Source organism: Bacillus rossius (genome assembly GCF_032445375.1).
Source record: "Bacillus rossius redtenbacheri isolate Brsri chromosome 9 unlocalized genomic scaffold, Brsri_v3 Brsri_v3_scf9_1, whole genome shotgun sequence".
NCBI lineage: Eukaryota > Metazoa > Arthropoda > Insecta > Phasmatodea > Bacillidae > Bacillus > Bacillus rossius.
In genome coordinates, this window is record NW_026962012.1 from 2,862,997 (window position 1) to 3,849,891 (window position 986,895).

At 38.9% G+C, this 986,895-nt stretch overlaps 12 protein-coding genes and 1 long non-coding RNA gene across 35 annotated transcripts; 4 read left to right on the forward strand and 9 right to left on the reverse strand.

Annotated features, from left to right (window-relative positions):
• Positions 1 to 7,829: 7,829 nt before the first annotated feature.
• On the forward strand, positions 7,830 to 47,995 carry LOC134542742 (AN1-type zinc finger protein 4-like). 2 transcript variants are annotated; one of them, XM_063387241.1, is made up of 6 exons: positions 7,837 to 7,909; positions 8,673 to 8,747; positions 10,553 to 10,754; positions 14,056 to 14,205; positions 43,581 to 43,701; positions 46,469 to 47,995. In XM_063387241.1, the coding sequence occupies exons 2-6, from the start codon at positions 8,714 to 8,716 to the stop codon at positions 47,804 to 47,806; spliced, it is 1,845 nt and encodes a 614-aa protein (XP_063243311.1). In that variant the 5' UTR covers positions 7,837 to 7,909; positions 8,673 to 8,713; the 3' UTR covers positions 47,807 to 47,995. The 2 variants fall into 2 exon arrangements, with proteins under 2 accessions (XP_063243310.1, XP_063243311.1); XM_063387240.1 differs by having other exon boundaries at positions 7,830 to 8,747.
• Positions 47,996 to 87,451: 39,456 nt separating this feature from the next.
• Positions 87,452 to 198,368, reverse strand: LOC134542688 (uncharacterized). Of its 2 annotated transcripts, none has more exons than XM_063387149.1 (6): positions 198,231 to 198,368; positions 120,439 to 120,625; positions 115,130 to 115,306; positions 113,461 to 113,585; positions 112,918 to 113,053; positions 87,452 to 91,209 (listed from the first exon to the last, which is right to left on the reverse strand). In XM_063387149.1, exons 2-6 carry the CDS (start codon positions 120,617 to 120,619, stop codon positions 90,392 to 90,394), a joined length of 1,437 nt encoding a protein of 478 aa, XP_063243219.1. In that variant the 5' UTR covers positions 120,620 to 120,625; positions 198,231 to 198,368; the 3' UTR covers positions 87,452 to 90,391. The 2 variants fall into 2 exon arrangements, with proteins under 2 accessions (XP_063243219.1, XP_063243218.1); XM_063387148.1 differs by lacking the exon at positions 198,231 to 198,368 and adding an exon at positions 122,139 to 122,195.
• Positions 128,348 to 129,805, reverse strand: LOC134542700 (uncharacterized). Its single transcript, XM_063387167.1, has one exon. The coding sequence runs from the start codon at positions 129,803 to 129,805 to the stop codon at positions 128,348 to 128,350; it is 1,458 nt and encodes a 485-aa protein (XP_063243237.1).
• Positions 198,369 to 241,350: 42,982 nt separating the features above from the next.
• On the reverse strand, positions 241,351 to 423,576 carry LOC134542724 (centrosomal protein of 162 kDa). 2 transcript variants are annotated; one of them, XM_063387199.1, is made up of 17 exons: positions 423,267 to 423,576; positions 419,872 to 420,114; positions 416,743 to 416,836; positions 413,431 to 413,574; positions 410,892 to 411,056; positions 408,407 to 409,219; positions 406,655 to 406,767; positions 401,337 to 401,504; positions 295,881 to 296,063; positions 294,294 to 294,520; positions 288,850 to 289,036; positions 286,082 to 286,297; positions 282,143 to 282,380; positions 279,502 to 279,674; positions 273,809 to 273,909; positions 269,259 to 269,373; positions 241,351 to 243,988 (listed from the first exon to the last, which is right to left on the reverse strand). In XM_063387199.1, the coding sequence occupies exons 1-17, from the start codon at positions 423,306 to 423,308 to the stop codon at positions 243,719 to 243,721; spliced, it is 3,492 nt and encodes a 1,163-aa protein (XP_063243269.1). In that variant the 5' UTR covers positions 423,309 to 423,576; the 3' UTR covers positions 241,351 to 243,718. The 2 variants fall into 2 exon arrangements, with proteins under 2 accessions (XP_063243269.1, XP_063243268.1); XM_063387198.1 differs by having other exon boundaries at positions 273,809 to 273,966.
• Positions 297,402 to 322,833, reverse strand: LOC134542556 (carboxypeptidase B-like). The gene is made up of 6 exons (XM_063386918.1): positions 322,226 to 322,833; positions 314,573 to 314,776; positions 308,423 to 308,611; positions 302,429 to 302,793; positions 299,190 to 299,370; positions 297,402 to 297,898 (listed from the first exon to the last, which is right to left on the reverse strand). Exons 1-6 carry the CDS (start codon positions 322,398 to 322,400, stop codon positions 297,723 to 297,725), a joined length of 1,290 nt encoding a protein of 429 aa, XP_063242988.1. The 5' UTR covers positions 322,401 to 322,833; the 3' UTR covers positions 297,402 to 297,722.
• On the forward strand, positions 385,741 to 394,705 carry LOC134542725 (carboxypeptidase B-like). The gene is made up of 5 exons (XM_063387200.1): positions 385,741 to 386,090; positions 388,965 to 389,067; positions 390,426 to 390,575; positions 391,562 to 392,134; positions 393,869 to 394,705. The coding sequence occupies exons 1-5, from the start codon at positions 385,770 to 385,772 to the stop codon at positions 394,045 to 394,047; spliced, it is 1,326 nt and encodes a 441-aa protein (XP_063243270.1). The 5' UTR covers positions 385,741 to 385,769; the 3' UTR covers positions 394,048 to 394,705.
• On the forward strand, positions 423,541 to 661,683 carry LOC134542726 (NAD kinase-like). Of its 16 annotated transcripts, none has more exons than XM_063387201.1 (11): positions 423,652 to 423,871; positions 433,183 to 433,315; positions 501,277 to 501,321; positions 596,594 to 596,677; positions 629,464 to 629,593; positions 631,213 to 631,407; positions 644,044 to 644,146; positions 646,400 to 646,597; positions 651,474 to 651,631; positions 653,694 to 653,776; positions 660,431 to 661,683. In XM_063387201.1, the coding sequence occupies exons 2-11, from the start codon at positions 433,194 to 433,196 to the stop codon at positions 660,633 to 660,635; spliced, it is 1,323 nt and encodes a 440-aa protein (XP_063243271.1). In that variant the 5' UTR covers positions 423,652 to 423,871; positions 433,183 to 433,193; the 3' UTR covers positions 660,636 to 661,683. The 16 variants fall into 16 exon arrangements, with proteins under 16 accessions (XP_063243276.1, XP_063243275.1, XP_063243271.1 ...); XM_063387202.1 differs by lacking the exon at positions 653,694 to 653,776 and adding an exon at positions 654,101 to 654,183; XM_063387206.1 differs by lacking the exon at positions 501,277 to 501,321 and having other exon boundaries at positions 423,541 to 423,871.
• Positions 614,486 to 621,679, reverse strand: LOC134542594 (uncharacterized). 3 transcript variants are annotated; one of them, XM_063386972.1, is made up of 5 exons: positions 620,893 to 621,677; positions 620,224 to 620,366; positions 618,461 to 618,859; positions 618,255 to 618,385; positions 614,486 to 615,493 (listed from the first exon to the last, which is right to left on the reverse strand). In XM_063386972.1, exons 1-5 carry the CDS (start codon positions 621,114 to 621,116, stop codon positions 615,380 to 615,382), a joined length of 1,011 nt encoding a protein of 336 aa, XP_063243042.1. In that variant the 5' UTR covers positions 621,117 to 621,677; the 3' UTR covers positions 614,486 to 615,379. The 3 variants fall into 3 exon arrangements, with proteins under 3 accessions (XP_063243042.1, XP_063243043.1, XP_063243041.1); XM_063386973.1 differs by having other exon boundaries at positions 618,255 to 618,526; positions 618,650 to 618,859; positions 620,893 to 621,675; XM_063386971.1 differs by having other exon boundaries at positions 618,255 to 618,859; positions 620,893 to 621,679.
• A 1,855-nt stretch (positions 661,684 to 663,538) lies between the features above and the next one.
• Positions 663,539 to 768,853, reverse strand: LOC134542728 (EF-hand domain-containing protein D2 homolog). Its single transcript, XM_063387219.1, has 4 exons — positions 768,577 to 768,853; positions 674,651 to 674,798; positions 671,934 to 672,068; positions 663,539 to 667,341 (listed from the first exon to the last, which is right to left on the reverse strand). Exons 1-4 carry the CDS (start codon positions 768,750 to 768,752, stop codon positions 667,192 to 667,194), a joined length of 609 nt encoding a protein of 202 aa, XP_063243289.1. The 5' UTR covers positions 768,753 to 768,853; the 3' UTR covers positions 663,539 to 667,191.
• Positions 711,419 to 716,139, reverse strand: LOC134542622 (uncharacterized). The gene is made up of 3 exons (XR_010076829.1): positions 715,132 to 716,139; positions 714,921 to 715,012; positions 711,419 to 713,768 (listed from the first exon to the last, which is right to left on the reverse strand). It is a non-coding gene; the product is annotated as an uncharacterized LOC134542622 (long non-coding RNA).
• A 21,568-nt stretch (positions 768,854 to 790,421) lies between the features above and the next one.
• LOC134542729 (eukaryotic translation initiation factor 5A) lies at positions 790,422 to 838,668 on the reverse strand. 3 transcript variants are annotated; one of them, XM_063387221.1, is made up of 5 exons: positions 838,566 to 838,668; positions 814,380 to 814,516; positions 812,554 to 812,721; positions 798,330 to 798,464; positions 790,422 to 798,042 (listed from the first exon to the last, which is right to left on the reverse strand). In XM_063387221.1, the coding sequence occupies exons 2-5, from the start codon at positions 814,485 to 814,487 to the stop codon at positions 797,971 to 797,973; spliced, it is 483 nt and encodes a 160-aa protein (XP_063243291.1). In that variant the 5' UTR covers positions 814,488 to 814,516; positions 838,566 to 838,668; the 3' UTR covers positions 790,422 to 797,970. The 3 variants fall into 3 exon arrangements, with proteins under 3 accessions (XP_063243291.1, XP_063243292.1, XP_063243293.1); XM_063387222.1 differs by having other exon boundaries at positions 838,450 to 838,585; XM_063387223.1 differs by having other exon boundaries at positions 838,262 to 838,569.
• Positions 838,669 to 867,983: 29,315 nt separating this feature from the next.
• LOC134542701 (uncharacterized) lies at positions 867,984 to 871,498 on the reverse strand. Its single transcript, XM_063387168.1, has 2 exons — positions 871,259 to 871,498; positions 867,984 to 868,508 (listed from the first exon to the last, which is right to left on the reverse strand). Exons 1-2 carry the CDS (start codon positions 871,496 to 871,498, stop codon positions 867,984 to 867,986), a joined length of 765 nt encoding a protein of 254 aa, XP_063243238.1.
• A 97,036-nt stretch (positions 871,499 to 968,534) lies between these two features.
• Positions 968,535 to 981,770, forward strand: LOC134542611 (tRNA dimethylallyltransferase-like). Its single transcript, XM_063386993.1, has 6 exons — positions 968,535 to 968,749; positions 971,708 to 972,120; positions 974,613 to 974,751; positions 976,226 to 976,394; positions 977,945 to 978,153; positions 980,698 to 981,770. The coding sequence occupies exons 1-6, from the start codon at positions 968,633 to 968,635 to the stop codon at positions 980,929 to 980,931; spliced, it is 1,281 nt and encodes a 426-aa protein (XP_063243063.1). The 5' UTR covers positions 968,535 to 968,632; the 3' UTR covers positions 980,932 to 981,770.
• Positions 981,771 to 986,895: the final 5,125 nt, after the last annotated feature.

The window sequence follows — 986,895 nt, forward strand, 5'->3', positions numbered from 1 at the left end:
GCCCTGGTATACACCACGGCGAGCCACTCCTACATCGCCACACACCTGGTACCTGAGATGGAGCTGGAGTCGGGGGAGGAGGACGTCCTTCTGGCCACTCGTGGGACTCTCGCACTCACGTCTGGGCGCGCCCAGGTAACAATCACCATAAGAGATATGATCAGTCAGACCACCACCCTGGTGCTGCGGGAGTTGAGGGACTACCTGATCCTGGGACTCCCGTGGCTCGCCCAGGAGGACGCGTCCATCGATGTCATAGACGGTAAGGTGCATGTAGGACGTGTGAGTCGCAGATCGATGTACAGCATCGGCGGGGAAAGGCCACTCGTGACCACACCAGCCATCACTGCAGGGGAATTACTCAATGAGGTCCCTGCAGAACACGTATACAGGTTCAATGAGGTTCTGGCACAACATCCACAGGTGTTCGTGGCTGCGGAAATGTTACGTCGCACCACGGTGACACAACACACGATTCCTACTCGCTCTCATGAACATAAGTTTGTAAAACCTTTTAGTTTCGGACCCCAAGAACGTGAGGCCATCCAGGTCCAAATTTCAGAAATGTTACGTGACGGGGTGATTGTGCCGAGCGAGTCGCCCTACAACTGCCTAGTGGTGATGGCGAAAAAGAAAGACAGTTCGCTCAGGTTTTGTGTCAACTTCAAACCCATCAACTCCGTCACCATTCCAGCACCACCATCTCTCATTAATATTACGGATGCTCTGGCAGGACTAGGGGACACCCGCATCTTCACATCCCTAGATCTTAAATCGGGGTATTGGCAGGTTCCAGTATGCCCTGAGGACAGACACAAGACCGCATTCACAGCACCTGATGGCCGTGGGTTTCAGTTCTGTGACATGCCGTTCGGGCTGATGGACGCCCCGGCGACCTTCCAGACCATGATGGTCCGCGTCCTGGATGGGTTCGTGGGCAAGTTTGCAGCGGCCTACCTGGACGATGTGATCGTCTGGTCGCGGACATGGGAGGAGCATGCGCAACACCTTGCCATGGTTCTCGAGCGGCTGGCCAGACACAGCCTGACCTGCGCGCCCCACAAATTTCAAGTCGGGGCGACGGAGCTGGAATACCTGGGCCACATTGTAAGCGCGGATGGATGTCGACCCCTGCCAGCGCAACTTGATCTGATAAAATGTAAGACCGCACCGCGTATCCGCAAACAATTACAGCAGCTCATAGGCCTACTCAATTGGCTGAGGGGCTTCATCCCCGACTTCGCCACAGTCACGGCACCAATGACAGCCTTCTCTCCCCCAAAACTAGGTTCAAATGGACAGATGAAGTGGACCGCGCGCTGGCTGACATAAAGCGCTTGTTCCGGGAGTGCCACATGCTCGCCCGCCACCGCCCCGAGGAGCATGTGTTCTTGCAGACTGACGCCAGTCAGGAGGGGATGGGGGTGGTGTAGTACCAAGTAGGTCCATAGGGGGAACGGTGCATAGTGGAATACGCGAGCGCCAAGTTCAGCCCAGTAACGTGCCGCTATCATGTCAATGAACAGGAGTGCCTCGCGGTCGTGTGGGCGGTAGGGTGCTACAGACACCACCTGGAGGGCAGGCCCTTTACCCTCTGTACCGATAGTCAGTGTCTCAAGTGGCTCGACTCGGTACAGGGCCGCAAGTCGAAATTCACGCGGTGGGCCCTGACACTCCAAAGCTTCGACTTCCACGTCGAGCACGTGCCAGGGCGCGAGAACCAACTGGCTGACGAACTATCACGACACCCGACCCTAACATCGAGTACCACAACGAGGGCAGCTGGGAGGAACTGATACTGCCAGTGGGACACACTGCGTACACTCCGAGGACAGGCGAATCCGCGGTTCTATACGCAACTGTTTCCAACGCGAGTCCAGACACGTCTCTCCCCGACACGCTCAGGGACATGCATCGTGTTGTGCTGGGGGCGCAACAAGACGACGAGTCGGTGAGGGGGTGGGTGGCCAGATGGGGGGAACAGGTGCAGCCGTACCACAGATGTGTTGACGGGGAGCTGCAGACACGGGTACCGAGGAACATGGAAACCTGGAGGACGTACGTACCCGCATCTGTTCGTTCAGCTGTCCTGAGCTTTTACCACGACCACGACCTGGCCAGCCACCCGGGCGCAGAGTAGACTAAAGGGGCGCTGCGTCTGAAATTCCATTGGCCCGGCGTTGCCAGGGACGTCTGCGACTACGTGCGGAGGTGCCAGCTGTGTCAGCAGCGCAAGTCGTGGCGGGCCGACGGAGTAGAGTAACAGCAGACCCGCAGACCAAGCGAACATTTTTACGCACTAGCCTTAGACATTATGGGGCCGTACCCCCGCACGTCACGCGGGAAAAGGTTTTTAGTCATCATAACCAACCTTTTTACCCGCTGGGTCGAAGCTTTCCCAGTATCCAATGTCAGGTCAGGCAATATATTGTCCCTACTAGAAACTGAGGTCTACCCACGATTCGGCTTCCCGAAGATACTGCTAACAGACAATGGATGCCAGTTCACCGGGGAGCGCTGGCGGGCCGGATGCTGCCGGTGGGGAATTTCCCATCACACCACACCCACATACCATCCCCGGGCGAATCCCACGGAACAGAGGAATTAGGAGATAAAGGTTCAGCTCCACCTCTGTCTCGGGGAGGACCATTCAAAGTGGGACATACACCTGCCCAAATTATTGTACTGTCTGCGCCGACGCACTAATGTAGTCACGGGTCACTCTCCGGCTGAACTGCTCCTGGGACAGAACCTGGCCCTCCCTGGGGAATGTCGGGTAGCCGCGGCGGCTACCAAGGACCTATGGGTGGAGGAAATCGCAGCCATGAGGGAGCAGGCACGTGCTCAACAAGAACAAATCCTGGCTCAAAAAACACCACAGTCTACCCGTCCTCCGGTACAGCTTGAACCCGGCCAGTGGGTGTATGTGCGGCAGCACCACTTATCTTCAGGAAAACATAACTTCTGCGCGGGGCTGGCCCCCAAGTGGTCTGAACCACGCCAAATTCTTTGGCGAACTAGTCCATCCACGTACATCGTTCTCACCTCCAGCGGGCGGCCGGCTAAGGTACACCGAGACGACCTGCGCCTCGCAGTCAATGACCTGACCCCAACAGGGGCGGGACCCCCGGGTGATAGGCCACCAGGCACGCCTCCGAGCCCGACTCCGAGCACGCCCGAACCGGACGTGGCTGGCCCGCACGGACACCACGATGGCCATGCAGCTGCCCCATCACCTACACAAATGTCAGATACTGTTTGTTCCGTACCAGGGACTCCATCCTAGTCCACAAATATCATGGACTCCCCAGTTCCCGACTGCCTCTCACCCAACATCCTTTCTCTTGCAGCGGACACTAGCTTGCCGATGACCAACCTAGCACCGACTTCTCTGGCTGAAGAGGAGACGGTTCACCTTGTCTGGCAGCCGGACGATGGGGACTCGAACAGTGTAGCGGACGATATCGATGAGCCCATGTGGCTGCTGGATGTTAGCTTGAACAAGTCCACTTTCACCATGTCCGTTGAGGAGCCTATGACAGAGGGGGAGGGGGAAGCAGCGCAGAGGCGGTATTCGCAGAGGCGGCGGCGGCTGATGACCCGCAAGTGCTGCTCGCAGCAACAGCCAGAAGCTGACGGCTCGACAGGCCCTGGGGATAGGCGTGTGGCTGATAACACCGGGGACAGTGGTGAGGGGATGAACCAAGCCATTATAGATACCAATGCTAGTGGTAACACCATCCCTTCCAGGTGGACACAGCGCCCTCTGGTCCATCTGCAGGATTACATCACCGGAAACATACATAATCAGGGGAATGCGAGCGTCCAAGGGGTGACCAGTGCACACCAGGGAGGGCGACATGAGCAGGCAGCGCCAATCCTGAATCTTGTTAGAGTATCATTCCACAGGTACCAACACATTTAAGAGACTACTTTCTGGGTCAGATCACGACAGCGGAGTCCCGATGGATGACGGGGCTGTCTTCAACTCCAGCGAGGGATGACCCACACTCATTTTTCGATCCACTAATAGGCTCGCAGTCGAGTACAAATAAAATTCCTCAAAACTCACTATCTGCACCCTCCAGATGGCCCATGACAGAACCACCATTAATACAATTATAAAAACATTCACTAGGTATGCCACGCCCAAGGGCCCCAACTCGCTCTAACTCCCTTAGTGCGACGACTCAGTGCACCACTTCCATGCGTGTGAAGAGTAGTGTTGTTGAGCACAACGGACTCGTTGGAGGGGGGAATTTTACGCCAACTGCCGGTGCTCCCTCTGGTTCGCACAGGCCGTTATGTCACAACAACACTTACTCTTAAGTGCATCGAACATGCCCGAGCGTGATGTCCGCCGAGTGTGTTAAACCGAACGAACCGACGAACACAAAGGCGACGACAGTGCCCGGCCGGGTGTGGCAATGCGCCAAATTAAATATGTAATTATTCTGTTAAAACAAAAACAACCAAATTAATAACAATTAAAAGAGAATTAATTCAAGGTAAATTATGTCCAATTGTTCAATAATCATATATTGTGAAATTGTCATTTAAGTCTAAAACTGGTCGGAGCTGTTTTCCCACGCTTCACGTGTCTCGGCGCGAGGTCGCAGGGCAGTCTCGCGCCAGTTGCCGTCGGGAGCTCGCAGGGGTCGGTCGCTCCACGCACGCAGAGTCTTCAGATTTTGCGCACGTCCAAGTCTCAGCAATAGTGTAAGTTCTTCAAATCCTTTTACCAGCTCTGCACCGACCCCACCAAGTCGCACGTCTTTTCGTGCGACTCGTTATCTAATCATTTTATCCCAACAGCGAGTTTTGCATTTAATACGTAATTTTCATGTCCAGAGTTTAAGGACAGCGTAAATGAGTTACACAGTTTTCCGGCTTCGAAGCCAAGTAATCGTTATCGTCGAAGGCTCCTAGTTAGCTACATGTGTCGAATTCTTACTCGTTAATTTATGTATATCTAATTGTCATCTTACTTAAATGTGTAACTTCCAACATGTAATCAAACCACGTCATAACTGTTTATTAAGTGACTGTAACTTGTATGTTTTTATCTAACCGGGTCTATGTACTTTTCGGGACTTTAATGTTTTGCAAATGGTTAGATTGCAAATAACTTTAGAACATTCATTTGTGTGTGCCGTTTTACATAATAACGCCTATCTCTGCATAAGCTGTTGCAGCATAGCAACTCCGCGACTATCCGCCGCATCTCTCACGTCGATAACGACCACAGCATAAGTTCGCATATACTGTTTTGCCATCTATCCTGGTCGCGCGCATCGTCTACGCACAGAGACTCGGTGCCGCGATGGTCAGACAACAGACGCGGCCAGTACTTGTACCTGTATGTGTAACGGTTCTTAATAAAGTGCAGTGTCGTGACAATCAGTTTACCATTTATTTATAAGGCGTCCTGGGTGCCCTGAACAGCCCGGGTAGATTTCGATTTCGAACGGCGATGCGCTCCTGCCTGCAGCCACGAGGCCGAACCCCCTTTCTTGCCCCTGAGATCACTTTCATATTAATAAGTACTTAAAAAACTTAGACAGGCAGCTGGAGTGGCGTCAAACTAAAAACTAAATGTATTTGGAAGGTGTCCGGTTTAAGTAGGAGACTAAGTGCATCTCAGGCCGAAGCCTATACACTTGAACATTATGTCCGCATTGGGTCTGGAGAGCGCTGTTTTTTTCTTGGGTGCCAGGGTTGCCAGCCAGCCTTTACTAAATAATTAGGGGAATATATTTGTGTACGCATGTAAACTAATTTATATAAATTAAAATTAAAATTAACAATTCAAAACTGTTATTATTTGGTTACATTAATAAATCGCGAGCCAAGGGTTATTTAAAATGTTTTTTCTGTGTTCGTACGTCGGGCTACACTCAGAAGTGGATAGAGCTTCAAGTTGACTGAAGTCGGTTAGAGAAATTATCCATTCCTTCATCGCGGTGAAATATTGATTTTTTTTCCTAGCCTAAATTATTCTAAGAGTGTAAGGGGAGGGTCCAGGTTAGGAGAGGACCTAATTGTTTCTCAGGCCGAAGTCTATACACTCTACCATGCGGGTTTTAAACCAAGCAGACAAGGGCGTGTGCATCATGTGCTAATTGGGGTTTACTGGCCAGCCATGGCAGTGATTGGCGCCATGGCTGCCGCCCCATTGAACGTCTAGCTTAAAAGCTAACTAATGTGACCCAGGTAAAACCTGCATAGACACAGGGAAAACCCTGGGCCGGGTCATGCGGGGATCAAATAACATGCACTAGCAAGCAGGTAATTACTGGACAAGACAAAAGAGGGTCCAGGTAAGAAGAGTTGGGCAGAGCTTAAAAATAAACCATGCAGGGGTTGGGTGCTTGGGCCTTGCGGCCCGCATTTAAATATTGGGCACTTATTAGCCAGGGGCGCATGCGCACCCAGGGGTGGGCGACTTCACTCGTCAGCTCAGCCCAGCTGCCCAGGCAGCCACAGCAGTAAAGAAAGATGGCCGAGAGCACAAGTGCTCGTCGGTGGGCAGACGAGCCAGTAAACCGGCTCGAACTGCGGGCGCACGGGGTGCCAGGCAGTCTGGCATTGCACCATCTTCATCTTCCTTCTTCAAGTCGACAGCAGTGTACCTTTCAAGCCAGGGTGGGGGAGGGAACCAACCTCGCTGCCCAAAATCCCCGAGACGGTTGAAGGTCGCGCCGCTCGGGGCTACTACTGCCACACCAACAGTAGCCCCAGCTGAAGGTTCCTAAAGTCTTCCTTCGGAGTTCCGATGTGTTTTAGTTCCGTTGCGCGCTCAGCATTCCGCAGCTTCTCAAGTTCCAGCCCACAGTTCGTCTACACTTCGCATCCAGGGCACATCGAGCTCCTCTGCTGTGCCTTCACCGACGGAACTGCTTCCTGCCACGCGCCGAGCAGCATCTAGGCTACCTTTCACCCCGATAGCCGTAATAACGACTCCACCAAGCTGGCCAGTGGTCCGCGGACTGTTATTGGTTATTCACAGCCACTCCAGCGAGATTGCAACTCTCGTGCTGGGATCCTGTATCCACCACCCGCGGGACGCGGTCGGTAGCAGATGGCGCTGCTAGGCCGCCCCCAGGCCAGCCTTCGGTTACCCAATAGGTCACAGGGAACTACCAGCCAACAGCCCTCGAGAGAGATGCATACGCCCCGAGAGACGACCGCCGACCTGAAATATTGTTGCGAAACCATTTATGATGCCAAATGGTTGCGGACGGTGCAGAAAACATGGGCCCCGATTCCTTGAGCGGGCTCGTGGTGGCATGCGACTCAGGTTAAACGCTGCCACGCTGCAGATATAAACGGGTCGCGGTTGTAGGGACCCGCCTGCACCTGACACCTCCCCCCCCTCCACACCTTCCCACAACACATTGTACTTATAGGCATCTAGTAAGGGAGTATTTGGGCAGAGGGCAATACAATGGGGTTTGAGCTAATTGTTGTACACCGCACTATGGGCCATATTTGCCTGAAAATTGTGTTCTTTCAAGTATGTATTATTATTTTAATCACTTGTGTACATCAGTATTGCAAAAAAAAGTGTTGTATTAGTATTGTTTTATCTGTGTAGGTATAGTAGGTATATATTTTTGAAGGGAAAATTTTTTAAGCACAATGAGAGTAATATTTCAATTATAATAGCAAAGCCAAACTTTAATTCAAAGTTTCCGTAAAACATTATTTTGAAGGGTTTCTGTCACCAAAGAGATTTAAAGAGAGCACTTATTACGAGTTGAGTTATGAATTGCCAAAGAAGTGTCGCTTTTATCCATGCTCCATGATTTTATCACGTCCACTGAGTTAACACACTTTTTTTTTTTTTTAAGTTGTGACTCTAAATGATCGGTTGTCTAAATACGTGGTCATAATTTTTATCAATCGGGTAAGCCTGTTTGATATAATTTATGAATTAAGTCAGCATGAAATACTCTATCAAAGGCTTTTTCTTTGTCCAAAATCGCTGCGATTATAGCTATTCCTAGTAAACGCAGTTATTAATTGTTCTGCCATACGGATCAACTGATGCGTTGAGTTTCGCAAGATTATTTTTTTTTTTTACCACGAAGTTGACCGTGCAAGGGAAGAACTTCGGTTATGTTCGGGATTTGATCGCAATGTAGAATCCCTTTGTTTTGAAGAGTCCATTAGAAATATTTTGTAGGGTAGAGTGGCAACACTTTGTATTGATAAATGAGATTTGACAGCTGACAAATTACTTTTTTTTTTTGACGTTACAATGCAGGTGTTGTGTTGAGTTATATAGATTTTGAAGTTTAGTGTCTGGCGTAGAACAAATGAAAATTTCAAAAGCTTTGTAACAACCGTGCGCACTTAACCTAGTGGAACTGAACTCAGTAACGTAATTAAATGTTTATTTACTTATAAAATACTTTTTTTGTCTTTTTAATGAAGTCGTCATCCGGATTAGGTTACGCGCTAGAATTCAGGCGTAATAATAATCATCATTTATTCCATGAGACGTGTCTGAAATTCAAAATTTTAGTGATCTAGCGCGTGCAGTTGTTGCCAGTGGGGCAAGTTAATGTGCAGTGTTATTTTATGTATGATGTCGGAACATGATTACCAATCATTTCAGTCTTCATTTCAAGGCGGAACGATTGATTTATTTATTGAAACACTCACAGGGACCACATTCGAAGTGACCGTGTCACCTTTTGACACTATAATGTCCATCAAGTTAAAAATCCAGAGGGTTGAAGGTAAGTACGCTGACTCATTTCAAAGTTTGTATATGCATAATTATTACTTTTTACTTGTTGCTTATACAGCCTATGTATGTAACTATGGTTTTGCGTTGTCATTATTTTAAACTGTGACTGATGGTTGCAACCATTGGCGAATATCTGTGGATTTACAAAAAAATAAATAAAGGGGGGGGGGGGGGGGGAGGGTTATGTTCATCATTCATGTTTCACAGTTACAATTTTTCAAACGCAAGTGACTTTCTTCTCCCCTTCCGCTCTCAGTGAGGAGCTTTACATTCCCGGTGGTGGGGGGTGGGTTGGAACTGGCTGGGTTCCCTGGTATTTATGCCCATGGTTGCAGCATGCTAACCTAAACAGTTTTTTAAATCGAGATTTTGGTACCTACTAGAAGAACTGATAGGACATAAAAAGGCTTAAATTCAGCAGCTGCACTGCAGCTGTCTCTCTTATTCCCACAAACTCATTATAGACTGGGCTTTGAATTCAGGAGCCATGTGGTACAGTGAACCTTATATCTAGCCAACATATGGGACTGCACCTATTCAAAATTAAGTAATCAGTTGGCAAAAAAAGTGAGCAAAAATTTTTATAACCATACACACTAGTAGTCTAAACAATGTTAACTTACTCTTTAAGATTATTTTATTTTGCTATTTAATTTTATAAAAAACTAGTTAAAATATTAGAAACATACCAAGGAAACAATAACAATCAAAAAATATTCATAACAGTACTGATAACATTTTCATCATTAGTTTTAACATCCTTACCATCTGTAAATTTTTAGGACGGTTTACAGTACAAGTTCCATTTGATCCTGTGTCCTACCAAACTGGTTTGGAATTTAAAAAAGTTTTAAGTAAATTAAAAACCAGCTTATAATTAAAATGTTTACCTTTAGTTACTCACTAGTTTAGTTTTAATTATAAGTCCATACTTGAGCCATGCTCCAAAAAACAAAATACATTTGCAATTATTTTTTCTTCTTCTAATATATGATTCTTTTTACAAGCAGGAGGGCCATCGTCATAAGGGGGGGGGGGGGGGGGGCAAAAACCCCAGGACCCAAGCACTAAGGGGGCCCAGCTGAATTTCGAAATATTTGTTATGCTTGTGTTTACCCTTATAGTATGGCAAAATTGCATGCTCCTATATACATTGATCCTATGGTAGACCTACATGTTTTATTGCTTTAATTTAGTATGTCAAAAACTTCTGATATAGCAAAAATTATGATTGTAAATTTCATACAAAAGAAAATATTTCTACCCTGACCTGTCATAATATGTTTGCATTGTTATATTTAAGTTTTTGTTATACAACTATACTCTTTAGACATACTCAACTAAAAACTACAATCGTGTACCACAGGACCAATATATACAGGATCATGCCATCAGGATCACGGGATAAACTTGGTCACGTGATATGAAATAATTACTAGACAAAAATTACAACTCTATTGCTGTAAAAAAATTCATTGGAATCCTTACATGTTAGGCAATATTTCCAGATCACATTTACAGTTCTGGCCATGGTAATTTTTAGTCTTTAGTTGTTTTTTTTTTTTTTTTTTTTGTGGTGGTTTGAAAAATTATATATTTAGTAAATGGTAGGGAGATGTACAAACATTTTGGCCCCTCGGCACTTAGTTTCTCTAGATGGCCCTGGATGTTAGTAGTATATTCTTACACATTCTTTGAGAATCATGTACGCATGAATGAGTGAAATAATGAAACAGGAAGGGCAGTTCTGCGGAGCGACATGTGACAGCCGTGCTCCTGCCGCCGTGGTGGCAGGTATCCCCGTGTCGCAGCAGCACCTGCTGTTCGGCATGCGGGAGCTGGACGACCGGGCCTGTCTGGTGGACTGCGCCATCCACCACGGGGCCACGCTCAAGCTGGTGCTGTCCGTCCGCGGCGGGCCGGTGGGCACGCGGCGGCCGCCCTCCCTCGACGACCTGGCCTGGCGCGAGCTGCAGGACCTCGTCGAGAACAGCCGGTGAGAGTCTCTCTATCTTCTCTTCTTCTCTTCTCTTCTTCCCTTCTCTTCTTCCCTTCTCTTCTTCCCTTCTCTTCTTCCATTCTCTTCTTCCCTTCTCTTCTTCCCTTCTCTTCTTCTCTTCTCTTCTTCTCTCTTCTTCTCTTCTTCTCATCTCTTCTTCTATTCTCTTCTTCTATTCTCTTCTTCTCTCTTCTTCTCTCTTCTTCTCTTCTCATCTCTTCTTCTCTTCTCTTCTTCTCTTCTCTTCTCTCTTCTCTCCTCTCTTCTCTTCTCTCCTCATCGAGAACAGCCGGTGAGAGTCTCTCTCTCTCTGTCTCTCTCTCTGGTTCTCTTTCTCTCTCTCTCTCTCTCTCTCTCTCGCACACGCGCACACACACACATTGATGTGGGACTACGAGCGTCGCCTGAAAGGTTCCCCACCTCAACGTGAAGATGGCAGCGCTCGTCAACAAAATTCAGGGAATTTGTTTGCGGATGCTTTGGAATATACTCCGAATTTTCAGCCATTTTGGACGCACAATTTTTTTTTTTAACAATTGTTTGCGTGAGTCTCTGCGAAACAGTTGTTTATGAAGGTGATGGCCTCCTCATTGGATAAAAATCTCTGTCGTCCGAGCACAACTTTTAACCTAGGTGACAAAAAAAAAGTCATTTGAGTCTACATCTGGTGAGTAAGGAGAGTTCAAATAGTATATTTTTGCCATGGTAACTGCTGAGGTGTGAGAAGGTGTGTGTGTCTTGGTGAAACAAAAAAAAATTCTGCTAATATAGCCTTTGTCTGCAATTTCTGCCTTCATATTGTCAAGCATGGGTGTCGCAAGGATATATTTTTTGGGGGGGACTTCAATTCATTTAGTGTTGAGGAATATCCATCCCCTGGAAAAAAGCAGGGGGTCCGGGGTCCTCCCCCGGGAAAATTTGGGGTTTGAAGGTGCAAAAAGGTGGTTTTTAGGCATTTTTCTTTCCAAAATATTCTAATTATATTGGTTTGCAATATATAATTTATTTTTTATAAAAAATATTTTCAGAGAACAAATTTGTAAAAACACAGTTAACATATCTGTATTCGGTATCAGACCTGATTTTGATTTTACACAAAGATCAAATTAAAAAGTGCTCACATTACCACGATTGGACTAAATTCACCATGCGCAACATATGGGTTATATCACAGAAATCATATTTTTAATATAAATACGAAACTAAATATATTATTGGAGGGGATGAAATTGAAGACTTTTATTATTGGGGGGGACGTGTCCCCCCCCCCCCCCCCCCCCCCTTCCCCTGGTTGCGACGCCCATGTTGTCAATTAATGATACATTGTATGCTCCTGTCATGTTTTTCTTGTGTCAAGATAATCAATTAAGACAACTTCATGACTATCCTAGAAAACTGTCATCACTTTCCCAGCCAAAGGATGTCTTTGCCTTTTTTAGAGTTTACATATTTGTTTTCGCATTTGGTGGTGTCGCAAACGTTTATCACCCAAGCTATTACAGCCATGTTTAAATCCACGTGCCCAAAATATCACTGTGGTAAATGATGGTGCAGAGTCCCAGTACACAGCGTCCAATTCATATTTGATTTGCGTAGGTGTATTGCCTTTCAAAAAAACAAATATTTAATGACAACTATGTACTTAATTTTCCATTTTCACAAAAACATGCACATCATTTTACGCAAATGATTGTTAAAAAAACAAATGCATGTCTAAATGGCTGAAATTTCAGAGATTACATTCCAAAGAATGATGCAACCTGTGCCCAAAAGAAACCAAGTGCCAGAGTAAAAAACAAGAAAGAAAATTAACTAAATAATTCCACCTTATGATGTTATTTAAAAAACAAAAACAAAAAAACATTGTAATTTGAGTTAAGTTGTGTCAATTTGCAGATAATTTAAAGGCTTTAGTTACACTTTTGGGCTAAATGGTGCATTAAATTCCATTTAGGTGATATAAATATTTATATCATGCTAAGAAGTGTTTGTAACACAGTTTACTGAATAATAAATTTAAAAAAAATTCTATGAATTTAATATCTAGAACCATATATATACATATATAGCATACTTGAAACACCAAAGCTTTATTCTCTTGCAACCATTATTCTATTTGTTTATTTCCCCCAAGATCACTTAATTGCATAAAATTGAAATGTTTCTTCTTGTGACATGTATTGCATCCCACATTTTATTTGACGTAGTTAACCATCACATTTTGTAAGCGCACACAAATGATATATAGGACCATGTTATGCAACAAGGAACCTACCTTCAGAAACTGAAAGCTGACACAAATGTGGTTTTGTAAATCCTTATAGTAAAAATTTTATGAAACCTTCACAGAAAATTATTCTGTTTTCAATCAGTGGGAGATTAAGTAATAGGTGATTCTTTGTAACATAAATATTGACTATCTTGGGGTTTCCTCCATGATACCTACCACTTTTGCTACTAAACTTAGCAACCAAAAGATATCTTTCTCAGCAAACAATAAACATGCAAGTAATTGCTAACCAGCTACACTCACTACACACACAGAGTAGCAGTTTCAGAAAATAGATGGAAAATATTACTTTATTAAATTCTGTGGTTATTGTATCATTGTAGTTTAGTATAACATGACTTTTACAATATCTTTGTGCAAACTTGTTTATATAAAACAATCTAATGTATGCAACTAAACAGTAGTGATGGGTCTAATAAAATTTTTCTCTAATTCAAATTTCGAAATTATTTGTATAAGAGAAGCCTCAAATTTGTATCTGTATCTGAACAGTCAGGGAATAAAATAAAATATGAGTAAAAACACATTTAAGTTTTGAAAAAACAAAACCATTATATAATGGTTTTGAATAAAAAAAATATATAATTTAATTTCATGTTTTTTTTTGTGTCAAAAACGTCCACTGAAGTTTTAAACAAATGTTCCTAGAGTATTGCAGCTGGTGGCAATAGCTTCAGTAGACAGGGGATATATAGTTTGAATTTATAATTTTTTTTTTCTCAGTTATTTCTCTTAAAATTATTTTTCCTCGAATATCAAATGTTGTGAATACTAAAGATTTGATTGGCCCATCACTACTCACAGGTTCTGTGAGGGGGTGGGTGGTGGGATATTCCCCCCTCCATCCCATCAAATTATAAAAGATCTTTAAAAATCTATCATTCTCACCAACGAAGGGAAAGAGTTTGAGAGCAGACAGCAGGCACACTGTGCTCCTGCCCCTACTGAAGAGCTGTGTCAGCTGGCCTCACGAGTGAGTGCGTGTGTGTGGGGGGGCGTGCTCGCCAGAGGGGAGACGGGGGAGCCGCTGCCCGCCGGCTGCCACGTCACCATCCTGGTGTTCCGCGAGGGCGACCAGGTGAACCTGTTCCGGGTGGTGGAGAACGAGGACGGGACGTACTCCCCGCTGTCGGAGTCCGGGAGCGGCACCACCATCAGGTGCGTCACCCGCCTCACGGCCGCTGTCGTGCCTCTGTGGGACCGGGGTTGGAACATCGCAGTACTTCCCCAGACCACCAACAATACAGTCTTTAGAATTTTTCACACCTAAAAATGTACGTGAAAACCCCCTTTAGCCTCAGAAAATACACTTTAAAGGAGAAGCCATGAATCAAAACTAGTATAGACAAGTGCAATGGCTCTTAAATAAGTAAATAAATAGATAAATTTTCAGTAAATCTGGAGCAGTTTGTAAATTGCGCATTAACACCTGGGGAGCACTGCTCGCAGTTTGGCGTCCCTGCCGGTGGCCACCTTATCACTTCAGCAGTGAGGATGTCCAGTAGATGCAGTGGTCGGGTCACTCCTCCCACGGTAGTGGTCTGAGTTTGATTCCAGGCAGGGTCGAACCCGGATTTTTGGCAAGTGGAAAACAATGTTGAACGTGGCCGTGAGTCTGGGTACTTCCATTTCCCCCACCCATTCGTTCCTTCAATGCTTCATTCTCGTATCAGTCCTCGTCGCTAATGATCTCAATATCGAATTAAGTTTGTTCGTTCATTCATCCTTAGAATTCCAATCTGTGACCGTGGCTCTTTACTGGCAAAAAAGCTTCAGTACCGCTTAAGGTAGATTTTTTTGTGTTTACTGTCCCACAGTGAGTACAAGTGACAATAAAACTAAGTCTAAATCACTTGTTTTAGTGGTTTTTATCAGTAATGTATTATACTTTTACATACATTCGGGATGTGGAGAACAGGTATAAATATATCTTCAAGCAGCTGCAGTACATTCATGCTTATCACCATTGGGGAAAAAAAGGCCAGTAGACCAGTATTAAAATAAGATGCTCACACTTTGGTACGCATACAGTTTTGTTAGCAGCATGTCCAGAAAAGTAGTTCCTTGACTTAACACTTCATAATAGGTTTTTTTTTTAAATTTTTGTCTGTAAAAAAAATTATTTTTGTGTGTTGATTTAAATAATTATTTGGTGTGAGAGCAAATTGTTATATTTTCAATAATGTAACAATGTAATTTTGCTTGTGGCAAGCCTATGAATTACTGGGCTCGTGAAAATTTAATTTAGGCCTTTGACAGAAGAGTACTGAAAATATATTGTAGCAGGCTTTCGAAAATGTTCATTTAAGCATCAACTACCTATAACTGTGTGCTGGTCTTGGGTTGTAGCGTTATCAGTATCGCAAAAATCTCTACTTTTGTTCCTGGTTTATGTAAGAAATGCTGGAAATGAAAGTCAAAATTAAATGTACATTTTACATTAATAATCATTCAAGTGCTACATAAAGTTTTTTGGATAATATGTTAGAAATTCTAGTTAGAAATCAACTTCATTATTCTCTAAGAATAAGAATTGAAACACCCAAACATTTAAATATAAATTCCAAGTTTTAAATTTTACTATAGAATATTGAATAGACAACATATTGTTTCCAATTACAAAAGAAATGTGTTTAAAATAAATCAAATAACTTACATGTCATGAATTTATACATTATGTTCAGAAATTATCTGAGCTGATTTTGTAAGCAGGAAAACTTCTCAACTAAATCAATTAAAAAATTTATATTCATCGCAGTGTAAGTTTAACTTGAGCCAGCTTAACTAACACTTACTTTATTTTGGGTAAAAAATAGGAAGCTCTTACGGACGACACTGGTAGGTAGCCTCTACGCGCTAGGCAGTGGACATGCGTGCATCTACCAATCGTCTTTTTGTCATGATGCAAATTCTATATGAGTACTATGCAAGACGTTGTGTCATCTAATTATGTCATTGAAAACTATGTAACAAAGTTCATTGTACATGCCTTGGGTTGTTTCATAGATACCTCTTTAGTGTGAAGGTTTTAAGGGTACTTCTGTGTGTATGTTAAAGTGCTTTAAATAAATTTGTGCCAAGTGCCTTATTGTCTTGAAAGCATGTGTTGTCTCTAGATTTTTTTTTGTTGGTAAAATGATGGGGAATATTTTGAGAAATTTTCTGTAAAAATTCTATAAAATTTTCTGTCAAAGACCTACAGCATCAGGTTTAAGCGAATTTCCTTAGTAATTATTAAAAGTCTTTTTTGCTCCCGCATCAGATGCTATTGGTAGAGGCAAGATTATATGATGAATATTGATTAGGGATGGGTTGAGTACACATTTTTATCGATTCCGATACCAGTACCGATTCCTAAATTTCGATTCTCGATTCCGAGTCATTCCAGTTTTCGATTCCTGGTAATTCTGGTCACATAATTAAAACTACTTAAGAATTGAATGCATTACATAATGATAATAACATGTATAAAGGATAATTATAAACTTAGGATGAAATGTTGAGGGTTGTTTTTTTTTTTTTTTTAATTACCAGTGAAGAAGCATCTTCACATAAAGTTTGTTTGTTAGTAAGTACTAGGCTGTGCACAAAGAAGTTCAACATTTAGACAGGGTTATTTAACAGGCGATAACGCTGATAACATAACATCTTTGTTCAAAATGGGTTCAAAGGTAGCACTATTTTTTTCTGTGGTACCTTTTGACTTAGTTGGTGACAGTGCTGTAAACAAAAGTTTGTTTTTCTTCAAAGACTTATTTTTTCTGGTAGTAATGTGTGCCGGGATTTCAAATGCTTCATTAAATTGGTTGTAGATTTATAAGTACCGCTCCGTGAAATTTGCGCACTACCATGATTACAAATTGCATATTTGTCATTTTCACTATTGATGCGAAAATGTTCCCAAACTTTAGACATGTTGTTACAATATCAGACCATTCGCATTGTAATTTGAAACGACAGTCGGCGAACATTTTTTTACTAACAAACTAGCAAAACACTTGAAAATAGTTTTAGCAAAACAATATTTGTGCCAAATAAATAGCATAAATGCGAAACAATTCACAGTAACCTCAATAGCACGACTAGCCAGGTTACTGTGAATTGTTTTGCATTTATGCTATTTATTTGGCACAAATATTGTTTTGCTAAAACTATTTTCAAGTGTTTTTCTAGTAATTATTACAGTTTTCCTTTGCAAGAAATAAACACGAGCCTCTGTTGGCGGTATGGCCAGAGAATTCTCTATTATCGATTGTTGCTTTCATTATACAATTTGTCCCGTACGCAACAAATCGATACGTTTCGACTTGACTTTATATTTTATGGCCACCAGAGATTTTGTGGAGGCCATCATCCTTGAATGGCTCACAACTAAAATGGTGACGACACGTGATGTGATCTCGTTTCATAACCGTCACTTTCTTCACAAAAAGCAATGGACTTTTCTTAACTGCAAATAAAATTAATAACCCTTTTTACAATTTATTTACGTCTAATACATGAGTGAGGAATAATGTTCTTCGATCGTGGAGTTTTAATTAAAGGTTAAACATGCCCGGTAACATTGTTTTTATTTATTTTTATTCGTATAAAATTAATATTTAATAATAATGAGCATTATTAGGAATTTTATGCGCATACGGCAGGCAAGATATATTAAAATAAGTAAGTAAAGTTGAGACGAAAATATATTACTACTGTATTTTCTTAACTTCACCGATTCCTAACCGTCCTTGACTCAGGTGAAGTTAGATTCGAATCTCAGATTCGTTTTCCAGCGCGTACCATAATTATAGTACAGCACGATAAAACCGAACGAAAATGATCCACGGCTTCAGTGCAAGAAGGACATAAAGAAATTATATGGTAAATGTGCATTTAACAAGAAAAATTATTTATAAACATCTGTTTCTGCCTCTTTTACAGCCCCCCGAACTTGGCACTTTTAAACACCCATAGGTCAAAATCGCCAAGTTTAAGGTGATTTAAAATGAAAACCGAATTTTCTACCTAAATACCAATAACACCACCCTAAACTACGCTACTCTGGGTACAACACAGTATACCAGATTCAGATTCATATCTGTTTCTGCCTCTTTTACAGCCCCCCGAACTTGGCAAATTTAAACACCCATAGGTCAAAATCGCCCAGTTTAAGGTGATTTAAAATAAAAACCGAATTTTCTACCTTATCACGAATAACACGACCTTGAACTATGCTACTCTGGGTACATCACAGTATACCAGATTCAGATTCATATCTGTTTCTGCCTCTTTTACAGCCCTCCGAACTTGGCACATTTAAACACCAATTGGTCAAAATCGCCAAGTTTAAGGCTATTTAAAATGAAAACCGAATTTTCTACCTTATCACGAATAACACCACCTTAAACAACGCTACTCTGGGTACAACTAAGTATACCAGATTCAGATTCATATCTGTTTCTGCCTCTTTTACAGCCCTCCGAACTTGGCACATTTAAACACCCATTGGTCAAAATCGCCAAGTTTAAGGTGATTTAAAATGAAAACCGAATTTTCTACCTTATCACGAATAACACCACCATAAACTACGCTACTCTGGGTAGAACTCAGTATACCATATTCAGAGTCATATCTGTTTCTGCCTCTTTTACAGCCCTCCGAACTTGGCAAATTTAAACACCATATATGTCAATATCGCCAAGTTTAAAGTGATTTAAAATGAAAATCGAATTTTCTACCTAAATACCAATAACACCACCCTAAACTACGCTACTCTGGGTACAACACAGTATACCAGATTCAGATTCATATCTGTTTCTGCCTCTTTTACAGCCCCCCGAACTTGGCAAATTTAAACACCCATAGGTCAAAATCGCCCAGTTTAAGGTGATTTAAAATAAAAACCGAATTTTCTACCTTATCACGAATAACACGACCTTAAACTATGCTACTCTGGGTACATCACAGTATACCAGATTCAGATTCATATCTGTTTCTGCCTCTTTTACAGCCCTCCGAACTTGGCACATTTAAACACCAATTGGTCAAAATTGCCATGTTTAAGGTGATTTAAAATGAAAACCGAATTTTCTACCTATATACCTATAACACCACCTTAAACTACGCTACTCTGGGTACAACACAGTATACCAGATTCAGATTCATATCTGTTTCTGCCTCTTTTACAGCCCTCCGAACTTGGCACATTCAAACACCAATTGGTCAAAATCGCCAAGTTTAAGGTGATTTAAAATGAAAACCGAATTTTCTACCTAAATACCAATAACACCACCTTAATCTACGCTACTCTGGGTACAACACAGTATACCAGATTCAGATTCATATCTGTTTCTGCCTCTTTTACAGCCCCCCGAACTTGTCACTTTTAAACACCCATAGGTAAAAATCGCCAGGTTTAAGGTGATTTAAAATGAAAAACGAATTTTCTACCTTATCACGAATAACACCACCTTAAACAACGCTACTCTGGGTACAACTAAGTATACCAGATTCAGATTCATATCTGTTTGTGACTCTTTTACAGCCCCCCGAACTTGGCACTTTTAAACACCTATAGGTAAAAATCGCCAGGTTTAAGGTGATTTAAAATGAAAAACGAATTTTCTACCTTATCACGAATAACACCACCTTAAACTACGCTACTCTGGGTACAACTAAGTATACCAGATTCAGATTCATATCTGTTTCTGCCTCTTTTACAGCCCCCCGAACTTGGCACTTTTAAACACCCATAGGTAAAAATCGCCATGTTTAAGGTGATTTAAAATGAAACCGAATTTTCTACCTTATCACGAATAACACCACCTTAAACTACGCTGCTCTGGGTACAAGACAGTATATCAGATTCAGATTCATATCTGTTTCTGGCTCTTTTACAGCCCTCCGAACTTGGCAAATTTAAACACCCATAGGTCAAAATCGCCAAGTTTAAGGTGATTTAAAATGAAAACCGAATTTTCTACCTAAATACCAATAACACCACCCTAAACTACGCTACTCTGGGTACAACACAGTATACCAGATTCAGATTCATATCTGTTTCTGCCTCTTTTACAGCCCTCCGAACTTGGCACATTGAAACACCAATTGGTCAAAATCGCCATGTTTAAGGTGATTTAAAATGAAACCGAATTTTCTACCTTATCACGAATAACACCACCTTAAACTACGCTGCTCTGGGTACAAGACAGTATATCAGATTCAGATTCATATCTGTTTCTGGCTCTTTTACAGCCCTCTGAACTTGGCACATTCAAACACCAATTGGTCAAAATCGCCAAGTTTAAGGTGATTTAAAATGAAAACCGAATTTTCTACCTAAATACCAATAACACCACCCTAAACTACGCTTCTCTGGGTACAAGACATTATATCAGATTCAGATTCATATCTGTTTCTGGCTCTTTTACAGCCCTCCGAACTTGGCAAATTTAAACACCCATAGGTCAAAATCGCCAAGTTTAAGGTGATTTAAAATGAATACCGAATTCTCTACCTAAATACCAATAACACCACCTTAATCTACGCTACTCTGGGTACAACACAGTATACCAGATTCAGATTCATATCTGTTTCTGCCTCTTTTACAGCCCTCCGAACTTGGCACATTCAAACACCAATTGGTCAAAATCGCCAAGTTTAAGGTGATTTAAAATGAAAACCGAATTTTCTACCTAAATACCAATAACACCGCCTTAAACTGCGCTACTCTGGGTACAACACAGTATACCAGATTCAGATTCATATCTGTTTCTGCCTCTTTTACAGCCCTCCGAACTTGGCACATTCAAACACCAATTGGTCAAAATCGCCAAGTTTAAGGTGATTTAAAATGAAAACCGAATTTTCTACCTAAATACCAATAACACCGCCTTAAACTGCGCTACTCTGGGTACAACACAGTATACCAGATTCAGATTCATATCTGTTTCTGCCTCTTTTACAGCTTTCCGAACTTGGCACATTCAAACACCAATTGGTCAAAATCGCCAAGTTTAAGGTGATTTAAAATGAAAACCGAATTTTCTACCTAAATACCAATAACACCGCCTTAAACTGCGCTACTCTGGGTACAACACAGTATACCAGATTCAGATTCATATCTGTTTCTGCCTCTTTTACAGCCCTCCGAACTTGGCACATTTAAACACCAATTGGTCAAAATCGCCAAGTTTAAGGTGATTTAAAATGAAAACCGAATTTTCTACCTTATCACGAATAACACCACCATAAACTACGCTACTCTGGGTACAACTCAGTATACCATATTCAGAGTCATATCTGTTTCTGCCTCTTTTACAGCCCTCCGAACTTGGCAAATTTAAACACCATATATGTCAATATCGCCAAGTTTAAAGTGATTTAAAATGAAAATCGAATTTTCTACCTAAATACCAATAACACCACCCTAAACTACGCTACTCTGGGTACAACACAGTATACCAGATTCAGATTCATATCTGTTTCTGCCTCTTTTACAGCCCCCCGAACTTGGCAAATTTAAACACCCATAGGTCAAAATCGCCCAGTTTAAGGTGATTTAAAATAAAAACCGAATTTTCTACCTTATCACGAATAACACGACCTTAAACTATGCTACTCTGGGTACATCACAGTATACCAGATTCAGATTCATATCTGTTTCTGCCTCTTTTACAGCCCTCCGAACTTGGCACATTTAAACACCAATTGGTCAAAATTGCCATGTTTAAGGTGATTTAAAATGAAAACCGAATTTTCTACCTATATACCTATAACACCACCTTAAACTACGCTACTCTGGGTACAACACAGTATACCAGATTCAGATTCATATCTGTTTCTGCCTCTTTTACAGCCCTCCGAACTTGGCACATTCAAACACCAATTGGTCAAAATCGCCAAGTTTAAGGTGATTTAAAATGAAAACCGAATTTTCTACCTAAATACCAATAACACCACCTTAATCTACGCTACTCTGGGTACAACACAGTATACCAGATTCAGATTCATATCTGTTTCTGCCTCTTTTACAGCCCCCCGAACTTGTCACTTTTAAACACCCATAGGTAAAAATCGCCAGGTTTAAGGTGATTTAAAATGAAAAACGAATTTTCTACCTTATCACGAATAACACCACCTTAAACAACGCTACTCTGGGTACAACTAAGTATACCAGATTCAGATTCATATCTGTTTGTGACTCTTTTACAGCCCCCCGAACTTGGCACTTTTAAACACCTATAGGTAAAAATCGCCAGGTTTAAGGTGATTTAAAATGAAAAACGAATTTTCTACCTTATCACGAATAACACCACCTTAAACTACGCTACTCTGGGTACAACTAAGTATACCAGATTCAGATTCATATCTGTTTCTGCCTCTTTTACAGCCCCCCGAACTTGGCACTTTTAAACACCCATAGGTAAAAATCGCCATGTTTAAGGTGATTTAAAATGAAACCGAATTTTCTACCTTATCACGAATAACACCACCTTAAACTACGCTGCTCTGGGTACAAGACAGTATATCAGATTCAGATTCATATCTGTTTCTGGCTCTTTTACAGCCCTCCGAACTTGGCAAATTTAAACACCCATAGGTCAAAATCGCCAAGTTTAAGGTGATTTAAAATGAAAACCGAATTTTCTACCTAAATACCAATAACACCACCCTAAACTACGCTACTCTGGGTACAACACAGTATACCAGATTCAGATTCATATCTGTTTCTGCCTCTTTTACAGCCCTCCGAACTTGGCACATTGAAACACCAATTGGTCAAAATCGCCATGTTTAAGGTGATTTAAAATGAAACCGAATTTTCTACCTTATCACGAATAACACCACCTTAAACTACGCTGCTCTGGGTACAAGACAGTATATCAGATTCAGATTCATATCTGTTTCTGGCTCTTTTACAGCCCTCTGAACTTGGCACATTCAAACACCAATTGGTCAAAATCGCCAAGTTTAAGGTGATTTAAAATGAAAACCGAATTTTCTACCTAAATACCAATAACACCACCCTAAACTACGCTTCTCTGGGTACAAGACATTATATCAGATTCAGATTCATATCTGTTTCTGGCTCTTTTACAGCCCTCCGAACTTGGCAAATTTAAACACCCATAGGTCAAAATCGCCAAGTTTAAGGTGATTTAAAATGAATACCGAATTCTCTACCTAAATACCAATAACACCACCTTAATCTACGCTACTCTGGGTACAACACAGTATACCAGATTCAGATTCATATCTGTTTCTGCCTCTTTTACAGCCCTCCGAACTTGGCACATTCAAACACCAATTGGTCAAAATCGCCAAGTTTAAGGTGATTTAAAATGAAAACCGAATTTTCTACCTAAATACCAATAACACCGCCTTAAACTGCGCTACTCTGGGTACAACACAGTATACCAGATTCAGATTCATATCTGTTTCTGCCTCTTTTACAGCCCTCCGAACTTGGCACATTCAAACACCAATTGGTCAAAATCGCCAAGTTTAAGGTGATTTAAAATGAAAACCGAATTTTCTACCTAAATACCAATAACACCGCCTTAAACTGCGCTACTCTGGGTACAACACAGTATACCAGATTCAGATTCATATCTGTTTCTGCCTCTTTTACAGCTTTCCGAACTTGGCACATTCAAACACCAATTGGTCAAAATCGCCAAGTTTAAGGTGATTTAAAATGAAAACCGAATTTTCTACCTAAATACCAATAACACCGCCTTAAACTGCGCTACTCTGGGTACAACACAGTATACCAGATTCAGATTCATATCTGTTTCTGCCTCTTTTACAGCCCTCCGAACTTGGCACATTTAAACACCAATTGGTCAAAATCGCCAAGTTTAAGGTGATTTAAAATGAAAACCGAATTTTCTACCTTATCACGAATAACACCACCATAAACTACGCTACTCTGGGTACAACTCAGTATACCATATTCAGATTCATATCTGTTTCTGCCTCTTTTACAGCCCTCCGAACTTGGCACATTTAAACACCCATAGGTCAATATCGCCAAGTTCTAGGCGATTTCAAATGAAAACCGAATTTTCTACCTTAACACCAATAACACCACCTTAAACTACGCTACTCTAGGTACAACTCAGTATACCAGATTCAGATTCATATCTGTTTCTGCCACTTTTACAGCCCTCCGAACTTGGCTTATTTAATCAATCATAGGTCAAAATCGCCAAGTTTAAGGTGATTTAAAATGAAAATCGAATTTTCTACCTTATCACGAATAACACCACCTTAAACTACGCTACTCTGGGTACAACTAAATACAAGATTCAGATTCATATCTGTTTCCGCCTCTTTTACAGCCCTCCGAATCTTTAATTAATTTCTTATTCATCACTTAAACAAATTTCATTTTAAAATTAATAAAGTTATTACCATTACAATATTTAAATTTAAGTACCGAAAACTGCTAAAATAGCACTATTTTACACCTTAAAATCCAAATTTTCCCGGGGGTGGACCCCCGGACCTCCCGCTTTACTACAGGGGGGTTGGGGGGCGGCATGCTTCTTAACCCCCCCCCCCCCCCCCCCCCCACCATACACAAATCCTGGCTACGCCACTGGTGCCATGGGGCCCTTGCTGTTTATAATGAAAGATGTCTGGGAAAGCATGATGAGTAGATTAAGATTGTTCGTAGGTGACTGTGATATACAACACCTTGGGAGGAGTGGTACATCTATAAGATGAAATTAGAGTGTTGGTCAAGGAATAATGAAATGGGGATAAATGTAAACAAAAATAGTTGGTTAGATTCACAAGAAATAGAAACATAGACAAGCAAGTATATTACTGGAATATTTTGCAGGAGATTCTGTAAGCAAAAGATGTGTTCAAGTATCTGGGATTAACACTACAGAGATACCTAGGCTGGAAAAAAAAAAGCGGACGGTGAAGAAGGGAGTAGGGGTCTGGGGTTAACTGCTATGACACTAAAGGAGAGAAATAAAAGTCAATGAAAAGGCATCTTCCATGCTGGTGATAACCAGATATGGAATATGCCACAGGAATTTGGGACCCGTACCTAGCGATGGACATTTAAGAGTTATAAAGGTACAATGTAATGTAGTGAGATAAGTGACAAATATCGGAGGAGAAACAATGACGGAAGAAGGAAGATGCATAGACCATCAGTGATGATGATGATGGAGCTTGTGTGGGAAACACTATTAAGGGAGGAGAAAGAAAGAATGGTGAAATAAGGTAATTAAAGGGAGGGGATTTTGGAAAGCTGAGAGATAGGTAAAGGGCAGAGGGATCACATGTGGAAGATCCACATGTTAGAATGCAATGGATTAGACAAAATCATATTACTGCATACAAATATGAAATTTGGTAGTTAAAGGGCCATTAAATATTCTTAGAATATTTTTTGGAGGATAGTCATTACTTGTTATATTGTATGATATTCTTAATACACGTACAAAGTTTGTTTACTACTGCAAATGAACATAACATGTTGACACTTAAACATCTAGCAAGGAAGCTAAATGTAATATTGAATATAATTACTTATCACTGGTAACAAGCATAAACAAATTAGCATTAAATAACACAATATGTGAATATTGCAAGAACAGCACGCATCACAATGTTTACCAACACCATTTTAGATTTTAAAATACACATTTCAGCTAATTTACGATTAAATAACTCACAACATAACAAAGATTAAATATATTACTAGCGGAAACACGTGATACATTTAACCTGTACATAAATTACATCAGTCTATGTGAATAGGAAAATTTAAGAAAGTGCCATTTAGACACGTGAATAATTTGAATTCCCGCGGAAATATGGTCTAGCATGTACATCAGACGCGATTGACCAATAACAGTAAAATAGCGGGATGAGATGACCTGGTATCTAATGACCTTGGTTGTGATCCATTCACTGATGATGGCCTCCTCAAAACATCTGGTGGCCATAAAACATAAAAGTCAAGTCGAAACGTATCGATTCGTTGCGTACGGGACAAATTGTATAATGAAAGCAACAATCGATTTTACAGAATTCTCTGGCCATACCACCAACAGAGGCTCGTGTTTATTACTTGCAAAGGTAAACAGTAATTCACCGTCGTGCTATTGAGGTTACTATGAATTGTTTCACTTATTTATTTTATTTATTTGGCACAAATATTGTTTTGCTTTGCTAGTTTGTTAGTAAAACGAATGTTCGCCGACTGTCGTTTCAAATTACGTGGCGAATGGTCAGATATTGTATCAACATGTCTAAAGTTTGGGAACATTTTCGCATCAATAGTGAAAACATCAAATATGCAATTTGTAATATTTGTAGTGTACAAATTTTAGGGGGCGGTACTTCTAAATCTACAACTAATTTAATGAAGCATTTGAAATCCCGGCACACATTACTAACAATAAAACACTGCACTGTCACCAACCAAGTCAAAAGGTACCATAAAAATAAGTAGTGCTACCTTTGAACCCATTTTGTACAAAAATGTTGAGTTATCTGCATTATGGCCTGTCAAAGAACCCTGTCTAAATATTGTACCTTTTTCTGCACAGCCCAGTACTAGAAGACAAAAACATGTGACCTGCCAACCAACAATGGCACATTTCTTGTCATTTCTTTTTTTTTTCCACTTTTGATTATTCCTCTGGTGCATGCTATACAACATGAGTTACAAAAACCTGCACCACAAGGATCTGGTCTACAAGGCCTAAAAAATGATCTTCTGGCTTCACTGGCGTTTCATAACCACAACTGTATAATAAACTTCTTCGTAGTGTAGCATACAGGTTTAGTTACTCTGTTTAGACTTGCAGTGAAGTATTAACGTCAGCCGGGGCTTCGCACCACGAGCCTGATCATCCTCCGTTCCCTTTCCCACCACCTTTCCTACCCGGCATTTGTGTTGACGTCGTCCGACCGAAGGCCACCCTAAAGCCCGACCTGCAACCGCCAGTATTCAACCCCGCTAACGGAACGCGCCCCTAGTCATGGCCCACCCTAGTCAGGCGAGCCACCAGCAACCAAGGTAGAACCCGGCCCACCCCCCCCCCCCCCCCCAAATAAACAGACTGTCGTTACAACCAACCATGTTATAAAAACAAACACAGATTATTAAGCAGTATTACGTATTAAATTAAAGTTGGTTAACGAAAGTGCGATGTAGGAGTGCCCGGGCACTCACGTGTGTAGTACGTCGATACGTGTGTGAGTGTTCCCCTGGCGGCCTTCTGCATGAATTAATCAATGAAACCTTATGACATAATTATTCACCCACGTGTTACGTTATTACCCCCACCAGAACAATCCGGCAAGAGACGAACAGTCCCTGGTGTGACGTAAAATTTAAATGAAATAATTCCTAAACATAATAACTTCAATTTGTAGAAGGTTCGAATGATCTTGATTCAGCTTTAATAATTAATGTAAGAATTTAACGTCCTTAAATTCTCTTAGTTAACATGCCACAGTGGAAACTAACGTAATGAGGTCAACCCTGGCGCGAAGGTCACCGAGACTCGGCCGGGCGCCATGACATGACGCCAGTACAGCGCGACTCGTGGACCGGGGCGGACGCACGTCCCACGGAGAGACATCATTCTTTGTCCACACCGAGTTCACTTCTGGTAAATATAGTCACTTCTTAAAATCTCTTCTACTAACCTCTCCGTGCGTACCCGGTCCAATTTTCGGTCCAGGACCTAATCCGGCCGCATAAATTTAAAAAACCCCTTGTACCACACTTGGTCCGCGGGGCAGGTTCAGTATCCGGCACTGGCCGTCTCCCGAGGAACAGAACTTTAGTTAAAATCAGTCGCTCCGGCACTGACACCACCTGCAAGGGAACTTTGAACGAATTTAGCTGCGGTCCGCGCTCCACTAACGTGGACACGAGCACCACCTTGATACGTAGACTTACGGGATTGGCCGCCTCCAATTACCCTCACCCCTCGTATAAGTATCCAGGCTCAGAAACGCCTAGTGCCACGCTAATACGTAACATTCGTAAACTTGTGCAACGCATCTCCACGTAACATTCATAAACTTGTGCAACGCACCTCCACGTAACATTCATAAACCTGTGTAACGCACCCTCGTGTAACATTCCTTTTGTAAACTTGTGCCACGTTTTATTAAGTAACTTTCAGACTCATTTTTGTGTAATTGTGTAGTTTTGTATCTTGTGACGTCACCTGTTGTACGACGTGGCGTGTAACCAACGGCGTTACACCCGAACCACAGTCGCCTGAATAAATGACGCACGTCATTTATTGCCTCATTTCAGCGTATGATTACTTAACCCTACGATTCCCAACCACCGCCGAGTAGGGAATTCCTTAAACCCACGCAACATCGCCGACGGTCCTAGTGGGCCACGCAGGGCAATCGACCCCACGACCCACCTACCGGTTAGACACCGAGCTAGCCTGGCACCCATCCGGACATATTACATTCACAGCAGCCACTCCCGCTAGGAACCGCACCGGGACTCGAGCCCGAGACCCCGGACGACGGCATTTGGCGCCCGCTGCATAGGGCGAAGATAAAAAAATCAAGATTTTCTCCACACAAAATTACAAGAACTCTCACGTAAACATGAAAAATTTGAGCCATTATTAAGTCATAATTTTTTTTTCCGGCCATGCCAAGCACAGCACGGACACGGGACGGCCATTTTGCACAGGCAATAGTAATTAGGGTCAGACAGGCTGGCGCGATGAAGCAAGCGGACAAAGGGGCTTAAACCCTTCCCCCCCCCCCCCCCCCCCCGCTCATCACTCCAGCACCAGCCGCGACGCAGAAGCCTACGTCACAGCCCGAAACCCCCTCCACAGCGGCCATCATCGGCCTCCGCTTTGTGCGAGTGTCCGGGCGCCCTCGCCCGTTGCCTCGCACGCTCATCCGTACCCCCTCCCCAACGCGGACAGTTTTCGACCTCCGCTATGTGCGGCTGTCCGGCCGCTCTCGGCCGTCGCTGCGCACAACGATCTGCGCATCATCTCCGCCGCGGCCATTCTCGGCCTCCGTTTTGTGCGGCTGTCCGGGCACCTGCCCAGCCGGTGAGCGCGGCCTCGCGCGCAGACCTGCCCCGCGCACACACAGCCACGAGCGAGAAGCACAGACCAACACCGCTAAACACGCACCATAACTGGAGCAACATGCAAACCCGGAACTCCAACGTTGTGTGCGCCCAGTGCTTATTGCCTAGGGGAACGGATCTACTGACGGGGTCGAGAACATGGTACATGACCTGTCAATGCACCCCCCACAGTAACGACCCACACGACCACTCATGGGTACAGCCGTGGGACGGACAGTTCCCGCCGAAGAACCACGCACAACCCGTAAAGACGGAAACAGAAACTAACACCACCGTGGTGAGCACTCGCCCGACCACCTGCGCGACGTGCACACACGCCACACAGGGGGAACGCCATGCGCAACAGCCAACACCACTCGCCGACCCAAACCTCGTTACGTACAACCGCCCCTAGGTTACCAGGGCAAGTTCACACTACCCGAATTCGGTGGCCTCACACATGAGGACCCACGAAGTTACGTAGAAAACTGTGAAGTGTGATTGACCCGGGCATGTATACCCGTAGACGAGTGGTCGGGACAGGCCAGCGGACAGCTGCGAGGCACAGCACACGAATGGTGGGACATATGGGGACGGTTCGGCATGCCGTGGACAGAGTTCGCCGGTGCACTAACCCGCTGCTTCGACACTGAACAGGCATTGGTCGACTGCACCTCACTGGCACAAGGACTGCCCATTACCACCTCCTCGCGCGAGTTAACCGCCGGGAATTGCCAGCCCAGGGGCGGAACATTAGAACCACCGCCCCCGGTTACCACGGGAGGGGAAAGACCCCCCCAACTGTACCAGCTGACCCGCCCACGGGACAGCCTTCTGCGCATCCCCGTGGAGGTCGACGGGCGAGCCGCGGTTGCTCTAGTCGAATAAGTCTGTCACGACAAGCAGGAAGCGTTTCCCGCGGGGCGTGCGGGGATAGGGGCCCATCACGTTCAGCGCAATGGTCTGGAAGGCGGTGGTGGGCTCCCTAGGCCGTTGTTGCTCCTCCCCGTCCCGTCGACGTGCCTTCCGTCTCTGACAGACCTCACACTCGCGTACGTATTCACGGACGTCGTGGGTCAGGCCTGGCCAGTGGTAGTGTCGGCCCACTTCGCGGCGGGTCTGGTCCGTCCCGGGGTGCCCGGCGAGGTCGTGGTCGTGATAGAATCGTAACGTGGCCTCTCGGGCCTCTGTGGGGACGTATGCCCACCAGTCGATGTGGTTGCCGGGGGTCCGTGTCATTACTACGCCGTCCTGTACGCGCCAGGTACCGTGTTCGGCCGCGGGGATCTGTCGATGCCGGCGGTCGGCGTCGGGTGACGTCTCTTGGGCCTGGCATACACGTCGATAACAAGTCGGCAGCGGTGTTGGGCGGTCCCTCCTCGTCATTGGCTTCGGCCGTGAGGCGACTACACGTCATGTCGCCGTGTTCGAGTGGATTCGGCGTGACTGGTGGTAACATGGCGTCCCAGTCGTCGTCGTCCCGCAGTTCGGTGTTCTGGTCGGGTTCTCGTGATAACAGGTCGGGCAGCTGATTTTCGGTGCCGGGGACATGCTCTACCTCAAAATCAAATTATTGGAGAAACAAGGCCCACCGAATCAGCTTGCCCTTCCTGCCCTGCATCGTGTGCAGCCACGTCAGGCATCGGTTATCTGTCCTAAGTGTGAAATTCTTTCCCTCGAGGTGTGGCCGGTACTTTTTCATTGCCCAGATTACGGCTAGGCACTCCTTCTCGTTACTGTGATATCGGCGCTCCGCCGAGCCGAGCTTTGCGCTAGCGTAGTCTGTGACCTCACGCTCGCCGTCTGGGCCTACGTGGTATAGTACCGCGCCCACTCCGAGGGTACTTGCGTCCGTCTGTAGGTAGAGGCGACGTTCTGGGTTTACCCGCGTGAGCATGTGACACTGTGTGAAGGCGAGTTTAACCTCTTCGAATGCGTGCTGGGAGAGGTCGTTCCATCTGTACTGTGACTGGGGTGACAGGAGGTCCGTCAGGGGGGCTATTGTCCTCGAGAAGTTAGGGACGTAGCACCGGAGCCAGTTGATCAGGCCGATGAAGCGTTGTAGCTGTTTCCGCGTTCGTGGTACCTCGGCTTCGGCGATCTTCGTGAGGTGGCCCGCTTGCGGCCGGTTACCGGCGGCGCTCACGACATGCCCCAGGAACTCGACCTCCTGTGTCCCGATGTGGCACTTGTGGTGCGCGACGGTCAAGTGGTGGGTAGCGAGGCGTTCTAGGACTAATGTAAGGTGCCTGATGTGTTCCTCCCAGGTCTCCGAGAATACGATTATGTCATCGAGGTAAGCCAGTGCGAAGCGATCGACATAGCCCTCTAGTACGCGCGTCATCCCCTGGAACGTCGCCGGGGCGCACTTCAGTCCGAATGGCATCGCTTGAAATTGGAATTTGCGGCCGTCGGGGATTGTGAACGCGGTCTTCTCGCGGTCCTCGGTCCGTATGGGAACCTGCCAGTACCCTGATTTAAGATCGAGGGTACTGAACACCGTGGCTCGTCCTAGGATTGCTACCGCGTTCTCTACGCTGATCTGGGGTGGCGGGGCGCTAACCGTGATTGTGTTCAGTGGTCGGAAACCCACGCAGAACCGCAGTAACCCGTCCTTCTACGGCGCGAGTACAATGCAGGCGTTGTAGCGGCTATTCGACGGTTCAATAACACCATCCCGGAGCATCTCCGCGACCTGTTCCCTGATGGCGCGTTGCTCCCGGAAACTGTATCCTCTGGGGGGCTCGTACACCGGTTTGTTGTGGTGGTCGGTATGTGGTGCTCAGTGACAGTAGTTTGTCTGAGTGGGTCAGACACCGTGAATATTTCCTGTCGCTCTGCTAGTTCCCGGTCTACGGCGGCACGTTACTCGGGTGGGATGTCGTGACGTATCTGGTGGAGTGTTATGACTTCATTAGCCCTTGAGGGTAGTGACCCGACGGCATAGACTACCAGCCTCTCTTGTGTGCCGATGTGTACCCGAGTGGCCTTGGTCTCGATTACGGCATCCTGCTCCGCTAGCCAGGGCTGCCCCAGGACTATCTCCTCGCGGAGGTTCTTGACTACGAGGGCGGTCACGGTGGTGATATAGCCCCTTATGCTAACCTGTAGTGTTGCTCACCCTACGGTTAGGCCTGGCCGGGTGTTTGTGGCTAGTTGTAATTCCGTCTGTTGCAGTTGAAGTTTCCCGGGCGGTACCAGGTGGGAGGCTACGAATACGTGACTCGCCCCCGTGTCGACTAGAGCAGCCGCGGCTCGCCTGTCGACCTCCACGGGGATGTGCAGAAGGCTGTCCCGCGGGCAGGTCAGCTGGTACAGTTGGGGGGGTCTTTCCCCTCCCGTGGTAACCGGGGGCGGTGGTTCTAATGTTCCGCCCCTGGGCTGGCAATTCCCGGCGGTTTACTCGCGCGAGGAGGTGGTAATGCGCAGTCCTTGTGCCAGTAGCGTGTACCATCTGGGCAACCTCGCTGGCACAGCGGTAGCCCCGGGACGTCCTGTGATGCCGACCTGGTGGGTGCGGTGTTGGTTTGGGGTGCGTTCTCGATAGCTCGTCGTCGGGTCGGTGGCTGGGTGTCAGCTCCTCCCTGTTGTAATGTCTGACTGAGGTGTCCCCGACTCGTGCCCGGTGTGCCCCGTTGCCAGAGGTCGTGCAGGTTCTGCTCGATGGCCGCTGCCTGTTGCACGTATTCCTCTACCGACTCTGGGCGACAACAACGCATGAATGACTGGAGGCCGGTGTGGAGTAACGCCGTAACGGTGGGTAGCGCTGTCGTGGGTCGAGCGTGCGGGTTGACGCGCGCGAAGACATAGTTTTCGTGCTACGAATTGTTCGGCCATTTCGCAGTCTTTCTGTCGCTCGCCATAGAACTGTGAGGTGCAGTCGACCAATGCCTGTTCAGTGTCGAAGCGGCAGGTTAGTGCACCGGCGAACTCTGTCCACGGCATGCCGAACCGTCCCCATATGTCCCACCATTCGTGTTCGTGTGCTGTGCCTCGCAGCTGTCCGCTGGCCTGTCCCGACCACTCGTCTACGGGTATACATGCCCGGGTCAATCACACTTCACAGTTTTCTACAAAACTTCGTGGGTCCTCATGTGTGAGGCCACCGAATTCGGGTAGTGTGAACTTGCCCTGGTAACCTAGGGGCGGTTGTACGTAACGAGGTTTGGGTAGGCAAGTGGTGTTGGCTGTTGCGCATGGCGTTCCCCCTGTGTGGCGTGTGTGCACGTCGCGCAGGTGGTCGGGCGAGTGCTCACCACGGTGGTGTTAGTTTCTGTTTCCGTCTTTACGGGTTGTGCGTGGTTCTTCGGCGGGAACTGTCCGTCCCACGGCTGTACCCATGAGTGGTCGTGTGGGTCGTTACTGTGGGGGGTGCATTGACAGGTCATGTACCATGTTCTCGACCCCGTCAGTAGATCCGTTCCCCTAGGCAATAAGCACTGGGCGCACACAACGTTGGAGTTCCGGGTTTGCATGTTGCTCCAGTTATGGTGCGTGTTTAGCGGTGTTGGTCTGTGCTTCTCGCTCGTGGCTGTGTGTGCGCGGGGCAGGTCTGCGCGCGAGGCCACGCTCGCCGGCTGGGCAGGTGCCCGGACAGCCGCACAAAACGGAGGCCGAGAATGGCCGCGGCGGAGATGATGCGCAGATCGTTGTGCGCAGCGACGGCCGAGAGCGGCCGGACAGCCGCACAAAGCGGAGGTCGAAAACTGTCGTCATTGGGGAGGGGGTACGGATGAGCGTGCGAGGCAACGGGCGAGGGCGCCCGGACACTCGCACAAAGCGGAGGCCGATGATGGCCGCTGTGGAGGGGGTTTCGGGCTGTGACGTAGGCTTCTACGTCGTGGCTGGTGCTGGAGTGATGAGCGGGGGGGGGGGGGGGGGGGAAGGGTTTAAGCCCCTTTGTCCGCTTGCTTCATCGCGCCAGCCTGTCTGACCCTAATTACTATTGCCTGTGCAAAATGGCCGTCCCGTGTCCGTGCTGTGCTTGGCATGGCCGGAAAAAAAAATTATGACTTAATAATGGCTCAAATTTTTCATGTTTTCGTGAGAGTTCTTGTAATTTTGTGTGGAGAAAATCTTGATTTTTTTATCTTCGCCCTATGCAGCGGGCGCCAAATGCCGTCGTCCGGGGTCTCGGGCTCGAGTCCCGGTGCGGTTCCTAGCGGGAGTGGCTGCTGTGAATGTAATATGTCCGGATGGGTGCCAGGCTAGCTCGGTGTCTAACCGGTAGGTGGGTCGTGGGGTCGATTGCCCTGCGTGGCCCACTAGGACCGTCGGCGATGTTGCGTGGGTTTAAGGAATTCCCTACTCGGCGGTGGTTGGGAATCGTAGGGTTAAGTAATCATACGCTGAAATGAGGCAATAAATGACATGCGTAATTTATTCAGGCGACTGTGGTTCGGGTGTAACGCCGTTGGTTACACGCCACGTCGTACAACAGGTGACGTCACAAGATACAAAACTACACAATTACACAAAAATGAGTCTGAAAGTTACTTAATAAAACGTGGCACAAGTTTACAAAAGGAATGTTACACGAGGGTGCGTTACACAGGTTTATGAATGTTATGTGGAGGTGCGTTGCACAAGTTTATGAATGTTACGTGGAGATGCGTTGCACAAGTTTACGAATGTTACGTATTAGCGTGGCACTAGGCGTTTCTGAGCCTGGATACTTATACGAGGGGTGAGGGTGATTGGAGGCGGCCAATCCCGTAAGTCTACGTATCAAGGCGGTGCTCGTGTCCACGTTAGTGGAGCGCGGACCGCAGCTAAATTCGTTCAAAGTTCCCTTGCAGGTGGTGTCAGTGCCGGAGCGACTGATTTTAACTAAAGTTCTGTTCCTCGGGAGACGGCCAGTGTCGGATACTGAACCTGCCCCGCGGACCAAGTGTGGTACAAGGGGGTTTTTCAATTTATGCGGCGGGATTAGGTCCTGGACCGAAAATTGGACCGGGTACGCACGGAGAGGTTAGTAGAAGAGATTTTAAGAAGTGACTATATTTACCAGAAGTGAACTCGGTGTGGACAAAGAATGATGTCTCTCCGTGGGACGTGCGTCCGCCCCGGTCCACGAGTCGCGCTGTACTGGCGTCATGTCATGGCGCCCGGCCGAGTCTCGGTGGCCTTCGCGCCAGGGTTGACCTCATTACGTTAGTTTCCACTGTGGCATGTTAACTAAGAGAATTTAACGACGTTAAATTCTTACATTAATTATTAAAGCTGAATCAAGATCATTCGACCGTTCTGACGTTAATACTTCACTGCAAGTCTAAACAGAGTAACTAAACCTGTATGCTACACTACGAAGAAGTTTATTATACAGTTGTGGTTATGAAACGCCAGTGAAGCCAGAGGATCATTTTTTAGGCCTTGTAGACCAGATCCTTGTGGTGCAGGTTTTTGTAACTCATGTTGTATAACATGCACCAGAGGAATAATCAAAAGTGGAAAAAAAAAAGAAATGACAAGAAATGTGCCATTGTTGGTTGGCAGGTCACATGTTTTTGTCTTCTAGTACTGGGCTGTGCAGAAAAAGGTACAATATTTAGACAGGGTTCTTTGACAGGCCATAATGCAGATAACTCAACATTTTTGTACAAAATGGGTTCAAAGGTAGCACTACTTATTTTTATGGTACCTTTTGACTTGGTTGGTGACATTGCAGTGTTTTATTGTTAGTAATGTGTGCCGGGATTTCAAATGCTTCATTAAATTAGTTGTAGATTTAGATGTACCGCCCCCTAAAATTTGTACACTACAAATATTACAAATTGCATATTTGATGTTTTCACTATTGATGCGAAAATGTTCCCAAACTTTAGACATGTTGATACAATATCTGACCATTCGCCACGTAATTTGAAACGACAGTCGGCGAACATTCGTTTTACTAACAAACTAGCAAAGCAAAACAATATTTGTGCCAAATAAATAAAATAAATAAGTGAAACAATTCATAGTAACCTCAATAGCACGACGGTGAATTACTGTTTACCTTTGCAAGTAATAAACACGAGCCTCTGTTGGTGGTATGGCCAGAGAATTCTGTAAAATCGATTGTTGCTTTCATTATACAATTTGTCCCGTACGCAACGAATCGATACGTTTCGACTTGACTTTTATGTTTTATGGCCACCAGATGTTTTGAGGAGGCCATCATCAGTGAATGGATCACAACCAAGGTCATTAGATACCAGGTCATCTCATCCCGCTATTTTACTGTTATTGGTCAATCGCGTCTGATGTACATGCTAGACCATATTTCCGCGGGAATTCAAATTATTCACGTGTCTAAATGGCACTTTCTTAAATTTTCCTATTCACATAGACTGATGTAATTTATGTACAGGTTAAATGTATCACGTGTTTCCGCTAGTAATATATTTAATCTTTGTTATGTTGTGAGTTATTTAATCGTAAATTAGCTGAAATGTGTATTTTAAAATCTAAAATGGTGTTGGTAAACATTGTGATGCGTGCTGTTCTTGCAATATTCACATATTGTGTTATTTAATGCTAATTTGTTTATGCTTGTTACCAGTGATAAGTAATTATATTCAATATTACATTTAGCTTCCTTGCTAGATGTTTAAGTGTCAACATGTTATGTTCATTTGCAGTAGTAAACAAACTTTGTACGTGTATTAAGAATATCATACAATATAACAAGTAATGACTATCCTCCAAAAAATATTCTAAGAATATTTAATGGCCCTTTAACTACCAAATTTCATATTTGTATGCAGTAATATGATTTTGTCTAATCCATTGCATTCTAACATGTGGATCTTCCACATGTGATCCCTCTGCCCTTTACCTATCTCTCAGCTTTCCAAAATCCCCTCCCTTTAATTACCTTATTTCACCATTCTTTCTTTCTCCTCCCTTAATAGTGTTTCCCACACAAGCTCCATCATCATCATCACTGATGGTCTATGCATCTTCCTTCTTCCGTCATTGTTTCTCCTCCGATATTTGTCACTTATCTCACTACATTACATTGTACCTTTATAACTCTTAAATGTCCATCGCTAGGTACGGGTCCCAAATTCCTGTGGCATATTCCATATCTGGTTATCACCAGCATGGAAGATGCCTTTTCATTGACTTTTATTTCTCTCCTTTAGTGTCATAGCAGTTAACCCCAGACCCCTACTCCCTTCTTCACCGTCCGCTTTTTTTTTTCCAGTCTAGGTATCTCTGTAGTGTTAATCCCAGATACTTGAACACATCTTTTGCTTACAGAATCTCCTGCAAAATATTCCAGTAATATACTTGCTTGTCTATGTTTCTATTTCTTGTGAATCTAACCAACTATTTTTGTTTACATTTATCCCCATTTCATTATTCCTTGACCAACACTCTAATTTCATCTTATAGATGTACCACTCCTCCCAAGGTGTTGTATATCACAGTCACCTACGAACAATCTTAATCTACTCATCATGCTTTCCCAGACATCTTTCATTATAAACAGCAAGGGCCCCATGGCACCAGTGGCGTAGCCAGGATTTGTGTATGGAGAGGGGGGGGGGGGGTTAAGAAGCATGCCGCCCCCCAACCCCCCTGTAGTAAAGCGGGAGGTCCGGGGGTCCACCCCCGGGAAAATTTGGATTTTAAGGTGTAAAATAGTGCTATTTTAGCAGTTTTCGGTACTTAAATTTAAATATTGTAATGGTAATAATTTTATTAATTTTAAAATGAAATTTGTTTAAGTGATGAATAAGAAATTAATTAAAGATTCGGAGGGCTGTAAAAGAGGCGGAAACAGATATGAATCTGAATCTTGTATTTAGTTGTACCCAGAGTAGCGTAGTTTAAGGTGGTGTTATTCGTGATAAGGTAGAAAATTCGATTTTCATTTTAAATCACCTTAAACTTGGCGATTTTGACCTATGATTGATTAAATAAGCCAAGTTCGGAGGGCTGTAAAAGTGGCAGAAACAGATATGAATCTGAATCTGGTATACTGCGTTGTACCCAGAGTAGCGTAGTTTAAGGTGGTGTTATTCGTGATAAGGTAGAAAATTCGGTTTTCATTTTAAATCACCTTAAACGTGGCGATTTTTACCTATGGGTGTTTAAATGTGCCAAGTTCGGAGGGCTGTAAAAGAGGCAGAAACAGATATGAATCTGAATCTGGTATACTGCGTTGTACCCAGAGTAGCGTAGTTTAAGGTGGTGTTATTGGTATATAGGTAGAAAATTCGGTTTTCATTTTAAATCACCTTAAACATGGCGATTTTGACCAATTAGTGTTTCAATGTGCCAAGTTCGGAGGGCTGTAAAAGAGGCAGAAACAGATATGAATCTGAATCTGGTATACTGAGTTGTACCTAGAGTAGCGTAGTTTAAGGTTGTGTTATTGGTAATTAGGTAGAAAATTCGGTTTTCATTTGAAATCGCCTAGAACTTGGCGATATTGACCTATGGGTGTTTAAATGTGCCAAGTTCGGAGGGCTGTGAAAGAAGCAGAAACAGATATGATTCTGAATCTGGTAAACTGAGTGGTACCCAGAGTAGCGTTGTTTAAGGCGGTGTTATTGGTATTTAGGTAGAAAATTCGGTTTTCATTTTAAATCACCTTAAACTTGGCGATTTTGACCAATTGGTGTTTAAATGTGCCAAGTTCGGAGGGCTGTAAAATAGGCAGAAACAGATATGAATCTGAATCTGGTATACTGAGTTGTACCCAGAGTAGCGTAGTTAAAGGCGGTGTTGTTGGTATTTAGGTAGAAAATTCGGTTTTCATTTTAAATCACCTTAAACTTGGCGATTTTGACCAATTGGTGTTTAAATGTGCCAAGTTCGGAGGGCTGTCAAATAGGCAGAAACAGATATGAATCTGAATCTTGTATACTGTGTTGTACCCAGAGTAGCGTAGTTTAAGGTGGTGTTATTGGTATATAGGTAGAAAATTCGGTTTTCATTTTAAATCACCTTAAACATGGCGATTTTGACCAATTAGTGTTTCAATGTGCCAAGTTCGGAGGGCTGTAAAAGAGGCAGAAACAGATATGAATCTGAATCTGGTATACTCAGTTGTACCCAGAGTAGCGTAGTTTAAGGTGATATTATTGGTATATAGGTAGAAAATTCGGTTTCATTTTAAATCACCTTAAACATGGCGATTTTGACCAATTGGTGTTTAAATGTGCCAAGTTCGGAGGGCTGTAAAAGTAGCAGAAACAGATATGAATCTGAATCTGGTATATTGTGATGTACCCAGAGTAACGTAGTTTAGGGTGGTGTTATTCGTGATAAGGTAGAAAATTCGGTTTTCATTTTAAATCACCTTAAACTTGGCGATTTTGACCAATTGGTGTTTAAATGTGCCAAGTTCGGAGGGCTGTAAAAGAGGCAGGAACAGATATGAATCTGAATCTGGTATACTGTGTTTTACCCAGAGTAGCGTAGTTTAAGGTGGTGTTATTGGTATATAGGTAGAAAATTCGGTTTTCATTTTAAATCACCTTAAACATGGCGATTTTGACCAATTAGTGTTTCAATGTGCCAAGTTCGGAGGGCTGTAAAAGAGGCAGAAACAGATATGAATCTGAATCTGGTATACTGAGTTGTACCTAGAGTAGCGTAGTTTAAGGTTGTGTTATTGGTAATTAGGTAGAAAATTCGGTTTTCATTTGAAATCGCCTAGAACTTGGCGATATTGACCTATGGGTGTTTAAATGTGCCAAGTTCGGAGGGCTGTGAAAGAAGCAGAAACAGATATGATTCTGAATCTGGTATACTGAGTGGTACCCAGAGTAGCGTTGTTTAAGGCGGTGTTATTGGTATTTAGGTAGAAAATTCGGTTTTCATTTTAAATCACCTTAAACTTGGCGATTTTGACCAATTGGTGTTTAAATGTGCCAAGTTCGGAGGGCTGTAAAATAGGCAGAAACAGATATGAATCTGAATCTGGTATACTGAGTTGTACCCAGAGTAGCGTAGTTAAAGGCGGTGTTGTTGGTATTTAGGTAGAAAATTCGGTTTTCATTTTAAATCACCTTAAACTTGGCGATTTTGACCAATTGGTGTTTAAATGTGCCAAGTTCGGAGGGCTGTAAAATAGGCAGAAACAGATATGAATCTGAATCTTGTATAGTGTGTTGTACCCAGAGTAGCGTAGTTTAAGGTGGTGTTATTGGTATATAGGTAGAAAATTCGGTTTTCATTTTAAATCACCTTAAACTTGGCGATTTTGACCAATTGGTGTTTAAATGTGCCAAGTTCGGAGGGCTGTAAAAGAGGCAGGAACAGATATGAATCTGAATCTGGTATACTGTGTTGTACCCAGAGTAGCGTAGTTTAAGGTGGTGTTATTGGTATTTAGGTAGAAAATTCGGTTTTCATTTTAAATCACCTTAAACTTGGCGATTTTGACCAATTTGTGTTTAAATGTGCCAAGTTCGGAGGGCTGTAAAAGAGGCAGAAACAGATATGGATATGAATCTGAATCTGGTATACTGTGTTGTACCCAGAGTATCAAAGTTTAATGTTGTGTTATTCGTGATAAGGTAGAAAATTCGGTTTTCATTTTAAATCACCTTAAACTTGGCGATTTTGACCAATTGGTGTTTAAATGTGCCAAGTTCGGAGGGCTGTAAAAGAGGCAGAAACAGATATGAATCTGAATCTGGTATACTGTGTTGTACCCAGAGTAGCGTAGTTTAAGGTGGTGTTATTGGTATATAGGTAGAAAATTTGGTTTTCATTTTAAATCACCTTAAACATGGCGATTTTGACCAATTGGTGTTTAAATGTGCCAAGTTCGGAGGGCTGTAAAAGAGGCAGAAACAGATATGAATCTGAATCTGGTATACTCAGTTGTACCTAGAGTAGCGTAGTTTAAGGTTGTGTTATTGGTAATTAGGTAGAAAATTCGGTTTTCATTTGAAATCGCCTAGAACTTGGCGATATTGACCTATGGGTGTTTAAATGTGCCAAGTTCGGAGGGCTGTGAAAGAAGCAGAAACAGATATGATTCTGAATCTGGTATACTGAGTGGTACCCAGAGTAGCGTTGTTTAAGGCGGTGTTATTGGTATTTAGGTAGAAAATTCGGTTTTCATTTTAAATCACCTTAAACTTGGCGATTTTGACCAATTGGTGTTTAAATGTGCCAAGTTCGGAGGGCTGTAAAATAGGCAGAAACAGATATGAATCTGAATCTGGTATACTGAGTTGTACCCAGAGTAGCGTAGTTAAAGGCGGTGTTGTTGGTATTTAGGTAGAAAATTCGGTTTTCATTTTAAATCACCTTAAACTTGGCGATTTTGACCAATTGGTGTTTAAATGTGCCAAGTTCGGAGGGCTGTAAAATAGGCAGAAACAGATATGAATCTGAATCTTGTATACTGTGTTGTACCCAGAGTAGCGTAGTTTAAGGTGGTGTTATTGGTATATAGGTAGAAAATTCGGTTTTCATTTTAAATCACCTTAAACTTGGCGATTTTGACCAATTGGTGTTTAAATGTGCCAAGTTCGGAGGGCTGTAAAAGAGGCAGGAACAGATATGAATCTGAATCTGGTATACTGTGTTGTACCCAGAGTAGCGTAGTTTAAGGTGGTGTTATTGGTATTTAGGTAGAAAATTCGGTTTTCATTTTAAATCACCTTAAACTTGGCGATTTTGACCAATTTGTGTTTAAATGTGCCAAGTTCGGAGGGCTGTAAAAGAGGCAGAAACAGATATGGATATGAATCTGAATCTGGTATACTGTGTTGTACCCAGAGTATCAAAGTTTAATGTTGTGTTATTCGTGATAAGGTAGAAAATTCGGTTTTCATTTTAAATCACCTTAAACTTGGCGATTTTGACCAATTGGTGTTTAAATGTGCCAAGTTCGGAGGGCTGTAAAAGAGGCAGAAACAGATATGAATCTGAATCTGGTATACTGTGTTGTACCCAGAGTAGCGTAGTTTAAGGTGGTGTTATTGGTATATAGGTAGAAAATTTGGTTTTCATTTTAAATCACCTTAAACATGGCGATTTTGACCAATTGGTGTTTAAATGTGCCAAGTTCGGAGGGCTGTAAAAGAGGCAGAAACAGATATGAATCTGAATCTGGTATACTCAGTTGTACCCAGAGTAGCGTAGTTTAAGGTGGTGTTATTCGTGATAAGGTAGAAAATTCGTTTTTCATTTTAAATCACCTTTAACCTGGCGATTTTTACCTATGGGTGTTTAAAAGTGCCAAGTTCGGGGGGCTGTAAAAGAGGCAGAAACAGATATGAATCTGAATCTGGTATACTTAGTTGTACCCAGAGTAGCGTAGTTTAAGGTGGTGTTATTCGTGATAAGGTAGAAAATTCGTTTTTCATTTTAAATCACCTTAAACCTGGCGATTTTTACCTATGGGTGTTTAAAAGTGCCAAGTTCGGGGGGCTGTAAAAGAGGCAGAAACAGATATGAATCTGAATCTGGTATACTTAGTTGTACCCAGAGTAGCGTAGTTTAAGGTGGTGTTATTCGTGATAAGGTAGAAAATTCGTTTTTCATTTTAAATCACCTTAAACCTGGCGATTTTTACCTATGGGTGTTTAAAAGTGCCAAGTTCGGGGGGCTGTAAAAGAGGCAGAAACAGATGTTTATAAATATTTTTTCTTGTTAAGTGCACATTTACCATATAATTTCTTTATGTCTTTCTTGCCCTGAAGCCGTGGATCATTTTCATTCGGTTTTATCGTGTTGTACTATAATTATGGTACGCGCTGGAAAACGAATCTGAGATTCGAATCTCACTTCACCTGAGTCCTACCTTGCCCTTTTTTAGTACCCGATACTGAGTACCCAAATTTTTAAATAATCGGTGGTATCGAGGAATCGGAGAATCGAATCGACCCATCCCTAATATTGATGAAACCAAAATAGCAGCAAAATTGATGTCAATGCACCGCCAAACACCGAAATGGAAGTCAATACACACAAAACACCGAAATGCAAATTTTACCTAAATTACCTCATTTTGTCTGTTAAAATATAGAATTAATTTCATGAATCTTTGTTTTTGGGATTTATTAAAAATCTTAAAAAATTTTACCAAGTAAAAAAATCTAGTTCTTATGTATTGTTTGTTTAAAGTAAATTTAAAGCAGTTTATAGCTGATACCTAAATACATAGCGTAAGGCTTACAGACAAACATGTGATTTTGGATATTTAACACTGCATTTTTTTAAATTCATTTTAAGTATTGAAATAATAAGACGGTGACAAAAAAGTAAAAACTAAATTTGAAAATTTTTTGAACTTTCTCGTGAACTAAGAAACATTACAAAAGAGTGCTTGATATATACTTACTATTACATATGTTTAGTTTTTAATGATGCTAAACACTAAATCCACTATTTTAAATGACAAAATTTTGGCATTTTTATAACACCATAAAATCTTGGCTCTAGCTAGTGGAGTCAATTGTGCTGAAATGTGCTGTTTCTTCAGGAACTTGTTTGCGGAGGAAGATTCTGAAGAAGTGGACCAGAGGCTCCATGAGAACTCCGTCACCATGGCGAAAATGAAGGATCTCAAGTCAAGGCTGGAAACCATGTCCTTGCACAGAAAGGTAGGTACCTCCGTCTGGTTTTCTATGAGGGCATGACCATGAAGAATGTGAGGCATCATGCACGTTCAGAGAACTGAATTTTTTTATCGTTATTTTTAGTAATCACCATTTACACAGAAGACCTTATAATTATAAAGGTTATTTTCAGCTGTTGTAAGATGACGAATTGGCAAGCCATCACACTTAATTTGATGCATGTTGAAGAGATATGTTCAAATTTTGTTGATTGCGATTCTCGATTTCCATGCATTCATTTATAAATCCATATTTGTACCAGTTATATTTTAAGTGAGATTTGGGATTAAATGGCACTTTTATTTTGGGAACAGTTGATATGTTATAATTTGGTCTTGAAACAGGATAACCTTCTGCAGAAATATTGTATGATTGTTTTTTTTTTTATTTTTCCAAGTAGAAAGGAAAGTCAATAATAATGAAATATTTGTACTTTTAACAATAAATTATCATTTAAAATTTATCTATAAAAAATTGTTTAAATTACTTACTGAAATTTATACTCAAAATAAAATTAGTTATATTTCTGGCATATTCTTTACCTATGACCAGGTCACACAAACAAAGAAATCTTCCTATACTAAATTTTTAAGTTAAAAAGTTTGAGAAGGTAAATAACAATACCTATGTTAGGGGTAGCAACATACAAATTAAAAAGTCTCAAGGATGAAATTTGTATGGGACAATCATTCTAACTAAAAGGGTTGATGACAATGACAACTTGTAATGGTGTAAAAATGGAATTGAGTATGTAGTTGTGAATTGGTAGTACCCTGAGAACATCCACGTATTATTGATAATGTCACATGTTTCACCAAGATCAATCATCCTTGTTCAAACCCATCGAGGTACAGACACAGATTTTCAATGCTGGGTGCTAAATCTCATTGCAATGTACTTGAAGACCCTCACTTTTTTTTGTATCTAACAACATAAGTACGTTATATTCAACTGTTGCTAAATGTAAAACCTCTTGTAAGGATCTGAAAATAAATACTTTTATGTGAGGTACTTTATTATGAGGTTCTACTAAAATTTCACAGGTGGCAGAAGTTCCTGAAGAAGAAACTAGGAGACAAAATGATGTGGGTAACTGGCCCACTACACATGCATCTATGTGCTCATCAAAATTTATCTCATAAAATATATCTCATAAGGGTTACATGGTTGCAAAGCTACGTGCAAAACCTAACAGACTGCCACATATAATTTCAATAGTGGGACGGCTTTTATTACTGCTTTGATAGATTTTGGCTTTGTCTTATTTTCCTGTTTGGCTACCATGTGCCTGGATAGTCCATGGGGTCCATTTTAAAATGTTGTTTCTCAAGTTAGTACGTCAGACCAAGTAGTTTGTCACTCCAGGAATTTGCTCCAGTGATAACAGCGTTCGTACCTGGTTTCTAGCTAGTCTAGTTCATTCTGTTGTGCAAACAAATATCAAGTCTATGTGTGTTTTTAACACTTTCCTGGGAATTTTTCTTTACGAAGAGCACCATCAGCAGGGCAGTCGAGAGAGTGCATGGTCCCGGAAGCAAATAATTTTTTCGGGGCCCCTCCCTATAGTTAATGTAAACTTTTGTCCATTTTTTAAATGTTTGAGTGGCCATAATGGTACGGTGATCTGCATGGATCACATAACTAGTAATGTTTTAGATTTAATAAAAAAAAATCTTTTATACATAAAGTCATTGCAGGTATGCACTGTTTGTTGTGGAATAAATTCAAGCATGCAATGCAATTTTGCATATATTTTTTCTCGTGACAAACAGTGTAAAACTTCAATGGGGTATGGTCCAAAAATTGTGTTGAATCAAATTTCCCCATTGCATGCATCATTTAAAGATTGTAGTAAGGTTTTCAATGAATTCTGTTATAATAGACATGTAATTTTGGTCCTACTATCAGGGTTAAACGTACACATTAAAAAAATCTTGAAACTAGGTTGCTCGGTCCCCAGAGATTTTGCCCATCCCTCCACGTGTTCATCCCACTCCTGACCATCAGGTCAACTTAAATGGGCCAGCAACCACTTCTTAGATCTGGATTATGATGTGTTACAAGTCTGTGAAGTTTCCAAGGAAGATGGTCAAGAATACATCAGTTCCTGGATTCAGTATTCAGTTTCCTCCCATTTGATTTGATGTTGGACAATTTCCTGAATATTCGGCAGGACCCCGATATGGCAGATTAAATGACCATGTATCCAAGTAACTTAAGAAGCTTGTAGGTAGTCTGTTAATACTGTGGTAGTCTTGGAACTGTACTTGACTCAGGTAGCTAGGCTGTTAGAAGTTGTGGTACTTTCTACCTGAACCATCAGCTTAGGGAAGGGGCTACCTCGCCACTCAAGAAGGTCACACCACAGAGAGGACCACTGCGATGTAATTGCAAGACGCCCTACCTCTCAGCAAGGTGATTCAGGTTCAGTTCCCAGCACTTAGTGAAGAGTGTAGCGTACGTTGGGATATTCCTTTTTGCTTCACCATTTCATGACTGTTGTAAGTGGTCCAATGTTTATGTTTTGTAGCTGTTGGGTATGATTATTGTGACGCAGTGGAGAGTTAAAATGTTGCTGTAAATGCATTCCCTCACACCCACATACTCTAGTTTAGTATTGATTTTGTTCTGTTAACACATTAATTTCACAAAAGGTAAATTTAAAACAATTTCAGTGTTAATTTTATTTTTTTTTGGCAAAGTTTACTATGTTGAGATTTTTATTGGCACTGATGTGATATTTGTTTTGCAGCCTAGAAGATCAGCTCCACGTATTGTGTCAGCCAAACGCACTCAGCACAATCAAACTGTAACTCCTCGTCTGACACAGTCCCCCCACAAGCCTGACGCAAGGAACGAGCCAAGGCTGCGTGCCCATAAAAACCACCTCTCTCTCCCTCCGATCGGGAGCAACTTGAGTCAGCAGCCATCGTACCTGGAGACTAGCTCCCTGTTGAGTGTGCAGAACTCGCGACGAAGCAGTGACAATAGCAGTGCATCATCCACTTCTCTTCGGTCAGACGGTACCTGCCCCGACATGCCGTTGTCGCTGTGCTGTGGGCCGGGCACGATGGACTCCACCCTCCCGTCACTGGTGTCCACGCCCCAGCGCCTGGGCGGCAGGCGAGGGAACGGTAACGTGACGAGCCTCAGAGTGTTGCCTCAGCGGAGGAGTAGCATCGACTTTGAGTGCAGCAGAAAAGTTCCTATGGGCGACACCACCAAAAATGCATGCAGGACTGGTGATGCAGCACTTAGCGAAGGCTCCAGCATAAATATTTTGTCTTCGTCGGACATCGCCATCCTAGAAGAAGATGGTGACGGTAGTCTCAGGAAAGGCTTCCCAGCATCCCACAGCCCGATAAGCATGACTTCCAGCGATGAGGCGACCGTCGCCATCTCCCAGTATCCTCAGGAGCGCGTCTCGACGGCCGCGGTGAAAAACAGTCCGAGTAGATACCGCTTATCCCACGTCATCCTCGACGAAGACGATAGGCCGAAAACATCGCCCGAAGACTTGAGCCACCGTCAGAAGACGGCCCAGGAACTGTGCAACATCCTGAGCGAGTCGAAATGGCACAAGCGCAATCCACGGAGAAGAGACAGGAACACGAGTAGCATACCACAGCTTGACGTGTTGGGAAACCTGCAACGACAGAAACCTGCAAATAGTAGGCTCGAGCCGAGCAACAAGTGCACCGCTTCGAGCCTGGCCGCTCTCGGCCACCTGTCGCTGGGGAAGGCGACGGCGTCCTCCCCGAAGTACGGGCGCAGGAGCGTGCAGAAGCCAGCACTCACGCCAGCTGGCTCTGTGGGCGCGGAGGGCAGCTCGGCACCGTGCTGGCAGCAAGGAGTGGAGGTGCGCAGGCGTGCCGCGCCTCCCGGGAAGCACCTGCGGCCTCGGTGCGCCGAGTGCCGCAAACGCCTCAACATCACCAACGTGTACTCGTGTCGATGCGAGAAGCTCTTCTGCTCCACTCACCGCTACTCCGAGCTGCACGGCTGCACCTTCGACTACAAGAGTGAAGGGCGGCGGCTGCTGGAGCAGGCCAACCCGCTGGTCGCCGCCCCGAAGCTACCGAAGATATAGCTGCCCTTCGTTGCAATTGCATGCGCTCCAAATTTCTGTGCACTTGTCAATTTACCTGTAGCTAACATTTTTATTTTATATGCATTTGTTTGTTCTTTAACTAATGTGTTTACAGTATCCCTATACCACCTGTATTTTAGTATTTGTTATTAGAATTAAACCCAGGTTTTACTATTCCCAAAAAAAAAAGTTACGTGTCAAGTTTTTTTTCTCTGAGTATTTTAGTTAGTTTACTAAATGACAAAATGAAGAAACATTTTAATGGTACATTCCAAATTTATATTCTGTATGCATTGTACTGTTTTGTCCAAACTATTTTTCTGAAACCACTAAATACTGCAGAAAATAATACATAGAAATTTGTACCCTGCAAATTTTTTTTTATGTTAGCAATGTTTACCAATCTGATCTCTTTTTCAGATAACTGCAAAATATTTTGGTAGCGGTTATGTACCAACTAGTTATATCTGATATTTTTAACGTATTGGTTACAATGTCTTGTGGAAATTGTAAAGAATAATTGTTTGTTCCCAGAAAGAAATGGTTGGTCTTAGTTGGCAGTAAGATCAAATCTTTTTGCAAACAGTAGTACTTATTATTACTACAATTTGGAAATTCATTATTTATAAATTATATCTACATTGATAAATACCAAATTTAATTTGCAATTTATTTCAGTCCCTTATTTTTCTGTGCTGCTTATATAGGTACTGTATCTGATTTTTACTAACATTAATGAAATGTGTATTAATTTGAAGCACAAAGAAATATGTATAGTATTTGCCTGATCACAGCTAATATATTGTTTAAAAGTTTAATAAAAAAAATTTTTTTCCAGGCTAACAGAATTAATTACATAGTGTTGATAGAAATAACAGTGTATTTAATCAATACTGCAATGTAATACATGTTTGTTGAAACGTGTTTGAAATTTTGATGATAATTGTGATTGTAATAATCTGTTTGCAAATAAACAGATTAGACAGAAAATAGTTAGGTTGGACAGGAAAAACACTGAAAACTCAGGTAAATTGAGTAAAGTAAGAGTGTGAAAACCTGATCAGATCAAAACTGGAAACTGAATATTTTAGGAATCACCCTCAAACTAATGTGTAGCTATTTGAAATGCCAGTTATTCCCGTTGGCAGTTTCATAACTAAAAATAGTTATGGAAAAAATTGTTGATATCTTGGTGACCATTATTACTATTACTGTAACCATTTCTCAAACCTAGTGTATGGTATGTCTGACCATATTGAATTGGGTCAAATTTCCAGATGCCAACAAAAATCCAAGATGGCCATTTTTTCATTGGTGAACACTAGTGTTTGGAGGGGGGGAAATATATATATTTATTCAGAAAGTGACTTTAATGTTCCTATGACTCCACGATACGTTTCAGAGTAGCGGAGAATAATTTTTGGTGACTTGATACACTTACTAAAAATTAAGTTGGTATCTGATTGAAGTGAATTTAAGTATTAAAAAAAAAATAGTTTTGAGCGAATTTCCTATTTTACCTAAAATATTTTTCCATGTTATTTAAGGTTTAAATTTTATGCTTAAAACTCCAATTTTCTGGTGGTGTGTATTTCAATGTGAATAATTTTTCTTAGTACAGTACACTCCCTATTTAACGCGGTTGTCGGGGGACATAACTTTTACCTGCGTTGTTGCATAACCGCGATGTTTCGATGTGACCAAGGTCAAAAGGCATAAAACACCGCCTGTGTTCTAATAGGTCGGCAAGTACGCACAGTATAGACGGCCCGCCGTTGTGCGGACTTTGCATCCGCAGTTTTCACTAAACGCGGGTGAAAAAATAAAAATAATAAATTTTAAAGATAAATATTAAATGTTGAATTGTTTTTATTTTTCCGTGTGCCGCGCACAGTTTGTCGCACGGCCTACGAGCGCGCCAAACGCCGCCAAACACACGTGCGGCACACAAGCTGCTGCCAGTCTCGTGGTGTCAGCCACAGTATCTGCTTCGTCAGTGTCCGTAACAAGTAAGTGCAGTGTGTGCGGTTACACACGATTCTGTGGTCGAAGTCTTCTAAAAAGAAAGGCCGTAGTGATACTTCAAACCGAATATGAATCGCAAAGTACCGAGTTTGATTGACAAAATAAAAATTCTATATTTACTTACAGATAGCTTGTCTTTTGCAGAAGTAGGCCGCAGATACAGGAAAAAAACGATTCTAGCATTAGTACAATAAAAAATAAAGAATCGTCTATCGTGTCAAGTGGTTAAACTTTATTATCCATGCTTACAGTAAATTATAAATGGTCACGTGTGGGAAACAAAAATTGCGCCAATTTAATTTTAGCGCAATCAGTGACGCCGTATTAAAAACCGTGTTAAACTATGTCTTTACTTATTTCACCAAACGCTGTGTCGAGTTGCTGAGTGTGTGTGGCTCGGATCGGCAAGTGTTATATTCCCCAGCCTCTGGTTAAAGGTCGGGAGACCGTTACACATAAACATTTCCGGGACTTGTTTACTACCTCACGGCAAAAGTGGTACAGTGTGGTTCACGTAAGTATTGGACCACTGGGAATTCCTGGGCAAAGATTAAAAATACGCTAGCTGATTTACTTTACTATTTAATGTTAAAACATTATACCAAAGTAAAAAGATGAACGTGTATAATACAATGAATTACCCAATAATATTACGTCTGTAGGTTTTAGTTGTAACAAAACATTTATATACAGATGTCCAGTAAAGTACCAATTAAGATTCTGGAGTGGAATTTTAAACACCGGACTACCTGATTTTGCCTTGTACGCAGGAACGCTGCTCAGTCAAGTGACTCATGCTCTGCCTGTGTGCTGCGTGAACACATTCCCTCCCCCACTCCCCCTAATGAATTACCCAATAATATTACGTCTGTAGGTTTAAGTTGTAACAAAACATTTATATACAGATGTCCAGTAAAGTACCAATTAAGATTCTGGAGTGGAATTTTAAACACCGGACTACCTGATTTTGCCTTGTACGCAGGAACGCTGCTCAGTCAAGTGACTCATGCTCTGCCTGTGTGCTGCGTGAACACATTCCCTCCCCCACTCCCCCTAGTCAAGTTTCTGCCCGCTCTAATCTCTACCTCTCTCCATATTCTCGGCTCGCCTCTCCCTACCAAGCGCTTGCCGACAACCAAGCCTATCCAACATCAATCCCCAGCCGAGTCACGCTGGATAATGTCGCTGGACGGTGGGCTTTATCAGGTCCCCGTTCCGATGCTTCATTTGTGAGATAAAGCGACGTTCAGAACTAGTGTTTCAGAAAATATCACTGGGCTGGATTGGACCATAATTTGAAAACCCTACAAGATAGAGGAATAATGTACGGAGATATCTTGTTTAGAATTTCACTGCGGACATTTTCTACGCCTAGGCTTTTTTCTGCCCGATGCTTAGTTTGTTAGTTACAACGCAAAATTATCCTAATCTGCTGTCAACCATTTATTCCATTATTATTCATTTCTGACTGGGGGACATGGTTTGACCCGCGATATACCCGATTCCGCGATCAATCGAGGCGCGATATACCGGGAGTTTACTGTACTACTGTACTTTATGACTGCATAGTTGTATTTTCCTGCATGGTTCCTTGGCAAGTATTTTTATTAGTAATGCTTCCTAGTTTCTACATTTCAAGGAATTAGAAACAGAAGTAACTGATGTTGAAGTGGACACCTAGTTGCTGCAATACGGCTTTTTTATGCATGCCATAGTTGATTAATGCTCGTAAGACATATTATGTGTATTTTTTTAAAATATTTTAATGGAATGTAACGTAAGTCATGCGAACATATTCTTTATCACCGAATTTTACTGCCATTTTCAAGATATAGGTAATATAATTATTTGCTATAAACTAAAAAAAAAGGTTAATTTGAATCTTAATTTTTTTTTTCTTTATTCATTTCTTTTCGTGTTATAGCATGGTTGATATATATATATATATATATATATATATATATATATATATATATATATATATGTCATGTAGTTGAAGCATTTTTTGTTGTTACATAATACATATACATATAGTATACAGCCACCTTGTTTAAGAGCTGCTGAACTATCATGTAGTCGTCTTTCCTTTCTTGGCCTTGTTTCAGCAATAATTTTGTAGTACAGTAGGTATTGCATTTGGCTAGAAATTGAACATTACAGAAATGTTATTGTTCGTGATCAATTTATTTTTGTACACCTTTTGAGGTATTGCACTGGAAATAATACCACATGCACAAATTCCTTGTTACTTGGAACTTGATTATTTGTTTTCTCCTTCCAAATGAGATATGGTGCCTGTATTCTATTTAGAAAAATTATGTGCACAGTGCTCAATATCTAGAAGTATTTTTGAGTGGCTTCTTCTTTGTTGCTTCTGAATATGGTTGGAGGTAAGACAATATTTGAACACCGTGAACTTATTTTGCATTCTGTAGGTAAGATAAATATGTACGTAGTGGTCAACCTGTGATAACATTTTAATCAATGAATACTGACAAATCCGTGGATGAGATTTAGAATGTTAACATTCACAAAACATGTAAACATTTTTGTGCATATACGCATGCCCTCTTACCAAGTATTGAGCTTCCTAGTGTGTGTTTAGCTGTTGATATGTGTTGCACGACAGCTTTGTTAAACCTTTTTCCTAAGTTGTGTCTGTATGTAACTAAATGTTGTGTGAATCGCTGATTCAGTAATATTTACAAAACCTTTTTTTTTTTAATGTGTTTGAGCATCGTTTTCTAAGGTGCTGATTTTGTTATGGCTTTGGTGTGTGACACAATTAAGGGCACTAATGTTTTCAAATATTGTGTTTGATGTTTTTGTTGTGCTTTTAACTTCCCTTGTTGGGAGCAATTCTGTGATTATATTGAGGAAATGCCTGTATGACAGTGTATGATGTATCATCAGCAAACATAATATCAAATTATTCCTCCATGTTTGTTTATGGACTTAACTAAAATCAATTACAACTACTGTATTAAGGTGTAGATTGTGAAATTGTGAGCAGATAAGAATTCATGATTGCTTGGAACTCCTTCGTTCATAGTCATTGGAAGAAATTTAATTGTTTTTGGTAGCAAGTTATTCTCAGCTGCGTATTTTTGGCTTCTCAGTGTACTTAACATTGAAAAAGGCTGACTGTGTGCAAAGTCTGCATCTAGGTGGTGTACTACAAAAGAAACTTTTACCTACCTGGATCTTTAGTTTTGCATACCTTCAGTTTGCACCAAAAATAAATCTAATAATGTGGCTTCAATGTAAAATTGAAATGCATTTAATTATGTTATGGATTAATATGCATTCTGGTTAGCAGAGCGGTTTTGATTGGAGGAAGCATTCCAGATGTACATCATTTCAGAGCTTACGTTGTGTTTTCTAGAAAAAAAAATTACAGGATTTGACGAAAGCTTGGACAAAATAGTTGGGAGGGCACCTCTGATTACTTTTTGAATGGCCTGTGAGGATTGAGAGCTAGGCATCTGAGGATGACATGTGTCTAGAACTACTCTTGCTGTGCACGCATGTGACATTCAGGGGAGTTGGCTGTTCTGGAGCAATTTAGGTGCTGCCTTGTGGTCAAGTGGCCAATTCTGGAACTGACAGCAAAGGTTGTCGCTGTTCTCGGAATTTCCTTGTAGAATTTGGAAAAAAAAAAAAAATTTAGTTCTCCTGTTGGTCTTGAAACCCAGAGGTATTTTGCACAAAAAATAAAATTTTTAGGGTTCTACAGGTCATAAAAGTCTTTAAAGTTAGGAAACTGAAGGAAAGTCATGAAAAAGTCTCAAAATAAACAGCAATGGTTCTGAAAGTCTTGAAACTTTAATTTCCAGCAGCATTTTGTTGACTTGCATTTCATTTCTTGACCCCTCACTTCAATTTATAGTCTCACATTAAATACAAATAGTTGGTGACTGTCTACATAAATTATGTAAAGTACCTCTGAAAAGGTTTAAGCTTTCTAACTTGAAAGTGGTACTTTGTGCGAATTATAGAAACTTTTGCTATTTTCTCATGCTAAAAACACCCTCTCATTTAAAAAAACATGTGTGTGTGTGGAGTCCACATGAACATAAGTTAAACTTCTTGCTTATTAGTTATGGAGATAAATTATTAGTATTTTTTAATTGAACAAGATATAATAATTAAGAATAGTAAGAATGTGGGTAAGATCCCAAATGAAAAAATGCCTTTTTTCTTGCTGTATACTCTCACATCCTTTAACTGGCACTTTTTAGTGCCTCTTTTGGCTTTTCATACCTACGTTGCCTTTTATAATACTGCTTATCTATTTCTGCCTTTTTATTATTTTTAGGCATGAGGTTAAATCACGATCTCCGGATACGACTGCTAGCGCATGCGTTGGAGTGGCATCACCGCTGACACACTTTCCTACTATACCGGTTCCCCCACCATGTACCTAACTGTTCCCCTCATGCAATCAGAATTTCTGTAATGTTAAAAAATTGTAGCCCCCCCTCAGCAAAAAAGCGTCACTTCAAAAAATTGTAATAAACAGGGTGTCTACTGACCCTGGAAAACCTGGAAAACCTGGAAATATCAGGGAATTTTGTAATCAGGGAATAATCAGGGAAAAATCAGGGAATTTTTTAAAAAATCAGGGAATTTTTGTTTGGTAGGTTGTAGTTGGCATAACGTTTTTTGTTTATTGATCAGCTTGCATTGACGTGGCATCATGTGAATCCCCTCCCATTTTTATTTTTGAATGGCAAATAACGAACAGTTTCCATGTCAAAATTCTTTTATTTACCATCGGATTCGGAAGTGGCATCAAATCACGTGATACAAACTGGTTCAAGATGGTCTGTTATCCTGCTGACATGACGTGCTGCAGCATGTGCTTCCCACGTTCATATTATACCGATAGGTGCATTTAATTTTAAGAATTTATGGATGCCCTCGACGTAAACTGGACATTTTTGTTAGCGTTGAAAATACATATCACAGACACTTTTGGTGAAGATTCAACATCGTTGCTAGAAATTGGTAGCTGTGGGCTTCATACGGTCCATGGTGCTTTCAAAACTGGAATTTCTGTTACACAATGGGACGTTTTTAGTTTTTTGAGGCACAGTTACTATTTGTTTAAGCACATATCTGCAAGGAGGGCAGATTACATTAGAATAACTGGATCAGAGCTTTTTCCCAAGAAATTTTGTGCAATCAGATGGAATACTGCAGTTACTAAGCGTGCCATGAAAACGTTACCCCACCTAAAGAAATTTGTTAGTGAAGTTTCTATTTCATCTCTCTCTTTCAGTGTAGTGAAATGTGCTCTTGAAGATAATCTTCTAAAAGTAAAATTGACATTCTTCCATTTTTTGGCATGAGAGCTGGAATTGTTTCTCACAATGTTCCAAAGTGAAGCACCCGTGGCACCTTTTCTCTATGATTCACTGGTTTTATTAGCTTTGGCAGGAAAATTTTGAAACCAGAAGTACTGAAGAGCTTTAGGGAGAAACGCAATGTATCTCGATTGGATGTAGATAACCAGGAAAATCTATTGACTGCAAACAATATGAAGTTGGGTTATGCAGTACGCCATGCCATCAAGAAAGAGAAAGTACCAGAAAAGTCTGTCCTGTTACAGAAAAATGATAGGACTTGTCTAAAGGTTATGGTAAAAAAACTTCAAGACAAAAGTCCCCTGAAGTACAATCTTACCAAGGGAATTTCCTGCTTATGTCCGTCTGTGGCTTTAAATTCGGGTGTGAGGAAACAGCGTGTGAAGTACAGTTTAGAATGTTGTCTTCAAAACAGGTGGCTATGAGGACAAGAAGCTGATAACATTGAGTGATCATATCAGTTGGTATGTTCCTTGCAAGATTCTGCAGCACTGTTCTCGTCTTTTTCTCGAGAAGACGGGCGCCTTGATCACTTGTGGATGCTCATTCTTAAGGCATATACAGTAGCTTCCAAAACAGGCCTTCTAAAGTTTGTGAGGATGGTGTTTGTACTTTCCCATGGAAATGCATCATTGGAAAGATGATTTTCAGTGAATTCTAATCAGCTGACTGAAAACTTGCAGGAAGAAATACTGATCGCACAAAGACAGATGTATGACTTTGTTCAACATTCTGGAGGTGTAGAGCAGTATGTAAGAAATGCTAGTTGTAGGCGTAAGGAAGCCCTGCAAACAAAACAAAAAGAAAAGGAAGCTACAGACAAGAAGAAGGCAGAAAAAAGAAGAGTTGAAGAGGAGATCAAGGCATTGCAGTTGAAGAAGGCTCGAATGTTGGATTTGGCTCGTTCTGAAGTAAGTGCAATAGACGCAAAAGTTGAGTCACTGCGAAATTGATGGGAGCTTCCTTTTACTAATTTTTTTTTTTGCAAAAGGAAGTGTGTGAAATATTTGTAGCAGCATGTTTTATTTGCCATCAGTTGAGTCACTTTGGCCACGTTTGGAAGAAGGTAATTTTTTTACTAATTTAAGTAAGTTGAAATACTTTGAAACCCGTCAATGTAATATTATGCAATTTTTTTCAGTTTCTTGGAATGTCGTAATTGTGTTAAAGAAAACCTGGAAAAATTCAGTTTTATACCTGGAAAACCTGGAAAAATCAGGGAATTTAATTTACTAGATCTGGTAGACACCCTGAATAAATTTTTTATTTAAAGGCCCTTAAAAATTCATGTAATTAGTTCACCAGGTTATTGTAGGCACCCTACTTTTATATCAAATAATACTATTTAACAAGAAACTGCCAATATCAGCAGTTTTAAAATTCTGTACACATATGTTAGGTATCTGTGTATCAAGGAATTTTTGCAGAAAGTATTAAGCCAGTATGTGCAATAATAATCTTTAAAAAAATCAGATCAAAAAATAAAATATTTGAGAAAAGTTTGCATGTAAATATGTAAATACTGGATGAATAAATTATGGATGCACAAATTATAGGCATCACAATGGAGATACTGATGAACACAGAAGGCTTTTCATTAAAACTTCTCTGTTTTAATCATCGTGTGTACATCTGTTTCCAAAACATTGATTCTAATTTGGTCACGGAACATACAAAATGGTTTCCGTGCAAAAATTCTATTTAATCGAAGAACTGGAAGTTTTCGCTTCATAAAGATTACTGTAGTGAAAGCAATTTGTAGTCAAGCTAATTGTATCGCGAGTACTCATTGATTCACAAAATAAACAATAACTAAAAAATCTTCATTGTTTGTCTATTAGCCGAGTAACCCCTTCTCCCCCCCCCCCCCCCCTCTTTTTAACCAATTTTCAAGGTGGGAAAAGATAGAACTAGGAGTAAGGAGCTGTAGTTAGAGAAAGTTCTTGTAACTAATCCTTGCAAAAAAAAAAGTTATGTTCATTTTGTTACGGTTTAGCAGCATGGTACCCTATCTCCCCCTGAAAGGTTGAATTCCAAAACTTATTTGAGCTGTAGCAGAACTGTTGGGCAAAATCTTTTATAAGTTCGTAAATTGAGCCTTTTGGCTGTAATATGGCTGCATCACAATGTGAATGTTTTGTTTTCACATCAAACTTTTTTTCCATCACACACAAGTAGTTTTGTTTTTTTTGCCAAGGTTCTTGCTTTGAGCTGCAGCAGCAAACTTAGCTTGGAGAAATTCCTCCACAAATTTAAAGTAGCAGTGCCTACGTGTACGTCATGCCAGACAGTTTTGTTAGTGACCAATGAACATTTTATGGAACACTTCAATGAACTGCTCACATTGCAACCCTCTCATTGCTCAGGTATTCTTTCCGATTGGTGTGTGTGTGTGGGGTTAGAAAATGGGGGAGGGAGGGAATAAAATTTCAAATGCCAAAAGTTACTTGGTGTGTTTGTTTTTACCACATCAAAAGTGAAGAGTTGACTTGGTGAAAACCAACAAGCCAACAAACTTCAATGACTACGAAAGCCTGCAATCCGTAGAAAATCCCAAAATTATATTTTGATTCATTTGAAGTATGCAGTTGCAACCAACGCTTTTGTCTTCCTTGCACATACGTTCTGCTGAAGAATGTACTTTCGAAGGATTTTTTTTCTATTACAAGCATATTTTATTTTATACCTTTAGCTTAGAGTACACTTGCATGTTTAATTTTTTTAACACCTAACTTTTAATTCCAAGGATATTGTCAGTATTCAGAGACCATGCCAAAGATAGTCCTCAACCAAACTAGCTGTAAAGACAATTGTATAATTTTTGCCTTGCATTTTAATAGACAGGCTAGTTTAACATCAGTAATTATGTGTCTAATCTTAGCTAGTTGATATTTTAAGCATTTACAAATTGTGCCTATTGCTGGTTGTGTGATTTATTATCACTTGATACTTTTTGTATTGCAGCTGTAGATGATTAATAGTAAATTTCTCTAGTTTTATTGTAGAAATTGTCTTGGTAGTTGTTTGACTGTTGTGTTTAGTTGCATTAGGAAAATGTTAATGCAGCTAAAATCAACTTACCCAAGTGATCTTTTCTGTATAGTCTACAGCTGTAATGTTTACATACATAGCAAATATATTTGTGTTGCCTAACTCATCACAGTATTTTATGATAGTTCAACTTGTGATTTGAATGTGATAAATATTAAATATGAATTCTTTAAGTGTACCCATGAACTATCTCATTCATAACCAATTTTGTACCACTTTCCTATTCCTAAATCTATTAGTTACCATTAAAAAAATTATTTGCTTAACATATCCAGGTGGATAGTTCTGATTTTATACTGCCACAAATTTTTGTAAGAAGTATCGTACTTTCTTGCTTGTAAAGTAAGATGGTGTGTGAGTTGTCAACTTGCCAAAAATAAAAATCTTAAATATACACTTCACCTCATTAAAATGTGATTCAAACTGAACTTTGTTAATGTTAATAATTGTGAGAAAACTGCTTTTCTTTAAATATTGTGAAATAAAATCAAACACAAAACATTAGTATTTATTATACAAATGTGTTTATGCATATATATTTAAGTATATGCATGTATAATTCAGTTCATAAAAACCAAAAAATAATTGTTCCATATCAGTTATCACTACAGAATATCTGCAGAATTACAGAAGTGTTATATGTGACCAGTGTGTGGGTATATGATATATATTTATATAACATATATTTTTTTATATTACATGTATATTTCTAAAATTAACCTTTGAAAAAAAAAAGCAAACACAAAAAACACCAATATTTTTTATAATTTTACAAAGTGTCAACAAAACAGGAAATTGTCAGGGAATTGTTTTTTCTGGATTCAGGGATTTTAATCTAGCCTCATAAAAGTCTGGGAAAATCTAGACACCTACCTAATAATTATTTTAACTAAAATGTAAAATTGCTGCTTGCTTGCGCATCAGTATTTTCTGTTGCTTTTCTCGGACGTTCAACAAATTTAGGGCGCGGTTACACGGGAGTCTGAACTACTTCAGGTGAACATGTTCAGCTGTTGAGTGCGGTTACACACAGTCTGAACATGTTTCGTTCGAGGCCATTTCCCATTTAACTTAAACAGGTTGGCAAAGTAGTTCAGATCGACATATCTTCTACATTAGCCTCTGATTGGCTGTTTAGAATATAAACAGTCCTTTGCAGAAATTCAAGATGGAAAGTGTTCCTGGCACAAGTTCGAGTAATATTTTACCAAATGCAATAAAAAAAATCAACAGGTAATTATATATATATATATATATATATATATATATATATAAATTGATCCTGACCTTAATTTTCTTAACACTGAGATAGGTACTCTCGCTCAAAAAATAATAAAAAATAAGTTTATAAAATTTTACTGTGCACGTTGTATGAATTCCCGATTTGTAAAAAAATATTGAGCAATATAAAAACACATTCCATTTCTGCTGATAACACTTTATAAACAAATGAGAAAATCCCGCGTTTTCTGGATACAAAATAGAGACGATCAACAACACATTCATTCGTTGACAGTAGACAATCGGTTTGAGAGCTAAACACACTTTTCAGCAACTACCGTGTAACCATACACTTTCGTGTTTGTAAACGTGTTTACTTAAACATGTTCACCTGAAGTAGTTCAGGGTCCCGTGTAACCGCGCCCTTTGTTGCATAGTACCATACTTTTGGACAGGGTGTGCTATTGATTGTTTCTTTTGTTCTGATTTTGTTTTGTTCTGTGCCAGAGGCAGTTTCTTGTTATTACTGTTCTGTGGTAATGGATGCCGGCCGTATTTTGCTGTGTGTGTGTGTGTGTGTGTGTGTGTGTGTTACCCGTGTTTGATCCATGTGTTATTAATTTAAATTATATTGAACTAGCTAATAACCCGCGGCTTCGCTTGCGCATTTTCTGAGTATTGCTGAAATCTTTCCATGGAAAAAAGTTCCAAATATTTTTACGAAATAAATAGACACAATACATTTTTAGGTACAGAAATTATTTTTACAATCCTTACTATTTAAGAATGAAATTTTTTCAATAAGTTAGGTGAAAATTTGTTTTTAAATTTTAGTACAGATTATTTATATGATGTTAAAAAATTATTGTTAGAGTTTTCGAAGATATTTTACCTTTACGAAATCACACTTCTCTCCGTTAATTTGATGTAGACAATTAAAAATATTTATTAAACTCACAAGTTTATGCCATTGTTTACACTGACACTTTTTATTTATAAAGGTTAGAGCTATTCTTAAAATAATTTAACAATTTCACTTTATTACAAATACCTTCCAATATTTAAGGAAATTTGATACAATCACATCTTTATTTGTAATGTAAAGTACAGATCTCAAATTTCTTATCAAACATATTAGTAGATTCTTAGTTTGCTTAGTATCACTATAACAAAATCTCCTAATTTCTTACCCCTCGGCTATTTGCCAATACGGACAACAATATTAAAATTTAGACTTAAGTAAATATGACAATTTTGGCTACTCAGAGAGAACCAAAACTAATCCTTTTTCTCTTATTTTAACCAAACATATGATTTCCAAAATAAATATAATAAACTGATATTTATTTTTTTGGTGTATAACGGTTGGCAGCAAGGGCGGACTAGGTGGTGTGACGGGCCAAGATGGTGGTTTTTGTGATGTGTTGACGAGTGTGTATTTTCCTTTGGGAATAGTAATAAAGACCCTAACAATTGGCGACGAGGATGGGATCGGCGATGTGCGGTAATTTATGGGAGTGCATTACAACAACAGTGGGGTGTATTGTGAGTAAGGCGGGCCACATTTTGTTCACTTTCACGTACCGCACATGAAAATGTAAACATGGGGTTGCTGGGACATATTGGGGAATATAATGCGCAGACAGAGGACTTTGATTCGTACGTGGAAAGGCTAAAACAGTTTTTTGTAGTGAATGAAATCAAAGAAGATGCCAAGGTGCCACTATTTATTACCCTTATGGGGGCCAAAACGTACGCTACCCTCAAAAGCATACTGATACCAGACAATCCTACATCAAAGAAATTTGAAGAATTGTTGGAGGTGCTTTCTACACATTTTTCGCCTGCCAAGAACATCATAGTCGAAAGGTTCAGATTTCATAAATGTGATCAGCAAAGCAATGTATCGGTATCTGAATACATAATAGAACTAAAAAACCTGGCAAAATCATGTAACTTTGGTAAATTTCTACAAGAAGCATTACGGGATCGTTTGGTATGTGGCTTGCGGTCCGAAATCATACAACGTAGTCTGATCTGTGAACCTAACCTAGACTTTGACAAGGCTTGCCTTATCGCCAGCAGCATGGAACAGGCCGCACAGCAGACTAAGTTGTTCCAGCCAACATTGCCAACTTCGCCAATGGACGTAACAGAAACTGTCAACAAAGTAACAGATCAGCAACAAGGTACAGTCCAGGAAACATACTCGCGAGGCGGGCAGCAGAGAAATAATGACTACAAGTCCACATACAGGTCTACATCCAAACACCCTAGTGGAGCAGCGGCAAGCGGAGCAGCATCATCTTGCTTCCGATGTGGACGGAGGCATGCTCATGAGACATGTCCAGCAAGGCAGTGGACCTGTTACTCGTGTGGGAAGAAAGGTCACGCAGCTCGAGTATGTCGCTCTCGTATGGTGAAAGAACTGGGGGCAGAGTCTAGTGACGAGCTTCTGGAACTTAATGCATTCCATCTTAATCAAGTTAACTCTTCCGTGAACACAACAGTATATATCAATAGTGTAAATAAACCCTTGACTGCAGTGGTTTCCGTAGAAGGTCAAAGGATAAAAATGGAGATAGATAGTGGAGCTTGTGTATCTGTCATACCAGTTTCTGCTTAAAAGGACCATTTTCCACGGGTAGTACTTAAACATTGTGCCTTAGAATTAAAGTCGGTCACTGGTAACCATGTCAAAGTGTTGGGGCAAATCAGTGTAAATGAAAGAGGGCAGTCTGGGAGAGAGCACCAACTGCCCCTCGTGGTAATAGGAGGGAGAGCAAACATGTTGCCTCTGTTGGGAAGAGAATGGCTTGATGCTATTCTACCTGATTGGAGAAATAACTTGGAGGCAGTAAGTAACGTAGGTAAATTGATTGGTTGTGGTATAGTGAGTGGGCTAGTCCCATTGTGGTGGTACCAAAAAAACAGGGGGGTGTAAGAGTATGTGTAGATTTTAAGGTGGCCTTAAACAAAGTCCTAAATGTTAATTGTTACCCGCTACCAAAATTGGAAGATATTTTTGCTGGGTTAACAGGGGGTAAGATTTTCACTGTATTAGATTTGAGCAACGCGTATCAGCAGTTAGAAGTGGGGGAGGAATCTAGGCCTTACCTCACAATGAATACTCACCTAGGCTTGTTTCAGTGGACAAGTTTACCCTATGGCGTAGCTAGTGCTCCAGCCATATTTCAGTCCGTTATGGATAGAGTGCTGCAAGGATTACCGGGGGTGGTATGTTACATAGATGATGTTTTGATTGTGGGAACATCAATAGATGATTGCAAGCAAAAATGTATTTGCTGTACTAGAGCGGTTAAATGATCATTATATTAGAGTTAACCTGTCGAAATGCCGCTTCTATGGTGAGTCAGTAGAATATTTAGGGCATAAGATAGATGAGTATGGAGTTCATCCTACCGATGAAAAGACTGAAGCCATTACACAAGCAGCCAGACCTTTAAATGTAACACAGTTAAAATCCTTTCTGGGTCTGCTGCAGTTCTACCATAAGTTTTTACCTATGCTGTCCAGTAAGATGAAACCCCTGTATGACTTGACTAAATGTGGCAGCAAGTGGATTTGGAATGCAGAGTGCCAAACAGCCTTTGAGGCAGCGAAGCAAATGTTAACATCCAATCAGGTATTAACGCACTTTAACCCAACAGCTCAAATTGTGGTGGCATGTGATGCATCCCCATATGGAGTTGGTGCTGTGTTAAGCCATAGGATAGAGGGGAATGACAAACCTGTGCTTTTTGCATTGAGCACACTTTCAAAGGCAGAGCAAAACTATTCACAAATCGACAGGGAAGCGTTAGCCATAATGTTTGCGGTAAAACGTTTCCACAAGTACATTTATGGTCATCAGTTTGTACTGGTGACAGATCATCAACCTTTAAAGAGACTGTTGGGCCATGATCAGGCTATTCCTACCTTAGCACATGCACGGCTTCAGAGATGGGCAGTTATCTTAGCAGCTTATAATTATAAACTTGAGTACAGACAAGGATCATTAATGGCTAATGCAGACGCCTTATCTAGGTTGCCCCTGCCGGGGAGCATAGATAACGGCATTTTTGCTTTCACAAACATTCCTGATTTACCCCTCAATACAGATGATGTTTGTGAAGCTCAACGTCAGGATGTAGGAGTAGCAAAGGTAATAGAACTCACAAAACATGGATGGACAGATAGGTTATCAGATCCAAACTTGAAGCCATTCTTCATGAGGAGGCATGAACTGTCGTTACAACAAGGATGCCTTATGTGGGAAAATAGAATAATTATACCAAAACAGCTACAAGAGAAAGTCATTGAAATGCTACATGATCAACATCCAGGAATTGTGAGAATGAAACTGTTAGCACATGGTATGGTTTGGTGGCCTGGTGTTGACCAGGACATTCAAAATAGAGTGCAGACTTGTGAAGCCTGCCAATGTACACAGAATATGCGCAAGGAGATTCCAACAATGACCTGGCCTCAAACTTATTCAGTATGGGAGCGAATTCATTTGGATTTCTTGGACCAAGGAGGAGAAAAAATACTCATTCTATGTGATCACTTTTCTAAGTGGGTGAGTGCCTGGGTCATGAGTACTACATCAGCGGGGAAGGTCATTGAAAGGTTACGTTCATGTTTTGCCATTTTTGGAATTCCAGGTGCTATTGTCTCTGACAATGGGCCTCCCTTTAACTCTGAAGACTTCATATATTTTTGTAAAGGAAATGGCATACAGGTGTTGAAAAGCCCACCGTATCATCCCAAATCGAATGGACTAGCAGAACGGGGGGTTCAAACATTAAAACAGGCATTGAAGAAACAGGTCATTGATGGTGCCGTCGTCCGGGGTCTCGGGCTCGAGTCCCGGTGCGGTTCCTAGCGGGAGTGGCTGTTGCAAATGTAATGAGTCCGGGTGGGCGCCAGACTAGCTCTGGTGCTAGTCGGTAGTTGGGTCGTGGGGTCGATTGCCCTGCGTGGCCCACTAGGACCGTCGGCGGTGTTGCGTGGGTTTGAGGAGTTCCCTACTCGGCGGTGGTTGGGAATAGCAGGTTTAAAGAAGCGTACGCTGAAGTGAGGTAATAAATGACGTGCGTCATTTATTCAGTCGACAGTGGCTCTGGTGTAACGTTGTTGGTTACACGCCACGTCGTACAATAGGTGACGTTACAAGATACAAATTACACAATTACACGCAACTAAGTCTGAGAGTTTCTGAATTAGCGTCGCACAAGTTTACAAAAGAAATGTTACACGAGGTTGCGTTGCACAAGTTTACAAAAGAAAATGTTACACGAGGGTGCGTTGCACAAGGTTGCAAAGAAATGTTACAAAGTCACTAATTATTCCGTATTATCGTGTCCCTAGGCGTTTCTGAGCCTGGCTGCTCAACGAGGGGTGAGGGTGATTGGAGGCGGCCAATCCCGTAAATCTGCGTATTGAGGCGGTGCTTGCGTCCACGGCAGTGGAGCGCGGACCGCAGCTAAATTCGCTCAAGAGTTCCCTTACGGGGAGTGTCAGCGCCGGAGCGACTGAGATTAACAAAAGTTCTGTCCTCGGGAGTCGGCCCGTACCGGATAATGCACCTACCCCGCGGACCAAGTGTGGTGCAGGGGGGGGGGGGGGTGATATTTATGCGGCCGGATTAGGTCCTGGACCGAAAAGCTGGACCGGGTACACACGGAGAGATTATTAAAAGGGTTTGAAGACTGACTATAGTTACCAGAAGTGAACTCGGTGTGGACAAAGGATGATGTCTCTCCGTGGGACGTGCGTCCGCCCCGGTCCACCAGTCGCGTTGAACTGGCGTCATGTCATGGCGTCCGGCCGAGGCTCGGTGGCCCTCGCGCCAGGGTTGACCTCATTACGTTAATTTCTGATCTGATAAGTTAATAAGAGAATTTAATGATGTTAAATTCTTATATTAATTATAAAGGCTGAATTAAGGTCATTTGTCCCTTCTATGAATTGAAAGTTATTATATTTAAGAATTATTATGTTTGAATGTTTTACGTCACACCAGCGACTGTTCGTCTCTTGTCAGATTGCTCTGGTGGGGTTAATGACGCAACACAAGGTTTGAATAATTATGTCATAAGGTCTGATTGATTGATTCAGGCAGAAGGCCGCCAGGGGAACACTCACACGCGTATTGCTGTAGTTACACACGAGAGTGCCCGGGCACTCCTACGTCGCACTTCCGTCAACCGACTTTAAATTACTACGTAATATAGTTTAATAATTAGTGTTTGTTTTTATAACGTGGTTGATTGAAGTGACGGTCTGTTTATTTGGGGGAGGCCGGGTTCTACCTTAGTTGTTGGTGGCTCGCCTGACTCGGGTGGGCCATGGCTAGGGGCGCGTTCCGTTAGCGGGGGTGAATACTGGCGGTTGCAGGTCGGGCTTTAGGGTGGCCTTCGGTCGGACGACGTCAAAGGAACACTCAAAAATAAGCATGTAAACATCCACCATAGGTTAGAAGAGTTCTTGTTTGTTTACCGAAATACTCCTTGTACAGTAACGGGACAGACCCCGGCAGAAGTGATCTTTAAAACAAAACCCAGAACCAAGCTGAGCATGTTAAAACCTGATAAAAATAAAACCAAAAAGTGTGAACGAAGGCAACCAATAAGGGATGGTGTTCCTTTTTATGAAGTAGGGGAAAAGGTCCTGGTGAAAACAATAGGAGATAAAGTATGGAAATGGGTTCCAAGTAGAATTGTAAAAGTCTTAAGTTCATTGACATATTTGGTGTTATGGGGAAGTAACCAAAGAAATAGGATAGTGCATGTGGATCAAATCCGGAAATCACAGTTACCAGATTGTAGACATCCAGTAGTGTCAAACAATGTGGTTAGTGACACACTGGCATGGGGGCCTAAGTTAGGAAACTGGGCAACATCAAAGCGTGGTAGTGGGGAAGGAATTGATGACGAAGTGAGGGGGAGGGATGCCACAAAGGTGGTGCCTAAGGAAGGAATACCGAAAGAGCTGTCTTCCTCAGGACTACATAGAGAAGATAGCCATAGTCCACCCTTCAAAGGCTTTGTATCCCCCACTTCAGTGCAAGGGGAAAGCAGACCTAGACCAGACAGACGGTCAACACGATTAGTGAAACCTCCAGTAAGGTTAGATTTGTAACATTATTTGTGATTGTTGAGAAATGCAACTTGTCATGTAATATGTATTTTTAGTAGGGTAATATACAACTGTACTATGTATTTTGGAGATCATTTGATCTCAAGCTCATAAGGAAGGATGGGATTGTGGTGTATAACGGTTGGCAGCAAGGGCGGACTAGAAAGGTGGTATGACAGGCCAAGATGGTGGTTTTTGTGATGTGTTGACGAGTGTGTATTTTCCTTTGGGAATAGTAATAAAGAACCTAACAATTTTGAGTTAGAATTATTCTTACCAACACCATAACCTTTATTTCAATATTTTTAGAATAATAACTACCCTGTTACAAATAAAAATATGGTATTTCTGAGAATATTGAATAAGAGAAGGTAGCTTAATGTACATTTATTTATCATTTCCTATATCATAAATTATTTTTTATTTCATAGATAGGTAATATTTTTAATGTTAAAGAAATATTTAACAATATTTCACATTTTAAAAAGTATACCTAGGTTAATACATTTATGTATACAATATTTTTTGTTTTGCCATCTTTAGTTAAAATGTAAAGATTTTGTGGACTGGATACTCGTGAGCACGCTACATACAGTTGTCCATGGGAAAAACAGGGTTTTTCTAAATTTACACCTGCTACTTTCAGTGTTTGACCCTGCGCTTTGTTTATAGTCATGGCAAAAGCTGTTTTCAGAGGGAACTGCACTCTTTTAAAGTTGAAAGGTAAATTGGTTGGAATTATAGGAATACGGGGAATCAAAACATTTTCTCCTTTTGCGATTCCAGACATAATTATTGTCTTTACAATATTCCGTCCCAGATGTGTAATCTGTAACCGTGTGCCATTACATAATCTGGGTGCATCGAGATTACGCATCAACAGGACTGGAACACCAACTTTTAGCTTGAGCCTATGAGAGGGCTCTCCCGACAACTCTAAAGAGTTGAGGAACTCTACAGGATACGACACGTGACCTGCTCGGTGTCCATGACATTGTCTACCGAGAGATACTCCACAAAGTCACCTTCTACGTGGGACATAATTTTTTCATTGATCTGCCCGACAATTTCATTTGTTGGTGCTAAAATTGCCCTCTCACACAGCCATTCTCTATTCCCCATATTTGTTTGTATATCGGGGTACACTTTATTTTGTAGATCATCTGCGTTTTGTACAATGTTGCAGAATTCGTGGTTTAATCTTATCATTCTGTCATTATCTCTTGCCAAATGATCTTCGCCAATTTTTAGTAGAGCTGCCGCATACTGCCCCATTTGTTTATCATTATGCAGTTGTACTCGCATATTTACAGTTAGACAATTTTTTTTTACATTTACCCATATTGTAGACGCCTTGAGGCATGCATTTATTTCATCTGCCGGTGTGCCCCTAGTTATCACCGGCAGAGTCTGTCTAAAATCGCCAGCTAAAAGTACCACCATCCCTCCCATTATAGTTTGGTTGCTCTTGATGTCTTTCATAGTCCGATTTAGGGCTTCGATTGCTCTTTTGTGTGACATCGTACATTCATCCCAAACCAACAGCTTACCTACATTGTTGTAACATTCGTCCCCGCTCGCTGTTTTTACTAATGTTACAAACTGGCATTTCCTCATGAGCCAAGTTTAATGGTAGTTTTAGGACCGAATGTGCCGTTCGGCCACCATTCAGCAGCGTGGCGGCTATTCCAGAGGAGGCTACTGCAACAGCAACTCCTCTATCTTTCCGGATTTGAGCTAAAAGCAGATTTAAAAGAAATGTTTTACCAGTGCCTCCCGGGGCATCTAAAAAGAACAAACCACCTTCACCGGTTTCCATTTTTTGCACGACATTATCAAAAATCAATCTTCGTTCCGAGTTCAAACGTGGGACGGACTCTTCTATTTGCTGTTGTAAAAATGCGGTACATATCGTAATTAAATTCTCGTATTAAATCACTACTAACATCACCGGTTCTACATGGTCTACTCATCCCAAAGTCAGATAAATATTTTCCATTAATAGTCATCACTTGGTCTTCAATCTTAGTTAGTGCCTCGTCGTAAATAAAATTATTGTATGTTACATCTGGATTACTTTGTAGTAATCTATGTAATATATCGTCTGCCATGTCATTTTTATAATTTTCCCACAGTTTTTGAGGATTTGAAAGTCCACATGTTGCTATTAATATAGCAAAAAGGTTTCTCATCTCGACTGCTGATCTACATTGAGCAGCCTCTTCCAGTGTTAGATCCCAATGATTGTCGTTTTCTAAAAACCCTCTTGCCTCGCAAGTTTCTCTGTATGTTGAAAATACTTGATTATTGTGTTTTTTGAGATCTTTGAAAGAAGTTGGCCCTCGCACATGGTGTAGAAGTATTCTCAAACAAAAACATTCCATATTACTAACATGGACCGTGTAAACTCTACCTAAAGTATCTCCAGATTTAACACCAGGCCAATTATGAACAGGAATTCCTTGAACTCTGCGTTTCCATTCTCTTCTGGTGGCATTCCAGGTATAATATCTCGGTACATCAACATATAGAAGAGTTTTTGCAAAATCATCTTTTGAGCAAAGTTCAAAAAAAGCGGATAGTGTTGTTTTTGGCGGAGTGGATACTCGCTCGTGGAAGTTATTTTCAGTGAAATAGACCCGTTCACCATTCTCTAAGTGCACACTGAGATGAGTAACAGCGGGATGCCTTTCGTGTAATGGAAATCCTAACAGCCGCCACACGGCTTCATTGCTGCTGACATAACGACCAGACTGATATGTAGGTATTTACTTCATCTACGGGATTTGCTAGTTCTTTGTTTCTGAAATTGAAAATTGCTTGGTCACTACCTTTGTTAATATATTTACATATATATTTTATTGCACGTACTGAACTGCAAGCCTCCACATTGATGTGGGCATTAAACATTTTGCATAAAATCGGTGAATAGGGGACCACCCAACTATTATCAACAGTAAGATGACTGCCATTTTGGAGTTTCACAGATGCCATTCGACCTCCGTCTGCTGGCGCTCTTCTACGATACAGCGAGTATCCATTTTCATTGTGGAGAGTCTCTTTATTTAGCTTACGTGGGAATTTTTTAGTACATTTCCTATCTTTCATGCAAGGGCTTTGAGGATTTTCAAGCCCGCATGGACCATGAATCATATTTTTAACAATAATATCATGGAGTGTCTTGTCACTGTTGCTATCCGGGATTTCAGCGCTGATTATGTTATCTAATTGGTCGGGTTTCAACTTGTCTTTTAACCACAATAAAATATGCACATGTGGTAATCCACGCTTCTGCCATTCGATGGTGTACATAAAGCACAAAACCTCTCCAAATATTTTGCCTTTGTTAGTAACATTCACAAGTGTTTTAACTTTTAATCTAAAAACTCTTGCCACTATATCATGCCTATCAATCACCCTTTGTCCTGGCATCAATTCAACAACTATTTCAGACCAGGTTGGGTTACATGTGAATGTAACAAATAAATCAGGGCGACCATATGTACGCACATAAGCAAATGCGTCCTGGGTATACTCGTGTAAGTATCGAGGGCTGTTCACAAAAGATGACGATAAGATGACCATTTTACCTAAATCGTTAGCGTTTACATTTGCATCATTTGCAACGGCATCCTGGAGGTGAATATAATTTTCAGCCCTCAGCTTACTTTGGTTTAACGATATAAATCGCAGACGCTCACTCTCAACTTTAACATACATGTCGACATAAAATTGGTTGGCCAACTGTCTACAACGTGATAGTAAATTAAAATCATCTTCACATATTATTAAGTGATAAGCATAAAAATCCAAACAGGTTACTTTTTTGTTAGGCAACAGAAGACCTGTCACAGGGTTGATTTGCGGTATATGGAAATTATACCCTTCCTGCCCCTTACTGAAGATTAGTGGATATTGAAGTGCGTCATAAAATTTATGTGTGTCGGGGACACTGGTCAATATGTCGTCATGAGTTTGCAGAACAATATCACGGGACGCGAACTGTTCGCCTGTTACTATAGCTGCGACTTCATTTATCAGTGGTGCGTTAAATCGTCTCTCATGTTCCCCACTTGGTATGCGGTCTGGATGCATGACTAATTTATAATCTTCTTGCGGCATTCTCTCTAAAGCAGTTTTGAAAGTGTTGATAAGACAATTATGTTCGTGCAACATTCTTTGTATTTTTATCACAGTATCTCTTTCCACTCCTTCAATAATTTGACACCTGCGATTCGCTTCATTATTTTCATCTGCCATGAAATAAATCTGTAAGAACTTATGTTGTTCATTATCTGAAGGAAGTAAAGAGCCAATTCTGTGGTAAATTTGTCCTTGAATTGTGAAAGTAGGAGAAAACCCAGGCATTGCAATTTCCTTATCGACACCAAATGAAGTCATCTGTAAGCATGAATTGTATTTTCTTATTTTATTTAAAAACCGTCGTGATTCATTGGCTTCGTACAGAAGTAGTGTTTTCAGAGGTTCCTCTGGCACATCTAGCGTTGGAAGTTTAACTTTTCCACCTGAACAACACATATCGGCAGTTTCCTCTTTCCATTTTATTGCATCGCAATATCTACACTTTTTATTCATTCTCTCCAGAAGCAGCAATGGATGATTAACATAATCAATTAATGGGTCATAATGAAAAGTAGCATTATTAAATGCCCCCCATGTGTTACTTGTAAATGTTCGTCTTCTTTCAGTCTGTCGTTCAGCAACCAAATCTCGACGTCTCTGAGACTCTTCCAAAGTTTCCGCGGCTAAAAGAGATGCGTGGCGCTCAGCATCTAAAATCAGCCGAGCTCGAGTCTACTCTTCAGTCTCAGCAGCCCTAAGAGATGTGTGACGCTCAGCATCTAAAATCAGCCGATCTCGAGTCTGCTCTTCGGTCTCGACAGCCCTAAGAGATTTGTGACGCTCAGCATCTAAAATCAGCCGAGCTCGAGTCTACTCTTCGGTCTCAGCAGCCCTAAGAGATGTGTGACGCTCAGCATCTAAAATCAGCCGATCTCGAGTCTGCTCTTCGGTCTCGACAGCCCTAAGAGATTTGTGACGCTCAGCATCTAAAATCAGCCGAGCTCGAGTCTACTCTTCGGTCTCAGCAGCCCTAAGAGATTTGTGACGCTCAGCATCTAAAATCAGCCGAGCTCGAGTCTACTCTTCGGTCTCAGCAGCCCTAAGAGATGTGTGACGCTCAGCATCTAAAATCAGCCGATCTCGAGTCTGCTCTTCGGTCTCGACAGCCCTAAGAGATTTATGACGCTCAGCATCTAAAATCAGTCGAGCTCGAGTCTACTCTTCGGTCTCGACAGCCCTAAGAGATTTGTGACGCTCAGCATCTAAAATCAGTCGAGCTCGAGTCTGCTCTTCGGTCTCGACAGCCCTAAGAGATTTGTGACGCTCAGCATCTAAAATCAGTCGAGCTCGAGTCTACTCTTCGGTCTCGACAGCCCTAAGAGATTTGTGACGCTCAGCATCTAAAATCAGTCGAGCTCGAGTCTGCTCTTCGGTCTCAGCAGCCCTAAGAGATGTGTGACGCTCAGCATCTAAAATCAGCCGATCTCGAGTCTGCTCTTCGGTCTCGACAGCCCTAAGAGATTTGTGACGCTCAGCATCTAAAAGCAGCCGATCTCGAGTCTGCTCTTCGGTCTCGACAGCCCTAAGAGATTTGTGACGCTCAAAATCTAAAATCAGTCGAGCTCGAGTCTGCTCTTCGGTCTCGACAGCCCTAAGAGATTTGTGACGCTCAGCATCTAAAATCAGTCGAGCTCGAGTCTACTCTTCAGTCTCGACAGCCCTAAGAGATTTGTGACGCTCAGCATCTAAAATCAGTCGAGCTCGAGTCTGCTCTTCGGTCTCGACAGCCCTAAGAGATTTGTGACGCTCAGCATCTAAAATCAGTCGAGCTCGAGTCTGCTCTTCGGTCTCGACAGCCCTAAGAGATTTGTGACGCTCAGCATCTAAAATCAGTCGAGCTCGAGTCTGCTCTTCGGTCTCGACAGCCCTAAGAGATTTGTGACGCTCAGCATCTAAAATCAGTCGAGCTCGAGTCTGCTCTTCGGTCTCGGCAGCCCTAAGAGATGTGTGACGCTCAGCATCTAAAATCAGTCGAGCTCGAGTCTGCTCTTCGGTCTCGACAGCCCTAAGAGATTTGTGACGCTCAGCATCTAAAATCAGTCGAGCTCGAGTCTGCTCTTCGGTCTCGACAGCCCTAAGAGATTTGTGACGCTCAGCATCTAAAATCAGTCGAGCTCGAGTCTGCTCTTCGGTCTCGACAGCCCTAAGAGATTTGTGACGCTCAGCATCTAAAATCAGTCGAGCTCGAGTCTGCTCTTCGGTCTCGACAGCCCTAAGAGATTTGTGACGCTCAGCATCTAAAATCAGTCGAGCTCGAGTCTGCTCTTCGGTCTCGACAGCCCTAAGAGATTTGTGACGCTCAGCATCTAAAATCAGTCGAGCTCGAGTCTGCTCTTCGGTCTCGACAGCCCTAAGAGATTTGTGACGCTCAGCATCTAAAATCAGTCGAGCTCGAGTCTGCTCTTCGGTCTCGACAGCCCTAAGAGATTTGTGACGCTCAGCATCTAAAATCAGTCGAGCTCGAGTCTGCTCTTCGGTCTCGACAGCCCTAAGAGATTTGTGACGCTCAGCATCTAAAATCAGTCGAGCTCGAGTCTGCTCTTCGGTCTCGACAGCCCTAAGAGATTTGTGACGCTCAGCATCTAAAATCAGTCGAGCTCGAGTCTGCTCTTCGGTCTCGGCAGCCCTAAGAGATTTGTGACGCTCAGCATCTAAAATCAGTCGAGCTCGAGTCTCCTCTTCGGTCTCGACAGCCCTAAGAGATTTGTGACGCTCAGCATCTAAAATCAGTCGAGCTCGAGTCTGCTCTTCGGTCTCGACAGCCCTAAGAGATTTGTGACGCTCAGCATCTAAAATCAGTCGAGCTCGAGTCTGCTCTTCGGTCTCGACAGCCCTAAGAGATTTGTGACGCTCAGCATTTAAATCAGTCGAGCTCGAGTCTGCTCTTCGGTCTCGGCAGCCCTAAGAGATTTGTGACGCTCAGCATCTAAAATCAGTCGAGCTCGAGTCTGCTCTTCGGTCTCGACAGCCCTAAGAGATTTGTGACGCTCAGCATCTAAAATCAGTCGAGCTCGAGTCTGCTCTTCGGTCTCGACAGCCCTAAGAGATTTGTGACGCTCAGCATCTAAAATCAGTCGAGCTCGAGTCTGCTCTTCGGTCTCGGCAGCCCTAAGAGATTTGTGACGCTCAGCATCTAAAATCAGTCGAGCTCGAGTCTGCTCTTCGGTCTCGACAGCCCTAAGAGATTTGTGACGCTCAGCATCTAAAATCAGTCGAGCTCGAGTCTGCTCTTCGGTCTCGACAGCCCTAAGAGATTTGTGACGCTCAGCATCTAAAATCAGTCGAGCTCGAGTCTGCTCTTCGGTCTCGACAGCCCTAAGAGATCTGTGACGCTCAGCATCTAAAATCAGTCGAGCTCGAGTCTGCTCTTTTGTCTCGGCAGCCCTAAGAGATGTGTGACGCTCAGCATCTAAAATCAGTCGAGCTCGAATCTGCTCTTCGGTCTCAGCAGCCCTAAGAGATGTGTGACGCTCAGCATCTAAAATCAGTCGATCTCGAATCTGCTCTTCGGTCTCGACAGCCCTAAGAGATGTGTGACGCTCAGCATCTAAAATCAGCCGATCTCGAGTCTGCTCTTCGGTCTCGACAGCCCTAAGAGATTTGTGACGCTCAGCATCTAAAATCAGCCGATCTCGAGTCTGCTCTTCGGTCTCGACAGCCCTAAGAGATTTGTGACGCTCAGCATCTAAAATCAGTCGAGCTCGAGTCTACTCTTCGGTCTCGACAGCCCTAAGAGATTTGTGACGCTCAGCATCTAAAATCAGTCGAGCTCGAGTCTGCTCTTCGGTCTCAACAGCCCTAAGAGATTTGTGACGCTCAGCATCTAAAATCAGTCGAGCTCGAGTCTGCTCTTCGGTCTCGACAGCCCTAAGAGATTTGTGACGCTCAGCATCTAAAATCAGTCGAGCTCGAGTCTGCTCTTCGGTCTCGACAGCCCTAAGAGATTTGTGACGCTCAGCATCTAAAATCAGTCGAGCTCGAGTCTGCTCTTCGGTCTCGGCAGCCCTAAGAGATTTGTGACGCTCAGCATCTAAAATCAGTCGAGCTCGAGTCTGCTCTTCGGTCTCGACAGCCCTAAGAGATTTGTGACGCTCAGCATCTAAAATCAGTCGAGCTCGAGTCTGCTCTTCGGTCTCGACAGCCCTAAGAGATTTGTGACGCTCAGCATCTAAAATCAGTCGAGCTCGAGTCTGCTCTTCGGTCTCGGCAGCCCTAAGAGATGTGTGACGCTCAGCATCTAAAATCAGTCGAGCTCGAGTCTGCTCTTCGGTCTCGACAGCCCTAAGAGATTTGTGACGCTCAGCATCTAAAATCAGTCGAGCTCGAGTCTGCTCTTCGGTCTCGACAGCCCTAAGAGATTTGTGACGCTCAGCATCTAAAATCAGTCGAGATCGAGTCTGCTCTTCGGTCTCGACAGCCCTAAGAGATTTGTGACGCTCAGCATCTAAAATCAGTCGAGCTCGAGTCTGCTCTTCGGTCTCGACAGCCCTAAGAGATTTGTGACGCTCAGCATCTAAAATCAGTCGAGCTCGAGTCTGCTCTTCGGTCTCGACAGCCCTAAGAGATTTGTGACGCTCAGCATCTAAAATCAGTCGAGCTCGAGTCTGATCTTCGGTCTCGACAGCCCTAAGAGATTTGTGACGCTCAGCATCTAAAATCAGTCGAGCTCGAGTCTGCTCTTCAGTCTCGGCAGCCCTAAGAGATTTTTGACGCTCAGCATCTAAAATCAGTCGAGCTCGAGTCTGCTCTTCGGTCTCGACAGCCCTAAGAGATTTGTGACGCTCAGCATCTAAAATCAGTCGAGCTCGAGTCTGCTCTTCGGTCTCGACAGCCCTAAGAGATTTGTGACGCTCAGCATCTAAAATCAGTCGAGCTCGAGTCTGCTCTTCGGTCTCGACAGCCCTAAGAGATTTGTGACGTTCAGCATCTAAAATCAGTCGAGCTCGAGTCTGCTCTTCAGTCTCGGCAGCCCTAAGAGATTTGTGACGCTCAGCATCTAAAATCAGTCGAGCTCGAGTCTGCTCTTCGGTCTCGACAGCCCTAAGAGATTTGTGACGCTCAGCATCTAAAATCAGTCGAGCTCGAGTCTGCTCTTCGGTCTCGACAGCCCTAAGAGATTTGTGACGCTCAGCATCTAAAATCAGTCGAGCTCGAGTCTGCTCTTCAGTCTCGGCAGCCCTAAGAGATTTGTGACGCTCAGCATCTAAAATCAGTCGAGCTCGAGTCTGCTCTTCGGTCTCGACAGCCCTAAGAGATGTGTGACGCTCAGCATCTAAAATCAGTCGAGCTCGAGTCTGCTCTTCGGTCTCGACAGCCCTAAGAGATTTGTGACGCTCAGCATCTAAAATCAGTCGAGCTCGAGTCTGCTCTTCGGTCTCGACAGCCCTAAGAGATTTGTGACGCTCAGCATCTAAAATCAGTCGAGCTCGAGTCTGCTCTTCGGTCTCGACAGCCCTAAGAGATGTGTGACGCTCAGCATCTAAAATCAGTCGAGCTCGAGTCTGCTCTTCGGTCTCGACAGCCCTAAGAGATTTGTGACGCTCAGCATCTAAATTCAGTCGAGCTCGAGTCTGCTCTTCGGTCTCGGCAGCCCTAAGAGATGTATGACGCTCAGCATCTAAAATCAGCCGATCTCGAGTCTGCTCTTCGGTCTCAGCAGCCCTAAGAGATGTGTGACGCTCAGCATCTAAAATCAGTCGAGCTCGAGTCTGCTCTTCGGTCTCAGCAGCCCTAAGAGATGTGTGACGCTCAGCATCTAAAATCAGCCGATCTCGAGTCTGCTCTTCGGTCTCGACAGCCCTAAGAGATTTGTGACGCTCAGCATCTAAAATCAGTCGAGCTCGAGTCTACTCTTCGGTCTCAGCAGCCCTAAGAGATGTGTGACGCTCAGCATCTAAAATCAGTCGAGCTCGAGTCTGCTCTTCGGTCTCGACAGCCCTAAGAGATGTGTGACGCTCAGCATCTAAAATCAGCCGAGCTCGAGTCTACTCTTCGGTCTCAGCAGCCCTAAGAGATGTGTGACGCTCAGCATCTAAAATCAGCCGATCTCGAGTCTGCTCTTCGGTCTCGACAGCCCTAAGAGATTTGTGACGCTCAGCATCTAAAATCAGCCGATCTCGAGTCTGCTCTTCGGTCTCGGCAGCCCTAAGAGATTTGTGACGCTCAGCATCTAAAATCAGTCGAGCTCGAGTCTGCTCTTCGGTCTCGGCAGCCCTAAGAGATTTGTGACGCTCAGCATCTAAAATCAGTCGAGCTCGAGTCTGCTCTTCGGTCTCGGCAGCCCTAAGAGATTTGTGACGCTCAGCATCTAAAATCAGTCGAGCTCGAGTCTGCTCTTCGGTCTCGGCAGCCCTAAGAGATTTGTGACGCTCAGCATCTAAAATCAGTCGAGCTCGAGTCTCCTCTTCAGTCTCGGCAGCCCTAAGAGATTTGTGACGCTCAGCATCTAAAATCAGTCGAGCTCGAGTCTGCTCTTCGGTCTCGACAGCCCTAAGAGATTTGTGACGCTCAGCATCTAAAATCAGTCGAGCTCGAGTCTGCTCTTCGGTCTCGGCAGTCCTAAGAGATTTGTGACGCTCAGCATCTAAAATCAGTCGAGCTCGAGTCTGCTCTTCAGTCTCGGCAGCCCTAAGAGATTTGTGACGCTCAGCATCTAAAATCAGTCGAGCTCGAGTCTGCTCTTCGGTCTCGGCAGCCCTAAGAGATTTGTGACGCTCAGCATCTAAAATCAGTCGAGCTCGAGTCTGCTCTTCGGTCTCGACAGCCCTAAGAGATTTGTGACGCTCAGCATCTAAAATCAGTCGAGCTCGAGTCTGCTCTTCGTTCTCGGCAGCCCTAAGAGATTTGTGACGCTCAGCATCTAAAATCAGTCGAGCTCGAGTCTGCTCTTCGGTCTCGGCAGCCCTAAGAGATTTGTGACGCTCAGCATCTAAAATCAGTCGAGCTCGAGTCTGCTCTTCGGTCTCGGCAGCCCTAAGAGATTTGTGACGCTCAGCATCTAAAATCAGTCGAGCTCGAGTCTGCTCTTCGGTCTCGACAGCCCTAAGAGATTTGTGACGCTCAGCATCTAAAATCAGTCGAGCTCGAGTCTGCTCTTCAGTCTCGGCAGCCCTAAGAGATTTGTGACGCTGAGCATCTAAAATCAGTCGAGCTCGAGTCTGCTCTTCGGTCTCGGCAGCCCTAAGAGATTTGTGACGCTCAGCATCTAAAATCAGTCGAGCTCGAGTCTGCTCTTCGGTCTCGACAGCCCTAAGAGATTTGTGTCGCTCAGCATCTAAAATCAGTCGAGCTCGAGTCTGCTCTTCAGTCTCGGCAGCCCTAAGAGATTTGTGACGCTGAGCATCTAAAATCAGTCGAGCTCGAGTCTGCTCTTCGGTCTCGGCAGCCCTAAGAGATTTGTGACGCTCAGCATCTAAAATCAGTCGAGCTCGAGTCTGCTCTTCGGTCTCGACAGCCCTAAGAGATTTGTGACGCTCAGCATCTAAAATCAGTCGAGCTCGAGTCTGCTCTTCGGTCTCGGCAGCCCTAAGAGATTTGTGACGCTCAGCATCTAAAATCAGTCGAGCTCGAGTCTGCTCTTCGGTCTCGACAGCCCTAAGAGATTTGTGACGCTCAGCATCTAAAATCAGTCGAGCTCGAGTCTGCTCTTCGGTCTCGACAGCCCTAAGAGATCTGTGACGCTCAGCATCTAAAATCAGTCGAGCTCGAGTCTGCTCTTCGGTCTCGGCAGCCCTAAGAGATGTATGACGCTCAGCATCTAAAATCAGCCGATCTCGAGTCTGCTCTTCGGTCTCAGCAGCCCTAAGAGATGTGTGACGCTCAGCATCTAAAATCAGTCGAGCTCGAGTCTGCTCTTCGGTCTCAGCAGCCCTAAGAGATGTGTGACGCTCAGCATCTAAAATCAGCCGATCTCGAGTCTGCTCTTCGGTCTCGACAGCCCTAAGAGATTTGTGACGCTCAGCATCTAAAATCAGCCGATCTCGAGTCTGCTCTTCGGTCTCGACAGCCCTAAGAGATTTGTGACGCTCAGCATCTAAAATCAGTCGAGCTCGAGTCTGCTCTTCGGTCTCGACAGCCCTAAGAGATTTGTGACGCTCAGCATCTAAAATCAGTCGAGCTCGAGTCTACTCTTCGGTCTCGACAGCCCTAAGAGATTTGTGACGCTCAGCATCTAAAATCAGTCGAGCTCGAGTCTGCTCTTCGGTCTCAACAGCCCTAAGAGATTTGTGACGCTCAGCATCTAAAATCAGTCGAGCTCGAGTCTGCTCTTCGGTCTCGACAGCCCTAAGAGATTTGTGACGCTCAGCATCTAAAATCAGTCGAGCTCGAGTCTGCTCTTCGGTCTCGACAGCCCTAAGAGATTTGTGACGCTCAGCATCTAAAATCAGTCGAGCTCGAGTCTGCTCTTCGGTCTCGGCAGCCCTAAGAGATGTGTGACGCTCAGCATCTAAAATCAGTCGAGCTCGAGTCTGCTCTTCGGTCTCGACAGCCCTAAGAGATTTGTGACGCTCAGCATCTAAAATCAGTCGAGCTCGAGTCTGCTCTTCGGTCTCGACAGCCCTAAGAGATTTGTGACGCTCAGCATCTAAAATCAGTCGAGCTCGAGTCTGCTCTTCGGTCTCGGCAGCCCTAAGAGATGTGTGACGCTCAGCATCTAAAATCAGTCGAGCTCGAGTCTGCTCTTCGGTCTCGACAGCCCTAAGAGATTTGTGACGCTCAGCATCTAAAATCAGTCGAGCTCGAGTCTGCTCTTCGGTCTCGACAGCCCTAAGAGATTTGTGACGCTCAGCATCTAAAATCAGTCGAGCTCGAGTCTGCTCTTCGGTCTCGACAGCCCTAAGAGATTTGTGACGCTCAGCATCTAAAATCAGTCGAGCTCGAGTCTGCTCTTCGGTCTCGACAGCCCTAAGAGATTTGTGACGCTCAGCATCTAAAATCAGTCGAGCTCGAGTCTGCTCTTCGGTCTCGACAGCCCTAAGAGATTTGTGACGCTCAGCATCTAAAATCAGTCGAGCTCGAGTCTGCTCTTCGGTCTCGACAGCCCTAAGAGATTTGTGACGCTCAGCATCTAAAATCAGTCGAGCTCGAGTCTGCTCTTCAGTCTCGGCAGCCCTAAGAGATTTGTGACGCTCAGCATCTAAAATCAGTCGAGCTCGAGTCTGCTCTTCGGTCTCGACAGCCCTAAGAGATTTGTGACGCTCAGCATCTAAAATCAGTCGAGCTCGAGTCTGCTCTTCGGTCTCGACAGCCCTAAGAGATTTGTGACGCTCAGCATCTAAAATCAGTCGAGCTCGAGTCTGCTCTTCGGTCTCGACAGCCCTAAGAGATTTGTGACGCTCAGCATCTAAAATCAGTCGAGCTCGAGTCTGCTCTTCAGTCTCGGCAGCCCTAAGAGATTTGTGACGCTCAGCATCTAAAATCAGTCGAGCTCGAGTCTGCTCTTCGGTCTCGACAGCCCTAAGAGATTTGTGACGCTCAGCATCTAAAATCAGTCGAGCTCGAGTCTGCTCTTCGGTCTCGACAGCCCTAAGAGATTTGTGACGCTCAGCATCTAAAATCAGTCAAGCTCGAGTCTGCTCTTCAGTCTCGGCAGCCCTAAGAGATTTGTGACGCTCAGCATCTAAAATCAGTCGAGCTCGAGTCTGCTCTTCGGTCTCGACAGCCCTAAGATATGTGTGACGCTCAGCATCTAAAATCAGTCGAGCTCGAGTCTGCTCTTCGGTCTCGACAGCCCTAAGAGATTTGTGACGCTCAGCATCTAAAATCAGTCGAGCTCGAGTCTGCTCTTCGGTCTCGACAGCCCTAAGAGATTTGTGACGCTCAGCATCTAAAATCAGTCGAGCTCGAGTCTGCTCTTCGGTCTCGACAGCCCTAAGAGATGTGTGACGCTCAGCATCTAAAATCAGTCGAGCTCGATTCTGCTCTTCGGTCTCGACAGCCCTAAGAGATTTGTGACGCTCAGCATCTAAAATCAGTCGAGCTCGAGTCTGCTCTTCGGTCTCGGCAGCCCTAAGAGATGTATGACGCTCAGCATCTAAAATCAGCCGATCTCGAGTCTGCTCTTCGGTCTCAGCAGCCCTAAGAGATGTGTGACGCTCAGCATCTAAAATCAGTCGAGCTCGAGTCTGCTCTTCGGTCTCAGCAGCCCTAAGAGATGTGTGACGCTCAGCATCTAAAATCAGCCGATCTCGAGTCTGCTCTTCGGTCTCGACAGCCCTAAGAGATTTGTGACGCTCAGCATCTAAAATCAGTCGAGCTCGAGTCTACTCTTCGGTCTCAGCAGCCCTAAGAGATGTGTGACGCTCAGCATCTAAAATCAGTCGAGCTCGAGTCTGCTCTTCGGTCTCGACAGCCCTAAGAGATTTGTGACGCTCAGCATCTAAAATCAGCCGAGCTCGAGTCTACTCTTCGGTCTCAGCAGCCCTAAGAGATGTGTGACGCTCAGCATCTAAAATCAGCCGATCTCGAGTCTGCTCTTCGGTCTCGACAGCCCTAAGAGATTTGTGACGCTCAGCATCTAAAATCAGTCGAGCTCGAGTCTGCTCTTCGGTCTCGGCAGCCCTAAGAGATTTGTGACGCTCAGCATCTAAAATCAGTCGAGCTCGAGTCTGCTCTTCGGTCTCGGCAGCCCTAAGAGATTTGTGACGCTCAGCATCTAAAATCAGTCGAGCTCGAGTCTGCTCTTCGGTCTCGGCAGCCCTAAGAGATTTGTGACGCTCAGCATCTGAAATCAGTAGAGCTCGAGTCTCCTCTTCAGTCTCGGCAGCCCTAAGAGATTTGTGACGCTCAGCATCTAAAATCAGTCGAGCTCGAGTCTGCTCTTCGGTCTCGACAGCCCTAAGAGATTTGTGACGCTCAGCATCTAAAATCAGTCGAGCTCGAGTCTGCTCTTCGGTCTCGGCAGCCCTAAGAGATTTGTGACGCTCAGCATCTAAAATCAGTCGAGCTCGAGTCTGCTCTTCAGTCTCGGCAGCCCTAAGAGATTTGTGACGCTCAGCATCTAAAATCAGTCGAGCTCGAGTCTGCTCTTCGGTCTCGGCAGCCCTAAGAGATTTGTGACGCTCAGCATCTAAAATCAGTCGAGCTCGAGTCTGCTCTTCGGTCTCGACAGCCCTAAGAGATTTGTGACGCTCAGCATCTAAAATCAGTCGAGCTCGAGTCTGCTCTTCGTTCTCGGCAGCCCTAAGAGATTTGTGACGCTCAGCATCTAAAATCAGTCGAGCTCGAGTCTGCTCTTCGGTCTCGGCAGCCCTAAGAGATTTGTGACGCTCAGCATCTAAAATCAGTCGAGCTCGAGTCTGCTCTTCGGTCTCGGCAGCCCTAAGAGATTTGTGACGCTCAGCATCTAAAATCAGTCGAGCTCGAGTCTGCTCTTCGGTCTCGACAGCCCTAAGAGATTTGTGACGCTCAGCATCTAAAATCAGTCGAGCTCGAGTCTGCTCTTCGGTCTCGACAGCCCTAAGAGATTTGTGACGCTCAGTATCTAAAATCAGTCGAGCTCGAGTCTGCTCTTCGGTCTCGGCAGCCCTAAGAGATTTGTGACGCTCAGCATCTAAAATCAGTCGAGCTCGAGTCTGCTCTTCAGTCTCGACAGCCCTAAGAGATTTGTGACGCTCAGCATCTAAAATCAGTCGAGCTCGAGTCTGCTCTTCGGTCTCGACAGCCCTAAGAGATTTGTGACGCTCAGCATCTAAAATCAGTCGAGCTCGAGTCTGCTCTTCGGTCTCGACAGCCCTAAGAGATTTGTGACGCTCAGCATCTAAAATCAGTCGAGCTCGAGTCTGCTCTTCAGTCTCGACAGCCCTAAGAGATTTGTGACGCTCAGCATCTAAAATCAGTCGAGCTCGAGTCTGCTCTTCGGTCTCGACAGCCCTAAGAGATTTGTGACGCTCAGCATCTAAAATCAGTCGAGCTCGAGTCTGCTCTTCGGTCTCGACAGCCCTAAGAGATTTGTGACGCTCAGCATCTAAAATCAGCCGAGCTCGAGTCTGCTCTTCGGTCTCGACAGCCCTAAGAGATTTGTGACGCTCAGCATCTAAAATCAGTCGAGCTCGAGTCTGCTCTTCGGTCTCGGCAGCCCTAAGAGATTTGTGACGCTCAGCATCTAAAATCAGTCGAGCTCGAGTCTGCTCTTCAGTCTCGACAGCCCTAAGAGATTTGTGACGCTCAGCATCTAAAATCAGTCGAGCTCGAGTCTGCTCTTCGGTCTCGGCAGCCCTAAGAGATTTGTGACGCTCAGCATCTAAAATCAGTCGAGCTCGAGTCTGCTCTTCGGTCTCGACAGCCCTAAGAGATTTGTGACGCTCAGCATCTAAAATCAGTCGAGCTCGAGTCTGCTCTTCGGTCTCGGCAGCCCTAAGAGTCACTTGACGCTCAGCTGCTAAATTCAAACGGGCATGAGACTGATCAGATTCTTGTGTTCTAGCAACTTTTGCGGCTCGAGCTCTGCCAGAGCTACGGCCTAGATCAGATTTACGCTTGCGAGGCATCTGAAACAATTATAAATAAAAGTGCCTCACACTGATACAAACAAAATTGTTATTACTATATAAAATTATATTTGAGAGAACTAAAAACACGCGTTAATTTTTGTACTATAAATTTTATAATTTAAGTTATTTGTTCAACATTGACAGAACAAACTACAACTCTGTATAATGTATTTTTTAAGAAGTAAAAAATATGAATCAAGTAATAAACAGAACAATGAATTAAATGAAAAAAGCGTAAGGTGCTCCCTTCTTGCTTTTCATAATGACAGTCCCAACAAATAGACATTAGTGAATGTCCTAAGGAATAGACATTAGTGACTCCGTCCTAACGAATAGACTTGAGTGAAAGAAAATTTAAGACAGCTGATATCAAGCACCCTATGCTTTATTTAATTAAAATAAACAGTTTTGTTTATTATTTGATTCTCTTTTTTTACTTTCTAAAAAAATTGCATTATACAGAGTTGTAGTTTATTCTGTCACTGTTAAACAAATTACTTAAAATTTAAAGTTTCTTTCCCCGTTTTAGTACAACAATTAAAGCGTATTTTTAGTTTTTCAAAATATAATTTTACTTTTTACATTTTAATTAATATTGACCTAATTTTTTTTTATTATTTCCTTCTAATTTTCGCATTTTTGGGGCTTAAACCCTGAGGAGAACGGACGGTGGAGGTTGAGGACCTCGACTGGCTCGGGACACTCCATCTCGAAAGAGAACAGATATTCGAAATTTCCGAAATTTTCGAAATTTTGGGGCTTTGTCCCTAGAGGAGGAGGTATGTTAAGGACCCTGAATGGCTCGGAAACATTCAAAATGTAAAGAGAATAGATTTTTGAAATTTTTGAAGCTTCGAAATTTTGGGGCTTTGACTCCTTGTGGGGGGACGTTAGTTTGAGGACCCCGAATGGCTAGGAAACACTCCAAATCGAAAAAAAGTATATATTTGAAAAAAATTGACATTTTTCGAAATTTTGGGTTTTTGCATTTTCCTCCCCCCCTCCCCCCTTTCCCACATTTTTGTGGAGACGTCTTTGGGTAAATTTTCCACCATGCCCCAGACACTTTAGTTCATAATGACTTAATTTTATAACAATTTCCTCCAATTTTTCGAAATTTTGGGGCTTTCACTTTTGAGGAAGGGGGTGGTTCAGGACCTCGAATGGTTCGGAACACTCCGACTCGAAAGAATAAATAATTGAAATTCCTGAAATTTTCGCATTTTGGGGCTTTGCCCCAGAGGGGGAGGGGTGATTTTGAGGACCCTGAATGGCTGGGAAACACTAAAAATCGAAATAAAATGATTTTTTAATTTCTCTAAATTTTGGGGCTTTGACCCCTGAGGGGAGGGGGGTGATGTCAAGGACCCCGAATGGCTCGGAAACACTCCAAATAGTAAAAAAGTATACTTAAATTTAAGAAATTTTTGAAAAATTTTGAAATTTTGGGGTTTTGCATTCCCCCCCCCCCCCTCTCCCACAAAATTTGATAGGGAAGTCTACTTTGGGTAAAAGTTCCACCATGCCCCGGACACTTTAGTGCGTAATTACTTAATTTTAATACAATTTCCTCCAATTTTTCACAATTTTGGGGCTTTCACTTTTGTGAAAAAAGAGGGGGGGGGGGGGGGGGTTGGTGGTTCAGGACCTCCAATGTGTCGAAACACTCCATCTCGAAAGAATATATATTTGAAATTCCTGAAATTTTCGAAATTTTGGGGCTCTATTACCCCCCCCCCCCCTTCTCCTACAAAATTTGATAGGAAAGTCGACTTTGGGTAAAAGTTCCACCATGCCCCGGACACTTTAGTCGTAATGACTTAATTTTAATACAATTTCCTCCAATTTTTCGAAATTTTGAGGCTTTCAATTTTGAGGACTGTCAGTAGTTACGTCACTATGTTCAGATGCACTGTCATCACTGTCATTACACACATCTATACTAATATTATAAAGCCGAAGAGTTTGTTTGTTTGTTTGAACGCACTAATCTCAGGAACCACTGGTCCGATTTGAAAAATTCTTTCAGTGTTGGATAGTACATTTATTGAGGAAGGCTATAGGCTATATTATATTATCAATAACATTAGGGATCCTTTCTAAAAGTCCAATTTAGAATCAAATGCGTTGGAGGGGGTTAGATGCAACATGCAGTACACGTACGAAGTGTGTGTTGACAATTCCGCAGGCGCTAGAAGTTTATTTCCTATTGCCTATTAACATTGTTGCCACGCACTAGATGCCTTATCATTCTTAATTTTCTCATACAAGTAAACACCCGTGTGATAACAACGAAGCAATCAGTACCCTCGAGTTCAATTAGTATTTAAATACTTTTTATCACTTTAAATCGCAAACCTAAACTATTGTTTTTTTTCCTCTCTCTATGTTTATTTTTTTATTGCCCTTTTTTTCAAGTATATATATTTTACAGACTTTAAACTTCACAGTAATGTTCCTTATGTTATGCAGGATGACATTTTCCGAAAATTAGATCCCATGGGTGGTTAAAACCAGGCAACATTGGGTACTTTGTCTGCATGAGAACAGGATTTTGCATTGTTCATGCCTTCTGCGTCTCTATGGCAACGGGCATCGCGCGGCAGTGGCGTACCCACAAGGAGGGGCATGTATAATGAGCGGCGCAAGAGTGATCTACCTGTAGACTGCCGTAGCGAAGTACGGGTACATCAGTTGTACCTTGCGTGCACGAGTCGGGAAACCATCGGTGCTATTCATTTTCTCTACGGTACATTATACAGCATTGTAATAAATTTTCCCTGAATTTTTTTTATTTACCATTACTGTAAATGGGAGATGTGGCTTAATTTTTTTCCATTAGTACAGCCGTGCGAAGCCGGGTCGGGCAGCTAGTTTATTATAAAACCTTCCAATACATCCTCCATGATCCAGTCCTTTTTCCAATACTCGTCCTCTTTACCGACGTGTTGACAGTAACTTCCCAGTCGGTGCTTGTGATGGAATCTAAGGCCCTGGTGGTTTGCGACTGGAACACTTGCAACGAAAGTTCACCAGAAGTATTGTTCTCACGAATTAAACGCTTCATTTTGGCCCACGCGAGCTCAATAGCATTTAATTCACAATTATAGGGAGGCAGACGAATTACACGATGACCATGTAGCTCAGCTAACATGTCTACTCTGAAACGTTTTTCTCTCTGTCGATATTTGTCAACAGGTTTGGTAAGTGTTGTTTTCCGCATTTTATTGTCACATTCTATACCTTTGCTCTGCAACAAAGCTATCATTGCACATTTACTGTTGTACTTGGATGGCGGTTTGTCTTCCTGCTTGCAATGGTATGGAGCATTATCCATAACCAAGACTGAAGCAGGTGGCAAATTTGGAATCACTTTTTGCGTAATCCATTTTTCAAAGTTTCCAGAGTTCATCTGGCCGTGGTAGTCTCCTGTTGTTGTGCCTGCTTATAAACAAGACAGGCTCCGGGAAGGAAGCCCTGCCTAGAACCAACGCTTACAACTATCAGTCTGTGCGCTGCATTTCCTGTTGCCATTACACCAACGTCACCTTTCTTTTGCCAACATTTCTGAAAGGTTAAATTAGTGTCAACCCAGGATTCATCCTTGTAAAATATCTTCTTCCCAGCCTCCCTGCACTTCATCTGAGTCGGGTACCGTGATCGCCAAGCAACAACTTCAGATCTTTCGAGAAGCATTCGCTTATTTTGGCTTCTTCTCCACACAAAACCCATTTCTTTGAGTATTTTACGCAGCGATGTCTTTCCGTCCGATTTTTTCTTTCAAAACTGGCAGTAGTTTTCTTGTTGTGGGAACCACTTTTTTTACTGCATAAAATTCGTGGATAGTGTCTCTGATCACTCTTCTATCAAAGTCATCAACTGACAACAAACGTTTCCCAGTTTTTTTAGCCTGAAATGAATAATTAAACATGAGAGGCCGTTTCATGGTCAAATAAAGGAGTGTTATATATGTAAATATAAACATAAATTGTAAATAAATAATATATTAACTTAATATATATCATAAAATCATATATAATATATATAATGTATTTGTATGTATAATGTATGTAATGTAATATAATATAATCCAAATTAATGTGTAGCAATATCAGCTACACTTGTAGCTAACAAATATTCTAACAAGCGGTGCAGAAAGTCTGGAAAATTGCCAAATGCAAAACAAACAAACCGCGGGTGAAATTACGGGGAATGCGTTAAAAACTTATAATTTAAGTATTATTATTTAAAGTTATAATTACCTTTTTTTTTCCTTGTGTTTTTTTTTATTTGGCGTCTCTCTGTTGTGTTTTCGGATGAGCGAAACTGATCTTTGGCTTATACCTGTGTATCGCGCAGCTCTTTCGGTTACTTTTGCAAGAGGTACTAGCAGACATTTGGTGGCAGCTTCATCACAACACTGGATTACACTACTTATAATTCCCCTCTCCCCACTATGTATTACTTTATTGTATCTTGAATGTCCTTCGTCGGGCTCCATTGTTCACTTCAGACTGAGAGCGTGGCGCCTGATGTTTTTGCTATGAACCGCATAGCGGCTGATGTGCGAGCGCAGCTGCTTTCCCTCACATTTACTCTTCCCCGCTTCCCCACAAAACGACGCGCCAAGACGTCGCGGCCCTACAGTATGCATGCTTGTTCCAAAGAAAAATTAAGGTATGCTGAAATTGCTGTGAAAGACTTGGTGAAAAAAAAGCAAACTTGGAAGATGCTGCAAAGGAAGCAAAGTCGTTTAGAAGCTGAAATAAACATACTGAGGAATCAGTAATTTTTCTGTGTATGGCTGTGTTATTTCAGTGTGGTCATATGTTTATGTGTGGATTAGTACAGATGTTGGGATTACATTTAAGTTAGTATTGTTTGTCTATATGCATAATATTTTATTGCTTGAAATGTTTAAACTTATTGTGAAAGTTAAAACATTATTTTGTATTGCATGGTAAGTACACTATTGTTTACTTTGCCTTTAATTCAGGTTTTTCATTTTTTGCAAACATGTTACAATTCACCGAAAGTACTGTTCAGTTAAAAATATAATTTTTTTTGTTTCCGTATTGGTACTATTATGCAATCACACACACAACCACACACTCCTCCCACACCAAAACTAGGGAAACAAAATTTAAAAGATCATTTTCCAATTTACAATAAAGGTCAGGGAGAATCACAAATTTTGGTCTTGAAAACAGGGACATGTCAGGGAATTTTGTAGAGCTGGTTTTGTTGACACCCTGTATTAGCATAAAAAAATAGGTTGTTGCTTTTTCAGATCATTCTAATAAAAGCTCCTCTTTGTCCAACCCTCTTTCTGCCATGTTTTAGAGTGGATGGCAATTAAAAATCTGTATTTTAAGCAGGCTATAGCTTAAAGAATTCTGTTAAGCTACAAAAAGTAAGATACCGTGCTGGGAATAACATCATGATGAACATTACTTGTGTTCCTACGTTAAAACCTTGTGAACCCATTTTCACGTGTAACTGTGGTTTTATTGTAAGTCATAGGCGTAACAGGGCGTCGATTCGGAAGAGAATTGCTCGGAATGAGAGGTGTTAGCGATGATAACTCACCTGCATATAACCTCCGACAGGGTTGAAAACCAACATCGTTCGGCAGGGACCAAAAGTCCCGACAAACTGACCTCTTCAGTTGTGATAAAACAGCTCCACCAGAACTCTCTGCTGCATGCCATGGGATAAAAGTGAATTTTTTGGATGGTTACTCTAAGTAGCGAGAGGATTTCATGTCAAAAACACTATGGGACAGTTGATTCTGGAACTGTGATCATCCAGACTTTGGGTGTTTCTGTGAAAAGGTAAAGGGCCTAAGGGAGACAGTGCAGGATGTACGATGGTGGGATATATGGGTTCAAATACCTGGCAGCAAATGAGAGGGCTCATGGTCGAGATATCACTAGTTTCTACAGTGTCACTGTCGGTGGTGGTTTTCTTCTGTTCTGTGATTTGCAGCTGATGTTCCACATAGTGGATGTACCAGGGGCATACTCTAGCACTGGCCGGGTGGTGCCCCAGACAGTTGAGGAACACTTGTAGGGTTGGGGCTCCAGCTTCTTCTTGCGGTCGTCCGAGTCACTCTTGGTTGCCACAGTCCTCCACATGAAGGAAGGCAGGAACTGCACCTGAGCTCTCCGTTCCCAACGACAAGGTACGCTGCACTGCACAGTCAATCATGAGCGGGTAATTTGCCACCTCATGAGCCAACTTGCCATCACAATAAGGGAAGAATTAGCTGACCGTGGTTTCCATTCTCATGTGACAACATGAGAGCCTCACTTAAGGCCTCCTTGGAGGCCGAAGGTATGCCATTGATGACTTTTATTTCTGCTGCAAGGAAGGTGTGGCAAGGTATACCTCATGACCAGAAGTACTAGTGAAAGTTAGTTTACTTCTCTGCTTCTTTTGGTAATATTTTGTTGCAGTTTTTCCTTGACTTAAGGGCAATAAAGCTTAAATTGCCCAACTTTTACGGCCCTGACTTTTTACCCTTCTCTGTCAACACACTGAGAAACACTTGAGCAAATAGTGAAATCATGTATTTAAATTTAACTAATTCTAAAATGTGACACCAGATTTTACATTTATTCCCAAGGACTGCACATCAGCAATAAATATATACAAATGTGTGTTTCAGAATGATTAATGATTTTGTTAATGAATGCCTCAACTAACATGTTAAGATTAGTTCTGCCAAACAAAACTTTGAAGAATAAAATTACTAACATTTATTACACAAGTTACATTCTTCATTTAAATAAGTACATACATCATAGAAGTGTCATGGATGGTTTTGTAATGAAACTAAGAGAAACAAACTCTCATTTAACCATATATGAAATTCACAGAAAAATATTTAACATTCCTCCACTTGGTAATGTGGCTTAACACTAAAAACGTACATATCCAAATTGTATAAATATTCTACAAAATATATATTTGTTACTATGTATAATCCATTAAAGAGGTTTGGACGTATTGTTTTAAAACTGCATTAGCACTAATTATAAAATAAAATGTTTCAACAGATCTAAAACTTTAAAATTAAATAGCAAAGCAATAGTATCCAATGCATCTCTCAAGGTTGTGACCGTGCACGAACATGTCTCTCACGAGCATACTTCTTCAAAGAGGCTCTCAAACATCTTCACCAGATTCTCAATGCCCTCGAGGTAGTTTGAATCCACCTCGTCCGCAGTCGTGGGAAAGGCGTGGGCAAAATCGATCATCCGCACCGTCACCCACGCCTCGTCTCCGCCCGGTCGCCGCCCGCCCATCAGGTCGTCCAGCTCGAAGCGGTAGTTCTCCTTCATGGAGCGCAGGTCGCGGTCGTAGTTGTTGACGAGCGAGTGCGTGCGGCACGCGGCCTCGAAGTCCGCGTGCCAGCTGCCGGAGCTGAGCTGGCGCTCCAGCCCGGGGGCGGGCGACGCCGGCTGGGAGAGCCAGCTCAGCTGACGCTCCAGCTTGTGGGCCGACGCCGGCCGGGACAGCCGGCTGCCGCTTGCAGGGCGCTCCAGCGTGGGGGTGGTCGGGCGGGACAGCGACCCGGACGACGCGGACGAAGCGAAGCTCAAGGAGCGCAAGAGCCCGTTCTTCGCCGGGCGGTCCGACTCGAGGGGCGGCACGGGCGTGGTCGGGGAGCTGTAGGCGGAGAGCTTGCCGCTGTAAGCCCCCGCCCCGAGGTTCAGCTTGAGGGAGTGTGCGCGGCCGAGGCTAGGGCTCATGGGCCGGTCCGGCGTGCCGCGGTCCTTGCGCAGCGCCTGTCTCAGCCGGCGGGCATCGTACGCGAGCAGAAGCGAGCTGGAGTAGATGCGGTACTTGTGCTGGGTGCGGCACCAGCGAAGCACGTTCCACAGCTTGGCCAGGAACTGAAGGACGAGCAGCCTGCTCAGGCCCCCGCAGTCCGCGTTCAGGAACAGCTTCAGAGCTGGAGATAAAAACAACACACTGCACACTTTCTGTTTTAACTAGCAATACTTTTTTTTGACACTTCACCTAATAAACTAAAATGCCATGTCTAGTTTGGGAAAGCATCAGCGGCACGTTTGGATGGGTGGTACTGTGTGAGAGGCATACAGACCCGGCTAACAGCTCTCGCTTAGTACATGACATCGCCCGTGTGATGTATTAGGCTCCATTCCTCCAACTCACATTGCCACAAAGTCTCGGCCCCGTCTCAGCATCAGACATCCACAGGAATTTAACACACGGGCTCTTAAGACATACCACGCCTCCGTACATGCAATCTCACATGGATTTTTTAACACCTCTTTATTGCCGACATTATTTTTCTACAAACACACTCTTAAATATATATATACACACACACACACACACACACCTACACACACACACACACACACCATAATTGAAAAAGCTCTACGTCACTGAATCAGCTTATGTGACCGGACAGTCTGGTTGCTCCAGTGAGCCTAACTGGAGTAGGCACATAGGATAAAAGAAAAGATTTGGGAATCAAGTTATTTTCAGCACTATGTGGTCGGTGATAAAACCAAGTTGAAGTCCCAAGTGAGCTGGGCGCATCCTACTGGGGAGATGCACACGAGTCAGCGTCACTGTGCCACACACTAACCGTTCAGCTCATTTATCTCTTGTGCTGGTGTATTTCAGACCAAATCACTTAAAAAAAAAAAAAAAAAAAAAAAAAAAAGCACACACACATAAATTACACAGGGACTGCCACTACTTAGCCTAAAATCGTTCAGCCTAATACCCTCTCTGAAACACTATTCAGCCTAAAGTCACACAGCCTAAAGTCATTAAGCCTAAAATCACTCAGCCTAAAGTCATTCAGCCTAAAGTCATTCAGCCTAAAATCATTCAGCCTAAAGTCGCACAGCCTAAAATCGTTCAGCCTAAAGTCACTTAGCCTAAAATCATTCAGCATAAAGTCGCTCAGCCTAAAGTCACTCAGCCTAAAGTCGTTCAGCCTAAAGTCACTCAGCCTAAAGTCACTCAGCCTAACGTCGTTCAGCCTAAAGTTGTTCAGCCTAAAATGTTTAAGTCTTATGTTTTAAGTATCTGACTGCTGTAAAACCGTTATTTTTTATTACAATCGCTCAGTGATTGTAGTGCTATCTAGGAAGCAGTGTTGGAACTATTCTCGAAACCTAACTCTCGAGATGCAAAGCAAAATGTCTGACATCTGGTAAGGGATTGAGGAACCCACAGAATGATGATAAGCAGCATGTGCTCATATGTTTGCATGCATGAAATAGGATTAAATTCGAGCTGAAGAAATAATGACAGGAGACACTTCAGAATAATATACCATATATAAAAATCACTAAACATTTGTATTTAGCAGCTATATTTTCTTAAACCTAAAATAATAACGTTGGAAGCAGTCAATATCGAACTGTGAACACAAACTTTGCACAATTTATTTGTGAAATTTTTCCACGTTTTTACACACATAATAATATAGGGGTGACTCAATAAAAGAACGTGTAAATATTAAATTTTATTATAAAGGAATTATAAACATAATCGTAACACACTAACAAATATTCAAGTTTATCACAAATTCGGTAACAAAGTAAAGAGCATGACAGCGTATATACTGTACGAAAACTTTGGTACGTGGACAAGTTTTTATGGTATTGGCCATAGTTCTATTTTAGTACGACTGTACACTAAATTTTTAAAACAATATTATTTGCCGTACTGTTATCTTTTAGGCATTACTATTATACTTATCGTAGCCTACATATAAAAATTCCGACATGATAGCAAGTGAGTACCTTGGGCGACAGACTGTGTTCCTTTTTAATATGGCAAACGATGGACCGCATAGAAGTGAAATTTCTTTGTTTTTCTTCTCTTAACAGAATCTCTTAATGAAGAACATCAAAAATGAACAGTAGAACAAAGAATGTGTTGCCTGCAAATGTATTTAATATAAACTTCTTATTGTAAGCACTGATTAATCGCTTACATATCACAAATCTGTTTCTCAGTTTTTCGAGTAAGTTTTCATTTGTATAATTGCGGATTTTTTGACACTTTATATGGGGGTTTTTAATGTAAAAATATGTTGTATTTATATCGCTATTAATAGCATTACCTAAACGAAACCATGACTTAGATCGTACGCTCTGAAATATTTATTTTTATGAACGTAATGCAACATGTAAAATTTTCAAATTTCTCGATTTTCATTATTATCCTATCTACGTAATTTTTTTTATGTTAAATATTTTTTACTACGACACAACTATGTTAACATTTTGATAAAAAGTTGTCTTGATATCATCCACATGTATATTACCTCTATGCTTTGTGTACCATACTTAAATTTTGTTATGGCACCAATTACGCCAGTTATAGAGCTGTGAAGTCCGAGATTAGTATTTCGAATGATTTGCAACTTCCCGAATCCCTGCCATTAATAATGTATGATGGATACTTGTTATTTCCTATTTGTGATGACATGTGTATGTGACGCTATTAGTTTTTCGGCATTTTTGAAACATTAACAGCGTTAGGTACCTGCCATCTTCGGAAAATTCCGCTGGGGCATGTTGGCAATGTCAAGGGTGCGATGAGATCTACAACTTATTTCGCGACCTACCATGTTGCCATGCTTAAAGCCAGTAAAAGTCGGGAATAACGTCTGGGTCCCCGGCCATTCCTCCCTTTGACAGCTAGTCAATACAGCAGAAATTCTACATAACAGCTTGGCCGGGGGAATTCCTAGTAAACCTTTAGTTTTTTTTTTTTAAAGCCCAAGGCAAATTATGTGACTATTTAAATTTTTATTCTGCGTGTATATATAATGATACTGTCTAGGAACTGGATAAATTACCACATCACTTTGCATATAAATACGAAGTAAATAAAAAGATGGCCTTGAAATACATCACGAGAGAAAAAAAATTGTTATTCAGAAGGTATCAATTTAAAAAAGTGAGTAATTGTTGCTAAGATACAGGATACGATTGAATTCGTGGTAACTCTTTTGTCGTTCATGTAACTTATTGTCCACGTGTTTTGTAGCAAACAGCAAAATAAATCAATATATTAAACGAAATCAATAAATATTGTTTTACTCATTAGAACATGGTTTGTGTGCAATTATATTATTGTAACTGTTATGTTTATCTATGCTCCCATTATTACTATCATAGTGAATATAAAACGATTTTTTGACAGAATTCTGTTGAACTGCAAATTAAGTCAAGAGTTATGGCAATTTTTTTAAGCTTTTTGAAGTATAGAATATCGTTTCATTTGTACAGTACAAGCATAGATTTGTGACATCGTTATTGCTTGTCAAACCAAGTTAACACACTATAAATTTTCTGCTCCTACAAAACTGTATGATCATTTATAATTCTGATGGCAAGTGCCATGCCATCGTGTTCATAAAAGCACGGTAGGTGGTGGCTTCATGTGTATACTGTTGGCAGTATTTATGTAAAAATAGAAGATACCGTTATTGATAGTTGAAAGCAAATGCAATGTGCCAACATTTAATGTATAATTGCTTATTAAAAGAAACATAAATTTTAAAAATTATAATAAAAATTTAAGATGTTGTTAAAGTCGCGCCGTCGAAATGATACAGACGTTGGTAAAATCACACAAATATAAAACCGAAAACCGTTTCACTAACAGGTCAAGAATGTACTACTAAACATTATTTATGGAGAAAACGAAGTGGTAGGGGATTAACATAAGTATTTTCTTACTGTTTTGAAAGCAACCGGCTAGAATTATTTAGCATATTCGAGACCTTCAGGCGCACAAACGCTATACATCCGTACTGAGTGCCTCGCACGTCTACGCGCAGGCCACTGACAATGAGTGTAGTATTTTTTTACGTTTACAGCATATCTTAGTACGCATTTGTCTGTAAATGATTAATTTTATTTATGTATATATATAATTTCTACAAGATTAATATATATTACAGCCTATATAATTCTACAAGATTTCGGAAACGTAAAAGTATGGGATGGAGTACAGTTGTTTGATGTTTATAACAGCTAAGCAAAGCAAAATCAAGACTATTTTAGTGTAGTATTCGTTGATCATTGATATATAGAAAACGTTAATGTAAGGCAGTCAACAACAAAACGTGCCAGAAGATGAGCGCAGTATCCTGTAACCAACCGCGGCCTCTCGTCACATAGGCTACTGTAAATAAATTGTTACGTTGATGTATTACGTTTCTTCGTTTTCTGCAGGTTATCTACCACGCTAGGCCGGTGCCTGACTCGCATACCTCTGGGTTGCTATCAAGGGTAGCATGCACGGCCAGTATTAGCTATTTACATAGTAGAGCTAACATTCTTCCAGCTACGTTGAACCGAAATTTGTTAACTAACAACAAACCAAATAAATTACTGAATATGGCAGGGCTGCATAGTATGAGAAATCACGTGGTTAACATGTTAACAATTTTTTTTTTCACAAAAAGCTGCAGCTGTAAGAACGAAAAGACTGGGGGTTATACATGTAAAAAAAAATCTGCGTTTTCTAAATGTGATAATATGAAAAGTGCATACAAATATAACATTGCTTGGTAGTACGATAAACAATATTATATTAATGACTATATAACAACTTGATAATGACCGGATATTTTGTCAATTATTTAGTGAGCAAGCAAATTGCATATATTAGGGCGTGTGTCAGGTCGTGTCTCAATTGGTTTAGAGTGCTCTGTCGTGCTCAGGTTTCTACGACATTTATTCATCGTACAGAGCATTCTGGCCATCTCGATAATGCGCTGAGAGAGTGCGAAAGAGCGAGAGTACCAGAGAAAGCGATGCTATATACTTGCTGCACTCTCTCGTACTCTCTGCCATCCGCTATATTGTTTATATTTGTAGAACGTGGTTATTGCAAACGGTGGATATGTTAAAAATGGTGCTGAGACATCACAATATTTCAATGCAACAAAGCATTGCAGTTGTAATTTATTTTAATTTGTGCATACATTTTTTGCGCGTATCATGTGTTTTAAATACATACTAACATTGCTTAGATATCGCATTGTCCCAATTCAGAATGCGAGAGCACGAAATAAGGAAATATCACTCTTGCCATCAAATAATGCGAAATGATGCCAGGGGATGGATAGAAAGAAGTCAAGGCTAATCTTGGCTTCGCTCTCTGAGGAATGTTAACAAAGGAAGGGGAAGAAAGGTTAACGCTTGCCATAGCTGTGGATTTTCCGAGAAACGATAGGGTGGCGGGAGGAAGCAATTTTGTTTACCTGATTCAAGGAAGAACTGCAATGTCCGATTGCAACGCATTTCAATAACCGGGATTCGCGCCTAGGACAGTTAGGGCGGAATTCATAGTGAACTGCGTTGTTTTCATTTCACAGTACAATAAATAAGTATTACTTATTCGAATGCTTTAAAGTTATACTTCATGAAGTAATACTTGTTGAAGTACAACTTATTGTGATTTCATAGTCACTATAAGACATAAGTACTTATTTCTCAAGTATTCATAAACAAATAAGCAATACTTACTGTATAAACCGTTCTTCGTCAAGTTTGTTTATTATGCATATGTTGTTAAATGCATAAGCCGATTGTAATTGTTCAGTTATTATTTCTGTAGACATAGCCCATTTTTAAATTTCAGATTTCACATTTTTAGAACAGTTTGTTCATGAAAACTTAATTAAAAAGATAACTTTGCAGCTAGTTTGTAATCAGAACATCACCCTACATAACCTTTTTCATGTCTGCTTTGCGATGGATGTTGGCAAGTGCAACGATTTTGAACGACTTGTGGAGCACAAAATCTCCATTATTTGAACCAAAGCTGTGGAGTATTGAACGCTCCAGAATGCCGGAAAGCACGCAAAACCTACAAAAACATTTAAAAAAATTAATAAAAACTTATAATAGTTAAATTTTTAATTTGAAATGAAAATATATTTTAAAACAATATGTGAATATTAAAACACCGAAAAAGCTTGTTTCTATCATTTAAATTACAAAAGTATGGACAATTCACGACGCGAACAAAATGCATTAATTTTTTCGAAAACGGTGGCGTGTACGGCAAAAATGCTGTACGATTTTTTGTGTATTTCAGAATTAAGTTAATGACCACATCGCAACCATCGCTGAACAAATGACGATATAGGCCTGTGACTTCCCAATTGAACGCTTCTAAATATGAATGTACTAGTCTACAAAAATAATAATTCAAACACGGTGTGTGTTTTAAATGATGATAGTTTCAATGTGTATCTGACCGGCGTATGTAATGATAACTTGGCATCAGCCGAGTGAAAGTTTAAAGTAATTTAAATAAAGTAAGGGTTTGTTTTTTTACTATGTCCATGTATGAAATAATCACATGACAGAAATAAGTAACTATAGTGTCACAACATTTGGGAATTTCTGGTGATATGAGTAGTATTTGGTTGAAATCATCTAAAAAAGCCTAGATTTATTGGCATTTTTAGTGTACGCTGATTTCCGATTTCATCTAATTATATCAACCACTTGGAAAGGTAATATTAATGGGCTGCTTTTCAGATCCAGACGAACAATATGTTATGTGAAATCACTTGAAATCAATATTCATTCGACAATCTTATTTTGTGGTTATTGTTTCCTTTAATTAAATATATATACAAATATATAGTCTATATATATCGATCTATGCATTTGCTATACTGCTGAGGTATTAAAACAGAAACAAATACACTCAAACGGACAAGAATATTCGGAAAATGTAATTATTTGTATGTTTTTCTTTATTTGTTGAAATAATTTGTAAGTAATTCATACAATATATATCGCAATACAAACTATAAGTATGTTCTGCTCAATACGATCAAAATCCCTTCCTTACTATATTCTAGAGTATAAGAAGTAGTATATTCGGCGAGCTAAACAAATTAACAAATTACTATAGGTCATACACTTTATTTGATATAATTTATTATTGGTTTACTTTTATATTTAAAAAAGAGCACTTTTTGCATACTTCATACGATACCAGACAAGCCATCACATTATCCGGGCTTCCTAGGTACAGAGCTACGCACTGTGTTCGCAAATATAGTGAGAATATCTCAAGTTTAAATAGCTGACCGCGGTAACCAGGATATCTGGGACAAGCTTTCAGCCAACGCACAGGCCACCCGCCTTAATACAGTTCACCTGATTACGACTGCTAGCCATTACGTCAGGCGTCGCAGCCAGTCAATGCGGATGTGTTTTCACTGGCCGTCTCCAGCAACACTCACATTAGAGCATTTTTACCAGCGAGATTGAGAAATATGTAATGTTGTGTGGTGCTTGTTCGTGTCAGGGGGGAAATATGATATTGGCGAGGACGTCATCTGCATCCGCATCTACTCGCATACATCTGCCATATAGTGACGAGTAAATGAGTCAACTGCACGGACTCAGCGGATACTTTTCCGAATGGTTAGTTGTCAGGATTATTAAGGGTGTTAGGCCCAAATTCATTTATATCATATTATTTTGTCTTTATATTGGCCTCATACGTACAAGTTTCTCTGCAAAACCGATTTTCACTATAACTTATAGTTTTCTCATAACAGGCACTCAAAGTTGAAATATATGACATTTCTTGTAGGTATTATTTCAGTAGCCGATCGATGTAATTTAGTCATTTTTGGTAGTTTACAAGTTCATTATGCATACTATTGAGAGATATATTTTAAAATTTTTAAAAATAATAAATTATTCGTGTGCTTGAGCCAGAATATGAGCAATTTTCACTTTTTTCTGGAACCACAAAAATTTGTATAAAACATATAATAATACAATATTACAAAATACCTATCTGAATATACATTCATCTAAAATAAAATATGTGACTCTTACTGTATCAAAATCGTAAGCTCCAACGGAAGTAATGTATCCCCTAAAATTCCAAATATATCAAATGCAACCCGCCACTCTAGTGGTGCCGTGTTGTCTCACTCATCTGAAAATTTCAGGTAGGAAGACGACAGTATAAGTTCTTTGGAGGGGGGGGGGGGGGGGAAATTAGCAGGTGATTTGGACCGGAAAGGATAAGGCATTTAGGAACACATTAGTGACACTGGAATTTCCCCAGCCTGTTTCATGCTACAGATAGGCAATAGCTCGTGTACCACTAGTTTTGAGAAGGGGTGCGGGAAACTTAAATATGATTAACTGTAGGGAAGGGAGAGACCAGCAAAGGAAAAACGATGCTGAAGCTGATGTTATATCCGTTTGAGTGGCCTAGCATCCACAGTACTGGATGTAAACAAAACTTTCTTAATGGTAATGGGACCAGATATTTGTTGCATTTGGTTTTTGTACGCCATATTTAGTTGGAAGAAACAAGGTTAAGTTACTTTTTAATGTTTCGCTGAAATCATAATATTCCTAGGGAAACGTGCACAATGTTTCGCTTTGTATACCAATCGCATGACAAGTTGTTATTGATGCACATTGTGCATTAATGTCTACCGAAATTGCATATTATTATTTCTATCTCGTCTGTCAACTATAGAAAATGTAAGCTATCAACTACCTGACTAATGAACCTCAATATGGAAATATGAGTTAAATACAGTTTTCTTAAACCTACTCAATTAAACATTGTGTTTGATTTTTTTTTTTTTTTTTTCACGTTTTCATTTATATATTTTATTATAGATGGATGGAAAAAGTAGGGCTACTGAAAGCAAGGGCAACATGAATTTAAAATTACTAAACGTCCACTAGACCTATATACTGTTCACTTTAAAGGCAGCCGCCGCCTGGCTGGGGCTCCGAGGCTCGCAATAGATGGGGCGATAAGGTTGATCCGGCTATGAGTACCGCGTGCACTAGCACTTTTGAGTGTTATCAATGCTCCCAACTGGCGTGTATGCGGAATGACTGACACATTTTGTAATGGGACATTCAGTCGTTAACGTAAAATGTTATTGGTGAAAAATTTGTAGCAAAATTTAACGCATACTTCAATCTAAGTTTTGCTTGTGCCCGGTTGGTATTTATGAAATATACTTCAGTGTGAAGAAGCCCTGTTTGACTATGTTGCAGCGCTCCAAAATTATATTTCTATCATGCGTGTCGTCTTCAAAGTTACATTCTGCCCTCGTCTTGAGTGCGTTTTCTTTTTGTAGGTAAACAAAATGTAGGCACGTGAAATAGTTCTGTCGAACAAAACGTGTTTTCAATTACGTTGCAATGAGTATTTGTCTTCATGCCAAGCGGCTCCATTAAAAACAAATTATTATTATTATCGTGGAAAACAAACTTGCATACAGACAATTGTTGTTTGTAACTGCCGAAGAGAAACTTTGAACAAACAATTATGTCAGTGTGCTTATACGTAGCTCTCGTTTTGAGAAAATAGCTCAAAGAAAATACTAGGTAATCACCACACAATTGACTATCCTAATATATAGTATTACAATACAATTTTTTTGTCTCCTGAGCCGATAGAAACCAATTATATGTTTGTATAGGGCAAGGTATTTCCCAGGAATATTTAAGGGCTAATCCAAGGGAAATTGTGAATTACATTTTAATATGGGGCTTCACGAAATATATTGTAATCATGTCTACAATAGCCATTATGTTATAAATGTTTCGGTAAAATTACGTTTACAACTTTACTGTTCATGAAACTTTACAAGCTGAATGTGATGACCCTACAAATGTAACCTTCGAGTCGAATCTGGGGGAAAATGCTGGATGGAATATGACAATGCGACTTTTCGCGAAATGTATCGTCATAAGGCCTAATTAGATATTACATTGTAAGTTTTCTCGTTGCGTTCATATCTGCGTAGCTAATCAAACTTTATAAATTAAAATTAATTTTCTAGTAATAAAATCGTTTCTTGTAAACTTTAATGCTGTTCGGCACTTCAAACATTATAACATTAACAGCCATTGAAGTAATGAACGGTAGCTGTAAAATGTAATTTATAATACTTTGACTTTATAGTTGTTAATAATTCACGTCTGCTGTGTGCACACTGTTGTACGAAATGCATTGATTGACAGCCAGTATTGAGGCTCATAACCTTTCTTTCTGTGATTATAATTTTTTCCTTGTTATTTGCGGGGGGAAGGTAAGAGACAGATGCTACTACGATCTTAGAAATATAAAACATAATATTCACAAAACCATCTTCCTTAACTGTGGTCAATTCGTAATATAAGCAAAGTGGAGATGTTTATGCGTTACCCAAAACAGCAAATACCCACGATATTTTTGAGTAATTTTACGTATAGCCTTCTTCTAATAAGTTATCATACAACAAAAATTTTTTTGCGATAAAGGTAAATGACAAAAGTCTACGAAAACGTCTTTCAACGAAGCACAGTACTATTTTACCATAGCAACTGCATAGGAACGAGTTGTTTAGCTCCGAAATTGCTGTGCATTGGAATACCTCGTGCAGACGACTTCAGTAGCGTATGGTTCGCTTTACCTGTACGACGATGTCACTGATCCCTAGTCTCTGAAAATAGGAAGCGAAAGCTGCGAATTGAACTTACTTTTGTATTATACACTTGCTCTCCTTCATATGCATTTATATTATTTTGTCTAAATGGCTAGACCATCTATTATACAATTGAAACTGCATATACTTGAAACAAATGTCTACTATTATGGTGCAAATGAGACGTAGATAATTTAAAAATCCGTTAGGAGAGAAAAAACATAAAATAGAACCCGAAAGTTTTTTTTCACTAAACTGTCTCACAGTAAAAATGTCTGTAAATATCCACTGAGAAAAATAGTCACTGAGATATCAACAAAACTGTTCTGTAATCCGTTTAAATGGTACCTGCAACAAGACTTTAGTAATATTAACAGATTGTTTCCTACTTCATTACAATAACTATCGTTTGAGTAACAATCCAAATCTTGTAACGCGTTTTCTCTTGGAGGAACTATATTCTCTGTAGACAGAACAGACAGTTTTGTTGTTACAAATGTATAAATGATTAAAAATACTGTCTCGAAGTATTGTAAAAATTACTAAACATGTTACTGCTGAGCCAACAAACTGTTTCGCAAGCAGCACCAATCACTTTCCGTTACAGTTACAATAACTTGGTTCTAGAAACTATCTGATTTTGTTAAAAGTTTGTAAACTAGCTGGGTAACCTTAACAGTACTATATCGTACCCGCAACAAGCTTGCTTCGGTTTAAAATACTATCCTACTTGTTGTGACTACCATCTGATTCTGTTAAAAGTTTACAATCAAACTGGGTAACCTTAACAGTACTATATAATGCCCGCAACACGTTTGCTTCATTTTAAAATACTCTCCTACTTGTTGTGCCTACCATCTGATTCTGTTAAGTTTGCAAACGAACTTGGTAACTTTAACAATGCTATACTATGCCCGCAACATATTTGCCTCTATTTGAATTACTTTTCTATTTGTTGTGCTTACCATTTGTTTCTGTTTCAAACTTTCAAAGCAGTGCCAATATTCGAACCTCCGGTCCTGAAATTAATATGCAGGCATGCTAACAGTGAACAATAATTTAAAAAAAAAGTTTGCGATTAGTTTATAGATGTAGTTGTGGGCATTCCCATTTTGTACATAGCTTTGTAGTTAAAATAAATATAATCTTACTTTGCATTCATACATAGCATCGTAATAGTATTTTGTGAGTGGTGATAGTAGTGTCAGTGTGGTCAGACCACTTGACACCCACAAAGGCGATTCACGTTCGATCTCCGGTGGAGTCAGCCCCCGATTTTTCGCAAGTGGGAACCGTGGTGGACGTTGCCGTTGGCGGGCTAGTTTTCTAGAGAATCTTCTGTTTCCGTCAACTCTCCGCTGTACGGCCTAATTTAATATCATCCTTCAAGGCACGTAGTTGCGTCCGGGCTCCCAGACAGAAATCTGCATTCGGTGTACAATACCTGCCCTCGGGTACCCTCCCCATTTCATACATGTTTGGTAGTATCATGTGAGATGATAGAACTTTGTAATATGCACGTACACTAAATTTAAATTAAAGCAACCTTGAACAAGTTCAATGAACAATATTCACACGAGTGTGCTGGCCACGTAACTCAAGTTCAAGTTCAACATGAACCTGATTTAGGCCTGCAGCTGTGTAATCGGTTAAAATGATTTTACTACATTGGAGAGCTAATGAAAAAATTAGGCAGGGTAAGTAAATATATATTCATGAGTACACACAAACAAAATTGGACCACTTATAACTTGATGCGTAGCATGTGGGCCATCACCAATGCAGCAGCTCACAGCCACAGCAATCTGAGTTCTACCAATGGGTCATAAATGAAATTTCTAGTGTTATATTTTCGAAAGTCGGCCAAAGCTAAAAAGCTAGCAGAGCCATTATTTATCATAGCCAGAAGCTACCCAGCATTGCCAGCAGTAAACGTGCAAACGGACAACTGTAGTTTGCTGCATGGGAACTTAGATAAACTCGGTTCCTATTTTAGAATACTACCTGCGCATGCACGTCCACTCACGGCTTTGCTGGCGTTAAATATTCGTAGCAATTTGTAATAATGTTTTGCCTTGGAATAATATATTAAAATTTGATTTTAAATGCCCCACGTTTAATCGGTGCGAACTTCAGACCGTAGATTAAAATAACTAGTAATTTCACTTCCTAATACGTTGAATTTCGAAAAAAAAACTCATAAAACTAACTGATCTTATGACATTATTTGGAGTGACCAATTTAAGTTTAAATCACGTATCGATAACGCATCAAAAATATTGAACCAGTTATTGAAAACATATTTCATCCAACTCCCATACCTTTGGAGATGGAATTTCTTATTTTTGCGTGAACAGCTTCTTCATAACTGATTAGTACTCTACTTAATGTGCAAACGCTATAGTTTCATAAACCAACACTTAAAAAAAGATTTATATGTTCATCATCTTTGCCATAATATGTTAATTTTCCGGGGGAAAACATGTCAGTTTGGAAATCTTGATTTGATACAATCTTATTCGACTATCTCTGTATGTACCACAAATGGCATATAATCATGCACTTCAAGTGCTATATGTAGTGTTAAAACTTATGCTACTCAATTAAATTATTGTGAAAGAATCAATTCACAGAAGTTGTTTATTTATCCGGTTTAGTAATATTGATATTTGTCTAGTTAAAATTATCTGTTTAAGATTTTGTTTATTTACTTATAGCCTAATTACCCACTGACCAATATTAACATATTTTTGTTTGTTTATTTTAAGAATTATTAATTGATTTATTTCTTTACAATAACGCTATTTATTTCATTTAATATTTTATTTGTTTTTCTCTATGCTAGAACATTCTCATATTACTATGCCAGTTGAATTATTACTGCTTTGTGAAATATTTCCTTACTGAGTGTCACCTATATTTTTATATCTTTGGTGCACAGTTTAAATGAGATTTTGGCTTTGTTAGCAAAAATTCCGTGCTGCTGATTCGAACCTTGTCCGATGAAGACGTGACTGAGGCGTAGTCATGTCTCAATTCATCCTAATTAATAGTTTAGAAACTTAGGGCCGTAATTATAAACTTCATTCGAATGACAACCAAACCAACCGCCCTCCAGCGCAATCGATGGTTTCGTAGATTATAGTCCTCTTCCGGAGGTCGGTTGACCGCCGGCGAACAACCGACCTCCACTCCAGGGTGGATGAGGTCTGGCGTTCTGCCAGCGGTCCTCCAGCGGACATCCGACATCTCTATTTGTGAAAATGGCAACATATCTGATGAGGTTAGGTGGCATATGCAAAATGTTTTCAGTAGGGATGGGTTGAGTACACATTTTTATCGATTCCGATACCAGTACCGATTCCTAAATTTCGATTCTCGATTCCGAGTCATTCCAGTTTTCGATTCCTGGTAATTCTGGTCACATAATTAAAACTACTTAAGAATTGAATGCATTACATAATGATAATAACATGTATAAAGGATAATTATAAACTTAGGATGAAATGTTGAGGGTTGTTTTTTTTTTTTTTTAATTACCAGTGAAGAAGCATCTTCACATAAAGTTTGTTTGTTAGTAAGTACTAGGCTGTGCACAAAGAAGTTCAACATTTAGACAGGGTTATTTAACAGGCGATAACGCTGATAACATAACATCTTTGTTCAAAATGGGTTCAAAGGTAGCACTATTTTTTTCTGTGGTACCTTTTGACTTAGTTGGTGACAGTGCTGTAAACAAAAGTTTGTTTTTCTTCAAAGACTTATTTTTTCTGGTAGTAATGTGTGCCGGGATTTCAAATGCTTCATTAAATTGGTTGTAGATTTATAAGTACCGCTCCGTGAAATTTGCGCACTACCATGATTACAAATTGCATATTTGTCATTTTCACTATTGATGCGAAAATGTTCCCAAACTTTAGACATGTTGATACAATATCAGACCATTCGCATTGTAATTTGAAACGACAGTCGGCGAACATTTTTTTACTAACAAACTAGCAAAACACTTGAAAATAGTTTTAGCAAAACAATATTTGTGCCAAATAAATAGCATAAATGCGAAACAATTCACAGTAACCTCAATAGCACGACGGTGAATTACGCCGTAATTCACCGTTGTGCTATTGAGGTTACTGTGAATCGTTTCGTATTTATGCTATTTATTTGGCACAAATATTGTTTTGCTAAAACTATTTTCAAGTGTTTTTCTAGTAATTATTACGGTTTTCCTTTGCAAGAAATAAACACGAGCCTCTGTTGGCGGTATGGCCAGAGAATTCTTTATTATCGATTGTTGCTTTCATTATACAATTTGTCCCGTACGCAACGAATCGATACGTTTCGACTTGACTTTATATTTTATGGCCACCAGAGATTTTGTGGAGGCCATCATCCTTGAATGGCTCACAACTAGAGGTGTAAAAGTAACGAAAAAATGTGTACCCGTATGTATTCGTTATTATAAAAATTAGTACTCGTTACTTTCGTATCGTTACTCGTTACTTCTGATACCGCATGACATGGCACATGCTATGTAACAGCATCGAATCGAGTCGTATTTCGTACGCGTACAGTATGACGTCACGTAAATAAAAATAAATCGAATATAAACAATCAAAAATATCTGATAATTAACAGCTATTGTTAACCAAGAAACAATTAACTCTCATTAGAGCGGCTTTATTATAATATATCTTTTAAGATAAGAACATAAAACGTGAAAATACGCGATTATAAAAAACAAAAACATACATATTTATAATTTGTAAAAAAATACTTTCTTACGTTGTTTCTGTTCGAATCTAAAACTTTGTCTACACACACAATACCTTTAATAAACAGTAAAAAACTTGGACGACGAATTTCCAAATTATACTTTTATTAATAAACAAACATAGTTCTTTGTAACGAATACGCGCGCGCATGCGTGAAACATACGAAAGATGCGAGTAACGAAATGCATTCGTGTGTAACGTTTCGTTACTCGTTACTAGATGCCGCACCCGTTACTCAGTAACGAATACATACGGTTTGCTACAGCTCTACTCACAACTAAAATGGTGACGACACGTGATGTGATCTCGTTTCATAACCGTCACTTTCTTCACAAAAAGCAATGGACTTTTCTTAACTGCAAATAAAATTAATAACCCTTTTTACAATTTATTTATGTCTAATACATGAGTGAGGAATAATGTTCTTCGATCGTGGAGTTTTAATTAAAGGTTAAACATGCCCGGTAACATTGTTTTTATTTATTTTTATTCGTATAAAATTAATATTTAATAATAATGAGCATTATTAGGAATTTTATGCGCATACGGCAGGTAAGATATATTAAAATAAGTAAGTAAAGTTCAGACGAAAATATATTACTACTGTATTTTCTTAACTTCACCGATTCCTAACCTACCTTGCCCTTTTTTAGTACCCGATACTGAGTACCCAAATTTTTTAATAATCGGTGGTATCGAGGAATCGGAGAATCGAATCGACCCATCCCTAGTTTTCAGCTTATACAAACAAATCGAGTAAACGGAATAATTGCTGGTACGAAAAAGATACTTTTGGGACATGGCAGACCCGTTTGATTACTGCTACGTGATAAATTTAAATAGTCGTACAGTTTGTAAATATGTGTGTATCGGTATTTGTAAACAAAACCTAACATCAGAGTGCAATCTTTTAAAGAAGATGTTAATCCTACTTTCACAAAACCATATAACATGGTGTGATAATACTAAGTATCACAGAACACTGAAACTTTAGTTTAAATTGTTTATTTATATTTTTCAGTGTTTGTTTACTTCAATTCACGTAATTTTATTTATGTCAAATTTATATGTCTTTCAATTGTAATAATCTCTAGAGTTTATTTTGTTTATTGCTCAGAGCAGTAGCAATGTCTCTATGTTTTGACAAAATTTTCTAATGTTTGAAAAAGATATGTGATTAAGAGAAGGTGATTGGTCTATGGATCGGCGGACCTTTAAAATGGAAAATTTAGGCATTGTTGGAATTTTGACGATATAATTTTGGAGAGAATAATGAAGAGGAAGGTTTTGTGTGCCATTTTTGTGGCTGGTGTGTGTGGCCGCGTCGGGCATTTCCGACGCGGAATTCAGCTATATTTTCAGCAGATATTTCACTGAATAAGTGAGCTGTTGCGCCCCTGAGCCGGGGCGAATGTTACGGTAATATTTAATTACCGGGGCTACCTTTATCTATGGAAATATAAGGTACGAAAGTTTAATGTATTTAGGCCTGAAGTTTTGTGTTCCACGAACCCCTTATATTAACTGTTTCGGCCTAGTAACTGATTGTTCCTGTTAATGCCTCTGGTTTTCGTCATGGCACAACATAATTATCTTAACTTTCAGCCAGTAGTCTCGACTTAAAGATTCTTGTGTGATCCGAGGGAACTGAGTTAGTTGATTTTTAATTCACTTTAAGTATTATTATTTAGCATAAATGAACTTTTGCTTTCGGTTGTGCCCAACATAACTATGTAGATAACTTATATTTTATTTTATTTTATATGAGTTATGTGTAAGCAACCTTGTTTCCCAGTGTTAATCACCTTATGTGTGTCAAACTAAGCTTTAATGTTATTGTGTTTACACTTATTCATAATTTTAATAAATAAAAGTGATAATTTTCAGTTGTATTAATATTTGAAATGGGTAACTTTGGGCATAAGCCGCATTTGAAAAACCACTTATAGCAGTGGAAATATTTATGAGTAATATAGTAATATTAAAGTGTGGCGCCCGTATAAAAATAATAATAATAGTTGTCCTATTACCTATAGCAACTACAATTCATTCATGAAATAATAGTAATTATATACAGACTAGTCATAGAAGTTATACATATATGATAGGTATAACACATGATCAGATGATTTAATTACAGAGTACAATTATAGAGTGGCTAACCCAACTTGGAGACAGTCAAACTGCGATTAATATAATTGTGGTAACGAGCAAGTAATTGTACAATGGATGTGATGTTTTCTTGGTGGTGTTTTGCAAATCAGTAGTGTTTGCAAAACTCGAATACAACAACCATGTGATTAAATAAATGACTAATTTAATAACCATCATTTTCCAAATGCCACTTTCGCTCAGTAGGACAAAACAAAAATGGTACAAGAAGAATTATTAGGAAAGGTTAATGAATCACACTTTATTGGGAGGACCCAATCCTCTCCTAAACCATCCTACCCCGTTACTGTAACTAGGTTATTATGTACACTACCTACTGACATTATTGCTTAGTTTTGGTGCTACAGATGATAGAAAGCACGTTTTTTTGTTTTAATTTTAGGTCTACTGTGCAAGATTTCCAACATGCAACCATAAGTTGAACTACAATTCTTTATGGAGTAGTTGACCTAAGTTGTGTAGTTGTCTGTGCTAATGGCACGTTCAGAGTTAACAGAGCTTTGTACTGTGAGTGGCCTATGGATCATATTTTCTGATACACTCTGAACTGACATTGCCACTATGCTTGGTTTTTGCTGGAAAAAAAAACGCAGGGTAGTAGTTTTTTGATTTTCCCTCCCCATCTTAAAGATCAGAAAATCAATTTTGTTTTAGAACAGGTAAAGATACAACTGCTGTTAGATCTCTAGTCAACATGGTTTTAAATTCATTTAACACTAACAACTTTATCCAAGCAAATATGCGTGAGTTGAGTAAGTCATTTGACTGTGTACCATAATATTTTATTATCCAAACTACAATTTTATTGAATATGTGTTGTTGAATTAAATTTTTTTAGGACATATATAATAGGACGAAAGCAATTTGTAGAAATATGACAAATCCTAATGCACCCTAACCTTTTTACATGTTTAAATTTCTTAATTCAAATTGCCTCAAGTTTCTTGTATTCCGTCACGTCGCGCTTATCTATATTCAAGTAAATAGCATTATTTCTTCAAAATGACAGTATGTTTAACACATACTCTAGTATTTACATTTTATAACCTTAAAACTATTTTCCGACTTTCGAGCCACCTAGCTCACAGTCAAAAACAATAACAAGCTAAATGCAAATGATTTTCGAAGGCGTTTTCCAAAATATCGAAAAAGTGTGGTTCGGAAGTATTTCAAACACAAAAATCACAGCAACGTTGCCACATTTCAAGGTGAAGAGCCATCCAACTCTCACTCTTCGGGCGGTCAAATGGCAGATGTTTATAACTAGGAAAGGGTGGATTGCCGCCGGTAAGCCGCTGGGTGGGTGACAGCCGGCGGCTTGCCGGCAGTCATTCGAATGTCGTTTATAAATTCGGCCCTTAATCTTCTATTATCAGCATAGTTTTGGCAGTAAACAAGTTTTCTACAGTTTGAGGTAAAAATACAGTGTTAATTGGTTTAAAATTCAGTTTTAAATAGTTTCTTTAGTGCACGATGTCAAGCGTCACCACAAGAGAAGCCTACGAGGGAATCATGGAAAATTCGTTTAGTAAAATTGTCGACCCATACTTTTCGGAAGTGTATTTTGTACTAAAATATGTGAGTTTAATTCACGTCATCGCTCAAACGTTACTGGTATTCTTGAATTCGTGCTTGACGTATAATAGAATATATCTTAAAATGTACTAGCCCAGAGGTCCCGAGAAATGAATTTCAGTTGATCTATTTACTGATTTACCCAGGGAATAATTCAAGTACTATTCACAAAAGTAAAAGACCCAGTGAAGAATTTATTGTAAAGCTCTACAAAGCTATGCAATTTTAATGGTAATTGTGTCTGTTATATGTGTGGTTTATGATAGCCAATGTTCATTCCTTGGACGTAAAGTCTTTCATTATTTTATTTTCACATTATGTGATATGGTGACAAGAACATTGTTATTGAATTTTTTGCCACAAGATTTATTAAATTTATTATTAAATGTGTCTAGTTGCTAATTATTTCGTATTGCAGTGATTATTGTACCGTCTTAAGTTGTATTCTTAGGCTGACGCTCAGTGACGTGTACTCAAAAAATCTCACAGATAACAAATTTTCTGACATTGTTGAACTTGAACTGCAAAAAACCATGCAAAATGCACACACTTCACAATTATTCAAAAGAATTTAATATTATTGTAATATGACACACATATCGCGTCGCAAGAAAGTTACATCTTCCTACAATATACCAATGCGAACCCTAAAACTTATTAGTGCAATTCTTCAAGAAAAATTGTTGTTAAACATGTCATAGAATAATTACAAAACTTTGAATTATAGGTACACATACAAAACATATTAACAAAGAAAAGGACGCCAGTGTCAAATGGTAGCGTGGTGGATATAACGTCCACAATTTATTCTAAATGTGTCTGTTAACACAATTTCAAGCCGTTCAGTATGGTTTTAATTTTTTGGCACAAAATAGCACTGAGTCTACAAATAACTGACCTGCCAAAATGTTTTTTTTATTTATTAAAAATAGGTTATAGATTATTTTTGTAATTAATGCACACATTCATTTAGAATCGACCTCTACCAATTAAGTGAAATGTTTTGTATATTATTATTACATTTTCATAACGCTATGGCAATTCTCAACGTATTACTACTATTATTCTTTTTAGTATTTGCAACATATTTGTTGTGTTCGCCTTGCCAATTCATTATACATTTAAGTTTAATTTCTGTGGCTTTAGCTGTTATTGCCGCTGAATGAAAAGGTCGAAAATGTAGTGCTCATGGCACCATCTTCAGGTGAAATCTGACACTACCGTCCTCTACGATATATCGTATCAGTGCTGCCACCTAGGAATAAAATATGTTACTACATGAGATGCGAAGCGCACAAAACTTAAACTTTTATGCCATTGCGTATCAGAACCGTCACTCAGCCTAAATTTATTCAGCCTAAAATCGTTCAGCCTAAAAATACAACCGCTCACATACATTAACAGCCAAGATCAGAATTTCGTTCTGCCTAAAGTCATTCAGCATAAAGTCGCTCAGCCTAAAGTCACTCAGCCTAAAGTCGTACAGCCTAAAGTCATTCAGCCTAAAATAACTCAGCCTACAGTCACACAGCCTAAAATCGTTCAGCCTAAAGTCACTCAGCCTAAAGTCGTACAGCCTAAAGTCATTCAGCCTAAAATACATCCAGCCTAAAGTAACATAGCCTATAGTCACTCAGCCTACAGTCACTCAGCCTAAAATACATCCAGCCTAATTTTAGGCTGAAAAATTTTAGGCTCTGTGACGTGTACTCTTACACAGTATGTAATCCATACATAACAAACACAGTGAAAGTCTTAATTTCAGCACGATCAGGACCACGACCTTACCGGACTATTGAACATTAATAAAGTTTTAAAAGGAATACCAAAGAAAAATTAATATACCATACAAAAGTATTTAAAACAAGGGTATTAATTAGTATTCACACATTTCAAAACTATGAATATTTACTTTCACAAACTGCCATTCAAAAGTCACAACCTACTCAACTTTCGCCAACCTATAAGCTTTATCCACTTCATTCAAGCTTTGGGTCTACTGCTACCACTTATTTTCTGGCATGTTTGTGTGTTTAATTATAAAACACTTATTTTATTCAAAAGGCAAATCGCATTGAAAATAAAAAAAGAAAGGCAAAAATAACACAACTACTCACTGCATAAGCTTCTCTCCCCAAAGATGAATTTTAATTTACAGATATACTATCATTTATTTGAAATCCTTGGGGCCAGTAGTTGTATAAATTTTAAAATATTTGTGGTTCCATAGTTTAGGCTGTGAGCAGAAATTTTATGTAGGATGGTATTTCAGAATTTATAAACACTAATATTATAAAGAGAGAAAAAAGAAATGCAGGAATGAAAACATGTTGTTACTGAACATGATTTTTGGATCTTAATCCAGTATTTCTGTAATCATCACTGTCACCATACTGCACGATATTGGTTAAATAAATATGCATTTGAAGGTCAAATATGAAAAAAAAAAATTGTTGTAATTTACATTAATTTAGATATCAGTTTTTTAAAGGGTTGGAAAGAAAACCTGCCACATTAAAAATCTAAATTTAATCGTGTGAAAGTGGGTACCACAGATAGTTTCACAATTAAAGACATTGAAGGAGAACTAAATACATACAGGAGTTTAAACATGATGTTAAAACACTGAAGTGACCAATTAGCATACCTTCTTTCACAGTGTCCTTGTCTAGCTTCTTCCCGTAGTCCTTGCCCAGTCGCAGGACTTTCCCTGTCGTCGTTCGGTACACTTGGAAGCCTGGTATGCAGAACGCAAAATGCTTCCTGCATTCTACGTACTTCGCCTGGAAGAGTAAACATTTCATGATAACATGTAATTCCAAGTGTTTATCCTCTCCAACACATGAAAACAGTTTGCATTTAACTTAAATGACTTCAGAAACACATTAATTAATTAATTTTCTTTTGCTTTGTATAGTTAACAATTAGTTATTCTATAATTTTATATAAATACAGTAGAGTCTAGATTAACCGAGTTAATGTGAACCTCAGCAACCTATGATAAGCAAAATCTCATACAACGTGGATAGAATAAAAAAAAATATCTCTGTTTTCAGTTGGCCCAGTGGTATCATTTTTCAAAGAGATTTATTTTTCATGATTGGCATACTTAAAAAAATAAGTACAACATTCTAAAGAAATACTAAATGTGTCGCAGAGGAGTGTAGAGTGAAAGTACAAAAGGACATACCCTCTCATTTTCAATCTTCTCCATGGACGCCTCAGGGTCCCAGGTTTGGCGACCAATCTTTATGTCCATGATGCACGGCTCCACAAACCCACTTGTCACGTCTTCCAGCATGAGGCATTTCATACCTGCAACAACACGTTTTGTGTCATTCATTTTTCTTCTGCGGATTCCACATGGAGTCAAGGCTCCAGGATATAGAACATGTCAAGTCCTACAATGAAAAATAAATTTAGAAGGAAAAAAACATTTGTACTGTACCTCCTTAAAATAATATATATAGTAAATGTCTAGATAAATTAATGTGCAATCCATACATAATAATGGTAAAATTAAGGAAAGGTAACAGTTTTCGTAAAGCAAACTTTAGCAGGTTATATAACATCATATGTAACAGTTTCTATAAAATATCAGGTCAACTAAACAACAGTTCTATTTCTCTATTTTCTAAAAAATTTAAAGAACTCCTTTAGAGTAGGAAGGAAGTTCTGTAAGAATTTGTTTTACTGTTTTATTTAATACTGGCAAAATGTTTGTGTTTGTTATTTTCTGGGATACAAGTTGTAAAGATTTATGCCCACATAATTTAGACTACGTATCTAAGATAAATAACATACAGATACCCTTTATTTCTAAATTATAACTTTTTGAAGTGAAACTTCTTTGCTGAGGGGGCTAAAATTTTTTAGCATTACGAAAATTCCAAATGCATGAGGTGTGTGGTGTGGGAAATGGTAGAGGACACGGCAGGGGAGAGGTGGAAATGACGCAGCATACTTTCACAACTGCATACTTGCACAACAGCATAATTTATCGCTCATATACTTTCATTTTTTTTATCTGCGACCTCAGCCAAAGATAGTTATGTTTCCTATACCTGATAACAAAATAAGCAAGAAGTTTCACTTTTGTTGTGTGCGGACTCCACACAATTTTTTTTTATTTAATGTGCTGCTAACCTAACTGGCTAGATATCAAATGTAAACACTTTTTTTCATTCCCAGTTTTGTTGGCAGAGATTTTTCCCCAAGATTTAATTTCAAAGCCTTCATGGACTGTGAATAAGTACATATGTGGCACCTCATTACAAAGTATTTAATGTGATAGATTTTTTATTTAAATAATAAATATTTAAATCCTTATCGGATGTTCTTTAAATGATTCATGCAACTGGAAGTTTGATTTAATACAATTTTTTTGGACAGTTTTGCAAGGTTGGTCATGGAAAAAATTATAGGATGGTTTAAATTTATCAAAATTTCAGTATAAAGTACTACATTGCTAAGGCCATGTCTTCATGCCAATTTGGTTATAAACTTTTTATTATATTATTTTATTTTAATTTATCACATTAGGAATTTTACATTTTGTGTTCCGTTTCATACTTTGTCACTTGATATTTAGTATGTGTTATGTGTGAGCTGTAAAATATTGCGTACACAATATAATTAATTCTTGCATAACATTTTACAACAATTAGTCATGTCTAATGGGAAACATTTGGAACGAAACATAAACTTCAAGACGGCTATTTAAAGGAACAGTACTTGAACCAAAGTAATGTCACAATAATGGAATCGCCAACATAGAAGAGAGAACAAGTCTTAAGCCCAAACTGTAGGTTTCTTTTTCAGGTACCTGTCAACAATTTTTTTTGCAGCACTGCCCCCACCTTTGTCGTTGATGTTGACGGTGGTGGAGCCCAGGTACCGCGGCGTGAACTTCCTCAGCTCCGCGCAGACTGGGTCGTCCGAGCCCTGCAGTTCCTCGTAGAACCTGATCTCGCGCTCCCCGTGGTCCGGCTTCTGGATCGGCTTGAGGACGTAGCCGTCGCTGTGCTTCAGCAGGCCTGCGCGGGAGGACAGTCCCCGTCACCCACCCAGCGGGGAACACCGTGGACCAGGGCCCATTGGACTCGCATCACAGAGGACCTGCATTCAAGCCCACAGCCTGGCCAACCTAGTTTTGGTGTTCTGTGATTCTCTTCAATCACTCCAGCAGGCAAATGATAAAATGGTTCCTTCTCAAGTTTCCTTGAACTGTGTTCCTTCTCAGGTTTCCTTGAATATCTTCTTCAATGTATCTGTTCACTTTCACTATACTGATATTGTGGCATTCATATTTAAGTCAAAACATTCACACTCTTTTCTTGTTTCTTTTTTTTTAATTCATATAAATATTCAATTTATTACAACTACTTAGAAGTTGTTGGCACCCATAAATTAACATTAAATGATTCTTTCTTTTGATTTTATTTTATAAATTCATTAGAATGGGTCTAAGTATATTCAAGTAATTTGAAGTCAAACCACTTTTGAGTAATCGATAAATGTTTTGACGGAAGTAACCCGTTTAACAATCACTGAAAAATTGGTCTCTGTCGAAAATTTACTTCACCTAACACCATCGTTATCAACAAGTCAATGAATGTAACTAGCCTTTTAAAAGAGAGGGCCAATTACAAAAAAAAAAAAAAAAACTGGTCAATGTTATGTCTCATAGGGTCTTTTAAGCCTCCAACCTCCTTGGTCTTTGTTCTCATATTTGACACCATTTTGATTTGTGATAGAACATAAGTATATGCAACTCTTAATAGTAAAATTGCAGGTCTCATTTACAGAAATGTAGAAACATCGCTTAAAAATCAAAAATTTTCAAATACATCTCATCTTGCTTGACTTCAATTTGCTTAGCAGTCGAGTAGTAGTTTCCCTGCTGACGTGGCGGGCACAAAAATGGCCCCCGTGCCGCAGGTTGGCCACCTACACTTGCAGTACAGTGGCAGTGACATACAGAGCCATTGAGAAAAACCAAGGGCCTAAGGGCAAATATTTTTGTCAGGCCCTCTCCATAATTTTTTAATGTACAACTTTTCAGACCAAGCAACTAAAAAAAAAATCTTAAGAATGTTAAATTTAATGTGGCCATAACTGTAAACATGATCTGTGCAAATCACATTACATGTAAGGAATTCTATTAACAATAGACTTGCAATTTTCGTACTATCATGGCAAACCAAAGCATTTAAAAAAAAAATCTTGAAACTCAACAGCCCCCCCCCCCCCTCCCCACACAAACCAAACTTGGTGCCATGGCCCCGGGTATTTTACTCCTGCCCCTTCCCTGTCAACTGCCTGGTGATGTAGTGCAGTGACTGCCAACTTCATTCTTTCCGAGGGCCAGATATCATTTCTGAAAACAATCCAAGGGCAAAGCTACACAAATTAATATTATATTTTTTACAATTTTTTTTATCTCAATTTCCATACAGTAACCAAGAAATACAATGTGTGGTATGTGATGAAGAAATGAATAATAAGTCTTTAATATAAGTATTTACTATGGTTGCGCAATATTCAAGGAAAACGATTCTAAAGAAATAAAGTAAATCAAAAAATTCAACACTAATAAACTCTGAAGAGTAAGTACTAGGCCAGTTTTTGTCTTCATACCTGTCCTGATAGGCTGCTACCATTCCCCCTGATATTGTACTTTTAATATGTAAATGTAAAAATAAAATTACAATATGTATTGATTCTGTAAACTTAATTTGTGAAACAACCATTTACATTAAAGGTAGAACAACACCATAGTTAATATTTTTCATTTATTGTATATTACTTTATTTTTGACCCTTGACGCCTAGATTCGGATTCGAGGGGTATAGTCGAAGTACTCTCTGGGATTCGAATTCAAGATTAGGATTTGATAAAATCAGGATCCAACCCATCACTAGTATTTGAAGAAAAATAAAAACGTTTTTTAGTATCATTATGTGAACATTGTGGTTTCTGGACACTTTCTGCTGACAAGTTATCCTACATACATGCAAAGAAAGATGGCTAACATGCAACAGTAAACCTAATAACATAGAATTTCTTGTTTGAAAATTCTTTAGGTTGGTCGTGGGAAACGCCACGAGCCTGATTATGTCCACAGCATGTCATTGACCATCACCGATGTTGATTATTGAGAAATGACTATCCTCTGCACATCTTTCCATATTTCCCTTACAATTTTAAAACAAAACTGTCAAAATTGGCCGAAGTGAATCACACACGCATGCCTTTATTTACAAATGGTACTGAACTTAAACAGATTTTTGTTGAGATTTTATCATTTAAAACTTTGATTTTATGAAGTTAATATTATAATGCACAGAGTCATGAAATATCAAGCACTGCATTGAAACGCAAACATGAAACGTGCAACGAGAAATTTCATAACCAACCTCAATAATATTTCACCCACCTACGCCCACTACCACCAGTTTTTGACAGAACGTAGTTCAATATTGAGACGGCTAGTTTTTTACTGTGCAGCTAGCACGCGTGGTCCATTTTATCATTAGTTCATGAAGAATACTACCATACTAACGCCCTGGAGAACAACAGTCGTTTAAAATTAGAAGTTCATGTAAGAACTGGCACAAACCAGGCAAGCATATTTCACACTCTACAAGGCTTGTAGAGGGTGAGACACAAGCATATGCACCACTTGAGGGATCAGCTTCCTTCCCATCTGCAAGCACTCATACATTTTCACAGACAAGAAGAGAGTGTAACTGTTGCTATGGGATTGATCAGCAGTCAGTAAGAGTCTGTGAGTATTTGAAAAGTATATTTGTAAATAACTTGATATTTGATTCAACATTTAAAATCAAATACGTAAATTTTTCCATTATTCGTTACCAACAGACCTACCAAGTGGAACTCATTCAATCGAAAAATTTAAATAAAAAGTGTGTAACATGTACATGATTCCAAGTTGCCAAGAAGTGTTGGTTTGTAAATTATTTAAACCTTAACTTGACTAGTGGTGTATCCCCACTCTTTTTTTTTCCTGCATCTGGTTAGTGTGTGTATGTCACGGACATTGCCATTTGTGTGATGTTTATCATGTGTAGCAAAAGACAATCAGTACTTATTGACTAACGCATTATTATCTAAACTGCATATACCCAACAAAGGTTATGAGCCCAGGTATGTCAATCAGTGTGGATTAACGAGTTCGGTTGACGTGGGAGTGTGGATATTATTGACATTTCACATTGTGGTGTCATGGGACCCGAACAGTCTGTCATTCGTGGATAAACTGAAAGGTTGTGAAAACTACGCAACTTGGAAATTTCATATGAAAGCTTTGTTAAGCTTAGAAGACAGACCAGTGGGATGTCGTCCAAGAAACATCAAAGTAGATAAAGCGAAAGAGAAAGATTGCAAGGCAATTAGCCAAGATTTCATTACTGGTAGAGAAGGATTTAATCCACCACACTGAAAAATGTGAACCATCAAAGCAAGCATGTGACAAGATCCAAACACTATTTGAAGATTCTGGCCTCTGGTACCTACTTTCAAACAATTTAAGGGAAAGTGTTAGTTTGTAAATTGTCTAAACCTTAACTTGACTAATGATGTATCCCCACTCTTTTTTCTTTTCTGTATCCTGTTAGTGTGTGTATGTCGTGACGATTACCATTTGTGTGATGTTTATCATGTGTAGTAAAAGATCAATGCATTATTATCTAAACTGCATATACCCAACAGGATGGTTTATTGAAAATTTTGGATTTGTTTTGTGCACGATTTATAATTATAACAATAAAATGTGATCATGATTAAAAATTACTAAAAATAATCTTATTTTTATGTATAAAATCATTTATATCAACAAACCTATTTTCAAACTTAAAATTTAAATGGCTTAAGAAAATGCATTTGCAAGGTTTTGGTTCAATATTGTATGTCTTTTTATGTAATTATTTTCATTAATTTTTCTTAGAAATGTGAAAACTGTTTGATATTCATGAATAAATTTATATTTGATTTGAATTAAGAAAAAAAAAAACAGTATTGGCAAAAGCCTAGCAGTCAGTTACTGCCATGAGCCAAGTAAAATACACCCAATTGAAAACTGTTGATGTCATTTCAGAAGAGGAGAATTTTTAGCATCAACCTGTGTTTTATTCATTTTAAAAATGGTGAAAAAAATTAAATACTAAATCTATGCCAGAATTGCTGGTTATTCAGCAAGAAAAAATATTTTTTTATCCTAACCTAACTAAAAACTAAGGGTATTCATAGGAGGGGCCTGGGTTAGGGAGTGACCTATATGCATCTCAGGCCAAAGCCTGTACGCCTAGTCATGCTGGGATTCATTTATAGCTAAGCTATCAGAGACAAAAAACTCAACCATCCTAATTGCCTTGAATATTTACTTGAAAATATATTTACTACAGACTGTTAAAAAAATCAAGGTCTGGCAAATACATTCATATCCAGATGAGAGGCATTTTATCAGGTGATTTCACGTTTCTTTCTTATCCAGCCCAACATTAATGGACGCCAAAATTCACATGGCAAAGTGTTAACCTTTAAAGCACACACAACCATACGCACAACCACTCTAGTTTGCAAACACGGTCGCTGCTACTCTATTAGCATGTACAGACAATTTACGTGAGCGACATTGCACGGACGGGAAAAATTTCTCTTTCTCTAGACCCAAAATTATTGCATTATTATGATGTAGGTAAAAAAATTAGTAAAAAATCTGTAATACATTTTTGTGCCTCATAATTAAAAATTTATTTTATAAACGCTTCAACAAAATGTGTTTTGTCATAATATTTATCAGTCTTACAAGCATTCTGTGTTAACTATTTGAGGTAATGCGAGTAATATAAATACAAATATACTGGTCCGTCTGTAAAATCTGTTTACTAATTTTGATTATAAATTCAAACAAATGAGTGTACACATATTCTGGTTTTTACCCTGTGCCCCAATAAGCACTATTATCTATTGCTACACTTTTCGTGTCATTTCATCCAGATGCTGTTCCTCGCAATGAACACATAACAGCTGTCTGCAACTACTTATGTATGAGATGCTTTCTTAATCAGCATTCTTCAGCAAAATGCCAACAACCAGAAATCCAAGCCTGATTCACAATCTAGTGCAGCACATCGCTCGACCGTACCTACGTCAGAGTTGGGGGCCCCGAAGGAGTGGCCGGCCACCTGGTTGTCGAGGGGGGCGAGGTCGGGGGGCAGCGACACGCCCACCGGGCTGTCCGGCCGGAACACCTTCGACTTGATGCCGTTCATCTTCAGGAACTTCTCGCTGGCTTTCTTCCTCACGAACACAGGACTGCCGTTCATCGTGACCTACGGGCAGAGGACGACGTCAGCCTGCCAGCCTCGCAGCGCCCCTGATCGAGTCCCGAGAAGTGGCACAGGCAGATCCTGGGAGGGAGGACTTGTGGCCAGTCCCCTCCCACTGGAAGTTTTCATATACCAGTTATTTATGTTTTTATTAGTTACCTTTGTTGGATTTTATATTTTTTAGTTAGTAAAGTATTTAACCAGAATCACACACACATTAATTAACATGGGTAACATATATGTATGTTAAACATAGGCTATAAAAGCCATACATACAAGCCAAATTAATAAATAAATTCTTGCCCCTCCCTCCACCACCCCTTACAAAACGGCAAGATCATCCCTCTGCCTTCCGGCAAATCCATCAAGATACAAGTCCAATGGCTATTTGACCGTAGTAGGCAGGGGCGGCTCCAGGAATAGGCAGAACCAGACAACAGCTCAGGGCCCCAGACCATCCTTTTTTTACATATACAACTGTAATATCGGAATACAAGATAAATGAGCAAAATTATCATTCAGATTTACGTTCCAGGTTAAATTAGAATTGCTGTTTTGAGGGGTTATTTTACAAATTTTCTGGAGGAGGGTCTCTGAACCTATCTTTTCTGTGGGAGAACACTCACTTCCCCCCCCCCCCCCCCCCCCCCCCCAGACAGACCAGTAAAACCCTTCTCCAAAATATGGCCCCACAAAAAATAAATGGCAAAGTCTAGAACCACCATTGACAGTAGGCCTAATGGTCAGTTAGTTTATGAGCACAATCAAAAACATTTAACACACAGCAGTGAATGAAGGAATGACTGAAAGAATTACGGATATACCTCTTGTAAACACCGAGGTCATCACAGATGGAGGTGTTTAACAATGTGGCGATGTAGTGACGAAATTCAATGGTGAGGGAAACAGGATTTACCAAGTGTAGTTTTACAGCTAGGCAAAATCTTAGTGGTTTAGTTGTAGTTTCTAAAGTTTAAATCAAAACCCTTGCTGTTCGCTCTTGAGTCACAAGATTCAAGCATTTATTTGAGGAGAGAAGGCAGATTTCCAATGTGCAGAATATAAGCAATTTTTAAAAGTATATACCTTCCCATTTCATTAAGTGTTGAGTATGCATCATGACAAATTTTAAGTAATTTATTGATAAGTTTTATAACAATTAGTGTGAATATTCACTTTGTGTCTGACAAAATTTCTCTTCTATTTTACAAAACCCAAAACGTTTCAACCCACGAATATTTCAACTACCTAACACGAAACCGCACTATAACATACAGTAATCAGTAGAATATAATAGTACCTATAGTACTGTAAAGAGTGGCTCTAAATATATTCCACCTGTTCATAAACTTCAGCTTGTCTAATAAAAATATGACACCAGCCGAAGAATAATCTAATTTGATACAACGAAAAACCACAATTAAATTATTTTCTTTTAAAAGATTCATTATGTGGCAAAATAAGAGCTATAAAATACTTCATATATGCGAAACGTCGAAATAATTGTTGTGAGTACCGTATTCCGTCGATGCCGTCCACATTGTTTATGTTTCTACACAATCAAGGTAGGCAACTTTCCATATAAAAAATTTACACAGTAAAAAAAATTTGAGTGAAGTAAATGTGAATAAATATAAATAAAAAAGTACTGGTGGACTAATGCAAAGCTTCAACAATTAAAAAAAAAAAATGTGAGCGAGTCTTTCAGTGCCTTTTCTTCAGTGATGTGTAAACATATAACCTTGGAAACTAGCAAATTCATGTGTTCTCATTTGGTAAATACACTTATAATACGAAACTCGAGCCTCAGACACGACGTTTAACGTAAAATTATTTAAAATAAGGCCGAGCATGATAAATTTACGCAAAGTGTGTTTTCAACTACAGTACATTTATGGACGTGAATCACACGTAGTTTCCGCACCCGCCGCTAAAATTCGCTGCCGGAGCAGCTACAGCTACGTCAACTTTCGAATCATTCGATTTGCAGGGCGAAAATTTCTACTGTATAATGAAAGCGAAAAAGACTTGAAAAAAATACTAAACCCCGGCTTCATTCCCGATTTTCGACAAAGAATGTTATTCAAATAGGTACTGCCCATTTGTTAAAATTCACTAAACAGTTAGTACTATAATGTTTCCCTTTGTATTTGGGTATTTTTGCCATCTACTACCTATAGATGGCAGTATCGTGTTTGTTACTAATTTCCGTTCCTTGACTTCCGTTGCATTCACGAAATTGCTCCCTCCAAATGCCATATATCGAGAGCTAAGATTAAGATGTTACACATCAAAAATTATGCAAGTTAAGTTTTTTTTCAACAGGAAAAAGGGGGAGGGGGGGTGGTCGTCCGGCCCTTACTCTGGTAAATAAACTTAATCCCACTAGGAACATTAATCAAAGAATCAAAATTTGTCCTCCTCGCTTTCCCCCCCCCCCCCCAACCATAATCCTTTTTTTTTTTTTCCAAACCCACACACACCAGTGAATCAAAATAATTGGCATGTCCCGGAGTTATACAAATGTTACATATTCAAACATTTTGGACATTACTTTTTTAAAAATAAAGATTGAAAGGCTGTGTTATCTTGAAATATCTCGTACAAAAAAAAAGTGTATACTTAGGTACATAAATAGAAGTTATACTTATATGGCATTACTAAAATATTAACCGGAAACATTTTTAAACACATTAGATATTATAATACTCTGTTTATTTATTTTTGCTTTAACGACTGAAATAGTCTCTATAAACTTCCTAGCAGTAAACATTTCATCACAAAATAATGTTATAATTCATGGCGTCAAATATATTTAGGCTAACAATTTGTTGGTCTCTACAGCATGATGAATGCTGCTCTATCTCTACGTTTCAATGTCAACTAGGGTTTTCAAAATTGTAATACCACGATTCTAACGTATTTTTTTTAAAGTTGTTAAGTTGTCATTTATTTATGTGACTATAAATTATAACAAAGTATTAAATGATAATGGTACTATTATAAAGTTTTATTTTTAATACCTATGTGCGGCGTAAATTCTGCGATGTTTTCGAAAGCAACATATACGAATGGATAATGCGGGTCCGCCATCTTTTCGAGATTTCTGAAACTCCCACCGATGGCAGCACCGTTATTACATATTTCCGTTACAATTGACTTCGGTTTCATTATTCATTCACGAAATTTCTCTTAAAAAAATGCCGTATACCGAGAGCCATAGGCGTACCCAGGGGGGGGGGGGGGGTTGGGGGTTGGGGGTTGAACCCCCCCCCCCCCCCCCCCCCCCCCCCCCCCGAAAAGTCTTGGCGACCATTCCCGTCTCAACTGCAACTCTGGAGAGGACATTTTCTTGCTTAAGAAGATTAAAATCCTATCTGCGGAACACCATATCTCAGGACAGACTGAATGGATTGGCCTTACTGAATGTCCACTACAACATCCACATCGACCCGGAGAATGTGGTTACGGAATTTGCAAAAAAAAAAAAAAAAAAAAAAAAAATTAATAATAATAATAATAATAATAATAATAATAATAATAGAAGAATTCTTCTGTAAAACGTTTGGAGGCTTAAAAAAGTTTATTATAAACAATTATTTTTTGGTGTTTATGGAGTTTTTCTTAAAAAAACAGAAGCCCCCTTCCCCAACCCCCCCCCCCCCCTCCCGCCCGAGAAATATCTGGAAGAACCCCCCCCCCCCGAAAAAAAATCCTGGGTACGCCTATGCCGAGAGCAAAGATATTACACATAAGAAAGTGCTGAAGAAAATAACCAATTATACGACAGGTAATAATATCAGGTTATAATAAGGGTAAGTTAAGATGATCAAATGATATAAGTTGCATTGTTTCATAAAGCCATTGATGATATAATGCAAACTCAGCGCAGTTATAAACCTATTCACTTGAATTATTATAGATGAAAAATTCCATTGAAAAAATAAAGAAAATGTCAGAAACGAAAATTATATAATAATCGGAAACCAAATGAATAAATATAGAGGTACCTAAAGCACGGCTTCGCAGTTGCGAATTTTTGTAGCTATTCTCTCTCATGTCTAGAAACACGTTCGACCATGGACCCTATTCTTGACGCTGTCGGAATAATTCCTCTAGAGGAAATGACTTCAACCCGAAAGAAAATTGCTAAACTAAAGTCTATTCTTGAACACTCGCTCGCAGAATTAGGTATCGGAATGACGTCACAAAGTATCGGAATTTTTTTCTACTTACTTTGCTGGTGAAATAGCCATTCCTCTAAATATCTGAGCGATTATTGTTCTTCGGAACTTAAATTTGTTGAAAATGGATGCTCGATTGTGTTTCTGAAATACTTTACAATCGTGTGGATGGTTGGTTAAGTTATGTTAGCTACATTTAATGTATTGTAAACAGTGTGGACGGTTGGTTGGGTTAGGTCAGCGACATAACTTAAGCCGGAATTAGAATAGTTCATCGCCTACGTCCGTTATCCGTCCATCATCTTCCGTCAATCACATGACCTGCAGCTAATCATACGGCCCGAAAAATTCCATCCATTCATCCATCAAAAGTTTGGCAATTTTATACTTTTGACGGACGGAAGAAAAATCATAACCTCCAATGTCTTAAGTGTCCAATCTTATTACATTAGATGTTTTTGAAGTTTGTTCAATTATTAAGATGCTTACATAATCATTTTAAAATAATCTTTGGACAAATTTTAAAGGTTGTGTTTTCGAAGAAAAATTCGTCCGATTCACAGAATTGTGTGGTTAATTATGCACGGTAACTCTGAAAATGTTGAAATAAATTCCACAGTGAAAAGAAAAAAAATTATATTAATAGGTTATAAGTGCGTAGCTTACATGATTGTCAAACTAATATAATTATAGAAGATAATTTTCTCCAAAATTGAAGGTTTCTCCACAGTAGGGCAGCGTGGATGACGGATGAACGGAGCGTTGTAAATAGCGCGGCGGCTGACTGGCGGACGCGACGTGCTGTTGTAATTTCGGCTTTATTCACCTCCTTACATTACGTAATGTGTATTCGGATACAAATATGCAATATGATAATGTATGTAAGCCTACCGCCGAGTCGTAGGTTTAATTTGTTTGAAATTTAAAGAAATCGCGAAGTGAAAATAAAAGGAGGGGGGGGGGCGGCGTTATTTATAAAAGCTTATGTGGAATATTAGAATATTAGCAAATTGCTACATTTAAAAATAGAACCACAAGTGTCATTCCAACATATAAAATTCGGGTGTTCGTGAGAAATTGCTTGAAAATGAACTAAAATTTAAATATAAACGAAAGTGAGAAATAGCTTGAAAAAGAACTACAATATAAACGAAAGTGAATTAAATTTTTAAAATATTCTTTACTGTCTCCTACTTAAAAGTTATAAATGAAAAATGCGGAGATTTTCGCTGTGCTGAATTTTGACACGTCTTTGTAAATTGAGTTTTGTGATTATGCAAAGAAATATTGCATCGTTTCGTAAAGCCCAATTCGTTTTTCACACTAAATTTTGAGAAAATGCGACAAGGTTTTATTCAATTAGAACTAGTGGTAGGCTTATATAAGCTATGCTTATTTATCTATACTAATAATAATACTGTACATTGAATAAAATTAATATATTGGAAATGGCTATTTACTTTATTTTCAACTCAAAATTTATCGTTTTTAAAAAATGTCATCTGTTTGTGCTCAGAGTGCACATCCCCGCGGGAGCTGTCTGTCTTCTGTTCTTTCAGCCTGTGGAGCAGGCATCCCGCGATACTCGCGTGTTCGCGAGGAAGCCTAAAGACCAGGCCACCTGCGAGGCGGCATACGAGGGGAAATAATAAAAGCAAAAAAAAGTTGCTGCCAATAGTATCCGGTTATGACATCATCCCGGAAGCCGGCCTGGACTCGCTCGGCAGAGTGTCGTCGGGCGCTCGAAGAAGCGCTGTCGCCGAGGGCAGCCGCCCTGAAGAAGAACGCCGTCGCTACGCCACCCGAAGCACCGACTAGTCACAATAACGCCACGCTGCCCGATCACCGATACAAGTAGAAGTATGGTATGTAAATGAGAGATTAAGTCTAGCGGGGAAAGTAAAATTAGCGCAATTTTTTCAGCCACCAGAACCATTTCGCTCGATGGTACTGCCACCAGAGCCATTTCGCTCGTTGCTTCCACCACCAGAGCCATTTCGCTCGTTGGTCCCGCCACCAGAGCCATTTCGCTCATTGGTCCCGCCAGCAGAGCCATTGCGCTCGATAGTACTGCCATCAGAGCCATTTCGCTCGATTGTACTGCCATCAGAGCCATTTCGATCGATGGTACTGACACCAGAGTCATTTCGCTCGTTGTTTCCGCCACCAGAGCCTATTCGCTCGTTGGTCGATCGATGGTACTGCCACCAGAGCCATTGAGCTCGATGGTCCCGCCATCAGAGCCATTTCGCTCGATTGTACTGCCATCAGAGCCATTTAGATCGATGGTACTGACACCAGAGTCATATCGCTCGTTGTTTCCGCCACCAGAGCCTATTCGCTCGTTGGTCGATCGATAGTACCGCCACCAGAGCCATTTCGCTCGATGGTACTGCCACCAGAGCCATTGCGCTCGATGGTCCCGCCATCAGAGCCATTTTGCTCGTTGGTCCCGCCACCAGAGCCATTGCGCTCGATGGTCCCGCCACCAGAGCCATTTCGCTCGTTGGTCCCGCCACCAGAGCCATTGCGCTCGATGGTACTGCCATCAGAGCCATTTCGCTCGATTGTACTGCCATCAGAGCCATTTCGATCGATGGTACTGACACCAGAGTCATTTCGCTCGTTGTTTCCGCCACCAGAACCTATTCGCTCGTTGGTCGATCGATAGAACCCCCACCAGAGCCATTGCACTCGATGGTACTGCCACCAGAGCCATTTCGCTCGATGGTACTGCCACCAGAGCCATTTCGCTCGATGGTACTGCCACCAGAGCCATTTCGCTCGATGGTACTGCCACCAGAGCCATTTTGCTCGTTGTTTCCGCCACCAGAGCCATTTCGCTCGATGGTACTGCCACCAGAGCCATTGCACTCGATGGTACTGCCACCAGAGCCATTTTGCTCGTTGTTTCCGCCACCAGAGCCATTTCGCTCGATGGTACTGCCACCAGAGCCATTGCACTCGATGGTACTGCCACCAGAGCCATTTCGCTCGATGGTACTGCCACCAGAGCCATTTTGCTCGTTGTTTCCGCCACCAGAGCCATTTCGCTCGATGGTACTGCCACCAGAGCCATTGCACTCGATGGTACTGCCACCAGAGCCATTTTGCTCGTTGTTTCCGCCACCAGAGCCATTTCGCTCGTTGGTCCCGCCACCAGAGCCATTGTACTCGATGGTACTGCCACCAGAGCCATTTCGCTCGTTGTTTCCGCCACCAGAGCCATTTCGCTCGTTGGTCCCGCCACCAGAGCCATTTTGCTCGTTGTTTCCACTACCAGAGCCATTTCGCTCGTTGGTCCCGCCACTAGAGCCATTTCGCTCGTTGTTTCCGCCACCAAAGCCATTTCGCTCGTTGGTCCCGCCACCAGAGCCATTTTGCTCGTTGTTTACACTACCGGAGCCATTTCGCTTGTTGGTCACGCCACCAGAGCCATTTCGCTCGTTGGTCCCGCCACCAGAGCCATTGCACTCGATGTTTCCGCCACCAGAGCCATTTCGCTAGTTGGTCCCGCCACCATAGCCATTTTGCTCTTTGTTTACACTTCCAGAGCCATTTCGCTCGTTGGTCCCGCCACCAGAGCCATTTTGCTCGTTGTTTCCGCCACCAGAGCCATTGCACTCGATGGTACTGCCACCAGAGCCATTTCGCTCGTTGTTTGCGCCACCAGAGCCATTTCGCTCGTTGTTTCCGCCACCAGAGCCATTGCACTCGATGGTACTGCCACCAGAGCCATTTCGCTCGTTGTTTCCGCCACCAGAGCCATTGCACTCGATGGTACTGCCACCAGAGCCATTTCGCTCGTTGTTTCCGCCACCAGAGCCATTGCACTCGATGGTACTGCCACCAGAGCCATTTCGCTCGTTGTTTCCGCCACCAGAGCCATTGCACTCGATGGTACTGCCACCAGAGCAATTTCGCTCGTTGTTTCCGCCACCAGAGCCATTTCGCTCGTTGGTCTCGCCACCAGAGCCATTTCGCTCGTTGTTTCCGCCACCAGAGCCATTGCACTCGATGGTACTGCCACCAGAGCCATTTTGCTCGTTGTTTCCGCCACCAGAGCCATTTCGCTCGTTGGTCCCGCCACCAGAGCCATTGTACTCGATGGTACTGCCACCAGAGCCATTTCGCTCGTTGTTTCCGCCACCAGAGCCATTGCACTCGATGGTACTGCCACCAGAGCCATTTCGCTCGTTGTTTCCGCCACCAGAGCCATTGCACTCGATGGTACTGCCACCAGAGCCATTTCGCTCGTTGTTTCCGCCACCAGAGCCATTGCACTCGATGGTACTGCCACCAGAGCCATTTCGCTCGTTTTTTCCGCCACCAGAGCCATTGCACTCGATGGTACTGCCACCAGAGCCATTTCGCTCGTTGTTTCCGCCACCAGAGCCATTGCACTCGATGGTACTGCCACCAGAGCAATTTCGCTCGTTGTTTCCGCCACCAGAGCCATTTCGCTCGTTGGTCTCGCCACCAGAGCCATTTTGCTCGTTGTTTCCACTACCAGAGCCATTTCGCTCGTTGTTTCCACTACCAGAGCCATTTCGCTCGTTGGTCGTGCCACCAGAGCCATTTCGCTCGTTGTTTCCGCCACCAGAGCCATTGCACTCGATGGTACTGCCACCAGAGCCATTTCGCTCGTTGTTTCCGCCACCAGAGCCATTGCACTCGATGGTACTGCCACCAGAGCCATTTCGCTCGTTGTTTCCGCCACCAGAGCCATTGCACTCGATGGTACTGCCACCAGAGCCATTTCGCTCGTTGTTTCCGCCACCAGAGCCATTGCACTCGATGGTACTGCCACCAGAGTCATTTCGCTCGATAGTACCGCCACCAGAGCCATTTCGCTCGATGGTACTGCCACCAGCGCCATTTCGCTCGTTGGTCCGGCCACCAGAGCCATTGCACTCGATGGTACTGCCACCAGAGTCATTTCGCTCGATAGTACCGCCACCAGAGCCATTTCGCTCGATGGTACTGCCACCAGCGCCATTTCGCTCGTTGGTCCCGCCACCAGAGTCGTTGCACTTCATGGTACTGTCACCAGAGCCATTTCGCTAATGGGTTTCTTAAACAGTATCAGATTCCACGCATTCCACAAATATCAAGCCATTGCGTCTTTGTAATGGCACCCGGCTTGCAACGAAGAACCTGATGAACCAGGTCACCGAAGCAACAATTCTTAAATAACAGTACAAATTAGAAGACGTTTTGGTACCACGAATGTCAATGTTTCCGACCGACATGCCGTTATACTTTAAACGCTTGCAGTTTCCGGTGCGGCTTGCATTCGCAATGACCACACACAAATTAAAAGGGTAGTTATTGTATGTTTGCGGCGATAGCCTTGAAATCCATGCATGCATTGTATGTTGCCTGTTCCCAGGTCGGAAAACCATCAGCTTTGTTTGTTTACGCGCCAGACAACAAAACAAATGTGTATCGTAAATCACTTCAATTAAAGAAATGATGTCACACACAGCACATCATCAAATCAAAGCATTTCCTTGTTTTTGTTTGCTTCAAATTCTTATTTCAATTGTGACTCACATTTTAAAACAAAACTGCATGTTTCCAAGACTATCACATTCCAGGCACATCACACATTTCCAGCATTTCAGCGGTGTACTGCCGATTGAATTCATCTCGCATGTAAAATTTACAAATTGGCAAACTTCTGAATTTATTCCTCAAACTATATACCCATGGCCACAATCGTTAATAAATACAACGATTACTCAGAAATACGCCTGTTATATTTTTTTTAACTTTATTTAACCATTTGCAACATCTTTTTACAAATTAAAAAAATTATCTCAAACAAATTTATTGAAATTTGGACAGGACAACGTCTGTAATGTCAGCTAGTTTAAAATAAAAATCATTTGTTTCAAAAATCTTTAAATAATGAATTTCTAATAGATGAAATTATTTAATTGTGTATGCATAGTTAAATTGTTACTGTAAGCGATGGTATAATCTTAATTAAAATGAAATAGGTACGTGTTTCTTAATTTTTTTAATTGGCTACCTCATCAAATGGAAAGGAGGTATGTGAGATTTCATCACGGTAAAATATATCCTCAAACACACAAAAACATGTAAATTATAAAAAAAGGTACTTAAACTATATTAAACATTTTAAAAAGGCTTACGCCTAATCACTTTATAAAATATAATTATTTAACAGTTTTGTTGTGAACTAAATATTTAATATATCTGGCAATTTATTGTATTTTTTTCTTTCGAAAAAATTATTTGGAATTGCATACATTTTTTAAAAAAATGGATCAATATAAGCAATACCCTGAAATTGCGTGACAATGCCGCGGGTTATTAGCTAGGTCATAATAAAGTAGACCAATTTCGGGAATGAAATGCATTTCCCTATCCCAAAAACCTGTCGTACATTTGTGGATGATATCCTTGAAAACAACACAAACCAATTATAACCTAAACCATTATAATTTTAAAAATAAACACTGTGGTAGAAAAGGAAAGTTACTGAAAGATTTTTTTGGATAAATTATAGATATAGATTGTTTCCCAGAAGCAGTTACTCTACAGAATTATCAATTTTTTTCCCCGCAATATTTTATACAAACTTAATCATAAATGTTATCGTTTTGCATCGACTTTTATTGATCATAAAAATCAATGTTCACATTCATAAATAGTTTTTTGAACCAACAAACACTGCACAATATTTATTTCCACCTCTAGTACACAAAAACGTGATACAGTTTAAGCTAATTAGGCAGAAACTATAATAATTATAAAAAAGTTTATTTTAAGTGATAAATGTGTTTTAAATACATGAAATGAAGTTGACATTTGCATTGCAGATGCTGTGGGTAAAGTATTGCGGCATAGGTTATTAGCATGGAGTCTAGGGCAGCAGTTTTGTTGGAAGCTTTAAGCGGTAACCTTCCACTGTGGCATACGGGCTGGGCTTTAACACACAAAACTTCCACATCTACCAACAAGAGATTAAATATGAAGAGAGAAGGATAAAACACACACACACTTCCGTGGTAAATGCTTTTATTTTTTTTTATCTTGATTTAAACCGTTTCTAGGCCATAACAATTTTCTATTGTTAGGTTTCAAAATTTGGGTTCTTTACAAAAAAAAAAGGAATGCCTGAAGTGAATAAGTGACTCACTGCTACAAGTACAATCAGTTTCCCACTTGAAGTCGGTTTTTGTATTGAATTTATTTTTGGGAGCTATTAAACTGTAATAAAACTGCTAGTAGATAAAATAATTATTGCGTAAACACTTTTTAAACCAATATGGCATCTTTCAGTATCTATGTATCTCTATCCCTCAAGGGCCCCACCTATCTGGGCACACGCGGTACGCAGAGCTTCAGAAGAAAACACGCTGTTTGAAACCTGCTCAAGCTATCCGAGGGGCGTCTGTTTACGGAAATCATTTAAGAGCACACTGTGGGCAGATAGCCCAGGAAAAGAAGGTTTTATGTCGGGAAAAATTAGAGACAAGCTGATATTTTCGCAAATGTTAGGACCTAACTAGAGGTATATTTTCTCAAAAGTCCCCACCCCTCCCCTCTGTGCTTCCCCCCCCCTACACACCCTTAAACATCCGATTTGCAAGCATTTGGATTACCCTTCATATCTCCGTTGTTATTTATCGCAGTCAAATTTTCTATATAGGTATCGTTTTATTCCTTATATTATTATCTACAATAAAGTTATATATAGTTTTGTTCTAAGATTAGCAGTTAACTAGATATTAGCTGAGGAATGTCAATTTTTACAATTTTATGTTAAGTTTGTTAAGAATATTTAAGTTTAAAATTTTAATTTGGGACAATTTCACGAAACACTTAAGATAAAAAGTGTAGAATGATTCTTTAGCTTTCCAACGGTATTATTTTTTCAAATTTTGGATGACGATAACATGTGTATAACACTAGATTATGCGAGGAAGGCGCTGCATTTTGTTCTACCCTTAGTGCGTGCTGTAGTGGGTGGCCTCAGGAGGCTTAACAGGCTTACTATCAAGAGCGAGGGAGCTGGCATGTTGAGTCATAGAAATGTCCCTAACCACCCCCGACCATAAATTTCTTAATACATGTTTACTGCCTTGAGTAGCCCGTCTTCCAGAGACTAGTTCTTGGAGTGGTTTTGAAGTGTGCGGTAACGTTCTAGCGTGTATGAGCGTGATTTTCTAAAACTTCCGCTTACTCTACGTCACATAATAACGTGAAGTACTAGAAAGTACGGAGTTAATTTTTGACAACTGAAGAAATTTTGCAACAGCTTCTCGCAAATCTAAGAAGGTAAGAATGTTTTCAATAAAAAAAGCTAAGTATTATTGTAATAATAAAAAACCACTTCTTCCCGTGGGCTGTTGCTATTCAGTGGTTATAGTGCTGTTCTCCTACCAAGACGATTTGGGTTTGGTTCCCGGATAGGACCACTCCCCTTTTTTTTTTTTTTTTTTCATTTGTACCACTGCAGGGTCGACTGTCGATTTTTCCCCCCCTTCTTCGGAGCCTTGAGCTATCCCCCACCCTAGCACTCCGGCCCTGCTTCATTCGCATATTAGCATCGATTGTAGATGCTTCACGTCTTAAGATCCACCAGGACATCTTATAAAATATTTTTACACAGAAGACTATATGTCGGCTTTATTGCAGTTTTCTTACTTTTTAAATTTGTATCACGTAAATGTGATTTCTATTGCAACACAAATATCAAACACCGTTAGGCCTATTTATGTGTGTGTCAATACACTGTTTTTTAAGTTCACGAAATTAATAGATCATATAACTTAAATATTTTTACATATTTGTGTCAGATTTGTAGTAAAATCTTTTTAAAAATGTAATTATAAACTGATTCAATTCAACATCGTGACTATTTATCGTAATGTTTTTATGGTTCTTCATAATACCAAACTTACATTTTAAGTAAATAAGTATATTATTAAAATGCGCATTTGTCAGTCTATGGTAACTTTTTACTATTCGACAAATGCAAATCAACAACTTTCTAAGTGATGAGTAATTACGTCTTCGTATGTTTCAGGTTTGAATCTACCTACCATGTTATAACAAGAATTAATACTAACCAAAATTGAAATGGAACATTTAAGTTTACTGTGTATTCTATGCGGTAAAGATACGGAAGGAGATACTGTTGTTGTTACGAAAGGGTTGAAGACAATAAGAGAAGCAAGCATTCTACGAAAGGATGGGCTCCACAAGAATTTGAAAGGAAAATCAAGTGTTCGAGTACACAAATCGTGTAGGCAAAACTATACGAGACCATTACGTATTAAAGCTGCAACTATATCATCCCTAAGTCCTGCTGTATGTATTCCTTCAACATTATCGCCTGTTTTGCGAAGTGTAGGAAATAATTTTGACTACAAAAAAGATTGCATTTTTTGTGGGGAACAGGCAATTTTCGATTCTAAGATTGCTTTGTATCGTAGGAAAAAAGTTCGTATGGTAGCAACATTAGAAATTAAAGATAGTTTGTTGCAGAGATGTGAATATCGGAGCGATGAATGGGGAGATCAAGTGAAAGCACGCATTTTAAATGTAAGTGACCTTGGAGCCCCAGAAGCACGATACCATAAAAACTGTCATGACACTTTTTCAAAGACAAACTCAAGTGAAGGATTTGTAGGCAGACCGATGACGGATAAAGAATTTTTTTTAATGTTGTGCAGTTACATTGAACAAAGCGATGATTGCCAATATTCAATTCAAGAGTTGCAAGATATAATGGCATGCATTTCAGGAAAAAAAAAAGATACATATTCTGACAAACAACTGAGTATATCTTCTTCTAGAACACTTTAAAGAACGCATTATGGTATCTAATGTTTCAGGAAGAAAAAACATTGTGTGTTTGTCTGGTACTGTCCATAAAATTATTGAGACCTGGTACAAAGAAAGAGATAGGAAACTAGAAACGGAAAAACTTAGGATTGTACTGGCTGCAGCTGACAACATTAAAGAAGATATTCAAAAGAAGGCATATGATCATGAAACATATCCAGGTACCAATGACATTACATGTGGAGGAGAACATTTAATACCAAATACATTAGCAGCTTTCACACAAAGAGTTACGAAAAAGAAAAACTATTCAGAGTTTGAAATGGTAGACAGAAAATCTGTAGTCATAAACCATGCTATTTTATCAGCTGTAAGACCCAGATCATTTTTGTTACCACTTCACATTGGTTTAGCTCTGACACTACATCGTTTATATGGATCTAAGCATCTTATCAACATGCTATATTCTATGGGTATTTGTGCATCCTATTACGAAGCTTCCGTGTACATTAATGCTCTCATAAATTCAGGATCACTACATTTCAATGAAGATGCTTTCATACAGCATGATTTTGATAATGCTGATGTCAATGTTCGAACACTGGATGGCGTGAACACGTTTCATGCAATGGGCAGGGTCCAAACTATTACCCCAGATTCTAGTGTTGAAACTCAAGTAAAGGTTGCAAGGAAATCTTCTGGAACATTTAATCCAGAATGCATTAGGATACGATCTTACCCAAAGAAAAAAGCCCACAACGGACTTAGTAGCATTACTGTGAAAGAATACAACGAATTAAAAGCTGAGCTGAAAAATTCAGACTTCACAGTAGCAACCATGTTTCCTCTAAACTCTATTTGGCTTTCTGGAATGAATGTCCAACCAGGATGGAATGGTTTCATGAACCTCATTATCAGCAGAAGGGGAAAATGTGACTCAACATATGTCATGGCTCTTCCATTTATTAATTTAGATAAGTGTGTAAGAGAATCTGGAGGCGAGAGAAACGTACTTAAGCCAATTACCACATCTAAGCCTTTTGCACCAAACAATCTGTTTCACATAGTGTCATGTTCATGTAAATCTGCATGTGGGAACTATTGTGGATGTCGAAAGACAGGTTTACATTGCTCAGCTATGTGTGAACACTGCAATGGTCTTTCATGTAACAATGCAACAGCCATAGATGAAGATGAAGATGCGATTGATGATGTATATTTACGTATGTAGGCGTTGAGTCGAAAACGTTATGAATAGATCTGTTTGTAAAATACACTGAAGTACTTTTGCTGTAAGTAGAAATTGTCTATGCAAATTAAATAGCATGATGTGTAAATAATAGCAAAGTTTGTAAATGAAAAATGCACATAAAGAAGTGAATAATTCTGTAAATGTCCCAACAGCTTGAAGTGGGAGGGAGGGTGGGTGGGTGGTCCGTGATGCTGTGGATGATACTGATTGCTCTTTATCACATACTGTGAATAAGTAGTCATGTATTTTAGTTCACAGCTGCCGGTTGTTGCCAGTCCGGGACACGGCGGGTCCATAGGTGGTGGATAATTGAACGATCCTATGTGGGTTAGGGTTGAAGCCCCCCCGAACCAAAACTGGCAAAAATAATAAAAAAAATTAAAACAACTTTGTTTCTGTATTCTGAACTAAAATTGGATATATAGTTTATTTAGAATAATTAGGAATAATTACAAGTAACATTTAAGGCCAGCGGAGCGAGCTTGAATAGGGAGCGGCAGATTGCTTAAGTCCGGGTTGCGAGAGGTGAGTTCTTGGTTTACTTACGGCCCTCTACTTCATGTTATCGTCATCCAAAATATGAAAAAATAATACCGTTGGAAAGCTAAAGAATCATTCTACACTTTTTAGCTTAAGTGTTTCGTGAAATTGTCCCAAATTAAAATTTTAAACTTAAATATTCATAACTTAACATAAAATTGTAAAAATTGACATTCCTCAGCTAATATCTAGTTAACTGATAATATTAGAACAAAACTATATATAACTTTATTGTAGATAATAATATAAGGAATAAAACGATACCTATATAGAAAATTTGACTGCGATAAATAACGGAGATATGAAGGGTAATCCAAATGCTTGCAAATCGGATGTTTAAGGGTGTGTGGGGGGAAGCACAGAGGGGAGGGGTGGGGACTTTTGGGAAAATACGCCTCTTTTTGGGTCTTAACACCTGCCAAAAGTTCAGCTTGTCTCTAATTTTTTCCGACATTTCCTGGGTTAAGATGAGTAGTTCTGTTTCCGTATTTCGTTTCTAAGCTGTACTTTTAAAAGAGTGAAAATTGCTGAAACGCGTGTTTTCAGAATATTTTTTAGGCACAGGTTCTTAAAAAGCACTCAAAGGACTTGCAGCACACCTTAATCTTCACTTGTTCGGCATAAAATATTAAGGTAATGGCTTGGATCACACTGTTGTCCCGTGCACGACGAGAAGACCGCGCGTCAGTCCACAGTCTAGACACCGCGCTAGAAGCACCAGCGAGCGTCGCTGTTATCGTCCCGCCTCACTGACACCAATTCACCTCTAAGGGCGATATTCCAAGATATCCTTGTTGGGATAAAACTGTAACATAACTAGCAGACCGTATTCTAGAACGTGTCCAAACCCAATAAACCCTGTTAGGTAACGAAAAAGATACCATTTTAAAAAACTGTGCCCTGCACGAGGCTAGAAACTGATTTCAATGCATTCTAGCAGACGTTTGGCAACCATCGATATACACTTGCTACACGATTGCTAAGCGAATTAAACGGTGTAATTTTAATTTTCTCAAGTACTTTTAAAGTTGGTTTTATTTGTTTTTATGGCCACTGAAGTGAACAATATGTATTCCATAATAGTTTTGCTACCATAAAGTTTCATTTAGCGCACCAACACACTTGGTACGTCCCCCGATGATCACAAAAGTGACTATGTACGAGTTAATGCCAGACGCGGGTCCACCATCTGGACGAAATCAACGAGAGAAAAAAAGAGAAATCTGCGCATGCGCGGAATTCGAGCAACAGAACGACAACGGGTAGGACATTAAAATTCGTTCCCTAAAAAATAAGGGAATGGCCGTGTCCTATCGTGCACTAGGAATATGGTTAGGGTACAGGTGTAGCATATTCAACTTATTTTTTGTTTCTTGGAATATAGGCCTAGGTGGACATGGCCCCCACAAGGGCGGAGCTGGGTGGACCCCTGGGTCCAAGCCCGGGTCTGCAGGGGGCCCGGGCACAGCCATACGCATTTTTTTTTTTTTTTTTAATTTTGAAGACAAACTTCTTTGCTGAGGCGGCTACGATTTATGAGCGTTAAGATAATTCCGATCTCACGAGGGGAACAGTTGGGTACGTGGTGAGGGAACCGGTAGAGCAGGAGAGTGCGTCAGCGGCGACGCTACTCCACCGCATGCTCCCTGTGGTCATTGTTAAGTAAAATAATTTTATAAATAAAGTTTAGCTTCAACTATATAAATAGTTACCATAATACCTGTATTTTAAGGTTAGATTACATTCTAAAAAGAGTATGGACAAGAAATAACCACGCAGTTATAATGTAGCACGCGACTGTAAATCAGGGAGCCCGTGTCTGATCCTGGATCCAGGGCCCGTAATGGAATGTGGGGGCCATGAAGGTGGGTCCATTAACATGTCAGCGTGATTACTCGGAGCGAGTTTGGTGGGAACGAGTGCGCAGTAAACCCAGCCCAGTTGTAACAACCCTCCTGCTCAGACAGAGAAGCCTAAGATGTCCATCAAGCTATGTCCCTGCCCGAACACGCCCGAATATTCATCTTCGGCCAACCTCGGGATTTGTTTTATTTTTGCGCAGGAAAAATGAATTCAAATATTAAAAGTGGTCGGTTAGGTTAGCTACATTAAAACACTTTAAAACACTATGGACGGTTAGTTAGGTTAGTATAGCTCAGGGGCGTAGCCAGGGGGGGGGGTTAGGGGTTCAACCCCCCCCCCCTAGCACCAAATCTTTAATTAATTTCTTATTCAGCACTCAAACAAATTTCATATTAAAATTAATACCATTTTTACCATAACAATATTTAAATTTAAGTACCGAAAACTGCTAAAATAGCACTATTTTACACCTGAAAATCAACATTTTCCCGGGGGAGGACCCCCGGACCCCCCGCTTTAATACGGGGGGGGGGGGGGAGCCATGCTTCTTAACACCCCCATACACAAATCCTGGCTACGCCACTGGTATAGCTACATTAAAATAAACAGAGAAATATAAATATATATAAATAAACCCGAGGTTGGCCGAAGGTGAATATTCGGGCGTGTTCGGGCAGGAACAGAACTCTAAAGCTGGAATCACAATGCCACGATGGCCCCGACACGACAGGCCCGACAAGTTCAATAGCCAATGAAATACAAGCTCACCGTGACGTCAGCCCGACAAAATACGTACCCCGACGGCCCGCAAGGAATAGATTCTATTTCTAATTTTGTCGTGTCGGGCTCCCGACGGAAAAGAAAACGGCAACGGAAAGGAAACAGCCCAGAACTAAATTTCAAAAATATTTACCTACTTGGTAAATCTTTTTGCTGAAAAGTGAAATTTCGTTTTACGTGTGGTTGAATTGAAAAATTTGTAGCTTGCCTTAGTCTGCTTGTATAAACATAAACAGATATCATCGTGTTTATGGTTAAAGACGTTATTTTAGAATCGTGAAGATTGGATTTAAGAATGGACGAGTTCAGCGAAGAACTTCTAATTAGTAAAGTCCAAGCTCATGCTATTTAGTATGATATTGGTCTGAAGGACTACAGAAACCAGCCAAAAATAAAAAACAGGGGCTGAGATAGCAAATAGTTTTTCGGGAGAGGAAGTTGATGGTAAGTTAAATAAATAAATAAAAGAGCCTACTTTGTTTTTAGCGCATTCTATAATGCATTTTAATTGAAGTATTTAGCTTGGCACTATTTGCCGAAGGCCAAATTGAAAATCGTCGGGTTATTTTTGTCGTGGTATTGTGACCCTACGCTTTTAAATCTGTCGTGCTGAGATGCTGCACGACAGTTTGTCGGGCCTGTCGTGTCGGACCCGTCGGGGCATTGTGATTCCAGCATTAGGCTTCCCCCTCAGACACGTCGCGGCAGCTTGCGACACGCCCGGGCGGCGGCGTGACGCAGCGGGCAGCATCAGGCGACGTGACGACACACGTCCCACTGGGACGTCGCACATCCCGGCCGGGGGCGAAGAGCGGAACCGCGCACAGCGCCGTGCTGCGCCGCGCGAGTGAACTACAGCCAGCTGCATCTCCGGCGTGTGTCCGGCCACACCGAGCCGTGTCAGCTACGTTTCATACGTCGGGGCGATACTGGTGACGTCACCGTGTCTCCGGTTCTCCGCTATTTTTTCTCTCTTCTAAACATCGCTCAATTCGCGCAAGCGAAACTAATTAAAAAAAAAAAAAAAGTGTGTCACAGAACGACAGTACTTCTGATTTTTATACATTTTTGTTTCTCTCAGTATTGTGCTGCAAATAAGTCGTGTCAACTGAAAAGTTCATTGAAGTAGTAAGACGTTAAATATCCGTGTTTACGGAACTAAACGATTAAAGAATCTTATAGAAGACAGTATATGAGGTTCAATGCTCGAGATCGGATTTCAAATTGAGTTGCATTTATTCTGAAATACATATTTTTTTTTTTATATTTACAAACTAACTTTATTTTTTTACGTTCACATACTGCGAGAGCCAGCAGAATATCATAATCCTAGGAATCATCAGGAGGCTTCAGAATGTGTGTAATGTGCAATAGACGTATCCTCAGCCGCAAATCTCGCTACATCCAGTTTATCGGTGTCGGCATACAAGTGTAAGATGAACAAACATGGCATCGAACAACAATGCACTTACACCACTCACTTCCTGATAGTTACAATTTATTTCGTAAAACTCTGATGATGTCATCAAATCAACCTACCCTAATGCCTATAAGACAAAAAAAAATTAGTTGTCTGTAAAGTCGGTTTACGGACGATAGTTTAACGTGACGTCATAACAAAACATTAATGAAATGATTGCATACTTCTATGAATAAAATTGATTAATTTTTATTGAATTATCACTATTTTGTATGGATACAAAGAAGGAGTGAAATGAAATCTACAATTTAATTGATAAATTTACTTTTATTTGCACTCATTAATTCAAATATGTTTATTACTTTAACGAACAGATTATTTTAACTATAACTTTTATACATGTTTGCTATTTAACTTCTTCCAATCTGTGTTATTCTGTTAAGGATAGGACTATGATAGGAAAAGTAGGAAACGAATGGGAGTGTTTCCAAAGTTTAATGTGCCTCGAAAAAGTCAAATCGATGGTTGTTCCAATCGAGTGGAAGAGAGATAGATGCGGCGCAAGCGTACAATTAGCGCAACGGGACACAGCGTAACGGGACAACGTGCATAACGGGACAATATACGTAACGGGACACTTTTACGTGAGTGCAGCCGGGTTCATTGATTTATAGACGTCACGTCAAAAAGAAATACGAAGACAGAACCACTCATCCGCCCTCATCAGATATCTTGAGCGGTTTTTAAATCTCGTGGTTTGTTCTAAACACTGTATGTGTGTATGTGTGTATGTGTGTATGCGGGGCTCTTACAAAAGATAGCCACCTGGTCAGTGACACGAGTGTAGGGGGAGGGGGCGCTAAGGACGACACTTGCTCACTCATCACACGCCACTTCGCCTCTACGTGCCACTCATCGGACTGGCGCGTCGTGCAGTCTTCGCGTCGGAAAAGCACCTCTATGGGACTTCATGGGACACGTAACCACGGGAATACAGAATGGATGTGAGAGAATGACATAATATGCATTTTAGTTATATATTGTTTTTTTCTATTTAAAACCATTTTTAATGTGTTTTGTTAGTATTTAATGTTAATTTAATATTTTGAATTTGAAACAATATTTAATATGTTTAAGGTCAGTATTTCGTTATATTTTAATTTTTTTTTCGTATTTAATACATTATTTTTAAATGGTTTATGTTAGTACTTAACTCGAGTATTAGATTGGTATATGATTCATCAATAACTGCTGGAATTGGTAATACCTTAGTTTTTGATTTTAGGTTTGATTCCTAGATATAACTTATTTTAAATTGTTCATGGTTCATGGTTCAAAGAGAAGGCGTACACGCCTTCACTGCGCCAAACAAAAATCGAATAAATATATAAATAAAGCGGTTACCCTATAATTTTATGGTGGAATATATTAAAGGCGAAAGCTCACTGTACATCCCTATACCACTTAAAACTCTGTGTGTTGAATTTTCATACATAAAAAAATTGGTTGTCTGTAAAGTCGGTTTACGGACGATAGTTCAACGTGACGTCATAACAAAACATTGATGAAATGATTGCATACTTTATGAATAAAATTGAATCATTTTTATTTTAATAATAAAAGAATAAATACTTGAAATTATACTAGTAATCAGATTTTTAAAATGCAAGAATAATTAACCTTTATTGCCGAAATTGTTGTTGTAATAAGCAATGAAAACCACATTAACTTTTCACTTCACTTTATAAACAGTCGAGTGGAAGAGAGATAAATGCGGCGAAAGCGTACAATGATCGTAACGGGACACAGTGTAACGGAACAATGTGCGTAACGGGACACAGCGTAACGGAACAATGTTCGTAACGGGACACTTTTTCGTGCGTGCAGTCGGCGTTCATCGATTTATTAGACGTTGTCACGTCAAAAAGTCCGAGAAAACATCCATTTAGCATTTTTCCACTGTCCTAAGTACACGTTATGGAAGAAACCATAGAACGATACTTGTATAGACAAAAGCAATGGCTGTGCAGTTGCGGATATTGGTTCACGTGACCTATGAGGTCAGGTGCTGATGGCATAGTCGCGCTGAGCGGAGCCGGCGAACTTGACCTCCGAGGTCAGGTGCTGATGGCATAGTCGCGCTGAGCGGAGCCGGCGAACTTGACCTCCGAGGTCAGGTGCTGATGGCATAGTCGCGCTGAGCGGAGCCGGCGAACTTGACCTCCGAGGTCAGGTGCTGATGGCATAGTCGCGCTGAGCGGAGCCGGCGAACTTGACCTCCGAGGTCAGGTGCTGATGGCATAGTCGCGCTGAGCGGAGCCGGCGAACTTGACCTCCGAGGTCAGGTGCTGATGGCATAGTCGCGCTGAGCGGAGCCGGCGAACTTGACCTCCGAGGTCAGGTGCTGATGGCATAGTCGCGCTGAGCGGAGCCGGCGAACTTGACCTCCGAGGTCAGGTGCTGATGGCATAGTCGCGCTGAGCGGAGCCGGCGAACTTGACCTCCGAGGTCAGGTGCTGATGGCATAGTCGCGCTGAGCGGAGCCGGCGAACTTGACCTCCGAGGTCAGGCAGGTCCACAGCGCCGTCATGAACCATGTGTGCGCGACGAGTACCAACCGACTGTAACATCGCTTGAAGATAATTATTTACAAACGAACTTCATAGATTCGTTCCTGGGCACCATTTTGTTTTTTGTATTTGTTGAGGTTTTTCCCCCGTTGATTTGCTTAGAAACGTAAACGTAAAAGAAGGGAAAAAAAAATCCGTTTCCAAAGATGAAAATAGAAATTATAAGCGTACCTACGCTTGAAATAAACAGTTTTGTCCCAAATATATATCAAACACTTAGTTAAGTTTAAAAAGAGTATCTAAATATGATTCAAAGACATTTCATCTCAGTTAATATATAACAACTCACAAAGCCAAGTTAACTTCTGTATAGCAATCCACAGTTATGTATACCACGATTTATGTATCACCATGTGAACTTCCTTACAGCTGGTAAGGTAAGCCAAGGCGATGAGTAATATGTAATAATAATAAATGTATATATTTACTCTTTGTTAACACTTTGATTATACTTCACTAAATTAAACAGTAAATATTAGCGCTCACAAAAGCAAGCTTGTGTGTGAGTGCATTCTAGTCAATTTAATCTAAGTGAGGTATTTCGAATAATGAAAACAAAATAACACTCGACAAATAAATAATATATAACTTAAGAAATCTTACATCAGTTTTATAAAGTTTACATTTAAAAAGAGAAATTAATTTAAATACAAGATAAAATACATTGTTTCAGTTATATTTATATATATATATAAATGTTAAAATACTTAAACTTAAAGAAAAAAGTAAAAGTGCATAAGTTATAACAATATATATTTAAGAAATCTCTTTAACAGTTAAATTATCCAAAGATTGACATATATTTTTAATTGAAATTTTTTTGTGTTTAATTTTTCAAGAAGAATAACTACAATTTTTGAAAGCAAAAATTCTGAAGATTCCTGTGAAATTGTTTTATGAAATACATAACAGGTAAATTAAAAATTCTGTCTATGCTGTGTAGGATAATTATGAGCAACATAATTTAACTGATATTGCCTTCGATACATACTCGCTTTTGCAGATATAATATTCAATATATTTTAATATCAAATACTTTCTCTAATTTAAAAAAATTTCCTTGGATGCGTACGTCATCAGAGAATAACAAAAAGTGTAACGTTTGGAGGGCAACGAAAAGTGCAACGATCAGGAGTGGGGCCCTCAATGGCGCACGGGGCAACTGAGGAAGGAATAAAATATGGCTATTAGCAAGGAACTATCTAACTGCCGAGGATGTCCGGGTCAGTATTCGAACACGAGTCCTCTGGGACGAGAGTCCGATGTCTACCATCTCGCCAGGTCGCTATGTACTTAAGGGCGCTGGAAGGCTATTGCAGTCGCCCGAATTCCGCTAGGTAGCAGAGGCTGCTCTATCCGCGGTGGCGGCTGGAAGCGCGCCTTATCTCAGTTACAATCTGCGGTTGCCCTCTCTCTCGCACCCGGGCCGTGCCGAGCCGCGCTGGGCGACAGGCAGGGATCAGCTTACCAGCGTTGTCAACTCCACGGGCTAGCCTCGGGTGACATCACACCCGAGAGCTGTTATCAGCGAGTCCTGTCCTTGAAGGAGCACATGGCTCTTGCCGATGAGTACTCGGCTTTCTGAAGCGAGTGGTTGCCACCGTATCTTAGCATATGACCTACCCGAGTTAAAAATCGACAAATTTGTTTGATAAAATATTCTATAATGTACATTCCTAAACTTATATACGTGCATATAACTGATAATGTATTTTGTGTTCCGTTGTTTTGTATACATTAGCTATATGTGAAATTGGAAATCTAGAAACTACAACGCCGAGAATTACGATTTATGTAATTATTATCTTTTAAATAAACACATATACAAACATAGCGCGTAATAAAAATTATATTCTAAAGGAATGGTGTCGCTTTCGTATCACTAATGAGCCATGGGTCGTGGGTTCTATCTCAACCCTTTTTGTCTTAGTTTTTCAAAACTGAGTTCTTACCACAGTGATTGCATGTGTAATTTTTACAAATTATTACATCGTTTGTTATAAGATGTTACTAAATTATTGATGTTTTACTACACATAAACAAGTTATTTAAAAGGAAATCAAAAAACGTGATTTTCAAGTTATATCTCAAACAGTTCTATTTAAAATTCTAAGTGATCTAAACTTCATACGTAACAGTTTTCTTAGTACATAATAAATGGCGCATGGCTTGAGCGTTGAATCTTGATAACTTAAGCAAGAAATGCGTACTCATTTTTAATTATAATACAGCACTAGCATTAAAACTCTCTGTAGACGGGAACACACAGTTTAAAGTTTTAAAAACCGACAAAAAATAGGAATATACTTTATTTCAAACCAAAAACTTTCATCAAAAAATATTCTGCTCACTAACAACTTGTTTGGGATCCCAGTTTTTCTGTGTTTTTTTTTTAATGAAGACTTTTTTAGTGATTAACTACCTACCATGTTTATTGCCCTACAAAGCTTTGTAGTTGTATTACAGATACATATTGTTTCGATATCGCCAAACATATCTAAATGCAAACTTTATTTATTTATAGTAGACCATAATTTATATTCTTTTATATACATACATTAATTACCATTTTGGGATTGTGTCATTATTGAGTATTACAGTCTATGGAAGTCTCCAAATAGCGTTTTATATATTTTTATATACTGTATACATATTTACGTATAAAAAAGTTACGGCGCGATATTTAGCGAGATGCTTTTGTTCAGGAATCACTAATATTATTTTAAGTAAAAATTTATAACTGGCAATCACCAACAGCGAGGCTCTTCCTCAATTAAATATTAATGTAACAAGAAATTTGTAAAACTGTTTGTCCACTGCCTCACAGAAAGCAACTGGAGGGAATTATTTTTATTTAAATATTAAATTCAAACAGCTAATATACTAACACGCACAACGTGATTGACCAAACATGGTCAATTGTTTGATTTATTTTTTGCCAAACTTATTGTACAAAAGCAAACAGGCAATGTAATAAGATGTAATAAATATATCATTAATTAACTATTCAGCCAAATACTATTAGAATATTTTTACTGTAATTTTTGTTTTGATACTATAAACATATTTACAACACAAAACGTAGAAACACCTTAACAGTCATCTGAAATTAAATTTAAACACAAGTTCTATTGTCTACTAACAAAACACCAAATTACAAAAACGTTAACCCACAGAACGAATCGGCGGATGATAAGTTAATTTAATACAATGTACACACAACTCTGAAGTTAATATTCAATCGGGGGGCACGGCAGTGCCCCCGCCAAGTCGAGCGCGAAGCAAACACTGACGTACCATCCTTTACTGGAACCATTTCGCCGCATTTTCAGGCCCCTATTTGAGAACCTCTGGATAAGACCAGAACGCAGAAATTTTCGTCATCCAGTAAGCTATAAGATCACATACTTAAAATTAAAAATTTCAAGTCTGTTGGTCATTTAGTTCCGAAGTTAAGCGAAAGCAAAGTTTCGCATTTATGACACTCATTCACTCACTCACTCATGATCATTAGAATAGAACTAGTACTTCCCATAAATTCAGAGAGCTGAAATTTGGTACAGAGTTAGGGTTTAATGGCCACATAAAGGGAAAACTATAAAAACTAGGATAATCGAAGATCAGGAGTACCTGGTGACCCTTATTTGAAAACACAAGAGCCCAACCAAACTATTAAAGATCGACATACCGCCTTTACAAAAAATATTCAACTTTGTTTGCCTCTTCTTTTGAAGTCAAAAATCGAAGATCTGAAGTATCTGATTAAGAACCCTCAGCTTGTCTCTGTATTAGAGATATGGTAATGCCCCCTTCTACTACTGGTACATAAAAAAATCGACAGTCATTGCAAAAATCCAGCGTAGTGGAACACATCTTCTAATTTAAACTAGCCTATTGCTTACCACTGCTGGGTGAATGCCTCCCCTTCTGCTTTTAATACGCATATAAATAAAATTAAAGGAAAACTCTGGATAAGACTAGACTGGCTTTTATACTTATACTTACAAGTTTACAAGAATAAATAGTCGAACGATTAACTTTATTCTACTCGAACATTACACAAATTAAATAAACAAATTACACTAAAATATTAAATAATTTCGCTCAAAATTTGGTCAAAAATATAAGTCATTGGACTAAGAGTGGCGGTGATACCCGCACACGTCGCTAGATGGCGCTGACTGTATTTTAAAACGCGCTTACGTATGTTTTTCCGATAACCTTATATTGCGAAGTAGCAACCGGCCGCGTTACAGTCGTTTACGACATTCTTTTACTGTGCTTGAAAACGTTTGCTAGGGTTTAGGAGGGATTATTTGCATTTCGTTGATTTCGCTTATTATTTCGTGAGGTTTGCTAAGGTTAATTAGCAGGTTGTTATTATAACAATTCGAAGATTTGAATAGGTTAGGAAATTTATGATTAGTGACGGATTACTGATTATTACTTAAATATTATATTTAAAAGTACTTTTAATTGAATACTTTATTTAATTGTTAGTTATTTAGTACTCTTAGTTTTCTAGGTTTAATTTACAGTTAGGCAGTACAGACTTCGAATCGCGTTCGTGTTTATAAGTAAGTACTTTTCTAGTAGGTATTCTAGGTTTAGTTTATTTAGGTAGATATTACTTTGTTTCGTTTAAAAATATCAATATAGCTGTATTTCAGTACTAGGTAGGTAATACCTTTGGTACAAAGTTCATTGATAATTAATTATATTGATACTTGTCTAATAATTAAGAGTTAACGTTTTGTTTATAGTTTGTATATATTGAGTAGGCTGAGTATAATATTATCTATGAGTTTTTTTATTAAGACAAAAGAAGTCTTAAAGATATAGGTTATTATTGTTTTAGTCTGAATATTATCGGTATTTATGATTTGTTGTCCATTAACTAAAGGTCGTTGAGTTTATTTGTGTTTGATTTCGCAAGATAATATCGTAAACAATGTCGATAATATTAGAAGACGACGATGAACTTAGTGGCTACCAAGTAGTTGGTATTCCCAAAGACGGGTCTTGTCTCTTCCATTCAATATATTTCTTGGTGTCAAATAAGAAAATCTAATAAAATAAATCAATATACCCACGTTTCTACAAAAAGAAGTGAAATCCCACCAAAAACATTCTGTAAAAAAATTAGCCAAGTCTAGATGGAGCTGCTCGTTTATCTCTAAAAAGTAATGAAATCTAGACAAAGTCGTGCCAAGTCTAAGGTTCCTTACTGCGATTTCTTTATTATTATAGTTAATGTTGTGTGACTTGGCCGTTGAACATTCTTTATACGTTAGTGGGTACAAGTCAATTGTGTTTACACGTAATGTTATATATGTTTGTTAAGCTAGATAATAGCTAGAGACCCGTGAATTTCGCGGATTCATTTCGTGTTATGCTAAAATTCAAATAATTATACCTTAATGCTGCTTCTGTCATTGGTTCTCTGTTAAACTGGAGGACTGAGGGCCAATTAGAGACCCTCACTCATAGAAATGTCGAATCACAGGCCACCCAGTCGAGACGACTCACAAGTCAACAGCCAATGAACAGTTGGCATTTGCCCGAGTGTGTAGAGGATATTAAAGTCTATCCTGGAGGTCAATGAATCCGCGAAATTCACGGGTATAATAATAGCCCATACTGGTATAGGGAATTGGACGCTAGTGCATCATTTTAGGCTGTTGTTGATTGTGCAACACATGCATTCAGCATTGACAATGCTGACTTCTGCTCTCTTATTTTTGGAGCGTCAAATCGACCACCGATCTAACATAAAATAGACGTACAGACGGACTTCTATCAATGATTAGAAGTCCGTCTGTACTGGAAATAATTTTTTATACTGTTTGTTTCAGGCTCGCATACACATAAGTATTATTGAAATACGCAGCTTTATCAAGCCAACAATTGACTGGTTATTGAATCAACGTTTTCCAAGTGGCAATTTTCCATCGTCAATGGGTAGCGGTTCTGGCGACAGATTGGTGCAATTGTGTCATGGAGCACCTGGTTTTGTATCCTTGTGTACCCTTCAACGGCCAAGTCACACAACATTAACTATAATAATAAAGAAATCGCAGTAAGGAACCTTAGACTTGGCACGACTTTGTCTAGATTTCATTACTTTTTAGAGATAAACAAGCAGCTCCATCGAGACTTGGCTAACTTTTTTACAGAATGTTTTTGGTGGGATACAATTTACATAAAACAACCCGAATATCAAATCAAATAATTAGAAGGGAAAATGTTTACAAAGAAGTGACTATTCAAGGTATCAGAATTAATCCCGGTAACATTTATATACATTTTATAATGCTACTTAAAAAAACCAATAATAACAAAAACATATTAACTCACAAAAAAATGGCAAATGCCTAACAGAGAAAACAAATTCCGATAGTAAAAATACTTTTAAAATATTATCACGTTATTTAGCATTTGCAATGTATAGGTATAGTGATTATTTGAGCTTCATGGTAATTTTTGATGACATACATATCTTGTATTGCCTACCAATAAAACTTGTTATTGCAAAAAACATGACAACATACAGAATAACATGGCAGATGCTTAGAAAAACATTTCACTACACTATTCACAAAATCATTGTAATCATTTGTTTGGCCTAAATATATCAATTATATCATATCCGAAATATCTATTACATACTCAAGCAATTACATACTCAATTAACTGTCAGAATATTATTTTTGATAAGGATTATTTCACAGCTTTGAAAAGTGGTAAAATTAATTCCCTTCAAATATGCAGTCAGTCAGCAAAATTTTACTGTTATTGAAACCTTTCAACCAGTAGGTTTCATATTAATCTGCAGAATTACACCAATATGGAAGCTATAACTAAATTTAGATATGAATGTTTCGTTAGAAATAATATGGCAATTTCCCCGACAAACATAGACTATATTATTTAAATGGATACAATCGTTACTGCGTTACTGCGTTACTGCGTTACTGCGTGCGTGTGTATGTCACTGAACTCCTCCTAGACGGCTGGACCTATTTTGATGAAATTTTGTGTGTGAGTTCACGGGGATTCGAGGATGGTTTAGATTCACAATTGGATATTTTATCTAGATTCTGAGTTAAGAAAAACTAAAAAAAAAAAAAACACGCTTTAAAAGCAAAAATTGCAACGCATTATTAGAAGCCATTAAGTTTTGCTATTGTAAGGAACTAAGTAGAGTAAGAAAAAAATAAAGATCCTGACAGTTTATAGCGTCGCCATATTTGTTTCAATTTTCAATACCCTTTTTGTATATTACAATTTAAATTGCAGAAAAAAAATCATGTTTCATAGCCACACAAATAGTGAGGATGGTTTAGATTCACAATTGGATATTTTATCTCGATTCTGAGTTAATAAAAACTAAAAAAACACGTTTTAAAAGCAAAAATTGCAACGCATTATTAGAAGCCATTAAGTTTTGCTATTGTAAGGAACTAAGTAGAGAGTAAGAAAAAAATAAAGATCCTGACAGTTTATAGTGTCGCCATATTTGTTTCAATTTTCAATACCCTTTTTGCATATTACAATTTAAATTGCAGAAAAAAATCATGTTTCATAGCCACACAAATAGTGAGTGTGTGTCATTTCTCTATGTCCACGAGGTCTCGCCGCGTCAATTTTCTCCTTGGAGCGAACCCGTCCGCTTAATTAAATAAACAGCTTTTATCGTTGAATGATTTCATGATTTATTTAATGAAAATATGCTCTCATAAAAAAATTAGTTAGATAGACATTCAATAGGTCTCTCTCTCTCTCTCTCTCTCTCTCTCTGAAATGTATGTAGCTTGCTCGCGGGTCAGTAATGCAGACAATCTTTACATTCTAGCTCGAGACGGAAAAAACAGTAAATGTGGTTTACAAAGACATTTTATGAAGTGTCTTCCCGTCATTACATTTGAAAGTAGAAACATATTTACTCAAAATTTAGGTAGTAACATATTTTTATTGCAAAGACTGAAATAGAGGTGAGAAAAATTATCATTTGTGAACATAAGAAAACCACTACAACTGTATCAACTGTTATGTTATAATGTTTAAATTTCTAAATGGTGCAAGATAATACAAAATTCCATGCGGAAAAAGTCGTGGGCAACAGATACGTATAGTTATAGGTGTGGGGCTATGCATGCTGATTTCTTATATACTGCATGGATGCGAACATGTAAGAATAATCTATCTATCTTACTATAATCAAACAGTACTTTTTCTGTCTGTCTGTACGCGATTTTGATGAAATTTTGTGTGTGAGTTCACAGGGATTCGAGGATGGTTTAGATTCACAATTGGATATTTTATCTCGATTCTGAGTTAAGAAAAACTAAAAATACACGCTTTAAAAGCAAAAAAAAAACTAAGCATTGTTGATAATTAGCCTCCATGGCAACGGGCTTTTGCATTGTTGTTGCCTTCTGCGTAACCATGGGAAAGGTTTTTGGTAACGGCAGTGGCGTGCCCAAGAGGAGGGGTATGTATAATGAGAAGATACAAAATGTCCAGCGTAGAAATACTTACCGCCATATCCATATCTCACAAAAAGTACATTTAGGCAGGACAATGTCTGTCGGGTTCGCTAGAAAGATATATAGAGAGATAGAGATATAAATAGAAAGATAGAGAGAGTTATAGAGATATACATAGAGAGATAGAGAATTAGAGAGATAAAGAGAGATGCTTAGTATATGTTTAAAAAATTACAAAAAAAAAATTGATTGAGGCATTGCAACGCATGCCGGGCATTATCTAGTATATATATATATATATATATATATATATATATATATATATGTGTGTGTGTGTGTGTTTGTGTGTGTGTATTTCTTGCTGCCACAATTTTTTATAATACACATACATAAAACAAAACAAAACGCATCAATATTTTTATCTTACATTAAACAATGGATGGCTGGCACCTAAAATAAACTTGTGTTCTCAACAGTTATACAAAATTAAAAACGAGTGTGAAATATACACACATACATATATGATAACTTAAGACATAAGAGAGAAGATTATTTAAATAAAAATATGAATATACGTTTTTAAAACGGACTAAAAAGTATAAAATAATTTATCCAAGTCTCATACAGATTTATAACCCCATACAGATTCCTAACTCCACATATATTGTCCTGTAATATTGTGATTATGAAATTTTAAAATCTATGAAAATACTTGTAAGTCATGCCTGTCCACATAAAAATGAAAACAAATTACATTAATTTAATAAGTTAAAACAACTAAACACGTACTTCTAATGTAAAACTGCTTCTGGGCACATGAATAAACCTAGTCATTTTTAATATGATCTACTACCATGGGCCGTTAGCGAGGGGCAGGAATTGTCCCACCCCCCTCCCTAATATTTTAAAAATTGTTCCCCCGGACCCTCCTGTGCGCAGTATTCCATATTCTCCCACTCCCCAGATTAGGTTGGCCCCCCTAATTAATTTTTCCTAACGACGCTGGTGCCCACTACTATGGAGGCACAGTTTGTTATGGTCTATAGCATAGGCGGATTTATGGGGTGTACCCTAGAAGGGTAAAATATTCACTGGATAATACGACTTATGCAGTAATACACAGGTATTATACTAGATACAGACTACCCGTGCACCCCCCCCCCCGGCCCCCCAAAGGTCATTCCGATGAGCCCCCCCCCCCCCCAAAAAAAAAAAAAAGAAGGAATTCTTGGATCCGCCCCTGGTCTATAGTAAGGAACTATCCCGGCGTTTGCCTGGAGTTATTTCAGAAAATATTGTGGAATGGGCCTTAAAAGAAACACCGTAGCACCATGTGCCTAGTAAAAGGCAATAGGATTTACACATCAAGGTAGTCTAATTGATTTCAAACTTCAACAGTGTGGACAAAATGGAAATTAGTGCTATGTAATTATTACATTAAGTCATATGGTTTTTATTAAGTACATTCAAATTATCACACTATCCAGGAGCGAATATTAAAAGGGGGGGGGGGGGGGGGGCAAAATATTTGACTAGAGTAAGTTTGCATTGAAAGTCAATAGGTAAGAAAACTATGCTTATCCTAATTCCGTAATCATTACAATTTCCTTATATTGCTGTCAGTAATAAAATATAGCAGTTACAACCAACTCTATTTTAAATTAAGCATATCTTTTTTTTTAAATTCAACCTAAGATAAAATTTAAAGAAAGTAACTGACCAACCATTTTACATTATTTTGTGTAATCACTTACCGCTCATCTGCACATTCTTGGTACATTTCACATTCACCGGAATTAGATGCTGTAGAAACAGTTAATTGCACGAATTCGGAAGTAGATGCGGTAGGTGCGCACAATTTTGAATCGGAACCTTCACATTGTTGTGAAATATATATATTTTTTTAATTTTCGGTCTGCGTGAAATTTCTTTTTAATCCTCGCTTTCTTGTTGTTTTTTTGTTTTCTTATAAGGCCACAAATTTTTGTGGGGCCATTTGGAAACAAAATAAATTAAAATCTACTCAAACGCGGAAAAAAACCACTAGTTTGTGTTGCACACTGAGCGATGCAAGCCGCACGAGTGGAGCTACGGGCTGAGCTCGTATACCTGCTGCCTGCTGGCAGCGCGGCAACAGCGCGCGCCACGAGACCAGGCCGTGCCGAGCTGCGCTGGCTCCAGACGCGATAACACCAGACACCGCGGCGCCTCCAGTGCTGCGGGCTGCATCCGATATATTCTCAGAATGCCAGGCGCAAAAAATACATGCACTGCTTGCATCTTACAAATATGCTGCAATTTTATTACAATCCAGCATTGTGAAACATGATTAATAAAATAAAATCCAAACGCATTTCGTGCATGTTCTCATTTTCTTATAAGTATTACCATGACGTTTATATAGTCTAATGAAAAATGACTTAATTACATGCCTGCACACTTTTTTCGTAACAATTTATGAGCAATTTCATTTAATCCCTTCAATAGATTACTTAACATACTTCAGTTATACCAAATTTCATTGACATATCTTATCCCGTTTTAAAGATTTGTATAATGCAAAATTGAAAAAAACCAAACTTTGATAGGGATTTATTTAAAAACTATTTGCCTAAATAATATCAAATTTGCTACAATCGATGCTCTTCGCAGGATGAATAAATGTTACAAAGAAAAACAGAAAAATTATTTTGCGAGCAGCCCCCTTAACAGGAAAGAAGCAAGCACCGATTTACAAACGGGCTAACCTAGAATTTGTTTAGAGGGACAGTTTTCTAGGGACGGGAGAGTTTGAGGTGCAAATAAGAGGACAAAAAAAGTTAAGTAAGTTTTTTTTCTAACAAACGGCAATGATTTGATTTTAAAAAAATAACATGTCATGGGGAAACGTTAGTTTAAACGTTTAAACTACTGCAGTGCGTTTTAAAATATTATGCCTTAGACCCAATACTTTATAAATAGATTTAAAACTCGTATAAAAATATACAGTATAATCTTTTTCACGATAGTCATAACAGCCGTATAAAACTGCCACAACCATTTATTAAAATTTAAATAACAAAACAGACAAACAGCTTGTCTTTTAAAAATCTTAGTTGTTTAATGCGCTGTTTTAAAAATGATGATCAAATAAGCTTGAATTTGTAAAATGTTATGATGTCTGAGGGGAACTGAAAAATGGAGGAGGGCGGCTAAAGATAATCTGCCAGAGCGCTAGCTGCTTGAATCAAATGATATGTGCGTAAGGTGAGTTTCTTTGAACCATCAAGAACCTTGCAACAGTAACCAATAAAGCACACAACAATGTCTCAACTTACACACAGTCCAGCTTAACTCGTGCACAGTACCGCCCTGTATTACGTTTTGGCTCGAATAAATCTAAAAATGTCGTTTTCCAAACTTGTAAGCTTGGCCTAATTCAATTCATGTTCAACGTTGATCATGTACAGAGTTCCTCAATAAAACACGAAAACGTTTTGAATGCAGAAAGTTTGAATTTTGGCTGAAGTAGAATATTATTCAAATTATTCAAAATTCGTTTGGTGAATCCAAAAGTTACCTAAGTCATGGAAAGATTTCCGAAGTTTATAGTTCCTGTAGTAAAACTCAGTGATTTAAATTACATGTGAATAAGCATGTTTGTATTGATATATTATTTTAAGTTTGGTTGAAAGTTTCTGAAAGTTTAGTTCGAAAAACCATTTGGCGAGACCGCGAAATCTCAATACGTCAGTGTGACGTCACTATAGTAATGTGTTTGTAACACTGTCACGTCCACGGATTGCTGTCTAATGTATACTGGGTGTAATATTCTTGTCGCGGAAAAAACTACGAACCTAGTCAGAGCTAATCCAAAGTACGACTGTATACATTGTATACACGGTATATTTCATGCCTACGGACACTTGCAAATACTTCCGCGCTGGATCACATGATGCCTTTAAGTGTTCGAAAAGTTGACAAAGCTGTATATAATCACTTGTGAACTTTTGTATTTTCGTACAGGTACTTGAACTTTGTCTATTTTGCTCGCTTTCTCTTTTGACTAATGGTTTTCCTGTTCGCACAAGGATTTCACTGTCAGACAGATGAAGGATGGAATTTGCGATAACACGTTGTGTTGCCGAGATAAGATAATATTTTAATTAATTTACTTCGAGCATTTCTGAATCCATTACATCTCAAGTAGTTTGCACTTCAAAAATTTAAGGCTTTTGTTTTCCGATTGTCATTTATTAGCAGGTATCAGTGTCAGTTCAAGCCAAAAGGTAAATAGATGAAAAAAAAAACGCTTCGATATAGAAAAATAAAATAAACTACAAAATTTAATTTCTAAATATGTTTTTTTTTAAATATAAATTCCGTTTAGTTTATAGTTGGGTTAGTCTGTTTGACATCTGCTGATCAAGGCTTGTTCCCTGTGGGTTTATGTTCTCATTTTTATTTATTTTATCTTTATGAATTTTTCTCATGACAAACAGTAAAAACCTGTAATGGCATATGTCCAAGAAATTGTATCAAAGCGATTTTTTTAAGTTATACTTCTTTAGGCGCGTTATGAAAAAATGATGAGTGAAATTTTAAGATGCGCGCGAATCACTGTAACACAAAATTAACAGGTTGAAGCTGCCCGAAAAACCGCTCATTAAGTCTCAAAAAAAAAAGCTACCAACAAAATAGAAATAGAACCTCTATTAGTTGCACATGCTAGCACGCTCGTCGCCTCTGATCATTGTTTTCATATTTATAATATTTATCCACATGTTTCTAGTTTCTACATTCACAACACGTGTTTTAGTTTCATACAAGTGCGAATTATATATATGCTAATAAATGATATTCAGTAGTAATTTAAATTGAATATTTTGATTAATATTATTTACTATTCGTAAATATTAGTAAAAAAAATTGTTCTTATATACTTCAAGTGCTCCAATATAATATTGAGGCTAACTATCCGTATGTATTATTTATTGATATTAATCTATTATTATTTAATACAATTAATTCTAAATATTATTAAATTATTAATGTTGAATATTTATAATTGGTTATTTAATGTTTACAAAATAAAAATATAAATCTAATAAAACATTTAATAAAAAATTTGCGATAAAAATTAAAATCGAACATCAAATTAAAATATTAATTATTAATATTTATTATTAAATTGAATAAATAATAAATATTTATAAAAATAAATAAACAAATTTAATGAAAACTTTTTGATTAAATTAAAAATGAATATTAAATTAATAAAATAATAAATATTTAAAAAATGAATAAACTTAAATTAAATTTTTGAATTTATTATTAAATTTATTTATTTTCTTTTTAAATATTAAATAATCAATAATAAATATTTAAAATTAAAATCTTATAATATTTAGTACAAATTATGTCATAAATATTTATACTCTAAATTTTATTTATTTAAATTTCAAATTTAAACTAAATTTATTGACTGTGTTGACTCATTTCCAGCCCTTTTATTATTTTATTGTAATTAATTATTTGCATGCAATTAAAAACTATTTTTAATGATGCCAAAGAAGTATAACTTCTCACGCGCGTACATAAGTACACGCACCCATTTTTTTATTAATATCTTCATTTTGTTTCTACTGAGACAGAATTGAGATAAGTGCAATGATATAAGCTGATGAGTGTTTCCAGAACAATATAAATAAAACGTGCCTTTCAATTGCAGTTTTAAGACAATCGTCAATTTGTTCCCCCTTTCCCCGCACCCGCCACTCGAAGAGCGAGTGAGACTCGTTTAACTCGTTCTCAACAGGATTGTCGCGACGTTATATGTCTACCCTTGAACACGTGTTCTCTGTGTTTTATTTTTTAAATATCATTTACATATTTTTAATGTTATGTTAAAATGCCAACAATATTAACGCTCTGTCTCATTCTCATAAGCCATGTTGATTTTTTTTTCGTCAAAACTTTTATTTAAGGGCTATTTCTACACTTTTAACTCGATGACTCCCTTGCTTTTTTTTCTGCCACGAAAGTTTTCAACAGATATTCAATTAGTGTAATATCATGGATGAATAAAATAGCGCAAGTGATGAAAATTAAGGCCTGTCTAGAACAGTCCGAACCTGTGGATGGTCCGTGTCCTTATCCTAATGTGTATGACGTCACATTGTCGCACGGAAAACTGCCCTCTTCTTGTTCCTACCACATCGTCCATTATTTTCTATTTACCGTTTTGAAACGGGAACCGGCAACTGCAACTACCACGAGTGTTCTTCTCCTAAGCAACTAAAATACAGACTGGGACATACAAAAAGTTCAAGTTGAACAATGTATTTGGACCAGGGATATAACATCACCCATGACGTCAGAGGGTCACGTGGACCAATCAGCGATCAGTGTCCGTCGGAAACCATTAAGGGGCCCGCCTCGTCAGGGGTGTATGTGTGTTAGTGAGGCGGGATGATAAGCGCGACGTTCGCTGGTGCTTCCAGCGCGGTATAGCCTCTAAGCGCATGTCTCTGAACTGGCGCGCAGTCTTCTCGTCGTCACAGGATAACTGTGGAATTTGAGCGGTGACCTTAACATTATATGGCGGAGAAATGAAGATAAAGGTGTTATGCAAGCCCCTTAAGTGCTTTCAAGAATCTGTACTGATTGTTTTATGCCTAAAAATTACTCTGAAAACACGCGTTTTAGGCATTTTAACGCTTCTAAAAATACAGTTTAAGCACTTAATCCGAAATTAAAAGTACTTTTCGGTCCTCGGCGAACTCTTAAATGCTATTCGTAAATAGGCCCCACTCGGATATCTTGAGTAGTTTTGAAATCGCGTTGTTTTTCCTGAAGCTCTGCACACCGTATGTGTGCCCAGGTAGGCGGGCCTATAAGAAGGCATAACGCGACCTTTTACACCCACTAAATTACACTTGATGAATATCTGTTGAAAATATTGGTGATAGAACAACCAATGCAAGCAGGTATTTTTAAATTTTTTATAAATAACCCTTAAATAACATTACAAAAAAAATGAAACGTAATCTAAATGGCGTGCGGGACAAGAGTCATTAACTCAACTAATAACGCGGGCATAACAACACACACACACGTTATGTATATGAGATGTATGGTCAGTTATGGTTTATTAATAATATATACACTAAAGTTAAGGTTAAATATAAACAAAATCATAAGTTCACGTGTGCCATCCAGTAGAGTTAAATAATTAGAACAACACTGAAGTGGAAAAGCTTGAGCCAGCGGAGTTCAAAACATGTTTGAGGTTATGTATTCAAACTTTAATTTACGGTCTAAATTGAAGTCACATTTGGTTGGAAACTTGGTTGAGGAATAGTTACTAGAGACGCAAGTGACAGCGCGAGAGGCGCACTCCATCAACACGGCAGAACGGTATCCCCGCGGCGATCACCGCGTCGAGATAAGGAAGACGGATGGGGAGATAATTGCAGGAGGGAAGCGAGACAGCTACCGGCCATCTGCTCAGCACGGGGATTGTGCGGCTGAGGAGCCGGGTATCCCGTCGAGCTCCGCCGACAAACACACGGACGCGAACTGAAACCACGCACCTGGGGGATTGTTCAGACGGCGTGCCAGTGACGCAGTTCAAGTCACTAAACGTTACCTCGCCACTCAAGTCACGCCCGGGACGTCGTGGAAACAGTGCTTCGCCACGTCCGATGATGGTCGACAAATACGAATTAGAAATCTCCGTCGTTAAACGGTCACTTCCGTTAAGTCTAATGTTATTGGGCGTCTAATCAACATGGCGCAGACCATGAGATGGACAGAACAAAGCTTCACCCGGTTGCCATACAACCAAGCAGTCATGGCCACTCCCTGACCGAAAAAAACAGTTACTACTCTTCCAATTCATGTATTTTTTTTATTATCAATTTTCCACTGCTGCAAAATGTAAAAAAATACTTTTTTTAAACATTGGTATGAAAACTTAAGTTAAAGCGACGATTAACGTAGTTAGCAACTAGCTAAAGGTCTCTCTGTGTAGGCTTCACCCGCCATCTTGGGTGATTCCTTTCCATGCCAGTTTTTTCTTCTTTTTTTTATACACTATACGAGGTGGCTCGTGACGAAGAAGAAAACGCACTGACGTTATTTGGAGTAAAAAGTGTTTTATCGCTTTTTTTTTTGGTGGGGAGGGGGAGAAATCTTAATTCGTATGGAGTAACAGGATGCGCAAAAACGCACCAATGTGAAGAGCGCGCGTCCGCAGCGTTGACCAGCGCCGGCGGTATAGTCGTCACAAGAGCACTCGCGCGCAGTTCACATGCGCGCGGAGCAACGCATTGCCGCCGCAGGAAGCGTTGTTTGAACATCTGCCGGTAGAGGGCCGGTAACCAATCAAAATATATTATTGTTATTATGTTCATATATTCATTTACTTAATGAATACATCCTAAAATTTTTGGAATGACTACCTATATCCTAAAATTTTCGTAATTTGTTCCACTTCGTCACTCACGAACCACCTTGCATAAGCTGGACGTGCTGTGTCCTGTAAATGTTGCCGGCAGCGTGCTACATGCAATCTGCTAATTGTGAAAGTCAGGAAAATATTCCTAGTTTGGATTTTTTTTTCTTAGTAAATGCGTCGTGTTCGCTCACCAGAAGTTCTTGCAAAAGAATTGATGATTCCATAGAAATTTTAAACCGACAAAAAAAACCTAAGCTTCGACCTAGCGAGGGAATCCTAAGCTTCAAGGCTCGTTCTCATGAGCCGAGATAATAATTTAATTTTATTGTCTTCTATTAAATATATATCACGATAGCTCTGAAGCAGTTAATGGTGGGTCACGAATACTCTCAATAAATACTTCATAAAAGTTATTTTCGAGCAGTAAATTTCACGTAGTGATCATAATTATGAACACATTTTAGCGCTACATTTGTGAAGCAACACAAAAATGCAATAGAGCATCGTGATGAATTACAAAAAATATTATAATAGTAAATTATTATAATAGTAATAACAAGAAAAATACTTCACCAATAGGGATGTAACTAAACTCGTTTCCACTCATCTTGCCCCGGGTCAAACCCCACACCCTTTTTTCCCACACCAACCAATCAAAATATTTCCCGACAATATCGCCACCACAAATTAATTCCACTACATACTATTCCAAAAATATTCGTGATTTAACTTGGATGGTAAATAATTAGATTTATTTGCCGTCAAATAATTTTTAATACATCGCAAGTTGGATGATACGCGAAAAATGCCTTAATTTGTTTTTTTATATATATTTTACGATACAGATGTATGTATATTTCAATACAAATAAAATTCAGTTCATCTACCCTCCAACATTTTTATTGCGTTCTAAAACTACGATATTCAAGTACATATCTATGGTAAAATTTACCCTGCCAGTTTAACGCACCCCCCCCCCCCCCCTGGGGCACAAGTCCCGCCTGCCCCCCCCCCCCCCGGTCACGCCGTGTGACATCGTGCCTTGACATCGTGCCTTGACATCAGCGATGTCGTCCTGTCCGCGGCCTCGCGCGCTGGCAGCCTGCCGACCGCCGCGCGAGCCGCAGAGGACGCTGACGGCCTCGCGACCAGACACACTACAGCTGCTGCTACTACTACTACTACTACTATACTACTACTGTCCACACACACACTCCGCTCTCGTCCTCCTCGCCAATGTCGCACTTTCACTCGACTCGCCTGTCGGAACTTACACGAAAGCCGGCGTCGCCGCTTTTATACCCTTGGCAGTCTTTCTGGAACCGACCCGACGCTCGAAGCATCAAGAATAACGGCGCTTATTCACGCCACTCCAAGCGGGATTCCCAGGCCACAACGCCGTGGTAGGGGCACGCGGGAGCAGGGGGAAGGTGGTGGAGGGGACTGGCCCTCTATGATGCTCGAAGGTATGCGCGTGTGACGTCAGTGGCCGTGCGGGGCCGCCAGGCAGCTCAGGTAACTGGCGCGTGTCGCAGCCTCGTCTCCCGCGTCCGTAACACTATTTGAGATGGAACACTGAGCGTGTGGATAGCGTTTAAATCGATCAAAGTTCTACAACCACCGGAAAAAACACTGGCGTACAAAGATTTCATACACATAATTGTGGGCAACAACCTTATTCCCCATACATTTATGTGACCTGCTGTTACCCTGAATTATTTCGATGAAATAATTTTATGACAGTGCCACGTCTTGCAGTGGTTGTAGAACTTTGTATAATTATACAATAAACTAATGGCTCGGCTCCAACTTCAAAAGGCATATCCCAGACTTGGAAAGTAGGTACTTTAGACTATAAGTCATATCCATGTTTCCAACTTATTTTTTTCGTGATGAACTTCGGTCGAATTTAGACAACAAAGTTTTGAGTGATAAATTTCCATAAAAATTAATTTGTGCAGAATCTCAAAAATGTCTTAAATAAAGCTACACTATAAAAAATTATCATGTGGAAAGCTCCAACTTTTGACCAAGTTAATTTTACTTTTGAAATAATAATGAACCATCAAAGTGCTGGGCAGAAAACATTTACACGATTTTTGTGTATTTCCGGCCTTAAAAACAATTGGAATTTTAAATAAGATGAATAATCATTGCAGGATAAAAATTAATGTTCTGTGATCTTTAAAAGGAGTACGCGCATTGTTCGCTTAATCGAGTGAAAATAATTTACAGGCGAGATTCTTACAAACATTTTGTAACCATCATCAACTCTAAGCCACCACGCATGCTTCGGTCTCTCAAAGCCCTAGTTGGTTCAGTCATTTTAATTGTTATTAACATGAATATAGTTTTTTTTTCCTGAAAATTTATTCCAATAGCTGTCTTTGTATTTGATGTTGGGTCGCAAAATGGCGTACCAGATATTTATTAAACGTTTATTTCGAACTGTAAAAGGTTGCGCAAGTGATCATAATTATTAATATTAGCGTGAATTTTTTTAATAGTAATATTTGGTAAATGTAGAAAAAAATTAGAGACGAGACGTAAAATGCGAGTGAGGTATCTTGAATTTCCAGGGAAACCCCCCAATCAGCGGCAATGACGAGAAACAGAACTAAACACACGGCGTGGGAGACCGGGCCTTAATGGCCGTGGCACGCGGCGAGGTCGTGCTGGGGAGTCCTTGTAAATACCAGATAACCAGCGAGCGGCCTTGGGGGCGCGCCTGCTCTGTGCGAAGCGATTTATGGCCTCGCTGACTCGGTCGCGCGGGCTGGACGCATGTCCTGCTACAGGCCATCATTTCATATTTACGTTCCACGCGGTTAAACTTGCCGACTTTTTGAAGTGAAACTTCTAATGCGACTTCCAAAAAGGTTGCGTTAAACGTTTAACGCTCCTGGAGAGGGGGAATAGAAAGAGACAGAGCGAGAGTAAATGCGTGTTTCATAGAGACATAAATAGTGAGTGTGTGTCATTTCTTTATGTCCACGAAGTCTCGCCGCGTCAATTTTCTCCTTGGGGCGAACCCGTCCGCTTAATTAAATAAACAGCTTTTATCGTTGAATGATTTCATGATTTACTTTTGAATGGCTGAACTTTCACAAAATTAAAAGAGAGGAAAAAAAACTAAATGGTGGAATGTTCTAGAATTCAAAATTGTTGACATCACCCTCATAGTCAAATATGGCAGAAATTTCTATAAATTCAAGATGGCAGAATCAAAGTTGGCTGATCAAAGATGGCCGCCGGGGTCAAAGTCATAGGTCAAGTTCATCAAAGATGGCCGCCGTGACGTCATAACGCGTGGCCTTTTTTGTGTGGCGGAACTTCAACAAAATGATATATATATATATATATATATATATATATATATATATATATATATATATATATATATATATAGTGCATAATTTTTGCATAATTAGCAAGCAAAGTTGCATTTTTAACAATTTGTGGTGTGATAACGAAAATGAAATGGAATATAAAACTGAACTTTTTTAGTTTTAAAGTCAATTTAACTGGATGCTTATGTGATATGGTCTAATTTCTTTCAGAAAAAAAATTAATTTTTACGTGGTCTTTTAAAATCATGAGAATTTTTAGGGTTTTAAAAGGCTAAATAAGATTAATTAATTAATTCTGAAAAATTAAAACCATACCACGCAATAGCCACCAGCATTGCTTTTAAACCCAAACATTTTCAGTTTTTTATTCAATTTAGTTATCATTATCCATACTTCACAAAAATGTGAAAAATTCAACAGCTAATCATGAGAAAAGTATGCTATATAGGGGAGGACGGGGCAAGTTGGCGATGTTAAGAGTTCGCCATTTTCTATCATTTTAATTTTGAAAATACCATTTCCTTCTTTCCAGACATGATTAGAATAGTCTTTCGTGGTGCTGTAACTACATGGAAAAATCTATATTTCTTTATTATCTCAAAAATTGTGCCCTTTTAAAAATATAATGCAAATGTGCCATCTTGCCCCATTACCGGGGCAATATGACTTTGACTACGGGGTAAGATGACATTTTTGACACAAGTTTAAACATATTTATTCTTAAAATGCAAACTACTGTAAACTAACTAATTTAACATTGTTACATGCTTTTTTACATATATGGCATGTTATTAAAGGCTTGGTTTATTGAAAACTACAATTAATAGTTAACTTACATAACTAATTCAGAGTTGGTGTTTTTATAAACAATAATCGCACACAAATTTTCCTCCTTCAAAGTTCGAGCAGTCCTCGTGCCACCATGTGTGGCATTTGCAACACTTGATTCAGTCTTCTGATGGAGGATTGACATAAATCTCATCACACACTGGACACTGCACTTCGGATATTTGAGCTGAAGTCATGCCTGTCGAAAGTTGGAGCTTCTTGGATTTTTCTCGAGAATATAATCAGTTTCTTAGTAACAGTTCCTTTTTTGGCATCTCGAGACTCTTGTCTTTGTTGCTTCAAACATTCTTATTCTATCCTCTGAGATTTTCTCTGAACCAGCATCGCTTTCATGGGTGAGCTTGTGATGACACTTGCACATTGCTTATGACTTATCCTTTTTCTCACATAGGTATGGTCTTTCTTTAGGCAATGGTTTGAAATCATAAACACTTAGGCACAGTTTTGGCTCAACAGGAGTAGCATTTCTTATAGGCCCTATCTTAATGAGAGTAGCATTTCTTGAAGTCCTGGCTCAATGGGAGTAGAATTTCTTGAAGGTCCTGGCTCAACAGGAGTAGCATTTCTTGAAGATCCTGGCTCACCGGGGGTAGCATTTCTTGAAGGTCTTGGCTCAATGGGAGTAGCATTTTTTGAAGATCCTATCTCAACATGTGTAGAATATCCTGAAGGTCATATCCTGAAGGTCCTGGCTCAATCGGAGAAAGATTTCTTGAAGATCCAGGCTCAATGGAAATGTCATTTCTTGAAGGTCCTGGCTCAATGGGAGTAGCATTTCTTAATGGTCCTGGCTCAATGGAAGTAGCATTTCTTGAAGGTCCTGGTTCTTCAGTTTTCTCTGCCTGATGTTCATTAACTGCTTTTTCCATAGCAAGATCATGATCGGTGGGGTTCGCTGCAGCTAAATCATGCTCAGCAAACACAAGGGGATCATAAGGCTCGATTCCACATTCTCGGAACCCATTGACTGCATTACCGACTCTAGCTGCTTTTAAATAAGCAGTGCTCAGCAGCTCACCAATTTTTTTGTCAGTCATGGCTTGCCCTGGATTAGTGACCATAAAGTTGTCGCAAGCTTGACCGTAATAGGTTTTTGATAGCCCAAAAAAGGAAACATCCAGCGGTTGAAGACGATGGGTAGTGTGGGATGGAAATCCGACCATAACGATATGATTTTCCCGGAAAAAGTTTTTAGCCTACAGTGTTACGTGTGTTTTATGGTTGTCAACAAGCAACAGGACATGAAATTCACTGGTTGGATTCACATGTAGTTTGAAATGTTTCAAAAACAACACAAATATTTCTCCATTGCTCCAACCATTATCACTGCAATGCCCAACGGTTCCCGGAGGGGCTCTTTCCACAAGTTCAGGTCGCATCCGTTTTCTTGCGAAAACCAAGAAAGGGGGCAGGTAATATCCGCAAGCATTAATGCAACAAATAATAGTAACATTTCTTCCTCTCTCTGCCGAAACGATCTTGGAAACTCTCTTACTTCCTGTGGGTGAAATAACCTTTGGTAGCCTATTAGGTACAGTGGAAAGTGCAGATTCATCTGCATTGTAAATGGCAGAAGCTGGAAATCTATGTTTTTCCCGCACTTCTTTCAAAATTAAGAAAAACTTGTCAACATTTGGCTTGTTAAAGCCCATTTCTCTGGCAATTGATGTTGCCTCTAGTCTCCGAAAACTGAACTTACATTTTTTCATAAAACTAGCCAACAAATCCTCACCTGCCATCCTTGTCTCCACATTGAACGGATGCGAAATTCCACTATATTCTGCAAAGTCAAACACAAGTCTTCTACATTGCTGCTTTGTCATCCCAAAAAACATGTTATCCATTGCTGTCAAGTAGTTCCTTGAATCTTCTAGCTGCTCTTCAGTGAAAACTTCTCGAAATCTTCCACCATGAATAGGCATTTCCTAGAAAAAAATACAATTAGGTAGGCTAAATACTTTTTACTTAGAATTTTTGTTTAATGAAAGCCTGTAGGGCATGAACAATTAAGACACAAATACATGCATTCACAGACACACCAACGCACACACAGATATGTTTTAAATAAAAATAACCCAATTCTTACATCATCGTTTTTCTTCAAACGGCGACGCTGTGTTGCTTCAGGAATGTGATAATCATTTGCTGCACACAAGCAACTCATTATTCCCTCTTTAACATCTAACAAAGCCGCAGCCATATTATTTTTGTCCCATTCTTTTCTAGAGGACTTTTTTTTACAATGTCTCACCATATCTGAAACATAATTTTCCAGAAATTATAAAAATATTGCAGAAGGCAGATTATAATATTTATCATTAAAAAAAATAAAATATTTAATGTTGAGCCCTGAATTTTTTAGATTATAAAGCTCAGAAAATCAAACAATAGTTATAAAAGAGTTGCATGTGAAAACCAAAAAAATAAACTGTAAAAAGCACTTGGGGCAAGATGAGTCGTCATCTTGCCCCAGTCAACTTGCCCCGATCAGCAATGTTATTAGTATTGTATTTTTTCGCTAGGAAAAAAAATAAAAGATTAACAATATATAGTGGTTAAGAAAAGTATATTGTCTAAGGTAATAATGTGTGGCATTGAATAACCAAATATCTTACCTGTTTGTCCATGATATATTACTTCGAAGTTCTTGAAAATTACAATACGTCAGACCAAATGTACGAACATCATCTAACAAACAACTAAATGGTGACAGCGGCTTCACTGTGTGATTCTTTAGTGTCCACCAGTGTGGAGCGCTAGTAGTGTCTGTTAGGTGGTGCTATCTAGTAACATGACGTGGAACTAAAGGTGGGTCTACACTATATAACAAAAACATGTTTTATTTGTAACATGTTATACAACAAGTTACACAACTTGTTTCATAACATATTACATAACAAGTTAAATAATAAGTTATATAACAAGTAATACAACTTGTTTCATAACATGTTACATGTTTTTAAATATGTATACCAGTGTGGACAAACGGCCAACAATAACAACAATGGCATCATGTGAAGCACTGATTGCAGCAGCTGCTTGTGTGATTTTGGCTAAACATCGAAATAAGAAACGGAATTTCTTGGTGCAACCATCATTACAAGCTAGGAATCGATATAGTGGTACTAACCTGCTAGCAGATCTTAAAAGGGATGATGCAGATTGGAGAGGGGGAATTCGATGTGATGGTAGTTTCAAAAATTTCGCAAGTTTGACCAGTGCAGATTTTGAATACCTCATCAACCAAATTGGTCATACAATAGGAAGGAAAGACACATCATTTCGGGATGCAATACCTGTAAGAGAGAGACTAGCAGTAACATTAAGGTTTTTAGCAAGTGGAGATTCTTATACGAGTTTAAGTTATTTAAGAGACGTCAACATTCTGGTATTAGAAGAAAACTGGTGTGTAAAATGACTTAAATGATTTTAAATATTCCGGGGTTTTTGTTCTGAAAAGTTCGTAAGTTAGGCCTATATGAGATTCCTTAAGATACGACCGACCTGTAATAATAGTTCAGGGTAATAGAACTATCTAGTACGGTTTCTGACTTCTTAATACTGGAACTCAACATCGAATGATCTGCATCTTCATCCTGGGAACACCAGCGCAGTAGTTCCGCGACTTCGTCCTGGGAACGCCTCTCGGTGGTTCTGGATGGACTCGAACTGATGATTATTCCGTAGATTTTCTATACGTCGTGCTTCTAAGATGGTTCGAATATTAATTCCCGTTTTCTTTTCTCCGTCAAAATTCCAAGCAAAACTTTTATTTGCGAGAAATAGTTTTTGTTCGACTGTCTTCGTCCAATACCAGAGTGTTTTACAAAATTTAGTTATATAATATTACGCATGAAACTTGAAAATACATATCTTATTGGCTTAACAAAATATCTAATTACGTGAGCAAAGAAGTTTAATACTAAAAGATATACCTGCAAAATTATTAACTTATGGTTCATAGAGAAAGAAAGACACGTACACTGAGGTGACAATATAAAATATAACACATTAATTTTTTTCCTCCATCTTGTTCTATAAAGTTTCCAAGTTAAACCTTTATAATTGCGCGCACAATAAATATGGTTGCCTTGTTCAAATGAGACTCGTAAGTAGCCAGAGGCGATGTTTTTAAACATGTATACCAGTGTGGACACACGGCCAACATGTTATACAACAAGTTATTTAACTTCCTTTGATCTTTACCGACACTGCATGGGAAACATATAACTTGTTTTATAACACTTATTTTGTTATAAAACATGGTGTTATATAACATTTTTCTTCATATTTTCATAACAAGTTATATAACTTTGTTGTATAACTTGTAATATAATTTTCATTCTTTTCATTTTGTAACATGTTGTATAACTTTGTAATATAACATTTTATAACTTGTTATGTTATACAGTGTAGACCCACCTTAAGTCATTCGTCATCTTGCCCCGCTCGTCAACTTGCCCCGTCCTCCCCTACGTGTGTATATATATATATATATATATATATATATATATATATTAAGTTTGTTGAATTTCCGCTACACAAAATGGCTACAAGTTTAATTGTGTTAAACCTAAAAATTAAAACTAATTACCTGAAACGGGACACACGCCTTAACTGCGAGTGGGCGCTAAGGGCGAGTTTGGCTCACTCATGACACTCCTCTTCGCCTCTACACGCTACAATACAATACTGAAAATAAAATTAACTAATAGTTTATTGGAGTAGGCATGAATATTCTTACCTTTTGTTAATCAGTACACTCTTGTTTATACATATTCGTGGGCAGTGTGTTTTTAAATGTATTTTTGGACATACGCATTTGCTGGTTTTCCTGTATATCACAGAGAAATCTCAATAACGGAAAAACAAAAGACGAGTCCGTACGCAAACACGCACAAAAAACAAGCCAAGATCAGCCTTATGTCGAAAGTCAAATACAAAGACTACACATTGCCTGATGACGGGAGCAGATCTTAGTTCTTGACACGTAGCAACTGTTTTCTTAGGAAACCTACTGTGTTCATCTGTGTTGTAGTCGTTGTGGTGTCTACATCTGTTTAGTTACATCGCCGATTACGCAGGTTTGATGCTGTGTTTTCCGAGGTCGGTTTTTGACTGTTTACTGTTCTTGCTGCAGCTGTCATGTTGTTGTCAGTCCAGTGTGTTTGTATTTGCTGTGATGTTTTTTCTGACTTATTCCTTCCACATATTTCCCTGTGCGGTCTATGTATTCAACTTTTGAAATCGGCTGATTTTGGCTCGTTTTTTCTGTGTTTTCGTGTTCATCTTTTTTGCCCAATACTGAGGTTTCTCTATTAGGTACAGTATTAACAGCAATGGCGTACATTTAAAAAAAATTAAATTAATCCTTCCCAATGCAAGAAGAATTCAAAGTACAAAATTTTCAAGTTTATATTTCCGACCCATATATATCATATATACATTAAATATTACTAACTTCTAGGACTCAACTCAGTGGGAAAGTTTAAAAGCTACTCGCCTACCCATGAATTGCGAACAAACTCGCTCAATGTAATCACGTCGACTCCGTTTATACGCAGCTCGCTTTGCTCCAGCGAAGAAAAAAGTAGAAGACTGGTCTACTTTTCTCGCTGTACTCGCTTACTATTGTTTTCATTATTGACGTGACAACGTCTAATAAATCGATGAACGCCGGCTGCACGCAAGAAAAAGGATGACTCGTCCCGTTACGCACTTTGTCCCGTTACGCTCATTGTACGCTTGCGCCGCATCTATCTCTCTTCCACTCGATTGGAACAACCATCGATTTGACTTTTTCGAGGCACATTAAACTTGAAACACTCCCATTCGTTTCCTACTTTTCCTATCATCGTCCTATCCTTAACAGAATAGCACAGATTGGAAGAAGTTAAATAGCAAACATGTATAAAAGTTATAGTTAAAATAATCTCTTCGTTAAAGTAATAAACATATTTAAATTAATGAGTGCAAATAAAAAAAATTTATCAATTAAATTGTATATTTCATTTCACTCCTTTGTATACATACAAAATAGTGATAATTCAATAAAAATGATTCAATTTTATTCATAAAAGTATGCAATCATTTCATCAATGTTTTGTTATGACGTTGTCACGTTAAATATTGTCCGTAAACCGACTTTACAGACAACCAATTTTTTTTATTGATATTTTAAGTCTCGACAACCATTTGTTTCATTTAACTCTAATCAGCAACAAATAAAACCGGTATAAATCGTGAAAACTTCTCGTAAGCAGAAAACTAGTTTTGATGGTCCTGTGCGTAATGGACACTCACAGAGGAAGTGGAAACAAGATCACGAGTGTTTTCAACGGACTTCTATACGCTTACAGTTCCTCTATAACTATTATCATTGTAGTAGCAATTGGAGAAGTGTATTTCAGTATTTAAGCCCTAGTTACTATGTAATAGCCTTAAGGAAAAAAAAGCTTCAACGATTATAAAAACTAAACAAAAAATACAAAAACAAAATACAAAAATAATGAATTTAGTTTATATTATAGTTTATTTTATAGCTATTTATTATATAGTTTATTAGATTATTGTTTAGTTTATATTAGAAGTGTATTACGTCTATTTTCGAACAATGTGCGTCCACACATCGGCTATGCGTAACATCTTAGCTCTCGGTATACGGCATTTGGTGGGAGTAGTTTCGTGAATGCGACGGAAGTTAGGGAACGGAACTGTAAAACAGGAAGTAAGGAGAAGCGCGGGCTATTCAATTTTAATTTGAGAAATCAATTTTACTATCATGTCAAACCGAATTATAGTTCGGTTTAAAAGAAGAGGCAGAAAAATTCTCAGTTTTTCTCTTAAACAAACACTTTTAGAATATATGAACACTTAAAGGTATTGTTGGTGTTTGGGATATGTTCCGAGTTATACTAGGTACAGTAACAGTGTAATATCAACACCATGGTTATATACAGAACAAGCTTAAAACCCACGGCTTCTATCGCGCAACTTCAAAGTAGTGCTAAAATCTTATCATTGAAAGAAAAGTATGTGATTAATTCAAAACATTTTTACTAAACTAATAGAGACAGTAAATTTGCAAGGTGCATTAAAGATTTATTTCATAACAAAACAGTTTAAGAATTATATTTATTAAAGTGGATATGCGTAGGTATTTTCTTAATTTTTTGTATAGATATAGTATCTGATTTTAAAACTTCTGTTTTAGAGTGTTCTAGTATATATTATACCTTGATGAAATTACACTTACCTCCTTTTCATTTCATGAGGATGACAATTAAAAAAAAAAGTTAAACACGCGCCTATTTAATTTTAACTACGTTTATGTTATCGTTTACAATAACACTTTCCATTTACTATGGTTAAAGTCATAAGCGTGCGCAGGACTTCAGTAGTGGTGGTGCCAGATTACACAACAGCCCTATCATTCAGGGACACCCAGCCTAAAGCGGGGTGGGGGGGGGGGTCCTCCCCCGGAAAAATTTGGATTTGAAAGCGCAAAATGGTGCTATTTAAGGTGTTTCCGAACAAAAACATTAAATACACAGATGTAAAAATTTTAAAATTTTTTATGAGACATTATGGCTTTGAACGTTATAATCGCCAGGAAAACTACTAAAATATTTACAGTTTTAAGCTTTGTTAAGCCATAAAGTAAATTGCACAAATTGTTTGCACGGAATTCATGCTGGTGGCTTTGAAAAACCGTACTTACATGTTTTCTGAAGACGCCAAATAAATGCTAGAAAAAACATTCTCAAATGTTAAGTTTTAAATCAACAAATCAAGGGAGTTTTTGTAACATACCTCAAATATGTAAAATATGTAAAATAATAAAAATACACAAATAAGAGTGGGCAAAAGTTTTAACTTTTGGAATACAACAAAAATGTTTTGTCGGCGACTGCATATAAGTCATCGAGTAAGCCTATCCTTTTATCTAACTAAACTCTCTCTCTTTTTTTAAATAAACCCTGGCGGACGGCGGCTATTATTCCGTGCGCCTGCCGAGTAGAGTGAACAGTGAACACCGAGCGCGCATTCTATGTAATTCGAGGAGAACTATGAGAAGTATTTACATTTCAGAAGTTTCCTAGCCGCGGCCCGCGTGTACAACACAAGTAATTGCACCTGGCTTGTTTCCGTGTGTATAGTTGGTTCGATTGATAATTGATATACTGATAGTGTTATGAGCACATATCTGTAACTCGACACGATTGGAAAACATATATTTTTTGGAAATAATGCGGTTTTTTGTAAGTATGTATTATTTCTGCTTGTAAAAAACAAAATAACGTTAACCCTAATGGTGGTGCCAAGGCACCTGTGGCACCTACTGTGCGCACGCCTATGGTTAAAGTAATGCTTAGAATAATAAAATAATTTTACCACATTACAAATTCCATCCATTATTCAATGATATTTCATAAAACACATATTTGAAATAAATAGTATAGATATCAAATTTATTATTTAACGTATTAGTTGCTTCTTAGTTTGTTTAGTATTACTTAAATAAAACCCCAAAATTTTTTCTCCCTCACCTGTTTTCTCACACGTATGCCCATGTAAACACTCAGAACTAAATATGGCAATATCCGCCAACCAAACTCATTCTGTTATTTTTATTTTTACCGCAAATGTTAATTCCAAAATAATTAATATATACTTATATTTTTTTATTTTTTATTTATCTTGTCAATACTGATTTAGTGTATTTCATAACATTTTTTTTTCTAAATAATATTCAACCCTGTTACAACTTGGAGATATTTCGGGGAACGTTGACTGAGAGAAGGTAGCTGAAAGTATGTTTATTTATCATCTCTAATATCTTCAATAAGTTTTATTTGATCAGAAGATACTTTTAATGTTAAAATCATATTTACAATATTTAACCTTTTAAAAAGTATAACTTTAGCAACTTGTAAAAAAGAGTTGGCAGATTTCGTAGGTTTATAAACCATACCTTATTACTTACATTCTGCTTGATTAGATTCAGAGATACGAAATTTATAATAAAAAAAATTGACCACCTTTTCACCCGTTTGGCGGTCGCATATACAAAAATGGTAAAGTACTATGCGTAATTAATTATTTACGTTATTTATGATAAGATCGGGGGGCACGGCAGTGCCCCCGCCAAGTCGAGCGCGAAGCAAACACTGCCGTACCATCCTTTACTGGAACCATTTCGCCGCATTTTCAGGCTCCTATTTGAGAACCTCTGGATAAAACCAAAACTCATAAATTTTCGTCATCCAGTAAGCTATAAAATCACATACTTAAAATTAAAAATTTCAAGTCTGTAGGTCATTTAGTTCCGAAGTTAAGCGAAAGCAAAGTTTCGCATTTATGACACTCACTCACTCACGATCACCAGAATAGAACTAGTACTTCCCATAAACTCAGAGAGCTGAAATTTGGTACAGAGTTAGGGTTTAATGGCCAGATAAAGGGAAAACTATAAAAACTAGGATAATCGAAGATATGGAGTACCTGGTGACCCTTATTTGAAAACACAAGAGCCCAACCAAACTATTAAAGATCGACATACCGCCTTTACAAAAAATATTCAACTTTGTTTGCCTCTTCATTTGAAGTCAAAAATCGAAGGTCTGAAGTATCTGATGAAGAACCCTCAGCTTGCCTCAGCTGTATTAGAGATATGGTAATGCCCCCTTCTACTATTGGTACATAAAAAAAATCGACTGTCATTGCAAAAATCCAGCGTAGTGGGACATATCTTCTAATTTAATCTAGCCTATTGCTTCCCACTGCTGGGCGAATGCCTCCCCTTCTGCTTTTAATACGCATATAAATAAAATTAAAGGAAAACTCTGGATAAGACTAGACTGGCTTTTATACTTATACTTACAAGTTTACAAGAAGAAATAGTCGAACGACTAACTTTATTCTACTCGAACATTACACAAATTAAATAAACAAATTACACTAAATTATTAAATAATTTCGCTCAAAATTTGGTCAAAATATAAGTCATTGGACTAAGAGTGGCGGTGATACCCGCACACGTCGCTAGATGGTGCTGACTGTATTTTAAAACGCGCTTACGTTTGTTTTTCCGATAACCTTATATTGCGAAGTGGCAACCGGCCGCGTTACAGTCGTTTACATTCTTCTACTGCGCTTGAAAACGTGTGCTAGGGATTAGGAGGGATTATTTGCATTTAGTTGATTTCGCTTATTATTTCGTGAGGTTAAGGCGTAAATACCGCGCCGATCTTTCAGAAATTAAACCGTCTAAACCGTCTAAAAGAATAAATAATGAACGCGAATGGGCAATACGAAAAACTGTTGCTACTGTACAAGGATCAGAACCGGAAAAAAAGAAAATAATGATTTGTAATAATAAAAAAAATTCTCTTAAAAAGAAAAAAATGTTTCAAATAAGAAAATCTAATAAAATAAATCAATTGCTCACGTTTCTACAAAAAGAAGTGAAATCCCACCAAAAACATTCTGTAAAAAAATTAGCCAAGTCTCGATGGAGCTGCTTTTTTATCTCTAAAAAGTAATGAAATCTAGACAAAGTCGTGCCAAGTCTAAGGTTCCTTACTGCGATTTCTTTATTATTATAGTTATTGTTGTGTGACTTGGCCGTTGAAGGGTACACAAGGGTACAAAACCAGGTGCTCAATGACACAATTGCACCAATCTGTCGCCAGAACCGCTACCCATTGACGATGGAAAATTGCCACTTGGAAAACGTTGATTAAATAACCAGTCAATTGTAGGCTTGATAAAGCTGCGTATTTCAATAATACTTATGTGTAGGCGAGCCTGAAACAAACAAAATAAAAAATTATTTCCAGTACAGACGGACTTCTAATCATTGATATAAGTCCGTCTGTACGTCTATTTTATGTTAGATCTATGGTCGATTTGACGCTCCAAAAAGAAGAGAGCAGAAGTCAGCATTTTCAATGCTGAATGCATGCGTTGCACAATCAACAACAGCCTAAAATGATACACTAGCGTCCAATTACCAATACCAGTATGGGCTATTATCTCGCTTAACAAACAGATATAACATTACGTGTAAACAAAATTGACTTGTACCCACTAACGTATAAAGAATGTTCAACGGCCAAGTCACACAACATTAACTATAATAATAAAAAAATCTCAGTAAGGAACCTTAAACTTGGCACGACTTTGTCTAGATTTCATTACTTTTTAGAGATAAACAAGCAGCTCCATCGAGACTTGGCTAATTTTTTTACAGAATGTTTTTGGTGGGTTATGATATACAGCTTTGTTTGCTACGGAGATCTGAATTTTTTTTACGATAAAACAAAACTTATCCCCTTTTCACACACTTAAAAGACAAAATCCGTAAAATTTAAAAAAATACAGTTTTTAACTCTATATGCTTAAAATTAATTCTTAATTTCTAACAGATAAAGTATAATTGTAAATATGCATTTTATTTTCATTAAACTAAACTTAACCTCTTTACCGCCATTAGGGGCGAATCTTGTAAATAAGTTAAATAATAATTTAATAGTTTATTACTTTTCCCATTAATTTACGTCTTACTTAATTAGTTTCGGAAATACGATTTTTTTTAAAATAAACAAAGACTCACCCCGTATTACCCCCATAAAAAGTATAATTTTAATAATAAGCACGTAAAACCTAACTCTAGACGCAAGTTTTTTTTAGTTTCTAACTTTTTATTCTAATTGCATTTTACGTGTTAAGTTTTTTGTTTTAAAAACACACCTACCCCTTTCACCATTATTCGGGTTTGAATTTCACAAAAAGTTAAAATTATGGTTGGTAGTTTTTTTATGTTTATTATTGGTACCAAAACAATTTATTATGCTTAATTTTATTAGGAGATATAATTATTAATTTTTAAAACATACGTATGCCTTTTCCACCTCGTAGGTTTTGAATTTTACAAAATATAGAAATTGTGGTTGTTTGTATTCTTTTGTTTATTATCGGTACCCAATATCATTTATTACGCCTTATTAAATTCAGAGATAAAATTATTCATTTTAAAAACATATTTACACCTTTTTCACCCCTTAGGGATTAATGTTTGCAAATTTTGGTTATATGTTTTGTATGTTTATTATTGGTAACAAATATTTTTTCCTTATCTTGATTAATTTCAGATGTATAGTTAATTATCTAAAAACCATATTTACCCCTTTTCAACCTCCTATGGGCGGATTTTCTGTAATTATATACAGCCTAGTTTTTAAGTCAGCCGAAGACCATTCTAATAAAATAAAGTTCACAAAAATCCGTCAAGTATTTTTAGATTGATGCTCAAAAACAGACAGACAAACAGACAAACAGACAAAACTTATCTACTATATTTTTTAGTTATAAATAATGTAAATAGCCATTTTAAATAGTTTTTAATCATGTCATCCAATGTACAGACTTTTTGTCTCAAACAGTTTTACTGTTAGTATAGACTATGTGTGACAGTATATATATTTATCAACTTCAGGATTTAATACACATTATAAGAAAGACCATTTATAGCATGTGCCAAAATAAAGAGAACGACTTCACACGTCTGGCCGTTTGTGAACAATCATCATTCAATGTATTCTGAAGACAAGGGTGGAAAAACCTTTTCACGTCCCCTTTTGAAATGTTATGTTTAAAATTTATGTTCATGTATGGAAAGTCGGTCTTGCAAAAAAATGAAATTGTGACTCTTGCAATGATTCCGCAGTCATTATAATATTGCCTATCGCCTGTTTTAATTATTTTAACGTCGTTTTTATTGTTATTGTAATCAAGGTAGAAATCATTCGTCGCCGTCGACAGCGCTTCTACACTTCAATCAAGAACGATCCATTAAATTCGCATTCGCGTAGCCTCGAACCGCATCGGGTCAAATGATACTTTTTTATTCGCGGTGGAGCGTATTTCCAAACCCGAAAGGCTCGTAGTTTACGACGCGTGTTGTTGGAGCGTTTCGTAAAAGCATTGTGTGGTACGGGTACTTAACATTCACAGCACTGCTATCTGACATGCGCACATCACGCATGCATGCATGCATGCGTCACTCGCTCCAAGGTCACCGTCCTCAGTTTCACTTGCTGGCTGCTATCGTGTGGACATGCATTTACAAGTGCCACTCTTAGGTTCTCCAATAGCAATTAAATTGCAGAGGTAGTGAAGTACTACTGGATCCATCGCACACATGACAAACACAACTCGACGGAGTAGTGTAAGCTAGCGACACAATAATTATACTCGCGGTGCCCGTCTACAAACATTTGTGGAACTATTCAATGGGAACCTTTGCCTCCATTGCTCACACCCTGCTGACTTAATGAGGTAGTATCCTAAATTATGTTTCTATAAATGCTTTTTCTTCTTCTTCACGATATAAAATAAATTTATAATATAACTATGATCAATTAATAAAAAATTGTTTTGTCACCTTAATAAGTTTTTGTTTGACGGTTTTCAAAAACTTAAAAAGGCCAATTTAATGCAGTACTTCTGTTCGAAAAGAAATCATAAATCAAAAGGGAAAAAAAAGGTAGAGGCAATGAGCCACAAATAACTAAATAAAATAACAAACAATTCCTACGTGACGAATCCGTCAGATAAAATTTTGGTATCGACATGGACAACAGGAAAAGTAATGCCATAATGCTGCGCTGCCAAATGTATCCTCATTAACTCCAAAGACCAGAGATTTCGATAAGAAAAGTCCGAAAAATTCTTTTCTAGTGATAACAGAATCTTTAGTTGAAGTCGGTAATCCTAGTCTCCGGAAGTCGGAGAGCAAACATCATTTACCAGGAAATTTTTTACTAATTTCATTTAATCTGACCTTAACGTCTAATCAACACCAAGGTCAATTAGAGACTGACGGAAACCACTGAAGTGCGTACCCAACTAATTTGGACATTTCTGCGTTCTTACTAAATTTTAGCTTCCAAAGCGTTAAGACACCCGCCTGGCCAGGGGTGTATTTGCTATAGCGAGACGTGATGATAAGAACGACGCTCGCGGGTGTTACTAGCGCGGTATCGCCTCTAAGCGCAGTCTTTATCGTCATGCATAGCGTAAATATGAAATTTGAGTGGTAACCGTAACATTAAACGGCGGAGAAAAGTAAATAAAGGTGTAATGCAAGCCCCTTAGTGCTTTCAAGAAAATGTACCGGATGTTTTATGCCTAAAAATTAATCTGAAAACACGCGTTTTAGCCATTTGTAAAATTTTACTTGTTAGTTACACACTTGTACTTTTGTGAAATGAGCCCCTGGCAAAGGAATCTGCTATGGCCAACGGGAATGTACTACCCCGGATACAGTGACAGAAGACAGTGAAAGGGTTAATATTCATAAAAGAAAACCATTTTAGTTTTCAAATGTCATGATCAATTGTCATTAGAGGGGTCTGTGAATTTCGTTGACATTCAATCAACAATTGTCATAAAATTCGGGGTTTCGTATAGATACGGCTTGAATTTCAATGTAAAATACTGTTTACAATGACAGGCCTTCAGGGCACTACGTGGGGGGGGGGGGGGGGGGGGGGGGGGAATCAGGATCGTCAGAAAAGAAGGGACGTAGCCAGTATTTTTTGAAGGAAGGGGTCTAGTAAAATAATTATTTTTTATGAGTAATTTTTCTTTATAGTTTAATTTTAAAATAAAATGGCACACTGAATTCTCGGTCAACCGTAGACTTTTAGAATGCCAACGTATTTACACACAGAAATTTAAGTAATGATTTAGCTTAAGAAAAGGAAACTTAAAAAAATATAATTAGTTTGAAAGAGATGCTTACAGTAACACGTGTGCAAACCGACAACACATATACTACTTGGAAACACAATTACTGCAGCTCCTGTTTACGAGGCATTATGGTAGCCCACTAAGGATTACAATAATCCATATGAAATAATCTCTCTGTAATATTATGTAGCTAAGTTGCGGTAATTTTCTTATTCTTTCTTCGCATGTGTTTTAGTTCTTGTTAAGTTCAGGAACGGAAGTGCCCGGATCCAATAACCTCCCACCCCCCTTTCCGTCACTGGTAACGGTACTCAAAAACACTGTTTAAAACCCAGGTTTATTGCCCTCTCCACTTTCTAAATGAGTTTACTAAAGATTTATTAATTTTTCATAATCATAAATAATACTTTGTTTGGTTTTGTATCGTGAGGAAAATAAAAGCTTCCTTTTTTTTTTTTTGTCTTTTGAGGAGTATTCGTGCATTAGCAGCATTTTTTATGAACAAAGTTTACATTTATGTAACATTTTTAACCATTTGTAATGATTTGTTCACTTTATTATGAAAAAAAAGTAGTTTGAAGATTTTTCTTAATTTTTTCCTTACTCTTAAGTTTTATGTGGTTCCACATTTCTCTTCTGAATTTTTTGCTACGGATTTTTTTGTGGTATGAAAGCAGGTTGATGCCATAATTTTGCCCGTCACGTAAGAATTGGAGAGAGACAGGGGTTGATTGAGAATCGTGGTTCGTGACTTGTTGCCATGCATGTATTGGCTGATTTTTTAATATATAATTTTGTGATTAGTTGAAAATTACTTCACATGAGCGTCCTTGCTCCTTTAGGAAGAAGGCGGACAGGTCGGCCGTCAGTCGTTGAGTGGGCTTGAGGTCAAAAGGTCGCGGTTGGGCAACGGCCCGAAATGTAAAGGTCAAAACAGAGTTGAGAGGAAATTTTAAAGAATTTAATAACTTGGTTTTGTCGGACTGTTTTGTAGTAGTAGTTGGACTGGAACTTGGTTTTGTGGTGATTTTGTGTAGAAGCTGAGTGCTGTGTTGTAGTACGAAGATGGCGGCCATAGCGAGTTGTAGAGTTACGTGAAGTATTAATAAAAAACGGTACAAATAATGTGTGTCTGAGAGATTATTTTCAACACGAATCATTTAGAGCCACGGCAGTATGAAATTCGAACAGTATTTACGAATACAAAAAATTCTTCCAAATGTTTGATGTAAAAGCATTCAAGACCAATTTTGAGCTAGCCGGAGGTATGGAATGTAAGAACACGTTCCCCCCATACGCAGTCTCATACGTCTGTCAACCCGTCAATCACATCACGTGACATGCAGCTATTAGAAAAAAAAATTCCATCTATCCGTCAAAACTTTGCCAAGCTTTAACTTTCGACGGACGGATGAAATTATAACCTCAAAAATGTCTGAAAGGCATTGTCTTTATTTTAAAAGTTTTTTTTATAGTTTGTTCGTGAACACGTTTTAAGTTTGATATTTGAAATAAAAAAATTGTTTGACACACAAAAGTAATTAACAATGTACAGAAACTCGAAAATATATACAAATAAATATTTTAGAGTTTGTTTAATCATTCATAAGTTCTTAGCGTACATGATCGTCAAACTGATAAACTTTTACAAGATAACTTCTCTCAAATGTTTAAGCCTTAATAGTTAGTTGGCAGCAACAAACTACAAAAATATTTTAACGGACGTGTGGAGTGTTGTGAATCACTCGGCTTGTTGACGGACGGATGACGGACAGATGACGGACGCGACGGATCATTTAAGTCCAACTATACATGCGTCATCGATAACCCTCAGATGTTAAGCAGAATTCACAAACTACGCGAAAGAAACGCCAAATGTTGAATAGCTATGTTTAAAAACATCCGTTTGTAAATCCCGCAAGAAGCAAAAACGCAATTAATACTATTTCCGCTTGCGTTTCCACCTTCCTCATTTGTTCTGAAGTATTCAGAACTTTTATAAGATGCAGACGTTATATGTTTAGAATATAATGACTTTCTTTTACAACACATCTCACGTTTTAACTTTTTTTTTAAAAGTAGACACAGTCAAAGTAAATAAAATTTTCAAAACAAATTTTTAGAATTTTACGCGTTTTATTTTAATAATAATCATCAATTATCAAAATAACCCAAAAAACTAAATGTTTTCCTACAATTTTACATTTTTTTCCGGTTGAATAAGTCTAGCGACTTACATGATTTTTATAAACGACTATTTTTATGCAGTGAACTTACTTAACAGTTGGTAAGGTAAGTTAAAGCAATGACGTCATCCCAGCGCAATGAAAAACCAAAACAAAAAATAAGCGAATAAAGTAGTGCGTCAGGCAACTATAAGACTCTTGCAAGTTTTTGTCGTCATGTTTGTTACAATTGTGAAACTCCGGCGTGAATCTTCTTTGCAATTCTTTATTACATATATAACATTATTTGCAGAAAAAAAAAACAGATGGCAGCAGCGCTCGCTGGCATGTTTGTATTATCGCGCGCGCACACTGGCGCACGCTCTCGCACTGTCGCACTCTCTCTCATACTTGCTCTCATTTTTATACCTCCAAATATGAAGTTTCACACTTCTAACGCGCTTTTGTTACGTTGGTTGTGTTCAGCATCCTTGCGCTCTTGTTTCTTGTGAAATACACAAACTCGTCTTAGTGCGTGGAGGCATGGATGAAGGGGAGAGCTGGCGACCGGCGGGGAATGTCCACACACGTCTTAACACCGCGTCTCGCCTCAGGGCGTGGTTGCGTTACGAGCGAGTGGGAAATTTGCTAGCTAGATATGTTTTTTTCTTCTCTGCTTCCCTTCTCCTAACAGACCGTGCCAACAGGTGGAGAGAGGACTCCCCCCCCCCCCTCCTCGTAAGTAACCGTGTTGGGGCACCCCCCCCCCCCCCTCTATCGTTCCCACTTTTATTAACAGACTTCATACTAAAATATATCAATGAAGCGACACTTCAAAAAATAAACCAAGGACACTTCCCTTCCAAGACTTACAAGAAATAAAACAGAAGCGAAGAAAGAATAAGACAATTACTGCAAGCTTAGCTACATAATGTTACGGAGAGATTTTATAATACTAGCTGCCCGACCCGGCTTCGCACGGCTATACTAATGGAAAAAAATTAAGCCACATCTCCCATTTACAGTAATGGTAAATAAAAAAAATTCAGTGAAAATTTTATGTACCGGAGAGAAAATGAATAGCACCGATGGTTTCCCGACTCGTGCGCGCAACGTACAACTGATGTACCCGTACTTCGCTACGGCAGTCTACAGGCAGATCACTCTTGCGCCGCTCATTATACAAGCCCCTCCTTGTGGGTACGCCACTGCCTCGCGATGCCCGTTGCCATGGAGACGCAGAAGGCATGAACAATGCAAAATCCTGTTCTCATGCAGACAAAGTACCCACTGTTGCCTGGTTTTAACCACCCATGGGATCTAATTTTCGGAAAATGTCATCCTGCGTAACATAAGGAACATTACTGTTAAGTTTCAAGTCTGTAAAATATATATACTTGAAAAAAAAGGGCAATAAAAAACAAATTAAACACAGAGAGAGGAAAAAAAACAATAGTTTAGGTTTGCGATTTAAAGTGATAAAAAGTATTTAAATACTAATTGAACTCTTATGAGGGTACTGATTGCTTCGTTGTTAATATCACACGGGTGTTTTTTACTTGTATGGGAAAATTAAGAATGATAAGGCATCTAGTGCGTGGCAACAATGTTAATTGGCAATAGGTAGGGACCGGAAAAATTCGCGGGTTCAATGACCTCCAGGATGAACTCCATAGTTCTTCGTACATTCGGTCAAATGCCACCCACTCATTGGCTGCTGTCTTCCGAGACGTCCCAACGTAGCAGTCTGTGATTCGATAAAGCTTCGGTTGGGTGTTTCTCATTGGCCCAGAATCATCCAGGTGAGTTGTGAGCCAATAACAGAGGCAGCACTGAGGTATGACTATTTGTATTTTAGACTATCGCGAAATGAATTCGCGAATTTTTCCGGTCTCTAGCAATAGGAAATAAACTTCTAGCGCCAGCGGCATTGTCAACACACACTTCGTACGTGTACTGCATGTTGTATCTAACCCCCTCCAACGCATTTGATTCTAAATTGGACTTTTAGTAAGGATCCCTAATGTTAATGATAATATTATATAGCCTATAGCCTTCCTCGATAAATGTACTATCCAACACTGAAAGAATTTTTCAAATCGGACCAGTGGTTCCTGAGATAAGCGCGTTCAAAGAAATAAACAAACAAACTCTTCAGCTTTATAATATTAAGTATAGATGGGCTACTATATTGCCTCGTAAACAGGAGCAGCATTAATATTGTGTTTCCCAAGTAGTCTATTAATGTCGGTTTGCACACGTGTTATCGTAAACATCTGTTTCAAACTACATTGGCATGTGTTTCATGAATGTAAATTAGTTTTAACGAAGTTAAAAAATTAATTAATAAATATGCATTTGAAAATTTAAATAAACACCAAAATATAATTTTAAGTTTTCTTTTCTTAAGCTAAATCGTTACTTAAATTTCTGTGTGTAAATACTTTTCTCAGTGATCGCACGGAGAAAGGAAGATACATGCGACTGACGTCACAGGTTATTGTTGCGAGTCCAAGTAGAGAACCCTCAATGTTCTACTATTATTCATGTTATAAAGTATTTATACATCTTATCAGCGCGGCAAAGCATAAATAAAATATTCCGATTCTTATTACGTCGTTCCAGCATGTTATTGATAAAGGCTACAGCATGTAATAACCAGCAGGAAGTAACAATTTCACGCGGGTGACTGTACATGATGGAATATTTACGCAAGACCACGAATTTTGGCTTTAAATAAGCATCAAAAGTTAAATCAAGTTGTTTGCAGAGCAAAAAAAAAATTAAAAATTAAATAAATTTGTGCGGTAAATATTTTAAGAATCCAAGATGGCGGGAAATGATGTATGATCCTCCTAGGGTCGCAGAAGCCGTCGCGCCGTCATAGTTTCCCGCGGCGATGCTAAAATAGGGATTCTGAAAGTTTTTAAAATTTAATAGCAATTTAAAGGCTATATTAACGCATTTCTGATGCAAGTCAACAGACGTTGAACTAACAATTAGCACTAATATATATATATATACTAGCTGCAGTACCCGGCTTTGCCCGGGCTGAACACCGGGTGATATATTGTCCGCGAGTTGCAGCAAAATGGATAGCGATATGTCCAGTGTGGTGGACATTAAGAAATGACACAATTACTGTTTGTGTATCTGTGACATGGTTTTCTGTTTACCCATGGCGATCGGTTGAAAGGTTTAGAAGTTGATGCGCTACAGCGCCATCTAGCGGCGAGTTACAAAAAATGGTTAGTATAAAAATCTTCTCCATGATAAAAACACTTCGATGTGCCAACTTTCATGGCGATCGGTCAAACGGTGTAAGAGTTTATCGACGTCATACATGCCAACATCCAATTATATATATTCTTATATTTCGAAATTTTGGGGCTTTCACTTTTGCGGAAAGTGGATGTTCAGGACCTCGAATGGTTTGGAACACTCCATCTCGAAAGAATAGATATTTGAAATTCCTGAAATTGCCGAAATTTTGGGGCTTTGTTCCCAGAGGGGGGCGGGGGGTTCGATGACCCTGAATGGCTCGAAAACACTTAAAATCGAAAGAGATAGATTTTTCAAATTTTTTAAACTTTCGAAATTTTGGGGCTTTAACCACCTGGGGGGAAGGGGGGGGGGTGATGTTGAGGACCCCGAATGGCTCGGAAACACTCCAAATCGAAAGAGATATAAATATATAAGAATGTAGGCATTTACTGTACTCCTATCTACCATAATAACAATATTGACAAATAGAAAGCTTATTACCTACCTATGAATAATTATCTAAATAAATTAATAAATAACTGTATGTTTAATAATTTACGTACATACATAATATTAAACTTCAAACTATACACACACAAAAAAACAACTAAGGATGTTTGTGAAACTATTTTTTATTTGTCATAATGTTTAAAACATTTGTAGGATTTGTTTATATATGTAAAACTGTGGTGGCAATATTCCGCTTATCCAAAGGAGTATAGAAATTAATAGAGATATCACTCCCTGTACACACTACAAAACTTTGAATTAAGTAAAAAAAAAAAAAAAAAAAAAAAAAACATAGTGCAAAATTAAACAAAAAGTATAAATAACAACTAATATGACAAAAAAATTTACACAACTGGAATGACAATGTTAACATCCGCCTGAAATTTAATAGAAGTAGATAGGTAAGAATATATATAAGAAATTAAATTAAATTAAAACATACATAAATAAAATTATCTCACACTCAACCAAACATAATGTTTAGTATGAAATAAAGGAAGATGGCAATTACACGTAACTATTCTAATTAATAAAAAAAATCAACTTTCCTGAAATTTATACAACTGGAATGACAATATTAACATCCGCCTGAAATTTAATAGAAGTAGGTAGGTAAGAATATATATAAGAAATTAAATGAAATTAAAACATACATAAATAAAATTATCTCACACTCAACCAATCATAATGTTTAATATGAAATAAAGGAAGATGGCAATTACACGTAACTATTCTAATTAATAAAAAAAATCAACTTTCCTGAAAAAGTAAAATTCAAATTTTTCAACAATATATTACATAATTGATAAATATTTCTGGTCTTCGGTCTCAGCAGCCTCTTGACGCTCAGCAGATAAATTATAAACACTAAACCAAACTCCTTGCAAATAAGTAGGTACTGTAAAAAAAAATAACAATATTGACAAATAGAATGAATAAATTTCGAAGAAATTTATAAGTTTAAGAATTTATGTACCTACATAATATTAAACTTGAAACTATCCACACAATAAAAACCTAAGAATGTTAGTGAAACTAATATATTTTATTTGTCATAATACCTAAAATACGTATGTTTCCAAAATGAAACAAAGTATAAATAATGACCAATTTGTCAAAAAAAAATTGTACAACTCGAATGACATTGAAAACATAAACGTGAAATTTAAAAGAATTATGAGTGCCCTAGGTAGGGAGAAAAAATATATATAGAAGAAATTAAATTTAAAAAAAAAATGGGTGCGTGTACTTAGGTACGCGCATGAGAATTTATACTTCTTTGGCATCATTAAAAAATACTTTTTAATTGAATGCAAAAATATTGCGTGGAGTCCCTCCGCGTGGAAGTAGTGAAACTTCGTAATGTGGAAATGAAAATAGGAATGGGTAGAAATTGATTTTTAGTGAAATCATATTGTATCAAATCAAACTAAAAAAATAAAGGAAATTAATTTGTAACGATTCATAGATTGATCTTCAGAGAGAGCGAGACACCTATTGAATGTCTATAAAACTAACTTTTTTATGAGAGCAGATTTTCATGAAATAAATCATGAAATCATTCAACGATAAAAGCTGTTTATTTAATAAAGCGGACGGGTTCGCCCCAAGGAGAAAATTGAAGCGGCGAGACCTCGTGGACATAGAGAAATGACACACACTCACTATTTATGTGTCTATGAAACATTATTTTCTACTATTTAAATTGTAATATATAAAAACGGTATTGAAAATTGAAACAAATATGGCGACACTACAAACTGTCAAGATCTTTATTTTTTTCTTACTCTCTACTTAGTTCCTTACAATAGCAAAACGATACGTAATGGCTTGAAAGCTATTGCTCGGCAGACATAGAGGAATGACACTAACAGTTTGTATATCTATGACACACATTACATAAAATTAAGATATATTTTTTTAACCCGTTTAAAATTTATTTTTTTAGACAAACGATAGCCTATGTCCATCCCCAGGATATAATCTATCTCCTTGCCAAATTTCATTACGATCCGATCAGCTGTTCAGTCGGGAAAAGGTAACAAACAGACAGACAGACAGACAGACAGAGTTACTTTCGCATTTATAATATTAGTAAGGATATATATATATATATATATATATATATATTTCATACAAAAAAGAATTGACAAACTTAAAAGGTCATGTGCGGTATGGTGCAGATTATTTTGTGCTATGAAGTGAAAGGTTTTTTAAAGTGAAACTTTATTACAGCCGGTTCAGTAAGTCCAGGCGATGGATGACTCATCCGAGCGTAAAAAAACGAATAGTGAAACGTTCGGGAGTGGTCTGTTAGTTGTTGGAAAGAGGGAGGGTGGAGGTGGGAGAGGGAGAGAAAGGGCGATAGGAAATAAGTAGGGAGAGAGAGGGAGAGAGAGGGAGAGAGAGGGAGAGAGAGGGAGAGAGATAGAGTGAGATAAAGGATGAGAGGAAAAGTGAGAGAGAGTGAAGACGGTGAGAGAGAGAGAGAGTGAGAGAGTGAGTGAGAGAGTGAGTGAGAGAGTGAGTGAGAGAGAGAGAGTGAGAGAGAGTGAGAGAGATAGTGAGAGAGAGTGAGAGAGAGTGAGAGAGAGTGAGAGAGTGAGAGTGTGAGAGTGAGAGTGAGAGAGAGGGAGAGAGAGGGAGAGTGTGTTTCAGAGTGAGAGGGAGAGAGAGGGTGAGATAGGGAGAGAGAGGGTGGGAGGAAGAGGGTGGGAGGAAGAGGGGGGAGAGGGATAGACAGGGAGAGAGACAGAGACAGAGACAGAAAGAGGGAGAGAGAGATAGAGGGAGAGAGAGAGATAGAGGGAGAGAGAGAGATAGAGAGGGAGAGAGACAGAGACTGTGAGGGAGTGAGTGGGAGTGGGATTGGGAGAGGGAGAGGGAGAGGGAGAGAAAGAGATAGACAACTTTTAAGACTCTTTGCAGGTTTTTCGTTGCCATTGTTTGTTACACACTTTGTTTGGTTATACCTCTCAAGTGGATTATTAAGGTGTGAAGTTTCACTTCTAACGCACGTGGTGTCTACGCACCTATTTTAAAAGTTGATCTAAATTTCTTTAGGCGTTGATGGTGAATTTAGTATGCAACTAAATGCGCGTGCATCTATGCAACGGAAATGTAACAATCTGAAGTCCAATGCAAATGTGCTTTTCTGCTGTACCCACGAGCCGATGTCAAGTTGGCTGGCCCGTGTGTGGCAGTATACATTCTATACAGACACGTAGGCAGCATATCATTTGGGGGGTAGGGTAGGGTAGAACCACTTTGCCCGCTGTTTGTTTTAAATTATATCCATCATTTGTTGGTGGGAATGATAGGTTTTTTTAAGAATGTGGGGAGAGGGGCATGATATCCCCCCCTCAATCACTCCCCCGCGTATGCTCCTGCCCGTATATATTCGCTTTCGTGATTATCGGCGAACGCACTAAGCGTATTGGTGTGCCAAATGAAACTAGACAAGAGAAACTATCCTCGAAAAAAAAAAAATTCTGTTAGAGCAAGCATGGTGTCAAAGGTATGTAAAGATATGTTTGTTCTTTTTAACCTTAGCTGCGCTATCTTACATGTATTCGTCAATCTGACGGTTGCAGTCCAAAATTTACATGTTTGTGTATGATATTAGTTTCAAAAAAATTTAAGTGCAGTAAAAACAAAACGAAAGTGTAAATTCTAGTGCATGTACCAAGTACACAAAATTTCATTATTGGTTCTAGTAGATAATTTGGTGGAAGAAGGGAGGGGGGGTGGGTGGGGAGGTCATCCAAAGGGTATCTGCTGATGGACGTGACTAAAGCAGGTTCGGGGCCTCTTGCGTGTCTAACGGCCAAGGCCACCAGCAACTAGGTGACGCATTGCGAATGTGAGCAGTGCCAACTCCTGGAACCAGTTTCACCAACTCACGCAACAGAAGCATGTCGGGGACATCAAGGATGTAGCCTTGGCGAATCTTCTCGCAGGTAAGGCAAGGTCGTCGGATAAAGCTACGCACTGAGGCCGGTTCCATCTGGTCCCAAACACTCGCTGCAAGCACCAACTATTTTACCAAATCACAAGGTTAACACTTGCTTGCCCAGGTGGGGCCCTTTTATTGAATATTAAATGAAAATCAGAGTAAATAACCTAAATGCTCAAAAATTTGGAAGATGGCAAAACATTAACAGGATAAAACAAATAAATATGATTAAATTTATTCAAGTGTGAATATCAAACAAATAGAGGGAAAAAACGAACTTTCCGTAAACAATTCAAAAATACTCAATGCGATCTCATCACTTTTTTCTATGTACAGTGAAGTTATATATATTTTGTTTTTAATCACACGAAATTATCTCAAAAACATTCTAAACTATTAAATATATATCTCTCAAGTTACTTCATAACAAATGATTTTGAGCGATAAGTTCTTAAATCTATGGAAAAAAAAAAACACAAGACACAATTACAAATAATTTAAAGACTTTGGAGAGTTAAGTTACTTTTACTACTCAAACAAATATGCCCACCAAGAAAAACCGCACAGAAGGTGCAGAAAGTGCAAACAAGTGCTGAGTATAATGAGCACCCAAAAAAAAAAAAAAACAACTAACATTTACTATTCTTTACCAAGGGAAACGTTGTCAGAAAACATTAGTGACATTTACAAGTAACCTTGTACAACAGCAAACATATCAAACTTAAAAAATTACTGGCCATTAAAGAAAATAACGAACACAAAAATTATACTTAGCACTCCAATAACCTCCATACTATTATGCCCCCGCTCTCCATCCTATTGTCTCTCAAACTCTTTAGATGAAAATGAAAGTCTGGGATGGTTACAGAAATTTCTAGAAGGTTCTTCACTGTAGTTCAAACAATCTATACATAGGCGAGTCTTACGGCTGTATTCTTCTTCTTCTGGCTAAGATCTCGGGTGGTGCCCCTGAGTTTGAAATTGTTTTGGAAAGAACCCTCAAGATTTTGCTTTAAGGGTACTGTCTTAAACAGCACACAGCAGTAGCCTATATGAGACTTATGATGTCACATGATGATGATTCCAGATTGTAAACAGGTAAGGTTATGATTCTTTCGTGTCCTTAAATGTTTTTAATGTATAAAATTAACACGAAACGTCTCGTGACCAATACACACGGTCACATCATCATGAAACGTTCGTTCTCTCATTTTCTAACGTTAACAATTACAAAAATACAGTGGTCTGAATATGTGGTTTTATACTTTTTGATTCCAGATAACAGGTACACACAAGACACAATCCCTTACTTTCACATTCAATTTTTAATATCTGGATAAACGAGCTTCGCTCGGAAGTCGTAAGTTAGTATGTGCATACAAATATGTATGATTTTTTTTATTTCATGTAACTAAGAATGAATCCATTGTGCAAACACTAAATAATGAACTATTGCAAACCTTACATGCATAACATAAATAATGTTGGTAAAATTAAGAGGGTTGTTTATTCTCTCATTAATAGTGACATCAGAATATACACAGTATATACAGTTGGCTGTGCTGTGGTCGTTCGAATTTCCCTTCAAAATTCACACTCTGATGAACTGCATATTTATTTTACGGCAAACTTGACCATCAAGCTATAACTATAAATGCAATAGTTAACTGTCGTTCTGTTATAGTATACGTTGAATGCTAGAGCAAGAGATGCATTAAAGTATCTCATTCTTTTTGTAAAATTATTCTGATTAACTAAGACGATATAAAAAGAGACGCACTGATTCATTTGAAAATCAAGGTGGTTCGTCCATGCAAACAGCAATCACTTACATAATTGTTATTTTTGAGACGATAACTTTCCTTTGGGAAATGCAAAGCATCACTGTAGCTACACAAAACATAACAGTCCAAAATGTTGGTATGACACTTCTACACTTACTGTTTATGTGCTCGTTAAACATTAAGATCAGTAGGATATTTCTGAGCCAATAATTTCAAAGTTTTTTTGAACACATCTCATTTTAGCGACATGTGTAGGGCGAGTCGATGACTGTGTTTCTTGATTAGAAACATTATGTCTTAAGTCAGTTGTGTATTGTCATTGTCAGAAGAATAAATCAGAAACATTGCTTTCATCTCTTCTTGACTGCACGAAGTTTGAAAGTTAAAATTATTTTGTCTTCATGGACGTCTTGTAGGCATATTGATAAGCACGCTTTGTTTAAACATAAGTACACACTTTGTTAATTACTACCTGTTATAAATCTGGTTCGGAAATAATTGCCCAATTAATAAAATACGGTTTTATTAATTACCAATATCTACACTATAAATTCAATCAAGACCACTCTCAGTACAAGCCCTGTCCGTAAAGGCAGTCTCACGCCGATCAGCCACACACTAGCCTGCACAGTGGCTCACTCTGCCAGTCTCTGCTGTCTCACCGCAGGCCTCGAGGACTGCCTCGCCACTCACCCGCGCCGCGCCGCAGCACCGTCCCTGACTGTCGCTACTGTCGCTACTGTCGCTACTGTCGCTACTGTCGCTACTGGCCGAAGAGGCCCTCGAGACACTCTCGCGGGTCGCCCTCGCTGGTGTCGCTACCAGACCGAGACTGTTCCTCGGCGGCCAGGCCTCCAGCCGCTGACAGTCGCTCCGATGTCTCCGCACCAGGAACTCGCAGGAGTCACTCCCCGATAGTTCCACTCCCATCTACACCCCGCTGAGGTCAGGCGTGGAAGCATCCAGAGGCCGCGCTTCACGTCACAGGCCTTGTCCATGCCCCGAGGCGACGACCCAAGAATTCTCCAGACGTCTCGGCGCCGGCCGAACCCGCGCTCCATTGACTGTTAGTTGCTGGCTGGTGCGGGGAAGGAGGGGGTAGGACTTGATTGACAGGCCGCTAATGGCCAGGTGACACACACACACCTCTCACAGTCACTATCTTTATGTCTGACCTTCCATTTCTCTTTGGAGTAATTTTTGTTTCCATGACGGTCTCTAATATATACACATCTCTTACGATTTTCTTTTACCCGCATGTTTACGTTTTTTTTTTTTAAATTAAAATATACCAGATTTTTTTTTCCATGCAGATAATCTGGACAACACAACACAACGACGACAGCACAGACGAACACAGTAGACATCCTACGACATAACAGCTTCGACATTCGACATTCGGGGAACTGACTGCTCCTGTCATCAAGAACAGACAGACTGAACAGTTTGGTTCACAATGTCCCAACAGTCGCCTCGGCACTACGGGCGGCTCCAGGAAGATTTTTTTTTTTCGGGAGGGGCTACTGTAAAAAATAAGGATGAAGTTGCACATCATAACACTAAATAATCCACAGATTGGCCTTTATTTTTCGCCTCCAAGTGCGGCTATTCTGTAAATTTAAACGTTATCGTTAGATCCGTTTTTGAGAATGCCAATACATACGATGATTGCTCGTTTACTAGTATACGATATAAAGACTGAGTCAGAATTCTAGCGATGAACTTCCGCTACAGGGTTCATCGCCTTACAGTAAGTTGAAAAACGATGGTCTAATGTGCTTCCCAATGCAAGGGTACGCCTTGGCGCTGAACTCATTTATTACAAACACCAATGAGCGTCTGGAAAATGTTTAATTGAACGATGTTCTACAACCACCGTTAAAACTTTCATTACGTTAAATGGTTTCAATGAAATATAACTAGAAGTAACAAGTCACAGAAAATAAAGTTGTTCCCCCAATTATTATTTTACGTATCAACAAGTTTAACTGTAGTTCTAGAACCTTTTACAATTAAACATTATGCAGAAGCCGAGTACATGTTTTCAATTTTATTTTATTTTTCGTGATGAAAGTGAAGCAGAAGTTTGTCAGACGAATTCCAACTCAACCTGTACACTGTCAAAAGATTTTAGCTGTGATAGCCTAACTTCTGTGCCACGTTTTTAAATATGCTTTATTTGAAAGCGTATATACCAAACCAACCCAAGAAGCATTTAAAAGTTGGTCAGCAGAAAGAATAGTTGTCACATGAGATTAATAAGAGGCAAATCAAGGCCAAGACCATCCTCAAGCGATTTTTATGTAGGTTATGTACGGAATATTAATTGGTATAGTACTATTGGATAGAACTACTTGTCTAACTTATGGAGCTATGGACCATACGTGACATGCTAATGTCAACTGTACAGTGGTGGATACAGAAATGTATTTCGAGAGGGGATTAAAATAAATTTATTTATTTATTTATTCATGTACTCCGTTTAGTCCCAAATTAGGGACATAGAGCAAGTTAAATACAATTTAATACAATAGAAGTTATATATAAATCAACAATACAAATCATACAATCATATTATAGTTGGCTAAAATAATAAAAATTGACGGTATATAAACCTATATCAGTTATAAAATAAATAAATAATAAAAATACACACACACAGTAGGGCTATGATACAATCAACACCAAGCTATAATCATGCAGAAATCAGAATTAAATTTATACATACTAATATTGGTGATCCAAATATTCAATAATAGTATAAAAGGTATGTATATGGAGAAATGGAGAAATGAAAGAGTTCTTGTATTCCAAAAAAAAAAAATTACGTCAACAAAGGGTTTGTACAGTTACATTATCGTTCCCAACATGACATCACTGTTTTGTGGTTTGTGATTCCAGGTGTTGTAACAGCTACTTTGCATCGCCCTAAATAAAATAATGCCTTCACCGAGATCTCGCGTATTTTTTCCTTAACTTAAGGGGGCCATCACAGGCCATTAGCAGCACTGTCCCCCATCGCCACAATTAGCGTCCGCTCCGCCACTGACTGCTACTGTTCGGCACTGGAAATACATATATTTGCGCCAATTATGGTATGGAATCTGTTACTCGCTCTTGTGGACACATTCGTGGCAAGCTGATGGCCCATTTATGGTATGCCGAGCATTACTCACTGTTGGGTCCAATTATATAAGCGACAAATGCATGCGTCATTCAAGCCACACGAGGCGTGCCAAAGTTTTAGCCAAGTTTCTCAAAGAACGGCTAAATGACAGATAAAAAAATACTAATATTGTAATGGATATTATTATAAACTAAGTATACTTTTGTTTCCTAAGCACCTCTGATTTTAATGCTTAAATTGATTATATTAATGCAAAAAGTTGCGAACAGGAAAAATAATTAAATCACATTACTATTACTAACACGATGCAACTCACAGCATACTCATACATGTATGTCTGCATGGAGCTGAAGACTCGGATGAGAATCAGATTTGACAGTCAAGAAGAGAGTTTTAGAAGAGCTGGAAAAACATCTGTCTCGTACTAGACAGACATCATCGAAGCGAATTCAACTTGCCAGATGTAAGCCAACAGTTGGCTGACAGGTGGGTCATGCAGATGTCCATTTGTTGGCAGATGGGCGTCACAGCTCTTAGGGCACTGGCAGCACTTTCATAGCAAATGAGCACCTTGGCATCAACACCACAATAGTTTACTCTCGTATGGCAGCCATAAACAGGCCTGCGCCAGCAGGTTTATTACGAACACTCGCTAAGACTTGCTGTATTCACCGAAACACGTGCTGCATTCTATGGTTACGAATCAACATGCGGTGGTGTTTCGTTATATTCCGTTGGGGCTTATGAACTACGGAATAAATCAATGACTTCATAGGATAAGCAACCATGAAGAGTTAATGTGAATGTTGAATAAACCATTTCATCCGTAAAACAAGGCTGTTTCATTTACTGTTTGTATATCTATGAATTATGATATTCTGTTCACCAATGGCGATCGGACGAACGGTTTAGGCTGCAGCGCCATCTAGTGGCGAGTTACAAAATAATGGATAACATGAAAACCTATTTTATGAAGAAAAGAAAAATCCTTTGATGTGCGAACTTTCATGGCTATCGGTCACACGGCATCGGAGTTTATCAATCTCATACATACCAAAATCCATTTTTAATATACACATGTATATGTAAATTCTGCCAGTGTTATGATCTGGAAGCATTTTTTTTAAACAAATAATATTTCTTAACATTTAAATGCAATCTCACTAGTTGCCATTTGTTACGTTTCCGTGCCTTGTGGCAGCAGCAGGCGCGATAGTGAAATGTTACATGAGATCTGTATCCGTTTACGTGATCCGTCTGTTACCGTGCCATTGTTGAACGGACCTGAACTTCTGCTCCTGGACACACTTGTCTCGCTAAATGAGAAGTTTTTTATTTGACGGACATAACCTTATAAAAGGCTTGGGTTTGTGATACAACCTAGTTTTTATAATCTTCTTTCTGTGCCACCTAGTTGTTGATTATCAGTTTCATAACTCGCTTCACTTTTACTGAAAATTTCTACGTTTGTTAGTGATTTACGTCGCACAGTTATGCACAGTCCGGGGTGTGTCAGTGAGACGGGATGATAAGTGCGAAGCTCGCTGGTGCTTTCACCGCGGTATCGCCTCTAAGCGCAAGGCTGTAGACTGGCACGCAGTCTTCAACTATGGTATCTGAGCGGAAACCATAACATTATATGGCGGATAAATGTATACGTCCTTGCTCTAATGCCTCTTCGACTGGGGTGAGGGATACTGGCACTATCATTTTATAGCGTAATAATAAAGATAAAAGAATACTGTATTTCCCTAAACCGTAAAATACTCTCTCTGAAAGTTTCATGTTTAAGAACCATTGTTAAATCATCTATTTCAGCAGTTTTAACAAAAACACATTAAAACAAAATAATATACTTATAAAATGCATTCTTAAATATGCAATTTCAGAAGAAAAAATTTACATGATTTTATTATTATGTTTTTACTTCTTGAAATTTTTTACAAGCATTCTCTAAGATGGCATTGTGAATTCAATAAGTTTACCAATAGCGTACAGTTTTAACAAGTGGTTATGTTAGGTTGAATATTTAAAAAAAAACTATTATATTGTGAGATTTGTCAGTTAGGTTGGGTTAGTTACATTAAAAATACTTTATAATAGTGTGGAAGGTTTGTTAGGTTAACGATTTTTATAAACATTAAAAAAAAGGTGGACGGTTTATTAGGTTACCTAAATTAAAATACTGTAAAATCATTTGAAAATTGGCTAGAAATTACCTATGGTGCCAAGATCACTTTTCGCCGACGAATGGGTGCCAAACTCGCTAAGTATAATTATAGTCCAAACGAGTGAGTTTTACTCGTCCTGAGTAATCAAAGGTCGCTAGGCTAGTGACGTCACAACTACTCGCGCGCGAAATATCTCTCTGGTGAGTAACAGGTAAGAAGCCTACTCTGTTTCCGAATTCCTGCTTAAAAGACCGTTTAGCCTAAATGATTCTTGCGGGATGTCGGCCATTTTTGTTGACCTCCCGAACAGTTGCTAGGATCCCGAATCAGCCTTGCGTGAAAGGAAGAGTGACTGACTCACGTCCTTGCACGCATCCTTGTGGTCTTGAGAGGTTCATGGCGCCATCTTTTATTAGAAATGTAACCACAGTCTGTTGGTGAGCCAGCCAATTACTGTCCCCCCCACCCCTTTTTATGTTTATCTATTACTGTCAAATAATTAAATTGAAGGTGTAAGAATTAGAAATTGCCTGGAAATTGTCAAAATATTGCGAACACAAAAACAAATGTATGCCGGACAAAAAAAGTTGTGTAATCGTCGAAAGAATTCCGATATTACGGCTAGTTTCTCACTGGATGCAGCCTTGAAATTAAAGGATCCTTTGGCTAAGGCCCTTACCTACCCGAGCACATTCGGTGTGCAGAGATTTAGGAAAAACACACGCGATTCGAAAACTGCTCAAGATATCAGGGTTGTGTCTGTTTACGAAAAGCATTTAAGAATAAGCTGAGGGCGGATGAGTAGTTGTTTCCGGATTTCATTTTAAGCTGTTGTTTTGAGAAGAGTGGAAATGATTAAAACGCGTTTTCTCAGAATAATGTTTAGGCAACACGCACTCATGGGACTTGACATCACACCTTTATCTTAATTTATTCGCTACACAATGTCTGGTCACCACTCAAGTATCATAGTTGCTCTATGCACGACGAGAAGAATGCGCGCCAGTTCACAGGTTTGCGCTTAGAAGCGACACCGGACTAGTAATGCCATTAAAGTCGTACTTATAACTCCGCCTTACACCCATGAATGATGGGCGGGGCCCTTAATGTAGCCGCCTGGCTATGTTACCAAACGACTTACAGAGTTACAGGAGGCAAAGTGCCATTTACAAACTGTTCAACATATCTTGAAAGTGCCTGATTATAATTGCATATAAGTGCCGTTGCACTTATCTATAAAATTTTAATCGTATGGTTTCGTCTTTAATGTGTATTTTTTTGGGCAGAGAAAAAGGCTAAACGTCTTTAAATTTCTTTTTTTTTTTAGGTGTAAAAAATTCTAAAGACAGTATTGCAATTGGCACAAAAAGACGCGAAGGAAACTGTTATCTTTAATATTCCAGCATAACGTGATGGCGTCACAGCTTGAAGACCCACAGAGATGCGTTACCGAGAGGATTGCACGCCAGTTAGCTGCCTGGCGCGTAGAGGCGTGGAGAAGTGTGAATGGCGAGCTAGTTTCAATCCAATGCCTCTGCTCGTTTCTACCTCATGCGCCCAAGTCACAGAGCGCCATGCTCGCTATGTTTGCGATGTTCGCGTCGCCAACTGCATCTCTACAATGCTTTACAATATAGCATCAAGAGCTAAAACTGAACGTAACTTATCCACCCATGAACAATGTTGGGCTATAAAAGTTACAAGTGCAACTGTTTATACTTCGAGCAAAATAAATTTGCACCAAATATAGAGGTACTTTAAACAGTCATGTCGATGGAAAAGTTCACTGAAGAATCACGAAAATATCCATGTTCATGTAATAAATCGGTGGAAGAATATAAAAGGCACGATATGCAGGACAACGACTGGGATTTGATTTCAAGGGGATGCCACCAAACTGAGATGCAGATATTCTGAAATAATCCATAAATTTGCCTTCGTCCTCACACGCAACTGCTTCATCAAATGATTAAATTATTCAAATTCTTTTCTTTTTTAAATTAACTTTATGAACCCATTTCTTTTTACGTTTACATTCTGCAAGAGCCAGGATAAAATCATAATCGTCGGAATCACTCGAATCCCGTGGCACGCGTCTCTCCAACATCGCGGACTAGACTTATCTGTCTGGCCACCTGGCGCAGCGAACATAGCCTAGTATTCCGTGTGGTCTCGCCTTTAAGGCTGCACTGGTTAATGGACAAATTCGATAACACCTTTAACTTATTACGCAACGCTGACAACAATACTCACCGAGGGACGATTGTCACTTGTACGCACACACACGCTAACCAACCGCGCGACGAGATTGGGAAACACCGACTGAAGCTCCGTGATGTTCGCTGACAGAACGTGCGTGACCTTGACGGCAGCTGCGCGCGCATCTTTCTGCCACTTCCCCCCCTCCCCTTTCCCAAACTCCTCTTCCCCTACCGCGACCAAACAAGTTTCCCTCTCTGTGATTTATACCGCTCTCTCTCTCGCTCTGTCTCTCCGTCCCGTGACGGCTTGTTTATCCTGGGAAATGACGCGCGTCGCACCTGGAATGGATGACGTGGCAACTACAGCTCACAACCATGAACCAATATTACCCTCATTCAACGATAGCACTGCAGGCTGTGGGGCACCGACACACACACCGTGCGCACAGCTCCAGAAGAAACCACGCGATACGAAAACTGCTCAAGATAATCCGAGTGGTGTATGTTTACGAAAAAATAAAAATAAAAATTCAAGAATACGTTGAGGGCGGACGGGTAGTTCTGTTTCCGTATTTTATTTTTAAACTGCATTTTCAGAAGAGTGAAAATGGGTAACACAAGTGTTTTCAGAATAACATTTAAGCATAAAACGCCTGGTACAAATTCTTGAGAGCACTCAAGGGACTCGCGCTACACTTTTATATTCATTTATCCGTCAAATAATGTTATGGTTACCGCTTCCTCATAGTTGCTCAATGTACGACTAGTAGACTGTGCGCCAGTTCAGAGCCTAGCGCTTTGAGGCGATATCGCGCTAGAAGCACCAGCGATCGTCGGAATTTATCACACCTTTCTACCTCGATGGAGTATGAGATGTTTACATATAGTCATTGAGCATTGTTTCCCGAGGCAAAGTTAATAAAGGGAAAGTACCAGTGATACAATTTAATCAGTATAAACATGTCGTTTGATAATTTCCATAATGCCGTACACAGTTTTCGCGTGTGGCTATGGCAATATCATCCAATGTACCACTATTGCATTATAATGAAACTGCCTTATCTGCGTCGCCGTCCAGACAAATTTTAAATTTCGATACCTTGTTAAAAAAATCTATTTTAGAGATCTAAAATAAATGTTCTAACACACATTTTTAAATTTGGCTATAAGAAAAAAAAAGGGGGGGGGGGGGTTAGTCCGATTTTGAAGGTTTTGTTTTTGGGCTCTGGGCCACGCTGCGTTATCGTGTTTTAATATTAGGAATTGTAGTTAAAGCCATAAGTATTGCTTTTGGTACTTCAGTTTGAGTATGTATAGCTTTGTTAATTTCATGTTTCAAGATGAAATATGCCGTAGAAAGTCGTCAGTAGTAATGGAAGGCGTTCTACAAGGTCATATGCTTTCATCAGAGGAAACTAAATATACTATTTGACTACAGTCAATGTGTGATGTATGAAATAAAAGAAGGAAATTTAATCACTTGTCACTGAATGAAAATTCTCCAAAAACCATTCTATTAGACCTCGCTAAACGACGTTAATTCAGAAACATGGAATTCTTAACAGCACTTGAGCTGCAAAGAGTATTACTAGAAACACTGAGTATGTGTGTTGGTTCATTCAAACCAGAAGATATAAAGCACCATACAAATAAAAAAAACTGCTGCTGAAGCCTAACATAAATCAATTTCAACCCTATATGGTAACCTGTAGCAAATTGGAAATCCGCATCAGTAGAGGGTCTCGTGTTCATGAACATAACAAAGGACGTGTTCAGCAAGTACATCACATCGGATATTAGACAAATCAATCATTAACAAATTTAAATGAAGCCTTCAAATCATAAATTTCTTGATGGATCAGTCTGTCTCTGCACACGTAAAAAAAGAACCAACTAAAACTATGGTTCATCACAGTAGTATATAATAGTTACTCCGAAAACAGGCTTCAGGCTGTGGAGCCGAGAGCCGAGCCGCATCTCTGACGTCACGTCCATCTCTGACGTCACGGCGACCATCTTGGACGAGCGTAACGGGACACAGCGTAACGGGACACAAAGTAACGGGACATAACGTAACAGAACAAGTAGATCACGGCGGCCATCTTGGATCCGCCATTTTGGATGACGTCATTGTGTTCTCGAACATTCCGGCGATGTGTTTTCCGCCATATTGGATGATGACGTCACCGTTGCAGTTTCCGTTACGGCCGCCATCTTTAAAATCTTTATTTATTATCCGATTTTAATGAAATTTTTTTAAAAAATTATAAAAAAATTAAATAATAAAATTTGAATGAAAAATAATTTTAAAAAAAACATTTACGACACGGAGCTTGGAGTCCTCGATTGAACCCGACGAGTGCAAAAAAAATTAAAAATGACGGCCGATCCTTCCCTCACAGTGGACGCAGGCAGACTGACCCCCACCACTTTTTGCCATTCATATATATCGTCACCTAGTATGACGTCATGTCTGCCATCATGTCTTTGTTTGCTGGAAGTCATCATCATCATTGTATCGTCGGCGAGAGTGCGCTGACGCCATGTTAGTTTAATTCTTATCCGCTAGAGTGCAGTAATCATTTATTACTGTGACACCCGCCATCTTGTCATTTGGCCGCCATCTTGAAAGTCCGTAATTATTTAGCTAGAAATTCGGGAAAAGTTCCAAAATTCATTAAATAAATTGGCAATAAATATACTGATAGATTCGATCCGCTCCTGTCCTCGGTTCGATAGCCGATCGATGCAATAATGTTTAATTTTATGTAAAAAATAATAAATTCATCAAACCATGTTCAACATTCTTAAAGAGACTTTAAAACCTCTACTACCATCATCCTATCAGACATCAAGACCACCATATTGGAAATGCGTAATTTTAATGCTAGAGATTCGGGAAAAAGCTCGAAATTCATTAAATAAATTTGTAATCTATATACTGATTGATTAGATCGACTTAGGTCCTTGGTTCGATCCCTGGCCGATACAAAACAACTTTAATATTTTAAGAAAGTACCACTAAAGTGACAGGTCTGAGATAATAAAAACACCGCAAGTTCTTTTTTAAAAAAATTTTTTATTACATACATACTACACTACTACAAGTACAAAAAAAATACACAGTCAAAGTACTAAAGTTTTGTGGATTCCTCGATTTCCGCATCAGCCACCCACGAATTAAAGCGAGGTGGAAAGCCCCACCACTTGACGTAGGACACTCCATTTCTTCGTTTTATAATCTTCTCCACCAAGTACGTATCGGGATACAACGCAGGCTGAATCTCTTCGGCATAGAAGCCGCCATGGATAGGTTTGTGGTCCAAATCTTCGAGGTAGTAGGTCCTAGGCTCTGATTCACGAACATGTGTCACACGGAAAAGTTCAGGACTCCAGTTCGCAGTGAAACCTTTCTCGAAGATACCTTTCTGCTTGGAGATTCGCACAATGTCACCGACTTTAGCTTTATGCTTTCGTGGATCTTTCTTCTTCGTGTTGGAAAACACTGCTTGAAGCAGGCGATTGTCCGTTACGTCCTTTGGCTTCATTTTCGTGGTAGAATGCACCGTGGAATTATACTCGCTTATTAGTTTCGGCAAGATGTCAAGCCACTAGTAATTTCCGTTAGCCGTGAACTGCTGCCACATCTTGGAACGCAAAGTTCTGTTAAACCTTTCGGGTACACATCGTTTGCCCTACAGGCGTTTGCCCTAAACGTAGGGCAAATGCCTGTAGGGCAAACGACTTTAGGGCAAATGCCGTTTACTGCAAACGACTGTAGGGCAAACGCCGGCAAGCACTTATGTTTTGGATTAACGAAACCACACCAACTTTTAGGGCAGACGCCTGTAGGGCAGACGCCTGTAGGGCAAACGACTGTCGAAAAACTTATTTTAGGGCAAACGCCTTTAGGGCAAATGCCGGAGCTTGGTCCGAATGGGATTATCAAACATTTTGTGTAAACGCCTTTAGGGCAAATGCCTGTAGGGCAAACGCCTGTAGGGCAAATGCCTTTAGGGCAAACGCCTGTAGGGCAAATGACTTTAGGGTAAACGAAGCTTAGGTTATTTTGGGTAATGTAGGTTTTTTCAATTATGTATCATTCAAACAGTGTTCTCGTAGTTTATATTTCCTCCGCAGGTGGCAGTACCTAAATAAATGTTTTCCCTCTAAATGCAAAGTTTACAAAACCGTCGCTAGATGGCACTTATGTAAGCCTATATCGAGATTTGGTGGGAATTCATGTGGTATTAACTTCCTAGATTCACCAACAGATGGTTCCCTGCACTAAGTTCAATGTTATCGAATATTTTTTCTGTAAAATATTTCGGAACATTAGATGATGTAAGGTCTTCGACCAAAAAAAGAAATCGTATAATAAAAAAAACAGTATTTGCGATTTAACAAAAATATCGCTGGAAAAAGGTTCAATTTTTTTTCCGGGGCTTTGCTTATTTCAATTTCAGCTGCCAGACGCGCATTACGCTATGATTACTTAAAATATTACGATCATATAGGTAAATAATGCGAATGCTAGCTGTTAAACATTATCTTAATTAGCATAATAGTACTAATGCGATTAAACTCCTACATATTGTTCATACTATTTTATTCTGGAATGTATACACAACATACACCTGAAGTACACAATGAAGAAGTATTCTAGTTCGTTTTGTTCTGGGTTTTCCATAATTTGCATTTAGTTTGTAATGTTTGTGTTAGATCATTTTGACGTTCAGTTATAAGAGTTGGCCGATAATAGTAATTGGTTGGCATGATTCTTAAAATAGGCTATATCCGTAATATAATATATATTTAAATACATTCATAATATTTCCCATATTTACATAGTGGATTCCACTTATATTCCCAAAATAAAATAATGAAGATACGTAATGGTATTTCTCAATAATAATAATAATGTGACTTTAGCCCACCGCACACAGAACGACTTTCCTTGCGGGATTGTATGCATATTTGTTTGTTCCACAATATTCCTTCCTGCTTCCAAACTGACTTGCAGTGACGCGATGTAATGTTCACACTTACTTAATAGTTCATTTTCAGGAAGATCACACCCTTGTACAATAGTAACTTGCCCTGATGAGGATCCATAGTCAACATTTGGTTTAGTCGATTGGAGATCACGCCGTTTTAGTTTCAACCGACTATCTCCTTGGTAAGCCAGTTTACGCCGAGTTGTGCCGTGTCGAATCTTTTTACGAATGACTTTCTTGTGTATTGAACCAGGGCTCCTACCTGACATTTTTTTGAAAGGACTCTTCTCCCAAGCTAAACTATTCTTGAATCTTGTCCTGCCATGTAACATTTACGCTGAAAAGAGCCTCGCTGTGTCTGTGTGTAGGTAATTTATTATTTTGCGTCCATTAAATTTGGCAACGAGGCTCGTATAGAATTCTGCCGAATTACTGGTTTTGTTTTCTTTGAGATATCTGTCACAAAAAATGTCTTATTAAAAAATTAAAAACCTTTCGTATGAACAAGATTGTTTTAGATATGAAGCGTCTGTGTGCATTATAGTGTCAAATCATATATCCCATAATTATAAATGAAAAATCCCCGATGGCAGCCAGTCGGAAATGTAGATTTCGCCGTGCGGCCTACCAATATAAAAAAAACTTTCTGAAAAATTCCAGAAGTTTCAATAACTATGTAAAATCTTATGAATATTTCTAGAATATCCAATGTAACAATAAATTGCAAATTAATTTATGGCTCAACAATATGTATGGGATATAAATCCAATCCAACAATACATTAGACATTCATATTTACCTCAATTAGAAATTCTGAAATTCAGAGGACCTAGATAGGAGAAAATATCGTGAAATTTTCTGTAAGTCGCTCTGCGAAATCTACCTAAAAACGATCTCAGGAGAAAAAAAATTATAGTCACGTACAAACTTAATTTGTGGAGATGAACTGCGCGTGCACAACTAATACTATTTTTGATACATCATTGTTATGCTAACAGTTTTTGTTATGGTTTGCTGTCCTGTAAGCCCGCCCCGCACGACGTCAAATTTCTGCTTTATATTCTATTATACCCATGGGTATAAAAGTGGGTATATAAATTTCATTAGCAGAAGTGAAGAAATAATTAATTACTCCATACACACAATACCCAGAGTTCTAACAGAGAAAACAGCCAACATATTTGCCGACCAAGGCAAGAAAGTCGGGTTGGATAAACCTATTGCGTACATTTAACCAAATAATGAATATATATATATATATATATATATATATATATATATCGTGCCCACTGTTAAAGTCGTAAGACTGTTTGTGGGCATGTGACAAATATATAATTAACTAAATATAATTGCAACGGTTTATTTTGAAAATTATGTAATTCGGTGAATTATTTTTTTAAATATTATTTTCTAATCTTCACTTGCAAAAAATATAGAGAAGTTGATTCAGTGTTTAAAAACAAGATCGAAGCAATTTTGAAACTAAATTGTTTTGAAAATATATTAACTAAAATTGCACTATTTTTGCTGATGCATTAGCATCTGAAACAGAGTTATATTTAATGATCTTTCTTTGTGTATTATACTTTTACGTAATTCATTATTGTACATTCCACGACATATCAAAATCGTTCCTAGTTTACACTCATACCTATGACATTCATTCAAATATTGTGGCAATATGGATGATATGATTAAATACATTTTGAAATGTTTTACATTTCATTGGCTGTCACACATAAAATCAGTCTTTTATTACTCTTCTCTTGTTCCCATAAAACTTATTAGGGGTTAAGCTATAGATGGTCTGGGCGAATTAGCAAAATATGCACACTCTCGATGGAAGTATTTTCACCGCACTCTACAAACATATTAATAAAACGACAGATTCATTTGGGCACATGTTATATAAAAATTGAAAATAGGCATGAAGGTCTCGGAGGCTATTATAACAGTAACTTTTAAACACTGAAAATGTTTTTATAAATGTATATGTATAATCTTCTGCCTTAAATTATTTTAGGGTCATCGTTTTTAGGACGACTTTAAGTGAAAATTCCAGCAGGCAAGGATAATAAAATTTTGTAAGCTCCTTTTGTTAACGCTTGTTTTTATATATAGCAGTAATATTAAATTAAGTTAATTCGTTCGTTAGTTAACCCCCCGCCCCCCACCTTGGAAAATATTACATCATCAACCTCTTTGTTAAAAATGATTTAAAAAATACAATCCAGTCACTGAGATTCATCTGTTGTAAGGTTCAATTACCAGCTGCATTCTTAGACTTCAACGTTGGGAAAGCAAACCGTATGTGCTGCCATCTAATTTGTGAATTTTGTACTTTGTACTCATTTGGAGAATGGTTCCAACATTTGTCAACAGGGGCGACACACGTAAGGACATCTATCTTCGAAAAGGTTCGTAGGGCAAACGCCTGTAGGGCAAACGACTTTAGGGCAAATGCCTTTAGGGCAAACGACTGTAGGGCAAACGCCGGCAAGCATTCATTTTCGGATTATTGAAAATTCGCAAACTTTTAGGGCAAACGCCTGTAGGGCAAACGCCTGTAGGGCAAATAACTGTCGAAAAACTTCTTTTAGGGCAAACGCCTTTAGGGCAAATGCCGGAGCTTGGTCCGAATGTGATTATCAAACATTTTGTGCAAACGCCTTTAGGGCAAACGCCTTTAGGGCAAACGCCTGTAGGGCAAACGCCTGTAGGGCAAACGACTTTAGGACATACGCCTTTAGGGCAAACGCTTTTAGGGCAAACGCCTGTTTGGAATGAGGAATGCGAGAATATGCTTCGAAAATGCGTTTAGGGCAAACGCCTGTAGGGCAAACGACGCACTCCCAACCTTTCGACAACGGAGGCTTTGACATTACTAAATGTAGAGTAGTGTTTGATGCCATACTTCTTCATCAAAGCCTTGAAGGTCGCATTGTAGAATTCTTTCCCGAGGTCCGTTTGCAGGTGCGACGGTACACGTCCATCACGCAAAATATTGTTCATGGCCTTGGCTACTTCAGTTGCAGTCTTTGATTTGACAGGTCTAGCCCAAGCGAACTTGCTATAAACATCGATGACTGTCAACATGTACTTGAAACCTTTATTCAATCGGGAATATGGTATCATCTCAACAAGGTCCGCCTGGAATAAATCATCAATTCCACGAACTACGACTTTATGACGAAGGTATTTTCGTCTAGCAGGAGCATGAAGTTCGCGAGCGATTCCGGTTCGACTCATTGTATGTAGCCGGCTTCCCTCAGTTCTTCAAGTATGGAGACTATTTCGTTGATGTGCGAATAGTTTCCTACACTAAGCGAAGAATGTAGAATTCTAAGGCGATCAACTAATTCATTGGGGTCGTCCCAATATACATAGTCAAATGTCTGACCACTTTCTAGCTTTTTTAAACATTCGCCATGTATTGTTAGTTCACTGAAGAGATTAGCGAGAATGTCGATTTTTTCATGATTTACGTCTTTATATACACCACTATCTGGATCGTTATCGCGAAAATGTGCATTGGTTAGCTCTAGCAGTTTTTTGTACTCTTGTAAGTCTTTGTGAGAATATCCTTTAGGCTCCCTGCGAAACAGCAATTCGTACAGACCCGGAGTCCCGCGCGTTTTGAACTCTGCTACGCGCACGATATTTCCTGGTAGAAAGTCTATTTCTTTAGCACCGAGGAACCATTTATTATGTTTTCTGTACACTCCGTAGGTCGTGTCATTATTCCGGCTCGTAAACGATATCAGGTATGGTCGGACCATTGCATTAACTTGATGTCCCTTTTTCGGTATTTTCTTCTTATGCATGGACTCTGTACTTGTTAAGTCCTCTTCTTCTCGATCTGGTTCATACTTTCTCTTCTTTACAGTTGGCATTTCATCTTCAACTTCTGTCTTCACAATGATGGCTGGTTCTTCCTTGTTTTTAAGTTCGTCGAGGCGACTAGTGATTGGTTTAAATATCTCCTCATTTTCCATCTCACGTGCAAGTCTGGTTCGTCTAGCAAGTAAATATTTTTCACGAACAGACCGTATAGTTCGATGAAGGTCACTGGCCAGGTCCGACATTGTACTGGCTGAAAACTTATTGCAAGACCTCCTTATATACTTTTTTATTCGTTCGCAGAAACTTCTTTCTTGTGTTTGGCTAAATCTGAATTTGTTGACAAGTGAGATAGTGATGCTTTCAGACTACTTTGAAAAGTTCTCAAATCGTCACGTCTTTGTGCATTCGATGCTTCGATCATGTCGCGAATGCGAGAATCCGAGGCTTCCACACGCTGGTCGATGGCAACGAGATACTCTAGTAATTCCTTTTTCACACTGTCTACTTTTTGAGCCAGTAGCGAAATGTATTTGCGGATATAGTCGTCATGAGACTTGAGAGCTGTACGTAAGTCTCGACTGCTATGACCGAATTTCGAAATGCTATGACTCATGTTTGGCGATAAAATGATCGAAACCTCGTATGTACCTGCCCTTATATAGAGGCCAGTCCTTTACGATGACTAGAAATCCGTGTTCTTCTTTCCAGCACAAGGAGCACATGTCTTTGAATTCCTGGAATGTCATGTCGGTGTTTACGTGATCGTCATAAGCGTGGCGTAAATTAAGTTCGTCCATGCGAAACAAAACTATGACATTCGCGTTATCTCGTAGGAGATGTTTTGGAATACGACCGTACGTATGACACAGGTAAACGCAGTCTACCTTGGCGTGTCTGCCCATGGAAAAGTACTCTTGTATTATGCCTTGTTTCTCGCACATTACATCGTCGAAAACAAACACGGAATTAGGCTTTGCTTCGTCGGTAGACACCACATCGGTATTATCGCTAAACGGAAAATACTCCAGACCATCCACCGAGCGTAGAACCGTAGCTAGGCGCTGGTACTTTGGCTGTTGCAACGACTTCAAATATAGGTACACGTTCTCGAACCGAAGACCGTTTGGCTCCTCCAGTAAACTCAGTAGAACGCACGTTTTGCCGCAGTTCGACGGACCCGCCATTATGCATCGTACGGTAGACGGTAATAATATACCATGTCGTGATTCACGCGCGCTAAATACATCGTCTTGCGTAATGCGCACGGGCAAACACACGTCTTGCTTGACGACCTGCATTGTACTGAAGTAATTGTATAAAATCAAACACATTTATACTTTCTGGTCAGTTGTGCGTAATGACTCGAAGAGGTAAGAACAAAAAACACATCGGCGCGGGACTCGTGAACTCGCTGATAAACAACCTACCATTCGAGCTACACATTCCCGGCTACAGATTCTGCGGCCCCGGCACTAAACTAGCGAAAAGGTTAGCTCGCGGTGACGTGGGCATAAACTCTCTGGACGAAAAGTGCAAGCAGCACGATATTGCATATTCATTAAGCAAGGATCTGGAATCTAGACACAGAGCAGATCAGATATTGGCACAGGAAGCCGAAGATATAAGTAAATCGTCGAACGCGGGACTAGGAGAAAAAATCGCAGCGTGGAGCGTATCTAAAATCATGAAGGCAAATACGAAATTAGGACTGGGTGCTCGTCGAGCCAGCTCCATCAAGTCAAAAACTAACTCACGCAAGACCAAACGCAAGACTGGTGCAGGCGTGCAAAAAGCCAAGCAAAAATTACAGACTCTCGACAAGAAGATTATAGGAGGATTTCTTCCTTTGCTTTTGCCTGCATTGGGTGTTCTCGGCGGCCTCATCGGTGCAACGAGCGGTATAGTGCGGGCAGTCAACACTTCGAAGAATGAGCGCAAGCAGTTAAAAGAAGCACAGTGACACAATGCCAGCATGGAAGCCATTGCCATCGGTAAAAAAAAAACGGCGCAGGACTCTACTTGCAACCTCACAAATCAGGTCGAGGCATGAGAAAGAAACGAATGAAAAAACCCTAAGTTCTTTGCCGAAACGTCCGCTCACCAACGTAGATTTGATCAGGTACGCTCGAAAACTGAAAATACCAAATTTCCGCGGCGTGTTTATGCGAGACACTTTGCCCAGCAAGCCAAAAACGCACGAACGTGCGATCATTAATTTAGACACGTCGGCGGGTCGAGGCATGCACTGGGTGGCCTATGTAAAGTCTGGAAAAATGGCCGAGTACTACGATAGTTTTGGAAATTTACGGCCTCCTCCAGAACTGCGACAGTACCTGGGCCGGTCCACTATGTTGTTTTACAATTACGAAACGGAACAGAGGCCTAATCAAACAAACTGCGGACACTTGTGTCTTCGCTTTTTAACAAACAAAAATTAGCTGACAAATAAAAATTGCTACTTAAAGGTTGTGCAGTGATGATAATTTATTAGTCATGTCGATAACACTTACCTTGACAGGTCACGCATCTGAGCTGCAGGCGGTTCATTTCCCTCCTCTGGATTTAGACGGAGAATGGTGTATCGGACTCGTAGATTTTCAAACGTATAATGCCATACCTAATATCGACGAGGAAAACTGCAAGATCTGCTTCCTGAAAAGCGATGGGACCGCTCATGAAATACAGTTACCTGTTGGCTCTTACGAAATTGACGACATTGCAAATTACATCAGGGATATGTTACCACAGGATGTAGAATTTCAACTGCGTGGAAATCCAAACACTCAAAAAAGCATTCTAACCTGCAGTGAAAATGTCGACTTTACGAAACCCGGGACCATAGGTACGATGCTCGGATTCGAATCAAAGGTGTATGATACAGGAAGAACGTACGAATCTACGCGCGCAGTAAACATTTTGCCTGTGAATGTCATAAGAATAAACTGTAATTTGGCAAGTGGAACGTATCTCAACGGAAGACTAAGCAACATGCTGCACGAGTTTTCGCCGATGGTCCCGCCAGGATATAAACTGGTAGAAATACCGCAAAGTATCATTTACGTTCCAGTCGTCGTCAAGTGCGCACACGAAGTCGTCGTCAGAATCGTTGACCAGCGAGGACGATTGGTGAATTTTCAAGACGAAGAAATTACACTACGTCTGCACTTGAAGCGATGGGCATAAAGTTCGTACACCGAACAGTTATAAAAGAAATCGTATTGGCGTTAATAAGAACAGTTCTCTACCAGACATCGGTGCATTAACACCTGACAACATAAAGTATCTTCTTAGTATTGGACAAGTGCCGAATAAATATGGAAGACGAAATCCTCAACGTGAAAGATCCGGTCATTTTTGATGACAGCATTACGAAAATGGAATTGCACGAGTACCAGCCTTTCCTGCTCGGACTGTACGCACTACCATCGGAAGTACGCATTGCTGTACAGCACCAAGATATTTGTACTTTACCTTCGCAGTCATTTCTACGTATAAGAGGCACGCTGACAAAAGCGGATGGTACGCATCCGACAACGACATCAATATCCTGCAATGGTATTCTTCACCTAATCGAGCGCATTACTTATGTACTCAATGGTGTCGAGGTAGACCAGACGAGAGATGTAGGCATAACATCTGCTATGAAAAATTACCTTTCGCTCACGCCAAATGAACTGTCTGCTGCAAAGATGGCCGGTTGGGCTCTCGAGGATGAATATAATCTTCCGGTTTATGCCGAAGGAAAGTTCGAAGTTTGTGTTCCTCTGTCCATGCTTCTTGGATTCGCTGAGGACTACAAGCATATAATCATTAATTCGAAACAAGAGCTCGTACTGCTTCTAGCCAACACGCACATTACTGCAATTGTCGCCGCTGCAGAAAACCCTCAAGATGTCTCGCTAACACTACAGTCTATCGAGTGGATGCTGTCCCACATCCAAGTGAGCACCGTTGAACGAGTCAAGATGTTGAAGAACATAGAAAATGGCAAGAACTTCGATGTGCCATTCCGATCCTGGAGCCTGGAAACTTATCCTGGCTTGCCTCATAGTCAGCGTATTAATTGGATAGTAAAGTCCAGCTTCGCTACAGAAAAACCAAGATACATCATCGTCGGTCTTCAGACCGGAAGACAGCTCAATGCAGGAGTGAGTCGCTCCGTATTCGATAACTGTCAAATACGCAATGTAAAAATATTTTTAAACAGCGAAAGTTATCCGTACGTTGACATGAACATGGACTTTGAAAGTGGAAGATTTCTTCTCGCATATCAAATGTCAAGTTTCAGCAAGCTTACTACGGGCGGATACAGTCACCGATACTGAGTCCCGACAGTTTCGAGAACAAGGCTCCGTTAATGGTGTTTGACGTTTCCAAACAGGATAATCGAATAAATTCAAACATCATCGACTGTAGGATCGAGATAACGACTAGCGGAAATATTCCGCCAAACACCTATGCTTTTTGTCTGATACTTCACGATCGGCTTGCATCGTACAATTGTCGAGACAAACTTGTGAAAATTCTGACATAAATACCGTTTCGTTTTCGATAATAATTTAGTTACGACCGAGCATTGCTAGCGACAAGATGTACTGCAACCTGCAAGGTTTCCAGAGTCAAAATGGATTCGTGCTCAAGGAAATTAGCGTCACCTCCGGAGACAAGACTCGAACACGCACTTTCAGACCTCCGTATCCGTGGAAACTACTAGACGAAAAAAGTAAACGGTCGAATGAATGGCTATGTAAATATTATCACGGACTAGAGTGGGACGAAGGAAAAATTCCGTACCACCAAGTGAAAAACACTATTGAAGATTTACTAGTTCAATACGAAATAATCTACGTTGCCGGACCTGAACAGAAGAAATGGCTGAGCAAGTTGTGTGATGCGTCAGTTGTAATTGTAGACTTACAGACCGACTACGGCTGTCCTTCCCTGCGCAAGCTTAGTGCAATATACGATGTGCAGTCACGTGACAAGTTTGAACGTGTCTGTGCCTGTACAAACTCGCAGTTAATGCAGAAATGGCACGCACAGTGTTAGTAGGAGCCTGCATATATATACAAATGACGTACCTACGTACGTGCCTTCAGTTGTCGTTCGACCTACAAGAAGATGTTTACGTTTCATCCTGCTAACGTGTACGTGAGCGCAAGACCTAGCTTCAGCAGTGTCGAGTATAGCTACTGGGATTCCGGGTATCTACGTACATATACAGAAACCTGTGATGGAGGCGCTCAGCATTGGCGGTTTGCACACTTTCCTGTGTCCTACGAACCGACTCAGCAGCTGGTAGATTGTTGCGAATCTGGAAACTGTGCCGTCTATCTCATGAGACCACACACAATCCTTCCTGCTAGCATCGCTGAGGTAGTCGCCTCGTCTGCATGTGCAACACCAAACATGGACGTGTTGCAACCTGTTGCGACCTGTGATGCTTCTACGCAGACGTCCGATCGGTGTGCGTCTCGTCGTCGCAGTTCAGGCAGTGAATCTGTCCCAACTAGCACTAGACGTGGTCACAGACGTCATCGACCATGTCTTGTCGGAGTTGTCAACGTCGCAGAAGATGACCAGTTTGAAACCTGTGTTCCTGATCCTGTGGCCTGCGAACCTGTTGGAACCGGAGTCGATGTTACAGTGCGTGCGGCATTAAAGACTTTGCTTGTGAAAATGCTTGTTTCCTTAACCTAATATGTATTTGTGTACTTTTTATAAATAAATGTGTAAAACTTTAACTCGTGTGTTTTTTTATTTCTACAATTTTTTTAGATGCCTAATAAAAAAAATAATTTTAAATACAGACAGTATTTTGACTCATGTAGTATACCAGTAGACCACGGGTATATAAGCGAGGTTCAGACGACTGGACCCACAGTTCACCTCTGACCACGGTGCAGTACGGACGTGCTCTCTCCAGTAAGTTTCGTGAGGTTTAGTTATGTCGACCGGAATAGATTGTTTACCGTCAGCAGCGGGGACCTCGATGGCAGCAGCGATGATGGAGTCGGAGATCCCGATACCGACTGCAGAGGAGACAACGATACGTGCTGTTCCATCATCAGCTGAAGTTTCACCATCTGCATTCCAGACTTCAATTAATGAAGAGCGTACAGCGCATCAATGCAAATATTGTGGCGCATCTTTTACAAAACCTACAAATGCGCGCAGACATGAAAGAAGCAGTTGTCCGAATAATTTACTGACACGAATACAATTTCAGTGCAATAAGTGCGGTAAACTAATTTCACGTCTGGACAGCTTACATCACCATTATAAAAATTGCTCCGAGAAAGTTAAGTGAGAGTATAATGAACATGGTTATTGTTTTGACTCATGTGTTGTACCAGCTGATGAGACTATATAAGTGAGACCCCACGTGATATGAACTTCAGTCTGTCTCTGGCTGCGGTGATGAACGGCTCGGATAGTTAGACGTGTATAACATTATAGACCAGTATCTAGCTATTCTTTAGAACTCGATGGCATCATTACCAGTATCAACACCAACCTGGATCGAAGGTCTACCATCATCAGTGCAGAGCACGATGACAACGGTGTCTACAGCTACACCTGCTCTCTCAGCACAGCAGGAGATTTCGATGCGTGCCTCATCTTCTGCAGAGCAGACCTCAACGGCTTCAGAAGTTAACATGTCAGCAGTGTTACAATGGTTGTCAACAGTTCCAGTGTCATTGATGAAGGAGGGAGCATCCAGCGGTGTTCCATCACCCGAGTGCACGTACTGTGAGAAGATCAAAAACTTGAAATTACGGGATTATGTAATACACAATTGTAGTAATAACTCTGAACGCATTAAATATCAGTGAAACAGATGTTTAAGCAAATTTGTACAATATGGAAGATTAAAACGGCACCTCAGGAATTGTGATAGACTTGCTGTACATTCATCGGAATCAAGCTGTATATTTTGTAACAAAACATTGGCAAATATTCAAAGTGCACAACGACACGAAATATATCACTGTCCTTTTAATGAAGTCGATAATTCGTCTTTGTGTGAAAATTGTGGTGTACCAATATGTCGACCAGATAAACTGAATAGACATTTACGAACATGTAAAAGACTTACTTCGTCCATTTAGAAGACTGTTTGAATCGAGGAATCCACAAAACTTTAGTACTTTGACTGTGTATTTTTTTGTACTTGTAGTAGTGTAGTATGTATGTAATAAAAAATTTTTTTAAAAAAGAACTTGCGGTGTTTTTATTATCTCAGACCTGTCACTTTAGTGGTACTTTCTTAAAATATTAAAGTTGTTTTGTATCGGCCAGGGATCGAACCAAGGACCTAAGTCGATCTAATCAATCAGTATATAGATTACAAATTTATTTAATGAATTTCGAGCTTTTTCCCGAATCTCTAGCATTAAAATTACGCATTTCCAATATGGTGGTCTTGATGTCTGATAGGATGATGGTAGTAGAGGTTTTAAAGTCTCTTTAAAAATGTTGAACATGGTTTGTTGAAATTATTATTTTTTACATAAAATTAAACATTATTGCATCGATCGGCTATCGAACCGAGGACAGGAGCGGATCGAATCTATCAGTATATTTATTGCCAATTTATTTAATGAATTTTGGAACTTTTCCCGAATTTCTAGCTAAATAATTACGGACTTTCAAGATGGCGGCCAAATGACAAGATGGCGGGTGTCACAGTAATAAATGATTACTGCACTCTAGCGGATAAGAATTAAACTAACATGGCGTCAGCGCACTCTCGCTGACGATACAATGATGATGAAGACTTCCAGCAAACAAAGACATGATGGCAGACATGACGTCATACTAGGTGACGATATATATGAATGGCAAAAAGTGGTGGGGGTCAGTCTGCCTGCGTCCACTGTGAGGGAAGGATCGGCCGTCATTTTTAATTTTTTTTGCACTCGTCGGGTTCGAACCGAGGACTCCGAACTCCGTGACGAAAATGTTTTTTTTTTTTATTATTTTTCATTCAAATTTTATTATTTAATTATTTTATAATTTTTTAAAAAAATTTCATTAAAATCGGATAATAAATAAAGATTTTAAAGATGGCGGCCGTAACGGAAACTGCAACGGTGACGTCATCATCCAATATGGCGGAAAACACATCGCCGGAATGTTCGAGAACACAATGACGTCATCCAAAATGGCGGATCCAAGATGGCCGCCGTGATCTACTTGTCCTGTTACGTTATGTCCCGTTACATTGTGTCCCGTTACGTTGTGTCCCGTTACGCTGTGTCCCGTTGTGCTCGTCCAAGATGGTCGCCGTGACGTCAGAGATGGACGTGACGTCAGAGATGCGGCTCGGCTCTCGGCTCCACAGCCTGAAGCCTGTTTTCGGAGGAACTATTATATACTACTCATCACCAATAGCTAGGGACATGCAAATTTCGCATTTACGATAAAACGAATTTTTACGCGAAATTTGTAAGTTTAACACGAATAACCTCACGTTTACATAATTTCTGATACCGCGAATTTTTTGTGCGAAATACGTCTGTTTACCACGAATAACCACACTTTCACGCCGTTTGGTAACTTAAAAAAAAGTAAATAAACAGCCGTTGTCACCACTGATAATACCATCAACGTAAAGACTACACTTGCCAATGTTTACGTTTTATTATTTATTTGATACGACGCGTTCTTGGCGAACTGCACTCGTGCACTAATACGCTCACGTTCTCTCGAAGGCACGTTTACAGAGTCAAAGAGTAATAATGTACGGCCATTTTGTTGGATATTTTGTGCATTACAGCGCTTGTGTCGCGAAGCAAATTATAAATTACGCTCAACTGTTCATCTTGCATCTACTATGGACTATGCAAACTGTTACTGTAAACAGACTTAACAATTACGTTTTATTTTTAAGAATGATAATTTTCGTTTAGAAATGTTGTATACAGTGCAACTATTTTATAAAAACTGTAGTTTGTGATAGAAAACGTCTTCATATTTCTCAGCAGAAGTTCGAAAGTGTAAAATATGCCGAAACCTCAAGCAATCACCAAACTTCGTGAGCACGAATTTCGTGATCGTGGGTTATATGCGAGGGTAAATATGTAGTTGGGCGATATGTGTTAAAAAAACTTTTTTTAAATCCGAAAATACTTTAATAACGAGGCTAGAAGGCTGGAGATACCCAAATGCTAATATTTTGCATGGCGAGCTTACCAAGATGCAATGCAACTTTGAAAACATGAAGCAGTGCATTTTTTTTGACAAAACAAAACCAGTTTTGGACCACATGAACACCACGAAAGCAGCTGCTGTGAAAATAAGTGTAGTGCAAGTGTCTACAAAATCTCTGGTGAAGCTTACCAGCTTGATGGCTACAGATCCAAGCAGACTTGACTTTGAAAACCCTTAACTGCCTTTGATCCAAAAAAATATTTTGATGACAGACATGATCCCTATTTTGCTTGCTAAGTTGTGTAACGTTTCTACTCTGAAAGAAATGGACCGCCAGGAGCTGATCACCGGTTTTGGAGAGTTTAAACAGATAGTTGAGAAACAAATGAAGGAAAGTAGTGTGGATGTAGTGAAGGCACTTCAAGTTGTAAAACTTTCACAACCTGAATTTTCTGACAGGTGCCTGGAAGCAGTGTGGATGTTGTGTGCAAACGTTGATCCGGAACGCTTCTTGTTACAATACAATAATGTTCTCACTGACAAGAGAACTAATTTAAATAAGAAAATTTAGCTACAATGGCTATTATTTCATTTGAAAGTTAAACGTTGTGTCAAAGTACTTTGCTTCTGAAATTATTGGGTTGACTTAATTTAGAATCTGAGTTCTTAAACTTGTGTCTTTTTAACCTATATTTGTATAATTTTAATTTATAATGTTTCAACTGATGGTGCAATTATATTACAATGTTCTCTTCATATTTCTTACACTTAAAATCGCAAAAATTTAAAAAAAAATAAACCCGCTTTTAGGTAAAAATAACACCGATTTTAAGGGAAAATAACACCACTTTTCATCACAAAATAAACACACCTTTTGCATGTCTCTAGGGCAATAGCATATAAAAGTGAAAAGTTCTGGATTTGTTAGAGAGTTTTTTTGCAGGTCGTTCACTTTACGCACGACTTCTGATTGTCACACTATCGCAACGAGAAAAACAGAGTGGGCACTAATCATCTGTACACTTTAAAAAAATTATAAAATCTAAACAGTGTGGCCGATTTACCCGAATCTTCTTTCAGCCAATAGAGAATACCTGCAAGTTTTTTTTATATTTTTTTCGGATTAATTCGTTACAGGTTGTCTCCGCTATAAGCAGCTAGTTCTTACAGAGGCGTCTACCACCATGGCCCCTACAAGGGTGCGGTTGAATGGACCCCTGGGTCCAGGGCCCGGGATTGGAGGGGCCCCGGGCAGTTATGTTTTTTTTTAATGTTTAACTATTAAACTTCTAAACAAACTAGAAAAAACATAGTAAACATTTTTTTATTCAATGAAATTATATAAGATTCTACACCTCAGCTAATTATATGTTAAAATTTAAAATATATATTATTTATTAATCATAAACCTTTAATAAAATTGGTGCTGGTAGTTATTGTAATTGCTCAGTAAGTCTTTTGTAGCCAGTGTCAATGATTTACATAGATCCTAATTTTATTTTTCTGTGACTATTTTCATTGTTATCTCGGTGTGTCAAATAAGTATACTTTCTTGCTGTGGTTATTTTATAGTAAAATAATTTTATAAATAAAGCTTAGTTTGGACTTATAAAATAGTAACCATAATTAAACCCTGTATTTTCAGGTTGAATAACATTCTGAAAAGAGTGTAGGTAAGAAATAAGCATGCAATTATAATGAAGCACGTGACTGAAAATTTGGGGGGAGGCGGGGGGCGACGAAAATGTGGGGGGCATGCTTACCACACATCAGAAGAGTTGGCGTGTGCTTCAGTTAGCGAAAAAAAATGTTGTGCAAAGTGAATTTCGCACACATGAGTAGGTAAATATAGTTCATCCTGGGGCACCGGTGGGTGGTGGGGGATTCGGGGATTCGAGGCGGCCATCTTGGATTACGCCACTTCTGGCGGCCATATTGGATTTGACCTTGACCTTTGACCCCTACGGCCATTTTGTTTTTATTAGCCATTTTCTTTTCTAGATCATTCCGCCATTTTGAGTTTCGTCCGCCATCATGAAAATCTTTATTTAGTATTCGATTTTAATGAAATTTTTTTTTAAATTATATACAAAATTAAATTATCAAAAATTTAAAATAAAATTTAAAAATATATTATTTCATAAAATTTTAGTTAAAAAAACCTGTGCATCGAGTACCCCACTCCTCTACAATATGAATACACCATCTAGCCCCCACTCCTCTGTTACAATGACATCGTCATCGAACACCCCACTCATACCTGTTACAATTTTTCATTACACTGCATTCTTTAAAATAAAATTATTATCAAAATTAAATTATATACCATCGTTGTCTGCTGGAGGCAACCATCTTATTTAGTAGAAACCGCCATCTTGATTTCATCTGATGGATGTCGTCATCGGGTGTAGGTTTCTAAAGTATGTTAGTGTATGTAAGGTCGAGTTTCAATTCTCTACCAGCATTATTATGACCCTTATAGACAAAAATCCACAAAATCCACAGTAATTTTGCTGTTGTATCCACCATTTTTTCTTAAAGTCTTATCATTTATAGGTTTTAACTAATATATATGTTATCAATACTATCGTTGTGGATGCGATAGTTAAAGTAATGATGATTTAAAAACTTTTATCATTCCATCTTAGCGGGGCCAGAAATATTTCAGAGTCCTAACTCACAAGTAATATTCTCTTCTCATGTTTGCGTACACATGTTTAAAAGCTGCATGGAAGCAGATATTTTTAATGTCTGCATATAATTACATTTCTAAACAAGTTCATGTTTACGTACTCGTGTTTTAAAGCTGCATGGAAGCAAATATTTTTAATGCCTGCGTGTAATTACATTTTACCATTCTCTAAGACATTTATAAGTATTAGTACCTTGGATGATATAGGTGTTATGTTAAAATAATAAACAATTTGACGGAAGCACATTCATAGAAAAGGACGCACAATCGGAAGCACATTCATAGAAAAGGACGCACTATCGGAAGCACAATCAAAAAACAGGAAGCACATTTGGAAGCACAATCAACAATAAAGGAAGCACATTTGGAAGCACAATCAACAAAAAGGAAGCACAATCGAACATTTTACGTTTCAACTTAATGTCTGATCACTATAGTGTATATGATGCACTTACAACACTCACCTAAGCCATTACCTACTGCCACTACGAGTTGCACTTCATATCAAATGAAAATAGTATTTTTTTAAGTCGTGGCAAGAAGTCGAAGTAAATAAAATATCAAAAAAAAATATTTAACACTATTTAATAAAAAAAACACACAATCCTTCGCACCATCTTATCCCCCTTGTTAACAGAATAGGTACCGTTCAGAAGGCGTTACCGACCCTCTTCACAACACCCCGCTCTGCAGTACTTTCCATACTAGCATCAAATACTTTGCCCACACAACTATACAAGCACCACACAGCTCCAAAGTCGATAATTGAGGAATAAGCGCCTAATATTCCCCCACCACAGCGGCAATATCCTCCACAGTCAGAGTGGAGGTGTTCACAGGTACATCTGCGATGTCTTCCCTGGACTCTTCGTCTTCATCCATCGCAAGAGCTTCTTCCCGTCCGCTAGCCTCCTGACAGCACGCATAGAACTCCTCCTCAACAATTTTCTCATCGCTGGCAAGACAAATCTTACTAGCTCTGTTGATAACTACGAATGATGCATCCTAAGGGTGCAATTGTTCAAATGTCCCCACCCCTCCCATTCTATTGCAGTCCTGTTCGTGCATGCCAAGCACACACTTCACTGACGCACGGCCTTTGATGTCAGCAGACCTACCCCTCCCCCTCACCCTGAACCATCCACGCCCCAAATAGCTGCGTCATTTAGACCTGTCGCCACATGTCCCCAGCCTCCTAATACCATTTTAAGCTCCTTCGACGAACATCCCAACCTCTGGTAACTAGTGAAAATTTTCAAACAGTACATAAATTAATACATTTTTTATTTATTTTAGACTTGCGTTTATTAATATAAAAATTTATAACATTTCAAAACATTAAAATTTATATGACATCAGTGGAGTTTATTCAACTTATTTTCACATTTATCGAATCCTAGCCACTTCACAAACAAGGGATCATCTTCCTAACACATCAGTTTTCTACTTAATAATCGCTTGGGTACTTGGTAGGCTGAATTTCTTCCCCATAGAATCCGCCACGTATCACCGAACCTCGTAAATATTCCAAGTAGTAACATCTCGGATGGTAATTACGTATTTTAACAACACGGGATATTTATATCGACCATTTATAAATACACACAAAATATTCAATTTTGGCTCTAAGTTTTATTACGCCTAGTTTATTTGCATCAAAATAACCATTTTACCAGAGTGAGTTAACTTTTACATTAACAGACACCATGACAGTTATTCTGTATTTGCTGTAACATATAAATAAACATATAACTCTCTCTTGCTGCGAACTCCCTTCACATAGCATTCTTTAGAGCAGGAATAAATCACTCATCCACCCATCCTTTTATCTCTGTGAGCATAGTTTAATTATTTATTCCGAACAAGGCTAGAAGACTTCTTGGCTACAAAGCTACAAGCTACAAGGTTCCAATCGGTTACGAGTCTATAATACTACCAGGCTACAAGACCACAAAAACACATAGAAAAAAAATCTTGGTATAAAAATACAAACTCAGCAAATATAAAGCCAACTGTAGAGCAGAAATATCCCTGAAATATGTATTTTATGCTTACTACAAGACCAAGTGGTTTTTGTACCATTACATATTCAACCCGGGCTACATACTTGTCAACAAACATTCAATGAAACGGGCACACATTTGGATAAAACATTCAAATCAGTAGGATACGGTAGGATACATTAGCTAAAATACTAAAGGAAATGCTAGGATCCAGCTCAAGTAGGCTACAATGCCTCCAACCACATTTGGCTCCAAATGATTTTAGTTACAATGTAGCATGTACCCGCCACAATTGACGGAAAGACGTTATTATGACTGTTCATTTTGTTAGTCATTTATTACGAATTTTACATCTTTAAGTTAGAAGTTGTTCTACGAGAACCCAACCTTAGCTATAAATTATATTACAATAAATAAAACAAACTTTTTTATCCAAAGTATAATTTTGTTTTTCACTTTTATACACATGCAGACAAAACAAGTTATTATTGTATGTAGCATGCATTTCTTATTTCACGAAGTATAGACCATATTTGTTTGGTATTGGGTAAATTTTCTTCATTTTTGCGAGGCAAGTAGAAGTCTTAACCTATCTACCAATATGTTAGAATATTTCCATGTGGTGTAATAAATCTCTTCAGCTTCTAACATCTTACATAAATTTTCATTACTAATACTTTTAAGATCTCAACGCTTTATCGCAGTATTCGATCTTGTGAGCTTCAAGTTGTTAATCATAGACTTAGTTCTTGTAAGCTTCAGGTGTATCATCGAAGTCTTCGACATTTTCAGCTTTAGGCTGTTCTAAAGTGCTCTCAATTTCATGGAGGCGACTAGAACTTGGTGTAAAAAATTTTTACTCCCCCATGAAAATGCTACTTTCTTCGTTAACTTTTTTTTTCCAAATAATTAACATTCTTCTCATTTCTCGTCATCATTATAGTCATCTAATAATTTGCTACCATTTCACTTCCTTGTGTTTATAGACACACCATTCTTAACATTAACCAGCCTTGTTTTACAGATAGAGGGCTTTGCCCGACCTCAAGGGGGAAGAGAATCATCTTACAAACGAGTGTTTCTCGGCTGTACTTAACCTATTTAACGAATGAGTAATGGATATTTTTATTCAAGTGCCACCTGATTAAAATGCGGAAATTTCTTATTTGGTATCAGGAAATCAAAATACAAACGGATATCTCTCAGTATATTCCAAGACCAATACAAAAAATAAAACTCAATAAAGGATATATGACTCAAGAAGAACTGGAAGAACATTACATTAAATTAATATATTAACTCAGAATCATTCCTCTATAAGAATACAAATGTTTATTACTAATGTGAACACACATTTAAAACACTAATACTCATATTTAAAACACAATTCATCAGATTTCAAACACAAATCAGCATATTTCAAAACAATAATCTACACAATTCACAAAAACCATATATTTCAAGACCAAGAACATAAGTTTGAAGTGATGTTCCTTTCTCTTCTAGAGCGACACGTGATGTTACAATAATCTGGTTTTCGTCGATGCTATAGATGTTAATGCAGGCACGAGGATTCTGTTTCTCGAACAGAGGTATCTGGCGAAGTGGATTGGGAAACTCGTTGATAGTGAAGTTGAACCTTCCCTCCAAGTCATTGTAGCACTGATTAACATGCTCAGGTGCTCACCCGCATCTAACTTGACCAGAATTGCACACTTAAAACGTATGTGCTTATCTAAGTATTTACAGATTGACCACCACATATTTTTCTTTGATGCAGGTAGGTATTTCGATGTAGGAGCTAGCCTGAAGTGGATCAAGCTTGTTAATGTGTAGTTGTAGTCGCATAAAACCAGACAAAGACCATCCGCACCCCTTTCATAATTAGTATTCTTCCTCTTTACATATCTTAAAGATATGTATTCAGTAATGACATCCTCCACTTCACGAACTGCAAAGAGTGGAACATTCGTGGTTTTGAAGGCCCTCTTGTCTTCACACGTACCCATTGGCTTTTCACAATTGCACTCAAGCACGATGTAATACTTGAGTGGACCATCCTCTTCAATTTCCTCTACGAGTTGGCTTATTAGTTTAACCTTGATAGAGTCCAAGTATGTACATGTGTCCTTGTCAGAACTGTTATTGTTTTTCTACCGCACATGTCTTCAAGTTACCCCAGATTCCCACTTCTGCAATGAAGAGGTCGTGGATGTTGGCCAAAACCCGCCTCTGTCACCAGCTATGTTCGGCTGATGCTTGGCTTAGGTATGACTACAGGCTTAAGCGCGGCCATTCTCTGCTTCTTAGTTGATAGTGGATCAGGACCCTTGCACACTTTGGTATGTGCTTTCAACTTACCAGCCCTGGCGAACACTTTAGCATAGTTCCCACACGAATACATTTTATGGCTAGGGTTGAGACCGCAAGCCGTCTTCTCATGATGTGTGACATGGCTAGAGTTTTCGAAGGTTTTGAAGCAGAAGCTACACCACAAGGAGCATCTATCCTTACGGCTACACCAGGTGACTGAAGTCGTGAGGGCAGCACCAGTACATGTTGTAAGATATTACCGCAATTTATCACTGCGAGAAACCATCTTTCCACACAGATGACACTGCTTGAGGTCATGCTGCAGGTTGTCAGCACACTAACGTTCATAACTGTAGCAGTTATTAGCTGCAGTATAGGTAGCAGGGAAGAAACGCCATTTCTGCATGGTTGATGTCATCACAACAATCGGTAGTCTGTGCTCAATGCACAGAACACGCGAAGGAAGCCCGATGTACAGAGAACTATAACAGAAGTCTTAAGAAAACAATGTAGCTAGCCATTACATGAAAATGTTTGCATACTTAATTTAAAACCTACAAACTACAGCTTCAACAAACCAATCCTTAAGTTAGCACTACCTTGCCCGAAAATAATCTATAAAATCACTAAAATTTTAAAGTACTGTAACTGACAAGTAACACAGAAGTAGTCAAAAGTCCTGGTAACTGGTAATTACAAATTACAAATTTTTAAGTACAGAGAAGCATTTAGCTGAAAAATATTCAAAGTCCACACAACCCCCTCTCCATACAAATGTTTAAGTACAGAGAAGCATTAAGCTGAAAAGATTCAAAGCCCTACATAGTTACATTTTCACACAAAATACTAAGTACACAAGCATTTAGCTCAAAAATATTCAAAGGCCACACAATCCCCTCTCCACACAAATGTTTAAGTACAGAGAAGCATTAAACTGAAAAATATTCAAAAGCCCGCACAGCTACATTTTCACACAAAAGTTTAAGTACACAGAAGAAGCTAGCAGAAAAAAATTTTCAAAGTTCTGATAGCTAAAAAAATTATTTAAAAGATCATATAGATAGCTATCTACAAAGGAAAAAAAATAAATACACAGCCTCAAATCCACTCATTTACACGAAATCCAAAAATTTAACCCACAAACTACAACTAATCATACTACCCCTCAATATAACAAAGAAGCCCCTTGCTTGAAACCAACCAAACCTAAAAATTGTTACAATTTTAGCACAAAACATAGCTCATGTGCAGGTTTTCATAGCAACTCCTGAGTTTCGGTAGGTCTGTGATGTGTGAAGGGGTATGGGGTAAAAACATGTAGCAACCATGCAACAAGTATGATGAAACCTCTATAGCTTGGACCAAGTACAATCACTATTGGCTTTGCTAATTAGAGATGGGGTCGCGAGGTACTTTCACAATCATGACTCATCTCTCAATAATGTCTGAGAGCCTGAGCTATCCACAACAGTCTCAAGCAATTCACGGCAACGTGGACCCAAGAGTCCCTCAGCACACAAATATTATCTACACACACAGTTAAACTTCTACATGGCAATACTTGACATGGTAAATGTTATAGTTATGAAAAGAAATAGTTAGAAAAATTGAAATCTAATACTTTTTGGGATTCAGTACATACACATACATGTGTGAAACTAAGCATGGTACTTGAGCGAAAACATTAGTTGCTCACGAAACATTTTGTGTAAATAACTTCATACCTACAAACCCACATTAAATCCATAATTCATAGTGATAAATTAACAAACCAACCCACAACACCATCAACTTAATCCGCACATTAGCATACTGCAGCTACCCGCACCACCCTTTGAATTCAATCTAACATAAAAATCACTCAAATACCACCAATGTAAAAATTACAATTTGAAAAATTATGCATGAGTTCAAGTATGGAGGTGATGTCATCCATATCAGTATAGGCTCCTACACAAAAAGAAACAATTAAATGTATCACTCTGGCCACCAAATCATTTAGACCATTCCAAGACACATATAATATCTCTTATGCTGTCATTTTTCTGAAAATCATGAGATTCTTTGTTTTTAACACCAGCTAAATAGTCATTATCCTCATCTTCTCAGATATCATTGACACAGCCATCATAATGATCAACATACTCGTCCAGATTACTGTCATATTTCGTAATCTTAGGCATCGAAGCTTCTTCTTTGTCTTGAAGTATCCTTTATAAGTGTTCATCCATTCTCAAAGTTCGGAGGCTCTGGAGAAATGGGCTGAAACATATTCTCACTTTTTACAATAATGATACTTCCACCGTCTTCGGTCTTCCTTAAACATTCAACAGCCTTAACTTCAAGTTCTTTGCCGAGATCAGAAGAGCTACGAACAATCATCCCAAGGAATAACATTCATCAGTGAGCATAACTTTACAAGTCTTGCAATGTCTTTTTAAGCTCTCTCTTAGAGCAAAATACCTGTCACACCGATCAAAACTTAACATTTTATATACCTATAGTTGGTTTTTGACATGATCATTCTTACTCAAAGTAAAACCCCTGTCACAATAACTACACCAGTGACCTTTTCATGAGGTTAATAGCACCGATCCAGAATCCATATTAGTTTCTACGACAAATGGCAGAAGCAACCTGAAAGTTCAAATGCAAATAGTAAACTTAAATAGAACATTAAAATAAACTATCAGCGAGAGTTAATTCCGAATTTTTAATAATACATGGTTAAGTAGTTCCGCTTCTCACCAACATATTTTGCAACATGCTGATTTAAAGTACTTAATTATTTATTTCTAATGAAGTAAACCTTATACAAAGTACATAATATTAGTTAAGCAAATATAAATGTTACCCACATATGACTACAAATGTATTCAATTCGGCAGCAAATGTAACCAATTTTCTCCATCTGTCTACAAATGTAACCCTGTAGCCTATGTATTCCGATCTTCAACCCACTTCGTTTCAGAGTATGATGGGTGTATTCATACTGTTTATAAAGCTATGTTATTATGTAGCATGCAGGATGTATACTTGGTGTTCGCAAGAGAAGTAAGGATTCGATAGGTCTCAAGGGAAAGAAAATCAAATTTGTGTTGTCCTCGTAACAAGCTACCATTTCTTATAAGTAACAAAATAGTGAATTTTAATCAAGTGTTATCGTTATTATCATTTGTTCAAAATAACCGAAATTGTCAGCACATAACCAGTCACATGTAGAAATAATTTGAATATGGTGGATTATTACCCCAGAATTCACTGAAAAATGCTATGTGAGAATCAATTGTATTTCTAAATAAGGTCACATTCGCCAGTTCTAAGAGTGAACATTATGAAGGATGTATACTTGGCGTTCGCAAGAGAAGTAAGGATTCGATAGGTCTCAAGAGAAAATCATCGAATTCTTGTCAGGTCAAAAAGCAGAAGCACACGAAAAAAATATATTCTAACACGGTAAAGTTGAAGCAAACGTTGAAATCCATCAAAATTTCACGTGAAAAAATAGGTCTCCAGAGCCTCCGAACTTTGAGAATGGATGAACACTTATAAAGGATGCTTCAAGACAAAGAAGAAGCTTCGATGCCTAAGATTACGAAATATGACAGTAATCTGGACGAGTATGTTGATCATTATGATGGCTGTGTCAATGATATCTGAGAAGATGAGGATAATGACTATTTAGCTGGTGTTAAAAACAAAGAATCTCATGATTTTCAGAAAAATGACAGCATAAGAGATATTATATGTGTCTTGGAATGGTCTAAATGATTTGGTGGCCAGAGTGATACATTTAATTGTTTCTTTTTGTGTAGGAGCCTATACTGATATGGATGACATCACCTACATACTTGAACTCATGCATAATTATTCGAATTGTAATTTTTACATTGGTGGTATTTGAGTGATTTTTATGTTAGATTGAATTCAAAGGGTGGTGCGGGTAGCTGCAGTATGCTAATGTGCGGATTAATTTGATGGTGTTGTGGGTTGGTTTGTTAATTTATCACTATGAATTATGGATTTAATGTGGGTTTGTAGGTATGAAGTTATTTACACAAGATGTCTCGTGAGCAACTAATGTTTTCGCTCAAGTCTCATTCTTAGTTTCACACATGTATGTGTATGTTCTGAATCCAAAAAGTATTAGTTTTCAATTTTTCTAACTATTTCTTTTCATAACTATAACATTTACCATGTCAAGTATTGCCATGTAGAAGTTTAACTGTGTGTGTAGATAATGTCTGTGTGCTGAGGGACTCTTGGGTCCACGTTGCCGTGAATTGCTTGAGACTGTTGTGGATAGTTCAAGCTCTCAGACATTATTGAGAGATGAATCATGATTGTGAAAGTACCTCGCGACCCCATCTCTAATTAGCAAAGCCAATAGTGATTGTACTTGGTCCAAGCTATAGAGGTTTCATCATACTTGTTGCATGGTTGCTACATGTTTTTACCCCATACCCCTTCACACATCACAGACCTACCGAAACTCAGGAGTTGCTATGAAAACCTGCACATGAGCTATGTTTTGTGCTAAAATTGTAACAATTTTTAGGTTTGGCTGGTTTCAACCCTACCAAAAATTTACACCAGAAACCAGTAAAATACAACAGGAATTTCAGTGTATCCTGTTGTATGACAGATATTTCAGTGTATTTTATTGGATCCTGTTGGGTTTTGTTGTAAACACACTGACTTCATTGGGTTTCAGTGTATTTTGTTGGGGAAAATTTACACACACAAAAAAATACATCATTGTATTCTAGTGGGTTCTGTTGTCAAAGCCCACTGAAATAATTGGTTTTTTATTGGATTCTGTTGTGAAAGATATTGAAACAGAAAGAGTTGGGTTTTGTTGTTTTCTGTTGTAAAGCAGTCTGTTGGATTCTATTGTATTTTAGTGTTTATTATTGTATTCTGTTGGGTTTTGTTGTTTTCTTTTGCAAAGAGTTCTGTTGGTTTCTGTTGTATTCTGTTCGGTTTTGTATTTTCTGTTGAAAATGGTTATGTTGGTTTCTTTTGAATACCAGTGTTTATAATTGTATTCTGTTAGGTTTTGTTGTTTTCTGTTGCAAAGAGTTATATTGTATCCTAGTGTTTTTCATTGTATTCTGTTGTTTTCTGTAGCAAAGAGTTATGTTGGATTCTGTTGTATTTTAGTGTTTCACATTGGATTATGTTGTTTTCTGTTGCAAAGAGTTATGTTTGATTCTGGTCTATTTGAGTGTTTCTCCTTGTATTCTGTTGGGTTCTGTTGTATTCTCGTGCAAGAATTTATGTTGGTTTCTGTTGTATTCTAGTGTTTTTCATTGTATTCTTTTGTTTTCTGTTGCAAAGAGTTCTGTTGGTTTATGTTGTATTCCAGTGTTGTTCATTGTATTCTGTTGGGTTTTGTTGTTTTCTGTTGCGAAGAGTTCTGTTGTATTCTAGTGTTTTTCATTGCATTATGTTGGGTTTTGTTGGTTTTTTTGTTTTTCTTGCTGTTCTTTAGTGATTTTTGTATAATTGTTTTTTTTTCCCCCTTGTACATAACCTGTTTCATGGCGGATGCCTTCGGGGGTAATGCCGATCACAGTGATCACATTTCCCACCACTGATCGGCATTACCCACATAATTTTTGGCATTTAAGAAAAACGTTTCTGTTTATCGTTTACATATTTAATTTACCGAGTTTGATTAGTGTAAAATCACCATTGGATAATAACATTTCTCTAAATACATTTTTCATTAACTATTTAACACATTTTTATGGCTCACTCTCTTTATACAGGCTGGGACACACTGCAAGGTTACGAATGTGACATTTGTTTGCTACGAAAGTGAATGAAGAAATTGGCAAGAATTATGATTTATTTAAATATATATTTAGGGGTTATAGATGAGATTTATTAAACATTAAGGCTTGCGTCAAGGATTGACGCTTGGGCTTGGATGCACAGTAGGGAATAATGTAAATTTTTGTTTGTTGTTATTTATGTTACATTGCTTTAATATATCCAAATAAAAAATATGCTTTGTTGTTTTACTTGATGCAACGTAAATAATAACAAAAAAATATGTGAGTCCCTACTGTGTACTTAAGCCCAAGCGCTAATCCTTGCAGGGATTTTTTTAGCAGTATGGAGGCGCGAATTGCCAATGTGTTACGTCCGATAGCACGTAATGTGACGTATAAAAGAAATTATAATCTATATTCAGGTTACGGGGGATCAAAATGTACAGGGCCAAGTGATAATCTTGGATACGTGATAAAGAACTTTTACCTATTGATATTATATTAGTATTAATGTACGGGATACATGGTGATGGTGATTAGACATTACATATGTGCTTCAAAATTATCAGCAAAACAACAGAATACAATGAAAAACACTGGAATACAACAGAAACCAACAGAACTTTTTCGAACAGAAAACAACAATACCCAACAGAATACAATGAAAAACACTGGAATACAACAGAAACCAACAAAACCCAACAGAATACAATTAAAAACACTAGAATATAACAGAAACCAACAGAATTCTTTGCAACAGAAAACAACAATACCCAACAGAATACAATGAAAAACACTGGAATACAACAGAAATCAACAGAACTATTTGCCACAGAAAACAAAAAAACCCAACAGATTACAATGAAAAACAATGGAATACAACCTAAATCAACAGAACTCTTTGCAACAGAAAACAACAAGCCCCAATATAATACAGTGAATAACACTGGAATACAACAGAAACCAACAGAACACTCTGCAACATAAAACAACAAAAACCCAACATAATACAATGAACAACACTGGAATACAACAGAAACCAACAGAACTCTTTGCAACAGAAAACAAAAAAACCCAACAGAATACAATGAAAAACACTGGAATACAATAGAAACCAACAGAACTCTTTGCAACAGATTGACGTTGTACCTCCTCTTTATTTAAACAAAAACCCGGGTAACAGTCCTGTCCGCGGCACAATTTTCCGGCCATGGCCATTGTAGTGCCACCACTCGTCACCAGATGGCTGTTGTAAAATATGAACAGACAATGTATTATAGTTATGTTAAGACATGTTATGATTGTAAATATTTATGAAGATTATTAAGTGTGTAGTGTAAGTATGTTTCGTAGCCTTGTAAATAATATTGTAAATGCAAAACATCCAAAGGGATAGCAATATGTAAAGTTGTAACATGAACGATTGTAGAAGGGAAATGTTTATATCATGCGGGCTAAACAAGCCGAGACAGCTCTCTCTTTGCAACATTTAACATTAAAACCCAACAGCATACAATGAAAAGCACTGGAATGCCATAGAAACCAACAAAACCTAACAGAATACAATGAAAAACACTAGAACATCACAGAAACCAACAGAATTTTTTGCGATAGAAAACAACAAAACCAACAGAATACAATGAATAACACTGGAATACAACAGAAACCATCAGAACTCTTTGCAACAGAAAACAACACAACCCAACAGAATACAATGAAAAACACTGAAATACAACCAAAACCAACATAACTCTTTGCAACATAAAACAACAAAACCCAACAGAATACTTTGAATAACACTGAAATGTAACAGAAACCAACAAGACCCAACATAATACAATAAAACCCACAGAAAACAACAGAATCCATTAGAATGTTTTGCAACAAAAACCAATAGAAACCACTGAAATACACTAAGATTTACAACAGAAACCAACAGAAAGCGGCCAATTCCCGCATTAAATACAACAGAAAATCCTGTTGTATCCTATTGTATTTCAGTTGGTTTCTGTTGTAAAGTTCTGTTGTATTTTCTGTTGTTTTCTGTTGTAAATTTTTGGTAGGGAAGCAAGGGGCTTCTTTGTTATACTGAGGGGTATAAGATTAGTTGTAGTTTGTGGGTTAAATTTTTGGATTTCGTGTAAATGAGTGGATTTGAGGCTGTGTATTCTTTTTTTTTTCCTTTGTAGATAGCTATCTATATGATCTTTTGAATAATTATGTTAGCTATCAGAACTGTGAACATTTTTTTCTGCTAGCTTCTTCTGTGTACTTAAACTTTTGTGTGAAAATGTAGCTGTGCGGGCTTTTGAATATTTTTCAGTTTAATGCTTCTCTGTACTTAAACATTTGTGTGGAGAGGGGATTGTGTGGCCTTTGAATATTTTTGAGCTAAATGCTTGTGTACTTAATATTTTGTGTGAAAATGTAACTATGTAGGGCTTTGAATATTTTCAGCTTAATGCTTCTCTGTACTTTAACATTTGTATGGAGAGGGGGTTGTGTGGACTTTGAATATTTTTCAGCTAAATGCTTCTCTGTACTTAAAAATTTGTAAAAGTTACCAGTTACCAGGACTTTTGACTACTTCTGTGTAACTTGTCAATTACAGTACTTTAAAATTTTAGTGATTTTATAGATTATTTTCGGGCAAGGTAGTGCTAACTTAAGGATTGGTTTGTTGAAGCTGTAGTTTGTAGGTTTTAAGTTATGTATGCAAACATTTTCATGTAATGGCTAGCTACATTGTTTTCTTAAGACTTCTGTTATAGTTCTCCGTACATCGGGCTTCCTTCGCGTGTTCTGTGCATTGAGCACAGACTACCGATTGTTGTGATGACATCAACCATGCAGAAATGGTGTTTCTGCCCTGCTACCTATACTGCAGCTAATAACTGCTACCGTTATGAACGTTAGTGTGCTGACAACCTGCAGCATGACCTCAAGCAGTGTCATCTGTGTGGAAAGATGGTTTCTCGCAGTGATAAATTGCGGTAATATCTTACAACATGTACTGGTGCTGCCCTCACGACTTCAGTCACCTGGTGTAGCCGTAAGGATAGATGCTCCTTGTGGTGTAGCTTCTGCTTCAAAACCTTCGAAAACTCTAGCCATGTCACACATCATGAGAAGACGGCTTGCGGTCTCAACCCTAGCCATAAAATGTATTCGTGTGGGAACTATGCTAAAGTGTTCGCCAGGGCTAGTAAGTTGAAAGCACATACCAAAGTGTGCAAGGGTCCTGATCCACTATCAACTAAAAAGCAGAGAATGGCCGCGCTTAAGCCTGTAGTCATACCTAAGCCAAGCATCAGCCGAACATTGCTGGTGACAGAGGCGGGTTTTGGCCAACATCCACGACCTCATCATTGCAGAAGTGGGAATCTGGGGTAACTTGAAGACATGTGCGGTAGAAAAACAATAACAGTTCTGACAAGGACACATGTACATACTTGGACTCTATCAAGGTTAAACTAATAAGCCAACTCGTAGAGGAAATTGAAGAGGATGGTCCACTCAAGTATTACATCGTGCTTGAGTGCAATTGTGAAAAGCCAATGGGTACGTGTGAAGACAAGAGGGCCTTCAAAACCACGAATGTTCCACTCTTTGCAGTTCGTGAAGTGGAGGATGTCATTACTGAATACATATCTTTAAGATATGTAAAGAGGAAGAATACTAATTATGAAAGGGGTGCGGATGGTCTTTGTCTGGTTTTAAGCAACTACAACTACACATTAATAAGCTTTATCCACTTCGAGCTAGCTTCTACATCGAAATACCTACCTGCATCAAAGAAAAATATGTGGTGGTCAATCTGTAAATACTTAGATGAGCACATACGTTTTAAGTGTGCAATTCTGGTCAAGTTAGATGCGGGTGAGCACCTGAGCATGTTAATCAGTGCTACAATGACTTGGAGGGAAGGTTCAACTTCACTATCAACGAGTTTCCCAATCCACTTCGCCAGATACCTCTGTTCGAGAAACAGAATCCTCGTGCCTGCATTAACATCTATAGCATCGACGAAAACCAGATTATTGTAACATCACGTGTCGCTCTAGAAGAGAAAGGAACAACACTTCAAAAATATGTTCTTGGTCTTGAAATATATGGTTTTTGTGAATTGTGTAGATTATTGTTTTGAAATATGCTGATTTGTGTTTGAAATCTGATGAATTGTGTTTTAAATATGAGTATTAGTGTTTTAAATGTGTGTTCATATCAGGGGGGTAGGAATCGGGGGTGACAGGGGGGACGGGTACTCCTGAACTTTTTGGGTGGAGGGGACTGTCCCCCCCAACTTTCTAGACAGTGATATTTTTATTTTATAATATTATTCTGCCCAACTTTATTTGTAATTTCTTCACTCTCAAATTTTATCTTAAGGAAACAATAATAATTTTTACATCGATGTATCCAATGGTCAGATACAAAAACTGCTTAAAAAGCGCTATTTTGCACTTTTAAAATTAAAATTTTCCGGCGGAGGACCCCCGGACCTCCCGTCTTAGTACGAGGGGAATGGGTTTACATGACATCAAAATCATTATTATTTCCCCCCCCCCCCCACCGCAAATTTATGAACACAGCTATGCCAATGGTTCACATAAGTAATAAACATTTGTATTCTTATAGAGGAATGATTCTGAGTTAATATATTAATTTAATGTAATGTGCTTCCAGTTCTTCTTGAGTCATATATCCTTTATTGAGTTTTATTTTTTGTATTGGTCTTGGAATATACTGAGAGATATCCGTTTGTATTTTGAATTCCTGACACCAAATAAGAAATTTCTGCATTTTAATCAGGTGGCACTTGAATAAAAATATCCATTACTCATTTGTTAAATAGGTTAAGTACAGCCGAGAAACACTCGTTTGTAAGATGATTCTCTTCCCCCTTGAGGTCTGGCAAAGACCTCTATCTGTAAAACAAGGCTGGTTAATGTTAAGAATGGTGTGTCTATAAACACAAGGAAGTGAAATGGTAGCAAAATATTAGATGACTATAATGATGACGAGAAATGAGAAGAATGTTAATTATTTGGAAAAAAAAGTTAACGAAGAAAGTAGCATTTTCATGGGGGAGTAAAAATTTTTTACACCAAGTTCTAGTCGCCTCCATGAAATTGAGAGCACTTTAGAACAGCCTAAAGCTGAAAATGTCGAAGACTTCGATGATACACCTGAAGCTTACAAGAACTAAGTCTATGATTAACAACTTGAAGCTCACAAGATCGAATACTGCGATAAAGCGTTGAGATCTTAAAAGTATTAGTAATGAAAATTTATGTGAGATGTTAGAAGCTGAAGAGATTTATTACACCACATGGAAATATTCTAACATATTGGTAGATAGGTTAAGACTACTACTTGCCTCGCAAAAATGAAGAAAATTTACCCAATACCAAACAAATATGGTCTATACTTCGTGAAATAAGAAATGCATGCTACATACAATAATAACTTGTTTTGTCTGCATGTGTATAAAAGTGAAAAACAAAATTATACTTTGGATAAAAAAGTTTGTTTTATTTATTGTAATATAATTTATAGCTAAGGTTGGGTTCTCGTAGAACAACTTCTAACTTAAAGATGTAAAATTCGTAATAAATGACTAACAAAATGAACAGTCATAATAACGTCTTTCCGTCAATTGTGGCGGGTACATGCTACATTGTAACTAAAATCATTTGGAGCCAAATGTGGTTGGAGGCATTGTAGCCGGCTTGAGCTGGATCCTAGAATTTCCTTTAGTATTTTAGCTAATGTATCCTACCGTATCCTACTGATTTGAATGTTTTATCCAAATGTGTGCCCGTTTCATTGAATGTTTGTTGACAAGTATGTAGCCCGGGTTGAATATGTAATGGTACAAAAACCACTTGGTCTTGTAGTAAGCATAAAATACATATTTCAAGGATATTTCTGCTCTACAGTTGGCTTTATATTTGCTGAGTTTGTATTTTTATACCAAGATTTTTTTTCTATGTGTTTTTGTGGTCTTGTAGCCTGGTAGTATTATAGACTCGTAACCGATTGGAACCTTGTAGCTTGTAGCTTTGTAGCCAAGAAGTCTTCTAGCCTTGTTCGGAATAAATAATTAAACTATGCTCACAGAGATAAAAGGATGGGTGGATGAGTGATTTATTCCTGCTCTAAAGAAAGCCACGTGAAGGGAGTTCGCAGCAAGAGAGAGTTATATGTTGATTTATATGTTACAGCAAATACAGAAAAACTGTCATGGTGTCTGTTAATGTAAAAGATATCTCACTCTTGTAAATTTTTTATTTTGATGCAAATAAACTAGGCGTAATAAAACTTAGAGCCAAAATTGAATATTTTGTGTGTATTTATAAATGGTCGATATAAATATCCCGTGTTGTTAAAATACGTAATTACCATCCGAGATGTTACTACTTGGAAGATTTACGAGGTTCGGCGATACGTGGCGGATTCTATGGGGAAGATATTCAGCCTACCAAGTACCCAAGCGATTATTAAGTAGAAAAATTGATGTATTAGGAAGATGATCCCTTGTTTGTGAAGTGGCTAGGATTCGATAAATGTGAAAATAAGTTGAATAAACTCCACTGATGTCATATAAATTTTAATGTTTTGAAATGTTGTAAATTTTTATATTAATAAATGCAAGTCTAAAATAAATAAAAAATGTATTAATTTATGTACTGTTTGAAAATTTTCACTAGTTACCAGAGGTTGGGATGTTCGTCGAAGGAGCTTAAAATGGTATTAGGAGGCTGGGGACATGTGGCGACAGGTCTAAATGACGCAGCTATTTGGGGCGTGGATGGTTCAGGATGAGGGGGAGGGGTAGGTCTGCTGACATCAAAGGCCGTGCGTCAGTGAAGTGTGTGCTTGGCATGCACGAACAGGACTGCAATAGAATGGGTAGAGGGGTGGGGACAGTTGAACAATTGCACCCTTAGGATGCATCATTCGTAGTTATCAACAGAGCTAGTAAGATTTGTCTTGCCAGCGATGAGAAAATTGTTGAGGAGGAGTTCTATGCGTGCTGTCAGGAGGCTAGCGGACGGGAAGAAGCTCTTGCGATGGATGAAGACGAAGAGTCCAGGGAAGACATCGCAGATGTACCTGTGAACACCTCCACTCTGACTGTGGAGGATATTGCCGCTGTGGTGGGGGAATATTAGGCGCTTATTCCTCAATTATCGACTTTGGAGCTGTGTGGTGCTTGTATAGTTGTGTGGGCAAAGTATTTGATGCTAGTATGGAAAGTACTGCAGAGCGGGGTGTTGTGAAGAGGGTCGGTAACGCCTTCTGAACGGTACCTATTCTGTTAACAAGGGGGATAAGATGGTGCGAAGGATTGTGTGTTTTTTTTATTAAATAGTGTTAAATATTTTTTTGATATTTTATTTACTTCGACTTCTTGCCACGACTTAAAAAAATACTATTTTCATTTGATATGAAGTGCAACGCGTAGTGGCAGTAGGTAATGGCTTAGGTGAGTGTTGTAAGTGCATCATATACACTATAGTGATCAGACATTAAGTTGAAACGTAAAATGTTCGATTGTGCTTCCTTTTTGTTGATTGTGCTTCCAAATGTGCTTCCTGTTTGTTGATTGTGCTTCCGATAGTGCGTCCTTTTCTATGAATGTGCTTCCGATTGTGCGTCCTTTTCTATGAATGTGCTTCCGTCAAATTGTTTATTATTTTAACATAACACCTATATCATCCAAGGTACTAATACTTATAAATGACTTAGAGAATGGTAAAATGTAATTACACGCAGGCATTAAAAATATCTGCTTCCATGCAGCTTTAAAACACGAGTACGCAAACATGAACTTGTTTAGAAATGTAATTATATGCAGACATTAAAAATATCTGCTTCCATGCAGCTTTTAAACATGTGTACGCAAACATGAGAAGAGAATATTACTTGTGATTTAGGACTCTGAAATATTTCTGGCCCTGCTAAGATGGATTGATAAAAGTTTTTAAATCATCATTACTTTAACTATCGCATCCACAACGATAGTATTGATAACATATATATTAGTTAAAACCTATAAATGATAAGACTTTAAGAAAAAATGGTGGTTACAACAGCAAAATTACTATGGATTTTGTGGATTTTTGTCTATAAGGGTCATAATAATGCTGGTAGAGAATTGAAACTCGACCTTACATACACTAACATACTTTAGAAACCTACACCCGATGACGACATCCATCAGATGAAATCAAGATGGCGGTTTCTACTAAATAAGATGGCTGCCTCCAGCAGACAACGATGGTATGTAATTTTTATTTTGATAATAAATTTATTTTAAAGAATGCAGTGTAAGGAAAATTGTAACTGGTATGAGTGGGGTGTGCGATGACGATGTCATTGTAACAGAGGAGTGGGGGCTAGATGGTGTATTCATAATGTAGAGGAGTGGGGTACTCGATGCACAGGTTTTTTTAACTAAAATTTTATGAAATAATATATTTTTAAATTTTATTTTAATATTTTGATAATTTAATTTTTTATATAATTTTAAATTTTTTTTCATTAAAATCGAATAATAAATAAAGATTTTCAAGATGGCGAACGAAACTCTAAATGGCGGAATGATCTAGAAAACAAAATGGCCGCAGGGGTCAATGGTCAAGGTCAAATCCAAGATGGCCACAGGAAGTGATGTAATCCAAGATGGCTGCCGGAATTGGCGTAATCCAAGATGGCCGCCTCGAATCCCCCACCACACACCGGTGCCCCAGGATGAACTATATTTACCTACTCTCATGTTAACGTGAAACTGCCAAGCTGATTATCTATTTATGCCTGATATAAGACGTTTGAAGAGAAAGGGTTCATTTACAAAGGGTAGACGTGGTCGGCCCTGTGTGTCCTAGGGGCAGGGCCGCAACTAGAGTCTCTGGCACCCGGGGCATGAATGGATTCATGCGCCCCCCCCCCCCTCTTTTTTTTTGCATATACCACACCAATAAAGTGTGGGGTCCGGGGGCCCACCCACGGAAAAAATGGTGCTATTTAAACATTTTCCATACCTACATGTAACAGTTTCTGTGCTACTGTAACTTCCATGCATGAGCCCACTATGTCCATAAAGTAGTCCGTATAATCACTAGACTTGTTCAATAAATATGTTAAGACGTTATATTGTAAATCAGATTAGACATTCCTGGCATGCAAGTTAAAAAACGTTTTACCAGTTACCAGTTGTAGTAGGAATTACAATGCAAGCGATTTCGGCGCCCCCACAGCTTTGCGCCCGGGGCGTATGCCCCGCTTGCTCCCCACTAGTTGCGGCCCTGCCTAGGGGGATGTGGACCGCGTTAGAGCATCAAGTATACGTCTCCCACGGAAATCAACTGGCAAGCAAGTCGTGAACTGCAGATGCCCCAAACAAAGGTATCGAAAATCTTGCGCCAAAAGTTTGCACATGAAACCGCACAGACTCCAATTAGTCCATACGCTCAAGTTATTACGGTGCACGTTACGCATTCTGCTCCGAGGTGCTAACGAGGATCGACAGCGACAACAACCTACCCATGAGGTTAATTTTCAGTGATGAGGCCACATTCCACACGAATGGCAAAGTGAATGGGCACAATGTGCGTTTTTGGGAACGGAAAATCCTCACATCACCATCGAGCAAGAGAGAGATTTCCCGAAAGTGAAATCGTTTTGTGCCATGTGTAGGGAAAAAAATTACAGGCTCTTCTTTTTCATCGAATAAACTGTCACAGGTCAGCCATACCTTGACATGCTTATCCTTTTGGCTTCTGCCTCAGTTGTTGTGTACTAGGGTGCGCTAGTATCGCCTGCGAAGGACTCTACCGTTGCGTCGTCAGTCGCCATATTTTTTTCGGTACTGTCTACCACTACAGTAAAAATTAGCTTTATGTTAGACCTTACGAAAAATCATTAAAATACTTGAATAATGTTGACGATTCCATATAAGTATGCGCAATCGAAGCCACGGCTCGCAAACTTCCAGCACGGAGCAGCGCCTTCGACCGCTCAGCTAACGAATCAACCTTGGAAACGAGTGTTTCACATGTGAATATTTTTATCAATATTTTTTTTTACTTACCTAACTCTTCCATCACAACATGAGAAGCCCCTATATTGGATATACTTAATGAGTCAATTATGTTGTGGATTATGCACTGGCCTACATTGGCATCTCATTCGCAGCTCTGTAAGGAACACCGCAAACAGCTAAGAGCTGGCCGAAGCTGCCACGCGCACAACTCCAACTCGCCCGGACTTGCTCCAACCAGCGCGCTCAGCCTCCGGACATCCGCGCGTCAGATCTCAGTCTGATGGTGGACGTCATCGTAGTAACTACTTCCTGCATCGCTGCGATCGTCTACTAGGAGTTACTACCTACCACACACAGGTAAGTGCTATTTGGTTATTAGCGTTTTATTACCTCGTAATGCAAATTTAGTTTCTCTCCTTTATTAGAGACGTCGCGGATGAATACACAAAGCCTTGAAAATATTAAATCGTATAAGTACGACCGCAAGTAGACTAATCGTTTGGTCTGCGTCCAGTTACGAAAGAGAACAGACAGCTTGCTGAAGACCTGTGTTAGCGGTTTCGTGTGTCTGCATTTACTTACAGGCAATTGTGTTGCGTAACATTTAGTTCCTGTAGCTTCTTTTGCCTTAGTTGAGCCAGCCGAGTTTTCTAAAACTATCCTCCGTGCAGTGAGAGGAAAATAAAGAAGTCCAGATGCAGGCTGGGGTCAAGGCATGAGCTACCTGGGCCAGGTAGGAGTGGCATGTCGCGCCGACGACACACGTTGGTGATGTAGACAAGATGTCAGCTTGTGTCTTCACATAAGGGCACGTCGACTACGTCCTTGGGGACCTTGCAATTTATACAATACAATTGCCAAGCAAAAGCAATTCGTAATTAATTAATTATTAATATTAAAAATCTCTCCACTCGCCATCTTTGTTTCTTTTTTTCTGCTGCAATCAGGCGCCTTTATCTTCTGCTGTATTACTCGCATTTGTTTTGGCCGTTAGATGCAGTAACCAACTTATCATAAGAGAGATTTAATGTGTGTTATCTGTTTATGTGTTGTTTAGTTTGTTGTCAGCTGTCGAAAAGGTTACATGTGTTTCGGTACCATCGGCGATTTGTTATTTTTATTTATTTGTTTAAGGAAATCGATCAGATAATTTGAATTAAATGTTGTTATAAGTATTGAGTTCGGTGGAGCAATGTTTTTATAAATGTTGGACGTTGTTTTTGCAACAGGAAAACTCAGCTCCAGAAGAGGGTTCAAGTCCGAGAAGCAAATCTAGGTCTCGCGCCAGCAAGTGCGACTACCTGCAGAATGCCAGCGTGCGGCGGGAAGTCGCCAACCAGGAGTCAGGCCTCTGACTCGGTATAAACAAATCAAACACACACCCTCCCCCTTGCCAAAAAAAAATTAAGAGACAATATCTGGAATCCCCACGAGATTAACGTAATCACCAAACGCACTAGCGATTCGAAATTAATGTAATTGATTAACTTAGCTTCAAAAAAGGGCATCTGCTCAGAAACTCAAAAACAGAGCTTCGCAGCTCACCATTAACAATTGCTTCACAAATACTTGTAACGACAGAATTAGTATAGGTTAAAAACTGGGAGGTTATGTGCACCTTTTCGTTCCCCGGGACTCCCTTCGGGGCCTCGGGGTTCGATGCCAAGATTAAGTATTCGGCCCTTGGGTCCACATTGACGACGATGATAACCCTGCAAGACGGTCAGAAATGATTGCCTGGGGTTGCGTCTTTACGCAATAACTCTGAGCCTATTGCCTGTTGGTTTGTAACTGAGAGTTCTGTAGTAAATTGGTTTCTTTTTAAATTAACGGTATCCGTATATATTTTTTAAATTCAATGCTTCGTTGACTGATAATATTGCTATTGCTGACAATAAATGCTGATTACTTAAGTTTCCTTTTAATTGGGTGTTCTTCCTGTATGAGTGGTGGAGCATTGTCCCAGAGTATTCTATGGCTATTGTCCCAGGCATGTTCAGCAAGTCTGGATTTTTGATTTTCACCCTTCTTTGTGTTATTTTTTTGCTCCTTATATGCATGTTGAAAGGGCCTATTTTGTTACTACTTAGCACAAAAAAAATTTTAAAAAAATTATCAAATTAATTTTTAATCTAATATATAAAAATGAGTGTTAGTGTGTTTGTCTTCTATACTCTCACACATCGTTCATCTGATTAGTTGAAACTTTGCACACTTTACCTTCAAAACAAGGGGAAGGTCACTATCTAGGTGAGATTTCGATTAAATAAAACCTTAACACAGTTGTTAAAAACCAGCAGCACAAAATTCAGCAGCACAAAATTTAATTCATCAAGTTTACAGTACAACTGCTCAACAACAAAAGAGTAAACAAAATATTTTTTTAACATTTACAACAATATTTACAAATAGAAGAGAAAATATAATTGCTTGTTCATAAAGTGAAAAAAATCATTAACATAATTAAATATTAATAAACTTTCTCACAGTTATATCTGCAAAAGTACCTCAACACCAAAGTCTTTGAAATTAACAAATTGCAATGGATGAGCATTGTTTAACAGCTTTATGTATTTACAAACATTACAAATTATTTGTGACAAACAGTAGGTACTTCAGATAAATTGTATTATAATATGATCTAAACAAACTTTTTTCTCTATAACTATTACCTAATAAAAAATTATGCTTAAAGAAAATCAGGTACATATCAAAAATTACACTGTGTAAACACAATGGTTGATGGATAGTACAATATGTTGTTCAAAAATTACCCTGCATTAACACAATGGTTGATGGGTAGTATAATATGCTGTTTCTATAATTATAAATAGTAACCTAAATATTTAAAAAATTTTACCAGTCCTTTTTACAACAAAAGTTTTGAGATATTACCGTACTTAATATTGCTTAACATCTGATTCTGCTGGAATTAAAAAATGCAGCAAATTTTTGGTAAGTTTTTATTTTGTTAAAATATTTTTAGCACCTATTACTGTGGTAAATATGATCTCCACTTTTTTGCTCCCCTAAACATACAAAATAGACACAGATTTATTAGTATGACCAAATTAAAAGCAAAAGGAATATGCTACTGTTGTGTAAGTAGGGTTGTACCGATCTGAATGTCAATTCATTCAAATCTACCAATATAGCTGGACTGGAGAATAAAGGCTCCAATAACCTAATAATTATGTGGAAGTTCAATAATATTAAATCATCTAGATTTTGGGATTATAATGTCAGTTAAAGCCATTCAACACTTTCATTTGGTGGTAATAATGGTACTGCTTAAAGTACTCAAATAAGAATGTTCTTCAAATGTATTTTTTTAATCCTTAATTCTTGATACTTTTGTTTAAAAAAACATTTCTTTTTCCAGGTTATCTGTCACTTTACTTGCTTTGGTTCAGACAATTGGTAGCATTCAATGAAAATGAGAGATTAGACACTAGGTAGTTTGATTCAGTAATGGGTTGTTTCGATACAAGTACACCCCTAAGAAAAAATAATAATGGTCCTGGTATTCTCCATTATCATCACAGAGGGGAGGTTTTTAATACGGGTTTCACCTAACATAAATGTAAAAATCTTGGGTTCATAAGCAGGGATTCGCAGATGTCATCGAACATGCATCCGAACGTGCTTCTGTATATCGCAAAAGCAGTTACCGCACACAATGCCGTATCACGATCATGTGTACTGGACACAAAAACACCTTACGTACGCTCAGTTGTGTATCTCGTGCATTCCACGTAACAAGGATCCAGTGTATTTCCTTATGCCCGGCAACAGCTGTACCGATAAACAGACGCATTTAAAGATGTAAAAATTTTTTTTATGAGTATTTTAGATAGACCCTGTGGTCTGAGGGCCGTATTCCAAGACACAAAAATAAGGGTTTAGGTGTTGAATATGCGATACCTGTACCCTAGCCATATTCCAAGTGCACGATAGGACACGGCCAGTACCTTATTTTTAGGGCACTGATTTTTGGTGTCCTATCTGTTGCCGTTTCGTTGCCAAAATCACGCGCATGCGCAGAGCTCACTTTTTCGTTGATTTCTTCCAGATGGCTGATTCGCATCTGGCGCATTAACTCATATTATATAGTCATTTTAATTATAATCGGGGGATGTATAATGTGTTTTAGTGTGTCAAATAAAACTTTATAATAGCAAAAACTATTCTGAAATATATTTGATTACTTTAATGGTCATAAAAACAAATAATCAACAACTTTAAAATTACCTAGTGTGTCAAATAAAACTTTATAATAGCAAAAACTATTCTGGAATATATTTGAATAGTTTAATGGTCATAAAAACAAATAATCAACAACTTTAAAATTACCTGAGAACATTAAAATTACGCCAATTAATTCGCACGATAGTGCTGCTATCTGTAGGATTTTGGCGTAGCAAATCCATTGATGGTTGCCAAACATCCGCTAGAATGCATTGAAATCAGTTTCTAGCCTCGTACAGGGCACAGTTTATTAAAACAGTTGCTTTTTCGTTTCCTAACAGGAATTGGATTGGGACGCGTTCTGGAATACAGTCTGCGAGATAGGTTACAGTTGTATCCCAACAAGGTAGTGCTTATTCGCTACCTTACCTGAATGTTTTGGAATACCGCCCTGAGAGTCGGATAGCTACCCGGCTCAGTACCGCGAGGGAGATGACACCCACCAGCCGGCTCACCCTCAGTCCCCGCGGGCGTGGTGCAGCCCCTGCAGGGCCTCCAGGATGCGGTCCATCTCGGCCTGGTACAGGCACAGCTGGCGGTTCTTGTCGAGCAGGCGCTGGCGCAGGCCGGCCGCGTCGTCGCCGCCCGTCCCGCGGCGGGGCTGGCGCTGCTCCGCGCTGCGCCGGAGCAGGTCGCGCACCACGGCCTGCAGGCGCTCCTCGCGCAGCTCGTGGCGCGCCTCCAGCTCCAGGATCCTCTCCTGGAGGGCCTCGTAGCGCTCGTCCTCCTGCCGCCACCACATACCGCAGACACACTGTTTCGTATTCAAACTGTTACCAGATAACATGAAAGTCAAAAACGATAGCCGGACATCCGATGACGCCGGTACCAGATGAACCACTGAGTCTTTCCTGGTGGCCACCAGGATCGCTTGAATTAATGGCAGCAAAATGGCGCCATATTTGAATTTTGAAGCGTCCAACACTTTGATTAGTTAACATAAATCTAGGGTAAGCACTATTTACAAATCCAACATACTGCCCACCAAAATGCATATTTTAAACATTTATTGGGCGGGCAACGGGCACAGCTTCACCACAGGCCGCAGAAAGGTGCCTTGTTGGGTCTTTACCTCAGCCACTCTCACTACACCATCTGAGCCAGGAAAAGTCTTCACAATACGGCCTAACTTCCAGCATAGTGGTGGTAGATTCGGATCTTTGATGAGAACCAAGGTGCCAACACTGAGGATGTCTTGGTCGGTTAGGCTCTTGGGTCGATGCTGCAGCTGTTGTAGATAATCCTGGTGCCAGCGCTTCCAGAATGACTGATGCGCCTGCTGGATGAGTTGCCATCGAGACAAACGATTTAGCTTGAGGTGGGACAAATCTGGTTCGGGCACTAATGCAGGAGGCCCCAAGACTAGAAAATGACTGGGTGTCAGAGCAGCCATGTCGTTTGGATTATTTGAGAGAGCACACAGAGGCCGTCAGTTGAGAATGGCCTCCACTTGTGTCATAAGAGTGTATAATTCCTCATAAGTGAGTACCTGAGCACCTACACTCTTTATGAGGAGAGACTTCACAGACTTTACACCTGCCTCCCACAGGCCTCCGAAATGTGGTGCTGATGGGGGATTGAAATGCCAGGTAACTTGGTGTTCAACCAGCGACTGAGCAAAGGAGTCATGTGTATCCTTGCTTGACATGAAGGCTCTTAGTCCAGTCAACAAGCGACTGGCACCGACAAAGTTAGTCCCGCAATCGCTGTGAATCCCCCCGACGAGACAAGAAACGGCGAAAGGCAGCTATGAAAGCATCTGTCGTCAGATCAGAGGCCAGCTCCAAGTGGATTGCCTTGGTGGCAAAGCATACAAACAGGCACAAGTAGGCATCCTGGATGCGGGCCTTCCGCAGTCGGGACATGGAGATTTTAAAGGGTCCAGCATAGTCGACTCCTATCTTGAGAAATGGCTTGGCTTGTGTGACACGATCGACTGGAAGATTACCCATGGGTGGGTTTCGAGGCACAGGGCGAACTCGAAAGCATAAAGTACACTTCTTCAGCCGTTGACGAATGAGGCCCCGAGCACTTACAATCCAGAAGTCACATTGCACAGCAGACTGTAGTATGGTGGGACCACAGTGCATCAGATGGATGTGAAGGTGGTCAATTACAAGGTCTGTCAATCTGTGGTGTTTGGGCAGTAGAATTGGATGTCGTTGGTTGTAAGCCAAGTCTGATAGTTCCAAACGTCCGCCCACCCTGAGGATGCCAGCAGGATCCAAGAAGGGAGACAGCTTGAAGAGTGGACCCCGATATGGTTGGTTAGCTTGCAGAGCTTTGATATCAGATGCGAATGCTGAAGCCTGGGCTAAACGAACCCATACCATCATGGCATCTTTAAGCTCATTAGCATCTGGTGGACTACGGGGGGGAAGTTTCTTGAAGCGCAAACGTTGCACAAAGCGGAGACAATAGGCAGTAATGCGTTTGACCTTGCTTAAAGATGAGAAAATTCCAGCAGCATAGTGTCTGCCAGAGGGTTGACACTATGCAAGGTAAAGATCCGTTGTTCCATCACTGTTTCGTCCATACTGTCCATCAAGCCGGTGAGTTGTGGCCATTCCTCTGGTGGCTTATACAGCCATGATGGACCGGTCCACCACAGCGAGTGGTCAGCTATCTAACTTGGAAACAAGCCCCTAGAGGCACAATCAGCCAGGTTGCTGTCTCACAACACATGATTCCAGTGCTTTGCTGGGACAAGGTCATGGATTTGGCCGACACGATTTGCAACAAAAGTTTTCCATTTATGGGGTGATCCACGGATCCAGTGGAGGACAACTGTAGAGTCTGTCCAGGCAAATACTTGGTATAGGTTCACATAAGGTCCATAATTTTGCAAGATTCTATGCATTGTGCGAGCAAGCAGCAAAGCCCCACAGAGTTCCAGGCGAGGCAATGACACTATTTTAATTGGGGCTACCTTTGATCTTCCAACCAGAAGGTATACAGATACTGAGCCATCAGGTGAAGTGGCTCTGAGATAAACAACTGCCGCATACCTTGCTCCGAACTATCAGAGAATCCATGGATCTCTAGTAAGAGTTCTCTTTGGGTAACTGGGACAAATCTTGAAATGGTGATGCTAGCCAGAATAGGAAGCTCTCGCTGGAACCGCTGCCACGTTGCAAGGATGTCGGCAGGAGGAGGGTCATCCCAATCTATGCATCGAATCCACAAGTGCTGAATGAGGCATTTTGCAAGCAGGACCACAGGTGACAGCCAACCTAGAGGGTCAAATATTCGCGCCAAGTCGGACAGTATGCTCCGCTTCGTAGCTGTCGAGGAAGTAGGTTGAACATTGTAAGCAAATGCATCCACTTCAGATTGCCACTGCAGACCCAATATTTTGACGGTGGGAAGTCCACAAGTGTTGTCCAAGGGGAGAGCCTTGCTGCCCTGCACCAAGTCTTCGGAAAGCCAAGAGAGCAGAGATAAATCATTACTGGCAAATTTTCGCAACTGAAAACCACCAGCCTTGAGGAGGTCAATTAACTCTCTTTGCAATGAGATAGCCTCACGTGCATTGGGTGCTCCAGTTACAACATCAACATACGTGTCTTTTAGGAGGACTGATGATGCCCGAGGAAATCTATCTTTCTCATCTGCAGCCAGTTGATGGAGTGTGCGGATAGCAAGGTAGGGTGCAAATGACACGCCATAGGTCACAGTGTTGAGCCTGTACTCACAAACTGGATCATCATCAGATGGTCGCCACAGAATTCGTTGACAGTCACGGAATTCCTCTTGAACTAGAATCTGACGGTACATCTGTCGTATGTCAGCAGTAAATGCAACTGCATGATCTCAAAATGAGAGAAGAACGTCAGCTATGTCTCTCTGCAGTTTGGGTCCCGTAAGTAATTGATCATTCAGAGAAGTTCCTTTGCTGTCCTTGGCCGATGCATCAAAGACCACACGTAACTTTGTTGTACTACTGTCTGGTTTCAAAACTCCGTGATGAGGAATATAAAACGACGGTGTAGTCAACTGGGGTTCTTGAACCATTGACATATGACCCTGGTCAACGTAATATGACATAAATTCTACATAGGATGCTTTAAAATGAGGGTTTTTGTTCACCTTGCATTCAAGGTAGTGAAAACGCTTGAGTGCTTGAACACGTGATTCCAAAAAATGAGGTGAAGGCTCTTTGAAAGGTAAGGCCACACTATATCTACCATTCTCATCTCTTCTGTAAGTCTCGAGAAAGATCTGTTCACATCGAATGTCCTCAGAGGAAGGCTTTGGGGGTATAATAACCTCTTACACCTCCCAAAACTGCCGAACTGTGTCGTAAAGTGTTGGTTTAATAGAATGAAGTGATACACAACTGAGCGATACTGCAGATGTGGGTACTCTCCCCATCACTACCCATCCAAATACAGTGTCAATCGCTACAGGGACCTGGGTACTGAGACTTAGTGTGCGCCCGCTCAGCACATAGGGAAACAGATCTGCCCCAATTAGCACGTCAATAGGCCCAGGCTGTGCATAGTGAGGGTCAGCTAGTTGCAAATGTGAAAAATGATGCCATGAATGAGGGTTCAGTTGTGTTGTAGGCAGTGAGCCGGTGATCTTAGGTAAAATGAAGGCAGTGAGTGACAATCGCGGACCCTCCTGACCAACTGGTTTCACTAAACAGTCAATTACTCCCCTAGTGACATGCACTGGTACCTGGGAAACACCGTAGACTGGCAGAGCTGCCTTTCGACGTATTAAGCCTAGCCTCTTCACACAACCTTCTGTCATGAAGCTGGATTGGCTGGCAGAGTCCAAGAGTGCTCGAACTGTGTGAGTCCTGCCAGAGCTGACTGGAATTTCTATGAGTGCAGTGGACAGCAAAATCGTAGATGGACTATCTTGATTACGCAGTTCAGATGCAGCCAAATATTGTCCAGGAGATGAAGCACACAACACATTCACACCATCATGGTCTGGTGACTGTGGTCGCATGTCACTAAAATGAAGTAGTGTGTGATGTCGAGAGTCACAAGACCGACAATGAGAAGACGAAAGGCATGCGCTTGCATGATGAGAGGTTCGCAAGCAGTTCAAACAGAGGTTTCCTGACCTCACCATCTGATACCTTTCCTTTGGGGATGACTCTAGGAACTTGGGGCACTGGTGGATTTCGTGAGGTCCACTGCATATGACACACTTAACTGACTTGGAAACAGTGTTTCCTGCGAATGACTGATGGTGCACATATCTAGAAGCTGGCTTAGAATAAATACACGACTTGCTCTTAAAGGTTTTCCCAGACATCACTAGCTGTGACTCAGCTGCACGGCGGTAACCCTCTAAAAATAACAAAAACTCGGTAAGCTTGGGAAACTCTGCTCCCTTGTCATTAATAAACAGCTCCCACTGGTTATGCGAAACCTTATCCAGCTTAGCTTCAATGATATGCAGCAACAGCGGGTCCCATTTTTCAACATTGACATCCAGCACTCGCAATGCTGCAATGTGCTCTGCCAGAAGAGACATCATCTTATTCACTGATGCTGGGGCCTCTAATGACACAGATGGTATTTGCATAATTGCTTCAATGTGCAATGAAACAATCAAGCGCTTGTTACTTTACCTCTTAGACAGTAGTTCCCAAGCAATACTATAGTTCGAATCAGTCAAGGGTAATGCCTGAATTACTGCCAATGCGTCACCAGACAAAGATGACTTTAGGTAAGATAGTCTCTCTACATTAGTGAGACTTCGGTTGTCTACAACCAGAGCCTCAAACAGATTTGAGAAGCTGAGCCATTCTGTTGGATTACCCTGAAAGTGGGGTAAATCAATAGCTGGCAGACGGGGTGACGACCCAGCTGCACATTGATTACGCGTTTCTTTGTTCCGGTTCTTAGAATCCTGCACTAATGTGTCCCAGATTGCATTAACTTCATAATAAAGGTCGTCGAAGTGATTTAGCCTACTTGTAGGCCTTGTGTCATCAAAATCAACTTGCTCCTTGCATGCCAATTCATAAGCCAAATGGTCATCTTCAAACCCATTACGAAGCTGAGATAAGTCCCGACAGGTTGCAAAGAATAATGACTGCTTGGAAGTGTCTGTAGTAACCCTTTTGGCCAGATCCGCGGCACGCTGTAATCGGTTTTTGTCACGCTCCAGGCGTCGCTCCAGAGCTGAAACACTGTCAGTCATGGTTGTGTTTATTCTACTGAAGTACACTCAGTCAAAAATGGGAGCACGAAATATAAAAGTTAAATGTAATCGATTTTTTTCAGCTAAAAATCGAATTGGAACCGAGTGGCGTTTATAAAATCGATTTTCAACTAAAATCGATTCTAAACCGAGTGGTGTCTAAATAATCGATTTTCCATGTTCTGTGAATCGATTTTGTATCGATATGTGTAGTAATGCCGAACAAAGACTTGGCAAAACCTATGTTAACAGTCTACTTAATAATTCAAAGTCATATTTCACCGCCAGTCTTAGAAAACACGCAATCTTATAGCAGACCGGTCATTATCATTATCTGGTTACCTTGGAAAGATGATAAAAAATAATAGAGCGGCACGACAAAAAGGGCTTCGTCAGCACCAGCGTGATAAGGCAGTTCTTATCTTCCCTTATGCACTCAGTTCTTCCCTTACGCACTCAGTTGTTATCTTCTCTTCCACAGGAAGCTTATAGCCCATTAAGATGATAACACGTTTACGTTTTTATGGCGGCGCAACAACGGACAAAGGAGACTCGGTACAACGAACGACGCAAACAAACACTCCGAATCTCTCCACATAACTAGAACTGAGCCCAATAGCTCAGTTATCGCGGTTAGCGGATTGATCCGGCCCGGAGGACCAAATGATTCGTATTGAAACTGTTACCAGATAACATGAAAGTCAAAAATGATAGCCGGACTTCCGATGACGCCGGTACCAGATGAACCACTGAGTCTTTCCTGGTGGCCACCAGGATCGCTTAAGTTAATGGCAGAAAAATGGCGCCATATTTGAATTTTGAAGCATCCAACACTTGGATTAGTAAACATAAATCTAGGGTAAGCACTATTTACAAATCCAATACACACCGTCGCACATTTCATACTAAAATCAAGTTTCAAAAGTAGGGGGGGGGGGGGGGGGGGCGGTTTTTATTAGAAATTTTTTTTTTCTTTGCGAGGCAAAAATATTCATAAAAACAAAACCCATTCATGGCAAGTGCATTTATTAAAAAATGTAGAGTATACAAAACAGTGGCGGATCCAGAGGTCCACCTCGGAGGGGGCACTATAGGATTTCAGAATAGCCAGAGAAAAAAATTCCAACAACCAGAGTAGTATAGGATAGCCGGTCCTGAAACTGGGTTCTGGGTGTGGATCGGTCATCTTGTATTGTGACGTCACGGCGGCAATCTTGAATGTGTGTGACCTTTGACCTTGACCTTGAAATTTTACCCTCAAAAATTGCCAAACGTTGCCAAAATTGGACAAAATTGCCCAAAATTCCTCAAATATCGCCCAAATTTCAATTTCTGTGGGAAAAAATTCCGCCAAAAAATGTCAAAAAATTTCACAATTCAAAAATTTCTCTTTTCGAGGGAAAAATTCCTGTTTCAAGGAAAAATTTCCCGTTTTTAGTCCATAAAAATACCAGAGGCTAGAAATGTCCATATATAGGCTTAAGCATCCATGTCTACAGCCTCCGATAAGCCTCTGACGTCATCATGGATAATGTCGTCACCGTTGCAATTTCCATTACGGCCGCCATCTTTAAAATCTTTATTTATTATCCAATTTTAATGAAAAAAATTTAAAATTTATAAAAAAACTAATTAATAAAATTTTTGATATAAATATTAAAAGAAATTACTTTATGACACGGAGCTCGGAGTCCTCGGTTCGAACCCGACGAAAGCAAAAAAATAAAAATGGCGACCGATCCTTGCCCTGTGGTGGGTGCAGGCAGACTGGCCCCCACCACTTTGTTAATAGCATATATATCACCAGTGAGCATGACATCATCTTGTCTTCGTTGCTGGAAGCCATCATCATGTATCGTCGGCTACAGTGCGCTGACACCATGTTAGTTTAATTCTTATCCGCCAGAGTGCAGTAATCATAACTGTGACACCCGCCAACTTGTCATTTGGACGCCATCTTGAAAATCCGTAATTTTAATGCTAGAGATGCGGGAAAAAGTTCAAAATTCATTAAATAAATTTGCAAACAATATACTGATTAATTAGGTAGACTAAGGTCCTTGGCACGATCCTGGACGAAGCTAAAAGAAATTTAATTTAAAAACCAGAAAAGTGTAAGGTTCGAGAAATAAAACACCATAAGTTCTTTTACAAACATAATATTTATTACACAATTTCTATCCTACTACAGGATCACTTGCGAAAGCCAGCAATCTTATAATCATTTAGTTCCTCATCGGTGTGAAATGACTTATTCTTAGCTCCAATCGGTTTATACTAGGCAGAGACCAACCAGAACATTTACTGACATAGTCCTCCTCTTCTTGACAGAGTTTCTGGACACCGTGTTTAACAGTTTGCTTCACATCGTTTAAACTGTAAATTACTGCAGCCGATGTCTTGAATGCACACTTCTTCACTTTATCATCGAACGGATACGGCTTTCCATATATACAGTCCAACCACAAGTTATATTTTAATGGACCGTTTGTTGCTACGTCATCAGTAAGCTGGTTGATTATGTCCTGTCTGATATCATCAAGAAAAGTACAAATATCCTTCGACTCACCTAACGTATTTAAATAATAGTAGTCTTTCAACGTTCCACGAAATGCAGACAGCGCCAAGTAGAAGCCATTATCGTTTACTTGTAATGCACCGAACACAGTCTTAGGTTTATTTTCATGTTCAGACGTCATAACAATCGGTTGCTGCACATCTGTTTTTTTGCTTGTACGCTCACGAGTCACCAATCTAAACCGAGGAGTCGAACTTTCTACAGGTAGTTCAACAGAAGGCGCACGGACTTCACCTTTACAGTTTTTCGCATGTCGACGCAAATTATCAATTCGAGTAAACCATTTATGACACTCGTCACAGCGAAACTTCATGCGAGAAGGATTCTTCGTACATCTACTCCTCTCATGTCTCTGTACATCATGTGCAAATGCATAAGGACATATCGCAGTAGCCACAAGGATGCCTAGTTGAAGACAAACCCGAACCAGATGTCGTTGTAACTGTAGGTGTACCACTCCCAAGCATACTCTTATGCACATAAATGCATCGTTGTATAGAAACCTTTACTTTCTGCCGCACTGCAGGACCTTTGCAGGTCTCCGAGTGATGCTTCAAATTAGCATTTCCTGTAAATTGCTTGCGACACTTAATACAACCAAACATTTTACGATAAAGGTTCTTAGCACATTCCCTCTTCTCGTGTCGACGAGCATCGCTGATGTTTGAGAAAATCTTGTCACAGTAACGACATCGATGTTCGTTAGTTGTTGACGATTCACCATCCATTGAAGTCACCATCGAGGGCGAAACAGCGTTCGTCGAGGTTTCATGTACAGCCAGCACTACCGGCATTAAAGTCTCTTCTGATGGTAGTATCACGTCTGTTGAAATCTCCTCCAATGTTTACGTCGTCGTCGTTGCCAACGGGATCTGATCCTTCTCCGTCGTAGCTGTCGTCAAGGTTCCCGTAGTCGATGGTACAACATCCATCGAGTTCGCAAGAACAGGTAATTACGCGACTTATGCACCAGAAGAAACAAACTAGGTTATCCATACACCGTCGACGACAGTAACAAACAAAGCGACCTTCTGTCTAGGACTCGCTTATATACATGCACCGGATGGAGTAATACGCTAGTCAATTCAAGAACAATTTACTATAATACTAGAGTCAAAACAACATAAAAAATAGAAGCACCATCAACAAAAAGGAAGCACATTCTGGAAGCAGAACAAAAAGCAGCACATTTGGAAGCACTGTCAACAAAAAGGAAGCACATTTTGGAAGCACCGTCAACAAAAAGGAAGCACATTTTGGAAGCACCGTCAACAAAAAGGAAGCACCGTCAACGAAAAGGAAGCACATTTTGGAAGCACCGACAACGAAAAGGAAGCACATTTGGAAGCACCGTCAACGAAAATATGACACCCTCAACGAAAAGGCAGCACCATTGTCATTGGCTCCAATATTAATTGGCTCCAATATTCATTGACCCCAATATTCAGTGACCCCAATATTCATTGGCTCCAATTGCTCCAAATGCGCCCATAGCTACAATTCGTGCCATCAGATCCAAAGCTCCAACAGCTCCAACACGCTATGTACGCGCAATACATGCAAATTACGCGCAATAAATGTAATGATTACACAGTACACGCAGGAAACGAAATTAAGAAATAGTACACACAGGAAACGGAACGTACACACTGGAAACGGAACGTACACACAGGAAACGGAACGTACACACAGGAAACGGAACGTACACACAGTAAACGGAACGAACGCATAATGTTCTCGCAATTGACACACAGTGCACGCAAAGTACACGCAATGTACGCAAAGTACACGCAATGAAGAAATAGTACACACAGGAACGGAACGTACACACAGGAAACGGAACGTACACACAGGAAACGGAACGAACCCGTAATGTTCTCGCAATTGACGCACAGTGCACGCAATGTACGCAAAGTACACGCAATGTATGCAATGTACGCGCAGGACAAGCATTTAATGAGAACGAAGCACGTTTGGACGGAAAGTCTATAAAACGAAAGCTCATTTAACGAAAAGGAGGCACATTCTCTCTCGTTCATTCAACTCGGTAGGATGCAATTGTCAATGATAAGGTAAGATATAATGTCTCCAACAGTCTATGAGTCCAACAGTTTTTATTTCCATTAGTCATTGGCTACAATAGTCATTGACTCCAACAGTCTTTTGGCTTCAAAAGTCATTGGCTCCAACAACCATTGGCTCCAACGGTCTTTTGCTTCATAGCTCCAATGATATTTGGCTAGAATGCTGCGAGTCTAAGAGACTATGAGGCTACAATTCTACGAGTCTACAAGACTCCTACAACTGCCTACGAGTCTACGAAGCTCCAACTACTCCAGCAGTTTTATGTTATAAGATTACAAGACTACTTGTTTACGTAGCTACAAGTCGACGTGGATACTTGGCTACGTAGCTACAAGTATACGAGGCTCCAAGACATATTGACTACGAAGCTTCTAGAACATAAGTTTACGAGACTGCGAGGATACAGGACTATAAGTCTACATGGCTTCAATTGCGACATCTGTTATCGGCTGAATTTTCTCTTTGGCTCCAACTGCTACTGCAGCATTATGTTATAATATAATAAGGCTACTAGGTTACGAAGCTACACATCTACATGTCACCAAATGTCGCATCTGTCTTCGACGGCATTTTCTCTTTTGCTCCAACTGCTCCAACAGCATTATGTTATAAGATTTCATGGCTGCTTTGTTACGTAGCTACAAGTCTGCGAGGTTCCATTGCATCATGTCTACGAAGCTTCCAGGACACGAGGCTACATGGCTACGAGACTACATGACTCTAACTGATTACAATAGCACCATTCAGTGGCGAGGGTTAATTTATCTCATGCAAAAAATAACCTGTTTAAATAGTCTCAATTATTGTCAACAGATGACACCACATGTTGCTTACAGGCACATATTATTTAGTTATTTTATGTGGGATGCGGGATGCTCACTAACGATCGCAAAATAAGGAGGGCTTCGCTAGACACCAAGGAGAAGGAAGTTCATCCTTCCAGTTAGTGTTTCACAGATTTCTCAGAGCGTATTATTATTTGACTGAGTAGTGGTTGTTTATTTTTTTAATTCAACCTAATAAAAAATATACAAGTGTTGACTAAGTAGCAGAAATTCACTAATTAAATGTAACATTGAATAAAATAACATGACTCATTAAGTAAAAAATCCTTCATGTAGAGATCAATTGCTTATCTGTAATCAGGAGCACACGGAGAAAACCACCATAAAATTGTCAAGAATAATCAGGAGCACACGGAGAAAACCACCATAATATTGTCAAGAATAATCAGGAGCACACGGTGAAAACCACCATAATATTGACAAGAATAATCGGAAGCACACGGAGAAAACCGCCACAAGTTTTCTTTGATATCATAAAATTACAGGAAAAAATTAATAAAAAATAAAAAAATCACAAAAAATTCAAAAACTGATTCTGCTAGCTTGTGAACTTCTCATTGTTGAGCAAAGATAAAGTTCTAGTCCAACCCAGAATCAGTTTTTGAATTTTTTCTGATTTTTTATTTTAAATTTTTTATTAATATTTTCCTGTAATTTTATGATATCAAAGAAAACTTGTGGCGGTTTTCTCCGTGTGCTTCCGATTATTCTTGTCAATATTATGGTGGTTTTCTCCGTGTGCTCCTGATTATTCTTGACCATATTATGGTGGTTTTCTCCGTGTGCTCCTGATTATTCTTGACAATATTATGGTGGATTTCTCCGTGTGCTCCAGATTAATCTTGTCAATATTTTGATGGTTTTCTCCGTGTGCTCCTGATTACAGATGAGCAATTGATCTCTACATGAAGGAATTTTTACTTAATGAGTCATGTTATTTTATTTAATGTTACATTTAATTAGTGAATTTCTGCTACTTAGTCAACACTTGTAATATTTTTATTAGGTTGAAATAAAAAATAAACAACCACTACTCAGTCAAATAATAATAAGCTCTAAGAAATCTGTGAAACACTAACTGGAAGGATGAACTTCCTTCTCCTTGGTGTCTAGCGAAGCCCTCCTTCTTTTGCGATCGTTAGTGAGCATCCCACATCACACATAAAATAACTAAATAATATGTGCCTGTAAGCAACATGTGGTGTCATCTGTTGACAATAATTGAGACTATTTAAACAGGTTATTTTTTGCATGAGATAAATTAACCCTCACCACTGAATGGTGCTATTGTAATCAGTTAGAGTCATGTAGTCTCGTAGCCATGTAGCCTCGTGTCCTGGAAGCTTAGTAGACATGATGCAATGGAACCTCGCAGACTTGTAGCTACGTAACAAATTAGCCATGAAATCTTATAACATAATGCTGTTGGAGCAGTTGGAGCAAAAGAGAAAATGCCGTCGAAGACAGATGCGACATTTGGAGACTTGTAGATGTGTAGCTTCGTAACCAAGTAGCATTGTTATATTATAACATAATGCTGCAGTAGCAGTTGGAGCCAAAGAGAAAATTCAGCCGATAACAGATGTCGCAATTGAAGCCATGTAGACTTGTAGCTTCGTAGTCAAGTACTCGTGTAGAATTGTAGTCCTGTATCCTCGCAGTCTCGTAAACTTATGTTCTAGAAGCTTCGTAGTCAATATGTCTTGGAGCCTCGTATACTTGTAGCTACGTAGCCAAGTATCCACGTGACCTGTAGCTACGTAAACAAGTAGTCTTGTAATCTTATAACATAAAACTGCTGGAGTAGTTGGAGCTTCGTAGACTCGTAGGCAGTTGTAGGAGTCTTGTAGACTCGTAGAATTGTAGCCTCATAGTCTCTTAGACTCGCAGCATTCTAGCCAAATATCATTGGAGCAGATGAAGCAAAAGACCGTTGGAGCCAATGGTGTTGGAGCCAATGGTTGTTGGAGCCAATGACTTTTGGAGCCAAAAGACTGTTGGATTCAATGACTATTGTAGCCAATGATTAATGGAAATAAAAACTGTTGGACTCATAGACTGTTGGAGACAATATATCTTATCTTATCATTGACGATCGCATCCTACCGAGTTGAATGAACGAGAGAGAATGTGCCTCCTTTTAGTTAAATGAGCTTTCGGTTTATAGAATTTCCGTCCAAACGTGCTTCGTTCTCATTAAATGCTTGTCCTGCGCGTACATTGCATACATTGCGTGTACTTTGCGTACATTGCGTGCACTGTGCGTCAATTGCGAGAACATTACGGGTTCGTTCCGTTTCCTATGTGTACTGTGTGTACGTTCCGTTTCCTGTGTGTACTATTTCTTCATTGCGTGTACTTTGCGTACATTGCGTGTACTTTGCGTGCACTGTGCGTCAATTGCGAGAACATTTTGCGTTCGTTCCGTTTCCTGTGTGTACTGTGTGTATGTTCCGTTTCCTGTGTGTACTATTTCTTCATTTCGTTTCCTGCGTGTACTGTGTAATCATTACATTTATTGCGCGTAAATTGCATGTATTGCGCGTACATTGCGTGTTGGAGCTGTTGGAGCTTTGGATCTGATGGCGCGAATTGTAGCTATGGGCGCATTTGGAGCAATTGGAGCCAATGAATATTGGGGTCAATGAATATTGGAGTCAATGAATATTGGAGCCAATTAATATTGGAGCCAATGACAATGGTGCTGCCTTTTCGTTGAGGGTGTCATATTTTCGTTGACGGTGCTTCCAAATGTGCTTCCTTTTCGTTGTCGGTGCTTCCAAAATGTGCTTCCTTTTCGTTGACGGTGCTTCCTTTTTGTTGACGGTGCTTCCAAAATGTGCTTCCTTTTCGTTGACGGTGCTTCCAGAATGTGCTTCCTTTTTGTTGATGGTGCTTCTATTTTTAATGTTGTTTTGACTCTAGTATTATAGTAAATTGTTCTTGAATTGACTAGCGTATTGTTCCATCCGGTGCATGTATATAAGCGAGTCCTAGACAGAAGGTCGCTGAGTTTGTTACTGTCGTCGACGGTGTACGGATCACCTAGTTTGTTTCTTCTGGTGCATAAGTCGCGTAATTACCTGTTCTTGCGAACTCGATGGTAATCTTTACCGACTTTAACGTCGAACTCGATGGATGTTGTACCATCGACTACGGGAACCTTGACGACAGCTACGACGGAGAAGGATCAGATCCCGTTGGCAACGACGACGACGTAAACATTGGAGGAGATTTCAACAGACGTGATACTACCATCAGAAGAGACTTTAATGCCGGTAGTGCTGGCTGTACATGAAACCTCGACGAACGCTGTTTCGCCCTCGATGGTGACTTCAATGGATGGTGAATCGTCAACAACTAACGAACATCGATGTCGTTACTGTGACAAGATTTTCTCAAACATCAGCGATGCTCGTCGACACGAGAAGAGGGAATGTGCTAAGAACCTTTATCGTAAAATGTTTGGTTGTATTAAGTGTCGCAAGCAATTTACAGGAAATGCTAATTTGAAGCATCACTCGGAGACCTGCAAAGGTCCTGCAGTGCGGCAGAAAGTAAAGGTTTCTATACAACGATGCATTTATGTGCATAAGAGTATGCTTGGGAGTGGTACACCTACAGTTACAACGACATCTGGTTCGGGTTTGTCTTCAACTAAGCATCCTTGTGGCTACTGTGATATGTCCTTTGCATTTGCACATGATGTACGGAGACATGAAAAGAGTAGATGTACGAAGAATCCTTCTCGCATGAAGTTTCGCTGTGATGAGTGTCATAAATGGTTTACTCGAATGGATAATTTGTGTCGACATGCGAAAAACTGTAAAGGTGAAGTCCGTGCGCCTTCTGTTGAACTACCTGTAGAAAGTTCGACTCCTCGGTTCAGATTGGTGACTCGTGAGCGTACAAGCAAAAAAAAACAGATGTGCAGCAACCGATTGTTATGACGTCTGAACATGAAAATAAACCTAAGACTGTGTTCGGTGCATTACAAGTAAACGATAATGGCTTCTACTTGTCGCAGTCTGCATTACGTGGAACGTTCTAACGATGTGAAGCAAACTGTTAAACACGGTGTCCAGAAACTCTGTCAAGAAGAGGAGGACTATGTCAGTAAATGTTCTGGTTGGTCTCTGCCTAGTATAAACCGATTGGAGCTAAGAATAAGTCATTTCACACCGATGAGGAACTAAATGATTATAAGATTGCTGGCTTTCGCAAGTGATCCTGTAGTAGGATAGAAATTGTGTAATAAATATTATGTTTGTAAAAGAACTTATGGTGTTTTATTTCTCGAACCTTACACTTTTCTGGTTTTTAAATTAAATTTCTTTTAGCTTCGTGCAGGATCGTGCCAAGGACCTTAGTCTACCTAATTAATCAGTATATTGTTTGCAAATTTATTTAATGAATTTTGAACTTTTTCCCGCATCTCTAGCATTAAAATTACGGATTTTCAAGATGGCGTCCAAATGACAAGTTGGCGGGTGTCACAGTTATGATTACTGCACTCTGGCGGATAAGAATTAAACTAACATGGTGTCAGCGCACTGTAGCCGACGATACATGATGATGGCTTCCAGCAACGAAGACAAGATGATGTCATGCTCACTGGTGATATATATGCTATTAACAAAGTGGTGGGGGCCAGTCTGCCTGCACCCACCACAGGGCAAGGATCGGTCGCCATTTTAATTTTTTTGCTTTCGTCGGGTTCGAACCGAGGACTCCGAGCTCCGTGTCATAAAAGTAATTTCTTTTAATATTTATATCAAAAATTTTATTAATTGTTTTTTTTATAAATTTTAAAAATTTTTCATTAAAATTGGATAATAAATAAAGATTTTAAAGATGGTGGCCGTAACGGAAATTGCAACGGTGACGACATTATCCATGATGACGTCAGAGGCTTATCAGAGGCTGTAGACATGGATGCTTAAGCCTATATATGGACATTTCTAGCCTCTGGTATTTTTATGGACTAAAAAAGGGAAATTTTTCCTTGAAACAGGAATTTTTCCCTCGAAAAGAGAAATTTTTGAATTGTGAAATTTTTTGAGATTTTTTGGCAGAATTTTTTCCCACAGAAATTGAAATTTGGGCGATATTTGAGGAATTTTGGGCAATTTTGTCCAATTTTGGCAACGTTTGGCAATTTTTGAGGGTAAAATTTCAAGGTCAAGGGTCACACACATCCAAGATGGCCGCCGTGGCGTCACAATTCAAGATGACCGACGTGACGTCACAATCCACGCAATCCACACCCAGAACCTTGTTTCAGGACCGGCTATCCTATACTACTAACCAGATTTTATGATTCTACAAGAAATTCATTATTTATATTAAAATATTTTATTGGTTTCAGAATCAATCATTTTTGTCGGCAATATTGATGTAGCAGACAACTGGTTTTTCGGGGGGATGGGGGCCACTTGCCGCTGGTGCCCACCCCCCCCCCCTCCTCTTGGATCCGCTACTGATACAAAAGTACGCCAAACCAATTAAATTTAATAAGTCATGCAACAAATACCTTTCTTCAACTTTAAATAGAAAAAACCCGAACGCGAACTTGAAATAATGCATAACTATCGTCGTCGTACATACTCACCACGAAAGAGTGTGGGCCATCGAATGTAGTTAACTCGGCACTCGACAGAGCGCGTGCGTTGCATGCAATCGGCGAGATATCAATATCGAATTTCGACTACGTGCGCGCGCTCTATACAGGAAGCAACATAACCAAATGTGAATGATGCCAACTAGCACTGGCTAAATTTTTATAAGCGGTACACCGGGGCGACGCAGACAAACAGATAAAGGTTATAACGTTTAAAAACGTATTTAAAAGAATTTTACACATAAGACAACTTATTTCCGTTAATTAAATAAGTAAGTGGTAATTTCAGAATGAATATTAGATTTATACTTTAAAATACATTGTTTTATACGGGAAAAATACCTAGGGTGGACCGGGGGAAATCGGGTCACGGGGTAAACCGGGTCATCGTAACAAGATCTGCTATCTTGCGGCGAAAGAATGAACTGGAGTCTACGGAACCTACCGAAGAGTGCTGCTATCTGTCTATACAACCGTCCACTACAAGGCGAACATCGTCTGTGACAACATTCTGGTAGTCTGTGCGACATGAACCGAACCTGTGCAGTCCTGAAGTGGAAAATTCTTAACAATGTAAGTTTTATTTTGTGTTACGTAAGCCTTTACGTTCGCATTTCGAAAAAGTATTGTAGTTTAAGTAATGGAGCACGAAAATATGTACCAAATTAACATTCTTCTGCATTACTGAAGCTCTACATGTTTGACAGCATTTATAATATATTTATTTTCTTAAAAGTGCGAAATGGGGTAATTCGGGTCGCTGCCGTTGGGGTAAAACGAGTCACTGCATACAGTGGGGAAATCGGGTCGCTTCATATTTGTTCTATATTGTGAAGCACGTTATTCTTCTTTCTCAGTTTTTAAGTTAAGATCTAATTTAAATAAGTGTAAAAATGAATTTAAGGCACATGACTTCAACTTAAGTTAAAATTTGTAAGTACTTATAATAATATTGAAGTTTAGGACATGTTAAAATAATGAAAATATTATCCATGTAAATATAGAATAACGAGTTCGAAATGAAGCAGAGAGTTTGACAGCATATATATTGTCGTTTATTTTATTGACGAAATGATTTTTAATGAGGAATATGTAAACACGCTAAATTAATAAATAATGAAAAACGTTACACATTTTGTAATGCCAAGCCAGGTATTTGAAACCAAGTCATCTACACTCCTGTAGTTTTGAGTCAGGTTATCTTCTAAGTTTAATAATATTTTAGGTCAAGATAAATGTTGTGCGATGTTGAATTTTTTAAGTTTGATAGTCTGAGTTTAGTTTATGTGCATGGTTAATGCAAAACTTGAATTTTGTCCACCAAGATTTTGCAGAATCTAAAAAAAAATTAACATTTAAATTAAAAACAGCTCTGTAGTTTGGGACTGGAAAAAGTGAACAGGCTTATTATTTAGTTTATTCCGCATATAAGTTGTATCAAATTAAAAATATAAACACCCTTTTCATTTAAATAGAATTCCATTTGTTATCATATAGTTGGCATAACTTATGTCAAGGACAATAAATACTAGGGTTGAAAAGCAGCATAACTGCATCCTCTTTAACATATAATTTAGACGAAAACTACTGTGTTAAAAAACAAATGCATTTATGCTGCCTGGGTTATCTGTTATAGACGCCGAGGAACTACATCCGAAAAACTACTCATGGTTCCTGGTCAATCTCTGTGATGGATGAAGCTGCTAGAGCAGTAAAAGATGGCGAGTATTCTGTTAGGAAAGCAGCTAATGTGTTTGGCGTGCCTTTTTCTTCTCTGCAAAGAAGAACATCTGCTCCAGAGAACTCGCCAGTGTCTGCAGTCGGTCGTAAATCGGTGCTACCACCTGATGTTGAGAAAGCACTAGCAGTGAGGCTTATATACTTATCTACTAGAGGTTTTGGCTTAACTCCGAGCAGTATATGCAAATATGCCTTCAAGTATGCCACAATGCATGGAATACAGCACAGCTTCAACACTGAAAAGAACATTGCTGGGGAAGACTGGTTTCATGGATTTATGAAGCGACATCCAGAGCTTTCAATTAGAAAAGCTGAAGGTCTGTCTCGTGCCAGAATAAATGGAATGCAGCGTGAGACAGTAAATCAATTTTATGATGAATTGAAGCGGCTGACAGTGGAGTGCAATCTTCAAGGCATGCCGGAAAGCATTTACAACCAAGATGAAACAGGACTGCCAATGAACAATAAACCTCCTAATGTGGTAGCTCTGAAAGGTTCACGTGATGTTGTTTCAATGACAAATGTGGAACGTGGAGAAAATGTCACAGTGATTGCATGTGTTTCAGGTACTGGTACATACATACCACCCTTTGTCATATTTAAAGGAAAGAGGATGAAGAATGAATATTGTGACAACATGCCAGTTGGAACAGAAGTGTGCATGACCGAATCGGGATGGGTAAATGAGGAGGCCTTTAGCAAGTGGCTGGAGCAATTTAACAAACACAGAACACCAGGAAAAGTAATATTGATTCTTGATGGACATGCATCCCACACTTCACTTTCAACAGTTGATTTGTGCGAAAAGTTTAACATTGAAGTTTTGCTACTACCCCCACATACAACACATGCACTTCAGCCCCTTGATGTATGTGTTTTCAAGCCACTAAAGACTTACTACCACCAGCAAGCAACGTCGTGGCAACACAGCAATCCGAACAGACCAATTACAAAGTTAAGTTTTGGAGGAATTTTCAAAAATGCTTGGAACTTGGCTGCAACAGTTGGGAATGGGGTGAAGGGGTTTGAAGCAACTGGTATTTACCCTCTCAATACCACTGCTATTTCAAGCCACAAATTTGTGTCAGAAATAGTGTTTTCTCCTGAGTCGTTGGAACAGAGCTGTGTTTCGATCTCTGATATGCCTACCACATCTTCTTCCCCGTCGATCCAGCAGATTGAATCTACGGACATCAGAAAAGAACATAACCTTTTCACTGCCAAAGGTGTAAGTGGAAGGAACACCACAGAAGAAGTGAGAGGTCTGTTACCAACACCGGAAAAATTAACACCAAAGAGAATAGGTAAACGAAAACCTGTTGCTTCTCTAAGGCTACTGTCAAAAGAGAATCGCACATTGTTGGAATCCAGGAAATTGAAAAGCAAGAAGCAGGTGTTAAGTTCAAAGCACAGCAAAATTGAACCTCTGAAGACAAAGAAGCGAATAAAAGCTAAAAACACATCCGAGTTGGAAATTTTGGAAGAAGGCCAGGATGATGAGGAAGATGTTCTCTGCAACATGTGCAAAATTGCATACTAAGACATCAGAAGCTGCACTGCTGGAGACTGGATTCAGTTCCAGTCTTGCAAAATGTGGTACCATGAGCGCTGTGTCAATGCTTTTCAGTGTAAACAGTTTGTATGCGGAATGTGTCTGTCAAAACAGTAAAGAAAATCTGTTGACCCGATTTGCCCCACTTGTGATCCGATTTACCCCACTTCTGTCCAAATCGGGTCAAAACATTTCATTTTCCTTTTATCAAGTTTAATGTCAATTCATAAGGAAGATTGGTTAATGTTTGTATGTAAATATGTACATAAATGTATGACTGATATTACTGTATATTATTTTATGGTAAATTAATATTGGTTTTATACATATTCAGGAATTTCAAAAAATTGACCCGATTTCCCCAGTCTACCCTACACAAAGCACTCGGAATCTAACAGCGAGACCAAAAACAGCATGCAACGTTTACACGAGAGGTTTTTTTTATCCAAATTTTTACGCCCTAAAATATCTGTGCGAAATTATGTGCATGCAACGATTATGCAATAAAACAGGTACTCACTCAAACATTTCACGTTTTTAACAGATTCATTTTATGGATCAATATTTTTTATAGCAACTGGATTCCTTGGTATTCATGTCATTATAGGAAAAACTTTTTTTATTTGTATGTTTAATAAAACAAAAAAATCTACACTTTTCCAAAAATCATCCTGTAAGATCTGAAGCAGCAGCTCCGACAATTTTCACTTTTACACTACATTCATTCTGGATCATATTTGTGATTTTCTGAGTTCTTTTGAAGGTTTATGAATAAAATAATAGAAAGTCTGAAGCATAAATTAGACTGGGCTCAAAATTAAGTGATTGATATTGAAATTAACAATTTAATAAAAAAATAGACAAGAAAATTGATTCTTAACAAAAACCTTAAAAAACCCCTGCTGATGCAATGAATTGGAACTCACAGATAGATAGTAACACCAGGATCATTAAGTCTTTATTTAGTTGTAATATCTTAACATTTATGCAGTGAAGATTGTGTGAGTGTATTCCAATATATTTATTTCCATAGAGCATTAAAATGCAGAGTTATAACAATACTGTTTTTCTCTCTTTCTCTACCTCCATGCTAACAAATCCAAAATGTTATAAAAGAGCTAATGATGGATGAACAGATTTTCATCAAACATAGCTAAGAACCATGCAAATTAAACCAGCCTGTCCAAGGTTGCGGAAAGGACCATCCTACAGCGCCTCCTCCTCGTCATTTCGACCCACAATCTCCTCCCCTCTCATCAGTTCGGCTCCAGGCCACAACACTCAACCTCCCACGCCATCGCCCGGGTGGAGCTGCTGGTGGTTGGTGCAGGGCGTCTCCCGGTGGCAACACACGGGCATGGTACTCCTAGATCTCGCCCGAGCCTTCGACTCCGTCCCTCACGCTCAACTTCTCCACCGCCTCTCTGCCACGGCGATCCCCCCGCACCTTATCCGCCTTCTCTGCTCCTTCCTGGAGGATCGCTCCTTCCAGGTGAGGGTAGAGAACATCCTCTCAGACTCCCGATCCATCCAGGCTGGCATCCCTCAGGTTGCCATCCTGAGTCCCATCCACTTCACCCTACACATCTCCGACCTCACTCCCCCTCCCGGCACCTACCTCGTTCAGTACGCTGACAACACCTGCCTCATCCCCTCCTCCGTCTCCGAGGGGCTGCTCAGGGATCGCCTCAGCCGAGGACTTACCTCCCTGAACACCCAATTCCTAGCGAACGGCATCGGACTGAACCACACAAAAACACAAGCTATCCTCTTCTCCCGTTATCACCCACGCAAGGACCACCCCCCCCCCCAGAATCAACCAACACACCATCCCTTGGTCGCCCACAATTAGATACCTGGGAGTCACATTGGACGCATCCTTCACCTTCCTACCACACCTCGACAACATCCGCACCAAAGCCAGGGCAGTCATGGGACAGCTCGCCCCAGTACTCCGGCCTACCTCTAGCACTTCCCTCCAAAACAGAATCACCGTCTACCGCACCCACGTCATTTCACACCTCACGTACGCCTGCCCCAACTGGACTCACTCATCCCTCTTCAACCTCCGACCCATCACCAGAACATATTTCCCCGGCACCAGACTCATCCTGGGACTTCCCCGCTCCACCTCACGACAACAACTCCTGCAGCAGACCGGACTTCCCCACATCCATGAAATCATCACCAAGTCAACCAAGAAATTCCTTAAGAAATGTACATACAGCCTCAACCCCCTCATCAGACTCAATGCCGATCCCCCCCCTGACTCACCACACCCCAGAAGACCCCTCTTCACGACCGACCACCTCGAAGCGAAGGACTCTGAAGAGGAAGAAGACGACATCCCAATGGGCGGGGCCGGCGGCTAACCCAGGGGACCAGCACATCTACAAGAAGGCGCTGCGGGACAAATGATTCACGGTACTCCAGCATCTCTGTCATGACCACCCCACCGTTTCATCATGCCAAAACAGTCTGTTCAGGTCAGACCCGAGCCAAACAGGCCTGACCACACCACCACATCATCATTAACTTCACCAACCGATGTACAGAAACAATTCCCCGCTCACCAATCATCAGCCTCCAAGGACTCTATTGTTGGGAGGGGCCCAGTGCCATGTTAATGTATCATAATGTAAATATCTTTTTCTTTTTTTCTTGTATCAAATTTTACTCTTCATGTAAAATATTTGTATACTCTTTTTAAAATAGACATTTTTTGGCGGGGAGGACCCCCTGGGGGTGGGGGGGGGGGGTCCCCCAATAAAAAAAATGGAAAGAAAAAAAAACCTTAAAATTGGTCTATATGTTTGGGAGTTACGATGCCACAGACAAAGGCTTCAAACTTATAACAGCCCTCTTTTTTGCATCGGGGGTTAAAAACATAAACAAGTGCAAAGTAGTTAAATATTTGATGCATCAGCAGTAAATTGTAACGGGCAGATTGTTGACGGAAAAGCAGTCACCTGATCTCAACAACCAATCACATCACAGTACAAAAACAATATAGAATACAAATTTCCCAACGCTCACAATGAGGCCTTTCCTGCCAAAAAATAAAAAAATAAAAATCACAAAGACTTTTCTGATTGGATGATGTTACAACATGATGATTTTACTGTCTTCCAAGGGAGTGAAACACTGTAGATTTTCCCATCACAAGAAATACACACAGAAACTGCCAGAAGGTGTCGGTACTGAAAAAAAGTCATAAAAAAAATTGATGTGCCAAGTCAGGCAACTGTCTCTCGTCCTTCCTTTTACCAATACAATACACAATGTTTTAGAACCACAACTATAGCTTCCAAAAAAATCCAAACATAAAATATAGCCTAGGTATAAAAACGATACTGACAGTAAATAAAATACTGACCATTTACACAAATAATAAAAACCAGTAAAAACATAGAAGGTTTTTTGAATTAAATAAATAAATATAAAAATTTCTTACAAGAATACATATTAAGAATGATAAAATACAAGTATGAAAAACTAGGTCACTATGATCTTGGACCATACAATCAGCTGAAATACTGTCCCCCTGGACAATATAATGGCATAAAAATACTTTGCAAAGTTGGGGAGGGCAGGGGGTCTGCAATGCTACAAGTTTCGGGTAAAATTATATTCAGAGTCGTATTATTTTTGGGGAAATACTGTAGTTTGCTACAAAAAGCTTAAACATTGAGGATGGATTGCAATAAAGTACAACCTAGTACTGAGGCACTAAAAGTAGCAGATGCAAAAGGGGGGAAATAGGGATGATCTATCCTCCCTGAAGTTATGGAAAAAAAAAGCAGGAAAAAAAAAGTAAGGCCTCGGTGAAGGCAGTATGTTATTTTGGGTGATGCAAGGTGAGCCATTACAACACCTGGAATCACAAACCACAAAGGCAGTGATGTATGTTGAGAATAATGACGTAATTGTCCAAACCCCTTGTTGTAGGCATAAGTCTTTTGAATAAAATAATAATTTTTTTTTATCTTCCGAAATAAATTCTTGTATCCACCACTGGGCTCTTAACATTCTAGACTCTAAACTCAAGTTACTTGTTACAACTAATGATCTTTTTTGAAAGTGCACTGAGTATCCACCGCAAGGAATACATTCACAAACTTCAACTGGCATAAGTGTCCAAGAATTAAAGCACTGTTGGTACATTTGAGCGCAGCTGTTAAGCCAGTCATATATGATACCACAAAACCACCTCTCTCGCTACATTAATCAATAAGTCTATCTAACGTGTCTCCTCTTCCTTCCCTTAAAAACGAACCTTTGGTTGGTATAACTGACATTCAAAACTACATTAAGCCACATTGTAAGCAGTGGCAATGTCACACTGATGCTACACATTGGTAAACATGTAATAGGACATATTAAATCAGCAACAGAAAAAAATGTGCCAAGGAAAACATGGTGATAATAAGATAGTATCATTCAGCCCAAACATTCAAGCAAAATATTAACGTTTGACTTACCTTTCAAGTAAGTAATTTATACAAGATCTATAGAAGAGAGACACATTTTAAACATGTGTTTTTGACTCACATTTGCACAATAGACTCATATGAGACTGTCCAAATACTCAAATAACCTGACAGCTTATCTGCCCATGCCCACAACTGCACACAATTTACCCAAAAAATACTATTAATTGCACCAAACCAAGTTGGAAGCCAATTACGACTTAGCAGTTACGTGTTGTGATATCTTATTTAAAGCAATTTATTAGATTGATGACAACAGAAAGGATTCAATTTTTGTTGTATGCACGTAATAAAATATATGTACCTCTGTTATTTATGTTTCTAAAAACTACACAATCTGGGTTTTGCACTATACATGATCACAGTGGGTTTGGAGCCTGTGCGAAACAGCAAAGTTCTTATTAATATACATATTTGGGAAGGATTAATAATTGCAAACAGAAGCAGGGCTTTCTCACAGATTCATTTAGTTGTGGACCAATTGGAGGGAAATATTTTTAGCAGTAATTGTAGAGTTTACGAGTTTTTCACAACAAATTCAAGAAATATTCCAAAACTTTTGTTCCCTGAATCTGCTAAAGTTTCTTGATAATCCCACAAAAGAAAGTTTTTTAAATTTAATTTTTTTTTTGAGTGTGAGCAGAGCGAGTGGGGAGGGAATAGCTGGCTAACTGCAGCATCTAATTCTTTATTAACTACCTATATTACGATTAGGTAACCACACAAACACAGCAGGTAGGTGGGTGTGTATTCAAATACAAGTGCTTTCGCGAGATGACAAACCAAAAGCAGCAAAAAACATAATGAACATTTTCAAAATTTTATTTCAATTTTTTTTTTTTTGGAAGAGTCCCTGAACTTCAAAATACACCTTAATCACAGTGCAAACAGAACTGGAAGAAGAGCGCGAGCGACTCACGGGCATGTGCGACCTCCTGAGGGCCGCCAGCTTCCTGGTCAGCTCCGTGGTGCTCTTCTCGAGGTGGTCACGCTCGATCCGCAGCACGGCCGCCTCCTCCCGGCACTCGTCCAGCCTGCCGACACCCACACCGACCCTCGTCAGCCTCCCAGAGCACCCTGGCACGTCGAGGAGGTGACTCATCAGGGCATAAGGAAACTTGCAACTAGGCTAGTTCCTAAGAGACTGAAGGACTATAATATAGGTGATAAAAACTTGTTTGACATTATAAAAGAGTGTTTTCAGAAATTTTGCGAGAGGCTTTGGATTTTTTAAAATAAAAATAGAGCATGACTTGGATAAGCCACCCCAAAAGCGAACAGCCATCTGGAAAATATGGAACCGCCCATTCATAGCAATGAGCATGGAAATACACCTGGAAAATTACAATTAAAATATTTCAAGCGCTGCGAATACTGTTTTTTTCATTTGAATTCTGAATCAAATATCACAATATATCAAATATTTTAATCACATTTTAATACACAGAAAAACTTATTTTTCACACTTCCAAAAAAAATATTGATCCAAAATATACAGTCGAATAAAAAAGAAGAAGAATATACATTGAACCATAATAAACAGGTGTAAAATGAAGAGAAATAAAAAAAAATCCCCTTCCAATGCATTTTCTTAAACCAGTAATATATTAAACTTTAAAATTTGTTTTGTTGATCTAATTGCTTATAAACATAAAATGGATTATTATTAATACTCTAAATAAAAATACATTGATTGTTTTTAAAATATAAAATCAATGTATGAATAATTTTGCAGAAAACAATTCAAAATGTATCAGTAAATCAGCTTAGCCTCATACATGTTATATTTATTTCTATAATTTTTTTTGTGAATGAGTCTCACGTGGTGTACGACTATCTATTGGTGAAAATTATTTAAAACAATAATCAATTTGAAATGTCAAATTGAATATCAAATCATTCATAAATATTGAATACGAAATTATTCATGAATACTGAATACTTTTCGAGTATTCGCACAGCTCAGAAGTGGAGCACTCAAGGGCATTGTAGGAGGGGGAAGGAGGAGGAATAAGAGTAAAGAGTCAGAAACTGCAAGATTCCTTGCAGGGTCTTCATCGACATGTCTATTACAATATTGTGAACCTCCAGTGAAAACGTCCGAAGTGCACTTTTATCGTTAATGCTTAGTTTTATCATTTCTGTGGGTTATTGAAGTGTGAAGTTTCACTTATAATGTGTGTGGCAGCCACTCACCCACTAATGAAATTTATTTTCGGAAAGATTACAGATTTACATTCAAACGACCTACAATAGAGACCTTCGATGCAAATTAATGTAATAAAGGTAATGATGTTGCATTAAAGAGATGGGACCTAAGTGGGATCCAACACACTTGGGTATCAAATTGGTGCTCACACATTCAAGTCAAACACAGGGTTGGGACTGCAACCATGACCTTGCAACTTTTGCAATCTCTGCCACCGAGGAGCTCTTGAAAAATAATGTTGAATGTGTGGCTAAAAGCATGCATATATATAATATTTATATATATAATTACATATATTTAATTATACCTATATAAAATGCTCTAGAACTGACTTTTAATAATACTCAAAAATGATGTAATCACTACCATAAACTTACTTGTCTAGGTTCTCAGACTATGTGACAATTTTTGTCTGACCTGCTTTAACATGGTTACACGCCGTTCAGTGCCTGTGCTTTTTCTGGGAACCAAAAGAGATCGTACATGACCACTGATAATACCATTTTATTCAAAGTTTCAAATTTGTTGTGTTAAATTTCCTTCCTGGATCAAGGACTGGATGTTGTCCCTTCCATGCTTCAGATGGCAACAAAGAGCCACCGCAGTTTCTCGCCACAGTCACCCCATGGTTATCTACCTGTGGTGATGTCTGGGATACAATCCAGCATGTGGGCTGATCAACCCATTATCATCATCACTAATAATGATACAGTGTTACAAAAAAATAAAAGCAAATATTTATGATTTAAACTATGTATAGCAGAGCTGTACATATCTAGAAGAAAAGTGTAAAATAATCTTTGATTGCTGGTATCAAGATATCAGCCTACTACCACATAATTTTTTTTTTTTATGAAAATCATTACCCTTAAAACATACACATGATTTATGATAAAGAATGTGATCATACAACATGTGTCATACATATATGTTAAGTCTAACCAAATTAAAAATTTGTCAAACACAAAGAAAATGTGTCCTAATCATGTTTAATCGTACACATTTATGAAATATCATGGCAGGTAAAGAAATATTATATGGTGCATTAGGATTTTTCATTAAAGTCCACATAAATGATGCACTAAAGCAGAACATTTAAAGTACATACTGTGTCAATACGCAACAGAGAAGTACAAAAATATGCATACAACACTACTGCACAACAGTAATTGCATCCAAATAAAAAGAACATGCTCTAAGTATAACATGGTAAATGATAATCTCTTCTTAATTTTTGCATTCAAAATAAAAATCTATACACTTTACACATTCAACATTACTGACCAATTAAAAAAATATGTACAGAAATGCTACAAAAACAGGGTTCCATTAAGCACAACATTAGCCAAATAAAAACTATAGCAGCCACCATCATAAACTTTTTTAATGGAAATGGCTTCAATTTTACAATAATGGGGTCGTAGTTTTCTAGTCGCGAATGTAGAAGGGCTCAAAATAAGGTAGGATGCGATCAGGTGAAAGAGAAAGAAATAGCTCAAAGTAAGGAGACTTTAAAAGAGAGTAGAAAAGGATGTGGTTTTCAAATAAAACTTAAAATTTGCTAATGAAGAATGTGATGCAACAGGTGCAAAAGAGGTGGTTAAGATTTACGTATACCCAAATCGAAAAGAGGTGCAGAAGATAGCTATGGAAGAACGAGTGACAAAAGAAAATAGAAGACTCCCTGGTGAAAAAATACAACAAAAAACACTGTCCAAAAGAAGACCAAGTTAGTTGCAAAGTGGTCCAGAATAAAGTTGGAATGCAGAACAAAAAACATACGAGAAGAAAAAGAGTCACGAATTAAGAACAAAATGTGATTAGACAAAGATTTCATTCTGCATTCCAATGTTGGTCACAATTTAGTTTAAAAGAGTCAACTGTGCGCACAATCGTACGAAATAAGGACCCTATCAAACTTACATAAGTCTGATGCTGTTGGTTGTACTAGCGGGAATATATTTGACATTAGATACCGTAACAGAAATGAACAGATGATTCACATGGAAAAGGATGTTAAATGACATGGTGCAATGAAAAAAAATCACAGGCCTAACAAGAGTGATGTGCACCAAGCGGTGATACACAAATAACACTTTAATTTTTGAAAAAATAAAATGTAAATATCCGGATAGTAATATCGGTTTCACTGCCAGTAAAGGATGGTTTGGAAATTTTGTGGAAAGGTACGCGACATGAGTTGAAGGTCACGCCCGGCGGGCATGTCACCTACCGACTGACAATAACTATCTCCCGTTACGCCGTGTCATATTTGTCATACAAAGTATTTGACGGTAGGCTTATAAAGATAAATATGTAGTGTGACATATTTATCGTTGAGTGTTATAATACGCATTTATGTTAGGTAAAGAATATTTCCTTACACATTTTGGAACACACTAAGTAAATTAGCCTTGCTATTAATGGTGATCAATGCTTCAGAATACACGAGTTTGGATAACACAAACATTTTTAGGAACGTATTAGTCATGCTAAGTGAGAGATTGGTGTATTTAGAAAGAGAAAAAGGTAAACTAAGCTCAGGGGCTTATGGAGACTGATAACCTCCACGATCGTACTGGCATCAAAAAGCACTTATAAATTGGGTCATCACTATGTAGGGATTTAACCACCAATCCTTGCCACATGAATGCCACACCTCAGAAATCACCGCCTCAAACAACAAATGTAGATAAAGGAAGGAGATGCAAGTCCCTCCCACCACGATAACTAGGATCAAAGAAAACAAGGAAAACATATTTAGCGGGTTTCCTTGGAGTATTCCCGTCCCAGGCCACGTGCATTGCAGGGTCCGTCTAGTCAGGGGTTTATTGATAGTGAGGCAGGATGATAAGTGTAACGTTCGCTGGTTTTCCTAGCACGGAATCGCTTATAAGTGCACGGCTCTGAACGGGCATAGGGCAACTATGAGAAATGAGAGTAAACCATAACATTATATGGTGGAGAAATGAAGATAAAGACGTAATGCCACCTGAAAACATGAGTTTTAGACATTTTCACTCTTTTAAAAATTCAGTTTGAAAACAGAATACGGAAACCGAACTACTCATCTGCCCTCAGCACATTCTTAAATGATTTTGGTGAACAGACCCCCACGTGGATATATTAAGCAGTTTCCAAACTGTGGTGTTATTTCCTGAAGCTCTGTACACGTATGTGTGCCCAGGTAGGCGAGGTCTTTAAGTTGTGGTGGAACCTACAACTAAACACGAGGTAAACTTGTGTATGAGTGGACGTACTGCTTCAACTGCTCCCTCAACTGGCTAATGACTAGTTTCTGCGTGCACAGCTGGCTCTGCAGCTCAGCAACCCTTGGCCCGAGATCCCGCTCAGGCTCAGCCTGCCGAGAGAGCAGCCGCTGCATTTCCACCTCGTGCTGCTCTTGCAACAAATTTAGCTGCAACAGAACAGCGCAAACGAACACACGGCTGGAGCATGCGCGAAGTAATTGATTTTCCTCAGCAAACATAACAATAGAAAAAAGGTGAGTGGGAGGGAAATGTAAGGGTGGAAAGATAACATTTCCCATGCTTGTAAAATAATGCATGCAATTCAAGCTTGGTTTTTGAAACCTCAGAATGTGCAATGCAGATGTAGTTTTCTCATACACATTGTGACTTACGTAGACACATGAAGTTGCTACATTTAAAGTCTTAAGAAAACTATTATAAGTATAATAATTATTATTATTAAAGTAAGCTCTGCAAAACAAAGTGGCTTTCTGGATTTCATTTCTATTTTATTTCACTTATGGTTTATCAGAAGAAAGTTTAATACATTTATATCTTATATAATAAAATAAATACTAGAGTCAATTAATCTTCCTGATACCTGATATTCAAATATTGAAACTCAATCGCAATTGATGATTTTTTTTTGTATTTTTGGCCATTTGCATATTATGCAATTGAAGAAATAATGCAACAGATATAGAATTGATTTTTTTTGGGGGATTTCAGTAATTACATCAGTAAGAATACATCTGATTATTCAAGCTTTTGAGTTTTCACTATGGGTTCATAGGGAATAGCCATTCATTACAGACAAAAACACTAACATAAAACAAAATGACCACGTTGTGATTAATATTTTACCCCTAATCTTTGGTCAAGACAAACACATTTCATCTTGGTTTGAGCAAAATAAACATGAGTACTGACCACCCATGTTGTTTTTCTCCTGTAAAGACCTAATTTAATATCTTAAGTTATACATTGCCATGTTTCAGTTGCATGGCAAATATGGTTGCCACCCTACCAAAAATTTACAACAGAAACCAATAAAATACAACAGGAATTTCAGTGTATCCTGTTGTATGACAGATGAGATTTCAGTGTATTTTATTGGATCCTGTTGGGTTTTGTTGTAAACACACTGACTTCATTGGGTTTCAGTGTATTTTGTTGGGGAAAATTTACACACACACAAAAATACATCATTGTATTCTAGTGGGTTCTGTTGTCAAAGCCCACTGAATTCAATGGTTTTTATTGGATTCTGTTGTGAAAGATATTGGAACAGAAAGTGTTGGGTTTTGTTGTTTTCTGTTGTAAAGCAGTCTGTTAGATTCTATTGTATTTTAGTGTTTATTATTGTATTCTGTTGGGTTTTGTTGTTTTCTTTTGCAAACAGTTATGTTGGTTTCTGTTGTATTCCAGTGTTTTTCATTGTATTCTGTTCGGTTTTGTTGTTTTCTGTTGCAAACAGTTATGTTGGTTTCTTTTGAATACCAGTGTTTATCATTGTATTCTGTTGGGTTTTGTTGTTTTCTGTTGCAAAGAGTTCTATTGTATCCTAGTGTTTTTCATTGTATTCTGTTGTTTTCTGTAGCAAAGAGTTCTGTTGGATTCTGTTGTATTTTAGTGTTTCTCATTGGATTATGTTGTTTTCTGTTGCAAAGAGTTCTGTTTGATTCTGGTCTATTTGAGTGTTTCTCCTTGTATTCTGTTGGGTTCTGTTGTATTCTGGTGCAAGAATTTATGTTGGTTTCTGTTGTATTCTAGTGTTTTTCAATGTATTCTTTTGTTTTCTGTTGCAAAGAGTTTTGTTGGAGTCTGTTGTTTTCTAGTGTTTCTCATTGTAATCTGTTGGGTTTTGTTGTTTTCTGTTGCAAAGAGTTCTGTTGGTTTCTGTTGTATTCCAGTGTTGTTCATTGTATTCTGTTGGGTTTTGTTGTTTTCTGTTGCGAAGAGTTCTCTTGTATTCTAGTGTTTTTCATTGCATTCTGTTGGTTTTTTTTTTGTTTTTCTTGCTGTTCTTTAGTGATTTTTGTATGTTTTTTTTTTTTTTTTTTTTTTTTCCCTTGTACATAACCTATTTCATGGCGGATGCCTTCGGGGGAAATGCCGATTACAGTGATCACATTTCCCACCACTGATCGGCATTACCCACATAATTTTTGGCATTTAAGAAAAACGTCTGTTTATCGTTTACATATTTTATTTACCGAGTTTGATTAGTGTAAAATTACCATTGGATAATAACATTTCTCTAAATACATTTTTCATTAACTATTTAACACATTTTTATGGCTCACTCTCTTTGTACAGGCTGGGACACACTGCAAGGTTACGAATGTGACATTTGTTTGCTACGAAAGTGAATGAAGAAATTGAAAAAATAATAATTTCTTTTAATATATATTTAGGGGTTATAGATAAGATTTATTAAACATTAAGGCTTGCGTAAGGATTACGCTTTGGCTTGGATGCACAGTATATAATGTAGGTTTTTGTTTGTTGTTATTTATGTTACATTGCTTTAATATATCCAAATAAAAAATATGCTTTGTTGTTTTACTTGATACAACGTAAATAATAACAAAAAAAAATACGTGAGTCCCTACTGTGTACCCAAGCCCAAGCGTTAAGCCTTGCAGGAATTTTTTTTAGCAGTATGGAGGCGCGAATTGCCAACGTGTTATGTCCGATAGCACGTAATGTGACGTATAAAAGAAATTATAATCTTTATTCAGGTTATGGGGGAACAAAATGTAGTACAGGGCCAAGTGATAATCTTGGATACGCGATACATAACTTTTACCTATTGATATTATATCAGTATTAATGTACGGGATACATGGTGATGGTAATTAGACTTTACATATGTGCTTCAAAATTATCAGCAAAACAACAGAATACAATGAAAAACACTGGAATACAACAGAAACCAACAAAACTTTTTGCAACAGAAAACAACAAAACCCAACAGAATACAATGAAAAACACCGGAATGCAATAGAAACCAACAGAACTCTTTGTAACAGAAAAAAACAATACCCAACAGAATACAATGGAAAACACTGGAATACAACAGAATACAACAAAAACCAACAAAACCCAACAGAATACAATGAAAAACACTAGAATATAACAGAAACCAACATAACTTTTTGCAACAGAAAACAACAAAACCCAACAGAATACAATGAAAAACACTGGAATACAACAGAAACCAACACAACTCTTTGTAACAGAAAACAACAATACCCAACATAATACAATGAAAAACACTGGAATACAACAGAAACCAACAAAACCCAACAGAATACAATGAAAAACACTAGAATATAACAGAAACCAACATAACTTTTTGCAACAGAAAACAACAAAACCCAACAGAATACAATGAACAACACTGGAATACAACAGAAACCAACAGAACTCTTTGCAACAGAAAACAAAAAAACCCAACAGAATACAATGAAAAACACTGGAATACAATAGAAACCAACAGAACTCTTGCAACAGATTGACGTTGTACCTCCTCTTTATTTAAACAAAAACCCGGGTCACAGTCCTGTCCGCGGCACAATTTTCCGGCCATGGCCATTGTAGTGCCACCACTCGTCACCAGATGGCTGTTGTAAAATATGAACAGACAATGTATTATAGTTATGTTAAGACATGTTATGATTGTAAATATTTATGAAGATTATTAAGTGTGTAGTGTAAGTATGTTTCGTTGCCTTGTAAATAATATTGTAAATGCAAAACATCCAAAGGGATAGCAATATGTAAAGTTGTAACATGAACGATTGTAGAAGGAAAAAGTATATATCATGCGGGCTAAACAAGCCTAGACAGCTCTCTCTTTGCAACATGAAACCAAAAAACCCAACAGAATACAATGAAATACACAGGTATGCCATAGAAACCAACAGAACTCTTTGAAACAGTAAACAATGAAAAACACTGGAATATAACCGAAACCAACAGAATTCTTTGCAATAGAAAACAACAAAAACCAACAGAATACATTGAATAACACTGGAATACAACAGAAACCATCAGAACTCTTTGTAACAAAAAACAACACAACCCAACAGAATACAATGAAAAACACTGGAATACAACAGAAATCAACAGAACTTTTTTCAACAGAAAACAACAATACCCAACAGAATACAATGAATAACACTGAAATGCAACAGAAACCGACAGAACTCTTTGCAACAGAAAACAACAAGACCCAACATAATACAATGAAACCCACAGAAAACAACAGAATCCATTAGAATGTTTTGCAACAAAAAACAATAGAAACCACTGAAATACACTAAGATTTACAACAGAAACCAACAGAAAGCGGCCAATTCCCGCATAAAATACAACAGAAAATCCTGTTGTATCCTATTGTATTTCAGTTGGTTTCTGTTGTAAAGTTCTGTTGTATTTTCTGTTGTAAATTTTTGGTAGGGCACTGATTAAAGTACGATCGAGATGGTGAGATAGTTGAAGTTAAATTGTTTAGAAAACATTGTTTCACTACACACGACTTAATTTAACAGGGTGTATGACACAGAAAGAGATAGTCAATTTTAAACTATACACATGATAGTAATTTTAACATTTTAAAATTTAATAATGCTTAAATGCTGAAAACTCAAAAAGTTTGGGTTAGCTATGTTCGAAGATATTAGATAACCATTACATATTTAATAGTTGGAAACAGTATATAGCGCTCAAAAATATTCCAATTTGAACTCTTAGCTAGAAGCTAAACAGTTTACTCTATTATCTACCACCTAATATATATATATATATATATATATATATATATATATATATATATATATATATATATATACATACATATATATATATATATATATATATAAATATAAATATATATGCATGCATGTATGTGTGTGTGTGTATATGTATGTGTGTGTGTGTGTGTTTTTTTTACAGAAAGAAAAATTTTATTTCATGATTCAGATTCAAGACTTAAATTTAGGTATTCATACTGCTAGTTGGATTAAGAGAAAAAAAGTTATCTAACAAATTCTATAACATTTGCTGCAGCACACATGCACAAAAATAAATGTACAGCATGCACGCCTTGACCATGCTTAAGACACAACAGGCACAACGGTACACTCTGCAGTACAGCACACACTGTTAAACCGGCACCATTAAGCAGCTCACGTTCAAATTTTTTCTTATGTATTCCAGCTGCTGATCTTGGCAGCCAGGTTACATTACAGAACTGCTTGCATGTTTAATTCATGAAGAAATTATTGTGTCTGTTAGTTTTCACTTCAGTGCAGTGTTTTCTGTTTTCTACCATGTTAAATTTCTCATTTCACTGGTACATTTTCGGGATTTTTTTAAAGAAGATAAATGCTTATCTGTATTTTTTCTTTCCTTAAATCAGCTTAATTAAAACTTTTTTAAAAATATAATTGTACTGTATATTTTTTCTTGTGTATTCCCATTAAAACTACGTTCGATAATCTGGTAAAATCGCTAATTCGACATGGCAGTGATCACAATCGTGCCTTTCACTGTATCACATCTACTAAGTGTGCTGAAAGTTAGTGTCTGCTATTCTGCATAGAAAACTTTTGTTAACAATGCAAGCTCAGACACTTGTCAGCTGCATGCTGGGACCCCGAGAAGTATCCGTCGGGACGGCAAGGCGGGCTCACGTCTCGTATCCTCTTCATCTTCAGCTGTCGATACTCCTCCTCCAACTTCTCTAGGTCTCTCCGCAGGGAGCTGTTCTGCTGCTCCAGCGTCGTGACCGCCTCCTCGCTGGCTCGCACGCCCTCTGGGTTGGACGACGGGCGGTGGCCGGCATCGTCCGAGGCTTTCCTCGCCCCTTCGCACGCAATACCATCGCATGGCAACCTTACACCGTTTCACTAGAGCTGCATCTGAACGTCAGCTAAAAGGTCAAGTAGGTTCGTGCAAGGAGCAGTAATTTCAAGTATCAAAACATATTAGTCATATTCTATTTACTAATTTCCAATACTTTAAATTGGACTTGAATGAGACCATGGATAAAAAAGAATTGAGACGGTATGGCCATTTCCTGAGAAAGAGAAAATAAAGACTTTCTAGGAAAATCATCGAGTTGAAGTCCACAGGAAGGAGGTGGTAAGAGTAGATAGTTAAAGGAGAGTAGGAGAGAGGATAAGAATGGAACAGAGTGAAGGAGGAGGAATGGTGGAGTGACAGAAGAAGATAAAGGCATTTTACTTTCCTGACCTGGTCGTAGGCTGGAAGCAGTTGATGATGACGTTCACTTTAAAATTACAAATATTTGTTTGTATTCAAAGTGTAGTGAAGCCATTTCATATCACTTTGTGTAGTGAATAAAACTGAAATTTGGATTCATTGTTCTACAATATTTCAATATTATACAACTGTGAACATTTCTATTTCAATATTACATTAACGGGCCTAATATAACTACTCAGAGTTTATTTCAACAAGGGCACAGTGAATAGCAGCGGAAATTTTTTGATAATTTCTAAACAAAGCAAGCAAACACAAAGCTGATTGCAACCACTGCAAAATAAAATCCCTTAAAATATGAAATCATTTTCCTTTTATAGGTGTGCTAAATAATCCAAACCATTAATGTGAAATATTATCAATAAGTAAAATATGACTTAAAAGTTTATAACTATCAAAAGAAAAGTTGAAAAATAAATTTCCTCTCTCTTATTATTAAAATTTGATATTCATATTAGAGAATATTTTGATATTTGTATTCAAAAATTGCACAGGCTTAATGCAAAGGCATGCAATTAGAACCACATTCCAGTTTACTAGAAAAACATAATGCAGCACACAGAAATCATACTAATATATATTAAGGCTCAACTGTACCTGCTCTGTTGATTTATTTGTTTTTCGTACCAATTTCCACTGCTTTGAAGTTACATTAAAAATAATTGTTGTATGCATTACCCAACTGTGCAAACCCATAAAATAAACTTCTACAGAATTACCACAATGAAATTAGTCAGGCAAAAAATTTCTATCACAAATATTTGCCACTGAATTTTAACAAATAGCAAATAACATGTAAAATATCTGTGACAACAAAATTTGCTACACAATAAAACATGGTCATATGATGGAAATTCGATAGAAATAGTCCTGGATAAGTAGTAATGGCATGAAAATGCAATAAACAATAAAATAACACAAAATAGCAAGTGGAACAAAGCCTTGATAGCGCATACGGACATAAAACTATTATTTATGAAGATAAAAGGTATATCTCATAAAGATTTTCTGCATGTCTAAACCAATAAACTTACTTTATGTTCTCAGAGGAAATAAAAATATCCGCAGACTGTAAAATTGATTAAATAGTATTCTAAAAGTAATCAAGTAATAGGGATAGGGATATATAAAATTGTGCAATGTGTTGTTTGTGAAAATGCACATATAATTTTCAAGATTACATATCAAAATATTGATACAAATAGTTAGCAATGTAACATTACAAAGTGTTAAGGAACAGATGACTGTGACGAATACGCACAATCTCTATTATGCATCCCCTCATCTCGATCAGGTAAACTACATACTTCAAGCAGTAAGTACAAGGGTTCTGCGAGTACTCAAAATTGTCAAACTCAATACGAATAATCAGAAATCCGATTCTACGTTCTAAATTGAATAGTTTATTAAATTATTTGTTAAATGAAGGATACAGCAAGTAGGACACATTCAACAAAATATTAAATGAAAAGAGTGTAACATTTATGAAGCCAAAGAGTTATTTAGAAATTTCTGCAACATAGTATGTGTATGCTTTTTATATTCGACATCTAATCTTTTAAAGTGATTTTATATTTCTCTCTTCTTTCTTTTTGGTGTATTTTGTATCAATTTTACTTAGACTCCTAATAAATGTGACAAACACAGTTTCACTGTATAGTTAAATGTGATTTACATATTTAAACCCTAGTTATTTATGAGTTTTCTTTGTTAACGGCAACCAGGTAAATTGTATTTTAGTTCAGCAATATTATAAACACAATTTTTTTGCTAATTTCATCATTTTTTAATATAATTTTGTGTCATGTTGGTTATGTCATAAATGTATACAGCAAGTAACCTGCTACTATAGCACATTGTGTTAGATCAGTTGTGACATTTAATTTATTCACCATTGAAAATATGACAATTACTTCTTTTACGGATCATTACAAAGGGTGTCCGTGTTTTGTGGTGTTGTAGTCCATGGTTGCTGATGTCTGGTGAACGATCTGACACTTGATTTGGAATCCCGTAGGAACGCCACCGAGGAGTGAGCGTGGCACGCACCTCGGCGCGCGGCTCCCAGCTCGCGCCCCAGGCGCTGCACGTCGCGCTCGCGCGCATGCAGCTCGCCGCGCAGGCCGCGGATGGTGGCCACCCGGTGCGAGTCCTCACGCACGGCGAGGGCGCTGGCCGGAGGGGGCGGAGGCTGTCGGTGGCGCTGCCTGGCCGCCGCCTGGCTCGCCTCGTGCTTCGCCGTGCCCAGCTCCAGCTCCAGCGCCGCCACCTGCTGCTCGTACCGCACCTGCCACCCACCACCACCAACCCAGGGAAATTTCCCTCACCATTCCATGACAAACTTTTAAAAAACAATGTACCTATTTTGCAATTTTCTGAAACAAATAAAGACAATCCAGCCTCCACCATCCCTGTAGCTTTAATAGTTCAAACAGAACCATTCATTGCACGAACCATTTTACAGTGTGCATGACTGTAAAACCTTTTTGTTACGACCACCTCTCTATTACAACCCGATTTTGAGGAACCGTGAAAAAATTGCCGAAAATCCGAAGAAAATCGGACAGAAAAAAAGTTTCTTGTGGTGAGTAGCGTGTTACTGCGTTTCTCTTGCCGAGTGCCGACTTGTTTTAACTGCCGCAGCGATGTTTATTTTGACAGCTCAAGCAATTATCTTATAGAAAAAGGTCGCTTCACCCAGCATAAAAAAAACAAGCTACGCCACTTATTCCCCACGCAGGAAACACACTGGCTGCCGTCTGTCTCCCCCGCATTTATCTTTCTTCTAACATTCCACGTCTCACCTCTCGCGCGAGCAATAACGAAGCGACCACGCATTGGGCCGTTTTATGATTTGTTTGGTGACAGCAGCTTGATTTTATTCGGTATATTCCTTTCCATTCCGTTTATACGACCGATTTTTGAGGAACCGTGAAACATTTGAGCAGAGAAAGTCGAGAATTCGAGTAAAATCGGCTGAAAAACAAGTCTGTTACACTTTGTTGGGCGCTGTGTGTTCCATTTATCTTGGCGAGCACTGTACTGTAAGCAGGCAGGCATACAAAAGACGGCTAAAAATAGATACCACCCCTCTAGACTGTCCACGCTAGCCAATACCGCTAAACTGCGCGCATCACCTGATAGCATCTGCGCGCGCGTCTATTGCCGTCCCTGTCCCGTGCCTAAGTATTAGGTGCTTCAAGTGTGCGTGAGAGATAAGATAAAGAAGGTGAAGAGAGAGCGAGCCCTGCAGCAAGCGGAAGTAGTGAAGGTCGACATTTACCGTCACTCTCTCACTAGCTAACGATGCTGCTGGTCACCAGCCCCCCACCACCCTTTACTCACACTCTCTTTCTTTCTCTCTCTCACACACACGCGCACACACACGCGCTTACCCTACTTCTCGCATTCCTGCACGTCAGCCGACGGACCAGAGCGATAAGCGCCGCCAGACCACCCATTGTCACGGGACGCAACCTTTCAAACGCCACACTAATACAGCCCGCAAGAGACATAATAAACCTTTTAAAAAGTTATCATTTCAACACTAAATCGTCTGCTTTTTCTATACAAAGATGGCGAAAATGGACACGCTGCACAATATTGCTTTCTAGGGTATCGTTTTTTTCGGGAGACATCGTGCTATTTAAATACTGTAATATGAATTTAAAAAGTTGTCATTTTTACACCATAGACTATTTGAATATGAAATCTATACGAACAAAGGCGATTTTTTATGTATTTGAGGGGGGGGGGGGGGGGGGGGGGGGGGGGGGGAAGGGTTGAGGGTAAAAATTGGCACGAATTCTCTATTGCAACCATTCCGTTTATAAGTCCGTTTTTCCGGAAACCGTGAGCAGTCGCATCAGCGGGATTCTACTATATATTTAAGTTTGAAAGCTTGTAAATTCCTTGCAGAGATGACTGAACTCGAACTTGGTGTGAAAAGTGACATATTTTGACCCCTCCCTCACCGCTTTAATACACCATTCATAATAGCCCAATTTTACGGGAGAAGGGAGGGTGAAATGAGCATTTTCTCACTGAAGGTTTTTCAAAGGAAGCGAAGTTGGGGTGTTATAAGGGAGGACACTAGATGGTTTGTGTGTCTGGGAGGGATGAGCTAGCCTTGAAGAATGTGAAACGAGGGGAGGGAGGTGTGAGCTTATGCGTCATGAAGCCGCTGCCGCCAGCCAGCCAAGCGAGCTTCGTGTGCGCCCACTCGCGTTGCAGAACCTACAGCTGCCATATTTTTAAAGGAAATGTCCCATTATTTTTTTGTTATTCTTACATGAACATTATTGTAAGTGTTAAAGCCGACACAAAAATACGCTGTGTGTTAAAATTAACAGATTTTAATGATCTTTCATTTAGTTCTTTTTTCTTTTTCTTTTTGATTTTCAAATTTTGGTTAAAAACTCCAATTTTTTGACGGTTCCCGAAAATGTATTCGTAAAATCACTGCTTCGTTACATCCGGGGTTCGTGACATCGGTGTTCTAGTGTATTTAACTATGGCAAGCAGAAAACGTACATGTAAACTAATCAGTAAAAATAAACTGTCTATTGACATATTTTCTTTAGAGGTGGCCTGTAGGGCGACGGACTTGTCATGAAGGTTGAAGTGGGTTTAAGGCAAAGCTGTCTAGCATTGTGAGTGACAGCATCCTGCCATTGCTGGTTTCTTAGTGAGTAGCGGTTTGGGAAAGGAGGGGGGGGGGGGGGGTGGGGGGGGGGGGTTGAAATGAACTGAAAATTTCGGAAAACATCTATTACGACCCCCCCCCCCCCCCCCCCCCCCTCTATTACGACCCTATTCCTGGGAACCGTGAGGGGTCGTTTCAGAGAGGTTTGACTGTATGCTCTAAAACACCATCTGGAAAAAAAAATGTGTTCAAAGTCTGGGTAATGGCATACAGTAGCATGGCATTTCCCCCTCAAATAACTATCGCTGAGGAATTTACATAACTTATCAAGGTTTTAAAGTAAATTCCCTGGCCAAATTAAACTTCTTCGACTTCCCTGACCTTCCAGAATGTCTTAGTTGAAGTATATTTTACTAACAAGGCTACTTATAGTACTGTTATGTTTCGTTCACTCATACATACATTCATAAAAAAAGTCATTTGTCGTCAAAATTTTTGTGTTCTGGCATACAGAAACGGAAGTGAAGTTCTACCCTTACAGCCTTACTTTACAGCCAATTTCAGCACAAATGTTTACATTTGGCAACAGTGCACTACTGGTTCTCAACTTTTAAGCGTGCTCTGTATCTGTAAGTCATCATGACAGACCCGGGACTTAAGTGGGTTCAATTGGTAGGCTAAGCTTGTTAATGATGTATTTGATACAGCCTTGGTAAGATGCTGTCCTAGGAACACACCTGTTTAGTCTTGGGAGCGTTGAACATATTAGAATGTTCAAATGTTACTGGTTAGTCGAAAAACTACATCCTGATAATTACACTGCATTTCAGCTAATAATTAGCTAAATTAATCAGAAAATTATCTGTGTGTGTATTATTGTTCAACATTTACAAGACACAGGTACTGTTCATTCATCAGAAAACTAAAGAAAAATTAATGAATATCATTAGATATTAGTAACATATTTATCTGTAAGTCCAACAGTACAACTTATAAATAATTTTTTGACCTACACAAAAGAAGAACAAAACTGATTAGAGAGCTTATACTTTCCAATGCTACTGGTTCCTTCATAAAATAATTCTTATTCATCTCGGATAAATTCGTGAAACTTTATCTGGGAGTAAACAAAACATTCTCAAAACACTTGGGAATTTTTAAAAACCAAAGCATTCTAGTTGACATCGACCAGGGGCTACGATGTGATCCAGCGCTTCTGTCGCTCCTCCCCCTCCTACGTGCTATAGTGTCCCGGGTGCAGAGAGCTGAACGTGCCAACATTGGCATCGGAACAGCCCTGGCCGTACGCCGCCGGCGGGAGAAGGAGGGGGGGGGGGGCCCACCTTCATGGCGTGGAACTGCTCCTGTATCTGCTGGAAGGTGCCCGATGCCTCGCTGCCCTTCCTCTCCAGCTCCAGCTCCAGCTGCTGGACTCGGTTCTCCAGGTACTTGACGCGCGGGGAGTTGTCGGGCACGTCCGTCTCGCTGTTGGCGGCCATGATCAACGCCGAGATCGAGTTGGGGTGCTTCCGCTTCAGGATGCGCTCCATCTCCCTCACCTGCCGGCACGGCGAACCACCTTTCACGCTCCGCTCTGACGAGGGCTTGCTGAAGTTTACGACCAAGTGCGGCAAGTGGAAAACTATCTTCACTGACACCTAAGCTTCTGCGAACCTTGTTTTTTTTAAATACTGAATCAATTAGCAAATATTTTTTTCCAATAACATTCAAACATACAGTGAAACTAAGTTGTTCACACTACACAGAAGTTCAAGAAAAAGTACTGGGTGGGTGGGTGGTAACACCACTTTTCCCGCTGTTTGTTTTAAAATTATTTTCTTTTGTTGGTGGGAATGAGTTGTTTTTCTTCTTTTTTTTTTAGGATTTTGAAGGGGAGAGAATATATCCCTCTGATCTCCCTACTCCTTGCATATGATCATGTTGCAAAATAAAGTAAAATAAAAATGCATGTACGGTAAAACCTCATAAATAAAATCTTTGATAATACAAAACTCTCAATACAAATTGTTTTCACAGTCCCTAGAAATTACAAAATGCTATAAAATTTGTTTAATACAAAAGTATGGTTAATACAAATTGCCTAGAATAACATCAACAAAAAAAAAATTGAATATTTGACTAAAATATTACTAATCCGTAGCTTTAGTTCACCCTAGATTGGGAAAAAAAGCTTATAAATTTTGTTCTTCCAAAATTATGGTAGTATGTATTTTTGTAGATAATTTCTAGACCTTTGCTGTCTAAATGCCTTAAGATTTTCTGAGAAAACTGTTCAAAATTATGTTTGAGCCACATTAAAATCTAGGCATATATAATGAAAATTTTAGGTTCCCATCTTAAATATATTTCAAGAAATTAATGCAGCTCCATAGGACTTAATCCCCAAGAGCTTAATAGTTTTAACAAAATAACTTTTTAAATGGAAATTTATGAATCTTCAAAAGTGAAAAAAATGTTGAACAATTATTCCAGATCAAGGAAAAACATCTGCAACAAATCATTTTTGAGATGTTTAACTATAAAAATTTTTTAAAAATGTTATTTATTTCCTGGGAACTGTTTTGATGTAGGTATTCCAAATTGTCACACACAAAAAAAAAATTAACCTATAGGTGTATTCTATTAGAATTTTTTCTCATAATAAATCTCTGTTTTTGGATACCACTGAATAAATCTCAAGACAAAAACTCTTCTTGTTTAAGATATGTGTGTATATAGTATATACATACATACATACACACACAGCCACCACCAGTTACATGAAAGCCAGCTGGGTCCAACAGACAGGGACAACTATGACTCCCCAGGGGCAGCATGCACAACTTGCACAAGGCACCCGTATTACACTCCAAGGCAGGGCCTCCCCTTAAGGAACCACTTTGGGGACAGAGAAATGGCTATATCCTTCTTGGTCACGGAGGACCTCCATTAAGACCTGATACTGGGGCAAGATTGGCTCATACAACAGCAGGCCAAATTGGACTTTGAAGCTCAGAGGATATGCTTTGGATGAGCTCCCCGCCAAACTCTCTATTGGGTCACCCGGCTGAAATTCCACCACCGGCACTGTTCCTGGAGGATCTACAACAAGGATTCCCCGAGCCCCTTAAACAATGACTGTTGGACACGCTCCAACCTTCCCAACGGCAGAGTCTCTCTTCCCTTATCCCCCCCCCCCCCCCCACCACACTTCTCTCCTCCAATGACCCTCACATCTGGTCCCATTCTTCATTGAGATACCTCCCCTTCCTGACACCGCCCACCAGACCCCTGGCAGCTGACGATGGACCGCAGGACCCACGGCAGAGGCCCATCTCGGCCAGGCTCGCAGCCTGTCTGCAAGAGCTCTTCGGCAGCGACGCCTAAAAAGTGTCAACCTCAGGGATTTTTACCCCCACTTAAACCTCTCCATTACCCCTGGCAGACACCAGAGACGAGTCAACACTACTCACTTAAAGTCTAGCATATATTTTAGCAATAATAAAAAATAGTAAAAAATAAAATAATTCTGTCATCAATTAACAGTGTGGTATGTTATGGGCGACAATCTTAAAGAGTTTTTCATCCATTTAGTTACTTCATTTTGATACGTGTTATATCACATACCACTGCATGCTTGTAGTTTTAAAACTGTGTTGTCTCTGCAGTCATATATGGTGGGTGAAAACTTTAGAAAAAAAAATAAAAACCCTCTGTGGCAGGCTTGTGTTATCTGTTCACATGCGATGCAGGGGGCTAGATAGTAAAAAAGTGGTGAAATTTGTTGAAAGAAAAAAAAAAGCAGAATAAAAACCAGCAGTCGAAAGTGGTACAAATTGAAAAAAAAAAAAAAAAACTGGCATTGAAAATCATTACTCTTGATACAGTCAACATTCACAGTACCTCGAGAATCAAAGAATCAAGGAATCGACTTTGACACCTCTAGCTTGAACCTAACCGGATGAAACATACCTACATGTGCATTGGAATTCATCCTGTTGAATTTCCATAGCACGGTGCATTCTGTTGCAAACTGAAACTTCCAAAACACGTCCATCGTTGAAACACACCGGCAATCAGATGGGAGATGGATGAACGGGCGAGGCCTCACCTGCCTGGTGAGGTCGAGGATCTTCCTCTTGTCCTCCTCGGACTGGGCGAGGCGCGCCTTGAGCTCGGCGCGGTCCGTGGCCAGCACGGACTGCAGCTGGGACACCCGGGTCTCCAGGGCCTCCGCCCCCAGGGCGCGCTCCGCAGCCGCGGCCGTCAGCTCGTCCCTACGGGCCTCCAGGCAGCCCCTGCCGGCACCACATCACGCGAAAGTATTTTCACTATCGTCAAGGGTTTTCAAAACTTTTTCTAAATGTAAAAGTAATCTTTCGGCTGTGTGGTTCACGACAACTTGTAAATTCACTTCGGCACAGGTTTCAGTTATGTTGGAAGATTCATCGGAAGTATAACAATGTTTTTTATATTGCTGAAAAACTGAGTAGCAGGGAAGATTTCCTGTTGTTTGTCTGATTCTGTCATATTGCGTCCTTGACAAATCAGCACCTACAAACATTGCTAGTGCTTCCTCCGGACAAACTTGCTTGGCATGTGCCTTGTCACGCTCAATTGAATTCCTGTACTCCTTAGCACGAACCTTACTTTCTGAAATCTCTTTCAGTATATTTGACGCACATCTATTTCCTTGGGCTCTCAATTCCATTTCAGCTGCATAGATAATTTTTTCAGGGCTATCAGACAAACGTATAGGCCTACCCTCAGTCTTGCGCCTTTTGCTTCACTCACTAATGTCTTGAAAGGATTTTGTTGGTCTACAACCTCACAATTTATAAAATGTTAATATATTTATATCATACTAGCAGTGGCGGATCCAAGGGAGGGCACCAGGGGCAAGTGCCCCCCCCCTCCCCTCTAAAAACCAGTAGTCTGCTACATTAATATTGCCGACAAAAATGATTGTTTCTGAAACCAATAAAATATTTTAATATAATTAATGAATTTCTTGTGGAATCACACAATCTGGTGGTTGGATGTTATGTGTAGTGTGAGTAGATTAAATACAAATTTAGTATTTTTAAGATGATTTTTTATCTGGCTACTCTGAAATAATCCTAGAGTGCCCCCCTCCGAGGTGAAACTCTGGATCCGCCACTGCATACTAGCAATGAGCTCAATGGGAACGTATTTCTACCTCATTTTTGATGAAATATACCAGAAACGCTGATACAACCGACTTTCTACATATGAAACGGGAGCCTAGCACAGATTTCCGTATTTCTAACTTCAAAAATTAAAAACTTCCATACAAAATTGATCCTCTATCTAACCCCCTTGAGGGATGAATTTTCAAAAAATCCTTTCTCAGTGCTCAACCTACGTATATACAAGGAAGCCCTATGCAAAATTTCATGCTTCTAGACCCAACGGTTTAAGCTGTGCGTAGTCCGACAGTCAGTCAGTGTTAGCATTTTATTAAGTATATATAATACTATTTTGATGAACAAAGTTTAATTTCCAACTCTCCGTTATAAAGCATTTAATGAAATATTTCAGTGATGTAAAACAATTAATAAATATTGATTTCGGCAAAGTGGACGCCTTGCTGTTACCAAGGGGAAGAGAAGGTTAGCAGAGGGCCGTGATAGGTCAATAGAAGGGAAGAGGGGGTGAGCCTTCAGACACTGTTGTGCAAGTCCATTAGGGAACCGCAACGACAGGTACGGCCGTGATCTCGTAATTATTTCATTAAATATGCTATTGACACTTGCTTGTTTGTCGGTCAAGATCTTCCCGATCTGTTATTAGGAATTACATATTATTTTGCATCTGCAAGCTTCGCCCGACACCCACATCAAGGTGACGAACAAAACAGTAATCTAGTAGCAATGGCGATCCAATTGAATTGATAAGAAACTTCTTCAAATAAACTTCATAATAAGTAAAATGTTGTAACTTGAGATTAGCAAAAATGATCCAAGTGCACAAATACTGGAACACAAATATTGTAATTAAAACTTTTTAACTTGTTTTAGTATAGTTAGTACAGTGCACTAAATTACTGTTAATTTTACCATTTTTGGGAAATATGGCGATTATACAGATTTTATGATGAAAGGGTTTACGAATAATCTGTTGTATCAGTTGTATCTGGCACTTGAATCACTATTGCTAATCACCATAAAATTATAACTGGCTAATTTGAGGTTTTTAAAAAAGTCAAAAGTCCTTCCCTAAAGTCAAAAAGTCCTTCCCTAAAGCAAAGGGCTTAAGTTGGCGTACCTGACTGGGCTGTCAACACCTCCAGGTGTACATGTATACAAACCTCTCCAATTTTTTAAAGGTGACTAATCACGAATACCATTCAAAAGTCAGTACTCTTGCGTATACATTTTGTTTTCAACAAATAGTTTTTGGACAGTGAAAACAGCTAAAACAGGTGTTTTCACTGACATTTTAGGTAAGAAATATGTGGTACACAATAATGCAAGTCCAGTGACAGGTCTTTAATCTGGCGAGTTCAGGACAACGGCCCTGTCGATAGCTATTTCGGATTATCAAATGTCAATACAGTAATAACAGGAATACAAAAAAATTAAATAATATGCAGTATAATGATATTAAAACCCAGTTGTTGTCATAAACTGCTCTACAGAATGAATCTTACTGTTTAAAAAAGACTGATATCACATTGAGTTTGTGATTCACATCTATTCTTAAAAAAATAATTGGTTGCGTGGAGTCCCCACACGACAGAAGTGAAACTTCTTATTTATTAGGTATAGATAGAGAAGATTATTAGTGTATTTTTATTGAAAAAGAGATAATAATTAAGAATAGTAAAGATGCAGGTATGATCTCAAATTAAAAAAATGCCCTTTTCGACATCCTATACACTCTCATCTGTTCTCTGGCACTTTTTGGCGCTTCTTTTGGCGGTTTATTCCCATGTTGCCTTTGATAATACCTTTATCTGCTTCTGCCTCTTATATTTTTAGGCATGATGTTAAATCACAATCTCCAGCTGAATAAAATAAAAGACAAAAAACACTAATCGAAAATAAATTACACTATAAAGTCTATCTCACCAGTCTATAAGTCCTTCATAAGGTTCACATACCAAAAATAAATTACACTTATAAAGCTAACCTATTACGTCTATATAGCTTTTTTTTTTACATTTTTAATCAAACAATTCACATAAAAATTGTGGTACTTATAAAGTTTATTGTACAAATCAATAACTATTTTCCACATGAATAAATAAATAAATTGTAGATACTTTAAATAAAATAAAATAAATATAGTAGCGTCAATCATCGGCCATTACGAAAACTGATGAGTACACAAAAACAAGCAGCATTACAAGAATTCCGTAGCATCACTGCTGCGTCATTTCTACCTCTCCCCTGCCGTCTCCTCTTTCGGCAGTTACAAATAGCATATAGCATGCTACGCTAAGTACCTATCCCCTTTCACTTGCCGTCTTCCCATTCGACTGCTAGCGCATGCGATGGAGACGCACTCTGCTTCTCTATCAGTTCCTCCACCACGTACCTACTTCCCTCATGCAATCGTAATTTTTGTAACGCTCGAAAATTGTAGCCCCCTCAGCAAAGAAGTTTCACTTCACAAATCATCACGGAAATGTACCTGAGAAGTGTGAAATGTGGTATGTGACCCACTAGTAAACAGGAAGCATTCCACTGAAATGAAAATTGACTGAAACGATAAATTCAGAGCAAACGAAAAACGCCAGCAATGCAGTAAGGCAGACTGGCAACTAAGTTCTACATCCGGAATACACTGGAAAAAAATCTGAATGTGAGAGGATTGATTGATGCTGGATTACAGAATGTGTCCAACCCTAGACAACCATACCTGTGGCATAGATAACTGTAGTAAGCTTTTATTTTTAATATGCCACCATACAATTATAAGGTCACTGATTAAATTAATTTTTATGGACAATTGCCATTGCTGATTTTCACTCTATTTCATAGAGAAACCACAAGAATCGACAAGAAAGATGAATACACAAATACACAGAAAAAAGGCAGAAATAAGCTTATGTAAAAATGTGTGAATGCATAGATAGCACAAAAAATTCAGTGGAAGAAGTTTGTCAGAAAAAAAATATTGTGGCACAGACTGTTTCGTTGTCAGCCCGCTGTGTTCGTCTGTGATGTGATATTTTTTCTGCCTAACTTATTCCGTGGAATTCTCTGTGCTGTCTATGCATTGTGCCGGAAATTATGTATTTCGGCACTTTTTTTTATTGTTATTATAATCTGAAATTATTTTTGGAAATTTTATCTTCTATATAATTTAGTTACAAAAGTGTGATTTACACTTTGTTAGGCTGGTGTACTCTACTTAGTTAAACTTTGTGCCAGTGGACCGAAGCACCTTTTCTCAGGGACCTATCTGATATTTTGCTAGTCTAATGTAGACGTTAGCAGCCCGTAGGACATTTCTCCCGCTTACAGTCACGTTCCCGGCCTGTAACATTATTTCTCTGCATGATTAAAATCGCATAGAGCAGCTTCTGGCCTGCAAGCTCTATTTCTCAGAGACCCGCTGAGACTAGCGAGTCTCGGCACGAACGAGTCTCCCGTGGACCCTCGTTCCCAGCCTGGTTGCGTTTTTTGCACCCATCATGTATTCCAGGACCTCCAGCTTCTTTTCTCTCTAAGAAGAGCGTCCTCCCGGCCAGATGTCCAACTTGAAGCCCCAGGTGATATTTAACATATAACTTCTCCCTACTGCCAACAAAACAAATTATTTAAATGAATACCAGCGAGCAGTGCCATAGAGAACTTATCAAATATGCATATGTCAAATTGTTACAGTAATGAGTGGACGAACCTAACCTGCTATAAAATGTAATTTTTTTTGTTGTTGTTAACTGTATAGTAAAACGTGTGTTAATTATATCGGGCCGGCCCCCTTTTAATAACTTTAATATATTATTAATACCATTTTATTGTGAAACCAAAACACAAAGATTTAATTTACTTTTTTTTTTATAATTTTGCTCAGCTGTTTCCTAGGCCTTTTTTTATTAAATTAAAATACCTAATATAATTTTAGGGCACGAGGGGCGTTTCAGCATTCACACATTTGTTATCAGGTGATTTTGGCTTGTTTTTCTGAGTCTTGTCCAATCTTGTGATTTATCAATGAAATATGGTATTAGTCCATAATAAATATTTGAAATCAATCGTTCCCATTGCAAGAATCATTCAATGACCGTACACAGTCATTATTAAGAGTCCCACCGAGGCGAAGACAGCACACCAGTTTGGTGCCTAGCACGCAGAGGCCAAGAGGCACTGTATGTAGGAGGATATAAAGTAAAACAACAGATGTACACAATATATTTACTTAATTTTTTGACATATTTAGTTAAAATTGAAGACTGTAAAGGTTCAACAGCTTCCAGGTTGGTTAACATCCACACGTTGTAACTCGTCACAAAATTCACTAAACTTGCGACAGACGAACGTAAATTGCCGCACTCGATCAGCGGTAAGAAGATAGGCTGACCTGGTGAGGGCGAGCTCCTGGCCCAGGGCCCTCGCCTCCGCCTCGCGCTGACGCAGCTCCTGCCGGCACCGGTCCAGCTCGCGGGCAGCGCTGGCGGTCCCCCCCTGCGGCGAGGAGCCTCCCCGTCCCACCGCCGCCGCCCTCGTCAGCTGCTCCGCCTCGCTCCGCAGCCGGGCGCCCTGCGCTTCCAGCTCCGCCGCCGACCTCCGCAGGGCCTCGTTCCGCTCCTGCCCGCGAGCACACACGCTCTCCACACACAGCCACGCTGCCAGGTTACAGAACACCAGCAATGTTTCTACAGGAACACAAGGCTTCCGCAAATTTTTTTTTAGTTTCAGAATGAATTACGAATCAAACATTTCTAACCATAAACAGATATAGAACAATTCACAAAAACAAATTTTAAAATACAGCAAAACGTTCTTTCACAATCGCAGATGCAGAACACAACAGAGTTTTGTAAAACGCAATCGATAAAATCGTAAGTTCGAAAGTTGTTTTGTCGGTCAACTCATGTGTGCGTATGCATTAGCGCGTGCGCGCGTGCGTGTGTGTGTATGTATGTGTGTGTGTGTAAAAGAGAGAGAGAGAGAGAGAGCAAGAGAATATGTGTTTTTTAAAATATTTTTTTTTTATCAAAATAAGAAATTATATTTACTTTCTGTTGTAGAAAACAAATCCAAATTTCTTAGTAAATCATAATGGCTTCATACAAATTTTTTGTGAATGAATCCCACTTACTATAAATATTGGTAACGAATAATCAAAAAAATTATTTTATTTGAAATGTATTTAATATAAATTGTTCACAAATACTGAATATTTTATGAACACACTAAGACCAAAGAAAAATTTATACACATTACAATGACATTTAAAAAAAAGTTATAAGCTGCTCTATAGAAAAAAAAATGCATATTCTGTGAACAATGAAATGTGAACTGCAATTTGATTCAAAACAGGAAACACAAAACACTGTACTGAAATTAACACCAAATAATAAACCACGCGTGAACAAATCTCAGCAGTGCAGTGTTGCCCCCTGGTGGCCACGGTCAAAAGCCAGCATCCACACACAAAATTATGGACTCAAGGTGTTCAATGGATGGTTGGTGCCGGGCAACGGAATGTGCCAAACTATAGAATGCAAGATTAAGAGCTTTTGTACTTTTTACCAGAATTAATAGATATCACAGATTTTTATAATAAAAGTCACCATCATCGTCACCCTCGTCATTGTCCTCCTCGTCGTCATCCTCCTCCTCCTCCTCGTCCTTGTCGCCGTCGTCCTCCTCATCCTCGTCCTCGTTTCGTCCACGTCGTCCTCCTCGTTTCGTCTACGTCGTCCTCGTCATCGTCCTCGTCATCGTCATCGTCCTCGTCAGATATGCAAATTTGCTGTACTTCAGTTCTTTGATGCTGTAACATTTCAGGTTCAACATGAGTGGCAGAAAGCGAGATGTTGTTTGGCTTTCATTTGAATATGCTGAGAACCAAAATAACTAAAGTAATAAAAAAAGCTGGTTTAAACAAAAAAAAAAGTTGTTTGGTTTAAAAAAAAAGGCCGGGTTTTTCTCCAGCCCTGACCTTGAGGGTCTCTATCTCCAGCTTCAGCTTGACGATGGTCTCTTCCTTGTCCTTGACGCACTCCAGGAGGGACTCCCTCTGGACGCTCGAGTCACTCACGGCCCGCTGCTTGGCGGACAGCAGCTGTGCCTGTAGCTGCTGCCTCTCCGCGCTGGACCGGGCCTCCCGGGCCTTCAGCTCCTCCTGGGGCACACGCCACACCGTTCCATCCACGACACATCCGAAGAAATGTTCAACGTGAATGCACACACTTGCGTTTCTAACTACCAGGGTGTCCACACACAAATCTGTGTAAAAGTTCCCCGGACTTTCAAAGAGCGTACCCAGAGTTTCGTCGCGAGCGGCCATGTGCTGAATATAGAGTATCGGAAGTTCCGCCTCCCACCGGTGATGCTCAGTTTAATGTCCTGCAAACAATTTGGGTGTCCAGACTGATCAGACCTGGAAATAATGCCCATGAGGCCCCGACTCTACTCTTAAGGAAGCCACTTTCCCATAACTACACAAACTTATTTGTACCACTAAAACATTACCAAGACCCAACTGTTGTTACACTTCCTTTAATATTTGTAAGTGAATTTTTTTTCTACAGTTTACAAATCATACAGCATAATAATCTTTAAAGACCGAAAACATGAATCTGTGACTACGGAGATCATGCATAGATCATGTACATTTTGAAAGCAAGAAATTTGCTTAAAAATCTTAAAAGAACATAGTGGAAAGAAAAAAAAAAAGTATGTTTCAGTCAGAACAGGTTGTTTAGAAACTTAACCAAAATGTTTAGGAAGGTGATTCCCCATGGAAATTGAGTTATAGCTTATACAAGCCAATTAAAACCTAACTCAATTCCTAAGGGTGATATTTTTCCTTGAAAATCAGTTTTATAAATTCCATTTGTGCAAAATATCACAAACTATGTATTGTAAATTAAACTCCAACTTCAGGTTACATTTATTCTAAGAGTTATTCAACCTGTTCACAAACTTTAATACTCCATTTCATTCATCTGAATAATATGAGGTAGCATCATTTTAATGCATACAAAATTATTTCTTCCGATATAGATATTTTAAAAGTTTATGACTTATATACAAACACCCTTCTTGTTGAATTAACCTAGGATGCACTATTTCAAAGTAAAATGTGCGCAAAGTTTTCAGCAGCAATGTTATTATGGAACACCCACAGAAATTGTCCTAGGACAAAAATAATGACACAGCATAGCTGATGAGGCTGGGCCTTATGATTCCGCTATTGGTACAGAGGCTGGAGGTCAAGAACAGCTCCGACTCAACTTGTGACTGGTGCTTACACGCATTGAACATCAGCCAGCACAACACTCGTGTTTTTCTTTCAGACCTAATCTACACATCCACTAAAATGTGGTACCATCATTATCCTAACACATAACAAATTCTCTGATTTATTGCAACATTCAGCATTTTTCTCTGATTTTTAATAAGAATAGAGGTACACAAGGAGGGCTACATTCCGAATTAATGATTAATAGTCGTAAACAACGTGTCAAAATAATTTTTATTCAAATTCACAGCTATATAAAAAAAAATATTTTACAAATAATTTATTTAGCTAAATAATACACATCATCTATTGGAGCAATCAAAATATCCACTTCAGTCACCACAGAAAAGGATAAGGGCTAGGTTAAAAATAAATATTGAAGCGCAAATAATTAATTAGTTTTTATTTACAAATCTCAACAAACTGTCACAACCACAACACATTTGTAGCAAACAATAAATAATGGCAACCAGTTCGTTCAGGAGCCAGTGCTCAGACCTGAGGAAAGAAACCAAAGGGAAACGGGCAGGGGATAGCCTACTTCAGCCTGGCCACCTCCTGGGCTATTATCTTGATGGCGGCCAGGCCCTCCTTGGCCGTGGGGATGATGTAGTTGGCCGGCAGGATGAAGCCGTAGCGGCCTTTGTCCCTCAGCTCGATGGTGTAGGCATACTTCACCTTGGCCACGCCTTTTGCCCAGTCGTCCGACCCCCCTGGAACAACGCAGAGTACCAACATCATGATCACACAGTTTGGAAGTGCCGGTAACGGCAATACAGAAGAGTCTCGATTAACCGCAGCTTTTCTTCAGTGTTAACTCTTTCACGTCACTTCATGATTTGCTTAACCATCATTGAAGTAAATTTTTTTCAAGGCTTTTGACAATAGTTATATAATTTTCTAGGACTTAAAAAAAAAATAATTTTAACAAGTATTTGCTTAGAATGGCACTTTAGATTGGCTTGGATGAAACGGACCTCTGTTAATTGAAGCTCTGTTAATCGAGACACTACTGTACTATATAGATTTTTGTCAGATACATGATTCAGTCAATAACCTGGTAAGATTGTGTTTGATGTTCAAAAAATATATATTCTGACGGTTTTTATAAACCAACATGCACAGTGCTAATAACTCAATGCAGATATAAAATATTATTTAGTTATAAGAATTTGGTTAAACAACTGCCCTAAAAAATTTATCTTCAGAGCAAAATTGAGTAATTGAAGACCTATAAGCACAAAAAAATTTAATTCAAAGTTTCCCATAAGGCCAAAAATAATAATAATAGAGGGTTTAAAACACATAATAAAAGTTCTTCACACACATGGCACACAAAATATAAACAAAATAATGTATGAACATTAACTGTGTTATTTCTCAACATAACCTGTGATCAATTAAGATAAATTTATAAAAACTATCTGCTATTGGGCAGAATGTTTTACTTTATTTTCCCTTTTCCATATTTCTTTATTTTTCTTTCCATCATTATCAGTTTTTTATTGGTATTTCATTCAGTCTTTAATCAAGTTGGCTATTCCTTTAACTTATACATAAATTAATTGTTCACTATTATTTTGGCCTAGTGCTATTTCAAAGCATTTAAACTTATAAGTTTACATTAATCTCGCTAAACAGAGTCAGACTTTTATACACTGGTAACTTTGGTGCTGAAGTCAATACGAAAAAGTGTACGACAATGCTGAACACATTACTTTGTCAAACAAATCAGTAAAAATGTACACACTGTGGCAGACTGGACAATTTACCAGAAGGGAGCGGGAGGGGAAGGGGAAGGGGGAGGGGGGGGGAGGGGGAATGAAATAATACGTCAATAACAACTGCTATACATTATCATTCACAATATGCATCACTTCCTGTGTGGTTTGGAGTTCCAGGTGTCGTAACTGCTCATCTTCCATCACCCAAAATAACATGCCACCTTCACCAACAACTCATCCGCCACTACCAGCACTCAAACAAGCAGCCAGGAGATGTTACCTGACGCGGGGTAGAGGGTGGTGGCGGAGGAGCCCGCGGTGTAGTAGCTTCCCGCGGCCTGCATGGCCTGGGTGGCCTTGCGTGCCACGCGGTCCAGCTCCTTGTAGTCGGGGGGCAGCACCCGGTCGTAGCCCCACGGGTACAGGAAGTACTGGCCGTAGCTGTGGAACGTCACGTACGCCTGCGAAACGCCATCACCACGCTTTTGGTGTCCGCTTACACACTTCACACTACCCCAGGATGTAAAATAAATCAACATGTTCAACTTCTTGTCGACATGAAATTCATCACAGACAAGAGATGGGACAGCGACGGAATGCATTGGCGGGAGTAACGGGAATACCCCCATACCACAAGTTCACGGTATAGTCCGCAATTTTACTCATTTGGGAAAAAATTCTGTTTCCACTCCAATGGGATGCACGTGATCTGACCACTCCAACTACCGTGGTCCCTGCAGTACACGCTTGGGCTACACCTATTGAATATCAAAGTTAGCATGTTGGCTTAGACAATAGCATTTTAATTGCTAAATAAATGTTGTCAAAACCTATGAACTCTACTTTCACGCCAACGAGCATTTTCCGACATATGTATATAAAAATAAACTTTCCAAAAGAAAACATGATTTGTACCCATGCACTGATAAGGAAAATATGTAAATAAATAAATAGATAAATAAATAAATAAATAATCATCCACTGGCAAAATGTCCACCAACCAGCTGACCTAGGCTGCAGTTGCTTTGAAAATGACGGACTGGACCGTTTTGGAAAGGAGGGCAGAAGGTTTTTAAGTAGGCGGGACTTTTGGACGGGAGGCCCAGAGGTAACAAGATCACATTTCGAACTGCAAAGTTTGAGAAGTAAAGTCATAAATTTAAAGAAACAGTTACTCTCCCTCAGTGGCTGAGTTCCTTTGGTAATGAGTCGTGGGGCTAGAACTAGTAACATTTTGTCATGAAGTATAGGCTTACTCAAGTGGAGCAACCCATGGTAACCAACTGGATATACAAGTTGAAATTACAAAATGGTGAGATATTAAATTTTATTTAGGCTCACTCAGACAACATGACACCTGTGATAATGATCCTGCACCATAAAAGTTCAGGAGTAATCTTAAGTCATAAGCTGGTTTAATCATCGTTTGACCACATTTTCTGTTGCACCATTCTGTTGAGAGTGCTGTACGAAGATCATTGGATCTTCGATTGAACCAACTCTTAGGTCGGTTCATAGCAATGATCTCTAAACGTAATTGTGCGAGCAGACACGGTCACCATTTTCACTTACTTTATGCACGTTAATTTAATCAGATGTAAATATAAAGAGTATTAGTTACAAAATTTCAGATCATATATGATACATGTATAAAATTTTTTACTTATTCTAGTGTTACAACCTCTTCAAATGCAAAATACCCATATTATAATTTTTGAAATGTTTGTTATTTTAGTTTAATGTTTTAATATTTTATTTCATTAAGAATACTTTCCATATTACACAGAAGTTTTTTTTTAGTCAAAACCTATTCATATTTAAGACTGCTTCTTTTGTATTATCTTTTAAATTACCAGTATGTGTTTTCAGTCTGTTAAAATTCCAAAGAGAGGAGTGACTATATGTGCTGCTTTCTTGTTGCAGCAACATCAACCATTTGATCGCTGTGTGGAAATAAATTGCCGCGACTTCATATAATTCCACCCACTAATAGAAATGCACCTAACATCTCTTCGACACTGCTGCTGCCTGTTGTCACAGATTGGAACTGTATGAACTATAATTCACTGGAACGAAGATCGTGTAGTCCCAGTATGAGTTGGCACATAATTTAGATGAATGTATCCTTAGACCATACTTGAGCAAAGATCAATGAATCGCAGATCGAAAAGCACAATGGTGCAACTGGCCATGAGATGAATTTACTTATATTTATTTCTCGGTTTAAAACTAGGTTAAGGGTATTTACTAAGAAAGTAAAGGTTTGATATTTTCCTTTCAAGTTTTCTATAAAAATGTATTATATGTTTAAAATGGTCCCATAATTGTAAATGATTATGCCAGTAATGTAAAGACTGTTTTGTGAGGTTCAGTATTTGGTTTGTTTAGAAAAAAAGTTTATTTTCAAAAACTAGTATTAAGTTATTTTTATCTTCAACCAGAAATAATTTGTATGGGGAGTGGAACTTCCCGAGAAGAAGTATTTGTTTTAAGGCAAATGAATGGTAGTTTATTTCTCTCGCAAGTATTTATAAGGCACACAGAATATGGTATTGGTAGGTTAAGAAAGTGCTCTAAAGTTATGATTTTCCCCAATTATCAGTTGAGAGTTTTATTTATTTCACATTAATCACACATTATTTAAAAGTACAAACCCCCCCACTGAACAACAGGTTACTATCTGCAGTTAACCAGCAAAAATGTATTAAATTTTTGTTTGAAAAATGTTAATTAAATGTGAACATACCTGCAGAATGACAGAAAAATGTCACTTAGAAATAGACAATATCACAAAACTACAATGGAGACCCGCTAAACCGAATCCTTCTAAACTGAAAAGCCTGCTGATCCGAACAAGTTAAAGTATAAGAATATTTAAAATTAAAATAAAAAATAAAATAAAAAATTAAATTTTTTATTTTAAAAATTATTTATGTCTTGACCCTGTTATCAAAATTTTTAGTGATTTTGTGCCTATAAAATTTAAAATACAAGTGTTAAATACAATTAAATGTTTATAGAGAGAGCACCCGGAAACTATTTGGCTAATCTACACAAAAAAAAAAGTAATCCGAACAGGTCTCTCTTGCAATTAGTGTGGATTAGTGAGACTTCACTGTAATCCAAATCCAAAACATGTTTGAAATCAAAATTCTCTGCAAATGAATAAAGTAAGCCAGCTGTTGACCTCACATCTGAACTCTCTTGGGTTTTGTGTTTTAGGAATGATATTTCTCAGACATCATTATTTGATGTAATACAATTTCTTTGACATACGCCATTACAGTTTTACACTTAATTGTAACAAACATGGTAAGGAAAACCTATACAAAGAGTCTTTCTGACTCTTAAGTTATTCGTTTTTCCCCCTCCTCCAATTCCCCATCCCATCATCATAATCAAGCGATGTGATGCACTCTTGAACGATGTGCTCAGATGAATAATCGTCTCTACCTACCCTAGCGGCTGTTAAGAAATCAAAAAGAAAAAAATGTATAAATTACTTTTCTTCCAACATACCTTGACCGTGCCTATCTTGGGGGTCAAGAAGCCGGATATGGCGGACGTCTCCGGCTCGGAGAAGCCGTACTGGCCGGCGTATATCTCGGTGCAGGGGTCGCGGCTGGAGCCCTTGCCGCCCCACTTGTAGCCGAAGTTGCGATTCAGGTCCACCCCCATGCAGCGGCTGTCGGCGTTGCTGCGCCGGTTCTTGCGCCACAGGCGGTTGGTGGTGTGGGTGTACTCGTAGCCGTCCGGGTTCACGATGGGCAGTATGTACCAGTCCACCGCCTGGACCGCGTCACTGTGCGACTCGTAGTTCTCTACCAGCTCGTTGATGATGTACGTCACGACCGCAGGCGAGATCCACTCCCGCGCGTGGATACCTGCAGCCACACACAACTAGCAATGATCAGTATGCTCATCTAGAGGGCAAGTATCCAGTTTCAAACGGAAAACAAGGGGGAAGACATTTTCGGAATCCAACCTCTTTCATAGGGGTGTGAGGGTGCATATAAATAAACAATATCCAAATAAAACATAATTTACTAAAATGTTATTTGATGTTTAACACCTTAGCTCTCGGTATATGGGATTTCGTGGAAGTAATTTCGTGAATGCGACAAAATGCGAGGCATGAAGTAGGGAGCGATGGTGCTGCTATCTACGGCGGATGGCACGCACAAATGTTCACAGAGACAAAGGAATAACGTATATAATTCACTGCTTAATGAATTTTAAAAAGATGGGGAGTGTTTTAATAATATTCCTTGTCGAAAATCAGGTCCAGAGCCGAAGTTTCGTATTTTTTCAAGTTTTTTTTTTTTTTTTTTTTTTTTTTTGCAATATTGGAACCGTTTATTTATATAGTTTAAAATTTTGGCCTGCTAATCAAATGATTCTATAGTCGGCGTAGCTGCACCGGCAGTGAATTCTAGCGGCGGGTGCTGATACTCTGTGTGATTCGCGTTCACAAATGTAGTTTAAAACACAAATTGCGTATTTAACATGATCTGCATTATTTTAAAGAATTCTACTTTAAATTTCATTTCTGAGGCCAGTGTTTTATATTATAAGTGTATTTGTAACATGAGAACACATGAATTTGCTTGTTAGTGAGGTTAGATGTTACAAATCTCTAGCAAGTACTGAAAGACTCACTCATTTTTAGATTTTTTTTTATTATTTTTTTGTGAGGATTAGTTATAAATTTTCTCTAACTACAGCTTCTTGCTCCTTGTTTAATTTTTTATCACTTTGAAAAGAGGAGTAAGCTGCACCTCTTTGCTCCCTCTCTTGGATACTTCCTTGCAAGAGGGTGAAGGGGTGGAGAGACAAAATCCCACGGAATGGGCACCAGGAGGAGGGGGTGGTTGAGTTTCAAGATGCTTTTTATGCGTAAGTTTACCCTGATAGTAGAACGAAAATTACGATTACATTGCTAATAGAAATGGAAAGCTTATAGTTATGTGATATACGCCATAAGCGTGTCCAAGAAAATTGTAAAAGATCATTTTATTCTAAGCTCATTGTCTGACGTTTCGCACTGAGCGATGAGCAAGATAATGTCACTGAGCTGCCCAATTAGTAAGCAAACGTAAACAAAGTTGAATTGTAGTGGTTGGTTCATGATTGGTCAGTCTCAATTCTCGAATTGTGGTGATTGGTCTATGGGTTAATCAGTACAACTCAACTTCAATTAAGTTTTAGTTTTGCTCAACAGAACTGGGCATTGGGTAGCAGTAGTGACTGCAACACTACAACTTAATTAGGTACAGAACTCCATAAATATGTTAAAATATGAGAAAAAGTTTTTTGGTCGATATATGAAGTCAAAATAAGAACTTTTGATTATCGTGAGATGAGTGATTTTAAACGACAGTTCCAAACATTGAAAAATTGAAACTTGGAAACTTGAGTTTCCCACCTTAAATGTAACGGATCACAATGAGTGCGACACAGTGTGAAGTTGTGTTTGAGTCAGAAACTCAGTGGCCTTAGCTCAATGTGTAGGCGTTTATATTCTGTAGATCAGTCAACGCTATGTTGTTAAGTAGACAACAGGTTACATTTTTGGCCCTGTGATCATAGTAAATATTCGAACATACATTTTTAATATATTAATACTTATTTATACGATAGTACAGTCCACTTTGGCTCACCTCCGCTAAAAATATTTCTAAATCGCAGTGCATGAAAGAGGGGTTAAGTTAAAAACTTATTTCGTTGACACCCTTATAATCAAATTATATATCAATTGTATTGTCTTGCCGACGTCAACTTATTGGGGATAAGTTTGTAAAGTGCCTACTTACCGTTCGGGTAATTAATTATTTTGGCAACAGTAGTAATATGAATTTACTTCTTTTATGTATTTTTTATGTTATTAGGGTTGTGTAGGTATTCAAATATTGTGACGTAAACTTCCTTAAGCGAATTGAAATAAAAATTGTGTACAAACTACATACCTATAATAACTCAGGTTTGACAAATAAAATTAGTGGCTATTCTAATTATTTAATTAATAATAAATAAATTCATATTAATAAAATCAAAGGTTGAAGAGTTGAGTTAGTTATATTTAATTATTTTTTATCTAAAAAATTCAGCTAGGTCAGCCAAGGTCTACTTTGCTTTTATAAACTAACCTAACTAAAATATCACACATGTTCCCCAAATTACCGGTTTACTGAATTTTTAATTTTTAGATTGGTCATTTTTATTTTTAAGGAATTAGTTGTTAAGTTTAAGTAATTGTTGTTATAGGTCTTATTGTAAAATAAAATATGGGAAAAATGAAAAGTTACAGATGAAAAGTCTATGGTCTATTATATATTATAGTAAAAATTTATTTTTGCAGTTTGTGTACTTTTTTTTAAAATCTTGACCGACAACCCCCAAAAAATTATCCTGGGTATGGCTATGATATACGCAGTTTACATTTACAGTTGTGACCAGTAAAGTATACAGTTTTCACAATTATTTTATTTTTAAACTGCGGGGTTTGTCAAGTCAAATGGGGAGGGGTGGCCAAACAAATTTTTTTCTTCCAGGCCCTTAAGTTCCTCTCGATGACTACTCACAATAGCTTATAGCATTTATACACACATGGCACCATAAGTATGTATACTCTTCATGATGTGCACGAGTCACTTAGTGTAAAAATAAATTTAATATAAACTACAAAATGCATATTATAGTGCACAAAAATTAATATCGAACTTGAAACATGCTATATATATATATATATATATATATATATATATATATATATATATATATATATATATATATATATATATATATATATATATATATATATAATCTTTTTGTATTACTGAATATTTTGCTTCTTAACAAAGTACATACAGTACACTCCCTATTTAACGCGGTTGTCGGGGGACATAACTTTTACCCGCGTTGTTGCATAACCGCGATGTTTCGATGTGACCAAGGTCAAAAGGCATAAAACACCGCCTGTGTTCTAATAGGTCGGCAAGCACGCACAGTATAGACGGCCCGCCTTTGTGCGGACTTTGCATCCGCAGTTTTCACTAAACGCGGGTGAAAAAATAAAAATAATAAATTTTAAAGATAAATATGAAATGTTGAATTTTATTTTTTATTTTTCCGCATGCCGCGCACAGTTTGTCGCACGGCCTACGAGCGCGCCACACGCCGCCATACACACGTGCGGCACACAAGCTGCTGCCAGTCTCGTGGTGTCAGCCACAGTATCTGCTTCGTCTGAGTGTCCGTAACAAAGTAAGTGCAGTGTGTGCGGTTACACACGATTCTGTGGTCAAAGTCTTCTAAATAGAAAGGCCATAGTAATACTTCAAACCGAATATGAATCGCAAAGTACCGAGTTTGATTGACAAAATAAAAATTCTAGATTTACGTACTTACAGATAGCGTGTCTTTTGCAGAAGTATGCAGCAGATACGTGAAAAACGATTCTAGCATTCGTACAATATAAAATAAAGAATCGTCTATCGTGTAAAGTGGTTAAACTTTGTTATCCATGCTTACATTAAATTATAAATTGTCACATGTGGGATACAAAAATTGCGCCAAAATAATTTTAGCGCAATCAGTGGCGCCGTATTAAAAAGTCTGTTAAACATTGTCTTTACTTATTTCACCAAACGCTGTGTCGAATTGCTGAGTGTGTGTGGCCGGGTTCGGCAAGTGTTATATTCCCCAGCCTCTGGTTAAAGGTCGGGAGGCCGCTACACATAAACATATCCGGGGCTTGTTTACTACCTCACGGTAAAAGTGGTACAGTATGGTTCACGTAAGTATTGGACCACTGGGAATTCCTCGGCAAAGATTAAAAATACGCTAGCTGATTTACTTTACTATTTAATGTTAAAACATTATACCAAAGTAAAAAGATGAACGTGTATAATACAACGAATAATATTACGTCTGTAGGTTCAAGTTATAACAAAACATTTATATGTCAACACACGTGAACACGAGAAGTGTGCCGACGAAAATGAGTGAACTACTCAAGGTCACCAGACTTCCCCCCTTTCGGCTTAATCGCCCCTCTCATCACTGGCGCTTATATTCCACTCCGTCTACCCGGGTGTCTTGGTCGCATATTCTCGGCTCGCCTCTCCCCTCCCAGCGCTTGCCGTCAACCAAACCTATCCAACATCAATCCCCAGCCGAGTCACGCTGGATAATGTCGCTGGACGGTGGGCTTTATCGGGTCCCCTGTCCGATGCTTTATTTGTGGGTTAAAAAAAATGTTAAGAACTAGTGTTTCAGAAAATAACACTGGGCTGGATTGGACCATAATTTGAAAACACTACAAGATAGAGGAATAATGTACGGAGATATCTTGTTTAGAATTTCACTGCGGACATTTTCTACGCCTAGGCTTTTTTCTGCCCGATGCTTAGTTTGTGAGTTACAACGCAAAATTATCCTAATCGGCTGTCAACCATTTATTCCATTGTTTTTACTGTAGAACCTCGTTAATCCGTGACGCGCTAATTCGGGAATCGGATAATCCGGGACGATTAAAAAGTGCAGAAAAAAAAAGAGAAGTAAAAATTGTCAGCGCTTGAAATTAACGTCACGCGGGCCGGCGGCCGGCAACCACTGCAAGCCATCGCGTGGGCCGCCAAACTCTGCAACGCTGTTTGTACCGACCCTTTGTGTCGTCCCCCTTTCAGCTGTCACATTTGTCACTCTTTAAACTTGAGGGGGATGTCCTGACTTCTGCTTCCCATCTCCCTTTGTTTCCACCCGCCAACGCACGGCAGGCGCCTGGCGAGTGACGTGTCTGGCTGGCATTCGGCTGGATTAAGGAGGGGGGGGGGGGGGGGGGGGGGGGGGCTACACAAAATTTATGTGTGCAAGTTCAGCACGATCTTATCTTTCTCTCTTCGGCTGTTGTAAATGACCGTGAACTAATGGCTAGGCAGTGCCGTATTTTTTTAAACCGAGACTAATTCGAAGACGGCCCTTACCATCTGCTGCCAAGGCGCAGTAAGCCTCGGTAGATGTTACGTCACATGACCTTGGCCTACCCAGCTGCACGCCGGTGTCTGAGAAGCTTGACAAGACCTTCCGGGCTTTTAATCGCTAGTCCGTGAAATTCTGTAATCCGTGATTATCTCGGTCCCGACCATCACGAATTAACGAGGTTCTACTGTGTTATTATTATTATTTATTTATGATTGGGGGACATGGTTTGACCCGCGATATACCCGATTCCGCGATCTATCGGGGCGCGGTATACCGGGAGTTTACTGTACTACAATTTAATTGTGTCTGATTGAAAGGCAGCTTCTTTTCAATATAATGTGCATGGATAAAAATAAATTACAGGATGGATAAGCTTGTGGAAATTCATTTTAACCACGATAAACCCAAAAGTAAATACTTAGATTATTTTCAATATGAGTTACACAGCTGAATGATTTCATGCTAAAGGTGAGAATGTTAAAAAAATAAAAATACTTTGGTGAAAGGGTATTTTCATTTGAGGCTACGCACCTCCGTCCACCCAGATGGCCCGGCTGTTGGGCTTCCCGGACGAGATCTTCAGCACCTTCAAGGGCCGACCCTGGCCCGAGGTGCCGATCGCCTGGACGCTGCACAGCTTGGGATAGGTCTGGGCCAGGTACTCGAGGTAGCCGTGGACTTCAGCCATGCGGTGGTACGAATACCAGGTCATGCGGTGACCTGCGTCGCGACACGCTTGCCTTCACGGCCTGGCACTGCAACATGCTCGGGGACCATTGCTCTCGTGTGGTGGATCAACTAGCCAGGAAGTGAGATCTTCCGAGACAACACATTAAAACAGTTCTAGTTTGGCAATAGATAAATAAGTACAAAATGAAATGAAGAACGTTTAAAACAAACACACCAATTAAGCTTCAAAGAAAGTTGGTGCTTAGACAATTTTATTTCTTGTAAGACTGCAAAACCACATTGTCCTCGTACATTCTCACATACTGAATCCTGCAATGGTATATTTTCTAGAAAGTTATTCACCCATAATGTAGTTTGTTGTGTAATTTGTTAACTACTATGCTGCATAACACTGCTCATTTTATTTTTTCTTTGTAAAATTAAGACACCCACTGTCAGCATGACAAAAATATCTTAATACATGTAGAAACTTAAGTAAAATTTATCATATTATGTTTTAGTTTTGCTTAACGCTAATGAAATGTGAGATAATATGGAGGTGCAATTAGATGACGTAAATGCAAGGATTCAGGAAGTCAAGGATGCGGGATAAACTAGTTTGATTATAAAATTATGAAATAAGCACATGATACAGATAGTATTTTGCGATGCCTTGGGAACTAACTAGGATTACATGTGGACTCACCAAGGGCGGATACAGAATAATGATCAGGGGAGGGCCCAATTAAATTTTCTAGTACAATTTTAGTACATTTAGAATGGAAATATTTAGAACAACTTTTTTTGTAGTTCAAAAAGTCCTATTATCTATATAACTGCAGTAAAATAATACTTTAGTAAGTTTGGAAACCTATGATTAGGGATTAGGAGAAAATACAAAAGTTATTGAGGGTTCCCAGGTGGACGGTCGGGGGGGGGGGGGGGGGGGGGGGCAGTGAGACTCGCGGAGAAATGAGACGAAGCTGAAGTTTGCAGAAGCACAACCAGACGTTATAGTTGGACCTACTGCCATTTCAAGAAGAAATAAGAAAAATCTACACCTTGTTGGAATACGTAAGAACCGAAGCCAGAGAGATCAGACACAGCATGCACTGACAAAGCTCCAAGAGGCCACTCTCTCCTCACCCTCGAGAGAGCTACGCAAGGCGGCGAGGGGCGGCCCGCCACCCCACCCCCTCCTCCACCACCACCCAGAGCTTACTGCAACCAAATACAACCAGTCAGCACTACGCCATCCCTTTCTGCTGAACAACAAGAGCGCTCGCCACGTTAAGGTGGGGTCTCACACGCCATGGTTATTCTTTTTTTTTTCATTTTCTCATCAGTAACATCAGCTGAAGGCCATTTCCGTAAATTTAACACAACACCTTCTTAGCATTTGTTGTTCTGTCACTATTATTTTCAAGAGATTCTCCAGGCTGGCCGGAGCGACAGGCCTGTGCCTCGGGTAGGGCAGCCGGCTTCTAGGAGTGTCAGCCCCGTTCTATCCATGCAGACCCTGCCCCAGGCGGGAAACTGCACGTTGAATTTCATTTTCATTTACTTAGTGTGATGCAATTGCTGTAAAAGGTTGTGCGTGTGATAATAATTAAAAACACTTGTGCAACTTTTTACACTCATTATATATAATTTAGTAGATACCTGTAAATATTTGTGACAAAAAAATGCAAGATAGGTATAGTGATAACTTTACAAATAGCCCTTACCTAATAGTAATTGCAAGAAAATTAAAAAAAAATCAGGTTTATTTTTCTACAAGCCGCCGAAGAACCAAAATGCATTATTCTACTTTATTCTGAATCCCGCAACTTAAACCACTAAAATGTAATTATTACAAATAGATGCTTTAGACCAGGTTCATAAACTAACCAAGAAACACAAGAACCAGAAAAAGTAAAAAGTTAGATGACTTTTCAAATGCCAGTTCATAAATTACTCAAGATGCAAAAGTGAAACGCAAGTATTGGCAGAAAACATAAAAAGTTAGATGACTTTTCAAATGCCAGTTCATAAATTACTCAAGATGCAAAAGTGAAACGCAAGTATTGGCAGAAAACATAAAAAGTTAAATGACTTTTCAAATGCCAGTTCATAAATTACTCGAGACACAAAAGTGAAATGCAAGCATGTGCCAATCTTTCAACTCTTTGCGTTTCAGCTTGAGCTTCCACTTTCTATATTTGAAGTGAAGTGTCCCAAAAGCGTTTAAAGAAGTGATGCAGATGTTATGTGTATAGAAGGCTACGATTTTCTTTATACCATCTGCATCAAGTTTTCACCTATAAAACTACTGTTCAATTAAAAATAATTATGCTTTTAAATTGTTAAGAATTTTACATATTATCATCAAATAAATATTAATTTCGAAAAGAAGCTCGATTACCAACATTTTTTCTACAGTTTTATAGTTTTCAAGTCGTAGGATAATAGGTGATGTCTTACAACTTGCGTGTTTTATAAACAACCATATTTTTTAGCGTAGTTTGTAAACCTGGCCTTAGTGTTTGAAATAAAAAGCAAATAAGCTCGAAAATTAAATCACAAAGTACCACTGCATCAATTATTATAGTTGGTTCATAGGTTATGCAAGCGCTTTTAAATAAATCTCAGAAAAAATTATCTGCCATTACCTCAGTTTTGTTGTGGCAAAATAAGAAAATTAATCCCATGCCTAAACATCCTATCAAAAATGAAAAGTTGAAAGTAATGGCAATGGAAATCAGTTACACTGGGGTCTCAGAAGATGTCAAAATAATTACTGCATGGTTCACAACAAGGAACAATTTCTCGTAACTGACTCAGGTGGATGTAATTTTGGCATTGGTTGGAAGCAGCCACAACACACTGGAAAAATATACTACACAGGGCTAGCAGTAAAACTCATTTGAGTATGAACCAATCGTACTTAGCACTGTAATTGTTACTCATTGTGTATCCAGTTTATATCAAAGTGTTATAAATCATATTTTCAAAATCAAAAATATTTTTAGTTTCAAATCACATACACAGTTAACTGCTCACTTTATTTCATTTTTTTTTAAATGATAAAATACAATTGGACATGTAACACAGAACAAATGGTCCCGGGAACACTGTTTCTCAAAGTTTTATACATATTTTAAAAATAAATTATATTTTGGTAAATCTTTATTTTAATATTTTATGTTAAAATACAACTGGATACGCAGTAACGAACAATTACGCTTAGCTCATTAAAATCCATGATAAAGGCCTGTGCTGATTTTGAATCACCAAGATAAACCTGACAGCCTTGTTAAGAACAGAACCACTCACTGTACAATTAAAATGAAGTATGAATGGATCTTAAGGTTAGCATCCACAGCTTGTAACATAGTGCTACAGCTCAGCAAAAAGATAAGCATAATACAACTATTTTTAATTATAAATCTGCCAATCAAATATACAAGAGCAGATGTCCTAATCAAATTAGGTACTTTATATTTACAGTTAGCATCTGCAGTTTGCTGCAAAAAGCATTTTTATAATATTAAGACCATTAGCAACACAACTTGTTCAATATCTTCCACCACACTTGTATACATAAAAAAAATCTAATGGATGCAATAAACTAAACTGGATAACTAATTGAGAGCCAACTGAATGAGGTTTATAAAACACAATAGTGTTCAACACTGGCTATGACAATAGTTTTTTCTTATATATATTGCAATTTAACATAACCAGTACTAGTGATTATTTGAATATGTATAAATGTGATTTTATATTCAAGTTAAATTCTCATATTGTCTGCTTGATTAGCAAACTTCATAACTTCACTTTCTGTCAAATTTTTTTTCATTAAGTTTTTCAAAAATATTTTCTACGTGTCCTCTTCAAGCCTTTGATAACCAAACAATTTTATTCTATATGAATTCCCATTCTAGCGAATCTTGTGACTACGATGGGTTTAAAAAGCGATTGGCAATCCTCATTAAATATCTTCTAAATTAATTAATTTTATGTTTTAAATTTTAGTTTTATTTATCAAAATGGCTAATTCAAGCAATATTATACTGTAAGTAGTCATAAGTTCATTAGTACGTGTTTATATTGCCTTAGCATAATTAATATTTTCAGTGAAAAAGAAACTAAGAATTACGAACACACCAACATAACCTATTTTTACAACCAGCAGTCGATGGTGCTCCCAGTTTAGATTTTTTTCTCTCTTATAAAATTAGTCTGGACATTGAGGTCATAAAAGATGATAGATGATGAGATAAGAATGCAGTGTTGATGGAATGAACGTGTGGAGGAAACAGAAGTGCCCCAAGAAAACCCAATGGTTCAGGGCAACACCTGCTACTTTTCCGGGTTCAACCCAACTGAGAATCAAACCCCTTAGTGGAAGACATAAATTTGTTTTCCAAGAAATTTATTTTTATATTATTTGTATATTTTAATTCATTTGGGTATTGCAGTTTGTAAGATGTAGATTTAAACAACACACAGATTTGCACTCAAATTCAACATCGACACACAATTTAACAAAATTTCACCAACTTAAACACACATCCATCACGATCAACACTCATTTACCATCACCCATTTAACATTGTTGATATTAATTCGACATACATTCACCATTTTCAACACTAATTCATCTTAATCAACATGGAAGTCGACACACACACTTATTATCATTGGCACATATGCATCTTCATCAACACACATTAACTCACCAACACTCTGTTCATCACATAGTTGCACCATTAAAACACAATTCGACAAACATTAACACTAATCAATACACAATTCGAAATACATTCACTATCAACGACACTCATACACCATCATCAATGCACATTTAGATACACATTAAAACTCATCGGCACACAATCAACACACATTCAGCATCATCGTTAAAAAATTTACAAACTCGAACACCTTACACCGAAAGCCCATGTGCATCCAACTGCGCTGCAGAGGTCAGTCATCTTAACCAGGAGCTGGTCACGCATGCATGTAGAAATGGACACTGCATGAGGTCACTTCCTGTCCTCCTGGTGTACCCAACATCGGTTAAAGCGAAGTGTACACGTGGAAGCAGCAGTAAAGGGCTGTATTTAATGGAAATGATAGCGTTTAACCATCATGAGGGGTGGTCCAGCACGATTTCCGCAATATTTTAGGGGTTACAATGTTGTGGGTGGGGGGAGGGGGAAAGAGAGTTTAATTAAATTGATATTACCCGGCTTGTTAACATCAAGTCTTATTTTGTATAGTATTGTTAATTATAATAAGGTATAACATTTTTAATTTTCATATATTTTTTTATTTGTCTAAGACCATAAATAGTATCAATCAACAGTATTGTTACAGATGTAGTACTCTTACCGTAAAAAAAGATGATTCTATGCTAAACACCAATTATTTCACAGGAGAGACTACATACTTGTAGCAGCAGGGCCGGTGCAAGGTAAATTGGCGCCCTAGGCGAAAAACGTTAATGCCCCCCCCCCCCCCCCCCCCCCCCCCCGCCCGGACACCCCAAAAAAATTTTCCTTGCCTCAAAATACATCACGTAAGCCTAAAATTTTGTCAACAATCAAATGTAAGCAGGCTTGTGTTTTTTTTTTACTTATTACAAATCATAAACAGGTCACCGTGGACTTTAAATAATTACTTATATCAATATAAACATTCCAAACTGTTACCAAAATCCATTTTCATCTAGTTTCAATAATCGTTAAACATATTATATGAGCTGTTATGTGTCGTGCTGCGTCGCCCCCAGCTACTTGGCACCCTAGGCGGTTGCCTAGTCCGCCTGTGTGGACGCACCGGCCCTGTGTAGCAGTTAGTATCTATATAACAAGGCAGTCTGTAAAAGTGCTGTACTCAAAGGGGCCAAACGTTATAATGTTAAATGGTATAAAACAGTTGCCAGAGGATGCTCCTGATGGGATAGTGTCGTGCTCTCATGCAATGCTACTGCTAGCTACGCGAAGGACGCCGCCGCATGCTGACCCTTGCGGCCCTCCAGCTCCTGCATCTCCTCCTCGGACGGCACGGGGTTCTCGGAGCGGATGGCGTCCTCCAGGTCCTCGATGACCACGCTGTACGTCACGTTGCTGGACTCCAGCAGCTCCTTCACCCTCTCCGCGCTGCCGGGCAGCGCCAGCGCGTCCACCTCGCTGCCGTTCTGGTGCAGGCCGCTCCAGATCTGCACGTCTGCGGGGGTTCCAACACGCGGCGTCACGATAACACCCCCCCCCCCCATACACACACAAACCCACCAGCCAACGGAAACGTCCGCCATGTTTCCCGAAATTATTTTAAAAATTCTTGTTTTCACACCACCGGGAATCGAACTTGGATCGCCTTGGAGGGAGGCGAGTGATCTAACCAATTTTTTTTTTAATGTTAGTAGTGGAAGAATGAGAGGTTTCCATTCGTCGGTGTAGTCGGCTTCCATCTTCGACGACTTTCAAAAGTCCCCAAAATCGGCTCAAATATTACCCAAACAACTGTTAAAAATCCCCTAAAATAACTAAAAATTTACCATTTTATAAATAAAAAAATCCCGTTTTGAGGGAATAATTCCCAACGAAAAACAAAAATATTAAAAATTCCATAAAGAGACGTCATTTTCCTGTGAGAGGCTTAGGTTTTTCCTCTTTAAGAGGCTAAGTTTTCCTTTAAGAGGTTTAGTTTTCCCTAAATTGAAAAATCCATACCCCTGAGGACCTTAACCATTGACCCCCTGCTACCAAACATATATATGTATATATATAACAAAAACAATACAATATAAAAATTACTCACGTCAATGAGCTCAGAGTCCACAGGGGATTACGTAAAAAATTTGAAAAAATTCTAAAAATTATTCACAATATATTGAATGATTTGATCGATTCTCATTCTTGGTTCGATTGCTCATTGAGCTCAAACTATCAAGTACCAATGGATTGCAATAAATACATGCAATAGTTTAAAAACATTATTAATTACTAATTAAGTCGTCATAGTGTTTTTTACTACAGACTGCTTCACGTCGTCGGAATTGTAGATGACAGTATTCGTCGTCTTGAAAGCACGTTTATTAACTTGGTCTTAGAACCGCTCCTGCATACCGTAAACACAGTCCAACTACTACGTACCTCCGTAAGCCTGATATCACCAAGCCAAGTGCACACGTCTTTTGAGGGAAGCCTACAAATCACGTAATTTCGGTTCCCTGCAAGAATTTCCGAAGATTTCCGAAGTTTTGCGTTTTGGTATTAACGCCACTTCAGCCGCTAAATCAGAAGTTTCCAATGAAAACAAGCATGTTGTGACTAACCTAACCTAACCCTTCGATTTTTTTAATTTCAATTTTTGAGAGAAATCCGATGTTGCACGAACGTGGTAGGGAACCGAAACTACGTGAGTTGTAGGCTTCCCCTCTTTGGACTTACTTAAGGTACTTAACATTCTTTCAGGGTTCCACCACATGTAGACTATGCCAAGAAAACCCCATTATAATTTAGCTGTAATGCACCGAGCATAGTAAGGTTTAGATTCACGAGCAGGAGTCTATGTGATCGGTTGCTGCACATCTGCGTTACTACTAGAGCATGTTGGCCTGTGCATGCGAGTATTCAACCTAAACTGATGAGTCGAAAATGTCCGCGGGTGGTTCTACAGCAGCAAACGAAATTCGCATTTACAGTTTTTCCACTTGTATTCTCGAATTTTCAATACGAATAAACCACAGATGGCACTTTACACAGCTATCTTCATGCGAGAGAAGAGTTCTTCACGCACGTAATATTCTCATGTCTTCGTGCGTCATAGACAAATGCGACCAAACATATCTCGATAACTGCCACGGGTGTCCCGACGAAGACACGAACCTTTCAGGCCCGACCCAGATGGCGATGATGTTGCTGGCAATGTACCTCGCACAGAGGTATTCTCAAACGCACCATCGCAACGTTGTTCAGGTGATATCTTGTGCCACTGACACCCATCACGGCATTTGCATGTCTTCAAGGTTTTATTTTTAATTACCTATCATTTCTTGCAAACGGCTTGGACATTTCTCACAGCCAAACCTCTTGAGAGTCAGATTCTTCGCACATTCTCTCTTCTCATACCGTTTTGCATTTATTTTTGCAATCTCTCTCTGGACTTAATGATTCGAGCCTAATCATAAACCGAACCAATGACGTGAATCGATCAAATCAATCAATTATATTGTAAGTAATTTGTAAGAATATTTCTTTGGAAAAAATTAATATATCTTTTATTAAATTTCTTGCCGTGGACTCTATAAACTCATTGACGTAAGTGCTTCTTTATGCTTTAATGCTATTTTTACAAAAACAAATCTAATTTGGTAGCACGAATTTTTAATTTTGGGAAATACCAAGTCACTTCAGGGAAAAATTGGCCTCTGTGATGAAAATTAAGTCTCTTAAAGGAATGTTGAGTTCTTAGATTTTTTGGTGGGGATTTTTCCCTCAAAACGGGAATTTTCCCTTCCAAATAGATTTTTTTATTTTTTATTTTTATTTTGGAGGATTTTGAGCCAATTTTGGGGACTTTGAAGTTCATTCAAGCATGTTGCCAAACTCATTTTTCCACTACTTGTATTCGGCTCGCTGGTAATATTTTTTTCATTTCCCCGCCATCAAATGTTTTAGTTACCAATTAAATCTCTCAGTTGTCCTACGTACTGGGAGAAGACTGCGCACCAGTCCAGAGGCGATGCCGCGCTAGAAGCACCAGCGAGCGTCGCGCTCATCATCCCGCCTCTAACACAGATACACCCCAAACCGGGCGAGCCCCATAACACTAGCCTCATCTTACAGCTTCCATTACTAGGTGTTCTTCTAAGCACTATCGTTAACGAAAAAAAGTTGCTGCAAAAGTACCTGACACAAATTTTTACATGAAAACAGCCAAAGATTAAAATAATTTTTAAAACTCGTGTGTCAAAAAAGTAACACTTTGAAAAATATAATAAAGACCTGCTATATGATTTATTAGATTTGCTTCGTCTGTTATATTTCACGTATAACTTAACATCATTTTGTTAAATTACATTTCATTAGTCAGCCTTTATTTCTCTCGACAGTACAGGCCACAAACTAAGTTAAGGCCCATTATTTTACGTTCACTCTAAACACTTGTAAAATATTTGAGTGTCTTAACGTCCACAAAATAAAATACATAACATATACAATTTGTATTCAAAATTTACACATTTGTGAGAGCTTTCACAAATACACGAGTTAAAACTTTTTTAATAAAACAAATTCAAATCATAGAATGAAATAGCCAGTATCACCTTTAAACACAATAAAAAAATTCAGACCTGTAATCCATATAATTTTCCTTATTTGTTCGCTCCTGAAGCGTTCGAAAGGTATCTGACTGCTAATCATGCAAAAAGTATGCAATATCTGTATATTTTTCTTATATTTGGTGACAGTTAAGCCAGTTCACAAGTTTAACAGTGTTTAACGTAATTTAAAATTGTCATAAAGCTCATCCTACTGTACCTGATAAGGTGAGAGAGAATTGTTCCGAAATATAAATGGCTATTGACTTCAAACTTAAAGATAAGGTCATCTTAAAAAATATTGTGTCTAGACTCAAGAAAATTATAGGATTGTTCCTTATAATAATTATTTGCCAATTCATTCCCAGATTTCTCTGCATTGTATAAATTTCATTTACGGTACCTGAATTTTTCAAGGGGATAAATAAGGAAAGAACATATTTTTTGTGAGGATTGTATTTATGTAACAAACCTTACCTCACCTGTATTTTACTTTTAAAAACAGAAGAGAAGATGCAAGAATGTGGATTATTCGGGCGTATTGACTCGGGATCAGTGAATGCTAGTTGTTGCGCACGTGAGCGACGGGCGAGTTCCTTCACACAGCAGATACCAGGTAACTAGGGCGGTCGCGACGAGAATCGCTGACGAGCAACAGAGTCGCCTCCTATAGAGCATCCCACTCTTAGATTGCAGTGTGGAAGTAAATGGGCGCATTCTCTCTCTCTCTAACACACGCCGATTGCCGTTAGCACTGTCCTTGTTTCTTCGTGCGTTGTTGCCAAATATCAAACGAAATTTAAAATTTTAATTTTTGGACCAAGCTTTTTTTCAAATTGTATAGAATCAAAATACGCATCAGGCAATGCTTATTTTGAATACTTAACAATATTTTAAGTGTCCGAAAAAATTAAAAAACATAACTTATTCGCTGCGAACTGTTTTGAAGTATTCCGATATGTTTCACATCAAAAAAAGAAAACCTACATGTGTATTTCATTCAGATTTTTTTTATTAGTAAATTAATGCCTTAGGACGCCACCGAACAAATGTTAAGACAAAAACTGTACAGGTTTCACTTAAATAATTTTTTTAATATATTGAAATGCATTTTCTCACAAACTGAAACATCAAAAAGTTGACCCGCGGAAAAAAATTTTTCTATTAAAGATAGATGGGGGACGAAAGCGAGAAAAATGTTCATGAATTGAATTAGTTTTTAAAAGCAGCCCCATCTCAATTGCTTCTACAGTTTCCGTGGAAATAGCTGTTAAAGATGTGTCTTATCAGTACAAGAGCGCGCGCTGCCGTCTTAAGAGGAAACAGGGTCGTGTGTTTAGATAAGTGGGGTTCTGTCCTACAAGCAATTTCAAATACATGGCTTCCTTAGTCAACAAAAAATATTATAATCGATTCTTGAACATAATATGTAAAATGTATGAAATAAATACGAAGGAATTCAATAGCGATCATGGTACAAAATTTTGAATTACTTTTCTATCCTTCTCAACACCAAGCATCTTATCAAACATTGTTTTAGACAAAGTTTTGGAAAATAACTATGATATTATTACAAACAATTTAAACAGATTTGATAAGGTGTCTACTAAGGCAGTTACGTTTTTTTGTCCGGTGAAATTTTTTTTCGAACCCATGCAGTTATGGCTGGTTGTATCAAAAATGTATTTAGAAAACATTTTTCGGCATTAGGTAATCCGAGTTATCATACGTTAAAACGGATTCGATATTATTCATATCATGGGAGTTGTTGCGATTTTCCTGTTTTTCAAAAAATCTTCCCCATTTCGAACCAATTGTTCGGATTTTTCCCATAACTTACTCGACCGAGAATTTCCATTACTGTATTTTATTTATCATTTTGGACATGACTTGTCCAAAAATACGGCATTTATCGGGCCCATGAAAATGTGATTATATATATATATATATGGGATTTTTAGAACAGAAAAGCAAACTATAAGAAATTTTCGTCTACAATAGGTAGTTTTTTTTGAAATTTACATAAAAGTGGTATTATTACAATTTTATATGTGTAATAGTATAAAATATTATAAATTACGATATGATTTCTTAAAATGCTTCTTGTTCGATCCAAATTACAAATACACGCATCTCCTGAAATTCGTAATGTGTTAGAGATTTGGCAACAGCGCGCGCCATAAGCCGTGTACTGCAATCTAAGAGTGGGACGGGCTATATCTAGCAGGCTCGTGTGCCTGTAACACTCGGTGCCCCTGACTTGTAGAATCTCAAACATACTGGGTGTTGTGCGTATTGCATACCTGTCAGGCGTTGGAGTTTTTTTTTTGTTCTCATTTTAATACAAGCATTTCTCGGACACGGTGGGGTTAAGGGTGGTAGCACAAGGCGATTTTTTTTTGTTCAGTGTTCTATCTTAAATACTTACTCTACTATTTGTAATGAAACAATTGTTAATCTCCAGCTTAAAGGTTCAAAGACGTATACCAACATTTGGTATTTCTTTTTTAACCAATAGCTACGCAGAATTTCATTTGTAGAGGGGGAGAGGGATATAACTACAGTGCCCGCTGTTTGTTTGCAAATTCTTTCCTTCTGTTTGTGGGAATCATAATTTTTTCTTTAGGTTTACGGAGTTAAAAGGGGGGGGGGGTTATTCCCACCCCTATCCCCTCCTTTTGCGTACGCCCTAGCTTTAGACCACAAGTAATACATATACTATGTTTTCAACTTATTGTTTTCATGATAAAACTGAAGCCGAAATTCGTCAGTCAAATTCATTCATCATGTAAAAGCACTGCAAATTAATTTTTTTTTTGCATCATATTTATTCTATACATTATATGCCGTTTGTAAAAAGTCGGGCAAAAATTCATCAATAGAATTCAAATAACCCCAACATAAAGGATGAAGCAAGCGAGCATCGCAAGCCGAGTTGGAATTTACATTTAAATGTATTAAATATTAAGGAGTTTTCCTGTAAATTTATTACAATGGCTCTCTTGAATTTTTTTCTGGGTCAAACATTTCCCCAGCACACAGACAATCTACTGAACGTTATATTAGAGTTGTAGAAGGTCACGTGAACTATTCTCTGCATTTAGATAATATTGCAAACACTAAATATCCGGTGAGAAAACTTGAGACGAAACAAAAATGTAAGAGAGCTTTAGTGATGAATTCTTGGTGATTGTCCCTTATTGCGTATCCCGTTTATATCAAAGTTTTATCATTAATATTTTCAAAATCTTAAATATTTCTGTAATTGTACAAGTTCCATATTACACAAACACATTCAAATGCCTGGTTTATTTTAAAATAAAAATATATTTAGGCAATTATACAACTTTGCATGAAGCACGGCTCCAAAATGGGGGGCGGTTGCAACTGCCGAGACCAATTTTATTTATTTATCTAATTTTAATCAGGAGGTAGTATTTATGTTTACTTAAATACTCAAAATCATGTGTTGGACTTTACCTCATCGAAAGTTGCTTGGAACTATTAAGGTTCCGAATTTTTGGATAATATTCCAAGGCCATTCTCTAACTGCAACCCTTGTACGATAGCCATTGCTTTGTATCTTTAGAGCCCGTCTACAATAGTCCGAACCTGTGCGTGGTCCGTGTCTATCCGAATGTGAGTGACGTCACATTGTCTCACCGAAAACTGCCCTGTCCACAATTGCGATGTCCGATGTCCGAATGTATTGATTTGTAAAGTTGTCACCAGAGCGCAGTAAATGTACCAAACCAAATGTTTTTATTTATTGTTTTGATGCTTTGTAGTTTCGAGATTGAACTTATGAAAGTTATGTAAGTTATAAGTGACTAACAACACCTTCCTTTTCCTTCAATAACAAAAACAAACACCACGTTTTCAAACGGGAACCGTAAATTCAAATATCGCGAGTGTTATGTTCTTTTTCTGTGTCCGAAGTACACAGGTTGGGACAAAAAGTTCAAATTGACGAATGTCTACGGACCAGGTAGGTTCGTATCCTTCGCCCACTTGACGCATGACGTCAGAGGGTCACGTGGACCAATCAGCGACGAGTATCCTTCGGACACAGTTTAGGACATTGCTATTGTAGACGGGCCATTACTGAGACGGGAAGCCTACAACTCACGTAGTTTCGGTTCCCTGCAAGAATTTCCGAAGATTTCCGAAGTTTTGCGTTTTGGTATTAACGCCACTTCAGCCGCTAAATCAGAAGTTTCCAATGAAAACAAGCATGTTGTGACTAACCTAACCTAACCCTTAGATTTTTTTAAAATTTCAATTTTTGGGAGAAATCCGAAGTTGCAGGAACGTGGTAGGCTTCCCTACCGAGACAGCACGGGAGGACTCACCGCCGTCGCCCTCCAGGGCCTCCACGAGGCGCCGGTCCTCCTCGGACAGCACGGCGAGCCGCAGCAGCTGCGCGCCCTGGTAGGACACGCGCGCCTCCTGGCCGGCGGCGGGCAGAAGCAGCAGCAGGTGCGCGCAGGCCGCGAGGCACGCGGCGGCGAGGTACCAGGCGCGCATCTCGGCCGCCGTCGTCAGACTGCGCCCCGCGCCCACGAGCCGCGCCCTTTTAAACCGCGCCGCGCGCCTCCCCGCGCACGCGGCGGGAGTCGAGGGCGGGCGGCGCGGACCACAGTTCACAAACACAAAGGCAAACTTCTCTCTGTAATATTCACTGTTTAATGAATTTCAACAAGAGGTATTTTAATAAAATTCCTTGTCGAAAATAACCCGGGTCGGGATGGGGGGAAGGGGGGAAGGGGTGGAAGTGGAGTTGGGGTGTTTATGTTGTGTGTGTTTAACCACTCAGCTCCTTACCGGCTGCAAGGATTTTTCATGAAATCTGGTATAAAGTTACTTGAGGTCCTGGAATAGGACATATGGTATTATTTTTCATCCTGTGGGACGGCGACAAAATGTAAATCTGCAATTGCTGAACGGATTTCTTCTGCATTCAAGCGTATTCGATAGGTGTACGTCCTGAAATAAACACAGGATATTTACTCCGGAAAATAAGTGGGTACCTTCTATTTTTTTTAAAAAAAATCACTATTAAAATACTTACCTTTAAATTACAGTCATGTTAAAAATAAATAATTTTCGTATTTGGCCTTAAAATCCTAATTTATTTCAACAATACTGTATGTATAAAACTATCTGCCCGCGAGAAGCCGAGTAATGTAGCTAGTTGTGTATAGAATAGTGATAGCCAACTGTCGACCCGTGGTGCTCGAGACATAGTTTCATGTGCCCCGCTTAAATATGTATGTATGTATGTATGTATGTATGTATGTATGTATGTATGTATGTGTATATATATCAACAAACAAATATTGTTAGGTACACTGTCGTACACAAGTTGACTTTGTTTGCACGTAAGTGGAATAATTTGTCAGCAGAAAGTTCAGAAGCAACAGTATTCTCACAGAAACTCTCATAAATATATTCTTATCTATATATAAACCGCATGTTGCATGTATGACGTTGAAATCTTCGACACCGTTTGTCCAATCGCCATAAAAGTTGGTATACATAAATATTTAAACACGGAAAATATTTTCGCAATGTACATTTTGCCACTACATGGCATGGTAAACATAAAATCATAGGTCATAGACATACAAACAGTTAATTGTGAGTCATTTCTCTATGTCCGCCACACTGTCATATAGCGTGATCACCCTGTGTATTAGTTTAGATTATTTTTAATTAGTTCAATTACACAACAAATAGAATGGTCTAAAAATATCGTTCATGCAAGTGAATTATTGTTTTTAAAAAATGTATAGTTTATACCAATAAATGTAATGAAATCTTATCACTAAAAGTTTTCTTTCATTTAAAAACAAAATTATAACACTTTACCTACATATATTAGGTAAGATACAAACCATTCATTTTTAGATATTAAAAAATTATACGCACACACACAGGCAGGAAAACAGTCTGCATCCATTTTGCTGTAACTCGCCACTAGATAGCGCTGCAACGCATCAACATTTATTCCGTTCAATGGATCACCAAGAAAATTGGTACATTGTTATATTTACTGTCCTTAATCCTTAATAACAACAAATAGTGATCGTGACTGTGATTAGTATTTGTTGAGTGAATTTAAGATGGAATATCATTTCAAACTCTTTATCGATTCTAGATTACATACAAACCATATATTTTAGATACACAGAGGTAAACGTCTGTCGGGTTCTGCTGGTGTTATATATATATATATACATATATATATATATAGTTAGTTTCTTTATAGTTCTTTATTATTATTTTAGGTTTTTATTTTTTGTAATACTCATTTTAAAATTGCAAGTACATTGCTTATACATCATTGGAAACCTTTCAAGCTACGTAATACGTGCAGATCACAGTTATGGCCAGTAACGTTTAGTTTTAGATGTGTGTGGTTGAGAAGCTGTACATAAAGTTATGGGGAGGGGGCCCGATTAAATTATTTTCCCCCGTGTCCCTGGTTTCTATCGACGGCCCTGTACATGCGATCACAATAAATATGTAAAATTACATTTATAAATGCTGAGTAACTTACATTTTTTCCAGTATTTCTTTAAAAGTAACAACTTTTTTTTTTTGTTATTTCACGCACCAAATTGTTCTAAAGGCTTCGGTTAAAATACGCGCATTTATATATTGTAATTCAATATCTAACGAATTAAATTGCACAACTTGATGTAGATGTGAAATTGCACATACTTAGGTACTACATCAAGTGTTAAGTTAAACAACGGTCCTCTTTTAAATCAGTACACTGTAGTTGTACATACAACATCCACTCAACACTCAACCCACTCAACACTTGCCGTCCATTTAGCAAAGGATTTCAGATTCATTTTAGCATCCTAACGAAATTACTTTAACAAAATGGCCAAAAACCAATAAAAATGAATATTTTCTAATTAAACACAAAAATAAATACTTCTTCTAAGAAAATAAACTCAAGTAGGCAACAGCTAACTAAACAATGAAGAAAGTTACCGGAACCGGTAACAACGTCATTGTACAATTGGATAGTATTTGTCAGATTAAATTCACAAAGATCATTCAACTGCAAAAATACACATGTCTACTAACAAAATCATTACATTATATAACTGATAATAAGAGCATTAGTTAAATTTGTGGGAACTGTGCTGTCATAATTTTTTGTATAAAATTACAAAAAGGTTAACAGTGTTTGTAATATGAAGTTAAGATGCATTTCTGCGTATATATGTGATAAATACCTCTCAAACTTGACAATTATTCTTGTCTGAGAACTTCACTATAATGAGATCGGAACAAAGATTTTCGAAGACTGATCAGAAACATCGTGGAAGGAAGCTGAATTAGACAAAAAAAATTCGCTCCAAATGAATCTTGACGTAAATAGCAAGACATGTACAGACATGTTGACATGACACTGCAGAACTTATTGTGCCAATATGATGTCCAACTGCAAAAAAAAGTTGCATTGTGCAAAACTAGAAATAAACAATAAATTTATTTTTACAAAAATGTACGTTATTTCAAAGCGATCTATCGGATTTGCGAGATATCGAAAACACACTTGCAGATCTTTGAATTATTTTTCTAGACAAGTGATGATATATGCATGCGCGTGTGTATGTATATACATACATAAAGAATGAGTCTCAATTTTAATGACAACCTTAGGCTGTAGCTTCATGACGACAAAATAAGTTGAAAATCTCTATAAGACTTTGAAGTTTGAGCGGAACAACCTTTTTTTAATGCAAATAATAGATAAATTAATTTAAGATGGAACACTGAACGTCTGGATTATGTTAAATTGAATTATGTTCTACAACCACCGCAAATTTTGTCACTGTCGCACAATTATTTCACTGAAATAACTGTTTGCACGTATTTTTGTTAACGTATTTCTACCTCCAATCATTTCAATGAAATAATTTTGCTACAGCGACAAAATCTGCGTTGGTTGTAGAACAAAATTCAACATAATCCAGACGCTCAATGTTCCATTCTAATACTTTCTATATTAGCTATATGTATAAAAATGAATGTTTGTTTGTCCCCTATGCGTTCCTAAACCATCCATTAGATGGCGATGACACTTTGCAGACTTGACCTTTGAAACACGAGGAAGTTTACTGTCTAGTGAGATAACGTACAATAGGTGATATAACGTACAATAGGTGGCGCATGAGTCGTATCCGATCGTTATCAGTAAATATTTTATGACTGGTTGCGCGCGAGTCATATCCATGGAGGTGTTAGTCTATGGAGTGAGTGTCTGTTCTGAAGTTGAAATCAACTGGTTAGAAATTGGATAGCAAAACAAATCTTGGCTGTATAAATGATTCTCTCTCTCTCTCTCTCTCTCTATATATATATATATATATATATATATATATATATATATAAATAAATGTTTGTTGTCCGTATACGTTCCTATACCATTCATCCGATTGCGATGAAACTTTGGTGAGTTAGGCGCGTGCCCACGAAGGTTTCTGAATTAGCATCTACAGCCATTTTGCAATTGGTCGTGCACGAATCGTTTCAAAAAATATGTGCAGTTCATATAGGTAGTTTAGCGGCAGTTAATGTGTTTTCGTTGTATGAGTGCGCACGCAAGACAGAATATTGATTTGAATTTAATCTATATATATAAGAATGAAACCCGTTTTCCTTGGTCACGGCATCACGCGTGAACGGCTGGACCGATTTCACTAATTTTTTTTTGTTGTGTTTGCTATGGTCAGGAGAAGGTTCTTATGAAAGAAAAAATTAAGAAAATTGTGCGGAAAATTAGAAAATTTAAGAATAATGAATTCCTATTTCCCTTGGTCACGCCATCACGCGTAAATGACTGAACCGATTTCACTAATTCTTTTTTTGTTGTGTTTGTTATTGTCACGAGAAGGTTCTTATGAAAGAAAAAATTTAACGGAAAATTAGAAAATTTAAGAATACTGAACCACCATATATAAAATTATTTCCAAACTAACCCAACACTTTGTACAATATAAATATTTTTAAAGTAACCTTATGACATTCAGCTTTAAGCGTTTACAGTTTCCAGTGCGGCTTGCATTTGCAATGTCAATAAATAAATCGCAAGGGCAGTCGCTAAGTGTATGTGGCATCAACCTAGAAAATCCATGTTTTTCACATGGCCAATTATATGTCGCCTGTTCCCGTGTCGGAAAACCATCAACATTATTTATTTACGCGCCAGAACATAAAACTAAAAATATAGTTTATCAAAAAGCATTAGAGTAGAGAGAAGCAGTGAGGGGTACAGAGACTATTAGTTGATTTATAGAGCGCGCGTGGTATTGAGCTCATTGTTTACTTAAAAATGCCAAGTTGTTCAATAGCAATTTGTAAAAACATTAGTGGAATTATTGAATCCTATGGAATAAACACTATTTGACAATATATATTTTGTTTTTTATTTAATTAAATTAGTAAGGTCCTTTTCAGTTATAGTGATTCAAATTGAATAGGTACTCATACCTAAGATAGGTCAGCTATACAAAATAAAGTAGTGCATCATTGCTACGCTAAGGCGGTACGAAGTTCGCCGGGTCAGCTAGTTAAATATAAAAGAGATAGAGCGATAGGGGGAGGGTGAATGCAATAGATATATAGATAGAGATATAGAGAGGTTGGCGATATAGAGATACATAGATATACACACATATATATATATAAAGAGAGAGAGAGAATTATAGAGAGATTAAATAAGGCTTGGCTAAGCATGCCGGACACTAACTAGTTTCCAATTAAAATGTTATTATCTTTGAAAGATTTGTGCAATGGGAGTGCATGACTTGATGTAAGCTTTTGGACAGCACTTTTTCTGTAGAAGAAAACTAAAAAATACATAAAAGACAAAAAAAACAAATTAAGTAAAAACAAATTGCCGTTGTCAACAGGATATAAACACCAAATAATATTCCATAACAGGAATATGGTCAAAAAAGATAAACAAAGAAAAATTGACTAAGAGAACGTTTTTTTTTTCGTTCTCTTAGTCCATTTTTATTTGTTTTTCTTTGTTTGTTGACCATATTCCTGTTATGGAATATTATGTGGTGTTTATATCCTGTTGACAACAGCAATTTTTTTTTTACATAATTTGTGTTTTTTGTCTTTTGGGTATTTTTTAGTTTTCTTCTACCGAAAAAGTGCTTAAGCCCACCCCACACAATGCCCATTTTCTGCTATAACTTCTGTTATACCCATGGGTATAAAAATTTTCATAAAAATTTGTATAGCAGAACCGCAGAAAGATTTCTTAACTCCATACACACGATACCTAGAATGCTAACAGAAAACCAGCCAACGCAGTTGCCGACCAAAGCAAACATATCAGGGGAGGATAAACCTGTCGTAGTCAACTTATCAAAATTCTGAAAAAAAAAGTGAAAGTTACACCTGTTTGTGTTAAAAATTATGTAACTTGCGGAAATATGAGATATTTTATCTTATATTTTTCATTTGCAAATAAATAACAAAATTGGTTTAGTATTTAAAAACAAATTAAGAGCAATTTTGGAATTACAAATATATTTTTAAGTTGTAGGTTAATTTCAAAATCTAAAAATATATAAATTTAAATGATACAAGGGACATTGGGTTTACTAAATGTAGTTTATGTACGGTTTAAATTCTAATATTAATTTAATTATACAGTTAATCAAGCTAATTTCATTGTAATAGTAAAAAAATGCTACCGATTCATATATGTTATATATAAGATTTATTGATTACTTATATATTTAACTACATAATTAGAGGAATTGTAACTAATATTTTTTGTAACCCAGTGAGACAAATAAACACGCACATACCGCGTAATAAATTTAAATCTTAGGTGAAGAAAAACATTTTGCATGTTTTCTTTTACCCTCACAGGTGTGTCGCTATGAAGTATCAGTTTATTCATTATTAATTTATGGACACTCGTTTCTTAATAAACGTTGGCGTTTTAATTATAAAATTACTTTTGGTTTAAATTATTTGTGAACATGTGATTTTACTTTACTTTTTTAAAAGTAAAAATAAATCTAGGTACGTAGTACTATGAATAAAATCAATGGACTGAGACACCTAAATGTAGTTAATAATATTATATCATAAATTAATTCTAATAATTTATATTTGCAGAAAGCACAGTATGTACAATTTAATTATCTGTTATTTAACAAAAAACTAAAAAAATTGGACTGATGAGGATTCGAACCACATTCAAAATCACCCTTCTACCGCTGCCATCGTGCCCTTCGCCACTACGCTACCGCAACTTCTACGAAAGTGATAGGAGATAATGGGTAATATAGAATGCAACGTATTTTCATAACGTATTTTAAAATTTCCGATTACTTCTTTCTGTGGCAATTTCAGCTTAACAAATATATTCCATAGTAGTTTTACTATTATAAAGTTTCATTTGGCATACCATTACATTTGTTACGTCCCTTAATGTTGACAATACAGACTATATACGGGGTTATATTGCAACACGTGGGTCCGCCATCTTGACGGCTCCAGCTCGTGGGTATAGCAGAAAAATAGAACACGTTCTATTACGGTTTTGGCTAAGACTTCGGTTATGAAAACTTTTATACCCAGAGCCAGACCCCTTGGAAGGGTGCTGAAATGTTACCCACACGGGAGCAGGCGCGCTAGCATAAAAATTACATGAAAACTGCTAAGGAAATGGGTGTCGTGTGGGGCAGGCTTTAGCAATGGCGTATGTCCAAAAGCTTACATCAAGTCAATTAAAATGTTATTTAGCTCCAACTTCACTGAAGTATACTACCCTAGGGAAGCACTTTAACCGTACGTCGTATATAGGTTTCCAACTTATTCTGTCGTGATGAACCTGCAGTCGAAATTTGTCGGTCGAATTTAAGACTCATCCTGTGTGTGTGTGTGTGTGTATATATATATATGTATATGTATATATATGTATATGTATATATATATATATATATATATATATATATATATATATATATATATATATATATATATATAGGGGAAGGTCGGGTAATACCGGACAGCGGGTGATACCGGACAGTACCAGTTTCCAGAGGTGCGCGCTAGGGGCAGCACCAGTCGGTCGTTTGTCTCGTAGGTCTCTGTGAAGGACACGCAGTGTCGCCATTATGAGTTCGTGCGTTGTCTGCTTGTTGAGTAGTGCTACGTTTTATTGATTTTAGGCCAAGATCTTCTGCACGAAGATAACTTTGCCGGGTTGTTACAACATAACAAGTAAGATATTTATAAGTTTAAGTATAGTAACTTGTGTACTAACCATTTATATATTACCATACAGTGTAACATCTGTGTGCGACAAATACTAAATATTTTATGACGTAATTTCGATGGCATGTCCGTCGGGTAATATCGGACAACCTGCTGGAGGGTTATATCGGACGGTTGCGGGTGGTATCGGACACAATGGTAGAGTAATTTCCCGTCTATTCTGATTCAAGTATTCTTTCTATTTGCAGAAAATGGAGAAAAGAAGGGGAAGGTGGAAAGAAGAAGATATGAAATTAGCAGTAGAGCATGTTATAAATAAAGAAATGAGCATTAGAGAAGCAAGTGAACAATTTTCTGTTCCGAAGAGTACACTAGGTGATCGACTCATTAAACTTGGTTCGGGAAATGAGGCAATTATGAAACCACACATGGGTACTTTCAGTAATACATTCAGTGATGCACACGAGGAGCAGTTATACAACCATGTTAAAGCTTTAGATAGACAACTCATGCCATTAACTCGAGATGAATTTCTTAAATTATCTTTTGACTTGGCAGAACACCTAAATATTGATCATCGCTTCAATAAGCAAAAAGAGAGGGCTGGGAAAGACTTCTATTATGAGTTCATGAAGAGGCACCCCGATTTGAGCCTAAGGTCTGCAGAATCCACAAGTTTGCAGCGAGCTGCAGGGTTTAATAAAGAACAAGTTGATCGGTTTTATGAAAAGCTGACTGAATTAATGGACAAATATTCATTTAGTCCATCGCGGATCTTTAATGCAGATGAAACTGGGGTATCCTGTGTTCACAACAATCAACTGAAAGTCATGACAATAAAGGGAAAGAAACAAGTGGGGAAATTAACATCAGGCGAAAGAGGAAGAAATGTAACTGTTAGTAGGTGTATTTGGTTCATATGGGGACAGGGGAGGGGGGAGGGGGATTCGGGGATTCGAGGCGGCCATTTTGGATGACGTCACTTCCAGCGGCCATCTTGGATGACGTCACTTCCGGCGGCCATCTTGGATTACTTCACTTCCGGCGGCCATCTTAGATTGCGTCACTTCCGGCGGCCATATTAGATTGCGTCCCTTCCTGCGACCATCTTGGATTACGTCACTTCCGGCGACCATCGTGGATTACATCAAGTCCGGTGGCCATTTTGTTTTCTACAACATTCCTCTATTTTGAGTTTCGTCCGCCATCTTGAAAATCTTTATTTATTATCCGATTTTAATGAAAAAAATTTAAATTTTAAAAAATTAAATAATCAAAATTTTAAAATAAAATTAAAAAAATATTATTTAATACAATTTTAATTAAAAACCTACGTATCGAACACCCCACTCCTCTAAATTACAAGTACATCATCTAGCACCCCCACCCCTCTGTTACAATGGCATCGTCATCGAACACCCCACTCATTCATGTTACAATTTTTCGTTACATCCACCATCTTGGAAAATCATAATTATTAACTTAGAAAATCAGGGAAAAAAATATATACCATCGTTGTCTGCTGGAGGGACCATCTTATTTAGTGGAGACTGCCATCTTGATTTCATCTGATGGATGTCGTCATCGGCTGTAGGTTTATAAAGTATGTTAGTGTATGTAAGGTCGAGTTACAATTCTCTACCAACATTGTTATGAACCTTATAGACCAAAATCCACAGAATCCACAAAATCCACAAAATCCACAGTCATTTTGTTGTTGTAACCGACAGTTTTTTCTTAAAGTCTTATCACTTATAGGTTTTAACTAAAATATATGTTATCAATACTATCGTTGTGGATGCGTTAGTTAAAGTAATGATAATTTAAAAAAAACATTTATTACTCCATCTTAGCTGGCCAAAAAATTTTCAGAGTCCTAACTCACAAGTAATAATCTCTTCTCATGTTTGCGTACACGTGTTTTAAAGCTGCATGGAAGCAGATATTTTTAATGTCTGCGTTCAATTTCACTTTTATAAACAAGTTCATGTTTGCGTACATGTGTTTAAAAGCTGCATGGAAGCAGATATTTTTAATGTCTGTGTTCAATTTCACTTTTATAAACAAGTTCATGTTTGCGTACTCGTGTTTTAAAGCTGCACGGAAGCAGATATTTGTAATGTCTGCGTTCAATTTCACTTTTATAAACAAGTTCATGTTTGCGTACTCGTGTTTTAAAAGCTGCATGGAAGCAGATATTTTAATGTTTGTGTATAATTACATTTCACCATTCTGTAAGACATTTATAAGTATCAGTACCTCGTGGGATATAGGTTCTATATTAAAAATAATAAACAATATGTAGGTAAAATTGTATTTATTAAATTAAGAACATATTTTACACAACAAAAATGGAGCAAAAACAAAAACTACACATAAAAAAACTGAAACTTTACAACAAAAATTGAAACTATAAATCAAAAACATAAACTGTACAGCAAAAACAGAAAAACTATACAACAAATGGAAACAACTACCAAACTGCCAAACTATTTAAATCAAAAACTATTTACAGAAAAAAAATTATTCGCCGCTTCCAACATATCCGTGGGGTACTGTGTGGATACCATCTTCGCAGATCAGCCGTTTGTCGTCCTCCCACGTTATGGCCAGCTTATTGCTGTACTCAGTATAGAGTATGTGCTGATGGGAGCGAATTGCTCTAACGCCTGCCCTCATTGTGCGGTGGTCTTGCAGGGCTTCCAGGTAGTCATCGAATGTTATGTGGTTTTTGACCACACATCGCTGGATGCCCTTGGCCTTTTTCTCGCTCTTACCAACACACCTGTAGGCGTAGAGTTTGGCCCGTAGGCTTACAAACTCCTCCATCACTTCTCCCCCACATTCATCTTTGAATTTACCGACAACTTTCTTGTTGATGGGGGAGAAGCATGGGTGGTCGGAAGGGTAGCAGCTGGTGTCGAATTTAGCCATCAGTGTAGGGTCGGCTTTGAGGTCTGAGTAAAAGTCTGTTGTCTGGATCTCATACACAAAACTGTCTGTATCCATATACATCAGGTGAATATTGTCATGGTAACGGGGTTTCATGGTATTGTAGTGGAAGTCGTACATGAGAGTCTTTGAAAGATCTAGTACGGCCAGTCCAGCATAGATCGGCTTGTCGAAAATGATGGTCTCGTGATTAAGGTGGACTAGAGACAAATTCGGTTCGTACATTGTACGGTCCTTGAAGGACGGACGACACACCAACTTCTTGAACCTCTTCTCAGAGCACACCAACTCCATTTTGAGCCTCCGCCTTTTATTTTCCATCAGTTTACCAAATGTCGAGTTCACAGCGAGCTTAAAGAACTCCTTCTCGAACTCGTTGGCTGCTGCTTTCCGCTTGTTGGTATTCAGCCGAATATAGGGCTCCAACCATGCCGACTGCTCAAACTGCAGGACTCGATGTATCTTAGTCACTCTCAGCCCATGAGATACCGCTTGCTGGAGGTTTTTGTAGTGGACAATGTAGTGCTCTTTATTTTCAAGTGTTGTCATCAACTTTGATTGATTTGAGCCGGGCGGACACTGATTTATGGGGAGAAATGGCAGGTCTTTATGACTTTCATGGAGCTCGGGAGGGTACTCCACATCACACTCAATAATGTAGCCTGTAGGAGAATCATCTGGGACAGACACGACATCAATTGATGTGTCTGCCCATTGGAAATGCCGAATTGGAAGCGGCAGAGACATCGCCCACCCGTACAAATTATTTGCATCAATGTACTTCAGGAATGTGGATGGCTTGGATGCATCATATGTCTCAGGTATGTAGGAGTTATTGGCTACGCAATGACGTTTAATGCTTTGCGCTACTCCCCCCCTAATACCAGCCTCCACAAACATGTACATATCATAATCGGTAAGAAGCTCTAGCTGTACGCCTGTGGTTCGAAGCATCGCATCGAAAGCGAACCCTGGACAAGAAACATAGTGAGACGGATCTAGGCTGTATGTCTCCAAACATATGGAACGGAAATTCTCGAATACATCCGCCAAAATCAGGACATCTGTCTTTAGATACAAGTCAGCGTACTCCCCCAAAGTAGCACACTGAAACTTGTCCCAGACTTTCACTGCATGAGCGTACTCCATCTCTGAAATCATGGAATCAGTCAGACTATTGTAGAAATCATCGATGGATGGAAGACGAGTATCATCTAGTCGAGCAAAAGAATCCACAAAATCATACGGGAAGACACCCTTGCGGGTAACCAACTCCAACTCATCAGGCGCGAAAAACTCAGTAGTACTTATAAACTTGTCTGCAGGCAAGAACTCAGCGAGCGAAGCAAGACCCCGACTCATAAAACGGAACGTATCGACAAACTGAATGCTGAACTTATCATGTAACTTCTTGGAAAAAGTTATCAGCTTCTCCTCTGAATTCGGAATGATGAAGATGTCTTTACTATCATACCCCAACTTCCTGATAATGAAGTTCTGATCGTATGCCAGGTTGTGGAAGAACACAATCAACTTTTTCGGTCTGCGCCTGAGAAGGTTGCAGTCATTACATGCAGGCCCAATAAATTCGCCGGTGAAGTGATTGTGGTCACGAACTTTCTTTACAGTTCCTCCGAACTTTCCTCCACAGTAGCAACAACACCTTGCTTGCAGAAAAGCAGTGTTTTGTGCATGTGTGAGCGGAGTCATAGGAACAGACGTAGAAAATATTTTCTGTACGTCATGTCCAATCTCCACAATGCGGGATATGAACTTATCCTCTGCGTCACAACCGCGATACAATTCAGGCTCTGATGGAAGTGCTGAAGTGAGGTGTGCAGGAATGATGGTATTATCAGCTTTCACGTAAATACAGTAGCTGTATGCTTTATGCTTTTGGTACTGCAGCGTGTATGACTCATCAGTATTCGGGTGACATGTATGGATTTTCTCTAGAATAGCTTCAAAGTCGCAATATACCACGATGGGCATCTTATCACTGTGATGGAAGTTTTTGAACTTCAGAACAGGTGGCTGGCCGTTTTGATCGGGCGATGGCATCTCCATCCTAACAGCAGCATGCTGTTTGCAGAGCTCACGGTGTTTTTCCAAACACTGAAGACCAGTGAGCCCGCTAACCCTACCCCGATCATCGTAATGCTTGAAGCATCTTTTAAAAACATGAATAGCATCATTATGTGTAGTGATTTGGGACCGAACCAGAGCAGAAAAATTAGTGATGTAGGTGAAATGGGATGAATCGTCATTGACCAAGAGCAGAAGATCGAAATGATGTTCTTTTTCTTCAGGAGCGACTCGTGCAGGAACAACATTCAGATTCTCGTCGATACTGTAGATGTTGATGGAGACTCCGGGGTTCTGTTTTTCAAACAGTGGTATTTGCTTGATTGGAGTAGGGAAGTCAGTGTTGTTGAAGTTGAACTTCCCCTCCAAGTCATGGTAGCGCTGGTTGACACGTTCAGGATGCTCACCTTCCACGTACTTCACAAGAATCGACCACTTAAAGCACATGTGGTCTTCGAGGTTTTGCGGATTTATCACTGCGTATTTGTCTTTGATGGAAGTAGGTAATTCGATGTAGGAGCTGGCACGGAGTGGATTGAGCTTGTTGATTCTCAACTGTAGTCGCTTAACGGCCGACAAAGTCCATCCGGACGCCTTACCCATGTAGTCTTCCTCCTCCTTGCAGATCTTAGAGATGGACTCGGTAACTGCCTCCTCCACCTCATGAACTGCGTAGAGGGGGACATTCATGGTTTTGAAGGCCCTCTTGTCTTCACAGGCATCTACGGGTTTTTTGTAGGCACACTCGAGCACGATATTGAATTTGAGAGGTCCGTTCTCTTCAATCTCCTCCACAAGTTGGTTGATTATTTTGTTCTTGATGGAGTCCAGGTACGTACAAATATCCTTGGCAGAACTTGACGTATTTTCTGCCACGTACGTCTTCAAGTTACCCTTGAAACCCACTTCGGCGGTGATGAAGCCGTGGGTATTGGCCAAACCAGTCACGGTCACCACCTTTGTTCGGCTGGTCGAAGGCTTGGGCGTAACTGCAGGCTTAACTGCTACCATCCTCTGCTTCTTTGTTGGAGGCGGAGCAGGCCCCTTGCATACCTTGATGTGGGCTTTTAACTTATCAGCCCTGGCGAACTCCTTAGCACAGTTGTCGCAGGTATGTGATATGTGGTTTGGGTTAAGACCGCAAGCCGACTTCTCATGGCGTCTTGCAAAATCAGCACGGGCGAAGGCCTTATAGCAGAAGCTACACCGCATGCCTGATATCGTAGCGACAGCTCCAGCACATGATGCAAGGTGCTGCTGCATCTTATCGCTGCGTGCGACCATCTTTCCACATAGGTGGCACTGTTGGTGGTCACGATGCTGGTTCTCAGCACACTGACGCTCGTGCCGGTAGCGGTTGTGGCCTGCCGTGAATGTAGCAGAGCAGAAACGGCATTTCTGAACGGTAGACGCCATCATCACGACACTCGGTAGACTGGTCTCAACGTACGGAACACACAACGGTAGCTCGACGCACGGAGAACGATAACAAAAGAATTAAGAATACAATGTAGCTAGATGTTAACACGAAAAAGTTGCAAACATAACCTCAAAACTCTATCCCTCAAGCTTATTAACCTAAACTGATAGCAATGTAACTAAATAAAAAAGTTACAAACATAACCTTAAAGCTCTAGCACTCAAGCTTACTAACCTAAACTACTAGTAATGTTACTAAATAAAAAAAGTTGCAAACATAACCTCAAAGCTATTCCTTCATGTACAATCCTAAAAATGGTAGAATATTTAAAGTACCTACTCATAAAAGTTAAAGCTGAAAAAGTATTCAATGTTAACTCAAAATGATTGATTACATAACCTCAAAACTACACTAATGCACAACTCAAAAATGCTAGAATATTTAAAGTACTGTTAAAAGTTTAAGCTAAACAATTCCTGGTTACCCATACATAAGTGTACAGAGAAAAAACTAGCTATCAGATAACCTACGAAAAAGCTGAGAAACATAAAAATATTAACGAAACATGTAGCATACCTCAGAAAACGATGAAGTGGAGCTGCAGAAGATGATGTATCGGTGGCGGTAGGAATCGTGGTAGCAGCGAAACTCACACACGAACTAGCTCACTCAAACTCCAAGAACACAATGAAGCTCCGACAGTTAATCCTGGCCTTTTATAGCCTCGGACCTGCCTGTTCTTGGAAAAACATTAGGAACAGAGTATTTCTGTTGTATCCGCCAATAGGAATGTAGTACATGGAAGTACCATTGTCTTCGGAAAAACCCAGCATGACTCATGTGCATGTCGTAGCAGGTCTGTGAGTGGTGGTGGTAGAAATGTAACCTGACAGCCAAACATGGGAAACCACACTCGGGTAAAACCACGAATGACCTAGGTGATTAGAGATTAGGGCGCGAGGCACTGCCTGCATCGTGACTCATCACTCAGGAATGTCGTCTCACAGTGTCCAGGGGACCCAAACAATAGACTTGACCGTGCATGTCACAACTGGTACATTAGTCCGCGACTTTGTGGCGCCATGAGGCGCTCATGAATGTCTGAGCCTGCCACCAACAGCTCGTCAAAGTGTCATCACGAAGCACTCGAGCTGCAGTCATGACGCGCATGCTACAACAGGCCCGTTAGTCACCGACTTCGTGGCGCCAAGCTGACACTCGGGTAGACAGGTAGCTAAATGATAATACTAGTAATGCAAGGAAATAAAAAAAAATCGGGTATGTTTAATACATTTATTAAAAGTAAGAACACATTACAAAACTAAAACATTTACAATTTATTCTACATTTATTATGACCAACATTCGTTTATAAATTTTTAGCATTTCATTGCGAACAATCAGTTGAACATCCACAGAATGACACATTTTGCTGATGTTCCAGGAACAAACCCTTTTCACAAACATTTAAGGAGACTTACCTTAAGCTTTATTTTCATTGGTCAAATAAAACATCTCCCTCTCTTCCCCTTTTACAATGATGCTGCTTCACCATTACGCTAAAATTCTGTAAGACCAAAAAAAAATATACTTCCCTTAAACCTTACGGTAGAAATTTCATCCTAGGATGCTGTTACTGCATCTAGAAATTAAAAATTATATTATCTCATACAGGTTTTATTTACATGTTAGACTTAACCATCCTACCACACACACACACACACACACACACATGCGTGCGCATGCGTGCACTGAGATGAAATACATACTTGCCCAAATAATGTACTTTTATTTACAAAGGCAACATATTAAAACACATAATATTTAAATTTTGTGTAGATTGGATGGTACCAGAAACCATACTACAAAACGAGCGGACAACACTTGATTCTTTACTATGATTGGGCTGACGGATTGCCTCTGGAATGCCCTTGTTACCTTTAACGACTCAGAATTAATAATTTTATCCATCAAAAAACAGCAACAGTTTAACTAAGCAAACATACACCCCACACCCCTCAAAAAATTGTTATTACACAAGGCATTATTTACATGGTAGGAGACCGCACATACGAAGTGCGAAGCTTCAGGTTAGAAATATTGATTAAAATAACTACTAAAGATGCTAATTTGTTTATGAAAAAATTGCACATGAAATACAGACACTTGCTTATTTACACACATATACATACATACATACATACATACATACATACACCCTGCATGGCTTCAGAAGTAAGTACGATATTTTGAAAACCACTCAAGACTTACATCTGTTTATGAAAAGGAGCTAAATATTAAAAAAAATTCAAAGTTAATTTTAGAGATGAAATATCATGTGCAAGTCCTTGCATGCGAGAAGATTTTATTACGCAATTATCTTCATTTTCCCCAAACCATAGGTCTGATGTCTGGATACCACACAAATCCCACACCTAACATATGCAATACGAGATGACTGCACGCCAGTCCAAGCCCCTGCGCTTAGAGACGAATCTGCACTAGAAGCGTTAGCAAGCATTGCAATTATCTCGCTTCACTAATGCAGATTCACCTCTGACTAGGTAGACCTCCTGAAACAGTAAACATAGGACGGTGAAACACGTTAAAATAATGCATTTCAAAATAATTGAATAATATAAAACACTGCATATTTCACGAAAATCACCACGCAAATGACAGCCCTTTCAGTCACAATTCTGCGAATGCTATCACAGAATGCTAGATTTAGAAAGAAAGGATCATTCATTCCTTCATTATGGAACAAAGTAATACATCACATGAAGAGAAACAAAAAAGGCACACACTTCGTTCTTAGACTCGTGCCGCCTCCTTGACAGAGAGAAAAGATTGTACACATAAAATAGTATATATTTCATTTCCAGCGATGAAGCTGTACTAATATCACCTTGACAAGCTTAGATGATCTAGGGAGAGATAAAGTAAATATATTAACAAAAAAAGTCGACTAAAATTCATTTACAAACAAAATACTTAACATTCCTTCGATTACATATTTTTCTCAATTTAATAAATGAGAGAACACAAACATTTGCTTAAATCACTATTTATCAATTTTAAACTCTCTTGTACATCAGGAAAAAATATATTGTATCATTCATTATTAGTTGTAATGTAAAAAATGCAAAACAGTTTCTTTGTGGGATGTGGAATGCTCACTCACGATCGAAAAAAAGAGGGGCTTCGCTGTAACTCAAGGGGAGGGGCGGAAACCATCTTGAAAGTTGAAGTTTCTCATATATTTGGATGTATAGTAATCAAGTAAGTAATAACATTTGGTGGTATAATATCCGTCTGATTAAAGTTTATTTGCTAACATGAATTCACAAATTAAACGAATCTCTGAGTAAATTTGCTTATCTTTTTTAAAAAAAAAAATGCACAGATTGATTGTTTTATCATGAATAACCAGGAGCACAGCTTGTGAACTCTTTGCTTAAGCAACATGAGAGTTCTAGCACAAGTCAACTTGTGAACTCTTTGCTTAAGCAACATGAGAGTTTGGGCAGGATTTAAATTGAACTTTTTTAAAAAAATTGATAATTTATGAGTTTTTAATCTTCTCCCTGATAGTTTTCTCTGAGTGCTCCTATTTTTTCACATGAAATTTCGATAGATTTCTACGTGTGCTTCAACATTACTGTGTTATAATATTGTTGGTTTTTTTTCATGTGCTTCTGCTTTTTTTACCTGACGAGAATTTGATGATTTTCTCCGTGCACTTCAGCCTTTTTCATGTCAAGACTTTATTGGTATTCTACATGTACTGATGGTTATTCTTGACAATATTTTGGTGATTTTCTCCGCATGCTGCATGTTATTACTAACACATGGTTTTTTTTTATTGTTTGTGTGCTGTTGGTTATTATTGGCGAGAATTTCGTTTGTTTTTTTAGTGTGCTCCTGGTTATTCATGATAAAACAATCAATCTGTGCATTTTTTTTTTAAAAAGATAAGCAAATGTACTCAGAGATTCGTTTAATTTGTGAATTCATGTTAGCAAATAAACTTTAATCAGACGGATATTATACCACCAAATGTTATTACTTACTTGATTACTATACATCCAAATATATGAGAAACTTCAACTTTCAAGATGGTTTCCGCCCCTCCCCTTGAGTTACAGCGAAGCCCCTCTTTTTTTCGATCGTGAGTGAGCATTCCACATCCCACAAAGAAACTGTTTTGCATTTTTTACATTACAACTAATAATGAATGATACAATATATTTTTTCCTGATGTACAAGAGAGTTTAAAATTGATAAATAGTGATTTAAGCAAATGTTTGTGTTCTCTCATTTATTAAATTGAGAAAAATATGTAATCGAAGGAATGTTAAGTATTTTGTTTGTAAATGAATTTTAGTCGACTTTTTTTGTTAATATATTTACTTTATCTCTCCCTAGATCATCTAAGCTTGTCAAGGTGATATTAGTACAGCTTCATCGCTGGAAATGAAATATATACTATTTTATGTGTACAATCTTTTCTCTCTGTCAAGGAGGCGGCACGAGTCTAAGAACGAAGTGTGTGCCTTTTTTGTTTCTCTTCATGTGATGTATTACTTTGTTCCATAATGAAGGAATGAATGATCCTTTCTTTCTAAATCTAGCATTCTGTGATAGCATTCGCAGAATTGTGACTGAAAGGGCTGTCATTTGCGTGGTGATTTTCGTGAAATATGCAGTGTTTTATATTATTCAATTATTTTGAAATGCATTATTTTAACGTGTTTCACCGTCCTATGTTTACTGTTTCAGGAGGTCTACCTAGTCAGAGGTGAATCTGCATTAGTGAAGCGAGATAATTGCAATGCTTGCTAACGCTTCTAGTGCAGATTCGTCTCTAAGCGCAGGGGCTTGGACTGGCGTGCAGTCATCTCGTATTGCATATGTTAGGTGTGGGATTTGTGTGGTATCCAGACATCAGACCTATGGTTTGGGGAAAATGAAGATAATTGCGTAATAAAATCTTCTCGCATGCAAGGACTTGCACATGATATTTCATCTCTAAAATTAACTTTGAATTTTTTTTAATATTTAGCTCCTTTTCATAAACAGATGTAAGTCTTGAGTGGTTTTCAAAATATCGTACTTACTTCTGAAGCCATGCAGGGTGTATGTATGTATGTATGTATGTATGTATGTATATGTGTGTAAATAAGCAAGTGTCTGTATTTCATGTGCAATTTTTTCATAAACAAATTAGCATCTTTAGTAGTTATTTTAATCAATATTTCTAACCTGAAGCTTCGCACTTCGTATGTGCGGTCTCCTACCATGTAAATAATGCCTTGTGTAATAACAATTTTTTGAGGGGTGTGGGGTGTATGTTTGCTTAGTTAAACTGTTGCTGTTTTTTGATGGATAAAATTATTAATTCTGAGTCGTTAAAGGTAACAAGGGCATTCCAGAGGCAATCCGTCAGCCCAATCATAGTAAAGAATCAAGTGTTGTCCGCTCGTTTTGTAGTATGGTTTCTGGTACCATCCAATCTACACAAAATTTAAATATTATGTGTTTTAATATGTTGCCTTTGTAAATAAAAGTACATTATTTGGGCAAGTATGTATTTCATCTCAGTGCACGCATGCGCACGCATGTGTGTGTGTGTGTGTGTGTGGTAGGATGGTTAAGTCTAACATGTAAATAAAACCTGTATGAGATAATATAATTTTTAATTTCTAGATGCAGTAACAGCATCCTAGGATGAAATTTCTACCGTAAGGTTTAAGGGAAGTATATTTTTTTTTGGTCTTACAGAATTTTAGCGTAATGGTGAAGCAGCATCATTGTAAAAGGGGAAGAGAGGGAGATGTTTTATTTGACCAATGAAAATAAAGCTTAAGGTAAGTCTCCTTAAATGTTTGTGAAAAGGGTTTGTTCCTGGAACATCAGCAAAATGTGTCATTCTGTGGATGTTCAACTGATTGTTCGCAATGAAATGCTAAAAATTTATAAACGAATGTTGGTCATAATAAATGTAGAATAAATTGTAAATGTTTTAGTTTTGTAATGTGTTCTTACTTTTAATAAATGTATTAAACATACCCGATTTTTTTTTATTTCCTTGCATTACTAGTATTATCATTTAGCTACCTGTCTACCCGAGTGTCAGCTTGGCGCCACGAAGTCGGTGACTAACGGGCCTGTTGTAGCATGCGCGTCATGACTGCAGCTCGAGTGCTTCGTGATGACACTTTGACGAGCTGTTGGTGGCAGGCTCAGACATTCATGAGCGCCTCATGGCGCCACAAAGTCGCGGACTAATGTACCAGTTGTGACATGCACGGTCAAGTCTATTGTTTGGGTCCCCTGGACACTGTGAGACGACATTCCTGAGTGATGAGTCACGATGCAGGCAGTGCCTCGCGCCCTAATCTCTAATCACCTAGGTCATTCGTGGTTTTACCCGAGTGTGGTTTCCCATGTTTGGCTGTCAGGTTACATTTCTACCACCACCACTCACAGACCTGCTACGACATGCACATGAGTCATGCTGGGTTTTTCCGAAGACAATGGTACTTCCATGTACTACATTCCTATTGGCGGATACAACAGAAATACTCTGTTCCTAATGTTTTTCCAAGAACAGGCAGGTCCGAGGCTATAAAAGGCCAGGATTAACTGTCGGAGCTTCATTGTGTTCTTGGAGTTTGAGTGAGCTAGTTCGTGTGTGAGTTTCGCTGCTACCACGATTCCTACCGCCACCGATACATCATCTTCTGCAGCTCCACTTCATCGTTTTCTGAGGTATGCTACATGTTTCGTTAATATTTTTATGTTTCTCAGCTTTTTCGTAGGTTATCTGATAGCTAGTTTTTTCTCTGTACACTTATGTATGGGTAACCAGGAATTGTTTAGCTTAAACTTTTAACAGTACTTTAAATATTCTAGCATTTTTGAGTTGTGCATTAGTGTAGTTTTGAGGTTATGTAATCAATCATTTTGAGTTAACATTGAATACTTTTTCAGCTTTAACTTTTATGAGTAGGTACTTTAAATATTCTACCATTTTTAGGATTGTACATGAAGGAATAGCTTTGAGGTTATGTTTGCAACTTTTTTTATTTAGTAACATTACTAGTAGTTTAGGTTAGTAAGCTTGAGTGCTAGAGCTTTAAGGTTATGTTTGTAACTTTTTTATTTAGTTACATTGCTATCAGTTTAGGTTAATAAGCTTGAGGGATAGAGTTTTGAGGTTATGTTTGCAACTTTTTCGTGTTAACATCTAGCTACATTGTATTCTTAATTCTTTTGTTATCGTTCTCCGTGCGTCGAGCTACCGTTGTGTGTTCCGTACGTTGAGACCAGTCTACCGAGTGTCGTGATGATGGCGTCTACCGTTCAGAAATGCCGTTTCTGCTCTGCTACATTCACGGCAGGCCACAACCGCTACCGGCACGAGCGTCAGTGTGCTGAGAACCAGCATCGTGACCACCAACAGTGCCACCTATGTGGAAAGATGGTCGCACGCAGCGATAAGATGCAGCAGCACCTTGCATCATGTGCTGGAGCTGTCGCTACGATATCAGGCATGCGGTGTAGCTTCTGCTATAAGGCCTTCGCCCGTGCTGATTTTGCAAGACGCCATGAGAAGTCGGCTTGCGGTCTTAACCCAAACCACATATCACATACCTGCGACAACTGTGCTAAGGAGTTCGCCAGGGCTGATAAGTTAAAAGCCCACATCAAGGTATGCAAGGGGCCTGCTCCGCCTCCAACAAAGAAGCAGAGGATGGTAGCAGTTAAGCCTGCAGTTACGCCCAAGCCTTCGACCAGCCGAACAAAGGTGGTGACCGGGACTGGTTTGGCCAATACCCACGGCTTCATCACCGCCGAAGTGGGTTTCAAGGGTAACTTGAAGACGTACGTGGCAGAAAATACGTCAAGTTCTGCCAAGGATATTTGTACGTACCTGGACTCCATCAAGAACAAAATAATCAACCAACTTGTGGAGGAGATTGAAGAGAACGGACCTCTCAAATTCAATATCGTGCTCGAGTGTGCCTACAAAAAACCCGTAGATGCCTGTGAAGACAAGAGGGCCTTCAAAACCATGAATGTCCCCCTCTACGCAGTTCATGAGGTGGAGGAGGCAGTTACCGAGTCCATCTCTAAGATCTGCAAGGAGGAGGAAGACTACATGGGTAAGGGGTCCGGATGGACTTTGTCGGCCGTTAAGCGACTACAGTTGAGAATCAACAAGCTCGATCCACTCCGTGCCAGCTCCTACATCGAATTACCTACTTCCATCAAAGACAAATACGCAGTGATAAATCCGCAAAACCTCGAAGACCACATGTGCTTTAAGTGGTCGATTCTTGTGAAGTACGTGGAAGGTGAGCATCCTGAACGTGTCAACCAGCACTACCATGACTTGGAGGGGAAGTTCAACTTCAACAACACTGACTTCCCTACTCCAATCAAGCAAATACCACTGTTTGAAAAACAGAACCCCGGAGTCTCCATCAACATCTACAGTATCGACGAGAATCTGAATGTTGTTCCTGCACGAGTCGCTCCTGAAGAAAAAGAACATCATTTCGATCGTCTGCTCTTGGTCAATGACGATTCATCCCATTTCACCTACATCACTAATTTTTCTGCTCTGGTTCGGTCCCAAATCACTACACATCATGATGCTATTCATGTTTGTAAAAGATGCTTCAAGCATTACGATGATCGGGGTAGGGTTAGCGGGCTCACTGGTCTTCAGTGTTTGGAAAAACACCGTGAGCTCTGCAAACAGCATGCTGCTGTTAGGATGGAGATGCCATCGCCCGATCAAAACGGCCAGCCACCTGTTCTGAAGTTCAAAAACTTCCATCACAGTGATAAGATGCCCATCGTGGTATATTGCGACTTTGAAGCTATTCTAGAGAAAATCCATACATGTCACCCGAATACTGATGAGTCATACACGCTGCAGTACCAAAAGCATAAAGCATACAGCTACTGTATTTACGTGAAAGCTGATAATACCATCATTCCTGCACACCTCACTTCAGCACTTCCATCAGAGCCTGAATTGTATCGCGGTTGTGACGCAGAGGATAAGTTCATATCCCGCATTGTGGAGATTGGACATGACGTACAGAAAATATTTTCTACGTCTGTTCCTATGACTCCGCTCACACATGCACAAAACACTGCTTTTCTGCAAGCAAGGTGTTGTTGCTACTGTGGAGGAAAGTTCGGAGGAACTGTAAAGAAAGTTCGTGACCACAATCACTTCACCGGCGAATTTATTGGGCCTGCATGTAATGACTGCAACCTTCTCAGGCGCAGACCGAAAAAGTTGATTGTGTTCTTCCACAACCTGGCATACGATCAGAACTTCATTATCAGGAAGTTGGGGTATGATAGTAAAGACATCTTCATCATTCCGAATTCAGAGGAGAAGCTGATAACTTTTTCCAAGAAGTTACATGATAAGTTCAGCATTCAGTTTGTCGATACGTTCCGTTTTATGAGTCGGGGTCTTGCTTCGCTCGCTGAGTTCTTGCCTGCAGACAAGTTTATAAGTACTACTGAGTTTTTCGCGCCTGATGAGTTGGAGTTGGTTACCCGCAAGGGTGTCTTCCCGTATGATTTTGTGGATTCTTTTGCTCGACTAGATGATACTCGTCTTCCATCCATCGATGATTTCTACAATAGTCTGACTGATTCCATGATTTCAGAGATGGAGTACGCTCATGCAGTGAAAGTCTGGGACAAGTTTCAGTGTGCTACTTTGGGGGAGTACGCTGACTTGTATCTAAAGACAGATGTCCTGATTTTGGCGGATGTATTCGAGAATTTCCGTTCCATATGTTTGGAGACATACAGCCTAGATCCGTCTCACTATGTTTCTTGTCCAGGGTTCGCTTTCGATGCGATGCTTCGAACCACAGGCGTACAGCTAGAGCTTCTTACCGATTATGATATGTACATGTTTGTGGAGGCTGGTATTAGGGGGGGAGTAGCGCAAAGCATTAAACGTCATTGCGTAGCCAATAACTCCTACATACCTGAGACATATGATGCATCCAAGCCATCCACATTCCTGGAGTACATTGATGCAAATAATTTGTACGGGTGGGCGATGTCTCTGCCGCTTCCAATTCGGTATTTCCAATGGGCAGACACATCAATTGATGTCGTGTCTGTCCCAGATGATTCTCCTACAGGCTACATTATTGAGTGTGATGTGGAGTACCCTCCCGAGCTCCATGAAAGTCATAAAGACCTGCCATTTCTCCCCATAAATCAGTGTCCGCCCGGCTCAAATCAATCAAAGTTGATGACAACACTTGAAAATAAAGAGCACTACATTGTCCACTACAAAAACCTCCAGCAAGCGGTATCTCATGGGCTGAGAGTGACTAAGATACATCGAGTCCTGCAGTTTGAGCAGTCGGCATGGTTGGAGCCCTATATTCGGCTGAATACCAACAAGTGGAAAGCAGCAGCCAACGAGTTCGAGAAGGAGTTCTTTAAGCTCGCTGTGAACTCGACATTTGGTAAACTGATGGAAAATAAAAGGCGGAGGCTCAAAATGGAGTTGGTGTGCTCTGAGAAGAGGTTCAAGAAGTTGGTGTGTCGTCCGTCCTTCAAGGACCGTACAATGTACGAACCGAATTTGTCTCTAGTCCACCTTAATCACGAGACCATCATTTTCGACAAGCCGATCTATGCTGGACTGGCCGTACTAGATCTTTCAAAGACTCTCATGTACGACTTCCACTACAATACCATGAAACCCCGTTACCATGACAATATTCACCTGATGTATATGGATACAGACAGTTTTGTGTATGAGATCCAGACAACAGACTTTTACTCAGACCTCAAAGCCGACCCTACACTGATGGCTAAATTCGACACCAGCTGCTACCCTTCCGACCACCCATGCTTCTCCCCCATCAGCAAGAAAGTTGTCGGTAAATTCAAAGATGAATGTGGGGGAGAAGTGATGGAGGAGTTTGTAAGCCTACGGGCCAAACTCTACGCCTACAGGTGTGTTGGTAAGAGCGAGAAAAAGGCCAAGGGCATCCAGCGATGTGTGGTCAAAAACCACATAACATTCGATGACTACCTGGAAGCCCTGCAAGACCACCGCACAATGAGGGCAGGCGTTAGAGCAATTCGCTCCCATCAGCACATACTCTATACTGAGTACAGCAATAAGCTGGCCATAACGTGGGAGGACGACAAACGGCTGATCTGCGAAGATGGTATCCACACAGTACCCCACGGATATGTTGGAAGCGGCGAATAATTTTTTTTCTGTAAATAGTTTTTGATTTAAATAGTTTGGCAGTTTGGTAGTTGTTTCCATTTGTTGTATAGTTTTTCTGTTTTTGCTGTACAGTTTATGTTTTTGATTTATAGTTTCAATTTTTGTTGTAAAGTTTCAGTTTTTTTATGTGTAGTTTTTGTTTTTGCTCCATTTTTGTTGTGTAAAATATGTTCTTAATTTAATAAATACAATTTTACCTACATATTGTTTATTATTTTTAATATAGAACCTATATCCCACGAGGTACTGATACTTATAAATGTCTTACAGAATGGTGAAATGTAATTATACACAAACATTAAAATATCTGCTTCCATGCAGCTTTTAAAACACGAGTACGCAAACATGAACTTGTTTATAAAAGTGAAATTGAACGCAGACATTACAAATATCTGCTTCCGTGCAGCTTTAAAACACGAGTACGCAAACATGAACTTGTTTATAAAAGTGAAATTGAACACAGACATTAAAAATATCTGCTTCCATGCAGCTTTTAAACACATGTACGCAAACATGAACTTGTTTATAAAAGTGAAATTGAACGCAGACATTAAAAATATCTGCTTCCATGCAGCTTTAAAACACGTGTACGCAAACATGAGAAGAGATTATTACTTGTGAGTTAGGACTCTGAAAATTTTTTGGCCAGCTAAGATGGAGTAATAAATGTTTTTTTAAATTATCATTACTTTAACTAACGCATCCACAACGATAGTATTGATAACATATATTTTAGTTAAAACCTATAAGTGATAAGACTTTAAGAAAAAACTGTCGGTTACAACAACAAAATGACTGTGGATTTTGTGGATTTTGTGGATTCTGTGGATTTTGGTCTATAAGGTTCATAACAATGTTGGTAGAGAATTGTAACTCGACCTTACATACACTAACATACTTTATAAACCTACAGCCGATGACGACATCCATCAGATGAAATCAAGATGGCAGTCTCCACTAAATAAGATGGTCCCTCCAGCAGACAACGATGGTATATATTTTTTTCCCTGATTTTCTAAGTTAATAATTATGATTTTCCAAGATGGTGGATGTAACGAAAAATTGTAACATGAATGAGTGGGGTGTTCGATGACGATGCCATTGTAACAGAGGGGTGGGGGTGCTAGATGATGTACTTGTAATTTAGAGGAGTGGGGTGTTCGATACGTAGGTTTTTAATTAAAATTGTATTAAATAATATTTTTTTAATTTTATTTTAAAATTTTGATTATTTAATTTTTTAAAATTTAAATTTTTTTCATTAAAATCGGATAATAAATAAAGATTTTCAAGATGGCGGACGAAACTCAAAATAGAGGAATGTTGTAGAAAACAAAATGGCCACCGGACTTGATGTAATCCACGATGGTCGCCGGAAGTGACGTAATCCAAGATGGTCGCAGGAAGGGACGCAATCTAATATGGCCGCCGGAAGTGACGCAATCTAAGATGGCCGCCGGAAGTGAAGTAATCCAAGATGGCCGCCGGAAGTGACGTCATCCAAGATGGCCGCTGGAAGTGACGTCATCCAAAATGGCCGCCTCGAATCCCCGAATCCCCCTCCCCCCTCCCCTGTCCCCATATGAACCAAATACACCTACTACTGTTCTCTTATGCATCAATGCTTCTGGAGACATGTTTGTTCCCCCACTCTTTGTTTTCCCCAGAGTTCGCATCGATAAGGATCTCACTAAAGATGCTCCTGTTGGAAGTGTGTTTGACGGACAACAAAGTGGTTGGATAACCAAAGATGGATTCCTAAAATGGTTCAAATTATTTGTTGAACGAGTTGTGCCAAGTGAAAAGAACCCTACACTGTTAATTGTTGATGGTCATTCAAGTCACAAGGACTTAGAAGTGATTCTGTTTGCTCGTTCCCACCACGTCCATATCCTGAGTTTACCACCTCATACAACTCACAAAATGCAACCACTGGACAGAGTAGTTATGAAGCCATTTAAGAATGCTTTCAATGAAGCATGTTCTTTGTGGATGCGAAAATATCCAAAGCTGAAAATTGCTCTCAAGGACATAGCTGGACTGGTTAACTATGCATTAGCAAAAGTCTGCAGAATGGAACTCGCTCAATCAGCATTCATGTGCACTGGAATTTACCCACTCAACCGTAGCATATTCACAGACTTGGATTTCCATACTAGTTTGAATGACTTACCAATCACTGATCAAGAAGAATCTCCACCGTGTGTTCGAAGACAGAGTTCACCAGAGCCTTCAACTTCAGATCAAGCAGTAGGTCTAACAACACAGCAAATGTCAACTCCATCATGCTCCAGAATGGAAGGTTCTGAAAGCACTGTACTGCACACTTCAGCCTTCAATGTAGTAGAACAAATTTCTCCACTTCCTAGCAGTGCAGTTGCCAAGTTGGCCTCACGAAAACGACGGGGAGACAGAAGTGAAGTTCTAACATCTAGCCCATACAAAAATGAGCTTGAAGCAAAAAGATGCAAGTTGAATGTGAATCAAAAGTCGCAAACCACTAAGAAACTAAAAGGGAAACATCTCAGAAAAACATCAATGCATAGAACACCCCAACCAAAAGTTCCATGTGCAACAAACGAAGAGACTACTGACTGTATCATTTGCGGTGAAAATTTCAGTGAGGATTGGATACAATGTACCATATGTAAAGGATGGGCACATGAAAACTGTGCTGACCTTGAAGGGGATGCTGTATTTTATAAGTGTGATGTTTGTAAGAAAACCTAAATGTTATTTACAGGCGGTATTTTGTAAAAATCTGAAGGGGAAATGACTGTCCGATATAACCCTCCAGTTTACTGAAACTTCCAAATACCACTGTTTGTTCAAATGTAAAATACTAATATTTCTAAATGTTTTGGCCCATTTTCTTTATTAGGCATTATAAATAATTAAAGTACAATTCCAGAGACATATGTACATTTCATTTTTTGCAGTAAGTTATATTTTTATTAAAAGAAAACCTAAGGTGTCCGGTACTGCCCGACCTTCCCCTATATATACGCACATATGCATAGACTTTAAAGTTGCGCGTACAGCGTACAACTCTGGCACTCGTTATGGATGGGATCGACGCGCAGAGTTCTCGTTTCCAAATCAGGGACGTATCCAAAACATTCGGTCATCTCCACGGCCTACTTACCTCGGGCCTCGGGTAAAAATACCGCAGTTCTCGCGCGTCTGGAACCGGACTTAGCAGTACCCACACGCGGCGGGCGGGGCCCCGTTAGAACAAAATCCCCCCCCCCCCCCCAACCCCGCGACACGACAGCGCCGCGAGGAGTTCGTCACTCGAGGGAAGCGCTAACGAAGGAGCGAGGGTGGCCAGTGGTCGGGACACTGGACTCGCGCTCCGGACTAAACACACGATACTTCCACAATATAGATTCCTTTGGCAACCAGTTGCCATGAAATATACTGTAACTTTGTACAGCACATAGCTATGGTTAATTTTGCATATGGACGGTGTAATGTAAAAATGGTTCAACCCACAAACATTTTCAACTGAGTAAATTGAGCTCAAATTTGAACACACAATAACCGGTATTGTGGCAGTGCGTTGAATGTTTGGTCACAAGATGGCATAGTAGCAAGGAATGTCGGTTAAAATTTTTTAGCTCATTTAAAAGTGTCATTTTTTACCTACACAATTATTTCAGTAACTTTTTTTTTTTCCTTTTGTTGGTTAACTCATTTGTGCATAACACCATCCATATATGAAAAACTTTTTTCTTCGAAATAATACGAAGTAGTACATAAATGTTCTTCCTGCTACACGTTCTAGGCTCGAGGATAGAGGATAGGGTCAATGACCGACCACTGATACGTCACGGCGGCCATATTGTTGTCAATAATTCCTCAAATATTTCTCAAAAATGACTCAAAATTCCTAGAAACTTCCCTATTTCTGGGGAAAATTTCCGTTTTGAGAGAAACCTTTCCCATTTTAGTACCCGAAAATTGTCAGGGGCTGACAAATTCCCCAAAGCTGCTTATATTCCCCGTGGGCAGGCTGCCCTAAGCCGTTAAGGTTATGACCTTGGTGATGTATGTGTTGATCTCAAGCACTGTGACAATCACATGCGTGTCCAACAAAATTGAATGAATGAATAAATAAAACCATATCATTGATTTAGTAGGTACTTAATCAAGACTAAGCATCTTCAAACCAAATATGATTCTGATTTTAAAATATGTTTTATTTTTGTATGTACTTTGTATTTTTGTATGTTTTTATATGTTATATTTTGTTTCATTTTTCAAACTTAAATAATTATTATATTAATAAGAATCGTTTAAAATGAATTACAAAGCTCGCAATGAACCTGATTCGACTCGATACTACTGAAAACATAATAATAATACGTTATAATATTTTTGACTCAGAATTCAGCCAAAAATAATAAAAAATGTGAATATATAGACGCGAATACGGTAATCTTACAATATTTATGGCTCTACGTGGAATAAAACGTGGACTCTCGTAGAAATACAATCTCGTGGATAAAATAATCAGCCATTTCCTACCAACGCTCACAATCACGATCTTGTTTTTAAAATATGATTGTAACTATAACTACAATGTTGGCAAGAAATAATTAATGTCACGTCATTTCAAAATTTTGTCTAAGTAACCTGGAGAAATTACCCTTAACGCACACCGTTTTTAAACCAGAAAGAAAGTGTAAACGGGGATCCTCTACCGACAATTTAAAGATTAGAAACCGCCAATCTAAGACCGAGTTTATTAACTACCGCAATGTTTCGGTAGTTTTTTTTTGGTGGTTACTTTTTTTACATCCAAAATTAATTATTTTTTGTGCTCCAATAGAACATTGTGTCCTTTGGCTATCAAATTCATATAAATATCAAGCCCCACTAGCCCCCCACCATTTTAAGTATATATATTTATTTGACAAGTCATTAAAATGCAACTTATGTCAAAGCTCTAAAGCGTAAAGGCTACTTTGCCATTATTTTGATTTTTTTTAAAAAAATATGCGTTATATAGGAAATTAAATTAAAAATGAGTTTTGACAGTAAATTCGTCATTTTTATTAAAGTAATATTTAACATAATAATACAAAACACTTAGGGTATAATTATAGGGACGTAATCAGTCTTGTAATCATCTTAGGTATCATGAACATTATTACAATAAACTTAAAAAATTTAAACAATAGAAAAAGCTAAAAAATAATTATTAATCTGTATCCTCGCATACCATACATTCATAGGCAGGATTGGTTGAGCCTTTGTTACATACACATGCCAAAAATCCAATTTTTGCAAGTGATACAGCAAATCCAGTCAGCAGCATGGTGGTAGAACCAGAAGTCACACAAATGTAACAGAAGTTGTTGTCATTCTTCTTGCCCTTATTTTTCCCGTTATTCCCTTGTTGCGAGACTAATCACTTAGTGGAACTTCTTCATCGGAAGAAGTCTCGTCTATTGCAGGTGGCACAAAAGTTGAGGGGATTGATGCGAAGGTCGGGTCATCTTCAATAGCTGAGATAGTTTCAACAACTGAGACTGCGGTATCATCGGTTGTTGGGACATCTTAACTTTTTACAGATATCTGTGTACATGGTTTATGAACTTTATTTATTTCCTCTTCTGTGTCAAATTCTTTCAGTTGTAACTCCTTGTCTCTTTTAAAAACTCCAGTTTACTGCTGTTGATTACACGTCCAGTCTCTTCTGAGCGATCTGCTGGAAGCTTTTTCAAAAGATCTGTAGTACTGAAGGAGCTCTGTAGATTTTTCTTTATATTAGGAGCCAATGCATCCATCAATCACTTTAGCAGCATGGGAAACTGTGGCTTTGGGATGGCGCCCCGTGTTCTTGATTTATTTCTCCAGCAATCCAGAACCTTCCGCCATTGCTTCTTTAAAGGCCCGTAGATAGCCACATCCAGTGGTTGCATAATGTAAGTCGAGTTTGGTGTCAGAGTTGTAAAATAAATATTGTTTTCTAGTGCAGTTCTAATGACTTCTGGCGAAAATTGAGAAGCCAAATCGTCTCCAATGACAACAGCTTTTTCATTTCCTTCTCTGTGTTCCTGGATGTGCGGTAGCAATATTTTGAAGAACCATACCCTGTGTCCAGTTGTTAAGGTGCTTCGATTTGTAGACAGCCATGGGAGGAATCCTTCAGCTGTGCCACAGAACATGATGCTGATAGATTATTTAGAATGCTCCTGAACTCTTTCGATGCGTTTGTGCCCTCGGCGTACTAGGACTTTTATCGCCCCCGGGTCGTCTGTAATATCTGTCTCATAATAATTAAAAATTAGAGCAGGACGTTTCTCCTATAAAGCTGGTCTCAAATCCTCAAAAAAAATCTTTGATCTCGTTAGGACCCACTGATGCCCTTTAAGTTTTGAGGTTTGCGGCCAGTCTCTGCGTGAGGTTGTTCCGAGCTGCAAATTCGTTCACAAATTCATGGCCCGGCAGGTTGTCTTTCCACTGATTTACACCTCTACCTTCCTTGTTGATAATCATTTGAACTATGGTTCGAGTGTCGGCCTCTGTGAAAGGAAAATCCCAGTATGCTAGTACACGCGAAGTATCTGCTAATAACTTCTCACTCAGAGGCGTCAAAACAGTGGGATGACCTGGCTTTCCTTCGTGTTTGTGATGGATCCTGTTCAGAATGGTGATCCTATTGATTTTGTACTTCTTGGGAACACCCACCAGGGTAAGTGACCCAGCTCTCACTTCCGCAACGGCTTTTGCAAGGCTTTCATCACTATAATTTTTATATTTTCGGGCACCCAGTTTTCTTTTATACGTTTTTACCATTGTAATTTATTTGTAATGCAAATAAATACAAGGTTAGCCTATAACAAATATTAAATAAAACAACATATACCACCGATTAAATCACAGATGCACACATATAACTTAATCTACCCAAAATCTAGACATTTTTTACGTAAATAATACTATAAACTTACCGAAAACTAGGCATCCAAACAGTACGAGGCCGTACGTATTCATGCACCACACTACAAAAACGAATGACGAACACGCTCGTACTAGTCGGTGAGTCAGGTTATCGGAACGCAACCCACTCCCCGCACTCAACCTCCCGAAACAACAAGGTCACGCGAGTTCGCTCCGCACACGTTTAAGCCGTTATTTTGGCGCTATGTTTAAGTGTCCCCCAAAACTGTCAAAATTACCCTTAAGTCAAGGTAACCCCCGTTTTACGGTACGCAAGATACACAAAAAAAAACAGTAAGCGCAATACGAAAAAATTTAAATACCACATTTTAGAATATCCAATTATAAATTACGCAAGATACAAAAAAAAAACGTAACGCAACCATTGTCCAACATTAAACTTCTTTCGTTTCTGCCTTCTATATTCGATGTATTCAGGAAACTTAGAAACATAGGCGGACGTTGTGTGCATAGAAGGCTACCGTTTTCTTTGTATCGCAAGAATAGTTAAGAATTTCAGACGTTTTCGTGGAAAAACATTATTTATGAAAATAAGGCGAATGTTTTTATAGTTTTACAGTTTCAAGTTGTAGATTTGTTGACGTCTTGTGACGTGCGTGTTTTTATGAGCAATCGCAGTTTTCTTGCTTTTGATGCGTGTTATGTCCTTGCACTCTTGTGTGTCTGCGTAGATTATAAACCCAACCTTAGGTTCGCTTGCACAGTCAAGTAAGAATAATCTAAGAAAAAACTTCGATGGTTAAACGGGAGTTAACACTTTCCTTTGATGAAAGATAAAATAAAAAAATCTGGAGTCTGGAGTTTATCGAGTGAGTTATTATAAACATAACGTTTATCATTAAAATCTTATGTGTGTGTGTATATGTATATATATATATATAAATATATATATATATAAAATATTGTTTGTGTGACAGAATGTAGGTAATTTGTAGTAATAAAAAACATTATTTTGACAGAGATTATCCTGTTTTTTAAACTAAAATAGTTCCAGTTCAAAATTAAAATACAGCAATTGCATTATTATCATAAAAGCTGGCGGCGTGAATAACGTATAACTAATTGTGTTACCTTCGACTTCCAGACCCAGAGGCGCAACTATAGATCTGTCACTGAGGTGCACATGTTAAGTCTAGAACAAGGTTACACAGTTAAAAATCACAGCAAACTTCCAACCTTTTAACGAAGAATACACCTCGAATAAACCAAGGTCTCTTCACAGTTCCACATGACTGAATCTTCGTTGTAACAAGTATGGAAAAAAAAACAGTTTTTTTGTTGTTGTTTCAGATTTAACATAGTTTTTAAAGATTTTGTTTGGGTTCCAACATGATTCTTGTAAGTTCGAATTCAAATTAAGTAAACCAAGGATTAGTGGACTCACGAAGACATCTGTAATTTTACGAAGATCCATGGATATTTCTTAACCAGCATTCTTCGTAAATGTAAGATTTTTGACAGTGTACCCTGCCGGAAGCAGCAGACACTGCGGCGTCACAGCTCGCTTCAGAAGTAGATTAGAAAGAAAAACTCTGGTCCAAATAACTGCAGTAGTTTCAGCAGAGACATTTCAAATTCCCGTTATTTCATGGTGCCGCGTTATGATTGCGCAAACGTGTGCGTAATTAAGTCGATTTCATGCGTTCATTGGCACCGTCTCTCGTTCAGAGTATACAATCACATTCACTCTAGACTGCGGCCAAAAATAAATAAAATAATTTCGCAGGTAATGCATTTCGCAGACAGATATACAGATTTTGCTGTGATATTTTTACTTGGTTTGGACTGTGAAAAACATAGGTACCCTAAAACAATTAAAGAAAATTCTAAAACAGCTTATTAAAATCATCTTAAAAACTTCATGACATGAGTGTATGCAAAGATAAATAAATCTAGTATCAGTATAGTAGTTACATTTTTGTAGGGAACATAAAGATTGATGGGCTGTTGAAAACAAAGACAAAAGCATACATTCTACAAAAAGCTGCAGTTGTTATCAGGTTGTTAGAGCTGTGCGTTCGAAACTGCGAGACCTCCCAGGTCAAAGGCGAGATCGATTTGGCGGTCGTAAATGCCATTCACGCCGAGGTGTCGGGTTCGAAACAGTCGATCCTGACCACATGAGCGTACGTACATTACCAAGAAATCCTTATCAATTCATTGCAGTTGTTACGTTGGCGCGACTTCTGGAAATCTTTCTACAAACTTCTGATGTGTAATATCTCAGCTCCCAGTATACGGCATTTGTTGGGAGTGATTTAGTGTGGCCGATGGCGCGAACCAACGTGCACAAAGACAAAGGGAGTCTTTATCGTATTAACGGTTTAATGAATTTTAAAAAGGTGGGCGGTATTTTAATACAACTCCTTGTCAAAAATCAGGTCCAAAGCGGGGTTTAGAATTTTTTTCAAGTCTTTTTTTTTTTACTTTTATCAGAGCCGTTACATTATACTCGTATAGTTTAAAATTTCGGTTTGCTAATTAAATGATTCAATAGTCGACGTAGCTGTTCCTGCAGCGAATTATAACGACGGGTGCGGAAACTATGTGCGATTCGCGTCCAGAAATGTAGTTGGAAATACCATTTGCGTATTTTATCACGATCACCATTATTTTATAGAATTTTGAGTTAAATTTCGTGTCCGAGTTTCGTGGTATAAGTGTTGCAACACGAGAATACGTGAATTTGCTCGTTATCGAGGATACATTTATAAGCATGAATCTTCCAGGATATATTTATTGTAAAATTTGACGACATTTCAGTTATTCTAAGCAATTTCTGAGCTCTTAAATCTTCGTTTTCAAATGTTCAGATTTATTGGGCTCCAGAATCTTCATTATCTAGAACTATAATTTTCTTTATAATTTCCCCCCCTTATCTAACTAAAACCAAGTGTATTTGTAAGAAGAGTCTGGGTTAGGGAAGAACCTAGGTGCAATCTAAAAAAAATAACAACAATGTTTTATTGGGGAATTTCAATTACTTATGGAGGAATAAGAAAAATAAATGAACACAAATTAATTTTAAAAAATTATCAGTTGACATTAAATTTCCCCTAAAGTGCAACATTTCGCTTAATATTTTTAGTGTTATAGTACGGCATTTAGAAACAATTTTGATCAATTAATTTACAAAAAAAAATTGGTTGTCTGTAAAGTCGGTTTACGGACGATAGTTTAACGTGACGTCATAACAAAACCTTGAAGAAATGATTGTATACTTTTAGGAATAAAATTGAATAATTTTTATTGAATTATCACTATTTTGTATGGATACAAAGAAGGAGTAAAATGAAATCTACAATTTAATTGATAAATTTACTTTTATTTGCACTCATTAATTCAAATATGTTTATTACTTTAACGAACAGATTATTTTAACTATAACTTTTATACATGTTTGCTATTTAACTTCTTCCAATCTGTGTTATTCTGTTAAGGATAGGACGATGATAGGAAAAGTAGGAAACGAATGGGAGTGTTTCAAGTTTAATGTGCCTCGAAAAAGTCGATGGTTGTTCCAATCGAGTGGAAGAGAGAGAGATGCGGCGCAAGCGTACAATGAGCGTAACGGGACAATGTGCGTAACGGGACAACGTGTCATCCTTTTTCGTGCGTGCAGCCGGCGTTCATCGATTTATTAGACGTTGTCATGTCAATAAACACTATCAAATTCAAAGTGCTAGTCTAGGTAAGTATCCCCCCGGGCACGGTCGAAACCCCACATGAAAAGGCGTGCAGGCTTCGGTCTGAGACGCTGTTAAGAGGTTCCCTAACCCGGGGCCATCCCAACCCAGACCTCTCACCACCGCGCGGCCCGAGGCGACGGGAGGGACCGATGACCGGGCCTCCATGGCCGGCGTCCAGAGGCGACGGGAGGTCGATCAACCGGGAACACCCGTCGCCGTCGCACCTCGCCCCCGGGCGAGTCCCCTCCCTCCAGACGCGTGACGCCGCTGCCGGCACGAGCCGGTCGGCGTGCAGAAGTTCCGACATACTCGCACACACACTCCGTCCGCTGCAGCCCGGCGGCGCGGCGTGCGGGAGTTCCGTCACACACACACTCAGTCCGCTGTAGCCCGGAGGCGTCGTCCGCCACTTCGGACGGCGCGGCGTGCGGGAGTTCCGTCACACACACTCCGTCCGCTGTAGCCCGGAGGCGTCGTCCGCCACTTCGGACGGCGCGGCGTGCGGCAGTTCCGTCACACACACTCCGTCCGCTGTAGCCCGGCGGCGTCGCCCGCCACTTCGGACGCCTAATCAATCAAGCATGCCAAGAAAAAAGAAAAAAAGAATTTTAAAAATGCAATAACGTAGTGGAATTTAGGGAGAGCACTTTCATTTCACATTATTTTTTAGTCCTATCATGAATTACTTTACAAACTGAATATTAAAAAATCAAATATTACCCTGGTATATGTATTATTTTAAAAGTTTTTTTTTTGCACGGAAGAATATAATCTGCCACGTTAATAATTAAAGACAAAACGGGTAGCAACCCAAATTCCTCGATGGCGTGTTTGTTTTCACGTTATTTCAGCAATACTCGCCACATTATCGACATTTTTACAATTCTTTACAGCGAGTTCTTTTCAAGTAATTCAACATTCCTCTAGCATGTTAGTTAGCCTTTATACAGCCAAGTTTTGGTTTGCTAACCAATTGCTAACAAGAGTGCAAGAAAGACTTCAACTTCAGAACAGACACCCACTTCCAAGACTCGTAACTACAAGTTTTCTTGGTACTGTCACTGTGTTAAATTCAAAATAAATAAATAGAGAAAATTATTATATTTTCATGAGTGATACAATTAAATGCAGCTGAATGTATCACAAATTAAAAAAAAATGAATGAATGAGGTCAGTAAAGACGGGGAAGACGTGGAACTACGAAGGAGGAGTAGAAACCGAGTAAGCCCACCGGCCCCCAGCGACGTCAGCCACGTTTCCCCACTTGTTTCGAGCCCGCCGGGAATCGAAGGCGGATCGCCCTAGTTGGCCTCCGTGGCTGCGTCGAAGCCACCCAACAACACTTGAGGGGGTTCTTTCAGCCAAACTTTAGATACTAATGACGCGTGTTAAGGGCACACATGCGGTGTACAGAACCTCAGAAGAAACAACACGCGCGCGTTTCGACAAATGCTAAAGATATCCTAGTGGTGTCTGTTTACAAAAAGCAGCGAAGAAAGCGCTGAGGGCGGATGTGTAGTTCCGTTTCCGTATTTCGTTTCTAAAGTGGATTTTTAGGAGAGTGAACATGGCTGAAACGCGTGTTGTCAGAATAATTTTCAGACATGAAACGCCCGATAAAGATTCTTGAAAGCGCCGAAGTACCTTGCATTACACTTTTATCTTCATTTCTCCGTGAATCTAATGTTACGGTTACCGCTCAAATCTCACAGTTGTCCTACGCACGAAGACTGTGCGCTAGCTCAGGGCCTAAGACACCGCGCTAGAAGCACCAGCACAGAGAATTTCCGTCACTCCCCTCTCTGTCACAAAGAAGGGAGGGGGGAACCTAAGCTGCGCATTAGAAGCTAGTTTTCGTCAGTTTTTAATCTCCATCAAAACCTTTCCTACAGCGAGCCAGAAGTACGCCCCTTGACTAGGCGGGCCACGTAAGAGACCTCCCGGGTGTTCCGAAGTACTCACCCACAACATGCTTGAAGAAGCCGAGCTTTAGTTTTGGACACTTCCAGGAGTCAATGAGAGTTCAGTGAAGATAGTGAGCAACTGTTACTGACACGACACTATGTTCACTCGCATAGCCATGGCCGCCAGAGGAAGAAGCGAGAAGGTGGGCCCGGTCGGGTTTCAAGAATGTAATTCCAATTCATGGAAGACCTTACAATTTAGGTGACACGCGCAGACCACACTTACAGTTATGGACACGGTAATGTTGACGAGTTTAAGATTTCTGATGTGTAAATAACTTACGTGTACAGCATTTGGTAGAAGTAATTTCCTGGACAGAACGGAAGTCGCGTGGAACGGAAATGAGTAAGCATTGGTGCTGCCATCTGCGGCGAATGGCGCGTACCGAAGTACACAAAGCCATAAAGATAATTTTTAGTATTAACTTTGTAATGAATTTGAACTAGATTGGCTGTATTTTAATAAAATTCCTTGTCGAAAATCAGGTTGGAAGCCGGGGTCTAGTATTTTGAATACTTTTTTTTTAAATTGTAGTGTTTGAAATTTTCTACATTATTTGCTCCCGTGCCCTTAATTTATATCGACATGCCCGTCACAGCGTCACAATGAATGAATGAATGAATTAATTAATTAATTAATTGGGTTTAACGTTTTGTCGACATAACACAGACAGTGAGGAGTAATGAGGCGAAAAATGAAGCATTGACGAAATTCACTGTTGGGGGAAACAAAATCACTCCTAAGAAAAAATATCCCATCGGCACCCGGCAACGTCCGCCACGTTTTCCGCTTGCGAAAACTCCGGCCATGAGCCCGCCGAGAACCGTTATCCGACAACTCGCTCACCTTGGCGTCCAGTGCGGTGTTCTACCGCTCACAAATAGTAGGGCGCGGTACGTACGCTGGGATTATGCTGGCACCAGCATCGCGGGTGGCGAAAATTGTTTCAATGAAAAGCGGGAAAAAAGGGAGTAACAATTGGGTCAGCAAAGAGTTTTGCAACATGGAACATGCTAGGGTAGCTTACTCTGCTGAGAGAGCAGGTAGAATTTCAAACGTGTTTTTTTAAGAATTAATTAAACAATGTTAAAACGCCACTTAACAGGGGTAATACATATAACTAACCAGTAGGATTACATCATTTTACCTAATAACATATTTAGCATTCCCTGTGCGCTTAAATTTAACCAATTGCAAGTCTCACGAAAAAAACTATTCCTAAAATGTCTAACTCGTCTTAAGTAGTTTTCACGTATGAAAGGAGCCATTAGAAATTTCGTTTTTCGAAGAAGAGCACCTCCTTAAATTTCCACGCTAGGCCATCAATCATACCGTTTTTCTCCTGCCTCAATTTAATGACGACCGCTCAGAACCATCATTATGTTATGTGAAAACGTGTTCCAACGCAATGCGAGAGGAAAAAAAAAACACGGATGGCTAAGGCCGTGTATACCTAGCCTGAAATAAATTAATACGAACTTCTTCCCAGAAGTGACATCGCGAGGGCTGTGTCCGAACCGGAAGTGAAGTATTCAGGCATGCAGGTAAACCAATCTAAGTGCTTTCTGCGTACTTTCACGTGAAGAAACCTTCACAATTAAAAAATAATAATTGTGAGCGAATCTTTCAGTACTCGCCAGTGATGTGTACTTACACAACTAACCTCGGTAACCAGCAAATTCACGTGTTCTCATGTTGCAAAACAACTTATAACACGAATCTCGGACACGAAATTTAACGAAGAATTTTTTTTAAGATAATGCCGAGCGTGAATGAAATGAGCGTAAAATTAATACGAAAAGTAATCACTTTAGGATAAAAGCGGAAAAGTTAACATTATGTAAACTTGAATTTTCATAACAAGATATAATCGCTACTTAAAAAAATACCTGTAATTTATTAGGCAGGAAAATTGTGTTGGAACAAACATGAGTAGTATAGGATAGCCGGTCCTGCGGCAGGCTTTAAGGCTGTGGTGCTGTGTGTCCTATCCGCCATCTTGGATTGTGACGTCACGGCGGCCATTTTTGACTCAAAATTCCTCAATATTCCTCAAAATTGACTCAAAATGACTCAAAAATTCCAGTTTTAAGAAAAAATTTCCCGTTTTCGAGGGAAAAATTCCCGTTTCGAGGGAAAATTTCCCGTTTTATTCCGTAAAAATCCCAGCAGCTAGAAATGTCCTGAAAGAGGCTTAAGCATCCTTAACTCAAGCCTCAGTTAAGCCTCTATCAGGATGTGACCTTGACCTTTGACCTTGACCCCGACGGCCATTTTGGATCCGCCATCTTGGATGACGTAATTTTGTTTTCTCGAACATTCCGGCATTGTGTTATCCGCCATTTTGAATTATGACGTCACCGTTGCAATTTTGGTTACAGTCACCATCTTTAACTTTTTTATTTATTATCCGATTTTAATGAAAAAAAATTTAAAATTCATAAAAAAATCCATTTAATAAAATTTATATAAAAATATTTAAAAAAACATACTTTTACGACATGGAGTTCGGAGTCCTCGCTTCGAACCCGACGGGTGCAAAAAATATTAAAAATGGCGACCGATCCTTCCCCCCGCAGTGGGTGCTGGCATACTAACTCCCACCACTTTTTTTCAAAGCATATATATCGTCACCTAGTATGACGTCATGTCCGCCATCTTGTCTTCGTTGCTGGAGACCACCATCTTTTTTTCACCCGCTATAGTGCGCTGACGACATGTTAGTTTAGTTCTTATCCGCTAGAGTGCAGTAATCATTTATTACTGTGACACCCGCCATCTTTAAATTTGGACGCCATCTTGAAAATCCGTAATTATTTAGCTAGAAATTCGGGAAAAGTTCCAAAATTAATTAAATAAATCACTCATTCATTTTCATATTGATTTGATTTGCTCCTGTCCTCGGTTAGAAACTGGTGAGGGCAAAAAATAAAAAATCATCAGATCCTTCCTCCACAGAAGCCACCTTCAGACTGACCTACCTCCACCAATAACCAGGTATTTACCATCAGCCGGTATGACATCATGTCCGCCATCTTGTCTTCATCCGCTGGAGACCACCAACCTGTTTTCGTCCGCTAGAGTGTGCCGATACCATGTTAGTATAATTTTCTGGGCACCATACCATTGTCCTCAACTGTTGACCTTGAAATTTAACCTTGACCTTGAACTTTGACCTTGACCTTGAAATTTGACCTTGACCTTAAAATTTTGACCTTGACCTTGAAATTTTTCTTTGACCTTGAAATTTGACCTTGTTATTGTCGTCCATCATAGATCCGACATTTTATGTTCAGTACATGCTACCAGGAGCTTCCGCCTGCTAGTTAGTAGTTATTGACACAATCTTGTTTTCGTCTGATGGAGGACGCCATCTTGTGTGTACTCGTCTTACCATCATGCTAGTTTTATTCTAACCCGATACAGTGCAGTAATCATTTATTACTGAGGTGCCCACCATCTTGGAAATAACTAACACATAAATTCGGAAAAAATTCCAAAAGTCTCCGAAAAAATCAATTATTAATTTACAAATTGAATCGATGGATTCGTGTCCACGGTTCGATTCTTGACCAGTGGCAGTTGTAACTAATTATTAAATAAATTTTAGATTCTGTTTTCCATTACCTTTCGCGCAGTTTATTGCCCATTCACTCCTAAATTCACCTAAAAAATCACCCATTCAAGTAATGATTGATTCGATACTTGGTTCGATCTATGGTCGAAGCTAAAAATAAATTTAATTTAAATACCAGATAAGTGTAAGGTTCGAGAAATAAAACACCGCAAGTTCTTTTACAAACATAATATTTATTACATCATTTTAATTCTACTACAGGATCACTTGCGAAAGCCAGCAATCTTATAAACATTTAACCCTGCATAGGCGTGAAATGACTAATTCTTAGCTCCAATCGGTTTATACTAGACAGAGACCAACCAGAACCTTTACTAACATAGTTCTCCTCTTCTTGACAGAGTTTCTGGATAGCGTTTTTAACAGTTTGCTTCACATCGTCAGAACTGTAAATTACTGCAGCAGATGTCTTGAATGCACATTTCTTCAATTTGTCATCTAACGGATATGGCTTTCCATATATACAGTCCAGCCACAAGTTATATTTTAATGGTCCGTTTGTTGCTACATCATCAGTAAGCTGATTGATTATGTCCTGTCTGATATCATCGAGAAAAGTACAAATGTCCTTCGACTCACCGAACGTATTTAAATAATAGTAGTCTTTCAACGTTCCACGAAATGCAGACTGCGCCAAGTAGAAGCCATTATCATTCACCTGTAGAGCACCGACCACAGTCTTAGGTTTAGTTCCATGTCCAGATACCATAGCAATCGGTTGCTGCGCATCTGTTTGTTTGCCTGTACGCTCACGTGCCTTCAACCTAAACCGAGGAGTTGAAATTTCTGCAGTAGGCGCACGGACTTCACCTTTACATTTTTTCGCATGTCGTCGCAAATTATCAGTTCGAGTAAACCATTCATGACACTCATCACAGTGAAACTTCATGCGAGAAGGATTCTTCATGCATTTGCTCCGCTCATGTCTTCGTGCCTCATGGGAAAATGCGAACGACGTATCACAGTAGCTGCAAGGATACCGTGGTGATGAAGACGAACCTTTCAGACCTGATCCAGATGTCGATGTTACTACGATTTTACCATCTCCAGGCATACTCTTATGAATATCAATGCATCGTTGTTGCACCGAAACCTTTACTTTCTGCCGCACAGCAGGACCTTTGCATGCCTTCATGTGCGTTTTCATATTATCTTTTCTAGCAAACCAATCATTTTACGATAAAGGTTCTTAGCACATTCGCTCTTCTCGTGTCGTCGAGCATTGCTGTTGTTTGAGAAAATCTTGTCGCAGTAACAGCACCGATGTTCGTTAGTTGTCAAATCAGCATCCATTGAAGTCTCCATCGAAATCGAATCGTCGTTCGTCGTGGTTTCCTGCACAGACAGCTCTGTAGTCATTAAGCTCTCTTCTGCTGGTGGTACCACGACTGATGAAGTCTCCTCTAATGTTGTCGTTCTCGTTGCCAACGGGATCTGCACCTTCTTCGTCATAGCTGACGTCAAGGTTCCCGTAGACGATGGTACAACGTCCATCATGTTCATCGTTAAAGACGGTAAAGATGTCATCAAGTTCGCAAGATCAAGTAATTACGCGACTTACGCACCACATGAATCAAATTAGGTGATCCTTGCAACGTCGTCGTCAGTAACAAACTGAGCGACCAGATGTCTAGGACTCGCTTATATACATGCACCGGATGGAATAATACGCTAGTCAAATCAAGAACAATTTACTATAATACTAGAGTCAAAACAACATTAAAAATAGAAGCACCATCAAAAAGGCAGCACATTTTTGACGCGCCGTCAATAAAAAGGAAGCGCATTCTACAAATCGAAAGCTCATTTAACGAAAAGGAGGTACATTCGCACTTACATTAAACTCGATAGGATGCGATCGTCAGTGTTAAGATAGGATATAATGTCTCCATCAGTCTATGAATCCACCAGTTAGTAGTTCTATAAGTAATTGGCATCATCAGTCTTTTGGCTCCAATATTCATTGTCTCCAATATTCGTTGGCTCCTATATTCGTTGGCTCCAATATTCGTTGTCTCCAATATTCGATGTCTCCAATATTCATTGGCTCCAATTTTCGTTTGCTCCAAAATTCGTTGACTCCAATATTCGTTAGCTCCAATAATCATTGGCTCCAATATTCATGGGCTCCAATATCAATTGGCTCCAATTGCTCCAAATGCTCCAACAGGCTCTAAAAGGCTCCATCAGTCTTTTGGCTCCAACAGTCTTTTGGCTCCAATATTCGTTGGCACCAATATTCATTGGCTCCATTATTCATTGACTCCAATATTCATTTGCTCCAATTTTCATTGACTCCAATATTCATTGGCTCCAATTTTCATTGGCTCCAATATTCATTAACTCCAATATTCATTGACTCCAATATTTATTGGCTCCAATATTCATTGTCTCCGATAGTCATTGGCTCCAATAGACATTGGCTACAATAGACATTGACTCCAATAGTCATTGGCTTCAATATTCATTGGCTCCAACAGTATTTTGGCTCCAATAGTCATTGGCTTCTAAAATCATAGGCTCCAACTGCTTTTTGTCTCATCAGCACCAAATATATTTGGCTAGAATGCTACGAGTCTAAGAGACTATGAGCCGCAAGACTACAAGTCTAAAATGATCTAGCTGGTTACGAGTTATACATGCCTGCGAGGCTACAGAGCTACGAAGCTTCTAGAACTCAAGTTTAAGTGACCGCGAGGATACAGGACTACAAGTCTGCATGAGTACTTGACTACGAAGCTACTCATCTACAAGGCTCCATTTGCCGCATCTGTCTTCGTCGGAATTTTCTCTTTTGATCCATCTGCTCCAACAGCATTATGTTATAAGAATTACAAGGCTACTTGATTACGTAGCATCAAGTCTACAAGGCTCCATTGCATCATTACTACGAGACTACGAGCCATGAGGTTACGAGACTATGCAATTGCAAGTCTTAAAGGTTACGTGATCGCGAGGCTATAGGACTACGAAGCTTCCAGAACGCATGGTCACGAGAGTGCATGACTAATTGGCCGCGTGGCTACGAAACGTCGTGTCTCTAACTGACTACAATAGCAATATTCAGTGGTGAGAGTTAATTTATCTCATGCAAAGGTACTTGGTGCAAGTAGTTCCGCTTTTCAACATCAGATGACGTCACGTGTTGCTTGCAGGTAAATAATATTTATTTCCTTTATGCGGGATGCGGGTTGCTCACTATCGATCGCATAAGAAGGATGGCTTCGATAGTCTCCAAGGAGAAGGAAGTTCATCCTTCCTGCTAGTGCTTCTCAGATTTCTCACGGTCCGACATATTGGAATGCAACGTCACGGCGAACATCTTGGATGGGTGTGACCTCGACCTTTGACCGAAACCGCAGGATTGATCGCAAGCACACGGATTAACCATCAAAATATTGATAAGAATAATCAGGAACACACGGATAAAACCATCATAAAATTGGCAAGAATAATCAGGAGCACACGGAGAAAACCATCATAAAATTAGCAAGAATAATCAGGAGCACACGGAGAAAACCACCAAACTATTGTCAAGAATAATCAGAAGCACACGGAGAAAAACGACACACGTTTTCTTTGGTATCATAAAATTACAGGAAAAAATATTTAATAAATAACAAATAATTTAATAAAAAATTTAAAATGACAAAAAAATACCAAAAATACATAAAATTCTGGCTTGTACTAGAACTATATCTTTGCTCAACAATGAGAAGTTCACAACACTGACGATCGCATCCTATCGAGTTTAATGTAAGTGCGAATGTACCTCCTTTTCGTTAAATGATCTTTCGATTTGTAGAATGCGCTTCCTTTTTATTGACGGCGCGTCAAAAATGTGCTGCCTTTTTGATGGTGCTTCTATTTTTAATGTTGTTTTGACTCTAGTATTATAGTAAATTGTTCTTGATTTGACTAGCGTATTATTCCATCCGGTGCATGTATATAAGCGAGTCCTAGACATCTGGTCGCTCAGTTTGTTACTGACGACGACGTTGCAAGGATCACCTAATTTGATTCATGTGGTGCGTAAGTCGCGTAATTACTTGATCTTGCGAACTTGATGACATCTTTACCGTCTTTAACGATGAACATGATGGACGTTGTACCATCGTCTACGGGAACCTTGACGTCAGCTATGACGAAGAAGGTGCAGATCCCGTTGGCAACGAGAACGACAACATTAGAGGAGACTTCATCAGTCGTGGTACCACCAGCAGAAGAGAGCTTAATGACTACAGAGCTGTCTGTGCAGGAAACCACGACGAACGACGATTCGATTTCGATGGAGACTTCAATGGATGCTGATTTGACAACTAACGAACATCGGTGCTGTTACTGCGACAAGATTTTCTCAAACAACAGCAATGCTCGACGACACGAGAAGAGCGAATGTGCTAAGAACCTTTATCGTAAAATGATTGGTTTGCTAGAAAAGATAATATGAAAACGCACATGAAGGCATGCAAAGGTCCTGCTGTGCGGCAGAAAGTAAAGGTTTCGGTGCAACAACGATGCATTGATATTCATAAGAGTATGCCTGGAGATGGTAAAATCGTAGTAACATCGACATCTGGATCAGGTCTGAAAGGTTCGTCTTCATCACCACGGTATCCTTGCAGCTACTGTGATACGTCGTTCGCATTTTCCCATGAGGCACGAAGACATGAGCGGAGCAAATGCATGAAGAATCCTTCTCGCATGAAGTTTCACTGTGATGAGTGTCATGAATGGTTTACTCGAACTGATAATTTGCGACGACATGCGAAAAAATGTAAAGGTGAAGTCCGTGCGCCTACTGCAGAACTACCTGCAGAAATTTCAACTCCTCGGTTTAGGTTGAAGGCACGTGAGCGTACAGGCAAACAAACAGATGCGCAGCAACCGATTGCTATGGTATCTGGACATGGAACTAAACCTAAGACTGTGGTCGGTGCTCTACAGGTGAATGATAAAGCTTCTACTTGGCGCAGTCTGCATTTCGTGGAACGTTGAAAGACTACTATTATTTAAATACGTTCGGTGAGTCGAAGGACATTTGTACTTTTCTCGATGATATCAGACAGGACATAATCAATCAGCTTACTGATGATGTAGCAACAAACGGACCATTAAAATATAACTTGTGGCTGGACTGTATATATGGAAAGCCATATCCGTTAGATGACAAATTGAAGAAATGTGCATTCAAGACATCGGCTGCAGTAATTTACAGTTCTGACGATGTGAAGCAAACTGTTAAAAACGCTATCCAGAAACTCTGTCAAGAAGAGGAGAACTATGTTAGTAAAGGTTCTGGTTGGTCTCTGTCTAGTATAAACCGATTGGAGCTAAGAATTAGTCATTTCACGCCTATGCAGGGTTAAATGTTTATAAGATTGCTGGCTTTCGCAAGTGATCCTGTAGTAGAATTAAAATGATGTAATAAATATTATGTTTGTAAAAGAACTTGCGGTGTTTTATTTCTCTAACCTTACACTTATCTGGTATTTAAATTAAATTTATTTTTAGCTTCGACCATAGATCGAACCAAGTATCGAATCAATCATTACTTGAATGGGTGATTTTTTAGGTGAATTTAGGAGTGAATGGGCAATAAACTGCGCGAAAGGTAATGGAAAACAGAATCTAAAATTTATTTAATAATTAGTTACAACTGCCACTGGTCAAGAATCGAACCGTGGACACGAATCCATCGATTCAATTTGTAAATTAATAATTCATTTTTTCGGAGACTTTTGGAATTTTTTCCGAATTTATGTGTTAGTTATTTCCAAGATGGTGGGCACCTCAGTAATAAATGATTACTGCACTGTATCGGGTTAGAATAAAACTAGCATGATGGTAAGACGAGTACACACAAGATGGCGTCCTCCATCAGACGAAAACAAGATTGTGTCAATAACTACTAACTAGCAGGCGGAAGCTCCTGGTAGCATGTACTGAACATAAAATGTCGGATCTATGATGGACGACAATAACAAGGTCAAATTTCAAGGTCAAAGAAAAATTTCAAGGTCAAGGTCAAAATTTTAAGGTCAAGGTCAATTTTCAAGGTCAAGGTCAAAGTTCAAGGTCAAGGTTAAATTTCAAGGTCAACAGTTGAGGACAATGGTATGGTGCCCAGAAAATTATACTAACATGGTATCGGCACACTCTAGCGGACGAAAACAGGTTGGTGGTCTCCAGCGGATGAAGACAAGATGGCGGACATGATGTCATACCGGCTGATGGTAAATACCTGGTTATTGGTGGAGGTAGGTCAGTCTGAAGGTGGCTTCTGTGGAGGAAGGATCTGATGATTTTTTATTTTTTGCCCTCACCAGTTTCTAACCGAGGACAGGAGCAAATCAAATCAATATGAAAATTAATGAGTGATTTATTTAATTAATTTTGGAACTTTTCCCGAATTTCTAGCTAAATAATTACGGATTTTCAAGATGGCGTCCAAATTTAAAGATGGCGGGTGTCACAGTAATAAATGATTACTGCACTCTAGCGGATAAGAACTAAACTAACATGTCGTCAGCGCACTATAGCGGGTGAAAAAAAGATGGTGGTCTCCAGCAACGAAGACAAGATGGCGGACATGACGTCATACTAGGTGACGATATATATGCTTTGAAAAAAAGTGGTGGGAGTTAGTATGCCAGCACCCACTGCGGGGGGAAGGATCGGTCGCCATTTTTAATATTTTTTGCACCCGTCGGGTTCGAAGCGAGGACTCCGAACTCCATGTCGTAAAAGTATGTTTTTTTAAATATTTTTATATAAATTTTATTAAATGGATTTTTTTATGAATTTTAAATTTTTTTTCATTAAAATCGGATAATAAATAAAAAAGTTAAAGATGGTGACTGTAACCAAAATTGCAACGGTGACGTCATAATTCAAAATGGCGGATAACACAATGCCGGAATGTTCGAGAAAACAAAATTACGTCATCCAAGATGGCGGATCCAAAATGGCCGTCGGGGTCAAGGTCAAAGGTCAAGGTCACATCCTGATAGAGGCTTAACTGAGGCTTGAGTTAAGGATGCTTAAGCCTCTTTCAGGACATTTCTAGCTGCTGGGATTTTTACGGAATAAAACGGGAAATTTTCCCTCGAAACGGGAATTTTTCCCTCGAAAACGGGAAATTTTTTCTTAAAACTGGAATTTTTGAGTCATTTTGAGTCAATTTTGAGGAATATTGAGGAATTTTGAGTCAAAAATGGCCGCCGTGACGTCACAATCCAAGATGGCGGATAGGACACACAGCACCACAGCCTTAAAGCCTGCCGCAGGACCGGCTATCCTATACTACTAACATGGCGTCAAAGATATTTAACATTAATTTGGTTCTTTAAAACATTACGAACGCGGCGCTATCTGATAAGTTTTTTTATTTTTTCAATCTAAATGTTGCAGTCTAATAGATAGCCTACATTAAAACAAAATTAACCTGAAACATTTTTAACACACATTATAACACAAATATATATGCATATTTGTTTTTTGCTTAAACGACATAAATCAGTCTGTAAGTACTTCCTACAAACAAATTGAGCGAATTCAATATTTAAGATTAAACAGTACAATTTTCATCATAAACTCTTTTATTTAAGATGGTGTCATCGAATATATGAAAGCTAACCATTTATTGTGTGTCTACAGTATGACAAACACTGTGCTATCCCGAAATGTTAACTAAGGACTGTCAAAATTGTAATGCGTATTTTTTAAGTTGACATTTATTTTTATGACTATATATATATATATATATATATATATATATATGAATGTTTACTTGTTGGCTGTCCCGTCTGCGTTCCGAAACCATTCATCCGAATGAGCTGAAACTTTCCGCAACTGACCTTGGACACAAGAAGAAGGTCACTGTCTACATGATATTTCCAAAAAAATCACCCCCATCCACCGTTCCCACCCCTTAAAAAACAGAACTTCAATACTACTTGATGAAATTTTTTTTCACTTTGCACTTCTATAGTTGATTTCTAAAAAAAGAGCCAGGTCACTGTCAACATTAAATAAAAAAAACACCAACATCCCCTTTTTTTACCCTCCCAAACATAATTTTTGTTCTTTTTGATGAAATGTAGCACATTTTGCGTTCAAGTTAAAATAAAATCACTGTCATTAACTGATATAGAATAAAAGGGGAAAGGCTGAAATTTGGTACTAGATGAAACTTTGCACACATGACATTCAAAATACGAAGAAAATTACTATAAAACATATAATTTATGAAAACGCGTAAGGTCACTGAAATTTTGAAAAAATCCTAATCTCCCTTTTTTTTATCCCTTATAGAATAATTCTGGTACATATAAATAAAACTAAGCACACTTAATGTTAAATACAAGAGGAAATTTACTGCTTTATATGATTTCAAAATAGCCATCCCCACCTTCCTGTCCTTATGAGGTTTCAGAAACCACACTGTCCCCATTTTCCATCCCTTAAAACAGGATATTGGTATTTCTTTGTGAAATTTGAAACGCTTGACATTAAAATTAAGAGGAAGATAGCTGTGTGTCTGATTTTAAAGAAATTCTCCCATCCCCCTGTCTGCGTGATATTTAGAAAAACCACCCCTAATACAGTATCATGGTACTTCTTGATGAAATTTTTCAAACTTTACGTTCACGTTAAGAGAAAAAAAACTGTCTATATTTAATTACAATTTATACCCATCAAATTATCCATATGAGATTTCTAAAAACCCACCCCCGTCTACCTTTCCTAACAATAAAGTACAATACTGGTACAAATTGATAACAACTTGCACTCTTCACGTTAAAAAGAGGAGGAAAATTACTCTTTAAATAATGATTTTAATAAAAAAGGTTTACTGAATACATAATATTTATAAAAACGACCTCATCCCCTTTCCCACCCCTTTAAGGGGACCGCGAATGCCCTATCTTGACAGTGTTAAAATTAGCATCTTAATGTCCCATTTTCTCAGGATCCTTTTGTCACAGCATGTTGAAATTTTTTTTACGTATTCATGAAGCCTTATTTATGGAATATACATAAGGAAATTGTATTGTGTTGTGGTCTAATTGGGGGGGGGGGGGGGGGGGAATATTTAGCATTTTAAAATTTTTTTACAAAATTTTATCAAAATTTTTTGCAATAACATTTTTTCTAATTAATTTAGAAAAATAATCTTGTGTTAAAAGTCGCATAATCATACTAGCAATTTATGTTCCAAGTTTCATTATTCTATCTCGAATAGTTCCTGAGAAAAAGGGGCATTTGCAGAGAAAATTTTTATTTTGAGAAAAATGCATTTAAAGTAAATACTGTATACAATACAATCTCACTTAACATTCTAATACATTCCAGCTCCATATGATGGCTCATCCGGGTCTTCTTGCTGCTCATACAGATCCTCCAACTTCCGTTTTACTGCATTCCTCTTCTGCCTGGCTTTCATTTCAATATTTTTCACCACACGCTTTGCTTCGTCTATTCTGCAGCTGTCTAGTCTCTTCATTGCTTCCACACAATTTTTACCAGGAGGGAAACCCAATCTTTCATACACATGACACACGACCAAATTTCCATCATTGAATTATGCAACAGCATCCCACACTCCAAAATGCAAGGTACGGAAACCAACAAATGTAGTTTTGGGAAGTCTGTTCCAGATAACACTGTTTACACTCTCATTTGGATTTTGTGTCCTTCCATGTAAACATTTCTTCAGTAACTCGGGCTCACTTAGGTCTCTAAATATGGGTTTCATTTCTTCAACCACGACACGAGGAAGGTGAAAGTGATCAGCATGTTTATAACATTCTCCTGTACTCTTTGCACGCTGATATTTACACCAACTTTCTGAACCCTTAGGACAGAGTCCATGCTGGGGGTCTTCATCCGATGATAGTAAATGGAAATACTCTGCCCATACACTCTCTCTCATTCCTTGAAGATTATTTGAATTTCTTCTTATTGCCAAACCATAATATTTTTGAATGTCCGCTATGGCTGAATCAGTAACACGTCCTCGGCCACCAAAAACTTTGCCATCTTCTAGTTTCTTTCCCTGCAATTTGATTTTCAAATTTTTCAACCTAGTACCCATCCTCTTTTGTACATGCCCTAAGAATTCTAATTTTGATACTGTTTTATCGCCATAAGGGGCAGCCTGAAGAACAGCTTTGTGTCCCTTGCAATCACCATCACCTAAATAGTTTGTATATCGTACATTGTACTGTGATATTGATCGATTGAAAATGTTTACAACACCAGAAACCACCATGCCACCACTAGTGCCTTTGTAGTTTGCAGTGCATGCTTCTTCATGCTGACCTTTTAGTTTATCCTTGCATGTACAGTGCTTCGATAAAATGTCTACATCTATAACTTTACCAGTATCAACACTCGTACATGTTACAACACCATGCAGTGAAACATGCCCTCTACGATGCCACGACCCATCAAGGGCAACTGTCAAATCACGATCATTATTATTTTGTGCCACTGCTTCTTCCATAGCTGATTTCATTGAGTCTTTGCATACTTCTTCTACAGCAGAACCTAAAATGCTTACATAGCGTTGAAACTTCGATGGAGGTTTGGGTAAGTTCAGGGCACCACAAAGCTTCTCGCCAGCTCTTCCTCCTTTCCCAATACTACGTAACCCATAAACCAGTCTCAAATTAATTTCATCATAACTTACTTTTTTATTTTCTGTAGAATAATGATATTTCTTACTATTAGAAAACTCTAGTTTCTCCTCACACACACTACAATGCAAAACCATTTCACAGGCAAGACCAACACCTCTCTTTGAACATAGAGAAACAATGCCACTGCAACTTTTACAGACAACAAACTTCTGAATAGCTTCTTGTAAAACAGATAAATTAATAATTTCATTTGAGTCACAGTTATTTTCAAATGTGTTGTAAATATTTACATTGAGTTTCTTCTCAGATGAACACTGAAGCACTTCATTGTTGGAACTAGCCTAAACTGGTTCATTCATAACCTCAACACCATGTGGCTCACACACTACTATAGGCTTTTGTTTGCCTACATTTGTCCTCTTTTTGAAGAGTTTCTTACTTTTAGTCATTTTAAATCCTAAAGAAGGACTCTGAAAATATACAAAATGTAAAAACACCTAAAACAGTTGAAAATTTTACTTGAAAATACTAGTGTGTATTAGCTGCTATAAAAAAACAAACAGCAGCCTCAACATGGTTTCCAATACCAACATCGAAAGAGGGAAAAAATATCTTTCTAACTATAAAAGTCCCAATATAATAGCATTTTAAAATAAAAAGTTATTGAACATTGAATTTTGTAATTGTTTTCGTACTTTGATGGTTTTTCGTGAAAATCGCAACTTTTAAATTATTATTTTTAACTAAATTATTTTAGTATTTACCCTTAGTGTAATATGTAATTTTAAAGCTAACATTCTGAAGAAAAATAATCTGCAAAAACATAAAAAATGTTTTTTTTTTTTTAACAATTTCATAATTCCCAGTCCCCTTAAGCAGAATTTTTCACATCAAATTTTTGACATCTGATGTTCAAATAAAAATAAAATTACTGTTAAACATACTCTTTTTTCCTGACTACATGAAGTTTATAAATAATTATCCCCATTATACTTTAGTACCGCTTAAAGCAGATTTTGGCTATCCTTGGTGAAATTTTGAACAGTTCACGTACAAAAAAAAAGATTTACCCTCAAAATCCAACTTAAGAAAAAGAAGTTCACTGAAAACAAGAGATTCCGAAAAACAACACCCATTTCCATTTCCTAACACTTAAAGCAGTTTTGGCCCTCCTAGGTGAAATTTTGCAAAATTTACATTTAAAATGAGAACACTACTATCTACATCTGATTTTAACAAAAAGTTAATTGAATACATTAAATTTTGAAACACTACTTATCTCCCCCTCCCTCCATTCCACATCAACCTCTTCTCCCGTTAAATTAGAATTTGAACAACTCTTGAAGAAATCTTGTACACTTGACATTAAAGTTAAGAAGTTACTGTCTACTGTCTGCATCCAATATCGAAAAGAAAGAAAAAAAATGCCCTGTGTTCAGCCCGAGCAACGCCAGGAACTTCAGCTAGTTATAACATAAATATTAAAAGGATAGTAGTATGTCCTATATAGTTGTACTAAATTCTGTAATGTTCACGAAATTAATGAGAATCCTAATGCCCGAACACGCCCGAATATTTACCTTCGGCCAACCTCGGGATTTGTTTTATTGTTGCGTAGGAAAAATGAATTCAAATATTAAAAGTGGTCGGTTAGTTTAGCTACATTAAAACACTTTAAAACACTGTGGACGGTTAGTTAGGTTAGTATAGCTACATTAAAATAAACAGATAAACATATAAATAAACCCGAGGTTGGCCGAAGGTGAATATTCAGGCGTGTTCGGGCTGGGACAGAACTTGGTGTACATCTTAGGCTTCCCGAAATTAATTTATACGAATGAACCACGCGGGTCCGCAATCTTTTCAAGATTTCTAAGACTTCCGCAGATGGCAGCATAGATGGTTACACATTTACGTTGCGTGCGACTTCCGTTCCTACCAAATGCCGTATACAGAGAGTTAAAATGTTTACGAATAAAAAAAAGTATTTTGTGGGTTAAATTTCAAGAAATAATTAGCAACTAAAAGCCTCGTCCAATAATTTTCACTTAATTATTTATCAAGCAATAATACCTCTATGTCAACAGTTTAAAAGGATGTTTCAACAAGCAAATCAATGCACAAACAACGATTGTAACTTACGAAACAAAGTCATAAACAAAAGTAGATTACATACATTCGTGTATTTGCAACTTTGTGTAAAAAATTTACAAATCTCAGATAGATTTTTATAGGATTAAATTTATTTATCGAGACAAATAAATGTTGTCAGCCCGATAATCTGGATAGTACCTTCAATTTGTAAAGGCCCAACTTTATACCACGTCCGAGCAACTCTAGTGCACCACAAGAGCAAGTAAGTACGCGGGATCGAGCATGCATAACCACACTGAAATTCGGACACGACCTAAGCAACAGAATGAAAGTGGAGTGCATTAAAAAAAAAAAGGCGTCAGAAGTGTTCTCTTCATCGTGAACCGAATGCACTCCAGAGCAGCTCCAGATTGGCGATCTGTCTTTCTTCCCGATGTCCTCCGCTCACGCAGGTGCCAGAATGTGGAAAATGCGACAAAAACAGTTACCGAGCTCGTTTCGTCGGCCGATCAGCATACTTGACGCGTCACGGAGGAGATGGTCGCCCAACGGGATACCTGGCCACTTTTTTTCATGTTTTTTAGCTACACGACTCGTCAACGGCGAGGTGATTAAAACCCATGCAGGGCGGATGCAGGATGAATTCAGGGTGCATGCGGGGTGAATGCAGGGTGGCTGCAGGGCGGAAGCAGGGCGGAAGCAGGGCGGAAGCAGGGTGCTTTCAGGGTGCTTTCAGGGTGCATGCAGGATGATGCAAGGTTTAAGAACGATTTATACAGGTTGGATCATCGGTTTATGTAGGGTGGCTTCAGGGTAACTGAAGGTGGATGCAGGGTGGCTGCAGGGAGGATGCAGGGTAGATACAGCGTGAATGCTGGATGTCTGCAGAGTTTATGCAGTGTTTATCACAGTAACTGCATGATGGCTGTAAGATTTACGCAGGGTGGAGGCAGGGAGAATGCAGGGTGGATACAGGAAGGAAGCAAAGTGAATACCGGGTGAATGCAGGGTGGATACCGGGTGAATGCAGGGTGGCTGCAAAGTTTTTGCATATATCCCCCAAAGTTACGAAAAAGTAATTAGTGAAGACAGTATGTTACTGTCTGAGAAGCCATGTCGCTACTACTGTAAGCCCATATGTCACTATGTTAGTGTCAATAATAATGTAAGTTTAATACTCATGTTAAAATTATTTTTTTAGATCCCCCACCCCACCCCGAAAAATGCCCTGTATTCGCCAATGCCTACGAGTGCTACTATCTGTGAAATAACGGATGAACTAGTGCAAATGGCGTGTTTGCATGGCAAAGTAACACCTTGCCCCATGTAACAACTGGCCGCCGTCTCCCATAATCTGCAAAAAAAACGAAAATAGCCAAATTTGGATTTACGCTCGTTTGGCACCGAGACCACAGATATGCGAATAACATAATGCTATCGGAGAAGAGACCGCCCATGGCCTAGTGGTTTCTCGAGAAAAACTCAGGGAAAACCGGAGTCAAGATGGCCGGACGAAATTCCAACCCGGGTCCTCTGGAACTACTGCTCGGTGAGTTTCCCATCTGTACAGTAGCTCGGCGCCAGTTTTTGCGCATAAAGGCGAAGTGGCGCTCATCGCGCGCGTTGGTGTGGCCCGTATCGCCCTCGTTGCTAACAGCGCCTCCAGTACAGGATGTGAGCAGACGGGCCCAGTTTGCCTCCAGTTTGTGGCGTCATGATGTCTCTATCGTGGAAACCAACACTTAGGACAAAGTGAGGAGGGAGTTAATTGCCCTCCCCAAGTGAAGGTATTGGGAATGCATGGAGGGGACAGATTATTTGGTAAGATTTAAATTAAATACAGGGACTGGGCAAACAAGTAACTTTCACACTGCCTAACTAGCATTAAGGCATGCTTCCTAAACAAATTTATTTTCAACTATGCATCTGCACGTATTGATTCCTTATTTGCTCTATAGCGTATTTGCTAATTCAAGCACAGACACTACTCAACATCTAGAGGTTAACATCAACCAAACTAACCTAAGAGCTCATTTTATTCCGTATTTCTTGTGTTTGCGTCATTCGTTTTACGTTCACGTTTTTAGAACCAAGGATGTACCGATACTTAAATACCCATTACATACTACTTAATTTAATTTCTTTATTTGTCCACATTCAGTCGATGTAACCGATTATCGGAAAGCAAGAAAATGTTACAACGCATTAAAATATATTTTAAAAATTGAGAAGCCAATCATAAAAAAAAACCGCTTTTCGAAAAGCTTCATTCTCGTAGTATGTGTTACGTAACTTGATTCAGATCTGAAAGTAAGCTGTTCTAGTGATACCCATTCTTCAAATGTCACTTGAAAAGAATCACGTGAAATTTGTTTATGAACACTGACAACCACATGAAGCTGTTTACAAACAATGTTGACAGTGGCACACGGATACGTAAACCATTTGTACTAACTTTTAGAATTTTTACATTTCACACAAGTTACATGACAGACTACATTTCAATACTTCAAATCTTACCATTAATAGCACTAAATGAAAAGTTCGAAATAGTGTGTTATTTTAAGCTGCTAATGTCTATATGATTTCATATAAATTGTACTTCATATATAACTCTAAGGTTACATGTGGAACGTATTTTGCTATATAGGCCGATTCGAATGAATCAACATTCCAATTATTGGTACAGCCCCAATTGATGAGTTCTGGGGAATGTTAGTTATATGGGCCTTTTGAACCCGATTTTTTTTTTATCTTTCGCCATCAGGATTGTGATACAAAATTTAATGTCCTTTTATAATATGTTGAAATATCAAAATAATTATTATTTACAATTACTACAACCTTAAACTCAGTTTCACAGGCCATGTTGATAATATTTTTTTTTTTAGTTTTTTTTTTTTTCATTGCGTTTATTTGAGGGATATTTCTAACATTTTGACTCGATACCTCTCTTGCATCTGTTATTCTGTCACAATAATTTCCAACCGATATTTACCTACTGTTATAAAAGTATGTGCAAAAAGACGCGCAATTGTTCGTAATTACATCACTTGCGCGACTTATTACGCCCATGACAGTGAATATATGTTGAAAATATTTGTGACAAAAAATAATGCAATGGAGTTAAAATTTTTAGAAATAGACATTGAAGAAACGTAATGACAAAAAAAAAAACTAAAAAAAAATCAACATGGCGTATTACACCAAGCCTGAGTGATTTATTTGAAACATTTTTTTTGGGGAAAAAGGGGCCGTATAAAAGCTCATCTATTGTTAAAACTCTTCGATTACAGAAATTCGCCCCCCCCCCCCCCTATACCTATAGAAAAATTGATTGAGGTGGACGCCTCTGCCGAGGTTATGTCTGCGATGTGTGGTTGCCGACTCGGACAACTGGACCTTGGACGAGTTAGGACAGGCCCGACGCTGCGACAGACACCCCGTGTGGCGACACTGCCCCGGATACACCCCCGGTAAACCGGCGAGCATCTACGGGGACGGGACGCACCACAACGCCGAACGTACAATAACGCCCAAAACCATAACGCCGAAATGCCAAATTGACCACAACGCCGACAGCTATAAAACTGCTGTGTACCACAACGCCGAAATACATTAACCCCGAAAAATGTCATTGCAGGACTGCCACAAAGGTTAGGCTAGGTAAGGTTAGCACACAAATTCATTCAGTTGTTTTTCATTTTGCTCCTGTGGCCCGCCCTCCCCGAAGATACATTTTTCGGCGTCACTGCATTTCGGCGTTGTGGTACACAGCAGTTTTCTAGCTGTTGGCATTGCGGTCAATTTGGCATTCGGCGTTATTGTACGTTCGGCGTTGTGGTATTTCGGCGATGTGGTAACGACCCAGCATCTGCTACTGCTGACCGAGCGGGCACCGCGCCCTGGAGGCGTGACGCGCGACCAACGACCCCGCGGCGGGGCGAGGGGGGGAGGGGGAGACCAATCCCCGTCATGGGGCCGCCCCGAGCTAGCCCGTCTGCGCCGTCGCCAAACCTCGGCTTAATCACCGTATGCCTTGTATGCCAGGGAAAATAATAATTGTTCTTCCGTTAGCACTTCTGCAACGTTTAAACATTTAATGGTTGTAAAGATATTTAATTTCGGTGTATCGAAATCACCGCACCTTTATCGCGGACATAATTAAAAATATTCAAAAGGGTGGTCACACTGTTACAGGTTTTTTTTTTGTGGCAGATGTTTATAGTTTTGCGCACATGTAGCTATAGGTACCTATGCTTTCGTTGGGTTTCTGCTGCCAGATAACTTGACAAATTATTATAATTAAATTCCTTTCGAAAATCAGAAAATGATCCAGAAAAGATGTTGGGTGCGGGTAATAAATTGAAAACCTCCCCGAAACGAAAGACTATTGATAAGAAAAGGGGGGGGGGGGGGGGAACACGCTTTTGTCAAGAATTTTTTTTGAGCAAGTAGATATAAAATGTAATTTGATAAAATTAAACTATATTAATTTTTTGCATTAGTATGCGGGATAGAGTTATCACTACATGTTATTTTATGGTTTTGTTTCCCATCTTTAATGAACGAGGTTGCTGCGTACAGCTAACATGGGAGTGACGCGTCTGTCTCTCCTTTCTCTCTCTGTGTGCGTCGGACTGGCGCGTGGCCGAGACACATCCAGCGTCGCGCGGCGAAACGCTGACGACGGCCGTCGCGAACCGAGGCCGAAACGTCGCCCCGGCGAAGCGGTCAACGGCACGATATATGGCCACACACACGTCGACGCCGGCCAGAAGTTGACACGCGGTTCCATGACGTCATCAGAGCGTAAACGAAAGTGTAAAACGCCGAGAGTGCAACGGAAATCGCAACTATCTGAGTGGGCCGCTCGATGGATGATAAGGGGAGGAGGGGTTCAGGATTGAGCCCCTTGAGGCAGTTTCACACTTGCGTACTTTATTCTTTATACTTCTATCTGTGAAGTTTCACTTCTAGAGGGCGTGTCGACCATACGACTTTGTTTTTTTTTTTACGTGACGTCTAATAAATCGATGAACGCCGGCTGCATGCACGAAAAGGTGTCCCGTAACGCACAATGTCCCGTTATGCTGTGACCCGTTACGCTCATTGTATGCTTGCGCCGCATCTATCTCTCTTCCACTCGATTGGAACCATCGATTTGACTTTTTCGAGGCACATTAAACTTGAAACACTCCCATTCGTTTCCTACTTTTCCTATCATCGTCCTATCCTTAACAGAATAACACAGATTGGAAGAAGTTAAATAGCAAACATGTATAAAAGTTATAGTTAAAATAATCTCTTCGTTAAAGTAATAAACATATTTGAATTAATGAGTGCAAATAAAAGTAAATTTATCAATTAAATTGTAGATTTCATTTCACTCCTACTTTGTATCCATACAAAATAGTGATAATTCAATAAAAATTATTCAATTTTATTCATCAAAGTATGCAATCATTTCATCAATGTTTTGTTATGACGTTGTCACGTTAAACTATCGTCCGTAAACCGACTTTACAGACAACCAATTATTTTTTTACATACATGCATTTATTTCGTTGACTAATTGCAGAAGTTAAAGAAGTTCAACAAGTTTTTTTCAACGTGACTAATTATAAGCCAATGTTTGTGTTTCACATAGTACGGCATCGAAGATGCAGATAAAGGTGCAAACGTAGAAACCTGCAGGGTACCAATGCGTCTCTGTGCGGGTTCATTTCACTCCAGGCTGGACTTACAATATAATCAAGCCCTTTTAGAACGCTCATAGGTGGATAAATATCATCAAAGTGGAGCAAATGTTCGTGTGTTCGACGTATTATTTGCTACCCAACCGTGGTTCTACAGCGCGACTCATTCTTAGCAGTGTGCATTTAAATGGGAATATTTACTCTCTCTTCCCAAAGCATGATTCCAACCGTTAGAGCTGTCCCTGTTCGCTGCGCTCTTGTTTCCAGAAATACGCCAGAGAGCACAGCAGTTTTAGACAAAACTTTGCAGTATAATGAAATATTTTGATGCGAAACACCTTAGCTCTTCGGTGTGCGGCATCTGGCGGGAGTAAACTCGCAAATGCGACAGAAACGTGCAACGGGAAGTAGGAAGAAGAAGCGGACGCCATTCAATTGTTCGGCGAGGCCTACAGTTGACGCTCAGGCCTGCCACACGCGCTCCGGTTTTCCTCAGAGGTCTGCCTCAAGGCAGACCTGAAATGGGGGGTGCGCCCACACGTTCCGGTCTCCTTAGAGTTACCTTGAGGCGTATGTGTCAGTAGTACACCTGCAATTATGGCGTAAACAAAATATGCTCTCGCTGTCGTTGGATTGCTTATAGCAACGGGGAAAATGAAGACACAGAAAGTGAAACGAAAAGTGTGGTGCAAAGACTGGTTAAAAAAAAAAAAAAAAATACAAAAATATTCACACATAAGTTTTTTGAATGAGCTGAGATTAGCGCTAAAAGATTGGCATATTATGGACGAAGATACAAACTTGAAACTCCTGTCGCTTGTGGCACCAATAAATGGGAAATAGGACATCCAACAGGAAATCAAACATATGGAAACACCACAATGTCGGCTCATAAACTTCATCGGCACCACTTCCACTTTTCTTCGAATTCTTCTTTTTTTTTCGCTTCTTTGCGGATGTTGCTTCTAAAATTACTCATTTTCTAAATTACTACATCTCTGTTGGCAGAAGGCTCTATTTCTCTCATTATTTCCACTAATCGTCCGTATGCAGCCCCCTTTCCGCGAACATGATATTCTTTCGCTTTACTTGCCATAAGCAAGGAGAATCCTTGTACAGTTTAATAAATTCCTACAATACTTCGCGTATTCGAGAATAAATGGTTACCACAGAAAGTATTCGGACTAACCTCACTCACTTGAGGCGAACGAAGGTATTTTCGGTTTTCACTCCGGTCGCCTCTTTCCAGGAAACCTCAAGGTACAATAACATACACACACTGGAAAACCGGAGCGTGTGAGGCCGGCCTTATGCCGCAACGTGTAAGCGAGCAAACATTTCCATGGCGTTTGGAAAGAGAGAGAGAGAGAGAGAGAGAGAAAGAGAAAGAAGACACAGCTGTTTACCGTTCGTTCAGCTAACAGTAGTCTTCAACAGCAGCACTACGCATTGCCATGTGGCTTTTCTAATACGTTATAAATAGGGGCATGTAGATTTCGCGAAAAGATTCCGAGACCAGCTGAAAGTTAAAACACTGTAGCATCGTCTTTGTTTCATTATTGGGTGAATTTTTTTTTCCAGGTACATTTCGATTGTTTTAACACCAATCACAATAATTCAGCACGGAAGCGAACGCGTCCTGAGTGGATCGGTCAGATAGGCAACGACGTTTCTCGCAGACGGCCGCCAATCACAAGGAAGAAACCGTCAATCATGTTGCAGTCTAATAGGCGTTCAAATTTTTTCGCGAAAAATGCCTGCCCCTATAGTTAAAATATGTTGTGAAATAATGTAAAATGTATAATTTCCAAAATTTTATAAAAGTTTTACGTTAAAATACGTGTTAATACACAGTTTGTGTTATGAATTCATTCCTGGAAGTTATTTGTATAAAGTGAGTATTAACAAATAAGCCTGTAATCGATATGTTTAAAAATTTGAAGTTCATTCCTTTTAATGCCGTGTGATTAATCATTTTAAAATCGGTGCATAAGAAATTAACGAATAAATTATAACATTAATATTTTTTCTTAGTAATAAATTTCCTGAATCGATCTTTTTTTTTTTATAATTTCCAGGGATAGGTAAATCAAGAGCAGAGTACACGCGAGAAAACAGGCGGCGAAAACGCGTGGAAAAATTGCAAACTAGAGAAGTAGGGCTAAAGGTCGATGCTTGTAACTCTACACAACGTAACCGGGATTTTGCTCGTTACCGAGGTTAGAAAGAAGTTACACATCACTGGCGAGTACTAAAAGACACGCTCGGTTTTTATTTTAAAAAAATGTATCTGAAACATTTTTTTCTTTTGTAAAGTATATTTGGAGTGTGAATTTTGGAAATATATTTTCCTGTTTTATTTCATCAAGAGCATCATCTTAAAATATTAATTTTTTTTTCTAAGGAATCGTAATTGAAATACGTGTTCAGGTTTCAACAGTTTTTGTCAACAATTTTTTTACACCATTTAATATTTTAAAAAAATTTCCTCCAATTAACATGGCATATTATTTAACGGAATTCCTTGATACTAACAGTGACCGACTGCTACAAATAGTTTCTCCTGAGAAATAATTACGTATTGATGTTTAGCATTGACTTTTTTTTTTTCGTCAGAATGACTCATGGTTAGAGCCACGGAATTTTCGCGCATTCATTCAGTCGCAAGCTAGAATGCAAACCTCCACACTGTCGCACTGTGTTCATGATTGGACAACAGTTATCTGGACGCGCCCCCTCTACGACCGGTGAGCCAACGATGGCCCAGCTAGGAGAGAATTGAGCGAATCAGGTAGTGCCAAATAACAAGGTTAAAAAAAAAAAATTGTCCTCGCTAGTAAATCAAACCAATGGGAAAGTAAACGTGGGTCGAGCAGACCTATAACTTTGAATTCTATCCTGAGGCCACAGGGGAATCCGCGAAATTTCCGGGACTCTAGGTCGTGGTCTAAGAAAAATCAAATAGTAAAATTTTGAAATTTTTTTAACTTGGCTTAATCAAGGATGGCATTGCGCGGAATGGCATGCGTCTGGCCAGGTGAGGACGCGGGCGGGGAGTTACGCCACTCGCCGCATGTCCTCGTTAGGGACCGCGCATGCGGGGGAGGCGGCGTGTATATAGAGGCGACGGCGCCCGGCCGGCGGGGGAGCCCGGACAATGACGCCGGCGACCACGACGGCACTGCTGCTGCTGCTGGCGGCGGGCGTCGCGACGGCGGAGGAAGAGGACGACCAGGAGGAAGGCGAGGACGCGCGCTCGTACCGCGGCTACCGCGTGTACCGCGTGTTCCCGGCGGGCGGCGCCGAGCTGCGCGAGCTCGTGTCCGGGCTGGACGACGAGGTGTCGCTGTGGACGCAGTACCTCGGCCGCAACGGCAGCTCGGCGGACCTGCTGACGGCGCCGCGGGCTGCGGCGGAGGTCACGGCGCGACTGGAGGCGCGGCGCGTGCCCTACCTGCTGCTCATCGCCGACCTGGAGGTGAGCGACCGCCCCTCCCAGCCCCGGGGGTCAGCGCGACATTCACAAACACCGCGGCATTTCTTCAGTGTGTCTCATTACTACAGACCTGCAAAATTACTTACGAGGAGGGGGTGAGACGTCCTCCCTCCACCTGTTGGCACGGTCGGTTAGGAGAAGGGAAGCAGAGAAGAAAAAGCAGATCTAGTTCGCAAATTTCCCATTCGCTCGTAACGCAACTACGCCCTGTGGCGAGACGGAGTGTTATGACTAGAGACCTGCAAAATTCGCGGTTTCGATGGCCTTCAGGATAGACCGCACATACCCCTGTACACTCGGGCAAATACCTAACGCAAGTTCATTTGGCTGCCGACTTGTAAGTCGTCTCAAGCTGGTTTGTCTGTGATTCGATCCTTCTTTGGTTGAGGGTTTATAACTGGTTGAGATTCGTCCAGATGAACAGTAAGCCAATAGCAAAATTATCTAAGAGATATTATATGTGTTTGAATTCTAGCCTATCACCGAATGAATCCGCGAATTTTGCAGATCTCTACTCATTACTAAGTAGCTTGGCTTCTGGGTTGTAGCCGCGTCCTTGGCGAATAATTCGCCAACGTTTCGGTCGATATTGCAGTCACCATCATCAGGGAGCAGTTATCTACTCATTACGAGCCATTGCACTTGCCTGTACTGTTTCACATCCTGTGCCTACCTGGACACACATACGGCGCGCAGAGCTTCAGAAGAGACCACACAATTAGAAAACCGTCCAAGATATCAAAGTCATGCATATTTACGAAAAGCTTTTAAGAATAAACTGACAGCGGATGTGTATTTCGGTTTGCGTATTTTAATTCTACCCCTATTTTTTTTAAACCCATTGCAGTGATGGTTTATCATATGAAAAATAGTTTCAAACAAAAGTTATGGATAAAAATAAGATATACTAACAACTGGTACGAATTTGATGTTGTGCCTACGAAGGTAGTTCTATTTTTTTTTGTCCTCCAACCCTTGTTTTTTCAACCCCTTGCAGTTATGGTTGGTCATTTCAAAAATTTATTCAGACATAATATTTTTTTATTTCTCCTACGAGTTATAATACGTTCAAACGGACGTAATATTTTACATATAATATGAGTTACAGCAATTTTTCTGTTTTTCAAAAAAAACTTCCCCGTTTCTACCCCTTTGGTAGGATATTGTCCATTAACGGACTCGACCAAGATTTTCCACTACTAGATTTTATGTTATCAGTTTGGAAGTGATTTGTGAAAAATTCCGACAGTTACCTATCGTGTCCAGAAAATTGTGATACATATAACTTTTGAGTTGACGATGGTTTTGGTGTCTATGAACCATGAAACGAAAAACTGTATATAATATTTCCAGGAGTCTAACCATGGTAACGGCTAAAATAGGTAGTATGTCTTGAATCTACCTAAAAAACAGAGGAGAAAAAAAAAACATGAACGAACGCGGCCTCGGGATGGACTGGTGTGAATCTTAAGTTTCCATAGGATTCTCAGTGGGTCAATAAATGCCCGACCACAATTGCTATGTCCTAAATTGTGACCGCGGACACTGATCACTGATTGGCCCACGTGACCCGCGACGTCATGGATGGTGTGGGCGATGTTCCGAACCTCTCTGGTCCGAAAACATTGGTCAAATTGAACTTTTTGTCCCAATCTGTGTATTTTAGTATCATAGAAGAACACTCGTGATATTTGCTGTTTCCGGTTTCTGTTTCAACAAAGGAAATAAAAAATAACGGACGATGTGGTAGGAACAAGAAGCCAAGAAGACCAATACGAAATATTGATTTATGCTGTCCGTTTGCTTTTCAAAAGCCGGACACACGAATTTATTTATGGCAGTGTGATTGGAATTTATTTATAAGCATTTATTTTTACCTTACCTAATAATTAAATATAATTGAACTCTTACAACATTCACAATTTAAATTAATTTTCAAAACAAAGCCGCATAGGCTCATTTATAATGCATGAAAACAAACAAAAACAATCGAAAAACATATTTTGCCGCTCTATATTTACTGTGTGCTCTGGTGACTACTTTGGAAATCAGTATATTCGGACATCGCAATTGTGGACAGGGTAGTTTTCTGTGCGACAATGTGACGTCATTCACAGGATGACACGGACCGCACACAGGTTCGGACTGTTGTAGACGGACCTTAACACCCCTGAAAATTAATGCATGCTTCCTACATGGAGCTGTGCAACTGCATTCTTGGGCTTAGAATGTTAACAGTTTTGAAGAAGAAAAAAAGTTTTCTATAAAATTAGCGCTTTAAAAACAATGGTAATTTTTTTTTATATGTTGTCTTTAATGCAATAGATTTTAACCTACTCTTACAAAAAAAATTAATTTTGTCTCATAGATTAGAGAAATATTTCGTTAAATAATGTGTGGAAACACTGTTAACTAAAACTTAGTACTGGCGTAATTAGTTGTGCCGAAAAGTAAATGTAATATTTTCTACAGCCACCATCTTGTGAAGCCTCGCCTGACATTACCATGGGACAGTCGCGGTGTGCGAGAAGTGCAAATTGCAAATACGTGATTAATCAGACAGTAGCATTGACTGTTAAACTAGGAAATTATAGTTTTTTTAGACATATTTCTTTAAGCGCATTATAAAAAAAATTGATGGTTTCAATGGCAAAACTATTCTCGAATACAAAATATTAAATAGACAGGAGTACTCTTAACTTTAAAAAATACGTTAGCAATTTAACATTATTGTTATTCATTATAGATAATCTGATACAGTAGCGCGGTGACAAAGAGTGCGCATACTGAAATATTGCAGTTATGTATGTAAGTGCTGTGAACACGGCTACACTGTGGTCGCTGTGCGTGTCGCAGGAAGCCATCCGCGAGGAGAACCCGCCAGTGGACCCGGAGGAGGAGGACTGGGAGAACCGCGGCGGCCATCGCCTCACCTGGACGCGCTACCACCGGTACAAAGGTGCGGGCCCACACTTCCTCGAGGTTGTGAGCGCTAGCAGTCGTGCGTGGTCGAACATTCGTCATCGGGGACGCACCACAACGCCGACAGCTAGATTCAGGATTAGAATGGCCCAGAAATTGTATTCTAATTACTTGCTTGACCTAATATTTTTCATCCAAGTGGTATGCAGCCCGCGATTGCTTAGGTTGCGTCTACTCTGAAGCCTCGTCTTATAACTGTTGGACGTAAATATGTTTCCTTCATTGTTATAGACATACCTCCCTTTTTTTTTTTTACAGGTATTCCACAAGAAACATATCATTTAACTAGTGTTGATGTAGAAAATGCTTTTATTAAAATAATTTCATGTAAACAAGTTAGTATTTATCACGAAATAATTTATGTATGGAAAAAAATAATGCTCGAAAGCTTCTCCTGTATTCTGTACAGGGAGAGACCTCAGGAAAATCACAAATGCTAGTCGTTTAAAACAGCGAAATTATCACACACCAAAACAACACATCCATGTTTTACTGAGTTGCAATAATAGTTTTATATAAACTTAACCGCAAATTGTTATGATTTACTTTCATTAAGTACCTTCATTTTCTTCTTTTATTAAGGAAATTGCTTTTATCTACAAAATGAAATCGACTAAATTATAAACAAAGGCTACAAAAACCAAATATTTATAATGATTTTGATATATACGTTCAATATAAACCTATATTTGATTCCCCACGTGAACATGTTGAGTTACAATTCAGACAGTAATAAAATATTTCTCGAAAATGCGATACTAGTTTGTGATTATTTGAACTCTCACAATTGAATTGTGTACTCTTTATATAAAATATTCTCTATTAATTGTTTGGTGTTTTCCTTAGCATTATGCTAAGTACACAATCGACATTACAGATACACAAACGTACGTCAGTGTTGTAATGTTACGCAATTTTAAATAAGAAAATATACAATATTACTGTGATAAGTTTTAATATTACACACTTTTGAGTAAGTAAATAAACAAAATTACTGTGATAAAAGTTTTTAAGTGTTGAAGCATCATAGGCATTTGAATGATTAAAAAAAACAATTTAAATACAGAATTTGATATAATATTAATTTATAGTCTCACTTTACAAGAAATCCGGTTAGAGCATCTTTAAAAAGGTAAGACTTTGTCGGAAAATATTTTATCGGCATCATGAAGTAGACTACACTCCCACCCGTTCTAGCGTATTCTGCGATGCCGGTCTTAATTCTTTATAATTTAACGTACTAATCTAAAAAACTAATAAAAGGTGAAGCATCAGCCAAATGCAGCTACCGCTTGACTAAAATCCTGCCTTTGTGGGACCATCATTTGCTTTCAGACATCGACAGTTACCTGGACTACTTGGCGAACACGTACACGGACATATGTCAGACAGAGGTGATCGGCAAGACCTCTCAAGGTCGCGACATGAAGCTCCTGAAGGTCTCCACCGGCGGCAAGGGGAAGCCGGCCATATGGATTGACGGCGGTGAGTAGCAGTGTCTGTATAGTGTCTTGTCAAGGTTATACGTAGAGGATGGCCAAGTATACATGATTTCGTGGTGACCGGGAGAAGCAGTTTTTTCTTCTAATCATTAATTGTTGCGCCATGTTAGTTGGAAGCCCAAAATATTGCTTGAAGTAGAGTGGCTGCATTGTGGAAACATTTTTAAATTACATTTTTTTTTTATAAAAGTGATTTGTTTTTACGACGGAGATTCTAATGCATTCTAACCATCATCAGGCATGGTCAAGCAAGATTTCCCTAATGTTTTGGGCGGAACAATATGGCATGGCGAGGTAAAAACATTTTGGTATAAAGAACAAAATCCGGCAACTCAGCCTTGTGATTCAAGACACTAACGGTCAAAGTTACATAAATGGATAATGAGACTAATGGAATCATTCTGTATTGCAATTAATATTAAATTACAAGCGGCGCCTACATCTTCCTCATAATACTTAAAACTACTTCGCCTCAGGGTAGAGGCCAAGTTTGTAAAATAATGGTGCGTTCCACGCAGTGGCGTAGCCAAGGTGACTGACGCCCCTGGCCAGACTTGAAAATGGCGCCCCCTCTTAATAATAATAATAATAATAATAAATTCCCATTTTTTACACTTTTGTTAACAAAATTCACTTAATTAACTAGGAAATTTAGCACTCACGAAAGCAAGCTTGTATGTGAGTGCATCTAGTCGCTTCAAATTATATGCGGTATTTTGACGTTTGTAAACATTTGTAAATGTATAATAACTGAGAAATAAATGTATAAAATATAACCTAAGAAACTTTGCATTAGTTATATAAAGATGAAAGTTAAAAAGAGCAATTTATTAAAATTCAATATTATGTATAAACAAAAGTAAAAGAGAGAAGGGTTCGCGCCGGCACCCCTGCCACCCGCTCGCTACGCTACTGGTTCCACGGACGCGGCCAGGAAGCAGTTGGTGACTGGAGGCGCGACGCTTGCAGGCATACACGGTCGAGAGTGGATCTCCCCCGCCAGCGCGACCTACGTCCTGCTGCAACTGGTGGAGTTCCGGGAGCAGCACTCGGAGCTGCTGGACTCCGTCGACTGGTACATCCTGCCCGTGGCCAACCCGGACGGCTACGAGTACTCCCACACCAAGGACCGGCTGTGGCGCAAGACGCGCTCCGCCGGGACCCCGCACCGCCGCAAGGACGGCAAGAAGGCGAGGACCTGCTACGGGGTGGACCCCAACCGCAACTGGGACTTCCACTGGCGGGAGGGAGTCGCCGGGGAGGCGTGCCGGGAGGACTTCGCCGGCCTGCGGGCCTTCTCGGAGCCGGAGACCCGCGCCATGTCGGACTACATCCTGGCCCGGCGGCGCGACATCAAGGTGTACCTGACGCTGCACTCGTACTCGCAGATGTGGCTGGTGCCGTGGGGGTACCAGGACGAGAAGCCGCGCGACTACTACGACATGTACGTGCTGGCGGAGAAGGGCGTGAAGGCGCTGGAGGCGGTGCGGGGGACGGACTACCTGCTGGGCACGGCCGCCGAGCTCATGTACACCTCCGCAGGTGAGATACTCTACCTACTCCAATCTAACCACCAACCAACTGTCTTTCATTTATAGGCAACCAAAGAGCACCTTAACAACCAATTAAATTCAGTAAATTGTGCATTCCATCATTTCAAAAGCACAAAAAACTCATAGTAAATTTGAGACTTAAAAATCAAGTAAATTGGATTACTAACAACAAATCTGCTGCATACTGACACACCAATTTTGTTTGTAAAATTAAATTTACAATATAATTTGGTTTTATATCTAAGAATAATGTTTAGTACTGGCATTTCTCTCTACGTACAAACTTTTATGGAGATAAAAAATGTTACCTCAATAGACCTTTCTGGCCAAAACAAGTTATATAATTTCCACATGTTTATTATCAAATTAAATAATTTTTAATAGGCATGTTTAGACTAGGTAATACAAAATTCTTCTCACTAACCTGATATAGAAATATTAATAAAAAATAGCTATATTAATACTTTTTCTCAAATTAAGGAAGTTTGAAGAGAAAAAAATTTCATAATGTGTAAAGTTTTATTAATGATTTTCTATTTTGATGTTATAGTGTGTATTTTGTATTAACTTGCATTTCAGTACTATGCAGTATTTACTATCATGTACTTACTACTTTGGCATGATTTCAGTTTATCGTAATTCACTTTAAAACCTTGTTTCTTTATATTAATAGAGCCCCAATTATCTCGCATATTATCATAATTTCAGTCCAAAAATCATTTATAAATATACTCAAGCTACTTAAGTGTCAGCATTAACCTATATCCAAGTCAGGGGCTCAGGTCACACTACTTATTCCTATTTATTACTGGCTAAGGGTCATTCCAGGGAGAATCAAGAGAATTATAGACCAATCAGCTTCAAGACTATTCTATCTAATGAATCAGTGTAGTGCCACCACCTAGTAATCTGCTTAATTACCTACTAAGTAGGGGTACTTCACTGTCATGCAATTTTCAACACCATACTCATATGGTGAGCATGCCGGTCTAGTGGTGTGCCATTCAAACTACTATTTTGCAATTATACATTTTACCATCATGATAGCTTCCACAGTTCTGTGTAGTATATGATTGTGAACTGGTCAGCTTCATTTGACTGCTTTTACTCTTTGAAGCCTCACGTAGAATCTGCTTGCACCTAAACTGACTTTTCTTTATTCCATACCATTCTGCATAAATGCCTCAAATTGATCTCCTTTTTCTTCCCAGTACACTTTTTCATCCTTGTTTCTACCTTCCTTCTACAAATCGCTAAATCGCTAACCAGGTGCCTCTTTAAATTTTGTTCTCTTGTTTGGTCTTCACACTATTCTTGATTCATTAAAGCCAATTATAATGATTTTACACAAGAAATGAAAAGGCGCTGCTGTATTGTATGTATGCTGTAGGTAAATTCTGTACCACCATATCAGCTTCTAATTGGGTATGATGACCAAACATAGAGAGTTTTACAAAAACTTAAAAATCATCAGCTGCAATTAATTCCCATACAGTTCATATACTACACTGGAATATTGACCAACATCATTTATTAAAAGAGTAAGTTTTATAGACAGCTAATAATTTCTTAAACGCACAAAGAAATATCATATTTTTACAAAACCGAGTAAATTTTCTGCATTATTTTTAATAATTTAGAGTAAATGTACAGGCTCTTGGAATGAACAGTGAGTTTGTATCACAGTCAAGTCATCAGTGAAGGTGCAACTGTTCTGTCGCAGGGGGCTCGGACGACTGGGCCAAGGGCGCGGCCGGGGTGAAGTACTCGTACAGCGTCGAGCTGCCCGACACGGGGCAGCACGGCTTCGTGCTGCCGGCCGCCCAGATCGAGCCGGTGGGGCAGGAGACGTGGGCGGCCGTCAAGGCCATCGCCGCGCACTTCGCCGAGGGCCACGACTGAGCACACCACGCCCGAGACATGCAGCGCAGCCGTTCGCGACATGAGGCGTTTAGAGTCGCGGCTGCAATATTGCTCTGAAGTTACACTACAGGAATTGTACACCTGCCACAAAACTCCAAAATCTTTGGTTAAAAATATTTTTTAGCCTGAAGAGTATATATTGGTCATTAATTTCACTTCACTAAGACCACTTTGAATTAAGTCCCAAAGTATAGGGTGGTTAGCAGTGCGACAGTCGCAACTTGACTGGTAACAATCAGGTTTCGAAAGTAACTAGTTACAACCAACAGTTACTTTTTTGAAAATAATGAGAGAACTTTTTTTTTTTTTTTAAATTTTAGTAATTTTGCTGGTAGTGTAATTAGTTTGGATCAAGATAGGATAAAAATTTCTTGTTATTTATTTAGTTAAATTTCATGGCTAATTTTATATTACAGTTTTTTTGTTGTTCTTATGGAATCATTTTTTCCCAATTGGATTTTATGTATATTCAATACAGTATTTTTTATTATCTTTATCCACTGACTTTCATTTACTTGTTCCTATGTAAGCAGAACACCAGTCCTTTACATAGGTGCAATCTATTTTTCATCTTAAGTATTTTGGTCATTGTATTTTATAAAGGTTAACTTTATATAAAATAAAATATTTTAGACAATGTGGTAGAATTTCTTAAATGATTCTCTTACGTCTCACTGTGGAGAGGAAATTGCAACATTGCTGATGCAATGCCTATAGCCATCATATTAAAAAATATACCTTTGTCTACAATAAATTATTTTGCTTTTTCCCCACAGTAACTTAAACTGTAACTGTTACAGAGTTACTTTTCAAGAGTAACAGTCTGAAGCCTAGTAAAGATCTTAAAATTTAAGCATTTTAACTTCAAGAACATAACTCCTAAATCATCTTCACTTTCTTTCTTCAGAATAAAATACTGTGAATGAGACTAAAGAAATAAATACAGTAAACTCCCTATTATCCGCGGGGCGGATGATCCGCGGTGCAGATTATCCGCGCATGCTACGAAAAAATACATAACATATGTAAATCTGTATTTTATTACAAGTGAGCAAATTTTAACTCTACTGACGAGTGTATTGCGTGCAGTATACAGTAAAACGCCACAGGCCTTCTCGGAACTCTTGCAGTAGGCTGGCATGTGTTGCTACTTTTGTCTCTGTCGCACTTTGTTTCTAGTCGTATTGTTGAGCACTTTTATGTTTACATTACTGAAATGTATTTTATGTTAATTATTCAGTAAAATATTACAATTTTAGCATCATTTAAATTTTTTTACTGTTAATTGTAACTTTTACTGTACATAAATATTTAGATTTTTAAGTTGAAATTAATGTTTCCTTTTTTGTTTTTCATTTTCCGCTCTTTTGTGGATTATTCGCAATTTTCACTATCCGCGGTGGCCCTGCCACTTAATTTCGCGGATAATCGGGAGTGTACTGTATAGTATAATCTGGCTAATTCGAGCTTATAAAATTCTTGATTCAAAATTTATTTTTGTCATCCTTTAAATTTCCTATTTAATCAATGTACACCAATTTGTATGATTTGTAATTTTTTTTGTATAGTTCAAAGTACTACAGATAATAGTAAAAAAGTCAGAATTTCTGCAGAGACAATATAATATATTTTCAATAAGGCAGGAAGGGTGACTGACTGATCACAGTTTTTTTAATTTGTTTTGTGACAAAGGAACAAACACTCTACCCTTAAATGTTTTCACATATATCGTCCAATTGTCTATGCTACCCTGCCAACAACCAAGTATAGCAAGCAGCTGTGAGTGGACAATGCCCATTTACCGGCTGTCATAATCACCCAATTGTTTGTTTACTTTAATCAATTGATTCACATAATTCCTTCTGGATTCATACAGTAAGGTCTGTTGACATATTTTTCAATGTGCCAGTCTGCCAACATTTTCACATCAGGTGTTATGTGATTTCTCAATCATAACACACGAGTTCAGTTCAGCTTTGTGATATTTTTAAGTGTGTTCTAACTTTCTGTGTCACGTTTCATACATGCCATAGAAGAGATAGGCAGTGTCGTAGCACACTGTCAAGACAGAGTGTCAATGTTCTACAAACATACAAGTGAATATTCTCATAAAATAAAATAATAATAATTGATAAATGATAAGTTAATATTATGCTACATGTATCTTTGTTTGGTTTATTACACCACAATATTCAGTTATCAAAGTCTCCATGTTCGCTGAAGCACTTGTCAAAAAAACCACACAATTTCTTGAACAGTGTGTACATAAACCTGAACGTGCAATATTGTACAGAAAATTGTAGGAGGAACAAGGACTGAAAATAAATTCTAAATCACCAACAATTTTGGGATTTCACCCAGTCTACAGTTTAAAAAGAAAGATTGTTTAAGTCCTAGCCCCGGAACGACACAATCTATAACCAACGAACAGGAGCTAAAGTGGTTTGGGGGAAAAAAAACCATCTTAACTCAGAGTTCTCAGTGGTTATAACCGTTATATGCATTCACTTCACAAACAACATAAATACCATACTTTGAACGACATTCTATTTAACACAGCAGAAAATTTTCTAAAGTAAAAATTGGTTTTAAAATATGAACTTAATTATTTTAAATAAAACTAGCTGACCCGGCAAACGTTGTTTTGCCATATAAATAATTTCCTAGTAATTTCTAGTGTAGACATAAAATAGCTTACTTATTGTAATGTATGTTAGAATGTGTATATTGTATGTATGTACGAATGTGGTATATGCATGAAATAAGCATGGAGCGCTGTGAACGATGAGGAAATATAAAAATAACAAAAGGCAAACATTATTTTTAAGTTATTATAATTTATTCCTTAAAATTATATATCATTAATTAAACAATTACGACAGTAACACTATTAAACAATATCAATCTCTTAATGCTATAGCGTGAACAATATTTTTTGTTAGTCCATCTTTAGATAACACAAACAAACTGGATGGTTTACCCACTCGAGAGCATGCCACGTATAATTGTCCGTGTGAAAAACATGGTGTTCTCAAATCTAATCCACAAACAGACATCGTTTGACCTTGGGATTTGTTGATAGTCATTGCAAATGCCAATCTAATCGGAAACTGAATACGTTTGAATTGAATTGGCACATCTGTAGGTATAATAGGAATCCGTGGTATGAGTATATTTTCACCTCTGAACTTGCCATTTAAAATCCTGGCTTCGATCACGTTTTTCATTAATTTTTGAATGACTAATCGCGTACCGTTGCACAGCCGGGGCGGGTTCAAATTACGAAGCAAGATAATTGGAGATCCAACCTTTAATTGTAAATTATGCGGTGGCATGCCTGGCAAATCCAGTGAGTTCAAAAACTCTGTGGGAAAATTTACTGCTTCGCTGTCGTCGCAAACTGTATCAATAGATTTATATGATACCAAGTTCCCTGGCAACAACATTTGTATCTTCAGATTTAAATTGTCGACGTCTAAATTTTTTGCCGCTAAAATCGCTCTTTCTGCAAGCCACTCATGATTTATGTACTGTGTGTGTACATCGGGAAATATTTGTTCAATGAGAGTATCTTGCGAATCAGCGATTGTGCAGAAATCGGTCGGTAATTTTACGTATCCAGTTTCATCTATAGCAACTTTTCCATCACCGATATCTAAGAGTTGTTTTGAAAATGTTTCAGCGGATGGATCTTGAAGCATTTGAACGCGCATATTTATTTTTAGCTGTAATTTTTCAACATTACGCCACAATGGAGATGATTTTAAGCAAGCGTTGATCTCATCAGCGTATGTTGAACGTGGAATGACTGGAAGTGTTTGTCTGAAATCACCTGAAAGGACCAACAGAGTTCCGCCAAATAGTTTGTCATTGTTTTTAATATCTTTCAATGTCCTGTTCAACGCCTCAAGTGAATGTTTGTGTGCCATAGTACATTCATCCCAAATAATAATTTTACACCGTTTCAGCACAGTGGCCATGGACGATTGTTTCTTAATGTTGCATACTGCGTCAGGGTTATTCTGAATATTTAGTGGCAGCTTAAATACTGAATGAGCTGTTCTACCTCCATCCAATAAAGTTGCTGCAATGCCCGATGATGCAACGGCCAATGCGATGCCATTATTTGATCGTATTTCAGCAAGAATTAGCGAAATAACGAATGTTTTGCCAGTTCCACCCGGTGCATCCAAAAAGAAGAACCCACCTTGTCCAGCTGAAACTGCGAGCATAATGCGATCATAAATGGTTCTTTGTTCCTCATTCATTAGTGGGACATTGCGGGCAACAATCGCTGCCATTTCTACAGTACTGTACTGCAGTTCATGATTCATTTCAGTATTCATTAAATCAGATGCAGTTCGATTTGGCGAATTCATACCGAAATTACTAAGTGGTAAGTTGGCAATGACAATGCAAAGATCCTCAATAGCAATCAATGCTTCATTGTACATTTCGTCGCTGAATGTTATGGTTAGATCGTGGCACCGTATACAATGTTGATGCAATATATCATCAGTCATTGAATCTTTGTGATTTTCCCATAATATCTGTGCTCGGGCTGGGAAACATGTAGTCAACACTATAGCGAATAGTAGACGAATTTGTATTGCTGTACAGTTCAATGCAGCTTCAGCAAGCATGCATTCCCACTGGTTGTCGTCTTCCAGCAAGCCGAGTGCAAGGCATGCATCTTTATACGTTGGATATTGTTGCCCATTCACTTTACGTATATCTTGAAATGATAATGGGCCAGTAACATTAACCAACAACAGTCGAAGATAAAAGCACTCCGTGTGTCTTGGATTGACTGTAAATAATCGCCCCAAGGCGTTTGATTTAAATAAATTGAGACATGCAGCAACTGGTGAGCCTTGCTTGCGGGGCATCCATGTTTTTGTTTGAGTCCATGTGAAATAGCGTGGTACTTGTGAATAGAGTAATGTTCGTGCAAAGGCACCAAAATCATCCGCACGATTACACAATTCAAAAAATGCAGTGAGTGTAGTTTTAGGTGGATTTATTACACGATCAATCGCTGTCTCGTTCGTGAAAAATACACGCTGACCGTTTTCAAGATGGATGGCTAACTGAACAACTGCTGGATCCCGTTCATGAATTGGAAAACCAAAGATACGCCAAGCAGCTTCATTGGAGCTGATGTACCGACCAATTTGGTAGAGCGTTATTTCATCGTTTTTATTCACTGGAGAAGCATTCACATTAGTATTTTCCACTCTAAACACAGCCATATCACTGCCTTTATGGACATACTTGCAAATGTATTTGATGCTCTTCACAGAACTGCAGAACTCAACATTAATATGAGCATTATATGTCTTGCTCAGCAGAGGCGAATATGGCACCACCCAACGATTGTCAATATCAATGATATTTTTAATAAATGACTGTCCGCCATTTTCAGGATTTCTTCGACGATATATTGGGTATCCGTCGACATTTGTGACCGTATCATTGGTAAAATCTTTAGGGAAATTTTTAGTACATTTTCCATCAGTCATGCAAGGCGATGAACTATTAAGAGTACCACATGGACCATGAATCATGTTTGTTGTAACAATATCAAACAGCAGTTGGTCAGTGGATGGATCTGGAATTTCCGCAGAAATGATACTATCGATTTCTTCAGGACGGATTTTGTCGATGAACCAAACCAAAATGTGTGCATGAGGTAATCCTCGCTTTTGCCACTCAACCGAATACATCCAGCAACGTGTGGGACCAAATACATGTGATTTAGTAATGAAACTTATTAAAGACTTCAACTTTTGTCTGAACGCACGTGCTGTAATGTCATGGCGATGTATTGCATTTTGGCCAGGCAGTAGCAAAGATGTAATCTCTGGCCATTTTGGATTACATGTGAACGTGATGAATAAACATGGTCGTCCATATTCGCGCACGAAAGTCAGAGCATCCTGTATATATTCTTGCATATGACGTGGACTGCCTACGTACGATGATGGTAAAATCATAATGATTGATTTGTTGGAAACTATGAAAATCTTAATTGTTCAATTACATTGTTTTAATAAAATTAAATTAAAATTACATTTTTATAAGATCAACAACATTTTCAATATAAATAAAAAAAAGTATACTTACAACACAAAATCCGTTGTTATTGGAAGCTCGTGTCACGTGTTGAGTACTTTTGAGGTTATAAAATCACTTGATTAACTAATCGTGCAAAATACACTCAAAATTGATAATTTAATTATTATTGATAAAATAGGAATGATTAAAAGTTAATATGAGAGTTACACTGAAATAGCAAAATAATAGTTGTCAACGCTACTACTACACTTGATGCATAAACAATAATGATGGCCGACAACTGTGTAGGGAGTTAGAAAGAAAGGAGACCGGCTTCGTTCTCATCCCTACTTCGTGCTGTTTACTGGGTCAGAAGTGACACCTGTAGACATCTGGCGGGGATAACTAATTAAATGACGATTGATCAGTTTTCGACCGGAGAGGAAAAATGATTAAATTACTAAAATGGCTATTAAAAAATAAGGGTTGATCGTAGAAGGGTGAAAATTGAGGATTGTATGTATTTTTGTATGTTGTATCATAAAAAAATAGAAATTAAAAATTTTGTCTAAAAAATAAAAATAAAAAATTAGGGGTGGACTACCCCTAACATTTAGGGGGATGAAAAAGAGATGTTGGCCGATTCTCATAGATACCGGATAAGCACAAAAAATTTCATCAAAATCGGTCAAGCCGTTTCGGAGGAGTATGGCAACGAAAACTGTGACACTAGAATTTTATATATAAGATAATAATCTTATCAATGTTAGTATCTTTGGCAGGAAAGCAGTCATCCCTCAATCCACACCTAGAGCAGGAAAAATAATATTTTCTAACAGCCACAGATAAAAGCAAGTACATAGTTTCATGCAGCAGGCCTCAGCACATGGGCTAGAGACAGCCACTGTGTTTGTGTGTCGATGCAATATGTCACTCGCTGAGTGTCCGAGTGTGTCCATAAATACACGTCTAGCGTGCTGTTTTGAATCCTTCACTGTGTCGTGAACGCACAGCGCAGTGCGACCTCGGCATCAGCAACGGCAAGTATCGCGGCTTGTGCACGGTCTCTTGTTGAACACCGTCTTGACGCCTAGACCGTGAATCGTCGTGCAAATGATCTCACGCTCAGCCTGCTGGCGACACGATCGCTCGCCAGCATGTTGTGTGTCAGCGGACTTGTTTGAAACGAGCACGGGCGCGGTGGCACCTACCTTGGCTTGCCGGACTTCCTGGCAGAGACGCAGGTTCTCCCGCTGGCAGCCCAGAATGAGCTGCTCCTGCTGCTGCAGCTCCTTCTCCAGCATGGCCGTGCGGGCGTCCTCGCGCGCCGCGCCCTTCGTCGCCGCCCGCTGTGCGCCTTCCTTCTCGTGCTCCGCGACCTGGCGGCCCCAAATACCCCGTCCACCTTGTTCAACACCTGTGGTGGCTACAGAATCAGGGCGTCCACAAGCATCGGGTGGACACATTTCAGGACTCTTTCGGGACCTTTAAATAACATTTTATTACAACTATTGTATGTCACACTGTCATTTTTATATGTAATAAGTAAAATAAATACTACGAAATAGATTTGCAGAAACATGACTACATTTATGTTATAAAGCTTAAACCTTTTCAGAGATAATTTCCACATGTTGAAGTGAACAGTCTTCAACTATTTATATATAATGTGCGACTATAAACTACAGTGAGGCGTCAAAAAACCAAAAGCAAGTTAGAAAAATGCTGCCAAAAATTAAAATTTCGTGAATTTCCGCACCGTTGCTGTTTTAATTTGGGACCAGTTCTTCGGTTATGTTACTTTTCCTAACTTTTGTAGTTTTCATGACTTTTAGACACCCTGGGAATGTAACATGGTTCGTACTCTCTTAGGTCATTAAAAAATAAGGACTTTTAAGGACTTCTAAGGACTTGATTATAGTTTTTTTAAGGACCTTTTAGCATTGATATACAAGTTTTAAAACAAGAATATTCTGCACGTTGGCAAAAAATGTATTAATATAACAAAGAAATCAAGTGGTGTAAGTACTAATTATACATAGTCATGCAGTTTAAAATAGGCCTAAACAAACGCCTTGAACTTACCAATTTAAAAATACTTTGCGAACACATACTTTCTTATATGTTGATCGACTTGATAGTAAAAAAATTATAATACAACATTTACACATTTAACAGTTTTCACCAAAGTGTTCGTAGCTCCATGATAAGACGGCACTAGTGTGAATCAATAGTCAAGTACTTTATATGAAATTAGTTTGAAACCAGGTCTATTTAGTCAGATTTTGCAAGTCACTAATTTTAGTTTTGAGATCACTCAGCTCCTGCTTCTTTACAGAGATTTCTTTCCTAACAGCATTGCACTTGATAAACAGTTCAATATTTCTGGAAGTTTCTGCTTTTTGTGAAAGATTATTAACTGATGTTTCAGATGTGTCAATTTCCTTCTCCAAAAGAACCCTCCTCTTTTTCAAAACTTCAATTTCATCAAACATTTACTTTCTCTTCTCCTGTGCACTGGCAGCAATTTTCTTGGCACGTTCCTCCTCCAAATGCTGCATATATTTCATTCGGGCAGATGATGCAGACGCCCTCAATTCTTTGGTAATAGGTATGTCATGTATGGTACCACAGTAAGTGATGTAGTCATGTACAGTGCGGCGGGCTACATAAGACGATTCCTTCAGATTTTCAACTTCTAAGGCTTTGTTGATGGAAAAACCTCTTTCCACTGATGCTTGTCCATGTGAGAATTAGCAACATTTTAATGACATTCCATACCTTTCCATATGCTGTTCTTAAAAAATAGCCACTAAGGAAGCTGTCAAGACCTTCATTCCTATCATAGTTCAGGAACTCTGATGATGATGGTCCAACAACATTCTCTAGGAAGTCATTGAACTGTATTAAAATATCATCACAATCCTCTGCTGCAATCGCTTTCTTTTGTACAAAATATGTAAGAACACACTTCATTTTACGACTACAGCTAGCATAATCTCTTGCCATTTGCGATGGATCAATACAGGCTGCATTCCTCACAAGTGAATAATTTACAGGACACTTAGCCATCAAACTCTCCAACATAGTCAAAACAAACTTTTGACACTCATACTTTAGAACCACTACTTGCTTTTCAGTTACCTGTTGTTTAAAGAGTTTCTCTTTCAGAAGTTTATCTCCAACAAACCCTACACTAACATCACTTGCTGAAGCATGGAAACTTTTGCTTGAAAAATCAAACTTGCTCAATTTTTCAACACTATAAATACGATCAAAATGAGCAGGTTTCAAGACTTTGTACAGTTGAACACACTTTTTTACAAGTTGAAGAACATCCTGTGCGAAGAAGGGTAACAATGGTTTGTCACTCTGGTATTTTTCCAAAAATGGCTTTAGAACTTTTGCCACGGAGAGAAAAAAATTGAGCTTCATAGTCATCAGGTTATCTTGTGTTGCTCCAGCGACAACACCGAAGGACTTGCATGTCACTTTTGAAAGTACACCTTTTTCAACTTTTCCCACATACTCTGTTACATCATTCCAAACTTCTAATGCCCGTTCAGCTGATGGAACATTTTCCAACCAGCGGCAGCTGCAAAATTTGACTGGCATTTTATGTGTTGTGGATAATTTTTCAAAGTCATCCCTTCGTGCTGGGGCATCTTTGAACAAAGAGTAAAGAGATGTCAGAACAGATGAAATACCCCACTCTGTTGCAGATTCGCCCTTTTTGAATGAATTATTCAAAGTGTGAAGCCCACAAGAACCAACATCAATGCACTCAAAATTAAACTCTTTTCTCATGTTTTCCTGCAACAGTTTGAAAAACTTCCAATTAACTGATGGTCCATCCATTGATACCTGAATCAATTTTGATAAATCAAGCTTCTCTGTACATTTGTAAAACGCCTTCAGTAAATCATCAGCTGTGGCATGACCAATGCAAGCTGAAGTAACATAACGTGTTCTCACTGAATTGTCAGTATGCCAGAATCTAATATGGATGTCCATTTGTTTTTGCTGGGTGCTTTTATTCAGTGTTTCGTCAAACAGCAAGACATAGTGACTAGTGTCCTGAAAAGATTTGAATAAAAGTGTGTGGAAATGGGGAGCCAAACCAAAATGACACAAATATGCCACTTTCTTTTCACCGCAAGAGAACTGTCGTGCGACTAAACTGTCTGGAAACATTCTAGCAAAAAGTTGAGATGAATCCCCACAAGACTTGTACGAATAGTTATTACAAATACACTTTAAAGTCCACAAAATTTCTGCATCCAGAACGTCTTTCCCAGTGGTAAACAAATTCAAACTACCACTTGCTTCTGTAGCTGGCTTGCATACACCTGCAGCATTTGAGGTTGAAGAAGTTTGATTAGGTAAGTTCATGGGACTGAAAAACTCTTTTATCGCAACGGTCTTGGTTTTCTCTTCAACTAATGAAGAGTGCTTCGACCCTAATAAAAAAAAATTTCGATAATACATAAGTTATTTTACATTTATAACAGACATATTAATACAACAAAAAACATTCAATACCAACTACATTGTTTTCAAATAAAATGTTAACCTTATTAATGTACTTCGTTATGCATTGGGTGAAAATAATCCCACCGCACACAAATCCAACAACTTCCAATACCATTCACAAATTCATATTTTCGTTTTTAATTATTTATACATGAAACAATTTAACTTATGTAGACATACAAAAATGTAAGACAACCAAAAAAATTTCATGAAAAACCTATAAAAATACACGCGTCTCACCAGCCATGTGTGCTTTCAAAGCCGATTCGCCCATATTCCCTATATCGAAAACTTTACAGCACAATCGGCATCTTGCCTTGCTTTCTCACAAGAAAAAACAATCACACCAAGTCAAAACAACGAAACATCTGCATTTACGCGCCAAAACACTAACACAGCTACTACAGCGCGCTCTGTTCAGTAGTTATGAGCACTATAAGCCGGTAAACCGATAATTCCGGTATATTTTGTGCACTAACAAAAGTATTCTGGTACATCGTACGACATTTACTAAGCTATTCGGCCCAATATTTGTACCATAAAAACATAGTCGTACTACCGTTACGTAACATCCAATGCGTAACAAAGGAAAAAGTAACTTCTAAAGTCAACACGACAAACGTAAAAAAGTAAGCACTTTTAAGGGCCCTTAAAAACAGTATTCAAAAATAAGGACTTTTTAAGGACTTCTAAGGACCGTACGAACCCTGTGTAAAGATCACATTTTCCTGACTTTCATAGGTCTCCCCGAAAAATATTTCACTTTCATTTTCAGTTTTACCGGACCACTTTAAAATTTCCTGACTTTTACAGTTTTTTTTTCCATGTTATCCAAACCTACAGCAACCTTCCTTCTCATACCAGACAGTAAAATGCACAAGGCACATATAACACACACCCCTCATCAAAATTTGTTCACACAATACAAAGGACTTAGTAAACTTCATTCGAGGAAACGTTACAAGCTATAAATATTTCAAGCACTGTTACTGTGATTCTAACATTGGGTGCCGAGTTCTTCCCAAATGCTCACCAGAAGTGAGAATACCTTGCATAAAACAAAATATACAAGGATGCTGCCATGTGATTCTCAGTTACCTACTACTGCAAATGATTGGACCAAGTATTTCAATGTAAACTTATTTTCATTGGATAAGGTACTTTTATGCTCTAGTCTCCTTAAGGTGATAACTAGAAGAAGTACAATTTTAAATATTTAATTTTATGTATTAAAGATAATGAACTAATTTAATAAGTATTTAACCTCCTATTAATAAAGAGCATATTTCCTCATTTCTCTATTTTGTATTATTTATTCTCTGATAAAGAAGCACAAAGATTTTTGTACCCTTCCTCAAAGATCAAAGTTCCAAACAAACATGGGGCTCAGTGGTTGAGTCTTCAATTCACTCGCTTCTCATCAACACACCAGGTTCAATTTCCAGCAGAATAAATCACAAATTTTTCGCAAGTTTCAAACGGTTCTGATGTTGCAGTCTGCCGGTATGTTTTCACCAATTCCCTCCCCCCCCCCCCCCCCCCCCCCCAACTTTTTACAATAACCCATACATTCCATTAATGCTTCATTATTTCTCATTACGTTTCATCATCTCTAATGGCCTCGATTTCGTTGAGACGTTAAGCTCAATTCATTGCACTTCAATATAGTTTAGATGTTATACACACACACTAACATTCCAAACAAATGTGTAAAATACAAATGCACTGGCTGGTCTATAGTATTGCATGCCGTGTTGCAGGACTGATCCAACTAATGGGAGACACTTTCGCCTGATTGCGATGAAAAGATGCGCACAATGTACAGAGAAGAGGCAACGTGTAAGCATTCTTTGAGTGAATCACATTTACATAGCCTCACATATGCATTTAGCTGCTAAATATTACAAGGGTGAATGCAATTATGAGAAACTTTTTTAATTTTCCACAAAAAAATGTAAGTTGTAAACTATGATATAATACAAAATAATGAGCTTACTTGTGCTTTCAAGATGCGGATATCCCTCTGTAATTCAAATATTTGTGTCTCGTACTTTTGTTTGAGAAGGTTTTTCTGCTTAACGAATTCATTTTCCTTTGCATCTAAAGCACCTGTAAATTAACCAAACTATGTATTACCATAAAACATTACTAATAATCATATTTTAAATAAAAAATTACAAGATGTAATGAAAAAAATATATCTACCCATTAATTAATATGTACTTAAACATAATTTTAAAATATTGTTAAAAGTAATCATGTTCAAACAACTGTAAACCAAACATTTCATTGTTGATGTTAAATTTTACAAAAATAACAATACAAAAAACTAGGGAAAATGATATGATTTTTCAAGGCAACATATACATTTATCATTTATACACTAACTAGACTTACTGCAGAAATGTAACATGTTGAAAAATTTACTCTAAACTTACTAAATCGTGACAAAAATCAAGTGTACTGAGTTATATTTTTAGTATGTAAAACAGCTACATAAAAATTATTTACAAGATTGAAAATTAAAAAAAAAAATTAATAGTAATTGCTATAATAATAATAATAATAATAATAATAATAATAATAATAATGTTACTTTTAATATCTTGCTAAGCAAGCAAATTAAGAAACTCTTTTAATGTATAGTTTGAGTCATAAAATATAACCACCACAACCCAGGAGGTTTATTCTAAGTTTCTTGGCTATTTGAGGTGAAAATGTAATCCCCCCCCCCCCCACTTCTCACAAAAACCCTCCCTAGGGCTACCGTGTTTGCGCTACGCAAAAACAAACAGACAAACTCTTTCCTTTATTATATATTTAATAGACTGATATGTCCACATGGCAATATAGTTAATACTGCTAAGTGTGATTTAGGCTATATGGCAAATAAATTAATGGAGTTGCTAAATTGTACATTAAATAATGATATCTTGATAAATAAACTTTAAAAAGTTAAAAGCAAAATATACAATTTCCAAACGAAAATTGATTTTTATGAGTGGAAATGTCATTACCATCAAAATATATTCAAAATAACATATTTACAGGAACTACATTAAGCTGAATGGTTTAGAGTGATCGTGTGGTTTGACACATAGCTAAAAGGAAATTATTTTGAGTTCGGTCCTCCAGCAAACAAAATTTTTACAGTACTTAGAATTGATTTTTATCCAAACAATAAAAACTTAAAACATATAAAGGTGGCTGTTTTGCTGTAGGATACTACAGACTAAACTAGTACTCAGCCTGCCAAGCCATTCATATTAGTTTACCAGTAATTGTTAATATTCTCGCATGGCAAAATGGAATGTTCCAACTAATTTGTTCTTTATTCATTTTGAAAAAAATTAAGGCTATATATGAATGTGTAAAACAAAAGCATATAGATTTTTTTATAAATTTGAGCTTTGAACTCATATTAGTGAAGCAAACAGCGGGACCTCACGTGTACAGTATGTGTCTAGAGGATTAGTAGTAATAAATTGAGTCTCTGGTTCATGGCACTCCGGGTGTAATAATTTATAAGTCGATGTCCAAGTTCCTGAGTGGCTAAGACAAACAAGACAAACATCATCCATCAGCTTTAGAATTATGGAATAATAATAATAAAAAAATCTTTTACACTTACTTCATTTTTATTCAAATGAAGACATTTAAAAGGACAAGTTAATTAAAAGGCTATTACCCCAGGATTACTTATTGGACAGGCATAACTAAATGCTATAAGAAGGAAAAAAACACTCACGTTCAAGTTCCGAGACTTTTTTCTGCTCCAAGGCCAGATCGTGCTCCAAGCTCCTGATTCGCTGCAGCTCGGAGCTCGAGGCTGGGACATCACTGGCACGTCTGACGTCTTCCTTCCTGCCCTCCTCGATGGAAGTTTCCACGGACGACTCTTCTATAACTGTCGACAGCGCATCCCTCTCTTCTGGGGTCTCCAGGAGAAACGATGGGGTGAACGTAGCTCCCGAACTGGCATCTTGTATCAACTCAGATTCTTTATCAAAGCTCTCGTTAACAGCAAGTGGTTCTTCTTCCATTCTAGCTACTTCATTTGGGAAAGTTTCTTCAGTATTCACTTCTGGAGACACAGCAGCATGCAAAGAAATTTTTGAATCATCAACTTTCTCTATGAGCTTTAATTTTTTGAAATCTGCATTGTTTGAAATACATGGTAGGTCACATGCTGTATCTTCCCTCAGCCTATTTTTTGGTATAAAAGTGTCTGTTGCTTGTGATACAATAGGCATGTCACTGGATGAAAAGATTCCAACTTTACTGGACTTTTCGTGAGCTGTTAAAGAGCTTGACAGATTTCTGTTCTGGCATTCTGTAGGTATGAAAGAACCATCCTGTGCATCGTTGTAAGGATTGCTCACATCCAAATTGTTTTGTCTGGCAGTTTTGGGATCCTTTCTACGCTTCGTTGATGGCTTCAATATTCCAATTTTCAGGTCTAGCTGTTCGTTTGTTATTTTCTTCATCACTTCGGCACTCTCCTGTGAAATTTCACTGAATTCCTTCATGATATCTTCCATGCTCTTTTCTGACGCACTCTCTGGAAAAAGATAAAAATACATTTTCAAGAACAATGCAATAATTTCAAGCCATGTACCAAAGACTTCAGCAAGATGTTTAAATTACATGAGAGCAAATTTGCATTAGAGCATTTCAATGTAAACATTCAACATAAATGGAAGCAACTATGACTAGTAGAGCCATCAAGAAGAGAACAAGTGCCCCTCCCCATTAATTAATATACAAATTTACAAACATCACAATTTTAAAAAAATCTAAAGAGCCATAACTCTTAACGTGATCTGTGCATAATGCATTACTTGTAACGTAAGGTTTCTAATGAATCCTCTCAACAATATTGTAATATTCATCCTATCAAGATAACCTAAGCATTAAAATAAAATCTCGAAACTCAACCGGGGCGTCCCTGATGCCCATGCCCCGGAGATTCTGTCCCTCTGCCTTTCCATCTCGACGGTCCCTGTATTAAATGCAACCAAGCAAACAAAAAAAAAAATTATTATAATGGGAGAAATAGAAAATGGGGCTGATACTTTTTGATGGTTAACAATCTACAAAAAAGACTTCAAAATAAAGAAGCATTTGGGGAACTAATTTCACCAACCAATAATGTCCACAAAGCTTTGGAACATTCTTCTTACACATGTCATTATGTCTTAATAGCTGCCAGCTACCCCATAGCCCGATGTCATCAATTAAAACCAGCTCAACCAACATTACACCAAAGAAGCAGATGAAGTACAATCCGACAACACAGGCAAACCAACTCCGGTATAAACCAACCATTCCAGAGCACTATCTTAACTGCGAGTTACATTATTAAAGATAAGGTAAGTACTAGTTTCAAGCAGGCAACATCATTTTTGAGTTTCTGATCCTTTAGCACAGTAAAAATTACCATTTTCTTTTAAAACCACACATTAAAAATAACTTTGCTGAGAAGACAATTCCGATACCATCGTGCTAGTGTACTTTTTTTTTTTAAACAATAGTGTGTGAACACGGATCTACAAAAGAATGGAAAAACGACACTGTTATATTAATCTATAAAAGCAAGAAAAACATTTAGCGTTAAGTTGGCATGATTGTGGCAAGTGACTACAAGAAGCCGGATACTTTACAAATTCCTACAGACCGAAGAAAATCAAAACAGCTTAGAGCAATAATGGTCAACTTAAATCTTTTCAAGGGCCAGATATAATTTTTGAACCTAATCCAAGGGCCAGACACACACAAAATAATATAACATAGTTTACTAATTTTGTAATATCTTTTTTAATTCTGTACACTGACCAATATATACAATACGTGGCATGTTAAGAAGTTCAGAAAAAATCTTAAAAAAAGTATTTACAAGAAATAAAATAATGTAAAAATCTAAATTAAAAAGCATGAAATAATAATATACAGATTGCATGAGTATAAATAACATATTTGAATAGTACTGAGAGAATAATGTTCTTTCTGCTGACAACTTATTCAACATACATGCAAACAAAGGCAGCTATAGCATGCAACAGTATACCTGAAAATATTACTTTGTTAAAAGACTCTTTGGGCAAGCTGTATCAAGGGCTGTCAGTGGCCGGATCAAGTCCGCGGGCCGTCAGCTGGCCACTACTGGCCAAACAGCTGAAACCAAACTCTGTGCCAAATAATCAACTTGCTGAGTCGGGCCACAGCAGACTCACCTTTAGCCGAGAGCTTGTTGCTGGAGTCACTGCTGTTGTCTGCGGAATGAGTGGGATGGCCGGACATTATCCCACAGTACTGCTTCCACGACTCTTCATTCTTCCGCTGTTCTTCCTCGTACTCTTTGAATATTTCTTCTATGCTCTTCTCTTCCCCTGCATCTCCTACGGTATAAAAGGGCACAGAAAATTTCAAAACTCATCTCAAAGCAGAAATTATAAAAAATATATATATATACTAGTGAGGAACCCTTTTTTACTTTTTTTTTAAATATACATGGACAAATGACTGAATGCAGACAGTGAACCATCTGATGAAATGATGACGTATTTGGGAATATTGCAACCATCCACTGCTTTCAGGATCGACAGTTTTAATGCAGCCGACTTCTTCACTGACCACAGAGAAAAGGGGAGAAAGAAGGTTATAAACATAATGTAGGAGGGCAGACGGAAACTTTTATTACTATCACAGGGTTTGTACCCCAAAATAACAAAAAATATTAAGGACTTTTTGAAGAATATTAATGACCAACTAAAAACTAATATAATTAAAATAAAATATATTTTACAATATAATTTCAAATATAAAAAAAATAATTCTATTACACAGTTGTGTTTTTGCATTGATAGGCAATAGACCCTGTTTCATCAAAAATGTTGCACATTATAAAATCAAAAATAATAGCAATAATACTGAAAATACTTTAATTTCAATATGCTTTTGCGTTATTGCCGTTTACTTAGTTTATTTTTAACTTAACATAACTGGTGTTTATTTTTGACAGATGTCATTATAATTGCTATTACAATTGATAAATAACACAATGTCTCAGGTAGATTTTGCTTCTTGTGAAATAATCTCTACAGATGGGGCAGTGTTTGTCTCCAAAATGGGTCTTCTTTCATTTCAAGTACTTTGGCAAAAAGAAACAATTCGTCTTTTTGCAGAAATACATAGTTAATAAAAACTTAAGAAATTTAAAAACCATATATTTAAATTTTTGATACATACAATACAGAGCCACATGAGCAAAAAAATCAGAACACCCCCCCCCCCCCCCCCCCCAAGTTTTTTAAGTACCAAAAAAAAAATTGCAAACACCCAAAGCTCAAAACCACAAAGAATAACAGATGTAGTAGTGTGCAGCAAAAAATGGTAAGTAGAGAATTTCACATTTTTATTTATTAAGCTTGGGTTCACATAACTGTATTAAAATCATAAATGTTTGGCAAGAAGGGGCCTTCAATATTATAGTTGACTTCTGAACAACTTAAGTCCAAATTGATGCACTCAGATGTTATGGGGAAGTAAGAAGTTAAGAGTGAAGCAACACATAATGTAATATTTTCACTTGCAGTACTGCAGAGTGCCTTAGCGCAACACCTGTTTATCTACCCTCTTGTTGAAATGATCCTTAAATTTCTCAACTGGTGAGTAATTAGAATTAGTGCAAGAGAATAAAGCTTTTCATGGTATCAAATACCTGGTGAAACAATTTCAAAACTTTTCCAAGATATTTTAAAATAATCTCTTGTAAAGATTTTCGATACAGAGTGATTTTTATATACAAAATAAGCAAAATTAAACATTAGAAAATGTAATAAGAAACAGATCTAGGTATATACTATTTGCAGGAACATGATTTAATTGAAATATTTACTATGCAACTGTAAAATGAAGTGAGGCATCGAAAGACCAAATACAAGTTAGCAGAAGATTACTGGAAATTAATTTTTTTTGTATTTCCATCACTGTTACTGTTTATTTTGAGACTTTTTTGTGAACCGTCCTACAGTTTCCTTACTTATTTGTGATTTTCATGACTTTTGTGATCTGTAGATACCCTCCTGATAAAGTCTAACAAATGAAGTAGGCCATTTCTGGTACTGGTGCAAGTAAATGCATTACAAACTGCTCAATTGAAAAAAAAATTACAGAGATTTTAGATTTTAGATTTTTCTCTGATTTTTTACAAAATTTTTCTCTTTTTAAAATTCCCTGCCCGTTAAAGCATTTTTTTTTTTTTTTTCAGATCTTCTTGTAAAATGTAAATAAAAGTACTCTACTGCATTAAATTAACTAAGTGTGGTGGTTGACTTCCATGATTCACGAATTGAAAACATAGTTTTGGGTGAGTTACCACAAAGTTCTGAAATGGTCATGGTGCTTTATTCTGCTAGATGTTTCTCTTTAGTTTTTTTTTTTTACTTTGAAAAATGCTGGTTAAACAAGCACTAAATGACAGAAGAAAGACAAACCTAGTCCATCAAAAAATAATTTCCAGTTTCTGTTGAATACTATATAAAAAATTACTGTTGGTAATTCAGTGTGTTGTACTGACCTACAGCAGATTACGTCACCATTAAAAATTAGTATATTTGAGTAACCATTACACGACTTTCGAGAATTTCAAACACAATAACCCAAAAAATATACTGACAATACATGGGCCTATTTACTGAATTAAAGGTAGACCAAAAAGTACACAATAAAAATGGGCATTTGATAGACACGTTTTCTTTTCAATTTTCTTACCAGAAATCACACTGCCGTTCTTTCCGGAATGGCATGACAGGTCTTCAGTTGTAGCTACATAGGACTTCCACTGTGAATCAATACTTTGTTGCATGTCTTCATACTCTTTTAATATCTCTTCAACACTTTTATCAGTACCATCTCCTAGAATAAAAGAACATAAAATCTCCAACTTCTCAAAACCTGATTCTTGCCCTATAGATTATGGTTCTGTTTAACGGTGCTAGCTTAAAACCAAACTATGGTCAGGATGTGTTTTTAACTTATTTAACTCGAGGGACTGTCAGTAGTTCAGAGGAGGGAAGGCACATTACAATCCCGTGCACAGCAAGTCATCGCCTCCCAAGTACACTTCCCAATCAGATTGATGGCAAAACCAGTACGGTTTATGTAATTGAATCATGATTTATTAAAATGGCATCACACAAAACTAAGTTCTGACTATGCCACCATTTCAGACTAAAGTGTTGCTCACGCTTAGATCGCAGTACAGAGAAAATGGCGACCAATGTTGCCAGATTGATACTAACCAGCTTGTTACCTTTAAAATTATTAATTTGTATACCATCATTATTATAAGATTTGACGTTTTTTAAATTCTACTATTTTTTACAGTTTTTTACATTCTGAAATTAAAAAAAAATATTAGTTATAAACACCAATTATTATTTCATAAATTTTGTTAAGTAGATTTTAAAAAAATTTCATTACATTATAAAGTTGTGTCTAAAACATTAGTGCTCTTTGGGTACATCTGGCAACACAGCACTCAAAAACAAGGACAGCTCTAATGGCAGGACTCGTGCATTGAAAAGAGAGAGTAAATAAATGCCCATTTAAACACACAACGCCATTGCAAACTAAGGATGAGAGACACTATAGTATCAATCAGGATTTTCTTTGAACATAACCATTTTAAAACTATCACATGCACCATCAATTTATGTTTATTATATACATAATAATTTAAATTATTTATTTATTTCCCCAAACAGTTAACTAACTCAGTGTAACTGTTGCCCTTACATAGATCACAATTCAACTATATGGGCTCGAACTAAACAGGTGTTAACATCATACTGGGTGGGCCGAAGCAGGTTGTCACACATCTAATGATTCTTGAGCTGGCAGTCCCTGGAATAGGAGAGGGTTTAGGCTGCGTCAAAATAACTGGCACACATCATGACTTAATTATATTTGCCCTGCTAAGTAACATCGAGTCTACGAACTTAAGCCAGATCTACAACTCCTTGACTCTATGTCTAAGATTAGTCCAGAAAAATACCAATATTCAACCCCCTCCCTCTAAAGTCCATTGATCCTGTCAATGGATTTATTAATAATTACTTTTATATAAACTACTATTACGCTTTCACTGTTATTATATTGCAAAAACAGTGACATTCTGCACTTTTTCTGTATTGTTGACGGCTTGTTTGTGCGATTGTTGCGCCTAATAACGTTGGTCAGCACGGAAGTTCAGCCAATCAGCAGCCGCCTTTACAACTTCAGCAATTTTTGAACTAAGTAACTGAAAATCCTTCCAAGATTGTGGTCCTCGACAAGATGAAGCTAACGTGAAGCACGGAAATAAATCTGAAAGTGTTAGCTGGATTTAGTAGCATCTAGTTGCTACTGGTGCTAACTTTAAAGTTTTAACTGTACTAACTTAGTGTGTTAGGGTGTGCTTAGAGAGCACTGTATTCAGAAGTGAAAAGTGAAAGAATAGTTTACCACAGAAAGTCTTCATTACACACATACACTACAAGCTAAACAATTTGACTGTTAATACATGCTGAGCATGTTATTTAAAAGCTATTTGATCAACTTAAAAGAACCACAGTGTATTGCAAACGCAACTTAAAGCTTAATTAAATATATAACATTTTATACCACAAGTGAATCAATATAATGGTAAAGTTAAACTCTGAACTAAACTGACTCTCTCTCTCTCATTCAGTGGTCTTGGTTTTTTTGTCTCTTTGCTCCACTGTTTTAAGTTAGCCGCAGCGAATCCTTTTAACAAATCAGTTGAATAAAATAAAGTGTTGTATCATAATTGATTCCAACCTGAAACTGAGACATTATTTAATACTTTCGCTAATTTCATGTGCCCTTCCTATATCCAATGCACTAGCAAGCTAAATTGTGTCAAAGCCTTAAAAAGCCCTGGTTTAAAAATATGTCATACTGTTGCTGACTTGACATCAATTAGCATTTAATGTCTTAAACAGACGGAGAACAACTAAAAATTTTGCGTGTCACTCATATTATGTATTGGTCAGCACAAAGAGTATAAACAGCTGTAATTGATATTTTACCATTATAAAAAATTACACTACATATTTTACTTCAAACTTACTTCTCTGTTGAGTGTTCTCGCCTACCTAGTCATAACACATGTGCATATGTTCACCACTAGTAATTATAGCACACACTTGTGGATCTGTCTGCCAGAAAGTTGTTATACAGTTACTATTGACTACAGGTAGTAGTAATAATGATAGTTTGAAGGCAGAGAGGGCAGCATAAGGCATCCAACAATCAGTAATAACTTGCTTCACAATTCCTCAGCCAGTAACTCCACGGTTGAAGGTGCTATGACCAACGTTTTACAAGCACTCACTCTGCAGACACTCATTATCCCTTCCCTGTTTGTTAACCCCTCCCCTCCCCTCATAATACAATAAGTATTAGGAAAGGACCAAAGAAATACGGTCAAACCTCAATAATACAAACCTGAGGGGACCATAATTTTGACACTTGAGGTGAGAAAATGTGGTTTGTACTAACTAAACTATTAAAAAATTTAATCTAAATGCATATAATTTATAAATAAAATTAAAATCCAGTTAAAAATATTTTTTTCTCATTTACAGCATGCATAACATGCCTAAAAAAAATAGTATCTGCACCAAGTAAACTTGCACACAAATTTATACAGCACCAAAATGAACTTTAATTAGGGATTGTAAAATACAATTTTAGAATGGCTACACTTGTGGCTATAAAAAAAAATTGCATTCCTTCTTAAAGGAATTAAGACAGAAAAATAAAGAAAAGTTTTGCATGTTTGCATTATAGCACACTTGCATACTTTCACTCACATACTTGCACATTGCACACTTTTATACTTGCACACTCACATTCTTAAACATTCTATACCTCTATCTGTGAAGTTCCAATTTTAACGAGTGTGGCTGCATGTGTTTTTGTTTATGTATATAGAAATAAACAAACAGCCCACAGCGTGGCACTCCAATCAAACTCTGTGCGACAGTAAAGTGCCGAGAGTTGAACTCCGCTCGCTACCTGCGCTCAGCTGCTCCTTGATGCTGCTGAGGTCATCGTCCGTGAGGTCACCTTCGCCGCCGACTGGAGTCGTACCCTTGCCGCTCTTCTGCTCCTGATTTCAGGACAAGTTGCAGTGATAATTTTGAGCAAAAACCCATGATTTTAATAATAAGTTAAATTGTTTCACTGAGAAAGAAATCATGGCACACTCAAAATCCAAGATAAGGATTTTTTTTTTTTTTTTCACTTTGTTACACATCTACAAAGTTAGTTTTCTCCTTAGCTGTGAAACTACTTTCTACCACCCAAAAGGCAATTGAAACAATAAATATTAAAAACAAAAACATATATATTATCAAGACAATTCGTAACAGAATAATGTAAGAATTCACCACAAAGAACACCAAAGTTACACAATTATACTACAATTTTTATCTAAAAAATTACAAAATTTTATTTGAATACTTAATATTACGTATACATGATGAAATGCCACTAGCATCACACAACTAATTTTATTATTTTTGAAGTTATATTTCTTAAACGAGGTTCTCACATTTGACATTTTCGTTACTTTCTAATGCTGTGGATGAGGGGGAAAAGAACGAGAGAGAGACAGCCGGTGAGCGATTGCTCGATGGCACGGGTTTACACATGCCGGTTACTTTCAAATACTTTACATACTTTCTCATACTTTCACAACTCGTAATTTGCAACTCTAATCTCTCAACTCTGAGGTTGGATCCATCCAGTGTTAGCATCAAAATTGTGACAATATCTATAGACTTTTCCAATAGGATTACTAATCATATTTTTAGCTATCATAAACCCATTGATTCATTGTTAGATTCTTTGAGACATGGACAGACACTAGTAAAAGTCTATTTCAACGCATAATCATGAGTGTTTTAAATATTAGAGTACCCTAAAAATTTCCTATCTCTCTTACGGGTGAAGTTTCACTTCTGAAGCAACTGGTGGCCATGCACCAATGTGTTTTTTTTAGAATTTAAAATAAAGAAGGCAATCTTCACAAATTATTATACTGCCATGATAATACTGTTATGGTAGGAAAACCCTACCTAACGAGAATTTCTTCGCAAGATAAAAACCCACCCTATCTCCCTTGGCAACTCTGTTCAAGTCGCTGCAGGAGATAACAATACATTCCAAGGTACTTTACATTTTCTCCGTACACATACAAAAGGGGAACTGTAAATAATCATCGAGGGACAGAACAACACTTGGTAAACACGCCAACTAACTCCACATAGCTAACACAAAGTTACAGCTGGGTTTAGCTGGTGACGAGCACAACAACAAATTGCAATACAACTGTTTAGACCACATTTAACATAAACTGCCATCTATCGACATTCGGCACAACCAGTGGCGGATACAGAAAAAACTCTAGGGGGGGAGGAGGGTGCTAAAACACATCTTGAGCCATAGGTGTGATAACAAATCATCAGTCATTTCAAGCAAAATATTTAGTTTTTATCTATAATAATGAAGTTGTTCTGTGTAAGTGTATGAACACATTCGAATGTGCACTGTATAACGTAGGCAGCGGAGTCATGCCCTCATTTTGCCCTGTACCACGCTTGGTACTGAGCCACCCGCGTCAAGGATGTTGCACCCCCCCCCACCCCCCCCCCCATGTATATCTGCCACTGGGCGCAACTTCCGAAGTCTATTGACAATGGTATGTCCGTTTACTGAATATTTAATTTGATTGAATTTATACTTTACCTATCGTATTTATAATATCACTCCAGTTCTTTTTTATTTTATTTCTATTAATTATCCGCATGTAAAATTAAAGTTGATTTTATCATTATGCCAAGTAAGTATAACTTCTAATGGACGTAGATAAGTACACGCACCCATTTTTTTTTTCTGGAGGGTAGGTTTATGAAAGGTTAGTTAGGTTACATCAGCAACCTTTCAAATATTCCAACAACAAAAAAAACCCGCAAAATATTTTGTGGTGAGTTTCTGGGACATGAAGCTAGAAACCCCACATTTAACCACTGAGCTAAGCTGTTGCATATTTACTGAATGGTGCATTTTAATTCATGCTACGAAGTTGCACTAGAAAAGCAGCGAGCGAACTTCTGATATGTTCGGGGACTGTTCGGGAGTCAAGTAATGTTCAGGCTTCCTCGCGAGGCATGCCGGGACCACGTGAACTACCAGCCCCTCCCCAAGCCAAGCTGTAATGTCACCAAAATAGAATTTTTTTCAAAAAAAGTACCACTCATTATTAATTTAATATTTTTTATGCAGTAAGCACACACATGCATTGTGTGTGTGCCATTGTTTCCAACCTAAGTGCAGTGTTTTCGATATAAAAACTTTGAGAAGCCAATGATTTATCCTGGATTCTGTTTTTTTTTAAACTTCAAAAACCTCTAGTAAATAGGCAAGAATCTATCTTTTCTGATAACTGACAAGTATTTTCAACTCTGACTGAAACAAAATCTTTCTTCCCAGGCATCACTCTAATAATTTCATCACGGTTATAAAAATTTCTCACTAAAGTCACTGCTTCCTTGTCAAGAGTTTCTTCTGGTTTAGGATCTAGTGTTCACAGAATAACGTTTTCAGACATCAAGTTTTGTTTTCCCACTTTTTTTTTTGCCATGTACAAGGAATACCAAACTCTTTCTGAACTTTAACTGCAGTCCACCTTTTTGGCAAGAATGAGAAAATAGTTATTTATTTCACTTGGAACCTTTGCTTGTGAAAATTTATCTTAACCTTTTGACAAGACTAGTTTTATCCCTCAATCTATCCTTTTCTGGTGATTCAACAAACAAATAGTTTGGTTTTTAAAAAACAAGCATTAACCTTACCTGGTTAGTATTTGCCATATTTTTTCTGACCAATTTTTTTTCTTTTTTATAGGTGTTTCGCCAATGAGATAGTGACTTATTCAGAAGATGAAGTAAGGTATCAGGATCAATAAATTCACTGTTGTCATAATTTCTATGACCAGCTGTTTCCTATGACTGTTCACAGAATAAGACTTCCGGTTGCACTCAAGTTTTTTTTCCACACTGTTACCTATGTAGCCCAAATATGATTTCAGTCAATGCAACAGGTAACAAGATACAGAAGAGCAAAGTAATCCGAGGATGTTACCTTGCACTGCTTTTCTTTCTGCAGGAACTCAACCAGCGAAGACACAACATCGGAACGGGAAGGGCTCTTTGACGCGATGACGCTGCCAGCATCCTTCAGCTCAGAGTGACTGGGTTCGCCCAGCTTTTTGGGAGGATTTTTCACCCACCACAAGTCCTTGGGCTTTGCTGGTGCGACCTTCGCCTCAGGAGTGGAGCCGGCCTTGCCCAAGCTGCTCCGAGCTGTATTCTCAGACGACAATGGCTGAAACACAAACAAGATGTTGAGAATCCCCTCACCAAAAATGATTTCCTCTTATCCGAAGATATTAATTTGTTTATGTGTGTGTTTGTTGAGTTTTTTTATTTAGTTTACTTTACTTTAAATTGCCATCATTAGATAATTTTGTGTATAAGTTTAAAAAAGATATTTAACATGCAATGTTAAACATAAACATTCACAGTATCCACACAAATCTGGCTTTCCAATCCTAATTTGAAATTTCCCTAACCAATTTTTATTAAATAGTTTACCCAATTTACGATTTTATTAAAGAAATACGGAAAATCCAGCCTTTACGATCCTCTCAACTTTCTTTATTACAAATACAACTTTTCATAGGCCTATGCCCTTTTATAATGTGTACAACTAACTATACACCCACACAATCTGGAAAAAAAAAAAAAACTTTCAGTCAGGGTGAAGGCAAATAGGAGCATTAACTTTTCCCTCAAATTGCTATTATGGGGACCTTACATGACTTTTCCAGGATTTCAAGTATACTCTGACTTTCCCTGACAAAGTCCAACATCCCTGACTTTTCCCACCCCGATGATGATTGAAATCTTATCTACTATATACTGAAACCACTACTTGATAAAATGAGTGTACGTAAAACATCCAAAAAATAAAATGAAAGAAAAGTTGCGCTAAACCCAAAATTCACAAATAAATGTATATATTTACTGAAATATATGATGAATGAAATATAGAATGAAAGTGAAAGTCCAATTGCGAGCGATAAAAATAATCTAATCTAATTATATAACTTAATATTCATCTACAGAATAGAAAGAATGAGCAATCAAGAAGTCTTTGCGTGTTCTCTTAGAGCTGTTTCTTTGAGGAGCAAGTTTCAGATTCACTGAAAACAGTGAGTTCAAAACTACAAACTCAAAACTGGTTTTCTAATCAACTATTATTTGGTCCCTGAAAATATTTAGAAAACAAAATGCATACATGCTGACATCTATTTTCTAAGCAGGTCTTTCTACCCACCAGAGAAATGAAAAATATCGCTCTGACATAGCTACGAATTGCTCAGTGATTTCCTTAAAACGTGAAGGTATTATATCGCAAACAAGAAAATTGTTAAAAAAAAAATCAGAATCTTTGATAGCGAGATTCAAAATTGCCTCACCGACCTGCCTCAATGAGCAGATATGCCTGCTGACTGCCGTGCTCATCTGCACTGCTTCCTTCACAATGACAATGCTGATGCCCTGCAGGCAAACTTACCACTATTGGCAGAGTGATCGTGACTTTATTATGAGCGTTTATTAGTTATTGCTGTATGCATTTACAGGAATTTTATTTTTTATGTTCATATTCTAGCATTAATATATAAATACATTTATAAAAAAATAATTTATTAAAAATAAATGTTGAATTCCCATTTTTTACTGCCCCTACACACATTTGTCAAGCCTTTGAATGGTTTGCGTTATTCGTAACAGCCAGTAGCTTGCAGTGTTGAACAGCAGCTCATCGGCTTGCCGACCAAATTAAAATTAATGAATTTTCTCCACATGGCTCTGCCCTGCAGATCTGCTGCAGATCTACAGGCACAAAACAAGCAGGTTGGCCAGTCAGATGCCAAGTCATCTGCTGACGGTTGGCATTGCAGACGGCCGGCACTGCTCAGACCCTAAGGTGACATAACACTAGAACACTGCAAGGATGCTTGTTGGCTGTCATCTTCCGGGGTGCAAGCATCGCTCCCGCGGGCTGTGGGCCAAGAGTACCCTGCCACCTTTGTGACCATCAAAGGCTGGCAGTGCCATCTTCTACCAACCACGACCCGCGGGTGGCAGAAACATGATCCCAGTATCAATGTACTCTGGTTACTATGAATAACCAATAGCAGTCCACAGACTCGTTGGCCGGATAGGACGGGGCCTTTATCACTGCTGTTGATGGTGAAAGGCAGTTCGGATGAAGATTGGCGCGCAGCAGGAAGCAGTCTTGTCAGCAAAGGTACCGCAGGGGAGCTCTAGGTGCACAAGATGCGAAGAGTAGCGAAATATGGGCTGGAACTTGTGGGGCTGTGGAATACTGCAAGCGCAACAGAACAGAACAACGTTGGAGCTTGGAGGGGGAAGACAACCGAGACCTTCAACCATGGTTACTGCAGCCTACAGTGGTGCCACGAGCGGTGCAACCTTCAACCATCTCGAGAGTTTGAAGAACCAAGGTTTCAGGCCCCTCTCCTACCCTGGCATGAAAGGTGGCCATTGGCTGATTGTGAAGGAAGGTGACAATAGAGCTATGCCGGGCTGCCTGGATCTCATGCTCCCGCAGTTTGAGCCAGTTTTTCTGGCTCTACTGCCCACCATCCAGAGCACTTGAACTCTTGGCTCTTCCAGTAACAAAGGTGAACAGAATACCTGCAGCAGCACATTTTTTTAGGTAGGCATGGGCCCCTTGTAACACAATCCATGATTGCAGAACAAAATTAATGCAGGCCGAAAGGCCCAACCATGCATGACAGCTTTTTCTGCCCCACCCAAATGTATCACCTGGATCTTTTCCCTCTAATTCAGTAGTTATCTGCTTGCTTTAATGCATGTTCATTGATCCCCTCTTGATCTAGCCCAGGGTTTTCCCTGTATCTATGCTGGGTTTACATGAACCACAGTAGCTAGCATTTGGCTAGAGCTTTCAAAGGGGCATCAGCCATGGATGGCCAATAAACCCCAGTAGCACAAGATGCACTTTGACCTCTGCCGCATGGTTTATACCCGGCATGTTTAAGTTGTATAGGTTTTAAGCCTGAGAAATCTTGGGTCCTACCCAACCTGGACACTTCCCACACTTTTAGATTAACTTGGGCTAGGAAAAAAAATAGCATGAGTGCTTCAGTACAAAATAAATATAAAAAATATTCTATGGCAAAATCATTAATTAAATAAGAATGAAAATTTAAGTCAAATTATTCTGGTTTTAATTCATGTACATATAAACTCTATGCCTAAGCTGTCAGAGTTGATTGTAATTACTGCATTTGGTCTTATTTGTTAATGTTACATTTCACTAAATATTGTTAAATTTCATTTCGAATCTTGCGTCCAAACCTAGTCGCAAACAGATAGATTTTAGTGCGAACTTAAAATACGCGGCAAAAAATATAACCTTACCTCGTTCATAAAATTCTCAAATTGCTCATCAAACGTTGCCATTAGAGGCTGGGCAACACTTATATTTCAAATCAATATTTTATTGCTATTTATTTAAATGCCGATTCCGTCAAATGCCACACCATGTAAAATTCAAACAGTTTGTTTTAGTAAACAAAACAGATATTCATTGCAAGGCAACCAACGTATTTTAAGCAACGAAACAAACTCTCGTTATCAAAATTCGTTTGTCTATTGCAATTATTTTTTAACGTTAAATACGTAAAACGTGTTGAGTAAAAAACTAAGATTTCGTTTCCCGATACACATGTGTTTTCTTTTACTGATATTTTGTCTTAAGAGTTTTCATATTTTAGAATATAAGAACGCCGTGATCGGCCAGCGACGAGAGTAGTTTGACGGGTGGTAGACGCCTATTAAATATTCTCGCAGGTAGAGGAATGTGTTCAAAGAAATTTTAAAGCCGTGTGTAAGCGTCTGCAGTAGCGCCTGCAGTTGTTGCGCGTATTTATAATTTTTTTTTATTTTACCAGAAGTATAAGTAAAATGCGTTTGTGACGCGTAGTGCGGTATTTAATTTTTGAACGCAACTTATTTCGACTAAGGTAATCCAATATGTGGTGGTGTGCAGTATAATATATCTTAAATTGGTTAAATATCTATAATTAAATAAATATATATATTTTTTAAGAATTTATGTTAAGACTAGCATAATGACAAGGTAATATTTTATTCCACCCCGCCCCTGTCTCTTGTAATTTTTTTAATGTATGTTACAAGGTTGTAGCATGAAATTTTTATTTTGTGCTCAGTTATCTTTTCACGCGGATGTGGTTTTTTACCTTCATAATTTTACATAAGTTTTATGTATACATATTAATAAGGACTGCGTGAAATTATTAATTAATTACAAATAACTGTACAAACTCACCACCGGATTAAAAATTGCGGCGTTGGGTTCTTAACTGAGGAAGTCAGGGATTCAAAGCTAACTTATCCTCAGTGTGTCCTCACAATTCAAAATCGTGGGATTTGCTGATTTGTAAGGTAGTACCAATCGTAATAGTATGCGAGCGAAATCCATATTTTATTTGGACGAAACCCGTTCGAAATTTAGTGCTTGGCTATATTTATATTATGTTCTTTTTTTAGATTTAAATATTTCGATTTATGAATTTAATATTGTGGGGGACGTGTTATGAAGTCTTCCAACTAGTAAATTTAATAAATTTATTAAAGTTCCCTTGAATAGGACTCAGCAGAGAGGTAGTAGGTAGGTAGGTGTTGACACTTGTACGAATCAGTTTCGGAGATTTTGGTTCAATGTTTGGAATGTGCAGAAATATAATAAATTAGCAGCGTTGTAATGTTTTCAATATTTAGTTAGTTATATGTAAAAAAAACCGCTAAAAATGTAGGAGAAAAATTTTTCAAAGTTATTAAACTTGCAGAGAAGTGGCGAAAAAACTGAAAGGTATGATTGACAATAAACACGCACGACTTTTTTATTCCAATTGGGAAAGGGTTTCAGAATGTCTGATATTATGAACAACTGTCGTGCTTTGCCACTTATATTGCTGTGTTAAAGACAGTCATTTTATTTTAAATTTCACAAGAACTTGTTTGGCTATTTTTGTGATGTATTTCTAATGATATAAATAGATAGACTAATATTAGATGGCCGAGCTTCACTTGAAAGTATCTAATTACAATATGTTCAACTGTATTACTACGTCGCATAAAAAATTTGTATAGCTTAATTTAAAAAAAAAATTAATAAATTATTTTTGTTTCAATTTTAACGGTATTGAAGACTTTCAAACAAAATTTGTTTCAGTATATGTAAACTTAAAAGGTACGGACACACAGGGTCTTACGCAGGGGTTATATCCTTCCCCATTCGAATGAAATTCTGCCAACGCTCATGTGGACTCAGTTGTCATTCGCTGGTTAAGACAGTTGGGTTGTGGCTGTATTATGCGGTAACGATAGAATTTAAAAAAAGGCTAAGCAAGTTGTTTATAATTACCCTGACATTTTAAGTCACCTACGTGAAATAATCATGATTATGCCTAATATAAACGTAAGCCGTCCTTCATCGATCGAATACTGGTGCGTGGCTGTCGGCCATACAGCATCTCTCACTCATCATCCAGTGCAAACGAGACCCATAAACACCACAATCAACATCCATTTTCACCCTCATAGAAGTATTGAATATATATAACGTATATATATATTCAATGATAGAAGTGACGCGTTAAATCACATATCTCATTTGATATTTAACCTATGAAACGAATATTAACGTACGAACTTGGTATGCAGAGCGCCGGGCAGGCATCACAGTCGCAATTGCTTTCACTGGGATTCGAACCCATGTTACCGAATCTCTTTCACTTATTTTCTCCAGGGCCAAAAAACCGTCCAGGGCCCCGTGCTATCAGAACCTGCACTGGGCCTTTGTTACCATAGCACCGGCGACGTGCATGTTGTTAATTCATTTGTAGTCCCCCTATATATCTCTATAATAATACGACTTTTTTTGTATGTCTGTCGTTCACCTAACGTGGGAACAGTAAGGCCTAGAGGCGTGAAATGTTGTACATATGTTTTTAACTTAAATTTTATTTGATGTTTTAAATATTTTCGAACATTTTTTTTCCCGTCAAAAATTTCTGCTTTTGATCATCTTCAAATGACGATTTTCATGTCACTACCTACACCTACACCTCGACGGCATGAGTAAAATTAAGTCGGTCTCGTATTTCTTTCTTGATTCCCGGATGTTTGGTGAATTTAAAACTATTTTTTGATAATCTTTCTCGGTAATATATAATATATATATTATATATTATATATATATATTATATATATATTATATATATTATATATATTATATATAAGTGCATCAGCAAATCTTAGTTTGAAGCTATAATTGTCAAAAGTATTTATTATACATTTCTATATATTTTTAAAAAAAAAAAAATGAAAAACTGATACGTCGAATAAATCATTTGTTTTATTTATTTTCTTTTGCTTCACAGGAAATATACTAAAATACTTTTTTTTCCCTTATTAGTGTATTCCAAAGGACTTTAACAAGTTAGAATTATGTGAACATGATTATCTTAGGATATAGTGTCGCACTAAGTACTTTTTTTTAATTTAAACTCTGAAATTGTTTAAATCGTGTAAAATGGTGTCAAGATAAAATATATAGGTTAATCACGAAACAAAAATATCGTAATAATGTGTGTACATAAGTTTATAGTTGGTCATAGAGCAGCACTAAGGAAAGGATATTTTGATCACTCTTTATCAATACTAACCCTCACTTATTCATTTGAATAGTGTGTATACTCTGCTTAAAGAATAAAGTAAAGAGTCAGACAACTGTAATATTCATTGCAGATTTTTGTCGCAGCGTTTGCTAAAATTGTTTGGATTTATTTACAGCATGTTGAATTTCCATAGTTTATTCCTTTTTTTGTTTTAATGCAGTCGTATGAGACGGTTAACATTTCAGTTTTGATTCAAGCTCATAATAAATTAATTGGAATTTTAATACTTCCTTTCTACCAGGGCGACTCTAGAATTTGAAGGGCATAATGTTTTGAAGAGGATCCTTACTGTTAGGAATGGGGCGTTTGGAATAACCACTCGGTTCTCTGCCAGAAAATTTTAAAACTAAAGTCTTCCAAACATCAAATTTTTTAAAGCGAATCTACAACTTAAAATTTCGTCGATAGTTTTGATAATTTATCGTAGTAATTTTGATATTATATTCTGATAATTTATCCTCGGGTTAGTTTGATAAGTTCTTGCGATCAAATTCTTGTGAAATCGTGTCTTTATACAGGCCAATAAAATATTTTTGTGATTTTTTTTCTTCTAATAACGAAATCATGAATTAAAATAGGTGCTGCTCCCAGCATTTTATACTACACGCTAATAACAATTTAATTTTCCTTTTTCCATAAATTACCGTGTTTTTAACGGAACTCGAGGGGAAAAGGCAGGGACCCTGGAGTCGCCCCTGCTCTCTGCTATCATGGGTGTATCTGTAATAATACAAGAGTTCGTCCCTGCGTCTGTCTGCCCGTATGCATAATGAACAAAGCGAGTGGTTTCATGCCTGTACACTTCCGTAGTGAAGCAAGGGTATGCTAGCTAGTTTCATTATACAACGCGAACGTAATTCATTCGGATTTCGACGAAACTATCGACATTTCTTATTAATAATAGGCAAAAAAAAATTTTCGAAATTAAGTTCCAGGTTGTCTTAAAATGTTAAAAGTTCATTTTTCTAATTTTTTTTTCTCTGAGAGAGATAATATATTCCTCAGGCTCCCCCAGTTTGACAATCTTTTTTGAAATATTAGGGCCCCGAAAAGTCTTGAACCGCCACGATTTTTACGTAGTCTGAGCACAGCGTGGGTTTCGAGTCCTGACTGCGACCCCAATTTATTCACCTCAGGAACAATTCGATGTCACTTGATATCGTTTATTTGCATCGCAAACAAAACACAGGTGTTTCACGAGCAGAGGCGGTGGTCGGCGGTCCGCGGTTGGGAAGCCTTCTTTTCACAGACGAGAGACCCAAACTTCCGATCGTGCATCTTCGGTTGTTTTTTGTTCATTGTAAATAAATATACAACTCATGATAACTAATGGTCAATTAGGTTAGGTTAGTTACATTATAAATACTTTAAAACATTGCGGACGGTTGATTTGGTTAGGATAGCTACATTAAAAAGATACTGTGAAATCATGTAAACGGTTTCCACCCAAATAAATACACCTGTTGTGGTACGGAAAAAAAAAGCGAGCATGAACTTCGGGGAACTTCGGGTGTGGCTGCTCTCTCGTCTGTGAAATGAAGGCTTCCCTCCGCGGTTCGACTCCCGGCTCTGGCGGTCGGACCTCGCTCGCACAGCCGTGCCCCGCGAGACGGGATAACGCCGAGCAGTACTTCTACTAAAATAAAACACAAGTCATGTAATACAGTTTGCACCAAAAAAAAAACGTACTTTTTTTCCCTGTCTGATATCTTTGTCGACTTTTTTTTTTTTTTTAATTTAAGGGGCCTCTCCTCCCTAGGCACACATACGGTGTGTAGAGCTTCAGGAGAAACAACGCGGGTGTAAACTAACAAACACAATCCTAGTGGGGCCAGTTCACGTAAAGCATTTAAGAGTTCGCTGAGGGCCGGTTAAGCAGTGTGGTTTTCCGGATTAAGTTCTTAAATTGTATTTTTAGAAGAGTTAAAAAAAAAATAGCTAAAAGACCTGTTTTCAAAGTAATTTTTAGGCATAAAATAATTGGTACAGATTCTTGACCAGCATTTACGGGACTTGTATTACATCTTCAACTTAATTTCTCCGCCACATAATGTTAATGGTCACCGCTCAAATTTCATAGATGTCCTGTGCACGACGAAAAGACTGCGCGCCAGTCCAGAGGCGACTCCGCGCTAGAAGCACCAGAAGCGTCGCGCCTATCATCCCGCCTCACTGACAAAGATACACCCCTTCCGGGTATTTTTCCATCTTGTCTGTGAAAAATAATTGTACATTATTTTAATAATTCTTGCGGTGGGGAATATTGATTAAAAAATATTTATTTATTATCTTTGAAAGATTTGTGCAATGGGAGTGCATGACTTCAAGTCATGATATATTTATTTATTGTAACAGACACACAATTGCTGGAGATCGTTTGCCAGCCTAATTATTTGTAAAACTACGTATTTTATTTTATGGAATAATGGAAGGGCTGAGGATTAGAAGGGTGATATCAACCAATTCATAATGTTTGAGAACAGTGAAAAGAAGATTTTGTTTGGAAATATAAGTATTGTATTGAACTACTACAAAACGCTGAGTCTTCATTTTGTATATTCAAATATTTCTCTTTTCACCAAACAACTTTTTTTCATTGTTTTGTTGTTAAATATTTTTATAAAAAAAATCATAAAAAAATTAATTACATTGTTAACCCGAGAAAAAAATTATAAGTGGGCTATCAGCCACATATTAACGTATCATAAAGTTAGAAGTGGGTTACCAACCAATACGTGTACAGTGTTGTACAGTGTTATTAATGGGAAAAGGAACAATATCTGAAGCCAATTTTTTATTCTTCTATGGAAGAGAAATGATCAGTTGGCACCACTGTTATTATATTTTCCTCAGGTGGTCATACTGGCTTATTTATCATTGTAATGCACGGTTATGAATGCAGAGTCGCAGTGATGTTTATTTGTTTCGTCATGTCGGCATTTCAGTCTCAAAATAAGTATGTAAGTTTAAAAGAAGGTGATACATTTTTTACTCTACCAGAATTCTACCAGGATATTATTCATGATAAAAATAGTGTTAATGAACCTGCTGTTGAAACAGGCAAGTGCTGAGACACATTAAAAACTACAGCATCCCGTCAAGTTTTGAGTTGTTCTGGATTAACAGACAATAGTAAACAACATATTAGTGAAGATGAACGTGAACAAACTGAATATGAACATGGAGGAGAAATTGAGCAACAAAAGAAAAGAGCGAGGAAAGGGAAGAACAAGCTGATCCACAAGTGGATCTCCGAGACATAGACGTGAGATGCCAACATCTGCAAAGAAAAAGCGAAAGTGTGTAGAAATGTGGAAACAAAATGTAAGAAAAAAGTAAAAAAAATTCATTTGAAGCTTATACATCAACTAGTAACAAACAGGTTAATGCAACAATGCAAGTGGTTACAGAATGTTCAGATGGATGTTATTTGAGCTTACAGAATAAATAAATTCATTTCGAAAAATTGAAGGAACTTCAAGATTATGATAAACAAAACCTTTTTCTTAGAGGTTTGATTTCAGTAAAAGAAAAACAAAGATCAAGAATAGCAGAAGAAGTCAGAAAAAATAACCAGGACAGTGTACGAATACTGTGTAATGGAAAATGGTCAACGTGTGGTTGTTTGCCAAAGCGTTTTCATGAGTCTGTTTTGCATTAAGAAAAAGAGACTAGAAAAATTACTGAAGTCGGTTAGTGCAGACGATCCTGGAATGGCACTTGATAAAAGAGGTAAACACACAAAAAAAAGAACAAGTGAAGTAATAAAAGACAGTATTAGACATCACATTTCTTCATTCCCAACAGAAATTAGCCATTATTCAAGAAATGTGAATTTAGAAAAAAAGTATCTCTCTCCATCCCTGAATTTGTCGAAAATGTTTAGACTCTACAAGGAGATACATCCTGAGGCTGATGTAAAGGAGTGGCTTTACAGAGACATTTTCCTTCATGAATTTAATCTTGGGTTTGGGACACCTAGAAGTGATACATGTGTTACTTATGACAAATTTTGCGCAATGTTGGTAAATCCTGACTTAACTGACCTGGAAAAGCAAAAGCTACTTACGAAAAAAGAGTTGCATGTCAAGAAGGCAGATAAAGGGTATGAGGAATTGAGGAATGATATCAAAAAGAGTGATGGCAAGAAGAAAGAAACTATAACATTTGATCTGCAGCAAACATTGCCTACACCTCACCTAAGCCAATCCCAAGCATTTTACAAGCGGCAGTTGTGGGTATATAATTAATGTGTACATATTGGATCAACTGGAGAAGCATTCATGGTTCTTTGGACTGAGGGAGATGCAAAACGTGGGTCATGTAAGATTGCGACTGCTCTGCTCAAGACTTTGGTGCTTATGCGTGGTAGAAAAGCTCTGCCTGTTCAAGAGTTAGTGTTCTGGTCAGATAGTTGTGCTGGGCAGAATAAGAACTTTCAAATTATTGCTTTGTTGTCATATCTAGTGCAAAGAAAGTTTGCTGCAACTGTTCGACATCGGTTTCTTGTGAGTGGACATACTTTTCTCCCATGTGACCGTGATTTTTCTCACATAGAGAAGCAGAAGAAATTGAATGTGAATGCAATACACACCCCTGAAGACTGGGAAAAAGTTGTGAAAGAAGCTAGAAATGAGAAACCATTTGAAACTTTAGTGATGAAAAATAGTAACATATATGACTTAAAAACATTTTTTCGATGAAGGTTTCAACAAACCAAAGGCAGCCCAGAAAGTGAGAATACGTGAGGTAACAGAGTTTAGGATAGACAGAGAGGATCCTTATGAGGTGAAGTTCAGATATAGCAGTGGAAACATCGAGTCATACGACTCATTCAGAATTTGCAGACCTGGACGGGCGAAAGTTGTTCCATCACTGAAAAAGTTGTACCACACAAAAGTGAAAGTAAATCCAAAAAAATGAAGGACCTAAAAGATCAAATGGACTATGTCCCTGAAACAAAATAAGACCTTTGGAAATACTTTTTTGCTGAGCAAGCTCAACTGTTTGACAAGGAATGCCGTGTCACTGAATTCCCTGAAGATGATCCTGCTGACTGGCAAAATAGTTACTGATGTATGTACATACATTAAGACTATCTAGAAAAGAAAAGAGAAATGTACATGTTCTACACCTCTGTCTTGACTTACTTTTTAATCCAAACTTTCAAGAGTTGTTTTAGATGTATGTAACATTATTTAATTTTTCCTAAATAAGTTTGAATACATTTTTAAATTATTAAATATTGCAATACTAATTCAGTTAAAAGCTTCAAGGAAAAAACATTATAATTTTTTAGTATAACAGTAAATAAAGTATTTTAAAACTAAACCAACAGCCTATTATTGCACTGGAAACAATGGTAGTATTTTTATTCAATATGAAATAACAATCAATTTTATATTAATCCTCGTATGTTTGACTGTTCTTGTGTATTTTGCGCTTTTTTGTATAGTAAAAATAATGTAAAGGTAAATCTCATTATTTTGAGGTGTATGGCTGATAGCCCCCGTCTAATTCTTTGGCATGTGGTTGATAGCCCCGTTATAATATTATTGGTTGATAGCTCCATTGTAATGTTGCTAGAAAATGCAGCTCGAGAAGTTAAGAACTATATTTTGAGTGTTTAAAGTGGGCTACGGACAAAACCAATGATACCAACGAATTCTACACGAAATTTCCTATAATAATATGCTGGAAAGTCATTTTCGCAATTTTGGCTGATAGCCCCCTTCTAATCCTTAGCCCATTGTTTTGGAGCGACAGCCTAGTGTCTCACATTACACTTTCAAAAAAATTGTATTTCTTTGTTGGATAGAATTTTTTAAGGCTCGTTCTCACACGCCACGTCAATTTGTTTTAGTTTTTTTCCGTCATTACCTTTTTTTTAAAAGGTTATTCCTAAAACTAAATCTATACATCCCTTGCATGTTTTGGATTGTCACAAATATTTTCAATATATATTTTCACTCAGTGTAATATAATGAGCGTAAAAAGTCGCGCAAGTGATGATAATTACGAAGACTTGCGCGTATTTGTTGAAAATAATAACTAGCAGTACATCAAATGAGAGAGAGAGGATTTAGAGTTAAAATTTTATAGATAGTCATTAAATAAAATTAATAAAAAAATATAAAAATAATAATAAACATGGCGTACGAGACCGAGTTTTAACAGTAACGAAATTCCCGAGTAACAGGCGATTTGCCTAAAGGCGGTTTGCCTAAACATGAATTCGTTACGGCGATTTGCCTAAAGTCTTTTCGCCTAAAGGTGTTTTGCCTAACGTTGAATTGCCTAACGGCTTTTGCCAAACGGCTATTTGCCTAAAGGCGTTTTGCCTAAAATGTTACTATGATGACAAAACCTCGTTTTGCCTAACGGCGTTTTGCCTAACTCCTATTTGGCCAATGGCGTTTTGCCTAAAATTAGGCAAAACGCCTTCAGGCAAAACGACACATGCCCAAATTCATTCACAGTTTGCTTTCACCGAAAACGAAGGTTTTTTTTTTTACACGTGTGTGAACATGCATTAGTGCACCCACTTTGCAAGATGGCATTCGTGTGCGCAGTTCCCGCCGCGATGAACGAAGGGAACCTGCACCTGGCGAAGGCGATAGCGGAGATGGACCTGGACGGCCAAGACCAGCACACGCCGAAGAAGACCGTGCTGGGACGAGCTCAGGAGAAGATGCAGACGTTCAGGTGAGACATGATTCCGGCTGGATGGCGACGGTTAAATAATACGACACGCAGTATCGTCAAGAACTACAAATAAAATGGTGTAACCAAGAGTAATATTTATTGTCCTAAGGAGAATCAAACATACCTACTGAACTAACATTACACATGCTGTTCCAATATGTTTCATTTGATATAACATTTACGTGAATAAATATATAAGCTTTGGGTTAATTTTAATATACTGTTATGAGTGGGTGAACAATCTTTGAAAAGGATAGCTCGATTAATTATAGTTTTGTTTATTAACTGCTACACTGTTAATTAAATTACAACAATTAAAATGCCTGTCCACAAATTAATCAATTTCGTTGTGTTCACAGTTCACTCTCCCCCACTGTTGCTCGGTCTCAACACACTGCCTCGCGCTACTGACTCATCTGTCGCACGCGACACGGTCCCGATGCACCAGTCTCCGCACACGAAACCAGTTGCTCGTCGTCCGCGTTCGCTCGCCAAGGGATCACTCGCCACTCCACTCGGTCGGAGGGCTGGCGTCGCCATTTTTCACACCCCTCAGCACCTCTTCTGGAATGGTCTCGCTCCCCTTTTGAAGTGTCGCGTCATCAGGGTCGACTCGTCACCCGAAGCTCCCAGAACATCGGCGTGCTAGTTAAGCCATTTCACGCAAGTGGGGCTCTGGGAGCATGCCGAACCCTCCAGAGGCGCTGAGGAAGGGGGAAAGGAGAGTATCGAGACACAGTTGCTAATCCGATCAGGCGTTCTAACGGTAGTGGACCGCGTCCCACCCGCTGAATGGCAAGTTTCCTTGCATCTACTATCCTTAATACAATACATAGAACAATCAGTGGCGGATACAGACTTTTTTTTTCGGGGGAATTAAAAAAAAATAGAAAATAAAAATAAAAATTTGAACACATGTTTTCAAAAACTTTTATTATTATTGACACTAACACAATGACATATGAGCATACAGAGTAAGCAGTTGAAAGTGTTTGTGATTTGAAAATGTACAATCACCAAAATATAATTTTGATTTTGAGATATGTATTATAAAGTTTTTACTACATAAATTCGATACAGGATAAATTATTCCTTGAAACGTATCCAATTTTTTATAACTTAACATATTAAAATAAAGTAAGTACATAGTTAAATGTTTTTGTGATGCGAAACGGTAACAACACCAAAACATATTCGATTTCGAAAATATGAATTATAAACTTTGATATTAACTGGTTATGCAATATGGAACAATTACCGTGAACTCCATTAAAATGCATGCGTGATCTCGTTTCATAAATCTGGTTTGATTTATGTTCGACCACATTTTCTGTTGCAACACTTGTGATTTTTAGCGGCGAAAAACGATGGCTGGGAACCTCGGGACTAACCGACAGAACTGGAAGTTCATAACGATAATCTTGGATCGACATGGGGTTAGCAGACATGTCCATATTGTGTACAAACTTAATGTAGGTTCATATTTTTTTTTTCAATCAGACGTAAATATACGACGAGCACATTTATAAAAGTTGGGGTTTTTCATACTACAAGTACGATAAATGCTACATTTGCTATCATTGTAAACACTTTCCACGTAAAAAAAAACTACCTGTATTTTAAGTGTTTGAAATGCTAGGTCTTTTTTTAATTTTAATGCTTTTTGATCTCGTAAAGGTACTTTCCATAGTAAACACAGAATTGTTTTTTTTACAAAATCAATTCTTATTGCAGACACACAAATAGACTTTATTTGAAGTGGTAGCTACAAACACCGCGAATACGGAAGTAGGAATCTACCATTAACTAGTGCCTTCAAGAATCAACTGATAACATCCAAACACACATGGTCACACAAAAAATGAACATAAATGTTGGTATTTAAACATATACGATTACCGAGGTCTCCCGATTCCTTTACATTTATGTGCTGAACATTAATTATAATAGCTAAGCAAACTATTTATTATTTTAGATATACATATTAGACAGGCACATGCCAAACACAACGATCCCTTAACGAGTGTGATTAAAAAAAATAATACGGACTCTAACCTGACGGTGTAACATTAGTTGATTCGCACCTTTATTAAAAAAAAAAAAAAAACATTCGTTAAGTAGTTTTCTCAACACTGAATTGTGTAAGTCACAATAATTATATTAAGTAAAATCAGATATTATTGTTTTGGAAAACTATTGTTTTTGTTTCGTCTTTTCGTTTTTTCGTGTTTTTGTTTCGTTTCAACTGTTGTGCTTAATTTTTTTGGGTTCAATATTTTTGTGCTATCATCATTAGTGGGGGTTTTTACGTTCTCTACGCCATTGCTAAGCACATGTATGTCTGTAGAAGAAAACTGCAAAAAAAAAAAAAGACAAAAACACAAATTATGGGTATGTCCAAAAGCTTACATAAAGTATTTATAATTCAGCTATTAATGTGATTGACATTCTGATGAAGGTATAGACGGAATACTTGGTGGTGCAATGAGCTCGTGGTAGTGACAGCCCCCTGGCTGCGAGTCCGGCGTCTGGGGAGATGTGCTCTGAGGCCGCGGCGGGATGCTGCGGTGCCCCAGGGGCGGCGGTGAGTCACGCGCACGCACGAAGCCCCGCGGGCGACAATCAGAGGGGGGTTCGGTCAGAAGCCCCCCTCCGGGTTGAGTGGCCGCCGCTGGTTCAAGGTCGACGCCCGTATACCTTGTCCCTCCTTTCCGACGCACCTTCGTTGCGGCCACTTTTTTATGAGTGTGTATTCGCGGAAAAATTTCGGTTTCCCAGAAGCGATGTTGGAAGCACGCGCATGCCGTGTCTGTCCGTTCCTCGGGTTCCAGCTAATGGGTTTTGCGGTACATAATCGTCCCGACCTGCAGTCGTTCATCTTCGTGTGGAAATATTTTTAAAACTGTTAAGTGGCGATTTTTTTTTTCTTTCTAATTCCTTCGATTTAGCCGGAGAACGAACTCGTCATTACATGGAGGGTGTAGCCCGCGTGTTAGCCTGAGGAAGTTATATATATATATATATATATATATATATATATATTAGCTGCCCGATCCGGCTTCGCACGGTTGTATTAATTGGGGGGGGGGGGAGGGGGAAATGAGACCAAATCTCTTATTTACAGTTATAATAAATGAAATAAAATGAAAATTAATTAATTTTGACAAAAATTTAATACAATGCTTTGTAATGTACCGAAGAAAAAACGAATAGCACCGATGGTTTCCCGACTCTCAAGCACGCAACGTTGTCATGGAGACGAAGTGCCCACTGTTTCCCGGGCTTAAACACCAATCAACATTGATGATCAGTTTATTATCTTAATATGTATAGTTATTTACCTGTATATATCTAAAAATTGGTGGTCTGTATTTAATGAGTGATGAGGACTACACTAACAATGAAATAGTCGTTGCCATGGAGACGAATGAAGCATCAACAATGCTACAGCCGTTGCCGTGGTGATTTTCTGCCAACTCATACATACATCACATTAGAAAACTCTAAAATTATAATATTAAGACCATTAATCGAAATAAAAACTATCCTATCTCTCAAGTTGGAAAATATTACACCTAAATGCCAATTTTCATCGAAATCGGTTAAGTGGTTTAGGAGTCCATTGAGGACAAACATTGTGACACGAGATTTATATATATTAAGATATATATATATATTCCCATCTACAATGAATTGATCTAGTAATGGTGCATTTCAGCAAATAAACAATCTTTACAATCGACCTGTAACATTCATGTCAACAACTTTACAAAATGAACTTAAATATAGCTTGTGTTACTCTCAGAGGCGTACGTATGATTGTGAGAGGTGGAGGGATATAGCAGCCCTTCCCGAAATAAAAAAAAAAAATTCCTTCTTACCAAAAAAAAGTAAGGAATTTGAAAGCAAACAGCAGGCAAATTGATTCAATCTCTCCTCCCACCCCCCTCCCCCTATAAAGGAAATTTCGCTTACACTCCTGATAAACCTGCTCTTAAAACCCACTAGGGCAAGTAGTTTCATGTTGCGGCGCCTTCTTAACTTAGTAAAATAATACAATCGGCATAATTTTTGAATTTGTTAATTTTTTTGTCTGGAATGCAGTATAAATAAAATTTCGTGGAGACTTTATTGAGTCTTCGGCGATAAAATTAAAACCCAGCAGTGAGAAGCCAGTGGCAACCAAATCTTCAACAGTCAGCGTGCTTATCCAGAGCTAACTTGTTTGCTATGAGGGGACACACAGGTGAGTGGCTAGTAAACTCGCTCAGTTGCAATCGACGCTGAAGTATCGGACAGTTGAGGGAGGTGGGAAAAATTAATCGCTGTTTTACACAAAGTTGTGTTCGTTTCCCGCTTGCGCGAAATCCTGCTTCGTATCCGACGGAAATCCGAACCTTTATCGTCTTGACAGAAATCAAGCGAATCGACCACGAAACCACGTTACGGGACGGGATACGTTTCTTGAAGGAGTTGTAGCCCAACGGAGGCATAAGGCACTATGTCACAAAAAAAATTTGTTGTCTGTAAAGTCGGTTTACGGACGATAGTTTAACGTGACGTCATAACAAAACATTGATGAAATGATTGCATACTTTTATGAATAAAATTGAATCATTTTAATTGAATTATCACTATTTTGTATGGATACAAAGAAGGAGTGAAATGAAATCTACAATTTAATTGATAAATTACTTTTATTTGGACTCATTAATTCAAATATGTTTATTAATTTAACAACGAAGATATTATTTTAACTATAACTTTTATACATGTTTGCTATTTAACTTCTTCCAATCTGTCTTATTCTGTTAAGGATAGGACGATTGTAGGAAAAGTAGGAAACTAATGGGAGTGTTTCAAGTTTAATGTGCCTCGAAAAAGTCAAATCGATGGTTGTTCCAATCGAGTGTAAGAGAGATAGATGCGGCGCAAGCGTACAATGAGCGTAACGGGAAACAGCGTAACGGGACAATGTGTGTAACGTGACACTTTTTCGTGCGTGCAGCCGGAGTTCATCGATTTATTAGACGTTGTCACGTCAAAAACAATTATTTTTTTCATGAGAGCAGTTTAAAGAATTTTAAATAGTACCTCACTTATTTTCTCAACTATTATCTACTCCAAATATATGGATTTTTGGCATATCGTAGATCTTAAGTGTTGTGTGCCACTAGAAAGAACGTCAAACGATGGTAAAGCATATGGTTGAAAGTGCATTCTCTATCAGTCTAGCTATTACTTTCTCAGACTCACGAGTGGGACACTTGTAATGCATTCCGGACAGTACGAAATCATCAAAAGTTATATCGAATTCATTATTATTATTTTTTGCCAAGACGATATGGGTTCGGTTTCCGTCGGGGCGTAACTCAGATTTTTCCCAATGAGAAACGTTGCCGTTGATCACGGGTCTTGCCGTCCCCGCCCCACGAACATTAATAATTCCGTCACTGCTCCATTAGCTTCTCGTCACCTTCTGTCGTCTCTTAATGACGTGGATGAGGACGAGAAGTTAAGCTCAGTACATCTTGGCATGGACGTAGCTTCGAGGGGGTGGTGGCAAGGGGGTCCGTACTCCTTGAGATTAAGAAGTCTCTCACTGAGGGGGAGGGGGTGAACTCGCTTGTGTTTACAAACGCGTGACTGTGAAATGGGTTTGATTCAAAACTATGTTTTATGGGAAACTTTCTGTATATATATTTTTTTTAAGTTTTCTGCTTATTAGATGCATATAGACAAAAATATGGGACGTAGACAGCATAAAGCACCCAACCTATCCAGAGATGACCACGCACAAAACTGTCGTGCCCCCTTGCCCCCCCCCCCCCCCCCCCCCCCCCGCGGCGCGGTGCGTATATTATGGCCATGAACTTTTTTTTAACGGTGTGTAATTGTATTTTTTGTTTGTCGCTCGGGTGAAATCCGCATGTCCACGGCCACATCGCGTCGTTTGCACTAGTATGGTTCCTGCATTACACAACTGTCCCGTTGACATTTTCTCTGATTATTTTCCTCAAACAAGATTATTTCCAGTCTTCATTCTACGCTTCGAGCTGCGTGAAATAACTATAATTTACCTCTTAGGAAAAAAAATTAGTCTCAATACTTGGCTCTTGCTGCAAAATACTGTGATGGAAGGATAGTTCGCCGCCTAGTGATTAGTGTGTTCGTGTTGGCGAGGCGGTCTGGCACGCATTTTTCTCGTCCTGAATAAAAGCTACTGTGAAATTTAAGTGGCAACCGCAACATTATATGGCGGAGAAATGAAGATAAATGTGTAATGCAAGTTCCGTGAGTGTTTTCAAGAATCTGTACTTTGTGTTTTAGCCATTATTCACTCTTTCTAATAATACAGTTTAAAAACGTAATACGGAAACAGGACTACCCATCCGCCCTCAGCGTATTATTAAATGATTTTCGTAAACAGACACCACTCGGGATATATTTAGCAGTTTTTCAAATCGCGCGATTTTTTTATTTTCGGAAGCTCTTGCACACCGTGTGTACGTGTGTGTAGGCGTGGGGCCGCTAATGGGCGAGCACAGCGGTGTAGCCTGTGATTATTTTATAATGACCCCGTGGCACGGGCCTGCTTTTTTTATTATTTCTTACTATTAATCGCTCGTGCCATCTCGTTCGGGCGTAGCGCCAGTTCTCGTCGCGGCCTTAAAGGGAACTTGTACCTTGTCTCGTCGGCGCCTATCCCAACCCGCGAGACGAACTGCGTCGCCCGTCGCGGTCGTTCGCGATCTCGTCCCCCCCCCCCTCCTCCCCCCCCCCTCTGTGCGGTTTGTGATTATCACCGCCAACCGCCAGGGTCTTCGTGCTTTTCCGAACCACGGCCGCCCACAGCGCTAGTTGCGCCATTCAGATATAATTGTTGGGGAGGGGGGGGGGGGGGGGGGGAGAGAAAAAATAAAAAATGAGCAAACACGATATCTATTAAAAAAAAATTATCAGTTGACATATTAACTGCCCTTTAAGTGCAATATTTCACTTATTATTTATTTTAGTGTTATTTTTTTTCATTAAAAAAAACAATTTTGAACTAATTTTCAAAAATGGTCAAGGTTATGGACCCTGGACTACCTGGTTGGACACTTATCAAATTCAGTTCTAGGTAAGTAATTTTTTTTTGTTCGGAAGAGGGGGCGGGGGGTGGTTCAATTATTTGTTTTAAGAGAATGGGGGCAGAAATGGGCACTCGTGTTCGCAACAGGTAATCTTGTGATGTCATCTGTTGCTGGACCCGTGAAGAAAATTTTAAAGGAACGATTGAAAATTAAACGTTTTCATGCGGCCTTTGTTGCAAAACTCTTAATTTTTAGGATATCATTCTTAAATCAATGATTTAAGGTTTTAGAGAAAAAAAAACTTTTTAAAATAACCTTATATATTCAGGATGTCGGGAAAATCAAAATTTTATTTTGTTGTGAACGAATTCTTACGAATAAGGAGAAAGGCTACAAGAGATTGGAAAGATTGCATCTTGCATGAATGACGAGAATCTAAAAATAGTATAATTTGAACCACTTAACAGAATTGGATGGGGTTCGTTTTGTTCTCATTACAGAAACTTGAATGCACAGAAATACTCAAAACAGTGTATCTGTAGTTTTAAATAAAATAGCAAACTGTTTTTCATAAAATAATGACTTGAAATCAAGAAATAAACAAATATTAAAAAAAACTGCTGTAAAATTATTAAAATAAAATATAATTAAAATCTCTATAGAAACCAAATCTTGGAACGAAATACATTTAAATTATTTTATTTTACAACTGCATAATAGAATGTTTAAACAAGTTAAAATTAGCTTAAAATTGAAATATTTTACGTTTATAATTTATTTGTTACTAAAGAATCTTTTCGTGTGTGATTTTAATTATTTTACAGTCAATTTATTTCCCTGTTTATTTTTTGGTTTCATGCCCTTATTTTATGTAAAACTGTTGGCTTTTTTTTTTACCATACACTGTATAGACTGTTTCTGTGTATTCAGATTTCCGTAATGAAATATCTGGCTGACAAAACCAGCCCCATCCAATTCTGTTAAATCGTTCAGATTCTATCATTGTTTTACAGTCAATTTCTTTCCCTGTTTATTTTTTGGTTTCATGCCCTTATTTTATGTAAAACTGTTGGCTTTTTTTTTTACCATACACTGTATAGACTGTTTCTGTGTATTCAGATTTCCGTAATGAAATATCTGGCTGACAAAACCAGCCCCATCCAATTCTGTTAAATCGTTCAGATTCTATCATTGTTTTACAGTCAATTTCTTTCCCTGTTTATTTTTTGGTTTCATGCCCTTATTTTATGTAAAACTGTTGGTTTTTTTTTACCATACACTGTAGAGACTGTTTCTGTGTATTCAGGTTTCCGTAATGAAATATCTGGCTGTCAAAACCAACCCAATCCAATTCTGTTAAATCGTTCAGATTCTATCATTGTTTTTATATTCTCGTCATTAATGCACAATGCGACTTTCCTACCCTCTTAATTCAAAATTATGTAATACACTATTTCGTGTTCTCATTTCATGATAGGATTGAAGTATGAATTATTCAGAAAGGTTTTTTTTTCTGGACCGTTAAATAACTCTTACATTAATTATAAAAAAAACTTTGTACGGAAAATTTACTAAATCTGGTTTGACGGCACGTTAGGCCGACTAACACGTTCGTTACTTGAGGCAAAGCAAATTTTCAGCTCTATTTGATTGACCTGCAGAACTTTTGCTCATTATGCACAGTCAGGAACGAAAATTCTAAGCTCCGGTATCGAATGGAGATTTACCGCTTGAGTCCGCGGGTGTTCATAAATCAGCCCGCGCTAATTTCAAATCTGGTCGAACCGCAATTACGCGTAAATTAGTATTCTGTGCCAGGAGTCGTTTACGTAACTCAACGTGTCTTTCAGGAGCGTACGCAGAATTTAATTTCGCGAAGGTGGGGTGGGAGATGAGAGAAAATCACTTTGCTCCCGTTATTTGACTTCATATTTTTTTTTTGTGTGTGTAAATGATATATATTTTTTTTAGGATTTGGGGGATGTATCTCGTCTCCCCTTTCCCCCGGCTTGCGTACGCACCTGATTTCTTTGTACTCTTGTTTAAAGTTGTCATATGCATCACTTTTTTTTCTTAAATCTTAATTGTAGGTGCGGAATGGTAATCCACTCCTCATTAAGTCCCCTCCTTCCCCCTGAAACAGGTCCTGGTCACTCTACAACTCGCACTTCGTGCTGAGGAGGCGGCTGTGTCGGCGTCGCGGCATCGCTCGTCTCGACGCCGGTTTGTTTGGAGAGCGCTCCGGCGCGTCTGAGAGACCATTATCCCCGCACAACACAACCACTCATCACCCGCTGTCTGTCCCGACGGCCAAAAGCACACACTCTGTAAACTAAGTAACGGTGTGGCCAGCACTTCGCGCTCGCAGAAAAAAACCACTCGGTTCTAGAAGAGTCCTCGGTGGCTTTCGTGCTTGAAGCATCGCACTCCGTAACAAGGTGCTGACTGGCGGCGGAGTGAGTGGTCAGTGCAACCACTCACCACCAGGGGCGCTTGCGTCCCTGGTCACTAAATCCAGTACTGGACAATTAGCAAGGCGGACCACGAGTCCAAGTGCCCAACCCTACTCTGTCCAACACTTCATCCAGACCATCCTGTCTCCTGTAAATTCCTACACGTAATGCATGCCAATTTGCATCCCGCATGAATGTGCCCAGGGTTTTCCCTGTGTCTATGCAGGTTTTACCTGGGCCCAACCTATCTCTAGTTATAGTCTAGATTTAAGAGTGAGGGGAGTTAGTCATGGCGCCAATCGCTGCCATGGCTGGCCAATCCCCTCCTAGCACATGATGCATGCGACCCTCTCCCTGCATGGCTAATCCCAGCATGACTAGGCGTATAGGCTTCGGCCTGAGACGCACCTAGGTCCCTCCCTAACCCGGACCCCTCCAAAATACACTTAGTTTTAGTTAGGTTAAAAAAAAAATCAGTAACAAGGGGAGCAGGTTCCATCCATTTCTCTCATCCATCGTTTACTTCAATGAACCCGACACTTCCAACATGGTTGAAAACCATTTTATAAATTGACAATATCTGGATGACCGAGCTTCGCTCGGAAGAATCAAATTAAAATACCTATGTGCATGAAAATCATGTTAATAATTGAAGTCAAAATCAGAATGACAACCCCCCCCCCCCCCTTATTTTTTTTTATTTTTTTCCCCACACACACACACATTAAGAATGCATTTCAAGCTCTCAAACTAGATTTAATCATTTATACCGCTACAGTTTGATTTGCTAACCATATCACACTGCAGACCACCTCAGCTAGCTCAAAATTCGGTGTGAAGTGGACATACATAAAACAACTGTTAGAAAAAAAAAATATTTTGGTGCCGAAAATTATTAAAGTTCTCTAAAAATGTTACTATGGGCGATTAGTGTATTGGAATAATGTCTCTCGGACACCAAATTTTATTGATACTTGAAAAATAAAATTCTGTCATGGGGGCGGCCATCTTGCGACCACAAAAGCCAGTACGTTTAGAGCATACAACTTTTGTAGATAACCGCGTCCCCAGACTTCCACACAGCACAGGCGTTGACTGTTCGCAGGTACCGAAGAATAATTATTACTTTACAAGACAGTTCGCACCGATGTCCCATGATTCATAACGAAGTCACGGTATCGCCAAAGGACCACGTACTTGGAACGACGACTTAAAACAAATGTAAAGTCGCGTTGGCGGGCTTCACCGACGACTGTGGTTAGAAAATTCTGATTGCAAGTCCAAATGATAAAAAAAAAACCGGTTGATCTTGCACGGTGGCGCCCGAACCGCAGACGCGAAATGCTCACTTCAGCTACATAACCTTATACTTTTTGAGCCACTGCCCAACAATCTGCCTAACAGTACTTCGTCCAGACAATGACTGACGAAACTAAGTGCATCACCACTCTTACACAAAAATCTACTCAGCTGGGGATTTCTCCGAAAAAAACTGCCTTACCACTGGCCACAACATTTATTCTTACAATAACTATGTTGTACCTCCCCGCTTTTTGGGCTTCCCCTCGTTCAGTCACGTGTCTCTGTCCTTATCCCACACCTTCCATCTCTTTTTTTATTTTCACACAGAATTCGGGGATTCATGTCTGATTGAAAATAATTACTACAAACAAACCTTAACCTTGAGATGATTTCAAATTAATATTATAATATTATTTCAAAAAAAAAATCTAGTGACGAGCCCGTTTACATGTTGCAAGGAGAATATGTATTATAATAATTGTAATCCCCGTTTATTAGGTATTTTAGAACTTCGTATTACTTCTTACTATGACTATTTTAGTTTACCAAATTTATTCCTGGGTAGTTTCATTTGGCACAATAATACGTTTGGTATGTACCCTAATGTTTACGTAAGTGACTATATTAAGGTTTCTGTTACTACACATGAGTAGGAGTAGTAGGCTGGTTCTGGCTCAATGTAAACATAGAAATGTAAACATCGCGCCAGTACCAGCCTGGGGGCCGCCATCTTGTCATGTGGGGACCACCATTGTTGTTGAAATCGGCTACCAGGGCGAGCCGGTAGGCCGCCATCTTAGTTCAGCCTTTAGTTACCGGAGCGCGCCACCGTCGCTCCGAAGGCGGGAATTGTGTACAAAAAAACCTGGGCGCTGGATGGATTCGATCCCGGGGACGCACCAACGTCGTGGTCACGAGGTGGACGCCTTGACCACTAGACCACGAGACCATTTGAGGAGAGTAGAAATAAATAACGAACATATGCATAAAAGAAGCTATGCTTAAAAGAAGCTATGTCTTTAAATTCCGAAAAAAAAATGCTTAAATTACGAAAAAAAAATATATATGTCTATAAAACCGCCCCCCACCCCTAAAAGAAGCAACCGCCATATTTAAAATTGGACCCGCCAAGTCTTAAAAAAAACATGCTTAAAAGAAGCTATGTCTATAAACCCACACCCACCCCCACCTCCAAGTATGTCTAAAAGAAACCCCCGCCATACTAGCTATGCCTAAACCGCTATGCTTAAAATACCTGCCATAATGTATGCTTAAACCGCCATGTTTAAATGTAAAAAAAATGTTTAAAAGCCCCACCACTCCACAACCGCCGCCATGTGGTATGCTTAAATAATGCAACCATACTAGCTATGCCTATAGACCCCACCACTCCACAATCGCCGCCATGTTTAAATTTCGAAAAGCAACCCCCACCACTCCACAACCGCCATGTTGTTAAATTTCGAAGAAAAAAAAATAAGCTTAAATAATAGTCATTCTAGCTATGTCTATAAAACCACACCCCATATTAGCTATGACTAAACCCCTCCAACCCCACTACAAGTATGCGTAATCGCCATATTTAAATATCGAAAAGAAATAAAATATCGCTATATTTAATTTTAAAAAAAATACCCGCCATTCTAGATATGCCTAAACAGTAACTTTCGAAAAGCAAACCACCATGCTTAAAAACCCCACCATATTAGCTATGACTAAAACAAACATAACCTCAAAAATCCAGCGCAGAGAGAGCGAGATGTTGCCTGCTGGAGCGTCACTCGTAAACTGCGCAATTATAATCCCCACATCATATTATAAGCATATGGATAACCTAAGTCATTGTTAAGTGCATATTTTTGTAATATTTCTGTTTGTAACCACTGGATGTTTTATTATTACTTCATTATGTGTACAGGCAACTAGTGGTGACAGTATGGTTCTAGATATACGACATACCCGAGGATTTTTTTATATGTTTCGTATTTAAATTGTTATAATTGTATGGTTGGTATCTAAATATATATAATTCCGTATTTATCGTTTCTTGTCACTACATAGCACTTGAGCAAACATCTAATTTCTTACACTAATCCATTTTTCTCGACTTGTGTGCGAACATACATAATTAAAATGATTTGTGCGAAGACCATGGGTCTCTAGAGTTCGCAATTCCTTTCCATATACTTAATTATATTGCGGAATCTCTCTTCCATATGTGTTTTTGAACTTAGGTTTCGGTTAGGTGAACAAAAAAAACCTTTTTCTTTTAGATGATGAATTTAATTTATTTGGGATGTGACATTTAGTATAGGAAACGTGTTTTGTCGCACGCTTCATTATATTCATTTAGCTTAGTCCTTTAACTTTTACGCGTCTTTAACGAGTGTTTGTCTTTTTAAAGTCTGTGTCTAACTCTTTCTATTTCACATGTATGTTATTATGGGTACCATCGAACATTTTTGCGAGGGGAAGCGATGTCTGGTCTTTCTGAATGTGTTTTTCTTACGCTAGGTAATGTAATTTTTTTAATATATATTTCTACTTAATTGTACTCTCATGTGTATACGTCAATATTTACCTAATTTTCTGTTCAGTTTAGACTTTTGAAATTGCTCTTTTAGTTCATTCTCCTGTTTTGTGTTTTTTGAGGCTGTGGTATTAATGTATTGTTTCTTTTATATAGTACTTTCAGTTATGGCGGTTACACCTGTTCTCATTGGCATATTCGTGTCTTTTTAATACATCGTCTGTAGTATATGGAATGTAATTTCTCCTGACCATCTTTGTGGGTTTATGAAGTGTCTGGGTTTGAGTCTTGGATTGGGCATCTAGTGGTTGTTTCGATGTAGGTTGCAATATGCCTGTAGGCGTTGTTTGGTTTTTTTCGAGTTGTCTTGTTATTTCTGATAACTATATTATGATAATATTAACGAATTATATGTGTTGGGGTATACAGTTTTGTTTGTGTACACGCTTCAGTTACTTCAATACTTATTTATTTTAATGTAAAGATAGAAATAAATTGGTTATTTTATGTCTGGTAATAAATGGATTAGCACTAGTAGGTAGTACATAGTTGGTGGGCATTGAGTATTCGTACACCACATGTAATTATTATTTCCTTCTTTACTCCTTGTCACTTGAAAGTTGTTGTCGGGCTTCGTCGTTCACGATACTTGGTTTAAAGGTATGGGTGGCGTAATTAATAGTTTGCAAGGCAAACATATTTTAATATATTATTTTATCCTGCTGGAGGCTTGTGTTCGGAGGGGCGCTGCGTGTGTGTTCTTACCGTCTGCCCTCCGGCAAGTGATAGTTACTAGTGGTCCGCCGAGGCGTCTGACCATCGTCGAAGCGGTGTTTGCTATGTCTGTAAACGATTTTGGCTAAGTGGTTATTAATATGAATATCCTCGTGTGTTCTTTCACAATCATTACTGGTGTGTTCTATTCAGGTTTCGTCGGAATGGGATTATAGTCCTTCTTATGCTTAATGGAATGCATAGTAGTAGAATATAGATTCTTAACTGAACCAGTAACCTTTTATTTTACGTTTTGTTATTAACGTCAGAGCTTCCTATGCTTATTGGGTGTAGTTATATAGGTTCTTATATGTACCCCGATATATCCTTAATTATTATTATTTACTAGTATGAGGACTTTAGTTGGTCTCTGGTTATTCCTCTACCACTATATAGAGTTTGTTTTTTATCTAGCCTTGATGGAAAGTGAACAATAATCTTATAAGCATTTACAATATGACTCATATAATATTCTTTCACTCCATATTTAGAACACCACACTCTATGGCATGAGCGAAATGGAAGGATGGATAACACTTAATATTTTTTTGTATGATTATTTAATAATGATGGTATGACTATTTGAAAATTAGTTACCAGTATATTGCGGTCTTTATACTATAATGATACATAGTTTATTAGAATAACATGCTATGTTTTCTTATATGAAAGATAAATTACTCAGAGCTGATGATAAGCACTTGTATTACGCAGACCGTTAAAACGACTTATGTTTATATTCCTACAAAGTTTGACTGTATAATCCTGCAGATATTTAGGTTATGGTATAACACGTTTTACTTACATGTATATTATTTAATGGCTATACATACACTTTATTACTATATTTAATAACGTCTTGTGGCTATATCGCTTTGTACCTCCTATTTATTGCCTACACAAATACTATAATGAATGTATACTAGCTGGGCTTGAACTAAAGACTCGTATGTGCGTCTTTTTAATAAATGGGAATAGCATGTTTTGTCTCTGGTGTTGTGCCGTTCGTTCGCGAGGCCTTATGTGGGCTGTGGTGTATTTTTCGGTTGCTTAATAACGTATTTTGATAATGTAGGTATTTATGGTTATTGATATTTATTTCTGTTGTCATTTATCGGGTCATGTCATTTGGTGTGTTGGAGAGTGTGGTAGTTTTATAATATTGTTCTCGTAGATATGTTTTGGTTTATTGTGATTTACTTATGGGTTGTGTTTAGCCTAGTGGTATTTGGGGGTCCGTCCTTATTTATTTCATCAATGTGTTACTGAATTGGTATTTTTATAACCTTTCTTGCTTTTGCTGTCGATTGTTTTAAATTGTTTTTCTCGCGGTTCCACGTTTGTTTTATTTTACGTATAGGGATGTCTTTTTACTCTTTGCATCATGCTGTCTCATTAAGCGAGTATTATTTCATGGGAGTTTTCACTGCTGAGGTTTTATCTGCATTGCGCAGTATTGCGTTTGTGAGTGCATTTTGATTGTTTTTGTTATGTTTTAAATGTTTTTTTTTGTTATTTATGGTAATTTTCGTTCGGCGGTTTCATGTATCACTGGGCTGTACGTTTTTAATTGTGTTCCACGCTTAGGCTCTCCTGCAAGCTACTATAGCACACAGCGGGCCAGGGTCGAAAAACAGTTTTCTCTTCCGTCGCACGAGACTTTGTCAACAGTTTTCAGAGTGCGTCTACGGAGTACAGACGTGCGCTCCCTCTTTGTAATATATTTTATAAATTTACTTATCGTTAAACGCTGTCGGTTCCACACGGCGTACATAGGTGTTACTATTTTTAATATATCTTTTCGTCTGCGTTTTTATTTTTAATTACACGTCGCCGTGTTGGAGTGGGTGCATTCCGGTGAGTTTTTCTTTTATGTATGCTTATTTGCGGTGCGCGAACAGGCTTACAGCTCCCATACACGGTCGTTTGTTCAACGTTTATTTATATTTATTTGTTACAAGTCGCCGGGGTGGGCGGGATGCGTTTTGGTGTGTTTTTTTTTATGTATGCTTATTTGCTATTTTTTTTATTACCTCGGTAACATACGTAATTTGTTTCTGACGATCGTGCCGCAGCTACATTTTTTTTTAATTACTTAACGCTACGTGTTGACTGTAGGGGTCCTAACTATGCTTATTCATGCTATCGCTATGGCATATGTTATCTGGTCCAGTACTATTAAATGGTGATCTATGGTTTTTTTAACTATGCTTATTTTTATGTATTTACAATATTATAACTTTAACTATGCTTATTACTTCAAGCATATTTTACGTTACGTTTCTCGCTGACATTAAAGATGGTGGTGTGTGTATGTGGCACTCCATTTAGTCTTAGCTAGTATGGCGGGGGTTTTTAAGCATGGCTGCAAATGATTTAGGCATAGCTAGTATGGTTGGGGTTTCTTTTAGGCAAAATTTGGGGGTGGGTGTTTTAAGCATACTAGGAGTGGGGGTGTCACCTATAGTTTATTTTTTTTATTACCTCGGTAACATACATAATTTGTTTCTGACGATATTGTCGCAGCTACATTTTATTTTTAATTACTTAACGCTACGTGTTAACTGCAGGGGTCCTAACTATGCTTATTTTCTGTTTTCCTAATATTATATAATTTAATTATGCTTATTACTTAAAGCATTTTTTAAAGACATTATTATGCTTATAATATGATGTGTGGGGGTTATAATTGCGCAGTTTACGAGTGACGCTCCAGCGGACAACATCTCGCTCTCTCTGCACGGGATTTATGAGGTTATGTTTGTTTTAGTCATAGCTAATATGGTGGGGTTTTTAAGCATGGTGGTTTGCTTTTCGAAAGTTACTGTTTAGGCATATCTAGAATGGCGGGTATTTTTTTTAAAATTAAATATAGCGATATTTTATTTCTTTTCGATATTTAAATATGGCGATTACGCATACTTGTAGTGGGGTTGGAGGGGTTTAGTCATAGCTAATATGGGGTGTGGTTTTATAGACATAGCTAGAATGACTGTATTATTTAAGCTTATTTTTTTTTCTTCGAAATTTAACAACATGGCGGTTGTGGAGTGGTGGCGGTTGCTTTTCGAAATTTAAACATGGCGGCGATTGTGGAGTGGTGGGGTCTATAGGCATAGCTAGTATGGTTGCATTATTTAAGCATACCACATGGCGGCGGTTGTGGAGTGGTGGGGCTTTTAAACATTTTTTTTGACATTTAAACATGGCGGTTTAAGCATACATTATGGCAGGTATTTTAAGCATAGCGGTTTAGGCATAGCTAGTATGGCGGGGGTTTCTTTTAGACATACTTGGGGGTGGGGGTGGGTGTGGGTTTATAGACATAGCTTCTTTTAAGCATGTTTTTTTTTAAGACTTGGCGGGTCCAATTTTAAATATGGCGGTTGCTTCTTTTAGGGGTGGGGGGCGGTTTTATAGACATATATATTTTTTTTTCGTAATTTAAGCATTTTTTTTCGGAATTTGATGACATAGCTTCTTTTAAGCATAGCTTCTTTTATGCATATGTTCGTTATTTATTTCTACTCTCCTCAAATGGTCTCGTGGTCTAGTGGTCAAGGCTTCCACCTCGTGACCACGACGTTGGTGCGTCCCCGGGATCGAAGCCATCCAGCGCCCAGGTTTTTTTGTACACAATTCCCGCCTTCGGAGCGACGGTGGCGCGCTCCGGTAACTAAAGGCTGAACTAAGATGGCGGCCTACCGGCTCGCCCTGGTAGCCGATTTCAACAACAATGGTGGTCCCCATATGACAAGATGGCGGCCCCCATGAAACAAGATGGCGGCCCCCAGGCTGGTACTGGCGCGATGTTTACATTTCTATGTTTACATTGAGCCAGAACCAGCCTACTACTCCTACTCACATGTGTCCGCCATCTTTGTGTCACATTTCCGTTCATCAACTTCCGCTCCATTATCATGAAATTACTCCTACAAAATGACATACCGAGAGCTAAGATGTTGTTTTTATATCAATTATTAAAATGTTGGGCTCGAAAGGGACAATTGCCCCCTCCCCCCTTTTTTTTCTTCTATTTCGGGAGCCGTGCCCGCCTCGACTAACTTACATGCTGTAAAAAATTTTATGCGATTCGAAAAGCTTAATTTTTTTTTGTGTAACGCCTTAGCTCTTGGTATACGCTATTTGGTGGGAGTAAATTCGTGAATGCGGCTGAAGTCTCGTGGAACGGAAATATGTAACCACGGTGCTGCCATCTGTGGCGAATGGCGCGAACCAAAGTACACAAAGACAGCGGGAAACATTATAGTATTAACTGTTCAATGAATTTTAACAAGATGGGCAGTATTTTAATCAAAATTCCTGGTCGAAAATCTAGTCCAAAGCCGGTGTTAAGCATTTTTTTTCAAGTCATTTTCGCTTTTATCGAAGTCGTTTCGTTACATAAGTGTCAGTCTGCCAATCAAATGATTCAATAGTCGACGTCGCTGCTCCGGCAGCGAATTCTAGCGGCGGGTGCAGGGACTACGTGTGATTCGCGCCCAGAAGTACAGCAGAGAACAAAATGTCCGTATCTTTATCGTGATCGGCATTATTTCGAAGAATTCTACCTTAAATTCCGTGACCAAGGTTCGTATTATAAGCGTATTTGCAACATGAGAACAGATGAATTTTGCTCGTTGCCGAGGTTAGATGTTACACATCTCTGGCGAATATATATTTTTTTTTGAAGTGAAAACTTCTTTAGCCGCGTTGAGCGATTTTAGGTAGGGGCAAAACTAATGGATTCGCGTCACCGATTTGCTAGTGACGTGTTGTACCAGACTGGCCTGTGTACATGTATACGCATATATACACTAATACATTGTATATACTATACTCTACTGTATCATGTGTGTGTTGGACTCTTTTTGGATGGGTAAAATCTTGTGAGTTCGCGTCATCGACATGCTGTAGTAGCAGCATTGAATATATGTATATATACATAATATATATTCAATGGTAGCAATAAGTGAAGTTAAATTGACCGCGTTGAGCAATTTTTTTTTGTTTATTTATTTACGTAGTGAATGTAGATTATTTGTGAATTTAAGTTCATAGTTTTTTTTCAGTATGAAACTTCATTTATTCTAATTTTAAAGTTATTATTGGTGGGGGGAAAACTTAACGGGTTCGCGTCACCGACATGCTGGTGCTATAATACCAAAATAATTTTCTTACGTACATTTGACGTAGAAAAGTTTTAAGTTTTCACGTCTGTCGTCAGTCCTTATGACTGCCTTTTCGGTTTTTTTTTGACGTGACGTCTAATAAATCGATGAACGCCGGCTGCACGCACGAAAAAGTGTCCCGTTACGCACATTGTCCTGTTACGCTGTGTCCCGTTACGCTCATTGTACGCTTGCGCCGCATCTATCTCTCTTCCACTCGATTGGAACAACCATCGATTTGACTTTTTCGAGGCACATTAAACTTGAAACACTCCCATTCGTTTCTTGCTTTTCCTATCTTCGTTCTATCCTTAACAGAATAACACAGATTGGAAGAAGTTAAATAGCAAACATGTATAAAAGTTATAGTTAAAATAATATCTTCGTTGTTAAAGTAATAAACATATTTGAATTAATGAGTGCAAATAAAAGTAAATTAATCAATTAAATGGTAGATTTCATTTCACTCCTTCTTTGTATCCATACAAAATAGTGATAATTCAATAAAAATGATTAAATTTTATTCATAAAAGTATGCAATCATTTCATGAATGTTTTGTTATGACGTTGTTACGTTAAACTATCGTCCGTAAACCGACTTTACAGACAACCAATTTTTATTTATTTATTTTTTCCTTTCCTCGAGAGAAGGCGAGTGAACGGCCGGGTAAAGCTCGCCGCTGCTCGCCGGCCAGCAGAAGTGTAGAAAGCTGAACTGCCTTGACACTGTTGGCCTATTGTCGGAGCCCGGCGGCCGCGCCCACCACACAGTCCTGCCTCCACCACCCGGACGTGGAACACACCTCCCGGCGCGGTCGGGCGAGATCCCTGCGACTTGGATGGTCGATCGTCGAATCGATTCACGCCGGGGGATAATCGCGGGAAGCCTTCTTTTCACTCACGAGAGAGCCACACCCGAAGTTCCCCGAAGTTCATGTTCGTTTTTTGGATTTTTGATTTCACTGTATCATTAATGTAGCTATCCTAACCAAATCAATCGTCCACAATGTTTTAAAGTATTTATAATGTAGCTAACCTAACCTAACCTAATTGACCATTAGTAGGGGCAGGCGTTTTTCGCGAAAAAATCTGAACGCCTAATAGACTGGAAAAAAGTGTACTCTCACCAGCGGTTTCTTTCTTGTGATTGGAGGCCGTCTGCAAGAGGAGTCGTTGCCATATTTGACCGAGCCACTCAGGACGCGTTTGCTTCCGCACTGGATTATTGTGATTGGTTATGAAACGAATGACATAACTCGGAAAGAAACTACCCATTCACGAAACACAAATGATGCTACAGTGTTTTTACTTTCAACTGGTCTTGGAATCTTTTCGCGAAATATGCATGCCCCTAACCATTAGTTATCATGAGTTACACTGAACAAAAAAAACCGAAGATGCATGATCGGGCGTTTGGCTCTCTCGTCTGTGAAATGAAGGCTTCCCGATAATCGCTCGACGCGCTCGGAATCCGAGAGCGAGTTACTCACTTCTGTATAGTACGTGTCCTTGCTGTCCGGCGTGTGGACTTGAGTCATGTCATGGGCGCCCTTCGCTGTGGAGCAAGGGCCCGGATACAATACAACTTTTCAAACCCCACAATTAAAAAATATATATACATATAAAGACTGCAATATTTACTGTAACCTGTAATGTTTCCTATGAATTCTAATAACAATAAACTAGTAATTTTCGTATGCCCACGCTAGCGATTTGATATCTAATGTTGTATCTGGCAGTTGTCTGCAAAGGAAGCTGGCTGGTCCATTCAGGACGTGTTTGCTCCCGCACTGGATGGCTGTGATTGGTGCGCTGACAGTATACATGTATTTGAAAGAAACCTATCCAAATGCTAAAGACCGACTATTATACCACGTTTTAATAAACAGCTGGTCTGAAAATGTTATATAGCGATAACAACGTGGTCCTAGTGATGGGTACGGACCGGAAAATTTCGCTGGTTCAATGAACTCCCGGACGGACTCCACAATCCTCTGCTTACTCGGGAAAATGTAAACTCACCCGTTAAACAAATATATTTTGAAATTAGGGATGGGCCGAGAAATCCTAAAATCAAATTAAATCCTTAGTATTCAAAGGATTCGATGTACGCGGTAAAAAAAAAAATGTCGTAGAACAACAGTATTAGAGGTAATAAAGAAATTTAAAAAAAAAAAAAGTTTAAAAAACTAAAAAAACACGCTTTATATAGAAAACCAAACTAAAAAATAGAGAATAAATTTGAATTAAGAATAGTGTAAAAATTTTTAATAAATATAAATTAATTATACTGTATATAAGAAAAAAATGTATTTTATTTTAAAAAAGCGTGGGTTGCTTTTTAAGATATTATCGAAATGATAATCCTTCTACTCATATATGTCGATGAAATATTTATAACTATTGACATCATGCACCCCACGCTTTTTTTTAAATAAAATACATTTTTTTCTTATATACACTATTATTAATTTAAATTTATTAAAAAAATTTACACTATTCTTAATTCAAATTTATTCAAATTTATTTTCTATTTTTTAGTTTGGTTTTCTATATAAAGCGTGTTTTTTTAATTTTTTTAAACTATTATTTATGTTCTACTTTTTTAGTTTGGTTTATTTATAATTAAAAGTGATACTTCTTTATCGACATATGCAATAAATTTTATAACAATGTAAAAAAACTTGATAGTTATTACATCAATTTACTATTAAAGTAGATTTTTAATAGATATTGGCTGCAGTTAAAATAAAATCGATAAATATTGTTTTATCTCAGAAGTGTCTCTAGATGTGGCTCAATTTTTTTTTATTATATGACTTTGCTATTAAAGTGAATTTGAGTAGATATTGGCTGCTTCTTAAATATATATCCAATATAGCGTGTTGAAGTACTATAGTACAAAATAATTTCAATATCCTGCTATGAAAATCAATATATTCGGGAAGTCATTGATGTTTAATCTAATTCAGCATATCTGATGGGTGACCATCCTTTGTTTGCAAATGTCTCACTAAAAAGTTTCTCCCATTTGTTCCAGTCCGATTCCACTGTAAGTTTCATTTGCATGCAGTTGTACCAAACTACACTGGAGTATTCTAAGAAATGATTTAAATTTTCTATTTTCTTTTTGTCTTCTTTGATTAGGAAACGTTCACATTCTTTGTTGAAATCTTTAATTCACTGGTAAGCATTTGAGTTTCTGCCCGTGAATTTCTCAATCATGAAATCTTTTGCAATTTTCCCTAAATTTTAAGTTTCAGATATAGTTTTTTTTCTTCAAGAAATTTTTCTAACAGTTTTTCCAATTTAATATTTGATCCACTAGCTATAGATTCAGCACTTTTTTTTTCCTCAATTTCTTCCAGGTAAAAATCCTTAAACTGTAAGTTTTGCTCTCTATCCAAATATGTTTTTGATATATCATCTGTCAAACTTAGCCATATTTTCCGTGTTTTATGTCTTTTATTTAATGATTTACTGACCTTGGCATAGTTTGGAGTATTTGTAACTGCTTGGTGTAGATTTGCAGGTTGGTGTTCGAGTGGAATTTGAAAAATCTGCCCATCAGGTGTAGCTAATGAGGTTATGCATATGGTGTTTGATTTCGCATCTGCTGTTGGTTTCACAGCAAAATCAAACCTCAATTTTTCCATGTTTCGTGAAATATTTGCAGAAAATGTTGTTTTATAATAATGTTTCACTCTTGGTTAATTGGTAAAATGAAACAGACGTAATTGTGTTTCTCTATTTAACGAAAGAAACAACATTCAAAGCTTTTTTTCATATTTTTACAAATATATAATAATATTCTCTTCAAGAAAGTATATATTGTTCACAATAATCATAACCCACTCTCACTTTTCATTTAATTAAATGTCACAATATTTAGTAGGCTTTGTTTATATCGCGCCAAAGACAAACTGAAAGAAAAGAGTTCGCACATTGTAAAGAAAACCACTTTGCTCATGTGCGTACTCTTTCTTGTGAAATTATATAAATTGACAAAAATCTTATTTTGAAAATTGAATAATGGAATAATCTTATCAAATTAGTGTATTGTCATCGGTCCTCGATAAATCTACAAAGTTTGAATGAAATCTGGCGGTTTAAAGTGGGTCAAAATCGTACCCAAAGGAGTCGGTTACAAACATACAAACAAACATACAGGTGAAGCTAATATAAAGCGTGTAAAAACTCACCACTGATAACCTCTGAAGTTAACTGGGTCAGTTGTTTTCTTCATGCCTATCTTGTTTTCATTCCCCAAGATATTGTACTTTTAACGTGTAATTATATAAATAAAATTACAATATAGTTTATTCATTTTGGAAACTTAGTTTGTGAAACAACAATTTAAAGGGTGCAATGTTTGAACAACATAGTTATAATTTTTCATCTATTGTACATTATTTATTTTTGACATTTAGATTCGGTTTCGAGGGGTGTGTTCGAAGTACTCTCTGGGATTCGAATTTGATATTCGGATTCAAGAAAATTATGATTCGACCCATCACTAATTGAAACTCAACAGCCCGGGTAATTCCCCCTTCCCCCCAATTCAATTCATTCCCTTACGTTCCCTCCTTTTCGACGGTCTTTTGCCTAGGGGTGTTGAGGGGGGGGGGATTTGCAATTTAACGGGGATGATAGACCTTATAATAATGTTGAACGATTTTTCAGGAATATTTTATTGAAAATTATAAAGTTTTCTGATTACTGCGTGCATGCAGGCCCAGATAGATCGCCCGGTGAGATGAATTGTGTCGGTTCAGACTTGCCAACCTTTACGATTTTTTCGTAAAATGTACGAAAATCACGTCCGTTTTACGATTGTACGAGGATGTCTGCATTTTTTACGAATTTTAAGTACGAGACGTTTATTAAAACATATATTTTCCGTTTGCCTTAAATGGTTTATTGTATGGTTTGTGAAAGCTGTTGCCATGTGTTGTTGCTGTGGAAACGAGTGCGGTAATTGAGTTATATTATTGGTCGAAGGCCAGCGAACCACGTAATTTGTTGTTCGATTGTATATCTTTCCTTATTGGCCGCCTGAGTTACATTGATGCGCTTACAACCAATCACGAACCAGTTTAAATAGCATTTTTAGTTTGGCAAGATGGTGTCGTGCATAAGCGTATGTTGTGATTCTTCAGTTAAAGTTGAGCCAATTTTGATTTTGTTTATTACAGGTTAGGAAACGAATTTATTGCATGTTTTTAATAAAAAAAACGTGTTATGTGCAGAATTAACGTAAGTAGAATCAAGTGAGGAAGAAAATGCCCCCGAAACGTGATACGCATTCGTGATACATACACGCGGGATTTTCCGTGTATTCTTAAATCAAGCAAGGGAACACAGTTCGCATTTTTTTCAGTGTGTAGATGCGACATCAACATTGGGCACGGCGGAAAATATGACATCAATCTCCACGTGAACTGTTCATAACATCTCGCAAATGTTAAAAGTGTCGCAGTCAATTCAAAGGTTAGTGATTAGTTCGCTAAAAATAATAGCACAGACAATGCTGTAATACGTGCAAATGTATGTTTACAAACTTTTTGGTTGAACATAATATTCCTTCAAATGATTCGGATCACGCCGGCCCGTTATTCAGAATAATGTTTTCAAATTCTGAAGTAGCAAAAAAATTTGGTTGCGCAAGAACAAAGTCGACGGCTATCGTGAAAGAAATGGCAACAGATGCAACTATAAAATTGTTTGTAATTTACAAACTGTGGCATTTACAGTTGCGACCACTAGTAGTAACATTTTGTGATGCAAGTTTGAAAATGATAGTGTCAAGGTTGCTTTCATTACCAGTACTCCAGGGAGATTCTACTGGAAGTTAACTGATATCAGTGTATATTGTAACAAAGGTACACTCTATTGATTTGTAGGGTACCACAAGGAACAGAGTTTTTTCTTTGATGTGATACTAAGCAAAAATGTTTCCATAATGGTAAATAATGAGAATGATTGTTGGTCTGCAATGTTAATGTATTTTAAAACGATTACATAATTTCGATTACTAGAAAAAATATGATCATGAAAGTTTATTAATTTTTCAATTGCCGCGAGCAGTTTACGCGTGTTATATTATTTTTTATGTATTTTACTAATTGAGGGTTTCAAAAGTTGGCAAGTCTGCGGTTACTGCGAAATCTTTGGGCCGCAGATTGTGCCGCGTAAATCCTACGGATGTAAGCCCTTGGGCCCAGAGGAGGATCATTCACCAGTCACATCACCTGCCAATGGGCCTACTTCTCTTCAAGAAATGCAAACGATGGTATGCCTGCACTGTGATGCTGTAACTGTTCCACAGGGATTAGAACCCATGGTCCAAATCCCAGTCGTGTTATTTTACCCCAATTGTCAAAATAACTATTGATTAGCTATTTCTAATGAACACGTTTTTTATGCAGTTACTTCACGGTCCTACAAATCCCGGACGCGTAACTTTTCCTTGCTGGCGACTAACGTCTGCGTAGATACCAAGTTATGACTATACAGTGGTTTTGAAAACATCAGCCAATTTTGATACTAATTCCGTGTTGCACAGAAAAAAATTACTTGAGTTAAACCGGGACGGTATTTAAAATGCAATAAGTTAACGCTAATTACTGATATTCTACAATGTTTCCTATATAGGTACACTTTAATACTAGAAATAAAACTGCTCACAAAAGTATTGTTTTATTTTATCGCTGACTCGTAGATTTTGTGCCTAGCTTCCCAAACTTGCAGATATTTTCTTAAGAGACCCGAATTACCAATCATAAAACCCACCAGTCTCGGTTTTGAGCCCCATAACCAAGCTAAAAAAATCACCGTTACAATTGTTTTTAATAAATTTAATTTAATTTTAGGTTCCCAAAACACAACTTTCGTCTGAAATAATTTTTTTATACGACCAACCATTACTGCAAGGGGTAGAGTAAACAAGGGTTGGAGGGAAAAAAACCTTAACTCCCTTCGCAGGCACAACTTTGTGCAAAAGACGACTAAATGTTAGATACATTGTTGTGCACTTCAGCTGTCAACAGGAAATGAAATGTTCCCGTGGGGCCTGCACTGTTTTTAACGCGTTATATACTTCATTTTATGGACGCATTCGGCATGGGAAGATACGTCGACAGCCATTTTAGAGTTCGTCGTATTATTTTGTCGTGGTATTTGTGGCCTTACGCAATTAACTCTGTCGTGCTGGGAAGATGCACAACGTATAATCAGAATTGTCGTGTCTGTCGTGGCATTGTGACTCCAGCTTTAGAAAACATTACGTAAACCTAACCTAAGGGAGAGAGATAAGAACGAAAAGACGCCATCTTGAATTCAACAGGTTTTTAGGCCATACTGTGTCCTGTAGTTTAATTTTCAAAAGTGGGTTTCTTTAAAGCTTAGTGTATTATTAAATTGAATTTCCGAAGTTTATAGTGGCTGGCGACTACGAATAGTTTCCTCTGTGAAGTCACTGGTGTTTAGTATTGCATTAATGTTCTATAATAGTAGATGTATTTGGTTCGTTCTGGGACAGGGGAGGGGGGAGGGGGATTCGGGGATTATGTCACTTCTTTCGACCATACACACACGAAAAAGTATCCCGTTACGTTCATCACCCATGTTGGATTACGTCACTTCCACCGGCCATACACGCACGAAAAAGTGTCCCGTTATGTTCATCAGCCATGTACGCACGAAAAAATGTCCCGTTACGTAACGAACGAACGGAGGAGGACGGACAGACCAGCTCGCCAGGACGTCTCGCTCTGAAAAGTATTAGGCGGTAATAAACAGCCAGGAGGTAACGAATATAAGCCTACTTCTACACATGTTATGAACGCCGGATACATACGGCCAGGCAACCATGTGTTTTGGCGCGCTCTACTTCCACGACGCGCAACGGCACCGGCAAGTTTTTATTACTACCTCCTCTCAAGTTCTGATCTCCTAATACTTCACAGCAGAGAAGTGCTGTTGGTCGGAGCCTGTAGGTACTTCCTTCGCACACCTAACCTAACCTAACCTAACCTAACCTAAACTAACCTCACCTAACCTAATCCATATGCTAATCTATGCTAACCTAACCTAACCTAACCTAACCTAAACTAAACTAAACTAACCTCACCTAACCTAATCCATATGCTAATCTATGCTAACCTAGCCTAACCTAACCTAACCTAACCTAAACTAACCTAACCTAATCCATATGCTAATCTATGCTATGCTAACCTAACCTAACCTAACCTAAACTAAAATAAACTAAACTAAACTAAACTAAACTAAACTAAACTAAACTAAACTAAACCTAACCTAACCTAACCTAACCTAACCTAACCTAACCTAACCTAACCTAATCCATATGCTAATCTATGCTAACCTAACCTAACCTAACCTAACCTAATCCATATGCTAATCTATGCTAACCTAACCTAACCTAAACTAAACTAAACTAAACTAACCTAACCTAATCCATATGCTAATCTATGCTAACCTAACCTAAACTAAACTAAACTAAACTAAACTAAACTAAAATTAACCCAACCTAACCTACCCTAACCTACCCAAACCTAACCTAACCTAACCTAACCTAACCTAATCCATATGCTAATCTATGCTAACCTAACCTAATCCATATGCTAATCTATGCTAACCTAACCTAATCCATGCCAATCTATGCTAATCCATGTCAATCTATGCCAATCCGTATGCCAATCTATGCTAATTCGTATACCAATCTATGCTAACCTGTATGCCAATCTATGCTAATCCGTATGCCAATCTATGCTAATTTATATGTTAATCCATGCTAATCCATTTGCCATTTTGTATTTCTAGTAATTTCCACCAACTTCGAATCGTGACGTCACCGTTGCACTTTTCGTCACGGCCGCCATCTTGGATTCGAATTTTTTTTTCGAACTTCAACTTTTCGAAATTTGATGTAAACATCAGCCGCCATCTTTTGCCTTCCTTAATACATACCTAAGACGTCACATTTGAAATTAAAATTATTATACAGCCACCATCTTTAATTCCAGCACAGACTACCAGATGGCGCTAAATTCAAAAATTAGTTGCCATAGGCGAAGCCATCTTGGTCCTCAAGTTGGTTGGTAGATGTCGCTAGTATCGCGCGCCAAATTCAAAAATTAGTTGCCAGAGGCGCCGCCATCTTTAATTCTTAAAGTTACTGCCGGAGCGCGCCACCGTCGCCATCTTTAATTCTTAAATTTACTGCCGGATGTCGCCAAGTCGGTAGCCTGTATTCACCAAGTTCTCTGTTGCCGCCATCTTTAATTCATAAAGTCGCTACCAGATGGTGCCACTGTCGGCCATCTTTAGTTCAAGGCATTGTCGCCGGATGATGACAAGTTTGAATTTAAAAAACCTACAAGTGTTATGCAATGTGTAACCACTCGAGACAAGTCGAGATAAGTTTGGAACATGAAGCCATATTCTAAACTACGTTTAATATATATATGTATGCATTTATATGTTTAGGTTTGATGATAGAGTAATGCAAGGGAATGGCTTTTCATTTATATTTGCGACAAACAAACCATCCATCCGATTACATTATTCCAAGTAACCATATTGGATGATGACATCACCGTTGCAATTTCCGTTACGGCCGACATCTTTAAATATATTATCCGAGTTTAATGAAAAAATTTTTTTTAAATTTATAAAAAAAAAAAAAAACTTTTACGACACTGAGCTCGGAGTCCTCGGTTCGAATCTGGTGAGGGCAAAAAAAATGGCGACCGATCCTTCCCTCGTGGTGGCTGCAGGCGGACTGACTCCCACCACTTTTTTTTCAAAGTATATATAATGTCATCTAGTATGATGCCATGTCCGCCATCTTGTATTCGATGCTGGAAGCCATCATCATTGTATCGTCAGCGAGAGTACGCTGGCGCCATGTTAGTTTAGTTCTTATCCACTAGAGTGCAGTAATCATTTATTACTGTGACACCAGACATCTTGAAATTTGGCCGCCATCTAGAAAAACCGTAATTATTTAGTTAGGAATTCAGGAAAAAATCCAAAATTCATCAAAATAATCACTCATTAACTTACATATTGATTCGATCCGCTCCAGTCCTTGGTTCGATACTATATCGATGCAATAAAGTTTAATTTTATGAAAAAAAAAATAATAATTTCAAGAAACCATGTTCAACATTCTTAAAGAGAAATAAATCCTCTACTACCATCATCCTATCAGACATCAAGACCAACATCTTTGGAATATTCGTAATAATTAACCTAGAAATTCAGGAAAAAGTTAAAAATTCATTAAATAAATTTGCAAACAATATACTGATTAATTAGGTCGACTAAGGTCCTTGGCACGATCCTGGACGAAGCTAAAATATAATTTAATTTAAATACCAGAAAAGTGTAAGGTTCGAGAAATAAAACACCACAAAGTCTTTTACAAACATAATATTTATTACACAATTTCTATCCTACTACAGGATTACTTGCGAAAGCCAGCAATCTTATAAACATTTAGCCCTGCATAGACGTGCAACGACTACTTCTTAGCTCCAACAGCTCCAAATGCTCCAACAGCTCCAACAGCTCCAAATGATCCAACTGCCTTTTCTTTCAACAGCTCCAATGATATTGGGCTACAATGGTACGAGTCTAAGAGACTACGATGCTACAAGGCTACGAGTTTAAAAGGATCTAGCTGGTTCCGAGTTAAACATGACTGTGAGACTGCATGACTAAAAGACCGCATTGCTACGAAACTACATGTCTATGAAGCTACATGGATACAAGTCTACTCGGCTCCAACACGCAATCTAACACACAGTACACACAGGAAACTGAACGTACACACAGTACACACAGGAAACGGAACGTACACACAGTACACACAGGAAACGGAACGTACACAAAGTACACACAGGAAACAAAACGTACACACAGTACACTCAGGAAACGGAACGTACACAAAGTACACACAGGAAACAGAACGTACACACAGTACACACAGGAAACTGAACGTACACATAGTACAAACAGGAAACGGAACGTACACACAGTACACACAGGAAATGGAACGTATACACAGTACACACATGAAACGGAACGTACACACAGTACACACAGGAAACGGAACGTACACACAGTACACACAGGAAACGGAACGTACACAAAGTACACACAGGAAACAAAACGTACACACAGTACACACAGGAAACGGAACGTACACAAAGTACACACAGGAAACAGAACGTACACACAGTACACACAGGAAACTGAACGTACACACAGTACAAACAGGAAACGGAACGTACACACAGTACACACAGGAAATGGAACGTATACACAGTACACACAGGAAACGGAACGTACACACAGTACACACAGGAAACAGAACGTACACACAGTACACACAGGAATCGGAACGTACACACAGTACACACAGGAAACGGAACGTACACACAGTACACACAGGAAACGGAACGTACATACATTATACACAGGAAACGGAACGTACACACAGTACACACAGGAAACGGAACGTACACACAGTACACACAGGAAACGGAACGTACACACAGTACACACAGGAAACGGAATGATCATACATACAGTAGCGGAAACACACAGGCTTAGTTGGAAATCGGAATACAAGAAATAAAAATATTAAATTTTTACTTTCAATATTTAATTACTTCTCAACATTACCCAAATACAAGTAAAAGAAGCCATTATTGTATGTAGCCAGCTCTCCTCAGTTCTTTGATTATGAAGGATATTTCTTTGATGCACGAATAGTTTCCTGCACAAAGCGAGCCATGTAGAAGTCTTAGCCGGTCAACCAATATGTTTGGATCTATCCATGACGTGTAATCAATCTCTTCTACCACCATCTTACTTGCTTGTTTATTATAAATTCTTTTATAATCACAATCGTCCCAGTGATCATAATAAGCATTATCAGATTTATTTATTATAACACGACGTTTCCATCGTTTCGGTCTCAGGACATCGCCACATTCTTCGATCTTGTCAGCTCTAGGTGCTTCATCACAGTCTATGCCTTTGTCAACAGCATCAGAGTCACTGTAACAATCACTGTAGAAGACATCCTCTTCACCCAGATTACAGTATGAATTCGCTATCGATGATGTCGAAGTGTCTTCATCGTCTTCATGCTTCCTTTCTAGGAGTCCATCATTTTTACAAAGAATGGAGGATCTACTGAATATAGGCTTGAATATATTCTCACTTTTCACGGTGTTGATACTTACATTAGTTTCAGTCTTCCCGAAGCCATTAGCATCCTTCAATTTATGTTCTTCCTCACGATCGGGTGAGCTAATACCATCACGCTCAGGACAAGGAAAATTATTGTCGTAATGCAGATAACTCTTCTTTAGTCTAGTGGATTCATCGGTGTCCTCTATGCCGTAAGTAGTCTTGACTTTAGTTGTTCTACCATGTCTTTTTAAGCTGTCAATTTGTGTTAACAACCTGCTACAACGATTACAGCTTAACATGTTGCGTAGTGGGTTTCTAGCACAATCATTCTTCTCATGACGTCTAGCATTCCTTCTCATGACAAAATCCTTGCCACAGTATCTACAGTGGCTTCCTTCCGATTCAGCTGCAGATAACAAACCATGATCCATGGTAGCTTCTGTGACTAATGTTAGATACAAACTGTCAGTTTTCTCCAATTGGAACCATTTCTTAAATAGAATTTTTTAAATATTTCATCAGCGAGAGTTAAGTTATCTAATGCAAAGCAAATTGATGCAAGTAGTTCTGGCTGTCATCAAAAGATGTCGCCACGTGTTGCTTGCAGGTAAATAATATCTATTTCATTAATGCGGGATGCGGAATGCTCACTATCGATCGCAAAGGAAGGTTAGTTTCGCTAGACTCCAAGGAGAAGGAAGTTCGACCTTCCTGTTAGTGCTTCTTAGATTTCTCATAGATTATTATTATTCGACTGAGAAATGATTTTTTTAAATACCCACCTGATAAAAATATTACAAGTGATGATTCAGTGGCAGAAGTTCACTAATTAAATGCAACCTTGAATAAAAATTGCATGCCTCATTAAGTAAAAAAATCCTTCATGCAGAGATCAATTCCTCATCAGTAACCAGAAGCACTCGGAGAAAACCATCAGATGTCTAGTCAGGAATAATCAAAAGCACCCCGAGAAAACCATCAAAATATTGTCAAGTATAATCAGGAGCACACGGAGAAAACCACAATAATATTGTCAAGAATAATCGGAAGCACACGGAGAAAACTATCAAAATATTGACAATAATAATCAGGAGCACACGAAGAAAACCACCATAATATTGACAAGAACGAACAGGAGCACCCGGAGAAAACTACCATAATATTGACAAGAATAATAAGGAGCACACGGAGAAATCCACCATAATATTGTCAAGAATAAACGGGAGCACACTGAGAAAACCACCATAATATTAACAAGGATAATCGGAAGCACACGGAGAAAACCGCCACAAGTTTTGTTTGATATCATAAAATTACAACAAAAAAAATATTAAAAAATTAAAAATATAAACGAATAAAATTCAAAATCTGATTCTGCTAGCTTGTGAACTTCTCTTTGATGTGCAAAGTTAGAGTTCTAGTACAAGCCAGAATCAGATTTTGAATTTTATTCGTTTATATTTTTAATTTTTTAATATTTTTTTTGTTGTAATTTTATGATATCAAACAAAACTTGTGGCGGTTTTCTCCGTGTGCTTCCGATTATCCTTGTCAATATTATGGTGGTTTTCTCAGTGTGCTCCCGTTTATTCTTGACAATATTATGGTGGATTTCTCCGTGTGCTCCTTATTATTCTTGTCAATATTATGGTTGTTTTCTCCGGGTGCTCCTGTTCGTTCTTGTCAATATTATGGTGGTTTTCTTCGTGTGCTCCTGATTATTATTGTCAATATTTTGATAGTTTTCTCCGTGTGCTTCCGATTATTCTTGACAATATTATTGTGGTTTTCTCCGTGTGCTCCTGATTATACTTGACAATATTTTGATGGTTTTCTCGGGGTGCTTTTGATTATTCCTGACTAGACATCTGATGGTTTTCTCCGAGTGCTTCTGGTTACTGATGAGGAATTGATCTCTGCATGAAGGATTTTTTTACTTAATGAGGCATGTAATTTTTATTCAAGGTTGCATTTAATTAGTGAACTTCTGCCACTGAATCATCACTTGTAATATTTTTATCAGGTGGATATTTAAAAAAATCATTTCTCAGTCGAATAATAATAATCTATGAGAAATCTAAGAAGCACTAACAGGAAGGTCGAACTTCCTTCTCCTTGGAGTCTAGCGAAACTAACCTTCCTTTGCGATCGATAGTGAGCATTCCGCATCCCGCATTAATGAAATAGATATTATTTACCTGCAAGCAACACGTGGCGACATCTTTTGATGACAGCCAGAACTACTTGCATCAATTTGCTTTGCATTAGATAACTTAACTCTCGCTGATGAAATATTTAAAAAATTCTATTTAAGAAATGGTTCCAATTGGAGAAAACTGACAGTTTGTATCTAACATTAGTCACAGAAGCTACCATGGATCATGGTTTGTTATCTGCAGCTGAATCGGAAGGAAGCCACTGTAGATACTGTGGCAAGGATTTTGTCATGAGAAGGAATGCTAGACGTCATGAGAAGAATGATTGTGCTAGAAACCCACTACGCAACATGTTAAGCTGTAATCGTTGTAGCAGGTTGTTAACACGAATTGACAGCTTAAAAAGACATGGTAGAACATGTAAAGTCAAGACTACTTACGGCATAGAGGACACCGATGAATCCACTAGACTAAAGAAGAGTGATCTGCATTACGACAATAATTTTCCTTGTCCTGAGCGTGATGGTATTAGCTCACCCGATCGTGAGGAAGAACATAAATTGAAGGATGCTAATGGCTTCGGGAAGACTGAAACTAATGTAAGTATCAACACCGTGAAAAGTGAGAATATATTCAAGCCTATATTCAGTAGATCCTCCATTCTTTGTAAAAATGATGGACTCCTAGAAAGGAAGCATGAAGACGATGAAGACACTTCGACATCATCGATAGCGAATTCATACTGTAATCTGGGTGAAGAGGATGTCTTCTACAGTGATTGTTACAGTGACTCTGATGCTGTTGACAAAGGCATAGACTGTGATGAAGCACCTAGAGCTGACAAGATCGAAGAATGTGGCGATGTCCTGAGACCGAAACGATGGAAACGTCGTGTTATAATAAATAAATCTGATAATGCTTATTATGATCACTGGGACGATTGTGATTATAAAAGAATTTATAATAAACAAGCAAGTAAGATGGTGGTAGAAGAGATTGATTACACGTCATGGATAGATCCAAACATATTGGTTGACCGGCTAAGACTTCTACATGGCTCGCTTTGTGCAGGAAACTATTCGTGCATCAAAGAAATATCCTTCATAATCAAAGAACTGAGGAGAGCTGGCTACATACAATAATGGCTTCTTTTACTTGTATTTGGGTAATGTTGAGAAGTAATTAAATATTGAAAGTAAAAATTTAATATTTTTATTTCTTGTATTCCGATTTCCAACTAAGCCTGTGTGTTTCCGCTACTGTATGTATGATCATTCCGTTTCCTGTGTGTACTGTGTGTACGTTCCGTTTCCTGTGTGTACTGTGTGTACGTTCCGTTTCCTGTGTGTACTGTGTGTACGTTCCGTTTCCTGTGTATAATGTATGTACGTTCCGTTTCCTGTGTGTACTGTGTGTACGTTCCGTTTCCTATGTGTACTGTGTGTACGTTCCGATTCCTGTGTGTACTGTGTGTACGTTCTGTTTCCTGTGTGTACTGTGTGTACGTTCCGTTTCCTGTGTGTACTTTGTATACGTTCAATTTCCTGTGTGTACTGTGTGTACGTTCCGTTTCCTGTTTGTACTGTGTGTACGTTCAGTTTCCTGTGTGTACTGTGTGTACGTTCTGTTTCCTGTGTGTACTTTGTGTACGTTCCGTTTCCTGTGTGTACTGTGTGTACGTTTTGTTTCCTGTGTGTACTTTGTGTACGTTCCGTTTCCTGTGTGTACTGTGTGTACGTTCCGTTTCCTGTGTGTACTGTGTGTACGTTCCGTTTCATGTGTGTACTGTGTATACGTTCCATTTCCTGTGTGTACTGTGTGTACGTTCCGTTTCCTGTTTGTACTGTGTGTACGTTCAGTTTCCTGTGTGTACTGTGTGTACGTTCTGTTTCCTGTGTGTACTTTGTGTACGTTCCGTTTCCTGAGTGTACTGTGTGTACGTTTTGTTTCCTGTGTGTACTTTGTGTACGTTCCGTTTCCTGTGTGTACTGTGTGTACGTTCCGTTTCCTGTGTGTACTGTGTGTACTGTGTGTACGTTCAGTTTCCTGTGTGTACTGTGTGTTAGATTGCGTGTTGGAGCCGAGTAGACTTGTATCCATGTAGCTTCATAGACATGTAGTTTCGTAGCAATGCGGTCTTTTAGTCATGCAGTCTCACAGTCATGTTTAACTCGGAACCAGCTAGATCCTTTTAAACTCGTAGCCTTGTAGCATCGTAGTCTCTTAGACTCGTACCATTGTAGCCCAATATCATTGGAGCTGTTGAAAGAAAAGGCAGTTGGATCATTTGGAGCTGTTGGAGCTGTTGGAGCATTTGGAGCTGTTGGAGCTAAGAAGTAGTCGTTGCACGTCTATGCAGGGCTAAATGTTTATAAGATTGCTGGCTTTCGCAAGTAATCCTGTAGTAGGATAGAAATTGTTTAATAAATATTATGTTTGTAAAAGACTTTGTGGTGTTTTATTTCTCGAACCTTACACTTTTCTGGTATTTAAATTAAATTATATTTTAGCTTCGTCCAGGATCGTGCCAAGGACCTTAGTCGACCTAATTAATCAGTATATTGTTTGCAAATTTATTTAATGAATTTTTAACTTTTTCCTGAATTTCTAGGTTAATTATTACGAATATTCCAAAGATGTTGGTCTTGATGTCTGATAGGATGATGGTAGTAGAGGATTTATTTCTCTTTAAGAATGTTGAACATGGTTTCTTGAAATTATTATTTTTTTTTCATAAAATTAAACTTTATTGCATCGATATAGTATCGAACCAAGGACTGGAGCGGATCGAATCAATATGTAAGTTAATGAGTGATTATTTTGATGAATTTTGGATTTTTTCCTGAATTCCTAACTAAATAATTACGGTTTTTCTAGATGGCGGCCAAATTTCAAGATGTCTGGTGTCACAGTAATAAATTATTACTGCACTCTAGTGGATAAGAACTAAACTAACATGGCGCCAGCGTACTCTCGCTGACGATACAATGATGATGGCTTCCAGCATCGAATACAAGATGGCGGACATGGCATCATACTAGATGACATTATATATACTTTGAAAAAAAAGTGGTGGGAGTCAGTCCGCCTGCAGCCACCACGAGGGAAGGATCGGTCGCCATTTTTTTTGCCCTCACCAGATTCGAACCGAGGACTCCGAGCTCAGTGTCGTAAAAGTTTTTTTTTTTTTATAAATTTAAAAAAATTTTTTCATTAAACTCGGATAATATATTTAAAGATGTCGGCCGTAACGGAAATTGCAACGGTGATGTCATCATCCAATATGGTTACTTGGAATAATGTAATCGGATGGATGGTTTGTTTGTCGCAAATATAAATGAAAAGCCATTCCCTTGCATTACTCTATCATCAAACCTAAACATATAAATGCATACATATATATATTAAACGTAGTTTAGAATATGGCTTCATGTTCCAAACTTATCTCGACTTGTCTCGACTGGTTACACATTGCATAACACTTGTAGGTTTTTTAAATTCAAACTTGTCATCATCCGGCGACAATGCCTTGAACTAAAGATGGCCGACAGTGGCACCATCTGGTAGCGACTTTATGAATTAAAGATGGCGGCAACAGAGAACTTGGTGAATACAGGCTACCGACTTGGCGACATCCGGCAGTAAATTTAAGAATTAAAGATGGCGACGGTGGCGCGCTCCGGCAGTAACTTTAAGAATTAAAGATGGCGGCGCCTCTGGCAACTAATTTTTGAATTTGGCGCGCGATACTAGCGACATCTACCAACCAACTTGAGGACCAAGATGGCTTCGCCTATGGCAACTAATTTTTGAATTTAGCGCCATCTGGTAGTCTGTGCTGGAATTAAAGATGGTGGCTGTATAATAATTTTAATTTCAAATGTGACGTCTTAGGTATGTATTAAGGAAGGCAAAAGATGGCGGCTGATGTTTACATCAAATTTCGAAAAGTTGAAGTTCGAAAAAAAAATTCGAATCCAAGATGGCGGCCGTGACGAAAAGTGCAACGGTGACGTCACGATTCGAAGTTGGTGGAAATTACTAGAAATACAAAATGGCAAATGGATTAGCATGGATTAACATATAAATTAGCATAGATTGGCATACGGATTAGCATAGATTGGCATACAGGTTAGCATAGATTGGTATACGAATTAGCATAGATTGGCATACGGATTGGCATAGATTGACATGGATTAGCATAGATTGGCATGGATTAGGTTAGGTTAGCATAGATTAGCATATGGATTAGGTTAGGTTAGCATAGATTAGCATATGGATTAGGTTAGGTTAGGTTAGGTTAGGTTAGGTTAGGTTAGGTTTGGGTAGGTTAGGGTAGGTTAGGTTGGGTTAATTTTAGTTTAGTTTAGTTTAGTTTAGTTTAGTTTAGGTTAGGTTAGCATAGATTAGCATATGGATTAGGTTAGGTTAGTTTAGTTTAGTTTAGTTTAGGTTAGGTTAGCATAGATTAGCATATGGATTAGGTTAGGTTAGGTTAGGTTAGCATAGATTAGCATATGGATTAGGTTAGGTTAGGTTAGGTTTAGTTTAGTTTAGTTTATTTTAGTTTAGTTTAGGTTAGGTTAGGTTAGGTTAGCATAGCATAGATTAGCATATGGATTAGGTTAGGTTAGGTTAGGTTAGGCTAGGTTAGCATAGATTAGCATATGGATTAGGTTAGGTGAGGTTAGTTTAGTTTAGTTTAGGTTAGGTTAGGTTAGGTTAGCATAGATTAGCATATGGATTAGGTTAGGTGAGGTTAGTTTAGGTTAGGTTAGGTTAGGTTAGGTTAGGTTAGGTGTGCGAAGGAAGTACCTACAGGCTCCGACCAACAGCACTTCTCTGCTGTGAAGTATTAGGAGATCAGAACTTGAGAGGAGGTAGTAATAAAAACTTGCCGGTGCCGTTGCGCGTCGTGGAAGTAGAGCGCGCCAAAACACATGGTTGCCTGGCCGTATGTATCCGGCGTTCATAACACGTGTAGAAGTAGGCTTATATTCGTTACCTCCTGGCTGTTTATTACCGCCTAATACTTTTCAGAGCGAGACGTCCTGGCGAGCTGGTCTGTCCGTCCTCCTCCGTTCGTTCGTTACGTAACGGGACATTTTTTCGTGCGTACATGGCTGATGAACATAACGGGACACTTTTTCGTGCGTGTATGGCCGGTGGAAGTGACGTAATCCAACATGGGTGATGAACGTAACGGGATACTTTTTCGTGTGTGTATGGTCGAAGGAAGTGACATAATCCCCGAATCCCCCTCCCCCCTCCCCTGTCCCAGAACGAACCAAATACATCTACTTATAATGACTACAACTTTGATAATAACAATATACACTATGTTGAAAATAGCTTAATGCGTGAGGTCGATTTCCAAGTTGGAAAGAAAAACATTTACATAATTGAAACTGTTCCTTCATTGAATAATTCCTGCAACGAGGAATTTTAATTAAAAATAATTGCATGGACACGCGCCATTGCTGTTTTATGCTGGTTGTCGTAGAAAAACCTCAAGAATGGACAAGTTATTATCAAATTATGTTGAATGTTACATGCCTATAAACCACAGATAATTTCGTGAAAGTAATTTTCAGAAAAAAAATTTACAGTATAGCCAAAAACAGTGAGCCGACAACGACGAGACAGTTGCAACAATAACAGTAAATAGAGAAAAATATTAACTCCTGACAACACAGCGACCACAGACGAACCAAACGATGAAACGGATAATCAGGACGACACAAAAACTCCAGCACGTATAAACACAGTAGGCTTACTCTCATGACGAAACAATTGCGATGTTTCGGGAATTGTTGAATCCAATATGGCGTCTTTCAGTTTACTCCCCCCCCCCCCCCCCCCCCCCCCCCCCCCATTTTTTCTTTTCTTTGAATGCGCGCATAGTCGGTCCGCGCTGTTGTTCAGTAGTTCAGTTGAAGAAGCAAAGAAATAAAGCATTTTAAAGTGTAATAGATATTTTACTTTGTTCAATTAAATAGTGTCTACTGTGTAGTATAAAATATATCACAGTATCAACATATATTATATGTGTGTTAACCAGGATTCGAAAACCCTCAAAGCTACGGCGGCGTTGCACCAAGTAAATGGGAGTACCCTGATGAAACCCACAGGCAACGTCCTGTGAGAGGGGTGATGCGAGAAATTACCCGCTCCCTTATATCCCCCAATAAGTTTTTAAAAAAAAACTCGAGCGATAGCAAAAATAACCTACGTCATATGACACATGACCTTCGAAGTTTTTTTTCGAAACATTTACAATTCTACCATTTTTATGTGTGTGTGGCTTTTTTTTTAATAAGATAAAATCATAGTTTTTGACACTAACTTTTCAAGACGCCAGAAATACGTAAAATAAGTATTTTAAGGAGCTAAAAATTTCGGACTACATACCCCACCTCAACGGTAAAAAAAAAAAAAAAAAATGCGGATTTGACCACTGCGTTTGCCACGCTTCCTCGCTTGTGAAGAATCCACACTGTTGAAAATTTTCACTTTAAATTTACGAAAGAACGCTGGATACAAATTATCCAGGGATCTTCCAACATTTAACGTTATCCTAAAGTGACGGGTACAAAGTTTACTTACTGTAAATATGAATCTACAACAAACTTTGTATGGAAGAAAAATATTTTTAAAAAAATGTTTACGACCCGTGCAAAAACACACTTTTTCTTTCACGCGTGCGTTTACCCTGTTTTTCCCGGAAAACAGAATTCAGTATTTTAAATGCGGCGTAGTTAGTACGAAATTACAGTTTTCTGAAATAACGACGCACTCGTAGTTTATTTGATGTCGATTCTTCGTTGGAAAGTCCTTAAATGTACTGTAATTTTTTAAACGGTGCAGTTGTCTCGATACAAGCTTGCAGATTAGTCCGGTGGAGCGGCGAGAAGCCCGTAGGACAGTGCCGCGAACGTTTCGGAACGGCGCTGTGGTTCTCCCTTTCTCGCTTCAAGGCTGCCCGTTTCTCGTGCGCTCGTGCGCTCCGCGTGTTCCCCTGCGCGCGAGCCGAACGCGGCGTCGGGCGTCGGGCGTCCGGCGTCGGGCGTCCGGCGTCGGGCGTCGGGCGTCGGGCGTCCGGCGTCCGGCGTCCGGCGTCGGGCGTCCGGCGTCCGGCGTCCGGCGTCCGGCGTCCGGCGTCGGGCGTCCGGCGTCCGGCGTCCGGTGTCCGGCGTCCGGCGTCGGGCGTCGGGCGTCCGGCGTCGGGCGTCCGGCGTCGGGCGTCCGGCGTCGGGCGTCCGGCGTCCGGCGTCGGGCGTCCGGCGTCGGGCGTCCGGCGTCGGGCGTCCGGCGTCCGGCGTCGGGCGTCCGGCGTCGGGCGTCGGGCGTCCGGCGTCGGGCGTCCGGCGTCCGGCGTCCGGGTCTTCCGACGGCCTCGTAGCGGCGCGTTCCTGGAGACACAGCCGACACCGCCGACATGTTTGCGCGGGAACCTGGCGGTGTTGTCACGTCAGTGCGATAGATGGCAGACGGTGCTCCCAGCTTGAACGACGCATCTGTAGGGCCATGCAGATTTCGCGAAAACATTTCGAGACTAGATGAAAGTTAAAACACTATAGCATCGTCTGTGTTTCTTGATTGGGCGAGTTTCTCCCACGCACATAGTGAGTGTAACAACACCAATCACAGTGACTCAGTGCGGAAGCAAGCGCGTCCTGAGTGGCTCGGTCAAACAAGGCAACGAATCCTCTCGCAGGCAGCCGCCAATCTCAAGGAAGAAACCACAGGTATACCTTGTTGCAGTCTAATGGGTGTTCAGATCTTTTCGCGAAAAATGCCTGCCCCTACGGCATCTGGTTTAACACGTATGGTACCAACATTATGACAACAAAAAAAAACTTTCTCGTCTTAGAAAAACATTTTTTTTTAATACTTAACACCGATGTATGTTAAATGTTTCAAATTTATCGAAAAGTTTAATTATTTTTGATGCCAGTTAACATAATTAATAATTTAACAAATTATCTATAAAATAGTTGTAGTAAACTCTCTTACCGCTAGGTTATTTCTCACACTCTCGCCTGTGTTGTTAGTATAGATATCTGTCTGGTAGTAGTCTGCAATGTATTTTGGTTTCACCTAACCATTGACGAGTGCGCAGACGCTGCTCGTAATGCACAGTCTGTGTCTTCTTCGTGGTGGCTCCGTAGCGCTGTCGGGGCGAGGTTCTGGGTTGTATGCCCGGGTAAGGCGTGGGCGTGCATTTCTATCCGTCTAAATTGGTCACAATATGTACCGATATATATATATTCACACACATATATATATAGGATATATTTCTATATGTATTGAAAAGATTTTTATTTGGACGTAAAAAAAAGTCATGATTATCCGCCTCCCGTTAATAAAGCTACGTTTTATTTTATTATTATTTAATTTAAAAAAAAAATGGTGTGGCATTGTCGAGAACTTGTGGATTTTCTCTGGGTGCTCCCGTTTACCGCGCCCAATTCATTCCGTCAATGTTCCGTTAACGATATCGTCGGCGCTGAAGGTCTGCGCTGACGCCGGCTTGGACGGGACTTGCCGTGTCCCGGGGACTGGTCGGGCGGTTGTTCACCCCGACGAGGCGAGCGCGTGGGTGGAAGGAACTGCTGGGGGCCCTCTCGTCCCTCCCGGCGGGTGATGGAGGGGGTAGGGGCAGAGCGCGGTCCACCGAGCACCGTCCAGGGACTCCCAGCTGTCCCGGACCATCCTTCTTGCCCTGTACACTGTTAAAAAAACTTTCATCTTAAAATTTACGAAAACGTTGGTTATATATCATCCAGGAATCTTCCTAAATTTACTTCCATCTTCGTAGTTTGTACGGGTGCTGAGTTCACGTACTTTGAACATGAATCAACAATAATAATCATATTATGTAAACGTATCGAGTCTACAGCGAAAACCTTTTTTCTTCTTCCACTTGTGTGTTTACCTTGTTTACAAATAAACACAGAACTATAGAAGTTGAAATCCAGCGTAATTTTCATGGAGATCTAGTTATCTGATATTACGAATAACTCTTCGTTTCTTTCAGGTTAATTTACTGCCATTTTTAACAGAGTACTGTACTTGGCTGCTATATTTAACCCCTCATAAATGAACCCAAGTTTTCCCTGTGTTTTTTGCAGGTTTTTAGTGAGCCCAACTTAACTAGTTATAGTCTAGACTTAAGATAGGTAGTCATGTCACCAATTATTGCTGCCATGGCTGGCCAATCTCCGAACAAAGCTCATGCTGCATTCGTAATTCCCGGTAAAAAGAAAACATACGGTGGTGTACACTAGTTGGACTCGACAGCAATGTATTCAATCTTCGGTTTTGTGCTCTGTATATTGTATATGTCTTGTGCCCGACGGTTACTAAGATGTTGACATTTATGTGTAATTTTCTTGAATAAACAGACAAACATGATGTGTGCTACCGTTTTTGCGTGGCTGAAACTCAGCATGATTAGGCGTATATGCTTCGGCCTAAGATGCACTTGGAGACTTCCTTGACCCAGACCCCTCCCAAACAAATGCCCTTAGTTTTAGTTAGGTTAGGAAAAAAAATTGTCGAAGGACCGCCGACCGTGAACATCGGTTTTTAGCCGCGCGGCGAACAGAAACGAACAACTAGATATGAAATGTTTCTTGCCACTATGTACCACGTAGCATGGGTGCGAATCTCCGGCAGGATCTCACAAGGGCCCCGAACCCTTCAGGTAATAAAAAAAATTGGTTGTCTGTAAAGTCGGTTTACGGACGATAGTTTAACGTGACAACGTCATAACAAAACATTGATGAAATTATTGCATACTTTTATGAATAAAATTGAATCATTTTTATTTTAATAATAAAAGAATAAATACTTGAAATTATACTAGTAATCAGATTCATTTTCTTACGTACATTTGACGTAGAAATTATTTCATATTACACATTTATAAACAAAGTATTAAGTTTTCACTTCTGTCGGTGCGGCGCAAGCGTACAATGAGCGTAACGGGACACTTTTTCGTGCGTGCAGCCGGCGTTCATCGATTTATTAGACGTTGTCACGTCAACAAGCCCTTCTCTTTGGGTGCAGGCCTGCGCTTGCAGAATCGAACGTGTAAAACGGGAATTATAATTCCCAATTCCCCGGAAATACTTAACATTTCCACCCCTGATACAATTGGTTTTAATGGACTTGCTTTGAAAGAAAATTGTGTAGTTTAAATTATTTATATATATATATATATATATATATATATATATATACGGTAATGGACGAATGAAAATATTTTTCAAACAAATTTAATAATCAAAACCCTTAAAATGCAAGATTATTATATTACAAATGCGCCGGTTCAACCTTGACCATTATTTGAAAACAAATGGCTGACGCTCATTTCAGTAGTTTTGCGTACGAAACGCGACAGGAATAGTACAACTTTCGAATCGGATGGTCTTTTCGCGTCTGCGAATTTCCTCGCGCTAACGTCACATATATGGTGCCGAACGCATTTGTAGTTATATAATTTTTTTTTTTTGCACCCGTCGTGTTGAATTTTCAGCGACGGAGCTTTGAAAACTTTATACATATTGTGGCATTACTGCTTGACTTTACAGTGTTAGCCGCCGTGACTGTTGTTTTCGGAGACATTCTTAGTTTACCTCGTAAAGAGTCCCAAACTCTTGACTTTACTATCTTTAAAAAAAATAAAAAAATAAAAAAAAACTTGAAGTTAGCCAATCAAACCCTAGCAGGCAGATTTGTTTATGCGATGTTAGGTGAGAGACATTTTTATTTGAACTTTGAAGAAAACTGTACTTGAATTATATAGATAAATACATATATATTATTGGCCAAAATAGATGCAAAGCTGTTTTGGTATTTTCTGTAACTTCGGCACTGCAGAGAGCCAGAATCGCAAAAGATACATATGAAGATATGTTTAAACTGTTGGTATTAGTCAATTTTGACGTGTATGAGAATTTGTCATTATGTTTAATGCTCAGTTGGTGGTACTGATTTGTGTATTACCTGGAAGAAGTGATTTTGCAATAAACGCAGTCTTGGTGAAAGTCACACGTCGCACATAGGGGTATTGGACTAATCTAGCGGGACAAAATTATTTATCGCTCTTAAACGTTTGTAAAATAATCTATAATTCATAAAAACTTGTATGCAAAAGTATCTTCACTCCTAATTTCCAGCAATGCAATGTAGCAAAGGGCAAAAGCGAAAACAAATGGCGAAAGAAAAAGAAAAATTCTTGTAAATAAAATTTATATAGGCTAATCATTACAGTGGTCAAATATATACATATCTACTAACTAAATTAAAATAAAAAAATATAATAATAGTTTAAAACTTAAAATATAAATATTTAATGGAAAAAGCCTTAAATTTCTTTACATATCAAGATTTCCAATGTTTCATTAATAAAAGAATTTCGTTTTTTCTTGATCATTGTGCGCCTTAATGCAAGCAGGGGATTAGATGTTAACAACTACCTATTTAAAATATCTGTATTACTGTCTACTCTATTAAATTTCCTTGCAAAATTTTGCCTGTATGAACAGAAATGCTTTTTTCTGGCTTCTGCTGCCTCTTCAGACAATAGGCAAAAGGGCATTCTCTATTATTATAGAACCATGTATCAATAGTTTATGCATGGTAGGCGTCATGTTATGCCTACCGTACAGGTCAACATAAAGTTCTGCAGTCTCTCTAGTACATTTTTGAAATTTTTTCAGATCTATTTTGTACCCGCTTGAAATGCATTCAAGAATCACTTTTATTATTTGAATGAAAGTAACATCCAGGCCTGTTATTTCAGCTGCCAACTCAGGGTCTTCAAAAAAAAAGCGACTTGTATTTCTGTCATTAGTGTTCCCGGATCCAGCTTTGGGAAAATCTACGCGGAGAACTAGCTTGCTTTTAAATTCGTCTTGAATTATTTCTTTGTTATTTTAAAAGTTTGTCTGCTTCAGATTTAGCGGGTAAATATTGCACGCCAAGTTTGTAAGCAGTATGCAGTAAGCTTTCAAATAGCCGAATCCTGGCGTGTAAAATAGACAAACCGAATTTCAACGAATCTACATTAATCTCACTTGATTTATTCAAATCGTTGAAATCTTTAGATGTAGCTCCACATATATAACATCTAATTGTATATTTTGTGCCTGTTGCCACATTGCACACTTTTGAGTCTATCATTGTTAGCATCATCTTGTTTTCTACAATATATATGGTCTTCCACCAATTGTCACTGTTGGTTCCAATTTATTTGCCGCACTTTCCACATAACTGATTTCTTCCTCCGTTATGTAAACTGTCTCCTTTACAAAGCGTATACGGATAGGTCTACAGTAGCGCGGTGACGATGGAGTTGGGTTCTGCCACAATATTTTATTTTCCGTTCAATTTACTATACGCAGAGGCACAAAAGAACTTTGAAAAATGTGTGAGTCGCATCCGCTATCATTTTCAAACTTTTGTTTGAGCTGAGCCTGTTGTGAGCCATCACACCCCCATTTACAAATCATCCTGAAAGTATTTTCACTATCGTCAAGGGTTTTCAAAACTTCTTCTAAATGTAAAAGTAATCTTTCGGCTGTGTGGTTCACAACACCTTGTAAATTCACTTCGGCACAGGTTTCAGTTATGTTGAAAGATTCATCGGAAGGATAACAATGTTTTTTTTATTGCTGAAAAACTGAGTAGCAGGGAAGATTCCCTGTTGTTTGTCTGATTCTGTCATATTGCGTCCCGGACAAAACAGCATCTACAAACATTGCTAGTGCTTCCTCCGGACAAACTTGCTTGGCATGTGCCTTGTCACACTCAATTGAATTCCTGTACGCCTTAGCACGATCCTTACTTTCTGAAATCTCTTTCAGTATATTTGACGCACATCTATTTCCTTGGGCTCTCAATTCAATTTCAGCTGCATAGATAATTTTCTCAGGGCTATCAGACAAATGTATACCCTCAGTCTTGCATCTTTTGCTTCGCTCACTAATGTCTTGAAAGGATTTTGTTGGTCTACCCGGTCTTCTTCTTGCCACTAATACAGGTAATTTAAACATTCCAATCAACCACTTTTCATTGTTTTTCACAAATAAATCACTTCTGTATTTTGCTGTTACCCAGCGATTTTTCATTTCTGATTTCAATCGTGATAAATTACACTTTATTTCCATAACTTGTTCTTAAGTATAAGTTTTATGTGAAACCAAGTAATCTTCGATGTATTCTAATCAACCATTAAAATTGAGATGATTGTGTGATCTCATCAGGTCAATTATTGCCTTACGAGTCATCAAACTATTTCCAGAAGGTCCTGAAATAATATAAATAAAATGTATCGGAAGTATGATTTTTTTCACATTTTCATATTATAAATTTTAAATCACTCTACACGGAGGAGTAGGAATTAGTTGGAACCAATAAATACATTTCTTAAAAGTATAACTACTATATTTTGAGAATATATAAGCATCATAACCGGGAAATGCCCGGCAGTATAACAAAAAGGCTCCCAAAACTACAAATTTAGGTAAAAATAACTGAATTTAAAAGTCTGTTTTAAAAGTCAAAAAGAAAAAAAGTGGTGCATAAAATTATAATATTTGGACTAAAAAAACAAAGTTACTTACCAGGAGTTTCAGAATCCATAACCAGAATTCATCTTTTCACAATAGAACATAAAATAATAAATACTTAAATATTGAGTTTTAAAGCACGAACATCGAGTATACACAACCACGGCGAGCAATGCCCGAGTTCCGACTGACACTACCATCTGTAAAATGGGTTGGGTGAAATGAAAACCATGTGGTTAGGTCGTCCAACTACTTAGCTTTTATAGGAAACAGTTTTTTTTACCTGAGTGCAATTCTGAGAATTCGACTTTTGGCCAGCTAAATTTAAGAAATACCCCTATGTGCGTCGTCTGCATGTCTGTTTTGTGCTCCAACTTTCCCATATTATTTGCAATAAGCAATGCAGCAAATAAAATATATATCTTTATTTACTTTCAAAACTTTACGTTTGTGTTGTGCATTGAGAGTAATATTTCGTGACAGAAACGTAAAGTAAAACATATAAAAGCAAATACTATATATATATATATATATATATATATATATATATATATATATACACACACACACGTGTATATAAAAGTCTTGTGTTTTTAATACAAATCCAAATTTGATAAAACATATAAATTTTTTACCTTAAAAACAAAAGTTTGTGGCTGAAAGATTTCGTTTATGCGATGCTGCGTTGAAGCCAAGTTTCTGTCGTAATTCTGAGACTTTGCATACATTTTTTTTAATGCAGCCCCTATTCGCTTCCTTTTTAATTCTTGGTACCACACCAATGTACATAATATTAATTATAAGTTTGTTAGTATAGACAAATCAGTAGTATATTTGTATATGCATTTTTACGTATGAAATAAATTCTCCTGCATTTTGTTTAAGAAAGTTATAATAAATTACAACAGTTAATACAATACAATCAAGCCAATACAATCAATACAACCGCGCCGTTCCGAAACGTTCGCGGCACTGTTCTGTGGGCTCTCGCCGCTCTACCGGACTAAGTTGCAAAGTCTCGAGCTAGGTATTCCATTCGGGTCCGTGTCCTTGTATACTGTTTCGTGACGTGAGATAGGTTTTTGTTTACTCGATCCATCCCCGCTTCCGTGTCATTTTAGAAAAGGCCTTTATGGCCAAATCACACGATTAGTTTTTGGTTCGAATCGCATTCAATTTAAATTCAAAAATTCAATTCTTTGAATGGCCCAAGATGTCACAGAAACGTCATAACCACGATCCACGGTCATATTGAAAGATTTTGCTCACAGACCTGTTCTAAATTTTCTCGAACGCGATTTTAAAAAATTGGCTTAGTATTTAAGTAGCAATCGTTTGTTCCGAAAACGACATTTTAAATTATTTTAAAAATGATTGTAAACCATGTTTGATAAAATTAAAGAAATTAAGAATATAAATTATTTATTTGTGCTTTTAATTGTTTAAGAGTTGCCTTAATGGAGTTTCATCCTCGGGAAAAAAATGAATAAAAAAGCAAAAATAAACTTCGGCATTTCAAAGATAAAAAGTCAAACTAATTCGAATATGTTTATATTTGCGAGGAAATTGTTTGCAGTTTATTATTTCTAAGCGTTAAAACATAACTGTGTAATTAAATGCTTAGTATATAACTTAATACCTACTGTTGATTTTCCTACCAGAATTCAAGGCCTCACAGCAACTGTAATAGATAATATTTTTGTTGAGGCTCATAATGTTAAAAATTGTTTTACTATACCTTATATTAATGCCTTGTCTGATCATGATGCCCAACTATTATTTTTTAGTAATCCTCAGTTTGTTATTAGTTTTGAAAAACCTTTTAAAAGTACAAGGATTAGAACTATCAATAATACAACAATTTCATTTTTTAGAGCTAAATTACTTTTGGAAAATTGGTATGATGTTTATACATCAAATGATGTTAATTTACAATATAATAAATTCCACTCAACTTTTTGTAAATTGTTTGAAGAAGCCTTTCCAAAAAAAGTTGTTAGAGTTAATAACTCCTCTCAAAATAAATGGATAACTACTGGTATTAGAAATTCGTGCAATAGGAAAAAGGAACTCTATATTCTGGCTAAAAATGCAACTGATACCAGTATTAAGACATACTATAAAAGATATTGTATAATTTTGAATAAAGTAATTAAAAAGGCCAAACATCTTTATTTTGACAGACTTATCAGTAATTCAACTAATAAAGTTTTAACTTCGTGGAAATTAATTAGAGCGGAAATGAACCGTGTACAAAATAATTCCACTTCGGTGAAACTAACTGTGAATGATAGAACTGTTCAGGAACCAATTCATGTTGCTAATATTTTTAATTCATACTTTCTTAAAGTTGCAAAAAAACTTAATAATAAACCTAAAATAGGCATTCAGCCAAATATAATTCCTCATCACGCTATCAACAAAACAAATAATGAGTTTTTCATAACACCTACTAACATAATAGAGATCTGTAAAATTGTAAAAGCTTTTAAACCTAAAGCATCCTCAGGAATTGATGAAATTTCCATAAAATTATTAAAGCAATGCATTGACATAATTAGTGAACCTCTTACTTTTATCTTTAACTCTTCCATGACATCAGGTATATTTCCTGATAGATTAAAATTTTCTGTGGTGACACCTCTTTATAAAAAAGGTAATAAAGATGAAGTATCTAATTATAGACCTATTAGCCTAATCTCATCTTTTGCAAAAATACTGGAAAAATTAATGAATAATAGATTAACAGATTATCTTGAAAAAAATAATATTTTATCTAAGTCTCAATATGGATTTAGAAGTGGGAAATCTGTTAATGAAGCTTTTTTCAAATTTTCCTCCACTATTCTTAAAGCACTAGATAATAAAGAGAATGTGGCAGGTATTTTTTGTGACTTAGCTAAAGCTTTTGATTGTGTTGACCACAAAATTTTGCTAAATAAACTTCAATTTTATGGTATTAGAAATACTGCGCTCCACTGGTTTACATCTTATTTGTCAAATAGGTATCAACTAGTAAAAATTTCTGATAATAGACATAGTACAGTTCACTCAAATAAAGGGTTAATTAATCTTGGTGTGCCTCAGGGGTCGATCCTGGGACCATTATTATTTTTGATTTATATAAATGATCTTCCTTCTTTTATAACTGATCAGTCTGAAGTAATTTTATTTGCAGATGACACTAGCATATTGTGTCATAACATTAAAAATCAAGAATTAATTCAAACATTAAATAGTGTATGTGATAAATTAAATCAATGGTTTAATGCTAATAATCTTACTCTAAATATTGATAAAACAAGTATCTTAAAATTTCACTTACATAAACAGTCTAACCCTGTAGTTCAATTGAATTATAGTGATACTAAAATTACAGAAGCAAATAGTGTTAAATTTTTAGGCTTGCATGTAAACAATACCTTGTGTGGCAAGGAACATATAGTTAAAATGATACCTAAACTATGTTCAGCTTGTTTCGCACTTAAATCGTTATCAGCAACTGTATCTGTTTTTTATTTAAAACAAATATATTTTTCGTTTTTTCATTCTGTAATGTCATATGGGATCATTTTTTGGGCATCATCACCCTATGCTAATGATGTTTTTTTACTACAAAAAAAATTATTAGAATAATGTCTAATGTTAATCACTATGATTCTTGTAGACCATTGTTTAAGAATCTAAGGATACTTACTATGATGTGTCAGTATATATACTCATTAATTAATTTTGTAGTTAAAAATAATGATAGTTTTGATAATAACAGTGCAATACACACTTATGACACCAGAAATAAATCCGACTTGCATGTGCCAAGTAATAATACATCAAGGTATCAAAAAGGTGCACTGTACTCTGGCATAAAACTTTTCAATGCACTCCCTCATAAACTAAAATCAATCTCCCATTGCAACCCAAGACTATTTAAAGTTCTACTCAAAAACTATTTATTAGAAAATTCATTTTATACATTAAATGAATATTATAATAATGTGTAGAATAACTTATGATGATTTGTTTGTATATTGATGTATTTATATTTTTGTTTTAATTAGTACTAATTTGATGTGATATTATGATTTAATTAATTTGATTGTTTGTATTGTTCATTTTTGTTGACTTTATTGACATGTTCTATATTCTTTTAAGAATCTGTTGAACGAATTTTGAAAATAAAAAAAAAATAAAGTAAACAACTGCTCCTATAATTAATAGCTGACAAAATTAAAATTTTTGACAGAAGTAAATGTGGGAAAAATCTGTTGAAATGTATCGACCTGCCGTGTTATGTGCGAATATTGCTTCTATTTCTGTGCTGTGCGTGTGCAACTATTATATTTATATATTATGATATTTGCTTACTATCGCGAACGTAGTCTAAGCTATATAAAATTAATCTTTTTTTATATACCGTAACATAGTTACTAAAATAATTCAAGTAGATTATGTGTGCGGAATATCCTTTTAATAAAGAATTTTAAATTTCCATTGAACATTTTCTTTGAATTACATTCACGAGTACGAATTCAGTGGTTTGGATTAAATAAATATAAAACAATTATTTGATGTGTGAAAGGGCGTATATTTGCTAACGGAAGTGTTAAAATCGTGCGCTATGTCGAACACATCTCGTGAGTTGTTAATGCTATAAAATCTCTTATAGATTTTTATATCTAGTTTCTATGCATTATTGAATTTTTATGTGTATCAAAATTTCCATTATTTTAACAAAGGTGCGGGTTTTGTTTTTAATTGTCATTGTGTACAACAGCTGATTTATACAGTTCTGGTGGGAAAGTTGTAAGCCAATGGTGATCACAAGCATAGAAGACGAGAATCTATCTATATTATATGTTTTGATAATCAAGATTAAAAGTTTGAGTCGAGCTATCCAAAATAAGAGTTTGGCATTAATTATTTGGCAGTGTAGTATTCTATCTCAAATTTTTGTATTTTAAAATGTTTTAACAATATTAATACGTATGTCAGCATCGAGCGATGTGCTACTATGAGCGCTACCCAGTAGGAGATGAAAGCGTCAACAATCGAATTAGTTCCATTGCCAGTGGTAGGTGGCCACGGCGGGTTGTTCTGATAGTACCAAGTTTGCGTGGTAGAGCGAGCGCGGAGCGTTTTTTGTCCGGCCTGACATCTAGCGGGTGAACGGCGAACCTATCAAGTCGTTTTTTTTGCTCCGGACAGTCGTTTGTTATGTGAAGTGTATGTGTAAGGTAACTAAATAAAATTTTAAAAAATAATAGAAAAGAAAAAGTGCACTTTGGTGGAAGCCGTGGCGAACTATTGATTATTTTTTTTCATAGTTTATGAGTTAGTTGAAGGTACCGTCACGGTATCTGCTGTCTTTTATGTACGCGAATTCGGCAACTTCCGCCAGCCAATCTGCCGGGGCGTCATCAAATGTTCCCGATTGGCATCATGAGTTATTAACACTGTGGTGAGTACTTACCGTACCCACACCTTTATTTTGAGAAATAATGCATTGTCAGGAGAAGCATTCATTGTTTAGCCTGCGTTGGCGAGCTGCGTAAGTTATGCGTATTTTTAATTCCCTCAAAGCCGTTCTTGTAATCAAAACGTACGAGAACACTATACGCTCTAGTAATTAGGCTACACAAGTGTACATCACAGGTAACAGAACCCGTATTGGCCGTTAAGGCAGTCCTGCTGAACTGGTGTTACATCAGATTTTATAAATGCTGAGCCAATGTAGAGTACCTATTTCATTATCTACTTGGACGGATGTGGAATGCTCTGTACGGAAAACCGCATGACGAATATGATATGTAAAATGGACATATATAAGCTAGGAAATTATAACTGAACAGGTTGATAACAAATATGATGTAGTAACCTGTTAAAAAAAATAACAATTGTCTTTATAAATATTTTTTCATCGTCGAGAGATGTTATAGTTTTTGGGGAAAAAAAATCTTTATTAATTTTTTTTGCTAATTTTTTGCAGGCGTCCATTTCGCATTTTTTTAACGTCACTTCAATTTTATTTTAGGTTTTTGAAGTGATACTTTAGGCGCGTTATGAATAAATGATTTGAGTGAAATTTTAAGATGCGCGCGCATCACTGTAACACAAAATCAACAGGTTGAGCGCTCATTAAGTTTCGAAAAAAAAGCTACCAACAAAATAGAAATATAACCTTTATTAGTCGCGCATGTCGGCACGCTCGTCGCCTCTGATCACTGTTTTCATATTTATAATATTTATCCACATGTTTCTAGTTTCTACATTCACAACACGTGTTTTAGTTTCATACAAGTGCGAATTATATATGTGCTAATAAATTATATTCAGTAGCAGTAGCGGATCCAGAGGGGGGGCTAAGGGGCTCAAGCCCCCTCCAAAAGCATCTGGGTCCACTATTGTTTTAGTGTTTGCCTTGATATAAAGCCTAGCCTCAGCTGGGTCAAGCCCCTCCCAAACCAAAATCCTGGATCCGCCACTGTTCAGTAGTGATTTAAATTGAATATTTTGATTAATATTATTTACAATTCGTATCAGTAAAAATAAATTGTGCCTCTATACTTTTTCAAGTGCTCCAATATAATTGAGGTTAACTATCCGTTTGTATTATTTATTGATATAAATTAAAATATTATTTAATATAATTAATAATACCCATTAAGGTAAATATTTACTTGGGCGGTATTTCCGAAAGAAAAAAATGTTAAAAATCCGAAAATACCTTTATATAATGCTCTTCAACTTCCTCTTTTCATTAAAAGCTGCGGAGATTAGAAATTCCAAATACTTTAGGAGATATCGAATTTTTAAATTTCTTCATATGTAGTTGAGCGGTATTTGCGAAAAAAAAAATGTTAAAAATCCGAAAATACCTTTATTATATGCTCTTCAACTTCCTCTTTTCATTAAAAGCGGCGGAGATTAGAAATTCCAAATACTTTAGGAGATATCGAATTTTTAAATTTCAGCACAAAACCTGCGCATTCCTGTGGCGTGCGTGCACAATTGTTTCTTGTTTACGTACGAGTATTTTTTTTAAATTGGATAATGATGTCACGTGATTGTTCGTGATAGGCCAGAATTCTAATTAACTAATACGTGATTATTTAGTTCAATTATTGTTTAAAACGGTGTTTAATTACCGCCTCCAACTTAGGTGAGTTTTTAACGTTTCTAATTTTAAAGTCTTATTTGTTATTTTGATATTGTTGCGCAAGTAATAAGTAACAAAAAAAATGTACGTCAGTTGTTACTGTACATCCTTTGTTACGGGTTTGTTAGGTAAGGTCAGTTACATTATAAATAATTTAAAACTAAGGAATAATTAAAATTAATTCACATTATTTTTAATATCACCTTAGTTTGAAAATATTTATAATGTAATTGACCTGACCTAATCGACCATTTTAGTTTACTATCCACCCTTTGTCCGGGTTTGTTTGGTCAGGTCAGTTACATTATAAATATTTTAAAACTAAACAGCCATTAAAATTAATTCACAAAATAATTTTTAATGTCGGCTTAGTTTGAAAGTATTAATAATGTAACTGACCTGACCTAATCAACCATTTTATTAATTACGCATTCACGATTCACGTATTCACGTCTCACGAACACACGGCAAAATAACAAAAATGGCGCCGCTCGAATGGTTCCACAGGTCTTGTATTGCAAAATTAAAAAATTCGATATCTCCTAAAGTATTTGGAATTTCTTATCTCCGCCGCTTTTAATGAAAAGAGGAAGTTGAAGAGCATATCATAAAGGTATTTTCGGATTTTTAACATTTTTTTTTTGCAAATACCGCTCAACTACATATGATGAAATTTAAAAATTCGATATCTCCTAACGTATTTGGAATTTCTTACCTCCGCCACTTTTAATGAAAAGAGGAAGTTGAAGAGCATAAAATAAAGGTATTTTCGTATTTTTAACATTTGTTTTCGGAAATACCGCCCAACTAAATATTTACCAAGTGAATATTAAATTAAGAAATTAATAAATATTTAAAAAATTAATAAACTTAAATTAAATTGTTATTTTATTATTAATTTTTTTTATTTTCTTTTAAAATATTAAATAATCAATAATAAATATTTTAAATTAAGAATATTTTAATATTTAGTACAAATTATGTCATATATATTTATTATTCTCTAAATTTTATTTAATTTTTCAAATTTAAACTGAACTTTATTGACTGTGTTGACTATCATTTTCCAGCCCTTTTATTATTTTATTGTAATTAATTATTTGCATGCAATTAAAAACTATTTTTTAATGATGCCAAAGAAGTATAACTTCTCACGCGCGTACATAAGTAGACGCACCCATTTTGTAGTGACGTGTTTATGTTTTTAAAAGCCAGAGTATTAATCGAGTCTTTTTTTTGGTAGCTCTAGATTCACGAATTGCGAATTGTTTACAGCCCATTTTATTTTTTAACGTTCTAACAGACTTGTAATGGCACACACTTGGGATTATCTGTACAAATTACGGGAAATGTAATTTTCTGTTAAACAAGCACACAGTTAAAAGCTATGACTGTGCTACGTATTCCTCACCAATTTCATTTTCTTATGTTTCAATACTTCAAAATTATCATTTTACAATAAATTTTGCACAATAGGAACTATCAGGGAAATCATTTTGTATTTACTCACGTGTTACAGGCGAAAAGCGGACCTAGCCTACCTTGGTGCACACACCGGTGTGCACAGCTTCAGAAGAAATCACGGTTTTGAAAACCGCTCAAAATATCCCGAAAGCTTTTAAGAATACACTTAAAGCGGATGAGTAGTTCCTTTTCCGTATTTTGTTTTTAAACTGAATTATTTGGATACTGAATAAGGCTAAATCTCGTCTTTTAAGAATAATTTTGAGTCGTGAAACAACTGGTAGAGATTCTTGAATACACTCGAGGGATTTGAATTACGCAAATATCTTCATTTCTCATCAATTAATGTTACGATCACCGATCTCACAGTTGCCCCTATAATAGACTAGAAGACTGCTTGCCAGTCGCTTAGAGGCGATACCACGCTAGAAACACAAGCGTCATTCTGCCTTAAGGGTGTATGACCCGTTCCAGGTCATGATTTTAGATTTATATTAATCACTGATCAACTTTTAGAAATTTTCAATCGTTTAACTTTCACGAAATGAAAAATATATATAGTTGCATACTTTTTGCATAATTAGCTGCCAAAGTTACATTTTTAACCTTTTTGGGTTGTACAAATAACGAGAATTTAATTTATTGCAGAACTGAAACTTTTTAGGATTAACTGCAATGCCACTGGCTACTTCAAGAAATGGTTTGCATTTCTATCACAAAAACTCATTTCATGTTTCTTGGCTGTCAAGATCATACAAATTTTGAGAATTTTGAAATGTCAGGTAAAATTAATTAATATTTTCTGAAAGAAATGCAAACCATTTCCTGAAGTAGCCAGTGGCATAGCAGTTAATCCTAAAAAAGTTTCAGTTCTGCAATAAATTAAATTCTCCTTATTTGTACAACCCAAAAAGGTTAAAAATGTAACTTTGGCAGCTAATTATGCAAAAAGTATGCAACTATATATATTTTTCATTTCATGAAAGTTTAACGATTGAAAATGTCTAAAAGTTGATCAGTGATTAATATAAATCTAAAATCATGACCTGGAACGGGACATACGCCCTTAACTGTATCGGTTTCGTGGTGTATTGAATTTCAATAGAGTTACTGAATATCATCGCTACCTACATACAAATGTTTTAAATTTATATTTGAATATTATTATTTGCCATTATCTTAAAATTATTCATTCGGATAATTTGCCATTTTAGTCACAGTAAGATGTTGTGAAATGTTCTGCTGGAATGTTAACGGAATTGACCCGGCAACGCAGCGCTCTTGGAGATCGAGACTACTAGGAGTGGGGTCCCCCCAGCTACCACGCGTCTCGTGACCTCTGTGTCGTCCGCAACTATGCGGGGGTCAGCTCCCTCGCTAGAGGCTGCTCTCTGGCGGGCGCTGAACCAGCGCAGGGAAGCCTTATTTTCACAGACGAGAGAGCCACACCCGAAGTTACCCGAAGTTCATGCTCGCTTTTTTTTTTTTTTTTTCGTTCTTTCTCATTGTATAAACCGGCGTGGCATTAAATTTTGCGGTCGATTAGAATAGGTTAGCTACATTATAAATACTTTTAAACATTGTGGATGGTTGGTTATATTAGGTAAGTATAGCTACATTATAAATACTGTGAAATCATTTTATGGTTGCTTAGCAAATAACTTTTTAATATGTAGCTATCCAGAGCTAGGAAACCGTTTAAATTATTTCACAGTATCTTTAATGTAGCTTATCCTAACCAAATCAACCGTCCGCAATGTTTTAAAGTATTTATAATGTAGCTAACCTAACCTAATTAACCATTAGTTATCATGAGTTGTCCAAAATAAACATTCACGGACATTTTTTAATATTATTTACAATGAACAAAAAAAACCGAAGATGCGCGATCGGACGTTTGGCTCTCTCGTCTGTGAAAAGAAGGCCTCCCGCGCTCTGGCGGGCGCTGAACCAGCGCAGCGGCTGAACTCGGTTAGCCCCGGGTCACGCCGTCGAGCGGCGAGTTCAGGGTGTTTCGTGGGAGCGGCTTTCTCAGCTATACCCTGCACTTGCCACTTGCTCTACAGCGCAAGGCTCTGGTGTGCTCAACACGGCACTGCAACGAACACGCCAGGGCAGTGGTTCTTTGTGTTCGCCAGTGCGCCCTGTGGTATTCCGGAGAAATGTGTGTCCAGATATTAAAAAAAACTTTTGAGAGTACTCGTCAGTGATGTGTAACATCTAACATCGGTAACGAGAGCAAATCCATGTGTTCTCATGTTGCAAATACACTTATATTACGAAAATAGGGCACGAAATTTGACGTGGAATTATTATTATAATAATGCCGAGCCGTGATAAATACACGCAAATTTGGTTTTACTTGACGCTAATCACACGTAGGTAGTTTCCGAACGCTGCCGGAGCAGTTACAGTGGCTACTGAACCATTTGATTTGCAGACCAATTTTTAAACTATTAAATAAAGCTGCTCCGATAAAAGAGAAAAAGTCTTGAAAAAAAATATTAAACCCCAGTTTTGGACCTAATTTTCGACATAGAAATTTTATTAAAATACTGCCCATCGTGTTCATTAAAAAGTTAATATAACTTTTTTTTTTCCTTTGGCTCTGTGAACTTCTTTCGCTCCATCCGCCATAGATAGGAGCACCGTCTGTTACACATTTTCCTCATTCGCTTCCGCCACAACTAAGATGGTAGGTACAACATTAATGCATACTTTCGTATTGTTTTTGTTTTTTTTTGTTTTCATTTATCGAACTATTTTACTCCAAATGATTATACAAGATTTTCGCGAAAACTGTGGGGTAAAGGGCAGTATAACAAGGCGACCTTTTTCGTTACTTTTGACATGAAGATTAATAATCAGCCTTTAAAAACCACGTTATTTCTCCGCGTCACAAAATTTATGGGAAATAGGGGTATTTTAATTCAGCAACAAGATTTACAGTGTCTTTAGAACTTAGTTTAATTATAGATTATCCAGACTCTTGGTGTTTCATCGTGGTATATTTATTATTTAAAAAAAGTTTAGCTGCATCTTCAAAGGCGTATACCAGTCTGTGGAAGCATTTTACACCATATATAATATAATATGTATTTTTAGTTTATTTTTATGTGAGTAACCTATATTTCGTTACAACAAAAAACTCTAACCTGATGCGGAATCTGCTGATCTACGATCTGTCCTGATGTGAGAATGCAGTTTTATTTGCTTTCACCAGAATTCGCATTAAACAGTAGGCCTACGAGTGCGTTAGGGGGGTATGTTCCATACCAGGTATTTATTTTATATTTATGTTCTACAGGTTAAACTTGCCGACTTTTTATGAGGGGCTGAACTTTAACAAAATGAAAAGAAATGTTATATTGTATACTTTTGCATAATGAGCTGGAAAATGTGCATTTTTATCGTTTTTGTGCTGTATGGATAAGTAAGCTAACATGGAATATAAAATTGGAACTTTTTATTTTAAAGTCAATTTTACTGGCTAATGTGTGATTTGGTTTATTTTCTTTCAGAAAAAGAAAATTAATTTTACGTAGAGTTTGAAAAACCTCAGTATTTTTATGATTTCAAAGTCTTGCTTTTAACTGAAAAAACTTTGTATCTGAAATCATTAAAACCATATCACGCAGAAGCCACCAGCGTTGCCTTTAAACCAAAACATTTTAATTTATTTATTTAATTTGGTAATCTTTGCCAGCTAATTTTGCAAAAAGTATGTACATTATTTTTTTTGTGTTCATTTTGTTGAAGTGTGGCTACTCAAAACGTATTCTAGTTTAACAGTGCTAAACGTAAATATAAAATAATATCCTTGAGCGGAAAATACCTCGTCAGGCACCTCAGCGAGCTATTAAATCGCCGAACTCTGTGACAGCAGAACCCTGTTTAGGTTAAGTCTTAGTTATGTAGAGATTTTACAGAAGATAGTCAATTATTATAGCTGTTTCTTATGGCTTATAATCGATCACAGATAAGTGTTTTTTTTTTGTTTGTTTTTTTTCATGGTGTTGAATGAAATACCTACAACTAACGTGTTTTTTTTTTCTTTCAAAATTTGTTTCTGTAGTTTGGTTCTGTTTTGTTTTGTGCCACTTTGGGAAGGGGGAGAAAGGGCAGCTGCCCCCCCCCCCCCTCCCTCTGCCCCGGTTACGCCCAGGGTGTCCACAGTTAGTACTTACGTACTAGATATAATACTTTTATAACTCTTTTTAGTGGTCTAGTACATTTACGCTCAGATCTAGTACTTTTTTCTTTAATATAATAATATTACAGTAACTCCAATATGTTTTATTAATAAATTATAAATTATTAAGTTTAATTATTTTTTTAATCTATGGAATGTATTTGTGTGTGGTGTGATATTTAATTTAGAGCATTGCAATGTCATAATAACTTCCTAAATTGTTAAAACCATAACAAATTATAATTCAGTACTTTTTTTTTTTCAAATCTAGTACTTTTTTCTCGCCTAAATTGGTACGAAATATTTTTTCCTTGTGGACACCCTGTACGCCTCTACTCGGACGGCGTGTCCGCCCGCCTCCACCTGGAGAAAACGCGTGGCCTTGCGCTATGCCTACTGTACGTATGTACGTACCTGTCAAGGTTGCCCACCTCTTTGGTGAACACTGTCGCAATTTCTGGTACTCTTCCACCGACCTCTAAAAATGTTCCATTCATTATGCAGTGACTGACCCAAACCCTTCTCTCTTAAATTTTCTATGGTTCGCACTCAGATGTCACCGATTTTCCGTTAAAATTCAGTTACAGGTTTTTAGAGAGCCCGGAGTCAAAATGCCATCGTTATTTTACAGAATAGTCTTTTTTTTCAGCGTGATAAAGTACAACTCGGTCAACAAGAGAACGAATTAAAGATGCAAATAAAGTTAATTCAGCATACACAGCTAAAATGTAACCAACATTAAAAACAGTTTCATTTAACTTGAACTTAAAAATTAACAATAATTTACTAATCTTAACACATTTTGAAATTACCTCTTAACATATGTTGTATAATTAAATCTGCGTGATATTTCTGAAAATTAAAATAATGCAAGCATTAGTAGAAATGTTTTAAATCGTCATACAAAAGACATTATTGCATATCAGGAGCGGGAGGAGAAGGGGCGAATGCGAAAATTCGCGTTGGGAAATCAAGTGTAAAGATAGGGAATCATTTCCAGATAGTAAGAGATAATATGACAGCCTTGTACACATTTATTAATGAATGGGTTTATCACAAGTTTTAAAAAAAACAAAATTTTTAGTGTACTATCATATTTAAACATATTTTATACAAGTAATTTAATAAGAAGTTGGAATTCATTTCCGTTCTGCTTTACCATAAATTATCACTTGCCATTTTTAGTCAGGAATATGACCTTCGCTAATTGGTAGCGTTCTTATTCTGTAAATAAAAAAAATGTTATTAGGAAAAAACACAAATAATTTATATCAAACATAAGTACCTAACAGGATGACTACTCGCCTATTAAGTATACGTTAGTCGGAGTCTACAATATCATCAGCTACATCCTTGAACTGCCACATCTCTCGTACCACCGCATCTTATTGTTCCAAAACCAGTTTGCATGGCATTGGGACAAAAGGTAACAGGTCATTTAGGCCACATTGCATTGTTTCTATGAGCTGAAGAGGTCCCTGATACTTTGGCGGAAGAACTGAGGTTGAAGAGATCTTTTTTGTATTTGATGCTATTTCCTTTCTGAAGCTTGACTATTGCCGGAACAGAAGTTAGGTAGAAGGTGTGTATACTTATTTTGCCCTGATTTACGATCTTTAGACATTTTCATTCAACAAAATGTTTGAGGTAACGACTTATGAAGCTGCCTATTTCACAAGATCCACAATTGGAGACACAGTTTATTCCCTAACATAGGGGAGGACGGGGCAAGTTGGCGATGTTAAGAGTTCACCATTTTTTATAATTTTAATTTTGGAAATACGATTTCCTTCTTTCCAGACACTATTAGAATAGTCTTTTGTCGTGGTGTAACTACATGAAAAAAATCTATATTTCTATATTATCTCAAAAATTCTGCCCTTTTAAAAATATAATGAAAATGTGCCATCTTGCCCCGTTACCGGGGCAAGATAACTTTGACTACGGGGTAAGATGACATTTTTGACACAAGTTTAAACATATTTATTCTTAGAATGCAAACTACTGTAAACTAACTAATTTAACATTGTTACATGCGTTTTTACATATAAGGCATGTTATTAAAGGCTTGGTTTGTTGAAAATTACAATTAATAGTTAACTTACATAACTAATTCAGAGTTGGTGTTTTATAAACAATAATCGCACACAAATTTTCCTCCTTCAAAGTTCGAGCAGTCCTCGTGCCACCATGTGTGGCATTTGCAACACTCGATCCAGTCTTCTGATGGAGGATTGACATAAATCTCATCACACACTGGACACTGCACTTCGGATATTTAAGCTGAAGTCATGCCTGTCGAAATTTGGAGCTTCTTGGATTTTTCTCGAGAATCGAGCTTCAGTTTCTTAGTAACAGTTCCTTTTTTGGCTTCTCTAGACTCTTGTCTTTGTTGCTTCAAACGTTCTTGTTCTATCGTCTGAGCTCTCCTCTGAACCAGAATCGCTTTCATGGGTGAGCTTGTGATGACACTTGCATTTTGCTTATGAGATTATAAAGCTCAGAAAATCAAACAAAAGTTATAAAAGAGTTGTATGTGGATACCACAAAAACCGTATAAAGCACTTGGGGCAACATGACGAGTCGTCATCTTGCCCCAGTCAACTTGCCCCGATCAGCAATGTTATTAGTATTGGATTTTTTCGCTAGGAAAAAAAATAAAAGGTTAACAATATATAGTGGTTAAGAAAAGTATATAGTCTAAGGTAATAATGTGTGGCATTGAATATCCAAATATCTTACCTGTTTGTCCATGAGATATTACTTCGAAGTTCTTGAAAATTACAATACGTCAGACCAAATGTACGAACATCATCTAACAAACAACTAAATGGTGGCAGCGGCTTCACTGTGCGATTCTTTAGTGCCCACCAGTGTGGAGCGCTAGTAGTGTCTGTTAGGTGGTGCTATCTAGTGCCATGACGTGGAAATAAGTCATTCGTCATCTTGCCCCGCTCGTCAACTTGCCCCGTCCTCCCCTACATACTGACGCTCCTGTTTTGAAGTTGTGAACTGCAAAATATGAGTCTTTATTTTTCGCTTGTAATATTGAACACTACACGTCATTCGAGGAGTTTGTAAAGCTTTTTGTACATCGACAGCAATCGCAGCAAGACTGTTATCCTTAGTTTCTTCATAGCTCTTCGTGTCTTGGACGGCTTGCTGCTGTTTCTTCAGATGAATCTTCAATTCCAGGTACATAAAGGGATGCCGTGCTGAGTTCAGATCAGTTTTTCTTCCCGCTCATTAATTTATATTTTCAGCTTTGAGCATGATTTACAATCATTAACTGATGGAGACTGACCATATTCGTTAACAAATATTCTTTGCCAGTAGTCCATTTTTACTGAAACGTCATCAGGATACTTTTCAGTCAGCCATTATTTTTTATAACCGTGATAGGCAACTCTGATCGATGAACCTGGAGGCAAATACTTTTTGCCCTACTATAGTGGCTGGAAACTGTAGAAAGTGACTCGAAGTGCTGTTGACTAATAGTTTCCTTTTTGCAGTACCTTGTTTCCCAGAGACGTATTTCCCGTACCATCAGTTACAATAGTTGCCGTTGCAGCCTACTTCTGTAAAACCACACGTACGTTTTTTTGTGTTACCATAAATGCTATAAAATCCTTGACGACAAACAAGTCGTTTTGTTCCGTTGACAATGACAGAATATTCAGTGGTTCGAAGTTTCCTACTGGGTCTATTTGTCACCTTTGTAACTTTACAATAACCTCATATATAAAGCGTCGATAAATTCCAGTTCTGTTAGTCTGCAATGTCTCAAAAATCGCAACAAAAAAAAATTGTTACATGCTATCCACCTTTACTTCTTCAAACCATTTTCTACTACATTCACATGGTTCTCCAATTGTCCGAGCTGGTACTACGTTTTGTTTTTCTTGAAACACAGCAGTTACCAGAATTAAATGTCTTCTTAATTTCGTTAACGATTCACTTTTCAGTATTTTTTTGTCTGTTTCTTGGTGCATTTTCTACTTCCGTTGGCTATTATTTTTCTCGCAACATTATTCAGAGGCACAGTAGACACAAACTCTAACTGCAGCAGAGTTGGAGATGACGGAGCTGAAAGCTCGTAGTCATGTTACGACCGGAATCTACCAACCCGACGCCGAGGAGAGAGGGCGAACCTACGATCGTAAAGCCGGCCGAGAGCACAAATAAACTACGTATTCGCCCGTTCCCCCACCCCCCACCCCCTGCCCGTTTCCCCCCCCCCCCCACCCCCTTCCCGTTCTCTACTTCGTAGACCTGTTTTCGTGGGCGCTTTCGTGTTTGAATGCAACTGCCCCAAAACCAAGGAGGGAATATCGGTGCGAAAGTTGTATCATGTTCTCCAGACTTAAATTAATATAACGACTTTAAAAAAATTATTATTTTTTACATTCACCCTTTCTTCTGCCAACTCCTGGTATGATAAAAAAATTGTGTATCTTATGATTTATTCAAAAAAGTTTGTACCAACTCAAGAACAGATTATTATATTTTTTTCTAATAGTGCATTGCCATCCTAGATATACCGTAATCTGTACAATGGTCACAAGCTCTAAAAAAAATTAGACTTCTTAAGTTTAGAACAGTAACAAATGGTTTTTACTTATTACATTTAAAAAATGTCAGTATTAAAAATAAGGCAAGCCTTATCGTTTACCTAGGATGGTATTCCAAGGCGTTCGGGTAAGGAAGCGAATAAGCACTGCCTGGTTGGGACACAACCGTAACCTAACTCGCGGGCCGTATTCCAGAACGTGTCCAAACCGAATCACAGTATGGAAACAAATAGAAAACAGTTTTATTAAACGATGCCCTGCGCGAGGCTAAAAACGGTGGCAAAAATACTAGAGCTAGTAGCGTCATCGTACAAATAATATTACCGCCTTTGTAATTTTCTCAAGTGCTTTTCAAGTTGTGATTATTTCTTGTTCTGATCATCAAAGTGTACAAAATGTATTCCAGTATAGTTTCGCTTTCATAAAGTTTCATTTGCCACACAAACCTGCTTGGTACGTCCCCCGATTATCCCAAAAGTGACTATATACGAGTTAACGGTGCCATACGCGGGTCCTCTATCTGTATGAACTCGTCGAAAAAGTGAGCTCTGCGCATGCGCGGAATTTGGGTAACAGATCGGCGATGGATAGGACACAAAAATCCGTCCCCTAAAAATAAGGGCCTGGCCGTGTCCTAATCGTGCACTAGGAATATGGTTAGTATACAGGTGTAGTATACTCAACGTCTAAACACTTTTTTTGTGTGGCTTTGAATACCGGCCCTGGAGACCGGAAAATGTTGCGGATTCATTTGGTGATGTGTTAAAATAAAAATAATTATACTTGTGTGCTGTTTCTGCTATTGGTTCACGGATAATCGGGAGGATTCCTGGCCTATTAGATACCATCGATCCCGGTCGAGACGCCTCACAAGTGGGCGAGTTAGCCAATGGACAGGGTCGTGACGTTTGCCCGAGTGTGCAAGAGGATCGCGGGGTCAGTCCAGGAGGGAAACCTTCTTTTCACAGACGAGAGAGCCAAACGCCCGATCGTGCATCTTCGGTTGTTTTTTTTATTTTTTTTTTGTTCATTGTAAATAAATATGACGGTGTTGATAAAATGATACTAATGGCCAATTAGTTTAGGTTAGCTACATTATAAATACTTTAAAACATTGTGGACGGTTGATTTGGTTATGATAGCTACATTAAAGATACGGGAAAGAAACATGAACTTCGGGGAACTTCGGGTTTTGGCTCTCTCGTCTGTGAAAAGAAGGCTTCCCCAGTCCAGGAGGTCGGTAAACCGGCGAATGTTTCCAGCCCCTGCGTGTCACCGCGCACGCACGTGCGTGTGTCTGGTCGCGCGCAGTCGGGGCGTGGCCCGCTCATGGAGGAAGGGCGGCCGTGGCTTGACCCTTGCTCTCGCGGCGCGGCTCCGGAGGAACAAGGCTTCAAGTACCAGCTCTCCGGAGCGTTCATCTCTGGTTGATACTCTCAAGACATTGTTTTGTCGAACAGATTACCGCGTGGATAAGGAGAAGTTGTTCATTAAAGTTCTAAATTACGAGAGTCAATGGAGTGTACTAAACATCACTTCAGGGGGACCATATCCTAAATCATTTTGTTTCTAATATTCCGTGTTTTTGCACATGATTTTAAATTAGTTCATGATACAACAATTTTTAATTGTTTATAAATGTTTTCTACCAATTGATAAAGCTGTCTTTCTTTGATGTTTCCAAACGTGTACTGAAATCACGAAATCATGTGGTAACACAGTTTTGTTTTAATCGTTCGTATGTAGCCTTCATTTTAAAACCCAGTCCAGGGCGCGCCGGCGACGAGACTATAGCTTAGCCTTGTCGGAGTGGGCTGTTGGGGGAAGCGGGAGTGATGTGAGGAAACCTATACCGGCTTGCGGCAACGTCCGCCTCGTTTCCCACTTGCGAATAGAAGCCGAGTGCGACCCCGACATAAATCGAACCCGGATCGCCTTTTGGCCACCGAGACCTACCCCGTTCGTTCGAACGTCATTAATGTCACTACGATAAAAGTGATAAGTAGAGACCTGCAAAATTCGCGGTTTCGATGGCCTTCAGGATAGACTGCACATACCCCTGTACACTCGGGCAAATAACGCAAGTTCATTGGCTGCCGACTTGTAAGTCGTCTCAGCTGGTTTGTCTGTGATTCGATGCTTCTTTGTTTGAGGCTTTATAACTGGTTGATATTCGTCCAGACGAACAGTAAGCCAATAGCAAAATTATCTAGGAGGTATATGTGTTTGAATTCTAGCCTATCACCGAATGAATCCGCGAATTTTGCAGGTCTCTAGTGATAAGTAGAACCATAAATTTATTCGCAAAAAAAAATTCGAACGCTCACTAGACTGCAATAAGGTATGCCCGCGGCGCCAGCGGTTTCTTCCTCGTAATTGGCATCCTTCTGCAAGAGAAGCCATGGCCTTATTTGACCAGGCCATTCAGGACACGTTTGCTTCCCACGGAATGTGATTATTCGTGTGCTAACAGTATACACGTACCTGAAAGGATCTTCAACCATCTCAAAACAGACGATGCTACATTGTTTTTATCCCAGCTAGTCTCGAAATATTTTCGCGAAAAATACTAACTCCTAGTAAAAGTAATAAATACAAATCATGTATTCGTAATAATGAAAGTAATATATTTTTACAACCATAGCTATTCCTTAAAATTAATTCTCGTAAACTCCATTTCTAAATGCTCATAAACCTCAATCAAAATGGTTTCATTCGATCACTCGCCTCTAAGAAAACTTGAATATGCAAAAAAATTAACATTGATGCCGAAAACTAGTCTGTGCCTGCAGTTTGGGCAGCCGTGACTAGGTTGACATGATTGCAATTACTGATAAGGATCTCCTGCTGATTAAAAACATTTGTTTATAATGCTTGTCTTAACTTTAAATATAATGTTCATGAATATTTTGATGTATTCCATATCCAGGAAATATTATTAATCACGTAGAAAATTAATAGTTCAGGTAGATGTTGCAATCTAGGATGGTTTCTTGTCTAGGAAAATCGGTTAATTCATGATGCGTGGTATTCACTGACCTGTATAGCCTGTCTCACGTAACTTGTCTCAAATATCACAGTCTTCAATGGTGTACGTATCATTATGCCACTGTTCTGTCTTCTGTCAACAGTGTTTGCGAACAACTGTATGTGGTTGTCAGTGTCCGCATGCAATCATCACGTGTTGTCCTGCAATTGACTGTTGGTGGGAAGTAGTTAATGTCGAGTATGAGACAGGTTGCATGGCACAGGCTATAGCGACTGTGTGTCTGTGTACTGACGGTGTTTGTTGTCTTGTTTCCGAGCAGCGGCGGCCGGGGAGCGTCTGCCGCGGACAGTCTGGAGGCCAGAAGGTAACGCGTGGCCATTGCGCTACTCGTCCCCCCTCCTCCTCTAGTCATCCTGCTCGCCGGCCGTTGGTGGCTTGCATGTCCCCGTGTTGATCCGCACGCCCCGCGAACTGATCCGAATTCTATATGCATGGTCATGAAGCCGCCTGCGAACTGTTCCGTTATTTTCAAATATGTCCGTTCTGCCTGGAGCTAGGTAGCACATCATGTGTTTAGTAGCCTCTTTGCGCAAAGCAGCAATCCTTCGTAGCACTGCGAGCAAGTAGTATGAGATTAAAGTTGTGACCCTATAATTTTATTTTGAAAGTTTGTTACAATGTTAGTTATTTTCGCAGATATAAGATATAAGATTTGGAGATATACCAGTGTGAACAATCCTTTTTATCCCCCCCCCCCCTCCCCCGCCGTTGTTGGATTTCTTCGTGTTTACCAACGTGTTTAATTTTCATCTTTCGTGCGTAGTAGATTTAAAAATTAGTGTTTTGCTGTATCAAAAAAAACTGCATTTGAAACACACTGCAACATAATTATGAGCAGAGAAGTGTGCCTCTAAATTTGTGTATATTATTTTTTTAGTACCTCGTGTTCTAGCATTAGAACTTTTTTAAAATTGCAGAAAATTTATTATATATATATAAAAGATTAAAATCTAATGCAAATGGCTCTCCTGTGGTCACGAAATACGCCAGACAAAAATTGGTCTTTTAAAGAAGTATTTCCAAGACTATTATATGCGTCTGTTCCTCAGTTCGAGACGGCACTGATTCGCTTGTCTAGTAGCTGATAGTTAATTAACTTAAATTACAGTAACCAGCATTTTTCATCGAACTCGCTGGTTCCTATTTAGGGTGTAAAATTTGGCGAAAGTATTTTGAATTACTAGGCTTATTATTTTAAATAACAAATTCCAAGTTTTAGTGATCGCGCTAACCAGTTAACTTTAGTTTAAAACATTTCGAATATTAGGTGTGGTAGTAAAAACCTTCTTACATATTTTGCTGCAGTATGGGCTTTTAAAATACGCAAGAATTTAATTTGTAGCAATGACGGAATCATGTGTTGAATTTCGTGCAAAGCTGTTGAATTCTGTTTTGAGTTTGATAAGTGGCTAATCAAATTTTCCATGTCTTTCATGACGAGGAACGTGCAGTTCTTCTGATAGTGTCGTAAAACCGCGCACAGTGATGTATCATTTCATTAAAAGATTTATTGCGTTTTTTTTTAATGTTGTTCGGCTAGGTAAATTTACTGTGGTTTTAGTCAAAGCAATGCTCTATGTACTAGGGAGGTTGTGAATTCTTCAAGTTGTCTACTATATTCGATGATAATTGAAATGGTGTTCACAATTTCCCCCCCCCCTCCCCCCCCCCCCCCCGAATTCTGACCTCTCAGTCTACTCTCGACCCAGTAGTTGCACCTACACGCGTGGAGCTAGCTGCATGTGTGTGTTGTGCTCTAGAAGTAGCTAGCGAAGGCACTGTTAGTTGCACGCTAGTTACGTAGTGGTTGTGAAACAAACGCATCGACTTGCTTCTGTAGCTCTTCAACTTTGGGTTGTTTGACGGTGCGTTGCGCAAGAAAACGTGTCGTTTAATGCTAGCTTTAACGAAATAGATATTTTCTGAAAACAAATAGATAGTGTCACCAATATTTCTGCATTAATGTGAAAACTGGCCTGTGCCTGCATTTTGGGCAGCCGTGACTAGGATAGCATGATTACAATTACTGATAAGGATCTCCTGCCTTCCTTTTGGTCACCTCTTGCAGTTAGATTTGGTCGTATCCAAAATTATTTTATTCGAAAGTTTGAGATAATATTTAGAAAGTTTACAATACCTACCTTTGAACAGATTTGATAATGTTCTTACTAAGGGAGTTAATATATAAATATATATATATATATATTTATATATATATATATAATGTACATAGTTAATCGCAAACGTTTTCGTCCACGAACTTTGTTTAGACTGGAATAGTAACGCAATAATATTCGTCAACTTCGTTGACTGTGTTGAATCATGCGTGTCTGTGAATCGATACAGAAACGTATCGGGTGCACTGATTCAGTGTTAACTTGAGTGTCTTCGAGTAAGCAGCCACCTTCACGATAGGACGAGCGAGATAAGAAAACTGTTGTTGAAAGGCAACGCATTATACAACTACACATGGACGGAAAATCAAAACGAAATATTGCTGAAACTACGGGAATACCACGAACAACAGTAACTAGTATTATCCATTTATATAAAACTAGTTCGTCTGTTAATAACCCAAGAAGCGGACGACCAAGGAAGCTGACTTGATAAGACAAGCATTGTGCGGTCGGTGAGAAAAATCCTCGTGTGTGTCTTGTTCTGCGCTTCTATCTGCTGCAGAAGCTGCTACGGGGAGGAATTTTTGAGGCGGGTGATTTTTACTGACTAATGGAAAATTCTGTTTATTTGATTCATCTGATAAACGACGTATGCGGAGAAAGATCTCCAATGTACCTGCACCCTACAGTCAATTATGGCGGTAGAGGCATAATGGCATTGGGATAATGTTGGCAGCTGGGACAGGTAACTGTCACGTTATAATACCAGGAACTATGGATAAGATGGTGTCTGAATATATTAAATCAGAATCTTAGGCCTAACGTTCAGTAGCAAGAAAATGATTTGAAGAATACCGCTGGGGTAGTGAAGGAATGGCTGTTCTACAATACACCTGGACTCTTGAAAACACCACCACAGTCGCCAGACTTAAACCCCATTAAGCACATGTGGGCTATAATAAAACAGAACATGAGAAAAACGGCTGATTAAAAGTGAAGAAAATATTTGTGTTTTTTCTAAAGAATGAAGCAAAATCGGCCCAAATATCCCACCAAAACTAGTAGAATCAGTGCCAAAAATCCTGCAAACAGCGAACACTTAAAAAGGAAATTCCACCAAACCAGAATTGCTGTGTGCACGAGCATAGATCCAGTGATCTAAATATCATTCTTCTAAATGTTGCGCCAAAACATAATGGGACTACTAGATCTTAGCTTGCGTGAAGTATATTTCAAACATTTCCTGTTTACGAAAACAGGTGGCAGCAGTGTCGAAGAAATGTTTGGTGCATTTCTATTGGTGGACTGGAACGACATTATTTGCTACGAACAATTGTCTCGGCGAACAAATGGTTTATGCGATTACCACAAGATAGCAAGCAGCACACACAGTCGCTGCCTTATCTTTTGAATTCTAATAACAACTGAAAACACATACTGGCATTTCAGAGTTAATACAAAACGAAAGTTGGAAAACATGAATATGTTTTGACTTAAAAAAAAACACTAATTTTATGGAAAGTTATCATTAGGAAATAAAATGTATAACATTAAACTAAAAAAAAAAGCATTTCATACATTTAAAATATGGGTATTTCGCCTGAAGTGGTTGTACCACCAGAATAAGTAAAAAAATGTATACGTGTGTTATATATGGTCTACAATTTTTTTAATCTAATATTTACGTCTGATTAAATGTACATGCCAAATGTTCGTGAAAATGCCGGCCATATCTGCTGGCGCAGAGTCTATCAGAGATCACTGCTATGAACTGACCCGAGTTCACGTGGAAGTGCCCAGTGATCCTCGCTCAACGGGACAACAGACAATGTGGTCGAACGATGATCAAACCGGCTCAGGACTTGTGACCACGCCTGAACTCTTATGGTGCAACTGGCCATTAGCATCGTCACATTTCTGCACGGCTTTCTATTGTTTGATGTGTAAACATCTTAGCCCTCGGTATACGGTATTTAGTGGGAGTAATTTTGTGAAAATTGAACGGAATTCGATGAACGGAAATGTGACACAAAGATGGCGGACCCACGTGTAGCAACATAAAATCACATAATCGTAATTTTAGTAAACATTGGGTACATACGAATCGTATTGGTGTGCCAAATGAAACTTTATGATAGTGAAACTACTTTGGAAAATATTAATAATTATTGCATGTTAAAGTTATAAGTCGTGTGTCTTTACCAAAGATTCTGTTTTGTTTGTATAACAAGATTTACAAGGTAGTCTTAACCTGTATTTAAACATATACTTACTTTATTCTATTTTGGTGTAACGAGTCAATTTTATTTGTTATTTTCGACTCTGACATTAATTTGCATGTTGTTATTTATTATTTTATTCGTGATAATTTTTGCATGAACATGCTTTAATTATTTTCGCTGTACAAATATTGTATGATTTTTTTTCGCCGACTATTGGGACATGTTTTAGTAGTGTGTCGCATGACATAGAATAAAAGAATGTAGTCAACTTTGCCGACACAACTTGCCCGTACCATAAGCTCCAAAGCATCGTAGCTGTTTCGAAACTACCTATAGCGCACCAAGTGCGTTAAGGTTACTGCCATTTTTAACTGACTTAGTCATGTTTTGAAAAGGGGAAATATTTTAAGTCTTTTTTTTTTTTTCCTAAAATTAATTATTTTCGTATATTCATCACCCTCGGCATTATTTTAAAGAATTCTACGTTATATTCGCAAATACTGAAAGACTTTTTTTTTTTTTTTTTTTTTTTTTTAGTGCGTCTCAGGACAAACCCTATACGCTCTGGGTCGCGGGCGGGTTGTTAGGAGTTAGCATGCATCGCGGCTGTTAGTAGGGCAGTGGTCTGGTGTTGTGACAGCAATTGAGGACATGGGAAAACCAGCACAATAGCTTCGGGTAACTGGGAGAAGCCTTGCGACAGAGCCGCAGGAATTTAAAACTGCATAAGCTGCAATAAATTACAGGTTAGGCCAGGTGTAAATTGGTAAGTTGTTAGTTAACGTGCGAGAAGCTTGTGGAAAGGTGGAATGAGCGTTGGCGATGTGTGTTCCCATTGGCCGTTGGCCCCAACCAGTAGGGTGATAGCGCGGTTACTGTGCTCGCGACAGTCATGGGGGAGAAACTCTTAGACTGAAACCTCGTTTTATGAAGTAGTTATGGTCCCACACGTTTTAGAAAAATCAGCGCGATGTGGGAGCTCGAAGAGTTGATGGAATGTTCACTTGGAGCGACGCCCACGCTCACCGCCTCATCTTCCGCACCAAACGTCTCTTGGTGTGTGCCTGCAGGTGTCTCGTAGTGAGAGTCACATGCAGAGGACGAAGACGATGATGATGAGGAGTATAAAGAGGCCCACAGACTCTGGCCCACACACCTGGTGACGTCGCCAGCATGGCGAACATAGCGAACACAGCTTTGTTTGGCCAATGAAACCTGAGATGCAGCTGGCGTAGCGAACATCGCGAACACAGCGAACATGACGACCTGTGTGGCCTTAGCTTGGTCGCACTTCTGTACCTCCCGCCTTGTTCTGTGGCGACAGTTTGGCAACCTCGCTAGGCGGCGCGTGGCGGTGTTGCGGAAGGGCAGGGCCGGGTCCACGCATGCGCCGAGACGCCGCGGAATGCGGAACACGGCGGGGACCCGCTCGCCCACGCCCCTGGCGGCCGGCGGCTGAAACACTCCTGTCGCTCGCACTGCGTGTTCGCCGCACCCATTGATACGTACCGACCACTAGGACACTACGAAGATATCGATTTTTCGAGTATATGGCTCAAAAGTTGCTTTTTTTTTTCATGCTGATAAACAAAAAAAAGGGGGGGGGGGGAATAATCCTTTGATTTGAGCAAATTTCTTGACATTTGGGGGGAAATTACAAATAAAATACAATTAAACTTTACCCTCAACATATACAGGTAATGTTGTTTGGCTTTTAAAAGCGCACAGGAGCTTCATTTTAGTGGCCTGATATCAAAAGCATTTTCTTTACAAACCATGCGCGCTTGGTTTTGAGTTCGCGGATTAGGGCTTACACTTCCGTAAATTTGGTGAATATTCGGGGTAAGAAAAGATACCTGGAAAATGGCAAGCAAGCTGGGGTGTTTAGGATACATCTGATGGGAAGAATATCAACACCTAGTTTGAATCTAATAGTTTTAATTATGCATCGCTGCGGAATCAACCAAACAATATTAAGTTTATAGTTAAAGGATATGACTGAATTAGAAGGTAAACACGAATAGAATAAATGTAATTATCCTAGGTTACCCTTATTTATTAGGACAGTAGCTGAGAGAGCGAGAAAAAGAGAGAATCTTCAACGCCAATAGTGGATATATATCTGTCGTGCGGTTTCGTGGTGCTGCCCTGGATTAAGAACTATTGCCTACATGATGTTTCAACGTATTTCGCTGCCATGCACTTATTTATTAGCCTATAACGCTTTCTGCAAGTCGTTCGCAGTTTGGCTACTGAACAGCAGCCTGTGTTCCTCATATAAGTCTGGTCTTCTGTATTGCGCAAGCCTACTTGGACTGTAGAAGTGGGTGAACTGCTTGCTGCTCGGTTCGAAAGTCCCGTACACGTGGAACTGCTTGATTGGTGTATTTCTCGGCCTTTATAGAGCTAGAGAAATAAACGGTATTCTCTGCTGGACTCATGAAACATTTTATGTCTTTTTCAGACAAAACAATGTTCTCCGTGGATTCCTGGTTGCGTTGTCTCTTAGGATTTTTTTTTTTCTTTTTGCTACTGTACTTTGATATAAAGTACCTGAATGACCGAGCTTTGCTCGGTATTTTTTTTGTAGATTGTGTTTCGTATAAATTATATTTAAATACGAATTACATGCTGATGAAATGATGAAATATGAATAATTATTTTTTCAGTCGCCACACGTAGTGATGCACGCTGTCGTGAAACATCTAAATCATAAGACCTTTCTGCTCGTATAATGTTAGTCAAGTTTTGCAAGCATCTTACTTTAGCAGCACGTGTGGGACGAGCGGAAACCTGATTATTTTCATGAAGGTTTTCTTGAAATGAGTCTTCACTGTGTGAAGTTTGAGAAACCTGACCAGTTTGATGACGATGTTTTTCAAGGTGTTCTTGAGACGTGTTGCGGCTTCGTGAAGTTAGATTGTTTATAAGCGGTTTTTTTTTTTTTTCAAAGATCGTTTAGGCATTTTTAAGTGAACACATGAGTTAAAAAGACACAAATAATATAAGTAAACAATTGATTTTCTTGGTCTTACCTCAAACCAAACACTCATTGGCTTAGTGTTGCTTAACAACGCCATCTACTGGAGTAGCTTTAGTGTTGTGTCGTTAAAGTAGTTAGTTGCTCCCAATTAAAAAAAAAGTATTATTACTCGCCAATAGATGTCAAGATGAGTCATTTATGTTTAAGTTGATTATCGATAAAGTTGATAATTGAAAACACGGATAAAACGACATTTTCTAAAAATGAATCCTAGCTAGATCGATTTATCGCCCCTGAAACCTCCTGCATACTAAATTTCATGAAAATCGTTGGTGCCGTTTCCGTGATTCATATTATATATATATATATATATATATATATATATATATATATACACACATATATATATACACACACATACATATATATACACATACATATATACATACATACATACATACATACAAGAATTGCTCGTTTAAATTAGAGATTAGGGATATTACATAAATACGATTATCGCATAAATATGATTTTAATTTCGTAAGGTTGTCGCTTCTTTAGGTGATCGTAAATACAATTAAAGTTTGGTTGGGTTAGATAAGCAACTGATTTAATGCAAATTTTTTTTTACATACGCTATTGCAGTTTTGCACTATTTGTTATGAAAAATATTCAAGAATGCAAAATAATAAATAAAAATAATATGAAAGCATAAACCCACAGGACAAGCCTAAATCAGCTGATGTGGAACAGATGGACCCAACGATGTAATTAGTCTGGTATTACGGACAACACATGAACAGTAAATGCAGACAGACAACAAACCTGGACCACGCAGCAAACATTCTAACACGGCGATGGAGATGAACAGGTATTATGGACAACACAACGACGACAACACCTGCGAACAGAGTTGGTTTCCTTTGACAAAACAGATGCGACGTTTCGGGAACTGGGCATCTGTTCCCGTTATCGGGCACAAACTGACATTTCTTATTTTGCGTTCTTGAATTTTTTTTTCCATGACAATATTTGTGAAACTGCAATGGCGTTGCAAACAACAGCACGACAGACTTCAGGTCTGCAAAGATGGCCGATGTGTTTGTGTTGCGCGGGGTGACGAAAAGAATTGCAGCACAGGGGAGCAGTGCGCATTTACCAAGGTCTTTTTTTTTTTTAAACATAAATGTGCCGAATAGGAAGTCGCTAATACTACCTGAAACTGGGCTCTTCATACCACGGAGGATGATGCTCACCATACTGCTGGTTGATGTGTCGCCTGCTTCCCGCGGAGAGTTTAAGTCACTGCAGTCACAGCCAATGGAGTAGTGCCGAACTGGCGACTATAACTTGAGCAGAATTTATTTTACGGACATACGTTCCTTTGGCAAAAACATTTCTTGTTCTGGCATTCTCTGCTGCCCGTTAAATATTTATTCCCGGCAATAATTTTCGAACGTGTATATCCGCTGTAGTGCGTGTAGTGCCTCTCTTGGAGGCCGTCTACACGTCACACCTGCGATGACGGGATGAGAAGGGGAGGGTCTCGCAGCAAAACTCCTGCTAAAAAAAAAAAAAAATCCCGGTCGTGACTCTACCTGGAATGGAACCCGGATCGCCTCGGCTGAAGGCTGACGGGGGCTATGGTTTTTCGTATGGTGCGCGGGGGGATTATGAAGGGGAGTGGTGGGGTGGCCCGCCGCAGGGGGAGGGGGGTAACGGCGCGCGGAGAAAGTCGACCGGGCGTCGCGCGCAGCTCAGTCCGCGGGCTGGCCTGGCTTGGTGCGAGCGTGAGCGTCCATCGTGTCACGGCGACCACGGCGACCATGGCGAGCAGCTCCCCGGACAGCGGCGTCGCCGTCGACGAGTGGTCGCTGGAGGAGCTCATCTCCATGTGGTGAGTCCTGCCCGGCCGAGGACGACGGTAGTTTCCCGTCTATGTATGAGTGTGTATCGAAACCCACTCAATGTTAAATATTCACCTTTCTTCAACAATTAAAATTTTGAAGTCCGTCTACAACAGTTCGAACCTCTTAACGGTCCGTGTCCTTATCCTAATCCTAATCTTAATCAATTACGTCACATTGTCACACGGAAAACTGCCCTGTCTACAATTACGATGTCAGAATATACTGACTGATTTACAAAATAGTCACCTGGGCACAGTTAATATAGAGCGCTAATATATATATATATATATATATATATATATATATATATATATAGTGTTCATGGCAGTTCAATGATTACGCAACAATTACGAATGTTCATTTTACGGGTGAAAGCTTTTGTGAAAGCTTTTTTCATCTAGTAATTAGGTTAGGCAAAATAAATTGAATACTAATAAATGCATTCGTGTTTACACCCTTTTGTTTTTGTTTTTTTGCATATATATATTATTTCAGAAGCCGAAGATAACAAAAAGAATTTTTCAATTTAAAAGCACATTTTTGAAACGTGAACTGGAAACTGCAATTAGGATGAGTGTAGTATGCTACCAGAGGACACCGTTTGGGATAAAAAGGTTCCAGTTGACCAGTGTATTCGTACCTGGGAGATTCAGACCATTGTACACAACATCCAGGACTAATCAACGATCAGTATCCGTCGGACACAATTCAAGACATTTACATTGTATACGGGCGTTTATTGAACCGCAGTTCACGAGTGCCAGATTAATATTTTTTTTTTGTAACTTGTGCTGATTCGAACATTTGAAATGCAAACGTAGATAAGTTTCAAAGTTCAGATTACATCTCCAGATGCTGGGCGAATCGTTGGGGGTTTATCTATGATATTATAGATATAGCTGATTTTAACACCGGAGAAAGTTGTTTATTAACATTTGTTTGCAAGTTACGAAAGTTCGCTGGCCGTTTTGTTACCCTGGGCATTGTTGCGCGCGCCGTGTTGTAGCAACTTTTCGCGCACCTACTAGTTAGTAATAGAGTTCATTTAATGAACTTAACACACATCTCTCGGTATTTGACAGCTTTGTAGGGTGGCTGCCTTCTTTGTGGTCTCTGTTATTCTTTTTAGAGTCAGATTATTGCGTAATCAAGCCGAGCTCTTAGTGACAGTTTTTATTTGTATTTGTTAGTATTAGAATTATATAAATTATGTTTACGAAAACTGAAAAGTCAACAGTCGTATTAATAATAGGTGTATATATATTAAAATCAATATTAAAATGTTAACGAAATATAATTTCCCACGAACCACGTGTTCACAAAACACTATGTAGATCGTTCCGTTCTTTCGTCTTGTGTTAGTTTGACAGTACTCGTTGCATTTTTACGATTCTTCCTAGCGACTTACTTTCAAGCTATTAAACAATCTTCTGGCACATTAGCCTTTACGCAGCTACGATTTGATTTGCTGTCCAGTTGCTAATCCAACTTTCGAACATGTACCCACTCCATAAACTTAATACATCCATGTGGTGGTTCTTTGTGCCCTCGTTTCTTGTGCTGCGATGAAGCTGTCTGCCGTCGGTCACCAGAGCACGTGGCAAGTGAGAAGCAGCCTGTCACGTTCAGCGAGCAAGCGGGAGTGTACTGTGCGTGCGCGGGAAGCCTTCTTCCACAGACGAGAGAGCCAAACGCTCGATCGTGCATGTTCGGTTTTTTTTTGTTCATTGTAAAAGGTTAGGTTAGCTACATTATAAATACTTTTAAACATTGTGGACGGTGGATTTGGTTAGGATAGCTACATTAAAGATACTGTGAAATCATGTAAACGGTTTCCTAGCCTTGGATTGCTACATATTAAAAAGTTATTTGCTAAGCAACCATAAAATGATTTTACAGTATTTTTAATGTAGCTATACTTACCTAATATAACCAACCATCCACAATGTTTTAAAGTATTTATAATGTAGCTAACCTATTCTAATCGACCGCAAAATTTAATGCCACACCGGTTTATACAATGAGATAGAAAGAAAAAAAAGCGAGTATGAACTTCGGGTAACTTCGGGTGTGGCTCTCTCGTCTGTGAAATGAAGGCTTTCCTGCGTGCGCTCACCGCCATAGAGAAGCGACAACCGCCTAGTAAAGCCTTTGAATATATATACTGTATAGAAGTCGTGAGTGGATAGGATTTACCCTACGTTTTTCAGAAGCGTATGATGAGCAGCTTGGGAACTTCACCGCTGCAGTGCGCTGCCGTAACGCCCTGTATCGTCTTAGTTGTTATTTACACGTTAGAGCGCAGCGCTGTCGCCCGCTGTCATTCCCCGCACCCCTCATCCATCATTCACTGCAGCTCAACGTCGTTCAACGGGAGGGGGAAGGGGTGTTTTAAGAGTTCGGCACTTGTCCGCTAGGGACCACCACAAGTCGATGCCCTAGAGATGGTGGCGATTGCGGCGGTGAATTAACCAACTACCTCAAAACCGTATTAGAAATTTTAACCTGGGCTGGCGACTTCTATACAGTATATATATTCAAAGGTAAAGCGGAGGACAAAGGCAGGTGTCATGACACTTGTCTCAAATTTGGCACCCTTTTACCAACTGTCACTTTAAAATCAAAGCAAAGCATGGTGTTTGTTTGCAAACACTGACAACCATATCAATTTGCTTACAAACCCAAATGATAGTATAGCAGTGGGCAAAAGGATACGTTAACAATGGGTACTGATTTTGAGAACTGTAAAATTTGAAACATATTTCATGAAACACTCTACATGATTTTCAAGGAAGACTAGGGTTCTAAAATTTCCGGGAAAATTGAATCCAGGAAAAAAACCAAGAAAAAAACCAATTTTTCCGAAAAATTGGAAAAAATATATAAATTCAAATTTAACTTATTAAATATTATTAATTACTGAATCTACTTTTATCGTTATAAATATTTAAGTAGGCTATTATGTTTTTATTGAAGGAAATTTAGTAGTTTTGAGTTTTGTTTGTTGGCAGTTGGTCAAACTTCTTTATAACTTATAAGACAATCACTTGTGAGAGATGAGACATTGTTGTGTTGGGCCTACAGCAGCAAGATTGTTTACTTTCTGTTTGTAAATTAAAAGAAGTAAGTATATTACAGTATACATTTGTATTTTTAATATTTTTAATTGATAAATATATATTTTGGAAACAAATTACAAGTTTGTCCTTCCTAAAACCAATTGTGACAGCTCTAACAAAGTCTGAATCAGACAGTGCACTTATGTCTGATGTTCCACATTTCATCTCTGAGTTATGTAAAGAAGTAATATCTTCATCTGCAGCATCACCCTTGACGAAAAGCGAAGAAGCCAAAGTTGTGAAAGTACTGCAAAAATGCAAAGACTTCATTTTGAAGCCTATACACTGTGCTGCAAACTTGCTCAATCCAAGATAGATGATGTTGAAGTGCTGTCTGCCATAGATTTCATCACCAAACTAACACCGAATCTTGGACTAGATGTAACTTCTTTATTATCAAATCTTGCTGAATTCAGGACATCAACAGGATTTTGGTCAAGAGATGCTATATGGAGCACAGCAAAACATGTTACACCAGTCATATGATGGCAGGGTTTGTGCACTACACAACCTTTATCTAACATGGCAGCACGATAATTGTCATTACCACCTTCATCTGCTGCCTGTGAACGAAATTCGTTTCAGTTTGCTGCAATACATTTTAAAACTAGAAATCGCCTGACTGCAGATAAGGTACAGAAGATAGTGTCTATCAGAAGTAAATTACAATTTAAAGAAAATACTCCTAGACGGAGGTCTTGTCCTAATGTGCATTGTCATTCATCATGTGCCTGTAAACCAGAACATGTTGCAGATAGACAAAGTCAGGAGGAGGAATCAAACATTTCAGTCAGACTCAGAGTCATCAGAATTGGATCTAGAGATACAGCCACAGGTGATATAATGCCTAGGGCCTAACCTACCTACTGTCCTGAGTGCCTACTACAGAAATTGTATGTACATGTTCATTTATATATTCAGTCTTTTTAAAAGTGTACTTATATAATATACTAGCTCCCCGACCCGGCTTCGCACGGCTATAATAATGGAAAAAAATTAAAACACATCTCCCATTTACAGTAATGGTAAATAAAAATAAAATTCAGTGAAAATTTATTACAATGCTGTATAATGTACCGGAGAGAAAATGAATAGCACCAATGGTTTCCCGACTCGTGCACGCAACGTACAACTGATGTACCCGTACTTCGCTACGGCACTCTACAGGCAGATCTCTTGCGCCGCGTCACTGCCGCGCGATGCCTGTTGCCATGGAGACGCAGAAGGCATGAACAATGCAAAATCCTGTTCTCATGCAGACAAAGTACCCACTGTTGCCTGGTTTTAACCACCCATGGGATCTAATTTTCGGGAAATGTCATCCTGCGTAACATAAGGAACATTACTGTGAAGTTTCAAATCTGTAAAATATATATACTTGAAAAAAAAAGGGCAATAAAAAAACAAATTGAACACAGAGGAAAAAAAACAATAGTTTAGGTTTGCGATTTAAAGTGATAAAAAGTATTTAAATACTAATTGAACTCTTATGAGGGTACTGATTGCTTCGTTGTTAATATCACACGGGTGTTTTTTTTACTTGTATGGGAAAATTAAGAATGATAAGGCATCTAGTGCGTGGCAACAATGTTAATAGGCAATAGGAAATAAACTTCTAGCGCCTGCGGCATTGTCAGCACACACTTCGTACGTGTACTGCATGTTGTATCTAACCCCTTCCAACGCATTTGATTCTAAATTGGACTTTTAGTAAGGATCCCTAATGTTATTGATGATATAATATACCCTATAGCCTTCCTCGATAAATGTACTATCCAACACTGAAAGAATTTTACAAATCGGATCAGTGGTTCCTGAGATTAGCGCGTTCAAACAAACAAACAAACTCTTCAGCTTTATAATATTAGTATAGATTAAGAAACAATGCTGAGCACTATGTAATCATGTTTCTATAAATCATTTTCATCAATGTGAAAGTAAAGGGTTTTTATGTCTATTTATTTATGTAAATTTTTATTTTTCCAATTTTTCCATACAATTTGTGTACTGATGGGAAAAACCAAGTTTTCGGTGTTTTTTTTCCCCAATTTTTCCTGGTTTTTTCCCGGCCTCAAGAACCCTAAGGAAGACTATAATAAAAATTTCTCGCAGACTCGGTATAATTTGTTAAAAGTTTGTTAAGTTTTACATTTGTTTTGCATTGATATTATCGGTTTCCGTTACACTGTTTATATTAAAGTACAATCTGGCCATGGCATTTCACATTTAGCAATGCAGGAGCACAACTAATATAAATTAATAAAAAAATATAAATGATCGATTGCCAGAGACGGTAGTATTTTTCACTTATTCTTACTGATAACAATACTCTTCAAGAGTACTAGAACAGGGGAAAAAGATAAATTGATATAAAAAATGATTTAAGTACCTAATCGATTTTATCTCTTGTATTTCAACTACGAGATGGAAAAAAAAATACTCGCACTTGGCCACACCACATTTTCGAGGAGGAATTTAAAAATAAAACAATAATATTTTACTTAGTAAAATGCACTCGTGAACACATTTCGCTCGCCGTGGCAGACTCGCGGCCGTTCATAGATGACAGCAAATTCGCGCAGACGAGAAACATACTATGAAAATAAAAAATAAAAAGTTACAAAAGAATTTTACGATTTTCGCCAGTAATAATATAAAAACTCGCATTGAATCGACAACTAACTGTAACAAAATAGTAAAATATTTTTCCGAAGTTTCACCTCTAACGCACGTGGCAGCTACGCAATTTTTTTTTTAACGTAATATTCCAGTGTTTATTAACTAGCTAGTCCAACGATTTAATGAAGCACTCTTAAACTTTAGATAGTAATTCTCAATAAGACATGATTTTGTTTGATCACTTGTATGTGTTTTTTTTTTTACAATGACTGCCGTATTGTAAAGAGTTGCCTGGCGACACCCGGTTTGTTACAATATCTTGGCATTCCATTGCGGTTCTACGGTTAGGGTTGACGCAGCATGTAACAATAATAACAAATAATCTACTCCTTAACTCTGGTGAATTTTCAGGACTTTTTTTTTTTCAAAATTTCTTATTCCCATTTTTTTAAGTAGGTATTTAATGCCACTGAAAATCCTCAGGCCACTCGCTCCCCCCCCCCCCCCCCTCCCCACCTTTTTTGACCAACACAAAAAATAATAATACGACGCTGGAACCGCCTTTGTTGCATGCTACGTTATTATTCCCAGGGTTTCCAACATTTTTTTTTTTTGCTCGCGGAGTTCGCGGTCCCGGAAGTGGGGCGAGAGCTACTCTCGCGGGTCGCGAATTCTAGTTCATTAACTGGTTTGACCTTGGAGCCGGCTCTAACCTGCGATAACTCTGCCTCTTAACACCAACCTCGCTCGATTTCCGCCCTGAGCCTTGGAGACAGAGACCCATCTTCAGTTTTAACTACACTGTTGCCGTATCGCGGTAAGTTGATTGTAATTGGCTGGCGTAATTTATCTCCTCCTGTTAAATGATTTGGTTGAATGGCGCTTTTTCTGTGATCGAAAACGACATTTGTAGTGTCATTACATATTTTCAAATATCAATCTTTAATAAAAATAATAATAACTTACAAACAAAAGTATTAATTGAAAGTAATTAGAATGACCTGAAGAGTCGGAAGAGTAGTGTACATTCGGAGAGAGTAGCTCCTTCTAGTCAGCATGCCGGACACTATTCTCGGGCAGGCCATGGCAGTCGCAGGCGTGGACTGGAAGTCACGCGTCAGATGCGTGGGGCGCGCTCATCGGCACCCAGAGTGGCACGTCCTTCGCCGCCACTGCTCGTCTGCGTGCTCGTCACGTGTCCCGGCAGGCGGCAGGCGGCAGGCGGCAGTGGCGGCTCTCGGAGTAGCCAAGCACTTGCTTTTACACTCTTTGGGAACTTGCTTCTCCCCCCTTCCCCCGCTATTTCAGTATTAAACCGAGGAAAAATATCTTAAGGTGTCTTAAAGTGCTAAAAAATGGCAATTAGTATAATCACAGAAGGGGGGGGGGGGGGAGGTAGGAATAGGGAGAACATCTGCCCTGTGTAGTTATGAGGGGGGGAAAAAGTGAGATTTTAGTGTGAAGGCAGTGTCTTATTTAGGCATTGGCGGTCCTAGACAATTATTTGAAAAAATTAACTCTTCCATACATAATTTTAATCCAGCAAGAAAATTTTATATTCTTTACTGATAAGTTATCCTCGGGTCAGTTTCATAAATTTCTGACGATCGAATTCCTGGTGGAATCGCAAATTGAAAATTGGTGTGACCAGTTCGTTGATTTACGTTCTAGTAATTCACCCCCCCCCCCCCCCCCCCTTTTCTGCCATTAATGTCCATAGTGGATGTACAGACAGAACGGTGGACGGACGAGTATAACGGGCCGAGCAGGGACGACAGAGGTTCACGGAGCGCGCGAAGGTCAGCCGGGAGTTTATCTGCGGCGCGCGGCGATAAGGCCCGGGGCGGCCGCCGCGCGCAGTCTGCCATGCCGGCATGTGGAGGGATGCCGCCGTAGCCGCGAGGGGCTTGCTGGGCCGCGCCCCGTGGCAGGCGCTGCGCTGCACCAGGTACATACGTCCGCGCCTCGTCTTCTTTTCACACACGAGAGAGCCCAAACGCCCGATCGTGCATCTCCGTTTTTTTTTTTGTTCATTGTAACTCATGATAACTAATCGTTAGGGACCGGAAAAATTCGCGTTTTCAATTACCTCTAGGATGGACTCCATGATCCTCTGTGTACTTGTGCAGATTACACCGGCTGATTGGCTGCTGACTCGTGACACGTGTTAACTGGGAAGCTTGTGATTCGATACTTCTTTTGTCGGACGTTTTTCATTGGTCCAGTCCCCTTCAGATAAACTGTGTCCCAATCACTGAAGCAGCATAAAAGGCAAATGTATTTGGATTCTAGCCTATCGCGAAATGAACCCGCAAATTTTTCAGGTCTCTACTAATGGTCAATTAGGTTAGGTTAGCTACATTATAAATACTTTAAAACATTGTGGACGGTGGATTTGGTTAGGATAGCTACATTAAAGATACTGTGAAATCATGTAAACAAAAAAGCGAGCATGAACTTCGGGGAACTTCGGGTGTGGCTCTCTCGTCTGAGAAATGAAGGCTTCCCCTCGCGCACGCTCACAGAGCAGGACCCGTGTAGAACACTGCCTTGTGATGCAGTAACTAATCGTTCAAATGTAGCTGAAACGTTGTATTTTGCGAAGTAGAATTTGGAGTGAGCATTTCGGAAATTAACATTTTCCTGTCGTATTTCATCGAGAGCATCGTCTGAAAATGTTATTGTTTTCTTCTTTTAAGTAGTCGTAATTGAAAGACGCCATCTTAGTTCGATTGTTTCTTTTTTCTCGAATTTTGTTTTGTATAAAAAATTGTTGCTCTGTTGAGCATAGTACATAATTCTGTGGTGTGCCTTATTATACAAATAGTTTCTCCTGTGAAATAATAATTGGAATTATATTTTTGTCAGAATGATTACAACTGTAAGAATGCTGTCAATCCATAGTCTTAAAAAATTATGAAATAAAACAGTTTTAAAAATATTTTATTTTAATTAAAATTGGAGATGTTAAAAAAAAAAACATTTTTAATGTTACCATCTGGTAACAGTGGTGGTCGTTTACTCTGTACTGCAATCTAAGGTTGAGACAGTCGCTCGTTAACGTAGTAGATGTAATAAGTTATTTTATTCGAGATAGGCTTTGCGTCTCGTTGACTGTGTTTGAAGACGTTATCGCACCACCAAACAAGACAGGGGATCTGGAGAAGCAGTCTGTTAGTAAGGAGACGTCCCGGCATTTGCCATCCGGTTGACTACGAACACGTTTTACGGTTGATATTCTCCGTTCGTTCTTACCTGAGTTTTGGAATAAACAAAGCCTCTTGTAAACAAACATTTTCATTGGCTGCCGGCCGCCGCGCACATTATTCGTGCGCAAGAAATAGTCCCTTGTTTACGTACCATTTGTAAGTATTTTTACACTGCCTTTTTTATAACAGTTGTTGTTATAGCATTATAGCGTTTCACCATTAATATCTAATACAGTTTAATGTGCCAGCAAGTATTTACTTACAATTATGTTAGCAGACGCCGTGTGTACAGTGTACATTTGATGCCCGGCGCAACAGTTGTATTTCGGATTCGCGCGCGCACGGTTTGTTATGGCTGAAGCCGGACCGAGTTTTGTAAAGCACAGAACGGGAAAGTCTTTGAAAAGTGCACAGAAAACTATTGTGTTGAATGTTTTTAAAACATTTTCAGACAAATATCCGGATTGTCGTGTGAACGATATCGCGAGTTTAAATGCGGAATTTACGGGTGTTTAGAAGAGCTGTGTGCTTCGTGCAAGGAAAGAATTACAGAGCGCTGGGACAGTAACAACTCCCGGGAAGAAAAGGAAACGTGAGTATCCTGTTATCAAAACTTGTGATGATTTTGTGAAGACGGCTATTAGGCGTAAAGTGCATAGTTTTTTCTTCGCAAATGAACCACTTACGCTGAACAAAGTGCTACGGTGTGTTAACGATGACCCTGAACTTCCTAATTTCAGACGGACAACATTTTATAAACTGTTAAAACTTATCGGTTTTCAGTACGTAAAGAGAAGCAAAACAAATGTCATAATTGATAAGAGACGACATTTCACTATGGCGAAGAAATTATTGAAGCAAAATCCGTGGTTACCGACAACAATGACGCAAAATATACTATTTAGATGAAACGTGGGTGAATGAAGGCCATGCTACAAACAAGTCTTGGAAATATTCCACAGTTAAGAAGAAGAGAGAAGCTTTTCTCCAGGACTGTCTACAGGACTAAAAAATCCAACGGGTAAGGGGCAGCGCCTTATATTGCTTCATATTGGTAGCGACAGTGGTTTTGTGGAAAACGGTGAGTTAATTTTTCAGTCAAAGAAATCCGGCGATTATAATGGAGAGATGAATGGTGACGTTTTCCCGGATTGGTTTGAATAGAACAGTGTTGTTGTTATGGACAATGCGTCCTATCACAGTGTAAAGTGTGATCGTGTGTCAAATCATTCGTGGAGAAAACAAAATATTATCGAGTGGTTACAGTCAAAAAATATATCCTTCAGTGGAACGTCTGTTAAAGTGAAGTTGCTGAATTTAGTTCATACAGTATGTTCATCTTTTACTGCATATGTGATTAACAACATCGCCGAGAAAGCGGGGAACACTGTACTTAGGCTACCGCCGTATCATTGCAACTTGAATCCAATCGAACTCGTGTGGAGTCAGATTAAAGGTTACGTGGCACGTAATAACAGAACATTCAAGCTAAGCGAGGTGGAACGACTGTATTCGGCACGTAATGAAAGAAGAGGAAAGAATGTGGAAATTGGATGGTATCAGCATTGAATATATATAACTTATAGAAGTCGCGAGGGGATAGGATTTATTATTCCAATTTTCGGATCCAAAACTGTGGTAGTTGTTAGCTCCGCCGCTAGACAGCTCTTCTTTCCACAAGAGGGTACTCTTAGTTACCAGCTTCCACGCCAGAGCGCTGTAGCGTCGCTTTTTTCAAGGTCATGCGCGTAATTCTGTCTCACTCTATCGAGAGGCGGTGCCCTTTTGTTGAAATCCGAGCGCTTAGATACGGGCGGGCGCAACTGAATTGGAGGAGTACGGTCACCGAAAAAAAAAGTGCGGTTAAAAGATGCCAACATCAAAATTTAAGTTTTAATTATAAGAAAACTACAGAAATTTCTTAAACGTAATAACGTAAAAAAAAAATTACTGACATATTCGTAGTTCAGAATTTATAAAATGTTGTGTTAACGGAGTGGCGCATTGAGTAAAATGGCAAAACATAATTTGGAATAATTCTTGACAACGTTGAATGATTTTGGTAGCTATGAAACATATAGGCGTGCGCACGGTAGGTGCCACAGGTGCCTTGGCACCACCATTAGGGTTAACGTTATTTTATTTTTTACAAGCAGAAATAATACATACTTACAAAAATCCGTATTATTTCCAAAAAATATGTTTTCCAATCGTGTCGAGTTACAGATATGTGCTCATAACACTATCAGTATATCAATTATCAATTGAACCAACTATACACACGGAAAAAAGCCAGTTGCAATTACTTGTATTGTACACGCGGGCCGCAGCTACGAAACTTCTGAAATGTAAATACTTCTCCTAGTTCTCCTCGAATGACATAGAATGCGCGCTCGGTGTCCACTGTTCACTCCACTCGGCAGGTGCACGGAATAATAGCCGCCGTCCGCCAGGGTTTATTTAAAAAAAAGAGAGAGAGTTTAGTTAGTTAAAAGGATAGGCTTACTCGATGACTTAAATTCAGTCGCCGACAAAACATTTTTGTTGTATTCCAAAAGTAAAAACTTTTGCCCACTCTTATTTGTGTATTTTTATTATTTTAATATTTTACATATTTAAGGTATGTTACAAATACTCCCTTGATTTGTTGATTTTAAAACTTAACATTTGAGAATGTTTTTTCTAGAATTTATTTGGCGTCTTCAGAAAACATGTACGGTTTTTCAAAGCCACCAGCATGAATTCCGTGCAAACAATTTGTGCAATTTACTTTATGGCTCAACAAAGCTTAAAACTGTGAATAGTTTAGTAGTTTTCTTGGTGATTAAAATGTTCAAAGCCATAATTTGTCATAAAAAATGTTAAAATTTTTACATCGGTGTATTTAATGTTTTTGTTCGGAAACACCTTAAATAGCACCATTTTGCGCTTTTAAATCCAACTTTTTCCGGGGGAGAACCCCCAGACCTCCCGCTTTAGGCTCGGGGTCCGTGAATGACAGGGCTGTTGTGTAATCTGGCACCACCACTACTGAAGTCCTGCGCACGCCTATGAACAACTATGGCTGCGATGAATGTTCAAACGCGTGCACGTAATGTTATTAGTAACTGAAACTAATGGTATGATGTCATACTTTGTGGCTATGCAGTTTATATTTTCTTTTAACATAAGATGAAGCATTTTTACATAATGTTTTGGTTGTTTCGTAATTCAAAATAAATAATCTTAAACGTTATATGGTGAATATTCCCAGTAAGGAATGACCACTAAAAAAATCAATTTTGCCAACATAGATCTGAAAAGTTAACGATTTACTATGTTAAGTTGCTTATAAATAACGCACATTTCCCGGATCTCCAAAGAAAATAAGAGTTTTTGTTATAGCATTGAATTGCCACTCTTTATATTCCTTGCTTTGAGGTTAGATACACAAGTTATGCTCGTAAAAACGATGCGCAAGTATTTTGAATACAAATATATTTTCTTTTAATAACCGAAAGGTAAATATTATTTCCATGAAATATAATAAAATTATTTAAACATAGACAACATATAAGAGCTATTTTTATTTATTATTCCATCTGGCGTGATAAATATTATATTTTAAAAACAGTTTGTGGATTTTTAATATAAAATAAATATTTATTAATGACATCAATTTAAGTTGTTCAAAAAAATTCACTTTGGTATGAATTCAACCAAATTCATGTTATTCAGGGCAGAAAATTACAAACTACCAAAAAAGATTATCCACATTGCTGTTTTGTGTAAATCTGTGCACGGACTTAGTAAGTGATATATTTATAATTCCTCATTTTAGCAACCCATTTTAACACAAGAGAAAAAGGATTTTATACTAAAAATTATTATGTTAAACCATTAATTAGCAGGAAACATGTATGAATAATCTATTTAAATTTGCATTTGAACAGTGAATACTATTTTGCAATAATAAATATATTTTATCATCGTATATTACGGATGAAAAGTTTGTATTTCCATCTAATCAGAAGAATTATGACACAGTTAATTAAATTGCTTTACAAGTTTTTATTCTCATGAAAATCATTAAAAATTGGTTGGGAAGTTATATAAATATACAAAAACAAATCATTATACATACAATTTTATTATCTTAGTGGATTTAAATTAATGGTGTCCCAGTGACTACTGCGAAGAAAAAAATCTTGCGAAAGGTTTCCTCGTAATTGAAATTCGTCAAAAAAAATCTATCTCTCATTTTTGGTGACATTTCTGACAAGTGATACGATGAAATTTGAGACTGGCAAATGAATGTTGTGAAGCAATAAACAAAATATCACATTCGTGAACTACAAATGTATAGTTGTTTTTATTTTATAGTAAAAGTATATCTAATAACCCGTGGCTTTGCTCACGTAATTTCCGGGTATTGCTGATATTCTACCATTTTAAGAAAAGTATGTATTAAATTCCAAAGATTTTTGAAGAATTATACACAAAGAACTGTCAAGTATAGAACATATTTAATAAATAAAAATATTTTTACGACTTATTTTTAATTGGTTTAGCGTAAGCCTATTTTAACTTTTATTTAAAATTAAGTACCTACCTTATTTTCTATCTCCCGGTTTAGTGACTTTGAGAATATATTTTTCCTTGATGAAATCTTAACTCTTTTCCATCTGACAAAGAAGCCAATTAAAATATAAACTAAGACTCGCGCACTTATTGTATGTTAAGACTGCCATCGTTTTAAATTACTGTAATTTTTTTAGTTATAGTCATGCTTAGGATAATAACATAATATGCCTTATTACGCATATATTTCAGTATTCATGAAACCAATGCATTTTTATTTGAAATGTAGAGCGGTTACCAAATTTTTTATCTCGCATATTGATTTTTTGGTATGGCTAGTATTACTTAAACTAAATTTTTGAATTTTCACTGATGTACTCTTTTCCCTTTTCTATGTGATTTAGAAAATATAGCAATATACGTAAACCAATTAAACCAAAATCATCCTGAATTTTTATTAACGAAAAAAGTTAAATACAAAAAATTTTAATATGCGTATTAAATTATTGAATTTATATATATCTTGCCAATACTGATTTAGTGGGTTCCATTTGTTTTATTTTTTAAAATAATATCTACCCCTTTTACTACTTAATAGATAACGTTGAATAAAAGAAGGTTGTTTAAGGTATGTTGATTTTCCTTGCCAATATCTAAAAGTAAATTTGTACAAACGCGAAATATAGTTAAAATAAGTATTTTACTTTTAAAATAAAACCATATTTTGAACGGAACACTGACTATTGGCCCAATACAAAGTTTTAATAGCTAATTTTCACTTCACTCGGGTACAGAATCCCATCATTCAGTGATTTCCGTGGCTAGCTTCTTTTGGGATTTCATCATTCTCAAACGACGGTAAAGGAAGCTCCTCTTCAAGGTCGCCTAACGATGCTGATAAGACCTGCCGGGTAATTTGAATCGTTGGTCTTGGATTTTCGGAGGGTTGCTGGGGGGGGGGGGGGGGGGTGAAGGATGATGTCACGACTGGGCTGGTTAACCTAGTTCTGCCAAATACCGCCAGGGGCGTATACGGCCGATACCCAGCGATGAAAGCGATCGCAGCGGCGGAGCTTGGAACTACAACAATTCTTCTGAGAAACCAGACAGAAAATTTAACCTGGGCTCGCGACTTCTATACATTATATATATTCAATGGTATCAGTGATATTGTCATTGACAGTGTTAGGCTTATAGTTCCTCTCGGTGACAGTGACGGAAATAGTGACGAAGATAGTGGTGGTAGGTCTGATTCAAGTCTGGAAGGGATAGCACAACTGCCAGATATAGTGATTAGGTGAGTACCAAATCGTAACACTATCATATTGTTGTCTTACGTTACGGTGCTATTTTATCGATTATTCAAAAAATAAACATTGATTGCTTTTGTGTCCTGAACGGTAACGACACCATTGTCCTGTTATATTACTTCTCCGTTATTTTATTAGCACCGACTGTACTGAAGTGTGTGTGTTGCAACTAGTGCTTGGTGCGCAAGATGAATTCAGCCTATCGCTTGCTGACGCGGCGCAGTGATAGGACGGTGTTTATTTCAAAACTCAGCTAAGAGTGAACGGAGAATAGTTGAAACTAAAATTTTCTGAGACACAAAAGGGACGGTGTACGATAACGCGAAAAAATTCTCAAATATTTTTGTTTTGTTTTTTAAACAAATCCTTTACAAGATAATTTTTCTCATAAGTTTAAGCCTCGTCAGGGGTGTATGTTAGTGAGACAGGATGATAAGCGCGACGCTCGCTGGTGCTTCTAGCGCGGTGTCGCCTCTAAGCGCAAGGCTGTGAACTGACGCGCAGTTCTCTCGTCATCGCAGGATAACTGTGAAATATGAGCGGAGACAGTAACATTATATGGCCGAGAAATAAGATAAAGGTGTAATGAGAGTCCCTTAAGTGCTTTCAAGAATTTGTACTGTTGTTTTACGCCTAAGGATTACTCTGACAACATGCGTTTTAGCAATTTTAACGTTTCTAAAAATACAGTTATAAAACTTAATCCTAACTCTTGAATGCTTTTCATAAACAGACTTGAGTAGTTTTGAAATCTAATTGTTTTTCCTGAAGCTCTGCGTACCGTATGTGTGCCCGGGTAGGCGGAGCCCTTTGTAGTTGTCGGCAGCATCCAAGTGGAAAAAAATGAAACTATGGACGTGCGGATCTTTGAGAGTCCAACTGTGCCGCTGCGTGACGTCGCTTCCGTGTTCCGCCGGGGAATTGCCGGCAGCGCCACTCTTCGTGTCCCGCGGAAGCGCGTCGCCGAGTCAGACGGCACACGCTAATCCAGCGTCTGCGCTTAGGGCCGAGGCATGCAGTGCGCTGGGAAGCCTGATTGATGCACATCAAGTTCCTTTCCCTGCCCGAACACGCCTGAATATTCACCTTCGGCCAACCTCGGGTTTATTTATATATATATATATATATATATATATATATATATATATATATATATTTCTCTGTTTATTTTAATGCAGCTATACTAACCTAACTAACCGTCCATAATGTTGTAAAGTGTTTTAATGTAGCTAACCTAACCGACCAATTTTAATATTTGAATTCATTTTTCCTGCACAAAAATAAAACAAATCCCGAGGTTGGCCGAAGGTGAATATTCGGGCGTGTTCGGGCTGGGACAGAACTTGATGTAGGTACATCTTGGGCTTCTGTGCGCTACCCAGAGTCACCCTTGTCGCTTCCGCGCTTCTACGTATCGTGCACGCGGAGACATGCGGTGTGTTTTCTCCGCGCTTCACCGAAACACTTGATTACGTAAGAACATGCGGAGTGTGTCCTGTTAACAATCCTCAATGCTTGTGAGCCACGGTATCTATCATTGACGTCAATGTGTGATCAAACCACTGTGAATAGTTAAAGTATTTGTTTGATTTTTTTCCCCCTGTAAAACATACCTATTTTATTTCGCTCGTAACTAAAATATTTTTTTTAGTATTTTGTTTTGTATCGAGAATTTCAAATGTTGGTTGACTGGTTTTGTAGTTATTTGAATCAAAGATACCGCATACATTTTGTGTCGTTAGTGTTGTTAATCGTGTGCATTGTCATAGCAAACATTAAACATATAGATTAACATGTGTACTACAGTAACAGTTCCTAACTTCATCTATTGCTTACGTTAAACTTCGGTGTTTTGATGTTTGGCTTTACGAAACACTCGGGTACTTTAAAGAAAATCTTGATACTATAGTTTTTACACGTTTTCATACTTGTCATAGTTAAATGACCGTTATCTTTTTATTCGCCTCATGCCACGCGTGGAAAAAGAATGCATAAACAGTGCGATGAATACCTACCATGTGTGCTGGTATTCGTAGATTACGTTACATATTATCACACCGTCATCTAAGGTCGGAGGTAATGGAAAAAACGTAGTTGTTTTCTGTGGTTATCTCGACTTCCGCTGTTTACCGTGTCGTATACCGCAAAGTATGTGTTTATAATCACCGCGCAAGCGACGTGGTTGAATTGTGACGACGCGACGGTACGCGAGTAAACCAAAGATTCACTTACCCCTAATCACACGCCCGAATAATCCACGTTCGTGTATCTTCGGATTTTTTTTTTGTCATTGTAAAAGGTATGTTATGTCAGGTCTGGTCTGGTCTGTTACGTTTACAAAATTGTCGTCAAAAAGTCCGTTCTAATTATGTTTTACCCAGAAGGTTAAGTTCTCGCACGTTAGGTAATCGGTTCCCATAAGGTGTTCCCCGGAACCCTGGGGTCCCGTGGCAGAGTCACAGGGGTTCCGTGAGTCGGGATGAATGTCGTATAAAGCAGGCACAATATGACCAGCAGATGGTCTGCATTTTTGCCTGACACCCAGAACATTGTGTGAAGGACTGAATCCTATTAGGGAATTGGCTGTGTTTCACGGAAATTCCAATTCAAGCTCATTAATTTTAATGAGGCGTGGTCGAGCACCAATTTCCGCGATGTTTTGGGCGTTTGAAATATGGCGACGGTGGGTAGAAAGTGACTTCAACTGCGTCACAGCACTAAATCTCCTGGTTCTGTGGGAGATGTGTGTCGTTAAGCCCCCCCTCCCCCCCTCCCCCGAGGAACAATCTCCGTTGTTATGAACCTCTTTTCGATTGGCTGTTTTGAGGTTATCGCTCGCGACCCAGTGACCAAGGCCAGCACATGGCCGTGACTGTTGCGGTGGCGGCGGTTCGCTGCCTTTGTCGCGGTGAAGATGATGGTTTTTTTTTTTTTCCGTCTTAATGTGAACTCTTCGGAAACTGCGTTCCTTGAATGGTTCTTGCATACCACTGATGGGCCTGATGACAGGTTCGGAACGAACGTTGTCGATGCTGTTAACTTCCGTCGGTGGCAGCGATGCAATATCAAATTTATTTTTTATTTTCTGATTTTTCCTGGTTTGAGAATGTACATGTTTGAACGCATACATAGAGCCGTCAAAAGAAAAAGTATGATCTACGTCTCCGGAATTGCTTTGGCATGATGTGTGTTAGGCCTACTGAAAACACAAAACGCGCTACTTACTCTACCTCATGGTGATGTGGGAATGAGGTTTTTCTTTTGCCAATACGCGTGTTGGAGCAGACTTTGGGGCAATCGTACGCTGAAACTTTTAGTTTGAAAAAAAAAAAAAGTACATAAATTATAGCAAATTTTCTCTAGTTTAACTTATCACGTAAGTATTTTTATCGTAAAATTAATTGGAAAGGAGATATTGTCAAAAACTGTTTTTGGGCCCCATTTTTCCAAAATGGCGGCGCGAGTGACAAACGTACGAGGTGATGAATTGAAAATTCTAAAGGTCACGATTAAATCTATAAGCATACCAAATTTCAAAACTCCCGGCAAACTTTACAGGTGAAACTCCCAAATGACTGAACTACAAAGCTCTGAATGGGCGAGCAGTCTTCTCGTCGCGCATAGGGGAAACAATGAGCTTTTGAGTTGTAACTATAATATTATATTATATGATGTATAAATGTAAATTAAGGGTGTACTGCACAGCCATTCAGTTCAATAATCTCTACAGAGTTATCATACCTAAAATTTATTTTGAAGAAAAGTGTTTTAGCCATTATCACTCTTCCAAAAATACATTTTAAAAACGAAATACTAATACGGAACTACTCATCTGCCCTCAGCGTATCCTTAAATGATTTTCTTTAACAGACCCCACTCATATCGTGAGCAGTTTTCAAATCGCTTTTTTTTTTTTTTTCTTCTTATTCTTCTGAAGTTCTGCACACCTTGAGTGTTTCGGAGTATGCGGGACTCTTAAAGTAAAGTGCTTGCTTTGTTAAGACTTTTTATTTTATGGCCGTATTTTTTTTTCCTCTATTTTATTCTGTACCTCGGTGACGCAATTCTTATTTTAACATTCCAACACTGACTGGCAGTTACGCCTGGTCAGGGACAGAGATGCCGTGCCGCTGGAGGTTGGTGGTAAGAGAGTAGCCATAGACTTAGCACACGAAGACTGTGTTTCCATTGTGACGAAACGAGTCACAGCGGTGAATGCGAAACTGTTTATTTACAATTTAATTGTCTTATGTTTGTCAACATTATATTCTTGTTGGTTATGAACTTTGAGACTGTGCATCTTTATGGACTATGCTGATCTATGCAAGCTAGAGATGCCGTTTGATAACAATAGACCACACCCCTCTATACCATAACGTACAAACTAATTTAAATATATTATCAAATCTATAATATTGTTTTCAATTGGATTCATTTATGTTTGCTTTATATAAGCGTGTTATCTATTTATAGTTAGCAATATATACGTTAAATTGTTGTGTTTTAGTCTAACTCAGTGAAGTGCATATAACTAGGTCAACTCCACAAGGAGCTTTAAAATAGGAGTGAAATATCTGCAGATTCGCATCAAGTGTTCTTACAACTTTCTGACATCATAGACTGTAATGTATTATTGTTTAAACACACCCGAGAGTGCAACAGAAAGTAAATCTACTGATTTTAATCTATTGTTACGAATGTGAGCAAGGCCACGACATGCGCAGGTGCAGATATAGCTGGACTGCATCACATACCGCCGTAACATGAGATGTGCCGTGCGCACCTGAGTCGCCGCTTTATCTCCCTCCAGCCCTCCACACTCCCCGCGCGGTACTGTTAGTTTGACATCCGAAACCTGCCAGGTGCGGAGTTACGCGAGCCGCCGACACGTGTTTTCGAGAGATTTCTGCCGTCGGGGCGGCTCGCGATGACGCGACTGGCCCCGGCCGCTCTCGTGAGTTCTGGAATTGCGCCGGGGCCTATATATAGGCCCGAGGACGTCAGGGCGGAGTCAGTGAGTTTGGAGTTTTCAGACGGGAGTTCTTCCGCGGCGGAGCTTCCGGGCGATAGTGCCGCGGGTGCGGCAGAGTGGCAAAGTCCTTGGATGAAGGTTCCAGGGCAGGGAGTGAGTGAGTTCAGTGGAGTCGGGAGTTTTCCCGCGGCGGAGTTTCCGGGCGATAGAGTCGCGGGCGCGGCGGAGTCCCGAGCGAAGAGTCGAGCAGATCCTCGGCGAAGGCAAGTGTCGGCTGCGGCGGAGTGCGGTGGCGGGGTCCCGCAGCGGAGACCCCCGAGGGGTGCTGCGGCGAGAGTTGCGGCCCAGCGAGGTGTGTGGAACGAGTGACTGGGGAATAGACATTTATTTAAGTGTAATTAATTATTTGCTATTTTAGAAGATTATTTGTAAGTGACATAAGTAGTGGCAATAAATAAAACTGTGTGTGATAAATTTCTTGGGCTATCCTTTACGAACCCGCGGTAAATCGTAACACTATGTTTACATGTTGACTGTATAGAAAGATATTGAATCTCACGGATTATCCACGTTGTTAGTTGTCATTGAAAAGATGCTACGTTACTCATGCACTATAATTTCAAGGTAATTTTATTTTCCTCCTCAGAATTCCAGGGATTTTATGACTCGTGCCACCCTGAGTCTATACTAGCCGGACAGCAATAAGTATATATCACATACTTGTCATTTAAATGAATAGTTAGAGATACATACTAATACAATTTCAAAGACACGTATATTGATCAAATTGTGTGGGTTTTCGTTTCGGTGAAAGTGTAGAATCTTGAAACAGAACTCTTGTGTTTTATATGTGCCCTACATATATGTTGAGATCACTAGCAAGAAAGGCTGGTACATTTATAGTAAGCTGCGTTTATGCTGAAAATTTAAATAAATTCTTTATTTAAACAATAATGATTTTACTATTTTACTGAACTATTTCTCTTGTTTAAAATTGATACTTTTAATTTGCGACATTTCCTAATATTAAAGAATATAATTTACATAATTTTGTTATAATGGTTATCAGTACTCAGACTACCGTGTTATGAAAATAGTATACAATTAAGGCGCCCAGATAAAATTTATTTTTATTGTCACTATCGCATGTACACGTGCAGGAATATGTATATATTATGTAGAGCTATATTTACGGTGTTTTTAATTTCTTTTCGCTGCCAAAGTAAAGAATACCATTGTGTTTTCCAGAGGGTATAACTTACATTTAAGTCTAGAAATGTTGTCCTGCAGACAAAAATATTTTCGATGTGTAAACATCTTAGCTCTCGGTATACGGTATTTGATAGGAGTAATTTCGTGAATTGAACGGAAATTTATAATGACGGTGTTGCCTTCTGTGTCTGATGGCGCTAACCAAAGTTCATAGAGACAAATACAAATTTTATAATATTAACTTTAATGGAATTCAACAAAATTGGCAGTACTTTAATAAAAATTCCTTGTCTGAATCGCGTCCAGAACCGGGTTTAGTATTTTTTTAAAGTATTTTGCGTCTTTATCGGAGCTGTTTTATTATATAGATTAACCTTTTCGCTATGCTGATAGAATGGTTAATTAGTTGACGTAGCTACCTGGACAACTAATTCTAGCTGCGGGTGCGAAAACTACGTGTGATTCGCGTCGAGATAATGTAGTTGAAAACGCAATTTTCGTATATTTTTTCTCGGCATTATTTTAAAGAATTCTACGCTAAATTTCGTGTCCGAGGCCCGAGTTTCGCAATTTAAATGTATTTGCAACATTAGAACGCTTGAACTTGCTGGTTACCGATGTTAGATGTTACACATCATTAGCGAGTACTGAAAGATTCGCTCACTTTTTTTTGTCTTATAGGCATTAGGGTAGGTTGATTTGATGACATCATTGAGTTTTACGAAATAAATTGTAACTATCAGGAAGAGAGTGGTGTAAGTGCACTGTTGTTCGACGCCATGTTTGTTCCTCTTACACTTGTATGCCGAAACCGATAAACTGGATGTAGCGAGATTTGTGACTGAGGATACGTCTATTGCACATTACACACATTCTGAAGCCTCTTTTTAACAGTACTAAAAATCAAATTTTCAGGTTTATAGTAATTGAAAAGTAAACTAATAAATAATGTGTAACTGTGCGTACACTGAAGTCCCTCGAATCGCGAATTTATACTTCATATTTGATATCAAGTTAACTTTCCGAAGACACGGATGGCCGCAGCAGCGCCGGTAGTGAGTTGAAGTATAACTACAACCAGACTGTGAAGTTTCACTTCGGACGTGCGTCGTGGTCTCGCGCTCTCAAGTGAAAAATGTCGAAGCAGAGTTTAAAACTGACAATCGTGAAAGCAGTTTATAGTTATATCATAGAATTTTTCTTACAAATATAAATAAAAATTTGAGATTTCTGGTGACAAAATTTGTGGAGATTTGTCTAATAACGTCTGCATCGTTCAAAATATATCCATGCCTTTGTTCTTAACCCACTGTGCATCTGACCGACCGTTGCTCGTCAACATATGGCAAATTGGTCTGATGGCGTGATGACAGAGTCCGTAGATTGGCTTTCAAGGTCGCAGATTGTTTGTCGTGGTTGATGCTGCGTTCACAAGAGACTGCGCACAAAACATACTTAGAAATTCTTCTTTTGGATTCATGTTCAAAGATTTTTTTCCTAGCCTAGTTAATAAATAAATAAATAATATATATATGGGGGGGGGGGGTTCAGGTTAGGGGAGGACCTAGGTGTGTCTCAGGCTGAAACCTATACAATCCACATTCAAGCATATTCAAGCATTTAATCATTGAAATTCGATTCACTTAAAATACTTTCATTTCATGACAATTGGGTTCTTTTGATTCTGTTTCATGTAATTTTACTTAACCACGCAGAAAGGGCGCGTGCATCTATGTGCTATTTGGGGTTTATTGGGCAGTCATGGCTGCGATTTGAGCCATGGCTGATGCCTCTTAGGTTGCCTAGCTTAAAGCTAACTAATGTGACCCAGGTAAAACCCTGGGCCGGGTCATGCGGGGATCAATTAATCATGCTTCAATGTAAGCAAGAGAGCTTCAGGACAAGAGGGAAAAAGGTCCAGGTAAGAAGAGTTGGGCGGGGCAGAAATATTCAACCATGCAGGGGATGGGTGCTTGGGCCTTGCGACCCACATTAATACACCCGGGTTGTATTTACCAGGGACGGGCGACTTGTCAGCCCAGGCAGCCACCTGTAAAAAATAAATGGGAGCTGTGAATATCCCCTTCCCCTAGCGCCGGAGCCGCGGCTAGGCCAGCGGGACAGCCTCGGTTCAGGCAATATTCACAGCGGCAGAAGGCGGCAAGGCAAGCCCTGCAAGCGGGCAAACCCACTGATTCGCCCGCAGCTAGGCCTGGCGCGATGGCCGAGAGCACAAGTGCAGACGAGCCAGTAAACCGGCTCGAACTGCGGGCGCACGGGGTGCCAGGCAGCCTGGCGATGCTCCATCTTCATCTTCGTTCTTCCGGTCAACAGCTATACCTTTCGTGCCAGGATGGAAGTAAGTCTTCCGGACCAATGAGGTGATATTGTTTCAGACCCTCTTGTCCTCCAAAATTCCCGTGTCGGTGTACCACGCCGCCCAGGGCTACCACTGGCCTCAAGTAACCCCAGCCAAAAATATTTTAGAGGAAGCAACCATTTTTTCCCCCTCAATCTTGCACGCCATGTTGGTTTTTTTATTTTATAGTCATTTCTATTATTTAAAAACTCTTTTTGAAATTACAACACGATATCTATCTGGCATTTTTTGTCCAGGATATTTTCACTAAATGTAATAAATTGGGTGTGAAAGATCGCGCAAGTGATATTATTATAGGTACTCGTGCGACGTGTGTCGCCAGTTTAATTATACTTGGTGAATATTTGTCGAGAATATTAGTGACAGAACGGCATATGCAAAGTAGATATCGTGTTAAAATTTCTAAATAACTCTTAAATAATAGAAAGGACGATAAAATTTAAAAAAAAAATACTAAACATGGAGAGTGAGACCAACCTTTAAAATCAAATGTATTACGGCTTACAGGTCTACGTGCAGTAAAATATATATATATATACTGTGTTAATAAAACCAATTGATTTATATCAGTAAAACTATTGTGTTTACGTCACTGCATTATTCAGGACGAAGGACTTTATCATCTTTTTCGAGCCTGAGTGCTTAACAAAACGAGTTTGTTTTTTGTTAGTGGGTAAATGATGGTTACGGGTCGTTTTAGCCAGATAGCCACTCTCTCAAATAAAGAATAGTAAACAAGGTATAAATTGTTAATTTCTTGGCATGTGGGTTCAGCAACACCAAGTACAAGATACATGTACGGGTGGTGTACTTATTTTTTTTTTTGTTGGGAAAACAATTTCGCGTTGAGCTAAGCACAGTTCGTGGACGAGTCAGTGCATGTCCGTGCATGTCCGTGCATGGGGAATAACTCGCCCTCGAGGTAAGTGTCTTGTTTCTCTGCTTCTTTGCTGGCACGGTTAGAAGCTGCTCCAGTCCGAGTCTGTGCCAGTGTGCCACAGGAGCAGTGCATGCGGCAAGAAACTGCGCAGACAGGTTTCACGTCTCTGCTGTGACTGCAGTCGAGCAACGACTGGCTTTCATGTATACGTGTATCACGTGAGATGATACTGCTGCCGATTTTTTGAATTTGAATTTCGGAACCGAACGGTCCATTATCTGGTTTTCATCTCCGTCGGAAGCGAGATCATTAATGGTTTAGTATCCTTAATTATTTTGCTTATAATGTTTAGTGTTTTATGCGCTTGGTTTTTAAATTAGTACCACGTTTAATCATTTATTAAAGTTTTTTTTGTTCTAAACAAATCCCTTCTTTAATGATTTTACTAACTTATAAGCAAATTTTTATGTCTGTTCTAGCATGTATTGAAAGCTTGAAATCGTGTGGTTCACCGTTTTAAATTAACCGTTTGCATGCAGCCTTCGTCGTAAATCTCTTTATTTGTAGTAGGTATATCATTCATAAGTCAATTAAACTTGTTTTCCCAAAACTGTGATAAAATCATTTTTTCTACTATTTTGAAAAAAAAAGTCCGTATTATTGATTTAATGAATGATATACTGAGAATAAGTATTTTGAAGAGAAAGCAACCTACAAAAGGTTAATTCAAAACTGAATACCACATGATTCTATGCTTTCAGTACATTCTTGGACTGACATAGCAATTTGCCTTTAACTTCATAAAAAAAATCATTAAATAAGAACTTCTTTTCTAAATAAAATGCTTTTTATAAACAATTAAATGTGGTTAATTCATGAATTTAAAAAAATTGGCAAAAACAAGACATTTTGAAGAAGAAAACGATTAAGGATACCACCCTGATATGGACGACACAGACCATAGATATTCGGATAGGAAACGGCCATTGCTTATTGTAAGGACCCGTCTCAGCATTTTCCTGTGTTTTGGTGGAACCTTGATAACCGTAATCGCGATGCTCTGAAAGGGGTTCGAATCCGAGTCCTTTGGAATGCGAGTCCAGAACGAATATCGGTACTCCACTCGCTTACCTCACACTCGTACTACAGCTAACTTTTTTCCCTCTCTGCCATTCAGCATGCTCATTATCAACTGAGCGATTTTTTTTTGCAATTAACTCGCCGAGCGAGTTACCACTGAAGACTGGCCCGACGACTCCCTGGTGATGGTCGGCAGCATGCCCGGCTGTACTGCACCAAGTCCGTCCTCGAGTTTAACCAAGATGGATCTGGCCCGTGCTTGAGTCTAAGGCCGGTCGGCTTGCACAGTCGTGACTTGAGACGAAGTGGAGTATTCTTCCATTTGATTAACCTGCCAAGTTTTTTCTCGGACTTGACTCACTGGACTCTGCAAGCGGCCCTAAGTCTCCGCTTGGTCACGCCGGGAGTCATGGGTAGCGTGACGTCACGCAGCAGGGCGGCGCGGTGTTGGCTTCGGCGCGAAGTCTACCTTGGGCGTCACTGCCCCATACTGCTGCTGCCTTCCTCTTCGGAGGGGCTTGCACACCCGGTGGTCTAACGATCTCCGCCGAACACAGCCGAGGTCAGTCGTCCCACGCCTCGCGCCGGTAGAGGTTCCGCGGGTCACGTGGCGATGACGTAATGCAGTGCGGAGTAGTCTGTACCGTCGGGAATGTCGCACAACCGCTGCGGAAAGTGCAGAGCTTTATTACCAAGACACGTCCTGTAGGAAAAGGGAAACATTACGGGCATCACAGTTACACCCGTAACACATTTATTGAAGTGCGTGAAATTAAAAGTGACGTGCTACTACAATTAGTTTATCCCGTAAAGTCATTGGCGTTTAGTGTGTGTGTGTGTGAATAACAAATAACTAAAATTATTGTTCTGTTTCCTAAGATATATTTTTTATTTTTTATATTATCCAAACTATTTTTTTAAAATATTTTATTTACTAATACAAGGTTTAATTGCAATACATATTAATATATAAATTTTTATATTCAACATTTTACTGAATATATAATTTTTTTCCCTCACAGCCCTAAAGGATAATTTCGACTAGAATATAGGCTACACCAAGGCCAACATCCCACATATTCAAAGTTCAATTATCCACAAATCATCGAAATATAAACTGTTTACTTCAGTTGACGGATAGGCTGAGAGGACTAATGCATGTTCGCTGCCTTGACGTTGACCAATTTTGAATATGAAATTTCTAAATGAATAGTTATGGCATTAAATTTGTGTGAAACCGATATGTTGTGTGATTTTTCCAATCTCTCACGACAATAAAAGCCTGGCGAGTGGAGACGGCGGCACGCACCGGCTCAGACGCCCACGTGACCGGGCCAGTTCACCTTGTGGGGTCTGGTGGTCGTGCGAGGACAGCTGAGCGCCTGCGCCGTCGCGGGAAACCTTTTCACAGACGCTCGATCGTGCATCTTCGGTTGTTGTTTTTTTGGTTCATTGTAAATGTGTTGATAAAAAGATACTAAATGATCAATTAGGTTAGGTTAGCTACATTATAAATACTTAAAAACATTGTGGACAGTTGATTTGGTTAGGATAGCTATGTACATTAAAGATACTGAAAAAAAATCCAGCATTAACTTCGGGGAACTTCGGGTTATGGCTCTCGTCTGTGAAAAGGCTTCCCCGCCGTCGCGGTCTCTTCCCCCCCCCCCTTCCCCCGTCTTCTCCGCTGCCGCACGTATGTCTTCTGTCGCCAGTCGGGGGGGGGGGGGGGAGATTCACGTGTGCCTGCGCCTGTCTTACTTTAATTTAAGGGCGATTAGGCCTCGCCATCTTGAAACTCCCAAGTATTCTGATACCGCTTGCAATAAAACTTCCTTGCGATATATATATTTTTTGACATGGCATAGGACTTAGGCTTTGGTTTCTCGTTGAAGTCAACACTTGTGAACTGGCGTGATCATCTTGATAATTGTAGTCGCTCGCTTATTTTCTCGCGGCGCTTACAAACTAGAGCCTTAGGTGGTTTGTAACAAGGTATGAAGGGTCTGGGACATATTACGTATGCCTTGACACGCCAAAAATTGGGATAAATAGTTTCATAGCATAAACATGGAAAAATCCAAGATGGCTGGCCCTAATCTTCCTCGATGTAGTACTAATCAAATGGATCTTCCAGGAAATTTTTTTTTCTGCTAGCCCTCGTGAATTTGTTGTGGGGTGTCAAATTTTATTTTCATGTGTTACAAAACATGACTTCCGGTAGTATTATGTAGACTTTCGTGACTTTTTACCACTATTAGATTATGTTTAGTGAATAACTTTAAAGAAATGTTGATGAGCCGAAATATGAAACGCAAGAGAACAGAGGTTACACGTTTACAGGAATGGCCCTCAATTCAGACGGTGGTTCTGCATTGAACTTCGTCCTGAATCGTCGATGAACTGTTTTGACTGAACGACTTGCATGAAATTCAAGGACGGCGTATGCTTCTTGTCGTTTGCCTCCATCTCTGATGCTGTTCTATGTGCCGAGTAAGGCGGGAATCTGCAACACAGAATAAAACTTGTTGAGTTTCTACAGATGACCACCAAGTTTCATCGCGATATGTTGACAAATGCACCCACAGCAACATCATGATATCGCTCCAATCATTTGTGGACACCCTGTACTCGTAATGAAGGGGAATGTGAAATTACAGTTACGTGTGATGCAGAACTTTTGAGTTGACCACTCGACTCCTCTCGCTGGAGGTCGGACATGCGTTGTCGCCTCGTTCCCACGTGCACAGGAAAACATTTTCTGTGCTTTTAACAAAATATTTCTTTAGAAAACCAGTCTAATACCACAAGGACGATATTGTAACTGTGCCACACATGGCTATGATAAATTTTGCATATATGATATACGTTTTTCAAGATAATACTGAGTATTTCTTACAAAAATTGCTGCATAATTTTTTAAATTTTAGTAATTTTCATTCAATCGTGATTTATTTTAAACCGTGTTAAGATAATCGAATATTTAATCATTGGACTTAATTTTTTTTTGTTATGCTTATTAATGTGCGCATTTCATACTGGAAAGATATTCAGGGAACGGTTTAAAAATAACTTTTAACTATTGGACGTACTGGAACAACACAAAGCATAAATGCCCGGGTAAGGTTACGAACCCAAAATTACTGCGAACCCAGTATTACAGTTGTTTTCTTGTAAATGTACAAATATCTGTAATTTTACATGAATATTTTTGTTCCATTTACAAAAAAAAAGTCAGTGTGGAAACGCGCGGAGTTAGCGAGTTTTCCCGGTGTCGGCTGCGGTGCGTCGCTGCTGCGCGACAGAGCGAGCTGGCGCATGCGCAGAGACTGGTCTCCCCTTCCAGAGGACCCTGCTTCGAATCCTATCCGACCATCCTGATCCCAGGGTTTCCGCGGTCTCTCGGGACCGTACCTACCTTACTACAGTGCCGTGGTCCGATATTCCTGATCTGAGTAGTTGTGTGACATTCTGTAACGACATCTTTTCCGATGGGATCTGAAGCTCGGATAAACTCCAAATGAACATTTTGAAAGGTTATCCTAACAATCATTTTAACGTGGAATTTAGGAGGTTATCTCATATTTATCCATTTTAGCGGGGTTGGCAGCCATGTAATCGACCATCCGCGAGGTTTTTTTTTTCTCCTGAAATAAAACCTATATGAAACAACCCAGTCTATGACCCACTTGGTTTTTTTTAAAGTAGCCTATTGATATAAAGAAAAAATTGAACAAAAATAATGTGATTTATAATTGGACATTAATAACACGTACAAACTACGAATGTACATGACATGCACACAAAGGTACAAAAAAAGCTGATTTCAGCTTATTATAGCAAACTCCCTAGAAATACATGCAAGTAAAAGATAAATAATATTAAATTCATTAAAAAAAACTAAGAGAGTAGACAACAAAACAAAAGATTTTCGTTTGGCTTCATATTAACATGTTCATGGTAAAAATAGTTTTTAGAAAGCCCATCAAAATGCGGACTGTTTGAAGACTGAACCCAGGAAATTTCAAAACAATCCAGGGTTTTATTGGGAAAAAAATTCCACGTGGGTTTTTTTTTTTCCTTAAAAAAAGCCCGTGTTTCCCCCCTGATCTTGAGCTGTAGCATTTATTTTGTGTGTGCTTGTATCCGAAGATACACGAACGTGGATTATTCCATAGGATAAGGAGGGCGATATTATTTGGGCTTGTGATTCGGGCTAAGTGAAAAGTATGAAGGCCGCCTCATAAGATGGCCGCCCTTGGCCGTGCAGTGCAGCTGATGTCACTCGTCTGAGCCGTCACGTCTGTGCCGAATAATTAGTTCTCCTCGTGCGTCATCGGCGCGCACCGTCTGCCGAGCGTCTCGGCGACTCCATTCCACCCAGCATCCACCTTTATATGTATTTGTAATGGGTATAGGCATAGGCGTACCCAGGAGGGGTGTTTTGGGGGTTCAAACCCCCCCCCCCCCCCCCTCGAAATAAAGGCGAGAATATTATGAACACTCATGTCATTCGAAACTCATTTTCTGAAGTTTCACACCGAGCGACGAGAGAGAACGTCACCAAGCAGCCCAATTGGTAAGTTAACGTAAACAAATTTGAATTGCAGTGGTTGGTTCATGATTGTCCACTACAACTTCCATATCGACCCGGAGAATGTGGTTACTGAAATTGCAAAAAAAAAAAAAAGTATTCTGTAAAAAGTTTGTAAGCTTAAAAAAGTTTATCATAAACAATTATTTTTTGGTGTTTATGCAGTTTTTCTTAAAAATCAGAACCCCTCCCACCCCGAAAAAAAATCCTGGGTACGCCTATGGGTATAGGTCGGGATTGAAAGGCGCCATGTTGTTCTCAGCAGATTTTAGTTTATATCAACATTTTAAAAAGTTTTATTTTCAAGTATTATTTTGTTAAAACTTTTTGTATGATTTAGTGGAATGCCTGAAGCTTCAAGTAACTGGCTACCAAGGGTGGGCAAGCTGCCTCCTTTACGAAGTAAAGAAAAAAATATGTGAGCGAGTGTTTCAGTACTCGCCAGTGGTGTGTTACATCAGACCCCGGTAACGAGCAGATTCCTGCGTTGTCATGTTGCAGACACACTTATAATACGAAACTCAAGCCTCGGACACGGAAAAAACGACAAAGTTTCTGGCGAGGAACTACCATTTTTGCCTATTAAAACAGAATTGAGATTTGTCTATATTTCTTGGCTACAACGCCGTTTCAAAATGGCTAAAAATGGTAAGTACAGTATGCTTTTAAACAGGGTGACGATTGGTCGGGAAATTCGGGAAAACCTGGAATTACCCCGGAATATTTTGCCTCTGGAAAAATACTGGAAATACCCAGGAATTTATTCACCCCTCGGGAGATTTGCTATTCTTCCATACTGTAATTATACGGATACATGTTGAGTATAGTTTATGAATGGTTCACGCATTGCTGAAAAAAAGCATGTTAAAGTAATTGATTATGTACATCTGCAATTGATATCGATATTGAATATATATCAAATAGCAATGAATTGTGTAATAAATATTTATTTTTAGAATAAGAGACGACATGGGAGAGTCAGCATTTACAGACGAAAGCGTGATCGGTAATCCTGACGCCATTCATGTTTACGTGTGTGACTGTGACGCTCAGAGAAACGTTTGCAGAACCTGACGCCATAGCGCAGCAGAATTAAGATTGTTTACCGTGCGTAATTCCAATTGTCTTTAAAAAAAAAAAAAAAGTTTAATATTTTTTTTTTCATTGGATAATTTATGGATTCATTTTATTAAATTTTCATACGGTATATCTTTTAACTAATTGTTGTTTGGTTTTATAACAGCTAATACTTTTTTAGGTGTAAACTTTTATCTTGTCAATAGTTGGCAACACTTCATATAATGCACCAATATCATTGTATCTGCAATGTGCATTTGTACGGAAAGTAACGTAATTCAGCATTTTGTTAGGATATGTTTACGTAGGCAGGCTTGGAAGTAAATTTAAATTTTAAGTATAATTTAGTATTACAAAGAACGCATAGACTTAGTATAGAAAATGAGTTAAATATTCTGGAAAAATGAAAATAAATTTCTGGAAAACCTGGAAATACCCAGGAATTTTATTCTAGGGTTGGAGTAGTCACCCTGTTTTAAAGCAACTTTCAATTAATATTTTCAAAATGTTATGCATTTAAAATGTTCACCAACATTTAAATTATTTTAATGCGTCAACAGAAATGCTAAACGTGTAAAAGTATAGTAGTAATCTTCCGAATCCTGGATGACTGTATTAGAAAGTTTAACTCCATCTGATGCGCGCTCTTAACGTAGTATTCTTTAAAATAAAGCATAGCGCGATAAATACACGAAAATGGTGTTTTAAAACTACATTTCCGGACGCCAATCACACGTAGTTTCCGCACACGCCGTTTGAATCGCTGCGGGGGCAGCCACGTCAACTATTTACTCATTCGATGAGCAGAGCTAAAGGTTTAACTATATAATGAAAAGGCTCCGATAAATGCGCAAAAGACTTGAAAAAATAAATACTAAACCCCGCCTGAAAAAATAAATACTAAACCCCGGCTCTGGACGTGATTTTAGACAGTGAATTTTATCAAAATACTGCTCATTTTGTTAAAAATTCAGTTAACAGTTAATACTATAAAATTTCCCTTTTCCTCAATGAACTTTGTTTAGCGCTATCTTATCCATAGCAAAAAAAATAATAATAATTCAGAGAACGTATTTCCGTTGTGCGTGATTTTGCCGTGCCGTGCGCGTGAGTAAGTCATCCGGGAGTATCATGTTCTGACGGACCGTGAATCTTACCTTCCCCTCCGCTTTGTTTAGTTCGAATTTCTTTCTCTCGGCCGCGGTGGCCGAGGCGTGGTGTTTCATGCTTCGGATGCAGATAGCAGCGCAGCGACGCGACGGGGCCTGATGGCGCTGGTCATTTTTACAAAGCGCGTGCTCTGGTTGAGCCTTCAGTCGCCAACTGGGTGGCGTCCGTGGTGTAGCCCCTGCATCGCCGGTTTGAAAGTACTTTGGTTTGAAAAAAAAGGGGGGGGGGGGATCAGTTTATTTGGTGGAGCGTTTATATAAACCTTTATTTCCAAAATAAAAGAAAAAAACCTGCAGTGTGTGTTTCCAAGTGCATCGTTTATCTGCTACGTAAGTAATACGTTATTTTTAGAGACCTTTATAACTATTGTTATTTTCAGATGCCAGGTTAGAATTAACAAAAGTTTGCGTAATTACGTCGATATCATGTATTCATTGGCTGCTATCACATTTCACTTCTCCGGGTCGCCCATGATTCGGTCAGATGGTTTTTATTTATGTGTAAACATCTTAGCTCTCTATTATCTTTGAAAGATTTGTGCAATGGGAGTGCATTACTTGATGTAAGCTTTTGGACATACGCCATTGCTATTATGGAATATTAAGTGGTGTTTATATCCTGTTGACAACAGCAATGTTTTGCTTAATTTGTGTTTTTGTCTTTCGTGTTTTTTGTAGTTTTCTTCTACAGACATACATGTGCTTTAGCAATGGCGTATGTCCAAAAGCTTACATCAAGTCATCTTAGCTCTCGGTATTTATGGCATTTTGTGTTAAAAGTTCTCGTTAAAATGTAACTGAAGTCTATGAACGGAATTGTGACACAAATGGCGGACCCACGTGTAGCAACATAAACCCGTATATAGTCACTTTCGTAAACATTAGAGAACATGCCAAACGTATTATGTTTTACTACTCTGAATTTATTTTATAAACTATAAGTCATTGTGAAAGTAATCTCAACTTTTAAAATACCCAAGAAAACTGGTATTACAATCATTTATGCACTTAATAAAACTCTTTAACACGTGCTGACAGAGAACGCAAGTCTAAACCGGTGGACTTGGAGATTTGAAATTTAAAGGAAGAATTCCTTGATTACCCTAGGGGTGCATTTAGGAGGGATTTTTTTAATGCCATTCCTAAATGCGGGAAAAGGGGTGGTAAAGTTGATAGAAAATAAAACCAATGACTCATCATGAATTCTTAGTAACTGTAAGACCTAAAGACTTGAAATTTGGCATGCGAACTCCGTTTACTACGTAGACACCCGCTAAGAATAGATCTTACGTTTTTCAAGTATATGCCCTAAATACTTGGAAATCGGCAGTGATGTTCCTACATTTAAAAGCTAAAGTGTGTATTTCGCGTTTAAAAATTTTAGGTATGTACTTGAAAAGTGAATATTTTATTGATCAGTATACTTATCACGCTCGGCATTATTTGAAATAATTCTACTATATATTTTGTGTCCGAGTTTATATTATAAGTTTATTTGCAACATGAACATTTGAAATCTTTAATTTGCTTTTACCGAGGTTAGATGTTCACATATCACCCGTGAGTACTGTAAGACTCGCTTTTATTTTTACTCTGCATTTCTTTCAAACAAACCTGACATGTGTGTTTGGTTTCATGTACTTAATAACACATATATACTTATATATATATATATGTGTGTGTGTGTGTGTGTGTGTGTGTGTGTGTGTGTGTGTGTATGACTTGTTTTCGTCAAACAAATGATTTAAGAACGAAGTTTTGAAAACAAATTAAAAAACTTTAAGTATAAAATGTTCACTTTCCTTTTCTTAAGCAATAACATTACTTAAATTTATGTGTGTGAACATTGTCATTCTGAGATTTTAGTTTGACAAAAAAAATTGCCTTTAAAATTCAATAATAAAGAAAAAGTTCTCATTAAAAACTTATATAATGGTTATACTGAGCCCTTTCATTCACAAAATCCTGACTACGGCCCTGGTTGAGATGCACTTGTTCGAGTTCCTAAACAGATAATGGATGCTGTGGAAAAAGTCTCCTGATGCTAGGTAGTCATACCGGAGAGTATTAACTAATCGCCATGATGTTCTTTATCATGATTTCGCATTTAGTTTGTTTTGGCCTCTTTTTCTCACGAATACTGCTTAGAACTATGTATGCAGCACATACACCCGCGCCCACATACCAGATTTGCTGGCAGGGGGAGGGGGGGATAACCGCAGTTGTAATGTTGCACATCATATACTTGTAGCGCCAGTTTTCGCCGGTGCCTAGAGAAGCTGTCGTAATCTCTCTCCTGGGTCAATCTGCCGAGTGGCGTCACCCGAAAACGACGAGTGCGGTTTCTCTGAACGCTGAACGTAGCGGAAACTTCATAGCCGCACTTTGTTTGTGAGAATGAGCCATTGTTTTCGTGTCACGAGTGCACTAAAGACACAAAAACACACACGTATACGCACATACATAACACACCTACACATACATACACAAATTGTCAGAGGAACCACACTCTTAGTTTTCGGATGACGCCACATGGCAGACCATTTGGTTAGAAGTGCGGAATTTTAAACTATAAAATGAAACGGCTCCGATAAACGCGAAAAAGACTTGAAAAAATACTGAACCCAGTCTTTAGATGTGATTTTCGACAAGGAATTTCACTAAAATACTGCCCATATTGTTAAAATGCAACAAAATTTTCCCTTTGTATTTGTGAACTTTGGTTCGCGCTATCGGCCACAGATGGCACACCGTGGTAACACATTTCCGTTTCATGCGACTACATCAATATGTTGAACTTATTGTTTCATGATAAAATTGCCGCGGAAGTTGCTCGATCTAATGCGAACTTTACATTCAGCGCAGACGAGTGGTGTTGATAGATGCCGGCGGCTGCTTTGATCGGCTGCGCCACCGCCTGCCAAAGAAAGCGCGCGGGCGTTCTGCGCAGCGTTGCCGCGCGCACTTTCACCGCAGCATCTGGCAACACCGCGGCACGCCGCTTCCTATGGTCGAAGGGAACGACGCGCGTTTGTTTACGTCCGAGATTTTTCTCTTTTGGGTCACAAGGCGTCGCAATGGAAACACTTCGTGAATTGACCGAACATTGTTTTGGTATGTCTGAGGGCCAATTTTCCATTGCTGGTTTTTAAACTTGCGTGATAGCTGTCGGATAACCTTAACTGAAAGACCAAACTGCTGTTAAGAACGTGATCATATATTTTTTTTAATTTTGCCGATGGGAAACTACAATTTACAAAATTACCATATCAATCAGTAAAAACCAAAGACATTGCTAGAGTTCAGATGGAGCATGTGATAGCGAAAGTGAAGCTAACCAAACCGGATTGTCACCAGGCTGTTAAGTTAGTAACCAACGACTTGGAAACTTGCAGAGGGCACATGCCACAACACCTAGGGTTTCAATCAACACATTAATTTTACTATTTGCAGGTGATACATAATTCTCAATAACGCACCACTCTTAAGAAACTCACGATCCCATGGTCCTAAATGAACAGAGCAATAGCAGCAATACGTCTGAACGATCACAAAACACATTCTGATAATTTACTAATACTGAACGGCCTTTAATCAAATGGTTAATGACCGTGTTCAGCTGCGTCATAAGCGACAGGCAAAGGTATGTATATGCACGCCCAACAAGTTGCACTTCATGTTAAATTTAAAAAAATCATTTTTTTTTTCTTTAATTGCTCAAATAATTTTTATTCATTTATCGGTCCATTTGTTTCCTCACTTCATGCAGGGTAGGCAAAGCCTTAAATTTTTTAATGACAATAAAATTAAAAAACAAAACAAATCAAATAAATTAAATAAAAAAATCAATCTTTAAAGGAAATACCTTTTATTAATAAATGTATGTTCATAAATAAATTATACGCCAATTAATCGTTTTTATGAACTGCGCAACTGGCAAATAAATAAAAACTAGATGGTTTTCTTTCACTTAGAATTATAGTTTATCTTACAATCTGCCTGTTTCATTGTCTCGCGTGTAATTAAGTTTCTCAAAGAACATATACAAATAATATCGTTTGAATAAATTATGTTTAATTTTGCTTATTATATGTATAACAATTACACTGTGATAAAAAAACTTCTAAGGAAATTTTAATAAAAGCCCTAAGTTAATTTCTGGGCTCGGGTGTTTGTAGACACTCGGAAGAACGTTCCTTTAAATATTTTATTTTAATTTCCCTGGCTGTTCCTTGTTTTTCCCTGATGCTTGACAGCCTGCAAGTGTGTGTGTGTGTTCTACGACAGTAGCGATGGCGCGCAGGCCGTACCTACCGCGCCGCTAGAGTGACGTGTGGCAACCGGGGGGGGGGGGGGGGTGGAATGCCGGTCTTGACAAAGGCGATGTCGTCACACGCTTGCGTGTAGTGTTGCCAACTCCCGCACCGAAGCGAGACAATGACATTTGGCCCTGGCCTTCATAACGCTCCGCTGACTCAGCAAGAAACAGGAAGGAGAAAAAAATATATATTAACAGCATATTTCGCAGCTGCTGGAACTGCTACGCTGTTTATGACACGTAATTTTCACCTTAAGTTTACGAAGAGCGCTGGCTACGAACTGCCCAGAAGATCTTCTTAAAATCTTTGTAAGTTTTCGGGTACTGATTTTACTTCCTTGGAACATTAACTTACACGAGTCATCTTGAAATGTTGCCAAAAAAAAACCTTGACTTGATGTAAGCTTTTGGGCATACGCCATTGCTAAGCACATGTATGTCTGTAGAAGAAAACTACAAAAAACACAAAAGACAAAAACACAAATTAAGCAAAAAAATTGCTGTTGTCAACAGGATATAAACACCACATAATATTCCATAACATGAATATGGTTAACAAACAAAGAAAAACAAATGTGGTGTTTATATCCTGTTGACAACAGCAATTTTTTTTGCTTGATTTGTGTTTTTGTCTTTTTTGTAGTTTTCTTCTACAGACATACATGTGCTTAGCAATGGCGTATGTCCAAAAGCTTACATCAAGTCATGCACTCCCATTGCACAAATCTTTCAAAGATAATAAAAAAAAAGCCTTGTTTGCCCATAGCAAACACCATGGAGTTAGGAATTTTCTGAAGACGGCATACTCCGCCATCGCTATATTGCCACGTCCGAAACATAGCGCAATTGGTGCCTGGTCACGTCTGATTGTTAGAAAGTATGAATTAGAATCTCCGTCGTAAAACAGTCACTTCAATAAAACTGTTTACACTACACAGACACTGGGCGTCTAACCAACATGACGCAGACCATGAACTGAAGGGAAAAAAAGTTTCACCCGGTTATCATATAAAAAAAATAAACGCTCTTCCTCCTTTCACGTTTTTTGTTTACCACATTCACAACCGAACACAGAACTGTGGAGTCGAGGTCGGCATATTTTCTGGAACTACGAAGAAGTCCTTCGTGAATTCTTGTTTGAAAAGTGCGTAAATTTACTGCAATTTCCAACAGTGTGGTTGGCATAGTTAACTGAGTTACGCTTTGGGGCAACGTTCGTCTTTTGAGTACTTTTGCTTCGTCGTGTTAAATATTGTGGAGTGTTGTCAATAAGCACGAGCTTCGAACTGTGGTATGTCAGGAAATTTTTTATTAGTGATTTTCATGCCATGCCTATGCGTAATAAATTATAATCACAAACTCTTATGACCACCAAAATATTTTTAAAAAAATTGTTTTGTTAATTACAGCGGTCTTTTCATTGATTGAAGTTTTAAAGTGTTTACTAAACTTACTTGACTTTCTAAACAAAATACTTCAGCAAAGGAGATTATTAAGCCGTAAATGATATATATTTTTTTAGGGAAGTTTTGAAGAAAGACTAGCTATTGCAGATGTTACCATGACCAGGCTTTCGGTATATTTCGTTCATGTTTCATATATCCCAAAACCATTGTCGTCTAAAATTTTAATGGACATTAGTGTTGTAATTTTAAAAAAATACTTCCAGACTGATGTATTATGTACAAAGATGGAAAATCTCGTCCGATTTCGTTCATATGGTGGAAATGGGAAAGGTTTTCGAAGTGAAACTTCTTTACTCAGGGGGCAACAATTTTAGAGCGTTACATAAATTCCTATCGCACGAGGGGAATAGTTAGGTATGTGATGGGGGAACCCGTAGAGAAGAGTGCTTCAGCCATTCCAACGCATGCGCTAGCGGTCGAATGGGATGATAGGGGGGGGGGGGAAGGGGGGGATAGGTACGTAGCGGAGCATGCTACATGCTAGTTGTAACGCCCGGACAGGGAGACGGCAGGGGAGAGGTAGAAGTGACGCAGCAGCGATGCTACGGAATTCTCGTAACGCTGCTTGTGTTTTCTCCTCAGTTTTCGTAACGGCTGACGATTAACGCTGCCACATTTATTTTATTTAATTTAAATAATCTACAATCAATTTATTTATTAGTGTGGAAAAGAGGTATTGATTTGTGCAGTTGAGTTAAGAATTATCATTCATTTTTATGTGAATGGTTTGATCGAAAAATGGAAATTTATCTCTATCTATACCTAAAACGCAAGAATTTGATTTTTTTTTCATCGTGGACTTCACATGCACAATTTTTTTTAGTCTGAGAAATAATTGCAACTCCCTTAAAATGACAAATGTTGCATCAATTTGAAGCTGTTTTCTTCAAAGGTTGTATTCGAAAGTCTTGAGCTAGTTTATTAGTTAGTATACATAAATAAAGATAAGTGTAGTCGTGACATGTTGCGGGGGCCTTCTCGCGTGAGCACTGCCCTGCGAAGAACAATGGTGTGGAACTTGCCGCTAACAGTCGTGGATTTAAGAGTTGGGCGGGTAAGTCGACTAAAAAGTTTGCTTGTGTAACAGCTAGCAAAACAAGAACAGGTGTCAGGCTTCAGTTTCTGATAACAACGAACATGCATATTGCAACAGGCTAGGAAGGCCAGCACACAGTTCCACGGTATTTCTTAAAATTTCCCAATGACTGTCTTCTGGATGGACTGCCAAATGGCGGGAAGCCTAATATTCGTGTAAATTGAATCAGACGCCCGAACAGTTCCGAACATAGCCGAAGTTGGCAGCTCTCTCGAGCTACTTCGCGGTCGCGATAAAAAAAAATTAGCGAGAATCCATACAGTCTAATTTTAAGTGTGTTTTAATACAAACCTTACATTACCAACCTTTTATTTCAGTTACGATCACATATACTTACAAAAACTTATCCTCCAATTTCCCCCCCCCCCCCCCCCCCCCCGGGCCCAAAAAAAAAGTGTGCATAGTCCACACGCTACAGAAGTGAAACTTATTTTTATTGGGTACAGATAAAGATAAATTACTGTTATATTTTTATTAAACAAGAGATAATAGTTGAGAATAGTAAGAATGCGGGTATGATCTCAAATGAAAAAAAAAAATTTTTTCAGCCCTGTACTCATCCATTTACTAGCAATTTGTGGCGCATCTTTTGGCGGTTTATTCCCACATTGCCTTTGATAATACTCTTATTTGCTTCTCCTTTTTTTTTAAATTATTTTTAGGCATGATGTTAAATTACGATCTCGAACTGAATAAAATACAAGAATATAAAAACACACTAATCAAACAAAAATTACATTTAAAGACTATTTCACCAGTTTATAAGTCATTTTGGCATTTCAAATCAGTGTTCACATACCAAAAATAAATCACTTTTTAAGTCTATTTGTCTTTTTTTTTACATTTTCAATCACACTATTCACATAAAAATGAATTGTTATAATGTTAAGTGCACAATTCAGTATTTTACTCACGAATAAATATATTTATGATACTTTAAATAAATAAAAATAAATATGGTAGCGTCAATCGTTAGCCGTTACGAAAACTGAGGAGCAGACAAACACAAGCAGCGTTACGGTTATTCCGTAGCATCACTGCTGCCTCTTTTATACCTCACCCCTGCCGGCTCCCCTTCCGGCCGTTACAACTAGCATATAGCATGCTACGTACATACCACCCTCCCCTTGCCATCTCCCCAGTGCATGAGTTGTAGTGGCGTTGCCTCTGAAGCACTCTCCTGCTCTACCGGTTCCTTCACCACGTACCTAACTGTTCCCCTCATGCGATCGGAATTTTTTTAACGCTCGAAATTTGTAGGCCCCTTAGTAAAGAAGTTTCACTTCGAAAACTAAGTCCGGGTGATGGGCTGCCGACCGCCGCGCCGGGGCAGGGCTTCTCGCGGGAGCACCGCAGCACCTCGCACGGCCCCCAGTAGAGCGAGCCGCGTGTTGCTGGGCCGGCGGGCGGGTTAGACCTCGGACCTCCGCCACGGAGCCCGCAGCTGGCCGTGAGTAGCACGATACTGTTTCTGCTTTAAGTTAATTGTGACTGCCTGCTACAAATCGTTTTCCCTTCCAAATCATCGGCGTTTAGAAACTTACTTTTGGGTCTGACTTCATCTATAATAATACTTTTAATATTCATTATGGCTTGGTCTTTCAAAATCGAAACGAAGAAAAAGTTTCAATATTAAACTATAATGGCATAAGAACTGTTGGAACCTATGTGACGCATTTCGGCCCCTCTCATCCTTGTCTTGTGGTAGGTCTAGAAGTTGATCGGTAGCTTTCACTGGTGACACTAGACGCGGAACCTGTTCACGGGATCCACGCCTGTGATGTTGGAGCTTCTCGCTTCTCGCGGAACCGCGCGGGAGCCGCCGACGGCCGATCGGCCCTGAACGCTCTGCTCGAGGAGAACCGGGTTGCGAAACGGTAATAATTAATGTCCCCGCGCCGGGCGCGAGAACAAGGTTGCTCGTGGCGCGTGATGCAAGGTCGCAGCGTGGGCTTATGCGTGGCTCGGCATCTGTGCTGTCCGCGTCATGCTCTCAGACTTCTCGGCGGTCCCTAAATCGTGTTGATCTTCAGTCATCCTTCATTCTTGTCAGCAGCCGGACACGTGCCGGTCCACGCGTGGACCAACGAGTGGGCGACAAGGAAGGCTTAGCTCCATAAAAGGTTTTGAAATTAAATTTTATATATAAAACTCCATTTATAAGCTAGTTACATCGACAATATAAACGTGCATCGAGGGGTATTGTGACCCTTTGTTCGGAAAGCTTGAGATTATTTGGAATGGAACTGGACACCCGAATTATTCCAAATTTATCCTATATTTTCCGCTCTTTCGAGCAACTTTGCAGTCGGAATAAGAAAAAAATCCTTTTCCGAGAATTCATACTTTTTTCTTCGCACAATTTTAGTGTTCTTAAAATTTCTGACCCCGCATATCCAACTTATATAATAATTATTTTTTTGTTACAATTACCTCAACCTTTCCGAAAGAAGCTAGATTAAATATTTTGCGAGATTTTTTTTTACTTGAAGCTTTTTACGTATAATGTAACAGATTTAACCGGATCTAAGTTATAATTAAACATATAAAAATTAAAAAAAAAAAACATGCACGAACTTGAATTATTCGGGCGTCTGACTCAAGTCAGTGAATTTTAGGTTTCCCAAAAAGATGGTTAGCTATGATAATTTTTTTACGCATCATTTAGATACAGAAAGCGGGCGTGAACTTCACGAAACTTGCGGTCGGATTGTCAGCGGTTGGTTTTGTATGGCGGAACCGCGCTCGCTGGATGGCACACACACACACAGCTGGTGCTCCCGTCGCTGTTTGCTCGTGTTCGTAGGGTTTTTTTTTTTTTTTTTTTGGAGAGAGGTTTAAAAATCTTCAAAAGACACCAACAGGTGGGATTGTTGGTAGTGTCAGATTTTTACTGACTAAAAACAGTCCTCTCTTTCTGCCCTTCTTTTAGGAAGGGGGCCAGACCGGAAACCGCTTTCGCATTACTTCAGCCTGGCCCAGGTTACGCGAATAGGCGCTCTTCTTGGTCAGTTCTCAAGCTTCTTTGCTCTCAGTACTGCTTCGGCGTAGCTCATTGTCTCCCAGTTCCGCGGAGAGCTGCTCATAAGGGGGATTATGTTTCCTGGGCTCAATTTGGCTCCGATTGTTTCTTCGGCCGCTGTTCTTTCTGTCTCCCATCTGCCGCAGCGGAAGAAGGTGTGGTAGGCATTATCGGTGTTTGCTGGGCAGTATTTACACGCAGGGCTGTCTGCTAGCCCCATGCGGTGCAAGTACGCCTCGAAAAGTCCGTGCCCTGTGAGTAGTTGCGTTAGGTAGAGAAGTGTTCGTAGTGGCAGCAGTGGCAGTAGCACAAGGTTGCGGCGGTGATCGGAAACGACGAGTACTCCCGGAGATACGGGCTGTTTACACGTGACTCGTGTCGCACGGCTGCTCGTCGGTTGCGTAACGCCGCTGTTTCCGCGGAATAAGTCACTGCACCGCAGGTTGTTTTAGTGCGGTGGCCTTGCGCACTTTTATTATAATGCATATCTAGGGGCAGGCATTTTGCGCTAAAATATCTGAACACATATTAGACTGCAACAAGGTATACCCGCACCTGTGGTTTCTTCCTTGTGATTGGCGACCGTCTGCGAGAGAAGTCGTTGCCTTATTTGACCGAGCCACTCAAGACGCGTTTGCTTCCACACTGGATTACTGTGATTGGTGTTGTTACAATCGATATGTACCTGGGAGAAACTCACCCAATCACGAAACACAGATGATGCTACAGTGTTTTATCTTTCATCTAGTCTCGAAATCTTCTTGTGAAATATGCATGCCCCTATGCACTGCTGGGTTCTTAAGGGCTAGCCTGATCAATTAGTACAGTTATTTACTACTAATGTCTACACTATAAATTTAAGATTTCGGTCCACAAAAATTAGTCTTACACTTGTCATTGAAACATTTAACACTTTCCACAGGAGCTTGGCTCGACAGTGGCTCACTATTCTGTCCGCCTCTGTCTGCTTCCTTCGCACACTCACCCACACCGCGCCGCAGTGCAGTCCCAACTATCGCTCGTCGCACCCGACTGGCTCGCCAGGCCTTCACTCGCAGGTATCGCCTCCCGATAGGTCTGGTTCGCTCTTCACCTCTCGCTGATCGCACGGGTATCGCCATTATCACACCCCGAAGGAGAGACATCACATAACGTTGTGCGAGTATTGTCCCGCGTTCTAAGGTATGCAAAATAGTCGTTTGTAGAATTTTTTTAAAACTCTTATTAAAGTGTTGTACAGGGGGGGGGGGGATCTATTTTAAAGCTTTGCCAAACTTTGTGCATAAACCTGTTGACAGTCGTGTCACTTTGATATCAGCCAGTTTTTTTTTCTTTCAATTTTCTTTGTGATAAAATAATTGGTGAACACAGCCGACCCGCACGGTAAGAATCTGTGTTAGGAATGTATTTCGTTGGCTTCTTCGAACTATTGTTTGGATGTTTCAGAATTCCACCGAAAGAAGTGGTTGGCGGGTTACGTAAAGGAGAGAGATAACGCTCAGGAGGCAGTGTCTGGGAATTTGTTGTGTGGTCGGTGCGCCTGCAGCCAGCAGTCGTCACAACACCGGGTCATTGGGGGTGGCGTGACTCGCAGGGGCTCTTGCCTACATGGCTCAAACTGATAAGCCGGTCGTCCCAGGTCTCGGGTTACGTGACAGTGGTATGTGATACGTGGTAGGCAGTCGGGTAATGTGGTGAGCGGTGGAATGGCCTTTTAGATTGTAGTACACCGCTCATGGCGCAAGCTGTTGCCAAATCTCTCGCACATTACGAATTTCAGGATATTGTATCTTTGGAATTATGATTTCATTTTAAGAAATCCTATCGTAAGTATAATATTTTATACTATCACGCTTGAAAATTTGTGAGTAATCGCCACTTTTTTTCTCTAACTTACAACAATAACCGTTGTTCACACACATTCATTGGTACAAATTCATGCAAAACACTAACTTGATAAATTAATTAATAACACGTTCCTTTTAATCACTATGCTACAGCTGACCACAGTTGAAACCCATTCTATAAGAGGACCAGAAGAATGAGGTTGGGGCAATTGAGATGACTGGGATGAATTTTATGAGGCCAAACTTATCAAAAAGGTTTTCCTCGTCATCTTGAAGTTTGTCAGCTCTCCACAGCTCTTCTTTCAGGTTTTTCACTTTTCTACATAATTTCCCCAGTTATCTTTTGATACGTGGTCAGAACCTTCTGTTGTGAAGGACTCCATATAATGCGCCTTGAAAATTGTGTTGTGCAGTCTTGCGAACGATTTCACTTGGGCCCATGCCATTTCAATAAGGTCGTGCTCGCAGTGATATGAGGTACAGTTCAACCTACGCTTTTGGTTATTTCCTGTGTGTTTTTATACTTATGTCTTTCCCATTCTATTATGTGTAGCAATTCCCGCTTAATCATTCTGACATCATAAGAAATGCCACTGTCTTGTTGTATCCCCCACACGCCAACGTTGCACGAAATCGGTTCACACATCCTGCCATGGTAAGACGCATTATCTATAACAATAACAATCCCTCTGGAGTGTTTGGCAAACGTTTTTCGGCAAACTACTTTTCACACCGATTACAGTAATTTCATCGTGAACATCAACTGTGTTCTTTTTGCACCAGAAAGTAGGGGCAGCGTTTTGAACACAACCGTTCTCATTACCTGCATGCACTAATGCAAAACGCGCACTCCGCGTTCTTTATGAGGTTTAAGGCCTGAACTAAGGCCTTCAATGGCTGCCTGTCGAGTAATCTTCACTGTTATATCGTTTCTTGCCTTTTCCACACTGAGCCCCACATTTAACCACGACTCCTCTATATAAATAACTGGTTTTCCCTAAATCCCTAAACTTTTTTACTTCTTTCAAGTAGGTATGCCGCCACCGAATTATGTCCGTTAGGTTCTATAACTGCTGTCTTGTCCCCTTTTTAAATACTCAAACCCAATGTCGTCAATAAATCTATGAAGGGTGGTAACTAGAGAAATCTGGCAGTGATTCGTCACTTTTCATTTTCGCTGGAATAATATTTAAAGTGGGGTGAGTGTTAACAAACAGTGTGAACGATCCGCTATAACCCACTCTGTACAATGCCATCGTAGGTTTGTTTACGGGAATTGTTTTGTTTTTCTTTTCGGGTTTACGTTACCATCCTTACTAAGGGTATAATGCCGCTGCATTTCCGTCCTAAGGGCGTAAATAGTTCGTTCGAAAGAGCTGGTTGCTTTGGAAGCTTCATTAATTGCATTGTTTAACTCTTTTTTTTTTTAATCGAATACCTCAACACAATCTTGCGTTCCCTCCTTCGTAGCCTGTCAATGTAGTTCATACCTTCCATAGTTAACATTCGTGTAATCCACATTAACGCAGAAAATAGAATCACAAATGTGAATAAATAACCCGTCAAATGTAACGGTATGTCACAGGACACTGCGTCGTTTGGTCACGAGACACGGCACTTAACTGACAGGCTGGTTTCCAGAAATGCGTGTCGAATTAAATAGCTGAACCAAAGAAGCCTTTCTTTATCTTTGAACTTTCTTGCGGGACAAAATCCCATTTCTCCAAACACACGGCCGTGTTTCCTCTTACGAAGTGGTCTGGAGCGAACCTCTATTACAACGCGGTCTTGCGCCGATAAGACACGTCTTCACAGCAATGGACTCGATAACTGTTGGAGAAATGGAGTTGGTGTTGCTTTTAGAAACAAATTCCATTCTCTGTGAACATCTTTCACGCTTTTGACCTCCATTTATCTTAAATACAAAAAAAAAAAAACGCTTTGCCGCATGTCAACTTTTTTATGTGCCAGTTATTGAAGAAATGCTTTTTAGGAAGAAAAATTATATAACTGAAACATTGAGAAGTTTTGTCTTGATATTTATTTGGTGGCGTTCTAAAACATGAATTTATTAAAATAAAAAATCTGAATTGAATACTTTTCAGTTGGTTAATATTTTTTTTATGTGATACATTTTTGTAATACTTCAAAACAGTTAAGTTTTAAACTGTTTCTGGCGTCTTAAAAAAATCATTATCGAAACTACTGTTTCATTTGATGAAAATGAAAATTGACTAGTAATTCCCGCTTGAGGCAGAGGCAGGGTCTGCATGGATGGAATGGGTCCGACACTCCTAGGAGCTGGCCGTCCTACCCATCGTTTCGACCGGCTTGAAGAATAAGTAATGTTTTTGAAACTTACGCACCTTACCTCACTCACACTACAGTAGCAGTAAAAAAAGATACATTTTTACAAAAAAAATTTGAATCTACCTCAAAGGTCAGGTGCCAACTGCAGTTAATTTTTTGTTATTTCTCCATTTTTTTAATTTTAATTTTAGTGTGTTCAATTTCTTGACGGGGGGGGGGGGGGGTGTTAATCGCCCCTTAACCAAATTAACTAAAACATTTGGTGAAGTGGAGTGTTTGCAATGCGGAAACAGTTTTATTTAAAGAACTGTTTTTATGTGCCTGTTCTAACGAAAGGAATTCTAATTTATTTTCTATTAACCTCACCAGGTGCAGCGAGAGTTTTTTTTTTTTGAAGTTGCAGTTTGTACGTTGCATTATTCACGTCCCTGTTGTGCCATGCCGACCGACAGTTCTTTCTCTCTTTAGACAATATTTAAGTTAGGTCGTAGTCACCCTAGATCAAACAAGCATTTTCGCATAACTTAACAACAAGAGCTTACATTTAGTTAACCTTTGTTAATAAACTAGGCTTGTACCTTTGTGCAATGGGCAGTACTTTCCCTTCTTTTCTTCGCCCGCGGTCGTGCTGCTGACGTCATCGAACTGGTCTGTAGCCGCGCTCCGCTCCGCAGCGCTTGACGCACTGGTTATCCCCCCCCCCCCCACTTTTTTTTTTCCATTTCTTCTGTTCCTCCAGTGCGTGTCTACGGAGCTTACCCAACCTGGCCGACTTTGAGAACACGAGGCGACCCCTCGACCCCTCGCTCGCGGAGTCGCGTGGTCGCGTGGCGCTACCTAACATTCACACCAGTCCACTCCGAGGCCAATGGTGTGTGTTAGGTTTTTACTCGCTCTCTTCTCTCCTGAATCTCTTCTCTCCTGAATCTCTTCTCTCCTGAATCTCTTCTCTCCTGAATCTCTTCTCTCCTGAATCTCTTCTCTCCTGAATCTCTTCTCTCCTGAATCTCTTCTCTCCTGAATCTCTTCTCTCCTGTCTCTCCTGAATCTCTTCTCTCCTGTCTCTCTTCTCTCCTGTCTCTCTTCTCTCCTGTCTCTCTTCTCTCCTGTCTCTCTTCTCTCCTGTCTCTCTTCTCTCCTGTCTCTCTTCTCTCCTGTCTCTCTTCTCTCCTGTCTCTCTTCTCTCCTGTTTCTCTTCTCTCCTGTCTCTCTTCTCTCCTGTTTCTCTTCTCTCCTGTCTCTCTTCTCTCCTGTCTCTCTTCTCTCCTGTCTCTCTTCTCTCCTGTCTCTCTTCTCTCCTGTCTCTCTTCTCTCCTGTCTCTCTTCTCTCCTGTCTCTCTTCTCTCCTGTCTCTCTTCTCTCCTGTCTCTCTTCTCTCCTGTCTCTCTTCTCTCCTGTCTCTCTTCTCTCCTGTCTCTCTTCTCTCCTGTCTCTCTTCTCTCCTGTCTCTCTTCTCTCCTGTCTCTCTTCTCTCCTGTCTCTCTTCTCTCCTGTCTCTCTTCTCTCCTGTCTCTCTTCTCTCCTGTCTCTCTTCTCTCCTGTCTCTCTTCTCTCCTGTCTCTCTTCTCTCCTGTCTCTCTTCTCTCCTGTCTCTCTTCTCTCCTGTCTCTCTTCTCTCCTGTCTCTCTTCTCTCCTGTCTCTCTTCTCTCCTGTCTCTCTTCTCTCCTGTCTCTCTTCTCTCCTTTCTCTCTTCTCTCCTGTCTCTCTTCTCTCCTGTCTCTCTTCTCTCCTGTCTCTCTTCTCTCCTGTCTCTCTTCTCTCCTGTCTCTCTTCTCTCCTGTCTCTCTTCTCTCCTGTCTCTCTTCTCTCCTGTCTCTCTTCTCTCCTGTCTCTCTTCTCTCCTGTCTCTCTTCTCTCCTGTCTCTCTTCTCTCCTGTCTCTCTTCTCTCCTGTCTCTCTTCTCTCCTGTCTCTCTTCTCTCCTGTCTCTCTTGTCTCCTGTCTCTCTTGTCTCCTGTCTCTCTTGTCTCCTGTCTCTCTTGTCTCCTGTCTCTCTTGTCTCCTGTCTCTCTTGTCTCCTGTCTCTCTTGTCTCCTGTCTCTCTTGTCTCCTGTCTCTCTTGTCTCCTGTCTCTCTTGTCTCCTGTCTCTCTTGTCTCCTGTCTCTCCTGTCTCTCCTGTCTCTCCTGTCTCTCCTGTCTCTCCTGTCTCTCCTGTCTCTCCTGTCTCTCTTCTCTCCTGTCTCTCTTCTCTCCTGTTTCTCTTCTCTCCTGTCTCTCTTCTCTCCTGTCTCTCTTCTCTCCTGTCTCTCTTCTCTCCTGTCTCTCTTCTCTCCTGTCTCTCTTCTCTCCTGTCTCTCTTCTCTCCTGTCTCTCTTCTCTCCTGTCTCTCCTGTCTCTCTTCTCTCCTGTCTCTCCTGTCTCTCTTCTCTCCTGTCTCTCTTCTCTCCTGTCTCTCTTCTCTCCTGTCTCTCTTCTCTCCTGTCTCTCTTCTCTCCTGTCTCTCTTCTCTCCTGTCTCTCTTCTCTCCTGTCTCTCTTCTCTCCTGTCTCTCTTGTCTCTCCTGTCTCTCTTGTCTCTCCTGTCTCTCCTGTCTCTCCTGTCTCTCTTCTCTCTCCTGTCTCTCTTCTCTCTCCTGTCTCTCTTCTCTCTCCTGTCTCTCTTCTCTCTCCTGTCTCTCTTCTCTCTCCTGTCTCTCTTCTCTCTCCTGTCTCTCTTCTCTCTCCTGTCTCTCTTCTCTCTCCTGTCTCTCTTCTCTCTCCTGTCTCTCTTCTCTCTCCTGTCTCTCTTCTCTCTCCTGTCTCTCTTCTCTCTCCTGTCTCTCTTCTCTCTCCTGTCTCTCTTCTCTCCTGTCTCTCTTCTCTCCTGTCTCTCTTCTCTCCTGTCTCTCTTCTCTCCTGTCTCTCTTCTCTCCTGTCTCTCTTCTCTCCTGTCTCTCTTCTCTCCTGTCTCTCTTCTCTCCTGTCTCTCTTGTCTCCTGTCTCTCTTGTCTCCTGTCTCTCTTGTCTCCTGTCTCTCTTGTCTCCTGTCTCTCTTGTCTCCTGTCTCTCTTGTCTCCTGTCTCTCTTGTCTCCTGTCTCTCCTGTCTCTCTTGTCTCTCCTGTCTCTCTTGTCTCTCCTGTCTCTCTTGTCTCTCCTGTCTCTCTTGTCTCTCCTGTCTCTCTTGTCTCTCCTGTCTCTCTTCTCTCCTGTCTCTCTTCTCTCCTGAATCTCTTCTCTCCTGTCTCTCTTCTCTCCTGTGTCTCTTCTCTCCTGTGTCTCATATCTCCTGAATCTCTTCTCTCCTGTCTCTCTTGTCTCCTGTCTCTCTTGTCTCCTGTCTCTCTTGTCTCCTGTCTCTCTTGTCTCCTGTCTCTCTTGTCTCCTGTCTCTCTTGTCTCCTGTCTCTCTTGTCTCATGTCTCTCTTGTCTCATGTCTCTCTTGTCTCATGTCTCTCTTGTCTCATGTCTCTCTTGTCTCATGTCTCTCTTGTCTCATGTCTCTCTTCTCTCCTGTCTCTCTTCTCTCTCTTTCTCTTCTCTTCTCCTCTTGGAGAATTTGAATTTTAAATTCAATTTATAGCGAATGTACTGTATTTGATTTGAAGTTTTATTTTGTTTGGTTAAAACAAGTCCAGTGGGGTCCGTCCACAAGGAACGGCTGTCGGCAAGACGAGTGTCTCAGCATCGTAACGAAAAATATGGCTTCACTAACGCGGGAGTGGGGCGCTTGATATTCTCCCTCCTTTCCGCCATCATCGGTTGTTCATTTCTTGAGCTATGCACTTTTTGTTACGCTCCGATGGGTAATCGCCTCAACTTACTCTTTCGGCAGTAAACTCCTTAAATTAAGTCACATCGTTGACTGTACACTCCTGGTGTTTTCATTCCAGATTTCCGTCGCGGAACGTGCGTGAGCAGTGCGGATTTTTTTTTTTTTTTCCGCCGTGCCTCGGGGCAAGACAACTCGCGCTCGCAATCGACGTGGAAGGGGTTCGCCACTTTCTCCGCGTTAAGGGGCCCGCCTACCTGGGCACACATACGGTGTGCAGAGCTTCAGGAAAAACAACGCGATTTCAAAACTACTCAAGATATCCGAGTGGGGCCTATTTACGAATAGCATTTAAGAGTTCGCTGAGGACCGAAAAGTACTTTTAATTTCGGATTAAGTTTTTTAACTGTATTTTTAGAAGCGTTAAAATGCCTAAAACGCGTGTTTTCAGAGTAATTTTTATGCATAAAACAATCAGTACAGATTCTTGAAAGCACTTAAGGGGCTTGCATAACACCTTTATCTTCATTTCTCGGCCATATAATGTTACGGTCACCGCTCAAATTTCACAGTTATCCTGTGACGACGAGACGAATGCGCGCCAGTTCAGAGACTTGCGCTTAGAGGCTATACCGCGCTGGAAGCACCAGGGAGCGTCGCGCTTATCATCCCGCCTCACTAACACACATTCACCCCTGACGAGGCGGGCCCCTTAAGGTGCCCCCCTCGTCAGGGGTGTATGTGTGTTAGTGAGGCGGGATGATAAGCGCGACGCTTGCTGGTGCTTCTAGCACGGTATAACCTCTATGCGCAAGGCTCTGAACTGGCGCGTAGTCTTCTCGTCGTCACAGGATAACTGTGGAATTTGAGCGGTGACCGTAACATTATATGGCCGAGAAATAAAGATAAAGGTTTAATGCAAGTCCCTAAGTGCTTTCAAGAATCTGTACCGGTTGTTTTACGCCTCAAAATTACTCTGAAAACATGCGTTTTGGCCATTTTAACTCTTTTAAAAATACAGTTTAAAAACTTAATCCGAAATCAAAAGTACTTTTCGGCCCTCAGCGAACTCTTAAATGCTTTTCGTAAGCAGACCTCACTCGGATATCTCGCGTATTTTTGAAATCGCGTTGTTTTTTCTGAAGCTCTGCACAACGTATGTGTGCCCGGGTAGGCGGAGCCCTTAACGTTGTCAGTACTGCCGGCGTCTTGCGTCCTGCATCCAGCGGGATTCCCGCTATTTCCACATGTTTTTTTTAAACCGCTTTAAAGTTAATAAACTGATACCATTCGTATAGTTTAATTTGTGTATACGTAGCCTTACTTAAACGTGCCGTCAGCTGAAACTGCTAAATTATTAGGGAGCGCTATAGGTGCTTATTAAGTCTGCTTGAAAACAGTGCTTTTAACTTTGCTTGACTCTTGCAAATAAGTATTTCAACTTCCATGAAGTTTCACGTTTTGTGTAGACTTACATGTACTATCTAATAACCACGGTAAAACTTGAGTTAGCTATTGATACAGTAGCGTATGTATTTATTCTCTGGGGAGAAGGGCATCATTATGCAGATGTTAGCACTGGTTAATAATAGAATCTATATTCGTTATATACCTGTATGTAGTGTAGCTCCTAGTTTCGTTCTGGTTTTTAAGTTTAATCAATTTTCTAATAACATTAGTATTTTTGCACTTGTTTTGTAATTCATATTTTTTGGCCTGATTATTTATTTAATAATTTTATTTATTGTATTCGGCGGTTCGTTTCGAAACATGTCTAAACAAAAATGGCTTTTAAATTGGTAAGACCGCAAATGGCCTGGAAGTTCGTGGAACTTTCTGGTTTAGTATAATATATTTTGTATTTATTATGTGTTAAGTATTTTTAGAGTATTTTATTATATAATTTTTAGCTAGAATTTTTTATAGTCTTGATATTTTATTACGGCTGCCTTAGTAATAGGTGGGTAAATGTAAACGTGTGCCAGAACTATTTTTTGCGTGTGTTTCGACCGGAGGGTGGTCACGTGTTTCCGCGCGAGGGTGGCGGGGGTGGCGGTGGTGGCGGGGCTGGGGATTTGGGGACGCGGCGCCGCGGACGCGCGAATACTTTTAAACCGGGGTTGCGCGAGTGTAACGTATTTTTTGAGAATCTCGCTCGTGTTGCAAAAAGAAGAGCTGTGTAACTACGTCCTGTGAACGACTAATGCAAAAAGGTGTTTGCTGATTTTCAAGATCTTAAGAGTGCCCTATAGTACTGGGTGATGTTGGTGGTCGGGCACGCCCTGTGCTGTATTAGTGTGCTATGCTTTTAGCGCACCCGAAGAAGAAATCCCCTACCAGCTACGGAGTTTCAAGTTTTTGTTGGCCCATTATATTGGCCTACGCCCCTGGGAAAACAGTTCATTTTCATGACTGCGTTAGCGCTGAGCTCAAGCATGCAGTTCAGAGCTGAACCTTGGTATTGGTCTTGGATTCGCGAGATATGACACCCCCCCCCCCCCCAAATGAACTAACATTTAGTGTATTTATCAAGAAATCGCCACCCCCGCTTTCCGGGTCTTTTACGTACTTTTTTAAATTGTTATAAAAACACGTAAACACACGCGAAGAGTTGAACTGACTGTGATAATACTATTAATAAGGTTGAGCCCGGGCTTTAGTTGTTAAATGTTTGTAAAAGGTAGCCGTAATTTTTATGAGGGATGTATGTATGTATGTATGTATGTATGTATGTATGTATGTTATTTCCTTTTACCGTAAAATTTAGGGCATTTTGTATGTTTTGTTTTTTTATATATTTTTATCGGGTTAAGCCCTGTTTTAGAGTATGTTTTGCAAAACAACTCAAGGCCATTGCGTATTTTCCCCTGTATTAGATGTTCATGAATTCTATAGTAAATCGTTAAAATGATAATTTTGTATTTGTGTACGCTACCGCCCAGCCATACTCCTCTATTTCTCTGCTAAAATGTTTTCAAATTTCATAACGGATATAATTTATGGCGCCCTTTTAGACGCGAGAGCTAGTTGGTTAGTTACTGCGGCACCTAAAAATGTTCACGTGTGCGCCCTTTTCGTTCAACTTGGCTCTCCCCGCGGGGTTCTGGAGTTATCACTGACCCAGAGCAAGGGTAGTGGTGACAATAGAGAGATAATTAATAAACTATCACTACTCGGTAATCAGTAGTATAAAATACAAATCGTATTCAAATAAATGTTTTATCTCTTCATTAATTTGAAGAACGCAATTTAAGCCTAATTTTTTGCATTGGTATACGAAAGTGTGATCCCATAGTCTTTGGTCTGACACTTACGTTTCACAAATCTGTGGTCTTTTTTTTTTGTACCAAAAAAAAACATGAGAAAACTCAAATCATCGTTGGGAATCTGGGACAAGACATCGCACCTGTACATCTACCCCGCTCCCCCTCACACACAAAAAAAAGTAGACGCGAATGGATGACTCTGGAAATTGCTTTAATGTGGTTGTCGTCTCGCTAGCATCCACAGTCGGGTCGCGTCTCCGCGTTGGAGCGGCACGCAGCTGTGTTTGTAGGCCGCAGACGAGACTTGCAATCCAGCGTGCGTTGAACTCTGTGATGTGCAGCGACCGCGCAGGGCAACTGCAGGTAGAGCGGACCTGCAACGGCGGGGCTTCTCAGCCGCGCACGCTAATGAGGCGCGGGCCTCGTTTAGTTCCTTATATATTAATTAGTAGAGACATGCAAAATTTGTGGATTCATTTCGTGATAGGCTAGCATCTAAACAACTATACCTTCGTACCGCTTCTGCGAATGGCCCACATTTTATCCGGGAAACTGTGAGCCAATGGGAAACGCTAAACCAAGAAACTGCCGAATTACGGACAGCCTATTTGAGACGTCTCACGCGTCAGTAGCCAATGAACAGGTGTCATTTCCGCGAGTATTTAAAGGACTGTAGAGTCTATCCTAGAGGTCAATGAATCCGCGAATTTTGTAGGTTTCTATTGATTAGCAAACAATTTCCGAGCTTCTCCTTCACCCTTTGTCACAATTTGTCATTTTCTAAGACGATATATATATTTTTTTTTTTTTTTGATGTGTGACATCTTACCTCTCGGTGTACGGCATTTGGTGTGTAATTTCGTGAATGCGATGGAAAGTCAAGGGACGGAAGTCTGTAACAACCACGCTGCTGCCATCTGTGGCGGTTGGCGCGAACCAAATTCCTTGTAGAAAATCAGGTCCGAAACCGGGGTTTAGTATTTTTTTTTCAAGTATTTTTTGCTTTTATCGGAACAGTTTAATAATATAGTTTAAAATTCGCTATGAAAATCTAATGATTCTGTAATTAATGAAGCTGCTCCGGCATTATTCGCAGTAATACTGGGTTCGGATTGCTACCGGGGCATTTATGCTTTGTGTTGTCCCAGCGTCTCCAGTAGTTCAAGTTATTTGTAAACCATTCCCTGAATAGCTTTCCAGTGTTAACTGCGCACATTAATAAGCGTAATAAAACAAAATGAAGGCCAATAATTGAATATTCGATTATTTTTCTATGGTATTAAAAATAATCGTGCTTGAATGAAACATCAATTGAAATAAAAATTTATTCGCTAATTTTCGTAAGAAATACTCAGTATTATTTTTTAAAAAAAAGTGTTTTATATATGCAAAATAAATATAGTTTAAAAAACTAAAGAAACATGCTTTTAAAGATTATCAAACTAAAAAGTAAAAAATATTTTTAAAATTTAATTTATGACAATAGTATATAAGCAATACTAGTATAAACGAGAAAAAAGCTTGAGGCGCTTTGTGCCATATTTTTTGTATATTAAGCGCCCCATGCTTTTTTCTCATTTATACTAGTATTGCTTATATACTATTGTCATAAATTAAATTTTAAAATTATTTTTTACTTTTTAGTTTGATAATCTTTAAAAGCATGTTTCTTTAGTTTTTTAAACTATATTTATTTTTAACTTTTTAGTTTGATATTCTTTAAGAGCATGTTTTTTTAGTTTTTTAAACTATATTTATGTATAATTATCATAGGGAAATGAGTTACCGACACTACCTATTACCATCTGAGATAACTGTTTGGAGTTGCAACGTCACAAAGAAATGGTAAAGTCTCTCCGAATCATTTACAGTTAGATGTATGGATATAATCTTAGAATTAACCGGGAAAAAAAACAATTTATTTTTTGGCGTGGCCGGAGTAGAACCCACGATCGCTGAATCCGAAAGCTGACGTCACAGAATTCGCGCGCCTTAGACCACTCGGCTAACGAACGTAATGAAATTGGTGGGACATTTAATAGTGATCAGCCACTCACTCTTAGTCGAAAGAGTTACAGACGGACAGACAAACATACAGGTGAAGCTAATATAAAGCATGTAAAAAAATAATTTTAAAATTTAATTTATGACAATAGTATATAAGCAATACTAGTATAAATGAGAAAAAAGCTTGAGGCGCTTTGTGCCATATTTTTTGTATATTAAGCGCCCCATGCTTTTTTCTCATTTATACTAGTATTGCTTATATACTGTCATAAATTAAATTTTAAAATTATTTTTTACTTTTTAGTTTGATAATCTTTAAAAGCATGTTTCTTTAGTATTTTAAACTATATTTATTTTTAACTTTTTAGTTTGATATTCTTTAAAAGCATGTTTTTTTAGTTTTTTCAACTATATTTATGTATAATTATCATAGGGAAATGAGTTACCGACACTACCTATTACCATCTGAGATAACTGTTTGGAGTTGCAACGTCACAAAGAAATGGTAAAGTCTCTCCGAATCATTTACAGTTAGATGTATGGATATAATCTTAGAATTTACCGGGGGGGGGGGGGAAAAAAAAAAAAAAAAAAAAAAAAAAAACATTTTTTTTTTTCAGCGTGGCCGGGAGTAGAACCCACGATCGCTGAATCCGAAAGCTGACGTCACAGAATCAATTCAATTCAATTCAATTCAAAAGATTTTTATTATACATTTTTACACTTCACAGTTATTTGACAATGGTTTACAAGACACGCCAGCACACAGTGCTCTTTTGCCTAAAAATACATTATTATTAAATACAAGTTAAACTTTGCTGGTATATACAAAATTCACAGAGGTTAACAGAAAAATATAAGCGGTATATACAAAGGAAAAGTTTAAAACCTTTGGTTTTGTCTGGAGCCCCGGGGCTCTATGTTTGGGTTATGGAAGTTATTCTTCACTCATATACACTATACACATTAATTAAATTTGAGAAAAGGGAGGAAAAGATAAAAGCATACAGGTAGATAGATAATTTAATATATATACACTTAATTTCTGGCAATGTCGCTATGGGCGGCGTTCATTGGTAGTGCGTCGCACCGGCACTGTGGTGGGCGTCCGTTGCACTGCACTGATCTTCTTGACCGATGTTAAGATTCTTGAGAACTGCCCAGTCAGGGTGGCCTGCCTGGGTGGTATTCTGTGATGAGTTTATGAGGGTGAGGTCTGGTGATGTTGTGTTTGCCGATGTTTCGTACAAGTGTAGACGGGTGTTGTGCTGCTTTCTTAAAGAATCTGTCTGCGTATTGTATTACAAGTGAGCGTGGTGGTTGTGTGTCTGCGAGGGCATGGAGCTGTATGTTGGTTACATGTTTGAATTTCCCGAGTGTTGCTCTGAGTAATTTATTGAAGCATGTTTTTATTTGGTGGAAACGGGTGTCGGGTACATGTGCAAATATTACTGAGGAGTAAAGCAAAATAGGTACAATGTACGCCTTGAAGAGGCGCACTCTGTCCATGTCTGGTAAGGGGCTGTGGGGGCGGAGAATGGCGGACAGCGAGTTATATGCGCGGTAGGCCCGGGCAGTGGCAGACGAGAAGTGTGGTGAGAAGCAGTCGCGCGCCTTAGACCGCTCGGCTAACGAACGTAATGAAATTGGTGGGACATTTTACAGTGATGAGCACTCACTCTTAGTCGAAAGAGTTACAGACGGACAGACAAACATACAGGTGAAGCTAATATAAAGCATGTAAAAATAACCACAACCATGTGTTGGAACAAAGTTCCAATATCTTTCTTGTAGTGTTACAAAGGTACGAACTATTTCTTGGGCAAGTGGTTTCCAAAGGAATCTTTTGTGAAAGTGCGGAAAAATATCCGTGTGTGTGCCTTCCCGTGCGTGACTTTGTGACGTAGAAAGCTGTCTGGGCCTGACGGTAGTGCCGCTGGCGTCGGGGTCAAGCCCCGGGGAGGGGCGATTGGGGGGGGGGGGGGGGAAGTAAGTGTAAAGGGTCAGCTGCCATCTCGGCGCGGAAAATCGACCCGCGGCCGTCGGAGGTCGTCCCGCATGCGCTGTATCGATCCTCTGCTGAAAAATTCATTTCTGGGTTTTACTGATTGACTCTATAGTCTGTGTCAAGTAACTTGTCTCCAGCATGGAAGTTATCGAAAGTAGTAACCAGTAGCTTAGTCCGGGGGGGGGGGGGGGGCTTTTGGCCCCCTTATATAGAAACTCATTAACCAACCTAAAATAAAATAATTATATGGCTCAGTTTATGGCCGCTGAATATGAAAAATTATGAAGTAGCTTTCTCTCTGTGCACGCTTATAGGACACACTTCCCTCTGCCACAAATTCTGGCTACGCCCATGGTAGTAATATTGGTTTTCGTATCCTTCATCCAGTGTTGTTCTGTCAACAGTTATTGTAAACAAACGTCATTTGTTGCTTTGCAAGTGACTCTTGGTAAATGGGTGCTATTTTTGAGAACTATTAAATTTGACATACTATATAACAATTTGCGTCGCGCGCCAGTCATATTTTAAATCGTTTAGAAGTAGATCCAGTCGTCTAGTAGTAGGCCTGTGTTGAACACTAAAGATATTGGAAGAGTTCAGAGTAGTATAGGAAAGTATGTCCTGCCACAGGGTTCAGGGTGTGGTGCCTGGTGTAAGTCCGCCACCTTTGACCTTCAAAATTAGCCAAATTTTACCCAAAAATCGCCTAAATTTCCAGTTTTTTTTTTTTTTTTTTTTTTTTTTTTTTTTTTTTTTTTTTTTTTTTTTTAGAAAATAATCCCGCCAAAAAAATCCTCAAAAAAAATTCCAGAATTCGTAAATAAGGATTTCGAAAAACCTCATGTCATTTTGCCTTAGAAAGAACACTAATTCCTAAAAGAGGCTTAAGCATCCATGTCTACGGCCTCTGATAAGCCTCTGTCGTAATCTAGGATTATGAACGCCATCTTGGATTATGAAATCACCGTTTCAATTTCCGTTACGACTGCCATCTTGAAAATCTATATTTATTATGTGATTTTAATGAAAAAAATTAAAAATTATTAAAAAATTCAATTAATTAAAATTTAATAAAATATTTAAAAACATATATTTATGCTATAGAGCTTGGAGTCCTCGGTTAACACCCAGAGGACAAAAATAAAAAATTTACATCATGTCCTTCCTCCGCGGAAACCACCGGCAGACTGACCTCCCACCACTTATCTAGAATGACGTCATGTCCGCCATCTTGAAAATCCGTAATTTTAATGCTAGAAATTCCGAAAAAATTCCAAAAAATATTTTAAAAATTGCCTACTTCAAATGTTAGTTACTTAATCGATTTTGGTCCTCGGTTAGATTCCCGGCGAGAGTAAACCAGTAATTTATTAATATATTAAAACAATTCTAAATAAAACCAGGGAAAAATTTTTAAATTATAAAAAAATATATTAATAAAAAATTAATAAAATATTACTTAAAAACCACCATTGCACATATCGTTACGGTCGCCATGTTGGATTATATAAATGTTGCATGTTTCATTATGCCCACCATCTTGGTTGAGTACGATGTCATCGTTCCACTTTTCGTTACGGCCGCCATATTGGATTCTATATCGTTGCATGTTTCGTTACGGTTGCCATCTTGAAAATCCATAATTTTAATGCTAGAAATTCCGAAAAAATTCAAAAAAATATTTTAAAAATTGCCTACTTCAAATGTTAGTTACTTAATCGATTTCGGTCCTCGGTTCGATTCCCGGCGAGAGTAAACCAGTAATTTATTAATATATTAAAACAATTCTACATAAAAAGTATGTTATTAAAATCATCTTACACCACACCCGACATTTTTAATTATGTCACCACTGTATCAATTATCGTTACGGACGCCATCTTGAATTTTTTTTATTTTTTATCCGATTTTAATGAAAAAAGTTCAAAATTCACCCAAAAAAACTTATTAATATACTGATTGATTATACCGATTCCCGCCCTTTGTTCGAAACTGGTAGGAGCAAAAAAAAAAAACACGACAGATCTTTCCTCCACGGAAGCCACCTGTAGACTGACCTCCCACCACCAATATACGTTTCACGCCAAATAATTGGATGTGTTCAGATGTAGTATGTGCTCGTGAAAGTGAAGCTAAAGAAACCGAGCCGTTGGAATGCAACTACCGGACAATGTCTCTTTCCAATATGGTGGTCATAATATAAAGTCACTTCTTTTAACAGGGGAAAAATGGGGTTGGGGGGCGCAAGTAAACTGATGTTTTCAATATGTGCAACACTTGTAACTCCTCCCCTCCTTTTTTCATTCGTCCGCTATAATACGACCTTTATGCTCCTACCTTGTTGCACATAGAGCATTCAGGTTGATAATTTAAGTTTTAGTCGATAACCCACGGATTTACTCGTGACAGATCTTTCTAATTCTCTTAATAATCTTTCTAATTGATTGATAAATTCCGCTATCACTTCCATTTTCCCTCAGAAAAATTGGAAATGCTTGCCACTGTAGGTTTATGTAAAGATGTTTCTTGAATTGTTTTTGAACATTTTAATCACTTTTTTTTCATACCGTCGCGTAGGAATACATATGGAATCAGCAACGACCAAACCCTTAGTTACTCTTTCGCAATGGAAATGTGCGGTTAGACGTCACAAGGGAGAACATGCATTCAGTGAAACCATGCAGGTCGGCCTTGTGGTCGTCCTCTTTGGTGAAATGGTAAAGGATCTCCAATATAAACTGTCTTACCCGTCGTCCTGTGTTCAATTTCGGCTATCGTGTTTAATATACACATTTGTAAACATAAATACATTGTCGGTTGTAAGCTAGACGAGCAATTCAGATCACTAATTCCTGCATGGAACTAGGAATTGTTAGGAGATGGCGTGTTGTGACGTAATTGAAGTTTTCATCTGCCTCACCGGCGCAATATTGCAACACCCAAAACATTGCGGCAATATTGTTGATAGTAAATAATAATACATGAGAATCTCCGTCGTTAACTCCTAAAATGCAGTCCTTTAAAACTACTCTCCACTAGACTGCAGCCAATGTGTGGGTGTCTGGTTAGCATGGCGCGGACCATCGATTGGACAAACAGCGGCTTCACGTGCAGTCATTGATGCTTGCACAACCACCCCCTTGTCTGAATGCACGAAGGCTGAACAAACTTGAAGTACTTAAAATACTATCTAGAACGCTGTATCGTAGAAATTAACAAACACATGATTCGCTAATGATTAACAATTGCAGTCATTTGCGCACCACGTCGTCTGCATGGTGCGTAAGTACCATGAAATGTTCAGTGGCTATAATAATTATACGTATATCAACCCTGCGTAGCAGGTTATTTTCTGTGACGGAGTTAGAAGCTCGTGGTGGGGGGGGGGGGGGGGTCGAGAACTAATGTCTTACGTATAGTTAATAAAAACGTCAATTTATTCAGTGTGAGTTGCGATCAGAGTGTTGTTGCTTCAGCTATTCAAGCCTCCTTTGGTTCCACCGCTGATCATTTCTCAGCTCTATTTTTTTTCCTTTCTCGTCGGGTTGAATAGTCGATGCTGCTTCTCGTTACGGACAGTATTACTGGGGAAGGATGTTAGGTTGGTTAGTGTCTAGTTTCTAACAACTATTGCGCTATTGCGTAGTTTCATTGCGCATCGCCGGGAGTTACAACGTTCCGCGTGCAGCTAAAGGCGCGCTTAGAAAGTGTGCGGACGTGCATCGGCTGAACGCGACTTCTGCAAGTCGCATCAGTGGGTGTTGCAACGCTTGCCTTTTCATTTCCGGCTCTCTCTTTCTCTCTCTCTCTCTCTCTCTCTCTCTCTCTCTCTCTCTCTCTCTCTCTCTCTCTCTCTCTCTCTCTCTCTCTCTTACCCTCCCCCCCACCCCCCTTCGTAATTATTTTCGAAACATCAGTAAATCTTTCTGCGGAGACTGTTTGATTACGCTGTTAGCGTGTCGATGCCATGTGTGACTTTTGTGGGGTTGCGTGCGGTGGTTGTGTGAACTATCTCCGTTGCATGTGTTGACCGAGTACTAATACAAAAAACTATCATACAGAAACAAAAAAAAAAATATAATTAAATTCCTAAACGGTTTTTTACTGCTGAAGAATACAAATTTGTTCTTAAGAAAATAAAACGCTTTTTTTTACTTAGACGTAAAAAAAGCAATTGTTTGGTAAATTAAGGTAATTTTTATAGAAAGGTTTTATATTTATTTTATACTAGCGGCCCGTCCCGGCTTTGCACGGGTGGACATTATTTTTTTTATACTTTTACCTTTTATTTACATTTTTTTGTTTCATTTCTATATTTTTTAAACACAGTATCACATTATCTATGTATACTTATAATCAGAATTTGGATAAGGATTTAAACAGAAGTATGAATAACATGGTCTAATTTTGGTCGGTATTTCTATCAACTTTTAAAATGTAAAAAGTGGTTATTGTGACATAACGATAATAGTTGGACTTATAGTATCGCATAATTTTTTGTAGTTATTGATATGTTCTTTAATATTGTAGAACATACTTTTGTTCTATCATCAATAGTTTCCGCAGCGCATGCGGACGTAATATTTTTTTTTACACCTTGCATTACGTTACTAAAGTTTTAGTAATGATTCCTTATCTTTTCTAGCAATAAATATAGCCTATGTTACTCAGGGTGAATGTAGCTTTGTAATTGTGAAAAAAATGTTTGAAATCGGCACAGTAGTTTTTGAGTTTATTCATTACAAACATACACACAAAAATACAAATCTTTCCTCTTTATAATATTAGTGTAGATGAGAGTGTGTGTCCGCCTCATCAGTTCAGAGTTCGCCGTCCTGGCCTTCCGCCGCTAGAGGCGTGTGCCAATCAGCAGCAACTGGCCATTTTGCAGGAATCTTCGCCGACTTTCAGCGTGCAGTCACACCCGCAATCAAAACAAATGTATTTAAAGACTTAAAATAACCGTGGTCATAACTGTAAAAGTGACCTGGAAAGAAAATATTTTGCATAAATTGTAAGGTTTCCATTTGGTTTTACTGGCCAATATAGTTTCAATATTGGTTTCTAATCAGGGTGAACACAGGCAGGCATAACAGGTATTTTGGAACTCGAGTCAACCTCCTCTCTCCCCCCAACTCGATGGCCTCACGTTTTCCTGTTGGTGCGGGATATATTTTTTTTGCTCGGTGGAAACCCTGCGTCGGCAGGTCGCGTGCTGGTGAGTAACCAGAGGCATCGAGCTGAGGGCGACCTTGTACCCCTGCGAGACCTGCTGACGCACGTAAGTCAGGGTCTCGCCTGAACTGTGACGTGGCGAGACCTGGCCCTGTACTAACACACACTCACAAACACAAGATTCATCGTCAATATTGACCACTTCGAGATCCGCCTTTACCCGAGGGAAGTGCGTCGCTAAGGGGTGTTGAGTGTGTGTGTGTCGGCGAGGCGGGATGATAAGTGCGACTCTCGCCGGTGCTTCTAGCGCGGTGTCGCCTCTAAGCGCTAGGCTGTAGATTTATCGCCGTGCCGCAAAGAGATTTGAGCGGAGAATTGAAGGTAAACGTGTAGTGCAAGTCCCTTGAATTTTTTTTTTCAAGAATATTTACTGGCTGTTTCATGTCTAAAATATATTCTAAAAAAAAACCTTGTTTTAGCCATTATAACTATTCTAAAAATACTCTTTAGAAACGAAATACGGAAACATAACTACTCATCCGCCCCCAAATTCAGGCAAATGGTAGTTTCACGTTCCAAAAAATCCAGTTGTCTGTTTTATCATTCCTTATGTTTTTTTGAGATGCTGAATTCGAATCTGGAGTTATCCAACAAAATTTACTGGTGCGTTTTGAGATATTCGCAACAACAAAAAACAGCTAATATATGTAACTTTTTGTTTTTCGCTTATAATTTCATCAGTATATGACTCTTGACATTTTTAAATAAGACTAAATGTGCCACAATTTAAGCTCAATGACAGCTCTGTACGTTCCATAGTTCTTGCACAGAGCCAAAGAGAAACTTTATAGTATTAACTGTTTAATGAATTTTAACATGATGGGCAGTATTTTAATAAAATTCCTTGTTAAAAATCACGTCCAAAGCCGGGATTTGCTTTTTTAATTTTTAAGTCTTTTTCGCTGTGATCGGAGCCATTTCACTATATAGTTTACAATTTCGGCCTGCTAATGGAATGATTTGATAGTCGGCGTAGCTGCTCCGGCAGCGAATTCTAGTGGCGGGTGCGGAAACTACGTGCAGTTTGCGTCCAGAAATGTAGTTGGAAACTTAATTTGCGTATATATTAATCACGCTCGGCTTTTTTTTAAATTTAGGATTTGACGTTAAATTACGTGTCCGAGTATTATACGTGTATTTGCGACATAAGAACACATGAATTTGCTCGTTACCGAGGTTAGATGTTACACATCTCTGGCATTTATTTTTAACTAGGGAAATATTTTTTTTACCAATAAAGCGGTTTTCCTCTTTCCGTCCATGAATGAGCACACTAAATCTGTAATTTTGTTTTTGTTTTATGTACCCTTCTTATTTATTTAGGAAAATTTGTATGAGGAAGAATATATTATCCTCTCCACTCCTCTTTTGTCAACATCTTGTTGTTGATGTTTTATGTTGGAGCGGAGCTTACAGTTTAGCATTCCTTCACAAAAGTAGTTGGTAGAGCTTTTTTAGTCCTTCAAATAAATATCGTAGCAAATCTCCAGGAGTGTTTGCGCACAAGTCAGCAATGTTTAAACAAGCAAGCAAACTAACGCTGCAAGCGCAAACATTGTACGCATCTGCTGGATATTTGTATGTACAGTAGAATTATTTTGGGCACGGTTATATCTGATGAATACGTCATCTTTAAAAATTTTCGAGTCCCTTTTTTTATTTGGTTGTCATAGAGCTTCGAGGAAGAAGGAAGGCACATAATCTTTACGTTGTAAAATTCTTACTGCAATACTTTATTTGCTGAAGGTATCACATTGAATAGCAGGAAAACTGTTCTAACATGATCGACATAAATAAAACAATTTAAAGTAATACTTACAACTTCCAACGCAGAACCAAAGAAGCTGTTCTCTCATTCTATTTGAATTTTTCGTTTGAACGGGTCGTTGGAATCTAAATTGCTTGAAAACCTTAATAAACAACCTTAAGCGATTCGGCGACACCGAACTTAGCGATTGTCGCGATTTCGATGCAAAACACCCGGTGTGACTGAAATTTACAAGCACCAAGTCTGTGTCGATGTTGCACCTCGGAAGGAACAAGAAGGATAATTTTGTTTAATGAACGAATGTGTCCAAGCAAACAAATTTATCAACAAAGTGAAAGTCAGGCAAGCAACCAAACGAGTTACCCGACATTGCACGTGCTCTCTTTGTCAATCGCTTCCACTCGGCACAGACGAGTAGCTCACTCGCGTAGACAGGCAACTGTCAAAAATAATAAAAAACCTATAATATTCATACTTATCAGCACTAGCTCAGTTACAACTGCTATGACAAATCACAAAGGATTATTGCCCGTTGTGATGTGACTTACAACTACTAACAAACACAGATTGCATCACTCCCCTACAAAAATCATTAAATATAAACAATATACATCTCTGATACAGGATGTTTCAAATTTCAGATTAAAACTGAGGAACATATTTAACTAGTGAAGTGCTTCAATAAAATACTAAATTATCCCACTTCACGAAAGTTGATTACAGCGTTTCAAAATAGTGGTTTCAAAGATACTTAAACATCTCGGCGTCACACTCTTTAGCAACGTGTTTACACTTAATTATTTACAGCTTTAAAATTACTGATCAGAAAACTATGCATTTTGCACACTGTGTCTTTAGAATGGTTACGGAAAAGTATTGTTGCAGATAGCCCCCGCTGAACTTGAGTGTTAACTGTTGCCACATTCGCCTGAAATCATGCAACGACTTCTCCCGCGCTGGAGTGCACCAAGACGTCGTCACTGAAGAATTCGGCGGCCAGCGTCCGCCCTCCTTCCCTTCTCCACGGACGTCTGGACTTCGATGACAACTCCGGACGAGATGACTCAGGACACATCACGGGGCCCTGGCTTATGACCTCCACTCGAGACTTGCGTGCAGTTGACCCGACACATTGCCTTCAGTCGCAAAGTGTATGTCACAAACAGACCTTCAGTTCCGGTTTCGCCTTCTTCGCACTCCAGCGACCTGGCACGCGACCTGTCTGATCGTAAGATTTTTAAGTCCTTGTTTCTTACTTGCTTAAGACAGAACTTGTTGTCGGTATTTGAGGTTAATAATCCTTGACCCACTGTTGCTCTCCGCGCCGCACATAGGGATATTTCTTAAATTTAGCTGGCCAAAAGTCGAATTCTCAGAATTGCACTCAGGTAAAAAAAAACGTTTCCTATAAAAGCTAAGTAGTTGGGCGACCTAACCACATTGTTTTCATTTCACCCACCCCATTTTACAGATGGTAGTGTCAGTCGGAACTCGGGCATTGCTCGCAGTGGTTGTGTATACTCCATGTTCGTGCTTTAAAACTCAATATTTAAGTATTTATTATTTTATGTTCTATTGTGAAAAGATGAATTCTGGTTATGGATTCTGAAACTCCTGGTAAGTAACTTTGTTTTTGTAGTCCAAATATTATAATTTTATACACCACTTTCTTTATTTTTGACTTTTAAAATAGGCTTTTAAATTGTTATTTTTATACAAATTAGTAGTTTTGGGAGCCTTTTTGTTATACTGCCGGGCATTTCCCGGTTATAATGTTTATATATTCTCAAAATATAGTAGTTATACTTTTAATAAATGTATTTATTGGTTCCAACTAATTCCTACTCCTCCTTGTAGAGTGATTTCAAATTTATAATATGAAAATGTGAAAAAAATCATACTTCCGATACATTTTATTTCTACTATTTCAGGACCTTCTGGAAATAGTTTGATGACTCGTAAGGCAATATTTGACTTGATGAGATCACAAAATCATCTCAATTTTAATGGTTAATTAGAATACATCGAAGATTACTTGGTTTCACATAAAACTTATAATGAAGAACAAGTTATGGAAATAAAGCATAAATTATCACGATTGAGATCAGAAATGAAAAATCGCTGGGTAACAGCAAAATACAGAAGTGATTTATTTGTGAAAAACAATGAAAAGTTGTTGAGTGGAGTGTTTAAATTACCTGTATTAGTGGCAAGAAGAAGACCGGGTAGACCAACAAAATCCTTTCAAGACATTAGTGAGCGAAGAAAAAGATGCAAGACTGAGGGTATACGTTTGTCTGATAGCCCTGAGAAAATTATCTATGCAGCTGAAATGGAATTAAAAGCCCAAGGAAATAGATGTGCGTCAAATATACTGAAAGAGATTTCAGAAAGTAAGGATCGTGCTAAGGAGTACAGGAATTCAAATGAGTGTGACAAGGCACATGCCAAGCAAGTTTGTCCGGAGGAAGCACTAGCAATGTTTGTAGATGCTGATTTGTCAGGGACGCAATATGACAGAATCAGACAAACAACAGGAAATCTTCCCTGCTCCTAAGTTTTTCAGCAATATAAAAGACATTGTTATCCTTCCGATGAATCTTTCAACATAACTGAAACCTGTGCCGAAGTGAATTTACAAGGTGTTGTGAACCACACAGCCGAAAGATTACTTTTACATTTAGAAGAAGTTTTGAAAACCCTTGACGATAGTGAAAATACTTTGCGGATGATTTGATGGCTCACAACAGGCTCAGCTCAAACAAACGTTTGAAAATGATAGTGGATGCGACTCACACATTTTTCAAAGTTCTTTTGTGCCTCTGCGCATAGTAAATTGAACGGAAAATAAAATATTGTGGCAGAACGCAACTCCATCTTCACCGCGCTACTGTAGACCTATCCGTATACGCTTTGTAAAGGAGAAAGTTTACATAACGAAGGAAGAAATCAGTTATGTGGAAAGTGCGGCAAATAAATAGGAACCAACAGTAACAATTGGTGGAAGACCATATATTGTAGAAAACAAGATTATGCTAACAATGATAGACTCAAAAGTGTCCAATGCGGCAACAGGCACAAAATATGCAATTAGATGTTATATTTATGTGGAGCTACATCTAAAGATTTCAACGATTTGAATAAATCAAGTGAGATTAATGTAGATTCGTTGAAATTCGGTTTGTATATTTTACACGCCAGAATTCGGCTATTTGAAAGCTTACTGCATACTGCTTACAAACTTGGCGTGCAATATTTACCGCTACATCTGAAGCAGACAAACTTTTAAAAGAACAAAGAAAGAATTCAAGACGAATTTAAAAGCAAGCTAGGTCTTCGTGCGCGTAGATTATCCCAAAGCTGGATCCGGAAACACTAATGACGGAAATACAAGTCGACGATTTTTTGAAGGCCCTAAGTTGGCAGCTGAAATAACAGGCCTGGATGTTACTTTCATTCAAAGAATAAAAGTCATTCTTAAATGCATTTCAAGCGGGTACAAGATAGATGTGAAAAAATTTCAAAAATTTACTAGAGAGACTGCAGAACTTTATGTTGACCTGTACGGTAGGCATAACATGACGCCTACCATGCATAAACTATTGATACATGGTTCTATAATAATAGAGAATGCCCTTTTGCCTATTGTCTGAAGAGGCAGCAGAAGCCAGAAATAAGCATTTCCGTTCATACAGACAAAATTTCGCAAGGAAATTTAATAGAGTAGATAGTAATACAGATATTTTAAATAGGTAGTTGTTAAAATCTGATCCCCTGCTTGCATCAAGGCGAACAATGATCAAGAAAAAACGAAATTCTTCCTTTATGAAGGAAACATTGGAAATCTTGATATGTGAAGAAAGTTAAGGCTTTTTCCATTTAATATTTATATTTATAGTTTTAAACTATTATTATAATTTTTTATTTAATTTAGTTAGTAGATATGTATATATTTGACCACTGTAATGATTAGCCTATATAAATTTTATTGACAAGAATTGTTCATTTTCTTTCGCCATTTGTTTTCGCTTTTGCCCTTTGCTACATTGCATTGCTGGAAATTAGAAGTGAAGATACTTTTGCATAGAAGTTTTTATGAATTATAGATTATTTTACAAACGTTTAAGAGCGATAAATAATTTTGTCCCGCTAGATTAGTCCAATACCCCTATGTGCGCCGTGAACACGTTCGTTCTCTACTCGCTCGTCACTTACTCGCCCGAGTGTGACCACCGACGAGTGGGTTGACACACCCTAAGCTGTTCTATAGTACTAAACTCTTCAGATCCCATTGAGCGAGTTTCCAGGTTTTTACTCGTTCAGCGATTCGAGTCGACTTTGGCACCGAGTGTGGTCTTGTTCTCCCACGTCGAGTTACCTTTGTCTGAACGACTAACTCTGGCCGCTTCACCTCGTGAACTGGGGTGAACAGGCTGAACTGGGGTGTGTTGATTGCGCTTACCGCTGTCGAGGCTAAAGCTGGGTTTACGATTGATTTCCTTAAGAATTATAACTTAACATCGAGCATACGATTAAGTCAAAACTTCATTTTCCAGTTTATGATTGACATAGAAGTCGTTAATTCTAACCAATCACAGCACAAAACACATGGTCGGCCATTGTTCGAAACTGAGAAGCAGGTTTGAAATAGGTTATTGACAAATGGGATATCTATTTTTCGAAATGGATGATGATTACAAATGACACATATACGAATTCTAACCCAAAATACTTCCTCGCTCGGTCCAATAATAAGACATAAACTTCCGGTTGAAAGGTTCCGGTTTGTTGTGATTGGTCGCTTCCCTTAAGTCTTAACGAAAAATATAAAATATAACCATTTCTGTTAAGTCTTAAGTCATCATATGGTTCGCACACGACCCGTCAAAATTCACACACGACAATCATAAACCATTCCACTAGTTTACATAGTCATATGGTAAGTACACTACTAAGTCTTAATTCTTAATTCTTAATTTTCAATCGTAAACCCACCTTAAGACCTTGCATCGGCTGGAGCCACACTCTGGCAACATGGCGTCCTCCAGACGGGCGGCAGAGAAACTGCGTAGTCACGACGGGCGGTCTTCTTCCGTAGTCACACCCCTCCCATCTCGTAGCTTTCAGAGGGGTACGTATACTCGACTGAGCCTGCTTCCAGAACAGGTGAGAACAAGCCTCCGAAGTCTCGCTCGAAAAGCTAGGGAGTCACGTGGTCGGCGCTGACGTGGAACGTCACAGTGAGAGAGAGAAACAGAACGAGGACAGAATATGCCGTGTTCTGCAGGTAGTCTGTTCGCAGGCCATACACGTTCATGTCCGCGAGGGAAGGAAGATTGTTACAGGCCACTAAAAACCACATGTAACATCTAAAATGGTTCGTGTTGTGTATTCAGGGGTAAGAGTTTGGAGAGGTTTGTTCTGATATCAAGCAATAAAAAAGTAACGTTCTTTGAATAATTATTACAATGCGCAAACTGGTCCCCTCGTAGAGGGACCTTTTGATTCTGTGGAGAGGGGGACTGATAGTTCTCCCCGTGTGTCCCTCCTTGTCAATTCCCGAGTTTTTTTTTCTATGACAACTAGCAATAGTTTATGTCCAAAATACTATGTTACATAAAAATAACGTTATCTGAGAAGTACGAAACGGAATTTTTTTTTCCTTCCGATTATGTCGCGTATCCTTTTCACGAGATTCTAAATAGTTCCGCTTCAGGTTCGGAACACAAACGAATTTCTTTCCCTTTAAAATCATCTGTGTAACTTTCTGGCGTAGAACCGTAACTGATTAATTGACTTAGTTTCGTGCCGCGTTACTCTGTCTCTCTCTGTCTCTCTCTGTCTCTCTCTGTCTCTCTCTCTGTCTCTCTCTCTGTCTCTCTCTCTGTCTCTCTCTCTCTGTCTCTCTCTCTCTGTCTCTCTCTCTGTCTCTCTCTCTGTCTCTCTCTCTCTCTGTCTCTCTCTCTCTCTCTCTGTCTCTCTCTCTGTCTCTCTCTCTGTCTCTCTCTGTCTCTCTCTGTCTCTCTCTCTGTCTCTCTCTGTCTCTCTCTGTCTCTCTCTGTCTCTCTGTCTCTCTGTCTCTATTCCTCCCGCACGCCGGCTGCCGAGATGCGAAGGTGCACGGAGCGTCGCGCGCGTGTATGAGGTAGGAGGTTGGAAGGGGTGGGGGGAGCTTGTTGAGGCGGCCGCAAGGGGCGCTGCCAACCTGCCGGCGCTGAAGCGGCGCTCGCGTCAGTCGGCCGGCGGCATGGCGCGGTGAGGTGTCGCTCGTATCTCGTGGTTGGTATCTCGTCGCTCGCCGGGAATGGGCGAGTGCGGCGCCGCCACCGCGTCCTCCGAGGAGGACGGGGAGGCCGTGTTCCCGCCGCTGCTGCACGCCGCCGCCAGGACGCTCAGGTACCCGCGGGCCCTCGCCGGAATCACTGTCCTTTGTATCAACCCGTAATATAACCGTATGAAATTGAGGTAAACATTTTCGTATTGCGTATCCAAATCCATCCATTGAGCCTGAGGTATATGATGCTTGCTGTTTTAAGTTAGTACATAGAAAGAACCTGACTTTAAACAGAAATTTGTGATGTAACAATGAATAGATCTTTTATCAGATCAAATGATATGCCGAAAATAACTTTTGTTTTTACTTCCTAACATTGTTTGTATTGTAATATTTTTTTTGTTATGTCCAGGATCTTTCGACGTACTACTTTAAAACGGCTAGCATCATGTACCAAATGATCAGTCATACAGGATCACGCCTTCAGGAACAAGAGATAGATTTGGATGCTTGATACGGAACAATTGCCGCATTTAAGAATACGCTGAGGGCTGATGAGCAGTTATGTTTCTGTATTTATATTTTAAAACGTATTTTTGGGATAGTGATAATGGTTAAAGCACGTGTTTTCCAGGAAAAGCCCTCTAATAAGAGAAGTCAAGGGAAAATAAAGTAACAAAGATGGTGTGTTATCCGAAGGGTGCCTCACTTGTGGAATTGGTAGCACTGTCGTCCAGCACTCGGAAGATTAATTGCGTCGTCGCTTTTGCACTTTTGGAATTTATGTTTAATCTTTAAAGGCTTTGAGGTATCAATGAATGTTTTCTGCACAGAAAATTGTGAAAGTATCAATTGGAATAGCTTTTAATAGCAATTGGTTAGCAAAACAAGACGTAGCTGTATGTATTCTAGAAGTCTGTTCAATAGTTTGAACATAACTCACGACGAAAGAATAAAAAAAAGACGTCAAGAAGTGAGTAATTGTCAAAGAAAGTTGTTAACAACACATCAGCAAGGAATTGGCGAAAAAACTTGATCTTTCCGTACTCTCCAGAAATGTGTAACATCTAACCTCAAGAGCGAATAAATTTATGTGTTCTCATGTTGCAAATATACTTACAATACTAAACTCGAACAAGTTTTACATGTAGAATTCATTTTAAAAAAAAATGCCGAAAATGCATGCTAAATATACGACAATTGTGTCGAACTACATTCCTGGACGCGAATCACACGTAGTTTCCGCACACGCCGTTATATTTCGCTGCCGGAGCAGCAACTTCGACTATTGAATCGGTTAGTTAGCAGACTGAAATTTCAAAATATATGACGAAACTGCTCTGATAAAAACGAAAAATACTTGAAAAAAAAAATACTAAACCCTAGCTCTGAACCTGATCTAGGACAAGGAATTTTTATTAAAATACAGCCTATCTTGTTAAAATTCACTAAACAGTTAATAAATAATGTAATGTTTCCTTTTGTCTTTATGAACTTTGGTTCGCCCCATCTGTCACAGGTGGCAGCACCGACGATGTTACGCATTTCCGTTGCTTGACTTACGTAGCATTCACAAAATGCCGTATACCGAGAGATAAGATGTTACACATCAATAGATGTTTTGCTATCCAGATGGAAAAACTGGGTTGGGGTCGTTTTCTTAATCATTAACGTGACAAAACTCGCACGCCCACACTCCGTGACTACTCACCTCCGTGAACACATGGTTATGAGGTTACACTGGCAAATAAGCCGTTATGTTTTACTGCGCAGCTCGCTCGCGCGGTCTACGTCCGCCGCCAGTGCTTTGTAAACGCTCGCTTCCTGCGACGTATTGCCTAAGGGCCCCCGCCTACCGGGGCACACATAACGGTGCGCAGAGCTTCGAAACAACGCGATTCGAAAACTACTCAAGACATCCGAGTGGTGTTTTGTTTGCGAAGGTTGATGAGTAGTTTTGTTTCCAAATTAAGTTTTTAAACAGTATTTTTAGAAGAGGCTGAAATGTGGTTTTTTTTTTTTTTTCAGTGAAATGTTTAGGCTTTTTAACACCCATGGGACTTGCGTTACATTTGTTATCTTCATTTCTCCGATATATAATGTTATGGTTACCGCTCTGTGTACGACGAGAAGACTGCGCGCCAGTCCCGAGGCGATACCGCGCTAGAAGCACCAGCGAGCATCCCGCCTCGCTGACACAGGTACACCCCGACCCCCCATAAGCCCCTCTAATCGGCACTGGGCGTCCTGCGCAGTCTTGTTTGGGCGTGGCGTGGTCGGAAAAGACGCGCGCGTCCCAGACCCGCCACACCGGTTTCCTCCTTCGGCGCGCCGCGTCGGGGCGTCATGTCCCGAGACATTCCGTCTCCCCCTTTTCTCTTCTACCTCACGTTCCTAACCCACTGGCTCCGGCCGAATTCATGGCAACCAATCACACCCCAAGACAACAAGTGTCGGACAGCCCGAAAGTATCCCTGCGATGAAGTGGCGCCACTTCGTGACTCGCTGAATTTTTGTCATTGTGCTTTTTACAAAGAAATTATTCATGCACTAATTTCCAAACCCGCTTCTTGTAAATCTACAAATAAAACCGTGCAAAATTACATTGAGTACCTTCTTAGGCCAGTGTCACATTTGCTGTTGAACCGGAGCGGTTGCCAGTTTCTATTTGGTGATTTATTCTAGAACATGTTCGATCATGATAAGTTCACTTAGTGCATTCTTGAGAGACCTGCTTTGTGGACCATTAAGAATATTCAAAACGTTGCAGAATTTTTAGCCGCAGCAGCAGAAACGAATAGTTTGTATGACTTCAGCATTACATTACATTATTTAACTTGTAGCATTACGAGTAAAAAAATTTTGCAGATAGTTTCTAGATAATTAAGTAGATGGCTTTAACTTGTAAAGTATTGTAGTACAGTGTTACCTTTTGCCACTAGGTTATTTTTGTCACTTTTGTCTGTGTTGTCCGATAGGGGTACATACAGTAATCTTGGGGGAGGGGGAGGTGGAAAAAACAGAAAAATGATATTTTAACACGTGTATTTAGAAAAACTTACATTGCTATTGACACTTACACACTGCCATATGGACCTACAGTAGTAGCTGTAGGCGACATGGCTTCTCATTCAGTTACATACTGTCTTCACTGATATTATGTAATTTTTTTTAACTTTTTTTGGGGGGGAGTGAGACTATATCCCCCATCCACTGTTTCCGTCACTGTTAGATATTAGTTTCCAGATAATACGGTGAATCTTCATTCCTGCGCGCACACGCCGTTTTTGGCAGCGATCCATCCGTATTTTGTATTCTCTCTGATAGAAGCACTGAATTGAAGACATCTCTGTTTAAAGTAAAATGGAATTTTGTTTTTGTTTAACTATATTTCTTACCAAACAGCAGCGAGTTGGGCTATTGTGTGGACTTGTTTCATCCTGAATACGTGCCTTTGTAACCACGAATGATAACATGTATAACGTCAAAATCATTGCGAAGTTAAAGCGGCACATTTTCTGTAGGGAAAAATTTTCCATTCTGTAGAAATGTATGTGGTTGTAATATTTATAACAGTAAGAGTCTCGATTAACAGAGGTTCCATGTTATCAGAGTCGACCGAATGAATCATTACCAACAAAGACTGTTGAAACATTTGCTCTTGAGGACCTATAAAATGACCTAACTGTTGTAAGCCCCCAAAAAAATCATAAATATGTCATTTACTGGTTGGGAAAATCGAGGAGATATGTGAAAGAAATTTACATCGTCCCGAAAAATTTCGCCTCGGGGCCAACTGAAAACCAATACGATTTTCTTATTGTATCCGTGTTGTCCGAGATATTGCTTATCCGAGGGAATTCTTGTAGTGGTGTCACGCGGGTAAATGTCATTTTCACGTCTGGGTTGAAGGTCGTTCCGCGTGCCACGAAACTCCCGTGTCCTTGACCTTTCCCGCTTGTAAGTGGAGAGTGGCTGGAGGATGGGGGAAGGGAGGGGGGGGACGCAGCATCTCCGCGAGCGCCCGCCCGTGTGCCGTTATCAGCGCGGTTGCTATCGCGAGTCGATAACGCCCCGCGGCCTTGTCACTGTGGCGGATGGCGGCAGCTTCTTTCATTTTCTCTCTCTGTGGGCTGACGTGACCGTTGCAACTGTTTTACGAACACATTTTGCTGCGCAGAGCTTAGAAAGAAAGAAACCACGCGATTTGAAAACTGCTCAAGATATCCGAGTGGAGTTTGTTTACGAAAAGCATTTAAGCATACACGGGCGGGTGGGTAGTACTGTTGCCGTAATTCTTTTTAGTAGAGTGAAAACGACTAAAACGTATTTTCAGAATAATTTTTAGACATGAAACGTCATGTAAAAGATTCTTGAAAGCACCCAAGAGTCTTGCATTACACCTTTATCTTAACATCTCCGCCATGTAAAGACATGGGTACCTCCCGTATTTCATAGTTGTCCTACGCACGACGAGAAGACCGCGCGCTAGAAGCACCAGCGAGCGTCGCATCTATCATCCCGCCTCGCTAACACAGACCCCTGATTGGGCAAACTGTGATTAATCATTTTAGTTTAACCGTTTCGAACGTGAATTCCATGGTTCGAACCTCTATATTAATTTTAAAAAATGGGTGCGTGTACGTAGGTACGTGCGTGAGAAGTTATACTTCTTTGGCATCATTAAAAAATAGTTTTTAATTGCATGCAAAAATAGTGCGTGGAGTCCCTCCGCGCGGAAGAAGTGAATCTTCGTAATGTGGAAATGAAAATAAGAAGGGGTAGAAACTGATTTTTAGTGAAATCATATTGTATCAAATCAAACTAAAAAAATAAAGGAAATAAATTTGTAACGCTTCATAGATTGATTTTCAGAGAGAGAGAGAGAGAGAGAGAGAGAGACCTATTGAATGTCTATAAAACTAACTTTTTTATGAGAGCAGATTTTCATGAAATAAATCATGAAATCATTCAACGGTAAAACCTTTTTATTTAATCAAGCGGACAGGTTCGCCCGAAGGAGAAAATTGACGCGGCGAGACCTCGTGGACATGACACACACTCACTATTTATGTGTCTATGAAACATGATATTTTTCTGCAATTTAAATTGTAATATACCAAAAGGGTATTGAAAATTGAAACAAATATGGCGACACTACAAACTGTCAGGATCTTTATTTTTTTCTTACTCTCTACTTGGTTCCTTACTCTCGCTCTGTCTCTTTCTGTTCCCCCTCCCCAGGAGCGTTAAACGTTTAACACAACCTTGTTGGTAGTCGCATTAGAAGTATAACTTCAAAAATTGGAGAGTAATGTACCGTTATGTTCACTGGTCGTTCATGTTCGGGCTGCAAAAAGCGACCCAGTGCGCTCGTTTCACGCGAACTGTGGCGACCGCGTTGCCATGACGACGGGACTCACTTCGCTCGAGTGCCTTGTGCTAATGGGAGGTCGCCACAAAGTAACATCAGGCTAGGCGCTGAGTGGCGTTCCTTGTACGTCTGCGAGCCACTATACCAGACCTGCATTACTTAGAGGCAGTTTTAGACAAATTCCCAGAATTTTCTCAACATTATAATTGTTTTTATTGTTCATATAACACAAATAGTGTTTTACACGATTTTACTTATCTTCTACTGGCAATAAATTAAAATATGAGAACATTTTTTTTTGAATTCGTGTTTCGGACTGCCCTAAATGACTGTTTAGATAGTTGAAAATTTTAGTAATGTAGTGTACAACATAGTCCACAAAAAGAAATTGGGATAACAGCTTATGATCAATAAATTAGTTACAGCGGGTATAGTAAGGCAATTTACAAAATTTCTTTGGATCAGACATGGTATACGACAAATAACATAAAAGGTCATCGAAGAGTTAGTAACACATACTATGTATACTATTTTGTTTATTTTTATTAGCGGGAATGAATTCACGATTCCACGACTAGCAATAATGCGTTAACTGCAATACTAGTCAAAACATTGACATTTTCAGAAATTAATATTCAAATTTTGATATTGAAGGTTTTTAGTATCATTGTTTTTCCATTGGTGCACTGTTGACAAGCAACTCGGGTAGCACAATGATTCGCTTATGTTGCTCTGACGTTCACTTTTGTAATAGTTAATAATAGTGTGGATTTTTTGTAGGATACGTTAAGTACTATGTTAATCTTTTTTTATACTCTTACTTTGTTGGACTGTAAATTGAAGAGTTGATAAGAGTGTTAGAGGTCGACCCAAACGCTTTCGAACTAAGCACATCTTCGCCTCTGACTGACGAGCTTTCCGCTACGTTATTTGAAATCGGTTTGGTAAAAATGGGGACTTCAAGCACGCATTTTAATTGCAACAGAGTAAAGTAGTTTGTGTCAATTCAGACTATATATTTAAAACCTTGTTATCTAATGGGATGCTTTGAAAACTTTTAAAAAGCATCTTTTTTACGATTTTTTTATAAAATTATTTTTTACAATAATTTAGTCAAAGTAAACCCATACAACCTTGGTATTATTTTCTTATGAATACATTAAAGCGACCATTTGAAAGGCCTGTAACCTGTGAATTCGCATTGCCGACGCAGTGGGGGCGATATAGAAGTGTATTCTGATAGCACTCATCTCCGTCGAACTGGTGTATCCGTGTGGACATCTGCTGTGTCGCTTTCAGACTTGTGAAGCATTTGCAGTTTGATGCAGTCCGCAATCGGAAACCAATTGAAAAAAAACTTGTTTTACAGCAATTTTCACAATACTTGCGAATAAAATTCTACCTGTAAAACACTGTACAAATATTCCTTATACCTATTGATACCTTTTCAAAGTAACCGTCATCTTTTTTTTTTTTTTTTTGAAATAGCAATTTGTTCCAGATCGCATAACTGCTTCCAGTGACTGTCTTTAAAAGCTGACAACAAACCGATTAATTTACTGTTACAAGTGGAGGAAAACAGACCCGGAAAAGATTGTACAAATTAGAATGTATTTATTAACTACTATGTACACTTTCCCGTAAATTAAAACTATTTAAATGACTGTTCTCTACTTAAACACGCTTTTTTATAAGTCCAGTTTTTACGCTCCCCACTGGAGCTCGGCACGACAGTGGATCTCTCTACTGCTCGTCTCTCACCGCGCACCCCGGTCCCGACACACTGGCTCGCTCGTCCGTGCCAAGACACTCGTCGCCCGCTATCGCTCGCCAAGGGGTCACGCACCCTCCTCACTTCCCTCTTGTACCGCTCCAAGGATTCGCCGGCATCGCCACCAGCCCCTTGTCACGCCGCAGGTCGGCGTTCACTCGTGGGGAGGTCCCGTAGACCCCTCCGAAGTGTCGCGTCATCAATCAAGGTCGTCCCTCCCCTTCCCTTCGGGTAACACTCGAAGCTTCTAGAACAATGGCGTCCTGGGTTGGCGGTGCTGTTCGTGGGGAAGCCTAAGATGTACATCTAGTTCTGTCCCTGCCCGAACACGCCCGAATATTCACCTTCGGCCAACCTCGGGTTTATTTATATTTCTCTGTTTATTTTAATGTAGCTATACTAACCTAACTAACCGTCTATAGTGTTTTAAAGTATTTTAATGTAGCTAACCTGACCGACCACTTTTAATATTTGAATTCATTTTTCCTGCGCAAAAATAAAACAAATCCCGAGGTTGGCCGAAGGTGAATATTCAGGCGTGTTCGGGCAGGGACAGAACTTGATGTACATCTTAGGCTTCCCCTGTTCGGACATGTGGAACTCCCCAGGCGAGACAGAGAGATGCCCCGGACTCCGTGGGACAAGGGAATTGTCTTCAGAAAGCAGCCAGATGTATGGGTAAGAGGCGGGGAGGGACCGGCCATACCTGTGATTTTTTTTCCTAACCTAACTTATTTCAAGTGTACTGGGTTGGGAAGGGTTCGGATTAGGGAAGACCACGAAAGCGTCTCAGGCCGAAGCCCATAAGCCTTATGCGAGGTCGCTTTCGCTCTTGTTTGTCTTTGTTTTGTGACTCTTGAGAAGGAAAAAAAATCCGCTAGCACCTCGCACATTGGAGACGCGTAGTGTGTGCTAATTGCTTCTAAATGCGTTGTAGTCAGTAGGTGTTTAACCATAATTTTGTAGTCTGAAAAAAAAAGTTTCAATTGTGTTTTAATATGGTGTTAGATAGTGTTTTTACATACCTCCTACGCCTATTACATTTTCTTTTTGTAATTGCATACGATTCTTGAAATATTTCTTAGTTTTATCTTCGAAATTGTACGGGATGCCAAATTGAATATTGATCGTGACTTAAGGCGAGTATGTGCGGGACAGATAGTGATGTCTGTTGTAGTTTTTAGTGTTACGTTAAAAGCAGGCTTCTTCGGTTATTTTCCTACAACTCGTCTCCCAGTTAGTGACGGATTTGAAAAGCAACTGATGCAGACAGTGAGTTAACAACTTTTGAAACAATGCAATTGTTATCTTATCGTCGTATCTGCCGTAGATATTTTAGACTATCTGTAAAAATGTGTAAGTTATTCTTTAAGGTTTATCGAAAGCTTTGCTTGAGTGACCACAATGTGCAGCCTTTTTATTCAATTAAAAGTTTTATCATCCATATTTTAAAAACTGTTTTAACATTTTGAACAATTTGTGTATGTGTGTGTGAGAGAGAGAGACTCTCTCTCTCTTTCTCTCTCTCTCTCTCTCGCGCGCTTTTCCAAGGCAGGGTTTGTTCTTAGGTTGCATCAGCAGAACATGCTGGCAACAGCAAAGTTATTCTCCACCGAGTTCTGTTAGATAACTCTGACCTTATTGATTCGTTAATATTTTCAAGGTGGCCAAGTTTTATTTTTGTCGGACAGGACTGCCAGTTTTTTTTCCGCTCGCCCTTTAGCAAGCCGATTCCAGTTTCACATCACGAATGTTAATATGTTTTGATTTAAATATTTTCACTATCATTTTATGCATTTTGTGTCTTAGGCTTAAGCTATGTTCAAATTAAGGTGAGATTTTTTTTTTTTACTGGCACTGACAAAAACACGAACCTTCGATTATTTTATGAAGGTAAATGTGCTTGATTTTTGTTGGAACTTTCTTATGAACGTATTAAGATATTAATTTGTTAACTTAATATTCGAGTCGTTTACTTGCTTGAGTAAGTGATCAAATATAACAAATTGTAGGGTCGTTACGACAACGCCGAAATACCATAACGCCGAATGTCAAAATTGACCACAACGCCGACAGCTAGAAAACTGCTGTGTACCACAACGCCGAAATAACAACTGAATGAATTTGTGTGTGTTTCTTAAATGTACCTTAACGCCGAAATACCACAATCAAACCTAACCTAACCTAGCGTAATATAACCTAACCTAATATAACCTAACTTAACCTAGCCTATCTTAGCCTAGCCTAGCCTAGCCTAACCTAACCTAACCTAACCTAACCTAACCTAACCTAACCTAGTCGAACCTAACCTAACCTTTGTGGCAGTCCTGCAATGACATTTTTCGGCGTTAGTGTATTTCGGCGTTGTGGTGCGTCCCCAAAATTGTATTATCAAAATTGCGACGTACGCGACCAGCGGACAGGTTCGTTCACTCGCATACTTGCTACAACCGTCGTTACGTCACTTGCGTGCCCGCGTGTTGGCCGGAGAGATCGTCCGTGCTTCCCCCGCCCCCGCGAGACAAGCCCCACCCGAGCGCTGGAGACGCACTACGCTATATTTACAATTCTCAGAACAACAAACGTGTCGCTCTTGTCGGACCGCGAGGGCTCCAAGTGCATGCTGGGAAGCGGCTTGGCGTCACAAACACGACGAGACTCCGCGACGCCCGCGATCTTTTTATTCCCGATTTTAATTGGGGGGAAAGAAAAAATATATATTTCGAAAATGACTGTAGAAGTTAGAATTTATTGCCCAACCATGAAAACACGTATAAAAAAATAGTTTCAAGTGTTTATCATTACGGAATTACTTTATCATGATTGTATACGCCTACCTTACTTTTTACAACTAGAAAACAAACACTAGCGTATCTTTGACAACTTTTGTAAATAAAAGTAATATGCATTATATAACTTATATATGTATATCATATACTGAAATATGCCTAAAACAAAAATAAAGGCGTGAAAATGGGAGCTCTCCTAGTCGTTGGCTCAGACCAGTTGCGTATAGTGACGTCACTGACCGTGTGTGTCGTCATGGCCAGTGCGACTCTCGTGGTCCGTCTGCCCTGGACTGGGCATCGAACCAGGGCCCCGCAAAGAGGTCCAGGCGTGCATTGTGTGTTAGTGAGGCGGGACGATAAGTGCGATGCTCGCGGGGGATTCTAGCGAGGTGTCACCTCTAAGCGCATGGCTTTGAACGGGCGCGCGGTCTTCTCGTCGTGCATAAGGGCAACTTTTGAGAGTCGACTGTAACTACAACATGATATGGCTGGGTATAAAAGGGATACATTTGTAATGAAAGTCTCTTAAGTACTTTCAATCATCTGTGCCGGGTGTTTCCTCATGTTTAAAAAAATTGTTCTGAAAACACGAGTTATAGTCATTTTCATTCTACTAAAAAAATCTGTTTAAAAACGGAATATGGAAACACAACTATTCATCCGCGCTCAGCTTTTTTTAAATTTTTTTTTAACAGATCCCACTCGGACATCTAAAGCAGTTTTTAAATCGCGTAGTTATATCTGAATCTCTGGACGCCGTTCGTGTACTTCCAGAAGACGCGCTTGGAGGCGACCCCAGCGAGCGCCGCGCCTCCATCCTGCCTCACTAACACAGATGTTTGGTTTCCCAATCCGCTGTGTGGCCTACAGCTTGCGCCAACAGTCATAGGGTAATTACCCCCCCCCCCCCTATTCGAATCTGTGTCATATCTTATCAAAGCTCCGTATGTAAACTAACACTCATGACTCGAACCCAGAACCCCTCGCACCGTGAGCCGGTGTGCATCCGACTACGCTACGGAGGTCGGCCTCGAGTTTTCCAACGATTGAACAAGAGCGGCGTCGAGCCAGGACAGAAGCTCCTGCCATCTGGCGGATGGGGAGGGAGGTGATGGTCTTCCAGCGGGTCTCGGGCCTTTCTGCAGCCTCTGGGAGGTTACCAGCGCGTGGCGCTTCCCCGGGTAAAGATAGACCAGACGCAGTTTCGTCATGCGAGCGAGTTACCGCATTTAGCCGACGTCGGCGCTCCGCAGCGGCAGGTGGTAGAGTTGTGTCGGCCCTCCCTGTGCTCAAGGCTGCGACAAGTAAATCGCCCTTGTGCACCAGGGGCATTAATGAACGTCATCTTGGCTTTCGAGTGTTTAAGGGATCCCCGCATACCTGGGCGCACACGCTGCGTGCACAGCTTCAGAAAAAAAAAAACACGTGTTTTGAAAACTGCGCAAGATATCCGAGTGGTGTCTGTTAATATTGTTACAATTTACAGGGTTCGTAAAGGATAGCCCTTTTATAGATTTTTATCACACAGTTTTATTGGTGGCCACTACTTAAGTCACTTACAAATAATCTTCTAAAATGGCAAATAATCATTTGCACTTCAAATGTTGTTGCTTCCCCAGTCACTCGTTTCTTCTACACACCTCGCTGGGCCGCACTTCTGGCGCAACTCTCGCCGCAGCACCCCATCGTGAACCTCCGTCGCGGGACTCCGTCGCCGCACTCCGCCGCTGCCGACGCACTTGCCTTCGCCGAGGATCCGCCCGACGCCTCGCTCGGAACTTAGCTCGGGACTCCGCCGCGCTCGCGACACTATCGCCCGGAACTGAACTCTTCGCCCTGGAACCTTCGTCCATGGACTTCGTCACTCTGCCGCACCCGCGGCACTATCGCCCCGGAAACTCCGCCGCGGGAAAGCTCCCGCCTGAACTATTGACTCTCAACTCTCCCCGAGGCCGGCGTCCCGGGCACATATATAGGCCCAGACGCCTTCCAGAACTCCCGAGCGCGGCTGGGGCCAGTCGCGTCATTCCGCGCCGACCCGACGGCTGAAATCTCTCGAAACACGTGTCACCGGCTCGCGTAACTTCGCAGCTGTCAGGTTTCGGATGTCAAACTATCAGCGCCGCGTGGGGAGTGGTGGGAAGGAGGGGGGAAGCGGCGACCCAGGTGCGCGCAGAACGTCTCATGTTGCACGGCCACATGATGTCAGCCAGCTGTGCACCTGCACGTGAGGCGGTCTTGCTCACGTTCGTAACAATATGTAATATATTATTGGCTATATATATTTACATGAAGATGTATACAATGCTGTTACATTTTTACACAAAAAAAAAACTCAACTTGTAGAAATGAAATTTGGCGTGAACATAGTTTCAGAGTTTGAATATGGTGACCGTTTTAATGGCTTGCTGTACCGACAGGATGATTACGTTCCTTGCCGATATTTAGCGTTTCTGCGGGCAAAAAATTAGTTAAAACGGAATTAGAAGAATACTTACAGTGTTTGAAAAAAATATTTTTTTTTTTACTGTTTCATGGTGTTTTTATATATTATTTGCGGTTTTTTTTATAGATAAATCAGTTTTATCGGGTTCTGGTGAACAAGAGCTTCTCTCCGGAGACGCACTGGCTTGCAGGGGCGTAATTTTTTCCTAACCTAACTTAAAACTAAATGTGTTTGGGAGAGGTCCGGGTTAGGGAGGGAGACTAAGTGCGTCGCAGGCCAAAACTTATAAGCTTTACTCATTCTGGGTTTAAGCTATGCATCATGTGCTTGGAAGGGATTGGCCAGCCATGGCAGCGATTGGTGTCCCCGCACTTCTTAACACTAGACTAAAACTATATAAGTTGGGCCCAGGGAAAACCCTGGACACTTACACGCGAGATACAAAATTTCATGCATTAATTTCAAGCAGGTTGGTTACGGGAAACACTGGGATGGTTAAGGAAGGAAGATTTGGACAGAGTAGAAAGAGTCTTACCATGTGGTGGTTGGGCGCTTGGGGGCGTATTTTCCCGCACGTCCGCCTATTTATACCTCACAACACTCGCTGACTCATGTCCTGTTGTGGGGGAGGGGAAGGCTGTGACTCACCTTGTTGTGGCTTCCCGTTGCCTTCCGCCCGCGGTGCGGTTCCGGGATCGCGCCCTCGCTCCTGCGTGCTGCTGTTAGTAAAAACCCAGTGAACTGCGCTTTGCTGCGAGTGAATTCACGTGATCGTTGTTCTGTACTGAGCGCGCGGTAATGTCTGCGGGTCCGTGTCTCAGCTGCGTATTGAAAATGCAAAGTTTGAATTTAAATCTTAGGCTTTCGTGGTCAGGGTCAACCGACTTCTGGCTTCAGGTTTGAGACCACGTCCGTGAAATCAATGATGTGCCCGGCGTTTCGGCGGGTCTTGCTGCTGCCATCGTCAAAGGCGATTAACAATTGAATGCCTGGTGTTCTGGCGCAGAATTATACACTTGGGACTCTTTAACAGACGTTCTTTGATTGTTCCCTGTATGTGACCGTTACTGTAGGAAGGTCTTAAGACTGCATGTCCCGTTCCATGTCATTATTATATTATATAGTGCATACGTTTTGCTTAATTAGCTGGCGAAGTTGAATTTTTAACATTTTTGTGCAGTATGGATAGGGAGACCCAAATGGAATAAATAACTGAAAATTGTTGCGTTTAAAGGCAATGCTGGTTGGCTGGCTGTTGCTTGCTATGATTTGAAATTCTTTCAGAAAACAAATTATTTAATTGTATACAGTATTTTAAAATCATAATTCTGAATATTTTAAACTCCAAGGTAGTATTAAATCCTTTTTTTTCTTAAATAATTAAAACCATAAATCTCATAGCAGCCAGTAAAATGACTTGAAACCTAAAAAGTTCAGTTCTATATTCTATTTCATTATCCTTATCCATACTGCACAAAAACGTTTAAAAATGAAACCTCTTCTGGGAATTATCAAACAGTATGCCAGATGTGTTTTTTTTTAATTGTGTGAACGTACAGCAACTCAAAAATTCGGCAAATTCAACATTGTTGGAAATAAATAAACGTAAATATAAAATAATGACCTGGAATGGTACATACATCCTTTAAGTCTGCAGACTCTCTCGTGACTCTTTCGGTCACGGCCACGGCCACCTTCAGTGACCAATCACAGCTCGGCTGTGAAGAGCCTTATAATAAATACTGTGCCAGAACGCCAGGCCTTCAGTTGTCAATCGACCTTGAAGATGGCTGCAACAAAGCATGCCCAAACGGCGAGCACAACATTATTTCCACGGACGTGGCCTCAATCTAGAAGCCAAGAAGTATTTAATGTTTGTAATAATCAGTAAAGTTTTTTTATTATTCCTATTAAAATTAGAACACACATTGGATAAATTCAGCAGTAGTAAATTGTTCGGAAACTTTTCTTACTTAGCTGGTGATATACTTTGGTTTTACTTTAGACCACCGGGAAAGAATGTTTGTATACATACCCATCCCCAGAATCACTAAGCATTTGCAGATACTCGGAATTAGCATGTGCGTGTGAACACGTCAGGCTTTGCTGCGTCCTTGCTCCAGCGCAAACGTTAGTAGTTAACGTTAATTTGTACACACATTTTCAAGGACTCGACCTTGAAAAATGGCGAAGGTGGCCACGCTGAAATAATTGTTGGTGTTTTTTTTTAGAGCTAACGCGGGGAAGTTAATGCGATACCTTCTCTTGATAATTGCAGACTCCAAAGTCACGTGGCGTAGACTCTGCGCTTTTTTTTTTCTCTTTGAGAGAGTCATTTGTTGCCTTGTTAATATAGTTAGACATTTCTGTGGTGTTATGGAAGAGAGGGTTAAGTCAAAAACATCAAATTTTAAGAGAGGTGGAAGAAAGTCAAGGATTATTTGAAGGATATGCCTTTTGACACTTTATATGGTTTGTAGTTTTGTTTTGTCTGTAGAATATATCATTAATTAATAATATAACGACTAATATTTGATCGTGAAAATAATATTAGACTTTCTTCCACCTCTCTTAAAATTTGATGTTTTTGACTTAAACCTCTCTTCCATAACACCACTGTTTGTGTGCCAGCTTTTATCAGGACTGGCTTAGTCATTTTTCTTGCCTAAATGTGAGGGTGATGGTAAAGTGCTCTTGGCAAAAAAAAATCACTAGCTGTTGTAATCAAGGGCCGCATAGAAATGTAAAAAAATACTCGCTACGATAAATGTTTTGAAGTTAAAGCAAAAATTTATTAGCTTGTTTAGAATTTGTAAATGAGTAAACATAAGTTACGCTACTGTAATTCTTGAAAGGGCGCCTTTGTTTCCAACTTTCTATAAAAAAAAAAAAAAAGGCACAGCTTCTCAAGAGCCCACTTTATGGAACGTAACACGCGCCAAAAGTGACAATTTCTAATAAATTCTAATGTGGATGTGTAATCGTCGTCGTGAGCGTTAAAAAGGCCACGATTTCTGCTCAGAGAACCATCCTGTGAGCTGTTGAAATTTTTTTGACATGTGGTATTCATGAACCCTCGTGTGACGATGCCGTTGTGTTGAGGAACCCGCCTTTACTGTGATTATGCTTGGTGAGTAATCCCCTGGGTTGATATCTGATTTTCGAGAAACCATCCTGCAAAGACGCACAACATTACAAGACAACTCGGGTGACGAATATGTGATGTTACGTAACACTTCGACGTTGCGGGATCCTCCTGCGATGATTCGTGACGTTACGAGAACACGCTGAAACAATGAGTATGTAATGCAGATGCCTCTTGTGGTTTGTGAGATGTCACAGTCCTGTGACGATGTGCGACGTTACGAGAACATCTAGTGACGATGCACAGTGTGGATGGTTGTTTGTGTGACGACGTGCAGAGCACAGAGGCGCCTTGCTGTGGCGATGCTGAGCGGCGTGTCTCTTGTGTTGCAGGAGGACGAGGTCTCTCAATGCCCCCAGCCCGGTGCAGCAGTTCGGGCCGTGTGGGCGGATCATGAAGAACTCAGCCATGGTCATGTGAGTACCCCGCACATTAATTATTTGTTTTTGGAACAGTTGCCAAGTAGTTTTTTTGTTGTTGTAAAAGTGCAAGCAAAAGTCTACAGCAATTTTTTATGGAGGAAAAACACAAACTGCTGCATTTATACAAAGGTGTTTGCGTGTTTTCAGTAATCTGTTAATATCACACGGGAACTGAAACAAGTGGAACGTGCTGTTGGAAAATAACGTGTGTTTAGCACACCACTAGTTTGTAAGATCGGAAGGCGGTGTTTTTGTAATGTTGCAAACTGGCTTTGTAATGGAACATGGCTTACAATGTCACAATGGATGCTTTGTAATTCCACCAGAGGGTCGCTCTCAAGACCACAGTGACCCTGCAACCCACCCTTCTTGGGAGCTACTAGTTATTTGCATTTTGTTGGTGTGTGAACTTCCTAGCTGTCGGGTATACGGCATTTGGTAGGCGTAACTTCGTGAATGGAATGGAAGTCGATTGGAACGGAAATGTGTAACCATGGTGTGCCATCTGTGGAAGTCTCGGTAATCTCGAAAAGATTCCGAACTCGCGTGATTCATCAGTTTATATTAACTTTCGTGAACATCGGTGGATTTTCCAAACTAAAGGTTATAATAGAACACTTATCCATAAATAATTTTATGTTATAATTTATAGTCATAAAAACATATGACAACTTAAATATACATTACAATTTTGACAATATTATTGTTGACATTGAAATGTTAAGATAGCGCAGCGTTAGTAATACTGTAGAGATACAAGAAATTGTTAGCCTACATCATTTAGACGCCTAGTTTAATAAAATAATTTCGTGATGGAAGTTTTACTGTTAAATCTTAAATGTTAAATCAGCTCAATAAGGTTAAGTTTTGTTTGTAGGAAGTAGTTACAGACTGATTTCTGTCGTTTAATAAAAAGAATACACGCACATACTTAGTGTTGTAATATATATTTTTCAATATATCAGGTTAATTTTGTTTTATTGCACCTATTGGACTGCAACGTTTAGTTTTTAAAAATGCTTAAAAGATAGCGTCGCGTCCGTAATGCTTTATAGAACCTATAAAATAATAACTATATTTGACTCCATGTTTGTTCGACACCATTTTCGTTGCTAATAAATTATGGGTAATTTTTTAAGTTTACAAAAATATTCCAGGATAATTTCACTACCATAAAGTTTACTTTAGCACGCCAATACCGTTAGTACACCAATACCAATAGTACATCCCTCGATGTTTGCGAAAGTTAATATATACGGGTGCATGTGGCTACACGAGGGTCCACCACATTGATGACATCGGCTCGTGGCTATAGCAGTTTCTGCATGCATTAACATTGGATTTTCAACCTATTAAATCTCCGTTGTGTAATGTGCGCTTATTTCATTGCATTTCTGTTGCATAGTAAAATTTCACCTACAATGCGCCTGAAGAAGTACAACCTCAAAAACACAGGCTATGATAATTCCTGTCTGGGGGGAAATGTCATAATTTCAGCGTTGAGACATTCACATGTGACGCGTTTGGTACTCCTGTTGTTCGGCTAGCACTGAGAATTCTGTAGTACCTTCCATCTTGTTAAATATAATTAAAGTTAGGTTTTTAAAAGGTGAAAATGTTTTACGGTTTTTCCCAAAAATTAATACTTCTAATATATTTATCACGCTCGGCATGATTTTAAAGAATTCTACGTTAAATTCCGTTTCAGAGTTTCGTATTTTAAGTATTTGCAACATGAAGAACACATGAATTTGCTCGTTTCCGAGGTTAGATGTTACACATCTCTGGCGACTAGGCTTCAGAAAGACTCGCTCGCATTTTTTTTACATGCGCAATTGCTGTATATACTGTGTGCCATAGAGAAACCCCAATGTCGTATACAAATAAGAATGCGCAAACACAATGAAGACAAACCAGAATCAGCCAATGTCAAAAGTTGAATGTATAGAAAGCACAAAGAATGCCATGGAATCAGTCAGGAAAAAATATTACAGTACAGACGAATACAGTGAACTGACAACGACGAGACAGTTGCAACAAGAACAGTTAATAAAAACAGAAACCTACCTTGGACAGCGACAAACAGACGAACGATGATACAAAACAGGCATTCTGGACACAAAAAAGACTGACTTGTTTTCTGTGTTTTTGCGTAGCCTATCCATAATTTTTGTCCGTTATTGAGGTTTCTCAATGCCATACCGTGTAACCAGCAATGGCGTATGTCAATAAAATAATTTAAATCGAGCTTTTCCAGTGTAAGAATCATTAAAAGAACGTAATTCCAGTTAAAGCCGCATGCAATTGTAGTTTATCGACTGTTTTTGGCCATGCTGCGGGACTTAACGTTTTCCGCTTATCAACCCTGAAACCGTTTTTATGTACTAATTTGTTTTGAACGTTGTTCTCGTAAAATAGAGTATTGCATATAAATTTTGCAGTATCAAAAACGTAAATTGCGTGGCCTGTTACCAGTTTGCGGGGTGTCGTGGAAAATGGATGGCAGCATTAAAATTTGATTTGTTTTCGAAAACAGTACTGGAGTTTTTTTTTTTTTTTTCAGTGTTCGTGCGCAAATAGACCAACCTCGTGTGTCCTTCATTATTTACGAGTTCCAATTTAATGTTCAAAAATTGCAGTTCCTTATTCTTTCCGCATGAACCGTTTTACTATAACTCTTGCGTCAACTTACCTTCGCGTTAAAATCCACACTTTCCGGTCGAATTACTTTTTTTTCTAATTGCTGTAAACAAGCGCGACTGAATTGTGAGCATATTAAGCATCCAGTACTCCACCAGACAAGGAAAATCTGTAAAATGTGACATGGTGGCAATAAATTACCGAAATATTACATAGATCAGGTAATTCCTACTTAACAGAGTTTCGCCCCGCGTTCGTCTTCGTCGACGATAATTTTAACTCGGTTTTATTCATATGATCTGTGATAAGGGAATTTCAGAAACGATATTATGGTCATGTTTTAGTTTAAATAAATGAATAAAGTGGGTTATGAGACGCGACTTGTAGACGGAGCCTTGAGTCGTAAAGGCGGGAAAGCGTGATGCCGGCCGACCGACTTCTTGCTGCGTCATCGCCCAAGTGTCCAGTCACAAGGCGTTTTGTTTTCCGTGGCCCGAGGCGACGGAAAGTTCCTTTCGCGCCTTCCCGTGCGTCGCGACCCTGCTTAGGCCGGTCTTACTATGGTTTTTCCTGCCGCTGCGGCTAAAACTATCGCGGCGTTTTTTTTTTTTTTTCGCCTCGGTATTTATTCGACCACTTTTCTTAGAGTGCACAAATTTGGTCTCTCGATAATGCACCAAGTAAACTTATCATAATCGAACATGTAAACAACTGATGTAGAAGAAATCACGGAGCAGAAACTAGCAACCGCTCTGGTTCAACCGCACAGTGCGACAACGGCCTTACTCGCCACGTCACTAGGTGTCTGTATCCAGGGTGCATAACATCAGAAAAAAACACAGCGTTAAATTGGGATTGTCAGGGAATTTTAATTTCTGAAAAATAAAAATAAAAAATACCGTGGAATATTTACGGCATAATATGTTAGATGAGGTACTAATTTAAATGAAATGATTAGACGAATGTTCATCCTGTACTGCTTATCTTCTAGCTGTGCCATGCATATGTTACTTGGGTCCGGTCTCTCGTTATGTTGCAATGTTAGTGTGCCAATTAATTTTTATTTAAAACAATTTTATGGACATACGTCATTGCAGTTTACAGTGTATGTCACAGAAAAATCCCAAGAATGGACGGCAAATATGAACACATGAATCAAAGGAGATCATGACAAAATCAGCTGACGCTAATGCTTAGCACAAAGGACGGAATGTAATCAGGGAATTCCTCAGCACAGAAGTTTGACGACGACGCTACAGTTGCACCCCACTCTGGGTCTGGGCTGTAATATTTTTCTGACCTTAATTTCTTCCAGGGAATTTTCGCTTCTGTTATAGGTATTTAACACTTGTCATCAGCTAATTTTAGCTTGTGCTCCATGTTTGTGTATTCATCCGTCATAAAGGTTTATCTATGACTTCAAGATTTAAAGAGTATTTTTGAGTTTGAATCGTATTTTATTGGCACATGAAACAGAATTCTATCAGTGCCTCGGTGTATAATGTTGGAAACATCACTGTGTACATAGTTTGCGGGATTTTTCATACTGCGTCCCGACATTGAAGTGCGTTTAGACTATGGCACTGTCAGGGTTTAATGCAAAAAAAAATAGACATAGGGGCGCGATTTTACGTTTCTGCGCACCGCGCCAATTACGCTAATGCGTCGCTTTGAGGGCAATATATATATATATATATATATATATATATATATATATTCCATACACTGGCAGTAGTAACAAGCGGGCCCAGTCGTGAGGAATAGAGGTATTTTCCAGGTTTGTGACGCTTTATTCTAATGTTGTGTTTTTGTAGACACTTTTTTTTATGTGGTGAGATACATTTTTAAGAATTGTACCTATAACCATATGAGCCTAAGTCACAATTGTTAAAATTAATAGGAGAGTAAAAAAAACTGTTTTAACGATACCGTGTTTTCTACCAACCTCTATACACATGAGACCAGCAAGACGGGACTTGGTTAACTTCATCCTGATGGGGGAATTTCCAACAGCCACAATTACACAACATTTAACTGGATTAACTGATATGAATGTGTCGCTAAACTGAACCTTTTTACGTAAATTATTATAATTTTCCTACATGCTTTGGAAAACATTAGAGCAAGTTACGATACGTTTTTTGAATTATTCTTGCAGTTGGTAAGGTTGAGTTAAATAATTATTTTGGCCATACTTCATTGGTAGGTTAGCCGTGTGTCATAGAGGAAACCCAAAGAACGGACAAAGAAGGATAAATACACAAACGCACAGAAAACAAGCTAAAATCAGCTCATGTCAAATATATATATATAGGCTGCACAGAGAACTCCGTGGAAAAATTTTGTCAGAACAATAGCACAGTATAGCAAACTTATGGGCTGATCATGACAGCACAGTGTCGACAAAAACAGGAAATACAGACAAACAACCACCTTGGACAGCACTGCGACAGACTATCCCATCGAAGATAACCAAGCAGATAATCTGCACACGTACTGACAAGACAGCGAAGCACATACAAACACAGCGATGAAAATTTCTGGTATTTTGACTACACGACAGCACAAACGAAAACGGTTGTTTTGGGAACTGACATCTGTTCTCGTCACCAAGCACAATCAGACTGTTATTTTTTTTGTTTGTAACTGTCTAATAACAATGGCGTATTTCCAAAAAAAAAAAAATTAAGTAAGTTACGATATTATGATTCTATATAAAACGAACTTTTAAAGACATGGAATAAAACAAAACTTGCCAAATTTGGACTTAATGTTCGTTTCACTCTTGAAGTCCAGAGTATAAATAGAGTTCTAAGGTGAATTTAATGGACATGTTTAGTTTTAGCACTGCAGTGCCGCTAATTAATTTATTGTGCAGAACGACACGGCTTGAGGTAACCATTTCGCAAAACACATGGGCCGTAATTCTATTTCCTTCATTAACATTTTATGAGTTAACATAAATAGGTGGAATGTATCGTATGAGACTGTTTTTTTTTCCATCCGTGATTCTTAGTCAAGCAAACATGTCACGTGTTCGTAAGCACCTCCGACGTTGGCAAAAAAAAACTTTTGTGCCCATCCCAAAATTTGGTACTTACTGTGTTAACTATGAAATCCCGAACTTATTTTTCAGCAGCATTTCACCTCATGTCATGTAATTAAATAAAAATATTAAAATGTGTCGAACCCTAGGACCCCGTTGTAAGACCGCATGAGCGGGAGACTAGTGGAGGCTAGCCGCCAGAACTCGTTGCTGTGACAGTGCACATCGACGCCCTGAGATTCTCAGCCACACGTGCACTGCATCATTCAGCTTTTACAGTCGGTGAGCAGGCGCCCGCGCGTGGTATGATTTGATATCGTCGGACGCGCCGTTGTATGAACCTAACAATAAGTCAGCAACCACAGTTATAGTGAGTGTGTGGAACAGAGACGAGGCATAGCGATAGCTAGAGACATGAAAAATTCGAGTTTTTGTTTTATTTGGAAAAGAGTCTGGAGTGCATATGATCTGCGTTCTCAGTGGACCACGGGTGGTTTTTTTTTTGACACGTCCCGAAGTTCAAGAACACAGTAAAATCGTCACATGCAAGCCGGCTGGAAGGTGTATGTTGTGGCAGCAGCAAGTGCACAATAGCTACCTTCTTATTTCTTGTCAAGTATGTGGAGTTCATCCTGGCTGCTACAGAAAATGTCGCAAATTTTGCAGCGCACGCACGCGCGGGCGCATACACACACTTACACACACACGAACAGTGTGCAGAGCTTCAGGAAAAAAAACCTGCGATTTAAAAACTACTCAAGATTTCAGAGTGGTGTCTGTTTACGAAAAAAACAATTAAGATTTGCTGAGAGCCAATAAGTAGTTTGGTTTCCGGATTAAGTTTTTAAACTTGATTTTTAAAATCGTTAAATTGGATAAAATGCATGTGTTAAGACTATTTTTAAGACATAAATCAACCAGTTAAGATCTTATAAACACTAAGGAATTTGCATATACACATTTAATATTAATTTCTCCGCCATATAGTGTTACGATCACCGCTCAAATTTCATAGTTGCCCCATGCACGACGAGAAGACTGCGTGCCAGTTCATAGCCTTGCGCTTAGGGGCGATACCGCGCTGGAAGCACCAGCGAGCGTCGCACTACTTATCATCCCGCTTCACAAACACAGATCAATAACACTTGAAATTCCCGCCAGTGTGTTCGACAACTTGCCGGGCTTCGGAGCTGGAAGGATAGTCTACCACACAGGCGCAGTGTGAATATTTAGTTGCCTCACTTTCCATGCGCTCGTGAAGTTACGACTCGGGAGTGGGCGAGACTCAGCTGATCCTGCAGCTTCATGGGACCTGGGTTGGAATCCAGGTCCGACCGACAGGATCTTTGTGTTCCTTTATTTTCTGCCCCCGTATCCCCGATGTGTGTGTGTGTTTTTTTTTTTAGTGTGTCCCTCTATGTAGTCACCACGCCGTCGATGAGATTTATTTATTATGGCTAGGAACCTGAACACGCCAGTTGGTTTCAGTAGTTTACTAGGCCGTTTCAATGTATATCGTTTGTCAAAATCTGTCTTTGTCAAAGAACGGTTAATAATTTAGTGTAATGCTTGAAGTTTATTGATACCGTTTGCTACAAATAGTTTCTCCTGCGAATTCATTGGATTTTAGCATTGATATCATTCTTGTGAATGACTATAACGGCAATAATACCGTAAATAATGGTCATTTAAAATTTCTTGCCTTATTGAAGTCAGGTTTTTAATATTTAACGTTAAAAAATTGGTACCTATGGCATAAAATGTATTGAAACAGTTAAGGCATATTTAGCTTCCTATCTTCCTCTTAAACCATAAAAAATATATATGTATGTGATTCTGTCAGTACTCGTCTGAGATGTTGGTACAGTGGTAAAGAGCATATTCATGTGTTCTCATTCTGCAAATACACTTAAAATACGAAACTCGGACACAACATTTAACGTAGTTTCCTCATCCGCCGCTAGAATTCGTTCCTGGAGCAGTTACGTCGACTATTGAATCGTTTTATTAGCAGACCGAAATTTTGAACTATATAAATAAATTGCTCCGATAAAAGCGAAAAATACTTGGAAAAAAAATACTAAACTCCGGCTTTGGACCTGATTTCGATAAGGAATTTTATTAAATACTGCCAGTCTTGTTGAAATTAACCGTTAATACTATGATGTTCCTTTGTGTTAGTGAACTTTGGTTTGCGCCATCCGCCACAGATGGCAGCACCGTACTAACACATTTACGTTCCATTCATGAAATTGCTCCTACCAAATGCCGTATACCGAGAGCTAAGATGTGATACATCAAGAAAAATTGGTCGAGAAAGTTATTCGTTTTTAATATTGTATGTGCAGGTAGGCTGGAGGAAGTTTTTTGCGATGTAGTCCAATGACGAGACTGGAATTTTTTGTCGCTCCAATTTTGCGTTCCGAGCAATGTAAACAGTCAAAAACAGGTTTTGTGTTTGTTTTTTTCCTTCGAAATTTCGTACATAGAACGTCGTGGATATAAAATATCTCCGACGCAGTTGAATAACAAATTTATTTGACGATTAGTGTGTGTTTAATCAACATGCTTAAAACCTGTGTTACGTGTTACTTGCTACTTGCTGAACTTTTTAACCCTGGATGAAGGTAATAATGGCAATTTTCCATTTTCAACTGAATACACTTGTTTGTAGTAATAATGTGGGTTAATTTAATAACTTAATATAGAGCATTCGCGCCTATTTTAACACTTTCTGGATTTATTTTCATCGTTTAATTTCGGCCTTTGTCACCAAGCACTCGGGCTGAAAGCTGTTTCATTCGTATATAGTTTTAAGTTGATGCGCCTTGCAGTCTTACTTTGCATCGTTTGATTACTGGCATTTGTATGTTCTATATTAGAGTTCACTGTAGTAAGAGTGGGCACACGGCTAGACGTGTCAAGTGAAATATTGAAACTTTGATAAGTTTTTACTTGCATATAGTTTCGGAGCCATTTATATTTCTCAAAAAAAAATCTGTTGGGGGTGGGAGGGCAAAGTAAATTTAATATTGTAAGTGTTTAAATATTGCAATATTGTTAAAAGGTAAATTTTAAGTATAAAATAATTTCATAATATTTGAATTATGTTTGATAGTCTTTTTAAATAACACTATTATATTCCCTCAACCCCCTTTGTACTTTAATTAATAATATAATTTTTCCAAGCCAATATTGATAATTATAGTCGTTTTTACTCACTACTGGGTAGCGTGAGAACAAGCAACGCCACTGTGTTGACAGCCGTGACGTCTCTTGCTTGGCCGAGGCGGGATGATTCCACCGTGGTTTACCATTGCCTTCCGCGGGATTAACGTGACAGGGACATCACAAACACCCGGTCATGAACCCAGGGAAAAGGTTTTTATTTAAAAAAACCTGCCCAGCCGGGAATCGAACCCGAGCCCTTTTGGCCCACCGATCAGACGCTGGCCACTAGACAGAGTGGGCGGACAAGCCAATGTTATGATGTACCGGTTTCAAACAAAATTTTAACTTTTTTTTCGCGTAATGTAATGTAATGTAATGTACTTACTTGAATTAAGTTAGATAAGTGCACGTGCAGGTGTTTACACGGTGTTTGTTTTGTCGGTCGCGTGCTTTGTCGGCGCAATGAGCTGCTGGCTCCCTCGAGGGCATCACCAGGACGAAGAAGGAAGGGAGGTGGATGGTCATTTCCCTGAACGAAACGTGGAGACTTGGAGGAAAAACGCCCGCTTTACCTTCTACTATAAATGAAGACTTCCGCTCTAGATTTGTTCTTGCTTGGCTCGCCGCTGACGCATGTGGCGTTCGCGCTCATAGTGACCGCAGTTTTTCGCAAGGAAAAGTGTTGGGGCGAGCGTTACGTGTTATGTTTCGATCTACTTACGTTTACAAATACGTTACTGTGCCAACTCAACGGAGTAGCAAATTACCGAACTCGGGACTCGAGAACACCGGACACCTTGTGGGTTGGGGGGGGGGGGGATAGAGACCGCACAAGCTTTTTTTTTGGGAACCCGGCGAGCCTAAATCCCGACCATACCCCGCTATCTTGTATTATGGCAATTTTTTTTTAAATTTGAAATTTTTGAAATTGCTTGTACGACAGTGCATAAACATATTTATTTATCTCGTGAGATTTATCTATTATTTAAGTGATGTTTCTTTTCTCTGGTATCTTAAGCATTTTTTTTTCATTTAATCGTAATTTTATTTCATGTTTCCAAACTTATATCATTGGAAATATATGTTTCGTAGACATGAATTACTAAGTTAGCATTCACACACAAGTTAGCTTTCGTGAGTGTTATTTTTATTTACCGTAAAACATATTGTATCTGTGTGTATTGTGTAAAAAAAAATAATAACTTTCCTGCTAAAATCCATTGTTTAGTGTTAATGAATAAGCTCCAGCATGTAAATGGAGCGCCGGGAGAAAATAACATTATTTAACATGATCAGCTTCACCTGACGTAATGGTTGCACTGTCGAGAATGTACAGTATGTCCCATAACCTAACGTCAAGCCGAGAACAGTTAATGGAAATATTAATCACGGCTCTGAATAAAATAATTTCAATAAGGGTCGTAGTTTTAGAGTTGTATGCATTTTTTAAAAATTAAATTCCTGCCCTACCACAAATGATTAGATATTGTAAATAACTTTAAGAGGTGGGTGGGGGGTATATTTGGAAGACTTATACAGCAAAATATATCTGCTAGGGTAAATTTGACTAGTCCCACTATAAAAAAATTACTTGCTAACTTAAAAAGTTACTTGAAAAGATAGTTAAAGCAAATACTTATCTTAGTTAGCAAAGTAATTATCTTTACTGTCTTAATAGTCAAAGTTACACAATTAATAATTGTTGCCGGGTAAGTTTTGCAAAAAAGTTGCAGATTGAATGATTTTATTTATTTTTAATTATAACAATTGTAAGATAATTTATGAATGCGTAGCAAAGATTTTGTTACATTTGGTGCATTGTGGGAATTAATAATACTTTTGAAGAAAAAATGCCTATAACTCGAAAACTAGAACCTTGATAAATTAGCCTATAAGTAGTTATGGGACGTTAAGTTATGGGACACTTAATATACTTCAGCATGAGTCCGAAGCTAGGAACTTTGATTTGTTGTGCCATAGAACTAAATATTAAATCTTTACTTCAAGCTGTGGTGATTTTTTTTTATTCGGAAGGAGGGGTGTGGGAGGTGATCGATGTGATCGCGGGCAGGAAAGTCGCCGAGCGCTCGCCGTCACGTGTTGCATGGCGCCGAGGGGAAGGGGGGGGGGGGGAGTTGCGTCACTGCGAGTCATGTGCGCCCGCCGAACGTGAATTCGTTACGAGCAGGAACTCGAGTCATGAATACATCGTGCGAAGTGCGTGGTGAGGAGGGAGGTGGCGGCGTCGCGCGTTTTCTGTGACCTGCCACGTTCGTCAGTCGTCGGCTTGTAGCCGGAGACCGGGGGAATTCGTGGACTCGTCTCTCGATGTGGGCTGCAAGTGCAAATACCTGCACCTTTTGCTTTGCTTCCGTCATTGGCCGAGGGAAACCCTGAAACCAGAGCAGTGGCAAATCACGGGCAACCCAGTTAGAAGTCTCGCAAGTCAGCGGCCAATCAACACTTGACGTAATCCCGATAACGCAGGTGACAGTGGAGTTTTTCATCTTTCTGTTTTGACTCGCGACCTTTATCATGCATAAGTCGTCGCCATTCGTACAATTTTATTTCTAGAAGCCACGATGTTTGTTTCGGGACTGTTTTTTTTTTCTTTTCCGGGGTCAGTATGCTAGCCCCTGTGCACAATGGGCTCGCCTGGTCTCGGGTGTCTTGCCTAGTGTCAGTAGGCGGGATGATATTTGCGACGCTCGCTGGTGCTTCTAGTCCTGTGGACTGGCGCGCGGTCTTCTCGTCGTGCGTAGGACAACTATGAAATTTGAGCGGTGACCATAACATAAAAAATGGCGGAGAAATCAAGACAAAGGTGTAAAGTGCAATCAAGAATCTCTATCGGGTTTTTCGTACCTAAAAATTATTCTGAAAAAAAAAAGAGTTTCAGCCAATTTCACCCTGTTAAAAAGACAGTTTGAAACGAAATACGGTTACAGAACAACTTATCTACCCTCTGAGGCCGGGCCCCATCAGAGTCCCAACTCCCACTGCAAGCACAAAATCCCTGTTACTTCCCACAAGGTAAATACTTGCCCAGATGGGGCCTAACCTGCATATTAAAATTCAAAATCAAAGTGAACATCAAAACCTATGCTGAAAAATGTAAGGTGGCAAAAACATTGACCGAACACATCAAATATATTTTCAAGGTTTATTGTTAATCTTAATATCTCACAAATAGTACAAAAATAGTTAGATCTCATAAATATATCACAAATGTTTTATAATTGACTAGAGATATCTCATAAATAATACAAGAATAGTTAGATCTCATAAATAACAAATATTTTATAATTTATACACAATAAATATTCCTGACTTTACTACTTTCTTTGGTTTTTTTCAAAAAAACTCTAGGCTAGACGAGCCAACATTTATTGCAAGTTACATTTAATGGCTTTAAACCAAAAATAAACAAACTATTACCCAACTCGCAAGGAAAAGGTCTTTGGAGAGCTAAAATCAATTAATTATTGAAAGCAATATGGCCGCCAACAACAAGCAAAATGCACAGGAGGTGCAGCAAATTTACCAAGTGCCATTCCTCATTATGAACACCTAAAGCAACACTAAGGTTAAACAGGTGCATCATATTCGCACAAAAACACAAGTCCAATGGTTACTACTCAAAGTTATTTTCATCATATCAAAACATTTAACTCTACTGGCCATTTCACAACAAATAACACAACACCCATACTTAGCTCTCCAAAACACCTTGCCTTCTGTCAATCCCTCTCTCTCTTTCTCTAATGCCTCATGATGATGTTGGTGATGGTCCTGCTGCTCCATGCATAACTGATCAAAATCCCGGGCTTATATACCCATTTCTCACCTCCCCCCTTCCCTCCTATTGCCCCTCCAATCTCGGGATTAATAGAGATAATTTTCGAATGTTCTAGAAAGATCTTCATACCAGTTCACATAATCGATAAACAACCAATTTCCGGGATTTATTCTTCTTCTTGCTAAATTCGGAGTTGGTAACACTGAATTCGATGTTGTGTAGGAATGGTCTCCACTTTGTCTATGGTATTTTGTTGAAAGTGCACTGTCTTCTGCCGCACACAGCCGTAGCTTATCTATGAGTCGTGACGTCACAAGAGGTCAGTTTATTCCCACATGTCAACATAGAAGGTAAGAGTCTTCATGTCCTTAAATGTTTTGGTGGTGGAAATTTAATTTAACGTCTCGTGACCAGACACGGTCACACCTCAGCGCATTTTTTTTTTAAATACACAACTGGGATATATTGAGAGTTTTCCAGTCGTAGGTTTATTGTGAAGCTCTGCCCACCATGTGTCAGGGCGCGGACCTTGAGGGGGCATTCCTCCGCAGTGGGTCCCGCTGCCCAGACTGACACTCGGTCTCCACCCGTGCCAGGTTACCGCCAGACTACCGCTGATAACGACAAATTATCTGCTTGTTTTTGTGTTGTTGTACTGCGCACTTTGGACCGATGCCCACCACCGCGTATCGCGAAAACACTCCGCGCGACTGCACATCTCCGCTGGCTGGTGTGCTGTGAAGTGGGCACATTCTGTAGGAGACAAGCTTAACTGTCTCGTTGATGCAACCGTCCCGGAGCAAGAGATTCCACAAGGAGTGACTGTAGTTTTTAACATCAGCCGCCGTGATTTTATGCATGGATGCAAAATGACAAGGAATTTTATAATCAAATTGACAAAGCTATATTCTGGCTGCGGGCACGGCGGCTCTAACAGAATGGATAAGTTGTTTCTGGTTGAGGCGAAAGAATGGTATACGCCATTCGAAATTGGCACATGGAAGATGCCATCAAACCACCAGTTGACATCTGGATGAAGAGAAAAAGTTAGTGCTCCTGGAATACCCTAACGGGTTCAGTCCCTGGAGGAGAGGAGGTGGTGAGGCTCGCCGGGCTTCAGCCCGAAACAACTTGTATCGTTGATGCCCACAGACGACCTTAAATGGAACGAGCAGTCAGCTTCAGTCTTCGTGTGTGCCCTTGATGTGGTGTGGTTTTTAGAGGGCAGGAGGGGACACCTACATTCAAATTAAAGACGTCAAATTTCCTGCAGAAACAAGTGGCATTTTTTTTGAGGAAACGAGGGAGTTCACCTAGTTCAGTTTACTTTACACAGCAAAGTCGCTGGCTTTATGTAACGTTGGAAGTTCGTCGCTGGCAATGTTTTTTTTTTGTGTACATGTGTCGTTTACGGTACTCGTAGACATATAGCTAAAGCCGCTATTATTTCGCGAATTCGTTTCTTTTCTGGTTGGACTCAACTTGCATGTATGTAGTCAAACATTTATTGAATGCTCCTTATCAGTACAATGTCACATCATTTATTTGCGGGTAACGCGTGATTGGTTTAACAACTTCTCCTTTGCAATAGCGTGTCAAGTGTACTGTAGTGCATTCATCAAAGGAAAGCAGATGTATGTGTGATTCAAGTCGTAATTTGTCACCCAATGAATCCGCTAAATAATCGCGGCTCTGCCGATAGCCAAACGTAATTGAGATAATAGCATGTTTTGAGGAGGAAAGGACCGTGCTTCGTAGAGTAACAGCATGGGCCGTCTACAGGAAAAGTGTTACCATACACGCGGTTGGAGTGCCCGGTGACAGGGGAAACGAGGAAACTCTAGAGAACTAAGATACCACTTGGAGAACCTGGAATTCTGGAGGAATTTTGAAGGAATTTGGTAAGTGAACAGGTTTTTTTCCCCGTCAAAATGTTGGACGATCGATTATAACTGCGGCGTAGTTAATGGTGAAGTTATGCTACACTATGGACATATTGTACATCCTCCGGCAATGTTGCGTTGTTAAAGACCAATTCAAGTGAATCATTTTCCCTGTGAAATTACCACGATGTTTTTGTTTTTGGGGGGGGGGGGGGGAAGATAGGAACCAACAGTTTATCGGCCATTACAATTTTCTGTCGTTTTTTTAAATTTGGCTTTGTTTAAGCATGGTGCATAATTTAGTAGAATTTCTGAAGTTAGTAATGTCTGGATGCAAAAATATATTTATTTCTCAGTGGAGTCACTGCCGTTTAGTATTTATCATTTTTGGGAATGCTAAAACTAAATAAAAAAATGTGTGTGCGAGAGTCCACGCGCGACAGAAGTGAAACTTCTTGCTTGTTATTTCACTAGCTGACGGTATCCGGCGTTGCCCGGTCTAAACACATCGTAATATAAGGAACACCACTACCAAGATTCAAGTCTGTAGAACATAAACTTGAAAGATTTTAAAGTCCCGTTGATTGCACAATTTTCGGTGCATCAAGGCTACGCATCAGAAAAAACCGTGTCGCTAATCTTTTGCTTCATTTTGTGGAAAGGCATTTAACCCCTAGGCAAGACGTGGCAGACGCCCAAACGATAACTTGTTACAAATTTAAGGCAACGCCATCTCTTGACGAAGTTGTAAACTAAAATGAACTGTCATTAGCGCCTTTAGTTCGCTAGCAGCCGCGAGCTTCACTAAGTGGATGGGTTTCCCCAAGGTTAAGGATAGGACCTTGCTATACGTCCGAGTAGCGGACATAAATTACACTAAACTCAGTTTGTTTGTCTCTGACCTACCTCCTATGATTTTCTATTATAAAAATAATTTACTCCTTTATCACTCCCTTAGGGATGGAATTTCATAATTATATGTAGTCTGTGTCAGTCTCCGGCCCATACAATATAGTATATGCAAAAAAAAAAATCATATGAATGCGTTGCTCCGTTGCTGTGTGAAAGGACTGACGAACATACTTTTTCATTTATAATATTTATAATATTAGGTATGTGAAACATAATTCTCTTTGGCTGAGGTCACAGATCAAAAAACGAATATATGCTTGCATGCAAGTGTGAAAGAATGCTGCGTCATTTCTACCTCTCCCCTGCCGTATCTACCTCCTACCGGTTTTCCACCACGTACCTAACTATTCCCCTCATGCTATAGGAATTTTCTTAACGCTCGAAAATTGTAGTCCCCCTCATCAAAGAATTTTCACTTCAAAAATCCCTTTCCGCACAGTCTACAGGCGTAGGTAAATTTCTAAGTACCTATTTCTTCTGGAAAAGTTCTGGAAACTTCTAGAACATTTGAAGAACGTTATGTACATACCATCCTCATATCTTCTCCAATATGCCAAAATGATAGAGTAAACATTTTTTTGCCCCCTTGGTTCCGTGCGGTGAAAATATTTCGAATGTGTTTAACTCGGTGCATGCATCATTGAATAACTTCAAAAATTTTCATATTATGCCTACTAAGGTCGTTATATTTCTTTTTTACCTTAAAACACTATTTTTCATCCCTTGCACTAATACATGGTCGTATAAAAATTCGCTTTGTACCATGATTTGAGTTGATATTAAGATATAGATGGGTATACAAACTTCTGAGTTGTTGATGGTTTTGAGGAAGTCGTGGTATGTCCGCAATAGGAAATCTACCTAATACTGCTAATAGTCACGATGTTACGTTCTTTGTGTAAGGGCATATAAATTTAGAGCCCTATTGTAGTCTTAGTGTGTTGTCCTCGCGCTGAGACCGTCGCCCTAGCGATTCCGTTTGTTCCGCGGTGCATTGTGTATGAGAGCGGCGACACGTCACTAAGGCGGCGTGGCAGAGTTGAAGGCGGTTCAGAGAGGATGTTGCCTTACGCGAGGACACGAGATGGTTGGGTAGAGAGAGAGAGAGAGAGGGAGAGACTATGGCAGTCCAGTGCAGTGTTGCCAGGTTACTTGCAGAACTAGCAACGCGTGAAGCAGCAACCAAGACGTATTGTAGAGTCTGAAAGGTGCCGCGAGCAAGGTCCTGGGTTCGATCCTCGGGTAGAGTGGAGCCTACAGCGACTAGACTTATTGTACAGGGCTGAGCATGCAGAGACGACAAATAAATAGTAAGGTCCTTTGGCCAACTCCCCAGAAACCTTATAGGCAAGCGACAAGTGCGAAGATCAAGAACCCAGTCCCCTCATCTCTTCCCTTCCTCTCTCTATACATACCTAGCTTCTATTTTCCCTCAACCCCTTTTATCCCAGTGTATCATTGGTAGTGTCAGAACTTTCGTTACGTTAGATTGAATGGAAGGACATCTCGGCACATTAAAAGGTGTCAGAAGTTTCGGCCTATTACGTTTGTAAATTGCTTAATGTGAAATCCAGGCTTAACGTAGGTACATTTTTAGTACAAAACTATAAATTTGCGTGGCAAAAAAAAAAAAAAAAAAACAACTTTACAAACCAGTATTGAGTAAGTAAGTTCCTATCTCCCCCCCTCCCCCCCCCCCCCCCCAACGCAACTTCGTTAAGAGAGATACAAGTTAATGTTTGCATCACTCGATTAAAATTACTGTTAAAGAAAGACAACTTGATGATACATTTCCATTTAAAGGTTATAAATTTACCTTTTCAACCACGTGCCGTACTTCTTTTCAGCGTCAACTTGTGACGTCACTATCAGAGCAAACCACACAGTTGTTTGACGTTTCCTCCAAGTATCTATAGGTTTGATCTTCCTGTGATCTAAACCCCCTCCTCCCCTCCTCTTCCGCTTCTCTGTTCCGGAAATATTTGTGTTAAAGGCGGTCAAATATTTTTGGTAAATTGAATAAAACTGTGAAATAGATCCGAAAAAATTACTCAAGTTAAGTATCACATTTGTGTATTGTAAAAACTTAGAACTTAACCGATTGTAGTACTTATTCACATCGGTAGGCATCAGATCCTTTTTGTCTGTTGTAAAAGTAAAAGGTATAGTCCATCCACGGTAACCTCCTACTTTTCTGAAGCCCTGCTTTTCACCGGATCTACTTTAATGTCACTATGTATCCTTCCGCCGTATGTAAACAAAAACATTGCCATGTGACAAATGTCAAATGGTTTGTTTACAATCACCAGCTGTCAAAACAATGTGTGTATGTATGTATGTATATATATATATATATATATATATATATAAGTAATTTGAATATGATCTAAGTATACATGTATATGTTCATAACATTATTTATGATACCCAATGGTAAAAATATTAAAAAATAAGTTTGTTAGCTAAAGAAATAACATATAATTTAAAGTAAATTTTTAGGAGAATATATAAATTTACAACATTTATGTAAGCAATAAATATCATCATTTAGTACAGTTCAACACAGTTTTCTGCATCTGAAAAAAAAAAGTATTGTAAATTATACATATGGCTGTCCATCTAAGCAATCTGGAAAAGACTAAGGATTGAAGGTTTAATAAAATTAACAAATTCAGATGAAAACATTTAAAAATGAATTTTCTTCTTTTATTTAATAAACCCCTACCATTTTGCCGGTTAAGGCCACAAATAAAAATATGGTTATATACATTTTCCTGAGTATACTTATTAGACAAAATCATAATTTTATGAACAGTAAAATTGTGGTGAAGAATTGACAGTAATTTCTATACCACTTATATGCATTATTTATTTGTGGCCCTGGATGGGGACTGGCTTTTTGTTTTCCAAGTAAGTTCACTGAAAAATGAAGACACACAACAAAATAAAATGTTTCACATACACCTATACGAATCCAGAAATGAAATTTATTATTAATTTCATAATACGTGTAATATAAAGTTAATACATAAAGTTCCAGTAATCAACATACTTAATGGGAATGCATAAAAGAAAAAAAAATGTTTCAAACCCCAATACTTACAGTTGCCCAGGTGTTTATTACATACAGACCTCAATAAGAACACCCGGGTAAATCATCAAGAGGAACTGCCAGTACTTCACTGTCTCCATCTACTTGCTGTGTCGTAACCTCAAATTCTTCGCTGTCACTGTCTTCACTTGAACTATCCTCGCCGAGGTGGATGATGAGTGGAGGAATGGTGCCGCTGTCTATGTGGACTTCTCTCTCCCAGTCTGCTTGAATTAGCTTCTCCACGTGATCCACACACCTCGCCCATCTAAAAAAATTAATGTATACAGTAAAACCTCTATATAAATGACCTGTTTATAGCAAAAACCACTCTATAACAAAATATGTTTGTTTCTGTCAAAACGGCATAGTAAACAATGCATGGCATGCTCTTTATTACATACAATTTTGAACTCACTCCACAAGAAACTATTTTTAAACACAACAAAACTCATTTAATGTGTTTTCCTCAACTATCAAAGCTATTATTTAATACTTGAAGTAACATGTTTTGTTTTATGTTATCTGAAAAAAAAAATTATAGTGGTTTATTCAAGATATAATAAAGCTGTAAATATTATATATGTTATCAATAAAGGCTTAGAATGCATATGATAAAATATTTATTTCATAATTTTTGTGTTTGTTTTTGGTTAAAATTTGTCCCAGACAAAAACAGTGAGATATAGCGAAAATTTAATTTTTTGAATAGTTTTGATGATTTACTGTATATGTATTTCACTATAATAACATAACTTTTGAAAATACTAATGTGCAAGAACTACATGTGTAAATACCTATTCAAGTTCGCTAGATGAAAATATTCAAAATTCTCTACGTTGAAATTTTATCTGAATATTGAAATCTGCCTACAGCACTGAACCCACCATAACTTTAAAGTCATTGACACAAGATTAAGCATAACAGAAAGTAATATCACAATTACTAATAAATACAAAACTATTTATGGAAATGAAACAATTGCAAATGGACTGCAATTACAAAAAAAAAAAACCTTGCAAATAAGTCACCACTGTTAGATCTAGAAACTACACAGATATGTATGAATCACATGGGAATAAAATTACAAACACAAACACGAACACAAACACATACATGCAACACATTTTCAAAACGACAACTACACAAATTCAAACCACTTATTTTTACCAATTGTTTTAAAACTGTATTACTGGTATATGAATATACACAAAATGATAATCACACTATACACACACTAGCACACAAAGTTATCAAAAGGAATGGTAGGACCAGGCTGCTAGGCAACAATACTTACGTATTATGTAAAAATGTATGGTAAGGGTTTTGCTGAAGCTTGAGGAATGTTCTACAGGAAAATAAAACAATTTCTACTTCAAAAGGAATACCCCATTGGTCATGCAACATGAAAATACCTCTCTGGTGTGGAAGCATCAAGAGCCTCTTTCCAGATGGCTGCAACTGCATCATTGTCAAATCTCTTGGCCCGCCCCACGTTACTATTGTAATGGTGTTTACATTGAGCCCAAACTAGTTCGATTGCATTATAGTGGCAGTGATAGGGTGGGAGTCGTAGAATTTCGTGGCCATAGTTACGAGCCAACTCGTCTACCTCATATCTGAAAAGTGTGTTAGAACAAGGTGTATACGTAATTTTTTGCAACTATCTCACTTTTAAAGAAATGCTGTGAAAAAAACGAAATAATATACCGTATTCGGGGCTTGTTTTGTTTAGCTATTCTCAGCAGCTCCACTTTCAACAAATTATTTTCATGTTTTATCCCATTCTTCTCCAGCCACGCGATCAGTGCAGCCTTGGTCCAGTTCGTTGTAGGTGTTTTCTCAACCTACGTTATGCCAACATTTAACTAAATACTCAAGTAGCTGATAAGAATTCATGACAGTAGAACCCTGTTACAATTTTACTGCTTATAAAGTTTTCCTGCCTATAATGTATTATTTTTCAAGTCCAATATTTTCCCTATAAGGACAATGTTTTTAATTCCTGGATATAATGTTTCACAAATTATGCGTTTCGTGCTTGTAATGTTCACTTCATAAAATTTTAGAAGACGAAAAAAATTAAAAGCCTTTGTCTATACTGTCTATGTATATGTGTATGTTAGCAGTTAACTGCCTGTTGACACCCTTGGAAAACAAATAAATTCATAAATTTTTAGCCATTCTGTGTGTTTTCAAATGTATTCACTTAAATCACATGTTCAAGTGGCAAAAGAACTGGACTTAAGCATTTCCACTGTAAACACTGTCGTGAATTATGACAATTTTACAGCAATGAGACAATGTGTAAGTAAAGACAAAGCAGATAGAAGCTGGAAGCACCATGATGTTAAAGAAAAATTGTTTTTGGCTTGCTACAAGCAAATTGGAGCATCAAATATATCTTTATGCAGCTTGTTGAGTCCATTGGCAATAAATCCACACTAAAAAGTACTAAATTGAATTTCCTGCTTATGTTTTTTTTTCTTGTAGCCCCTTAAAAACAAATTATAACAGGGTTCTACTGTACTTATGCAAAGCAAACATGTGTTTTGGCATATTGTCGTAATGAATTTCTAAATTTAACAAAGCATGTTAGTTTAGTGACTAGAAATTTTTTTGAAAATATTATTTTAATTTATTAAGTAGGGCAACAGAGCATTCATAAAGTGGGTCCTTTTACCAAACAAGTAATTATGTCATTTTCAAATGCTGTTTGCAATAAAAAAATTTTATTTGGTATTTCAAACCCTCTACTCAATTAGTTTGCACTACAATGTAATTCAATTACATTATATATATATATATATATATATATATATATATATATATATCTGTGTGTATTCAATTTCAGCTCAAACATTATAGTTTATAAAAATGTAGTGTAGGCATACTATTAAGATAACAATTATTGCTGGCAAAATGTATTAGTCTCGAATATTCGTACTTATACACAATAATAAACACATGTAAATTTTTCACATTACAATTTGAGCAATAAAAAGACACTGCTTTACCATTGCACATACCTGGGTGCTGTGATATGAAGCATTGTCCATTATGATGACACTGGGTTCCTCAAGATGCACCAACATGTCTTCAAACCACATCAAGAAAGTTTCCCCATTCATCTCGCCATGGTAGTCTGCAGTCTTCTGACCTGAAACAAAAAGTAATCCTGCTCCTGGCACAAAGCCAGTGCGCCCTCCAGCATTAACAACAATAAACCTTTTACCATCTCCAACAGTACGTCTCTTCGCAGATTGTAGACTCTTGTCCTGCCATGACTTTGATACAGTTCCTGAAAAATATATGAAATGGAAATGAAATACTTTGTATTGGACCACAGAACAAATTTTCAAATAAATTAATGCCTTGCCTCTCTGGAAAATCCATGTTTCATCAACAAATATGAAATTGGCACCTCTTTCTTTTTCTTCTTTATACTTTCTCAAGAAATCTATTCGCTGCAATACTATGTTTTCATTCTCTATCAAAGCTTTTCGTCCATCAACAGTTGTCCATGAAAATCCCATCTTCTTTAACAATTTATGAAGACTTGATCTTCCACCATAATAATCTATTTGTCTTTCCCTGATTTCTTTCAAAATGGTGTCGACTGTAACATTCAAACCTGTAAATTTATTGCATACATTAACAATACATGAAATAACAGAGGTACACAAAACTAAGCGAAACCACAACCCCGTAGAAGATAATTTAAGTGCACAATTTACATTTATTAAATAGTTTTAATAAACTTACATTTCAAAAATACTTTTAAATTAATTTAAATTTTGTAGTTTGCTTAGAGGAATTCTACATTGCAGTATTTTTGTCTGCAATGATATGACGATTATATTGCGCGTTTGTATTGAAGTTGTGTAAAACATTAGTATTTCAGCATTCAATTTAGCAATCAATAAGTTACAAGCTCTACACTGTGTTGTAGGTAAATGTTTTGTATCGTGTATCCCATGTGATCCCTAGATCTTTATGCATGAACCTGTACATCCTATTGATCGTGTGGTGCATGCTTTTTTTCATTTATTCAGATCAAAGATCCTGAACATAATCAAATATTGTGGTATAGCAAGAATAATTATCATAAGTTTAATAAAACATATATATTTTCATTATTATTCAACTTTAAATCATAACTCATTACTACATCACAGGTTTTTAGTTTTGGTTTTGTACAGGATTTTTAAACGTAATAAATTAGAAAAGCAAGCATCATCAATCACAGGATCAATATTTGCAGGATCATGCGATCAGGATCAATGTATCGAATCGGATACGCGATACTAAACTTTTACTGTTTTATAACCTTCTGTTACTTCATACACTAACACACAGTTTGTCTGGCTAAGTTGTGTTTTCATATGATACTTCATTACAATGAAGTAGGCCTATTGTTTATAAAATAACAATACCCCTATATTTTCTAAAGGGTTAGGCAGGGCATGACACTATTTTGCAATAGAATATATATTGTACTGGACCCTGCCACACAGTACAATTTAGCCAATTAAGTATCCCAATTTTTTTTTAATAACCATGCTTGCTTCGACCACAACTCACTAATTTGTAACCAATTACTGCTAAAGCGCACAACTGGATATTATTGATACTGGAAATAGTCATTATTTAACCTTCTGATACATCATAAAAGTTGAGGTTATTTAATATGTATACTGTGTATAACGATATAAACATTACTTGTAGTTTTAGAATGTAACAATTTTCTTTCTATCTTTAACCTAACCTTAAAAGGACGTGTACCTATTTCATATGTTGCACAATATTCTATATATCAATACCATATCAATAAAGAAACCTAACAAACCACCCAAAAATGTTAAGTATTTTTAAAGGACAGATGATATCGGAAAAAAACTGAACCGGTCAATCTGCATATGGATATATGAAATGAATACAATTAAGTAGGGCCTACCCCAGTGATATTGAAACTACTCTTCAGTATCAAATTTTTACCTTCAGCGTACATCCTGTAAATTGCATTCCTGATTGCATTTACTGTGAAATCGTCGACTGTGTCAAGTGACTTTCCTTCCTGTGGCCTTTTTTTCCTCTTTTTTCCTGGTGTTGAAACTTCTTCAATGTCTTTCTTGTAGTACCTAACCAAAAAAAAAAACATTTGTCATAACACTTCCGGGGACCCGTTCACAATACGCAGTTAGGCAGTGTTCCAAATATGGCATTTTGTCACAAATATTTGCTTTGTGGTCACTAAATGGAAACATGACAGACTTTGTCCACGAAATTAATGAAGTGTTTTTTTATTTATTTTGTGATCTCCCAAACAGATGAAAAACTAATTAAATGCAAATTATAAAATCACTCCCTTATGTTATAGTTAAACCTATCATAAAGTTTATAAACATAGTTATAAACAAACGTGTATCACACCCATAAAAATACTTGAAAGTGCCTATATTGTTATTGTTAGGACCTGAGTAGGCCTAATATGATTTTAGGTTAACTTTTCAACAGAGACGCCACATGGCGGTGTTGTCTCACACCAAAAAATATAAATTGGAAATAAAACACAAAAAAACTCGTGAGTTAAAACACAGGCCGACAATACTTAGGACACAGTCGATATTTTTTTTACGTGCATGAATACGAAATAAGCCTACTTACTTGAGAACAGTTGACTTTGCGATGTTGAGAAGAAACGCGGTCGTCTGCGTAACGTCACATTTCTTCAAGTCGCCTTTTCTAATTAAAACATATAAGTTCTGAGCGACGTTAACGATGTCCATCAGACGCTGCGACGAAGTAGCTTTCCCCATCCCGGAACCAATTACCATTACAGCAATCACAAGAACCACACAAAATATCAAAACGATAACAAATTCCATCATTACAATAGTAGATAATAAATAATATAACAAAGTTAAAATACACAATATTAACACAAAATCCTGAAACACAAACTGTACGTTATTTCACGGTCAGTAATATATTAAAACACACTGCAATATGGCGTACAGACTGCAGACTGCAGACAAACGGCTGAAAGAGAAAACAAACAAGTGACTATTAACATTATTAATGCGCGACCACGGTTTCGGCACGTAATATTTTTTTACCGTTAACATAACGTTTTTATTTCACCAGAGATTTAAAAAAATGTTCAAACTTAACAAATACCCAAACAAATTCTTAAATACACGCGGAAAGTCAAAAAATATATATTTTGGCTATGGAACTATTTCGTTCTAATCATTGCCAACACACCACTTCTCTCACTGTTTCATTTACACACATGCGAGATCATTAATATTAATAATATTGTACATAGATAGTTACTTTTTTTGTAAAATTTTATTTAACATCATTATACGGTAATTTAGTGTTAATGCATGTTTAATATGCATATGATGGAAAGTATTTTTGCAAACGAACCAAACATGCTGCATCCTGGTGTGTTTTTTCAAAGGTTCGTTTAAAAAAGTAGGTTACCGTGGATGGACTATAGTTTAGGTTTGGTTAGGGTTGTCACGTAAATATAATTCTCGGAAAATTGCAGGCTTAATTTCTTTTTAAATGTTTTATTAGCACGTCTGTGTGAGTGTATGGGAAACAAAACGTTAGGTGAGCGACATTGAAAATGTGAAATCCGGAAATTGTATGAATTATAGTTTTTTTTTTTTTTTTTTCCTTCCGACCACGGAAGTAGCGCCAGAGAACTGTTCGGAGGTGAGTGAATCGTGCGCTTCCCGTCAGCCGCTCGTAAGTTCCGTCGGAAGCGCGGTAACTCCGCTCGCAGCTGTCGGCGGGAACCCCCCGCTGCCCTCTAGCTTGGTCGCTCCGGAAGAGTCCGCGCCGAGGGAAAAAGTCGCTGTGTAACGTTAGAGGGAGTGGGGAGAGGGGGGAGGAGGGAGGAGGTAGGGGAAGCGCGCTGTGACGTCACGCTAGCCGCCGGCTGCGCTGATAACGCACCGAGCATCGGGCGAGTCAGTGTGTGGAAGTGTTCGGTGCCGCGGTCAACACTGTGGGCTGACAAGACTCGGGGGCGCTTCCCCCCCTCTGTGTCGCCCGCGATGCTGATCCAGAGGGACTGCTCTTCTGCTCGCTGGTAAACATGTTACATTGCTGCCAACTTTTCTCGCTAGCTGTAGGTTGTTCTTCCATCCCCTCCCGTCAATCAATCCTTCCCTGTTTTGAGGACCTTGTACACGTGTTAACCACAACATAATGAGGGGGGGGGGGGGGGGGAGAGAGAGAGAGCGAGAGAGAGAGAGAGCTTGCAACCGAAATACGCCATCTTTTCAGCATTTTTTTTTTGCTTAAAAATTTTGTATTGTTTGATTTTCGTAATTTTCCTTTGTGTAAATATAGCATATAATTTAATGGGTTAACGGAAGTTAATAATTATTTTGTGAAGTCGCTGGCGTTTAGCGGGAGCGTAGAGAAGGGGGTGGGAATAAAATCACTTTACCCGCTGTTTGTTTTTAAATTCTTCCATTTTGTTGGTGGGAATAACAGATTTAAAAAGATTTTTTTGGGGGGGGTTATATATCCCCCTCCTCCTCATCGCGTACGACCCTGGCGTTTAGTATCTACATTTCATATTTGGGAATTACTACATTGTAATATTACAATTAATTTCTGTGTTACGTTGTGTGAGCTCTGATTAAAAGAGAATTCTCGGTATCAAATGATAAATTGCTCTGGAATAAAAACAGTTGAAACATTACAACATAGTTTGGTTCCTATCTACCATCTCCACCCCGACCCCTTAATTATATTAACATTTTGCCGGAATTTTCAAAGTCTGTTTTCCATAACAATTTTAAGTAGGGTTTCTGGCTGCAGAATTTCATAGTAGTGCATAAAATATAGGGCCAGCGCTCATCCGAATTAATTTGTACCAAATATATGTGTCTAATTTATCAGACTAATATCTTTACCATATTTTAGTTTATCTTTGCTTTCTTTGTACGGCTTTTTTTATCTGTCATGAACAGCATAAATCCGTGATAATGTATTTTTATCTCTCAAAATAATATTAACATGTTCTTCATTGATTAGGTTATGTACTTTCAAATTGTTAATTATTATTATTTTTAACTTTATTAGTCTTCTGGAAAGTTGTGAAGTGGAGCATAGTTTTTTTTTTTTTTTTTTTTTTGTGAATTTCGGCTGTTGACCTTGGCTGCAGTCGCTCTACAGCGTTGCCAGCAGTTATATTTCGCGCAGGGGTTATCATCACTGTCGGCTCTCAATCAGTAGTGTAATTCCTGTTCCCCGGCAGGCTGCTGTTCTCGTTTGTACACGTGATATTCCTGTTAAAACTGCAATTGACGTTCGATAATTGTACAAAATCGCCAGTTCGGCACGGTGGACCCGAAGTGCCGGACTATAGACCTTTTCACTGTAATTACTAGTGTGTCGGTATCAACTCTAGTGGCTCCGTCTGAAAATATTACTGAACCGCATTACGTTTGTACTTTACACGTGAGTCCAAGGTTCATCACTACAACATTAGTTGAAAACATATGTACTGCTTACGGTCTAGAATGATTTCCAAGGCTGCTTGAAGTTGGAACGGAACATTTTTTCCCCCTTGTAAATAGTAAAGTATTAAAATAGAACACCGAGCGTCAGGATTATGTTTGATTGAACAAAGTTCCGCAACCACCGCGAATTTTGACGCTGTAGAAAAATTATTTCATTGAAATAATATAGTTTACACCTTTAGTTTTTTTTTGTGGCGTATTTACTTCTCCCCCCCCCCCCCCCCCCCCCAAGTTGTTTCAAAGAAATAATTTTGCTACAGTGACAGAAGTGCACAGGGGATTGTAGAACATAATCCAGACGGTAAGTGTTCTATCTTAAATACGTTTTTATTTTTTACAATTAAAAATGTTGTTAAGCTCCAACTTCAAAGGCCTTGGGAAGTACTTCAGACCGTTAGTAGTACCGGTAGTACCTACTTTGTTTTCAACTTATTTTGACGTGATGAGCCCGCATGCGAATTCCGACTCAGCCTGTATATTTTCATGTTTCGACTCCTCTGGAAATATGTTTTAATACCAAAGACTATGGTTATTGTGTTTTAAAAGAAGTTAAAGTATATTGTAAATTGGTTGTACAAAGGACATAGATATAAATATGGTTTTGAAGGGTTTTGGTGTGTGTAACAAAAATGACCTTATTGGGACCCGGGGGGGGGGGAGGGATTATTTATTCATTCAGCCTATAATGTATGTATCATCTGTGAACTGGTCTCCTCTGTAGCTTGTGTTATGGCCTCGTACGCTGGAACTCAACCTGTGTATTCTTTCTCAGTTGAAAACGTGTATGGATTTTTCTGCACCAGTGAAAATTTGTGATTTACAAAAAAAGGTATTGTTCCTGAAGTTCAATTTGAAATGGCTAGAATTTACTTTTAATATATTTCATCGTTCAGGCATACACGGATGAATCATAAGCTGTATGCTATAGGAAAGCAATATCTTCAAATAAATTGATGGCGACATGTGCAGTTTACATATTTAAAACACGTTGTTTTACTATCAAATATAAATCCAGTGTGTGTGCAGTATCACAGTTAGTAATGGATTACTAATGCATTTTCTGTATTTCCCCATTTAGTTTGAATACTATCAATCTTAAAAGTTGTTGAATGAAATGAAAACAGGCTTTTATTGCCAGTTAGTACACCAGCATCAGTTGTTCAAAATAATTATGTATTACGATGCACTATAATTGATTATTTGAGAAAAGTTAGAAGCTTGGAAATGTTTGCTATATATAAATGCTAATTCACGAATATGTCTTGCCTGTTCCAGTAATCTGCCATGTTGACAATGGTACAGTATTTTTCAGATGATTATATTAAAAAATAGTGGTAGCTTATTTAGTGCAGTAAATAATAGATTTTTATTCTAAGAATGCATGAGCTGGCTATGCTTATTTTTATGCAGTATCTGCGCGATAAGTACAGATTTAATAGAAAATTCTTGATTTTCATGTATTTGTATAGCATTAGTATATTTTAGTGTTTTTGTGTAAATATTTCTCTTATTAACGTTGTTTTCAATTGTTTTTAAGAATTCGATACATATTTAATGTAGATTTCATATTTAAATTTAATTTATTTTAGAATGTTACGGTTGATTGATGTGCAAAACTTTTATGTATACGTTGATTTTTAATAATACATTTTATAGGATAGATTAACTCAAATTCGATCATTAGCATTCCTGAAAGTATAAGTGAGAAAATATAGTATGTGTGTAGTTGAGATGGTTAATTAGGTATTCATTGTAATTAGTGATATCGTCAGTTTCATAATAAACATTCATTAGTGTGGCCTTTAACATGATTTATCAGCTCACTCATATTTGGTCTCTTTACTACTGTATCTCGATTAAAATGTTTAAATAGAATCTCAGAATATATATTTTGTTTCAAAACTGGCAAAAAAAAAATTTCTGTGAAATGGAGCAAAGGGGCACTGACATCGCCTCCCAGATTACCTGGGTTCGAATCCTGGTCTGTCGTCCTGAATTCAGTTTTCTTATTTTCCAGGGACCATTATGTTTGCTTCTATGGGCATGGGAAACTATTTTTCAATGTCTCTGCTTCGTTGCCTCTTTGCCAATCGTCTTTCAATTAGACGCTAAGCACAGGTTCATATATACACATATATACTTATTTATATATACACATACACATACTACCCGTGTGCCCGATGCGAAAGTATTTGATCCATTTTTTTATGAATTAATTACCAAAAACGCTGATACTATTCACTTTTATTTGTCAAACAGAATAAAAACACCAATATCCATATTTCTAACAAAAATGACCTCCTGCCATCCCCTATTTACCCTCCTTAGGGGATGAATTAAAAAAAGTCATTTCTTAGTGTTCACCATCTGCGTTATATAAGGAACTCCAACAAAACTGCATTCTACCAGACCCACCGGTTTAACTGTGATTTATCTGTCAGTGTAAAGAGTTTTTTGTTAAGTAAGTGTGTTATATATAAATATATATATATATATATATAAATATATATATATATATATATATCACTCACGCCTCTGCGGTATAAGAAAATATGTCCACCGCATCTCCATGAACATCAAAGTCTTATTTTTAATGTTCCAATTGTAGAGTTTTGTGATCCTGGAATAACTGGTTTACAGTTCTTCAAATTAGCAGGAACTAAGCCTTCTCTTAACACTCATTAGGCTCTCTCGGAAAAATAAAAGAGATAATGGAGGAGTATTTTTTTAATATTTTCATAAGTCCTACTTTGTTTTAAACTTTTTTTCTGGATAGTGTTTTTAATTAAACTAAAATGATATTAGTATTCGGTAATGAGTGCATGGTTCCTATGGTTACTGCATCTCTTATTTTTTTCTCATTGAAGACTGTTGGAAATTAGTTTAGAGACTCTTAAGCAGAATGTTGGTGAAACATCAAGCCATTCTGTAAGCTAACCCAACGTAGGATTGCGTTTCATTCTTAAGCTAGTACCAGTAGCGGCTCTTGTTACTTTTAGAAGAGTAAAAAAAAAGTGTAATTTGCTTATAGTAGTTGTTCAACGCAGTTATTGTAAGTGAAGTTCACTTTTACTTTTATTTGAAAAATTTCAAATAATGGTGCAGTTTGTTGACTCCATATTCAAGCACAAAGAATCAAAGGGTGGTTTTCAAATGTCGTAAAAATTCTCATTTACAGTTCTTATGAACTAGGTCTTTTCTTATAGTGACTAACGCCATATGTAAACTCTGTTTATAATCACACACTTGTTAGCTCCAAATTCAAGTGTAAAGACAATGGCGTTTACATTTTGTTTTGAAAACAACATGCAGGGAAACAATCAGTGCTTTCTCCGCATTTTCAAATCATTTACCCCTTCCCATTTTTCCCGCTTCTCATGCGTAAATATCAGTTTTACGGCCATAAAGTATTAAGTAACGCTAACCTAACCTAACCAACCTTTCATTTTAGTTATTAGAACCCAACCTTTTACTTCGGTAAACTTTGGAACTGTTCTGGTCGTGGCTTTCATCCCTGTGAACTATAGGATTTCCCTCGTAATATTTCACGACAAGTCCAGACAATATAAACAAGAGCCGGTAAACATGAAAAAACCGCCAGTAGTAGCATCCAAGAGTTGACAAAATATTTAGCTCAAGTATAAAATGTGCCAGTTTCAAATTTTTAACTAATTTAAAAAAATTAAGCATGTTATCAATAGAATACTGCTATTTTGCATTTTCTCAGTGACTAACCATGGATGTACAACTTATCTTGGTAACACACGGTTCAAGGACAGCCTTATTTTAGTTTACTAGTTCAAGGCCTTGGTATTGCTATCACTATCACGGTACAAAGTATCAATAAGATACATTTTAAAAAGTTAGCAATTTTTTTCTTAATGAAATATGTTTATATAATAATGCAGTACTGATTTTCTTTTATTGAGACTCCTATATAAATGTTCGTGTTCATGCTACTATGCCATTCTGTTTTGACGTTCCACATTTACTTGACACAGTATCGAATTTAAAAATGGCCCATATATGACGGCCGAGGATTTAAATCGTGAACGCAATGTTTTGGAAAGACAACTACTCGGTGACCTTGGTTATTCAGATCGCCGACATCAGTATTCTTGATGAGGCTTGTCTGCATAAACGTTTGTGGCTATTTGTTCATTCCATCAGGAATTTCGACAGTTAATTACTTCAAATTTAGCGGGATGTACACTTAATTATTATTATTTTTTGCTCTAATTACACCCACCTATTAGATACATACCTTTTATGTAGCTGTTGTTGGCATGTGATTGTCAGTTATTTCTATAAACTTTGTCTTTAAACCTGTTACTACCATTGTCGGCCCTGGAATTTTCGGGGGCATAATATTTTGGGGAGTGGCCTTACCTCGGGGCCTGTAGGGAGGGGGTGGGTATAGAATTATAAAAATACTCTCTGAAAAAAAAATGGTTTTTAAGGCCAACCAGGAACTTAAAATTTTTTTGTGATGGTTTTACTCATTTAGCTTAAGAGATGTTGATATTCACGGGGGCCTGGGCCTGCCCTGTCGCAGAGCCGCCCCTGGTTGATACCATCTAGAGTCCTGCCGGCGAGTGTGTGGCTTGTGTTGTTCTGTGAGAGCGACGCGTGTCGCGAGACATTGGAGCGACCGCGCTAACAATGCCTGGTGCTGGAATCACACGGCAAGACGACGGCGACGCGAATATTTCTAACCGATCACGTTCGACGCATCTGTTACGTCAGAGCGACAAAAATGTCGGACGCGATTAAGTTCCCGATTAGAAATGCGTGTCAGAATGTTGTTTTTAAAAAGATGCATTGGAAAAACTATTATTCTTGTTTTTTTAAGGTTTTTTTTTACTTAATTTATCTGTGAAATCTTTGAAAAGTTTTTACGCTCTGTGATATTTACAACTGAATATTAAATTTAAACTAACCAAAATATTCACTCAAAAATATTTATATATTTAAAAATAAAAGTGAACAATCTTTCAGTACCTACCCGCCAAAAATATGTAACATTTAACATCCATAACGAGAAAATTTGTGTGTTCTCATGTTACAAATACACTTATAATACGAAACTCTGACACTAAATTTAATGAAGAAGTCTTTAAAATACGCAAATGGGTTTTCAAGTACATTTCTGGACGCGAATCTCGCATAATTTCCGCACCCGCTGCTAAAATATGTTGACTATCGAATCATTCGATTTGCAGAGCGATATTTTAAACTATATAATGAAACTGTTTTAAAAAATATATCAAATCCCGGGTATGGTTTGATTTTCGACAAGGAATTGTATTAAAATATTGCCCATCTTGTTAAAATTCATTATTAGATAGTTAATACCATCGTTTCCCTTTGGCTTTGTGAACTTTGAATCGCGCCATCCGCCACGGATGGCGGTACCGTGGTTACACATTTCCGTTCCATTCACGAAGTTTCTCCTACCAAATGCCGTATACCGAGAGCTAAGATGTTACTCATCAAAAACCTGCCAGCATTGATGGTGCGCATGTAACAGCAAGAAACATGTAATGTGCAATGGTTTATTTGTTGTTATCGTGCGGTAGTATTCACAATAGGCGATAGTCTGCTGGCGTCGTGCCGTCTTGCCGTCGTGAAGCGATGTGATCGCGACAGAGGCCGAGGTCGCTGACGGGGGTCGTCGTGTTGCCAGGACCATCCAGGACCCGGCCAGCCAGCGACTCACCTGGTACAAGCCGCCGCTCACAGTTCTCGTGATCAAGAAGGTGCGCGACGTGTCCGTGCTGCAGCCCTTCACGGAGCTCGTCAAGTGGCTCATCGAGGTGAGTGTCTCCAGCCTCCTGTCTCCGGCCTCCAGCCCCCAGTCCCCAACCTCCGGCCTCCAGCCCCCAGTCCCCAACCTCCAGCCTCCAGTCACCAACCTCCAGCCTCCAGCCCCCAGCCTCCAGCCCCCAACCTCCAGCCCCCAACCTCCAGCCTCCAGCCCCCAGCCTCCAGCCCCCAACCTCCAGTCCCCAACCTCCAGTCCCCAACCTCCAGCCCCCAGCCCCCAGCCTCCAACACCGAACCTCCAGCACCCAGCCTCCGGTCTCTAGCCTCCAGCCTCTAGCCTCCAGCCTCCAGCATCTGTTGTAAATCTGGCTTACTTTTTTTTCCGTTTCGAGTAACTTAACGGAAATTGGTGCCCAAGATGAAATTATAAAAATTTTACATTAAAATGTTTGTTCTAAAATAATTTTTTCCCGCTATCTTACACTTTGTTAGTACTATTCGTGCTTCTTATTGGCTAATATTGTTCACGATGTTAGTTGCAGATGGTCTGTCTGACCTCGGAAGTTCGCCAGCTCTGGTCAGACAGATCCGCTCCGCGCGACTGTAACAAGAACACCTGACGTCGTAGTTCACGTGAACCAATCGAATTCCATATTCGCATCTGCACCGACACTTCAGACACGACTGCGCGAATGTGGGAGATCCTTTTCAATGAGTTTCCCTGAAATAACTCGTGACAAATGCTTGGATGTTTCTTTACAGTAGGTTACGGTTCCTCAGTTTCCCAGAATTATGTTGCGTAGGTCGGTGACTAACGAACTCCCTGTTTGACGAGAAGTGAAACCAAAATAAAATAAAACTCTTAGGGTGCGATGCCACCACGCAGATTAAAATTGAAACCTCACAGACTGTTGTAGATCTACGTCATCTCTAACGGCACTACTGCCATATTTTTTTTTTCGTGCAAATAACTGAAATATTATCGCGATTCGAAGCGGTGTAGTGTGGATGTAGTACAGTAAAATGTGTGTTTTCAAATTTATATAAATCTGAAAATCCAGCTTCCAGTAGTGTTTAGAGACTTCAAAATAACGTGTGTATAGTGCATTTGACGTATCCGCAGCCACAAGACCTCGCCACATTGAAGTGCAAGTGGAAAAAACATTTTGCCAAATAGCAGTGCAATTACACCACTCCCAACAACTGATCAGTGTACTTTACATAACGCTCTGAGCGTTATACGTTGCGCTGTGGTGACATACAGCTGGCAGGAAGTCGAGGCTATAAGGGCCGTTCTACAATGGCACGGAAATGGAGATGGATCTCCCGGAACAGTTCAAACAGAAACGTAACAAATGGCAAACCAATGAGATTACATTTCATCATTGTACGGGCACGATTTACACATATAATGAAAATAATCCACGTAGTAATAACAGAACACTAGATATTATTGTCCTTCAAACTATTTTTAACGTATTTATAACATAAACAAAGCCACCGCCTCAGCCAAGTTTCTGTTGGTCGCACAGGGAACGTAAGCGGAAGAGCTCAGCATTGCGGAGCTAATCCGTGCGGGTCCGTCAACTCAGTCACCGTTTCCATGCCATTGTAGAACGTGCCGAGGGCAGTCAAAACTCCAGGAGATCGACGCATGTGTGTCCTGCAGGAGAAGAACATGGTTGTGTTCGTGGAGCAGTCCGTGATGGACGACCCCCTGCTGCTTGCCAACTCCGGCTTCACCGTCGTCAAGGACAGGCTGATGACGTTCCGCGACGGGAAGGACGATCTGACGGACAAGATAGACTTCATCATCTGCCTGGGGGGCGACGGCACCTTGCTGTACGCCAGCCTCCTGTTCCAGGTGAGTGCTTGGACCTCCCCGCCGCAGCTCCGATCGCAGAGCGTGTCCTGGGCGTGCAAGGAAGGTCCGCCAAGGGGCGGTATTCCAAGACGTTCGGGCAAGGTAGCGAATAAGCACTGCCTGGTTGGGACACCACTGTAATCTAACTCACGGGCCATATTCCAGAACGTGTCCAAACCGAATCCCAGTATGGAAACAAATAGGAAACAGTTTTAATAAACGATGCCCTTCACTAGGATAGAAACTAGTTTCAACGCATTCTAGCTGACGTGGTATATGACCTTTAACGTGTACAAAATGTATTCCAGGATAATCTCGCTATTATAAAGGTTCATTTAGCACACCAACACACTTATTACATCCCCCCGATGATCACAAAAGTGAGGCCAGCCTGGAGAATGCCTGAGATGAGATGAGATGGGGTGTGGCGCAGTGACGGAATGGATTAGTGGTGGAAACGGGAGTGCCCCGAGAAAACCCACAGGCCATGGAAACGTCCGCCATGTTTCCAACTTGTGAAAATTCGGGTTCGACCCCGTCGAGAATCCTACCCTGGTCGCCTTGGTTGGAGGTGAGTGTTCTAACTGCTCGACCACTGCGCCTCTTAATGATCCACCTCAGGTTTTTATTTTGGCAGCTAGTCAGGTATGTGTCCATAATTTTATGTGAACTTTCTTAACAGTATTATACATTACAGTATTACACTAAAGAATCGTACCAATTAAACGTGTGTACTGTTTTTCACAAAAACACGCAAACTTAAAAATCCATTTTCCCCACAACTTGGGTTTATGGACTTAGTGGGTTTTCCTTGTAAGCCCACTATCCTTGTTCGTGTAAGTGACTTCTCGAGGGCTGTCAAAACTGGAAGTTTAATATGCGGGAATGTAAGTAAATGAATCTGGGTACTTCTCGCATACGTCTGGGTAAAGAGACGACGCCAGTTTGAAATGTGTTTCGTTGTTATATTTGATTGAACTCTTTAAGTAATTAAAACTCAAATTTAATTTTACTTTATTATTTACAATGATAAACTTTTTAAATTGAAGAAAAAATAAAATTAAAATAGTTTGATATGTTTAAAAGAATTTTTTTTAAAAATACATGGACATTAAATGATTACGAGGATAGAAACTTATTTAGATTGCCATAACGTCATGTGTTTGTAATTGAGTGCAAAAAATAGTGTTAACCCTTTTGCTGACTAATAACCATTTGATGGGGCAAAAAATTAATGCATCCAGATTGATCACCAAGGGCAAGTAAAGTTGCAGGGTCATTACGTGATTTTGTACTTGAATTTGGATACTGTTTCACTGTGTAGGCCACACATTAGATTTATCCTATTTACACAGATGGAAATTAAGGTGTTTTCAGGCTTGCGATACTTGTTTTTTGATGTTGGGTGTTAGGAGACATTTTATTTTTTTTTAAGTAGTTCTAATGTAAATGTTAGGTTGTCTCTATGTTTATGATTACATGTAAACATCCTCATTTTTTTGGTATTGGTAAGTATCTTTTATGCGGATTTGTAGAGTGAGCGTATCACATGTTGTAGGTACTGTTGTAGATGTTGGCCACAAATATTCGCTACTCACTCTACGGTTCTAACCAAGTTGAGAGTGTAATTTTTTTCATGCACCCGTTAGAATTAGGAAAATATTAAATGCTTTGTTGAAAACTTAATATTCTGTGTGGTTTGTTTCGTGGTTTATTATGCTCTAGAGTGAGACATGATTGGTGCGAGGGGTACAAGGCCGCTGCGACGTTGGTTTTTGAACTGTGTAAGGATGTGGTATTACTAGAGACCGGAAAAATTCGCGGATTCATTTCGCGATATGCTAAAATGCAAATAATTATACTTATATGCAACTTTTGCTATTGGTTCACTGTTAAAGTGGAGGACTGTGGGCCAATTATAGACCCTCAGTCAAAGCAATATCGAATCACGAGTCCCCAATTGAGACGCCTCACAAGTCAGTAGCCAATCAACAGGTGAAGTTTGCCCGAGTATGCACAGGATCGTGGAGTCTATCCTGGAGGTCATTGAATCTGCGAATTTTTCCAGTCCCTAGGTATTACACATCAAAACTCTCACTTGCAGGAGTGGCGTAAAATGTTTTCTTTTACTTATTTTCTTCATCGTATTGATCTGGCTATTTGAATGTTTACTTAACCTTTTCAATGACTTTGGAACTAATCACCACTTTAATATATTTTTTTCTTCCATAAAACCTTTTATAGGCCAGTAGCGTTAAACATCCAATTCGGAAATAATTCCTACAAACGGTTTTTTTGTTTCAATGGCTTCATTTGTGACCCAATATGACTCTCCTAAGTTTTCCCCCTCGGGGGAGTTGTGGAAAAGTGGTGGGGGGTGAAAATGTACCCACAAAAGGGGTGTTTATACGGTTTTTTGCTTTTATCTCCCACACTAAACAAAATATTTGAAAAATACATTTTATAAGAGTTATAGAGCATTAATCTCTGCGTTGAATGGTACCAAGAACAATTTTTTTGGACAATTCGTTACCAAACTACAGCAGCTGAAAGTTTGACCAATTTTCAATATCAGTGTAAATGGTTGGTTTTAACTACAGGTTTTAGTGTCTTATTCAAAAATGAAAAATTAGCCAATTGGTCCAAATGTCAACATTAATTACAATGGTTGTTTTAACTTCAGGTACAGAATTTGGTCACAAACAGGATAACAATAATATACTACACAAAATTAGTATATTTATATTAACATGAAGATGACCTCGAAAGCAATGTGCCTCTTCATTCTGCGGAGCCGCTCTGCAGATTTGATGCTTTTGGTACGCAGGTCTTCGGGGTAGCCATCAAAAACAACAGTGGTAGCTTTTCTGTTGTAGTGGCGTTTCAAGTTATCAACATACTTGTTGATAATACATTGAAAGGCATCGCCATTCTTCCATACCACTCGGTGTAATAAAAATCCTCCATCAATGACGTGAGCCGCTCCATCGAGGTTAACTTCTCCTACAGGATCAAAAAAGTCATAAAGTACAGACTTAGGTGCCTTCCTCATTCCAACCTCATCGAATAGAGACAGGGGATATGGTGCCAGCTTGTATTGGAAGAATTCCCTTAGCTCTTCATCAGATTTCTTGAGGAGTGCGATACGGTGAAATATAGTCTCAGGATTGACTGGTACATCCTCCCCATGAATGGTAAACTTTGACTTGAAACCTTGAATGTTCATGACACGATTCTTTCTGACAAACTTGATTTGGTCAAAGTTTTGTCCCACAAAGGTAAACATTGACGAATTCCCAGTTTCAAAGGCTCTGTGACAGTTTATTGATTAATCTCCCATGACACCTGTACTGATGGACATCATGAAGTCGCTTGCTGGAAAAGGATCGTGAGATTGAAACCTCTCCACAAACTTCTGTACATCTCCATTATCATGCTGGACTCTAGCATCTCTGGCATCAACATACTGCTCTGAGGTGGTGAATGAAACTCCGCTAAAATCCTCGACCTGTTGTGCCACTGTTGTAACTATTGGCATGGTGATTGCCCATCTGCTGAGAGTAGAGGAGAAGATGGTAATATGGACCCCCATTTAGTTTTATGAAAATTTACTTGTAACTTTACAGCTTCAATCAATTATTTGATGCGTGGATAACTTCATTATCTTATTATACAAACATTTCTTGAATTTAATGAAATTTTTTTATACCTACAAATGATCTGGCATGAGTTGTTTCGCAAAGTGCGAAAATGCCTACTGACCCATACATGCTGGTAATATGGACCCCTAATAGTCGACATAATATTTAGATTGTATTAAGACAACACAGACCATTCAAAATCAATTCTATGGCACAATAGTAATACCTAAATACTTAAATACCTAAATTAAAATCTAAAGTCCACTTAAATAAAATGTTTAGCGACAAAAATCACACATATAGGAAATGTCCTTTTCAGCCCCAGCACATTCACTGTGTGCCCATTGGTTGCACATCTCGCACCTTACCCACAATTCTCCCCTGCAGTCATCAGTAAATGCCCCTTCACAAAACATGCAGAGAGAATCTTCTGTATCTGGAGCCTTTCCTCCCACTGGGACTTCAAGGGGTGACTCTGTCTTAGCATCATCTAATGCACACGATGCGTAAGAGTCACTATCAGAACTTGATCCTTCAAATGCCAGTCTCCTTTTCTTAGTTCGTTTTACAGTTCTTGGGTGCTGAAAGACAAGACCAGACGTAGTTGGTTGAGTCTGAGTCTGAGTCTGCTCAGTTGTTGTAGGTTGACAGACACCTACACATCTTCCTCGACCTGTTCTTTTTTTCGACAGCTTCGCTTCTTTTTCTTGAATTGCCACCTGTAAAGCAGTTTTATACGGGGACCCAGTAATTATATTTGCGGATGATGGTTTCCTCCCACATTTTGATTTATGTTTGAGTCGAGGTAGATGCTGAATATCCTTAGGTGAAATAAGAGACGACTTGTTGCCAACTTGAGAAGTAGGGCTAATGGCCGCAGTCGATGCAATCGGTGAAGACTGCATGGGTATGGAGATTAAGTATGGTGGATTGTTGGACACTGTAGAGATGCTGGAAGTTTGGCTTTGTGCATTAAGAATCTCAGCAGCTTGTTGTGCAGCGAGAAATTCTGATTCTGGAAAAATATTGCGGTTACATGGCCAGATACCAGTCACTCGGAATCCATTCACTGCAATAGATGCCCTCGTGCATTCTAAGTAGGCCTTTCCGAACAGACCTGCAATGTCAAATGGTCCCAGACATTTCTCTCCATGGAATAGCTCTTGTCGAATGAAATCACTGTAGTAAGATTTCAATGGCCCCATGAATGTTCTGTCTAGAGGTTGAAGTTTGTGCGTAGTGTGGGCTGGCAAAGATAGGATGAGAATGTGATTGTCCCGTGCCAAATTGATTACGTCCAGGTTTTTTGTGTGTGAGTAATGCCCATCCAAGATTAGGAGAACTGGATTTTCCTTTGTGGGTTTCGTTTTGTCAACGAAGTGTTGAAGCCATTCAGTGAAGAGGTTTGCCTGAACCCATCCTGAAGGGTGAGCTCTTCCTATTGCACCAGGTGGAGCACCCCTCATCAGCAAATCGCTCATGTTCTTCCGAGGAAAAATGAGCATTGGTGGAACAAAGGATCCACCCGCACTCATAGAGCATATCGCAGTAACAAGTGAGCCACGCTCAGCAGCACTGAGTGCGCCAATCTGACGTTTCCCTTTCCAACCAATAACTTTAGGAGTTTTGCTTTGCACAACACTGAATCCAGTCTCATCCACATTCCACACTCTTTCAGCCATCAAACTGTGTTTTTTGTAAATGTCTTCAAGCAAGTCGAAGAATGAAGATACTTGTTCTTGAGTAAAACCCTCTGCTCGAGCATATGATGTGTTAGTGGGTTTTCTCAGTGACAAAATTTCTTTGTGCCTATGAAGGAAATGATCGAGCCATGCTCTCCCTTCATGCTCATCATGAAAGGGATGCTGTATATTGTTGCGTACAGCCAGTTGGAAGGCCATCCTTCTCACATCCTGTCTTGTAAGACCAAAATATATGGATTCCATTTCCAGTACATACTGTAACAGGTCTTTTTCCATATTCTCAGGAAACACCGGTTTTCTTCCCAATTTTTTCATTACAACAATTTTGGGATCACTCATAACTTCAGAAGCAAGCCTTCGCAAAGTTGTTTTTGGGACACCATAATGCTTCGATGCCTTTTTTACTCCCATCTTCTTTTCTCGCACCATTCTCACAGCAGCTGCCATCGTCTCCTTATTTCATGTTTTTCGGCGTGCATTAGGTTTACGGTCCAATGACTTTCTTGGCATCTGTAAAAAAAAATTGGTAAAATGAGCGAGAGTTCTCAAACAAACATTGAAAATAAGATAAAAGGATAAAAATTGAGGGGGACATATTTCAGGCATTTTAAAATGATAAAAATATTCAAACTAACTCAAGTTTCATTTATAGGATGGTTCTACTTACAAAAAAAACCTTTTACAGAGAGAAAGCTAATAATATTTTAAAAAACTAGTGAAAAACTGTTGAATTTTAATTGTCTGGCATTTATTATTTATATTTATACACATCATGTTAAAATTAGAGTCTTCTTGTTTATATTATTCATGACATTTCTGATAAGCCATGAAGTTACTTTCGTAATCAATGCTATCATGAATTTTGTTTTGGGCCTACATCATTTAAAATATTATTTTATTGAGTTAAGAAATAAATTATAAATCACATACATTAAATAAAATAAAAATTTACAGTTCCTAAATTATTTCTTGTAAGAAATAGACCCGATAAAAATGCATGTAATATGGACCCCGGGTCCATATTACAGACATTCCAGGGGGTCCATAATACCGACAGCACCATGTTGGATTTGGAATTCAATAGTACATAGAGAAACAGAAAATATCGAATTCTGATAATATACTGTTACAGCCTCAATATTACCCTCTAAGATAAAATAAAAACATTTCTTGTTATGCAAATTAAACTTAAATTAGAATAAAATTTTACATACCTTGCAAAAGTTTTCACAATATTAGAAACTTTCCTTGCCTCGCTGTTCATATAATACGACACTACTGGTATGCTGCGACATCTACCTGCTGTTGGCACTTCATAAAGAGATAGTTCATGCAATGACCAAAAGAGTGCAGCACGTCACTGCTTGGAAATTGAGGGGGTCCATAAAATCAGCGGGGTCCATATTACCACCTTCTCCTCTACTATCTGAAACACCGCGACCATGACTAAGCCCTCCACTACTTTTTAATGAGCCCATGAGGGTCTGCTCAATGGTATGCCAGACCAAATCCCACTCCAAAATTTATCAGATCTTCTGATTGTAAACCATCCATTCAGCACAAACCTCTCATACTCTTTTTGAGAAAGTTTCTCTTGTAGATCCATCATGTCTTGCAGATAGAGCTGCGCTGACTTAGCATACAAAAAATACCCACTTGCATGGAAATAGGGTAACATCTTCTTCACAGTACTCAGATGCAGCTCCCAGTCACCAGTCCTCTGCCTGTATGAATTGCTTCATGAGGGTGGTCATTTTGAAGTAGAGCACCCATAACTTGGCAGTGGGGCCATTACCCTCCATTTCTTCGAGTTTCTCAGTGAACAGCTGCTTCAAATATTCGTGATCAAGTTCTTCCAAGGGAGTCTTTGAATGGGAAGGTACTTCTGAGTCCTCATTACCCCTCATTTTCGTAAGGATGACATTTGCAAGAGCCAAATTGCAGAGAGTGTGTGCATGGACTGCCCTTGAATAAGCATGCCCAGCCATCATTTTTTCTGTTGATGCTTGGGCATAAGCAATGCTGAATAGCTCTTGCAGCCCACTTCCATTCATGATATAGCCTATGGTTCCCAGGTACGACATTAAAAGATGAAAAAACCCCAACCATACAATGACTATGTTCAACTCAGAATCGGGAGTGGAAGATGCCTTTATCTCACGTGCCTTTAGATAGAGAGGCTGGTCAAATGTGACAAAACAGACATTTTGGTCGAGGATCTTGCATTTTTCAACTGCTGAGAGAAGTGAAGTATAGATGGTGTCATAGTTACTGGGAGGTGCATTGATGAATGGAAGGAAAACCGCGAGTGATTTTGAGTAGGGTTTTGAGGACATGAGCTGCTCCATAAAACCATTCCAACCTGGGAGTTCATATCCTTTCCATTTTCCCACAATCCAGTCGAAATCAGCCTGTTGAATGATCACGCTGGAGAAATTTTCCCTCAAGTCCTTAAACACAATGTTTTTGAAAGGTGCTCTGGTTTTTTCAAATGTTTTTATTGGAATCACACCAAATTTTCCTACAATGCTTGCTTTTGTAGCTATAGCTTTACTACTTGAAGATGCAGAAATTGCTGGAGTTACACAGTGGATAACACCCATAGCATGGAAAGTATTTGAGCCATCTCTGGTGTCAACATTGACATCCACATTGTCCCACACAAATTGGGAATAAGTGTCTGGATGAACAGAGCTGGGTGGATGGTTCATACATGATACCTCAAAAATTCTGGCTTCCTCATAGGAACAGCAGAACCCTAGTCCATTGGCTATTTAAATCATATCCCTTGAGCCATATTTCCTGGCCAGGAGGGCCCCGACCCCAACTTGGAGGGGTGAATGGAACGACCTTGGTCTGGTGGCTGATATTACTGCATGGGCGATAGAAGTCACTTGGTTTTTTTTTCTGTTTTTAAGTGTTCCTCGTTTGCCTTTCAATATGATAGAACCAAGCAATACCTGCAAGGTTTGTGGAACATCATCCTCGCAGGTTTCAACAAAACATTGTGAGTCTGGATAGGCATCAAGGGAGTACACTTTTGCACGGATATCTTCCCTGATTGTCAGCTGCAGCTCTAACAATTCGTAGGCGTTCTTCCTCCTCATTTGCTTGTTTAGATTCATACCATTGTTGGGTCGAAATTTTGTAGCCAGTATTGCGTAAACAGAGTACTGTCTCTCGGTTTTGACCAACTGATATAATAATGTCACTCCCGTAATGGTCTTCCAACCTTCTCTTTAGTTGTTATCGGTCGCTTTAGGGCCAGAAAAATCTTTCATGAACTCTTTCATCGAAAACTGGCATTCTTCTTGCATGCTCTCAATGTAATTGCGAACATGTTCAAAAGAAGCAGTGATGTTTACATCTGGGGGCCTACCCTTGGAACTCGTTGGGTGAACAGGTAAAACAAATATTCTCATGCAGTTCTGATGGTATCTCCCATCACTGGCAACCAAATCACTCACTGTAGCCAAGCATGATTTGACTTCTTCCGCCCACTGGTCTCCCCGGAAAGCTGCAGTTTCTAACACATTGTTCTTGAAATTTATAGTGGTTACTAAATTGACATTTACCCGCCGATTAACATTCAGTCTTAGTTGTTGGGAGATGAAATCATCACTGGCATCCTTGTTACAAAAAAAAAACAAAGTGTTCTGAAATTAAACCCCGACTGACCTGCTCAGCATTGACGTACTCTACTCCCACTTGCTTTCATTGCAGCAGTCACATTATTCTCCCTGGTATAAGATTTATGACATGAGATGTGTAGCTTTACAGTCTCACATGTCTGAAAGCGAGTACGCATTCCATCACCTCGTTTCTTACTGCACTCAACCAACATTCTGATTCCTCTTGCTTTCACAGTCACAGCCTCAACCTTCTCTATTGTCACTTCACACACAGCACACGTATCCGTCATATTGTATCGCGCGGAAACATGTTTATCATATAATTGCAGGTAACTTTTTTTGCTAGTTTTGCTTGCATTTGCGTGGTTTGATGCCTTTCCTGCGCTCTGTGGGCGCAGTTACGCGGCGTCCGAGGCGTAGTTGCTTGAGGCGCCGTGTGATGTCTCTGCATATCGGGCGCCCTTTGGTGCTAGTGTTAAGGTCGAGTTGTGAGCAGGGATTTTTATTTCGGCGGTTGATACCGTGTAGGAATCTTTTGTTTGGCAGTTAGTGCCGTGACTGTTGTTAGATTTTTACCAATCGAATTCATGCCTTTATGTGTTTGCTTCAAGTGTAGTTGAAACCAACCATTTCTGCTATTGTTGAAAACTTGTCCAACGTTAACCTGCTGTATTTTGGTAACGCGTTGGCCGAAAAATTCGCTCTTGATACCATTCGACGCAAAATTTAATTCTTAAAAAATGTTATGAAAATTACTGTTTGATAAACTGGTTAATTCGAAGAAATTTAAGAAAAACTGATATTAAAACGAAAATGATTCGTAAAATTAAGAAATTTATACGACTTTCACCTTTTGTAGTTTAGCAACGGGTGGTCCAAAAATTTTTTTCCTTGTTTTATTTTACACAGAATTTAATGCTCTACAATTTTTATGAAAGGTAATTTTCAAAAAAAAATTAAGTTCAGGAGATACAAGTGAAAAACTGCAAACGTATCCCTTTTGGGGGTACATTTTCACCCCCCACCACTTTTACACAACTCCCCCGAGGGGGAAAACTTAGGAGAGTCATATTGGGCCATAAATGAAACCATTGATGCATAAAAACCTTTTGTAGGAATTATTTCCGAATTGGGTGATTTTTGTGTTTAACGCTACTGGCCTATTATTCTTTGAATGGTATTATTTCTTGTCAACTCTTCATGATTCAGCATTTACCAGTTTATATATAATTTCTCATTCATAAAAAAATTTAACCCTTTTGTTAGCTTCTATCATTTGTTCTTTTTTTTTTTAGCCGGTACATATTTAGAAAAGGAAAATAAGAGGCATATACTCATTGGGCAACCTCCCTTTTATACACCCCTGCATGTTGCAACAGGCCAGTGGAAATTATATAGCTATATCAAATGTGTAGAAACTTTAGTAATAAAATACTAGGCAAATGTTCATAAAGATTAACTAGTGCAATCCCTAGCTTCCAGGTAATTTTATGGCATTAGATGTAATGAGCAAAAAAATTGCTGAATAATTTAACTATAGTAGGCCTGTATAATATACATTTAAGATTTAATTTACAAAAATATTTATGCACATATACATGATGAGTCTGAATTCGACCAAAAAACATAAGCTTCCGTTTCACAACAAAATAAGTTGGAAACATATTGACACGGGGGGGGGGGGGGGGGGTCGATCGGTCGGCTTTACGGTGGATTGTTAGTGGGCGCCACCACGTGGTACGGCACGTGGACCCGGTGAGACTCCTAACTCAGGGCGTGACGTCGCCCATGTGAGACGTGATATTCCCCCTTGAAAACATCTAGCACTAATTCCTGCCCGCTCTCAGCGTCGGGCACGCTTTTCCCTACTAAGTGGGCTCTCAGGCGTCCCACACGCCGTCACTCTCCACGTGGTCACACAGATTGAAAATAAAAGAATAATACGTGAAATTCACACACCTGATTTATTCCGCTAATTCCGCTCACACAAGTACACGGTTGAAGCTATGCAAAACGCCCGCGGCACGAATCGGTTTATAGGTGATGAGCCACCACGTGGTCACATATTGAATTACGTAGTACAAGATAAAAGACCGAGACTGGTCGTAAATTAATTAATAAAGCAGTCCCCCGACCGAGAGCTGCTCCGAGGACTAAAAGAAAGCGATTGAAATGAAATTAAAGTTAACAGAATTACTTGGCAGAGAATACAAGCGGTGAGGTCCCCGGAGTGCTGATGCGTCTGCTCTCGGTCGTTGATGGCGGAAGACTCGGCTGAGGTCATGGCTTGCTCGACTAACATGGCGTCCTCCCGCCGAAACAATTGCCGTTAATAGATATTAGCGAATTCGTGCCACGGGAAACTAAATTAACATGACAAGAATGCATTGAAAATTATGTAACAATTTTTGAATGAATTGAAAAGATTGTACAAATTATTATTATTAAGATTTAAATTTAATTATTGTCTGGCTTCGGGTTTCCTCGGGAATGTCCGGAAACGCTATGATATTTTAATATATAAGTTAAAAAATAAAAGTACATAAAACCCTCCCGGCCGATCTGCCGTCACGTTGCACTTAGGGAATATAAAAACAAACAACACAATTACATATACTTATGTTTTTAGGGGTGCGGCGCACTGGCTCGACAGCGCCCTCTTGCCGGGCGAGCACACACGCACGCACACGTACGCACGGGTAGGCGGGAGGTTTGAATGGAGGGTGGATGGTGTTTGGGCGGTGGCATATCGGACTTACAGGGGGCCGTAGGCCCGGACGATGTCAATATATATGACTTATTTCCTAAAAGTGCTTCCCAGAGCTGAACAATTGTTTCTGTGAAAGTAGAAAAATTATTTATGGAAAACTAAGCATTTGAAAAATATATAATGGAACAAAGTTCAACTACAGCAAAACTTGTGGCTGTCGTAAAATAATTGCATTGAAATAAATGGGGGGTCAACCCTTATATTTTCCATATATTTCTGTGACTGAATTATTATGTGGTGTTCAAAGGCTGATCATTAATACACTTTTCAAAAATTTAATCATTATTTAAATGTTTTCTTCTAAATACATCCATAATTATTCTATTACCTAACAATCGGTGCCCCTGATTTGTAGAAACTTTAGCATAATGGGTGTTGTGCATGTTGCATACCTGCCAGGCATTGAACTTTTTCATTCTAATTTTTATACTATTATTTCTTCAAAACTGTGGAGTTAAGGGTAATTGTTATTAAAAATAAACCTATTGTTCATCTCTAACTTCAGTGGCATATACCAGTCTAAGGAAGCACTTTAGGCCATATGTCTGATGTTTTCAATTTACTTTTTCGTGATGAACCTGCGGCCAATGTATCTAGTATATATATATATATGCTGATCTCTTATTTTCCTTTTCTAAATCCCGGCTCAAAAAAGAACAAATGATGTAAGGTAACAAAAAGGTCTTAATTATTCTGTGTAAGTGATAAGATACTCATTCAAATGTAAATTTAATGACAGATATAAGTCCTTTTATTCCTCCAAGTATTTAAAGACTTATCTCTTACGTAGTGTTATTCGCAGTCTGTATGATGTGTGTACCGTTGTTGGGTGTGTTGAGTGGGAGTTGATGTTAGCCGACGTCAACCAGATGTGGTTGTGTGTTTGGCAGCAATCCGTGCCACCAGTGATGGCGTTCCATCTTGGCTCCTTGGGCTTCCTCACACCCTTCGAATTTGACAACTTCCAGGAACAAGTCACAAACGTGCTTGAAGGTGAGTGCCGCAGTTTCCCTTAATGTCGCACGTAACTGCAGATATTCTGATGGTGCCCTGTCGCAGAGTGTCTACAGGTCACAGAAGCCATAAAAAAATCAACAAAACTGTGATTGGGCTTGAAGTTATGAAACTTAAATTTTTAACAGTCTCTTTCTAACTTGCATTTTGCTTTTGATGCCTCACTTCGGATTATTAATATCATACTGAGAATTGACTGTGTAAATCGTGTGAAAATGTCTGCAAAATTTTTAGTTGTATAACATAAAAATCAGTATTTTCCTATCAAAAGTAGATATATTTTGTATCGTTCAGTTTTGTTTATTATTAATAAAAATAACCATGTGTTCAAAAAAAATTGAAGAAAATTTTATTCAAAGGTCCTGAAAAAGTTGGAAAATTGGTTTTGTCACTTTATCATGAAATACATAACTCTTAACGTTCATGCTGGAGTCTGGTTTTCGTATTGTTACTTATCACTAGAGACCTGCAAAATTCGCGGATTCATTCGGTGATAGGTTAGAATTCAAACACATATACCTCTTAGATAATTTTGCTATTGGCTTACTGTTCATCTGGACGAATCTCAACCAGTTATAAACCCTCAACCAAAGAAGGATCGAATCACAGACAAACCAGCTGAGACGACTTACAAGTCGGCAGCCAATGAACTTGCGTTATTCGCACAAGTGTACAGGGGTATGTGCAGTCTATCCTGAAGGCCATCGAAACTGCGAATTTTGCAGGTCTCTACTTATCACATTATAAACTGTGATTATATTTTTGTGCAGTTTGCATAAGTAAATTTAAAAAAAAAAATTATGAGTGGCGGGGAAAAATAAAACTTTGAAATCAAAGCTATATGGAGATACAAAGGCATGTATTCCTCTTCCAGAGTGAGGAAAAACAAAAATAAATAAGAAAGTAAGCTGTGCTAAATATTCATCTATTGTTAAAAAGAATTTAATAAACATTGTTTTTCCTTGTTGACTCTTCTCCCATGAAAGAAGTTGGAATTCCGAAAAATGCAGGTTGATCACAAGAAGAATTAATTAGAATTCATTTTAATGACTGAAGTGATGTTAAGGCTGGTACACGCCGGGGAACTGAACATTTTATTTATTGTGAATAATAAAGTAAGTGTTTAAGATAGATCATGTCTGGATAATGTTTAATTAAACAAAGTTCTACAATCACCACTAAATGTGTTGCTGTCGTAATGATTTATTGAAATAATTCTGGGTAGCAAATTTATTTCCCATACATTTTTATGTTTTTGTTGTTACCCCGATCTTCGAAAGCATATATTTTTTTGGTTGAGTTCTGAATCATTCTGTATCAGTAACGGTCCTTGAGAGGGGTAATGGCACATTCCCCCTCTCCTCCCTTATCCAACTTAAAAAAAATGGCGGGATTTAAAAAAAAATAATTTACTCCAGCTTAAACTTAAATACTCCAAAAGTTTAGAATCGGGTAAAACCATAGTTTTGATAATGACTTTTCAAGAAATGTGTTAAAATAGTCTGTAACAGGCTGTTAAGATTATTTATTTATTAATTTTTTTTCTTCCACAAACTTTTGGATTCTACGTTTGACTGGGGGTTTTTCCGTATCACCTAAAACCCTCCGATACAGTTTGCCCTTCCTGCAATTGCAAGCTTGAGCAGGCAGCGTTGTGAACATTCCGCGGACTGTGTGAACATCCCTCAGACTGTCCTAGCGTGGTTGACAGTGTTGTGAACATCCCTCGGACTGTCCTAGCGTGGTTGACAGTGTTGTGAACATCCCTCGGACTGTCCTAGCGTGGTTGACAGCGTTGTGAACATCCCTCGGACTGTCCTAGCGTGGTTGACAGTGTTGTGAACATCCCTCGGACTGTCCCCTAGCGTGGTTGACAGTGTTGTGAACATCCCTCGGACTGTCCCCTAGCGTGGTTGACAGTGTTGTGAACATCCCTCGGACTGTCCTAGCGTGGTTGACAGTGTTGTGAACATCCCTCGGACTGTCCTAGCGTGGTTGACAGCGTTGTGAACATCCCTCGGACTGTCCTAGCGTGGTTGACAGCGTTGTGAACATCCCTCGGACTGTCCTAGCGTGGTTGACAGCGTTGTGAACATCCCTCGGACTGTCCTAGCGTGGTTGACAGTGTTGTGAACATCCCGTGGACTGTCCTAGCGTGGTTGAGAAGGCAGCTGTGGGGCAGGGCGCGAGCGTGGAGTGAGACCCAGCATGCGAGTCGTGGCGATTGCGCAGGTCACGCGGCCCTGACGCTGCGCAGCCGGCTGAGGTGCATCATCATGCGCAAGAACGAGGAGACGGGCCGCTCCACCAAGGCGCCCACCAACCTGCTGGTGCTGAACGAGGTGGTGATCGACCGTGGGCCGTCGCCCTACCTCTCCAACATCGACCTGTTCCTCGACGGGAAACACATCACCTCCGTGCAGGGCGACGGTGAGTGCACTCGCTTTGCACTTAAGGGTGTTTGTTCCATTCTAGGGCATTTTATTGTAATCACGCTAAATATTTCTTAAACTTCCGCCATTTTTAAATGGCATAACATTCACAAAATGAAAAAAAAATGTATTGAATACTTTTTGCAGAATTAGCTGCCAAAGTTATATATTATTAACATTTTTTTTTGCAGTCCTGATAAGTTTTTAATGAATTAAATAATAAGCCTTTTAGGTTTAAAATCAATGCTACTGGGATCTTTGTGATATGGTTTAGATTTATTTAAGAACAATTTAATTAGTATTATCAGGGGGCACACAGAGGGGGGATAGAGATATACCCCTTCTCCCTGGAATATTAAAATATTTAAAAATCTATCATTCCTACCAACCAAAGGAAAATTTTTTAAACCAAACAGGAGGCAAAGTGGTACTAACACACTCTGTGTCTATTGTCGACAACTGCAATTGGTTTTACACTCTACCAAATAGGTATTTTACTTTACATTTAACTATTTTAGTGGCACTTCTTCAAAACTTGTATATGTGATGATTGAGATCTGAGAAAGTAAAATGTGATACTTGCAGGTAATTGACACCGTGAGACACTGTTTATTTTCTGTCCAAACTTATCAAAAAAATTTAAGTTATTTTGTCATTGAAACAGTTTTTAATAACTTCACAGAGTCATTCAACCCATGCCAATTATAAAAGTGTAATGAAACAAACGTTCATGTTTTATAACTATTATGAAGTTAACAATTTTTCTGCTTCAACCAGCATTAAGGGTGCACTCAAGAGGGAAAGATGAGAGGATATATACCCCGCCCCTCCGCATTCTAAATAAATGGAAATAATTTTCAAGTAAACGGAGAGAAAAGTGGTTCCATCTCCACCTCTACCTCTTTTCCCGAAATAAAATCTGTGTGCGCTCCTAACAAGAACACTGCTTGTTACGAATTAATAACTAAAAGTTGAGAGAAAGAGATTACAGAGTGTTAAATGGTTTTGAAAGACAGCTAGGAAACCATTGTAAATAATGACAATGTCCAGATTAGAGGTGGGTTGGGACCAAGGTTATTAGAGAGAGGTTGCCTCGATCGCTTGCGCATCGTTCTGCGCATCGCGTCACTTGCAGCCCCGGCTCGGCTTGCCAGCCCGTCCGCTCCTATCAGTTACTTAGTTTACAAGCACATCTGCTCGTAATAACGTGTCAAACTACAGCGTAATGCAGGGGGAGTTATTGTTGTGAGGAGTTTAATTGAGAGTGCGTGTGTTATAAAATGTTGGTGTTGCTTATATCATAAGTGCGCGGGTGCTTCGTTAATTATAACTAGCAGGCAAAACGTTAAGAACACGAATTTAAAGTGAATTTTTTTTTTTATTAGGCTAAACGCTGTTAACAAGTTGTATTTAAACATAAAATGCCAGGTACGCGGTGTGCAGTGGCTCTGTGTACAAATAGTTTGTAAAAACAAAATCTTTACCTGAAACAAATCATATAAAATATCATCGATTCCCATGTGATGATCATCTGTTGAAAGTGTGGGTTCAGAAATGCCGACGTGATGGTGAGTGGAATCCAAAAACAACTTACATATGTTCAGATCACTTTACAGATGATGATTACGAGCGCGACTTGAAAGCTGAGTTGTTAAATGCATGCGCTAAAAGACGTCTTAAACAAAATGCTCTACCTTCATTAAAACTTGGAATTACAACACCTGTAGAAACATTGGAAAGTCGTGTGCGCCGAGAAGACCGAGTTAAATGCAGGGAAAACAAAAAAAAAAAATGTTTTGTAAATTAATCGTAGATTCAAATGAAAATGTAAGTGAGGAATAAACCTGTTCTTGTAGTCAGTTAAAGCATTCAAAGTCTTGTTCTAACAATGACTCGGTTGAAATGCTTAGGAAGTAAATCCAAATTCTTAAAGAAAATTTGTTTCTTGCCGAAAGAAAGTCAGTTTTAAATTTGGAAGTCATGAAAAAACTCAAAAAATAAAACGTAAATCTTAAAAACAAACAAAAAAACGTTCTTCGTTAGAGTTCCGCATGCGGAATATTCTTTCAAGTGTTTTTTTTTTCCAAAAAATCAAAGTGACATTACTTTCGTTGAAAAAAAGAGTAAACTGGACCAATGAGGAAATAGCTCTCGCTTTCACTTTGCGTTATTTCAGTAAGCGATGTTATTTATTTTTAAAACAGAAACTTAACTTCCCATTACCTGGACTTTCAACTCTTCAACGATGGGCATCTTCATTTGACATGAGAAAAGGTATCCTAGTAAACATGTTTGAATTTTTGAATGTAGCACGTTCTTCGTTGCTAGACTTCGAACGCATTGTTGTTCTTTCATTTGACGAAGTAAAAGTGAAGAAAACGCTCCAGTATGATGCAAAACAGGATGAAACGATTACACGAAAAACTGCTCTATTCATGTTAGAAATTTATTTTTAAATCTAACTTCAGTTTATTTATATTGTAAACATTCCCAAAACGTTTTAATGAGCTATGGCTACTTTTATTAAACACTAAGAAATTGATATGCAATTATTTTAAACATTATAATCTTGCTGAGAAATAAATACAAATAAACCATTTTGTTTACTAGTTACATGTTAATTATATTAATTTTTAAAAATTCATGGATTCATCATTGATATTTTGAAAAGTTTTACTGTCACTTAAAAATATGTTGAAATAATAATTCATCCTTGTTTTCAGTCACAGCATTTTGTCATTTGAAAAGCATATCAAAACGATTATAATTAACAGTAATCAACAAAGCATAAATGAAATACTATAAGTATTGCGTATCAGACATGTGAAACGAGCCGAGCTGATAAGAGAAAGCCATCAGTCAGCAGGTGTAGTATTACGGCTGGGAACGGCGGGGCTGCAGATGACGTCAGAGCGGAGTGTCGGGCTGTCTACATTGTTCTTATGGGATCGAGACAACCTCTCTCTACTAACCTTGGGTTGGGACAGCAATTTTCGGTATCAGTCCCAACCTGATACTGATACAGTAATGTACCTAGGTACAAGTTTCTGATACTTCTGTATCAGACGGTCCCAGGAGGCAACAAAGCTCCGCGTACGCAGACCGTGCGACCGGAAGGAGAATCTGATACATTATTTATCACGGCGGTAATTCTCTACCTCTGATACTCTCATGACCGCCTGATACAACCAGTATCAATCAGTTCAACATTCACTGCAGTTCGTCCTGGCCGTGTATCACCATGTTGCGGGCTGTCATGCTTTGTAGTTAGTATCATTATAGTGAAATAAGGAATTGATAAGTGCACGAAAAAGACTTCATTTGTGTGGAATTTTTTCACGGAAAATAATGAGTTTGCTAATTGTAATTTGTGTAAACAAAAACTGAGTTATAAATCATCGACTAATCTGAAGAAACATTTGAAACGTAAACATTGATATAGTATGCTCACTAATGTACCTATCTGTTTTTTATTTTTTATTTTTGATAAAATCGTGCATTTTTAATGTATAAAAACACTAGTTACTAATTGTTTTCGAAAAAAGAAAGTCCATATGTTGATTACATCTGTTATTAGTGTCAACTGAGAATTTATTTGCATTTTCATAGCTGTTAGGTGCACAAATATAAATATTATATCTTGTATTAATGTACTTTTTAATATTAAATTTTCATTAGTTTTATTATTGAACGAGACGGTGCACGCACTGCGCACTGAGCGTACTTTGAAGTAGAATAAACAAAACGACTTGTAACCAGGGCTGCCACTCTGATATTCATGAAAAACCTAGATAACCTACAAAAAAACCCAGACACATGGGTAAAAAACCCAGATGCGTCTAAAATGCTATCGTTGAAAATGTTTGTGTACTAATTCAAAAATATAAACATAACTGGTTTTAATATAAAACAATTAATTACCTTACAAGACTGAAAACGGTTAAATACAACCAATACAAGAAAATTACACTGCAGCAAAATGGCTGTATAAGTAATTCTTGGACCAGTACATATCATAAAAAAACCTACAAATATATACATGACAAAACAAACACCATCACTGCATCCTTTAAACCGGTAATTGTTTTTATAAAACTGCATCATGTACGTTAGTCTTTATTCAGAGTCTGATTCTACAAGATTGGTTTGAAGGTTAATTGTTGCATTGGTTTTGTGTTCTGCAAGCCTCTTTGAAGAATGTGTCTAATTTAATATTCGACTTAGCTTCTTGAAAACTAGTTTTGTGTTTATATGTATTTTTGTGTGTGAAACACATAGACTTGTTTGCATTTATCAAACAGATATTGCAACAGATACAGTAGCTACTACCTTTATTATTGTTTTAGGTATAAAAATAATTAAAATTATAAAAAACCTAGAATTGTTGGAATTCATTATTTAAAAACCCAGAAACCCAAACACCATTGGAAAAACCCAGATCTGGGTGGAAAAACCCATGAGTGGCAGCCCTGCTTGTAACAATATCGCTTTGCGCCTCTCCTTCAAGGCTTCAACGCCTTCCCCTGCGCTTCCTCCCCTACATTCTTTCCCTTCTTTATCCCTTATTCGTCGTTCCTGCTCCCTCCCCTTTCACAAGCTCCGCCCAAGTGACCGTCATCTGCGATCGGGTACTGTATTCATTGGCCGTGGTGTTGTTCCAGCTGAATTCTGAACTGATACTAAAGTCTCTGATACTTTTCAAGTGTACTCGTTTGCCGTTCCTGATACAGGCGCGTATCAGTGCCAAAGTATCAGGTTTATACTTTTCGACCCACCTCTAGTCCAGATGATGCAATACACTGGAAACCTCTAACGGTTGTACTCACAATATCCTGACTGCCAGTGTTGGACGTGCGGGGTGTGACTGTGCGCAGGCTTGATAGTGTCGACGCCGACTGGCAGCACGGCCTACGCCGTGGCGGCGGGAGCGTCCATGATCCACCCCAGCGTTCCTGCCATCATGGTCACCCCCATCTGCCCCCACTCGCTGTCCTTCAGACCCATCGTGGTGCCCGCTGGCGTCGAGCTCAAGGTAGGTCGCCCGTCCCGCTCGCGGCGCGTTCGGCCATCCTGGTTTCAGCTTTCACTTGTAGACGGTGATGATTCCTTCCCCAATACAGTGGAACCTCATAAAAATTACTTCACTGTGATGGAGCGCTCACTTGAAGATGTTTTACGTTTAGAAACTGTTCAGTATGAAGTGCTTTGATTACCAAAGCCCATATTCCACGATGGAAGGTTTCGTACCGGCTCCGCTAGAAGCTTCCAGCAAAACTGCTAGCCAAGCCTCCACGGCAGCCAGGTATGGATGTTTCTATGGAAGGAACCATGACACGTAGAATTGTGTCTGGTGTAGGCCTATCTTGTAGCTTGTGTAAGATGAGATTGTAAACAAATGCTAAAGAATGCGTGATACCAAATATCATATTACGACAATATGGGAAACTCTGGCCAATTATCATTGGCGACGTGCGTTCAAGTTATTTACTCTCCACTCACTAGATGCCATTACTCTCACGCACATTTAAACACAAAAGAAAAAACATAGTTACACTCCACATCGCCAGGTTCGCCTGACATCACTTGTGCGTTTTTCTTGGGTGTTTCCTTTTTTATCCCTATTACAATATTTGATGATACTCACAGAAATTACTTTTAAGTGCGGCAGCAATAATTAATGCAGAAGAGATTAAACATAGTTAACTATAGACAAAATAGTGGAAATGATATGATAGTTAATAATTTTTGTATTGTATAAACATGTATGTTACTCATATTTGTCACATCATGCTGTAACTGCTTCAACAGACCACATTATTAATCAAAAGGATTTCAATCCTTCCAAAATAAATTAACAATTTTAACACTAGGGGCACACTACTTCATTCTGATAAAATTTCCACCTTCTACAAAACCTTCCACAGAAATTCAAACACAACCAATTAGAAAAACATGCATGAAAATGGCCAGCTCTTGTTAATTCTTTCACAGATCCATCCATACCTTGCAAGAAAACTTCCATTGTGGAATAAGGGCTTTTTTTTTTTAGGTACGTTGTAATGAGATCTCACTGTATTCCTGGTCTTGTCACTTTATCTCCAATGACCACTGTCAATGGGATGTTAAGACTTGGTCTCACATGCAGACTAGGTATTTTAATTTTTTTGTCCTTACTATTTTGGGATTTTCCTGTTAATTGAATTGTTTTGAGTTGAAATCGCAAGTGATCATAATTATAATGAAAACTGGTGTGAAAATTACAGCTGTTAAGTAATATTTGGTACATATCTGTTGAGAAGATTTTAGACGAAAAACAAAATGTGAGAGAGCTGTCGTGATCAATTTACTTGAAAAGCTCCTAGTTAATAGTAATAACAAGAAAACTAAATCATGTTTTATATGCAGTGCCTTTGAACCCTATATAAAACTGCACAAAATTTAGTTTACCTTTCGCAGTTGCAATCATTTTAGTTTCATTGTCATTACATAAATTACTTACAAATAAATATATATAAAATGATTTAAGGAACTTTTCATAGAAAATTATTTTTTTTTATGATCACTTTGTTGGGACTTATATATTTCTGGTTTTGGATTTCAAATTGTATTATATGTGCTACCACTTGTTCTATATTTGCTGAATATTTAAGTGAAATTTGTTATAAAAATTGTTTGAAATGAACATATTGCAGGTAGCTTTATCAATTTACACTGTAATTTCTTATTAGATTATTTTTCCTATTTTAGCTAATATATTTTGACAATGACCTCATTGAATGAGCCACACAGACTAGCATTTTAACTGGAAGCTGTATGTTAAGCTGTATATTTTATCTGGTAAGTTTGTTGATTTTCATACAGCATTTAAAGAAGTTTGCTTTAGGCATCTTCAATATGAGTGACAAGAGAATTATGATAACCTTTGCAAGACATTTTTGACAGTTTTTTTTTTTGTAAATGTTTTGCATTGCTTGGTTATTAGACAAAAATAGTTGTAATTGTATTCTGATAACTTATATAATTTCTTTTAAAACACGTATCACGTATGCAATGATTGAGTGCTGTGATTAGTTCATGTGGAGTTTGTCTTGTAGATCTCCGTGTCCCCGGAGAGCCGGAACACCGCTTGGGTTTCGTTTGACGGCAGGAACCGGCAAGAGCTGTTGCACGGCGATAGGTATGTGCCGTGCGTTGAAAGAGGGTGTGCCGCAATCAAACATTCTGGAGAGGACATCGGGCGACGGATGTCCTCCAACCGGTTGAATCTTATTCAAACGTTGGGGAAATTCCAAAACGTTAAGCTCCTTGCCCATGTGTTCTGGAATTGTGTTGCAGGGAAGGATAGTTCTCACGTGAACACGAATAGAGATCCTACGTGTGCGTAGACAGTTGGAAGGTGATCGGCATTTACGCAGTGAAACTGTAGCAGCAGATAATCTTTGTGGGGTTTTGTAGCTTCAGTGGTGCAGTTTGTGGACAGCATGTGTACTAATGTTTGCAGATAATGCTGAGTGTTGAGGCTTTGAACGCGGCGTGGGTTTCGTTTGACGGGCGGCGGCAGCAGGAGCTACGCCCAGGAGATAGGTGCGCTGCTATTGGTTGTTCACGCGTTTTCCTGGCCTCTGGCGGTATGGGCATTTATGGGTGGTTTTGGTGTTTGGTTTACTTGCCATCTGCTAGCGCCGGGAGCAAAGAAACAATGTGGATAGTAAATGGTGTGCAAAAAAAAATATTTGTAAGAGCTATTCTTTAGATGATTGTTAACCTTACATATAAATTTCACGATAGTTTATAGAAGAAACTCATGAATATATTTGCATTCATTTTTCCTGTGAATAGGATATGCACTTAAAATTACTCATGAAAACAACTTTGACATATTAACACATTTTAATCCAATAATTATTAAAATAATACTATATGAATGTCTTCAAAACTTACTAATAGGAAACTTACTTAAATATTCGAACATACTTTATATTATTTAAAATGTATAGTCACAAACTACAGATTTATAACTCTGCCATTTACAAAACTGCAAAGAAGATATGGCATTAATGAAATTGAAAATTTTATCCTTTGCAATCCTGTTACCCCCTCAAACAGTCATATTAGTTCTAGTTTGGTAAGTTGTTGAAATGTGTAGTAAACTTAGAGTGTTTACTTAGGTAAAATTCTGCATATTTATTCCCCATAAAATTTAAAACTGCTCTTCCAGAAATATAAGTTACAGTATCTTAGAAATCATTCGAACATTATTTAGCAATTAATTTACGTACATGGTGTGTGTGTCTTGGAACATTTTCAGTTAATTGTAATAGCAAAAATTGTTGAGAATTGGGCATACACATGTAATTTATCATAGTGAGCATGGACTGTTAGAAGCAAAATAAGATAGTTAAAATTGCCAGTTTCCAGTCATGAGTCCCAACATGCACAAACCCACATATACATACAAATATACTATCATTCTGGTATATGTGTGTTGGTGTTGAAATGGATTGCAGTTGGCAAGCAAACTAACCTGCTTTGTACTTAACTAGCAAGTAGTGATAAACTTCAAACATACTGTTTTTAACATTATTTTAAAAGGAAAACCCATAATAATTGTAGAAATCTGAGATAGTTGAAATTTTATACTACTGTCCTCTTGTTAATGTAGTTACTGTAGTCTTTTGAGTTAGTGGGACTCTTATTTGGAATTTGGTGGGTTTATTACAATGACTTAAGCGTGATGAATGGTAAAACACCACTGAATTATTAATCACTTAGTGGCATATCTGATGCTTGCAGAAATCACTTGCGTAATGTATTTTGAATAGCATAAATGCAGAAAGCTGTTTTTTTAATGAAATTACAGGATTTTAAAAGTTTTAGATGTTAAATTGTTGGTATGTGGGCACTTTTCTATATGGTTCTTTTTAAACTGTTGTAGATTTTTTCTGCTTTGAAATAGTTCTCTGTGCCAAGGCTAACTGTGTGTGCTACACATCCAGAATGTTTGATACACGACACGCACTTGTGTAGTCTCTGGTTATGGTTTGCATGTCCAGGAGGTAATAAAGCTGTAACAGCATAAGCAAATCCTTGTACTGTTTTCTCTGTTGTGAAATTGGCAACCCAAATCCTATCCCCTTTTTAAATGTTTTCCTTATTTTCTTCTTCCTTCTTCCCTTAATTTTTTTTGTAATTCCTATCTGAAATGCTGATGTTTTTTATTTGTTGGTTGCATAATACAGTAAACTATATTATGGCTTTGCCACTAAATCCATGATGCTGAGTTTTTTTAAAAGTAAAGGTGTTAAAAAGGTGGTTTCACATGTAGTAGCAATGTTTAAATTTAAATTAAAATAAACATTGGCATTGGTTATATTTATAACATGTTGTCATCTTGGTATAAATTCTTAAAAGTGCTATCCTTGTTTCAGTGTTCTCTGTTGCTAGATATACCCAAAGAGCACAGAAGTTTCAGTCTCAACTTTATAATGTAATGTAAAAATTTTATAATGCACAAAAAAATTAATTTTTTAAAAGAAATATTTGGAATGAGAATTTTGGAAATAAATTTTATTGTTGTATTTTATCAAGAGAAATATATGATGATAATAAATTCTTTCTTTTAAGAAATGTGTTATCTCCTACAGCAACTCGAACAGAGTTGCCAAGGGAGATAGGGTGGGTTTTTATCTTGCGAAGAAACTTAAAGTTTTGTGTACAAGACGCTTTTATTGATTATAATATAGCACACGACAAACATGCAAACTTGGTACTGATACGTCGCCGTTTGCTTCAATAGCCGAAACAGGTTAACTGCAAATGGCTGACGATCACTGTGAACACAAATTACACACTGTTACTTTGATGCAACGAGTACTAAACAAAACAAATAATAACCCTGACATTTACAGATTATGTTAGCTATGGCAACAAACAATGTAATTTTGTATTCTATTTTCTTTGAATTAATTTACTGATACTTCCAAAATTGCAAATTAGACTTAACTTTACTCAATTACACACAATCTTTATCTGACACACAATTAAAAACATACACTTGACTTATACTTAGACCAGCGCCGCGAGTTTGGGTTTGCCCTCCATTTATATAATAAACATTTTAGTCAGATCCCTAGTGGCGCTTTCACCTACACACCATTGAGGTGCGGCCAACTCGTCGTCTTTATAGTTCCAGTTATCCGGCGTCTCAGTCCTGTCTCTATCAATTTACTACTCTATGTACAAAGTCAATTCGGGGTAAGTTCGCCAACGCTGCCTCTAAACCCCTCTTCGCCGTATGCGGACGATGTAGATGTAGACTTCCACTCTCGTTGCGCCGACTCGCTCCTTCGCCACTCGCTGAGCGAGTGTCCCTAATCAAAAGTCTGCACCCGTCACTATTTTCCTTCAGGGGGTATTCGCCCACCCCTGAGGACTTCAAATTTGATTAGCAGCTTTTCTTAAAATTACTCGCCGAGTGAGTTCCTACTCTCTCCTGGCGAGTATTGGTGGCGAGTCGTGGCGTCTGAGGTTAAGTCCGTTTCTTCTTATTATGTCGTCTGCGGCTAAGTCCCGGTCCAATGTGAAAAGTTAAAGTTCCACTTACTGCTTGTTGAAATTCGGCTAAGTCCCACCTCGGCTGCTGATGGAGGTGATAGACTCCAGAGGTCACGGCGCGGCTGCCGAAGGCAGAGTCCGGTTGGAGCTTCTGGATGCAGAGTGACTGTCTCTCGTGGCGGACCAGCGATTCTCTTCTGCCCCGCGTTCGGATTCTTCTAAGTCGGCAGCGTCGTGGTGTAGCGAAGTTCCGGGCGTCGTGGGCGATGGCGGTAGCGTGACGATCTGTTGTCTTCTTCGGAGCGGGGGTGAGCCGAAGCCTCTGGCTGGCAGCCAGGCACCTTCTGCTTGCTGCTTGCTAACAAACCCGTATTTATACCCGGCGAACCCAGAGTGATATCATCAAGTGCCAATCAGCACAGACTTGAAGTGTGACCATCTAGAGCCAATCAGTGCTCACTGTGTTGTTGCTAAGGGCTCGGTCGCCTGTGAGCCTCGGGTTTCCTGGGGTCTAGGAGTTATGCAACCTCTTAGACTCCCGTGTATTGCAGTTGTCCTGTCTTTTGGGGAATTCTCGTTAGGTAGGATTTTCCTAAGATAACAAATGTAACTATAAGACACCAAAAAACATTGCGAAAATGGTGCTTGACCACGTCTGAAGATGGTGCAGTTCTCATTCTTAAGGACAAATAATTCAGGCACAGTAGAGAGTGTCTTAAAAACTGGCAAATTTTTGAGGGCCACTGTGTCGGACATGAGGTTTGATGACTGGTACCTCAGAAAAGTGGCACTAGAAATCAGGGCTGTTGAAAGAGGGGGCCGGTTGAGTTTCAAGATTTATTTTCTGCTCGAGTTTACCCTGATTATATGAAAATTACGGTGTATTGCTAATGGAATTACGTGATATATGCAAATCATGTTAACAGCTCTGGCCACAATAACATTTACAATCTGTAGATATTTTTAAATGTGGCTTTAGAAAGTTATTAATTTAGTAATGGGAGGGGGCCCAACCAAAATTAGTTGTCCCCGGGCCCTTGTTTTCTCTGGACGGTCCTGCTGGAAATAAACGGCAGCACAATCATTGAAGCAGGTCTGCATGCATACTCAGCGAGATGTGTGTCCATGCCATTACACCTCCACCACACGCCAGGTCTAGTAGGACACAACTGTTGGATGCCTGGTGTTCGGACTCTGCCTCCAGGCAGGCACTTTGTCGAGACTCTTCAGCTCCTGAGGGGCTATAGGCTGATGTCTTCAAAGCACCCACCAGCTTGTTTGTGCCGTCAAGGCTGATAGATAGGAATCAAAAAAACGCCATCTTGGTTCCAACAGTTTTAGGACTCTTAACTTTTTCTTTTGTTTAATTTCCAAAACTTTGATTCATTAAAACATTGTGTATAATCAAATGGAATGCTGGGAGTTAATAATGATTAGCTGCTACAAATAGTTTACCACTTGAAGTCAGTGGTCATTGGCATGCAGTACTGAATTCATTTTTGGGACAACTGTAATATTACTGTAAATAAACACTCGTGGGAGAAGGTGCCTGCTGTTTGAGGGGTTGCCAGCTCTAGTATCCGAGGCAGAACACAACAGGATCACAGAAAGGGTGCAGGGATGAAAATATATAGCCTCTCCGCGCCAAGGCAACTTTCTACCTCCTTGTGGTACCAAGCGTGTTAGCAAAGTGAGCTCTGCAGGCAATGGTAGAAGGTTCTGAAAATTTACCTAGTGGGTCAGCACTGCATAGCCCTCGAGCCATCGGGTTCCCAAGGCCTTGGCTCAGTGTAAAGAACCAAATGTGAACTAACAATGGGTAGTCTGGCCACAGCTTCTGCTGTGGAAACAAACACAACTGGGCGGAAACAATTCTGTAAGCTCTGGGGTGCTGGAACGAGTGGGATATCCAATGGACTGGCCCTATGGGACCAGTTTCCAAAGCATCCTCTCTGTCTTCAATCAGGGCAGTTGCTGTATTAGATTACGGGTTAACAGACCTTACAAGCCCACAAGTAGTGCTAGGCGGTAGAGTGGGGCGACCCTTGTTGACACTGGGACTCCCCGCTGAGGTCTCCTCTGCCGGCCCGTGTCGCACAGTTGAGGACTCGCACTGGCAGCTGGTGGCTCTGATAGCTTAGAGCACGTCTGGAGGGGTCGCCACCCCCTTGAAGCACGGTGACACAGCTCTTGTGCCAGCCTGAACAGCTAGTAAGAGTTTGGAAATGTGATAGACTTGGTTAAGCACCTTGTGATACTCCTAGGATGGGGATTCCTTTGAGTCGACCACAGGTCAGCCGAATGGTTAAAGGGGGGGGCGGGTGATAATGATGCTGGGATGGATTGCTCCAGTCTTTCATTTTAGCTCCTCATCAAACAGGTGTTTATCTTTTGTCTTATCTTGATTTTTTTAATTATTCTGTCTGTGTATATCAACAAAAAAGAAAGGACATTTCTTAACTGTTATCTTGTATTGTTTGGTTAGTGTGCTTTTGTCCATGGCATGTATATCATAGATCTGTCTCTGCTGACACCATTGATGCTTAGTGCTAGCACAGTGCAGCTTGAGTGGCTTGTAATAATGATTCTACTACCATTTTGCAGTAAATCCATAGAACGTGGTCCAGTAATGTGGTGTCAGACTGAATATATATGTATATATGTGTGTGTATATGTGTATGTATGTATATATGTATGTGTGTATATATATATATATATATACATATATATACATATATATATATGTGTGTGTGTGTGTGTGTGTATGTATATGTGTATATATATGTTACATGACTTACCATGCTGATTAAGGAAAGTTTTAATAAAATGGTACAGTGTGGTCTTACATATTGCAGTGCGTTATCATTGTCATTAAACCAGAACAAAATATGCTATTGATACAGTATGTTACAGATAATCCAAAGGCTTTTGAAATCTTGATAAGCATTTCCATTAGAAGATGTTAAAAATCTGAAGCTTAAAGACATAATATTTTGTAAGTTATAACACGTGCAAGGCAGGCCATGTTTGCATTTGGAATTGTCTTTTCATGTTTTTAATGCAGGTTTTTAAAGCGGCTTAGTTCTGAGCTTGTAGACTGCAGTCTAAATTAATTCTACCAAAGAGAGCAAGAACAGATAAATATTTTATTATATCATGCACTAGTAATATTGACAGTCAGGTTGACTGTAAGATTCCCACGGTTGGGAACGACTGTGTTACACCAGTGAAGGCACGAGGCGTAGCGCTTGCTGACCGGCCGTGTGTTGTGTTGCAGCCTGCGGGTGACCACCTCCATCTACCCCGTGCCGTCGATCTGCGCCCAGGACCAGATCTCCGACTGGTTCGACTCGCTGGCCGAGTGCCTGCACTGGAACGTGCGCAAGCGCCAGAAGCATCTGGACGAGCTGAGCGACCTCACGCACTCCAGCTCCAACGACACGCTCGACTCGCTCGACCACGCCTACCAGCTCGACAGCTAGAGGCAATCCCGGCGGAGCGAACATGTTCCTGAACATTCGCAACGAGGTTTTGAGGGAAATCTTGTGGTGTAGGGAGGTCCCGGTATTTTAAGGCCCGCTCGCACGGTCGTGACTTATAGAGTAAGATTCCGTTAAATTAATTTGCAAAGCGTATGCTCAAAATGTCCTTGCCAAACCATGCAAGCTGCTGAAACCCTTGGGGAAAAAAAATTTGGTAACTCACGTTTGCATCTCCAGTTGTTGTTGCAATGAGATTGTTACAGAAACTTTGTGCTTCGATTACAGTAAAAATCTAATTTTTTTGCATTAAAAAAAAATCAATCTTAATGATGTGGCCAGTGGGGCACTAACTTAACATTGCAGGTTTCAGCTCATTCCATAGAGCTTTGAGAAATTTTAATTGAACAAAATATTTTATGGCTAGCAAGGGAAATTTCAGGATCATTTGGTTGGGTTGTCAAGATGCAACTCTGAGCAGATTTGCGGGCAATATCCGTTGCATGTTACTATGCTTACATTTTTCCCCCCTTTTCTTTATCTTGATCATTGTCAGTTTCACATATTGTCAATTTTACGTACATATATTGCCAATTACCAGCTGTATTTACAATTTCAAAGTTACTCATAGTACTGTAATTTTAAGTGTGGAAATGAAGCAGCTTACCTTTGCAGTGTTGGCGAAGGTTGTACTCTTTCGTCTGCTGTGGTTGGGCCATGGTACTTAATCATAGTAAAGTGGCTAACAAAGCTTTTTTTTTTCTTGTCTCATGTACAAAGCTTGGTTGAATGTAGCGTAGCACATATGTGGGAGGGTAATGAGTAGGTTCTGTTGTTTCAACTTGAATGTGGTGTATGCTGTTAGCTTAGATCATTTTAATTGAAATAAGCAACTCAAGTTGTTTGTGATTATTTATTTTTTCATGATGTATTTTTTTTAAATATTTGTTTTGTGTAAATGTGTACATACACTGAGTGTTTGATGAATTTTGTATAAATTTGACAGTTTACTTTTTATAAAAAGATTTTTAAAAATTATATCAAATATTTATATATGCTGTGTTTATTCCATGAATTCCTAAATACTTATTTATTTTTTAACATATAATCTAGGCGGTATGTTGAAATTGCAGTAATTTATTTTTAATAATGCACCCGAAGTTTTTTTTCTGTGAATCAAATATCACCAAAAAGATGTTATTTTGTACTAAATGTCATTTTAAATTTGTTTTGTTGGCTGGTTCTGACAAGTTGCGGGGGAGGGGGGTTTTTCTAAAATAGAATTCTTCTCTTTAAACAAATAGTCATGCAAGTTTCATTGTAGATCATTTTTTAAGGTTTGGTTTTGACATTTAGTAACTGAACATTAATCACCTTAGCTGAAGCCATTTTTTTGCATTAGATTTTCCCCTTCGCCCCCCGAAAACCGATTACGGTAATTGTACAGGGAAGAGATGTGGAAACAATCTCTACATCAGCAAACACAAATGGTCGCAGTCATGTTAGCAACAGAATTAAATATTAAAGTGTTAATTGTCTGATGAGTGGATAATTGATGGTAATGTTAAGTGTTTCATAATCTATATATACTAATGTTCTCATCTGCTGATAAAAATGTTTGATTAACCGTACCTGTCAGACAACCGGAATCAATAATTTTGACATTTTTAAAATTAATTCTGTATCTATCAATACAAATTTGTGTGCTAATAAAAATTTTTCTTAAATATTGTGTTAAAAACATAGAAGAAATTAAAATACTGTTGCACATTTTCAATTTGTTTAATCACTACTTATTGTGTAGTGTGCTTGCTATAGTGCTTTGGCTAAGTTGCGTATGCATGTGCACGCATGCGTGCAAAAATAGACAAACACACAAGCATGCTTATGTGTGCATGTATGAGTGCATTCATGATAGTGTGCACACACACGTATGCAGGCACAAGCATATGTGCTGGTGTGCACACAAAGGTGTAGGTGCAGGCATGTGCCAACTCGGGCATGCAAGTGCCAGCGCAGTCAGGCAGGCATGCGCAGACGCTGGCACGCACGCGGCAGCACATGCTTGCACGCACGCGGCAGCAGACACTTGCACGCGGCAGCAGACGCTTGCACGCGGCAGCGGGCCTGTGGCATGCTTTTGTATGCTCCACCTTTTTTTAAATAAACGCACTTTCCATTAACAGGTTTTTTTTATGCGTACCGCATAATTGTTGCACCCCTACTTTCAAACTTTTTTTAGAATAAAATGTGCAACGATTATGCGAGAGAACACGGTAGTTTTGCTCTTATGTACAAATTAAAAAATCTTTTCTTTGTCTACAGTCGTAATAAATGCAGTGAAATTTTTTTTTTTTGTGGCAGCACCCACATTGCTTACAGTTACAAAAGTAAGTCCATGAGAAATTTTGAGTATCAATAGTAATAGTAAATTGTGTTGGAATTATTTTATAAGAATATATCGTGGTATCCAACTATAATCCAACAGCTAAAAATTTACATTTTCTTGCTGCTTAGCTCAAAAATATCACAATTAAATGGGAGTGGGTTTTTTCCCTGCCTGATAACCAGTCTTTATTTACAATGATCAGAGACAATTAGTAATGGCTACAACAAGTACGGATGAATTTGTCGTGTTTATACCAAGAACCATCTTGGGACTACTGTATTGTAAAGACAAGGTCATCAATTTGGATATAGATCATTAGCCCCATAACATGTACATGTGACTTGCAAAACTATTTGAGAGGGGGGAAAGAAAGAGCTAAGAAAATAACAAAAAAGCAGATAAACTTACTTTAGTGTGACAATTCACTAATTATAATATAGCAATTAATAATTTTTATGAGCAAAATTTTACGTTTGCAGCATATTACCTGTAACTTAAACAATGACTGTAGGTTAAGTAAATTGTAACCACTTTATTTGGAACAAGTAAAATACTTTGTGAATGACACTACAGGATTTGTGACCTTAAATTACAACATTTTGTTAGGTTTGCAACCATTTTTTTTACTACATGCATGATACAAAGTTTTAGCTTTCAACTCTTAATACAAATCAACTACAAAACATGAGTTATTACTTAATATTTACATCAGAAAGTTATAACTGAGGTACCATTTTCATTGTCCAATGGACCGAATATCTACACTGCAGTACACTTACCCTAAAATGCACCTAACACTACCTTATAAAAATATATACCTTGCACTAACAGTTTAAACTTTCCCTGTGTGAATTTTAAGTGAGACATTGATTAATAAATGTTTAATTTTACATAGTTTTTTTTATTATTTGAACTGATAATTCCACATTTTACCAGTGATTTAACCTATGTAATTTTCATTAACTACACAAAAATTTTAATAAAACTTTAAAAACATTAAGCACACACTGATAACTGCGATAATGCTACAAAGCGTTTACTACAGGAAGTCAATCTCTAAATCAGGTTTATTTCAATTAAGTGGTTTGTGGCATTATGTAATGTCATAAAAGTAATTTCAATTATATTCACCCTAATTTACAAGGATCCCAGTAAGAGAGAATTGAAAAATATTACTCCAAAAATCTGGGGGAAAACCAGGGAAATTCACAACATTTTAGTTACCAAACTTGAAGAGTAATTTTTTATACTAGTGTGATCCATCAATGTCACTAAACCAGACTATATTTTAACCAAAATTCATGTTGCAACTGTGTAATGATTTGAAACATGATCAAATGTTGATACTTGTTTACATGGTCACTATCTAGTAATGTATTATTTCAAAGTTTGATCAAATATAATACTTTTATTATAAACTAACAATATTGAATGGGTAGCAGCGATGGAAGTGGTAACATTGCAAATTGTATATCGAGCCATAAAAGATATTATTGTAAATTTGACATTTTATGTATGGTTGAAATGTGTTTTATCAAGTTTTTATAATTAATGTAATTAAGTTTCTTCCAAAATTGATTGAGAGGAATTTCTTTTTGGTTAGACAGAAAAGACAGGGAAAATTCAGGGAAATTTTTTAGGTAAATAGCAAGGGGGGAACCCATTTAACTAAGCTACTTTGGAATTAAATATGAAGACATCTTGTCTGCATCTGTGAGCTATTTTATTCCTGACTGATACAAACAAAAGGTTATTTCTAGAATCTGCCTCTGCTTAGAAATGATCAGAAGAAATACTATGCTTTTCTAATGGCCAGTTGCACCATTAAGAGTTTAAGTGTGATCTACTGTCGGAAACAAATTTGATCATATTTCAACCACAATTTCTGTTACACAATTTTTTTTTTGAAAGCTGAACGATGATCATTGGGAACTTCAATATAAAGCTCAGGGCGGGTCATGCACAATGATCTCGGATTGACCCTGAGTGAGCAGACATGTCCGGAATTTTTATAGACTTTATGCAGGTTAATTTAATCAGACTTAAATATTACAGCTTTTTTTTTTTTTTTGACAAAATTTCAAACCATTTATAAGACAGGTATCAAAACTGCTACTTATTGTAATGTTACAACACCACTTGCCACGTGAAATGCTCTATTTTAAGCATTTTAAATGTGTGCTAAGCTATTCATTCAGTCACAGTTACTTTCCATATAAAATATGAAAGTTTTTTTTTAGTGAAAATGTATTAATATTTCAAACTGTTTTTATTTGTATTAACTTTTAAACAACAAACAGTATGAGTTTTCAGTCATTAAAATTTGGTCAGTGGCCACATGTAAAACTGCTATCTTGTGGCAACAGTATCAATCATTGGCTAGTTGTGTCAATCAATTGTAGCGACTTGTATAATTTGAGCCCACCAATAGGAATGCACTTAACATTTCTTCGACACTGCTGCTACCTGTTGTCGCAGATTGGAAATGTATAAACTTCAGTTCACGTGAGAGATGATGGTGCAGTCTCTGTGTGTGTTGGTGCAACGTTTAGAGGCATGATCCAAAGATCATTTGATCTTCTATCAAAGAGCAGAATGGTATCTAAATGCCTGGTGCAACCTTCAGTCTCACCACAAAATACGTAGAGGTATTGTAAAGTAGCATATTAGAAATTATTACTATGTATTATCTTTTAGATAGCTTTTTTTTTTTAGCAGGTTCAAGAGAAATACTTACAAGATACTAAAATAAGTAATTTTTTTTTAATTTCATTGAATTTAACTGTACCCATACTATTTCATTCTGCGAGGTTTGGAACTTGAAAGTCCTATTCAGCTGTTTCCTATGTAAGTTACAAAAATACTAGTGTCTTGTTTGGCACAGCTAAATTACTGATGTCTGTAGCACAATGGTACAACATGGATTAACTTTGTGAAGTCTTAAGAATTTAATTCAAATGAAAAATGAGAGGAAGCAAAATAAGAATGTAAAGAAAATCACTAATTTTTCTGTTTATGTCCTAGTATCTACATATCTAGTCATTAGAATTTGGTGGTAGCAATATTTTCCGGTGGATTACAGTGTAACAGAACATATAAAATGTGGGAAGAAACATGATCAGTTTTAATATACTTGTTAGAGGTGTAATCTGCTTAAGCACTTCTCTGTCCCTCACATACTCTGTGCAAACACCAGCACTTACTTAAAATTTTTAGTATAGGTGATGGATGTTCCAAGATAAAGCTATCCAAAATATGTTTCAGATCTTACATAATATAGTCAACCAGAGATAAGAATTTTAAAAAAAGGAAAATAAGATGGTGGGATTGAAAATAGCTGGAACTCATATGTGCTGAAAAAATGTTTGAGATTATATTTTTCAAGGAATTCCAAATATCAAAAATTCTAATTCAATCGACAATCATCTTGGTAAGTAGGTTTCAACAGAAATTTTCATATCACCATTTTATCCCCCCTTGCCTTCACACAATCTTTTCTACCATATTCTTAATAATCATGGTTTTTACTCAGCCAGTTCATTTTCAAAAATTGTGATTTTAAAATTAGGAACTTGCAGATTTTGTTTGTTTACAGTAAAACTTAAACTTTAATAGTATGGCTTAAAACAATGGTTACTTGAATTAAAGTTCTTTATTTATTATGTAATACTATCAAACACCCTTGTTTTTCTCCCTCCAATATATAATATATTTATAAAGTTAGACAATATTTATAGTTTGTGTTAATTCCTGTAAATTACAATATTTACACACCCATTAACTAAAACAAATTGCAAGCACCAGTAGTGCAAACACATTCACACAGGGTTCCTTTACAATATCACGTCCAAGCGCGGTATTGTCACCTCGACACGGCACAAAGATTAAGATCAACCTGGATAACTTATAAGCAATGCAGCTTCATTATAAAAAAAATGTTACCCAAAATAGTGTAACTCCTGTACTGCAAGAAATATTAAAATTTTTAGACTTAAAAAATTACTACACTATATGCTTTGCATCATATTGTAGTAGGTAACACAACACACATTTATAATTTTTAAATGTGACACATTAAAAGAAATTAGCTTTCAGCTAAAACGACATGGTCAGCGTCCCCTCCTCAAACACACAGCTCACTCTTGACAGTCTTTAACGAGCGTGGACGTTTCAGGACTCAGCGCTGCCATTCTGGAACAGTGCTGCCTTTTGCTTGAAGGCAACCTTCCGCCTCTCACGCTCCTCTTCCTGCCGACGCCGCTCCTCCTGCTCCTGGCGGATCTCTTCCTCGAACTTGCTGGACTTGTTCAGCTCCTCAATCTGCACACCAGAGTTCACACGTCAAGAGCCTGACACCGCGTGCGAGTTCACACGTCTAGAGCCTGACACCGCGTGCGAGTTCACACGTCTAGAGCCTGACACCGCGTGCGAGTTCACACGTCTAGAGCCTGACACCGCGTGCGAGTTCACACGTCTAGAGCCTGACACCGCGTGCGAGTTCACACGTCTAGAGCCTGACACCGCGTGCGAGTTCACACGTCTAGAGCCTGACACCGCGTGCGAGTTCACACGTCTAGAGCCTGACACCGCGTGCGAGTTCACACGTCTAGAGCCTGACACCGCGTGCGAGTTCACACGTCTAGAGCCTGACACCGCGTGCGAGTTCACACGTCTAGAGCCTGACACCGCGTGCGAGTTCACACGTCTAGAGCCTGACACCGCGTGCGAGTTCACACATCACCACACACATGCACATGCATATGTGAAGAGCAAACCTTGTACATGTTCATACATCAAAGGCTAATAATGTTTTTCATACTTTAAGCATATTCGCATGATTTATGCAAACACCAAATGCATGTTCATATGCAAAGGCACCAAGTGTATCCACGCATCAAGGGCGTGCCAGACTCACCACAGTACTATCAACCAATGGTTAGAATAAATGAACACATAATGCATGAATGAATGCATGCATGCATGCATGCATGCTCAATATTTCATCTTCAGATGAGATATAATGAGAAGCGATGAGATGCAAAAGGGTAATTTGAAGGAATGACTGGGTTAAGTACCCTGAGAACTCCCACCAATTCTACGCCTGTCACATTTCCCACTTTAAAAAACCCGGGCATGACCTTGCAGAGAATTGAAGCCTTGGTGGGAAGCAAGAGATTCGACTACTCAACTACCGTGGCCCTTTTTAACCAGTGGGGTACACAAGGTTTTCTTGAAGGGTGGAATGGAAATCACAAATAGACCTTTTAACATTTATGAAGAGAAATGAGAAAGGGAAAATGTAGTAACAGCAAAATATTAATAAGTCTTGCTATAACAAAGATCCACCATGTCAAAGAATAGAGTGCTGAGAGTTCAGTACCATCATAAGTTGGTGTTTTAAAACCTTTTTAATCATAAATACGTTTTCTCCTTCGCAGCAAACAGCGTTCTTCAGTTGCATAAAACCAGTCTGGTATTAGTCATTTAATGGAACATTAATGAGAAAAATAAATCTCATTCATGCATTAACAATATTAATTTGCAAGTCTACAGTATCTACTAAAGAATTTTTATATGCATAGATAAGATCTCATCTAATGCACAAATATGAATAATGTGCAGTGTAAGAAGCATAATGCTAATGCAGTGTTAAATATGTCTTCATTCAAAGTCTTTAAATCAATGCATTCAGCATTGAATAGCTTACAGTAATTTCATATGCGTACTAAGGCAGTTATGCATTTTTTTGACCTTAAACACTTCATATCTTTCAACTAATATGCAGTCTCATAAAAATTTGCCTTTTATCAAGGTTTAAGATATTATTTAGATGGTCTGAAATAAATTATAACAAGTTATATAGTAAGGAAATTTTACTTTTTTTTTTAATCTCAAACACTGTATTTATAGTAATAGTTCCATCTCACCAAAAACAGTTTCAGTCAAAGGTTTTAGATAATGTTAATAAGGTTTACTAACAATTTGAAAGTATTTGATCATGTGCCTACCAAGAAATTTATTAATTTTTTTTTGCCCTCCAACCCCTTGTGTTGGTAATTTTTTGGTTTTACTCGGAGTTATAATATGTTCAAATGGATGTGATATTTTTCATTATTATGGGATTTATAGTTATTTTTCTGTGTTTTTTTCCTTCCCCATTTTCACTCCTTTGGTCAGATTATGCCCATTAATGAACTCAACTGAGATTTTCCATTAATATACGGTATTTTATTTATCAGTTTGGATATTATTTGTGCAAAATTATGGCAGTTATAATATCCACAAATAATGATTATATATACATTTATATATCTATTAAGACTTTAGAGTCAATGAAGGTTTTGGGGTTTATAGACCATGAAACCAAAAACTTACAAAAGTTTTCAGGAATTTGCACCATTGAGGTAACCCATCATTTTCCATGTTGTTTGATAAACTATGTAAATGTTTATGTATGATGAAACTTAATAATGTATTAATCCTTAATATTAAACTTAATAATGTATTAATTGGTATTTCGCAGTGGCATAGTGTCACAAAATGCTTGATTGCCTGGCATTACAAGAATTAAATTTTAATATCACAAGCTAAAATCATTCATCCATGTAGGTATGCCAATATACTCATTGCTGTTCACGTCGTACCATGGCCAGGATTTTTTGAATAAGTGGATCAAGTATAACCATTATTTAGATTTTTATTATTTTTCTTCATAGTTGATTTTTAAAAGAAAGTAATCACATTAAAATCTCAGGGAATAGTACAGTTTTAGAACTCCATTGTTTAGGATTTTTCTTAATAAGATATCATTTTATATTTAATTGTTTTTAATACTTTTTTCTTAAATCACTAGTTTGATGATTTTTAGACTACTTGGAAACAATTCCTGTGGCTTCTGGGTACGAGGTATGTCATATATAATGGGAAGGAATAAATACTTAATTGTAGCCGATTAAGGATTACAATAATCCTTATAAAATAATATCTCTTTAACCTTATGTAGCAAGTAACTATAATTTTATTATTGTCTTAACTAGTTTTTTTTTCTTTTAAATCCTGGAAGGGATGGGGTCCGGACCCCACCGACATCCCCTTGGCTTCGTCCCTACGTACCGTACGTCTTCCTCTGTTGTGCAAGACCTGTGCAGGGAGAGAGTGCGCCTGCACAGACATTGGCTGCCTCTGTGCTGTTTTGAATCTCGGTACAGCATCAGGAGTCACACCAAGGAGTTTAAAATGCAAAGACATTCCCGTATGTCTGCTCTTGCACAGCTCTCTTTATCCTCCCCTCCACTAAGCGTGTTTATAGTGTTTTATCTCCGTGCTCTGGAGATGTACTTGTAATGGAGTGGTGTTCAAATTTACTACTTATATTGAGAAAATCATTCAACTCAACTGTTTGAAGGCTTCAATAAACACACAATTTTTACCACAAAACATGTTTAAAAGTCAAGGCCACACAGAAAGCTACGCTATGTTCGCTATGTTTGCGATGTTCGCTGCTCCAGGTGGTCAGGCAGGATAGTCTAGTTCGTGAAGTCCGAGACACGCATGCCGTGGCATTCGAGTGATGATTCCGACGATGATAATGTTCAACTAGCTCTCACAGTCTGAGAAACGTAAAAAGAAATGGGTTCATGAATTTAATATAAAAACAAAAGAATTTGAAGAATTTAATTTGATGAAACAGTTGCTAGTGAGGATGAAACCAAATTTATGGATTATTTCAGGATAAATATTCAACTAAGTTTGATAGCAATGCCTTGGAATCAAATCCCAGGCATTGTCCTGCATATCCTGCCTTCTAAATTCTTCCATCGATTTATTCCATAAACGTGGATACATTCGTAATCTTTCCATTAACTTTCCCATCGACTTAACAATTTAACGCAAATTACTGAGAGGAATTAAACTTCATAAAAAGAACATGCAGAAGTACAGCACAATTCTGTGCGAAAACAGATTTTTCTTTGTTTATCTGTGCATGCGCAAAGTCAGCTACATTTTAAAAAAATAGCTAAGAACTACCGGTATACATCTAGCAACATCGCCAACATAGCGAACATAGTGAACACAGCTTTGTGTGGCCAGTGACACCCGAGATGCAGCTGGCTGTATTTTACTCGCGTAACGAACATAGCGAGCATGGCGCCCTGTGTGACCGTAGATCAAATGGTGTATATCAACTAAACACCATGTTTGTTTAATTCATTTTGTAGGTTATACCTGTGTGTGCTTAAATGGTTATAAATATAAAACTTAAATGTACTGCAATCATGATTTTATTATTTTATCGAGAACCAAACAGCTGAATTGTTTATTCACAACATTAAGTGTGCAATTTTGGCAGGCTTTTGGGTTAAAGCCTCATGTTTTTGAGTCATGGCTTTGTTGTAATGGTTAATTATGTTTAAATCCATGAACAGTTCTTTAATAACCACACAGCTTGTAACAAGAACAAAACTAGTATATGTTTACTGCATAAAAACTGTAATATATCAAATTATAAGTTTCAAATTTACTATTTGATAGTTTTACACAGTTTGGTATAGTAGTTTGCTAAACAACGAAATTTCGTGGCAATGACAACATTACACCAGACATCAAAATTAATAGCGCTCTTGCGTAAATCTCTCAAAACTACTTGGAGCGATGAATAATAATAATATGTCTGAATCATAGCGTGTTTAACATTTTAGTATAAATCATAGGCATTTAAAATGAAGTGGTTTAAAATATAAGCACTTAAAATAATGATTTTTTTTATAGGAAGAAACCCACAGCCCAATGCTATGCTATTGATATTAATATTTCTATATTTGTTATACACAGCTGTAACTAAGTGCTTTGCCTACTTAAATTGTGTTTAAAAACATTAAACTTTAATGGTATCACTACGCAACCCAGCTCACCTTAGCTTCAAAAAAGTTCTTGGCTCCTCCCACGCCAACTTCCTCCACGTTGATCTCCGTGAGCTTTGCTAGTTTACTTAGCCCACTGTCTTCCACCAGCTCGCCGGCATTTGCTTTGCGGTAGATCAGGAGGAACTGGAACAGTTATAACCAATTATATAAGCACTGGTCAGTGCACACTCAGTTTTAATTTAAATTATACTCTTGACTAATTTATATCATAGATTTATTCATAACAATTAGAAGGGAAAAAAACCTTTGCAATGAATATTTTAAGTTTCATTCCAGAATAAAAGTTTAGTAGCTGTTAAAAAAAACACAGTGTTAAATTCGATCAAAAATAAACTATGAAGTGTTATATATATATATTTAATTGAGGTTTAAATTGCTCAGTATATATATTTTTTTAATTCTGCACACTTTTACAACTTTCATAAGCTACAGTAACTATACAAAAATTATTGGCATGTCAAAATCTTCCCAATTGTCACTAATGCTTTGGTAATTGAGCCAGTTTACTAATAAGAGGCTGTATGTTCACACTATACTTTATGACAACCAAATCAATTATAAGTTGCAAGGTCACATTCACATGGGAAAAAAATGACAGAGCCCTTGTCCGAACTACGTATAAATTTAGAAGTTTGGTAAAGGGAAATAAAAAAAACAGCTGACCTACCAAAAATATTTATCTCCGCTTTGAATTCACTTCATAGAGTTAATTAAGTTGAATATTAGGAACCTCTTTTTTAATAGGATTCATAATTCACAGATTATTAGAATGAAATAATTCATTGCAGTAAATCTTACGGGTAAGTAATCATGTTCAAAGTCCTCTTATTACAAATATTTATTGCTCAACAGTTTTACTTCTATTTTAAAATTTTATGTTTCTTTCCACTCCTGCCATTCTTATAATTCGTTTCCAAGTACTCCTTTTCTCTGATTTCTGTAACACTCTGAGGTCTGGGCTAGAGGGTATGCTGTAGCCGTGTGAAAGGGCACACGTGGTAATGGCGGAGACTGCTCTGGGAGCGAGATGCCGACCCCCTACATTCCGCACAACAGCCAACACCTGGCCCTCAGGCCGTCCCACACGCCCCGTGCAGTAGAGGTTATACGCGTGGGAAGAACAAAGGAACACGTCTAGATTTATTAGTAAGTTACACGCTTCCGTAGGTACGCATCGTCCTTTAAACAGTTAAAAAAAGTCCGAGGCACGAATCAGTTTATGCTGTGGTGTGGTCAACACACGTGGTCAAGCAATAATTACGTAAGGGTGATTAAATAATTCATTCTTATTAATCTCCGCGAGTATTTAAACAGCCTGCCGGTCGAGAGTATAAAGACCTAAGAACGTGAACGTGAAACTACTTATCAGTGAGTACAAGCGGTGGTTCCCCGGGTGCTGGTGCAACTGCACTGCACGGGCCACGTGGCGTCTCTTTGCGCCCAAACTACCGTTACGATTTTATGAATGCGTGCCAAGGGTTATTATAAACTAGCCACACAACACACTCGCGGCTAGAATGATTAAAACATATAGTAATATTCCAAAAAAGTACTTCAGTCGGACTCTGGTACGCCTTGGGGATGCCCGGTGCCGTCTTTATTTAATGCAAAATTAAATTCAAGATTTATTAAAAAAAAAAAAAAAAACTCCCAGCCGATATGCCGTGCCACAAAACGCTTTTGGATAAAAACTAAAGGTTTACAATATAATTTATAATTATGCAAGAGGACGGAACGCTGAAGCAGGAGTCTGTGGCGCGCCATTCAAACACGCGTCACGCAGCTCATGCATGCGTACGTGACGGCGGTGCAAATGCCAGGAAGGAGTGGTTAGGGATGCGGAGTCTGACCAGGCTTAAAGGGGCAAAGCCCCTGGTCGACGTCAATTTAATATTAAAATTTCACTTCCACTCCATATATCTCCGAGGTGTATCACACAGCGATGTGGCCTCCGTCAGAAAATGGATCGCAGCTCTTGATTGCCTCACTGTTGTAAGAAGTCAGGAAGTGGGTGTTAACACGTTAAGTCAAGAGCATGTCCAGCTCAAAACAGTAGGGGGAGGTTTTTTTTCCCCATTGGGGGAGGGGTTTGTTAATGGGGCCATGCAACAAGTAAAAACATTTAAAAAAATTTGAACCAGGGTTTGTGAGGATTAATTACAATGTGTCTGACTACTGGCCCTTGATTCTGGTTTTATTACACCCTCCCCCCCTTTTTCAGAAAACAAAATGATAAGGACTCCCAAACTCCTTTCACCTATCTGGATAACAAAGCATTTTTGGGTTTTAATGAAGTTTGACGCCAATTCCTTTGCTGATGTGTTCTCAACATCTTCGTTTAACCATACTCGCTTCAGGATTGCCCTTTTAAGATTTCACCTGGCGAGTTACTTTCAAGCCATACAACAACTTCTAGCAGTAGGTACCTATGGATCATTTAGCTTATGTTATGTATCTAAGGGTTAAGATAGTTTGTATGGCCAGGTTGGTTAGTATAGTTTGTATTTCTAGGTTGGCATTATGTAGGTTAAGGTAGTTTTGTATGGGTTGTGAGAAAAATACAATGCTCTTGGGCAGTTGTGTCATTAACAAATATGGACACGTGCAGAACATAATAACTTTACCAGAGGGACTTCAACTTTAGAGCGCACATGCCCACCTCCATGGTGCCACGCAGCCAAACTAAGACATGAAGACATGCCCACCTCTCTGAAGCTGATCCTGTTGTCTCCGTCTTCGTCCACCTCCTTGATCATGCCCTTGAGGCCGAGGTGCGTCTGGGGAGCGCCCAGCTTCTCCATCATCCTCTTCATCTCCTCCAGGTCCAGGAAGCCGTCGCGGCCGTCGTCGTACCTGCGGGCACCGACGGCTACCGTCACGCCACCGTCGTGTGTACATTCGTACTTCAGGAAACAACTCGTGGAGCTAGTGCAGCTTGTGAGTTGTACACACAAAAATCTTACTATTACGTAGAAAGATAATATTGTGGGGTTATCGGAAACTCTGGTGTTTTTTGTAATAACCAAGGTGAAATGTTCCTTCTGTGTCCAGAACAAGTCAGGAAGTGCAAAGAATAAATATGACTGACAGTTTCGGCAAGGATAATTCTATCTGATTGTCGACGGTAAAAAAAACTTTTACTATCTGTTTCCAATAGTTACCACTTTTTTTCCAGTAATCTCACGTTAAATCTTAAAATTTTATTCGCAGAACACTTGTAGAAAATTGCACATTTTATTCATTAAGCCAAGTGTCTCCGTTCGCGTCATTATGGCGCTACATAGGCCCTGCAGGCAATTAATTATCTACAGTGCATCACAGGTTATTTGAACATTTTGAATTCTTGCCAAGCGTTTTCTTTCAATAAAATAATAATGAAGCCACTTGCTCTATTACGTTTTCAGTTGTAACATTGAATGTATTCAATGGTTGGAACACGTGTGAGACAATATATCAGTGGCTCATGAAAACGGGATGGACGGAGGGGGGTGGGAGGGTGGTGGCACGAACAGAAACACGCGCAGATTATATTGTTCTCACAATCATGGAGTGTGTGAATTAAGAGATGTTTCAATTTTTATCCCTCACAGCACCCACTGCCACAGAGGTGTTTACGGATGGTGTACGATGGTAAACTTTTGGTATGTTATTGAGCGTAGTAGACTCAAACAGTTGTGCAAAAAAATATAACCTTGGAGAAAATTTTCACAGGTTTGTGGCTTCTTCTGGTCTGTTTCCTGGCCCAGGGAGGGGGGTGGCAAGCCACGTGTGGAGGGGCGCGACTGGAGCTGCGCCACGGGACAAGCTGTCCTCTACAAACAGCGGGGCAGACAAACAACCGCGCTGGAGGGGAGGGGTGGGCAACTCCCGGGGCGACAGCTGTGCAGACCTGCTTGTCCCTCCTCCCCTCCTCCTCAACACGGCACCACCACAGACTACGGCCCGCCATAGTTCCACAGTACTGTTACGAGGACTCTAGCGACGAGGCAGGCCGGCCAGGCCGCGGGAGGGGCGCGATGCAGGTAGCGACAATCCCTCCATTACCACTACAATCGGCAGCGGCGCCGCGCTACCCCCTTCCACTTCCACCGCGTTATCCCATCGAGCCCGTGACTACCCTCGTAAATAACTACAAACCCAAATGTTTGGTTTTACTCTTAAAAATCATAAACCATACTTAATTTCCTGTAACGGAGGAACAACCTCGCCAAGCGCTCGCTAGAGGCGCCAGCCTGCACTCGGTCTGGTCGAGTGCCTGAGCACGCACTCTACTGAGTGCCGCCCGGAGACCCTCTACAGCAGTGGTTCCCAAACCACCTTTCTTTATAGGAATACCTCCACGGTCTATCGGTCCATGGTGGAGTAAAAAACATTATTTGTATCGTATCCCTTCCTTATGTATATATAATTTACCACCAAATATTGCAAATATATATGATTTAAGATGCCGATTATTGATAAACAATTTGTGTTCTGATTTGAAAATGGTTGACAAAATATAAGCACTTTGTAGCAAAACAATTATTTATTTAACAATAGACATGTGTTTGAACACAATTCTATTTGTCTCGATTTCTCTTATCTTTTCTGATGGTTTATTCGATGGTTTCTGATAGTTTTAGGATCGAGTCGCGACCCACCGTTTGGGAACAGCTGCGCTACTGTATGTTATGGGGCACCTACCCCTCCTAGGCAACACAACAGTTGTGGATGTTTGCGCCAACAAGTCTGCAGAAACTCGAAATTTGACGTTTTTCGTTCTATTCAGGAAGATACATTATAATATTTTATATTACAATTATTGAACTTGTGACAATGAAACTTTATCTTAGTTTTGTACATGCATGGTTAGAATCTCAAACTTGTGTCTCCCATAGGTTCTTTATTAAAAAGCCTTAAATCATCCTAATAAAAACTAAGTATCTCGAATGAAAAGGGGGGGGGGGGGAGTACAAAATTTCATAAAGGTAACTAAAATTACTAACTCTTTATAAAATTTTTACTAACATCCACAATTTTTTTTTTTTTTTTAACTATCACTCACTCAAAGCTTGAAAATAATGTTTTCAGCTGTCTAGATTTAACTCCCTTGCAGTCGACGTGCATTACAAGCTTAAATAATTAACTTGTTGACATTCGTTTAAAAAAAAAAAAAATCTCTTGAAGAGTTTCTTAATATTTCCCGGGCTCATGGCGTAGCTGATAAGATAGGCGGCGTGTGACGTATAAACGTGTTTAATTGTTTAAAGAGTTAAGAACAAGCTGCGTCTTATCACATTGCCAAGGCCTGGATTCTCCCAACTGCTGTGGTCTCGAGCGCCATTAACATAGTTTGAAGAGACTTGCTGTTTCCTGAAAAGTGAATAAGTATAAAATTTTGTATTATAAGTATATTACAATTCGCACGATGCATCTATATTCATGTCAATGTTATAGATTTGTGAAATTGGATAATTTTTAAACAACCTGTATATTCAGCTTCAATAATAGTTTTCGAAATTGGTTCAAGAGCAATTTTCAACAGGTAGAATCATTTCAGCACGCTATTTTCTTAGGAACGGCAAAGTATGATACATAAATCGAATAAAACTTCAGTTGGTTACAAAAATTGCAAGTTTGCTTATCATATCGGTAATCTTTCATAAAACGTCCTGAAAACGTAAATCAATCAGCTCAATTCGATAAAAATGAAAACGAAAATTTCCAAGTGAACCAGGTAGCCCTATTCAAGCGAGAATTCATGTATTTTCCAATTATTATAAGAACATGAGGATTGATAAATTGATGAATGGATGAAAGTTTTAAAGTCTCGTCAAATTATATATATATATATATAAAACGACGTGTAAACAAATGGTGTAGAAACATACGTAGTGTGTCGCCGATACCAGTAATTTATAGTTAGTGTGTAGCTATTCAAAAAAAAATTGTGAGCGAGTCTTTCAGTACTCGCCAGTGATGTGTAAACATGTAACCTCGGTAACCAGCAAATCCATGTTGCAAATACTTATAACACAAAACTCAAGCCTCGGACACGAAATTTAAAAAAAAGTATTTTTAAAATAATGTTGAGCGTAATAAATATACGAAAATTGTGTTTTCAACTAAATTTCTGGACGCGAATCACGCGTAGTTTCCGCAACCACGGCTAGAATTAAATTATGCCGGAATCGTAAAAAATTGGCTGGTAGACTACGAATCATTCGATTTCCAGAGAGAAATTTTAAACTATATAATGCAATTGCTCCAATTAAAGCGATAAAGACTTGAAAAAATATTAAACACCAGCTTTGGACCTGATTTTCGACAAGACATATATATTTTTTAAATAGCTACTGCCCATCTTGTGAAAATGCATTAAACAGTTAATACTATAAAGTTTACCTTTACATTTGTGAATTTTGGTTCGCGCATTCCGCCACAGATGGCAGTGCCGTGTACAAATTTCCGGTCTTGACTTAGTCGCATTTACAAAATTACTCCCTCCAAATGGCGTGTACCCAGAGCTAAGATGTTACACATAAAAAACAAACAGAGAAACGCGCTGTAAGCGCTCTAGCACTTTCATCCAGTCAAGAAGAGGCGAAGACCGCATATATCGGACATTCCAACCAGGGGCGCAACAACTAAATTTTCAAATGGAGGGCAATATACCTTTTTATAAAGAATCATCGATCCCCCCAATTGAAGCGACCCCCAGGAAAATTTGTATTTCAAGGTGGAAAATGGTGCTATTTAAGCAGTTTTATTATCTAAAAATTGATTACACAACACTTTCTTTGCCCCCGTTTGCCCCCACTTAAAGGTTTCAGAAGGGGGGGAGAACATACCCTTGCCCCCCCCCCCCCCCCTGTTGTTGTGCCCCTGATTCCAGCTAAACTGACGACTTTGGAACAACTTTCTACAAGTCTCATCTACCACGACTGTACTACTTATGTGCCATGCTGGTACCGCAGAAAACACCCAAATAGGACAAATAATTTAATTGCGTCTTGTTGACTGAAATAAACTTTCACGTATGTGTTATGAAATACGTTATCTGTGGTGCAGTGTATCATAATTAGAACACACTATTTTTTTTTTACTTCCTGAATTTACAGCGAAGCGAGACAATGCGCCATTATGACTTGCCGCCTGTTTTCTGTAGCGCCTCGCCCACATTCCTGGTAACCAGTTTCTGGCGTTTCAGGTTTCTGTACATGATTTATAGGGCAAGAGTAATTAACTGTCTAAAACATCATCATCTGAAACAGCAGGTAAAACTAAAATAAGCTCTTTTTTTTCCGGCCGTATGTCACAGCGCAGCCGAATACGGCACACAACAGATATTGTACGTATCAACGAAGATTTGAATTAGGGCTTTGAGTATATGCGACATCTGGGTCATCACAGACGATGAAAGGGCGATGCGATGACAGCGACAACTGAGTACTGACAGAATGAACACGTGAGAATACACCGAGAAACCCTATCATCTGACGGCAAAACCCGCCAGTTTCAAACTTGGAAAAACTCAGAGATTGAACCCGCAGTAAACTGTACCCCGAGATTCCTGCCTGTATTCCAGGTTAGGTGTTGAATATGCCACACATGTAGGGCCTACCTCTAACCATTTTCCTAGTGCACGGCAGGACACGGCCAGTCCGTCATTTTTAGGGAACGGATTTTTGTGTCCTATCCGTTGGAAATCTGTTGCCCAAGTTACGCGCATGCGCAAAGCTCACTTTTTCGTTGATTTCGTTCAGCGGACCCGCGTCCTGGCGCCAATAACTCGCATGTAGTGTGATTTGTGTGATCATCGGAGGACGTACCAAGCGTGTTGTTTGACATTAATCGAACAGTGAAAAAGGCTAAAACGGGTGTTTTCACGGACGTTTTACGGTACGAAAAAATTCTACACACAGTATTGTAAATGGTGTAAGGGGTGTACAGTGAGCCGTTATCCATGTCAATAGAAGAAAGTTTGTCTGTAGCCCACGTAGCGTGGAGATTGCGACAAGCTTTTGTCATAGGAAACATATTGTGTTCGTCGGTGCTGTCATCGTTGTTGTCCATACAACCTGTTTATTTCTATCGTGTTCGTGTGTGCGCTGAGTTCACCAGGTTTGTTGTCTGTCGGCATTTACTGTTCTTGTTGGAACTGTCTCTTCCGTGTGTTCGTCTTCGCTGTTATTTTTTATTGACTAAATTCCTTTCCACAGAATTCTCGGGCTATCTGATATTTCAATTGTCAATGTGTTCGTCGGTGCTGTCGTGTGTTGGTTGTCCATAACACCTGTTTAGTTTCATCATTGGGTCCATCTGTTCCGACACCAGCGGATTTAGGCTTGTTCCCCGTGAATTTATGTTTTAATTGTCATTTCTTATTTTGCATTCTTGAATTTTTTTTCCATGACAAAAAAAAGTGCAAAATGCAATGGCCTATTTCTCAAAAAAATTGTATTAAATGAAAATTACTCATTGCATTAATCGACTTTAGAACACAGGTGTTCTGCCTGTGGACTGCCGTGGCGGATCGCGGGAGCATCGTGTTAGCAGGCCATCTTCGCCTGCATGTACGAACCATGGAATGAGTTCCAGCACGTGTGGGTAGCCACCACCTCCGCCGGGGAGTTCCTACGTGAGGAGCGAACCCTCGCTACCCCTACCTCCAGCCCAGGCCGGCTGCGTCCATCCAGAACCCCAGCTCCAGTCAAGCCAGGAACTAGTCTCCAGTACTCCGGCGTGGACCTGCTTCAAGCACCGCAGAAGAGCTGCACCGACGTGTGGCGCACCCTCAGAGCCCCGATGTCTCCAGAGCCAGTGCGCCGGCCATGCGGCCACCTGGACATCAGTGGTGACTTGCGAATACCAGTCACCACGCCACGCCGTCTCACCAAGATACACAGGGGAAAGAAATCTTGTACGTTTAAAAAAGATTCCTTTGGAAACCAGTTGCCATGAAATAGTTTTTGTAATACTACAAATAATATACTGTGACTTTGTGCAACACACATACGCGTATTTCGAAATAAAACTGGGTATTTCTTACGAAAATTGGCGCATAATTATATATTTTTAATTTATGTTTCATTAAAGCATAATTTTTTTTTAAACCGTGGAAAATATGTTTGAATATTCAATAATGGGACTTTGTTTTGTTTTAATATGCTTATTAATGTGCGCGGTTAATACTGGAAAGCTATTCAGGTAACGGTTTCAAAAAAACTAACTATTGGAGGTACTGGAACAACAGTATTACTTGCGAACATAATTTTTTTAGTGTAATTATGCAAATGTATAAATAAATGTAAATTTCCAGGAATATATTAGTGTTCCATTTACACAGGCAAGTGACGGTGCAGTGTTCTGGAACGACGGCCTGCCGCCAAGACGCGCTCGGACCGCCGCCAGGGACCACGCCCAGCTGACGGGGCGTCCCGCGACCTCGCGTCCAAGGAGACGTCTCCAGCTGGCTTCTTGAGGCGTGCTTCAAATATTCTAACTGCATTATTTCTTCACGTGACAACGTCTAAAAAATCGATGAACGCCGGCTGCACGCACGAAAAAATGTCCCGTAACGCACATTGTCCCGTTACGCTCATTGCGCCGCATCTATCGCTCTTCCACTCGATTGGCCTATGCGTCCGAGGAGAAGAAAGACAGCGGCAGCACACAACTTACATCTACACGTGAACTGTTTCGTCGACTGTTTATAAAGTGAAGTGAAAAGTTAATGTGGTTTTCATTGCTTATTACAACAACAATTTCGACAATAAAGGTTCATTATTCTTGCATTTTAAAAATCTGATTACTAGTATAATTTCAAGTATTTTTCTTTTATTATTAAAATAAAAAAGATTCAATTTTATTCATAAAAGTATGCAATCATTTCATCAATGTTTTGTTATGACGTCACGTTAAACTATCGTCCGTAAACCGACTTTACAGACAACCAATTTTTTAAATATAATAATAATGTTAAATCAGCTCAATAAGGTCAAGGTTTGTTTGTAGGAAGTATTTTTAATCTGATTTCAGTCGTTTAAGCAAAAACAAGTTTAAAAACATAACTTAAAGTGTTGTGCGTTTCGGGTTAATATTGTAGCAATGCCATAGAAGTGTAACTTCTAACATAAGCGGAAATGTACACACAGTATTAAACAGAATAGGCAATATATTAATAACATTACTTGACGAAAATCAAGTCCAAAGCCGGGGTTTTTATCGGAGCCGTTTCTAAGGATTTGAAATTTCCTGTTGTTTCGTACTGCTAATTGCTATCCATCCGCGTTTGAACGTGGCAAGGTACGTTTACGATTCAGGCAGCGAATTCAGGCGCCGAAAGTGTGCGATTCGCATCCAGAAATTCCGGTATTTGAAAAGCTCAGCGTTATTTTAAAAGTTAACTTAAATACGTTTAATTTCGTGTCCCGAGTTTCGTATTATAAGTTAATTTGCAACATGAACAACATGAGAACATATGAGTTTGCTCGATACCTAGGTTAGATGTTTAGACAGCACTGGCTAATACAAAAAGTATCTCTATGGCTTTTAAGTTATCATCTACACATTCGTAAACCTATCTACCGAAAAATAAAAATAATAAATTCTCGAGAGAATTTGATTCATGTTAACATACATAACCTACATTTTACTTTTACAACGGCAACAAGAGAGAAAAAAAAATGTTGGAAGATGCTGGCACGTGGATCATCCGATCGTGAAACACGCGAGGGTTCTCCCCTGGCCGACGCCGCCTGCGCCCTCTGGCGACGCAGCAGAGGAAGATCAAGGTCGCGCCGAGGCAGACGTGACACGTCGAGCGACGGTGTGTTCTCCCTCCATCTCCCCTTGCAGCAGCTCGTCTTCAGCTGGGCGCACGGTCGACAGTATCGCGCGCACCAGATCTAACCGCCATGTTTCCCAACCTACCGATTCACGACAGCGGGAAACATTCTTTTCACAGACGAGAGAGCCAAACGCCCGATCGTGCATCTTCGGGTTTTTTGTTTTTTTTTTGTTCATTGTAAATGTGTTTATATAAAAGGATACTAATGGTCAATTAGGTTAGGTTAGCTACATTATAAATACTTTAAAACATTGTGGACGGTTGATTTGGTTAGGATAGCTACTTCAAAGATACAGAAAAAGAAAAGCGAGCATGAACTTCGGCAGGGCCGGCGCGTCCATACAGGCGAACCAGGCAACCGCCCAGGGCGCCAAGTAGCTGGGGGCGGCGCAGCACGACACATAACAGCTCATATAATATGTTTAACGATTATTGAAACTATATGAAAATGGATTTTTGTAACAGTTTGGAATGTTTATATTGATATAAGTAATTATTTGAAGTCCACTGTGACCTGTTTATGATTTGTAATAAGTAAAAAAGAAAAAAAAAAACACAAGCCTGCTTACATTTGATTGTTGACAAAATCTTAGGCTTACGTGATGTATTTTGAGGCAAGGAAAATTTTTTTTGGGGTGTCCGGGGGGGGGGGGGGCATTAAGGTTTTTCGCCTAGGGCGCCAATTTACCTTGCACCGGCCCTGAACTTCGGGGAACTTCGGGTTTTGGCTTTCTCGTCTGTGAAAGAAGGCTTCCCCGCGACAGCGCATGGGACGGACGTGTGAATAGAAGGGAAATAAATATATTTTATTTCTGTACGAGACGCACGGCGCAAAAGCCAATGAGAGTAGAGTAGGAAGACATTTTAACGGGACTAGAGAACTGTTTATACTTAATATTGTGGCACGAAATTGTCGAGATATTACAACGCTCAGGTGTAATTCCTGCTTTGAAAATTAATTGAATGCTATTACATATGCATTATGTGTTAAGAGATCCGGCTATGTCCAGAGACTGAGGCTACCCATCCCAGTATAGACACCACCGTCACCCCCTGCCTCACTCAGCTAACCAGACAATTGGCTGTGTCCTAAGCTCTTGGACGTCCTGTGACAAACAGTGGAAAACTGCAATGCGCATGTCCGAGGAACTGCAGCGCACGAGGACCTCGCCCACGTGGTCCGCCCACGTGCCTTAGGTGGCTCCGGCACGCGCTCTTGGCCACGTGCCAAAAAGTCAAGGTCCTTCCTTTCGCAACGAACGCGACTGTGGTTGGTGCGCGCTCGAAGGTGGCCGAGCGCCACGGTTTCCTTTTCGGGCAACCACCAACGTGCGCGCTTTTACACCTCCGTTTGCAAACTGCGCGACAACGTGAAATGTCAAGCACGCAATCGTTACCAAAACTTTTTGACTCGTAAGCAAGGCACGTGTGCCTAATATAGCCGGACAGGAGGGCCTAGCCTGGTCAGGGGCGTATTTTTGTTGGTGCAACGCTCGCTGGTGCTTCTGGTGCGGTGTCTAGCCTGTCTTCTCGTCGCGCGAGGTGCAACTGTGAGATTTGAGCGGTGATCATAACATTATATGACATAGAAATGAAGACGAATTTTAATTCAAATCTCTTGAGTGCTTTCTGCGATTTTTTCCGGGTTTAAAAACTAAAATCCGGAGACAAAACTACTCATCCGGCTTCATCGTATTCTAAAATGCTTTCTTTTTTTAAAATATAAAGTCTACACTTTGATATCTCAAGCAGTTTTCAAATCGCGTTTTTTCTGAGGTTTTGCACACTTTTATAGCAAGTATGCATATTTAATAATACTTGCTTTTATTTACATTTGGAATTGCTGCATTTCTCTACCTCCATGCACTACCCAATCAAGGATGACGTAGATGTGAAACATCTTTACATCACGACAGAAAAAAGTTCTAGAACACAGCGTCATCATTACCCTATGCTCTCAAGATTCATTAAAATACCCACATGCGAACCAGAAAGAAAAAAAGGCAACATTATCAATGTTGCTTATACATGGGTAAGTCACCCGAGTGAAATTAAATTTCAAGCATTAACTGAACCATAATATGCAACGGTTCCTTAATTATTGTCTGCATCTACTTACAATAGCATGCATTCGCCTTTATTTTCGTGAGAAAAGTTGTATTCTTGTTTACCAGGTATGTGAGCAGCCAGTCTCAAGGTTCAACTCCACACTCCATATTAATTTTTTTTCCCGCACAATGCAGATTTCTATAAAAAAAAATGAAATTCTATCACTGAAGCAATTTATAATGTGTTACCCAGCTATGGACACTAATAAAAGGAAATTTTCGTGAGTAGAGGCCTCGCAATTAGTGGTGGTGGGGGGGGGGAAATTAGAATGATAAATATTGGTCAGATAATTATCACATACCTAAACATTAACATTTTATACAGACAATAAATGCAACGTTTATATAATGGAACATCTGAACAACTGGGCCCAGATAAAAAATTTAATGGCATGAAAATGAGGTCACATATCTTGATTGGGAAGGGTGGGGGGCAGGTGGTTGTGAAACCAAGCATTAAGTGACAAAGGTAATTGGAAATGGACAACCTTATAAACTCGTTTGTCTCTACTAAACAAGTTCCAGATCTGTGCTGCTATTCAAGGAGAAAATAGGGGGGGGGGGGGGAGACTAACGGTCTCGGGGTGTTTCTGCATGCGATCATGGTTAGCGGCTGCCAGTGTATGTTCGACGTGCTACGAAGTAGGCCTAAGCTACATTCTAAGAACTTTTCTTTCTCACATAAGATACTGAGTGACCGGTTCAGAGTTTGTTTGCCTCAATAAAATACTCGTTTGTTTTGACGATTATATATATATATATATATATATATATATATATATATATAGTTTATTCAAACATATATTTCATTAGAGAGAAGACTATGGCGCCAAGAATAATGCATTCGCCAATTAAACTTTGTATTTTCTTAGGTATACAAGATCAATTTTGTCAGACATGAAATTTGGCCAAGCCAGCAAAATATTTCGTCGCAGAAACTAAGTATTCTGTCCCGACGTATACAAGCAAACATTTTTTATGTCATTCAAGCCGTCATCTCTGTGATGATCGCTAACTACAAAAAAAAGTTAAATATAAGGCGAATATATCTACTAAGTGACTGAAATGGTATGGTATATATGTCCTAATTAACTAATTTTATATGTAAACATTCTTGTAACTTTTCAGGGATAATAAATATCTATAAAGGTTTTAGGTATTACAACAGTAAAAGTTTAGTTAATTGAAGTCTGATTTAAAATTTAATTAATTTTTTCTTAATCTTTGTGTCGCTATTGAACTTTAACCCTATATTATTTCTTTAAATACAGTATGTGAAATAAAACGTACTCTTAAAACACTGGTAAGTACAAGGGGGTATGATTCAAAACGTTATTTTGGACAAACTCCATTGCTGGTTACACTGTATGTCACAAGAAACCGCAATAACGATCAACAAAGATAAATATACAAAAAAGATTAAATGAAAACACACAGAAAATTAAGTAAAAAGAATTGGTAAAAAAAAAACTTTACAGCACATACGGACACTGGGCTAACAACGCCGAGACAGTAGAAACAAGAACAGTAAAAAAAATACCTCCGAGAAAACAGCGACAAACAGATGAACACAACGATGATAACGTAGCCAACACAACAACAGAGACGCATACGGAGAACCCGGCGATGTGACAAGACAGATAACCTGGCCAACACAACGACGACAGCACAGGCGAACACAGTAAGTAGGTTTCCTAACAACAACAGTTGCGACCTCTCGGGAACTGAGATCTGTTCCCGTCAGCAGGCACGAACAGACTGAAAGAGGATCCAGCAAATTGCCATCCGGGGCATGCAGTGTGTGCGAGGCCAGAAACCTGAGTTGCTCTGAGCTCTGTGTTCCAAGATGCACAACCACCTGGATCCAAGGAGTGGGGTGCGTGATGTGTGGGGATAGTCGGCACACGGGCCTGGAGTGTGCCTCAACATGTAGCAACATGTAGCTTGGTGTGTGACGCTAGTTAATTACGTGCCGGTGTACGGCGGGAGACGCAAGACAACTCCCCACCAGCTAGGTCGGCTAGCCGGCGTTTCGTCTGAGCCATCACAGGCTTGTAACTGCGCCGACATTCAAGTGGTGTTGGATTCGGAGGAGCGTTTGTCGTGTGAAGCTTCCCAACACTCTCCCAATAAGCATGAGCGCTTGCAACAGGTCCTTGCGCTGCCAATGACAGAAGAGCAGTTCTCTGACTGGCCGTGTGTACCCGAGAGCTGGTGGCTTGCCGAGGGACTAGTTGGTTTGCTATTTCTTTTTTTAAGGTAACGTGGTTTCGGACTTGATCAAAGGTTTGCCATTTCTGCTCCGGGCAAAAGGAAAGCCTGGATTTGTCCCTTGCGCAGGAACGGTCGATGATTTGATTCCAGCCCGCGCGTCAATAACCACGTGGATCGGCGCCGTCTGGTAACTTGGCAGCATGCACGACCGTGCGACGTATACTTTATCTTTATTTTATCTTCGTGCTCTATACTTGATTTAATACATCCAGCTGACTTCGTGAGACTAGAGTACACGTAACAAACTAAGTACATAACGATACGTATTTTAAAATATTAGGAGCTATTATCGGCCTAACTACACGTTTCCTTAAGAGACATCACAAAGAAAAATAACTATTCGTTTTCAAAAATATAACTTCACAATTTCATGATTTTTTTTTGTCCGCGTACTCTTTTTGTGGTTGACTGGAAACTTGCAGAGACTGTTTAAACGTGGTTTGGTATATGCTGCGGCTATTACTGCATTTCACAACTGTTCTTCAAAGTTGTTATAAGCCACTGTCCTGTGTGGTTATTTCGCAAGGCCACCGCCGAAATACCCACAGTACAAAGCGGGCGTTTTGTGCGACAATTGTTTGCGGTTATTGATTTGCCAACCTCGCCCAGCCTCGCTATGCAAGTTTCTCCTCCTCTCGTGTTTCCGGCTTCTGTAAATGTAACTCGACTCGCACATGTAACTGGTTAGTATTACTGATACTATTCTAACTCTGATTGGCTGCACGGATACTTTTTTTTTGTAGCCGGTCTTCTCCACGAACTTATTATTAGTGCTAAACGCTAACGTCAATTAAGGTGGAGCGGGTTTTCTGCAGTCCATCACTCATCGAATAATCTGGTTAAGCTATTGCTTGTTAATTAAAGGGCCCGCCTAGTCAGGGGTGTATCTTTGTTAGTGCTTCTAGCGCGGTTTCGCCTCTAATCGCAAGGCTGTGAACTGGCGCGCAGTCTTCTCGTCGTGCATAGGGGAACTGTGATATCAGAATGTTGACCATAACATTAGATGGCGGAAAAATGAGTATAAAGGTGTAATGCAAGTCTTGAGTGCTTTCAAGAAACTGCACCGTGCATTTCATGCCTAAACGTTATTCTGAAAGCAACATTTTTATCCATATTAACATTTCTAAAAATACAGTTTAAAAACGAATACGGAAACATTATACTATTCATCCTGCTTTTCGTAAACAGACTCCACTAAGATATCTTGAGCAGTTATCAAATCGCGTGGTTTCTTCTAAAGCGCTGATCGCGCCACAGGAAAGATGTGAAAGTACAAGTCATACACAAGGAGACTGCCCTCTCCCGCAAGTGGCCAAACGGGCTGCCGATATGGGACGGTGTCCGGTCGGCGTGGGATAGCTTCTTCGTGGAGCGGAGAAACTGGCGTCGCTGACACAGTTCCTAGCCGCAACTCATTAGCATAGGTCAGCGCTCCTTCGCATGGCCTGCCGCCATAAATAAAGCAGAGAGAAGGGAGAGACCATCAGCAGTTACTTTCTTTGCATTCCGCCAGAAAAACCACGCGCTCTCTAAAATAAATATCGCTCGCTTAAAATAAGTAACTGAACGCAAAATCCAAAATCCTCAGTAGATGTAACTACGATTAGAATTTACAATTGCCCGTCGCGTCCGCCCGTCATCGGCCAGCGACCGAGCTATTTACAAACCCCGCCCGTCCGTCGTAATATTTATTTTTCATTTCAATGCAGCCAACTGTTGAGAGAATCTTAAATTCTTGATAAATATTTCTTGTGTAGTTAAAATAATGACATTTGTGAACGTTATATATTTGTAACTAGTTAAAACTATTTTTTCGCTATATTATTTATTGAAACATGGCCACAATTATCATGCGTATTTTAAAATGCGTTCAAACGTAACTTAAAAAGAAACTATTGTTACGAACGCGAGAGACCATGCCGCGATGCCAGGTTCGAAGCGGACTGGCGACCACTGACGTCATGCGCCGTCCATTGACGTAAGGAATGCCACGCGTGTCTGGTCGAATTACAAGAGTCGTCGCTACCCCCTTCCCCGCGAATCGTCACGCATCCGGCTGTTATCACCTTCAGCGGACTGGGAACTCCGGGCTTTCAGAAACCGCCACGTGGAGTGGCGTGAATAAGCGTCGCCATTCTTGATGTTTTGGGCGTCACGTCGACCCGGGATGACGCGACTCTTCACTGCCACTCTCGTCGGTTCGAGAATGGCTCCACAGATAATTTAACAGCGACACTGGCCTCCGCTAGATTCCGAGAGTTCGGAGAGTTCTGCGAGTGAAGGGAAGTGTGGCATCGGCGAAGAGGGTGAGACCCCCTCGAGAGTGGCGCGACGCGGAGCGACGGGACCGTGAGAGTGCGACTGAGTGGCGCGAGACTGTGTGTGGACAGGCGTGAGGAGGGGGTGAATCACTGTCGAGCCTAGCTCCAGTGAGGGGTGCGAACTGTGGAACAAGACAGACATTGAGTGACTTGCGAATAAACATTTCAAAGCGCAAGTAATTGGTGATCAGACATTTTTTATGTTCAATTGCTTATTAGTAATTAACGCAGGGTGGAGCAGAGCCGTGCAGGGTTGAGAAGACCTGTGCATGGTTGAGCAGATATGAGCTGCACAGAGCTGAGTTTAGCTACTAACTATGGTTACCATGGCTTGTCGCGCCGGCGAAGCAATAAGAACCGATTTGTAATTAAATGAGAAGCCGGCCAGCGCAAACAAAACGTTCAATCAAACGTGACTAGATGCTTCGGAGGCCGCCATCATATACACCACGCGCCGCAGCGGGAAGCGTTATCGCAAGGCTCCAAGGCGAGTTGAGTCAACAGACTCTCGCGGTGATAAGCGTGTTCGCCACAGCAACCGCACCGCGAGGAAACTAATCTTATCTACGGTCCGTATGTCACAAACTACTGTAACGTACGTATCACCGTCGGCCGAAAATGTGCACGTGTGGACGGGGACTCGCTGTGCAGTCGCGTGTCAAAAACTTGACACTAAGACACGCGACGTGCCCGACCTGCCATCTGTCGGTCTTTCGCCGGCACATCAAAGTAAGTCGCGGCTCGACGACAGAACCAGCGTGGACGGGTGGCGCGTCGTCATTCTCCTGTCGCTCTCTCGCACGCTTTGAGTGACGTCACGGGAGAACATCGTGTTCCAGTAGTTTCTTTTTCCCTGTTGGCGCTTCCAAGTTCACTGTTATTTGATTCGGCAAAACGGAGATGACTAAAGAGGAGACAGTTACTTTCATAAAATTTTACAAAGAAGGGGGTGTTTTTTTGGATACACAACACCCGGACTATTATAATAAATGGCGCAAATAAAATGTCTCACAAGAAATTGCTAAGCAAATGAGAAAACCAGTTTAGTAGTGTAAGAAGTAAATTGAGAATATTCTAGCTGCACTAAGCCTTTCTAAGGGGTTCGACAGCCCAGCCTCGGCGTCTCGGCCCCAAAAGGCCCCATAGTGAATGGATCAGGCCTATGGTAATGGAAGGACCATGAAAGGCGCCCCTGTGTTCGGGTGCAACCGGGCTTAAAAAAGAGCTGTAAACTGCTCGCCTAGATGTGATACGTTCCCCTAGTTCAGTGGTCGGGGGAGGTACCGAGGTAACCCCGAGGCCCTCCAGCATACACACGGTTGGTCTGTCATTACTAGCCAGGGCTTCCTGCGATCGCCGCCGGATGAGTTCAGGCACTTCCGGGACTTAATCGGCTGTAAATCTGTCGGGCCGTGCTACGGCATGTCGGAGGGTAATCCGAGGAGACAAGGACATCCAGTGGAGTAACGCTGAAGAGTGGCAGTCGGTTAGCAGCTGGGGAACAGTCTGCCGAATCAACGCCAAGTTGGTAGTAGTACGGGAAGATCCATGGAAGATTGAATAGTGTCCTACTGAGGTTATCTCTAAGGCCCTGGATTCTGATTGGGTAGGACTCGTACTTGGTAGTGGTGCTTTGATCGCTTGGAGCAGGCACCAAGGGTTCCCTAGCCTGATGCGGAGTCGACGTGGTGAGCGACGACACAGCTCCGGTACCAGCTAACAGAGGTTGGATAGGCCTCCACCGGACCACGGGTTCACTGGGTGTTTTGAGGGGTCCCAGTGTGATGTGGAAGATTGGGGAAGGCGCCAGCAGTGCTGATAAAGTCTTAGGGCACAGGACATATCCCACTGTCTGGTTGGCTGAGAGTGGTAGAGGGGCTGAGGCGGTGACTATGCTGGGTTGGTGGCCCCAGCCGCTGGTCGGTGCCGAAGATCTAATACCCTCCCAATCTACAACAGGGAGCGATCCCTAACAGTTATATTATTTTTCAAAAGCCCTGGAATGTATATGATAAGCGAACTGGAATGCTACTCCCACCCTACTCTATTAGGGCGTATATGCGGGAGGAGAACGTGAGAATGCCGGCCGTAAGGTCGGAATAATCTGCACTACGGCGAGAAAGAATGAAAATGAAAAAAAAAAATCCTTCCGGCACAACCCACATGTAACGTTCTGGAACTTACAGAACTTCTTAAACATTTTGATAAATTAATGTGCATAACATCCAGTATGTTCTACTATATATATATATTCAAACTCGCTACCCATTACCAGGTAAACTCGGCGTTTACCCCGTGAGTGAAATGCCTGCACTCATGTCCCAGTTTAAAATTTTTAAATTAATTTCCATCGTGTAAAAAAAGCAAACTTTTTTATTTAACCAGGGAATTCATAATCACTATAATCAATCAATTAATGGTTGTTAGATTATTCTTATTTTCTAACTAAGTAGTCAACCACCCGACCAAATCTAAACGAAAACAATGTAAACCAGAATGGGTCAGAATTCAACTGACGAACTACAGCTGCATGATCATTATGGAAAATAACTATAAGTTGAAAACATATCACAACTTATGGTCTAAAGTGCTTTCTTAGCCGGTCTGGATAATGTTCAACTAAAGCTAATTTCTTCAACCACAGCAAAATTTGTTCTCTCGTAAAACTATTTCTTTGAAATATTCGGGGATACCAAAACGCCGGGAAAAAAAATGTATGGAAATAATAGTGTATATGTTTTCGTGTTTAATATATTTTTTTTCGTGACGAAACTGAAGCCAAATTTTGTTGGTCGTTACCGTACTCATCCTGTATAAGAACAGTTTTCCCATAATCCGTCAGGGAAGAACAATTTAACTTTAAGTCTTAACTGCAATTTATTATATATGTATTGACACATACGACGGGAAGTAGATCATCGAAGATCTGGCCCGGGGGGAGGGGGCCCCTTCAGCGACGTAATTAACGTTGAGGTAGTTGGTAATGGTCTGCCCACTTGGTCTAGTGGCAAGCGCGTCTTCTCCCGCGGAAGGCAACGGCAACTCGCCGCGGCATCATCCTGCCCCGGCCGAGCACAGGGACGTCACGGCAGCCACCAGCATGTGCCCGCGACACCCAGTCGCGGGTGAAACCACTCATCATCGGTTGGCAGCCGCCTCAAGCGAATGCGATGTTCGGAACGTGCCTGCGAGCCGAAACAGTCTCGCGGCCAGGCGGTGTGTTCAAGTCCAGAAGACCGCGCGCAGTTAAAAAAAAAAAAAAAAGTCGATTTACGGACGATAGTTTAATGTGGCGTCATAACAAAACATTGATGAAATGATTGCATACTTTTATGAATAAAATTTAATCATTTTTATTGAATTATCACTATTTTGTATGGATACAGAGGAGTGAAATGAAATCTACAATTTAATTCATAAATTTACTTTTATTTGCACTCATTAATTCAAATATGTTTATTACTTTAACGAACAGATTATTTTAACTATAACTTTTATACATGTTTGCTATTTAACTTCTTCCAATCTGTGTTATTCTGTTAAGGATAGGACGATGATAGGAAAAGTAGGAAACGAATGGGAGTGTTTCAAGTTTAATGTGCCTCGAAAAAGTCAAATCGATGGTTGTTCCAATCGAGTGGAAGAGAGATAGATGCGGCGCAAGTGTACAATGAGCGTAACGGGACACAGCGTAGTGGGACAATGTGCGTTACGGGACACTTTTTCGTGCGTGCAGCCGGCGTTCATCGATTTATTAGACGTTGTCACGTCAAAAAAAACTTGCTCTGTTAACGAACATCAATCAACAGACACTGCGTAAGAATGCTATTGCCAGTAGCTATAAAAAAAGTTGAAAACTTCACGAAATTCAATCCTCGCTACATTCGAACACTTCGATAGGCAAGAATTGGCTGTAGGTTGATGTATTGTGTAAAACCAAGGTACATTTTTGGCCAATCAGTTGCGCTAATCGTCATTCTACGTGTTGTACTTTTAAGAACTTTTATTTATTACATAAGAATCTTTGTTCACTATATTGGGACGAATATTATTTTTCCTTAATTTTATTTTTCTGGTCGAAGCATTAAGGGCTCGGCCTACCTGGTCACACAGACGGTGCGCAGAGCTTCAGGTAAAACAACGCGATTTCAAAACTACTCAAGATATCCGAGTTGGTTATGTTTACGTAAAGCATTTAAGAGTTCGCTGAGGCCCGAAAAGTACTTTTAATTTTGGATCATGTTTTTAAACTGTATTTCTAGAAGAGTTAAAATGGCTAAAACGTATGTTTTCAGAGTAATTTTTAGGCGTAAAACAACCAGTACAGATTATTAAAAGCACTTAAGGGACTTGCATTACACCTTTATCTTCATTTCTCCGCCATATAATGTTGCGGTCAACACTAAATTTTCACAGTTATCCTGTGACGACATGAAGACTGCGCGTCAATTCAGAGCCTTACGCTTAAGGGGCCCGCCTACCTGGGCACACATATGGTGTGCAGAGCTTCCGGAAAAACAACGCGATTTCAAAACTACTCAAGATATCCGAGTGGGGCCTATTTACGAATAGCATTTAAGAGTTCGCTGAGGGCCGAAAAGTACTTTTAATTTCGGATTAAGTTTTTAAACTATATTTTTATAAGCGTTAAAATGCCTAAAACGCGTGTTTTCAGAGTAACTTTTAGGCATAAAACAATCAGTACAGATTCTTGAAAGCACTTAAGGGGCTTGCATAACACCTTTATCTTCATTTCTCCGCCATATAATGTTACGGTCACCGCTCAAATTTCACAGTTATCCTATGACGACGAGGAGACTACGCGTCAATTCAGAGCCTTGGGCTTAGAGGCTATACCGCGCTAGAAGCACCAGCGCTTTATCATTCCGCCTCACTAATACACGCACACCCCTGACGAGGCGGGCCCCTTTAAGTCTCAGAAGAACGGAACCAACACAGACCATGATGTAAAGAAGAGGAGGTGAAACCGTGCGCAGGTTTTCCCCCTCCACGCGCTCCCTTGCTACGTCACCTTGGTTGTAGCCAGCGCTCTTCTTCCAGGCGCTTCCCATCCATTTCATCTGCGTCTCGTGCGAACGTAGTTTTATGTAGTTGAAATGTCAAATTGTGCAGTGTTCGGATGTCAATATCATTTCAAAAAGACTCGAGATTCTTCCATAAAATATTTTTCTTTTCCTAAAATTGAAGATCTTTGCAATAAGTGGGTGAACATATGGAAAAGGAAGGACACATTCTGTGTTAGTACAGGTAAGTATAACAAACGTGATTTTAAGTAGAAATGTCACTTTTTTTTACAATACGAGTATTCATTTTTAATTTGTTTTATATGATTAACTGTAGGTTAATATTAGGTCAAGGAATATATTTCGTGCAAAATACTGGGTTATTATCTATAATAATAAAGTATTTCGCGGTAAAAAGGTTATTTATTGAATTAATTTATTAAAAATGAAATTTCAACGTATTAATAAAAACTCAAATCAATTGTTTTTAAAATGCTTGTGTGCTCGGCATCAGCGAGAACTACAAAATTTATTTCATTTTAACTTTTTTTTCTTGTTTGTTATAGAACTAACCTAAGCACTAGGTTGTGTAGTATTAATAAAGGGGGGGAAATATTTCATCAATGCATGTAAACAAATCGAATGAAAGTAGGAATGTGAACCCCCTATACATCAAAAAGTAACATGCGCATTTTTTCTATTGTTCAAAATGTTCTCTTTAATGGAGTGGGGAGGACATATATCATTACGTTTAAATATATTTAAGTATACACGCAAAACCGTGAGATAAGAATTATAAAATATACAAAAAAGAATTATGCTTACAAACAACCACTTTTGAAATTCGAGGTCTAATATGTTCGTTTTAAATGAATTCGTTTAGGCTTTGGAAGAAGTTAAAATTTATTTTAATGCAAAATACCGCTCAAAATGCGGTGCGTGAAAGTGAATTACTTTTCTAGTTACATGTAATGATACTGATTTTAATAATATGTTAGTTACCTAAAGGTATTTTAAGATTTCAGCATTACAATCTGCTTGTGTTGTGTTATGTTGTTGGTTTACACACAATAATGAAAATTAACGTAAATGAATTAATGTTATCTAATGTTGTCTTTGCCAATTTTTCCATTCAAGCGTTTAGATAATGGTATAATTTTGTTTCATCTCTATGTAAGAGTTTGTGTTACGCCTTAAATAGCATTTAACTCGATAAAAAAACTGACGTTTTAAATACTTAAAAATAAGGTTTGCAGGGACCATAGCTCAGTACATTCTCAGCGCACGTGCGTGTGTGCTCCATAGGTGAATCCAGAAAAGGGGGGGGGGGGGCACAGGGGCACGTGCCCTCCCACCCATCTAAGGGTAACATATACATTGATTAATAACGACTTTTGCAGTAATAAACAGGTATCATACAGCCCCCCCTCCCCCCAGTAATTCCTGGATCCGCCCCTACTGTGTCTACAATCCTAACACTAACACAACTCGTCTATAACTAAAAACAGTGTAGCACATAAGTTTGCATGTTTGTAGGTATTCATTTTTCTAGATGCTATAACTATAAAGCGCATGAAATATATAAAAACACAGCTATGTATTGAAAATTGTACATGTGGACATTTGCAGCGCGGCCTTGGAATAGTAATTATGGAGGGAAGCTGCTTTTCCGTAAAACTAGATATAAGTGGGAAAAATGGTATTTCCGATTTTAATGTTTCGACGATTACAATGATTTTATTATATTTAAATATTTTTATATTTTTAATGCTTTTATCACACCATTTCCCTTGAATTTATTGCCTTCAAACCATTTTAGTATTACAGAATCCAGGATGAATTTTGAAACGCCAATTTTAAGGGGAATTAGATGAACTTATATATTTATTTTGTAATTTTTTTCCATGGAAAGGCCGTGACTCTCTTCAATTGTCTCATCAAATTATGCGAGTGCCTGCAAATGCACAATGTACAGGAGGTAAAACAATACTTACTGTGTTATAACATGGAATTCTCAGTAATCAAAATTATAGCAAGCAACATTTTTCAGTTTTCAGAAGTTAACGTTATAAAAATGGAGAAAGAAACACCTACAGCCAAGATACACGCGTTAAAATTACATTCAAATACCTATGAGGGACGGAGTTCTTCAAGCCATTATGATTCGATTTGGGCTTTAATAAAATATAGTGTAGAAGGTATACGGGTTTTGTGAAATATTTACGGCGAGTTATTTTGCAATTGAGTTATTTTTAGTAATCAACCAACAATTATGTGCCCTGTTTTAACGCACAATGTGCTTGGGGGATTTGAAAACTATTAGGTTTTTCCTCTCCAAGATAATAAACAAATCCAACCTTTTCGTTTTCTTTGCCGTGAAAAAATTTTTGTAATGCCTGCAAGCTGTTTTTTGCTGAATATTGTAGAGCTATTTGGTTTAATAATATGTTTTAAATATATATTTTAAAATATACTTTCTATCATTATTTACCCTTTTGTTTATTGTTTGTAACTAAATAAAATTAAAATTAGTAAATAAATCAAAAGCGCTTATGTTTATATAAATTACAAATACGTATTTATAGAAACTTTGCTTTGTGTCAGATGCTTTTTTTTTTGTAAAATATTTGTATTATTATTTGTCGCCTGCATCCTGAATGTTTATTATATCTATTTTATTAATACTCATAATAAATATTTTCTAAGTATATTCATTCCAATTCCCATTAATATTCTGTGTTTACAAGACCTAATCAACATTTTGAAGTGATTAAACAGCAGAAAAATAGTGCTTCGTTGATTTTATTATTAATATAAACCTCGTGTGTGGATGCTAATACATTTATTTAAACTGCATGTTCTAAATGCATGCTATACAATGCCATAGCAAAGTATTTTGACGCTTCGTGGTCACTCCTACTATTCAAACGATTGTAAATGAACTGTCTGTGCGTCGTATTCCCGTAAGCGCGCTGCGTGTAGACCGGGCGGTGCGACCAAGGTGACGTAGTGCGCAGTGGAGGACGAGTTTGGCCGGCCGGACGGTTTCACCTCCTCTTCTTTACATCATGGGTGAGACATGAGGACACAGAGGACATTAAAGACCTCGCGAGTCTCCCGGGGCGCCACGTCTTGGGCGGGGTCAGGGCGCGCGGGTCGATGGCGCGGGTTCACGAGCATCCCTCCTCCCGGGGGGAGTAGTCGCAGTCGCCCGACCTCGACAACCAGAACAGAACCAAAACAGCGCTCGTGCTACAACCCGACTGGCCAGTAACCACCACCACACAATGTTGACATCGAGAGGTTATCGGAGACCAGCAGGAAGGGTTAACGATGATTATACTAATGGAGCAATGACGGAATGTTACCTACTGGCGAGAAAACTTTAAACCGGCTCGCGGTAACTAACGTCCGCTGTGTTTCTCCAACTTTCGAAAAAAAAAATCCAGGCTCGACCTCGCCCGGGAATCGAACCCACGACATCGCCTCAGTGGTGAGGCGAAGTGACTCGAACAACCGTGGTTATCTCCCCCTCCCCTAAACAAGCACCTGAACGGCAATCACCCTGACACGCACTTGGGCACCAGGTATCCGCGCGCGTGAAGATGTGAAAGGCGACCGCGACCGATCGTAAACCTTTCCCGTCCAAGTGGCACGGTCAGGGTCAGAGGTCGCGGGGTACCGGGGCAAGGGGTCATCGTCGTCGACCCGCCTGACGTGCTGTGTACAGGGATGTCCGCGCCACGAGCCACTGGACGGGTGCAAGTAGGCGAGGAGGATCCTCCACCGAGGTCGTGCCCCAGGTTCGGCCCCACTACAAGCCTCGAGGTCACGCCACCGGCCCCTGTGCACAGCCGCGCCATCTTCCTTCTGCGCCTTTCAAAACTCTCCACCTTTAAAGCTCGAAGAAAACTGGTTACAATTATCCCGGGATAAGTAGCTTGGCTTCTGGGTTGCAGCCGTGTCCTTGGCGAATAATTCACCGACGTTTCGTTCGACATTGCAGTCGCCATCATCGGGCAGCAGTTACCTGAACTGGTGACTTGCTCCCTGATGATGGCGACTGCAATGTCGACCGAAACATCGGTAAAGTATTCGCCAAGGATATTACGGCTACAACCCAGAAGCCAAGCTATACTTCAGACAATGGCTCGTGAAAGCATGCGAACATTATTATCCCAGGATATTCGTAAATTGACGGTTGCTTTCGTAAACTTACCGATACGAAGGCCAGTTCCGACACTTTCTGAAATACGGCCCGCGAGTTGGGTTACGGCTGTGTCATGACAAAGCTAGCGTCCTTAAGAGAGCACAGTGCAAGTCTCTCAAGAATGCGGGGACGCACCACAACGCCCAAATACCACAACGCCGACAGCTAGAAAACTGCTGTGTACCACAACGCTGAATTACCACAACGCCGAAATACACTAACCATTGCAGGACTGCCACAAAGGTTAGACTAGGTTAGACTAGATTAGGCTAGGCTAGGTTAGGCTAGGCTAGGCTAGGCTAGGCTAGGCTAGGCTAGGCTAGGCTAGGCTAGTCTAGGCTAGGCTAGGCTAGGATAGGCTAGGTTTAGGTTATATTACGTTAGGTTAGGTTAGGTAAGGTTAGATTTGATTGTGGCATTTCGGTGTTAAGGTACATTTAAGAAACACATACAAATTCATTCAGTTGTTATTTCGGCGTTGTGGTACGCAGCAGTTTTCTAGCTGTCGGCGTTGTGGTCAATTTTGACATTCGGCGTTATGGTATTTCGGCGTTGTGGTAACGACCCAAAAATGCACTGTGTGATGTAGAAGGAAACACGGAGTAGGAAGTGACAAGGGCCGGGGTTCAGCCGCACAGTGCGACGGCGAGGCATGTGGGCGCTGCATTCAGCACTGCTCCCCCCACCCCGAGGAGGTCCCCTGGACCAACCAGCAGCTCGGCGTGGTGGTGCGACCATGGGGTGGCCACGTCTGCACGACTCATGGTAACCAGGTAAACCCGTTTATCCTCCATCTCACGGCCTGCTCCATGTTGGTTGTCAAACGCCCGAAACATTGGCTTAAGTGTGATGTTTCCATTTGGGAAACAGTTCTAAGTGACAGTTTAAGAGGCCACTCCAGTGTTTCAGGGGCACTACGCAACCCGCGTTAACCTCATAAGATGCAATGCTATTTTCATTTTGCTTATAACTTATTAACTAATATAGATTTCGAAAAGTATGTCGATATTGTCTCCTACGAGGAAAACACTAGTTGATTGCGATGACTTAATTTAACCACGTGGCTTCGAGTGCTCGTCGCACTAGACCTACTCCCTCGTCGAGAGGGGGGGGTGTCGCCCTCGTGTGGGGGAGGCTATGAGGATGTAATGAGGTTACGTCTCTCTCCCGGCAGGATGACGGCAATAAAATATGGATACAAGTGGTCCGCCTTGTAACCAAGTAATAGATAATGGAGTCTGCACAGGACTCGCCAGGACCCTAACGACCACCTCCTGCCCTCTCAACCTCTCAACCTCTCCCTTGTGTCCTTGTGTCCTTGTGTCCTCGTGTCCTTACCACAACATCCTGCTCGAAGCTCAAAATGAGTGACGGCTGCGTTCCAACAATCAAATTGAACACTGTTACTACCAAGAAGTTCGTATATGAACTGTATTTTTTTTTTTAATGGAACACAAAAGATTTAAGATATTTGTAAATTTGTACATTAACATAAAAACAACTGTATCACTACAAAATAGTGTTCGCAGTAACACTGGGTTCGGTTTATTATCCAGGCATTTATTCTTTGTGCTGTTTCAATACCTCCAATAGTTAAAAGTTATTTTTAAACCGTTCCCTGAATAGCTTTCGAGTATTAAGTGCGCACATTAATAAGCATGATAAAACAAAATAAAGTCAAATTATTTAATATTCGATTATCTTTTCTGTTTGAAAAAAATGTGCGTGAATGAAACATCAATGAAAAGATAAAATTATGTGCCAATTTTCGTAATAAATATTCAGTATTATATCGAGAAAAACGTATTTCATATATGCAAAAATAACTATAGCAATGTGTTGTACAAAGTTAAAATATCTTGTTTTTGTAGTATTACAAACTATCTCTTGGAAACTGTTCCCCAAAGGAACATTTAGTAAAAGTATTGACAAAGGTTTTTTGTATGGAATCTTTAAAAACAAATTTATCACAAAATTACGTAAGCAGTTTTCTCATTAACAAAAACTGTTCGCACTACGCGGGTTGCCTATGAAGTAAAAAAATACTTTTAAAAAACGTCACATGTCCGACCCCCCTCTACACCCACAGCACCAGGCCATGAATCATAACAGCATGAATCACACAACGGCATGGATGACTACTGGGGTAGAGCGCGCACGAAGGCGCGATATAACCTTGGCAACCGGTGTTAAAAAAGACCTCTCGTTGAAAAAAAAATCCAACAGTCGGTTTTATTATCGTGCTATACTTTTTTTTGGGGTTGCTGAATCCGAATCTGAAGTTATCCTACAATATTTCCTGGTGCATTTTGAAATATTTGCAAATAAAAACTAAATTTCTGCACTATTATTTTGTTTTTCACCTATAATTTAAACTATTTGTGGTAACGAAAACCCCACTCTTCCTTTTTTAAAAGAAGACTAAATGAGCCACAATTTGAGCTCAGTTGCAGCTCTGTAAGTCCGAACGGTTCTTGACATACAGCACTTAAACATTAGTAAATTTTTTTCCAAAGAGTGAAATTTTAAGTTCTGGGTCAAATTTCGAGTCAAATATTGGGAAGCATACTGAGCCTATGAGTAAAGTTGTAGTGTACCTATTTAACTTTAATTCAAGTACAGAACGGCGCACGTAGACCTAATGGTTGACTAAATGAAAAAAAAAAATAGAAAATAGGATTTTGAATGATTCCCGTGGCTTGAAAATTTCTCTAAAAATGTAGACTTTAATTTTTGCACAGTTTCCTAGGTCTATTAGAGTAATATTATATATTACTCATATTATAATATGTTATAATATATTATGATTTCAGGTTTAAAGGTATTATTTCAGGCCTATAAGCAGTAGTAGTCCAAACTAAGAAAAAATGTGTAGGCCGAAACCGTAAAGTAGGAAAGAACAGTTGATCGTCAATGGGAAATTAAGCGCCAGTACAGCAACCAGATGGACACAAAGGCTAACACCCATGTCACAAATCACTGAAGCAGTGAAATTTAACTCTTTGCCAGACACTAAGTAGCCGGAGAAATAAATGTGATTGATGGAGACTTCCTGCTGCACAGTGAGGTGTGGCCAACTGGTCAAACTTTCTCCAACATCTGTGACACACATTTAAATTAAATATATGTTGCCACTACACCTCTGCGTCTGTCATTGTATTTGACGGATACCGTGCATCATCTACCAGCACCACACACGTGGAGCGCTCAAGGAGGGCAGCGAAAAAACCATGCCGTTGAAAGTGGTCTTCACTGAAGACGTGTCGCCAAAGTTCTCTCAAGAACACCTCCTGGCAAACGACTGCGACAAATGTCACATGATTTCATTGTCGAAGGCGGAACTAAACGAGGCCCTAATTGTGTCCTATCAAGCGGAGAAGGATGCTGACAGACTGATTGTCACCGCCGCCATCTCATTGCAATCGAATCACAACACAGTGGCTGTAATGTCTGCTTCCTCCGTTGCATGTGTCTGGGATTCTTTCTTTCTTAAACAATGGAGCAGACACCTCTCTGCATCGAAAAGTCTGGGTGGCCGGTTGATTCTTCGATTTGTTCACTTTTGGTTTTGGTGTTACTCCTTGCTTCTTACGTAAAAAATTTTGTGCGCGAAATATTAAAGTATTTTATTTTTCAAAACCTAGTTTACACACTAACGTAAATAATAACAGTTGTTTGGAGTAAATCGACCACGTGGTTACGTCATTGCGGGGGAGCCGGGAGGGGAGACGTTGGCAACAGCGTCTCCCGTCGCCGTCAGAGCGGACTTCACGATGGAGTAGTTATTAGCGTCGAGTGTACAGTTTGGCCGTAGTGGGCGTGTCAAAATATCCTTTTTTTCCTGTCGCCAAGATTCTGTCATGACCTCCCCGTACGAAACACAAGACGTTCATCGAATCCAAGTCAATCATGCGAATGTGCAGGTGAGAGCGACAGTTGGCAACACTCGCGCACGCGACCCCTGCACTTCCTGCCTCCCGCCGCGCGCATGCGCAGATGCGCACGCAACACGCATCCCACACGCCCTCCTCCACGCTCAACTGTCACGCATGCGTGGTACGAGGGAAAGCGTGGCTGTCGACAAGGTTTCAACACAGAATTCCCACCTTTACGCGCGCTCCAGAAAGGAAAACATCATCGATGAACCCGTCGGCGAACATTAATAAACTGGGAACTTCTGAAAGTGCTGCCTCAGTTTCAACTTTCTATAATGTGTCAAAATTTCACAGCTCTCTAGCCTAATATCTCGTATCCGTCGAACGCGAGAACTTGTGAAACTGGCTAGAAACACACGCACCCATTACCATCACAACCATTCACACAGTGTCGTGGGCAGAATTTTATTTTGTTGGGGGGGGGGGGGGGGGGAATTGTATTGCAAAATTCAATTTATGACGTTTATACTCGAAAATTTTAAACAAAAAATCGCACAAAGTCTTTAAGAGCACATATACATATTAATGGGAAATATTGTACCATCGAATAATTTTTAGTTTTTCATAATACTACAGGTAAATGATCCCCCCCCCCCTTTTTCTCGTGTCCCTTACCATTCACAAGCTACAAGCCTGTTCTCACTTTGACTATAAAGTACAGTCTATGCCAAGTGATTTATCTCAAATTTTACAGTTCTCACAAGCAGTACCAGTTGTATCCAATTTCAAAAATGTCACTGCAAAGCATCACATGATGTTTGCTCCCTAAACTTACAAACACGTGAAATTGTTTAAGATCACTGTGACAGAAGGATGCTTTGACCATTGGTACTATTCTCGAGAACTGTGGAATCAGACGACAGACACAGACTCTATGGCCGGTACTCAAGGCACAAAAATAAGGGTTTAGGTGTTTAATATGTTACACCTGTACCCTAACTGTATTCCTAGTGCACCATAGGACACTGCCAGACCGTTATTTTTTGAAAACTGATTTTAGTGTCCTATCCGTTGCCGATTTGTTGCCCAAATTCCGCGCATGCGCAGAGCTCACTTTTTAGTTGATTTCGTCCAGATGGCGGACCAGTGTCTGGCGCCATTAACTCGTACATAGTCACTTAAGTGATCATCGGGGGACGTACCAAGCAGGTTTGTGCGCCAAATGAAACTTTATGACACCGAAACTATACTGAAATACATTTTGTACACTTTGATGGTCATAACAAGAAATAATCGCAACATAAAATTAGTTGAGAAAATTAGAAAGGCCTTCTATTTTTGTGCGATCGTGCTGCAAACTAGTATTTTTGCCGTAACATGTGTGTCGATGGTTGCGTCGATTAAAACCCACGTGCAAAACTCCCCCCCCCCCCCTTTTTTTTTCTTTCAGGGAATTTCTACGGGCAACTGTTGAGAATCCCTGGTGTTATCTATGATCATGTTCGTTTTGGGAAGGTCGTACTGACTTTATTCAACTTCTGTTGGCCATCAAGTGAAAATATACTTATTGTGCTATGTAGCAAGTCGATCTGATTTAATAAATTGACAGGAACTTTCTTACCGACTTTAGGCAGGTGTTGCGGGTAATTTTCCCCGGGGATCATGCGGGATATTTATTTATTTTTAAATAAATTTTATGTCTAACGACGCGGCGGTTCCATGAGTCGGTGTAGCGTTGTTTCTTGTCTGAAACTTACTCTGAAAACATGTGTTTTTGCCATTTACACTTTTCTAAAATTACAGTTTAAACGTAATATGGAAACAGAACTATTCTCATCTGCCCTCAGCACATTTCTTAAATGCTTTCCATAAACAGACAGCTGTCCACGGCCAGAGGTTCGTGACATACGAGACTCGACCGAGACTCGACCGAGACTCGACCGAGACTCGACCGAGACTCGACCGAGACTCGACCGAGACTCGACCGAGACAACCAGCCTCACGCGAGACGCCCACCGCTGCTCGACATGACAGGCCACCGAAGTCACGTCGACGTAGCAACAGTGTTGCCAGACGTACGAGAATTCTCGTATTTGTACGAGAATTTTGAAGATCATTGTCAATGTTTTTTTTACCCGGGTTCTAGTAAGATATATTAGTTTTATTGTATCGTTTTGTCAAAACAAGTGTATAACATTTATTTTGTAACTTAATACCATTAAGTGAAGTTCCTGCCCGACAGCGTTGACTTTTTTTTTTTGGCTGGCAACATAGGCGACGCCGACTAAAAGATAGATTTTGTTTTTTTATTAGCAGGTGCCAACCTTGATTTGTCTAGCACAGGAAATGATGACCCAGTCAGAATAATGTTAAATGCAAAACCCCAAACTCACAATTTAGAGTATTTTTGCATGTTAAATTAACAAAAAAAAAAAAAAAAACTGGATATTTTTTACGAAAAAAATAATGCAAAAAGAGTGAATGGCAGGAATAATTGTATTGTTGTGAAAATTGTTGTTAATAATGTTTTACTTATGTAATCATAGGATTGTGAAAATAGTTTAGTTTAGTTTTGTTAGGCTTGTAACTCAAATGTCAAAGATATTAAAATATTGTAGAAACACATTTAAACTTTTGGTTTTACAATACCATTGTGTACGAGATGTTTTGTGTGTCGTACGAGAATTTTGGCTCCTTGGTACGAGACATTGACATTTACAATCTGGCAACACTGCGTAGCAATTCGGGCAGTCTTGCTGATACGGTGATGTTTACTCGCTCCGGTTCCTGCCGAGTGTTTTCTCCGAGGCAGGAAGTTGTTCGAACACAACACTGATTCGTCATCAGACGTTGGTCGGTCCGCGACGCGATTCACTGGCTGACGGTCACACAATTGGTTCCTTGCTCGCGCGCCCAAGCTCCGTAATCATCCATCATCCAGCATCAGAGGCTCGGAGTTCCGCGGATTATACTGGTCGCAAACACGCATACTTCTCTATTGCTTTGTTGCTGATTGGATCGCAATTGCTTGGACACACCCCTCCACGACTGCGGGCCAAGTCAACTACCAGCCTAGCAGTAGTGTGACCGAATCACATCGATCCATTCAAAAGAAGAAGGTAGGTTCTACAGTAAAGAATCAGCCAACATGAAAGCGAAAATGGGTACAGTATACATAAAACTGTTAGTTTCAAACTTATATCAAATTAATCCGCGAATCTTTGGAATTTACAAGATCAACAGGAGTATAATTTCTCAGGAAAATAATATTTCTTAAGAAACTAGAAAACCATCGTCGAAATTTTAAGAACCAGATTGGCTTAGAAATGTTTTTTTTTATTTTAATATTTATTTTTCAATTTTTCTTATGGAGGTTTATTACATATCCCTCCGTGGTTAGGCCCCTCCCAAAATACGTGAGGGGCACTGCAAAATCTAGAGACGCCACTGGTGACTAACACGCAACATATTACTGTACGGTTTATCGTGTTGGATGTCTCATATCACGTAAACCGTAGCGTGCAGACGACAATGAGGCATTGTTTTCCGATAACTGATAGGACATCCGGCGAAACAGCCTCTCATGCGCGTGTCTCCTTTATGTATGGCGTTACAAACTCTAATAACTGACTACGCATGGCAATCCATCCGCAGATAATTTGGACAGTCGTCGGTTTCGCCTCACAGTACTTACAACTTTATGTGCGAATATTGGCTTAGATGGAAAAGCCATCCTCGACCATCGTATGCTTTTTGCTTTTCTTCTCCTCCTGAGCTGATGCAGTTAGATGCACAAGGCAAATAGTCAACCTCAACAGACCTTTCTCCACTGTGAATATCCTCAATCTGGTCCAGAGATTGGAACTTACATGAATAACAGAGGTAGAGTTGGAATATGTAGACATCCCACAAAATAAACTTTGAACGTACTTTTGCATGACCTACAACACGTGAAGAAATCTTTGCATGTATATCGGATGTAACTTACTTGTATACTGCGTTGATACTGCTGACAGACACGACTACCACAAGTCTATTTCTCAAAGTCAGAACCGCACGAACAGGAAGACCCATTGGATAAATTATTTCCCCCACCTCCACAAACCGAAATAGTTTACAATAGATAAAACTAAATTTTTATAGTAATATTAACTGATTTAAGCATGTGAGACTAAAAATTAATATAATCATGACCTAAACATTACCCCTTTTTTACATGTTAACCCATAAATAAATAAGTTAAACAGTATATTTACTTGGCTTTACAGATACCACGTGGTATCGTAAATAACTTAATAAAGGAACGGAATCAGTGAAAGTCGCATCCCTGAAACAATTCCTGTCACTGAATGATACTAAGCCTACTTATCTTTCCCGTAATGTAACTGCGTTATGCAATGCATGATCAGTTAAAAGATATTCCAAGCCAAAGTATACACAGTAATTATGTGAAAAAAAAGAATGCTTAGTTTATAAGAGTTATAACATAATGGTTTTCAAAAAAAAATTATCTCGAAGGAAAACCCGAAAGCGTGCTCACTTTGTCTCTGGAGTTTACGTCAATGATCCCGCCCCAATAGCAATAACGCAAATTAATATTTTTCACAGGAGCGATTCTTCGAAATTGTTGAAAGTGGTGTGAATGCACAATATAGTGATTATTATGAAATGCAAGATACTTTCTAGTCCAAGCTCCTCCGAGCAACAGAGATTGCAGGATTAAGCTGTTAATGTGCCTGGCTCGCATTTCAGAGGTCGTAGGTTCGAGCTGCACTACTACACTGTACATTTTTTGTTTGTAAATTGAACAGTAATACTTTTTGTAAACTTATACATTTAATATTTTTACATTTACATGAAAATATATCACTATAAAATAGTGTTCGCAGTAATACTGGGTTCGTGTTCTTGCCCGGGAATTTAAGTCTTGTGTGGTCCCAGTGCCTCCAATAGTTTAAGTTATTTATAAACAATTACCTAAATAGCTTTCCAGTATTAACTAAGCACACTAATAAGCATATTAAAACTAAAAAATTTCAATTATTGAATATTTGATTATATTTTCCATGGTGTAAAAAAATAAGCTTTAATGAAACATAAATTAAAATATAAAATTAAACGCCAAATTTTATAGCAAATACTCAGTATTATCTTGAAAAAACGTATTACATTCATGCAAAAATATTCATAGCCAAGTTTTGTACAAAGTTACAATATTTTTCTTGTATTGCAGACTATTTCTTGGCAACTAGTTTCCAAAGGAATCTTTTATAAAAAGGTATAGAAAATGTTTTTCTTTGTGGGAAAGGTGTTCCACCTACGCACATTCACGTCACAACTCCCGTCAGCTGTAGCAACTTGCATCATGCTGCGTTCCATCCCGCAAAGAAAATAAAAATACTAACGTACCATGTTCTCGTGAATTGAATTTACAGCGAATGTGAACACTTGTAATCAATATTTAAAAGTCATCTCCGTCAAAACTGCATATTGTTTTACCTATACTTAAAACTGGTTTTCACACACTGCAGTTGGTAAATGAGGTGTAATTTCATATTTTTACATACTGAATTAAATAATACCCTAAGACGGCATTTTAAAGTGTCCGTGATAGTTTAAACTCATTAAATATATTTTTTTAAATATTTTTCATTAATTCCACTTTGACTATTTGGTCATCCTCTCACTCAGCTTCACTAAAAGAAGGTATTATAATTAATAATTCACAAAAACACACAAAATACCACCTAAATTCAAGTTTCTAATTTAGCAAAATAGTTAAATTTTAAGTTTCACCCAGTAGCCACTTAAATGTTATTTATATCTTATTGTAGCTTGAGAATATTGCAATTTAAGGTACTTAATTTGCGATAACGTTCACGTCCTATCATTTGTTCGTATACAGGTATTTAAAAACAACTATGGGGATGTAATTTAATTCAAGTTTTGCTCATTGTGATTAGTGATTAGATTGCTCATGATTGCGATCACAATCTCAAAACCCCTTGCTCCGGGACGCAACGCTGAAGTATATGAACACCAAATATTTACATCTGCATATTTACAACATTTCTGATTTAGTACCACTACAAATTACTTAACAGAGCCTGATAACTTGTGAATATCGTAATTTCGTTCTAAAACATAGTTTATGGTATAACAAACACGTGCGGTGGATATTTATGATGGCGAGGAAATTATAAGCTGAATCACTGGAAACTGTGTCAGTAAATGTTAATACCAAATTTTGAACGAAATTGTCCAAGAAAACCTTGAGTAACTTGATTTTGTATATTCTCCTTGACATGATTTAATAATGTTACGTAAATTACACTTTAATAAACAGGCTATATAGAAAGGAGAATGTATTTTTAAATATACCACATATTTTTTACTATAAATATCTGCAATCATATTGAACGCTACTTTAGTTATATTGTTCAATAATATGCCCACGAATGTATATAATCCGTGTGAACTTGCAGAATCTGTGCTAACTTCCGTTTACCTGGAAATGATCATCATATAAAGACAAATTCTATAAATTGCTTAAATATTTGGTTGGGTTCTTAGTGGCAAATGTAGTATTGCCTCGAATATATAAATAATTTTAATTTTGGTAATCATACTTCACGATATATATATTTTTTTTCGGCAGCCAAAGAGTTCGAGTTGCAGTGCAGGGGGGGGGGGGGAGATTATATCCTATCATCCCTACGTAGAAAGCGATAACACACGAATTTTTTTATGTCGAAAATCAGGTCCAACATCGGTGTTCAGTATTTTTTTCAAGTATTTTTCGCTTTTACCGGAACTTTTTCATTATAAAGCTTAACCTTTATCTATGTAAATCGAATGATTCGATAGTACACGCAGCTGCTCCGGCAGCGAATTCTAGCGGCGGGTACAGAAAGTTCATGTTATTAGCGTCCAGATATACAACTGAAAACACAATTTTCGTTTATTTATCACTCTAGGCATTTATTTTTGAAATCCTACGTTAAATTTCGTGTCCCGAGTTTCTTAGAAGTGTGTTTTAAACACGAGAACACGTGAATTTGATCGTTACCGAGGTCACATTTTATACATCTCAGGCGAGTACTTAAATAACTAGCTCTTTTTATAGTTTTCCTTTATTTGTCGTGTTTTTGTGTTTGTCTAATTTTTGAAGTACACAATCACGCCCCAAAGTTACATCAATTGAATCATCAGCAGTTATGTATGTAACGTAAGTTTTATACGTTACTAAAAGAGTCTCTGACCAAAAAAAACTGTCACCTCTGGGGCTGTGATTTCCGTGAGTCGCTAACGTCTTCAACCTCCATCGAGATGTTGGGATTCCGTCTTCAACCTCCATCGAGATGTTGGGGTTCCGTCTTCAGCCTCCATCGAGATGTTGGGGTTCCGTCTTCAACCTCCATCGAGATGTTGGGGTTCCGTCTTCAACCTCCATCGAGATGTTGGGGTTCCGTCTTCAACCTCCATCGAGATGTTGGGGTTCCGTCTTCAACCTCCATCGAGATGTTGGGGTTCCGTCTTCAACCTCCATCGAGATGTTGGGGTTCCGTCTTCAACCTCCATCGAGATGTTGGGGTTCCGTCTTCAACCTCCATCGAGATGTTGGGGTTCCGTCTTCAACCTCCATCGAGATGTTGGGGTTCCGTCTTCAACCTCCATCGAGATGTTGGGGTTCCGTCTTCAACCTCCATCGAGATGTTGGGGTTCCGTCTTCAACCTCCATCGAGATGTTGGGGTTCCGTCTTCAACCTCCATCGAGATGTTGGGGTTCCGTCTTCAACCTCCATCGAGATGTTGGGGTTCTTGGCGGTATAACTTCCGCCTGTGTCACGAGCTGTTCAGCACCGCCTGGTCGAAGATGGAGGGAGGGGGAGGTTCATGTTTGCTCTTGCCAGTCAACCTGACAACTCTGTTTACGGAGACAATAACGTAATTAAGTAACCCCAGGTAGACAATGTACGACGGAGGGGAATATGTAGTGGCGGGACAGAACATCCACATCCACACCCACCTAAGCTTTACATCGAAATGGTACCTAGGGTAAGCTCAGCGTTTATTTTGGTAACCAGTTTTCACGACAAAATGAGAATTTTTAATCATCTGGTACTAAAGTGAATGGTTTAAAGTGAATGGTTTAAAGTTTTCAGAGAGCCAGCACCATGGGCGCAAATCTGTAGGATTTCCAGGGGGGGGCCGTGAATTCTGTGGTTTAAGAATTTTGCGCTAGAGGTCAACCGAAACAAGTCTTCTCTGGATGATAAGCTCGTATGTTATACGCTTTATTTTTATGTAAGTGATATTAACAATAAAGCAGAGCAACATATGTTTTAGTAATTATTAATTAAAAACTATAAGAAGTGATCTCTCAAACATGTGTGAATAATTTGCTAACCTAAATACATAAAATATCCATGAAAAAATCTATAAAAATAATATACGAGAATATAATGCAAATAGATAACACCCCACCCATACATTACCATTTTCCAAAAGTGTTTATTCTAATTTCAGATCTTGAAGCAAAATCTTTAGCTAATTCATGTAAACTAAGTTCATCCAAACGACACAACAAATACTAAAAACATAGTAAGATAAATATTTAAGGGGGCTCCCATGCAACCAACGTGATTTTTTTGTTCGTTTTTGCTCGATATTGAAAACGGCAACAGTTAGACGCTTGAAATATTCACAGAATATTTAGTTATAAATTCACTTTAAAAATAAATGATTAAATTAAAATAAAACAAATATTTAAGGGGGGCTCCCATACAACAAAAATGAAAACAGAATAAAATTTCACAAATGATGTATTTCTGTTGCCGCTATAACAAGAAATACTAAAACAAAATAAAATAAATATTTAAGTGGGACTCCCATACAACAGACATGTTTTTTTTGCCGTTTTTATAGATAATGGTATGACCCTTCGTGCGCGAGTTCGACTCACACTGTGTCGGTTTTTTTTATGCCACATCACATAATTACTGCGATTCAAATGCTGTTCGTGAATTTTTTTGTTCACAGTTTTTGATGCGCCCTAAAAACCCAAAGCGTCAAAGCTAATAAACAGATCAACATCAAATGAACGATCGAATCATATTAAAACCCTTAAAAACTATTTTATTTAGTAAAGGCATCAACCAGGTAAAAAAGAAAAAACAACTTAATGACACAAATGAAACATCTCGGAGATAAAACTATAAAATTTATCCTACAGCTAATTGAACCACATACATTTCTCGGCTTATATTTAGTATAATCAGTATTTTGGCAGTGAATTATTTAATTAAAATATGCCGCTTGATTAGGTATTAAAGAGACGTGTTTGCTTCCTTATTAACTTAAATACGAATGTGTAACGTTTAAATACTTCTTTCTCTTTCTTACTTCTGTTTACTCGTGCAGTGTTGCAGTTATCAAATAACAAATGTTATAAAGTGATTATCGGCCATGAATTGTGAAAATTATCGTTTGATAATAAAACGGGAGTGATTTTAAATTCCATTTTGACGAGGAAAAAATTTTTCCCTGTATATTCACATGTAATGTACAGAGCAGCTAGCCTTACAGAATGGAGATGAGCTAAAAAATTCCAGAAAATGGTATATAAGTTTAAGTTCGTAAATAAACTAAATTCTGCTATAATTACTGTTAAGATAGAACGGAAAAAAAAAAGCAAACATGAACTTCGGGTGTGGCCCTCTCATCTGTGAAATGAAGGCTTCCCTTCGTGCTATGGCTTTGCCTGAACGTGTGTGACAACAGCGCAGCGACAGTGTTCTCAAGCCAGATTCCCCCCTCCCCAAAACAAAAAAAAAAAAACACTGACATTGCATGCTTGCCTCCGAAAAAATCAAACAGGACTGTCCAAAGAGCCGGCTTATGTAGTCACCGAGATTTAATTGCACCATTAGTACATACAAAATTTCTAAAATAACACTGGATAACCGTAAATAATACGTAACGACGATAGAGGAGTACGTAAAGGCGGGTACAGACTAGAACATTTTAGCGAACAGAACAGCGAACAGTGTTCGACACATTTTACGAACAGTGTTCAGATTTCGAAAGAACATTGTTTGCGAACATTGTTCGAGGTGTGTTCCCTGTGACCCATTCCGTACTTAGCAGTGGCACGATGAGTACACAGGCGCAAGTAGCAGCAGCTGTATATATTTACATTCACTATGCGGTTAAAAAGCGAAGGAAATCTCGCCGTTGGTGGATTACAAAACTGTATGAAAGTAGGACAACATATAGTGGCTCGAACTTGTTGGCAGAGTTAAGTTTTCAGTCAGTCAGTCAGTGGTCTTTACAAGAACTTTACAAGAATGCACCCATCAGATTTTGAGTGGTTGATCAATTTGATAGGAGCGAAAATTGGTAAGAGAGATACGTCGTTCAGAAAAGCAATTCCAATTACAGAAAGACTGGCATTGACATTACGTTTTTTAGCAACTGGTGATTCGTATACCAGCCTTCAGTATGTATTTAAAATTTCAAAACAGACTATCAGCACAGTTATTCCTGAAGTGTGTTCTGCTCTCATCGAAGGACTTGAGGATTACATTAAGGTAAGTATTGACTTATTCTGCGGTACTGTGTAATTGAAAGATTTATTAACGTAATTTTCTACATTTATTTATAAGAAATGACAAAGTTGTTTACACTGTGTTACAAATCATTAGGAGCACTGTAATTAAAACAAAAATATTTTATAAGAGATCGTGAATAATGAAATCATCATCATCAGACGTCAAGGTAGGTGATCCTGCTGAAGGACACGGGGTTGTAGGGTTGGACAATACAGTGTTTGACTGCATGACAGAGTTGTCCGATGGAAAATGACATGGATAGTGTGGTTGTATAAAATTCTGAGTGTTATTGTAGAAACCCCTGTTAGCGCGAAGGAAAATACCCATAATGTCATTTTCAATTGTACATCTAGTATCAACGTTGTACTGTCTCAACTTAGATGCGACCAAATTTCCAAAATGTTGGCACTCATCGTTAAGCTGACTCGCGGTGGACGACAATATATGAAAGGCTTTGTCCAGACGTGCATCTTCGACTCGCTGCTTCTTCTTTTTCGGTACAGTTTCCTGTGCTGATTCTCCAACTGCACCACATTCTACGTCTCTCTCTTCGCTTTCTACTCGCATCTGAAAAATGTCATAATAAGTAATTATAAATAAATTATCGTTTGAGCCAAATAATGTTTCACTGGTTTTATAGCTACATCGTATAATTGTTATTACACCACACAACAGTAATTCTTGCATTTTGCAAAATTTCAAGTCAAATACGTGTGTATAATAATGTTTCTGCGTCCCCTTCATTGGACTAGTTGCCACTGAGTTAGGCAGAAACATAAACATGTAAATGAAATAAATGGGATAAATGTCAAAGGAGAATTATAACAACCGGTCGTTACATGTGGTTCTGAATATATCTGTTACAGATTCCTACTACTGAAGAAGAATGGGCGGCAGTAGCAAGAGAATTTGAAAGCAAGTGGCATTTCCCACATTGTGTAGGCGCGCTCGACGGTAAACACGTTGTATTACAGTCACCTATGAATAGTGGAAGCGAGTACATAAACTACAAAGGATTTTTCAGTATAGTACTTTTTGCTTTGGTAGATGCCAATTACAATTTCTTATTTGTAGATGTGGGATGCCAAGGCCGAATATCGGATGGTAGCGTATTTGCAAATTCTGAGCTGGGCAAAAGGATTGTATCGAACTCATTGCATCTTCCTCCCGCCGCCCCATTGAGGAACAGAAACACAGATATCCCATATTTTTTTATTGGGGATGAAGCATTTCCTTTGTCGGGCAACCTTATGAAGGTATATGCTGGTTATCATCGTAAAGGGACAAAGGAACGTATTTTTAACTACAGGTTGTGCAGTACTCGCAGGGTTGTGGAAAACGTGTTCGGCATTGCATCTTCAGTTTTTCGCGTGCTGAGGAAACCTCTTCTCTTAGAACCACAAAATGCTGAGCGAGTTGTAATGACTGTTGCCTTGCTTCACAATTTCTTGAGAAAAAGACCAGAATCTGCTACAGTTTACACACCCCCGGGAACATTTGATAATGAAGAAGCGGGAGACGTAATACACGGGCGTTGGAGGGATGATGGTACAGATATGGGTTCGTTGTTGCCAGTTACAAGGGTTCCCCGCAGATCAAAGAATGCGGTACTTGACGTAAGGGAAGAGTTGGCGGAGTATTTTACACGAGAAGGGAAAGTAACGTGGCAAGATGAATATGCTTAGTATGAACGTTTGGTACCAAGCAACTTGTACTTACCGTCGAAATTGTCTTTCTTGGTTTATTTTTGTCCAGCAAGAAACGTAGACTTTCGAAAGCGAACCAGGAACTTCTGTACATTTCGTCAGTTCCTGTAACAAATTACTGTTTGTAGAACAATTTGTGCGACTTAAAATTTTGTTTACGTAATCAAAATGTACTAATGTTTTAAAAGAATCCACTTTACAAAATAAAACTGAAATGAACCCACCTTTTCCAGTTCCAGCAGTGTCTTTCATTTTCTTCCTCTCCCTTCTTAATGCTGATAGCAAACTCTCCATTTTCTTCTTACATTCGTCCACATCTCTGTCCATTTCGGCCCCGATTTCTTCCCACGCGTCTTGTTTTCTAATTTTGTTGAAATGATTAACATTGTTTGGGTCCCATATCACTGTTTGTTGTTTATACAAATCTATCAGTTTTATTTGATCTTCCTTGGACCACTCCATTCTCATATAACAAAAGAGTCACGCACCGCTACTAACTCCGTGAAGACAACACCGCTCCACGTCGACAACTGAACGTTCGCAGGAAGTGTTCGCAGCGACGTCCAGACTGTTATCCGAGCCACGGCGAACATCCTTTGATGTGACGGGCAAAAACCGACAAATATCGGATCGCAACCGAACAAACAACCGAACATTTTTTGTTACGGGGAAATGTTCGTTTTCCCGTCCACATTGGTTGCAAACATGTTCGCGAACAATGTTCTGTCCGTTGAAATGTTCTAGTCTGTACCCGCCCTAAAATGCTATGCAACACACGTTAGCATCCACATCACAAGTATGGCTAGTGCTGCCTAAACTCCACCCTGGTTTGGAAAAGGGGTTTTCTATAAAATACTTGGAGACGGATGAGAAAAAACTATTCTGTAATGCGCCAAACTTGTCCCTAAAACGTCTTAAGGAAACTACAAACAGAAAAGAGAACGGAACAAATGTAAAATAAACCTTGAACAGCTTTTCAACTTAAATAAGCTTTTTATCAGCGGCGTGCATAATTTTCATGTACACCCATGGTAAGAAAATGTACACAAAGCTTTCGAAATTGATTTTTTTTGTAAGATATTGTCAATTCTCGGGCGTCGAAACGAGGACCAAAGATGCAAGCAAGCACCCGCCAGCAGATGACGTCACGCCTCGGACTGAGAGGGCATGCACTGATTAGAGCAGTGTAAACAACGTCGCCACTGGTTAACCAATACCATTGTCCGTCTGTCCGGCGCGCTCCTACTCGTGGGGGGGGGGGGGGGGGGGGGGGCAATTGTTGGCGTCCGCCGACGAGATTCAATATCCGCCGGAGACAAACAGCGCGCGCTCTGCCGCCGTGCGACGTCACCAGCGCGCAGTGTTGCCAACCGTTTGGAAAACTTCCCAATCAAAGACGTCTTCAAACCTCACTAAAAGTCGAAAACTAGAATTCACTGTTGCCACAACTTTCGTGCAAACACACTTAAACTTTCTAAAGATTTTATAGGTAATGTTTCATTATTCATTAACTCTCCTAAAATCACCTAACAAGCAGTAAGCACAAAAAAAAGCTCCCTAATTGTACATTAATTGTTCCCAGACTAATATTAAGAGGGTGCCTCCCATTTCAGGTCAAGATTTTATATTTACAGTAATTACAGATAAACTTGCAGACTTTTTCAATTGTTTAATTATCATGAAATGAAATATGTACAGCGCATACTTATTGCATTATTAGCTGCCAAAGTTACATTTTTAACATTTTTGGGTTGTACAAATAAGGAGAATTTAATTTATTGCAGAACTGAAACTTTTTTGGTTTTAACTGCAATGCAACTGGCTACTTCAATAAATGGTTTGAATTTCTTTCAGAAAATATTAATTAATTTTACGTGGAATTTTCAAAATTCTCAAATTTGTTACGATTTTGACAGCCAAGAAACATGAAATGTGAATTTTTGTGATATAAATGCAAACCATATTATGAAGTAGCCATTGTCATTGCAGTTAAACCTAAAAAGTACAACCCAAAAATTTTAAAAATGTAAATTTGGCAGCTAATTATGCAAAAAGTATGCGTTGTATATATTTTTTTCATTTCGTGAAAGTTAAACAATTTAAAACGTCTAAAAGTTTATCAGTGATTATAATAAATATAAAATCATGACCTGAAATGGGAGGCACCCCCTTAAAAACATGCTCGATCGACCTTAGACCTGTGTGTATTGTCTAAGCACCTGTCACGTCTCATTGTCCAAACAAACACAAATAGTTTCAGGGGCAATGCAACAAATATCCGGCTCTAGTGGATGCGTCAGAAGCTAAGAATTATGTTACGTTGTGAACAGAGGTGACTCAACGGAAGTCTGTTCCACGCTGACACGCATTATAGCCGGCGAAACGTTTTATCTAGTCCGTCGGACAGAAGGTGGATGCCGGCAGGTGGAAGAGAGAGCGATATCTTATCACTTCGATTGGGATTCCAGGTAGGCGACCTTTCGACTGATACTGCTCCCACACAGCGGCGACAGATCTCAACTCGGTCGATGACGAGTCACTAGCTGCGTCAGTGACATATGTGACCAGCGGCTGGGAGTTACGAGTGGAGTCAATTCCAAATGACCCTGCGTGAAGAGAGATAGAGAGAGAATTGGCGACTTATGCCACAGTCAAAAGTTAGTTGGCGAAAAAACCAAATCCATTTCTACTCGGCCTACAGATAGATTTCAAAGTTCATAAGAGTCTGTATGATGGGAAAACAGGCAAAAGAACATTATAACAAAATTCAAGGAAAACAATTGTTGGTTAAAGGATTTTTACAAATCTTACTCTTGGATTTCCTTATTTTCCGGAATTATACATTTCAATTTTTGACTGCACCCTAGTGTCAATATTATTTAGATGTTAGTTTTAATTTTTTACGATATTTTCAAAAACATTGGTCCCTTAATATTTCAGGATTAGTTGAGCTCAATTCACATTATTTACTTAAAATTTACAATAAAATACACACACATATTTAGTTTTATCTAACATTGTATGTTGTTAATACTGAAAGTATGAGTTATTTTACTATCGTTATAAATAAATACGTATATATAAGTGTATATAAAATATAAATAAGTATATATAATACAAAAATATATAAATACTGAGCTAAATTCAACCAGAATGCTTTGCGCGAAAATGGAAAACTAACCCGTAAAGGACGGGTACCACAGCTAATTGGATACAGACGAACCCAACAGAGAGAGACACAGGTGAAACCAGACGATGTGACAAAAGAAAACAGATATTCTGGACACCACAATGAAGAGAGCACATACGAACACAGCAGGCTTGTGACGTTCTTGGAACCGAGATCTGTTCCCGTTCTCGGGCACAGACAGACTTGATTGAGAACACTGAAAAAAAAAAAAAAAAAAAAAAAAGGTGGTACTTTTACCTTCGACCCCTCTCCTTTTCGGCTCAACTAATTGGTTCGCACTTCAGCAGATAGCGCTAGCTGTATACGTAGCAATGAAATTTTCATCCTATGAATAATCTGTGGTCTCGTCGTTCTGACAATGATTCACTGTTCAGCAGTTGTTTACCAGAAGTGCAAGGACAGCGTGGAAAAAAAAAAATTGTTTCACCGTGTCAATTCGCGTCGCTTAGCAAAAAAATTGGTTGAGCTGCGATTTGAGTTGCTTCCTCATACTGACTATTCGCCAGATCTAGCTTCTTCGGACTACCATCTATTTCTGAACTCTTAAAAACTTCCCTGGCAGGAAGAAAATGTCAGTCAAATGAGGTGGTCATAAAGGAAGTAAAGAGTATTTTGCAAGCCTGGAAGAAACTCATTTCCAAGAGGAATCAAGAAGCTGGCGAAACGTTGAGGCAAGTGCGTTGAACTCCCGTGGGACAGTTGTCAAAAAAAAAGCACAATCAGAAACTCAAATTGTTTTCTTTAATATCTAACCATTTAACTTATCAAACCATCCTGGTTATCAGTTACATAAGCGAACATCATCCTGCCCACCATAAGAGACAAACGTTTCTTGTAACGATATCAGCCAGTGAAAAAGAAAATGTAGGTAGAATATTAAGTGGCATTTTTAGTTTTATGTTAGCCTAACACCGAACAAATAAAATTATAATACGAAACTCTGACACGAAATTTAAAAATAATGCCGAGCGTGATAAAGATACTGATCAATAAAATATTCGCTTCAAGTAATACCAAAATTCCTAGACGCGAATCACACACTTTCTGCGCCCGCCGCTAGAATTCGCTGCCTGAATCGTAAACGTCGCTTGTCACCATCAAACGCAGATAGCAGCACAAAACAGACGGAAATTTTAAGTTATTAAAACGTCTCTGAAGAACAGTGAAAAAGGACTTGAAAAATTACTAAACCAAAGCTTTGGACCTGTTTTTTTTTTCAAATAACTTTTTTCTAAAATTTATAATACAGTTAATACTATAAAGTTTCAGAAATGTTATAGAAATGTCGTGGTTTTCGCGAATGTACTTTTCGCGTTTTCATGCAAAATTCGCGATCGCGAAAAATTCCAGGCCCTAGTTATGACGTTGTCACGTTAAACTATCGTCCGTAAACCGACTTTACAGACAACCAATTTTTTCGTGCGTGAAGCCGGCGTTCATCGATTTATTAGACCTCACGTCAAAAATTAAAATAAAAGTATCCAGTGACGAGATTTGAACCACGTCCCTTGAGGTTAGCAAACGCATTGTCATATTGCAAGGAGAATATATATTATAATCATTTTAGTGGCAGTTTTGTAGGGTATTTTAAAACTTGTCATTTTTACTAGAACTATCAAAGTTTAATTTGGCACACTAATAAGTTTGTTATGTCCCCTAATGTTTGCAATAAGTGTCTATATAAATGTTTATGTTGCTACACAGGAGTCTGCCATCCTTGTGTCACATTTCCGTCCATCGACTTCCGTTCCATTTTCACGAAATTACTCGCATCAAACGTCGTATACCGAGAGCTTAGATGTCCACACATCAAAAAATATATCTGCAACGTGTGGTGACAAACTCTACGTCAAGTTGCCAACCAATTCTACTGTATGGAGTGTTTAGTCTGAATTTCACTGTGAAAAATCACTGCAACTGGTAGTATTGTGATGTGTGTGGTGGCCAACCTGGCGGGGAAGGCACCCGCATGGCCGGACGCGCTATTCTCGGAGCGCCGCGCCTCCGTGCCGGAGACGGAAGTGCGTATCAGCCCCGCACAGGCGCGACAGGACAGCCAACATGCCGACCTCTCTTCCCGTCGCTCCCCGGTCCCTCCCCTCCCCCAGACCGCCGCGAGCTCTGCGCACACGCTTCGACTCTTCCCTGAAGCACCCTGACACTCGCTCACGTCACTCGGGCGGGGTTTCAAACATCCCACACTGCTGACCTCAGAGCTTCCTTGCTGAGGTTGTGTCGACAAATTTTTTGACGTGAATACGTCTTTAAAATTGCTTCCGTACGTGTGTGCTGTGCGAAATGTAGTACAGCAATAACAACACAAACCATTAAAATTATAATTTTTAGAATTCCGACACGAAAATAAGGTTACATAAAATACACGTGACACGCGTTATAATTATGCCATAAAACAGCCAGCGCACCACTGACTTTTAACCAGGAAAATTTAAATTCATTTCTCCTTACGAGTTTTTTTATCCGCAATGTCATGCAATTTTTGCTACAGAGGAATTCCTATAGATGGTTCGCCAAACAAGCTTTGTACATCATTTATGAAGCAAATTTTTCCAGACATTTTTTCTATACTTAATCTATTTGTAAAAATCAAGGGATGTATTAACATTAAAACTTGGTCTAGCCTCATGGTTAACCAAAATAAGTTAGTTTTCTGTATTTCCAGCTCGATAATGCAACAACTGAACTTCTACAAAGACCTTTTTCGAAAAGGATCTTTGTAACACTGTGTAATTGGATAAACAAACTGATAGACGAGGCAGAGTCTTACAGGCGTGACGACGACAGCTACTCTGTTCAAGATAAGGTGTCGCTTCTTTTGACAGGTGCTTCAGCATACGTACAGACTAACAGACGAGCATACATAATAATCACCTAAACCGTTATCGATACATGATTAGCTTATATGTACTATAAAAAAATCCTGCTGCCGAAATATCAAAAATAAAGTGATACTATCTTCAAACACAGTTACGTTGCAGCATTACCCAGTGGACTTGGCTGGTCTCACAACCCAGCCGTTATCACCCTCTTCTCTTCGAGGTATCTCGTGGTGAATCAACGACCAGGGATGCTTCAACTGTAACTTAACAGCCAGGTTTGACCACAGTGAATGCGTGAGTCCGTAGTCGTCAGCCGGTCTAGCTACTGCACTAGCACATATAACCACGAGGAAACCTAACCGCCTCACTACTTGCCGTTTTAGGTGTCCCTCTCACGAGCTGAGGCCGCAGCATGTTCGTGCAATTCGGCTGTCTCGTGAACACTGGGCTGTTTCCAAACCACTCCGCCTCGGCCTAAAGGTTCTTTGAACAGTGCATCTTAAAAGGATATCAACAATTTTGTTGGCCTTCCGACAAGTCGTTCGCGTCCTTTCATGCTCTTTGTGGACTCGAGGTTTTTGCGCCGCTTTGTTTTATCAGAAAGTTAAAGAAGCCAACTGCTGTCTACATCCTTATGTTTATCTATAACTGTCAATATATTAACTTGAATACGTGCAAAAATCGGAAAATGCCCGAAAATATAAACCGTAAACAAATAACTGCCGAAAAAAAGTGTTAATTCGTTGATGCACGATATTGTGTTGGGAGTCGAAATAATTCTGATATCCTTTCATGGCTAGTTTCACGCGGAATGCAGCCTTGCACTGCATAGTAAGGAGTACATTCTTACCACGTGGATGAAGAAAGGACGTATTTTGGTGTAGGGAATGTGACCCCTTCAGCCAGCCGAGCACCTCTTTGTTTGGGGACGGTGGCGGATCCAGGATTTTGGTTTGGGAGGGGCCCAGATGCTTTTGGAGGGGGCTTGAGCCCCTTAGCCCCCCCTCTGGATCCGCTACTGGGTGGGGAGTCCCCTATGCCGAGTGCCATGCCTCTAGGACGCACGACAGGGCACCCTCGTGTCCTTGGGAACATCTCCCCAGAAGGCGGATGAACTACTTGACTGTCAAAAGGAGGAAACCACTCCATAGAAGATCCCCACTGATATCATCAGGAAAATCATCACGGCTTAGTTCTAGCCTGGATATTCATGACGGTTGTCAACCTTCTTAATGGAGATAGCACTAGTGCAAAAACAAAAAATGACACGCACGGAAACTCGAGGGCCGGCCAGGGATGCAGAGAGCATCAGACAAGAGACGCGGAGAGCAAGTGAAATACTTCACCTGCCACAGCAGCGGAGAACGACTCGTCGCAACCCGACACGGGAGACCCAGACAATGGACACACGACACCCGAAAGCCGGGAGGAACAATGGTCCCCACCCCCTCAACTACCCGTCCGTGTCGAAGAGGCCCGCAACACACAACCGTAGTGCTGCTTCCGCGTCAAGAGTCCATGGATAGCTAATTTTTTTTTTCGTTCCTGCGAAAGTAGTAACCCCATCACGGGGTGCGTCATTACTGCCAAAGTAGTACCTTTAATTCCCTTCGCGGGGCGCGCACGCTGGCAGTAACCTCGAACATGCGGCTGATCTCGTAAAAAGAAGGTTTACGAGGGAGAGACACGGTCTGTCGTTCATCAGCGCGCCTGCGCAGCTCCCGAGGACTCGCTGACGTCACTGCCGCGGGAGAAGGGGGGGGGGGGGGGTTGTTAACGACCGCCGACACGCCGACCTGCAGTGGCGTCTCGCCTGGCGTCGCGCCAGGTCCCGCCAGAGGCGCCTGGCGCCGGCGTCGCCAGAGTTGCTGGACGTGCTTGTTTCAAAATACGTCAAACCAGATCGCACATCATCGCTCTGCTGCCTGTGGTAAAGTGAAAAAGAAAAGCATGACTACAAGTAACTCACGACCAACCAGTAATACTGATATTATCATTGAAAGATTTGTGCAATGGGAGTGCATGACTTGATGTAAGCTTTTGGACATACGCCATTACGGCCGCCAATCACAAGGAAGAAACAGCTGGTGAGGACAGTATAATGAGTGTTCCGATATTTTTTATGCTTAGCAATGGCGTATGGCCAAAAGCTTACATCAAGTCAGTAATACCGAGGCAGTATCAAGTCATGGCCTCTACTAGCATGCCTGGAGTGATTTGATTATATTGCTACGTATTTTATCGGCTAAACAAAAACAGCTATAAAACATCAAAGCTGATGCTATTCACGTAAATATTTAACAGGTCTAACACATAACTTCTCCAAGAAAAACTTGGAAGATGCACGAAAGCGGAATATTCGGGCGCCTGACTCGGGGTTTGTGACTCTTAAAAGTTTGTCGTAAGGGCAGCGCTCACGGTAGCCGGCCGAACTACGTAAAAGCCTCCAATGCCAGGCATCAACGATACAGATGCCCGAGCTTGTGTACAAACTATTGAAGTCTAAATGAAATAACCTGCCACAAGATACTTCGCTCACATTCTCTGCAATATTACTTAACTTTACTCTCGCTTTGTTTCATTGAGCTGAAGTATAAGAATGGTCTAGTCCTGCAACTCGCCTGCCATTGATTTTCTTTTATGGATTTTTTTTTTACCTAGAAAACAGCCAGTACGAAAAAAAAAAAGATATTTGGAGAGTAAAAAAAGGTACCACACGAGAGAAAACATTTGTGGGCGAACAAGCGAGTCTCCAATCTCCCTACGTAATCGACATTCACAGAGACCCCAAAACAGTGAGAGAAAAAATTACACTAGAGACAAATACCCGACAGTTCTGTACTAACACCTGAAGCGAGAGTGTGAAAAACAACCTAGCGGCAAAAGGTGTAACTACAAAACTACATTTTATAGATAAACTGTTAAATTTATCAGTTTATCTATAAAATGTAGTTTTGTATTATAAAATCTGGTTGTCAGATTAACTTTTTTTAAGGAAATATGAAGCACTAGGTTTATCTTCCTCCATAAATCTCAGGATTAAAAACATTGTTTTCTGAGAGAAAATGAAGTTTTTGTCACAATGTTGGTACTATAAGTATGCATTAGACACATTGTTTCACTGGGCATACCACCTGCCACCTACCAGAATGACGTGAGAAAAACGTCAGGTTTTCACCCAAAAATCTTAGTCCGGTATAAGTATATCTACAGTGTATTAGAATATCTACAATGTATTAGTATCTCTACAATGTATTAGTATCTCTACAGTGTATTAGTATCTCTACAGTGTATTAGTATCTCTACAGTGTATTAGTATCTCTACAGTGTATTAGTATCTCTACAGTGTATTAGTATCTCTACAGTGTATTAGTATCTCTATAGTGTATTAGTATCTCTACAGTGTATTAGAATATCTACAATGTATTAGTATCTCTACAGTGTATTAGTATCTCTACAGTGTATTAGTATCTCTACAGTGTATTAGTATCTCTACAGTGTATTAGTATCTCTACAGTGTATTAGTATCTCTACAGTGTATTAGTATCTCTACAGTGTATTAGTATCTCTACAGTGTATTAGTATCTCTACAGTGTATTAGTATCTCTACAGTGTATTAGTATCTCTATAGTGTATTTGGTGAACCCACGCTCCTGCCGAAGAGGAGCTGGCAAGACCCGCCCAGTGTAACCGTGGTTGCGGCAAGCCAGCTCCCGCGAGACTAACCGGAGCGATGGATAGTTTCATCCGGGCTGACCTCCAATCTCACCTGTCACTCGTCCTCGTCGCCGCCCGAGGCAGTGCCCCACTTCGCCTGGTCCACGACCTATCAAGGCTCGACCTGGCCTTGAAAGCTTTCACCTTCAACGAAAAAAAAAAGATATATATATATATATATATATATATATATATATATATATATATATATATATATATATATATATATATATTCTCTGCACCCATTCCAAACAACACCGATGCTACCTACTAACCAACAGGGTGTTGTGAGTTCCAGTCAGGGGCTGGCCACGTCTGCACCATTACGTGCTGTGTAAAGCAAACTAATTGTTGCGCCACATTGGCAATACGGCTGAAACATTGCTGACACGCGTTTTCGTTGTCTGAACGTTTTAAATTACCATTTAAAAAAATGAAAGTAATAGTTTTTAACGACGGAGATTCTATACTTACTAACCAACATCTGACATTCTCAATGCAAGATTTCTGCGATGTTCTGGGTGGAACAACATGGCGATGGCAAGACGAAAAAGCAACTTCAATTACGTCACAGCATGCCGTCTCCCGACTATACCTATCCCCATGGTTCAAGTAATAATACTTCGGGTACGAACAGAGTCCTCGAAAGCGAAAGTAGACATTAAGAAAATACACGTCTGCTTCACGGTGCTCTTGACGAACCCGAGCCAATTATAAACACGAAGTGGCTGTCCAATCACGTGTAGCACGACAAAGGACGTGACCTTGTTATCGAACGATATGAACTATAAATATGTTTGATTATATACATGTAAGTCAAGTCTAGCCCGGAGTGCAATGACTCTGCAAAACAATCGTCGCTATAGATACAAGTATTTTCATGCGTGATGCACAGAGCATAAACATTAGTTATAACTGCATATTTTAATTTAATAATTACTGCAATAGTGGAAATAAATACTTTTTTTACCTTTGCATAAAACAAACATGTGTATATTTTTGGAGAAAAAAAATTAATTTTGTTACCATTGAGTACTGCCATGGACAGCGTCAAGGGTGTAACGTGTGTACCTGCGTACACTTGCAAAGTATTGTACCCCTGACTTTTCACGGCATACCACCTGCAACACAGTGAGCTGGGCAGGCTTCTCCCGAATAGACGAGACTATTCTTCTTCCAGCTCGTCTGGGAAGCCTGCGAGTAGAACTGGGACATCCAGCTGAGCAGGCCGCTTCGCTGCTCCGACACCGCTCGCCGGCCTACACAGTCAATCGCCGCGGAGTTGCTGCCCGAGGACCGACAAGACATCGACTGGGTGAGACCTCTCCGAGTTGTAACCCAGGATATAGACAGTTCGAGTGGAAGCGTCGCTGGAGTAAGCATAAAATCTTTCAGAACGAACATTGACTAAAAACGACGGTTCAGCCACAAGGGCAAAGAGGGCGGGCATTAGCAAACTCATTGAGGGCCGAGCGAGCGGAAGTATTGACACAGTCACGACACTATCAGGACACTATCGCGACCATATCGCTACACAGTTTGGACTCTAACTCTACCGCCGGTAACGAATAATCGTAGCCACAAGAGACAGTGAACAAGATAACGGACTTACGCGTTACTACGAGAATGCGGAGAGAGCTTCACATGGTACCGGGGGAAGAGTAACTAAAACCAACTTATAAAATTTGACAGCGTTACACGACTAGTTGCGTGTATATAATTGTAACCTCTGGCAGTAACTATCTGTATTTACGTTACGTGTAACATTCAGTAATATTAAGATTAGGTATGGTCCTTGTAACTTTGTAAATGGTATAGCCTTAGTAGTTGAAATTGACGGCGTTTTGATCGTTAGCTGTGACGAGAGCACGGCTCGCCACTATTAAGGGTGTTGTTTTGTTTTAATTGTTCAGGAATCGAGCACGTAGCGTTAATTCGTGCGTTTTGTGGAACTCGCCACAGCAGTTCGTCTCCACGAGAACCCGACTTGTTTAAGTGTTATGTCAGTTTGAGAATCAATGCAATTCCTTTTGGTGTTATTAGGTTTGTCAATAAATTGTTATTGGATCGAATTTAACTTAGCAACTAATTTCATAACCACCCGCAAACGTCCCTTTTCTTCTTTGTTAGGGTTTTCCTATGTCCTTAGTAAAACCCGCGACAAGGGGAAATGTCAGTTTATAGTAAATATTGCAGTGCGTTTAAAAAAATTAGGCCTTACAACCAAATACTTTATTATCAATTTCAAACTCTCTTAACAATATACCGTATACTATAAAATATGTTCTATTGCGGTAGTTAAAAACAGTCGTATAAAACTGCAACATACCATTTATTAAATTCAAATAAGAAAAAAAGACAATCATAATACATCTTTTGAAAAACATTAGTATTTAGTTGAGTAAAGTGCCGTTTTAAAAATGATAATAAATAAGCTTGAATTTGTACAGTTTTATGATGTTTTGGGAAGAACTGGAAAAGGAAGGTGGGCGGCTAAAGATTATCTGTCCAGTTCTAGCTGCCTTTGAAATCGGGCCCTCAATAGGACCACGTTTAAATGACATATTTGGCTCCAAATAATGCAAGGAACAGCGAGTGGCGGTAATTCCTTGTGAAACCTCAAGTATAGACTGCCGACGTCTTGCCTTTGTGGCGGCAAAGTTATTTCCTCTACAAGAATTGCAACCGCGGCGTGTACACTGCAGAACAACCACGGTCACCGCGACCTTGGGTGGGCAAGGTCAGTACCTCCCCTCTGTCCGTGGGAAGGTCGTCGACGAAGAGACGTCGACAAAGTGTCTTCACAACTTCCCACGGCATTCAGTGTTTTTCCGCAGGTACTGACGGCTAAGCAAACACAATCTACAGCAAAGCATTTCCTACTCCATAGGCTCACAATTTCGAGGAATACGTAAAGCTAGGAAATATTTGATAATTTTTTTTATGAAAGAACAAAAACCGTCTGAAACCTAGAAGGTTCCCGTTCTTTCAATCGTTTAATTCACATTTTTATCACTCCAAAAAATTCGTTAAAAAATTATTTTGACAGCTTGTGTAAAAAGTATATATAATTTTGTGAAAGTTAAGTCAACCAAAAACTCTGTAAGTTTAACAGTGTTTAATAAAAATATAAAATAACTAGCTTACCACAAATATCGTAACGTTACACGTTGTAAGAGAAGATTGATTAATTCCAAACATCTGTACGTTATGTAATAAACGAAATAAATATGTGGTAGTGACTTCTATAAGCATGTTTATTTTTAATGTTTATATAGAGTGCCAATTAGTTGCGTTCTTTAAATGATGCAAAATGTGCAAGGGCAAATCCAAAGGTAAACTTAATAACTGTTTAATAATTTTACTAAGAATGGGCAGTATTTTTGTCGAAATATATATCTTGTCGAAAATCAGTTTCAAAGCCGGGATTTAGTACTTATTCAAGTATTTTTTATTTCCTTTTTATCGGAGCAGTGGCATTATATAGTTTAAAATTTCTGACTGCTAATAAAATGATTTGATTGTCGACGTAGCTGCTCCGGCAGCGAATTCTAGCGGCGGGTGCGGAAATATATGTGATATGCGTCAAGAAATTTAGTTGAAAACACAATTTTCGTATATTTATAACATTATCTTTGAAAGATTTGTGCAATTGGAGAGCATGACTTAATGTAAGCTTTCGGACATACGCCATTGCTAAGCACATGTATGTCTGTAGAAGAAAACTACAAAAAACACAAAAGACAAAAACACAAATTAAGCAAAAAATTGCTGTTGTCAACAGGATATAAACACCACATAATATTCCATAACAGGAATATGGTCAACAAACAAAGAAAAAACAAAGAAAATGGACTAACAGAACGAGAAAAAAAAAACCACAAATGATGACAGCACAAAAATATTGTACCAAAAAAAAATAGCACAACAGTTGAAACGAGACAAAAACACGAAAAAACGAAAACAGCAATTGTTTGCTTAATTTTTTTTGTAGTTTTCTTCTACAGACATACATGTGCTTAGCAATGGCGTATGTCCAATAGCTTACATCAAGTCATATTTATAACGTTCGGCATTACTTAAAGAATTGAATGTTAAACTTCGTGTCCGCGTTTTGTACTATAAGTGTACTTCCAATATGAAAACACATGAATTTGCTCGTTATCGAGGTCTGATGTTACACATCTCTGGCGCGCACTGAAAGACTCGCTCACAATTTTTTTCTACGTTCATCTCGCATGTCCAACCCAGGCTGTATACCGAATTACGAGCGAAAATTAATTGTCAAAAAAAGCTTTTCACGCACAGGTTTTTTGTGCCTTCAAAAGAGTAAGGCCAGCGTGTATGGTCGTGACTTTAGGCAAAGAAAAGTAGAACAGTTTCCTAATACCTCCTGAACTTGCCATTTAGCATTAACTGTTAGAAACTGCAGTATATTTATTTACTCTTAATCTTCAACGAAAAATTAAACTCAAAAACGAAGTACTTCGTAATTTTAAATAACTGAATTTTCGTAGAGACTACGACATTGGTGATATATGTTTATTTCTTAACAAAAGTGGATAAAAGAAGAGTTCATTAGTGTTCTGTAGACTTGTCAAGTTTTTGAATGTTATATTAATGTACCAATATTATTATTTTGTATTTATGTTCAAATAAAGTGAACTCAGTGTCCGAAAATTTACGAAAATGACCGTAAGATCCCTGGATAATGTGTAACCAGCTTTCTTGGTAAATTGAAGGTGAAAATTTTCTACAGTGAGAGAGGGGTTTTGAAAAATCCATCTTCAGGGATGCCAGCCATTTATGCGGACCATCCGGACTGTTGCGAAGATCCTTACAGTATCCCCGATGCAGCTTCTTGCGAAAGGACAAGTGGCTCGCATCCTTGCACGCATCCTTGTGGCCTCTGGTTTTTTTATTGCCGCCATCTTTTAGCATAAATGTAACCATAGTATGTTATTGAGCCAGCCAATTGCTATATAAACCCTTTTTATGTTTACCTATTACTGTCAAATAATTAACTTTAACATGTAAGATTGGACTGTTGTCCGTAAATAGAATGCAAGAAATGAACAAATGACTGTCGAGAAGTAGTTAAATATTAAAAAAAAAAAAAAAAAAAGGGTGTGCTAGCGTCGGAAGAATTCAGGCATCGTTTCACGACTGAAGTCAGTAAAGGCCGCTGCAAGACCAGGGTCTCCACAAGGAAAAAATATTTCGTACCAACTTAGGCGAGAAAAAAGTACTAGATTAGAAAAAAAGTACTAAATTATAATTTGTTATGGTTTTTAACAATTTAGGAAGTTATTATGACATTGCAATGCTCAAACTTAAATATCACACCACACACCCATACATTCCATAGTTTTTTAAAAATAATTACCTACGCTTAATAATAAAACATATTGGAGTTACAATAATATTATTATATTAAAGAAAAATGTACTAGATCTGTACTAAACCACTAATAAAGTTAAAAAAGTACTAGATCTAGTACGAAAGTACTAACTGTGGAGACCCTGTGCAAGACTGGAGGCCGGCCCTAATTCAGGAACCTCGCTCACCCGCGCCCCGCTATCGCCCCCTGGCCGGGCACAGTCTGAAGTGGGAGGCCTCCTGGAGTCTCCGCGGCTATTTCTGGCTATTTCGGCCCCCGTCGCCTCGTGGCTCATTCACAGAGCCATTTCCAGCTCTCGCCTCCCGCCAAGAGTGCCCCGACCTCTCCGACCTCCTGCAACCCCCCTCCCCCCCCCCCCCGGACCTCTTGCTGAAATACTAGGGATCAGGAAAGATGGGCAGCCTTATTTTCACAGACGAGAGAGCCAAACTTCCGATCGTGTATCTTGGTTTTTTTTTTTGTTCATTGTAAATAAATATGGCGGTGTTGATAAAAGAATACTAATGGTCAATTAGGTTATGTTAGCTGCATTATAAATACTTTAAAAAATTGTGGACGGTTGATTTGGTAAGTATAGCTACATTAAAGATACGGAAAAAAAAACACGAACTTCAGGTTTTGGCTCTCTCGTCTGTGAAAAGAAGGCTGCCCCAGGAAATATAGGTGCAATCGCCCGCCAAGTTTGGTCTCGAGCGAGGCTCCCGGCCAACGCAGCGGTAGTAACACTCGTCACTGTTCACCTTCAACTACCCAACAAACTAAACTCCACAACATTTTTAACTTTCTCTTTCTTAAAGTTACGTAGCCTACAATGGTCTGGATTTTAACATTTCAGTCGCTATAATACGGCTGCAATAAAAAAAAATACATTGCAAAGGTTTTTACGGATGATTATGAACCAATTTTTAGTTATCGAAGGATATTTATTCATTTCCTTGTTACCCTTATTTCCGTTACCACGGACAGAAGCAAAACTGGAAAACTGGCTCAATCGAATACAAACGTCAAAAACACGTTAATTTATTTAATTATTTAGTCACGACCGTTCTGAACCCATGGCTATTTAAGAATTGTTTTTTAACATAATATTTGCATAGGTTTGATTCTATACTAAAACAAAATAATAAACACAAACCATAGAATAGCTAATATAGAACAGAAGTTTGCAATGGATTTGCTTGGCTTCTGGGTTGCAGCCGCGCCGAAGGCGAAGATTTCACCGACGTTTCGGCCAACCTTGCAGTCACCATCACCAGGCTGCAGTTGCCTTCTGCTGCCTCAGCGGTTCACCGCGGGGAAACCATTCGGGATGGCTGGGCCGTAGTTCGAGCCCCGCCAACCGGCGGAGGTGACAACATGTTTCTCAAGAGGAAGTGTCCATCTCGTATGTATCGGGATCAGAGCATGGATTGCAAAAATAGTGCAACTTCAAAATGTAGTCATGTTTTAATTTATTGCATTGTCCACATAGAAAAAAAATTAAAATTTTTTTATTTACGACCATGTTAAATGGTAACAAATATCGAACTAAGTGTATACGCAATCATTAACGTCCGCTAAACTTACTGTGCATGTTAGAAAAATAAGCATAGTAGTCGTTAAAACGTAATGACACGCGAAAAATGGTAACACTGTAAAGTGCACAGTCTATTTCCATCTCCACAGTTTCGAAATTTTCATAGTTTCATTTCAGCCAATACTCTTATACCAAGCGTTTCGAAGAGGTCACGTGATGCAGCGACATGGAAAAAAATCTACTATTCATTTACTTTGATTAAGAAGCCAGAACAACCCACGTTCGTACTTATTAACATTTTTTTCCCCTCTAGTTGTAAAAGTAAAAGGAAAGTCAGCATAGGTGGATTACATAAATAAAATTGCAGCATAATTTTGTCCTATAATTTATTTTTCAGGGATATGTATTCACACACGGCTAGGTGATAACTACTAAATTTATATCAGGTCACTTACATAAATGATGTGTAAAATAGTTGTTTGAATATTGATGTTTTCGTAAATATTTGTTCTTTTGTTTCGGGAGAGTTGATTTTTGCACGTCTAGTTGCATAAATCGTAGTTAAAATGTACGATTGGTTGAGTTAAAAAAAATACACTAAAATCGTGAAAATATTTAAATAAAGATATTTTTTTATATAGTCCGACGGCAGAATTTTCACGAGCAAGCGACGAACTTGGCATTTGTTCGAGTCTGATCGAGCGGTCAGTGAAAAGTAGGAAAAGTAGGCTTCCCGCAGCAGTACGAGTGTGTTCTGAAGTTGAAGTCAACTAGTTAGCAACTGGATAGCAAACCAAATCACTCCGTATTGAGGCTAACATGCTATAGATTTTAACATCTCGAAAAGAACTCGCTATGAATAGTCGAAAAGATGCCATCATGAAGTAAATATTGCTGAACAAACATAATACCTAACACATCTGAAAGAAAAATCAGCGTTAAAACTTACATTACAACAAAATTGTTTTTTCTATGCTGATAGGAACAGGGGGGTGAGGGGTCGTTCTCATTTTCGACTTCAAGTATTAACGTAGCAAAGATTATATACACCAACTAACTCCCTTTTACTTCTTACGTCGGACTGTAGCAGCATGCGTCGGACATCACGAACAACGTCTCGGTTACGTGAACACGAGTTTCACTTCAAGCTGGGAGAGCGAAGAAGGCGCAGTTGAAATACTAAATGCTATAAGCTCCATCCGGCTTACACGAGTTTCTTCCTTTCTAACGTAACGCTGTCAAAGGCGGAGCCGTCCTGTCGCGTTCATCGGCCCGACACTTATTCATACCACTCGAGAGGCTCTGGTTGCAAGGCCAGTAGGATACACTACATTCTACTTGTAAGAGAGGAACATAACGGTAGCTAACATTAACTTATCAGTTTTAGAATAAGCTTGCCTGGCTCCCGTTGGGGTCCCATTATGTTTTAAATCCGAAGAGTCGACGTAAGAAGCCCTGAACATCATCTAAAGCTTTCATGGGATTGACTATCAAACAATTTTTTTTATTCGGGAATAATTTACTAATTTTTTTACAAGAAAATATTTTCGAGAATTTTTTTCTGGCATAAATAATTATAAATACTTTATACTTTGAAGTGTCCTGAATTCAACGAATGCCACACGAAAGCGGAGGCAGTTCATTTGTAAACGGATCTCACGGAACGTGGTATCTACACGGACCCGTGCGACCAATGAAAGCAGAGTATTTGGCCGCTGTTTTAGCCATGTTTACGTTTCATAAACGGTAAAAATTGATTCAAATACATAGTGTTATTATTAGTTTGTGGTTTATTATATATTAACCCTAACCATGTTACGTTCTCGTATTTAAATTTTTTTTTATTTCAACTAATATTTTTATGTACCGTGAAATTTATCTCATTGGTTGTCCCCCCCCCCCTCTTTTTTTTTCTTCGTGCATTGTAGAAGCAGCAGATGGATAGTTAAAAGTAAATATCTTGCCGGTCCGTGATTCACTTCAGTTTTTACACTTCAAATGTTTATGTGGAATCGGGCCCAAGGGGGAACATCCCCGCCATCTCGAATCTAGTAATTTCTGAAGTTATACTTCTTCAGGCGCGTTATGGAAAAATGATGAGAAATTATTTTTTACGATACGCGCACAGCATGGAACAAAAATTGACAGGATGAAAAAAGGCTACAAAGAAAAAAATTGTGTGCTTTTAATTTTAGTGATTGATAATGAATATTGGTCCATATAATTCAAAACATTTATTTATTGAGAATATTAGCAATATAAATTGTGTCTATAAATATTTTTAAATTTATGTATATTAATGAGGTTATATTTCCATACATAGGTATAATGAACTTACTTTATAAATTATAAATTACATTATATAATAAAACAATTCAAATTAATACATTTGAATAAACATTTATAATATTTATTGTATTCATTATTAATTAAAATATATCTCGATTATTTTACTTATTTAAATAATTAATTTTATAACGTTTATTTTAATTGATTGAATTTATACTTTAACTACCATATTTATAATAGGCCTATCACTCCAGTCCTTTTATATTTTATTTCTATTAATTATTTGCATACAAAATTAAAAGTATTTTTCGATTACGCCAAGTAAATATAACTTCTAACGTGCGTACATAAGTACATACACCCATATTTTTTAAACTATATTTCTTGTTTTAAAATATCCATTCTAATTATTGACCAGACTTACGTGTAAATATCTTTCCGTGCTTTTCTTACGCTTTTACACCTGGAATTTAAGTTGAAACATTTAAGAGTCAAGTGGAAATCACCGAATCTGATTATTTACGTGAGCAGCTTCAGATGACTTACATAGCTACACGAACCCATTCCTGAGGTTTCCTTCTACGCCAAACAGCGTAGACCAGGAAATACTTGTATTCAACTATTTAGAATATAAAATTCAAATTTGGCATTAATTCATATCAGTTTTTGTTGTGAATTTTTGAAGAAAAAAATGTTCTATTAAAAAGCTTTATCTATACGTGGGAAACCGGGTACAACGCGTGTGAACTGTGCGATATATTCTTGAGACAGACAAAATCATAGGTTTAAGGCAAATACAAAAAACATTTTAGGCCTCACGGGAAAAGTGGTACATGTGCAATGTTTTTACTTGCAGCACATATGTGAAATAAAATATTTTGGCAATAAATTAAAAAAAAAACTTCCTTAAAATACTTAAAAACTTTTTTTTACATTGCGACCCAAAACCCGCGGGCCATTTTCGACCTGCCACAGTCCTGCCCCGACACGCACAAAAATTGAACTAATTTTGTTGAAACTGAAGACAAATTTACGTAACAAGACTTCATAGGTGTATCGTAATGAAGACGACAGTCTTAGATACATATGCCACAATGGGAGTGTCAGCTCTAGGTATCTTCACTCAAGGGGGTTCAGTGCTCCATGAGGGTGATAGAAAAGTCAATGGAGACTTACTTTCTCATTCCTGCACGCCTTTGTGTCACGGACGAACCCCCCCCCCCCCCCCCCCCCCCACCCAACACACACACGTACACTAAGAAGATAGCATCTGACTTTCTTCCCCAGGAGTTCCCGAAATGCCCGCTCGCGCGCGAACCACACAAACGACTCTACAAGAGCTCTCCGTAGAATCACAAACAGCGACGACGCGATACCACAGCTACATACTGCGTCAGGAGCCTCCCTTACCTGGCCACTGTACCGAAACATTAGGACAAAGAACTGAAACATCATTCATTTACGTTTACACAGACAATATTTTACCGTTTGGGAACTCATTTGGTTTATGTTGTTATTAACGTCTCCGCGGTAACATTTGTTTTGGAGATAACGCATTTATGATTTTGAGACGCTGAGAAAATGTCTTTCGTTAAAAACAACAGGGTGTTACGTATTTAAGGACAGTTTTGCATCCCAACAGCATTTTTTTTAATTGGCATGATATTTTTGGCCACTACCTCGGCTGTGCGGGGTTCAAAAGTTCAAAATATTTTTTGTTTGAATCTATTGAGCGTACGGCATGTTGCATCACGGGAATTTGAATGCTGGAGTGTGTGCTGATCCAGGTCCGATACGGTTAGCGTCACCTGTGTCGGGGTAAGGCTTTACCTGGACCAATTAACAATGCAAAGTTTGTTGTGGCGCCCATAATTAAGGCGCGATCGACGAATAATAGTGTCACATCGAAGATTAGTGCAACCGTGATACGCCATCGACCTCTGCAACGTAATTACGTGAGTAAACTGGTCCACCCCCCGCGGCATCAAAGGTAGCCCAATTTTGAAAAGCTGTTGAACTGTACCAGGTCACCGGGTCTAGTGACGCCAACACATTTTCGGACATTTTATCACGTGTTCAGAGACGTGAAAAGTGATTTCAAGGGGAACACCGTAACGATCTTTGTATTAATATTTATCCGTATTACTACATAGTATAAAACAAAGTCGCTTCCCGCTGTCTGTCTGTCCCTATGTATGCTTAGATCTTTCAAACTACGCAACGGATTTGATGCAGTTTTTTTTAATAGATAAAGTGATTCAAGAGGAAGGTTTATATGTATAATACATGCATAATATACTAGAGAAACACTGATAATTTTAGAGGTTTCTAATGTGATGAAATAAACACATTTTTTTTTGGGCATACATGAACCCTAAGATATAGATCATGTTAATTGTTGATTATCTTTTGCTTTTAGTCGAACGAATAGTAAGTAAAATATTTTTTATTTAATCATCGAAAATCGTAGTTTAAGGTAAGGTATTTAAGTTCAAAAAAGAACTGAATAGAATAGGTATCTTTTGTTATTGATATTTGTTGATTATCTTTTGTTTTTAGTCTATATTTATATTTATAATTAGAATATTTAGTATCAGCTTGCACCCGTGCGAAGCCGGGGCGGGTCGCTAGTATATTTATATATCGAACCAGTCAAAAATACACACACTTAAAATACGCTTGCAATAAAGTATCACAGGTTCAGCAGTCCTAATTGCAAGGATCAAATGCGTTACTGGCCTGAACTTAGCAGAAATCAATAGTAAACAATCCTGGTAGGTATACATTTTTAAATAAATTATATAATTTTTAATGTGTTAACTTTCCGACCACTAAAGGCCACATGCTACGTGTATGCCCGCCATACTGGCAACGCTAATGAGAATTGTGAGAATATCATGACTTAAGATTAGTGTGCCGATATATTCTACAAATGCAAACGCAGTTGAAACAAGACTGTTTACCTTATAATATAAATTTTTTGTTGAAAGATTCGTTACGCAGGCCGTATAAAAAGACGTCGCAGAACTAATCATTAAAAAAAAAGACACACGCACTCACAAAACAGCCGAAACTAATCTATTTAGGTTACTCCCCCCTCCCCTTGTAGAAGCGTTTCGCCTCGTCGAGACTCATCAGAGCGCTGCTGTTTCCATTCGCGCGTCGCTCAGCTTTCCCGGCCGTTGAACCCCGCCCCCTTCCCGCCGTCTCCGGCGTCGCGCAGACTTTCACTGCGACGCCCTGTGACGTCACACACACCGAGGACGCGATCTGCTGACCCCCTTCGCGCCTGTCCCATACTCCCATAGGGCAGCCGGGCCGGTCCGAGGCGGGCGACAGTGGAGCGCGCGCAGACACAGGCACAGACAGCCAGGATTCGTGGACGAGGTGGGCCGGAGGAAGCTGTAAGGCCTGTTTTTAGTGGTTTGGGAGGAGAAGTTGAGGGGGGGTACGGAATATTACTAGATAAGCAAAGGCTCCTCTCCTCCGGAAATGTTTTTAAAATATGCTTGAATTATTATTTCTTAAACTATTATTTTTTTAACTTTAAAGTTATACATAACTATAAAGTGTATTTTAATGCATGTGTTAAAGAGTAATTGTGAAAATTTACTGGCCAAAAATTGAGTCATTTTAATTGAGTTAGTGAGTCGCATTATTATTGAAAAAATAAATAAAGCTTTAGAGGCGGGAATATGGCCCCTTCCATACTACGTCCTTGTGTACAGACACGCTTTAGTGGCTTGCACAGTCTCCGACGCCAAGTTCATTCAGGTGATTGTCTTCAAAGGAAGTGTAACAACACGGTCTCTCAAGTAAAGTTGTTTAATTTTTTTATAATTACACTTGATTAAACTTTTCAGCCTACTCGTCCGCTGAAGTGGGCAATTTATAACTTATTGAAAAATGGAGTTTACCTACCCTTGAATGTGTGAATCATTTCACACTGTAAAAATATAACTTTGTTATCTTAACAAATTATTTGTTTTAACTAGCCGTCTTTTCAAACAACTTGCTAAGTTATTTCATATGACAAGTCAAATTTACCCCATTAAAAAAATTTGTCTAATAAGTCTTCCAAATATCCCCCCCCCTCCTAGAAGTATATAAATTTGTTTTATCGTTATCAATAGTTGGGTTATTTATGATTGCATTGCAAAAATTTTATTTTAAGTGTCTAATAATTTAGTGCAGAGTGGGGATATAAAAATTAAAAAAAAGCCTATGGCTCGTAAACAACACGTTTTAAATTTATATATATATTTATATTTATATATATATAAAACCGTATTTCTGACCTATCAAATTTGTTTAAAAGTAAAACGCCTTGTTTTTCAATGTTAAACAGTATTTTGCCGGATTGCAGCATAAAATCTTGTGTGCCTACTAAACTTCAAATAAATAATAGTTTCAAAAATTAAAAACACGCTTTATATAGAAAACCAAACTAAAAAATAGAAAATAAATTTTAATAAATTTGAATTAAGAATAGTGTAAAAAATGTTTATAAATATAAATTAATAATAGTGTAAATAAGAAAATAATGTATTTTATTTAAAAAAAAGCGTGGGGTGCATGGTGTCAATAGTTATAAATATTTTATTGACATATGAGTAGAAGGTTTATTATTTCGATAATATCTTAAAAAGCACCCCACGCTTGTTTTAAATAAAATACATTGTTTTCTTATTTACACTTATTAATTTATATTTATAAAAAATTTACACTATTCTTAATTCAAATTTATTAAAATTTATTTTCTATTTTTTATTTTGGTTTTCTATGTAAAGCGTGTTTTTAGTTCTTGAAACTATTATTTATTTTCTCCTTTTTAGTTTGGTTTATTTATAAAAGTGTTTTTTTTTTTCTCAATTTCTTCCAGGTAAAAATACTTAAACTGTAAGTTTTGCTCTCTATCCAAATATGTTTTTTGATATATCATCTGTCAAACTTATCCATATTTTCCGTGTTTGATGTCTTTTATTTAATGATTTACTGACCTTGGCATAGTTTGGAGTATTTGTAACTGCTTGGTGTAGATTTGCAGGTTGGTGTTCGAGTGGAATTTCAAAAATCTGCCCATCAAGTGTAGCTATCGAGGTTATGCATATGGTGTTTGATTTACCATCTGCTATTGGTTTCACAGCAAAATAAAACCTCAATTTTTCCATGTTTCGTGAAATATTTGCATAAAATGTTGTTTTATAATAATGTTTCACTCTTGGTTAATTGGTCAAATGAAACAAAGACGTAATTGTGTTTCTCTATTTAACGAAAGAAACAACATTTAAAGCCCTTATTTCAGTTTTTTTCTTCATATTTTTACAAATATAGATAATATTCTCTTCAAGAAAGTATATTGTTCACAATAATCATAACCCACTCTCAATTTTCATTTAATTAAATGTCACAATATTTAGCAGGCTTTCTTTATATCACGCCAAATACAAACTGAAAGAAAAGAGTTCGCACATGAGCGAAATGGTTTTCTGTACATATATGTTTCTTTTTACCAATTATATAAATTGACAGAAATCTTATTTTGCAAATTGATTAATGGAATAATCTTATCAAATTAGTGTATTGTCATCGGTCCTCGATAAATCTACAAAGTTTCAATGAAATCTGGCCGTTTAAAGTGGGCAAAATCGCACCCAAAGGAGTCGGTTACAAACATACATACGAACATACAAACAAACATACAAACAAACATACAAACAAACAAACATACAAACAAACATACAAACAAACAAACATACAAACCAACATACAAACAAACATACAAACCAACATACAGGTGAAGCTAATATAAAGCGTGTAAAAATGAAATCAAGCACGGTATTTCACCAAGGATGTTAAAGTTGAATTATAATGTGAATGTCATTACTCTGGAATCGTTTCCTTTAATTTATTGTAATCGTGCGCAGTATTCTTTTGCGCATTACAAGTGATTACGGTAGTTTAGAAAAATAAGTACTGGGAACAGTCTCTCACTTGCATACCAGCTATTCCATGTCAAATGAGCCTAAAGTGATAAAAATTATTTTTCAAAGAAATTTAACATTTTATACAGTAGAGTCAAATTTAATGTTTATATTCCATAATATTGATTTTTTCTTTATTTTTTTTTAAATTTCAATGTATTTGGTATAGAGATATAGTCTTCAATGTGACCAAGCTGTGTTAAAGGGAAATCAATGTCTTTTTAGTCAGATGTTCCATAATTACAGTATTCAACTGTTTCCCACCAAAATCAGTGATTGAGGTTAGAAGAAGTTTGCTTTTTGTGTCCGTGACAAAATCAACGTATTCAGGTAAATATATTGTCATATATAGCTTCTTGTAAGGTACCATGTGCTGTGTCACACCCGGAACCAGATTATACAATTAGTTTGTATAAATATTATTCATACATTGCAATTCATTTGCTGTTTTGTGAGTGTCATTTTAAAACTTTAGGCTATTGTCTAGTTCAAATTAGAGCATAATAAAAAAATGTTTAATATAATAAACCAGAGTTCCGGGTGTGACAGATAATATATTCCGGGTGTGACACTTATTAAATGCCTGCAATTTTCCAAATTTTCGATAACTATTATAGAAACGAGAAAAAAATGGTGGTAGTATGCTCATCATAGTACCTGTTTGCATGATTTGCATAATGGTAATAGTGTAGTACTTGTGCATTTGCTAGTGTGGTGAAAACCTGAGCCAAGGGTGTAAAAAAATTTGTAGATATGAGATTGTATTCCAAATCACTCAGTCTTACCATAGTTTCTAAGATTCAAGTAAGCTAAAGTGTCTAAATTAGTATTTGTGACTATTATTTGGCCTTAATGCTCTACATGATTTGTACATACAAATACCTGAGAGCAGACAATCCATTTTCTCGAAATCAATTTCACAACTAGGTCTAGTTAACCTAACCTGAAATAAATTTGTGCATATGCCTCAATTATAAAACTTGTAATTTAGGATGTTCAATTTAACCTACTTTAAATTATTTGATTTTAGAATTAATGGGGCCAAAGCTAAAAGCAAAATTGACAGCATTCAGACGAAGAATGAAAGAAGAGAATCCTGAAAAATGGAAAGTCTACCTCCATAAAGAACGTGATAGGGACAGAGAAAGAAGAAAGTCAATGAAGAAGCAAGTTCAAAGAGATAAAGATTTACTGTATGAAATGCGAAAAAATGCCAGACTACGCCAGCAGAAATGTCGCCAAAACAAGAAACTAAGGGTGTCAAACAGTCAGAGTGATCAAGATTCAGTCTCTCCCATTGGCTCATATCGGTGTGTGCAGTCTTTTGGTAAGGCAGTAAAAAGAGTCAAGCGGTTATTGCCAAATAGTCCCTCGAAAAAACTGGCTGTTGTGAAAAAGTTGTGTGATGATACATTTGGTCAATCTGTTTTGAACCCCACAAAGGTCTCCAGTGATGCTAAGAAGAAGGGGGATCCATTACCAGATTCAGTAAAACATCTTGTGATTGATTTCTACAACAGAGATGACATTAGTCGTCAAGCTCCAGGTAGACGTGATGTAAAAACTGTTAAAGATCCTGAAACTGGTAAAAAGGAGCATAAACAGGTTTGGTTTTTAATGTTGACTGTTCCCGAAATAATGGAACAATTTCATTCCGAATATCCAAATGTAAGCATAAAGAAGTCTAAATTGTAAGAGCTAAGGCCAATAAATATTCTCAGTATGTCTCGCATGCCTCATCATGTATGCATTTGCAAATACCATGCAAATTTTATGTACCTGTTGGAATCAATTTCTAAACAGATATTGCAATGTCCATGTAATCACAACCAGGTTTTTGACAAACTAGTATGTGACCCAACCAATGAAATGTGCATGTACAATGAGTGTCAAATGTGCAAGTACAGAGATATTGAAGATATACTAGGAGAATACGACCCACAACAGACAATCAAATACTTAGAGTGGGTAAATATTGAACAACGTCCAAAAAAGATTGAAAAAGATACTACGCTAGCTGCAGCAACTCAGCAGCTGAATGATCAACTTCCTACTTTCAAAATACATTGCTATGTCAAAAATGTTCAGTCTAAACATTTTGAAACACTTAAAAATGACATCTGTCAAGGTAAAGTTTTAGTGCAAATAGACTTTGCAGAAAACTTCACGCTTTTAGAGCAGGATGAAATACAGTCTGCTCATTGGTCACATGAACAGGTCACAATTTTCACATGCTGTATCTGGACTGCAAAATCTCTACACTCTTACGCAGTAATCAGTGATGATATGGCGCACAGTAAATATTCTACTTGGACATTCGTAAAAGTTATAATTGAGGATTTCCGCACAATATATCCCAATTTGACCCATGTTGACTTCTTCTCAGACAATTGCGCTGCACAGTTCAAAAGCAAGTACAACTTATCGAATCTGTGTCATAGTGCTAACTATCTGGGTGTCACAGCAACTTGAAACTTTTTTGCCGCCTCGCATGGGAAAGGGGCAGTGGATGGAATAGGAGGAACCATCAAAAGAGTTTTATGGAATGCAGCACGTTCATACAAATGTAAAGTAGATTCAGCAAAAACATTTTATGAGTGTGCCTGCACTAAAGTTAAAAACATCACTTGCCTTTTTGTACCCAGAACTGATGTTCAAGAAAATGAAACATTCCTGAATGAACGCTGGAACAATGTTTTACCAATTGAAGGTATTAAATCGCTTCATCGCTTCCAAAGTTCAGATGATTTTTCTCTCCTTGCAGCAAAGACTGCTAAGTCTACGTTGAAGAAAATTGTGTTGTTTCCAGAAACTATATATGTGGCAGTAAACTCCAAAAAAATGGTGGTTGAAGACATTTACACAGATTCAGAATTTGAGGAAAACTCTGAAATTCTATATACCTCTCACATTCCCACATTAGACTTTTCTCACTGTAATCTTTCACCTGGTGGTTTTGTTAAAGTACAGTTAGATAGTGCCAGTGGTAAATATAGGAAGGACTACTTGGGAATTTGCCAAACAAATGTTACTGTAGAAGGTGATGTACAAATACTGCTTTTAAAACAATATGGTGAAACAGGTAGACTGTACATAGCTGATGAATCAGATGTGTCTTATGTAGCATCGTCACAAGTATTTGGAATTGTACCTTATCCAAAAATAATTCTTCATGGTGATCGTATGCTGTATGAATTCAACCCAAGTGTCTGAAAACAGCCCTTAGGCAATTGGACATCATATAGCGTGTTTGATGTTTTGTACATATTTTTGTGTTGTAGTTAGTATATGCCTGTTACAGTTTATTTGACCACAGTCACAAGAATTATATCTCTTAAGTAGACTAGTTTAGTAATCATTTAGGTTTTTATAGTATTTAATAATTTTGCTGACTTTTTTGTTCTTCTGAATTATGATAATATTGTGTTATATTTTTGACTTAAATGAAGTTAAATTTTTTAAATTTTTTATAATATTATATGGTTTAGTAGATTTTCAAGTATAGGTTACTGTCATTGTATAAGACTCTAGAAAATACTGTAATACCTTTGGTGTGTTGCACTCTGTCACACCCGGAACTTTCAAATGTCACACCCGGAATTTTTTGTGAGATTTGTGAATTAAAAGAGTTAAGTTATTTCTAACTTTTGGATAGCCCATGTAAAAAGTCAATCTTTACACTGTAACACGGTGATTATTTCATATCACTAGCTCAATCCACTTCACATAATTTCTTGTTTGTGGTAGTATACATGGGAACAGAGGCTCATTTCATATCACACCCGGAATTACATGTACCAATTTTTTCCCAATAAATTATTCCACATTTTATTCATAAAATTTGGCAGACATTTATAGAGGTTCGAGAAAAGTCACATACATTAACAGTTTAAAGTTATTCTTTTCACATATCTTATTTTATTTGGTACAATGATAACAAATGTCACACCCGGATCTCATGGAATGAGCCATACGTCACACACCCGTGACGTCATCCACCTTCCTCCGCTAATTCCCTTCTTTCATGCGTGGACAAGTCCATTCAACAGAGGTAAATGGCCGCACGGAAAACCAAAGTATTAGATTAATTTTAACTGAGACTTTTGAAGACGTAAATAAAAAATAAACATGAAAGCATTAACTAAAAAAAAATTACGTTAACATTAAAATTAAACATAATTAAACATAATTAAACATTAAACATAATAACATGAGACACCAGAAGTGTCTCAAATTCAAATGGTTTAATATCGTACTGTGTTCTTAGTTCCACAAGCAAGCAAAGCAGTCAGTTAGGCATCTTAAGGAAAAAAAAATCACGATGCTATAAGGAAGGCTCGGTGTCACACTCATGTTGGTTATTTCTTCCTTATTTTTGACATTGCTATTAAGCAGGGGGTGGCCACGTCTACATGATTACATGCTAACTATGAGATGCGTTTTTTTCTCCTTTCAGCTAATTGTTGCGCCATGTTGATTGAACACCAAAAACATTAGCTTATGTATAGTTTTTTTTAAATTTTGGAAGCACTTTTAACCAACTACTTTTTTTTGTTTTGTTTGAGAAAGTGACTAACGACGTAAATTCTAATTCATACTTACTAGCTACCATCAGACGTAGTCAAGCATAATTTCCGCAATGTTTTGGACGGAAACAATATGGCGATGGAGAGGTAAAAAGTGACCAATGCGTCACAGCTTGCCGCTCCTGACATATCCTAACTCAATGCTATTAAGTCACAGTCTCACAATCCCTACTGGTATTTTTTTCCCCGTCACTAAAATTATTTAAGGGATGGTTATAATATATTAACACGATATCTCCCTTTCACTTTTGTTCTGTCACTGATACTTTCAGCAGGTATCCACTAAGTGTAATATAATAGGTGTAACAATACGCGCAAGTGATTGTAATTAATAAAACTTGCGAGACTTTTTACATCCATTATAATACACTTAGTGGATGCTCGTTTCAAATATTTGTGAGAGAAAAATTCGAGGGAGGTATCATGTAAGAAATTCAGTTTTATTCCTTAATAGTAATTAAGAAAAATAATTAAAAAATCAACATGGCATGTTAGAGGAAGCCTTAATTATAGGATTTTCCTGTAATTTTATTCAGATTTGTTGTTGGATCAAAATTTATACAAAAGATCGTTACTAATCGTTGTTTTCTGGCTTTGAAAGGTCTTGCAAACGAATAACAACATTCACGAACACTTCGTGACATTTTACTGCTGTTGGACAATCCTAGGTGATTCACTGTTGAGAAATTTTGAGACTAAACTTACAACGTGAGATATATCGTACGTTGTACGAGTTAAATTATTTTAATTTAAAAGCAATATTATTGAGAGACAGGAAAGAAACGTACATCGAAGGTGAATGTGAATGTAACTCTGATGTTGGTATCATCGCAATCGTCTGTGCACAGGAAGGGCCCCTCAAACAACAGCGGAGGCAGTAAGATGCAATGGCAACATGGCGCGAGACAAGGCAGTTCCGCAGGGGATGCCTTCATTTCACAGACGAGAGAGACACACCCGAAGTTCATGCTAGCTTTTTTTTTTTTCCGTTCTATCTCATTGTATAAACCGGTGTGGCATTAAATTTTGCGGTCGATTAGGATAGGTTAGCTACATTATAAATACTTTGAAACATTGTGGATGGTTGGTTATATTAGGTAAGTATAGCTACATTAAAAATACTGTAAAATCATTTTATGGTTGCTTAGCAAATAACTTTTTTAATATGTAGCTATCCAGGGCTAGGAAACAGTTTAAATGATTTCACAGTATCTTTAATGTAGCTATCCTAACCAAATCAACCATCCACAATGTTTTAAAGTATTTATAATGTAGCTAACCTAACCTAATTGACCATTAGTTATCATGAGATACAATGAACAAAAAAAACTGAAGATGCACGGTCGGGCGATTGGCTCTCTCGTCTGTGAAAAGAAGGCTTCCCGTTCCGCAGAGGCAGGTACTCGGGCACAAAGGCTGCCCGCCTAGCCGGGGGGGGGGGGGGGGGGAGAGAGAGAGAGGGAGGAACAAGTTTTCCTCCCCCTCCGCGCCAGACCACCTGGGACCCCGCGTCCTTGGGCTGGGCGACCCCTGGGTCAGACCCAAGGAGCATCAAAGTAAACACAGATCTATCTCCTCCAGGTTAAACCACGTTCCTTATTTATTCTCTGAAAATGGCTTTAAACGATTCACCCACTACCAACCGCACAGCGTAAAACTAAAGGATTGTAGTTTTGTCTTAAACTATATAAGGTTCTAGTTGTACTACCCTGTCTCGATATTCAAGGGGAGAAAAAAAAAAACAAGGATTTTCAAATTAAGTTTTATTAGATACTAAATGTTGTGTTTGTTGAATATGTCTAATAGTAATGCGAAGTTAACCTTTGCTTCATAAATGCCCATCCAATGCATTACACACGAGCTGGATTATTTTTAGTTGGTGGCAATCAATATTATAAATGTGTGTGAACAATATTCGATTAACTAGTATTTTTAAAGAATCAAATGTTAAATTGAAACTCGCACATGGGAAAACACAAAAGTCAACACGAAGGTTTCTATTTGAACTTAAACGTTTACCGAGGTCTCCCAAGACCTTAAATTTTGTAGTGTTACTTAATACTTACGCTTCCTATTTACCCTATTAAATACATTTGACAGAGACATACAAAAACTAACGATCTTTGACGAAGATTTAAATAAACAAGGACACCAACCTGATGGTGTAACATTCGTAGATTCGCAACAATTGTAAAATTGTTTTCTCAACACTAAAATGTTGTACGAGTCACAATATTTTTTTATAAAGAAATATTAGAAATTGCTCACAGGTTACATTAAAAAAAAACAACCATACATCAGCTTTGAATGTGAATGGAACTCTGGTATTGGTACAAACGCAATCGTTGGTGTACATTAAGTGCAGCGGAGGTCCTATATAGTGACAGCCATTTGTCAGCTGCTCATGAAGCAGTTCTCACACGTCGACAAGTCGGCAACCTCTTGGCGACACTTCACGGGAAGCAGATATATTTTTCCTGACCTAACTAAAAGTAAGTGTATTCTGTAGGAGGGGTCCGGGTAAGGGAGGCACCCAGGTGCGTCTCAGGCCGACGCCTGTACAATTAGCCATGCTGGGATTATCCACGCAGGGAGATGGTCACATGCATAGTGTGCTCTGCGCGAGCATTGACTAGCCATCGCAGCGATTGAAGCCATGACTTAACTCCCCTATCAAACACAGATAAAAACTGTGTGAAGTTGGGGCCCGGGTAAAACTTGCTTTGACACGGGTAAAATCCTGGGCAAAGACGCGAGGGACACTTTTGACGTTTGGTCCGCTTTCACATTGTTATTTGGGTATACAATCTTGTCAGCAAGGACGCACGCCTCTCAGGTGGTAGATTCGCGACTCGCTGACCCCGATCAGTCCCGAACATGGTCGAAGTTCGTGCATCTTCGCGGTCGGAATGAAAAGAAAAAAACACCGTATCTCGGAGATAATTAATGCATCTTCACGATTTAAGACATTTTAAATGCCTTTAACCTAAGCTAATCAGAATATAATTTTAGTTACGATCACCTAGACGTGCGAGAAAAAAAACCCTACCCTCTCAGAAAGAAAATATTTTTATATGATAATTGTACTTATTTGATAGACCAAAACTACCCTACGTTTTACTGTACCTACATCAGAAGGAAAAAGTAACAATCTGAAGATGCACGAACCCGTTCCCTGAAAATACCCTAATTCCACACACTCGATGGGCCGAGACACTTATAATTTGAATGTTTGTAGGTTCACAAAACGAAAAGGTTAGTAAAAACACTATGTAAGGGAACTTAATCTGTGTTCCAGCCTAAGGTCTGCGCCCTCCACCTGTCCTCCCAAATATGCGCCCTTTAGGGGGAGACTGGGAGTCGGCTTACAGATCAATTAAGCATTCCAGAGCAAGTAAAATTAAGACAGATGTCAAGGGATTACTCCCCCCCATGATCAGGAAGGTGTTAGAGCTTCAGCTATGACCAGAGGCTAGGGCTACCCAGCATAGTCACCACTTCGGCCCCCTGCTTCACTCAGCTAACCAGACAGTTGGCTGTGTCCTTAGACTATCAGCACTGCTGGCGCTTACCACGATCTGCCACATCACACTGGGACCCCTCAAAACACCCAGTGAACCCGTGGTCCGGTGGAGGCCTATCCAACCTCTTAATATTGGACTTTATTGTAACGTAGCGTGGACGAGCGAGTAAATGTACTCGCATAGTCAGCTCTTGAGTTCGTCGCTCCCCTGGCAGCCGCCGCGCGAGGCGTGTGCTTTACCTTACAGCAGTCTCCTCTATTGTGGAGGAATCGCGCTGGTCCCTAGTGTAGGCGACGCAAGAGGTATCTTGAGTCGTGCAGAAGCAACGGACGCGAACGAGAGTAGAGAAATCATAGTTGCAGCGAGGATGCACTTCGGTTCGCATGAGCTGGGGGTCTCCTGTTCGAAGCTAGAGAGAGTAGGGACATTCAGCGACCGAATATGCAGATCCGTGTCAAAGACAATAGAGGGTTTAAGCAATAGAACAGGCGTGGGAGTAGTATCCGAGTACATCTTATGACTCCCTATTCCAAAGAAATACTTGACTGGCAAATGCCAAGATCCAGAATCCCGCCCAATACCTTTCATCTTCCTAATCCTCCTTCTCCATCCCATTACTTCCAGAGTTTACTCTGGTAGTGTCCGAACGTCGGACCATTACATAAGAGGCCAAATAATGTTTATCATACTTTTACATTTATTATGATATAACAAAAGTTTCCTAAGTTGTTTTTCAAAGTCCCAGTTCTAGAAGTAATTTATAAAAAAAAATACTACGTCGTATTCGTTCGATAGAAATATCCTTCAGTAAAACACTTATTCGGCTGTACAAGAGCATTTTTATTGTACAGTAGTCTGTAAAGATTTCGGCACAGACGAGAGTGGTCATTAAATGTTCGAGATGATATGACGCTTCGTTATGCAAAGGGCATGTTGTTTTCCCTTCACTAAATAGTTTGTGCACGAAACGAAGCATGCGAGAAAGCTGTTTCAAGCAGCCAACTAGTTTCCAGTGGTTTGCCACGTTACCTTGCAGCTTTCCTATCACGGCGCGCTCTAATGAGAGATTCCGCGGCAAATTGACCGAGTGTTTCTTTCGTGGTTAGGTCCTTAACAATCTCCTTCTGGGAAAGTAACACCTTTACTGACCCGTGGAGTACGTAAGGCCGCTTACCTGGGCACACACGCGGTGTGCAGAGCTTTAGAGAATAGCTCGCGATTTTAAAACTTCTCAGATACAATGTGGTGTCTTGTTTACGAAAGCATTTAGTAATACGCTGAAAGCGAATTTGTAGTTCTGTTTTGAATTTCGTTTTAAAATTGTGATTTTAAGAGAGTAAAAATGGCTAAAATGCATGTTTTCAGACTCATTTTTTTTGACATGAAAAGTCCAGTACAGATTCTTGAAAGCACTCAAGGGACTTGCATTAAACCTTTATCTTCATTTATCCATCATATAATGTTATGGTTACCGCTAGAATCGCACAGTTTACCTATACACGACGAGAAATCTGCGCGCCAGTTCGGAGCCATGTGCTTAGAGGAGATACCACGCTAAAATCATCAGATAGCGTCGCACTTATCCTGCCTCACAACCACAGATACACCCTTGACTAGGCGAGCCCTTTAAGTGTTCTGTATGGTTCAAGGTCAAGGTCTTTTGAGCGCGAAACGTACCAAGAATTTACTTTAAACTGATCAATACTAAATTTGACCATACCAGCTTTTGATATCATTATTTCTCAATTAACTTAAATTATGCTAAAGTTGAGTGTTATCTTGGTTTAAAAAAATGTTTAACATCGCTGTAATAAAATTAAACCTATATAGTAGACTGAATACTAGTTTTTCCTTTAGGTTGTTGGGCTACGAATAGGTACGGCCAAAATACAAAATATAACCATAATTTTCAAGGAATTATTTCGAAAAAAAATGTAAAAACCGGTCGGCCAAGGATTTCGAACCCAGATCCTCTGATATGAGAGTCTAGCGCCTCACCACTGCGCCAACCCGCTCAGTTTAAAATGATAAGGCAAAGCTCCATGCCTCGGGATTTGTAAACGGACACAACCTCAGGAGAGACTAATCTTCCGGAAATTACCAACACACATGCTAAATGTAATTAAATATTCGGTCTAGTATTGATTGTCAAGTTCACGAGCACCGGTTCTGAGCCCAACGCTGGAGAGACCACGACATCGACAGCAGTTGTGGCAGTCGTACGACGTTTTGGGTCAATACCTTTTTGTCTGACGTCTATACTTTGGGCACAGTGTTGGTAAAATCTATATCTTCACTGCCCGATGTCGCATCTTTAATTTTCTTCAGCTGATCGACAAACGGAAGAGTGGGCAGGCGACAACCAAATGACTCCACTAAACTGAGTCAGTGTCGACGCCAAGTGCCGCGCGCGCCACTTACAAGGCGTCTCATCAATGTCTTGATTAAAGCAGCCAGTGCGGGCCCGAGTGAAGGGGGAAAGGGGTAAAGGGTCACTGTGGTCGAGGGGAAAGGGGGTTATGAAAAAAGTCCCACTTGGCCCCGGCCAACTAGTTAATTGACTAGTTTCCGTCCGAAAAACTCCAGATGTTGGCAGACCATCAGGAACAAGAGAGCATCGCGCGGTAATTCAAATTATCCACCATTATTAGTGAGAGAGGAAGGAGGGGGGTGAGGGCAAAGGGCTTTGCCCACTTCCGGTGTGGAGTTACCGCGTGCGTAAGGCCTCGTCAGGCCGCAAGAAGACCGACGTGAAACACATGCTCAAGTTGCCGCGGAATACATCTGACGTGGAAGCAACCGTAGAAAGTTGATCAAACCTCCATGTCCGCTGTCGTACAGTGGTACACCACAACAGCAAACGCTGAAAATCCTCCGCAAAAACCTAAATTTCAAATTACGCCTTGCGTACTTACGAATTTAGCCCTACTTATTTTTAGCATTTTAACTGTTTAGGAGGTGTGTAACAGACATTGAAACATTACTATTGTTATGTGTAGTAATATTTTCTGCCGAGATAATTATTCAAGAGATACATTCACCATACTGCAGACGCCATTCTGCAGACGCGCGTGAAAAGTCATAAGGACATGGTTGATGGGTGCACTGCGACGTAATTTGGTCCTGGTTCTGGTTCTGAAAGCTGTGCTGCTTCGTAAATCTACAGATACTGGACCTTACCTACTCAGGCGTACGCAAGGGGAAGGGCGGTATATCCCACGAAATCCTAAAACATTTCCATAAAAATCTAATATTTCCACCATCAAAAGGAAACAATTGGAAAACAACAGAGAGGAAAGTTGTTCTATTCACCCCCCTCCCCCCGGCCCCCTTTACGGATATTAAATGAAACAGACGCTCAGCATACATAATTTTACAATGAATTCCTCAATAATCTTCCAGACGAATTGCGAAAACTTGTAAAATAAATTTTAAAATCCATTTCAAAAGTACTTTTCTTCTACGAGCATACCACATACCACAGAACTGAGCTCAGAAATCGAAATACGGCATAGTTTCTACTAAAAGGGTTATCTTTAATTTCGGGGAAAATTTTATTTTAAGTGCATTCTTCGCAGGGCAGTCCGTAAATTCTTAATGCAATTACTAACAGTGCTGTGAGGCCGGAGAGATTGTCAGTTTCTACTCTGTGTTTTCTCCTATCCACTTAGCGCATTCTTGAAATACCTGCATTGTGCACTCTAAAAAAAATTGGTTGTCTGTAAAGTCGGTTTACGGACGATAGTTTAACGTGACAACGTCATAACAAAACATTGATGAAAGGATTGCATACTTTTATGAATAAAATTGAATCATTTTAATTTTAATAATAAAAGAATAAATACTTGCAATTATACTAGTAATCATCAGATTTTATTGCCGAAATTGTTGTTGTAATAAGCAATGAAATCCACATTAACTTTTCACTTCACTTTATAAACAGTCGAGTTTGAAGAGAGAGGGAGATGCGGCGCAAGCGTACAATGAGCGTAACGGGACAATGTGCGTAACGGGACACTTTTTCGTGCGTGCAGCCGGCGTTCATCGATTTATTAGACCTTGTCACGTCAAAAAAAAGCTGTTTAAAAACATCCTCGGCAAAGACGTTTCAGTCGCAGCGGCAGAAACGCACAGTGCGACACCGGCCTACCCTGCGGAGGCCACGACGCGCCGGCGGACACAGACCCGTGACCGCCACGACCGACTCCCGTGTCGTCCTGGCCGAAGCGACGCAGCCGAGGCCACTGACCGGCACGTCAGCACGAGGCGGGGTCGCGAGCTGCCAACGCCAAGCCTGGACATCCCGGTGACACTGCGCGCAAAGCCAAACACGGTGGTCTACCCACCCGCGTGCGCACAGAGCAGCTAGGTACGATCACCAGCGTGGGACGAGAGCCGCAATGGAACAATTACGTGCGTAAAATGCAGTATCACCTCAATTATTGTATTAATACTAGTCGAAGATCCATCGCTTCGCGCGGACAAAGCCAGCCAGCTCCTGTCAGACCGGAATCGGGGGTCATTTCAAAGGTCCAGAACATTCTCAAGCATTCTCCAATATCCCCTAAAATTCTATAACATTCTGGACCCATCCCGAAACTTTAAGGAACGTTCTGGACCCTTCTAGAAAATTCAGGAACATTCTAGATAGTCTGACACTTCGGCAATCGATTCCCAGATACTTCACCGACTTCCCATAAAAAGTCCATTGGTGCAATTCCCTCTTTTGATACCCGTATCTTCTAACCCACTCCCTGCTGTTCCAAACCGAAACAATTTTACACCGGGGGATGATGGTGGAGGTAAAAAAAAAAATCTCTCTACTGTTCCACGGAGTTCGCTACCCTCGTCTCGGCTCCACGACTAGGCCGTTTTTCCATTTAAAAAAATGTTTCCGACCAAATGCCGGGAATGGGCAAAAGTAAACGGCAGAGTAATCAAAATTCAAGGCTGCACGATTAGCAGTGATATGAAAAGTAATTCCAAGCCAACAAATTATTTAAATTCATGAAATTTATTTTGCCGGGCGAGAACGCGCGAACAAATACACGAACATGGCAGTGTACATGGCGCATGAATAATCAAGAAGAAATTACAGCTAAAATAAAATTTATTTTTACCAAGACAAAGTACAAACGATCACGCACGTTATCTCCCTAACAAAAAAGGGGCCCCAAACAAAGATTAATAACTATGCGAAATTAACCGCATTACAATTAAATTAAAAATATGATAAAGTCTTTTAAATATGTGTAAGAGTCCTGGAGCGCGCACATGCAAAACGATCAGTTTAAATTCTACACAGTTAAAGAGACGTATTAAGCTGGTCAGCAAAAGACATTTAAAATATGGTTTCTCGTAACAACAAAAAAAGTAAGTTTTCGTACACAGTTCTGCACTATGCTGATAGTTCCACGATTCAAGTCGAGGACGTTGAAGTGGAGTGACGTCACTGACGCAGCCTTCGAAAAAGTCAAAAGGGCAAACACATGGGTAAGCAGCGGCGTGAAGGGCGTAACAAAGTTTTCAAACAGTGGTCCACTCACTTGAGGTCCAGGGTTGTCAGCGTGGTGTACAGCGAACCTCATGAACCACAGCATGGCCAGTCTTATTACACCCTCACACTTCACGTTCCTTGATCGGCATGCCCGCGAGTAGAGCCGTGGCGAAGTCACCTTGGCCCTCTCTCTGCTGCATCCCCAGTACACAGTACTCACACCTCGTGAACATCCGATGCGCTGGCAGTCGCAGTCATAAATCGCAGTAAAGCTCCAAAACCGTTAAACACGTTTCACGTGGAGGGAGGAAGAGGCACGCCCACTAAGAAGTTTGTACTCGCGCCGCGCGGAAACCGATGCGTACAGTCCTGTCGGGGTGTGTCCACCTCCTCTGGCGCCCCGAAGTGCCAGGGCAGTCTCTTCGGCCGCCTCCCTCCCCTGGACAGGGGCGGACTGCACAGTCACCATCAACCTACACCATCTCAGAACTTACCTAACTGTTCATTCAACCAATACGACTAGAAACCACAACCAGCTAACAACCTACACACCCGGAGTAGAGTGTGCAGGGCAGGCAGCCCACAAACTTTTACCACCGGGATTCGAACCCACGAACCCAAATCACACTAACACACAATTCTCCCACCGTGCTCCTGAAATCGCCCTCAAACACAGCACGGGTTCGAGTCCTGAATGCAACCCCGCCAAACCACCCAACTCACAAAACCTCAGGCTCACCAAACATCAGATTTTTTACATCACCATTAAAACCTAACATCTATTTCCACACCTAGAGGTAGCGGGCGGCAGTGAACGCGGCCTGGAACTCTTCACGGGCCCGGATCTGACACTCGGACCTCGAGGCCCGCAATGGCTATGGTGACGGTACAGTTGCAGCTCACCCTGCGGCGGTATTGCCTGAGCCTGTGTAGCAGCAGGGGCGACCCTCCTCGCCACCGTGAGGGCCGATGCGATGGACGCCTGTTGCTTCTGGTCGGAGCTCTGCAGCCTCGCATCCCAGCACGGTCTCGCACCGGGCAGGATCCGACCTGCCACTCGCACAGCCGGGGCGCGGCCTCGTGTGGCTCTCTGGAATCCGCGGTCCGTGTCCATGTCCTGCAGGCAGCTGCTCGTTGGTAGCAGCTGGCGCAGACTGGTTCCCTCGCAGAGAAGCCGAGTGGAGCTGCATCACTTCTCTCTCGTGCCAGCCTGCGCAGGGCCGCGGAGTGAGTTCTCGAAGGGAAACCCCGAGTTCAGCTCAGAGCTGAAATTTGGTGAAGCGAAGGCTTAAAACATCTTCAACCTGCTTCCCCGTCTGTTTCTCGTCAACTATGCGACAGAGCGCAGGACAGGAGATGGGGGCACATCCTATCGCGTCTGCAGCGAGGGCTCGAATGCTTGCAATATGGTTCTTTTTCTCACGAGCGATCGGCAAACTTCGGAGTACTTCGGATCTGTTCGGACTTGGCTCTCGTCCCTGTGAACTGCAGAACACACGCTCACTCCATGGCTGGGGCCCGTGCACAGAGGCACTTCGCTAATGGCCGCAAGGACTGGACGCGTAGACGCCACCCGACACAGGACAGCCTCTCGTTGCAGCGCATTACGACACGCGTTTCGACATTTTGCATCCATGAACACGTCATGATATGGACACTTTCGAAAATCAACCTTCGGAAAAACTTAAGAACATCAACGATTACAGTGCTTTGTAACTTTTTTTTTTTAATTTTATTACAGATATGTATTACCCACCTTAAGCAGAGCAAGGTTAATTAAGAAACGCCTACAAAAAAAATTCATAAAAACATTCATGACCGAGGTAGGAATCGAATATACGATCATACGACCGTAGAGTTAGAAATAAGATGTAGTGTAGTTTGGATAACGTGACAGAAAATGCACTATGTACCAACAGAAATGTAAAAATGTAAATTTTACATACAATTACTTTATATATATATATACATACATACACATATACATAAAATTCACATACCGGGGTAAAATTTTTACTTGATAAAATTTTGAAAAAAAAAAAAAAATTATTTAAAAAACATGGTTGCAACGCACGAACGTAATTTGAATGTAATTTATAGAAAATTATAACAGCTCATCTGTGTCCAACCGTCTTGGTGAATAAATGAATGGCCAAAAATAGGAGTTTTTTTTTTTGCGTACGTCCAGTCGACGAGGTCATCCAGCTATTCCGTGGCAACGAGTGGTGTCACAGGCGAGTGGCTAGCAATTCCGCCCCGTGTGATCGAGACTTCAATTCGCTCGTGATTGGCTGTGGTGCGTTCCACCAACTGATGTGAACATGTTTAAATCCACTTCTAGCAGCCATTCGCAGCAAAAACTGCAACTAAACTCAACTAAATCATGTCCAACCGCACACCTGTGCCAACTGACAGCATATAAAAGCCACACGCTCCGTATTGACTGAAAAAAAGACCACTTGGCAAGAATTTAAAAGTAGAATGGAATGTAGTATATACTGATCTCGTCTTTCCAAACTACTGACACAGTCAAAATTCCGAATAATTGTATACATGCATCTTCGAAAGAAAGAAAAAACACAATATAAGTTAAAAGAATTGCATAAATAAACTGTTCGAAAAATATTCTTGTGTTCTTTTTTCGGGAAGGTAAGTTGTAACTTGACTAGGTGATCGTAGCTAAAATGAAAGGTTGGTTAAATTACACCTGACATTTAAAATCGTGAAAATGCATAAAATCTCGTAAAAATTGTTAGTTTTTTTCCGGACCTGGAAGTTGCACCAGCGAGCGGCGAACATAGGATATGTGAAGGGGCTGATCAGGAGTCTGTGAAACACAGGCTTCCCCTGCGCCGCACATCGCTTTGGGGCACACGTGGAAGCGAGTCGGCGTGGAAAAAAAAAAGAGCGTGCAGGGAAACTTGATCAAGTGTCCAAAGGGTGTAGGTGGTGGTGACGGGGGGGGGGGGGGGAGGAAGGTGGTTACACGCAACCCCTTCGGTAACCTATGGCAACGCTGGGGTACGGCCGAAGAGAAGAGGAGAGGGGGGAGAGAGAGAGAGAGATGAAGACGAACTGATAGCTGCCCACGCTTCGTGCTCGCGGCCCGACCAGTGGGCGATGTGTCGAGTCGAGTTTCGCAGGCAGAGGCCAATCTGGCGCTGTGTCACTGAGATGAAGGTCACTCAACGTGTTCCGCAATCCGTCGCAGAAAATGAGCGCAGAGAGAGTAAATTATCATTTGGTGTACGTAAATACTGCTTAAAAAAAAAAAAAAAAAAAAAAAAAAAAAAAAATGAAGTTTTTTAAACTGTACATAATGTTGCTGTTTGAACACACACAATCGCGCATATGAAATTAACGTCAATATGGGTTACTTTGGTCCTGTGGTATTACGTTGGCACCAAAACGAAAATTAAAATTGTCAGAACCCATTGGTGCTAAAAGCTTGATTACTTAGGTTCGCATAAACAGTTACTGGCTATTTCGCCAGGCCTGATCGACTATGTTGAGTTTTTTTGACGTGACAACGTCTAATAAATCGATGAACGCCGGCTGCACGCACGAAAAAGTGTCACGTAACGCACATGACCCGTAACGCTGTGTCCCGTTACGCTCATTGTACGCTTGCGCCGCATCTATCTCTCTTCCACTCGATTGGAACAACCATCGATTTGGCTTTTTCGAGGCACATTAAACTTGAAAACACTCCCATTCGTTTCCTACTTTTCCTATCATCGTCCTATCCTTAACAGAATAACACAGAATGGAAGAAGTTAAATAGCAAACATGTATAAAATGTATAGTTAAAATAATCTCTTCAAAGTAATAAACATATTTGAATTAATGAGTGCAAATAAAAGTTAATTTTCAATTAAATTGTAGAATTCATTTCACTCCTCCTTTGTATCCATACAAAATAGTGATAATTAAAAAAACAAAGATTCAATTTTATTCATAAAAGTATGCAATCATTTCATCAATGTTTTGTTATGACGTTGTCACGTTAAACTATCGTCCGTACACCGACTTTACAGACAACCATATTTTTTTAAAATAATAACTCTGGTTCCTTGCATCGTTAATTTGTACAAAATATTCTCTAACTATTTATCAGTTGAAGCTAATAAGTACGTGACTGATTCCATTGATATGACACGTCACTTGCAGCCCGACCGCTGCTGCACGCGACTGTGGTTCAGAAGCGCAGATAAGCGCAGATGCTCGCGATAACGCGTTGAAACACAGCGTCAAATGGGCACGGTTATTGTCGATGTTAGGAGTTTGATTGCACAAAGTGCGCGTGTTATAAAGTGTTGCTATTGCGTACATCGTAAGTGTGCAAATGCATAATACATAAAAATGTGTGTGTTTTTTTGTAATTCGTTAATGTATTATGTGCCAATTAAAAATGCTTTGTGCAAATGCTTTGTTAAGATCAGGCAACAAGTTAAGTACACGATTTTGAAGTAAATTTGTTTCTGTTGGTTAAAGTTACTGTTAAAAAAAAATTGGTTGTCTGTAAAGTCGGTTTACGGACGATAGTTTAACGTGACAACGTCATAACAAAACATTGATGAAATGATTGCATACTTTTATGAATAAAATTGAATCATTTTTATTGAATTATCACTATTTTGTATGGATACAAAGGAGTGAAATGAAATCTACAATTTAATTTATAAATTTACTTTTATTTGCACTCATTAATTCAAATATGTTTATAACTTTAACGAAGAGATTATTTTAAATATAACTTTTATACATGTTTGCTATTTAACTTCTTCCAATCTGTGTTATTCTGTTAAGGATAGGACGATGATAGGAAAAGTAGGAAACGAATGGGAGTGTTTCAAGTTTAATGTGCCTCGAAAAAGTCAAATCGATGGTTGTTCCAATCGAGTGGAAGAGAGATAGATGCGGCGCAAGCGTACAATGAGTGTAACGGGACGATGTGCGTTACGGGACTCTTTCGTGCGTGCAGCCGGCGTTCATCGATTTATTAGACGTTGTCACGTCAATAAATATGAAATGCACATTATTTCCCCAGTGTATAGGCTACATGCTTGGTTAAAAGCGACGGACGTATGAGGCGACGTCAGCCCGTGAGAGGAGATAATTGCCAGACCTGTCAACCATCCTCTGTGGCAGTGTTACTACCTGGTAGTGTGCTGTGCACTAGCTACCCAAAAACATGTCAGCATATCAAGGTAGCCGAGTCGTTCTTCCTGATGTTTGTGGCGGAATGTTTTCTACCCAAAGTATAGAAGCTACCTTCAACACGGGCGGGCACTGCGTTGAGCGTGTGCTGTTTCACAGACACGTGTTTGTAACTGCTCGACTGGTTCTCTTCCTGCCAAACCACGGCTAGCTAGTAACGCAGGTGTTACGTGTGTATCTGAACAACAATCTGAACAACCTCTCTCTGTTTTAGTTTTCTTTGAATTCACGTCGCTGAATTTAGTAAAAATTTAAAACCTTCCACAAAAATAACTTAAAAAATACAAAATATTACGGGAAAGGTTTTAATCACCCGAGGGAAAAAAAAAATTAAAATGCAAATAAATCATCAATTTTCTTTTCCCAAGCTCAAGTGGGCGCAGGATAATGATTTATTTTACTGGACCTTGTAAACGTATAGGATTTATGTAATACAACAGAAATAGTTTAATTTCTGTACAGGGTTAAATAAATGTTTAACATTTAAAAATGTAACACTATAAAACTATTTTTGATGTATAACGTCTTGGCTCTCGGCACATGTTATATCGCGAGTGCTAGGGAAGTGTGTGACAAAGCAGTTGGCGCTTGTGTTGCAGTGTGTCAGCGAGCAAACATTTCCCGCCCAAGGTAGTCTTCAACAGCGCGGAGTATGGCCACGTGGCTTTTATAACACGTTATAAATACGTCGTGAAATAATAATATATAATGTGCAGTCATTAATTGTGTTGTGTTGATATAGTTTGTGATACGAATTGAAAGTTATTTCTATAAAGCGAGTATAAATAAATAAGATATGTAATTGATAATATGTCGTTTAAAAATATGAAGTTCATTCCTTTTATTGCTGTACTAATTAATTTTTTTTTAAATTGGCATATAATACATTAATGAATTACAAAAAAACACACACATTGTTATGTATTAGTAAATGTCTGCAAAAGATGTACGCACGATACGTTCGTAAACAAACGTCACTTGATTTTTTCACTGCACGCGACAGCTGGTGAATGAGCACCACCGGCGACCACTTTTGAGAACAGTCAAAAAATGTGAGCCAAGTTACATGGCACAACACGGACTGTGTGCTGACGAGGTGAGTAGCGGCGCCATTGTTCAGGAAGCAAGAGTCTCGAGAGGGGCGGAAGCCACAACCGAGGAAGAACTAGTTCTTCCTCCTCCCCCTCCTCCCCTCTCCACCGCGGCGTGCTGACAACGCAGACACGCCAAGAGAAAATAAGGGATGATGAGGGGACAAGAAGATACCCCCTCGACGCGGACAAAGCGCGAACCCACCAAGGACGCCGAAGAGGCGGCGGAAGAGGAAGCGGTCGCGGCGGCACACTTGTCTCCAGTCTCCCAGTTCGGACTGTACTGGCCTGAAGCCTTCCCCACGCACGATCAGCCTCGTGGTTGCTGTTGCTGTCGGGTGTGTGTCTTTTCATCGTACCATACGGAAGAAACTTTGGATGTAGCAATTGCAGTTCTACTTTTAATTAAAGAGAAAAAAAGAATAAAGTAGCCAAAGTGTATAAACAAAGATGTCTGCCACGACTCTCAGCTGATGGGACTGTTTCTTTGGACTAATGAAAAGTTGTTCCAAGCACGGCAGTTCGGACTGAATGCTCTCGAGCGCACAGAATTTTGTTTTGCAAAGTCAACACTTCGTCAGTTCATCAGTTCCGACTGGTCAGTCCACATTCAAATCCGCTTACTCGCATTTACGAATATGTACAACTGTTCAAATTCGCGTATTAGTATTCGCCTATCATTGAATACGCGAATTTACCACCTTCATTAATATTTACACAGATTCCTCGAGCTCTTAGACCACAATCTTGGGTATTGCTCCACATCCCTGGGAGAAAACTTATGGTCCACACTCCACCATATTGCTATTTTTTTTTAACTCCGCATTCCTCATGAGGTCTAGATATAAGATGAATATGATCGAAATAGCGAATTGACGGAATTTCGTACCATTTCTTGGAAATCTAACGTACGCACTTGTATTTGGAAATTAACATATTTACGTTTTTCAGATACAAAGTTCCTCGTTTCAAAGCAACTCATCGGAAAGCCAATACAAAAATACTTACCTACGAAATGGCGCCCAAGACGAAATGATAAAAAAAAAGAAATCATTGAAAATGTTTACTAGCAAACGCTATTTTCGAGCCATTTGAAATTTTTTTACTCGTCGCGCTTCTCATGCGAATATTGGTCATGTCATCAGATGCAGATGGTGCGTGTGACCCGCCTGACCTAGATAGGTCAGCTGCACGTGACCGCACCATCAGCTCCTGACGTCACAGGTCGCATGAGACAATAAAATGCCAGACCCGCATCAGCTCAGACAGACAAGGCAAGGGACTTCCCCCCCCCCTCTCCACTTCCTTCCTGCTTCTCCAGATAGCGCGTGCCCAGCGCGTGGGACGCCATATATGGAGCTGCGTGGCTCACGTCGGTTGTTTACCCCCCACCCCCACCTCACCACCGCAAACAACCGGACAATCTCACCCCCTCTGCACCTATCAGAGGCGCGGCGTTTCAGGGTCCAGCCACAAGATGAGCACACAATAATTTTGTGCAGCTTTGTCATCTGCAATTACTGAGCTGTTAAAAATATTTTTATCAAATTTAACTACCCACTCGAAATTACATTATTTATCGCAACTGCTTCAGAGATTGTGGTGAATCAATCTCAGGGCGGGCCTTTTAGCCAGGAATTCACACTCAATCTCTTAATAGTTCAATAAACTTCCAACTTTTTTTTTAAGTCGATTTCGCGTTTGCCTTAACTTAAATGCAGATACTTAAATTTGAAAAATGATGACTGACTCGTACTTTGAACATCGTCGTCGGCATGTTAGACACCCCCCCCCCCCCCCCTTGCGCAGTCAAGTATGTGAAAAATCCAAGAAAACATTTTGCACGTTAAGTGAAGGAAAACTTTCCTTCGCCTCCGGTCATCACTGTACAAGACTGTCTTAGATTCGCAATCGTCTCTTCTAGGTGTGGTAATTAGCACCAATATTGCAATTACTCACTGATTATCCTCCGCTCCCAGTTAAATGCTATCAAATAATAAAAAAAAATGGTGCGTATACTTATGTACGTGAGTTAGAAGTTATACTTACCTCGCTAAATTAAAAAAAAACTTTAGTTTTGCATCCAAATATTAATAGAAATAAAATAATAGTACTGGAGTGATATTATAATTATGGTTGAAAACAATAAAATTAATTATTATTACAATTAAATAAATACATACTCAGTATTAGATATTAATATGTACATGTGTATAAAATAATTTAATTTAGTAAAATAATCGAGATGAATTTTTTAAATATTAATCATGAAAATCATTAAATATGCTGATCTTTATTCTACTTTATTAATTTTAATTATTTATTAAATGTAATAATTTGTCAATAAATTATATATACGGCAAGATAACCACCTTTATATAAACACACTTGACAAAGTTTATAAACAAAATGTATATCACCTAAATTCAAAATAAATAAAACGTTTTTATTTATACGGACCAGTATTCAATATAAATCACTTAAGTATTAGATTTAAAAGAACACATATAATTTTTATTTGTATGTAGCTTGTGTTATCCTGTGAAAATTTCGTTGCATGGTGCGCGCGCATAGTAAAAACTTACTCTCGTCATTCTTCCATAACGCGACTAAAGAAGTTTTAACTTTAAAACTAAAAATTTGAATATGTGTATTCGAAAAAAACTTACATTACTATTGACCATAACCGACTGACATATGAACATTCAGAAGCAGCAGTAGCTTCTCACGCAGTTGAAATGCCAGGTGTTGTAATTTAGCTCACCTTGCATTACCGAAAATAACGTACTGCCTTCACTGATATTTTGTTAATTTTCTCCACGTTTTTGAGTAGGGATATATCCCCCCCCCCTTATCCTCCCTCACCGCTTTGCTTCCGCCACCGTCATTCCCATTTTTTACACAACCAAACCAAACTTTCAATAAGTCCACTACGTAAACCTCTGAAGTATGTACCTTAATGTGTTTTTAATAGGAAAGGAAGCAAGTGTTGGTGGTTTGTGGCGGTGATTCCCAATACCACCCTTAACAATCAGGACCACGCGCATTCCTAGGGTAGTCGAGGACCGTTACACGTGACTAGGCGACGCATCGACGACGGCTAAATCGGTCGGAGCGCCATTCGTCATCGCGCGATAGGCGGCCGGGCCGACTGTCTTCTGTCGCCAGGGCGCTGCCGCTGGGAAGCCTTCATTTCACAGACGAGAGAGCCGAACGCCCGATCGTGCATATTCGTTTTTTTTTTTTGTTCATGGTAAATAAATATGGCGGTGTTGATAAAAGGAAAGACCATAAACAAGGCAACGGTATTTATTTGTACGCCGCCATATTTTTCGTTTGCCGTGCGTCCGTGAATGTTTATTTTGGACAACTCATAACTAATGGTCAATTAGGTTAGGTTAGCTACATTATAAATACTTTAAAACATTGTGGACGGTTGATTTGGTTAGGATAGCTACATTAAAGATACTGTGAAATCATGTAAACGGTTTCCTAGCGCTGGATAGCTACATATTAAAAAGTTATTTGCTAAGCAACCATACAATTATTTTACAGTATTTTAATGTAGCTATACTTACCTAATATAACCAACCATCCACATTGTTTTAAAGTATTTATAATGTAGCTAACCTATCCTAATCGACCGCAAAATTTAATGCCACACCGGTTTATACAATGATAGAAAGGCGTATGACGTAAAAGCTACATCCCAAATAAATACACCTGTTGTGGTACGGAAAAAAAGGTGAGCATGAACTTCGGGAACTTCGGGTGTGGCTCTCTCGTCTGTGAAATGAAGGCTTCCCATCTATGGTCTCCCTCGCTCTCAGACTGCAGTACACAGCAAACGGCAGACACACTGCCAGATTGGTACTACCAAGCTTGTTCACATAACATTATTATTTCGTATACGTACTATCAATAATTATAAGTTTTTGCACATTTAAATTTTTTACAAATTGGTTTTAAGTGCCTTTTGATAGTATTACATTTGTATCGGTACATTATTAAAGAAAAAATATATATTAATTCTAAAAACCAATTATTATTTTACAGGATAAACTATTTATAGCAGCCTGTTACTATTAATAACGAGGCATTCCAATAATTAATTTCCATGGTTGATCACAGCTAAAAATTTTTAATATTGAAAAGAAATTAAAAATGATAAAGACAAAAAATGGTTGAAACCAAGATGGCGTCTTTCTGATAAATTAGTAGAAGAGAGAATTGAATATTATCAAGTGATTCTCTTGATGAAAGACAAAAACTTATTTCCAAAAATCTCATTCCGGATTTCCCCTCTTAAAAATAACACTTATTTAATACATTAAAAAACTTTTTTAAATGATAAAAGTAGTATCTAAAACTGTTATGCTCTTTGAGTATATCTGGCAACAGAGAACACTGAAACAAGTACAGCGCTAACAGCAGATATCGTGCATTTAAAAAAGAGAGTAAATGTCCATTAAAATGCACACTGTAATCGAAGGATGCGATGCGCTATATACAACAAACAAGCGCACCATTATTTTTTAATGGATTCAAGCGTGGCAATAACATCTCAATAGAAACATTCCTCAGTCACAAAAAATAAGGTATAGTTTGCTTGCCAAAGCCAACCACTTAACAGCATTTATTATCCGCAAATTTACACAGCACTGGGATATCGGGGAAAAGAATACGGAAATGAACCAGCCCCGGCATTTGCAGGCGTGATTTTTGGGTACACCATGGAAAAGCTGAAACCAATATGGCGGAACGCGGGCCATTTTGAATGCAAGTGTAGTGACTTGCCATTGAGCTCCAAGGATAATTACCCAAACTTCGATTAGCGGTGGAAAAATAATTACCAGCAACTTAACTGACATACGACACGTGTGTATTCTGCGTTAAGGACAGCAGACAAGAAATTCTATCAGTAAACGCAATATCAAACTAGACTCAAAAGGTAACTCTCATTAAAAATATAAGAGAGGGACCCAAAAATAACCGGAATCGTAATGTTGCGCATCATGTACTTGTAGCGCAAGTTTCCGCCGCTAGGAGGTTGTTGTAGGTTCTCTCCTAAGTCGGTCTGCCTAGTGGCGTCACTCGAAAACGAGTGTTCACTCGTGACATGGGAAAATGGCTAATTCTCACGATTATTTTATATTTTTTACGTGCAAGAACGCAGCGGGAACTTCACAGCCGCACGTTGTTCATGAGACAAGGCCATTTGTTTTTTCTGTCACGAGTGTACTAAAGCTACCTATTAGGTTAAGCACATATTTACAGTGAAAATATTTTCCTAGTGAAATGACAAAAGGATGTAAAAAAAAAACATCCAATTTAATGACTTTTTGAGGGTAATTTAATAAAATTAACTTGCATATTTCTCTCATCAATGACATTTAAAATAAAATAAGAATATTTAAACATAATACGAGAGGGATCTACTATTCACAAGAACGTGCAGGTTTTTTAAAATGTTAAAATAAAGCTAGTTTCTTTTTTTTTTTTTTTAGAAAATATCCACAAGATTCACGTGAACAGTAGACACAGGCCATCAATTATGAAGCATTATTTTTTGAAGAAATCTCTTACAGTAATGAGCAAGAGCACGCCGAATCTTATGAAAACAAACAGCAATCACACGTTAGCAGTTTTTTTATTGTTCGTTAATGTAGGAAATCTCGACAAAGCTCTGTAAGTAAATATTGTACCAGTTACATATTGCTTTTTTTTAATTGAATGTTAAATGAGTTCCGCCCCTCTCGGACGAAATGAAAAAAAAATTGTGCTTTGTCTTTTGGTTTTTTGTAGTATTCTTCTACAGACATACATGTGCTTAGCAATGGTGTATGTCCAAAAGCTTACATCAAGAGAAAAAAAAATATTATTTCGGAAGATTTCAATTTTACATTTTACGATTTGTAATTACAGTAGTTTAACTTTCGCTAATTCAATCAATCTTTCGTTTTGGTTACCATCATCTAGACGTGGGGAAACTTAACCTCCCTTCCAAAAAAAAAAAGGGGGGGGGGGGGTATTAATAATTGAGAGATTTTATGCAACACACCTAACCTACGTTTTACTTTAACAAAAAAAAATTACCGAAGATACACGAACACGGGTTTGTCAGACGTCTGACTTGAGTCGGTAAATCTTTTTTTTTTTAATGTAAGCCGATCCAACGAGCAAGCCGGACGAAATCTGCAAGAGATTTACTGCTCCAGACAAGGTCACTGCGCTGGGCTGTAGCTCAACACCGCGGTGCTTGTTTACGACACGTGACAGAAGGCCCGGGAAATTGCATCCGTCCGTCCGTCGATACGCTCACCAAACTTTACCTTCCAACGGATGGTTGGTTGAAATAACTTCCAAAATGTTAACAAGATATTGCCGGCAAACTTTACTTCATAAAGTTTTTTTAAGATCGTTTATTTGGTCAGCTGCGCTTTTTAAAATTAAGTCTGAACAATTTTTTTTTTCTTCTGTTGGACGTTTGATAATAAAATTGCCCGAGGAATAAAGTGTAAAAATTACGTTTGTAAACCTGGAAATATTTTTATATAAATATCAGAGCGAAAAAAAAAATAAGTTTAATGACTTAGAGCTTAACTTTAATGATCGTCAACATATAAAAGATAATTTTTAGTCACTATTTAAGCCTTTGTTAGTTGGCAGCATCAAAATGGAAAAGTATTTGAAGAAAATGCGGATCATTGAATCTAGCATAAGGTAGGCCAGCGTAATGGCGATTAAGGACGTTGAGTTTACAGTCTGTGGCACTGACATTCTCTCCCATCTGACAATCACATGGAAATGTTTACAAACACCGCTGACAGAACAATGGCAGCAGGATATGTCGACCAATGGTATACTTCTAAGAAAATTCTAATCCGAGACAACTATACTACAATCTCCACTCGTCACGAACAACTTCGTCATTTTGCTTCCGCTTTTCATTGCTGGTTTTGCTTGGTCATTAGTCTCGTAACAATTTTTAAGTACGAAATTGTTTATTTGTAGGGCATGTATTTTTGGCGAAATAATCTGATCGCTCGACTGCAAGAGAAGCCATTGGCCCTATTAACCGGGCCATTCAGGACGCGTTTGCTTCCGCACTGACTTATTGTGATTGGTGAGCAGACAGTACTACAGTAGACACGTACCTGAAAGAAACTCGTTTTCTCACGAAACCTAGACTATGCCCTAGTATTTAACACGAACACCATGCAAAATTCACAATAATTTGACAAGTGAAAATGATGAGCATGTAATAGGATTGTTTATAAGGAACCATCTAAATTACTAGGCTATCCCATAAGAAAACCACCGTGGAAAAAAAAAAACTAACCTACATTTTCCCCAATTAACTCACGTGTCAGACGTTAATTACTTTTCTCGTCACGATTTTTTCGCTCTAATTACTAGCGTGACAACAACCTGAGGTTGTTTGTCTGAAGGAGGGGTTGCAGATTAAGTCTCGGTCCAATTGGTCATTTTATTTTGTCTTTACAACTGAGAGACTTTCCTGTAAATGTATTCAGACATTTCTATTCCTTATTTTGTTGGGTCGCAAATTGTCTCACCACATATTTACCAAACGTAATTCATGAACTTTAAAATGTCATGCACATGAACATGGTTATTTATAATTTCGTGACTTTATAATGCTAACAAATATTCAGCAAAAATTTGCTGAAAATGTTTGAGACAAAAAATAAAATTGAAGACTTCTATCGTGATATACAGGAAAAGCCTTCAAATAGTCATAATAACCAGGGCCGTCCAGAGATGTGAAAAAAAAAAGTGGGGGGGCAAACATTTGTTGGGAGTACGGTAGAGTTTTGTAATTAATAGAATTCTATAATTCATAGGAAACCTTACAAGTTTTGTTGTACGTATATACAGGGCTGCAACTAGAAAGGGGGGGGGGGGGGGGGGGGGCAAAGCGGGGCATACGCCCCGGGCGCAAAGCTGTGGGGGCGCCGAAATCACTTGCATTGTAATTCCTACAACTGGTAACTGGTAAAAAGTTTTATAACTTGCATGCCAGTAATGTCTCATCTGATTTACAATATAACGTCTCAACATATTTATTTTAAAATACTCTAAAAAAAATGTTGAGTACATCATTAACATAAAAAATTGTAAAGGGAGAAGTTAGAAAGTTTTAATGCGTCCTCTTTACGAATACAGTACAATGTTGTCAGAGAGGGTGGTACCACTGGCAGTGAGGAAGAGCATCCTCTATTTGATATGATGATACCATCAAAATCTTTGCTGCAAAAAGGTCTTGCAAGTTGAATTTGAATCTTTAAAAAACAATTATGACGACAATTTAATGAACAAGTCTAGTGATTATACCGACTACTTTTTGGACATAGTGGGTTCATGCATGGAAGTTACAGTAGCAAAGAAACTGTTACATGTAGGTATGGAAATGCTTAAATAGCACCATTTTTCCGTGGGAGGGCCCCCGGACACCCGGCTAATTGGTGTGGTAGGTATGTGCAAAAAAAGAGGGGGGGGGGGGGGGCGCATGAATCCATTCATGCCCCGGGTGCCAGAGACTCTAGTTGCGGCCCTGCGTATATATCACATTAACAATTATGGACACGGTAACGTTTACGAGTTTTTTTTTAATTGTGGAAATTTAAAAGTTGTACATTAAATAATAAGGAAGGGGCCAGACAATAATATTTACATCTCCTCCCCTTCTTGCCCTCACAATATAATGAAGTAACAAACAAGGCGTGACCAGACCAAGTCGTAAGTGCGATTAGAATCGATACAGGTACCAACGTGGCTGCGGCAAAGCTCACTCACTTGTTGAAGGTCTTCTCGTACTCCTTGATCTGCCGCCGGCTGAACTCGTGGAACTCCGTGTAGATGTTCTTCCTGACGGGCCGGAACTGGTGCGCCACGTCCTTGCCCTCCCCCATGGCGTCGTTGATGGCCTGGCGCCGGCTCAGGATCGAGTTGAGCTCCTCGTCCGCCGGCATGCTCCCGCGCGCGTCAAGTCGACCCGAACAACAGCAGCAGCGACCACCAGCCCCGACCGCGCGCTCCGGCCAACTGGCGGCCTGGCGCTGGCGGCGCGCTGCTGCTCCCCTCCTCCGCCAGGTGCGCTGGTGGCGCGTTCGCCGCGTCGCACCTCACGCGCGCGTCCGGGGGAAGCCTTCTTTTCACAGACGAGAGAGCCAAACACCCGATCGTGCATCTTCGGTTTCTTTAAATTTTATTTTGGACAACATTATAAATACTTTAAAACATTGTGGACGGTTTATTTGGTTAGGATAACTACACTGAAGATGACTTGATGTAAGTTTTTGGACATACTGAAGATACTGTGAAATCATGTAAACGGTTTCCTAGCCCTGGATGGCTACATATTAAAAAGTTATTTGCTAAGCAACCATACAATGATTTTACAGTATTTTTAATGTAGCTATACTTACCTAATATAACCAACCATCCATAATGTTCTAAAGTAGCCTATTTATAATGTAGCTAACCTATCCTAATCGACCGCAAAATTTAATGCCACACCGGTTTACACGATGAGATAGAACGAAAAAAAAAGCGAGCATGAACTTCGGGTGTGGCTCTCTCGTCTGTGAAATAAAGGCTTCCCTGCGTCCGGCGACGGCCACCGACAGGATTCGACAATGTAAATGTAGACCCACAGACCATAGGCGTGCCTACAGGGGGGGCCAGGTGGGCCATGGCCCCCCCCTAATGTAATCACTCATATCGGCATTTTCTCTAATGCGTTCGTTAATATTCGTATATTCCTGGCACTGTGACACTCAAACTGTTTTTCAGTTTTGCAGCGTGCTAATTAACAAAATTTTTAAACATTTTATCGTTCTGGAAGTACAGCCGCCTTAGTTTATTAAAAACACGAGGTCCCTTAAAATGGCCAAGCAAAAAAAAAAATTTAAGAGCTTTGTTAAAGTTCTGTTGTCTGAATTGTTGTGTTTGCATTCACAAAAAAGAAGTTCATTTCAAGGTAGATCTGTACCAAGCTATTGGAAAATTCGAGGGGGATAAATGTGTAAGTAGTACCCTTTAAACATTGTCTATGGAAAAAAAAATATATTTTCAAGATTGTTAAAATTGTACGGATATAAATATTAACTAGTAAACATATCTCGTCGATACTGCACAAAAATATAAACACGGAAATGAGCGAATGTATTTAAGCTATTTAACATTCTAAATTCAGCTTCTGATTTAAAAATTTAGCAGGGCCCCCCCTAATGGAAATGTCTGGGCACGCCTATGCCACAGACTAGGTCATGGCCCCCACATTCGATTACGGGCCCTGCATCCAGGATCGGAGACGCGTCCCCCCCCCCCCCCCCCCCGGGGGCTTCATTATAATTTCATGTTTATTTCTTATCTACACTCTTTTCAGAATGTTATTTAACCTGGCAATACAGGGTTTAATTATGGTTACCAAGCTTTATTTATAAAATTATTTTACTTTAAAATAACCACAGCGAGTATGTATATTTATTTCACACACCGAGATAAAACATAAACAGGGCTGGGCCCTGGACCCAGGGGTGCATCCAACCCCACCCTTGTGGGGGCCATGGACTAGGTGTATGTATGACATGGAGTTAAGGAGTTACGATGATTATAAAGAAGCGTAGCGCTAATTTCCTCGCTGATGTATTAACTTCTTTGTTTGACCTTTAGCAGTTGACACATCGTGACATTTTCGCGGTTCTTCCTAGCGATTAAAGCTGGGCTCACAATCATCCGTCACGTCCGTCGTCATGTTTTTATACCTGAATGCTGCCAACAACTATTAAGGCTCATATTTTCGAGGAAACTTCTCTTGCCACGCTTTTACCAGTTTGATGATCATGTACGCTAAGCACCAAGGGCGGACCCAAGACTGTCTTCTGGAGGGGGGGGGGGGGGGGGGGGAAGGGTGAAGCCACCGGTATTACTTCAGAAGTTGTATTATCCAGTGAAATATTTCAGCCTTATAGGGAGGGGGAGAGGGAGGGGGGATTGTGCCTATGCTAAAAAATTAACTCTAAAACATTTATTTAAATATATTTTCGAGTTACGGTGCATTATTAACTGGGTACTTTTGTGTCTCAAACAATTGTTGTTTCAAATATGTAACTCAAAATGTGCTCATAGCAAGTTAAGAATATAATATAGAAGCAGCTTAGCAAATAAACAAATATATATATTTTTTGAAATAAAGATAATGCCTTTCAGACATTTTTGAGGTTATAATTTCCATCCGTCGAAAGTTAAAGCTTGGCAAGGTTCCGACAGTTGGTCGGATGAGATTATAACTCAAAAAGGTTTTGAAGTTTGTTTGTTTAGCTGCTTCAATTAAATGTTTTTAACTTACGTTTAAACACATTTTAAAGTTTGATGATTGATAACATTGTTTGAGGCACATAACTGTAAGTAAGTATGTTAAAACTGAATAAAATATATTAATAAATATCAGAGCGAAAAACAAAACGAAAAGTTTAGTTCTTAGCTTCCATGATTGCCAATATAATTCACCCACACAAGATCAATTTCCACCACTATTTGAAGCCTTCTAGTCTGTTGGCACTTGGCAGGATCGAAATGGAAATTTTTTTTGATAAACGTGCGGATCATTGAGTTCACATTAAAAAAAAAACTTATAGCATTATCATTTATAACATGAGGTTAGGGAGTTGGTGTGTACAATCTTTGCCATGTTAATACTTGAAGTCGGCATAGCAAAACAATTTTTTGTAATAATGAAGTTGAACGCTAATTTCTTGCAAATTTGTGGGTACAATGTTTGTATAGCAGTATTAATTACGTGCTGGCATCTTTACGATTCTCCCTAGCGTTTTCTTGTCAAGCTATTAAACAAATTTATAGCATACTAGCCTTCATACAGCTGCGATTTATTTTAATATCCAGTTGCTAACAAGTTGACTTCATAACTTCAGAACAGACACGTGCTCAATAGACTTAAACCTCTGTGTTGTGTGACAAAACGACTGATTCTTGTCTTTCGCGCCAATCATTGGCTTACGAGCACATAGCTAGTCCCTGTGGCTTTAACTTCCGCGGCTTATTTTTTGGTTGAATATTTTTTAAGACATCTTTTCTTAGCGCGCACAATGCGGGAAGCCTAAGATGTACATCAAGTTCTGTCCCTGCCCGAACACGCTCAAATATTCACCTTCGGCCAACCTCGGGTTTATTTATATATATATTTACATTTCTCTGTTTATTTTAATGTAGCTATACTAACCTAACAGTCCAGTGTTTTAAAGTGTTTTAATTGTAGCTAACCTAACCGACCACTTTTAATATTTGAATTCATTTTTCCTGCGCAAAAATAAAACAAATTCCGAGGTTGGCCGAAGGTGAATATTCGGGCGTGTTCGGGCAGGGACAGAACTTTATGTACATCTTAGGCTTCTCGCACAATGCAGGTCACTCAAAAATGCGAAAAACAAATATTTCGTAACCGAATAACATGTTGACACTTGATCCGGAAGAAATCACCAAGTATAAACAGGCAACCGTTCCGGCTCAACCGTTTTACGACACGTCAACGGATCCCACGAACCCATACGGATTAACTCGGCAATGCCCAGCTCTTCCGTTTACGTTAGTCGGTGCGACCAACAAAAGCCGAGTATTCCACCGCGGTGGGAGACTGTTTGTTTACATTCTGAATACGTTAAAATTTGTTTGAAGTATAAGAATATTCAGTAAATATATTATGTAAATCCCGACCGTAATATTTTCTCGGATCTCAATTTTTTTTTTCAAATTAAATTAATTTTTGTAACCGTGAAGTTCAATATTAATGGTTAGGTACTGTTCGTTGCGGTTCCTTGCATCGTAGAAAGGACCACAGTGTGACACCGGCAATGATACATTACCCTGTGAAGCCATCTCACTCGGAATTTCTGTCCCGCAAAACTTCTTTCAGGATGCTAGCGTATACAGGAATTTATTTCGGGAGAGCATTAAAAAAAAAAAAACTTAACTTCGACATGCATCCCTGCGTTTGTGGTTTGTAAACCCAGGTGTTGTTAACAGTTCACCCTGCGTGTACAAAATAACAAACTGCCTTTACCGGTATCACCCCTATTTCTCCCACTTGTTGCATTTTCAGTAGTACCATCGAAACGGTTCCACGCTAGCGGGTTAGTTCGCCAGAATGCGCTCCAGGAGAGCGGTAATGGACAGCGACTAGCGTGGTGACCTCTGTGCGCCTGCGCCACGTGTCCGGCTGAGGTTCGCGTTGCTCGACTGGAGCCGTGGCTAGCGCTCTGGGCTCTCTTCCAGTTCCCCCAAACGTCATGCAGTTTTAATACACGAGTTATTGTTTATTGTGTATAGCTAAACGAATTTAAAATCTTCTTATAAAGCATTTGGTTTAAGGCCATAAAATTTTTAAGCGCACAGCAATAGTTAGTATACACTAAAATTTTCCCTTGACACGTATTTTTCTGAAAATCGAATCATTATAGTACGTTAACAAACTTATTTTTCCCATTCCTTATATTTATTTTTATTTCTTCCCTGCACTTCAAAAGCCGGCGCTCTGGGCCCGTGCTTTGGGAAAAACCCTTTACGCACGCGCGTGTGCGGAACCCCCACCACCCCCTCCTAGCGCGGACACGCTATGTCACCGGACACGGGGATGGCTCACGGGAGGCAGGTCCGCTACTGCACGCACGGTATGAGTCACGGACACGCCGACTCACGAACTCTCTCAGGGACGCTACACGAGGGGAATTCCCCCCCCCCCCCCCTCCCCACAAAATACAACTGAAGTTATGAAAATACATGCGAGATCTCGGTGGAGTAAATTACTCTGGGCGGTACAAATTGAGTTGTTATAGGCCCTGGAATCGCAAATCACTAAGCCAGTGATGAATTTGGGAACTGTCCAAACCCCTTGTCTTTTTTTTCCCTTCACAAATAACCTCCCAAAATAAATGCCTGCATCTGCCACTGAGAGAAAAGAAATGCAACCGTGAAAAGAAGCGCGTAAATTTAAATTTCACACGCAACAATGACGTCACTTCCAGTGGCTGAGAAGACTCGCAATCGCAATGCAGTGGGACCAGGGGGTTTATTCTAAGTTTCTCGGAAAAGAGTTCCCGATCGTGATTCCACGATTATCGGAAGCTTTCTACAATATGGTATTCTAAGTTACTTTTATCAACTCGGAACCTTTCGATTCTCGGAAGCCAACGATCGGTATGTTTCGAGTATACAATTGCTGTCGAAAAGCCTTTTTCAATTTGGTTTTCGCAGCGCGCATTCAACAACGCATCAACTGGTCCGTATGACAGAACAAATAATAACTGCGTTCAATCAGAATAGCTATAATCTCGCAGCGTTTTTGGACATAGAAAAAGCCTTTGATAGAGTACTTCATGAAGGCTTAATTTATAAATTATATAAAACTGGCTTCCCCGATTGTTATATTAAATTACTGGCCTCGTATTTAGAAAATAGATCGTTTAGAGTCACGACAGAAGGAGCACAGTCCGATTTAAAAATAATTAAAGCAGGAGTCCCACAAGGCAGCATCTTGGGGCCGGTTTTATTCAATATTTATATCCACGATATGCCTAAGCCCGCACACCGATCAGTTCAGTTTGGCTGCTACGCGGACGATACGGTATTGTTTAGCAGATCTAGTATTCTAGAACTCGCAGCAGACAGATTACAAACCGCGTTAAATTCAATAGAACAGTGGTGCACAAAATGGCGAATTAAGGTAAACCCTACTAAATCAGAAGCTATAGTTTTTACGCGAAAACATCTCCCGCCACTTGAAGATAGACCACGACTAACACTTTTCAATGAGCAAATTCCTCACAAAAATGTGGTTAAATATTTAGGCGTACACATGGATAGGAAACTACTATGGCGCGATCACATAGAGGCGAAAAGAAAAACAGCTTTCACTAGGCTCATGACCCTCTACCCCGTCATGAGCAGACGTTTAGGTAGCTCTGTTAAAAGCGGAATAATAATTTATAACGCACTAATAAAACCAATAATCACGTATGCAGCGCCGGTGTGGGCAACAGCAGCGGAATCTCACTTAATCAAGCTACAGAGAATTCAGAATAAGAGTATTCGTATTGCGACAGATGCGCCTGTGTATTGCCCCGTAAGGGCTATGCACAGAGAGCTCAAACTCGAACTTTTAAAACATTATTATTTCCGAACTGCGCAAAAATTCTATGATAAATGTGTCATAAGCAGAAACCCATATATTTCATCACTGGGCGAACAAGATCCAGAGTTGCATGGAAAATATAAAATGCCAAATTCAATCTTGGCTCACAGACCTCCGTAGTGTGCTGTGGCTGGCTGAGCGATTGGCCAATCAGTCTCCCGCGAGTTGAAACTTAAATTATAGACATTAACGAATAATTTGCTTATTCAAAATGGTCCGAAGCACGCAGGTGTAGGTTCGGCTCCCGGGAGTTCACTGCCTGTTGTGTTAGGGCTGACTCCCTATGTCCGATGGGCATGGCCCGCCTGGCAGGCTTCACCTCCAGTGCCGGTTGTGTTTCTGAAAGACATGGGATTTTGAATTACAAGCTTGCAACAAATGCCAGAATGCGAATAGGTCTTGACTTAATTCACCTGTAACTTTATACACCGACAGTTCCTCTATATTTAACTAGTATTATAGTAGTAGATATTAGAGATTTGTAAATTAGTAATAAGTCCTAGATACTAAGTAATAGCCATCAAAAATATATATTTCTAAAATAATAATAAAAAAATCTATAAAAAAAATTTAAAAATATATATATTTTTAGTTCTTATTTTAGTTTTATCTTAAGCACTGCACGTCCATCCCTGAGTTGGGTGTTTGCATATTTCTTAACGAAATGCCTAGTTTGTAAGTCATTTATCTTTTTTCTGTTTTAGTTTCTTAGTTTTTTAGGTGCTGACTGGCGGCGGAGTGAGTGGTCAGTGCAACCACTCACCACCAGGGGCGCTTGCGTCCCTGGTCACTAAATCCAGTCCTGGATAAAAAGCAAAGCGGACTACGAGTCCAAGTGCCCAACCCCCGCATGGTAGACTCTTTTCTACTCTGTCCAACACTTCATCCAGACCATCCTCTGTCTCCTGTAAACTCCTACACGTAATGCATGCCAATTTGCATCCCGCATGAATGTGCCCAGGGTTTTCCCTGTGTCTATGCAGGTTTTACCTGGGCCCAACCTATCTCTAGTTATAGTCTAGATTTAAGAGTGAGGGGAGTTAGTCATGGCGCCAATCGCTGCCATGGCTGGCCAATCCCCTCCTAGCACATGATGCATGCGACCCTCTCCTTGCATGGCTAATCCCAGCATGACTAGGCGTATAGGCTTCGGCCTGAGACGCACCTAAGTCCCTCCCTAACCCGGACCCCTCCAAAATATACTTAGTTTTAGTTAGGTTAGAAAAAAAAAATCGAAAAGCCTTTGCCGATCGGGAATTAGCAGCCAGTTGAAATCATGGCGCATGCACGATTTATGTGTACACAAATAGTTATGCATGGTCGAAAATAGTACATTTTTGGGCGTGATCTATATTTACGATATTTTACGTAGGAGTCAATTGTGTTTAATATTTTGTAAAAGGAAATTTTTTCCAGTAGCATTGAATATGTATGTTTTTGGGGTCCTATTCAAGTAGTTGGCCTAAAGCCTAGTACACACTAGTAGACATGTTGCGCGATTTTTGTCTCTGAGACATGTCTAGAGTTGTCTATGTAGACATGTCTATAGACCAATCGCCGTCTACGAGTCTGTTGCGAGACAAAAAATCGCAGGTCTATGGTCTCCCGATTGGAATGGGAGACCATAGACTGAATACGACTGATTGAAAAGTTTTTGTATCAAGTATAACAAATTTTTTGGTTCAGCTAGTGTACTAAGAGCATTCTGTAGTCTATAAATAGGTTCAAAAAAGAGCATAAGTATCGTAAAACTGCATAATGGCCTCGCAGACCACTGGTACCATTTGCGATATTGCCTGCTTAGAGATTCTGAAGGTGTACACGAGGCTTGTGAAAGAGGAACGCAGGGTGACAGCCAGTCGAAGAGAAGCTGGAATAGTTTCTCTAAATTTTGTATCTTTCTTCATTATTAGTCCTCCAACCCTCAGAAGCAAATCTTCAAAATCAGCAGATGTCAGCCGGGTAAAATTTCGAAAACCCATAGCGTCTTCCAGTCTTAATTTATTTAATAACGTATTACCGAACCTAGGTCCTTCTGCGAACACTTCACGCGTCCACCAACGTTTACGTTTTCGCGTTCTTTCGCTTGCAATTAGTACTAAGCAGGTACTCTTTCCGCACAAAACAATGTCCTCCACGATGGACTCACGGAGACGAGACGAGAAATTCAAATCGTAGTGTGGACGCTAGACGAGACGAAGGACGGTGCCCATAGACGGTCTATAGACCATATCTCTAGACCGTCTATATATGGTCTGTAGACAATTCGCGCAACATGGTCTATTAGTGTGTACTAGGCTTAACAGTCACGAGAGGGCAGCAGGGCTTGCGGGAGTGCGAGGCAGTAGCGCGCGCTGCGGCGAATAGGACTACAACACTTAATCGGAATTAAGTTTCGCGTCCATTACCGTTTCCCAAGTGGTAACAGTAATTACTGAAGATATTTGTACATTTATTATGTACAAAATATTTATCCATAATACATGTACAAATATCTTCAGTAATTACTGTTACCACTCAGGAAACGGTAATGGACGCGAAACTTAATTCCGATAGTGTTGCAGTAGTCCTACCGGCCGCTGCGGCTACTGCCTCGCACTTCCGCAATCCCTGCCATCTAGTTACTGTTAGGCCAACTACTTGAATACGCCTCAAAGTCACTAAAAGTATTTCTTCATATGGAAGCTACTTCTAACCATATACATATCACAATGCCGTTTTATAGAATGATTTGATATGACGTATAAGTAAAAGAAATGCATTCCGTTTTTTTTTTAGTTTTGCCTTCTTTCGGATGAGTCCTTACCATGGTTACCGCTTTAAGTTACAATAATTACGTAATGTAAGTAGTGCTCCAGATACATAATAACTAAGTGGGAATGTAAAGACGTTCTTTCTATAATAACAATATTATAACGAAGATTTTATGCAAGTAAATTAAAAAATAACCCAACTTCCAAAATACAAATTCATAATTTATTCGCCTGTTTCAGATATCAAAAGTTTCAACAATAACTCAGCGTGTGTATTTTGTTGCAGTCTTGAAATTCGATGAAAATGTTCTCCGCAAGAATTCGGGGTGCTCCTCCATAAAATAAACCAACATTTTAATTTGCCTCTCACTCATACGAGATCGCCGAGCAGCCATTATTTCAATAATACATTGACCGACCATGTGCAAACAACTCTAAACATTTCACACCAAATATCCCGTAAAAATAATTTAAGAAATAAACATGTTTTCGCTTGCTCGAGCACTTTTAAAATTACTTAAGATTTTTATAAATACTTTTATCAACATTGAAACATCTGTGTTTTTATTTATAAATTTGATAGAAATATGAAGTGTTTTTTGTTGTTATGTTGCAGTTTTCAAATCTCATCTTCGCTGCCAGAAAAATTGTAGAGGGGGAAATCGTAACCCGAACTTTGCCGAGATAGTTAGGCCTCGTAACGATACCGCGTTTAGAATAGCAATTTCAGTACCTTTCGATTACGATCGTTCGGAACCGTGTGTTGCCGATCGGCCAAAGAGCTATATGTCGGAATCGATATCGAAATGTTCCGATAGAAAACGCTGGAAACTTAGAATAAACCCCCAGGGTTACGTGGGTCGCAATTTTCTCGGTACATGCGCGGGTTCGCAAGTGTCGAACATCATGTCTCGTTCTTCACAACATATATTTTAAGAAACCCCACCAGCCTCACGACACATGCATTGCAGTGACGAAGTACGTTATCACACATCGTGCAGAAGCTCGCACGCCAAATGTGTTTGTTAATGCTCTGTTCGCACAGCACGTGTTGAGGGCTGCGGCACCGTCATGCAGAAACCACATGTTTCTCACAGCTAACGGCACATCATCTATCAGCTCTGGCAAGATGTGTTGAAGTGGAGGTGGACATTAAGTGCGCAATACGCTAACCCCCCAAAAGCCAAACATATAAACGTACAACGGCACAATCACCATTCACTGTGCTGTACACAAGTGTGCTGGTTGTTACTGCATATGCCTAACTCTAAGGCTGGATTTATAAACTACTCGAGGGTCGCGGCGTCCTAACCAACGAAAGAAAATCACGGTCATTTATAAATTGTAGCGTTATATACACAAAAATTCTTAAAAAGTTTTCAGAACACTCATTCCAAATTTATAAATTGAAAATGGAAGCCAAAATGCAAGAAATTGAAAATTAGCAGATACTTGTGTCAAGTTTTGCATCTTCTGTAATTCTTGAACTGGTATTTGAAAACGTCTTGTAACTTTGTGCATCTTACATTTCTTACATAGCTTACAAACCAGGCCTTGCTGGCCCAATTTCGATGCTTAAGTGAGCTCTTATTACTCAGCTAGGAAAAACTTAAATTTTAGGAAGCACTATATTCAAACCGACCATATATACGAACATTTGGCAAGCATACACATTTTAAGTACTTTCCCATAATTCCACCCGAGCTAAAATTTACCAACAACCTCTGCATCAGAGAATACTGAATCACCAGTCAACAAACATTATTTGAGCACATGCTCACACCAGTGTCGCCAACAGCCAGTCTCCGTGGCACATTTGCTAAAGTCACAACCAACTTCAACACTTAAGTTTAAGTAAATTCCGGGCAAGGGATTAGACGTGTTCAATCTTTTAAATTGAAAATTTATCTTTATCATAGAAAGTAAGCCACCCATGGTTAGCAATCCTGGCAAAACAGATACTGACTGTTGATAACGATAATGAACTTCGTTTAGTGGCGAGCTTGGTCACTCCAGACACATTCACAGTTGTCTAGACCAGAAACACCAGTGCAAGTGCAAGGGAAAGAAATTAACTTCACCCGCATACCCTTTCCTTCCAAAACTCATAAAATAAGCACAGTTAAAAAAAATACTTTTAACAAGTGTTCACTTTATGCTGCACAAAAATACTTTTAAAAATTCTGGATATCATATTTCGAATTTTGTTTTTAGGAAATATCAATTTTTATAAACCTTCAGCACAGTAACAAATATTAGTTGAAAACCTTTAATTTTGGTACCTACAATTAAGTGTTTATATTGATCTAAACAGCTCTTTATAACCTACATTTAATTGCCTACAGCGGTTAAAGCCTTCTGCCACCAATAATCAGTGTGTGGCAGTGAATGGTAGCACATGTTGAAATGAGCAGTTGGTAGTGCACAATAGCAGCTTACGCAGCACAGCCGGTGTCAAAATGATTATCGTACCCAATGGACAAGGATACAATTTTGATGAAGGCAGGCACTGCTTAGGCAAAAATGATGAATGTGTTGGTCATTCAGACTACATACCTGAAGATTTCCAACATTAATTAATCCTTAAAACTAAACACTTCATAGAACATTACTGCTGCACAGTAAAAAGTTCATAGTATCATAAAGAATGATTTATTTTTAGAAGTGACGTAGCTGAAAGGCAATTATCTCATCATAATTCCCAGGTGGAATTGATGAAGACAGCAACTTTTCTCAAGTATTCAAGTAGACATAAGCTTGGATCGCACGTGTTCGACTCTTAACATGGGCAGTCTCACACGGCCTTCAGGGCACGAGACTCCAGTGCCGCCAATTTTTTTACAAATGTATTTCTTTGTAATTAAGACGAGAGATGCACACGTGACAAGTTTCTTCTCATGTTGTACACAAATCTAGAAGGAAAAGTTAGCTACTCAAACTGCATATACAAACTACACTGTTTTAGGTTTTAACGCATTATGTGAGAAAGCTTATGTTTCGTGTTCACATTGTTTTGATGTCTTCTTGTGTTTCAGACAATGTGTGGACACTTTGCAGGGTGCATGGTTTTGTGAAATAGTTGAAATGGCTGAATTGTATTTCTAGATGAACTTGATGAAGAGGAAGCATGTGCTGTAGCAGTGGTTTGCATCATGGTAGCTCTTCACTGGGAAAGTGAGTTGGTACATCCTATAAATGTACACAGGGAAAAAATGGGCGAGTTTCATCACCTAACGTCACAACTTCTGGAAGACGCGGAGAGGTTTTTAATGTACTTCCGTTATGACGAAAAACTTGAACTTTATAGCCTGCTCAACAAAGTTGCACTGAAATTGTGGAAATGCGACACTCAATTAAGGAGTGTTATCAGTTGAAAGGCTCGCTTTGTGTTTAAACAGAAAAAACAATCATTGACAATTTACTTATTAAAAATTGTAATGTGTTAAAACACAGTGACTCAGTTTTGCACTTTTACGAGCTGTAAAATGAAGACTGCATGTTTGTCTTAGCCAAACCATTTCAAGCTGTACCGTAAACTGGGACAACTTTGGCCCTTCAGGTCAAATTTGTCCCACACAGAGAAAAAAGATGAATTATATTGTTTTAGAAATGTTTTTCAAAATAACATGTCTAACATTAGTTAGACATAGTTCCTATTATGTTACTGTTTAGAATATGTAGGTAGGGAATTTTTGTACCACATCAGTTGTGGTGGTATCACTGTTACAAAAGAACCAGCTGTTTCATGAAGAATTATTTAGTGCACAACTTTGTGGTGTGCATAATTTGGTTTTAGTCTGAAAAATCTGGTAAGTGTAAAATTAATCTATTTATGCATATGTCCTTACAGGAACATTTCAATATCAGCTTAATTGTACAAATTTTTTTCAACTTTGCTTATAGTAATAGCAAATGTCAATTTAGAGGTTAGTTTGGGCAACTTTGTCCCGGGTTAAAGTTGCACCATTGAAAAAAAATTAACTTCATTGTCATTCTTAATGTTTTAATGTTTCAGAAAACTTTATATTACATTGAGGCCAAACTATGCTAGATATTTTTCACTTGTTTATATGTTTCAGGGAGTCAAACAGGCAGCACTATGAGAACAGTGAGAAAGGGAAGTAGAAGAAAGATAGGGAGTCGAAGATATCAGGACTACACAGAAGATACTTTACAGAAGTGTTTGGAAGATATTAGGGAAGGTAGACTTTCTCAGAGGGCAGCAGAGAAGTTTTGGAACATCTCCCGCAGCACAATAAAAAACAAACTGAAAGGTGTGCACACTAAAAAATCAGGTAGGCAGCCAATACTAACCGAAGAAGAGGAAGAAACACTTGTTGAACATACTACGATTTTATGTGATTTTGGTTTTCCCATCACAGAATATGCTTTAAGATGTGTTGTAAAACTTTATTTAGACAAAATGGGTCGAAATGTTTGTGAGTTCCGTGACAACCTACCAGGTTATGACTGGGGACGGCACTTTCTGGAACGTCACCCCGAGTTAACTTGCCGCATATCCTCAAACATTAAGAGAGACCGGGCTGGTGTAGATAAGGAGACATTACTTAAATATTTTTTAAATCTGGAGAAAAGTGTCGAAGGCATTCCACCTGAAAATATGTGGAATTACGATGAATCCAACCTGACTGACGACCCAGGAAGCAGAAAAGTTTTATCAAGGCGCGGAATGAAACATGTTGAGCAAGTAATGGATTCTTCCAAAACGTCTACATCAGTTATGTTTTGTGGAAATGCAAAAGGGGAACTTCTGCCTGTCTATGTTGTTTATAAGGCAGAAAAGTTATGAGACACATGGATGGAAGGGGGTCCGAAAGGTGCACGATTTAATAGGTCGAAGAGTGGATGGTTTGACTCAGGATCATTTGAAGACTGGTTTTTCCATCTTGTGCTCCCTAGACTCAAAAGACAAGAAGGAAAAAAGTTACTGATAGGAGACAACTTAGCATCTCACATTAGCAAGGAAGTCATTGCAGCCTGCCAAGAAAATGACATTGTCTTTGTTTGCCTGCCCCCACACTCCACCCATCTGACACAGCCACTTGATGTGGCATTCTTTCATCCACTGAAGGCAGAATGGAGGAAAATTCTACATGAATGGCGTAAAACTCCTAGCGGAGAGCGTTTCAAAACTCTACCGAAGGATGTATTCCCTAGATTGCTGAATAAACTTGTGGGAGTCTCTGTTCAAGACAAGGGGCAAAATTTAGTCTCAGGTTTCAAAAGTTGTGGCATTCATCCTCTTGATGCCACCAAAGTTTTGAAACGATTGCCAGGTGCTGAAGTTTCTGTGAATGTTGAGATTGTCAGTGAAGCATTCCTCGAAACAGTAATCAGTAAGAGATCAGAGGCCACACCTTCGATTCGAAAGAAGAGAAAACTTGTAAACGTTGAACCTGGTAAAGGAATCACTCCAACAGACATGGATACCGGTACACAAGTCGTCTCAGAACCTAAACAAAAGAGAAAGAGGGGAAGGCCGAGGAAAGACGATTCTACCTCATCTGACGAGGGATCCAGTTTTGACATTTCTGATTCCACAAGTGGCGATCTGGAATCTGAAAACCAAAATTCCGATTCTGAGTGCCTAACTCCACACAAAAATGAATCATGGAAGGAAGAACTAAGTGAGTGTGACTATGTTGCAGTCAAATACAATGGAGAACTCTATCCTGGCCGCATTGTTGGTTTCCCCATAGAAGATAACAGTAGAATTAAGAAAGTTAAGGTGATGTGCATGGAAAAAACTATGAAATTTTGGAGATGGCATGGAAAAAACTATGAAATTTTGGAGATGGCCAGTCAATGGTAAAGAGGACATAATGATTTATGATTTTGATGACATAATAATGAAAATACGTGAGCCTGTGCCAATAAGGAGGGGATATTTTTCTGTCCCTCAACTAAACACTTTCATTTCATAAAGAGTTTTTCTGACTAACCTATGTAAAAATGTTTTTACATTTACTATATGTTGCCTAATAATTTTTAATGGTGTCTCACAAGTGTGCTTGGATATATGTTTGCATTAGTTATCAATATAAGGTACCAATATATTAAAAATAACGAATATTTTACTGTGGTTTTTGTATTCTGTCTTTAGATAATAAGTTTTTTCCTAATAAAATGTTGAAAAAAATGTTTTTGGTGATTTATTTGGTCTTATATTCTAGGTATAACTGTAAATAACATTGTCCCACAAACCCATTTGAACAACATTAACCCTCTAATAAAAATACACTCACTACTGCGGTAAAAATGATATTGGGCTAAAGATGTCCTACAATGGGACAACTTTAACCCACCGAAACAATAATTTGTTAAAAACAATAAAATTTTATAAAACTACAAACCGACATAACTACTTGTTCCCAAAACTTTCACCTCTACACCAAAAATGTTTTGGAAAATTTTACTTTATTAATGCAAAAGATCAGAAGCATCAAATTTGAAAAATTGAAAAAAGTGGGTTAAAGTCGGCCCAGTTTACGGTAGTTCTATATTTTTAGGAAAGGTATTACAGATATGTTCAGAAAGACAGATCATATCACATGAACTTGACTGTGTTGAAGTATGGTTAGTTACAGGATAGAAATGTGTTTGGGGGCTGTTGCTTGGTTTGGAACATTATGTATCATACAATTAACCCTGAAATACATTTAAAATTTCTACTTTTGCTCTAGCCTGTTCCTCACGACTCAACTGTTTAGGAGTCGTAGCCAACTTAAGAAATACATACCTGTTTCATCATGAGGATAATTTACATGTTGGGTAAGTGCAGGGAGTGTGGACAGTTACCAAAAAAAGTGTGTTGAAATCTTTACGTTAAATATCAATGTCTAAAAAATACTTTACTTCAAACACTTGAATATTAACATTTCAAAAATTACTCTGGCTTAGCAAAGTCATAAAAACATTATTCAATAATGTTACAAGAGTAGTAGTTTTCTCTGGTATCCTCCGAGTGTATGTGAAAAAATGTAAGATTGAATCAAAGCACTTAAGTAGGCTGTAAAACAAATGAGAATCTACTATGAATAATTGAAACGCAGGTTAAAATGATAAATTTTTATGTTAACAAATGAACTTGTATCACTACTCAAAATTATAAACATTACACAAATAGCAATGTAACAAAATTTACCTTATTTACATACCACAGTTACATTGGGATTCCATCGCATTTCCTACATTAGGAAATAAGTTTTCGTTTAGCGTTGTTAACTTGTGATATGGGTCCTTCTCCACACCACCACAGTGATAGTAGTCAAACCTCATTATTACAAACCTGAAGGGTCCAAATTTTAGCACTTTGTAATAACAAGGTTTGTATTAACCAAACTATTGGAAATCATCACAACAGGAAAAAAAAAAATTGATTTAACTTGTAATGCCCATAATATTACAAAGAAAATACACTGTAATATAAACTGGCTCCACTATATACATAATATCATTTAAAAACACTAAAAAAACATTTCAATGCAGTACCTACAGAAGAACCCATAATAGTACAAACAAAAAGCTTAAAAAAACTTACAAAATTACATAGCACTTTATAGATACAAACATTAACTGTTTAAACCTTAGCACTTTGTAATAACAAAGTTTGTATTAACCAAACTATTGGAAATCATCACGACAGAAGAAAAAAAATTGATATAACTATAGTTACAACCAACAAAAAAATACTCGGTTTGTAATATATGCTGGCTTCACTACATACATAAAATTATTTAAAAACACTAAAAAACCAACTCAATGCAATACCTACAGAAGAACCCATACAAACAAAAACCTTAAAAAAAAACTTGCATACAAAATTACATAGCACTTAATAGATTCAAACATTATCTGTTTCAACCTTCGGTTTGAAAAAAGTGTCAATTCTGGTTTGCGTTATTTTGTTTTTATAGGCATTGTTTACTGTAGAACAAAGTTTATCAAAGGCCAGAAGTGTTTCAGTGCCAACATCAATATTTGATAGCACATTTTCTAATGTCGCTAAAGCACTGTTGGCATCCTTCTTACTTGGTAGTAATGAACACACTTCATCATCTTCATTTTCTTCACTTCCAGTTTCGTGAACACTTGCCTGCACAGCACAAGACTGAGCCTTGTTGATACACATCAGTTCATCATCCACTAGTGCTGCACTTGTTGCCACATCTTCATCAACTCGCACAAACTCACTGAATGGTTCCTGAAACTGTAGATGTTCCTCAAGCTGGTCCCATTCTTCCACATTGCAATCTTCTACTTCTACTTCTGGAGCCTGAATTTCACTGGCCCCAATACCAGCTTTCCTGAAGCAATTTGCAATAGTAACAGGTGTAACTGCATCCCATGCCATAACAATATTTTTCATTGCATTCAAAACATTCCACTTGAAGTTTGCCTCCTTTTTAAACTCAATCTGACGAATCAAGTATGAGGTGAGACGAGTCCTGTAGTTTTTTTTTCACGTTCTGGATGATCCCCTGATCTAAAGGTTGCAGGAAACTTGTGTTGGCTGGGAGGTACAGCAATCTCACATGCGACAGCTCAAGTCCTGCAGAAGAATGAGCAGAACACCTGTCTAACAGCAGTAAAATTTTCTTGTTTTTGCAAGCCATGCATCTTTCAAGTTTAATTAACCATTTCTGGAAAATTGGGATGGTTACCCAAGCAGCTGAGTTAGCTTCATAGTCACATGGGAGATTGCTTATATTCTTAAAACACCTTGGTTTTTGGAATTTTTCCACAACAAGGGGAGGAATTTTTGTTTAGCAGATTTGGTTACAACACAACAAAGCAGTTACACGTTCTTTGCTGTGTTTCCCTCCATGGCACTTTTCACCTTTTACAGCCAATGTCTTGTTTGGTAACAAGTTATAAAATATACCTGTCTCATCCATGTTAAATATGTCATCTTGATCCTACTAATCAAGTATTGGCTGAACAGACTGTAACCAATCCTTCACTTTGGTCGTATCAACAGCTGCAGACTCCCCACTAAGTTTTTTCAACAAGATTGTTGCGATCTTTAAATCTTTGTAGCCAACCACTGCTGAACTTAAAGTTCGAAATCCCTAACCTCAATGCTAGGTAATCTGCCTTTTTCTGTATCATTGGGCCAGAAATTGGCAAGTATGCTGCACACATTTCGTAATACCACTGTAACAAGGTAGCTTCGATTTCTTCGTGTTTTGGACCACACAGTCTTTTTCTAGATAACTCGCAAGAACTCGTCAAAGCTAATTTAATTTTTTCGTATCATTGACAAGGACGATAGCGGAATATTGAATTCTTTAGTGATTTCAGTTTTTGTTTTTCCTCCATTGTCAACTTCTTTTATAACATTAAGCTTAACTTGCAATGTTAGATCATTACGTTTTGCAGTAATTTTACACTAGAAAAACTGTAAAATGTAGGTTATAGTATACGTGCACACAAAAGGAAATACCAACACTTATTACCATAGATAATCTCAACTTCGTATGTGCACTTCCGACTAATATAAATAAGCTATAGAGTACCTTCCTTTTAGTTATCAGTTTACAAAACAGCATTTTTTTTGCTAGTTTAGTCACTATCATCACCACTAGAGTTGTGCTTTTCATCTTGTTTTTCAACCATTTTGTGTTGTATGATACATACATACATCTTTGGAGAAACATTTGTTTACATATTTGTGTAAACGTGATTATGTTGTGTTAAACTTTGCCCGTGAAATTCGTATTAACCGTTTACTTATAAATGTAAACAGTAACTTGAGGAATCAGAACTTCGTATTTAATATTAACCGTGTTTCGTATTAAACGTACTGAATAACATTGGAAAACATACTTCATTTCACCGGACTGTGAAAGTACTTCGCTTAAACGGGAATTTCGTACTAAGCGGATTCGTATTAATGAGGTATGACTGTACTGGAATCCACTTAAGTTTCAAAACAGGGCACCATGACTCTCAGCGTGTCGAAATCCTTCTACAGCAACGGTTGACCCCTCCGGCTCCGAGACTGGTCATCTTTTGTCGACAATTCACCAAGTAACACCGTCCCCCAATTGTTCACTAGTTGAAGTCAGTTCTTAAATCCTATAGCAAACCAGTTAACAGCTGGGTTTCGACGTGGTCCGTGTTAATCTTCATAATTCAACTATTACACAAAACCAGTAGTCATATGTGTGCAAATATATTTCATGTAACTGGTTTCCACTTCCAATGCAGTTAATGGTTAACACTCACCACGTTTATGATTAATGCCAGTTAAAATAGTTCAATTATTGTGAACTTCATTTCCCCACATATATTCTTGCACATACACAAAATAAATATATCTCCCAGCAACACACAATGCTAAATTAAAATTCTTGTATTTTCATAGACAGCTTCTTAGTAGTTCAACTGAATATATTGTGGTAGTGAAGTTCATTCAAGACAAAATGCTTCCACATTATGTAAATGAAAATCTTTCAGTCCATCAGTCTTTTTTTCTTCACGCTAATAAATTCCTAACATAATGCTCACAGACCAATACATTACACAACCAAGAACTATCATTTTGCTAAGACAAAATGCCTTATGACTAAAATATTTACATACTATGGTTGTAGTTAAATAAAAAATTGAAATTCATAATTTTCATGAGTCATGGAATGCTTTCTGTTTCGTTGTTGATTCTTTAGAGGGATTGTTATCACGGTTGGTGGATAAGGTGGGGGAGGAAGAAAGAGTGCTGGTATGAATAGGACTGTGAGAAATGCTTTCAAGGTTTGTCATCTGAAAATACCCTCCTACATCACATGATTACATGATCAGAGCATTTCTTATACAAGTGCAGCTCAAATTTCATAAAATCAAGTAAATTTTTTAAAACTTTAGTTTAAAGTAATTTCGTTACAATATACATCCCCCAGAAACATCACTTGCTAACTAAAGAAATAAGTTTGTTACTTTGGAGTTATACTCCCATTCCTCGACATATCTTTAAATCAATCTGCAGAAACAATTTCTGTAAATGAAGACATGGATGATTAAAATTTATGTACATTGTTTCCACTTATGAATAAATATTGTATTAAATGATGGCCTAATCATCATTTTTCAAGTGCCATTGTAGGATTTTGCAAAACTTTAATGGCCTCGCTCATTTAAAAAGTGCATTAAGTGAATATGAACTACTACAATTGATATATAGTATTATACACATTCAAAACCTTGATTACCAAAAATCCGCATGAAGCATTTTTTAAATTAATACCATCTATACTAATATCATGAATAGGTAAAGTTTTAGTTGTAATTTTGTGTGTAGGGGTAGGGGATAATCTCAAACTACAGATACCATTTTGACAATTCTTCAACTAATAGGAAGCTACATTATCCCCAAGTGCTATAGGATATTTTTTATGATGTGTTTTCAGTAAGGAATCACCGTAACTGTAGTTGAAGTCAGAAAAAAAACTAGTTGACTGGTTAACTTATCGGCATGCACTGCCTAAATGTTTTAAAATAAATATTATGCACAGAAAAAAAATTAAACATTATCTTTGCAAAGAAGTCCACAATACCATATATTTAAGTTTAATATTTCAGACACAAAGGACTGCTTTTGTTAAATGCTTATGAAATTCTACATAGACATTTTAATTTGAAAACTCATCTAGGTAAGGTTCTAAATTTTATCTTATTGAAGTTTTGTGTAAGGTTTTCTGTGAAGTGTTTAAGTTATGTAAAGTTATAGTTACTTTAACTGTATAATAACATGCGTAAAAAATTTGCAACTCTCACAAATGACACAGATAATAGCAGCAAGGTTACGCTGAAGGTAAGTCTTTTCTGAAACTCCACAGCATCTCTCGAGTCAGAGATTAAAAGTAGCAAGCTTAAGCTAGGGAGACCAGCACTGAACGTAGGTCCCTAGTCAAAGTGTTACAGGACACATCATTAATAATATGGGACAAATGTGCAATGAGTCATAGAGCCCATGTTGAAGCTGTTGACAGAATGTAAGAAGGACCTCAGAAACTCTGATGCAGTCATGACACATTTGCTAGTGATCTTTGGCACAAACTTCCCATCGTTACAAAAAAGAAATGTGCCCACATCATTAAAGCATGCTTAAAGTCATCTCACTAATGGAGTTGGACCAAAATAAAAAGTAAAGTACTGTAAACATATGTGCAGAATATTTACAATAATATAAATGGTAAATATTACATGAAAGTTTCTAATAAAATAGTTTCAGATATAAGGGGCGAACATTCGAAATTTCAATAGTCAGTGGTTTAAATATTTACTGCTACCATTATTATTGCTCTAATTATAAAAAAAAATATCTTAGTTCTAGAGTTGGAGTTGACTCTTACTAGGAATTGCATCAGTTTCTAATTACCAATGTGTATTTCAAAAAATATACAGACCTGTATCTAGTTTGCTCCCTAATATCGGCTACACCTCATATTTGCTGACTGTGTGATGAATGGAATTTTATTTTCTATTGAATTTTAAAATTTTTCATCAGATAAAATTGTACTTTAGTTACCAATATGTTTATACAAATATTTACTGGAATAATCCCTTCCTGGATTCTTTTTTGATTTAACCATAAGATAAAACAAATAATTCTCCCAATAAAAATAGCTGCCAAACAGAAGCACACAAAAAAATAACAATTTAAAACTTATAAGAGTTTTATTTTCATAACAAAATTTTTGTCTTTCAGTAAACATTACTTACATAAATATCAATTAAATACTAACGTTTTAAAAAACAGTATTCACGTAAAACATGACTCGAAAATGAACAGGGGTTGCCACCGTAAAACAATATGAACAGTTCAGTCATTTTCTGGACAAACTGTATGACACTAACTACGTCACAGTTATCAAGAGAACATTTGAAAATAAAAAAAAAGGCTTGTACAGTAAATTTAACAAATGAAAGCTGTTCATTCAATAATCTTAAACTCCAGTCTCAGAAAACAGTCCACAATACTGTTTGAAAAGTACAGTAGTATAACCCTAGCAATGTTGTAACACCTTACATGTGTACTACTAAAAACATGGCTTAGCAACCAAACAATATGCAGCCCACAACAAAGACTGGGAACAAGCAACAGCAAATTTTGATATTTCTGACGTACATTTAATGGCAGAACAGGCTTTCTGATACTTAGAGTCAATTATGAGAGGTTTAAGATTCTTGCTCGCTGAAGATAATTAAAAAATCTAAAAGCTATGGTTGCAATTATATACAAGAAAAATTTTAAAATGTTGCTAAATTAAGCAAAGCCACACTAGAAAATGTCATGATCGTGCTAGAATGATACAAATTCCACATTAATTTCAAATTCTTACACTGATGCAGTTTTCATTCTAACTTTGGTGGAGACAAGGCTCATCTTAGCCTAACCTACAAATAAGATACTTATAACACATGCAAACATTATGCAATTTATACAAAACCTGATAAACAAAACTCTAAAAATAATTGTTGGATTTTGTACCCTGGAGAAAAAAAGCACCAAGATAAAGAGCAGCACTACTAGTTCATGCTGAAACCACAATAGCATGATGGGTGCGAAGCGACAGCAAAAATATAGCCTTATCGTGAACATTTTGTTTTTACTCACTTGACAAACAAATGCAAAGAATCATATATACAATGTTTCTTGTCATTACACACACACCAAACCCATGGCAGCCATCAATGTTTACTGGATTTTCTTCAATTAACAGGTTTAATTTATATTCAACATTGATTTGGATGCACTTCAAAGATTTCACAGATATATTTAGTAAACAAATTTTATCATCATAACATTAAAAAATATATAAGAGTAATAATAGTAGTATCAGTGCACCAGTCTAACCATCTTTTGAAAACAAAACTGACTTATTTCAGTAAAATGAGTGATGCAATAGAAATAGAAAATTTTGTCTTATTGGCAAGACTGATGCTTAGTCAAAAAATTACTTACAACCACATCCTGTTAATGTGACTCCAGCATCAGAATCCGAATTTGCAATTACTATTATTGTTTTTCTATTTACGTGTAGTTAAAAATGAGGTAACCGCAGCCCCCCCAACATCAAGAATACTTTGCATGAGAAAAAACTTCCTCTGGGTTACTCTTGAGAGATGGAGAACATTGAAGTATAATATCATTAAAGATGAAACATTATACATTTATTGTACTATGATCCAACTTCAGGGCTTTTAATGAAGGTATTAAGCTGCCAGTTTTTACAATAAGCATTATATATATCCTCAATTCCTTAACAGAAAGTATAAGATACAAATCCAATTCAAAACAAACACAAATAGTTTTTTTTAAAAAACAGGATTACAATTGAAAATGCAGACGACATATAAATGAGAATACTTCAAGCATTTTGCTACACTTGCTAACAAAATCATACTTTTTCTAATTTACAGAAACATTTCATTACTGCGAAGCTCTGACTAACTAGCATTAAGACCCAAATGCATTTACATATCAATACATTACAATGAGTATGTGGTTAAGTGACCAGTAACTAAGTAGGTATATGTACAAAATAAAAAATGGGTGCGTGTACTTAGGTACGCACGAGAGAAGTTATACTTCTTTGGCATCCTTAAAAAATAGTTTTTAATTGCATGCAAATAATTCTCCATGGTAGCGTTAAATGTTTAACGCAACCTTGTGGAAGTCGCATTAGAAGTATAACTTCAAAATGAACACACAATTCAAGCACGTATATATATTTTAACCGAAGATGGAAAAATTCTATTGCATTAAAAAAAAAATGCACATGAACTCAAGTATTCAAGCTAGAGGTGGGTTGCAGAGTATCAATCTGCTACTTTGTAACTGACACATGCCTGTATCTGGAACTGCAAACAAGTACACTATTCAAATATCAAGTACTTTAGTATCAGTTTAGAATTTGCCTGGAACAACACCATGGCCAATGTGCACTGAACCCTATCGCAGATGACAGTCAATTGGGCGGAGCTTGTGAAAGGGGAGGGAGGGGCACGACGAATAAGGGATAAAGAAGGGAAAGAATGTAGGGGTGGAAGCGCAGGGGAAGGCGCTGAAGGAGAGGCGCAGAGCGAAATTGTTACGAGTCTTTTGTTTATTGTCCCACATCAAAGTGCACAGTGCGTGCTTCTTCCGAAGACTAAAGACTAGTTAGTACGCTAATAGCGATACAAGACCAAGGACACTGGTTCTAGATCCATCATCCTTAGGTGATAGATATGTGGATCTACAATCTAGGGAGCAAAGCTTAAACACCGTCTCGTTCAATAATAAAACTAATGAAATTTTAATATTATAAAGTACATTAATAAAAGATATAACATTTATATTTGTGCACCAAACAGCTATGAAAATGCAATAAATTCTCAGTTGACCCTAATAACAGATGTAATCAACATACGGACTTTCATTTTTCGAAAACAATTAGTAACTAGTGTTTTCATACATTAAAAGATTACGATTTTATCAAAAATTAAAAAAAAAAAAAAAAAAAAAACAACAGAGAGGTACATTAGTGAGCATACTTACTGTATCAATAGACATTTGAGTTACATCAGGCAGATAGCAGTGCCAATATCGATAAAAAAAACAAACACTTTGCAAGTTCAGTCACTATTTAACAAATAAGTATTGCATTATTTTCTTAACTTACACGTTTGATGTTCGGGAACATCGGCCAGGCACAATAAGTCAAGTTCAGTCACTATTTACAATATTCCTTATTGGCATTTAGAAAAACAAGTTTCTTGACTTATTTGCTTGATGTTCAGGAACGTCGATCACACAATAATTCCAGTTTTTGAGAACAATCGTTCACAAGGAACAGAGGTAGCAACTGTAGCAAACCTCTCTAGGACTACTCTCTTGAGATGTGGGTAGTTGTACGAGTGTCGACTCCACCATTTTAACGGATCTTCATGACGTTCCAACAATGGTTCTTCAATGTATCGCTGCACTTCAACAATGGCTCTAGACTGATAAGTACCAGCAGGTTTAAATTCAGCTGCTTGTTTTCGAACTGAGTCCAAAGTGAAAATTTTCTCTGGGGTTCCTGAGATTTGTTTCTCTTTTGATCCTAGACCTAAATGAGTTTCAGATTCAGATTCTTGTAATTTGTTTGCCAACAGATTTATAACCATCTTCTTTGCTTTCTCTGCTGAGTTAGTGTTAGAAAACCCAACACTTTTGTACCTAGGGTCAAGAAAGGTAGCAAGTAACAGTGTGTTACTGTTCTCTAAATCTCCTAGACGAGTACGAATGCCTTCGCTGATTACAAATACTACTCTTTGAATTTCTGTTGGTAGTTCTGTTGTCATCATCTCTGCATAAATAGGTACTTTCAAGGCCTTTGGTTAGGATAATGACTGAAGATGCTGAGATGTAGTTTTCCCCGTTCATTATGTTAGTCACCTCTTCTAGTGGCTTGAGAAAATCTTGTAGTTTCGCAGCTAAATTCCATTCTTCAGTACTGAGCATTGGAATATCTATTTATAAGAGCGAGTGCTGAATGTATTGGATTCTCTAGTTCTACGAACCTTTCCACCATGTAAAATGTGGAATTCCATCACATCACTGATCAGTTTCTTGGGTTGATAGCCCATGTGTGTTTGAAGCTCCATTAATTTTTTTGTTGATGTTGCACTGAGTTTGAAATGCTGGACGATTGCCTTAGTTTTCTAAATAAGGTCTCACAATTTAAGCAACCCATCTTTAGCTATCAAGTTGATCGTGTGTGCATAACACCCGAAATGCCTCCATTTCAATTCGTCTTTTATAGCTTTCTGTATGTTCGCTGCATTGTCAGAAACACAGAGTAAAATTTTGTTTTCTAACCCCCATTCTTTTGCTACATGACTCAGTTCCTTGACTAAGTGAGCACTGCTGTGGTACTCCGAAAATGAACAACAATTTAACACCAAAGAAATCAATCTGAAATTGCAGTCTATGAAATGACATGTCACTGCCATGAAACTTTCAGTATTAACAGAAGTCCAACAATCTGTTGTTAGTGTGACAGAACTAATTTCAGTGGTTGTTAATATTTCTTGAATGCTATTGTACACAGTTTCATAAGCAGCTGGTAACAATGTGTTTGTTATAATTTTCCTACTTGGCAATGTATACGACGAATTTAGTGTATAAAGAAATCCTCGAAACCCTTCGTCCTCAACAACTGAGAACGGTTGAAAACCTACAGTAAATAAATTTAACAGTTGGTCATCAATTTTCTTCTCAACAGAAACAGAAAGTTTTCTTACAACAAAATCACTTACTTTACAGTCATGCACATTGGTTCTTTCCAACACAGCTTGTTTGGGAACCGACGAACTGCTTGTAGAAGGAATTCCTATATCTGGCCGAATCTTTTTTTGGCTGAGGTACGGTGTCGTATTTGCGATGTCTGGATCATCGCTCCTACTTCTGGACAGTGATAAGTGATGTTAAACTATCTTGATTCTGATCAGGTAACTGTACAGTTGGATGTTTACGTTTCAAATGTTTCTTCAGATTAGTCGATGATGATTTATAACTCAGTTTTTGTTTACACAAATTACACTTAGCAAACTCATTATTTTCCGTGAAAAAATTCCATACAAATGAAGTCTTTTTCCTGCACTTATCCATTCCTTATTTCACTATAAAGATACTAACTACAAAGCACGACAGCCCGCAACAATGTACGTGGTAATACACGGCCAGGACAAACTGCAGTGAATGTTAAACTGATTGATACTGGCTGTATTGCCTTGTTATCATGCCGTCTGATATAACTGTCTTACCAGGCGCACATGATATTCGAGAAGGTATCTGAAATATATTTTTTATAGTTATTTAACAAAATTAATGCTTGGCCTTACATGCCAAATTTAATTTTTTTCTGTATTTGTAATGAAATGAGAAGTAAAGTGTGTAAATTATGATAACACTTTTTTTCTGTCTATATTTTTGTGACTTGTAAAGAAGTGTCGGAAATAATAGGAAATATGGATTTAACTATCAGGCGGGCATGAGCATAACAGAGGTAGAGAATTACCTGGCGTGATAAATAATGTATCAGATTTTCCTTACGGTCGTACGGTCTGCGCACACGGAGCTTTTTTTTTTTACTATTGGAGAGAAGTAAGAACAGGGAGGGGAAGTTGGGAGTGAGAAATACTCTAACGTCGGAAAGGGGGGAATGAAGTATGACAAGGGAGGAAGGCGGGAGGGGGGGGGGGGGGGGGCGCTGCAGATTACGAAAGGCGTGGAAAGAGAAAACTGATACCTTTTTACGCAGGTGATGACGGCACGGAGGATGTGTAACCTGTAACGAGAATGCTGATACCTTGTAGCTTCTTGGGACCGCTACTGCTGTAGCTGATACAGATCAGCTACTTGTAACCAGTACATTACTGTATCAGTAACTGGTTGGAACAGATACCGAAAATTGCTGTAACAACCCACCTCTATGCTTGGTTACAACATACAAAATAACAAAAATAAATAATTCAAAATTTAGAAGCAAACAGGAAAAAAATATTGCAAAATACAAATAAGCATAACCTACAGAGGAAAGGAAATACATACTGAAATGTTAACTACAGGATATACAAAACAGAATTTTTTTCCTACAAAGCATTTATTTTTACTTGGCATCATTACAGTCTTGCAAGGGAGACAGGCAGAAAACCAAAAGAAATGGATCATAAAAATTTTCCGAAGGCTATATACAAAAATGGGGACCATAAAAATGCATAAATGCACAAATTGTGCAATATTTGTGTCTAATAAGAAGGTTTTAAACAGCTTTGAAACATCAAAATTAAGCTCGTTCACTGTATAAACTACACACTAACCTCTCCCAACATTTATAACTCAGTTTCACATAGTACAGCCCACTCATTACATCACATTGCAAATTTCACACAGCTAGGATATCACATTTTCGGGTTGTCATAATTTCCTTAAAAACCACATCTGCCATAAAAAAAAATGCTTTTTGTACAGCTAACAAAAATTATGAACAAAATCACACTATTGATTGTTAACAGACTCCAGTGGCAACCCTGCAATATTTTTTCCTTCTTCAAATTTTCCGACCAGAAATTCTGCAATTCTAAAATATAACCCAAAAACCCCAAGAAGCTCTGTTTGCAAAACTTTTATTACAATAGCTATACACTGTACCTTCATCAGTTCGGGCTGTCCTTGGAGTCACCTATCGCAGTGGCCACAGGCACAAACAGTAAATAAACATTACAAGGATTTTTTGTTCAAATTTCTAACATTTTTTGCCATTAACATTGAAAACATTCTTTATATATATATATTAAAAAAAGGGTCAAAACATGCAAACATTTTTAAGTGTTTCTATTAAATGTAAACAAACCCCTTAACATATGAAATTTAACAAAGTAGAAGTTTGTGATCACAGTTTCAAAATAAATCATTTCCTATTCTGTAGTGTGTTAGGCATGGGCAAGCATTCACAATTATATGTTTATCGGATTACGTTTGGCATCACCTCGGAATAAATCTGAATTTGAAAATAAACAAAAATATTTTCTCACCACTTCAAACAGTATTTAAAATGATACTTTCTTGCTGTAAATGAGACCCCACAACATGACAAATGTACTGCCACAATTAGTGAACTTGGGCGAGATCGAGTCCTTTCTCCTTTGTTACTCAAACCAAAATGTGAACACACTTCATGAAATCATGAAATGTTATCTACACATGTTACTGCTACCAACTGGGCAGAAGATAGGATAAAGGCATTGAGTAAATAACCACAATGTTAAAATAGTTGCAAGAAACCCACTAAAATTTTCCTCAATTCCCTTTACTTATTTTTTTTTTTTATTGTTCTGGTTGGAGTAATTAGATCAGCATGAGCATGAGTTTGCAAAAAGAAGAAACACCCAAACGTTTCTATGTTCCAATACATATTAAATTGCGCATAAGATAGCTCCCTGACCAAAAAATTAGACTTTTTAATTTTTTTTAAATGTCTCAATGCTGGAAAAGCAATATCTTCTAGGGTTAAATTTTGAATTATTTTTAGTTTTAGCAAGTGATAGACAGACAACACACACATTTCCCACGTAAGAAATGCCTCGATGGTATAACTTCACACATATTGCATTTATCTTTATCTTGGGAAACTGTAGGTTGACGCTTGCGGAAGAAAATATTCACACCAGGATGGCTTATTTGTCTAGAGCTGTATTGGTTTTGATGGCAATCACACATTCTTCACCACATGACTTCAAAACGGTACACTAGAAAAAGAAATGGATACATTTGAAAATATAACATTTAAAAAACCAAACATAATCAACCAAATGCAAACCTAAAATTTATCAATAAAACAATTACCACTGCCAATACACAGCTCTATGTGTGTATAAGAGAGAGGAGAAAAAAGAACAAGGAGAGGATGAGGGGAGACAGGCAAGGATGTGAAGAGAAAGGAGAGAGAAGAGAACAGAAGAGAAAGAGAAACACATACACTTATCCTAACAATATAATTTTACAAAGTGGAAAAAACTATTATTGGTAAACTTACCAGTAATTCTTTCCCAGCATCGTAATCTGCACGTAATTGCTGTCCCAATTCACCTTCTGGTATTTTTAAATCTTCGCGGAGATCACCATTGTCTGCCATCAAGCACAAGTACCCGTCGTCTGAAATATCGGTCAACTGAAAAACATTTTCAAAAATGGGATTTAGTAGAAACTTTTGGGGTGATTAACAAATTATGTTTTACAACTTCTTAAAAGTTAACTAATGAATATAGGTAGGTGAGCTTTCAAATTTAACACATCAATCAATGCTGGAAGAGCTCTAGCTCTCTACCAAATTTATAGTTTGGGCACTACTTAATACAGTCAAACCTCTATCTATCGAACTCGCATGTATCGATTGTCAGAGTTTATCATATACTTTCTACGGTCCCGGCAAAATTGCCATACAACTAAGGTTAAAAAAGTCCGCTTGTACCGATGTTCGAATTATTACTTTGTTCGCATTGATCGTACAATATATGTGGTCCCGTCACTATAAATTATAATTTAGGTGATCGTTTAACCATTAAGATTTTGCAGAAATAACCATTTCCTAGAAAGAAACCGTCATAAAAACAGTAACGATAGTATACATAAGTAGTAAAAATCACCTTAGATCTGCAGCCATTTTATAATAGCAACGAGTGAACTGTCAACAAACAGTAGATGGCTAACATTGGTGCCATTATTCCGTTAAATTGATTCGTCACGAAACGTTGCCACACTATCGACTTGTATTTATTTACGAAAACATTTTATACCGTACGTATATAAAATCACTTCAAGAATAAACATGTCCCTTATTACGACAGCATTGAGACGTCTCGTTTATAAGGTACAAAGAAACCAATATGGCGTCCGCTGTGGCGTTGAAAATTTATTGATTCCTGTGCAGCATCGTGAACGCATTTCTGTAGGCCGGTATTTCACTGTTCGGGCATGCTATCCTAATCTATGGCACATGTTACTTCCTCATTCTGATCAGTGTTTCCTATACATGTGCGTGAATGTTGACTTAATGAGGGCCGGTTTTATGACCCCCGGCTAAAATTTAACCGCAGGCTAGCTCTTATTTAGGTTTTATGACTCCCAGTTACCGGCTAACCTAGCGGGTGGATGAACCGGCCGCTAGCTGCTTAACCGGAGGCTAAGCGACAGAAAATAAAATAGCGATGTATCAGGCGAGGTTAGTTGTTGATAGTGATGACTATTTGAGGAATTCTATTGAATATTTGCAGGATGCGATGGAATAATTTATTACTAAATATAAAATGCTTCGCCGTATTCGTCAAAGTTTTATTAAAAATTACATGCAAGTGTAGTCACGCTTTTCGATTCTCGTCGAGTCGTATATTATTATTTGACTTTAATTGATCAAGAAGTACATAAACGTATGCAAAGTATATAAACTTAAATGTTCCTGCTTAAGAATATGTGTAAATTAGTGCATTTTAAAATTGCAAAACGAAGGTTATTATTACCTATAAAATGTGTGTTTTCGTGGAAGTTGTATATGTGAATTTTTATTCGTAATACAGTGGACATATGCCGGGAATGAAATACACTTCATACGACTTCAGACGTGGTTCTAATTCAATGAATACAATTGAATGTGAAAATAAATGTTACCCAATTATCCCTTCCCTATCTTACAAACCTTTAGGTACTTATTATCTACCTGGCATGCAAGTGCAAAACGAAAACAGCAATGGAATTATTCTGTTTCCCGTATCGAAGTTTATCCCTTGATCCTATCGGCATGACCCTTTATATGCTGGTCTTATTTTACATTAAACTTGCTGTTTTAATTTAGAATGTTGAAAAATCCTGTACATAACACAAAATACCTAACATATTACGACACAACCAAATTAGGTCAGGTCTCGTAAAAATTTATTTCTTTAGTATACATTTTACAATCATAATTATTTCATCAACGAATATGTCTAGGATCTCTCGACCTACTAAATTAAAACAGCAAGCATCATATACCACAAACTAATTCCATCAGGATTGGATTAATTTGGATACGTGATACGAAACTATTAGTACAAAAATGAAACCTACATCAGTGAAATGAAAATCGAATTTTTTTTTCCCGAAACAGGGTCTATATTATTTGATTATGAAATAAATTTATGAAAGAAATAAGTGGTCTCTAGCAAAAATGTCTTATCCCTATTTATTTGTTTGTATAGAATTACTTCGTTAGTTTTGGCTTAATATATAACCTAACAAAATCATGAGTTTAAATACAAGTGTAAAGTTGAAAACACACGGTTTTGAATCTTAAATTGTAATTTTATGGTTTAATACAAAGCAGGTTTGACGTTGAAGTAGTTTTTGGTTAATTTAATTATATCTGTTGCAAGATAAATTTGGCGGCATATTTCTTTACTGCAGCTGTAAACATTACGATTCACAATACAAACAAACAGCTGACTAACATTCTACCAGAAAAAAACTGTCTCGCAACAAAAGTTACCAAATTATGGTTTATTTTATTACCAACACACCCATTATTACACCACACGCTTCGTCAGGTTCCGGTTAGCCAACCACAGGCTAAGTATGGGTCATAATATACCTCTTGTTCGTTAACCAGAGGCTAGCCTAACCTGAGGGCTGGCTAACCTAAAGATTTAGCCGGGGGTCATAAAACCGGCCCTAAAAAGTGCAAAAGTGAGGTCAACATTTTAGAGCTATTAAAATGTCTCGGCATAGTAAACAGGTTAGAAAACTTGATGAACAAATTAGGATTATTAAAGAAATTGAAATTGAATTGTAGGTATTGTGCATAGGCTATGTTTTTTTTAAGTGTAAATTGAATTATGTAAAATGCTTCCATTTTTTTCAATTGATTAAACTTAATGACAAGTAACTGATGATATATTTTTGACTCTAATTTTGAGGTTGAAATATTTTTTTTCAAAATCTAAGAGTGAAGTCCACACCTATTGAATGTCTGCATCTACTGAATTTTTTTGTTGGTCCCCTGAAAAACGATAAATAGAGGTTTGACTACTACATTTCAACATTAAAAATAATCCTTTTTGAAATTTTTTAATATAAGGAAAATAATTAAATTTATACTAATCTATAACAAACATGACAAATTATTATGTGAAAATTTTTCATGGCAACTACAAAATAATCTTAGCTTTGTGTTTCTTCTCACAAAGCATGACTAAGTATTTATTTGATAAACGATCTCACTTTGCAGATAAGGTATGAAATTATATATTACCACTTATTCTAAAGACTAAAACCACAATTTAAAAAACTACTTAAATTAATACCAATTCTAACAAAAAAAAAATTGTTACTGACTCGTGCTATCCTTTCAATTATGTAGACAATATAGAATTAAAATTTATACAGGCTACGTGGCATATTAGAAAACAAAACACTAACAATTTTCATAGGGCCAAAGAAGATATTTACATCCATCAATTAGGAAATATCATTCTAATGCAATATGATAAAAATTAAATAAGCTTTTGCACCAACTTTCATAATTGAAGCAATTTCTTGGAGTATTTTGATCTATTTAGTCAGACCTTTGTTTCCTGTAGTTAAAATCCGCAGCTCAAGCGACTGTAGCATGACCGTTATATAGTATTCACTGCCAAGTTCTGATCCAATAGATTAACCTACACTTAAATACAACATTTTAAAGCTAAATAAATATATGACAACATGTTGTATATGATTTTCACATAGACCCATTACATTTATGTGAATTGTAATAAATTTGAACCCCTCTCCCCAATCATATCTTTATTGACATACCTATACCACATCAACATAGCTTAGCAAAATGATTTTTTATATCTATAACGGTTGATTATTTTGGTTGCATTTCTGAGAGTTTTCCGTAATAATTACTTTACCAGAATGCACTTTGCGGAGAGCTGCAATAAGCTATAATTTAGGACCATTTATCGGTATGACACACAAGGTTTGTAACAAACTTTTGGTATTTACTTACATTGTTTGACTACCACTATACCAAATTCCAAATTTGAACAATTTTTTATTTAAAACAATTATTTCTTGAAATAAAAATGCGTTTTTACAGAATTGGAAAATACAAACTACATATAATTGATAAAAGCAGATTTGTTAATCTTCCACCCATTCAAGTACAAAGACTACTGAATCCCTTTAAACACAATTTGCGTGAAACATTTTTAAGATAGTTTAAAATCAAAATCCATTTGTAAAAGGCTTTGTCTGGTATATGTTAACTCGAGATGCAGTGTATTTTAAAGTTCGATTTGATTTACCCCTTGGATGTATCATTTAACTCAGCTTATTAAAGAAAATAAGAAAAGACAAATGTTTTGGAAATGAAACTCGTAAAAATTACAATCGTGCAACCTAGAAAGTAAAATAATTAGGGCTGGGCCGATGCAGATCACAATAATCGGCCGATTTTAACATATTGGCATCAATCTCCAAATTACATACCCATCACCAAACGCTGATCATTACATACTAAATCAAAATTAATAAATACTGAATTAAGCTTAAAAATGCAAAGTTGTATGTTTCAAATTTACTTAAAAAATAACTAAATAAGGTAGGCCTACAATCACGTATCAACAAAAACACAAATTTACAGTACAGTAGAACCTCGATGATAATTCCTGTTTCATACATTTTCCCGTGTCATACGCTGATTAGGTAATTTTTTGTCCCGCCGAAAGTATTATATTTACAATGGATTATTTTCCCGGAACATACACTAATAAAATATTTAATTTCCCGTTTCATACGGTTTTAACGAAGCAGAAAAGTCCCAAAATTCACAAATGTTTTTTTATTCCTCCTTATAAACAACGTTCAAATGCTTTTATTTTCAAAAACGTCCATTGTTTACCCTTGCAAACGTAAGAAAATAACTTTACTGCGATATATATATGGATAGCATAGGGAAGAGTGTGCACTTGGCTAGTAGCATCTATGGTCAGCACCGAAGCGAGACTAGTGGCGTAAACTAGCAATGATTATGAAAACGGTGCATGCTCTTTACCAAGGCATGGATCTTATATTTTGTGCATTTATTTATCTTTGAACTGGTACCTGTTTTTCTAAAGTTAAAATTTTATTGAAAATGGTTCTGTTGCTTAAAGTTGTTTGTAAAAACAAACATTTCTGATATTTTTTTCCAATAAATATCCTATATTTTTTCTTTATTTCTAATTTAGGCTTGGTGACGTTTCCTATCTCCCCCCCCCCCCCCCCCCAAGAAAGGACTTTATAACAATCTGTAGGCCACTGTTTCTCATTTCAGTTTTACTTGATTATGTACTGTATTTTACATTTCTGGTCGTTTTATTGTATGTATATACAGAGCTGCCAACCTCAAATCACACCCATCAGTAATGGCAATTAGGTATATGAAAAAAGTACGCGTAAATCATGCACGATAAATTTTTCCTGGGGCATTATAACACACTCTCAAGATAAAACAAGGACAATAATATGCAAAAGAAAAAGAAAAATATGAATACAATGCAAATTAATGAATAAAAAAAATCTATTTGAACAATACAATCATCTGAATATGTAAGAAATAATAATTTTACTGGATATTTTGAATCTTCAATTCAAAGTATTCAAAGTTAAACTTTAAAGCAACTGTCTTTTTATTTGCTTTTTTTTATCCTGGTTGGATAAGAATTGTCATGTAAACAAACAACAAGACAAACACAAGGACTTGTAAACAATAACTGCGTTCGTTACTTTCGTTTCTTCAGATGTAGCGAAAAAACGAAGATATAGAATTATTGCTCGTCACGGCTTTAAAATGTTCTGCATGTTTCTTTGATTCAATATGCTGTCTACAGTCATCCCTTCCACCATGTGCAATCGAAAAGTCACACGTGCATACATTACAAAACCGTGGCGTTCCAAACATTTGAAAACGACAAGCATGGCCATTCTTTTGAATATTTAAGTCGAAAGTTCTGAAGACTTGCGTGTTTTTTTCCAGATACACATTATTCTGTCACACGCTTCATTTCTAAAACCGGCACTGAAGAACACAACACTATCGAAAAACATTAAAAAAAATTCACGTTTGTAGACACGACAAAAACACTATGATGAAAAAAATGGCTTTCAAGAAATAAATTAACACAACACAGGTTAGCCAAAGTATCGTACAAAAATTATCGTGATGTAAGTAGCCTTCAAACGATAAGTCCGAGAATATGTACTAGTTGTATCGTACAACGGACGTAATACCATCCCATTATTATTTGAAAACACGAGAATTAATTTACTTAATTCGACTATTCGACAGTACATCGTACATGCGCACAATTACTAGTTCCGTTATTTGTGCAACCAAGCGATGTATTCAAACTGCGTTCACGAAACAAGCACAGCAGAAACGGAATTTTCTCAGTTACCATGCAGCACAAAGCCTCGTTTCCGTAATAAACCAGCGATGTTCCGTAATTCGGGGTTGAAATTCGTAATAATTACGGAAAATCCGTAATGATGGCAGCTCTGTATATATAATGATGAATTCATACCTTTAATTAATATAAAGCAAATAATTACATTACACACTTGTATTTATGTTTAATCTGATATTGTGCTTGTATGCTAGATTGAAAAAAAATTATCATCACCATTCCCTTTTCATACACCATTTTTGTGCCCTCTGCTGAAAAGTGTATGATAAAGGTTCTACTGTATTAATTTGCATATAGGTATTTTGAAAACATGCCAAACCATTATTTTACGGAGTTTTTAATAATTCACAATAAAAACTTCTATTTTTATGAAATAATACTAATTTTAACTTACGTCTATTGCACTTACGAAACCACAGCCATAGAATATTGTGTGTTGGCCACAAAATAAAATAAAATAAAATAAAAAAATTGCCTGCGGGTTAACCAACTTTCGTATCCTCTAGGGTGTGTTCTATTGCATATCAGTACGTGGGGGAATGAGCAGAAAAACTGTGATACATGCCAGTGATAGTTCAATATTGGAACACAGTTTGGATCACTGCTGGTATTTATATATGCGTAGTGTGTTTATCTATGGTCATAGTCCGATGACGTTGTCTATTTTTAGTGATTCTTTAAAGCACTTATTTTCAAGACCCGTGAAAAGTGTCATATGGGTACTTTGGTTTGTGGTGTGGGAAGGTCTAGAAATAGTAGAAATAGGAAATACTTAGCTTACATTATATTATTGTTCATTTTTAAAAACCAATGAACAAATTGTCTTCTGTCAGAAGTATTAAATAAATGATATGTTATCATAAGGTAACTTTTTCATTAATTTTTATTATTTTTAGATTTTTATTATTAACATCAAACAAGCTATATAATTCTTAATTTGTCTGATCAGTGTTCAGTAGAGACCTGCAAAAGTCGCGGATTCATTGACCTCTAGGATAGACTCCACAGTCCTTTAAATACTCGCGGAAATGACACCTGTTCATTGGCTACTGACGCGTGTGACGTCTCAACTAGGCTGTCCGTAATTCGGCACTTTCTTGGTTTAGTGTTTCCCATTGGCCCACAGTTCCCCGGATAAAATGTGGGCCAATCGCAGAAGCGGTACGAAGGTATTTATAGTTGTTTTGATGCTAGCCTATCGCGAAAATAATCCGCAAATTTAGTGATCGGCCCAGCCCTAAAAATAAGAATCCTTTATACAATTTTCACATTTTACGGGAGGTCCAAACATTTAAAATGTGATCAGTATAGACTAATTATATTTTTATCACAATGCTTGTAATTTCTCAACATAATTACATTTTCTTTATTTAAAGCATTTTTCGCACAATTATAATGCAGTTTTACACATTTCTCTTGTCACCAGATCAAAATGGGTGGACTGTTTTCACGTATGGAAATCAACAAATGATAGCAAGTTTATGAGTGCTATTTTTGCAGTTACGATGCAAAAAAGCATCAGGAATAAGTAGTGCAAGCAAGAATGAGATCACATGGCCACGCGCAGAGAATGGGGGAAAATGGAGTTGAAGTACACAGGAAGAAAGCCCCAAGGAAACAAAGGAGGGGGGTGGGAAGAGCAGATAATTAAACTGGAGAGGATTGGAACAAGAATTAAGAAGGAATGGTAGAGGGACAGAGGAAGACAGATGCATTTTAATTTGCTGAGCTGGCCGCAGGCTGAAGCAGGAAATGGGCTATAAAAATAATACAAAAAATAAAATATGCCATCTAATAAATTTTGTTCAATGCAAATGTCCTTACATACCTTTAAGTTCAAAAGTAAATAAGCAGTTATAAGATACAGACTAAATAAACACAAGATCATGTATACTGAACAGTTATAGTGAAATGTTGTCTCAGTTGGTTCACGTCGCAATAGAGCATTGCACCGATCGGAAATAAGACACATTTTCTACGAGAACACCAGTTTACTAATGCAACATTTTATGTACACCAGTTATGGGCTCTCGAAAATAAGTTGACATAGACACAATAATATTTTAGACAAATTTCTTAAGTAAAAACTCCAGAAAACTTATTGAAAATTAAAGGCACAACAATTAATAACAAGATAAATAAAGTTAGCATTAATTTAACAAATTTGAAGTAACAATGCCAATAATACAGTATTATTTAAAGTAGTGCTCTTTTACAGCCACGTGAAAAGTATAAAAGAACGTCCCAGTTATAAATTTTTATAGCATCAACTATAGCATCGTTTTTTGTTTAAGGTCACAGTTAAATAGTAACTCAAACAGTTGTAGATAAGCACATGAGTTGGTACTGCTTTGCAGGGTATGTTGATTTTAATCAGCATGATTTAAATCATGTGATTTTTTTAAATCAGTGAATAAAATCAATTTATAATATGATAATATGAACGTTAATATTTCCTATACTGTATTGTTTAAACCAAGTAATCATGCCTACTTACATAAAAATTGACTGCTGCAAAGATAGAAGGAAAATTGAATAGTACTTAATTTCTTCTACAATGTATTTATAGTTACGTATTTTGAAACACTTGTTAAATATAGGTGGGCGGAATGTACCTTTAAATGCCACCTCATTTTCTCTCTTCTCTCCTCTACCTCATGTGTTTGTGTTGTGTGTGTGTCATATCTCCTTAACAGGTTTGTCTTCCAACAATGTCAAATGCTATTTTTAGAACTGTAGGAAGGAAATTTTAAGTTCTTTGGTATGTCTGGTTTGGTTCAGCCAACATTAAGAAATCGACTGGGTACAGAAAAAGCTGCAAAACTTGTATTTTTGTTTAAAATTTTAAATAAGTAATATTTTATGTAGAAGTTTTACTTTGAATACTCTCATATGTGTGCAATTCTGAGAAGAAAAAAAGGAAATTGTGGTTTTGGTTTCAATTACTTTATTTAGAACAATTGGACTATAATACTATAAGGGATGACAGAAGTGACAAAGTTACATTTAAATATGATATATTTTCAATGATGTAGTTATTTTCTATAAGACATCATCTTTTACTAATGTTAACTATGTTACTGTACTAAAAATTTTCATAAAGTGACATCATTAATGTTTCCTTAAAACATTATGCAATGTAAAATGTGGTTATTTCAAAGAAAGAAAATTAGGCTAGTTGTCTTTACAAAATGTATTAATCTGTTATTAATTGTACTAGAGCAAAGTCAAGTCATGAAAACAGTCATGAAAATGTACTGTATATTACACAGATTACAATTTTTTTATATTTTAATCCAAAAAAATCGTATTTTAATCAAAAAACCCAATTGTAATCCAAAAAATCTGATTTTTTTAAAAAAAAAAAAATCAGGATTTTTTCATACCCTGCTGCTTTGTTATTTTATCCCTTGCAGCACCACCTACACAAAATGGCGACTCCTGAGCGAAAAGCAATTTGCTAAGAGCAAACTTGCATTTCAGGATGAAACCTCTTTGTACGAGAGTGGTTGAACGTCAAAGTCCCTGACCGTTTGATTGGTTGTAATGGTCAAGAGAACAGAGCTCTTTTTCGCTGGTCTGCACGTTCACCTGACAACGCCATGCAATTTTTTCCTTTAGAGCCTTATAAAAGATTGTGCCTATGTTCTGCAGTTACCTAATGATTTTCCAGAGTTGGAGACATAGAATTGAAGAGGCTTCCATTACTCCGGACTTGTTAACCAAAGTGTGGGAAGAATTGGACGGACTTTCAGTTGTATGTGTGCCGTACAACTAAAGGTGCACATATTGAAAAACTAGGTTAGTTTACCTTCAATTAGAAATATTATTTTTGCAAATAGTATAAATTAAATTAATACAATACACCACTGAAACTAGAACGTTCTTTTAAGGACATCCTGTATTTCTGCATGCACACAAAGGCAATGGCAGTTGTGTAGCCTAACCACAATGCAACAAATTAAATTATCAAAAATAAAATCAGAAAACAATAGTAAACCCCTTCCTTAATAGCTATTCTCTTAATTCCATATTCACTATAGCCCTAATTAGATAAAACATTGGCTATTGTCACGGTCTGAAAATTTTATTACTTTTTTTTCTTAAATTTATTTTACTTTTGTATCTCGTTAGGTTAACGTTTTGGTGTACGTGCGCGTTTCCAGGCTCGGCCGGTTGATTTCGACACGCGGGTATTGGAATATAGGTTGCTGTGATAGAATTTTGCAGGCACCGCGGGCTTTTGCGAGGCTGCGTGGTTTGTTTCTCGCGGGTCGCTGGCCAGGGCCCGCCGAGAGGTTGCAACACGTCGTTCCAGAAAAACCCGCTGTGTAATGTCGATTTTGTTTGCCTCTGTCATTTTCGGCTTCGTGTATTCGTTTCGAGGACTCTGTCCTGATTAGTGTTGCCATCTTGCGTCCGAGTTTGGAAACGTAGACAAAAACAATCCGACAGCGCGAGAGGGGGAGGGAGAGCTCGCTCGCGCCTGCGCAGAAGGAATTGTCAACTTCGCTTGTTTTTGTTTTTCCTTGCGGGAAGGAGGGACAGCCATTTTCCCAGTGGCTAAGTTTTCCCGGTGTTCGTGTTTTTTTCGGAGTGGCCTAGTTTTGTAGTTAAAACCTCCTTCCAGGGAGGGACCTAGGCTTTTTGCCTGGGGACCTCTCTGGAAGCCGGGTCCACGTCGGTTTGAAACAACTTTTCTCCGTCTCAAGTCAGAGAGTAAGTGGTTAGCCATGGCTCGTCCGCCACGGTCATTTCTCGGGCGGTCTTCGTCCCGATTCTAAATTCAATGTAACTTAGTTTTTAGTCTTATCTTGTATTTTTTTTTTATGATTTAAATGTAAACAGGCACGGTACCAGGTTGATGTGAGCAGATATGTGCTGGGTTGTAGCACAATTAATCTAAGTGGGTGCTAATGGCTAGAGGGCAGCCATGTTGTGTAGTATAGCGTGCTGTGTACGCTAACGTAATTAGAATCATTGTGACTAAATCTTTAATCTCTTTGTTAAATTATTTTTTATTAATTATTTTGTTATCCTATTTATTATTAATTTATTTGTTAAACATTTTTCAGAGTTTAATTATTGTTATCCTAGTAAATAAAATCTGTGCTTGAATGAATTAATAATGTTTCTTTTCAGTGCATAAATCGTTCCCTACACTCCCTGTATGGGGAGAAGACTTGATCTCGAGTACCGCGACTCTACCTAACTACCCCCCCCCCCCCCCCAATGTTATAGGTTATTTATTGTTTTGTGTATAGGTGTACGCGGGACGTCTGACGGAGCCACGTCACAATATTATGCAGAAGTATCTCGACGACGCTAGTGTGTTCAGTCAATGTTTACATTACACCATCCTGCAAATTAGCAGCAGATTTGATAAGCGTTCACGGCTAGTTTACGTCGCACTATCCAAGAAGTCTCGTACACACACATTTAGGCTGGTATTTATAGTCGCATCTTGAGCAATGTCTTGAGACCGTCTTGACGAAGACGGTCTTGTTTCTCAAGGCAGCGATTTCAATCTCCATGTTTCATAGTCCGCGAACAAGACGAGCGTCATGAAGACTGCATGCTCAAGCAAGAGCTTGTTTGCCGTACTTATGGCTTGATGAAGCACTTACTTGAGACAGCCGAAAAGACACGATCATACATGAACTTTGCCGATTGAACTGTTTTCGTTAAATATTCTGGTACTATTCACACCAAGCACTGAAACCCCAGAATTTGAGGCTATTTATAGTAACAAGATTTAGTGAGTATATATCACTACATTCGAAGTGCGTTTGTACGTTGATGTGAGGAATTCGTTTATTGTTTTAATACTCTTGAATCACACTTGGAAAAATTGATGTTTTGCGACCACAAATATGCATACCTTCTAGTACATCTTAGCTTGTGTCACTTGAGATTAATGAAATAAATAACTTTATAGACTTTTGCCTTTCCTGTGCAAGTTTAACATTAATAAATTATGTATCTAACGATTTAATAATACCCTTTTAAAAAATAAAAAAATTAAGTTAGCATCTTCAGAACTGTTGATACTGAATTACTACTTGTTTAAAAGCTACCTGTCTTTACATAATTATCAAAAAATATTTCAGGTAGTGAAAAACTTTTTTTTTTTTGAGAAAATGTTACTCTGCTTCAGCTTCAGGATAAGGTACAGTAAATGTTAGTTTAATAAAAATATCATATTTAACTACACAGTAAAAGAAAGTTTTTAATTTAAGTAAGAAAAATGTATGTTTAGAATTATAACAATAAGTTTGAACGAATCTGATAAGGGTACATAGTAAGGAACTTAAATTTTTGTAAACCCCTTTATAAAGTGTTTGTTCATCAATAATATAAGACATTAATTTCCTCATATAATAGGTTAATTTTTCTTGTTCAAGTTACTTGTGATTCTATAATTTAATCGCATTATAAGTAAAATATATAGACTACAGTATGTCTCAAAGCCTACTGCGTATGAAATAACCAAATCATTAAATTGAGCTATGTATTTAAATATATTATAACAATTAGATTTTAAAACTTAATCTAATAAAATTTCTCTTAAAGCTATATTTGCATTTTTCATTTACTGTAACTATAAAAAAAAATATTGTCAGTGCCAGGATTTGAACCACATTCGCATTGTTTTCTCAATATACGGACTTGAAACCCATCTCCCTAACCATTACACTACAGAACCTCTAACGAGTTTTTGTGGAAAATTATGGTATATCTAAATTGTAATGCCACTTTTTCTTAAATTATTTTTAATGTATTTTGGGTGTCACGAATGTAGAATTAAATTTTCTGATTGTGATATGTACCATCAACCATCATTAAACGCATCGTTTTCCACATCCATTGTACTCGTTCTGTAATCGATACGTAAATAAACGTCTGTTTAGCACTTGAAAATGTAACCACTGGTCACAAACAAACACTAAACTCATTTAAAATACATATAAAATTGCTTCAGCACTTCATACAGGATTTATTTAAGTTTAAAAAAACGAGGTTCACGAGAATCCGCCATTTTATACATTGCGATCAGAACAAGCAATTGCTTGAGACATGCCTGCAGTGGTCTTGGCAAAGACGATCTTATTCGTGTTCTTAAGCACGGTCTCAGCGACTATGAAACATGCTTCTACGATGGTGTTCTCAAGCAACGACTATGAGACAGGAGAATGCCCTCTCATAAATAAGAAATATGTGACTATCATAAGATGGTCTTCATCAAGATTGTCTTGTTTGCGATCACTTGAGATCATCTCAAGCAACCTCTATGGCACACAAATGTTAAATAAGAATGCATATAAGAATTTCTTGACGAAGGAATTGCTCAAGACGTGAATATAAATACCGCCCTTAGTACACAAGTGCCAGATATTACATAAACAGGTTCTTACCTAAATAAACATTTATCTCTTTTGATCTAATAACATTATTATTTTGTACCTCAGAAATGTTGTTAGCAATAGTAAGTAAATTTTGTTCAGCACCATTCAGGAAAGAATAACAGCGTTACTTTGAGAGGTGGGTGTATTACTAAAACAAGGCATTTCATAGGCAGATCAACACAATCCAGCACCTTTGGTGCTTACAACTAAAACCAACCAAAAACCTCTGTAGTTAGCCACAGAATCACATTCAAGCATTGGCAAAACTTTCTTTGTTCGTCCTACATGTTGCTAGTATTTCAAAGTAATCATAGCATTAACAACTATTTCTTTGGTACACTAGTTAGTATTTTGAAATCTTAAGACTACTAAATCCAAATATTTTTACCTGATAATCTTCACGTTTAACAAAAGGCACATCCATATTATGAGTTGAAGGGCAAATATCTTCATACTTCTTGGCAGAGAAGATATCTATTCCAACAAGGTGAACTTTGGCATGTCCATGCTTGCCGGTCTTAGAGGTAGACATTTCCACAATTTTGCATGGGCGGGACTGAAAGAAAAACAGTAACTCTTCAAGCAAAATACTGACACAACTAGTTAAAGTGTTATTCTAATTTGCCTTAAGAAGCTAATTACTGTTTATGTATATGATTACCTATAAAATGTCAGAATCAAAGTTCACTGACATTTCTAGGTTCTCTCCATGAGTAGATATGAAAGCCTCCTTTTTAAAATTAAATACTGTCAATATTACATACAACTGTGTTCTGGCACATTAGTTGACTTATAGCAGTTCAAAACCACATATGAAGGAAAACTGCAGTCAGCCCATTTGCAGCTTGACAAAAACGGTTATAAAATGTATTAATAAAAAAAGTAAATATTACATTCCTACATGAAAATTATTATAAACAATAAATGTGCCAGTTGAGCCAAAGATTTCGCTTCAGGGTCATTCCATGCCAATTCATCCAAAAATTTGTACGTATGTACAGGTTATGATAAGTATTATATTGGTTAGTGGTTAGTGCTTGAAAAAGAAAATGGAGATGCAATGATTAAGTTTATGCATCCTCACTGGCCAGCTAATTATTTTACTGGCCAGAACATTGAAATTATGGCCAGGAAGATACATGTTGGGTGCCATTAGTCAACATTTTGCACTGTTGATGTCACGGAACTTGACTCGGGTTGGAAGGATGCATTATAAACTAATATCCATGAGTGAGAAAAAATTACATCAAAATGGTAAAAATGGAATCAGCTTCTTATAGATTACATTGATGAACTTAAAGTAGGCCTACTTCAGGTACATACAACACTAATATTTTAAATAAATAAAAAAATAAAAAAAATAAAAAAAAAGCAATTTTCATGAGCACAGCTTGCAAGACTAACTTCGACTACTGTAATTCTGTAATTTTATTTATATAAACTTATGTAATGTATGTATGTACAGTTAACAAAAATTCTATCCACGAAAACATTTCTTTAGATGGGGGAGAGTGAGAAGGTAAAAATTCACAATTTTGTAGCAAATTTTGTGCTCTTTCTAATGGTACCAAGCCCAAGATTGTAAAGATTATACTTGAGCCAATATTCCAAAAATGATAAATATGGGCTCCTATATTTGCCTGAAGATACCATGTTCCAAATCTGAGATGGTGGGTGCATACCCCTGGATGATCTGGCATGGCTTGATTTATTACACACATTTCCCTAAACACTTGCAGGCCAGCATATGCTCCACGTGGGGCAAAATCAGACGGGAGATGGCTTGGCCCCATAAGGCGAGGGGCGGAGGTGTTGGTGTGAAGGCTATGTCGAGAGGCCGAGGCTACCCATCCCAACATCGGCACCACCCAAACCTAGTCCATTCAGCCAATGAGAAATAAGTATGGTAACATTAAAACTACACAAGTGAATTTTTTGTTATAAAGTTTGAAATAATTTACAAGTTTTTACCTCAGAAGCCCTTCCAATTTAAAAATACATTTATTTCTCATTCGAGAATTAATATTAAAAAAAAAATTCTTCAAATGAATGAAACTATGCATTAAGATGATAAATATTCACAAGTACTGTGGAAGAGAATGAAAAATTTTATGGCTCCCTTCACCTCTCCACCTAAAATACTTTACCTGCTGTGGTTCAATGTACATATTCAAAACAAACCTAGTTATGAAACTTGTAGACAAGAATAAGTACCTTGAGCATAACGAAACCGTTCTTACGAAGAGCAGAACATTGCATGGGGTAGGTGTCGGAAGCACCAGAGTCTCCGGTCTCAAAGTGAGTATCCTCAATGTCAGCCATTTTGGAAGAACGTAGTTTGAAATAAAGGTCTGAAAACAAAAACAAAATTTTTTTTTAACTTGCTGGAAAAATTCATATACATCAAAACACAGCACATTATTAATAATAAAATAGGTTTTACTAGCATTATTAAACAGAAGTGTACAAATAGTTAACATTATTAAAAGTAACAATACTTATGGATATTTGTACCCAGAATAAAGAATTCCAAAAATTTATCAGACTATAATTATTACTTTAAACACACAGACATAATTATATTAAACACATGCACATACATATTATAACTGTAAATGCTATAGTTTCAACTAATTTAATTTTAAATGTCTGTGCACTTCACTAGAAAACACTTTTCTCACAAAAACTAGCTAACTCAATATCAAACAAATGTGTTTTTTTGTTTGCCTAAATTAAGTCTTGTTCTTATCACTACAGACAGGTAACCAATTAATGAAAGAAATAATATTAAACGGCTCATTGAAACCTGACAAGTGACATAACCCACTGCTAAAGCCCTCAGCTGTTGGTGGCATGCAAAATTAAAAAAAAAAAAAATAACAAAAGAACGCACTGGTGAAAAAATTGTTAACAACTTCCAAAAACCCAACGGCCCAAGGCAACATCCACCATTGCTCACTTGCAAATAAAAACAAATTGCCTTTCAACCCAGAATACCTTAGTGAGAGGTTATTGATGTGACCACCCAGCAACCATGAGATGGGTTTGTTTCCTCACTCTTGCACGAGCTAATTTTCCCGATACTTCTGTCCCATCTAACATTTTCACCCAGTCTGACAAAATACACAAAAATAATACAATACTAATCACTGTTACGAACGCGGGAGGGAAGGCTTCAAGGCTTGGCGGCCCTGTTCGGTCACCTACAGCAAGCACATACTTTTGGGGATTAGGGCGACACAACCTCGCCACCTGGGCCTGGGGATTCAGCAGGCTTACTGATACCGCTGCATAGTGTGGCGTGAATAACGCATTGCTGTCCTGGATGCTTTGAGCGCCGGGTCGACCCGGGATGATGCACGCAGTTCCAGAAAGACGGCCAATCGGTATAAAAGTGGTGACGCTGGCCTCCGCAGGAGTTCCAATAGGTGAACTACGTGAAGTGCGAGTTCGGCAAGCGGGGCGACAGAAACCCCCGCACGCGCACGCTTGTGTGTGAGAGAGTGGCACGAGACTGTGCAGACAGGTGCAAACCACTGTTGAACCTAGCTCCAGGAGTGACAATTGTGGACTTCAAATACTTACTGATTTGTAAACAGACATCGTGGTGATTTAATTGAAACTTAACTCCAATGAAAAATACAAAACCTATAAAATATTGAATTCAATTAAAGTTATTTATTGAACAGTAAGTTGCATTTAATGTAAAAATAATAATTGGAAAAAGTTTACTTCTATCTTGCAACTGCAATTAGTTTACTGATTTTTCAAACACAAAAAAACTTAGATTAATTTTATTTGGGTCTGAATAATTAGACATGCTTTTTACAAATCATTATATTATAAAAGTGCATCCATCATATATCCTGTCAAAATGTCAACTTGGAAAAATTAGTATCATGGAACATTTAAATGTTCAGTTGCTTATCATTTTTAATTAACAGATTTCATAAAAAATAAAAACACCAAAATCTGTTTTAAAAATGAAATAGGCCTTATAGTTAAACCATAAAATATTGTCTATATCAATTATTGATTTTGATCAGGCTCAAGACTTTAGATGTTTGATTCCACTTCAAATTAATACACAGTTGTATCTCTCATGTTTAATTATGAATAGCACATGAATTAACTATGTATTAAAATATGTTCTACTAGCTGCGCCCCGCGGTTTCACCTAAAGTTTATAACAGTTAAATTTAACTAAAAATATCGGTCAAGAGCGAGTCACTTGCGCACCAAAAGTGATCCGTACCACCACACTATGCATCGCTTACCTTGAGTCTGACTCGCACTTAACCACATTTTATTATTTGTTGTACTTTAGAGTTTTGACTATTATCACACTAAGATTAGCTGTTGCATATATTACAGTCTTTCATGATAAAACTAATAAAAAAAATAAATCCCCCCTTAGACGAAAAAAATTCAGTTATCAAAACAGCTTTATTGGAAGACTTTTCTCACACATTGTCAAGTGATACTAATGTTTCTGTATGAGACAGGGCCTCAACACAGGGTTAAAAGACTTAATAATTTCGGGGTGTTTTGAGAACCAAATATTTACTGCAATACACCTCTGTAAACAATTTTTTGAGATTAATTTTTTTAGTTTCTGCATACATGTAGATATTTTTGGCTCTCGATACACATGAGAAGCCCACATATAATCTGTCTGTGCAATAAACATGGGGTGCCTAGATGTATTCCTGCCACTTTTAGTGTTTGCCCTTGACTTTTGTTAAAAGTAATTGAAAATGCACTTTCAAAGATAACTGTCAGCATTTGAACTGGAAAGGTAAATTTGTAGGGATAACGGGAATACGTAGTCTCAATGCCATTTCTGCTTTGGCTTTTCCGGTGATAATGGTGGCCTGCACAATATGACTATTCAGCTCTGATGCATAACCTAGTGCCATTGCACAACCTTGGTGCTTCCAGGTTACACATCAGTATGACAGGCACACCGACCTTTAGCTCCAGCTTATGGGATGGCACCCCTGATAACTATAATGAGTTTAAAAACTTAAGAGGGTATGTAGTTGCATTATCATTTGTCATAACTGTGTCAATAGATGTGTAGATGGTCTCTTCACCAGGTACTTGATCAAAATTTTTCTTATTGATACCCTTACATATATTAAGTGATAGTACTAACCCTGTAGGAACCTTCTTATTTTCCTGGATGAAGGTATTTAGTTTGTTAAAACGGGTATGAATGAATTTCTACATCAAATGTTAGGCAGTCGTGTTTTAACGACGATCATCCCACAGAACAGCCAAATTTTCGGGATAAAAAGTAGCATATGTGCTAACACAGCGTGAAGAAGTAACAAACACACACACTCGCAAAACTTTCACAAACCTTAGGCAAGTCGTGACGGACGCAACTAACGATAGCGCGTTGAAAATAAAAGGCAATGCCATCTATTGACTAAGTTCAGATATAAGCTGTTATTAGTGCCATTAGTTTGCTAGCCGCCGCAAGCTCCACTAAGCAGATGGGTCCCACAAAGGATAAGGATAGGAAGTTTCCAAATATTACTATATGTTTGATCGTGTAGCGGACATAGAGAAGTGTCACACTCACTGTTTGTATATCTATGACCTATGATAGTTTTTAACTCTAATAGGGATGAATTTCATACATCAAGGAGTAACAAACATACACACAAACTTTTCTTTATAATATTAGGAATTTAATACATTAAATTACTGTATAGTATTAAAATTACTGATTGTAATTGTATTTAAACATTTTCCCGTGTTTCCCACGGGGTTTAAGACACCTATTTCATTCTCAGAGTTTTCCAGATTTCCCCAGTCTGCAGGAACTCTGATAGACTACCCTATCCCCCTGAACAAATAACTTCAGGATAACTGGTTAGAATTAACCATCCATGGCATAAATATAAAGGAACATGTGAGCACATGCCTGGAATGATTTCTGAAAAATATACTGTGATTCCAAAAAATCTGGAAGACTAGACTGGATTTAAAACAGGATCCTAAGAAATGTGAGAAATTTTCTTACCAAAGCCAACTCCCATCCCGTTAACAGGTGATGCCAAATTATTTGTCTAGAAGTTAGAAGCATTTTAAATATTAAATTAAATACATAACCATTTCAAAATCAAGAAGCTGTCTCGGATACAAGGTACCTGCTTTAACACAATGTAATGTAAAGCAGGGCATAGTAGCGAGTATTATCTGCGAGTTACTTTAGCACTAGCACACCATGCGAGGCATACCAGCGACTCTATAGACTCGCCTATACCTGCACATGCACCAAACTAATATCCACCTATTTTAAGCTAAGTGCATATTTATCATACACAAGCATATACCTACAGTATTACAAAGACTCACATACAATTTAAAACTCCACAGAAACATTGTTTCTGAAAAATTTCCAACTTTTATAGTTAATTATTAGGTCATTTTACTTAAAAGAGTTTAAGTGGGCCTGCTTACCTGTACACCCAGCCTTTCACTGAGATATGTTTTAATGTTTTACACATCTTAATTTTTATTACATACTGTACAACCATACTGATACTTCAAAATATTGCTTCTAAACAAAACATTGTGAAAAGTTCATTCCCACAGATGAAAACGTCAGAAACCGAAACTAATATAACTTTTTTTTCCACTTATAGCAATGTTCTCTACTCTCACTATGCCGACAGTTAAGGCCTCTGCTTACCTGGGCACACATACGGCACATCCCACAGAGCTTCAGAAAAAACTATGAGATTTGAAAACTGCTCAAGGCATCATAGTGTCTGTTAAGAAGTATTTAATAATACTCTGAGGGCGGTTGAGTAGTAGGCTGTTTCTGGAATTAGTTTTCACACTGCATTTTTAGCATTAAAAATCCAGTACAGATTCTTGAAACATAGTTTATACACTCTTGAGCAATAAAAAATTAAGACTTATTACCTTCATCACCATCAAAAGCTAGGAAACTATTTGTAATATCTGAAAATGTCTTAAGAAAATAACAATGTTAAATAGTTGATGCACAAAATATAATTTGTTGGTTAGTACAATTCCGGCTGATAATCTCCTTTTGACCAGAATTAACTCTAACACATATCTAACCCAAGCATAGTGTATATGAAATTTGTAGCTTTAACATAATTGAAAACTATGTTTAAATTAAGACAGTAACATACACCCTTTTTGTTTAAAGGAAATCCAAAATACAGTAGAATCCTGCTAATCCGAACTAATTGGGACCGAACCCTGTTCGGATTAGCGAAAATCCGGATTAGGCGGGATTTTGTCATATAATGCCATATATTGTCTTTTTGAGGCGTATCTAGTGTCTGATATGTCAAATATGTACCAGGTTGCGAAAATGCAGAAGAGTGCTTTGAAAAGTGGACAACCATTGACATTGACGACTGTGACCACGAGGAATACACAGATGAAGATATCATAGCTGCTGTGCAGGGAACATCAACTGATCTCGATGCAGACGACGGTGAGGAGGAAGGGGACGCGCCGACTGATGTTTCTCACACTGCCGCAGCCAGTGCCCTTGATCTGACTTTGCGCTACGTCGAGCAACATGCCGATGCAACCCCACCAGATGTTTTGTTTATGTGGCGTTGGCGAAACATTGCATCTTCAAGCCGATTTAGTGCATTGCGTCAATTGAAGATTACTGAGTTTGACTCTTAATAATGGTTCGCTTTTTTACGTTTTGTTTTGTGTAAATCCTGTACAGAACATGAATTCTATATATAGTATGTAAGTAAAATCAAAACATTTTAATATGTACATATGTATTTAAGTACTATGTATCTACGTAATCCTATCTTATGTACATATTAATAAACGTACAACATTTCTTGAAAAAACTTGTTTTCCTTTACTTTTCTCAAATATTATAAAAATTTTTTTTTGTCCTAGCCCTGTTCGGATTAGGCGGATTTTCGGATTAGTGGGGTTCGGATTAGCGGGACTCTACTGTATGATAAATTCAGAATCATAAAATCTGATCATCTGGCATGAAATTAGCAAATTCTACTGTGTATGCCAAAGCGTTATTTGCTGCAGAGTTGGATACAAAAGAACATTAAAATACCCTTATTTATCCATTACTTCCACGGTATCTCTTTATTAACCAATTTTAAGGAATTAAGGGCACTTACTCAATTACAGACAAATTAAAGTCTTTTGATAGTCGCTCAGATTATCTCACTTATCCTTCCATTCCCACACGCAAGGATACTCGAGTTGCAGATAACCACACGAGGCATGCTCAAAATGCAATGCAGCACACACAAGAGTTATGGTTTCTTTTACACCTAGAGAGGTCTTATTTATTCCTAAGACTCCATTCCACTGATTTTCTCTCTCTCGTGAAATATTTTTCAGGTTTGTACGAAACAGAAAATAATCTTGGTGCATGCGCCACCCCCCACCCTCCACACCAATTTGGGGTTTTACTCAGTTATGAAACTAAATATTTTTGCAATAAAAAGACATAAAATATTCTTATCTTTACACTTACTAAGAGCTACATGAAATTTCATGTTAATACTATTTCATTTGGTCACTATTAATGATCATATTTGCTTTTGTACGGGAATTTTTTAATTGATAGATGTTTACGTACTTAAATATCTATTTCAATAAAAACGTGATCAAATTTTACATTGGAGATCTCTGAAAAATTTATTTTGCACACACATTTGACTAAAACTTAATTGTTAACCATGCTCAATTATTTGTTTGTTTAATACAGTCCAAAGTGGTGTAATTTCATTCTTAAGACATGTACTTAGTAAAATTACTTCAATTATCAATTTTCGTATAAATGCCACTTTAAGAAAGAAAAAAAAAACTTTGCACTGTCCGTTTCTAGAATTGGGCAGGACCTAAGGTTAGATAATCTGATGAAATTGCCAATCTGGTATGGCCAGGGTCCCAAACAAGCCAGATTGAAGGGTTTTCACTGAAATATAAAGAAGAGTGACAAAATTGCACCTAATATAATTCAACAAGTAAATTCCATTTCAGCAACCAGTTTCCTCGTAGGCAGGACCGCTAACAGACTGACACACCTGACAGGCAGGCAGTTTGTGATGCACAAAACTTTTATCTAATGCCTAACCTTTACTAGTAGAACATTAAATGAACCAAATCAGAAAAAAAAAATACTTTTTGAATCCCTTATTCACTGAATGACCTAAACTCATTTTCCAGGACAACTACTGGATACTGTCACATTGTCCATTTCTGGCAGAGACAGCACTATTAGCATATAGAAAAAATTTTCATCCAGTTATACTGTACTGTTCTTAGAAAGTGGTAGGGGGAGGGGGGAAGAACAACTGCTATAAACTGTCTCGGATACAAGGTATGTACCTGCTTTAACACAATGTAATGTAAAGCAGGGCATAGTAGCGAGTATTATCTGCGAGTTACTTTAGCACTAGCACGCCATGTGAGGCATACCAGCGACTCTATAGACTCGCCTATACCTGCACATGCACCAAAATAATATCCACCTTTTTAAGTTATGTCCATAGATAACATTACATAAAAGAAATAACACTTTGTGTGATGAACATGTTTTCAGACACAACCCAGTTTTTATTTTATTGATAAACTTCATCGAAAGTGAAAATTTACCATGCGTTGTTTAAGACTGAATTCACTCAAAACCCCTCCCACACAAACTATGGATGTTGATGTGCATCTGACAATATGTAAATAAAAAAATAAAACACATGAAGTACCTCTATCACCACCAAAGATAATTTTGAAGCAAATTTATTGCTAGTTGGAAAAGCTTGGCAGTTTAGATATGACATTATTGGTCAACTTTATGTTTTAAGTAAAATAAAATTAAACCTCGTTATGCAGGACTATCAGGAATCAAAATTAGGATCATGACGCACAATACAGTGGATAATATTTAGCAGGTTTAAAACATATAGCGAAGAGACAGAAATTTGAACAGGTAACAATTTTTTAACTATCCTTTAGGGTAATTTGAAATAATCTTTATGAAGATAGACTAAGGGAGAAAATGCTTGGATACACATAATACCAGTACATCCACCCCTCTAAGTAACACCCTACTCTTTCCAGCAAAACAGTGTGCTAATCAAAAATTTTTCCCATAAGTCTAATGTTAATTAAAATTTGTTTTCCAACCATGGAAGTATGCTACTTGACTACCATTTTAATAAAGATACTGCTCCTGTTAATTTTTTTATATTTATAACTAGCTGTATCAGGAGCACATTGCTGTGGCTGTCTGGTTAAATGGAACAGAAAAAAGCACACAATTTATTTATTTTTGTAATTTGAAGTAGGTACACAAATATAAAGAATATCTATATCTCAAAGCTATCTCCCTATCCTTCTATGTCTATATAATCTTTACAAAACAGAAGATGAACACATTCATTCATTCATTCATTCATTCAAATACCTCGTTTAGGGTAAAATTTCAATCCGGATTGAACCTGGAGTGGAGTGAACTCTGAGTGAATGTGTAACGAACATAGACTGACGAAATGTGTTTATGGTAAATATCACAATCCAGATTGAAATGTAAACAAGATCGAAATTGGAGTCAACATGGACTGAAAATGTTGTGGTGCGATCTAATCAATGGCAAAGCAGAGAACTGATCTGTTGTTCTTTTGAACCCCGCACTGTCCATTTCTGCCTTCAACAACTCAAATATCTCACCTTTCCTATACTTTTTTCCATTCAGCAATCTTAAAATATGTTTTTCAATCATTACGTCCAACAATAACTCCACTTCCATCTCTGTCCACACATTCCTCTGCTCTTTTTTTTTTTTTTTTGGCTTTTTCACAAATTATGCCTGAAATGCAACGAGACCAATAACAAACCATGCAATATGGTGGCGGCTTGCTCGTGCGTGTTTTCTTTTCACTCCAGTCTCTGTTTAAAGTAAAATCTCAATCCGGATTCTTCAGTCCAGTCCACCTAAACAAGTGGAGTACTTCACTCCAACTTCAGTCCACAACAAAGTGTTTTAAGTAAAATTTCCATCTAGATTCCTCACTCCACTCCAGGTTCGATCCGGATTGAAATTTTACCCTAAACGAGGTAATACATATGTATTTTTATTTTTATCTTTATACCTGTCACAGGTGCAACACAGTGATATATATATATAAAAAAAAAACACCATTGTATTCAAAAGCAACGCTGAATCAAAATTTCAAAGCAGACGAAGAAATTTCAGATTTTGAACAAAGAAACATTTACATTTTTATTACTATATACACCTCTGTCTATGCATTGCTGTGACTCAGTCTGGTTAAATGGAAAATAAAGGAGAAAGCACACATTTCTAATATAAATAATTTCCCAATTTTTGAAGCGGTACTTCTTTCGGCATAAGAGAGTGAAATTTTAATCAAAATGCAAAATTTTCGTGAAACATTGTTTTGAAACTTTTCTGATGCCAAAGAGATATAAAGAGAGCACTTACAAAATGAGGTCTGAATTGCTGAAGAATTTTCACTTCTACCACATATATTGAGTTACATGCGCTCTTATTAATTTTTTTAGTATATAAAAACACACACGTATATAAATGCAACAATGTGCCAAAATTTCAATGCAATAGGTGAAGAATTTTTGGGTATTTTTGTACAAACAAACATTTAAATTTTTATTTATATAGATTTGTCTAAAAACAGATATTTAAAGTAGATATAAGTAAATTTTCAAATCAAATATTCTAAAATTAAATACAGTAGAGCACCCCTCAACCGGAATCATTGGGGGGAGGTCTATTCCGGTTATGGGAAAATTCCGGGTAAGGGGAGTTGCGGTAGGGCCGGCCTCCGGGCAGGTTGAATGACCTTCATTCTAGCAAGCTGGCAGGCATGTGTTTCTTATCTCTGTGGGTGAGTGCGTGCGTGAACGAAGAGGACGAAGAAGAGGGTTCGGGGGAGGTAGTAGGCCTACAGCTACAGTGTTGTGTTACTTCTGTGTTGACGTGCTAGTGATTCACACTTCCTGGAGTGTATAGTTACTGCCACGCAGTTTACATTTCACATCCACAAGAATAACACTTCAAGCATCTCGTTGAAAAACACAGATAGATAAATACAGGTAAATATAGACTGTTTAAATATATATTAACGTATAAATATGTACATTATACATATTTGTACACTAAATTATTGTCTATAAACTGAAAGCATAGCACGTTGGAAGTAAATGTTACTCGCTATCACGTGTGTCAGCGTGTGTAGTGGGAGTCGGTGTACATAGTCTCGGGCCGACTGGAATTTTCCATTTACTTGACATAGTGAAACAATAAAACTACTTATAGCATAAACCTCTTTCTAGTAATTCACGTCCGACGCGAAAACCAGCGGTGTATTTACGCAATGCGCGGAAAAGACTGGCTATAATTAGCTCTCTGACAGATGTGTGCACGCGCGCGTGCCTACAAGACATATACAGCCAGGCAAAAGCAAAAACGTCTCATTCCAGTGCGGAAATGTTTTGGAGGTGTTGTGTAATGTTTTAATATTTTTTGGAAAATTAGTTCCGGATATCGGGAGTTCCGTTTGTGGGAATTACGGTTGAGGGGTGCTCTACTGTACAGTGTAAAAAAAAAAAACATTGGCCACACTGTTTACATAAAAGGCTTAGGACATTAGTAAGCAGGGACTAACAACATTTCTGAGTTATAAAATAAAAATGTATTTAATTTAGAAGACAAGTTTCTATTCTAATGAGATAACAGAAGCCCAAATATAATATTTCCTATTACGGAAGATTAGCCTTTTAATGTATATCCTGTATTCACCGAATACTATGTCTGCCATGGATGACATCATACTAAGCATCAGCCTGGACCCAACCAACCAGACTTGCTGCTGTCTCGCGGGATAGTGAAATATAAACTTTGGCTGAACACATGGGCACCAAAATATTTCTCTCAGTGTAATTCTTTCTACACTTTTTGAGTTCAAGCAAGCAGGCAGGCAATAAATGAAGCAAATAGCTATTATTAAAGAAATAGTATTTTATTTGATTTTGTTTTATTTTTATGTTGCATTGTGTTTAATGCTAAAAAAGTGCAGCTGCATGTTTACAGAAATAAATTAATGTAGATGAACAAGCACCAAATCAAATCTATGACCAAACTACTTCAAATAATTTAGCAATTAGTTTGTAAAGTAACTTCATACCTTGGCAAACAAAAAAGAGTAAATAATTGGTTCACAAAGACAGAAGCAAAGAGAACTTTGAACCCCCCCCCCCCCCCCCCCAACAAATTATTTGTGTGCATGTGTGTGTATGGAAAATACATAACAAAAACTGGCCAAAATGGTTAGATGTAAACAGTGACACTAATGAAACTATAACAGGTTTTCTTCTTGTGACAAGCAAAAGGCGTACTAGCAGGGAGAAGCAAATGAGTGTGGCAAATAGTCAAGTTTTTTACTATTATATTTGTTTAAGTACCACTTAAATGTGTACTCATAATGTTTAATATTCTTGACGAGTCCTATACTACATGTACAATATAATTGTATATTTTGTAGTCGACGTGGACAATAAAATTACTATACTACTAATGTTTTTAGTTACAATGTTACAATATACACCCAGCGGCAGCCTCCTAACCAATATACCCCTACCTTGTGGTGCTTGACAAATCAATCTGTGATGTTATGTTTTCCCTCAGATTTCAAATATCTAGTGGCCATTATATCGCACACCGAGAATAATAGGGCCACATCTCAAAAAAAAAAATTTTTTTTTTGTATTTTTGTTTATTTGTAATGTCTATGGCTATATCTATTCGGTATAACAAGGCCATATATGTAGTACAATAAATATTCACCTGAGATGAGATATGTCATTACATTTTAAATTTGTAAAACAGAAATCAGAATAATACAGCCACATGTTGACATGCAGCCTTATTATTCGTACAGCTGACGGTAGGTTGGAATACACCATGGCCATATTTTGACTTGTGCCATAGAAACAGTACCGACATTATGCACTTCCTGATTGCTGAGGCTAAGAATAAACTTTCAATTATTCACTCTCCTGTAAAATTTAGTTTTTTTGAGATGTGGCCCTATTATTCTCGGTGTACGATATGTAATATATAATTATGACACATTCTTCAGCTCTAATAAATTGAACTTTATCACTGTATCATAACAGATTTTTTTTAAACATTTTATTTCATATGAAGTTACAGAAAAGCAATCAGACAGTTTATATATCTAGCAGACAATGTCCAGACTATTTCCTGAATAAACAAAGAGTCGTTTAAGCAGAGAAAAATGCTGAGTACAATTTACGAGATCCTTTAGCACTTGTCAGCCATAAAGCTAGCAAACCAGTGACTCTAGGCTCGAACTAATATACATACACTCAACTTTCACAACAAACCTTAATATTAATTAATTAATTTAAAAAAATTGAAACTGAACTACAGAAACCAAGATAACCACTATTTTATGGATAGTGTTGTTGGTCATACTATAACAAACATATTATATAACCACAAACAATGATATCATTGAGGGCTGTGGACATAATGGAGAATTTTCTATTATTTGTGTTGTTTTCTGCAACTATCAGTGCAGCTTCTTTTTTTGTATTTATCCTAGCTGAATAAACTGGTTATGTGTTATATTATTTTACATGTTTAGTTTCCTTAATTTTTATATTGTCCATATAATACTTGTGTGGGGTTTCATTGGATCTTCCATTATAATTATTTTAAGTTGTATACATCCCATGTCTCTTTGGGTATATTTTATTATGTACGTGCATTATCGAGTGCCTATTAAGGCTGGCAGTGTGCGCGAATGGAGTTACTGTGTGTAATGCTTTTTGCTTTCCGCGTGATGGTTGGTGCATGCAAATATAATAAGGGTTAATTTGTTTTTACTTAAAAATTTATTTCGTGAAGTTGTACCATTGCAAGACCCCTGCCCTCCTAGCTAAGTATTTTTCTTTTAAACTATTTTTATGTATGTAAATATTTCTTAAAAAGTCTAGCTAAGAATATTTTTACCATTTTATGTATTTTAGAGTTGATATTTTTCACTTGATGTGTGTTTTAAGAGTGTACTTTGTATTTTAACAAACATTTTAAATCATTACTATTTTTTTGTAATTGTTCCGAAATAAGCCGTTGTACTGGATTTTTGTCTGTTTTGGCATACTTTTTCAGGTTTTTTCTAAATAAGTTTGATTTTGTAAATTAATTTGGATTATGATTGCTGGTACATAAGGTTCTAAAACAATAGATTTGGTGTGGAATCTAGTAGAGAGGCATAAGAGGCCTGTAAGTGCAAGTGAGAAAGAAACAATGATTCCCCGCCGACTGAGATAAAAGCTGGGATTCACCACTGGTAGTGGGAACTGAGTGATAACTGCTGTCTCACGGTGTGGGAAAGAGAAAGAGAATGTAAAGTCCCTGGCTCTATGGATAGAAAACTGTTTTCAATGTATGTTGTGTACTCCTATTGGCTTGTGACTTGTAGTGTGAATGAAGACCGTGTGTGATTGGTCGGTGAGGTCATGTGACTTCTCTCTCTGCATGGAGAAACCAGTGTCATGACTTCACCAGTCGGCTGCAGATCGCTGCCCCAGTAGGGCGCGTTCGGGGGTTTCTCTCAAAATGTAGTTTTTCAAAGCGATTGGATGCGTTTGTTTCATCTTTCGGACAATAAAACTCTCAAATGAAAAAAGGAAGAACATCTTTTTATTTTTGTATATAACGAAATGTAATAAAGTCAATTATTTTAATGAGTATGTCTTGCCCTTATAGGCAATTATCATATACAATACTTTCTCATCACTCCAATGTATACAGAACAAGGCTTCCTATTGGTCTCAATATATCACAATTTCAATATGCAAAGAGTAATAATGAATTTAATTTAAATTATAACAAGCAAAATATTCAGCAAAATAAAATAAAAAAATAAAAAACATTAATTTGGTACCATGAATTATTTTTCTGGGACTGAGGTACCTTACCCTTCACAGAATAAAGCATATTGATGTGCCAAATGAAAATTTTTTATAGCAAAACTATCCTGGAATAGGTACATTTAGTACGCTTTAATGGTAGCAAGAAATAGCAAATTAAGTACTTGAGAAAACTGGAATAACAGTATTAATTACACAGTTTTTTAACATTCTTGTCTTCAGTGCACGATGCACAAAAACCAGGTTATGGATAGTAGCAAGTTCCAATCTCGGCAAAGGAAACTTTTTATAATTGTTTTATTGCATTATGAACACTACCATTCGTGTCAAATAAATATTTGTTTGAATAATTGATATTATAAACTTCTAATACAAATAGTTGCTTACCTAACTACACCGCCTAATTAACATTTCTGTAAATTTACAGAAAAGTAAAAAAAAAAAAAAACTGCTTATTTTCAAGTTTGTATAGTGTCTATTTAATGTAATGCTATTTTTATTTTAAAACATTTTGAAGACTTTTTTTCACTGTAAAGCAAGGGTGCCGCTATCTCAGATTTTTGCAGTAAAAATTATATCAGTGGATGAGAAACATCAGCTGGAATATTTGGAACCAAATAGTCAATTTTCTTAATAATGTCAGGACGTAGTTTGCTAAGCAATATCACAGTTCGTTAGGTTATTTCATATGAGGTAGGCCTTAAATTTTTATTAATATAAAAAATTAATTTTAAATCCTCTCTGCATTAAATATTTTCAGTTACAAAAACTGTGTTTTGTTGACAAGAAATACGAAAATACAGGTAACATATACATGCTGATCTCTAAGGACCTATCCTTAGATATCCGCAACTACTGTAAAAGGACACTGTGTTATGTATAATTCTGGCTTTCAATTTATAATTTTTATACTAAGTGGTTTTGTTTATTTATTAAGATACATTTGTTATTAAAATGTCTAAAAAATTCCACAAAAAATTCCCAGACATTCCAAAGTCTCAATTCACACATTGTCTTCTTTCCAGGTATTTATTTGTTTTTAAGTTTTAATGATATTCCCTTTATAATTTCTATGAACTTGATCACCCTTCCCCACAATTTTTTTCTCTCCTTAGAATCCAGTGAGAATTTCAAAATTGCACATTTGTCAGATAATCCAGAAAAATTAGCAATACACAAAAAATACCAATTACAAACTTTTTCCTCTTAAAAAATATGTTATCTTATTGCAGTTTAGCAGGGCTAGTGAGGGGAAAAAAAGTGAATTAAATATTTTTCCACTATGCCTTGAACAAAAAAACAAAATTAATTTTCATAAAGAAAACTTTACTACAAAACTAAAGTGTTTGTATTGTAAAAAATAATAATAATAATTTTGGTGTGTAATTTATAAGGGTTTTTATTTTGATTTTACAAAACTTTAACCTTGTGAATGTGTGAAATTACTAAACTCTATGCATAGTTAATTGAGCATAATTGAGCATCAGAACCATAAACTTATTTCATTGTGGGTTTATATATACATATATAAAACCAGTGTGCCCCTGAGACAAATGAAACAAAAGTAGATAATGGTGTTATTGAAATGTATTCTACCAACTTAAGTTAAAATGTTGCAGATTGTGTGTTGCTAGAGTAAAAAAATTAAATGCCTGATATCCATATTTATAACCTGCTTTTAAATATTTTTACATAAAATTCTGCTTTTTTTAAAAGTTCTAACACTAACATATATGATACACGTACCACACAAAAAAAAAAGTTAATAAATAGTATTCCAGAGTGTAAGTATACAGAGTTTACATGAATCTTCAGTTGTTGAGTGTTTATAGATATGCTGGGCCATTATTTATAGTTTATTAAATAATTCATCAATTTGATTCTTACGGGGCAAATACACAGAAAGACTACTGAATAACAGTTACTGTGAAAAATAAAAACACTAACATAATGTAAAACAATTTTAACAAATCCACACGTATTCAGGTTACTTCACTCTCTTCCACAGTTAAAATTTATGTTTAGCTAACCTACGTTGAGGGGCTACCTAGCAGTGTGAAACAGTACTAAGTAGTTAGAATCTGCTATTGTCTTTTGCACTGCAGAACAGAGTAATTTGAACTCACTGTTGCCATAGTTATATTGCCCGGCTAGTTAAATTTAAAAATCTTATTATATGTACCATTATTAACTATAAAAAGTTTTATATATTTTTTAATTTTGCAATTTCTTGAATGTTAATAAGACCACAAAATAGTATCTATTGGCATTACCATCACAATTGTAATCATTCTGACAGAAAAAAAAATTAAATACTCATACTATCTGTAGCAAGTCAGTCACAATTAATAAAACGGCATTCCATTAAATTATGTGCTATACTCAAGAGCCAACATTTTTTATATTAAATATTTGCTTTGACAAAAACAGTTGAGACCATGGTGGCATCTTGCGGTTACATACCCATAGAAGTAAATATTAATTATCAGAGATTGCTCTTAATGAAATACAACAAGAATATGTACTTTTAAAATTCTAGTTTTAAATTTTTCCTTTAAAAATGATAATGTTTAGGATACATTAAACTTTATTTTTATTACTTTAGGAAAGTGTGTCTACAACTGTTGTGCTCTATGGTGTACATCTGGCAACAGAACACACTGAAACAAGAATAGCACTAATGGCAGTTATCATGCGTTGGGAAAAAAGAGTAAATTCCCATAAAAATACACACTGCAAACAAGGATGAGCTGTACTATACGTATGGCAATGATAAATATACACCAATCACTCACTTAGCATGACCAACGCTTTCTTAAAAATATTTGTGTTATTCGAAATCGCACATTCTGAAGCATTAGTTTCCATAAAAAGCAAGGGGTTAATTTAATGAATGTATTTCAAAATGTGTAGGGAAATATTCTTCATGTACTATAAATGCGTAGACTAACACTCGATAAAAATGTGACACCATTTATCTTTATAAGCCTACGATTGAATACTTTGTATGATAAGTACAACAGCTTGTAACAGGAGATAGGTGGTTATGTACGTCTCGCCAGTCTGCTGGTTGGCTTGCCCGCCCGGGCATGACCTTTAACTCACGTCGCGCACCTTGCCACGAACTTTCTAAACCATCCTTTACTGGCAGTGAAACTGGAATTACTGTCTGGTTATTTACATTGTAAGTTTTAAAAAATTAAAGTGCTTATTCGCATATCACCGATTGGTTCACACGAATCCTGTCAGGCCCATGATTTTTATCATTGCACCATTCATTTAAAAACCCTTTCCACATAAATCATCTGTTTATTTCTGTTCCTGTATCTAATGTCAAATATATTCCCACTAGTACAACTGACAGTATCAGATTTAAATAACTGTTTGTACTATTGTGCACACAGTTGATTTGCTTAAAACTAAAGTGTGACCAACATTAAGTGTGGCCTTCATAACATTCTGTACACCTTAATACTTCTAGTTTTTCTAAAATACTTGAACACAATGCATTACGCTCTCACTTGGAAGCCATGATTCCAACATGATTCAAACTGCAGGTGCTTCCGAATGTACTGTTACTGGCAGACGAATGGGCACTGGATAGACTGAAGTTCATCATGGCTTGGTCTGTGGCCGGGCGACAACGTTACGGTCAAGCGGCATACACACAGCCGTAAAAACACATGGTCCTTTCCACTCCATAGCCGCAATTGAACTTGCCCTAGCTGATGTTTGTACAACAGCCGATATCGTAGTCAGAGCTGTGCATGCATCTCTTACCCCCTCATACAGCTAACTGTATGTCACTGTACATCTGTTTACCAAGTTGAAGCAGACTTTGATGTCATGCCAGACCTTTTATTCCTGTGGCGATTTCGTGCTAACTGATATTTACAGACATGCTCTTCAAGACTGGAGCAGTAAAATTAACTTTGCGCTATTCACACAATTTCAAGACATGCTAAGCGAGGGATTGGTGTACTTGACAAGGTCAAATAATCTTTTTACAACATGTGTGCATTTATTTTAGTTCCAACTCGTTCAAAAGTTTAAATTTTACATTTTTTCAGGAGAAAAAAAAGGAATTGAAGGTTTCAAAAAATCCAACACATCTACAAACCTCTCACAGTCTGTTTTGAAATTGGTTTAAGCTAACTTTACGTATTTTGACTTGACTTAATATGGGGCCCTCATGATTTGAACAAAGGGCAGAGGTTAGGTTGGTTAGATTGAGTCAGAAATATAAAATTCTTGATTAAACTATATTGCCTGATGATGTCCTATGTTAGTTCAAATAAAATGTGCGATTTTGCCACTAAGTTTGTAAAATGTGTGTTCAGACGTTGGTTTTCTTGTGATAAGGTTTAAACAGGTCTAGGTGATTATAAAAGTGTTAGGTTACATTAGGTCCCTAACATTTAATAATCTGTACAATTACAAAATATCAATTGGCTTTTTGATTCTATAAGAATTTTAATAATTTTGGCATTAATATTTTATTGTTTTTACCAATTTCCACTTCACAATTTCCTAGTATTTCATCAATATCCAGATTAAATCTGAAAATGCTCTTTTGAGGAATAATCAAACAAGAAAATTTCCTAGAGAAATTATTTATCTGTGGAAAAAATAAAAGGCACTGTTGAGTAGGGGAGGGTGGTGACGTTTGGGACAGTGGGAGGGGCTGCACTGAGCTACTTTCCCTCCAAAACTTGTTTACTTCCTTTCTTACATGGTGTCTTCATAAGTGCTTTGTTACAAGGGTTACAGAATTGTTAGCAGAAAACCATTTTGTTGCTTCAAAGCGTGTATATTAGTGAAGAGATGTGAGCTTCATAACTTCTACTTTGAATAAAAAAGGTGAGTGCTGTTTATATCAACTTTAAAACAGAGATCTGTAGAGTAAGTTCATATGGAGAAGACACGAAAATACCTAACCTAACTGGAACAATTTTGAATATACAAAAAAAAAGGTCAAGTGGGAGGAATGGGACAGGTATGTAAGGGAGGTTTGGGACTGTCCCATTCCTCCCTTAACATATAAAAATTACAGCACTTATTTGGACTTTAACTGTTTTACATAATATTCTCTAAATTTTTGAAAATTAAGATAAGAGTGCTATGGGTCAATAGTTATTCATATTTAAATGAATGTTAATAGTCTACTTTTTATTTTCAGATTTAAAAACATGCAGTTAAAATATAAACGGAAAACGGATCGCTCAGCTCCCGCCCTTGAGACAATTCAGAATGCCATCAGAGAAGTGGTGGAGGAAAAGATGGCTTTGCGGCAAACTGCTCTCAAGTATGGCATTTCCAAGTCATCGCTATCGAGGTATGTGATGAATAGAGATAAATTGCCTGGAGCTGATGGCAGATATCAGTCTAAGCACACTTCCACGCAAACCTTCACAACTCATGAAGAAAATCTTTTGGTAGAGTATGTCCTTACATCTTCCCGGATGCATTATTGTCTCTCGACTAATGTAACTCGACAATTAGCATACCAGTTTGCTGTGGCAAACAAAAAGAAAATACCAGCAAATTGGGAGCTCACTAAATTGGCAGGACTTGACTGGCTGAGGGTTTTTTTTTGGCTCGGAACCCTGAACTTTCTGTACGCAAACCAGAGGCTATTAGTCTGTCAAGAGCCAAGAGTTTCAATAAAAAAAATGTTGGGGAATTTTTTAATAATTTGAATGATGTCTACAAAAGGTACAGATTTGGACCCAAATCCATTTATAATATGGATGAAACAGCTGTGAAAACAGTTCAAAATACCTGCAAAGTAATAGCTCAGAAAGGATCCAAGCAAGTTGGACAAATGACCTCAGCAGAAAGAGGACAACTTGTTACCATGCGTGTAGCTGTAAATGCAGTGGGAAACTTCATCCCACCATTCTATGTATTTCCGAGGGTACATTTTAAGGAAAATATAATGTTGAAAGGAGCTACACCTGGGTCTAGTGGTGCAGCTAATCCATCAGGCTGGATGTCCGCAGAAATATTCCCCATGTTTCTAAAGCATTTTGTCAAGCACGTAAAACCCTCTCTTGCAAATCCAATCCTGTTGATTCTGGATAATCATGAGAGTCATATCTCAGTAAATGCAATTGACTATGCAAAGGAAAATGGCATTACACTTTTGACACTTCCTCCACATTGTAGCAATAAGTTATAGCCCTTAGACATTAGTGTTTTCGGCCCCTTCAAGGGATACTACAACCGTGCATTGGACTCATGGATGGCATCAAACCCTGGTAAAACAGTGTCTATCTTTGAAGTAGCTCAGCTGGCAGGTCAAGCACTTGCTCTGTCATTCACACCAAAAAACATCCAAGAAGGATTTTCCAAATGTAGAATATATCCGTTAAATAGGGACACATTTACTGACGATGACTTTCTGTGCTCCTCGGTGACTGACCGTCCAGAACATATGTCTACGACAGAATCAAATGAAAATATTTCACAGGTATCTCATCGTAGGCCTACATCTCCCGCTGAAACTGCAACTGATCCATGTGCAAGTACCAAATTTCAATCTAGTCCAACTAACTCGCCAAACAGAACAACAAAGCAGATTGTTACTCCAGAACAACTCAAACCATACCCAAAATCTGGCCCAAGGAAACGACAAAATACTACTAGGAAACTAGGAAGAACACAAATTTTAACCGACACACCAGTGAAAGCTGAGGTAGAAGCAGCCACGAAAAGAAAGAAGATAGTGAAGCAGCCTGGATTTAAAAAAATTAAAAATTCATTAGGGCTAACCTTTAAACTTGACGTCAGCCGGGGCTACGCCCCATGAGCCTAGTCAGTCTCCGTTTCCTCAACATTCCTCTCCCCTTCCCCGGCATTTGTACCGCCATGTACGTAGTCGTGTGTTTGAATTGCGCGCCACGAACTACCACAAGAGGGCGCTTAGAAGCAGTGCGGCGATCCCTAAAATTGCTATGTTAATATTAATTGTAAGCCTTTTTGTTGTTTTCATCCATCTTCGCCCCAGTGCTGTGTAGTTTACTTGTGTTTCTTTAATTTAAATAAGTTACCTTAAATAACTATAGACGTTGCCCGGGCGGACCCGAACAGGCACGGACTTGGACGAGGATAGGAATGCTTTTATATGAATTATCATTAAATAAGTAAATAGTAACAAACTTTCCATTGTCAGTAATTTTTATATATTTTTAATGTTTATCTGTAATTTACTCAACTTTCGCCGGGGCACGGAGTCGTAGAATACAGTAACGGTAATTGTGTTGGCGCGAAGGGCGCCATGTTGCCACCTGCGAGCGATGAGCTCAGCCCAGTCCATCTTCATCACTGACCGAGAGCAGACGCGCCAGCACCCCGGGGACTTCAACCTTTGTTCTGCACTGACCAAGTAATTCTGTCTCGTTAAGTATTTCTGAATCTCTTTCGCTCGTCATCCTCGGGGCAGCTCTCGGCCAGCGGGCTGTTTAATTAATTAATTGTCTCAGTCGAGTTTTTTCATCACCGTGTAATAAGTATACTTTGCAGCATGGCCACGTGTGTGGACCATGCCCTCACCTAAACCGATTCGTGCCTCAGGCTTTTTAACCGTGTAATGTGTAACGTGTAACGGGCGTGTAGAGAGACGTGTTAGTGAAATTAAATCTGGAGAATAAATATAAAGTGAGTACTTATTTAATCACGTGGTGAGTGAGTCTAGGAGTGTGGCGTGCCCGACGCCTAGAGCGGGCCAGGTCTGGGTAGCTAGGATAGAAAGGGCTGGTAACTCGTCCCCACTTGGGCTACGTCACGCCCTGAGTGAGAGACTCCGCCGGGTCCACGTGCCCTTCCACGTGGTGGCGCCCATAGTTAACATCTCGAAATCACCGGCAATGCGCGATCAGCCCTCAAACTTAAGGACAGTTCTTCCGAGGATAGTTCTCCAGAGGAAAGCGGTAGCATCTCATCTAGTGTGAGCGATGTCAACTGCTCAGAAGATGAAGTGGAAGATGTGCTGAATTTCAAGGCAGAGGATTTGAAACAAGGCACATTTGCGCTAGTTAAGTTTAAGGGTGGGTCACGATGTTCTGTAACTTTTAAATATGTGTGTATAGTGCAGATGTCACCTGAACATGGCTCGGGTGAGGTTTCTGATGAGGCAGAACTAAGTGTGATGGCTCTGAAATCATTAGACAAGACAAAGAAAATGTTTGTAGTTGATGAAAGTGATGTGTCTGTCAAGATGTCAAATGTCCTGGGGATTTTGCCCATTCCTGATTTGATTACACACGGTGACAGATGTAGATATGTATTCACAAAGTGGATGTATTTGAAAAATGATTTTAATTTGATCACTTGACAAAGAAACTGTGTTTTGTAAATGAAAACTGTAACAACTTGTCCACATGTCTAGTTTATTGGGAATTGTAGCTACTTATTCCAAACTTGATTCAATGTGATGGTATTACTTAGTTATGTATGCATAAAGAAAGTTATAGAAATTAAAAAAAAAAAAATTTTATTTAGTCACTTAAAAATATGTTTACAAATACATTATTTAGTATGAGTTATGTATCAATTATTCTATTAATAATGGAATAGATGTTTAACATACCTTCAATTGTAATCTGTATAAAATTGTGTCCCAAACCTCCCTAATTAGTGTCCCATTCCTCCCTCACATGGGGAGGTTTGGGACAGTTTACACTTGGCATGATATAATTACTTTTTCCATAGAAATTAATTCTTATTGCTTTTACTTTTAGTTGTAACAATAATGAGAAAAAACACTTGGTGTAGTTAAAAATAAAATGAGACTAATGGAAAAAATTTAAAAAAATTAAACCTAAAAAATGTCCCAAACGTCACCACCCTCCCCTACTATTTGTCCCAAATATGTTGTTAATTTAAATGTTACTTTACCTGAGCCAACAAGCTATTATTTAAAATGTTGCTGGCCTACTAGCCATTCACACCTATTTCCAGAATTTCAATTGTAGCTTACCTAACCAACCAGACCATTTCAAGAATTTTATTTTTCATTAAAACAGACTTAAAAAAAAAAAAATCACCTACATTAACATTATTATAACTCAAAAACACTTATCAGAGCACTAAAATATAGTTTCAAAAAAGCCTTGCAGAGGTGTTAAAAAAAAAAAAAAAAAAAAAGGCTTTGTTGGAATTTAAAACTTTAGGTAATATTAAATGTAAAAATAAAGGACTACTTTTATCTTATCCTGAACATTTATCTTGGCTCACATGGCATTGTTAAAAAATTACCAAAGCAAGGCCAGAGTAAAAAATAATTATACTATGTTTCCAATCTGCAACATGTTAACATTAAAAGCCAAACTGATATTAGTTTCATAGTTCTGGAGAGTTGATACTGAAGTAGGACAAAATCTGTTAAGTACTAATTTGTAATCACTTCCTATATAATTAAAGATTGCAAAAAAAAAAGTGCAGCAAAGCTTAAATAGTAAAACAAGCAATAAGCTCTAGCAACATGCAACAATATAAACACCAATCTGTAGGTTATCAAATATGCAGTAATGATCATAACAATGCTTCCCAAAACAAGTTTTTTCTTCCTACATATTCTGAAAGGATTTACATGGCTAATAACATAATTTAGAATCATGGCAAAAAATTAATTTTAAAATAGTTGACTAAAATTTAAATGTTACAAAGTATTTAGACCCCATATGGCAATAACTTGAGAGTACAAAGTTCCTTGACCTGTGCCAACTTCAAAAAATGGGACTATATTGTACTATTACTGGCACAAATACAAAACTTTCAACGAAATATATCAAAATTGTATCGATACACTGAAATGTTATGCATTAGGTTAACAAAATTTTCAGCCATGTGGTCACAACACATTTGTATAAAATAAATACCCTTACTTAACTTTAATTTACACTATAATATAATCAACAATAAATGCAGAAAGATGGCGAAATTTGATTGTGAATTGAGAACATAAACTAGCAAAGATAAAATCCAGACAAATTATATGAAATATTAATTGTGAACACATTCTAGCCATAAACTGATGGGAGGGCGTACGCACACAAACACACGCTTATATGACTAAAAAGAGATAAAAAAAAGAAAAGTGATACCTTCCTAATGTATCCACAGTTTGGTGAGAGAGAAACGAGTTAAAATGTTACAAATTTAAGGAAAACTTAACTTCTGTTCAGAAATAGAAAGTCAACATGGCGGGAAACACATCTCAAGAACATGCAACGTCAGACCAGCCGGTGGTCAACACTTTCTACAATGTATAGAAAAATACAGCTACGTATACCTCAAAGAACTTAGGTTTTGAACTCAGCCACTAAATGATCGTATCTGCAATGTAAAAGTATAATGAAGATAATAGCTCTAGCATCCACAAAATTAACAATTCGCCTCTATACTCACATGTGATTAAAACGGGTACTACAAATTACGACCAGAAGATACTAAACGCGCATGCGCACAAGACCACGTTACATTTCCAATAAATCCTTAGAGGGGTCAACGAAATGAAATGCAACTACCACCATGAAACATAAAATAAACAAATGACTTAAGAATATATAAACTTATTTGTAAAATGAACGAAATACGAAAATTATAATGCCAAATGCCATTTTAATAATATTAGCAAGAGTTTAGAGTGCACTTATATATTATTTACTATACCAAATAATTGCTTTTTTACTATATTTATTTATAAGATACAATTCAATATTTTTGAACTAAAAGCATGAAACATCACCAATTTAATTATAATTTAGATAACAATTCACTGTTGATCATGGCCGTTCTGATGTAACCATTTTTAAAAAAATCCAATTTATGCATGGCATTTGTGTGGATAATTTCAGTATAAATATTTGTTCAAATTATCAGCTTTTCTTGGTAGCATGAGATATTTTTCAGTAGTAATGGAGCATAAAGAGCTACTGCATAGAACATAGTTGATTAAATGTAATGACGTTTAGAAATTGTCACAAGATGGGATTATGTTAAATAATTCTAGTCATTTAGACCTAACCATTGCAATATTAAAACACATAAACCATTGCGGAAATGGCACTGGACCACGCCTGATAATGGTTAATAAGTATGAATGAAATTTAATGTCATTAAAAACAGTATCATCAATAAAAGACAGAGATTTAAAACTGTTTCCGAAAAACTAACATTACACTTCACTCAATGTTTTGGATCTTCTACAAACATCATCACCTCGACAAAAAACCGACTTCATGCTGCATGACTATTTTGTGCATCGCCACCTAGGGACAGAATCAGATATTATTTTGCAGGAAAGTGGGTGAGAAATGGAGGAAGGGTGTAGGCATGCCCTCGCCGATGCCGCTGCCAATGCCGATTCACACCTCAACGCCCTCTTTGCTGCTGACAGGATGTATCTTCGAGCCTGCTCTGGCATCCCAGTACCATTTCTACCACTGTGCTGTACAGCTATCCCGATGTTCGAAGATGCAGTGCTTTGGCCCACATCTACTGATTCTCATTTGCAGCTGCCCCGCCGGTCAACGACATGGTATGATGTTACTACCATACAAGTTGGTCACCCAAGTAGTTGCCAATGTGGTGTGCTGTCTTGTACCTCTTGGTGTTCTGATACTAACACTACTGCTGTTACCCTGTCCAATTTTCCTGCTAACTGGGAGCATTGAGTATACTTAATTCAAGACTGACATCTCGAAGCTGCTGCTGCCTAAGTTAGCCACTCTGAAAGCTGTTGATAAGGAGAGTACCTGCATTGAAAACAGCATCACAATATAGCTTCAGCCCAAATTGGCCATCCTTATAGCTGCCAATGCTGCATCTATGGTGGACACATATAGTGGTACCATGCCTATGCCACACCTGTCTTGACTAAGTTAACATGTCAACCAAGGCCTCGATGCACACCCAATTCAGCCTTCCTGTTGCTACTCTCATGGCTCAAGGAGAGCCTAGGCACTTGCCATTTCAACAATTTTACTGCTAATTTCATACCACCTGGGTGCCTTCTAGGTGCCGACGCAGCTTACAAATGCACCAGTCCAGGCATAGCAATGCTGTAGTTGCATCACCCAGCCACCCTCCTCGCAACAGACACAATGCACACCTGCACCAGTCTAGGTCTCCCAATGCTGCAACCATACGACCAGTCGGTACTCCTTGCTACCAAAATCGTACATGCACACATACAGATCCATTTCAAAGTGTTTCAATGGAAGCCAAATGGCCTTTGGCCAGCTACCGAATGGATCCTTGACTGTAGCCGACACCCTATCACTAGGATAACGCATACCATATGGGTGGGGGTTGAAACCAAAAGTTACTTGGGTAGGGTAGGGTGGGTGGGGGGTTAATACTGAACCTCGCTCCTCATCTTCACCATTAGCTTGTTTTTCATGCATTGAAACCGAAGCTCTGTTTTTTCTTGGTATAGAGATTTAGGCGGCTATGATTAGAAAATCTGTCCCACCATAACAGTAGAGCACACTAACTCAAGCATTTAGTAATAAAATCAGCTTTAATGAGGCAAGTAATCTGACCAAACATGTACAACAGCTATTAGTGCAAACATTTTTTAGGTTACAAACAGGATTATTCGTATGCCAAATATGGCATAAATACTTGTCAAACAGTTGGGTTGACTAACTAATCATCATTCTAGTAACAATATAGATACTAGTAGATGTTGCTTGCAAAATGTTGAGGGCCCTGCTGTGCACGAGATCCATCTACACCCAGTGGCGACTGAGTCGAAACTGATTTCCTTGGGAGGGAGTGACTACTGCCAGGGATAGTTTTCGTGGGAGATGCACATCAATCTGAGGCCGGGCCTAGGTCAAGTTTGCATAAGCAATTAAATCTTTCAATTTACTAGTAATTTGATTACAGTGGCAGATAGCTTGTTATTCCCTTTAATGTTTCCTGTAACAACAGACATAATAAGCTGGGAATACAAAATATAATTCTGGTGGTAACTATCAATCTCAGCATTCGATGCTGATGTAATCGCTGTATTGCACTGCCATACCTCTGGCTATTGTCCGTATTCCAGCTAAACATGACTGGCCGAGGCATTGGTGGAGCAAAATGGCTTGTGCTACCAGACAGATCACCGGCAATCGGCGTCAAGTTATAAGATCTGAGTGAGTGTTAAGATTGAAACATTCCGCATGCGATGGTTGTGGATAATAGGGCGAAGTGGTAACATGCAAGATGCCATGAGAGTAAAACATGTGCTTAAATGATTTTGATGTCAAGTGGGAACCATTATCTGATACTATGTATTAAAGAAATAGACCTCAAATTTGAGAAAAAAATATTAATTTGCAGAGTTGAGATTGTTGTTGCAGCAGTAGCTTTCCATAATGGAATAAGCAAAAAAAACATTGCAAATGCATCAATACACACTAGCAGAATAGTATGACTATATTTGGAATATGGAAAGAACACAACCAATTCTATAAATAACTTTTGCATTGCTCCCACAACAACATCCAATGACAAAATCTAAAATTGGTTTTCTGAGCTGGTTTACTTAGGGCACAAAGATGACAAACATTAATTATTTTCGAAATTTATTGATTCCTTTCAAACAAAATTTTGACGATTAGCCTGGAGTGTTATATATATTCCTAGTTGAGCACCTACTGGGATGAAGGCATGTTCGTATTTCAAAACCATAATTCTCAAATTTTTTGGAAGAACAATTTAAAATGATTTAGACCGTGAAGGCTTGAAATACAAAATACATCTTGAAACTTTATAAGACTTGGGTGCAGAGCCTGACTTTATTTGATCCATAAAAAGTATCTAAAATGTTGGAGTTGACGTCGTCCGACCGAAGGCCACCCTAAAGCCCGACCTGCAACCGCCAGTATTAAACCCCGCTAACGGAACGCGCCCCTAGCCATGGCCCACCCGAGTCAGGCGAGCCACCAGAAACCAAGGTAGAACCCGGCCCTCCTAAAAAAACAGACCGACATTACAGCCGACCACGGTGTAAAAACAAACACAGAATATTAAACAATATTATGCATACATTCAAAGTTGATTAACGAAAGTGCGACGTAGGAGTGCCTGGGCACTCACGTGTGTAAATACGTCGATACGTGTGTGAGTGTCCCCCTGGCGGCCTTCTGCCTGAATTAGTCAATTAACCCATGTGACATAATTATTAAACCCTTGTGTTGTGTTATTACCCCCATTAGAGCAGTCCGGCAAGAGACGAACAGTCGCTGGTGTGACGTAAAATTTAAATGAAATAATTCTGAAACATACGAACTTCAATTTGTAGAAGGGACAAGTGACCTTAATCCAGCCTTAATAATTAATGCAAGAATTTAACGCCCTTAAATTCTCTTATTAACACGTCACATCAGAAACTAACGTAATGAGGTCAACCCTGGCGCGAGGGCCACCGAGCCTCGGCCGGGCGCCATGACATGACGCGAGTACAGCGCGACTCGTGGACCGGGGTGGACGCACGTCCCATGGAGAGACATCATCCATTGTCTGCATTGAACTCACTTCTGGTAATTATAGTCACTTCTTCGAAACCCCTTTTTAATTATCTCTCTGTGCGTACCCGGTCCAATTTTCGGTCCAGGACTTAATCCGGCCGCATAACTTTTAAAAACCCCTGCACCACACTTGGTTTTCGGGGTAGTTTCAGCATACGGCACGGGCCGCCTCCCGAAGAACAGAACTTTAATTAAAACCAGCCGCTCTGGCGCTGACCCCAACCCATAAGGGAACTCTGAACGAATTTAGCTGCGGTCCGCGCTCCACTACAGTGGACGCGAACACAGCCTCGAGACGTTGTTATACGGTATTGGCCGCCTCCAATCGCCCTCACCCCTCTTTTGAGCAACCAGGCTCAGAAACGCCTAGTGCCACGTTAATACGTAATAATTAGTAACTTTGTGCGACGCCTTGAATCTAAAACGTTTTCTTTTGTGAACTTGTGCGACACGTCTCCGCGTAACATTTTTTATGAACTTGTGCCACGTCTTATTACGTAACTTTCAAACTATCCTTGTGTAATTGTGTATTTCTGTATTGTGTGACGTCACCTGTTGTACGACGTGGCGTGTAACCAACGGCGTTACACCTAAACCACAGTCGCATGAATAAATGACGCACGTCATTTGTTGCATCACTTCAGCGTATGATTACTTAACCCTACGACTCCCAACCACCGCCGAGTAGGAAATTCCTCAAACCCACGCAACATCGCCGACGGTCCTAGTGGGCAACGCAGGGCAATCGACCCCAAGACCCACCTATCGACTAGAATCAGAGCTAGTCTGGCGCCCACCCGGACACATTACATTCACAACAGTCACTCCCGCTAGGAGCCGCACCGGGACTCGAGCCCGAGACCCCGGACGACGGCAGAGTCATCTTGTTGATGTTTGTGATGATCCTCTGGAATTCTAATGGGAAATCGGGGCATAAGGCACTGCAAATTTCAGGTTGTGATTGATAACTGAATATTTTTGGGACAAAGATTTAGCAACGATATTTTGGGTGCCTTGAATATGCTGAATTTTGAGTTTGAACACAATTGTTACTATCCAATGGCCAAGTTTTCCAAGCTGCTTTGGATGAACCAAAAGCCAGGTTAACACCTCATTGTCAATTTCTAGAAGAAATTTTTTATGCTCTAAAAATTATCTGCATTTATTAATTCCCAAAACAACAGTTAAATATTGAAGTTTATAGACTAAATAATCCTTTATTTCTGGACAATTGAGGGTTATTTAGGCAAAAGCTCTAGGTTGTTGTTGATCATAGATTTCTTGGGAAAGAACAGCATCAATTGCCATACTGGAAGCATCCATATGAAGGATGAATGGTTTGGAGAAATCAGCCTCTTGTAGCACAGGGGGAATAGCAATGGTTGGTTTTAGATGTTTAGAACAATTTTGTTGTTCATTAGTCCACTGAAATTGCACATTCTTCTTGCACAAGGCACTGATGAGTGAGGCATGTTGAGTATAATTGGGGATGAATTTGGAGTAGAAATTATTTATACCAATAAATCTAGTGATACCCTTGGCATCATTTGGAGGTTGAAAATCTGAAATAGGTTTGGTTCTTTCTGGGTAAATAGTAACTCCTTTATTAGAGTCCAAATGTCCCAGAAATGAGATTCCTTGCACAGAAAATTTAACTTTCTTAGTGTCGAATGTGAGACCTTCTTTATGTAACCTTTTGAGTATTTCTGTCAGATGGTTAATATGGCCTCGAAATTTTCAGAATAGACTACAACATCTACTAAATAATTGTAGACATCTGTAAATTTTACTTCACCCAGTACCTTTTCGAGCAAATGTCTAAACCTGGACTTCGGTCGCGCTAGACCAAAAAGAACGGCCTTGTACTGGTATAAACTCCATGGAATACAAAATTTTCTTTGGTGCTTTGAAACTTAGTAAGTGGGATATGAAGGTAAACTGAATAAATATCAAATAAACTAAAATATTTGGTTTTACTGAACCATTGAAAGGCTAATTTAGATTCGGTAAGTGCTATTTCAAAGTCAAAATCCACCACAAGTCAGTGTTCCTTGTATTTATGGACTAGAAATGCTGGAGAACTAAAATAAGAAGTAGTCTTCTTAATAAAATCTTTTTCTAACAAACCTTGTTCCTGATTTCTTAAAATTTCTTTTTTGGGGGGTGATGCCTCATAAAGATGATACTTTACTGGCTTAGGATCCAACAACTTAATCGAACTTAATTAGATTAGTTTGGCCTAACTGCAAAGTCAAAACATTTGAAAACTGGTAACAATGTTGTGTCACAATAGCTTGGTGCTCTGTACTGAAATGTTGCAAATATAAACTACTTTCATATTCTGTATTGTCGCCCCCTATGTTGACAAATTTTTGGTTTGGAGGTCCAGGTAACAAAAAAAATATTTCCTTATTTGATTTGAATTTAAAAAGCTCTGCTTGCAAATAAAAAAAAAATATTACTCAAATTTTAGCAAGAGGCGCTGGCCGAAGATAATATTAGTGGCTATATCATTTGATACTAGAAATGGGAAAATCCAGATAAACAAATATATTTTCACCGTGAGGAAGGCAACCTTACTTATTTCCAGTGGTTGTTCTAAAGCTGTATAATTTTTCAAATCAGTACACTCTATTTTCCTGATTAAATTATATTTTTTTAATTCCTGGAAAAGTGAAACTGTTATAATGCTACTTTCAGAGTCTGTATCTGAAAGACCTTGGATTTGGTTATTTCCTATCTCCGTGTTTCCATTAGGAAGGAACTTTGGCATATTTTCGAAAATATTGTGACAGTAGTATATAATAGGGCATCCGGGGACATGGCGCCGGCGCGTGGATTGCGATTGTCGGTCCGCCATATTGGATTGTGACGTCACGGGCGGCAAAAATTCATCAAAAATCCTCAAAAATGACTCAAAATGACTCAGAAATACCCGTTTTGAGGAAAAATTTCCCGTTTTCGAGAGAAAAATTCCCTTTACGTGGGAAAATTTCCCATTTAAGTCCAGGAAAATACCTGTTGATAGAAAGTGCCTAAAAGCGGCTTAAGCATCCTTAACTCAAACCACTGTTAAGCCGCTATCAGGACTTGACCCCGGCGGCCATTTTGGATCCGCCATCTTGGATCCGCCATTTTGGATGACGTCATTTTGTTTTCTCGAACATTCCAGCGATGTGTTTTCCGCCATATTGGATGATGACGTCACCGTTGCAAAGTTCGTTACGCCCACAATCTTTAACGTTTTTATTTATTATCCGATTTTAATGAAAAAAAATTTAAAATTTATAAAAAAATGCAATTAATACAATTTTAATAAATTATTTAAAAAAAAAAAATTACGACACGGAGCTCGGAGTCCTCGGTTCGAACCCGACGTGTACAAAAAAAAATAAAAATGACGACCGAACCTTCACCCCGTGGTGGCTGCTGGCAGACTGAATCCCACCACTTTTTTTTTTTTCAAAGCATATATATCGCCAGTGAGCATGACGTCATGTCCGCCATCTTGTCTTCGATGCTTGAAGCCATCATCATTGTATCGTCGGCGAGAGTGCGCTGACGCCATGTTAGTTTACTTCTTATCCGCTAGAGTGCAGTAATCATTTATTACTGTGACTCCCGCCATCTTGAAATTTGGATGCCATCTTGAAAATCCGTAATTATTTAGCTAGGAATTCGGGAAAAATTCCAAAATTCATTAAATAAATCACTCATAATTTTACAGATTGATACGATCGATTCCTGTCCTCGGTTCGATACCCGATCGATGCAATAATGTTTAATTTTATGTAAAAAATAATAATTTCAATAAACCATGTTCAACATTCTTAAAGAGACCTTAAATCCTCTACTACCATCATCCTATCAGACACCAAGACCACCATATTGGAAATTCGTAATTTTAATGCTAGAGATTCGGGAAAAAGTTAAAAATTCATGAAATAAATTTAGAATCAATATACTGATTGATTAGGTCGACTAAGGTTCTTGGTTCGATCCCTGGCCGATACAAAAAAAATTAAATATAACATCAATTTAACATAATAGTAACAGGTTCGAGGAATTAAACACCGCAAGTTCTTTTACAAACATAATATTTATTACATAATTTCTATTCTACTACAGGATCACTTACGAAAGCTAGCAAATTTATAATCAATCATTTATTTCCGCATCGGTGTGAAATGACTAATTCTTAGCTCCAATCGGTTTATACTAGACAGAGTCCAACCAGAACCTTTACTGACATAGTTCTCCTCTTCTTGACAGAGTAGCCGGACACCGTGTTTAACAGTTTGCTTCACATCGTTAGAACTGTAAATTACTGCAGCCGATGTCTTGAATGCACACTTTTTCACTTTGTCATCGAACGGATATGGCTTTCCATATAGACAGTCCAACCACAAGTTATATTTTAATGGACCGTTTGTTGCTACATCATCAGTAAGCTAATTGATTATGTCCTGTCTGATATCATCAAGAAAAGTACAAATGTCCTTCGACTCACCGAACGTATTTAGATAATAGTAGTCCTTCAATGTTCCACGAAACGCAGTCTGCGCCAAGTAGAAGCCATTATCGTTCACTTGTAATGCTCCGAACACAGTTTTAGTTTTAGGTCCATGTTCATACGTCATAGCAATCGGTTGCTGCGCATCTGTTTTTTTTATTGTACGCTCACGAGCCTTCAATCTAAAGCGAGGAGTCGAAATGTCTGCAGGTAGTTCAGCAGTCGGCACACGGACTTCACCTTTACATATTTTCGCATGTCGTCGCAAACTATCAATTCGAGTAAACCATTCATGACAATCATCACATCGAAACTTTATACGAGAAGGATTCTTTTTGCATTTGCTCCGCTCATGTCTTCGTGCATCATGCGAAAATGTGAACGACATATCACAGTAGCTGCAAGGATACCGTGCTGATGTAGACGAACCTTTCAGACCCGATCCAGATAAGGACGTTGCAACAGTAGTACCATTTCCAGGCATACTATTATGAACATCGATGCATCGCTGTTGCACCGAAACCTTTACTTTCTGCCGCACAACAGGACCTTTAAATGTCTTCATGTGCATTTTCATATTATCTTTTCTGGCAAACTGCTTATGACATTTCTCACAAACAAACATTTTACGATATAGGTTCTTGGCACATTCACTCTTCTCATGCCGTCGAGCATTGCTGCTGTTTGAGAAAATCTTCTCACAGTAAAAGCACCGATGTTCGTTAGTTGTTGTCGATTCGGCATCCATTGAAGTCTCCATCGAGGGCGAAACGAAGTTCGTCGAGTTTTCCTGCACAGCCAGCACTACCGGCATTAAAGTCTCTTCTGCTGGTGGTATCGCGTCTGATGAAGTCTCCTCCAGTGTTGTCGCCGTGGTTGTCAACGTAATCTGCTCCTTCTCCGTCGTAGCTGTCGTGAAGGTTCCCGTAGACGATGGTACAACCTCCATCGAGTTCGACGTTAAAGTTCGCAAGAACAGGTAGTTACGTGATTAATGCACCAGAAGAAACAATTATGTGATCCGTACACCGTTGTCGTCAGTTACAAACTGAGCGACCTGCTGTCTAGGACTCGCTTATATACATGCACCGGATGGAATAATACGCTAGTCAAATCAAGAACAATTTATTATAATACTAGAGTCAATACAACATTAAAAATAGAAGCATCATCAACAAAAAGGAAGCACATTCTGGAAGCACAATAAAAAAAAGGCAGCACATTTAAAAGCACCGACAACGAAAAGGCAACACATTTGGAAGCACCGACAACGAAAAGGCAGCAAATTTGGAAGCACCGACAACGAAAAGGCAGAACATTTGGAAGCACCGACAACGAACGGGGCAGCACATTTGGAAGCACCGTCATCGAAAAGGCAGCACATTTGGAAGCACCGACAACGAAAAGGCAGCACATTTGGAAGCACCGTCACCGAAAAGGCAGCACATTTGGAAGCACCGCCAACGAAAAGGCAGCACATTTGGAAGCACCGACATCGAAAAGGCAGCACATTTGGAAGCACCGACAACGAAAAGGCAGCACATTTAGAAGCACCGACAACGAAAAGGCAGCACATTTGGAAGCACCGACAACGAAAAGGCAACACATTTGGAAGCACCGACAACGAAAAGGCAGCACCATCAACGAAAATGCAGCACATTTGTCATTGACTCCAATATTCATTGGCTCCAATATTCATTGGCTCCATTAATTCGCTCTCTCCAATATTACATTGGCTCCAATATTCATCGGGTCATATATTCATGGGCTCCATCAGTCATTGGCACCAACAGTCTTTTGGTTCCAAAAGTCTTTTGGCTCAAAATATATTTGGCTAGAATTCTTCGAGTAAGAGACTATGAGGCCACATGGCTACGAGTCTTAAATGATCTAGCTGGTTACGAGTTATACATGGCTTGCGAGACTACAGAGCTACGAAGCTTCTAGTACACAAGTTTACGTGACTGCGAGGATACAGGACTACAAGTCTGCATGAGTACTTGACTACGAAACTACTCGTCTACAAGGCTCCAGTTGCCGCATCTGTCTTCGACGGAATTTTCTCTTTTGTTCCAACTCCTCCATCAGCATCATGTTATAAGATTACAAGGTTGCTTGCTTACGTAGCTTCAAGTCTACGAGGCTCCAATGCATCATGACTACGAGACTACGAGCCATGAGGTTACGAGTCTATGTGATTGCGAGTCTTCAAGGTTACTTAATAGCGAGGCTATAGGACTACGAATCTTCCAGAACGGATGGTTATAAGACTGCGAGGCTACAATTCAACGAGGTCCCAAGACATCATATCTACACGACTACGAGCCATGAGGTTACGAGACTACGTGACTGCGAATCTTCAATTTTACGAGACTGCGATGCTACAGAGCTACGATGCCTCTAGAAAACGAGTTTACGTGACTGCGAGGATACAGGACTACAAGTCTGCATGAGTACTTGACTACGAAACTACTCGTCTACAAGGCTCCAGTTGCCGCATCTGTCTTCGACGGAATTATCTCTTTTGTTCCAACTCCTCCATCAGCATCATGTTATAAGATTACAAGGTTGCTTGCTTACGTAGCTTCAAGTCTACGAGGCTCCAATGCATCATGACTACGAGACTACGAGCCATGAGGTTACGAGTCTATGTGATTGCGAGTCTTCAAGGTTACTTAATAGCGAGGCTATAGGACTACGAAGCTTCCAGAATGCATGGTTACGAGACTGCATGACTAATTGACCGCGTGGCTACGAAACTTCATGTCTCTAACTGACTACAATAGCACTATTCAATGGTGAGAGTTAATTTATCTCATGCAAAGGTACTTGCTGCAAGTAGTTCCGCAATTCAACATCAGATGACGTCACCGTTGCAATTTCCGTTACAGTCGCCATCTTTAAACTTATTATCCGATTTTAATGAATTTTTTTTTAAATTTATAAAAAAAAATTAAATAATAAAATTTAAAATAAAATATTTAAAAAAACAAGCATTTACGACACGGAGCTCGGAATCCTCGGTTCGAACCCGGTGAGGGCAAAAAAAAAATAAAAATGGTGACAGGCTCCTTCCTCAATGGTGGATGCAGGTAGACTGACTCCCACCACTTTTTTTCAAAGCATATATATCATCCGGCAGTATGACGTCACGTCCGCCATCTTTTCTTCGTTGCTGGAAGCCATCATCATCATTGTATCGTCGGCGAGAGTGCGCTGATGACATATTAGTTTAATTCTTATCCGCTAGAGTGCAGTAATCATTTATTGCTGTGACACCCGCCATCTTGAAATTTGGATGCCATCTTGGAAATCCGTATTTATTTAGCTAGAATTTCGGGAAAAGTTCCAGAAATAATTAAATAAATTTGGCAATAAATATACTGATTTAATTGATCCGCTCCAGTCCTCGGTTCGATACCCGATCGATGCAATAACATTTAAATTTATGTAAAAAATAATAATTTCAATAAACCATGTTCGACATTCTTAAAAAGACTTTAAATCCTCTACTACCGTCATCCTATCAGACATCAAGACCACCATGTTGGAAATTCGTAATTTTAATGCTAGAGATTCGGGAAAATGTTCAAAATTCATTGAATAAATATGTAATCTATATACTGATTGGTTAGATCGACTAAGGTCCTTGGTTAGATCCCTGGACGATACAAAACAACTTTAATATTTTAAAAAAGTACCACAAAAGTGACAGGTATGAGAAAATAAAAACACTGTAAGTTCTATTAAAAAATTTTTTATTACATACATACTACACTACTACAAGTACAAAAAAATACACAGTCAAATTACTAAACTTTTGTGGATTCTTCGATTTCCGCATCAGCCACCCACGAATTAAAGCGAGGTGGAAAGCCCCACCACTTGACGTAGGACAGTCCGTTTCTTCGTTTTATAATCTTCTCCACCAAGTACGTATCAGGATACAAAGTAGGCTGAATCTCTTCGGCATAGAAGCCGCCATGGATAGGTTTGTTGTCCAAATCTTCGAGGCAGTAGGTCCTAGGCTCTGATTTACGAACATGTGTCACACGGAAAAGTTCGGGACTCCAGTTTGCAGTGAAACCTTTCTCGAAGATACCTTTTTGCTTGGAGATTCGCACAATGTCACCGACGTTAGCTTTACGCTTTCGTGGATCTTTCTTCTTCGTGTTGGAAAACACTGTTTGAAGCAGGCGATTGTCCGTTACGTCCTTTGGCTTCATTTTCGTGGTTTAATGCACCGTGGAATTATACTCGCTTATTAGTTTCGGCAAGATGTCAAGCCACTTGTAATTTCCGTTAGCCGTGAACTGCCGCTACATCTTGGAACGCAAAGTTCTGTTAAACCTTTCGACAACGGAGGCTTTGACGTTACTAAATGTAGAGTAGTGTTTGATGCCATACCTCTTCATCAAAGCCTTGAAGGTTGCATTGTAGAATTCTTTCCCGAGAACCGTTTGCAGGTGCGACGGTACACGTCCATCACGCAAAATATTGTTCATGGCCTTGGCTACGTCAGTTGCAGTCTTTGATTTGACAGGTCTAGCCCAAGCGAACTTGCTATAAACATCGATGACTGTCAACATGTACTTGAAACCTTTATTCAATCGGTAATACGGTATCATCTCAACAAGGTCCGCCTGGAATAAATCATCAATTCCACGAACTACGACATTGCGACGAAGGTATTTCCGTCTAGCAGGAGCATGAAGTTCGCGAGCGATTCCGGTTCGACTCATTGTATGTAGCCGGCTTCCCTCAGTTCTTCAAGTATGGAGACTATTTCGTTGATGTGCGAATAGTTTCCTACACTAAGCGAAGCATGTAGAATTCTAAGACGATCAACTAATTCATTGGGGTCGTCCCAATATACATAGTCAAATACCTGATTACTTTCTAGCTTTTTTAAACCTTCACCATGTATTGTTAGTTCACTGAAGAGATTAGCGAGAATGTCGATTTTTTCATTCGTTTTTTTTTAATGCCACGACCTGTCTTGTGAGGTTGCAAGTACAGTCCTGCACCGTTTTTTTTTTTACCGATGGCAATGGCTTCCATGCTGGCATTGTGTCGCTGTGCTTCTTTTAACTGCTTGCGTTCATTCTTCGAAGTGTTGACTGCCCGCACTATACCGCTCGTTGCACCGATGAGGCCGCCGAGAGCACCCAATGCAGGCTAAAGCAAAGGAAGAAATCCTCCTATAATCTTGTTGTCGAGAGTCTGTAATTTTTACTTGGCCTTTTGCACTCCTGCACCAGTCTTGCGTTTGGTCTTGCGTGAGTTAGTTTTTGACTTGATGGAGCTGGCTCGACGAGCACCCAGTCCTAATTTCGTCTTTGCCTTCATGACTTTGGAAACGCCCCACGCTGCGATTTTCTCTCCTAGTCCCGCGTTCGACGATTTACTTATATCTTCGGCTTCCTGTGCCAATATCTCGTCGGCCCGGTGTCTGGATTCCAGATCCTTGCTGAATGAATATGCGATATCGTGCTGCTTGCACTTTTCGTCGAGAGAATTAATGCCCATGTCACCGCGAGCTAACCTTTTCGCTAGTTTAGTGCCGGGGCCGCAGAATCTGTAGCCGGGAATGTGTAGCTCGAATGGTAGATTGTTTATCAGCGGGTTCACGAGTCCTGCACCGATGTGTTTTTTGTTCTTACCTCTTCGAGTCATTATGCACAACTGACCAGAAAGTATAAATGTGTTTGATTTTATACAATTTCTTTAGTACAATGCAGGTCGTCAAGCAAGACGTGTGTTTGCCCGTGCGCATTACGCAAGACGATGTATTTAGTGCGCGTGAATCACGACATGGCTTACTGTTGCCTTCTGCCGTACGTTGCATAATGGCGGGTCCGTCCAACTGCGGCAAGACGTGTGTTCTGCTGAGTTTACTGGAGGAGCCAAACGGTCTTCGGTTCGAGAACGTTTACTTGTATTCCAAGTCGTTGCAACAGCCAAAGTACCAGCGCCTAGCTACTGTTCTACGCCCGGTGGATGGTCTGGAGTATTTTCCATTTAGCGATAATACCGATGTGGTGTCTACTGACGAAGCAAAGCCTAATTCCGTGTTTGTTTTCGACGATGTAATGTGCGAGAAACAAGGCATAATACAAGAGTATTTTTCCATGGGTAGACACGCCAAGGTAGACTGCGTTTACCTGTGTCAGACGTACGGTCGTATTCCAAAACATCTCCTACGAGACAACGCGAATGTCATCGTTTTGTTTCGCATGGACGAACTTAATTTACGCCACGCTTGTGATGATCACGTCAACACCGACATGACATTCCAGGAATTCAAAGACATGTTCTCCTTGTGTTGGAAAGAAGAACACGGATTTCTAGTCATCGTAAAGGACTGGCCTCTATATAAGGGCAGGTACAGACAGGGTTTCGACCAGTTTATCGTCAAACATGAATCATAGCATTTCGAAATTCGGTCGTAGCAGTCAAGACTTACATACTGCTCTCAAGTCTCATGACGGCGATATCCGCAAATACATTTCGCTACTGGCTCAAAAAGTAGACAGTGTGAAAAAGGAATTACTAGAGTATCTCGTTACCATCGACCAGCGTGTGGAAGCCTCGGATTCTCGCATTCGCGACATGATCGAAGTATCGAATGCACAAAGACGTGACGATCTGAGGACTTTTCAAAGTAGTCTGAATGCATCACTATCTCACTTGTCAACAAATTCAGATTTGGCCAAACACAAGAAAGAAGTTTCTGCGAACGAATAAAAAAATATAAAAGGAGGTCTTGCAATAAGTTTTCAGCCAGTACAATGTCGGACCTGGCCAGTGACCTTCATCGAGCTATACAGTCTGTTCGTGAAAAGTATTTACTTGCTAGACGAACCAGACTTGCCCGTGAGATGGCAAATGAGGAGATATTTAAACCAATCACTAGTCTCCTCGACGAACTTAAAAACAAGGAAGAACCAGCCATCATTGTGAAGACAGAAGTTGAAGATGAAATGCCGACTGTAAAGAAGAGAAAGTATGAACCAGATCGAGAAGAAGAGGACTTAACAAGTACAGAGTCCATGCACAAGAAGAAAATACCGAAAAAGGGACATCAAGTTAATGCAATGGTCCGACCATACCTGATATCGTTTACGAGCCGGAATAATGACACGACCTACGGAGTGTACAGAAAACATAATAAGTGGTTCCTCGGTGCTAAAGAAATAGACTTTCTACCAGGAAATATCGTACGCGTAGCAGAGTTCAAAACGCGCGGTACTCCGGGTCTGTACGAATTGCTGTTTCGCAGGGAGCCTAAATAGCCCAGGAATTTTATTGTTTCACCTCAAAAAAAATAATGTAGTTTTGAAATTTGGCACGGACGTTCCTTTGGGTGTTAAAAATTGATCCTAAAAAGTCGCCATCTCTCAGATGCCGGCTTCATACTTTTTTGAGGAAATAAGGGCGTAAGTGCCGAAATATGTATAACACGACTGTCGCGCAAAAAAATATTCATTCTAATATATCAAAATTTCGTTAAAATTTTAAAGTAAAGGTCTCTTAGTCCTTAATCATTCGTTTTTATTACTTTATACACCGCAAAAATTATCTTATAACCTAATTTATACTCAACTAATGTAAGTAAAATGTATCTCTGTTCTATACAATCACCAGTTACATCAAATCCACCACTGATAGTCAAAAATATACCTTTATAAACGTTTTCCGTTATTTTATTAGCTTTAAATTGATGGGTCAAACATGTGGATGCGATAATAATTGACTGACATATTAAGGATTACAAGGAACTACTGCACAACAATGGGTTTTTGAGCAATTTAGGTTAATATTGACTATAGCAATTTACCAGAAATAAAAATAATATAGTTTTTAAATTTGGTACAGACGTTCCTTTGGGTGTTAAAAATTGATCCTAAAAAGTCCCCATCTCTCAGATGCCGGCTTCATACCTTTTTAAGGGAATAATGGCGTAAGTGCCGAAATATGCATATCACGACTGTTGCGCGAAAAATATTCATTCAGTTGTATCGTAACTTGTATAAGATGTGAAGTAAAATGCACTTAGTTATTTAACATCCATTATTGTTGCATAATACATAGCAAAAAAATGAAACCTGATCTAAAATCAATTAATGGAAGTACACAATAAAAAAATAACCAGTTCAATAAAGGTCCTCTTCATCAGAACCATCATTGATAAGAACATTAGTGCATGTTGCCCCACAACATTTGGCACAAATAATACCACACAGCAGTCCAGCCCGCACACACTCGCATTTGTAGCTGCATTCACTTTTACAGTTACATGATATCAAACTCAGGAGCAGTTCTGGAGCTGGAGGAAGGGATGTTGTTATAGGAACAAGTGTGCCACTCACACTTTTCCATCCCCACTCAACAGGATCTAATGAATGGCCCAGCCACTCTTGCACCTGTAGGTAAACCCGAAAAGAATGCTGTTCACATGCGGCACTGGTTGATGGAATAGAGGCTAGCTGGAAAGAAGCACTAACAGGCATCTTTGCTATCTTGCAGGTATACATATATATTCTCATTTTATCCAATGTGGAATAGTTATGTCCCTGATACATTGCAATTGCAAACTTTCTCCAGCTGCAATAACGATGTTCTTACATGTAAAAACATGTACTGTTCTCCGAATGGAAACATCGTTCTTGATGATGTTCCATGCTTGCTTCTTTCCCTTACCGAAGAAAGCACTGGTTGTATCTGATCCGGTTATAGCATGACAAAACAACATATAGTTTTTCATTTCACCAATGTCCTACTGAATAGCTGATATACTGTAAATCTTTCCTGTTGTCTTGCTTGAGGGTGGATGGACAATTTCAATGTGTGCATCTTCTTCTGACCTCGCAGTCAACATCGCAAGGATGTCTGTATCAGTAGCTATTACTTTTACACAACAGCTTGTAGAATACTAAAGAGCAATAGCGGCTATAGTGGTATCAGCATATCCTGAACACTGAATGGCGTGATGACCTGAAGATCGAAAATAAGTTACTAATAATTTGATGAGCCCATTTTTGTTATGGCCATTCCTCAGAAAGTCCATTTGCGTCGATGTAACATCATTGTTAGCAGCTATTGAAATATCGGTGGAAGACCTCCCTGCAGAACGCCACCTTCGCTCTTCCTCTTTAGTGGTTAACTTATCATAACCATCAAACACTACATTTTCTGTCACAGAAAAATGTTTTTGGACGAATGTAACATAAGCCTCACATATTTGACCAAATGTAGCAGGTCTTGGCCACACAAGCACATGCAAGATGTATCCTCCATCGATAACTACTTTGCAGTCTACACTTATGCTCTCATTGGTTACCTCACACGATTTTAAGATCTTTGCAAGCGATGATTGTGCTGTTTTCCTCACTGATATTTCGTCAAATAGAGCTGGTGGTTTTGGAGCAAACTCATATTTGAAATATTTCGTGAAGTCACTCTCATTTTTCATTTCACAAATGATACGCATGAAAAGTTGCTGCGGGTTCACTGGGATTACATCTTCTCTCACTTTCAAAACCCTTGACATAATGGCGAGGGGTTTTACCTTGTAGATACGTTTTATCTTCACATCACTGAAGTTACCTCCTACCATGTGGTTGATGGCTTTTGTTCCGATGGCTGTAGCCTGGTCACAATTAATGTTCTCATCTGCAACGAAACCTGTGCAAATGGACTGAAGAGCCTCTGATGTCTAAAAAGGTGGATGAACACTGAACCAGTCTATAAATTTCTTAACATCTCTGTCATCTCTTAACCTCCGGCTGTTGAATAAGGTATTTCAATACATATTTTCTACAATTGCAATAGGATAAAAAATGTAAAATGTTAACTAAGAATATTGCAGTTTTATGCAGTTTGTGCTTGTGTAGAGCATAAAATTTACTTCCAATATTATTATAAATAAGGTTTAATTATTGCGGTATATAAAGTAATAAAAACAAATGATAATGGATTAAGGGCCCTTAACTTTAAAATTTTGACCAAATTTTGATATATTAGAATGAATATTTTTCGCGCAACAGTCGTGATATGTATATTTCGGCACTTACGCCCTTATTGCCTTAAAAAGGTATGAAGCCGGAATCTGAGAGAAGGGGACTTTTTAGGATCAATTTTTAACAACCAAAGGAACGTCTGTGCCAAATTTCAAACCTACATTATTTTTATTTCTGGTAAATTGCTATAGTCAATATTAACCTAAATTGCTCAAAAACCCATTGTTGTGCAGTAGTTCCTTGTAATCCTTAATATGTCAGTCAATTATTATCGCATCCACATGTTTGACCCATCAATTTAAAGCTAATAAAACAACGGAAAACGTTTATAAAGGTATATTTTTGCCTATCAGTGGTGGATTTGATGTAACTGGTGATTGTATAGAGCAGTCATACATTTTACTTCCATTAATTGAGTACAAATTAGATTATAAGATAATTTTTGCGGTGTATAAAGTAATAAAAACGAATTATTTCGGACTAAGGGCCCTTAACTTTAAAATTTTGACCAAATTGTGATACATTGGAATTAATATTTTTTTCGCAACAGTCGTGATATGCATATTTCGGCACTTATGCCCTTATTGCCTTAAAAAGGTATGAAGCCGGCATCTGAGAGATGGGGACTTTTTAGGATCAATTTTTAACACCCAAAGGAACGTCTGTGCCAAGTTTCAAAACTACATTATTATTTTTTAGGTTTGCTCAATTTTTCCCCTAAAATGCCTGGGCTAAAAGGATAATCTCACAAAGACTTACAAGAGTACAAAAAACTGCTAGAGCTAACCAATGCACATTTACGCGATAACGATCCAGATAGCGGTGTATATAAAGACGAGGATCATGAAAAAATCGACATTCTCGCTAATCTCTTCAGTGAACTAACAATACATTGTGAAGGTTTAAAAAAGCTAGAAAGTAATCAGGTATTTGACTATGTATATTGGGACGACCCCAATGAATTAGTTGATCGTCTTAGAATTCTACATGCTTCGCTTAGTGTAGGAAACTATTCGCACATCAACGAAATAGTCTCCATACTTGAAGAACTGAGGGAAGCCGGCTACATACAATGAGTCGAACCGGAATCGCTCGCGAACTTCATGCTCCTGCTAGACGGAAATACCTTCGTCGCAATGTCGTAGTTCGTGGAATTGATGATTTATTCCAGGCGGACCTTGTTGAGATGATACCGTATTCCCGATTGAATAAAGGTTTCAAGTACATGTTGACAGTCATCGATGTTTATAGCAAGTTCGCTTGGGCTAGACCTGTCAAATCAAAGACTGCAACTGACGTAGCCAAGGCCATGAACAATATTTTGCAGGATGGACGTGTACCGTCGCACCTGCAAATGGACCTCGGGAAAGAATTCCACAATGCAACCTTCAAGGCTTTGATGAAGAAGTATGGCATCAAACACTACTCTACATTTAGTAACGTCAAAGCCTCCGTTGTCGAAAGGTTTAACAGAACTTTGCGTTCGAAGATGTAGCGGCAGTTCACGGCTAACGGAAATTACAAGTGGCTTGACATCTTGCCGAAACTAATAAGCGAGTATAATTCCACGGTGCATTAAACCACGAAAATGAAGCCAAAGGACGTAACGGACAATCGCCTGCTTCAAACAGTATTTTCCAACACGAAGAAGAAAGATCCACGAAAGCGTAAAGCTAACGTCGGTGACATTGTGCGAATCTCCAAGCAGAAAGGTATCTTCGAGAAAGGTTTTACTGCAAACTGGAGTCCCGAACTTTTCCGTGTGACACATGTTCGTGAATCAGAGCCTAGGACTACTACCTCGAAGATTTGGACCACAAACCTATCCATGGCGGCTTCTATGCCGAAGAGATTCAGCCTAAGTTGTATCCTGATACGTACTTGGTGGAGAAGATTATAAAACGAAGAAACGGACTGTCCTACGTCAAGTGGTGGGGCTTTCCACCTCGCTTTAATTCGTGGGTGGCTGATGCGGAAATCGAGGAATCCACAAAAGTTTAGTAATTTGACTGTGTATTTTTTTGTACTTGTAGTAGTGTAGTATGTATGTAATAAAAGTTTTTTAATAGAACTTGCTGTGTTTTTATTTTCTCATACCTGTCACTTTTGTGGTACTTTTTTAAAGTATTAAAGTTGTTTTGTATCGTCCAGGGATCGAACCAAGGACCTTAGTCGATCTAATCAATCAGTATATAGATTACATATTTATTGAATGAATTTTGAACTTTTTACAGAATCTCTAGCATTAAAATTACGAATTTCCAACATGGTGGTCTTGATGTCTGATCGGATTACAGTAGTAGAGGATTTAAAGTCTCTTTACGAATGTTGAACATGGTTTATTGAAATTATTATTTTTTACATAAAATTAAACGTTATTGCATTGATCGGGTATCGAACCGAGGACTGGAGCAGATAGAATCAATCTGTATATTTATTGCCAATTTATTTAATGAATATTGGAACTTTTCCCGAATTTCTAGCTAAATAATTACGGATTTCCAATATGGCATCCAAATTTCAAGATGGCGGGTGTCACAGAATAATTGATTACTGCACTCTAGCGAATAAGAATTAAACTAATATGTCATCAGCGCACTCTCGCCGACGATACAATGATGATGATGGCTTCCAACAACGAAGAAATGATGGCGGACGAGACGTCATACTGCCGGATGATATATATGCTTTGAAAAAAAGTGGTGGGAGTCAGTCTGCCTGCATCCACCATTTAGGAAGGAGCCTGTGGCCATTTTTTTTTTGCCCTCACCGGGTTCGAACCGAGGACTCCGAGCTCCGTGTCGTAAATGCTTGTTTTTTAAAATATTTTATTAAAAATTTTATTATTTAATTTTTTTTATAAATTTAAAAAAAAATCATTAAAATCGGATAATAAGTTTAAAGATAGCGACTGTAACGGAAATTGCAACGCTGACGTCATCTGATGTTGAAAAGCGGAACTAAATGCAGCAAGTACCTTTGCATGAGATAAATTAACTCTCACCACTGAATAGTGCTATTGTAGTCAGTTAGAGACATGAAGTTTCGTAGCCACGCGGTCAATTAGTCATGCAGTCTCGTAACCATGCATTCTGGAAGCTTCATAGTCCTATAGCCTCACGATCACTTAACCTTGAAGACTTGCAATCGCATAGTCTCGTAACCTCATTGCTCGTAGTCTCGTAGTTATTATGCATTGGAGCCTCGTAGACTTGAAGCTACGTAAGCAAGTAGCCTTGTAATCTTATAACATAATGCTGATTGTGCAGATGTAGCAAAAGAGAAAATTCCGACGAAGACAGATGCGGCAATTGGAGCCTTGTAGGCGAGTAGCTTCGTAGTCAAGTACTCATGCAGACTTGTAGTCCTGTATCCTCGCAGTCACGTAAACTTGTGTACTAGAAGCTTCGTAGATCTGTAGTCTCGCAAGCCATGTATAACTCGTAACCAGCTAGATCATTTAAGACTCGTAGCCATGTGGCCTCATAGTCTCTTACTCGAAGAATTCTAGCCAAATATATTTTGAGCCAAAAGACTTTTGGAACCAAAAGACTGTTGGTGCCAATGACTGATAGAGCCCATGAATATATGACCCGATGAATATTGGAGCCAATGTAATATTGGAGCGAGCGAATTAATGGAGCCAATGAATATTGGAGCCAATGAATATTGGAGTCAATGACAAATGTGCTGCATTTTCGTTGATGGTGCTGCCTTTTCGTTGTCGGTGCTTCCAAATGTGCTGCTTTTTCGTTGTCGGTGCTTCCAAATGTGTTGCCTTTTCGTTGTCGGTGCTTCCAAATGTGCTGCTTTTTTTTTATTGTGCTTCCAGAATGTGCTTCCTTTTTGTTGATGATGCTTCTATTTTTAATTTTGTTTTGACTCTAGTATTATAATAAATTGTTCTTGATTTGACTAGCGTATTATTCCATCCGGTGCATGTATAAAAGCGAGTCCTAGACAGCAGGTCGCTCAGTTTGTAACTGACGACGACGGTGTACGGATCACCTAGTTTGTTTCATCTGGTGCATTAATCACGTAATTACCTGTTCTTGCGAACTCGATGGCATCTTTACCGACTTTAACGTCGAACTCGATGGAGAATGTACTATCGTCTAAGGGAACCTTGACGACAGCTACGACGGAGGAGCAGATTCCGTTGACAACCACGGCGACAACACTGGAGAAGACTTCATCAGACGCGATACCACCAGCAGAAGAGACTTTAATGCAGGTAGTGCTGGCTGTGCAGGAAAACTCGACGAACTTCGTTTCGCCCTCGATGGAGATTTCAATGGATGCCGAATCGACAACAAGTAACGAACATCGGTGCTGTTACTGTAACAAGATTTTCTCAAACAGCAGCAATGCTCGACGGTATGAGAAGAGAGAATGTGCCAAGAACCTATATCGTAAAATGTTTGTTTGTGAGAAATGTCATAAGCAGTTTGCAAGAAAAGATAATATGAAAATGCACATGAAGACATGTAAAGGTCCTGCTGTGCGGCAGAAAGTAAAGGTTTCGGTGCAACAGCGATGCATCGATGTTCATAAGAGTATGCCTGGAAATGGTACTACTGTTGCAACGTCCTTATCTGGATCGGGTCTGAAAGGTTCGTCTACATCAGCACGGTATCCTTGCAGCTACTGTGATATGTCGTTCACATTTTCGCATGATGCACGAAGACATGAGCGGAGCAAATGCAAAAAGAATCCTTCTCGTATAAAGTTTCGATGTGATGATTGTCATGAATGGTTTACTCGAATTGATAGTTTGCGACGACATGCGAAAATATGTAAAGGTGAAGTCCGTGTGCCGACTGCTGAACTACCTGCAGACATTTCGACTCCTCGCTTTAGATTGAAGGCTCGTGAGCGTACAATAAAAAAAAACAGATGCGCAGCAACCGATTGCTATGACGTATGAACATGGACCTAAAACTAAAACTGTGTTCGGAGCATTACAAGTGAACGATAATGGCTTCTACTTGGCGCAGACTGCGTTTCGTGGAACATTGAAGGACTACTATTATCTAAATACGTTCGGTGAGTCGAAGGACATTTGTACTTTTCTTGATGATATCAGACAGGACATAATCAATTAGCTTACTGATGATGTAGCAACAAACGGTCCATTAAAATATAACTTGTGGTTGGACTGTCTATATGGAAAGCCATATCCGTTCGATGACAAAGTGAAAAAGTGTGCATTCAAGACATCGGCTGCAGTAATTTACAGTTCTAACGATGTGAAGCAAACTGTTAAACACGGTGTCCGGCTACTCTGTCAAGAAGAGGAGAACTATGTCAGTAAAGGTTCTGGTTGGACTCTGTCTAGTATAAACCGATTGGAGCTAAGAATTAGTCATTTCACACCGATGCGGAAATAAATGATTGATTATAAATTTGCTAGCTTTCGTAAGTGATCCTGTAGTAGAATAGAAATTATGTAATAAATATTATGTTTGTAAAAGAACTTGCGGTGTTTAATTCCTCGAACCTGTTACTATTATGTTAAATTGATGTTATATTTAATTTTTTTTGTATCGGCCAGGGATCGAACCAAGAACCTTAGTCGACCTAATCAATCAGTATATTGATTGGAAATTTATTTAATGAATTTTTAACTTTTTCCCGAATCTCTAGCATTAAAATTACGAATTTCCAATATGGTGGTCTTGATGTCTGATAAAATGATGGTAGTAGAGGATTTAAGGTCTCTTTAAGAATGTTGAACATGGTTTATTGAAATTATTATTTTTTACATAAAATTAAACATTATTGCATCGATCGGGTATCGAACCGAGGACAGGAATCGATCGTATCAATCTGTAAAATTATGAGTGATTTATTTAATGAATTTTGGAATTTTTCCCGAATTCCTAGCTAAATAATTACGGATTTTCAATATGGCGTCCAAATTTCAAGATGGCGGGTGTCACAGTAATAAATTATTACTGCACTCTAGCGGATAAGAATTAAACTAACATGGCGTCAGCGCACTCTCGCCGACGATACAATGATGATGGCTTCCAGCATCGAAGACAAGATGGCGGACATGACATCATGCTCACTGGAGATATATATGCTTTGAAAAAAAAAGTGGTGGGATTCAGTCTGCCAGCAGCCACCACGGGGGGAAGGTTCGGTCGTCATTTTTATTTTTTTTTGCACTCGTCGGGTTCGAACCGAGGACTCCGAGCTCCGTGTCGTAAATTTTTTTTTTAAATAATTCATTAAAATTGTATTAATTGAATTTTTTTATAAATTTTAAATTTTTTTTCATTAAAATCGGATAATAAATAAAAAAGTTAAAGATTGTGTGCGTAACGAACTTTGCAACGGTGACGTCATCATCCAATATGGCGGAAACACATCGCTGGAATGTTCGAGAAAAAAAAAATGACGTCATCCAAAATGGCGGATCCAAGATGGCGGATCCAAAATGGCCGCCGGGGTCAAGACCTGATAGCGGCTTAACGGTGGCTTGAGTTAAGGATGCTTAAGCCGCTTTTAGGCACTTTCGATCAACAGGTATTTTCCTGGACTTAAACGGAAAATTTTCCCACGAAACGGGAATTTTTCCTCGAAAACGGGAAATTTTTCTTCAAAACGGGTATTTCTGAGTCATTTTGAGTCATTTTTGAGGAATTTTGAGAAATTTTTGCCGCCCGTGACATCACAATCCAATATGGCGGACCGACAATCGCAATCCACGCGCCGGCGCCATGTCCCCGGATGCCCTATTATATACTTGTGACATTTTCTTTTACTTGGAATTTTAGGTTTAACACACAAGTTAAAAACATTATTCATTAGGTAGGTACTGAAGGATCATGAATAGCAATATCTGCTTTCTTTTTATATATTGTACTAGCTGCCCGACCCGGCTTCGCACGGCTATAGGTACTAATGGAAAAAAATTAAGCCACATCTCCCATTTATAGTAATGGTAAATAAAAAAAAAATTCAGTGAAAATTTATTACAATGGTGTATAATGTACCGGAGAGAAAATGAATAGCACCGATGGTTACCCGACTCGTGCACGCAACGTACAACTGATGTACCCGTACTTCGCTACGGCAGTCTACAGGCAGATCACTCTTGCGCCGCTCATAATACATGCCCCTCGTTGTGGGTACGCCACTGCCGCGCGATGCCCGTTGCCATGGAGACGCAGAAGGCATGAACAATGCAAAATACTGTTCTCATGCAGACAAAGTACCCACTGTTGCCTGGTTTTAACCACCCATTAGATCTAATTTTCGGAATATGTCATCGTACGTAACATAAGGAACATTAGGGGCAGGCATATTTCGCGAAAAAATCTGCTCGGCGTCGGCGGTCCCTCTCCCACCCTCCCCCTAACCCTGCCCACTACCGCCACACCTCCCCCTCCCACTCCCGCCACACCTCCCCTTCCCACTACCACCACACCTCCCCCTCCCACTCCCGCCACACCTCCCCTTCCCACTACCACCACACCTCCCCCTCCACCCCCCACTACCACCACACCTCCCCCTCCCACTACCACTTGCAAAATTTCAACGGTGATGAGGACTGCACTAACAATGAAATAGCCGTTGCCATAGAGACGAATGAAGCATCAACAAAGCAACAGCCGTTGCCATGGTGATTTCCTACCAAAAACTGGAAATAAAAAAAAAAATTAGGGGTGGACTACCCCTAACATTTAGGGGGATGAAAAATAGATGTTGGCCGATTCTCATAGATACCGGATAAGCACAAAAAATTTCATCAAAATCGGTCAAGCCGTTTCGGAGGAGTATGGCAACGAAAACTGTGACACGAGAATTTTATATATAAGATTAATTTTTGGCATTGGTTTTGTGGGGGATATCTTTATTTTTCCTTGATTTGTCAAAGTTACGTCTTTTCGATTTACTTGATTTTGGGTTTTCTTGTTCTGAACGAACAACAAAAGATTTGGGTGGCACTGAGAAATTTGATGGCCACCTCCTTACTAGTCTGTACCTATTACTTACTAACTTGTATTTTAATCTCAAACAATTCTAATCTATATGGCTAGATTGAACTTGGAAACTGAGCATTAATTCTCGGAAGGATTTAAACAATCTAAATTGTTGATACTAACTCACTTTCATAAACTCATCTTATAACTTGTGCTGCTTTTTTTTTTATATCAACAATGTAATGTTACAAAATGGCTCTCTAAATAGCTGGAATGGTCTGTACCATTCCTTGGCGAATATTTGTTAACAGCCAGGAAGTAATGGAAAGGTTAAAAATATAAGCATGATGCTAATCTAACAAAAAAATATTCTTAATGGCCAGATTGGTACTAAGAGGTGCTTATGTATGGGGAAAATTATCTCTAATAATTGCTGATCGGGAATATAACCATTTTAATGTAACTTTAAAAAAAATGTGTTTCGTGTGCTCCAACCCACCAGCTTCTGGAAATCCTTGTAATAATCGGTCAATTGGATGAGCAATTTTTCGATAAATTGGGTATGAGTGCGGCCGAAGTTCTGACTCACTGTCAAATGAGGGTGGTTGGTTTCATTGAAGCCCGAGGGTTGGTGAGGGGTTTGTAGGATAACTGTCAGTTACAGTGGAAACTGTGGCTTGAAATGGAGCTAGAGACTAAGGAGACGGGTGGGTGAGGAAGGGAATGGTATTTGATGACACAAGATGAGGTGACTTGGCCCTTTCAGGGTTGATACATGATGTTTGGTTGGTTTTGAACTTAATGCACATAATGGTATTGGAGAGGTAGATGAATTGATGGGAAGATGGGCATGAGAGATGGGACTATGACTTGTGGAAAACTGCTAGAATATATCACAGTTGTGGCTTAAGGCTCGGGTATAAATCGTTCGATAATCCAAAGTAAAACCAAAGGCTGAAACTGCTGTATTTTGATTACTAAAGTTTGTGTTTGGTTGGTTGGAACTGATGAGAGAAAGATTTGTTGTGATTAAAAAATCAGACTGAGGCTCAAATAACTGTATTACAAACGGAGAACACCTCTGAAAGTGGTTTCCTTATTACTAAAAACAATACAGTGTAACTCCTGGTGTAGTGCCTAGTGAGTTAGGATACTTTTTTTTTCGAACCTCGGGAAACCTGGTTTCCAGTTCAGGCAACCTAGTATTTATTTTGGAAAATAAGCTGGGTGCTTGATGTAGAAATTGGTCAATTTGTTTTATCTATACCTTATTCAATTAAACTTCTGAAAGTGTGAGTAAATTATTTAGCCTTAAATTGTAGTGAGTCAGATGAATGAGAAATAGTTAGATGTTCGTGTAATTTATTTCCGCTACGATATGTGTTACAAAATCAGCTACACACTGGGATTTTTCAGCATATAGGTTACATTCATGCAGAATATTAACATTTAAATTCCAGGCTGAGGACTGAATATTATATTGCATTGAGATCCCCTCCTCAGTGTTTGGTCATCTCCTGAGACATCGAGGTCACAATGCTAAAGCTCATAAGTAAGCTCATCTTTGAACCACCTGGCAGAGTAATTATTTACTATAGATATTTACTTGACCATTTTAGTGTTAGACCACAAACTATGTTGGACAGATGAACTGAATTTTTTGTATTGAACGATACATACATTTATATCCTCAAAACTTTAAAAGATGGTATTTATCACATACCATCCAACTTGCGATAGTATAATGGTACATGACACTGAATTATGGTATGAACACCATCTAGATTATACATCCGGTAGCATTGTCGCGGAAACCATGAAAAGAACATTACACCCGACCTTGAAAAGTTGCGGAAGTTCTCATACCCGCCCTGGCCAGTAGACATTAGTCTAAAATATTAGCTGATTACAACCAAACACACACCTGTTGATCCAAATGATCCGAAGAAATGTGTGGTGTGCATCTTGAAATACAGTGCACAAAGCGAGTTATAAAAACCTCGGTTTCTGGTCTTATAAACACTAAATGCCCCGGATGGCAATATGATTTATCGGCAGATCCCAGTAGGGTCATTTGCATGGAAATATTTTTTTCTTTCAAATTTGTACAATTTCTGTTCCATCAGTAAAGTCAGTTTTGTTGCTTACTATTATAACACCTCGTTTGATATTTGACGAGACAATTCGGTTTAATATTCGCTTTTATTAATAAAACATATTAAGAAATATCTGGTGCAGAAATAAAAAGAAGAGCTAATGAACGATAGAAAGTAGCTCACCATTTTTTGTCCTTATCATCTTAGTTTGATGTCAAAGTCATGAAGAAAAGTAGTTAAGTTATTAGTTAACTAATAAAAGATTATTGATTTTTTTGCATTAGGCATTACATTAGCGCATTAGACAGCTTAGCCCCAAATGTGGCTTTTGAAAGGCACACAAGTTGTTTTATAATTTTCGAATTTTGAGTATTTAAAATAAATTGTTAAAATGTAACATGTAAACACAAACACCCGATTATAGAACTACATGAAAAAAGAAAAGAAATATTTTCGAACAATTTTAGTTTGCATCGTGTTCTTCAGTGTGCAAGTAAACTTACCCTTATATGAAATGTGAAATGTAAAATTTATATGGAAATCACATAGAAATTGTTGTACCTTATATAAATTGTATACTTTATATATATATATTTATTTTATAACTGGTTCAGGATAATGAATCAAAAAAGTTTTAAAAATATTCATGTTTTACTAAAGAGAAAAAGTGAAATGTACTTTTTTCACAATAAGAATTTAAGCATACGATGATCTGCAGGTGAGTTGAAGAACGAATCAAAGTGGTTTGGAAGGAGCTGGGAGGAGTGTTGGCGATGCCGACTCGTCGACGTCAGCTGGACTGTCCACTTGGTCTCCTCGCATCATCCGCCTGAACTTCAACCTGAGGTGTTCCGGGACCTTCTTCATCGCGGCCCCCACGTCCTTCTCGAGGCTCGCCAGAGTGGCGTCCTGGACGTGCTTCCTGTGCCGCCACTCCGCCAGCTGCCTCCGCAGGCGCCCCAGCTCCTCGGCGGTGCGCACGTAGTCCAGCGGCGGCGGCGCGCGGTACCCGCCCGCGACGCGCCCCATCCTCTCGAGCCCTGCGCGGGCGTCCGTCTCCTGCCCTTCGACTGCCCTCAGCTCGGAGCGCAGGGCCTCCAGCTTGCGCGCGCCCCAGGACAGGCGGCCCTCCGTCTCCCGGAGCCGGCGCTCCGTGCCGGCCAGGCCCTCCGCGCGCCGGCGCAGCACCTTCCCGATCTGCGTCAGCATGGCCTTCCTCTTCGGGATCTGCACCTCCTGCTCTTCGAACCTCTTCACTGCCTTCCAAACAAACACACGCCTTCATAGTAGCAGGTGGGGGAACCTGGCGCAGAACAGGGTGCCAAGCTGGAAATATTAAAAACAAAATATATACAAAACAGAGCTGCAAATTTTTTATGAACACATTAAAATACAATAATATTGTAGAAAAACTAAAGCACAATTTTATTTTCGAAAGCAGATACCTACATAATTTGCTCCGTTCTGTCCTGGGGTGATAAGTACAAGAAATTATAAAAACATTTCAACTAGTGGAAATTGCAGAATATTCCAGTTAACTCTATATTTATTAAGTTTTAAGCGACTTTAAAGGATTAACTACAATTTTTTTTATTGATTGTGTCTTTTTCTTAAGCCTATTCACAAAATTCACACACTAGGACCACAGCAGCATCATCTTGGCTATTTATTCCCGCACAGGAATTGTTAGCCCATTTTTTTCCACATTGAACATGCGACCCCACGTTCAACTGACTTTAAGTAAAATTCACTGAAATATAAACATTCACAGTAAGAACAACCTCCAGAATCACTCTCGTTAGTTTTGGGTACACTCTTCCCTCATTCCTCCCACCCCCCTATTTATCGTCAGGCAATTTCCTTTGATTTTTTCCATTATTAATTTGTTCTCTTTCTTGAGAAGTATTTTCCTTACTCTTTCTTCTTTGAAAATATATTTTCCTCTTCTTCCTTAGTTGCTAAGGAAAATTTGTTAAGACAGTGGTTTTCCCCCTCTTCCCATTCGTCACTTTCACGCTTTCTTCAACCTTTGGAATAGACAATAGAATTTCAGGTGAAACATGACATAAAGAGTCTCTGTTGTCAGTTGTCATCCAAGAGCACCCATGAGTGTCACATTTAGCCTCATTAAATCGGACGTTTTTAACCAGCATGGCATCAATAGAGCTGGCTGAAACTCCTTAGTTTTATCATCCAACCTGACAGGCATGTCTATTTTTGACCGGTGTGCTAGGCGAAGTCAGATATGATCACCTCTTCGGTTGAAGGCCTACAAAGTCCAAAGTCAGTTGTGTCTGCTGGGAGAAAATCGTCATCGGTGAATATGGATGGGTCAGTTTGTCATATTCCTGCAGCTTGGAAACAATTAATATCACTTTTCATTGTTTTGCTTTGGATGAAAGCTGATCCAAAAAGCATTAAAATTTGAAAGAGAGTGGCGATTTTCTCTGTGATGCTTCATAGCCATTTTCGAAGCTCATGACTGTAATTAAGACTTAAAGGATTCATAAAAGAAACATCAAGTGGTTGAAGTCTGTGAAAGTATACCAACGAAATTCCTCTCTCCCTCGTGTAGTCTATAGTCTCAAGGTTCTTGGTATGTGTTGAGTGGCTATCTTATATGAAGAAACGGGAAGTATTTTGATGCCTTAGGAAATTTCCCCAAAATTTCGAAACCATACAATAAATGACTTAGCATTCATCCATCCATTGCTGTGCACTTCAACCCAACGTCTTGATGGCAATCATAACTCAAATTATTTTTGCTTCTTCTTTCTAGAATAAAAAAAAAATGAGCATCGGGGATATGTTAGCTCTGCTTACCGACTTACAAATAAGGCAGGTTACAGTTTCGCCCCTTTCTGCGGATGTTAACGATCCGACTTGATGTTTTCCCTTGAACACTAATATCTTTGATTGGTTTTTAGGGTCCACTGAAACAACCCTTTCATAGAATTTAAATATTTGAAAAACCATTAGATTGTGCTTTTCGAGTTAATTCATTAACCATGAAAAAAAAAAACTATCTTCAGATGCTTTATTAAAACCTATGTCACTCTTGCACCAGATGTTGCGTCGGGTTTACGAACAGATAAATTAGGATGTTCTTAAAGAATCCATTGACACATTCTCGACCTACGATTCCATTTAGAAATCTATGACAAATGCCTTTTATTACAGCCAACTGATAAGATTATACACACAAGTATTGCATTGTTAGACCGAATAACCTAACCTCCATAGTTTTTAAGTAGTTAACGAGCTCAAGTTCCTGCTCTTTTGTATTCAGGATTTTCCCTTCTTTTTTTAAATGTGTCTTTCCAGAAAAGACTAGGGAACATAAAATTATTTCGAAGCTTTTAAATACCCAGTTTGGCCACAACGTCCCATAATTTACTCCGAAGGGATGGTTTTGTAATTTCTACTAATTCATTATTAAAAAGTTTAATATTGTTTTACAAAATAAATTCAAACAATAATATAAACAAAAATATTAAGGCGAAAGAGTATTGAAAACTTTTTAATGTCTATGTGTCTTGCTTGTGTCTTAAGATTGTCCTCAAGAACCCGAAGTCATAGTTTTCGACTTTTAGCCAACTAAATCATTACTAAATATTAAAACTGCAAATAAAATACACAACAAATCTTAATTTCTGATATAATATTAGTCATACTTAAATAAGATTTTCGGGCTCTTACACCTATAAAAGTCAAAAAAAAATCCATATTTTAACTGCACAGCAATAATATGTTCAGCATATGTTATATGTTACAGTTTTTTTAAGGTAATCATTTTAAAAGTTTCTTCTAAATGGCTGCAGTGTTTCTCAGTTATTAGGCATCGCACATAACACGAACAGATAGATAAATGTTTTCCAAATATTATACCTTCAACTTGGTTTCTATTTTTTAAAACCTATACTTATTTTAAGTACTTTGAATTAAAATAGAAAATTTTTTTTTTTTAAATACTGCCACACCTTTGATATAAAATGACTGTAGATGATTACCTGCTCAGTGCTAATGTTCTGTATGTCGACGTCTACGGCAAACAGATTTTTTCGCATTTCCTGGAGATTTGGCAACTCCGCGCGCAAAGATTTAGATTTCCGCAGCAGCGTGTTCTTGTGCAGGCTTAGTAGCACGATCTGCTGATCAAGTCTCTTCAACTGCGTGCTCAGGAAGTTAAAAAAAGACTCCTTGCTGAGATCCCCATCTACCATCACATTTTCTTCGAACTTGTGTCTCATCGAAAGAATTTCCTGTTGGAACGAAAGTCAAACATACAGCAGTATAGTTCGTTTCCTGTGGGAACAAAAGTTAAACATATATCAGTGTAGTTCGTTTCCTGTGGGAATGAGAGTCAAACATATATCAGTGTAGTTCATTTTCTGTGGGGAACAAAGTCAAACATACAGGAGTGTGGTTCAGTTATTTCCACTTTTAATAGACTGGAATGCATCAAAACCATCTAAACTGGCAAAATTGCTGTAAAACTACATTTTATATCCGGTTTGTCAAACATTAAAAGTGAATGGACAAAGAGAAACGAAATGGGGGTTTGAGAAATGAAAAATAGTGGTTGGAGAAAATGTCAACATTTTAGATATAGCTTCAATTTTTATTTTAAAATTCATTTCGAAGAAATGCTGAGCCAAATATTTGTTGGCTCACAATACTTAAACTATAATGCTACAAAAATTATGGACCAAACTCAATTGTAGTGTTTTGTGTTGTGGAATGTATACATTCAATTCACAAGGCACTGCATTCTACTAATGCCCCTCTTCTCCGAACTTTGAAATAAATATTTTTAAAAATCTGAAAATCTGTTCAATATTTTTATAGGAAATTTTTTTAAGTCAATAGAAATTTGATAACAAAACGCTGTTGGTTTCAGATGTATTAAAAGCTTCTCTCTATTTAACATATTTTAATTATATCTAGATTTATATATAAATTTGTGAAAAGACTTCGTGACACTTGTGTAGCAAACATTTTCAAACATATCTTTTCCTCCCCCTCTTCCCGATTATAGGTGAATTATAAAAAATACACTTAAAAAACAATATTTTTGAAAAAAAAATGGCTTTCGCGATATTTCCGTCCTACCTTATCAGAAGAGAGAAGTTAATCACAAAAATCATACAAACGTTACAGCAACTGAACTTATTAACTTAACAATTTACCTTAATAAAAATTTGCAGTAAGGTAATTGATGTCTGTTATTGCGTCACAAAATGCATAAAGAAAGAAAGCGAGACTGAGAGAGAGATAGTGAGAGGGAGGGAGGGGAAAGACAGTAGTGGAAAGCATTGCCATTTTTTCTGTATGTTCAGGCTCTTCAAGCTGTTTTGGGCTAATTGTAAATATTGGCATTGCTTTCAATACTTATTTACTGCCTCGGAAATTTTCACAGAATTGCGTATTAAAGTCGGCTTCACAATGAGCGTTTTTTTTTCTAAACTTTTTTGTTTACCAAGTGTGTTAGGTCGTGTAGCCAATGACGTGGGTTGGGTCCCGGCCACAGGCACTGTGCGGTGATGCAGCTCCGAGAGTGGTTTCCCATCCCCACTCCAGACGCAAACTGGTGCAGGTTACTAACAACGGTTAGGGCGGTATTCCAAGACGTTCGGGTAATGCAGCGAATAAGCACTGCCTTGTTGGGACACGACCGTAACCTAACTCGCGGGCCGTATGTCCAAAACCTTGACCCAGTTAGAAAACAAAATCGGCAACCGTTTAAATAAACGGTGTCCTACGCGAGGCTGGAAACTGGTTTCAACGCATTCTGGCGGACGTTCGCAACCATCGATATAATTTTTACGCCAAAAATATTAGAGATAGCAGCACCATCGCACAAAAATAGAACCTTTTTTTTATCTAATTTTCTCAAGTAAGCTAAGTTTGTAATTATTTCTTGTTATGATCATAAACGTGTACTAATATATTGCAGGATAGATTTTCCATCATAAAGTTTCATTTTGCACACCCAACACACTTGGTACATCCCTCGATTATCACAAAAATTATTATATACGAGTTAATGGCTCCAAACGGAAATACGCCATCTGGACGAAATTCAACGCATGCGTGGGATTTGAGGCACAGATCAGCAATGGGTAAGATACCAAAATACGTTCCTTAAAAATAAGGGACTGGCCGTGTCCTGTCATGCACTAGGAATACGGTTAGGGTACAGGTATAGCATATCCAACACCCAAACCATTATTTTTGTGTCTTGGAATACAGGCATTAAAGTTATCTCTCCCACCCCCCTCCCCGATCAATTCGGCTGTCCGGCACGTTGCTGACCGTTAATTGTCGCCAAGATGCTAGCCAGTAGGAAAAAAAAAAGCCACAATCAGTCGATGCCAAATGTCAACTGCAGAGACAACACAGAGAATTCCGTGGAAGTTATCAGTCAGCACAGACGAACACAGCGGGCTGACAAAAACGACGAGACAGTTGAAACAACAACAACAACAACAACAACAACAACAAATACAAACAGCAAATACAAACTTCAAACTTGGACAGCACAGCGACAAAAACAAGCTACCCAACGACGGTACCGTAAAAGGTATTCTGATAATATAACGACGACAGACAGGGCCGGTACAAGGTAAATTGGCGCCCTAGGCGAAAAACCTTAAACCCCCCCGCCGGAAACCCCAAAAATATTTTCCTTGCCTCAAAATACATTACGTAAGCCTAAGATTTTGTCAACAATCAAATGTAAGCAGGCTTTTTTTTTTACTTTTTTTTACTAATTACAAATCATAAACAGGTCACCGTGGACTTTAAATAATTACTTATATCAATATAAAAATTCCAAACTGTTACAAAAATCCATCTTTATCTAGTTTCAATAATCGTTAAACATATTATATGAGCTGTTATGTGTCGTGCTGCGCCGCCCCCAGCTACTTGGCGCCCTAGGCGGTTGCCTAGTTCGCCTATATGGACGCGCCGGTCCTGACGACAGAACAGATAAGCCTACTGTGCTTTGGTTTTTTTCTTCTAATTCCTCCACGGAATTCTCTGTGCTGTCTTCACGTGTTAGCATTTGAAATGGGCTGATCACGGCTTGTCTGTGCGTGGGACGGGCACCTTGCAGCGGGACCGGGTCGCCTCGGCCTCGAAGGCGAGCAGCCGGCGCTGCGCGCGGTTGGCGGCTCGGAGGCGGCGCGCCGCCCCCGACAGCTCCTCGACCACCCTGGCGGCGACGGCCGACCTGGCGGCCAGGGGCAGCGCCTCGTCCGCCGGCGACGAGCGGCGCTCCAGCAGCGACGAGCGGCGGCCCAGCAGCGTGTCCCGGCGCAGCCCCGCCAGCGCCGACACCACGGACCTGAGTCGCTCGCGCACCGCCAGCCTGTGGGCAGTCCGGCCCGCGGCCACTGCCGAGGTTCAAGTCTGTACCACACGCGCACTTTAAAAATGGTTGTCTGTAAAGTCGGTTTACGGACGATAGTTTAACGTGACAACGTCATAAAAAAACATCGATGAAATGATTGAATACTTTTATGAATAAATTTTGAATCATTTTTTCTTGAATTATCACTATTTTGTATGGATACAAAGAAGTAGTATATAATAGGGGCTCCGAGGACATGGCGCCGGCGCGTGGATTGTGATTGTCGGTCCGCCATCTTGGATTGTGACGTCACGGCGGCCATCTTGGATGGTTGTGACCTTGACCTTTGACCTTGACCTTGAATTTGATCCTCAAAAATCGCCAAAATTATCCAAAATTGGGCAAAATTTGCCCAAAATTCCTCAAAAATCGTCAAAATTTCCATTTCTGTGGAAAAAAGTTCCGCCAAAAAATCTCAAAAAATTCCACAAATTAAAAATTTCTCTTTTCGAGGGAAAAATTTCCCGTTTCGAGGGAAAAATTCCCGTTTTTAGTCCTTAAAAATCCCAGCGGCTGAAAATTCCTAAAACTGGCTTAAGCATCCTTAACTCAAGCCTCAGTTAAGCCATTTCTACGAATAAGGATACCATGACCGCCATCTTGGATTATGTCGTCACCGTTGCAATTTTCGTTACGGTCGCCATCTTTAACTTTTTTATTATCCGATTATAATAAAAAAAATTAAAATTTATTAAAAAAATTCAAATAATAAAAATTTAATAAAAATATTTAAAAAGCATACTTTTTCGACACGGAGCTCGGAGTCCTCGGTTCGAACCCGACGAATGCAAAAAAATAAAAATGACGACCGATCCTTCCCCCGTGGTGGGTGCTGGCAGACTGACTCCCACCACTTTTTATCATCATCTAGTATGACGTCATGGCCGCCATCTTGTCTTTGATGCTGGAAGCCATCATCAATGTATCGTCAGCGAGAGTGCGCTGACGCCATGTTAGTTTAGTTCTTATCCGCTAGAGTGCAGTAATCATTTATTACTGTGACACCCGCCATCTTGAAATTTGGCCGCCATCTTGAAAATCCGTAATTATTTAGCTAGAAATTCGGGAAAAGTTCCAAAATTCATTAAATAAATTTGTAATCTATATACTGATTGATTAGATCGACTTAGGTCCTTGGTTCGATCCCTGGCCGATACAAAACAACTTTAATATTCTTAAAAAATACTAAAAAAGTGTTAGGTTTGATAAAATAAAAACACCACAAGTTCTTTTAAAAAAACTTTTATTACATACTACACTACTACAAGTACAAAAAAATACACAGACAAATTACTAAAGTTTTGTGGATTTCTCGATTCAAACAGTCTTCTTACTATACGGACAAAGTCCTTTACATGACTTGAAATGTCTATTCAGTCTATCAGGTCGACATATTGGTACACCACAATTTTCACACAAAGACGAATTATCGACTTCATTAAAAGGACAGTGATATATTTCATGTTGTTTTGCACTTCGAATAGTTGCTAATGTTTTGTTACAAAATATTCAGCTTGATTCTGATGAATGTACAGCCAGTCTATCACAATTCCTGAGGTGCCGTTTTAATCTTCCATATTGTACAAACTTGCTTAAACACCTGTTGCACTGATATTTAATGCGTTCAGAGTTATTACTACAATTGTGTATTACATAATCCCGTAATTTCAAGTTTTTGATCTTCTCACAGTACGTGCAGTCGGGTGATGGAACACCGCTGGATGCTCCTTCCTTCATCAATGACACTGGAACTGTTGACAACCATTGTAACACTGCTGACATGTTAACTTCTGAAGCCGTTGAGGTCTGCTCTGCAGAAGATGTTGCACGCGTCGAAATCTCCTGCTGTGCTGAGAGAGCAGGTGTAGCTGTAGACATCGATGACATCGTGCTCTGCACTGATGATGGTAGACCTTCAATCCAGGTTGGTGTAGATAGTGGTAATGATGCCATCGAAGTCTCAAGAACAGGCAATAACACGACTTATGCACCAGAAGAAGCAAACTAGGTGATCCTTACACCGCCGACGGCAGTAACAAACTGAGCGTCCTGCTGTCTAGGACTCGTTTATATAGTCTCATCGGCTGGTACAACACATGAGTCAAAACAATAACCATGTTCATTATACTCACACTTAACTTTCTCGATAGCATTTTTTATAATGATGATGTAAGCTATCGAGACGTGAAATTAGTTTATTACATTTTATACACTGAAATTGTATTCTTTGAGCATTATTCTGACAGCTGCTTCTTTCATGTCTGCGCGCATTCGTAGGTTTAGTAAAAGATGCGCCACAATATTTGCATTGATGCGCTGTACGCTCTTCATGAAATGAAGTCTGGAATGCAGATGGTGAAACTTCAGCTGATGATGGAACAGCACGTATCGTTGCCCCCTCTGCAGTCGGTATCGGGATCTCCGACGCCATCATCGTTGCTGCCATCGAGGTCCCCGCTGCTGACGGTAAACTTTCTATTCCGGTCGACATAACTAAATCTCACGAAACTTACTGGAGAGAGCACGTCCGTACTGCACCGTGGTCAGAGGTGAACTGCGGGTCCAGTCGTCCGAACCTCGCTTATATACCCGTGGTCTACTGGTATACTACATGAGTCAAAATACCGTCTGTATTTAAATTTTTTTTATTAGGTACCTAAAAATTGTAGAAATAAAAAACACACGAGTTCAAGTTTTACACATTTATTTATAAAAAGTACACAAATACATATTAGGTTAAGGAATTAAGCATTTTCACAAGCAAAGTCTTTAATGCCACACGAACTGACTCGTCGAATCCGGTTCCAAATGGTTCGTTGACTCCGGTTCCAACTGGTTCGCCAGTCACGCGATCAGGAACACAGGTTTCCAGCTGGTCATCTTCTGCAACGTCGACAACTCCGACAAGACATGGTCGGTGACGTCTGTGACCACGTCTACGCCTGGGCTTTGGCTCAGTGCCAGTTGGGACAGATTCACTGCCTGAACTGCGACGGCGAGACGCACACCGTTTGAACGTCTGCGTAGAAGCATCATAGGTCGCAACAGGTTGCAACACGTTCATGTTTGGTGTTGCACATGCAGACGAGGCGACTACCTCAGCGATGCTAGCAGGAAGGATTGTGTGTGGTCTCATGTGATAGACGGCGCAGTTTCCAGGTTCGCAACAATCTACCAGCTGCTGAGTCGGTTCGTAGGACACAGGAAAGTGCGCAAACCGCCAATGCTGAGCGCCTCCTTCACAGGTTTCTGTATATGTACGTAGATACCCGGAATCCCAGTAGCTGTACTCGACACTGCTGAAGCTAGGTCTTGCGCACACGTACACGTTAGCAGGATGAAACGTAAACATCTTCTTGCAGGTCGAACGTCAACTGAAGGCACGTACGTAGGTACGACATTTATATATGCAGGCTCCTACTAACACTGTGTGTGCCATTTATGCATTAACTGCGAGTTTGTACAGGCTCAGACTCGTTCAAACTTGTCATGTAGCTGCACGGCGTATATTGCACTAAGCTTGCGCAGGGAAGGACAACCGTAGTCGGTCTGTATATCCACAATTTCAGCTGCTCCGACGTCACACAGTTCTCGTAGCCATTTCTTCTGTTCAGGTCCGGCGACGTAGATTATTTCGTTTTGCAGTAGTAAATCTTCAATAGTGTTTTTCACTTGGTGGTACAGAATTTTTCCTTCGTCCCACTCTAGTCCATGATAATATTTACATAGCCATTCATTCGACCGTTTACTTTTTTCGTCTAGTAGTTTCCACGGATACGGAGGTCAGAAAGTGCGTGTTCGAGTCCGGCCGTCGTGAGTGACGCCAATTTCCTTGAGCACGAATCCGTTTTGGCTCTGGAAACCTTGCAGGTTGCAGTACATCTTGTCGCTAGCAATGCTCGGTCGTAACTAAATTATCATAGAAAACGAAACGGTATTTATGTCAGAATTTTCACAAGTTTGTCTCGACAATTGTACGATGCAAGCCGATCGTGAAGTATCAGACAAAAAGCAAAGGTGTTTGGCGGAATATTTCCGCTAGTCGTTATCTCGATCCTACAGTCGATGATGTTTGAATTTATACGATCATCCTGTTTGGAAACGTCAAACACCATTAACGGTGCCTTGTTCTTGAAACTGTCGGGACTCAGTATCGGTGACTGTATCCGCCCGTAGTAAGCTTGCTGAAACTTGGCATACATTTGATATGCTAGAAGAAATCTTCCACTTTCAAATTCCATGTGCATGTCAACGTACGGATAACTTTCGCTGTTTAAAAATATTTTTACATTACGTATTTGACAGTTATCGAATACGGAGCGACTTACTCCTGCATTGAGCTGTCTTCCGGTCTGAAGTCCGACGATGATGTATCTTGGTTTTTCCGTAGCGAAGCTGGACTTTACTATCCAATTGATACGCTGACTATGAGGCAAGCCAAGATAAGTTTCCAGGCTCCAGGATCGGAATGGCACATCGAAGTTCTTGCCATTTTCTATGTTCTTCAACATCTTGACTCGCTCAACGGTGCTCACTTGGATGTGGGGCAGCATCCACTCGATAGACTGAAGTGTTAGCGAGACATCTTGAGGGTTTTCAGCAGCGGCGACAATTGCATTAATGTGCGTGTTGGCTAGAAGCAGTACGAGCTCTTGTTTGGAATTAATGATTATATGCTTGTAGTCCTCAGCGAATCCGAGAAGCATGGACAGAGGAACACAAACTTCGAACTTCCCTTCGGCATAAACCGGAAGCTTATATTCATCCTCGAGAGCCCAACCGGCCATCTTTGCAGCAGACAGTTCATTTGGCGTGAGCGAAAGGTAATTTTTCATAGCAGATGTTATGCCTACATCTCTCGTCTGGTCTACCTCGACACCATTGAGTACATAAGTAATGCGCTCGATTAGGTGAAGAATACCATTGCAGGATATTGATGTCGTTGTCGGGTGCGTACCATTCGCTTTTGTAAGCGTGCCTCTTATACGTAGAAATGACTGCGAAGGTAAAGTACAAATATCTTGGTGCTGTACAGCAATGCGTACTTCCGATGGTAGTGCGTACGGTCCGAGCAGGAAAGGCTGGTACTCGTGCAATTCCATTTTCGTAATGCTGTCATCAAAAATGACCGGATCTTCCACGTTGAGGATTTCGTCTTCCATATTTATTCGGCACTTGTCCAATACTAAGGAGATACTTTATGTTGTCAGGTGTTAATGCACCGATGTCTGGTAGAGAACTGTTCTTATTCACGACAATACGATTTCTTTTATAACTGTTCGGTGTTACGAACTTTATGCCCATCTCTTCATGTGCAGACGTAATGTAATTTCTTCGTCTTGAAAATTCACCAGTCGTCCTCGCTGGTCAACGATTCGGACGACGACTTCGTGTGCACACTTCACGACGACTGGAACGTAAATGATACTTTGCGGTACTTCGACCAGTTTATATCCTGGCGGGACCATCGGCGAAAACTCGTGCAGCATGTTGCTTAGTCTTCCGTTGAGATACGTTCCACTTGCCAAATTACAGTTTATTCTTATGACATTCACAGGCAAAATGTTTACTGCGCGCGTAGATTCGTACGTTCTTCCTGTACCATACACCTTTGATTCGAATCCGAGCATCGTACCTATGGTCCCAGGTTTCGTAAAGTCGACATTTTCACTGCATGTTAGAATGCTTTTTTGAGTGTTTGGATTTCCACGCAGTTGAAAGTCTACATCCTGTGGTAACATATCCCTGATGTAATTTGCAATGTCATCTATTTCGTAAGAGCCAACAGGTAACCGTATTTCATGAGCGGTCCCATCGCTTTTCAGGAAGCAGATCTTGCAGTTTTCCTCGTCGATGTTCGGTATGGCATTATACGTTTGAAAATCTACGAGTCCGATACACCATTCTCCGTCTAAATCCAGAGGCGGGAAATGAACCGCTCGCAGCTCAGATGCGTGACCTGTCAAGGTAAGTGTTATCGACATGACTAATAAATTATCGTCACTGCACAACCTTTAAGTAGCAATTTTTATTGGTCAGCTAATTTTTGTTTGTTAAAAAGCGAAGACACAAGTGTCCGCAGTTTGTTTGATTAGGCCTCTGTTCCGTTTCGTAATTGTAAAACAACGTAGTGGTCCGGCCCAGGTACTGTCGCAGTTCGGGCGGAGACCGTAAATTTCCAAAACTATCGTAGTACTCGGCCATGTTTCCAGTCTTTACATAGGCCACCCAGTGCGTGCCGCGACCCGCCGACGTGTCTAAATTAATGATGGCACGTTAGTAGTATGTAAATGGGGCTACTAGATCTGGGTTCTGGGTGCGGATTGTGATTGTCGGTCCGCCATCTTGGATTTTGACGTCACGGCGGCCATCTTGGATGGTTGTGACCTTGACCTTTGACCTTGACCTTGAATTTGATCCTCCAAAATCCGCCAAAATTGGGCAAAATTTGCCCAAAATTCCTCAAAATTCGCCAAAATTTCCATTTCTGTGGAAAAAAGTTCCGCCAAAAAATCTCAAAAAATTCCACAAATTAAAAATTTCTCTTTTCGAGGGAAAAATTTCCCGTTTCGAGGGAAAAATTCCCGTTTTTAGTCCTTAAAAATCCCAGCGGCTGAAAATTCCTAAAACTGGCTTAAGCATCCTTAACTCAAGCCAACATTAAGCCATTTATAGGATTATGACGTCACCGTTGCAATTTCCGTTATGCCCTCCATCTTTAACTTTTTTATTTATTATCCGATTTTAATGAAAAAAAATTTTAAAATTCATAAAAAAATTAAATTAATAAAATTTTAATATATTTTTTATAAAAAATATACTTTTTAGACACGGAGTTCGGAGTCCTCGGTTCGAACCCGACGAGGTCAAAAAAAACTAAAAATGGCGACAGGCTCCTTCCACCACGGAAGTCACCTACAGACTAACCTACCACCACCAATAACAAGGTCAACTAGTATGATGTCATGTCCGCCATCTTGTCTTCGTCTGCTGGTAGCCATTATCATCTTGTTATCGTCGGCGAGAGTGCGCTGACACCATGTTAGTTTAATTCTTATCCGCTAGAGTGCAGTAATCATTTATTATTGCTGTGTCACCCGCCATCTTGTCATTTGGCCGCCATCTTGGAATCGTGTAATTATTTAGCTAGAAATTCGTAAAAAATTCCAAAATTCATTAAATAAATCACTCATTAATTTACAGATTGATTCGATCTGTTTCAGTCCTTGGTTCGATACCCGATCGATGCAATAATGTTTAATTTGATGTAAAAAAATAATAATTTCATTATTCCATGTTCAACATTCTTAAAGAGACATTAAAACCTTTACTGTCATCATCATCCTATAAGCCACCAACACCAACATATTGGTAATTCATAATTTTAATGCTAGAGATTCGGGAAAAAGTTCAGATATCATTAAATAAATTTCCAATCAATGTACTGATTAATTAGATCGACTTAGGTCCTTGGTACGATTCTGGACGATGAAAAAAAAAATATCAATTTAACATAATAGTAACAGGTTCGAGGAATTAAACACCACAAGTTCTTTCACAAACATAATATTTATTACATAATTTCTATTCTACTACAGGATCACTTACGAAAGCCAGCAAATTTACAATCATTTAATTCCGCAGCGGTGTGAAATGACTAATTCTTAGCTCCAATCGGTTTATACTAGACAGAGTCCAGCCAGAACCTTTACAGACATAGTTCTTCTCTTCTTGACAGAGTTTCTGGATACCGTTTTTAACAGTTTGCTTCACATCGTCAGAACTGTAAATTACTGCAGCCGATGTCTTGAATGCACACTTCGTCACTTTGTCATCTAACGGATACGGCTTTCCATATAGACAGTCCAACCACAAGTTATATTTCAAAGGTCCGTTTGTCGCTACGTCATCAGTAAGCTGATTGATTATGTTCTGTCTAATATCATCAAGAAAAGTACAAATGTCCTTCAACTCACCGAACGTATTTAGATAATAATAGTCTTTCAACGTTCCACGAAATGCAGACTGCGCCAAGTAGAATCCATTATCGTTTACTTGTAATGCACCGAACACAGTCTTAGGTTTAGTTCCATGTCCAGACATCATAGCAATTGGTTTCTGCACATCTGTTTTTTTGCTTGTACGCTCACGAGTCTCCAATCTAAAGCGAGGAGTCGAAATGTTGACAGGTAGTTCAGCAGGAGCACAGACTCCACCTTTACATTTTTTCGCATGATGTCGCAAACTGTCAATTCGAGTAAACCATTTAAGGCACTCATCACAGCGAAACTTCATTCGAGAAGGATTCTTCGTGCATTTGCTCCGCTCATGTCTTCGTGCATCATGGGAAAATGCGAACGACGTATCACAGTAGCTGCAAGGATACCGTTGTGATGAAGACGAGCCTTTCAGACCTGATCCGGATACAGGCGTTGCAACAGTAGTACCATTTCCAGGCATACTCTTATGCACATCGATGCATCGTTGTTGCGCCGAAACCTTTACTTTCTGCCGCACAGCAGGACCTTTGCATGCCTTCATGTGCGTTTTCATATTATCTTTTCTGGCAAACTGCTTATGACATTTCTCACAAACAAACATTTTACGATATAGGTTCTTGGCACATTCGCTCCTCTCGTGTCGTCGAGCATTGCTGCTGTTTGAGAAAATCTTGTCACAGTAACAACACCGATGTTCGTTAGTTGTTGTCGATTCGGCATCCATTGAAGCCTCCATCGAGGGCGAAACGAAGTTCGTCGAGTTTTCCTGCACAGCCAGCACTACCGGCATTAAAGTCTCTTCTGCTGGTGGTATCGCGTCTGATGAAGTCTCCTCCAGTGTTGTCGCCGTGGTTGTCAACGGAATCTGCTCCTTCTCCGTCGTAGCTGTCGCCAAGGTTCCCGTAGTCGACGGTACAACCTCCATCGAGTTCGACGTTAAAGACGGTAAAGATGCCATCGAGGTCTCAAGAACAGCTAATTGACACGACTTATGCACCAGAAGAAACAAACTAGAATATCCTTACACCGCCGACGTCAGTAACAAACTGAGCGATCTACTGTCTAGGACTCGCTTATATACATGCACCGTATGGAATAATACGCTAGTCAAATCAAGAACCATTTACAATAATACTAGTGTCAAATCTACAAATTAAAAAAGAGGATCATTTGATCGAAAAAAAAATTCGATCTCTCCAATATACACCAGGCTCCAAGAGCTACAATTCACGTCATCAGATCCATCTACATTTTTGCTCCTATGCTTCAATTGACCATTAGCTGCAAGCGCTCCAACAGCTCCATCAGCTCCAACACGTAATTTACGCAATGTACGCACAATACATGCAATTTACATGCAATAAATGTAATGATCACACAGTACACACAGGAAACGGAACGTACACACAGTACACACAGGAAACGGAACGTATACACACAGTACACACAGGAAACGGAACGTACACACAGTACGCACACACAGGAAACAAAACGTACACACAGTACACACAGGAAACGGAACGTACACACAGTACACACAGGAAACGGAACGTACACACAGAAAACGGAACGTACACACAGTACACACAGGAAACAAAACGTACACACAGGAAACGGAACGTACACACAGTACACACAGGAAACGAAACGTATACACACAGTACACACAGGAAACGGAATTATCACACATACAGTAGCGGAAACACACAGGCTTAGTTGGAAATCAGAATACAAGAAATAAATACACTAAATTTTTACTTTCAATATTTAATTACTTCTCAACATTACACAAATACAAGTAAAAGAAGCCATTATTGTATGTAGCCGGCTTTCCTCAGTTCTTTGAGTATGAAGGATATTTCTTTGATGCACGAATAGTTTCCTGCACAAAGCGAGCCATGTAGAAGTCTTAGCCGGTCAACCAATATGTTTGGATCTTTCCATGATGTGTAATCAATCTCTTCTACAACCATCTTACTTGCTTGTTTATTATAAATACTGTTAATATCACAATCGTCCCAGTGATCATAATAAGCATTATCAGATTTATTATAACACGACGTTTCTATCGTTTCGGTCTCAGGACATCGCCACATTCTTCGATCTTGTCAGCTCTAGGTGCTTCATCACAGTCTATGCCTTTGTCAACAGCCTCAGAGTCACTGTAACAATCACTGTAGAAGACATCCTCTTCACCCAGATTACCGTATGAATTCGCTATCGATGATGTCGAAGTGCCTTCATCGTCTTCATGCTTCCTTTTTAGGGGTCCATCATTTTTACAAAGAATGGAGGATCTACTGAATATAGGCTTGAATGTATTCTCACTTTTCACGGTGTTGATACTTCCATTAGTTTCAGTCTTCCCGAAGCCATTAGCTTCCTTCAATTTATGTTCTTCATCACGATCGGGTGAGCTAATACCATCACGCTCAGGACAAGGAAAATTATTGTCGTAATGCAGATCACTCTTCTTTAGTCTAGTGGATCCATCGGTGTCCTCTATGCCGTAAGTAGTCTTGACTTTACATGTTCTTCCATGTCTTTTTAAGCTGTCAATTCGTGTTAACAACCTGCTACAACGATTACAGCTTAACATGTTGCGTAGTGAGTTTCTAGCACAATCATTCTTCTCATGACGTCTAGCATTCCTTCTCATGGCAAAATCCTTGCCACAGTATCTACAGCGGCTTCCTTCCGATTCAGCTGCAGATAACAAACCATGATCCATGGTAGCTTCTGTGACTAATGTTAGATACAAACTAACAGTTTTCTACAATTGGAACCATTTCTTAAATAGAGTTTTTGAAATATTTCATCAGCGAGAGTTAAGTTATCTAATGCAAAGCAAATTGATGCAAGTAGTTCTGGCTGTCGTCAACAGATGTCGCCACGTGTTGCTTGCAGGTAAATAATATCTATTTCATTAATGTGGGATGCGGAACGCGCACTATCGATCGCAAAGGGAGGTTGGCTTCGATAGTATCCAAGGAGAAAAAAAGTTCATCCTTCCTGCTAGTGCTTCTCAGATTTCTCACGGTCCGCCATTTTGGATTGTGACGTCACGGCGGTCATCTTGGATGGGTGTGACCTTGACCTTTGACCGAAACCGCAGGTATGATCGCAAGCACACGGATTAACCATCAAAATATTGATAAGAATAATCAGGAGCACACGGAGAAAACCATCATAATATTGGCAAGAATAATCAGGAGCACACGGAGAAAACCGCCACAAGTTTTCTTTGATATCATAAAAATACAAAAAAATAAAAAAATAATAAAAAATTAAAAATAAAAACAAAAAAAAATTCAAACATTCTGCTAGCTTGTGAACTTCTCATTGTTGAGCAAAGATAGAGTTCTAGTACAAGCCAGAATGTTTGAATTTTTTTTTCGTTTTTATTTTTAATTTTTTATTATTTTTTTTATTTTTTTGTATTTTTATGATATCAAAGAAAACTTGTGGCGGTTTTCTCCGTGTGCTCCTGATTATTCTTGCCAATATTATGATGGTTTTCTCCGTGTGCTCCTGATTATTCTTATCAATATTTTGATGGTTAATCCGTGTGCTTGCGATCATACCTGCGGTTTCGGTCAAAGGTCAAGGTCACACCCATCCAAGATGACCGCCGTGACGTCACAATCCAAAATGGCGGACCGTGAGAAATCTGAGAAGCACTAGCAGGAAGGATGAACTTTTTTTCTCCTTGGATACTATCGAAGCCAACCTCCCTTTGCGATCGATAGTGCGCGTTCCGCATCCCACATTAATGAAATAGATATTATTTACCTGCAAGCAACACGTGGCGACATCTGTTGACGACAGCCAGAACTACTTGCATCAATTTGCTTTGCATTAGATAACTTAACTCTCGCTGATGAAATATTTCAAAAACTCTATTTAAGAAATGGTTCCAATTGTAGAAAACTGTTAGTTTGTATCTAACATTAGTCACAGAAGCTACCATGGATCGTGGTTTGTTATCTGCAGCTGAATCGGAAGGAAGCCGCTGTAGATACTGTGGCAAGGATTTTGCCATGAGAAGGAATGCTAGACGTCATGAGAAGAATGATTGTGCTAGAAACTCACTACGCAACATGTTAAGCTGTAATCGTTGTAGCAGGTTGTTAACACGAATTGACAGCTTAAAAAGACATGGAAGAACATGTAAAGTCAAGACTACTTACGGCATAGAGGACACCGATGGATCCACTAGACTAAAGAAGAGTGATCTGCATTACGACAATAATTTTCCTTGTCCTGAGCGTGATGGTATTAGCTCACCCGATCGTGATGAAGAACATAAATTGAAGGAAGCTAATGGCTTCGGGAAGACTGAAACTAATGGAAGTATCAACACAGTGAAAAGTGAGAATACATTCAAGCCTATATTCAGTAGATCCTCCATTCTTTGTAAAAATGATGGACCCCTAAAAAGGAAGCATGAAGACGATGAAGGCACTTCGACATCATCGATAGCGAATTCATACGGTAATCTGGGTGAAGAGGATGTCTTCTACAGTGATTGTTACAGTGACTCTGAGGCTGTTGACAAAGGCATAGACTGTGATGAAGCACCTAGAGCTGACAAGATCGAAGAATGTGGCGATGTCCTGAGACCGAAACGATAGAAACGTCGTGTTATAATAAATCTGATAATGCTTATTATGATCACTGGGACGATTGTGATATTAACAGTATTTATAATAAACAAGCAAGTAAGATGGTTGTAGAAGAGATTGATTACACATCATGGAAAGATCCAAACATATTGGTTGACCGGCTAAGACTTCTACATGGCTCGCTTTGTGCAGGAAACTATTCGTGCATCAAAGAAATATCCTTCATACTCAAAGAACTGAGGAAAGCCGGCTACATACAATAATGGCTTCTTTTACTTGTATTTGTGTAATGTTGAGAAGTAATTAAATATTGAAAGTAAAAATTTAGTGTATTTATTTCTTGTATTCTGATTTCCAACTAAGCCTGTGTGTTTCCGCTACTGTATGTGTGATAATTCCGTTTCCTGTGTGTACTGTGTGTATACGTTTCGTTTCCTGTGTGTACTGTGTGTACGTTCCGTTTCCTGTGTGTACGTTCTGTTTCCTGTGTGTACTGTGTGTACGTTCCGTTTCCTGTGTGTACTGTGTGTACGTTCCGTTTTCTGTGTGTACGTTCCGTTTCCTGTGTGTACTGTGTGTACGTTCCGTTTCCTGTGTGTACTGTGTGTACGTTTTGTTTCCTGTGTGTGTGTACTGTGTGTACGTTCCGTTTCCTGTGTGTACTGTGTGTATACGTTCCGTTTCCTGTGTGTACTGTGTGTACGTTCCGTTTCCTGTGTGTACTGTGTGATCATTACATTTATTGCATGTAAATTGCATGTATTGTGCGTACATTGCGTAAATTACGTGTTGGAGCTGATGGAGCTGTTGGAGCGCTTGCAGCTAATGGTCAATTGAAGCATAGGAGCAAAAATGTAGATGGATCTGATGACGTGAATTGTAGCTCTTGGAGCCTGGTGTATATTTAAGAGATCGAATTTTTTTTTCGATCAAATGATCCTCTTTTTTAATTTGTAGATTTGACACTAGTATTATTGTAAATGGTTCTTGATTTGACTAGCGTATTATTCCATACGGTGCATGTATATAAGCGAGTCCTAGACAGTAGATCGCTCAGTTTGTTACTGACGTCGGCGGTGTAAGGATCGTCTAGTTTGTTTCTTCTGGTGCATAAGTCGTGTCAATTAGCTGTTCTTGAGACCTCGATGGCATCTTTACCGTCTTTAACGTCGAACTCGATGGAGGTTGTACCGTCGACTACGGGAACCTTGGCGACAGCTACGACGGAGAAGGAGCAGATTCCGTTGACAACCACGGCGACAACACTGGAGGAGACTTCATCAGACGCGATACCACCAGCAGAAGAGACTTTAATGCCGGTAGTGCTGGCTGTGCAGGAAAACTCGACGAACTTCGTTTCGCCCTCGATGGAGGCTTCAATGGATGCCGAATCGACAACAACTAACGAACATCGGTGTTGTTACTGTGACAAGATTTTCTCAAACAGCAGCAATGCTCGACGACACGAGAGGAGCGAATGTGCCAAGAACCTATATCGTAAAATGTTTGTTTGTGAGAAATGTCATAAGCAGTTTGCCAGAAAAGATAATATGAAAACGCACATGAAGGCATGCAAAGGTCCTGCTGTGCGGCAGAAAGTAAAGGTTTCGGCGCAACAACGATGCATCGATGTGCATAAGAGTATGCCTGGAAATGGTACTACTGTTGCAACGCCTGTATCTGGATCAGGTCTGAAAGGCTCGTCTTCATCACCACGGTATCCTTGCAGCTACTGTGATACGTCGTTCGCATTTTCCCATGATGCACGAAGACATGAGCGGAGCAAATGCACGAAGAATCCTTCTCGAATGAAGTTTCGCTGTGATGAGTGCCTTAAATGGTTTACTCGAATTGACAGTTTGCGACATCATGCGAAAAAATGTAAAGGTGGAGTCTGTGCTCCTGCTGAACTACCTGTCAACATTTCGACTCTTCGCTTTAGATTGGAGACTCGTGAGCGTACAAGCAAAAAAACAGATGTGCAGAAACCAATTGCTATGATGTCTGGACATGGAACTAAACCTAAGACTGTGTTCGGTGCATTACAAGTAAACGATAATGGATTCTACTTGGCGCAGTCTGCATTTCGTGGAACGTTGAAAGACTATTATTATCTAAATACGTTCGGTGAGTTGAAGGACATTTGTACTTTTCTTGATGATATTAGACAGAACATAATCAATCAGCTTACTGATGACGTAGCGACAAACGGACCTTTGAAATATAACTTGTGGTTGGACTGTCTATATGGAAAGCCGTATCCGTTAGATGACAAAGTGAAGAAGTGTGCATTTAAGACATCGGCTGCAGTAATTTACAGTTCTGACGATGTGAAGCAAACTGTTAAAAACGGTATCCAGAAACTCTGTCAAGAAGAGGAGAACTATGTCTGTAAAGGTTCTGGCTGGACTCTGTCTAGTATAAACCGATTGGAGCTAAGAATTAGTCATTTCAACCCCTGCGGAACTAAATGATTGTTAATTTGCTGGCTTTCGTAAGTGATCCTGTAGTAGAATAGAAATTATGTAATAAATATTATGTTTGTGAAAGAACTTGTGGTGTTTAATTCCTCGAACCTGTTACTATTATGTTAAATTTAATTTTTTTTTTCATCGTCCAGAATCGTACCAAGGACCTAAGTCGATCTAATTAATCAGTACATTGATTGGAAATTTATTTAATGATATCTGAACTTTTTCCCGAATCTCTAGCATTAAAATTATGAATTACCAATATGTTGGTGTTGGTGGCTTATAGGATGATGATGACAGTAAAGGTTTTAATGTCTCTTTAAGAATGTTGAACATGGAATAATGAAATTATTATTTTTTTACATCAAATTAAACATTATTGCATCGATCGGGTATCGAACCAAGGACTGAAACAGATCGAATCAATCTGTAAATTAATGAGTGATTTATTTAATGAATTTTGGAATTTTTTACGAATTTCTAGCTAAATAATTACACGATTCCAAGATGGCGGCCAAATGACAAGATGGCGGGTGACACAGCAATAATAAATGATTACTGCACTCTAGCGGATAAGAATTAAACTAACATGGTGTCAGCGCACTCTCGCCGACGATAACAAGATGATAATGGTTACCAGCAGACGAAGACAAGATGGCGGACATGACATCATACTAGTTGACCTTGTTATTGGTGGTGGTAGGTTAGTCTGTAGGTGACTTCCGTGGTGGAAGGAGCCTGTCGCCATTTTTAGTTTTTTTTTGACCTCGTCGGGTTCGAACCGAGGACTCCGAACTCCGTGTCTAAAAAGTATATTTTTTATAAAAAATATATTAAAATTTTATTAATTTAATTTTTTTATGAATTTTAAAATTTTTTTTCATTAAAATCGGATAATAAATAAAAAAGTTAAAGATGGAGGGCGTAACGAAAATTGCAACGGTGACGTCATAATCCTATAAATGGCTTAATGTTGGCTTGAGTTAAGGATGCTTAAGCCAGTTTTAGGAATTTTCAGCCGCTGGGATTTTTAAGGACTAAAAACGGGAATTTTTCCCTCGAAACGGGAAATTTTTCCCTCGAAAAGAGAAATTTTTAATTTGTGGAATTTTTTGAGATTTTTTGGCGGAACTTTTTTCCACAGAAATGGAAATTTTGGCGAATTTTGAGGAATTTTGGGCAAATTTTGCCCAATTTTGGCGGATTTTGGAGGATCAAATTCAAGGTCAAGGTCAAAGGTCAAGGTCACAACCATCCAAGATGGCCGCCGTGACGTCAAAATCCAAGATGGCGGACCGACAATCACAATCCGCACCCAGAACCCAGATCTAGTAGCCCCATTTACATACTACTCACGTTCGTGCGTTTTTGGCTTGCTGGGCAAAGTGTCTCGCTTAAACACGCCGCGGAAATTTGGTATTTGAAGTTTGCGTGCGTACTTTATTAAATCTATATTGGTGAGCGGTCGTTTCGGTAGGGATCTTAGGATTTTTTCATTCGTTTCTTTTTCATGCCTCGGCCTGATTTGTGCGGCTGTAAGTACAGTCCTGCGCCGTTTTTTTTACCGATGGCAATGGCTTCCATGCTGTCATTATGTCGCTGTGCTTCTTTTAACTGCTTGCGTTCATTCTTCGAAGTGTTGACTGCCCGCACTATACCGCTCGTTGCACCGATGAGGCCAACGAGAACACCCAATGCAGGCAAAAGCAAAGGAAGAAATCCTCCTATAGTCTTCTTGTCGAGAGTCTGTAATTTTTGCTTGGCTTTTTGCACGCCTGCACCAGTCTTGCGTTTGGTCTTGCGCGAGTTAGTCTTTGACTTGATGGAGCCAGCTCGACAAGCGCCCAGTCCTAATTTCGTCTTTGCCTTCATGATTTTGGAAACGCCCCACGCTGCGATTTTCTCTCCAAGTCCCACGTTCGACGATTTACTTATATCTTCGGCTTCCTGTGCCAATATCTCGTCGGCACGGTGACTAGATTCCAGATCCTTGCTTAATGAATATGTGATATCGTGCTGCTTGCACTTTTCGTCCAGAGAATTAATTCCCACGTCACCGCGAGCTAACCTTTTCGCTAGTTTAGTCCCGGGGCCGCAGAATCTGTAGCCGGGAATGTGTAGCTCGAATGGTAGATTGTTTATCAGCGAGTTTACGAGTCCCGCACCGATGTGTTTTTTGTTCTTACCTCTTCGAGTCATTACGCACAACTGACCAGAAAGTATAAATACGCTTCTTTTATACAATTACTTTAGTACAATGCAGGTCGTCAAGCAAGACGTGTGTTTGCCCGTGCGCATTACGCAAGACGATGTATTTAGTGCGCGTGAATCACGACATGGCTTACTGTTGCCTTCTGCCGTACGATGCATAATGGCGGGTCCGTCCAACTGTGGCAAGACGTGTGTTTTACTGAGTTTACTGGAGGAGCCAAACGGTCTTCGGTTCGAGAACGTTTACTTGTATTCCAAGTCGTTGCAACAGCCAAAGTACCAGCGCCTAGCAACTGTTCTACAATCTGTGGATGGTCTGGAGTATTTTCCGTTTAGCGATAATACCGATGTTGTACCTCCAAACGAAGCAAAGCCTAATTCCGTGTTTGTGTTCGACGATGTAATGTGCGAGAAACAAGGCATAATACAAGAGTACTTTTCCATGGGCAGACACGCCAAGGTAGACTGCGTTTACCTGTGTCAGACGTACGGTCGTATTCCAAAACATCTCCTACGAGACAACGCGAATGTCATAGTTTTGTTTCGCATGGACGAACTTAATTTACGCCACGCTTACGACGATCACGTAAACACCGACATGACATTCCAGGAATTCAAAGACATGTGCTCCTTGTGTTGGAAAGATTAACACGGATTCCTAGTCATCGTAAAGGACTGGCCTCTATATAAGGGCAGGTACAGACGAGGTTTCGATCAGTTTATCGTCAAACATGAGTCATAGCATTTCGAAATTTGGACGTAGCAGTCGAGACTTAGGTACTGCTCTCAAGTCTCATGACGACGTTATCCGCAAATACATTTCGCTACTGGCTCAAAAAGTAGACGGGGTGAAAAAGGAATTACTTGAGTACCTCGTAGCCATAGACCAGCGCGTGGAAGCTTCGGATTCTCGCATTCGCGACATGATCGAAGTATCGAATGCACAAAGACGTGACGATCTGATGACTTTTCAAAGTAGTCTGAAAACATTACTATCTCAATCGTCAACAAATTCAGATTTGGCCAAACACAAGAAAGAAGTTTCTGCGAACGAATAAAAAAGTATATAAGGAGGTCTTGCAATACGTTTCCAGCCAGTACAATGTCGGATCTGGCCAGTGACCTTCATCGAGCTATACAGTCTGTTCGCGAAAAATATTTACTTGCTAGACGAACCAGACTTGCACGTGAGATGGAAAATGAGGAGATATTTAAACCAATCACTAGTCGCCTCGACGAACTTAACAAACAAGGAAGAACCAGCCTTCATTGTGAAGACAGAAGTTGAAGATGAAATGCCGACTGTAAAGAAGAGAAAGTATGAACCAGATCGAGAAGAAGAGGACTTAACAAGTACAGAGTCCATGCACAAGAAAAAAATACCGAAAAAGGGACATCAAGTTAATGCAATGGTCCGACCATACCTGATATCGTTTACGAGCCGGAATAATGACACGACCTACGGAGTGTACAGAAAACATAATAAGTGGTTCCTCGGTGCTAAAGAAATAGACTTTCTACCAGGAAACATCGTGCGCGTAGCAGAGTTCAAAACGCGCGGGACTCCGGGTCTGTACGAATTGCTGTTTCGCAGGGAACCTAAAGGATATTCTCACAACGACTTACAAGAGTACAAAAAACTGCTAGAGCTAACCAATGCACATTTTCGCTAACGATCCAGATAGTGGTGTATATAAAGATGTAGATCATGAAAAAATGGACATTCTCGCTAATCTCTTCAGTGAACTAACAATACACGGAGAAGGTTTAAAAAAGCTAGAAAGTGGTCAGACATTTGACTATGTATATTGGGACGACCCTAATGAATTAGTTGATCGCCTTAGAATTCTACATGCTTCGCTTAGTGTAGGAAACTATTCGCACATCAACGAAATAGTCTCCATACTTGAAGAACTGAAGGAAGCCGGCTACATACAATGAGTCGAACGGGAATCGCTCGCGAACTTTATGCTCCTGCTAGACGAAAATACCTTCGTCGCAAAGTCATAGTTCGTGGAATTGATGATTTATTCCAGGCGGACCTTGTTGAGATGATACCATATTCCCGATTGAATAAAGGTTTCAAGTACATGTTGACAGTCATCGATGTTTATAGCAAGTTCGCTTGGGCTAGACCTGTCAAATCAAAGACTGCAACTGACGTAACCAAGGCCATGAACAATATTTTGCGTGATGGACGTGTACCGTCGCACCTGCAAACGGACCTCGGGAAAGAATTCTACAATGCAACCTTCAAGGCTTTGATGAAGAAGTATGGCATCAAACACTACTCTACATTTAGTAACGTCAAGGCCTCCGTTATCGAAAGGTTTAACAGAACTTTGCGTTCCAAGATGTGGCGACAGTTCACGGCTAACGGAAATTACAAGTGGCTTGACATCTTGTCGAAACTAATAAGCGAGTATAATTCCACGGTGCATTCTACCACGAAAATGAAGCCAAAGGACGTAACGGACAATCGCCTGCTTCAAACAGTGTTTTCCAAAACGAAGAAGAAAGATCCACGAAAGCGTAAAGCTAACGTCGGTGACATTGTGCGAATCTCCAAGCAGAAAGGTATCTTCGAGAAAGGTTTCACTGCAAACTGGAGTCCCGAACTTTTCCGTGTGACACATGTTCGTGAATCAGAGCCTAGGACCTACTACCTCGAAGATTTGGACCACAAACCTATCCATGGAGGCTTCTATGCCGAAGAGATTCAGCCTACGTTGTATCCCGATACGTACTTGGTGGAGAAGATTATAAAACGAAGAAATGGACGGTCCTACGTCAAGTGGTGGGGCTTTCCACCTCGCTTTAATTCGTGGGTGGCAGATGCAGATGTCGAGAAATCCACAAAACTTTAGTAATTTGTCTGTGTATTTTTTTGTACTTGTAGTAGTGTAGTATGTAATAAAAGTTTTTTTAAAAGAACTTGTGGTGTTTTTATTTTATCTAACCTAACACTTTTTTAGTATTTTTTAAGAATATTAAAGTTTTTTTGTATCGGCCAGGGATCGAACCAAGGACCTAAGTCGATCTAATCAATCAGTATATAGATTACAAATTTATTTAATGAATTTTGGAACTTTTCCCGAATTTCTAGCTAAATAATTACGGATTTTCAAGATGGCGGCCAAATTTCAAGATGGCGGGTGTCACAGTAATAAATGATTACTGCACTCTAGCGGATAAGAACTAAACTAACATGGCGTCAGCGCACTCTCGCCGACGATACATTGATGATGACTTCCAGCATCAAAGACAAGATGGCGGCCATGACGTCATACTAGATGATGATAAAAAGTGGTGGGAGTCAGTCTGCCAGCACCCACTACGGGGGAAGGATCGATCGTCATTTTTATTTTTTTGCATTCGTCGGGTTCGAACCGAGGACTCCGAGCTCCGTGTCGAAAAAGTATGCTTTTTAAATATTTTTATTAAATTTTTATTATTTGAATTTTTTTAAAAAATTTTAATTTTTTTTTATTATAATCGGATAATAAAAAAGTTAAAGATGGCGACCGTAACGAAAATTGCAACGGTGACGACATAATCCAAGATGGCGGTCATGGTATCCTTATTCGTAGAAATGGCTTAACTGAGGCTTGAGTTAAGGATGCTTAAGCCAGTTTTAGGAATTTTCAGCCGCTGGGATTTTTAAGGACTAAAAAAAGGAAATTTTTCCCTCGAAACGGGAAATTTTTCCCTCGAAAAGAGAAATTTTTAATTTGTGGAATTTTTTGAGATTTTTTGGCGGAACTTTTTTCCACAGAAATGGAAATTTTGACGATTTTTGAGGAATTTTGGGCAAATTTTGCCCAATTTTGGCGGATTTTGGAGGATCAAATTCAAGGTCAAGGTCAAAGGTCAAGGTCACAACCATCCAAGATGGCCGCCGTGACGTCACAATCCAATATGGCGGACCGACAATCACAATCCACGCGCCGGCGCCATGTCCCCGGAGCCCCTATTATATACTACTCAAAGAAGGAGTGAAATGAAATCTACAATTTAATTGATAAATTTACTTTTATTTGCACTCATTAATTCAAATATTTTTTTACTTTAACGAAGAGATTATTTTAACTATAACTTTTATACGTGTTTGCTATTTAACTTCTTCCAATCTGTGTTATTCTGTTAAGGATAGGACGATGATAGGAAAAGAAGGAAACTAATGGGAGTGTTTCAAGTTTAATGTGCCTCGAAAAAGTCAAATCGATGGTTGTTCCAATCGAGTGAAAGAGAGATAGATGCGGCGCAAGCTTACAATGAGCGTAACGGGACGCAGCGTAACGGGACAATGTGCGTAATGGGACACTTTTTCGTGCTTGCAGCCGGCGTTCATCGATTTAGTAGACGTTGTCACGTCAAAAATAAACAACAAAAAAACTGGAAATGATTTTTAAAGTCCCATCGGTTTGCACAGTATCGGTGCATCAAGACTACGCATCAGCCAATCTTCAGTTTATTTTGTGGGAAGGCAGGTAATCCCTAGCAAGATGTAACGGACGCAACAAACGACAGCGCGTTAAAAAAATTAATAGCAACGCCATCTATTGACGAAGTTATAAACTAGATTGCTGTTAACGCCTTTTAAGTTTGCTAGCAACCACGAAGTTGACTGAACTGACTATTTGACCGTGTGGCGGACCTATAGAAATGACACAAACTCACTGTTTGTGTGTCGATGACCTACCTCCTATGACTTTCTATGATAAAACTGAATTCACCTATTTTCACTCCCTTAGGGATGGAATTTCATTATTATATGTGGTCTATGTCATTCTTCGGCCCATAAACTATCTTGATGCAAAAAAAAATCATATAGATCCGTTGTTCCCGTTGATGCGTGAAAGAAGGACAAACAGACAAACAAACTTTCGCAATTATAATACTAGTAGAGATTACTAGCTGCGTTACCTGGTGTTGCGTGGTCAAGGATATATTATAATCTAAAATTTTTGGTGTGTGGTTATTTGAAGATAGTCAAACTGTAAGCCAACTTTACTAAAAAAACGGCAATCGTTTAAAAATTAAGGGTATTTCAGCTGAAATTAAAGTTATTATTCACGGTGAAAATAGCCTGCCGGTTTCTCTCGTTATTATTCTCGCTTCGATTGTGTCGTTTTGCAGACGTTTAATACAGTATTCTGCCAATTAGAGTTCGCAGCAAAATCATCGGCTAGTCAACCTTTGGTTAGAGGCAGTGCAACGGCATTCATGGCACATTTGACGAATTCAAAAAAATTCGCTAGGAGGCAGCAACAACAACGCAACAGCCGCTTCCATGGAGGTTTCTAGACCAAAAAACGGGCGCCGTCCGTCACATAATTGACAGCACCGCGGATACACTTTCTGCTGTTCTTTGCGACTAAGGTTCCATCATGAAATCACTCCTACCAAAATGACGTAGGTACTCATTAAAAATAAAATTTATAGTTGATTCACGAAAAAAATTTAAAAAGTGAGCCTTTTAAAATTCACTCGTGTAAAATGTGCGTGTTGAAACAAAACTGAAGCACCATTTCTCCTCCCCCCCCCCCCCCTTCCCGCGCGCGAGTCTGTCCGGGACCGGGACACGGACCTGGACATGAGGTCGTCGAAGTCCCGCGCGAAGTTGGCGACCAGCTCCGGCTCCGCCGACCAGAGGAAGTGCTCCAGGACTTGGTTCTCCAGCTGGAGTCGCTCCAGAGACTCCTCCAGGAAGTCCGCCCCGGAGCCGTCCGAGCTCCTGTCGTTCTCGCCGTCCATGCCTTCAGTGCGGGCCGCTACCAGGCGAATATCAACACTGTGTTGTTTCGGCAATTTTTCCATTGTTAGGAAAAACCCCTTTCGGAACCTCGGAGGTATAAGTCTCTGGAGCGCATGTCTGATATGAAGTTGAAGTCACTCTGTTTAGCAACTGGTTAGCATAACAAACCATAGCTACATTAATAATTATAATGATACAAGTTTAGTCAAAAAGTTTATAAACTGGCTAGTAATAATCTAAAAACTTCTGTCATGCTGTGAGTATAGATAAATATAGAGGTTAGCAACACATCAGCAAGGAATTAGGGTTAAAACTCATAACTAAAAAAAAGTTCTTTTTTCTCTCTCTCCAGATGTTGAAAAGGTCTTCGAGGATAGTTAATATTTGGCACTTAAATTACTAACGTGGAAAAGTTTGTACACGTTTATTTTCTAAGTTTTTACCTCCATGCTTTAGCCAATAGTTTCGATTGATGTCTTCCTCGCTTCCTTGTGGCCGCGAGGAATAAAGCTGGACTCACAATGGTCCGTCGTGTCCACGTGTTTCCCGTCCGTCCGTCAATCACGTGACACCAAGCCAGAAAAATTCCATCCATCCGTCCGTCAAAATATTCCCAAGCTATAACTTTCGACGGACGGATGAAATTTAAACCTCCTAAATGTTAGCAAGCAATTGCTCGCAACCTTACTATCTTAAAAGTTCTTGAAGTTGGTTTGTTTGTTTAGCTGCTTCCATTAAAAGTTTTTAACTTATGTTTGAACACATTTTTTTAAAAAGATTTGATGTTTAATACAAAAATTGACCGAGACACAGAAGTTTACTTAATACAAATGTTAAAATTAAGATTATATGAATAAATATCAGCAAAAATTTAGGATTGTTATTTATTTTAAGTGCTTAACCTATCTATTTAGGAAAAAATTTCACTACCATTGAAACTTTCCAGTTTTTTGGCAGGATCAAAATGGAAAAGTACGGACACAACGGATCATTCAGAATCCACATTGAGTCTACTCCTGCTCGTATTCTCCCTCGCTTTCCTACTCTAACGAAGTTTGGTAACAAGGCTCGCCCCCGATGACGTAAATCCGTCGACTTCAGCCAATCACCACTTCCGTTGGGGAAGGGAAGGTAGACACCGCTCATTCTACAACCAGCAGGTAATGCAGACTACCCGCAACTCCGGACTGCTCGTTGCGTTGCATACCCGAGCATTGACAGGCGCTGCGCCAGCTACGCTGAGTACCTAGAGCAGTGGCTCTCCAACTTTTTGAAGCATTAAAAATCATACAAATTCATTTAAAAATTCTATTCTCAGACATTAATGAGTTAAAAATATTTTGGTGAAATTCTTTCTCGTCTTCAATGAATCTAGTAAGGATTAACGGTTTATTTATTGTTATTTTCCATGTATATGTCCTGTTTCAAACTACGTAAAACACATCAACTTGATTTTTAAATTTATAGATTATTTTAAACAGCATATAAACTTTTTCTGCAGCAATAAAAATTATTGGAAATTTTACCGTAATTCTGCAGAAAAAAATGAATGAAAATTGATTGTAATATTTTGAATTGAGGAAATTTTATGAGGAGTATAGAAATCAAATTATCGCTATTTAGAGTAAAGAACTTAAAAACTAACGCTAAGGCAGACATCTCTTTTGCGTCTCCAAGAAGTTAACATTTTAAGGAACAAAGTAGTCACTGCCAGCTATACTTGGAAACGCTCCAACAATAAACTCCGTGCTGGTCTGTGTTGTGTATTCTTCTCTGACCTCACTGTTGATAAGAAAAAAGGAGTGGAATATGACGCCTTCAGCCGACAATAAGACGGCCGATAAAGCCTGCCCCACACGACACCCATTTCCTTAGCAGTTTTCATGTAATTTTTATGCTAGCGCGCCTGCGCCCGTGTGGGTAACATTTCAGCACCCTTCCAAGGGGTCTGGCTCTGGGTATAAAAGTTTTCATAACCGAAGTCTTAGCCAAAACCGTAATAGAATGTGTTCTATTTTTCTGCTATACCCACGAGCTGGAGCCGTCAAGATGGCGGACCCACGTGTTGCAATATAACCCCGTATATAGTCTGTATTGTCAACATTAAGGGACGTAACAAATGTAATGGTATGCCAAATGAAACTTTATAATAGTAAAACTACTATGGAATATATTTGTTAAGCTGAAATTGCCACAGAAAGAAGTAATCGGAAATTTTAAAATACGTTATGAAAATACGTTGCAATCTATATTACCCATTATTTCCTATTAAATTCATAGATGTTGCGGTAGCGTAGTGGCGAAGGGCACGATGGCAGCGGTAGAAGGGTGAATTTGAATGTGGTTCGAATCCTCATCAATCCAATTTTTTTTTTAGTTTTTTTTTTAAATAACAGATAATTAAATTGTACATACTGTGCTTTCTGCAAATATAAATTATTAGAATTAATTTATGATATAATATTATTAACTACATTTAGGCGTCTCAGTCCATTGATTTTATTCATAGTACTACGTACCTAGATTTATTTTTACTTTTAAAAAAGTAAAGTAAAATCACATGTTCACAAATAATTTAAACCAAAAGTTAATTTTATAATTAAAACGCCAACGTTTATTAAGAAACGAGTGTCCATAAATTAATAATGAATAAACTGATACTTCATAGCGACACACCTGTGAGGGTAAAAAAAAACATGCAAAATGTTTTTCTTCACCTAAGATTTAAATTTATTACGCGGTATGTGCGTGTTTATTTGTCTCACTGGGTTACAAAAAATATTAGTTACAATTCCTCTAATTATGTAGTTAAATATATAAGTAATCAATAAATCTTATATATAACATATATGAATCGGTAGCATTTTTTTTACTATTACAATGAAATTAGCTTGATTAACTGTATAATTAAATTAATATTAGAATGTAAACCGTACATAAACTACATTTAGTATCATTTAAATTTATATATTTTTAGATTTTGAAATTAACCTACAACTTAAAAATATATTTGTAATTCCAAAATTGCTCTTAATTTGTTTTTAAATACTAAAACAATTTTGTTATTTATTTGCAAATGAAAAATATAAGATAAAATATCAAATAATATTTCCGCAAGTTACATAATTTTTAACACAAACAGGTGTAACTTTCACTTTTTTTTCAGTATTTTGATAAGTTGACTTCGACAGGTTTATCCTCCCCTGATATGTTTGCTTTGGTCGGCAACTGCGTTGGCTGGTTTTCTGTTAGCATTCTAGGTATCGTGTGTATGGAGTTAAGAAATCTTTCTGCGGTTCTGCTATACAAATTTTTATGAAAATTTTTATACCCATGGGTATAACAGAAGTTATAGCAGAAAATGGGCATCGTGTGGGGTGGGCTTAATAAGCCGTCTTTCAGTGCTACTCACACACGTTTAAAATTTGTACCTTCTCTAATTGTAAACAAAAATAAATAATTTTTGTTTTTGGTATTTGCGAGTAATTTACACACACAAACACACACATACACTTTATTTTAATTTTTTACAAGGTTAAGTTTTTGCTACAACTTCTTAACATCATTACCACACTTACTTCCTGGTTCAAAATTTAATCTAAAAATGTAATTTACGAAAAACTATTTTACTACATATATTTTCCCAAACTTACTTCTCACGAAAGACAAACAAGGAAACAAATTTTACATAAAACAATTAATTTTTAATCATAAATATGCTCCTATAAATTTGAAGGTTTCAGATTTAACCTTTAATAACACGTTTTTCATTATAAACAACATTTTGCAATGAAGGAAAATAAGCAATATGAATGAATTAAAAATTTCTGAACAATCTGGGAGAAATTGTTGTGCTCATGTACAGAGCTTGCGTTATTCTTAAGCCTAAATAATGCTTCTTAAGCAGTCAGTGCGTCAAATACGCATAAAGGATTGGTGTTACTGTTATAAACTTATAAAATGAGTGCATTGGTGCCAATTAATTAAAATTTGTCATTAGAAAAAAATATCGACGAGGAGAAAAAGGGGTGGGGGGGTGTTAGGACAGGGCCGGAAGGGGGTGAGTGAAGGAGAGAAGAGCTTCTAATTATTATTTGTTGCCAAATAATGTAATATATTACTGATATAAATCGTAACTTTTTTATTGTTTTTAACATTTATCGATGCAATCGCACTTTATTCCTATTGTTTTATTTTGCCAAAAAATGTCTGTGTACTTCTTTTGGATAAAATAACCTGACTTATTGGAACTGTGCATAAAAGTCATCTAATAAATGTGCTTGAAAACAAAATGCATTTATTTAATTTTATTTAATCTATACCTTTATTTATATTTACGATTTTCATAATGAATGTTAAACATATTTTCAGGGAATTATTTAATCGGATGAAAATAATAAAAATTAATACGAAGCAACACTATTAGTGTATATAATTAAAGTACGTACGAATAAATGCTGTGACATTGATAGTATATTATGTAGGATAAAGTACGAAAACTGGACTTTCTGTTTCGCCAATGTTTTATATAGCTTATCTAAATCATTATTTATTGGAAAAAGGAAGATGATTTCCACTAAAAACTTTTCTATTGAGATTTGTATCCTGTTAAAATATTTTTGTTAATATTATATAAGAGTGAAAATAATTTCAAAAAATTATTTATATTTATCGCGTAATATTATGCTCACAAGAAGAAAAAAACTCGAATTACATATATGAGTGTTACGAAATATATATTTAGGAGAACAAACATGATCTCAGTTAATATACGTTATTTCTCGTATTTCCATAGAAAATTTTTTTTTAGACTAACAAATGCTATAATGCAATAATTTACAACTTTATAAATAAAGATATATTCCCATTGCTTCCTTCTATGCATATTTTTTTTTTAGCTAACATAATATAAAGCTACAAAGTTATCATATTCGTGCATTGAATTTTCATAATTTTCCATCAGCTAGATCTAATAAAGAAAATATACTTATAATTGTTTACGTATATGTTGACATTTAGTTCACAATCTCACACTGTTTAGTTTGGAATTTTTTTACATTTAACACATTGCTGTTGATATTCATTTTAAAAACTACCAGACTTATTTATTTGTACATTAGCATGAACATCTCTCTCGAAATATGGTGCTGAAAGCACAACATTATGAGAGAAAGAGAAATAAATTATATCTACACATTTGAGATATTCTACTTTCTTAATGATTTTCATATAGTGCTTATAAAAACAATACCACTATAATTAATCAAGAACCATCAACCAGTAGACACTTACGAAGAATTAGTCATTCTGCATTGTTGAACTGCAACGACGTACGTTATTTCGCGTTCGCAGCACAGATATGGTGAACTGTAGTATTTCTGCGATGAAGCACAACGTGGCAACGGCGCACCCGCCAGCAAGCAAAATCACTCCACCGCGAAGGTGCTCCATGTGCGAATACAAATGGTGCCTAGGCGGAGTGAATACCACTTCATCGTGGCAGTCCTTAATGTGCTCATTGATCCCGGACTCCACCAGCCTAGCCACTATGGCGTTCAGGTATTTCATGAGCGAAGAGCATTTCTTCACAGCCATCACGTGGGGGAACTTCATGTGACATTTCCTCAGTATGTGGAATCCTGGTTTCTTCTTACCGACTTTTATCATCCTGTTATGAAAGAAAACTAGATTATCCCTGAAGTAAATCATTGATGATTTCTGGGTTTTTCCAATTACGTCGAGGCCCTGTTCTACATCTCCATCGTACGTAATGAACCTGTCAAAAATTCGTTTCGCATTGTCATCCGTAGAATATGACACATTGATCAAGTCTTTGATGCTGACTGTTCCCATTATTGGTATCCCAGTCTGCAGAAGTTCATTTGTTGTTCTGATTTCGCGCGAGAACAAGGGTATTGTTATCAAGCTACTGAATGACGATAAATAAGCGGTGGAGATTATAATGGAGAAGAAACGCCATTGGCTAACGAAATACCGAAGTGGAACCGAAAGAGGCTCTCGTTTCAAAGAATTTCCTAGTAGTATAGAAAATGCGCACATCAAAGCTAATGATGGGCTACCAAAGATTTTTTTGTCGGTGGGAGTTATTGGGAGATACTTTGCTACGTACCAGACAGCTGCGGCGGTGGTCATAAAGGCGAGGAAGGTGAGAATCCAAGTTACTTGTGTGAACTCCATTATCAAGGCGTTCCAATCTGACTTGGTCTGCCTGTAGTGTACTGGCACGGCGAATGTCAAACAGCCTTTGTTGAAGCTCCACGTGAAGTCGACGGCATGGGCAGTGCTGTAGATAGGAACGAGGTTGCCGAAAGCCGTGTGGCTTCGGCCGTCGTGCACGTCAGCTATCATGGCGGCCTCGCTTTTCTCCCCGTCGCTGGACGTCGCGGGCACCTGGAACTCGGGGCGGAAGTTCAGGACATCCGCCATGAGCATCACCAGGTCGCCTTCGTTGCCACGCACGGTCGCGTTTGAGGCCCCGCCCAACTGCACGTCCGGTGGGATGTCGAGGGTCGCTATCCTCAGAGGGAACCCGCGGAAGTTCCTCACCTCGGCGGGGAACAAAGCGACGCCGGCGTGGAAAGTCTTCCCGGCCGACGACCAAGTGTCTACTCTCGCAGGGACCGATGCGTTCGCACACGGGTAGTCGCAGAACGGGAAATAACTGAACACGCCCACGTTCCCGCCGTTCTCCGGCTTCAAGACGACCACGTTCAACACGAAGTGCTTCCAAAACTCCTGGAACATGTTCTTCATTTCCAAAAAATTTTCTTGTCTGTCGCCGCCAAGGAGCACGATGTATATGCGTGCTTCGCAGAAAATTAACTTCACAGACTTGGCAAAGTGAAAAACATTTGAAGATTTTATAAAAATAAACACTGGTTGGTGAGAACGTAAGGACTGTTTCGGCATTGCTTTGTAATTTAAATCACTGTTATTGTAAGTAATTATGGTTCTTGATATGTTTTCATTTTCCAAAATTATTTTGCTGCTCATCTCGTAATTGCTACTCCAAACAAAATACACGGGCGTATTTCTGCCCGCGTACGGTTTCAACAACTCTTCGACACAATTCAATACGTTGTTTTCTTCCCCGCCGAACTCTTTCTCTCGCAAAATAAACTTATGTGCCAAGCTTTGTTTCTCAAAAAGGTAAACAATAGTCACTAAAAAATAAAATCCACATTTTCGAATCATTCCGTCCATCAGACTGAAGTGCTCTGTGTGAATGCAACAAGCGATATGACGATTTATATTTATATTGGTCGTCCACTGCCAATCGCCAAAGAAGTTATATTGACTAGGCTTTCTGACAGGCGACATGTGTCACTCTTCCTATATATAAAGAAAGAAAAAAAATACCTTCGTACAAACCACACTCCCAGTGATGAAAAAATTGAAAATGTGTTAGAAATGCGGTTCGGATGCGTATTGGATTTATTAATCTATAACATAAGATTTGACAAAGTGTATTTTTTTTCAGGGTATTGTGACCATTTCTCATAGTAATAATATGTAAAAAATATGTTATTTTTAGTCACTCTAAGTGAACAACACGGGTGGTTCTCCTGAAAATTCAGTCACGATTGGAAACAATGCATTTACACATGTTTGAAAAATTTAAATCGACCTTTGCAGATAAAAAAGTCCATGTCCGCAATTGCATGAAATTAATTTAGCTCAATCGTAGTTAGTCAACTTAGCAAACCATGTTAAAAAAAAAACTTTCTAAGTCGAAATTAGTTTATTTTTCAAGAGTCAAGTGTCTGACAGCTCTTTACCATTATCTATTTATCAAGTAAAATAGTTACACCGTACAAAATTAAATAGGGCTTACAGCTCAAAATATTTAAATTAAAATATAAAACTCCTTGAGCCGGAAACAATCAATGTTAAACTTCTGAGCGAGAAGGGCACAGCAGCATGTCACTGGACTCGCGTTACGGAGGACTTGGATTCGAGTCCCCGTCCGGCAATCCTGAGTAGTAGTAGTATATAATAACCTGTACGAGCCCTGGAGTTCGAATGAGGATTGGATTGTCGGTCCGCCATCTTAGATAGTGACGTTACAGCGGCCATATCTGAGAAGAAATCCCATTTCTTACATTTTGAATGATGACTTCACATCCATCATACTGAATTATTTAACTTTCCACAATTTTGAAATTATTATGTCATAATCGCGATTTTAAATAATTATGTCACAGCTGCTATCTAGAAAATCCGTAATCATCAATATATAAAAGTTAAAAATAAAATAAAACCATTAATACAATAATATTATAGTACAATTGTAATAAAATTATGACAAAAACGCGCTTACATCATGGAAATCGAAGTTCTTGGTTCGGAACTGACGAGGGCACAAAAAATAGCGATATATCCTTCCTCCGCGGAGACCACCGACAGAGTGATATCCCACCACTACTACCAAGTAAAATATTATGACATCGTGGGGGGCATCTTGAATCCGCTAAATTGTTTCGTCTGCTAGAGGGCACTGCCACAATATTAGTTGATTGTTTACCCGATAGAGCCTGGTAGTATTTAATACAGTGGCATCCATCATCTTGTTGGCCATCTTGCCCACCATATTGAAAATATATAATTATTTAGCTATAAATTTGAAACAAATTCTAAACATCATCAAAAATATCGCTGAATTATATAATTATTGATTCGTGTACTTGGTTCAATCTTAAAAATGCAAAAAAATTTATTTTATGTTCAAAATACTTATTTTATTAAATATATTGAAAATCATAAAACAGGTTAAATTTCTAAGCTACCAACCTTCAGCAAGATGGCGATATAATCTTGGCCGCCGTCTTGAAATTCTGTAATATTAACATATCAATTCTTAAAATATCCCCAAAAACACATTAAAAAATCGCTTATTAAAATAATGATTGATCGATTCATGTACTTGGTAGATCTTTGGTATATGTAAAAATTTAATTAATTAGCACCCCAATTTAACATAAAAGTGATATTTTCAGGAAATTAAACAACATATAGTTTACAAATATTATTTATTATATTAATTCTACTCTACCACAGGGACACTTCCGAAAGAGAGAAATCAATCCATGATACATTTAACTCTGCATTGACTTGAACTGACTAATATTCAGCTCCAATCGCTTTAATAAAGACACGGTCCAACCAGATCCCTTGCTGACATAGTCTTCCTCTCCCCGACAGAGGTTCTCGATATTATGTTGCCGTCACCCGACCCCTGTGAAAGGCCCAGGGGGTACCTGACGGGCGCTACGGGCGTCGCGATGCTCTTGTTGTCTGGAGGGGCGCCAGGCTAGCAGGCTGCTAGGCCGTTGGTGTGGGGTCGTGGGTACTCTGCCCCCGCGTGCCCCGCCAGGTACACGGCTTGAATGTAACCTGAATGGTTCTACCTTGACTGTGAAGGCCGCTCGGCCGTGTGGAGGACGGGGGATTACGGAAAATTATATACGAGTTGGCGAGAATACATTTAATTTGGGAGTTTCACCGGGGGTCCATGTGGGTACACGCTACACTCTACAAGTCCGCTCCGCGGTTCAGTCCCGCTACAAAAATTCTCACCAACACTAAACACAACACTACGTGACAATGGTTACCGCGGCAGTCTCGCGGGACGTGGGTCGATGCTCGCTGGAGACGGCCAGCGCCGAAAGTTAACGGGTGCAGGGGGGTGCTCTATGAGCGGCTCCTAAATTCGGCGAAACACTTACGTGTGTGCAGCCGGCAGGCATATGCACGGCGTCCTTAAGTATAAACACTTTCGCTGGAGTCGGCCAGTACCGTACGTTCTGTGATACGATACGTAGCGCGGTATCACACTGAAGACGGTCGGGATAGGCCCGGCTCCGCAAAATACGCGCCGAGTCGACGTGGGCAGCGGTGAATTAATAAAAGGTTTTAAATTTAAGGATTTAGTAAAGAATAAAATAATCAAAGAAAGGAAACTTGGATGATGCCCACGGACACACGTCTGTTCCCGGCGCGGAGTGGTTGGAGACTGCCGAACATGGCCACCTCGATAGGAAGAGAAACTTTCTCTTCTTTGTGAGTCGGCGTCAAAAAACTTATATTAATTGAATTTACTCTATTACCAGTTAAAACATGTTCCAGGTGCCCAATTAAAATGTAGCACCTGGTAATTGGGTGCTTAAGGCTTAACAATGGTTTTAATGTATTTAATTATTTAAATTGTGACATCAAGTTGGCGACTGTTGCCGTCGTCCGGGGTCTCGGGTTCGAGTCCCGGTGCGGTTCCTAGCGGGAGTGGCTGTTGCAAATGTAATGAGTCCGGGTGGGCGCCAGACTAGCTCTGGTGCTAGTCGGTAGTTGGGTCGTGGGGTCGATTGCCCTGTGTGGCCCACTAGGACCGTCGGCGATGTTGCGTGGGTTTAAGGAATTCCCTACTCGGCGGTGATTGGGGATAGCAGGTTTAAAGAAGCATACGCTGAAATGAGGTAATAAATGACGGGCGTCATTTATTCAGGCGACGGTGGCTCTGGTGTAACTTTGTTGGTTACACACCACGTCGTACAACAGGTGACGTCACAAGATACAAAAACTACATAATTACACGCAACTAAGTCTGAAAGTTACTTAATTAACGTGGCACAAGTTTACAAAAGGAATGTTACACGAGGTTGCGTTACACAAGTTTACGAATGTTACGTGGAGAGATGCGTCGCACAAGTTTACAAAAGAAATGTTACACGAGGTTGTGTTGCACAAGTTTACAAAGAAATGTTACAAAGTCACTAATTGTTCCGTATTATCGTGTCCCTAGGCGTTTCTGAGCCTGGCTGCTCAACGAGGGGTGAGGGTGATTAGAGGCGGCCAATCCCGTAAATCTGCGTATCGAGGCAGTGCTCGCGTCCACGGCAGTGGAGCGCGGACCGCAGCTAAATTCGCTCAAAAGTTCCCTTACGGGGAGTGTCAGTGCCGGAGCGACTGAGTTTAACCAAAGTTCTGTCCTCGGGAGACGGCCCGTACCGGTTACTGAACCTACCCCGCGGACCAAGTGTGGTGCAGGGGGGGGGTTTAGATTTATGCGGCCGGATTAGGTCCTGGACCGAAAAACCGGACCGGGTACACACGGAGAGATTATTAAAAAGGGGTTTTAAGAATGACTATAATTACCAGAATGAACTCGGTGTGGACAAAGGATGATGTCTCTCCGTGGGACGTGCGTCCGCCCCGGTTCACGAGTCGCGCTGTACTCGCATCATGTCATGGCGTCCGGCCGAGGCTCGGTGGCCCTCGCGCCAGGGTTGACCTCATTACGTTAGTTTCTGATATGATATGTTAATAAGAGAATTTAATTATGTTAAATTCTTACATTAATTATAAAAGCTGAATTAAGGTCATTCGTCCCTTCTACAAATGAAAGTTATTATATTTAAGAATTATTATGTTTGAATTTTTACGTCACACCAGCGGCTGTTCGTCTCTTGTCAGATTGCTCTGGTGGGGTTAATGACGCAACACAAGGTTTGAATAATTATGTCATAAGGTCTGATTGACTGATTCAGGCAGAAGGCCGCCAGGGGAACATTCACACGCGTATTGCTGTAGTTACACACGTGAGTGCCCGGGCACTCCTACGTCGCACTTTCGTTGACCAACTTCAAATAAATATGTAACACTGTTTAATAATCTATGTTTGTTTTTTAACGTGGTTGGTTTTAATGACGGTCTGTTTATTTTGGGGGGCCGGGTTCTACCTTGGTTGCTGGTGGCTCGCCTGACTTGGGTGGGCCATGGATAGGGGCGCGTTCCGTTAGCGGGGTTGCATACTGGCGGTTGCAGGTCGGGCTTTAGGGTGGCCTTCGGTCGGACGACGTCAAACGCCCCCCCCTCGAGAAGCCCGACCTTGCGCCGCTAGTGACCCCGCTACGTGGGGGCGCCCCTAGCTTCGGCAGCAGCTCCAGCCAGGTGGTGCTCGCGGCGGCCGCAGCTGGTAGGGCCTGCGTGCTGTGTCCAGGTCGTCCCACGTGGAACAGCCGGGTGTCGGTTCGTCGACGTGGTCCGGCAGCTGGTAGGGCCCGCGCTCTGGGCCTGGGTGGTCCCGCGTCGGATGTCCGGGGTGGGCCGGCAGCTGGTAGGGCCCGCGCTCTGGAACTGGGGCGTCCCGCGTCGAGTGTCCGAGGTGGTCTGGCAGCTGGTAGGGCCCGCGCTCTGGACCTGGGGTGTCCCGCGTCGAGTGTCCGAGGTGGTCCGGCAGCTGGTAGGACCCGCGCTCTGGACCTGGGTGGTCCCGTGTCGGATGTCCGGGGTGGCCGGCAGCTGGTAGGGCCCGTGCTCTGGACCTGGGGCGTTAAGCGTCGAGTGTCCGAGGTGGTCCGGCAGCTGGTAGGTCCCGCGCTCTGGACCTGGGTGGTCCCGCGTCGGGAGTCCGGATGGTGGGACGTTGGCGGAGGACCGTGGTGCCTTCCCCCGTACGTAGTCGTCCAGGTACCTGGGTGGTCGGCGATTCCTCGGGGGGAGGTTCCCTGGGGCGTCTCCCGGGCCCGGGGGCTCATGGGGTGATGTGGTGGCATCTGGCCGTAGGTCGTCCGGGGCTGAACGCGACGTAGTGTGGTACGGGCGTCTCTCCCGCTCTGGGATGCCAGGCGGTCCCAGGTCAGCGGCCTCGTCGTCTGGTTCCGTCACTACGGGGATGGTCTCAGCCTCGCCGTCCTCTGTCGGGGTGCTGAGGGGGTCCGAGAGCTCGGTGATCGAGAGTGTCTCGATGCCGTCCTCTGGCGGTCTTGGTGTAGTCGTGGATTCGTCAGTGTTCGGAGGCCATTCGATGAGGGGTCCTTGGGGCTCGTCTTCGAGGGTAGGTGTCCCGCTGGGCTCGTCGGCTACCTCTGGTGCCGGTGTGGCCGTCGTGTCCTCGTACACGAGCGTCTGTGGTCGGCCCTGACCAGTTGGTCTTCGTGCCGGGGTGGTCTCGGCGGGCGTGTCCCCCTCAGGCGCTCCCTCGGTGTCCGGTGTGGGTGCTACCTCCTCGTCGGGGGGGTTCTCCCCGGGTAGGTGGGGCAGCTGCAGATCGTCGCGGTGTACCTTCCTGTCCCGTCTCCCGCTGGTGCGTATCAGGAAAGTGGTCCTCCCGAGCAGTCGGCGTACGGGGTGGGGACCGCTCCACCTTGGGGCGAGTCCAGCGCAATAGTTGCGGGGCGCGTTGGAGAGGGGGTGCACGCGGACAAACACCTGGTCGCCTACCCGCATCGCGGGCGGGGGGTGTTCGGTCGTGGGTGTTATTTCCTGGGCGTATCGTCTCTGACGTTGTCGAGCCTCGTCGTGTTCGACGGTGCGCCGTTGATCGCGGTCGGCTGTGTCTTCCGCCGGGTGGGGTGGTCCGTGTGTGGTCCATTCCCCTGGCAGTGGCAGGTTGTGCCCCTGCACCATCTCTGCCGGTGTGCGGCCGGTGGCGGCGTTGGTGCGTCTCCGGACGCAGAACAGTGCGTCTGACACGTGGGTATCCCACTGAGTGTGGTCCGCCCCCAGTCGTATGCGCAGTTGCGCCTTCAGCTCCTGGTTCCGTCGTTCGGTGGGGTTTGCCCTCGGGTGGTAGGCTGGCATCGTGTGGTGTTCGACCTCGTGGTCGGTGCACCAGGTCTTCCACTGACGGCCCAGGAACTGGCTGGCGTTGTCTGTTAATATGGACTGGGGGTAGCCCCAACGTGACAGAAACTCGTTGGTCAGGATGTGAAGTAGAGTGGTGGTCCTGATGTTGCTGCACGGGTACGCTTTGGTCCACCGCGTGAACAAGTCTGTCACGACAAGCAGGAAGAGTTTCCCGCGGGGCGTGCGGGGGTAGGGGCCCATCACGTCCAGCGCGATGGTCTGGAAGGCGGTGGTGGGCTCCCTAGGTCGTTGTTGCTCCTCCCCGTCCCGTCGGCGTGCCTTTCGTCTCTGACAGACCTCGCACTCGCGTACGTATTAACGGACGTCGTGGGTCAGCCCTGGCCAGTGGTAGTGTCGGCCCACTTCGCGGCGGGTCTGGTCCGTCCCGGGGTGTCCGGCGAGGTCGTGGTGATGGAACCGCAACGTGGCCTCTCGCGCCTCTGTGGGGATGTAGGTTCGCCAGTTGTCGTGGTTGCCTGGGGTCCGTGTCATGACTACGCCGTCCTGCACGCGCCAGGTACCGTGTTCGGCCGCGGGGATCTGTCGACGCCGGCGGTCGGCGTCGGGTGACGTCCCCTGGGCATGGCATACGCGTCGATACAGGTCGGCGGCAGTGTTGGGCAGTCTTTCCTTGTCCTGGGCTTCGACCGTGAGGCGGCTACACGTAGTGTCGCCGTGTTCGGGTGGGTTTGGCGTGACTGGGGGTAACATGGCGTCCCAGTCATCGTCGTCCCGCAGTTCGGTGTTCTGGTCGGGTTCTCGTGATAACAGGTCGGGCAGCTGATTTTCGGTGCCAAGGACATGCTCTACCTCAAAATCAAATGATTGGAGAAACAAGGCCCACCGAATCAGCTTGCCCTTCCTGCCCTGCATTGTGTGCAGCCACGTCAGGCATCGGTTATCCGTCCTAAGTGTGAAATTCCCTCGAGGTGTGGCCGGTACTTTTTCATGGCCCAGACTACGGCTAGGCACTCCTGCTCGTTGCTGTGATATCGGCGCTCCGCCGAACCGAGCTTTGCGCTAGCGTAGTCTGTGACCTCACGCTCGCCGTCCGGGCCTACGTGGTATAGTACCGCGCCCACCCCGAGGTTACTCGCGTCCGTCTGTAGATAGAGGCTACGTTCTGGGTTTACCCGCGTGAGCGTGTGACACTGTGTGAAGGCGAGTTTAACCTCTTCGAATGCGCGCTGGACGTGGTCGTTCCACCGGTACCGTGACTGGGGTGACAGGAGGTCCGTCAGGGGGGCTATTGTCCTCGAGAAGTTAGGGACGTAGCACCGGAGCCAGTTGATCAGGCCGATGAAGTGTTGTAGCTGTTTCCGCGTTCGCGGTACCTCAGCTTCAGCGATCTTCGTGAGGTGGCTCGCTTGCGGCCGGTTACCCGCGGCGCTCACGACATGCCCCAGAAACTCGACCTCCTGCGTCCCTATGTGGCACTTGTGGTGCACGACAGTCAAGTGGTGGGTAGCGAGGCGTTCTAGGACTAGTGTAAGGTGCCGGATGTGTTCCTCCCAGGTCTCCGAGAATACGATTACGTCGTCGAGGTATGCTAGTGCGAAGCGATCGACGTAGCCCTCTAGTACGCGCGTCATCATCCCCTGGAACGTCGCGGGGGCGCTTTTCAGTCCGAATGGCATCGCTCGAAATTGGAATTTGTGGCCGTCGGGGATGATGAACGCGGTCTTCTCGCGGTTCTCGGTCCGTATGGGAACCTGCCAGTAGCCTGATTTAAGATCGAGGGTACTGAACACCGTTGCTCGTCCTAGTCCTGCTACCGCGTTCTCCACGCTGATCTGGGGTGGCGGGGCGCTAACTGTGATAGTGTTCAGTGGCCGGAAGTCCACGCAGAACCGCAGTGATCCGTCCTTCTTCGGCGCGAGTACAATGCAGAAGTTGTAGCGACTATTCGACGGTTCAATAACACCATCCCGGAGCATCTCTGTGACCTGTTCCCGGATGGCACGTTGCTCCCGGAAACCGTATCCTCTGGGGGGCTCGTACACCGGTTTGCTGTGGGTGGTCGGTATGTGGTGCTCGGTGACCGTAGTTCTTCTGAGGGGGTCGGACACCGTGAATATTTCCTGTCGCTCTGCTAGTACCCGGTCTACGGCGGCGCGGTACTCGGGTGGGGCATCGTGACGTACCTGGTGGAGTGTGACGGTTTCATGAGCCCGTGCGGGTAGTGACCCGACGGCATAGACTACCAGCCGCTCTTGTGTGCCGATGTGTACCCGAGTGGCCTTGGTCTCGATTACGGCATCCTGCTCCGCTAGCCAGGGCTGCCCCAGGACTATCTCCTCGCGGAGGTCCTTGACTACGAGGGCGGTCACGGTGGTGGTGTAGCCCCTTATGCTAACCTGGAGTGTCGCTCGCCCTACGGTCAGGCCTGGCCGGGTGTTCATGGCTAATTGCAATTCCGTCTGTTGTGGTTGAAGTTTCCCGGGCGGTACCAGGTGGGGGGCTACGAATACGTGACTCGCCCCTGTGTCGACTAGAGCAGCCGCGGCTCGCCCGTCAACCTCCACGGGGATGCGCAGGAGGCTGTCCCGCGGGCGGGTCAGCTGGTACAGTTGGGGGGGTATTTCCCCTCCCGTGGCAACCGGGAGCGGTGTTTCTAATGCTCCGCCCCCGGGCTGGCGTTTCCCGGCGGTTTGTTCGCGCGAGGAGGTGGTAATGGGCAGTCCTTGTGCCAGTGGCGCGTACCATCTGGGCAACCTCGCTGGCTCAGTGGTAGCCCCGGTACGTCCTGTGTTGCCGACCTGGTGGGTGTGGCGTTGGTTTGGGGCATGTTTTCGATGGCTCGTCGTCGGGTCGGTGGCTGGGTATCAGCTCCCCCCTGTTGTGATGCCTGACTGAGGCGTCCCCGACTCATGCCCGGTGTGCCCCGTTGCCAGAGGTCGCGCAGGTTCTGTTCGATGGCCGCTGCTTGTTGCACGTATTCCACTACCGACTCTGGGCGACAACAACGCATGAAAGGCTGGAGGCCGGTGTGGAGTAACGCTGTAACAGTGGGTAGCGCTGTCGTGGGTCGAGCGTGCGGGTTGACGCGCGCGAAGAGACGTAGTTTCCGTGCTACGAATTGTTTGGCCGTCTCGCTGTCCTTCTGCCGCTCGCCATAGAACTGTGAGGTGCAGTCGACTAATGCCGGTTCAGTGTCGAATCGGCGGGTTAGTGCGCCGGCGAACTCCGTCCACGGCATGCCGAACCGTCCCCATATGTCCCACCATTCGTGGGCTGTGCCTCGCAGTTGTCCGCTGGCCTGTCCCGACCACTCGTCTACGGGTATACCTGCTCGGGTCAATCGCAATTCACAGTTTTCTACGAAACTTCGTGGGTCCTCATGTGTGAGGCCACCGAATTCAGGTAGTGTGAACTTGCCCTGATAACCTTGGGGGCGGTTGTACGTAATGAGGTTTGGGTCGGCGAGTGGCGTTGGCTGTTGTGCATGGTGTTCCTCTTTCGCGGCGTGTGTGCATGTCGTGCAGGTGGTCGGGCGAGTGCTCACCACGGTGGTGTTAGTCACTGTTTCCGTCTTTACGGTTGGTGCTTGGTTCTTCCGCGGGAATTGTCCGTCCCACGGCTGCACCCATGAGTGGTCGTGTGGGTCCTGACTTTGAGGGGTGGGCGCCAGACTAGCTCTGGTGCTAGTCGGTAGTTGGGTCGTGGGGTCGATTGCCCTGCGTGGCCCACTAGGACCGTCGGCGATGTTGCGTGGGTTTAAGGAATTCCCTACTCGGCGGTGATTGGGGATAGCAGGTTTAAAGAAGCATACGCTGAAATGAGGTAATAAATGACGGGCGTCATTTATTCAGGCGACGGTGGCTCTGGTGTAACTTTGTTGGTTACACACCACGTCGTACAACAGGTGACGTCACAAGATACAAAAACTACACAATTACACGCAACTAAGTCTGAAAGTTACTTAATTAACGTGGCACAAGTTTACAAAAGGAATGTTACACGAGGTTGCGTTACACAAGTTTACGAATGTTACGTGGAGAGATGCATCGCACAAGTTTACAAAAGAAATGTTACACGAGGTTGCGTTGCACAAGTTTACAAAGAAATGTTACAAAGTCACTAATTGTTCCGTATTATCGTGTCCCTAGGCGTTTCTGAGCCTGGCTGCTCAACGAGGGGTGAGGGTGATTGGAGGCGGCCAATCCCGTAAATCTGCGTATCGAGGCAGTGCTCGCGTCCACGGCAGTGGAGCATGGACCGCAGCTAAATTCGCTCAAAAGTTCCCTTACGGGGAGTGTCAGTGCCGGACCGACTGAGTTTAACCAAAGTTCTGTCCTCGGGAGACGGCCCGTACCGGTTACTGAACCTACCCCGCGGACCAAGTGTGGTGCAGGGGGGGGAGGTTTAGATTTATGCGGCCGGATTAGGTTCTGGACCGAAAAACTGGACCGGGTACACACGGAGAGATTATTAAAAAGGGGTTTTAAGAATGACTATATTTACCAGAATGAACTCGGTGTGGACAAAGGATGATGTCTCTCCGTGGGACGTGCGTCCGCCCCGGTCCACGAGTCGCGCTGTACTCGCGTCATGTCATGGCATCCGGCCGAGGCTCGGTGGCCCTCGCGCCAGGGTTGACCTCATTACGTTAGTTTCTGATATGATATGTTAATAAGAGAATTTAATTATGTTAAATTCTTACATTAATTATATAAGCTGAATCAAGGTCATTCGTCCCTTCTACAAATGAAAGTTATTATATTTAAGAATTATTATGTTTGAATTTTTACGTCACACCAGCGACTGTTTGTCTTTTGTCGGATTGCTCTGGTGGGGTTAATGACGCAACACAAGGTTTGAATAATTATGTCATAAGGTCTGATTGACTGATTCAGGCAGAAGGCCGCCAGGGGAACATTCACACGCGTATTGCTGTAGTTACACACGTGAGTGCCCGGGCACTCCTACGTCGCACTTTCGTTGACAAACTTCAAATAAATACGTAACACTGTTTAATAATCTATGTTTGTTTTTTAACGTGGTTGGTTTTAATGACGGTCTGTTTATTTTGGGGGGGCCGGGTTCTACCTTGGTTGCTGGTGGCTCGCCTGAATCGGGTGGGCCATGGCTAGAGGCGCGTTCCGTTAGCGGGGTTGCATACTGGCGGTTGCAGGTCGGGCTTTAGGGTGGCCTTCGGTCGGACGACGTCACTGTAAATTTACTAACATATTGTCCCACTGTGAATTGTTTTAGAGGGATTTCTCCTATTCTGACTTGATCATAGTCACGGGCATTTTAATTAAGGCCAGTGGCCGCGGTGACTGTTAATGAGGTTTGTTGTCTGCTCCGTGCGTGGTGTACTCGCCCGGAGTGGCTACGACACACTTATTACATGTCGGGTAATTAGTAATTTCGTACTAATGGCTTTTCCCTTAATTGAATTATGGGTTCGAGCCTCCGGGGTTCCGTACCTTTAAATTTCGTTATGTCTATTGGGGTCATGCCCGAGGCGCTCGCCTGACTCAATCCGGCTGGGCAAGGGGCGCGCTCCGAAAACGGGATACGGTACTGGCGGTGCGGAGCACGGGCTTAACGGCCATGGTCGGTACGACGTCAATGTCGAACAGACTGCTTCACATCTTCGGAACTGTAAATGGGAGTACTCATAGCTCTGAAAGTACACTACTTCACTTGGTCCTTGAATGGTTATGGTTTATCAAAAATGCAGTACAATCACAATTATATATTTTAAAGATCTGTGGATTACTTCAACTGTAAGCTGATTGATTATGTTCTGCTTGATATCGTCAATAAAAGTAAAAATGCATTTTGACTAACTAAATGTATTTAATATTAACATTCCACGAAATGAAGAATTCGCCAAGTGGAACCCATTATCATTTACCTGTAATGCACCAAGTACTGTACTGGGTTTTGATTCATATCCAGGCATCATCACAATTGGTTGCTGGACACCTGCTTGTGTGCTTGTACCGACGTCGTCCCGACCATGGCCTCTAAGCCCGTACTCCGCATGCTAGTACCAGATCCCGTTTTCGGAGTGCACCCCTAGCCCAGCGGGAATGAGTCAGGCGAGCGCCTCGGGCGTGACCCCAATAGACTCAAAGAAACTTAAGGGCACGGAACTCCGGGGGCTCGAACCCATAAAACAAACTCGACTCGGCGTGTATTTTGCGCACTCGGGCTTATCTCGACCGTTTTCCTTAGAGGTTCTTCACCGCGTCGCGGACCATGCCATTTACGGCACTGGCCGACTCCAGCCAACACGCTTTCGCTAGACCACCGCGAATATGCCTGCCAGCTGCAACCTCAAGTAAGTGTAAAGTGAAATTTAGGATCACACTCACCAGAGCCCCCCCCTAAGACAGTTAACTTTCGGTACTGGCCGTCTCCAGAGCACTAGTAACCGCGCCCCATGAGACTGCCACGGCAAATTCATAGTGTTATGTTAGTGTTGTGTTTTGTTCTGTAATTATCATGTGTTAATGTAGCTGTACAACGGCTCAGACACCGCATAGTGCATTCTCATAGTTTTTGTAGCGGTCCTGACACCGTAGTGTACGAATAGGGAGTACCGCGTACCCATGCGTACCACCGGAGAAGTCAGTGAATTAAACTCACATTAACAGAAACAGTGTCGCTTACGATTATTTCGCTCCACTCCGTCATCCACACAGCCGAGCGGACTCACAACCAAGTAGGGAAGTTCAGGTTAGATTTCAAGCCACGTACCTGGCGGGGCACGCGGGTGCAGAGTACCCACGACCCATCACCAACGGCCTAGTGTCTCACTAGCCTGGCGCCCCCCAGACAACAGCAGCACCGCGACGCCCGTAGCGCCCGTCAGGTACTTCCCAGGCTGTCTACAGAGGCCGGGTGACGGCAGTACGCATACAAGTCTCCAACCAAAACCGAGGAGTTGAAATGTGTGCAGGTAGTTTCGCAGTATGCGCACGGATTACACCTTTACAAACTTTCAATAAGTGTGAACCAAAAATGACACTTATCGCAGCGAAACTTCATATGAGAAGAATTCTTTGTACATTTACTCCTCTTGTTTCTTTGTGCATCATGACAAAATGCGTACGATGCATCACAGTAGCCGCAAGGATGTCTAGTTGATAAGGACGAACCTTTCAGACCCGAACCATATCATGAGGTTACTGAAGTTATACCATTCCCGGTTTACTCTTATGCAAATCTATGCATTTGTTGTTGCATCGGAACCGTTACTTTCTGCCACACAGCACAACCTTAGCATGTCTTTAAGAGTGTTTTCATATTGTTACGATTTATGTAATGTGGGGAGAACTACTGGGTTCGTAAGGGATAGCCCAATTAAGTTTTATTACAGTTTTATTGATTACTAATAATTACATTACTAATAAATAATCGTATTTAAAAATGCCTAACCCCCAATTACTCGCACTTAAAAATGTTTATTCCCAAGTCACTTAATGTCTGTCAAGTTCTTACAGACACTGAGTGACTTGGGAATAAACATTTTTAGGTGCGAGTTGATGTCGACCCAAGTGTCTCCCCGGCTCCTTCAGACCGTTATGCCTCGCCAGCGCCATCTCTTGCGTGTTTAATGCGACGCAAGTGTATGTGATGTGCGACGTTTTGTTTCTGTACAGGATTTGACATATTATTTTATTGTAAATATATTTTTGTTTTACATTTTTTGTATATATTTTGCTTATATTTTATTGTAATTAATTTTGCATGGAAGGTTTATGTAATTGTGTAAGTTTTATTTGTTCCGCGGGCTCGCACAGAGGGGAGAGACGCGGGCGCTCGGGCGCGCCAGGGGAGTGGGAGGCAATCGTGGACCCGGCACGAGAGACAACGGACATGTTTGCGATGTTGCTATGGGACAGTGAGATTGGAACGGGCGCGGTATTTGCTGTAGTTCCAGACTTTGCCGAGCAGAAGGGATTTCAGTTTTTGCAGTCGCCTTGTCATTCAGTCGAGTTTGTTACCTAGTCATTCAGTCGCGTTTGCCATCTGGTCATTTTTCTCACGTGTGTTCTTCTCTTAAGTTTTGCGAGTCGCGGAGTATTTTTGTTAACTGGACATTCGCCGTCGCTTGTACTGTGTTTTACGTTTCCTCCCGGACTTTGTGTTGTACAGTCAGACAGTCATCTTATTGCACACGAGCCATAGCGAATTCAAGTCTTTGCTGTGTGGGTAATACTCGTCACGGGCGGGACGTCCCGTATTTTTCAGTACAATATAAGTGCGCGGAACCGGGCTTCGCCCTATAGAAATAGTCACAGGCGGAAACGCGGCAGCTCCATGTAAAGTGTTCATATTACTGTGCATAAAGGACCAGGAAACTTTATTCGAGTTGTTTTTAATTTTAATTCTGGAGACTAAGTCCCTCGGCCACGCCGCCCGAACCCCCCTCTACCGAACCCTGAGTAGCCGGCAAAATAGTATCATTTCAGGGACTAGTCGACCAGCCTACGACAGAGTTATTGGTGACTAGGTATTTAAAAAGTAAGATTATTTATTATTAATGTAAATATTAGTGTTCAATAAATCTTAATTGGCTATACCTACACAAACCCAGCAGTTTCCCCCCACATTATTATTAAATCATGTTGTGTCCTATATTTGCCCTCGGCCTCCTCTCTCTGCAACCAACATGGCCGCCTCGCAAAGAAAGCCGTATCCCAACAGGCTTCTCTACACCAGCCGTGGGATATAGGCTACGAGTGGTGCCACAAACATACCATAGATGGCAGCAAGCATTTTGAACGTTATAACAGTGTATATGGATTTATTAATGACTGTATAATATAAAATGTGTGTCAGTGCTATGTATGTTATAAGTAAATAGTGTCCTGGTGTGTGAATTATTGGGAGGGCACAGGATGACCCGTGTGGGGCAAAATATGTCGCCCTTGTCAGTGACCAATGTCTGAAGGAGCTGTATTTAACCTAGGTCGAAATGTGAGCATATGATGAAACGGCAGATGTTTAAAACATGGATGGTCGTCTCTTGGGGCGTGCGCATCTCTCTCGTGGGCTGTTGGGTAACCGAAGGCTGGCAGTGCGTGTGGGTTTTGTGTGCGTGCTGAGGGCGGCCTAGCAGCGCCAACTGCTACCGACTGTGTCCCGTGGGTGGTGGATACCGGAGCTCAGCTCGAGAGTTGCATTCTCGCTGGGGTGGCTGTGAATTAGAGGTGGGTTGGGACAGCAATTTTCGGTATCAGTCCCAACCTGATACTGATACAGTAATGTACTTAGGTACAAGTCTCTGATACTTCTGTATCAGACGGTCCCAGGAGGCAACAAAGCTCCGCGTACGCAGACCGTGCGACCGGAAGGAGAATCTGATACATTATTTATCACGCCCGGTAATTCTCTACCTCTGTTACTCTCATGCCCGCCTGCAACAGCCAGTATCAATCAGTTCAACATTCACTGCAGTTCGTCCTGGCCGTGTATCACCATTTTGCGGGCTATCATGCTTTGTAGTTAGTATCTTTATAGTGAAATAAGGAATGGATAAGTGCACGAAAAAGACTTCATTTGTGTGGAATTTTTTCACGGAAAATAATGAGTTTGCTAATTGTAATTTGTGTAAACAAAAACTGAGTTATAAATCATCGACTAATCTGAAGAAACATTTGAAACGTAAACATTGATATAGTATGCTCACTAATGTACCTATCTGTTTTTTTATTTTTTATTTTTGATAAAATCGTGAATTTTTAATGTATAAAAACACTAGTTACTAATTGTTTTCGAAAAAAGAAAGTCCATATGTTGATTACATCTGTTATTAGTGTCAACTGAGAATTTATTTGCATTTTCATAGCTGTTAGGTGCACAAATATAAATATTATATCTTGTATTAATGTACTTTTTAATATTAAAATTTCATTAGTTTTATTATTGAACGAGACGGTGCACGCACTGCGCACTGAGCGTACTTTGAAGTACGTAGGACAATAAACAAAACGACTTGTAACCAGGGCTGCCACTCTGATATTCATGAAAAACCTAGATAACCTACAAAAAAAACCCAGACACATGGGTAAACAACCCAGATGCGTCTAAAATGCTATCGTTGAAAATGTTTGCGTACTAATTCAAAAATATAAACATAACTGGTTTTAATATAAAACAATTAATTACCTTACAAGACTGAAAACGGTTAAATACAACCAATACAAGAAAATTACACTGCAGCAAAATGGCTGTATAAGTAATTCTTGGACCAGTATATATCATAAAAAAACCTACAAATATATACATGACAAAACAAACACCATCACTGCATCCTTTAAACCGGTAATTGTTTTTATAAAACTGCATCATGTACGTTAGTCTTTATTCAGAGTCTGATTCTACAAGATTGGTTTGAAGGTTAATTGTTGCATTGGTTTTGTGTTCTGCAAGCCTCTTTGAAGAATGTGTCTAATTTAATATTCGACTTAGCTTCTTGAAAACTAGTTTTGTGTTTATATGTATTTTTGTGTGTGAAACACATAGACTTGTTTGCATTTATCAAACAGATATTGCAACAGATACAGTAGCTACTACCTTTATTATTGTTTTAGGTATAAAAATAATTAAAATTATAAAAAACCTAGAATTGTTGGAATTCATTATTTAAAAACCCAGAAACCCAAACACCATTGGAAAAACCCAGATCTGGGTGGAAAAACCCATGAGTGGCAGCCCTGCTAGTAACAATATCGCTTTGCGCCTCTCCTTCAAGGCTTCAACGCCTTCCCCTGCGCTTCCTCCCCTACATTCTTTCCCTTCTTTATCCCTTATTCGTCGTTCCTGCTCCCTCCCCTTTCACAAGCTCCGCCCAAGTGACCGTCATCTGCGATCGGGTACTGTATTCATTGGCCGTGGTGTTGTTCCAGCTGAATTCTGAACTGATACTAAAGTCTCTGATACTTTTCAAGTGTACTCGTTTGCCGTTCCTGATACAGGCGCGTATCAGTGCCAAAGTATCAGGTTGATACTTTTCGACCCACCTCTACTGTGAATAACCAATAGCAATCCGCGGACCAATGGCCGGCCTGTGGAGTCGTTATCACGGCTGTCGGGGAGAAAAGTATCCTGAATGTAGTTCCGTCGGCGAAGGCACCGCAGGGGAGCTCGATGTGCCCTGGATGCGAAGTGTAGACGAACTGCGGGCTGGAACTTGCGGAGCTGTGGACTGCCACGCGCGCAACGGAACTGAACAGCATCGGAATTCTGAAGGAAGAGATGGCGGCGCCTTCAAGTTGGGGCCCTGTTGGAGCCAGTGGTAGCCTGGGCGGCGCGACCTTCAACCGACCCGGGAATTTGGGGGGCAAGAGGGCAGTGGCGTAGCGTGCCATCTCGGCGCCTGGGGCGGGAGACCCATTTTGCCGCCCCCATTCTATAGGTGCTTACTTAAAATTAAATTTCACATGCAATGAGGTACCTTTTATTGAAGTTAAAATAGGATGAGCGGTTTTACAAGCGGATTCTACGGGCCTTATGAGCAGCGAAGTCAGAAATAACTTTGTCAAAATCAATATTAGCAGCCAATTCTTGTTCAATCGACAATATAGCCAAGTTTGATAGTCTAGCGGAGCTCATAGTAGATCTGAGGTAATTTTTTATTAGCTTCAACTTCGAAAAACTTCTCTCACAACTTGCAACACTAATCGCCAAAGTCAAATATATACGAATCAAGATGACTATATTTGGAACCGAAATTCCGAGATTCAGTTTTTGAATGAACTGGAGGAGCTCCAGTGGTCCATTACCACTTATATGTTCCTCTGATTCAGAACAGGCAACAACAACAAACTGCTAAAGACGCTTCCACTCCATCTGAAACTCGTCCTTGTCGATGTCTTCTAATACATGGGAAAGATCACACTCGAACTTGCTGTCCAAAAGTTTCGCTGGCATCAAAAATCCGAACTCGTCCGATATTTCTTGAATTTGCTGGAATCGAGTCGTCATTTCTTGAATGATCTTGTCGAATGATGCGGTAATCTCTCGACGGATTTCCTGTTCGTGAGACAAAGCTGCATCTTCAGAAGATTCATCGCCATGCATGCGTTTTTTCCTGCGAATTCTTCTCGTTTTCAGTTCGATTCCGAGTTTTTCGCAGAGAGTCTTAGCAAAGTCAATTGCTTCTTGCACGAAATGGTCTCTACTTTCCACTAAGAGGGTTTTCAAAGCGCAGAGTTTCTGAGCACACTTATCCACACTTAGTCCTCGTTGCTGCAGGTAAATCTGTGCGTCATCTACTTCAGGTAGCACTGCAGCCCAAAAGCCAAGAAAAGTTAGGAAGTTAAATGACTGCATGGCTGTCAGGAGAAGACTGGCTCCCGATCTTGTTTCGGAAGTTTGAGATGAATCTGTTAATTGTTCCAGTACCTCAAGAACTACCTCAAACTTATTTTTAAGCATCTTGACAGCTACATGTCTAGCGCTCCAGCGCGTTTCAGTGACTCGTTTTAATGCTTGACGTGTGACGGCAACCAAAGCGTTCCATCGAACAGTTGATGCGGAAAAGAAGGCAAACAGCTTCTCCAGAGTTCCAAAAAATGTCACGGAATCCACTGATTCAGAAGCAGCGTGTACCCCAGCCAAGTTTAGTGAGTGGTTTGTGCATGCAACGAATATAGCTTTCGGATTCGGTGCTTTAATCCGGGCTTGAACTCCATTGTGGATCCCTGACATTGTGGCAGCATTGTCATAAGCCTGTCCTCTCAGATTCTGTATGTCCAGTCCGTCTAATGTTATCTTCGTGATTATATCGTTGCTGAGATCTTCTGCATTTTTTTCTTTTGGTTCGAAGAAGTCAATGAAAGATTCTACCACGGCGACTTTTTCTCCTTCGATATGTACGTATCGCAGAACTTGGCTCATTTGGTCATTGTGGGAGATGACTGGTGTGCTGTCGAAGATTACGCAATAATATTTAGCTTCTTGAATACGACGGATGATGGTGGATCGAACTTGCTGTCCCAGTAAGTTTATAAATTCATTCTGGGTTTCTGGAGATAGATACGAAACTGAGACTCTTGCTCCCAGCTTTATCTTTGTCAGGTGTTCCATTAGAAGAGGGTCGTATTTAGCTAGGAGGTGCACTAACTCCAGAAAGTTCCCGCGATTGCCACTATCATCTCCTCGAATGTCTTCTCGATGTCCTCTGAAGGCCAGATTCTGTTTGGCTAAGAACTGGATAATATTCAGCAACCTGTACAGTACATCCCTCCACTTCTTCTCCTCACTTTCGAAAACTTCTTGTTGTTTCTGATCGATGGTTGCTTTACAGTTCAGGCGAACTTCCAACTCCTTCCATTTCAAGAAGCTCTGTTCATGGCCCAGGCTATTTTCATGGTCTCCTATTTTTGGATTTAGCTTCCACCATTTGTTGGATCCTTCTTCAGATGCGAAGTTAGAGCCGGAATTGCCAAACAGCTTGCAAGAAAAACAATACAAGGATTGCTTCAAAGGCGAGTACACCATCCATGTTCGGAGAACCTTTTCGCCGTTAGATAATGGTTTGTAGAACCACTCTTTGGTTAGTTTTCGGGTACCGCCTTTCGTTGAAGTCCCTGAGCGAACAACATCGGCAAATTTGGAATCGATGTGCTGTACTGGGTCAGATCCGCGACATACTAGAAGCGTTCTTACTTCGTCGGTCATAGGAGAAGGCCAGCAACCTACATCGTCGAGATTCACATCTTTGATTTCGGCAGGAGCAGAAGGCACGATTTCAATTATGTCTTCTTTGGCAACATTCACTTTTTCTGCAGGCTTATGACTAGATGCTTGAGGTACTTTTAATGAGTCGACTTCGTCTTGACCCTGCTCTGTGGTGGGACCAGAACTACTTCCAACTGCGACGGCAGGTACGTCTTCTTCTTGTACCTGTAAAATAAGTTATGTATTCCCATGAATATTCGCCGGAGGACACGTTCGAATTTCAAATAAGTATTTTATCTATCACAAAACAAAAGTGGTTTTGGTGACGGCGCGGTTTGCCGGGCTTATAGGAAAATTTACAAACAAAATTGATTTTGTATGGCAGCTACCTTTTTTAGAGTTTCCCGGTAAAAACTGACTGAGTAAGCCATGTTATAGATGTTATTAAAAGATAAAATGACGAGAAATTTGAGAAAAATCGTTGGCGCCATTTTTGAGCTAAATGAAAAATTATGTTTTCTTTGTATGACAGGTACCATAAATAATCAAGATATCCAAAAACAAAAAAAAAATATTCCTAGACTACTACTAGATTTACAAAACATCCCCTATTGAAGTTTTAAATTCAAGTAGCAGGACAAAATTCAGTCGTAAACTTAAAAAGATGTACCTTAACTCAATGTAATTTATGTTAATATACTCCATACTTTTTAAACAATAATCAATGTTCAAACAGCTATTAGAGCAATTTTAAGTGTATTATAAAATAAGATTTAATGTACGAGTGTGACTCCGTACTCGCAGACAAACCTAGGTGAATAGGTTTTGCGAGACTAATGTAAGAAATATTGTAACTTTTGTAAACAATAAATAAATAATAATAATAATAATATAGGAGTTTTACTGTGTCCCGGTTTGCGGAAGTTGTTTGGTTTGCCCTGGGTTAAGGTTAAACTTTACAGTACAATGCGTAGTACTAAATTCAATGAGTGCGAAAGAGAGCCATCGACACGGGCCGACGCGTGAAACAAAAGATTTTGTATGAGTAATTAACATAATAAGGAGTGCCGCTCAACTCGGCTCGCGCGCGCCGGGCGGCGCGGCGTGATGCGATGTTGCCGTTCGTATGTAAACAAACAAACGTTATAAAGAGCTCTGTCAGTGATTTCGCAGTTTTTCTTTTAAATAAATATTAAAAAATAGTTGGTGCGCAAAATTTTAGATAAAAATGGAACATTATAGTGTGTCTGACACATGTAATGGATGAATCATAGATCAGATCTCAACCCGCTTCACCGGCGACCCGCCCCCGCGGGTTGCCGCCCGGGGCGGGCCGCCCCCTCCGCCCCACCCACGCTACGCCACTGCAAGAGGGTCCGACTCGCAAGATACTTCATTCGCCTGAACGACTTACCCCCACCCTGGCTTGAAAGGTCGTTGGCTGTTGACTGGAAGATGAAGATGGCGCAATGTCAGGCTGCCTTTCGCTCCGAGAGCCAGCAGTTCGAGCCGGTTTACTGGCTCGTCTGCCCACTTCTGTCTTAACTGTGGCTGCCTGGGCAGCTGTGGCTGGGCTGACGTGAAGTCGCTAGCCCCTGGGGGCGCATGCGCCCCTGGCTAATAATAACCCAGGATCTCCCAACTTTAAATGCGGGCCGCAAGGCCCAAGCACCCAACTCCACCAAGGTTGATTTTTCAGCCCCTTCAACTCTTCTTACCTGGACCCTTCTTCCTCTTGTTTAGTAGTTACCTGCTTGCGTAATGCATGTTATTTGATCCCCGCATGAACCGGCCCAGGGTTTTCCCTGTGTCTATGCAGGTTTTACCAGGGTCACATTAGCTAGCTTTTAAGCTAGGCGACCAATGGGGCGTCAGTCATGGCGCCAATCGCAGCCATGGCTGGCCAGTAAACCCCAATAAGCACACGATGCACGCGCCCTTGTCCTGCATGGTTAAAAACCCGCATGGTAGAGTGTATAGGCTTCGGCCTGAGACACACTTAGGACCTCCCCTAACCTGGACCCTCCCCTACACACTTAGAATTAACTTAGGCTAGGAAAAAAAAATGGCTAAAACATTGCCATGACTGGCCAATCCCCTCCTAGCACATGATGCATGCTTCATCTCCAGCATGGTTCATAACCTGCATGCTTAGAGCGTATAGGCTAGAGGTGGGTTGTTACAGCAATTTTCGGTATCTGTTCCAACCTGATACTGATACAGTAATGTACCTAGTTACAAGTTTCTGATACTTCTGTATCAGACGGTCCCAGGAAGCAACAAAGCTCCGCGTACGCAGACCGTGCGACCGGAAGGAGAATCTGATACATTATTTATCACGCCCGGTAATTATCTACCTCTGTTACTCTCATGCCCGCCTGATACAGCCAGTATCAATCAGTTCAACATTCACTGCAGTTCGTCCTGGCCGTGTATCACCATGTACATTGTTGCGGGCTGTCATGCTTTGTAGTTAGTATCTTTATAGTGACGCCGTCCCCGTTGCCTGATCTGATTCTACGTGGATTTTAACTGTTTGATTAATTTTGGATCTCAAGGGTGGGGTTCCTGGCCTCGTGGCTGCAGGCAGGGACGTGGCGACAAAGGGCCCCCCGGGCTGTTATGGCCTCCCAGGATGCCTGATTAATGAAACACGCACATACTTGTAGTTGTTTTATTGCGTAGCACAATCTACACGTCACACGATCACGTAACTGGCCGCCTCATCGTCGACCTAAGCTCCGCGCACGATGAACCTGTTCTGGCTTATGCGAATGTCCGTGGACGTAACGCGAAGTGCGTGAGTGATAGGTCCCGCCAATTACTTATGAAAACACATTACACTATAAGGGCGGTAGGTCCCGCGAATTTACTTATGAAAACACGTTACACTATAAGGGCGGTAGGTCCCGCGAATTTACTTATGAAAACACATTGCACTAAATCACTGTGATAAGTCCCGCACAGGAGGATATGCACAGGCGGCTAGTCCGCGTGGTGGCGAGGGCCACGTTAAGCTGGGTACGGACACGGTGGAATCTTGAACGATATCACACACGTGGCCGTGGCATGTCCCAGTTAATGACTCGTCCGAATGTTTGTGGTCGCGTTTGGCGCAGTGCCGCCCTGCGTGGGCAATGAACTATGTCCCGAGGTGGGACGTTATAGCGTGAGGCGCAGGTGCCACTAGGGGCCACCTAATTAATTACGTAGGAAATAAAAAGTCCATGGATGGACTACACACTTTATTAATAGACCGCGCGAGATCGCTAACGGCCGATTTGGGCCGACCGGGGAGCTGATATAAAAACGATTGGGCTATAATTACCTATTGCAGTTACAGAATGTTGGCGCGAAAGTTGAAGGCTCCCCGTGCGTGGGCTGCCGGCCCGGGCGAGTGCTGGATGGCGACTGACTAACCTCCCTGGCCGCCGGGGCCAGGGAGGGGGGATATTCCGCGGGAAAACTGCGGAGCGCGGGAAGATGACTTCGGCCAGTTTTGTGAATGATTACCCTTTTTAACATGATCATTAAATTAACATTAATTAATACTGAATTTAAACTTGTTAGTTTTTGTTTGTCTTATCAAATGCATGAATAAATAATACCCTTGCGCAGTGCCACACCCGGCCGGGCGCTTTGCACACGTAGGAGGCCGTGACTGACGTCACGCCGTTCGGAGCACTGCACTACGTTGCGCGCACGGGCGCGTTCGGGGCGCGGCACTTATCAGGTGTTGAGGACACATAACAGCCTGTGCTCTCAGAGGGAGCACTGACGGCGGCGTCAATAGTGAAATAAGGAATGGATAAGTGCACGAAAAAGACTTCATTTGTGTGGAATTTTTTTACGGAAAATAATGAGTTTGCTATTTGTAATTTGTGTAAACAAAAACTGAGTTATAAATCATCATCGACTAATCTGAAGAAACATTTGAAACGTAAACATTGATATAGTATGCTCACTAATGTACGTATCTGTTTTTTTTTTTTTAATTTTTTATAAAATCGTAATCTTTTAATGTATGAAAACACTAGTTACTAATTGTTTTCGGAAAAAAAAGTCCTAATGTTGATTACATCTGTTATTAGTGTCAACTGAGAATTTATTTGCATTTTCATAGCTGTTAGGTGCACAAATATAAATATTATATCTTGTATTAATGTACTTTTAAATATTAAAATTTCATTAGTTTTATTATTGAACGAGTCTGTGCACGCACTGCGCTCTGAGCGTACTTTGATGTGGGACAATAACCAAACGACTCGTAACAATTTCGCTTTGCGCCTCTCCTTCAACGCCTTCCCCTGCGCTTCCTCCCCTACATTATTTCCCTTCTTTATCCCTTATTCGTCGTTCCTGCTCCCTCCCCTTTCACAAGCTCCGCCCAAGTGACCGTCATCTGCGATCGGGTTCTGCGCACATTGGCCGTGGTGTTGTTCCAGGCGAATTTTGAACTGATACTAAAGTACATGATACTTTTCAAGTGTACTCGTTTGCCGTTCCTGATACAGGCGCATATCAGTGCCAAAGTATCAGGTTAATACTTTTCGACCCACCTCTAGTATAGGCTTCGGCCTGAGACGCACTTAGAGTCTTCCCTACCCAGACCCCTCCCAAATACTCTTAGTAAATAGTTAGGTTAGGAAAAAAAACGGTGGGCCTTTCGCCCCACCTCACGCTACTCCATCACCCGACGCTGTTGCCGGGACACGTTAATCATAACAATATTTAATGTGGCAAATGATGATAAGGATTCAGCAACTGAAATATAAGATTTATTAGCTGTTTTCCCAAATCATTTCTAACTGCCCAAGAGCTTTATCAAAGTACGTAATCAGAAAAAAATGCATATCTCATATTTCTGTAACGGAACAAAGTCTGCCATGATATTACTTTTAAAAAATAGATGTTCTAGTCAAGTTCAGACCTCACAAGACGAATGATCACTGCCTAACTAAACTAAAATTAGACTGGCTCTATGTATCTACGAATATGTTGGTAACACCACTTTCCAAGTTCCTTCATTTATTTATTTATTTTGGACAAGATACAGTCACCAAAGGTTATATAGCTCGGTAAAGTTCTATATTGTATATACCAACACCAACACCGGAAACAAGATGGCGCAGGGTGATGGGCAGAGAAAAATACTACCGCAACCAAAAACATCATAGCAAAATGATAAAAAAATAAAAAAAAACAATGGCAAATCATTTAATAAGCACGTAGTATAATTACTAAAACCCGCAACCATTTTTTTATTAAAATAATTAAGAGATAATGGTCAAACTAAATAAAAAATCTTGAAAATGAAATCATATAAATATATTAATTCATGGGAATAAAATTACCTAAGGATTGTCCGAACATAACACATGATTCCAATGTTAGCTAAAGGTATCCTTTACAATTTGTACCATCCGCAATTTTAAGCTGGGCCGTGAGATCTTCTGTATATACTTTTACCAACAAAAAAGTGCGCCGAATGACTGAAGTAGCCTGCGCGAAATGGGCTTGAATAAAATAATTTTTTTCTTCATTCTCAATCGAGAAAAAAATGTTTTACAATAAGTATACAAAATTGAAAGTTCTACTCAGCAATAAACCAGAAAATATTTATGTTTAAAAAATAAGTTCTTAAAAAAACACTAGTTAAACATGGACCACGACAGCCAAATATTTATGATTAATTTTAATTCATAGGTAACAAACTAAGGATTGTCCGAACATTACACATGATTCCAATGTTAGCTAAAGGTATCCTTTACAATATGTACCATCCACAATTTTAAGCTGGGCCGTCAGATCTTCTGTATATACTTTTACCAACAAAAAAGTGCGCCGAATGACTGAAGTAGCCTGCGTGAAATGTGCTCGAATTAAAACCTTTTTTCCTTCTTTCTCAATCTAAAAAAAAAAAAATTTCAAATGAGCATACGAAAGTGAAGGTTCTACTCAGCAATAAACAAGAAAATATTTAAGTTTGAAAAATAAGTACTTAAAAAAAACTCTAGCTAAAAATCGACCATTCCCTTCCAAATTTTTATGATACATTTTAATTCATAGGGATCAAACTAAGGATTGTCCGAACATGACACATTATTCCAATGTAAGCTAAAGGTATCCTTTACAATTTGTAGCATCCACAATTTTAAGCTGGGCCGTGAGATCTTCTGTATTTACTTTTACCAACAAAAAAGTGTGCCGAATGACTGAAGTAGCCTGCGCGAAATGTGTTTGAATAAAATAATTTTTTTCTTCATTCTCAACCGATAAACAAATGTTTTACAATACGTATACAAATTTGAAAGTTCTGCTCAACAATAAACAAGATAATATTTTAGTTTTAAAAATTAGTACTTAAAAAAAACAATTATTGAACATGGACCACTGCAGCGAGATTTTTATTATACATTTTAATTCATAGGGATCAAACTAAGGATTGTCCGAATATAACACATGATTCCAATGTTAGCCAAAGGCTTTCTTTACAATTTGTACCAGCCACAATTTGTAGCTAGGCCGTGAGATCTTCTGTATATACTTTTACCAACAAAAAAGTGCGCCGAATGACTGAAGTAGCCTGCGTGAAATGTGCTCGAATTAAAACCTTTTTTCCTTCTTTCTCAATCTAAAAAAAAAAAAATTTCAAATGAGCATACGAAAGTGAAGGTTCTACTCAGCAATAAACAAGAAAATATTTAAGTTTGAAAAATAAGTACTTAAAAAAAACTCTAGCTAAAAATCGACCATTCCCTTCCAAATTTTTATGATACATTTTAATTCATAGGGATCAAACTAAGGATTGTCCGAACATGACACATTATTCCAATGTAAGCTAAAGGTATCCTTTACAATTTGTAGCATCCACAATTTTAAGCTGGGCCGTGAGATCTTCTGTATTTACTTTTACCAACAAAAAAGTGTGCCGAATGACTGAAGTAGCCTGCGCGAAATGTGTTTGAATAAAATAATTTTTTTCTTCATTCTCAACCGATAAACAAATATTTTACAATACGTATACAAATTTGAAAGTTCTACTCAGCAATAAACCAGAAAATATTTATGTTTGAAAAATAAGTTCTTAAAAAAACACTAGTTAAACATGGACCACGACAGCCAAATATTTATGATTAATTTTAATTCATAGGTAACAAACTAAGGATTGTCCGAACATAACACATGATTCCAATGTTAGCTAAAGGTATCCTTTACAATATGTACCATCCACAATTTTAAGCTGGGCCGTGAGATCTTCTGTATATACTTTTACCAACAAAAAAGTGCGCCGAATGACTGAAGTAGCCTGCGCGAAATGGGCTTGAATAAAAATTTTTTTTTCGTCATTCACAATCGAGAAAGAAATGTTTTACAATAAGTATACAAAATTGAAAGTTCTACTCAGCAATAAACCAGAAAATATTTATGTTTGAAAAATAAGTTCTTAAAAAAACACTAGCTAAACATGGACCACGACAGCCAAATATTTATGATAAATTTTAATTCATAGGGATCAAACTAAGGATTGTCCGAACATAACACATGATTCCAATGTTAGCTAAAGGTATCCTTTACAATTTGTACCATCCACAATTTTAAGCTGGGCCGTGAGATCTTCTGTATATACTTTTACCAACAAAAAAGTGCGCCGAATGACTGAAGTAGCCTGCGCGAAATGGGCTTGAATAAAATAATTTTTTTCTTCATTCTCAATCGAGAAAGAAATGTTTTACAATACGTATACAAAATTGAAAGTTCTACTCAGCAATAAACCAGAAAATATTTATGTTTGAAAAATAAGTTCTTAAAAAAACACTAGTTAAACATGGACCACGACAGCCAAATATTTATGATAAATTTTAATTCATAGGGATCAAACTAAGGATTGTCCGAACATAACACATGATTCCAATGTTAGCTAAAGGTATCCTTTACAATTTGTACCATCCACAATTTTAAGCTGGGCCGTGAGATCTTCTGTATATACTTTTACCAACAAAAAAGTGCGCCGAATGACTGAAGTAGCCTGCGCGAAATGGGCTTGAATAAAATAATTTTTTTCTTCATTCTCAATCGAGAAAAAAATGTTTTACAATAAGTATACAAAATTGAAAGTTCTACTCAGCAATAAACCAGAAAATATTTATGTTTGAAAAATAAGTTCTTAAAAAAACACTAGCTAAACATGGACCACGACAGCCAAATATTTATGATAAATTTTAATTCATAGGGATCAAACTAAGGATTGTCCGAACATAACACATGATTCCAATGTTAGCTAAAGGTATCCTTTACAATTTGTACCATCCACAATTTTAAGCTGGGCCGTCAGATCTTCTGTATATACTTTTACCAACAAAAAAGTGCGCCGAATGACTGAAGTAGCCTGCGCGAAATGGGCTTGAATAAAATAATTTTTTTCTTCATTCTCAATCGAGAAAGAAATGTTTTACAATATGTATACAAAATTGAAAGTTCTACTCAGCAATAAACCAGAAAATATTTATGTTTGAAAAATAAGTTCTTAAAAAAACACTAGTTAAACATGGACCACGACAGCCAAATATTTATGATAAATTTTAATTCATAGGGATCAAACTAAGGATTGTCCGAACATAACACATGATTCCAATGTTAGCTAAAGGTATCCTTTACAATTTGTACCATCCACAATTTTAAGCTGGGCCGTGAGATCTTCTGTATATACTTTTACCAACAAAAAAGTGCGCCGAATGACTGAAGTAGCCTGCGCGTAATGGGCTTGAATAAAATAATTTTTTTCTTCATTCTCAATCGAGAAAAAAATGTTTTACAATAAGTATACAAAATTGAAAGTTCTACTCAGCAATAAACCAGAAAATATTTATGTTTGAAAAATAAGTTCTTAAAAAAACACTAGCTAAACATGGACCACGACAGCCAAATATTTATGATAAATTTTAATTCATAGGGATCAAACTAAGGATTGTCCGAACATAACACATGATTCCAATGTTAGCTAAAGGTATCCTTTACAATTTGTACCATCCACAATTTTAAGCTGGGCCGTCAGATCTTCTGTATATACTTTTACCAACAAAAAAGTGCGCCGAATGACTGAAGTAGCCTGCGCGAAATGGGCTTGAATAAAATAATTTTTTTCTTCATTCTCAATCGAGAAAGAAATGTTTTACAATATGTATACAAAATTGAAAGTTCTACTCAGCAATAAACCAGAATAATATTTATGTTTGAAAAATAAGTTCTTAAAAAAACACTAGTTAAACATGGACCACGACAGCCAAATATTTATGATAAATTTTAATTCATAGGGATCAAACTAAGGATTGTCCGAACATAACACATGATTCCAATGTTAGCTAAAGGTATCCTTTACAATTTGTACCATCCACAATTTTAAGCTGGGCCGTGAGATCTTCTGTATATACTTTTACCAACAAAAAAGTGCGCCGAATGACTGAAGTAGCCTGCGCGAAATGGGCTTGAATAAAATAATTTTTTTCTTCATTCTCAATCGAGAAAAAAATGTTTTACAATAAGTATACAAAATTGAAAGTTCTACTCAGCAATAAACCAGAAAATATTTATGTTTGAAAAATAAGTTCTTAAAAAAACACTAGTTAAACATGGACCACGACAGCCAAATATTTATGATTAATTTTAATTCATAGGTAACAAACTAAGGATTGTCCGAACATAACACATGATTCCAATGTTAGCTAAAGGTATCCTTTACAATATGTACTATCCACAATTTTAAGCTGGGCCGTGAAATCTTCTGTATATACTTTTACCAACAAAAAAGTGTGCCGAATGACTGAAGTAGCCTGCGCGAAATGTGTTTGAATAAAAAAATTTTTTTCTTCATTCTCAACCGAGAAAAAAATGTTTTACAATAAGTATACAAAATTGAAAGTTCTACTCAGCAATAAACCAGAAAATATTTATGTTTGAAAAATAAGTTCTTAAAAAAACACTAGCTAAACATGGACCACGACAGCCAAATATTTATGATAAATTTTAATTCATAGGGATCAAACTAAGGATTGTCCGAACATAACACATGATTCCAATGTTAGCTAAAGGTATCCTTTACAATTTGTACCATCCACAATTTTAAGCTGGGCCGTCAGATCTTCTGTATATACTTTTACCAACAAAAAAGTGCGCCGAATGACTGAAGTAGCCTGCGCGAAATGGGCTTGAATAAAATAATTTTTTTCTTCATTCTCAATCGAGAAAGAAATGTTTTACAATATGTATACAAAATTGAAAGTTCTACTCAGCAATAAACCAGAAAATATTTATGTTTGAAAAATAAGTTCTTAAAAAAACACTAGTTAAACATGGACCACGACAGCCAAATATTTATGATAAATTTTAATTCATAGGGATCAAACTAAGGATTGTCCGAACATAACACATGATTCCAATGTTAGCTAAAGGTATCCTTTACAATTTGTACCATCCACAATTTTAAGCTGGGCCGTGAGATCTTCTGTATATACTTTTACCAACAAAAAAGTGCGCCGAATGACTGAAGTAGCCTGCGCGTAATGGGCTTGAATAAAATAATTTTTTTCTTCATTCTCAATCGAGAAAAAAATGTTTTACAATAAGTATACAAAATTGAAAGTTCTACTCAGCAATAAACCAGAAAATATTTATGTTTGAAAAATAAGTTCTTAAAAAAACACTAGCTAAACATGGACCACGACAGCCAAATATTTATGATAAATTTTAATTCATAGGGATCAAACTAAGGATTGTCCGAACATAACACATGATTCCAATGTTAGCTAAAGGTATCCTTTACAATTTGTACCATCCACAATTTTAAGCTGGGCCGTCAGATCTTCTGTATATACTTTTACCAACAAAAAAGTGCGCCGAATGACTGAAGTAGCCTGCGCGAAATGGGCTTGAATAAAATAATTTTTTTCTTCATTCTCAATCGAGAAAGAAATGTTTTACAATATGTATACAAAATTGAAAGTTCTACTCAGCAATAAACCAGAAAATATTTATGTTTGAAAAATAAGTTCTTAAAAAAAACACTAGCTAAACATGGACCACGACAGCCAAATATTTATGATCAATTTTAATTCATAGGGATCAAACTAAGGATTGTCCGAACATAACACATGATTCCAATGTTAGCTAAAGGTATCCTTTACAATTTGTACCATCCACAATTTTAAGCTGGGCCGTGAGATCTTCTGTATATACTTTTACCAACAAAAAAGTGCGCCGAATGACTGAAGTAGCCTGCGCGAAATGGGCTTGAATAAAATAATTTTTTTCTTCATTCTCAATCGAGAAAAAAATGTTTTACAATAAGTATACAAAATTGAAAGTTCTACTCAGCAATAAACCAGAAAATATTTATGTTTGAAAAATAAGTTCTTAAAAAAACACTAGCTAAACATGGACCACGACAGCCAAATATTTATGATAAATTTTAATTCATAGGGATCAAACTAAGGATTGTCCGAACATAACACATGATTCCAATGTTAGCTAAAGGTATCCTTTACAATTTGTACCATCCACAATTTTAAGCTGGGCCGTCAGATCTTCTGTATATACTTTTACCAACAAAAAAGTGCGCCGAATGACTGAAGTAGCCTGCGCGAAATGGGCTTGAATAAAATAATTTTTTTCTTCATTCTCAATCGAGAAAGAAATGTTTTACAATATGTATACAAAATTGAAAGTTCTACTCAGCAATAAACCAGAAAATATTTATGTTTGAAAAATAAGTTCTTAAAAAAACACTAGTTAAACATGGACCACGACAGCCAAATATTTATGATAAATTTTAATTCATAGGGATCAAACTAAGGATTGTCCGAACATAACACATGATTCCAATGTTAGCTAAAGGTATCCTTTACAATTTGTACCATCCACAATTTTAAGCTGGGCCGTCAGATCTTCTGTATATACTTTTACCAACAAAAAAGTGCGCCGAATGACTGAAGTAGCCTGCGCGAAATGGGCTTGAATAAAATAATTTTTTTCTTCATTCTCAATCGAGAAAGAAATGTTTTACAATATGTATACAAAATTGAAAGTTCTACTCAGCAATAAACCAGAAAATATTTATGTTTGAAAAATAAGTTCTTAAAAAAACACTAGTTAAACATGGACCACGACAGCCAAATATTTATGATAAATTTTAATTCATAGGGATCAAACTAAGGATTGTCCGAACATAACACATGATTCCAATGTTAGCTAAAGGTATCCTTTACAATTTGTACCATCCACAATTTTAAGCTGGGCCGTGAGATCTTCTGTATATACTTTTACCAACAAAAAAGTGCGCCGAATGACTGAAGTAGCCTGCGCGAAATGGTCTTGAATAAAATAATTTTTTTCTTCATTCTCAATCGAGAAAGAAATGTTTTACAATATGTATACAAAATTGAAAGTTCTACTCAGCAATAAACCAGAAAATATTTATGTTTGAAAAATAAGTTCTTAAAAAAACACTAGTTAAACATGGACCACGACAGCCAAATATTTATGATAAATTTTAATTCATAGGGATCAAACTAAGGATTGTCCGAACATAACACATGATTCCAATGTTAGCTAAAGGTATCCTTTACAATTTGTACCATCCACAATTTTAAGCTGGGCCGTGAGATCTTCTGTATATACTTTTACCAACAAAAAAGTGCGCCGAATGACTGAAGTAGCCTGCGCGAAATGGGCTTGAATAAAATAATTTTTTTCTTCATTCTCAATCGAGAAAAAAATGTTTTACAATAAGTATACAAAATTGAAAGTTCTACTCAGCAATAAACCAGAAAATATTTATGTTTGAAAAATAAGTTCTTAAAAAAACACTAGCTAAACATGGACCACGACAGCCAAATATTTATGATAAATTTTAATTCATAGGGATCAAACTAAGGATTGTCCGAACATAACACATGATTCCAATGTTAGCTAAAGGTATCCTTTACAATTTGTACCATCCACAATTTTAAGCTGGGCCGTCAGATCTTCTGTATATACTTTTACCAACAAAAAAGTGCTCCGAATGACTGAAGTAGCCTGCGCGAAATGGGCTTGAATAAAATAATTTTTTTCTTCATTCTCAATCGAGAAAGAAATGTTTTACAATATGTATACAAAATTGAAAGTTCTACTCAGCAATAAACCAGAAAATATTTATGTTTGAAAAATAAGTTCTTAAAAAAACACTAGTTAAACATGGACCACGACAGCCAAATATTTATGATAAATTTTAATTCATAGGGATCAAACTAAGGATTGTCCGAACATAACACATGATTCCAATGTTAGCTAAAGGTATCCTTTACAATTTGTACCATCCACAATTTTAAGCTGGGCCGTCAGATCTTCTGTATATACTTTTACCAACAAAAAAGTGCGCCGAATGACTGAAGTAGCCAGCGCGAAATGGGCTTGAATAAAATAATTTTTTTCTTCATTCTTAATCGAGAAAGAAATGTTTTACAATATGTATACAAAATTGAAAGTTCTACTCAGCAATAAACCAGAAAATATTTATGTTTGAAAAATAAGTTCTTAAAAAAACACTAGTTAAACATGGACCACGACAGCCAAATATTTATGATTAATTTTAATTCATAGGTAACAAACTAAGGATTGTCCGAACATAACACATGATTCCAATGTTAGCTAAAGGTATCCTTTACAATATGTACTATCCACAATTTTAAGCTGGGCCGTGAAATCTTCTGTATATACTTTTACCAACAAAAAAGTGTGCCGAATGACTGAAGTAGCCTGCGCGAAATGTGTTTGAATAAAAAAATTTTTTTCTTCATTCTCAACCGAGAAAAAAATGTTTTACAATACGTATACAAATTTGAAAGTTCTACTCAGCAATAAACCAGAAAATTTTTATGTTTGAAAAATAAGTTCTTAAAAAAAACACTAGCTAAACATGGACCACGACAGCCAAATATTTATGATCAATTTTAATTCATAGGGATCAAACTAAGGATTGTCCGAACATAACACATGATTCCAATGTTAGCTAAAGGTATCCTGTACAAATTGTACCATCCACAATTTTAAGCTGGGCCGTGAGATCTTCTGTATATACTTTTACCAACAAAAAAGTGCGCCGAATGACTGAAGTAGCCTGCGCGAAATGGGCTTGAATAAAATAATTTTTTTCTTCATTCTCAATCGAGAAAGAAATGTTTTAGAATATGTATACAAAATTGAAAGTTCTACTCAGCAATAAACCAGAAAATATTTATGTTTGAAAAATAAGTTCTTAAAAAAAACACTAGCTAAACATGGACCACGACAGCCAAATATTTATGATCAATTTTAATTCATAGGGATCAAACTAAGGATTGTCCGAACATAACACATGATTCCAATGTTAGCTAAAGGTATCCTGTACAATTTGTACCATCCACAATTTTAAGCTGGGCCGTGAGATCTTCTGTATATACTTTTACCAACAAAAAAGTGCGCCGAATGACTGAAGTAGCCTGCGCGAAATGGGCTTGAATAAAATAATTTTTTTCGTCATTCTCAATCGAGAAAGAAATGTTTTACAATAAGTATACAAAATTGAAAGTTCTACTCAGCAATAAACCAGAAAATATTTATGTTTGAAAAATAAGTTCTTAAAAAAACACTAGTTAAACATGGACCACGACAGCCAAATATTTATGATAAATTTTAATTCATAGGGATCAAACTAAGGATTGTCCGAACATTACACATGATTCCAATGTTAGTTAAAGGTATCCTTTACAATATGTACCATTCACAATTTTAAGCTGGGCCGTGAGATCTTCTGTATATACGTTTACCAACAAAAAAGTGCGCCGAATGACTGAAGTAGCCTGCGCGAAATGTGTTTAAATAAAATAATTTTTTCTTCATTCTCAACCGAGAAAGAAATGTTTTACAATACGTATACATTTTTGAAAGTTCTGCTCTGCAATAAACCAGAAAATATTTAAGTTTGAAAAATAAGTACTTAAAAAATCTCTAGCTAAACATGGACCATTGCATTCCAAATTTTTATGATAAATTTTAATTCATAGGGGTCAAGCTAAGGATTGTCCGAACATAACACATTATTCCAATGTAAGCTAAAGGTATCCTTTTTAATTTGTACCATCCACATTTTTAAGCTGGGCCGTGAGATCTTCTGAATAAATACCGACTGCTGTTCTTTAGTATTTTTCGTCACATTATAAGCAACGACAGTTGTAAGACACAAAGTGTAATATTGAAAATCATTATAGTGTTGGACTTATATGTAACTATTTTTAGGAAACAACCGAAGTCATTAATGCAAGTTAACGATTCTAAATAAATAATTGCTTTCATAATAAGTCTCTTTTCAAGCGAGCGGTTTTGAGAGAAAACTATTGTGCACAACCACTGAAAATAAACTGTAAAATAAACAGTGAATTTAACTAATTATTTTGCTATTAAATAAATTTTTTATAACTTACGTCTTCTTTCAGACCTGTAAGATGTGAACTACGGTCACATCATTACCATGGACAGTTACTTGCCGTCGGAGTGATTCACTCAGTTTCTAGTGTGAGGCTAAGTTACATTGCACGAGCGTCGGTGGGTCTGGCTACGTGAGGCTTGGTTTCATGTGACACCTAACGGCCGTGATAAAGCGACCGAGAAGACTGAGCGAGTGTTGGAGATTGGAACCAGGTCTGCCAACTACCCACCTGCCTAGTGAGTCCCTACTCGCCTGAGGACCAAGGCGAGTACCATAACTTAAAGCACTGTTTGCTGATCAGCAGTGGGTACCCTACACCCGGAGTCCAGGGAGAGGTTTGGAATTGGTACCGGGTCACCAGCGAGTAGCAGAGCCGCGAGCGAGTCGCAGTCCAGGCCGCTGGTCGTGGCTGATCCTGGGGTTGCGCCCAGGACCCAGATGAGGAGAGAGGACCAGGCACATGCTCAGGCATTCCTGGACGAGATGAACAATCGCCTGGAGATGCGGCCATATCGCTGAGCCGCGGACCGAGAGGCAGTAGTACCCATTGCCCTCCCGAGTACCTATATTGGCGTCGACTGACTGGTCTCTTCGTGAACTAGCGAACTTAAAAAGGACTGAGGCTGCCTGTATTATTAGGACTGTTAGTGTTCAGAGGGCAGCCTGTCGTAATAATATATTAGTTATAAATGTAATTTTCATGTGGTTTATGTATTTTAATACTAGCTACACATTAGGTTTAATAAATAGCTCACCGAGGATGATTGTTCTTTAAGACCTGTTGTGTTTATCTTATGGCCAAGGTATGAGAGAGATTTGTCGTGGACTGGGAGCAGTGTATGGTTTTTTCCTACTCGTGCCTGAACTGAGTTTATTTTGTTACCAGAGTAGTGGCCAACGAGTCGCCAGCAAACATGAGAGAAAGGGAATGCAGGCCATGTTGGAAATTATGTTTAAATTGTTTGTATTGTTATGGTTGAAATAATAACTAGCTCGAGTCCATTCTACTGTGAGTGGCCGAAGCGCTGGCACCTGCTGCACTGCGTGTGGCGCCGGACGCCTGTAGTCGTCCACTCTTATGAGCCGCCTGCGAGCTCGCGTAGGGCGCGGATGCGCTCAGGATCGCAGGCCTGAGGCGCCCTCGCTCTTCTGCCTGGTCCCGCGGTTTTCCAGAAACCGCAAGTTATGGACAGACAGTCGTAGGGCTGTGAATTCCTCCTGGAGGAAGTCGGTCGGGGTTTTAGCCCAGGAAACAAAGGTTTCAACCTGTGAAAAATTTGTCCAAAGCTGAATTTTTGCACAGTGGTAGAGTCGACTATGCTTAATAACATACCGAAAGTTTACCGCTGTAGACCTTGTGCGTATCACTGAAAATTTGCATTTAAGTCCTAGATGACAGCGACTTGCAGCAGTTCATTAAAATGCTTCCCATTTACGCACTTTTTACCGTAGACTCTCGATAGCTATATGAAAATAATCTTAAAGCACTAATTCTCACATTTATAATGAATAAAGTTCTAAGTGTTAATATTAAAGGTAAGAAAAAAATGTTTAATTAATGAAATATGTTTTTTTACATCAGTCAAGGCAATAAAAAGACAATTCACTTAAAAATAAAGGGTCTTACGCAAATATTTCTTGAAAAGAAGTTATTGTATAGTTCTTAAGCTTTACAGGGACATATCTCTCAAAAGTCTAGCTTAATTTATAGGATCACTAGAGACTCCTGAGCTTATCAATGTCGTCTACGCACTGCGACAGAGCCACAGCCGCAAGCGCTGTGGCCACTCTCACTCCCACGAAATCGAAGATTTTTAATCTTTGTAAAATTTGCTCCTAACTTAAATTTAAAACAGTGGTAACATTAAAGTTTTCTGGTAACATTTGAAATGTTTACCTCCGCAAACCTTGTGCGGAACACCGAAAAACGAGAAGTTAAGTCCTAAATAATACTTTATTAACCACTCAACAATATGGTACTATAACGTAACCAAAACTTACTCAAAAAATTATTCTCAATGATTAAATTGAAAAATCTTTCACTACGTTTGACTAAATATGCTATTTATTCAATAATATTAGAGGAGAGGTGTTATATATATAAAAAAAAAAAGGAATAAATGGAAATACGTATTACAAAAACACGAAGAGCACGATGTGAAAACATTAAATAAAAGTAGTTGCAAAGTTCTTAAACTTTAAATTAGTTTATTTGTTGAGAGCCTGGTACAATGTGTATGACCGCTAAAGCGATCCGAGCCGCGTAGTGTATACTACTGCGAGGTTGTCGAAGTAGGCTCGGGTCGGGACGAATTTCGCTGTAAAGAAACAAAGGTTTTTAATACATGGAAAATTATCCCAAAGAAGAAATTTTGTACAGTTGTAGAATGAACGTTTCTTAGTAACATGTCAAAAGTTTACCGATGCAAACCTTGTGCGTCACGCCAAAAAAAGCAGTTAAGCCCAAAATGACAATTTTTTGCAACGATCCACAATAATGGATATTGAAAATGCAGTTTATGGAGTAGACTGACAGTATGGAACCCAAAATAATCTAGAAACATTTCCCTATCTGAGGATAGTGATAAAAAGTACAAAGTTTAAACATCTTTCTATAAAATAGACAATTTAAATCAAAAAAGTTAACGAATTCACTTTCATTCAATTTTAAGGAAATATAAATACATTTTACATAAACTTAAAGAGCCCAACATGGTAATCGCTTAAAGTAAAAGTTGTTGCATATTTATTCATCTTTAAATTGGTATATTTTTTAAGTGTCTCATACAATTCGTCTAACCGCTGAAGCGATCCGAGCCGTGTAGTGTGTACTACTGTGAGGTTGCCAAAGTCGGCTTGGGGTCGGGACGAATTTCGCTGTTAAGAAACATGGAAAATTATCCCAAAGCAGAAACTTTGTACTGTTGTAGAATAAACGTTTCTTAGTAACATGTCAAAAGTTTACCGATGTAACCCTTGTGATCACACCAATAACTAGCAGTTAAGTCCTAAATGATAATTTCCCAAACGATCCACAAAATTGTGTTTAGTAAATAATTTAATAACTCCATAAATACTTTTTTTAAGTAGGCTCTCAGTATACAGCAAACTTGGTTTGCCCTCAAACGCCATACTGCTACGGTAATAGGAATATGAAATGACTACAGACAAGATTTTGTTCCGTTTACTATGGTGTAACCGAGAAATGACCGAACGTCCCGGAAAGTTGTGATATTTGACGATATTGCGCGAGTAGCACACCCGTACGTGACTACAGAGAATGGATAGTTTCCCTAACCGTTAGGATTTCTAGTACGAACACCCTCTCACAGGTAGGGTCATAAAATACGGTCAAAATCTTGCAAAAACATCCACCACTGCTCTTTGCCACTAGCAATCCAACGACGTCAGCTAGGCGCAGCACTCAAATACATTAACTTATTAAAAAAAAATTAATATGTAATGCTACCTATACGTTTTACAACACAACTCGTGTTTTATCTATTTTCTGGAAAAAAAAACCCATATTATTATAGGAATTATTTTGTAAAAGTGAAAAAAAAACTCAGAGTACATTTACGATGTATCGTTTTATTCCATTTTTATGTAGTAAACTGATTTTAAAGAAGTAAATATATAATTTTTCATTTTTTCGAATACAGGCTACATTAAAAGTTTTGCATTGTTCTGATCTAAAATAAAACGATGTATCAGAAATAAAAAAAAATTGTTTAAAAAAAAATATTTTTAATAATAAAATTTTTGAAACAGAATAAATCCATGCAGATATAAAACCAGAGGTCCTCTAGAGTTTTTCATTTACAAGTTCCAAGCAGAAATCGTTTATTGTTAATTTTATTGTATCAAAAAACATTCATATAAGAAATAAATGCATATCTCATTACATGTAACACAAATACACTTTCTCATATGACTTAGCTATATTTTAAGTAATCCCTAAATAATACCAAGTTGAATGAGTGTCGCAGTACGCAGTGTGTCGCAATGCCGCGCCGGAACGGCGGTGGCCGTGAGAAATCAGTCCAGCCGCAGTACACTGCAACGCTCGGGCCGCTTTAATGAGCCAACTAACTACGTTAGACTCTTTATAAATATACTGTCTTAAAGCTAAAGGTATAACCATAAACATTTATTTGGACATTTTTCGCAATGGACTCTTCAAATTGGTATAAATAGTATTTTTATCTGGGTGGCAAAGATAAAAAAAATATGTCATGAATTAATCGCTTAATATCATATCTTTAATATTAACAATTTATGCTTTTAGAACATTAATGGCTGTATTAGAGTCTCAAGATTATTTTGGTAATTTTATGGACAGTCTAAATTAAAAACTGTACAAATGGGTAGCATTTTAATGGACTGATGTAAGTCGCTGTCATCTAGGACTTAAATGCAAATTTTCGGTGATACGCACAAGGTCTACAGCTGTAAACCTTCGGTATGTTATTAAGCATTGTCAAATCTACAACTGTGCAAAAATTCAGCTTTGGACAAATTTTTCACAGGTTTGTGCCTTTTTAAGTCTTGGTTTCCTGGACTATTTGTGCAGCACGAATCCCTCTGGGGGCCCGAGTGTTGGGCGCCTTGACCGCGCGGTGATACTCGGCGATGGAGCCGTGACGAAAGCGGTTTTGGCACGTGTGCTTCTTTGAGCGCATGAAATACCCGCGGGTACTGGTGCCCCTCGTCACTAGGGAGGGAGGGGGGCTGTCGGTCGTAGAGACCTCCCGACCATGGTAACCGGCTGCTTGCTCGTGCTCAGCCCTGAAGGGGCCTGGCAGTCCGTCATTGTAGTCGCGTCACTCATTGTTCGTGCGACGGTCGCCTATTCACTCAGGGCCACCACTGACCTTCCCCCGGGGCTAGTTAACTGCTAGTTAGACTAGGCTACAGGAAAGCTATATCCCTGGAAACAAAAGTTTGTGAAAACTTTGCCCAAAGATGAATTTTTGCACAGTGGTAGAGTCAACTATGCTAAATATATACCGAATGTTTACCGCTGTAGTCATTTAGCGTATCACCGAAAACGTGCAGTTACGTCCTAGATTACAGCGACTCACAACAGTCCATTAAAATGTTTCTTATTTACGCAGTTTTTAACATAGCCTCTCCATAAATGCATCAAAATAATCTAGAAACACTATTTCACACATTTATGTTAAAACATGTGCCAAATATTAGTATAAAAGGTATGATAGAAATCGACGAAGTAATAAAAAAAAGTGTTTTTTTCTTTATCTCAGTCAATGACATAAAAATATGAATCACATTAAAATAAAGGGTCCGATGTAATAATTACGTTAAAAACAAAATTGTGCATATTTCCTAAGCTAAAATGTGATATATATTTGAAGAGGCTTGAGTAATTGATTAAATCGCTAGAGCGATCCGAGTGTAGCATTGTTGTGTACGTATTGCGACAGTGCTACAGCTGCAAAGGCTGGGGTGACTTTCGCTCCCATGAAATCGAGGTTTTGTAACCTATGAAATATTCACCCCAAACTGAGATTTGGTACAGTTGTAATATCATCTTTTTCTAGTTACATGTTAAATTAACCTCCGCAAACCTTGTGCTTTACACCAAAAACGTAAAGTAAAACTTTGAATAATAGCTTCTTGAGTGCTCCACAATATTGCATTCCGTAAACGTTATTACTGTAGTGAACCAAACAAAATTTATCTAAATATATTATTCAACGTGATATAATTGAAAAATGTTTCATATTATGAAATATAATTATCAAATGAATGAAAATACAGATAACATAAACCTGAATGGACCGACTTGAAAGACGTTAGAAAAGATTGTTGCATGATTCTTAAGCATTAAAATGGTATATTGCTCTGACTCAATTGATCTGACCAGTGAAAGGTTCCGAGCGACGTAGTGTGTATTGTACTGCGGGAACCTAAAGTTGCTCGGGTTGGGGCAAATTTCGGTCTTAGGAAACTAAGGTTTTTAATGTAAGAAAAAATATATAAACGCTGCCTTTTTCAACAGTGGTAGAATCAACATTTTTTAGTAACATATCAAAAGTTTTCTGCTGCAAACCTTGTGCATCACACACAAAACGTGCGGTTATGTCGTGCTTAGATGTTGCGAAGGCCCTGCGTCGCATTAAAAGTGATGCGGTCTGTAATGACAAAAAATCCATTAAAATGCTGGATATAATGTCACCATTTGTTGTATCTGTTATGGAGCACATTTTTAATGCAACACTTACTACAGGTCAATATCCGACTATATGGAAGTACTCGTTTATTAAACCAATTCCAAAAATTACATCTCCAGAATAATCCAAAGACTTCCACCCTATAAGCATCCTACCTGCTGTTTCCAAAGCTCTTGAACACCTGGTGCATCAGCAAACATGTACATACCTATGAAAAGGAAATCTTTTAGATGCTTTCCAGTCAGGTTTCAGACCTGGTCACAGTACCACTACTGTTTTAATTAATGCTATGGATAATATACGTCGTGTTATTGATAAGCGGGTACTAACGATTTTAACGCTGCTTGACCTCAGTAAAGCTTTTGATTCGGCAGACCATGCCCTATTACTAAGTAAAATTTCAGTTCTCTACAACTTCTCTCATAGAGTTTGGCTTGGTTCGAATCCCATCTTAACGTTCTTTGCCGATGTGTCGTCCTTGATAGTGAATTGTCCTGCTGGCTCCTTGTAAAAGCGGGAGTTCCTCAGGGTTCGATTCTTGGTCCACTTTTATTTGCAATTTTTATTAATGACTTACCTAAATGCCTCATTACTTGCCAATATCACATGTGCACAGATGATGTTTAGATGTTCAGATTTATCTTCATACCAAAGCAACTGATATTAATCAGTCGATTAGTTTTGTATATTATGATATTGCTTCTATTTTGAGATGGGTAAGTGCCAATAAACTCATGTTGAATATTGACAAAACACAGGCCATAATAATCGACTCTGCTCTCATGATATCCAAAGTAACTTCTTTTAAACGTAATAACTTGACGCTTGGAGGAATACATATTCAGTTCTCTTAGGTTATGAGAAACCTGGGAGTTATGATAAATTCAACTTTAACCTGGAAGGATCAGGTAATGCAAATTAGCAAGAAAATAGAGATCTTCGTGCATTGCTTATGATGCTTATACATTTTTCTCCCCCCCCCCCCCCCCCATCACAGCATTAAAACCATCCTTATTCAATTCTTAATTATGCCGCACTTTGATTACTGCGATGTTTTGTTTCCTGATTTGACTGATAAATTAGCAAAACGACTTCAGAATCTCCAGAACTCCTGTGTAAGATTAATTTTTGACGTGAAAACGTCTAATAAATCGATGAACGCCGATTGCACGCACGAAAAAGTGTCCCGTAACGCACATTGTCCCACTACGATGTGTCCCGTTACGCTCATTGTACGCTTGTGCCGCATCTCTCTTCCACTCGATTGGAACAACCATCGATTTGACTTTTCAATCATGTTTTCGTCGTTTGAATTATTAATATTATGTAATTTAACGATCGTCCACCGATTTTCAGCACAATCGGTACGGTTATTTAAAAGTAATATTGAATTTTCAAATACGTTTTTGTACGAATAATGGTGTTTTACAGTTACACATAATAATTCAAATTACTCCCGGGATCTTTTGCACAAGGTTTAAACAATATTGTAACACATTATAAATAAGTTTGGTGTATTTGGGATGCGTATTTTTTATAAAATCGTATTATAAAAAAGAAATTAAATTATTCCCCTACGGTGCTGTCATCTACGGTGACGGACGCGAACCGAACGAATCGCGCTATCTATCCTCTTTTGTACGAACAATGGTGTTTTACAGTTACACATAATAATTCAAACTAAACCCGGGATATTTTGCACAATGATTTAAAAAATATTGTGATACATCATAAATACGTTTGGTGTATTTGGGATGCGTATTTGTTATAAACTCGTATTATAAAAACGAAATAATATTATTCCCCTACGGTGCTGTCATCTACGGTGACGGACGCGAACCGAACTAATCGTGCTATCTACCCGCTTCCGTGGTAACCAGGCACTCGTTAATACATATTTTCCTTTGTTTATCGCGAAAAGCTTTATTATTAATGAATTATAAATAACATATCGTGCCCGGGGCCACAATTGCATATCATTTTGAGCACTGGAAGACATAAAAACGTAAAATATTCTCGACGAATTTTAATCTCGGCCCCAGCGCTCCACGAGCGTCTGGGTTGGAGATTAAAGCCGAAATTCTTTCTTAAACTTACTAATACTTATTTTATTAACTGCTAGGGCATTTTTATTAAATTCTACGTTTAATTTCACGACGAACAAACTTCGTCGTTAAATGTGTAATTGCGAAAAAGCGTAAAACATTCTAGACGATCTTGAAGTTAAATAGCAAACATGTATAAAAGTTATAGTTAAAATAATCTCTTCGGTAAAGTAATAAACATATTTGAATTAATGAGTGCAAATAAAAGTAAATTTATCAATTAAATTGTAGATTTCATTTCAATCCTTCTTTGTGTCCATACCAAATAGTGATAATTCAATAAAAATGATTCAATTTTATTCATAAAAGTATGCAATCATTTCATCAATTTTTTGTTATGACGTTGTCACGTTAAACTATCGTCCGTAAACCGACTTTACTAACAACCAATTTTTTTAACCTAAAATCACGAGACCATATAACTCAGTACTATAAGCAGTTGAAATAGTTTAGACTCACACAGGGGCGTGATATGCACATGCTGATTCTTGCTTACAATACACTGCGGCTGGGATACCCTCAATATCTGTCGGCCAATTTAAATTATCTCCACAGCTACCATAACCGTGAGACACGATCCCGTACATTCAACCAAATGTTTATCAGGATCTTAAATTTTTGTCGTTCAATTCTCTAAAGTTTGTTTTCATTATAAACATCAAAATCTTGACCTTGTTGTTGGGCTATGTGTCTGATATCTTGACACAAATCGTCTTTAAAAGTGTCCCATAAGTTGAGAGGTTCCGGGGGGAAACAAAATAATAATATCACCACAAATAATTCTCTCAGCTTTAACGGACATTGAGAAATCGAAGCTTCTCTCAAAGTTATTTCCCATTGGTTATCATTTTCCAGCAAACATCAATCTTGGCAAGCGGCTTTGTAAGTTTCTTTAACAATTCCATCAACTGTTTTTAAGTCTTGAAACGATGTTGGGCCACGTACATGATGAAGTAGTATCCTGAGATAAAAACATTCTGACTGGGAAGGATGAATGCTGTACACTCTTCCCAATGCCGCATCTTTTTTTATGCCGGGTTGTCCAACTACGTCTTGGCCACGTTTCCTTCTAGAAAATTTATTGTTATCCCATGTATAGTAATGAGGGACTTCATGATAGAGTAGTGTTTTAGCAAATCCGTCACTACTGCACAGGTCAAAAAACGCAGTGAGTGTCGTTTTTGGTGGATTTTACACTATATTTTGCATGTTTTCAATGCGACAGTCCTCTTTTTTGCCACTCTACAGTAAGCATATAACATTTGACCGGCCCAAAAATCGCGTCTTTTGTGATTATTTTTATGAGGTTTTTTTTTTTTTTCATTTTTAAGTGAAACACTCGAGCGATGATGTCATAACGTTCGAAAGATCGCTGACCGGGAAAAAGTTCATAGCATCTTGCGTCTTTTCGTGGAGATACCTCGGAGACCCAGTAAATGATGACGGTAAGATGACATGCTGACCTATATTGGCAGCATTTACGCTTGCGTCTTGGTTCAAAGCATCCCTCAAATGAATATAGTCATCTGCTCTAAGCTTTTGTTGGTTTCGGCAAATAAAATTTAACCTTTCTGAAATCATCTTCGCCATCATATCCACACAATACTGATTAAACAAATCTTTGTAAAAATGCAGTGTGCTAAAACAGTTGGTCCTAATCATTAAACGATAGGCATAATATTGAATACATGACACCGTCTTATTTCGTAAGGCATTCTGCTGAGGAATAGTCACATAATATATGTCGTCTCCTGATTCAAATATTAGTGGATATTGTAACGGATCGTAGGTGCGGTGCAATTCCGACACTCGTTTTAGTTGTCCGTCTCTACCATGCAGTACAATATTCCTGGGTCCTTTGTCTTCGTCGACCAATAGAACGGCCACATCATTTATGGAAGGAGCGTTATATCTGCCCTGGTATTCTGCCAGAGGTGTGCGATCAGAGTGAATGATTAATTTGAAACTTTCAGGGTTGTTAAATTCGATACCATGTTTATAACTTCGTATGTACATGTTGTGGCTATTTAATACCGTCTGAAATTCGTTAATCAAATCTATTTTTAGCATAGGGGCCATGTTTTATCGCAATGATAGTTGGCCAGCTTCTGAAATAAAATATATTTGCAGAAATTGAGGGCTTTGTCCTGCTGGTGGTAAGAGGCTACCTATAAGATGATAGACTTGCCCTTCTACCTTAAAGGTGGGCATAAAATTTCCCTCTCTAATTTCTTTCGCCCCAAACGAAGTCATCTGAAAAAGGCTATTGTATCTACGTGCATTATTTAAAAAATGCGCGGAATGTGTGTGATTATTAGTCAAAAGCTTTTTATTGGTTCTGGTGGCTCTTTAATATTAGTAAGAATAACTTTCCCAGACGCGCAGCACATACCGCTCGCTTCATCATTCCATTTTTTAGCAAAACATTTAGGACAAACCTTATTCATTGCTCCGATTTGGATGCTGTTCTGAGAGCATAATCAATATGTGGATCGTAACTGAATGCTGATATATTATTATGAGCTAAAATTATATTACGCATTCTAGTTGTTAACGATTGTTGTCTTTCTCACTGTGCAATAAGTCGCTGCGAGCGTTCGGCACTCGATTGTCGTTCGTATAGTTGGAACGATCTGGCATTTTGTGCTGTAAGACGAAGCGAACGTTCGGTGCTAGATTCCCTCGCGCGTGCTTGTGACATTCTGTCACTATTTTGAGCAAGGCGTTGCGAACGTTCGGCGCTAGATTCCCTTGTACGTGCTTGTGACATTCTGTCACTATTTTGAACAAGGCGTTGCGAACGTTTGGCGCTAGATTCTGTGGCCCGCGATTGCGAAGCATACGCTCTCTGATTTGCGAGACGATCTGAATTTTCAGAAGATGATTCTCCAATACGTCGTATTTTTGCTAATCTCGTTTGGGAGCAACTTTTAGATAGTTGAGACTTTTTTTTCCTAGGCATTACGTTGAATTTTTTTAATCAGATAAAATAAGAATGTAACTTTTGATAAATACTTACTATTGAAAAAGTGAGAGAATACTATAAAAAATAAACAATAAAGCGTGAATAAACTTTTTATAATTAGTTCTGAGAAAAACTTTTTAACTTGGAAAAAAATTTGCAATTAAAATAGTCAAAAAATGTTCAATGTCAGTTACGTCCGCTGCGTAGCGAGCCGACCGCGCGACTGAGCCGCGCGGCTAACAATTTCATAGACGTGCCCGCCCCTCTCCCGCACCCCTGCGATGCCTGTCTAGCCGCGCCTTTTCTGTATCGGTGACTTTTTAAATTCGTAATATATTTTGAATGGAATACACTATTTGAATAATTCAAAAAGTAATCTACAGGTATTGAAACAATTTTGAAGACAAAATAATTTATTTGGATAAGGATTAATAAATAGGTATGAATAACATGCACAACGCGACAGCATTTATTTTTTCTATTTCTATGATTTATTAATTTCGCAATATCTATTGATTGGAATAGCCGATTTGAACAATTCAAAAAGTAATTTACTGGAATTGAAACAGTCTTGAAAACAATATGATTTATTTGGATAAGGAATTTAACAGAAGTATGAATAACATGGTCTAATTTTGGTCGGTATTTCTATCAACTTTTAAAATGTAAAAAGTGGTTATTGTGACATAACTATAATAGTTGGACATATAGTATCGCAAAGTTTTTTGTAGTTATTGATATGTTCTTTAATATTGTATAGGACATACTTTTGTTCTATCATCAATAGTTTCCGCAGCGCATGCGACATAAGATGTTTTATGGCATTTTTTTACACATTGGATTACGTTACTAAAGTTTTAGTAAAGATTCCTTCCTTATCTTTTCTAGCAATAAATATAGCCTATGTTACTCAGGGTGACTGTAGCTTTCTAATAGTGAAAAATGTTTAGAAATCGGCACAGTAGTTTTTGAGTTTATTCATTACAAACCTACACACACAAAAAAAATACAAATCTTTCCTGTTTATAATATTAGTGTAGATATGTAATGATGATGTAGAGAAATGTAAATGTTTAATGTGGTTAAGTGTAAGAAAAGGCGTATGCCCTTAACTTTGCCACCAACAAAGTCGATAAATAAAATAAATAAATAGCAGCTCCTTGCAGTGCTCCACAAACATGAATCCTACAAACTTGTTTTTGTTGTATCATTTAAGGTAACAAATAAAAAAAATTCACAACACCAATTATATATGTGGTAGTATAGAAGTAAAAAAAAATATATATACTATGCAAAATAAGCAAGATGAATAACACAAATTTCGAAATAATGTTTTTACCGAATTTCTGGAATAAAATAAAAATTATATAAACTACAGAAACTTAAATGACCATACGTAAAAGTCTTTTAAATTTAGTTTCTGCATATTGATTAATCTTTTTAATTGTATATATTTAGGAGTCTACAGTAATCCATTTGATAGCTAGAGCAGCTTCGGAGTGTCGCAATGTGTACGGCTCTGGGATCCATGGCAAGTCGTTTGGGTAGGAGCATTTTAATCACAGGTAACAAAGATATAAATAATCAGGTCAAATTCGCTAGTAAAAAGCTTTAATTAACTAATGTAAGTACATATGCAAAAGTTTATTTTATTTTATAATATTACCTCATAATAAAAATATTTACTTATAAGAAATACAAACCTTAATTGGTGCTCTGAAAACTATTAGTGTTTGTTTCTAATAGAACAAGTAGCCTGGATAAAATATAAATAGAATACTTTTTAAAGTGATAGAATAAGTCAAGAAATATAATATACTTATTTGTTGATTAGTATTGGTATTAATAATAATTTAGGTAGCTATTTTTTCTAAATCAGTTTTTTTTGTCTTCACAGTGGTTATTTTTTTCTTAAAAATTTACATGCTAAAAACATGATCTCATATGATATCCTGCCTCATCTGCACTGTGACGTCATATGTCCGGTCCCTAGAGTTATGACTTTAAAGCTCATTAGTAATTCCACTTTCCCATTCCAAATTACAAGTAAAATCTCAAATCATTATTGATGAGAAGGAAAGCCTACCCAATTTGTTTTAGGTAGTTATAAACATAATTTTTATAGTTGGTATTTTTGGGTTTTCCTGTTGACAAGTTCCAAAAAATAATTTTATTGCAATTTTATGGAGCCATTTCACAGGGGAAAAGCAATAAAATTATTTTCTTATTTGCGTTAATTTAACTCAAATATGTTAAATGAAATAAACGTAACATATCTGCAGCAATCCCTAAACAAAATCTACGGAACTTTGAAACTTGGCCATCAAGGTCGCGTGCAACACACGTCGCGCCGGCTTGCTGCGACCGGAGCACCGCCGCAGGACGGCACACACGCCGACACTTAGGCTATTCTAGCGATTCAACTAATAGTGCTCTTAGACTCTTTATAGTTAAATTGCCTTAAAGCTTAATGAATAAGCAAGAACTTTTATACAGATGATTTTGACGTTGTTCCCTTGTTCTGTATGTAAATCATAATTTTATTTAAATGACTGGTTTAAACAATCATTAACGTTCTCTATTTTGTTTTATCTTTAGTATTCAACATAGAAGTATTTGTTCACGTGGGTGTTTCGAATAGCGTTTCTAGATTATTGTGATGCCTATATGGAGAGTACGTTAAAAACTGTGTAAATGGAAAGCATGTTGACGGACTGCTGTAAGTCGCTGTCATCTAGGAATTAACTGCACGTTTTTGGTGATACACACTAGGTATACAGCGGTCAACTTTCGGTATGTTATTAAGCACAAGCTGAAGTACCCGGCGTTACCCGGGCTAAAGCACCCTTGGGAGTTGAATTTATGAAAACTTCATTCTCACATGATTGTGTAATATAAGGATCATCATTTCCGAGTTTCAAGTCTGTGGGATATGTACTTGATAGACATAAAATTTAAATCTATTAACACCACCGTAATATGTTATAGAAATTTGTGAAACTTTCAACACTCACACATTTTCTCGTGTTAGGCGTGATTCAACGGTTTCGTCAGATAATAGTTATTTTAAGGAATCCACAGGCTCTTCCAACGTGGGAATGGCTACCTTGCCCCCAGAGCGACACACTGCGATGCTACCAAATACCTACGGGTAAATTTTTTTATCCCACGAACCTTTTTATAGCTCAAACATTTTTTATTTCTCTCTGGACCCAATTATGAAGTCCACACAGACGAAGTCGCGGACACAAGCTGGTATCTTAATAATTTTAAAATTATTATTATTTTTTAGTTTGTTTTGTTGTTAAAGCGTGTTTTTTTTTTTTTTAGTTTTTGAAATTATAATTTAGTTCTGTAACTAAATATATAAAATAAAAAACTGGAAAGGATACCTAACAAAAATATTTAAACAAAACAAACTTTTCCTTAAAGGTTAAAAAAAGAATGAAAAGAATTATGAAGAAATATGAAAAGTGAAAAAGTAAAATAAGAAGTAAAATAACTAATCTTAAAAATAATAAAAGACAAACTATCGCTTATCATCAGGATAAAACAAAAAAAAACTAATTTTACCGGTTAAACATACACTATCCGTAGAATAAGGTACCTATATATTGTCCTTTATCGATATGAAAAAAAAAATTATAGATGTTGATAGGATGCTGTTTTTTAGAGTATTTTTTCAATTTTTTTTATCTAATTAAAATATTACAATCTAACGCTTCTAATTTTTAGTTATACTAAAAAATTTGAACATAAATTATATTTTAAATAACTGAAACACGCTTTAACAGCAAACCAAAATGAAAACTCGTAACTGATATTGTAAATAAGTGTGAGGTACTTTTTACTTTAATTTACACTAACTCTATTTTTACAAGTAGTTACCAATGAAATATGCACAACAATTGATATCAAGCACAATTTATATCGCTAAGCGGACGAGTCTCGTCAAGAAGTAGCCTATAGGAAGTTGCCAGATCTATGGAGGCCATAGAGAAATGACACAAACCCACCGATAAATCAACCAGACGGCTAGTTTTGTTTTCTGTTATAGTGTTTATATATATTTTATATACGCATTTATAATATTAGTTAGAGCAAATTATAAAACGGTAAATAAAAAAAATAACAGGGCCATATACTGTTGTGTTGGTGTACTAAGATGTGATGGTCTTGCAACTGAATGTAAACAATCGAAAACGTCCCTGAGCGTTATTAAAAATCAACTTATATTTTAAAAAAATTAAGAGAACCGATTTTGATGTAATGAAGTTTATGTGATGCCCCAGATTACCCTCAAGTTAACTTTGAAAACCACATTGATGATAAAATACAAAATGGGTAATGACAATTGTAAAGTACAAAATGGGTTGTTACAATTGAACCACACCTGTCGACGACAAACGGTCAATAAATAGCTTTAAGTATTCTTACTCTCTACCTAGTTCCTTATAAAGCGATAATTCAAAACAGAGTCATCTACTGGTGTATTGGTGTACTACGATGCAGAGCTTTAATTTTTCTTACTCTCTACTCAGTTCCTTGCAATAGCAAAACGTAATGGCTTCACGGCTATTGCTCGGCGGACATAGAGGAATGACACTAACAGTTTGTATATCTATGACACACATGACATAAAATTAAGATATATTTTTTTCACCCACTTCAAAATTATTTTTTGAGACAAAAGATAGCCTGTGTCCTTCTCAGGATATAATCTATCTCCTTGCCAAATTTCATTACGATTCGTTAAGCCGTTTAGCCTGGAAAAGGTAACAAAAAAACAAACAGGCAGAGTTACTTTTGCATTTATATTATTAGTAAGGATAGTTGACTCTACCACTCTGCGAAAATTCAGCTTTGGAAAAATTTTCGACAGGTTCGTGTCTCGTCTGGTCTTCGTTTCGATTATATTTTTCCTAGCCTAAGTTAATATAAGTGTGTAGGGGAGGGTCCAAGTTAGGGGAGGACCTAAGTGTGTCTCAGGCCGAAGCCTATACACTCTACCATGCGGGTTTTTAACCATGCAGGACAAGGGCGCGTGCATCGTGTGCTTATTGGGGTTTACTGGCCAGCCATGGCTGCGATTGGCGCCATGACTGACGCCCCATTGGTCGCCTAGCTTAAAGCTAGCTAATGTGACCCAGGTAAAACCTGCATAGACACAGGGAAAACCCTGGGCCGGTTCATGCGGGGATCAATTAACATGCATTACGCAAGCAGGTAACTACTGGCTTTGAATATATATACTGTATAGAAGTCGCGAGTGGATAGGATTTACTCTACGTTTTTCAGAAGCGTATGATGAGCAGCTTGGGAACTTCACCGCTGCAGTGCGCTGCCGTAACGCCCTGCATCATCTTAGTTGTTATTTACACGTTAGAGCGCAGCTCTGTCGCCCGCTGTTATTCCGCGCACCCCCCACCAATCATTCACTGCAGCTCAAGGTCGTTCAACGGGAGGGGGAAGGGGTGTTTGAAGAGTTCGACACTTGTCCGCTAGGGACCACCACAAGTCGATGCCCTAGAGATGGTGGCGATTGCGGCGGTGAATTAACCAACTACCTCAAAACCGTATTAGAAATTTTAACCTGGGCTCGCGACTTCTATACAGTATATATATTCAAAGCTACTGGACAAGAGGAAGAAGGGTCCAGTTAAGAAGAGTTGGAGGGGCTGAAAAATCAACCTTGGTGGAGTTGGGAGCTTGGGCCTTGCGGCCCGCATTTAAGTTGGGAGCTCCTGGGTTATTATTAGCCAGGGGCGCATGCGCCCCCAGGGGCGGGCGACTTTACGTCAGCCCAGCCACAGCTGCCCAGGCAGCCACAGTTAAGACAGAGTGGGCAGACGAGCCAGTAAACCGGCTCGAACTGCTGGCTCTCGGAGCGAAAGGCAGCCTGACGTTGCGCCATCTTCATCTTCCTTCTTCAGGTCAACAGCAGTACTTCTCAAGCCAGGGTGGGGGAAGGGACCCAAACTCGCCACCCAAAATCCCCGAGACGGTTGAAGGTCGCGCCGCTCGAGGCTACTGCTGCCACACCTACAGCAGCCCCAGCTGGAGGTTCCTGATGTCTTCCTTCAGAGTTCCGATGCATTTCAATTATGTTGCGCGCGCAGCAGTTCACAGCTCCGCAAGTTCCAGCCCGCAGTTCGTCTACACTTCGCATTTTTTCAGCACCTCGAGCTCCCCTGCGGGCCTTCGCCGACGGAGCTGCTTCCTGCCACGCGCCGAGCTGCATTCAGGCTACCCTTCACCCCGACAGCCGTAATAACGACTCCGCAGGCCGGCCATTGGTCCGCGGACTGCTATTGGTTATTCACAGCCACCCCAGCGAGATTGCAACTCTCGGGCTGGGCTCCCGTATCCGCCACCCGCGGGACGCGGTCGGTAGCAGTTGGCGCTGCTAGGCCGCCCCCAGCACGCACACAAATCCCACACGCACTGCCAGCCTTCGGTTACCCAATAGGTCGCAGGGAACTCCCAGCCAACAGCCCGCGAGAGAGATGCGCACGCCCCGAGAGACGACCACCGACGTCTTCGTTTCGATTTCTTTGTTTTTTTTCCTAACCTAACTAAAAACTAAGTGTATTTTGGAGGGGTCCGGGTTAGGGAGGGACCTAGGTGCGTCTCAGGCCGAAGCCTATACGCCTAGTCATGCTGGGATTAGCCATGCAAGGAGAGGGTCGCATGCATCATGTGCTAGGAGGGGATTGGCCAGCCATGGCAGCGATTGGCGCCATGACTAACTCCCCTCACTCTTAAATCTAGACTATAACTAGAGATAGGTTGGGCCCAGGTAAAACCTGCATAGACACAGGGAAAACCCTGGGCACATTCATGCGGGATGCAAATTGGCATGCATTACGTGTAGGAATTTACAGGAGACAGAGGATGGTCTGGATGAAGTGTTGGACAGAGTAGAAAAGAGTCTACCATGCGGGGGTTGGGCACTTGGACTCGTGGTCCGCTTTTCCAGTTTTCCAGTACTGGATTTAGTGACCAGGGACGCAAGCGCTCCTGGTGGTGAGTGGTTGCACTGACCACTCACTCCGCCGCCAGTCAGCACCTAAAAAACTAAGAAACTAAAACAGAAAAAAGATAAATGACTTACAAACTAGGCATTTCGTTACGAAATATGCAAACACCCAACTCAGGGATGGACGTGCAGTGCTTAAGATAAAACTAAAATAAGAACTAAAAATATATATTTTTTTTATTTTTTTTTAAATTTTTTTTTAGATTTTTTATTATTATTTTAGAAATATATATTTTTGATGTCTATTACTAAGTATCTAGGACTTATTACTAATTTACAAATCTCTAATATCTACTACTATACTACTAGTTAAATATAGAGGAACTGTCGGTGTATAAAGTTACAGGTGAATTAAGTCAAGACCTATTCGCATTCTGGCATTTGTTGCAAGCTTGTGATTCAAAATCCCATGTATTTCAGAAACACAACCGGCACTGGAGGTGAAGCCTGCCAGGCGGGCCATGCCCATCGTGCATAGGGAGTCAGCCCTAACACAACAGGCAGTGAGCTCCCGGGAGCCAAACCTACACCTGCATGCTTCGGACCATTTTGAATTAGCTAATTATTCATTAATGTCTATAATTTAAGTTTCAACTCGCGGAAGACTGATTGGCCGATCGCTCAGCCAGCCACAGCACACTACGGAGGTCTGTGAGCCAAGATTGAATTTGGCATTTTATATTTTCCATGCAACTCTGGATCTTGTTCGCCCAGTGATGAAATATATGGGTTTCTGCTTATGGCACATTTATCATAGAATTTTTGCGCAGTTCGGAAATAATAATGTTTTAAAAGTTCGAGTTTGAGCTCTCTGTGCATAGCCCTTACGGGGCAATACACAGGCGCATCTGTCGCAATACGAATACTCTTATTCTGAATTCTCTGTAGCTTGATTAAGTGAGATTCCGCTGCTGTTGCCCACACCGGCGCTGCATACGTGATTATTGGTTTTATTAGTACGTTATAAATTATTAAGTCTTCGTTTCCTGGACTACAAGCTCACCGGGTGTTGCCGAGCTCGTCTGACGTCACTAATGTACCGTTATTTGCGCGTGGCACACCTCATGGAAGGAACGAACATAAATAGACAGTCTAAAAGACTACCGCTGTGTCCAAGTGGAAAGGCCATTCAAAAACAAGTCTTCCACCCTGCGCGCCGGGTAAGCTGTCCCCTATAGTACCACAACAGTCATTTCTGGGTAGGTTTTTTTTTTTTTTTTTTCCCCATCCTCAGACTGCCCTTCAAGAGAGCTAGAGAGCCAACACCTGCACGGGAAACAAAGGTTTCAACTTGTGAAAAATTTGTCAATGCTGAATTTTTGCACAGTTATAGAGTCAACTGTGCTAAATAACCAATTTACTTCTGCAGATATTGTACGTATCACCGAAAATATGCAGTTAGGTCCTACATGACAGCGACTTACAGCAGTCCATCAAAATGCTTTCCATAAATGCATTTTTTTAACGTACGTAGATTCTCCATAAATGCATCGCAGTAACCTAGAAACGATATTACACACATTATTATTATTCAAAAATGCCCATAAAAATTGGAGACGAAGGTCTGATAATGTAGCCGGTAGGTGGATAGTGTAACTCTTCAACTTTTTTTTTATTTCTTGGAACATGATATTAATATTTGGCATTCCGCGTGTTTAAATGCATAAAAAATCAATGCATTTGTTATTCCAATTTTTGTGAGTAACACCAAGCTACATACGAGTTAATTACATATTAGGTTAGAAGAAAATTAGTAAAATCATTCTTAAATGCGCAGAGAATAAATAGATTTTTTAAAAGGTTTGTAAATAATATTTTAACCTCCGACACAAATATAGGAGTGTTAGAAGTTTGAAGCATGTCTGAGTTGGCATAAGGCATGATGTGAGGACTTGCGCGTGATTTCTCACCGGGCTTCCGAGGTCCAGATGTGGATCCGAGGACCTGACCCATAGATTAGCATATGGATTAGGTTAGGTTAGGTTAGGTTAGGTTAGGTTAGGTTAGGTTAGCATAGATTAGCATATGGATTAGGTTAGGTTAGGTTAGGTTAGGTTAGCATAGTTTAGCATATGGATTAGGTTAGGTTAGGTTAGGTTAGGTTAGGTTAGGTTAGGTTAGCATAGATTAGCATATGGATTAGGTTAGGTTAGGTTAGTTTAGGTTAGGTTAGGTTAGCATAGATTAGTATATGGATTAGGTTAGGTTAGGTTAGGTTAGCATAGATTAGCATATGGATTAGGTTAGTTTAGGTTATGTTAGGTTAGCATAGATTAGCATATGGATTAGGTTAGGTTAGGTTAGCATAGTTTAGCATATGGATTAGGTTAGGTTAGGTTAGGTTAGGTTAGCATAATTTAGCATATGGATTAGGTTAGGTTAGGTTAGGTTAGGTTAGCATAGTTTAGCATATGGATTAGGTTAGGTTAGGTTAGGTTAGCATAGTTTAGCATATGGATTAGGTTAGGTTAGGTTAGGTTAGCATAGTTTAGCATATGGATTAGGTTAGGTTAGGTTAGGTTTGGTTAGCATATGGATTGGCATACGAATTAGATGACGTCATCAGGTTGGCAACATCGATGGTCGCAAGGCTAAAGGTCAGGGTGGAATTTCAATGTCAGGGTCAAATTTCAAGGTCAAGGTCAAATTTTAAGGTCAAGGTCATAGTTAAAGGTCAAGGTCAAAGGTCAAGGTCAAAGGTCAAGGACTCGGTTCAAGGTCTAGGTCAAAGTTCAGGGTTCAAGGTCAAAGTCAAAGGTCAAGGTCGGATCCTGGATCCTGCGCCTGTCCCAGAAACGGCTATATCCTACTACTGTAACGGGACATTTTTTCGTGCGTACATGGCTGATGAACGTAACGGGACACTTTTTCGTGTGTGCATGGTCGAAGGAAGTGACATAATCCCCGAATCCCCCTCCCTCCTCCCCTGCCCCAGGATGAACTATATATACCTACTAGCAGGTTAGCTAAAAGCCTGGGTGTCTTACTGCTATCACCGGCCACTGCACTGGAGGGGAAGAGTAAGCGAGCTCTACCGATTCTCCTTCCCTTCCCCTGCCCCTGTCTAGAGGAGAAGCTATAAGGTTGTGACGCCGTGACGGGTCCCAAGCTTTCAAATATCTTACACCTACTGTATTTAACCAGCGCGGTAATTATAAGCAGGTGTTGACTGGGCTTCCAAAATTGTAAGGATCGCTGTGTGTGTATAGAATTGAGACAACGACATGGTGTCATGTAACTCTTCAAGCTAAAGCTAATTGTTTCCAGGAATAGATCAGTTCTGCCGAAACCCAATCCTTTTGACGTGACAACGTCTAATAAATCGATGAACGCCGGCTGCACGCACGAAAGTGTCCCGTTACACTGTGTACCGTTACGCTCATTGTACGCTTGCGCCGCATCTATTTATCTTCCACTCGATTGGAACAACCATCGATTTGACTTTTTCGAGGCACATTTAACTTGAAACACACTCATTCGTTTCCTACTTTTCCTATCATCGTCCTATCATTAACAGAATAACACAGATTGGAAGAAGTTAAATAGCAAATATGTATAAAAATAGTTAAAATAATCTCTTCGTTAAAGTAATAAACATATTTGAATAAATGAGTGCAAATAAAAATATCAATTTAATTGTAGATTTCATTTCACTCCTTCTTTGTATCCATACAAAATAGTGATAATTCAATAAAAATGATTCAATTTTATTCATAAAAGTATGCAATCATTTCATCAATGTTTTGTTATGACGTTGTCACGTTAATTTATCGTCCGTAAACCGACATTACAGACAACTAATTTTTTTATTCACTTTTTTTTTTTGTATTGTCGAGCTTCGAGCATGATTTATGATTTTGAGTAGACGTAAACAAGACACTTAAATTGATAAAAAATATCTTTAATTAATTTCTTACTTCATCACTAAAAATTTTTTTTATTAAAAAATTAATAATATTTTTACCATTTCAATATTTTAAGTTAAGTACCGAAAACTGCTAAAATAGCACTATTTTACACCTTAAAATCCAAATTTTTTTCCGGGGGTGGGTGGACCCCCGGACTCCCTCGTTTTAATAGGGGGGGGGGACCATGCTTCTCAACCCCCCCCCCCCCCCCAAACACAAATCCTGGCTACGCCACTGTACTCAACACATTTATGTTTATAGTATACACATAATTGATAGGTCAAGTTGCGATATCTGTACGCGTGGTGGTGTCAGGTATTACATTTGTGTTTACATTTTTTTCCACTAAAATACTACAAAACGATTTGTTTGTGTGTGTGTGTGTTGGTGTGTGCGCGCGTGTGTATATATATATACATACATACATACACACAGTACTATTGCTTTAAGGCGCAGGTTGGTTACGGGAACAGAAGGATGGTTCAGGAAGAAGAGTTGGACAGAGTAGAAAAGCTCTACTAAGCAAAGGTGAGGAGCTTGGACTCTTCGGTCCGCATTTATTTTGGATGGCACTGATTTTTAGGGGGCGGTTTGCGCCGTTTCCCGCCATGCTGCCAGCCAGCACACATACTTAAACTAGAAATATCAGTAAGAATTGTAAATGTGTTGGAGATTATTCTTGGGCGCTTCGCCAATTAGGGTCTCGGGACCCCAAAAAGGGAAAAAAATCAGACTATAATTAGAGCCCCGCTGGGCCAAAGCACGACAGTATTTTTAGATGGCTGCGTCGGTGTTGGGCATTGTATGAGTCACTTTAAACTACGATTATACTTAATTAAACTTAATTGTATGAACTGCAAGGACTGTGTTTTTGCACTCCGCGTGCACGCGCGCGACTAGGCGGCCGGTGGGCAAGGAACGATTTCGGTCGCTTGTGTTTTTGTCACTCTACCATTCGGGTAATAAAACATGCGGGGAAGGTCGCAGCAGTGTTGTTGGAAGGTTTGTCAGCAGGGGGCGGGGAAGGGACAAGCAAACCCGCTACTTCCTGGCAGCCACGGGCGGGTTAGATTTATTGCTCTAAGAGCAAAGAGGCTCTTGCCGTAAAATCACTGTAAATTAAGAACGGCCAGTTAAAAATATTGAGCACCATAAACTTACTTCCCAAATCTTTCTCCCATTTACGAAAGAACAGTTTTTCTGCTGCTTTTGTCCTTGTAGCAGCCTGACGTGACGCCATGTCAAAAGCAGGCCAGTTTGTAAAGAAATGTTTAAACGATAAGGTTTATTTTACCAATAGGCCATATCTGAAAAATTGCCGATGATTACGATAACCGATAACGGGCCATCATTAGTTAGTATTTGGTGGAAATTCTATCAGAGAGGTCCTTACCAAAGTAAAGTCTTTGATGGCGATGTATTTTATTTTGTTTGTCGACTTTGTTGGTGGCGAATTTTCGGCGATGCGTCTTTTCTTACACATTAAACAACACTTAACCACATAGATGGCTACCAATAATAGCTCGTATCCATTAGGGTTCGAATCTTGTCAAACTGTTATTTTCTTTATTAATTAATGATTTATATTAATTCCAATACTACAATCAAGCTGATGTACATGTATATTTTAATACTTAATCAATTCATATTGATTACTCAATTAGTAATGTTAAAGTCTTGCTTCCATTTCTAAACGAACACATGAAAAAAAAACTTATGCTGTAAACAGAGAAACCCCAGGCTATATGAATTGGTTCCGCTTATATGATAAACAAAGGCTATCGCTTGAATGAGTTAAAATTAATTTCTCTACAGCGTTGAGAAAAACATTAAGTTCTGATAAAAACAGTCCTCACCTGGAAGGAGCAGATATTGCAAATTAGCATAATTACAGTTCTCCCTTTATGGAAATGCAGCCCGGATCACCTTATTGTGTGTCGACAATATAAATTACCTACACAGTTATCATAGTAATTTCACACGAGCCACGAGTAACTCTATGCTAGCAATCCCCGTGCATTCTTCCAAATGTTTATCAACATATTGCAGCGACGAGAATCAGGCTCTGGTCCAGACTTCAATGCATTCGGAAAACTTAGCTATTCGCCTTAAATATAAATATATTGTATGTATTTGTCCCCGGAAATCATATCACAAGTGCCGTCCGAACATGAAATGAAATATGCAAAAAATGTATTATTATTTTGTGGGCTGCTTACAACGTGAATCTGTGTATGAATGTGCGTGTGATAACTAACTCTTATTAGCTTATTTAGGCAACGAGTGATTTCATACCCTTTGTTACATTTCAGTAGGTGTATGCACAACTATGATTTACTTTTTGATACATGTAAATTTGCTTCTTTAGTTAGATTTATAGATTCATTGTCATCCATTCCATTTAAGACCGTATCCAAATTCAAGTGGGCAGTAGTGTAATTGTGTCCTCGCGTACAAAATTTGCCCATATGGAGTACTTGAATAATACGGAAGGGATTAATTTTAAGCCTCTACACTACTAGCCAGCTACAAAAGAAATAAATTTCTATATTTTCAAAACTTAATTTTTTATGTCAGCACATATATGTGTGAAGATAGTAAAATTGTACACTCAATTGCAAACACATGAATGTATAAGAAACTTCTAAGTTTCTACAATCATTTCATAAATTACATTTTAGGCCATGCATAAAATAGTTTTCACTCAATAATATATATGATAAATTAATCATTAAGAACTTTATGCTTGTTGAAAAGAAAGATGCTAGTGATTAAACGTATATTATATTGCCTTAAATCTACAGTCAGATATCGTCGTCTGGGAGCGAATGACTGCGACACATGGAATATCAATATAAATTGAGACCGTGTCAGTCATTCGGCGTACATTATTGTTGGTAAAAGTATATACAGGAGATCTCACGGCCTAGCTTTAAATTAAGGATGGTACAAATTGTAAAGATAGCCTTGGGATAGCGATAGAATAAAGAGGTATGTGTGGAAAATACTTAGTTTGTTCCATATAAATTAAAATTTAAAATAAAAATTTCGCTGCAGTGGTCCATGTTAAGATAGTGTTTATTTTTTGTAATTATATTTGAAAACCAAATATTTTCTGGTTTAATACTGAGTAGAACCTTCACATTTGTATGCTTATTGAAAAACAATTTTTTTTTCTCGATTGAAAATAAAGAAAAAAATATTCAATTGAAGCACTTTTCGCGTCAGCTAATGCAGTCATTCGGCGCACTTTTTTGTTGGTAAAAGTATATACAGAAGATCTCACGGCCCAGCTTAAAATTGTGGATGGTACATATGGTAATGAAAGCCTTGCGCTAACGCTGGAATAATAAGTAATGTGTGGACAATCCTTAGTTTGATCCCTATGAAATAAAATCTGACTACAGTAGTTAATGTTTAGTTAGTTTTCTTTTTAAGTACTTATTTTTCAAACTTAAATATTTTCTTGTTTATTGCTAGGTAGAACCTTCAATTTTGTATGCTTAATGTAAATAAATTTTTTTCTTGACTGACAATGAAGAAAAAAAATTATTAAATTCAAGCATATTTTGCGCAGGCTACTTCAGTAATTCGGCGCACATTTTTGTTGGTAAAAGAATATACAGAAGATCTCACGGTCCAGCTTAAAATTGTGGATGGTACATATGGTAAAGAAAGCCATGCGCTAATGCTGGAATAATAAGTAATGTGTGGACAATCCTTAGTTTGATCTCTATAAAATAAAATTTATAATACAAATCTGACTGCAGTGGTTAATGTTTAGTTTGTATTTTTTTAAGTATTTATTTTTCAAAATTAAATATTTTCTTGTTTATTGCTGAGTAGAACCTTCACTTTTGTATGCTTAATGTAAATAAATTTTTTCTTGACTGACAATGAAGAAAAAAAAATATTAAATTCAAGCATATTTTGCGCAGGCTACTACAGTCATTCGGCGCACATTATTGTTGGTAAAAGAATATACAGAAGATCTCACGGCCAAGCTTAAAATTGTAGATGGTACATATTGTAAAAAAAACCTTGGGTTAACGCTTTAATAATAAGTTATGTGTGGACTATCCTTAGTTTTATCCCTATGAATTAAAATTTATAATAAAAATCTGGCTGCAATGGGCCATGATTAGTTAGTATTTTTTTAAGTACTTATTTTTCAAACTTAAATATTTTCTGGTTTAATGCTGAGTAGAACGTTCACTTTTGTATTTTTAATGTAAATAAATTTTTTTCTTGACTGACATTGAAGAATAAATATTATAAAATTCAAGCATATTTTGCGCAGGCAACTTCAGTAATTCGACACACTTTTTGGTTGGTAAAAGTATATACAGAAGATCTCACGGCCCAGCTTAAAATTATGGATGGTACAAATTGTAAAGAAAGTCTTGGGATAACATTGGAATCATATGTTATGTTCGGACAATCCTTAGTTTGATCCCTATGAATTAAAATTTATCATAAAAATTTGGATTGCATTGGTCCATGTTTAGCTAGTGTTTTTTGAAGAAATTATTTTTCAAACTTAAATATTTTCTGGTTAATTGCTGAGTAGAACTTTCAATTTTGTATACTTATTGTAAACCATTTCTTTCTCGATTGAGAATGAAGAAAAAAATTATTTTATTCAAGCCCATTTCGCGCAGGCTACTTCAGTCATTCGGCACACATTTTTGTTGGTAAAATTATATACAGAAGATCTCACGGCCCAGCTTAAAATTATGGATGGTACAAATTGTAAAGAAAGCCTTGGGATAACATTGGAATCATATGTTATGTTCGGACAATCCTTAGTTTGATCCCTATGAATTAAAATTTATCATAAAAATTTGGATTGCATTGCTCCATGTTTAGCTAGTGTTTTTTGAAGAAATTATTTTTTAAACTAAAATATTATCTTCTTTATTGTTGAGCAGAACTTTCAAATTTGTATACGTATTGTAAAACATTTATTTCTCGGTTGAGAATGAAGAAACAAATTATTTTATTCAAACACATTTCGCGCAGCCTACTTCAGTCATTCGGCGCACATTTTTGTTGGTAAAAGTATATACAGAAGATCTCACGGCCCAGCTTAAAATTGTGGATGGTACATATGGTAAAGAAAGCCTTGCGCTAACGCTGGAATAATAAGTAATGTGTGGACAATCCTTAGTTTGATCCCTATAAAATAAAATTTATAATACAAATCTGACTGCAGTGGTTAATGTTTAGTTAGTATTTTTTTAAGTACTTATTTTTAAAACTTAAATGTTTTCTTTTTTATTGCTGAGTAGAACTTCACTTTTGTATGCTTATTGTAAAACATTTTTTTTTGATTGAGAATGAAGAAAAAATTATTCATATCAAGCACATTTTGCGTCAGCTACTTCAGTCATTCGGCGCACTTTTTTGTTGGTAAAAGTATATACATAAGATCTTACGGCCTAGCTAAAAATTATGGATTTTTACCTTTTGTAAATAAAACAATTAGTTAACGCTCGAATTATTTTTAATTTCGGAAAATCCTCTTTTTTATCTCTATGAATTAATAAATACTTATTGTTTTTGTGAGGTTAATATTTAGTATATTTAAAGTACGTTTATTTAAAACAAAATTATTTTCCGGTTAAACAATTTGTTGAACTTTTTTTTTTTTACATATTTAAGTTATTTTCATTCATTTCTGATTTTTTTAATTAAAAAAAGTGTGTCTATTATCTTGGGTTTATGTTTTTAATTAGAGGTTTTTAGTGTAAAACCATCATGGAATCCTACAGTATGTATTTTGTTGGTGTTGGTCATATACATATGGAACTTGACCAAGGTTGTTTATATCACGTTTTTTACTCAAGTCTGTACCTATATTAATAGTTAAAATGTATTAAACGTGTAAGAAATTAAACAATGTCAAGGCTTCCAGTCGTGGTAATTTTAGGCGCAACAGGGTCTGGAAAATCCAGACTTGCTATTGAAATTGCTAAGAAGTATGGAGGAGAAATTCTTAGTGCAGATTCAATGCAGGTCACTATTGTTTGTTTTAACTTTTCAGTAAATGTATAGACCTCGAATTTCCTCTCTCCCCCCCCCCCCCCCTAACAAAAATAAATTGAAAGAACAAATTTTGTTGAAACAAATATTTGGGACTTTATGCTAGTAAAAAATCTAAAAATCAGACAATGTTATAATTTACTTTCTATAGTTACCTGTAACTTAAGTGAAATGGTATTTGACCATTTTAATGAGTTGTTATGTTGGGTTTATATACTTTAAATACTGTCATAGTGTGAGAATGGTTTTTTGGGTTCAGGTAGTTACATTAAAAATACTTTTGAACTGTGTTGACGTTTGGTTAGGTTAGCTGCATTAAAAGTACTGTTAAATCATTCGAACGGTTGTTTAGGAACCTCTAATTTAAAATGTTGCCAAGTTAACCTAACCAACCGTCCTTTATATTTTGTAGTATTTTTAATGATGTCAAACCAATTGTTCTCACATTTTCAAATTATTGTTAATGTATCTAACCTTACCTAACTAACCGATAACACATGTGCAAAAAAGGATAATAGTCTTACAGAGCGACTTTTCCGTAAAACAATGATAAAATTCCGAAAATACCTTTTTTGTTCACTATAGATGTTAATACATTTACCCTGAAAACGCTTTTATATTCCTACTTTTTTTCTGAGAAACTACAGTATAGATTTCATTACAGTACCTGTGCATTGATGTGGCTGCCATCATTTTTTTTTCTCACGTGGATGTGTGTGTGTATGATTTGGAGAACTTTAGTTAAATTGTGAAAATGGTTGATTACATTAGGCTAGCTACATTAAAAATTGCTTTAAAACAATGTGGTCATTTGGTTGGGTTAGTAGAGTTAAATATAAAATACTGTGAAATCATGTGATTAGTTGGTTAGGTCAGGATAGCCTCATATTAAAAAGGTAATTCCTAAGAAACCAGAAAACATATTTTATAGTATTTTTAATGAGCTATACTAACCCAATCAACCATCCATAATGTTTTCAAGTATTTTTAATGTAGCTAATCTAACATAATCAACCATTCTCGCGATTTAACTCAAGTTCTCTAAATCACATTTACAAATAGGACCACACGGGAAAGCGAAAAATTGCGGTAGTCATGTCAGTGCATAGGCATTGTAAGGTACCTAAGTTACAAACGGTGATTTCTCAGAAACCAGTTGGTATTCTGAAACTGTGTTTCCAGGGTAAATACAGGAACATGTCTAGTGTTATGAAAAAAGTATTTTCAGAAATGAATTTTTACTTCACAGAAAAGCCGTGCTGTAGGAATATTACCCAAATAAGTTATATATAGCTTACCTAAACATTTATTCCCATGATTCTTCTTTATTTTTTTATGTACATAACCTATCATCATTTATTTAAACAGTTGTAAATAACTTGAAGTATCAAAATGCACTCTCATAGAATGATTGGAAAACATGTTGAGAATTTAAAAAAAAATTATTTGGATTTTAATTTTTTTATAGAAAGAGGCCCTCCAGAAACAAGGGTTTTGCACTCCTCCTGCCAACAACATACATGTGTTTATAACGAATTAACATGTGGTGTTAAATAATGGCTTTTTGCAAAAACAGTGATTTTGTTATCATCTTATTACAGCAGTTATGTAATGGATCGTTGAAATGTAGTAGAAAATATAAACTCTTCTCTCGGCAGTTCCATACCACGTGCAAGGAATCTTAAGAGCTTGCTTTGCTTCCTCCAGCCAGACAAGCAACAACGGTAGAGTTGGGGGGGGGGGGGGGGGGGACATTGTAATGGATGGTCAAAGGGGAGCTATATCTGTAAGAAAATTATCTTCCAAAGACAAAGCTATTTAGTCTATTTAGTCAGACAGTGCGACGGTAGCGGTGTGTTGGAAAATGTGCGCTGTAAATCTCTAAGTAGTAAGATGCTTGAAGAAAAATATAAATTATCTTTATATCTTATATATACATATATATATTTTTTTCTAATGTTTATCAAAAGCAGGAATTTCACAAATGGCTTATGGGTTGGGAATAAAAAAAATAATATATTTTATAAACCATGTTAATGTACGCAACTTGGATGTGGTTAAATATGCAATTTAGTAGTTAGGTATTATTACAAGCTTTCTATGATTGCGGTATTTTATAAGGTAATTGTTCTGTATTACGTATTCACGTTCATTCCTTGATCCTGATGGCATTATCCTGTACCTATACATTAATCATGATAGTACATAATAGAATGCTATAAGACCCTTGTGAAACAAATCACAATACCTACAAACAAATTAAGTCAGGTCTTGTGGAAAATTTTTTTCGTATTCAACTTATCATAATTTGTTCTTTTACCACAGTTTTTGTTCCGTATGTTAAGGATCTTTAGGTACAAAAATTAAAACATTATCATGTACCGAAGGATCATGCCATCAGAATCAAGGGATGATTTGGGATATGTGATATGGATCTTTTACTGTGTTTATCTTAAAATTCCAAGAGCTTTTATTATTTGTGTTCACATTTTTGATACTTTAAATGTTTTGTTAACCGATTTTGAATACATACTACATTTTGCCCCTGTCATATGTAATTATTTTTGACAAATCTATAGAGACCTGCAAATTTCGCGGATTCATTCGGTGATAGGCTAGAATTCAAACACATATATCTCTTGGATAATTTTGCTATTGGCTTACTGTTCATCTGGACGAATCTCAACCAGTTATAAACCCTCGACCAAAGAAGGATCGAATCACAGACAAACCAGCTGAGACGACTTACAAGTCGGCAGACAATGAACTTGCGTTATTTGCCCGAGTGTACAGGGGGAATGTGCAGTCTATCCTGAAGGCCATCGAAACCGCGAATTTTGCAGGTCTCTACAAATCTAGTATTTCCTTTCAGAGGCGTGAGTTTTACTTGGTTTTCCCCAGCGTGTAGCCAGCATCGCCTTTGGTTCTCAGGTTTACTCCGACCTGAACGTAATCACCAACAAGGTGACTGCGGAGGAGAGGCGGCAAGCGCCGCACCACCTGCTGGACGTGGTGAGCCCCTCGCGCCAGTTCACGGTCGTCGACTTCCGGAACATGGCCGTGCCCCTCGTCGAGGGCCTGCTGGAGAGGAACGTGCTGCCGGTGGTTGTGGGCGGCACCAACTACTACATAGAGTCGGTGCTGTGGAAGACGCTGGTGGTGGGACCGAGGCAGAAGAGGGAGCACGACTCCGTCGGGGAACTGGAGGAGATTCGCAAGAGGTGGAAGGTTGACGTGGACGAACGCAAGCACATTCCAACGTCCGAACTGCACAATCAGCTGAAGAAGGTTGACCCAGAGATGGCCAGCATGTTGCATCCAAACAATCGGCGAAAAATCATCAGGTAGTTTCCTCACTCTTAAATTATTAAATAAATTTTATCTTTTTTTTTAAATCTTTCTATCTGACAGTTATTAGAGACTGACTCACAAAGTCACACTTTGGATATTGGGAAAGGATACGCCCATGGCCAGTGGTGGTCCTAGACGTTGCAGGCCCCAGGCCATTCACTTTCGGTGGACCATAATGTTTAGTAGAGGGGCTTAATGGGGGCCTGAAGGCGTATGGAATGTTAGCCAGAAGTAAAGAGGTGGAAAACTTTAAAGAGGTGGAAAATTTGGGAAGATAAACTTTGTAAAACAACGTTTTATAACAAACCTGGAACTTAAATTTTGACAATGGTTTTGCTCATTTATCTTAAGAAATTTTGATTATCTTATTAAAATGTAAATCACTTACATTCACATTATTTATGTAATTAATAGGGATCTTCAATTTAAGGAAAAGATTTTACATATCAAGTTTGTTACAATCCAGACCTCAGGGTAGCTCACAATTGGTCTAGTTTGCAGAACGTAAAATACTTGAAGAATTTTTCTGGGCACAAGAACTATTTCAGTTCCATAGAATTTTACTTTTTGAGGTTATGGCTGTTTAACTTGAAGAATACCTCGCATAAATAAAGGAACTCACGAATAAAGTTTGTCGATTTATTTTTCTCTTTATGAAACACTGAACACTGCCGCCATGTTACGACACTCTAAACTTTACTTTATTAACACAAGAAACTTGCAGTACAATAAAAAAAAACTTTCTCAAACAATTTCATTGAATAACAAAACACGTTAATGGCTGTGAAAATGGACCATGATCCTTTCCAGTTTCACCCTCAAGACTCATCGCATGATCTATTTTCCCATATGAGATTCAGATCTTTCTCATTTTCTAATATCATGTAAGGGATTGTCCATTAATCACGTGAGGCTCGAAAAGGGCGGGGGGGGGGGGGGGGGGGGGGTCGGGAAAAAACACGAAATATCACAAGGGGGGAGGGGGGTGTAGAGAGATATCACGTGTATTTATTTTTTCGCACGATTTCTACTAAACCGAAAAGCGACCCGTGACCTTGACTCGCCGTAGCCAGGCAACAATATCCCCGCCCGCCGCAACATGAACCACCCGGCTCGGCTTGCCAGTCGCTAGTAAGACTGTGATTTTGGCGCCGAATACATGCGTAAATCACATATAAGCCTTTCCTTTATTATTTTTATCCCAGTGAGAATAAACCTGCAACCTTAATGTGTGTCTGGACATTTTTATCACTGTGCTTAATTTTCCAGAATTAAATTAGATTATACCTATATTTAAATATAATATTCTGAAATTATTAAAAATATTTAGTACCAAAAAAATACACACAATTTATTGGGGGGGGGGGGGGGGGGGGAAGTAGTCTGAAACCTCACCACAAATCAGTAGGGGGGAGGGGGGGTTAAAAATTTGCTAAAAAAACATCACGTGATTAATGGACGACCCCTAACTGGCAAAACTATTACATCAGCCGGTTTTCAGGCAAATCCTAGCAACTAATACAAAAGAAATACATGAAATCACACAAAAACTTTAATGAGTTAGCAAAATTAAAGTATCTTCAAACGAGATTTTCATAAGAAAGAAAACAAACATTCAGAAATGTTAAATAAGATAAATAATGTAACTTATGTCCATAAAACATATTATTGCAAATGCACAAATACTTCTCGAAAGGACAAACAGCTGCTATTTACAAAATGATGGAAAATGTAACCAAGTGTCATTTCTGATCATAAAAATGTTATAAAGCATAAGTAAACTTATTTACAAAGTGAGAAGTACAGTATCAAAAAGGGCCGGTGGCGACCTTGGGCGGTTGCCCGGCCCGCCTGGCCCTGTAGCAACCTTCGTCCATGGCCTACGTAAGGTATCATCCCTGCAGTTCCCTGAAGTGATTACAGGAAACCATGAAAAACCGAAGTGGTATGTCCTAACCGGGATGGAAACCCAGCTCCTATGGAATGCAAGTTCAGTGTGGTACCGCCTTGCTACATTTTTGCTTTAAATTATAAGTTTTTAGTGTAACGTTCATTTTGTACTTTTCAATGGGTTAGCTTAGAGAAAAAATATATAAAGAAATTATGAATCTTAAATAGAAGGGAATATAGGAAATTTATATTGCACAAGCATCACACGAAGACCTAAAAAATATAGGAAGGTCGTATAAAAAACACATAATTTTTTTTTATATTCGGTATCTGTAGTATCAACCTTGTTAAAAATATTTACCTAGTATTTGTTATTTTTATAGTTGTGTATTAATTATCTCCTGTAGCATGTAACTAATGCTAGGTTCTAATTATTTAACGCAGGCAATTGCAGTTTATGTGGCTACACATGTTGACGTGAACAAGAACGCTTTGTTGGGCTGCGAAATGAAACGGTGACGGTGAGCTGCAGGCTGCGGAAAGTGTTGTCGCTTGTTGTGGCTGTCCTCCAGAGTGTGTCCGGGTGTTCCCCCAGGTCGCTGCAGGTGTTTGCGCAGGAAGGCAGGACGCACAGCTCCATCCTGAGGCAGCAGCGTGAGGAGGGGGGCACGGACCTCGGCGGCCCTCTCAGGTTCCCCCACTCCTGCCTCCTGTGGCTGCAGTGTGAACAGGAGGTGGGTTCATGGCTCCTGTGCTCTGTGCTCTGTTGCTCTAACCTGCGGCCAGCCCGGGGATTTTTGGGTCTTTGCGGCCAACGGACAATGTCTCGGCGACCTTCACAAGTACGAGGCGCTGAGTTCAAGGAAGACTTTTGTGACTACTCAATGTTTATTGGATACAGTTTATAAATTATGCAAAAACTGTCTCCTTAGCCCATTTATTTCATCTAAAGAGCAATTGGTTCAAATAAAAGTGTAAAAAATAAAAAATTGTAACAATGTGAAAGGGTTTGTCCATCACAAAATTAAATTGTAAAGTCAATGTTAAAATTTAAAAAAAATCTAATATGTTTTAATATAATTTTGAACCACAATTCTTAGTTTTATAAAATGTGCTTTATAAACTTTGATAAAAATTGGTTGACAGATAGTAAGTAATTTATAAAAATGTTTTATCTATATGTCAGTTATTTTTTTTATTAGTATTTTGTGATAAAAACTCTGACAATAAGATTTGTTACTTGTACATATTAGTATTGGTGTGAAACAATATGGTAATTTAATGTTTTCATTTTCTACCAAACATTTTCAAAACTGTTGCTTTTTGAATATTTTTTCTTTAGACTTAGTTAAGAGTAGATATCCACTTTTGTGACATTTTCCTCCCTTCTTTTCTGTTGAAACAAAACTGTTTTTTTTTTTTTTTTTTTTTTTTTAGTTGTACATTTTTGGGAGTGGATGAAGTTATACTCATGAGTAATGTGAAAAGTATAAACAGATAGATTTTGCAATTATATTTTTTTGTGGAGAGGGTTTTTAGGTATATAATGAACACACAGTTAGAGCAGTCAAGTACAAAGCTTAGAAGAAGAAAAAAACATAAATGTTTGTATGTGCTATAAAGCCTATAAAACTCCCCCACTGTGCACTTTACAGTGCAGTAGACAACACAGCTTATTTATATATCGGATATCCGTGTTGAAAAGAAACACAGATACAACTTAAATGCTCTAGTTTATTAAGTGAATGATGTACTAAGGTTTTCTGGAATTTTTTGATGTGATAACATCTTATAAATTGATGAACGCCGGCTGCACGCACGAAAAAGCATGACTCATTGCCACGTTCCGCCTGAGCCGAGCGTGCAAGAACCGGCCAACAGGTTAAGGCGGGCTTTTTGAAAGCAGCAATTTAAAAAAATTTGCTTTATTTGTGCAATTTCGTCATTTCAAATTAACAATTTATTGACATTGTTTTGATTTCAGTTTATTTCTATAACTAATTGTTCATAATTATATTTAAACAAATTATTTAAATTATATTAGCAAAATCTGTAAATAATATTTGAAAAAGAAAAAGTATGCAATTTTTCAATAATGTTGTCTTATGACGTTATCACGTAAAATTATCGTCCGTAATACGACTTTACAGACTACCCCCTTTTTTAAAATAGCATTTTTACTAACAATAGATTGTTTTTTTTCTCCAGGTGCTAGATAAGAGGCTGGATGCGAGAGTGGACACGATGCTGGAACAAGGACTGGTCAAAGAGCTGCTGGAGTTCCATCGCCAGTACAACCAGGAGCGGATGGCCTCTGGTGCTCAACCAGACTACACTGTTGGGATCTTCCAGTCCATTGGCTTCAAAGAGTTTCATGGTGAAGGCAGTAGTGCATATATACTCTTTTAAGGATAAATACTTATACTTTTCCATAATTTGGTTTAAAGTCCTAGATGTGAATGCACTGCACAAGAGAATGCCTCTCATCTTGCGTGGCGACTAAACAGAACATAAAAAAATGGGATTAAGACACAGTTCAGGCTCATTAAATTGGTGAAGCGCAATATTAGAGGGAAAAAAAAAAACAACATAATTAAGTTGTTTTCAAAGCTGTTTGCAAAATTTAAAAATTTTCTTGGCAACATAAAGTTTTGCGCAAAATGTGTGTATTTACCACGAGTGAATTGACGTCATTTCTGAAAGCATAATGTGGTATACTGGTATATAATAATATAATATATTTGTAACGCAGGAAACAGTTTCATTAACAAAGTATTTGATATCACCATTATAGTACTTTTTTTCTAATGCAGAGCCAGTCAATAGAATTGATGAATTTCATAAATATGATATGGAATGTCTTTTATGTAGTTTATGTAATACCACTTCAAGTACACCAATAATCTCAATAGTTCCAAGCAGCAAAGTTGGTTCAGCAAGCATTAATCTGGTTAATAATGACTCTTTTTCAATTTGGGAAAAACTTGGTTTCACTGAGAATGTAAAAACAAATTGTTTACATTTGGGTTTTAATAATTTTATAGTTTAGGGGTTTAGGCCATGAAATAATTGTTTAATGGTATGAGAAGATATCTTACAGTGTGTTTTGTGTACCTTTGCTTTGTTTCTTTATTTACATTTACATAATTTAGTTGGTTTTATAATATCAAAAAATTTACACATTGTGTATTTTGTGTATGTAATGACTTTTGATAGTAGTTAGTGTGCCACTTTTTTTTTTTTAGTACATATGCCTTACCATGTGTTTGCATGATTCAACAGTAAATTACCTTAGTTAGTTTTTTGAAATTTTTGAGGTTATAGAGATGATCACAGATGTAAACCTAAATTATTCAAGAGATTTTTGGAGTGGTTTTTAGAATGATCACATGTAGATGTAGACCTAACTACTCCTAAATTTTTCAAGATTTACGAGATGGTTTTTAGAACTTAAGACTGTTATTATAAAATTAAAAACATCTTAAGTTGTAAAGCATAGACTATAGAATACAAATTTAATGGAAAAAAAAAAAAGGGGGGGGGGGGATTTTTTTAACTGCATTTCAGAGCATAAATATTTTACACCAACTTTTGGCACTGCATCTATTTTTACACTAATTTTGCATGGCTTTGCTTTATTTTAACTTGCTTTTAGTCAGTTATATTTACAATTTTTTGGATTAACTAGACATAGGTATATGTATATGTAATTTAAATTATATCTTTAAAATGGTCAGCTCAGGTGTTAAAATACCAAATTTACTTTCATTTAATTTTGGTTTTAATTATAAACACCTTTTTATTCTTATCTCCATTTTCATTTCATTATTTTGTCTCCTTGTTGAACAGGGACAATTGGTTTGTAGCAGTTTTATATTAGGACGGAAAAGTAATGTTTGTTGATTTTATACTTATACTATGTTCCAGATTATTTAATTCTGCCTGAAGCTGAGCGGAACGCAGACAGAGGAAAGGAGCTGTTCGAGAAAGGTGTAGAAGATTTGAAACTGGCTACTCGTCGTTATGCTCGTCGCCAGCTGAAGTGGATCCGCAACCGTTTCCTCCGGGAGCCCAACAGACAGGTTCCGAACGTGTATGGCCTGGATGCCACGGACCCTCTGCAGTGGGACGAGAAGGTACCGACACTTGTCGCTGGGGCAAGCACACTTTTATAGCCTTCTGTTCAGGGGGCATGTTGTATTTGCTCGCGTAAAGGCCCCTGCCCGCGTATACGCCCCCCCCCCCCCCCCCTCCTTGTTTTATAAACATTTTTGAGAAAAAATTTAAAAACGTCTTTTTCTGGGTTTATCTGAGGGCAGGGCAGCTTGGCATGCATCAAACAGCAAGCCATGTATTGTGAGCAGCGGGAGGTGATTTTGTAAGCGGCAGTGATACAGAGACTGGTATTATAGTTTGTCCGCTCTCAGTAGGACTGTCGTGAGGCGTGACAGACGTACGCAGTTAGTCGTATCTCAAACGACATAAAAGATAAAGAAAGCTGGACTCGCACGCTTGTGTTGATGTGCAGTGTTGTCGGAGAAGAAGAGGGGAAGTGAAGAAGGAAGGGAAGTGGGTTGTATTTCTAACACTCCTTTGTCTGGTTGGCTGGCTAGCTGGCAGGAGGGAGGTTAAGCAACGCCTCTGCCTCTCCCCCCTGCGGACTCGCTGCCTCTCCCTCCTGCCGCGTCGCTGCCTCCCCCACCCTGCCTTATTATAACAAAGACGCATGACTTGCCAGTCGTTCCGCCAGCTGTTTCATTTAATCAAAATTTAATTGGCGTTTAAATAAGTTGTGGCTGTATTTCATTTTGCTTTTATTAAATGTTAGTTTTTCATACTTGAAAAAAAGATAAATCTTTTTTTTCCTCCAAATTCGCGTGTAGGCCCCCTCCCCTTTTTTGGAGTCGAAAATTTGGAGGGAAAAAAAGGGGGGCCTTTACGCGAGTAAATACTGTATTTACTGATAGTTCAGAACAGTGGTAAGGTACTGGACGTACATCCAGAAGAACCTGGGACAGAATCCCAGTCCAGAAATTCTCGTTTCAGTGTTTTGAATTTCCCAAAATCACTGCAGGTGAATGCTTTGATAGTTCCATTATATAGTCTGCGACTGATAAGTAGGATTCTGGTATGCACAGCGGAGTAAATTTTTATTTTTAGGGAAAATATACCACCTAAATTCTATTTTTATTTTACGCCTCTGTTTATGCTCGGGTATACACAACAGAGCTTATGTTAAGGTGTCCTGAAAACGGATATTTTTTGTATTTTTTTTTTTGCAGAAAGCTTTTTACCTTATTTATTTTATCATTGAAACTTTATTTTGCATAAGATTAAAAAATTATTAATGTTAATTTTAGTACTAAGCAGTGATAATTATGACCTCATTATTGTGTAGATGAAATTCATATAGATATAACTAGGGGCATGCAGATTTCACGAAAAGATTTCGAGACTATCTGTACGTTAAAACACTGTAGCATCGTCTGTGTCTCGTGATTGGGTGAGTTTCTCCCAGATACATATCGATTGTAACAACACCAATCACAGAAATTCAGCGCGGAAGAAAACGCGTCCTGAATGGCTCCGCCAAATAAGGCAACGACTTCTCTCGCAGACGGTTGCCAATCACAAGGAAGAAACCACGGGTGCGGGTGTACCTTGTTGCAGTCTAATAGGCATTCAGATCTTTTCGCGAAAAATGCCTGCCCCTAGATATAACTTATTACCAGTGATTACATAAGGTGCTGGAACATGACTACTTTCATTTTGTAGTTGTGGGAAATTACACTCATGTTTCCTTCTTTGCACCTTCACCCTGTACTCCATAAAACCTGTGATTATCTACTTCTTTCCTTCCGAGTTGAGCTACTGAACAACTGAATAAACTTAGAGTGAAGAAGTCTACTCTGTGGCCGCTACCCAGAAGCCAAGTAGTTATTGGTTGTGTCCATGCAAGAAAGTCTACGATCCAACCTACATTTATATTGTGGCTGTGCTGTTTTTAGAATCCGTGAACCCTTACAGACTATTTGTCCACTGAAGTGGAGTTTATACAAAGTTTTAATGCATGGGTCAGTGTGTACATTATAGTAGACATCATACTTTTTATGGCTGTAATATAAATAAACGTTTTGAAGTGAAACTTCTTTGGGCCAATATGCGTAAAATTTCAAGGCCGAATTTGAATGCAAAATTTTCGTGAAATATTGCTGTGAAACGTTTTTGATGTGAAAAAGACAAAGAATAGACACTTAGTATTTTGAAGTCAGTAATAATGTTGTAGGTTCATGTTTATTAATTAATTTTAATTTTAATCAATTTATAATAAATACAAAAAAGGTTAGGATTGTTAAATACTTGGAAAAAAAAAAGCAAAAAAAACTGTGCTGTGTGATTAAAGAAACTTGCTTCATCCCTTTCTTTCACCGTTCTACCCCTTACAATATACTTATATGAGTCTAGGTTTGAATTGCAAAAGATGTTTCATTTTTATCACGTGTACTGAGTTACAAGCTGTTTTTTTTATAATATATATAATTATAATACATTAGTATTTATAATTACAATTTATAAATTTGGACTTTATGAAAAAATTAAAAAAGCGTAGTTGAAGTTCAAAAATATTAAAATGATATGTTTTGTGAATGGATGAAAGGGTTGAGTATGTTTGGGGGCAGGTGCTGGGCCCCGCGACCAGCGTGGTGGAGAGCTACGCGAGGGGCGAGGTGCCGGCCAGCCCCCGGCCGCTCCCCGCGGAGCCCCGGGAGGAGGCCCGCGATAGCAGCACCAGCCGCGCGTGCGAGGCGTGCGGGCGCGTGTTCCTGGGGCGCGTGCAGTGGCGCGACCACCTGGCCTCCAAGAAGCACCAGCGGGCCCTGCGCAGGCTGGCCCGGGCGGGCGGGGAGACCTGACCGCGCTAGCTGCGTGCGGGGAAGAAGTGTCTACTGGCGCGCAAGGAAGAAGTGTCTACTGGCTTGCAAAAACACAAGTTGTCAGGCCTGCACACGCAAACATTCAGAATTTTAAATACCAAAACAAGTAATTTATCATTGGTATTTGATAGAGGTGGGACGATACCACACTTTCGATACTTGATTCTGTATTGTTTTTTCAGTTCGATACTTTCGATACTCCAGGGAAAAAAATTTTCTTGTTACGTAACAATTATTACAAATAACGTAAATTAGTTTTAAACTATATAAATTCCCTCTTTATTACAAAAAATACACACTGTGAACAACTTAAAAGACTAACGACTTATATAATTATAATTTATTCTGATGTGAGCCTATTGGTCATCATAATTACGGCTAATAAGCTGTTCTAGTGTAGTTGTATTTTGTACGATGGCAACTCAAAACTTAATTCAACACAAATGAACAAGCATTCCGGCATCGAAAAAAAGTGTATCGAACTTACAGTTTCGATACTCGATACTTTGCGATACCGTCAAGTATCGAAGGTATCGAGGTATCGAAAATCCCATCACTAGTATTTGATTTAGTATCAAACAACTTACACGTTGAAAAAACAAATATTTGTTTGCATTCAAAGTTTAGCTAAGCTGTTCCGCATCACCTTGCGCTAACTTTTTATTTGAGGTTAAGTAAGAGACATGACATTAGAAATGTGTACGTGCAAGTTTGAATGTATTAACTGGCGAAATGTAACTACACAGAAGTTATTTCAATACAAGCTGCTTAGGTTCAAACTGGAGGACGGTCTTTAATAAATAACAAAATAACAAAAACAGTTTTTGTTTGTAATAAATATTTCATTGAACATTTTAAGGGTGTTTTATCACCTGTGTATAACATGTGTGAAAGTATGTCTTTATGAAGCAATATGTTGAAAAAAAAAAACAAGAATATTTAATTCCTTATTGTTTTTATCATTATTTATTAGCAGTTTCTACAAATAGGTTTTGGTAATTCTGAATGAGAGCCTTTTTATGGAGAAAAAAAAATTCCAAAGGTGGTTTTTCTTTCCTTCTTGACATTCTTTTGAATCAGTCATAAAACGAGTAGTTTACTGTTTAGGGTAAGTGCATTAAAACCTAGGTCAGTTGAGTTAGGTTAGCTACATTAAAAATACTGTGGATTCATGAACATTTCTTTCAATATGGTTAGCTTCATTAAAAATACTTTGAAATGGAGTAAACGGTTAGGTTTTATTAGCTTCATTAAAAATAATATCAATAGTAAAGAAGGTTGGTTACGTTAAGTTAGGTACATTTCAATTTGGTATTCCTAACCAATAATTCAATGATTCTTAGAGTATTTTTAATGGAGCTAACCTAACATAACCAACTCCAAACAATTTCAAAATATTTTTGAAGTAACCAACTTAATGAAACAGACTGTTCTCACAATTTTATGCTTTTGTTTAACATACCTAACTACCGATTAAAGTTGCAATTTACTGGTAAGTTATAAAAAAAACCTTTCTTTCAGAATGAACTAAGAATTCGTTCAGCATTAAATTCCTAGTGTGTAAAAAGTAATACTTTGCTTCTGAAAAATCATTATTTAACATTAGGGATGGGAAAATCGATTCTGTGAAATTAATCGAGTATCGAGAATCGGGGGGAAAACATTGATTATTTGCATTTTCTATTACCTAACCTAATCTTTGCGTCACAATTTATTTACAAACAAAAAAAAATACGTGGTACTGGAATAAAAATGCCAAAACTAGCATAATATGCTTTCTAAAATAATTTTCCGTGCAAATTTTAAACATTCGGAAGTTCAGTGAAGATTTTTGCCCATTACTGTTCATAAATCAGCTATACACGTCTGTTTACTAACAAATACATACCCGTAATTTTAACTACATATTGTTTTGATTTACATACAGTAACCATTTTATATTCCACGGTAATTAATGTTAATAAAAAGGAATATAAAAATTTTATTGTATCCTCGCTGCAACGAAAATATAAATGCCGAGGACTCGTACCAATAACATAATAAAACTGCGTAACGTAACGTACAAATGTACCATACCTTTAAACATTTTAAATGATTATATACTTATAATTGCCCCGACTGTTAATAGTTACACTTATTACTGCCGGCTTTAAATATTATATATTAGGTGTGTTAAGGTTATGATTGGCTTAGCATTGCAACATGATCACGAGATACCAAAGATGCAGTAGCCATAGAGTATATCTCCATTGAGTAAATACACTGCTACAGCTTGCTGCCGTGTTGTATGGCACAATATACCGTATTTACTCGTGTATAGCGCGCCCTCGTGTATAGCGCGCACCACGATTTTTGCAACTAATTCCAAAGAAAAAAAATTGAATTTTTTTTTTCCCATAAATAAATTTTACTAACATTTTGTGGTACCTGATTATTTAAATTGATGTGTGGTGATGCGTCAGGAAAATACATAAACTCTGCTGTGTAAACGGAAGATAATGAAGCGCTATATCATCACAACTGGTACGTGGAAGGAAGGAAGGGAGGGAGGGAGGCGTGCCGCGCTACGTTGCTAAGCTGGCGCAGAGAACTAGATGACTCACCGGTCGCTGCTGGGATGAGGAATGGAGGAAGCGAAGTGGCCCGGGGGGGGGGGGGGGCTGGTGACAACATTCTCTCTTTCTCTCTCTCTCTCTTTTTACTAGCTTCTGAGCTGGCTTTCGTAAAGGGGGGAGGTCTAAAAATAAACAAGAGACCATGATGTGCGAGCTTGCGCGCGCGTGTGCGTGTGTGTGTGAAACAGAGGCCTTGTTGCTTGTGCATATGTGTGGGGGCTGGCCAGAAACGTCACCCGTCACCCGGCAGTTAACGACTTCCACTCCTCCCCGACCCCCCCCCCCCCCCCCCCCCAAACTTTTTTTCCCGTGTATAGCGCACATCCTTATTTTTTTTCTTTACTTGAGGGGAAAAAAGGGCGCGCTATACACGAGTATATACGGTAACAGTTTGCTACGAGAGAGAAAAAAACAGGTGCTTTCATTCTATCACAAATGGTCGTTGGCACGTTCAGTTTTACTGAATCAGTAATAGATTTGATAGCTAGCACATGGCCGCCGAATCAACTACCCTAAGGAAAGCAGCATCGGCAAAACGTAAACACGTAGTACCTACTAAGTAAGTTATATTGATTGCAGCGACTTCACTTCGAAATTGTTGTATATCTGGAAGTATTAATACTGTGCTTTTTAAAATGCTTTTAAAACATTCTATACTTCCGAGTGTTTACTACGTTTTTATTAATTACGATCATGTCAAGTGAAGTCTGGGAGCATTTTTTTATTGATCCAACGACAACAATTATGCAATTTGCCAAATTTGTAGTACGAACATTTCGCGAGGTGGTGCTTCAAAAACAACAAACATGAAAAAACATCTTGGGAAACACACTGCATTTATTGAAAATACCAAGAAGAGAAAACTTGATTCAGTAAATAGGGGCTTGGACTTACCAGCTCATGCAGAGAAATCAACTTCCTTGCCCTGCAACAGTGGTTCATTGTTTTCATCACCTTTGATTCCAGTCAGTCATCAACCTTGTTCATCTCCTAGCAAAAGCAGCAGCACTACTTTGTCGATACCCCAGTCATCTGCTTGTACAATACTTGACCCTGATGATCCCAGCTCACTTAATCCCACAGACTTTCTAAGCAGTTTCAAACAGTGCCAAATGCTAAAACCAAAACCAATAGCCAAGAAATCCCTTGTCCAACCAACACTCAAAGAATTTATAACTCAAACCTCACCAAGCTAAATCAATAACTAGACATATTGGAAGAATGATGTGCCTAGATAAGCAGCCTTTTAGTATTGTCGAGGACAGAGGGTTTACTGAATTTGTGAAATTCATGGAGCCAAGTTATGTAATGCCCAGTAGGAAACATTTTTCGAAGAAAGTGATACCAGAGATGTACAATGAGTGCACAGAAAGTGTCAAACTACAACTGACAGATGCAGAGTATGTGAGCCTCACAACAGACATGCCACATGCGGCTCTTTGGATGTGAAGCTGTGGCTCTTTAGTTCCGTACCAGAAATACTGCATCACCAGCTTATTTATACAGAAAATACTTTTTTTTTAAATTACAAACCAGTAGTAAGCCTGTTTTTTTTTCCACGCTTGTTATATTTTACTAAACAATATGTCATCAAGCAGTTAAATTATCAATTTAAAGCTATCCATCCACCCGAGGTTTTCGTTTTACTAGTACTTACGGGCCCACCCAACAGATAGCGCCACTTGACGCGCAAACATGTTTTCAGTTTCCAACATATCAGTCGCACTTCTATATCTCCCTCCTTGTTCTGTGGTCAGTCGGAAGCTCTCGAATGACACCGTCGATGTTTCTATGTAGGATTTAATTCGTTTCGACGCAAGACAGTTTGGCGTCTTCACCAGTGCTTTGGCTGTGACGTATAGCTTGTTGTTTCAAGTAGAAGAGTTAGAAGCGAATTATCTTCTTAGGGGTATGTATGTACATATATAATAATAATAAAAAAACCGAAGTAAAGCTAGGTAACATAATAAGTATTATATTGTTTATATACATATTATACATATTTTTTTTTTAAAATAAGATACCTAACTCCTTTTTTGAAGTCAATAAGAAGTGTCAAAAAAGAAACAAAGTACACTTTTTGATATTACCGCGAAAGTGTTTTTATTAAAATAGTAAATAATTGCAAAACTTGTCATCTGCTGTTTTGTATACCTAAATAATAATTTTAAAAATTATTTATTACAGCTTCACCGCAAGCATGGCATCTACAAAAAAAAGAGAAGAACTGAAGAAGGGCATCGAGAATTCAATCGGGATTGGACGGAGTCGTTCGCTTTCATATGCAACTCAAGATGGCCTTCCGACCTGTCTCATTTGCCACGAAAAACTCGCACACAATAATAAATCAAATTTAGAGAGACACTTCACTACAAAACATACTCAGTTTGCTAGTAAATATCCAGCCGGTGAAGAACGAAAAAAAGCTGTCGACGAGCTCCAAAAACAAAAACAGCAATCAAGTTCTATGTTAAGTAACTGGACGCAATCTACAAGTAATGTTAATCTGGCAAGCTTCGCGGCATCACTAGAAATCGCAAAAAAGGCAAACTATTCACAGATTGTGAGTATGTCAAAGATTGCTTCATACGTGCATCTGAAGAACTGTTTCGTGATTTCAAAAACAAACCAGAAATCTTGAAAAAAATCAAAGATTTGCCACTATCCGCTAAAACAGTACAAGAAAGAAAGGCAAAAATTTCTTCAAATGTAACATATTTGCAGGTGGAAGACATTCAACTGGCTTCTTCCTTATCACTTGCTATAGATGAGTCTTGCGACATAAAAGACACGGCACAAGTTGCCCTTTTTGTTAGGTATATGTCTTCCCAAGGTCCAAAAGAAGAACTTCTAGGATTTCTACCACTATCGGGACAAACTAGAGGGGAAGATATAGCGAATGCCGTGCAAAAATGCCTCGAAGATAATAAGATCGATTTAAATAAAATCGTTTCAATAGCAACTGATGGAGCCAGAAGTATGACAGGGAAAAATAAAGGGACAATAACGATTCTTCAGAGTAAAATAAACCACGAAAATCTTACGTTTCACTGCATAATACACCAAGAAGCACTTTGTGCCCAAACATTTCCGGCCGAAATAGTTTAGGTCATGAATTTGGTAATCACGATTGTTAACAGCATCTTGTCAAAAGCACTATACCATCGTCAGTTTAAAGAATTCTTAAACGAAATGGAGACTCAGTATTCCGAACTCCTTCACAATAAAGTGCGATGGCTTTCCAAAGGTAAGGTGTTGAAACGTTTTGCTTTGTGCTTGAATGAAATAAATACATTCCTCAATGAAAAAGGTATTAATCACCCTGAAT

Coding starts and splice junctions, on each gene's coding strand:
- LOC134542700 (XM_063387167.1), bottom strand. CDS start 129,805: ATGGCGCTGGTGGCAGTACCATCGAGCGAAATGGCTCTGGTGGCGGTA.
- LOC134542742 (XM_063387240.1), top strand. CDS start 8,570: ATGTGCAGTGTTATTTTATGTATGATGTCGGAACATGATTACCAATCA. Junction 10,755..14,055: donor GACCTCGTCGAGAACAGCCG/GTGAGAGTCTCT, acceptor CGTGCTCGCCAG/AGGGGAGACGGGGGAGCCGC. Junction 14,206..43,580: donor GGGAGCGGCACCACCATCAG/GTGCGTCACCCG, acceptor CTGTTTCTTCAG/GAACTTGTTTGCGGAGGAAG.
- LOC134542701 (XM_063387168.1), bottom strand. CDS start 871,498: ATGAGACACAAGTTCGAAGAAAATGTGATGGTAGATGGGGATCTCAGC. Junction 868,509..871,258: donor AGAACATTAGCACTGAGCAG/GTAATCATCTAC, acceptor TTTGTTTGGAAG/GCAGTGAAGAGGTTCGAAGA.
- LOC134542728 (XM_063387219.1), bottom strand. CDS start 768,752: ATGCCGGCGGACGAGGAGCTCAACTCGATCCTGAGCCGGCGCCAGGCC. Junction 674,799..768,576: donor TACGAGAAGACCTTCAACAA/GTGAGTGAGCTT, acceptor CGGTGCCCGCAG/GTACGACGACGGCCGCGACG. Junction 667,342..671,933: donor AGAACTTTTTTGAAGCTAAG/GTGAGCTGGGTT, acceptor TCTGGTGTGCAG/ATTGAGGAGCTGAACAAGTC.
- LOC134542729 (XM_063387221.1), bottom strand. CDS start 814,487: ATGGCTGACATTGAGGATACTCACTTTGAGACCGGAGACTCTGGTGCT. Junction 812,722..814,379: donor ACGGTTTCGTTATGCTCAAG/GTACTTATTCTT, acceptor TTTTTCTTTCAG/TCCCGCCCATGCAAAATTGT. Junction 798,465..812,553: donor TTAAACGTGAAGATTATCAG/GTAAAAATATTT, acceptor AATGTTTTTCAG/TTGACCGATATTTCAGACGA.
- LOC134542611 (XM_063386993.1), top strand. CDS start 968,633: ATGTCAAGGCTTCCAGTCGTGGTAATTTTAGGCGCAACAGGGTCTGGA. Junction 968,750..971,707: donor TTAGTGCAGATTCAATGCAG/GTCACTATTGTT, acceptor TTTGGTTCTCAG/GTTTACTCCGACCTGAACGT. Junction 978,154..980,697: donor CTCTGCAGTGGGACGAGAAG/GTACCGACACTT, acceptor GTTTGGGGGCAG/GTGCTGGGCCCCGCGACCAG.
- LOC134542726 (XM_063387201.1), top strand. CDS start 433,194: ATGAACGAAGGGAACCTGCACCTGGCGAAGGCGATAGCGGAGATGGAC. Junction 596,678..629,463: donor AAGAACTCAGCCATGGTCAT/GTGAGTACCCCG, acceptor TCGTGTTGCCAG/GACCATCCAGGACCCGGCCA. Junction 644,147..646,399: donor AGTCACAAACGTGCTTGAAG/GTGAGTGCCGCA, acceptor GCGATTGCGCAG/GTCACGCGGCCCTGACGCTG.
- LOC134542688 (XM_063387149.1), bottom strand. CDS start 120,619: ATGAACGGCAGTCCTGTGTTCGTGAGGAAGAAAGCCAGCGAGAAGTTC. Junction 115,307..120,438: donor GGCCCCCAACTCTGACGTAG/GTACGGTCGAGC, acceptor CCTCCCGCGCAG/GCCTGCTGAAGCACAGCGAC. Junction 113,054..113,460: donor AGAAGATTGAAAATGAGAGG/GTATGTCCTTTT, acceptor TTACTCTTCCAG/GCGAAGTACGTAGAATGCAG.
- LOC134542724 (XM_063387198.1), bottom strand. CDS start 423,308: ATGGCAACGTTTGATGAGCAATTTGAGAATTTTATGAACGAG. Junction 411,057..413,430: donor GAACGGCAGTGTGATTTCTG/GTAAGAAAATTG, acceptor TTTATACCGTAG/GAGATGCAGGGGAAGAGAAG. Junction 273,967..279,501: donor AGATGAAGAGGATACGAGAC/GTGAGCCCGCCT, acceptor GTTCTGTTGCAG/CTAAATTTGTTGCAAGAGCA.
- LOC134542725 (XM_063387200.1), top strand. CDS start 385,770: ATGACGCCGGCGACCACGACGGCACTGCTGCTGCTGCTGGCGGCGGGC. Junction 386,091..388,964: donor TGCTCATCGCCGACCTGGAG/GTGAGCGACCGC, acceptor TGCGTGTCGCAG/GAAGCCATCCGCGAGGAGAA. Junction 392,135..393,868: donor GCTCATGTACACCTCCGCAG/GTGAGATACTCT, acceptor GTTCTGTCGCAG/GGGGCTCGGACGACTGGGCC.
- LOC134542556 (XM_063386918.1), bottom strand. CDS start 322,400: ATGCGCGCCTGGTACCTCGCCGCCGCGTGCCTCGCGGCCTGCGCGCAC. Junction 308,612..314,572: donor GGAGCTGGAGGGCCGCAAGG/GTCAGCATGCGG, acceptor GTCGCGACGCAG/GTCACCGCATGACCTGGTAT. Junction 302,794..308,422: donor GGCCATCTGGGTGGACGGAG/GTGCGTAGCCTC, acceptor GTGTGGCTGCAG/GTATCCACGCGCGGGAGTGG.
- LOC134542594 (XM_063386971.1), bottom strand. CDS start 621,116: ATGATGGAATTTGTTATCGTTTTGATATTTTGTGTGGTTCTTGTGATT. Junction 620,367..620,892: donor GCAAAGTCAACTGTTCTCAA/GTAAGTAGGCTT, acceptor TTTTTTGGTTAG/GTACTACAAGAAAGACATTG. Junction 615,494..618,254: donor CTTCATATCACAGCACCCAG/GTATGTGCAATG, acceptor TAATTTTTTTAG/ATGGGCGAGGTGTGTGGATC.